At 47.2% G+C, this 1,124,429-nt stretch overlaps 15 protein-coding genes, 1 long non-coding RNA gene and 1 other non-coding gene across 21 annotated transcripts; 6 read left to right on the plus strand and 11 right to left on the minus strand.

The window, feature by feature from the left end:
- Positions 1–8,252: 8,252 nt before the first annotated feature.
- On the plus strand, positions 8,253–33,934 carry LOC142563723 (calmodulin-lysine N-methyltransferase). Its single transcript, XM_075674319.1, has 12 exons — positions 8,253–8,375; positions 10,264–10,442; positions 11,974–12,035; positions 16,497–16,557; positions 16,736–16,790; positions 19,070–19,133; positions 19,836–19,896; positions 20,960–21,034; positions 24,814–24,877; positions 26,189–26,317; positions 28,580–28,664; positions 33,368–33,934. The coding sequence occupies exons 1-11, from the start codon at positions 8,277–8,279 to the stop codon at positions 28,661–28,663; spliced, it is 933 nt and encodes a 310-aa protein (XP_075530434.1). The 5' UTR covers positions 8,253–8,276; the 3' UTR covers position 28,664; positions 33,368–33,934.
- A 4,205-nt stretch (positions 33,935–38,139) lies between these two features.
- Positions 38,140–106,101, minus strand: LOC142563722 (uncharacterized). 3 transcript variants are annotated; one of them, XM_075674317.1, is made up of 15 exons: positions 105,797–106,101; positions 64,423–64,617; positions 62,285–62,507; positions 60,820–60,914; positions 60,591–60,670; positions 59,498–59,628; positions 57,238–57,510; positions 56,520–56,604; positions 54,590–54,733; positions 53,259–53,336; positions 51,009–51,092; positions 50,312–50,617; positions 47,367–47,410; positions 43,972–44,129; positions 38,140–40,730 (listed from the first exon to the last, which is right to left on the minus strand). In XM_075674317.1, the coding sequence occupies exons 2-15, from the start codon at positions 64,605–64,607 to the stop codon at positions 40,004–40,006; spliced, it is 2,613 nt and encodes an 870-aa protein (XP_075530432.1). In that variant the 5' UTR covers positions 64,608–64,617; positions 105,797–106,101; the 3' UTR covers positions 38,140–40,003. The 3 variants fall into 3 exon arrangements, with proteins under 3 accessions (XP_075530432.1, XP_075530433.1, XP_075530431.1); XM_075674318.1 differs by lacking the exon at positions 105,797–106,101 and adding an exon at positions 105,359–105,490; XM_075674316.1 differs by lacking the exon at positions 105,797–106,101 and adding an exon at positions 104,825–104,856.
- A 153-nt stretch (positions 106,102–106,254) lies between these two features.
- Positions 106,255–108,745, plus strand: mRpL43 (mitochondrial ribosomal protein L43). Its single transcript, XM_075674320.1, has 2 exons — positions 106,255–106,764; positions 108,528–108,745. Exons 1-2 carry the CDS (start codon positions 106,389–106,391, stop codon positions 108,686–108,688), a joined length of 537 nt encoding a protein of 178 aa, XP_075530435.1. The 5' UTR covers positions 106,255–106,388; the 3' UTR covers positions 108,689–108,745.
- A 3,011-nt stretch (positions 108,746–111,756) lies between these two features.
- Positions 111,757–148,992, minus strand: LOC142563726 (protein dispatched homolog 1-like). The gene is made up of 10 exons (XM_075674321.1): positions 148,756–148,992; positions 143,476–143,720; positions 140,906–141,298; positions 139,264–139,516; positions 138,117–138,315; positions 135,531–135,728; positions 127,918–128,161; positions 127,042–127,314; positions 124,669–125,262; positions 111,757–122,824 (listed from the first exon to the last, which is right to left on the minus strand). Exons 1-10 carry the CDS (start codon positions 148,823–148,825, stop codon positions 122,174–122,176), a joined length of 3,120 nt encoding a protein of 1,039 aa, XP_075530436.1. The 5' UTR covers positions 148,826–148,992; the 3' UTR covers positions 111,757–122,173.
- A 4,608-nt stretch (positions 148,993–153,600) lies between these two features.
- On the minus strand, positions 153,601–605,355 carry LOC142563351 (protein dispatched-like). Its single transcript, XM_075673914.1, has 7 exons — positions 603,422–605,355; positions 538,953–539,041; positions 470,337–470,410; positions 305,433–305,518; positions 202,510–202,649; positions 194,075–194,198; positions 153,601–153,819 (listed from the first exon to the last, which is right to left on the minus strand). Exons 5-7 carry the CDS (start codon positions 202,515–202,517, stop codon positions 153,601–153,603), a joined length of 351 nt encoding a protein of 116 aa, XP_075530029.1. The 5' UTR covers positions 202,518–202,649; positions 305,433–305,518; positions 470,337–470,410; positions 538,953–539,041; positions 603,422–605,355.
- LOC142563715 (chromobox protein homolog 3-like) lies at positions 164,895–166,610 on the minus strand. The gene has a single exon (XM_075674311.1). The coding sequence runs from the start codon at positions 166,258–166,260 to the stop codon at positions 165,697–165,699; it is 564 nt and encodes a 187-aa protein (XP_075530426.1). The 5' UTR covers positions 166,261–166,610; the 3' UTR covers positions 164,895–165,696.
- LOC142565072 (U2 spliceosomal RNA) lies at positions 464,946–465,137 on the plus strand. Its single transcript, XR_012824784.1, has one exon. It is a non-coding gene; the product is annotated as a U2 spliceosomal RNA (small nuclear RNA).
- Positions 605,356–607,417: 2,062 nt separating the features above from the next.
- On the minus strand, positions 607,418–699,842 carry LOC142563728 (uncharacterized). 2 transcript variants are annotated; one of them, XM_075674325.1, is made up of 35 exons: positions 699,040–699,842; positions 694,941–695,050; positions 692,123–692,230; positions 690,223–690,405; positions 687,124–687,211; positions 685,590–685,696; positions 682,699–682,998; positions 681,003–681,099; positions 680,204–680,436; positions 678,320–678,463; positions 675,732–675,887; positions 674,125–674,384; positions 670,476–670,650; positions 669,127–669,309; positions 667,227–667,685; positions 663,421–663,573; positions 657,886–658,139; positions 657,145–657,266; positions 651,363–651,461; positions 647,062–647,184; positions 645,759–645,954; positions 642,602–642,797; positions 641,167–641,352; positions 640,282–640,509; positions 636,410–636,567; positions 631,350–631,470; positions 630,489–630,661; positions 626,380–626,451; positions 624,903–625,010; positions 620,988–621,254; positions 619,639–619,740; positions 614,953–614,992; positions 613,698–613,760; positions 612,408–612,525; positions 607,418–609,106 (listed from the first exon to the last, which is right to left on the minus strand). In XM_075674325.1, the coding sequence occupies exons 1-35, from the start codon at positions 699,668–699,670 to the stop codon at positions 609,051–609,053; spliced, it is 6,069 nt and encodes a 2,022-aa protein (XP_075530440.1). In that variant the 5' UTR covers positions 699,671–699,842; the 3' UTR covers positions 607,418–609,050. The 2 variants fall into 2 exon arrangements, with proteins under 2 accessions (XP_075530440.1, XP_075530439.1); XM_075674324.1 differs by having other exon boundaries at positions 678,320–678,466; positions 699,040–699,839.
- Positions 699,843–707,938: 8,096 nt separating this feature from the next.
- Positions 707,939–735,142, minus strand: LOC142563729 (SCO-spondin-like). Its single transcript, XM_075674326.1, has 4 exons — positions 734,997–735,142; positions 727,388–727,497; positions 714,556–714,732; positions 707,939–709,129 (listed from the first exon to the last, which is right to left on the minus strand). Exons 2-4 carry the CDS (start codon positions 727,470–727,472, stop codon positions 708,819–708,821), a joined length of 573 nt encoding a protein of 190 aa, XP_075530441.1. The 5' UTR covers positions 727,473–727,497; positions 734,997–735,142; the 3' UTR covers positions 707,939–708,818.
- A 72,297-nt stretch (positions 735,143–807,439) lies between these two features.
- Positions 807,440–922,483, minus strand: LOC142563730 (uncharacterized). The gene is made up of 4 exons (XM_075674327.1): positions 922,332–922,483; positions 843,398–843,601; positions 814,636–814,792; positions 807,440–807,923 (listed from the first exon to the last, which is right to left on the minus strand). Exons 2-4 carry the CDS (start codon positions 843,501–843,503, stop codon positions 807,698–807,700), a joined length of 489 nt encoding a protein of 162 aa, XP_075530442.1. The 5' UTR covers positions 843,504–843,601; positions 922,332–922,483; the 3' UTR covers positions 807,440–807,697.
- Positions 869,727–880,326, plus strand: LOC142564412 (uncharacterized). Its single transcript, XM_075675406.1, has 6 exons — positions 869,727–869,812; positions 872,262–872,393; positions 876,390–876,621; positions 878,375–878,528; positions 879,055–879,167; positions 880,095–880,326. The coding sequence occupies exons 1-6, from the start codon at positions 869,758–869,760 to the stop codon at positions 880,324–880,326; spliced, it is 918 nt and encodes a 305-aa protein (XP_075531521.1). The 5' UTR covers positions 869,727–869,757.
- LOC142564647 (uncharacterized) lies at positions 881,620–891,536 on the plus strand. The gene is made up of 3 exons (XM_075675724.1): positions 881,620–881,888; positions 888,002–888,124; positions 891,222–891,536. The coding sequence occupies exons 1-3, from the start codon at positions 881,634–881,636 to the stop codon at positions 891,420–891,422; spliced, it is 579 nt and encodes a 192-aa protein (XP_075531839.1). The 5' UTR covers positions 881,620–881,633; the 3' UTR covers positions 891,423–891,536.
- On the minus strand, positions 909,133–911,625 carry LOC142564413 (uncharacterized). Its single transcript, XM_075675407.1, has 2 exons — positions 910,439–911,625; positions 909,133–910,101 (listed from the first exon to the last, which is right to left on the minus strand). Exons 1-2 carry the CDS (start codon positions 911,623–911,625, stop codon positions 909,162–909,164), a joined length of 2,127 nt encoding a protein of 708 aa, XP_075531522.1. The 3' UTR covers positions 909,133–909,161.
- Positions 922,484–923,313: 830 nt separating the features above from the next.
- LOC142563352 (high-affinity choline transporter 1-like) lies at positions 923,314–936,750 on the minus strand. Its single transcript, XM_075673915.1, has 6 exons — positions 936,454–936,750; positions 927,920–928,027; positions 927,095–927,250; positions 925,473–925,621; positions 924,105–924,344; positions 923,314–923,322 (listed from the first exon to the last, which is right to left on the minus strand). The coding sequence occupies exons 1-6, from the start codon at positions 936,695–936,697 to the stop codon at positions 923,314–923,316; spliced, it is 906 nt and encodes a 301-aa protein (XP_075530030.1). The 5' UTR covers positions 936,698–936,750.
- A 28,958-nt stretch (positions 936,751–965,708) lies between these two features.
- Positions 965,709–970,097, minus strand: LOC142563733 (uncharacterized). The gene is made up of 2 exons (XR_012824398.1): positions 969,926–970,097; positions 965,709–965,875 (listed from the first exon to the last, which is right to left on the minus strand). It is a non-coding gene; the product is annotated as an uncharacterized LOC142563733 (long non-coding RNA).
- Positions 970,098–973,734: 3,637 nt separating this feature from the next.
- Wee1 (Wee1 kinase) lies at positions 973,735–1,003,631 on the minus strand. The gene is made up of 10 exons (XM_075674332.1): positions 1,003,014–1,003,631; positions 986,068–986,143; positions 985,033–985,208; positions 984,483–984,604; positions 983,859–984,005; positions 982,222–982,329; positions 980,773–980,918; positions 978,833–978,940; positions 976,662–976,807; positions 973,735–974,593 (listed from the first exon to the last, which is right to left on the minus strand). The coding sequence occupies exons 1-10, from the start codon at positions 1,003,547–1,003,549 to the stop codon at positions 974,461–974,463; spliced, it is 1,698 nt and encodes a 565-aa protein (XP_075530447.1). The 5' UTR covers positions 1,003,550–1,003,631; the 3' UTR covers positions 973,735–974,460.
- Positions 1,003,632–1,032,436: 28,805 nt separating this feature from the next.
- Positions 1,032,437–1,116,520, plus strand: su(f) (cleavage stimulation factor subunit su(f)). Of its 2 annotated transcripts, none has more exons than XM_075674333.1 (21): positions 1,032,437–1,032,548; positions 1,032,966–1,033,061; positions 1,041,166–1,041,261; positions 1,068,932–1,068,964; positions 1,073,524–1,073,621; positions 1,074,797–1,074,898; positions 1,077,866–1,077,992; positions 1,079,918–1,080,076; positions 1,082,448–1,082,529; positions 1,085,561–1,085,787; positions 1,087,608–1,087,682; positions 1,089,534–1,089,677; positions 1,093,001–1,093,103; positions 1,096,163–1,096,232; positions 1,097,621–1,097,717; positions 1,099,450–1,099,554; positions 1,103,366–1,103,513; positions 1,105,464–1,105,558; positions 1,106,327–1,106,390; positions 1,106,807–1,107,060; positions 1,116,347–1,116,520. In XM_075674333.1, exons 1-21 carry the CDS (start codon positions 1,032,507–1,032,509, stop codon positions 1,116,416–1,116,418), a joined length of 2,289 nt encoding a protein of 762 aa, XP_075530448.1. In that variant the 5' UTR covers positions 1,032,437–1,032,506; the 3' UTR covers positions 1,116,419–1,116,520. The 2 variants fall into 2 exon arrangements, with proteins under 2 accessions (XP_075530448.1, XP_075530450.1); XM_075674335.1 differs by lacking the exon at positions 1,116,347–1,116,520 and adding an exon at positions 1,114,095–1,115,299.
- The last annotated feature ends 7,909 nt before the right edge of the window (positions 1,116,521–1,124,429 follow it).

Below are 1,124,429 nucleotides of genomic sequence, written 5' to 3' on the forward strand. Positions count from 1 at the left end.
GCTGTATCGTTTCCTGCCAGGTGTTCGTGGGCTGGGGTCCATGCGACGTAGGTGTCGGGTAGTTCTTGGCGTCTTGTTATTTCTTTGAGAATCTTCACTGCTGCGGCAGAAATTCGGCCTTTTCGTAAGTTTCTACATGCCGCTTACGAGTCGCTCAAGATGATTGCTGTGTCTTTGCATGTGGCGATGCCGAGGACGATGGCCACTTCCTCCGCCGTTTCTGGATTTCTGGCCAGTATGGTGGCAGCGATTAGCTCCTTCCCTTGGTTGTTGGTCACGGTAATTGCGTATGGTCTTCTACCTGAGTATTTTGCCGCATCTGTATACCTCGTGTTGGGGTTCTTTGAGTATTTCTTGCTAAGGGCTCTAACCCTTGCTTGTCTTCTGTCTTTGTGGTATGTTGCATGCATGTTGCGAGGTATTGGAGCGACTGAGATAGAGTCACGAAGAAGTGGCGGCAATCGGGCTTTCGCGTCTGAGTCTGCTATGAAGTTTTCACTGTATGAGAGCTTGCGAAGTACTGCTCTGCCTGTTTGAGTCAGCTTAAGGCGTTCCAGCTGGCTGGCTCTGTGCGCTTCGCTCATTTCTTTCCAGGTGTTATGGAGGCCAAGTTTGAGGAGTGTCGTGGTTGAGGTCGTATTGGGGAGTCCTAGTGCGCTCTTGATTGCTTTTCTGATGATGATGTTGAATTTTTCAATTTCACCTTTCTTGAGGAGTAGATACGGGGTGCCATATGTGATCCGACTTATAAGGAGTGCTTGGATTAATTGGACGGTTTCTTGCTCTTTAAGTCCTCTTCTTTGGGTGGTTATACGCCGAATCAGGTGGGTTACTTGTGTTAGGGTCTTCTGAAGCTTCGGAAGTGTAGCTGCCCCAGAACCGTCTTTATGTATTGTGAGGCCAAGGACCCGGGACTTGAGGAGTTTGTATCTGGAGCGACGTATGCAGGTGGTCTTCCCCGGGTCCTTGGCTTGAATATAAGTAGCTCTGATTTTTGGGGGCGCACTGGAGACCGCATTTTGAGAGGTACTGTTCTATCTGATCGATTGCCTCTTGGAGAGTAGTTTGCTGTTGGCCAGTTGTGGACGCTTTTGTCCATAACGTTATATCGTCGGCGTATATTGCATGGCTTAAATCTTCGATGCCATCGAATCGTTGTGAGAGCTTCGTCATTGCGAGATTGAACAGCATAGGTGAAATGACATCCTTGTGGAGTTCCTTTGTTGGGCATTTCGAACTTGTCGCTTCGGATGTGGCCTATACCCACCGTAGCCGTGCGATCTTTGAGAAAGTCGTGTACGTATTGGTAGGTCCGGATTCCGCAGTTTGTATCTTGGAGATTTTGGAGGATTGCTTCATGCTTCACATTATCGAAGGCTCCTTTTACATCTATTGTTAAAATAGAGAACATTTGTGACGTTCTAGGTGGTCCAAGAGGTCTTCCTTGAGCTGTAGTAGTATATCTTGTGCCGAGAGGAGCTGTCGGAAGATAAACATTGTGTCGGGCATGAGTCCTGAGTCTTCGAGGTATGTGGTGAGGCGATCGTGAACCATGCGTTCGAGCAGCTTTCCAGCGCAGGAAGTAAGGGAGATTGGCCGTAGGTTGCTGATTTGTAGTGGCTTCTTGTGTTTTGGGATCATAATTAATTTTGCGTGCTTCCATTCCGCAGAGAGCACACCTTTTTCCCAGCAATTATTCATCTAGTCGAGGAGTCCATTTAGAGCCTTGTCTGGGAGGTTTCGTAGGATCTTGTTGGTCACCTTGTCATTTCCTGGCGATGTGTTACGGGTCAATTTGGCTAGGGCGGCGCGGAGTTCAGGATGCGTGAAAGGGCTATCGAGGGTGAGATTTGGTTCGCCTTTGTACGGTCGGGGATCGGTAACCTTGGGGGCATTGTCTCCGACAAGTTTACGCTTGATTTCTTCCAGAATTTGTTTGTCTGTTCCTGGATGGGAGTTAATGATTTACTTGAGGTCATGTCTTTGCTGGGTCTTGGTTCTGGTGGTAGCTAGAAGGGCTCGCAGTATATGCCAGGTCTTCTTCGTGCTGAGTGTGCCTTGAAGTTGGTCGCACAGTTTATGCCAATTCTGCCTGCTAAGCTGATCTCCGTATTCTTCTGCTTCCTTTGTTAAGCGAGCGATGCGTCTCTGCAGTTTGCGGTTAAGTTTCATCTTTTTCCACCGCCTCAGTCGTCCTCTTCTGGCATCCCAAAGATGTAGGAGGTGACAGTCTACGGCCGGCGTGTCCATCGTGAGTTGGATCACTTTAGTGTGCTTCTCCGCCGTCTTGGCCACTTCGGTGAGCCACTCTTCAATGTTTTCGATGTTTTCTTCTATGCCATGTTCTCGGAAGGTCTTCCAGTCCGTCAGCCATGCCTTTCCGGTTCTGCTCGGCTTCTTATGGTGCAGGATTTCAAGCTGAAGGATGTAGTGGTCGCTGCCGAGATTTTCTTCCAGTCGGGTCCATTCCGCCTTGGATATTCCTACTGTAAAGGTGAGGTCGGGATTTGTATCCCTGGACACACTGTTGCCTATTCGGGTCGGTAGCTTAGGATCATTCCAGAGGGTGAGGTGATTTTGTTGCGCCGAATCGTGCATTCGCGCTCCTTTCTTGGTCGTGTGCTGGTAACCCTATGCTGTGTGGGGGGCATTAAAATCCCCCATTATTACGAGTTTATGTCCTTTAGATAGTTTTCTGGCTTGCGTGATGAAGTTTACAAAGTCGGATAACGGACCCCTGGGTGGGCTATATAAGCATAGTACTTATAGTCTTTGGTGTGTCTTCTTCTCAGGTAGCACTTCCACTAGGGTGTGTTCCACGGTTGTTCCCTGAATTGTGTGATCCTGCGTGGTGAGATTTTTCTTCGTCAGGATGGCTGTTCTGTGAGATCCGGTGTGGGTATCATATCCCTGTATGCGCAGATTGGTGTAATAAGTTTCTTGGACAGCGATGATATCTGGTTGTTCCAGTTTGGTCAGTTCTTGGAGGTTTGTTCTTTTGGTTCGGATAGAGCGACAGTTCCATTGCCACAGCTTCATTGGGAGTTGTGGTAATCTCTTCTTGGTATTATTCGCCATCTTGTTCGATATCGTTCTCTTCGCCCCGGGCCATGGATTCCGGTCTGGCTGCATTGTGGAGGTCTTTACGTGCTTTCTTGCGAGCCGTGTCGGTGTTGTTGAGTAGCTTTTCTACTGTGGCTTTCGTTACGTGGTTCTGCTTGGCATAGGACATGAAGTTGCTGAGGTCTTGGAGGGTAGCATGGATAGGGGCCAGCTGAGCGGTGATGTGTTGCAGGAGCTGTTGTGCTATCTCCTTTGGAAAAGTGGCCATGGCTTCCTGTATCTGCTTCCGCACCTCCATTGTTACGATTTCCTTGATTCTTTCTTCCGTAAGTGGCGGTGGGATGTTTGGCATTCCTTGAGGTTTCGAGGCTTGATTGGCGGTGTTTTGTTCTTTGCACCTTTGTATGAGCTTGTCAATGAGGGCTTGCTGATTTTGGAGTTGTGCTGGCAGGTCTCGTTCGGTTTCCGTGGGTTCTTGTGCTCGTGTGTTTCCTCCTGCAGCGTCTGCATACGTGACTCGCTTTTGTGGGTTGCGTGTACGGGTTCCAGATCGTCATCTTGACCGGGGTCCATCGTTTGCTTGACCACTTGTTGATTTGGAGTCACTTCTGGATCTGCGTGGACTCTGTAGTGAGGTACTGCTTGATTCGGATAGTGCCGGAATGTCTGAGTCTGAATTTGAGTTCCATCTGCGTTGCTGCTCTTGGATCTTGTTTTCCCATTGCAGACTGATCTAGTACGGTGGTGGATTTGGCTTCAGTTTATGTCGGCACCCCTTCCCTGCTGTCTCATGGGGTTGTTGACAGATTTTACAACTAGGTTGGCAGTCATGTTCTTCCGGTTGATTTTCCATCCCGCACATGTAGCAGAAGTTAATAAGGGGTTTCGGACAGATATCTTGCCGGTGCCCTAGTTCTCCGCAGGTTCTGCAGTATTGCACAGATTTCCTGCATGGTTTGCAGCGGTAGTCACAGCATTTATATATGATGTTGTATGGGACGTGCGGTCCGTCGAAGTAGACGAGTGCTGTTGACGATCTTCCCAGCATGCGTGCTGCGAGAACCGTGTATCTTGCGGATACTCGTAGCCCTTGTAGTAGTTCTTCTTCGCTCGTGCCTGGCGGGATGCTGTAGATTACGCCTTTGCTGATGCCCTCTGGGGTCCTGACATGTGCTTTGACTTCGTAAATTGACCCTCCAAGCTGGATGCTGGTGATCTTGAGGAGCATGTCGTACGCTATGTCTTTGTTTGGTGTGCTTGCGATTATTATATTCTCGGCATGTTGCACTTGAATCCGGATGTTGTCGTAGAAGTCTTTCTGGGACAACTTGCTAGCTCGGCCGATGGCATGTGTCACTGGCACCAATGTCCATTTGGAGAGTTGTAATCCCGCCTTAGGTCTGTAGATGATCTTCGTGTCGTCCACTGGCAAAGGCGGAAGTCTCGGTTTTCTATAATGTGGCACGTTTCCCGCAATAGGTGTTGTTGCTCCGCCTTGCTGCGTTCGTAGTTGGTGTGCTTCCTCGGCTGTGGGTTTTGTATGCACCTGGGTCTTCTTGCCTCTCGTCTCCCATGTATGCCATTTTTCCTGGATGCTTATCGCCTTTCCGCTGTGCCAGCTGGCTTGGCAGCAGAGTCAACAAGCACATCCGCTCTTGGTACGAAGACCATATGTCATAGGCTTCTGTAAAGTTGGTGAACCATTCGGTGCACATGCCATATTTGGTACCTGAGGGGCCCAAATGGCGCTTGCACTCTACGAAGTGAGATTTGGACCTTGCAGTGCCACCGAGTTGAATTTGCTTTAGCACCGGGCGAGAGTTCCTTAGTCGCGAATCCGACTTCTACTGATGAACGTGAGGCAAAGCTTCAAGTGGATGTAGGCCCTTCTTTCTACCTCCCAGTTCGTCTTCTTCCGGTAAGAATTCATCGCCTCCCGTGGATTCACTTCCCATTCTTCTACACTCTACCAACTCGATCAAAAGAGACGATTTTTACAGCAGCCGCATCTGAAAGCATGATCTAAGTATGGGCGCCAATGATTGCCGAGGAGAGGCATGACTCCCACGAATTTATATCGGAAATTCAGACATTTCAGAAGGGCGTGGTTGAAATAATAGTTCTAGTTTACCAAAACTGCCTTTACTTCGCAATTACGGTCAAGCTTAGGCAAGTCAGAGCCTTATGCACGCTCCTTTTACCCCGGTGTTCTTTTCCTTAGCTCCTTGCTGCATTCTGGCAAAGCTCTCATTTCTACCACCTGTATTGTGATTACAAACAAAATAATGCAACACGTTCTTTAATATTCTTTTTCACGTGCCTGTGAACAGTGGTTTACGAGATTTTGAGAAAAAAAATACGATGTTCTTTTTTCATCTAGATTTTTTAATAGCGTTCATTTTTGTCAAAACTTCAAATTTGAGGCGAATTGCAGAAATGATAATTTGTGATGCAGCAAGAACATTCAACATAATTGTTGAATATGTTAAGGTCTCGCAGTTCAGCAAATTTCAAAAGGCTACATATATTGGTTTAGTTGATAAAAAATCGTAAATATAGCAACTTTCGAAGATTGTAGCAAATTCAGGAATTTTTCTAAAACACTTCCGTTTTGCACGGACGCCTGAAACCATGCTAGGTGACCCTTCTTTACGTCTAGGTTTTACACACAAGAATGTATTCTTTGTAGCTGTAACATAGTGTATTTCACATCGTTGTGAATTGGTGAAAATGCTTTGTGCATTAAATAGGCACCTCCACACTGAAGAACCTCGTTATTTTTTTTTCCTCCTAAAATATTTATTTGGCAAAGAAGCCACGTTCGCTTCAGTGCTACCTAGTGATATGCGCATAAAATATAAAATATTCAATGAAATCTAAAATATGAAATTTTTGACCTGCGTTGATCTCTCGTGGAATCACCCCCAACTGAAAACCACAGTGCACGGACCTGTTTTCAGAGCCGGAAGCTAGACAAGACAAATGGCCACGCGGATGTTTAGAATCAGAGCTTCCACTGGAGTCCCAATGACTTATTTTTCAACGTGTCGTTTCTTTTTAGTTAAATGGAGGTGTAAAGCTTAGAAAAAATAACGGCAAGGGCTAGCACGTGCTAAATATATTGCGGTGCATTTGTCTGTTCCGTTCCTGGGATCGCATTGGCTGCTACGCACAAGCGCTGCCAGATGAAATACTCTCAGCACCGTTGCTTGTTCATTTATTTTTCTTATCATCACTGTTGAGCGTAAGACGTATCGCTGCACGACACCAGCAATTTTCTTCTCCCTGCCATATATGCAGTTGCGATAATGACGAAGACACCAGATCTCCATTTCGAGACCAACTTCAGCATCCATTTCTACAGCATAATTGTTTAACAGCCATACTGGTTGCTCAGTGTGATACGTACGTACATTTACGTGCGAAGAGCGTGTGATGGAGTTCTTTCAACTTCCAAAATAGGTACGACCGAATTCGTTTGATGCCTATTTCTTAAGCGTTACTTTGGTGGATAACAGCTGTGTCTTACCAGTACTCACGTACGGGGCAAGAAACCTGGAGGATTACGGAAAGAGTTCTACTTAAAATGAGGACGACGCAACGAGCTATAGAAAGAATAATGATGAGTGTAACGTTAAGGGATAAGAAAAGAGCAAAGGGATAAGAAAAGAGCAGATTGGGTGAGGGAACAAACGCGAGTTAATGACATCTTAGTTGAAATCAAGAAAAAGAAATGTGAATGGGCAGGACATGCAATGAGGAGGGAAGATAACCGACGGTCAATAAGGGTTACGGACTAGATTCCAAGGGAAGCGAAGCGTAGCAGGGGGCGGCAGAAACTTAGGTGGGTGGATGAGATAAAGAAGTTTGCAAGGACAACACGGCCACAATTAGTACATGACCGGCTAGCCACCCTAACCGGGCTGGTTGGAGAAGTATGGACAAGAACGGCACCGAGAGCGGCGCTGCTGCGCCGGCGTTGAGAGCGCCTCATGCGAAGCAAAATTCTATTAGCGGGTGGTACCCCTCTCCCACCTCTCGTTCGCACCGCCTTGATTGCCTCCTGCACTGCTCGTGTTTGGGCACGTTTCGTGCCGCGCGCGGTGTGTGCCTACGTGTGTGTGCGTGGACATTTCATTCGAAGGGCGATGTACAATCTGTTTCACATTTAGGGGGAAACTCAGAGCTTTTTTTCGTGCCATTTTCTTGTGAATTGGCAGAATATATCACTGGTGGCATCAACCCTTTCGTGTTTACATTGCGGTCGTGACAGTTAACAACACAATAATTTCCGGTCATCCGAAGAGGCGCCGTCGCAAAGAAGAGACGTTGCGCGCGCAGCGCAAACTGAACGCGGGCGCTCCCGCCAAGGGAAGCGGCGGCGGAAACCTACACCCGTTGGAGATGAAATCGTTCCGCCAGGGGAGAAACGAGCGCTGGCGTCTAGGATGAAACTTGGCGTGCGGTCGTCCATGGGAGAGGCCTTTGCGCTGCATTGGGCGTAACCATGATGATGATGATGATGATGACTTTAGTGCCAATGGATTCAGTCAGACCTCGGACCAACCTCGGTTGGAACTTAGCAAAATCTAGAGAGTTGCTGGCGCAAGAGATAGAGTGAGCTGTTATTCATGAACCTGTTGGCGCAATTATTTGACACCCACAACTTCCGATGGTCCACCTAACCATAGGTTTAAAATGATAAATTAAGGTGGTGGCATTTTATGGTTGTTTTGTTTAGAAAGGAAAGAGACATGCGGAAAAGTAAAGACACAATATATAACGATCCGCTCAATTCATTTTCTTCCCCCTCACTAATTGTAGAGTACGGTTGCAATATATTACTAATATCTTATAAGAGCCAGTGAATTGTGTTGCAGATGCGCTCTTGTCCGTGAAAACTTGGGACAACGAAAAAACTACCTGTCTAGGCCGTTTTTATAGATAGCGTACCGGAAGTTATTATTGGCTATATTCGAGGGGGCATGCTGAATACTGTGCAATAAAACATAGAATTTTTCACTTTATCATAGTGAAAAACCCTGCGAGAAAGGAATAAAAATAGATATTTCCCACCTGCGCTTACATCTGCTCAAAAGCGAAACCAGAACAGAAAACGAAACTGCTTGCGTTGCCAGAGCAAACTGAAACTTGTGCCTGACAGCTTGCAAAGTAAGGCTGGTCGATCGTCGGGCAACTGTGTCCGATCTAAGATGGCGGCGGACATCCGAAAGAAATCCACCAAGCCCAGCTCGGCAAAGGGAAAATTCGGCTCCTCCATGGCCAAGATGCGCTGGAAAATGCTTGCAAAAGTAAGTAGACTGCCCGCGACGTGCCGCGGACGCAACTTGTCGCATGCAACGCGTCACTTCGCAGCAATTAAAACGTGCCTAGCCGCGGAGGCATAGCTCTTCGAACATCGGATGCGGCTCCGCTGAGGAGGTTCACGAGATCCGAGAAGATGCGCGGTTGACGCACCGATAGCACCGTCGGTTGCTTTCTGCGTCTGGCTGGCCGGTTCAGGCCGTGGCTTTATTCTTGGCGAGTTTCGGCTTGGACGCTCGAACGATCATGAAGCGAGAAATCTCCGCGAACGGAACCGGGAAACAAAATACATATATTGAAATGAACCACGGCCACAGTGTGCGCGGTGCGAAATGTCATCTCCCTCGTCTTCCCTTTCCCCTCTGCTTCTTCCCACTCCGTCCTTCGCCCGTTTCATCCGCGCCCATGCGCGAGGGGCGCGGGATGTCGATGTAAAAAGGCCCAGCGACTGCGTTTCGAAATTATCTCGCTGCACCTGCGGCTTCGTCATTGTCCTATCGCGAGCCTGGTATCCCCGACCGTTCGATCGCATTTCTGCGCGCACGAAGTTGCGCGGTACAGCTTTTGCAGCGCGCGGTGGGTTCGGCGTGACCGTGACACATTGACACAGTAACATTTAAGGACGGATCGGGAAAGAGCGGGGGAAAAAAGGGAGGGGAATCTCGTGCCCGGAGAAAGGTGATCCGAAGCGGCGCGTGGCCGTGGCGTCGGCAGCATCGGAGTTCGTCGTGCGTTGCGGGGAAGCCCACTTCTCGACCGCGCGCAGCGTAGGCTGGCATCATATATACCGATATGCGCCTGGCCTAGTTTCGATAAGTGCGCTTGCGTAGCGAATTTCAAGCACCGTATTGTTTATCTTTTATTAAGATAATATTAGCGTATTGCATGCAACCGCACCATGACCGACATGAATGCTGCTTCTGGATGTTGCACATTTAATGCTATCTCTGTGGTTTACTATTAACAAATTCGTCATCCGCGTAGTTCTTCAAGCCACATAATTTATCATTAAATGGTTAGTCGCGTATTTCATATTTGCAGACTACTTTGTGTGTCCTCTCTTTTCTTCTTGTTTTAACACTGAGACAATGTTCAAGGGTAACACTGAGACTTTGTTCAAGGGCACAAAGTTATTACAGTGGAAGTATAAATAAAATAAATTGGGAATAGCTGCACTTATCATTGATTATTCATAATCCAATGGTAATGAGAGCCATATATTTCTTTTAATTATTGAAAAGTTAATCAAAACAGAATTAATTGGTTATTGCATTTACAGCAGAGCAGATAAATGTGCTGGGCAGCCATGTGGATTAAAAGCTGTACTTCTTGTTTGTCCTCCTACCAGCTTTTATTTCTTCACGCACTGGCTGACCAATTCAGGCTGCTTGGTTATATCATTTCTCTGCTACATTATGCCTGCTCCTGACTACTGGGCATCGTGATTGGCTCCAAATGGCTACAACGTTATTGCTGTCTTGACCCAACAATTAACAGACGCCAACTTTGGTACCCATCATGCTATGCAGTTGCCCGGGCATGAAACATGGGCATATTTCGACTATTCATGTTACAGAAATCTCCCTTCATCAGCTGTACATTCTCTTCTGCCTTTCTCTGTCCTGGAAAGCCAATTTGTTTTTAATTAAGTGCAGTTATCGCTTTACTTTTTTGAATTTTGTGGCTTCCAAATATATTGTTTGGGCTTTACTGAAATGTATTTTCAAATTAGGAAAGTTGATATCGTTGAAACACACAAAAAAAAATTAATTAGGCTGTCATCGGTTCACGTCATGACTAAGTCCTCATACTTGTAATTGTACCACAGGGATGGTCCTCATCTCGATGCTTAATTGCCCCGTGTTTCTGTCCCAGGCTCTACACGAAGGCAGAGTGACACAGGCAGACCTATTTTTCGGATCCACACGAAGGTTCAGTGCATTCGGGCTGCTACAGATAAGCCCGCTGGAACGATGGCGATCAGATGAAAACGACGAGGGCATCTGGTACGAGTGCACTTGCCTCAAAGAACCTGACTTCGAGCTTCGGATCCGGTAAGCAACCTGACAGCTCACTCATCTCGCATTTGCATGCACTGTATTTAACACATGCATCTGTACGCACTTATTGTGTAACTCATAAGTAATCGTACAGTGTCTGTGATCCACCGATGAAGGCTCATCCGTTGTCAGGATCTGCCGATGCATGCAGGAAGAGGAGTGAAACATGAAACACAATTTTTGTGTAATTAGTGGTATATGCCTGTTAGAAAATTGAAGGACTAACTTATATCTCACATGCTGCAAATGTTTTCAGACCATTGGCGTGATGAGGAAAGTAAGAGCTCTGTCATGGCCTGCAGTACAGATACATGTTGCCGTGTTTGCTCGCTCAGACGCAGTCTGAACTTTTGGGGGCTTATCACGACTGGTCATGCCAGACATGCTTGGTTTCTGGGAAGTCATTTTCTTCGGGGTCCCTGTGGGTCTGTTGACTTCTTGGCTCAAGTACAACTTAAACTACTACTTCTGAAGCGCGTGTTCAAAGCAGCACCAGGAAAGCAGAAAAAAGAAGCAGATGAAAGCAGAAATTGAAAAATAAGGAAATATGAGAGCATGCGATTAGAATGTGATATCCTGATAGTATCATTAAGATTCTCACTGAAGACGTTCCTAAGCCCCCCAAACTTTGGTCATCTGAGCCCGAATAATGCCAGAGTTCACTTACACTCTACCATCTTGGAACTGCTGTGCCCTGTTCCAATTTATTTTGTGTTGTGTGCACTCCTTGCATTTCAATTTCTGTTAAACACTTCTGGAAGTAAAAGTTTCCTCAAAGCAGAGATGCTTGTCATGTCTGCATAACATTTGGCTAGAGAATAGGCAGTCTATTTTGTGCAAACATCTTGTGCAAGTCAGAGTCGTGCTTTTGCCAGCCTAAGGTTTAAAGTCCTTGATGCACCCCAGTCCTGTGCTGTATTCTCAAGGGTGACATTGTTGGCATCAGTGCAAACAAATAAGAACGACATGTTACCTTTCAGGTGTAGCAGTAATGCAGAGTGACTAAATAGAGCTGGTGCATAAAGTCGTCCTGCATGACATGGAAAGAGTACCAAATGGAATGATGTCCGTCTAGTTGTTGTGACGTTGCCGTTTGACAGTGTTTACACGGCGGCATTGTGCAGTCAAATGCAGAGCCTTTGTTGCCTGTTCTCACCTACAGTTGTGTCACCTGCAATATCTACAGGAGTGCCAATTAAAGCAAAAACCGCATCTGCAAAACATGCTTTTCAGCCAGCCTTGCATGTTTTGTCTTGCATTTGTCCAAGTACGGCATTTTTTTTTTCCCCCAGGTATAGAGAAAGCTAACCCAGTAACTTCAAATGTAGTCTAGTACCGGCTCCCGTGTAACAACGAGTATAAAATTGCATTTTAATAATAAATGTAAACGCTATCCCAAGCTGATCCATGGTGCCATATGCTACTTAATTGTGTTCGCACTTGCTTGCATGAGTTTTTTGCCGAAATGCTTCATTGACGCAACCGCGAATGTCGCACTCACGAGGCTTCTCTTCGCTGCCGCAAGATCACTGCCTGACAGAATATCGCTGAAGGACATCAAAGGCTTTGACAACACCGGCAACATCTGTGAGTGGCTCATTTGACATTTCGGGGATTTCGCCGCTTCTCGGAGGCTTTCCTAACCCTTTCTCTGCCTTACTTGAATTTGCACAAGTTGACACGTGTTAGCAGCCGTTCCTTCCTCACTTATGTGACCACGGCCAGCGCACTGCAGCTGAGAACTGGCGCATGCTGTTCAGTTGAACCCTGTTATAACAAATTATTGGATATACTAGTGCCGAAGTAAATATAAAACTTTGTCATCGGCCCTTTGCTGCTTTGTCAAAAGCGTCCCTCTTGTGTTTCCTTTGTGCAAACTCTTTCAGAACATTTCGTTTTGTTGGTGACAAGAATTACATTTATAAGGAATGTTGGATGTAACTAATGCATTTTTGCGTCAGGCATGACACTGTTGTAAGAAAGGTCGACTGTACCATAATTTCCAGACTGCAGTTAAGACCAAGTCTTAGCCCGTAGGGCTCAGTTTCTGTCGAACGCAAAATCTTGTTGGTAGGCTGCCCATAAATGGTACATAGTTCATAAGGACCTAATCTGAAGTGCAATGTGATACTCGTGTAACATTCAACTATATGTTGTGATAGCCACTGTCATTATCAGCCAAGCTGCACGCTTATGTTACTGAAGCTGGGCACCAGTCATCAGCCGCGTACTTTTCTCTTTAATATAGGATGCTCTGTAGCAATGTTCTTGAACATAGAAACAGTGTCCAGCGCCTATACCGAGGAATACAGTCAGTAACTAGTGTAACCGGCAGTTTTCAAAATGAAGCTTCTGTAGCATTTGAACTAGTAGCTGGTCCGCACAGCGTAGGAATTCAGTATTTGAACCTGTTATTGTCTGTGAACTGTAGTCTGGAAGGTATTGTAGCTATACCAGATGGAGCATTTGTCAACATTTTGCACAAGAAGAAACTCACTTTAAAAGAAATTGACAATTCTTTCTTGTTTGTGGCTTCCTGCCAAACGTATGCTCACCAACGACATGTTGAGCTTGCCATCAGTTCTTCGTAGTGGGACTTACTTTGTAAGGCACAGAAAGGGCTCCGAGATGAAATTAAAGTGCAAACTGCCATGCATGCACCTCTTCATCTGACAGCTCTTCATCTGACAGCTGCTTTTTCAGAGGATGCTACAATGGACTACCGATGATTTAACTTCCAATTGTGGGTATTCACTTGAAATTAAGCCATATGAAGGTCTTGACCAATGTCAGCGGACTTTTCTCATGGGCCCAGTTTTATCTTTGTCAGTTATTCTACCATTGTCATATTCCAATTCTGGTTAAATGAGTGGGAGTCCACTGTAACCATAAACTGCATACTAAGAGGCTGCCTAACCTCAGGTTTCATATGCTTTGCCGATGCTTTCCAGAAAGCCAGCCAAGCGGCAGATTTGGCAGCATCTTTTCTGATGTTGACACAGACTGCCTTTAGATAATGCATTGTTTTGTTGATGAAAATCTTTCGAGTTTTCACTGTTGTATTGATGAAAATGGCCATTACAGTTAAATTAGTGGGAGTTTACTTAAGTCCCATCTGCTTTACTGGTGATTTCCAGAAAACTGGCTGCGTTGCAAATATGGCAGCATCTCATCAAATGCTGATACTTATTACCTTGAGATAATACATTGATTCATTGATGGAAATTTTCATTGTTAAATTACAATTGTGGTTAAACTACCATTGTGGTTACCTTTAGATGAGGTAATGCCTTGAAAAATTCCTTGCGTTTTCATTGTTTTGTTAAACATTTACATTGTGGTTAAATGAGTGGGAGTTCCCTCTAACAATAAACTCATTACTAAGACTGCTAGCCTCAAGTTTCATCATCTTTAATGATGCTTTCCAAATAGCTAGTCAAGTTAGAAACTTTGCAGCATTCTCTTTGTAACATTGGCACTGGCTACCTTTCAATATTGCATTTTGTTGATGAAAATTCCTATTTCAAGATAATGCACACATTAGAGTGTACGGTTACTCTCAATTGTTCCTGGTCATACTGAGAGGAGATCCATTGGCAATTGTAATTTACAGTGCTCAAATACTAAAAACACACAAAGTCGTTTGAATGTCGAGTTGTAGTAGTATTATCAGTTTGCCAAGGCTAGTTTAGACAAAGCACTGTGCCAAATTATTTGTGCACGAAAGTGGCAACTAATTGCATTACTTGAAAGGTGCAATGCAAACACTTTTCGAAGTTACTGTTTTTCTCTGTAGTTCTAGTCCCTGCATGCAAAAAAGGGTAGTGCAAAGACTGAAAATTTGCATAATTGACTGAAAGTTATTCAGCTAAGAAGCTCCAGAGCACAAATAACCATAAAGATACTATTTTCTTGCAAGTTTAGTGGCATCCACCCTCCCCTTTCACTATTCCTGATGATGTTACTCTGCATAGCAAATGTCAGCACTGCAGTCACAGATGCGCAAAGGAATTTGGTGCACCATGTTGCGCGGCCAGACATGCTCAGTATGCTAGCTTAAATAGGGTGCCAACGGCCAACATTGCAGGTGTGGGTGCGTGCTGTCGAGGAGAACCAGTGGTGAAGCAAGGCACTTAACGCTCAGCTTTGTGTCACTTATCCATGAGCTTCAGCAAGGTCCGTGCGACTTTGAAGGCGTAGATTGTTCAAAATGCCATTTTGGTGACTTGCGCCATTTGACCCGGTAGTAGGTGAATGTTGGCGAGGAGCAGAGCAAGCACACAATGGCAACATTGTCCTCCGAACTAGTGCTGTCAAGGACAGTACGTGCGAAGTGCAACCGCTGTAGGCACACTGGACCAGTCTCTTCTTGTCCAAGTCCGTAATTACTTCGAAGTATATGTTTGTCCACTAGCGACACAGAAATGATAGTCAGGGACTCTCGCGCAACTAGTAAAGCTTTTGTCTCACTTGTTTCCTGGGCCGCTATCTTGTGCGCATTCAAAAAGGCAACATTTGGTTTGGCCTCACACGATGGCCCAGGCCACGCCGATATTGTGGCTTAGGCCAATCAAGGCCAATTGTGCGAAACCAAACGTCTTTTCGAATGTGTACATGATTGTGGCTCTGGTTCATATCACATTTGAAATGTTCTGTGAGGGCAACTGCGCTGTCTTCACACAGTACTCGCATTATTATGCAAGAATAAATTGTGCATAATATTGTTACCTGATCCTGATAGGCTCCCTCAGCAGTGTGTACTGGGCAACGTGTCTACGCTGCACAGAATTTCCACTGTGTGATGACATTGTCAGTGTTGAATAGGTTTTCTAGGGTGCATTGCATGGTTCCTCTAACCCTTTTTGTACATGCAACAAACCATGGTCGTCAGTCTGTTCTTGTCATATTGTATTTTCATGAGCTGTGGAACAATGGAAGTGGGGTTTTCAGCTCACTTTGTCTAAGAATTTCCTATAATTTCTGCAGTCTAGAAGAGATTCACCACTTGTCTGTACTAGGCTCATATATACTTGTATTAGAAGATGCACTAAGGCTTCTTGGTGGCACTCGAAAGCAAAGTTTTCTGTTTTCTTGCTACTGGCCCCACTGATTTTTTATTAAAATTTCATTGTCCATGGACAGTGTTCTGCTTTGTCCAACTTTCTGTAAAAACATGTAGACAGAGAAATTTCCTTGGATACCAAACTCAAAGCACACTCTGGTTATAATGAACTTCAGAATGACTTGCTTTGACAAATGGCAGACGTGTATCACCATGTGAACCCTGAATGACTATGAACTTGAATTTGTCACTTCCTATTTGTGGTGTAAGTGCAAAGCAACCTTAAAAATGGCATTTCACTCTGAGCGTTGGGGGTGTCAGTAGCAGAATTTCATTTTGGCTTGGAGAGCCATGGAGTTGGATTAGTGTCACGAGGGAAAGCCTATCGTTAGTGCTGCTATATAAAGAACCATTGTGACTAAGCTGAGTGCTCACGTCTGTGGAGTTGTTAGTGGTAAAAAGCACAAGTAGAGTTGTGGGTATATATATTCAGTTCCTTTTTATAGAATTTTGATTATTACTTTCTATATGGAAAACAATTAAAGGATTGCTGCTTTCGAAACGTGCTGTGCAAATTTGTATCTTTTCATGTTCATGATAGGAGTCTGCCTTCCACCCTTAACGCCTTTTGTCTATGTATTTCAAGAAATGGTGCTGCAGTCAGTTCCATCAGGTTCAACAGGCTGGGGAACTGAAACAGTGTTCCAAAGATTACTGTAGTTCTTAGACACGGCACAGCGCCCCGTAGTAACCGTGAAGTAGTATCCATAGAAGAAAATTTGTTCAAAGTCATTCAAGAATCAGAAATGTTGTTGTATTTAGAGTTGTTGTTCCATATAAAAAAAATGTACGCACAAGAAATTATGTGTGGCAAAAGGGGTTTCTAAAATGACAAATGACATGTTTATTATCTTGATATACCCCTATAGTGTGAGCAGCGTACACAATGTAGAATGTAATGCCTTGGCCTTTATTTCTGTGCAAAGGTATATGGCCATCGGAGGAAGTCCTCGCATACTACTGCATGAAGAACAAGGAGATCTTTGTGTAAGTATCACCAAGCCGTGTGCTCAGACATCAGGCTTTTCCAGTCGTAGCCCATTTACTGGTCATTTGGCTTTATTAGTATTTACAGCGTCTCACCTTTTATGAAACAAGTCAAGAACCAGAATTCATTTGTGTGCTGAACCTGACCTGTTTTCTTTCGTTAACTCCTGTATTTCAGAGACAAAAGCATTTGCGAGTTGGGAGGTGGAATGACGTGTCTTGCCGGATTTGTCGTGAGTCTCGATTTTGCAACTCAGTTACTCGTTTGGTCTGTGCGCAGTTACTTCGTTTAGTCTGTCCACTGTGCATTTGGGTCACCGTAACTACTGCTTGATTTAATTTCTCTTTCTTTTATTATTTTGTTCGTGTATCATAATCCCCATCAACAGTTCAAACCACTCAAAGGAAAATACATGTAATGCAAATTTGGTCTGTGAATATTAGCCATAGTGATGCCCATGCTATGCAGGAAAGCCGAGGCTTTGAAATGTGAAAACTGGTAAGCACCTATGGCGCAGGGAGCGTTAGTTTTTACTAATTGCGGTAAACACCTGGTTCGTTTTAGAGCGCAGCCTTGCGCACCTGTTCCTGCATTGAGTGTTCGCGTCCCTTGTAATCGAGCAAACACGATGTGCAGTGAAAGACAGTGAGAGTGAGGAGGAAAGCAGAGGAGGAGAGTGTGGTGAAAGGGTAAAGACGAAAGCGGAGTGCCTTACAAGACATGCTCAGAGGCGGCAACCAGGCATGTGGCAAGCGCTACGGAAACAAAGCACTGGCATGAGCTTCGGACCTACTGCGCCGCCACCGCTAAAGAATGTGCTCCACACTCGCCACATGTTCCCATATTCATGCTTGCTTTCTGAATAATAGATAGATAAGATAAGATAAGATAGATAGATAAGATAGATAAGCAACATGACTGATGGAAATGCTTCATCTGTCGCTGCTACTAAACAAGCTGCCTGAGGAGAGGAGACGTGCGCTTCCGAGAGAGGACCCTGGCGTTCAGAATCAGATTCATTGCCACAGCATATTGCGAATTCACAACACCTAGACAGCTGCACTGAAAAGTTGCATTAGTGAGTATTGTAGTCATTGGTGTAATTTCTTTACTGCATTATTTAGACTTTTGAAGCAATGGTTGTCAGGTTGGGGTTCATGCACAAGCCTCCTTATACTTGATTATTGTGTTCAGTACTTGTACAGTACTGTACAGTACTGTGCAGTGTTGTACAGTAATGTGTAAGGCTATACGCTCAGGCAATGTTCAAAAAGTAACACGTTAGACGGCCAGGCAGGCTTCTGCTGAAAGTCAATCTGAATTCAACTGCATGCTCTTGTGAGAGTGAGAACTTCACACTACGGTATGAATAGCTCGTAATAAGTTGTGCATACGCTGCTGAAACCTTGATAGGTAAAAGCAACCCATGGTTGGAAAAAATAAAGTCGCACATGAAATTAGTCAAACACAATCATCAAAAGAACAAGTACACCTGCGCTTGTACTGATCTTTAAGACATTGTTGAAACAGCGTAGACGTCGGATCAAAAAATTAGGCAACTCGAATGATGTTTCTGTGTCTTCTCTACTGCTGTCATTTAAAAACCATGTTGCCGAGTCGACAAAAGCACAAATTTTGCATTTCTTGATTGGCAAAGTGCCAGGAGCACTGGAGGCTAGTTTAAACAATACGCCCCGTTGAAGTAAAACTTTCCGACACTTCCCAGTGTGCTGAAAATTGTCAACTCTGACAGTTGATGAAGTCTGTCGTGCTTGTTAAAGTAAAGTCATGATTTCACACGGTAACATTCATGAAGCTGTCATTTCTGACGACAATATTTACAGACGTGTCAGAAAACTGTTGATCAAATTCATCTCACTTTCAGACCCAGTAAAAGGGGAGGGGAGCGTAACGAGGGTTATCGCAGGAGTGGGCACCTGGCACTTGTAAGAAACCGTGTCATAGTAAATAAATGTGTTAGAGACAATGCAGTTCAAGGTAGAAATAAAAAAATATTCAAATCTAAGACATTCAAAAATTTTTGCATGAGTAAAGACCAGATGGTTGCCAGACATTCGCTACCATATTTCTGTGGTGTGGGTAAAAAAAACTGTGCTTAAAAGTTGGTCTCCGAATTAAAGGCACTTCTAGGTTTGACTCTTTCTAGTGGATGACAATTTATCACTTTCAAGTAGGGCTTCAGGAAGGCATATCAGGACAAGTTGGAAGGAGTGCAGAAGTTTTATGGACCTAGTGTTGCATCGTATAGGAAGATAAGTGAGATGGTGAAAAGTGTCTATCCTAGTGTTAGTAGACCAGGTGAATGAAGTTTTTTTACAATTACCTATTCTTCATGCTATGTTGGCAGGCGACATCATGAAAAAACCTTGTCCTGCTAAAATTTACTTATGTTTACTACTTCTAAACACTGCTTTTTTTACTACTAGTACTTGAAACATAGAAACTTGTGTTGCTTTCACATGCTGTCTGTCCATTTCTGCTTTGTTTTAGGTTGCCGCCACGACGAGAGCAAGGGAAGTCTTTCTGTCGGACGGGAACAACAAATCTGTGCAAAGTATCCTTTTGAACAGCATGATTTTTTTTTTTTTCACAATTGTACTTCATTTTTGCACTGTAGCTTGTACGTTGAGCATAGAACATGTGGAATTTGCAAAACAAAACTATCTCTTTCACTTCGCCAATATGATTACTACCCGTTATTTCACTTCAAATTTTTGAGCACTTAAGTTATGACACCCCTTTTCTTACTTTGTTTTATATTATTTGTATGTAATCAATGGAAATATAGGCTGGGTTATTGTGCGCATTGCATTCGAATAACAGTTTCTATGTTGTAATGCGAGCTCTTTACATAAGGTTAAGCTACACCAACTGCCTGGTTGGTAGACAAGCACTATGCACTTAAGTTGGCCAGAGAATACTGCTTGTATACTTTTCGTAAGAATAAACATGACTCAGTCTGATTTGAAATTGCAGCCCCATAAGGGCTATTCCAGGAGTTGAAAGCAAGAGATACAATGCATGACATTACACAATCAGCAAAAAGATCAAATTTGGTCGTTCACTATACACGAGATGAATTCACCGCATAATAGTGATCCAACATGATCAGGCAGCATGTTCCTGCATTCTATGTGACAAACAAAACAATTGCTTTGCAACTTACCTGTCATTCACGGATAGAAAAGAGAAAGGTACCACCATCACTGTCACATTTTAGGGAAGAGAAAAGAGTTTTCCTTAATTGCATTTTCAGATGTCCAAATAATCCTCGAACGCAATACGGGTTGCTTGGGAAATGCGAACGTTGTTGCAAGGTAATGTATGCTTTCCCTTACCTGAATACTAGTTAACCGTTGTTTCAATGGTTACCTCTTTGAAAACACCTTAAAAGGAAAGCTTGGGGCCAGCTATGATTTCTCTACTCAAATACATGCAAAACACAGAAACACTTTTATGAGACAACACCTAGACTGGTTTAAATGAAATTTGTTGCATTTGAGAGAGACAGTTAAATTTTAGCAAACCTATGAAGCAGAATGTTAATTTAGGACATCAAATTTTTATTAAAAATTGCAGAAAATCTGTAAGTTTTAAAGAAATAGAATCATGAAAATTACAAATACATAACTCTGCTCCGAAAACATATATATATATAAATATATATATATATATATATATATATATATATATATACACACACACACACACACACACACACACACACACACACACCACACCACAGTTCTGCAAGCTGTATCAGTTGGGACATCTTAAGCGAGGAAATTTGATATATATAAATTTACAGCATAAGCAAAATTGTCACAGTGTTTACAAGGATTTTGCAAAAGTCATAGTCGCAAATTAGTGGTTTATTTCAGAGTGGCGTTTTCTTTTACACTGTCACACTATTATACACTGAAATTTTAACTTTCTGTACTGTAATTGTGTATGTGCATTACTGCCAGCCATCATTTAAACAGATGCTCAAAGCTTTCAAGGTTGCTATTTCCACTTTTCTTTAAGCCCTTGCCTTCCCCAAGGCTTCTCTGGGTTAAATAAAGCATGGTGGAAGTGGGGGCCAACATTCCCCTTTAGAGAACTTTTAGGGAACGGTACCTTAGCGCATTGCTGGTGCGAATGCACATCACCTAGTCTAACAAGCAGTCGCTGAAATAGTTGAAACAGTGCACAAGAAGTCACGCATGAGCAAGAGAACTGCAGTGCTAGTTGTGGAAGGAGAAACGCCGTCTCCATGTCATAGTCTCGTTTGGGACCAACGGGCGACTATATGTCTATATGTAGCGTCTCTCAAATGGTTGCTGTAAGAGCATGTGGCCTCATTCACTTGTGCTACACGCCTTGGCGCTCTTTTCGCAGGAGAATAAGGTGGGACGATGATGACGACATTGGGGACCTGGCAGGCCGGTTTGATGTCATCATATCTGCTGACTGGTATGTATCACCCTCTGATGTAGCTAATGATGTACTATAATGATATTTAGTTATGCGGGGTGGTTTTCTTTATTGGAAACACACTTTCAGCACTCACCAGTGGTAATAACCTACTTCTGTAACGTCAGCTAAAATCACTTGAAGGGATGGACGTTACTTGCATGGCTAATTAAAATGATGGTTACGCACTATAGGGCACAAGTTCCTATTGCAAAATTAAAATACATAGTCAGGAAGGCCTCTTCATTTAGGAGAAGTTCTGTGATTAGAACAACTTTTGAGATATACATCCTCAAGGGAGCACATGACCCTGTTGGGAGGACCCTGTCGGGAGGCCAGTAACATCCTTTTGTGCAATTTTTGTGCATACAGTGCATTTTTCAACAGCACTCTATTTTTCCACAGCAATGGTAATGTTAACTTGAACATCAGTGCATTTCATCATAGAATTTGAGGACGTTGTTTCTTGAAACTGAGGTTAACCACCGGATTTTTCTTTCATAGGTTCAACATAATTACTTCTCAGCTTTAACCCTGTATTCAGAAATGCATCTTAATTTGAAGCCCATGCTTGACTTGATTTAAACGATGCCTGTCGTCAACGCACCAAAAGAAACACAATGAGCGTCTTTGGCGCGTCCGCACAAGGCGTCATTTATATCAAGTCAAGCATGAGCTTCAAGTTAAGTTGCATTTCTGGAAACACGGGTAATTTTGCACTTTGGACTTGTGCGCTAAGGTGAACAATGAAAGATGCATTAGCAAAAAATTTTTTATTAGCTAACATCATACTGAGACTTGTTCTACAAATAGCGTCAACATCACTGTGGGATTACTGTCCGTGTGTTGTCGCATAACTGTGTTGTCATGATGTCACCGGAGCATTTATGCAAGTACAATTATGATATTAACGGGGACAAGGCATCAGTTATTGGAAAAAAAGGAAACATTACTAAGAGGCTGTTGCTCGAATTACTAATAATAGAAATAAACTTCATACAATTTTTACCACCATCTACATTGGGAGGAGGGCTTGCCATAAGCCAAAGAGTGATGTTCATCCATCACAAGCTGAGGGCGCAAGATCCATTAACTCTTTCCGTACCATGAGGAAAATGGTCGTTATTTTGTTGGTTAACCGAGATTTCTTTTTCTGAAGAAATTATTGCACTCGAAGTTTTATGCAATACATGAAAGCAAAGCATAATACATGTAAATCTGCCTTTCAGGCATACAGCTTTTATTAACAAGGTCTATGTGATAAAAAAATTTAAGCTGCCAAAACAAGATTATGTAATCAAATTGAACAATGCATGTAAACATGTGCTTATATCTAAAAAGAAAGAAATGCAAGAGGTTTTTCGAAATATACGAAATTTTCATTATCAAGTAGCGAGCATATGAGAATATATTGAAAATTTTTTCTTGAAAACTACTTGCACTACAAAAAATAAAGGACGGGAATCCCTACAGTTGGGCGTGCCATGCAGCAAAGCACTTCCCCTCGATGTGAAACTCAGGGGAATGTTGCATGTCCTGCACTAAACTCTTGTTTTGGGCTACATTTCGCTGTCGTAACATTTTTGATGCAAAAGCATCAAGTGTTCCTTTGAGTGAAAAAGCCTCGCGTCTGTCGTCTGTAGCGGCAAAACAGCACCTAAGCTCACATTGGCAATTGGCAGCGACGCCACGTCGCGAGCGCACCTCGGCGGAGTGAGTGAAAGAGAACACCTGCTGTCACAGCAGTGCTCCAGGTGTTGCATGAGGGGAGAGGGCATTGCCGTGATGCGTCACCCTCACTCTCCCTCTCATGAGCCTGCGTTGTCGGTGCGTTCCTTGTCCGCACAAGCTTTCGCCTGCATCCTAACTGCGCCTCGGTAAGGCCAAATCAAAACGTGCCAAGCGTCTCAACGCACTCGCTTGCCCGCAAGGAGTTCATATCTCGAAGGACCGCTCAGCAGCGTTAATTGGACATTAATGCTTTCGCATTCGCAGCTCAGAATCAGAATCTCAGAATCAAAGTCGAATGAAAAAGCAGCATCCCCTGACTCACTGCTGCTCAATCTGTCCGTAAAACCGGCTGCAGATGCAGCGAAATTGTGAGATCTGTGATGTTTCGGAGTGTGCACGCCACATGCCGAAACAATCGTTTTCACTTTCAACTTAAATGAGCACACACGCATCTATGATACCTGTTCAAAAGTCATCAGCAAGTGGGAAAAACACGAACAAAATAAAAAAAAACTAAACTTTTGTTCTAATATACATCAGATGGCACAGTGTATCAGTGAACGACACCAAAGGTCTCGAAAATGGCATTCGAAACCCTCGTTATTGGGCTGACGATGCCCAATGGGTGCGGTAGAGAAAGAGTTAAGGGGTTACAGAATTTAGCACTTTTTTGCTTCTTCGTTTCCACAAGAATTTTGCAACAAGGCAACATTTTCTGGTCTGTATTGTTTAATATACAGCACTTAACATCTCTTCTGCCTGGTTGATTCAGGAGAAAAAATCACTCATGTCCACCTTGCCGCCGAAGCAGTGTTCTCCTGCAGATATGTGGTCCGGTTTCACAGCCTGTTGGCAGTTATAGTAGGGATACACAAGATGAACAGTAACAAGCATTTGTTTGTGTGATGTGAACCAAAAAGTTCAATCTTGTTGCAAAAATTGACCAAGAATAAAGCAGCAGTAAGCCTAAAATCATCTTTTAAATTTGAAGGAATAGAAATGCAGGTCATCATGCGCAATTAGCACTAATTGCCCAATGGTCAGGTTTAAGAGCATGTTTCTTATGTCAGAGTCTCTGCATGTATGAGTGTGTGGGCCTGTACATGTGTTGGAGTTGATTGGCACAACAGCTCAGGCACAGAGACAGTGTACTAAGATGTGTGATCAATCTTATCAGCAAATTTTTCCTGCTATTCTGTGTTATATGTCTCTTAAAATTTTATTTAAATAACCCGTCGATTATCGTTGAGTAGCTGGACTGTGTGTAACAGAATGGAATGTTGATAAATATTTTTGAATTATTGTTGCCTTTTTCTTTTTGCTATATGTTTACACGATATTAATATGTGTAGAATGATTAGAGGAGTACCACAATTTGTACAGTTGGCATACAAAATGTACAAACCATGGGATCTGAGTAAAAGCTAAATGTTTCTGGAGTCCGGGAGCACAGCCTAGTATTCGGGGTTGTAGCCTGTACCGTGAATATGCGAACAACAATGTAATACGTAAACTCTCGCATGCCGCTCGGGAATTTAATGCTTTACGAAATGTAGCTGTCCGTAAACTTTTGAGACCAACTGTGCCCCAAGTTGGCGTGGGGGGGGGGTAGTCATCTTGCATCATAACTCCGTGTGCTGAGCAGTAAGTGGCCTGTTTTTAGTCTGCATAGCATTGCTTCTTTATTCCAAAAAAATTCTTTAGCCCATTCCTGGTGATGACAGCTTTTCCAGATTTCTAGTACTGGGTTTCATGAAGTGTAGCTGGTTACCTTCAGCCTTTTGCAATTCTTGCTGTTTTCTGTGAATGCAATTTCCAAAGTATGTTTTAAAATCAGAAAATAGGCCATCCTGATTTGTTCATTCTGTTTACCTACAGCTCCAGGCCAATGCCACCTACCTCTTCGTTACCATGTATGCTGACATGGCTGGGTACCCAGCAAGATGCTGTCTCAATGCCTCAATATCTTATGAAGCTCAATGTGCTATAACTGCATCGTGGGACATCACAGTAGCATTCGTGTAACATGAATTTCGTGTCTTTTGCAGCCTGTTCTTTGACGAGGGTCGTCAGCCGCTTGTCAATACGATCTGGAAGCTTTTAGGAGACAAGGTAAGGTGCACTCACATCACCAAAGCTGCATAGGCAGCTAAAATGATGAATAACATTTTTTTGTGTGTGTGTGTGTTGCTTTTGTTTGTTTGCTTGTTTGTTTCGTTCTGCTGTCACTTAAGAAATGGCTGTTATCTCACTAGTTCTGCAGAGCAAGCAAAGTACAAGAGAAATGTTTGTGAGGTTTATTTTTGTTTTCTTCACATGTATAGTCAGGACCAGGTGCTTTAACAGTCCTAATACGCTAAAGAGTTATAATTACACTAACAATTTAGATGAAGACTTGTGCTGGAATTACTGCGTTGCCAGAAACCGTTAGTCTAGCTGCTCACACAACCACTATGTCATCTTGATGTTGTAGGTACGCATATGTTGAAGTTCAGGAGCAAAAAAACCTTATACACGATATAACACCTCAATATAACAAAACCAGTAAAATTGGCACTTTGTCATATTGAAATCTTGTTTTATTGAAATTCAGCCTGTTTGCAAATAATTCTGCAAATAAATATAGTCTCCAACAAGTTTCTCTTACATGGAAGGAGCTGCAAAACTTCCCAAATTATCAGGCGATTGTAGAAAGACGTGCACTCACATGCCCCCCCTATCCTAGCACATACTTCATTGCGTTACTGTACACTCGGACAGCCCAGCTATCAACACTGTTAGTAAGCTGAAACTGAAAAGAAAAAGTGTAATAAAATTAAATGTGCTTTTTTTTTTTTTTTAAGGGACGCTAAAGACAAGCAGTAAATCTGCCTAGAATGACAAAAAAAATTTGAGAGCTCTCATTCTCATTTATTTCGCATAATTAGGTTTACTAGTACTACAAGAGAAAATAAAAGTTAAACTTCCTTTTCCTTTTTAACATGCCGAAGCGCATTCAGGTACGTCAGTGTGACATCACATACTTACAAGGGTTTTTTTTTGTTACTTTTCCTTTTTTGCAAATTGGGCTGCTTGTGGCATAGTAAACATTCTAGAAACTTGAAAAGCCTGCAGTTTTTTTTAGAATACAGTGCTAAATTAATTAATTTGTTAATTAGCTAAATTATGGGGGTTTATGAGCCAAAACCACAATCTGATTATGAGGTGCGCCGTTGTGGGGGACTCCGCAAATTTGGACCACCTGGGGTTCTTTAGCATGCACCTAAATCTAAGTACTCGGGTGTTTTCGCATAGAATAAAGTGTTGTTCATTTTTACCAATAAAGAGTTAACTAGGCCCTAACAAACACTTTGTAACACGTTTAGCATCCATGGTGCTTCAAAGGTGCTGCAAGAAGTGTAAAATTATGATTCTGAAACGCAGGGCCTTGCTGTGATCCTGGCACCAACTCGGGGACGAACGTTCCAGCACTTCGTGGAGCTTGCGCAGTCGCGGTTCTATGTCGAGATACTGATGGCTTACGACACCTGCGTCTGGGAGCTACACGCCCGGGTGAGCGTTGTGGCACATGCTTGCATTGTTTAGCCTATTGATACTCTATGGTTCAGCTTACTGGTTTATCTTAGAAGCAACGCGTAACAACTAAGGGGCTGCTCACCCTGCGTACACGTTTAAATAAGAGCGTATAATGAGTGCCAATCATGTTAATAATCAAATAAATTAGGCCGCAGCTGGTTTGCCACTTTGCAGCACGGCAAAGTTATACTACGCACATCTCGTCTGGGGCATTTAGGGACATTATTTTAATTTTTTTTTTACTGGTACTGCATCTAAATACTCAGTTCCTAATTTTCACTAATGGTCACTGATCACATGATGGTAACGAACATTGTAGCTGCCCGCACCTTGTGTAGAAAACAGTTCATTAATCTGCACAGTGAAAATTTCAGGATGGCAACGTCTGGAGATCTGCGTGTTATATCGCTATCACAAGTACTGATGTTATCGAGCCTGACTTTGGCTGAGTTTTCCGCTCGCAATTGGCTGCTTTGCAAAAGCTCGTGGAGAGGAACCAATGGTTCTCGCAGATTTTAGTTGCCTTCTGTTTGAATTACTTTAAAGGCATGCGTGTGACATGGGTATTACTGAAGTGTAATGTGCCGCATGTGTAATGTGGTACTAACTTATGGGAGCGAAACTTGGAAGATGACAAAAGAGATGTGCGAATAAACCAAGGGCTCTGCCTCGAGTGATAGAAGAAAAATTATGGGAGTGAAATGGATGTGAATTATGGAGTGAATTAGGGATGTGAAAGGAACCTTTACCTCGAAGTCAATTTGACTTTTGTCTATTCAAGTACATTTAAAACACATGAATGCCCTTATCAGAAAACTGGTGAACCGATTTGAGTGAAACTCATTGCATTTGAGAGAGAAACCGTTCTACCGACTGTAGAGAAACAAATTTTGATTAAGTCATTGGAGGCGATGTGGCAAAAAGACGGCTTCATTCATGTTATCTAGGCTTGGCGAAAATGGCGGAACATGTGTACTTCACTTACTGGAGGTCATACAAAAAGGGGATAAAAAGTTCCGATGAATAATTTACAGAAATTAATTTTTCAGAGCATCGTTCTCGGTCTTTATTGAACAACCCTTGTACGTGGAAACGGAGAAACAACATACATGGTTGCTCATAGATGCCACATGCCTCACAAATTGCTATTATTTACCATGAAATGCTCATAAGCACTGCTGAGTCTCATATGAGATCTTCCCCTGGATGGAGAAGCTGGATCAGTTCTGAAACGTCGGGTGATGATTAAAATGTGGTTGGAGTTATCCCCGTTTTTCTGCAGTTAAAGGCCATTGTTGCGGTAGCATTCTTGTTTTCTTGCATTTCTGCTGGAACAGGAATCTGTCCACTGGTGGGCAGTGCTTTTAAAAGTGATGAACAATGCCGGATGTCACGAGACAGACTACGTGGCAACAGACAGTTGAGCAGCAGTTTTGTTGGGCTACATTACACAGGAAAGGCTTTCTTAATTTACAGCGTGATGGTTCGAGAAGTTGCTTAGGAAGTTTTGCTTGATCAAAATCCTGTACCACAAATGGCTAAAGCAGTGAATTAAAAAAAAAGAAAAAAAAACTGGTGATTAAATGTGACTTCTACACAACATGATCTGCCCCTTCTTACGACAAGTGCAGCCAAACCGTTTTTTTCTGCTTCTGTTTTTATCGAATGAATGTATATTGACAGAAAAAAAATACGAAGAACCTCTGTCAAAGAGGCTGACAAAAAGGCACGAATGCCTAAGTGTGCATCTTTAGCATAATTAAAGACAGCACCAGAACTGACTGAATTTTCTTTCTTTAATGAGTTTTATTGTGTCTCAAATGTATATGGCATGTCTGAACACCAGAAGCATGCGAAGCTTTACTAGCAAAAATAGAAACACTGTTTTCTTCTCGCTCCACACATTAATTTGAACATTCTTGATTCTCAGTTCTTTTAAAACACTAGTAAAAACAGAGAATGTGTAAAACATGAGGCAAGTATTCTGCATTCCGTGCTTTATTCGTGTTTACCGAAAGGATTGGGAACAGAATGTTGATCAATCCTGTTCAATTAGACGTGGTTCGGCATTCTCATTTCAGCCACTTGGGTTTTTTTTTAATGTCAGACCAGCCGTTGTCACTTTGATGGCCCATAGATAATGTGTGCTGCTATTCTGGCCAAAACTTGTAGTGTCTGTAGTAAGCCCTTAAAGAAAATACCTCGATTTTAATCAGGGCCATCATTGTTTGATTTCAGTATCAGCAGGAAAGACCAGACATCTATGATGCCAACCTCCACTACCCACAGATGCTCATCCTTCGCAAGATACTTACGGGATGAGGTAAGCTGTTCATCTCCAGCAGTTATTGCGGTGCTTAAAGCGCGCTGTTCATTGGACGACTACATTAAAGGTACACCAAATGCAAATATTGAGTCAAATTGATAAAAATAAAAAATATGTACATATAAAAGTCATAAGATAAAAGCGTCTGACATATCACCTTCATCAAAAACAGTGCTTTCATAATTGAGCGCAGTGATAAGGAGCAAGGGATGAAACATTTAAATGCATTACTGCTGGCCTTGCCACGAGTTTTAACTAGTCAGTGAATTGAATTAACTCGAGTAAAGTTAATTGAAGTCTGATGTGTCGAGTGTTGCGCAAGTGGGACCACTAAGTGTGCATGACCCTTCATGCTAAACCGCTTGTATTTCACACAGAGGTACCACGTTGCATAATGTTTAGTCTAATACTACTACGTTTGCAGGCTACATAACCAGTTCCATCAACGATAAATTCGTAGTGTAAAGCTGCATGCGGTGACACCACTCATAATATTTAAATTCTGCTGTAATGGGATTTGGCACCATCTGTCACAGCTACAGTAGCAGCCAGTTTTCCCTGTAGCTTTATGGTTTAGTGGCATCACCGCAGACAACCCTCACTTTAGGTTTATCAGAGGCGAGAACTAGTAAGCAATGCCTGCAAAGGTGGTATTAAACTGAACTTCTGGGATATGGCACCACTGGTGGCATTCTCCAGGGTGTAATGTGCAATTTTTACCCCCAGGCTTTGCAGTAGTCACTTTTGTCCTTTGGCACCTTCTATCTTGCAATCTCACTGCACCTAGTTTCTTGTGAAGACTCTTGTAAATGAAACATGGTGTGTCATGTGGTCCTTTTACATAAATAAAATTGGTAAATAGACGTGATTTTGGTTTCGCATGCACTATCGTCCACTTTCAAAAGAAACAGCCAACTCGTAATTAATGTAACTGCGACAGTTTGCCAGCTTTGTGGAAAGAGTGGGCTGAGTGAACAAGTTGCACAGACCTGTCAGCATTAAAAAATTTCTCCCTGTCTTCTTGCCGCATCCCAGTTGTAACTTATGGTGGAATACAAACTTGTTCTTTGTTTTTGTTTTTAAGAGTGGTCCTTACTGTACAGCAAACAAGCTGCTGATCAAACATCATTGGTACAGGAGCAAGTATACAGTTCTTGTGCAGGGAGTGTTTGTTCTGACTTCTTGCTGAAAAGTACCCGGTTGCTTTCTTTTTTTTTTTTTGCATTCTTTAAGCTTTTGAAGCGAGAGTTGTCAAATTTGGGAACATCTGCTAACCTCCTCATACTCAATTATTGTGCTCACTCAGCTCCTCTCTGTAAGCAAGCTGGCATAGTTGTGTGCATCGAGCTGATGCTGTGGCCTTTGCATGCTTTGCACAGTATTTGCAGTTGTCAATGAGGACATTTGTACAGGCTGTATGAAAATGTAAAACACTGTAGGAGGTCCCCCCTACAGTGTTTTCACTATGGGACCTCCTTCTGTACAACACCATACCCACCTCTGTGTATGATTTATATCAGAATAAACTTCTATCAGATAGTGTGGTAGTAAAGTTAAGCACTTGGCTCAACGTTTCACTCTATGTGCACACTCCATGTTTCTACGTGCTGAAAGCTATCTAAATAGAAGGAAAACACAAGAAGTATTAAAAGAAAAGTAAAATATCAGAGTTGGTCTGCATTAAACTCTGTGTTCCGAGTGAAAACAAGAAGGATTTATCCTGATATCACTGTGCATACATTGTTGATATGCTTGAATAAAAGCAACCCACTGGGGAAAAAAGGTGAAGTTTCACTTAGTATTACTCAAACATAATATTCAAGACAACACACACTCTTTAGCATGTAGCGACATATAAGGCATCTTTAAAGCACCGTAGATGTTGGAGCGAGAAATTAGACAACCCAACAGAAGCTCCCGTGTCTTCACTGCCACTGTGATCAATATGTTATGTAGCCGGGTTGCCCAAAGCACTCGTACTGCATTGTTTGACTTGGGAAGTGCGAGGAGTACTGGAGGCCAGTTTCAGTGACACCTCCTGTCAAAGTTTTATTCTTCCAGGTCTTCCGAATGTGTTGAATATTAGAAATCTGTCATCTTGGAATGAGCTATGGAAAGAAGAATGATGGGTGTAACATTAAGGGATAAGAAAAGAGCAGATTGGGTGAGGGAACAAATGCGAGTTAATGACATCTTAGTTGAAATCAAGAAAAAGAAATGGGCATGGGCAGGACATGTAATGTGGAGGGAAGATAACCGATGGTCATTATAGGGACACTAAAGGTTACCAGAAACTCAAGTTAAAGTGGTAGAGCAATGTTCTAGAACGTCTAAGGCTTCAATCTAATTGCGAACAGAGCTTTAGTAACCGAGAAATTGAGGTAAATGCATGACACGATTTGAGACCCCCCAGCGACATTCCGGTACTAGCCCGATGACGAAAGGACTCCTCATAATTTGTGTTACTAATACTCAACTACTGGTATTAAAAATATCATTTCATTCGATTATAAGACGGAAAAAAATGCTACTTGTCTACGTCTATTCGATTCTAAGAAAAAATAACATTTTGACGTTACCCTTCAGTAATATGGGTGTTCGAAAGGTTTCGTTTTCGCTCGACTCTGCGCGCTCGACACTGCGCCGCGCACGCTTTGGAGTTTCAGTAGTTTCGTTATCGCGTCGTGCTGTGAGGGTTCTCCTGGCTCGCGAAACTTTCATTTGGAACAAGCAGCGAGATGCCACGTCCATGTGATGTCGTGGGAAGCCCTCGTTGCTTTCCCGCTCCGGAGAGCCGGTGTCGAGGCCGCCGTCGTAGTACGCAACGACGCCGGCAGTGCGAGCCCTCAGCAGCAGGTCGCGCTCGTCGGTGCTCAAATCGCTGAAGTTGAGCCCACCATCGCGAGCCAATCTGTCGGTGTCAGGGTCCATTGCGACGAGCGTAGAAGTTAGCGTCATAGAATGAAGTACCAGCTTATGGGCGTCTTGCGCTGGAGTTTGAGGTATAGTAGCGGCGCCTGGTGGCGGTGCGGGAAATGACATCTGGGTCGTGCCAGCTTGGGTCGTATTGAGCCCTGGCTGAGGCGAAGCACATTTCTAGGCCGAGTTTTGCGTCGATTCGCACATTTTTATGCCCTGTTGCGAGTGCGAAAAGACTCGTCGCTTCTCATAGACCACGCCGACCATGCTGCGAGCTCGCCGCAGCCTATAGTTTAACGAAAACAGACTCTCCGTGTGCCGTGGGACGTAATGTGGGACGTAATTCGTTTCTCCTTCCGCTAGCCACCATACTCCCGCTTTCGCTCTGCTGTCGGCTCTGTCTTGGCTCTGTTTCTGGCCGCGCGTTCGCGTTTTGCGCAGAAAAGCTGTAGCGCCGTCTGCGGACGCCGTTCTACTCACCGATGGCGCAACGTCACTATGAGACCATGATGTCAGTACTCCTCGATCGGAGGGCGGGCGATTTGAACTGCGCTAGAGGTACGCGGACGCTTCAGAACGCATTTTCTCTTAAAATAAGTCTCTCCTTGGCACGAAACAAGCGTTTCGAGGTTTCTGTGATGGTATTTCAGCAGTCCACGTTGACTTAATAGTAACCTTTAGTGTCCCTTTAAGGGTTACGGACTGGATTCCAAGGGAAGGGAAGCGTAGCAGGGGGTGGCAGAAAGTTAGGTGGGCAGATGAGATTAAGAAGTTTGCAGGGACGACATGGCCACAATTAGTACATGACCGGGGTTGTTGGAGAAGTATGGGAGAGGCCTTTGCCCTGCAGTGCGCGTAACCAGGCTGATGATGATGATGATGATGAAATCTGTCCAAGAAGTAAAGTCTTCATTTCATACAGTGCGTTGTGTTGATCAGAGCAAAGTTCCGACGGCGATGTTTAATAAGATCTTGAAAAAGCTGTCAATCCAGTTGATAAATTTCCTTATAGCCTGGTAAGGAAACAGTTACCATCCATTTAGGGATCTTCATAGCCTCTCACCTTTATTGAATTAGATTTTTCACAATATAGATCTGCAGATGTACTTGTGTCCTAGCCACACTTAATGGCATACAGCGTTCAAAAACATTTGCCATCATGGCAGGCTTTTTTTTTTTTCTTCCGAGAGAAAGAACCACAAAGGGTTAAAGTGCCCCATGTGGTTAAAATTCATCTGAAGCCCCTTCACTACGGTGTTCCTCATAGCCCACCGTGCAGGTCCACAATATAAAACAACATTAACCTGAATTCGAGGCCTGTTCTTGCAGATTTTCACAGTTACCATATGCCCCTGCTGCTTGAAGGTATAGCCGCGGCAGCGTGTAACAGACTTTAAAAGAAAGGAGAACCAAATTACGGGGTTCATCGTCCCGAGGCTACGCACGAGCTGTTAGGGATGCTGTAGTGTTGGGCTCTGAGCTAATTTAGGCCACCCGAGGTTCTGCGACGTGTCCCTAAATCAAAATACGGGAAAGTTCTTGCATTCCGTCCCCAGCGGGACGAGGCCAGTGTGGCCGGGATTCGAACTGACAACTTCGCATTTGGGAGTGGAACGCCGCAGCCTCTGAGTCACTGCAGCGAATGCTTAATGTATTCAGAACACTTTGCTCGATCTGGTGCTGTAGCGTCAGTTCACTCTTTATGCATAACAAGAACCGTGTTGTCGTTTTTTTGTGTGTGTGACAAATAACTTATTTGGTGCAATGGTTTTTCATTGCAGCATTATTTTGGTGCAATCACTGAAGAAACTCAAGGAAAAAAGCAAAAAAAAAAAGAGAAGAAAAATGCGAACGTACTCATCACTAGTCCTGACCAGACGTCCGCCACCGACCGCCGCCATCTTGGAAAAAGACTTCAGGACCAACTGTTGTATAGAAAAAAAGAACTTAAGGAACAACCGCATGCTGCGTGTTTTATGTATAAAAAAAAAAAGATGTGCGTGTATGTGCAATGTGTTTGTTGTTCAAGTGTTTCATGGTTTCGCCACCAAACGTTTAAAAAAAAGATCTGTCATCATCTCATGTAGTGAAGTGTTTTAACGAGAGCAATCTATTGACAAGGAACCTGACCTAACATAAATGTTGTACATAACAGTTATTTTCGGGAGAGAGAAGATATCATTACGGGGCGAGGCCCCATAGCGCATTTAATCCTGCCGTCTCACAATCTTTGCCAGATGTCTACCAATATTGTCATCTCACATGAAACAAGGTGTTCACAGAAAGAAATTATTGAAGAGAAATCATTGTATTTATTAAAGCCGAATAAAGGTTGTTATTTTGAAGAATCAATGCCTTCAGCGGTGTGGACTTTCTTCTGCGACAACTAAAGGGGGGGCAGCAGGCAAGCTGCGCCTGACTCCATGCATGACTGAGCATCCAAGTTGCCATCCCCTAATGTACAAATTCAAATTGGCCTCACATTGTAACTCCGTCTCAAATGATGATGCTTTCTAAGGGCAACCCCATTGAAATGAGACAGCGAGTCATCTAGCCTGCTTGAGTCACTCAAGCTTTACTATATACGAGCGTATATAGCAATGTAGCATTTTTCCTATCTCTCCTTGATCTCTTATTTATTTCTTTATTTATTATAGCCTCCATCTCCATAATGTACAGTCATCTATGCCTGTAACGGCTCCGTTTCTATCTTTATTTACTCTATTATTTATTTAGAGAATACTGCAGGCCTTGTAGGGGCCCATGCAGGAGGGGCATTGGTACAAAAAGAAGGGTCAACTAAGATGTGCTGAAATGTACAAAAGGAACAATGGCATAGGTACGTAATGAAGTAGGAACACTAGCTTTGCAGTAAATGGAACTCTGAAGTACAACAGGAACTGTGAAAAAAATAACGGCAAGGACACGACGCAGAGAGAACAAATGTAAAAAAGCAGGACAAATGGAATTGTCAAATGCAGCATGCTCAAGAGTCAACACGTTCGTTACATTCTGTGCTAGTAAGAAGTGATAAGGGTGATGCATTCCACTCAGTTATTAAGCGCAGAAACAAGGAATAGTTAAAAGTGCTTGTCCTAGCAATGTACAGGTTTAGTCACTCATTGTGACGGTGAGTCCTGTGAGGGGCTGGATGTATTTTTCCAAGGACTAAGGGACAGCTGCTTATTCTTAAGCAGAAAGAGAAACTTTAGCCTTTGAATTTTCCTGTGAAACCGCAGGGTTTAAATACCATGTTTAATGATGAAGTTCGTCTGGGAGTCAAATTATATTTATGGAATATAAAATGGACAATGTTTCGCTGAATTTTTTTCAAAGGCGTGAATGCTTTGTTTCGTGCACTGGTACCAGATAAGTGCTGCATATTCAAGTTTAGGCCTAATAGAGCAGTAAACCAAAGTGTTAGTTTCCTGCAACGTCTTCTTTGTGTCTGAGTAGACGAAGCTGTCAACGACGAGGAACATGTAGCAGAAATGTGCTTGTTCCAGCTGAGGTTATGAGTTATAACAACACCAAGGTATATTCCTCAATTTCAGATCAGGGTTCACATGCAAGATCATAAGTTAACGTTAAAGGATGCTTTTTCTTAGTTATATACGTGCAAAGTGTGTTGTTAGTATTCATTTCGTTTCTGCTTTTCTTTTTCCTACTAATATGAGTATCTACATCACAATAGGAGACAGTTCAGTTTCACAGCCCGAGTCCTCTCGTGCCTCCAAGAGACCAGTGCCTCTCGGATTAGCTATGCGACAAACGAATTTGGTTAAATGCGTTTGGGAGAAATATGTGTTTTTTGCACATTAGATCGCAAAAATACACATCAATGAAAAAAGCAATGTAACACTTTGTGTGCTGTTTCCCTGCCCACCTAGCTTTATGTTTCTGCAGCTGCTTATACGGTGGAAAATACGCTTCCTTCTGAGCTTCAGACGGGTTCTGGCGAAGCAACAATAAGCGACTTGCCCACTGTTCGCTTTGTCATTGGTGCTCACGCTGTACAAGTTTGTAGCCGGTGTGCATTGCAACGTCATCAGATAGAAGCGAGCTCGACGCATGTTTTGTATTTCTTGTTTTGTCCCGATAGTAACTACATCGACACTCAAGGTCAATTTTCTCTGTCGTCTTCGCCGTGATGTTCCGTATGAAGTCGAAAAGACGTATGAATGAACAACTCGTACGCTGTGGGTGCAAGGGAAAGCACGTAACAGTGAGCCAAAACAGATGGAAGCTTGATGGGAATTGTCTTCCTATGCGCTCAGTATTTGGGTTAGTTGGATTTCACGTGACCAAATGCGCGCGCGTCACCTCCTCTATCCCCGCCGTAGCTGCTTACGCAGCCAGTGTGCTGTATCTAATTGTTGGTAATCATTGATTGGTGCAACGATAAAGACCAAGCAGGGATGGCTGCCAACTTCATGCACGCTGTCTTCCTCCTTGACCTGTCTTTCCGTGTCCCTAGTGTTTCAGATCGCGTAGTTGACAGGGGTAATGGGAGATTACTGACAGAAGCCATCCTGTAGTGGACATAAAAATATGCAGATGATGAGGATTGATTTTAGGAGTCTCTGTGAATCGCGCACCACTGTACGAGCCATTTGTCCCCGCTGCCAGCGTTTTTCATAATGCCAGCATTGTGACAGCGAGTGTTCGTGGTCATTCAGTGCGATATTCGCAGGTTTGCATGGTTCGTGCATTGCACTATTCTTGTTATTTTTATCAGTAAGCGAAGGTTTACTACAATTTATATGGCCGATATAACAAACATATATACTTGCGTAGGGGCAGCACTTTTTTGTCGCAATTTCGACAAGCCTTACATGTGACCGAACCGTTTGGTCTAATTTTTCCAACTACTGTATAAGTATGATATCCACCCCAAACCGCCTCGGTCGTCTCCTCTTGCTATCATCTAGTAGTAACATGCAAAAGTGCGCTATGCGCTAAATTTCACTGTGGAGTGCGATCGGAATCGGGACATCGAACACAATTGCTTCTTGGTTGGATTTAAAAAAAAATATTGGCGGTCAAGTTGGGGGAGTGACCCTTACACGGCTGCAGCCCTTACATGGATTTTTATGGTAAGAATCTTCTTTTCTGTAATTTTCTTATACTTCGCTACCATTAATGCTGCTTCGCCTTTCCAACAAAACTGCAGCTTTTTTTTTTCTTATTTTGAGTCCGAGTACGAGTGCTATTTATTCCAACTTCAAGTGAGTCTGGCTTGGCCTCATTTCGGTTACTGAGTGAATTACATACACTTTTATGACCTCTGCATGCATGTTTTCATCCCTAATATATGTTGTAAATAATTGAAAGTGTTTTTTTTTTCTTTTTCACAAGTCATTAGCATTGCCTACTGAAAAGAGAAGCAATACTGAGACACACATCGTTCACGCACATTTCACACGGCGTTGATAAAAGACTGCCAAAGAGGCCTCTGAACTCTGCAGGTTTTTTTCAGGGTCAGATAATCACGCAAGGCAATTTCAAGCAAGGTAACACACAGCAACATATTCATTCTCTAGGCACAGGCTATCTATACCATTAGAAACAATTGTTAGTAGGCTACCTCCTCATATTTAAAAAATATATAGAACTTTGACCTATGTATACGTTGAAATATATTATGTGTATACGTTTAAATGTATTGTGTCTGTGCATGAGGTTCACCGTGGAAATGTATTTAACATGTTGAAGTGAAAAAATACGGTTGAGGCAGTTGCGACTGGTGCTTCAATGCATGCTCTTGTCCTCATATTGCCAGGATTTGCAGGAATAAAGTGAAAGTACGAATCAAAAGCCATGCACGTTCACGCCAACAATGATTCAGTAAGCTTTTAGCCACAATCAAATCTTAAGTGAGAAGCTAGAAGCAAAAGAAACCTCAAATGATGTAGGTAACAGAACTGTGGTAATGACACTTTAGGCAGTGAGTGGTAGGCTTCGACATTGCCGGTAGAACCTTGTTCAGACGTTTTGGAAAGAAGCATGAGAAAAAAAAAACTCACTAACCGTGTGAAACGTACTAACTGCACGCCGGCATTTTCACGTGACGCGACGGGCACCTACTGCTTTTGATAATGCACGCCTCGCACCTTTTTTTCATGTGGGGATGTACGTAGTGGCCGGAAAACGTATCATGTAATCACAATTTGGCATTTTAGTGAACATTGGTGCCGAAAGATTGTTTTCTGGGAATGTATGAAGCGGTAAAAAAAGGAAGCGTAACTGTTTAGGGTGATGTTTTCGTGTTCTTGATCGCAAATGTTGGCGCCGGGAAATCGTATCGTATCGTATAACTATAATCGTATGAATTAACGTATAAATGTACAATAAAAACGTACGTAAACATGTATAAACGTACAACGTATAAATCGTATCGTATCAACGAGGTTCTACTATAACCAACCTGAAGCCAGCAAAAGCAGCAAGTAAATTTGACAGCCCCGAGCAGTGGCTGGCGGCGAACGCACTCACTTGGCTTCGAGCTGGTCAGACCAATCCGGCATTTTGCATCAAGAGCCCACACGTTCCATTCACCATGCCAACAGTGTGGCAATTATAGTAGCACTTTATTTCTTAGTTGCATTCACTGCTTCTTTGCGAAGCTACATCGAGGACGAGACCAGCGTTTCACAACAGCGACCAATCGACCAGAAAAAAAAAAAAATGAAAAGACAACAGTCCATCCTTTTACGGTGAAACTACACAGTCTCTATGAACAAATGTCCGCAAGGAGGAAATTTTGATGATGATGCCGCCGATGTCGCTACGAAAGTTGGCAAGGGGGAACGTTGGAGTCTAGGCATTTTACGCCTGCTATGTACAAGTGCCTGTGTGAATAAATAAAAAGCCAACACTGAAGTGCTGCCCAGTAGGAATGCACGTTCATCCCGGAACCATTACCACAAAGAAAAAACAAAAATGGCAGTGAGCATGTGGCATTGACACCTCAACCTAAAACCATTTTCAAAGCCCCAACAGTGACTACGAATGAACCCTAATGTCCCTTTCGAACCCAGATGTGATGAACTTGATGAAAAAGTAATGAATGAGAACAAGACTGATGATGAGAGTAATAACTGCTGTAAAAAAAATAGACAAAGTGTCATGGATGGTGACGAGAGATGAACCTAATGCCCATCTTTAAGCGTACTCTCCAACAACGCCCAAACAACAATACTAGGCATGTAACAAGTGACAACATGACTCGAAATATGAAAATGTCACTACCGAAAAAAAAAGAAAGAAGATCTAGCGACAAGTTAAGCTCAACAGTAAAGCTAGCATGCAGACAGTTCCACATAACAGTAGATGTGAGGAAGCTGGCATGTAGCACAAAAACATTCGAGTGGTCGAAAAGTGGCCAGAAACACTGTGGCAGGATTTGTCGATAATGTCTTGCCCTTGAATCTTGAAAGGTTCGGCATTTCAGAGCTCTTCAACGCTGCTGGGGCAAAGATGGTCGTGCAGCAGAATGTGTCCTGCTTCGATGTCGTGCGGCACACAACGCAGGCAGCAACCTGGGAGGCACTAGAAAAATGGTCGAAGCATTGCGGCCAAGCCAGCAGAACATACTTGACCAACAGACCTCAAAAGGCTTTACCACGTTGGCAGACGGCGACTACGCTGCAAAATGTCACTTTTTTCACGTCTCACAGACCACAGTACAGGTCCCACAATAGTAATGCGTGTCCTTGTTGACGTCCTGCTGCACCGTGGAAAATGAAGTGCGAAGCTTTTGGCCGAATGTCCTAATGGTAAACACAGTCAAACACACACGTCTTTGCAAACTCCCGAACAGCAGCGGCACAAGGTGTGTGAAGAACAGGGGAAGATCTGTCAAGTTGTACAGCACACACACACACACACGCGCACACATTGTAGCACCCAAGGTGATGCCTCACCACACATTTGAGGGACAAATGAATCACTTCCCTCTGCACTCCATGCTTTCCTTTAGAAGGCTGGATGATGCCTGGCCACAGAGCGAAAAACAATCCAGCAACACCGGAGCTCTGCGTCACTCCTCTTGCTAGTCGTCCGTTGCAACACAGTTGCGGAATAGAAAATTGCACCGTGAGTTACAGCTGTGCGCTGCACCGATACAGTTTCTGGCCATGACTGCCTGTGGACACCGCTAGTTCATCACCAAACTTCTGCAAGTAATTGCAAGTCAAATTTAAGCCTTCTTGACTGACCAGGCGGCCCCACAACCTAAGTTTTAGAAATGCCAGCCTCGATGCACCCCTGGGATATTTTTTTCTTCTGTAACTTTTACCCAGTCTTTTCCACGTACTCGCATTCAATGTGAAATTTTCCATAGCCACCACCACAAATTCATGATTGTTCACCGGCTGGTTTTGCTGAGTCTATCCAGCGTTTTGTCAAAAAGCTCCTCACTTGGTCAGCGTCAACTTACGAGCAGCCGTTGAGGCCTTCTTTTCGGGGGGCACTGGCGCTGCTGCTGGCGTGGTGGCCGTCAAGAACCTCGTTCCTGCCGGAAGCGCGATGGCCGACACTGCTGCCTGGCCATGGTGGGCCGCGCCAAGAACGACAGGAGACAGGGCAAGCACACAGTTCGACGGCGAGAAGATGGGAATCTGCGGCGAAGATGAGGACGACGTGGTTGTAGTGACCAGTGGCAACACCTCCGGCGACGACGAGGGGCCACGGACGAAGCAAGCATAGTAGTTAGACGTCAGCGGCGTTACCATTCCTGCTGCCGTTGTCGGCGGCAGCTTGAGGGCCGCGTCGTCTGCTGCTTCTGCAGCTGTTAAGCTTAGAACGAGACCCTGCTCGGCTCCTGGCGAAACCGGCGTCGTCGGAACGCTGTCATATGTGAGCTTGCGGGCTGCGGCAGGGAGCGCCAGCGTCGTGATGACCTCTTCAGTGCCGCTGGCTCCCGACGGTGTCCTCTGGTCGTGCTCGATGACCCAGCGGAAAGTGGGAGTCAGGATGGTTGGCACTTCCGCTGCCGCCAGCATTGTTGTCTGCTGCGCCGGCATCTGCTGTACCGTCGTCTGTTGCGAAGCAGTCTGCTCAGTTGTCGTCTGCTGCGACACCGTCTGCTGAGTCGTCTGCAAGTGCTGTGGCTGCTGGTGATGCTGGGTGCCCGTACACTTGCTGCATAAAATAGGGTTCAAACTGTTAATGATCTTCCTTAACCTGCACAAAAATGAATGTCACCTATAGGCTTTAAGACACTACAAACTTTATCACAGTCTGGATCATCAGAAGAGTACTGTGGCCCCTCATAAAGTGGAGCCTCAAGGGACCAGGGCAATAAGATCCGTTTATCAGGAGTTCTATTTACCAAGAGATTGAGCTCAAAGGTGCACAAGATGCGCTTTTGAAAGGTGCAGATACTTCATTACCACAAGCAGATAATACATGTAGCAGGTTGTGCTACAAAGCTTCTTACAAAGTTTCTATTTGCATGCAGCTGCTAACTACAGCTAGCAGCACAAAACATAAATACAAGAAAAACAGTCGTTTAGTTAAAAAAATATCCATTTCAGTGAAGCAGCCACTCTCGAAGTCATCAATAACTGACTTTCGTCTGCAATGCAAGTGATTAGGCGAGCAAATTCAAGCTCACCAACATAGCCAACATAAGGAAACCACAGCCAATGACCACGGTAGAGTCGCATCAACCACGGGACCAACAAAAGCCAGCAAAAGCCACCTTGGCCAAAACGCAGAGAACTGGCAAGAAAGCTCGTAAAGGAAAGGCGCAAACAATAGTGATTGATGCCTGTCACAATTCTGCTAAGATTGGCCACTCAGTTTCGTTGTCAGTAATATTTTTAGTCCTGTTTACCCAGAGTTAGAAAGAAACTGTGGTTCCGTTCCACAAACTTTTTTTCCCCATTGCCTTAATGCAGAACCAACCAATCACAATGCTGTTGTTACGTTTAAGCGACAATTCCGTTTAAGAGGAAGCTTTAGCTCAGGTGCCGTATCTAAATACGCGTAAAAGGAGAATTCGTTTTTCTCGGCAACCACTGCACCAAATTTGATGATGTTTGTTGCACTTGAAAGAAAAACTTAAAATCTAGTGACCGTCGGCTTCTAATTTTTTATTTATATTGCCAATTCTTTATTAAAAATTGACAAGAATTGAAAATTTTCACAAAACGAATCTATCAAGTTTACAACTCTGTAACTCAGCAAGGAAGGATGATATCACAATTCTGTGAATTGCATCTGGTAGTACATCCAAAGCGAACAAAATTGATATGTTACACATGAATTTGAAAAGGTTCAGTAATATAGAAACACAGCTTTTGCTGAACCTTTGTCACAACATAACAAAGTCACGTAAGATAAAAATTGACACATCAAATATGTCCGCTTTGCATGATCTAATGGACGCCATTTACAGAACCGCGATATCTGTTCCTGATGCAAAGTTATTAAATTATAAACTTCGTACACCTATTTTTTTTTCAAACTTGTGAATTCTTGAAAATTCTTTTAAGAGAAATCAGGCTATAAATCAAAATTCCCCTTCCAAGAGTCAATAGAATTTAACTTTCTTTCTCAAATGCAACAAATTTCATTAAGATCGGTCCAGGGGTTATCTCAGAAAAGCGTTTCTGCGTTTTACGTGTATTTGAACAGGCCGCGTCAGAGTTGGGCCTAAAGCTTCCTCTTAAGCGATTTCTGTTTCACCCAGTTTCTACTGTAGTGCAAAAAATGGCTGGCTCTTTAAGGCAGCCGTATTTCACTTGCGCTATACATGTAATAAAATAAAATAAATAAATAAATGATAAATGTAATACCCCATTTGGTGGCTTCAGGTGAGCTGTTCCCACAACAACTATGTAGCTGGGGCAACTTTACCAAGAAAGGCGCCAAACATCACATGTTGATTTATTCTTACCGAGTACAAGTACGTCCTTGAAACAAACTTAACCAGAAAAGCCAATGCAGAGAAGCCAGCTTTCAGAGACAGCTTTTAATGCACAATCCACTGCGCTAGGGTGGCGCAGAAGCTCAATAGAGGATGGCATGCCAAGTTGCCGGGCGTACAGATAAAATCTTGTCATTGAATGCCACGCAGTCAAAATAGTTTGCGACGTTCAAGTAAAATTAATCGTGATCGAGCCTGCGATGATCAGCTACACATCACGACGCTGCACTCGCGATTGCGTGCTTTCCCTGTCACGTGATGCAGTTTCCTTGGGTGAAATCAGAGAGCTTTAGAAACACGCAGCGAGCCCGTATTTGCGCGTACTCAAAGCACAGCCTTGCGTCCTTGCCACACCTTTTGCGTTCTTTTGTACGCCAAGCGGTCTGCGTCCCCTAAATTTGGGTGTGCAATACCTAAAGCTCCCTAACCTTTCAACTCTCATTCGCACTGACACTACTTACAGGGTCAAACAAGCAGCTTCTAGTGATATCTTCACAATCGCACATCTGCACACTTACACATCACCTAACAACCAAACAGCATCTCACAGCTAGCAGGCAGTTTTTGGCATACCTTAAGATAACAGGGAGCTTTAGAAATAGAGGACCTGTGGCGAGGGGATGCTATTAACAGTGCATACAAAATAACACAAAGACAGCACAAAATAAACACTAAAACAGCAGTTAAAGTATGCTAAGCCAGCAAAAAAAAAAAATGCAGAAACGGAAGACTGGCAGCAACACTATCCTAGGCTCCAAGACAATTTTTATTGTACCCTTTCGCAGGTAATTATGCTTGCTATAAAAAAATCGTAACTATGTTCATTCAAAATTCGAAGTTGTAAGGAACTTGCACAAAATAAAGCAGCCGAAATGAGCGAAAATACACTTATATCAGTGACATTACACTGGTGTTGGTAGCATTGCAGTTTTGTCACCAAAATCTGGAGGGGACATATGTCCTTTGTTTTCTCTACCAATTAACAGCTTCCTTTTTTTTTTTTGCCAAGGAAATGCAGATAGAGCTTTCAAATATTACCAACCCAAGTGCAAGTTAAGATGAAGTCAAAGCTGAAAGACAAACAGGAGTATCAGTTCTGTCTTTGTCTTAGTATGTCCTCAACAGATGGCAGTGCAATCTGTCACTGCTATAGTGCAAGGCACCCTTTTCGTTGTAGCCATGACAAATGGCGCCACAATGCTGTTGCGGTAACATCTATATTATGAGCACTGTCACCAGAGACAAGTGACTTGCCCTTTAGACTTATTGGGTGAAACAGGCCAGTAATGCCCTCGAACATGGCGTTAAACAGAGCGCATTGCGAAATGCTACCTCTACCTGAAATTTCTGCACAGAAGAGCTAGTAGTTTAGGTAGAGAAGTCTAGTATACCTGGCACGTTCAGTTAAGCAACACCCAGGACAAAAATGTATCAAAACAAGAGACCCACCAGGGTGGCTCAGCCTTCTTTGCCTTCTCCTGCTGGATGCTGATGATTGGCTTGGAGTGGATCGGCAAATTCAGCGACTGCAGCAGACTGGTGTACTGCTCTTCGGACAGGGTGATCACGTGCGACTCCGCGCTTGGCTCGCTCTTCTTGGCTTCAGCCTTTGCAACAAAAGCGAGGGAGAACGTGGTCAATGCCACGGTTTCCATGTGTGTGTAACCTGTGTGTTAGAAACTTCAGAAACTTGAGCGCAAAATGTGGCTACGTGCAAACTTTGCCATCATATGCATCAAAAAAGCCTCAAGGCAATGTTCGCCGTGCCACGAGGCCACATTTGAAGTGAAACTTGTGGGGTTCTCCTCCGTGCTCTTGGGACACAGGAACGACAACACAGTAGTGCAAACAATCACAAGGCCATTTATTGCACCTTTCATAGATCAATGCCCGCTAGCCGAGTTGCTATCCACAAAACATGCCGATGGGCGCGCAACAAATCTAGAAGTCCGACTCACCGCGACCGGATAGCGAGCGAATATGTTCGCCCCATGCTGGATCCCAACGCCTGGTCGTTCGCGCGTACGGTCACGCGAACGGTGGTGCGTTCGAAGGCGGCCACGCGAGACGGTCTCGCAGAAGCATGGATCGGCGCACGCGCAGGACGTCCACCGCGTTCGCCGGCCCGCCGCCCCAAGAGCGAGCGTGTTCTCCCTTGCGCACAAGTAACCCCGCCGCAGCGCAACACTCGCGCCATCTCTCGCACTACGCCTCAACCACTCCGACCGTCGCGGGCGCCAGGCCACGCGAGCCGTGCGGGAAAACAACATATCAGGGGACACATGAGAGTCGCGCATCCCCACAAACTTCAATTTAGTAAATTTCTGTTCTGTGATATGTCAAAAAGCCTTAAGCTATACTTCAACAGTGAGCAACAATGGTGTTCGTAGACGATCGTAGCTGAAACTTTGCATTGTTCAACAGTTGCACAGGGCTGTGTTTATCAAGATTCTAGTGCTGTTGATGCACGACATGTTGTCACTCTTTGTGCCTTTTCCGCTTGATGTAGCAAACTTTGAGCATGGTTAGCAGTTATCATCATCATTAGCATCATCATCAGCAGCAGCAGCCCATTTTATGTCCACTGCAGGACAAAGGCCTCCTGACTGGAAGCTTACCATTATCATTGGAAAGCAAGGTATACAATCAGTGCATTTTACCGGTGCTGACATATTGGGCAGAGACTTTAAGACTGACAAAGAAGCTTGAGAACAAGTCAAGGACCGCGCAACGAGCGATGGAACAAAGAATGCTAGGCATAACTTTAAGAGACAGAAAGAGAGCAGTTTGGATCAGAGAGCAAACGGGTATAGACGATATTTTAATAGACATTAAGAGAAAAAACATAGCGCTGGGTAGGTTATGTAATGCGCAGATTAGATAACTGTTGGATCATTAGGGTGACATAATGGGTACCAAGAGAAGGGAAGCGCAGTAGAGGACGGTAGAAGACTAGGTGGTGCGAAGAAATTAGGAAATTGGCTGGTGCTAGTTGAAATTGGTTGAGTATCAGCATGAGTTTAGCAGCAATATTACAGTTCTAGTGTATATTGAATTTTAACAGCACACTTTAGCATATTTTAGCAGCATAAAGCAACTAATACTTAACAGAGTCTAGAGGAATTTCGTTTAAAATTTTCTGCTTCAGCCCAATGACCACGACGATTTGCAGTGTTTCTTTGGTAATGAAGGTGTCATGGTGAAACTACCATTATTACGACTCTTCATAACATGGAATTTCTTTCAAGTACTTAACATATAGTCTAATCATGCTTTACATCTGCTTCTTTACACTTTACATCTGCTTCTTTCCACTAGTGTAACACAAACTCGCATCCCAACATAAGAATACCTTCATTGCATCTGATATTCAGTATAAGCCTGTATACACTGCACAATGACATCAGCATGAAACATTTTAGATTTACTTTGTTATAATCGATAATTCTTTTATCTGTGTTCTGTATATCGAGGTTCTACTGTACCACAATGATTAATACTTGCCAGCCCTTTAGATTTCTGTTTAGTCCATCATTGTGTCCAAATTTCACATACTAAAACGAAGTGAATTCACAGGAGTACTATTTAGCAGATTCTGGGAGATTCTGAATGCTGTAATAAGGAAACTTTTGCAAGAAAAAAAAAAGACGACAACACTCGTTATACATTTGACCGTTTCTTTGACGACCGTTTCTTTTCCTCTCCCTTTTGATGGTTTGTAATGATGGTTTCTGGTTATTTATACGCATGGAATAAATATATATGCAAAATTCAAGTACTGTCAGCGTAAATTAAAATGCAAAAAATTACAAGTGTTCAACTGTGTTATCCCCGTTTCCAGGAGCCATATTTTCTGACAATTCGATTTCCAAAGAATTCGTTTTGGCGGTGGCGCCACATTAGGGCGGTCCACTGACATAACGAGAATGAGAGGAAGGACAGAGGCCAGTCAGTGTGCTGGTATTTTTCTGGAAGTGGACATCACAAACCAAGCGAAAATATAGCAAATTGGGAATGCTTCTAGGTAAATAAAAAATAATTTCTTGATGCTATAGATGAGGTATATGTTTTTCATTATGAAATGTCTGTGTGACATACTGGCGGCGTGTGATTTAACACATTTTGTTTACTGCGGCTGACCCATTTATGCCGCTAAGTGGTACGTTGTACGTTGATTACATGGTGTGCAGAAATTCCACTGGAGTTGTCTAAGTATGCTTAACCGTACCCCCAAATACAAGTTGGCCCACCCCCAAATTTCAGGTTGGCCCACCTCCAAATTTCAAGTCGGCCCACCGTCAAATTTCAAATTGGTCCACCCCTACTATAAGCGTCCCCATGCATTTTCCACGGAGCCCTATGTATCCCTATTGGTATTCTCTCTGACCAATATTATTCTTTCGGATTTAAGTTCTTCCTTATCGCTTATAAAGCTACCAATAATAAAGCTACCAATACCAATAAAGCTACCCATACCAAAAATACAAAGCTCCAGGTTCACCTGCATTTAAAGCAGTGGCTAAATTCAGACTCCAAAACGCGCATTTGGGACCACTCCATGCATAAAACTGGCTACAGAGCGATTGCAGGTCGCACTTCCATGTTCTCACGGGTGACAGGCGTTGTGATCAATTATTTCCTGCTCGTGTTTCATTTTATGCTGATGGTATGGTGAGCTACCATGGACAGAGCGATGCGTGCTACTTACTAGAAACTAACTTTTAAACAATACCATTTAAAATTTCATCATCACTATTATTATCGTTTCTTTCATTATTATTATCATTTGGTAAATGAAAGCTAATAGTCACTCTCAAACAGTGGTCCCTGTTGGGTTCTCTCACCTGTTCAACATCGGATGTAGGCACCTTGCTTGGGGAAGCTCCATCTGAAATGAAAACGGTGATGTTGAGACTGTCCTGACATTAAGGTGACCACTGCTGGAGTTTGCCACAAAAGAACATGCAAAAGAAGACAGATTGAATAGTTGCTTGTGAGAAATATAAATCGGACAAAATGTATGACGCAACAAGCACGTCAAAGCGTTTAGTACGGGGCATTTTTGTTCTAGCCTTTACATACGCACGCCGTGCCAAAGCTGGCGTGCATGGGTCATGAATGCCATAGAGTTTTCTATAAATAATGCTAGAAGAAACTCTGGTGTTGCGTTCATTCAGCTGCCATGAGACTGACGGGTAATACATAAATTTGTCTAATCTTTGTACTTTCGGCTTCGGACATTCCTGTGGCTTCATTAAGGTCTATATCTTTCCAACTTTCCAAGCAATCACATTTTTCTAAACACATGAAGGCAATAAGCTTCTGTGCGCGTCCATAACCACTGCGAATTGCTGCACTTATAATGGAACATTTTGCTGAAAAAGATCCATTTGCAAAGTTACAAAGTCACTTGAACCAAGAAGGACAAAGTTTAGGCAAGTCCACGTACTGCCCATCATTCCCATAAGCTGGCTAACCATTATGCTTGCAGCTCCAACAGACACTATAGTGGTAGAGTTTCCCCTAGTAATTTTGGTGGGAAACTGTGATAACTGTCGTTCCCAGATATATCAAACTCGCATAGATCGAAGTGCTGTCTACTATATCGAACAACGGCAAAATTACCTTGAAAATCCTATGCAAAAAGATATAGCGATGCACTACGCATACACTGAACTCCCGTTCACCTCCACATTCGATATATCAAATGCTCCTCTGCATCCCTGCTAGTGCACTTTTCTTAACGGAGATGCAGTCACCTTCTCACATCGTCGAAAATACTTAACGCCGACAAATTTGAAACGGCACTGTTTTGGCAGCTGCTGTCAAACCAGAGATTGAATATTAAGGGCAGCGCATGCCATGGAAGAAAGATGGGCAGGGTGCTCGGCAATTTTGCACACTGCGCATATGGATGGCTCGTGCAAACTGCGACCGTTCCGTTGTGACGAATGGCATTTTAGAATTGCTCAAGCAGCCAAAACGAATCCGACCTCAATCTCCACTTGAACGGATCTTTACATTACAGTTAGCATTTAACGCCACAAGCCAAATCAGCGCATCGCGGAAAGAGCCCCCCTCATTGCGGAAATACCAAGACTCAACACTGTTCGATTCGTTGGTTCGTGTTGAATTCGTTTCATCCGTACTAGCATGGTTGCACACGTGAGCGGGAATGGATTTGGATGTTCTGCAAGTTGAAAAGCCGGTTTTGAAGCTAACAGCGTGGGTTTAGTGACGGCAGTCACCGACGCAGCAGTCAGAGGGGAAGGGCCGAGGCTGCAAGGAATCGGAGCACCAAGTCACACGCAAGATGCGCAGACTTTTTTAGGGCGGTCAAGAAGCGGGGACGACTGGTTCCAATCGAAAGTTAGTTCCGAAACCCAACATCCCAATCTGCCCAGTTCGTTCCCCCGTATGACCATCGGCTGTTTAAACAAAGCATTGTTGCTTTTGTAACGGACAGGTGGCCAGGCACATTCACGCGCAGTACAAGCGCACTGATGGAAGCATGGCGTGTATCCACACACGCTAGTTTGCTTCCATGGCGGGTCAATTTCTGCCTTATCTAGAACAAAAGTGCGTAACAAGCACTTTGACGCGCACAAGGCGCACCGCAGTCTCGAGCCCTGGCAATGCAGGCTTTTAGGGTTAGCACTGCAATCCGAATATCAAAGACCATGACCATTCCATAGTGTGAGCGACTTGCAATGTTAGTGAGCAAAAAAAAAAAAAAAAGAAATCAACCTTTGTGCATTCAACACAGCCCTGGAGAAGCAAATCGGCAAGTTACCGCTTTTCGTGATCTCGAGAAACAGTCCGACACATGCGGAGGTCTCATATAAGCTTCAGATAGGCATATTTTACATTTCAGATTATCGAAATACAGAACTATTCCACGATCCCCTTTGAGCTTGATATATCTGGGATTGACTCTGTACACCACGTATGCAGGAACCACTGTTTTCTATCCATCATGGGATTAACAGATTCCACTGGGATTGGGGCCATAACTGTCAGCTTGTACAAAATCTTGTTTGTTCTCTACAACATACTCTGGAGCAAGGCATGAACGAAACACAAACAATGTGGCAGTCATTGTGTCCTGTGGGGCCACAAAATGCACAGCAATGTAGTATCTTGCACATTGCTGCCATGTGGCTCATTCTCATGAAGAGTAAATTGCATGCATAGTAAATTGTTGTTAAATGTCGCTAAATGTTGTTATAGTCACAGACTACTTTGTGTCTTTGTGAGGGGAAAGATACGAAGGAAACTCCGTAAATTATCATAATGTAAATCTCAGAAGTGAAAACTGCTGACACAACATACTATATGTTGGCTGAGCATTAATTGACAATTTAATCCAAGAATGATGTCCGACTGCAACGAAATTTTACTTTGCTTAAACTAGTTATCTTGGCAGAGCTGCAGGCCTAGAAATTGTATAATCTTTTTAATTAACACTCTTTAAATAGCACCATAGCAGATGGGGCAGGCAACTGGTGGTCAGCGAATGCAACGCCAGAACATGGCTTCCAAGACCCTCACCACACCGTGGGCACCCCCAAATCTCGGAGGACACGCCCAGGCACTGTGCTAGTTTCTCAACGTTTTGGATTCTATGCTGTCTCCGGCAAGTGGTAATATACGTGTTTTTCCAAGCCCGGCGGCCACGATGCATTTCTGCCACCCACGGTACACGAAGCGTGGCCTACACAATTGGTTTCCGTTACTCTGGGGAAGCCATCACTGGGCAGTGCAAGAGAGATAGAGAGAGAGAACATACCGACTCCCGGTTCTGCGCCGCCAGGAGGCTCGTCCGCGCCAGCCGCGCCACTGTCGTTGCCAACCGGCGCGTCGTGGGTGGACAGGTCCCTTTGGTTCTCCTCCTCCTCCGAGTACAGACGCCGCCGCTCCATCTCGGCGACCTCACAGATGTCGTGGAAGCTGGCGTGCCGCACCAGGGTCTTTGCAGTTGACGCGGGTGTCGCCGTCGAGGCCAACTGGGGTCCGCGGCGGCTCTTCCGGGTGGGCGCCGAAATGTCGTCGCTGTGCGTCCGCATCAGCCGCGATGAGCCACGCTTGGAGCGTTCTGTGAAGCGCAAAAAGAAAAGAAGGAGGCCGCTGCACTTGGTATAACAAATCCAGATGGGGAAAACAATTGTGCCGTTGACAGTCACTCCAGACATAGACCCACTTTTCATAATTCTAAAGCTAGCTTTCCTCCGAGGTAGTTTCCCTGGCCGACTGCGCCGTAGTCATTTTCGCAAACAGCGCGTACACGTACAGTTCGCTTGTACACAAATAACGACGTCGAAAACGTAGACAGGGCTCTCGTAGCGAACAGATGTGCAAGAGACCAGCCCGGACACACGCACGCTAACACTTCATCCTCATTTAAGCGATAACAGGTGCCGCCCACTAGTTGGGTGCAGTGGGCATTGCAGAGAAGTGCATTGCAGAGAAATTTGCATGTCACAAACCTTGCGTCTGTTGCAGGAGTTCCAGGACTTGTGCGGTACATTCATTAGAGCCCGGCGACGGCGGCATTGACATCGAACTCTCGTCTGTGTCAGAGAGAGAGAATTGAGGTCAATCAACTGTTTCAACATGCTACCACTGCCATATGCAATTATAGACTTTTTTACTGTTAGGCAATGCTACCAAATACAATAGCCTGTGCAATCCCAGTACATTGCAAGCCACTTTCTGTCACAGGTGGTTCTGTCAAATTAAACTGTGCGTATACTCTGTTGCAAGTGCGCATAAAATTGTGGAGCTATGCATATACAGCAGAACCTCATTCATACACTGTGGAAGAAAACGCGAGAAAAGACTTACTAACCGGAAAAACGTATAACCTGAAGTCACAAACACTTCACACACTCAACTGCAGCTGGCATCTACGCAATGTGAAGTGTGCTGTGAATCGTAGCACCTTTCTCGTAGCAATTGTAGCAATCTTTTGTAGCACGGGATGCCGACTCGCGCCGCATTGGTGGGCCCCGAGCAGCCCGAGATACAGGTTGTTTCTATAGCTTTAGCAAGCTTACGTTGGCGCTTCTCGAAGTTGGCCCCAGTCGGCAAACTTCTTCGAGCGGGGCATTTTCGGCAAGAAGTTCGAACGTGCCCACTTGGGGAGCATCGCCGTGGCCACGAGACGCCAACATGCATCCAGCTGGTGAGGCCCCTGTGAGCCGAGAAGCACGCCGTCCTTTTCCTATCGCCTAGCGCATGTTGCGAGACGTCGACGGGAAATCGAAATAAAATCGAGCTGGTGGGCGCCAGAATATGATGCCTACGATGCCGCTGGAGCGAAACCTGATGTTCACTTCACGCGGCCTGCAGCAGGGAACGACGGCGAATTTGGGTTATTCCCAGTTAAAAGTGTGCAGTACGCTTCCAACGGCACTGCGCCCCACGCGCTGTCAATAGAACACGTGAAGTGCTCATTGCAATAGGCTTGGCGGTGATAGCTGTGAATGTGGCATGCAAAGACACGGGAGGATATTTGCTGGTGTGTGCCGGCGTTTCCCCGTGAGATGGGCGGGCGGCTACTGTTCTCGGACGTGTGCACGTTCACACCTTTTCTTGTTCACATGGGATCTAGTGGCCGAAAGGTCGTGTTTTCCAGGACCGTATGAACCGATAAAAGAAAAGAAGCGCAACTGCATTGGGTCATTTGCTTGTGTTCTCGCTTGTGAATGTTGGTGCGAGGAAATCGTACGTAAAGGGGCCTGATCTACGAGGTTCTGCTGTAGTCCTTTTGTTCAACAAAAAAAATTTCAGCTGTGACCGAAGTGCTGTCCTATCTGCTTTTCCGTAACCATTTGTCTGTGTGGCGAGGCACTTCAACATCTGTTCAACATGAACAATCCCCTTACAACAGGTTCAAACTACTATAATTTAATATGTCAGTTAACGTTTAAGAAGCCTAATTTTACGGCTTGCCTGCTGTTTCCAAAATATTTGGAAGCTGCTTTCGTTGTTTACCACTCCTTCTTTTGGCATCCATTCTTAAGGCACTACTTATCTGCCCTGTGCACACAGGGCCTGCCCCCAGCTCTTTCTTACTCTTACCCCCACGAAGCCCGATGTATTTTTTAACAGATGGTACGGAACTGGGTGTGTACATTTTTTTCCTCCATTATAGAATTGTTCCACAATCTAGATGCATTGGTATACGGGAGTGCAAAAACAACCAACATCACTTTCGAAAGTTTGGCATACTTAGAACTACTGTCCACTTATTGAATATCACAGACTGCCCACCACTGCTCGTCAATCCGCTCCCGAGAAGTTACTTTGAAAAGCGGATCTTCCAACTGAAGAAAGCTGAACTCGGCCTGAAGTTCGTCCACAGCAGTGTGGCAGCAGCAGTCTATGAGTGCTGCTAACACTGATTATGGTCACACCCCTGTCACGCCCCTGACCAAATGATCCTTAGCCCTGAATACAAGTCAACACATTCGGTGTTGCCAAAATGTCACGGCGAATAGGTGAGTTGTAGCCGTTACGCCGACTCCGTAAATCAACACTCGCTGCGTTTGCGAGTTTTGAAAACAGCAAATGCAAATTCGTAGAAAATTGTAAGTGACACTACGGTAGCTACCTCGACTTAACCGACAGTCTAGCTTGACTTAATACGCCAACTTTAGTGTCCCTTGAACGAGTAAAGCGGTCGTTAAATTTGCATGTCGCAAACTTCGCTTGTGTTGCAGCAGCGTGCTTACCTTTCGACAGCGCATTTCTCTTGAACGAAAATCCCGTGGCGACAAGCGAGTGCCGCGACTGTGTCTGGACTTGAATATCTGCGCCACGACAAGAAAAACGAGAAAGCGGAAACTTCAGGGTAGCTGACTTCGTATACAAGACAAAAGAAGACTTGTATGTTCAACAAAACTCAAACTACATTTAACCGTTTGAAGTCTCTGTCTTTCTGCAAGCATCTGAAAAAATAAGGCAGGGCTTTTCCTTTTTTTTCGCTCTCTCTCTTTTGGTTGGCTGGAGTGTGTGCTCAACTTGCGCACATTATTGCACACAGTTGCACTACTAACTATAAAATGCTTTTTATGAAATACTGGTATGGTTAGAGTGTGCTTGCGAGTATAACAAGTAATTTGGTTACCAAATGCTTCCACTCGCGTCCCTGCATTTCTCTCTCTCTCTCTCTGAATATGTACAGTTGTATTTTCAGCTGCTCACACTGTGTATACACTCATGCACTAACTTCCCAACATGGCCAGCATAAGCTTGCAAGTCCCAACACGTGCTAGCATAAGCTGAGAGCTACAATTTTTCTTTCTGCTTGTCTTGGCACACACACATTCGCCCACCAGCGCATGCTTTGAAGCCACGACGACTCGTCTAAAGTGACTAACACAGCAAAGTGTCTGTACTGATGACAAATATGGCTGTTCGCTGCCAAATCTGCAACGAAAGCACAGCGGTGGCCACAATATAGCCTGCACCAACTCTGCATCCGGCCACAATTTGCAATTCCTCAGCTCCCATTCGATGACTTGACAGAACATCCCAACACAGAATACTGCCTGTACTAATGACAAGCTTGGCTGTCCACAGCCAAATCTTCAACGAAAGAGACAATGGTAGCCACGAATGAGCCTAAACTACCTCCGTGTTCACACTATTCCCCAGCTTCCCCTTGCCCTCTCTCAATTGTGAACCCCCTCCACTCGTGTGATCCTCCCCTAGACCCTCTCCACTGCTGACGGCAACAAGCAATCGCCGACAGCCAACACCCCAGATCATCAACAAAGCACTACCAAATGTGACTTTTTAGGGTGCGATCTTGTACGAGTTCCAAAAATCAAACAGAGGCGGTCCGTTCTTTAAGTCACGAAATAGGCGGTCCGTTTCGTTGCGTTCGTCCGATAGCAGACGACACGGAATGATTGACAGCAGATATCACGTCACAATTGACGTCATGGCGTTTGTCACGGTTCAAACTGACCAATCGTGTGCTGCTCAGTGGAACGAACCGCCTCCATTCTATTTTGGAATGCGTACAAGATCGCACCCTTGATGTCATAAAAACACTAACCTTCCTCTGTGTTGGCTGAGCCGATGTCGGGGCCTATGTACTTGAAAGCGCTCTTGCGGCCCCGGGACTCGGTCACTGTTACTTTGCGGATGAGACCCAGGCTGGTCAGGATGTTGGCGATGTCGTATAGCCGTCGGATCTTGGCTGTCGACAAATAAAGAGTCGCATATGACTTGGCAGTCAAGACATCGGCAAAGGAAAACACAAAGGCAGCGCATGAATGTGCTCAATGTACCGAAAAGCCAGTATTTGCACATGCTTGTGGAAATAAAGGGCAAACAATTAAAGTACACCGTTTTTGTCGTAACAGTCATACCTCACACGAAAATACCTTTTTGATACCATTATAGGAGAATACTTGTTGAAATAAAGTATGACCAACTAAATTTTATATTTGCTGCTTATATGCAATAATTGATTGTATCAAAGCTCACTAACCAAACGTTATGGCCCCCCCTGTAGTTGCATGTGCAATGATTTAAAATTTAAGCACCACAGCAAAGCTTCATTACAACGAAGTCACATTCAATACAAAAAATATGTTCGTTTTATCCAATATCAGTGCAGAACATTTTCTACTAGTTTCATTGCTCAATAATTTCTCCTATCTGACATTTGTTGTAAGCATATATTCAATGCATAATGATATCCGTTTTCATTACAGTAGAACCTCATACATACGTTCTGCAAAAAAATGCCAGAAAAAAAACATTAACTAGGAAAACACATAATCCAAAGTCACCAAAAAACTTGGCAGACTCAACTGTAGTTGACACCTATGCAATGCGAAGTGTTGCCGCACAAGATGCTGACGCGCGTCGATTTGGTGGGGCCCGAATGGCCCTAAGACGCGCGTCGTAGTTCTTGCAGCTTCGGCAAGCTCACGTTCGCGCTCGCCGAAGTTCGGCCTGGGTCAGCAACTTCTTCAGGTGCGCATTTCGGTGGGAAGGTTTCCCGCACCCACTTCCGCGAGAATCCTTTGCGGCACGCGATGCCGACACACATCGAGCTCGTTGGGCCTGAGCGAACCGAGAAGCGCGATAGGAAACAGAGACAAAGTCAATCTGGCAGGCAACGCCGGAATGCGATGCTGCCCGAACGAAACACGATGCCCTTTTCACACCGCCTGGCGCAGGTAATAGGGGCCCAATTTATTGCCTATTAAAAGCATGCAGTATACGCTTCCTATGCCACGTACGCTGTGAAACAGATAAGTGAAGATGCTCATTGCAATAGGGTTGACGGCCGGAGCTGTGATTGGCGACATGCGACGGTCTGCGAGAACATATTGCTAGTAGCGGAATGGGAAACCAGATGCATGGCGGCATTACTGTGTGACACGGGCAGGAGAGCACTGCAGCGAAGCTGCCATCCCGTGCGCTTATACTGCTTTTGATTGCCCATGCTCTTGTTTGCATGGGACCTAGTGGCCAGAAAATGTATCATATGGTTGCAGTTTCGTGGTATACTGGGCGTTGGTGCTGAAAGATTGTTTTCCAGGAATGTATTAACCGGTAAAAAAGAAACGTAAGTGCATTGGGTCATATTTTGCGTGCGTGATCATGAAAACTGGCACTGGGAAATCATACAAAACGGGGTCACATCAACAAGGTATTACTGTATATCAAGGTTAAACAGCTATCCAAAAAAGGAAACAAGAAATTTGGGCTCACACACCACTTAAGATCTCATAGCTCTCGAATATTATGAACCTGAATTGTAACTACACGTATGCCTTGATCACCTGCCATAAGTAAACACACTGCTTACATGCTAACTGTCCCATGCCATGTGTAACATTGGATGCAGTTTGTCATGTAAAAAAAAAAAGCACTCTTCAATGACACCACAAGAGAACAGCTTCAAGCCAATCCTCGGACTTGGCAGTCATGGATCACAAAAGAGTGAGTAGAAAAGTCGTGCTACTCACTCTTGTAGACTAGGGACTGTGTCTTGTCGACTGTTGGGTCACCAATGAGTACTTTGGCAGCCAAGTCCAGGCTTACTGTTTTTGGCTGCAATGAGAGCGGGATACATGAATGCACGAATGGAATGGGCGTACTCGCTCTGCTATGAAAACAAAAAGAAAGCCGGCAGGCCACTACACCACGTCTGGCAAGCCACATTGCTATGGTTCAATGCATACATACTGCACAAGCTACTTTACAGAATAGTTAAGCAACTCACAACATAAAATAATTGCACACACAAAAAAACCAATGGCACATTCGCCGCACCTGTGACATTGCAAGCGCTAAATAGGAAGCTAAATTACACCACATGAAATGAGTTTCGATCTTTGTTAACGAATATAATCCGTCAATGTCACTCAAGCTACTCGAAAATGTGTTGTCGTCATCTCGTGATAGCAATGGCAAAAAGTTTACTCCGACAGTAGGCAGTTGTCAATGCAACAAACGAGGTTTTGGTTTTGTATCCACTTGAAATGTGTGGGCAATCTTTGGACCCATTTTCCAGAAAAAAAATTAAAGGCGTATGTTATAATAAGGTAACCATGGCAACCGGCACTGGCAGCTGTTTTCCGTCTGGAATGTACAGCTGCTGAAGCATGCGCAGACGCATGGTGATGTAGGCATTTCTTTAGTGGATATTTGGCGGGCTCTGCAAAGAACCTTGCCAGGGCTCACCGGCGATGTCAGGAACAGCATGAGAAAGCGCTGACTCATGATGCCCATGGACTTCTCTCGACGCAGTTCCAAGTCCTGGAGGGTGGCCATGCCGGCTCCTCCGCCCCCTCCTCCGTTGTCGGCCGTCATGGACGCTGCCGTGACTTGACCCGAGTTGATGGCCTCGTTGGATGGCACCACAAACAACTGGCTGCTCATCTCGAGGGAGTGGTTGAATTCGAAGTCCTTCACCGAGTGGATTTGGCCTGCTATGTTGCTTTTCTCCGAGAGGGCCTGGAGTTTGGAAAGGAAAACAACATCTCTGGTACCGCTCACCATCCTTACATGTACAACGATCTGGTCCTCATGAATATAAGAGCCAAACTCCTATGGTTCGTTCAAGCCTAATTGATATGAAAAGTTAGGTAAGACAAAGCCTCAAAATGGCATTTGTTAACGCAGTGTCTTTCTCTTCTTGGCAATTTCACAGGCAGTGCCACTCTATCTTCACATTTTGCGTTGCCTCTTCTCTTGCACCAGCCTTTCAGTGCATTATATCTTCGCAAGTCTTATTCGAGTATGTAACCTGTCAGCTGCGCGATATTCCTTCCTTTACATTAGTATTTGGAATAACAAGTTTTAGTGTTTGCACAAGTTCAGGTCATCTTGTCTGAAGCCTCTTGTGTGTCGCATGTCTAATCACGCAAAATTTTTAAAAAATATGAGAAAGGGAGAAAATAACACAAAGATTTGCAGATTCCTTGTTGGTGTTCAATAATTCTCCTCGCACGGGCGCGGTATATTGCAGCAGTCGCGGAGCGCTTTTTTTGTTACGGTGCTTTGGTAATCACAACAACTGATAGTGTTTTTTTTTGTTTTTTTTTAACAAATACTGCTCTAGGAGGCCACATGTAACGGCTAACAGAGGCCTCTGGAGAGCATGTGACATTACAGGTGCTCCCGTTGCCGCTTTGGTGCCCTGGAGGCGCCTTCAGTAATACGAAATACTGACATGTTGTTACAACTAGTAAATAAAATCTAATAAAGAAATACAATCACGCCGAGGTGCCAACTTCTGGCGCAGTGCTACCGCGCCCGCGCGAGAATTACGAAACGCCAACGAGGAATTTACTGGCCCACGTACAACTACGATCGAAGTGCATGTCAAACATCCCCAGGCGACCTAAATAAAGTTATCTGGAGCAATTCACTACGACCTCTCTCATAGCTTTAGTCGCTCCGGGACGTTAAAAACGTTAATCACCACAAACCGAATCAATATATGCGGGCGTAGATTCGAAACTAAGCGACTGCATCTATAAGTGATAGTGAGCCTTGCAAAAGCGTCGAGAATGTGCTAAATTCTGGTGGAGTTCAAAATATAGCATGAATAAAGTCGCTTTTATGTCACAGGCTACCTGCAGATGCGTACACTCTCGCCGCAAGACGAAACTACACGAAACAAAGACAGCACATTTGAAGAATAGTAAACCTAAACGCGCTAAAAGCACGGACAGCATGAAAACATACACTTCCTCGAAGCGGCAGATGTGAACTAGGCTCAAAAGAAGAGGCTGTGAGGAACCCTGGCACTTCACAAAGCCGTGCGTTTCTTGCCACTTCCTCGAAGTCCCACTTTTCTTCTTTGTGCGTTGGGCTCGCCGGATAGTAAAGAAAGAAGCCTTTTGCCGTCGCTGTGTCGGTTGCGGCAACCGAAGGCGCAGCAGCACGGCATCACAATTAAGTTTTCGTCCCTAGCACACTCGATTTGTTCCGCTAATGCTCTCGATCAGTCTGTTTGCGCACACTTTCATCGGGCAGGGCCAACAATGGCGGTCGAAGCGCGCTGGAAAGAAAAAAAATGTACAAAAGCGCGGCGCCTGCTTCCACGTGACACAGATTGGCCAATGGGGGAGCGGACGAGGCTGGGGCGACAGGAGCCATGGAGGAGGAAACGTCGGGGAGAGCGGGGTGGCGGAAAGATCTAAGAATGTCGCTACTTTTGGAAAATTGAGGGGCTTTAACTCCACGGCAGACAGCCGCTTCACAAAAGTTCACTGTATCTGCACGTTCTTCAGCATGCACCTGAAGTGCCAATAGATGAGCGAGAGCATGCACAACCGTTGTACTGTGCTCAAGAAAGACAAACTTCACATATCACAAGTCTCCTCAGCTGCGCTCTTACGTGGGGTGTTCTTGCTCTTCTTTTCAAATAACTTGAAGCAGCTATATGCTGCTGATAAAGGAGAGGCAGAAGATGCAAAGGAAGCGGAGTGGTTACCTTGAGCTTTGGCAAGGTCTCCAGCAATGCCCCCTTGCCGAACCAGCGGTACTTGTTCTTGGCCTCCTTCGTCACCATGCCGACACTCTCGAGGACGTTGACGATGTCGTACACTCGCCGCCTCTCTACGCCTGCACACCGCCATTCAGAGCACAGTTATTACTGCACAGATCACCACAATAACACTCCCACGTAGTAATGCACAGCTCTTTTCAAACTGTGGAAAAGCACAGAAAAGCTTCAAAAGGTACGACAGCAGAATACCAGTTTATATATATTACACCTCAATAAAATCTGCAAATCAGATCGAACAACTGCAAGGTAGAAAAAGTTTCACGAAAGGGAAACGCAGTAGTAGTCCAAAAAAATAGGATAATCCAAAGCTACTACAAGGAAAATCCAGTATGGATTTCTTGGAAAGCTTGGCCACTTGAAGAAAACTTCACCCTAGCCAGGAGGGAGGGAACCTAGTACCATGTTGGGCACCTTTCCAACATGTGGGGGCATGACTGGTATCGAGATGGCACATGCGCATTGTACTGAGTGGAACCAGCGTAGTAGAGCCAGCACAGTACACAGCAACACGCATAATTTATAGCAGTGAGTATAGAAGTATTAAGCTCGGATAGAGTGAAGCGTTTGCATAGTCATGGGTAGATTTCCGGCAGTGGCCAAACAGACCTCTAGGACATCCAAAGGCTATGATAGCTACCTTGTAGTATATCTTTGATGTACATGTTGCTCAGATTTACTTACCTCTGTGAAGGTTTTTCTTTGTGTAGTGTTTTGTTGCGTTTATGTTCGCATATGCCACAATTACATGAAGCAGTCGGAAGCCACTCATAGTGTTTTGGACACTATGCATGTCATATTGAGTATTTTTTCAAACAATTCAAACAATGATGTATGATCCCAGTGAAACTGAATCATCCTGAAATAACCATGCTTGCAAACAAGCAAAGTGCTTTCATATCTAGTGCAAAAGTAAAACACATATTTTCTGTGAATTCATGTGATAAAATTATTACAATGATCAGAGCCCGTTCAAGTTTGCTGCCTGTGCAATTTTCTCACTGTTCCAGTACTCACTCACCCAAGTGCTTGGCGACTTCGTCTAGGGAAACAATGATGTGGTCCGATGAACTCGTGTATTCAGGATAAAGGCTCAAGAACCTGGCAGGAACATTGAACAAAAGAAAAACAAGAACAAGAAAATTAACTTGCAGTCTCATAAGTAACTCATGCAGCTTTGTGCATGCTGCCAAATGCAGCAAGAAGGAATATAGTAGTAAAAAGAAAAACAAAGAAAAAAGAAGACTCACGCCTGACAGAGCAAGCCAAGGGACTTGTCCTTCCGACTGGTCGGCTTCTGGTTCTCAGAATTGCTGCTGTGATTGGAGAGCTCGTCGTCCGCTCCCTACGAGAGAACACCCGAACGTTGCGTGACAAGGCAACATCACGCGACGCGGCACAATACGCAGCTGGCAGCATGCAGATGACAAAGGCGGGGTCATTTTGCCGGAGAGGAACCTTCAGCTTAGGCTTCGCTATCACCACAAGCCTAATCTATGTACACCGCTAGAGGAAGGCATCTTCCCAGAGAGCTTCAATCACCCTTGTCTTCAGTCAGCTGAACCCATCTTATAGGCCTGCAAATTTCAATAACATCATCACACTCCCCTAATCCTCTGCAGTCTTTGACTGTATTTACCCTTCCCTGACATCCATTCAGTCATTCTAGCCGACGCCAGCGGTCCGCCCTACACATTACATGGTCTTCCCAACTTCATTTCTTCATCTTGGTAATCTTAACTAGAATATTGGCCACTCATATTTGCTGTCTATTTGACATTGCCATTTTATCGTCTTTTGTTTTCCTTTTCAACATTTGCTCACTACATGGAAATATATATACCCAGACCTTCCAACCTTAGTATTAAACAAATGCTAAAACCAAAACTGAAAGATACCCAAAATGTTGAAAATTGTTTTGTTACTCCGGATGTGAACCGCTGAAAATTTTATAGACATTGTCAGGTATGCAACAAGGGCAAAATTTCGGTCATGCTCTGCACTGGTTCTATGAGTGGGTCCGAAAAATCGGGCTCTGAAAAAATAGTTTGTGACTGTTTGTATTCTTTTGAAATGAATTTTTCCCTAAGAGTGGATGCAAATGAAATGTTGTGAAACGATTGGCGGCAATACGGATGGAAATTTTAAGGAAGCTCTAAAAGCCAGGCGCCTTACGATAAAATCTGAAACGCATAAATAACTGCCAATCTGAGAAATTTAGAATTCCTAAATCCCAGCGGACACAACACACGAGAAAGGGAAGGGGGTTGGAGCATGCATATATTTAAAAGCTCGTCCTACATCCCCGCCTTTTGCGAGATGCTCACTTTGTTAATGAGGACTTGCCTTTAAACACAGAACTCAAGAAACTTGTAACAGCACTAACTGACATGCAACACATTATTTTTAGATCCCAGCGACCTCTTCGGCAACTTCACTGACGCCGATTTCACTTGCTTCGGGAACTTCTGAATAAACATACTCAAAGCAGGTCCCCCCTTGGTGTCCTTTCACTATTTCAAGACTTCCAACGAAAGGCTTTTGGAAAGCAACAAGCAAAAATTTTTCACACACAGAAAATCGCTTTCGTAAAGCCTGACCCAACATTCCTAAAACCCCAAAATGAATTCAGATTGATAAACTTAACAGAAAATTCTGGAGAGTAGGCAAGCAGTTGAGCAACACGGGTCCTCGTATAGGAATGATCTGTCTTACATTTTCGCCACTCGTATAGGGCAATCGTTCTGCAGCCAGGCAGGATAACAGCTTGAGACGAGCCGTTGGTGTCATGGGGTCCGAGGGGCTCCCCAAGAAGTCGCCGCTGGACTTGGTAGGTGTGCCGGGTGATGGTGGGAGTGATGGTGAAGAGCTGCCGCTGTTGTTGTGACGGAGGGTGACATCCTGGAGGGGCCGTTTCACGGGGGACTCAGACGGCGGCCTGCGAGGTGTGTGGTTTTGCGAGGAGGTGACGCAACGCGACTTGCAGTCGCACTTTGTTTACTTTTAGTTTAACGGAACACTAAGGAGAAGCACCAGATCAGTTTACAATGGTAAGACATTCCTTCAAAACTCCATTTGTCTTAATTTTGCGGTAAGAGGTTGTTTACTAGGAGATAAAATAAAAGCTGAAGTTGCATCCTTTAAAATTTTGTGCCACAGACCCTAGCTCCAGTGCATCAGAGTGACATCATGGATATCAAGTTATATGTTTGTATTTGGGACATTGTAATGAAGTGCGTGTTCACAAAACTTGCCAAGTTCCCCTTTGTTTCCTTTAGAATACAATGTAGTCCATTTTGACCAACAAAAAAATTAACTAGGCCCAAGAAGACGCTGTCAAAATTTTGTCTTTGTGTTTCTTGCATTTCCTTGTTTTTTGTTTCTTTGTGTGGATATTGTGGTGTGGCTTTGCAACTCTTCTGACTTATCAAGCCTCCTCGCTCGGCAAGAGTGGCTTTTCTGGTATTGCTGACAGGGTAATTTACTAAAATAGCCAAACTCATTTTGCTCTTTAGTGTCCTTTCAAGTACATATAGGACAATAACATTTTTTACCAACTTGTTTATGAGTACACCTCCTAATATATATATATATAGAGAGAGAGAGTGAGTGAGATAATGTCGGGAGTTTATTGCCACAAGGACATCTCTAGTCCTACTGTGCCAAGACAAGAAGTAAGGGTGTTATTTACAGGTCATCTTCATCCTTCTGTGTTTCATTATGTAGTGAACTTAGAGGAAGTTGTTAAGCTAAATTTATTTATTCAACATCTATTCCAATACACTATGGGTTCAGGAAAGCCCCGGTGAGGGATAACAGGGTCTCCTGGATAAGTCCCCCCCTCCTTTCTGCAGCATGGCCATCTCTCCACTATGATTAAGACTTTTGCTCAAGAAAAAGACTCCACTCACATGCTGTCGACCGGGGAAGGGGGGCTACAGCAGTGCAACTAACTAATTTCCAGGTTTTGAAGATGCGCGATTTACAGTGTTTTTGTGCTGTAACCTGAAGGTCATAAATTGCAAGTTTCATTGTAGTTCACTTTGTCCACTACAGCTTTCAAGTACTTTCAGCCCAACAAGCTTAACATTTAACCTAAACTGTTTAAAATATAAAAGAATAAGGTTTGTTCGCTCAGTAGCTTTCAACAGAACAAAAAACCACGTCCTGCCTCTGTGTTCACTGTGGTCCTATCGTAGGAGAGTTCAGCCAACATGAAACTAAATCAAAAAGCACTAAAGAGATGCTAAAGAGAGCACTACGTTGAATTGTGTTAGCAAGTTAGACTTCTACAATACCTAAAGTGACAGTCTTAGAGTGAGACACGCTATAATGAGCCAGAAAAGGCATGAAGACAGATACGGGCAGTAGCACTGCCTCAAGGTTCCCACATCAGCTTGCTGTGACATGAAGAATTTCGACAGCATGTACTCAGGCCTAGTTGACGTTATATCAGTAAAGGTTAACTATGTTGTATAAGTAAAGATTAACCATATTGTATCTTGATGAAGTGAAGTACTAAACTAAGCAAGTTTCAAGAACATTTACTGCACCGTAACATGTACAAGATACAGGAAAATAGCTTAGAACCTGTCGTGTCACACTGAAGTATCGAAACTGAAGTTCCAGCAGAAAATGTTTTTAAATTTAACTTCGGCCTTCCCTTTCTCTCCTACTGGTGAACCTACAGCGAAATTAACTTAAGAAGAAGAGTTTTGAAAGAACACCTTTTTCACGCTAAACCAGTCTGGTGTTTCCCTTTAGCATCTCCTTCCAAACTAAGAAAAAGATATACATACTGTGTACTACAATACTCAAAACATCAAGCTGCTCGGAAAATATCAAGGGCTCACGTGGGTGTCAGGATGATGCGAGCTATCTTGTCCACGTCGTCACAGGAAGTTCGGGACTCGATGTCGAGGCAGAGTCGCTTGGGCGACGACGCAGGGCTGAATACATCGTCCGCAATGGGCTCCCTCGTCTTGACAAACATGATGTTCCGGTTCGTGCTGCACGGTTGGAGGCAGTATTCGGACATGACGTTGTGCCTGCACAAAGTCGAGAAGATGAAGGTGAGAAAGGACGTTCCACAAAGGAAGAACATTAAAAGTTTTCCTGTCTTCACGAAGAACAGGTTGCAGCAAAAGAGAAATGAGAAGAGAGAAAAAAAACCAGAAGCTTACAACTAAGACGGCTATTTGCCAAACCAGTTGACAATACTTAGTTAAAATGGAATTGTGGGTTTTAGACGGCAAAACCTCAATCCGATTATGAAGCACGCCATAGTGGGAGGACTCCAAATTACTTTTCCCCGCTTAGCCTATTCTTTAACCTGCCAAGAACTCGCCGCGCCAAAGCCGCAACTAACAGTGGAGGAGGTTTGGCTATGCAGAAAAATCCAGACCTACCCACACCCGGGGCAGCGGCATGCCGTCTGGCCAACAAGACATGCCAATCGATTCCCCTGTTGTGGAGGGAGGCCGTCTTTGCAAGCGTCAAAGCTGGGCATTACAGAAGCAAATGAATCACTTGAAGATGGAGTGCACCATTGTCTCCCCTACCAATTTCATCTCTAGCCCCGCTCTCAGTGGTTACTCAAGTTTACCTGTGGTTGTGCGTGCATTGTGCTAGCTCCGCACGATTCTCTTCAATCCATGATACTGCTTTTGTTGCTTATGTGTTTGACATGCGGTGATGCATGCGCGCATTCTTTGCTGTTCTGGATCTGCAGATGAACATTTTTTTTATGGGCCGTGAACACTTGCACGCGCTCGCTCTTCTGGGGCTGTGTGCCATTCTGCAGTCCTTGCACAGCCACGCAGCTACTGCTGAAGTAATTGCAGCATTGCAGCACAAAGCCACACACTATTTGCCATTATTCTGCCAACAACCGTGCTTGTACCCCCCCCCCCCCCCCCCCCGCGTATTCTGTCCACCATACCAGCACATGTACGCAGACGCCACAGTTACCCTCCACAATGAAGCATGCAATGAAAGTTTCAGTAGGGTGGTTTCTTTGCACACGGCTCTAATGTTACGAGACAATCCCGTAATTGTTCTAATAGAAATCAAACCAGGCATGTCAATGGAATGGTTTTTTTTCACCCTCAAAATGTCATCAGTCGTGAATTCCGAGGACTAACTTTCGAGCAGGGGAAAACCAACAGATCTAGCTGCAGAGCATTACTAGTAAATGCCGTCTCAAGCATCCTACCTCTTACCTTATGCTTAGGAGCTACATCCATCAGCCTTCAAAGGAGAATGCATGCATTTGTGTGTGTTAATGGAGGGGGGGGGGGGGGTGAGCACAAATAAACAGCACAGAAGAGAGAGCATTCTCTGCGTTGTAATCTGTGTGCATACCGCCTACACCGGCCCTACCCTTTTCAATACGACCAGTTACCAACTAGCTCTAATTTCTACTATACTAATCCATCACAATGCTTGTCAGCCGACCCTTTGACAGAGGGGGTCAATTCTATGCAACCCACTTCTCTGTGACGTCAACACCCGACTTGAGCTGAAGTCACAGAGCCCACGCACATTGAAGATATGTCGTGGCATCACTGTGTATCGCCGATTATCACAGCAAATACGCAATGGCAGATGACGTCGCAAATGCCACGCACGCTTCTCAAAGCGAATGCCATTTGGCAACCACAGGTGCGCTTTGTTGCAGGAGTGATCCGCCAAGAAGGGAAACGAGGCACGCCCTAACAGCGCCGTGTCAGGCTGCACGCGTTCCAGTCGACCACGGACGGACGACTGGCAACGATAACAATGTAAGAAGCGACGTTGCGGATATCGCAAGTCGCAGAGGGAACGTTGAAATACGAATGCGAAGAAACAACACGGCGCTCTTCGACGAGGCGCAGAGCAGACGACAAACCTGTCCGCAGACAACAAACATAGTCTCTGAAATGCGCTGCCTGTATTTCTTTTTTTTTTCACCCACCAGGCAGCCCCAATTGTCACTTCGTTGAATCGTACAAGTCCTCCGAGATATGAGGCCATAAATCAAATTTCGATGTCAGAGAATGGCAAGTAGAAAAGCGGCGCTAGTTGCCTTGACGTCACAGGTCGGGCGAGATCAATTCAAGCGCGGGAATTTCAAATAGCGTGAGCCGTGGCAACGTTACGTCATTAATTAACTGCCTGTTTGACGCACCACTTTCTTATTTTTTTTTCTTTTATATATTCTAGTTAACTCGAAAAACCCCTTTTTCAGCGTTAATCTCGAGGGTTTAGAAGAACCGGATAACGTATTTCATTGGCGCAGTGAACCCGTGGCAGAAAGTCTGCTTTCCACAGCTTGAAATAAAGACTCCTTCCTCCCTTTCTTTCTTTTTTTTTAGGTCTTATTTTCGGCCAAGTGTGTTTTACTATCCGCAACAACGATCGTTCGAGAGATTACAGCAGACGAAGGACTCGCTTTCACGCAGAAGTCACGCAGCGCGATCGAAGCGCGGACGTTGGCCTTTAGCTGCACGCCGAGACAAGTGCGACCATCTGCTGGCGCTCCCCGCGCGAGCGAGCTCGATAAAGATTGTTCTCTCTCGCTCGAGTGAGACGACCGTTGAAACAATGGGGGACGCGCACAAGTGATGCTCCAAGAGCCCCAAGGTTGGGCGCGCCGGTTTATCTCGAGCAGCAAACAGAGCCACGTCAAACAAAGGAGGCGCGAAGCGGGCTTCTCCCCCGTGGCGGAAGGAGTGAGGGAGTGGAACGCGTGTGTTCGTTCAACCAAAATCGCCGCGCTTCCGTCGTTGCCGAATCCGCGTCATTCTAGCACAACTCGCACATTATTCGTGCGCAGAGCGACGTAACGGATCTGGGTCGACTTGAACACATCTTCGGGTAACGACGACGCCACTGTCCTCGTTCGCGCGCCTCTCGCGTCAAGATGCAAAACCAACACGCCCAAATCTCCTCCATCCTAAACACACCAGAGCGCCGACTCTCAAATGGAGGCTCTACTTGAAAGGAACAAACGTTCCTTTCAAGTATAGAGCTTCTTCCATAGAAGACCTATGGGCCCGGGGTGGCAGACGACCTAGTTACGTCACTGCCTGTCACACGTCGGGACGCTTCCATTCATGGCTGATGCGGGTGAAGAAATTTGTCTTTAAATATGCCTTCCACATGTGTTTTTTAACGCTTGTGCTCACCTTCTGCGGCTGCAGCCACTCGATAGGATAGTTGTGTAACATGAGCGGTACGGCAATGTTCTTTTTTTTTTAAGCAGGAATAGCACAGTGCGAAAACACAGACCACAGTAAAGGCGACACAATACACGCAGCGATGCATGCGTCCTTTTTGTCACGTGACATCCTGTGACAACGCGTGCCTCGTTTTTGTTGCGTTGCTCCCGTGACAAGAAGCTATAATACATACGGCGATCCTTTCAAATAAATTTAACCTTCCGCTACAGTGTCACTGCTGTAGTAGTTGCCGTTGTTCATTGAAAATGTGGCTGTCATACACTTCACGGAGGACTGGCCAAGAATGGGTGCATTATTCCAAGTTACAGTGTGAAATAAAGTTTCAGTCGCGTTTGTTCGCACATCGGCGTTCTTTCCCTCCGAACAATGCAAACGCGTTTGCGCATCGGGCTTGCGGTTGCGCGTCAAAAATAAAACAGATACAAAAGTGGTGTTCAAAATTATTCAGTACGAGTGCTATGCGGAGACGGCAAAACCTATTTAAACAATCACAAATTGACTTTGACTTTTAGAAACGCCGTTGTAGAATTCGTTTTTGGGCTCCTACTGACTTTCTATTGGGACGCAGTTGCAGTACATTAATAATGTCTTTTCTTTTTTTTTTTTGCAAAAGGAAGGGTGCGGCGAGAGAGTGAAACTGTGAATGACGACGCGACACGGCCGCCCAGCGAAAGCAGGCACACAGGCTGCACGGAGCTGGCAGACTAACCCAACTGCATCACGCACGCGCACTCTGCACTGCTATGGCACACCAGTTGAAGAGAAACACTAAATCGCGCTAGAGTGACAAGGCGTGTGTGACTTTTTCAAAGCTCCATTTTCGTTAACTTCGCAGCAAGCTAGAGGCAAATTACTGCTGTCGCACCGGTCGTCTTCTATACGCTCTAAAACAAAACTGCACCCTTTGGGTTGTATCTTGCCACACAACGATAAACGTCATCTGTCTCGTCCGCATTTCCTCTCTTTAACGCTGCGAGCCCGGTACTTCCCAGTAACGAACGGCATGCGCGTTATCAACATGACATAGCATTGCCGACACGAAAGTACACTCTTCACTCTTAAAACGGTTGCACCCTTTGGGGTGTGTATTTGTCCCACAACGATAATCGTCATCTGCCTTGCTTGCGTTTCCTTCCTTGAAAACTCGGCTCTGGCTACTTTCCTGTCGAGAATGCTGCGTCACACTGATAACGTGCATGCTGTTCGTGACCGGGAAGTACCGAGCTCGCAGCGTTAAAGAAAGGAAACGCGGGCAAGACAGATGACGCGATTACTGTTGTGGGACAAGATACGCCCCAAAGGGTGTAAATTTTTCTAAGAGTGTTAGGCAAAAGTACGCCCTTTGGGGTGTATCTCTGCCGCACAACGATAATCGTCATCTGCCTTGCTTGCGTTTCCTTCCCTGAAAACGCCGCGCCCGCTACTTTCCTGTCGGGGATGTTATGTCATGCGGATAACGCGTATGCCGTTCGTGACTGGGAAGTACCGGGCTCGCCGCGTTAAAGAAAGGAAACGCGGGCAAGACAGATGACGATTATCGTTGTGTGGCAGATAACCACCCCAAAGGGTGTAAACTTTCTTTATAGTGTATAGGAAGAGCGCGCACCGGTGGCGGCGGCGGAAGACGGTAAAACACACCGCGGCGCGACAACGTGGTGGGCCAAACTTTTTTTTTGTTGTTGTTCTTGGCTGCGATTTCGTTACGTAATTGCTACCGCCCAGCTCTCTCTCCTACCTCCGTGTCCACGCACGCTGCACGGACGGCTGGAAATAGCCGCTTTATTTCCTCTCACGTATACATATACGCGACGAGCGCCTATTTCCCACGAGCCTTTCCTCGATGCACACGGGGTGTCACACGTGCAACTTTTGCAAAAAAAATTTTAAATATATGCGTGCGAGTGCCGCGTCACGTAGTCGGACAGAACCGAGGTACCGCATAGCGTTGCTTTCCGTCGCTTCGGGCAAGTCTGGCTATTTCGTCTAATTACGCGATATTATTAATTAATCAACTTCCTTAAATATTACATTCAGAGCAAGAGTGTCAATAGGAAAATTTCAGATCATCCCGAAAGATTGCCGATCCAGCTTTCAATGGGTGCAACATAAGCTTTTCTTTTTTTTTTTTTCCATACCTGTACGAAGAGTCCGCGAAATACGCAAAACTGCCACGGGGCCAGTGACTTGCTCCAAGCAACGGTAAACAAAATTACCTTGGTTCTGTCCACCTATGTGGCGCTCGGACATATTTAAATTTTGGCGCAAGTTACGTGGGGCACATGGTATATATTAGGGAGTTTTAGGTTCGCGGGACGCAAGGCATTGGGCCCCGAGCGCTATCGGGCTCCAGCGCTTGCGTGCCCCTAATCTAAAACTCTCTACTAATGCGACAGCGTCAAGGGCGCCCCCCCCCCCCCCGTCTCGCAGAAAACCCAATGGCGGCGCCCGACGTACCGTGAGCGAAAATTGCCGTATATATTTAGCTATATGTATACATGCCACGCCTTGCTGTATGGATACGCGGTATAGGCCGGTTATAGTGCCACGCCATTACATCACTAAAGTTGCGCATACCAGGTCTTGACAAAGCTACTTCCTCGGAATTCTGAGAATGACAGCCCACAAGATATATGTCATGAAACAAAACACTGGCAGAGCATGCCTTATACGTTAAATCTTCTGAGACTGAAATAATAAAAGTGGGGAATAACAACAGAATCCTGAAAATGAAGTAATATTTTTTTTTTTGGGGACGTGACTTATCTCCGGGATCGGCCCACGCAAGAGGCCGCGTTTCTACCAGAAGGCTAGCCTTCATGCATAGTGTTCACCGCCAGCGTTTCCCGGCAAGCATTACGGCTACATAATTTGCAGTTGCCGGGAAGCGTGAGAAGGGATCTTTGAATGCTATGTATCACGTTCCACTCTTACAAAGGCGAAGCTTAAGGCATCCTGCAAATTTTTTTTTCGTGACTCGGCTTCAAAACAGTCGCTTCTCCTTCCTCCACTAGTGGATCAAAGCGCTCGCCTTTTCCCTCTCTTTCCCTTTCTGCAGCAAGCTGAGCAAACACTGGACAGACGCGTCGCGTCTCCCGCAAGAGCCGCCGTATGTCCCCTCCCACTCGGCCCCAAACGACCGTGTTTCCTCCAGTCTGCGTCACACCAGCGGGCGAGACGTGAGCGACCGTTGAAACAATGGGAACGGAGAAGCAGCGCTCGAGAGCAAAGTTTCCTTCAAAGACAGCGCAATCGCTCTATCTCGCGCGCACACACACTGTCTCTCTGCTCCTCTCGCGAGTGCAAACACGACGAGACAAAAGGCCCGTGGAGAGGGACGGCGAAAACAATGGGCACTCGGAGATAACGGGAGCGTAAAAGGTGATACTACACGCAACGCACGCGGACGCCTGAACCGCCCCGCGGAAACAAGTTTAAAAAAAAAAGTCTCATATATGGGGCTCTTCGCAACGCGGGTTATCAGGCTTCGCGCTATTGCTTTCAACATAAGGTCCCGTTTCACGCTTAAAGGGACCACTAAAGGTTACTATGGAGTCAAGTTAAAGTGATAAAGAAATGCTATAGAACGTCTACGTGGTCAATACTATCGCGAACAGAGCTTTAGTAACCGAGAAATTGAGGTAAATGCATGACAGGATGTGAGACCCCCCAGCTACATTCCGGTACTAGCCCGATGACGAAGACACTCCTCCTCATAAATTGTCACTAGTACTCAACTACTCGTATTAAAAAGTTCATTTCATTAGGTTATAAGTCGGAAGAAAATGCTACTTGTCTACTTCTGTTCAATTCTAAGAAAAAACATTTTGACGTTGCCCTTCAGTAGTATGGGTGGTCGAAAGGTTTCGTTTTCGCTCGACTCTGCGCCGCGCGCGCTTTGGAATTTCAGTGTTTCGTTATCGCGTCGTGCTGCGCTGGTTCTGCTGGCTCGCGAAACTTGCATTTGGAACAAGCAGCGAGAATGCCACGTACATGTGAAGTCGTGGGATGCGCCAACGGAACTTGGCCAAGGGCAGTTGCAACGGCGAATCCAACGTTACTTATCACTGTGTGCCAACGAGTGAACCTGTCCGTTCTATAAGTGGCTAAGTGCCGTACCTATGCCACAGCGCGGTGGCAAAGAGCCGAAAAATCGCATAGTGTGCTCGCTGCACTTTCGTCCAGAGGGTTACGAGTTCAACGCCGACTTACTGAAGTCGTGTGGAGTGCCTTTCAATGCAATGCTTTCCCGTAGCGCTGTTCCGTCGGTCTTGCCTGCATTCTCCGAAGTGCTAGAACAACTGCAGGTTGAAGACGAGGTGGTGAGTGCGGCATTTGGCTTTCACGAAGGAAAAGCTACAGATGTGCGAATATGTACAGCCATGACATACAGTTGCCGTCGTAGTAGTACGCAACGACGCCGGCAGCGCGAGCCCTCAGCAGCAGGTCACGTTCATCAGTGCTTAAATCGCTGAAGTCGAGCCCAGCATCGCGAGACAATGTGTCGTTGTCAGGATCGTTCATTGCAACGAGCGTCAAAGTTGGCATCATAAAATAAAGAACCAGCTTATCATCGCGCGCTTTCCCTTCAGCTAGCCACCGTAGTTCCGCTTTCGCGCTGCTGTCGGCTCTGTCTTGGCCTAGCTCTGTTTCTGGCCGCGCGTTTGCGTTTGCGCAGAAAAGCCGTAGCGCCGTCTGCGGGCGCCGTTTTACTCACCAACCATAGAGTTTCTCACTATAACACCTAGAGGGTAATCTGGCGCCACCGTCTATGGGAGTTTCTTAAGGGGGCACCGTGCCGTCATGGGAATGCCGGTATATGTGTCTGCGAGGCTCGTGTTGGCTGGTGTTGTAAGAGGCTTCGTCTAAAACATGGATATGGCTACGCAAATAACGCGTTCTCAAAGTAAAATCTTCATGAAATGTTTCCATTCACGCATATTACATCTTTACTCACCCACGATGCATGACCAAGCGAAGAAAAGCAAGAACAGACGACCAACTGTTTCAAAGCGAGCGCGAACCTTGTCGTCTGTCCTCCAACTTTAGCGGCCCGCTGATACTTTTTACGTAACATGTAGTCGTACACGCATTAACAAGTTCTCATAGTTAAACAAAACATGTTTTCGCGTAATAATAAAGCTAAAACAGTTTTTCACGTGCTGTTCTAGTAGAAAATGAATCATTATGACAGACGGAACGGTATTTGCCAAGCGCGTCTTCAAGGTGTCCTGTCTCTATGAGAACGATGCCAATCCGAATCCACAATATACCGGCATTCCCATGCATACCACAGCGCAGCAGCGCCAGATTTCCCTCTAGGTAATGTAGTGAGGCTCAACGTCACTATGTGACCATGACGTCACCCCTCCTCGATCGGAGGGCGGGCGATTTGAACTGCGCTAGAGGTACGCGGACGCTTCAGAACGCATTTTCTCTTAAAATAAGTCTCTTCTTCGCATGAAACAAGCGTTTCGAGGTTTCTGGGATGGTGTTTCAACAGTCCACGTTGACTTAATAGTAACCTTTAGTGTTCCTTCAACAGGCAATGTTTCCGAAGCTATGCACATTCTGAGTTGAAAGGCGCGTATGGACATCAACACACACGTAAGAGATACTGCACACAACAGAGGGTTTCAGGTTAGGGGACGCAAGCCGCTTGCGTCCCCTAATCTAAAACTCGTCGTCTCGTAATCTAAACTGCGTCGTCGTCTATGCGCCTTTCAACTCGGGAATTCGCTAAACCGACATGGCCAGTTTTCCATCCTTACTGTACGCAAGTAGTGCGGCTACAGAAGACTCACTGCGAGCGTTCCGCGGTGATGCTGTTTTCTTTTTTTTTTTTTACCTGCGACACTTACGTACCAAACAACCCCTTGTCCATACAATGAAAATACAACTGGTGGGCGAAAGATGTAAGGTCACGTCGGATCTCGCATCATATATTTGTGCACTTTTGCGCTGCCAGTATACGCAGCGACGTGCACTATGTTTTCGGTCGCGCACGCCGTGATGCGACCGCTGGTCGATGAAAACGTGTCATTCCGCGCGTTCGTTGGCACGCATGGTTCACATGTGCGGCGCCCTCCGCGCGATAATAATATTTCCCGACAAAAAAAGTGTGATACAACGTTGTACACAATTTCAGGACCCGGCAGTTCGTCGTATATGCTGCGACCACCAAGAAACGGACAGCGCGGTTGATTAGATATTTGGGACACTTCTCCCATTTCGCCAGGCTGTCCAATGTCGCCGTCTTTTTGGCTTCTCCTCCCCCCCCCCCCCCCCCCGGCGAGCCGGTACAACTCCAAACCTGGGAGGACTGGGAGGTCTCACTACGCTCCACGGACCCGGCAAGGCAGGAGAACGCCGCCAGCTGGGCTGTCAGCGTCATGGACGTGTTAAACATGAACGTTTGAGTGCAGTTGGGTCGTGCGGGGACCCAGCGGGCCCGGGAGGTCCCAAATTTCTTTGCAAAATAGAGTTGTTTGCCTTCTTGCCTCTGATCGACTCGAGAAGTAAACACGGCGGAACCGGACAGTGCCCAGAGCGGCGCCGCTGAAGATGGACGGAGAATTGGATGTTATACGAGGGCTGTCGTTACGCGAAACGAGCCTATGATGTGAGAGAGAGCGAGAGCTAAGGGTAGAGAGAGAGAGAGAGAGAGAGAGAGAGAGAGATAAGCAAACATAGATCAGCCTCCTGCAACTTCATTGCGACATTAAGTTGTACAATCTCTACGCTGTATAACGGTGCCCTTTCCCTCCCCTCGGACCCTATACTACATTTTTGCGTGTTTTTTTTTTTTTATTTCTCGTGGTCTTTTATCGAGCTGCTGCAATCAAAGGAGGCCGTCAGCCAACGGATTTCGCCGGCACCCTCTCTGCCAGTCTTGTTCAGTGCCCCGTTTTTTGTATTTTTTTTTTTTTCGAAATTGTGGAAAAAGGAGACTTAAAGAAATCTCAGCCGGACGCCTCAAGGCTCCGAAGCGATCAGTGACGGAAATCCAATTTTTCAGTAACCGGAATGCACTCGAGAAGGTTTCGCATGCCGTTAAGATCGTTCGCGAACAACGAGAAAGTGTTAATACACGCGCGCAGTGAGCGAATCTGAGCGTTTGTAAAGAATGTGGCGGCGCTGAACCAGCAGCGGAGAAAAGGCCGCCTATATATATATATATATATATATATATATATATATATATATATATATATATATATATATATATATATATATATCATTTTCGCTATGCCATCGAACAGGCGAGGTGCGCCTCAGTCCGGAATTAAAAAAAACGTTTCTCGCCCTTGGATGAAGGCACTTGCCTTCATCGGAATACAAGCCAAGGCAGCAGCCAATGAGACTTGGACACAGACGACGCTCTCGAGCGGGCGGTCACGGGGAACGTGGCAAGCACGTGATCGCACTCACGATCAGCTGACGATTCACGTTCCCAAACTGCATGCGGCGTCCTTTCAAAAAACTGAGGGCACGCAGTTACGTCGCATCTTCGCGATGTCACGTTCTGCAGATCATTGCACTTCCAATATAAACGTGCCGCTCCGGTCGTCGCGGAAACAACCGTCGTTACGATCCCCTTCCCCCTCCTCTCCACTCGTCGCTCTCGCATCTAACCGAAGAGGGGGGATGACCAAATCGCTCTCGCTGAAAAGCTGAATCCACTCCACTCCTCCCCCCCTCCCCCCCCCCCCCCCCCCCCCACACTCACGCCCGCATTGCTAGCATGTCTGGGCAAACATAGCGGAGACGGGCAAAACACGACGCCTACAGCGACGTAACCAGTTGACGGCGTCGTACGCTCGCCCGCCAGACGTCGTCGGATTAGCGATGTAGCCAGATGTAGCCAGAGACAAAAAAAAAAAAAGAGGGAAAGCGGACACCGAAGTGAGGGAGGGCGGGAGGCGCGTGGGGCGCAGATATACAAAGCAGAAACAAAAGCGCCGCTGAACAAGCAGCAGCAGCAGCACGGCGTCGTAAATAGAGGAGGACAGCTCGCAGCGCCAGGCTCTGAGAACAGCCGCATCTGCGCGACGATCCAGGGCGGCCGGCGGACGCGCTCGACGCAACAAGTGGCTCGCGCCGCCGACCTGTTACGCACCATGTGTCGACTCTCTCTCTCTCTCTCTCTCTCTCTCTCTCTCTCTCTCTCCTTCCTTCCCTCCCTCCCTCCCTCGCAAAGGACGTTATGGGGATTCGGCGCAGCAGCACGTGCACAACAATGCGCCTGCGCAAATATATAGTTCGATTATAGGGCTTAACGTACCCAACGCTGCGGATAGTATAGTCTACGAGGAAAACAAACGAAGTGTATAGGGCATCAGTCATCACTTGAAACTCGATCTAGCGAAGCCCGATTTCAGGAAGTTCCCGATCTAACGAAGAGATTTACCTTCCCCAGATGGTACCCATAGGGTTCAATGTTATCATCGACCCGAATGAACGAAACAAACTTGGCCGCACTCGATTTAACGAAGTTTTTCCTGAAATAAATGAGTAAAAAAAAGCGCTTATTTCTAATTTTTACGCAGACAGGTTCTTCATCGAGCGTGCGCTCTAAAGCTATCGCGTTAAAACATCTAAGAGCCATGGTCGCATCGCTAGCTTTATTTTGACGAGGCTATGCGGCGCGCCCATGCACGGAACAGCCCATTCGACACCGCCTCGCTAAGGGTGGCGGTGGTTATTGCTTTCGTTATTTCATGGTTCATGCGACAGATGGCTGGACCAGCGACAAATACAATGCCGCGGTAGCCTTCGCGTGTCGCTACGTTGCAATTTTAGATGTCGAGGGACCGAGAAATTCCTTCCTCTGTTTTACGAAGTTCCCGATTTAGCGAAATAATTCGAGCGTGGCCACCCCTTCGCGAAATCGAGTTTCAACTGTATTGCCGACTTTGAGCGCGCGGGGTTAACGTGCTCCGGTACAGATGACACGGATAGGTCGACAGTATAAGCGAACACTCACTAACACTAAACATGATTTTATTTATTTATTTTTATTCAGGCTTCGCACTCCCTCAGATTCGTATTCTCGCCTATTCAAACTCGCCCGCAATCACTTACTCCCAATTTGGACCGAGCGAGTGTACCCGCGTTCTACATACTCGGTCATGTGACCTACGAGTACACACAAGTGTTTTTGCATCCACCCTTAAGTATCAGAATACGTAGTCGGGAACCGAATTCCCGAGATTGTGCTCGGCAGCAAAACGCCAAGCACAGCTACAGAGCACAGTCACAGGTAACACGAAAGAAAGAAAGAAAAGTTGTTTAAACCAGCCAGCGGCTTTCGCTCAACGTTTGGGTTCATAGGTTGTACCAGGAAGGTATATAAAGGACGCGTGATTTTCGCACAGAACTTCCTTCCCGTTGTCTTTTTTTTCCTCTACTATGACGAAAGCAGCACCAGCGCGTCCTTCAGCGCGAAAGCTACCTACAGCACGTACTTACGTACTTATCAGCGAGCGAGGCTCCGACTTACCCCCCGTATTCAGAAATGCGTCTTCGCGTGAAGCCCATGCATGACTTGATATAAATGACGCCTCGCGTGAACGTGCCCAAGACGCTCATAGCGTTTCCGCTGGCGCGTTTACGACAGGCGTCGTACAAATCGAGTCAAGCGGGGGCTCCAAGTTAAGATACATTTCCGAATACGGGGGGTTAGTTTCGGAGTCGGAGCTTGAACACCGCTCAGGCACTGCGTGCTGCGAAGTTTGGAGCCGGTATACGTTATACCCGCGGCGTTACAAAAGACACCGACATCCGCCTGCAGTGGTTCAGCAGGGAACGCCTTCTACGCATGCTTCGCTCGAGGAATATCCTCGTACGCCGGTCCCTCGGCATTAAAGTGTCCGTGACGTCCCGCTGAAGTAGCATGGTGTTATACAGCGACGGCAACAGCTGCCGCGGTGTGCTAGCGGCTTATGGCGTTGCGCCGGTAAGCGCGAGGTCGTGGGCCCGACTCGCGGCCGTATTTAGGCCGGGAGTCAAATGCAAAAAAAAAAAATAATAATAAACACCCGTGTATGCACCCCTGACGTTGGGTGCATGCACGTTAAAGAACCCCCTGGCGGTGAAAATTAATTTTCCCCCCTGTTACTGTTACGGTGTTACTGTTCACCTCACTGTTAAGGTGTGCCTGATAATCACGGTTTCGGCAGTACAAAATATAGAATTTCATCATTTTACAGCTATACCGGTTTCTGGTCGGTTCGTGCCCGTAATATACTGTATACACCAGTGGTGCATGAATACACTGGAGAAATAATCACTGTAGGGTCTTGCACGTGTAAAACAATCAGCTGCGATTTTCTTTTCTTTTCTTTTTTTTTTTTGTCTATACGCGTGATTTACGACGCATCACAATGTTCAGTGAACGCTAGCCGACGATAAAGGCACGTAACCCGGTTGCCTAGCGTAACTGGCGCGATCAATCCACCGTAGTCGGCGACTACGGGGGCCCGAGCAACCGCCTACACCCCCCCCCCCCCCGTCCCCCCGAACTTTCCCGAACGGGCAGAAATACCCTCCCCGACCCTATAGCGATGCCAGAGTCCCTCCCTCAACCCATGCGCCAATGTGTCAATGTCAGGCTTCTGTCACACCCATCTTAAGTTTCTTGTAAGTTGCCCCCGACTGTTCATTGAGGTGTCTGGGACCTTCCGCAAGATGGCTTAGAACGAGAAAATTTGCACCACGATAACACAAAGGGCAGTGCCTTGTTATTTGAGGCACGAACTGGTTGTCTAAGGACTATATATATATATATATATATATATATATATATATATATATATATATATATATATATATATATATATATCAGAGCAAATATTCGCAACAAGATGACGCATTAGTGTATGCTGCAACAAAAATTCCGAGACCACTCAGTACATACTAATGGAACGCGAAGGCATTATTCACCCGGTGACACCCGTAGGTAACGTACACCTTCCAGAAGCGCTTGGAGTTATAGTGGACGGAAGCATCAATCGATCGGCACTCGAGATAAGCAAGAGACGTTTGCAGTACTGGTGGAGAAAAAGAGGAGAAAAAAAAACAGGTAAGAGAGTGATACGACCGCATCCCTTACAGCTATAGGTAGCGATACAAGGTACATAGATAAGTTTTGAGAAAGAAAAAAAAAAGATTACGGAGATGCATACAAAAATGATACAATGAAAAGAATGTATAGCATGCCTGATTAACTCACACAAGCAGGCTAGGTGACTCATATTTGTCAGCACACCGTGTCAAAGGGGATGCCAATAAATCATCATCAGCCGGTCTGTGACAGCGACGGAGGGTAGTGGAGCCGCCGCTACGTACGTTCATTCTAAAGCAACAAGTCAGTCCTGGGGTGGGGGAGGGGGGGGGGCGAGCTATAACGCTTCATCGCACAGGCAAATTCATTGTAGCGGTCTTCGCTGAAGAGGCGCTCACAATACACACGGCAGGCAGGAATTCCGGACATAAGAAATCCTTCGTTATACAGGTCATCTCGTTGTATAGAGGCGTTACACTGTACACCTCTGTACAACATTCGTACAAATGCGCCGACCAACCACGTTCGCTCATTTCTGTGACGCGAAGGCCGAGAACTCCTTGCGATATCGGCGTCTTTAGGGAACAATCTCTCTCTCTCTCTCTCTCTCTCTCTCTCTCTCTCTCTCTCTCTCTCTTTTTTTTTTTTTTTTTTTTTTCAGCGAAGGAGCATGTAGAAGACAAGTACAATGCGGCTTTGAGGGCGGAGCTCGCACTAAACGATTTTCGCCGAGAGTGGGTGTGTTCACTTCTGGCCAACAATCGGGACACTCTGCGTTGACAGCCAAGATGACAGCTTTGAGCCCACTGCAGTGCAATGTATCTTTAACAGTCTGGAAGGCGTCTCTGCAACGTAACGCCACCTCGTGTCGACAAAAAAGAGCTAAGAAAAAGATATATCATAGCTGTATTTAATGACTTTGCGTGTGCGAACTTATGAAAGACCAAACGTACGTACTTACACTAAGCGTATAAGAAAACGCTGCGACGTTTTCCTGTGAGCAGACGACCTTCCCGTCGAGTTTCCAAGCCTTCTGCTAAGCCGCCAGACAGCAAAGCAGCCTGCATCGTTATCTTTTTTTACTTCGGTGCTGTCTTCGCGAAACCGTCTCTTTTGCCGGCTTCATCAGAAATGTAATGGGGCTTAAGATGGCCGCTCTTCGCTTAAGCTGTCTATTTAGCCATTTACTGAGAGTAGTAGAACACAGCTTGTATATAGTTCAGATTAAGAGGGACAAATGGTAGGCGGGCAAGTCACGTTATGCACAAACCCGATAACCAGTGGTCTATGGGGTTACCAAATGGGTGCCAAAGGAATGGGAGCGCAGTCGAGGGCGGCAGAGAACTGGGCAGTACGGTGAAATGAAATCATGAAATTTGCAGGCATATGCTACAGCGTACATTCAGCTGACGCAAGATCGCTGGGAGAGGCTTTTGTATGCCGGCAGTGGACATAAACGTACGATTAGGGTAATGATGGCTGACGCTTATAGTCAAGAGCATACTTGGGGAACAGCGCGAAAGGTCGGGACAAGGTCACACGATACGAGAGCGACAACTCCACTCGTGTATATATATAGTTTAATATTGCCCCGGCTTATCGCTCTGCTCACAAACGTTCTCGTACAGATACATGTATACCAACAGGCTCAGTTTTCAGCCCTTCTTGTTGTATCGTGTTCCGTTGGCGTCACATGTATAGCGGTACAAATGAGAGAGAGAATGTAACCTACAGATTGCTGCACAACGTCGCGTCTTTTTTCCAGGATTAAAGGCTACGTTGTGCACGAATTTACGATGTACGTGCAAGGTACATGCAAATGCGCCTTGCATGTAGGCAGTTGTTATAGCAGCGTCCGTGCGTGTCTGTATTGTCGTTTTTTGTGTCCGTTCAACCTCGGCAGGCTGCACACGTGTGACCCGAGCAGTCGCCCGAAACGATAAATTCCCGCCATCTGAGGGACACCATCTGTCACGCCGGAATGTACGATGGGACGCATACATGAACAGCCGGGCCCACTTGACCCGTAGATCAGATTTCGGCGCTTGTCCACGCCGCTATCGTTGTGATTTGTGATAAACCACGTGGACAACTACCACACTGACCTGGTTTCGAGTGCTCCGAATCGATTTCGACCCCTTGGAGGAGGAGAGGGGGGAGGGGGTCGAGCCGTTTAACGTGCAGCTACAGATCATGCAAATACACGAGCGTTTTCAAACCGAAGGTTCCTTTTGTGAACCTCCCCCGGAGTTTCATGACTGTGGTTGGCGGGTGCTGTTGCTGTCTTACAGTATACGTCGCACTTTAAAAAAAAAAAAAAAAATCTCGAAATACGTGCCCGATCGAACCTCGGTTCTCCCGGAACAGCAGCCTGATGCTTTAGCTATATACTATACAGGCCACAGTGGCACGCATACATTTCAACGTCGTGCCAACGCCAACTACAGCCGTTTGAGAATGTCGCCGCGTGCGTCAATATTGCGCATAGCACACGGGTGCGTGAGGAATGAACCGGACAGATATCCATTAACACATTCACGAAAGCTTTACTACACATAGATGTCAAAATGTGCGTGGTATCTGCATCATCCATTTTTTTTCAGTTACGTTTCGATCAGAACGCGGCCGGGCCGATCGAGATCGAACCCGCGACCTCGTGCTTTCAGCAGCAAAACGCCACCGTCAATTTAGGCACAGCAGCTGGTCGCGCGGACATCATCTGCCTTGACAAAATGACGCAAGAGTTTAAAAAATAGAAAGAGGCCGGCAGGGGGGGGGGGGGGGGGTAGGAGGGAGGGATGTGGGTTACGGCATTGATGTATACGCTGTTCCGCAAAAAAAAAAAAAAAAGCGAAAACGAAGAAAAAAAAAAGGATGGGACGGGTAATATATCTGCCCTTGCGGTAAATAGAGTAGTGGCTGATAAGCATAACGGAAAGCAAATGTCACGTCAGACAGGGCAATAAACATATCGGACGTGATACAGGTGCCTAATTCGATCGTCCCATTATCGTGTGGTAAACGAATACGTCGGACAAACGGGACGTCGGCTAAATAGTCTCAGAGAGCATCAAATTTGACATGAGTTGCGCCATCACATTTGGCATTGCACCGCTAATACTGTGGGTGCGAGACCCTCTTTGAAAGGCTACCGACATGACATTTTCGCCTTGTCATTTTTCGTTTTGTCGCTTGAAGTGGAGGTCTAGACATGATAATCGCAAAAGAAAAAAAGAAAGAAATTGCGCAGATCCCCACGCGCTGTCCGAATCAGTGTAGTGACGTCACGACAACACCAATGACGTCAGCCACGGCGTCACCGACGTTCTTCTCGTCGTGCTGAATTTTGCGCAGTACGTAGGTTACAAAAACTGTTCAATATGAACCAACTTGTACGCACGGAAGTATACCCTATATAGTACTAGAGGGGTATTCTCTTATAAGAGTCCACCTATAGTGGACCGTCGATTTCGGCCGCTGCTGATTGGATGGAGCGGTGCGAGCGAGGAGGAGACGAGCCGCCCCAGCCAATCAGTGGCGGTCGAAATGGGCAGTCAACTAGGTGTACTCTTCCAGAATACCCCCTCCCCTGATATCTAGATTTTGCAGGACCGCAGCGCGCCGAAAGTTTCACAGGTAATTGCGGTAAGATTACTCCTATTCGCTAAGGTTTCGAAAGTTGCTAGTGTTTTGAGAACATATCTAGGATATTTTTATGCTGGAGTTTATTGCTTTCGAACGTCTGCGTGATGCGCAATTATTTTGAAGCTATATTTGAACTAGATTGACTACGCAGATGTGTAATTGTGCGAACGTTATACAGATTCATCCACTCTACACAGTCGGGATTCATTCGAAGATTCCAAGAATTCCATTACAAATCTAACTGTATCAGCACGCCAACGCGATCACCAGTAAGGGAAACGCGGTAATGCAACCGAACAACAGCACACAAAACTACACAGAAGGCCACCTCCTGTCGGAGTACTATACACAGTTACAAATCCGGGACGGTCACCCTCGCAACCGGTTCCATTCTGTTAACAAGCGGATCTGCCCCCCTGCCCACTACTAACGGGAACCGCAAAAGCGTCCGCAAGCACTGCACAGAACTATTCACCAAGACGACGCTGCCGCGGTCGGAGGAACAAACAGCTGCGGCCTGCAATAGCTCCACGGCTGGCGCTCGCCCCGCCCCTCGCCTTTCACGTCACCCTCACCTTCCTTATTCAGAATCGCGCGGGCATAACGGACACCGCCAGGGGTAAAACGGCAGGGTGGAAGACGCGTGCGACCTCTAATGGCGGAGTGAAATATGCCAGCTGCGACCGTTAGGCGCGTGGCGGGGGGTGGCCTATGGGCCGAGAGAGCGGGCGGGCAAGGGGAAAGGGGGAGAGATACACTGGCCACCTGTGCACAGAACTGCAGGGCACGCTATCTCCGGACTCGATCGCGCGTGGGGGGCAGGGGAGGCGTTGCGCCGTGAGGGCAAGCGGTGGCGTGGAGAAGCTTCGAAAGAATTACGTTAAAGGGACACCTGTGAAGTTAAGTTGGATTAGTCAATGATGCTTATACAAGGAGTTGGATTAGTAAATGACGCTTATACAAGAACGATACGTCGGACTGGCGCTCCGGCCGGCCCTGAACGGTGGGTGATGGGAGAGGAACGGAACGGAGCGAAAGGAATTGCATCGGCCGGGAGTTCTGAAACACCAGTATAAAAATTAGTTTACGTGTCGTAACTGTAATAGGAATAGCTAGCCTTTCTTTTTCTTTTTCTGGCTAATAGTGCTTTAAGAGACATGCTCAATACAAACATTAAGGTACTTTCGCAGAGAGGTTTCACAATTGCGCCACGTTTTTCCGCACTTGCCTACGAAGAAAGAAAAGTGATGTGGCACATACCAGTCGTTCTCTTACAAAAGCGTAGTATGCCGCACAATAATGCAGCACCCTTCGACATACGACGGCAATTCAGTGCAATTAATCCATAGTATGCAAACTATATGACTACGGTAAGGACATCATAGCAGGAACTGCTACGCACCTACCGAACACATACGGGTATCATGGAGTACCATGCAGTATCATGGGGGTATCACATGCGAGTATCATGGAGCCGATCGACTTTCCGCCATTTCCCGTATTATTAGACGACCTCATGCGTGTACAGACGACCAAAACAGAAAAAAATCATGTAGATCGCACCGCGATCTACATGATTCGGCCTTTTAAAAGTGGCTATGGAACACATTTACCGGTGTGAACAAAGTCCTTAACGGTGGCTAGACAATGTGACGCCGTCAACGTTTGACTACCGTCTACATCCTGCTCCCATCCTACACGCAGGGGAAAAAAAAAGGAAACCCACCGTTTTCGTTTCAAGTCAGACGCTCAAGTTTCTCCCCACCCAGCCCTATTTGAAATCCCCGCCATCCTTCGCGCCCGCATGACGTCACGTGCAACGTGATAGCTCATTGGTCGAACGACTCAAATACCGTTAGCGGCCGCGACCAATCAACGCCAGCTCTCGAATGGCAGCAGGAGAGCGGGAACAGAGCGCACAGCGGGTGAGAAAAACCCCGCCAAGCACACGAGCGCGCGCGCCCGGCCAATTTTACGCGCGTAAAACCGGTTGCAACCGGATTACCGAGGCGCTAGAAGGCCAATACCCGACTGCCCTTCCGACAGTGACTCCAATGGATACGCAGCGCACCCTTCGCTAAAAGAGGGGCGTTGCTTTTTGAAAGCGATCGCTATACAAACGAGGCCGAAAACGTTATTTCAATTGATTTGCGGAGTTTAGCACACATAAAGCAGTCCGCATACGCCTAAAAGACGCGTCCTAGTGTATAGCTCCGAACTGATTTCGACCATCTCGAGGTTCTTTCAGCTAAATATGTCAAATACACCAGCGTGTTTCCTTCTCTCTCTCTCTTTTTTTTTTTTAGTTCCGACCTATTCGGAATCCGGCCGCCACTGACGGGAGTCGAACACGCGACCTCGTGCTCGGAATGTAGCAGAACATCGTAGCCACTCAAAGCCGCTGCGCTGTTGGTGGATATAGAGTTGAAGATTTGCCTATGACGACTCTTCACCTACGTACACCGTGTTTGGAAACAGCGTAGAGAACGTACATACATTGAGCATCTCTTCCTAGCATTGTTTACCAAGCCATGTAGGTAAATTAGAACGCGTGCAGTTACCCATGCTGGAGGAGGACTTTTTTAGTCCTTTGTTAGTAGGGGATAAGCGAGCCAGTCCGGTGGTGGTGCAGACGGCTGCAGGGTCAGTGGGCGTATACGTAAAGGCATATAGAACATGCAGAATTAAGAAAAAGAGTCAAGATTAGATATTTTGTTAAAACGAACCCATAATATCGAGTGCCGAGAATAAACGCAGCACCCGCCGTGGTTGCTCAGTGGCTATGGTGTTGGGCTGCTGAGCACGAGGTCGCGGGATCGAATCCCGGCCACGGCGGCCGCATTTCGATGGGGGCGAAATGCGAAAACACCCGTGTGCTTAGATTTAGGTGCACGTTAAAGAACCCCAGGTGGTCGAAATTTCCGGAGTCCTCCACTACGGCGTGCCTCATAATCAGAAAGTGGTTTTGGCACGTAAAACCCCATAATTTAAAATAAACGCAGCAGAAAGGTAAAGAAAAAAAAATAAACAAGGTTAGCGCGGAAAGCGAAGCTAACGAAGGCCCCACGTTGGTGCCAACACTGTCCAACACGGCACAATCTCGAACCAATGTCGGCTTCGCATACAGGCGCAACGAGCTTGTTAGCATTAAGACGTGACGACGCGAGCGTTCGCAATGTCTCGATTGCGCGCGTTTTCGTTGACGTCATTTCTGTTCAGCGTTTCGCTAGTGCTTTTTCGTTGTTGCTAGGGTGTTTCACCACCGACCTTTACAACTTTCCAACTCCGACAAATAAATTCTGTCAATCCTTTTTTTCTCGCGTAATGAGCTCTCCCTCTCTAGAGGGCCTACTTAACGTCAACTTTACTGGAAGAAAAAAAAACTAATGGATAAAGAGGGTTCATTACGTGCGAGTAAATACGGCACGCAGCTTTGAAGAAATTCTGCGCCTGAGAAAATGTCCGAGGCGATGCCCCTTTAACAAAAACAACGAAAAGAAAGGCTGTCTCAAGGTTCAACGAACCTGCGAATGCGTCAAAGCTGAAAGTGCATCACAAGTCAAAGACGCTTTCAAGTTCACCGTCTCAATCATGCGATAAGAGAAGAAAGCGGAAAAAAAAAGGATAGTTCAGGACCGTGACACCAAGTAATACGCGAGATTAAAATGGACGCCGATGTGAGCAGTACAGCATCAGCTCTGCCGTCGAAGCAGCGACGTTCTCTACAACACGACCCGTATATATATCTTCTTTGGTTTGTAATTCGCAACACGGTATAACACTTCGTATATCAACGTTTACGTTCAGCAAGTGGCTCCCGCTTACTATGTATGACGTACTTAAGCATGTATGACATTCTTAGCATGTAAATCAGTAAGGAGTTAATGGCCTAATGACAAACCTTTTACTCTTTTCCCGGCTTACCTTAGATCCACTAGACCGTAAGTTGGTTTTGTTGCTTTTACTAACGAGTGGTATTAACAATTCCTGTAAGCCTGCTTGGCAATTAAGCTTTGGCTATACACGCTCCCTCCTTTATTTAACTCAAGAAGGCCCAAACACTTTACATCAAAGAAGAAAAAAAACTTCTCCACGTGCATTTCTGGCCCTGGGGAGTACCATTCGTACAAAAACAAAACAATTAAATGATAATTAAGGGAAATGTGTTTCATAAGTATTTTTAGCAACTGTTTTAGCAACTGTGACGTGAGAAAACTCCCTCAAGGGTATCAGAAAGCTACAAGGGGACTATAGTGTTAAGCTTCCAGCGCTTCAATGAGTCATATAACGTCCTTAATGAGACGATATATATATATATATATATATATATATATATATATATATATATATATATATATATATACGTGCCCCAAATTTAGTACACTGAGGCTTTAATGAACGTTTTAGTTTTCTTTACTTCGTCTTGTCGTACATATTCGACCGTCGCGGAGGTAGAGACACTGCGGAAGACAGTGCCTTCTATGCACTGACATATGCTCTTACTAAGCAGCAGCAGTGCCTCACCCTAAGCACCAGTTGACAACATCCCGACGTCACGCTTGCCCAGACATCGACAGCAGATGAATCACCGAGGCGCAGAAATCAATCATTTGTGGTTACCGCATATCTGGACGCAAGACGAATTCCGATATCATGGGACAAGCCGACCGCCGCTTCAATTACAAAAAATTCCGACGCGCCCCTTCCATGGTTGTATACGTCTACAGTTGGGTGCAACTTCAGGAGGCACCGGCATTTTGACCCCTAAAAAAGCGGACGCACACGAGACTCCACCAATGGGCGCGCAAACCAGACCGACGTCACGAGCCGGACGGCCGGTGACCCCGCCTACGGAGAACCACGGCAGCGCGCGCGCTTCGAACTGGGCCGATGTCACGTCAACGGGAACTATATATATATATATATATATATATATATATATATATATATATATATATATATATATATATATATATATATATATATAGAGAGAGAGAGAGAGAGAGAGAGAGACATGTACACAATATCATGGATGGTCAACTGCATTATTTTTGAGTGCCTCTTGAGTGCCGCTATAGATATCAAGTTCACGAGCGCTTTTTTGCATATCGCCGCCCCCCCCCCCCCCGCCGTCCTCTCCCGCGACCTCGAACTCAGCAGCGATATACATTGCGTTGCACTGTTCTCGTTCATAACGGTGTCACACGGTCACTTTTCGCTCGCGATCGAGCCCGATCCGGATCGAATTTCTCGGTCACGATTGGCTTCATTGCTGATTCTGCATAAAAGAACCTATCGCTGCGAGGAATTTGGTTCCGGAGTGGGCTCGATGGCGATCCAAAGTGGCCGTGTGACACCGGCATTATAGTTACAGCGGAGCGTGTAGAGCCCTAGCATGCAGCTGGCATGCTTACTGAAATCCGACGTGTTCACGTGTATACGCACATGATCTCGTAGCCACTTAGTCGTCCCGAAAGCAAATATGTCGCGCACCCCCTTGATAGCAACACGAAATGGAACGCCCAAATTGCATTCGACCGGGCGTAGTGGCTAAACACCAATGCCCGGCAAAAAAAAAGAAGAATCTATTGAGCGCCGCTTGAAGCTAAACGGAAAAGCCACTCGTTACAAATCAAACGAGTCAAATTCGAATTCGTGCATTACGAGTAATCGTTTCTCAAACGCGAATTTCGGCGCTGCGCATCGCACGGCCCACGACTGCACACGCTAATCGGTCCTTGACTTTCGGCGCCACCCCCGCGCAAGCGTGATTTCCACGATAGGAGACAACGGGCTCGCGGAGGTGACGAAGACTTGTTCCAGCGCCTGTGACAACACGAACGGTGGCGCTCGCGGAATGGTGACTAAGAAACCAAAGGTTACACGGAAGCCATGCGCACGTCAGCGCCCGGGGGGCGATAGCGATGGAAAAAGATGGGCGAAAAGTCGCGGCGACGGGCGCGGTCTGTCAACGATTCCGCGAAACACACTGGGTGGCGCGCCCGTCGTTCTCAGACTGTCGCCATTTCTTGCCGCCTCGCGCGTTGGAATTGAAACCACGTTTATCGAAGGTTCGCCGACAACTGCGCGTAATTGCGCAACTCGTGAAAAGCAGAGTCAGTTAAGAGCACGTATACAGTTAATTACGCATGCCCTCGAGGACTGGACGAGAGAGCTCAAACGCACAATCGCTTTTCCGAGTCGACTCGTACACCGCTATAGCGCGTACCGGTGAACCGCTACGTCACAAACGTTCAAAAAGTAAAGTTGTAACTGTTTAAAGAGACACTCAAGAGAAACATTATAAATCAGTGCAGACTGAAAGAGCATACACAATAACTCCACTTTCGTTAATTTCGCGGTAAGAGACTGGCTCTTAGCGGAGCAAAATACTGGCTAAATTTAAATTTCTCGAAATTCGCGCCCCAATTCGCCGGCTCCGGTACATACGTCAGCGTGACGACACGGATTTACCGCAGTATTCGCTCGCATTCCGGCCGTTGTGGTGCCGTTAAGCCTTACTCGTCATTTGCTAAATTCAGTGTTCGGGCTCCTTCAGAATGAAACGCAGTGATTGTGGATGGTTGCCCAACCAAAAAGTAAATAAGCACTAGCAGACGTCGCCAAACTCGATGACGTCACGGAGGAGTAGTGCGCGAACTCAATTCACGGAGGCGTCCACCACCAGTCTGTCGGTAATGCCATTTTAGTGCAGCATAAGAAGCCCCTCCCACGGCAAGAGCGGCTTTTTTTTTTCTTTTTGGTATTGCAATGACTCGTAATTTACTAGTACAGCTAAGCTTTTCCCTCTACTGCCCTTCTAAATGTCCAGGTCACATATACTACAGGCAGCTTCTGCGTGTCCTGAATAAAGTGACCGTCTCCCCAGGCTATGGTTCTCAACAAAAAAAAAAAAAGGAAAACAAAGAAAACTTTTCTATGCACGCAGAGATAGAGATACAACACGGTGTGGCGAGTTGCCACGTGTTGATGCTGCATCATGGGATGTTGACGTCCATCTCGCGGAGTTCGAAACTCACTTAACGGCTACCGTTCGCATGCGACGACAAAAAGGTCTAGATCAAATTCAATTTTTTTTTCTCGAACGCGCGGAGCGCAAGAATAACACGCGACTAAACCACTCCTGTACATTTCCGAACCCACCTGACTTCATATCGGGCATCAATATGTTAACGCCATCGTTTCCCAGTTGAACTTTAAAAGGCAATGCACACACAAGGGTTCCCGGGAACACAACAGACAGCTACACAGTAAGCCTCATGTCGCATTAACATCGCGGAATGGACTGCGCACAGCCTAGCGAGCGGATGAAGCGTGTAACTATTGTAAGGGGGCGTTAATAGCGCGAGGAGGGGGAGCGCGTTAAGGCACCCTAGTCGTTCACAGCGCCCTCTATAGCCATCCTTTATCCCTAGCCGTGAGCGTCTACGTTTTGCGAAAATAGCACAACCGTAGAGGTTCCTAAAAAGAAAAGTTACTAGTGCGTCTACGGGAGATGCATGCGTGGCAGTTTAGGGCGTTGAACTGATTTAGTTAGCACATGGATTTGCCAAAACTTTTTTCCCCCCATGTGGCTTCCAACGGCTGAGCGACTTTGCAAATTGATCATGTTCAATAACATATACCGTGATGAGAACAATTCGCGATCGCTAAGCGCCTGGACAGATACTGTATTGCCTTGCTATGTTTGGAAGGAAAAAAAAAAAAACATGGGCGCTCCGAAATTTCGAAACATGCGAGAATGCAAGAAAGACTTCACAAGAACGCTCCAAGCTACAAACACGACGATTATACAAATCCGTGTACCGAACATCATTCCCACGGTATAAACGATCGAACAACGAGGTCCATGGATGGTGCGTTCTAACGCTGCCGTGGATTGGGCAAGACTTCGCTTATCAAAATCAAGCGTTGCTACGAAACCGGCACGCTTCTAACGGCCGTTCAAATTAGGTGTCTCGGGGAGTCTATAAGGTCCAAGCGGGGCTGGCGCCGGCCGCACTTGTAGGACGCTGAAACAGCCACAACGTCACCTAATGGGCGACGCATATGCGTACAGCGCTCGGCGATTCAAACGCCAACCGCGTGGGAGCCTATGCTTATCGTGCCGCCGGTGATATCCGACGGACCGAACGCAGTCAAAAAATTGCACCAGCGCGGTGTCCCCAGCGCGCGCCTGCATAACGCGAAAAGTGCCGGCAGCCACACGCTACGAGTACCCCGTTTCAGTCGCTGAGCACTGCACCACTGTGTACCAAGCCGGACGGCTGCAGCGCCTAATACTCCGAACGTCACGCACACTGTATGGCCGTGTCACGGAAGCTCCAGCGCGAATGGAAAGATTCTGCAAAGTCGGGCAGCTATATCAGCCCATCACTGAATGCGGCTTTATCCGTGTTTCTCTTATCTCTGTGCCTCCATTTTTTCAAGCTCAAAGGCGTCGGAGATACGGCATGTCAGTGTCACCTCACGCAGCCCTCGCTGCCCAAAGCTTTTAACTTTTTTTCTTTGCGGGAGCGTCGTACAGGAGACAGCAGACGATACTAGATGGAACAACGTGCCGAACCAAGCGTTTGCCGAGACCGCAGCAGCTGGCGTTCCGTCGAACGGAAAGCGAATCGACCGTTCCTGAACAGGAACAATTAAAAGGACGCGGTTCGTGAAAGTATGAGGCAGCGACCAGCTGCGCCACATACTTGCCGCCTGCGTCACACGCTTTACACGACGCGAAGCGACAAGTCTGTCATGCGCGGCTACCGCGAAATCAACGACCACTCCAGTCAGAGACACTCTCGAAACCACAAATACGACAAACATGTACTATATAGCATACTTCCTTAATACTTGCCTACACTATCTTTGTAAAAAAGAAATGCTATTTCTATTGCGTTCTTTCTATATTAAACCTGGCTATCGACCCCCATTTATTTGCACCACTCCAATCCATCCATCCATCCCCCCATTCCATCCAATCCCATTCTATCCAATTTCATCCCATCCAATCCATCCGATCCAATCCATCCATCCATACATCCACTATGTACTAACCAGAATCCACATAACGGGCATTAGTCAAATGCTCCCCGCAAGGATGGAAGGTGAAAAACGCGTGCTCCCGCCAGCAGGCCAGCGAAAACAACCAAACCAACTATATACTCAATCTGAGTAATAATGACGGTCTTGTCCTATTTCTTGTCTCTTAACGACGTCATCCGGTCGTTATCTCTATCAGCAATAATATACCACGAAGCCTAACCAGCCTCCAGAAAACATGCTCCAGAGTACGTTGCCGCTGTATTTTCCCACGCACATGCAACTACATGCAATCTAGAAGTGGACTGTAGACAAATTGTGCAATAAACAAACGAAGCGACGATGCATTCCCACCTACGAACTTTCGCCGAACTCTCTTCAAGTATCGTAACGCTTCTGCGTACATTTATCTGCCAGCTCGTGGTAACACCGCCGCATAGACGGGCCGCACTGAAGTGCTATTCTGGCCGGCGCCATATTTTGACATGTTTCCAATTGTTTCGAGCCAACCAGAGATGGCTTAGCTGTCGTATGAGCCAGTCAGAGGTGACAACACTGCGAAAATTAACGTTCGCCACATAGTATATACACTCCCGGGGTTCTGTTATGGACATATTGTCTAATTCCGCCATGTTGGCGTTTCGAGCCAATCAGAGAGGGCGTTGCCGCCTTGTAAGCCAATCATATAGCACTTGGCGCGGCGAATGGCACAAACATGGCGGAATTTGACATTGCCCAGAATGGCAAAACCCCGGTCACACCGCACAGCGCCGAAGTAAAGCGGCCTGGAAAGGTTTTGGTTACAACGCCGTGGCGTATAGACGGTCGCTTCGTTTTGCAACGTCACGCCTTCCGCTGCACCCGACACGTTTCGGGCAAGCCGCTGACTTTGAAGTCGGCTTCATTTCCGGTGTTAAGGCGGTAGTAAAATTTCACCCCGGCCAGTGCTACGGATATATATGCCAGTGAAAACAAAGCAAAAAAAAAAGGCAGGAAAAGCAGTAAAAAGGCTGGAAGAGGCCGGTCGATGCCTTACATTTACACTACTATAGTGGGTTTCTGCAGTACGCGACGTACAGCCTCGAGAAAAAGTTTGAATACCAACGGTGCCACGACGTGTTTTTTCTTTCTTTACAGCCTCTGGGTGCCGGCTGAAATCAAATCGTACAGCCTAAGTACGCGTGTTGGGCAAGTGCGATGCAGTGAAGGAATTTCACGCTGCAAATGTGTGCAAGAAAAAAAATATTTTTGATGCCATGGTCTCCAAACTTATGCTTGCGATTGTACACAGCCATCTAAGAGAAACAAATCTCAAGCGACAAAACTTTGATTACACACACACACACACGCAAAACCTAACACAAAACTTAACTAATGACCTTTTCAACTAATTACTTTAGCGCACATATTCCAATCCACCAATTGAAGCCAGTGATTTCACGAGGCACACCCACTTGCAATTAATTTTGAAAATAACACCAATTTTCAGGTAAGCGCAGTCAAACTTTCCAAAAGAAATTAAATTATGGGGTTTTACGTGCCAAAAACACTATGAGGGACGCCGTAGTGGAGGTCTCCAGATATTTGTACCACCTGGGGTTCTTTAACGTGCACCTAAATCTAAATAAACGGGTGTTTTCGCATTTCGCCCCCATCGAAATGCGGCCCCGTGGCCGGGATTCGATCCCGCGACCTCGTGCTCAGCAGCCCAACACCATAGCCACTGACTGAGCAACCACGGCGGGTGTCAAGCTTCCAGTGGAAATGGACCGTTGTTCCACTTACTTTCCTTTAACAAAAAAAAAAATTTATGCAGTGAAGCTCAAAGGTTACTGGAAGCCCAATGGATTTCGTCGCACACTTTGGGAAAGCATATCTCGAAACTGGTGTCATCATCAGAATTCGTTCCAAGCCAATATGGCAACATCAACGGCTACATTTCGCAAATTGTAATATGTGCCGTGTAAAGGAATTAGTTTAGAAGTTAATTAGCAAAAGCTTGTAATTAGTCAAGTGTTCAATTTAATATTTTTTAGCAAATAATGTCTGCCTCTGAGAGTCATCTAGCTCAAAAAAATATGAATGAAGCGACTTTCAGTTCATGTCACGGATGATATTTTTAAAAAATACTGTTAAAGATGAAATAAAACACCCAGTATAAAAAGTTTTCGCGTTTAACATCCTTTCACTCTATATTACGGCGAGTCAACATCTGCAATCAATCGTATTAAACTGGCACATCACATTTCATCCAGATGGGATCATGAACACGAAGTGCAACACATATTTGCTCGTAGACTAAAGTACCAATGTTCACCTCTAGTGCAATGCATAAACGAATGGAACGCGCTACCAGAGAACATTGTCGCTTGCACTGATGCAGCTAGTTTTCAAAGGGAGCTTCTGGAGCATCTCCATGAATAACGGCTGTGTATGTGTACGCGTTTCTTAGAATTATATAGCGCTTTTTTGCTTTGTTTACTCGTGCACATTTAAATGTGTCACTCAACCTTCATACTACACTACTGTGCTTACCAATTCCGAGATTCATTTCAGCGTTCCTGTCATTTATGCGCATTCGGAATTCTGTAATATTTCTTCGTTGCACCTGATTTAAATACCAATAGCATCCTGAATGTCCTTAAACTTCCTTTGTACCACGGTGTTTTCCTTTTACCCAACTCATACCTTTCTTTTTCTTCTTGCTTGTTCAGGTGTTTCTATATCTGACACAGTGGTTTTGTATTGAACCCCCCCTCCCCGCCATGTATTTCTCTTCTGTTCCTTTAGGGTACCTAAATAAATGAATATACACACACATACTCTGCCATATCCTCTCTACATCTACCACGTGACCGGCTTTCCCACACAGGTGAACGCGTCCGTAAGGAAGGGAGTGAGGCCGAGCACGGCCTCCGAGATTTGCGCGCGCCGGGGCGCGCGCAAATCTCTGAAGCCATGGGCCGAGTAACGCAGACTGCAGTGCCACGGCGCGGCGCACACGGCTACGCAATTTCGCGGCCACTTCCCCGCATTTGCTTGCGTGCATGTTTAATAGAGAAGATACTGGAAATGGGGGAGGAGCCGGGTGTTGTACAGCGAAACCAGTTTCAAACGAGGTTTCAACCAGCTATAACCAAGGTCACGTTAATGCAGTCAGATAGATCGGGGGAACGCACGGTGGCGAGTATAGTTAATGAACCGAGACGGGTCTACACTGCTAGAGCCATTACGAGAACGTGTTTTTCTTTTTTCGTTGTTGCAGCGCGTAGGAAGACGGGATCACGAAGTAACCGCGACTGCGCGCATAACGCCATTTCTTTTATTTTTTGTATTCTCCTCTTTGTTACGCCGTAGGCTAGGGCAAAAATTAAGTCTTGGTTTAACTCAGCTTCAAGGACAACTACAACGAAATCTTAAAAGAGCCTAGCATTAAATGCCGCAGATACGGAGCGCCCCCCCCCTCGCAACACGTTACATTTGAAGCATTAGGAGCGAACAAGCACACCACGAAAACTTCGCCAAAGTAGACTTGCCTTTTTTTTTTCTTTTTTGTATCACCGCTCTCCGGAAATGTTGCAGGACCCCCGAAATGTTGAGAAACAGGGCGGCGGCCTTGCCTGGCCTCCGAAATTGCGCTGAAAATCTCGGAGGCCATGTTCTCTGGTATCTGCGTCATATCCGCCAACGACGCGTCGTCTGCTAAGTCGATGTTTAAAGGCTGTCAGTAGACAGTTACCGGAAGCTCGCGGATTCGCCAAGATAGTTCCGGCAGTACGTGCATGTATTACTCGATAATATATAACCAGTTTTAGCAAGAGTGAAATTTCGTTGCATTAAGCTTCTGAAGAAGGATGCAAAATGAAAAAAAAAAAAAACAGTTTAGTTACATTTGCGGAATACACATCTCGAATTGAGAAACGTGCTTCTTGCACAGAATGTACTTTGCATAGAAAAGGGTGCAAATCGATTCAACGGCTGTTTAACGCATTTCGCACCCAAGATAAGCAACGCTAAAGAAATGTCTCCCATCTGTGCACTATAGCACGGGGCTACTGCAACGGGGCTAACGTAAAAAAAAAAAAAAAGAAGAAAAAGCAACGAAGCGCGATGAAATTCGGACATGTCTATAACGTTGGAAACATCGATGGCGAGGGAAGTCGTCCACGGTCACAAAGGTGCTTAGCTACGGCATCCGAAGCCAGCAGACAGCCGAACACTACTGAAAGACGCCGTGCTTAATTAAACAAAACTCGGCACGAATACCGTGTTTGCTGCCATGAACCCAACCCAATACAAGTAACGCGACTTGCAGTCTTAATCGTACTTCAAGGCTAATAGGAAATAAATTTTTGACCACGTAAAAAAAGCGCCTATAGCTTCGGGCAGTGTCGATGCAGTCCAGCATCCGTGCGACATTTTTCCGTCTGACAAACATCTGTAAGTGCGTCACGAAAGAGCTATAGCTGAAATGGACATTTTTTTTTCAGACTTAAAGACTGAAGGACAATCGCCGCCATTGTTGCTCGTGGAAATGACTCAGAATCCGGAAAGTTTAGAACCAACGCGCTGCTTCGGCACGCAAGCCCGTCAGACGAACCGCGTGACCCACTGAAAGTCTAGGATATGGGTACTATATGATAGGATATGCACCCCATGTCTTGCGCCATATGGGCCGGTTTTTACTGGACCTTACATCCGGCGCTCATACAACATGTATGTATGTATGTATGTATGTATGTATGTATGTATGTATGTATGTATGTATGTATGTATGTATGTATGTATGTATGTATGTATGTATGTATGTATGTATGTATGTATGTATGTATGTATGTATGTTGTGTAAAGTGCAGTGAATCACAAAAGCTTACGAACCGCGGGATCTGAAAAAAAAGTTGAATATATCCGCAGCCTCACAAACGCAGCCTGCTGATATTCGCACTTACCAGCCTCTGCTATATCGTTTGCGCGAAGAGGCATTGTGACGTACGGTTTTCACCGGTTGCTGTTACAGGCTGCTCGAAAATTCGTTTCCTTCCCGAGATCCCGCCGTTCGTAAACGTTTGCGGTCGACTGTCCTACGCGTTTGCTTGTTTTCACGACCACGAAAAGTATGCGCGCCACCACGCTCTACAATATCACTGGACGCGTCACGCGATTTAGGGTCTGAATTACGATTCGCGAACAGGAGGAGAGAAGGGGGGAGAGGGGAATAGACTCGTGCGATTCTGCGGCATGCACCCAATACTCAGAAAAACGCAAGTCTCCGCTCGGACGCGTTCGGGTGTCCAGGCAAAACATACACGCTACAAGAGAGAACTGATCGTTAATCCTTCATTTCTTTTTTTCCTCGAGTGAGAGTGTTACACTCTAGAAACAGCTGCACCCTTTGGGGTGTGTATCTGCCACACAACGATGATCGTCATCTGTCTTGCCCGCATTTCCTTTCTTTGACGCTGCGAGCCCGGTACTTCCAAGTCACGAACGGCATGCGCGTTATCAGCAGGACAGAGCATTCTCGACAGGGAAGTAGCGGGCGCAGCGTTTTCAAGGAAGGAAACGCAAGCAAGACAGCAGATGACGATTATCGTTGTGTAACAGATATACACCCCAGAGGGTGTACATTAGTTTAACACTCTTAAAACAGTTTCACCCTTTGGGGTGTATATTTGTCCCACAACAATAATCGTCATCTGCCTTGCTTGCGTTTCCTTTCCTGAAAACTCGGCGCTGGCTACTTTGCTGTCGAGAATGCTGCGTCACACTGACAACGCGCATGACGCGTTCGTGACTGGGAAGTACTGGGCTCGCAGCGTTAAAGAAAGGAAACGCGGGCAAGACAGATGACGATTATTGTTGTGGGACAAGATACGCCCCAAAGGGTGTAAAATTTTCTAAGAGTGAAGAGTGCAGTGGATGTACACACTCTTAAGCAAAATTACACCCTTTTTCCACACAACAATAATCGTCATCTGCCTTGCTTGCGTTTCCTTTCCTGAAAACTCGGCGCTGGCTACTTTGCTGTCGAGAATGCTGCGTCACACTGACAACGCGCATGACGCGTTCGTGACTGGGAAGTACTGGGCTCGCAGCGTTAAAGAAAGGAAACGCGGGCAAGACAGATGACGATTATTGTTGTGGGACAAGATACGCCCCAAAGGGTGTAAAATTTTCTAAGAGTGAAGAGTGCAGTGGATGTACACACTCTTAAGCAAAATTACACCCTTTTTCCACACAACGATAATCGTCATCTGTTTTGCTTGCGTTTCCTTCCTTGAAAACGCCGCGCTCGCTACTTCCCTGTCGAGAATGCATTCTTAGAAAAATTTACGCCCTTTGGGGCTTATCTTGTCCCACAACAACAATCGTCTTCTGTCTTGCCCACGTTTCCTGTCTTTAACGCTGCGAGCCCGGTATATCCCAGTCACGAACGGCATGCGCGTTATCAGCATGACCGAGCATGCTCGGTCATGCTGATAACGCGCTCGCAGCGTTAAAGAAAGGAAACGCGGGCACGACAGACGACGATCGTCGTTGTGTGGCAGATATACACCCTAGAGGGCGCACTTGTTGCTAAAGTGCACCGCTGTAAGCGCTGCAAGCGTGACGTGTGCAACTTTATACACGGGCATTGCGGCCGCGCCACGCGCGCGCTGACAGCTATACGACGCCCACGACTAGACATAAAAATGGCGGAGGAAAAAGCGAGGTGGGGGGGGGGGGGGGAGGCTAGTATTAATCAAAACCATCTGCAGCCCGGTGGCCCGCTGTGCTGATAGCGCTCAAGCGTCGTTGCTGAGAGAAGACGGAATAACGGCACGCGGCGAGGATATACTATGGGATATTATTAAAACACTTGCCCCGACGTTATCTGCCAAGGTATACGACTTAAAGAGGACTCTCCGAGGGGGCCCTATGCTTACAGCTGGTGCACACCTGACGCAAGAAGTATGTAAGCGCAAATACGCACGCACGCACACTCATCACTTGTCCATTTCTTTTGTGTTGCGCGCGTTTCTTTTTTTTCTTTCCACGCTCGCTCACTAGCGTCGAGATACCCACCGATCGAAGCTATGCTCGAATTTGCTAAGAGAAAACAAAAAACGAGTGCTTTATTACTCAATATGCTGACGGCTTAATTAAATGATTTTTGTTTCTTTCTTTGTTCACTGTATACGGACGTTCCAAACAGGTTGAAGCAAGAAGGATCTACGTCACAGAGAAACGAAAAAAAAAAATTCTTCGGGAAACTGATACGTAAAAGCGTTATGCATAACAGCAGCCGAAAGTTCGGTTTCGCGCTACTGAGCTCGAGATGACGATGATTATGGTTTTTTTTTTTTTTTTTTTTTTGCGCGAGGTCCAGTTGTGGTCAAACAGCGCCAAGCCAAAGCCAGAGCGCGAGGTCGATCGCGGGTTCAAATCCAACCCCGGCTGCCGCGCTTCGATGCGGACGAAGTGCAAAAAAAAAAAAAAAAAAGAAAGAAAATTACATTCGTGTATTGGCATCAAAATCGATCAGGAGGGTACACGCCACAACGACGCACACGCCTCATAATCGTATCGTAGTTTCGGCATGTAAAAAAGAAAAAAAAGCAGAATTTCGTCGAGCTATTTCAAAATTTGGAAGATCCGTTTGTCCGCTCTGTGGTAGCAGTGCGTTCGTGAGCCCAGAAACCTTCCGGTCCACGCGTTTTCGACAGTCAAGTTAGCCAAGCAAAAAAAAAAAAAAAAAAAAGAAGTATTTCTGTCCTAAAGTTTACTACATAGGCACGCACATGCTCGATGTGTTTCACATGGCGAACGTGCCCCATGTGTCCACAGCTCACGCATGCAGCTTTCATGTGGCACTTAACAGTGAAATTGATTTTTTAAACATTGCAACTCTAACAGCAAGGCTGGTCCCAGCTGGGCGAGTCATATGTTCGTAGGCTATTGTCGCTTGTGTTGACCAAATGGGCTTAACTGGAAGTATTTTGGGAACTCCGTAAGCATGAGGGCCTGCACACTGAATCAACACGCCGCGCCGGTGCGTGGGCATGCAGATAATCTAGCGGTTCCAAAGTATCCCAGCAGACAACATGGGCCATACTAAGTGTACGCCCGAATAGACAACTTGCTACTGTCTTGCTCAGAGTGCAAACAATTTCCTTAGTGGGTACGTGTCGAATTCTTGCCCAATAACCCCTGAATAGATGTGCCAGTAACTCAGGGGACCAGTTGCAATGCATGCTTACTGACCTCGAGAGGCAAAGCAGAAGGGTGGGTCTAAAAAGTAATCTGCAGAAAACTAAAGTATATGTTTAACAGTCTCGGAAGGGAACAGCAGTTTACGATAGGTAGCGAGGCACTTCAAGTGGTAAAGGTACCCGCCGTGGTTGCTCAGTGGCTGTGGTGTTAAGCTGCTGAGCACGAGGTCGCGGGATGGAATCCCGGCCACGGCGGCCGCATTTCGATGAGGGCGAAATACGAAAACACCCGTGTACTTAGATTTAGGTGCACGTTAAAGAACCCCAGGTGGTCAAAATTTCCGGAGTCCCCCACTACGGCGTGCCTCATAATCAGAAAGTGGTTTTGGCACGTAAAACCCCATAATTATTATTATTAAGTGGTAAAGGAATACATCTACTTAGAGCAGGTAGTGACCGCGGATCCGCATCATGAGACTGAAATAATCGGAAGAATAAGAATGGGCTGGGGTGCGTTTGGCAGGCATTCTCAGATCATGAAGAGCTCCAGGTTGCCATTATCCCTCAAAAGAAAAGTGTATAGCAGCTGTGTCTTACCAGTACTCACCTACGGGGCAGAAACCTGGAGGCTTACGAAACGGGTTCTACTTAAACTCAGGACGACGCAACGAGCTATGGAAAGAAGAATGGTGGGTGTAACGTTAAGGGATAAGAAGAGAGCAGATTGAGTGAGGGAACAAACGCGAGTTAATGACGTCTTAGTTGAAATCAAGAAAAAGAAATGGGCATGGGCAGGGCATGTAATGAGGAGGGAAGCCTAGCAGGGGGCGGCAGAAAGTAAGGTGAACGCATGAGATTAAGAAATTTGCAGGGACAACATGACCACAATTAGCACATAACCGGGGTAGTTGAAGAAGTATGGGATAGGCCTTTGCCCTGCAGTGGGCGTAGCCAGGCTGATGATGATGATGGATGTACCAAATAAGGTGAAACAAGGGGTACACGTGTACCCTTAAATTCGCAGGACACAAGTCCATGCCCATACAGTCGCCTACTATTATTACTAGAGGGAACTGTGTGGCTGCGATCGTTCAGCCACCATTGGAATGACGGTTAGAAATACATGGATTTGTCTGACTTTGGTGCTTGTGACTTCAGACGTACTTGTGGCTCCCTTTATCGCGGTTTATCTGCCTTCATTGCCCTATATAAAGCATTTTAAATCAATCTATACATTTTTTTTAATGCAGAGGGCAATAAGATTCTGCGAACGCGCATAATCGCAGCTAACTGAAGCGGTTCCGCTTCAATTCCGCATGGCATGAAGACACCATTAAACAATTTACAGCGATTAATCATCACGATGAAAATACCGTATATATTGTAGTGGCGTTCACATGCCTCCTGGGGCGACTATCGCGCTCTTTTTATAATTTTGCTTGCTTTTAGAAGCACCCTTAAAACCACTAATAATGATTGTAGAGGCTGACAGAGTGAAAAATCCAAAGTTGCTGCCATTGCAGAACACAATGACACTTGCTCATTATTAAAAGCAAATTGTGAAAACTAAACTCGCTAGGTATGCCCAATCGAGCCACCATGGTATCAATAACCACTGATAGCAAACAATTTTTAAGCTTTGTGTGGCTGCTCCACGTATTTGTTCTCCATTGTGCTGTCGGTAATGCTTCAGTAACCAAGAGCAAACGCTATTATTGGCAAAGTGAAATCTGTGGCCGCATGGCATCCGTGGCGTAATGGTTTCAATATCGGACTTCTCTGCTAGAGTTCCGGAGCTCGAATCCTGCCGTTGGACAATTGTCTATGTTTATTTAACCATTATACAATGCAGTAATTTCTTGAAAATGAGTCACGATGCCGTTTAACTCCAGAAGGACGAAGTTTGGGCAAGCATATACGTACTAACCAGCATTCGCACGCTGGTCGAACCGTCCTCTGCTGGGCCTCCCGCCGATACTAGCGCTCTAGTGATTCTATGAAACTCTACGGCAATACGTCAGCCCGCAAGAGGCTCTCGCTAAAGCGAACACGGCAAAGCGCGGTGACGTCACGCGCAACAACGCTTTTTGACGGGAAAGCATCAAATTGAGCGAAAAATTCCGGCGTCTGTAGCAGAGAAACGGCTCCTGAATTCCCATTGGCCGCGACGCCGCGTCACGTGCGCGCCTCGACGGAGCAGAGGTGGCGAAAGGGAACGTGCGCATGCGCGCCAGGTGCTGCGTGAGGAGAGAGGGCATCGCCGCGACGCCACGTCACCTCCTCTCTCCGAAGCCTGCGTCACCCGCGCGCTCCTTGTCCGCGCTCTAACTGCGCCTCGGTAATCGCTATGATGTGATTAATGTACAAAGAAATTGGAAAGTTTGGCAGCACGTTACACTCCTGGTCGAGTCCCAATCGGCCACTAGCTTTTCCACAACACTGCACAGCTGCCGACGATTTGAGTTGGCAACCGTGGCGCCATGTCGAGTTGAACCTCGGACACTGGCCGCGTGCTGCGTAGTAAATAAAAAGTCACTGGCCGTGCGAGCCAATCGTGAACGAGAACCAGAGGACGCTTATCAAAACGTCTACTGCTGCGGGGGGTGGCTCGTTATTGCTCAGAGCGCGGAAAAGACTGGAACAGGACAAACGACGCCATACCGTTCGCCACTGCTGACGCGTACGTCTGTATTGCCAGTTTTCTGTTTTTCATTTTTAAAACAAAAAAAAAACAAAAAGAAAGGTGTCCTCTACTGTTCGCCGCTAATCCGCTTGCGACACCGTCTGAATGGAACAGTCAGAGGTCAGAAAAGTACAATGCGCGAGAATTTCTGCCAGCTCGAAGCCGGTTCTTGTTCCTGATGGCTGACGCGATCGGTACGCATTTCGGTGCTCTACAGAAAGACCGCACCCATGGCACTATTTTCTACTTGCAGAGGAGCGTGGACGTCCCGTCGGCTACATGCATTTGTCCCAATATACAGCGTTGCAACAAATCTGGAACAGTAAACGGGTCTTGACGCTTGCACACCGCTTCAGACATTGAGAAGGCACTGCTGGTGATAACGTCACAACGCTATATAGATGACCCTGCCGTTTGACTAAAACGTGCTTTTTGCACTACTGTCTACATCGTCACCACAAAAATGCACAAGTGTGAGAAGATAAAAGTGCAGCTGTACTTGCAGGGCAAGTGAAATTGTGGAACGATGTGCCCGACGAGTGTTTTTATGACACTAGCTTCAGGAAAGAAGTCCACCATTTGAAAATATAACGCGTGTCTTCTGGTGCGAGACTACGTGCGAACAAATGAAGGCACAATAGACGCGATAAAGAGAACGAAATGGTAGGAAAACGGCTAAATAACTTGAATTACGGGATAGGGGTGCTCCAATGTGAATGAACACGGCTGGCAAGCCGTGTTGGCGAGCAAGCAGACGACAATTACCATTCCGTGCCGAGAGCAGACGGCCCAAATTCGCGGCGGGTCAGCGAAAAAACGAGGCAAAAACGCTCGCTTCTGTGGGCTGCGCGATAAGATAGAGTGTGTACGGACGGATGCGAAGATTCTCAAGACTTTCAGGGCGCACCGTTCACGAAGGGAACGAGGCAGCGGAAAAGAATAAGAGCACCATCAGCAAGTCCAAAAGATCGTGCGAGAACGAAAAACGCTGAAACAGACGGCACAGAACGACCGCGCCTATCTTTGCCGCCAACGGCGTTTTTCTCTTTCTCTCCCTTCTTTTACGAAGGCCACATCATAGAGGCCACATCAAGACGCGACTCGCGATCACGACCGTGCGCTTTATAGAGCGTGATGTTTCAGAAAACAGCACCGCTGCGTCTGTAAGAGGCGTTGGAAGGAATAAAGCATCGGCCGATGACGTTTGCCCCCGTTGAAGCAGAGCAATCGACAGCCGCGCGACACATGATGTAGTGCACTTTCATTGCCGCCTCTTGGCTCCCGCGGACTCGGCATTGTTTCAGATAACATCAGATAAGCGTCGGAGTGCTGCAAAGCGTATTGCGTGGCATTGAAAATACGGCACTGCTTAAGAGCAGTCTACATTAAGGACTTATCTATTTCTTTTAGTTTTTTTTTGTCCCTATAAGAACATCACATGGTCACTTCGCAACAGTAAATTCTACGCCAGCTGCTCTAATCAGCAAAAGATAGAACGAAATAGGCGATACTACAAGAGATATATCGCGGACTTCGTCGAAGGCCGCTGTACACATTATACGGTCGACAGCAAAGAGAATATCGTTTAACCACAAGAAAAATGTTTACTGTGACGCGCGATTAGTGACGACACTGAGTCGAAGTAGCCGACAAGGATATGTATGCAATCAAATCATTTTGTTGCTAAGCATACAGCCGCCAGCTTGGACGAAAGCTCGGAAAATCATGTTCGCAGTACTACAATTCAAGTTGAGCATTTTCTCGCTAAAAGAAAATCGCAATACGCCAGAACACCAATGCTATCAATTCCCGCGCTTTGACTTTTCTGGCTAAAAAAAAATAAAAAGAGAGAGAGGTGGAGGGGTGCATCTTAGAATAAGACATAGGGAATTGCGCAATTAATCGAGTGAGAGCCGAGTGATGAATCAGGCGGGGAAAGCATAGCCCGCAAGAGACGGCAGCAATATGTCACGCATTCTGGCAAATAATCCACGAAGTCCCAATACACCGCACTGTCAATTAATCAGTGGACAAAATTACATTCTGCCGTCGTCTACCTGATGAGGGCAGTAAGTGCTAGAAATTAACGTGGAACACATGTAAAAGTCAGACTGATTACGAGCACCAAGCTGTGGCGATACGATAAATGTAACCTAAGGTCAGATTTTACCCATTTAGCGAGTGCAACCCTACGCTAATCCGAAAAGCTGCCTGCATTAATGAGAAGCGGATGTTACTTCGCATTACAAGCGATTACCAATGATATCTGAGAAATATTGGGCCGAGAAAAAAAAAAGAATCGAACCTCCTCCGCAAGCGTTCTAAAAAAACGGTGTTAATAAAGAAAAAGAATGATTATGCACGCGACAAAAAAGACGATACCGATATGCTACGCACGAGCTACTGGCCACCATCGCAGAGTCGGAATCTTTTTTGGGCGGGTTCCGGTGCGAACAGGTTAGAACAGCTCCCCCGATGGTCCGTAGGGGACTTCCCCAGCACATCAGAAACGTATTAGACGGAAACCACAATAACCAGAACAGCGGATAGACTTCGATAAAATAGCGAGTTAAAAAAGCCAGCACATCCGATGAATAAGAAAGAAAGAAACGGGAACAGCACCCTCCGAAGGAGCAAGAAAAAAAAAAAAGGATTAGCCACTCGCCACGTTAGCAGTGCACTGCTGACCTAAGAACGCAAAAGCGCGAAAATTCGGACGCACTTACGCTTCAATCACAAGACACGGGGAGTTGGGGAAAGACCCGCGGAAAAAAAGTATTCAACGCTGGCGCGCAATAGGTCGCATCGCCGATTCGATCACCCCCGAGGGTCGCGCCAAAGGGACGCGGTTGCTTCTGCTAGCACTCTGCGTTTGCAGAAACTCGCGATCGAAAGCTACGAAAAAAAAAAAAGGAAATGCCAGTGGCGTACCGTGGAAATCGCACAGTTCGAGGTGATCAGGCTCAGGTCGGCGTGGTGGAAGGCCGATTCCGAGGGCAGCCCCGGCACAATACCGCGTTCTTCGGGATGTTGCCGCGTTCGCCGACTAGCGCGCGCTCATCAGCCCGCGCTACGGCATGCTCCGCATTTGCACGTTCGCGGTGGGATCGGGTCGGAAGAAAAAGAAAAAAAGAAAACGCCCCAACGGAACCAGTTAAACAAGAGAAGAAAAAAAAGAACAGGGAAAGAAGAACGCGCAATGCACAACGTAGCGGTTTCGCAGCGCGCAGGCTGGTTAGCCGCGTCGGGCCAGCCAGCGGCGGAGTGGGGGGGGTTGCCCAAGCGACGCGCTACAACAGGGGTGGCACGTTCGCGCTTGCAAATAAGCTGGGAGGAGAGCGAGGGAGCAGACGGCGAACCAAACTTTACCTGATCCTGCTGGCGTCGGTCGCCGCCGTCTCCCGGAAACGATGAACACGTCGCTCGGCGTCGCAGTTTTTGGCGCCGGCGCGAGCGACGCCGTCGTGCACTGCAGCAGCTGATCGGCGATCGTTCCCCCGGCGGCGTCAGCTCGGACGACGATCGCGGACGCTGTTGTACCGCTGCCGCGCTCGCACGCTGACCGGATGCCGCCGCATGGTGAACCGACGCGGGGAACGCTTGCACAGCTTGCACCACTCAACCCCACGCTCAACGGTAAACGCCCGCACACGAACCGCCGCACAGCGAGCGCCCTTTTCGACTCTGGCGCGAACTCGCGAAGCCAGCCGGTCTTGGATCGAGCGCTGGATTCGGGTACGTGGCTGCCGAGCTCAAACACCCGCCAGATTCAGCAGACCGAAACAACAAACGCAGGCTTCGGATTAGTTTCCCGCCGTAGACAGCAATCCGAACGCGATCCAACCGATGCTTTCAAAATGGCGGCCTCCTTGCGAAGCACGCACTAGCGCGTTTAAAGTGGCGAAGCTGTCGAGTAACTAGTACCGAACTACAACTCCCCCTTCGGCACGAAGGTTGCGACATGGCCCATAAAACGATCACCTACATTAAGGCGCCGCTGTACAACGGCGTCGGCCGATACGTGTGCCAGCTCCAACGGCTCACGCTGACCTTCTGCAAGACGCACGGCAGCAGCCGCGGAATGCGCGAGTACATCGAGCGGGAGCTGGTAAACTTCGCTCGCGAGAACCCGGGCATCGTGGTGTACCTGAAGCCACGCCGGCACCGCGACCCGTACATCGTGGGGGAGTACCTGAACGGCGAGCGCGACATGATGCGCGCCAACGACCTCACGGCGAGGGAGCTCGTCAAGTGGATCGACCACTTTCGCACGCGCTCCGGCGAGCCCATCGCGCTCATCAACAAGTACTTGCGCACCGACTACCCGAGCATCCAAGGTCCGTACCGCGTTCTATCGGCTGGTGGGCTCATTCCAACGTGGACAGCGGCACAGCTGCGACTTTTAACGCGTTTACGGCGACCGGTGTCGTTGAAACACGAGGAGAAAGTTTCCTAGCGCTAACAAACCAGGTGGCACGGGCTGCCGTGATACACTAAGGTCCCCGATTCGCGAACTACTCGCACCAGAAGAACAAAAAAAAATAAGAAAATTGAAGTGCACCGTAAACATCTAGCACGCTGAAGGTAACACGACCTGCGCGTTTCGCATGGATAGAGAATGAGAGGCACATTTGCAATGCATACGGCTACATCATTAAACAACTCACAGCGATTTATCATCACGATAGAAAGGCCGTATATATTGTGGTGGCGTTCACATCCCTGCTGGGACGACTATCGTGTTCTTTTTAGATTTTTTGCTTGCTTTTACAGGCCCCATTAAAACCACTAATAATGATCATCGAGACTGATGCCGTGAAAAATCCAAAGTTGCTGCCGTTGCAAAACGCAAGGTCTCTTGCTCATTATTAAAAGCACATTGCGAAAACTAAACTCGCTAAATGTGCGCAATCGAGCCGCCATGGTCTCAATGACTACTGATAGCAAACAATTTATAAACTTGATGTGGTTGCTCCACGTATTTGCTCTCCATTGTGCTGTAGGCAATGCTTCAGCAGTGGCATAGCTAGGTCGTCTGGCACCCAGGGCCCTTAGCTCTTCTGTCACGCCTCCCCCCCGGGTGTAGTCGAGGAAGGCGAGGATATTGACAATTTTCGGGTGTCTTCAGACGTATATGACACCCCCCCCCCCCCCTGTTGCTACGCCACTGTGCTTAAGTAACCAAAAACAAACGCTGTTGGCAAAGTGAAATCTCTGGGCAGCTGATGAAAGGCATTTGGTAATAGGTCATGTTATCAGAGAGCTCTAGTTTTGCCTTAGCAGCCGTGTTAATAATGTGAAGTGGGGTAGATGCTTTCCAATGTGGTAATACAGAATGACTAAAACCCCCCAACAGAGAAGGGCACTTCCTAACTTTGAAGTGAGTGAATAGGTGCACTGTCGTCGTGGAGACAGTTCGTTTCAGTTCTGTTGCTGAACAGAGATAACACAATCTGTAAGAACATCCCAGAGCACTCGCCCCAAGTGCGGTCTAAGTCGTTTCTGCAGTCTGCCTCAAAAGTTTACTTACTGCGGGATCTGAGAAAAAAGCTGAGCATTTTTGCATCAGGTATTCGAACTTTGATTACGTACTCGTATAGACGAATAACGTAGCATTGTTAATGCGATTACCATTCTTTGCCTACTTCTCACATTTTATGCCTATCTAGCTATATAGCGACCTACACCAACCCAGTGGCCCTTTTCTACTAGTTCGGATCACATAGGCCGTTTTGTCGTTACAGAGGGCAAATGGCAACCATGAAGTGTTTTTTGAATACTGCAAAAGGACATGAAAATTCAGGACTCAGAATCAGCATGGCACACGATGTTGCATCTTCATATTTGTGTTTATGCAAAGAAAGCTGTTTTTATTGTGCCAAATACAAGGAGATGGTTAACCTTTCTCTGCATACATGTAGGTCCTGCTTCTGGCATCTAACAGCGGTATTTAAACACAAATTTATTTTTCGTGTTCCCAACATAGTCAGCAATAAGAACCTACTTCAAAAAAGATTATATCCCTAAGCTCTCTTAAGGTCTCAGTATATGTATCCTTTCGTTCTTCTTTTAATCCTTCCTTTAATTTGACTTTGCCTAGGTTTCTGGACACCATTCACGAACCGGCCAACAGAGCAGAACCTCACCAAGTTTCCAAACGAGGAACTGGGCAAGTTCAAATCTGTATTTCCAAGCGCGACCGAGCAGCTCAAGGAACTGGCTGCCCAAGACAGCCCAGAGACGTCACAAGCAAAGGACTGATAGCTGTGTTACGACTTTCAGTACTAGTAAGCAAATAAAACGTTTTTTTTTTCTGTTGCTGCTGTGAATGTTTCTGCTATGAATGTTTCTGCTATGAATTCCAATATTAGTAACGCTGCCCTATGTTTCCTGCATTTCACAAAATGCTTATCTTGAATGATAAATAGCAGCCTCATTAATCCCAGCGCTGGTACTATATCATTACTGCTAGACAAATTATTTTGATTATGTTGATGAAGTTCTCGTGATACAGCTTGGAATAGAAGTCAAGCACACAAATTCTTGTGCATGGCATTCTTACTCTTCCATCCTTTGAGGTGTAACGCAGTCACACCTGATACTAGCTCTTCACTGTGGCGTGCATACTACTTGGTCTCTGCAACAGCTGCAGAAAGAACAGTAAAACCACACTTGGAACTAACTTACCTGAGCAAATATTTCTGCTGAATGAAGTCGTAAAGAAGTATGCGAGAGAGTTACTTTAGACCTTGTACTAAGTAATTTCAGTTAACCAAACTTCATACTAAGGAATTTTTATGCATATGACTGAAGAGAAAGACTAAATAACTTTAGGCCGATAAAGTATTCTTTCACCGCTTTATTATGCATGGTAGGACAAGACTTGCCTGCTGTGTGATCCTGTGAGATACAGTCTGCAATGTGTTACTAATTTCAGGTATGAGGAAGCTGCGTCAAGAACCAATTACACAGGCGAAACAAAGATTCGCAGGAACAATAATTATCATTCGCATGAATCCTCACTATCTGACTGGTACCCCTTGCTTCCGGCAAAATTGCTTAGTCGAATGATTAGCAGACACTGCATTGTTTCTTTATGCGTCATCTGTCACTATCATTTTAGTGCAACTACTGAAAAAAATTGGCCGACGATTACGCTTCTTGGTAATGCAATGTTTGAGCACAACGGCTGCCTTATTTCAACAACAGGTAACTGCATACAGAACACGCAGTGCCAAACGGAGGCGGTTGTGCATTTCGGATTGGGCCAGCACACACCGCGATCCGCCGCTATCAAGCCGGTGCTCCGGCGATGCGCCATCTTATAGTATTTCACTGCAGCGGACAGGAAGGGGGGAAGATTAGCAATTATTATTTAATGTTTCTTCTGAGGTGGGGTGAAGAAACGGGTGGAGACCAGGGGTATTGAGTAGAGGTCACAAACTCATTCACTCACAGACAGGCGTCAATGTGGCCGCACAAGGTTGGGATGGAAAGCAGAAGTAAGGGGACGAAATGCTAAAACTGTCCTTCGAGTCACCGCAACGACACTGCGCCAGGTAAGGAGAGGTATAGGGGAAGAAGAGAAAAAGACAGCCAGGCGCAAACACTACCAGAGGTGTCAAATGCCACTGAGGAACGGGCCCCGCAAACGGAGAAGCGAGAGACACGGCTGAGAGCCGTACAGCCACGCGACGCGGAGGAGCGGAGAGCCATGGGATCACGCGCGAGGCTGCAAGGAGCGCCCACCGCCGGCGCTGCGGCATTGCCACGACAGTGGGAGTCTGTTTAGACTGACAAAATATTTCTTCAAGACTCTGTTCTCGCAAATTTCACAATATAATAGATTTACTACTTGATTAGACTAGAAAATGAAGCTGAAAGCTTTATTTTTGAATTTCGTGCCGGAACACCAGTGCTGGTAAGTCAGTGTGACATCACGGATTTCAAGGTATCTCCTTTTGTATTCTGGCCATCGTGGTAGAGTAAAAGTTCTTGAAACTTCCATATCTCAGTCTTAGGCGCCTTCACAATATGGTATACTCCATCTTTAGTGTAGTAGTCACCACATATCAGCTGACCAGGGCTGCCCTCTGGGCAGGAGCGATGGGGCGCGTAAAGAATAAAACACTTGGCGTTCGGTTCTGAAAGGGCGTGCTTGTCGTCTTGCATACTCCACTCCTTCGCGGCCTGCCAGCGCGGCCTGACAGGAATGCTACGTGACATTCAGCAATAAAAGATTAACTATTTGCCTGCACATACAGCATAAAATCCACGACATCACAGTGAGATGGTGCAGCAGCTTCAAGGTGCCATCGCCATCAGTCTTTATTTTTCGCATTTTTTCTGGCTTACCAAGTTTTCTATAACGGTAAAGTGGCTTTTCTCTCTCTCTTTCTCTCTCTCTCTCTTTTTTTTGGTATCATACAAGAGTAATTTACTAGTACTGCTCAAATAAATTTTCTCTTTATTGTCCTTTTAATGCGACAGCATTGCAATGATAAAATCTCAGCCGTATAGGGAGCATCCTCCCTATGTAGTGGTGGGATAGGAGTACAACGGCCACGGCGGCTGCATTTTGATGGGGGCAAAATGCGAAGACACCCGTGTACTTAGATTTAGGTGCACATTAAAGAACCCCAGGCACCCGAGGTAGAAGTACGAGTGATGTCGATGTGTCTCTCTCTCTCTCTCTCTTTCCTTTTTTTTTGCTAATTCAGAAACAAACCAGACTGCACTGCATGTGTAAAGGTGAACAATTTGTTCATTATCTAGGCTGTCCTGTAACTCCTGTCACTTCTATGCCAGCCATGAGAGTTTACCTAACGCAGCAAAGTTCATCCAGTTGCTGCCAACCAAGTTCACACTTTCATTTCGTAGCGACATCCAACCACAAATGTAATGCACCCAGCACAGGCTTTATTTGTTGCTTTGGCATAGTTACCTTTCATGGAGGCTGTCAAAATGCCTATTCAGTGCATGAATACTGCGTTAATCTGATGTTACCAAACCAAATTGAGAGAAACAATGCATTTTTCTGGTATAAGAAATGTCTTGACGAGTGGAAATACAAGCGCATGCTGTTTATATCAAGGTTTTACTGCATCTCATTTCGATGTCCTCAACAGCAATATGAACAACCCTGCTGACAGGTGTTGCTCCTGCCTTCATGAGCATTGAATTTCACTTTACACTGGCTGTGATCAAACTTGTGCAATAAAGGACTGCGTAGACTTTGCTGGTATGTACAACGTTTCGTCTTTATTCATTTTCTTCAAAAGACACAAACTCTCTGAGCAGGCAGTGGTATGTACAATATATATCTGCGGTTCTTTTTTTTTTTTTTTTTACAAGGCAAATTCATTTTTTTCTCTCCACTTGCCCCTCCGAGAGTCGGCAAAAATAATCTTTGGTGACGAGCAACAGTTTTCCTTTTTCCTTTCCGATGATAGCACCAAAATAAATTGCTTCACTCGCATCTCAAGAGCCACATGTGGATTGGACAGCCTGTCCATATCATCAAAACGCCCCCCCCCCCCCCCCACCCCTACCTGGGCGCTGGGTGGAACAGCCAATGATGGAGAGAGCTTGTATGTGAGGAACACAAATTGTAAATTTTGACACAAAACTGCTATCTATCAGGATCAGCATGAGCAACAAGGCGAAAGCATGCGGCAAAGCACTTGTGCATTGTAGCTCATACCGAGCTCGATAGTACCAAGATGTACACACAAGCCATTTCATAGTCTGGGCACAGCGGAGACCTTCTGGTATATACATATACCAGAACAATGGTAAGCACGGACATGAGCAGCAGTGCTGGTACCGTCATCTTGTGACGCTGCACTTAAAGGGATGCACTCAAGAGTGACACTTCGTCACTTTGGATTAGTAAAGTAATTTTTTAGAAACTTTATTATCGTTCACATGGTGGACGAGGGCCCATCACTAGTGGAAGAAGTTAATGTCATGTTTGTCCTTTTCGAATCTGGCACTACATCAGCGCGAAGCCACAGATTTTAACCTATTTTTCTCTTGTCTGGACCGTTTTGGTGAAAGAGAAGTTCTTGAAACTGCTAGGATGAGCCCACAGTTCCTTTAGAATGCAACACAGTCAATGTAGTCCTCCTCTACCGATAAACAGTTAACCAGACCTCAGTGGACGCTGTCGAAATCTGTAACATCATGACGAGCTGATGCAAAAACTTCAAGATTTAGTTTTTTTTTTCTTTTTTAACCTTTTCTGATTTAGAAACCATTGTCTCAGCAAGGTAAAAGTGACTGCCTCGTTATGAATCCTTTAAAGACGAGACATAAAGATAACCAGAGGAAATACTTACTTTCCACCCAAGTGTGCGAAATAAATTAAGAATAAGGATATTCAATAAAAAGAAAAAATATTTTCTAGAAAGTTTCTCAACAATAGGTGGTGAACACCAGGCAGAACACTTGAATTAAGCTTCACCCCACGCTACCTATGGCTTCGTGCAGAACTTGTACACATTTCTCATCGGATGTCCAAGAGAGATGAACGTTGCATTTTCACTGCATTGCCTGAGGAATGCCACTTAAGCAGGGGCCGGATTTCTCATCAGGCTTTCTGCTGTAACCAAGGTTTCAAAAGAAAGCAAATCGTGCACCAAATTTCTTGTTCCTTGTTCAGTGTTCTTGCTTTAATCTAAATAGTGACACTTGCTGCCAGTCATTCAGTGTTGGCCAAAGACGTTTAGCCAAGGACTCTGAACTCTGTGGTGTGTAACACAGCTTAACATTCCTCATTAGTGTGCCTTTGATAGAAGTATGCAGAAACTTCACTGCATTGGTCAAATCTATTCCACACGTCCCCTAGTGAAAATGTGCCAACAGTGGACTAATTGCCAAGAACAAAATTTTGCACGTCATCTCTTTCGAATGGGACAGTGATGCACCTCAAGAATAGTTTGCGCAGTTTGTAGTTGATTTGGGTGCTACAGGATGGCGCCACCACCAGTGCTGCCATTCCTGGATAGGTCTTCCGGTATTTTGGAAAGTCACCAATGCCTAGTACACCTCTCTAAAGCTCTCTACGATCGGACAAACAATGAGCAAATGAATGGTAGTTCTCGGGTACTTCCGGTCAGATTCCCTTCTGTCTCACTTCTTAGTTTTCTTAATTGCCCCTCCGTTCCCCAATTGACGTTACAAAAATCAACGGAGAATTTTCGAAAATACAAGTCTTGGTGAAGATAAATATTTAAACTGAAATCCTGGGCTTTCTATTTGTTTCTTTTTTTTCTAATTTCACTTGTGTGTGAACCAGAATTTAACATGCTTTTGCCAGACAATAGGCAAGATTCAAAATAATGTATGCAACCATCTTTATGATGCCAAATGCCACAGACAAAATTATGCGTTGCCTGCGGTTGGTCACTGTTCTGTCAAAAAAACTGGCAAAGGGGAGAGTACAGAAATGTCACAGTTGGCACTGCGTAAGTAACTGTCAGGAGTTACTAAGTAACAGCTAAGTTGAGACATAAGCTTTACACAAATTTGAAACACCAATGCATTCATAATAATTCCTACGTTTAACTGCAGAATTGATAACAGTGGGGCTATTTGTGGAATTATCAGGCCTACCAGTGTCCAAGGAAGAGGGGTGGTGAGATTATCAAGTGGTGAGCTTAGAAAACTTGCAGGCACAGGATGGGTTTGGCAGCTATGCACAGGACAGGGGCATCTCTGTAGATCTCCGAGAGGGGCTTTGTTTTGCAGTAAACTTCAATAGGCTGATATTACTTGTTCGTAGTACTAGAGAAAGAAAGCACAGCTAATAAGAGGCTGTATAGGTAACACACATTGCTACTGGACACTGCAAAATAAAAAAATGTTGCACTTTTGTGGCAAATTGACATTTTAGAGGTCAAATATGTACAGGTGACTTTCTTTTCCCCTTTACTCTGCGTGGTGAATGTACTCGAATTGTCAACTCGTGGGCACTGAAATAATGGCGAATACATGTTGGCCAAAAGGTTGAAGCGATAGCCGGCAAGGTTTCCAAAATACTGGTTGTGCCAATCAAACACCAGACAGGAGGGGCACGCTCCAGCCTTGCCTCCTGCAGAACTTGAGAACATGAATTCGCCATGGTATTGTGTTCCCTAGAGCAAGGAAGTCTTGAGCATTTCCCATTTGAAACAGGACAGTAATTCGGCCAAAAAATCCCGCCGGAGATTACGATACTACCTAATGCGAAATTTGAGCGCAGCTTCATATGTGTTTTCCTTTCGCGATATATTGGCTGGCACGGACAAACTGTCTCTTGCGGCACATTGCGAACGGAGCGAAGGGTGGTGCGACTGCCTTGCTAATTGGGAGATCGCGAGAGGCAGCACTTGGGTGATACGTTGGTGTGACTCGCACCAGCCGCCGCAGACAGACCTCCACTCATGCAGCACTTTGTTTCCATATATGGTATCAACGAATGCGCTCGCCGCATGCCATCGGTGAACAGACGACAGTGCGCTACTCTGACGCCATGTCGTAAGGGTCGTCACGGCAGAGGCCGTCTCGCACGGCACTGCGCTTTTCTTCTCACATGTTTGTAATACTCTCCTCCTCTGCTTTCCTCCTCACACTCAATTTGCCATCACTGTCTTTCATTCCCTGCTACACTCTTCGTTCGCTCTTTAATCCTTCACTGTGCTCATAGCTCGGTTGCGTCGAGGGACGATGCCAGTGCAACACGCAGGAACGGGTGCGGTAGAGCTGAGCTCTAAAACGTTTTGCACGTGACCATCATTGCAGTCATTTATGCTTGACATCTCATTCATAGCAATTGCTAAACTTTGGAGCCATGGCCATCACATCTGCTCACTGTTTTGCATGCAGATCTGACCAGCTTAAGCATGCAGGGAACATACTGCCACTGGCCAATTGTCTAAATTTCCAAAATTTTTACAGACATAATGCTCCGACCACCTCCACAATATTGCTGAGAAGCATGCGCCAACAGATTCTATGCCTCAAGCTAAACCCACTTTCTTGTGTCACACAATATTTCAGACATCTCTACAACAACTGTAAAATCTAAAGCTACCTAGTGAAAGGTGTTTCTAGTGAGTTCAGTTTGTCCTCCATAAATGCTTCACTCAAAATGTCACACTTATTGACAGGTAAGGAATTGCCAACTGCGTTCCATGAAAAGGTATGACCAATGGTAATTTTATGAGCGAGACGTGACAACAGTCGGTAAGCAATAAACACGTTATCCTCATCACAAAGCTTCAGAGGCATAATTGAGAGATGAAGTAGATCGTACTCCTGAAAGCTTAAACTACTTAATAAGTCGAGATTACAGTTTAAACCACCTTTGAATGCAAATTTACCAGGTTAAGCAAGATGAAATGGTCTCATTCGGTACCTCACTTTCCTACAGCTAGCACACACGATACATAAACAGGTCATAGAGCCACTCAGGGACAACAAATAATTGTGCGCATCACTGAAAACAAGCATTATACTATATAGCATGTCTTCATCTCGGTGACCATCTTGGAGTGCATGACACGTCAAAGGAAGCGACACCAGTGTACAGTGCAGCAATGGTTAATGGCAACAGCACTTTGTTTTTGGTAACAAACAAACAAACAACAACAAAAAACGTAACAGCCACAACACTCTTATCATTGGCATGAGAAAAAGTACTCTCGCAGTATCACCACCATCACGTCTTGTGTAGATACAATCTAACTCTCACTAAGCCCTCTGTTCTACGGCTAAGTGTCTCACGGGAGTCTCTTTGAGAGGAAACATGGCTGTACAATTTCACGCACACATCATGTGCACGAACAGTGGTGAGCATTGATCACATACCACAGTGAGCATATACTGAGTGCAGACAGTTTGACTCAGGTTCTACATGTGTGCGTGCGCGTGGTGCACATAACGCTTGCAGTGAGAAAAGAAACGTGCAGCAAGAAACGTTTGGGCAGAAGATACAGTCCCTGTGTGTGTGCTAGCACAGGTGAGCAACCAGATGGCATCACAAGCAGAAAAAGTTGAAAGGGACAGTCATCGTCATCAGCTCAATTATGTCCTCATCAATTAGCAGCCTAAATTAATGATGTCCACGGACTGTGAAAGCTTGCAGCGCTGCTTAGCACGCAAGGTCATGTAAGTTGGCCTCCCCCATACGGAGCGTGCGCAGCAACTGTAAGGGCATCAAGTGGCGCCACCTAGTGATGCGGCGTGCAAGGTGGCAGCACTAGTGCTCTGTAACCGTGGTAACCGCTATAATTTCAGCCACCAGACAGCACAGGCGTCCAACAGGCTTCGGGCTGCCCAGGTAGCTTCTGCCATTATCCGGCCCTGGCGGAAATTTTGAGTTTCTTCTCCAAAGGGTTTCTTGCTCTGCGATTTCCGGTAAGTGTAAAAACAAAGTGGCACATCAGTGCATCTTGGGCATGCTATTAGCGCGCCCACAGTGAGAGCAGCATGATGTAATGCACATGTAATTTCACAAAACTTGGCATAATAACCACTTTCAGTCACACTTATATATAAAAAAAACAAATCTATGGCATCTAAGCCATGTGCTATAAATAATTCACGTGCTTCTAAGCGCAGTTCAACACACAACACCACCAAAACATACTTCTGTTCCTACTGAAATCAAAACCTTGTGCTACAAACATGGCACATGTTACTGTTGCCATTCGTGTCTAATAAAAGTTGCAGTACGGCTGAGCAGGTTGGCTCACAATCACGTCACTGACAGACCAAACTTTTGACAGCACAATGCAGTATGCGTGCACATGACGAGACAATGTGGCTTGCAACATATCTCTTGCGTGACAGCTGTCAGCAGGAGTAACGTACACAACTGCTAAAGTTGGCACCACTTCTCATGGTGCTACAAGCAACTGCGGCGCACAGCACCATATAATGTACATGCAGTCCGCAGAGATAATGAAAGTACATTCCAAGTGGAACTAACTCTATCACCAGAGGCAGTACACGTTGAATCGCACCATGTTGTTTCACACACACAAAAGATGCTCTTTACACAAACTATCCCGTGGTATAAAAGAGCAACTCCGGCAGTTGTTTTGTTTTGTGAGTATGTAAGGTGTGAACTAAATCTCTTATCATGCTTCCATGGTCTAGTGATGGTAAAACAAATGCTGCCAGAAAGAATCAAAATTAAATCTTTTTTTCCTCGATTTCTTCATGCCAGTACTATATCAATGTCACTGCTACATGCACATTTTTAATGACATTTAAATATTGTGATGATGACAGTTTCAGTGGATGCAGTTTCTTTGCCAATCGTAGCACCATTGAAAATGTTAGCAGGCAGAAGTTCATTAAACGCGGCTAAAACAACAGGCGTACTTTATGCAGCATTATTTCAGATTACTTCAGAAACGTGTTTATCATGTGCAGCCTGGTAACTTGGGGACAATATTATGCATTCAACGGCTGAACGATTTGTGAGAACACGGCATGCTCAAGTGGCATTAGGTTTTAATGTCTCTATGTCCATGTGGCACCAGACAAAATTTTAGGGTAATGTGCAGTTTATCTCATTACTTGTTCCCCTGTGGCACAAGTATCACTTAAATTGGTTTCTGTATTGTGCAGACTGGATTATCTTGCACATGATAAAGGGCACAAAGAAACATAAACTAACAGCTTCTTCGACATGGTAAAAAAAATTGCAGGAGTTGCGCTTCAATCTAGTGAGAGTCATGCGTCAGCGAACATCTTCTAGATGAACTGACGTTTAATGTGCGCCTTGTACAGGTGATGATGATCATTAATATGAACATGAACATGGTTGACCTTTGCATGCCCTGAAATGTATGTACAGACATAGAAATATCTACAAATCTTGAAACCAACTCTGCATGTCGCCATTTGGCACGCCTTAATAGTTTTTTTTTTAATCTTTCAACTGACAACTAGCTAACATTTTGACGAGGTTAATTATAATAAATGTGGTGTAATATACTCATCAAGCTAGAGAAGGCCTACATTTGTGTACATCCAACAAGTCATTTACAAAAGGATTTTTGACAAGGTTGGCACCACTGACGTTCTACAAGTGCTAAAAACTTAACTTAGTGAAATTTACATGAACATCATGAATGACAGTGTTTCCCATTACTTGGGAACATTATGACACATGAAACGTTGGCCAAGCTTTACTGCCTAGCATTCATACAGTACACTGACTTCACTTCACTGAATGAGCATTCACACAAAACACAATCTTGAGCTTCTCCATGCAGTGAATAACAATGCGTGTCCTCCATATCAAGTTCTTGAAACACAAGACATATTTTAACCAGCTTGGACAGGTACCACAAGCTTATGGCTTGTTCAAACCTAGCCTTAAGCTGTACGCCTCTCCCAAAGAATCTGAGACTCAATTTTGATAATTTTGTTCAGGACTGTGTGAAGTTAACATCACTCTAGCAAAACCATCTGCTTTAATATCAACAGTAAGCTACATGTTCTGTCAGCAACGGAAATGATGGCTGACGTATAGCCATTTCAAATGGCCTTGTAGATCTCAATAAATGGAACCTCATAACAAGCCAAGAGCCGGTATTAGAGGTAACTCGTTCACATATTTGCACAAAACATTACCAATATGTTCTTTTCCAGAACAGATGTTTTACGTAAACAAAAGCCAGATATCAGATGACACAAAGGTATTGTAAGGCTTTGTCCGACACAAATGCATATTTTACATATTTTACTGTAAAAAATAAGTGAAGCGTCAAAACGGCGTAACAGATGATATTAATAACATGGTGAGATGAGAAAAATATGACAGGAATCTTCAGCTGCTGCAGACACTCATGACGTTTTGTCTTTCTTGCTTCTACACGTTACCAATGACACCTGTACCGTACAACTCTCTTCTACAGTGTTTATGTACCAACTAGCCTACTCTAGATATCTGCTGAATTGTATATACAGAAACAAACTACTGCTCGGTGGCGCTAGATCCGGTGCATTATACAAGGTGTGACAGACACATATGTGACGACCTTTGAGGAGGTATGCACAAGTTTTGCCACACAAGTTGTGACTTTCAGGTGCTGCTGCTCACTTTGGAGAGACACACAGAAGAGAAGACGCATGCTGGTTAACTCAGTCTGTCAGCCACCTGTCATGCAAGCAGGTGACGCGAGCGTGTGACGTGACAACTCGGCAGACTGGTGGACATCGGAAGCACACATGTGACATGTCTTGCCATGAAGTCTCAGAGATCTGGCATTCATGGCAGCAGCGCCAAAATATAAAGCTCCACTGCACGCATTACACTGAGTCACGTGACGGCAGGTGTGACGAATAATGGCACAAAGGAGTCACGACACCACGTTGCAAAATTACAACTTAAGTGAACAGAATCTTCAGTAACCACGGCAGCACAATACATAATGCCTATCTCTATGCATCCGTACATCATGCACACACCATGTGAAAGGCCAAATGAGCATAAGTTCTGTCACTGTAATGATAAGACATGAATGCTGGTGAATGGCACAAAACAAATTGCACCAAAAGCTGCATGCATTTGAATAGTTACCATAATGTCCAAGTTCCTTCAATACCTCTTAGTTTTCAAGTGGCAGTTAACATTCATAACAAATTCTTCAAATGGTTGTCTCATATACTGGCAGCATAACATATTTGTAAATGTTGCAGCAGGTCCTAAAATGGGTCACTTACTTTAGCACTGATCAGCAATGTTTCAGTTTAAATTGTTGAAATTACCAGTACTATATAGTCAAACAATGCATCCAGGAAACTATTTTAGATTTGTTTAAATGTTTTTATGCTCTACATGAAAATTTTTTGAAAAAGTCTACCAGCATAGATAAGTGTGTAGCACACAGTTCACAAGTAGCCACATAGTTGGGCTTCAAGGCAAGGTCATCTGTTGACTATATGGTAGTTAGGTCCAGTTACAAAAGCATTTGCTAGTACTTTAATCACAAAGTCTTGATCTTACTTGTGATGTTCACAAAGGCATTGCAAACAAATGCTACTCCACAAAGCAAGATTATTTCGACATCTTGATAATCACGAACTGTATCTCACATCCCTGACACAACCTTGTGCGTGCAATGTTATGTTTCATTAACATTCATGTCTCATTTAGCGATGTGTGCATGGTGTGCAAGTGACGCTTCATGTCAGTGAAATGCTACTGACAACAATTAGCAAACTTTCAGCCATAATGAGGGGCTTTGGTGTCGAAAACACTAGCTTAGTAAAAAAGAAATGCAGAATATGCTTGCTGCTCATGTTCTTTTTCTTTTGTTCATTTGCATTGTGACTGGCTGAAAGCAAAAGCACATTTTTCTCATTTGCAATATTCGATTGCAACGCTCCCATTCACTCAAAATGAAAACCACAGACAGTTGCCACTACTTCACATATAACATTATGGGTAATCATTAGCTCACTCCATATTTACACCATCACATTAAATTGTAATTAAAAGCACAGCCACAATATTTGATCATTAGTAAGGCAGTCACTAATAAGTTTATTTGCAATCTGCTGCATGCTGATCTGGCAACAAAGAGCAATATGTACATGTCAAGTGGTCACAGTTTGAGCGCCTCTGTTGCAGCTGGTTAATCCAAAGAAGAAAGCAAGCGGGCTGGCAACAAGGACCTGGGCTCGGTCGTGAGGAGTTTCCACTGTCCGCTTCCCTCTAAGGTGTTCTTGTTTGTAATGAGTGGGCAAGTACATAAGCGTAAACCCAAATGCACACTCAACTTCCTGCAACAAAGAACTCTTTCGGCCACTGACCTAAGAAGAGAAAACTTGGCAAGTTAGTGCAGGCTAAAGCCAACAGCACGGCGATACGAGCAAATACAAGTGTTATCATATCCCTTTGCAATGCGACTTTTGTGTTTGTTTATAGCACACTTCATTGGTCATTTCCATAATTTTATGACATACACATTTCACGGACCTTACAGTGACTGTTTTTTAGGCCCCTTTACAGCCACGTCACAACCAATTGCAGTAATTCATTACTACATTTTAAACTCCCCAAATGTGGCGTGGTACTCTTGGCCCTACTTTGCCCTTGTGCCACAAAACACCAAATTCATCATCATCATCATCATGAGCACCAAGCTGAGTGATGTAACACAGCGCTTGTGTTGTTGCAATCAGCTTTGTCCTTGTGTTTGCCATGTGCCATGCTATTAGCTTTGACTGCTGACCCTTGCACTTACAGCGTTCAACACGGTTTTCACTGCCTCCTTGTGGCGAGCATGACCCTTCTCACTTGACCGTGTCACCTCACTCTGAAGCTTGAATTAGCCATCAAGAAAATCAACTCTTGGGGGTCCTGCCTTTCCCACCTTGCACAAGATAGCCACCGTTTGGTTCACTTACACAATGGTGTCAAAGATCTTGGCCTCTTCCACATTGTGCCACGTAAGCAACCAATGTCACATTTGCGATCGTCTAATACATGACGTAACACTGCAGCTCTCAAACTATAGCTGGCTGTCGCACTTGAGTAAACAGGGTACAGAAAAACAAGTCCCTGGCATTAGGGTAGCACGAGCCTTTCAACAAATCTCTCTTCACTGTCTTTGTTTTGGCACTTAATACTGCCGACGCCCACCTCACCGACTGGGAGGATCCCTTTAGAAATGCTGGAACAATCCCTGCATTTGTCAACTGCGGTTTGCCCAGCAAGCCTTGTCTGTCAGCAGCACTGGCTCACACGATGGGGTCGTCGTGAATGTCCTCGTCCGCCCCGCACACGATGGTCGATGAACTGGTGGCCCCCGACACGTGGCGCGGACTCGGGTCGCCGTGATATGTCACACTCACGACCGGAAGGCTCACTTTCCGGCGGGCGCCGTGAGTCCTTGCGGCCGCGGCGGACAGACTCCCCGAGCGCTGCCTTGCCTTCTTCTGCTTCTTTTTGTTGCCGTTGCCGACCCGGTTCACCGCGCTGCCGCCGTTGAGCGCGGCAGCGAGGGTCAGTGGCTCGAGCTCGTGGCTCTCGCTGTGTATGATGGCGGCTGGGCAGCTGGCGCTCGAAGTGGACAGGGTGGACTCGGAAAGGGCGTACACGGTCTTGTCAACCGGTGCTGGTGACGCACTCTCGCAGCAGTGTAGGCTCGGGTAGTCGAGCTGAAGCTGACCGCGCTGTGGTCCGGCGACGCTAAGCAGCGAGTGGAAGAAGAATGTGGCGTACACCCACGAGACGACTGTGATCAGCATGAGGAACGTGCCCACTTGGAGGTAGGCGAGCACGAACGAGGGGAACATGAGCGCCCCGGCCAGGAAGCTCGTCAGGGCTGCCATGGTGACGGGGCTGCCGACGCGGGACAGCGACTGAATCACCGAGGTCTCGCGATCCTGCTGCAGGCAAGTGGGGAAAGCGAAGGCAAGTGATACTGGCAGATTGGCAATACTTCAGGGGAATAGACTTTCTTGAAGACAAACTTTGGTGAGCTTAATTGTTTTGATACACCAAACAATTGAGTGACTTTCTACCTACAGTGCCCTTCTATTAAGCAAAACTTCTGACAAGATAAGCATATTTCCACGGTCCCTTCACGTCTGCTTCAAAGGAAGCATACTAGGGACAGAGTTCACGATGTCAAACAGTGTAAAGCAATAAACGCTTGCGCACAGCCGTGGTCAACATTACAGGGCACAGCTAACCAGCATTTAACCATCTAATGGTCACTCCACAACTACAAGTATAGTAATTCACTATGTACTACTGAGAGCAACATTACATATAACATCCCTTACTGTTTGTCAGTGTCTCTGATGAAACAGAAAAACTAACTCTTCACATAAAACTGCGACTGAAAGGACTTGCAAAAGCAAGTTTAGGTCTCTCTCGCGCACAGTGCCCAACTTATGCTCTTGTTAATCAATCACCACTTCAAGTGCACATTGACAAATTTGTGCTAGCAAGGAGCAGATAATATGAGTCTCGGTAAAGCCTGTGTTTGCTGCAGTGCACTATTGTGGCACCATCTAGCATGCACTAGGCAAATAATAGCCATCACCTCCAAGATTTATGTACATACCTTTCTACATTTTACCACCTATTTTGTTTTCTTTATGGTTTTTGTGCGATTAGGCATCTGACATGCAAAAGGTTTCAGACAAAATGCCAACTCAGTGCATGTCTCAGAGGCACACATGACACACACAGGCTTCAGACAAGAGCTTTCAAAAACAGTGTAAGCGCTAGGTGTAATTTGCTATCACAAGTAAAAACAAAGAATAACAGAAGATGCTCTGCACTGCAGGTAGTGGAGATTAAGGTATGCCCTAACGTCTATGCGTGGGCATTAACCTGCTCTGTCATCCCTGCGCCTCTACGCTTTCCGCTCACAGCACTTGTAAGTGGTGGCACTCCACTCACAATGGGCTGCGGTAGGGGCCCTCGCGTCGCGAGGAAGCCCCTGACGACTTCGCTCAATGTAAGCCTGGGTCTTCTCTCCGGGAACAGCACTGCGTACATACGTGCTTTCCTCTCGTCTTCCCTTGGCATAGGATCCCTTTGGTTCCTGCGAACCCTGGGACCGGGCATGCAGATTTTTGGGCTAGTTGGTTCACTGCATCAACTAAGTCAGAGCGCTGGATTGACGTGGTTGATAGCGCACATCCTGTCGTCTTTCTTGTCAGTGACAATCTAGTGCTACGAGTTCAATGGACTGGGACCAGCCATTTGTGCAGTGTTGGGTGCTGCCAGGGACAATAAACGGTTTCCGCCAACTCAGCTAGGCACTACTGTGTTCTATTGTGTCCATAGCGTTCGGTAGCTTCTTTGCAGTCTGAGTATGGGTGGAGTGGCATGCTAGACGACGGTTGACGGCTTGCTAAGCTGAAACCCACAATGGCCAGTGCTCCTGTGAGATCCTGGGACCCCCATAAGGTTCAACGCACACTGACATTCAACGCTGTGACATGGTGCTCACCACACCAGCTTGGCCAAATCTCTCAAGCTTTTTCAGAGCCTTGCTTTGTGCTGGCAATCATTCTCCGTTGCTTATATGAAGATTAGAATGTTGTTACATGTGGTTACTTGCGTGGTTTGTAAGCGCAAATTTTTAGGTGTGAAAATAAGTTTTTGACCACATTTCATTTGTGGCATCAGACTGTGCTCTTCACTAACCCACCTGTGCACAATACGATGCATGTTAAGCGTAGATGTACTGCTAAATCACTGCACAAATGCTTACCTGAGCTGACAGGCGGTAGGCCACACCGTAGTGTATCGTGTAGTCGACGGCCAGGCCAATGGCCACCGACACGGTGATACTCTCCAGCACATTGAGCCGCCACCCCATGAGCACCAGCGCACCCACTGTCGTGCAGATGACACACGCAATCGTGACGATGGCGTACAGGCTCACGAGAAGGTTCAGCGTGGTCACCAACAGGGCCACAAACGACACACCCACCGCTACGCCCATGGCGACCAGCGTGCCTTCTGCCAGGCTGCTCTGGAGGTCGTAGAACTCTAGGTCACTGGTGAACCACCCGTTGCGAAGTCCCGGTGGCGCAGACTTCATTTCCTGCTCAATCCAGCTTTCAACGCGGTGCCAGAAGTTGCCCATGTCGTGGTGCGAGTGGGAGTAAGAGTAGACGCTGTCGTACTCGAGCACGATTGCCCGTACTGTGCCATTGCGTAGGAAGCGCGGTCCCGCCATGCCGGGGACAAAGTAGTAACCGGGAGACTGGTGCAAGCTTGCGATGGCCCTCCGCAGGCAGAGGCTGAAGACGTCTCTCGGGTATGGGAAGTGGGAAGACTCGCAGCAGGGAAAGCGGTCGGCCTGGGAATGCGTAAGTTGAAGACCAATGTGACAGGTCAGCAGATAAATAGCAAACTACAAAGATCTATTATCTGAGAACTCTATTTATATTTATTATTATTATTATTATTATTATTATTATTATTATTATTATTATTATTATTATTATTATTTCATTTTGTCATTTCACACACCCTGCTCAACCAGTTAACCACTCATTGGGATGAACCAACATTCAGTTACAATTACAACACAAATACACATGAACTTAGTCTGCTACTACAACTAACCAAAACAGGAAGCTTTAACTCTAACAGTCATAATTTATCGTGGGCCTAATACATATTTCTATTAGTCTACCAGCAAGCACCAAGGCACTAATACAAATTACCTATAGCATGCTAATATGCACCCAATTCAAATTTCTCTTGGACTGACAGAAAACTAATAAGCAACTGTACTAGACTAATACTATAAACTTCTATCAAACTAATAAACATCTTCTATGTCAAATACAAAGAACTTATTAGACTAACATAAATGTGTATTGGAATTTTTGCTAGGGTATAGTTTTTGACCCAAGAATGCAGCAGGAAATACTCCACTGTCGAACTCAAAGAGAATTAGTGAAGATGAGCCCAATAATTACATGTGCTCATTTCTGTGATGGAATGGCAAAGGTGACTTCGTTATCGGCATCCTTCGGGATCAATGCTTTGGAGCACAGAGGCGCCAAGTGCCGACACTGTGTGGTTTCGTGGGCAGAGCTTGTAGTGAATTCTTAGGTTGCCAACAAATTTTATAGCGGTTCTGCTGTGGTCGGCCATCCGTCTGCAGGCCAAGTTCGAAGCATATTATATGCCAGCGGCTTCTAGACAGTTGAGCACAGATGTGCTCTTGGGGAAAATACAAAATAGCGGGTAGCAATTTCCAGCAAATCACATGGCTGAGTCTTGGTAAGCCACGTGTTTTAGTGTACATGAAAATGTTGCTCCGAGTTGGATTGCTATGGCATGCTCGTTTTCTTTCTTTGATGCCTGCCTGCTTTCAGAAAAAAAGTGCGACATCCTTGGGGGGAAAAAAATTCGAGCTGCTTTGCCTCATGCGCCTTTGTGCCGAACACCTCGCTCCGCACACGCTTGGGGAAAAAAAAATGCAAGCTGCTTTGTCACACCGGCCTTTGTCCCACCGGCCTTTGTCCCACCGGCCTTTGTCCCACCGGCCTTTGTCACACTCGCACCTCGTCATGTGTCACACTTCTATCGCAGGCCTCACCCACCCCTCCCCCGTCTCTCTTTTGGCCCCTTGCCAACGCTGAAAGGGTGGAAAGGAGACAGGAGAGGGGTGACAAAGGCCATACAGGGTGCATGGACAAAAGGGGGTATGGCCAAGCGACTCTCATTCTTTTATTTTTTTTCTTTTCCTTGATTTTGCATTCCTTTTCTTTTCGGTACAGACACCCGTTAGCCATATTTAATCATTATGGTCAATAATGCGGCATGGGAACATTCTACTAAGCAGTTTATTTTACCATAGAAACACAAACAAAATTTGACGCAGCAGCTGCTCATTGTTACATCCGAGTATTGTTAAAACCAGTAACACTATAAGTGGGTTTGACTGTACTTCTTTCCATCTATTTACTGAAATGTTTGTCCTGTCTGCTTTTTTTCATGTAACCTGGTTGTAACAACATGATTTTCTTGGCAATTGAATCTTGTGCTAAGTCGGTTCAACTGTACAATTCAATATCACTGTAAATTTTGTTGCATTACAGGAAAAAAAAGTTGTTGCACGCACCTGCTTGAAACTGTCGACACACCGCCTCTCCATCCAAGACTTGAGTGTTTCGATAAAACAGCCCGAGAAGAGGACGCCGAGTGCCGAACGGTGGAAGCTTTGTGCACGCAGCCGCTTGCAGAAGGATAGCAACCACTCTTGCGATGCTGGGTCCGCAACATCAAACGCGGGGTCAAACACCACAGCCCCTTTGTTGGAAGGGTCGAGGTAATCGCCAGTGTCCACAGGAAGCACGCCCCAGATGATGCGGATAGGCAGCCGATGGAATGGGTCCTGCATGCAGGTGATCTGATGAGCAGAATCCTTTGATAACCTGCTGTGTGAGCTCAAAGCCTGCTCTTCCGAGCCTCTGTATTTGCGCTGCTGTATACTCGGTGCCACTTGGTGCTCACACAACCTTCTGAGGGTGACTTTAACATGGCTCACAACAACGCCTCTCTTTACTAGCTTCGAGTGAACAGTTATAGACACCCTTTCTTTAGGCTGTGGCTGACATCTCCAGCACACATCAACAACTCTGAAGACTGGGATGGTGCGTTACAACTTTTAGGTCGTATGACTAGTCTTCAGAGATGTTGGAGTTGTATGGGGGAGGGGGCAGTGTATTAACATGACAGTTACCTCTGCACTGTATGCAAAGTCCTGAACATGTGGAATTCCCATATAGATTGATGTCTTACAAGTAAAGATTTATTGAGAAAAAATAAATCACCGTGTTCTGCATTTTGCACTGCATTTTGCTGTTCTTTCCCTACCTGCAATTGTGTGCTGACTATTGCCACGGCTAAAAAGTTCCATCTTGTCCTAACCTGCTACTGCAATAAATGTTTTAGGACTGCTCTTAAGAACACAAGAAACCTGCGAATAATAATTTACCCTGCTCCGTGCCTTCTCGAACCAGAAGCGCTCCTTCAGGTCAAGGTCATAGCGCTCGAACAGGTGGCTGGCACTCAGAACTTGAAACTCAGGCGACTCGGGCAGACGCAGGCGCGGGTGGACAAAGATGGCCACCGCCCCGCCAGCGGCCACCAGGGTCAGCGATAAAAGCCAGAACCACCGCAGCCGAATCACGATGCATGGCAGGAGTTTGTCGTAGAAGACACGTGCCGCTTCTGCAAAGCTGCAATCAGTGTCAAGAAGAAAATTTGCATATATTCACTACACTGAATCACTAGCCAGTCACCAGCCACTGCATTACGTGCTGCTGCTAAGCATAATATGAAGACTGTTTTCAGATATTTGGTGGGAAAGGCGTGATTACCAGTAGAGAAAATAAAGGACAAAGTTTGGCTTCTCCGATTTGTGCAAAAGCTGCAACACTGAGAGGCCAGTGTTATGTCAAAAATTTCAAAGTATTTTCCATACTTGGCCAGTTTCCGTGCAGGGAAGGTTATCAAAACTTACTACGTAGTGTAATTCCCTTAGAATGCAATATAATCACTTCTTTATCAGTAAAATGTTAATTAACCTTGAGAAGATACTATTCAAATGTCACGGTGCGGCATTATTCGATTCGGCAAAGCACCGATCAATGGGCGCCAAAAGGTCGTACTAATAAGAGCCGATGAGCAAGACGGTTATAGCCGGCCACTCAGGCAAGCGGCCAAAAGAAGTCGAAGACAAGTTTAGAGATAATTGTCTTTTTGTCGTCGGCGCGACCATGACACCCCGGCGGCTTTTTGTAGGAGCCCCTGTGTATTCTCTGCCCCGCGCGTGCATTGAGAAGCTTGCTAAGAGAGCAGGGGTGCGAATACTCCGAAATATGTGGTGTCTCTGTGCAATCCTGTGTCCACGAATTGCTGACAGTGTATGTGTGCTGACAGCGCCATATGGCCAGCTGCTGTCGTTTCTCCCGTGTTTGTGAACTAACGATATAAGCCCGCCACTGACTCAAGGGTGTGCGTGTGTGGTGCAACACAAGTGTGCAACTTCTAACAGCAGGGGGGAATCACCCATTCGCTTGCCCCTAATTAAAAGGGGCGTGGCCAAGACCTTGGGAGGAGCCGTGATACAATTGGGTAAACTTGTTTGGATCGTCACCAACGTCTGCCGTTCCCCAACGCAGGGAACTAGGAAAAGGCGAAGTTATTTACGCAGGTTTTAGACCGAGCTAAGCAGTCTAGAAGCTGAGCCTACAATCTGCTGAGAAGCATCAAGGAGCTAGTGCAGTTCAGTATCGCCTGGGCCGCCTAGCCGCGTCTGAACTGCGAGTTACTAATTGACGTAAGAGACGACAAACCAACGTCTGCAATGAAGCTCGCGGTAGTTCCCCTCAAGTTAGCTCAACCTGCTCGAGGGAAGACATCAGACCTAGACTCCCGGAAAACCCAGCCCAGCAATCGCATCCGCCACAATGAGATCGGCTTGCCAGCATTCTTCGGGAAAGCTCTGCCGTCGACTCCACGCTTTATGGACTTGCTGCTGCGGCCCGGCCATGCGCATGCCATCATTTGTTTTCTTTTGAACTCTGTTTAGTTGACCACCGTTAAGAGTGTTTTGTGTAGTGTTAATTTCTACATTTACTGTTACCTGTCGTTGTATTTCTTTTGTCTTCATCATTGATCTAGATCAAGTGTATGTGTGTTAATGTTGTTGTGTTTTTTGTGTTTCGTTTAAACTGTGTGTTGTTGTCACTCTATAAATATTTCTTTTTTCTCTCTATCTCCCGACTCTGACTCCTTCGCTGTGTTCGCTTGAGTACGGAACGACCAACCAGCTTGTACACCCTGGCGACAACTTCGCGCCGACGGCGAACAGGTGACAAGCCGTGACACCAAATCATTGACATCATAGGCAGCTAGCGGGGGAACCTTAAGCTAATATAGCCATACCACCCACCTTTACTTTATTTGTCTTTAGTGGCTTACCAATCCTCTGCATATGGTAACAAGACTAATGTTTTCAGCATCCCAGAACTATAACTTATGAATCTTGCCAAGCTTATCTTTTTATTCTTCTCTAGCATACTTTTAACATCTTGAATAACCCAGGGTCTATGAGCGACGTTATAGTGGAATGCTCTGAAGTGGTCTTCCTTTACAAAAAATCACAGCAAAAATTATGTTGTGCTTCTATTGAGTTTTGGTTGCACACTATTCACAACCATACAAAGAAAAAGACACTGAAGCCAGCTGAAAAAGACCCTGGCTTCATTCATTGTCCGAAAGAGACAATGTGTCATTGTGTTTCACATTGTTCATTGCATTTCAAATTGTGCTTCATTGTCTGAAACACACAAGGAAAACAGACAATGGCCGCTATTGTCCATTTATTTGTATGGTCGTGACTATATACAAAAAAGTCAAGCCCCTTGAATGCCTTTACTCTCCTCGCTTATAGCATACTATGAAGTTTGCGTTGAGATGCAGCTGAATATCATGCACAATTTTTGCAAGTGTTGACCATTATAGGCTTCTTCCGATGTTCACAAAAGCTCTCAGCCTCATGCAAGAACACTATGGTGTTCTCAGCACCGGGCATTCTCGCATTATGCTCTCATTCTAATGCAGAACCAGGAACCGATTCTGCAACCTCAGAAGCAGGACTACAATAGTCAGTGAGACGCCCTGGTGGCTTGTGCTGCAGAGCACGAAGCTGCGGTTTCGAGTTCCAGCTGTAGTAGCAGCATCGCAAAGGTGGTGGAATGCAAAAACACTGGTGCACTCGGCTTATTTGCGCACACACCGTAGAACCCAAGGCGGTCGAAATCAATGCAAAGCCCTCCAGCACAGCACCTCTCACAGCCCCTGTGTTAGTTTCAGATGCTAAGTCCGACCAACTTGTCACCTATAACCAGTTACATAACAAGTTATATAACCAGTCACATAACCAGTCACCAAGCTTGAATCTATTTTTAGAAAGCCAACAGGTTTTTGTTTAAAGAGATAGTAAAGAGAAAAACTAAGTAGAACTGCATTAGTAGGTTACACTTCTACAATACCACAAAAAGTTATTCTTACTGTAAGAAGAAGCTGGTAAGCCAAAAAAGATGGAAATATCAAAGAGAGTTGGTGCCGCTGGCTTAAAGTTCCCAAACCTGCTCGCAGCGGCATAACAAATTTTCATGGCGTCTTTGGGATTAGATAATATTTTTATTGATAGATATACTGTGCTGTATTCTAAAGTGGTCAAACACTGAAGTTGGCAAGTTTCAAGAACTTTGTGTTACAACAGGCCAAATAGGAGAAAATACAGTAAAACCACATTCGTATGCTCTGGAAAAAAAAAACACAAGAACAAATGTACAATCCTAAAAAATGCACAAGCCAAAGTCACAGAAAAGTACTATGGAGAAGATGCTGCGACGGGTGGCTATTGTTCTCAATTACGCGCACCTGGCTCTTTTTCTTGTTTACACGAGATCTAGCAGCCGGAAAACGTATCATCCAATAGCATTTTTTGGGAATGCACTGAACGATGGTGCCAAAAGATAATGCTTTTCGGGAAGGTATCAACCGCTAAAAAAGAAACATAACTGTATGGGCTATTTTCTGTGTTGCCGATTGCAAACGTCGATGCCAAGAAATCATACTAAACCATATCGTATCAACAAGGTTCCCTTGTACTTTGAAATCCAGGGCAGCATGCTGTTGGACCGGCACTTGAGTTTTGGTGCTAAACTCTTTAAAAGTTGAAGTTTGGTTCTTACTTTTGTTTCTTGTAATAAATTGATTACTAATAAATTGCTGAAATTAGAGCTTTGAATGAATACTTTATTATTGTTAAACGATTAGGCGTTTCTCTTCAGTGCCACTGTCACCATCTAACTATCAACTCTCACCTTTGTCACATGCACTTGCCTTATAATCACAGTCATTGATGCAAGGGCACAGGTGTGAATATTTTGTTACATTGCACTGCATTGATCATTATTCACGATTTATGACAGCACTGGTTTCATTTACTGGTCGCCATAGTTGCGTGCAACGGTTCATGCATCCTCTGAACACTGTTCTTTGGAGATCTTGGCTGGAATGTTTCAATTTTTCTTTTTTCTCCTCGTATCGTCCATTTGCAAAGCAATCTCAACACTTTACTGAGATCACTATCATGTGAACAGCTCGTAAATAAAATAACTAGCAAATCCCATTATACATTAGCATTGCGATTATTTTTTACGAAGTTATTGCAATCTGCGTGTATTTTTATAAGTTCTTGTTATATTATGCGTGTGACACTATGGCATTTATTTGTTCATTGCATTAAAACACCTATGCACATGCTCGAACAAAACTATCAGACTCCCCAGCATTTTTCAAACTGTGATTGGAATTGATGGTGCTTGATGAATTGGCAGTTGACAAAGCAGTTAGTTACCATTAATTCTTGTTTAAGGCATAATTATATGTCTGGAGAACATTCTCAAGCAGAAACAAGGACAATACCTTTGCTAGCTGACGCAGACACCAAGGTCAAGACCAATGGGGTTGGCGTTGCCTCTACACATGAGGGTATACGTGCTTTATGTGTTCTGTACACCCCTGTGCTTCCATGTCTTGTATTCAAACAGTGCTAACCTTCAGCTTTATTCTAGCAGCTCGGCAAGAAGATTTTGCACTTACCACTCTTTTGTCCACGCTACGCTTTTGCAACAAGATTCTCTCTCTCTCGCTTTTTTTTTTGGTCTTCAAGGACTTCTGATTTTGATCAGAGCTTATCAAGAAATGGACGAAATACCTCCGATTTTGATCAGACGTTTCAAACAGCTTCGAAACTGTTGGCATAATATTAACTTTTCAAATGAGCAAGAACCGATTTTTGAACGAATGGTCATTTCACACATTAGCACACGCTCTATTCTTAAAAATTCCCATCTTATGAGTTCTTTCACGGTCAAAGTGTCTGAAACTTTCAGCAAGCCTTGAGTGCACTGCGGTCAGTAGAATACAAATATTAGAGCGATAGCTCTACTACTCCAGGTACAAACCTAGAAAACGCCTGGTTCCGTAAACCTGACCTTCAAGCTCAGCCCAGGTCAAACTGGGACTTGGCCTGCCCCTACCGGTGGCTACTGCGTACGCACTGTGGGTGCCCCTATCTTGAAAGCGATCTGTGATGTGGCCAAAGTGCGCGGTCGTGCAGGCCTCCATCTTCAAAGCGATCTGCGATGTGGACAAAGTGCGCAGAGTGCTGGTAGCTTCACATGCGCTGTGCTTTTGACGCTTAGTCCGCGTTGAAGTGAGACGCAGCATGAAGATCAATTCGCTCGCTGCTACTGCTGTGCTGAGCAGTGCCTGTGTGTTGTCCTGTGGTTCAATTGTAGATGCAGTAGTTGCTGATGGTGCCGAGTAGCGTCTGTGTTCTTTCCCAAAGCAAGAAAAACTGTGCGATCACTCGACAAACTTGATTTAACCGCGTTCAACCATGGCAGGTGTTTTTTTTTTGTCTCGTGACTCTCTCATTTGACCTAGATCTTACAAATTCTGCCAGAATGTTTTACTAGGTTCTACAGACTCGGGCAAGCAATTACTGAAACAGAGATGTATATCCATGATGTATGAAATTCACCCCGTGCATAATCATTATCATCACCCCTACCTACCCATGTTGCGCCAAATTTTTCACACGCAGCGGCGTTTGGTTCATCTGATAGACGTGCACGTTTACGCCTATCTCGTTTAATGCTTATGTGCCTGTATTTTTGCATCTAAGCATGTCTAGTCGCAATGACAGATTTGAAGAAAAATGTGAAGAGGAAAAGTATCTCACGTAATGCAAATGTTCAAATCCTTTCACATGAATAATTACCGACTGTTGACTACTGCATTTTCTGTCCGTAATTCTTATGTTGTATGCTTTGGCTACTTCTCGGTCAAGTGGCTAGCACATTAAAAACAATAACACTACCTGTATAGAGTCACATGATTTGTGCTGCATTGATAAATGTGATGAGTCAGTTCAGCTAATGGAACACTCATGCTAAGACAGACATTTAGTGCTTCTCTTATTCTTGTTTTGTTTGCCTTGTTTGGAACATTTCAAATGAGCCTTAACCAACTCACCGACCTCACCACCTGGTGTCAAGACCGTGCAAAGCACAAGCGGGAACTGCAATGTGAAGTGCTAGGTGGTCAACCAGCAGTTGTCATCCCTTTAATAATCGACCAATTTACGTCTTCTGCAACATGAAGGCACCACCTAGAGAGATATCTAACTGCCCCTGCCGTGTGTTAAACAACTTTGTCCCAATTTCCTAATCTCACCATCCCATCTTCGTCGCCAGTTCTCACAAGTTACAAGAACCGGTTATTGGAGAGCAGTCGGCCCCCTTGGCTGGCGAAACTGAACTGTCAGCCCCACATTGCATGATACAGGTGCGGCAACTGCATGCCCCCTGGTGGCTGTGCCGATGCAGTGCTATCAGTGATGGCAACAATTGCTCCGTCCAATCCTCTGGCACCCTCAACTGCATTTCCCTTCCCTTGGCACCCTTTCTGTTAGCGGTTAACCCGGCTACCTGATCTAAGCATCATATCACCTGTCCAGATCCACTTCTCACTAGAGTACTGGCTACATCCGTTTGCTCTAGAATCCCATACTATGATCATTCTCCCTCTTAACGTGACGCTTATCATTTCTCATTCAGTTGCTCACCGTCCAGTCAATCCTTACCTCTCTTTAAAGCTAATTTGCTACAAAGTACTGCCAGAATGGATTGAATGTATACATTTGTTTTTGAGGATGTTGGCAAGCTGCTGTTCACGACATGAGAGCGCTCGCCATATTTACTCTCAGCCATTTTTACTAATCTGGAGCGTCCCTTCTCAGGATGTTGTGATCACAGTCTCATCCTTATCAATAATGGATTTAGAGCACTCGAAACAGTGTTGGTAAATCTGTTCTTGACAATGTAACCATGTCGCGGCCCAAAGCACTTCACTTTTGTTAAAAGGCCCCAAGTACTGATGACGATGATAACTTGTTCAGTACGTATTTTATTATTTTAATGTGCTTATTGTTCATTGATGCCTTCTCTATTTCTTTCTTATTATTATTTATGTATTATGGTGGCAAATGTCAGAATGTGAAAAGCGAAAAGAAACCCTGATTTTCTAAAATGGCATCTGAAGACAGTGCTTTGGCTAGAAAGGCAGTGTTGATGCAGCGAGATGACTCACTAATAAGTTCTTCAATATATCTTTAGAAGTAACAACAAATGCAGGTGCATAGTCCCCCTTGGGATAAAATGGGGACTACTGGGTAATTACTGGGTTATGGGGAATCACTGGTTATTTACATTGTTGAAAAAATTGCAAAGACTCCAAAAAGGCAAATTTGTCATTAAAGTGGCTAAAGACTCATTAAATTCAGCGAATTTCTTGCTATGTTACTGATCGGGTATTCTGGTTGTGCCCCCAACAGTTCTTAACTTTGGGACACCCCACTGTGCGACTCATTCTCTACCCGTTATAATGCACCACACCACTGTAATAAATCTGAAATCTGAATACTGAACTGAAAGGAAAGTTTGCTACGATGGGTTTCCTGACCTGTGATGGAGGCGCCACAGTGCGGCACAGACGGGGGAGCAACACCAGAAGCGCTTGAGCCGTGGCAGGTACACCCCGAATGGCGGCACACAGAGGCAGCATGTGGAGGAGCACCACTTCTCGGCCACGATGAGCGCTGCAGGCAGCCACGTCACCGTGAAGAAGAAGCTCGCCAGCACGGCCGTGCCAGCAAACAGGCTGCGAGTGATAAGAGAAGGAAGCAGGCAGTAGCTATTGTAATCACTGTTGTGTTGTGCATCATTTAAGTCATGGAGTTTCCCCCCCCCCCCCCAAAATTACTTGAAGGAACGATGGTGCTGTGATGTTAAGCTACAATGGGAATGATGCATAGTACTGAGAGGATCCGCGCCTGCACCCACCCATGTAGCCTGCTAGAGTTATTGTGTTGTCATATAGTAGGTGCAGCATGTCCAGTCGATTTACGTCGTTTTCATTCTTTCCCCCTCTCTCTCCTTCGCACAAGTGCCGCGTGAGTAGCCTTGGCCGTCTCGCCACCATAGTTGTGCATTGCTGTTTTTGAGAACGGCAATCCTTGCAATCTATTGCATTTATGACGCAAAATTTTGTTAAAGATCACCAGAGTTCGCTCAGATTTTTTGTGGGAAGCTTTACAGTTTGAACAAACCAGTTTTGGTTTCACTGGATGGATAGATGGATGCCATGAGCGTTCCCTTTGGAACAGGGCGGTGGGTTGTACCAGCAAGCTCTTGTTATTATATTGCCTAATGTCCTACCTATCTCCAAAAAAAAGAAAAAAACATGAATTTCCATCACCAAACTTTCTGAACCCCTATTGGGAAGTTTGTTCTTGTATGCCTCCATTGTTTGCCATTTCCCTACTTTTCTTCCACCAATCTTTCAACTGCTAATGTGTCAGCCTTGAAGCGCCCCTAGTGGCCATTCTTTGTAACACTCCATGATGTACTCAAACCCACTGTTCTTTGTTCAGCCATTAGGCCTCTCTGTGAACTGTGTTCGGGACATCAAAACCATCATCCTAATTTCTCTCCAGCGCAAGGTGAAGGCTCATACTAAAGCTTGCTTCACACAACACTAATGCTCAAAAAAGATAATAAATATTTACTATCCACATTACTAGCAACAGATGTAATGTAGTTTAAATATGTTTTGTAAGCACATTTACACACCCTCCTCCATGTATGTTTTATTGGTTATGACAATGAGAAGTTGCTGCAGTGTCAACTTTTGTATGTTTCCATGGCGAAATAACCTGCTTACTACAATGTACCGATGCCGCATAATCGGTTATAACGAAGGCTGGCTGCTGGTTGTCCGAGTCAAAAGGTAGTGAAATGCGAAATCCCTGAAAAGAAAAAGAGAGAACGAGAAATTTGAGCCGCTGCACGATGGCCCGCTACTCCAACAGCCACCGCATACTCATTTTCCTGCCTTCTCTGCACGACTCTCTCCTGTCGCCCTTCCACCCCCTTTGAACACGAATGGACTGTGGCCATACCTCTACGCCCTGCCACCCGCCGAAACACGAATGGGCCGCGCCAACTGCACTGCTCGCATGTTGCTCACTGGCTCCTCATTCGACGCAGTTCTGCAAACAGCTTAATAGCTCGCACTCATCTTTGTTGGTTGCGTTGAAATCGTTCCTGACCACGAGGTTTCTCAGCCTCGTTCAACTCGTCGCTGAAACAGAAGATGGCTGATCCACCCGCTGATCACTGGCAACGCACGATGTTGCCGGTGAAAAGAAAGTTCACGGCTACAGATTTGGAAACTAAGTGTTTCTAAATGATGAGGTGATCATCGCGAATGTGCTTGCATCGGACAGCGACGGCTACGACAGCAGCGATGACACGTTAGAGCAGGCTGCCTCAACGTTGTCCTCACAGGAGGCTTGGCAGATGATTCAGCCCGTTCATGCTTCGGTTTCATGAGGAAGCTTCATCTGCACCATGTGGAGAACCTCGATGCCTTGGAGATGGATGTCGGCAAGCATCGCGTAAAGCATGCGAGGCTGACGGTCATAGGGTTTTCTCGTGCAATCCAGTGAGAAGTGTGTGGCGAGATGCTTGTGGCGATCTCGCCTCGGCGTTTCTTCTGGATTTCTCAAGCTGACAAGCTGCCACGGCAACCTTCTCGCATAATTTAAAAGGCCCCTTTTTTGGCCACCGAAGAGGTGCCTCAGCGGTGCTCGTATATCGCTCGCCACCAGTGACCCCTCTTTGCAGTTGTTATGCAGTGCCATTCTTTAATGCCGAAAGCTACAGCATTAGCGCCGACAGCCGCCGTCAGGCGTTCGGAATGCCGAGGAAGCAGTTATACGTGTGAACACAATCAGCAGCCGGACGGAGGAAAGTGGCGAGGAGGGGCACTGGCCTCCCCACCATCGTAGTTTTCTCACATTGGCTCTGCCATCCCCATATTTCGATTTTTTTTTCATGCAACCCTGTTATAACAATGATTGGTTATAACAATGGAATTTTCGTGGCGCTTGAATATCGTTGTAAGTGGGTTTGACTGTATACTGCTATGAAGCAGGATGTCATTATGTCGGACTACGACCACCACCACCATTCAGCGAAGACGCACCCAAAGCAGCGGACAGCGGTGATACTGCTGACACAGCTGGCAAAAAAGGCAGCAGCTGTAGTGACGCTGGTGACCAGCATGGAGAGACAGGCGTGGTGCAGCGTGTCCCGGACCAGCTTGACCAGCGTGCCGCTGTTTTTCTCCGCCTTGGCTGCCCCCCACGTCTTGCAGTAGATGAAGGCGTCGTCTGCTCCAATGCCTGCAGCAGATGCGAAAAAAAAGAAAGCCATGGTCACACCACTGCCCGCCCTCATCAACCTAATTTATGTTCACATTCAGACAAGTTGCCTCTCCTAGTGATCTTGTGTTAGCTGACTCTATCTCATGCCAGCAAATTTCCCAATCTCACCACAACACCTAATCCTCTGCCACTATTGACTGGTTTCCCCTTTCTAGATTCACAAAAAAGGTAGTGGTCAAGAACTACCCCAGTGAGGCCGATTCTTGCTCTTACAATGGAGCACCTTTTGGAAGCTCCGTGAACTTTCCTAACATTGTTGCACCCGGATTAGTACACCCACGCTGGCTCTTGGCAGATCTTTTTTGTTTTTCCAATTCATGCATCCCCTTAAGGCTAAAAAATGCTGTGGCTTGGACAGGAATTTGAGCTGAGGACTCCGAGTACAAGGACCCGATCCTCTACCTTTACTCCACACCACCACAGATTTGACGTCAAGCAAATTTTCCAATCAGCAATTTCTGTGTCAAATTGAAGTATTTTACATGAAAACACAGTATTTCAACGACATAGCCAGGATTTTTATTTCAGATAGGGTGGTCAGGGGAGTGTTGTTGCACATCATTTTATGCCAGGTATCCCGATTCACAGAAACTTCAAAGAGGGCGGGGGGGGGGGGGGGGGGGGCATGTACCTAGTAAGCACTCCCCCATCTTGGCTACGCTCCTGCAGTACTTGAAATTGCTGACAGAAATTAGTTTTATTTGTAAGCGGTGTGTAATGATGGCAATTGCAACTGTGGCAATTGCAAGAAGTGGGCTGCCAGATTTCATTATACTCTTGTTTTCTAATCAGAGCAGAGTTGCTAGAAACATTCTAATACAGCAACACTGTGTATGCGCTGGCTTTCTGTCTTTTGAAATGAGTACATCTAGCGCCTACCAATGGCATCATAGCTTCTGAGCTCACCTATGGCGATCGTGAGGGTGAGGATGTTCATGAAGGGGAAGAAGGAGATGCGGAAGACTGTGGTGTAGAGGAAGTAGGCCGTGCCCAGGGAGAAGATGACGGCCAGGCACGTGACGGCCGTTACCAGGAACGACTGCGTGTAGGCCCACATGGCCGCCAGCACAGTCACGCCCGCCAGGGCCACGTACACCGTGTCATGAAGCAGGTACTCGTCGAAGAGGGCGTGCTTCAGCCCCAGTTCCATGCCGACAACCTGCAGAGAGATGCAGCCTTCTCTCAGGTGAGCTGTGTACGAAATATGGCAGCTCCCTTGAGCTGCAAAGCACTCTAATGTTGAAGCAGTGCTGCTACCGCATTGTGTGCAACGAATGTGCTCTTAGTTTTGCTCTGCAATCCTGGCCTGAACAAGAAACGCTGCTTGTCTGGGGTAACCTGGATCAAGTTAAGGAAAAAAGCGATGAAAGCAACTGTACACTGTTAAAGAGCTTCTGGAGTAGTTTCCAGTATCTTTTGTACCTATTAAAAATAGTAATTACACCTGACACATTGTCAACGTAAAGTTTGCAGAGCATGTTTGGAAACGCCACTTTCAATTGCTTTTGACATGTTACCTTTTGTGCAGATATTCTTTCTGCATTTACAGCTGGTTTGATACAGCTTGTTTCGTCTACACAAATGGCTTTGCCTCTTATTGTTATTATTATTTTTTAACTTGGTCCCAAGCTAGCTGGGACGCCCAGTATACTAGTTGCCTTTCAGAGTGGGCACATGATAGCCTAGTCCACAAGGAAAGCAATAGCAATGAACCCGTCACTTAAATTAGAGGCTACAGGTGTGGGTGCGGTGGTTGAAACAAAATTTAATTTCACTGCAACAACAGTTAAAAGCTCGAAATTTGTTTGCTGTGTCCATCTGTTCATGCGTCCATCCGTTCATTCTTCTTTTACATAATGCTTCTTCATCGGGCCACCATCATAGTCATGTCATTCCTGTCAGGACATTTCTTCATTTCTGTCAGGACATTTCTTCATCCTCAGTGTTGCCCTTGCCTTGTGAGGGAGAAACAAAAGACTTTGCGCTACCACTGACACTCCGATTGAAGTCATGCTCCGGCGGCATGGTGTATTCGGGAACCTGACACACTCGCTGCTGAGCTGTCACATGACATTCGCACTGGGTTAATTGCGCATAACTTTGTGCACCGTGCAGAATCAGAAGTGATGGCATCTGCACACGTATTCTTAACGTAACAGCGTAGCGGGTGGAGTCTGAAGCATATATTTCAACGAGCTTGCGCTTGAGAAGGTGGCAGTGTCCACCGTGGCAGCCTTCTACTTTTGTAGTAAAGGAATTCAGAGCCGGAGGAGTTACTGCAGTACGCAGACCCCTTTCTCGTACGATACTCTGCGTTGTGAAAGCTTTTGCTGTTAGTGATACAGGCTGACAAAGGCAAAGAAACTAAGATGGTGGGCATCAAGCCACCGGCCTTCCCAGTTCGCCCTTGCACGTGCAACAGAGCACGTGGCCTCCAACCCACGACACCATGCATGATGCATGGACCATGCACGTGGCGCCACACCAAAGACTGCACGGCAGTGTCCGCGCCGTGAGCGCATCATAACGAATACCGGCAAGCCATTACCTGAGTTACGTCATCCTTTAGTTGGCCGTACTCCTCAAGGTCCTTGAAGTAGGGCATAGCCGCAGTGCTCTGGGCTATGGGTAGGAACACGCTCGTGTAGGACAGGTGCGGCTTGTGGACCAGCTTGCCCCGACCAGACGGCGCAGACGCCGAGTCGTTTCGTTGGCTGCCACCGTCCCAGTCGCCAATCAACTCGTCATCGTCGTCGTCCCCCCGGCCCGCGACCGGGGCGAGGAAGTCGACGTCGGCCAAGTAGTGGAGGATGGTGTACACTGCGTTGTACTCGATGCACTCGGCGGGTACTCCGCGGCACAGCGGGGCCCCCGAGGCGCAGTCGTGGCTCAACTTCATGCTGTGGTAGTGGGGCGCACAGGCCTCCAGCCTCTTGAGAACCTGCATTACAATCCAACATCGTGCTGACCTACCGGATGAGCAAGAAAATAAGGGGTACCAAAGAGTTTGATTTTCTTTTAGTTACAACCATAAGAAGCCGACAGACAAAGAAGCCAGGGAAGCACAGGGGATATTAACTGTTCCTTCTTTTCTTTTTTTGTAATTGAAGTGCAGAAATATAAGGAAAAGCGAAATAAACTGGATGTAAAGACAGCTTGCCCACGTCTTCAGTATGATGGGTGCGATTCTCTACCATTGCGTTACTGCAATGATTGTCCTCCCGTAGGCTTTTTTGAGCATTTGCCAATGTGTACCACAGGTAGTGTTTATGCTTATGCACCACAGGAGTGTCACACGCTTATGCTTATTTATTTATTTACACTTAATTTTTTTTTTCAGCAGTTGCATATGTTACGATAGAAATATATTTGACTTGGATAATGTTGGTACATCTTGCTTATTTTTGTTTTTTTTTTGTGTGTGAAACAGTCACATTTCTTTGTTTTCATCATTCAGCAGGACAGTGTCGAAGCAGCTATGTGCTTGACGTGACCGTAGCGTGGCATTTCATATAACCTTCAAATTTGAAGCCTCCTTACATCATTTTTTTTTTGTATTCAGTTTCTGTGTAAATCAATATTTAGGCCGCAGGCGAGGAGGCACTTGCCTTTTGATGCTTCACGCGTTTAAAGCGCAATGATCCATTTTGAATGTCCCACCTGGAAATTTAAAATAGACTTCGAGGCCTAAACCGCTACAACTGATGTCACGAGCAAAATGATGCAGTTCCACCTACAAGGCTTGAACGATTTTATTTTCTCTGCACATTTTCAGTACTGCTATAAAAGCACTGGGCAGCTGTGAATACCGTGAGCTACTGTGTAAAATATGTGGAATTGTTGTTGCCACATCACGGTTGGCATTGACGTCGATGCTTACCACATGATTTTAAATCAAAAGACCTTATTCTTAGCGTACCCTCTACTGTGGGTATGAGCCATGCTTGAGGCTTATCACCATCACTGCCATGCACACTTCTTTGTTCTGTTGAACGTTGGTTTGATCAGCATCACAATGAATGATCGCTCACAAAAGCACCGCCATCTTGTCGAGAACAATTCCTATGCGGTGCACATAATACAATCCATATACAGTACACCTATTTCCCGCTATGGCCTCCGAAATACATGGACAGATGCCGCTGCTCTCAGAGTCTGTGTGCAGTGCAATACCTTGCCCAAATTTCCCAGCACTGTCGTTGGGGAATAGCACTGTATTTAGCGCGCTCGTCTCCCAAATGCACATTGCTTCGCTGACACGGGCTCAAATTCCAGCGGAGCCTGTCGGGGAAAAGTTTTATTTTTCTTCGTGCTGTGGCAATGACAATGCCGGAGATGATGATGTTGCTTGACAACAACGAAAGACTTTTTGTTGTGTGTCATTGGTGATGACAACAGTCATCGTCAGGGTAATAGAATGGATGGGTGGATGAGGCAAACCCAATTTTGGTCTCTTAACTGCCACTGCCGTAAAATATCTTTGTACTACCCTTGATTCTCCCGATGGGTGAATCATTGCAGCACCAAATTTCATTCCAGCAATATTTATATAAGACCCTGTGCCCCAAGCTACCCTGCTCTTGTTCCTTGTATGCTCACACACTTTCATTAAAATCATGTGACAGAGTATTACGTATCGAAACCATAACCTGAATTTTAAAGACACTGTAATAGGGAGCTTTGGGTTCATTTCAGTGCTCCGGACCTCTTTTAATGTCCACCTAAAGGCACCCAAAGCGCGGCACACAAACATTTTTGTATTCGGTCTCTATCGAAATGCAGTCGCTGCACTAGGGAATCGAACCAACGACCTCGCGATCAACAGCATAATGCCAAGAGAGCGGAAAGCGTGGCTTGTTGGTGATGCATGATTTGACATACAACGCAGAAGCACGAGACGGACAAGAGCAGACACTGGTTGTCAGGCAGCACCACACCCGTCTTCTCCCGTCTGTCCAGTGTCCCTGGGCTGCATGTCTAATCAAGCCGAGTGCCAGATCCAGTGAGGCACCATTGTGGGAATGCACCTTTAGAGCAAGCAGCTGAGCAAAGAAGTCACTGGCTCGCCACGAGGGCTCGAGGTTGCGGGTCCTGCCAATGCCGTTTAAAAAGACAAACCTCCTGGACATCGGTCGCTGTGATGTCCAGGCACGAGGACCGGTTGTGCAGCAGCGCGACGAAGTGCGGGATGGACCAGGAAGTGCAGCAGCGGCGTGGGCTGACTCGCTCGCAGATGGATCGCAGGCTGGCAGGGCGTCGCAACACGTCCAGGTCAGTCCGACAGATGGAGTGTAGGGCCTCGAGGGTGAACAGGTTTGTTCCGGGAACCTTTGGGCCAAAGACCACGTGGCCGTGGCTTCGAGCTGAAGCACACAGGAGAGTTAGGTGGTGACCTCATTGCTGAGCTAGTTCGCCCACATGTGGGACAGGCATAATTGCGCAAACTGAGACAATCACATAAAAATAAGAACGAAAGGATCGGCGCTACTCCGAGGCTCTGCTACAATGACACTTTCAAATGCTCAGATTTTTTTTTTCCCGGTCTTTCGCTGACCATATTTTTATTGTACTTCGCTGGCAGTCTGGGATACTGGAAGTCTGGCCACAACAAAGAAATCGCTGTTCATAACTTGGCAAGTCACTATGACAGCTAATCATTTTCAACAAATACTCCAAGAAAGCTGTAAAGCAGTTGAGATGCACCATCAGATTTGACTAAATCGTGTTTCATGAAATTCCAACGGCCCGCCCACTGAGGCTCACACTCACAAAGCGAGCAAGAGGTACACATTCTTTATTTGCGGATTGTGTAGGATCAGTCGAAAACTTCGCCTTCTTCTCACATATACGCCACTAACTCCGCAACAATTAAACCATGCTCATTGCCCAGCGCAAAGTAGCAACATAACAGAGAGCCTAGCAATCTGTAACGAATGCAAAAATGTGGTGATGTCCTTTTCTCACGTGACCACCTTTTGTGCCATGACGTTATGGCACATATATTTCATGAGGAAACAAAACCAAAAAATGGCTAACAGAAAAGCTATTACAGTAAATTATTTAGCGTTCCCTGAGGCTTACCTGCATTTCTTATAAGGTTACGAGGCCTAAGGCCTCCATATATTGCAAAAATATGAGAAGATCAAAATGTCATGTCAGTATACTCCTTCAAACAATCAAATTATTTGAAACTCTCTCTCGTACGCGTGTAGGGAGAAAATAACTGAACAAACTAAAATGACATAAAAAGAAGACAAGGACATGTGAACAAGAGAGAGCCTCATCGAATTTGGTGGTTTAATGAGGCCTTGTCCAGTCGGTTTAAAGGCAGGCAACAAAGATGTGGAGGCTAGCGCTTTACCTCCCAAGTCACTGCCATGGGTGGAAAGTGAAAGGTGGCCAGCAGAAACAATTAATCTGAGGGAAAGAATTAAAACAAAGCAGCTTAATTGAAAGCTTAATCAAAGTCAACAGAAGCATTTGAAGTTAAGCTAGACTATTTTAGAAATACATCGCAGTAAAAAAAGAATACTTCAGTGCATTCAGCAGAAACAGAGTTATCGGCAATCAAAGATTGCTTTTCATTCCCTTCGCAGTGTTCCTTCTCTTCCTTCAATGCCTTGCACTGTGAAGGCTACGATGGAGTGGGGGCGTGGCCACAATGCTCCGCCTACTGAACATCACCGTGGTGTGCAGTTTCCACTTCATTTTGGATGTTGACAGAGACGCCAGTACTTCCGATTTTGCCGCCTACGACATGCGAACACATTCGTCCTCAGTGAGTCGCCGGGCTCCTTGTAGCACCCCATGGCAGCCGTATTGTCCACGCTACATAGCAGACTGCACCTACATGCAACTGTGGTGCGCATCCGCAGCATTAGCGTTGTGCGCAACAGGGCTTTAGTGTGTGCCCGATCTCATGTGCTCCAGTCTGGCTGTGCTGTGTGGTGCGTACTGGCTCCGCGCTGCACCAGCCTGACCGATGAATAGCCACACCCAACTAGTACATTTTGAGGTGCTATCAATAGCTAAATTCGAAGCAATGTCTGCCAAGGTGTCTAGCTAGGAGCAGCCAGTAGTGAGTGCACACTGGCAAGCAGTTGTCTGATCTGACCTTCAGTTTCACGTGGTCAGAGACTAGCCGAGTGTTAAAAACCAGTCCAAATTAGCGAGGCCGAACACCTATGACAGCGATAAGCAGGGTGGCCAAAGCTTAATTCCTATGCAGGCAGCCACGGCTGAGCGTGAGCAACCGTTAGTCGGCTTCTTCCAGAATTGCGTAACTCTTTTCTAGCTTAAAAAGCAGATTTTTCACTAACTCCAGACTGTTTATTAAACTGCATCAATAAATATACACAGTAACAGTAGGAAGAAACGGGCTGAGCCAGAAGCACTTCTCGATTGATGTCAGCTATTGGCCAACAGCAGCTGTCTATGGGAATCTTCTATATGATGACATATGCAAGCTGCTGGTACCTCTGAAATGGCTGGGGAGAAAACCTCACTTGAAAAAAAGAGTGTTTCAGAAATATGCGACTTCACGCTCCGCTTGTTAGCTCCGTTCGTCATGCACGACTGCAAAATTTGGCTCAGATGTTCACAACAGCGTATGCTACCCATACACTGCATTTTTTTAACCAAGCCTGAGGGGTGGTTCAGGATCCTTTTAAAATTAATTTGCAGAAAAAGCTGCTCTCAGTCACACTCTTTTGGTAACCATGACCTAATTAAGTTCTCAGTATAACTTTACCAGCTGAACTGCTGACTGTTTTGCACTGAAATTTTACACAAATGTAATGTATTACGTTCAGACTGATACTGTTTTAGCATACATAACTTGTTTGTTTCGTTCACAATAAATAAAAAGCAGGTGTCACCAGTGATGATGCTAGCAAAATAAATGTAATTTCTGTGCAACAAAACAATTGGACCCATCAGTCACACCTACGGTGAAATGTGCCTTTCACTATAGCAGCGATGGATGTTGCCATCAATTCGTTACAGCAAACTGAAAGCTTCTTTAGTGGTGTCACCTCAAACTATGCATGTTTTGTTATCTCATTTAGTGGGGAACAGAACACTGGAGCTATGTTAAGTGGAGGTTAACTACATTTATTAAGCACTGGGGTACAAGAATAGCTGTGGCCACATAGCAGTAGGAATTTAGAGTGTGTAGATGGGAGTGCTGAGAAGCCTGAGGGTGACGTGCAACTGGACATTTTGTTTGCTCGAAGTTCACAAAAGAGACGGAGGGTTGCAAAGATGGAGGAAGCAGAGAATTCAGAAGGAGTGCTCAGCCAGCGTAAAACGTCGCAGGGGATGGCAGCGTCATCTCTCGAACCATCTTGTAGTAACGCAAACTTCAGATTTATCGCAAACAAAACGGGCAAGTAATGCAAGCTAACACATTAACTGAACCCACCATGATATGAGGGGAAATCTGAGCCGAAATCAGCAAGCAGTTTTCTCCACAAGAAGTCTAACTAGTGATCCTAATTATGCAAAACCCTGTACAATCGCGTTGCCTTTAAACAAAAAGATCAGACAACAGGAGAGACAGGACAGAACGCTGCTTTTCAACTGAACTGCTCACTATCAACCAAACTGCACAAGTTGATAATCAGTTTTTTCTAATTTCTTCTACTGTCTTCTTTGCAATGGAAAATAGCGCTATGTAAAACCAACCAACCCACGAGCAGAGCTGCCAACTCTAGGGAGATTTCCCTAGATATAGGAATTTTAAACCTTGTTTAGGGAAATTTAGTGCTAGGACATTGAAACGGCTAGACTGCTTATGTGACGGCATGTTTTTATTACAGACATCTCAAACTACCTTTGCACTAGCATGTGAACATGTGAAGTACAACTTGATCATAGAGCCACGCATTGAACACATCTTGCCAATCAAACGACAGGGCATGAATGGCACCTGGGTAAAAAAGTGCTGCTAGTACAATTTTGCCATTGTTACCTTTAGCAGGGCAGGTGATGTCTGCCAATTCAATTAAATATTTATCTGTAAACTGCAAAACATTAAACAAAGCAGCACGGACACATCTAGGTATAACCAGACACATATACCGAACACCTAGCGCGACAATGTGGTCATGACATTGAACAGCCAATTATGCATGCATAAACTCAAATTTACCTGGAACCTCCCATAGGCAGAGAAATTTTGAGCAGAGTCCCAATGTTGATGTGTTTGGGCGAGTTTGGTTTGTAGCAAACATAAAGATCAGTAGCATATTTTTGGGTACTGCTGTGAATATGACGTGCAAGTGCGTAAATGTGGTCGTGCTAAGTCGTACACAGTATGCAAAAAAAAAGAAGCATTCATATCTTTTACACTGCTGCCGTGCAGTGGCATACTATTTCACCACTCTTACATTTGACTAAGTTCGGTGCCAATCTTACTATTCGAATAAGGTTCTGTGTAACCTCGGCACGTCGCTCTAGATGCAAAACAATTTAGGACAACAACAAAGTACACACGTGCTGTTGTCTTCTGTGAATATGGCTTCAACTAAGAGGCAACATTAGCCCAACTTGCACTGCGACATCACTTCAGGTTAAGTCCAGTGACTACATTATTCGAATCTTCTAAAATGAGCATACAAATAAATTTAAACTATACAACTTGCAGTCATTTGCATGACACAAACAAACGTATATCATTACAGAAATCAAATTCACAAAGTGAACAAGCACATTTAACACAAATCTAGGGACATGTAGGGAAATGTTTTGCCCGAATTAGGGGAAAACTGGCTTTGGAGGTTGGCAGTAATCCCCAAGGGTACACTCGCCCTCAAAATATTACGGGGCAGGCAAGCGTGTGGTGGCACTTTGGCGAGTGGCCGAGCAGCTGCCACAGCTGCGGATCGAAGTAAACCTGCATAGGTACAGTGATGCCTGGAGGCATATGGCTTCGTGCCGTCGGCTACAATTTGTGGGTGCGTTGGGGTCTGGAGTTGGTGGAGTCGGTGGCTCAGTATACGTACTGGGTTCGAGTTGGTGAAACCGCCATCCCGTTGCATGCGGCACACTAATGCAAGGCTGGCTTGCCACGCTAGCGACATGCTACTGAAAGCAAATTTCACTTCAGCGCAGCAAAATGCAGGCTTGGTGGGCCCAAACAATGTAGCTGGACATACGAAGCCAAGACTGCAGGCATCTCTGTGCCTGCGTAGGTTTGTTTCAAAGCAAGGTTGCGCTGGTGTGCTGGTGCATTGCGGAGTGCCACACGCTCTCAGGCTGTGCAATATTTTGTGGGCAACTGTGCATGCTCAGTATAAAATGAATTTCGTTAAGATCTGTAGACCTTAAGAAACGGTCACTTCAATTGCCCTTTTAATGACAGAAACATTAAGTCAGCTGTGAAAAGGGGTGTCTTACATGGATCACTGCAGAAGTAGCGTGTCCTTTCACGGTTCCTAGGAGCACCCTCCCCTCGACGCTTCCACATGGGGCCAAGCTTTCGCCGTGGCTTTCCCGGCTCTGACCGTGCATCCTGTGGGTCTTTCTTGCGTTTGCGACCCTTGGATGTTGGTGGACTTTGAACAAGCCGACCGTATGACCCTTCCTCTTCATCGGCTGGGGGGACTTCTGGCTGACTCTCATTCGTTGGGGTTCCCTGCTGTGAGGTGAGAAAGAAAGAAGGAAGAAAGATGAATGGGCATCAATATTTCACATCTTGAAGGGGCAGCGCAAGACGACAGAGGCAGAAGGCTTCAAGATGTTCAACCAGTACCCACTTGCCCAAATGTCAATTCTTCAACAGAACATTTCACAATTTAGGCTGTTAGCAAGACAGTGTGTTGATAAGGAACGTAGGGAGATAGGTATTAGATTCATCTCTCTGGGCAGCTACTTCTAATCAAATATATCCCTCTTCATCACAGACTCTTTCATTCTAACCCATTTGACATCCAGTTCATTCAACCTGTACGCCGAGGCCATCGCACGAGTCATCCTGACACTGTGATCCGGCCACATGCCCGCTCCACCACATTTCTGTGTTTTTTTTTTTTTTTTTTTTTTTTTGTGCAGCACGGGATTTGGACGACTTTCCAAGCAATATAGCATGGCACTAATTGAAGATTTCCCACTCTTCAAAGCAGCTGTCGGGGAAGCTGACCCATCTTTATCATAAACATCACTGCCATTGATTCCACCCTTTTTATGCCTGCCACTCAAGTAATCTCTCTCTGATGGGACCCTTAAGGTGATATCAATAAAACGAAATCAAAACTATGGGGTTAAATGTTCTGCAGCAACACACAGGCTATGAGAGAAGCTCTAGTTAGGGGACTGTAGATTAATTCTGACCATCAAAGAACTACGGATTCATTAGGGATCATCAAAGTGTCCTCAAACCTAAGCAGAAAAAGTATTTTTGCATTTTGCCCCACCAGAATGTGGTCACTGCGGCCCAGGACCAAACCTGTGGCTTTGCTCTCGGCAGTGAGACACCGCAGCTATTGAGCCACCATGGCAATTAAGTTAGGCAGATACTCTGTGCCATGGAACATGGAGGAGCACGATGTGCGAGAATGACGATAAAGGGTAAGGGAAGCACATGGTGGGAAAGTCAATGCTTAGGGTCCAAACACATGTTCTTCGAAACATTTGCAAAGCACCAAAATAGCACGCATGAAAGAATGAGACAAAGCAAAAACACAAATGACAACACTTTGTCATTTGTGTTCTTGCTTTGTCCCATTCTTTCATGCTGTTTTAACTCTGACGTGTGCCAGCTAGCCCGCGTCATTAATGCAATTGTTCATTAAGTTAAGCTATAGACAGGCCGGCAAATAGGTTTACCATGCCATCAAGAGCCCGAAATAATGTGCTCCAACAATGGTTCATTGCCAAGTTATTAAAGAGCAGCAGTGGACAATTATATTGAGGACAGTTATTGAGGGGACTCGTCGGTATCATAAAAAAGGCCTCATGGTGATCCGCTCTTGCTAAGTCCCTTGACTTAAGTCAAGAAAAGTCTATGATCAGGAAACATAGCTGTCTGGGAGGTGCAATGCAAAGCAACAAAGCTTTATAGTGTTAAAAAAGTTCAGACTTCGAGGTAGGGTGGCCAAAGTGTACGTGGCTTGCGTATCTTGGCGAGAAGCAGTATTACTGTGCGAAACCTAGTGGATGCATCAACGCTACAGGCTACCCTGAGGCTGGGTACCCTGTCAGGCATTTTACGTTTAGTCCCACCATCCTCTTGTTTTTGTCTACAAGGAAGCAATAAAATTGAAAACTGAAAACTACACCTGCACTGGTTGCACAGTTTGGTCTTAAGCACGGAGTAAGACATTTAGGAGGTGAAACTCCCGTCAGCGTGAGCGAGCGCGGGCGACCAGATAAGGTCACAATTGCTGTATGCGCCGACGGGGCCATATACAGTGGCGGCGCCATGCGGCGCGTCGTAGAAGCCGCAGCGAAAAAAAAAAATGCAGCGCCCGGGCACCGGCGCGCTCTCAACGGCGGTAATTTCTTTCCAGGCCGCCAGCACGATAACGGCTCCGCGGGCTTGTGACCTTTTCTGGTCGCCGCAAACAGCGGAGTTTCCTTTCCTAAATGTTCCTTGCTCCGTGGTCTTAAGATACCACTTTGCACAGCTATGCTGCATCAAAACAAAGAAACAACGTTAAAAAGATAAAGTTGCACAAAAAGATACAAACACAAAGCACAGGAATAACATCAACATTCAACTGAGGGCCTTGCGACAATAAACAATGGCAGTATTTCAAACCCATAGAGTTTTTTACAAAATTTACTAGAGAGAACTCTGGCACTAGTGTATATGGAACCTGCAAGCATGATAGTTCAGCCAGTATAAGAATTATCATTACTGCATGGATTTGCCTAAAGTTCATCCTTATTGCATAAAACAGCCCTGTGACTTTCGAAACTGATCATTTTTATCGAAATATTGCGGTATAAGTGTTCCAATTTGCAAGTGATTATGCATATCCGCAAAGTCTTACTGATTTCTGCATCCAGAAAAATAAAATAGCTTCAAAGCTTGGGCCAATAAAGGCAGGTAACAAAGAGTAAACAAAGCCACAAGAACGTCTGGTGCCACAAGCACAAACGCCAGAGAAATACAAGCCCTAACCATCGTTCCTACGGCAGCTGAATGATCACACTGCAGCACCAGAGTTGCCCCTAGTAATTGTTTAGTAGGAAAGTTTAATGGTCAAACCCATCGCTTGCAACCCTTCTGGCCCAGACAAAGCTACTGGAGCGCTCCAGACTCTGGTTTGGCATTCTGCACTCGATTTTGTTGAGGTTCCAGATGGGGTGGGTACACCCCCCGCAATGACTTTGGATGGGTGTCTCATGGTGTAGCTGTCCTGCCATGGTCGCTCTCCTGGCATCTCTATGTTCAGCACAAAGGCTGCACATGATGCAGGCCTCAGCGCTAGGAAAGTAGCATGTAGGACAGCGTGGCGACATTCCTACGTCCTGCTTCGCTATATCGGCTCTCAATGCTATTATGAAGGCCATGAAACATTGGAGCAGCTGATCACTGGTCTCGGGGTCCATCCCAATCTGCCAATTTCATGCCCAGTGCAAGATGAAGGCCTTTCTCTGCAATCTCCAACTACCCTTTCTCTGGCACCAGCTGACTCCATCCTGTGCCAAAAATTATCCAATCTTATCGCACCACCAAATCTTCAGTTATCCTGAATTCAGTTTCCCTTCCTTTGGCATCCGTTCTGCTGGTCTACTCTAACAGACGTATTCAAGGATCTCCTCGCAACCGCAATCATTACACGTTGTGTTGTTGGCCATTCCAATGGGAAAAGCAAAAGACTTTGTAAAAGCCACCGCTAGCCACAGCCAACAGAGGAGCGTAGTTTTGTGTTGGCAGAGTCCAGCTGGCACAGTTAACTGTTTTCAAAAAATTTACGTGCTCCACACGGAGCATGCGATGCTTTGTGCAAGCACGCCAAGTTCTGCTAGCAGTACTGGATCTTGATGTCGGTACCAACTCCTGCATACAGTCCTCAAGAGATGAGCAAGCATATTATGCGTGACAGCTTTCGCTACAGTAAATAGAAATTGTCACTCAATGCCACACTAACTTGCATCGATTAGACCACTGTCGGAAAAAAAACTATTTTTGGAATGGAGACATCATAAGCCGTCTCAGCAGAGGGTGAGGAAGGCACTGTTACAATTCTTAACGATGACAAACCTGTAAAAGCAGCTTTATCCTTAATTGGTGTTCATTATGTTGTACGTGATCCTGTGCTGTGGTAGTGTACAGGGACCGTTAGTGATTGTTGATTGTGTCTCTGTGCCCTCTGATTCTCTCTCTCTACTTTCTTCTCATCTTTCTATCTATCCCCCAGTGCAGGGTAGCAAACTGGATTTTCTGTTCTGGTAAACATTCCTGCCTTTCTCCGTTCCATTTCTCTCTTTCCCTGCTCTAATAGACTACAGTTCATCTGCTCTAATCCTTACGTGACCAGTCCACCTCCACTAGTTTATTTTGATGCTGTCTAGAACATCACCTACTTCTGTTTGTTCTTTAATTCAGAGTGCCATCGCCCCACCTTCTTGACTCGTTATATAACATCAGCCATTTAATGCTCCATCATTTATAGCAGAGTCCGCAATTTCTTCTCCTGTGTTATCCTGTAAGTTTCAGCCCCAAAGGATAGCCCCTGTAGAATGCGCAGGTAGTACACTTTTCTCTTTCCAATGATAACAGTAAGCTGCCAATTATGCATGACTTGATAGTATTACCTGTTATATGCACTCGGCCCATTCAGTGACTTCCTTAATGTGATCCGGGTCTCCTGTAACTACTTGGCTTTGCTGAACATACTCTTGAAAACCGTGAATACCCAATTGAACATGGAATATGTCACATCATCTTAACGAAAGCAGATCTTTTAGGCTTTCTTCGTTCACTCCAATGGAAGACTGTCGGGTGTCAGTATGCCTTCAGATGCCCTGACTACTACTAGGAAATACTATCTCAGTGGTTGGGTCAAATGATGCTCTTGTTATTATTTGCAGAAGGTCTCTCTGGAACAGGTGCGACAATTCACTCTGGGCAGATGTGCTACACTTTTCATACTTTTCCTTCTTCATTCCCTTTGGGCCCCCTCCACTATCTTTAGTGCACAGAAATTATTTTGCTGGTAGCCACCTACACATGTTGTTATCTCTACCCTGTCCCGTTTTTGAAGCTGTTTAAAGGCGCCATAAAAAAATTGATTAAACTCTCACCTCTCCACCGTTACCAGACGGCAGCACAGAGGGCGGTGTAAGAGAGACAACACCAACAGGGGGCACTGTTGTCGTGATTTTCGGCCACCTGGTGATGTCCTGCGGCTCCGGATACATGGACAGCATGCCACCCCAGGTAGATGCCGCCTGCAGGTTCTTCCATGCTGCCAGGCGCTGGGCCAGCACAGTGCCTCGAGGCTCAAAGCCCTGCCCAGAAAGAAGGCACAAGATTTCAGGCAACGGCATCCCAAAGTTTTCACACTTAACGGCACCCATTAATTCAGACTTACCGACGCCAACTAATGGTCACACTACGCACACCTGCCGACGGTCATGCCTGTCCACAATCACATCCCCTCAAGCTCACCAGCACCCATTCCTGTTATTACCCTGTTCCTGTTACCCTGTTCCTGTTACACCCATTCCTGTTATTACAAGTGTGGCGAAAGTATCAGCAGAGAGAGAGAGTGAGGGAGAGAGAAGGAAATGAGCTAGGAAAGGCAGGAGGTTAACTGAAAGAGATTCTGGTTTGCCACCCTGCACTGGGGGAAGGCAAAGGGCAAATGAAAGACTGAGAGAATAGTGGAGAGATAGAACGAAGTATCATTAAGTGTATCCATGAGTACGCACGCTGACCTGTGTTTCCGTGGCACGGTTTACGCAGCTCCTGCTCGCCTTAGCGGGAGGAGCATAAGTGGGTAAGAAAGAATTAAGGGGAGTACTGGGCAAGGCAAGTGAAAATGTTGAAACGCAAAGGATTAGTTGTGATCATTGTCAACCTACTCTACGCTCACTACAAGATGAAGGCCTCTCCCAGTGATCTCCAATTACATCTGCCTTATACCAGCTGACCCCATGCTATCCCTGCGAGTTCCCCCCCCCCCCCATTTCATCACGCCACCAAGTTTCCTGTTGTCCTTGACTGCACTTCCCTTCTCTCGGCACCCATTCTGCAACTGTAACAGACCCCCACGTTATCTGTGCTATGCGTTGCATGGCTTGCCCAGCTCCATTTTCCCCCATATAGTTCCCTAGTATTAGTTGTAATACTGTGACTCAAACCTTTAGCTCCTGTGAAACACCACAGGAAAGCAGTAACGAAGCGAGGAAAAAAAAAATATTATGCAGATCCAACCCATATGTTAGAATCTACAGAAACGAAATGCTATTTGCCAATTTCATTCCTGCATCTTTGGTGCAACAGAAACTCGTGCGTGCATGTGTTCTCGTGTATGTGTGCTATGCAATGTGACAAACCTTTCATAGGTTGCATTTCTTAATTTCTTCGTATTTATTTTAAATGTACCAGCCGCTTCTTAGCCACTCCCTCATTGCGGGTATGTGCCATAATAGAGAGTTTTAGAACAATGTCAAAAAAAGTTTGGGGCCACAAAGAGCTTTGCAGGTGTTAGCATTGGGGCACACACGAGTGAAGAGTTTTAGAATAGGGCTTTGCATTTGCAGAAAGCATCTTGCGGTTGTAGCACCACTACGGCATCAAAGAAAACCTATTAGAAATAATAAAATAAAATATACCATCTTATGATAAGAATAGTTATTTTGACATTCGTGTTTCGGCATTTAATTACAATTTAGAATGTGATTCTATTAGCAGCAAGCAATTAGTTGCACTTTGTTTTGAGTAACCAACTTTACGGGCCTTCACCAGCAAAGTTAAGCCATGTTAGGCCTATGAGCCATAGAATGTACAATCGAATTTGGAACCAGCGGCGTCTAATGAATCGATCTTCATTGCACAACTTCGCTGAGTGAATGTAATAACCACAGTCACTTCTCCTAGCTTGCGAACTTCACTCATTACCGCGAATCGAGCCCAGTCTGGGCTGATGGGTGCCGCCATGTTTGTTGATGGAAATCAGTGAAATAGCCTGTCCAACATAAAACCCAAGCGCAGTTTGTGTCTCGTCCATGCGCAGCGGCTTCGATGCTATTTTTTTGGGGCCCCTGTTCTGAAGCTCTCTAATGTGGAAATCTTGATCATATTCAACATGCAGCAATCATGTTAAAGAGCTAGTTGGTGTTGGCCCAATATGTACCTCCTGCTTCTTGGCCAAATGCCCAATTGTGGGCATTTGCCATTGCCCCATTCACTTCATGGCCAACCACCCATTGTGATATATGTGCCATAGCATTGAAATCATAATCGTCATCAACATGCAGCGATCATCTTAGAGATATTTGGCATTGTCACAATATGTACCGCCCGATTCTTGGCCAATGCACCATTGTCGGTATGTGCAATAGTATGAAAATCATCGTCATAATCAACACATGGGCGCACCTTGGCTGATTGCCTGTCACGGGTATGTGCCATAGTATGGAAGTCATCATAATCGGCACGTGGCAACGATCTGACAGTTGTACTTGGTGTTGGCACAAGAGAAATGTACATGCGGTGGTGACCTAATGGCTAGAGCATCGGGCTGCTACAGACGGGCTCTTCCTTCTTTTTTTTTTTTTAGAGTGAGGAGGAATTTACTCAATGAGAACCCAACTAGCGACCGATCGACTGACAAACAGACCCAGGCGAAACCATGGAATTGTAGGCAAGGAATGCTTCGCTTTAAAAACTGATGAAGCTCTTTATATTCACCCATGCTTGAGGATAGCAGGGCAAAAGTGGGATGGAAGGTGCGCAGCATGTTTTGCATCTCGCTTGAAATGCGTCCTCATCGTTAGCCTTCCCTATATGTGTTGCGATGGGCATCAGTCTCTGACATGCTTAATAACTGCCGCTGGGCAGAGCAACTAACGGAAGCTTTTGCAAGGCTAGGTTGCTCCGCCTCCTTGATCAATGTTCTGAACACTCAGAATTTACCCTCACCACAGTGATTGTCTCATTATTGCGGTGATCACTAACACAAGCAGCAGGTATGAAAACATTCTTAGATAAGAAGGACGTTTTGTGAATACAGGCAGTGTTTCGAACAAATAGTAGCCACTGTTCGTTTTCCAACACTTCTGGAAAATTTTACGGGCCATACATGAATGTTCTCAGATCTCGGAAGAACCTTTTTGTCATTCACTCATTCTAAACGGGAGGGTTCGTAGAAGCTTGTTTGATTACAGCACTTCAAGGGTCCTGTCCCTATAAAGTGAGCCTTAGCTTCAACTCGCAAAGTGCAAAGGCTTTTATAAGTAGGATTTCCCGAGGGTGTTAGAAGCAATGGCGTTGAAACCTTGCTTCCCACTTTCACACAGGGACACACAGCTAGCTGTAAGTAAACAGCATTGCAAAGTGACCAACTAGAGCGTCACCATTGTCTCATAGATCCATAAAGTATTCCACAATTTGAAGAAGACTGTTCAGAAGGCAATTGTCACGCTTTGGTTTGTTAGTCTTAATAAATTACTCGGGCTTAGCAGAAGCACCATCCAAGGCAGTAAAAGAACAAAACGTTACGAGAAGAAGTACGCCCAAGCCTATGTGACAAGCCCCAAGGAAGTCGCATACGACATTTGCTTCTTTGCTGCCAATTAATTCAGTTCATTGAAAATTTAGATCCACCACATTTTACACATCTTCAGAATCATGAAAAGCATACTGCTGCAAAATCAATTAAGTATATTCAATTCAGTGAGTTTTGTCAGCTTTACAGATTGCAGACTCCATGCGAGAACATCAACTATTTCAAGTTTAGCATACACAGAAAGCATCTATGCAGCCACTTGAGAAACATGCCTTATCTAGAACGCTGTAAAATACAATGCAAGAAGTAAACCTGCAACATGACCACATACTGACAGAGAGATTGAACACTCAGCTGTCAACTTTCCAACTTGTTTAACTAAAACGTCTTAAACATTTTATTCAATGTTGCAGCAAGGGTCTCATCAGGATGGTTTCAATATGTACAATGAACATATTAAAGGTCCTGATTATTATCATCAGGGCCCACTGTGCCTGAGGAGCTATCATGTGGCTGCTGCCACATGGGCCAAGTGGGCCAGTTAAGTTGGCTCACACAATCAGCCTTGTATGCACTGAACGCAACCACTTTAGAACCCAAGAGCCACATGCACGACACTAGTACAGATTGTTTTCTTTCGCAGCCGGCAGTCGTTTGTGTTCTTGAAAAGGCGCCACTCTTCGAGACAGGGACCTCCGCGGTGCCCAAGATATCTGGACACTTTGCATACAAGCGCGTGTAACTAAAGGCCAAGCAGCCGCCTTGCCACGTGCATGTCGTTCAATGACATATAGGTGCGTCCTTGACAGGGGCGGCGGCATTCCCGTGGCGGTGGGGGAGATGGTGTTTACGACGTCGAGCATACGTGTGTAATGGGAGACCTGGCGGCCGCATTGCGTGAGGGTGCGATTCTGTGGCATGCCCAGGGTTAGTGGCTCGCGGGGCGATTTATGTGTTCGTGAGGCATGCCAGCGCACCGGGCCGGCTGCAGCGAGGCGTGTGGACCCCCGAGCAAGAGGGCCATGTGGCATTCGCTTAAGTGATGTTGATCTGTGCGTTCCAAAAACACGACTAGTAAAGGGGGGCGGTCACAGCATGTATTGTTGATGGCCCCGCCTACATTAAATTAAACCAATTAGTAGAATGTGAGCAAGGAGGCCTAAAATAAGGGTACCGCCCCAATTCGTAAGAGTATTTGGAAGAGTGCGTAAGAGCGGGAGCGAGCCGATAACCGGCCGCCGCTGGCAGATGTATGCAACTTTTGCCTTAATCAGCCTGTGTATATCTAAGTTGGCCTCCCTGAGTGCAAAATGTAGCCAGATGGCAGCGATGACTTCTTGAAGAATTGTCTGCCTGGAAGACCTGGAGGAGAAGAAACTTAACTGGGCCATTGTATTAACGATAGAATATGTGAGCATGCAAACTCACTTAAATGCATGCCTTGTAGCTACTTGTCTAGCCACTTGCACACATGTAAATGCACTTCAAACGTTGAATGATGCATCATCTTGAAATGTTATTGGGGACAAAATTAAAGAGTGAGCTTGCCAGTGAGCCCTTTGTACCCTTGCTCATGAAGATGTTGTATAAGTTGAATGTGATTTGTAAGCGTGTCCCGCTCTCTTGTACTTGGTGATGCCCTATACATATGTAGCTTTTCATTATGAGTAGGCATTGTGGATGCTATTCAGTGCTAGTGTCTGTCACTTCCTCTTGTCTCATTGTTAAGCGCTGCTTATTCGAGCAAATATGTGAAGCATCAAACAGCCGCTGACCCGCACCGATCGCTAATGCACGCAAAGAGCCTCATAGATAGACAAGCTGCACGCGTTTAAACAGAGAAGCACGAGGCACAGTAGTGGACACAAACAAATAATGGGACTCTAGTGATTTCTCCAGCACTGAACTAATTTACCAAGAGGATGAGGCTTCCCTTTCTCACCTAGAATTTATTATTTCAGGTGTCCCCAAGAAGCGTGAAGCCCCGTCTTGTTTGTGCTGTATGGAGTCATAATAACGTGAGAGCAATTATCTGGCCATTTGGCCGCAGGTCATGGCCAAGTAGCCAAGACACTCGAGAACGTGATTTGGTAGGTGGCAGAGTTGAGATCCAGCTGCTGGTGCATAGTGCGGTCTGAGGTTCTCACCGAGTGCGCATCACATCATTAATTTCTACAGCGAATGGAATCTGCATGACGTTCGCTTCAACAGGAGAAAAAGACGTAGTTTCACCTAAAGGGCAATAGGATTGACAGTGATAGCAAGGTACAGCATCGTAATCGGACTCCTCGCACAGTGTTCTAACTGTACACGGGTGCAACTCGTTGGCGTGACACGACACTCAAAACTTAACCCCTGCTGCGTGGAAGGAACGGTGCCCTGTCAAGTGCCGGGTGTCTCACAATGCTGGTGCAGTGAGCACTGCCCGTGGCATTTCGGGCACCACACCTCGACGATGCGTGTGATGAGACTGAAGGGAAACCGTCGGTGCTTGTCAGCGCTTAGTGAAATGTTAGGTAACGTCAGCTTGACATTTATCATGTGTTCCAGTTATAGAACAGTGCGTATGCACAGCAGCTCAACAGGAACGCCAGTGTCCTTATATTGATGCGCATGGTATGCTCACGCCAGCAGCAAGGCGGAACGCTGCCCTGCTCGGCCACCGAGCATAACGTTGATGGTGTGTTGACTTTGCTTTGTCTTTTTTGCAGCCAAATGCACTCCATGTCTCCGGAGTCCCTCCAAGCACCCACACACAAGCAGCATCTGTCAAGACAGCATGACAAAAGCACTGCTGATGGCATTTTTGCACGTTGAGAGTCTGTATTTTCTACTTCTGCTACTGCAATAAGATATATCCGGTTTTAACTGGAAATCTGGCGTTTCATTTCATATTGGCAAGCTGAACGCCTCTAACCGCAGCAGCTCTTGCCTCTTCCCCTGTTAATATGATGTACTACACTTAACCTTTATTATTTTGGCACCTCTCATGGTGTCAGGCCAATACTCCTCAAAGGAGTATCGACACATAATTTCAAATTTGTATGAGCTCTCCCACACATTCATTACACATAAAAGGACAGTGCTCAGCCAATGTGGAAGTTGGGAAACACTTAAGAGATATCTTAATCTGATATTAAAGTTGGTCTCAATATGGCAGGCCTGGCGTCAACATACCGTAATGTGACGGCACAGAGTGAAATTTACCGGTGTCGTGCAGTAATAAGATTAGGTACGATGATGGTCTTAAGAAAGATAAAAGTGCGCATTGCTTCTAGCCGACTTCACATGTGGCAGCCTCAGCTACTGCAGGAATGAAGCAACCAAGTGTACCACGATGTCATGATGTGCCCGTCTTACGAGTACCAAAACCAAACCTGGTTCATGGAAGCTAGTACTACAACAGTGAATTATTTAGAGTGCCCCGACACCTGGAAGTATTCTTTCTAGGATTTAGTGGTTTTTTAACCTTCGTGTAAAGGAGAAAAGAAAATGGCAGGTTGAAAAATGTAATCTCAATTCTCCTTTTAATTTCTTTCCCCTCGGTGCTGCTTTACATCTTTTCACAACTTTACACTGCAACATGTGCCCTAAAAAGCAATTGCTGCGCTTGGTGTTAGCACTTCGTCAAGTTGGCTGGAGCACACGGTTCTAGACGGGAATTTGATGTTTGAAATTAGTTGCAGTGTGCCCTCCATGATTTTCACACTCGTTAATGTACTGTCATCATTATGAAATGGTATTACGAGAAAGCTACGTTGCTGTAACAGCCTCTGATACAACCCTTTAACGACAGCACCTGTAAATACCTCCAAAAATTTTTATTTTCAATCAATGAAAATAAATGTTTAGCACAATCTTGTCCAGCAATAGGGGGGAGACCTCGGGCAGAAAATTGGAAGTGGGCCTCACCCCAGGCCACCATAAGGCTTTGTTTGGAATTTGAACAGACAGCTCTCGTTATATGTGAAGCCTAGGTGTGCATTTCATTGGCTTCTTACAGCACGTGTGCGACACCCTTCAGCTGGATATCTTGCGTCACTCTGTCTCTTCCGATTGCTTTCAAAAGAAAGCGAGTCGCGTGCCTAGTTCTTCGTTGTCCTATATTTCTACTCTAAACCAACAAATGACGCTTGCTGCTTGTCATTCAGTAATGCCCGAGGAGATGTAGCCAGAAAAACCGTACTGAAACTGGACAAGAAAGAAATTCTGGTACGTTTCCTGCAGGCAACACTCATCAACAAAAGGTCACAAGGCCTCATCAGACATATTGGTTATAGATTGGAAGTTATGAAGGCCATCTGTGAAGCATTCTATAATGCAAGGATCTTTCAAATTGGTTGATTATTTTGATCTTGGGGAAACTGAAATATCACTTTGCAGTGCTGCCATGGGATGAGTTTCCCTGCTAACATATAACATAGACTCTCTCTCCCTCGGCTTCAACTAGCATCTTCAAGCTATGATCCTTCCCTACCATCTACCATACGGGAGCCAAGCAACTGCAACTCATTGATACGGAGAGCTCCGTATAAATTTTTTCATAGCGAAGCTTTCTTTGCTTTTTCTTTCGACTTTCCTACTGTTGCTGTTGCTGCTGTCTGGCAGACAGTGTCGTGGGGTGGTTCAGAGCGTGACAGAGAAGAGACGCGAGGACCGCACCGCGTCTAACGTGCATAATACCCTCTGGAGCTCCCGGGTAGTCGCCCCGTTAGCCTCTGGACAGCTGTAATTATCAGTGATCCCCCGCAAGCGCTTAGCTTCCTACCAATGTGCAAGTCCAGAGGGAAACTAGATAGAATGGAAGACAGGAGGAGGAGAGGAGGTAGGAATGGGTAGAACCGACGCGGTTCTGAAACAGCCTTGCGACTCTTCGCTCGCAGTTCCCGTACAAATACAGGGGGGGGGGGGGGGGAGGTAAGGGATAGGGAAAAAATGATGCGAGAAGGCAAGGAAACGATGGATAAACTTATTCAAGGTATGGCGTGTTTCTGCTATTTCAGGAAAATAAAACCATGCAAATATGTCTAACAGACAACTTTTGCAGGGCGGGCCGAAGCAGAGCTGCATTAATTAAAGCGCACCGCAGAGTCTAGGCGATACAACGGAAGCGGTCGCACGTCAAATCAACACGTCTATGCCCGCCACAATAGCCCTATGGCTACGGCATGGCTCGAGGTTGCAAATTTAAGCGAGGTAGCCGCACTTCAACGGGGCCGAAATAAAAAGCGCTAACGTACTTTGATTTAGGGACACGTTAAAGAACACCACAGTGTCAAAATTAATTCAGAGTGCACCACTATGGCCTGCCTTATTATCCGATTGTGGTTTGGAAGTGCATCCCCATAATGCAATTCAAATGTAATGCTTCTGCCATGATGCAATGTACCTCGTGAGACTACGACAATGCTCGACCCCCTCACAGGTTATGAAATATTGCGCACAACGCCTCAAGCAAACACCTCTCCGTTTGTGTTTTGTGTACTACGGAGACCAGCAGTGGTGCACGCAAGGTAACGTTTAACATCAACTCACCACTCTTGTGTTGGAGAAAACGTTGAAGAAATTAAACATTCACCATCAGCATCACCACTAATTATCGTCAATCAAAGCAAGCAGCACAGAAAGCTTTGCTCACATCCATTCCCACAGTGCGCGGGATCTGCCTTACTTTTTATTCTCTTCCTTTATTGCCGAGGGGTGCCCTCCCAGTGGCAGGTTTTACGCATTCTGCATTAGATGATTCACCAGTCATCCGCCACAAGTTGCAACATTGCAGGCAGCACATATTACATAGATTACATTACATGCATTACATGCGCGTGAACTTGCTTCTCTGGCAGGCAGAGGGGACGCCTTCGAGAGAATGAACACACCAGCTTTCATTTGAAACTTTCATTTTCGTGCCATGCAGCCATTCAATAATTTGCAAACATGACTGCCGGAATGCAATATACCTGCCTCACTTGTTTGTTGGCAATGCCGAAAACTGGTGAAGGGTTCTTTAAAGGGCAACTCCAGTGATTTTTTTATGTCCACTCACCTTCATAAAATTTTGAAGAAATGTTCTCTTATACACTCTGCTTATCTGTGCCAAACAATATGGCTGCAAGTCGTTAAGTATTACTGAAAATTAATTTTAAAGATTGGTTGCGTGTTCCCGAGTCGTTCCACAAATATACGACTTTGTACTGGCCACCCTGTGTTAGTGACGTCACAGACTACACCGTCACTTTGCCCAGAAATGACAAAGCAGTCTCCTTTTCCTTCTGAAACAACAGCCAACAATCATCGTTTTGACAGACGTGATAACTGGCGTTTCTCTTCGTCTTGCCGCAGCACAATGCGTTGAGCTTAGGCACGTCAGCTGCTGTCTAGTTCGAAAGAACTGTGAAAGCTCCCTGTGCGGTCAGGAGATATCAGCTTCAGTTTTTCGGCGTTAGCACCACGTGTACAGCGTGCTTAGCACGGGTTCTGTGTTTGCACATTACAGTAGTGTAGGATATGACGTCATCGACTCATCGTGACATCCCATAAAGCAGCTGCCCATTTCAGTACCCGATTTATTGGGTATTTAAAATTACTGGAGAGCTTCTAAGCAAACTGAAGCCCCCTACCGGTGACAACGTGAAATGCTGAATTTCATATAGGCAATGTGTACGCAATTCTGCATGCAAAGAGGACACATCAAAAGCAAAACAAGTGACGAATATATTTAAAATGTGTACCATACATTTTGAAACACCTCAGATGTAACTTGTGCTGGAAGTTTCAATAAAATGCAAGAAGTGGTTTAGCAAGATGAGTTACCAGGCAGACAGCTGGGTGTTTGCTCTCGATGTCAGTGTGTCATCATGTAGCGGGTTCAAGTCTTTCAAGGTTTTTCGTGATGCTGGGAAACTACTGGAACAGAAATATCCCACATCTTTAATTAGTTTATTTCCTGTATTATTGCAAAAAGCCGCGACTGTTGCTCCAATGAGGCATCGCTGAGGTCCCATGCGCTTTTACACCCTTAAGACTTAAATGCGAATGTAACCAGTAAATCTTGCATGGAATTTGAATAAATCACAATGCCCTTTTCTACTGTTTTGTTACCGCATGCTATGGTTTTTGCCTAACTGCAACACAGCAACGGTGATCAAAATACAAATAATGGCAAAAGAGCGCATCACGGACACAGCATGAAAAATGCTGCTCCCTCCACGCAACCTCTGGGACTTGACTATGCAAAATCTTGACGAAAAATTGTGCACACTGCTCCTTTTCTTAGATGTAGTTTGGTAGGACAGCAAAAAATGTGACAAGCTACGATGACAGGCCACATAAGCCTTGAAATTTATCACTTCAATAGTTCATACATTAAACAAAATTATACCTATGTTGCCATGGAATTACCATAAAACTATTATACTTTCTTTTCTACAAATAAATGTGGCACTTCCTCAGACGCTAGACACGAGTTGGCGCGATATACGCCATCTGTCACAAACAGATCAACGCAATTTCAACTTGCCAAACAACCATAAATCTACAAAGCAAAGCCATTACAACTGCCACAGGGGCAATCTGAACGCTTGCCTGCCTTATTGCTGGTGTCATACCTTACGAAACACTTTTTTATAAATTTAAACAAGGCAAGAGCCCAGTGATGGTTCCTTAGAACAAAATGCCCAGCTGTAGCAACAGTGTCAGGCAAAACTGCTACGATAGAAAAGAGCAGCTGAAGAGACGAGAAATATGCAGCTCTGGCAACATTGGCATCAAAAGCTGGCACACATTTGACAGCTGCCAGATGCCGACAGGCATAGAGAGAGAGAGAAAAAAAAAAGAAATATTGGAACACTGTCATTTGCCCAAAGAACTTGTTGAAGAAAGAATTCTCTTTAATGACCTCCTGTTTTATACAATTACAGTATCCCCAACGAACGACTCAAAAAACCAAAAATGAGCAGGATGTGCATAGGAAAAAAAGACAAAAAAAGACGCCAGTAGTGCAACCTAGAAAACAATCATCTCAAATCGCTAATGGAACAATGCTTCGTTGCTGGAAAACACATTGGTGAATTTTTTTTTTTTTTTTATCGCGATACAGACTCGATGAATGGCGACCGAAAAGGATGGCGCAATTTTTTGTTATGCCAACACAATACGGTTGCAACAACGTGAGCAGTACAGCAACGGTTTAAAAAAAAAGGGGGGGGGGGGGGAGGAAGCTTGCGTGATCGGACGCCTGCGCTCCAATATGACGGCTTCAAGAAAGCACAACAAAGATTGCCGACGCCTTATCTCACACACGGTGAAGGCCATGCGGTTACAATTAGCGATAACCAATGCATAACAAACCAAAAAATGACACTTTCTTGCCGGTCGTGGTTACGGCGCAGGAAAACGGTTTTTTTTTTCCTCACATAGCGTCCGGCACCTCAGGTTGTAAAAGAAGGCTTAGAAAAAAAAAGAAACACGAACACACGCACACGACGTATCGCTGGGGTACGGAACCAAATGAAAAAATAAAATGGGGATAACAGGAGTTGGAGGCTGTAGGTACGAATTGTTCCGGAAGAGCCACCGTCCAGGCCGCCAAAATAAAAAAAAAAGAAATACGGGGCGCTGGACGCAAAAGTGGTTGGTTGCCGTTGGCGGGCACTCGCTAAGCCTTGGCCGCTTTCTCGGACGACTCGTCGTCGCGTCCGCCGCAAGTGTCCCAAGTGAGACGCTCCTCGTAGAACCGAATCACCACCTGCGGGCAGCGCACGTTGGCCACCCGCGCAGGCACGATGTCGGCCTCGTCGCAGTCCTTCCACTTGATGAGGAACATCAGTTCGCCGGATGAATCCGTGGCGCCGATGATGCGGTCCGGGTCGAGGCCGCGGTCAAAACCACGTGGTTTTGCGTCACCGCCGTCCTGTTTTTTCTTCTTGCGGCTCGGAGCGTCGGCGTCGTCCTTCATCTTGGCCGCCGACGGCTGCAGCGACTCGGCCTTCTGCTTCCGCTTCTCTTCGAACTGCGCGATCAGGCCCGGGCAGTCGAGGTTCTCCTCGGGCTCCCAGGTGTTTTCGCTGTCACCGTAACCCTTCCACTTGAGCAGGTACTCGACTTTGCCTTGCCGCACGCGCCGGTCCAGTATCTTCTCGACGATGAATTCCTCCGGTTCGGCCGGCGTGCCGTCCTTGTGCGTTCGTTTCTTGTCGGACCTCTTGCCGGTTTGTTCCATTTGTGGTGGGGGCGCCCGGGAAAAGTAGCGTTGCGCGCCGAGCGCGGGTTTAGGGCCGCACACGCCGCCCCAGTGACGCTGACGAAGACGACCGGGTGGCACGCGCTACTGAAAAGGCACGCGCGCCATGCAAACCGAGCCCCACAAAGCTAGAGGTCGAACGTCCGCGCTGGCAACAAAACAACAGGATAAAAGCGCGCTACGCAAGCTACTGCTGCCGCCGGTCAAACGCAAGACGCGCTAAGCCTACATCCAAAGCCAAACGGCTGAATGCTGCGGCGCTGTCTATTGGCCGAGCACTCGCCGCGACCCAGGCAAATCCGGTTTCGCGCTCGAGCGGCGGCGCGTTCGCTTCGACCGCCTCTCTTGCGGCTGCGAACGAAAATGGAGGCGCCAGAAAACGAACGATGAACCGATCGTGACGTAAAGCACACGTCAGTGCAGGGTCGAAATCAACGTCATGCGCGAATCGAGCGCACTGCCGCGCGGATTGTTTCGCGCGATCGACGACAGAGGCCGCCACACTTCTACTGTCCTGGAGGTTGTTGACTTGCGACCTTTTGCTGGTCGCTTCCAGCAGAAAAAAGAAGCAAAATAAATAGATAAATAAAAGCAAGTACAGTAAAGGCCACGAAGAGGCTTCTAACGCACGAATAAAGCTGTTTGCAAGCCGGGACGATGAAGCGGTCTTTTTTTTTTTAGCCTTCTTTTTTTGTTGTTGCAGCTCTCAAACGGGGCAGCAATAATATTCGCGGGCGTAGGTAAGCACTGCTTACGCGGCGCAAAACAATTAGAAATCGGAAGACAATCACAAAACTAGGAAGCACAGGAATCAAGGCCGAAGTAATTTTTGTTTCGTCATGTTTCACGAGGGCAAATAACCGTCAACTCCTTCGCTGCCGGACCCGTGCGCATTCAAGTGCTTCGAGCTCTACCACGGAAAAGATCGCAGTGGGAAGTGTGGGATCAGTGAACCATTTTCTGTGACGTCATCATTCAAACAATACATTTCCAAAAAAAAAAAAGAAGAAGAAGACATGGTCGATAGCGGCTCCCTTTTCTGATTCACCCTGCCGGACTTGTTCGCCATAATGCCATATTTGTTTGGTACTCGGTCGCCATCTACAATGACGTAGGAAAGAGCATTTCCTGAGTCATAGAGCTTCGGGATTTTAACAGCGGTTTGCAATTATGCAAATGTAATGTTTTCGGAGCGGGTTTTTCTTACACCTTACCGAGCGAAAACTTTCTGCACGTTTCAATGACTTAGAAGAGGCAGAACCACACCGCGGACAGAAGTCGAGTGGGAGACCGCAGCGAGCCAAGAAACAACAACGTGACATTTCAAGAAACGTTGAAGCGTGCCAGTAGTTTCAAAATGCCTCGCAAATGGCATCTGCGACGTCAGAAAAGTTCCATCCCAATGTGTGCCCATGTTATGGAAAATGGGCAAAAACGCAATATTTTGAAAGGTGCGACGAAAACGATGGTCATTTTCGGAGGAGGCAGCGCAGGGTCGGTTTCTGGTATCGCTGCAGGCGTCAATAGCCGGAATTATTTAACAAATGCTTTTTATTTGCTTGTTTTCCCAATGAGAGAGAGAGAGAGGGAAAACTTTATTGTCGCTCAATGGATTACCGAGCAGGTGGCCTCAGTCCAGCCATTACCAAAAGTGTCAGCGGAGTTTTGGCAATGGCGGCGATTTCCTACGGAAAAAGGGGTCGTGTTCCGACATCTTTCTACAGTAGCATACAACTTAAAAAAAAAAAAAAGAACAGGAGTTGGCAATCAAGGCACACGGACCGCGCCTACGTTACTCCTAAGTGCCACGAGCGGCCAGTCGTGCGGTAATTCTGCGTGCATTTGCGGGCTCCTTTCACGCTCGGAAAAAAAAAAAACTTTTATGTAGCACGTATTGAGTAACAGAAAGCTCTATCGGGAGTTTTTTATGTCACCCTACAATTTTGTCATTTCGCTGCCTCGTCCGCGCCGTGATGGTCGAGCAAAGTGCGACAGCAGCGCCACGATATGCGAGGATCGGTGGTGACTCCACGCAGTCACAGAAGTTTAAAAAGTGAACCTAGTCTGGTAAAGTAACGGTGGACCGCACGAGGTTGTGTTACTCCGCCAGCCAATCACAGAAGCAAACAAAATTGTCGTCGTCCTGAGCATAGAGTTTCCTACAAAAATTATTGTAGGAGGCTCTATGGTCCTGAGACCTTTTCAATATGGCGCCGTACTTGATACCTCCAGAACGTCTGCTCTTCTTGAAGAGTCTTCATCGTCGGAAGCGATTAGGTGTGCAACAGACATGGTCAAAGTGTACGCAGTTTGAGCGTTTTACTCTTTAAAAAATGACAACCGTTCCACTCTGTGAAGATGGAATGGCAGCGAAAGCCCTTTGCTTTTCTTTCGAGAGCCTTGACTGTCGTCAGCTTTCGCTGCCATTCCATCTTCACAGAGTGGAATGGTTGTCACCTTCTGCTTTGCGAGTCTGGCGTCGTTGCTCATTCGGAGGTGCCCGGGCTCGCGATTGTCGTTTTCGTTCAGCATCGCGGGAACGTTCTTCGTCGGTGATCGTTTCGAGTTTGCGCCGTTTACATTCTCCTTGCTGTTCCCTCTGGCGCTCATCGTACGCATGTTGTTCTTCGGGTGTACGAACTATTGGAGGCGAGGAGTTACGGAGTCGCCATCTGTCGGAAGCGCCTCCCTTGCGTAGTATGAGGGATCACGCCGCACGCTCCTCATAGGTTTGGCTTACGGCGCTTAATAAAAACGCCACGCGGCAGCCCTCCTGTACATTTCTGTAAGTACTCCAAAAACGAGGGAACTTTATTACTGTCGAAATAATCATCTTGGGCAGACTGAAAGCACAGAATCGTTTACAGACGCTATCTTTTTACTGAATACGTACAGTGACAGCCACTGCGCGCGTTCGCCGCGATGGAGTCTCCTGAACCGGCTTCTTGCGTGAAAGTTAGGCAATCGCTGAGCGTAAAGTATGTGAAATACGTTCTTATAGTGGACGGTCTGGTGTGTATTACCAAATGGCGCATAACAGAACGAAGCAGCAATGCATGCAACGATCGCACGGGTTCGCGGCGACCGACTGCGCGTCTGCATGCATGTCTACGCACAATGTTTCGCTTTCACTGAGAGCGTTTTCGCAACGTGCTGTGAGCTTTAGGCCGCAGCGTATGAGCATTTGACAGTCCACAAGCAACCATTGTTGCGTGGACGTTATCCGAACTTGTTCAAAAACAATTTTGTTTTAACAAGGGGCTTCGACGCCTACGAAGACTGGGATGAGCCGTCGCGACGATTCAATATCTATTTTTCTTCTAAATACTTGGACGTTTCAATATTATTTCTAAGGTTGCGTCGCACTGTATGCACTCAGCGGGTGATTTCGCGCTGCTTCTTTTTCGTAGTCCAGTGCGTTAATTCATAACACGATCATGACCATGTGTCATATGCCTTTGTTTAATGTGCTTCTGACCACTCCCTTTCCATTCCAGTGAACTTGCCAGTGTCTAACATCAACAAGTTCATGGACCAAACCGCCGTGACATTAGCCGGGCAGGGAGCGCGGGCGAACGTCGCAGTGCGCGTTTTCTGCTACTCATCGAACATCGCAGTCCCGGCGTCGTAGCAGAAATATTCCTCGCGTCTGTGCTTGCCGCATACCTGAGTTGTAGCCGACGGCTGTTTGCCGGTTCTAAATTTCACGAGCCAAGCTTCACGCAGCTTCTTGTCCTGCGGCTTCGTATGAATAAGGCTGACACCAGGCTCCGTTGCGTACGTCCGGCACTGCGGCACCGAGCATGTCTGGCCTGCACGCCTCCAAGGGCAGCCACTACCTATTATAGTGATTCTGAATGTTGTCAAGCAGACACCCAAGGCGGGAAAGCCTCACCACTTAGTCAGAACCGCAGCGCAGGTGGGACTTTAAACTTTCGTTTTCAGCTCGCTTCGGCGCTTCCGAAGCAGCCGACGCGGCCGCTGTGTCCACGTGATCCCTCATGCCACGTCACGCCGACGGTGGCGCCAGCTTTTCCAGTGGTGGAGCTCGTCCCCCAATACGTGTCCGCCCCATCGATAACGCAGCTGTCTTCAGCGCCGGTACCTCTCCTGCTTATATACTGCGATAGCCTTGACATCACTGTATTGTTTACGGCGAGCGTTCAAACCTGTTCTACACGTTGACATCTGCGACGCTGCAATGCACCCGTATGGGTTTGTTAGAAATTGCTGCCGGACACCGAAACAACTGGAAGATTAGTCATATGCAGCTTTCACTGTAAAAGTCCGCGGTACAATTCATCTCACTCTTGACCCCGTTTTACTCATGAAACTTCACTGCCAACTGAAGTGAAACTTGACAATAAATAGCTCAGCAAAACAGACGGTGGGCCAGTCGGTATTGCATGTAGTGTTGGTGTTGCATATAGCGCTGTGCTCTGTGTACCTTCTCTCGTGTTATGCGTTTCTTTGCGCTAAAAACTATTAACAATAAATAGCTGCAGCGAAGCAAACGTTTTATTTGAGTTCAATAAAGAATTAAGACTTTCAACGTTTCACTATCATAGACGAGTGAAAACGTACAAAATTGCGCGCTTATAATTTTACTTTTGTGGTTACCGCCTCATTTAGGAAACAGGGAAAGCTTAAAGTACGAACTATTTACAGCCTCGCGGAGGAACAGTGCCTGGCGGTTATGAGGGCGCGGGCGGGGCTACACTGCAGACTTCAGTTGTCTCCGACTATAGAGGGAAACACAGGACTGTTATCGCATTTACACATGAACGACGCGGCAATGGCGCACTGAATCCACGCAAATGACGGTAAGGCACTGGGAAGGCGAATCGCATCGATGCCAGGAGAGCGACGCAAAATGCTGGCGTGTCGCGTCAAGGGAGAGAGAGTGCGCCCTCCTCCGCTCACGTGCCGGCGAAACGCTCTCCCCAGGCACAGGTTTGGGCTTGTTTCGGACGACGGAGGATATTCGCCGCATATGTGAACGCTGCCGCGTAAGTACTGCTGTGACGCGCTAAGAAATTCGGTTCGACAACGTCGCGTTCGTGTGAACGTGGCCGGTGTTGCTTTACAGCTGTCCGTCTCCTTCGAGCTACAGGAACGGCAGGCGACCAAGGACAGGACTCAGTGGGATCGCGTTGCACCACGAAATTCCGTATGCACGCCCACCCAACGGCACCCTACAGTTTCGTGGCATCCACGCAGAGCTGTTGAAACTTCTGACTCACCCACCTTACAGCTAGTCTTGACTTGGCCGCGTGCGATTATTCCCTGTTCGATCCCTACAGTAAAACACTATACATGCGCGGTATAAGGGGCCTTCAAGCCAAGATGAAGCGGTCCAGCACTATAGCACACGATACTACGAGAGCAAGCTTGCGCTACTTGGAGAGAATGCAAAAGTGCGTATACAATACCTCTTGGCCAGTTTTTTTGAGATAATGTACAATGGTCCAAAAGACTGCATAGCATCTTCATATTTGACAATCTCAAAACTTGCCTGGTGAACCGTACAAATATATTACACACAACGGAAATGAGATCTATGGTACAACTTTCTCCACATAATGCGTGCGAACGCGACTGCTGCAGTAAACACAACACGCACACAAATTATGCAGATCCAACGCTCATGTTGGAATATATGTGAGGCGGATAACTACATGCCAAAGAAAGCTTCGCTTTTAATAAAGCAGCACGGGCAGCTGAAAGCGCTTGAAAACAGCTAAGTGGGGTGTCACGTTTTTTTATTACTGCAACTCTAGAGCAGCCACGAAGGAATGAAAGAAGCTGGGCCGGCCCCAAAATAAAGGCTCGACACTGGCAGTTGCACTGCGTGCGCATCCGCTGACAGGTATTTCGCGTGTAAGTGCCTCAAAAGCGTCGGCATATCGGCGGTGTTCCATTTTGTCAGCCAAGGACGCTGCTCTGCAGCATGTGACCGTAACGTCTGATACTTTGCGCAGGGGGACCGCTTGCGTATTATGTAACAAAGTGTGCTCAAGAGTGCACGAGGGTCCGCCAAAGGATGCCGCATGTGACTGTGTGCTGTCGTTTAACGCGGGATTGCCGTTTATTATTACTGCGACAGGGGGGCACTAGAAGTGCGGTTCAGCAAGCCGCTTGCGCCTTTTCGTCCCTTTCAGATTCGCGCTGACGTACAATAGATTCAACAAGCAATCGAAAGATTGAAAAAGAGTTTGCTGTGGTCATTGTCTCCCTAATAATAGTGCCCTCGCCATCGTGTCACCATTAGACAGGGGCTCAAAAAAAAAGGAGGGGGAGGGGCAACCCCTTTATTCATCCCCCCACGCACACACTTTAAACACTGTCATGATGTTGCAACGATGAAAACGTGAGTTAGTAGAGAGTTTTAGAATAGGGGCCCCAAACGTTTTGGGGCCCCAAAGAAATAGCGTCGAAGCCACTGCGCATGCGCAAGACGCAAACTCCGTTTGGGTTTTGCGTTGGGAACGCTATTTCACCGATTTAGCGGGAGCCCAAATAGCGGCCCCAAAAGCTTTGCGTCGGCAAACATGGCGGCACCCATCGAAGCGACGGCTCTAGCCTAGCACAAAATTCGGTTCGATTCGCGGTAACGCGTGAAGTTCGCAAGCTAGGAGAAGTGACTGCGGTTATCGCTTTCTCTCAACTAGCGTGTGTTATGAAGATTGACTCATTAGACGCCGCTGATTTTGAATTCGATTGTGGATTTTATGGCTCGTAGGCCTAACGCGGCTAAGCTTGGCTGGTGAAGGCTAGTAAAGTTGGTTTGCTCAAAACTAACCGCAACTATTTGTTTGCTGCTTACAGAATAACCTCTAAATTGTAATTAAACGCGAATACGCGCAAGTCAAAATTATTATTCCTATCATAAAATGGTATATTTTATTTAGTTATTTCTAATAGCTTTCCTTTGACGCCGTATTGGCGCTGTCAGCGCAAAACGCTATCCGCAAACGTAAAACCCTATTCTAAAACTCTTCACTCCTACGTGCCCCAACGCTAACAGCCGAAAAGCTCTTTGGGGCCCCAAACTATTGGGGCCCCAATTCTAAAACTCCCTAGTATTTTATTAGAGGCGGAGGTGGTGTGTGGGGGGGTGGAAATGAGCCACGGTGTGCTACTAAATTCTGTTCCGTTTTTGCTGTAGTAAGTCAGTCCTAAGAATGTCTGAATTTTATTATGCAATGCCATTGTTGTAGCCTTGTTCTGATGAACACGCCTTCGAAATGTATTGAATGTCACTTAAGAGCATCTTCGTTATGATGAACCCTGCCGCTGTTAATGCATACTTGCGTGCCTATCATCGAGACAACGGGTGCTCCTTCCTCGTTCTTCTGAAGTGGTTGCCTTTGTGCTGAGCTTCAGACATCCACTGACAGACAACCTTGACATCGTCACGTCAAGTCAACTCACCCAACTATATGTTTTGTGGAACCTTCGGCAGTTTTGTGAAACCTTGAAGGTTACACAAAGCTGCAGAACCCCTCCCGTGGGTCGAACAGAGGAATTCGGTGGCGCACAGCACCAAGAATATGGTGACACACCAAGACACCAAAGAGCGCCGCTAAGTCTACTGTGTGCGGAGGACAATACGCCGCGTCCGCGACTCTTCGTCGCGGAATTTCCGAGATGAGCTCGACGAACCAGGCTTTGCGACTGAACACGCCACCGCCGACCTGGTCTGCCGTGAGCGGGGGAGTTCCCGAGGGAACGTATTTGGAGGCACCGTCCCACGCACCATTCCAGACGTAAGCCCCGAGTTCTGCGAAGGCCGTCTGACGTAGGTGGGGACCGTGAAACCTGTGCGGACGTGTGTGTGTGTAAGCCCTACCGCTAAAAGGCAGCTCGGGTACGACGACTGGTAGAACGTTTCCCTCACCTAGGGATCGAGGGAGGACGGAGTGTTTATAAGCAGCTGTTTGTCGCTGCTAGGGTAGCGCTCGTCAGCGTGCTCTGTTATCGTGCTCGTGAGCTGTGTGCTCGACAAGCAGTGTGTTTGGAGCTTCGTGGTCGCATGCTGTAGGCTTCGTCTTGCGGCTCCATTTGGGAGTCACGCTGGGCTGTCGAATTATCCCTTGTTCTAATGTAAAAACATGTAAATAAATCCTGCTCGCCTAGTTCTGTCCCCCCAAGTTCCTCCCTACGACCGACAACCCTTACAACAGCGCTGTTCCACGGTACTATGCAGAGAACTCTTTCTCTATTCCGCTAAAACTACAGAGAAAGACGGGCGCTCATTCTGACGCCTATCAGCGTGCGCTTGTTGAAAACTTATGCGGTATACTGCATAATACTGACTTTATGAACGCTCATCGCCGTCTGCATGCGCACATTCGAATGTACGCGCCTCCAGTGCTATCTCTTTCTCTCCATCTCTTAGCCCTACTTCCGCTACGTAGGGTAGCAAACCTAAAGTGCATCTGATTGACCTCCCTCTCTTTATCATCATTTCTCTCTCTTCGGCAGGAAACTATAATTTAACGGGCCGAATCATGCTGCAGTTAGCAGCGCCCCCGGCACAGCCCTCCTGCAAGCGGACGGCAGAAATCCCCGTGGCGCCATAGGGGAGACGTCATGCTCCAGTGGACGCGCCATCAATGCGCCTCTTGAGTTATTTCCGCAATAGTTACGGGGCTCTGTCTTCTGCAACACTCGAAGGCGACAGACTATTATGTAGAGTGCCCGACCAGAATTACGCTGGGCATCGTCAAGGTGGCGTATTCTCGGACGATCCCTTCACTGACTTTCGCATGACGTATGCTGCTCAACCAGCCAATTATAGCTCATCCGGTTTTGCACAGTCGGCCCATAAGCGCGCACTGAAATCGATGTCACCGAAAGTGACCGTCCGGAAATAGGTACCCAGTGCACGCGCATAGTTCGAAATTGTTCTCTCTCCTTCATCTTCATCCCCACGTTTAGGATCGCAAATTTGACAAAGTCTAGCTAGCTTCCACGCATTTTCCGTTCCCCTTTCCGTGCTCTCTCCCTCTCTTTCTCCATAATAATTAACTTTGGTGTCTAAAGCGCTACGTGGGCTGAAACTAATGCAATGCAGCTCCATCACGCAAGCCACCACCGGGATGAAAGTCACCGGAAAGACAAGAACCATCAATGCGCGAAGTATGGCGACGCGACAGACGACGTCTTGTCGATACGTCCTGAGCTTCTTTTTTTTTTTTTGGGGGGGGGGGGTCGTTGCAACAGACCCCTGCAGTACATGAGTCCTTTAATTTACCAGACGGCACATTACGACAGTTGCTGCAAGCTGGCGTCGCCTTCTCGCGGTCAATGAACCGCCTGGCTTGAAGGTATAGAGTACACCTACTCCGGTCTGCCTACGCATTCGAATTCAGCAGTTGCGAAGTACTGGGACTCTGAAACAATACTTCATTAGTCTTAACGACGAAGCACGTTGCGCAATGGACGATAAGCTTTGCTTGAAGAAAATGAGGCGGATCGATGATCTGTATTAAAGAAAGGCACAAAGAGAAGTTTTCGACGGTATCAGAGCTGAGATTCCGACAAAATGTGAGCGCAGTAGAAGCACGAACAGTGAGCTAAAAAGTGTTGGACGTTCTTCAGCAACTGACCTTCAATTTATTTACATTCACAGCAGGACGAAGGTCTTTTGAACTTTCTAAGTGATACTGGTTTAGACGATCGCCTATTGAACCTCTGAGACATGCAGTCAGTGCGAAATGTGTTTGCGCAATAACTTTTTGTGACAAGATTACTTTTTGCGTGGACAAGATTACACTTGCGTGTATTGCGTCTACAGTGCGCATCCGCATACTGGACGTGCGCATAGTAGCTCATTGTACCATAACATAATCACCCGCCACCTACCTTTCCCTGTACTTCCCACTTCCCCTTTCTCCAGTGAGGAGTAGCACGCTAGAGACACGCTCTCCAGGCCGACCTCTCCTCCTTTCTCTCCATTAAAATATGCTCCTCTCCCGGCAATCTCAGACTGCACCCTTGACTTGGCATCCGACACCATCACATACAGGGTGTTTCAGCGAATACTTTCAAAAATCCTCAAAGGTTGCCTGTGGCAGATACCATAATTGTCGTTCACGAGGTGGTCTACTCCAAGTGGCGGACACTACTTGGGCAAAAATTGAAATGCATAATTGACTAATTAACAAAAATTCACTCATGAAGTTTTTAACTAAAAACCTTAAGGCACATATTTCAGTTCAGAAATTCTACCCGTGGAGTTCGCAAGACAGAACCACTTGGAACGAATTCCCAGTATAACGTCAGTTTCAAGATATCAATTCATGAACTTTGTGGATAAATGCAGTTACTTTCTTAACAAAACGGCGTTTTATGCATTCAAGCACGAAGGTATTATCATTATTCTTTTTGTTATCCTGACACCACCCGATTCGTGTTCTATCCCTCATAGTGTGGTTGTGATATTTTTAAACGACATCATCATCGTAATCATCATTATGAAGCTTGTCATTGATAACATTGTGGACCACCACGACAGCCTGCTGCTGTCGCCATAAACGAATTCGGCGCCACAGGAATCACTAAGGTCTGCATATTTTTTCTTCCTGCTTTTTTTTTCACAATGCCAAGACGCACAGATGAATATAGGACTTAAGCTCACGACCATGTGACCTTTCTCACTGGCCCTGCTTACATGGGAAACGGAGGTCGCCTGATTCACCAGATATATGCTATACCCAAACGAGTTTTAGTTTTTTACATCTTTCTACAAACACGGCTGCTTGTCGTCCGAGCACACAACTTCTGACTAGCTCCCTATCGATGAGTGGCATGTTTTATGCAACAATTATTCGGAACTCCGTAGAACACAGCTTGGTTATCATGCGAAGTGCATGAGTAGAACTCATACGCCGTTGAGCCCGAGCTAGATTCGTTTCTCGTCCGCGTCCAGCTAATTGATTCTCCGCCCTCGAACAAAGTCTTACCGAAAATTTTCTCCGGATATTTGCAAGTCCGCTCAGCAGATTGGTAATTCGCAAAGGCCCAGTGGTGTCCGGTCGATAAACGCGCTCGGGAGACGCACGTATGCGGTTTCGTGTAGGGAGCACCACGCGTCGGACGTACATCGCTCAATTTGCATACCGCATGAATATGCGACGCCAACGCAATACTAACGTCGGCGAAGGAAATGTCCCGACACGATCCTACTAGTTCCCGCTTTCTTGTTTTGCTTCGTCATTCACTGCGCAACACGGAATGTTTCTTAGGCGATACACGTTCCACGTGTTCCGTCTTACAGCGAATGTCATGTGTCACATTACTGGCGTCATTCGTTCAGACTCGAGGAAAACAGAGAAACGAAACTGCGAAGTTACATCAGAGGCACTGCACAAAGGGGAAAAACCGCCTCACGTCACCACTCTAGGCTACCGCGGAGTGGGCTTGAACAGGGCACACGCCGTATAGCTGACAACACGGCTGTCACCATTCTGCACGAGGCGACGGGCGAGGAGGACACTGAGACATCCTGGTTGCATAAAATTAGCAGACTCAACCGTAGTTGGCATCTACGTAATGCGAAGCATCGCGCGAATCGTTGCAGAACGAGACACCAACGCGCGTCGAGCTGTCGAGGCCCTAATGGTCGCGAGATGCGCTTTGTCGTTTTCTTATTGCCTATTTCAATACATCTAATAAACAAACAAACGAACACACGAACGAACAAACGAACGAACGAACGAACGAACGAACGAACGAACGAACGAACGAACGAACGTATTCCTTGCCGCGCCCCCGCTCTGCTACTGCATCTAAACCTTCAGGCACATCAACGCTGACGAAGAATAGCACCGTAGCTTCTTCAGGCGGGGCCATTTTGGTTGACGCGGCCACTTGGCGAGAATCGCTGCAGCGCGAGGCGTCAACGGGCGTCGAATTGGTGGAGCCCTAGCGGCCCGAGACACGCTCTGTCGTTTTCCTATTGCCCAGAGTTTCAAGGCGCCGAGGAGAAAACGAACCGGCAAAACCAGCGCGACGCTCGTTCGAGTCACAGCGGCCAAAAGGACCCGACGTCGGAATGATTCGACGCTCGCTTTGCGCCGCGAATCAAGGCCACGCGTCGAAAGAGGAGACGCTCGCACAGGCTGATTCTCGACCAGTTATCTCAGAATTCCCATCACTGACTGCAGATGGCGGTAGTTGTCTGCTCGTTGACTCACGAAAACGACGAGATACATACACGCCACACAGAGAGACAAAAAAAAAAATCTCCCTTGACTGGGAGAACATAGCTTGGAATTAAAATGTCCATGGACAGTGTCGATCAATGCAAATGTACTGAGGACTTTACAGCTTACAACTTCACCATTCCTGACACTTAAGCGTTCGCTTCGGCTATCTCAATTACAGCTCAACTACCACAGGAGCTAGCTACAACCACCCACTGTTCATTTCTCCCAAGGATTGTTACTCTACCCCTGGAGTTGCAGAATACTGCATTTTTTTCATTGAGGAAGTTTTACTGATTTATAAATTGTGTCGTACCGATCGTCGCAGCCGAGCTTATGTAACACTTGCCTCGTCATTTACCGCAGCGACGTACTTGGCTTGGATGTCGGGCTCTGTGGAACTTTGTCACCGTTATTATGCGCCATGCATGTTTATGTTCACGTACATCTGACAAGTTCAAGTTTATTCAGTCACTGATTACCTAACGAAAACAGTACCTCATTATTATTATTATTACAGTCGGAGGTCTCAAAGGACAGCAACGCAGGGAAATAAAGAGGCCCACGCACGCACACATGGAACGTGCGCACGATCTTGGTCTTCATCGCGGGCGCGGGCAGCCTTTTCTGGGTTCTGCCACTTGTAACAGACATGGAGAACAACTTCCCTCTAAGCGCTGAGGGGCCGACTACATAGCTACCGTGCATAATCGACGAAAAAAAAAACGAAAAAAAAGACAAGGAGCAATACAGGTAACGACAAAAATACAGCACGCACAAGGAACTGTCGGGGCGACTAAACAACAAATCTCGTCCTCACGTACGCCACACGCTCTGCCGAGATGCGAACGGAACGAACTCTGGCATTCAATCGGCCCTTCAACAAGCTCAACGTCGCCGCGAGGGTCGAACAGACCGGGGAAAAGGAAGAATGCCAAAAAACTGCCTAACAGGGTGGGGGAAGCGGGGGCGTCTTTAGAATTCCGCGCGCGGTTCCGAACTCGGCTCACAAGCAAGAAGCCAAGCCGGGCACAGCTTGTTTGCTCGCACCCCCACAGGAGCTGAGGAACGAGTCTATCTTCGGTATTCACGGATTGGGGAGGGGGAGGGGGGGGAGGCACGCACGTCCGATGCATGCCCGGACTTGCAAAACAACCCCGGCAGTGGCTTTGCGCGCCCTTTTCCCGGAGTCTTTTTTTACATATGCCTTCCTTTTTTTTCTTTTTTTTTCGCGTTCTTTCGCAGCACGGCGCGAGAAAGAAGGAGTTCGCGCTAAAGGAAAGCGATCTGGGAACCGAACAGTTGGGGGCACCGGTTATTTTGCGAGCACTCCCCAAGGACGCGGGTTCTTGTGTCTCGGCTGAAGAAGACGGCTAGGCATTTCGAACGCTCAGTACAGCGAGTCCACCCTCGTTGAAGCGAGTGTTGCGCTACTGATGAGTAATTGTCCCAATAAACTTCCCATCATCGCTACTAGATGACGTTGCTTCACATAGCATGCACCTGAAGTACTGAATGTTAGGCAGGTTGCAACGCTCGCGTCCAGATCTCTCTCTCTAGAACATGTCTTGTAGCATAAACGCTGCATTTTCTTCGGGACGTGAAACAGCATTAAAGGGCGGACTGCTCAATTCTTTCTTTTTTATTTCATTCGGCGGAAAAGGGCTGATTGCTTAGCTGAGAATAAAGAAAGGCCAAACTTTCCTGCTATCTTAAATCTCGCGTCGGAATTTAAGCGCTGGTGCGTCAGTGCTATGTCACAAAGTTTAAAAAAAAAAAGTCCTGTGGGCACTTAGCGGCATTACGTCGCACCTCCTTGAGGTCTCGGATCCATAATGTAAAGCGCGTTCAGCACATTGCAAAGCGTTGTTCAGGAGCTCACTCGAGACACGTCCTGCCTCTCAGAGGAGCTATGTGCAACTTACGGGCCGCTACTGAATGTGTGTGTATATATATATATATATATATATATATATATATATATATATATATATATATATATATAATCTTTGTCGAGTGACCAGCTTCCCACACTTCCCACATATACACTTTTTTCCCGCTCTGGCACAGGAAGAGTTCCCGAAACTTGCTTTTTTACGTCTTCGATTCTTTTACGATGCAAAATAATCACTTGGTGTAAACAATCACGTAAGACCCGAGCAGACGACGCCAAATTCCTTGACGGAGCGGCGAGATGACGTCGGAACGCCAGGGGTTTAAGCGACGTATCGTCTCCCAAGCAGCTCTAGCGTATCTTACGTAAAAAAAAAAACGAAAAAAAAAACATCCAAAGTCCTTTGTACGGCTTTTAGCGTTCTTTCGCGCGCCGGGCCAATACTGTCCGCTAACTTTCGTTTCACTGTTTCAAAAAGAAAAGAAAAGAAAACAGAAATGCCTAACTGCACGCCATTGCGTTAACGGGCCGGCCTACACAGAATGAGGACGTCAATCACCACGCGTACCGCGCCCGTGTAATACGGATGAGGTGTCACAGCGCGCACTCCCAGGAGCTCGTTTATCATCGTCCGTCAGCAATTCCCGAGTCTTTCGCGCCGTGTCGCAACTTGACCCGGCCTCGATGGCTCCGAGTTTCCCACGTGCATAACAAGCACGCTCCAGTAAACGTACGTATATAGGGTGACGGCGTGAAATTATAATAGCGGACATGGATCAATGGACGCATAACTTTAATGAAGGTCCTGAGGTACGCGACTCAGCGCGCTGCGGGCCGCTCCCACGCTGGGACAGTCAGGCCGTGCCCGATCGCCGCATCGTGGGCCCTCTGGACAGCCCACAGTTGCGTACCGGCATCGGGGCTCTTGATAGCGGAGAGCCACTTGTCCTCATTGATTTGTTCTGTGCCTCGTAACGAGGGGACAAAAAAAAAAAAAAAAGATAGGAGTGCTGGCCAACGTGATGCACAGTGCTCCAGTGATAGGTTGAGCAACTGCCGAGGTCCGCCGCTCAATCGGGAACCTCCCTCTCGTTCTCTGCACGCTGCTAGTGTCCTCTCCCCTTTCTTCTCTGTTTGTTCTACTCAAAACTCTTCCCGCGGGGGTATGGCAGCAAACAGAACGCGTGACGGGGTCACCACCCTTTGCGTTCATCGTTAGCCAATTTTTTGTGTCCACTACAACGATTTCCAATTACCCCCGTCCCGCGCTAGCTGACTCCAACTCGCGGCTGCAAATTCCCCAATTTCATCTCCCCCCCCCTAATTTTCCGCAGTCCTCGACTGCGCTTACCGTCCATTGTCGCCGACTGTCTAACTCTAATTATCCAACCGATTATGTGCCCGATTGGACAACCGGTTATGCATTAATTGGCTTACCCAGCACCGTCGTTTTTATTAATGCAAACTAGAATATCGGCTATTCCCGTTTGCTCTCTGATCCACGCCGCTCTCTTCCTGTCTGTTAACCTTTACATTAGTAGGGTGTAAACCCGCTGCAACTTGGTTAACCTTCCTGCCTTTCCTTCTCTCTTCCCCTTTCTCTCCCTTCGTCTCATTTCGCTCCTCGAAAGTACGTCGTCATATTACTGTTCTTCACCACCCTCTCCCCATTGTTCTCCTCCCTATTTTTCTTTCTCTCTTCTAGAGTGCGCCAATACGACGCCTCTGCTGGTAAGTTGATCGCATCTAATATATTTATGTTACCAATAAATATCTCTCCCTCACTCGTCAGCTTCCTATTTAGATCACGAGGGTAGCTGTTCAGTGTTGGGGCAAGATGGTACCGCGTGGCTTGGTTTATAGGGATAGCACACGGAAACCGAGGACAAAAGGAATGAACGAAGACGCACTCACGCCCACGCTTATGCGGAGTGGGCATGAAAAATGAATGGATTTCACTTTTTGTGTTCTTTCTGAGAGTTAAGCTGTTACGATCCCTAAACAAATAGCCACATGTGTCTTCGCATAGTCCCTTTGTCCTCATTTTCTTTTTGTGTGTATCAAATTCCTCTTTAGATTTTCTTTGTTTCACTCGCTCAGAGGCAGTGCAGCTCTCCAGCAAATAACAGCGCTATACAGGAGGCTCGGCCGCGGCGCATGACTGCCTGTGCTGACGGTCATCTGCATACTAATCTTGAAACAGATTAGTAGGCAGAACCGTCACCCAGAGAACTAAGCCACTTCAGTGATAGGGTTTACTAAAAAAAAATTACTAGAGGGGACCCAAGCGCTAGCATGTACGGAAGCTGCAAGCCTGTCGCTTCAGCCAACATGGGAATGACGAACGATATATGGATTAGCCTAGGAATTGTACTAGCCTAGTCTTCGCCCGTTTAACTTCAAATAGCCGTGAGAGTTCGCAGATTAATGACTTTCAACAGGACACTGCGTCATAAATGCAAGAATTCGCAATAATTAGGCGAGTGCGCAGAGGTTAACCGCCTTGCTGTGTTTTTTTTCTTTTAAGCCACGAATTCTTGGAAATTTAGGAAATATAAAGTGCAATAAATAACGCCTCAATGATGCTTGAAGGCTCAAGCACGAAGATTGGAGAAATTCAGGTACTAACTGTCATTCTTATTGCACAGTTGAAAAATCTAAAAGCAGGTGTTCCCTCTAACACCGTATACGATTTCCAGTTCGTCGGCAGGTCGTAACCGCCGACGAACTGAGAGCCTGAATCTGGGCATTATATCGACAGCGCCAGTGTGGCTGATTTCTTCCGAGTGCATTATCTTCGTTTCTTTCTTCCTTTCTTTCTTTCTTACTTTCTTTCTTTCTTTCTTTCTTTCTTTCTTTCTTTCTTCCTTTCTTTCTTTCTTTCTTTATTCTCAGTCCGTAGTCCCTTTGCCCTGCGTATAGGGTAGCAAACTGGGAGTCTTGTTCCCATATCTACCTTTCCTTCACTTCCTGCTCACTCTCTTTCTATCTATATATGATTTCAGTGGCGGGAGAGCCATGCATTATAGACCGTCTTATCGGCGAGGAGGAACGTAGCCTCGAACCAGCGCACCGCGCCGCTCTCCTCTTCGCCCCTGGTATGTGCGGATTCCATTTTCTCCCAGCGGCCACTTGCAATGGAGCGGTTCAGTTACGAATGAGTGCGACTCTAACGTGTTCTGTCTGTGATTTCTGCGACGTCAGGTGACTCAAGGTCGCCGGGCTACCAGTGTGCTGCATTCGGCTGCAAAAATAACTTTCGGAAGCACGCGTGAGGTGTATCTTCAGTAGCGGCGACTTCGTGGACACCGCCGCTGCGATAGCAGAGAAACGTCCGCTTCGTATTGCCGCCAGCATGAACAGAAAGGGCTCGATTCCATAGGGTGCATGTTCGGAAGGTTTCGTTCCCTGCGAGCGCTCGGCAACAAACTCGAAACTCGGCACAAATGATCAGACTGGGATACGAAAGGAGTCGGTCAACTATTGCGAATGGATGAAGCTAACTGTTTTTCCGAGCACAAACACTGAACTTATTCTGTTCCAACGTTTTCTAAGATTATCATGCTTGGCAACCAACGTTCTGGCGGAAGTAAAAAAAAAAATTAAATTATGGGGTTTCACGCGCCAAAACCACTTTCTGATTATGAGGCACGCCGTAGTGGAGGACTCCGGAAATTTCGGCCACCTGGGGTTCTTTAACGTGCACCTAAATCTAGGTACACGGGTGTTTTCGCATTTCGCCCCCATCGAAATGCGGCCGCCGTGGCCGGGATTCGATCCCGCGACCTCGTGCTCAGTAGCTTCTGGCGGAAGTTGACCGAGGACGTATTATAAGAGCAGTAGTGCCGACTAAGAAATGAAGGTGTGTTCTTTCCTATTCTGTAACCAAAGCTGTGTGCCGGCCGGCCCTAGTTCAGCTGCGTTCTCCCTCGCTTCCGAATCTCGCCGGCAAGCTGTCGACGCTGCTCATCGCGCGCTGTATTACTGCAGAAAATAAAGTTGCTGCTGCAAAGAGTAGTTCGTTTTTCAGCTCTCTCGAGTAGGCGAGGTGCCCTCGCACGCACAGGAAGCGTTCGAGGCCTAAGAATGCGCATAATCTTTCAACGCGTCGCGTGCGTCTGGTTTATTGCGGCGTATTCGCAACCCCAATTCATTAGCTCATTTTACCTACGGTGACAGCCCTTTCCATCGAGTTGTCTTACAGTTCTTTTTATTTTGTAAAGCTTGATGCCCGGGTGCCAGATAAACAATGTTTAGAAAATTGTACTGCAAAATTTTTAGGACCATGAAAGCTGTCAAAACGTGCTTCCTCAGACATTCGCAATTGCCTGCATTGGTATGTACGCTGGTGCGGCACACCGCACGACACACGGAGACACCTCTGATTCTTGTCGCCTGATCGAGTGATACCTTAATAAAGTTCAAGGCTAGACATACAACAATAACGCGTTACATGTATGTACGTTACGTATCGACAATGTTCAGACTCGACTCGCCTCCTATTTCGATCGTGGGCAGAGCTGCGGAGCCCCTCTATGCCCGTCGTCGTTCGGTATTGCGGCTATATCGAAGCTAAAAGCTTAGTGACGACACGGTAAGAGGTTTCCCCATTCAAACAAACTGTTGACAACTCTCAGGAAATCGCGAAAACTTACCACTAGTCGTCAAGAGCACGTTCGCAGTGGACCCCCCAGCGCGGTTCCACATACCAGTATGGCGCCAGACGACAGGCGGCGCTGTGATCGCAAAATGGCGGCGCCTTCCATAAAACGGTCTACGCAATAGTCTACAGGAAAGTACACATGCCGAGCAAGTTGTGACACGTTTGGCGCAAGGACCTTGAGCTGTCGCCGCCACTAAAACGGCGACATCGCAGTGCACCCTCCAGCGCGGTTCCACATACCAGTATGGCGCCAGACGACAGGCGGCGCTGTGATCGCAAAATGGCGGCGCCCTCCATAAAACGGTCTACACCATAGTCTACAGGAAAGTACAAATGCCGAGCAAGTTGTGACACGTTTGGCGCACGGACCCCGAGCTGTCGCCGCCACTAAAACGGCGACTGAGCCCCGCCAGCGACGGCGATCGAGAGGAAAACATAGGCGTATGTAACGTGACGTGACATCGGCGTTCTCTGAAACGTTTGAACCACATACATTTTATACAATATAATAAATTGCCAACATCCGCAAGCAGTGCGTATAGGTTGCGCAGGTTTGCGCGCGCAGACCGGAGGACAAATTGACTGAATATCCTAGAGCACATATTGCTGTTGAAATTAATATTACTTGGTTTAAGGTCATAAATTACAAATAGACAGACGAGAAAAAGAACGGAATGAGAAGGCTGACAACTACCACCATAACGAACACAACGCCTGCTATTCTTGAGGAACAAGGCGATATAAAACATCGTAATTGAAGACCGGAACAATGGGGGAGGGGGGGTGGATGAAGAGAAGAAGATGGTAAATGACAATGTAAGCGAAACAATGACAGAGTATTCCAGAAGGAGTAAGAGCAGTTTACAAATAAGGAAGCAAGGAAACGCACAAACAACAAGCAAGCGACCCAACAAATGAGTAGAAAGTATACCGGCAGGTGAGACACCTTATACAGTAGCGGCTTGGAGTTGGTCCGCTGTCGTGCCGCTGTGGCCCGGCACTTCATGAATCAAAAGAGCAGCAGCCTCTTTTAAGAACCTCATACGGTTGTTGGCCCCGCTATTACGAAGTCTTGTACCTCCCGGAACACATCTTACACTTTCAGGCCATCCTCTGCTGACCCTACGCAACGCTGCAAAGCAATTTACCCCCTTAAAAGCGAAAAAGGGTGTAAATGCGTCTATAACTTGCACCCCTAGGGTGTCAGTTATATAAATCACGCCCTAAGAGTGCGAGTTACAGACACATTTACACCCCTTTTTCACTCTTAAGGGTGTAAATTATTTTACGGTGTGCCACCGAAGCTGGACCGAGCGTCTAAGACACCTGAAGCGGTCACGTGGTTCACTCCATCTCCAGTTTTTCAGCGGAGACTTCGCGCTACAGCGTACGCACTCACAACGAGATTCACACGTTCTCCATAGAAGAACCGACGTTTGGGCACGTTGGCACTGGTTGAACATCTTGAAGGCGGCAGCGCAAGACGAATAAGACCAAGAAAGCAGGAAAGACACAGGACCGCGCTGATATATGTTCCGGACAGCGTTTTTATGTGTTACCGGCGAAAAGAACGCTGCTACATCTTTTGTTGTTCGTTGATTTATTTTCTCCCACGAGTTGACCTTGTAGAGCACTGCCAGCTTCTCGACTTGCGTTGCTCTGGAACGTCAAGTTTTTTTGTGCGCGCATATTTCACGCCGTACATATAACGCAAAAAAAGGAAAAATAAGACTGCCAGGCTAGCATGTCTTTTGTGCGAGAAAAGTGGAAAGAGACCGCGCGCACTCTGAAGAGCAAACACCGCGGTAATTAACTTCGCACCAAGCGAAGTTACATACAGCTAACCTAACCGTAGTAAAACAACCGAGCGCCTCAATCAGGTCGTCCCTGTGCTTTTATCACGCCGCTCCGTTTGTGCGCGGCGCAATGAAGCCGCCATTTCACAGTTATTAAAACGGCTCAAAAGAGAGCCGCTGCTTCAAAATAACCCCGCACCGCCAAGTGCGCAGCCCAAACGCTTTTGGCACGAATATACCCGACGCATTGGTTCCATGGCTATCGCACTCTGCTGCTGAGCAAGAAGTCGAGGGTTCGATTCCCAACTCGGGCGGAAGCATTCCGATAAAGGCAAATACGCTCGTGTGCCGCGTTATTGAAGACCCGGTGGTTTAAAATAATTCAGCACGCCGCCACCACGACATCTAATTAATTTAATTATGGGGTTTTACTTGCCAAAACCACTTTCTGATTATGAGGCACGCCGTAGTGGAGGGCTCCGGAAATTTCGACCTCGTGGGGTTCTTTAACGTGCACCTAAATCTAAGCACACAGGTGTTTTCGCATTTCGCCCCCATCGAAATGCGACCGCCGTGGCCGGGATTCGATCCCGCGACCTCGTGCTCAGCAGTCCAACACCATAGCCACTGAGCAACCGCGGCGGGTATCACGGCATCTGTACCACAGACCCAATGTAGCTCTGGGACCTTAAAGGGCCCGGAACCATTTTTAATGTATATGGTAAGAAAAATGCAACGAGGCTGCCAACGAGGCTGCCAACGAGGCTGCCAACGAGGCTGCCAACGAGGCTGCCAACGAGGCTCCTATAAACATGTGAGCGAAATAACATTGCATTGCAGGCAACAGAGAATTTACAATCTCGTGTCAAAATTACTGGTAGGAAATCGCTTGCTCTCGCGTCAGCAATGTCGTCATGCGGCGTCATCGCAAGCGGCTGTGTTGACTGATATTGTGATCTTGTGATCACCGAGAATATTCTCAGCAGTACAATTATTGCTCATGTGAGTTAAATAAACGAAAAGTATACGTCTGCGAACTAAAGTAAGGACTCAGTGGCGATTTAGCGGTAAACGCTAGACAAATTCGTCAGCATTACATCGCATCTCTTTGGGGTCCCGTATCCATGACATTATATATGCACACGTCACACATAGACGCATACACATTTTAAGCTCTCCCATCGCCTCGCTACATCTACCACGGGACCAACTTCCCACACTTCACACACATACACCTTTTCCATTTTTCCACTCCTAATGCTAATGAATTAACAAACTGGGAACCCATTTAATCTTTGCCCTGCCCGTCTAAACCCGACAGCTGCACGTAGCGTAGAAAGGCATAGCGTAGATACCGCAACAGCCGCGGGGTGGCGCCACAAACTGTCTCGCGTTCAACCTTTCGGAGGGGCCAGCGGGGCCTAAAACCCTTAGATAACTTGGAAGTAGCGACATCTTCCTCCCCGCAGCACTTTCCTCCTCGTTTCTTCTTGCGCGCAGGCCGCGCTCGCGCTGCGCACGACACGCTTTTTCTCCTTGGCTCCCGCGGACGGGCCGCAGTTTTCGATGGAGGCGCATCATTTTGGGCCAGTTGCGCACCCCAGTGGTGCAGAATATTTGGAAAAATGGTGATAACGGCATCGAGAATGCTGACGGTAACGTTATGAGAAGGTTGGTTTCTTCTTAAAGCCGTATGAATGGCGCATACTTATGTAAAAAAATTAAGGAGCTTTGAGGCCAGTTCTATACTCCAGACATATTTTCATGCCACATGATAAGACGCTTTACTTTGCGCATATGATGCAGTCGTGCTTGTGGCACATCCCTCTGTGTTTAGCTTTCTTATCTTGCCTGTGCGCGCTGTAAGGGTTGGGGTCGGGCATGAAATAGATGGTAGCTGGCCCACGCCGTCGTCCAACTCATCCACGCTGAGGACGTTGTTGAAGGGACAGACATGTTCTCATCGAGAATGAGGAATATGGTATTTATTTACAGTATCCACATGAAGGGTGGAGAAAATTACAGTTCATTAGTCTAGCACAACTGAAAGAGAATGCACACTCAGCAGCCGCGCAACGGCTGCTTAAAAACACTCTGTCCTCCCTAGATCCCTAGGTGAGGGAAAACAGCCGTTCAACCTTCGACCAATGGGAGCCTCCAAAGTCAACGTAGCCGACCCGCCTTTGAGTAGGAGAGTTTACACACTCACTTCCGCACAGGTTTCACTGAACACACCGAGGTGAGAGGTTTCCCGCAGACAGGAGTCTTGCCCCGAGCAGGCGCCTCTTGATCCTAGAGTTGACGCCGCAGTCAATGGCCGCTGCGCCTGTCCATTGACTGACGGCTTCTGGGGCCCCTGAGACCGCACTGCAAAACATCTTCCAGGAGTTCCCCCGCTCCAAACAAACCGTGACGGCGACGGCGAATCCACTAACAATACTTGGTCCGCCGACCGAGTCTAGACATGTTGGCGCCGACGGGCTGTTGACGAGGCGCACTGTCGTCCTTACAAAGCGAGTCGCCGTAGCGGGATGGTGAGGGTTCCAAGGTCGCTCCTCCGAGTATCGCCACTCTCGCAGCTGCGGCTGGCTGAGAAAATTTTGTAGGTCGGTACCCCTGCAGGCCGATCATAACAGTGGATGTGCACCGCATGTATTATATTCAGTGTGTCTTCTCATAATCAATCAGTCGCTTGTGCATCGTCCGTCCATGTGTCTGTCTTCTCAATGTAAATGTAGCTTGTTCACTGTGGTGTCTAAACTGAATAGGACGGTTGCGCAATTTCAGTGCGAGCAAGCGTGCACCATCATCATCATTAACATCGTATCGTGCCATTTGACATGCGCGCCGCTTAGCGTAGGTACTTACAAACTTTGCAATGCAGTTCCGTTACATTTCTTCAGGTGTCCCGACATGTTGGAGCTGTATATAGCAGTTCCATGCTGCATTTAGGTGAACCTGGTTAACTCAAACACGCTATGCGACTATTTGTCACCATCCCGTTTCGAAGGGGATGCCAACAAAGCATCATTGTCATCATCATCAACAGCAACGTACCGTGCCAGGAGTCAAGGTGTGTGACCTGGGCGCCACATAGTCTGGATACCTTTGCTTACTCTTCGGTGCAGGTCAAAACACTGATTCAGGACGACCTCGCAGCTTTTCTCTGATAATAAATATATATATATATATATATATATCTATTTCCTTCTTTTTTTTCTTCGGTACACGTTATGGCACCTCCTCGCAAGGTACGAACCGCTGCTGAAGAAGCGAAGATGCAACATTGGGCTCAGCAGGCCGCTGTGCAGAGAGCAGGACAAGCCGCCGCTCGCAGTGACTTTTTTGTTTTCTTTCTTCTGTTCCGCGTGGCGTTGTTAGTGGAAGCCGGTCGTTGACCGATAAGCCACATAGCGGAGCACAGTAATTACTTTTGGAACAACCTGGTCAGGCAGTGGCCCAAAACTCTACACTTTTAGTGAGGCGTCTAAGCGATGATGACGGCGATGACACTCTCAAAATTTTGTCTTTCTTATGTTTTAATGGTTCCTGTTACTACTACACGACTATCTTTTAACTACAGCGTTAAGTTACCCCCCGCCGTGGCGAGTCGACACTCGCATTGCGAAAAGGGGAAAACGATTCCCCAATATTCTAAATCGGGATCAGATCTCAAGATTGTGCTTCGCCTAGGAAAAGTGCCTTCAACAACAACATGCTCTTCGGTAATTCCAGAGTCCCTTATTACTTTTTTTTAAAACTGCTGTTCATTTTTAGTGAACTGAAACCATTATGCTTTCTGAAAAAATTACCCATTCTCCGCAACTATGTTATCAACAACAAACAGCCACAAACCCAACTCTCTCACTCAAGTATAGTTCTTTGCTCCAAGCCATTGAACTCTGAAGCTGTTCTGATGAAACGCCCACGCTTCTTCTACAAGATATTTTTTCTGAGATGCGTTGAATGATGTTGTATTTGCTTACAGTGCCCTTACGATATGTAAACGTGTGGTATGACAGCGTTCCTTATTTTCTTTTCACCTCGTAGTGTTTGTATATAAGGCGCAATTATCTTAGTGTCTTTCATCAAGCTTACTTCAATTTTGTATCACCCCCCGTCCGCGGTAATCTTGACGGGATGCAGTATCCTAATATAAATAAAATAAATTATTAACGTCTTAAAGGACTCAGGTATTTCTTTAGAAACAGCGACAAATGGAGGCACGTTCTTGGGATAAAATAAGGTCAATGTCCCATTCAGGAAGTTTACCGGGACAGCATACTGAACATCTACGCCAGTAAAAGAAAGTTACTAAAACTGTCGCCAACTGTAAAAGGGAGCAGCTGTCGTCGAAATCAACAAATACTCGCCAAATTTAGCGACTTTATCGCTAAGTTAGCAACACTGCCACGTACCATCGTGAGTAAAATTTCGCAGGGCGGCGTGGTCACTCATTGGTCGTTTTTGCGCCTTTTCTGCCACTACTATATAAGCGTCCTTTCACAGTAAGAGTGGGTACTTCGCCAGGGACAGAATGGTAATTTTTGATTATTTTTATTAATGACATGACCTTAAAGGACAGACTGGCGCATTTGTGTGGCAGAAGTTTCCAAACTAGGTCGCACGGCGAAAATCTCGAAATGCGCCATGAACACAAAATACAGTCAGAGAGCACGGACAAGGATTACGTTCTGCGCATGATTCCAAAAAGCCACACAAGATAGGAAATTACACATGTACAGCTGCATGAATAAATAAATAAATGTACCTGGAATTGTCCGCGATGATATACAGGAGTTCACAGTTTTGTATACGAACGGACACAACCCGCAAGTATAATCCACACATTACGTACTACAGAACTGCTTAGCAACGTACATCCCACCCATATCATGAGTAGCATTGTGACTTTTGTATTAGAGGACACTAAGGTTTAATGTAAACCTAAGATGTCGGTATTTTATGAGAAAATCTTCGAAAGCGACAAGCGTTTTTCTCTGCAACGCGACTATTGATCTATTAGGGTGAAAGTCCTAAGTACGGGTCGAAAAATTCGTTGACCGGCGTTATCGAAAAATTGGCCGTCCGGCGTTATGGCACCAAAATTTATAGTGCCACTCACGACCATTGGTGGGAGTCGAACACTCTACCTTCCATGGGACTAAAATTCAATGGCACCAAATCGGTGGTGCCACTATCGACGGTCGAACCCACTACTATGATGTTAATTAAGGCTCAGTTAATCAAGAATCCAAGACCTCTGGTGTTAATTAGGGCGAATTAAGGCACAGTTAAATAAGATATAATTAAGGCGCTCGAACCCCCGACCTTTCGTGGGAGAAAACAATAGGAAGTAACAGCGCCTTCCAATGAGAATGCCAAGTAATTTAATGAACGTCTCGTGAGTGCGCAGGCTTTTCGCCCTCATCCTCTTTAGTGCATGCTAACGTGGCTGTGAACTTTTAATGCGGTCAAGCTTCGTATTCATGCCAAGAATCGCTTTAAAAACACGTCCTTGTCATCTCATCTGTGCGCGGAAAGCTAGCCGCAGGATTCCTATCGTCGTCCAGGTGCAACAGGCGCTGAAATGCGACACGCGCGTATATTTACACGGCCTCCGATATCGGATGGCGAGCGCGGTGACAACCAGCGCGTGTTGCCGGATCTCGGAGGTTATCATATCAAAATAAACAAATAAAAACTGCAGCACTTCCAACGAGTTGGAATCTATATACACTGATGCTTTCTGTGCGTGCATAAAGAGTCGAAACACGAGTTTGTGCTTACTGAATGTACGCCCAAAGTGACAAGGAAGGCTTTTATTCAGCCATTGTAGAGAGGCTAATGCAATGCCGTCGACGCTGCCAAGGACGCGCGTAGGTGAGCATTGTGGTTCTGTCAAATGCGTAAGCATTCCTATGCCTACCAAGGAGGAAACGTGTCCGTCCTTCCGTCACGTAATACGATTGCCTTCAATATAGGGCCTGCAGCAGCGAGCGAATTCACCTTCGTGCTGCCTCTCGCTTCAACGCGAACTAAGCGGCGGGAACACAGGCTCGCTCGGCTACGCCATACGCAGCCACCTCCGGAGTACGGTTGGTCACGGTTGATAGTGGTTCGACGCGGGTGGATAAGGCGCTAAAGAGGTAACGGCCCGTAATGATCGGAACGTGGTCGGCGCACCTGGCGCCGCCAGCTGCAGTAGTTTGCTTGCGTCATCAATTCACCTCGCGCCGCCGCCGGCAGGAGTTCGCGTGGCCGCAGAGGTTTCGTAGGTAGTGGCGGGTCAGAACGTTGATAACGACACAGGGCTGCGTGGAGACGAGCAAGTGGCACAACCCTTACGCATACTTAGGCAACTCCCGGAGGGGTTTCTGCGTGATTCTTTTTTAAAAGCGAGAGCTTTACTGGCCGCGAACTTGCGACTTCGCCGTCGCGGTGCTCCAAGGAGGTACATGACGTCACAATGCGCGCCTCGCCGCGGATATTTCTCTCTCTCTCGCTCCCTTGTAACTACTGCGCATGTGCCACTAGTAGCACCGAGCCACAGGTGTCCTGCCGCTGCGCAGCGCCGCGCCTTTCCGCCGCCGCCACCGTTTTGTATGACGTCACACCACGTTCCTCGTCGTTGCTATCGCCTCCGCTCGCTTCGCCAGCAGCGTCGCATGCCTGATAACATGTCGGAGGATTGAAAAGGAGAGCTCGCGTGCGCCGCAACCGCAGTTGAGGTGGCAGTATGAACGGCGACAATTCTGATAAGCAGGAGGATGCCTGGAATCGACATCGGAACGAGATTAAGAGGAAACGAATCGCCCAGGAAACAGACGAACAGCGCGCCGAACGACTGGCTAAACGCCGCAACATAGCTAGACAACCAGACTAACCTGGACTTGCAATCAAGATTAACCAAGGCTAATAATGCTATGCCTTAGCTTTCGTTACGTATATTCTGGCATAGCCGAGCTAAGCCACTACCAATTTTGTCTGTTCCCCCGCACGGCCGGCGCCGCCGCCGCCATTGACGTGAGCACAGCCTGGTTGGCGGTGCAAGGAACCGGGCGGCACGCATCCCGCGCTGCGATTGGCTGGCCTACTCGGCTATAGGTAACAGTCCCGCCGGAGCACCCACGGCCACGAAAACCCGGCGAGGTTCGCAAAGAAAACCTTGGCTTTTAAAAACTTCACATTAAAAACCCACCGGATCGAGGCTTCGCGGGCGACTCACCCTGAGAGGGTCCGTGAAGCTGGGCAGCTCCCAGAGGGTGAGCGAGGCCACGATGGCCGTGGTGGCCAGCGAGAAGACCACGAAGATCACCAGGCTCGGGTGGTTGGCCACTTGACGCGAGTACCTGCAGCGCACGCGCACGAATACAGTTATACAACACAGGCGAAGGGGGGAAAATCCGGCAGAATTCACATCCCGATGACTGCCGACGTTACTGCAATTAGCATCCAAGCAATGTAGCGACCGACACACTACATTGCCACCGCTGAAAAGCGCTATTTATATGAGCCGTGTATTACAGCTGGGCTCCTTCTGGCACTTAAATGATGCTGATATTTATTGGCATCCGCTTTGAAATGGGGCGGATACAGACACCTAGCCTGCTTGATTTAGTCAAGTTTTACCACGACTGTCGCCATACAGCTGTTTGCCTATCTGATCTCGATCTTAACTTTCATATTTAAACCCTCTATCAGCACAATGTACCATTAGCTACACTTCCGATGACTCCAGTTCTACCAGTCTCTGCCTTTCTTTCCCACGAATACTCTAAACGTCTCTTGCTAATCTCGACTGCCGAACGGTTAATCATTCCATCTTCTTTGAATACCAATGCTTCTGGAAGGTGGGCACTCCCTACGAGTCCCTACTAAAGCCCCTTGATGTTTGAAAGTAGCGACACTCTCCTCCTCATGGCGCTTTCCTCCTCGATTCTCCTCGCCCGCCGGCTGCGCACGACACGCTATTCCTCCTGGGCTCCCGCGGACGGGCCGCAGGATTCTATGGAGGCGTGTTATTTTGGGCCAGTTGCGCACCCCAGTGGGGTTGAAAATTTTGAGAAATGCTAATAACAGCATCGATAATGCTAGAGGCAACATTTATGACGAAGTTGGTTTTTCCTAAAGCCGTATGAACGGGGTATACCGATGTAAAAGGAGCTTTTGAGGCGAGTTCTATACTCCAGACAATTTTTCTGCCGCATGATGAGATGCTTTACTTCGTGCGTCTGATGTAGCATTGCTTGTGACACATCCCTTTGTGTGTGGCTTATTAAGCGAAAGCCTTAGACCTCTGTATCAAGGTCCCGTTGTGGGCTACAGAAAATATCACGTGACCGAAGCAAGGCGGGAAGCGAACCGAAGCATGTGCAGCCGCTCATAGGAGATGAATAATGATTAGCAAAGTAATGATTGATTAGGATTGGATTAAGATGAATTCGGGTGTATTATGGAGGGTTAAGGTGGATTAAAGTTGATGAAAGTGGATTAAGGTGCATAAAGAAGGACAAGGTTGGATTAAGTTCGATGAAGGTGGGTTAGGGTGGATGAAGACTCGTTGAGGTGCATTAAGGACGATTATAGTGGATTAGGGTGGATTAAAGTGCACGAAGAAGGATGAGGATGGATTATTAAGGATTAACGTGCATGAAGGAGGATTATGGTGGGCTAAAGTGAATTAAAGTGAATGAAGGAGGATAAGGGTGGAATAAAGAGGATTAGGCTGGACTAAGGTAGATGAATGTGGATTAAGGTGAATTAAGGATGATTATAGTGGATTAGGTTGGATTAATGTGGATGATGAAGCAGTAGGGTTGGTTAAGGAGGATTAAAGTGCATTAAGGAGGGTTACAGTAGATTAAGGTCGATGAAGTTGGATTAGGGTGCATTAAGGAGGACTCTCGTGGATTATGGTGGATTAAAGTGAATGAAGGAGGATTAAGGTCGATGAATGTGGATTCGGTGGATTAATGTGCATTAGGAGAATTATGATAGACTAATCGGTCTTAATACTCAATGAACCCTTATTCACCTTAGTCCGCCCTAATCCACCATAATGCTCCTTCATCCACCTTAATCCAGCTTAATACTCCCAATCCACCTTAATACAACCTAATCAATCTACATCGCCCCTAATGTACCTTACCTACCATATGCGTTCTTAATCCTCCTTTATCAACCGCGATCCATTATAATCCGTCTTAATCCTCCATCATCCACCTTAATCCTGCTTAATAGTCCCAATCTACCTTAATACACCCTAATCCACCTCTATCAGACCTAATCCAGCTCTATGGTCCCTAATCCACCTTATACCACATTAATCGGCCTTAATATTACCTTATCCACCTTAATCCCACTAATCCTAGTTTATGCACCCTAATCCACCCTAATCGGTCTTAATACCCTTTCATCAACCCTTCACCTTAGTCCACCATAATCCGCCTTAATCCTCCTCCACCCACCTTAATCTTTATTCATGCATCTTAATCCTTCTTAAGGCACTCTAATACACCTTAATCTTCTTTAATACACGCTAATCATTAATCCTCCCTAATCCATTTTATGTCAATCACTAATGATTCATTAATTAACTTGGGTAATCATTCTCTTATGCAGGCGTGGACATGATTTGGGTCACCTCTGGCCTTCCTTGGGTCACGTGATACTTCCAGTTTACAACGCGACCTTGAAACAGAGATCTAAAGGCTTTCGCCTTAAAACTTAAAAAAAAGCTCAATGTTGACTAGCTAACGCTCATCACCTGCAATAACACGGGTATACTGGCCACTAATTTTTTCAGGGCGCAAAGCAGAATCTATAAGGCTGCACTTCCGACTGAATAACAACAGTTAGCGACGTGCGAGGGGAATATTAAGCATACTGAGGACAACCGCAACAAAAACGCTGGTGAGCGTTTATGAGCGTGGTGAACGTGGTGTGCGTGGTGAGCGGAAGAATGAAAAAAAAATGCAGCATTACGGGGTGCTTTGCTACAAGCTATAAGAAAGACGCCTCAGCTCGCAAACAACGCTGTTCTTTGTCGGAACAAAGTTCTTTCGGCCAATGTCATGCAGCCACTGCTTCCTGCGCAAGCCGTCACGCTTTCCTTGTGGTATCATAAAAACGGCATAACCATCTTCAGGCTTCTTGCTGCAGTTATATGCGCAACAGCCCGGCATAGCGCTAGCACATAGAGCAGGAAACACGGCGTACAACGTTCGCTACGCCGAGCCTAAGCGCCGAGCCAGCCGTGCTCAGGAGGAAAATGGCGCGAACGAAAAAGAAAAACACAAGCAAAACTCAAGATCCGCGCGTTTCCAAGGGCAACGGCAGGGAGACCAATCGTCGTGCAGAAAAACGGGGGCAAAACTGGTTACCGCGGGGGGAACGCACAAGGGGCGAGGAGGAGGCGAGGAGGTCGCGCGGTGGCGGCAGAGTTCAAAGAGTGTCGCTACTTTCAAATCATCAAGGGACTTTAGTCCCTACGGGCAAGTTGCGCCATCTAGCGGTGCGCCCGTGAAGTCCGCAAGAAGTCCCCCCCTCCTTCTGTGTGGAGTCAGAGATTCGTGGCGCGTTGGTGCGAGCTATAGCTGACGCTGAGTATGTATTCCTCGCTGCTCGCGGGCATTCGTCGCGCAGCTCTAAAGAATTGGGATGCTATGCTTGAAAAACCCGTGTGACGCGGGTTCGATTCATCCCAGCACCAGATAAATTTTAGAGGACTGCTTTCTTTAATTGAAGAAAGGCGTAAAGATGCTTATATAGGCTGAGACGTCCAAAGTGACTGCGAAACTGTTTGTTCCGCTATATTACGTGTGCAAACGTGAAATGTTCAGCTGCCAGTTAAGCAGTATGTATGCTTCGCTACAGCGGCAGTGTTTCCTGCTGGAATTACTTTTTCGCAATATGCATTCAACGTTAAGACACAAACCAGCTCAGGTACAAAGCTTCTTCATGCGTACGATCAGCCGGTTTGCTATCGGCCAGCTCGTGATTATAGCAGAAGCTAGAAACTGCCGCAAGACTTATCCTTGTTAAACCAATAGTTAGAAACTGGATACGCAGTTTCACTTCTTTTTCGCAAGCGCTAAACATTGCTTTCGCTGGGAACCGCATAACCATATGCGAATCCGCAACTCGAAAGCCGCTTAAGGAAATTGCCCCGAGAATTTCCGGCAATATCGAGTCACAAACTTCTTTCCGGCGACGCAAAGCCTCCATAGCGCTTACGACCAATAATAAAAAAGAGGTTCTGTGGTATATACACAGCTCTCGAGTTGCACTTTGGTGAAATTGGCCGGAGAATCGCCCCGTATCGAGTCAAGCAGACTTTCGCAGCGTAAACAGGTATTCTATAGCGTGCGCGCGCTCGTGCCTGCATATACGCTGTTAAAACGACAATTTCCCCTCCCCATTCCAAGAGCGTGGAGCCTTCGGAACGTCGTATGTATGAGCCTCGACTTTTGCGAAGTATACAGGACTTTTAATTAGATTCGGGGTGCGCCGGACCATCGTATAGAAGGTCCCCGGGTAGGGGAAAACTGAAGTAGATATGCCAAGCTTCGGACACTGAACTTGACTCCCGCGAAACTGCAAGACTATTTTTTTTCTTTCTCTTATCTCGATTGTAAAATGCACCTCTCCTGGACGTCACGGCAAGAGAAATAATTAGGGAGGTTTAGCTTGGCACATTTTTTGTATTTATATCGGCTCAGTGTTGCAGCAATTGAATTGAATTGTGGGGTTTCATAAGACGGCACACAGACACTCACGGGCACACTAACTCGCTGCAACACTCAGTTCTCAGGGTGAGATGGAGGTTTCGGTGAGCGATGAAGGATGTGAGTGTACATGGGTACGAGCAGAAGTCAGTGCTGGTGAGCTTTAGCAGACGTGAGGATGCAGTTCCAGTGTGACCAGGGTGAGTGTACATGGGTACGAGCAGGAGTCAGTGCCAGTGAGCTTGAGCAGACGTGAGCGTGGACAGTCCCAGTTACCATGAGCACGAACGACGGTTAGTGGCTGTGATTTTTTGAGTGAACGTGATTATGTAAACGTGCGACAGCATGTATCTATGTGAGCTGGAGCAAACGAGAGCATGAGCGTGTGCCGGTTAATGTGAATGGAAGAAGTGACTATACATGAGCGCGAGCGAGTGCAGACGACTGCGAGCACGCACGAGCGCGCGTGAGTGCACCGCCTGCGAAAATATTCGCGAGCGAGCTAGAGCGACTATACTGTGCCAACCTGAAGTGTGCGCAACGTCCAGCGAAACTGCACAGTGAATTATGAGTGACGTCGTGTGGTGGGAAGGCTCCGGATTAATTTAGGCCGCCTGAGGTTACTTTAACGTGCCACCTTGCGTCTAAGCACACACGACGTATTTTGCATTTCGGCCCCTTAGAAATGTGGCCACCCGATGTATTTGGGAATCGAGCCCACGACATTGTGCCCGGCGAATTAACCCAGCGTTTCCGGCGAAGACACTGTCTCAGATTGTTAAAGAATGGGGACTGTAGATTTAAAAAAAATACGATATTTACTGACTAAGCTTCGCATCCACGGCGGTCATCACAACTTGCCGACAGGGTTGCCAGTTCCGCTTAATATAAGCGAATGTGGGCTTCTTTTTTCACCGAGTCGCTTATAAATTTTTACAGTCGCTTGTCGCGTTTCTTTGGGCTTACTTGCGCTTTTCCTGCAAATATTGTTATTTTAATGCCCGTCGCGCGCGTTTGTCATTAAATATACGTGATAGTAGCAGGAGTCACAAAGTACGAAACTGTCCCTATCTATTCATCAATGTTTTGACGCCTTGCCAGCACTCGTGGTCGTCTATGTCGTAGTGTGTTGGTGGTGTTCTTTGCGCAAAATGGCTTCGAAGTGGTCGAAATATGGCAAACGATATTGTAAAGAGTGGGAAAAGGAAGCGCAGCTCAAGGACTGGTTACGCCCAGTCACCGGAGACGATAAAAAAGCTGCATGCAAGTATTGCAAGTGTGAAATCCGCGCTCATCATGCCGACCTCGTTCAGCACATGGCAACAGAAAAACATGCGAAGAACTCCCGGCCACTTTCCAGTGCACGTTTGACAACCATGGGCTTCACCAAATCATCGCCTCCAACGACAACACCAGAATTGGAGCTCAAGCTGGCATATTACTCGGCGTGTCATGCCACTATCAACTCTGTGGATCATCTCGGCGAGCTGTTACAGTCGTCCACGGCGTGCGAGGTAAAGCTGCACCGAACAAAATGTACAGCACTAATAACAAAAGTTCTTGCCCGTTGCCTGCTTGAGGATCTCGTGAAGGATATAGGTGCCTCGCAGTACTCATTATTGATTGACGAAAGTACTGACGTAGCAAATGAAAACAGGTCGCTGTCGTGGTTCGATATTTCAGCACCTCACTAAAAAAAGTAGTGTCCACGTTCCTGGGACTGTTCACGCTCGAGGGTTCAAGTGCCCAACAGATTGCACAAGGCCTCTTAGACTTCTTGACCAGTGTTGGTCTGGATTTCATAAGGTGTATCGGAATTGGAACCGACGGCTGCAATGTTATGGTTGGGAGGAACAATTCTGTGTACACACACTTGCGTCGAAAAAATGAGAACCTCATGCTAGTCAAGTGCGTGTGTCACTCGATTCAACTATGTGCAAGCAAGGCAGTAGAAGTGCTGCCCCGGAGCCTAAAATTCCTGGTTGGCCGTTCGTACAGTTGGTTTTCGCATAGTTCACTGCGGCTTCAGGAATACGGCAAAATTTACAGACTGATGAACAACGGCAAAGAACCATTAAAGTTGGTTCAGCTGTAGGGGACGCGGTGGCTGTCAATCTCCGGCTGCTGTAAACGTATACTGGAACAATGGGAAGAACTCAAGCTTCACTTCACCATCTGCAAGGACAAGTACCGTTGCTATGACGCTGAGATTCTGTCCGAAATGTATCGGGATCCTGTCAACAAGCTGTACCTTGTGTTCCTGAACCCATTGCTGGAAGAATTCTCACGAATCAATGAGCTGTTCCAACTTGAAACTGGAAATCCACTGAAACTGGTTGATTGCCTTCAGAACCTTTTCCGGTCATTGATTTTCAGAGTGCTCAACCCGTTGTACATCCCAGCTGCAGGAAAAAGACTTCTGGAAGTCAACCTGGAGGACAGTGCGACCCACCTTCCACTTTCTGCTGTGGACTTTGGAGTGCTGTTCAACATCGAAGTGGCAGCATCCAAACTTAACGCTGAGCAAGAAAAAGACGTTAAATTGAGATTCCGGGATTTCATTTATGAGGCTGCAAAGCAAGTGCAGCTTAGGCTTCCTCCCAACATTCAGCTATGGCATTCTATGAAATCATTCTCGCCCGAGAACGTATTGAGCCAGGTAAAACTGCCCCTTCAGGTCGTGCCTCTCCTCAAACTCTCCTCTCCTCCTCTCAAAACTCTCCTCTCCTCTCCTCAAAGGGAGATGTAGGACTCCTGGATACACAGTAGAGACGGCTGTGCCTCCTTCCTTGGAAAAATGTAAACAAGGACGGCGCTTCTTTCTGGGTAGAAGTGCTAGATTTCAAGGATGCAAGCGGCGAAAGTTGTTTCAAGGAAATAGCAGAGTTCGCTCTGTCGTTGTTGGCCATGCCCCTTAGCAATGCCGATGTCGAGCGCGTGTTCTCGCACATGAACCTGGTGAAGTCGCGCCACCGAAACAGAATGAAGAATCCAATGTTGAGCGGCATCCTGCACGTACGTTATGGCCTAAAGTTTCGAGGTGTTTGCTGCCGGGACTTTCAACCGACATTAAAAATGTTGCAGCTATTCAACTCTAAAAATATGTATGGTTCCGAAGTGGACGCGGATGATTTTCCTGATGAGTCGAACACATCCGACGATGACTGTGTGTAGTTGAGCCGTGAAATAAACCATAGGCTGGATGAGTCAACAAGTAACTTCATTCATGTACAGGCCAACGCGCAATGGCCAGGGTGCAGACTACAATGGGGACAATGTTAAAAAACTACATGAGTGTTTTCGCTCATTCTTGCGGATATTGTTGCTGTTGAAAATAATTAAAATGATTTGTTCGCCTTCCCTTCATATTTGTGCGTTTTTTGATACTGTAATTAAACGATTTGCAAGAATCAGAAAATTTGTTAATGTCCGCTTCTTTTGGGCTTCTTAGCAAAAGTCGCGTCGCTTTTTTTGGGCTTGTTTTGGGGTGGTTATTGGCTTATTTGCTAGGCAGCATCTGGCAACTCTGCTTGCCGATGAATCAGCGATGGGATTATTAATTAACAACGTTACTCTAATTATCTATCTAATTATTGACTTTTCGGGGTATGTTGCAACCGCAGCATTGAAGCCAGCAAGTAAATCAAGAGCGCACACTATAGCAAGAAACTTTGTGCCTTGCACCATTTTCTAGCTAGGTGAACAGATTCTTTTAGATTAGGGGACGCAAACGTCTTGCGTATACGCAAAAACTAGAGGCTACGGTAGTGCGCATGCGCAGACACCTAGGCTTGGGTGTGCGCATGCGCAGCACCGTGGCCCCTAGGTCCACGGTGTCCCTAATCTAAGGCTCTCCAATATAACTACATTTGGCGCGGAAGGCACTGCTGCTCCAGTTAGCATTTTCGAGCACCGAAACAACTTAAACCCTCACCACTGCATGACGAGCGGTTCAGCCAGGGTCACAGAGTGTCTTGTTGCCACTGTCTTCCGACAGGGGCCGCTTTGGTCAGGCGCGCGATGCCCCAGGAGGCGCACCGAGCGGCGACATGGGGAACAGCGGCCGGCAAGTCACTGCGAAGAAAAAAAAAAGGAACTCACAATCAGGGTCACCATGTTAACTGGAGACTGAAAAATAAAACACTCAATGGGATTAGAGTGATAAAGCAGTCTTTCAAAAGTCTATATTGGTTAGTTTAGCAGAAAGAGGCCGATTACTAATGAAGACGAAATGAAGGTTAAACTTTAGTTTCTTGAATTTCGTGCTAGAAGTTAGGCCCCGGTACGCCAGTGTGGCGCCCAGCATTTAAGTATTTTCCTGCACAAGGTCTGAAACTGAAACAATGATAGGTTGAGACAAATATTTATACTGGAAAAAATGCAGAACATTTGGACGCACATTAAACGCATTCTTGCATAACAACCCAAGCTGTAAGTACGTGAACTTCCATACAGGTAGATATTTTACTCTAACATATTCACTACTCGAAGAGATCGGTCGCCACCTAGCGGTCGTGCCGAGAACCAGGCGATCCAGGTCCAGGCTTGAAACGAAACAGGGCCTCCTATCACGGCATGCCCTGAATACATCGTAGTTCTCAAATCGTCGTGATTCAGCAACGCACAAGCCTCCTCCCCCCCCCCAAATAAACAGAAGAAAAACCAGGATATCGAAAGAATTTTGGTGTGTGTACAATTATGCGTGACATCAAGGGGGAAAGACAACAATGCATTATTTCATCGCTTCCCGAAAGAAGCAGGCGACGCGTCATCGGAGACCGACATGGATAAGAAACTTGTGCATCGGGCAAAGGTGACTCTCACTATGCTGGTTAGTTCGAAACGCCTCACTCGAAACGACTTTTTTCTTCCCGGCGAGTAGACCATCACGTGAGAGTTTCAAATCACGGAGTTTGCTTTCGTTGAGGCAGGCGCTTTAACAAGTTATAATGATGTGCGCTTAAGCCTCATTTGCTTTTAATGCGAATAGCATTCTTAGCCTACTTCAGTCGTTTTGAGCCTGCGTATCTATCTATCTATCCTCTTACGCTGACCCCGTGCCCCAAGCTGTCTGCTTGCTTGAACCACTATGTGCCCCTGGTCGCGATGCCGTCTTGGTCGTTCCCTCGTCATTTCAGCTTCGTGATCCTACTCTCGTCATACCGTTGTCGTCACGCATCGGCGCCACACAGCCTGCACAGCCTGTCATCCATTCCTTGTCACATCGCCATCGTAATGCAGTCGTGGTCGTACAATCGTCGTCATTCGAGCTTCGTGATCTGACTGTGTCACGCTGTCGTTGTCGCGCCTTGTGCTCGGACCCAGTGGTCGAATAGCTTGGCCAAGACCTAAGTATGCATGTGTTCATGGTCGTGATGCCAGCGTGGTCGTTCATCGTCGCTATTCTATCTTTCTCATCTGACTCTCTCATTATGTCGTCGTCGTGTCGCCGTCGCCACGATGTCGTTTTATCATTGTCATCACTTCAGTATAACGTCATCGCATTGCCGTCATGCCGTCGTTCTATTGCATTCACACTATCGTAATTCAATCGTGGTTATTCTGCCCTTGTCATGCCATAATCGCGAGACAGTCGCCGTCATGCATCCTTTTTAGGCCATCGTCGACACGCCGTCATGTTCATGCCATCGTCGTCACACCAGCTTCGTCATCTGACTTGTCGTGCCGTCGTGGTCATATAGGTTGGATGATACAGTCATCGTGACACTATTGATGTCATACGCTCCTCGTCATCCCAATCTCCTGATGCCGTTGCTATGCCATCGTCGCCACTGCGTCGTCGTCATAGTGTCGTTGTCACGCATTCGTTGTAATGCCGTCGCCGTAATGCCGTCGCGGTCTTTGCATCATTGTCACCGTAACTTCGACATCCGGTTCTCGTCCCGACGTTGTCGTGAGCCACCGTCGTCATACCGTTGTCATCGTTCCATCGTCGTCACTTCAGTAACGCCACCCCGTTGTCGTCACCCCTTCGTCGTCACACCACCTTCGTCGATCTAGCGACGTGATTCCTTGTTCGTCATTCTATCGCAGTCATACTGTCATCATGCAATCGTGATTAGGACTCCGTTGTCATGTTGTAATCGTCAGACCGACGCTTCCACGATCCGCTGTCATACCACCGTCGTCAGGGGTCGTGCCATCATCGTCATTTCAGCCTCTTTATCCGGTTGTCGTCATAGCGTGGTCGTCGCATCACCGTCTCTATACGGTTGTCACCTGAATGTCCTTATGTCGTGGTCGTCACGCTGTTGTCTTTACGAGCGAACGCGTAGCATAAGTCTACATCTCATTGCCCTCATACCGTCGTCGTTACACCGCCTTAGTCGCTGTATCGCCATAATTAATTATTTGCCATTACATCGTCACTGCGTGGGCCCCCATACAGTCGTCATCGTGACGCCATGCTCTTGGGCGACCTTGGCGAGCGAGCGCCATAGCAAAGCGGGACGATATTAGAGTATGTGGCGTTAGCCGAAGCAACCAAAATCTCAGAATTACCACTACACATGCTAAATTAACGTGAGCACAGAGAGATATAGATAGAGAGACAAAAGGGTAGGGAAGATAGGGAGGTTAGCCAGTGTAAGTACCGGCTGGTTACCCTGTGCTGGGAAAGGGGTAAAGGGAACTCACAATAACGCGATGCTACGCGCTAAAGCTTTCAAAGACGGTCACACAATTCACAAGCCTTTAAGAACTTGAGCAGAGCCCTTAAGGCATTGAGTGCCGAGACTCGTCTGGACCAGTGCCCCAGAACTTTTTCTTCTGTGAAGGGGCGATCGTCCAGTTTTTCGGGCGCGGTCGCGAGCACTTTTCTTGACACATTGCAACGGGGACATTCACAGAGGAGGTGCTTGATCATCTCCTCGCAGCCGCAGTTGTCGCAAGCAGGGCTGTCGGCCATTCCAATGCGAAAGAAAAGAAACAGGCGTTTGTGAATGCCACGCCGAGCCACAGGCAGCACAAAAGTGTTGCTTCTGCTCTTGGTAACCCTGGTGGAAGACGGAGTTGCAGACGCGAATCCAATCTGTGGAGTCATGCGTTCGTGAATTCACTGGTGTTCCACAGAGTCTGCGTAAGCTCACGTGCGAGAGAACAAAGCCTTGTGGCTGCATCTGTTCTCGACAGTGGTATTGGTATAATCTGGGCACTATCGTGGGCCAATCGGGCAGCGTCATACGCACTGTGATTTCCTGGAATTTCGCAGTCACCCGGTATACATCGGTAGATGATACCGGGTCGACTGCGTGATGGTGGAGTAGTCAGATGTCTGCCACTAATGACACGTTATGTCCGTGGTTGAAAGGGCACAGCAGACACTGCAGAGCTGCCTTCGAGTCACCAAAGATGGACCATGACTGTGATGATTTGTGAACAATAACCTACAGAGCAGCACGGATAGCTGCGAGTTCAGCAGCCGTCATATTGTAATGTGAGACGTCCTGAATTTAGTGATGAAAGATTTTGCGGGAATTACAACTGCTTGAGCTGAACTTTTGGAGGAGACATAACCGTCCGTGTAAATGTGGATGCGTTATCTGTGCTTCTCATGTAGGAATGAAAGCACGGTTTGTTTGAGGGCGAAAGATGACATCTCCGCTTTCTTTTTGATGCTGGTAATGACAAGAAGGGCTTGGAGTGGATGCAGGCACCACAGCAGTAGATATGGTCGTGCCGCAGGCGTCAAGTATGACGGTAAAGTTCCATGGCCGGCGGCAATAATCCTACTAAACGCTTAAAGAGGTCGAGCGGCAGGAAGGGAGGCGAGATGATGCTATGGAAATCGTGCAAAGTGCCTAATGAGCATCCTTAACGCATCTGCTTGAACATACGCATTGATGGGGTGAACAGAAATACTGAATGCCTCTACGTAGCTCGAACGCTATTCTCATTGCCGTCTACAGACATCGTGCGATGAAAGCTGCCGTATTTTCTTTTTGTTTTCTACCGCAGCAACAGCATTACTAATGCTTTAAGCATTAAAAACTTTTCTTGAAGACAGCGGCATTGTAGGCCGTTATTAGCGTTTTTAATGTTCCTTTTGTTTCAATATCGCTGTATATACGTATGCGTTTGTGGATTATGTTATGTTAACTGTTCTGTTCTGACTATATCTGACAATACATTTACACGTTGTATACACCACTGTTATGATCGACCTGTCAAGTATAAAAGACATTCAGGTGTACGTTCCCATGACAAGTTGATTTGCCTCCTCCCGGAAAAGGCTGTTACGGTAAGCCTGGGCATCGACCTGTCAAGTGTGAGAAACGTTCAAGCGGGCGTCCCCATGTGACATAATTGTCCTTTTCTCAGAAACAGCGTCCTTCCTTTTATTCCCCGAGCTGACACAAAGGGAAGGACGAAGAGAAGACAAACCGAAGGGCAGGAGGTCGTCGACGACAGAACCTGACGAAAGCACCAATACTCCCACATGATCCCGCAAAAGACAGTGAGGAACACAAGACCACAAGGGGATATTTAGGACTGCCCTGGCCCCCGTGTGAATCAGAGCCGCTCGAGACTCGGATGAGAGTCCCATACATGCACCAGTGAAGTGAATAGAATCTTTCCTACTTTTTTTAATCATCACGATGCCCGGCTTCGGCGTCATTTCCTGATTCTTGCGGTGAATACCCATCTCACCCGGTCGAGATCATATCACCGCGATCTCGTGATTAGCTGCGCAACCCCATAGCCGCTAAGTCACCGCGGCGGATTGACCAGCTGCGCAGCAGAAGGTGTTCATTATTATTATTTGCTGCGATTGAGTGATTTAGAACCTTATTTAGGTCCTGAGGGGAAATCAATCCGGCGGCTCCACCCAGGTCGGGGCCGGTAGACAAGAGTCCTTCGGCGACGGCCCGGGCTCTCTGTACAGCCTTGAGCTGAGCGATGAGCTCTGTGCTTCTGAGCGCCGAGTCCCAGGAAGACTGGTCGGGAAAGTCTGTGCTCGCGTTGGCAGGGCACAGCCTGAGCATGTGTTCGAAGTTGTTGTATTCGCGGCCGCAGTAAAACGTGCAGTTTTCATACGTACAGAAACCAAAAGAACAGAAGGATCAGCCTGGAAATTGAGTGCCACTGGAAGCAGCACGTACGACGCGTGCATATAGCAAGCAGTTGATACGGAAACACAGAGATGGGATTATAGGCGGATGAGTAATAACGTTCCAAAGAAACACACACCGGCAATATGGGGCATCGTGAAGGTCGGCGGGCTCCGGCTTGATTTCGATCCCCACAGGGCTCTTTAACGCCCACCCGTAGATCTAAGTACGCACGGGCGTCTCTGTATTCCCCCTTTCATCGGAATACGACGGCTGCCGCCGCGAATCGAACCCGCGACCTCGCTCTCAGCGGCAGTAAAAAACACGGCCACCGAGCCGACGCGACTTCACGCATGGTAGAGGGCAGAAAGAACAAGATGACAGACAACGCAAACGACTATACTATACTATAACAATATCATAAAAAAACAAGTCTCTGGAGTCTTGGCATATATCCGCAAGTTCTGCACGCAAGCTCTATCGAGCGATGCTACATATCTCAGCAGGCTGCCCATTACAATGCATCGCTTCTGTAGACTGGTAAAATTGATTCTGAAAAGGAGGGGGGGGGGGGCTCCGAACGTATCATTAAGATCTCGCGATGTGCGAGAAATGAATTCGCCCTTATACGCAAGAGAAGGCCTCCAGGACCGCGCTTCAGTTGAGAGATCATCTGCCGCCATTAGAAGAAGCCGTGCACGTATATATACAGAGCTCGGCGACAAGAAAAATGGCGAAGAAGCGGGAATGTGAAGAAACCACTCCATCACGTGTCGACGAGCACGGAGAGAAAGGCGACGGTACAGCTTATAAAGAACGCGTTCGGTTATTTTCTCACGAATCTTCAAAACAGACCATGCAAAACAGGGATGGTGGCGTTCCGTAGCGCGCTCGGTCTATTTAAGTTCAGCAAAGATCGACAGTTTCGGTTCCTTCACTACAGAGCTCTCACTATCGCGATCAAAGGTTTCTTTATTTTTTTTTTTCGCTGGACTACTAGTTCATCTGTCTCGGATAACGGTCTCTTGTGCATGCTTCACACGCAGACCAGCCCACCCTTGAAACAACCGCAAGAAAAAACAAAAAGAACGATATCAAAGCAGTCAGATGACGACAGGACACTTGAAAATTTCTCTGGGAAATTACAGCGTTAACAGGCGCGAGAAATTGCGAACGGCTAGTCTCCTTCGCAACGAAAACACACCCATCAATGGCCTCAGTTCCTTTTTTGTTGTTATTTCGAATAAACCGCAAAGCTTAGAACGATGAAACGTCCAATCCTTTAGCCCCCTTTGTTACACGGTTTAGCTCCTCCGCAATTTGCCAATCGCGTATCAAAAATGCACAATTGAACAAAGGGTGACCCGAAAAAGATAGGACAACGTAATGAATAAAAAAACACACACAATAAAAGAACAAGTGCATCTCACTTTTCCTCAGACTGATGTATACGATTTCGGACTGCGATACACGAAAGCACAGAAATGAAGAAAATAAACAGAAACGAAAGTGAGATAAAAAAAAATACCGCATATATGCGTCTCTTTGTGTGCCGGAAAGTTGTGAGTGAACGCATAACAGAAGTGACCTGCACCGCCACTAGATGGCTGCTTGCGCGTGCTAACGCGACATGCCGCACAATGGCGCAAAGGTAGAGAACAACCCAAGTGAACAAAAATCGGTACAAGGGCGCAGGATAGTGTAACCACCTGCTCAGTTCAGACTCCAAATGGGATGTTTTCATGAAATTTCAAACCTATACATAGTATACACGTAGGTCATTCAACGATACTCTGCGACTTCCGGTTTAAGGCAGCGCCATCTTGGGGAACCTATAGGCCCATGCGCGCGCCTGTTGATAAGGTACCCCAAGATAGCGACAGCAGCGGATGTGACGTCACGTGCATACTATGTATATCGCAACATAGTCCAACGTATCTTTGTTGGCGCGCTCAAATCGACACCTCCAATTATAGAGGCACGCGAATGCTTATACAAATCACATAGTAACGTTGTTTATTTTTGATATGCGGCGAGCAAGTTTCCCGGTTCTAGGTAATTCAGCAAGCCAATCATTACTTACTATGCTAATGAAATTTTTACTCAAAATGGTTATTTGCATTTGTCCGCTAATGTAGTGTAATCGCCAGAAATAAAGGTGGACAAGCTCTTTTAGTTAGCTTTTTTATGCTATGGCGTTTGGGATTTGTGAGAATATAGTGATAACAAAGATGCATAGGATTTTGAACATTATACGCTGGAGTGTGTTACGTGCCATCGCTTAGCTTGAAGGGGGAGAATTCCATCATCATCATCGTAGTAGTAGTAGTAGTAGTAGTAGTAGTAATAGTAATAGTAGTAGTAGTGTTAGCTCCGGCGGCGCCATATCGACACGCCGAGTTAAACAAGAATGCAAATTGGCATGTGCAACATTTCGCACAGCGCGAAAATCAGACACACACATATAAGAGCGTATCTCTGTGTGGTGCGCGATTTTCGCGCCGTTCAAAGGAATGCATACACCTTTATTTTTTTTTTCATAGGGGCCGCCATATTGCGTAAGCAGTGGCGCCATCTACGGACATTCGTTGAAGTGGGGCAAAATTAGAAAAAAAGAATTAAACGAAATTAAAGGAATATGACCCCTCCTGCTATCTACTGGCAGACGGCATGCTTGCTTCGGCAGGCGCTCCGTGTTGTATCCAAGGTTAGGCTCAGAGGCACTTTTTGGCCGTAGTTATCGCGCTCGCGCTGTCCCTTGGGTATGACGTGGCGTTCTAAGCATGAAACGGTTAGAGCTGTTAGACATACTGGAGCGATTTAAGTCGGCATGGCCGGTGTTCCTGCTAGCGTTGAGGCGGAAGAAGCACACCAGCGCGATGTTTGCACTCATGTTAATTTGAGCCTACAGACAGCCTCGGGAGATTAGTTGCACATTTCTGAAAATTTGTTTCACGAATGTGACCTTACTGCAGCATACCAACTGCAATTATAAGCTGTGGTTTAGTAGCAATGAGTAGTTACGAAACATATGACAACCATTACAGCGTCGTTACCATTCTGCTGCGGAACGAGTAGTGCTGTTTAATCTGAGATACATTTAAGCTGCTATCTGTAGGTGCACTGAGCGACTACCTCGCTTGTTTGGAGCGTTTTGCGCCCACAAATAAAATAGTTTGGTTAGCAATAACAGCATACCCTACAGTGTGAATCGCACTTGATGAGTGGCCGAGCGATCGGCGGCGGACTGCGCAAGCGTCCGTATAGAAGTGACAGATGCAGAGTTACGCATCTGTTTGTTCTATCTAGCGCATGGTCCAAGCATGCGGCATCACTATGCGAGGTCTTATTGAGGCGTGAGCCAGGTTATTATGTACTTTGTATTTTTTTTTTTCAAAAGAGGATGAAAACATTTTTTTTCCTACGGCCTTGTTCGTCCCGTCTTGTAACACGCAATCGCACGTTTTAGAGAAATTGTGTGCAGTCCTCACAAACAGCCGTAGGATTCTTCTTATGCGATCCCACTTGGATATCACTGATTTACAAGGTAAAAAGGCAACGCCGAAACACAAACTTATATGTGTCATACTGGTTTACCAATCCCAGTGATCGCTGTGTTGAGCAACGAAATCGGCCTCATACAGGGGACTAACATAGACATGTCATACTGATTTTAAGTCTACTAGACTTGCAATGCGTGAGCACGATGCTGGTGGCTGACAGAAAGGTTTTATTGCGATAGCAATTATACAGACACTCCAAGCGAAGTTCCGCCGTTGGCGTGGGCGTCGCCGTGAGGTTCCGTATAAAGTCCTATGACGCAAACATTGTCGCTGCACGCCCCATACGCTTCATGTGAAGGCGTGCAAGGGGAGCCGACAATCGCGGCTCAATTTCGCCCGCGCGATAAAAGCGAAAGCGGGTAGGAAGCGCGCCGTATTCTGTCGTTCGCGAGGCGTCCAACGTTGCGAGGCACCGAGGGGGAGGGGAAAGTGTGCGTGGGGGGGGGGGGCGCTTTCTACTCCGGCTGCAACTGCGTACGTGGCTGCTTCGCGCAGTCACCCGGCCGTATCTTGAGAGCGATCTGCGTTGGGGGCAGAGTCTAGCTGCGTCGGCAGCTCGTAGCTAGCGTTGTGACTGCTGTGTATTTTCAACGCTCACTTTGCGTTGAAGAGAGAGACAGCACGAATGCCACTTCGCTCGCTACTGCTGCCGCAATTCGTCACCCCAACGTTTTGACAGCGAGTTTCAGCGGTCACCTAAGATGTGTTCATGTTTACTTGTGCGCGCGTGACACCATGCTCGATTAATTTAGTAACCGACTCTATGTTCACAACTTTGTACAGTCGATAAAATCACTATCCTTACTTCGTATACCTTACAGCTAATTTGCTGTCGCAATCGATGATTCGCCTTTCCGGCGGAACTGCGACTTTTTTTTGTAAGGATTGGTGCTTAGATGCATTGGAAATGCATTGGTTTGGCCGTACACGAGGACTCTTATGCAATAGTTTCCACGCTAAGCGATCAGACATGAGAATACGAATTACAGGCAGGACTGGACAGGTACCACTGTTCGAAAAAAAAGAACTACTTGACACCGTTGGAGCCCTGGGTATGCGCCACTCGGTATGTGCTGGCCTTCAATGAATGTCTTTGACGCCAACTTTGGTAACTACAGGTATTTGCCAGTGGGAACGTACCACTCTATTACGACGAGAAAGATCCTCTAAATTCCTTCGCTGCTGAGCGGAGTCGAACCCACATCACGAGGGTTTCTCAATGGCAGCAACCAGACCCATTAGTAGGCGGCGCCACAAATGCACTGGGTACGCGCCGATTTTCAATGAACGCCTTTCATGTCAACGCTTTATAGCGAGCTGCGCCATGAACGCAGTGGGTATGTGCCGCTCTTCAAAGAACCTCTCGCACACTTCGGCCTCCGAGCATGTGCCACTCAGTGTGCGGCAAGCGAGGGAACCATACTCAGCGGTCGCATGGTAACGGCACACTACGTTTCCCGTCTCGGAGGCCATGCACGGACTTCTTGGCAGTGTCACTAGACGGCGCAGCGCGTCCATAAACGAGCGCGAGAAAGAAGCCCGGGCGCCACACGACGCGTTTCTCGGCGTTCGCACGCACCGACGCGTCGTGCATTTCGGAGGCTACGCTCAAGCTTCGCGGCATCGAGTGTTCCTAGGGACGCGCGAAAGAAGAGTCCCGCTGCAGTACACGCCTCATAACTTATTTAGACGGTGTCAATACTTTGTCTCAATACATTGATTCAACGCTAACGATTACGTACCGCAGGCAGCCATCGCTAGGTGGGCTCTGTCACAATTTTTTTTTCTCCGCTTGCTATCTCACTTTTATCTCACGTTGTTACACGGATCGACCATTAAGAACCTTTTCAATCTGGGAATGTGCCGTAGCATAAACACCATGCTACGTGGAGTATGACGTGGTTAATAAACACTGGACTAAAGAAACAAGCCTCTTAGATTGTAACACCGCTCTAATGACGTAAAAACACAAATGTGTGTTCACGAACAACACACCCACATTCATCCACACCTTGTTTACAAGGAGCGATCGACTGAATCGGGCCAAAACACCATGCAACCTCGTCTGGCAATAAAATGTTAATAACAAAGGTAGCTCGAAAATTTTCAGTACGTGTACGATGAACAAGCCAAAGGAGAAACCATTTGCGCGCTATGAAGAAAGTTTCCAGGCACATAACTAAAGCCCAAATACGTCAACAGTCTTATCCTCACTCCATTAGTTGGACATATTAGCTCTAGGTGGCGTGCGTGTCGAACAATTACCGCGTGAGCAGGATTTACTGCTCCTGCTCGAGGATCAGCGCCTATGCTGCGAAGAGCGCCTTCGACAACGCAGTTCGGTGCAAAAAGAACAAACAAAAAAAAACAGGGAAAGTACACGTACAGTTAACAGGAAGGCGACAAAGGTTAAGTTCTCAGAGGGGATTTGGCGCGGACTAAACTCAAGGGCTCAAGGAAAAAATAAATGTGCGTAAAGAGAGTGTTAAAGCCAGCTTCGCTGGTTTTTTTATTTGCCAGCAGACAAGCCATACGGGACTAAAAGGCATTAAAAGCGCGCGAGTGAAAATAAATACGCCCCACGCTCGGTCAAATTTCTCTGCTTACAGCGCGAACCTGGAGTAGGACGCAAACAAAGAAACTGTCTTGACACAAAGCCAACAGTTTGTCAAAGTGCGCAGATTTGAAATTAGAAGGTCTATCATACTGAACAATGGCATCGGGGGAAGCAGCGCCAAGAATGGGGAGTCTAGAGGCTACGGCCGAGAAAAATGAAAGCACCTTACCAAGAAGGCTACAGGAAAGATGGGCGGTTCTTAGAATCAGCGACTTTTTCTTTTTTTACGCTGCAAATGACATTTGCGAAATTTGAAGCCGCGTATGAAAAACCAAAATCTCTTCGGTAATCAACGCGGTCACAACGGCGAGTACACAGTGTCGTACTTTTTTAATCTAACGACTTTGAAACGTATCGCGCTTCGGGCTACCTGTTCAACAATAAAACATCTCGTATCTTATACCCCTGTCACACGGCAAATCTAATGTCATTTCCAACAAATGATATTTGTTGCAATTAATGTCATTATCACAGCGCGCTGTCATACGGCGAAAACTAATGTCATTTGAAAATGATGACAATGGCGATAGTAAAAAAAAGACACGTCTCAAACCCACTTTTGCCCAATAATTATTTTCCAAAATGGTAAATTCCACTAGAATATGTGATCGTTGCTTTCAAACCGTAGCGTTCGATCACTAACTTGTCGACATGGCCAACGAAGTCGAGCCAAGCCAAAGCTATATAAAGCAAGCAACAGGGCGAAGAGAACGATAGGCGCGTCCGCTACATCTGCTAAAGTGGCACGAGAAGGGCAGTTGCATGTCATCGCCGTTTTGATGTGCATGCGGGCTCCTAATATCCTCACTCTCCGTGCGTGCCACAGGAAAACACGCGCACGCTTTTGCGCCCAGTCAATTGAAGCGGCCGCGGCCGATGCTCCGGTGCGAACCAACACGACTGCTGCAGCGAAAGCTAAAGACGGCTGTCTGGTCACTGGACTGAGAGTAGTTTTCTGTATTTACGCACGTGATGGACTTCAATGTCGTTAAAGCAATAATTAAGTAATAAAACGGATAGAATAATAGTGATTTTTTGTTAAAACAAAAACGAAGCATGTACTGTTTGCGAAACACTGATAAACTCGTGGTGTCGAGGATACAGATTCAGTTCTAAACGAATACGAATGAGTTTGGCGACCTCATTCGTTTGTAAATGTCATTTTCGAAAATGTCCTTACGTTTTACCGTGTGACACCAAACAAATGGCATTATCAGCGAATGTCATTCGTTGTAAATGACATTAGATTTGCCATGTGACAGGGGTATTAGGTTGGCCAACTAAGCCGAAAGATTATGTATGTATATATATATATATATATATATATATATATATATATATATATATATATATATATATATATATATATATATATATATATTAGGCGCTTACAGCTAAATGCGATGTGTACATATTCTTTTTTTTAAATACTTCTCTTATACGACGTGAAAGCTCATGCAATGTTTATGCACTAAACGATCCTCGAAGTGTATAAATGCAAACACGAAATCAGACGGGTGCAAAGTGTCAGTCCTCGATGCAGCGAATGCCACGAGGGCGAAACCGCTTCATGATATGCTCGTCTAGGGAATAATTCGGAGGAGCCCGACACAGATGCAGATAAATTTTAAACCTTCTATACTCCCTGCGTCAAATGCCCATTTTCCAAGATTCGCCATGAATGGGCGCCCAGACAATCGCCCAACAATGGGGTGAGCGAAATATAAATAATTTTAGAAAATAAAATTACCCGCCGATTACCACGATGATTATCACGTCTACGTAGTGCAGAGACACCCATGAGTGGGTACTGTAAGTTCGAGTTCTCAAGTCGTAAACTATTGTTTCATTACGCAGGGTAGAAAGCTCGCTGGCAGTATATCGCAGGAAAAAATACCGTGCCTATGTAATGCGGAGAATATGAGGACATATGAATATATAATGAGAATGTAATGAGCATATAATGAGTATAATGAATATAATGAGAATATATAACGAGAATATGAGAATATATTAATATATAATCACGTGAGTGAAATTTACTAGAATCACGCCAGAAGAACGCAAGCTTCGACAGAAGCAGCCACCGCGTGATATCAGAACACACCCACAGGCAAAACGCACACTTAGCGTACTCTCAAAAGCGCCCACACACACACTACACAGCAAAAGCAGGAAATGAGCGCATCAGCGAGTAATTTATCACGTAACAAATTGGCCGGGACCCCAACTGGCAGAAAAGAAGCCCTCGCAAGAATTATGCAAAGTAGCTCGGTCGCAGCACGACATAATATATATTGAAGGCAACAAAAAGATACATGAGAAATAACACAATTTATTAACGACATGCTTAGTGCGGTTTCAATAGGAAAGACGCCAAGATGCGTCGGTGATATATGCAGTTGTGCACGAGATCACTCGATGATTGGATCTGGCATCTAAAGAATAAAGCCACTATAAACTTAGAGAGACACGGGGAGTCTCCCAGTCTTATGGGCGTTTTCAATTTCATTACCGACCTCAGATGCCGGTTTTCCCACATGCAGTGTATAATTTCATTTGAAGCGAAAGAAAAAAAATGCAGTAGACCCAACGAGTTGGAATCTATATACACCGATGCTTTGTGTGAGTGCCTAAAGAGTCCAAGCGCAAGTTTGCGCTTATTGAATGTACGCACAAAGTGACTCGGAAGGCTTCTATTCTGGCATTGTAGAGAGGCTAATACAATGCCGTCGCCGCTGATGCGCAAAGGCGAGCTTTCGGGTTCTTCTTTTTTCTTTCCCCCGCACGGCTGCCGCCGTCACGGTGATGATGATGACATTTTCCATCCACTTTGAAACGGGGCGGCGACAAAAATAATGTACAGCGCGAAGGACAAGTACTGGGAGGGACGACATACACAGCGCTGACTTCCAGCAATATTTTATTGCGTTTCCACATCGTGCGTACATATATACAAGAGGGGGCATGCGCAGAAAATGAAAGGCAGTCACAAGGGGTGTTCTGACAGCAAGTCACAGTACCAAGAGGACGGTCACTTGAAAAAAAAAACGAACATTACGATTTCTATCTGTTTAGATACGTGACTTCACTAGGGGTCAGCGCGATAGAGGGGGCACTAACGCCCGTATTACCAAGTTTTCTGATGAAATCAGCTTCCACAATTTCCCGGGTGAGCTGTGAGCTGTGTCTCGCTGAAACTTCAGTATCTTCAAAGAGGGGCACGCCGCCGCAGTCCCGGCAATGGATGCCCAAGTGGCCTTTTACAGTGCTGCGGACGTTCTTACAGTGCTCTCTTAAACGATCGTTTAAGCACCTGCTTGTATGTCCAACATATTTACAGCCGCAAGAGAGGGGATTTTGGCAGACTACATTCATTGTGCACGTCACAAAACATTTGCTGTGCCTGACAGAGAGACAACTCTGATTTGATTTAGGCGCGTTTACACGCTTACAGAGCCTTACCAACTTGTCCGGAGCTGAAAATCTTGCCCATACGAGATACAACATAGTCTTGCTGCACAGGCCGATCGCCTTTCTTAGGCTGGCTACCCTTTGGCCTTAATTTCAGCCATAGCGGAACAGCTCCTGAGGCGCACAAAACGTGATGAGCCCGCACAGTCAAGGGACCAGCTGGCTGAAAGAGGCAGGTTTGCAGTGCTACCGTATGTGCATGATGTCTCCCATAGGCTAAAGAAAATTGGGCAGCGTGCAAGAAGCACAGTCGTTTTCTCAGCCCCGGAAAAGCTGGCAAGGCTCTGTAAGCGTGTAAACGCGCCTAAATCAAATCAGAGTTGTTGCTCTGTCGGGCACAGAAAACGTTTTGTGACGTGTAGAACGAATGTAGTCTGCCAAAATCCCCTGTCTTGCGGCAGTAAATATGTTGGACATACAGGCAGGGGCTTAAACGATCGCCTAAGAGAGCACTGTAACAACGTCCACAGCACTGCACAAGGCCACTTGGGCATCCAGTGCCGGGACTGCGGTTACGTGCCCCTCTTTGAAGATACTGAAGTTTTAGCGAGACACAGCTCACAGCTCACCCGGGAAATTGTGGAAGCTGATTTCGTCAGAAAACTTGGTAGTATGCGCGTTAGTGCCCCCTCTATCGCGCTGACCCCTCGTGAAGTCACGTATCTAAACAGATAGAAATCGTAATGTTTGGTTTTTTTTTCGAGTGACCATGCTCTTGGTACTGTGACTTGCTGTCAGAACACCCCTTGTGACTGCCTTTCATTTTCTGCGTATGCCCCCTCTTGTATATTACACACACGATGTGGCAACGCAATAAAATATTGCTGGAAGTCAGCGCTGTGTATGTCTAGAGTGGTTGCTTGGGCTAGTTGGTAATTCAGCGCTGTGTATGTCGTCTATCACTGTCCTGGTCCTTTGCGCTGTACGTTATTTTTGGTTATTTCTGTGTATGTCGTCTCTCGCAGTACTTGTCATTCGCGCTGTACGTTATTTTCTAATCAGGTATCATCATCATCATCATCATCATCATCAGCCTGGTTACGCCCACTGCAGGGCAAAGGCCTCTCACATACTTCTCCACTACCCCGGTCATGTACTAATTGTGGTCATGTTTTCCCTGCAAACTTCTTAATCTCATCCGCCCACCTAACTTTCTGCCGCCCCCTGCTACGCTTCTCTTCCCTTGGAATCCATTCCGTAACCCTTAATGACCATCGGTTATCTTCCCTCCTCATTACATGTCCTGCCCATGCCCCCCCCCCCATGTTTTTTCTTGATTTCAACTAAGATGTCACAAACTCGCGTATGTTCCCGCACCCAATCTGCTCTTTTCTTATCCCTTAACGTTAAACCTATCATTCTTCTTTCCATAGCTCGTTGCGTCGTCCTCAATTTAAGTAGAAATGTTTTCGTAAGCCTCCAGGTTTCTGCCCCGTACGTGAGTACTGGTAAGACACAGCTGTTATACCCTTTTCTTTAGAGGGATAATGGAAACCTGCTGTGCATGATCTGTGAATGCCTGCCAAACGCACCCCAGCCCATTTTTATTCTTCTGATTATTTCAGTCTCATGATCCGGATCTGCAGTCACTACCTGTCCTAAGTAGATGTATTCCCTTACCACTTCCAGTGCCTCGCTACCTATCGTAAACTGTTGCTCTCTTCGGAGAGTCTTAAACATTACTTTAGTTTTCTGCAGATTAATTTCATCAGGTACACTGCCTTGTTTTTCATTCGAGCATTTTTCTATACATCGGTTAACTCCATAAGGTATTTTCCCTCAAAACTTCTCTATCTACCTTGTGTCTCTACGTATGCCTGTTACGAATCCGGTCGTATCAATTTATTCCCCTGCTTTCTTTTTAACGCCATCATTCTGAATGTATGTATATATACATATCTTACTTATCTCGACTGCTAACCGGCTGATGCTTCCGTCCACTTTGAATCCAAGTGCTCCTGGAAGGTGCATGATACCTTCGGATCTCACAAGGTGAATCCCTGCCCATTACATTATAGGACGAGCTGAGTAGTCTTTGGATTTTCGCTGCAGCATACACGCGCCTCAGCTTGTTGGGAATATTTGCTCTGGTATGTTTTTGTCCTTATAAGCAACCGGCTATAGCCTCAAATATAGCAAGGCACTGCCTTTCGTGTTATCGTACAGATTTTCCCCTTCCATTTTCTTTCTTCTTCCCGTTCTTATAGACGATAGCGGACGCGAAGAGGCGACCGCCATCTGGTGGTGACGCAAGGAATCCAGCGGCGCGCGTCCTCCGCTGTGACTGGCTGGCCTATTCGGCCGGAGAACAGCCGCGCCGCAGCACCGACAGTTACGAAACCGGGCGAGGTCCGCGAAGAAGACCTTCGCTTCTGAGAAACCTTCCGCGTAGTTTATACGACAGTCCCTTCTAACCAAGTGGTCTTTCGTTCTATAGCGGTCGATGCTCTGGGAGAGTCGACAGCCGGGAAAGACGGCTCTAAAGCGTGACGCAACGACGGAGCAGTGACGGAAGAGGATAAAGAAACTGTCGACAAAAAAAAAAGATACGCTGATCGAACGCACACGTTGGATGGAGTCTAGTGAAGCGAAGCTTTACAGAAGTCGTTAAATGAAGGAAGTGTCTAAAGGTACGTCGGACGTACGAGCGAACGATCCTTTCCGGGTACGTCCGACGTATCCGGTTGACCTTCCTAAAAAATGCGGCGGGTCCACAGGCACAAAAGCTATTCCGCGAGGCCGCGACCCGCGAAGCTTCACACCTTCAAAGTACAGTGGTTGGAATACACTCATACTCTGACGCCACCACACGAGCTAGGCGGGGTCTGCGGGAGAGAGAATCGACGCGCAATATAGCTCACTACGACGGCACTCCATGCCAAGCGCTTTTTTTTTTTCTGAAAGGTTCGCTCTTTTAACGAAACAGGCGTTTATAAGTGGATGTAGGCGTTAAACACGTCATGGAACAAAATGTTGGAGCGGAATGTACAGCGGCGCTCAGTATGAGCTGCAACGGGTTACGCGCGTCCTGGCTCACATCTGAGCGCGATAGTTCGCAATATGCACAGGAGTCGGCCGTCGGGAAAACGTCCAGATCAACCAAAATCGCGCGGCAGAATCATCTACAGTTCGCAGTCAGTGGTGCTCGATGCCTCTCGGCGAGAACGCTATAGCGCACGTGCGCAACGCTCCAATGCCGGCAGCCCAAGGCAGCCTGCTTCACTGCAGATCCGAGTACATGTGCGGAGCGCTATGCAACCAAGTTTTGCAGCGAAGCTGTCTGCACGTCTCCCCCGTTTCAGGGCAACGCATTCATCGCAAAATCGACGCAGTTCTCTGCTGTGGCCGAGCTCGCGATATGCGAGCGGAGCGAACCGTATAAGCGACGTTCGTCAAAAAAAGCAAGAAATCAAAGAGAGAGAGAGAGAGAGAGAGAGAGGGAAGAAGCTCTCTAAAGGCGCAATGCGGAGGAAACGTTTCCCAATGTATACGACCAGCGCCGACCCAGTGTACAGAGCAATCGCGGCCGCCGGTATCGACCATTCTGACCCGACGCAATGCCAACACAGCTAAACGGTGGGTCAACAATGGGGTTCGTTTCCTGCGTTGCTCTGGGAGGAGCGCGGCGACGAGGGAAGCGGCGGACGACAAAATCGAGTCGCGACGAGGCATCGGCGCGGTTCGCGGATGACAAGAGCGCTCGCGACAGTTCGAGCCAGCTCGGAGACCGCGGGCTGCTGGAAATCCACGACGCGGGCCTCGAACGTGTACTCAATATCAATATTTGCACTGCGACTGCGGCGCACCGCACCGCAGCCTCCACGATACGACACCCGCGGGGAATAACAATCCGGCTTCGTTACTCCGCTGCTCTCGATGCAGTGCCTGGTCTCGATAATAGCGTGCGCTGCTGCGGAAAGGTGAGGTGTACGTGAAACATGAGTCATCGTGCCTACACAGGCACGATAACAGGCACAGGGGTAATTGGAGATCGCAGGGAGAGGCCTTCGTCCTGCATTGAACACACGGAGGAAGGAAACTAAGGAGAGGCCCTGACGTCACTCTTTGTGAAGCTAAAGCGAAGCCGGAAGTTGGCGCTGCTCATGGCGTTGCTCCGCCTATCGGGCCAGCTCTCCTCTCTTGTTTACGTTTCTCGCGAAACCACGCCGCGCTGCGCGCAACCGCGCTGCTCGGACCCGCGCGCTCCGCAGCAATACTAAACAATCATTAGCACGTTAGCATGATTCCGCCAAAGAGGGCAATATTTCCCGCGGATATTCCTTCGTCCGTTGTCATTGCCGTGGTGCGGTACATTGCGTACAGCGTTGCATGCGCGTTCATTTCACGAACTTTAGTCCCTCGTGTCCCACCTCGCCACAGCAAAATCCGGGAGAGCACCTTCCAGCTAACGCAGAGCAACAAAACACGGAGACCAACGCAAACCTGCCCGCACGGCGCCTTTGCCACGGTACGAAACCTACGAAGCAACACGTGTGAGCGCACAGAACCAAAACAGAGCCGCCATTGTGGCCCGAAAGGCGTGGCCACCACGCCAAAGAAATAAAAATTCAGCAAAGACGAGGAGAACCTACTACGTCATTTCCTCCACACTTTTCTCCTAGCGGGCGGAGGGGGTAAGGCCTCTCCTTAGTTTCCTTCCTCCATGATTGAACATAAAACAGGTCGATGATGAGATTGATGATGATCTTGCCTACGAACTTTTTAATCGCTCTGCGGTTCACTGGTTTGATGGAGCCGTGAACGGCAGAGCGTTCGCGTTGCCGCCGTCTACGGCTCGGGTACCCTGGTAATCCGTAGAAACTGCAAAGGAAATTAGACATCCACCCGTTCGCAGCAATTGCTACAAAGCAAACTCATACGGGTTCTTCGAAAGAGAAGCCTCGCAGTTGAAGAAATTCGACTTGCCCCTGGTTAGCTCAGACGGTAGAACGGCTGCCCCGAAAAGTCAGTGGTCCCGGTTTCGAGTCCCGAACCTGGACGAATTTTTCTTCAACTGCGAGGCTTCTCTTTCGAAGAACCCGTATGGGTTTTCTTTGTAGCAATTGCTACGAACGGGTGGATGTCTAATTTTCCCTTTATTAATCACCTCTCTCCACTTTGCGGGTTTCCGCAGAACTATTTCGTCAAATTGTTAGAGGGTTACGCATAAGCTAACGCTCTTCATGAGACAGTTTTAACCATGCCGTATTACGGCACGGTAATTCTTTCCGATCGGGAAAACAAACAGAGTACTCCGCAGAGGCTTGCCGTGTTCCTAAAACCGCTGAACTGCAAAATTACCAATGCGATTCTGACAGCGCTTTCTAGAGACAACCATTTTTTTATTGCATTAAGGCAGCAGTAAGGTCAATTCGCTCGCTGCTGCTGCCGCGGTTCCTCACGCCAGCGTCTCGACAGCGAGTGTCCCCGCTCATCGAGTGAGATGTGCTCATGTTTGCCTGTGCGCGCGTGACACCATGCTAGTTAATTTAGTTAGTAAGCGAATGTTTACAAGTTTATACGGCTGATAAAGCTATTCTTACTTCGCATAACTGTCGAATAATTAGCTATCGTAATCAATGATTTACCTTTTGGGCTAAACTGCGATTTTTCGTTTCTTTGTTTATTAATGACGACACTACACTGCAAAGAAACTTCCTCAATAAATTAATGCGTGGGAACGTGTTAAGTCCAAAGATAGTTCCACTAAGATGAAATGCTTTAATACATATGACGTTACCGCGACATACGGTGGGCTCGGAATAAAATAAATACATTCGAGTATAAAAATGAAGAGTCAGGAATAGAAAACGTTTTCCGGCTGAATACATGCACAGTTTTTTAACGATCACTTTAACAGACTAATACGAATGAGCCCCTGTCTATAGTATCTCTTTAAGGATGGTAAGCAGAGGAGGGTGCATTACAAGAAAAAAAAAAGGGCGTAAAGTAAGAAGCATTGCTCATACAATGGACTCGCGTTAAATGGAACGTCAAGGGGCCAGGTAAGCAAGTTCCGTTTGTACGGAGTTCCATTTGCCGAGACATTGAGCTCAAGGATACACAAGATGCTTCATTTTTAAAGGAGCACATACTTTATTATCAACAACAGATTACAGGTGTAACAGATATGATTACAAACCTACTTACAAAGTTTCCGCTTGCACACAGCCGCTGACCAGAGCTAGCAGCACCAAACATAATAAAAAACAGAAAGAAAGAAGGCCTAGCAGGAAAAGAATACCTGTTTCAGTGAAGTAGATCCTTTCGAAGTCATCGATAACTATGACCTTAGTCATAGTTATCGAGCGCATCGTGCGAGAGTTTGTGCTGCCATCGAAAACGCTAAAAATCTCGCAGCCTCAACGGCATTGGCAACACAAAAACCACAGCAAACCACCAACAATGTGGAGCCACAGAAACCACCGAGCCAACAAAACATAGTACTGACGTAGTACTGACACAAAAAATTTCTATCTGCTTTTTTTCTTCTTCTTTGATAAGTGTCCCAGAACCAACTACACGAAAGCTCATTTACTTCGGAGCGAAACAGGTTGTTATTTGGAGTCTTGTTTGTAGCGACCAGTCCAAGTTTCGGTTTCAGAGAACAACGAGATGGACCAGAAAAGGAATCTAAACGCAGCTGGGCACGTGATCGCAAAAACCTCTGACGTATGCCCTGACGCGCGAGCTTCGTGTTGCTAGTTCGTCTGCTCGCCTGCACGTGCTTCGCCATGTCCTCGCCACCATCTTCGTCCTCGCCACCATCTTAGCCCTCGTTTTCGTCGTCCAGCGGCGACGATTTCCTGCAGGCAGGTGTCGCCGCCGCATTAGACGTGGTCACTCACTTTCCATTCGACCCACTAGAAAGCAGCGACTCGGCTACTGCGGCCGGGGACAGCGAGGACGAACCTCAAGACCCTCGCATCGGCCACGCTGGCGAGACACAAGTCCGCGTCGAACGACAAAAACTGCCCGCATAATTCTACAGTCGCAGCGACACGGAGAGCGTCCCACTAAAGCAACAACTGAGAAGAGCACGTGCAAGCAACATGGCAGCCAACGAAAATTTGTGACGTAGCATTCTCTCGGATGTCCACAACCCTTCCTTAATGTCGATGTCGCGAGGTGCTGCGTTTTGCGGTGGGCTGCTCGCGCGTACTTTAATATAGATTTTAAATATGTTCTGCGCTATATTCGCCGTTGATATTTTGCACGCGATGCGTGTGTTGCCCCATAAATCGACCTCACGCGTAATCTTCACTTCAAAATTTTGTTTCAGTATTCCTTTAAACCACTATAAACGAACAAAAGCAACGAAACAACGAAGCATTAACAGTCGTCTCGGTGAAAACATACAGAACTGGCGGGAAAACACAAGAGGCAGAAAAAAGGCTTAAAAGTGATGCGTGTCCCGACGCTCATGCGCTTGATGACTCAGTTTCGTTTGCGGGAATATATTTAGCGCAGTTTACACACGGTTGGTAAAACTTGAATTCCGCCAAACTATCTTTTTTTTCTACATTGCCCTAATGCAAAACTAGCAACTGTCTAAGCGGCAATTCCGTTTAAGCGATTTCTGTTTACCGAGGTTCAACCGGTATTTTGGCTGCATTTGGGACGTAAATAGAAGCGCTGAATAAGTATTAAAGAGAAGCTTCCTTTGCCTCTTCTCCCAATTTACCGGCATAGAGTTTCTCACTATAACACCTAGAGGGTAATCTGGCGCCACCGTCTATGGGAGTTTCTTAAGGGGGCACCGTGCCGTCATGGGAATGACGGTATATGTGTCTGCGAGGCTCGTGCTGGCTGGTGTTGTAAGAGGCTTCGTCTAAAACGTGGATATGGCTACGCAAATAACGCGTTCTCAAAGTAAAATCTTCATAAAATGTTTCCATTCACGCATATTACATCTTTACTCACCCACGATGCATGACCAAGCGAAGAAAGGCAAGAACAGACGACCGACTGTTCCAAAGCGAGCGCGAACCTTGTCGTCTGTCCTCCAACTTTAGCGGCCCGCTGATACTTTTTACGTAACATGTAGTCGTACACACAATAACAAGTTCTCATAGTTAAACAAAACATGTTTTAGCGCAATAATAAAGCTAAAACAGCTTTTCACGTGCTGTTCTAGTAGAAAATGAATCATTGTGACAGACGGAATGGTACTTGCCAAGCGCGTCTTCAAGGTGTCCTGTCTCTACGAGAACGATGCCAATCCGAAGTAACAACATACCAGCATTCCCATGCATACCACAGCGCAGCAGCGCCAGATTTCCCTCTAGGTAACATAGTGAGAAACTCTATGTTTACCGGGCGCTGCTGCTGTAATCGTGGCCTTGATCGCGCGCGCCGCTGGGTTTCTTGCAACACCACCAGATGGCGCTCACCTTCTCGCAGCAAGTAGGGAAACGACAAAAGACGAAAACTTACAAAAGCACAGTTCGCACTAGGGGATCAGAAAATTTGGGTGTGGTAGATCATAGGGTCTTCTTTTTCTTTTTTTACTGTTTAACCTAGGCAGGACATTAGGCAGTATAATAGGAAGAGCTTGGTGGCGCAACGCATCGCGCAGTTCCAAAGGAGACGCTCATAACATCCATTCATCCATCCATGCTCAAGAAGCATGTGGTTGCTGCGCTAAAGCTGGGGAAACGATGGAGCATGTCTTATTAGGATGTGAAGAAATCTGCCCAGCGGTCGATTTAGGCACCACTGGCCTTTTTGAAGCCCTTGGGTTCAGCGAGAACAAGAGAAAGGTAAACATGTCCGCAATAAGGATTAGTAAGAGGCGATTGGAAGGTTGGTGGAAGAAAAGTAGGGAAACGACAAAAAACGGAGACGCACAAAAGCAAAATTCGCAATAAAGGGTCAGAAAATTTGGTTGCGGGAGTTCATATAGTGTCTTTTTTTTTCTTCTTTAACTTAGGTAGGACATTAGGCAGTATAATAGCAAGAGCTTGGTGGCGCAACCTACCGCCCCGTTCCAGAGGGGACGCTCGTAACATCCATCCATCCATCCATCCATCCATCCATCCATCCATCCATCCATCCATCCATCGAACCCGAAAGCCCCTCACGCACCCTGGCCGACGCCGACGCGGCAGCGTTTCACAGTTTGTGCGTATGGCACCATGCTGTGCTTGCTTTCCTGTGCGACAAAAATGCAGGTGCTGGGCTGTGGAAGTCAAGGGCTAGGCTGTGATAGTGCAGACATTACATCCGTCCATAGCCTGAAGAGAGTGATTGGAGCTGGATTATCAACCACGGGCTGGCCAAGTATGCATAAGGAGCACGTAAGCACGTGGATGGATGCTATGAGCGTGCCCTTTGCAATGGGGCGGTGGGTTGTGCCACCAAAGTTTTATTATATTGCCAAATGTCCTACCTATGTTAAAAAAGAAACCACGAAGAATTCCCATCCCCAAACTTTCTGAACCCTTATTGGGAACCCTTACTGAGCCTCTGCCATGGATGGATGGATGGATGGATGGATGGATGGATGTTATGAGCGTCCTAATTGGAACGGGGCGGTGGATTGCGCCACCAAGCTCCTGCTATTATATTGCCTCATGTCCTACCTAGGTTAAACAATAAAAAAGAAAAATAAAACACTATGAACTCCCAAAACAAAATTTTCTGATCCCCTATTGCGAACTGTGCTTTCGTACGTCTCCGTTTTTTGTCGTTTCCCTACTTTTCGTCCACCAATCCTCCAATCGCCTCTGACTAATGTCTATTGCGGACATGTTTACTTTTTCAATGCTCCCGCTGAACCCAAGGGCTTCAAGGAGGCCAGCTGTGCCTAAATCGACCGCTGGGTAGACGTCTTCACATTCTAATAAAACATGCTCCATAGTTTCCCTAGATTTACCACAGCAAGCACATGCTGCTTCTTCCTTTTCATATCTCGCTTCGAAAAGTAATGAGCTTCCCTTTGAGTTATCATAAATTGTTTCTTTCTTGATTTCGTTTTTTCCTCTTAAGTAGTTACTCTTGGCGGGCTTCTTTTCAATTGCCGCCACCCATGAGATTATTTCGGCCGCTTGCTGACTTTCCGCTTGACGTTCTTTGTTGAAGTGTTGCCCACGCTACAGGCCGCATACTTGCTGGTAAGCTTCCTTGTTCTTTTCCTCCATGGTAGAGTGTATAAGTGCGACTGTACAAGGACGTAGTAAGACACAGATACAGCGCTTCACTTTCAACTATAGATTTTGTTTTCGCACGCATCGATAAATATATACCGTACGAGCGGGAACAAATGTAACAGCAAAAAAAAAAAGAACATTCTTTTCTAGCGTAACCAGTTTACTTGGTAGATAAACTTTTTCTTCAGCTGCCGTCGTTGTTCCTCTTCTTCCATCAGAGATGGGACACAATAGACGTTTGCACTTAGAGAAAAGACTTTACGCCCACAATATTTACATCGACAGCTATTTACAGTGAGTATGACGTATCAACTCGACATAGCCGACAGTGCATAACGCCATTCGTGCGTCAAGACCCTTCGGTTACACTGGGACCGGCGCCTTAACTCGGCAGAGCCGAAAGTGCAGAGCACCTTTCCTGCGCCCGGAATTCCCGAGACAGGTCGGGAGCCAGGTTTTAACCCTTCAGTTGCTCCTCCCGAATTCCCTCACGGCAAATCACGACACCCCATTGACCTGATTGGGACAACTGGGCTGTCACTCACTGGTCACTCTCTCTCACCCTCTCCCTGCGTTCCTCGGAACATTCAGAGAGATATGGGGAGCGAAAGGAACGGTCAAACAACAAATAAATAAATAACATCCCAACCGTCCTGCTCTGCGACATGCACGGGAAGGTCTCCAGACATTTTGAAGAACACTTACGGGGAACGAACATCTGCGTCGCGCCGTCCTCGCACCTTAATTAAAACCAGCGCGCAAAGCCTCCCCCCCTCTCCCCTCCCCCCTTGCCGAAGCGCACCCACCGATTCACCATGCCGTCTTGCGCGTGGTTGGTCTCCTCCGGCGGGCCCATAAAAGTGTAAGTGCGGAGATGGATTGTGTCTCCGGTGCCAGCCTGTCTTTCCAGAGACCGCGCACCGGGTCACCGATCCCTCTGGCTTTGAAGTCGTCCCTTTGTCCCCCAGGAATGTCCACTGACGCCCTAACGACGCTTTGCCCGTGGTCCGTCCCAGGCGGGGCGCCTCCGTCCGCGCTTCACGGCCAAAGAGCCCCCAACCTGACACACTTTCCCACGTTTGATAGAGATTCTTATTTGAGGAAGGAAGAATTGGGGTAAAGTGCAGCGCAGTAACTGTCTCTCAGATGAGGACACCTCAACCGTGCTGCACAGGGGGGAAGGGATAGAAAAGAGTGTTTCCAGACCGCACGTGCGATAGGTTACGATGCCCCGAGGTGGCGACGCGGGCCCTTTGCCGCCAGACAGCGCCTCCAGACTCACTAACCAAGCCTCCCCGCTGGTTTTGCTCTCGGCGAAGCCCGAAAACGGCCATTTTCTACAATTCTGGGGCGAAATTACTTCTCAGCCTCCATGCCGTTTGCCAACATCCTTTACAGTCATGGACACCACGGTTTGCGCAAAGAAAACGGAAAGTTTCCGAAAGGTTGGACAGACCCGACAATTACACTTGTACCGATCGCTTATTGCAACAACAACGACGACGACGACCATTATTATTATTTAAAGTGGGCGAAAACAGCCCATGTCAACTACCGCTGTAAAATGAAACGCGTGACAAAAGTAAGTGACACAAAAGGCAAGCAACAACGCACAAACGGTAAAGGGTTACGGGTTACTCCCGGGCCTTGCTCTCTCGCTCTCGACTTTCCCTCCTTTCATTCTCTTTCCACGGCGTTACGCCCTCGCTTTCGCTAACCGGGAGTCCCAAAGAGAGGCGCCCGGGCGCCAACTCTTTCGGGGCGTGAAAGCGTATGTGCGTAGGAGACGCGCCCGAAGCATGGCGTGAAAAATGCTCCTGTGACAACCGCGTGCACCGTTGATAAATGGTGATTTCGTTCTCGGAGGAACTGCGAAAGAAACGTGGCTCGAGGACGCCTTAGGGAATCCATCGTTTTCTTTGTTCTTCACGGGTGGGCGAGAGAAAGTGGAGAGAGTGTTCTAAAGCGTAAACTGTTATGGGCTCATTCCAATAGCCGTTTCGGTAGGCGAGGGTGTACGCCGCCGCCTCCTCCACCGCCGGTGTCCGTAGCAGCTATCACCGGGATTGAGAGAGAGAGAGAGAGAGAGAGAGAGAGAATACCCAGTTCCCGCCGGGATCAAAACAGGGCCCGCTGCGTGGGAATCAGCTACTCTACCCCTGAGCCTCGCCAGCGCTATTTTTTTTTCTTTACTGCGTGGAATTATAAGCAGAGACATTCGAAAACTGCTACATTACATTTGGACACAGATGAAAAACAAATGAACACACGCTACGCAGTCCAAGGAAAGTTCAAAATTCGGGCAAACAAACGCAAGCGTCCAGACGCGAAATCCATTCAGGGACGGGATCAAAGCTTGCAACCACACTACGCCCTTGAACAGCCTCTTCTCGAAAGACAGACCTCGTCGAGCGAAGCGGCTTGGCATGTCTGTCGATCATTCGGCTTCCCCATAACGAATAGAGTCCCAATAACACAAACGAATCATATGGTTTATCACCGCCCGTCTTTGGAAAGGAAGGAACCGGATACCATTAGATGCGAAACGAAGGTCTTTGTTTTGATAGTTCCATTGTAAGATGTCCCCAAAGTACAATGCGTCAGGGCAAAGAATAAAGCAATGTTGTATTAGGTCGGTTTGATTGCAAAGCCTACAATTTGTATTCCAGGGTCCATACAGCGCTTGCTAGCATGCAGCAGGAAAATGCCCTATAAACGCCTACTACTTGATGCATCTGGCTGTGATGCGCGATAGCGGCTCATGTGATGCGTGACATCATACAAATGTTTTTATTACTTTTCGCTCATGTCTAAAGTACATATTTCAGGCGGTTTGGAAAATAAACGCTTAGTTGAAGTCAGCGCCTGTGTTGCGTTCTTTCTTCTGTCCTCGTCGTTTGCGCTGTGCAGACATGTCGACGCTAAAAAGAACCATGCAATGAAAATTGCACACTTGTGCAGCGACACGCAGAAGAAATTCGCAAGCACAGGGGATGTCAGTAAAAGAAAAAAAAAGAGTACTACCGAGAAGACTCCAGGGTCCTTTTCAATTTAAAAAAATTCAATTGTTGCGTGTGCCCATGGCAACTGGATATGTTTAGAAAAGCTCAAGCGATTATGTTTCTTATTATTTTATCCAAATTTTCCGCTTTATTGTTGCATTTTGGTTCCTTTCTGTTTAATTTTTGTTATGTGGGTGCTCCGGTATATATCCGCGCGTAGCTATGAGAACAAATGTAATGTGAACACAGCTAGCGCTCCGTGAGTCGAGCTCATCTTTTTGTGCTCGTCTCATTCCATATCTTGTACTTCGAAACTTCGGCTACGTCACGAGGCACATCTGACACATCAAATAGAGGGGTTGCTAAGGCAACCTCCGAATGGCCGTTGCCAGGAGCCGAGACCAGAGGTGGGGAGCATTTCCTACCGCGGACAGAACAGCGTGTGTTACTTGAACGGCACGAGTCCTGGGGATATTGACGAGTTTCAGCGCCCTGACCAAGACGAACCCTAAACCAGACCATATTAGATACCGTCTGTGGTTCTGTAGCCGGAAACAACGAGACCACCGATACATACAGTATTGATCCTCGCTTCCGAAAGCGAGGTACAGTACAAAGGCGAAGCAGGAATCAACATCAGCGAGCAGGTACAATAAAACGGACTGCGCACGCCCCGAAGGCTTGACTTGACTTGACTTAGGGAATATTGAAAGACATAAAAATAAAACCATTATGTTGAAAGAAAGAAAGAGACAGACAGACAGACAGACAGACAGACAGACAGACAGAGACAGCCAGCCTGACAGACAGACAGACAGACAGACAGACAGACAGACAGACAGACAGACAGACAGACAGACAGACAGACAGACAGACAGACAGACAGACAGACAGACAGACAGACAGACAGACAGACAGACAGACAGACAGAGCTTTTCACGACTCATGAAGAGGTTTGTCACACGGCATGCCTAGCGAGACACACAACATACGCAAAAACGCACCACAACACGCAGCATACAAGCCAGTTAAAGTATCGCGTTCTGTGTCGCCCAGAAAGTTTCAAAATTTGGAGGTCGCTTAAGCTTCGCCTTTAAGAGTGCAACGCGATAGCTTTCCCAAAGACCCCTTACTGCGCTTTTCATGCTTCCTGGCAACTGCAACTTATGTATGCGTAACGCTTAACGAGAAACGCTGGCTGCGAACGCTATGACCGAAGGCGAGCTTTCTGGTAGAAACGCGGCCTCCTGCGTGGGTTAATCTTCTGTTGTTTCGCCCTTTTGATATTTCAGTCTGAGGAGAGCTAACATAAAGGACGTGCACTGTCGGTGTTTTTTATTGCGAAAGCAATACTGCTCGCACTTTCGGCCCATCGGTGGTCGTGGCGCCTCCTTACACAGCTGCGCGTCACGTGACCGTGTGACGTCACGCCAGACCGAGAGACGGGGCCCCAGCTCGCGGCATCGATGGTGGAGGCGAAGCCTTGCGCGCCGCTGCTGCGGCGTTACCGAGAGAGGGCGCTCGCTGGTGTGACGCCACGCCAGACCGAGAGACGGGGCCCCAGCTCGCGGCATCGATGGTGGAGGCGAAGTCTTATGCCCCAACCACTGGCACGCGCCGAAAGCTTCGGCGCGCGCTGGCAAGCGAACGCGTCGCTTCGCTTCGGCTGGAGAGAAAGGGCGCGCAACCACTGGAGACAAGCTCCGACGCGCGCCGAAGCGTTGCGCCGAAGCTCGCTCCTCGGCTGCGGCGCACTGTTGCTGGGCTATTCCGTCTTCATCCGTCAAAGTCCGGCCTAAAACAGCCTGCTGTAAACTAAGCTTGAAACAATAAGTTAGTGATCTGTATGTGCTTTTGGATATAAAAAACACGTTTGAATAATGAATATACACCTGTCGCAACATTTTTTTTTATTTTTGAAGTAACAATAGTGTACAAAATATCGACATCAGCGCTCGCGCGTCGTCTGTCTGCAAGATCCCTTTGCGAACACCCGCACGACGATGCCATATATCAAAAACTGTTGCACCATTTCATTTTTTGGTAGCTTATTGCACAGCCAACTATGTAAGAATTAGGCGTGCAATGTATAACTGAAAAAAATCTGTGTTGGAAATATTGCCACGTAGTAGTGACGGTAAATAAATAGTGCCGGCTCAATCGCAACGATAGCGGCGAGCAATGTCGGCAATCGTAGAAAATCTCATCTGGGGGTCAAGCGCGTCGGTTTGCATACGGCAGTCGTCGAACGTTACAGCCTATTCGCTGGTGCCCGCGCGCCTTCCAGAAACTACAACACAATTCGTGTCGTGTATGCAATCAGATCAGCAAGGTTCGTCGACAACAGACAGAACCATCGATAACATTCGCGAAACTTCCGATACGTTCAGGCGCATCCTGCACCGAGCGATAACGTTTAACATTTTTTAGCCGGTGAAATACAGTAACCGGATACAGATAAAGCATCCGTGTCAATATAATTATGCTTGTTGGTGCATGAGAGAAACGTGAAAAAGTGGGTTCTGAGAAAATCAGCAAAACAGAATTGAAACGCCTGTAGCACTCACAAAAAAAAAAGAATAGCTAAAATGTAATTCGTATCTTCTCACCCCCCAATTCTTGATTCTGCCAAATCTAGCCAATGGAGCACCTCTATTATTCTAGATTGTTTTGATGCATCAACACCGCATCCGGAGGCCTCCACATTGAGTGTATTGCTACAAAACATTTTCACAGTGTAAGGGCCATGTTCTATTGTAACTGGTTTCCACATATCAAGTTTGCCTTTCTTTACATTAATGAAATGACATACCGTCAGATAATACAAGCTTGAGAATTAGAGGGTTTTAATAGGAGTCTTTCGTTGCCCTTTGCCAAGTCGTACTATTGAAGCACTTATTCAAATGCATGGGAGCAGCTCATTTGCATAGTATAAGAAATATATAAACAGGTTATTTTCACAATTTATACACTTCGTCACCACAAAAAGAAAAATTGCAGTTTATTGTTTTCAGCCTGCTATGATGTTTTGACTGAGAAAGATATATTCAATTTGTTCTGCGAGGCACGCAATAATTGCTGTGGCATATTATTTTATTGCACAACACTGCATACAGTAGCCAGCCATTATTAAAACTCAGAAGAAATTAATAGCACAATGCATATGATCAGGCACATAGCATATTATTGCACTTTCTTAATTCATGCCAGAACGACGACCACAGTCGTCCTTCTCCAACAAGGTCAGCATCCATCGTGCCTCCTTACCATCGGGCTTCACACCCTCAGCACGTTCAACCTCAGCTCTTTGGTGTTTAAAACAACCTCAAGTGTGTCTTACGGTTCCAGGGATAAGAAAGAAGACCGTCCTGCCTACCTTGGCCTTGAAGCAAGCAGCTCTGGATTGTTTGCACACTTTCTACTTTGATCGAGTCCACATATATACGGATGGTTCTTCCACTCAGACCAGCTTCACCAGCGCAGTGGTTATACCATCACGATCACTAAGCATCCAATACAAGATTTCTCACTTGACAACATCGACCGGTTCGGAGCTTGTTGCCCTCCGAGGTGCCGTTGATTATATTAATAACCAACCGACTAATCGGTGGGCAATATCCTGCGATTCAAAGGAGGCCTTACAATGTCTCCTGTCATCTCTTCATCGCGGGTCATGTGAACAACTCGTGTCGGAGATGCGAGAAATGCACCATCACATGATCATGAAAGGACACGACGTCGTGTTTCAGTGGCTGCCTGGTCATTGCGGTATCTCCGGCAACGACCTCGCTGACGAAGCTGCTAGGAAAGCCCACGAAGGAGCAACCCTCGTTTCTGTACCTTTATCGCGGACCGACGCAGCCCAACACTTAGGCAAGCTAGCGCACTCTTTTGACATTGGAAAAGTGGCACACACCTGAATTCACTCAACATCGATTGCATTCCCTCGATCCCTCTATGCAACTGCGGCTGTTACCAGGTCTTCTGCGAAATGAGGAAACAGTGCTGTGCCGCTTACGTTTGGGCGTCGCATTCACCAGTGCATATGCATTTTTCATTGGAATGACTGATAGCGCCGAGTGCAATGCCTGCGGTGTCGAGGAAACCATAGAACACCTAATGTGCTACTGCCCATCTTTTGAAGATGAAAGGCAAGACCTCTGCAGAGCTCTCAATCAGCTAGATGGAAAGCCGCTCATCTTGAACAAGATCTTGGGACCATGGCCTTGCATATCGCAGCTACAAATGGCCACAAAAGCGCTGCTGCGATATTTGAAAGATACCGGATTGAGTCAGCGTCTGTGATCCAGACTGAGTGACCGACTGATATCCCCAGTGGACTTTCTCTTCTTTTAATCTTTTCGTCCCCCTTTCCCCAGTGTAGGGTAGCCAACCGGGTTCAGTCCTGGTTAACCTCCCTACCTTTCATTTATCATTTTCTCTCTCTTTTCTTAATTCAAGCCCTTTTTTTAATTGCACGAAAGCTACTGCACTAAGATAGTATACTAGTACATACTTAAAAAGCACAATTTTATACTACGATAATAATCAATCATTCAAATTTTTATTGTAGTGCCCAGGAACAGCTAGAGAGCCTTTGTACTGGTGCACTTAACGAGCACTATGTGAGACAAAATGTAGAGAAAACATGAATGTAGTAGACAAAAAAATGGAAGATAAACAAATAGGGAAAAAAGGAAACGCGGGAAAGTAAAAGGGAGTTAATCCTACGTGATTATCTACAGATACACAAAACACAGGAAATGAACTCTGAAGTATGTTTTGGAGTCGAGTCTTATTAGCACAATCTTGTAACAAGCCCAGGCAACGAATGTGGAATGCTACCTATACTGTTGCGGCACAAACAAATGCATATGATCAAGAAGCTTTAAGGAATGTATAATGTCATGGACCACCTTATACAGGAACAAAAGGTGCGATTAATTAAGACTTGAATCTAGAGGTACGAGTTGAAGTATAATTGAGAAGGCTGAATTGTGGTCGCCAGAATGGCAAAAGTGGTGCTTGAAGATAGACATCAATTTATTCTGGATGCGTTCAATGAGGTCAGTATTAGATTTGCTCATTGCACCCCCCTCCTACAGAGGCATACTCTAGTAGTTGGAGGCACACAGCAGAATTTCAGAAACACAACAGGTGAGTGGAAATCGTGCAATATACGGCATGCAATTCCAAGAGCATGAAGGGCATCTTGTGTAATTATCTATAGAAGAAAAGCTTAGCATTTTGTCGAAGTACACACCTAGATCTTTCATTTCATCCATCCTAAAGAGTGGAGCATCATGTAGAGTGTATCAAAATTTCACATGGTGCGTTTTGTGCATATAACTTAATGCCATAGTGTTGGAAGCATTTAAGAGTACTTATTGTTTCTGCACCAGTTTGAGAGAGAAAAAATGTATTTTTGGAAGTCGATGCAGTGGTGAACACTGTTGACAGTCTGAAATAGTTTTAAGTTGTCGGCACACAAAGTCATGCTGTTCATTTATTAAAATGCTCTTAGCACTAACAGAAAGCGAGGAATCAAATATAGATTCAAACACCTGACGCACTGAAGAGGATAGATATAGGTCGGCAGTTAGTAACTGCACATCTAGCACCTGATTTGTGCATGGGCAATGTTCATGCTACCTTCCGAGTACTAGAAAAGGTACTAGACTTTAGGGAACTATTGAAGATGCTTGTGAGAACGAGGAACAAGTATGCTTCCATACGTCTTAAACCCTTTCAGACACCACTTTATCCCGTTGACTGAAAAGTTGCTTTCACCACATCTCTTGCATCCTCAGAATCGTAGAAAGTGTACAGCTGCAGCAAATATTAAGAATTTTCAATTGTTTAGCGAGTTTTGTCAAGTTTACAAAATTTTGACTCCATGCGAAAACTCACTACAGGAACACAAAATATGAAAACATGTACTATTTCGTGGTTTGAAAAGCTTGAAAAGCACTTATCCAGCCACTTGACAATTATGCCTGGTGCACGACATTGTAAAAAACAATGAAAGAAGTGAACCCGCTACATACAACATACTGACACAGAGTAACAACACCCAGCCGTCTACCTTCCCACTCATTTTGTTCAAACATTCTGCACATTATTCAAAATTGCAGCACAGTTCCAATAATAAGTGTTTCAAGATGTATGAAACACATTTTAAATACCATTACTTTCATCAGTGCTTTTGCTATTGATGCACGCTCCTGCTGTGCCCAATTGTGTAGACAGCGTCTCAAAGGGTTAAGCTCTGTGGAGGAAATACCATCAACACCACAAGAAAGGGAAAGTTTAAGGCAAAGTTTAAGGCATTTCGTATACTTGGAAACGAGGTTTTCATTGACTGTTAGCATACACTACGCCAGACTGAGAAGGAAGGTTACTTGAAGCATATTTCACACCATATAGCAAACAGAAATGTTCTGCAAAGGCATCAGCAGTGTTCGAGACAACACCACTATTTTCATGAAGAAGACGTACATCTTTGGCACTCCTTTTAGAAGAAAGAGCCCACAAAGCTCCAGAAATATTTTGAATTATGTGTCACGCTGGCTTCAACACAATCAATGTGGTCAAAGTGATGATTCTAATAATAATAATAATAATAATAATAATAATAATAATAATAATAATAATAATCTTAGTGGTAACTTGGCACACTAGACAAAAAAGAAGGCTGATGCCTGTATGTTAGAGCATCTGATAACCAGCGATCTAGAGCAGGAATTTGCAGGATGCAGAAGACACCTCCTTCCTCTCCATCTGCACACACACTTGCTCAATAACACAGCACGGCACACACGCACACATTTCACAGGTGCACAACACACACGAGTGCCAATGAAGTCTGGTTCCAAGGAAGGAGAATCCAAATCGCCAGGGGGGTGGAGAGAAAGCTCTGCATGCCAGATATAATCATGGAGTTGTGGTGTCGGGCCATAGAGGCGTGATGAGGGCTCAGGATGTGCTGACCACTTGTTCAGACGAACTGAAGAAGGATTAGTGCTGTCCAGAGAGACGTCAAACACCCTGCAGTATAGACTAGTGCAATGTTGTGTTGGTATTGCAGGTTGTGCTACTTGAGGGGTTTGAGGCAATCCTCGAAGGCTGGCATGAGCTTGTGACAACCGAAAAGACAGGAGTAAAGGGTGCGTATTGTCCGGCGCTGAACAAGCTTAAGTTTGTTAGCGTCGCGAGTTTGGTACGGGAACTATACTGATGAGCAGTACTCAAGTCGTGACAGAATGATAGAAGTGTAGAGTGCTCGGAAAACCTTAGGGCATCAGGGAAGGGAGACACGGGACACAAACCCAAGAAAGGGCCGGTGCTTACATACAGTACTGGTGACATATGCGGAAAAGTTGAGAGAACAGCTAAATGCTACACCCAGAATGGGAAGGGCCCGAACAGTCTTTACAGAAGTGCCTCCAAGGAAGAAGGTTGGACGTGCAGCAGTTTCGTTGTGGCTGATACGCATGGCAGCACTTTTTACGGTGCTACTACGAAGTTTGATATTGTAGGCCCAGTCGTTCACCTTTACGGAATGTATTTATTGTAAGCACATATGCTGTGCATCAGCATATTGTTGTTGTGGAAGCGTTAACTTGTTAATCAAACACATTCTGCGCAGATGCATTAGTAACTTGGTTTTGAGTAGATCTTTGTCCTGACTACAGTTTATAGTATCGCAGCAAGAAACATTTTAGTAGGGGCTGAAGGCATACTGACTGCACAAAACACTGACGACACCTTTTCACCTTCCCCACAATGCACTCACACCATCTACACTTTCCATAAGCAAAAAGTGAGATAAAAAATCAATTACAGTTTCATTGACTCAGTATTTGCTGCTTCTGAAGCGGGCATCGAAGCAATCGGGACATACGCTGCTACATGCATAGGTCTTGCATGATGCAGGTCCTGCTATGTACTGCACACAGGGCACACGTTGCAAACAGATAATTTCTTTTTGCAGTGCTCAACTATAACGACACACTGACTCAAACATGACTGCGTTGTCACGTATGCTTCAGTGCGTCAGTGTTCTTGATTGCTACACGAGCGATTTATGCCCAACTAGCCCAAAAGACGGACGCACTAGAAAGAAGTGAGTGAATGAGTACAGTGAACTTGTACTGAACTGGATTCACATGCCGAATAGAAGAGCGCAGTGTCAGCTGAAACAGGCGGCACGGCTGATTATGTAAGTACTTCCAACAGTTCGGCTACTAGTGTATTTCGCTTCCGGAAGTTATCTTTACCACTGGAAACAGCGCAGAGCTTGCCCGTTAAACTTGAGTCAACCGACACCACACCAAACACGCCGCGGTTGACCAACCCAACTTCCACACGGTTCATTCACCACATCACAGGTCACACGAAGTCAAGAGTGCCATATTTTAAATCACTGCAGCACCAAACGGACCTGAAAATTCATTTCCTTCGACAGAGTTTCTCAGGTGAGTTCGTTCACTCGCCAGTTACGAACTCGATGGACGCGCTAGGCCTACGCGTAACGTAAACAACATCGGCGATAGGCGAGTGTTGATTATCCGGACTTCGGAGCTCGTAAACGTGTTTCCATTCGTTTTGAGCACAACAATATGCACATACAACAAGCACAGACGTTGCGGCAATCGTGATTCGGTTGGCTGTTTTAGCAGACGATCGTACCGAGCCCGGCGGAACCCAGTGGGCAGGTTGGATTAGTCGGCGTCGTTCGAAGTCGCTTCGGATCCACGTCGCACTGCCACAACCCACGGTCGTCGGTCGGTTGATCGTGTCGTTGTCGGCCTACTTTTACAACACTGTCTTTCAGGAACACTGTCGCGCGCGTCGTGCGTCCAAAACACTCGGACGATCGTTGGTGCCGGCGTCTCCGCACGGTCGGCCATTACAGGCCTAGCAGCCGGAGGCTCCGCAGCCTCCGATTGGTTGACGCCTGCGAGGCGTCGCAGCCTCCCATTGGTGCACGCCGGCGCAGCTTCGCCGCGCGCCGGCAAACTTCTAGCATCGGCAGTAGACATAATCGCTGCGCGACGTTCCGCTTCAGCGAGTTCCCGACCGACGCTTTGACGCATTTGACCCTTCGGCGCGCGCCGAAGCTTTCCAGCGCGTGCCAGTGGTTGGGGCATTACGCGCCGCTGCTGCGGCGCTACCGAGAGAGGGCGCTCGCTGGTGTGACGTCACGCTAGGAGGATAAATGGGGCTACAGCTCGGCTCCTCGCAGTGGTCGGCGCGCTGCCTTGTGCTATGTCGGATGATGTATAGCCATAAGTTTAACAAAGGGCAACCATGTCCACACCATCAGCCGAACCAAGGCGCAGCCAAGGGTGTTGCTTTCGCAATCTTCCAGGCTTAACCAAGCTAAGCCTTCAGCCAATTTTTTTTTCATTACATTTGCTTGTGGGCTGCCGTTATCAAAATTACAATAACTTTGTAAAGAATGAATGACACTTAAGGTATGAGCAACTTTGGTGGTAGAGAAGTGGTTGGGTATGTGCGATTCGGAATTCGGTTTACAATTCTTTTTGCCGAAGCGACGTCCAACGCCGACACTCGTGATTGTGACTCAGGGTTCGTATCCTCTCTTGTCGAAGTAAACGTTTTCTAAACACGCGGGCCGCCGACGCCGAATTTTCTGCGACACGGGCTTCCTAACGCTATCACGTTAAACGTGATTTCGCTTTCGTTGCACGGCACGTACAGACAGCGCAAGTCCTAGCAAGTGCGAAAGCTGCAAACGAACGGTGCTTCACTGTCCCAAAAGCGACGCCTGAGTCCTAGACTAAGCACGCGAGCGTCTTTCGTTGGATTCCGTGCCTCATCGGAACCCGGCCGGGAGTCTCAGCCGGGACCTCAGAACGCCACAGCCACTAAGCCACCGTAGCGGCTGAAGGAGAGAAATAGAAAGGAAAGAAAGAGAGAGAGAGAAAGAAAGAAAGAGACGTTCACCAACACGACACTAAAGCACGATGGCCTCAGCCCCGGAAAGAGTGTCGCAAGCAACCTTTCCTTAAAAGGGTCGTCTGGAGGCCGTTACACCTTCTTCCCTCCGTCGGGGAAAATGGGGACGCCTCGGCCAAAACGGCGCGCAAGACGGCAGAGCCAAAAGTGCGTCCGTCTGCTTCAGGCACCCCGGGGGAACGGGATAGGGGGAAGAGTGCTTCCCCGTTCAAAGCCGATCACGGGGCTGCCCTGCCCTGGAGTGTCACTCAAGAATGGCAGTTACCGTACATATAAAGTCCCGAAGCGAGCAGAGAGTCGCTAAAATTGAAACGCAAAGAAAGATGGCGCTAAGCATTTATGAGACCCGAGGGGGGAAGAACGGGGATTCGCTCGGAACGACACGGAAGCTGATAAAAGGGGAACCGGGGAATGAGCTATTTATAGGCATGCGGGTGTCGGAAGCGACCGAATCTGCCCTGAAGAGAATGGAGCCTATGCATCAACGGAGGTGAAAACACTGGATGAGAAAAAAAAAAGTGCCCCGGTTTAGCGACGGTGCGAATAATACGGGAAAGGGAAAAGGCTTGGGAAGAAAAGGGAACGAGTATTTATGCAAAGGCGCAAAGAAGGAAAAACATCGTTACCTTCTGGGCTCACCAATACAGTGCAGCATAGTAGATGCGTCCCTGTCTCTTCTTACTGCATCATATTCTATTCCCGATGTATAGAATGCACGATTAACCGACCCTGGTGATAAAGTATACAGTAGGGGTATACCGTGCGGCCTACCGACATAAAACGCAAGAAGGAAAATTGGAAAAGAATTGTAATTGAAAAAAGAAATTCGCAGTGGGGGTGTAGTCGTTCAATGGAAGCATGCTCGAAACAGGTGAACTCGAAAGCGATTACACGTCGGCATAGGTGGGAGGCACGCGACAAGTGTGGCCGTCGCTGTGAGAACGTATTTTCTTTATTATTTCTTTATTCAATCATTACCACGCTTAGCCCGAAGGCGCTATAGCAGGGGGATTACAATGTGGAAAAAAACACATCTTCATTGACACAGCACACTTGCTGACTTGATAGGCTATTCCATTTGCTAACGGAATCTTATTTTGTTCACCAAGCCGATGTTCCTGCGATTAACGTTTTCCGAAGTGGTAAATTATTTCCGCAATAAGAGCTGCGTGTCTTCGTGGTTATCTGTCCAACTTGCTTGGGTCGTTAACCAGTCAAAAAAAAAAAAAAAAAGAAAGCCGAGCAAGTTAAGTTCTCGATGGCGAAACAGCGCTTTTGCGAGTGACACGCCGGTTCAGCGAGTTGTCGTAGCCGCACGTTTGCTAATACTGCAGTGCAAACACCCATTAAAATAAATTCTGGGGTTTTACGTGCCAAAACCACTTTGTGATTATGAGGCACGCCGCAGTGGAGGACTCCGGAAGTTTCGACCACCTGGGGTTCTTCAGCGTGCACCTAAATCTAAGTACACGGGTGCTTTCGCATTTCGCCCCCATCGAAATGCGGCCGCCGGGGCCGGGATTCGATCGCGCGACCTCGTGCTGAGCAGCCTAACACCGTAGCCACTGAGCAACCACGGCGGGTGCAGGCACCCATTTACGGCACAACTATAGTCGATGTTATCCTGTGTCTCACAGGGAGACCACGCAACTCCGGGTGACTAACTCTCAAATACGCGCGCGTGTACACAAAAGCGTGTGCGCCGCCATGCATTGTGGGACGAGTGTGCCACTCATTGCGCGGACTTTCTTCTTTACACGGCAATAGAATAAGCGTCTAATAGCATACGAACTGCAATATTAATCAACAAGCATACTTTAGTTAACAACAGCCCACTTACGTACGGTAATATCCTATGCTATACATCCGGAGTACCAAGATTTCACCGCCAGGCCACGACGCTCACTGATTTTTCGAGACTTTCTTCGCCAATTTACAATTATCGTTCCCACTCAAATCGCGAACAGCGCGCTGGACTCCCTAACTATGAATCGTGGCAACTTCATTTCCGTCAACGTCTCGCAACACATTCCGGCGATATGTCAGTCACTCTAATACGTATGTCACCAAGACGGCTTTTATTGCTGACTTTTGTTGATGCCGCAGCTAGCCGCAAAACGATTATTATAGTGTGGCTCTACTAAGGTGGCTATAACTGGGAGGTGGTGTGAAAAGCGGCCGCTCAAAGCATGCCGGGATCTGCGTTCCCGCCGTCGTGATGCTGTCGTCTCGGGCGCTGGTTTTCTTTTTTTTTAAACCTAGGTAGGACATTAGGCAGTATAATAGCAAGAGCTTGGCGGCGCAACCCACCGCCCCGTTCCAAACAGGGCGCTCATAACGTCCGTCCGTCCATCCATCCATCCATCCATCCATCCATCCATCCATCCATCCATCCATCCATCCATCCATCCATCCATCCGTCCGTCCGTCCGTCCGTCCGTCCTGTAGGGTTACTGTATACAGGCTCCCTTACGCTCCTAAACGATAACTGACCACGGCATTAGCACGAGCCTTAGGCCAGCAAAATAATACAGTCATAATGCAACCATTCTTCGACAAAGCAAATCTTGAAGGCACGACATTTTTTTCTTTATTAGAAGAGTTGCGACTTCAAAAATATCTCTAGAAATCTCTGTATGATTTATGGACGTAGTTAAGGACAGTAGCCCGGGGTTGTTTCAGCCGGAGGATTGTGCCTTCCGCCAATATTTCATTGTTTCATTGCTCTCAAATGAGCGTGCGCTACACCTTCGAGACATTATACGGGCTCTTACTGCGACATTCGATCACTGTCATTCATCTAGTTAGTGCGAATGGCCTCCTCCCTTTATGCACTTTCCTAGGCCCAATGCACCTTTGAGCAGCACCTACAACGTCGACCGTGCTATTGCGCAGCCAGTGTGTAAGCTCAATGTTGTAAAACTTAGACTGCACTTTGTTTGATGACTTTATGGGCTGTAAGTTCATCAGCAACAGTTTAATTATCGGCGATTTTTTAGGGGGAGGCTGCTTAAGCTATACAAGCCTTCAGCCACTTGATTTTTTGTTCACTTGCTCTTTGGTAGACCCGCGTAAAAACAAAATGAATCCCTGTGACTAAACAAAGAGAAGGAAAAAAACTTAACACCTGATAAGCTTAATGCTGTGCAGTGCTCGGCAGCCAACTTGAGGCACGCCGCATGCCTGCCGTACGTATGCTGCTTACAATATTTTAGTGCATGCACACTGTGATAAATGTTAGTCAAGTCTGCTTTCGACAGCACGGATTAAAGGGACACTTGAGTGAAAAAAGATTTCTTCTGCATCAGTAAATTACCTTTCTACAACACCAAAAACACCACTCTTACAACGATAAGACGCTTGGTAAGCCAGAAAAAGCGCAAAAACGAAATACGGGTAGCGACGCCTACTTAAGTTCCCGCACCTGGTGGATATGACGTCATGGATTTTTATGGCATCTTCTAGGGCCTGCTAATTATATATAGCGGTACAGATTGACTACACTGTGTTCTAAGGGAACCAAATATTGAACACGGAAAGTTTCGGGAACGTTTACTCAGCCAACGCGGCCCAAATGCGAAAGCATACTTTGGAATCCCTGATGTCACGCTGACGTACCGGCGCTGGGGTTTCGGCGCAAAATTCAAATACTGATACTTGGACCTTCATTTTCTCATTTAATAATCAAACTATTTTTTTTAAATGACTGCCTGCAGGGCTCTGAAACAATGCTTCATTAGTCTAAACTGATTTATTGTTTCGCTTTAGTGTCCCTCTAAGTTCTACGGTGACTGACGGCTACCGAAAACAGAAGCCCTCCGAGATCCCGTCCTTTAGACAAGTCAGCCGGTACTTCCGAGGCAGCACTGCCTGTCCTTAGGCACCATTGCAGGCAACCCTCCACAATCCATAGTTTGTCGGGAGGATCCACTTTCTTGTCACGTTGCCACAAGGCGAACATCGCTGAGTTGCTCCGTGAGCTCAGCACATGTTCTATGGTCACTTCTGCTGCCTGCACGGGAACGGTAGCCTTAGACCGTTCTGCAGAGTTTCATTCTGCTGTGGAATCTCCTCTACAGTGCGCCGACAGCGGAATTATCTCGTAGGGCAAGCTGTTAGCCCTTACACTGGCCCGCTTCCGACCCGCAAACTGCTCATTGCATGAGGACTTACGAAAAAGGGTCACCTTTCTTTCTCCCGGCAACGATTTGCACTCCGAATAGCATTCAGGCACAAAATACCATCGCCGAGCACTTTCTTTTCTTCCTGCACTCTTTTTTTTTGACGGCCTACATCTTTAATAATTAAGGCACGCTAACACGCGGGAGCACGTGGGACGGTAACCTATTAATGTAACAACTCCAGTTCTATCGATCTCTTGTCTAGCTGACTTTACGCGAATACTAAAACACCCCTTGCGTACACGACTGCTGGCAAGTTCCCGGCTATAGCCCGTCCGCGGATCATTATCTCAACCTAGCGAAGCGAACTCGCGAGGCGTCACTTCCGGGCAAGGGTGATGATCTGTGGTCTCTCACACCTCCCTGCGATTTCTCTGTGTTGGCAACGTCGATGAGAGTGAGTTTTCTTAGCGCTTCTGACGGAGGTCGCACAACGCCCTCGCGCTGCAGACGAAGATCAAAGTTATCTACGACTTCGAAAGTGGTTGCTCCACTGAACAGATATCTTTTTTGTGCATGCTAAATTACCTTTGCTTTTTTTTGTACTTATGTTTTGTGCTGCTAGCTCCAGTAGGAGGCTGCGAGCAAGCAGAATCATAGTAAGAAGATGCTTTGTAGTCAGTTCTGCGATAACTTAGTAACGTCTGCTGTTATACCTACTATCTCCTGTTGACAATGAAGTATCTGCCCATTTAATAAGAGCATACTGTGGGCCCTCGAGCTCCATCTTTCAGTAAATGTAACTCCTGACAAACGGGCCTCGTTTAGCTGGTCTCTTGATGTTCCGTTTAACGAGGGTTTACTTTATATAGATATCACTCGCAATATGAAGCCAGAGCATGACCTATGACAAGCATGAGTGGCTTCGAATCATGTCGAGATGTTGAGTTGAAATGAGAGCGCATAAATAGTCACTGTCACGGGAAAAAATCATGATGTCATTAAATTTGGATAAAAGATTACGTCACGCCAAAGCACACGGTATGACTCTAACGTCATGACAGCTTTCTCGCAGACAGCTATTTCTTGTGGAACCTGTCAGGCGCTACGGAAGCTACAACTGGTGTCCGCCGATTCGAATGTGCGAATACGTATTGCCCACGCGTTGGCGTTGTCCGGACCGGCAGGAATACAATAAGCATGCTGTTCTTATAATTGTACACTGATACATTCTACGCAATGTGTGCAAAATCTCAATCACTCTCGTACTTTTCTGTAAGCCAATTGGCTTTCGCCTATACGTAACCCAAGGACGTCACATGAAAAAAGAACAATCGGCAGAACCCATCTCACTATGACTGTCGATGGCAACGCGTTTAGCATTGAATCAATATAGCCACACAACGTGTTCCCACCGCTGAAACGAGTTATGTACGGGGCGTGTACTGCAGCGGGAATCCTCTCTCATTTGCCTAAAAACACTCGGCGCCATCTAGCGCCACCGCAACGAAGCTTGAGCTTGGCCTCCGATATGCAAGGCACGCCGGTGCGCGCGAACGCGGAGGAACGCAGCATGCGGCCAACCGGGCTCCCCTCGCGCTCCTTTCTGGACACGATGCGCCGTCTGGTGGCGCCGCCGACGAGTCTAGCATGGCCTCCGAGATTAGAAGCGCGGCGCGTCGATGCCTGCGAACGCTGGGATTTCTTTCCTCCCTCGCCGCACAGGCCAGTGGATCGGACTCGGTGACTCAACTTGTCGAGATGCTCACTGAAGGGCAGCACACATCCAGTGCGTTCGAGGCGGAGCTTGCTAAAGCATCGGCGCGAAGGACGTTCACTGAAACGCAGCACAAACAACGCAGCGCATTCCTGGCGCAGCCTGCTGAAGCGTCGAGTTGCTGTCCTTGAGGAGGCCTCGCGACCTGGGTTTGATTCCACTCACCGTCGAAGAAATTTGAATGATCGTTTTCGACATTGTAGAGCGCCACATGGCCTTTGGCACATGCCTAGTTACCCAAGTGGGCATCGGAGAGTTTCACTGAAGACCAGTACAGACCGAGTGGCACGCGTACCATGTGCTCTAAGTCGGCGTCAGAGTTTCTACCTACCTACCTACCTACCTACCTACCTACCTACCTACCTACCTACCTACCTACCTACCTACCTACCTACCTACCTACCTACCCACCACCTACCCACTTACCCACTCAGTCCCGCACCTAAATTGATGCATGTCGGCGTGGAAGAAAGTTCGTTGAAGAGCCGTGGTGCACACTGCTACATACTCAGAGACCCAAGTTGGTCCAAGGGCGGGCTGTGCCGAAGCCCGTTTCCACAGCAAAGCAGCACGATGCGCTGCCCATTCAACCACGTAGTACCCAGTGAGAACGGTTGGACATAAATACAAACATAGCCCCCGAAAAGTGTGTGAGCTACGCAAAGAGTTCTGACGCATTAGAAGAGGTAACTGGGAATATAAAAAATACGAAGGTCCTAAGTCACACTTCCAGGAGTGAGTAGCATTTAATGAGATGAGCTCATAGCACGCGAATTGACAGTGGAAATGTGTAGTTTTACGTTGGTATAAGTATACCCAAGGCTAAAAGGCTGTAAACAGTAGATTTTGAGGCAGTGCGGAATATTTGGAAAACATTGTCCATAGAGTGCACATAGGCTTGAGAAAGGCAACTTTCCACAGGCTGTAAACTTGAGTTTCGTGAGGGAGTAGAAAAATAGCTGTTAACGCCCTTACAGAAGTGGCGTTCTTAAGTGGGCGAAAATGTAGTTCGGCACGTAGCCCACCCACTCTACCTCCCGATCACAAGACGCGAGAAGTGGCTCCTATAGCTGTAGAAAGCTGATGAAACAAAGTTAAGGGTACCTGGGAAGGACACACATAAATATATGCGAACGCTAAAGTGAACAGCCAAGAACAGAAAAAAAAAAAGAAAAACAAAAGGGAAAAAAGCGACAGAAAACGATAAAACTGGCGACGGGGAAAATTCAGATCGATCGAAAGAACCGAGATGTAGCGATTCGACAGGAAGAAGTAGAGGGCTAAATTAGAGAAGAAAAAAATACAGCAATGAAAGAAAAACTCTACAAGTTCACATGTAGGCCCCTTGAGAATTCGTCACTTGAGGATTCAATAATGTCGGTAACAAAAATGAACGAACAGAGAGAGCGCGTGGGAAGCCAATTCGGCTCCGCCGATGCGAAAGTCATCAGCACGTCAAAGAAGCGAAGAGGGTGAGGCTGACACTGGAGCAGTTAGGGCACGAACGGGAAGCCTGTAATGAAATTCAGCCAGACACGACTATACACCGCTCGCATAGAGAGAGAGCGCCCGGCGATTCCAGAAAAAGCAAGTTAAGCGGAGCGGGAAAGCGAAAACCTCGAGTCCTCTTCCGCACCGCTGGAGTCTAAACTGCAATAAAATTCATTCCTCCTCTTTCTCTCTCTCGACTTACTTTCGATCGCTCACTCTCCGGTGAAGCGAGGATCGCGGATCTCCACCCAAGAAGGGGGCGGGCTCGGACGGCCCGGACAAACCTGCGCGCTCTAGGGAAGGGAGCGAAGGGTATACTCGAGATGTGGATTTTTGTGTGTGTGTGTGTGTGTGTTCTAATGATAGGTAGGACATTAGACGAAACAAGAACAAAAACTTGGTGGCGCAACCCACCGCCCCGTTTCAAAGCGGACGCTCACAGCATCCATCCATCCAACCTTCCCCCCTCCCTCCCTCCCTCCCTCCCTCCCTCCCTCCCTCCCTCCCTCCTTCCTTCCTTCCTTCCTTCCTTCCTTCCTTCCTTCCTTCCTTCCTTCCTCCCTCCCTCCCTCCCTCCCTTTCTCCCTTCCTTCCTCCCTTCCTTCCTTCCTTCCTTCCTTCCTTCCTCCCTCCCTCCCTCCCTCCCTCCCTCCATTCATTCATCCATCCATCCATCCATCCATCCATCCATCCATCCATCCATCCATCCATGCATCCATGCATCCATCCATCCATGCACCTGCATGCAGGGCGAGCGGAGGTGGAAGAGAGGAGGAAGATAACTGCGAGAAGGGGGAATAAATTTTGGAGGGACGCTGGCATACACGGATCGTATATCAGAGTTCTGTTTTTTTTTTTTTACTCAATGCTCTTGACTTGCCAGGTTGTTGATGTGTTCTTGAATTAGATCCACGAGAGTATGACTGACAGCTACCTCTTATCATTAGGCTTCTAGCCGATAAATTTAGGTTGTTGCGCGCTTTCCGTGCCAATTGGTATAGCGCTGTTTCCTTCAGGCTGTTGTTTAGGCTGTCACGTATAAGAGGGCATGTTACATACACATGCGGTATGTTATATATACAGGGTGTCCCACGTAACTTGAGCTATACGGTAAAAAATATACAAGTGGCACGTGGGTGGACCAAACCAAGGTAATGTCGCTTGCCGTCGCTTGGAAATGCTCTGATTATTTTTTGCAGCCTGCCTAATTAAATATTTAGGATTAGCTCATTAATCAATTTCCTAATTATTATAATTAGATTAAAAGTGTCAATGAGAAAATTTTGGAGCGACACAAAAAATTCCCGATACAGATTTTCGTTGCTCAATACGTGCTACATAAAAGTGTTTTACTTAGCGTGAAAGAAGCCCGTAAATGCAAGCAAAATTGCCGCGCGACAGGGAGTTCGAAGCACTTCGTGTGTATTCGCGGACTTCTTTCATTTTCGGAAAAACAGTTTTACGTAGCACGTATTGAGCAATGAAAATCTATATCGGGAGTTTTTCATGTCGCTCTACAATTTTCTCATTGACAATTTTAATCTAATTATAATTAAGAAGTTGGTTGATCAATTAGGACTAATTATCTAATTATGGAGAATGCAAAATATAATCTGAACATCTCCAAGCGACGGCAAGCAACATTACCTCGGTTTGGTCCAGCTACGTGGCGCTTTTATATATTTAATGTTTGGCTCAAGTTACGTGGGACACCCTGTATATGGTCTTCTAGCTGCACCAAATCTTTAGACTGCCTGTGGCTGATCGCTCAATTCTTATACTTGATCGAAATTTATCGATGAGGCGGCCATTACTTCTACAAGAAACCAAAATGCCTAATTGATTAATGAACATGATTAGGCTAATTTACTTCTTAATTATTTTATTCACACAATATATATATATATATATATATATATATATATATATATATATATATATATATATATATATCAACTGCGAATCGTAGCTATAGTGAGTACGCAAGGCAAATCAACTTTAAACGAATTCTGAGGATGGTACCGCCTTCAAGATATGCGCCGTTAAAATGTACTGTAAATTAGCAAATGGAAATATGTGCGTTAAGTAATAAGTTAAGAAATACTTTATTCGCGCAAGTGTGTTAATTATTCAATTAAGCATTTTGCTTTCTCGTAGAAGCAACGGCCGCTTCATCGCGCAGTTCAGGTGAAGGAATATGACTGTGCTGCCACAAGAACCTAAAAAATTATTGCAGCTATAGAAAGAACAACACACACACACATACGCCCTGCATACGTACAGTATCGTATAATGCGCAGATTACATGCAGACGATTTTTCGGGGTTAAGCACGGAAGTGCACAGGAACCGATGGGTAAAACACTACTCCTCCTTGACACAACGTCCTCAAACAACGCACGATCGCAGCATGGTTGCCGACATCCCCCTGCGGGAATAATGAAACAACTAGAACAAAAAGACGGAAGTTTCCATACATATACGATACTGCATTGAACAGAGCTACTCGATAATCCCGAAACGTACACCCGGTGTACACCCGGTGTATAGCGATCAGCACAGCGCATGTATCGCCCCACTGCACTGGAATCAAAAGACACGTGGTCCACCCACATCCCACCCACTAATTCGAGGAATCGCTTTTGTGTAAGAATGCAGACGACACGCGGTGATCATTGCTCACCGCAAGCGGGCCAGGCGGCGCCCAAAGTGAGTGCTGCACCGCGGTGCGGCAGCAGACGGCGTTCCCGAAGAAATCGTTCCCTCCAGACGCGGCAATTAAGGAGGTCGGTCGTGCGTTCGCAGTCAGACTGGATTCGGTAACGGTTCGAGACGGCCGCAAAGTAGTCCGCTTCTCAACTACCCTTAGCATTTCGTTCTATGTTTCGACGCCGAAGTTCGGCGCTTAGTGATCTCTTGCGTAGTGTTCCTCGAGCATTCTGTAAAAGCTTCAGAGTTTCGCGATATGCGCACGGTTTCGCTTCATAAACCTAAGAAATTGCGCAAGAAGAAATAGAAAGACAGAGAGAGAGAGAGAGAAAGAGAGAGGGAGCACGCCAATAACTCGAAGAAGGACTTGACTGCGCACGTTCTAGCGCACTGTAAAACCTGCTCTTTTCAGCCGATGTGAAGATCCTGGGCACGAGTACGTAAAGAGAAAACGGCGCTTGAGCTATTGGAAGCGGTTTAAATAAAATAAAGAAAGAAAGATGTGCTTGTGTAAGTCAGACTTGTTTTCTACAACGACGTGCATACTTTCTTTAGATCTTTCAGACGACCCTGCTATAGTTCTGATATTCGTCCTCTGTAGCCTACTCGAGGTGGCTGGTGGGCCTGCGCGTTGGGAACAGCATATGTACCGTATCTCGCTGCCTTTCGAATAAAGTTCTTAGCAGCGACTGTGAAATGTATCCGCGCGTCTTCCTGTGACTGCGCCTTCGGGCTACAATACGCCATTGGGAGAAAGAAAAGCCGCAGTTTTGCCGCAAACGCGACGCGCCGCAGAAACTCACACACGAAGTAAGGCCCGTAGCTTCATGGGCGAGCATAAATTGCAGTAAATATTCGGCAGCGGCACACGTATAGGGCCCCGAATAACGTAGAACTATTCCACTCTGTGTTTTTTGTTCCAAACCAGCTATACTGATGGGCCAGAGTGGCGGATTTGTAAAAAAATAATAAAGAGAAACGAAGAAAAAAGGAAATAACTTACGGCCCCGACGTAGCGCGCTCCAAGGACACACGCATGGACACAGTCGTTTACTTGATGACCACGAGCCCTCGCGGTCACCACTAGAGTGAGCTGGCAACGCTGGCACGACGAGCGCGGCATAGGGAACCTGACGCAGACAAGGCGCTAATTTCGTACTATTGGACTACCATGCATTAGAAACCAGCCCGCTGCCAAGCCCGACTAGAGCTCCTGGATCGTCTAAACGTATCGAAAGGTCTCGCCCTCGTCGCCGAGCTCTGCGATTGGACTGATGATTATCACGACGATGATTTATTAGCAGCCTATTTGAAACAGCAACACGAATAGCTTTGGTTGAAGATACTCGAGTACTCTACGCGTGGTCATCAGTACAGCAATTTTGCCTAACGTTTCCGTCTTTTCTCAGCTCCTCAAACCTTCCGTATCCACCTTGTGTAGTTACCTATGCCTGTAACGGATCTGGCCTTATCAATTTCTTCCCTGCCTTCACTTTCTACCAATACCCTCAACGTGTCTCGGTTATTTCGACTGCTGACCGGTTATTGCTTCCATTCGCTTTAAAGCCCAGTGCTTCTGGAAGGTGGACGTTTCCTACAAGTCTAACTTGTTGAATGCTCTAGCATTCCATTAGGATGTGCTCCTGAATTGTCTACGATCTTTTGCTGCAGCATATACATGCCTCATCTTGTAGCGAAGGTTTGCTCGGGTATGTTTTTGTCCTTAGCCAACCACCTCGGGCCTCAAAAATCGCGGCACCACCCTTTGCGTTATGGTACAGAATTTCCTTCCTAACTTGTTTCATGACTTTCTTGTAAATCTCCATGGTCTTTTTTCTTTCGTTTCTATTCTTTGCATCGAATTCACTGTCTTCTTTTTTTCTCTCACTTTCTTTTTGATAACTGCTGGTTGTCTATTTACAATTGCAACGGTCTTGTACTTGGTTGTTGCCAGCTTCCTTGACATCCTCCATTCTGCGTCCACGCTCTTGAGGTACAGGTATTTGTGCACTACAGCCACCCGTTAATTTTCATCCGTGTTCCCGAGTCTTTGTTCAAAACTAATTTTGCTCTGCGCATCTCTGGCTTCAAATGAGGCGCAACCCATGTCACCCTGCACTTCCGCGTTCATGATTCTACAGGGGGCCCACAAGAAAAGCCAGACCGGTCAACGACCTTTGGTTTAACCCTGACTCTTGAGATGTAAAATTTCATGAAATTCTGAGGGGCGTCAAAAAAACCGGTTTCTTTCGTGTTTTATTCAGAAAAATACGCCAACTTCACAAGAAGGAAGACGATTACGCATAGAGCTATAAAATAACCTACACATTTATTTTTCGAACGCTGGAAAGAATATAACTGTTACATTATTGCATCACAGAAGTCCCAGCAGAGCTTCCGGGTTGACAATCGAGGCACGCTTTCACGCGAGGGCATTGATTTCCCATCAAAGCGTCAATACCGACATTTGTATCAATCTGTGTGCGATTAATGTTCGCTTGACGCGTCCACGCTTCACTGTGCAGAGGACGAAGCCTTCCGGACATTGGGGTTCCAGTGCACGCACATCAGTTTTTGCGCGCGATCATCCGCGAGCCTGTTGCGTAGCTTGGAGTGCACATTTTCATACTCGAGCCAGTTTCTTTCGCATGCCGCCGAAGAAGGAGGAATCTGCAGTATGCGGCAGACGAGGGGGCTCGAGGGTTGGTTGAAGCAAAGTCGTTGCCACCACGTGGACGCATCCAGGTGCTTTGCAGGCTCCCAAACTCCTTTTTTTGACCTAACTTTTATACACGTCGAAAGGAGTCGCATCGTAACAGAAGAATTCTGCGGAAAAGATCTACCTTTTTTTTTTTTTTTCGGCGAAGCTGTCTTTGGCTGTCCTCCGTAAAAATCGAGGCGGCGGACAAAAAACGCCTTGCGGCAAAGCCAACTTTTCTCGCGAATGCTCTGTAGCTCTCAATTTAATGCAGGTACCTTTGAAAAAGTCCCACTGAAATCGGCCGCTGAGGCGACTGAATCGTTACGCCGAGTTTCATTTACTTGTCACAAGTAGTTAGTTCACAATGAAATTGTGAACGTTACAGAATTCCCGTCTGCGCCCAATACATGGCCGTTTGCGGAGGCAGTATGGTTACAGAAAACGGCTGTAACTCTCGTTTTTTGGAAAATATCCAAAAACAAATTATATTACAACGAACCGCTAAGATGACTCTACCATTACGCCGAGTTTCCTTTACTTTTCACTATTACGTAGTTCACAGTAAACGTGTAAACATTGTGAGATTCCCGTCAGCTGTCAATACATGGGCTCGTACGCGAGGCAAACAGACAAACCCATGTATGGCCGCTAGAATAAAACTCTAGACCTTCCAAGTTTCATGCAGCGAACGAACTATGAAGTACACTCAATCGCAAATTACAGACGTGTTCTCCCTCGTGCACTCGTGCGGACTGCGCCCCGGTAAACGCATATGGTCGCTCGCGTCGAGGCTAGGTCTAACCGCCACCTGCGTCTAAACGGCGCTCCGTCGCAGCTGCGTCGACAACCCCTCCGTCTTTAGAGCGGCGTCGTAAAAGCCAGTTAACGGTAGCTCTGTGCATGTATGTCGTAGTGCGTGACGTAGTGCGTGACGTAGTGCGCCCCCGATAAGGCGACTAAGAGGAATTTCGGTACTATAGTTACATACCAACGAAACTCTATGCCAACATAATCTAAGCAATCATAGCAGCTTCGCTGTTCAACCACCCTGATAAGGTCGAATGGCTCCTCAATTTTCATATGCGCACGTCCGATGTTGCGCACCATTCACTATGTATGTTTCAAAACGAGATTGAAAAAGCTTCGTCTGCCCTTCAATGTTCCTGTGTGGTTTTCTCTCGGAAGGTCATACTGGGGGACAAGAACAGGAAGGAATGTAACGCAACAGAACACTGCATTTGTGACTCCTGCCGACTGAAATGCTAACATTATTCTCCCTTGTTTCATTGCATGTCTCATTTTGATACATTCGTTCTTTTTAATTAAGATGCAAACATGCGATAGTTCGCACCTGGATGTGCAATCTTCTTTGTTTCCCTTAATGAGCTGCAAACGTCTACCCCAGTAATGGATTTTTTTGCCTGCACCATTGGTTTATCATAACAGAATATCACTGCAGCAACCTCACAGAGCTTGTTTCTTGCCCAGAGAAGGCTTAGATGACAAGGAAAATTGCATCTGAAAGGTGCGCACACCTTTCGTGCAACGCAAATCGCCCGCCCCTGAGCGGCGGGGTTGAGGGGGGGGGGGAGGGAGTGAGGGGGTGCTGACGTTGCATGCTTCATCACCGCCCTTTGCTGCCGTCGGTTAGTCAAACAGCGCCCGACAGACGGCCTTGCGGCTTTCTGCGCAAAATGCAAACGCGCGGCCATGTAGAAGCCGAGCCAAGACAGCGTTGGATTCACCGTTGCAGCTGCTCCTGGTCAAGTGGCGTGGACCGTTTGGGAGAAAGATAGAGAGAGAAATAGAGGACAGGAAAGGCAGGGAGATTAACCAGACGAACGTCTGGTTTGCTACCCTGCACTGGGGGAAGGGGTATGGGGATGAAAAGAGAGAGGGGGAGGGGAGAGAGAGCACAGTTCTCGCGACATCACATGGACGTGGCATTCCCTGTCACTTGCAGTTCGTGCGAATTTTGCCAGCCAGCAAAACCAGCGCAGCCGTACGTCATAACAAAACCAATGAAACGCGAAATCGCGGGCGGCCCATAGCGGAGAAAATAAAACCCTTCGACTGCCAGCGTCGTTGTCAAGGGTGACGTCAATGATTCCTTTTTCTTCAGATATCAAATAGAACCGGAGAAGTAGCATTTTCTTTTGTCTTATAATGCAATACAACGACATTCCTATTTCGAGCGGCTGAGTACTAGGGACAGAAATATAATGAGGAGTGCCTTCGTCATCGGGCTAGTACTTGAATGTCACGAGATAGTCTCTAATCGTGTCCTGCACTTACCTCAATTTCTCGACTATTAAAGCTCCCTTCGGGATAATAATGACGTTTTCGACGTTCTCGAGCAATAAGCGATCACTAGCTTGATTTAATGTCTTTAGTGTCCCTCTAAACTGCAGTGAAAGCAGACAGAGACGGGGAAGGAGACAGTGTAAAATGAAAAGCGCTTCAAACCGTATACGTGTGCTTCATCGCGTTAAGAACTACTACCGGCATCCTTTGCGGTTGAGGCATTGCGACACACGTCGGGAATTTCCTTCCTGGGCGTTCGCCATCAGTTGCCTCGCGTACGCATCGCGACTGCGGTTCCAGTTTCTGCCTCGTGATTTACGCCTCTTCGCGCTGCTTCCTCCCTGCCTGTGCCGTCTGCTTCCCGAGCAATCCCAAGGGAATTCCCGCAGTGCTCAACGGTCGTGCGGGAATACCCGACCCATAAATCCCCACTCCCTCCCATTTCACGACACAAGGACCGTGGACCATGGAGCAGAGGATGTCGGGTGCGGCAACTTTATTACACAGCCGTAATCAAGCTGGTCAGGGCCGCTCGAGCTGGTAAGCGACTAATGATACAGCGGAATGCACTCAGGAATAAGAGCCTTTATAAACAAACAAAGATATTACTTTCTCCCTCTCTCCCTCTCGATTTCTTACGCACGCCTTTATACGTGGTGGCGGTTCCTGTTCCCAGCTCGCGTTCGGGCGAACAAAGACACGGTGTCACAGCGCTTCGTCACTTTCTTGTGAATAGCGACAGTATACAGTTTCTCGGTAACCTGTTAACAATCTGACTTGGTGCATGTTCATTCGAGCACATCCTCAGGTCCTTTGTTTTTTCGATTGCTCTGTCCCTGGCTTACCTGCAGTATCTGCAGTGATGCGGCTTTATTCTGTTCATTTGAGCAAGGTTCCTTTCTCTTGTTTTTTTTCGTGTACACAGAGGAGCCCGTAAACCTGCGCTACGACAGGACGTTCGTGCATTTGCAAATACACCGTGTTCTCTGACAACGCAGACAGTATCGAGTTAGTGCTGTGCTAGACCTGAGCGGTATTTTATTTCTTCGATACTTCGGTATTTAAGCCTCTGCTGTTCTTGATATATTCGTTTTTTTTACAATAATATTAACTTCATTTCGATTATTATATTTAATTGCTTATTTCTGGTTTACTTTAGATGTTTTATATTCCGATAGCCAGTCTGACAATCATGCAGAGAGTTCTCGCATGGCGCACACATTCTGCAAATTTGACGAAACTAACTGAAGAATTTAAAAAAAAAAGGTTCTTAAGCCATTCTGCAGCTGGACGCTTTTCACGATCCTCAACATTAAAAAAAGAATGTTACGAGACTGAATGTTCAACGGACAGAAATAATTGGCACTTGAAAGGGATAAAGCTTTATTAATTTTTTTTTCATAGCCATACGGCAAGCGTAAAGCTGCGCACGTGGAGCTGCCCTAAAGACTCGATAACGATAACAGCCAAAGGGAACTTACGCTCAGACACAGCCAACTCTTGTCTGATACTGTTAACTGCTGTTACAGTAAAGCTAACCGAGAGGCCGAGAGGCCATGCTCCGACAGGAGTTCTAGACTAAAGCAAAGTTTCGCTAAAGCCGCGTCGTCCAATTCGTGCCCCGTGCGAACCCACAACCGTGTTCTGCAAACCCTCTTCACAATAATAACAACGACGATAATAATAATATAAAGCAACCACAGAAGAAAATAATTTAAGATGACTATCCAGGCATGCGAACAGCCGAAGCGCGACCTGCACGAGACGTGCCGGCCTTCCCCTGCCGGTTCCCTCTGGACACGTGGCGCCTTCTGGCGGCGCCGCCACAAAGTACGCGCACATACCCCGCGAACGGGGACCACGCATTTCAAGAGTGCACTGTGTCCGGCATCGACCCGTATATTTATTGGTGGGGACGGGTGGACGGCTCGACAGCCGGAAGGAAAACTGGCAGGACAGCCAAGAATGCTGTTTGCACTAAAGCTCATAAAATACTGCTTAACTGGGTAACCCGAGACAGGCGCGTTCTCGCTCGAGTTAAGTTCAGCGCCGCGGTATCGCTTCGGCGGCTTGCGCAGTAACGGGAAATCGAAGGAGGATACAGCAATAACGACATTCTCGATGCCCCGGAACACGAACAGAGTAAAAAAAAAACGAAGCGATGACGACGGGAACGGAAAACGGGGGAAGTTCACAAGACGGCGAACAGCGCGGGCGAAGGAATCGAAAAAAAAAAGAAGGGTAAAGCAATTTAAGACGGCACCGTCTGCAAACAGTTCGCGCTCATGCAAGGCACGTATAGAAGAAGGAAATCGGGAAGATCGGGAAGCTTCTCGAGTTCGCGCCGGGCGGCCGGAAATGGGGACGACGTCGTTTGGGGGATGGCAGACAGAAAATAATTAGGACAACCCAATACGCAGGCTTCCGGAATGCGGGAAATAGAAAAGACGACGGAAACGCGAGCATAAAAGCGACACGTTCAATTGAGTAACACAGCTACCCGAAGCAAACGGAAAAACGGAAGGGAAGAGAGGGGGCTAAGAAAAGGAGTTAAACAAAAATGAAGAATCGCTGGCTCTCCCGTGATCGAGAGTGCAAGCATGAAATGGCTACTGGCAAAACAGATTCGTTGGAGGTGATGCTAGCCACGATCTTGAAATGGGTGTAGTGCATGTTCGCTACGGCACACCCCATCACGCCACACCGCACCACGCCATACTGTGCAGTGGTCCACACGGACGTTGCCCAGCTAGAAGAAGAAAAAGAAGAAAACCGGCTGAAGGCGGCACGACAGGCAGCAAAAGACGCCAGGAAGACAGAGCGCACTGTCCAGCTATAGAAGAAGAAAATTGCCACAAAATTATATTTTGCTACATATGCCGATATCTATAGAGTGCTATCTCTAGAATGATATAGCTTCATAGCTTATCTAGCTCTATTTTGCAAGGTTACCTATAAATGAAGCACCCCGTCATATTCCATTCCCTGCATCTTTGTTTTTGTTTGTTTTATCCATCGAGACTGCAATCGTGCCTGCTGATCGCCATATATCCTCGATAAAGTAAACAACACTCTATTGCACTCTATTTATCTATTCTTAAATTATTTCTAACACGTAAGTACTTCGAGTTTCAAAATGATTACTACCTACAAATACATGGGACCAGTATGGGTAAACCTTTTGCCCCAACATACGCGAGCATATTTATGCGGGAACTTTTGAAACAGGTTTTCGATCTCGCAGCACGGACAAGCCCCACGCACATCTACAATATTTATACGACATATCTATAACATGGGGACATGGTCAGGGCAGTCTAGATCTAAATTTGTAACATTCCTAAATCATTTTCGGCCAACAATAAAATTCTCATCGGAATCTTAAACTGAGCGCATAACCTTTCTGGACGCAACGCATCATATTGACAATGGGACATTAAAGACAACGCTGTCTAGGAAACCTTTTGACAAACAACAATACCTAGAATGTGCAGGCCACTAAGTATCTTTAAAAGTCACGCCACACGACCAGGTCACATTTGCGTTGAAAACCAAGATTACATACATAGCCTCGATTACCCCAGAGAAGCCCTATGAATCAGGAACCACCAGAACACTGCCCTTCAAGAAGCCTACACTGATGAAGCCGCACTTGAGCGAGCCGAGTCCCTGAAACCGCGCTCTATGATCACAAGAACAACCCCAACGCCTTTTCTTACTACTAAATTCTCAAACGCACTCTGAAACGTGAACAACATCCTCAGCCAGTAGTAACCAATTCTAACCAGCAACCAGAACCTTAACATCTTTCCCGACCCACCAGGAGTAGCCTACAGACGGAACACTAATTTCAAGGACATTCGTGTAGATGCCAAAATAAGGACACAGACGAAACCAACATCCCGTCCAGGTGGCCGCCCCAGCTGCTTCACATGTAAACATATGCAATCTACTGCTGCAGTAAGAAGCACAGTGTCGGATTACCTACATAAGGCAACTTCGAGTGTCACCTGCACGTCGAGCAACGTATAGTCCATATACTGTCTATAGTGCTCCACTTGCAACAAACTATACATAGGAAAAACGGGGAAGTCGGTAGATGGAAATTCAAGACGATGATCAAAACGAGAACAAGGTAAAAGCGAGAGTCAACGTTTCGACAAGTGGACTTGTGGAAACGACAAAACACCATCAACCTAAAGCACTACCCAGCCATCTCAATGAACATGGCCACATATTCACAGGGCGTTCCAGCTATCGTGCACCAAGATTTATATATATGCAAATGTCACGTAGCTGGACAACTAGAGCCAAGGTAATGTTTGCCGTCGCTTAGAGAGACTCATGCACCAAGATTTATATATATGCAACTGTCACGTAGCTGGACAACTAGAGCCAAGGTAATGTTTGCCGTCGCTTAGAGATACTCAGCCAATTTTTTTTTTGTATTCCGCGTAATTGCATAGTCTTAATTAATCAATCGATTTCTCAAATATTATAAGTAGATGGAAAGTGTCAATGAGGAAATTGTAGCGCAACATAAAGAACTCCCCACACAGCTTTATGCTCCTCAATACGTGCTACATAAAAGTATTCTACGAGCGTGCAAGCCCGCGAACAAAGGCAAAATTGCCGCGCGACTGGCCGATCGAGGCAAGTTTCTCTTCTCTATGTTTTCTTTCTTTATTACCCTGCCGCCTTCCCACCCTCCCGCTCTCGTTCCCTCCATTTAGAAACCAAGCCTAGAGACGTCGAACGACCGCGCGCTCACTTTCTTTTGAGGCTCTTCCTTTACAGCCAGCCGCCGCCGACAACAACCGCATGTGACGTCACCCTACTAACCTGCTAAAGCTAACCCGCGGAGGATGACAAGGCCGTCTTTGACGAAGATAGACCCACCTATAGAAACGTAGGTCAGCATTTCTGAGGCCCCTTATCCCTGCATGCCTGTAGCTGTTATACCACAGTGTGTTACTCCATCTGCTGGCCCCCATCTTGATTTCGTATTTGCACGTGGGTCGGCTACGTGTCGCTGGTTGGGCTCTTGATTTTAGTTATTGGTATAAGAGAACACAATATCGTCAGCCCTTAACGTCTACCTTGCGCCTACAAAGCTAGATAAGTAAATAAAAAATATTATCTCCACAGAAATGGATTGAAGCTGTCCGGACTGCAATGAGATCTATTGTTCCTTAGCGCACATGCTCAGGCAATGCCCCGCGTTATCTAACGGCCCTCTATCCAGCAAAGCCGACTGGAAAGAGGCACTCCGGAGCCCATCGCTCCAGACACAACTACAGGCAATCCAGAGGGCCCAAGAAAGGGCTGTACATCACGGTATTCCTGCCCCGACTTGGACGCGGCCAGCGGCTTCCGCATGTCCCCGATAGGGGCCCCCGCGGAAGCTCCTCGGGATCGAATAAAGTTCACTGTCTGTCTATCTGTCTATCACTTTTCAACGCGATAATTTAATCGAAAGTTTGGCTATCGTGACGAAAACATTTTATTGCACTTTCAGTAAACACGAAACAAGCCGAAAAACATCGCTTTGCTAATGTAGCATGGAATTTTTTTGTTTAATTCAAAAATTGAAGGAAGAAAAAAGAAATCACCGCCTAAGCACTTCGCACAGATGGTTAAATGGACACTAAAGGCAAATACTAAGTCGACGTCAACTGTTCAAATACCTTTACAGAAACCTTGCAATGCTTGTTTCTTGCCAAGGAAAGATTTAGTTTACGAGAAAATTGTATCTGAAGGGGTCAGAATTCCATTTTCGAAATTCAAATCTCCCGCCACCAGCCGGGGGAATGGTGACGTTGCATACGCTAAAGCCCCTTAAACTTCGTAAAGTACTGCCACGCTTTGAAGAGTGCCGCTTCCTCCTCGCGCGCTCTGGCCGAAGCCGACGCCGCGTCGTGATTGGCCTAATAGCACCACGTGGGCCCTCACGCCGTGCATCTGCGCCATTTTTGCTCGAGAAGCGTCAACGGTGTGGCGAGGAGCGCATGTTGGCGCTGTCGCTACGCTCGAGCAGTGTAGGCGGCGCCACGGTCGAGGAGAGAGCGTGAAAGAGAGGAGAAATGAGGAGTGATAGCGGAGGAGGAGAGTGTCACTACTTTACGAAGTTTAAGGGGCTTTAGCATACGCCACCACCACCCTTTCTTGCCGCCGGTGAGAAAAACGGCGCCCGAGAGACGGCGGCATCGAGCTCAGATAGAGCGGCGGATTCGCCGCAGACGTTGGTCGCCACTCTCGGCGTATGCGTCACGCACGACCCCGCAGAAATCGCCGAACAGCTTAACAGAGTGGATACAACGCTGTGTCTTCGTTACCTTCTTGGTTTTTTTTTTGTACCTCTTGTTTTACGCAGTGCGCCGATTGTCATCATGACTGATTGCCAAGCGGAAGAAGCAGTGAAACTTGACAGGCACTTTCCCTTCGTATAGCTACCTACGTGCCAACCTACGAACATTAAAATTCGTTAAAAAATCCCACGACCCCGACCGAGGGGAGGGGTGGGGGTAGAGATCAAGCATATGTGTTTTTTTTTAATGCTTGCCCTAGGTACCCTATATGTACATGCCTTATGTGGGGATACATGAACACTTCATTACAGGCGGGATGACGACGCCCACGCCAAGTCAAGAACGGGTGCCACACACCAAACGCAGCTCCAAGCTCCGAATTAGGGTGTAAAAAGAATTGGCTCGCCATCCCGGCCCTGCGGAAGTGGATGTCCGGCGAAGCTGTTGCAAAAGCACCACTACAACTGCTGAGGGGGAGATATGCAATGCTTTATTATTATTGTTTTTTTATTAAGGGGTTTTGTGTGCCAGAACCACGATCTGATAATGAGACACGCCTGAGATTCTTTAACGGGCACCTAAATCTAAGTACACGGGTGTTCTTGCATTTCGCCTCCACCTAAATGCGGCCTCCGAGGCAGGGATTTGATTCCGCCACCTCGCACTTAGCTGGGCAACACTGCAATGCTTTATGGATGGTTCGGATGCCTGTTTTGAGTTTCTTTATTGAAACGTACGCTATCCTGTGTGCTGTATGGGTGATTTCAATGAGTGTATGCACTGCTCGCTTCACTTTGCTGAGTGTTTGTACCGTCTGCAATACGAGGGGGATGAACCATTGCTGCGTATGATAATTTTTGTTCACGGACGGACACGGAAAATGCCGATCACCGACAGGCTAACAGCTTCGCTGCAAAACGCGCTGCGACAAAACAAATGTTACCGATACATTTTACCTCCTCGTGTATATGGGAAAGCTAAACACAGTGTTGTTTACCGATGCTCCTTAGCGAAGGCTTTCAGAGTGCCACGTTTTGATGCCTCTGCGTTACACGTAAACTGCAACGAACTCGCTCATTTCTTAGACAAAAGCTACATCTACGTACATGAAAACACTTCCTGTTCGCCACAGAAGGGGCATCTGGCGATGTGTTTGTGTGCCAACATCTTATTTTTATCGCCTCTTTATGAAGAGAAATGAAAACAGCGCGAGCAAAAGGGCAGAAGAACGACGAATAAGTAAAGAAGGTAAAAAAAAAAAGGAAACATACATCAGGGATATGAAAGCGGGGCACACGGAGTAGACCACGGCAAAGCAGACGACCGGCAGCAACGTTGGGGCTTGCAGACGAGCAAGCCTCAGCGGTATGAAATATGTCTTCCCCGCGAGTAAAGGAAACGACAATGACCACCGCTGGGGAAAGGAGGCGGCGCGGGCGAGGCTCGTGCAAGGGGAAAGGGACGTGGAACGGAAACCGCGAAGCTGCTTTCACGCGACGCCCACTTCCTCGCCGGCAGTCGACTTCGCCCACGTACCACCAGCACGCCGACTCGTACATCACGCGACCACAGCCGGCAAAACAGCACGTCGCGACGACGCTATGGGAGCGGGCGACGATGAGGCGCGGCCATGCCTTTTACGGGCACACCGAATGACGCCGCAGACGCCGAGTTTGTTTGGCGCTGCTTCTCGTTTGTGGCTACACAAGCGGGCAAATGAGTGGCTAGGACGCGGGGGCCCCCTGCGACGTTAGTTACTTGCGGGAAGAAAAAAAAAGAACGGTATCTGAAGCTTTCTTAACCTTTCATACGCCCAGACAGAGTTCTAGGTAAACCGAGGCGGTAGCGAAGTCGCTATGGCATTCTACTGGCGAGCACGAGGTCGCGGGTTCGAATCCACGCCGCAAAGGCCGCGTTACGATGGGGGAGAAACGCAAGAAAAAAAAAAGAAAACGCGCCCGTAGTTAAATTTAGGTGCACATTAAGGAACCCCGGCAGGTCGCAACTGATCCGGAGGGCTCGACTACGACGTCTGCCATCAGTTGCGTCGCATGAAAAGTTAGACCCCCATGAAACAGTTCCACATAATTAAAACCACTTATGAGCTTTTATTTCTGGCCGCATGGAGAATAGGTTTGTACAAATAAAACAATGAAATGTCGTTTGAGTAACAACCTAATTAGTATGTGAAGTAACTTTCAGTCAATAAATTTTTTTCAAGCTATCCAGAACTGAACTATCACTCAAGCGTATACCAAAAACGCCGTTATAGGCTGCGAGTTACGTTTCCTGTGTTTAGAGAGGGAGAGAAAGAGAGAGCGCTCTATATTTAAAAGCCGGGAGGTCTGCCGGCGTAGACGCATCCTACTATAAATTCTACTCTGGTAGGGGAGGCGGAGAGGAGAGAGAATGGCACCAGAAGAAGGAGGAGGGCATTCCGTGTTTAATTCGCAATTTTGGGGTATCCAACAATTACAGGAGAGAACAGCGAGACGCACACAAAAGCGGCGCGCGCGCGGGTGTGTGTATTAGTGTCGCCCTTCTGCACTGTGCCGCAAGCCCAACGTTCAAGCAAAGTCGGTTTGACACGTCTACCGTATTACATACACACGCTATCGCTAGCCCGGCGAGGTTACACAAAGCGTGCTTGTCACGCTCTACTATATAGTCATTTATAGGAACATCTGTATATAAGAACTAGCAGACGGCAGTCAGGCGCATTTACTACCAACACTATTTGCGCATTCGAGTGGTCCCCTTCGAGCACTCTGGCTGTGCACTCTGGCGGCGAGCTGCCTCGAAATACAGCGTTGAAAAAACACACACACACACACACACATACGCCTGGATTATTCGGGAAACCGCGTCGCTCCAGCTCAGAGTGCTCGGAGGTGCTCTCACTTTCGAGCTGGGAAGCGCGGCCGAGATCCGACAAAATTCCGATCACGTGGCAGACAGCTCAACGCTCGGGCGGGCTTCCTCTGTGGTTCCAATCGCTGAACGCCGTTGCAAACCTAGTCGGAGCACGGTGGCGACCAATCGAATGTGCCTTACATGTGCCTCACAAAAAAGAAAAGAGAAAAAAAAAAGAGTTTATGCGGCAGCCGCATCGTGAATTGATTTGGAAGACACATCACAAGGCAGGGAGGGAACACACAAAACGAAAACACATTGCTTTTTTTTTTCAAAGGTACAAAATACCTTAAAAGCCGACGGTTTGTTGACACCAAACGCGGATATTACGGGCCTGGAGTGAACTCGCAGAGAAGCAATAGAAAAAAGTAGAAAAATAAAATCAGGTGAAGTGTAACTGTTGTGGCACCAGCCAGCACACAGACTCAAAGGATATGCTCGTGAAATGCCCATCCCTCGATCAAAATGCGACGAGTACGATGCACACAACAGCAATCGTATCTAAACCAGCCGCGATCGTCCTTTATTCGTTCGAACGCCGTCTTTTTATACCCACCACCAGCGTACGTCATTCAGAGGCTAGTGGTGTTGCCGATGGCATGTTGGATGCCGCAACAGCATTCTCACCTCGTCGCCTCAACCTCCTGGCGTGCGCTACGGGGGAGTGGGGGGGGGGGGGACAAGCTGAGCGGACGCCTCCTCCTCTAACCCGGCCGTGGCTGCGCATGGCGCCCTATTTTAGAGGTAATCTGCTGCCGACGTAACTGTGCGCGCAATCCAAGATTGCTGGCAGCTTCATGCGCGCTGCGTGAATTGTCGTGCGTTTGGTGTTAGAGGTCGCGTAATCTGAAGTTCTGGAGCCCTGCTGCAAGCGATAGGCAGCACGAAGCGTTGGCTCGCCTCTGTGTGTGCTCTTCGTCACACAAACGTTCTGACAGAGGGCGTCCGCGGTCATCCAGCGAGATCTGTTCACGTTTGCCTTTGCGCGCCTGCCACCATGCTTGCTAATTAGATTAGTAGGCTAATTTTACTGGAATTTCTGCGGCCAGCAAAATTAGAAATCTTACTTCATATGGGTGCCTAAATACTTGGCTATCGCTATCAATTCCTCGCCTTTCGCGCGAAACTGCAACTTTTTTTGTTGATTTCTCTCTCTCTCTCTCTGGCTTTATTTTCTTCTTTTCTTTTTAAAATAAAACACGAACCAAGTAACAGAGGAAAAGCGCGATTCAAGTAAGAACGCGACAGGGGATGTATTTATTTGACGTTCGAAACCATGACACAGCGAATGGACGTAAAGGACACTCGACACAGACATAGACTAGAACATATAGACAGTCGATATGTGTATTCACAAGTTCTTTCGTTGTGTCCATGCCTTTCGCTGCTTTAACGTTCCTAATGACAAACTAACCTAAATTTCGGATCCCTGTCAACTTATGTTGATCACTTGTACATAAAGCTACAATACTATTTCCTCCACACAGAACGCCGAATTTCACGTGAAAGTTTATTCAAGAGCACTGATGTATCTCTTCCTTCAATAACAGCCTCTTCATCATGCCGCTGTGAACTGAATTTTTCATGTACGAGTTTCACGGTCAACAACGAAAACTCGTATAGCCAGAAGTAAGCGTAATAAACCGTAACGCGACTTGCTTACACGGTCGAAAACGCTAAAGGAAAATTTATTTAGGCCGAGAAATTATTCTTTCAAAACTCTGTATTCATTCATTTCACCGTGATAGGTTGATTATGCAAAGAAAAAAATGTAGGTCAAAGTATTTCTTTTTTGTTCAATTTCGCGCGGAAGCCTCAAGGCTGGTACATCAAGTACTTTGACCTACATTTTTCTTCCTTTGAATAATCAACTTATCACGGCGAAATGAATGAATACGGAGTTTTGAAAGAATAATTTCTCGGTCTAAATAAGTTTCCCTCAGCGTTTTCGACCGTGTAAGCAATTCGCGTTACTGTTTATTGCGCTTACTTTTATTGCGCTCCCGGTCTTCCATTGTTGAGTCTACATACAAGATTACTAAGTCTATTCTCATGGTAACAGTGGCTTTTTTTTTTTTGTATCGGAGAATGGCAGTTTACATACACCGCTTAATTTCTTTTCTTGTTTCTGTAATAAAGAATATTGGCGAACGTGCTCTCAAAAGCAAGAGACTCGGCGGTTTCGGAAAGAGTACAGGGGCCGCCATAACTTAAAGCTATTCCAGTCTCTCGATTCCAAATCGGCCATTAGCCCTCCCTGATAGGTCAGAATGGTTCAGGTGCGGCCCATATGGGCGTGCGCCACACCCATATAGGCAGAGCTCGAGCCATTTTGACCTATCAAAGTGGGCTAATGGCCGATTTGGAATAAAAAGAGACTGGGATAGTTTTAAGTTATGGCGGCCCAGGTAACTGGAATGTTTAGAACAGTACGGCGACGCACTTCCCTCGTCACAAGCAGCGAAAACACAGCGCCTCAAAGCCGTCCCCGCGAAAACCACGCCATTCCGGCATCAAAGGGAACGCTTACGATTGCGCCTTCCGGAGGTTTCTCCCGACTTGCGCGCGTTCATGCATGCACGAGTTTCTTTCAAGTTTGGGTTTGCGAATTTCCGTCCGCGGTGACGCGTCGCGGGAGTTTCTGCGCACGCGCGCTTTCTTGCAGCAAACGCGCGCATTAATTCGCGGGCAAGCTATGCTGACTTATGCGCTTCCGTCCGCTTCAGCGAATATTCATCCGTTCGCGCGTATTTCTGTTCGTGGAAGTTCGCCTGCATAAGTTTTCATGTTTATACCCCAGAGCAAGCCGGCGCGGCCGTGCTGCTGTGTGCATGGGAATGTCGGGATGTGGTGGCTTGGGATTGAGATTTTTATCAAAGAGCACGCGCATCTTGAAGTGAAGAGCTGTACTTCTGTCAGAGTAGCGCTATGTATTTTTTCACCTACACTGGCTACAGCAATGTATCTAGTGTAAGAAGTCAACAATGTCATAGGTGGTTTACAAAAGATGTAGTTCCGCCCACACAGACGAAGCCATTTTTTATAGCAAAAGTGTAGCATGAAAACTACACCGTGTTCACCGCAGCTTCGCCGAGTGTATAGGCAGCAGACGACAAACAAACAGCCTGGCATTGCAAAGACGTGGCGCCATTTTGTCCGCGACTGTCGGCGGTGTCGGTATCCTTATATGGTGACGACAGTGAAGGTTCGCTGCAGGAAGGAGGGTGCGAAATGCTGGCGCGACCGTGTGTCACAAATGAAGATTAGCTCATCTTCAAAGAAGATAAAATTACCTTACTAACGGATGCCGTAGACTGCTTTAGACTACGCGCTGTACTTATGCATAGAGAAGTCTTTGTACGCCGCGCATTCGCGAGGTGTTTAGCTGCAGTTTGTCTAGAGTTATTGCTAAAACGAAACCCATACATTGGCTTTTAGCTTGAAACACGGGCTTTTATACGCAGTCAGTGGTTGCGAAGTCAGGCGAAGTGCGAAGTCAAGCGCTTTTCGTCTGCAAATGCAGAAGACGACGCGCAGTCTGCTCTGATTGGCTGCAGTCCAATTATCGAAGTGCAGCGCACGACGTCATGCACTCTACCCTGCACTACACTCAACTGCAGGCACGAGCCTGAACGAAGTGTAGGTTAAAAGGAAAGTTCGCCGAGGATTACGACAATCCCTAATCCGAAATTTGAGCGCAGCTCTATGCGTGTTTTCATTTCGCGATATATTGGCTGGGACGGACAATACTTTTCGTGGGACACATTGAAAACGGAGAGGAGTGTGGCGCGACTGCTTCGGTAATCGGGAGATCGCAACAGGCCGCGCGTGCATGACGTGTAGGCGCGATTCACACAGCCGCTGCAGACAGACTTCCGCTCATGCAGCGCTTGTTTTCATATGTCTGACGCGCGCTACTCTGGCGCCATCTCGTAGCGGCTGAATAGCTATAACTACCATTTTCTTCTCACGCTTTCGCCATACCCTCCTCCTCCACCTTCAGCCTCATAGTTCCGCTACACCCTCCTCCTCCGCTTTCCTCCTCGCGCTAGCTTCGCTGTCGCCGTCTTTCATCACCCAACGCGCTCCGCGTTCGCGTTTTTCATCCTTCGTTGTGCTTCTTCGCTCGGTCACGAGGGACGCCAACGCCCAACGCATGAACGGGCGCCTATGAGCTCTATTAGGTAGTGTCTAAAACCTGGCGGCCCTGACATGTTTCCTGCTCCCCAATCTCTCCCGGAGCATGCGTTCGCAAAAAGCCTAGCCCTCGAGATTTGTACCTGTTAGTCGGAGAAAACCGTTACCAATGCAATAGAACTTTTTAAAGAAGTGTTATAAACGTTGACCGTCGCTGGGGCGTGGATTTAGATGCCACTTATAGTTTGAGCATCTGCTAAAACAACGTATACAAGTATGCTTCTTTTTGTGCATTGTTACATAAGAACACTTTTTTAAATAAAGCATATAAAGTTGTGCTCGGTTGGACAATCATACCAAACGTGAACAGGTGGTTCCCAAATTCACACCCCATATAGTGGCGCCCTCTGGTTTAAAAATTCAGATCTTAAAGGCGATGCTTTTTGCTGGCTGAATGCGACGGAAACTTTTTTTTTTCGATTTCGGGAGCCGCAAAGGCGTTATAGATGGTTGTGTTTTGAAGACAACCTATACCGACGGACCGCGCGTGCTATGCTGGCCATTGTCAAATTCTGCCATGTTGTCAAGTGTGGTAACGACGGCATTTTGAGCCACTCAGAGAGCCCTCCGTTATAATGAGAGCTGATCTGATTACATATTCGACATCGTCCATAACAATGGAGCTGGAAAACAGACAAGGTGAGCATTCAATTACAGTGAATTTTAATCTTATGCATTCTGTTTTCTTCATTCTCGAAAAAAATATGTTAGAAAACTTCGTTGAAATGCGTGGTGTCCAAACCCATGCGCCGCAGGTTGTCTCCTGCTGGCTTCCAAGGGGAGATCTTAAAGGCTATGCTTTTGCTGGTTGAGTGCAGCGAAAGCGATTTCTGGAGGCAGAAACACGTCATCGACGTCGAGTGTTGCGTACGCCACATATTCACATTCCACGTCCTATTGCATTCCTAGCGTACTGCGTGTAGGCTGCGCGTACGAGAGCACTCCTAGCTTGTACGCGCAGCCTTCGTGGTGCATTTTAGTTTGTGTTCCTTTCCCCCTCCTTTTTCTTTCAGCCGGATCCAGCAAATTGCGATGCCCCAGATGCTAAGCGCTTGAAGCGTGCCCCCATAACACAATCATCCTCTCGCGCACACACTATAACTGCCGTCCAAGTAGCGAGACAGGAAGTTCCTCTTGTTAGGGGCATCGCTCGGGAAACGATTCAAAACAAATAGTGTCAGGCTCCGAGGAACTCTCTGATCGACACTTCCCCCTCCCCCGCTTCCTTTTTCCCACTTCAGAACACCACACGCCATGGCAGCCCTTGTCATCCAGGGCGGAGGCCTCCTTCACGCCCCCCCCCCTCCGCCCCATTCCCCTCCTGAAGCTGCGCGCAACAACAGGCACTTAACGAGTTCTCTCCCTTCTTTTTTGTACCTAGCAGCGCGCCATCTCGTCGGATAATTGGACGCTAGTCGAAGTGCGCACTCTCGGCGATCTTATCACGTGGACTCGTTGCCATGGCAAGCGAGAACGCTGCCACGCGCAAGGCGTCCCCCGCAAAGCGAAAAACAAAAAAATTCAAGAGCCATTCTACTCTGCCAAAGTGGATGACCAGCAAAACTGTAGCACATCACACAGGGTCAGACAGGGAGACATGCATTTGTTTTTGTGATTTTGCAAGGGTAACGACGGTAGCTTTGTGACTGCAGTGATATACGCTGATTGGTTCGGTTACAATCTTGGATTCTTTGCCGCAGTTAAATCTATACTCGACCATTCTTGAGCAGTCGAGTGACTCGGATTGGTGAGGTACTTCAAACCAAACGGTCCTGGCACAAACTGGGCCAACCATTTCTTGTCTGGTTCTGAAATGCCCGCATTGAAGTCTGCGAAGTTGATCGCCGGGGTAGTGTCATCACGGCTAACCCATGCAAAGTGCGTGGTCATGAACCTATCGACATCACACTTGAGTGTGCCTGGATATATGTGCAAAGCGGATATCACAATTTCGTCTTTCGTTTGCACGGCACACACAATCCCCACAGTCGGTGGTGTTGTCCTCTTGCGAGTCCAGGGTGTGTGCATGGCTGTACATACATTTTGTCATTTACGCCTATGGCAACGCCTTCTGCTCGTGAGTCCATTTGCTGTCCACAAACGATTCCAGTGCCCATCGACTTGAAATAATGCATCTTGCTTTATTTATTTAATTTATTATTATTATTATTATTATTATTATTATTATTATTATTATTATTATTATTATTATTATTATTATTATTATTGGCAGAGTGTTCGAAGGCTGCATGCTTCAGCTCCGCCGCGGCAGGCCCGGTATTGCACTATCTCCGGGAGAGGCCCACGCACTTTACAGCGAAGCTGTCTAGACTTTCGCTGGTTGGCATTTTTCGTGTCCGCGTCCGCAAGCAAAAACATGGTCTCCAATCCACGCTGTGAAGGTGGTTGGACAGCGAAGCTGCATACGACAGCTAGAACGATTACCCATCGCGACGTCGGCTGAAGTTATACACTTGGCGACATTCACACGCACTTTACCTGATTATTAGCCTAAGACGTTTCGACTGCCTGAAAATTGGCTTTCGCCGCTACTACGTGCGGCTGCAAAGAGTGGACCAGGGAGAAGAGAAATTCGCCGCGCCTCGCAAGCATGCTGCTCTTCAGTGGTCCGCCCTACATGTGGCCTTCCCATAGCACTCTGACAACGCAAATCAGTTGCTAGGCGGGTTCTTCTTTTACGTACGAAAGTGTAGTTACGTCACTCCACGTATGCTACAGTCAAGCTGCCGTCGTCGTGGCCGCTTGCGCAACAGTAATCCTCAACCAACAATTCTGCACGAGGTTCGGATGCTTGTGCTGAGCTCGTTATATGTTGAAACGTATGCTGTTCTGTATGTTGTATGCGTGATTCCAAAGATTTTATGGACTGCTCGCTTCACTTTGCTGAGTGCCCGTAGCCTCTACCTTGCGGGGGTATGAGTGATTGATGATGATAGTTTTCCGTCTACGTTACGACACGAGGAAATCTCGGCATCCTAGCGATACACCGCTTCGTTGTAAAATGTGGACCGATCACGGTGGCTGTGCAGGCCAGATGCAGTGACTCGTTCCCCCGTAAGGCACACGCTAAAAGCACTCGGCAAAGCGAAGCGAACAGTGCATACATTCTTTGGAATCACGCATACAGCATACGAAACAGCATACGTTTCAACAAAGAACAAGCACCAAACAAGCATCCGGACCACATAATTGGTGATAAGGTGCTCCTAATAACAACGCGAAGCATGTAGCGCTCCTCGTATACGTTTCCAGTGAAGATCACTTTTGCGCAAGCTTCCGCGGCGACGGCAGCTTGCGACCGGGGGAGTGACCGTCCCTAGTTTTTCGTATACAAAAAAAAAACGCCTATCAACTGACTTTAACGCTGTTTCTGTGCCACTATGGACGGCGGCGTGCTGTCAAAATTACCATTACTCCCATTACTCTAAATCACCTTTACTATCATTACTCTGAAGGACTAAAGCACTGCACACCCACCTCAGCAGTTGCATCGGTGGTTTTCAACAGCTTCGCTGGAGATCCACTTTCGAAGGGCCGAATGACGAGTCAATCTTTTCCTATAGATGGCTTGCAATGACGTCATCGTAGCTACCAAGCTGGTCCACCGGCAGAGTGAGAAGCTGAGTCCGTGGCGGCATGTGAAAAACATCAATGCGACGGCTTGCACTGATGTCATCGTAGCCGCCACGCTGGCGCACGAGCACGGTGAGAAGCTGGGTCTGTGACGTCATGGGAAACTACCAATCGTTGGCGCAGAAACACGAAAAATACATGGAAATATTGAATTGCTTATGTAATTTATTATTATTTATCATTATCATTATGATTAGGTGCGGATTGCTTGAAGCCTGCTTCCCCTCCGCCCCCCGGCTCGGTCTGGCATTGCACTACCTCCGGGATCGCCCCATGCTCCCTTTTTTTGTATTCACGACGCACCGACACGAAAAACACATGGAACCCTAGCCATACAGCTTCGATGTAAAAGAATCTCACCACCCGTAAAGGGTCCACGCAAGATAAAGGAGACCACGAGCGCAGGTTCAAAGCAAGTGCTGCGGTATCAACACTTGTTGCCAAACGGTGCGTTGCCGCTGCGAACCACTCGCAACGACTCAGAAAAGCTGCTGCCCGTGAAGCACGTGCAACCTTCAGCCTTTGCTGAAAAATTGTTTCTCGCACAGCGGCTCACCGCCGCTAGCCTGGAGTTTCCTGCAAATGAGTTCCTACGGGCAACTATGGTGCTAGTGAGTGTACTAGCTGCAAAATTTGGCGCACTTTTTAGAACGCAGCTCAGGCACTCGTTCCTGCGGCGAGCGTCGGCGTCGGACTCGGCGTAACCGAGCGAACGAGAACAGCAAAACATGAAAGCTAGCGCAGAGTGGGGATGGAAGCCAGGAAGAGGAAAGCGGAGGAGGGTGCAGTGCTACCAGGAGGCGCACGGCGGAGGAGGGCATGACGAAAAGGGTGAGGAGGACAGCGGAGCACCGGCCAGACGAGGCCTGCGGCCATCGCTGGCGTGGGCTTCGGATCCACTGGCACGCGCTAATTCATCGGCGGCGCCACCACTGTTAGAGAATCCGCTCCGAGCGAGCCACGCGTCACCGTGCTTACGCTTTCTTTCTGAACAATGAGCGACGCAACCAATGGAAATGCTTCCTCTGACACTGCTGCTAAAAGAGCTGCCGGTGCAGAGGCTCACCTCCGCCGCCGAGAGCACCTTGTCCTTCGAAAGCAAATTCTTTGCCACAATAAATCGCGAATGCGAAACACCTGAACAGCTGCGCTCGAAATTAAAATGAGAGCGTATCGCAGACGGCCGGTGAAACTTCCTTTTCTAGCGCTATGCTTCAGACAGGGAACAAAACGAATGAAGACGCACGACACAGCCGGTTTTGCGAAGGCGCGAACTGCCAAATGATTATGATTCAAGCGTAGCGGATGTTTATGGTTGATTGCGGCGTAAGCGATTCCAGGAGCTGGAAACACGTTGTTGACGTCGGGTTTCGGACGCCACCTATTCGCACGAATAAAATCTTCTTACGAAGATTTCATCTTAAAGGGACTGTCTGCCGCTGGGGATATGTGTTAGGATTGTTGGTGGGAATGAGAAGATTGTGGGTCACATTGACGGTAAGGAAAAAGCTTGCATTCTATAAAGAAGGCAATATTTCTTTAATTTGGCTATAAAAGTGGTGCATAGAACAACATGTGGCGTTGCCCGACCGTGAAGCAGTGCAACCAGTCCGTGTTGTCTCACGTAAATGGAAAGTCGCACAGGTTTAGTTGTTTTAATTGCTTGTATACAATACTGTATTGCCTGAAATTGTATTTTATACTCTTCTGCTAACTTTGCGTGAGAGAGCGATTTCTTCAGTTCTACAGTAAGCGCAAGTTGAAAAGCGTCTCCGCGTTGTGCAACCGAACGGAGTCACGGTGAGCAGAGCGCTGCGTTGGTGCAAGGCCTCCAAGATGCCCATCGCGTCCAGTAATGAGTGTCGTCGGCGTAATTACACAGTTTTAAGAGACCACGCTGATGAAGGGAATTCTTTTTTAAAACTTTCTGTTCACTTTCCAGAGGCACCACTGCAGCACGTTCAGGCTATCCGAACGTAAGCATTTCTACTGCGCTACAAAACAGAAGGCCCCTGAAAAGCGGCAGACAGACCCTTCAAGAAAGCCCTATCTGCGCTGTCACGACCACGCTTTGGGCCAAGCCAAGTTGGAGACAAGCCTTGCGCAGCGAAATCCCGGCATTCCATCGGTGGCACGCGCGCGCTGTTTAACAAACTCGCACGCACAACCAGTGCGACGGCAGACTAAGTAATGCTGCAAACAGAATTCTACATTCCTCTGGCTGTCGCTACGCCGAAGGAAGTGAAGCAGAATCGTGTACCGTATAACGATGTCGTCTGCAAACTCTCGCGCGCCATCACGCAGAAGGCATAACGCAACGCGTGTGTTTACGCGAACAAGAGTGATTGCAGGCTCAAAGCGACACGTGCGTGTCACCGACTCCCTCTTCGCCCGGTTTTCTACTTTCACGCCGCCCCCCCCCCCACCCACCCCAAAAGGGGCCTCTTCAATCCTTCCTTCTATTCCCTCAACCATTAGTGACGGTGACAGACGAAGCATCGCCGTCATTACGTACACAGCAGAGAGCCTGCGCGTCATGCACGGCTGATCCAAGCAATGAATCTTTTCTATCTTCCCTTACTTTTGTACGATGAGTTCTTGGCTGAAAAACCTCATCTCAAGAACGACCCAAGCGCGCGCGGTAACGAGGCCACCAGGAGAACGAAAAGACTGTCTTGAATGAGCTACAAGAAAAGCAGAAAAAAAAGGTAAATAACTAAAGCAGACAGAGGCAGGGTAGTTGGTCTGAGCTTTGTTCGTTTCTTTAATATTAGCAGTATATTTACGATGTATTTAGATAGAGCGAACGTTCGCGGAGACGGAACAGCCAGGCTGTGTCAGCTTTTTGTCGTCTTCAGGATTGTCGTCGTTCGCTTCTTAGCCTCATCGTAACAATATACAACACACATGGCGTTGAGGAGGGCGGATTCAGTGACCCAGATGTTAGCATTTTGGTCTGAACCCTTTAGAAACACAAAGAATAAAGTTTAGATGAAAGGGCGCTTTTCCAGTTACGTCAATATCAAATAAAAATTGATAACCATAAATATCTACAAGCTCAAGGTAAAAGAAATCCGCGAACCAACCCCGAATACGTTTTTCTGCCATACAGAACAATGAAACCATTCGCTAGTCATTATTTCTCGATGTCATTGAAATGCGGAGTGATCTATCCAAACGTGGTTGTTGTATTAAACGATGCCGGTGAATTTGTGAATGCCGTTGAGGGGTATTTTCGTGAACGTTCTACGTTATACTGACGCGCCGTTATCCTAAGGTATTTCATTTAGTTCTTCGCACTTTGTTTCGTCCTCCCTGTTGTGAACCTCTGTGGAGGGTTACAACGCGTTGTTAAAATAAGTCGCAATTTCGCCCGAAAGGCGAAGCATCGATTGCGATAGCGAATTAGTAGATAGCTATACGAAATAAGGATAGTAGTTTTAGCGGCCGTATAAACGTAAACAGTCGCTTACTAAATAAATTAACAAGCACGGTGTTACATGCGCACAGGTAAGCATGGACAAATCACGTTTGATGACTACGGAAACTCGCTGTGAAAACGCTGGAGCGAGGAATCGCGGCAGCAGCAACGAGTGATTTGACCTTCGTGCCATCTCTCGCTTCAACGCGAACGGAACGTCGAAAGCACAGCGCAACGACGCTACGGCGCTACGCGCACTGCAAACATCGCAGATCGCTTTGAAAACGAGTCCCGCGCGAGCGCACTATGGCCACGTCGCAGATCGCAGATTTTTTTCTTCTGTTTTTACTGCGCATTCACCTCTCTAGCGGGAAACATGTCCCCCAATAAACAACAAGGCCAATAAGAACCCGTCATCGACAGTCCGGCGTTCGCACAGAAAATCTCTCCACTCACCCCTGTAAACCCCGTTGATGGCATTTGCACATGAAAAGAATTTCCGGGAATGCGGAAGCCGGCAACGAGCGATGCGCGTATACAAATGAACGCCTCCTACCTAAGGAGGCTCCAGGCCGGAAGCCAGAGCCCAGCACGGGCCCGAGCACACGTAACCGCCTCGAACCGCTCGAGCACAAACAGATAACAAGAAGGGACGGCGCTCAGTGGTGAGAGTCTACTTCGCGAGCTAAGCAGAATGTAGAGCACAGCCGCAGCGAGGGGAAATGTAGACAGTCACAGTAGAAGGTGCAACGATCGTGGCGACGGCAGCTGCTCTTCCGAAGCAGGGAGGATGAGGCGAAGGGCCGCAGTATAAAAAAAATCTATATGATCAGCCGGGAGGCCCAGAAGGCGGCCGCGTCCGTGAAAACTGGCCATAAAGAAAGAAAGCAGGAGAACGAACAATATCGAACTGTACGGCCCTAACAAAAAATTCCCACAAATAGGGAAGTTGCGAGTCTCGTATACAAATGATAATTTTGCACTTTCTGATGTGAGAGAGTTGGTGGAGGTGCGACGTGTCCTTGATCGATATTAAGGTAGCAAACTAATCTTATACGTCCTGGCCCGGTGAGAATGACAGCTCATGGTGTGTTCCAGAATTGCTTTCAAGCAGCGATATACGTGATTTTTTTTTTGTATCTGGTGACATTTTCTCTACTAAACGAATATCCGTAACGTCTGTGACGTTTTAATCCGTGCTGTTGTCGATAATGCGACAGTTCGGGCTCTGCACATCTCATGTGTTAAAATCATTTTATGACGTGTTCACTTCGCCTTTGTGATGGTGTTATTCCGTATTTGTGATTTCTGTTCCTCACATGAAAAAGAGCACACAGTACAGTCCCTTGGTTACATCATCTTATTTAGTTATGCCAGTAATACCAACAAAACAAATTATACCCCGACATTCTAACAATTTGCAAGTGTACATCATATGTGACCAACAGTTATCCCATTCCCTATTCCGGTTTCATACTTTACCAGTTCAGAACAGGAAGCTAGTAATGTGATAACTTCTTACCACCGCTAAAGAAATGGGCACGGCAAAATACGGCTGTGTAATGTTGCTTGTATATTGTGGAGCAGGCGTCCTGTCTGCTAAAGAAATTTAAGATCACATTTTTGCCTAAGGTATATTATAAAGAACTGCATTAAATTTAGCAATTATAGTTGCAAATGTTATATCCACTATTATCATCAAGAACAGTATTAGGAATGAATTGCTCAAATCTCGTATATTTGTGAAACGTAATTGTAATGCAAGATGTTTCCTGCCTGCATGAAAAATAGACATACAGTAGTGAACAAAAAAGATCACACAACATTGACGACCCACCGTACACATAATTTGCGCATTTCAAGAATGTATCACAATGAAACCGTATATATCAATCAATATGCAAAAAAAAGGAAAAAAAAACAATCAAGCAAAAGGACCGTGCGCACTGGTGAGATAAAAAGGCTTGGCATGCTACTGCATGTTTAATATATAACAAGAGATCGAAATATAAGAAAAAAATGCGTACGCATTCTTTTCCCGCATATATGCATATGAATTTTGACGTCTCGTTGCCCTCTCTCTTTTTTTCTTGCGCTAACGTCTTTTCACATATATGCATCAACTGCCACAAACTCGGACACGAGCAGCATGCCGTGAGCGCTAGCGCACCTTGAAATTAACCAAGTTGAAAGTTGAGCTTTATGGCACACACAAGCCATCAGAATCGCATCCATCTTTGTTCCTTTTCTCTGAACCACAGAGATGTACAGTGCTCATGGAATGAAATGGGACACGGAGCATTTAGTAGAACCGTACATATGTGCAAAGTACGCGATAGCACCATGTCATGTCGTTGACTCGTTTCATTCCGTGAGCAGTGTACAACACTTCACTGCTCGATCATCATTGCGCTTACTTTATCGTATACTCTACTCAGCGCTAATACACATTAATTCTACCGGCGGACCGCGCGCACACAATTTCGCATGACGGTTGATAATGCACGCTTTCCTCGCGATACATTCTCGAGAAACGCGAATCACGTGCTCGGTGGGCCGGCTACGCGGCTGTGAATCGCGTGCAAGATGGCCGCGCGTGTTGAAGAGACTATGTTGCCCTAGGCCAGCAGTCTGGCACAGCGCTTCACCAAAATTCTGAGCACTTTAGCTAACAGGACCCAAATGCAACATACCCCCTCTTTCTTGTTCGCTACTGTATATCGCCTCCAATGTGTGAACAAATGAATGAATGAATGAATGAATGAATGAATGAATGAATGAATGAATGAATGAATGAATGAATGAATGAATTATAAATAAACAAAAAATTCGGCAGAGACACCTAAGACTGCCTACGTGCGGGAATGCGAAAGCACTGCAGTCGCTTTGGCGAAGTGTTCTCGCTTAGGCCGCGACCCGCATGTCGTCGCGTGGACGTTGTAAACTTGCACGGCGTTCCGTTCGACACATGATGGCGGCGGTACGTTTTATATTGCACACTCACGATTTGACGTCGTGAGTCTTGTTGTTTCCTGTCCCGTAGGTGGCTCCTGTATGGCTCACTGTGCTAAGTTCGGCCAGGAAATGGACACGCGGAGCACAGAGGTGCCATTTCGTATCGAGTGATCATTAGCGCGTGATTAGAAGACGATGACGACGGCGACAAACACACTACGACGTGGACCCGAAGAAACAACTTGCTACAGGCTCCTGTCACGTGTAGTAAGGCACTTTGGGTCATTCATATATGTGTCACTGGATAGGTGCTGGAACAGACATTTTCGTCACTGCTTACGTGATATTGGTATGTGCCCATTTCCCTTCTTTTTTCGCTAGTCCCCCCGTAATAGATGTGTCAAGGTGACACAAGATATACATAGCCTCAAACAGCGTATATTAAATGTATAGCCGCCCTCCCCCCCCCCTTCTCCACCTCCACCCCATCAGCAACAAACACATCAACTTCAACTGTGGCCGGCTGCTGAAAAGTTATTGCAACGACGTTGTAAGCGAGGGTACTAAGAATAAATAGTGGGGGTTTGTACGGAGTTTGAATTCGGGTGCAGTGATTTACAATACGATATGCTACGGCGAGGCGTCGTTTGGCATTGTGGCTGGCAGCGATATTGGAAACTTGTGTGTTCGACGATTGTGCTCAGAAGTGTTTCTTGATTTACGGATGACACGAGGACATGCAGTAGGTCACGCAAGCAAGCTGTCACCGACGCAGACGATCACCTTGTGCGGTTTCCGACACAATTTTCGCCCCTTACCTTCACTGATAAATCTCAAAGCATGAAAGGAAGAAAAAAAAAGCAAAAGAAAAGAGAAACTGAAAACAAAGAATACATGCAGGCAAGGTAACCAAGAATAATTTCATTCCGGCCTAATGCATCAGGATCGAACGGGAAATTCTTGAGACGACGGAATTCTAAAGCAGAGTCGCGAGGAAATACTTTCGGCACATGTGAGGACGAAAAGGGTCGGATTAGAGACGATGTGCTCCCGCAACGGGAAACAGAAGCGAAGTCGATCGGAAGAAACCGGGCGCATATGGAAAGCAGCCGACTGTAAAGAATATATGACGTTGAATGAACGGCTGCGAAGCCTTTCAGGAAAATAATGGAAAAGGAAGTCGGTCGGTCGCATTGGTTGGAAGCGATTGGCACAACGTGACAGATTCGAGAGATGTGCGAACCGAGCGAAAAAGAGTCACAAAAGTAATGATTAACAAGACACACAAAAGGTCATAAGGGTTACAAACAGGGACAAGATGCCTTAGCCTCGTTTACAACATTTATACCACAGTGTGCTACTCCATCTGTCAACCAACTTCTTCATATTGGCAAACGCGCCAAAAGTGATTCAAGTGACAGATTAAACATTTCGTACTTTCGAGTCATACATAAGAAATAATTCACCATCTGGCCTCAGGATTACAGGGGAACGTAGGGTGTCGTTAGCACGGTGTCGGAAGGAAACGTTTTTTCGTTCTGGTTTTTCGTCCCACTGAAAAAACTTCCATTCCTGTTTTGCTTCGGAACGAAAAAAAAAAAGAAAGAAAATGGACCGCAACGGTTCATAAGGGCGTTGGCTCGCATGGAAAATTTATCAAAACAGAGTAACGATAAAAACATAGCATTTTTTTTTCTCAATAAGTGAATAACGAATTTCGAGGACATGCTGAGTGCACCGAGTAAAAGCACTGAGCATGATCTCAGAAGCAGCACATCATCGAGAGTACTCGTCGAAATACGAAATTGTCGTTCCCATAAAATCTACTTAAACGTATATAAACGAACGATAAAATTTCGGTAACAAAGCACTGTAACCGTAGAAAACGGACCGATAAGCTCTTGAGCGCGCAAGCCCCGGGTTTTGAATGCCGAGCTGCCAGCGGCCGGAGCTGCAAGGCTTAGACTAATGCAACGTTCGACCGACTATCTCTCGCACTATCCTTGCTTGAGATATACGCGATAATTGCGACGTCGCCTGACGTCAGTCATTCCGGAATACCGGCTTTCACCTTACACCGAAAACCAATAAAAAATACTTCGGTTTCCCCCCGAAACAAAACAATAGATAACGTTTCGATTACGTTTTCGTTCTGGTCAAAAGTACTGCATTTTTTAAAGTTCCGTTCCGACACACTAGTGATTAGAACAGTACATAGAAGATCTTTGTTTTTATAAGATTACTGGGAAGCCCTAAAGTGCGGATCGACGGTGATACTCTACACAACACACCAAAGTAAGGCATGTTTTTGAGCTAGCCGGTTCATAGATTCAGCAAAATTTTAAACTGCGAGGGGAAGACAGGACATGAACAGAAACGCATAGCAGCACACGCAAAGCGCACACATCCTACCAGCTTAAATTCGTGAAAGCAGAGGATTTATAAGGTTCTACAAAATAGAGCAAAAACGAGGAACAATCGTGATGAAATTGTGCACGAGGCAGTGACGAAAAATAGCGAGGCCACGTGTACATTAGGACTCTCACGCACGCCTAATGCACGCGTGACCTCGCTATTTTTCGTCACTGCCTCGTGCACGATTTCATCGCGATTGTGCCTCGTTTTTTGTTCTATATTCTGGAACCTTATCAATTCCCTGCCATTTGGAAGCCTGCGATTTGTGTGTGCGTCTATGTGTTTCCGTTCACGCCCTGTCTTCCTCGCGCAGTTTAAGATTTTGGTGAACACGCTAAAAGTGATTCAAATGACAGATTGAACATTTCGCACTTTCTAGCCATAGACGAAACAATTGAGCACTTGCCTCAAGATTATAGGGGAAAATGGAATGTCGTCAGTAAAGTAGATATACGAGCTTGGCTTATATTAGACTGGGAACGCTTAGGAATGCGTATCAACGGCGATTATCTCAACATCCGTCGGCTTGACATCGTCCAGTTTAGCAACACTGGGGACGAATTGCAGCAAATGTTTGAGGGCCTCAACCGACAAAGTATAAGGCCAGCGTTGAAGATTAATATGCAGCAGACCAAAATAATGTTCAATAGCCTGGCAAGGAAACAATAATTCATGATCTCCAGTCAGCGTCTAGAGTCTGTGCAGAAGTACGTTCATCTAGGACAATTACTTACAGGGGACCCTCATCCAGACAAAGAAATTTACAGAAGAACAAAAATAGTTTGGAGTGCATACGGCAAATCCTGACTGGGGACTTACTACTGTCGTTGAAAACAAAAGTGTACAATCATGGCATTATAGCGGTGCTAACATACCGGGCGGAAACTTGGAGGTTGACAAAGAAGCCCGCTGTCCCTGTTGACGAAGCTCGCTGTCATTATCAACCTTGTTGGATCTCTTTGGAGGACAATCCCAATTGCTGTCCCCCAGATTTTTGACCTTGCCGTTGGGTGCGGGAGTTGGCAGAGGTTGAGGAGGACTTTGAGATGAAAGCTGGAGGTTTATTTACATTATTTACAGTGAGAGTACATAGAAATTAACAGTCAAAATGTCATTACGGGCCGGCAGCAACTCGGACGCTGCGGCCCGTGGCAAGAGGCTCGAAAGAGATGAATGTATGAATGCTCTCTTGCTGCTCGCGGTCTCTGGCTTTTAACCCCGTCGGTGTCTCGAAGTCACGTCACATTCGGCCAATCGGCGAGCCCGCTCAGGCGGCGTCATTTTCGGCCAATGGTAGGCGCCCGTGCGAATGCAAGTCACACCCGGCGCAGAGGGTCGCTCCTTGGGCTCAAATTGTCCGAGGGATTACTTGTATGCGTTATTGCCTTCCCGGTCTGCAACTGCCGTCACAAAGGCGGATGGAGGGATTTCTGCCAGGGCTTCACGGTGCATTACAGTCGTCTTGCCTCGCGGCTTGCAAGCGCACAGCGGGGGCAGGCGGTTTGTTCTCGAGCGACCCTTCAGAGCCACAAAGCAGCTTTGCTCGGGACCCACGTTACCTGGAACCGTGCTAGGCTCTCGCTACACTTTCGGGAAGAGTCAAGCAGTGAATAGAGAGAGATAGAGGAAAGGGGAAAGGCAGCGAGGTTAACCAGAGGGAAGGTCCGGTTTGCTACCCTACGCTGGGGAAAGAGGAGAGGGGAGGTAAAGTGATAAAAAGTAGAGATAAAGAAAGAAAGGAGCACAGACATACAATCACAGTTGGTCACTGTCGCCGCACAACACAGTAGCACTTGCAGCACTGAATAGCTCCACATGCGGCGCACGAGGTGGGGGCGCCAACTTGTTTTGACGTGTTGCGCCTCGGGAACGTGGTAGATGTGCTTCTGCGTTCCTTAATTAGGTGTGACGCGACTCGATGTGGTCTGGTGAACTCGAAGGAGGTTCAGGAAAAGGTCCCGTATCTAACAACCATATCAAACTTGATTCGACCAGTATAAACCTGCATCGATCCTTATCTGTCTTTATCACTCGTATCGTATATATTCGGACCCTTATCAACTCTTATCGATATTTTGCGTAATATGCGTTGGCTAAACCATATTTTGCGCTAACTTCAGGTATCCGGTACGTGAAAGACAACGGCGGGAACCAAGCCAAGCAAAGGTGTTTGACAATTATGATATCCGTTTTTTCTTAATGGCATCCAACCAGCTCGAAAGTAATTATATATATATATATATATATATATATATATATATATATATATATATATATATATATATATATATATATATATATATATATATATATATATATATATATTTGCGATCCTGTCGAAACTATAGCGTCAGATTTTACTCTAGTGATCTTTGAAGGAAACTACAAAGACGCTGCTACCTTCACAATTTCGACAGCGTCGCGAAACGAAATGGATCGTGAAAAAACACAGCTGTTGTTGCAAAATACCGCTCCAGGGCGGCGGGAAAGGCTCCAAGGCACGAAGATGATGAAAGCAAAACAGCCGCGGAAGGACACAGAGAACAACCAAGAAAAGGCACCACGGATTCGGGCGAGAAAGCCCACATAGGTACTTCGCACACTCTTGGGAGAAAAGAACAAAGCGGGCGCTTTACAAAGCGGTGCCGTCAGCCCCAGGGCCCCGGGCCCGGCGGGAACCGAGGCGCGAACTCTGCTGGAAGGACACAATTCGCGTATACCGGCGGTTCGAGAGAGAGAGAGAGAGAGAGAGAGAGAGAGAGAGAGAGAGAGAGAGAGAGAGAGAGAGAGGTTCTTGTTGGGGAGGAAAAAAGTGGGGTAAAGTGCAGCGCAGTAAGGCGGCGAGAGAACGGGGAGCCCCGGGAAAGACAAACGAGGCGGCAGATTAATGGAGGGCTGCAGCAGGGGATGTGTAGGCCAGCGACGGAAGCGAGAGCTTCGCGGGAAACTGCGCCGCGCAACCCAAGCACGCATGCGCATTAGAAAGCTTTTGGGTTAGTGAGACGCAAGCGTTGCGGCCCCCTAGTGCTTCGGGCGAAGGTACTGCGCATGCGCGGGGGGGCCGATACCGCGCATGCGCAGTATCGTCGCCCCAAGCGCTACGGGACCGCAACGCATGCGTTCCTCGTAAGCTAAAACTCTCTATTGTTTGGCATGCTGCTTGTCGGTTGTTTAGTAACGCCTATAGATGGCTGGAGTACACCGTAAAATCTGTACTTTACCCTGGATCGTACACTGTAAAATAATTTACAGCATTGAAAGTAAAAAAAAAAGAAATTGAATATATGGGTTTTACCTGCCAAAACCACGATTTCATTAGGAGGCACGCAGTAGAGGGGGACTACGGGTTAATTCGGACTACCTGGGGTTCTTCAACGTGCACCTAAGTCTGTCACCTAAGTCTGAAAACACCACAGGTGCTTTCGCATTTCACCTCTCATCAAAATGCGGCCGCCTTGGCCACCCTTGAAAGTGAATAAGGTGCAAATATCTCTAGAACTCGAACCATTCGAAACTCGGCGTGTTTACTCAGTGGCTATGGTGTTAGGCTGCTGAGCACGAGGTCGCGGGATCGAATCCCGGCCACGGCGACCACATTTCGATGGGGGCTACATGCGAAAACACCCCTGTGCTTAGATTTAGGTGCACGTTAAAGAAACCTAGGTGGTCGAAATTTCCGGAGTCGTCCACTACGGCGTGCCTCATAATCAGAAAGTGGTTTTGGCACGTAAAACCCCCATAATTTAATTTTAACCATTCCAAAATGTGTGCAAAGTTGCGAGTAATTAGACATGTTTATACACATATTTACCTTTAAGGGTAAAAATTACTTTATAGTGCATGCGGCGATACTTTAAATACAAAATAACTTGACCTGTATTAGCAAATCACTTTTTTTCGCGATGCCAAAACGCCATTACCGCGGTGAAAGGAGGCTTGGCAGACAGGCAAAAAAAAAACGAAAAACGAAAAAGCGGGTGGCAACGCCGCCTTGAAGCTCCAGCGCCAGCTCGACGTGACGTCATGGGATTTGACGCCGTCTGCTCGGGGCCCGGTTAATAGCTTATCGGTATAGATGGGCTATATTATATTCTAAAAGAGCCAAGTACTGAGCTTGACAAGTGTCGTCGAGCCACAACGGTCCAAATACGACAGAAAGGGGTAAAAAAAAATACAATGACGCCTATTTCGTCACACTGACGTACCAGCGCTGTAAGAAGGGGAGGGGGAACGTTCGGCACTAAATTAGAACAAGAATTGAACTTTGACATTCAAGTGTTTTCCTAGAAACAGCCTATTATAAAGAAAATAGAAGGGAGAGTTCTGAAAGAGTGCTTTAGCAGTACGAATTGATGTAATACTTCTCTTAGGCGTGCTCTTAAAGAAGTATTGGCACGTACTTTCGGCGTTCCATAAACTCTACCACAAGCGTGTCGTACATCCCAGGAACTGCAGGACCTCGCGTTATTAAAAATCATGAAGTCATGCCAGAGAGAGAGAAATTTGCTGACGTCGTGCATCAGTACGGCTAGGGTATGTTGATGCCGCTCATAAAAGAAATAAGCAAGAATGCAGCATGCTTATCTTCTGGCTACGCTCTTGTGTAGCGGCCACGGCGACTGCGGGAACGGTGCGAGGCAATGTATCATTACGTAATGGCACACCTGGGTCAGCTCCTTCAAGGTAGCACAACGCCTGTGCATTCTGATCCATGACGTCACGCTACCAGGCCCGGTAGCCACAGAATCTAATGGGAATGCTCCCGCGTAAGCCGCCGCGATTTTGACGTCACCGTCTTCGCCACGACAGGCTTGGCAACATAAATTTCGGGCCCAGTGACATGACGTCTTAAAGCAGGGCGCACATGCCTTGTGCTATTTCGGGGGCGTTGCCTGGGTACCTACTGGGTACCTTCCGGGTACAGGAACTGGTTCTTAAAAACCAGTATTGCCGTAAAATATTCAGGAAGCTCTGACACTTGCCAGTATTTTTTCGAGGGTTTAGAGCGTTTGCACCAATTCATCTGACGAAAACGTGACCAGTCCAAATTGTCATGGCAGTACTACTTTAAATATCTGTGGTGGCTAGACCCGTGGTAAAGACTGTCACTCTTCAAAGAGTTCATGGTAAAATAATGTAGGCGGGATAGTGCCAGATAAAGCCCCTTAAACTTCGTAAAGTAGTGCCACGCTTTGAAGAATGCCGCCTCCTCCTCGCGCGCTCTGGTCGAGGCCGACGCCGCGTCGCTATTGGCCTAATAGCATCACGTGGGCCCTCGCGCCGTGCATCAGCGCCATTTTTGCTCGAATAGCGTCTATGGAGTGGCGAGGAGCGCATGTTGGCGCCGTTGCCACGCTAGAGCAGTGTAGGCGGCGCCACGGCCGAGGAGGGAGCGTGTAAGAGAGGAGCAACGAGGAGGAGTGAAGGCGGAGGAGGACAGTGTCGCTACTTGGGCTGTAGTGCCAGATGGATAACCTCACTGCCTTCTTCTTTTTTATTATTCCCCTCTCTCAAGTGGATCGTCGTATAGGGCTCTTACAGACAGAGATGTACATTTTCGACACTTTCTTCACCCGAAATAGACTGAGAAAAAAAATATTAGGACACCTTAACTACCTTCGCCAATACAAAATCTAGTACGTGAAGTAAACAGAACTGATTACATATACATTCAACGACACGTGCAAATGTGTCGTACAACAGCAAGAAACAAAAAAAAGTTCGGCTGCTCGTTGCAAGGCTGCAAGACGTGAAGGCGAAAGCCAGCTCCACACGTGGTAGTGAATTAAGTTATACGATTGAAGGGGTCGGTCTTATAGCAAGACATAACGAGTCACAGTGTGGAGCGAACGTACGGCGCTGTATGACCGGCCTTCTCAAGAACACGTGCGGGCACCTAATGCCCTACCTAAAGGTTCTTTCGTTCTTTCCTTCTCATTCTTCCCGTCTTTATTTATGTATTTGTTCTTTCGTTCATTCATTCTTTCTTTTGTAGTTTCTTTCGTTCCTTCTTTCGTTCGTCCTTTCTTTCTTTGGTTGTTCATTCATATTCAGCCATCGCATCTTTACTTGCTCACGGGGTATGAGCCATTCCTGATGATGATATTTTTTGCTTTACTGGACTAGACGCCGCTTTTTTTCGGGTATGAGCCATTGCGACGAGCCACTTAAGGCTCTCGCCTCAACAGGCACGTACAGATATTAACTGCGTAACAAAAATCACAGGCAAACACTAAGATCGGCTATAAATACATACATTCGAGATCATTCCTTCTCAATTAACCGACTTAATGTGCGCGAGAGTAAGCGCAAGCTTTCGGTGTCCCACCAACGTAGAAGCCGCTCAAACTACATTATGCTACACATTTAAGACGGGATAGTTAACAGAATGCCGACTACACGACCAAGAATGTTTGCAACAGCCCGAATGCCTGCGGGTGTTCCCACTTCCGCAGCGTCTTCGGCCGTTATTTCAGTGCTGCTGGTAAGTGCAGGCTAGATAGTGCAACGTCATCTCTTAGTTCGGGCAACACGCGAAAGTAAGTTATCATCACTATCAGCCATATTATCTCCACAGCAGGATGAAGTATGAAGCTGAAGTATGCAGAAACTAAAGCACGAATGCAGACAGTTAAGTGCTGCGATGACGTCGACACGCATATCGAGAGCGAACACTTTCTTCGTAGTATTTTTAACTACACAGCTCACGCGTGCACGTTGTGAAACGTTCACTTCCGCACGGACACGTGGAAAAAAGAACATGAGACGGAAAAAATAAAAACTCACGTATTGGAAAAAGCAGTCAAGGTCACTGGCTAATGCTACTGACCTTGACTGCTTGAAGCTATTAGTAACCGGTATTAAGGCACTGCTAATTTTCTGAGGACATCAAGTCAAAAGAGAAAAGCCAATGGGAAAAAAACGTAAGGGTGCATTCTCGGAAATAGACCAGCCATAGACGGAGGAAGGAAGTGGAAAGATGTCGAGGTGAAGCGCATTTCCTCTTCGCACAAAGACGGGAAGAGGAACATAGGAAATAAAAGGGGGGGTGGGGCGGAGAGAGAAAGCTAACTGATGACTACGACAGGGTGGCCCCGTCAGGGAATGAGAAAACGAAAACGCGAGAGAGAAAAGCGCATTGAGGAGGAGAGGCCACTTTGTGCCAGATGCGAGGAACCGGGGGGGCGGGGGAGGGAGGGAGGAGCGGACAGGTTTAAGCAGGACTGGTTGCCATGGCAACTGGCCGGGGCCCACCCAGGGACCACGGAGCGGCCCGGGCGCGCACCGACAGTTTGCAGCGCGCCCGAAGTACGGTTGGGAAATCTGCCTAGGAGAGAAAAGTTTTCCGGAACGCGAAAGCAAGGAAAGGAGAAAAGGAGCGAGGGGAGTGGCCCCTGAAAGTAAGGGAAATTGGGGAGAACGCTCCCAAAGGGGAGAAGAGTCTGCAGAAATGATTGACGGGAAGGATGTCCCCCTCGCGGCAGTTATAGGGCAGGTTGTGCAGCGAGGGGACGGCGCTGGGCTCCACTTTACATGCGTCAGTTTCCCACAACGCTTAAATTTCATTCGCCGCTTCACCTTTTTCGAGGTCATCGGGAAAGGCACCCGAGCGGGAACATCTCGGCCGCTTATACGTCACAGCCAGGGGCCGCGCAGAAAAAGGGGAATGAGGGATATCGGTCAGTTTATGGGACGGACAGAGCACGGGCGCAGTAAAATAGAAGTGAAAGAAAAAAAAAGGTGAGGTTGTTATAAAGAGGATAGTGCGGGGTTTGAAAACGGAGGAAGTAAGGCAGCCTCTCTAGTCCAACGCTATCAGAAATCGCTGGGATCGGGTAAAGAAATGAACCGCTCAATGTCTCGGTATCGGTTGCCCTTCACGGAAATTCCATCCCCAGGGGAAGACGAGGTCCACGTATTGCGGCGTAAAGTTGGCGCTCCCTGACTTAGGTTGCCCCCATCAGTCTTATATCAGTATTTTATTCTTCTCTTTTCTAAATGTACAACGAATCACTCGAAAGAGAGCTCTCGAAGTTAACAACTAGAGGCGGCTGCTTTCTTTCTTTCTTTCTTTCTTTCTTTCTTTCTTTCTTTCTTTCTTTCTTTCTTTCTTTCTTTCTTTTTCCTTTCTTTCTTTCTTTCTTTCTTTCCGACGCTTTTGAAGTCATGTCTCGCAGTAGATACACACGAGCAGTCCGCAAAAGAGTTACTGACACACAATTGGCGCTTTGTTAGGCAAAAGGTCGCAGATATTAGAATTAGGAAGAAAATAAAATCACATGGCGCATCACAAGTCTACAGAATACTCAAGGGTTTGTATTATTTGAACTACTCTGTTTATCCTGAGAAGGTGCTACCCACAGAATACCACCTCTTATTAATAAAGCAGTTGAAATATCCACACTATCCTTTACGCAAAGCCAGTCGCAGGGGTCGAATACTACTATAAATGCCAACGGCCATCTCCGATTTCAGCAAAACATAACTATACGGTTACACGCCGATTTGAAACGAAACAAAGTTTTCAATCTGCATGGGTCAATTTGGGCAGTTTCGCGGCGCGAAAAAAAATGGCCCAATTAAGTAACTACATCAAGAGAGTGACGACACAAAACTTACGTCGCCGGTCTTGTGATTTGGCGGCAACAACAAAACAACTTCGCACTTCTTTAAAGCGACAGATTTCATTAGCTACTTGCCCCGCCCTGAATGGACGTCGGCCAATACCGCGCAATGAAAACCGGGAAGAGAGTCAAAGTGGGGCACTAGCTTCGTGTAGGCTGCGGCATTGCCAGGCAAAAGACTTGTGCCACTGGGCTTCCGAGCGACTGGACAACTTCGGCACTGCGCATGGAATGTTGGTATGCGCCCATTCTTGGCAACTCCCCCGAGAATGGATGTGTCAAAGGTGAAAAGAGGAAAGCGATACCTTTATTTACATGGCTACTCCCCCCACTTTGGATTGACCCTGCGCCAGAAAACTAAAAGCAGCTGCCTATTATTTACAAGTTTCTCAGTTAGATCGCACGTCTAGCTGTAAATGTCATTACATGCGAGCACATATAATATAAACACGCCTTTTTTTTACCGCAAGGAGTATACGTAAACTTCGTACTTCGTTTAGTTCAGAAAGTAGTATATGTTTGGTATTCGATCTGGCATGGCGAACACCGTTTTTTGTCTAATGTTGTTATTTTTGTTAGACTGTATTCGGTATCCGAATGACGTTTTTTGTCTAATGCTATTTTGGTTAGACTGGGAAATTTCGCCATTCGAACAGCTTCTTTCTCGGCCTTAGTCCGGTTGCAGCGTCGCATTTCCTGAGCCCCAACCTCCTTTTTTTTTCGATCGCGGGTGTGGCCTAGGATAGATCCTCGCAGCAGCGAGAACAGGGTGCGTTATTTCGGCCGCGGCCCAGGCTTGGTCGCTTTGCGGGCTACTACAGAGGGGGGCTGTGGTCGATGCAAGCAAGCGAGCAGGCAGGCACGTGACCTGAATAAGTCGCCGTTCGCTGGTCGCAGCCATACGAAGTCAACATATACATAATGAAGCCAAGAAACGGGAGTACCAGAAAGCTGCAGAAGAAACACTCGCGGATTTTACAGTAAGAGAGCGTCACACGTCGAATAATAAAAAGAAACCTCCAGATCCCGGGAATCGAAGCCGGGACCTATGCCTTTAAGAGGCGGACGCTGTACCATATCAAACTAGGAGGCAACCAAATCGCAGAGCGAGTCAACTGTACTCGAAGCGCAGGGACACTGAATGTGTCCCTGCGCTTCCGTCCGTCCGTCCGTCCGTCCGTCCGTCCGTCCGTCCGTCCGTCCGTCCGTCCGTCCGTCCGTCCGTCCGTCCGTCCGTCCGTCCGTCCGTCCGTCCGTCCGTCCGTCCGTCCGTCCGTCCGTCCGTCCGTCCGTCCGTCCGTCCGTCCGTCCGTCCGTCCGTCCGTCCGTCCGTCCGTCCGTCCGTCCGTCCGTCCGTCCGTCCGTCCGTCCGTCCGTCCGTCCGTCCGTCCGTCCGTCCGTCCGTCCGTCCGTCCGTCCGTCCGTCCGTCCGTCCGTCCGTCCGTCCGTCCGTCCGTCCGTCCGTCCGTCCGTCCGTCCGTCCGTCCGTCCGTCCGTCTGTCTGTCTGTCTGTCTGTCTGTCTGTCTGTCTGTCTGTCTGTCTGTCTGTCTGTCTGTCTGTCTGTCTGTCTGTCTGTCTGTCTGTCTGTCTGTCTGTCTGTCTGTCTGTCTGTCTGTCTGTCTGTCTGTCTGTCTGTCTGTCTGTCTGTCTGTCTGTCTGTCTGTCTGTCTGTCTGTCTGTCTGTCTGTCTGTCTGTCTGTCCGTCCGCCTGCGTCTTGGTGCTCTCATGGTCGTTTCGTTACCTTGGAATGTATTAAAATAGGCATAATGTGACAAGAATTATGACGAACATAAATGATCGGTCATGATATGAATATTACGACATGTATGTCTGTAGCTTATGAAACAGCCGCCTACGTCTTGGTGCTCTCATAGTCGTTTCGTCAACTTGGTAGTGCTACGATAGGCCAGCGGGTGCAGCGACCTTCTAACATCTCCTATAGCCCGCTGCGACGAATCGCTTCGTGACAATACGCGCCCCTCGGACAGACTTGCGGCGCCAGTAAGGCGAGACACGTTTGGCGGACGGAGAATTGTTAGCTGTTTCGCTGTCGCCTTCACGGAGCAATGGGAACAAGAAAACTCCTGGAAAAGAATGTTCTACGGCGTTTCCTCACGGACTCCGGTAACCACCACGGTCGTTTGACCGACGCGGTAGCTAATTGCGGAGTCAGCTGAGAAACCAAGACGTGCCAACTTAAGTCAAGCGCCACAATCCCTGTCTGCGAGGCCCAACTCCTTTCGGTGTGTTCAATGAGACAAAAGTGCGAGAGTGAGTGTGGGAAGCCCGCTCTCAAAGGCGGGTCCTTCGACGACTTTGGACGCTCCGATTGTACGAAGGTTGGACGGCAGTTTCCCTGGCCTAGGGATCTATGGAGGTCAGAGGGGAGTTTTAAGCAGAAGTTTTCGGCTCCTCGGGGTGCTTCGTTTTCAGTGATGCTAGACTGATGAAATGTAACGTTCTCCACCCTTCATGTAGATATTGTAAATAAATCCCGTACTCCTCGTTCTCGACGAGAACAAGTTCCTCCCTTCAACAACGTCCTTAGCATGCATGAATCAGGTGACGGCATGGGACACCTACCCCTTTAGGCATGCCCGACCCCAACTCTCACAGTAGGTACCAAAGTAGGCAGAGTATATGACAAGATTGGATGACGAACATAAATGATAGGTCATAACATGAATATCGTGACGTGTGTCATGTAGGTCATGAAGCAGTCGCCTACGTCTTGGTGCTCTCATGGTCGTTGCGTTAACTTGGTATTGTTAGGAACGGCCTGCAGAGGTGGGGACATGCAAAGTTTTCTCAATCAGCTGCAGCTGCGAGCGTGGCGACTTCCCCGAAGCGACCATGGAAGCCTTCACCACCTGCCGCGGTGACTCGTTTCGTAGGGACGACGATGTGCCGCGTCAATACCCCCTCGGTGCCGCTATGACAAAACGCGGTCGGCGGACCAAGCATTATTCGTGGATTCGCCGTATCCGCTGTTTCAAGCAGGGGAGCCCCTGGAAGATATTTTGCGCGGCCGTCTCACGGGGCTTGGAAGTCATGGGCGGATGCGTTGGCCATTGGCTGCAGGTTCAACACGGGTATGAAGAGGCGCCTGCCCGGGCCAAACCCCGGGTCTCCAAGAACCCAATCACCTCGACGTGGTCAGTGAAACCTGTGCGGAAGTGTGTGTAACCCTCCCCCTAAAGGGCGGCTCGACTACGATGAGGTTGGACGTTACGAGTTGGCGGTGAACTGCCGTTTTTCCCTCACCTAGGGATCTAGGAAGGACAGAGTGTTTATAAGCAGCTGTTGTGCAGCTGCTGAGTGTGCTTTCTCTCGCAGTCATGCTAGATTGATGAACTGCAGAGTCTTTATGTAGAAACTATAAATAAACCCTTATTCCTCGTTCTCGATGAGAAGCAGTCCTTCCCTTCAACAACGTCCTCAGCGTGGATAAGTTGGACGACGGCATGGGCCAGCTACCATCTATTTCATGCCCGACTCCAAACATGACAGTATGTACCACAATTGGCGTAGCACGACAAAAGCGTAGGACGAGCAAAAATGATAGGTCTTGACATGAATGTCATTATATACGTGTGATGTAAGTCATGAAACAGCCGCCTACGTCTTGGTACCAAAACTGGCATAGTGCGACACAAGAGTGCATGACGAACATAAACGATCGGTGATGAATGTCATGACGTGAATGTCATCTAGCTCACGAACAGCCGTCTGCGTCTTGGTATGTACGAAAGTTGGCACAGTATGACAAGTGTGTATGACGAACATAAATGATAGGTCATGACATGAATTTCGTGACATGCGTGTCATGTAGCTCACGAAACAGCGGCCTACGTCTTGGCGCTCTCATGGCCATTTCGTTAACTTGGTAGGCTCCGCGCACACTTCTTCGCATAACATCGATTCCCACAGGGCGTGGGATCTGCCGCCTCTTTTTTTCCGCCGGATCCAGCAAACCGCGATCTCCCGGATGCAAAGTGCTTGAAGCGCATCCCATCAACACAATCATCATCTCGCGCACACCCTCTAACTGCCGTCCAAGTACGCGAAACCGTACGTTCTTATCGTTAGGTGCGCGGCTCGGCAAACGAATCAAGACAAACAGTGTCAGGCTCCGGGAAAACTCTCCCGTCGAACCCCGTTTATTTTTCCCACTTCAGAACACGACACGCCCACGGCAGTCCTTGTTATCCACGGCGGCGGCCTCCTTCACGCCCTGCCCCCCCTTCCCCTCCCTATCCTCGAGCTGCTCGCAACAACGGCCACTTAACGAGTTCTGTCCCTTCGTTTTTTTTTTTCTTCTTTATCTCGCAGCACGTTTTCTCGGCGGATAATTGGACGCAAGGCGCCGCGCACACTCGGCAATCTTCAACACGGGTCCCCGTTGCCATGGCAGGCGTGTACACTGCCACGCGCAAGGCGTCGCCTCAGAGGGGAGAGAAAAAGAAATATCATCGCCATAACGGGTCCAAGCGAGAAAAGGGAGCCCGGGAGCGCAGTCAGCACCTCTCCATTGCTCGCCACTTGTTGCCGCTGCGAACCATTCCCGACGGCTCAGAAAAGCTGCTGCCCTTAAAGCACGTGGAACCTTTGGTGGACAAAAAAAAAAAAAAAAAGATGCTGCTCGCAATGCGGCTGGCCGCCGACAAAGCCTGGAGTTTCCTGCAAGAGTTACCACGGAGAACTCTGGCGCTAGCGTGTGTAGCAGCGGCAAATTAAAACTTCTTTCTGGGCGAGCTGGTGCATACTTGATTTGAAAATTTACAACAGCACTAACACGTGCATCCACAAAGGAACAAGGACGAGACACAAGAGCTGCATCCGACACAGCGCTTGTGTCTCGTCCTTGTTCCTCTGTGGATGATGATGATGATGATGTATGGGGTTTTTTGGCGCAAGGGCCAGGTATGGCCATGTTCCTCTGTGGATGCATGTGTTAGCGCTGTTATAATTTAAAAACCAAGTAGCTGCAAAGTATGGCACAGTTTTTTCAAGCGCCACGCTTCAGGCAGGAAACGAAACGAACGAAGAGGGGCGACACAACCGGATTGGTGAACACGCGAACTACCAAATGATTATGCTTCAAGCGTGGCGAACGTTTATATCAGGTGACAAATTAATTCCGTGAGCAGCTGTACCGCAACAAACGAACTATAAGAAAAAGAAAAGAAGAGCATGAACACCAAGAAAACCTTAAAAGCCTTTTGCGAATTCAGAGAAGGCGACAAGATCTGGGGGTACGTCGATGCGGACGTTTTTGACGGTCCAGAGATGCACACTTCCAGTTGTTCCAAAATATATCTCGACGTCCGTGAGCCGGATCGGGTATGGCAGTAGAGCAGTTCAGTGCCAGCACCGAAATGATGAGTATAGTGCGTGGATATGGCTTAACTTCGTGCTTCGGGCTTGAAACGGTCTTATGAGTTTGCAAATTGGTTATGCTGTACAACATACTGCGCTGTACGTGCAACGATTAGCAAGGATCATCCAGGCGCACCGCAACTAATTATTGCCCCGCATGCGGCGTTTGGAAAACAACCGATGCTGAGCAATTTAGGAGGGCACGAGCGTAATAAATAACGTCGCAGACACGTCTGAAGCCGCAAGCTCGAAGTTAAGACAAATCCACGTATACTGTAATTTTAATTTCAATTTTATTTTCCCACCTTACAACACAGATGGAGGGATTGCAGAAAAAAGCTACACCAGGGCAGCTTGCCAAGTCTACAAACCTAAAGTTCAGCAGGGAGGCAGTACTGGAACTTGTACAAAAAACAAACAAACAGATAAGTATATCAAGTAATCACTAAAGTATACACGAAACAGCAATACGTGCACACAAGTAAACTCAAGCCATGTTATTTAAACACAATATGAAGCTCCTCGCGCGAAAAAGAAAACAAATCGAAATTAATGACACTATAACCATTAAGAAGAGATGGAAGAATATAGTGAAGGCGTTCTTGTCCAAGCTTAAGTCGAGGTGTCGGTACTATCCATTCCTCGCCATGTCTTGTTGGATAGCTTAACGTCTTTTTTTCTTTAGTTCTGCTAATTTCCTGAGCTTGGTTATATTATTCCTAATTTCCCATTTAAAGATGACACTGAGACGATATTTATAGAGATTATGTACTTTAATTACTCTAGAATGACTAAATAAAGCTGCACTTGGATGTCGGTATGACGTATTATACACATATCGAAGATACCTTTTTTGGATTAGGTGAATGCGTTCAAGGTTAGTGAAGGTTGTGGTACCCCAAACTAAGTGGTAATAATTCAAATGCGAGCTGAAGATTGAGTTGTAAATCAGCATTTTAGTTTGTGTAGGTAGGATGTTTTTTAAACGACCTATAGCGCCAGTGATTTGAGCTATATTGTTTGAGACGTAATTAACCTGATGATCCCATGACATATTGGAGGAAAATATAACCCCTAGGCATTTGAACTGCTCTATTATTTCTACAGGACGTGAATTCAAAATGTCTTCATGCGGTGGGATAAGTTTATTTTTTGGTTTGAAAATGACTGCCTTAGCCTTACCCTTGTTTATCTTCATTGAATTAGCAATGGACCAATTCTCGAGGGCTTTCATTGCAACGTTGCATTGATTAGTAAGTTCGGAAATGTTATTACCGGCAAAAAACAGACTTGTATCATCCGCATAGATGACAAACTTTGCATCATGATTAATATTTATTATAGCATTTATATATATGTTGAAGAGTAAAGGTCCTAGCGTACTTCCTTGAGGGACACCGCACATGAGAGGTTTCGGTTCAGACTGCATACCATTAACTAATACCACTTGTTGCCTAAATGATAGATAAGAGGTCAATGATGATAGTGCTTTCCCTCGGATACCAAAGTGCTGTAATTTATTAAACAGTATTCTATGGTCCACGAGGTCAAAAGCCCTTGAAAAATCCACAAACACACCAATAACAATAGCTTTGTTTTCTAGTTGCGTTATTATATATTCTTTTTGTTCGAGAAATGCAAACTCAGTTGATTTGCCTTTGCAGAAACCAAACTGAAATGGTGTTAGCAGGTTAAATTTATGAATGAAGTTAGACAACCTTAGATGAACCATTCTTTCAAAGGCATTTGAGAACACTGGCAGAATTGAAATTGATCTGTAATTACCAAGAACATTTCGATCTCCCTTTTTAAAAAGGACAACGACTTTCGCTAATTGCATTTTTTGGGGAAAAACTGCAGTTACTAAACAGATGTTATTGATGTGAGCAAGTATGGGAGCGATAACTTCAGCTACATGCTTGACTGGCCGAATTTGAATGTCATCAATATCACAGCTACTGCTGTTGTTGAGACTTCTTATTACTGACACTACTTCACCTTCCGTAACAGGATGCAGGAAGACTGATTCATCCTCTCGAATGTGCATGTATTTGCTAGCATCAGATTGAGCAGCGCTAGGTTTGCGAAAAACGTATTGAAAACATTAGCCAATTTTAAACCACAAACTTCCTTTCCATAAATATTCAGTTTGGTTAATGCAGTATGTGCACTAACTATTACGCTGTAAGAGAGTATTTAATCTTGCCCATAGTGCACTATGTCGAGCATTCTTGGCGTCTAGCAGTGATAGGTGATAGGAAGTTCTTGCAGGTCGCAGTTTTTTAGTAAATTTATTCCTGTATTTCTTAAAGAAAGCAAGGTCCTCAGCCTGAAGAGTGCACAAAATATTTCTGTATAACTTCTGTTTGGTTTGTATTTCTCTGCTGAGCTCTAACGTTATCCAGGGCTTGCGAGTTTTGCGACTTTTTATGCGGGTCACAGGAGGAAAGCAGTCACGATAATTTTGTTTAAATGCATCAATAAACGTATTATACGCTAAATCTGAGTCATCTAGTTCGGCTATCTTGCTCCAATCTATTTTCACAAGCTGGTCCCCAAAGGATTTCAGTGATGTCTCTGAAATTGCTTGTTATGTGACTGATGTAGACTTGCTCCCCATTGCACCAGACTTCTCTATGCAAACAAACACGGGAAGGTGATCCCTAATGGAACACGATAAAACGCCCGATATAACATTCGTCTGCATAGAGTTTGTGATAATTAAATCAAGCACAGAATGGCTTTCACTTGTGACTCTCGTCGGTATATCAATCAGGTTAACAAAGCCATTAGACACAATGGATGTATTAAAATTTCTAGCAGACGGACTGGGAATACTCATGTCAATATTAAAATCGCCGCAAGCTATTAACGTTTTCTGATTATGTCGCTCAACAACAGAAGCCATAAACAGGTCATAGAACTCCAGAAATGACGAAATATTACCGTCCGGAGGCCGGTAACATACAGAAAACACAGTGCTTTGCGTACAAACCGACAGAATTTCGGAATCTCGGGTTATTAGAGTGTACGATTCAAGTAATTGACCTTCTAGATCGTTGCTGAGCAATAGGGCAACCCCACCACCGCGGACATTTTGCCTATTTACGTGGTATGTGGCACGTAGTATGTCTCAATCTGAAAACATCATAGTCACAAGTGCTCCATGTCTCTGTTAACATTATTACAGAAAATTGAAAAGAGAAACCGGCAAAGAATTCTTCTAAGCACAATATTTTGTTTTTCGCTGACCTAGTATTGAGGTGAATACATTTGTGAATAGCCGCCGAGAACTTTGACACTGCTTGGTTAATATCATTAGACAAATAATAGCGAGTATCATTCATCGTGCTTTCTTTGAACACAAAAGAATAAACTTGTCATCAGTTATAGTTTGCCAAGGTCGTCTTTGCTCCTAATAACAGTGGTAGCTGCTCCACTGGACTTTTGAGCAAGAATTTTCCATTTACATACCAGACCAAATTATAGCCATTTGCTTTTGCCCTCTCTTTCGCAGCTCGAAGAAGTTCGCTGTGAAAGCGAGTCAAATTTTCCTGAATGAAAACTTTCGGTTCACTGTTCTTGAGCGCGCTCTTTTTCTGCAGCCACGTGTCCCTTATCTGTTGTCTGGCAAACCTGATAATAATTCCGGGAACATTATCTTGCCTCGCTGGCAGGCAGTGAGCTGTTACAACGTCAGTATCAGTCAGCAACCTGATCTAGTGACAATAATAGGTTCTCGCCAGGAACAACAGAGACACCATGTACTTCCAGATTAAGCCGCCGGCTGCGAAATTCCAAGTCATTTACCTGTTGGCGAAACTCATGTTGTACTGCAGTGTCGACCATGTCCTTTTGCTCTAGTTCTGTCACTCGCGTTCTGAGAGCCTTTATTTCACTGTCTTGTCGGATCTGCTTTTATTCAAACTCGTCAAACTTTCCCGACATAAACTGGAGTGATTTTTCCATATCACTGATTTTTCCAACTAGGGCAAGCAGGCTTTCGAGCTTTTGATTTATGGCCGCGAGAACCTCCGTTTCAGGTTGGCTGTGAGTAGCGCGTGCTGCAGTGTTTCTGCATACTGGGCATCTCCAGGAGATTTTGGCACTTTCCGATTTTGTTTTAAACGACTTCTCAGCTACACCAGCGCACTTGCCAAAGTGGTATTCGAGAGAGCACTCGGAGCACTGCACCGACCCTTCGTCTTTACGAACGGGCAACTGGCAAGAAGAGCAAGTATGGGACATAGTTGAAACTGTCACAATGTGAGCACAAAACAAGGGAAACCTTAACAACAAGAGCAAACAGGACTACAGGGCAACACTGCGGCAGCGGCAGCAGCGACGTTGTAGGTTGATTTTTAACACAACAATAAGAAATAATTTGAGCACCAACCTGTAACAAGCAGGATTCAACGAATGGTAGGTGTTCCCACGAGCTGCCACCGCTGCCAAATGATCGCCAAGGAGCAAAAACGCCCACTTATAACGGCTCCCGAAGCTTGCTATACCCATCAATACTGCTGTATTGTCGAAAGAGCATCGCGCCGGAGTTTTCCCTATTGAACTTCGCAGGAAACCGCATGAGGGGTAGCAAAAAGTACAGTTCCACGTCAAGAAAACGTAGAAGGAATTGCTAACCTTTCTTTTTGGCCGTGGAAAGCTGATTTGTAAAATAAATATGAAATGTTTTTTGCGTAAAAACGTGCTCAACAACCGGACCTTTAGACCTACTGTATCAAAAGCACTGCTATTAGTAGGTTATGCGTTAATTAAGCTTCCTGCGTTCAAATCAGAATTCCGAGGTGCCAAACTCCACGTAGCAAAAAACGATGCGTTGGGCACTACAGGATTAATCTAGCCTTCGTTTTCCAGGCTAAGAAGCTACTACAGAACTATGGTTAGTTGGGCAAATTTTTATTCCGTCCGTGAGCCAAGCCAAACGAATAATAACACGGCTGAAAGAAGAGGCGGACAACAGCGCTTGCTATCAACTAGGATACGCTCTTCTATCGAAGATTTGAATAATTTCCAAGTAATCATCCTCGGCCTAATTTACGTCGCCTGCAGCACGAAGGCTCCTCTTTGCGATCTCCAATAATCCACGTCTCGGGTTAGCTGACACCAATCTTACGCCTGCAAAGTTCCCAATTGCTTCACGCTACCTAATTATCTGCTGTCCTCGACTGCGCCTCCCTTAACTTGGCGCCCATTCTGTAAGTATATAACAGACCATCAATTATCTTCCCTACGTATTATGTGTCCTGGCCAATTCCATTTTTGCCTCTTAAGGTCAACAAGAGAACCGGCTATACCGCTGTGTGTTCTCTAATTGCCACCGCTAGCTCTCTTAAAGTTACGTCTAACATTTATCGTTCCATCGTTCCATCGTTCCATCGCTCCTCCCCCCCCCCCCCATTGCGCGAGGACCTTAATTGATTCTCAAGCTTCTTTGTTAACCTCCAAGTCGCTGCCGCGTACGCTAAGCACTGGTAGAATGAAATGATTACACGCTCCTCTTTGCAGGGGTAGCTGTAAGCGGCCGGTCACGACAAGCTTGAACTAGAAACGAAGTAGCAGAACGTTTCCACGAGACCCGCCACCAAGTAAACAAAATACACACATAAATAAACAAACGCGCCAATCACTCAATTAACGGCGCACGTAACGCACGGGCTTAGGTCACGTTGTCCAAGAAGGCGTCCAACTCTGCGCGACCACATCAAAATGGCCGCGGCTTAGCGGAGACCGCGACGCTAAAGTACGCGCTTCACGCGCTCGCATAGCCGAGGGAAGGAGTGTATACCACGCAGGAAGCAGGCAGTGCTTTCCATTAATAAACCAGCCACCGCGAAACGCTCGCTCAGTCAACAAGCCGCGCACGCGAGGAGTCCAGCGAAGGTTCGCAAGCGTCAAAGTCGGGGTCTATTTGTGGAACGCCGGGAACTCCCCGCCCGCGGTCCCTAACGCTTCCCTTCTCGCGTCAACGCACTCGCCCCCAGGCTCTTGGCCTAACTCCCCTTTCGAGTGTGTTTCTTTACCTTAAATGCGTGCAGCATGGGGAAAGCTATTGCGCGCTGCGCAACGGCCAACACCGTGGGCGCACAAATCGCGCTTGCGTCGTCTGCTGCAAATAACAATGGACAGAAGGCGTCCGATGATGATATATCTTTAGCTTGATGTGCTACCCTCCTCCCTGTTCGAAGTACCTAAATCGTAGGTAATCTTGCAATTGCAACTTTGATCACAACCTTGTACAAGTGAAAACTGATTTTCTTTTGGAGGGGGGGCAGCATTTCCAAATATTCGCGTTTCTGTAATCAATCAATCAATCAATCAATCAATCAATCAATCAATCAATCAGCTTTATTTCCTTGGAATAGGAGGAGTACGGGACTAAAAGCTTGAGCAGCTTGACGAGGTCCCGACCACTTTACAGTTGGCGAAATAGCAGGATGACGGTCAGTCAAGCACAAAGAGTTCAAATGAATCAACGAAGATTACATAACATCGAGCAACAAAAATGGTTTGTAACAAAGCGCAAGAACAATACAACCCATTTGCATATACTTGAAATGGCATGAACATGAAAAACAGCGATCGACAAGTAGAGGGAAAAGAATTTGAAAGGGTGTACTATTCCTGAAAATAAATAGACTGGGCGAAACGCTTAATGAGATAATTTCGATTACACGAAGGATCAAAATCTCCATGGTTTAATAGGTTCAGAAGGGAAGGTAGCTTATAGGACATAGATTGTTCATCATAACATGTTGTAGGGGCGGGTACAGTCCACATTTCTTTGTGTCTGGTAGAACGAACACTTGTGTTTGCTTTTAACTTAACAAGATTAATTATGGTATTGGTACCATACTTAACAAAAGCTTTGTAACACAGCATCAGCCTATAATCATATAAACAGAACACTGGAAGAATTTCATACTTTGTAAAAAGAAGTTTTGTAGAAGAAGCATAATGTACAGCAGCAGTATGCCGTATGGCTCTTTTCTGCAGCAAATACACCATCTTTTGTTACCGCGTTCCCGTGGCTCTTGATCGCGTGTTCGTGAGTGCTATGTTTACCACCAACGAGGGAGGTAATTTGTGTTTAAACAGCCACATCTGAGAACTGCTCAGGAACATTTGTTTTTGTGTATCTTTGTAGCGCGTGCGTGTGTAAGTGAGCTTTAGAACTGTTGTTGCTATAGCCTTTTGTCTATTCTTCGTTTGAATAACTAGATGTATGAGTGGAAAAGAAGCCGGGTTGCAGGCGCCGTACTGCCGGCACAAACCAACTCTAGACAGAGACAACCAAAAAACAAAGGGCATTCTTTCACACATGCAGAGCCTTCCCGCGACAACTGCAACAGTGGTGATAGTAGTTACACAGCTTCGCAATGCACACACGTCATCATATACGGACTCTACGCGAAAAGCGAAAAAAATCAGGAGGAAATAAATTACACGAAATCCCGGAAACGTTTCGCAACACAGCTTGCCGCGAGGTCCTAAATAGCACTGCGAGAATTACGTTGCAGTGTGGAGTAATAATAATACAGATGGTGAATAAAGAAACGGTCAAGCCACGGCCATAGTTTTCAGTGAGATCGATTCAATCGCCCACCATTCTCGCACGTCTTCATCGGCCGTTATCGCCGTTATCACTGGTCTCAGCCACGGGGCGCGATCCAGTATACGAGAAGATGCACGGAAAATAATCTAAAAGCGTTACAAAATACGAGCTGCGTCCCACTGCAGTTTCTTTATTTTTAATTCAGTGCTAATAAACTGAAAGTGAAACTGAATTAGCGCAATCCATAGTCTCCCTCATCGTTTCATTCAATAGGAGTAGCCGCCGGCGTATTCAGCGACAGAGACTCCTCATTTTCCTCGTTTTTAGCTCAAGAAGAAATTCAAGAAAAAAAAGAAGAAAAAATGAGGGGGTAGTGTTATCGACTTTTCATGCGTTTAAAGGCCCACGCGGTATAACATAATGTGATATTTTCGACGTCGTATTGACACTAACGCGCCGCAGCCTCAGCACGAAACTAAAGAAAATAAAGAGATACTATTTTGCCGATACAATTTCTGAGAAACTGAACCACTGTTTAGTTTCTTTTTTTTAAATTATGTTGATGAACAATCGCACTGAAAGCTGCGAGGAACAAGTGTAGCGGTTCAACCTCGTCTGTTACGTCACATTGGTCTATAGTGAGGAAATAAGCTAGTTGCCGGGTGACGCCGAAGCCTCGGTTGCAAGCTTAGGCCTGGCTTGAGCGCTTTGCGTCTGTGTTACCCTTCGGTGCTGCACGCGTAACAAGTGCGTTAGCCCAACTGTACATCATTCTGATTTACTGCTTTAGCGTAGCCTTTAAATGCCGACAGCGCTGGGTTTGCGGCAACTTCGAACTTTACGCTGAACCGCTCTGACGAGCTCCAGCAATGAAAGTATAACAGCCATGTGACATATCTGATGTCCCGCCGGCAGCAGTTCACGCGTCAACAACGAGTTCCCCACCTTACGCTACACTGCACCCTTTTATCGACGCGCAGGAAAGGCGCCTGCCACAACGAGAGCAGGAAGAGGTGGGCGGGGAAGAGGGAAAAGGGGGTAGTTAAGTGCGGCACAGAATCTTCGCATCATCGCAGCCACCCGATTGCGACAGCCAGAGTTGCCAGTCGACGAACGACGCTTTTCTGGTTCCCCCCCCCCCCCCCCCCCCATCTTCCTTTCGCGGTCTTGAGCCTTCCCCAAGCATCTTCCTCCCCAAAACCCTGCGCAATATCGCCTGGGCTTAGCGGTCGATTCGCTGCTGCGGACAGATTTCACGGCTCGGCGATTCCAGCGCCGAAAAGCGCCGTTCCCCGTTTACGCGCTTGTACTCCCTCCCCATTGGTCCCCAGACACCTGCGTCCCCTTCGGCATTTCCCGAAACCTCTTGGTGCTGCTTTACGACTTCTTCCGCACATTACCCACTTCGACCATTCTGTGATACCATTACTATAACCACAACTAATAATTATTATAACACAATGAGTTGTCGCTGCTGTTGAAAGGCCACCTTTAGGATGGAGTGCGTATACTTGAGTTAAAAGCATTTAGGTATATCCTACGGTGTTAGTTAGAAATATTATGACCGGTACGACATTCAAAGCATTCTATGCAGGTTTTTTTTTTTAAGCGATAGATGTACCTTCGATCAGCGAGAGCTCATCAGTGAAGCCTCTCAAGGTAAAATTCGCGCCTCCGAGATGAGTAATCTGGCAAAATTTTACTTGCAGAAGCAAAAATTATTGTGTTTACTCCGGTTCGTGTCACCTCGTCCGAAGCTTATCGCGCGTCACATGTCTCATTACGCGAAGTACGGAAAAGCTACGGAATGGACACAGACGCGAAGTTCTGCACCAAACTCGGAAACAACAGCCGCCACTCGCTGAGTGCGTGGTATTGATATCGCCATGGCTGCACCACGCCGCAGAAAATCCGGAAGGCGGCAGCACCTCCGCGATGACAGTGCACAAAAAAAGTAATTACGCGCGGCGTCCTCTGCACACCGGCTCGCGCCTTTCAATGCGGCAGCGAGAAAGGTGGCCGCATCGTTCGGACACTCGGGCAACTTGGTGCCTCACGTGACCAGTACCAGAACGGTCCCAGCACTGTACAGTTCACTTCGTCGCGCCAGGGAACGCGTCATCAAAACGACTCGGAAACGCTTTCAGATGCGACAACGCTTCGCGAAGTTGACGACGACCTTCCAGCAATGTCCCGTATTCTACTCAAGCTCCTTACTTCCCCGATCGCGTCAGCGTTCAGTCTGCTTTCTTTCTTCTATTCTGCGTCGACTGCGAGTGTAGCCGAAAGTGCCCCCCCCCCCCCCCCCGAAAAAGCGAAAAACTGACATTGGCTTGTATGTTACGGATTAAACCGTTCCTCATTAGGCTAATGCGCTTAACCTAATCGAGCATGCCACCGACGTCTCCCAGCCTGCCTCCAATTCTGCAAAAGCATTGCGCAGCGTAGGTACCTGGTTTTCCTCAAGCGTTGGCGAAATCCCGCCGGGAGCTAAATCAGACGCTCACGCCACCAAACGGTCCGCTCTCCCACGCTGGCCTGCAGGAAAAATGGAAGAAAATGAGAGGAGGACGGAGTGAGACAAAGGCACTGTGCGGTCGTTAGGTAGTTGGGCGTGACTACAGTTCCTCAACTGTACAGTTACTCCTAGCGTAGGTAGTCCCCACTCCATGCGGAACTCGCGCGATGTTGACAAGGAAGCTTCATTAGACGTTTTTTTTTCTTTTCAAAACTTGGCGCCCGAAAGTCGTTCCTGATAGAGAGAGAGAGAGAGAGAGAGAGAGATAAAGCTCGTTACTTTCAATTATAATCCTAGGCAACGTAGGAATCTAAATGACGCGAAGCTTGTTTGAGTTAGCAGTGACGGATGACGCTGGCATAGCCTCGTCGCCTAAGGCTGTTAGCTGTCTGCGTCAAGAGGACCAAGGCGGTGCAGGGTGTGTGTGCCACTGTCCTATAGGTTTGAAGTGCAAAGGCAATCAATGTCCAATGAATTTCTGCGGCTAGACGACCGCCCACTGACCGTACAGACGCTAATGGAACACCATCTGTCGTCAGCTCAGAAGACAGCGAAGGCGCTTTCATGATTTCCTTTTTTTTTTTTTTTTGAAAACGACTGGCTTATGCGAGTGCTTTTGATGGCGTTGCGCTGTCCCCGTGCATGCATACACATTCGCCGCCTTCCTCTCTCTCTCTCCTTTCTGTTCCTCTTCCTCAACTGTAGGGCAGCCAACCAGACGCTTTTCGGTGTGACATCCCTGCCTTCTCCCCTTCTTTTCTTTCTCTCTGGTGGAGAGAATAACGTTCATGAGAGATGCATGCACAGAGAAGCACGAGACACATATAAAATTGTGCAGATCCAACGCACGCGTTGCATCAATTGTGGAGCGAATCGTTCGTGAAGCGGGTAATTCAATGCTACACAACTCGGTGACATGCGTACGATTGCTTTTGTTTTCTTTTTTATTAGACGCAACCTGTAATCTCGTGCAACGTGTAGGTTTACTTACGTTAAAGGTCAGAACTTTTAACGTCGTGCAAATTTGTGCGCTCGTCGCTCACAAGCTGCGCCGAAATGCCGACGCCGAATGAAGCGGACGCTGAGTAACCCGTCAGCCAGTACCGCTGGCTGACAACATGTACGGCCAACCTGACGTGGCAAAGCACTCAGCGCGCCGAAAGAGCGAGCACCAGGTCCAAATCCCTGGCACTGCGCCGGGCTTCCGGGCCGGACATGACTCCGCGCGAACGAGTCGAGTCTGAGCTCGGGCTGACCCAGCCTCGACCTCGGCCGCGTTTACCCGCATCTTGCCTATAGCGGGTCGGACGAGTCAACCCGCCTCCAAGCAGGCGAATTCACAAAACCCGTCTCGACGCTGACTCGGTTCGACCCGATGGCGTTTAAATGTATACCCCAACGACAACGTTTCAACTCTACAAGCCAACTCGAGCCCACTTTTCTTGGGGAGTACGTGCAAATGTGGCGGCCCCTGACGAAGAAGCAACAAGCCTCTGCAAGTTCTTCAATGGGTATGTGGGCAGACAGGGTTACGAAGAGCCGGTTAAACAGGCCGCGGTCGCAGGTCACGTGATCGGGGTCTGAACAAAGGGCGGAATCGAACACATTCGGTTAAAACAAAACGTGCAGCCAGCTATAAGTTGAGGGCGACATCGGGTCTCTGGAAGATCACAGAGCATTATTATATGGCAATCACGGAGCGACCGACGGATCGAAGCAACGTAACAGAAATCTCGAAACAACCGAATTGGAAGGACGCCGCGAGGGGGACGAAACAATGACGCTAAGGTTTACTGTCGACAGCGCAGCATCTACGCAGCCAGCAAAAAATACGAGAAGAGAAAACAAAGTCCAACGCTCGTGGAAGCGGACGCAATGAACGCAGACAGCGCACCAGTGTTTGTGTTGTCGGTTTTACAAACACTCTGGGCTCGGTCCAGTTGCACTGGTAAACAACTTTCACGACAGGACTAAAAGTTCGGCCCATCTCCTGCTCCAACAAGGTTAGCATCTGAGCTCCTAGTATACTGCAGAGTAGAGTACAGTGTATAGTACTGTAGAATACAGTGTACTATACACTGCCTGATACCATGAAAAGGACGTAGCAACGCGCCGTCTCCCTCCCTCGGTGTGCTGTACATAACTACGACAGCGTACGTCGGAATAGGCAGAGACTTCATAACTAGCTGGGCTTTCATTTATATGGATGACATTTCGTTTCTTTGCGCTATAACGAAGAAATTAAATCCCCGAGTTTAACCTCCCGAAACTACAGAGTGGGTTATGAGGGACAAGTAACAGAGGCCTCCGGATTAATTTTGGTTACTTGTTCTTTTTTCTCTTTTCTTTTTTTTAAACATGCAACTAATGCACGGTACACGAGCGTTTTTTTTTTCTTTTTTTGCATTCCGCCTCCATTGGAATGCGGATGACGCAGCCGTAAAACGATCACGTGACCATGCGCTCGTTGTAGAAATACGACAGGCCACCGGCCCACATCAGTCAAAAGCATGTAAAAAAAGCGAAACATTCGCTCACCTTCCGCTCTTTCTTGTACATGCAATGGCATTCGTACGTTCTTTTAAACTTCGCGCTCCTTATTATTTGTGTGCCCCATAATCAAATCGTGTTTCTGGCACATAAATTACTGAATTCCTTTTTTTTATTATTTGTGAACAGAGCGTTTTCGAATAGGGGCCCCAAATGTCTTGGGGCCCCAAAGAAATAGCGTCGATGCCACTGCGCATGCACGAGACGCAGACTGCGCGTGGGTTTTGCGTACGACACGCTATTTCACTGATTTAGCGGGAGCCCCAAAAGTTGCCCAAAAAGATTTGCGTAAACAAACATGACGGCACCCAAGAAGCGACGGCTCTAAAACCTAGCATCTAAACCACAAAAACCACATGGTAGCTCTAAAACCACATGGTAACGCGTGAAGGTCGCAAGCTAGGAACTGCCATTATCGCTTTATCTCAACTAGCGTGTTTTATGAAGATTGAATCAGTAGACACCACTGATTCCGAATCCGATTGTGGATTTGATGGCTCGTAGGCCTAACACGACTTAGCTTGGCTGATGAAGGCACGTAAAGTTGGTTACTCAAAACTAAGGGCAACCGATTGTTTGCTGCTTACAGAATAACCTCTAAATTGTAATTAAAGGCAAATAAACGAAAGTCAAAATTACTATTCTTATCATAACATGGTACATTTTATTTAGTAATTTCTAATAGCTTTTCTTTGACACCGTAGTGGCGCTGTCAGCGCAAGACGCTATCCGCAAACGCAAAGCCCTATTCTAGATCTCTTCACTCCTGCGCGCCCCAACGCTAACACCTGAAAAGCTCTTTGGAGCCCCAAACTATTGGGGCCCCTATTCTAAAACTCTCTAATATCCTTCTTTTAATATGAAAGAGTATAGACGCAAAGACCTGTCTCAAAAGTGAGAAGCCCCAAGAACAACGCAATAACCAAGTCACACAATGAAAAAAGAAATATTACTATCATAACTTTGATCACGGTGGTGCATTGCAGAAGTAATTAATATTGGGGAAAAATGCGGTAATAAATCTTTTTGTCACCGCGGTCCATAGTGTGCGTGTTCGGGAGTGCCGTGTCGGCCATCAATAAAGGGAGGCACGTGCTTTGTTCACGGACGCGAAGGTTCAAATTTTGTTAAATGCCCAGGAACATTTGTTTTTTGCGTACTTATAGGTTTGTTCGATTCAGAAAAAGGTGCACGACGCCACAAACGAAAAGGTGCAGGGGGCGCTGGTTATGCTGTGCCGGGCTGCACCCACTCGCTGCAAGGTTCAAGGGTGCGCTGCACCGCGGCGGCACCTTGCCTTGCGCCCCCCGTTCAATCGTGCACGGGGGGTGCAGGGTACACCGTTGCACCTTGGGGAATCGAAGGCCTAGGTGCAGCGCACCGTGAATAAGTGCAAAAGGTGCAGAGAAACCTGGCTGAATCATCATCATCATCATCATCAGCCTGGTTACGCCCACTGCAGGGCAAAGGCCTCTCCCATACTTCTCCAACAACCCCGGTCATGTACTAATTGTGGCCATGCCGTCCCTGCAAACTTCTTAATCTCATCCGCCCACCTAACTTTCTGCCGCCCCCTGCTACGTTTCCCTTCCCTTGGGACCCACTCCGTAACCCTTAATGACCATCGGTTATCTTCCCTCCTCATTACATGTCCTGCCCATGCCCATTTCTTTTTCTTGATTTCAACTAAGATGTCATTAACTCGCGTTTGTTCCCTCACCCAATCTGCTCTTTTCTTATCCCTTAACGTTACACCCATCATTCTTCTTTCCATAGCTCGGCTGAATCGAGTAGACCTTATGTTGTGCGTGCAAATCTACGTGAACTTTAGATCTGTTGAGATTATATTGATGCGCAAGCGTCAAGTGGCTTGCCGAACGAAAACGGCGGCGTCCGGCGTCTGTAGCAGTGATGCGGTACCTAAATTCCCATTGGCTGCGACGCCACGTCACGAGCACGGCTTGACGGAGCAGAGCGGGCGAGGAGGAAACACTCGCTGATTCGGTATTGCGTGTTGGGGAAAGGGCATCGCCACGACGCCAACTCAACCTCGCTCTCGGAAGCCTGTGTTACCCGCGCCCGCCTTGTCCGCGCAAGCTGTACTCGCAGACAACTTTTCTTGGCTACGAAGCGAAAGCTACGGGGGCGGAGCTTCTGCACATGACAGTATTAGTGCGCAATGTAGTCCGGGCGTGCCCGGCACCGGTTTCGGTTTCGGCAACCTCGCACAACCTCTTTAGGGAAGGCAGATACAGTTAACTCGGCGTGAATCAATGTTCATTCACATCCGGTATTCCCCAAGTTCTCAACAGCGAGCATCGCAGCCCGCGTCGGATCTCCGAAGCGCACGTACGGCGTCGGTTAGGACTCGGACGCGCAACCGACGCTTGCGTCGGCAGAGCCGGCGCCGCGGTCAGCTCGCTCGCTCACTCGTTTGTACAGTCGTGAGCAAAAGTATACGGACCAGGGGACGCGCGATAAAGCTTATATTTGCCTCTGTCTCTGAATGCAGCTAGAAATAGAGGACTGCAGTCCAAACTTGGCATTGAGAACTTTCCAGTGTACTTGTCAATTTCAGTTTATGCGTGTTTATTACACAGAAAGTTAGTTTTTTTTTTCCGAGACCCTGTGGTCCGTATGCCTTTGCTAAACACGGGTGTACATGCCGAAGTTTGCGATTTCCAGATGGCTTCGCTCGGCTTCCGCTCAGTCGCTGCAAACGCTTTTTTTGTGTGTGTTTCAACAGTCTTTTGTTGCTAAAGTTGGTCAACAGCCTCTGAGGGGAGTTGAATGGCGGGACAGCAAGCGGCAAACGCTCGCCAGAAGACACGGGCGACGGTTTCGGGTGTGCGAAAACTCGAAAGAGCAAACTAAACAAAGACAATAAAATACCAACAGCCGACCGGTGAATGTTACGTATCGTTTCACATTAGGTGCTCTATAAAAACAAAAAAGCAAAAGATTATTGTTTTCTATTTCCCCAGTAAGAAAACGTGAATTGCGGGACTACTTCCAGCAGCGGTGAAAGAGGCGCGCTTAGTTTCCGTAACCTTCACTTCATAGCCAAGGGATGTTGTCCGCTAGTCTAGTATCATGAACCAATCCACTTTGCCGGTAGCCATTTCATGCTTGCATCTACTCTCGATTACGGGAGAGCAAGCATTTTCCCTCTTATTCTTTGTTTTAAACCTTTGCATCGTTGGGAGCACGTCTATGAACTAAGAGGAGTAGCTGGCACCGTCTAGCAGGAACCAACATCTCCTCGAACACAGGCAATAATAATAATAATAATAATAATAATAATAATAATAATAATAATAATAATAATAATAATAATAATAATAGTTAAGGGTTCATGGAAGTGACTGATCGAACGACAAATATCAAACATGGCCAAGCAGCCAGGTTTCAGACTTCGAAAAACGCGGACGAAATGGCCGAATTTAAACACAGCAGTGCAGCCGCAAGAGGAAACCGGCTCACGACGGTTTCCCCGTGGATGCGCGTTCGGCTGGCCTCACACTGCAGGCTATAAGCAATCCAATCTGCGGCGGAGGCTATGTGCAGTGTTTACGCAAACAATTTTTTTTTCAGTGTGCCTTGGGGCAGTTCAACGTACGTAGCTTGCACGTTGGTCTACGAATCTGCCCAAAATCGACAAACCGCACGAGCAAAATGCGAACGCGAAGCTGAGGGATCGAAATGCAAGCGGCTACGCTATTTGCTCCACTCCACGTCCGAAGCCCGCGGGGCGATTTCGTGAGCCTCCCGAAATGCGAGTCCCCTCGTTAAGACGAAGTAGGTAAACACGGTGATATTTTATATAGATGCGGGGTATTTTAGACTGCCGCGAGGTCTCTGGCGGACGCAGAAACTTGAAATTGCGTATCCCATTTCATATTGCGTATCATCTCATATCACATCTCGCATGACATATTGCTGGGCGAATCGGTCTCTCTCGTGTTTTTTTTTTTTTTTAACCAACTGGCGAGACGTGAACTGCGTTGTCGTTGATAAGACACGGACCAAGGCCAAGAAGCTCGATTGTGTTAAAGATATACGAAAATGCACGCCAGCATGTACGACTTGCCATTAAGACATCCGCCGATGTCTTCGTGGCAAGTCTTAATAGCTGCAGTTAAGGTGAATGGGTAGCACATATGACATTCAAAGTGCCGACTAATAAAATAATATTCACTTTTTTTATATTAGTGCGTGTGAGTCCCTGATGTATTGTGGACCTTTTGTTGAATGTCATAAAAAATATAGTTGTAATGCTGAACCAGTTGTAGACCCACCGCGGTGGCGTCGTCGCTATGGAATCGGGCCACTAGGCACAAAACAAAAGTACAAGCACCAGTCTGGTAAAAAAGTTGGCTATCAAGACGAACCAAGCTCTAAACGAAATCAACAGATCAAAAAATCATGCAGATCCAATGCGCATGTTGGAACCTATGTGAAGCAAAGCTGTCATTAGGCGATTACTAAAAAATTGCTATAAATTCGCTAATTTAGTTTCTCCGTCTTTGGCGTAACCTGACTCGCGCATGCGCGCTCGCGCACCCGTGCTACACGCAGTGGTGGGCGGCATCGAAGATACGTGAATCTTAGATACTATCTTAGATACTCTTTGGGCATCGTGTATCTGTATCACGATACGTCTGGCAAGACGTGCATCAGTATCTCTATTTCCGATACATTAAAGTACGTATCGTGCACGTTAAGATACGAGATACTGGCTATCGCAAAATCACCGCGCGAAACTGTAAACGTTGGTTGAACACCGCTTCTCAAGCTGATACTGGTCCCACTAAAGCCACCCGAATAAAACTGAAACGCGGCGACACTCTTTTATCTTTCCGCCAGCGCCCTCCAGCGAGGGCACGGCGATGAGATCTGCGCGTCCCCATTGGTGGAGCAGGGTCACGGGGCAGCGCTGGCAACGCCTCGACAAAAAACAAGCGCACGAACGCGTGCGTGCAGTCGAGCTTTTGCTTTGTTGATTCTTTCTAAATATTTAGTTGGGTCGGCACCGAAAAGCGCATAAGCGGTGATACGGTTACGGACAAGGTAAAACTCCCAAGCGGCATTTACACCACCGTGCAGAGGCTTCTTATTGAGTAAGATGGCGACCCGCTAACTGGTCGGCAAGCAGACCAGCGACTATCATCAATTACAAACCGCTTGCAGCGCAGCGTATAATGAGCTTTCATGTTAGGCAGCTAAAGCAACCCCAATAAACTGTTTCGCAATGAAAATGTTATACCTTGAGCAAGAAATACAAGCATTTTGAGATGCTAAAACATATTCCATTTAAATTAAACAAGGTTGGTCGGACTTAAGAAATTTCCAAGCAAACAGTCTTTTTTCTTTTCACACGCGTTCGCTGCTACATTAAATAGATCTATAATAAGAAATTTGCGAATGTATCGAAGTATTTGAATATACAAATGGAAAGTGCCGTATCGGATGCAATAATTGCGGCAGTCTCTCGTATCTGTATCTCAAATACTTGCTGCCCGAGTATCTTGTACCGTCTCATGATGCAATGGCAAAGTATATTTGCCCAGCCCTGGCTATACGCAGCGCGACAAATGTTATATTGGCTTGTGTTTGCGCATTTGTTCTTATGTCTCTGAAATGAACCGGCTGCGTCTCGACAGGTCGCCCTTGTGGGTATTTGCCATATCGCATGGAAGTCACACCCACCACGATTGCTAAGCAGCTTTGGCGTTTTTATCCAGGCCACGACGGCCACATTCGATGGGGGCGAAATGCAAAAAGAACACCGTCGGTGTGCTTAGATTTCGGTGCACGTTAAAGAACCCCGGTTGGTCTAAATTACGCCGGAGTCCCCCACTATACGGCATGCCTCGTAATCAGTTCGTGGTTTTTAGCGCGTAAAAAATCCATATTTATATTTTTAATGGAAGTCATCACCATGATTATGAGTCTTGTTAGGATCGGCCTGCAGCTATTTCATCCCGCTGCACGTGTTCCGATCCAACCGGGACGGTGGCGCACTTCAGAGAACTGCGGATAACCGGCAGCCACGTGGCGAGGGGTCAGCTCAGGGGAGTTCTCGAGGGGAGGTAATTGGCGGAATCTCCCAATGCGCTTTTCGAGACACCAGACAATGTGCTACCCTGGAGCGCCACCCGGGCCGGCTCCGAGTTCGACGAAGCAGGCTTTGTGCGTTACACGACAACGCCACCCTGTTCTGCTATGAGTGGGAGAGTTGCCGCGGGAACGCCGACGAAGGCTCCTTCCCACGCGCCGACCAAGAAGCAAGACAATGTGCTACCGAGGCGCGCTACCCGGGGCGGCTCCGATTTCTACGAAGCCCCTGTGACGTTGGCTTCGGAGAGCACTGAAACCTGTGCTGCACGTGTATGTGAGCCCTCCTCCTCCAAAAGGGCGGGTCACCTTCAATGACTTCGAACTATGACGTCGAGCGGAGTGCTTATAAGCAGCGATTGTCGGCTGCTAGAGTGTGCTCGTTGTCGTGCTCGAAGTGTGCTCGTTGTCGTGCTCGAAATGTACTCGTGAGCTGTATGCTCGTAAGCTGTTTGCTGTATGCTCGTCTTGCGGGCGCCATTTGGGAGTCACGCTAGACTGTCGATGTATCTCATGTTCAACTGTAAATAACATGCAAATAAATCCTGCTCTCCTAAGTCTCGACGAAGAGTCAAGCTCCTTCCTACAGCTACGACTGCCAAATCTTACATCTGAATGGCAGCGGTGAGATCGGCCAACAGCTCGTAGAGCGTCCGACAACACTAACAAATGGTGGCAGCGGCGAGATCGCCCGACGAATCTTGCAGCCTGCGGATGCGATTCGTGGCCGATCCCCCATAGTGGATAGGTGCCATACAAGTGATAGGAATAAGAGGGAGGAGGAGGAGTACGCGCCATAGGGTGTGTTCCAATTCTGAACAGCATCCGAGACAGCTTCGAGGCCATGTAATGCAACGCGCATCTAGCCGCCTGGAGGAAGTATGGAAGACGCGTCTGAGACGTGACGCCAACTCGCGGCGACAAGAAAAAGCTGAGAAAAGCACACATTATTTCTGTACTTTGAGTCTTTGCGTCTGCAAACCTGTGAAAAATACACTGTAGCCTATGTTAAGGGCGTAGGACAGCGTGTCTACGTTCCTTTTAGAGCGCAGCTCTTTGACGTCCGTTCCTGGGTTTCGCGTCGTCGTCGGCGTTGTCGTCGGCCTCGTAACCAGCTCCGCCCCCCTTTCATCCCCCCAGCGCTAGCAGCGACCGACTGATACCGCTGGATGCCGCTGACGCCGCTATAGAGTCAAGATAACGTGACTGCATAGAACACCGTCGCCGCCATGCAGAAAGAGGAGGAAAGGGTCCCCCCCCCTGTTCTTGTGTGGCGGATAGGGTGCTCTTCAGTTGCCGACGCGCCGGTTATTTCACGTAGGCCCCGGCACGTCGACGAATACGTGACCACCTTCCCACGGCTAGACCTGGTTCTTAGCGCTGCGGAAGCGAGGGTATCATATTGTTTGTGTCGGCATCGGCGGCGTTGTCCCTGAAACCAACTCCGCAGCTGGGGTTGACTCACTATCGGCGTCAGCGGCATCAGTCAGTCGCTGCTATCTCTTCCCTCCTCCCTTTATCGTGTTGTCCGCTTGCTGCGCGCGCTTCTGCCCCCATCGTTTGCCGCTGGGTGTACACGCCGCCCCCCTCCCCCCTCTTCCTGCGAGTCTCCGGTTGTCAAAGCGCCGGCTCGAACTTAATTCCTTTCTTCGCTCCTCCTCCAATGCAACCCCTGTGCGGTGGCAATCAGAGAGCCAGATCGGTGGCGGCGGATCTGTATATGTGCACCGCCCGAGCCGAAATTGCCGCTGCCGTTCGCCCTGTGCGGTGGCAATCAGAGAGCCAGATCGGTGGCGGCGGATCTGTATATGTGCACCGCCCGAGCCGAAATTGCCGCTGCCGTTCGCCACTGCGAAATTATCTGCCAGTTCTTTCTGAGCCATGAGCGAGACGACCGATGGAAGTCCTCCGTCTGCTGCTGCTGCTGCTGCTGCTGCTGCTAAACGAGCTGCCAGAGCAGAGGCCCAGCGCGCTCGCCGTCAGAATCCAGAGGTGCGTGCCGCCGAAGCAGAAGCTTACCGTCGCCGCCGTCGAGATGATCCAGGAGTACGGGAAATATAAAAAAAAAATTCTGTGATAGCGCATACATGTGTTGCTCGATTTCTTTGCCTCAATCTATCGAAAAGGTGAAACAGCTTATTTGCTGCGCTCAAATTTCGCATTAGGAAGTAACGTAATCGTCGGTAATTTTTTTCTTTTTTTGTGCGCAGACAACCTTTCTGTCGGCTTTCCAAGGTTCTTGCTCGGCCGCCACCTTGCTTGGTCGGGAAAATATCACGCATTGTTTTTGGCTTGGATGCTGTCTTCGCGTAGCTGTCTACTTTGACTTTTCCGTGAGAATTGGAACGAGACTTAAGATGGACGCTGTCCATTTCGCCGTATAGTTAGCCGTCCACGGCGAGTATTGGAACACAATCATACTATGGGAATCATAACCATCATCAACCCGCGGCGAAATTATACCCAAGAGCTAGTTGGTAGAACGATATATGCAGAACCCGCCTCTTCGCCAATTTCCCCCTTTATGAGTATGAACGGCAATCACCATCATAATCAACGCGTGGCAACCATCTGGAAGGGCTTGTTTGCGTGAGGGAAGTATACGTGCATTTTCGGCCTTTATGGAATCATGAATGCACATTCATCAGTGGGGCCCTTACGACCCAAGAAATTGAGCTAGCTATTGACCAGCGGCCTATATAGAGAACACCCTTCCCTGACGCTCTTTCAAGAGACCTTTCAAAAGCTATCAAGGAAATTATCGGTCTCATATTATCGCACATTTTCATTACAAGTTTAGGATTGCGGGCTCTTCCGCATTCTCTTCTGAAAAATGCATTTCCAAGATGTTCTGACAAGGGAAAAGAAATTACCTTGTGTCGAAAGCTACAGACCAATCACATTGCCAAACATTAAAAAAAATTTTCGCGAAAGCTTTATCTAATAAATTACAATTTGCAATGTCGATTCTCACTGGCTTCCACAAGACGCAAGGGATTAGGGGCCGATCAATGCAAACCAACGTGCACATCGCCAATACGATCCCTCAATACTGTAACCTTTCTTAACATGGCAAGCTGGGCGAGTTGGTGAAGAAATAAACTGAATTAACACGGCATTTAGCTGGGCGAGTTGGTGATTGAACATGTTCCCATGGGTGGGCAGCGCAACCCGGACGAAGGACTAGGGGAGGTAAGCTGCGCTTGTAATGTTTACTTCCTCTCGTCCTTCGTCCTGGTTGCGCTGCCCACCCATAGGAACATGCAACCTTTCCACTGAGCATTTTGCAAGCTTCCAGCTTGAACTTGCTAAATAAAGCTTTTGATCGTGTCAGTGACTCCTATCCGTTTTCTCTTGACGAACACACCAACGATGGCGTTAGGCTTTGCTACACCCGTTGTCCAGCTCACTTACTCATTAACGCACCTCTTTCCCAACCTGTTTCCACCTGCTCCACCGTAAAACTAGGGTGTCCGATGTCCCCAATACTCTGTCACTCTTTACCTGGAACCGGCATATGCTTAAGCGTAATTCACTCGAGTTGCATCCACGCCTTCAGCATACAGGGCAATGAGGCAAATGCATTATATATAGCTTACGAAGATCATATGCCGTTCTCCTTCCGCATGTACTCACACCGCTAGTACCTTCTTCCCTCCCTCTCCTTTCTTCCCTTAAACCCCTTCTCCTGCGTTGGGTAGCAAACCGGACGCGCGTCCGGTTGACCTCCCTACCTTTCCTTCCTTTTTTTCATCCTCCCCATCCTCCTCCTCCTCTACCATCACCTTGCACGTATAATCCCAGCGTTGAAAAAAGGAGGTGTGTATGTGCAATAGGAAAATTGGGGAGCGTGTCAGGAGCTCGGATGAAGTTGTTCGGCTCGTGGGGTCATGAAAGCCGGAGCAGTTTGCAGGCATTAAGTGGACTCGTGTCCCGCAAAAGTTTACTGGCACGCATGTAAAAGCATAAGCGCACACTAATGTAAAGAACGAGTTTCGGGCCTGTAAAGGCCAAACCATGAGAGATGGTAGGCAAAGAAAGCTTCGTTTAAAAAAAAGGGAAGAAATACGCATGTTCACAAATTTTAAGAAGTACAGGTAGTAATGAGAGCGTCGCAAATGATTTTTTTAACAATGCACTAACTGAATTTTAAACAAAGAAGGGCATATGCCCCCCATTACAAAATGAGATATCCAAAAAATGTACGAGCTTTCGTTTCACCCTAACTGGTTCGACCTCGTGGCAAGATAAGTCTGTGGCATGAGCAACCCTTAGTGACTACTACACTGTACAGTAACAGCGCACAGTAATTTGTTTAGTAACATCGTAGTATAGGTATATATACCTTCGATTTTTTTCCTCTCGGCAAGAACGCTGGTGTCTTGTAACAGCGTCTCCGATGCATTCTGCCCGAAGAGAGCCGCTACCAGCTGCAACCAACAGCGCTGCCTTTCCTGGCCCAAGCCTTCTTAATGATCCCGAAGCGCACCGCTTCGGAAATATCGACCGCGAAGACACGGCAATATACCCGAGAAACCGACAACACGGTCTGAAAACGACCGACGCCGTGAAGGCAGATAATGCGTTTTCTCGGAAACGCCGTTTTCTGGGTAAATCCAGCTTTGCCACTGGTGACACGTAAAGACGCGGTTTAAGCACCGGACTAAAAGGTCAAGCTATCCTATATTCCGCATCGCACTTAGCAAGGGGACGCCGCGTAAATTAGGCAAGCGCTGCAGTCGTACAAATGGCACTCAGCGCGTCTTGCACTGCGGTCTTTTCAGTTTTCTTTAATTTTTTCTTTCTGCGACCTGTACTTCTAGCAAGTTGCGCTTCGGCTTTGTAAACGTGACACAATGGTGTGACTACGCACAAAATTTTCGGCATTATGCTATTATATTCGCTATCTTTGTACTTTTGTTCTGGCGGAATCATCTGTGTTCATGTCCAATTCTGCTGCTTTCAACCCTTGTTCCGGGCACTGCGGTATCGTCAAGCTGAAAAAAAAAAATAAACACGCCAACACTCTACCCACACCTGCTAGGCTCCACAGCATCAGGGCTCCACAACATCCGACACGCCGCCTTTAAAATATAAACGCTGAGGAAAACAACCCAACACAAAAGACATACTATGGCACTGCTATATCCCCCCCCCCTCGAAACGCTAGAGTTACTGTATATGGCTCCATGTGGGAGCCATATATACAGTAAGGCGTAAGGCGCAACACAGTAAGGCGTTACATACAGTAACTATACAGAAACCCATTTCCTGCTGCCACCTAATGCCGGGTGGCTGACTCTGTCCTCCAAGACACAAGATGACAGATTCCTTGCTGCGTTCATCGAATTGGCACTGGCGAACGCGGCAAGCGAGACGCTGGACACGGAGCCCCTTATTAATCTCCCATAAACTACCACAAAGTCTTCTCTCTCTCCTAAACTACTAAGGGAGCTTGTGGAAGCAAAGTTAAGTCAAATAACGTACTCTGTATGTACAGAGTCATGCGTCTTTGTTTCAAAGTCGCAGAAAAAATATTTCGCGCTCACTGCTGCTTTGTTTTTGCTCTGATTTTGCGGCAAGACCGCACTTTATGGTCTGCGTCGTTCGATGTAGCACTTGGCATTTTATGAAAGTAAAATAACACGTTACCTTTATCCGCGACTCCCATGCATGGAGCGCCGAGCGATTAATAGAAACAGATTTTAAAGGTCATACTTCGCCGTACTGCAGACGCCGGAAGTTGGACAGCTTCCATGCTTTTAAAACATTACAGGCTGCGAGGAGCGCAGACGAAGGTAAAGACAAAGTTTCTCTTTTTTTTTTTTCCTTTTCGTAACGGTGCCGAGTGTTGCATTGAAAGATCCGGACCATGAAATGCGATCTTTCTGCAAACTTTGAGCAAGAACACAGCACCGGTAAGTGCGAAATCGTTTTTTTTTTTTAAATTACAACTTTGAGCGAAAAACCAACATCCGTGCATTTATAGCAGAGCTGAGTTGCGACAGGTCCACCCATCACGAAACGAGAGGCCTCAAGTAAAGAGTGGACACATACAAACGCGTCACGCGAACTCGCTGAAAACCCGCGAAAGCTGGGGCCCGGTTAAACGAACCACGGTTACGACGGCGACGTCGGGCACATGCATGCAGCGGAAGCGGTTTGAAAGCTTCCGGTGTCCCCTTTTGATAAGCTCCCGAGAACTCCGCGGGGGCCTTTCAGTCGACCGTCAAGTCGCTGAAAGGCGTGTTTACTCGACTTACCTGACGAGTGGGAGGTTGTTGCTCGTTCACGTCGGATGTCGGTATCGCTGCAGAGCACAGTAATGGAAGAGATTGAAGGGGAAGCTTTTATGCGTTGCGTGCCGCCTAATTACGACGACGTCTCGGGACTTGTTATGAAAGGTTGGGAAACATCGTAGCCGAGCCATGACGACAGGCCTCACGAAGTTTCGACAGTTCAATGTACTGAGGACAGCTACCAAAGCTTCTGTACAGGATTTCACGATTACGGGGACTAGGGGGAAAGCGGCTTGCGTACGGGAAAAGTGCTAGCAGCGCAGCAACATGTACGCTGTGCCTGTCCGGCGAAAACATGCCGGCGATACGGTTCTAATCATTCCCTGCAAAGCCTCATCAGCAGGAGCAACAGTATAACAATGGATCGCCGCCGTTCGGCGGGAAATTTTCTTGTTCTCGTGCTTTCTGTTGTCGTGCCGCTGTCTTTTGCACTCGATCATGTTTACAAGTGTAAGCGACGAAGTTCACCACGGCCAGCCCATGTTTTGTTTGGTTCGACCGCAGTGCAGCACGTGGTTTAAAGGCATTGCAAGGATTGGGATCGGGCATGAATTAGATGGTAGCTGGCCCATGCTGTCGTCCAACTTATCCACGCTGAGGACGTTGTTGAAGGGAAGGACTGCTTCTCATGGAGAACGAGGAATATGGGTTTATTTATAGTATCTACATAAGGACGTTGCACTTCATCAGTCTAGCATGACTGCGAGAGAAAGTACACTGAGCAGCCGCACAACAGCGGTTTATAAACACTCGGTCCTCCCTCGATTCCAAGGTGAGGGAAACGTTCGACCAGGCACCGTAGACGAGCCGCCTCTGTGCGGGAGGGCTTACTCCTGGATATGGAGGACAAACCCAATTGTTGTCCCTCAGGTTTTGGACCTTGCCGTTGGGTGCGGGAGTTGGCCGAGGTTGAGGAGGACTTTGAGATCAAAACTGGAGGTTTATCTACATATTTACAGTGAGTGTACAAAGAAATTAACAGTCGTAAAGTCATTACGGGCCGGCAGCAACTCGGAAGCTGCGGCCCGAGGCAAGAAGCTCGAAAGAGATGAATATAGGAATGCTCCCTTGCTGCTCCCGGTCTCTGGCTTTTAACCCCTTCGGTGTCGCGAAGTCACGTCCCGTTCGGCCAACTGGCGAGCCCGCTCAGGTGGCGTCATTTTCGGCCAATGAAAGGCGCCCGTGCGAAAGTACGTCGCACCCGGCGCAGAGGATCGATCCCTTGCCTCCACCTGTGCGAGGGAGTACTTCTCTGCGGTATTGCCTTCCTGTCTGCAACTGCCATCACAAAGGCGGACGGGGGGGATTCCTCCCAGGGCTTCACGGAGCATTACGGCCGTCGTTGCCTCCCGTCTTCCAAGCGTCGTCACAATAGGCGGATGGGGGGAGACGGTTTGCCTTCGAGCGATCTTTCAGAGCTGCAAAGCAGCTTCGCTCGGTACCCAGGTTACCTGGAATCGCGGCGGGCTCCCCTTTCACTTTCAGGAAGAGTCAAGCAGTGGGACAATAGCTCCCCATGCGGCGCACGAGGTGGGGGACGTCAACTTGCTTGGACGTGCTGCGCCTTGGGCCCGTGGTAGATGTGCTTCTGAGCTCCTTAATTAGGTGCGACGCGATTCGAAGTGGTCTAGTGAACTCGAAGCAGGCACAGGAAGAGGTCCCGTATCTAACATTACACACACACACTTCCGCACAGGTTCACGGTCCCCACCGACGTCAGACGGTCTTCGCAGAACTCGGGGCTTACGTCAGGAAGAGCGCATCTTAATCACCGAGCTGACCTCCGCCGCGCGGCCACCGGTTGTCCATTGTCTTGCGTCTTGAACGGCGCGTGGGAAGGGGCCTCCGAAGACGTTCCCTCGGCAACTCCCTCGCTCGTAGCAAATCGGGTCGGCGGTGGCGGGTTCCGTCACAAAGCCTGGTTAGTCGAACTCATCTCGGCAATTACGCTACGCAGAGTGGCGGACGTGGCGCATTGTCCAAGAAAAGTTGACGCCGCTGTCGCAACTGGCTGGCAAAACTTGCACCTCAGCGGGCCGTTCTTAACAGCGTATCGCTAAAGTTCTGAGTGCCGTTTGCCGCTTCTTTACCGTGTTGCGCCAGCTAGGCGACACGACTGTACGAGTGCATCGTGCTATATGTTAAAGCTGAACTGATGCAAGAACTACAATTTGTGATTTTATGCGGCCCGGTAAATCCCTGCACCAGCTGTCACGCGCTTCATATTTTTGCATCTATTTTATGCGTGGCTTCGCGCATGTTGAACTGTTGCTAGCTGCTTCATCCACTGCTGTTCTTTTTTGTGTGCCAGGTTTACCCCTTGCCTCATTTGTAAAGGGCCTAAATCACGCTGTGTCTTATCTGTATGATAACTGGCAAGTGCTTCTTTAACATCTTTATTCCTTTTGCCCGAGGGCATCTTAAATATTGTGGTCTTTTGGGAAATGTGTTTGGAATATAGGTAGTTCAGGGCGAGCATTGCTAATAGTTCCTGCATATGGTATTTTTGTTCCATTTTCGCTGAGAAGTTCGCGTCACGTTTGGGAGATCATCACATCTCGATGCTGTCTGAGCAGACCTACCACGCCGAGTGATTTGTTTCTTTTACAACGTAGTCCCTTTTTCCATGTGAATTTTGTACTCAACTGAATTCTTTCTTATGCTTAAGCCGAAGAGTATTAAACCCGGCCTTGCCACCAACGCTCATCTACTTTAACTGGCGCTTCTCTGCCTTTAAATATATCGTGTGGCATCTCTCTCTAGTACCATTTCAAAAAGTACTGAAAAGTTGGTCAGACTTTAGCATTGTACGTTTCCAAGCTCCCTTGGGGAATTTAAAATTGAAAAAACTGCGGCGGGAACGGCAGCTCATTCGCGTATGCAGCAGAGTTGGGTAGGCGGTATAGCGCTAACACGCGCTCTCATTAACCCATGCGTTTGTTGACTTCATGGAGTAGTGTATGCATTTCAATCAATAAATGCACAATTACTATTCTTGAGGCGACTTTGACGGCCCTTATTCGGCGATGTCGCAGTATTGATCGGCAGAAAGATGACTACGGCATGTGTCGACATCGCACCGCGTGGATTTGCTTGAGATATAAGTCTTCAATAACGACCTTTGCCTATTATTGAGGTACAGAAGCAGTATCACTGCAAGGGTAGAATAAAAAAAACACGATCGAGACATCGCATTACCCCAAAAAACCAAGCAGTCAACATGAACTCCACTTCCTGCAACTGCGATTCATTGCGCTTGTTTGCGGGACACTCCTGGCACGTATGCGGACCAGGTTGCCCCAAACACCGGTAACATCGTGTTCATCTTCGCTCCCATAGAAGCGAGCATCTTTCCTGCAGCTGCTAGCGCAAAAGAAGCAGTCTGGCACCCGAACAAAGGAGAAATCGCAGCCCTGAACTTCAGACATCCTTGCTACAAAGGGATGTCGTCTGCTATTGCTCCCTTGCGTACTTTTGGAAGCACCCGCTAGGTTATCAGTGGCGCCTGTATAGGCGGTGCACTACGCGTATATTAACATAGGCTATATTTACATTGTAATATTCATTCATATGTAGAAAATTATGGTGTGCATCTTATGTTACCCAGGACTGCGTAGCCATGTTGTAAATTGTATAGGTTGCTATCAGTGTATAGTTTGTTTTTGTTGTTTCGTATTCGATGTATGTCGCTGTTTCCTTTTTTTATGCATTGTAGTCGTTGCATTGATTGTCTTGTTTGTCTACCATAAGTGCGGTCTCTCTCTTCATAGAATTTCTAGGAGGCGCGAGAGATGATGTCCCTAAACTGCTTTCGAGTTCACGAAGGATACACCAATGCCTTCGATTTCGATAAGGTCGTGCCGACGCCACGGTAGGCTTTCGGTGAGAACGCATGCAACGTGACATTTCGTGCAGGCTCAATGATCTCCCAACCGAGTTCAACTTCCCCGTCGAACAAACCGCGCAATCTTCCTTGCGCTCGCAAATCAATATTCCTCCGCGTCTTCCGTCTCCTCTACAACCACCTCTCACATTTCACCTCCTCTAAATTAAGTCCCGAGTAAATCCCGCACTGGAAGTCCGACAGTTTTCAACTTAGCCACGCTTGCATACGAAGGCGCACGAAAAGCCGCCTCTGATGCGCGCGCGGTGTGTCTATGAACGTCCGGATTGCTAACAATCTCCTTCAGAATGGCTTAAGAAGCGCCGCCTTCTGACAGTATGGCGAACCAACAGACTTCAAAATGGGCTGCCTCGACGTCCTTCTCGCACGCAGTTCCGCTCCGTAAGAGAGCAGCTGCGCAGTGAAGCAACCTACTTCAAACTGCGGAAACGCCTGGAATACCCTACCGTTAACCATTTGGTTAGGAATGGTCCGTCGTGCTGTGGAAAACAATCTTATGCATCGCTTCACGGACAGCTGTTACGGTGAGACGGCACTTCAGAGAAAACATTGCCTGCATTTGGTTACAGCGAGCACACTTCAGAAGAGGCGTTCACCCGCCGTGGTTGCTCAGTGGCTATGGTGTTGGGCTGCTGAGCACGAGGTCGCGGGATCGAATCCCGGCCACGGCGGCCGCATTTCGATGGGGGCGAAATGCGAAAACACCCGTGTGCTTAGATTTAGGTGCACGTTAAAGAACCCCAGGTGGTCAAAATTTCCGGAGTCCTCCACTACGGCGTGCCTCATAATCAGAAAGTGGTTTTGGCACGTAAAACCCCAAATATTATATTATCAGAAGAGGCGAATTAGCTTGTAGACTCGGTGTGGGGCAAAAAAAAAAAACAAAAGAAAGAAAGGAAAAAGAAAACGAAGGGTGTACGACGAATCGGTTATTTTTCGGTGCAGCACTCAATCCCGATTTTACATCGCTTTACAACAACCACAGAACCACAGGGCACTGCGTCACTTGCAAGCGCCGGAAGCTATTGTTCTGGGGGAAGCTTCGCGGCCACAGCTGCTCCGAAATCTATATGACTGCAGAATACGCACATGCGAACATAAACGAGGTAATACCGGCGGTCATGTGCTCGTGCGTGCCCCAGCCTACAGGCGCGCTTGCCTGCACACACACACACACACACACACACACACACACACACACACACACACACACACACACACACACACACACACGCACACACACACACACACAAACACGCGTGCGCGAATGAGCGAATGAGCGACACAGTAATGCACATTCTAGTCTAAGAGAGAGAACCGAAAAGAGAAGCGTCTAGTCTGTCCGCCTCTATGTGTGTCCATATGTGCTCCTGTTCTCATAACTATAATTCTCCAACTAGCGCAAACACGAAATAGAATTCCTTAGTTATTACAAGGAACTACTTCCTTAGTTATTACAAGGAACTACGTACTACGATTGAGCGAGTTACCCCGTTTAAAATAGTGACCTCCCAGATTCTCTTGCTTTCGTCTGCTTAACGGCGAAGATGACCAAACATATCCGTCGGTGTGGTCCATGGCGTCTGGAAGTGGCACAAACGCAACTCCTTCCCATTTTTCGCGTATCTTGGCGAACATGTTTTCGTGAGAATACTTGCAAGTACTGGATACAACCTTACGTTGTTTCCTGTGCACACTTCGGCAAGTAGCTTCGAAGTCCTTCAACAACTCTTGCCCGCGTCCGACTCCCAGTTGAAAGCTTCTGGCGTTTGCTACCACTTTCCATGTCTTAGTGTGGAATGTACTTGTTCTTACAGTAGGCTGGTAAACGTGCCGCTCAATTCTGTTTCAAAAAAAAAAGAGGAAAAGAAAGATAACTAAAACAATCTCGTTTTAAAGGAGCGAGTGTTCATGCGAGACAAAAAACCAGGAGTAATCACACGCGGTTGTCCGGCACTATGTATAACCTGTCACTATATGCCATTCGGAAAAAAAAACTTACAGTTTCTTCCTGCACTTCGAATTCAGTGACGCGATAGCGCTGTCTCGCTGAGTGCCCACTACATGATAAGCAGTTAGAGGTCTTTCGCAAGTCGCTTGAACCAACGTAGTACTTAGCGCTTTTTAAGCCTCGTGTTCCGACGAACGGCGTGGTCTGTTTTCTAGGAACGTGTGTGCGCGTACAGGTGTCGATCGTACAACAGCACTACGGACGAGAATGATCGTCTCCGTGTCCACCATCCCGACCACAGACACGCGACGCGCGGTACATTATTAGACAGCCCTTTAGCGTGTCCGGTATTCCGGCAAGCGCGGGCGGTTTTGCCGTATGAGCTGGGGCGTAAACGTGAGCGGCCGGATTGGCGGCGCCAGCTGGCGTTGCAAAGCTCAACCACATAAACACAGAGCCAATACTATATTCTTCTTAGCTGCTGCCGTAAATTTTCGACAGCGGCATAATCGAGTTCACAATTACGCCGCTGCTGAAAATTCGCACCACCAGCGAAGCAAGATATAGTGGGTTACTGCAATTTTAGCTCTGTGTTTGCTTGGTTGAGCTCCATGCCACCAGGCGGCTGCACTGCTCCGGCCGCTCACGTTTACGCCCCCGACCATCCCGCAATCCGCCCAAACCACGCTCGTTTGCCGGAGCAGCGGACGCGCTAAAACTCTCCATTGTCTCGGAGCGAACAGCGGACACAATGTGCGCGGCATTGCAAGTCATGCACTTCGTCTGTGCGGGCGGAGAGTGCATTTGTGAACGGAACTTCGAGCCGCAAGCCTACGTAGACCGGAGAGTTTCATCGCGACGCCGGAGTCCGTGATGACGATACTGTGTCGCGGCATCTTACGGATGCAGCAAGGACGAATAAAAATGCACGCGTTAAAACACCCTTCCGCAGGGGTTCCATCTCCGCACTGCTCGTACGAGGATTTCCGCAAATTGCATACCACTAGGTCATCAAGTAGTTGGAGTTTTTTTTTTCTCTCTCTCTCTGTTAAGTAGCGTGTATTTCAGTGACACGCAGGTGGTGGTGTACCTAGCTGTACCTGTGTTGTGCCTTTTATTACACAAACTGTAGTGTATGGATCGTGATCATTGTAATTGATTATTAGTTGTACGTTGTTATTCTTCAAGCGTGCATACTTCAGAGCAATCAGTGTCCACAAAGTGTTTGCAATAGAAACTACCGTTGCCGCTACAAAATTTATTCCGGGGGTTGAACTAGCCATAAATATCTTTCTTTCTCGCAGTACCTCGATATGTACCCCAAAAGAATTAAAAAAAAAGAAACAGGAGCTTAGATTTGATTTGATATTGATACGCCCTCTAAGATGAGGCCACAGCAACGATGTTCACGCGAAAGTAATCGTATTCTCAGCGAAAGTGTTCGAGACAACCGCGATTGGAACTAAGCACGGAGACGTCGTCGGTTCATTCGAGCGCTAAGCCACGGGGCAAACACTGTCTGCGACCTCTTGAAGGCACGGTGACACTGCGGGATACGCTTGCCGGCTCCCGTCTCGGCTCAGGAAGAAACACGAGCGCGGACGCCAAATCCAATGGAGCTATCTGTCACCGTTCTGCGAAGGCCACCGGACAGATGAGGACAGTCGGAGAGAAGACAGATGCGCGCGCAATCTCGTCTGCACACGAGGAAATCTTCACGCTCCTTCGGGAAGCGATTTTCGCGCAGACGGTGCGATTGCCTCTCCCGAATCCGCGCTTGGTAGCGCGTGCGGGGTCCATTCGTAATGTGTTGCGTTGCTTCAGCTAAATGGGGGACCAGGCAGGGAGATCTACAAAACAAGAGCCTTTTTATATTTTTTTTCGTTCTTTCTGTCCTGTCTTACTTCACCTCCCTCCTTCCTTCATTCTTTCCTTCTGACCTTCACTTATTCTTTCCTCCCTTCATTCCTTCATCCGTTCTTTCCTTCCAAACTCCATCATTTCTTTTTTGTTGTTTCATTCCTTCATTTCAGCGCTCCCTCTTCCCTTCCACCCACACTCACTTCCTTCATTCCACCCATCCCTGATTTGATTACTCCTTTCTTTCCTTCGTTTCCTCCCTTCTGCATGCCTGCCTTTTTCCTCCCTTCGTCCGTCCTTATCTTCCTTTCTCTTTCTTTTTTTTTTGTCCTTCCCTCACTCTCCTTTCTGCCCACTACACCGCCTTCCTTCACTGCCTGGACATTGCTATACGGACAGGGGTTGCAGTGCACGGACGCCATAGGTCAAGCTTGCTGCTATACAGGATAGCCGTTCGACTTCCACAGCGGTTCGTGACACCCGTTTTGCAGAAAACTTCCCGCGGTGCCCGTTGAGGGCGTTGCGGGGGTCCAGCATATCATTAAAGCTTGTACAACTCTCAAGCGCTAGGGTACAGGCCGCGTCGTCTGCTTGACAGAATTTCTCTGTAGCCCAGTACGTGTGGCCGCTTTTCTGGTTCAGCGCGGGGTGCTCCTGCTTTAAAGGGCCCCTCACCAGTACTGGCCATTTTGAGTTGACAAGCGCAGAGCATACAATGCGCGCTAACAATCGTGTTTGCGAAGAATTACGTCGCTACGCGTCGCGGAAAGGTATGAAATTTCAATCCGAACGCCGTTTTCCCTTTCGCTCGCGGCGACCGCGCTCCAAGCCGGACGGTGACGTACTCGTGTCCCTGCGCCTACGTAGTCGTGTACGCAGTGTGACGTCGCTCGCGGTTACACATGACTTCGAGAATTATTCAAGGCGCCATCTGTTATTTGTGCGATCTGTTGCTTGAATTTACGAATTGAAGTTTAGAGAAATACCAAAACACACAAAACGGCATGTCTGCGTGTTTTTGTTTTACTTTGCACAGAAGCAGGAGAGATGTACTTCCGCGTCGTCTGCTTGTTCCCACGGTCGTGCGGTCACGTGCGCAGGTACCGAAACTATGCCATTTTCTACCGTGTTGCAACGCGTGATCATGCTCTGCGATCTGCTTGTTCAGCCTCAGTATTCGTGCAGCACTGGACTATACCGCTCGTCGTGTGTCCTCGCGCACAGCGCGCAAAATCGTGCGCTGCGCGAACGAGACAACAGCTCGCGCGCGACGCTGCCTGCGAAAGTTCGCAGCGCCGAAAAAAAAAAGCGAGGAGAAAAAAGAAATCGAAGGCGGGGCCTGTGACGTATGCGTCACGCGACCCTCGATGTCCGGTATGGGAAGGAATTTCGCTTGCGGAGGCTAGACGGGGGCGAGTGGAGAGACCGTCTTGCTTGGCAGTGCAGCCCGCCTGCTGAAATCATGGATTTGCGGCAGTGAACCATTTATATCTCGGATATTAATGTGCCGATTTGAAAATGTTTTCTGGCAGAATGCTCCCTAGTGGACATGTAACAACTTAAAGCGTATGACCAAAATTTGCTATGGGGCCTGGTGAGGGGCCCGTTAAATTATATTTTAAAACAATTTTTTTTCACGGCGCTGTGTAACGAATAATGTACATCCGTCAGCAAAAGTAAACGGACCAGGGATTGCCCGATAAAGCTAATTTTCTCCTCTGTCTGTGAATGCAACTTGAAATTAAATACTGCAGTCCAAACTTGCCAATACGAATTTTCTAGTGCACTCGTCAGTTTCCGTTTAGGCGTGTTAATAACGAAAAAAAATGTTTTTTTTTTCGGTGTGTCTGTGGTCCGTATACTTTTGCTCACGGGTGTACGTCGCTTGCCCTGTCCGGCAGCGCGGATAAATGGGGCAAATCCAATGGGACGCAGAAAATACACCGATGTCGTATGCCCGCAACGAACTTCGATGTGCCAGGCACTGTTCCGGATGCATTAAAACATTCTCAAATAACTTTTTTTTTTGCTTTAAACCAGCTTAGTTATGTTTTTTTTTTAAAGAGCACCTCTGGCTTTGGGCAATTTGTGATCTGCCAGAAGGGACTAGAATGGGAGATGCTGGAGGATACTCAGGGTACCAGGTAGTATTGGAGGGTGATGCAGGAATTTAGACTTCTCTGCCTGTTGCTCTGATGCTGACTGGGACTCCACTCGAAATACTAAAAGAGTACCGAAGCGGCAGTTAAGCTTGATTACATGAAGAGGCTGACAATACTTAAACAGGAAATAAAATGCATAATTGCCTAACTAACAAAATTTTATTAGTCAATCTTTTCAATATACACTGGCCGACAGATTGAAACGCAGGAATTGAAGCCAGTGATTTCACAAGACGCATCCACTTGAAACAAATTTTGTAAGCAGCAGCAGTTTTGAGAGAAGCGCTGACAAACGTACGGCAGAAATGCTCTGTTGTACCACATATCTTTAAACAGAACGCCCCGTCGCAAAACTTGGTTACGCTTATATTGAACTGGGCTCATCCACAGAATTCGTTCGATGCCATTATGGGACTTGTGAACTTACTGGATCTAATTATAGTAACTCCCAATATGCTCTGTAAAGTGATTACAGTTGAAAAATATTTAGAGAAATGTTGATTATTAGCCGAGTACGCATTTCAATTTCTTGTGCAAGAATCCTCCGCCCTTTACAGGAATCGAGCTCAAGCAGAATTAAGCTACATGTCACAGGCAATATTTGCAAATTCTGTTAAAGACAAAAAAAAAAAGACAGGCTACATAGTCGCATCCTATAGAGTCTGTCTGTCCTTACCATCCCTTCTCATACCTCTGTTTTTCTTCTCTTCCTTTTCCGTCAAAGCAGGGTAGTCGGCTAGAGGACTATTATCTGAGAATGATTTTTCTGCGTTTTCTCAAAAAATTACTTCTACCTCACTCTCTTGATTAAACGTAAGTTGTCCAATAATACTTTCCGACCCCGTCAGAGCCATTGTTCTAAAGGTAGACGAACTACCTCTGACATTTTCCGCCAAACACTTTCACCGCGAAGTCTATACTTAGAGCTCGTAATGAACACCGCAATCAGCCCTACACTATAGCTCAATCGAAACAGAAAAGAAAACGGGGGGAGGGGGGAGGCGGAGGCCACGTAAATTTCGCTACCTGTTGGAAAATGTCTTTCGCTTTTACGACCGCTTTCAAAGCGCCTTATCGATTGGAGGTACTAATCACTTCACCATTACCCTTACCCTACGTTCAGACCCGCACGACATGAGAAGTCAAGTTTGAAGAAACGATAGCAAACACAGCAATGACCCTGGCCACAGCTGTAGGTACCGGTTCTGAACCCAATCATCATTCATTAGAGCGACGAACGCGTAATGAGCCTACCTAGAGAGACAACGGCTAAAACGAATTAATTAAAACCGCTCGCAAGCGCGCCTTAACGGTTAACTGTCGCATTCGAATCGAATTTCCGTTCGCGGGACGAAAAAAAACAAAACACTGACTGAAAAAAGGTAAGAGAAAAGGCTTGCAGTTGGCACACGTGGCCATTTTGTGGCGTCAAACGAAAGCGCATGAACGCAACGAAAAGTCCGGGAACTTGTTCTCTGTTCCCGAGGAGAAAATCCGCGACAGCTAATAACGTTTTGCAAGCCACGTAGGCATCCATTATCCGAGGACGCCAGCTCCAATTACGCATAAACGTTAATTTAAAAGAACGCTTTCTTTCGCGGGCTTGGTGTGTCTGCGTGCAATCAATACTCCCTTCCATTGCGAGTAAATGTTTCATCAGGACAGCAAAAACGAAAAAAATGACATGCCATTACCGCAACTGCGTGTATTAATACAGTTAAATGTAATTATAAATTTGCATGTGGAACGACAACTTCACTGGTTCATTTACATTATTGCTTTATTCTATCATGTCTTGAACGTGTCGCCTTTCTCTGTTAATGAACACGTGAAGGCGCTAACCGACCGACAAATCGCGAAGGAACCACGAACACACGCACGCACACACAGACACACACACACACACACACACGCACACACACACACACACACACACACACACACACACACACACACGCACGCACGCACACACTTTGCTAGCCGAGGGGCCCCAAACGCAGCCTAATTGGCGTGAATAGCCAAGCCGTTTACGAAAAGCTTATCGCAATGATCACTTCCGCAGCCATCGACTTTGTGCAGTGAAGCTGGAACGTCGAGTTAGTGGAGGAAAGTTAAAGACAACGCTGGAGTTCAGATACGTCGCTTCAGGCAACAGTGGAACTCGAGAAGAAGAACACAAACGACAGGAGGCGCCGGTCCTGTCCTTTGTGTTCTTCTACTTGAGTCCTGGTCTTCTGCGCCTTGCCTTTACTACTTCAAGCATGAACCAACTAGCGCAAGCAAGAGTTTTACTGGAACTCGACCCCGAACCATTACGTCACAAGTGCTCGTTACGCCGGGAAAATCATGAACATTTGTCATTTGTAACACTTGTACATCGCTGGTGGATGTCGTAATCAGCGTTCAGCACTGCTTGCGCGCCCATGGTGAGATTGGTCAAGTTCCTGAGTCAGAATACAAAGGACTGAAGTTTCATAAACGTTTAGGAGGTTTGTTCATTCCCTCAGTATTTATTTATTTATTTTTCTACTTATTTACTTAAAACGAGCCTTGCGGCTACCGCCATTAGGTCCGCAGCCAACAAACGTGCATCAATGCCTAGAATGGCGGCTATCGTCTGCAAAATGAAAGGAATCCCAGAAGCAGATTTCCCCTCGACAAGCGTTACAATGAGGAAAAGCCAGATTTAAGGGGAAGCTTTACCATCGGGTGCTTCTATCTAAAGACATGTAAAAGGAAAATTGGTTTTTCTCGGCAAACGCCACCAAACTTGACGACGCCTGTTGCATTTAAAAGGAAAACTTAAAATCTAGTGACAATTCCTTTAGACTTATTGATTTAGGTCGTCAGTTTTTTACTAAAAATATACAAAAATGAGAAATTTTCAGAAAACCACACTATCAAGTTCAAGGCTCTGTAACTCAGGAATGAAAAATGCTATAACAATTCTGTGAATTGCATCTGATAGCACATCTAAAGCGGGCAAAATTGATATGTTATACATGAAACCGAAGAAATTTGGTAATATAGAAATACAACTTTTGCAGAACCCTTGCGCACAACGTAACAAATGCACGTAAGATATATATTCACACACAGAATTTGTCCGCTTTGAATGATATAATGGCTACCATTTACAAAACCGCGACATCTGTTCGCGATGCAGAGCTATTAATTTGTAAACTTCGTGCTCTTACCTTTCTCGAACTTTCGATTGTTTTTAAAAATCCATTTACCAAAATTCAGGCCCTAAATCGAAATTCCGCTTGCAACAGTCACTAGAATTTAACTTTCTCTCTCAAATGCAGCAAATTTCATTAGAACGGGTCCAGGGGTTATCTCAGAAAAGCATTTTTATTTTTTTGCGTGTTACATGCATTTAGTAGGGCGCGTCGGAGTTGCGCCCGAGCTAAAGCTTCCTCTTAATTGCGAGTATTTTTTTACGCAGTCACCATGTCGACGCCACATAGACAGGCCAAAGTGAGATAGGGAATCCAATGAAGTACCAGCGCGTTTAAAAAAACATATAATGTCGCAGCACGCTTGCGCCATCGCGGGTAGGCCCACCGGGGGCTGTTTTCCTTCACTGAATGTGCTTACCTTTCCGTTTGACGTAACTTTCACTTTTACAGTACGCTCGCACGCGATCAGCCTGTCCGAAAGGCCTGCGAATACAAGGACATCACCACATAATACCCTTATTAAGTCTAAATATTCGACAAAAAATTCATACAGGGAATATATAAAATGGCCAGAGCACTTTCGTAAGCGCAACGCTAAACGAAAAATAAACATAATTATTGTTTCGTAACTGCTTGCTCCACATCGCGATCGAGACCCCGGTAGAGACCTGGTAGCTATATGTTCTTGCTTGTGCGGCCCAGTACTTCGGGGAACGCGTCCACGTTTGATTTTTAACACAACCTCATTTTCTGTGCACTACAGCACAGAGGCCGATCTGTATTCACTCATTTTTCTTTTAAGTCCAATTACCAACGCCTTAAGACGTACGCGTTATCGCCTGTAAGATACACCTACGCGACAGCTGTAGTTGCTCACGGAAGACGAGGAATTAGTAAACGTGTCCGGGTAGAATACGGTCGCAAAACTAGGCTGCACTGCTGGTAAAGGTCGCCGTCTCCTTGGTAGGTTTCTAAGACGCTCCACAAACGGCGCGCGGATCGCAAAAAATAAAGAGGTCGCCTTGCGGCCTTTTCCGTGAAGCTTCCTTCGACCAAAGTCTGCAGGCTCCCGACAAGGAGGTAGAAACCGAAGCGAGGATGTTATCAGACTCGCCCCCCCCCCCCTTCCCGAACGAAGCGAACACGCGAACACGTCTCCTAGGGCGTGGAATGGACACACTCGGAACGCGCGAAAGAGGTGATGCGAGCATATAATGAGCCCGCTCGGTGGTGAATTAATTTCTCGTCATTTTCGCAAGGGGGGACGAGCAGAGAAGGGAAGCTAAAGGACGGCGGCGGTTTGCCGGGATCGAATAAATTCACCACCGCGAAGCGAATTGGGTAACCATGTTTTTATCGCTTTTTTTTTCCTACCACTCGCTTTTCCTTTTCTTTTTCTTCTGGCTACCTCCTTTCCTAGATCCCTGCCTCTCCCTGTTTCTCTCTTCGTCCTTTTCCACCCAAAGCCCATTCTTTTCATTTCAACGTTCGCTCAGTTTCATATTTATTTATTTATTTATTCATTCATTCATTTTTAGTATTTTCTAACCACCTCACCTACCGGCTACAACTGCAAAAAGCAGGCAAGCTTAGTTCGCTCTTCCAAATGTCGCAACGCATTGCTGTAATGCCTCTGACCGATGCGGGGAACTACAAAAAAAGAAGGAAGACGAAAAGAAAAACGCAAGAACGAAGAAAAATCGTAGACAGCCTTGCCGCCGGAGAGTGATACAAGTGGCAGGTCGACAATAACGAACCAGCTGCGCGCCGCGCCGATAGTATGTAGCATTTGCATTGAAGAGATATCCCCCCTTTCTTATTTTTGGTTATGTCTAAACCGAAAAACCCTGACGTTTCGCCCCAAACTATTTCCAACGTCGTCTCGCTGCCTCGTTTTTCAGGCCACGCATCAAAAATGCGCATTCTGCCGCCGAGCGCTCAGACATGAAAAGGACGGCGCCAACAATGCCCAAAGAAGAAAGGAATGCTCACAAATGAATGCGTCGAAATTCAGACGCCCACGAAAGAAACGACAGGACTAGAAAAAAAATTAAAGAAAATAAAACCACGAGAGAAAACGGGGCTGCGTCATTTGTTTCAGGCCGAGATAACAAGCTAACACATGCAAAAGGCACCGCCATGGAGGGAGGAACTAAACTCGGAAGAAGCCTGGCGCAACACCATTGAAGCCAAACAAGTCGGCCCAACACGTGATCGACACGTCACAGCGCGCGGCAGGTTCTTTAGTGCGCCAGCTCTGCAGAAAGAGCCACGGCAGAGCAGCCGAACGACCGTGCATCGATTAGGGAACTAACGGGGAACCAAATGTTTTCCGTCAATACGCAGAGGCCTAGAGGTCACGTGCTGGGCCGACACCACGAGGAAAAGAAAAACAAAAAAAAAAGAAAGCGAAGCGAACGGCTTCATAAACAGTTTGCCTGTCAAGGCAGGCTGCTTGATGCAGTGCTGCTTCCTGGTTTATTTCCTTTAGCATGAATATAATGCGCAAGTACGTATTATGTTTGTAATAGATACCGTGTAAAAAATCTTGTGGCCTAATGGTTAGAACATCGGGCTACAGCGCTGCGAGCCGAGCCGGACGCGTTTCTCTCTCTCTCTCTCTCTCTCTCTCTCTCTCTCTCTCTCTCTCTCTATTTTGTAAGAGTAGAAAGGGAATCTACTCGGCGAGAACCCGGCCAGCGACCGACCGACCGACCCAGGCCCAATCATGGGACGGCAGACAAAGAAAGCTTCCATTTTAACAAGCCGCTTGGTCGGTCATTGCTCGGTGTTGCGGGGCAACCCAGTCTGGGCGGGATCGTCGGTCATGAACCGGGCGCCTAAGAAGGGTTGAGAATGTAAAAAGGAATTTTGATCAATATCGAATAAAGGAAATGAAGCTGGAGATTTCGAAAGGCAGCATCATCAACACAATATTTCCAAGTTGTAGAAACCTTATCGCGCGTGGCCCTTACATGTAAAAGGGTGACACTTAGAAAGTACGATGCCTCGGAAAAACTCGTTGCTCATGCGAACACACACGGAGGACTCTGTCGGGAATAATCCGCATACTTAAAGGAACACGTGTACATCAAAGTACTCGCTGCGCAATCGCATGGTTGTTAGAGGGAGAGAGAGAGAGAGAGAGAGAGAGAGAGAGATCTATAGTTAAAAACAAAATGACCAGTCGGTTTACTGGGCTGGAATGGAAAACACGGAGCACCAAAAAAAAAAAAATACACGGAAGAACACGTGTACGTGTCGTTTTCAGCGTCCATCATATGAAATTCCAGCGCAGTAAATCGAGTGATGTCGCGCCACTTAGCCCTAAGTTGAAGCATGATCAAAAGCAGAGACGTTTGCCGCCATCCAAGCATTCCCTTACACGCTGTTCCGCAAGAGAGGATCGTAAGAGAGAGAAAAATGCCCTAACAAGAGGAAGGCAGCAATGAAGCTTGAATAACATAATAATACCCGGACCTTTATTGACGCTCCCGCAATGACTTAATGCCTAGCGTGTTTACCCATGCGCATTACCGCAACGAGCAAAATGCACGCGATTCGAGGACGTATATAACGCGAGGTGCACAGCGCAACTTAAAGCGGGTAACGACGAGCGCTTAGAGAAGCGCCACTGCGAACTCAACGCATTCGGCGCTTTCTTAGTCAGCGACACGAAGCACGTTATGATCCGCAAGAGAGAGAGAGAGAGAGAAAAAATAATGCAGAGAAAGGCAGGGAGGTTAACCAGAGGTAGCTCCGGTTGGCTACCATGCGCGGGGGGAAGGGTTAAGGGGGATAAAAAGAGAAACAGAGTGGAAGGGGGCATCCAAATAGAAAGTCTGCGCCTTTTCAAGGCGACGGCTATCATAGTGAGAACAGAGCCGTGGTTAAGCGCTAGCGACGCGAAAGTTCAGGAGACTGAAAACAAACTGCGCATCGGTCTCCACCGCATAACACTTGCCGAATATGCACGAAAATCCGCTTATTTAGCCAGAACCAGTGTCGGAATTAGCAAAGAGGCTCAGCTTTTACTGTAAGACCAATATTTTTAATTCAGTTTCCCTAAATGCCCCGGCAGGAGCCTATATAGAGGGGAAACGATGATAAAACGAAATGACATGGTAACTTGTTCAAGTCAACTCGGGAATTGCTAAACGCAAAACACCAGAAAAAATATCGCAGTGTCGCCCGAAAGGCGAAGCGTCGATCGCGATAGCTAGCAGAGAGCTATACGAAGTAAGGATATAGTTGTTTTATTTGCTGCATAAACTTGTCAACGTTCGCTTACTAAGAAAATTAACAAGCATGGTGTCACGCGCGCACAAGCAAACATGACACCTCACTCTACGACCACGCACACTCGCTTCAAAACGCTGGTGTGAGAAAGCGCGGCAGCAGCAGCGAGCGAATTGACCTTCGTGCTGCCTCTCGCTTCAACACCGACTAAGCGGCGACAACACAGCGCACACGAAGCCATCAGCACTCGGCGCACTCTGTCTCCATCTAAGATCGCTTTTAAGATAGGGCCCGCGCGGCCGCGCCATACTCAGCCGCCGCCGGAGTAGAAGTCCCCTTCCCTGCCGTCCTCCCGGTGCCTTGCGCGCGACGGAAGACGGCGCGCTTTCTCCTCTCCGCTTTCTTCCCTTGCGCGCACGACATTGAGCCACCATCGCCGACTCGCACTTGCACGCTTTCGCTCGCATTCACAGTATATGGCGCGCGGCCGCGATGTTTTAGAATACTTTTGTCGCCTTATGTACGTAAAATACAAGCACCATTGAGAGACGTTACGGCTTATGCGCGTCCCTTCACAAGATTTTCATTTTAACGTGTGGGAACGCAAACGTAAGAAGGTCATTAGAAGACAGGGCGCCGTCTGGTGCCTTGTGCCAAACGTATCCAAGCCAAGGCAATCCATTAGCAACCATCCTGGTGATGTTATGCGGACGCGTCTCGTTTAGGCATACGGACGCCGGGATCGCCGAATGATCTCAGAAATTGGACGAGCTATGCACTCATACACTCTAAAACAGTTGCACCCTTGGGGGTGTACATTTGCCACACAACAATAATCTTCATCTGTCTTGTCCGCATTTCCTTTCTTTAACACGGCGAGCCCGGTACTTTCCAGTAACGAACGGCATGCACGTTATCAGCATGGCATAGCATTCCCGACAGGAAAGTGACGAGCGCAGCGTTTTCAAGAAAGGAAATGAGGGCGAGACAGATGACGATTATTGTTGTGTGGCAAATATACACTCCAAAGGGTGTAAACTTTTCTTAGAGTGTAGCTACCACGTCGGGTGAGTTTAGAGGAAGCGAAAGCTCATTTCAATAGTTACTGGCGATCAACAAGAACGAGAGCATAGCCATGACCAGAATTCACGCTTAAGCGGGAGCCATGGGCGCCGCGATGTTCGACAACGCTATTTCTAAGCGTGCGTTAACATTACAAACGTTAAACTCGCCAAATAACGTACGTTAACATAGCGCACGTATACCACAGAAACCAAATTACGTTCGGAGCCTGCGCAGAAAGGATGGCGCTATTTCTCGCAAACGCTAATCTAAAACTGTCTGTTATCGCACTCGCACTTCAAACGGAACATCACGGTGACGACGAAAATCCGCCGGGAGTGTCCATACAATTGCTATGGCAACAAAAATTTCGACGCAAGGCAATTAGTCTAGCAAGCACAGCAGTTCACAAGAATAGTTCACAAGAATAGGCATCGAAACACAGCAATAGAAGCTCCCGTGCATAACAGCGGGGCGGGAATACCGGCTACGAACGTTCACGAGCATTTAAGAACATGGACGAAGCAACTGCAAAGGCTTCATTAAGGGCGACACCACCTGCCTCAACTGCCTGAACCTGGCACGAGAGCGGTGCTGGAGGAGCGTCCGCAGGCAAGGGACAGACCCGGGGGAAGCTTGCTTCGAGGGTTCGGCCTCCGCAATAACTAGCGTACTGGTTTCCGATGTGCTTTGCACCAAATACACCCGAAAGAAAAAAAAGAACGATTGAGGAAGATTATCATTACAAAGAATCACTGAATTTCTTGCGCGAAGCGGGGTTACTTGTAAGCACATAATAAGGTGTTTGTCTATACGCGTATGAGACTTTGGCTTAGGACAGCCATCGTTGAATAAATAAACAAGTAAACAGTTGACGAGCACAATTGAAGAAGTGCATTTAAAATAGGGCACAATAAAGAGCTTTAGAAACAGCGTCTTTCAGCAGTTTTGTGTAGCCAGAAACCCAAACACGTATGTAGGGCTTTTGAGCTCTTTTGTGGTCTCGTTGTGTTTTCTAGTGCGCTTGGCCAATAGCGTCCGCCAACTTTGGGTGCTCTCTTTATTTCCTTTTTTGCTTCGTGAGTATTTTCTAGTGTGCTCGAACGTTTTACAACAGCGCTGCGTAGCGAAAAAAATTTCTTTTCCAGGAATGGGAGCTCCCGTCCTCCCGAGATCCCCAAATCCGCTTTCAGCTTAGGGAGAAGAATGTTCCAACAGGGAAAGAAAAGGAGCGATCATACGAGTACAATAAAAACAGGGGAGGATAAACACCGACATTGGGGAAAGCTGGATGGAGGAAAACAATAAATAAAAGCGGCCACTGGCAAAAGCAGCAATGAGACAGAACCGCGAAACGCGAGAGAGCCGGTGAACTGCGAACGGGCAAATAGAAATGATAGAGAGGGCCTGTCGAGACGATCCCTTTGCCAATCGATTAAATCGATGCAGGCGCAGAGTATATCCGCAGCCGGGGAGACGTTATATATGTGCATTGGCACTGACGCGTGGAACGCGAGACGCATGACCCCTTCCCGAGGGAGAAAAAGAGAGAGAGAGATCTCTAGTTGGCTCGAACCCGCGGGGTGACTGAACAGTCTCTAGACTGGAAAACTTTATTCTGGTCCTGCAGGACGCGCTTACCGCGTAGCGGGCGGCTCCCACCTGGGGACAGACAGGGAGTATACTTGGCAGCCGCTTCGCGGGCCTGTTGGACTGGTCGGCGAGTAGCGAGCCTCTGAGGGACTTCTCCCACTTGTCCAAGGTAGAGTCTACACTCCCAGAGCATGTGTGCTAGTGTCGCTGCGTCTCCACAGGAGGGGCACGTGTCGCTGGGGTGCGCGTCGGGATAGAAAACGTGCGATTCGGCAGGGTGTGGGTACATCGTTCGCTGTAGAAACGCGGCGACATGCGAGAGCAGCGCGAGACACTACGCGAAAATTCAATCGCAGCACTTTACGCGGCAATACCGCGATCTGACTGTGAGGCAGCGGTAGTTAATTTTTTAATCCCCCGGGGCTATTACAAGAGCACACAGTGCACGCGAGTTTTGGCGCATTCTGCATTACGTGACTTATGACGACGACGACTGTACGACGACATGACAACGGCGGCATAATCACGAGCGAATGTCGAGAGCATGGTCGCGATGGAATGGCGTTGATGGAATGAGAACAACGGCATGACAACAATGAGATGAGGACGACTGTACGACGGCGGTGGCGTGGTGACCACTGTATGACGAGAATCGCATGACGACGATGGCTATTTGAGTGATTTAAAATGTGGGTTTACAGTTTGCAATACCTTGAGTGCATTTGGTGCTGAAAAAGCCGCTCTCAACTACGGCCCTTCTTTTCTATCTATCTATCTATCTATCTATCTATCTATCTATCTATCTATCTATCTATCTATCTATCTATCTATCTATCTATCTATCTATCTATCTATCTATCTATCTATCTATCTATCTATCTATCTATCTATCTATCTATCTATCTATCTATCTATCTATCTATCTATCTATCTATCTATCTACGTGTGTGCTCGCGTGATACTGCTTTTAAATAAACCGGGAAACTGGCGAAAAAGACGCGCATATACAAGCGAAGGAGTGACAGCGACGCTCGCTGGTTATAAAATGTTTGGACAACCACCGGGTCTGAACCCCGCGCTCTTCCGGCCCTTCAGCTTGCTCCATCCGTCACGATATCACTGCTCTTGGTCTGGGCGGCGGCAGAACGGGAAAGAGCTTCCCCACAAGTGTTATATTGTACTCCCATCACGATCGTCTCGTGAACGTCGCCTATATTGTCTCCGCCGATAATAAATGACCAACCTGCCGCGAGCGGAAAGGCAAAAGCGCCTACGGCGCTTCGAGTTTCCTCGGTTTCTTCCCCTTCATTCCCCCGAATGTCCCTGAACTTCCCGCCTCAGGAGGGGGGAGACCCGAAGCCATCTGTGGAGCGCGATGGTGGCGAACTCCTCGTAGTGGGAGCAGAGGTGGACGGGCCACCAGCGCTGGCCTGGATAAATGCCCCGGAGACAGCGACGAGCACCGCTCAGCGGTGAAGAATGCGACGCGTAGATAGGGAGGCTTCTTCGAAGAAATAGTGTCAGATGCTCGACGCAACCGTTCCATTTCGTTTTTCTTGTGCGCGCTCGCGCGTTTGTGTGTGTGTGTGTGTGTGTGTGTGTGTGTGTGTGTGTGTGTGTGTGTGTGTGTGTGTGTGTGTGTGTGTGTGTGTGTGTTTGACAGACGCAGCATGACGAGCTTGCGGTGCATCCCAATATGGGATGAGCGCTCCGCCGCTCTTTTAGCAAGGGAACGAAACATGTTAGGCGTAAAGCTAAGAGACAGGAAGAGAGCGGTGTGGATAAGACAGCAAACGGGGACAGCCGATATTCTAGTTGACATTAAGAGAAAGAAAACTGGAGGTGGGCAGACCATGCAATGCGTAGGGTAGACAACCAGTGGACAACTACAGTTGCAGAATGGGTGCTAAGGGAAGGGAAGCGCAGTCGAGGACGGCAGAACACCAGGTGGGGTGATGAAATTGGGAAGTTTGCAGGCGCAAGATGGAATCAGCTAGCTCAAGAGAGGGGTATCAATTGGAGATCGCATGGAAAGGCCTTCCCCTTACAGTGGGCATAAAGGTAGCCTCATGACGATGATCTATTATTGACATGAAAGGCGACCTGAATGGTCGACCTGAGCTCGTGTGCTCTAGTCTGCTACTCTGCACTGTGAAAGAGGGGAAGAGAGTGAACGTAATGGGAAGGATGAGGAGCAGACAAGTGATCAGTGCTCACGTACATTAGACGGCGGCCTCGTGCCCTTGCCGCTCGTCTAGTTTCGCGTCACGCCGGCATTTTAACCGCACCTTCGAAGCCTGCTTATGCAGTGCAACGTAAAGGACGTCTAACACAGAGCAGCGACTACACGCTGCAAAACTCTGTACCCGAGTGTCAAGGACAACAAGAAAAAGATAAGTCTTATCAGAGCGATAGTGACAGTGATAAAAAGTGAAAACTTGTCAGTAGGCACCACCGTCCCCAGTAGACACGGGATTCCAATGTCCGGAAAAGCGCTCCGCGATTGACCTTTCGACAAAAAAGGCACGTCGGGAGGCCATTACACTTCCTCTCTATAGAGAGGAGAGCAGCGTCCCAAATATACTACAGCGAAGAGGCAGCAAGCAAAAATAGCTGCGACGCGATAGTCAGGGCGGGAGGCAGCTCCTCCCTAAATAGGGAAGACGACGGGGCGTCGGTCCCACAGCCACCCGAGAGAATTCGGCAGGGGTCGTCATCACGAGCGCGGCGTCCCTAAAAGTTAAAGGCACGAAAGATTGGCCGCACATTTATGAGGCCCCGGGGAACGGAAGAGGCATTTACTGGGGACGGCGGAGTCAGATATGGAAAAGGGAATCGGAGAATTCGACATATGCAGACGTGCGACGGAAGTGTAACTAGAGGCAATTCGAGAAGCCGGTAAAGAGGGAACGACAAATGAGAGAGAGAGAGAGAGAGAGAGAGAGAGAGAGAGAGAGAGAGAGATGACAACGAAGCCTATAAAGCGAAAATAAATAAGCAGAATGTAGGCCGATCCCAACAGGGAGTGATTTAAACAAGGAGCACATAGTGGAAGCAAGCGAACAACAAAGGTTATGGTAAACTAGGAACTTGAACAACGGTTACCCGCCAACAGACTTTTACTAATACCGTGCCGTAATGATGTAGACAACAATAAGTCTCGTGTCTTTATTTTTTCCTGCCCTGAAAGCCCAGATGACGATAGCGACGTTTTTGGCTATCTGTATCAATAACAGCGGGGAGAGATGCTTGAGAGCGCAATCCCTAAAGCGAACATATATTAAGCATCAGGCTTTTCAGGCACCAGAAAGGAAGACAAGAAATACTGAATTTGGAAAATTAGTGAGACGCCGGAGCACTTCGCCCGAACTATAAGGGCGGACACTTCGAAAGTGGCACTGTAGCACTTGGATATATGCCTGGTCGACATTGAACACTGAGAGGCCTTAGTTCCGCTGTGACAGCCTGTTTGCTTCCGCAAATATCTAAAGAGCTAGGTTATGTTACGTAACTAACGGGACAATCAACCTTCAACCCAGTGTCCGATGTTTCGAGGCTAGAAAAATGCGCCGTCGGCAAAAAAAGAAATATTTAGATACTGAACCGAAAATTGGGCGAATCGGTGTCGATTCATGCGGGCAACGCTTGTGTCGAGGGCAGAGGAATTAATCATTGTAAACGCGGGGTGTGGCGCACACCTTTCCTACCGATATCCTGCGGATAGATTATAAATAGGCCAAACTGGGAGGTGCATAAATATAAGACTGAGGGGGGAGCATCGTAGCTCGCAGAAAGTTGCGAGCGCTTTCTCACTTGACCTTGCAGGGCAAAACTTGCGGTTGCTCACCGGTTTTCAATGATGCATCTGTGCTTTTTTTCAGCACGAACATCCGAGGGCGCGCAAGTTGGCTGAGGCACACCACATCAAGAGAGACCGCGTGGGGCAGCCAGTTATCAGTGTCACTTTCAGAAGGCCAACTTTATCGGAAAAGAGCAACGCACAGTAATATAATTTACACACTCATTCACTTTTAAGATCGATTTCGATTATATTACAGTGTAGGCACGCGCGAGATTGTGGCATGAAGTGCATTTGAAGTATAGTGTGTCACGCTTTGTCGTACGGTGCGCGCATCAAAGATTTCACATATATATATACATATATATTGAAGCATATGTCATCCTAGTGGTTTGTTTTCCTCGCTTTTATTTTCGGCTGTCTTCCTGTCGGGTGATAGCTGGGTTCACGTATTTTCGGTTCGTGTTAAAACAAGCGCGTCGTTCTCCCTGTCCGTGAAAGAAATCGCGTTATCTCCGATTCTGTCTCTTCCCTGAAACACTGGTATATGGCGAGGACACACGGTTTTCTGCGCACCCATCAGCATTGCTGCGGCAAAAGAACTGCACGTAAGACGCACGGACAGGCGAAAACCAGCTGGCCAGAGCGGGCACGCAACGGTCAAGGTTAAATGTTCAAATGAATTCACACGTGCGACATACTTTACTGTATGGCCGCAAGTATTTGGTATACGCGGTGCTTCGCAAGGACTGCAAAGATGTGGCATTTCGAGCACTCTCGTAAAACAAAATTGAATACGCAGCCAGAACCATTTCAATCCTAGCCCTTTATAGGTTGACATTCAACAATGTTTATTTCACTGCCAGTTCCCAGGCACTGCGGCGAGAGTAGAAGTCACGCTGCTCGCGATTGAAAGAGGGATTGTAATTTTAAATTGGCAAAGAAAATCTCAAATGTCAGTAAGTGGCGAGGCCTTGCAATGAAATCTTGGTACTTAGGATGTAGTCTATGAGATTACTGTAAGTAAGTCGGCTGTTATTAAGTACAGCATAATTATTGCTTAAAGTTGCAGTTGCTATAACATTAGACACTTGCGCTTTATTCTACAATATGGAAATCAAAAGCGCACGCATGGCTCTGGAAACACGCTAAACTGCGTATCGCGTGTAAAATCATGGCTTCGTTTATCAATCCGATTGGTTTCGCTTTGGCTGTTTAAATACCAAAGCAGTTGGACAGGAAACAATGAAAAAACGTAGCTATTACCGCAGAAATACTTAACACTTCGGTAAACATGAATCGCAGGAACGTCGAATTGCTAGACAAAATACTTTGTCACAATTACGGCCGCACTTGTCTGCCTTCCACTAATCCCGGCGTATAATCGCTATCGCGCTCACCTATCACCGCTTTCATCAAGCTGCTAGTGAGAGACTACATCCTCACTGCAGATAAAAAATTCTGATAAAAAATTTACACTGCGCTTTCCGCGTTACCACTTCTTGATTATACACTCTGCCCGGTAAACTTTCCATCGCATTAAAAAAAAAAAAGATACCATGAAAATTGGTTCACAGTCCCTTTAATATATTCAATTTTAAGAGTGGAACGCGACAGCATTATAAGATCCCTGACTGCTTCTCAAGCTTCCCGGCAACAGCAGCGTATGCAACCATAATGTTTACCTGCAAGCTCTGGAGGCCAATAATATGCACGAAAGCGAGCTTTCTGGTTCCTTGTTTTTTCATTCCACTAGAATGGCAGGCGCCACCGCTGCCGCGGAGGCGAGTGCCATGAGGATAGTGCTGCAAGGAACCGAGCGGGGCGCACCGGTGCCACTTGGCAGTAACCACTTGTCCTCGTTTTTTTCCTGTGTCCCCTGTCCCGCTTTGCGTTGCAGCACACAGTCTCAAGGAAAAGCAACTAGCCCAAACCATCACCCTACTACTAAGACGTCGAACGGCAGCTGGAAAAGGAGTTTGTGTTCGAGGTTCCGCGTAACAAACACGCGTTTTCTCGTATATTCAAATTACAATTCGACGCTACCACGTCTGCAGGTTGGGTGGCAAGTAGTAGGAATTTTCTGACGCGTTTTACTTTCAGAAATTCAGTTATTTCAGTAGTGCATATGCGCCAGCCGAAGGGCCTACGTGGTTCGGAGTCATTTTTCTCGCACGGACAACGGCGCCGACACCGAATTTTCCGCTACATGGGGCCCCTCACGCTATCGCGTTAAAGTTCATTTCGCACGCAAAGGAAAATGGCAATAATGCTGACCGTGTGAAACGCGGAATAGGACGAAAGATGTGCCCTACGCGATACTTCAACCAGACGCCTTCACCATGGACACACTGGAGCGTGTCATCTACCCGTGCTTCGCCTGTTTCATGCCGGCGTCACGATCGCCCAACCTTATTGCTTTCCGTTTCTGAGCATAGGCGTGTTAGTAGAGTGTATACTGTGAAACGCCCTCCTCTACCAGGCTCATCCCGATGGCCGGTGATTGGGTGTCGGGATAAGACGAAGACGAGACGATGTTGCTGGCGTAAATATTAGCACGGTGAAGCGCGGTGCAAATTTAAATGCGTCAAGGAGAAAATCATCGGCTTAAGAGAACGATGCACTGAGGGGGAGGGGGCATTTCACGCACACACGCACAGCCGCACTGCCGGCTCAACCAGCTAAAACATTGCCTTCGAGATTTGTTTCTACTCGAGGAGAGTCACCTCTGGAGCGTGGATTAAGGCGTCGCTCAAAGCCCAAACAAAGCCAAGTCGCAGATTTTCAGTAGCCCGAATATAGGCACGTAGCCAACTCGCCCAAGTCGACGGCAAATTAATTTTTTTCTGTAGCCCAATTTGGCTCCGCGAACAATGATGCCAGGTTTTCTATATATAGCCAAACCTGGCAACATTGTTCACAGAGCGTTCGCCTGCCAAGGCTGGCTGGGTGACGTAATGTCCTTTCCAAATTTTTTTCCCGCCTACATGAAGGCAAAGACGCTACCGGCGCCACGCCACCCAGCGAGCGCAGCAGATTGGCAGCAAATTCCAATTCCCAGAATTGGAGTGCATGGTGTCCTGTGTCTGCGTTTTGAACGTCGCTATCGGAAATGACAAATAAAACTTCTGCGTAATAGAAGTTACAGCTTAAGTGATATTGTGAACAAACATATGGGAGAAATCTGAAGCAATATTTTTTCTAAGTTGTTTAAGCAGTAACTAGCGTATGTAATGCGGTCCTGCTCAAAGGAGTGGGGGCCACAGGCCACTCTTCATTCGCACGGATGATATCGTTATTATCGACCTCATAAGCAGCACACTTCGTAGAACAAGAACTAAACCGGCCGGCGAGTCTGCGGGAAAAAGCTGCAGCAATCAAATCGAAACTGTGTGCCCCAGCATTTTATGTGGCAAGAGTGACGACCATGCCTACACTGGTGGCCAGCAAACTAACAACTCTCATAGGACGTTACCTATGGAACGACAAGCCAGCTCCAGTCACTCAGAACATCATAACATTGCCAGCAGCAAGAGGAGGCTTGGGAATACCCAACGTTGCTCTTATAGCGAAAACTCTGGCTGCGAAAACTGTTGTGGCATTGACTAATGCACCACAGTACAGGGGAATGCCAGTTCTACGACACTGGTTAAGTACGCTTGACTATCACATTACAAACAACAAATGGTACGGCCCAAAATCGGAAATACCAGCAAAATTCTACAAAACAGTCATTATTACAAAAAAAGCAATAGAGGACATCTTTCCGGAGACCCCCATTGAAGAAATCAAACCCATAGACGCAAGCACTGCCATGGCCTTTAGAGAGCTGAAATCCGAAGACCTGGACAAAACCAGTACCCAAAATTGGAAGTTTTGGAACGCTACAAATCTCCCACATGATATGCATGACTTCGAATGGAAAAGAAGATGGGGTGTCTTACCCACAAAAGCACGCCTGGCCAAATTCGGAATCACTCAGACGGACCGATGTCCCAATTGTGCTGCGCCGGAAACTCAACAACACGTATTCAAGGGCTGCCCTCCTGCCAAAATAATCTGGAGATTGGCTTCTACCCATTTCAAAACAAAATTAGGTAAACCATATAGGAACAAAAACAACTTTGAAAAATTGTTGACAATAGTAATTATGTTTTGTTTATGGAAAAGACGGGGAAAAGCAGAAATAACACGAAAACCACAGAAAGCCGCGTATCCTGTATTGAAGAAAATAAGGACTGTAATGTGCAATTTCTTAAACCATGAACTTGAAAGTAACGGCATGGAAGAATTTCTAAAAAAATGGCACACAAGATTCTGGTTAGTAAGGAAAAACGAGGTGACAATTCCTATCGTCGGTTACTGATCTTTGAGCCTTTAATGGCTCAACTATCTCAATGGCTCAAACCTAGCAATTGTATAATTCTACTACATAGGATTTGACAAGTTTGATTGTAATACATTGTGTAGTCCACGTTGACATTGTACCTATTGTACCCACTGCATTTCATGTATTCATAGGAATCTCCGTGTATGCATATTTACATATCTTTTTGTGAATTATCCTTGTATTGTAGCAACTGGATATGTACTTGTTTGTATAGAGCAATCTGATCTGTACTGAAGCATATATGTTTTGTGACATCAAAATGAATCATGAATATAAGAAAATAAAACTTCTCTTTGTGCAGTGTACCACCAGTTCAAGTTCACCAGTAAGCCCTACCTCGGGAGGTGCTGCAGCCAGCGACCTGGGAGAATGGCATCGGAATCAGAAGCACTCCGTGAGATCCCCTTGAGGGAAAACTGTTTTTTGTTTAACGCTCCGGATGGAGACGTGTCCATAGACGACCTGATAGATGCTGTCGAACTAACGGCTGGAGAGGATAGTGTATTGGGGCTTCAGCACATGGGAGGCTCTCGATTTCTCGTTTGTACCAGAAACGCTGCGCAGGCCACAAGACTCATTGTAGCTGAGGGGTTCTCAGTAAAAAATGTTAAAGTGCCTGTTGATGCTGTTGGACCCCCCTTAACATTCGTGAATGTGTATCGATTCCCACTGTACCTGACTGATGACGCTCTCCTGTCTGCTTTGCAACAATTTGGCAAGGTAAAGGGCGTGTCCCACGCGGGAGTCGCCAACAGACAGAACAAGTTAAATGGTGTGCGGGTCGTCCGCATCGAAATGAGTAGGCCCGTGCCCAACTTTATGACGATACAGGGGCACAAAGTGATGATGGAGTACCGTGGGATGCGGAGGGTTTGCGCGAGGTGTGGGGATGATGGCCACATGGCCACGGCTTGCGCTACACCCTATTGCAAGCGTTGCGGCCAGTTCGGCCATGAAACAGACGGGTGTGAACAGGAGTGCAAGCGGTGTGACGGGAGCCATGGCACAAGAGATTGCTTTCGGAAGAAATCATATGTAGCTGCCGTCCGTGGCGCTCCACCAGCCACCTCAGTTACTATGAGGCCGTCCACTTCGCCGAAGGTGACGACCGCTAAATCTACCATGCAGGTGCTTAAACCGCGTGCACAGCGCTCGCCCCCGCTTGCCTCCTCGTCGGAAAGTGAACCGTGCCATGCCGTTAGCAGTGACTCTTTCTCGAAAGAGTCATCCACCTCTTGTTCGGTTTCCTCGGTGAACGACTCTCCATCGAAAGAGTCACCAACCGCTGACTCAGTCTCCTCGGAGACTGAACCCTCTGCAGGCTCTGTCTCTGGGGAGGTCGCTTCTGGGGCGGCCTCCTCCGAGGCTGGGCTGCACGAGGGTTCCGATCGCCACCAGTCTAAGCCGGGCACGCCACAAGAGCACCATTCTGAACATAGTGCTGTACAGGCGCAACAACATAACAATGATCCGCATAACCAAGCCATGCTCGCGGGTGATTCCAGACCAATTGTAACAAGTGGGCACTATGCCACACCCGATGAAGGGGAGGATAAGCCTTCCACAAGTTCAGAGGATAATTCGGGAGTTCACGATACCAAGGAACCCTCGAAAACCCCTACTGATGATCGGGGTAAGGTGTATAGGCCGAGGCACAGATCTCGCTCACATAGGCGACACAAAGAGGGTAAGCAAAGCCCGGATAGGTCTCACCCCTTGCCCAATGACCATGATATCGCCAATCCGATACGCCGGCCTAAAGACGAGAACAGCAGTGACAGCGATGCAGTTCGCCGCGTGAAATCCAAAAAAGCTCGCAAACATTCGCCTAAGCTACATGAGCGCTCATCACTAAGTGATGGCGACATGCAGGAATAATTCTTTAGAACTCCCTGCCCCTCATCATTTGCTTACATGTCTACCAACCTATAGTTATGGTTATGGTTGTACATAGCTCGTCATGCATTAAGTGTGCGCCCTCTCGCTTCAGTAGCCCTTACGCTATCAAGGACAAAGCCTCATGAGTGCCTTCAGATTTGCCACCTTCAACGTTAGAGGATTCAGGGACAGACAAAAACAACGTCATGTCCTCGAGTTGGCAAGAGACCTTGGTGTTGATGTCCTCTTCTTACAGGAGACGAACTTTCGCACCCCACTCGAGGTAGCCTCATTCCAATGTGAGCACAATGTCTGTGCTCTCTTTTCATTGACAAACGCGAAGTCGTGTGGAGTAGGCACCATCTTCCTCTCCTCAAAATTCCGGGAAAAAGCTCATTGCACATCTGGGGCGAGTGGACGCACGCTTATCACTGATTTGTACATAGACGGGAGAAAAATTAGATTTGTGAATATTTATGCGCCAGTAACTAGATCATTGACAAATCAATTCTTCAAAAACTTACACCCACTGCTTCTGGAGCCCATCCCTCATGTCTTGCTTGGAGATTTCAATTGTGTTGTAGATTCCAATAGGGACATCATAGGCCCAAGGCAGGGTGGCTCGATTTATAATGCCAGAGAGCTCATTAACATCCTTCGACATCTGCAGCTATCAGATGCGTGGGTCTCTCTTCACCAGGACCGCTTTGGAGCCACGCGATTCGGCTACCGCACAGAAAGTAGAATTGACCGGGTATATTTACCCGACTTGTTACTGCCCACACTACTTAGGTGCGAAAATATATCCCTCCCAGCTACCCTCAAGCGCAAAACGGATCATTGGCCTGTGGTTGTGACAGTGAGAGGTAGTGCCGGTCGCAACATGACACAGGATAGATGGCGGCTCGATCACGCAGTCCTTCAGGATGTCGACTGTGTGGAAAGTATCAATAATGCACTTAAATCGAGCCTCCATCATCATCATCATCAGCCTAGTTACGCCCACTGCAGGGCAAAGGCCTCTCCCATACTTCTCCAACTACCCCGGTCATGGACTAATTGTGGCCATGTTGTCCCTGCAAACATCTTAATTTCATCCGCCCACCTAACTTTCTGCCGCCCCCTGCTACGTTTCCCTCCCCTTGGAATCCAGTCCGTAACCCTTAATGACCATCGGTTATCTTCCCTCCTCATTACATGTCCTGCCCATGCCCATTTCTTTTTCTTGATTTCAACTAAGATGTCGTTTACCCGCGTTTGTTGCCTCACCCAATCTGCTCTTTTCTTATCCCTTAACGTTACACCCATCATTCTTCTTTCCATAGCTCGTTGCGTCGTCCTCAATTTCAGCAGAACCCTTTTCGTAAGCCTCCAGGTTTCTGCCCCATATGTGAGTACTGGTAACACACAGCTGTTATACACTTTCCTTTTGAGGGATAGTGGCAACCTGCTGTTCATGATTTGAGAATGCCTGCCAAACGCACCCCAGCCCATTCTTATTCTTCTGGTTATTTCAGTCTCATGATCCGGATCCGTGGTCACTACCTGCCCTAAGTAGATGTATTCCCTTACCACTTCCAGTGCTTCGCTACCTATCGTAAACTGCTGTTCTCTTCCGAGACTGTTAAACAATACTTTAGTTTTCTGCAAATTAATTTTCAGACCCACCCTTCTGCTTTGCCTCTCCAGGTCAGTGAGCATGCATTGCAATTGGTCTCCTGAGTTACTAAGCAAGGCAATATCATCAGCGAATCGTAAGTTGCTAAGGTATTCTCCATCAACTTTTATCCCCAATTCTTCCCACTCCAGGCCTCTGAATACCTCCTGTAAACATGCTGTGAATAGCATTGGAGATATCGTATCTCCATGTCTGACGCCTTTCTTTATAGGGATTTTGTTACTTTCTTTGTGGAGGACTACGGTGGCTGTGGAGCCGCTATAGATATCTTCCAGTATTTTTACATATGGCTCATCTACACCCTGATTCCGTAATGCCTCCATGACTGCTGAGGTTTCGACTGAATTAAACGCTTTCTCGTAATCAATGAAAGCTATATATAAGGGTTGGTTATATTCTGCACATTTCTCTATCACTTGATTGACAGTGTGAATATGGTCTATTGTTGAGTAGCCTTTACGGAATCCTGCCTGGTCCTTTGGTTGACAGAAGTCTAAATTGTTCCTGATTCTATTTGCGATTACCTTAGTAAATACTTTGTAGGCAACGGACAGTAAGCTGATCGGTCTATAATTTTTCAAGTCTTTGGCGTCCCCTTTCTTATGGATTAGGATTATGTTAGCGTTCTTCCAAGATTCCGGTACGCTCGAGGTTATGAGGCATTGCGTATACAGGGTGGCCAGTTTCTCTAGAACAATCTGACCACCATCCTTCAACAAATCTGCTGTTACCTGATCCTCCCCGGCTGCCTTCCCCCTTTGCATAGCTCCTAAGGCTTTCTTTACTTCTTCTGGCGTTACCTGTGGGATTTCGAATTCCTCTAGGCTATTCTCTCTTCCACTATCGTCGTGGGTACCACTGGTACTGTATAAATCTCTATAGAACTCCTCAGCCACTTGAACTATCTCATCCATATTGGTAACGATATTGCCGGCTTTGTCTCTTAACGCACACGTCTGATTCTTGCCTATTCCTAGTTTCTTCTTCACTGTTTTTGGGCTTCCTCCGTTCCTGAGAGCCTGTTCAATTCTATCCATATTATAGTTTCTGATGTCCGCTGTCTTACGCTTGTTGATTAGCTTAGAAAGTTCTGCCAGTTCTATTCTAGCTGTAGGGTTAGAGGCTTTCATACATTGGCGTTTCTTGATCAGATCTTTCGTCTCCTGCGATAGCTTACTGGTTTCCTGTATAACGGCGTTACCACCGACTTCTATTGCGCACTCCTTAATGATGCCCATGAGATTGTCGTGCATTGCTGCAACACTAAGGTCCTCTTCCTGAGTTAAAGCCGAGTACCTGTTCTGTAGCTTGATCCGGAATTCCTCTAGTTTCGCTCTTACTGCTAACTCATTGATTGGCTTCTTGTGTACCAGTTTCTTCCGTTCCCTCCTCAAGTCTAGGCTAATTCGAGTTCTTACCATTCTATGGTCACTGCAGCGTACCTTGCCGAGCACGTCTACATCTTGTATGATGCCAGGGTTCGCGCAGAGTATGAAGTCGATTTCATTTCTAGTCTCACCATTCGGGCTCCTCCACGTCCACTTTCGACTAACCCGCTTGCGGAAAAAGGTGTTCATTATCCGCATATTATTCTGTTCTGCAAACTCTACTAATAATTCTCCTCTGCTATTCCTAGAACCTATGCCATATTCCCCCACTGACTTGTCTCCAGCCTGCTTCTTGCCTACCCTGGCATTGAAGTCGCCCATCAATATAGTGTATTTTGTTTTGACTTTACCCATCGCCGATTCCACGTCTTCATAAAAGCTTTCGACTTCCTGGTCATCATGACTGCATGTAGGGGCATAGACTTGTACCACCTTCAATTTGTACCTCTTATTAAGCTTCACAACAAGACCTGCCACCCTCTCGTTAATGCTATAGAATTCCTGTATGTTACCAGCTATTTCCTTATTAATCAGGAATCCGACCCCTAGTTCTCGTCTCTCTGCTAAGCCCCGGTAACACAGTACATGCCCGCTTTTTAGCACTGTATATGCTTCTTTTGTCCTCCTAACCTCACTGAGCCCTATTATATCCCATTTACTACCCTCTAATTCCTCCAATAACACTGCTAGACTCGCCTCGCTAGATAGCGTTCTAACGTTAAACGTTGCCAGGTTCAGATTCCAATGGCGGCCTGTCCGGAGCCAGGTATTCTTAGCACCCTCTGCAGCGTCACAGATCTGACCGCCGCCGTGGTCAGTTGCTTCGCGGCTGCTGGGGACTGAGGGCCGGGGTTTGATTGTTGTATTCATACAACAGCGAAGCTCTCCACATCCCCGTAAGGAGCCTGGTGGTGGTCTCGCGCTGACGATGCCCTCTCGGTGAGCGCATATTTCCCCCCTCATCTTTTAAGAGATTCAATACATACAAGCATTTGTCTCGCAAACCAGATTTATTTCAAGGGAATTTTCCACGTCTCAATTATTTCTCTCGTCCTATTCGAGTGCTCATTGCCGTGTTATAGTTTGTTAACGAAGCTTCCCCTCAAGTCTAAATATTGTAAGGCAGTTTGTCGTGTGCGTATCATGGCCACGCATGCTTATATCGCCTTTCCGTTTCTCTACCACGGTTGCGCTTTAAAACCACGGCGCTGCAAGTTTGCTTTCTTTTCCTTCCCTCTTCTCCGCCCTTAAACTGGCTCTCTTAACTACTACACGCAGAGGCAAGAAACAGCGCGCGCTTTAGATCCTATAGATGAGATGAATATTTACAATTATTATTAGGGTTATAATTATATTCGAGTGCTGATTGCCGTGTTATAGTTTGTTAACGAAACTACCCCTCAATTCTAAATATTGTAAGGCAGTTTGTCGTGTGCGCATCATGGCCACGCATGCTTATATCGCCTTTCCGTTTCTCTACCACGGTTGCGCTTTAAAACCACGGCGCTGCAAGTTTGCTTTCCTTTCCTTCCCTCTTCTCCGCCCTTAAACTGGCTCTCTTAACTACTACACGCAGAGACAAAGAAACAGCACGCGCAGGCGATCGCATAGATGAGATGAATACATATATATAGAAAAGCATCAGTCATAGCTCTCGAAGTATAATATAATATAATATAGAATAGCTCTCGAAGATAGCTATTCCGGCGGCTAGCTTCCCACGCTATGCGTGCCGTCCTCGCACCTGTTAAAGCTTTTCCTAGACGCTAGAACTATACTATTCCTACGCAACCTTGAGTGATCGGAAAGCGCGTTTTCCACGCCTGGCCGGCGGAGAGGGGAGGCTTCGTTCCGGCCGCGAAGCTCTCCACATCCCCGTAAGGAGCCTGGTGGTGGTCTCGCGCTGACGATGCCCTCTCGGTGAGCGCATATTTCCCCCCTCATCTTTTAAGAGATTCAATACATACAAGCATTTGTCTCGCAAACCAGATTTATTTCAAGGGAATTTTCCACGTCTCAATTATTTCTCTCGTCGTATTCGAGTGCTCATTGCCGTGTTATAGTTTGTTAACGAAGCTTCCCCTCAAGTCTAAATATTGTAAGGCAGTTTGTCGTGTGCACATCATGGTCACGCATGCTTATATCGCCTTTCCGTTTCTCTAACACGGTTGCGCTTTAAAACCACGGCGCTGCAAGTTTGCTTTCTTTTCCTTCCCTCTTCTCCGCCCTTAAACTGGCTCTCTTAACTACTACACGCAGAGGCAAGAAACAGCGCGCGCTTTAGATCCTATAGATGAGATGAATATTTACAATTATTATTAGGGTTATAATTATATTCGAGTGCTGATTGCCGTGTTATAGTTTGTTAACGAAGCTTCCCCTCAAGTCTAAATACTTTAAAGCAGTTTTCCTAGTCTCTAAAGCCGCTCGAGTTCACGCTGCTCCTCTGGCGGCCATTTTTCCAAGAAATGATGCCTTCCAACCACTCCACATAAGTATGAGGCTCGGAGCAGGAGCTATAGCGCTTGAAAGTAACCGCTGGCTTGACGAACCAACCGACTGAGCTACCTTTCCGGGCAACATTGAAGGATCACGAGTTCAAATCACAAGTTATGTTCCTTTTTTTCCCCTTTCTTTTCTTTCTTTTTTTTAATGTCTTTTCCTTCATTTTATCACTGTACGGAAACCCTCCTAAAAGAAAAAATTATATATCCTCAATTATGTGTGGCCACACATGTGCAGGTCATAAATACCAGGTTCTCTAGCCGAGTACCATCCATGCGGTATAACCGAGCTCAGATTGGCCCACCTTGACTGATCAAATTGGGCACCACTGTAGGTTAAATGAGGCGTACAACTCCTGCGGGACCCGCCGTGGTTGCTCAGTGGTCATGGTGTTAGACTGCTGAGCACGAGGTCGCGGGATCGGACCCCGGCCACGGCGGCCGCATTTCGATGGGGGCGAAAAGCGTAAACACCCGTGTACTTAGAATTTGGTGCACGTTAAAGAACCCCAGGTGGTCGAAATTTTCGGAGTCCTCCACTAAGGCGTGCATAATCAGAAAGTGGTTTTGTCACGCAAATCCCCATTCTCCAATTTTTAATTTAACTCCTGCGGGGACGGTAGAGTATCCGTCTCCAGTGCAAAAGGACCGTGATTCAAATCCCGGTGCAGCGCAATTCTCCATCGGAAAATACAAAAAAAAACGGGTGTTGAGAAAATTGCACAAACAGGCCTGGAGTGCGGCCTGATCCCGGTGACCAGAACCGGTAACGCACTCTCTCACCAGAGCAGGATTGGCCACCCTGGTGCAGTACTGGGCCACTACCTCCTATATGAATACAACAATCGAGCCTCCAAACCCTCTCAATGATGTCCCCATCCAATTGGGACTCCTTGAAAGAGGCTTGGAAACAAATCCTACAAGATGAGGGGAAGGCGAGACACAGGAGAATTACCAAACAGCTCAACGAGCTCACGCGTCGAATGCAAATAGTAACATGGGCAGACACATTAACATGTTGCACCAAAGAGTACCTGGAGGTTCTAGAGGCAAAACACGAACGACTGGTAAAGAAAAGATTCACTCTTGAGGGTGCAGACCAGGATTATATGAGCATTACGAGCACTGGCACCGCCGTTCTCGGAAATGCGAGGGTGCACATCTCAGAAATTCGACGGCCCGATGGGTCACTCGCGACTAATCCATCCGTCATTGAGTCCGATATTCGTGATCACTTCGTGGACCTCTTTGGTGCCGATGACATTACGGAACCTCCAGATATTGAATCTAGAATCCGTGATCTGTGTCGTGTTATATCGCCCCTAGCGGAGGAAGACCTCTCGTGTATTACTGATGACTTATCCATTGACTCAGTCAAAGAAGCCCTGAATGTCATGAGCACAAAAACAGCGCCCGGTAGTGATGGCCTCACAACCACTTTTTATAGGACCTTCTTTGAGGCACTTGGGGAGGTGTTACTGCAAATGGTTAAAATGGTGATTGGGGAAGGGAAGAAGCCTGCCTCCTTCAGTAGAGGACGCATCACACTCCTGCTGAAGGAGGGAGCTCCCCCGACAGACATAAGATCATGGCGTCCTATAACATTGTTAAACACTGATTACAAACTTGTTGCCACATTACTGCAAATACGCCTTGCCAATTGGTTACCTGCAATGATCTCCCCGTGCCAATCTTGCGCAGTACCGGGTAGATCTATATACACGAACCTCATGATCACCCGTGACGTGTTCGAGTATGCTCAGATGAAGAATGTGCGCGGGGTGTATATATCAGTAGATCAGGAAAAGGCATTCGACCGTGTCAGGCATAAGTACATCTTTTTAATTTTGGAATTACTGAACCTACCCCCTATCTTTATACGCAGCGTTCGGCTCCTCTACGACGACATCACTAGTGAAATTTTACTGAACGGATCTATTACACCTGCCTTTCCTGTTCGCAGAGGGGTCCGGCAGGGTTGCCCGCTTAGCCCTTCACTGTTCATCCTTTCGCTGGACCCGTTAATTAGAAACATAATTACTGCCCAGCAAATCCGAGGTTTTCCATTGACTGGCCAGGAGGAAATTAGAGTCAGTGCGTACGCTGACGACATCTCTTTGTTTTTAAGAGACGAGCAGAGTTTTCGAACATTTAAAGGCATTTTCGCTGAGTATTCGGCTTTATCTGGCGCCCGCATTAACGAGACCAAAAGTAAAGCGTTATTATTCGGCTCTTTCCCCTCCAGTGCGATACCCAACATTCCCATAGTCAACTCTGTGAAAGTGTTGGGAATTATCTTCACTAACAAGGGAATAGCGGACGCCTCATGGCAATTAGCGATCCAAAGGTCCAACGCTGCAATCATCTCCCTAAACCACAGATGCCTATCGTTTCGACTAAGAGCTCTAGCAATAACAACAACCGTATGCGCTTATGCGAATTATATAGCTAGAGTTGGAGTAATGCCCAGAAAAGTAGGCATCCAACTTAACGGACTCATAACCGCCTTTCTCTGGAACAGTAAACCCCCGGCAGTGAAAAGGCACCTGCTACAACTCCCGCTAAAATCAGGGGGACTTGGCTTACCTCATGTACTGAATACCGGTAGGATTCTGGCATTAAAAACAGTCATGTCTCTATACATGATCCCTGAATACATGAGAAAAAATCTAATGGTATATCTGACCAGCACGTTTCAGAAGGCACTTACTGGGAAACGAGAATCTGGTCCACTAGCCGAAAACCCTTCACCATATTATAAAGCCGTTCACAACACTAAGAAGATGATTCTTGCGGAATGCCCCAACACAGATATCGTCCAAGACAAGGTGTCCAGCATTGTTCAAAAAATAACATATAGGCAGTTAAGCCAGGATGAACTTCACAAGAGATCTGAAAAGAAATGGCGCGATTGGTTCCGTCCTTGGTTACCTCACGTAATTTTGGAGTTTGACTGGAAGCGAAGATGGCAAGTTCTGCCTACACGTGAGCGGCTCTATAAAATGGGCATTGTACCGAGTGCCGCATGCCCGAATTGTAGCGCTACGGAATCGATTGAGCATACCTTGTTTCAATGTCCGCCAGCTAGGATAACCTGGAAACTGGTTAAGCGCACCTTCAAAGTAGATGGCCAAAAAAGGCCTCGGAAAACATATGGACCATTCGAACACCTGGTACTGATTTGCACAATGTTCGTTATTTGGAAAAGGCGTAGTCTGGCGGAAGCCCGGAGGCGCCCTGTCAGGGCTGCCTACCCTGCGATGCAACAATTAAGGCTTTTAATGTGGAAAACACTCGCAGAGGATCTGGAACTGAACGGGGAGGACGCATTCCTCCAACGATGGCATACGAGGTTCTTCTATGTTAAAAACGGCACGCTTCACTATCCGATTGTACCCTATTAGGAGCCGATACTCCTAAACGATCCATGTGACGACCTATGTGATTGTTAAGCTTCATATAAACGTTGTATAAAAGTGTATAGAAGACCTCTACGGGAATTGTATAAAGTTGTACAGATCTGTGATCCATGGGCCGATGCTCTTCAACGATCCATGTGACGCCCTATGTGATTGTTAGGCTCCATATAAACATTGTATAAAAGTGTATAGAAGACCTGTACAGGTATTGTGTACCGTTGTGCAGATCTGTATCGGCATTGTATGGATTTGTGTACCTTCGCAAGATGCTTGTTCTTGGACACACACAACATGGCACATGTTCTCGCTGGCCTACACACGTAGGACCTAGCCACTGTATAAGGTACACGTAGACTTAGTAGTCCTGTACGCATGTTTTACGGTATGTTTTGCACAATAAAATTCCCTTTGTGCAGTGTTAAGATCAAAGTATGAGTATTTAGTATCTGCTCTTTTCGGCACCTGGGACCTCTCTTGGTCCCAAGTGTGCCCGCCCGAGCGTCTACAAGTCCTGGACCTGGACCGGACCCTGGACCTGCCTGGCTCGGTTTTGCACTACCTCCGGGATCTAGCCGTGGACCCTTTCTGCACTACCTCCGGGACTGGCCCACTTGGATCCGGACCCAACTCGCAGCTGCACTACCTCCAGGACCGGCCCTCCCGGATCTGGCCCTGGCCCCTGGTAGCGCTACCTCCAGGACCGGCCCACCTGGATCTGGCCCTAGCTCTCAGGAGCACCACCTCCAGGTTCGGCCTGCTTGAGCTGTCCCTGGGCTCCACTGGTTTGGAGCCGGTCTTCCTTGGGTTGCTGCTGGGCCACCATCAGTGACCCGGCGGACTGCCGATGATCCCGGCACCTGCAAGGACCTCTTCGCGGCCCTCTGCAAGCGCCGAGGTCAACCGAGGCCCCAGCAGTTCCTGCTGAACCTCGCTCGCCCCACCAGTCTGCACTACCAGTTCAAGTCTACCAGTGAGCCTACCCCGGGTGGAGCTGCAACCGGCGGCCCTGGGAGAATGGCATCAGCCTCAGAGACACTCCGTGAGATCCCCTTGAGGGAAAACTGCTTCTTGTTTAATGCTCCGGATGGAGACGTCTCCATAGATGATTTGATTGATGCTGTCGAGCTAACGGCTGGAGAAGATAGTGTCCTGGGACTACAACATATGGGTGGCTCCAAATTTCTAGTTTGCACCAGAAACGCGGAGCAGGCCTCAAAGCTCATTGTAGCTGAGGGGTTTTGTGTTAACAATGTTAAAGTCCCAGTCGATGCTGTTGCCCCCCCCCCCTTAACTTTCGTGAACGTGTACAGATTCCCATTGTACCTAGCCGATGACGCACTCCTCTCTGCCTTACAACAGTTTGGCAAAGTAAAGGGCGTGTCCCATGCGTCTGTGGCCAATAGACAGAACAAGTTGAATGGTGTGCGGGTTGTCCGCATTGAAATGAGCAGACCAGTGCCCAACTTCATGACAATACAGGGACATAAAGTCATGATGGAATACCGCGGTATGAGGAGGGTTTGTGCAAAGTGTGGAGACGATGGCCACATGGCCACGGCTTGCACTTCACCCTATTGCAAACGGTGCGGCCTGTTCGGCCATGAGACAGAGGGATGCGAAGAGGAGTGCAAGCGGTGTGGCGGGAGCCATGGCACAAGTGATTGTTTTCGGAAAAAGTCATATGTAGCCGCCGTCCGTGGCCCTCCACCTGCCAGATCAGTTTCCATGAGGCCATCCCCACTACCGAAGGTGACGGCCACTAAATCTAACTTACAGGTTGCACGAGGTCGCGGGATCGAATCCCGGCCACGGCGGCCGCATTTCGATGGGGGCGAAATGCGAAAACACCCGTGTGCTTAGATTTAGGTGCACGTTAAAGAACCCCAGGTGGTCAAAATTTCCGGAGTCCTCCACTACGGCGTGCCTCATAATCAGAAAGTGGTTTTGGCACGTAAAACCCCAAATATTATTATTAACTTACAGGTTCTTAACCCGCTTGCTCAGCGCTCGTCCCCACTTGCCTCCTCGTCGGATAGTGAGTCGTGCCATACCGTTAGTGGTGGTTCTCTCACGAAAGAGTCAACAACCTCTCGCTCAGTCTCTTCGGCGACTGAACCCTCTGCAAGCTCTGTGTCTGTGGAGGCCGCTTCTGAAGTGGCCTCCTCCGAGGCTGAGCCGCACGAGAGTTCGGACCTTAATCAGACTAAGCCGGACACACCACAAGTATCCCAAGCTGAGCATTGTGTCGAGCAAGTGCAACGACATAACAATGACTCACTTAGCCAATCTGTGTTCACGAATGATTCAAGACCGATAGTGGCTAGTGGGCGCTATGCCATACCTGAAGAAGGGATGGATAAACCCTCCACGTGCTCGGAGGATCATTCGGGATCCTTGAAAACACCACCTGAAGATCGAAGTAAAATGAATGAGCCGAGGCACACATCTCGTTCACATAGACGAAACAAAGAGGGAAAGCATAGCCCGGATAGGAATAGCCCATTGCCTAATGACCATGACGCCTCCACCCAAATACGACGCCCTAAGGATGAGAACAGCAGTGGTAGCGACGCAGTCCGCCGCATGAAAGCAAAAAAGGCCCGTAAACACTCGCCTAAACTGCATGAGAGATCATCACTCAGTGATGGCGACATGCAGGAATTAATCTTCTACGGAACTCCCCGCCCCTCACAATTTGCTCATAGGTCTAACAACCAACAGTCATGGTTATCGTTGCACTTTGCACGACTTGTACTGAGTGTGTGTCCTCTCGCTCCAGTTGCACTTATATTATCAGGCCAGGTTCTCATGAGCGTCTTCAATTTTGCCACCTTTAACGTTAGAGGATTCAGGGACAGGCAGAAACAAAGTTATGTCCTCGAATTGGCAAGAGAACTTGGTGTCGATGTTCTCTTCTTACAGGAAACAAACTTTCGCACCCCACTTGAGGTGGCCTCATTTCAACGGGAGCATAATGTCTGTGCTTACTTCTCATTGACAAACGCGAAATCATGTGGAGTGGGCACCATCTTCCTCACCAGAAAATTCCGGGAAAAAGCGCATTGCACATTTGGGGCGAGTGGACGCACACTTATCACTGACATGTACATAGATGGAAGGAAAATTCGATTTGTTAACATTTACGCGCCAGTTACTAGATCCTTAACCAATCAATTCTTCAAAAACTTACATCCATTGCTTCTAGAACCAATCCCTCACGTCTTACTTGGAGATTTCAACTGTGTCGTGGATTCAAATAGGGACATCATAGGCCCAGGGCAGGGTGGCTCGACCTATAATGCCAGGGAGCTCATTAACATACTTCGACATCTCCTACTATCAGATGCTTGGAATTCTCTCCACCATGACCGCTTTGAAGCCACGAGATTCGGTTACCGCACTGAAAGTACAATCGACCGGGTATATTTACCTGACTCGTTACTACCCACGCTACTTAGGTGCGAGATTATATCCCTCCCTGTCACTCAAGCGCAAAACGGATCATTGCCCGGTAGTTGTAACGTTAAGAGGTAGTGCCGGTCGCAACCAGACACAGGATAGATGGCGTTTAGATCCCGCAGTCCTTCAAGATGTCGACTGTATTGAAAACATCAATACCGCAGTTACAGCAAGCGTCCAAAACCTCTCAATGACGTCCCCATCAAATTGGGACTCCTTGAAAGAAGTTTGGAAAAAAAATCCTACAGGATGAGGGGAAGGCGAGACATAGAAGAATTACTAAACAACTAAACGAACTAACGCGCCGAATGCAAATAGTTAAATGGGCAGATACATTAACGTGCTGTACCAAGGAGTACCTAGAAGTTTTGGAGACAAAACTTGACCGACTGGTAAAGAAAAGATTCATTCTTGAGGGTGAAGACCAGGAACATATGAGCATTAAGGGCACCGGCATCTCCGTTATTGGTAATGCAAAGGTGCGCATCTCAGAAATTAGGCTACCAGACGGATCACTCACGACTGACCCATCCGAGGTCGAGTCAGGCATTCGCGATCACTTCTTGGATCTCTTTGGCAACGACGATATCAGTGAACCTCCAGATATCACATCAAGAATTCGTGAGCTGTGTCGTGACATATCACCCCTTGAAGAAGAAGACCTCTTGTGTATTACAGAAGACATAACCCTAGACTCAGTCAAACATGCCCTGAACGTCATGAGTACAGGAACAGCGCCCGGCTGTGATGGATTAACAACCAATTTTTATAAGACTTTCTTTGAAGCCCTTGGGGATACGTTACTCCAAATGGTTAAAATGGTGATCGAGGAGGGGAAGAAGCCTGCCTCCTTCAGCAGAGGACGCATTACACTTATGCTGAAGGAAGGAGCTCCCCCGACAGACATTAAATCATGGCGTCCGATAACATTGCTAAACAAAGATTATAAGCTAGTTGCTTCATTACTGCAAATACGACTTGCCAAATTGCTGCCTTCAATAATCTCCCCATATCAATCTTGCGCAGTGCCGGGATGATCTATTTACACGAATCTCATGATCACCCGTGATGTGTTCGAATATGCCCAGATTAAGGAAGTGCGTGGAGTGTACATATCAGTAGATCAAGAAAAAGCTTTCGACCGAGTCAGACATAAGTACATCTTTTTAATCCTAGAATTACTGAAACTACCCCCAACCTTCATACGCAGCATTAGGCTCCTCTACGAAAATATCACTAGTGAAATTTTAGTCAACGGAACAATTACATCTAGTTTTCCTGTTCGTAGAGAGGTCCGGCAAGGTTGCCCGCTTAGCCCTTCCCTTTTTATCCTTTCGCTGGATCCGTTACTAAGAAACATAATTACAGCAAAACTAATTCGAGGCTTTCCTATGACTGGCCAAGAGGAAATTAGAGTCAATGCGTATGCTGACGACATTTCTTTGTTCCTTAGAGATGATCGGAGCCTTCGAACATTCAAAGACATCTTTGCTAAGTATTCTGCATTATCTGGCGCCCGTATCAACGAAGAGAAAAGTAAAGCGCTTCTATTCGGCTCTTTTCCCCCCAGTTCCTTACCAAACATTCCCATAGTTAACTCAGTGAAAGTACTAGGAATTATCTTTACTAACAAGGGAGTCGCGGACGCCTCATGGCAACTAGCGGTCCAAAGATCCAATGCCACAATTAGCTCCCTTAACCATAGATGCCTATCGTTTCGACTAAAAGCTCTAGCAATCAAAACGACTGTCTGTGCTTACGCGAACTATGTAGCTAGAATTTGCGTTATGCCCAGAAAAATTGGCACCCAACTTAACAAACTAATAACGGCCTTTCTCTGGAATAGCAAACATCCGTCATTGAAAAGGCATCTGCTGCAACTCCCGCTAAAATCAGGAGGACTTGGATTACCACACATAATGAATACCGGCAGGATCCTGGCTTTAAAAACTGTCATGTCCCTATGCATCATCCCCGAATACATGGGAAAAAACTTATTGGCATATCTGGCCAGCACATGTCACATAGCACTTACAGGTAAACGAGAATCCGGCCCACTGGCCGAAAATCCGTCGCCATATTATAGAACCGCTCACAGCACCCAAAAGATGATCCTCGCAGAATGCCCCAACACAAACATTGTCCAGGATAAGGTTTCCAGCATTATTCAAAACATAACGTATAGACAGTTAAGCCCGGATGAACTTCAGAAGACATCGGATAACATATGGCGCGATTGGTCCCGTTCTTGGCTACCGCACGAAATTCTAGAGTTCGACTGGAAACGCAGATGGCAGGTTCTGCCGACACGTGAGCGGCTCCATAAAATGGGTATTGTTCCGATTGCAGCTTGCCCGAATTGTAGCGCAAAGGAATCGATTCAGCATGCTTTATTTCAATGCCCACCAGCTAAGATAACCTGGAAACTGGTTAAGCGCACTTTTAAAATAGATGGCCTTAAAACACCAAGGAAAAAATACGGACCATTCGAACACCTAATACTGATTAGCACAATGTTTGTAATCTGGAAAAGACGAAGTCTAGCAGAAGCCCGTAGGCGCCCAGTTAGAGCAGCCTACCCTGCGATGCAAAGAATAAGGTTTTTAGTGTGGAAAACACTCGCAGAGGATTTGGAAGTCAGCGGAGAGGAAGCCTTCCTCCGAAGATGGCACACTCGATTCTTTTATGTAAAAAATGGCACGCTTCACTACCCGATTGTCCCCTATTAGGGGTCGATACTCCTAAACGCTATAGACTGTCGGTGATATATGCTGGATGTGATTGTAAAGTCTCATATAAAAGTTTGTATAAAAATTGTATAGAGGACCTGTATAGAAATTGTATAAAGATGTATAGATTTGCATTGGAATTGTATGGAGTTGTGTACCTAAAATAAGACGCTTGTTCTCGTAAACGCCCAACATGACATATGAACTTGCTTGCCTACACATGTAGGAACTAGCAAATGTATAAGGTACATGTACACTTGGTGGTTTTGTACTCCTGTGCTTCAGTACGATCTGTCCAATAAAATTCCCTTTGTGCAGTGTTCGTATCGACTATTGTCGAAATAAACTTTTTCTAAACACAAAAACAATGTTTTTCCACCATTGGACGTGTTCTTGCTTTCAAACGCATTTTGAACCTACACTGTTCCTTTTTTTTCTGTTGCGCGACATTACGCTTAGTGGAGTCGGTATTACTATTTTCACCAGAGCTCTCTTGCGAGATCATCATGTTGTTTTATGATGGCAAAGGGTGGATATTGTCATTTGATTGTGTACTATCTTCATGTAGGCTACGGATTTTGTGCATATATGGACCCACGCGGGCCACTAAGTCCAATGATATTTTTTGTGACCCGGAAGTGTATTCCCTGGACGGTCGTCACGTGGTGCTCGTTGGCGATTTTAATTGCGTTTTAGACACGCGAGCAGATGTGGAAGGCCCGGGCTGGGGCAAAGCCACCTAGAAAAAAATGTAAGGCCTCCGCACGCCGGTGTGACGTCACGCTAGTCGGATGTGCCGGACAGTCGACGCCGCCGGCGTCTCCGCGCCTAGGTTCGTTGCGCTTGCAGTGTGTCTCTTTGCGCGTCGCGGATACTATGGCATGAGAAAATTAGTGCTGTCCTTAAAGTGACAGCAACCTATAAATTCAGATGCTTCGTTTCCAAAGCAAGACACGTATAGCTGACGCAAAAAATAAGGGGGAGCCGCTGGTTCACCGCAGTCAACACCGCCATAGAAAGCAGCATTCTTTCATACCTTCCTTAGATTACTTGATTGGCAACATTTTTGTTTTTTGCGTGTATCGCAACACGACCTGCCTTATTGTGCTTGTGATGTTTGGTCGGGACTAAGACAAGCAAACTGCATGCTGCTTAGTCACTCAACTTAGACGGAACGAAAGAAAGAGGAAAACTGCATATTGAAGACACAGAATATACTTTATTCACAAATGATAAGAACTGCATTCAGAAACAAACATTTTAAATCTTCCATATACAATTATCATTCTCACTCTTGCATTGCGTAAAACAGTCCTCGCTAGACACACGAATATCGAGGTTAATTTTATTGTGAAAATTTTATCATTATAGGGTCACGCACAACTAATTCTCAAATAGAATAAGCTTCCGTCTTTGTTGTATCATTTCTTGTGCTTATTTTATTTCCACCCGCCTTGTTTGCAGGCCTTATTGGTCTTCATAAAATACTGAGATAATGGTGAAGAGTAAGTAAAAAACGAGAGGCCTACTCTCAGTCCTAAAGCAAAACATGCAATTAATGGATTGCGGTAGCATGGAGAGTTCGAATCATAAACAGGTAGCACAATGCACTCAAATAACATTTGAATTGGCCAAAATGCAGGGTTTACATTTTGATAATGTAGGCAAATAAGTCCTAGCTACGCCACAGGTTTCTTTTTACAAGGGTTCTGTCAACACAAACATACGTATAGATGTTCAACAAAACAGAGCTTCATGAATAAAAAATAAATAATGAGAAACATCTCAGGCCTTCAAGGTCTGCAATTTTCGGTCGTTCTTGGCGTTGCGTAATTTGTCGTTTTCTGTGCGGCACAAGTTGTTCAGCAGTGTATTCGCTGCAGCACTTACAACATGCCCAATTACCTCCTGTGCAGGATGACCGAAATCACACACATCGACATCCTCAAAGTCATGAAGGGTAGCGAAGACAAGGCCGACAAGAGTATCTTTCTGCCTAGGAAGGCTCAAAAATCGTACGGCATATTCTGGTGTCCTGAGCTTGTCCAATATAATTTCAGTAAAGAGTACAGCATTAACTACAACTGCTCGCGGAAACTTCAGGCCACCCCTTGTCATCTTCGTGATTAATGCATTCTCAGGGTCATCTAGATCGACGTCTTGCATCACAAGGCTTTCACTGTAAGATGCGCATGTCAGCTTTTTGAGAGCTGCATGGGCACAATAGCCGGCAACATAGGTTAGTGCCGGTAGCCTTGGACGTTTTTTTCTCAATGTCGGAGTCGGTCACAGTGACTTGAAACTGGCCGTTTCCTGAATGTACACTTGTCTCCAACGTGTTCGCGCTCGGTGGTAGTAGAATGTCCAAATCTGGCAGGTCCAGAACCTTCTGCAAACGCAATTTGTTTTCAGATTCATATATCTGCCTTATAGACACGTGGTAATTGGCACCAGACAATTGCCGGTACTTTCCAAAGCGATCCTCTAAGCTATCAGTTTGAAATTTGCCCAGAAGAACATACTCGAAATAAAGCTCTTTGAGACAGTATATGGCAAGTTCGTGCAAGGCATGGGTAGTGTGACTGAAAGCTATGTGCGTTTCACGTGTCAAGCGGCCATTGTCATGTTCGAGGCTTCTCCAGTGATCAAGCCATTGAACTATTCTCGCTAAGAATTATAGTTCAGGACATGACGATGAAACTATTGGACCTTGCAATTGATCTCGCAACCGCTGTCCTTTTCTTGGCGTCTTGACGTTAACAATGTTCCACCAAGTCAAAATGGTGTCGACATATTGAGAGGTTTCCTTTGCATGCTGGAACGTCGCAACACTGAGAGCAGCAACAGTAGATGAGTTAAAAATCATTAAGGCCAGTTTAACGTTCTGCCGTTCCATGTTTGATGGGTTCAGTGCCTTCAAAGTGAGCGTTGGTGCTAGCTTCTAGAGCTCATGCTTTCAAGCTTCGTGCAGCTGGCATAATACCTTGAAAGATGCTGTAAATATCTTTGGTTCAGCCTCATCACTCTTCGGTTCAGGAAAGTACATGCATTTGCCAATGTTCCTTTGATTCAGCCAGTTATTTCTTATACACTTTAGTATGTGAACTGGGTCCACCACAAAAAACAGGGCTTGTGATGGGTCCGAAGGATGCTGGTAAACAATGCTGACACTTGCCGGCTTAGCGAAGTAGGACATGGCTTTTCTGTTTATGGAGTTATTGTCCGAGATCACTGCAATTATTCTAAAACCAGATGCCTCTAGATCAAGAACAATCTTCCGAAGGAAGTCGTGCAGCGCCTTAGCATCGATTTGTGCCACAGGAAGGATGTGCACAACATCCTTGTTTGAAGAAAGCAGGCTCTGTATCATAAATACGTGGGCAGTTTTTGCTGCAGTCGATGAATTTACCGCAGCACCAGTAACCGACCCAGCCTTGTAATCAAAAAATAATTGAAGGTGAATCTCATCAATCATTAACGTTACAGTCTTTTCATGCTCTTTATATGTGCTTAAAATTCGCTTTGCATAGGAAAGAAAGCTACATTCTTGCTGCTCCGTTTCAGGGCGTACATCGTACGATGAACACACTCTTCTGATCGCATCAGGATGCGGCATCTTAAGCTTCATCGAACTTCTCAGGAATCTATATGCATGAGGTGAAATTGTGAACAAAAGGCTAGCAAAAACCAATAAATCGGGGGGATATCGGCCAGCATCATTCAAAACAAGATCAACTTGACTCTTCAAGAATTTAAGCACTTCCAAATGCCATTCTTGCAACTCGCATGCGAAATGTTTTCCACTTACTTCCTCTAGCAATGTCGAAAGCAATGTCAGTAGATGACGGGCCTTTTCAGAACGCTCAGTGCTGATATCCTTACGTGTCTGTTCGATCATGTGTAACACACTTTTCAAATCTCTCAAGTCGCACAGCTTTTCAGGAACTAAAACATCACGACACTTCCTCACACCCGTTTCACCAAAAAATACTTCGACGCGCAGGTCTGTGGACACGATCACCGAAGTACGGACTGCAGGAGCAGATTGAAGTGACAAGTCCAAAAAGAAAACCTTGGAGCCCTTGTTCAAAACTGTCCAGAAGTCCGAACACTGAAAGCTTGGCAAGGCCTTCAGCAAGTCCGCAAAGCTACCAACCAGATTTTTGGCGTCCTCTTCTGCTTGGGTTTGCTGAGAAAGCATTATTGCTTTTTGCAAATATGTGGCTTCCAAGCGCGCTCTTTTGGCAGCCGGCGCTTCTCGAACGCACACTTGCGGACGCGATAAATAGGCAGGGCAATTGGGAAACAATCTCGGAACTGCAGTTTTCTTCAGATGGATGTTTTTCATGGCAACTTCGACCACTTTTCCTGTCTTGACTTCCGTGTAAGATGTCGTCTTCAAGTAATCCGATGGCAAGAAATGCTTTTAACAGAGCTGAAATAAAAAAAAAAACAAGCCGTTACAGGTATGAAGCTCGACGAAAATGTTGAATTTACAAGCGCGTCGACAGGTGCAGAGACCCATCTATTGTGCGCGCGTGTACGAATGCATTGCGCACTATGCTGACGAAACCTATTCGTCTGGAAACCCAGAATAACAATAGAGAGAAGAAATACTTACCACTGTGTACTTCGTTGGCGAGAAGTCCTTCCGAGGAACTGCTCTCGCCCATGCTTCCCGAGTGGCTCGGTCAGATGGGAACTTGTGCACTCGGACACTTTGTCCTCCGTCATAATTGGACTTGCAGTTTGGTGCGCAACAACAGCCAGGCATCGTTGCGCTTCCGTGTACGACGAACCACGCACAATAGAAGAAAAGCAATCGCGTTTACGGTGCAGCATGCCCCACCAAAGCCACCAAGATAAAAGCTCCACGCGTTGCCGCTCTAGCGTTGCAGCCACGGAGAAAATTTGTTTTCAGAACGCGCGCCGCGTTCTAGAAACGCAGCGCTCCCCCATCCACCGCTACCATCCGACTCTCGTGACGTATTGACAGGGGAGAAGAGGTGATGCGGTGGCCTTACATTTTTTTCTAGGTGGCTTTGGCTGGGGCCGCCCTGATTGGAACGCACCGGAGTTGCGTCACCTCGTCCAGCGTTTTTCGTTGCTGGATGCATATAGACATTTTCATGGTTCTTCATCTGTCTGGACGTGGCGAGGCTGCGCATCGTCAAGCAGGTTAGTCCGTGCTTATATGTGCCAAGCAATTTAGCTCAATTTGTCTCCCAACTGATGTGATGATTCTACCTTCATCGCCTGTTTACATTTCCGATCACAGACCAGTCAGACTTGAAATTCGCTTCTATGCTTCCTCATCAGTAAAACCTTGGCGTCTAAACATCCGCGTTCTACATGACGCGCGCTTGCACTCTTGTTTGTCAAGAGTCTTGCGCGCCTCTGTTTCTAGATCTGACCCAGAGTCATGGGACGCGCTCAAGGTGACGTGGCGTCTGCATTGTTGAGTTGAAGAACGTGCACTAAGACGTCGTATGTCAGAAGAACTGGCGAATACTGCCAGGAAGCTCCATGTTGCCCTTTGGATCAGTGAACTGACTCCGCGATGCGGTCGTGGCAGCGTGAGATACGGAGGCGTTTCCAATGCCTCACCGCAGCGTCGTCTTTGTCAGCTGCTGATTGGCGAAGCAGACGCAATCCGTGTGCACACCCTGAAGTTCTGCGCTTTGCAAGAAACTCGCTGTTTAGACAGCTGAATGCATTCGGTTTTGCGGCCCCAAGAGCACTCCCTGTTAGGTCGCCTCCGGCGCGTGATTATTCGCTCTTTGTATCGCATTTTGAAACATGGCGCTACGAATACGCGAATGGATCACGGTAACGTCGAAATGCTTAGCGAGTTGCCTCAGGTTCCAACTTAAATCGCTCAACGTCTTTGTCCACGACCGTCAGCTGACGAAGTGAAAGCAGCATTATCTTCCATCAAGCGTGGTTCGGCCCCAGGGCCGGACAGGTCACCCGTTGATTTTTATCTAACGTTCCGGGAAGATATTGGTGCCACTTTCGTATCTGTTATCAGCCACTGCTTTGAGAACTTTGAATTCCAGTCTAGTTTTCGTGACGGTCATATTGTGCTGATACTTCAGCACGATCCATCATCAGTTCGTCCAGAGGAATGGAGGCCAATCACGCTTCTCAACGTTGACTACAAAACCTTCACAGCTGTTCTTACCCGACGCTTGGGAAGCCTGATGCCCTTTTTTATAGGACGCCATCAGGCATGCCCGGTCCCTAGCAGACAGATACACAGTCTTTCGTTCGTTACGCGTGACATAATGACATACACGCTGACCAAGTCAGCACGTGGTCTCTTAGTTTCACTAGATCAAGAAAAAGCATTCGATCGCCCTGAACATAGTTACATATTTCAGGTACTGACCTCGTTCGGCTTTTCGACAAATTCTGTTGAACTTATTAGGAATGCCTATTCAAATATCCGACGTATATTGTTCCTTGGTGGTCGTGAAAGTGCACCATTTCCCGTTACTCGTGGTGTTCGTCAAGGGTGCCCTCTATCCCCAGTACCCTTAGCGCTCAGCCTTGAGCCATTCTTGCGCTCAGTAGTGAGAGACCCTTACGTATGCGGTCTCCCACTGCCTGGCAGCGGTGTTGTGAAGGTGACAGCCTTCATTGATGACATCACACTGTATCACAGGGATGAAGATAGCTCATCCCGTAGCCTTCGAATTTTCAAAGTACGGAAATATTTCGGGTGCTGCGCTAATTTTTTCAAAATGCCGTTATTTGTTCATTGGTTCACCACAAACACACCCAAGTCCCCTTTACCGTCCTCAAGAGAGCGATTCTATTCGTATTTTTTTTTTCAGTGGATATGGTGTTGGGCTGCTGAGCACGAGGTTGCGGAATCAAATCCCGACCACGGCGGCCGCATTTCGATGGGGGCGAAATGCGAAAACACCCGTGTACTTAGGTTTAGGTGCACGTTAAAGAACCCCAGGTGGTCGAAATTTCCGGAGCCCTCCACTACGGCGTGCCTCATAATCAGAAAGTGGCTTTGGCAGGTAAAACCCCATAATTTAATTTTATTCGTATTTTAGGCCTCGATTACATCTATGACGGCGTATCAGACTCTGTGCGACTCTCAATTCTTGAACATGTAAGGCGAAATGTTCAGGATGTTCAAGGGTATGATTTACCCGTATGAGAAACAAGATGCTTGGCACAGTCTGTATTTTGCAGCCGAGTGTGGTACGTTTGTCACGTTGTACAGCCACCATTACGAGTTACTAGGTCTTTGCAGTCACTTCTTGGTTCCTTCTTCTGGTCGGGAAGTACAGAACTGGTCAGTCGTACGGCGATTAGATATCCAGGCTCTCGCGGTGGGTTCGCGTTCCCATCCGTGTGTGTCCGCTGCCCGCTGCTTGCTCCGCGATTTCTGCTTCGCCTGTTAGTGTGATCATGTGTCCCGCGCATGAACTCGTCTGCTATTTTCTTGGCACTAAAATTCGGTGCATGCTACCAGGCTTACACTAAACTCGTAGACCACAAGTGTTAAACGCACCTGCATTTTACTCGACGGCCGTGGCATTTTATCGCCACGTACAGCAGGTATGCCCTGATGTAGACGTTCTCGAAAACCGCGTTGTGGATACATTGTTAGCCTTACTGCTTCCTCTTGTTACCCTGGCGCGCTGCGCACGTTCAAATAATGTGTCGTGGGATGCGATGACGTCATCATTTCTGCCTGGCCACCTACGCGACTTCACGTAGCATCTAGGGTGGCCAGTGCACCAAAGGCTTGACAGACTAGAGCGGTGGGGCACAGTCCCATCTTCGGTGTGTCCTAATTGCCCCCTTCAAGAATCCAACAAACGTGTGCTGCTCCAATGCGCCGTTGCTAGGGTATTTCGAAGGGCGGCGCGCGCTGGTTTCTCTGGCATTAGAGTTAACCGCTTTCTGGCATCATGTCGCTGCTCACGTGGCTGCTTTGCGCGACCTTTAATTGCTACGGGGGTCTTTTGTCTGTGGCGTAACCGGTGCGAGGCAACTGCCACGGGACACCGTCGCCTCGCTTGTTCGCACTTCTGGAGAGGCTCTACTTAGAGCTACTGTCGTTTCTTTCAGAAGAGTTGTTCTTTCTTGGGGAAGAGGAGTTCTTTCGACAGTGGTCATGACGTTTCCTGTCGGTGGCTAATGGGACGCGTACGGCTCAATTTTCGACCAGCCTCGTTCTTGTAGCCAGACCATCAAAATTTTTCACTGAATATACATCTATGTAGGAGCCACGGATTTCTGTGTGCTCTCGTATGCAAGATCATCTTTGTATATACACATCATATAGCACCGCTACAAAACTATGTAAAATCACACCATCATCATTTTACATAACCATTGTGCACACTGTATATATTGAACATAACTTTACGTAATGCGACAAGTAGTTCATGTGTAACTGTGCGTTTCCGTGGGTCTATGTGGTTATATTTCAGTGAGTGTACGTGGACTCCGACACTTCTTTCAGAACGTGCCATGCGCACGATGCTTCGTAATTTGTATATGTTATCGTCCTGCTGGAATTGTGCCCGGATTGTGCTCCAGGGCTCGTGCCGTCTCTTGCTGAAATAAACTTTTCCTAAACATGCAACCTAAACACAACATTTTACATGATGTGACAATGATGTGAGTTGGGCCCGAGCTAAAGCTTCCTCTTGAGGAAGCTTTAGCTCGGGCCCAACTTCGACGCGGCCTATTCAAATACATGTGGAACGCAAAAACGTTTTTATGAGATAACCCCTGGACCGATATTAATGAAATTTGTTGCATTTGAAAGAGAAAGCTGAATTCTAGTGACTGTTGGAAGCGGAATTTCTATTTAGGGCTTGAATTTTCTTAAAACAATTTTCAAATATTTGGCCGTTTGAAAAAAATAGAAGCACAATTTTTAAATATTGATAGCTCTGTATCAAAAACAGATATCGCGGTTCTGTAAACGGCATCCATTAGATCATTGAAAGCGGACAAATTCGATATGTCAGTTTACATCTTACGTGAATCTGTTACGTTGTTTACAAGGGTTCTGCAAAAGCTGTATTTCCATTTTACTAAATTTTCTGAGATTCATGTGTAATATATCAATTTTGTCCGCTTTGGATGTACTATTACATGCATTTCACAGAATTGTATTATCGTTTTTCCTTTAGGAGTTACAGAGTTGTAAACTTGGCAGTTTTGTTTTTTGGAAATTTAGGATTTTCGCCAGTTTTTAATAACAGATTGACGCCCTAACTCAAGAATTCGAAACCAACAGTCACTAGACTTTAACTTTTTCTTTTAAATGCAACAAACCTCGTCAAAATTGGTGCAGTGGTTGCCGAGAAAAACGAATTCTCTTTTTACATGTATTTAGATAGGAGCACCCGAGCTAAAGCTCCCTCTTAATATTAATTTTTTAAAAAAAAACGTCATTAAGCCAAATAAACTACCCTCCTCAGTCTGTCGCTGTCGATAACAACAGTTCGCGAGCCCTATATTTATCTCGCGCGACTTCAGTGGATTGACGCGCTTCAGAAGACATTCGCAATCTAACTATCGACTTTCCAAACGGAACGACCATCAATCAATCACACGGCCCTAATGTTACAAGAAACGAGCAACCGTTCTCCCGCGTGCGAATAGCTCTGCGTACCAGTGAGCTAGCCTAGGTGGCGCTCTCTTCGCAGACTGAATAAGCGAGTTTCAACCGTCATTTTAATCCGTGCACGTCAACGAAGGCCACGCGATTATCAAGCACATACTGTAATCTGTGTGCTCCGCCATGTCATCCTCTCTCTCTCTCTCTTTCCTATCCCGCCTACATGCATACTCGAAGGCGGCCGCCATAGCCACTAATCAAAAAGAATACAACGATATTCCTGAAGGAGGCAACCTTTATCGGAACGGGAAATCCGACCGTTATTCTTTCTTTCCTCTAAAAGGAGAATTAAAGCAAAGAAAGAATCGAAATACATGCACAGGCGCCACCACTGTTGCAGTCCACAAGGGGACGCAACACCTTGTTAAATTAGAAAGCGCATAGAGAGAGAGAGAGAGAAATGAAAGCTTGCTACCCTGCACTGAGGAGGAGAAATATGAAAAGAAAAATGGGCAGTGGCTTAGCTCGGCTATGCCAGGATATACGTAGCGAAAGCTAAGGCATAGCATGGTTAGCCTTGGTTAATCTTGATTGCAAGTCCGGGTTAGTCTGGTTGTCTAGCTATGTTGCGGCATTTAGCCAGTCGTTCGGCGCGCTGTTCGTCTGTTTCCTGGGCGATTCGTTTCCTCTTAATCTCGTTGCGATGACGATTCCAAGCATCCTCCTGCTTATCAGAATTGTCGCCGTCCATACTGCCGCCTCAACTGTGGTTGCGGCGCACCCGAGCTCTCCTTTTCAATCCTTCGACATGTTATCAGGCATGCGACGCAGCTGACGAAGCGAGCGGCGGCGAACGCAACGACGAGGAACGCTGTGTGACGTCATACTAAACGGCGGCGACGGAAAGGCGCGGCGCTGCGCAGCGGCGGAAAACCTGTGGCTCGGTGCTACTAGTGGCGCATGCACAGTAGTGACTAGAGAGCGAAAGAGAGAGAAATATCCGCGGCGAGGCGCGCGTTGTGACGTCATGTGCCTCTTCGGGGCACCGTCACGGCGAAATCGCAAGTTCACGGCAACTAAAGCTGTCGCTTTAAAAGCCAGGCGCACAGAGAGATGAAACAACACACGTACACACGCATTAAGAAAGAAAAGAGAGAGAGAGAACATGATAAATGAAAGGCAGGGAGGTTAACCAGGAGTGGGTTTGGTTGGCCAGTCTATACTGGGGGAAAGGGAAAAGGGAAGGAAAGATTAACAGAAGAGTAAATCCACTATGGATATCGCCGACGTGGTAACGGTTTTTCCTCTATATCCAATGACGATCACTCAGTCGGCATCACAGACTCGATCCGGTAAGAAGGAAAAGAAAAGCATGAGTGTTAGGACTGTTCAAATATAGTTCACTTAGGCAAAGAAACTTTCACCAGCGACTTCGCCCCCTTCTGCTGTGAGAACGGCATAAGCCGGTACTCTAACATCATCGTCATCAGCCTATGTTTATGTCGACTGCAGGACGAAGGCCACTCCCTGCGATCTCCAATTACCTCTATCTCGCGCTAGCTGATTCCAACTTGCGCCTCCAAATTTTCGAATTTCACCCCCACGTTGTTTTCAGCCGTCCTCGACTGCGCTTCCTTTCCCTTATGACACATGCTGTAAGTCAAATGATCGACCTGTTATCTACGCTACCTATTCCATGGCCTGCCCAGCTCCATATTTCTGATAATTTCAACTAGAACGTTGGCTATCCCCGTTCGCTCTACGATCCACACCGCTCTCTTCCCGCCTCTTAACATCACGCCTAACAATTCTCGCTCCATCGCTCTTTGCGTGGTCCTTAACTTGTTCTCGAGCTTCATTGCTAACTTCCAAATGTCTGCCCCACATGTTAGCACCGGTAGAATGCAATGACTGCACGCTTTTATTTTCAACGGTAGGGGTGAGCTTCCTGTCAGTATTTGATAATGCCTGGCGTATGTACTCCAAGCTATTTTATTCCTCTGTAAACTTCCAATGTGTGGTACACGGGTGAATTTGCATTTTGCCCCCATCCAAATGCGGCCGCCGTGGCCGGGATTTGATCCCGCGACCTCCTGCTTAGAAGAGCAACGCCAGAGCGACTAAGGAACCACGGCGAATTGCGACAGGACAAACAGCACCAGCTGAGCCAAGGATTTTTTTAAGCGGTAGACCGCAGCTGGGCGAAACCAACAAGATATTGTTTGCAGTCATGTAGCGTTCTTCAGACTATCTTTTTTTACATAGCATCGTCAGCTTTGGGCTGTCCAGAGAGCCTGCGATAGGTTATTTAGGTTAGGTTAGGTCTAGCTGTCCCAACGTGAGAGCGGTCCGCAGCGTCCGCCGCCCCTAAGGGGCGGCGCTTCTCGGGATCCTTTTAATAAAGTTCTTCGTATTCATATCTGTGTATATTCCGCCCAATTAGTTAATGAACAATGGAGAAAACTGTAAAAATTTGAGTATTCTTTCTAGGGCCGCGTGCGTTTCGTTACATTGTAATGAAGGTTCAGAAACAAACGATCCAGTTTTCTTTGTGGCAACATACTGCGTGGTGCCTTCTAGCGGCATTAAAAGAAAGCTCGAAAAATACCAAAGAGCATAAAAAAGACACGTGACTGCGCCAATGCACTGTTGCATTTCAACGCTCTGAAGCGTGTTTCGGCCGAATGAAACGCGCGCGCGACCCGTGCAGAAGCGAACGCGTTCGCAGCTCCGCGGCAGCGGCTCGACTGTTCGTCGGCGCCACCGCCTAGCGGGTAACCAGCGCGGGAAAGTCGCGCCGCCATCTTTGACAAGCCACAACCAAGTAAACGGCGCGCTTCGTTAGCTCGAAACACGGTTGGCAGCATTTTTTTAAAGATAATTAACTAACTAAGCGAAATACAAAATCTACTGCGAGGAGCGCCACATGGCGGCAAACAATAGAGACTTTTAGCGTGTCCGCTATTGGTATAGCGCGGTATAGCTGCGGTATAGCGTTTCCACATTTTTTTTATGTTTCGGTTGAAGTGACGTTGAAACACCCGGTATGTCGCGAAGAACTCGAGAATGCAACACTCGTCAAGCTGTAGGAATCGCTAAATGTGCTTGAGTAAATGAAAACGCGGAGTTCGCGCAAGCAGCGACATCTTGGGATTTGGTGCAAACACGCAGAATCAAAGAGGGGGGAAAAAAGGAGAAAACATCAGCCATTCGTAAATGTAGCGCAGGATCGGCGTATGGGCTTGTAGGCTCAAAATTCTTCACTCAACTGCAGCCCGAAAAAAAGAGACGGCGCATTCAGCTCCGTCGAAGCGTTGCTCCCCGGTCGCTAAGTCGAGGAAAAGTAGAGACGCAACTGGAACTCGACAGCGAAATTCGACGACGTGGGGTGGTTACGCTAAAGAGAGAGTCCGAGACAAAAAGAAACTGCGGCGAGAGAGACTTTCGAGCCAAGTTCTCCCGACATTCCTTTTGAAGACAAGCCACGCGTGAAGAGCAAATCGCGGTTTTCCCTCGTCACTTCGGGTGGCAGGGAGGTGTCAACTTCTTTCGCGACAGCCGTTCACACAGCATCGATTGAGAGAACGCTACAATGGCGGAAAAAGTCTCCGATGAGAAACGATGAAAAGAGAACGGGACGCTGGGACTCTGGAATTTATTCAGAGCGTTGCGTGCTTGCTACCGGTTCAAAACGTCAATTTCCGTACGAGTGGTCTCGGTATGAAACTGCAAGAACTTCGAAAGCGACGACCAGCGCAAGAATGGCAGGCATCCACAACAGGACGAGGAAAGCGGCTGCGTTTGCATATGCTGAATTTAGGCGTTTCTCCAAATCGTTTGTTAATGCTGTCTTTTATACCTTGATCCCGGACACTGATCCTATAATTCTGGTTCACGTACTCTTAACCACAAGATTACGCAATACATTTGTTTCTTGTTCTTGCGTCATCGCATGTTTCTTTTGCCTGCTTCGATTAACTATTTGTAATTCGTTTCTCCTTCCACCCGATTCCAGGCCAATACTCTTCCCCCCCCCCCCCCCGTGTGGTTGTGTACCACACCAGGTGGCCATGGTCGTCGTCACACGTTCCGCGCAAAACGCTTATCCTCATGTCGCCATCTTCCATCGCCATCCTTATTATTAATAATCATCGTCACTATTACCAGCCTATACTTATGTCCACTGCAGCATAACGGCACCGCCCAGCGCCCTTCAATCATCTATGTCTTGCGCCAGCTGCGGACACCATGTTCATGCCTGCAAATGTCCTTATTTCCTTCACACCACCCCATTTCCTGTCGTCCTCGACTACATTTCCCTTCACTTCGCACCCATTCTGTATCCTTAATGATACAGCGGTTATCTACCGTATGAGCATTACATGGCGTACCCAGCTCCATTTTGTTTTCTCTGAATGTCAACTAAAGTATCGGCTACCCGCGTTCGCTACCTAATACTTACCGCTGTCTTCCTCTCGCTTAACGTTACACTTATCATTTTCATATCAAATCGTTCCACATGTCATCACTCGTTATGCGGTCCTCAGCATCTCAGAAGGTACTTCGTTAATCTCCAAGTTTCTGCCCCGTAAGTTAGTACCGGTATAACGCAACGATACATGTCACGCTTCGGTAAGGTCAATACCACGCACTCCCCAACCTATTTTTCTTATTCTTCCTTCAATTTCTTTCTCACGATCTGGGATGCCTGCGACTAAGTGGCATAATGAACGCACTCCTGCACCGATTTCTCGAAGCCCATCGCCAGATGGACAGTCTCATTCTCTTTATATCGGATCTTAAGCATTACCCTAGTTTTGTTCATAATTTCCTGCTCACTTATTCGCACATAATGTCGCCTAATCGTTTGTTGCAAGCGATCTCCAGCGTTGCCAAAGAAGACAACGTCATCCGCGAACCGCAAGGCGCTGAAAAGCTCCCCGTTGATCCTCCAACCTCAACCGACATGCAACGCATGAGCAGTGGGAGATGGTGCTGACCAGCTCGCGCCACTGGAGGATGAAAGAACGCTGGTCGCCAGAGCTGAAAGTGCTGCCACCACCGCTGAGTCCCTGGACTGAGGGCTCCACCCACCGTGGGCCTGTACACCTCTCCGTGCCCGATCAAAACGATTTTTTTTTCACACACACACTCTCTCCCAGTCTAAGGGTCTGAATACCTTTGTGAGCATGCATGTAGTCAATATCATTACAGATATTTTGTATCATTCCCTTTTTAAACGGTACTTCCCCGCTTTCCTTGCGAAAGATTAAGCAGGCAACAGTGGAATATTTTGCATATTAGATAAGATGTTCACCCACGCTTCCAGTAATACTTGACTGTGCAATGGTTGTATGATTGCTGGTATTGTTGCTGAACAATCTGCATTGCCAAGGCTGCTTCCTCCAACTTTACGTTCAAAATTAAGGAACATTTGAAATTGTGACCCTCGTAATGTGGTCTATGTGCTTCACTGGGATGTCTGCGACCAACGCTACGTAGGCCAGACTGGGACCCCGTGTTCAGACTCCGTCTAAATAGCCACAGAGCTCACGCTCGCGCGCCCCAAAATCTACAATTTTCATAACATGTCTGCCTGCCAGAGAAATTCATTTGGCAATATACGCGTCACCCTGCTCCAGTTGGGCTTCAACTCTTCTCGTGAGCGGAAGCAAGGAGAGGCATACCTTATACGCAAATTTTGAAATATCACGAGCGGCATAAACTAACACATGGTAAACCTCTCTCTTTTTTTTCGTGCGTAGGATACAATATCTCCATAATATCTGAATCTTATCGCATATGATATCGCATATGCAAACCAAATACGTGGCCGACGTTGAAAGATTGTCCATTATTCAAGTGGGAGAGCGGACCAACCAGGCCTAACCGCAATGCTCCGATTCACATTGCCTTGTTTTCCGTTTCATTTTTATTTCGTGATAGTATTACATGCATTTAAAGGATGTTGACAAACGGCAGAGGAACTGAGAAGTAATTTCGCCTCAGAATTGTGGAAGATCACCGTTTTCGGGCTTCGCCGAGAGCAAAACCAGCTGGGCGCTTGGTGAGTGAGTCAGGAGGCGCTCTTTCGCGGCAAAGAGCCCCGCGTCGCCACTTCGGGGCATCGTAACCTGTCGCACGCGCTGTCTGGAAACGTGGGGAAAGGGTGTGACGTTGGGAGCTCTTTGGCCCGGAAGCGCGGACGCAGGCGCTCCGTTTGGGACGCACCACGGGCAAAGCGTCATTAGGGCGTCAACGGGCATGCCTGGGGGGACAAAGGGGCGACTTCAAAGCCACACGGATCGGTGACCCGATGCGCGGTCTCTGGAAAGACAGGCTGACACAGGAGACACAATCCATCTCGGCAGTTACAGTTTTATGGGCCCGCCTAGGGAGACGAACCACGCGCAAGACGGCATGGTGAATTGGTGGGTGCGCTTCGGCAGGAGGGGGGGGGGGGTCCTTTGCGGCACGCAGTGCGCCATGGTTTTAATTAAGGTGCGACGACGGGGCGACGCAGATGTTTGTTCCCCGTAAGTGTTCTTCAAGTCGGGAGACTTTCCTATGCATGTCGCAGAGCAGGACGGTTGGGATGTTTTTGTTTATTTGTGGTTTGGCGGTTCCTTTCTCTCCCTCTATCTCTCTGAATGTTCCGAGTAACGCAGAGAGAGGGTGGGAGAGAGGCCTAACCAGTCTAACCACCAGCGCGTGACAGCCCAGTTGACCCAATCAGGTCACTGCAGGGTGTCGCGATTTGCAGTGAGGGGATTCGAGAGGAGCAACTCAAGGGTTAAAACCTGGCTCCCGACCTCTCACGGAGGTTCTGGGCGCAGGAAAGGTGCTCTGCGCTTTAGGCTCTGCCGAGTTAAGGCGCCGGTCCCAGTGTAACCGAAGGGTCTTGACGTACGAACGGTGTTATGCACTATCGGCTATGTCGAGTTGATACGTCAGACTCACTGTAAATAGCTGTCGGTGTATATATTGTGTACATAAAGTCTGTTCTCTAAGTGCAAACGTCTATGGCGTCCCGACTCTGATAGAAGAGAAGAAGCGACGAAGACGCCAGTTGAAGAGAAGTTTCTCTACCAAGTAAGCTGGTTACGCCAGCTTGGAGCGCTCTGTGCTACGAGTAAAGGAAGGCAGAAAATTTAGCATGTACTTTTTCTTTCTTTCTGCCTTTCTACACTGCTTTTTCTGCCTTTTATTGCACGATAATTTTCTAGTACCCCTCGGAGCTGACTCCGCTCACTGCCTCATCCGTCCCCCTCCCTCCCTCCCTCCCTTTCTCTCGCTCTACCGCTCTTTCGCAAGCGTAATGCCAAGGCATGGGCTCGCATCCCACCTGCGACCAGTTGATTTCTTTTTTCATGTACTTTCATTTCCAGTTATTCATCATTTATTTCATTCAATTAAAACCTACAAATATGTTTTTCCTGTGCTGTCCTTCGTGTCATTGTCCATTGGTTCTTTATGATTTGGCTAATAAAAACGACCCCTCGTTTTCTTTTTCCTCGTTAACAATCAGTGTACGCAAAAGCACACGCACACGCGCACAGCTTTCCCACGCTTCGGACACACACCTTTTTCACTTTGAGACCCCTAATGCTAACGCATTAATAATAATAATAATAATAATAATAATAATAATAATAATAATAATAATAATAATAATAATAATCCTCTGATTTCTTTAGCAAACTAACAGCTAAGCGAATCAAGGGAGAATGAGGAATAAAGACTAAAGAAAGCGTTCAGCAGAGAATGCAAAATGAAGGAAACTAATAAATAAGACCCAAGACGTTAATGAAAAGAAGTACTAGCATCAGCTAAAAGTACAAGACACGCGCGAACGGACAGCGCACGTCGCCGTCTGCCAACAGTTCGCGAGCAAAGCCGGCGAGTAAATAGGGAAATCGGGGACACTTCCCGCGTCTGCACCGGGTGCAGGAAATAGGGACGAGGTCGTTTGGCGAGCACTACCGAGGAAATGGGGGCAATCCGATGCGTAAGCTTAAAGGAGGAGACGAAATAGGCCAGCAGGGGGAACAGAAAAGGACAAAGCGATGAATTCAAGCCAGGCAGATAATCCTTACGCAAGATCAAAAAAGAAAGAAAGAAAGGAAGAAAGGAAGAAAGAAAGGAAGAAAGAAAGAAAGAAAGAAAGAAAGAAAGAAAGAAAGAAAGAAAGAAAGAAAGAAAGAAAGAAAGGAAGAAAGAAAACAAAGCGGCACAGGAAGCGCCTACGGAGCGATGAAGCGCTTTGCACAAGGTTTTACGGCATAGTGATCGGCGAAATACTTAGCGAGCACGACTAGGACGAGACGGATGTGTGAACGGTTGGAACGTGTTCTTTTCTTTCTTTCTTTTTTTCTTTTTGAAGCGACAGCGATTTTTCTAGCTGTGTTCAGAAAACGACGGAAAAATGAGAAACGGGCGATCATTTCACCAAGAAACGGCCGCGTCAACTATGCCGAGGAGATAGATTGCGACGTCTCGCTAAAGGTGATCTGTCATTGAGAATTAGTAGTAATCACGCTGTCATCAAAAACGAACAGTAAAAAACTCAACACGGCATAATTCGCAGACATTTCCGAAAAAATTTAAGAAACCCTAAATGAATGTGTGAAATCGGCAACGCCGCAGAGAAGACGAGACCGCGTGGTGTTAGCACCTCATAGCATCTTTAACTACATGTCTTCAAAACAACAGCCTCAGCGTTTCAAAGCATTGGCGCTGTGCCGGCTAGCGTGAGGCGGCGTATTCGCTTCCAGGCTACGATGGCCTCATTCCGACGGGGTCAGAACCCAAGGTGGTTGCAATGCATTCGGACACCTCCACAATGCAGGATTCCTCCTATAACCGACTGCGCAGTTACGGGGCGCTAGCCCTCCCCAACACACACACGTGACACATCGCAGAGTTGTAGCGTGTGCGGTATTCCGCTAAACGCAAGCGGACTGGGAGTTTTGCCGGATGGGCAGAGACGCAAACGCGGGTGCAGGCCACTGTCGCTCGCGCTTCAGCCCATCCGGCAATATGTCTAGTCCGCCTGCATTTAGAGGAATACCGGACCCGCTAACCGTCTATTTATTGCCTATGCTAAACGTTAGTTCAGTCTACTTTGTTGGTTTTGATGCGTATGGTTTAGTGACACAAGGGCCAGGTCTGGACAAAGAGACTTTCGCCTGTAGACTTCGTAGCTTCCTTTCACGTAGTTGCATGTTCGACACCTTCCGGCACCTTCGTTCACTGCCATGCGCAGATTGAAAGGCTGGCTCACAGTGAGTGCGCTGTCGATGAATACCCGTCTGTCACGTGCAGGCACTATTTCTCTTTTGAAATCAATTCCGTTTGTCAGCTGACACTGGAAACCATTAAGGCGCACATGAGGATTCAGGAAGCGCTAGAAGAGCGCTTCACACAGCCCTTAGGGAGAGAAATCGGTCATACTGACTGATTAGTATTACACATCTTTAGCGAAGCTTATTTTCCAACGCCTTTTACGTCTGTTCTGCTCTGTGTCTGTCTTCCAGGCTGAATAAATCCATCAGTTGCCATAGACGGGGCGTACGCCCGCATATTATTCTCCTGTCCTTGAGACGTGCGTTTCGAACATGGATAACCTATTAGGCGACTAACTAATGGGCGAGAGGGCAGGCAACAGCGCACTTTTAAAAGGACTTGTGAAAAGAGCGCCTATATGGCTGGGACAATGTCACTCTACAGAGCAAAGTGGGCTTTCGGGATGGGGTTGTTGAAGATCTGCGCTTTCGGAAGTGCCGATAAGATCATTAATTAATATGTTACTTTAAATTGGGCTTAAGGGCACACGAGCAACTGAACACGTGCCGCAGCGGCGACAAGGTGATAACACGGTGATAAATATGAATAAAGTGGAAATGAAAGTAACGTTGTATTGCTCCAAAACTTACCTGGGAAACCATTACTGTCGGAAAAATTAAAACGTCCGTAAAGGTCAAAAGTGGATTATCTCCTAAGAATGGATTGGGTCAAAAGGTATTTGCTAATTGTAAAATTCAAAAAAGTTAGTTCGTCGTTTGTGTGGCCATATGTAGAAATGCAAATAGAATGCGCATAACTAATAGTTAATGTTATGTGTCGTGAGATAGAAGGAGTGTGTGCGTGTGTGTTACGAGGACGAAGGCGGTGTATTACGTTCGCTGAGGGGAGAATGGTGACGACATAAAAGAATTCTGTACCCCTTGCGTCGCAGTGAGACATACCGATTCTGGAGGGTTGTCCAAGAAAGGGCACACACGCCCAGTGGCACAAGCCGAACGGATAAACCAAGAAAAGTAAAGCGAATGCAGCGAAGAACTTCCCGACCAGACCTCCTATAGGACCGTCACCGTCGAATGATGCCTGGGACAGAACCCTAACGACAACAAGCCTGGACGCCGAGCTCCAGGACATTAAAACGCGCTGTGGAGGTGGTGACCAGGCACGGCATGACAACCATCTCCTTGTAGGAAACTGACGGTTTTCCGAAATAAAGTTGTTTACTCGCTACTAAAGTAAATCAATCAATAGGCTATATATAATTTCCCAGTCTATTAACAGACCAGTGTGCCTGTGAGCCAACGTCATATTTAAAGGTTTCGTGTATGAACTTAATTTTTTATAATACAGAACAGAGGTGCGCAAACTTATACAAGATTATATACAAGATTATACAAGATTCTATCACACATTCTGCGAGTACTTTCACATAACATTTGTATATATATCTACAAATATCTCCGCCGAGATTGCGACCGACCCCAACTGGCAGCCCCGAAAAGCCCGAAAATATAGGCGAAGAAAGCTTCGCTTTAAAAATGCAACGACGTCGAAAAGACTTATGCCCCAACCACTGGCACGCGCTGGAAAGCTTCGGCGCGCGCCGAAGGGTCAAATGCGTCAAAGCGTCGGTCGGGAACTCGCTGAAGCGGAACGTCGCGCAGCGATTATGTCTACTGCCGATGCTAGAAGTTTGCCGACGCGCGGCGAAGCTGCGCCGGCGTGCACCAATGAGAGGCTGCGACGCCTCGCAGGCGTCAACCAATCGGAGGCTGCGGAGCCTCCGGCTGCTAGGCCTGTAATGGCCGACCGTGCGGAGACGCCGGCACCAACGATCGTCCGAGTTTTTTGGACGCACGACGCGCGCGACAGTGTTCCTGAAAGACAGTGTTGTGATAGTAGGCCGACAACGACACGATCAACCGACCGACGACCGTGGGTTGTGGCAGTGCGACGTGGATCCGAAGCGACTTCGAACGACGCCGACTAATCCAACCTGCCCACTGGGTTCCGCCGGGCTCGGTACGATCGTCTGCTAAAACAGCCAACCGAATCACGATTGCCGCAACGTCTGTGCTTGTTGTATGTGCATATTCTTGTGCTCAAAACGAATGGAAACACGTTTACGAGCTCCGAAGTCTGGATAATCAACACTCGCCCATTGCCGATGTTGTTTACGTTACGCGTAGGCCTAGCGCGTCCATCGAGTTCGTAACTGGCGAGTGAACGAACTCACCTGAGAAACTCTGTCGAAGGAAATGAATTTTCAGGTCCGTTTGGTGCTGCAGTGATTTAAAATATGGCACTCTTGACTTCGTGTGACCTGTGATGTGGTGAATGAACCGTGTCGAAGTTGGGTTGGTCAACCGCGGCGTGTTTCGTGAGGTGTCGGTTGACTCAAGTTTAACGGGCAAGCTCTGCGCTGTTTCCAGTGGTAAAGATAACTTCCGAAAGCGAAATACACTAGTTGCCGAACCATTGGAAGTACTTACATAATCAGCCGTGCCGCCTGTTTCAGCTGACACTGCGCTCTTCTATTCGGCATGTGAATCCAGTTCAGTACAAGTTCACTCTACTCATTCACTCACTTCTTTCTAGTGCGTCCGTCTTTTGGGCTAGTCGGGCATAAATCGCTCGTGAAGCAATCAAGAACACTGACGCACTGAAGCATACGTGACAACGCAGTCATGTTTGAGTCAGTGTGTCGTTATAGTTGAGCACTGCAAAAAGAAATTATCTGTTTGCAACGTGTGCCCTGTGTGCAGTGCATAGCAGGACCTGCATCATGCAAGACCTATGCATGTAGCAGCGTATACCACGATTGCTTCGATGCCCGCTTCAGAAGCAGCAAGTACTGAGTCAATGAAACTGTAATTGATTTTTTATCTCACTTTTTGCTTATGGAAAGTGTAGATGGTGTGAGTGCATTGTGGGGAAGGTGAAAAGGTGTCATCAGTGTTTTGTGCAGTCAGTATGCTTAAACTGCTGGAATCCCTTCAGCCTCTACTAAAATGTTTCTTGCTGCGATACTATAAATTGTAGTCAGGACAAAGATCTACTCAAAACCAAGTTACTAATGCATCTGCGGAGAATGTGTTTGATTAACAAGTTAATGCTTCCACAACAACAATATGCCGATGCACAGCATATGTGCTTACAATAAATACATTCCGTAAAGGTGAACGACTGGGCCTACAATATCAAACTTTGTAGTAGCACTGTAAAAAGGGCTGCCATGCGTATCAGCTACAACGAAAGTGCTGCACGTCCAACCTTCTTCCTTGGAGGCACTTCTATAAAGACTGTTCGGGCCCTTCCCATTCTGGGTGTAGCATTTAGCTGTTCTCTCAACTTTTCCGCATATGTCACCAGCACTGTATGTAAGCACCGGCCCTTTCTTGGGTTTGTGTCCCGTGTCTCCCTTCCCTGATGACCTAAGGTTTTCCGAGCACTCTACACTTCTATCATTCTGTCACGACTTGAGTACTGCTCATCAGTATAGTTCCCGTACCAAACTCGTGACGCTAACAAGCTTAAGCTTGTTCAGCGCCGGACAATACGCACCCTTTACTCCCGTGTTTTCGGTTGTCACAAGCTCATGCCAGCCTTCGAGGATTGCCTCAAACCCCTCAAGTAGCACACCCTGCAACACCAACGCAACATTGCACTAGTCTATACTGCAGGGTGTTTGACGTCTCTCTGGACAGCACTAATCTTTCTTCAGTTTGTCTGAACAAGCGGTCAGCACAGCCTGAGCCCTCATCACGCCTCTAGGGCCCGACACCACAACTTCATGATTATATCTGGCATGCAGAGCTTTCTCTCCACCCCCCTGGCGATTTGGATTCTCCTTCCTTGGAACCAGACTTCATTGGCACTCCTGTGTGTTGTGCACCTGTCGAATGTATGCGTGTGTGCCGTGCTGTGTTATTGAGCAAGTGTGTGTGCACGTGGAGGGGAAGGAAGTGTCTTCTGCATCCTGCAAATTCCTGCTTTAGATGGCTGGTTATCAGATGCTCTAACATACAGGCATCAGCCTTCTTTTTAGTCTAGTGTGCCAAGTTACCACTAATAATAATAATGTTATTATTATTATTAGAATCATCACTTTGACCACATTGATTGTGTTGAAGCCAGCGTGACACATAATTAAAAATATTTCTGGAGCTTTGTGGGCTCTCTCTTCTAAAAGGAGTGCCAAAGATGTACGTCTTCTTCATGAACATAGTGGTGTTGTCTCGAACACTGCTGATGCCTTTGCAGAACATTTCTGTTTGCTACATCGTGTGAAATATGCTTCAAGTAACCTTCCTTTTCAGTCTGGCACAGTGTATGCTAACAGTCAATGAAAACCTCGTTTCCAAGTATATGAAGTGCCTTAAACTTTCCCTTTCTTGTGGTGTTGATGGCATTTCCTCCACAGAGCTTACCCCTTTGAGACGCTGTCTACACAATTGGGCACAGCAGGACTCTTAAATGCTTCCAACACTATGGCATTAAGTTATATGCACAAAACGCACCATGTGAAATTTTGATACACCCTACATGATGCTCCACTCCTTAGGGTTGATGAAATGAAAGATCTTGGTGTGTACTTCGACAAAATGCTAAGCTTCTCTTCACATAGATAATTACACAAGATGCCCTTCACGCTCTTGGAATTGCATGCCGTATATTGCATGATTTCCACTTACCTGTTGTGTTTCTGAAATTCTGCTGTGTGCCTCCAACTACTAGAGTATGCCTGTGTAGCAGGGGGGTGCAATGAGCAAATCTAATTCTGACCACATTGAACGCATCCAGAATAAATTGATGTCTATCTTCAAGCACCACTTTTGCCATTCTGGCGACCACAGTTGAGCCTTCTCAAATATACTTCAACTCGCACCTCTAGATTCAAGTCTTAATCGCACCTTTTGTTCCTGTATAAGGTGGTCCATGACATTATACATTCCTTAAAGCTTCTTGATCATATGCATTTGTTTGTGCCACAACAGTATACCAGGTAGCATTCCACATTCGTAGCCTGGGCTTGTTACAAGATTGTGCTAATAAGACTCGACTCCAAAACATACTTCAGAGTTCATTTCCTGTGTATTGTGTATCTGTAGATGATCACGTACGATTAACTTCCTTTTACTTTTCCGCATTTCCGTTTTTCCCTATTTGTTTCTCTATCTTCCATTTTTTTGTCTACTACATTCATGTTTTCTCTACATTTTGTCTCACATAGTGCTCGTTAAGTGCACCAGTACAAAGGCTCTCTAGCTGTTCCTGGGCACTACAATAAAATTTGAATGATTGATTATTATCGTAGTATAAAATTGTGCTTTTTAAGTATGTACTAGTATACTATTTTAGTGCAGTAGCTTTTGTGCAATTAAAAAAAGGGCATGAATTAAGAAGAGAGTGAGAAAATGATAGATGAAAGGTAGGGAGGTTAACCAGGACTGAGCCCGGTTGGCTGCCCTACACTGGGGAAAGGGAAAGGGGGACGGAAAGATTAAAAGAAGAGAAAGTCCACTGGGGATATCAGTCGGTCACTTCGTTTGTATCACAGCCGCTGACTCAATCCGATATCTTTCAAATATCGCAGCAGCGCTTTTGTGGCCTTTTGTAGCTACGATATGCGAGGCCATGGTCCCAAGATCTTGTTCAAGGTGCACGGCTTTCCATCTAGCTGATTGAGAGCTGTGCAGAAGTCTTGCCTTTCATCTTCAAAAGATGGGCAGTAGCACAGTAGGTGTTCTATGGTTTCCTCGACACCGCAGGCATTGCACTCGGCGCTATCAGCCATTCCAATCAAAAATGCATATGTATTAGTGAATGCGACGCCCAAATGTAAGCGGCACAGCACTGTTTCCTCATTTCGCGGAAGACCTGGTAACAGCCGCAGTTGCATAAAGGGATCGAGGGAATGCAATCGATGTTATGTGAATTCAGGTGTGTGCCACTTTTCCAATGTCAAAAGAGTGCGCTAGCTTGCCTAAGTGTTGGGCTGCGTCGGTCCGCGATAAAGGTATAGAAACAAGGGTTGCTCCTTCGTGGGCTTTCCTAGCAGCTTCGTCAGCGAGGTCATTGCCGGAGATACCGCAATGACCAGGCAGCCACTGAAACACGACGTCGTGTCCTTTCTTGATCACGTGATGGTGCATTTCTCGTATCTCCGACACGAGTTGTTCACATGACCCGCGACGAAGAGATGACAGAAGACATTGTAAGGCCGCCTTTGAATCGCAGAATATTGCCCACCGATTAGCCGGTTGGTTATTAATATAATCAACGGCACCTCGAAGGGCAACAAGCTCCGAACCGGTCGATGTTGTCAAGTGAGAAATCTTGTATTGGATGCTTAGTGATCATGATGGTATAACCACTGCGCTGGTGGAGCTGGTCTGAGTGGAAGAACCATCCGTATATATGTGGACTCGATCAAAGTAGAAAGTGTGCAAACAATCCAGAGCTGCTTGCTTCAAGGCCAAGGTAGGCAGGACGGTCTTCTTTCTTATCCCTGGAACCGTAAGACACACTTGAGGTTGCTTTAAACACCACAAAGCTGAGGTTGAACGTGCTGAGGGTGTGAAGCCCGATGGTAAGGAGGCACGATGGATGCTGACCTTGTTGGAGAAGGACACCTGTGGTCGTCGTTCTGGCATGAATTAAGAAAGTGCAATAATATGCTATGTGCCTGATCATATGCATTGTGCTATTGATTTCTTCTGAGTTTTAATAATGGCTGGCTACTGTATGCAGTGTTGTGCAATAAAATAATATGCCACAGCAATTATTCCGTGCCTCGCAGAAAAAATTGAATATATCTTTCTCGGTCAAAACATCATAGCAGGCTGAAAACAATAAACTGCAATTTTTCTTTTTGTGGTGACGAAGTGTATAAATTGTGAAAATAACCTGTTTATATATTTTTTATACTATGCAAATGAGCTGCTCCCATACATTCGAATAAGTGCTTCAATAGTACGACTTGGCAAAGGGCAACGAAAGACTCCTATTAAAACCCTTTAATTCTCAAGCTTGTATTATCTGATGGTATGTCATTTCATTAATTTAAAGAAAGGCAAACTTGATATGTGGAAACCAGTTACAATAGAACATGGCCCTTACACTGTGAAAATGTTTTGTAGCAATACACTCAATGTGAAGGCCTCCGGATGCGGTGTTGATGCATCAAAACAACCTAGAATAATAGAGGTGCTCCATGGGCTAAATTTGGCAGAATCAAGAATTGGGGGGAGACAAGATACGAATTGCATACATTTTAGCTATTCTAGCTTTTTTTTTTCTTTTTTTTTGAGTGCTACAGATGTTTCAATTCTGTTGTGCTGATTTTCTCAGAACCCACTTTTTCACGTTTTTCTCATGCACCAACAAGCATAATTATATTGACACGGATGCTTTATCTGTATCCGGTTACCGTATTTCACCGGCTAAAAAATGTTAAACGTTATCGCTCGGTGCAGGATGCGCCTGAACGTATCGGAAGTTTCGCGAATGTTATCGATGGTTCTGTCTGTTGTCGACGAACCTTGCTAATCTGATTGCATACGCGACACGAATTGTGTTGTAGTTTCTGGAAGGCGCGCGGGCACCAGCGAATAGGCTGTAACTTTCGACGACTGACGTATACAAAACGACGCGCTTGACCCGCAGATGAGATTTTCTACGATTGCCGACATTGCTCGCCGCTATCGTTGCGATTGAGCCGGCACTATTTATTTACCGTCACTACTACGTGGCAGTATTTCCAACACAGATTTTTTCAGTTATACATTGCACGCCTAATTCTTACATAGTTGGCTGTGCAATAAGCTACCAAAGAATGAAATGGTACAACAGTTTTTGATATATGGCATCGCCGCGCAGGTGTTCGCAAAGCGATCTTGCAGACAGACGACGCGCGAGCGCTGATGTCGATATTTTGTACGCTATTGTTACTTCAAAAATAAAAACAAACTGTTGCGGCAGGTGTATATTCATTATTCAAACGTGTTTTTTATATCTAAAAGCACATACAGATCACTAACTTATTGTTTCAAGCTTAGTTTACAGCAGGCTGATTTAGGCCGGACTTTGACGGATGAAGACGGAATAGTCCAGCAACAGTGCGCCGCAGCCGAGGAGCGAGCTTCGGCGCGCGTCGGAGCTTTTCTCCAGTGGTTGCGCGCCCTTTCCCTACAGCCGAAGCGAAGCGACGCGTTCGCTTGCCAGCGCGCGCTGAAGCTTTCGGCGCGTGCCAGTGGTTGGGGCATTATTTGTTTACACAAGGAAGACGGCTGAAAGTGCCCCAGATATATTGCGCTCGCAGAAGACCGTAAATCGAAAAACACGGCAAAACGAAAAAAAAAACTATAACTGAAGGAAATATTTACGACACATGGGGTCACCATACAACGACCAAATATTGCCTCCCAGATCAAGTAGAAAGCCGGTCAGCCGGAAGGACCCTACAAACCACGTCCCTCACGCATCCATAAATCGTATATATTTCGACTTCCAGACATCTCCGTTGAACTGTGTTCCGTTCACAGGTTGTTACTTCAAGAGCACTTACTTGTATGTATGTATGTATGTATGTATGTATGTATGTATGTATGTATGTATGTATGTATGTATGTATGTATGTATGTATGTAGTATGTATGTATGTATGTATGTATGTATGTATGTATGTATGTATGTATGTATGTATGTATGTATGTATGTATGTATGTATGTATGTATGTATGTATGTATGTATGTCTTGTGCGGTAGTCTAGCGGCACTTCCTGACTGCGCGTTCGTTCATTTGAGCATCTCCGACTCATCAATCCGTATTCCGTGCGCCGATGTACACTGAAACCTACGTCTGTGTTCGTCCATATCGTTTCGTCTATGTGTTGAACGCTCCCGTGCTGAATCTGCTCGCCTGACGATGCGTTCCTGACGAATGTGCGCGCCTGGCCGTCCGTTCGTCTGCTCGCATTTCAAGACTATAGGACAGACAGCCGCTCGTAGAGCGATGATACGTTCCGGGGCATAGCGCGGTCATGTGAAACACAGGAGACTTATAGAGGAACTAAGATGACGAAATGCCCCTACATACACGTTTTCGCCGACTAAGTACCGCCAACCTGCCCGGCTCCTCCGCACCCTTCCCTCGCCGACTCTCCTCCGCTTCCGGCGTCAAGCGGAACTCGCGTAGTCCCAGCTTCTGGTTTCGGCCGGAAGCGACGTCACTACTGCACAGAGGTGCGAGCGTGCGACATGCGAAAATGGAGTAACTGGAAATGCCGGAAGTGGAACGACCGTAACGGGAACCCCGAAAGCGCAAATTGGGGAAGCGGAAGTGGTGCACGACGAATCAGGGAACATCGGCGCACATGAAAAGCGGCACTACTTAGCAAAACCGGCGCTGGAGCGTTGATGGAGGGGCTTTAGGATGACGTAATGCCACGGCTAAAGAACCTCGATGGCGGAAGGCGATGAAGTACGACGCCTGTCTTCGCGCTGCTCTTGAACGACTTGTTTTGGCGGAGCCGGCGACATAGTATCATAAGCGTGGGGCAGCATGACATATGCATGCACGTAAATCATGAACGACATGTCATGACATCAGTGAGACGACATATTTGCCATCGCATGCATTTGCTAACAGCATCCTTTCTTTTCCATAAAACTAGACACAACATTCGTAAAAATCGTAATAAGAGCCCAAAGTCGGTAAACTTTATGAAAAATTCGGGAAGGCTGGCAGGCATGAATTAGTTGACATATACCGCGATATCAGCAATATACGACGCTACACCATTACTGCTACGCAAAGTACACCCCGCAGACCGCACAGCTCACGACGCAATGCGTTGAGCTTGGGAAGCAATCCGCGCTACTACCATCCCCTTTTGGAGTGCCTCAATCTTCCCCTCATCCCTAGCGACGAGGCACCCTGTCCCTTTTAAAGTCAGTGTTTCCGCTTGAGCTTAAAAATTAAATTATGGGGTTTTACGTGCCAAAATCATTTTCTCATTATGAGGCACGCCGTAGTGGAGGACTCCGGAAATTTCGACCTCCTGGGGATCTTTAACGTGCACCTAAATCTAAGTACACGGATGTTTTCGCATTTCGCCGCCCATCGAAATGCGGCCGCCGGGATTCGATCCCGCGACCTTGTGCTCAGCAGTCCAACACCACAGCCACTGAGCAACCATTGAGATCACTGCTTCCAGTGAGTTTACTTCCGCTGCCTCTCGCGCGTCCTCTGCAGGCTCGAAATCAAAGCGCGACGCCCATAACTAACGCCCAGTGAACACGACGGCGCGAAGCCGCAACTCGCAGCTGCAGTTCTCAGGGCGCGTACGGCTCCAAAATGTAGGAGTCAATCGCGGCGTCAGTGCGTTTCATGTTACAAGATTATTCGCGTAACAATCCTGCCGCGAACGTTGTCCGCATCGTCTTCCCCAATAGGAACAATTAGGGACGTTCTCGGCGCCCTTGACTTTTTTTGACGGCATGAAGGAACTCCAAGCGGTCTTGAAGCACATCTTGAACATAGTAAGAGAATGCCGATTTGTAAAAAAGGCTCCTGGAACACGCGAGCTATATATTTTTGCACTGCATGCAACAGGGAATTTAAAATATCGCATCAAAGACACCGGAAAACCGCTTTCTCTCGCTTCCGCATCGCCATCATGCAGCATCTTCGCAAGCAGCTGGACTCTGCAACAGGTCATTTCGTGATCGCGACGACATTCTCAGTGATATTATAATTGCAAATTTTGAATCAAATAAATGAAAAATACAGATACCTGCGATCTCAAAAATACCAAACAAAAATAATTTCAGCTTTGCACTGCCGGTCTACAGACGACTGTTGCACGTAGCTGCGCCTGCTGCACGTGGCCTCAGAGATTGCGTCGGGGCGCTGCGTATAGCGTAGTCCACTCGCGGCCGCCACGGGTTAACGCGACGACTCACGAGCCCTCTCGCCGCTCAGAGAGAGAATAAAACATCTTTATTATTAATATTTGAACGGCGAGAGCAGTGTGGGAGGAACCCTCAGTCCAGGGAGACACTCAGCTTTTGCTGAGTGTCTGCTGAGGCCTTGCCCCCTCGGCTTCTTCCCTGTGTAGCTTCGATTGAGCGCGCGAGCGGAGACATAGGGTGTGTTCCAATTCCAGCCAGCATCTGACAGTCTACGTAGACAGCTAACGAGACAGCCGAGACAGCTCAGAGTCCGTGTAATGAAACGCGTTTCGAGTCGTCTGGAAGACGTATGGTATACGCTCCTGCGGCGTGACGCCACCTTGCGGATACCAAAGAAAGCTGAAAAAAAAAAGCACACATTTTCTTTTGTACTTTAAGCCTTTGCGCCTTCGAACCTATAAAAAAACAAGATGGGCCTAACATTAAGGGCATAGAAAAGCGTGTCTGCGTTTTCTTGTGCGCAGACGACGTGCCTGTCGGCTTTCCAGGCGTCCTGCTCAGCCGCCATCTTGTTTGGACAGGAGAGTGCCCTGCATCATACCTGCATCGTTTTATGACTTGGGCGCTGTCTTCGAGAAGCTGTCTTCTTTGACTTCCTCGCGAGAATTGGAATGAGACTTAACTAGCCGTCTACTTTGCCGTCCACAGCAAGTGCTGGAACACAGCCGAAATGAGAGAAACCCGCGTATACCGGTGCGATAATTCCACTTATACTAGAAGGATTCGAAAGAATTTTGCGACATAAGATCCGTGAGACGACGCCCTTTATTAGTGAGGTCATTCGATGATTGCTTAGAAAAGTTCTTCAGGACCCCTTTAGGAGAGAGAGCGAGAGAGAGAACATTGGTCTCTAACACGCCGTCGATCCGCTGCGCGCTTCAACGGTCCTCTTTTCCATTTTTTTGTAGACATCTTCTACGGCGGCTAATGTCTTGCATTACAGCATCAGATACGTAGTCTGCAAAAGGCCTTCGAAGCAACAGTCACGCGCAAACGAGTCCTTCGCGCCAAGCGCGAGTCCACCAATTCTGGCTAGAAGCCACAAAAGCTGCTGCTTTATTTTTGTATATGTTTGTAATCACTGTGCTCCCCACTTTCGAAATACAAAACGCACATCCAAGGGATCAAAAAATTGGCCAAGGAGAGGGAGCACGCAGTCTTTGATTCCAGCGTTTCTAAGTAATTTCACAGCTGTGTAGGTTGAATAATTAAATAAGGCACCGTTCCTGTTCCCTTCACAAAAAACGTGTCGACGGCGTTTTTTTTTTTTTAAATACCGTTTGCAGTTTGCTACCTTGCACGGCTGCTTGCTAGCCAACCACTCTAGTCCACAGACGACATTCGTCCCTATAGCTGCACACTCGTCCGCAATAAGGAAGCTTGCACGGGCGAAGGCTTTTTGAGAATTCGTCCGAAAATTCTACGCCCTCATGGATTTCGGACACCCAACCACTATAGTCGGTGTTGTCTTTAATGGCGCCGAACCCTTGCCGAGGAGTTGGGGGTGGTAAAGGCGGAGCTGTTCATGGGAGCAACACTTTATTTGACTAGACTGTGCGTCAGAACTCGTTGATTGTAAAACGCATTTCTCGCGGATGCGCAGATTATTTTTTGCATCTGCTCTTCTTACGCCTCCGAAATTTATGGAACCTCTTTTACCTGTGGTATTTCTGTCATTCTCCATCGCCTCTAGATTTGCCCGCCCTTTATCTTTCGCGATAAAAATAAAAACGAAATGATAGGTCTGAAAGCACGCAAGAAGAAGAGGCACCGCAAAAAGAAAAGGAGAGAATTTCGATAGAGACGCTTATGACTGCCTATACGTGTGGGAACGCCAAAGCACTCTACCGTTTGCACACCTCGCAACGCCGTGAACGCGCTCGCGTTATACACTCATGACGTGGAGCCACCTGCTCCCCATTGGCTGCCCCGTCACGTGTCCAATTACGCACGCACTAGGCCACACCTTCATTCAGCCAGATGGCTGCGACGCGACGCGTGCTCAGCCTTAGCCAGAACTGTGGAGACGCTACCTTTGATCCCGTACCTGAATGGATTTCGCGTCTGGACGCTTGTGTTTGTTTTGTTAGATATGGAGCTGTTTCCTGAGCCTACTTCAAATTCCCCAGACCACTTCGAATCGCGCCACTTCTAAGTAAGGGATGCAGAAACACGGATGACACATTCCAGAGGATCGCTCGAGCCAACAAGTTCACGTGCCAACAAGTTCGTACGCCGCGGTAGCTATTCAATGCTTGAGTTTTCCAGAAAACGAAGGGATCGCCCGGCATTGTTGCAAGGAAAGTGGGTCCCGAAACAAGACGGCTGCGATGTTCCGGGAAGGCCTGGCAGCGTCGCACCGGTCGCCTTTGAAGAAGGCATTTGGCACCTCAGCGGGGCTGTACCACCGGGAGCAGGTGAGCCTCGGACAATGGGGCCCAATCATGCCCCTTCTCCGCCTTTGAAGAGAGCATTGCACCACAGCAAGGCAAGACTGCGGGGAGCCGCCGGGTGTGACATCACCGCACGGGTGCCTACCATTGGCCGAAGGTGGCGTCATCTGAGCGGGCTCTCCCATTGGCCGAACTTGACGCGACTTCCAGTCCTCGAAGGGTTTAAAAGAAGCATTCCAGAGAGACCAGAGCATTCCCTGATTCCCTGATTAACCTCTCTCGAACTTCTTGCCGCGGGCCGCAGCGTCCGAGTTGCTGCCGGCCCGTAATGACTGTACGACTGTTGCTTGACTCTCACCTCTCTGTATATAATGTAAAATAAATCCTCCAAGTTTGTTTTTTTATCCCGAAGTCCGTCCTCCAACCCCTACAGTTTGCCCGAATTGTGAACTTTCATTGGACTGCGTACCAAGCGTGCATTTGCTTCTCATGTATGTTCAAATGTAATGTAACAATTTCGGATTGACGCTACTCATATTTCCATGCAATAAAGAAAAGAAAAACGAAGTGGCGTCGGGGATGCGCCTTCGCATCGCATCCCGGTGGCCCTGGTTCGATTCCCACCCGGACCGAAATGTGCCAAATTTTATTCTAAAAGGCGTTAATTTACTTTGTTTACACGAACCTCCGTGAGAAATTTGACATCAATCCGAGCATTTTTAGGTGTTTCTTTTTTTACTTTTCCTCTTTGCGCAGTCGGCCGCTTTTGGTACCACCTTTCGGTCACGCCGACAGCGACGGATGCAGCACATAAAGCTTTCGCATTAATAGAAAAGACTGACACGGGAAGAGAGGAACAAACCAAGAAACTGGCGTCAGGTGCGCTGCCTTCTGTAAACGAGTGCACGCCATAAACGAGCCTGCAAGCGCAAGAACACAATGACAGGCATTCGCGTGTCGTGACAGCCAGTCGACAGAAGGGCAAGACAAAAAAAAAAGAAAGGTGCGTTCAGGTTATCCACAGGCAAGCGAGGCCTTTCCTGACAAAAGAATCGCGAGCATACAACACTCGGGACTTTATCTTCGCTCTCTGCCGCTTCTCTTTTCTTCACCCCCCCCCCCTTCGTTCTTTTTTTTTCCTATGCCCTCCATAGTGTTTACTCTGCGCCGTCTGTTCAAGACGTGCACGCAGGGACATGTGTCGTTGAATGACGTCAGCCGCGCGCCGGAAACGCAGGAAGTCCGGCGCGAGGTAACATGCTCACGTGTTGCATGTCTCCACGGGCTTATGTAAGATTCATAAAGGGGGAAAATGGAGACCGCGTTGGATCAAAGGACCAGACGCGTCTCTAGCATCTCTCTATGCGGAACGTTTTCCGACGCCGGAGGCCCCCCCGGCTTATGCTACTGCAATTTAATTTGGATTGCATTTTTTTTTAAGTTTTCCTTCAACTAAAGAGAAAGCCGAAACGAAAGGCAGATACAGGACTGACGAGGAATCGGCTCCCTTACAGAACAGCTGGCATTGTGGCTGTAGTTAAAGCAACGAACAAAATTGGCAGCGCGAATCTCATTACGGGGTGCACGAGAAGCACAATACATTAAACTACATTTTAGCGCGAACCGCGAACAGCGCAATTCACGCAATAAGCACGCTGATAACGGCACGCCCATATCAGACAAATGCAAAGGCATGATGCATGCTACAGAAAGTGAAATTAACTTCCAATTAAATGTTCCTTAGGATATGTTTTAAAGCTTTTGTAAGATATATAAAAGCTGTATTGAAGAGAGTAATTATTAGGCGTAGCGTTGACGCCACACTGTAAAATTATTTGTATATCTCGCTGCAATTATTACGAACACTTGGGATTGCCCTTGGGCACCGTCCATTCGTAACACTCGTGGCCTCTTTTGTATTTCTATCATACAAGCGTGTTTTGTTATGTGCACGCCAGTCTTCCTTTGTGTTCTGATGAGTTCTGCATCACTATGCCCCAATTTAACCAGCATACCTCTCAATTTGAATTCTCCTCGCTAGTCTTAGCGTCACTTTACTTAGTTGTGCAGCATAGCGTAATTTGTAATTTGTTTTCTCTCTCTCTTTCTTTCTGGATTTGCTATTGCAAAAATTTTGCTCACCATCCTGCTTCAATAAGCAGGATGGTGAGCAAAATCCCACACAGCTCTATTACTAATTTGTTACATAAAGAGTACGCGAAGCGTACGTCGCAGTGACTTGCGTTTTCCGGTGCGACTGATGACGGCCTCGAAGAAGCTTGTAACTATACCCTCGTCTCATAAAGGCGCAGATGCATTGATTTCGAGACGAAATCATTAGCATCGTGTTGAATCATAGTAGCAGTATTATTAAGACCTTTATTGTGAAATCTCGGGAAAGGAATGAGGGAGTGCAACCCTTGGACGTATTCAGAAAATAAGCCATGTTAAAATGAGGACCAAAACGGACCAGACGGTGCCACCAAAACCAAGCAAAACTTCTTCTCCTCATTCCCTTTCACGTACGCCAGGAACGCATATAAAAGGTGAGGGCGCTGGAGATGATTACAATGACGACGTTTATTGGCATCCTATTTGTAATGGGGCGGAGAGAAGTAGACCTAGCCCGTTTGATTTAAACAGGTTTTACTGCATCTATCGCCATCGAGCCTATTTTACCGCTGTGATCCTGAACCTAACAAAACCTCTATCCCAATATTGTGCCATTACCTACCTTTGCAATGATTCCGGTCTTACGAATACCTTCTTTTGCTTTCTATACGTCCGTACTCTAACCAACTCTCACTTATCTCGACTACTGACCAGTTAATCTTTATATCTTTTTTTAGGATCCCAACGTTTCTGGAAGGTGGACACTCGCCACGGGTGTCGCTGGATGAATGTCCTGACATTCCGTTCCGATGTCCTTCACTCTACAGGCGGATGAGAGACAAAAAAAACACACAGACGAAGACTAGTTTGAAATCAATGTAGGACGCGCATTAACACTTGCTCTGGATTACTTATGCAGACTTCTTAATCGTGAGACGTTCTATTCACTCAGATGTCTAAGTTCTGTCGAACCCAGAGCATCGTCATCCTGTGTTCTTCAGAATTTTTCCCCGTTGCCGCGAACAGTCATCATATTTTCTAATAATTCATTGTTACGCGTTTACGCTCCAGGCAAAATCATTGCCAACGAACACTCCCGATGCGCTTATTATTAATAAAAATAACAACTACAATATCCTGGACGACATATTTGGCTCGAAGGACTCAAAATGGCGACTCAAGAAGACCTTCAAAATTTATTAAGATGAACAATTATGCCACCCCAAGGAGAGACCTTCCGTTTACCGGAAGTAAATACTCAGCCCTTGATAGGATAGATATGTAAATTTGGTGCGGCCACGGCGGCAGCATTTCGACGAAGGGCGAAGTGCAGAGAACGCCCGCGCGCCATGCATTGCGTGCACGCAAGAAAAGCCCAGGTGGTCAAAATTGATTCGGAATTACTGACCACGGCATTCCTCGCAATCACGTGGTAATTTTGGCGCGCAAAACAGCAGAAGTTCAAAGCAAAATTTGATTCGTGCATGCAATAAAAAGTATCGGATTACATTAACCGTCAACCGCAACGAAACGACTGCTGCACCAACGCTAAACGAAATGAGTTCTCACCGCCGCCTTCATAGACTAGCCCATAAATCCCGCCTTCCCATATACAACTCGTTCTGCTGGATTTTACGATAGTTTCGAGCATATACGCACGTCCTCGCTTGCGGCAAAAGTACACGCACTTCCCAGGGATTCCACGATAAAGCCAATTTTGAGGCCTCGAATTCAAATTGACGAGTGTGCAGTAAAATATTTGACACTGAGGAAAGACCTTCCAGTTTACTCTTCAATTTCAGTTCGTGCGTCTAAACTATGAAAAACAATTTTTTTTTTTTCGCGACGAAGTTGTGCCTCACACGCGTTTGCCAAAGAGGCGCCGGAAAGCCGCACTCACGTAGGTCACGAACGTAGATACACTTAGGCGCAACACAGGGCCACACGTTTTTTCCTTACAACAGGCGTACACTGACTGTACGTGAAATATTTGCGAAAGTGTATGCGCAAAAGCTAGAAGACTGCCGTCTGCAGTCGCTGTCTCAGGCGTAAGGTGAATATACTCTTCATGTTTCACTTCTTTGTGCCTTTCTGAAATTACAAATGATCGCCGCACGTTCGGTAGCAAACTGCCAAATGGCTGCAAGGCTGCACTTCTCCTGTGATCGACCCGTATCGTTATAACATATTAACGTTGCGGAGAGGTCGGCCACGACCTGGACATGTTGCTAACATGCCGCACTGGTAAACAAATAAATAAATAAATAAATAAATAAATAAATAAATAGAACGCGCTGTGCATGTTTTCCGTGTCTCCACTATCGAAAACTACCGAAAGAAAAAACAAGAGACACAACTTGAGAGAATGAAATGAAGCGCCTTAAGACATCGCCTCGTCATAGGGTCAAAATACGCTACGTTAAAACCGCTATTTCCGAATGTACTATAAGTAAAGATTTCCTGGAAATAAAAAAGAAAGGAAAATCGCATGACCCGAATTTGCATTTCCGTGTCAAAAACTGGTCATTCAGAAACAAAATGAAAGCAGAGCTATTAAAAGGAAAAATAATTTAGTCGTAAGCAAGAAACGCAGGCGTGGCTTCTTGAAGCGCTGCCAATTCTTATCGGCATGATTGCACGTTGTCTAACAGTCATAAAATGTTTAAACAGTTCTAATACGGAAACAGCTTACGTAGTGACAACTGTTCAGCGTCGCCGGTTCAATGCGCATCAGCGCCATTCGTCCCGTTTCTCCGTGGAAACGCTAGTGCGCCGACATGGAGTGCGTCTGTGCTTACCTGCAAACAACAAAGAACGAAAAAAAAAACAGAGAATCAGCGTTGCACCGAAGAAACACGCCAGATAAGCACGTGCATCACGAGCAGAAGGTGCATTTTGAGATTAATGTCGTTTCATGGCGCAAAGGCTAAATATGGCCCATTGGCGCCAAGCAGTGATGACGAGTGATGAATGGAGAAATGGAGTGCTAATGATAGGTGTAACATGGCTGCATGGGGGCCTAAAAAAATTCACCGACGATAACGACACTCCCTAATGCGAAATTCGAGCGCAGCTCTACACGTGTTTTCATTTCGCGATATATTGGCTGGCGCTGACAATCTGTCTCGTGCGGCTCGTCGCAAACGCACCGAAATATGGCGCGAGTGCCTCGCTAATCGGGAGATCACGAGAGGCGCCGCGCGGGTGACGCGCGTGCGCGATTCACAGCAGCCGCCGCAGGCAGAGCTCCGCTCATGCAGCGACGCGCTCGCCGCATGCCTTATCGGTGGCGTCATTGGCGAACAGACGACGAGCGCTACCCTGGCGCCATCTCTTAGCGTTCGTCGCCGCGGAGCCCGTCTTGCACGGCACTACGCTTTTCTTCCCAGGCTTTCGCCATGCAATCCTCCTCCGCTTTCCTCCTCGCGCTCTCTTCGCTATCGCCGTTTCTCATCCCCCGCTGCTCCCCGCGTGCGCTCTTTCATCTTTCCTTGTGCTCGTTCGCTCGGTTACGCCGAGCACGCCAACGCCTTTGTTCAACGCAGGAATGGGCGCCTAAGAGTTGCGCTCTAAAAACGTTCGCTGTAAAGTGCACAAAACGTATATGCAGTAAAATTATGACAATTACTGTAGTGAGGTTTGAGACGAGCATGAATGGTACGCCACATCAAGATAATATCATTAGCTAGACTTAAAAGCATAAAGACTGATAGTTACTGCTAGCACTACTGCCTAGCCAGGACACTTGAACGCAAGAGCGTCGGTGTACGTGCAATGCTAGATAGTATAAGAGTTGCGGTCGACCATGTATAAAGGGACGGGGGGGGGGGTGCTGGCCCATGCCATCGTCCAACTCTACCATTGTTGAAGGGAGAAACTTGTGCCAAAACCACAATATGATTATGAGGCACGCCGTAGTGGTGGACTCCCAATTAATGTCGACCACCTGGGGTTCTACAAGGTGCCACAAATCCAAGGTACACGGGCGTGTCTGCATTTCATCCTGTTCGAAATGCGGCCGCCGCGGCCGGGATTTCCACCCCCTTTCCCGGCCATAGGGAGCTCGCCTACATGCGACGAACACGGGAGAAGAGGTAGGCCACATCAAAAGGCAAGCCTCGTTTGGGAACTCTTCAGTAAAGGAAGCGCTATTACAAGACACGTCAATAGTTGCGGACCAACAAGTGTAAATTTTAGGAACGTTGCGGCAAGTTTCCGCTATTATTAGTAAATATACGACGCGAAAGTTTGCGCACACGAACAACTGACGCAGGGCATGCGGACGCCAAGTCGCATTGAAGCACAGCAACGAGAAGACTACACTACGCAAGTGGTCGTCAAGCAAATCAACACTTCCGTACATACGGCTTACGGCGTGGCCCTGTTGAGACCGAGGCTTCGATATCGATGAGGGCTAAGTGCAAAAAAAAAAAAAAAAACGCTCGTGGACTTGCATTTACGTGCACCCCAGGTGGTCAAAATTAATCCCAAGTACCCCACTACATCATGCCTCATAATCAGATTGGAGTTTGGCACCTACGCCAAAACCGCAACCTGATTAAAATAGATTTGCGGGCCTCACGCCGTAAGGCCCACAAATCCGTTATAACTTTAGCAATTCTGCCACGATGTGATTGACCGTGCGAGGCAATGACAGCGCTAACCTAGTCGCAGGCGACGAACAATGACGCAAATCAACGCCTCAAGCAAACACGTCTCGCTGTGTGTTCTGTGAACTACGTAGACAAATCCAAACGATGCACGCGAGGTGACGTTGAACAACACCTCACCACACTCGCCTTGCCCCAAGCGCCGAAAACAAAAAAAGCATTTGCCGTGAGAATGACCGCCATGTATCGTCAATCAACGCAACCACTAAAAATTATGTGGTTTTACGTTCCACAACCACTTTCTGATTATGAGACACGCCGTAGTGGAGGACTACAGAAATTTTCACCACCTGGGGTTCTTTAACGTGCGCCTAAATCTGTGTACACGGGTGTTTTCGCATTTCGCCCCCATCGAAATGCGGCCGCCGTGGTGGGGATTCGATCCCGCGACCTCGTGCTCAGCAGCCTAACAACTGTTAAGAACGGCCCGCTGAAGTGCAAGTTTTGCCAGCCAGGTACGACAGCGGCGTCAACTTTTCCTGGAACGCCACCGCGACCCTCTAGCCACACGGCGTCACTAAGTCTACTGTGTCTGCAGGACAACGCGAGACGTCCGCCACTCTGCGTCGTGGGATCGCCGAGATGAGTTCGACGAACCAGGCTTTGTGACGGAACCCGCCACCGCCGACCCGATCTGCTATGAGCGGGGGAGTTGCCGAGGGAACGTCGTCGGAGGCCCCTTCCCACGCGCCTTTCAAGACGCAAGAAAATGGAAAACCGGCGGCCGCGCTGCGGGGGTCAGCTCGGGGATTAAGATGCGCCTTTTCTGACGTAAGCCCCGAGTTCTCCGAAGTCCGTCAGACGTCGGTTGAGGTCCGTGAGCCTGTGCGGAAGTGTGTGTCCCTCCGGCAGAGAGGCGACTCGTTTACGATGACTGGTCGAACGTTTCCCTCACCTTGGGATCGGGGGAGGACCGAGTGTTTATAAACCGCTGTTGTGCGGCTGCTCAGGTACTTTCTGCCGCAGTCATGCTAGACTGATGAACTGCAACGTCCTGATGTAGATACTGTATATAAACCCATAATCCTTGTTCTCGATGAGAAGCAGTCCTTCCCTTCAACAACGTCCTCAGCGTGGATAAGTTGGACGACGGCATGGGCCAGCTGCCATCTAATTCATGCCCGACTCCAATCTTGACAACTGATTACGAGCGATAGGATTGAGCCCGCAATCCTCACACCATAGCCACTGAGCTACCACGGCGGGTAACAACCACTAAATGTATCGCTTATCTCGATTCCCACAGTGCGTGGGATCCGCACAATTTTATTTATTTATTCATTACTTCAAAGCATGTGGTGAAGTCTATGAACAAGAATTTAGTGGTTTAAGGTAAACCGTAGTCACAGTTTTTTAGTCAGGGGGGCCCTTCTTCATTGGTGTATACTACAGAGATTCCTACAATAAATTATTGTAAGAATTTCTACGGTGCACACGTTGAAGAACAAAGGTAAGCTCTACTCAGGGGCCGTTTTCTCGAGCGCTTGTACCTTGCATTGAGTGAACCTTAAGGAACCCAGGTTTGTCAACCCTGATCCAGAGTCCCACAATACGGCATGCCTCATTATCAGATTGCGGTTCTGGCACCTAAAATGCGAGGATTTTAATTTCATTTTTTTCTCCAAGAGCAGTGATTTCGAGCGAAACTATCACCTTCGCGTGACTTCGCGTTACGCGATACCGAAGGAGTCAAAGATGACAGCCGAGATTCTTCGAGATTGCCCACGTCATGACACGCCAGCACGCCCAATTACATGGTCAATAATGCCATTACACCCTACACCACTCGTTTTAAAGAAGTTAGTGATGCCATGGGCCCCAAGAGCCACGCAAAAGTGCACTTCAGTAGCAATTACATAAATCTGTTGAATATATCAGCTAATGTGGCCGTTATAGCGCATGAAAAACGATCACTAATATCTAAGAGCATTTTTTTTAGTTTTTACTCTCACTCGCATACGTGATGTCATTGCGGTTTGAGTCATTGCTTCAGTATTTCTTTGTTTTGCAACACTGTTGTTCGCCTTATTGCTGTATACGAGTGTGTCTGTAACCTCATGTTATTTTGACTGTGTGATAACGCAGCATTGTTGTAACTTTCTTGCATATTGTTAGATGTTCCAACTATATGTGGTAAGTACTACATATTCAAAAGCCAAGGCGCAGAAGGCGCCGCATTACTGCGCCAACATCTCCTTACGTGTCAGAAGAAAAAATTGGAGGCTTATCAAGGTTAAGCCCAGTGGATGCGAAGCATCCACTGGGCTTAACCTTATCGTATCCTTAGCGTTTGGAGGCATCTTGACCGCATACACGCCCGGCGCAAAGACGCTGGCGCGGTTGCGGGCACATAGACTGACGCGACGGCGGGCGCGCGCCGCTTCATTCCTGGCGTGACCTCGCATATCACGTGATGCAGCGATGGTGGCGCCGCAGCCGCGTCGCGCGCGACGGCGCGAACCGAAGCGTGGAGGCCTCCGCCGGGCGACGTCCGACGGCGCGATATGAGGCCCCATCTGCAGCCGGTGTGACGTCATCACGTGACGTCACATCATGTGATCTCACTTCAGGGTCAATGGTGGCCACCGCCGGGAGGCGACCGACGGCGCGATATGAGGCCCCATCTGCAGCCGGTGTGACGTCATCACGTGACATCATTTCACGTGACCTACTTGAAGGTCAATGGTGGCTACCGCCGGGAGGCGACTGTTAGATATGGGACTGTTTCCTGCGCCTACTTGGAGTTCCCCAGACCACCTCGAATCGCGCCACTGCTAAGTAAGGAATGCAGAAGCACGGATGACACATTCCTGAGGCACGACACGTGCAAACAAGTTGAATGCCCCCACTTCGTACGCCGCCGGTGGAGCTATTCAATGCTTGACTCTTCCAGAAAGAGAGGGCATTTGCAAGCCAGCGAGGCCATACCGCCGGGAGTAGGGGGGCCCTCGGACACTTGGGGCCCAAGCGTCGCCCCCCCCCCGTCCGCCTTTGTGACGGTGCGTAAGTCAGCATCGCAAGTCAGCAAGGCAAGACCGCAGGGAGCCGCCGGGTGTGACACCACCGCTCGGGCGCCTACCATTGGCCGAAAATGGCGTTATCTGAGCGGACTCTCCCATTGGCCGAACATGACACGCCTTCCAGACCTCGAAGGGTTTAAAAGACGCAGACCGGGAGCTGCAGAGATTCCTGGAGCATTCCCGGATTCACCTCTCTCGAACTTCTTGACGCGGGCCGCAGCGTCCGAGTTGCTGCCGGCCCGTAATGACTGTACGATTGTTCATTGACGTCTCTCTTTAAATAATGTAAAATAAACCTCCCAAGTGTTTCATCCCGACTTCCGTCCTCAACTCCTACAACTGGTTGGCAGCGGTGGAATCGCCTCCGAATGCAACAGCTGGTGGCAGCGCTACGGATCAACCTTCGTCGAGAGAGATCATGAGGAACCCGGAACAGCGAAAAAGAGCCTTCGTCCAAGGGTGTCGCAAGGAACCGGGAAGAGCGAAGAAGAGAGAGCCTTCGTCGAAAGAGGTCCGAAGAAACTGGGAGTAGCGAAGAAGAGCGAGCCTTTGACCCAGGGAGTTCTGAGGAACCGGGAACAGCGGAATAATGAACCGGATGGCAGGGTGCTGCAACCGTAAGTGACCACGTGGTTTTTTTTCCTTTTGATTCGCCAGACTCAAATGTTGTCTGTTCATTTTGATAGTTCTGGGAATCGGGAGTTTGATGCATTGTGTGTTTGCACAAATTAATTAAGGAAAACAGTTCTAACCACCAGTCGGGGCAGCTACCATGGATCTTAGAAGGTTGACGAGGTTAGACTTGTTGTTGGTGTGCGACGATTTGGGAGTTGAGGCGGATGAACAGATGAAAACACCAGCTATCATACAGGCAATTCAAGATAGTGCCAATGATGATAAAAGCATTGAGCTTGCTTGGGAGGTGATACAAGAACCACGGGAGCGTGAGCGTCGTGAACGTGTGCGTGAACGTCGTGAACGTAAGAGTGAGCGTCGTGAACGTAAGAGTGAGCGTAAGCGTCAAGAACGCGAGAATGAACGGAAGCGTGAGCTTCAAGAACTTACTCTTAGGTGTGAGCGTCACGAACGTGAGAATGAACGCGAACGTGAGTATCAGGAACGTAAGCGTGAGCGTGAGCAAAAGTATGAGAGAGAGAAGGCAGCACTGATCAAACAGATACAGTATTGTGATCAGTTAATGGCACAGAGACAACGGCTGTCTGAGAATTCTGTAGGTAGTACAGAGCGAAAGAATGAGGCAGCATCTAGCGGATTTTCGCCAAAAGCCGACGAGAAGAGTACTGCCTGTGAGATTGGCTGCACATTCATAGGAAAAGGGAAAAGGCTAGCTGCTAACGATGCCTTAGTGGCAACAGAGGCCGTTAAAGGCCGCAGTGAGAGCGACGAGGTGCTGTGCCAACAGATGACTGTGGAGACAGCTAGGCCAGCTGCTAACAAATTGGCACAGTTACCGCGCGTGTGCGTCGCTTGTAATGTTAGCGAGGTTGCTAGCGAAGAAAAGGGTACTGCTGACCCGACAGACGCGAGCACCCATGAAGAGCCAGATCTGCGTGCAGAAGTGAAGTGCGAACTGGACGATGCAGTTGAGAGTAGTTCTCGGGATGGCGAGCTCCGTAGTTCACGAGGGAACAACTGCATTGTTCAGGGATCGGTGCGGCTCTCCGCCAGTCTAGATAGCCTAGATAGGGATGATTCCGTTGTTAATCATTCGGACTGTGCGCGTGAGACAGCGGTCGATACCGACGGGCTGTGCGCCGATGCACAGCGTGAGCTGGGCAACGCAGTACAGGGCCGTTCGCAAGAGTGCGAGTTGCATAACTGTAAAGCCTGCTGCATTGTTCCAGAGTCGGTTGGGCTGTCCGCCAGTCGAGGCAAAGTGAGAGTAGATTTAAATGTAAATCACTCAGACTGAGCGGGTAAGAGACCGATCCGGGCCGACGAAATGTGTACCGGCCAGCACGAGGCACGAGAAGGCGACATGAAAGCGAGTGCAAAGAGAAAGCGCCGTAAAAAGAAGCGCGGTAAAGACCGAAAGACGGTAACTAATGTAGCGCCGCCAAAGATGGCGAGAAACCCAAAAGGGCAGGGCGCGAGGAAAAAGGTGCCGTCGTCACGGACGATGTGGACGCATCCAAAACGTTCGAGCCACCGGTCAAAGGGGGACCGCGAAGCATGTTCTGCACGAACGCGGACAAAGGGCACGGGGCAGTTAAACTCCTCGTCGTTCCGTAGCTCTTTTCAAAGCTCAGCGTGCAGTACGAAGAAGCGCAAGGTGGCAGGACGAGACCAGGTTGGGAGTAGCGACGCGGTCGATCGAGTTTGTGAGGAAAGCGGGGCGCCAGGACGCAAATTGGCAGGAGACCGTAACGTCTTGGGGGAGCTGATAGTGAGTCAGCCCTTTTGTTGTTCCTCGGCAGCCAGAGTAGCTTTCAAACCGCGACCACCTCGGGTACGGCTCAAAGTATGAGTCAGACATAAGCGTTTGGAAAGGGAGGCCAGGAGCGCTTCCGTAGAAATGAAGTGTTGTTTTTTATTTTGAGCATCGGAAAGTTTTCGCGATTTGAGACTAGGATTTCTTTCAATGTGTAAAGTTTGAGCTTTGTTTGTGTTTTCGTTTGAGAAGCTCCGAGATGTGAAAGATGAGGTTTATGTAAACATGTAGTCTCGCTAGTGTTAGTTAATGAGTATATAGGCTCTTTTTTGTGTGTGTGTGAGTAACCTGAGTGTCAAGGTTATTGTTGAGAGGCCTATCGTAACGCGCGTGTGTTTTAGTTGACCTTCTTTTTTTCATAAGCGTTTTTTTTATTTTCTAAGGTTAACCGCGTAGGTTTTCAGTAAGTGCATCATTTGCATTGAGAAGCGTCCTTAGTTCCTTTAGCGCGTGTCCTGTGTGGACGGAAGGAAGCAAATTTATGACTGGGTTGCTCGAGTGTGTTGAGGGCAGCCGTATTCTGACTTCTCTGTTAAGTATGCGTGGAACGAATTATTAAAAGACGCATTATTTTAAGGGTTCTGCGGAGTGTGTAAGTCCCGCAAGTTTAATTGTTCGTTTAAGTCACGTGTCCTGTAGGGACTAAAGGAAGAAACGTGAGTAAGCGTAATAAAAGTTTGCCTACGACGCAAGTACGCGTTCTGATTAGTGACCACAAGGCTAGCGCGCTTGTGACTACGTACTTGTAAGGTTGACCAGACTATTCAGTGGCACCAATACGTGCGATAAGTATGCCACTGCGACAGGTTGAAAACATGCTGTTCGTGTAGTTAGGCCACTTAAGTTATGTTCGGCTGTTTTCATTGTTTGTTTGCAACGGCAACGACCCATTGTTTTCTACAATAATAGCACTCTGGTCTTGTCGGCATTTGGGGAGAAATGGATAGCGGTTTGGAAGGGTGGTTGGAACTGCTTTGTCAAAATTGGGGAAATAAAAGATCAGGGTTGATTTTGACACAGTAATAGCCTGGCGAGTCAGGGGTGAAGAGCCTGCGCTTACGCGTGGTGCAGCGCTGTGTTGTTTTGTTTGTTTGACGTATGTTCTCCAGGGCCCAGGATCCCGAAGTACGTCAAACGAGGCTCGACACCAATACCCTGCAGGTTCTTTTAGCGTTCCTCATGGCCAGCGAATTGAGTTCACCGGCCATTCAGAACATCCGGGGCGAGGACGAGCTGTTAGATATGGGGCTGTTTCCTGCGCCTACTTGGAGTTCCCCAGACCACCTCGAATCGCGCCACTGCTAAGTAAGGAATGCAGAAGCACGGATGACACATTCCTGAGGCACGACACGTGCAAACAAGTTGAATGCCCCCACTTCGTACGCCGCCGGTGGAGCTATTCAATGCTTGACTCTTCCAGAAAGAGAGGGCATTTGCAAGCCAGCGAGGCCATACCGCCGGGAGCAGGGGGGCCCTCGGACACTTGGGGCCCAAGCGTCGCCCCCCCCCGTCCGCCTTTGTGACGGTGCGTAAGTCAGCATCGCAAGTCAGCAAGGCAAGACCGCAGGGAGCCGCCGGGTGTGACACCACCGCTCGGGCGCCTACCATTGGCCGAAAATGGCGTTATCTGAGCGGACTCTCCCATTGGCCGAACATGACACGTCTTCCAGACCTCGAAGGGTTTAAAAGACGCAGACCGGGAGCTGCAGAGATTCCTGGAGCATTTCCGGATTCACCTCTCTCGAACTTCTTGACGCGGGCCGCGGCGTCCGAGTTGCTGCCGGCCCGTAATGACTGTACGACTGTTCATTGACGTCTCTTTTTAAATAATGTAAAATAAACCTCCCAAGTGTTTCATCCCGACTTCCGTCCTCAACTCCTACACGACCGACGGCGCGATATGAGGCCCCATCTGCAGCCTGTGTGACGTCATCACGTGACGTCATGTCACGTGACCCCACTTCAGGGTCAATGGTGGCCACCACCGGGCGTCGCGCGAAGGCCCGAAACCTACGTTAATATGCTTCGCATAAAAAATCCGAGGACACCTAAGCACTTCAGCAGAGTCGTGAATGCGAAAGCATTAATGTCCAATTGAACGCCGCTGAGCGTTCCTTCGAGTCTTGCCTTGCGAACATAATGTACCGTAGCGATACGTGCTGCCCGAGCCAGGAAGCAGCAGCAGCAGACTGCGGTGCCAACGCCGTATGACACAGACGTCGACGTGCGACGCGAGACCGAGCAAGCAGCGCAGCGGCCACCAAAGCCGGCAGGCGCGCGCAGCAGCTGAGAGAGAGAGCGGGGGCCAGCTTCCGAGAGAGAGAGAGAGAGACGGCGGCACTTGGGCGCGCGCGTCGCGTGACCGCCTCGCAGACGGCAACCGGTCTCGCCCCGCGGCGTCGTGTCGCCGTATCTGCTCCGTCGAGGCGCGGCGGTGACGTGGCGTCGCGGCGATGCCCTCTTTCCTCGCGAAACACTGTTTCGCCCGCGCTGCTTCGTCGAGGCGCGCTCGCGACGTCGAAAGCAATGCGATTTTCGGCGCATTTCGCTGCTACAGACGCCAGCTTTTTCTTTTGCTCAATGGGCCGTTTGATGTTTTAGCACAAAAAAAAAACGGCGTAAATCGTTCCTGGAACTCGGCGAAACCAGCGAGCTTGGCATAGCGTTAGAAAAGCTGTCGGCAACACACACCGACACGTCCGGTGCCGAGTCCCGCGAAGTCTCGCAAAGGTGATCGTATCACCGACAGCTTCCGTGCTCGGCGAGACGGCCGACACAACGATGATGCGGCAAGTCACGGAGAAGTAGGAAAACAAAGCTTCGCTTGAAATGGAAATCGGTTGTGAACAGTTTGGCATGCGGAGCGATGAGGATTCGCGCTTTCGTGTAATCACGTAAAAATAATTCACTTCTATCGCTCTTCGTAGAATTCAATCTGTCATTGTACACACATTTAAGTCAGCGCAATTGAGTCCAATGTCTCGTGGCGCTACCACCGATTCAAACTCGTGCGGACGAAGAAGAGGACACGCAGCACTCCTCGTGCGACGGCCGGCAGAACAGTTTAGGATACAAGAGAAGTCACTAGGGAACAAGAACAAGCGCCAACTTATCCCGAGGCTCTACATCTACTACGTCTGCAAGGGGCTACTAGCATCGGCCGAGACGAACCGTCGCGGTCCTTCAGCCGCAGGTCTACTCGAACTCCGTCCTTCTGGGTGTGCTCATCTGCAACTGCCCCAAGGCCACATCGACGAGCGGAGGAATGGACTTGCGGGGTTCAGGCGACTCCGAGCGCAGGCGGTCGTCGCGCGATACGTCCGCGGCCAGGTACGCTTTGGCGGCGTTGCCGATACTCAAGCTCAACTGGACGATCACGAGGCGGAACCAGCTCTTCGCTCGAAGGGCCATCGCCGAAAGGCCCCGGGGATACCGGGAGATCGGGCAGACGGCGTACCAGGCATCGACGCTGTTCTCGACAATGCGGCGAGCCGAGCGGGCGCTGCGCATGGAAGCCAGGAAGCTCAGGGCCCGCAGCGTGGCATTAACGCGCGAAGGCGCCCGCCTGCTGAGCACGGTGTCGTCCCGGGGCCGCCGAAAGGTGCCGATAAAGCGAAGCCGTTCCGGACTGTCCACCTCGATGTCCGACGAGGACGCCTCGGACACCGGTGGGACTTCCGATTCGGCTTTCGCAGCCGCGTCCCCTGGAACAGCAGACCCGGGTGCCAGCGCGTCCGCGACTGTGCCTACTGTCGAGACGACACCGGGTACGTCCGGCGCCTATCGCGAGACCCAAGGCCGAGAAAGCCAAGCCAACTGGAAGACGGGATCGTGAGCACGCGGTTGCTCTCTCAAAGCGGAGCATGCTGCGGCCCCGAAGAAGGCTTCCGTCGCGTCGAATCGGCAGCCGACGCCGGATGCGAGCGTCATCGGGAAAATAAAACACGCAGCCGCACTTACCTTCGCCGCTTCTGTGCGCCGATCGCAGTTAGCTTTTACGTTCCCTGTTTTTGTTGCACGCGTTATTAACGCCTCAATCAAAGCTAGTTGGTTCACAGGCAAAGCTTCTTTACATGATGGGCGGTTCGCGCTTCGGCGTCAGCTCGCAGCCGACTGTGGAAAAAGAGTCTACAAACAAAAAAATTAATATTCTTTTTTTTTGCTGTCATACTCGTCTCGATAGGCGCTTCCAACAATCGCATTGTATCGTCGCTTTTTCCGCAATCAGATGCCAGCTGACGCCAGGCGCGGCTGGTTCCTTTTCACCCAAAGAAGTCGTAAATAAAGTCGAACCTCTTTTGTTTTCACCACCCCTGGCTGCTGGCGCCGTTGGAGGCAGCGCTCACAGATATAACTAGACGTGCTCGCGCTTTCGCCCGTTGCAGCCCACCTGCCTCGCGATTCGCTCTGTATCTTGAACGAAGGCCCCCATATATAGCGAATAACCAAACACAAGGGAAGAAAAGAAAATGATATTTACTGCCGACCAAACTGTAACCGTCCGTCTAGCGAAGACAACTGACACCTGAACGGCGGTCAGCAGTGGGAGGAGGCAGAGTAAAAGACAGGGAGAGAGGCTAAGAGAGGGAGAGAGAGAGAGGGCAACGAAGCGAACTATTTGCGTCCTTATACTATAGCTGAACGACTCTACGAAACTCTGAACTGTGAAGTTCGGACATCAGTGTGCCATGAATTTTGACGGCGCCTGCTGGGGTCCAGGTAACGAGAAACTCAATCGAATCTAGTAACACTCGAGCACGCATTCCCACATCAAAATGACCTAACTCCAACATTTATATATATATATATATATATATATATATATATATATATATATATATATATATATATATACTTTGGTAAGGGCTGGTCCACCAGCCGAAACGTCAGTCAAATATACTGTGCTTATTCCCCCCCCCCTACCAACGTACGTCGTACTCTTTTTCTTCATTTTGCTACCGGGGCCAACGTGATTTCCTCAGCCATAAATATATATATATATATATATATATATATATATATATATATATATATATATATATATATATATATATATATATATATATAAGCCGCAGCGTTCTGTGGTCACGTCAGCGATGAGGTTTCGGTAAGAAATTCAAAATCAGGAAACTTGTCCTTCATGTCATCTGGCAATCACCAACGAATATTTGCCAAGTTCATCAACACGGCGTTTCATAAGGCTGCTTGGCCAGTCAAAACTGCTACAATTCTTTTTTGTTTACGTCCGTTCAAATCTGTATTTAGCGACGTTCGCTAGCGCACCCCGCGAAGTCGTCAGACAAGCGATCGTGTCAGAAACAGAAATTTCGCATTCATCTGCAAACGTTTGCCGGCCGGTCGAGCACCCGACAAAGCGGGCACACCGAACGTAGAACGAGGATTGAGTCAATCGACCGGCTGAGCGAAGATCCCGTAAGCGGATTCGATTTAGGGTTTCGGGGCCGCCGGAATAGACGCGAATTGGCGCGTCGGGGGTGACCTCGCCCGAATAAGCGGCAGATTCGACCAGAAACTTATCGAGTGTTCGTGAACGGGCGGTTGTTGTAACAGGACCGGTCCCCGCAGAGGCGCCTGGGCGTAGCCTAAACGCGTCAAAAGATAGCTCCGCATTCTATGAAAACAAAGAAAGTAAAGGTCGAACTCCACCAATAGGGAAATTTAGAAATACTGCCCTCAAAGCCATGGGTGTTGGGGCATGATGGCACGGAGATAAGCGGATGCCTATGCCTTCTCTAATTCCATTAAAAAAAAAAGAAGTCGAAATTGTAGGAAGGAAGGAAGGAAAAAGTGGAGAAGGAAGGCAGGGAGGTTAACCAGTTTTGCCTAACCGGTTTGCTACCCTACACATGGGAGCGGGATGGGGGGGATGAAAGATGGGGAGAAGAGATAGAGGGCACATAACACGGCACACACATCGTTGGTTACAGTCTGTCACTCTTGTGCGGTACGTGACATCACTGTCACAGCCGCGGGTCCAAGCCCGTATCCTTCATAAACCGAAGTAGTCCCTTCGTCGCCTTCAGCTGCGATGACTTCAGTCGGCGATATGTGAAAATGGTTGCAACTGACAATGGTCTATTGTCAAAGTGCGCTAGAACGGACGCCATGGACTGTCTCTGAACATTATATTCAGGCCAGTCGCACAGAATGTGTTCCAGCGTCTCCTCGCAAAGACAGGCATTGCAGAGAGCGTTGTCGGCCATTCCAATGCGAAACGAGTAAAATTTCGTGAAGGCCACCCCTAGCCATAAGCGATAAAGCAGGGTGGCCTCACTTCGGCGGAGTCCGGTTGGCATACATAGATGCATCAAGGAGGGCAGGTCGTGTTGATGATTGCTACGGTTGGTCTGGCTGCTTGGTGTGCATCATAGAGAGAGCGTGATCTCCCGTGCAAGCACTTGAAGTCTGCTGGCTGCGTCGGACCGTGAAAGTGGTATGGCCTGTTCCTGTGTGTCTTCAAGAGCTGTCCGAGCGGCTTTATCGGCGTCTTCATTTCCGATGACGCCGCAGTGACTTGGCAGCCACTGAAACGTCACGTGATGTCCTTTCTCATGTGATGTATGGAGTAGGCATCTAATATCGAATACGAGCTGTTCGAATGGCACGCGACGCAGAGCTGATAGTACAGATTGTAGGGCTGCCTTTGAGTCGCTGAAAATTGACCATTGTCGAGGTGGTTCCCGATTGACAAAACAAAGTGCAGCTCGAAGAGCAGCTAGTTCCGCAGATGTAGATGTCGTTGGGTGGTCAGTCCTAAAGCTGATGGTAATACCTCTTTCTGGGACGACTACAGCACCGGACGAACACTGGATGTTTGTGGAACCGTCAGTATAAATATGTGCACGGTCTGTGTACCGCTCGTGCAGAAGAAGCAGAGACAGTTGTTTCAGCACAGGCGACGACAGCTCAGACTTTATCCCGATTCCTGGCACGTTGAGATGGACTGTGGGGCTGACAAGGCACCAAGGGGGCATCGATGGTTTAGATGCAGCGGTGAAGCCCGAGGGAAGTTTGTCGTTGTACTTGACAATAGTTTTTGAGAATGATGCTTGGTGCCTGTCTGAAGGTAGTGTTGCAAGGTGGTGATAGGGGGCCCGTGCCAAATGTCTGATATGCGTTCTCAGGGTTTCCACCGTGATGTGAGTCTGCATTGGATGGTCCCGAGCAATCGCAATAGTTGCCTCAGTTGACGTGCATCTCGGCAAACCAAGACAAACTCTGAGTGCTTGAGCTTGCGCTGCTTGCAGAACACGAATATTGGTCTTGCAGGTGTTGTTCAGTACAGGTAGACTGTACCTTAAAAAACCGAGAAAGAGAGCTCTGTAGAGTCAAGCCCAGTGCTTGAATCCCTCAACTAGAAAGATGGCTACCCATACCCCATCCTTCCGAAAAGAAGTCAAGGCAGCGTCTGTCATGCAGTGGAACGCCAGAGGGCTAAAATCACGAATTTCAGATTTCCGTCAGTATGTGTACACCAATGTGTTTCCACTCATCGTCATTTGTGAGCCCAACTTGTCGAAACCAATCAGACTGTCAGGGTACGAATGTTTCATGTCATCAACAAATAGTGCATGCAGCAAAATCATCATTTTTGTTCGTCGGGAACTCACCCATGTTTTGCAACCGATTGCGCCCCACGACGACAATCAGTATATATGAGTCGAAATTGTGCTTTTTAAGTAGGTACATACCTACCTTTTTGTTAGCGCATCGCCGAAGTTTTCAACTTAATGAGGTGCACAATATTTGATTTCCTTGATGTTTCTTTCTATTACTTTCTTTTCATTTTTTCAGCCTTGGTATAGCACTGCAGAAGACTTTGTGAACGAAATTTCTTGTCGTGAGATTTGTTTCACGCCGTTGCTCGCAGTGTCCATGGCGTGTCCTCGGCTTTAGCTCGAGTGCTATGACAATCGGGATGCTTGACGTATTCTTCAAATCTGTTAATAAGCCTCAACTATCTTACGAGTTACTTGCAGCATCGTCAATAGTACAGAGCGTACACAGAACATATCCTCGCGCAACGGGATGTAGTTAAGTGTCTGATTATATTAACTAATTCGGCTGATATAACACCTATACAGGTGTAGCAGCGCCACTATCTCCTCCAGAGCCGGCGAAGAAGAAGAAGACGGCCTCATGTGCATGGCATGTAGCGCGAGAATAGAGCACGCTGGCGTGACAACAACAACAACACACTGACGCACACGACCTATCGGCCGCTCCCACGATGCCGAGACACCATGGCCGGCTTTAAAATCGCAAATTTTCGGAAATCGAAACTTTCATGTTTACAACTCTATAAATCGCAACGAAAAAAAAGCGACATGTATTCTATAAACTGCAATTAACACTACATCTAAAGCGGACGAAATTGATGTATCATACATGGCTCTACAATACACAACTGCTATGCGAGTCGCACTTTTGCAGCGCTGAATGCTGTAACAGATAGAATTTGCAGAACTGCTGTGTCGGTTCATGGTGCACAGCTACGAATTTGTAAACTTCTTGAACCTATTTTATTCTTCACGTTTACATATTCATGAAAGTTACATTTAAGAATTCAGGCCTTGGATCAAAATTCTGCTTCTAACAGTCACTAGAATTTAACTTTGTCTCTCAAATACAATTTTTGTTTATAAATAGGCCAAGTGGTTATCTAAAAAAACATTTCTGCGTTTTACATACATTTGAATAGACGACATCGGCGTTCTGCCCGAGCTAACACTTCCTCTGAACCGTTTAACAAATTGTCTTACTGCTGCGTGTGAGCATCAAACGTGCTTCGTGCGGACAGGGAAGTACTCGGAAAGGTCGCTATACCTTTTGTCCCCGCTAACGTTAACCAAGCTGTTCATCAACAACAACAACGTCGTCGACGACGACGACGACGATGACGACGACGAAAAAATAATTTAAGAACACGGTGCAAGATACAGTTATAACACGTGCGGTGTTCGGTCCTCCGAGCTCTGAAGACTGAATACCATAGCCTCAAAATGGTACCTTGCACCATGCACCTTTTTTTCTTGCGTTGAGCAGCTTGTTTAACCTTAGCTGGGTCACACTATATATATAGTGTGCAACAAACTAAGCATAAAAGGTTATACGTGCACTGTCCAGAGGAAGTATTCTGTAAGAGTCCTCCTAGTGGAGATGTCCATTTCGTCTGCTGCTGCAGAGCTGATCGGCTGTGGCGCCTGGCTGCTGCGAACGCGTAGCCCAGCCCAGCCAATCGGAACTTCAACAGCAGACGATATGGACACGTCCACTAGGCGGAATCTTACAGAATACCTCCCAAACTCAAACGCAATTTGCATGGATGAACCAGCGAAATATGTACACTTATGTCGGCGACATCAAGCGGTTTTGCGTGTTTTCTCCTTACAGGCCTGCCTTTGTGGATGTGCTGGATGTGCTACCTGGATGTGCTGGCAGATTTTATGGGTGATACTCAAATCAGCGTTTGCCAAAGATAATACTTTACCTTTAAGCAACGAGCTTTTATTTTACATTTAGTCTAGCTGTTGCATTAGCAGGGTAGAGTCATTATGCTGTGAGAGGACACAGCTCGCTCGGCACCCTTTCAGAAGCGGAGGGCAAGCGCAATTCGTTTTTGTAGGTGGAGCTTGTATTGAATTCTTAAAGCAGTTATCAAGGGAACCACTTTCCTCACAAACGCCAGCGAGCTTTCCCTGCACCCATGGGACTAGCACCTGTGGGACTCTCGATGCCAGATGGCGAGCAGACGTCGAGCAGACGTCAAGAAGACGTCGAGCAGATGTCAAGCAGACGTGGAGCAGACGTGGAGCAGCGGACGCGGCGACTATAACCAGCGTCTTGAGGTGTCTGACCTCCAGATCTTCCTATGCTTCGTACGTTCCTTTTCTGAACAAGTGAACTCATTCGTTCATTGATATTGAGGACGTCCGCCCTTCCTATTGGCGAATCAGTCCCGCAGCTTCCGCAGCATAAGCGTAGTTTGGGATTTGGGAAAGCTAAGTAGCTTGGTGACGCGATTTAGAAAATTTCGCAATAGAGAAGTGAGATAGAGATAGAGATAGAGAAGAAATGCTATCGGCTTCGATTTGAAGGACAAGAAGAAGAATACGGAGAATCTATATAAAAACTCTTGACAATTATAAACCCAGCTACTTTTATAAATATTGCAACCCTAGCTAGGGTGTGATATCGGCCGGGAGCGCAAAAGAATGCGAAAAGTACACAAATAAATACAATAATGCAAAAAGAGTGCTTTCTTCGGTACGCTAAGGCACTGAGGTAAAGCTTTTCAACAGCGAAGCTAACAAAATTATGTCTAATTAGATTTTTTCTTCGTTACATCTTGCCACAAATCCTCGAAAATAAACAAAAATCGCAAGACGCTGCGTGTTCGAGGAAACATATTAAATTGATTTTCCTACAACAATACATTTCTTCGATGAAAACAATACAGAAAAAAGAAACATATAAGGCACACAGGGTCAAGAGGGACAAAGGTCAGCAGCTAATGGCAGGACTATTAGTAGGCACCATCCATGAACACATCCGGTAATTAAGCCGCCGAGTAAGACAAAAGAAAAAAAAAATAAGATTAGAAACAGAAAATAACGAGCGAATAAAGTGGAGTATAAGACTACGTTCTCGAGACGACCCCAAATACGGAAGAAGGAAGCGGGGAAATTGTTGGGAGGGCGAAGCCACGACACGAGGCAAATGAGGAACAAGACAAAAGAAACGGGAAGTCACGTGGTTGAAACGCAGCGCCAGCGAGATAGCGGTAGTACAGGGAAAGAGGTATAAGAAGGGGGGCAACGAGCGGGACCCGACACAGAAAGATGAGAAATGCGAGAGAGCGTTTGAGGGGGAACGAGTCGCCATGGCAACCAGGCGGAACTCGGGGATAACGACTTACTCGGAGAAATACCAGCGGGCGGCAACGAGCGACAACTACCTGGGAAATCTATGGGAAGAATAAAAAAAGAAAAAAGAAAGGAAACTTTTAGAGAGAAAGAACACGAAACACGACAGGCGAATGGCATCAATGGCAGTTCAAAAGGATCCGCGGGCATTGTAGCTGTCTCACCTTTTGTGTTTGTTAAACGGAGCAACGAAGGAACTCAAGAAGACGTACGAAAACGCCGCCCGTGCGACCTTCTTGGCAAAGCACTTTAAGCCCCGGCATGCAGCTCGAGGAACGGTGAGAAGGAGGGGGAGGGGGAGGGCGTGGCGAAGCCACTTCGAAGGAAAGCCCCCGGAAACAGTTCTAACCCGAACGGTACAACCCAGAAGACTGGAATATCAATCATGTAGCCGCGTAGATGTCTAAGCCCCAGAGACAAGCTGACCCAGTTAGCTGCCAGTTAAGATATCCGGTCTCCTGCAATTAATTCGGTACTTGTCACAATTCGGTAAGCTCCTGAACTGTCTCGCCGCCGCAAAGAGGGCTAGGAGGAGGCAGAGAGTTCACGAAGGACAAAAAGAAATTGCCAGGCTTAGCTTGGTTAAGCCAAGAATGCGTTGCATATTGTGCGGTCAGGTGGTGGCTGCAGCCGCGCGCGACCGCGCCAGTTGGGGCCCAGCTTTTCCTCCGTGACGTCACGCGCCGGCGCAGCGCCCCTAGTGGGAGGAGCGGGAGTCAGGTGGTGGCTGCGGCCGCGCACGACTGCGCGAGTTGGGGCCCAGCTTTTCCTCCGTGACGTCACGCGCCGGCGCAGCGCCCCTAGCGGGAGGAGCGGGAGTCAGGTGGTGGCTGCGGCCGCGCGCGACCGCGCGAGTTGGGGCCCAGCTTTTCCTCCGGCTGTCGTGACGTCACGTCACGTGGTTGCGCTAAAGGTCAATGGTGGCTGCCCGGCCGCGCCCAAAGGCTGAACTGAGCGATTGCAATATGCAACGTATAAAAAGGGTAGTGCTAAGTAAGCTGAAATTCCCGAGTCCCTACAGGCCCGCTTACACACATTTTCCTTTTCTCGTGTTGCTCGGGATTTCGTCGTAGACGCGAGTCGCTGCCGGGAAAGAAAAGGTTAAGGTAAATATATAGAAGCGAACGGACAGTCCATGTAGGAAGGATTAAAAATTGCAGACGCAAGAACACTCAAGGTGCTCACAGAGCACAGCGGAAATTGCCTGGATCCCCACCGAAATGAACAATTGAAGTTAGGATAAAACACGCGCGTTGTGGGAATTTCCAATCGCCGAGAAAGCTTCAAAGCGCTCTCCGGATACGCTGACGCGGCAGTGCAAACGCGTTTCTAACGCTTTCAAGCTTGTCCTTAGACACGGCGTTCTATGCTTTGCTACCTCTCTCTCTCTTTAGATTATTTCTGCGCGCTAGGAGGCATCAACGGATGCGGAACGCTCTGCCCTTTGCGTAAGCCATAGCGGAGTCCGGGCTGGTTTTCCCGAGGCCGAAGCGTTCGAATTGTGCTTTCCGAGCCGGAAGTTCTGCTGCCGAACGCCAGGTATTGGCTTGCATCCCCGCACACGTACTTGGATTACCGCTTTACGAGTACCGAAGCGAAGTTTCCGACCTTTTTTTGTTCCCCCGTCAACTAAAGGTCATCGACATCAAAACCCCATAAAAATAAGAGGACAAACCTCGGAGCTTAATAAATAGTTTACTGTTATAGCCTTTCAGCGAGCCAGTGTCGTTATTCAGAAGGTATATGTGCCGTGGAGCAGAAGTTATTCACGTGAGCGCAGGATATCCCTACGTTTGGCGAAACTGAATTGATTCACTCCCTTAAAAGTGGGGAAGGGTGTAAATCTGTCTATAACTGACATTCTTACACCCGTCAGTGTGATGATGTGAGTTGTAGACCAGTTTACAACCCCCTTATTCATGTTTAAGAGTGTAAATTATTTTACAAGGGTGTGAGTGTGCGAGTTACAGTCATAGTTACACCCTTATTCCCATTTAAGGGTGTAAATTATTTTACAGTGTGTCTCGGACGTCTAGTATGCTCCTATATCGGGCTGCGCAGCGGATCCCTTCTCCCGCCTCCACGACTCTGTTTCTTCGTCCGCTGTCCTATCATGCCTCTCGCTTTTTGCCCACCAGCTTCGTTTACATTCGTTCGTCTCCGCGCCGGTTTATGGACAAGCTACATTGGGCGACGTCAGCCAATCATTTTTAAAGACCACTCAACAGGCCAGGCACGGTATTCTCCGGGCGCCGTATTCGCTGTTGCATCATCAGATGAGTGGCGGAGATAGCACAGTTTATGGAAGACGGGTATATGTTGAAGTGCAATGTTGCGCCAGTCGTTTCTTCGATAATGGTCAGTTAAGTCAGATTACTGTTCATTTGAAGGACACGTATGACCTTCCCGAAATTCAACCGTACGGGTATACCATCTCTCAATCAGCTGCCTGTAGTTGGTCCTGATTTTTTGCGCGGAAATGCTTGCGTAGATTTCCCTGCAGCAAGGTGTAAACATGACGCTTTCTAGGTTCTTTTCAGACCATCCATATGTGATGTGTTGACTGGCACTTGTGCAATTCTCGAACGCTACACTGCACTCGATGCAATAAATAAAATAGATTAAAAAGAGAAAGGAAGAGGAGTGACTGAGAAACAGAATCTCCGACTGGCAATCTGAGGGCCTGGAATTTGAATCCTCGTAGGGACATTGCAAGATTATTGTATATATACATATATTGACAAAGGAGGTGTACATGCGAAGAAGGCAGGCCCCTCGGCCGAAGCACCAGTAAAGCATTTCATAACGCTCGTCGCTTCCTTTTTTTTTTTTCAATCTGTGCTTCCGGGTCCGGCGCAAATAACCCTTTTGTTATAATTATACATAAATCTGGCAAGGGAACTCGCCGATTCTAGCGACGGACATTGGCGGCGAGCCCCAAACCAACTTTGAGTTTGAGCCCACAACAGCTATCGATGCAAGAAAAGACACAATAAATATCACCCAATACGAAACTACGCAGAATGCCTGGCGGCAGCCGAATCGCGCCAGTCTCGCTGGTGAACGCGAAATGCTGAATCTTCAGAATTACACAACGATGCCGAAACCAATTTCGGACGCCCTCCTTTTTATGCTCCATCAGCGTCTCGCTCGGGCTCTAGTGTCACACGCACGATCACACGCGTTTATCGACTCTGGCTGTATGTGCGTTCCAGCCCGAGCTTTCCCAGTCAAAGAAAAGAAAAATAGCAAAAAGGCCAACTATAAATTCTGTGCGACTAACGAAACCAGCTAGACGTCATCGAATCCGAACTGCGCGGCTCCAATTCCCGCGTGAAAGTTTTTGAGGCGTCGCGTTGCATGTCGTAACACGTTAACATGGAATCGTCATTACACCGACGGAACCATGCTAACGCCAGGCTCGGGCACGTTATTACACAAAACTCGTCTATACTCAGAAAGAAGATAGAGAGAGAAAGGAAATGGAAGCAAAAGGAGATTGCCAAAGTTAAAGACAAAACTAATTTTACGAAGCCGCGTGTTACGTAACCTACAACGAGCAAGTGTCGACACCGGTTGCGAAGCGAAATCTTGGCGACTGTTAGAATACGAGAACGAACAAGAGTGCTTTTTCTTTTCTTTTCTTTTGCATGTATCAATGTGAAAAAAAAAGAGAAAAAGGAAGGAAAGAGACCCGTATTCCGTCCTGTATTTGACAGCAAGAAGGCCGTGCTAACGGTATACCCTGCTGCCGACTTTACATATTCGTATAAGGTGATTTTTATTGTGAAGCATTCTTTGCCTCATTTTCAGGCACTTCGCAGTATACGTGGGTATATAAGGTATGTAGGTTCGTGTCTCGCGTCGCTTTAATAAATAGAAAACAATCAATGACCGACGGAGGAATCGAAACTCTGCTGTCGAGCACGGCAACCCGGTGCTCTTACCATTGGGCCACGATCACGTTTTTGTCTCTCTTTATTGCCAGGTTTCTGCGAGTCAGTAGGTGAATAACCTATACAAACGTGCTTGCAAATGCAGACACCAAAATAGGCATCCCAGGTAGGCAGCGCCTAAACCGCCGGGACATCGCCACTGGCGTTGTCACTTAAAAATTTTGAAGGTTGCTGGGATCCTTTTTTTCACACTTGGGTTGCCAGGCGGCATAACGTCATAATGGAGTTAAATACGTAAGCATGCAGGACCGTTTCGCAGAGATACGGCGACAGTGACTTTTAAAATTTTGTCGTCCAAAATCCACCTTTCGTATTCTTGAACTTGATCACTGTTCAATTCCACACCTTCAAGAACACTTTCGCGAGCTGTCTCTGTCCCACGACGCATCCAAAATAGATGGCGGGCAAGCGCAGCAGACGCAGGAGGAGAGCCCTTCGGAGACTGGACAACGTCTTGGCATGGTTGACCCCAAGCACAAGTGACGGCTGGTGTAAGGGCCGCCCGGACCTTTGGATTTGCGTGCTGGGGGTTGCATGCAAACGTCTCTCGTTCCCAATGCAAGCCGGATCGTTGAAACGCTCGGCGCGTGCCCCACGTGACGCTTCCCCTTCTTCCTTCCTCGTGAAAGCTCGCGCTTTGAGGCGCCGTGACCAGACTGCGCTCAGATCTCGCCATCCCCGGGACCGGCCCACTATCCCCCGGCACTGTTCTCGTAGCAGTTTACATTACGTATAGAAGCGGCGGGACGTCCTGCCAACTTCGTGATCGCCCAAGTTAATTAATCACGTTTTATCAGTTTCCTTTCTTTTTTTGCTGGATAACAAAAGCCATTCATCGTTTTAACCTACACCACAATACATAGCCATAGACGCTTATGATTGCATAGCACCTACTTGTTGATCACGTCACCAACTGTGTTTCTCTCGCTTACGCCCATCCACTATAGCCAAGCCGTGATGACACTACCCCTGCGATGATCGTAGGAGACTTCAATGTTGACATTAATAAACCAGACAAGAAATGCTTCACTCATATTGTGCTAGCAAAGTTTGGTTTGAAGTGCCGCACCAATCCAAGTCACTCAATTACTCAACAACTGTCGTGTACAGATTTAACTTTGGCCAAGAATCTGTCTAAGGTTGTAACCAAGCCAATCAGTGTTTATCACAGTAATCACAAAGTAATAGTCACCAGAATTACCAAATTATGAAAATTAATACATGTGCCGTTGACCAACCCTGTGTTATGTGCTACAGCTTCGTCGGTCATCCACCTTCACACAGTGGTGGCTCATCAAAGTTTTTTTTTTAACTTCACACAACTTTTAGAGATCGCCTATAGCCTACAGCAAAAGATCTACTCATTTAGATCGCTTACTCGAAGAAGCTGATGCAGCTTTCACAAGAAATTAAAATCCATAATTGATAAATTAACAACTATCCCTAATCCGCCTTCACTACTCGGCTTACTAATTACGTTGGGACACATATTGCGATTAACGAAGCGATTGCAGCCAGCGTGCTGTAAAGAAGTTGAACACTATAGTGCCACTTCTCGTAAAAGCGCTGCCAAATTAGCGGTAAAAAAAGGAACCATTTTGTTCCACTGACTTTTTTATAACGCACTTTTAAGCACAGAAGCATATAATTAACCAAAACGCTAACGTATTTCATCGCATATTCTGGGAACGTGCATCTCGAAACTGTTGGCACCATCACAATTAAGAGGTTCAAGTGGGTGTGCGTTTTTGACCAGAATTGTGTCGCAGCTATGTAAGGGAACACAAATAGGACGGCGACATACCGGAAAGAAGCAAACGGGACAAACACACCGAGCCAGCGCTCATTGTCCCGTGGTGTTTCTCTTATCAGTGTCGCCGTCCAATCTGCGATGCCGTTATAATTAGAACCAGTTAACTCCTCCAACTATCCACCCCACAGTGCGTGCGCTGCATGCAAACATGAATGCGAGTCCCTGCAGCAATCAATTAGCTCGCCCCGCCTCACGGCCGGCTGCGCGCCCGTGGGCATAAGCGCGGCCACCTGGCTTCACAGACCTGTGATCTGTGCACAAGTGTGGTGCACACTGTGTGTTTGTGCACTGTACACAGTGTGCAGAACTGTGCACAGTGTTCAGCACTATGCACATGCAAATCTCGCACGCGAGGCCAATAACGAGTTGCTTTCGCGAATCTCCAAGCAGAACGGTTCAAGTGTAAACTGCAATCGGAACTGGAACCGGACAGGCTTCCTGGGCTAGAAGGGCTGATGGACGACGTGGCCGAGTTTTATTTCTCTCCTCGGCCCTTGAAGGGTTCGTATGATCGTACGGTGTATATCTGTAGTACCTGTATATCTGATGTACTGAGTAGAGGCAAAATCCACAGCCACTTATAAGTATCCTTACGTGATGTCAATGTGAAAGCATAACGACTTTTCTAATTATATGGTTGCTTTCACGATACGTGACGTCATACAATGTCGCCTGTCCTTCACAACTCTGCCTTAATCCACCTTGCTCTAATTCATACCTACCTCAGTCCACCTTATTCCGCATTGTTCCACCTTAACATAATTTCTGCCAACCTCAATCCATTTTAATCTACTTTTAATTCAACTTCATTCACTGCACCTTAATTCAGTTTACTCCCCCTGAAGTCATCTTGCTCTAACTGGTTCCAACTTTAATTCACTATACTTCCCTCTAAGTCGCCTTAATTCACATTGACATTCATTACCCATAGTCACTTCTAATTAACCTTGTCATACCATTTACCATCTGCTATTTTACTACTGACGTCATACAACACGCTGATGACGTCGCACTGGTTTTTCCTGACGCTTGTTGCCGACAATGCCTCTTTGTCTGCCTCATGGGACATTTAACGCTGTCGCATTAACAAAGAGGGAGAGAGACTGTTGCAGGCCGGCGTAGCAAGCACCAAGCCGTGATGAACGCTAGTTGCTTCTGCGTTCAAACGCTCAATCTAACGCTGTTCTAAGTTATTCTAATTTTCAAAGTTTATTGACTTAATCTTGTTCTGTTGTCGCTAGACATCTTTATTTCTAGTGCCTGCAACTGGCGAAGTACTGCTTCATGACCCCCGAAACGAAATGAGGACGCTTCAAACTGTAAAGGCATGGACGACAGAGACTATACGCTGGTCAAAAAACATGCACCAATTAACCCAACAATGTCTGTTACTGAATACGCCTTGCAAACCCTCTGGATGATTTCGTAAATTGGAAAAAAAGACCATAAGGCAAATTAGTTCTGGAGTTATTAGTAAAACAGTTGGTTGTCAGTCATTTCAATTTCTCATGCAAACAATGTCCCTTTCTTAGGATAATCCAGCTCAAAATGTTGAATTGTGTTGCATGAGAAAGGCGATTAGAACATTCTGTTAATTGTAAGAAACATCAAATATATAGAGTGAATACATACCAGGTGCTTTTTTTTTTCAGAAGATCCAACATTTTATAAAATTGCCTCTGACAGGTAGCACAATTCTAAACCTTGATCCAAATTACTCGATGAGGCGGCCGTTACTTATATAAAAAATCAAAGTGCGCATTGAATAATGGACGTACTTATGCTAATTAAAGTTTAAATGAATTGCTTTTTAGCACATCTCTCAATCTACGAATCAGAGCCCGTGAGTTTGCAAGGCGTACCATCCACTTGGAACCGATTCTCACTATCGCACAAGTTTCGATGTACTATCAGTTTTCAAGGTATCCGGCGAAATACGTTGGCGTTCCAATTAAGTTTTGAAATAAAACGCTGTTTTATGCATTGAAGCACAAAAGTAACTGCAATACCAATGCATATCGCCGGCCACATTGATAATTAATACCTCGAAACTGGTGCAGTCCCGAGAATTCGTTCAAACTCAAAACGCGCCAAGCGTCTCAACGCGCTCGCTTGCGCGCGAGTTCATATAACTCGAAGGACCGCCCAGCGGCATTCAATTGGATGGTAACGCTTTTGCAATCAGGACACCTAAGAAGTGCGCAGGTGTCCTCATAGTTTTCGTTCAGTACTACGCCCATATAAAGAACGGTTTCGCACGATTGTGGTTTAAAAAAAAGAAGAAAAAAAATCGGCCGAGGATTACGCTTCTTCGTAATGCGATCTTTGAGCACAGCTGCTGCCCTATTTCAACAACGGGCAACCGCACACAGAACACGCAGTGCCGAACGGAGGCGATTCTGCGTTTCGGATTGGGCCGCAGACACCGCGATCCGCCGCTATCGAGCCGGCGCTTGGGCGATGCGCCATCGCGCCATCTTATAGTGGGTCACCGCCGCGGAGAGGGGGAGATTATCAATGATTATGTAATGTTTCTCCTGAGGTGGGATGAGGAAACGGGTCTCGGAGAACAGGAGCATTGAGTAGAGGTCACACACACTCATTCACTCGCAGACAGACCTCAATGTGGCAGCACAATGTTGGGGTGGGAAGTAGAAGTAAGGGGACGAAACGCTATAGTTGTCTTTCTAGTCACCGCAACGGCACGGCGCCAGGTAAGGGGAGGTATAGCCGAAGAGTGGAGGCAGGAGAAGGGCAGCAAGGCGCAACACTGCCAGAGCCGACAAATGCCACCAAGGAATGCGCCACGCAAACGGGGAAGCGAGAGACACGGCTGAGAGGTACAGCCACGCGACGCGGAGGAGGAGGAGCGGAGGACCGTGGATCACGGGCGAGGCGGCAAGGAGCGCCCGCGGGCGGCACCGCGGCTATGCCGCGACAGCGGCAGATGGGAGGGCGAGGGCGGAGTGGACGGTAGGGGCGAGAGTCACCGCAACGGCACTATGCGGAGGAAGGGGGCGACAGGATAGCCGCGAACACGTGATCCAGCTTTGGGGGACAAGGGGACAGCAAGAGTGGCGCCGCGCGCGAGACATGACAGCAGGAGCGCGCGGGGGTGATGACCTTGGTTAAAGAATTAAAAATTAAATTATGGGGTTTTACGTGCCAAAACCACTTTTTGATTATGAGGCACGCCGTAGTGGAGGACTCCGGAAATTTCGACCACCTGAAGTTCTTTAACGTGCACCTAAATCTAAGTACACGGGTGTTTTCGCATTTCACCCCCATCGAAATGCGGCCGCCGTGGCCGGGATTCGATCCCGCGACCTCGTGCTCAGCAGCCCAACACCATAGCCACTGAGCAACCACGGCGGGTGACCTTGGTTACGGCGAGGCCGACGGCGACGCGAAATGCGCGAACGGGCGACCAAGAGCTGCGCTCTAAAACACGCCTAATTACAACAGCGGCTGCTGCTGCTGCAAGTCGGCACTCATGACGTCACCACCGTCGGCCCGCAGCCCCGCGCGTGCCGGCGTGAAGGCGCCGGGCGCTCACAATCCCCCCCAAAATACAGTAATACGTTGAAAAATATGTGAAATAAGCACTGATTATCGAAACATTGGCGCCTTCAGAGTCCAATTCCGATGCTTTGCTCCCATTTTGTTTCATATTTTTCTTCAGTATCCCTTTAACGATGATTATAGTTAATTCTCTGAAAAGCCAACTTGGTTATTCGTTGAATGAAGTGCCAAATCTCAAGCAATTTTAGTGGGCTGTACTGACCAACTAGCGGCATGCATTTTTTAAACATTACTCATGCGTTGTATTCCTGGTATGACAATAAGTAGGTAATAAAGAAGAAGAAAAAAAGGCGCACGCGGCTTAATGGTTAGAGCACGGGTTCCTGCGCTGGAGAACCTAAGTTCAAAAGTCCATCGCGCACACACACACAAACATTAAATTATGGCGATTTACGCGCCGAAACCAGGATCAGATTATGAAGCACGCCGTAGTAGGGACTCCGAAAATTAGGACCCCCTGGGGTCCTTTAACTTGCATCGAAATTGCACTCGATGCAAGTTAAATCGAAATTTAACTTGCATCGAAAACACGGGTGTTTTCGCACTTCGCCCCCCCCCCATCGAAATGCGACCGCCGTGGCCGGGATTCGATCGCACGACCTCGTGCTTATATAGCAGCTCAACACCATAGCCACTAAGCAGGCTGCCTCTGCTGGCGATCTCTGCATATCTTTACACTGTATGTGGCAGATAGCACAATTCTAGTCCACGAGCTGGTCTACTTGAATAGGCGGCCATTGCTTGCACAAGAAACTGAAATGCGTAGTCAACGAATTACCAAAATGTCACTAATTAAGTTTTTAACTAATTACCTCATGGCACATATTGAAATTCACAAGTTCTAACCGGAGAGTTCGCAAGGCGGATCCACTTGGAATTGAGTCTCAGGATAACACCAGTTTCGAGATCTCAATTCCCGAACTTCGCGGATAAATGCATTGGCGTTGTAGTTACTTTTGTGCCTCAATGCATAAAACGACGTTTTGTTGAGAACGTAAGGGGAACAACAGCGCATTCTTACCGAAAGTTTGACGGCGCATATCTCGTAAATGGTGTCATCTACACAATTTTTTTCAAGTGGGTATGTCTTGGAATCTCACCCGTTAGATTTTCTAAATTGCAATATGGTGCCATAGGGTAATTAGTTGGAACTTCGTGAATTTTTGCTAATTAGTTGACTATGTATTACAATTTCTTGTGCAAGTAATGACCGCTTGATCGAGTAGATCAGCTCATGGACTAGAATTGTGATATCGACCACAGGCAATTTCTTTAAAATTTTGAAAGTGTTCGCTGAAACACGGTTTATAAAGGTATATACTACACATATATAACGCCACTCTGTGTACGCGCAAGTTTGTAATGTTTGTATTCACGTTTTTGTGCACGCACTGAAATGTTTGCTGTTTTACCAGCAAACGTATCAGCACCCCACCCACACACTAAAAGTTTGACAAGAAATCGCCAGAAACGTGTCGGTGATTTTCACAAGGAAGGCGCCACAGACTCTGGCATCGAGCACGCATCAGAGACATACGCTGGCCAACAGTGGCAACAAATTGATGAGCACTGCATAAACTCATATGCCTTAGACGAGAATTGTGCATCACAAATCAGACTCTCAACAAAGCTCCTTCTAGAGCTTGCAACCTGAGGCGAAATGATTTAAGACTATACATCTCGGCGCGATGCGTGGTAAAAGAAGGAACGACGCAACATGAAATGAAACGTTACAAAACACGGGCCCTCGTCATTTTGAATCTTGGAGTAGTATTACGGCAATTTCTTCAGAAAAAAAAAAGACACGCCTCATGCAGTAGCGAAAATATTTCGTAACGACTGCTTCTCATAAGATCCGTCTATGTTTCGCCTTTTTGTTGGCACAGCCAGGGCGCCGCAGCCTGCCATTTTCATCGAAGTCGTAATAGACAACGCGACCGAGAAAGTGAAAAGAAAAAAAATACGGCATAAAAAAATAACGGGGCCTTATGAAACGGGGTTACATGACTTAGGAGATCGCGTACCATGTAGACGCAATTAAGATGTTCAGTTATGAAATATATTGAGTTATTTGTAGTTCTCTACGCCAAACGGAGGTGTGATGCAAATGCTGGCAGCGCTCCCGTTTTATCTGTTTATTTAATATTCGTGCGAAGCTTGTATTGCGTCACTCGTGTCGGCTTCGGTGTTGCCGTACGAAAAAACTGAAGCCGCGCGAAAATACAAATTGCTTGACGGGCTGCGGATTCGAACCACCGACATCCGGGTTGCGAGATCACCACGCTAACCGATTCAGCCACTGTCGTATTTTTTTTTCTTCCAGGTTTTATTCTATCTAGCGTGTGTGATTTCAATGGAAGAATCAAAGGACATACGGAGGAGGTGGTTGCGTCATTTCAATTCTTAACGGCTCGATTGTCACTGCAGTATCTAAGTGTTGTGACAAGGGACCTTCTTTACCAATATTTAATTGATGTCGTGATGCCAGTTCCAATGTATAGGTCTATAAATTATGCACGCCCAAGAAACGACGTTTTACAGAGAGTTAAGCAGATGCCCGTGAAACCAAGAAGAAAATCATTCTTTTTTTTTTTAATTACACACTAACAGAGTTCCAGTTAAAAAGTGGCTTGCTGAAAAGGGCATATTTGTTCCATGGACAACAAACTGTCTACAGTGCAAAAAGCCAGAAACACTCGAGTATGCATTCATAGTGCGTTATGATGATGATGATGATGATGATGATGATGATGATGAAAAACTTTATTTATCCCCCTTTAAAGGGAAGGTGAGTTTTTTTTTTTTTTGTTTGATGCAGAGAACCCTGAGAAAACCGCGAGGCTGTCCCGGCGACAGGGCGTTATGCCTGGTGTAGGTATCTCGGCATGCGGCTCTTATCGCATGACGGTGCAAATGCTCTGTCGCGGGCCAGTCTCGCTGTAGCCGACCTTGTTCCTCCATCGGACGCTTGAGAGCAGCACAATAACAGTGCGCAAGGGGTCCCGCCACGTGGTATCTTTTTAATATTTAGCGGGCTTTCTTTGGAACGCGGAAAGAAAGACCACGTGATATATATATCGTGCTGGAAACAATTTATTCAGAGGTTTCCCAAGGTGCTCTACAACTTAGCCTATCACACTTGGGGCCTGCAGCCAATACTTAGAAAGTTCAATAAATAAACATAACTCCGTTAGTTATGTGGGGGAAATTCCTGAGTTACTACAGGCTATTGCGAATAGTATGTGTACGGTTCAATTCGCTTCCTACGCGCCTTTCATTTTTAAAACTTTGGCTCAAGTTATGCGGGACAACCTGTATATCGACAACACAAAGGCAGCAGGTAATGAAGCAAACGAAAGTATAGGGGTGATTAGCTGTGGCTGACATTGAAACCTTGGAAATAATTACGGAAAGGAAAATGAAAGCGGGCGAAAAGATAACTCGTCGCCAACGGGGACTGCACCCACAACCTTCGCATCACGCGCGCACTGCACTACCAATTCTGCTGCAGTGACGGCCATCAATCCCTCCACTAACTTGGTTTCTCATAAGTACTACAGATGTGTGTACTAGACGTCCAACACCCTGGGAGTGTTAGCCAGCGCCACTCAGAGCAATGGTTGGCGGATGTGGAACACCCTTTCTTGCCCGACGGTGTCACGCAACACGTGAACTTACGAGAGTAGGCACGTGGCTAATAAACCCTGGTTAGGTTCCCTAAAGGTATGAAGGCTGCAAGATTCGAGACCCTCGCTATGAATGAATGAATGAATGAATGAATGAATGAATGAATGAATGAATGAATGACGAGAAGAGAAAACGAGAGCCTCGATTTACGTTAATCACGACCGTTTAAAGCTAGCAGGCAATGAAGCCAAGGAAAGCACAGGTGTTTATTTATTTGTGGTTGAAATTGAAGTGTCGAATATAATTAACAAAGGGGGAAAGCGAAAGTGGACGAAAAGACATAACTTGTCGCCCGTCGGGCCCGAGCCCGCAACTTTCGCATTACCCGTGCTACGGCGACGGCAATCAATCTGGCCGCTATCTTGAGTGTTTATGTGTACAAGTGCACGAGCTAGTCTGACTCTTCACAAGCAGCGCACCAAACCAGCGCACAAACCAGAGGCTTCCATTACTCCGGTACACGGGAGTACTCAGAACGAGCTCGCCCCACGCAAAGCCCTCTATTTCTTTCACTTGAGCAGAGCTGACGGTTCAAAAAAACGAAATGAGCAAATGTTGCCGACACTCAGCCGTCTTTCCGCACCGTGACCATCTTTTTAACATCAAACGCATAACCTACCGTACTTCAACGTTTGCCAAATCGTTCACATGCAAAATCATTATTGAGTGGAACCGGCTGCCTCTTGCAACTGCGACTGAAATGAATGCGACGAATTTTCATGAAATTCTAAAGAAGAAAGCAATGCGTAGTTCTTTTTTTCTTCTAGTTGTGCTCCGTTCACCGTAATGCATCTGATCTATTTTGAATAGTTTATTACGTTGCGGGGTTTTTTTTTTTCGTTATGTTTCATTCAGTGTTGTTGTTCCATCACATTTCGATACTTGTTGCCTATTCATCTTCTCTTGTTTGCCATGTAATTTTTGCCACCCCTGTATGTAGTACCCTCGTTGTAAGGGCTTTGCGATTTTCTTGAAATAAAATAAAAATATTGAACTTTTTAGACGGTTAGCAGGTGGTCCTCAAACGTTCAATGTTTCCAATGTAGCGAATTATCCTTGTTTTTTTACAAGAAGAATTTCATTTGTTTGTTTTCGTCGCTCTGCGCCATATGAACGCAAAATAGTTTAAACGCGAGTGAACAAACGTGCAATACGTTTGAAGTTTGGCCCAGATATCAGTGCCCCGTCAAAGTAGATACCTTAGCCAGAAACAACGAGCTTTTATTTTCCAATGAGCTTTTCATTTGTATTGCATAGTTTAATGCGTCTGGCATTCCGGTACACGCAATGTCGCTAACGCAGTACCCGGTTACGAGAAGCTACGTGACATCGTGTGACGCGTCGTCTAACAACAATGCCTTATAAACACGTTTTGGAGTTCCGTCTGTGTTTTTCTTTAAAAAAAAGATAAGATTACAAAAGGCAGCGTGTTCACCATTACGCCACTGCAGAAATGTTACACCAGCAGCAAAGTAGAATACAGTTGGCCACTGCAATAATAGCTATGTGTTCTTGTTGTCGACCTCTATACCAGCCGGGTATCTTTGTTTCAACAAGTATTATTATAGGAATCGTTTGGGATTCTCGCATTTCTTCTATTTTTATAAGTACACTGTGTGTCACATGAACCTGTCTTGAAACGAAACGTACCGTTGCTGGCACCGGCGACCATTACGGTTGTCTAACTGCTTATCATACTGTAATATAACGAAACATCATAATGGTACTGATTCATATTGCCATGTAGTCTTTAGTCAGAGCCAAACAAAGTTAAGTGGAGGCATAAGTGATGAGAGCAAATGATATCGAAAACTATTATTGAACCGTAAAAATAACTCATTGAATAGTTTTCCCTCACGTTGTTGCATATGCTTTACGTGTGTGTCTCTGTGTCCTTGTCTTCCGTGCTGTACTTGTGTGGCCATCAATTACGAACTTGCCCAAGCCCTTCTCAGCTTTATTAAAGAAGGGATTCAAGTCAGTTGAATCTAATACTGCATGTCAAGTGACTGACGTGTTATTCGTTTTATACTGGCAGTACTTCGCAAGCATTAAACCACAATATTTTTTTATTGCACATAAGCTGCGGGCGTCACAGATTGCCAGAAAATTTTCATGAACACAGCCAGGGAAGGATTGAAAAAGACCGGAAAATTTTACAATGGCCACATAGGTATGCTGTCTTGTTGTATGTCATACAAAGTTTCATACAAAGAAACTGAAACTGAAAGTTTCCAGAGAATCTCTCTGTTAAATATATTTTTAAAACGTTTCACCTCATAAAAAATTGAGGGAAATTGGTTCCATTTATTGAAAAAAAAAGAGAGAGAGTCAAGCATACTGACAAGGCATTTCTTACTCAATTTTTTTTCGTTAACTAAAAGTCGTGAACCTCGAAGCCCTAGAAAAAATTGTCATCTTTGAAAGCACCCTAAATAATTTGCTGTGATAGAATTCATTCGAACTATACGATTAGTTCTCTTTCCTAGGAGGTTCATATCTGTCGTGCCATGACACAAAGTGCTCGTGTGGTATTTCGGGTGCTCATGTGGTATACCTAACTTGGAAACCTGCTAGCATGCCCAAGAGCCTCATTACCTGTAAGAAACTAAGTGACCATATCAATACAATCAATCCATCTGCCTTCTGTTGAAGTTATGGCCAGTGACCCATTCATTTAAGAGTATGAGAAAGACATTTAAATGTGTACTAGGCAACATAAATTACTATCTTTGGCCTGATACTGTGAATACTCCAGTCCCGTCTCCTGAGCATATACCTCTGCACGGGCATACTTAACTACCAGCCAAAAAATTTACAGACAGTCCAACTGGGTAACGTTTCAGCAATAAATACAGAGATCATTTGGGATAAGTAATGCATCATATATGAACTTGTCATAAAAGGGAACATACTGCTGGCACGAGCAGCAGTTGTGATTGTTTACCATAATATAAAATAAAACATTGTATAAAGGTACTGATTTGTATTGACAAGCAGCCCTTAGTCATAGTTAAACCGCATTAAGTATTGACTTAGATGGTTTGAGCAAATATATTAAGCTGCTTAATGGAAATACAAAGAATACACACTTGTTATTTTTGCCTCATATTGCTGCATCTACTTATTTGCAGCATACATCTGCAGCACCTTTGGGACTAATGACACAAAGGTCAAAGCATAACACATGCATTTTAAGGAATTCATCTATTATACCGTGCAATAAAAACAGTTACTTTATTGCCGATGCATTTGTTTTATTTTTTGCACTGCGTGATTCAGCACTAAATTCTTTCTGTTTATGCAACATATATGATAGTACAGCTGGTTCAGGAGCATTATTAATCTACTAACGTGAATGCAAAGTGCAGATGAAAAGCAACAGGTGCACATGCATAAATACATTCAAAATTTTTTGCTACCACGTGTAAACAAAAATGCAAACTAGTAGATAGCCGACAGCTATGGAGTTATGGCCTTGTACACTCTTTGTAGACTTGTCTATAAAATGTCTGTAGATTAATGAAAATTCATGTTTGTTGACAAATGCCTGCAGAATGTCATAGAAAAGTGTATCATCGTATTATAAAGTTCTGTTTTTGTAGAATGAAGTCTATAGAATGCCTATAGACTATCTATAGACATTTGTCTACAGACATTCCATAGACTTCAGTCTACAAAAGTAGAACTGTATATATAGTTCTACTTTTGTAGACTGAAGTGTATAAAATGTCTATAGATAAATGTCTATAGATAGTCTACAGACGTTCTATAGACTTCAGTCTACAAAAACAGAACTTTATAATCCGATGCACTTATTTCTATAATTTTCATTAATCTATAGACAGTCTATAGACTCAGACTCTTTATAGACTAGTCTATAAAAAGTGTATGGCCATGAGTCTACGGACTGTCTATATACTGGTCTATAGGAATAGTCTATAGATAGTCTATAGACATTCCATAGACTTCAGCCTACGAAAGTAGATCTAACATAAGCCTATACACTGGTTTAGACATGCAGCAGACAATTGTCCACAAACGAATTTTCATTAATCTATAGACAGTCTATAGACAGTATATAGACAGTCTCTAGAAAGTCTGTATACTCAGACTTCTTATAGACTAGTCTATAAGAAGTGTATGGCCATAAGCCTACAGATTGTCTATAGACTATTCTCAAGAAATGTTTATAGACCGCCTATAGACTTAATAGACAGATGTCTATAGACTGTCTATAGACTCTCTATAAAACAATTTGTAAGGGTACAATCCCAAGTGGCACCATGAATTTAGCCGCCAGCCCAGCCAAAAGTTGGCAACCAAGTACAAGGCAATAGAATGTGTAAATAGTCACCAAGGCGTCGTAAGAGAGAAAGTGGGAGGAACAGAGACAGTAAAGTGTATGTAAAGAATGAAAACAAAGAAAAAAAGATAATGGAGATATAGAAAAAATGGCAAAAAATAAATTAGAAGCGAAAATCTGCACGGTGACAAAAAGGACACTGCTAGCTGAGGCTCGAACTGGCCGCCTAAGGACGAAAACAACATAACGGAGCAAATATTCGCAACAAGGTGAGGCATGTGTTTGCTGCAGCAAAAATGCGGGACCCACTCGGCACACAGTGACGGAATGCGAAGGTGTTCACCAAGCGAGACCCGTAGGTAACGTGTACCTTCCAGAGGCACTTGGATTTAAAGTGGGCGGAATCATCATTCAGTCAGTATTCGAGATAAGCAAGAGACATTTAGAGTATTGGTGGGGAAAAAAGGCAGGGAAGAGATTGATACAAACGGATCCGTTACAATCGTAGGTAGCGGTACAAGGTACAGATGGAAGTTTTAAGGAAGTGAAGAAAAAAAGTTTGATGTATACAGAATGTCACAATGAAAAGCATTCATAGCATACCTGATCAAATCAAACGGGCTAGGCGATACTTTGTCAACGCCCCATTTCATAGGGGATGCCAATAAATCATCATCATCATCACAATCATCATCAACTACCGTTTAGGCCTCCACTAACGCGGCAATGCGCAAACGCAACTGAGTATACCGGAGTACCGGACCCGCTAAAACTCTCCTTCACCCGAGCAGAAACACTTCAGCTGTCAACGGACGTCAGCCCCCGGGGCTGTGTTTAATTCAGAGGTGAAAAAGATGGTTTCGCCTCTTCTGGTAAGAAGCTACGGGAGTGTCACACCAGCAAATTATTTAAAAGTGTACGCATTTACATGCCTACCCAACAAGAAAACCCGTCCGTCCGTCCGTCCGTCACGGAAGACGAATCGCTATAAAGAAAACAATGTGTAAAACAAAATAAATTAGAAAGAAAGAACGTTGGATGCGGTCAATGAGCAGTCAGTGAGTTCATAAGGATGATGAGTGTTGAGGGATTAGATGGGTCTCATCACGGTTGATAATGGTTCGACGCAGATGGATAAGGTGCCAAAGAGCGATAAGCGTTTATAATGTCCGGAGCAAATCTGATAAGGTTAATAAAGACCGATAAGGGTTGGTAAGGGTCGGATCAAGTCAGATAAGGTTGATAAAGACTGGTAAGAGCTGATAAGGGTCGGATAATGCCACATAAGGTTGATAAGAACAGATAAGGGTCGATAAGCATGGGATCGCTTGCAACAAGGTTGATACCGACCGAGAAGTGTTGATAAGGCTCGGATCGACTCCGATAAGGCTGATAACTACCGATAAGGGCAAATAAGGGTCGGATCTGGCTGCCTGGAGATGAGTAAGTGGCACATTATTTACGCGTACTTAGGCACCTCCCAGAGGAGTTGTTCCGTGAATTTTTTATGACCTTCATGAAGAACCATCGCGCGACAGACCAATTTTTAACAACAGAATGCTGCTAAACCGAACACATACTTTCACAACTCGTAACAACCTAACAGCATCAAGCATATGCCGCACCATTTCCAATCGACCTCCACGATTGTTCTGGCTTAATATGTCGCTTTCGTCTAAATATTTGATAAGCACTGGTAAATGCCACAAAGCACAAACAGCATTCTTAACACACTCTGTTCGCCAAATGTGCCTTTTAACGTGCTGTCTCCAGTTTGGGTAAATCATTAGTTGAAGGACAATACACGCTCTCAAAAGTTGTAACTTTCTGCAGCCTGAATCCGCAACACCGAAGGGAGCCGAAGGAACGACGACAGGGATGCGATGTTGTTGTGTCAACGTTACCGACAATGCAAAAGCTTTAAAAAAATTAAATTATGGGGTTTTATGTGCCAAATAAAACCACGATCTGATTATGAGGCACGCCATAGTGGGGAACTCCGGAAATTTGGACCGCTTGGAGTTCTTTAACGTGCACCTAAATCTTAGTACTGGGCTGTTTTCGCATTTCGCCCCCATCAAAATGCGGCCGCCATGACCGGAGTTCGATCCCGCGACCTCGTGCTTAGGAGCCCAACACCACTGGGACTAAGCAACCACGGCGGGTAATGCAAAAGCTAATACATGTTGCTTCAATAAGATCAATGAAGATAAAGCTAATATCCGCTTACAATCAAAAAGCTGTAATTTCCCTCGCCTTTTAGGATTTCGAATGTTGTTGGGCCTATTCAGGAGGTTCTTCAAATAAGGTTCGACTTCCTTCACACATTTCCTCAGAGAATTTCGCCCAAAATGTGACACGCGCTAAAAAAGAAACACTCCACCGATTTATACTGATACAATATTTATTGTTGGAAAAGTCTATTTTTTTATTTTGTAGTAAGGGCTAGACTACTATAGCGGAGGAAATTAGAACCATACTTCAGTGACGTCAATGGAACGTCACTGGATTTGAAGGTACCTTTTCTTGCATGGGCCGTTCTGTGGAGCAACTGTTCGCCAAATCTTTAAATGTTCCGTCTTTTGCTCGTTCATACTGCAACATAGGTCCACATTGTAGTCCAAAAGATTAACTAGACCCATGCGGGCGCCACCAAAGAACCATGACGTCAGCGCAAGCTGGTGCAATAACTTCCAAGACAGCGGAGCCCCCTGCATTCTATTTTGTGCGTATTTTTTTCTGGCTAAGGCTTCTTGCGGCCTTTTTAGTTTTGTAGAAGTGTAGTTTACTAATACAGCTAAACTTCCTCTTCTCATTACTGTCCTTTTAGGCTAACCTCCGCAGCCAAAGTTCAGTGACTGTCTTTTGGAGGCTTTTGACTTGAGGTAACCTGTACGCCAAACTCCCTGCGTATGCTTGCTTTCGTAAAAGAAGAGAGAGAAACCGTACACAGTGATTTTAATGTCTGTATACGCTTTAAGGCGAACACACACGGGAGATAAAGAGAGACGATAGTTCTTAATTCTACTTTGATTTATGAAATATCTTTCCTTGGTGTTTTTTAGACTTGGCTAATATTGTGCATAACCCCATCCGATTCTTGGCCTATCCCCTGCAGTGCACTGTCTCTACATGTGGCTCATACCCAAGGGTATGAGCCATATACGGAAGGGCGCACAAATTAACGAACCAAACAACCAATCTAGGCAAGTTGGTTTAAGTTTAACATTGAAAACAGCGCAGTTAGACGACATGGCAAAAGATCATGTTAACCCTAGCGCAGCGGGCCCGCGCACTCGATCGGTCTTGCGGTGAGTTTTTGCCCGTAAGACGCCGTGACTGTCGCACTGTGCTGCATCTTGCGTTAATAAACCCGTGTCTGTTGGCGATGTGACTTGGGAGCCGTCTCTGCGTCGCGTCGGAGAGTCGACGAACCATGCCGTAGCGCCCTTGTGGGTTCCGGAGCGGAGGACGCATCGTGCCCCTTCCTGAAAGTGGCTCCTATACAACGGTGAGCCTTGTACAAACCCACCTCCACATTCTAGATGCATCGGAAATTTAACAGATTAAAACAGACAAGCTCGAAGGAAAAGAAGAACACGACACTGGCGCTGATCTGATTCTTGTTTTCCTTCGTCCTTGTCTGTCTTGCGCTGCTAAATTTCCGAAACATGAATTACCACCCAACTCGGCCAAGTTTGTACAGATGCAATTGCGCGATCCCAGATACGCCAAATACACCTGAAGTCGCCTCCGAAGACCTCGTCTTCAAGATACGAAGCGAGCTCAACACAACGTCAACGCTGGGTTCGATCGCCTCGGCGGCGGAGCCAGCGGGCCAGCGTTCTCAGCCGCTGACACGAGCGCTGTGGTGCACGCCTCACTACAGCGTTTCTGCTGAGGTGTTGCGTGCATGCACAGCTCTGAGTAGAACGGACAGTAAACGCCGAGCCAACGTTATCTAATAGTTAACTAGCCGCTAACTATAACGCAGACGCTTTGCCGCCGGTCTCATCCAGCACACCATCGAGGTGTGACGCCTGCAACCAAACTGGTGACGCTTCTCGTTACGCCGGCGGTGCAAGACGCCCGGCTGCAAGGGCGCGGTCCATTCTGTCCCATAGTTTCTCACTATACTACCTAGAGGGAAATCTGGCGGTACTGCGCTGTGGTACGTATGGGAATGCCGGTACATTGTGACTTCGGATTGGCATCGTTCCCGGAGAGCCAGGCAAGCACCCTTCCATCTGTCACAATGATTCATTTTCTCCTTAAACTGCACGTAAAAAGCTGTTTTAGCTTTGTTATTACACAAAGACATGTTTTGTTTCACTATGAGAACTTGTTATTGCATGTACAATTATATGATACTCAAAACATATCAGCGGGCCGCTAAAGTTGGAGGACAGACGACAAGATTCGCGCTCGCTTTGAAACAGTTTGTCGTCTGTTCTTCCTTTTCTTCCCTTGGTCATGCATTGTAGGTGAGTAAAGATGCAATTTGCGTGAATGGAAACATTTTATGACGATTTTACTTTAAGAACTCATTATGTGCGTAGCCATATCCACGTTTTAGACGAAGCCTCTTACAACACCAGCCAACACAAGCTTCGCAGACACATATACCGTCATCCCCATGACGGCACAGCGCCCCTCAGGAAACTCCCATAGACGGTATAGTGAGAAACTCCTTGTTCTATTCAGAGTTATCTTCATGGAGGAAAGAAGCAATATAGGAGAGGCCCTGACATCACATTTATGAAGCCGGAAAGGCGGCCATGTTGGCGTGCCTTCCCCCTTTGCGTCTCTAATGACGCAGCTCGTCGGAGCAGACGCCACAAGCTTTCAACTTGCATCGCCATGAGCCACCGGAAGGGTGCGCTGCTGACACGCGTCAGAACAAAACCTACGAAACTTCTGTAACAGTTTTAGATAAGTAGACGCGCACCCTGTGTTTTCTTCTAAGACACGTTGAAGAATACGACGAGGACCCGCGCCGTGATCACGTGAGTTGCTCTGTTGCTGGCTGAGGCAACCATTCTTTCTGTTGGGGCGACTTCAATGGGATCCCGCCACAGGGATGCTTTTATTGCAGTTTACAATTTTATCAGACAGACAAAAAGAGTACCTTGCTGAATTTCTAAAATTATCAATAATTTCTATTATTTCATTTCTTTACGTTAACTTATTTTATCAAAGTTCTTAACAATATTTTCATTAGATTTCGAAATTACAGTTCCATAGTCCCACGCTCCACTATTTAAATCTAGTTTCGCTTTACAAACCGCCTGTTTCGTAGCCAATCCCCCATAGTGGGTATGCGCCACTGCCTGGGACACAAGACAAGACAAGACTCGCGCACTCAAAAACCCAAAAACACAACCTTTATACGCTTAAGCACCACACTCCAAACTCAGCTTGTCTCGCGAACGGAATGTGCTTCGGGAGGTATCCGAGCCGAAAAAAAATCTTACATCACTTTTCGGAGGACGATAAATAGCAGCAAGAGATTCAGCAGCGAGGGTGCTGTGGCAAAGAAAGGCTCTTCGGCAGGCACATCAGTCCCAGTGGTCCTTTGCGAAACAGCACGTGACTTTCGCCACACCCTCTCCAACGCATACGGGCTGGTTGGGACCTCACCTACAGGCTTTCTTTCCTCCATGGTCTCGTTGGTCGTGATCCCGCCAATAGAACACCGCCTCAAAACTCCGAGCGTAAATCCATATCCTGCTATCACTGTCGAATGCCTCAACCCTCCGCGCTAAAAATGCCCCAATTTCTTTTTCGCTCTCTTATTCTTTTCCGAAACCACAAACCATGTGGTTTTGCAATTTCGCGGTGCCCGAAATTGCGCACTCAAGCAATTCTCCACGTGGCCCGGCGCACCGTTCAACGAGAAACTAATTAAAACTCTCCAAATTGGTTGCGGCGCAAGGGTCTCTCTCGCGCCCGCGTTTGCCGTCTACCAGTCAACGACGACGACGCAGCCCTGTTACAGGATGAACAAAGGCGTGCCCGCACCGACCGCTCTCACGACGTTTTAAAGCCCACGCAAATTCTCGAAACACGAAGTTCCCTGCGCGCGCCGCTGCTCGGCCCACGTGGAACAATCAAAAAAGAGCCCGAAGTACGCTAATCGATTTTAGCCACGAGGCAAACTCGGTCGTACATTTTAGCCAAACGTCAAATGCACTGTATTGCTGATAAATACCGTTAACAATTATCACAGAAGATATATTAAGCTATTAGTAGGGATTAGGATTACCAGTAGGTTAGTAAGGCTTATTTTTATCTCACTTTCGTGAATGATGCAGATATGTTACCAAATAATTTCCTCTTTTCGAGTTGTACAATCCTTAGAAGGGCGATGGTTTGTCTATAATTGGTTTTCCACTTTTTAGATTGTGTGGTACAGCGCGTACCAGGGACAAAAGACGCAAGAAAACGAGGACAAGCACATGCTCTCGTTTTTCTTGCGTCCTTTGTCCCTGCTTCGCGCTATACAACCCAATCTAAAAATGTATAATCCTGTCACGTTAGGCCGAAATCCCTCAAAGCAACAGATGCAGAGTCGACCGATTCTTCAACAGAAACGCGCGAGCTACCATTGGCCGTGGCCGGTCACCGCGTTCCAACCGCGCGAACTTGGAGAGATCAGCAAGAGTAGCGCGTGCCAGGGGCTGTGTCGCGCTGGTGGTAAGAGCGCGTGCCAGGGGTTGTGTCGTGCTGGCGAGAGCAGCGTGCGCCACAGGGCTGTGTCGTGCTGGTGGGAAGAGCGCGTGCCAGGGGCTGTGTCGTGCTGGTGGGAAGAGCGCGTGCCAAGGGTTGTGTCGTGCTTGACGTGTGCCACAGGGCTGTGTCGTGCTGGTGGGAAGAGCGCGTGCCACAGGGCTGTGTCGTGCTGGTGGGAAGAGCGCGTGCCAGGGGTTGTGTCGTGCTGGCGAGAGCAGCGTGTGCCACACGACTGTGTCGTGCTGGTGGGAAGAGCGCGTGCCAGGGGCTGTGTCGTGCTGGTGGGAAGAGCGCGTGCCAAGGGTTGTGTCGTGCTTGACGTGTGCCACAGGGCTGTGTCGTGCTGGTGGGAAGAGCCTAGCAGACGAAACTTTCGCTTCCAGTGTGCTTGGTGCGTATACGCGTTAACTCTTGCTGATCCCGTCACTTCACGCCGTTGGAAGGCGCCGACCAGCCGCGTCCAGTCGGCGCTCACGCGATATAACGTTAAAAGATCGGTAGACCATAGTTTTATACAATAATCACTAGGGGGAACTCTGGCGCCAGCGGATACGGGACGGTTCCGCGGGGTGGTTTCAGCCAGCACGGGAATTACGAGAAGAACACTGATGTGCCTAAACTTCGTCCTTCTGGCGTCACACGGATCCGCGACCTTGTAAGATTCGTCATTTCTAACAAAGCACTATGCTAAACAATTTAAAAGAACACTAAAGGCAGGACTCGCGCACGGGACCTCTAAGCACGGAAACCCTATATTGAAACCCTTACGCCACAGACACATGCCTCCACATGTCTCTCAGAACGCCCTTATGAATTTATTTTGGGAAAGCTGCAGCGTGTCGAGACACTTGGCGCGTTTCAATTTGGCCACCCCGATAAGTCGAGCCGCTGCAGTTAGTAGCGATTGTGCGCGTTTGCCGAGTATTCTGCACTAAGAAAAGTATAGACCGCTCCGAATTTTAGCGCAATGAACACAGATAAAGCGTAATAAACAAAGCCACAAGAACGTCTCAATCTACAAGTACGAAGATCAGACAAATCCATGTACTTCCCGTCATTTCCACGGTAACTGAAAGATCGCAACGACAGAGTTACCTCTAGTAATTGTTGTATGAAGCTCTATGCGGTAGACTGTCCGTTCTATGTATTTGATATACGTATTTTACATTAAGACGCACCATTACAGTATTTCACTGGGGGAATTCTTCCTGCATAATGCAGCTCGCATTCAATACGCTCAAACTAAAACGCAGCTTTCAAGAGAGAACACAACGCACCGCTTGCGCTGTCAGCCACGGTAAACTGTCGGGACATCCAAATTAAAGAAGAATGTTTGAAACTGGCGGTGAACAAAAAAAAAATTAAAGAAGCTGTTGTTTGGGATCCAGCGGCCCGGATCGACAGCTCTGGGACTCCGGCACGCGAGTCACGTGACGCGTGGGATGTGCGCTGCATGCGTGGGACTCGCTTGTCGCGCCATCGCGTCCTGCAGCAGCCGCTTCCGGCGAACAACATGTCCATCTGTATTAGTTCACCGTGTACAGCAAAACAAACGCGCTCTTCTCTTCAATTGCAAATTTAAAAAAAAGAAAGAAAGGTGGTGATGAGGAGGAGGAGGAGGAAAGGAGTAAAATAACAACAAAAGGGCAACGAATGCAGTAATATTTGATGTGCACAGAGGAACGTGAAACAAGCGCTGGAAGCGGGGACAATGGGGCATCGAATCACCTGGTTTCACGAAGAAGACTAAAATGACGGCCGTTTCGAGTAATTGTATAAGTGGTGTAAGTGGTGTCTAAATTGTAGGAAAGCAAAAAAAAAAAGACATTTTAAACGCACCGATTAGCCGCATTGGGCTAAATACTTCCAGTCGTAACATTCTTTCTCTGGAAGCCATTTCTTTCAAACATCGCCGCAGAGAAGCGAAATGTTGTTGGTGAGTTTGAGGAATTTCATTCGATTCGTCACGAAAATCTTTGCACCCACGATATGTTACTTCGCTTTTCCTGCCACTTCCCTTAAATGTTTCGCTCTCCGTCTACACAGAACTGAACGTTGCCATCCAGTCTTTTCACAATCACCCATAGTGGGCAAGAAACCTATTTAGAACGCCAAACCAAGAAAACGAGGCAACAGCGGCGGTATTTTCGCGCAACTGTATGTTGAATACAGCTGCTGGCAGAATCTTCTCGTTCCTCTTGGTCGTTTTATTTTGTTCTTGAACGAAGTTTAATCCTCTTGTTTTTCCCGCCCTTTGACCTTAAGCACGTCAGCGCCCATCTGTCCGAGCCCACGCGGTCGCTGTTCCCTATCCGTCGACGCCCCGGCACGTGATGAGCTCCCGCGCGCCATATCGACTGCAACGCTAAGAGAGTCCGGTCCACTCGCTCTTGTCACAATGCGTCTGACGGCGACAGCTCTTGCAATCAATCAAGAGCAAATCACGCGAGGCCCTTCTGCCGTCGTCGACGCGTAGGGGAAAGAATAAAAAAAGAAGAGAAAGTAAGTAAGGAGGAAGAATAAGAATGGGCTGGGGTGCGTTTGGCAGGCATTCTCAGATCATGAACAGCAGGTTGCCATTATCCCTCAAGAGAAAAGGATATAATAGCCGTGTCTTACCAGTACTCACCTACGGGGCAGAAACCTGGAGGCTTACGAAAAGGGTTCTACTCAAATTGAGGACGACGCAACGAGCTATGGAAAGAAGAATGATAGGTGTAAGGTTAAGGGATAAGAAAAGAGCAGATTGGGTGAGGGAACAAACGCGAGTTAATGACATCTTAGTTGGTATCAAGAAAAAGAAATGGGCATGGGCAGGACATGTAATGAGGAGGGAAGATAACCGATGGTCATTAAGGGTTACGGACTGGATCCCAAGGGAAGGGAAGCGTAGCAGGGGGCGGCAGAAAGTTAGGTGGGCGGATGAGATTAAGAAGTTTGCAGGCATGGTATGGCCACAATTAGTACATGACCGGGGTTGTTGGAGAAGTATGGGAGAGCCCTTTGCCCTGCAGTGGGCGTAACCAGGCTGATGATGATGATGATGATGAAGTAAGGAGATTCACTATAGCTGCGTCTTTAGACCCGTGTTGCGACAGCATCACGTTCGCACAGTTGACACCGACATTCTTTTTTTTTCAACAGCTCATACTTTTAACGCGATTGACATTCCTTAGGATGCTTCGGTTACTTCCCGGTTGCCCGCGATCACCGCGTGCAACGTTTCGCGAGAGCAGTTCGGGCGATGTTGCCACGGCTGCCCGTGTGCGCATGCGCGCAACGACCTGGATCTCGCCGCTAAACACGGACCTACGCGGAGAACTGCAACCACTGCGGTTGAAGCGGAGAGTACCATACACTCGCGCTTGCGGTGCAGTGCTTTCCAGGCACCATGGGAGGAAGCTTTTGAGAGCTCTTGCGTCCCCGCGGTCCTTCTCGCGCGCTGGAGGCGTGGTCGCAAAAAAAAAAAAAGAAGAAAACGAACGAAAGAATTCGTCGAGCAGTCGGGCTGCTCGCCATACCTGGTTGCTCTCCGCGACTTCAAGGTGCTGAAGTGTGCAGGGCCAGGTGACAACTAACAGTCTATCGAGAAAGTCACTCCGCAAGCGAACTGCGAATAACGTCTGCCTAGTGGCTCTGTCGTACGTGTTTCCTTTTATCGTTATCTTCTTCCCTTTCGACTCTCTATTATCCTCCCTCCCTGGACGTTTACTCCGCGTGACGGTAAGGACCGTAGGGACGGATGGTTACAGCAAACCAAGCACATCTTGTCCAATATACGGGACAGCGTAATATTGCACTCAATATGAGCTACAACACGCCTCAGCTCATCGCTTACGAGGCTTAGCGATCGCACGGCGGCACCGACGTACGAAAAATCGGCGAACTCAATAGCAGTAAGAAGAACGGCGTCTAGTTCGCTCATATTTGTCGCGTCGAGATCGACGCGTTACTGGCTCCCTCCCGTGCCGTAGCTTGTATTGATCGCGATAGTAATCCTGCACACACACAGCCAGATGCTCGTATAGCGAAAAAAAAAGAAATAAAAGAAAACATAGTCATGCACGTGGAACGTTTCAGCACACAAGTGCCCATAAGGCAATCGTCGGCCGAAAATTGGCAACAGGAAAGAGGGAAATGATTTCAGCTGTAATTAGTAAGTTGCTTTTCTATACAGTAGCAAGAAACACTATCCTTATTACCCCGAGATAAGATGCTCGTTAAGAATGAAAAGGCGCACAAATGAAAGGCGGCTGGCGACGCCACCTAGAAATTCCCGCACAAGTTCGTCATGACGTCATCTAAGACGGCGTCTTCTAGAGCCTAGCTAATTGTTCCTCGGTAAAACTTGAATACGATGTGTTCTACAGAAGCCAAACATAGAACACGCCAAGTTCTTAGAACGTTCACTGAGCCAATGGAGAGTTTTCGATTAGGGGACGCAAGCGGCTTGCGTACGCAAGAACTAGGGGCGACGGTACTGCGCATGCGCAGATCGAGACTTAGGGGTCTGCGCATGCGCACTAGCGTGGCCCCTATTTCTTGCGTATGCAAGCGACTTGCGTCCCCTAATTTAAACCTCTCTAATGACAGCCCAAAGAAAAAAAGATAACAAGAAATACTTTGAAATCCACGACGTGACAATTGGCCACGGGCTGCGGGGCTTACGGAGCGACATTCAAGAAATGAAACTTTGACCTTAAATTTCTCATCCAGTAAACTGCCTATTTTGCTGCAAGAGTGGCCAAATGCTTCACCGGGGAGGCCAATTACTGTTCTGGTGAGGGAGCGCCATTGTTGAAGCTTAGTAGGCCTTTTTGATTGAGAACGGGTGCCAAGAGAAGGAAAGCGCAGTCGAGGACGGTAGAATTAGGCGGGGTGACGAAATTAGAAAATTTACAGGCCCCAGTTAAAATAGCCTAGCGCAAGACACGTGTAACTGGAGACCACTGGGAGAGGCCTTCGTCCTGCAGTGAACCTAAAGATAAGGCTGGTGGAGCTGATGATTACCCTACCTAGCTATTATCGCAACATTAAAAAATAAAGTTTTAAAAGAAAACCATCAGTCTAAACTACTTAATGCTTCTGTTTAGTGTCCCTTTGAAAGTTTTAATAAGGATATGCGAACCGGACGCAGCCCTTCATTTCTTCAGTGGTGCTCCTAGCAGCACTTTCTACCCCTATAAAGCAAACTTTAGCGAAAGTTTCATGACCACCAGACTAAAACTCTCTACTATGAATTATGTAGCTGTTGCCGCGTAAGGTCTTCTGGATTTCAGGTTCTGTCAAGCTAGTGTCGTAGCTTTTAGCCCGACCCGAATAGAGTAACAGCGCATGGTGCAAGACAAACGAAAATTGGCAGTGGCTTAGCTCGGCTATGCCAGGATATACGTAGCGAAAGCTAAGGCACAGCATGGTTAGCCTTGGTTAATCTTGATTGAAAGTCCAGGTTAGACTCATTGTCTAGCTATGTTGCGGCGTTTAGCCAGTCGTTCGGCGCGCTGTTCATCTGTTTCCTGGTCGATTCTTTTCCTCTTCATCTCGTTCCGATGTCGATTACAGGCCTCCTCCTGCTTATTAGAATTGTCGCCATCCAGACTGCCGCTTCAACTGTGGTTGCGGCGCACGCGAGCTCTCCTTTCCAAGCCTCCGACATGTTATGAGGCATGCGACGCAGCTGGCGAAACTAGCGGAGGCGAGCGCAACGACGAGGAACGCGGTGCGACGTCATGTGCCTCCTCGGAGCACGGCCATGGCGAAATCACAAGTTCGCGGCCAGTAAAGCTTTCGCTTTAAAAGCAAGGGCAAGAAACAACGGTTTGTTACTCTACTCCGCTTTATCACGTACCAAGTTAAGGTCCTTAGATAAAAAAATCAAGGGACACTTAGTCATTCCTACGTGGATAAATGCGAAAGCACTGCGACCGCCACGCGATGCTTAGACATCATGCCACAACGCAAGGTCGTGCGTTCGATTCCCACAAACGGTCGTGAGTTCGAGTGCCTTAATTTATACCTCAATCTTACTTAACAGTACCTTAATCGACTTCGCCCCAATTAACAGAGAACGTCATTTCTTCGAGACCCACCAAAGTCGAGGGTTCGTAGCCTTTTTGGACCATCGTGTGGTCACGCCGACGCCGACAGCTACACCGGATTTTCCGCCTCACGAGTTTCAAGGTAGCGCCGTTTTTTCATCTAGCCGCCATCCTCCTCATCCTGTAGCTGTCCCGCCATTCCCCGCGCGTGATTGGTTTAGTGCTGTCACGTGCCATTTCCACGTGACCGCAGAGCCCCCCCCCAAGAAAAAGGGTTCAGATTTTCTTTTCGCGTGGCATAATGATTTACTGTAAGGAGTACAGTTTCAAAACGAGTATTGATAATAGATGTAGCAGGACAGAAACCAGAAACCATTTGTTCTTACGCCCGCGTAGAAATATCTGGAACCTTTAAAGGACCCTAGAGGCGATCCACGCAGGAGGAGGATTAGAGGAGGGAGGAAGCAGGAAAGGGGCACTGGCGAAAGAAAAATATGGGGTTTTGCGTGCCAAAACCACGATCTTATTATCATGACGCACGCGGTAGTAGGGGACTCCGGATTAATTTTTCCCACCTGGTATTCTTTAACGCGCACCTAAATCTAAGTACGCGGGTGTTATTTTTATTTTTTTACATTTCGCCCCCATCGAAATGCGGCTACCGTGGCCGGGAAATTTCATCCCGCGTGCTTATCAGCGCAACACCAAAGCGACGAACCACGGCGGCATGAGATCGGCGCTACACCCTGAAACTTATTTATACACCATATACCAACCTGCAGAAGTCTGCCTCTTTTACGATATGACCGTCCAGTTATATGTTGTGCGAGTTAAAGGTGACTTTATTTGCAAACGCGCTACATTGCAAGCACTGTCAATGGCAAAAGCCGAGCGCGTAAAAGAAGAAGGCCCGGACGCACAGGGAGCCGCCCCCGGGCCCCCTTCCATCCGCTCCTGCGATTTACATTTCGGGTCACAAACATTAACAATATACACGACTCCAGCCCAACATCGTACTCTGCTTAAATGCGCAAACTGCAGCCGCGAAATGCATCGCCTGCGTGCGAAAGTACAGCGCCAAAGAAGCGTACGTCGCCTGAACGAACATGGCCACACGTATACGAGCTATGGCTTATTCATGCACGCGCCCTTCGCGGGGCAGTGTTAAAAACAAACACAGCGCCAGAGCCCTATATACAGTGCCACGAAAGCTTCGCCTCATTGCCTCAGCGCACCAAGGCGGTCGGACTGAGATATACATACGCCGTTAATTTAGAACTGCCGCACCAGGGCGGTCGAAGAAACGCCTGGCAGCTGGGGGCAGCCCTGAAGACTTGTCAGCCCATCGACAACCTCTGCAGCAGCGTATGCGTACAGCCCGCGTTAAAGCCTCCCGTCGCGCACGAACGCCCCCCTCTGCCCCGATTAATCTGCTCCGCTGGAAGAAGCCGTCCGGCTCCCGTTCCTTCCCTGCCTCCCCGAAACCAGTTGGGGAAATGGGGAAGGGAACGGCTTTCTCGGCAGGCGCGGTCTCGGACGATCCGGGAAGGCGAGCACATTCGGGCCGTCCCTATATCGAACCCCCGACGAATTATCGAGTTTCGCTCGGATCTTCGCGGAACTCGTCGTGACGGCTCGGACAGGCCGAGCTGCCACGCGAGCACGATAGGCCGCCGGTATGCGAGACTCCGATCGTTTTGCCGTATTTACTCGATTTTTAACGCGTTGCTCAATAACGAAACGTTTGTTTAAATTCCGTCGATGCTCGGAGGCTTGGGCAGATTCCGCTCCATGCTGCCGCGAACCAATGGATAGTGAAACGTTCTATACTGCGAGTTCGTATTATGTTGGAGAATATCTGTGTGCAGGTTATACTGGAGTTATATACGCGGCTGTGCGGCACGTACCCAGAGTGGGCCCAATGTGGCCTGCTCTGCAAACATCGCCTCCCAGTGAGCGAAGCAACCTAGCAAGCAGACGATTGAAAAATGAAGCACAGTGTGCGCAGACGTGGTAGTTTCTTTCTTCCACTTCTAGCGGCCGCCGGTACTGTTCACATTTTATATATAACTGCACAACTCAGCGCGAGTTCTTACGGCTTGACAAAAGAAATGCCTTTTAAAATAATAATAATAATAATAATAATAATAATAATAATAATAATAATAATAATAATAATAATAATAATAATAATAATAATGGCGATGATGATGATGATGCTGCTGCTGCTGCTGATGATGATGATAATGATGATGGCTGTATTCAGCAGGCTGCTTTCGTAAACATTAAACCGCTGTGAGAAGGATTGCCACACTATAACCAAACCTTACAGTTTTGTCGCCTGTATACAAGAAAAACGACAATCCGAAGCCACCGAATCCAGGGGCATTCCCACGCGTGCCAGATCATAGGGGGCCTTACGCATAAATATCACTGCGGCGCCACGTCTCGCTCTACGTATGCAATCACAAAAAGAAAATGGACGGAGAGAATGAAAAGCCATGCACGCATGCGCGCACCATTGCCGTTGTAGGAGGTGAGATCGAGCCCGCGTCGAAAGTCGCGGCCCGGTTTCGCTGCCAGGCCGCGAGAACGAAAAGTGAGCACAAACCGGGCCGACCACGACGAGAAATGTTTTTATATAAAAGTAGGCGCGGACCCCGATCTCGCTGCGAAATGTAGGACGAGGCGTTAAGCTCACGAGCTGTGCTTACACTACACCTGAACGCATGCGTGGCGGCAGAGAAATCGCTCTGCTCGGCATTGCAACGCACTGAATTCGACAAGCTTTGTTGCATGCCATCATCATCATCATAATTAAGAAAACAGCATCATATTGACACGTGTACTTGCCTTTCACAGTATTGCTACTGTGTTCTTTGACGTCAGGACCATGTGACAATATGCAAAAAAGTGTATGCAAACATCTGGTACCCTAGCCAACGGTTAGTCGGGGTTCATTCGATATACACATGGTGAAAAAGTGAACAAACGGGCTGTACCAAGCGGGTAAACCGGGATACTGTATTGCAGCAGAAAGGGAAACTAAATGTAAGCATTAAAAAAAAAACAGTTAACATATACCCGCTGTATGAAACATTCTCACCGTGGTATTGCACTGATGTCGTTATTCCAAAAATTAGCTCAGTCTGACGGATTACCCCTATCGTACTTGAAACACCAGGTCTTCTCATCGCGCAAATTGCACAAAAATTTCAGCCATGTCCGCGTATGTGGAGCGACACAAGAATTTAACTTTTCACCACTGCCTCGCGCTGTCCGTCTCTGGAACAGCCTTCCGGATAGCATTGCTTCGATCAGAAATCATGATGCCTTTTCCAGTAATTTGGTCAAACATTTTTCTCCACAATTTCCGTAAGACTGAGGTAGTAGGTTTTACTTATCAATCCCACTACGTTTACGATTTCGATGCATTTTCACGCGTTACGCCATTTGTTTTCTTTCTGTGTTTTTTTTTAACATTACGCAGTGCATAACGTCTCAACGCAAACTAGCTTGCTGCTTTTATGTAATAGTTCTTGCTGTTCTTGCGGTTTTTATGCAATGCTTATCTGTCCGTTACTTTTTCGTTTTTTTTATTTCCCTTTCTTTTTGACATCTTTCTGTGAATATGCAAATTTATTCGTTTTGTGCGAATACTTGAATACTGTTATGCATCGATTTCTTTTTTACCGATTGCATTGGTGATAAATTGCGCCAACACCTCCCTCACCCTATGCCTCTATGTAAGCCTGCGAGGTCTACGTAAATAATACAAAAATATTCTCCATTTTAACAATCACTTTTCTAATTAAAAAGAAAATTTCGAATATCGCAAAATATTCCGAAAGCTGAATTAAGCATCAAGTTCGCAACTCTTAAGTCACACAGCGATTTACGACGGACACCGCACATTGAGGGACTGCGGATTAATTGTGACCCCCCGGGGTTTTCCTTGCCGAGCACAGAAACACAGCATACACCAGGTGTTCTTTTTTTTTTGCGTTTCGCGTACATCGGAACGCGGCGGCTGTCAGCAATCGAACCGACGACCTCCTGCTCTGCTGCAGAACGCCACAGCCATCGAGGCATGGCGGAGGGCGTAAGTGTCTGCAATAAGAGAACGACATCTGAGCTCTGTAAGACTGTCCCCTGTTGGAGTCATATAAAGCGGGCAAAATGGGTGTCACACATCATTCCGAGCTGTACACCGTTAATTAGCGAGTAGGACTTCCGCAAGGTCATTGCAAACACTGCAACAAATTCACGTCAGGTGTTCAAATTCACATATCAAATTTATACGCTTCACGCGCTCTTACGGGCGCAGGTTACAGAACTGCGATATTTATTCTAATCTTTCATGCGAAGCATATTAACGTAGGTTTCGGGCCTTCGCGCGACGCCCGGCGGTGGCCACCATTGACCCTGAAGTGGGGTCACGTGACATGACGTCACGTGATGACGTCACACAGGCTGCAGATGGGGCCTCATATCGCGCCGTCGGTCGCCTCCCGGCGGTGGCCACCATTGACCTTCAAGTGACCTTTAAGTAGGTCACGTGACATGACGTCACGTGATGACGTCACACAGGCTGCAGATGGGGCCTCATATCGCGCCGTCGGTCGCCTCCCGGCGGTGGCCACCATTGACCTTCAAGTGACCTTTAAGTAGGTCACGTGACATGACGTCACGTGATGACGTCACACCGGCTGCAGATGGGGCTTCATATCGCGCCGTCGGTCGCCTCCCGGCGGTGGCCACCATTGACCCTGAAGTGAGATCACATGATGTGACGTCACGTGATGACGTCACACCGGCTGCAGATGGGGCCTCATTCGCGCCGTCGGACGTCGCCCGGCGGCGTATTTGGAATATCCAGAAAGTACAACGCATGGCAACCGCAGCACCACGCTATTGGCTTACGAGCCTGCGGGACGCCGTGATGTCACTCCTAGCAACGGCGCCAAGCGATAACTCTCGTTCCCGGTGCTCTCCGTATAAAAATTGCTCACGTGACCTGATCATAGGTGCCTAGGGACAGGATCGTTTAGGGATTTTTGAGAAGGCATGATGGTGGCGCCGAGCGACGCCGTGGCGTGTTCGTTCTCGGCGTGATCGTTCTCCGGCTCGCGCGGACGGTGCGTTGTTCAACGTTGCTTATGTGATCGTGCTTGCGTTGCTTGTGTGTTGGTGTTAGGTTCTGTGTTACTTGGCGGAAAGCCGTGAGTAGTGGTAGTGCGGCAGTGCGACTTTCGCCTCGGTGAGCTCTGGCAGTACAGAATCTGCGTTGTGTGACCCGTGCTTCCTTGACAATTGAAATGTCGAACTGGCCTAGCGCCTCGGCAGCGAAGTTCTACGAACCGCGATGTGTCGCGTCGCCGTGTCCGACTTTGCTTAACGGACATCGAGGGATGTGCTGCTCGCTACAAGTCATGTAAATGCGACTGCGTCGACCGCCCATGAACTGTTCAGCGCTGAATGTGTGTTAGGTGTGCTGTGCTTGAAACGAGTGGTGCAGCCGTGCAGCGGGGGGTGGTGGAAGAGCAGAGTGGCTTAGGAGTCTCCATTTGCACGTTCACAGATATGTGCTCCCGTTTTGGTCTCATTAGCGGCTGTCGCGGGATCGTGGTGTGCTCCTTGCCTAGTATGAAGTTTACGATGCTAACACACAGCATGTTCACGTTTTTCCGTGCTATATGTCGTTTGCATGACGACCGAGTTGAAAACAAGGCATATGTCTGTGTTGTTTGCATTTGTGTGTTGTAAATTACTTCCTATTGTGGAAGTTCTGGCAGTCTTATTACGCAAGGAGTGCGAACGTAAACATATAAACATATTTCTGTGTGTCTGAAATTTTGAATTTCCCATAATAGCCTTTACGACTGATAAGCGGGCTACACAGCCTCTCTGAATCAGCTACCTTTTGTTGCGACCCTCTTCCATGTGGTAGACTGATGCATGGTGCGCGTTTATTTCTGTACTGTTGTAAAAACCATTTGTTTATTCACCCAATACAAATGTACTGCTTCTTCGCCGCAGTACATTTTAGTTACGCGCTGAAGGACACTAAAAGTCGGAGGGGACCGCTATCACCCAGAATAGTATGTCCACTCAGGCGACCTGAGAGGCGGCGGTTGCGCGAGTGTATAATTAAAGAACTCTTTTTATGTCCAGTGACAGTGAGTGGCCCCTTTCCACTTTCAGTATGCTTCACCGCATTACATAGATGTATTGCGAAAAAGGTAATCTTAAAAAGCTCAATTATGCAACGTTTCTTTCATAGCTTGCTACACTGCAATACAGGGGTGCAGTAAAGCATACTAAGAGTGGAAAGGGCACATAGGTTTCCTCATTATTTTCAATTGTGATATAATTTGCAAGTGCATCTGTGCTCTTGGTAAGCTTTATTGACAATTCTTTGTACATTACAAATTCATATTGCCGGGAAGCTTACTAAGGCACATTCGGCATTTTGTAATGCATTATTCACCTTCAATGCAGGAGCACAATGCGGATTCATGCCTATGCTTCTGGCTGGACTGCACGTGCTCTTTGAGAATTGATTCGTTGTTCATAAGTGCACTGGTACTTACTCTAAACTGGAGGGCTGAAGTTGATACGGAAGCACAATTTTTATTAAGGGGACAAGATGTTGCCAAGGTGGTTGTAGCACAGTTTTTTTCTTCCAGGTACCTTTTCTACTAGAAGCTTCCATTGCAGTGTTTCGAGCCTCTTTGAGCCAGCACATAGTGTATATAAAAATCGGACACCGATTGGGAACATCACCTATGCTCTCTGCAGTAAGCTGCGCTCAGGATAAGTTCATGCCTATCTATAAAAAAAATGTACCATGACCAGACAAAATAAAAGGGGATGGGCTGCAGCAATACTAAGTGTTAAATGGTGCCTTATCCTTTCTGTTGAGTTTTCTGTTTTGTGCTTTTTATTATGGATCCTCTACAGTAACCATTAGATTGCTGAACGTGAGCTTGTTGGTCTCGGATCTCATGGTTGTTACTAACAAAACAGTGTGATAAATAAACAAGGGCTTGAAGGCATCCTGTCACCTTGCTTATCTCATGGTGTTGCTTCATGAGCACCGTGAGCCTCCAGACCAACTTGGAAGGGAAATTTGTTGCAATCACTTCAGAACTGTATTGCAACCAAACGAACAGTGCTCTCAATGACAACTTTTGGACAGTAGAATGCTTGCACCCAGCAAAGTCTAAGAAGAAAGCATTCAGGATGTGCAAGTGGGCCTTTTGAAGCTGGCATCATTGCTGAAGGGGCTTTGCCTGCTTCCCTCTTTGTGGATACACAAAGATGATTTCCTCTTTGAGAGGGATTGTTTCAGATGTCGTTACATGGCAACAATGCTGGGTGTATAGTAGCAGAGAAGCTTTTCTTTGCCCACTGTCAATAATATGTTCCTTTTCCAGTGCCCCTGTGGAAGTGCCTACTTTTTGGACACAAAGTGCTCTCCATGCGTGCATTTTTAGCTTGTAAAGATGTCTATTATCCTTTGCCTCAAGCTGGTCCTTGATGTCACCCAAGAAGCCATTGCGGAGTATGGCAATGCGCACTTACATATCAGTGTTAATGCCAGTGAAACCAGATTAATAGAGCTGCCGTTTATTTCTGTCCACTCCATCTTCATCCAGTTACAATGAACAGTTCTTTGTCCAAACAGAAGGCATACGTAGTTGGTCTTGCATAGCCTGCGCACTAAGACTTGTTGGCGTGCCTGAGAACCTTAGCAGTGTCTATATGCAAAAACATTCTGATGTGTTGATGACTTTCTTCTCTTTATCACACTTTGCCTGATGAAGCCAGCAACTTGGTCAATTAGATGTTCAACAGGCTTCCCATTAGTTTTCCCAGCGTCTCTTTCACCAGGTTGCTGCTCATAGATATCTGTTTTCTTGACCTTGCACTGCTCTTAAACCACGGCCACACCTGCTGAACCTATAGTATGCGAACAGAAAAGTGCTATACATCACGTTGCTCCAAACTCATGACATGTGCTGCAAGGCCTTGAGGAAGACCCTCATTAATTTCCCCCCTCATCATACTGTATGAAGCTTCGCATGACAAGTGCGACAATTAACATCTGCTGGTTTTTCAGTGCTATTCCTGTTCAGCTTGCTGAAAGCTATCCCAAGTGTTTCAAAAGTAGGACTGACTGCCGGACAAGAAGTGCATAAAGCAAGGGCAGCTATAACCATATGTGTCACACAGAATGAAGAAGGCCACTGAGTGTACAGGCGGTTTAATTCTTATCCAACAAGCTTGGTTCTCCCTTTGCAAGTGAGTAAACCCAACTTGCCTCAAAGACATGGCCTGTGACAAACTATGTGCCAGATGCTGTGTCCCCTGCAAAGCCGAAGATGTGTACAACATCCTGACACCCGCAGTGGCTTCTACACTGGGCAAACAGGCTACTATAAGAACGACCGCCTCTACTAATATGCTAATAACATGAAAATGTGCAGAAATTTGGATATTCATTGGGCCCAACTGTAGGTGTAAGCCACTCTTACACCATATGTGTGTTGTTCACAGGAATTGGAGCTATACAAATGCAGACAAAAACAATGATGTTTGAAAGTAGTTGAGCTGAACTATATTCTGCACAAACAGTGCTACTTGCAGCGCTGGTACCTTGTAGCTACAATTTATGGCTGTCCCACCATGCAAAGGCACTATTCTTGAATTATTAACTTCTATTTATATTTATGGTGGCCATATTTTGCAAGTACATATCCACATTGTGTGCAATATGGTTAAATGATGTCAACTATGATAGCCATTCCTAATCTGAGATGCAACAAAAGAACTAATATAGGCAACAAATTGTAATTCAAAAAGACAACCTGTGCACAGGATAAGTGACAGACTTCCTTTTATTGAACAAAAGTCACATGTGTCACACGTCACCAGCATTGGGTAGCGAACTTGCAAGCTTGGGTGACAGAGGCAAAACTTAGCAAAATGCTACACTTATACTCAAATGTAAAACGGCCTATGATACAATAAACGACATTATATTGTACTGAATGAAAGGGCAAGACTCCATCCAAGAACACATTATGGCACCACATAATTGACATGGTGTAAAAGATGTTAACGCGTAGCATTGGGTAGCGAACTTGCAAGCTTGGGTGACAGAGGCAAAACTTAGCAAAATGCTACACTTATACTCAAATGTAAAACGGCCTATGATACAATAAACGACATTATATTGTACTGAATGAAAGGGCAAGACTCCATCCAAGAACACATTATGGCACCACATAATTGACATGGTGTAAAAGATGTTAACGCGCCCTCCCCATAAAAAAAAAGGAACACTGAAAACATGCCTTAAAAGGCAATGTGCAGCGTCTGAAAGCAAGAAAAAACAACCCAAAAAAGGTTTAGCTAAGTCTTTCAATGATTAAAATATTCAAGCTGTCTTGTCACTTCTTAATGAATCTGCATTGTGTACTAGGGTGTTCTGATAAGGCAGTTTCAGCAAGTGTATTGGGAAGCAGTGTTCCCAGTCTGTGTCCAATATTTCGAATTTAAAGAGGGTCAGGCTGCCTTTCAAAGATGTACATTTTAGTTTATAAAACAGAAAAAGGCAAGCAAAATTGCTGTGCTTTAGAAATTCACTTAAAGCAGTGCTCTTAATGTATTAGCTTGCACAATGCCATTATAACAGCTTTCCACCTCTAACATTATTTATCCCAGTTGTAAAAAGATGGGAATTTCTTTTTGAACAGAACTTCTTAAACTATATTTAACAGGCGAACCACATAAATCATAAAAGTGGCATTTCGCATCTGCAACAACTTCAATGTACTTGAAATTCAGCATATTGGGACATGGAGGAAGCCATAAAAATGCAATAACGGCCCGAGAGAGTTCTCTGCAATTAGGTGAAGAAATTGGCACATACCTGCAACATTTATTGATATCTAGAGTGAACTTCCAACACAATATAGGCTCTTTCGGGACTGTTTATAACGTTTTGTGCCAGCGCACGTACGTTAAAAAACTATTCAGTGCTTTCACGCCGTGTCGATGTATGCCGAATTGCATTAACAGGACGTGAGCAGCACAGTAATCGCAAGGGCGTTTTGTTTCCACTTGAGGGCATCGCGCTGCGTATCATTAGTAGTAGTGGTGGAATACGACTCCATCTCACAGGTTCCGATCTTGTCGGCATGGGTTTCGCCCAGCGGTCCTCGCAGCGTAAACTGTCGCACCGGCGTAGGTCCCGATTCCTATCAATCGGCAGGGCGGAGAGGGCGCTTCGATGGATGGGACGGAAAGTCGCGTCACCCTCGGCTCGCGACCGCGTCTGCGTGCCAGCCACGGCGTTGGCCACGACCCACAACAAGCTACGCGAAACCGCTGGTGATGAGAGTACGTTGTTAGGCATGACGCCACGGCGCGTCCCCGCAGGCGGCAGCCAATAGCGTGGCGCTGCGGTTGCCATGCGTTGGCCCTTCTGGATTTTCCAAATACGCCGCCCGGCGGAGGCCTCCACGCTTCGGTTCGCGCCGTCGCGCGCGACGCGGCGGCGGCGCCACCATCGCTGCATCACGTGATATGTGACGTCACGCCAGGGATGAAGCGGCGCGCGCCCGCCGTCGCGTCAGTTCTTTGCGCCGGGCGTGTATGCGGTCAAGATGCCTCCAAACGCTAAGGATACGCTAAAGTTAAGCCCAGTGGATGCTTCGTATCCACTGGGCTTAACCTTGATATGCCTCTAATTTTTTGCGTGTGCAGCAGTTTGCATTTGTAAACATTGTGCTTCAGTTTTCTTTCTTTTAATTTGGCTATTCTCGATAACTTTTGCAAAAAGGTATGAGGTCCAGCTGTCTATGAAGTCGGTAGAGCTGACCTTTCTTTCAGAAATGCTACAAATTTCGTTCAAACCGGCTCGGCAATTCTTTAATGAGCGAATTTCAGCGTTTCACAGTTATTTGAGGAAAGCAATCCAAGTCGTTCCCAATGTAAAGCCTCCTCTCAGGCGAAGAGAAAATGCAGAGGAAAGCGATAACCTTCTTTTAGAGTTATCCCAACAAAAGCGCAGGGTTAGTATGGTGTGTGTCTAAGGCAAACGCGATGCCTTCTGCCAAGATTTTACTGGCAAAGTGAAATAGCTTCTCATATATCCCATATTACTCTTTAAGAAAAACCTATGCGAAAAGAATGCGGCAGCCTTACGGATCCTGTAAAAATGTCACGAAGAACATGTCAAATTACTAGACGGTAGAAAAACAGTCAAATGCTTTTCTCACCTTTCCTACAACGAAGACACTCGGGCAGGGAGAGAAAAGAGAGAGAGAGATTTCTCATCGAAAGTCGTTTGCAATGAGCATTTCTTCGAGAGCCGACCCGGGCAAAATAAGTTATTTTCGCCAAACGTGTTCCGCGCCCAACGGCAGAAACCAGAAGGGAAAAAAGAAGCAATAACCGGAAGGAACGAGTCAGTAAGGCCAAACGAAACGCGCTCCGCACACTCCGCCAAATGAACGTCGATTAGCGACTACAGCGGCGACGGCAAGGCCATGGCGTGCAAGAGCAGCAGCAGCAAGCAGCTGCAGCAACGGCCCCTGGCGAGCAGGCCAAAAGGCCAATGGGTCGAGCCGACAAAGGCCGCCGTGAGTTTCGCTCATTCTTCCGAGACGCCACAGCAGCGTCGGCCGCTACGGCGGGGAACAAGGACTGAGAACAAATGGTGGCCCTCTTGATGACCTGCCTTCTGTGTGCACGGTGGACGCCGATCGCCAGGGGGAAGTAGGGGGGGGGGGGAGGGGATTACTTATACGCACGCATGCGCGCACAAACAGGAGCGCGGGGGACAGCGCCACCTCGTAGACAGCGACGTACTTAAGGGGTCGCAAAAAAATGTTTCTATCCAGTGGCGACGTGCTCAGGCCGTGACAAAAGCCTTATGGAGCTCGTTTGCACGCGCGCGCATTACGGAGACGAGCTTTCCGACTTGCAAATGAATTGACTGCGCCATTTTTTTGGTCTCAGCGACTGCGCGTTGGACCCCTGGGATCCCGTTATTCACTTCGCCGCGTGTACGAAAAGTGCTCCAACGCCAACGCTCTTCTCCTCTCCCCCAAACTCCGTCGCTGTGCGTGTGAGGTTGAACACTCTATCCCACATATGTGCACCAGCAGGAAAGATTGAATGAACGGACCTGGCGTTCCGAGTCAATCGGATAAGGCATATAGCCAGTCATAACTGACGAGACTAACTATAGGCAACTAGGCAAAATTTGACAATATCCCGAACAGCACCACCCAACGATGGTCCGGCTGTATTTTACGCTTCCTTCCGCGCTTTAGTGGCCTTCCGATTGAGCTGTGCTCGGGCAGCGTACGACGCCGCCGCCAATTCTCGCCCTATCGTTGCAAGACAAGGTGTTTCCAGTCCGCGAGGCACCGCTAAGCGCCGCAGCAAGGCGGGCCACGACTAACACTTCACAGCGCTCGGACTGGTCTATTAGGCGGGATTTGTATTTGGGCTTGACAGAACTTTTAAGAATAGCCTGTGGCCGCTGTACGATAATTGTAGTTCTTGAGCTGGATCACTCGAAGCGGCGCAACATTGCTCTTGCACGAGTAATCGTGATCCAGAATACAATGGTTAACATTAAATCACTAAGTAAGTTTTTAACTATAGTTACATTGCCGCGCATATACGGCTATTTACTCACTTTAGAAGGCTAGTTCGCGAGGCGCATCCACTGGAAATGAATTCTGAGGGTGTCACTGGTTTCGAGGTTTGCGCCATCAAATTAGTGGTAAAAATGCCCAATTGTTCCACTGACTTTTTTATCAAAACGGCGTGTTCCGCACTGAAGCAAGGAATTAATTGGAAAGCTAGCTCATGTACGCATATTGTTTCATGTTTTGTCAATGAAAATTTCGAAACTGGCGTCATCCAGAAAATCGTTTCCAAGTAGATATGGTATAATTTTTCAACCATATAATGTTAAATTGCAATATGTGACGCGTAAAGTATATTTCACAAAGTTAATTAGCGAATTATCGTTAATTATTCGATTACGCATTTCTATGTGTTTCGTGCACGTAATGTCCGCCTCTTGCAGTAATCCAGCGGAAGGACTAGGATTTGTGCCCACTTCCAGAAAAGCAATTTATTTAAAGATCTGTATATAAATTATGACAAGAAAATACTGTGAATATTGCAATCTAAGAGCATTACTCCACAGACGGTTAAAACTAATCCTTACAGGTGTGTTGATTTGGGTGTCCGAGCAATCAAATAAATAAACAAATAAAATTATGAGCCATTCCACTCTGTGGAGGCGGATGACCAGCGAAGCTGTTTAGCACACGACACAAAGGCGGCACAAAAAAATTATGGGGTTTTACGTGCCAAAACCAGTTTCCGATTATGAGGCACGCCGCAGTGGAGGACTCCGGAAATTTCGACCACCGGGGGTTCTTTAACGTGCACCTAAATCTAAGCACACGGGTGTGTTCGCATTCCGCCCCCATCACAGAGGTGACACAGAATTGTGAACGAAGGTGCGAACTCATTTACCGTGATTTTTGCATACATTCGCATGGAGCCAGAGCCACCAAGGGAGTGCGAAAGGAAAGAAAACGAGATACGGCAAGCGCTTGGAACGCCGACAAAGAGAGGGCGGCGCGAACGTAGGCATGGCCGACGCGGGCCCAAGTGTAGTTTCCATTCTCATCAGCTTAATATCTGACACGGGTTCTATTCGGACTCAAGATATCAAACTTATTTTTTTTTTTTTTTTTGCAAGTCGGCGGAGTGCTTGAAGCCTGCTTCACCTCCGCCGCTGGTCGGCCCGGTACTGCACTACCTTCGGGATCGGCCCACGGTCTTTTGCACACGCACACGAAAGAAATGCGCGAAGCCTTGCCATAAACAGCTTCGCCGTAATAAATGAAGGTCTTCCGAGGACGGTGTTGCACACAGTTTGCCACTATATATATATGGCCGCAGGAACGCCGAAGTCCGGCAGTGCGCTAAGCCGTCCAAGCCGCGAGGTATAACGCCTTTCCGCCGCCACGCATCTGCCCGCACCAATACGTGGGAGAAATAAACAGCTCTGGTGCTGCCACCTTCCGGCAAGACGCAACACAGAGCCAGCCGTCGGAACCAATCGAGTTATCCGCCGCGAACGTGGGAGAGGGATGTTGCGTGCGTGCGCGTGCCGGGAATAAAGGGCAGACGGGAGGGGGGGCGCCCTATAAGAGAGAGAGAGAGAAGAACTGGCGTAATCTTGTTGACGCCGGGCGGTCTATGGATGCTCCCTACGCAAGCCATTTCCGCGTGGACGGACAGACGTAGATTGTGCCTCGTCCGAACCAACAGACTGCCTGCGCATTTGTGTGTTCGTTGTGCTCGGAATCCTTCGGGCGCGCTCGGAGGTGAAGGTCGACCGGAAAGACGGCGTTTCCTCCTCCTCGTTTCTGCCAACCCTTCTGTTGTCTTCAGTTCCCTCCAGAATACGAAGAAATAAATATTGAAAAAGAAAGCTTGACCCCGCAATACCTTCGTTCTTTTCTTTTTCTTTCTATTTGAGCACGGGTTGGCTGCGCGAGTTGCTATAGTAATAAAGCTGCAGAATCATCGATGTTTGTGATTGAAACAGCGCGGAAAATTGACGGGAAATTGCAGGCATTTTGGCGCGAAACCTCTTCCTTTTTCGTTAAGCACATGGGGTTGCTTGATAGAACCGCATGTAGAGTTACACGTCTGTAACAAAATGTAACAAAATGTAACGAAAACATGTAATACCAATATCGCTTGTATCTTTATCGCTTACGCAAGCAACTTATTTCGGCATCGCTGTGTAGAGGCGAAAAGAAAAGCATTGCGCGATCCTGGCACAGATGGCTTCCGTCGTCGCGGCAAGCATTACGTAATCGGAGCTAAATTTAGTCTCTCGCTTGGCGTTCAGGCAGGTGTATCTCGGCAGTGTACGTTTGTCGGGATCTCACTCTGCCGCAGTATATAGTATAACCCATAAAACTCAAACATGCGCTCATTACGAGTTATAAGGCTTACAATTGTGCAATTTACTGCAGGAATTTGACGGTTGTTTCGGCTATGGCGCCCCGAGCATTCTACACATAGAATTCCGAAACAGCGCGAAGAGTACATGACAGCAATAACAGGAGGGCGGGAGGATGCCAATCCGTGCCCACCACGTTTGACCACAGCGTGCGTCCACTACAGACAGGCGGCGAGTACGATTACAAGATTTGACCGTGGGACCTCCACTAGGGCTGTGTCATAAGTTCTGCACGCGACCTTTCTAACGCTTGAATAAACGTCACTTATGTATTTGTTGACGTTATCTCTACGTACACCCTCTGCAGGACGTACAAAACTTTTCGGTACCCCAATGCAGCATGCGTCCCCGATACATCCTATCCGTGCAATTTTATTTATTTTGATTTTCTTTAAGCTTGCGCTGGACACTCGTCCTTTCCGGGATACAAACGCATTTATTAAAGGTGATTTACTTTTAGAAGCAGCACAGAAGAAGCAAAGTGCTCGATACTGCTAATAGTGACGAGCAACGCATTGTTTACAAGGTCACAGTGACTTTTGCAGCGACTTTGGTGTTGCTGATCTCGAATTCTTGCGGAACTCGTCTGTATAGATTTGCTCGAAGCAAACATGCTTCGAACGTTCTTTCACCATCAGTAGAGAGAGATAGAGAGAGAGGATACATAGGAAGGCAGGGAGGTTAACCAGAGGTATACTTGCGCTATGCTACCTTGCACGGGGGGAAGGAGTAGTGGGATAAAAAAGAAAAAAGAAAGCGGAAGGGGGAGAGAGACTTCTGACGGAAAGTTGGGAGACCGACGAGCGCAACTTCTTCGCCTACAGATTTTTCTTTATTTTTTTGAAAGTTGACGCAGCATTCGTAAAATCGTAAAACGAGCCCAATTTCGTATGCTTTACGGAAAATTCGGGGGTGTTTTGCATGTACACGCAGTATGCTATACAGTGCCCCTTCGAGTTGACGAAACTCGTTGAGCTGAAAAGGATTCAGCGCCACCGCGAGCGGCAGATTACAGAAGTGAACTGTCGGGTACAGTGCAGCGACAAACACCCGTTTTTTCGACGCACCACTCGTTCCAGAACCACCAGAGAACGAAACGTTATTAAAGACACTCGCGACTATGATTTCGCGGCTGATTGCCCGCCTTTGAAACCAACCTGTATCCGTAGGCACACGTGAAAAGCAAAAAAAAAAAAAAATTAAAGCCCCAGTGAACAGGAAGAAATACATAAGGAAACCGTATCAAAGCCCGATTTGTGTAAGCGAGCTAGATGTCGACGGGAACGCCGACACGAAAGAAAACAAAGGCTGGGAATCGTGAAACCCGCCGTCTGCTCCCGCGTATTGGAATCGCTCGCATCTAATGACGTCATTGAAGCGCAGTCGACTTCCTCATTCACAGGGAACACGCGTCCGCCTCTTGCTCCGATCTTCGACAAACTTTTGACTTGAATGTGCGCCCACTCTTTGCTGGCTTCGCCGACTATTGAATAGCCAATTTGCATTCCCCTCACACAGCGCTCTATTCAATACACTACGATAAAAGAGGCAATTCGTTTTCAATGTTAATGCGTAAAGCACTAGAAGCCGCAGTACGAGAAAATCCGTCGGCGTGACCAACAGACGGTACCAAACATGGCTGACTAAAGGTGCGGCCTAATACGTGCGTCACTGGGCACGTGACGGCGCAGCAAATGGGGAGGAGGAGGTGGCGCCACGTCATGCGTATAACACGAGCGCGTTCATGGCGTTCCGAGGACTACAAACGGTGTAATGCTTTCGCATTCCCACACGTACGTAAGCAGTCTTGAGTGTCTGCCGAATTTTTTTTTCTTTTTCTAAACTCTTGCGCGCACCGAAAATCAAGGTGCCCGTTTTCGACACGAATACAGTTGAGGTCGCATTGTGCAAAAAGAAAAAAATATCACATGCTCGGCTTACACGCGTGTCATATTCTTCTGACGTCAGTGCGCCAAGTAATGAGGACAACGGTAACATGCACGTACGCCGACGGTCAGAGCTGCCAGAGATTTAACGAGCAGATTTTTTTTTTTTTTTGCCCACCTCTCTGCGGTTTTAGCGTGGCTGCCCGGCACATAGTCCAGTCGAAAGGCTACTTGGTCACAAATGAATTGAAACAACAGTGCTCACAAACTCTCTCTCTCTCTCTCTCTCTCTCTCTCGAGGTGAAACCAATCCGGGATCCCCGTAACTCTTGGCCAGTAGGAGCAACTCTACTCTCGCTGGTTGGTCCCCCTTGAGCAACAGGGCGAGCGCCGATCGCGTGCTTGTCCTGTTGTGTTTGTTTTTTTCCGTTCCTGTCCTCGTCTGCTCCGCGGCGCTTCAAGTTATGCTCTCGGCCGGCGCGCGGTCTTAGCTCGAGGACTAGGCGAAAGTCCAGCCGCAAGAGACCGACTCACTCGCGGCTACGAAAGTTTCGGGTAGAGGCAACCTTGCTCCCTCCGCCCCCCCCCCTCTCTCTTGCAAATGCTTACCAGAACAGACACCACGCTTTCCTGTATAGGGCACAAACATCGTCTCCTCCCGCGGCCCAGCATAAACAAGACCTTCCATCCCCCTTTCCCCTTTACTATACGTGTTATGGTGAACAATTAAATTATGGGGTTTTAAGTGCGACAACCACGATCTCATTGTGAGGCCCGCCATCGTGGGGGACTCCGGAAATTTGGACCACCTGGGGCTCTTTAACGTGCACCTAAATCTAAGTACACGGGTGTTTTCGCATTTCGCCCCAATGGAAATGCGACCGCCGCGGCCGGGATTCTATCCCGCGACAAAGCAGCCCAACACCCCAGCCACTAAGCAACCACGGCGGCTTACGTGTTATGGTAGTCAACAGGGCGAGACCTTGGTTAACCTACAAGAACTGATATTTGGGCTAGTTTATAAGAATTCACACTTGACTGAAAGCAAAAAAAAAAAAAACAAGGGAACTGCCCCTTGTCTTGTGTGAACTTACTTCTTGTGTCCCCGTTCTTTTTTTTTTTGCGCTTGAAATCAAACTTGGTTAACCTCCCTGCCTCTCTCTCTCTCTCTCTCTCTCTCTCTCTCTCTCTCTCTCTCTCTCTCTCTCTCTCTCTCTCTCTTTAGGAAAGCTGCCAGGGCTATCCCAGTACAGCTAGTGCGTGAGCTGTGGGCACGCGTTCCCACATTCAACGCAGAAGACATGTTTTCCATCCTCCCGATCCGACTCCACTCCTGTACAGCGAACGGGTCACTCCCGATTGAACGCTCACGACGGATAGGGCGGAGCCTTCTAGTACAACACACGAATAAATTCAAGACTCTTGGTAAGGAAAACATCCACCACAATACGCCAAACTCCGCGACCTGGTGCAAAACTTATGTCTACCCCTCTCTCCCTCTCGGCTACTCGTCGAGCAGACAGAGCCAATCCTGCAGGGGTCCGCGGACGTGTTGGTACGCGGGTGAGAGAGCGTGCGGGTAAAAGCCAAGCGTACGAAAATCCGCGCTGTGGGATTGCATGGCGCTTTGTGTACATGCATCGCGGTACCGTGCTCTATCTCTGTGGTTTTGCAAAGCGCGGTGGGAAACGCGAGAAGTTACTAGCCCATTAGCGCGAAACCAAACTGCGCAGAACGTCTGCGATTGAAGAAGAAAGCCAAGATTTCTACAGCTGAGATTCTGTTTGAGCTATAGCCGGTCAAACATACTGGTGTGAGTATTGCGACGCAACAAGAGAAAGAAACGCAAGGAAATGGCGCCCGTCCTTTTGATATGCATGTTTCTCAGTCTGTTTTTTTTTTCTTTCGCACCATAACACTTGTAGCAATGTGAACCGTTCCTCTGCGCACACTCGAAAACCAAATTGCACGCATCATGCGTCTCTTGGCACATCATTTCAACACAGCTTCGCTTGACGTAGATTCAATGTTGAAACAAGTGCGTTGTCTATTAATGCCTATCTTTTTTTTTCTGTTTACCGCCAAGTCGCTCCATACCTAGTTCGAGAAAAACGCACCTTTGGTAGTGGAATCTCGAAGCACTTGCGATGCCGACCGGTAGGCGGGAAGGCGGAAGCAACACTGTTTAGTCCTGAAACGAAGCCAAGCGATATGCCAATTATTAGCTTTCGCGTGGTTCGAGATATACCAAACATCGGCGACAACTTGCATTAAACCTTAGCGCCGCTGTACGTCAGCGTGACGCCACGGATTTCACAGTACTTTCCAGCGTTTGAGCCGTTCTGGCACAGCAAAGCTCATCGAAGCTTGCCACCTAGTTTTCATGTTGATTTCTTTGGAATGCAATGTGGAATGCAGAATTCAAATAAACCAATACGCGAATCATATCTTTTTTGCCATGAACAACGCACTGTACGTAGCACTAGCTTTAAACAAAACGTCGCAGTTCCACGCGAAAGGCGAAGCTGTGACGAATTGAGAAGGAGAAGCTGTGATAAATTACTGGGGGAGCACCTGAGATTCAAGTCGTGACCTACTTGTTCGACTTGGTCAACGCTTGGACGGTGTCTTTCATGTGCCCGTCAGAGCGTCCGGTCATCCACAACGTAATGTCGTCCGCGTACAGTGTGAATCGGAGGTCAGGAATCTTCTCGAGAGTGAAAGCTAAAGATCGCATAGCCAAACTGCGGAGGAGGGTGGATGAGTAGTGTCCCTCGGGGAGTGCCAGTGCTTCCTAAACTTATTTGACCAGATTGTTCGCTGCTTAATTGGGGCGTCGCAGTACCCTTCGTCAGGGAGGTGCGTATCTATAGAGGTAGATTCACCCTCCGCAGTTTGTACTGCTAAGTTCGCGTAGAATGGCCAAATGGGACACGTTATCAAAGGATCCCTTGAGGTCGAGGCCAAGCAACGCTTGTGTGTCACGTGCGTCGCGCTCGGCTCGACAATGTCTCGTTCGAGCCTTAGCATGCCACCCTGACAAGAAAGGGAGATTGCGAAAGCCAGTCATTTACGAGGGGAAATTCGCTTACTAACCACATTAGCAAGCATGTTGTCACGCGCGCACGAACACGAACACATCTCACTCGACGAGCGCGCACACTCGCTGTCAAAACGCTGGAGCGAGGAAGAGCGGCAGAAGCAGCGAGCGAATTGCCCTTCGTGCTGCCTCTCGCATCAACGCGAACTGAGCGGCGAGAACACGGCGCACACGAAGCCATCAGCCTTCGGCGCACCTGAAGACTGTGTCGACCGCAGATCGGTCATAGGCCGCACCATACGTAGCCGCTGCAGGTGTAGAACGCCTCCCCTGCTGCCTAGCGAACGATGGGAGACGCCCCACGCTTCCTCCCCACCTTCCTCCTTTGCGCGCGCGAGATCGAGTCACCACCCTTCTCGGCTCGCCTTTGCCCGCTTTCACTCGCACCCACAGCATACGCAGCGCGATGTTGCCGCACTTGGGCTTTATACGGAACATCACGGCGATGCCGACGGCGGAAATGCGACTGAAGCGTGCGTATAATTCCTATCGCCATAAAATAAGCACTTCGGTAAGAAGTGAAACGCGCTGCCACTCCAGTTAATCTGCTTTCGCACTGTGAGATAATAAAATAACGGCAACGCCACTGGAACGTAACACGTTTCGAGAACCTTTCTTGCACCAAAAACCGCACGATCACGAGAATGTACTTCTTGGCACTTTATGGCGTCACACTGACGTGCGGACCCTGAGCTCGTCACACTGACACATGGCGTCACACTGACGTGCGGACTCGACGCAACGCAGGACGTTCATAATGGAGATCACTTGGCACACAAGCGATGGCGAACGGCGCGTTTACCTCAACTCAAACTCAAATGACTTGACCGAAATCATCGTTTTCCAGTTGCCAAGATGTTCGGCCCATGATCACCAAAAGCAGTGCATCGCAGGGCAACGAGCGATATTCAACAATTACTTTGGTATACTGCTGTGAATTATGACTATTGACATGTTTGCACAGCGCAAAAGACGAGGACTGAAGGAAGAACACAACACAGGCGCTGCGTAGCCCACACAGGACAGCACCTGTGTTGTGTCCTTCCTTCAGTCCTCGTCTTTAGCGCTGTGCAAACATGTCGATATTGAATCGCCAATTCGCCCAAGCCCCCACCTTATGACTATCGATTGCATATTGTACCGTGGGTAGGCATAAGTTGTTCACTTGCATACCTCCGACATGCGCGGACTTGCAAATTTCCGTAAAAGACCTGCGCGCATACATAGCTGCATTTTGTTCTGTATTATTTAGGCAATATCCAGTGCAACACCCCTTATATATTTTATTCTTTCTTCAATTTTTATTCTAAATATGTAATTTTAATCACGCGAAATAGGGGTATATCCGTTGCTAGCACACGGCGATAAAGAACCCTTTAATTTTCATCTCAATAGAACGAAGAAAGAAAGTTCGTCCAAAATGATACCGAGAAAACGACGCCTTTATATACAGCTGATCGATTCCCCGGCAATGTACGAAGATCTCTACGTTCTTTGTTCGTTTTTGAGGAAAGGGCAAGACCGTTGACTTAGCCACGAGATTTTCTCGCATGCCTCGCTCTTTTCGATACTCGTGTATCACGAACGAGCTAAATGTCTTTATAACGCAGAGTCAGCCAGATCACACCGGGAACAAAGCCTGCGATGCATATAGCTTTCGCAAACTCTCGGTAACGGGCCGCGAATTCCGCTTCGCGCGGCGTCCGTACACAGTGATCGAGAAACAAATGCTGACGCACAGATGCCGCCATATGCTGCAGCCCTGGCACAAACAAACAGCGAAGTGCAGCGTCTACTCAAACGCAGGGCGGAGAGCGGGAGGGTCACGGCACCTGACAGGACTTAACAGTTCTCTTTGCATTTTTTGTTCTATCCTCTGTTTACTTATTCCATGCCGTGACGAGCTGTCTGTTTCAAACAGCTTCAGCGAGGGGCGGTTCTTTAAATGGAGACTCGACAGCACGTTACTCCAGGTGAATGTGGTGATAAGCGAATTGACACACGCTGGACGTGAAACGCAATGCTAGGGAATCTCCTTGCAACGAGCACCTCGCAGAAGAGATGAAAGTGCATTCAGAGCGTGGCCACGGGGCGGGGTGCGCAATGTGGCAAAAATTCAAAGTTAGCGCTGCGTCAACACACTTACACAGGTCCCGCTCTCCAAGATCCTGCTCCAGGTCTTGCTCCCGTTTTCTCTACACAACCGAGCAAGAACAGAGCGGCGGACGAGTTGAAATGAGTTGGGATGTATTACCACTCGTGAGGGCAATTTTAGAAAGCAATGACACCACGAAAAAGTAATTATTATTTTCCTTCGCAGTCTGGGCATGCCCTAACTGCTATCAAGTGTGCAATACAGCGTTATGTGCGCGCGTTCAACCGATATAATGCAGTGAAGCAATTCCACGCTGCGAAGCTGCGCTAGAATTAATTTTAACTCGTTTGTGCTGTCGGCCACGGCTTCCAAACTATCGCTCGATAGTGCACGAGGTCGCCCACTCTTTGAGCAAATATCAAAATTAGCATACAAGAAAGAGCGATTTCAGCGTTTCTGCTTCTTCAATGGGGAAATGCGTTTTTGTGCGAAGCGTAATGCAGACGTTCAATTACTGAGAGCTTCGTCTGCACATTTCCATGACACAGTGCGAAGCGTCATGCAGACGTTCAATTACTGAGAGCTTCGTCTGCACATTTCCATGACACATTCAGAGGCTATGACTGCTTGAATGCTAACCAAATGTTTCCCTTAACTCTGGATGTCATGCTTAATCCTTCCTTTATACAGGACGTAAGGGCCGCACCTATCTTTGTTTTTTCTTGCCTGCCTCTTTTGTGCGATGTATACAATACGAAATACATTCACCGCCGAGCACACTCGGCACCATACGCTGGGATCGGTTCGCTACTGCGCGATACGCGTATTTCCAAGAAAACGTTTCGTCATTTGTTCATACAGGATCCCATATTGAATTCTGAAAAGCTGGAGCAGCACTCTGAAATAACTTCAAGGGACAGGAGGAAATGTCCGTCTTTGTTGCCGGCTCAGGCTTTCATCGCAGGTCTATTCGAGAAACTCCATTAGCGAAAACGCACGGCAGGCGAGAATGACGGAGCAGCTGACGTCAGCCAGTATCAGCTATAGCAGCGCCATCTTTCCGTAGTCCCTTAGGCGGAGGAGGATTAGGGAGGAAAGGGAAGAAGGAAGGAAAAGGAGGGAGGTCAACCAGACGCGCGTCTGGTTTGATCTCATACGCTGAACCTTTCATGAAACACAACGTTGCCTTATACAGGGTACTTCAAAAGATACGCTCGAGATTCCTTAAAGACAAGGAAGACATTTAAACAGAAATCTAACTAAGCGTGACAGCCTGCACACTTAGGAGAAGGGTAACAGGCGACAATGCCTGACTGGGGCCTCCCTTCTGCAAGACTACGCACTGCACTTGAACGGTTTCTGCAGGAATGGTTTTACCACAGCGGCGTGCATTTTCAGGTAACTCGCGACAGTAATTAGCTAATGTAACTGTGAAAGCAGAGACTAATTACATTTTAACCGCGAGAGGCAGACGGTCGATGGCAAGAGATACTTTCACGAAAGATGCTAGCCGTCGGAATAATTCATAACGCCTTCCAGAAGAGAGAAAAGCTGAAGCAGCCAGTTTCCAAGTAACGGCTTCCGGCCCCCAAGTTAACCCGGAAAATCTAAGAATGCAAAGAAAACAAAGAACGCAACTGTCACGCTTGCAGCAGGCGCCAATGAGCGACGCGTTTCGTTACGCTATACTGTCGGGCGAGCATGAATTCCCCCGCTTCATGCTTGCCCGAGTCACCCCTTTCAGCCATCAGCAGATCGTCCACCCACATGTACATCTCGTTCGTTGATTCTCACTTGCGAAGCACGCAATATGCGCTTCCAACCAGATGGCGCTGCGAGTCTTCTTAACGATCACGCCAGTGCCGACGACAGCAGCCGCTAGGGATGCGAAGGAAACGAAGCGCATCAGGCTTGTTGGTGTAATATTGTCCGTCCGTCCGTCCGTCCGTCCGTCCGTCCGTCCGTCCGTCCGTCCGTCTGTCTGTCTGTCTGTCTGTCTGTCTGTCTGTCTGTCTGTCTGTCTGTCTGTCTGTCCGTCCGTCCGTCCGTCCGTCCGTCCGTCCGTCCGTCCGTCCCTCCGTCCCTCCGTCCGTCCGTCCGTCCGTCTGTCCGTCTGTCTGTCTGTCTGTCCGTCTGTCCGTCTGTCCGTCTGTCTGTCTGTCCGTCTGCCTGTCTGCCTGTCTGCCTGTCCGTCCGTCCGTCCGTCCGTCCGTCCGTCCGTCCGTCCGTCCGTCCGTCCGTCCGTCCGTCTGTCTGTCTGTCTGTCTGTCTGTCCGCCCGTCTGTCTAATAATGTCAAAACACCGTCCGAAGCCACAAGTATGAAGATTAGACAAATTTATTCACTAACCATTGTTCATATATTTTGTCTGAACGGTCGCTGAGGGGGTACTAACGAGGACGAGCGGAGCGTTGCCCAGTCCAAAGTCCAAGCACGGGTACGTTCGAGCTTGGCCGCTCCCTATCACTGCATCACGGTTCAGCGACTCAACGTATAGAGTTACAACAACACGCAGATCATAAGAAGCCAAGAAACATTGACACCAAGGACAACGTAGGGGGAAATCACTTGTACTTACTGAGTGAATTAAACAAACGATAAATTAATGGAAATGAAAGAACAACTTGCCGCAGGTGGGGCACGATCCCACGTCTTCGCATTACGCGTGTGATGCTCTAATCCACTTTCATCCACTTTCATTGCGATTAAGTTATCGTTTCTTTAATTCAATTAGTAAGTGCAAATAATTTCCACTATGCTGCCCTTGGTGTCTTTGTTTGTTGGCTTCTTATATAATGTGATTAATAAAAATCAGACACCTCGGTTAAACCCCTTTCTTCTCGTTCAATAACACGCAGAGTAGCGTGCACGCGAGCGAATACTTCTACGGTGCGTACATCTTTGCAAGGTCGTTCGTTTGCGCATCGGACGAACGTTACGGCGCCAATGTAAAAGCTTCGACAAGCTGTACGAAGACCGGAAAACAAAGTGTTTTTTTTTCAGCAACGGCATGCGCCAACTCCCGAATTTACAAACGAGCTGCAACTCGAAGCTGGCTCTTGCTCGGCTCGACTCGACTTGGCGCGGCTCAAACGGACGGGCGGGCAGATAAGGCAGTACTTTTCCTTTTTTAAGACTGCCTGCTTGAAGAAAAAGAATACAGTATCCAATATTCACGACGGAGAGAGGCGCATAAACCGGTGTAAGTGTTACCGGTGGGAAAAAAAAATAACACACACACACACGAGACATGGCGACGGCATCGTCGCGTGCATAGGTAACTTTACGAGATAAAGCAAAGGAAGACAAAGAGCTCGCTTAACGATACGGTGGACAGATAAGTAGCTCACACATGCTATGGGTGACTCAAAGGGTGTGTCAGTTTATCGTTATCATCATCGTCGTCATGATCATCATCGCTGAGTCAAGTGTCGAGGGTGCAGGCGTTATCTCGTGTACAGGGGCCGTTTTCCCAAAGCTCACTTTCAATGCAAGCATCAGACGGTGCTCGTGGCCACGAAAGACAAAGGAGTCCAGCCTAAGCAGAAAGTAACGGTGAAAGAAAACGGTAAGGTCAAGGGCAGCGGCATGGAGACTCTGGAAAATCGAAAGGCGACAAAGCCAGATCAGCGAACGGTAAACAGAATGATCGAGGGCCAGCCGCCTGAGGGGGGAAGTTTGCCGGTCGAAGGTGTCGGAAATCGATGCGGGCGCATACATATATTCATCCGTCGGAAGATCGGATAATACGGCGTTGGAGCTGCAGGGAAATCCTATACGCCAGGAGAGAAAAGGTCGCCGTTTTTGCTGTACACACGCTATATACCAGCCAGAGAACGAGCGCTTTAGCTTCGATAAAACGGCGCAGTGATGTGGGCACGTGGTGCGAAAAGAGCGAGTCTGATCGATCGACATTGAAAAAAAAAAAAAGAAAGGCTCTGGCTGACAGACTAACCGTTGCCGAGTGACTTTCGGCTGGCGCTGGCTATCAGATTGCTGCCGACTGCTTTTTTCTGTTTCTTTTCGTCTGACCGATTGACTGGCTGTGATCTGTCAACAGTGGTCGAACGAGGGATGTTGTATCCGGAGCCAACGTTTATAATGGGGTCTCGTGGCTCTGGCATATACGAGGTGTTTCAGATGACTTTAGCCGGAGTTTAAAAATATGCCGATGCATTCTAAGACGACGCGCCCAAACGCATGTTGCTCAATTTTTTATGTAGTGTGTCACGCTATTTTCTGTGTGTGTATTTTGCTTAATTAGACAATCAGTCGAGATCAATTAACCAACTTCTGAAGCAACGAAGCTAGGGAAAAAATTCCGATTAAGAAATTGGAGAGCGGTTTGCAAAAAGTCCCAATAAACAGTTTCTGTCTTTCTATCTATCAAGTATTAGTGTTTTTCAGCTCACTGTGGATTCCCGTGAAATACAAAAAAAAAACGCGTGACAGGCCCGCTTGAGCGTCGTGATTGCACTGCTCCCAAGCGTTCCGCACACAAACGAACTTAGAATTCAGCCGGGTGTGCTGCCCAGCTAATTGTAATACTCTGCTGCGAGGAGACGGTCTAAAAACTGGAGGACGCTTAAGCTTCGCCTTCAAGAGTGGAACGCGACAGCGTTATCGCACCCCGTTCGCACCGCCCACCCATTCACTCGGCATGCTCTTGAGTCACACAAAGTAGGTTTTCATATATAAGACTTCTAAGTGTACAGCTCAACTTTTTCAAATTATTTGTTTTAACAAGTGCTTCTTACAATCTACATTACGTCAGCGCAGCGATCACGTCAGAAGCGTCCCGCATCGGACGCTGCAGCTAGGAATCGCGCTGTGAGCGAAAAGAGGAGCCGCGTCGCCTAAACACGAGGGTTCGAGTGACGCACGCTAGAAGTTGAAAGGGGAGAGAGCGAGAAAACGTATTAAACGCAAGGGTACTGGGGCATCGACGCACCTGTCCCCGCACGGCCCCAATGCGCTCAAACGAGACGAAGGGGAGAAGCGGGCGAGAGGCGCGCCACCTGTCGGGGCAGTTCCGTACAGTGCGAGGAGGGGGTCTTCTGTGTTTGCCGCAAGATGGCTCTGCATGTGCGCCAAACGCAGAAGAAATGTATTGGAAACGTACTTCGCTACGCGTTTAACTGCGACTTCTGTAATTTACATGCTCATAATTACCGATATACACCGCAGTATAACTTTCTACGGCACGTTTCTACGGCAACACTGCATTCATTAGAGGCGCTTTTGTGCCGCTTTGAACCATCGACCTCATAGCTCAGTGGTAGTGTCTCCGTCTCACACTCCGGAGACCCTGGTTCGATTCCCAACCAGCCCATCTTGCAAGTTGTTTTTGTTTATGAATTGCCTTCCGGGATTTTTCGATCACGGCCTACGCCGCCGACGACACCGGCTTTTCTGCGACACGAGCTCCTTAACGCTGTCACGTTAAAAGCACCTCCTCTGTGAATGCACCCGTTGCAGCGTGGCAAGAAAAGTGCTCACGACCGAGCTCGAAAAAAAAAAAAAGACTGGACGATCGCCTCTTGACGCAAGAAGAAGTCCTAGGACACTGGTCACTGACGGGTTTCGGCACTCAAGACCCTTATGTGCTCTGCCCAAGGACTTGTGAAGTGTGCGACCGAACTTGAAAGTTGTAGCGCTTTGCATCGCGGTATTGTGTCCGTTTCCTCTTACCTGTTTTTGTTTTATTCCTTCTGTACCCTTTTATTCCATTTATACCTTTCCGCAAGCATAGGATAACCAGGCGGTACTTAAAATGCCAAACCTACCGGTCTGCTCCTCCTTTTTTCTTTTTCCTCCTTCCTTGCGTTCAAACCAGGCATCGCGAAGCGCGCTGAGCAACCGATAATAGGGAAGGCTTCGCTCTTAGTGTCTCTTCTGGTTCGGCTGACCCAGGCATCGCGAAGCGCGCTGAGCAACCGAAAATGGGGAAGGCTTCCCTCTTAGTGTCTCTTCTGGTTCGGCAGACACTTGCTCCTGGTTCGGCCAACACTTGCTTCCCCGCACGAATCAGTGGGATAGAGTACAAAGAGTCCGCTATCCCGAAGCCAATCAGTTTGCATGAAGCGAGAAGCGTGCGCTTTTGAAGCGAAGCTTTGCCAGACGTCAATGACTTTGCCGACCGCAGCTGCTGCCGTCTGGCCAGACATGCGTTACACACAGGACAGCGCTCAAAGCGAATCAGCTTACGCATAGCTACCTGTATCTACTCTTGTAAATGTGCCTGCGAGAGGCTTTGCTCCATGCGGAATTACGCAGCGCAAGCAACAAACGGTATACCCACATATACGCTTTGAAGCGCATGGTTTCTTTTCATTAGAGCGAAGTTTTCTCTGCCTTTCTTTCTTCGCCCGGGATTTGGTCCGGCCGCTAGGTCGGTTTCTCGCCGAGTGAAGCGGGCCGATCCCGGAGGCTGCTAAATAGTAAAGTGGGCAATTCCCGGGGATGGTGCCATCAAAGCCGAGCCGATCTCGGAGGCAGAGAAATCTGCCTGCGTGCGAAAGAGCGATATAGACTCATGTCTTCTATATACTCTCTTTCTCTCTCTAACTCCCTCCTCACGCTGCCAACGTGTACGGTAGCAAAGTGGACTCAGTTTGGTTAACCTCCCTGCCTTTCCTCTCTCTCTCTCTCCTTGCGCACGCTTGAACATAACATAAAATTGCGCGCATTATGTGTACCTTTCATGCATAGCGCGTAAGTGAAACGTTTCGCGAAGGGTTCACGTAACGTTGATTCCCAAGAAGCACGCTGGACATGGCGTAATTGCAATCTTTCGTGAATTCGGTGCCCTTTGCCCAAGGTGGCAGTTAGCACGCTGCACCGTATTGCTGACAGATTATAAAAGACGGACAGTCCAAAGTGCCGTCTATACTTTTGTCTTTTCTCCCCGTCTTTTGTTCCAAAGGCAAACAAAAGAACGGGAACCTCGCCGAGCGCTCCACACTGACAAGGCGAGGAATCGAGAGAGAGAGAGAGAGAGAGAGAGAGAAAGAAAAGTGTTTCGAAAGGAAAGGAATTTATCTTCCCACGCGGATCGGCAGGGCGCCCGCCGCTGATACGTGTATAAGCTCATCGGGTGACCGATGAAAAACACGTTAAGAGGTCACTATGCGAGGCGGCGTTGTCACATTCACTAGCGTTCACTCGTTTTTCATCGGATTTCCGGGCAAAGAGGAGAGAGAGTGCAGATTTCCGAGCGCAGTGCGGGGTCGGAGAAAAAAGAAAGAAAAAAAAAGCTCGTGGCGCGTTAACGATGCGCGACGTGCCCACGTACTTGGAGGACACGCGCCGGTCAAGGCCAAGCCGTTCGCTACAACGGTGTACCAGTGCCGGTGAGGCACATACACTCATCCCGATTTCCCTTGCCCACTCCCCAAACAGGGATCGAACCGAAATTCGTGTATTTGGAGCCAGCTGTGTTAGTAAACTACCCTGCTACAAGCAAAGAAAGAAAGAAAGAAAGAAAGAAAGAAGGAAAGAAATAATAATAATAATTGGGGTTTTACGTGCCAAAACCACTTTCTGATTATGAGGCACGCCGTAGTGGAGGACTCCGGAAATTTTGACCACCTGGGGTTCTTTAACGTGCACCTAAATCTAAGCACACGGGTGTTTTCGCATTTCGCCCCCATCGAAATGCGGCCGCCGTGGCCGGGATTCGATCCCGCGACCTCGTGCTCAGCAGCCCAACACCATAGCCACTGAGCAACCACGGCGGGTGGAAAGAAAGAAAGAAAGAAAGAAAGAAAGAAAGAACTGTAGCTGACGCCTACGCAATGCAGCAAGGGTAAGTAAGCGCACGGCGAGCTGGTACGTGGTCAACTAGTTAACATAAAAAAAACAGCGAAAGAGACGCATATACAAAAAAAAAAACAACGAGGGCTACACAGGACGAATGGTCGTACTTGGCACGTCGTAATAACTGGCTATTTAAAAACGTTTCGCTAATTAGTGTTTTAAATAGTTACGGCACGTATTGCAATTGACGGATCCCAGCCGGTGAGCTCGCAAGTAATATTCACTTAGAATGAATTCTGAGAGGGGCACCGGTTTTTGAGACGTTAGCCTTCAAACTAACGGTAAAAAAATGCACTGTTCCACTTACTTCTTCAACAAAACGCCGTTTCATGCGTTGAAGCACTAATGTAACTGGAACGCCCATGTATTTCGTGGCACATTTTGGGAATAAGAAATTCCCAGGTGTCCTGAGCGATCGCCTAAGAGACGCGAAGACGAAAGCCTTATAAAGCCCACTGTAATTCACCTGAATCCTCCTTATCCACCCTAATCCACCTTCCACCGGAATCCTCCTTAATGCACTTTAATGCACCCTAATCCACCTCAATTCAATCACTGATCAATCATGAATTAACTTTGCTAATCATTAATCATCTCTTACACAGGGCTGGACATGATTTGGTTCGTTTCTGGCTTTCCCCGGGTCACGTGATATTTTCTGCGCCTGACAACGCGACCTTGATACACAGATTCAAAACTTTCGCCTTAATATCTCAAAACTGGCGTCACCTCGATAATTATTTCCAAGTGGATACAACTTGTGACCTCATCGGCCACATTTCGTTTATTGCAATATGCGGTGTAATGTAATTAATCAATATTATAATTCGTTCAACATCGTTAATTAGTCTATTATACATTTCGATTTTGGTACACGCACACGGACACGGTGTATAAGGCAGTTCATCCAGCTGTGTCAGTGGACCCACCTACATAATTTCCAACGAATACCGTAAAATTAAAACACGACGCTATACGGTGCTGCTGCACGTATACCCCATCTAACAGGTTGTTTACAGCGCTGCCTAAGGTACCGGGCGTACACAGGTGATATCCTTGCGCAGCAGAGTATAGTTGCGGTCCTAAAGGCGCGTTTTAACGCGATAGCGTTAAGGAGCTCGTGTCGCAGAAAAGCCGGTGTCGTCGGCGTCGGTGTCGTTGTCCGCGGCGTTGGCCGTGAGCGATAAATCACGACAGGCACTTCATAAATAAAAAGCAACTTCCAAGATGGGCTGGGTGGGAATCGAACCAGGGTCTCCGGAGTGTGAGACGGAGACGTTACCACTGAGCCACGAGTTCGATGCTTCAAAGCGGTACAAAAGCGCCTCTAGTGAACGCGGTGTTGCCTTAGAAACTAGCTGTTTCTAAGGCTCAGGCGTGCGTCGCTTGCTCAGGCGCACATTTCGTTGTCGCGCCGAACGCTGCGTTGCTCGACGCTCACCGCGTCCGATGCGGGGCGCGTAGTCGCTGCGCCGTAGCCCATTGTCTTACACCCCTTGGCGGGTCGACGGGAACGCTGTCGCGTTCCACTCTTGAAGGCGAAGCTTAAGCGTCCTCCAATTTTTTATAGTCCGACTTATCGGCGCGCGTACAAGCGTCCCTCGACGCCTGGCGCGTCGGAGTGCGTTGGCAGCGTTGGTTACGCTGCCAACGCATTTAATTTGTATTGCAATTTGTATATTTTTATAATGTAGCGGCTTTCGGTAGTGTCCTTGATAGCCCACTCAGATCGTGTTTTTGAGAGACGGTCATTCATACCAGTCCTGTATAGCCCGCCGTCACTGCCTCGGACTCCGCCGCTATTTTTGGGGTCGGCCATTGGGCGCTACGCACGGCAAGAAAGGAAATGGGACGCTTCAATAAACAAGAACTGCGCTGATAGTGCCATTAATTAAAATTTTAATTTTGGGATAGTCTTAACGTGCCGAAACCACTATATGATTACGAGGCACCGCGTAGTGGGAGAGACTCCGAATTAATTTTGGCCACCTGCGGTTCTTCAACGTGCCCCCCCACTGCGCGGAACACTGACGTGCTTGCATTTCGCCCCCCATCGAAATGCTGCCGCCGGTGCCGGGATTTGAACCCGCGACCTTGGGCTAACCGCAGCGCAACGCCAAAACCACTATACGTCACCGCGGCGAGTTCACAGTGTCATAAGTTAACCTGCAATGTAGAGCCTCGAGAACAACACTTCCTCCACTTTGTTCACTAGTTTCGTGCGGGTCAAAGCAACCGCTTCAGCCGCCCGCGTTGAACACGCAAATGTGGCGACGACTCTTTTCGTGCAATCGGCAGGCCCGTGTCTGCATGCGTGCTCCTGCACGCGAGGTTGGGACGTAAATGCGCTGCAATACAGAAACAAGCGCTTCTGTGCGTCCGGCGACGGTCTTCCGAGTTAGGCTTGTGCACAGAACTACGCGAACGCATCACTCCCGCCGAACTCGCCGAAGCGTTCACTCCGTTCGCCCTGCCAGTCCTCGGCGCATCAATCAAGCGCGCGTTCGCGAATTTCCGTCAACGTCTCGCGTTACCGCTCTATATAAACCGGGCTGGCTGGACTGTCGCTCACATTATTCGGCAGGCCAGCCACAGTCCATTTATTATAGGGTGTTCCCTAAATCTATAATAATTACTCGCCGCCGCGCAAACCGAGGCGCAATTACTCAAGCAGGTTTCTTTTCAATAAAGTTTATTTGCCTGCCGCAGCGCTAGCAAAGACGCGTCGCAATTCATCTGCGGGCTTCGGCGAAATGTAGGAAGAGCCAGGACCGGCATTGCTCGGTGCAATATGTAAAGCTCGAAATAAATTTTAAGAAATAAATCTGACACGAAAAGACGGACGTCGTAGCGATAGGCTAGAAGCCATGTAGACCAGAGTTTTTCGGCAGATGCAAGGCTAACATATGCAACGCAGCACGCGACCCGAATAACAACTGTTCAAAACCACGAATCTCGTTCGACGTCGGATCCCTTCGGTTCGAGAACCGCACGGCATGCCTACATTCTGTAAGCACACACGGGCCAGCGAGAGACACGGATGACAAGCAGAGAAGGAAACTTAGCGAACGGCCCACACTCAGAATCGCGGATGTCTGGGCTTGTTGGGTCGACATTGTGACGAATGGCTGCGCAGAAGCGGACAGGGGAGGACGAGAAAAAAAAAGATAAAAGAAGGAACGGGCGTTTGCGCATCTCGGCGCTGTACGATTTGCCCTGATGCGCAGTGCCTCCGCTATACCGCCGCATACCTTCTTTATACCCCAAAAAGTAGGGAAGAACGAGAAAGGGTTAAGAGAGAGAGAGGAGGGGGAACGGGGATCCCGGGAATTGGGGACATTTTCTTGTACAATTTGTGAAGCCTCTCTCTCACGCATCCTTCCCCACTCCCATTCCCCGCTTCTAACCCACTGCTTCCCAGGAGAAACCTTTCCGGGGATATTCCAGATGCCGCGGTGCTCGAACGACGATACGCAGCTTCAGATGTTGTTTGTTTGTTTGTTTGTTTGTTTGTTTGTTTGTTTAACGGCGAACAAATGGAGAACACGATTTGCTGCAAAAAAAAAAAACCGAATGCACCGCATCGCCGCGAATCCGAGCATTCTTTGGGTTATACCAACCAACGGTTTCAGTTGCCTGTCTTAAAATCCGGAACCGGCATGCGGGCTTTGTTTGAGACACGCGGCGGCGCGCATTCCACGAAGTGAAGGGGGCTCTCTCGACGAGAATGCCATTTCTTACTGTCCTCCACAGCTGTGGGTGCGCCTAGACGCAATTCCACAGTAGTGCTTCTTCGCGTATTCCTCTGCCGCGTCCCCATCATGCCCGCTCTCGACGGTGAAACGGGAGCCGCTGCTTCTGTGCCGCACGTGTGCATCCACTTCGCCTTGCCTGCAAGACAGCGCGCGCAGTAGGAGGCACATGCGCGGAATTTAGGTACATACATCAGGTGATAGAGAAATGTGCGGAATATAACCAACCCTTATATATAGCTTTCGTTGATTACGAGAAAGCGTTTGATTCAGTCGAAACCTCAGCAGTCATGGAGGCATTGCGGAATCAGGGTGTAGACGAGCCGTATGTAAAGATACTGAAAGATATCCATAGCGGCTGCACAGCAACCGTAGTACTCTATAAAGAAAGCAACAAAATCCCAAAAAAGAAATGCGTCGGGCAGGGAGACACGATCTCTCCAATGTTATTCCCAGCGTGTTTGCAAGAGGTATTCAGAGACCTGGATTGAGAAGAATTGGGGATAAGCGTTAATGGAGAATACCTTAGTAACTTGCGATTTGCTGATGATATTGCCTTGCTTAGTAACTCAGGGGACCAATTGCAATGCATGCTCACCGACCAGGAGAGGCAAAGCAGAAGGGTGGGTCTAAACATTAATCTGCAGAAAAATAAAGTAACGTTTAACAGGCTCGGGAAAGAACAGCAGTTTACGATAGGTAGCGAGACACTGGAAGTGGTAAGGGCATACATCTACTTAGGGCGGGTAGTGACCGCGGATCCGGATCATGAGACTGAAATAATCAGAAGAATAAGAATGGGCTGGGGTGCGTTTGGCAGGCATTCTCAGATCACGAACGGAACGTTGCCATTATCCCTCAAGAGAACAGTGTATAACAGCTGTGTCTTACCAGTACTCACCTACGGGGCAGAAACCTGGAGGCTTATGAAAAGGCTTCTACTTAAATAGAGGACGACGCAACGAGTTATGGAAAGAAGAATGATGGTGTAACATTATGGAGGCATAAGGAGAGAGCAGATTGGGTGAGGGAAGGAACCCGAGTTAATCACATCTTAGTTGAAATCAAGAAAAAGAAATGGTCATGGGCAGGGCATGTAATGAGGAGGGAAGATAACCGGTGGTCATTAAGGTTTACCGACTGGATTCCAAGAGAATGGAAGCGTAGCAGGGGGCGGCAGAAAGTTAGGTGGACGGAGGAGATTAAGAAGTTTACAGGGACAACATGGCCACAATTAGTACATGACCGGGGTAGTTGAAGTATGGGAGAGGCCTTTGCCTTGCAGTGGGCGTAGCCAGGCTGATGATGATGATGATGATACATACATACATACATACGTACATACATACATACATACATACATACATACATACATACATACATACATACATACATACATACATACATACATACATACATACATACATACATACATACATACATACATACATACATACATACATACATACATACATACATGTACGTAGGCCACATTGCCGGGAATAAAGGCCATGCCTTCATTTTCAGCAACAAAACGTCACAGCCAGTGAAGAACTGCGGCAGCTCTACTCATATTCATTGGAGTAAAATGGAGGGGAACAAGTAGACGTGTGCGTGCGGTGCATAAAACGAGTGGGGGTAGTGTGATGACAAGAAGGAACTTGCAGACACGCCATGGAATTAGCTGACGCAAGGCATGGGTTTAGAAACTCCATCATTAAAGAAGTGCCATCCGATATGCCAAGAAACGTTCGCTGCGTCATTAAATGTCATGTGCAACACAATTTGACCTGGGCTAAATTGGTAATGAATAGGTAGGAGGTACACCAGTGAAACACTCTTTTGCAAAAAGATCTGCAGGACTGGTAATTGTATAATCTGCCTATTAATAGCATTAGCCTAATAGCCTGCCTATTAATGACACGTTTGGAGACGACGTGTGCACCGGGTGGTCAGTGGATAAGACGTCAGTGCCAGCACGTCACTTAGAAAATTTTTAAGCACGAGCGTGAATGGCGCCAAATGTCGGAGGTCATGTCTTGGAGCCGCGCGTCGTTAGTCGTGCGTCACTTACAACAAGCAGTAATGACGACATCTTATTACACGGTAAGCTGTTATGGGCTCACTCAAACTAGCCAACACGTCTCATATTCGTGGCCTAGGACGCACCTATATATCACGCTGTGCACACCATGCACCACACAAAAACTACATGTAGTTTTGAACTTTAAAATGTGGCGACGACAAGCAACTTATCAAGGGATGGTACCAGTGCGGTTGAAACTCTTGACTGATACATGTACTTCAAGTGACCAATCATATGAGTATATTGAAGTTTCAGCTGAACCCATGGTTTCGTTAGGACACGCCAGCGCTTGCTAGCTGCTGCAGAAACATGCCCTATACACGCGTCTTAGCGCGCGACGAGTCAGGCGATGCGGGATGCGCGCCGCATAGCGTCGATACGTGCACACTTTACATTGCAGTTGCATATTATTGCACCAGGCGGTGCGCCATGTCGCGTTTGCATAGGTAGCAGTACAAGGTATATAGCGAAGCTTTAAGGATGAAAAAATGGGTTTAAGGAGACGTATACCAAATTGCTAGAATGAGAATCATGTACAGCATACCTGATTAAGTCAAGCAGGCTAGGTGAATATTTGTCATCGTCTCGTTTCAAAGGGGAAGGCATTAAATCATCAGCAGCTTCATCGTATCGTGCCACTTGTCACGCGATGCGAGATGCGCGCCGCGAAGCATCAATACGTCAAAACTTTGCATTGCAGTTGCGTTGTATTGCACCAGGTGTCATGACATATAGTAGTTGCATCGTATCGTGCCGCGTGCCAAGGTATGTGCCATGCACGCCGCATAGTATCGATACCTGTGTTTACTCTTCGGCACACATTATGGCGTCTCCTGGCAAGGTAGTACGAACCGCTGCTGAAAAATTGGAGGACGCTTAAGCTTCGCCTTCAAGAGCGGAACGCGACAGCGTTCCCGTCGACCCGCCAAGGGGTGTAAGACAATGGGCTACGGCGCAGCGACTACGCGCCCTGCATCGGACGCGGTGAGCGTCGAGCAACGCAGCGTTCGGCGCGACAACGAAATGTGCGCCTGAGCAAGCGACGCACGCCTGAGCCTGAGAAACAGCTCGTTTCTAAGGCAACACCACGTTCACTAGAGGCGCTTTTGTACCGCTTTGAAGCATCGAACTCGTGGCTCAGTGGTAACGTCTCTGTCTCACACTCCGGAGACCCTGGTTCGATTCCCACCCAGCCCATCTTGGAAGTTGCTTTTTATTTATGAAGTGCCTGCCGTGATTTATCGCTCACGGCCAACGCCGCGGACGCCGACACCGACACCGACGCCGACGACACCGGCTTTTCTGCGACACGAGCTCCTTAACGCTATCGCGTTAAAAGCGAATCGCAGAGCTACGCGCGCGCCTGCAACCAGCCAACGTCGGGTTCGGCAGACCGCTGTGAAGGGAGCAGCACAAGCCGCAGCTCGCCGTCGACGCCGGGTGGGCAGTTCGGATCGTTCTCGTGAAAACGACGCAAAGAGACTTCGGAGCGAAGACTCCCTAGTGCGTGCTGCCGAAAATCGAGCTCCTATGGAGCCGCTCCTCCAGCTTACACTGCGACTCTGCTACGTGTGCCGTGTAAGCCTGTGACATTTTTAAAGTGAAAGTTTTACTGGCCGCGAACTTCCGATTTCGCCATGGCGGTGCTCCGAGGAGGCACATGACGTCACAACGCGCGCCTCGCCGGGGATATTTCTCTCTCCCTCTCGCTCCCTAGCCACTACTGCGCATGCGCTACTAGTAGCACCGAGCCATAGGGGTTCCGCCGCTGCGCAGCGCCGCGCCTTTCCGCCGCCGCCGTTTGGTATGACGTCACACCGCGTTCCTCGTCGTTGCGCTCGCCTTCGCTCGCTTCGCCGGCTGCGTCGCATGCCTGATAACATGTCGGAGGATTGAAAAGGAAAGCTCGCGTGCGCCGCAACCACAGTTGAGGCGGCAGTATGGACGGCGACAATGTTGATAAGCAGGAGGAGGCCTGGAATCGACATCGGAACGAAATGAAGAGGAAACGAATCGCCCACGAAACAGACGAACAGCGCGCCGAACGACTGGCTAAACGCCGCAACATAGTTAGACAGCCAGACTAACCTGGACATGCAATCAAGATTAACCACGGTTAACCATGTCTCAGCTTTCGCTACGCATATCTTGGCATAGCCGAGCTAAGCCACTGCCAATTTTTTTTTTCAGTTTGGGTACTAGAACCTTCCATCTTTGTGAGCTTCCCGGTACGCATCCACTGGTTCTTAAACGAAAGAAATTTTACAGGGACGCTGCTCTGTGTCTATAATATTGATGTAAAGGTTGAGTCATCTTTTTTGTTTACGTGATAAAAATATTACTCTGCAGTAGTCCACTATCGGAGGGGCATTACAGCCGGGAAAGTCAGCTTGTAGAACACACTGCAGTTCAAAGCGAAAAAAAAAAAACAGGACAGAAAGAGAACGAAAGAAAAAAAAAGAGCCACCCTGCATACCTGACAGGTATAACAAACCTGCACGGCTAAACCACTCTCCTCCACGACGCATCCCCCAGCGTCACGTATTAACCGTTTATAGGTTTACACGGAAGGGCGGAACGGACGTTCATGGCGACGCCGCAGGCACGCAGAGCACGTTGCGCCGTGTTCACCCAACTGCTTGGATATCCTGCACAGACCGCCGCCATTTCCCGAAGGAAACCCGCGCGTCACGCAATCACCATCGCTCACCGTAGAGCTCCGAGCTGTGTATATACCGCATCCCACGTCCGCGCAGTTATAACGCCCTAAAGCAGTATACGCTGCTCGTCCGAAGAAGGATCCTTTACTACTAGCCACGATTTTAGTCGACAGCACATTTTTTATCTGATGGGCCATACAAGAGAACGCTCCTGTAAACGAAAGCGGGACAAGCGGTATAATAAAACGGGACAAGACTAGAGAAACGCAATTTGTTAGCGCACCAAGTTATGTCTTCCCGTACATGCCTGTTGCTCATGTGCGCTCGTGTTTGGTTCGTCCTGTCGCTTCTTTTTTTTTTTCTTTGTGCAGTTTCCAAGAAGTCAAGTAATATGCTAGAACAAGCTCGGTTTAAAACCATTCTTCAGACCATTGGCATAAGAGGAAGCTTTTACTTGGGACGTTTTATATATATAGCGCAGAGCGGAGAAGTCGTTTTGCTTGCTATTCCACTGATAACCATATTTCGATGGCACTCGTCGCACTCTAAAAAAAGTTTAAATCTGCATACTTCTACAAAAATTGTGAAAACGGAGAAATTGTAAAATTACTAATGAAAGGAAGTCGTGAGATTCCGTGAACTAACCAGAAAAAAAAAAGTAAAAAAGAAAAGCACCTCCCAAAGTAAGCATCTAAACTGCATCTATTCGAACGACAACCGCGGTCAAAAGTGAAATACGTATATACACCACCTTCAATTATACGAATAATTTGTCACTAGAACTTTGCCAAACTACGTAAGCAGTGTATCAATTTGGCGTAAGCGGACAACTAGACTTTCAATATGGACGAAACGAGGAATACAGTATACAAAGCGTGATATTTGTTTATTTGGGGAAGAGTTACAGAGTTGTTTGCCCTGTGCTCAAATCGTTCTAAATATAACCCATTTGCGGGAATTTTCGCAATACATTGAGGCGACAGAACAAAATTATTCTTCAATGAGCGGGTAGAATGTGGCTTTGTCTATTAAAAATCGGTTCCAAAATCTTGTCCAACACGGGTGCACTACAATATAACTGCGATTGAATTTTTCTGTGTTTATGTGTTTACAGACCTCATTAAAGCATTTTTTTGTTTAATTCCATGTTGATAAGCATGGTCGCAGCGATTGTGTACTTCCTTGTCCTTTTCTGCATCGTTATTTAGATCACTTTTCTTCCAGCAGTGATAAATGGAGACTCATTTGAGCAACATTTCCTTCTTGAACTAGACTGCACTAAGGGCATGCACACGTGAAAGGCCAAGCTATTTCCCCCTATATTTGCTCATTGAAAATATTTTATGACATAATTTGATACCCTTACATTTTCATGAAAAATAGCGGAAAATTGCAACCTTAATGTAATCTTTTGCACGCGTTTGTCCTTGAAATGGATGCGACCAATTCATTTTGTTATGGGCGCCTATTTTGTTCCTCATTTCGCTATTATACAACTGTAAATAGACTGTCTTTTTTTTTTTTTAGTGGTAGACTTACACTCATGTTGGCTTACACTATTCTGTATCAATTCTTGTTTCCGCTTCGCTGAGTATTGCTCAAATGGGCTTTCTAGGTAAATCAATGAAAAAAAAAGATCATGAACCGTGCACTTTGGTGATTTTCGTGATGTTGGAAATCTGAGAAATTTCAGTTTGCCATACCCACAGCTACTAATAATAAGTTGTCTATTAGTCACACACACACATTATAATGCCGTACAGGGTGATCATTTTTAAGTTTTACAGAATTTTTGAAAATTGCTTGTGCCGGATAGCATAATTTGTCCTTGAGCTGGATTATTCAGACAGGCGGACATTCCCTGTAAGAGAAATCCAAACACATATTAAACGAATTGAAGAAAATATCTAATTAGATCCTTAATTAATTACTTTGCTGCTTGTATTGCAATTAGGAATTGTGGCCAGTGAGTTTGCAAGGCGTATCCCACTTGGAACGAATTTCCAGGAAACGGAAATTTGTATCATGGGCGTTCCAGTTACTTTCGTGCTTCAATGCAAAAACGAGCGTCTTGTTAAAAAAAAAGTTGGAACAGTGCATTTGTACGGAAAGGTTGATGGCGCATATCTCGAAACTGGTGTCATCGTGGAAATTCATTCCAAGTGGATACGCCTTGCAAGCTCGCCGGCTACAATTCGCACATTACAGTATGTGCCATGAAGTAGTTAAACAGGAAATTAATACGTATATTTTTGTTAATCAGTTGAAAACACGTTTCGATTTCTCATGCAACTAATATCCGCATTTTTGAATAATCCTGCTGAAGGTCTAGAATTATGCTACCTGTCGCAGGCGATCGTTCAAAATGCTGCAAAACTTTTCAAAAAATAATGATCACTCCGTATATGAGAAATGCGCAACATTTGAGGCTTTCTGAAACGCACATCCTTTTTCTCATAACTGCAGTGATACTGGGCCAGCCCTAAAAACAATTCTGGTACAAAGTGTGATCACTAAATAGAACGAAAACATGACTACAGATGCTGCTTCTACAGTGTACTAGTGTGTGCAGGCTGCCTGTGATAATTTTACAGTCAGTGATTAAGAAGTAAAAGTAACAGGGAAATGCAAAAGCGATCGAACAACAATTTCCAAGGGGAAAAGCAAAGCAGCCACGATGCAAAACAAGATGACCAGACGCGGGCTCGAATCTACTGATCAGTGGCCCCACCCCACTCAGACCCAAAGACAGCCAAGTGAAGCAATGGCTTTGAAAGTCAATTCTGACTACCGAGCGACATCTTAGCAGCCTCACAAAACTTATCGCTCGCAAAACGATCACAGTTAGATGCGGACAACAGCGTCTCCTCGTGTGGCGACAAAACAGCGATTTCCTCTAGGGAGAAAGAATAATGAGGTAAGGCAGGGAGGCTAGCCAGAAGGGAAGAAGCCGGTTCGATACCCTACACTGGGGAACGGGGAAGGCAAAAAGATAAGCAGAAAATGAGAGAGAGAGAGAGAGAGAGAGAGAGAGAGAGAGAAAGGCAGCGCAGACACACAAATCACAGCCGGTCACTACCACCACGCAATATCACAGCAGAGTAGCACTCGTAGCACCATACGAACTTATTCAAACTACAGGTACTTGTGCAGGTAAGTCGGCCTCGAAAACTGTAACAGTGCCATCGTTGCGCTCAGCTGCGGTGACAATTATGCGGATTCGGCATTCTAAAATGGTTCGCTCTGATAATCTTCTTTTGATCAAGGCTACACTGTACAGAGACGACCGCTAGCAACGGTGCTGACACCGTTCCCTCTCAAGAAAAAAAAGAGAAACAAAAGGAAAAAGAAAACTCGTTCTTTAAAACCCAATCAACGAGACTGAGACGCAAATCGTGTGACAGGTCTACATGCTGATGTTATGTCTTAGTTCGTGACGTCATCATAGCGGCCCTTGAAACGCACTTCGCGGTCGCTTTTCGTCGTCCGCGGCGACAAAACGGTTTCGTCCAAATGTTCTTTCTTTTTAAATTGGAATGACAACAAAAAATTATAGATTTGCTTACGTATAACGGTATAGCTATTCCTTTATATGTGACAGTAACAATAAGAAAAAAAGTAATATTGTAAGATAAGAAGTATCGTCACAGCTTCGAGAAATATAAACAGAACAAGAGTAAACCAAGTCACCATATAGTCCGAAACACAATAACACATACAGATACAAAAGACGGGGAACCAGTTGCATCTGCTCATTCCATTACGTCACTTCTCTACAATGATTACACAATCCAATGTAGTGTAAAACCGGGCGACGAGAGTTGGCAACGTTTCTAATATCATCAAATGAATCAAGCAATCGATTCTATCGAAACCCGGTGCAAGTGCACGGAGGGTGGATCTTGAACTTTTCAGTTAAAATCTCGCGGTGCCAACCAACGTGGTTTTTCAGGTGGGGGAACGAAATACAGTCAACTTCACGTCAACTGTCCGCGATCATAACTGCCAAAAACAACAAATGAGGCGCTGCAGCAAACAAGTAAACATTCACCTTGCATGTTCTTTTTCTTTCTTTCTTTTTCCCTTCTTTTCCTTGATGCACTTGGCGCATACTGATAAATTTTGGGAGCACGGGACCAGCCGGAAGCGTCACGTACGCCTATGACGCGATTTTTAACCCCCACAAAGCCCTATAACCACAATTCCACATGCAAGAAAATTAAATGAACCTGCTCACATTTACTGCTGACCGTGTAATGCACACGATGGCCCGCTGTTAAAGGTTACACTACGTGACTGTAGGGCACACGCGAATTTCTCCCCCGGAGAAGCGTATAATTCCCAGGATTTGCAGTTAAGTACTTGTGGCCGGTGGCCTATGTCTTTACTTGCGTACTACATTTAATGATTTTCGTTTGAAGTAATCAATACAGTACATTCTACGAAAGTTAATCAAATTCTGAGGTTTCACGTACTAAAAACCACGATCTCATTACGAGGCAAGCCTTAGATGATGGGACTCCCGAGTTCATTCTGAGCGCCTTGTTAGGAATGGTCTGCCGAGGTGGCAACGTGCAACTTATTTCAGCCCGCTGCACGTGTTTCGATCCACCCGCGGTGGGGGCGCCCTTCAGAGAACCAGCGAGGACAGCGCTGACCAACCGTGAACTTCCCTTGGAGAGAGGGAGAGAGAAAAAAAAACATTTATTCGGACCATCGAGGTGGTTGCCCTTGAGGTCGAGTGGGTGGCGTCCTCATTCCAGGACTCCACTGGCCATGGCTGCTCGACGTACTTGCTGGACGAGAGTTTCTTGTCCCGCCAGGGTATCGCCGGTCAGCTGTACCTCCAACCGCTCAAATGACGTGCTAGGAGTCTTTAAGTGTTAAGGTTTGCCCTCGCACCCCCACGAGATGTGAAAGAGTGTAGGGCGTGTGTCGCCGCACCAGGGGCAGATGCCGCGATATGTATGTGGGAACATTTTACTGTATCTGTGTAGGTTTGGAAATGTGTTGGTCTGTATAAGTCGGAGAGCTACGGCATCTTCAGTGCTGAGCTTTTTGTGAGGCGGAGGATAAATCCTGTGGTTGCGTCGCTGGATCTCGAGTCGGTCGCAGTAATTGGATGGCAGGGGCATGAAGGTAAAGGGTGGGGATTGATGAGAGAATTTGACTACGGCGGCGTTCATCCACCAAGCGCCTCGTTCGGAGAACAGGAAAAAGGCAGCTCTGGAATTTAGAGGCGCCGGCTGGGGTCGGGCGTGACCACCAGGCTACGGGGACGCAGGACAATGGACACCACGGCGACTGCGCTGCAAAGGTCGTCTGCCCGCGGAGGGGGCACTGAAACCTGTGTGTGCGTGTGTGTTTGTAAAACGTCCCGCAGAGAGGCGGCTGGTTTACGATGTCGTCGAACGTTTTGCCTCACCTAGGGATCTAGGGAACACGAAGTGGACAAAACCAGCTGTTGTCGGCGGCTAGAGTGTGCTCGTCGTCGTGCTCTGTGCTCGTCAGTGTACTCGTGAGCTCTGTGCTCGTTTGCTGTATGCTTCGTCTCGCGGGCTCCATTTGGGAGTCACGCTAGACTGTGTAAATGTATCCCAGGTTCAAATGTAAATTACTGTAAATAAACCCTGTTCACCTAGTTCCTCCCAAGTTCCTCTTACGACCTTCAACCCTTATAAATGGCGGCAGCGGCGAGGGCGTCCGACAAATCTAATAGCATGCGCTTCGTTAACGTGAAACCAAAGCACGGTACATAAGCACCGTCGTTTGCATTCCGCCTCCGTCGGAATGGGGGCGGAATGAAATGTAAACAATGATGGATCGAACCCACGACCTCAAGCGCAGCCAGCAACGCAACACCATAGCCGGTGGAGTACAGCGGCGGGTTGTAGCCATGGTCTGAAGTTTTATACATGGAGGTCCCGAGAGGGAAAAAAAGAACGTCAGGGGGACATCCTAAGAGAAAATTCTCAAGTACCGTGCGTATTTACAAATATGGAACACAAAAGAAAATATTATACAATAGGCAGCATACAAGATTATAAGATTGATATCACACGTGAAGTGTACGACAGAAGAAAGAAAAAGAAATAACGCAGGGAGAAAGTAGAATTGAAGAATAAAATTAGAATACCTACTTGACCGTGACAATTTTGTTTAAAGATAACAATAACAGATGTGAAACCCATTATTGTAGCCAAACCATACATATAGCCTGACAGCTTGATCTGGAGGCTTAGCCGGCGCCCGCAACAAGAGCGCCAACAGCGTGAGATTCGCACATTAACGTTCCGTTTAACAGTGGGTCGTATATCGTATATTAGTGCCAAACAAATATTAAGATCTCGTTTGAAACACTGTACGTATGGTAGCAAACAAATTAGTAATTGGTTTGTTGGTCTATCCACAACTCAAGCTTGGATTCAGCGCTTGAGAAATGCTACCACCGGCTTGGTGTTGTGCTTCGCGCGCTTTGAAGACCAACTGCACGAAATTACACTTTGAGTAGCGTAGACACTACCGAAGCAATGTTCGCAAAATCACACAGAGATGGCAAGTGTGTCGTTTTCTTGTTAACAGCCTCTAAACAGCCACCTAAGCAGACGATGCGAGCACCTAGTGGTTGTCTGTACGAACTAAGTCGTCCTCACGTCACTTCAGGCTAGCAGTAATGGCGGCGGTTTCTTTCACTTTCGGTATCATAAACATAACATTTTTCGCCAGATTTTCGTGACACTTCCGCCTGTGGTTCAAACGTCAAATCTTGCACGGAGGCACTAAGTTACACTAGGCGTTTTTTTCTTTTACGCGGTCCTAAATTTCATTGCAGTTGGCCGTTAAACGAGCATTTTATTTAGATACCACACTCAGCGTATCAAAAATGATACGCCGTACGCTGCGTAATCAAGCACAATTACTTTCGTTATCGATTCGGGTTCCGAGCAGTTATATATGGGCGTGTACAATTGTACGCGCGGCGCCACGAAGGGGTACGTTCGACACATTCGGCAGGCACAGCCGTCTGCTCCCATAGCCCTCCCGTGAACGAGATTGCGCAACCCACCCCGCAGACCTTAATCCCGCTGAACAAGAACAACCGTCTGCCAGCGGGAAGCAGAAGCTGACAGCTGGTATACGAGTGCGGTGTCGAAAGTCGGAACTCGGTGTCGGTGCACGGTAGCAATATGTCAACCACGAAAGGCAGACCGAGACGATTATGGGCGAGCACGCCACAACGAAGCTTTCGAAATGATATGAGAAAACGGTACCACCGAAGTTGTCGTTCTCGCAAAATCCGGATTCAAAGTAAAGGAAGGCCATTATGTCTTTTTTTTGTTTCGTTTTCCCTTTTCCGTTTCACTTCGGTGATTCACTGGCGTCCGGGCTCGCTGGCTCAAAGAAACAAAAGGAACGAAATGAAGAATGAAAGAATAAAAGAGACAAAGAACTAACCCAATTCACCGTTCTCATAAAAAAAAAAGAAAGCAAGAGAGATAGAAAGATAAATTCTAACCGGCTCAATACACACGCACTCACACGCACAAGACACACAAGATTACGTGAAAAAAATATTTTAAAATGAAAAAGAACACATCAAGCACTCTATATACGGCGCACCGCAACAAGAAACCATAAAATAAAAATAAATAACGAAGAAAATCTACGGCTCCGATGGTGAGAACTTTGCAAACACAGCAGGGTAAGATAATCGGGAGAAACCGGGACATTTCCCGCGTTCGCCCCAGGAGCCGGAAATAGGGACGAGGTCGTTTCGGGAGCCTCGAAAAAAGAATTATTACGGTGCAGTAAGTGGGCTCAGTAGAGAGAGGGAACACCTAATACGGAAAGAAACAAAAAGAAGAAAATAATTTAAACCGAGCAACGTAACGCTGCGGCGATACATAAAAAAAAACGGAATCGACGGGAGACGGCGCACTGAGACGGGGTTAGAGCTCTGAGGTGTGATTATGTCAGGGCAATATACATTCGTCATCAAGAAAAGAAAGAAGAAAGCTTACTCAGCACACTCAGGAGCGGTACAAGAGGGATCTAGTGTTGTGGACACTTCGGCTCACAGTTGCAGCATTAAAGATATTCGTAACGCCGACGCATTAACGGCAGCAAGAAAAAAAACAGAGACGCGAAATCGAACATTTGCAATGCAGCTTTAACGACACGTATTTCTGAAGCTAGTTATCTCCCCGTGAAACGCGCGAATCGTGTCCTGAAGAAGTCTAATTACCAGAAAGGTACACAGAAGGACAAATACAATGATCAATAGCCTAGCAAGGGAACGAGAATTCAGGATCACCAGTCAGCCTCTACAGAGTCTGTACAGGAGCACGCTTATCTAGGTCAATTACTCACAGGGGACGCTGATAGTGAGCAGAAAGTTTGCAGAAAAATAAAAATTGGTTGCAGCGCATACTGCAGGCATTACCAAATCCCGACTGGGGAGCCTTACCGCTGTCGAAAAGAAAAGTGTACAGTCGTTTCATTCTACCGTTGCGAACATATGGGGCAGAAACTTGGAGGTTAACAAAGAAGCTCGAGAACGAGTTAAGGACCGCACAAAGAGCGATGGAACGAAAAATTGTTAGGCGTAGCGATAAGAGACAGGAAAAGAGTGGGGGATACGCGAAGAAACGGGGATAGCCGATATTCTAGTTGACATTAAGAGAAAAAATGGAGCTGGGCGGGCCATGTGATGCACAAGATAGATAACCGGTGGACCATTAGAGTTACAGTGTGGGCACCAGGGGAGGTGAAACGCAGTTGAAAACTGCAGAACACTAGGTGCGCTGATGAAATTAGGAAATTTGCAAGCACAAGTAGGAAGAAGCTAGCGCAAGATGGGGGTAATTGGGGATCGCAGTGGGAGACCTTCGTCCTGGAGAGTCACAGCTCGCTCAAGTGATTTTTAAAGCGATAGCGTCCAGGAGCCCCTGTTGCAGAAAACCCTGCGTCGGACGTCGTTTCGGCAAAAATATTTTCGAACCACACATACCCAGGCCGTCCATGTGACGCAAGAAATTGACTGAACTAATTGAATTTCTCAAGCTAAAACAACAGGCAAAATCGTACACCAGGACTTAGACACAACCTACACACAAAATAGCTCTCGGAATGTAACTTGACTGTACGAGAAAACATAATTCTGTTACGCGAAAACTCAACGAAACCCCTTTCGCAGCGTTTCAACAATTCATTGACCGCTGACGGCGCCCGCCATTTGCGCGCGCAGGCGCGCGGGTGTCTTGGGGTCCACGGAGCGGCGCGCCCGGTTCCTTGCAATACCTCCAGCTGGCGTTGGCCTCCGCCGCATCGCGGCCCACGCAAGATGCCTTGGTTTCAGCCTCAACCTAACTTTAAGGTTGAGCCGCTCGCGACCTACCACGCGGTAACAGAGCACTACAGATTAGGACGTCGGAAATGTCCACTCCCGGATAGGTCCGTCACGTCCGCAGAGGCAGTCACTTGGCGCCGCCTGCAAGCCAAGAACCACATGTCTCCCAGATGGAGATACCTCACGCAAACGGGCAATCCGGAGGACCAATTCTGCAGATACTGCGATAAAATAGGAACCCTAAGACATATCCTATGGGAGTGCAGCTACTCATCCCCAGGATATAATTTATTCAAGGACGAAGAAGCATGGGAGACCGCGCTTCATGGCGAAGACCCGGCGGCACAGGGCCAACATTGTCCGTCTGGCAGCCGCAGCGGCAAACCGCTTCGTCTACTAACACATGCCCCTTAGGGTGACATCGGGCTCCCTGGACGCCTACGAGCGGTACCGGAGCTCCGGTGTCACCCATTACGGACAATAAAAGTTTTCACTCACTCACTCACTCACTCACTCACTCACTCGCCACAAAGCACGCCTTCGTGCATAGCGTTCGCAGCAAGCGTTTGCCGGTAAACATTACGGTTACATGCACTCCAATTACCGGGAAGCGTGAGAAGCAGTCAGGGATCTTTAAATGCCATCGCGTTCCACTCTTAGAGGATTGTGCAAAAAAAGAGGTGAGGCGTGCAGCGTGCAGACAGGACACAAGAGTAGAGAAGTGGACAACACGAACGCCGTGTTGAGAGAGAAGGAAACAACTTTATTTACCACTGCAGGGTAGCAAGTTAGGGCAGGTAGGCCTAGTGTGGCTCCCAGGTTGGGGCGACGTCCAGGGCCCACGAGACGAGTGCAAGTTGCGTTTTCTTGTCTGCTCTTGTCAGCAGCTGGTTCCAACCCTCCTCGGAGGGAACTGGCAGTAATGATTGTGGGGGAGGGTTACCCTCGCATCCCCAGAGAATGTGTGCCCGAGTGGCGAACACTCCATGGTCGCACTTAGTGCAGACGGGGTCGTAATCCCCTCCAGTGATCAAATAAAGTCTAGATTGACTGAGTATTGAATCGGTCTGCAGTCTGCGAAGCATGGTAGCTTGCGCTCGTTCGAGGTCGGGGTGGGGAGGCGGGTACACGCGTCTCGTCTCCTTATAGAAGTTTGTAATTTCGGCATAGGATTTGGGGGCCTCTGCGAGCGCATCTGGGTTCGAGGGGCCGGCCTCCCGGTTAGTTAGACCTCGGGCTAAACGGTCGACCCCTTCGTTCCCAGAGTTCCCCGCGTGAGCAGGTACCCACACTAAGCTTATAGTTCTGTCGAGAGTGCAACCGCGGAGGATGTGTGCGGCGGGGAGACAGAGTGAGTTTTTTGAGAAATTTTGGATGGCTTGTTTAGAGTCACTGAGAACCGTGCTTGTGCGGGGATCCGCGATGGCTAGCGCGATCGCAACCTCTTCGGCAGCGGTGGAGGAGTGTGTGCGCACTGTAGCGGCACTGATGAGAGCGGTGGTTGGCGCCGCTACGCAGGCTACGTATGTGTTACAGTCGCATTTCGCCGCGTCCACGTACATGGCATGTTCGTCGGCGGAGTAGGTGACGTCTAAGGCTTTTGCCTTCAGTTGGCGGCGCCTATCGTGACGGCCGGGTAGCATATTCTTGGCCATGGGTCTGATGACTAGCCTACTGAAGACTCCAGTCGGGAGGGGAGCAGTGGGGTGGATGTCACCTGTAGGGTTGATATTAAGACGATTAAGAATGTAACGACCGTGTTCGGTGCGAGAAAGACGGTGTACCTGTGCAGTCTTGTGTGCCTCTATCAGCTCTGTGAGGGTGTTGTATACTCCAAGCTGAAGGAGACGCTGTGTGCTGGCGTACTGGGGCAGTCCCATTGCCGCCTTGTACGCCGAGCGGATGATGCTATTTACCGCTTCTTCGTCTTTGCGGCGGAGGTGGTAATAAGGGTATGTGTAGACAATCCTACTAATGAGGTAGGCTTGTGTGAAGCGGCAGAGGTCGGTCTCCCGCATTCCCCTGCGGCGAGTGGCAATGCGACGGATTAGGCCGTTGATTTGGTGGGCTGTGGTTCGGAGGCGTTGGATGGCTTCCGAGTTCTGCGTGTTGTTCTGAACCAGCATGCCTAACACGCGGATGGTCTGTACGGGGTCTATGGGGTGGGTGGCAATGTGAAGCGTGATTGGCTCTTGAGGGTCGGGGACGGGTCGGCGAACACGTCTGTCTCGTATAACTAACAGTTCAGACTTCGTGGGCGAACAAACGAGACCGTTTGCCTGTACGTAAGTGTGGACGGTGTCGATTGCCTGTTGAAGTGAATCTTGTATCTCCCCGTCCGAGCCAGTGTTTGTCCAGAGGGTAATATCGTCGGCGTATATTGAGTGCTTAATGTGGGGTATGGTGTCGAGAAGTGTGGGAAGGCCCCGCATAGTAATGTTGAATAGGAACGGGGACAAAACAGCTCCCTGTGGTGTTCCCCGGGTGCCCATGGTGACTTTGTCACTGCAGAGTTCTCCAATGTGGAGTTCAGCAGTGCGGTTGTAAAGAAAGTTGGCAATGTAGTTGTAGGTGCGAGTGCCTACATTCATCTGCGAGAGGTTGGTCAGTATAGAAGCGTGCGACACGTTGTCGAACGCTTTACTGACGTCGAGGCCGAGAATGGTGCGTGTCGCCCGGATGGGACCCGGGTCGAGTATGTCGTGTTGTATCTGCCACATGATGTCTTGGGCAGAGAGTCCAGCCCGGAACCCAAACATCGTGGGGGGGAGGAGATTCTCCTTGTCTGCGTGAATGTGGAGTCTGTTCAGAACTACGTGCTCCATAACCTTCCCCAGGCAAGACGTGAGCGAGATGGGCCGCAGGTTGCCCAGATCGAGTCGTTTGCCTGGTTTGGGTATGAAGATTACCTTGGCATGCTTCCAGGAGTCTGGAAGGCGACCTTCATGCCAGTGGTGCTTGAAAAGGTCCGCAAGTGCTGCGACCGACTGGTCGTCCAGGTTGCGGAGCATTTTGTTGGTAATATGGTCATCGCCGGCGGCCGCGGTGGTCTTGATGCGGTTGAGAGCGGCGCGGACTTCCGACGCCATGATGTCTCTGTCCATGTCTGGGTTCTGGGAGCCTTTGTAATTTAAGGGGGTGGGAATGTCGGTGGAGGTGTTTATGTATTTGTCTTTCAAGGTAGCGAGGAGTTCCTGGTTCGTGCCTGGAAACGCGTGTATGACGCGGTTGAGATTCTTGTGTGATGCTGACTTGGTGTGGGTCGGATCAAGCAAGTGCTTGAGCAGAAACCATGTGTTCTTGCATCCCAACTGCCCATCGAGTCGGTCGCAAGTCTGATACCATTGTTCCTGACTAAGTTTGGTGGAGTAGGCTTCGATCTCTCGTTCGAGGCGAGCGAGGCGAAGCTTGAGAGGGCGGTTGTGTTTGCGTCGGAGCCAGCGAGCGTGGAGGCTGCGCTGGGCCTCCCACATATGCATGAGTTTAGCATCTGGGGTGGGGCCACCCTCCTCCTGGGTGACTGTGGAGGTGGCGTTGGCTGCGTCGCGGAGCAGAGTATCTGTCCATGCGTCGAGGTCGTCTATGGGGCTTTGCGGACGCTGAGTTCGTACGTACCGGAAAGCGTCCCAGTTGGTGTGTTTGAATGTGCGGCGGGGGCCCTTGCTGTGTGTGGCTGTGAAGGTAGTGCTGAGAACATAGTGATCGCTACCTATGTTCAAACCGAGATTGTCCCAGCGCGCATCTGGGATGTTGCGGGCGAAAGTGAGGTCGGGGCAGCTGTCTTTCGTGATGCTGTTACCGAAACGGGTGGGCCGTTCGGGGTCGAGGAGGAGCGTCAGAGCCAGTGTCTGGGCAGTGTCCCAAACCTTGGCTCCTTTACGACCGCAGGCTCTGCTGGGGTAGCCCCACTCGGCGTGTGGTGCGTTAAAGTCACCCACTATAAATAGCATCTCGTTCCGCGCGATCGCACACGCCTTGCGGAGGAGAGTGGCTACATTAGTGCTCTTGTCACTTGGGGGGCTGTACACGTTTAAGATGTTGAGTGGGGATTCGGTTCGGCTGTTTGGAAGGACCTGCACGAAAGTGTGTGGGACTTCGGAGTAGTCAAGATCGAGTTGATTGGCGGTGAGGTTGCGGTGTACAAGGATGGCGGTGCTCGGGCGGAGATCCGGCGCCACCGATTGGTTGTAAGCGGTATAGCTGGCGAGTTTTGTGTCGGTGTATGTTTCCTGGAGGGCTATAATGTGGGGTGTAAATGGCTGGGCCTGCAGGGTATACTCCAAGGCTCTCCGCTTTGCCTTGAAGCCCCTGCAGTTCCACTGCCATACTGTGATGGGCGCGCTAGCCATCGCGTTTCCTGTAAGGTTCGGGACGCTGCGGAAACGCTACGTCGGTTTTGATAATACCGCCAGCAGACGCACGCGCGGCTGCACTCTCGGTAGAGGGAAGCGCACCAGGCGACTGAGTGGGCTTTGATGTAGTGAGGGCGTCAGTTTGCGGAGGGCCCGTGAGGCGGTCGAGGCGTGTGGTTAGGGTGTGAATATTGGTTGCCATTTTAGTGCATCCTTCAATGAGCTGGTCGATAGTGGGGGTCAGCCGTTTTAGGACGTCCTCTATTTTAGATAAGCGGGCGTCAAAATTTTCGAATTTTGCGTCAAGGTCAGAGGTAGAGGAGGGGGGAGGTGCCTTGCGCTTATTGCACTTGGGCTGGTCGGTGTCCATGTTGGGGTCATTGGTGGGGTCGGAGGTGGGAGCGCGAGACACCTGCTGCGGCCGCGGTTGTGGGTGCGCCTGTGCAGACTCAAGGCTATGAATTTTAGCATTTGCCTGTGCTAACTGTAGCTGTAGTTGCTTAACCATTTCTGCCAGTTCCCTTACCTGGGGGTTGGGCAGTTGGCTTGTGGCTGGTGGAGGGCTCTTCCACGCGACCTGTTTGGTGGACTTGGTATCCGGCCCGTCCTGGGAGGTTGCCCGGAAGTCCCGAGAGTGCGATGGGGAGCGGCTAGGGCTGTTGTGACTGGAGCCGCTGCTTCGCAGTGGTGGGAAAGCGTCATTTCCTGGGGGTCGTTGTTGGCGGTCGCGGCTCCGAGAGCGAGACTGATGGCCACGTGACAAGGTGCCGGGGTCAGTTTCAGTGTCCGTGGAGGATTTGGAAGATTTAGCTCGGCTGGTTGGCACGAAACGGTATTTACAGCTTCTACTGCCAGTGGGATGTGGGCCTTTGCATACGATGCACGTGGCTTGACAAGTGGGTGGTTGGCCGACTGGTTGAGGTTCGTGGGCCACACCGCAGCGGCGGCAAGTGGGTTGGCGCGGTTGTGGGCACACATCTGTTCTGTGACCTAGCTTGCGACAGTTGAAACAAGCCTCCGGGCGCCCCTTGTAAGGGAAGACCTCGAAAGTGAAGCCCAAATACCGCATGTATCGGGGCAGCTTGGTGTTGGCAAACGTGACGACAAAGTGTCGTGTCTGGCCCATACGCCGCGCAGCAACGATAGCGATGTCGGGATTGCGAGCCCGAAGCTCGGCGAAGATTTCGGTGTCGCTTTCATAGCTGTAAGCCCGGTACAGAATCCCCCGCACGGAGTTGTCTGGGGCAGGGGCATAGGCGGCAACCGGGACTTCTGTGGTGTCGATGATGATGGCGCGGACCTTGGCGTAAGACACTGCACGAGCACTGTCAGGCGTGCTCACTGTCACTGTGTTGTTAGTAGGGTGGATTCTAACCTGGTCGGCAGTAACTGCCAGGCGTTGGTCAACGTTGGCTGCTGCGTAAATGGCAACAGCCAACCGGGCGGGGCCGACGGTGTGGAGGTTGAGTGTGCCCTGCGGGCGAAGGACTATCTTGAGGTCGTCCGAGGGCAGGCGGGGAAGCGGGCGCTTCCTGGTCGGCGGTGGAGGGCGGCCGCGTTGCCGTGCATTCGGGGCAGACAGCGTCGTGGCCGGCGTCTGGGCTCCAGCAGGTTGTTGTTCAGGCGGAGATGGGCGTCGGTAGCGGCGTTGCATCTCGAACGCCGTCCATGTGCCGTCGGATAACTCCTCGGCGGTGACATCGGAGCCTTCTACGGTGTAAGGCATCTTCCATGCGGCGTTGGGCACGGCAGGGTGCGGCGTCACCACCGCAGCTGCGCGCGAACGCGTCGAGGTCGTGGCAGCTCTTAGGCTTAGCTGCCGCAGCAGGTTCGGCCAAAAGAAAAAGGTCGAAAAAACATGAAAACTTGCTTGCCTTGGTATGGAATGCGCAACACCGGGTCCGAAGCGGTGGTAGCAAGTCCACGGCAACAAAAGTGAAAGTAAGTGGCCGGTAAAAAGAGAAAAATTGCCCGAAAAAAACGGAGAGCATATGAAATGCGTCCGTTCACTCCGAGCGCTGCAGCGCCACCCCGCCGTGTTGGCGTTCGTTTTGTCCACTTCTCTACTCTTGTGTCCTGTCTGCACGCTTCACCTCTTTTTCGCATAATGAATCCTTACCAACTAGCTCAGGTTTCTGTAGTTCTAAAAGGGCAACTCCGGCGATTTTTCGATGTACATTGATCTTAACAAAGTTTTGAATATATGTTCTCTTTTGCACTCTGATTATCAGTGACAAACTATATGGCTGCAAGTCATCTAATTTTCCTGAAAATGGATTTTATAGATTGCTTGCGTTCTCGACTAATGAGTATCTACTGGCCACCCCGTGTTTGTGACGTCAGAGACTGCACCGCCGCAGTCGCTGAAATTGTCGCTTAAATCGCCGCTGTCTAGTTTGTAAACTCTGTAAAAGCTACCTGCGTTGTCAGGAGACATCACCAACTTCGCTGCTTTGGCGTGAGCGCCACGTGTACTGCGTTTATGGCACGCGTTTTGCGTGTTTACATTATGGGAAGGAAGGAAGGAAATCAACTTTATTCAGGTCCTGCAGGCCACGAGAGCTTCGGGCTCTCATGGAGTGGGCGTCTCCCACGACGGAACCGGGAGGTTGAGTTTCCTGGCGGCGTCGTGGACCTGCTGGACGGCCCAGAGTTGGGGAGCGAGTTCTTCGCTCCGGATTGCCTCTTCAAACTTGCGCTTGTCCTGTTCGTAGTTTACGTGAGCTTGCGAGCACGGCCAGAGTAAATGGTAGTGTAGGATCTGACGTCAGTGACTGATCGTGACGTCACGCGAAGCAGCCCCCCCGTTTTGGTTTCGGTATCTCGTTCGTCGCTTATATAAGATTATTGGTGGATTTCTAATCAAACGGAACCACCCTATCCGTGACATGACTGTCAATGCCATTTGAAAATGAAAATATCTGAACATGGTAAAAAAAAAAAACGCCGGAGATGCCCTTTAAGCGTCCTCCAAATTTTTATGCGAAACTGTCGAGTTTTCTACGTGCAGTTAACATAATATAGGCTGGTGATGATGACAAAAGAATACACCAACTTGATGCCTCAATCTACCAGGCGTGTTTACTACGGCTCGGTAGCAGATTCAATGGCCCTATAAAGGTAATGTTTACTTATAACCACGTAGACAGCTAATACACATGACAAAGGCTTAACTATCAGACGTTGACATTAACCCAGCATCAGATATGTCGAGAGATTCATATTAACAAACAGTTTTGTATTTTTATGAGTCGTTTCCGCAACTAAAAGCACCACCCACGGTGAAAAAGAGGCGTAGCAAATCCTGCAGACGAAATCTGTTGAACAGAAGAAAAGAAGCGCTTAGAAGAAAACGCGATTGCAAAGAGCACTTCCGTAGCCTGTTCGGAAACTCGCGTAAAACCGAGAATCATCGAAAACGGTATAAGGGTCTCGGTGAAAGGCGATGCACCCTTCTCTCGAGACGCGGCCAAGCTCAGCGTGCTTGGCAATCCGCGCGTTCTCCAAAAAAAAAAAAAAAAAACGGGCGCAATTACGCATTTCAGACATTTTCCAGGCCGTCTCAAGTGTGTTCGTCTGTTTACAAGTCTCTGCCTTTACTTAAGTGGATTAGTCTGATGGCGCGCAGATATGCTTTGAAAGTTCGTGCACCACGGTTCGTTCCTCCCGTATGCGTTTGCGCCATTCAAGTGTACTCGAATTGTCTCTGCCTGTCTCGGCGATCCACTTGCTTGCGCGTACATTTGCTTTCACTTCATCAAGTACCCGGAGTGTGAATGACTTTAGACGCGCCTCTACGCTGAGCCATCTTGTCTGGTCATGTGCTCCTGACATACGCGAACGTCTGTTGTTGTTGTTGATGATGATGATGATTATGATGATGATGATGATTTATTGGCATCCCCTTCGAAACGTTACCTAGCCTTCTTGATTAATTCAGGTATGCTGTGGATGCTTTTCACTCTACCATTTACGTGTACATCTATAACTTTCTTACTCTTCCTAAAAGCTTTTCAATCTACCTTTTACCGCTACCTATGCTTGTAACGGATACAGTCGCATCAATCTCTTCCCTGCTTTATTTCCATCAATGCTCTAAACGTCTGTTGCTTATCTAGGCTGCTGAACGGTTGATGCCTTCCGTTCCCTTTAAATCCAAGCGCTTCCGCAAGGCCTACGTTACCTATACGGATTTCACTGGGTGAATCCCTTCGCATTTCATTAGGATGTGCTGAGTGGGCTCCGGATTTGTGCTGCAGCATACACATGCATCATCTTGCTGCGAATATTTGTTCCGCCACGTTTTTGTCCACGTGCAACCAGCTCGAGCCTCAAATGGCAAGGCACTGTCCTTCGTGTTATCGTACAGATTTCACCTTTGTAACTTCTTTCTCGACATTCTTGTATATCTTCATAGTCTTTGTCATTTCCGTTCTTTGCATCCAATTAACTGTAGCTGTTTCTCTCGCTTTCGCTTTAATGACTTCTGGTTGTCTATTTACACTTTCAATTACGTTGTACTTGGTTGCCAACTTTCTTGACCTCTTCCTCTATTCTGTGTCCCTGCTTTTCGGAAACAGGTACCTGCGCACTTTAGCCGCCAACTTATTTTGATCCATGTTCATGAGTCTTTCTTCAAAACTAATTTTGCCCTGCGCTTCTCTGGCTTCAAATGAGGCCCAACCCATGTCACCCTGCATTGCCTGATATGTGATTTTGCCTTGGGCTCCCAAAGCCAACCGGTCTACAGACCTGTTCCGACCCCGACAATATATCCAATTTTAAGCACAGAGTGGCATTTACGAACTTTAGCGCTGGCACCATTACTCCTTTCCAGCTTCCACGCAGCACCTCATATTTGTTGTGGCCCCAAAGTGCTCTACGTTTCATTATTGCTGCATTCCGCTTACTCTTTATTTTCAGATTATCTTGCGTTTCCTTCGCTTATGCGTACGCCGAGGTATTTATACTGCTTGACTATGGTATATATGACTCGCTGTTGAATTGACACCACGTAATTACTCGTCTCTTCATTAACGATCGTAATTCCCCATTTCTCTGTGCTAAACTTGAGGCCTAGATTTGCCGCTGCGTTGCGACACATATTCGCTTTAGTGTCTGTAAATCTCTTGCATTGTCCGCAAGTAACACTATTAATTAAGGGAAAATGAGACATCCACCCAATCGTAGCAATCGCTACAAAGGAAACCCGTACGGGTTCCTCAAAAGAAAAGCCTCGCAGTTGAAGAGAAATTCGTCTTGGTCAGGGACTCGAACCCGGGACCACCGCCTTTCCGGGGAAGCCGATCTAGCATCTGAGCTAAACACGCGGCTAGCAGATGGGAGGGCGAAGTCGAACTTGTCAACAACTCGAAGCAAAAGCACGCGTTTCACGTGATAGTCCTGCGGAAACCCGCAAGACGGAGAGAAGTAATTAATTAAGGGAAAATGAGACATGCACACAATCGTAGCAATTGCTACCAATGAAACCCGTACGGGTTTCCTTTTTCTTTTCTTTGTTCAACATTTCTTCAGCTGCACTTTTTTTATTCTTCAACTGCGAGGCTTTTCTTTCGAGGAACCCGTATGGGTTTCCTTTGCAGCAATTGCTACGATTGGGTGGCTGTCTCATTTTACCTTAATTACTTCTCTCCACCTTGGGGTTTCCGAAAGACTAGTACGTCATAATAGCACTATACGTCGTCGGCATACATCAGTCCCGGGGACTTCTGTTCGCGCGCTGGCCTCTTCCACGTGGTCGCCTGTTTGTTATATTACGTTGTGTGCGTGTCGTCTGCTCGCGCTAGCAATAAAACATACACACGTTCGCAGACAAAAAAAAATCTGTCGCACGCAAGGTATCCGCTGTCGTAAAACGCAAGGATAATGTAGAGCGCAATACGTTAACACGAATGGTCGTAGAATTAATGTAAGAAACGACTGCGTTGTGTTCTGCGCGCTGGTTTCCGCAGACGAAATAAAAAAATTACCGACGATTACGTTACTTCCTAATGCGAAATTTGAGCGCAGCAAATAAGCTGTTTCACCTTTTCGATAGATTGAGGCAAAGAAATCGAGCAACACATGTATGCGCTATCACATAATTTTTTTTTATTTTTCACACGTATTCCTTTAACAAAGACTCCACTAGGTAAGCTTCTGCTTCGGCGGCACGCACCTCTGGATTCTGACGGCGACGGCGCTGGGCCTCTGCTCTGGCAGCTCGTTTAGCAGCAGCAGCAGCAGCAGCAGACGGAGGACTTCCATCGGTCGTCTCGCTCATGGCTCAGAAAGAACTGGCAGATAATTTCGCAGTGGCGAACGGCAGCGGCAATTTCGGCTCGGGCGGTGCACATATACAGATCCGCCGCCACCGATCTGGCTCTCTGATTGCCACCGCACAGGGCGAACGGCAGCGGCAATTTCGGCTCGGGCGGTGCACATATACAGATCCGCCGCCACCGATCTGGCTCTCTGATTGCCACCGCGCAGGGGTTGCATTGGAGGAGGAGCGAAGAAAGGAATTAAGTTCGAGCCGGCGCTTTGACAACCGGAGACTCGCAGGAAGAGGGGGGAGGGGGGCGGCGTGTACACCCAGCGGCAAACGATGGGGGCAGAAGCGCGCGCAGCAAGCGGACAACACGATAAAGGGAGGAGGGAAGAGATAGCAGCGACTGACTGATGCCGCTGACGCCGATAGTGAGTCAACCCCAGCTACGGAGTTGGTTTCAGGGACAACGCCACCGATGCCGACACAAACAATATGATACCCTCGCTTCCGCAGCGCTAAGAACCAGGTCTAGCCGTGGGAAGGTGGTCACGTATTCGTCGACGTGCCGGGGCCTACGTGAAATAACCGGCGCGTCGGCAACTGAAGAGCACCCTATCCGCCACACAAGAACAGGGGGGGGGTCCCTTTCCTCCTCTTTCTGCATGGCGGCGACGGTGTTCTATGCAGTCACGTTATCTTGACTCTCTAGCGGCGTCAGCGGCATCCAGCGGTATCAGTCGGTCGCTGCTAGCGCTGGGGGGATGAAAGGGGGGCGGAGCTGGTTACGAGGCCGACGACAACGCCGACGACGACGCGAAACCCAGGAACGGACGCCAAAGAGCTGCGCTCTAAAAAAATAAGAAGTTCATCCACGTGGGCCCCACTTTAAACCACCGCGGGAGTTGACAGAAGAGATACAAACACATCCAAGGTGCCGGGAACGATTTTTTTATGTGTATCATGCTTTGTCATGTATGCCTCAACTCTTCAAGTGGAACGCTACGAATACAAATGGTCGCAACAGGAGGTTACGTGCGACTAATATTTGACATATAATGTATTGATGTCGACAAATTAAACTTAGACACAATAGAACCATCGATATGTCCCGCTGACCAATCAATCAATCAATCAATCAATCAACTGTTTAAACAATTGATTGGTTGGCTTTAGCGTCGCATAGAAAGAACAGTGGCGACGAATAAGGCCGTTGCGACGGGCTACGGTTTAATTTCGACCACCTTTGGCTCCTTTACGTACGCCGAAAAGCACAGTACGCGGTCGAACCCGGAAAAAAGGACTACGCAAGACGTATCGTAAAGGAAACGACTCGATCGGCGGTTTCTGAAGGTGCTCTGCAAACATGCGTACCATACTTGGGGCCCTCAGACGATAATTAAAAAGTTGCTTTTTATTTATGAAGTGCCTGCCGTGATTTATCGCTCACGGCCAACGCCGCGGACGCCGACGCCGACGCCGACACCGACGCCGACGACACCGGCTTTTCTGCGACACGAGCTCCTTAACGCTATCGCGTTAAAAGGTGGGTAATTAAACTTAATTATTAGTGAGTTAAGGGGAAAAGAAATGTCTGAGTTACTATAGGCTATTGCGAATGGTATGCGTTCGGTTTGATTCCCTTCCGACGCGCCTTTCACTTTTAAATTCTTGGCTCAAGTTATGTGGAATACCCTGTATACATGCTGCAAACCTGGATTCCATACCTCCTATATAGTGGCTAGTTTTTTGCAATTTTCTCCCATTTTTTTTTGTTCTTTTACGCGTGCATCGACTCAAGGTCAGAGAGACCAAAGTGGTGTAGGGTAGCCAACCAAACGCCCTCGCGCTTCAGACAACCTAGCTGCAGCCTTGAACAGCCTCTTCCACATATACAGGGCACAGAGGGAAGAGCAGAAGTGCATATGAGTTAGTGTAGCATTGTCAAGGATAAAATAGCGCAATGAGCTGGGCAGAAATAATGACGAGACAAGCACTCGTGTTTTTTTTTACTTATTCCTACTTTCTGTCCGCTGTGTCCTTGGCGGTACAAAAGCGCCTGCGCGATATGCTTTGCACGGGGTGCAAGCCGCGGGCCGCGAAAATGTAGCGCTAGCTTCCACTCAATTCTATATACCACTCCTTTCTTTTTCTGCCCGCTCTTCACGACCAGCTGATCCCGTTGATAGTGCGGCCAGAGTATCGCTTCGACCACTGACAAAACGCGAAAAGGGAATAGCATCGAAAAAGGCATCGCTACAACATTGCAACCGTACCGCTTTACCTTAGAAACCATAGCAGCACACTAACCATGGCGAAAGACGACGCACGCGTTCCAGTCGACGGGAAAACAAGCAAGCGTGGTTGAAGAAGCTGCCCGACATTATATGTCCACGCTTGCTTACATGCCACCCACACTGTCACGTAAGATCGCGGCTGCCCGCAGACGACCGGAGAAGCGTGAAGCAGATACGTCCGTCAGAGCGGCACGGTTCACACGAAAATCTGACAGGTTGGCGTAAGACCAGCGTGAAACAACCTCGGAGGCAACGCGAAATGACAGCCGGCGTACAATGCAGCCATAGTGCGCGCTGCGCGCACAAGAGTCGGCGTTCGTCCACCGCGTGTTTGTGCGCGTGTCTGTACGTGTGTGCCTCGTGCCGCAAGCGCGCCACATGGCGCCGTCTCTTCGTTCCGCCCCAGCCTCTGTCACGGCTACGCTGTGGTGCGAGTCTGAATTCTAGCACACGCACTAAAGCTGCATACAAACAAATGTGTCGGCTTCAACTTGCGTTCTGCGAAACTTCAAAATTAACATGCGCGACATTTGTTCCTTCTGAATGCGGGTCCGTCTGTCACCCTGCTTCCAGATGCAACGCAGCACCGTCTCCTGCCACGTGTACTGCGAGACAAATATCTCCGTCGGAGAGTGTGGAAATTAAGCGGCACAACGCACAACGCAAGAGGGTAAACGCGGGTGCTTTCTTTGCGCATGTCCATGCTTTCTCTCGGCAAACTGTCTTGATGCCGCTTTGCGTTCCTAAGAGTGTAACGGACGCCAAAAGCGGAGAATTCCGCATCAATTCTGGCCACCTGGAACTTCGGCGAGAGCACCTTAATTAAAGGGAAGCTGAAGGGTTTTCCAGCAAAAAATGAGTGGAGAGCTGTAAGTAATGGTTTTCAGCCCTCTGAATTCGAATATCACATCGAAATTGAGCGAAAGAAAGCGCAAACAGATTTTATTTCGACGAAAAGTGCAGCAGCAGACTCGGGGCAGCTCGCCCGCCTAGTTTGCGCCTGTGATTGGTCGGGCGCCTCGTGACGTCAACAATGGTGTTCGTCCGGACCGACCGCCACCGCTACCCATGAAGCACGGTGCAAGGTGGTTCGGCGTTGTTGCTTTGCTGAGACGGTAATGGTAAATTTAGACAGCTTGCGTTTCACTGAGGAGATCGGCGTGGCTCCCTACATGTACGAGCCGATTGCGAGGAGCGGGCCTCTCGAAGAAGCAAACGATGCTGGTAGCAAGCGGCCGTTTCGACGGAAACGAAAGCGAAGTGTTAGCATCTCCTCGTGTTAGAAATGTTCTTTGGTGAGTATGTTTTTTGCAAAGCTGCATTCAGCGATCCAGTGAGTTCGTTACCGAGCAAACAACTGTACTGATATGTTCCTACATGCCTCCTCGTGGAATGTAAGCGGGGATTCGATCGTCGGCATTTGTGCGCTGCCCCAAAGCGGTCGGTAATCTACACAGATGGTTTACACGAGGGAAAAGTTTTCCGGCTCTTGCAGCACGTGTAGTGACCTTCATCAGCGCGCCATCCGGACGCTACTCGTAACCGGAGCCATAAAGGCGGCGAATTCCGTCGGCTACGTGAGACGGCCGGTTTCTCCCTGTGCGCGAGAGAAGGGGGAGTGCAGCGCCCTGGCGTGCGCTAGCTTTCAAGCACATGCAAATTTTACACTTGCACTGGGTTATGGTAGCTGCATATAGGCTGTTTCACAACGCACGTGCGAATAGAAAATTAACGGCGGTTTGCGACCAAACATGCGCCAAGGGTGGGAGATAAACATGCACCTTCCATTCAGCGTGCTAACACGAAGCTAGCAGTAAATCAAAATCCAGGTTTGGACGAGTTCGCGTATTCATAAGGTCTTCCAAGACCAGTTACCATCCGCCCGACCGCCCGCACCCATCCCGTCTTTATGTGTTCGTTGCCCCGACCTTTTCGCGCTGCGTTTAGAAAGCCCGCTAGCCGCAAGTCGTACTCCCACTCATTCATGCATTATTGATAAACTCTGGTAGTAATCGTCGTCACGAAAGTGGTTAGAGCACAGCACTGTTGTTCTTGAGTGCTTGAAATTCTTTCGATTCACAGCAGCCTCCCACTTAGCTAAAAGCGTCTTGTCTTGCGGGAAGTAACGGAACATCGGAACATCGTGCAGCGGCCGCTGGTGTTTGTGCAACCGTAGGCTGCACAGAACGCCGGCATGATCTGCCCGCCACTTCAATTGATGCTGCGCACGTAAACTACCACTCTACATACACACAAACAAAGGAATGCGGGGTCGAGCGAAGCAGATTATGACGGCACGCACGCAGAAACGAAGCACGGTCAGGCACGGTCGCGGAGACTGCGAAGGAGCGGAACACCAGTGCTGACGTCACTACGCCGCGGTTTCCGGTCTCCGCTCGCATCGTCAGCGTCGGCAGCAGCAGCGCGCGGCGCTCGACGGGGGTCGGAGCGACAGCGCAATTTTAACCGACGATTACGTCGCTCCTAAGTGAAAAATCCCCCCAAAATTTTACCTGCATGGTTTATAAGGTTTCCGCATCCGTATATGAGCGCCTTATTGAATTCGACAGACTCTTCAGTTTCCCTTAAGGCACACGCGGGCGTGTTGTCATTCCGGCTCCGTCGAAACGCGGTCGCCATATGAAGCAGTAGCCGGGATTCGAACTTGCGACCTCGTGCTGCGCGGAAACCGAGCCACGGCCGGCAACGTTCCCGGGAAAGAAAGAGAGAAAAAAAAGTACGAGAATAAACGCATTGCTCTATGTATTGCTGTATTTATATTGTTCTCTTCCACATTTCCTTTCGTGCGTGTTCTTCAAGGGAGTGCGGACTGACCGTCTCGCAATTGCGACATGTGTTTTCGAGAATTGCGCAATACGTATTCCTTAGCTACAGCTACGTAAATAGTTTTCTTGCAACTTGTATATTGCGTTACCGCAGGATTACGCGTTCATTACCCTCCCCCGCCTAATTCCTGAAAGACAGGCCGGCAATAGTTGGTAAATAAGCAAATAAATGAAAACGAGAAAGACACAGGAAAACAAAAACAACTACGCTTAGTGGCTAATGTCAGGAGCCGCTAGCATAACCACGCCATCCGTTAAAACCGCTCTTAATTTTCCCAAGCATTCAAGCGATGAACACGAAAGACAAAAAATATATATAGCCAGAGAAAGGCTAAAAACAGAAAAAAAACCTAGTTCTCGGAAAATCCAGACGCAAGACGAAGGAGAGAAGCGGGATCAGGACGTTGAGGCGAAGCCAGCTTCCTCTTAGAGGAAGCGGATGGGGAAATAGGGAACCAAGAGTTAGGGGAAGAGAAACCGCACGGCTGCGGGAATGCAGCAGTGAGCGCGTGAGAAAGAAAGGAGGAAGGGTGGGGCAAGAAGTAGAACAAGAAGTCACGGCTCCGAGAAACGCGCACCGGGATCGGACAGCTTTGAGAGAAGTGGTTGCCGCGGCAACGGGCCCGGGTCCACCGGCGCATATATAGCGGGGCTCGCCGGTGGCGTGAGTTCCGACGTACCGCGGAGAGCACGGCGAAGCAGTTGGGAAATCTGCAAGACAGGAAAGGGGGCCGGAACATCCAGAACGCGAGACAAAAGGCGAGAAGGGCTACAGCTGGTCTCTCTCTCTCGAAACAGAAAGGACAAAAGTAAATGAGGGGGAAAGGGTTGAAAGGGAGGAGCCACTAAGGGTTTGAAGGACAGCGCATCTTACTTCCTGCGCCGATTACGCGGCCGCGCGCGCCCCTTTACCCCGCGTCTTTTCTCCTTTCTTATCCTCCTTCTCCCTGTACTCCGCCTCACAAACTTCGTGCGCTGCAGTCAAACCTACGTACGGGCCGGTCAGCCACTAATCGCCCTCCGCACGACGCTGCATGAGCGAAAGCTCGTCGAAAGGATTAGCAGTGCACATTGGACGAACTCTCCTCCCTAATCTGGTACACACAGCCGGCTCTCGTTCTTGATTGGCCAACACGAGCTCCAGCCTTCCCTGCACTGGACGGAGTTGGTTAGGGGCAGTTAGTGTGGCTATACCCACCCTAACGCAGTACAGGACTTGCCCTTTGGCATCCTCACACTTTTGTCATGCTTTGCCTTTGTCGTCCGATAAAGAGGCAGTTACGTAGTTTGTCACCTCTCATTCTCCCCTGCACCTCCCTCCCCTCTTACTGAAATTTTTGTACTAGATTGAACGCTACTGGCAACGGACCCGCAGCTTCCGCGTTCATGGTTCGATGGTGCGACAGACACGGGAGGGTCAGAGGGCAACGGAGAGAGGGTGCACATTGAGGAGTAATGAAATTCGGATAGAGAGTCGCAAGCCGAGAAAAGCCCCTTTGAGAGATCGCTAGGACCGCGAAGAAATGAGCCGTTAACGGCGAACTTCGATCGCGGCCGCCTTTGTGAGAGCGTCCGAAGAAGGCGACAGAGATGTATGGACACGAGCGATGTGAACTTCCTCCGAGAGCTAAACTTGCTCGCCGCACTTCTTAACTTTTTATTGGTTTTTCGTTCTTTGGTTACATTTTGAGAGCTACGACGCTCCCTAAAACACTAAATAGCCATACTAAAATTTAATTTTCTTAGAACGGTTACAGTATTGGTACGCGTACATCGTTTATCCTTTTGCCGTGACTGCTTTTCACCTGCTAAGTTAAAGTTATCGATCGGTGCGAGACAAGCATGCGTGTGTTTTAAGATTCCCGACTGTTGTCGCCGATTCACTCGACATTTTGTGTATGTTGCCGCCGAACGCTGTGTAATCAAGATTGTACGCCTGGCGCGAATGGTGTCGCACATTCCAGAACGCACGCGAGCACCAGCAGTGACTACGCTGGAATCTTCGACCAATCATGTATAAATAGCCGAAGCGCATGGCTTGCAGATTAGATTTTGACGATCGATAATCGCACTCGCCACTTCGTTGTGCTCCGAGTGTTATTTGTTATTAATTGAGGGCACGAGTTCGCCCAATAAAGAGTTAGCTTCGTGACCTGGCAGTCGTGCCACTGTGATTCTTCACCGCCACTACAATCTGACAGTGTTGTTCCAAAGCTAAGTATCCGTTTATTTGGCGGAAAAGGAGTTGATTATAGTCTCAGTGAAAAATAAAGAACCAAGCTTTCTTTTACTGAACTCCACGCTCAAACACCAAAGCAACTGCGTGAGTACGAGGTCACGTCGCTCATCATATCCTGTTATACCTCGGCCCCTTTTATAGCAGAAGAAGTTTTCAAATCCTGTAACATTGAGCCTGTCGGTGGACATTCTTCTGCGAGTGTATTGTAAGACATGGGGACGGGCATGTCATATAGCGTAGCTGGCCCACACCATAGTCCGACTCGTCCACGCTACGGACGTTGTCGAAGGTAGGAACGTGTTCTCATCGAGAACGAAGAGTACGGGGTTTATTTACATCTGCACCAGTGGAGAACGTTACTTCTCATCAGTCTAGCATGGCTGAATTGAAGCACCATGAGGAGCCGAAAAAGTCCGCTTAATCTTCCTCTTTCATACCTAGATCCCTAGGCCAGGGAAAAGTGCCGCCCACATTCGTCCAGTCGGAGCGTCCAAAGTCGTCGAATGACACGCGCGGAGAGCGAGCGTTCACAGAATTACTCCCGCACCACTGTTCACTGAACACACAGAAATGAGGGGAGCTTCGTCGACACAGCTGTTAGCTGGAGCCTCTGTCAAACGACCGTGGCGGTTACCGGAGTCCATGAGAAAAAGCTGTAGAACAGCCTTTTCCAGGAGTTTATTCCTCCCATTGGTCCGTGACGGTGACAGTGAATCAACGAACAACGTTACATCCGCCAAACGTGTCTCGCCTTGCTGGCACCGCAAGTCTGTCCGAGGGGTACGGATTGTTAGTTTCACGAAGCGATTCGTCGCACTAGGGCACGAGAGGCTAGAAGGTCACTGCCCTCGCTGGACGATTGTAACAGTATATACTGGTTGCCTCTTCGTTACCTACATTTACATTATCTCATCCACTTTTCCCCTTGCCAATGTGCAGGGTACACAACCGGGCGCGGCCTTGCTTAACATTTGTCTTACGGCTTTGCATAACATTTGTCTTTCCTTCTTCGTTTAACTCTATCTTTCATCCGCGTTGGAATGACAACAGCGCTGCGGCAGCGACACGTAAGACCGGTACACGCACAAAGAGATTAGCGTTTGTTTCATCTTGTGCCCTCAAATGCACTGCTCATATCCAATCATGCTCTGAAGTGTTGATCGCATCGTCTTGACAACCTTACAAACTAAGAATTGGTAAAAAAAACCTGCGGATACAACTCCGGCAAAGCGGAAGGGGGCAATAGCAGACATTTTCTTTATTTATTTTGCCTTGAACCCGCACCTCTTCCGAGATACATGCGCACTTCATCAGCAATGATTTACCTTCAGACGCAACACAAAAGTAGGAACAAACTTGGAACAGCACTAACTCATAAGCAACACTGCGTTTTTAGACGACACTGACTTTTTTGAGTGACTCTGCTGTTGGCTCATTTCGCCTGCTTCAGGAACACGTTTGCTCGAAGTCGGTACCCCCGTGGTACACTCACAATCAGAGAGAAGATTTTCAGGGGCGTTGGCGTACATGAACGAGCGAATCACGCATTTTCGCGAATGTCTTTGTAAAACTTGACTAAACTCGCAGAACTGGCCCGAATTGGTAAAATTTCACGAAAATTCGACAGAGTCGTATGCCTTGACTATAATATCCTTAAAGACCATCTGGGGTTATTACATAAAGGCTGCCTTTTACAGGAATAACATTTTCAATATTTCACAATTTTTTTATTGTAAAGAGTTATCAGTAAATGTCTCCGTGTACGTTGATAGGTGGGTGATTGAAGCGACATGGTGGGATGGGCAGTTCCTGTCTATAGGCGATACAAAAAACAGTATGTGCAGAATCCATCGCCGAAGATTGACAATCTATACGATTTAGCCGAACGCTTGTAGAAAGCTATTCGCTTTATTATGGGAATGACGCGCTTAGAGGCGTATACTTGTTACAGCGATGATATTTAGGCAATGTTAGTTGTTTTACTGCGTAATTGTGTAGAGGATGGAGCCGTTACCTTACACATCAGTAGCGGTAGCACATAGACCGGGCGGCCCACTACAGCATGTAAACCGCCAGACGCCCCAATGTTGCCGCGCGGCAGAACGTGCGTCTCCATGAACTATAACAGTTGCCATTCGGCGCAACCGCAACCACAAACCACCGACCACTCAACCCTCGACCAGAAGCCACCAACCACAAATGAGCGACTAGAAATCACCGACCACCAACCAAAAACCACATACCACCGATCATAAACTACCGACAACTAACCACCGAGCACTAACCAAAAAACAGAAACCTCCGACCACCGACCCCCGCAGAAACCACCGACCAAGAACCACAAACCACCGATCAGAAAGCATCAACCCCAAAACATCGACCGCCAACCACCGACCACCAACCAGAAACCACCAACCACAAATCACCGACTACAAACCATTGACCGCAAACCAAAAACCACAAACCACAGACTAGAATCAACGAACCGCTTAACCACCAACCACTGACAATTTTACCACCGACCACCAACCACCAATCACAAACCATCAACCAAAAAACCGCCGACTGCAAACACCAACCACCAACGAAAGACCACAAACCCCCGATCACTGACCACCAACCTCCGACCACCAACCACTACAAAAACGGGCGAGAACCAAAGAAGGCTATTCGCTTTAAAACGAAAAGAAAGGTAGAATTACAGGATCATGGGCGGCTCACTGGCAATGTAGGGCGCTAGGGACATGAAATGTGCGCCAGCTGGGGAGCTTCCAGCTCGTACACCCTTAAGTCCTTTGATAATTTGAAAGTACCGCCACACTTTGAACTCTGGCGCCGACGCGGGACCTCCTTGCCTCTTGCGCGTCCCCTGCGTGGGAATCGGTTTTGCACCCGTTTTTCTGTACGACTGGTTTCTTTGGCGTTGCCCTCGAAAACGCGCAGATCTTGCATTTTGCTTGCGCTTTTCTTTTTAGTTGGCGCCATTTTTCTCCTTAGCTTTGCTGGCTCCTGCGGTGTTGTGCTAGCGCTATGCCGCGCTGTAGCGCGTATTACGGCAACAACAAGCCTGAAAATCGTTATGCAGTTTTAATACTCTAGCATTCTTTGGCGAGTGCCCAAGCCTCGTCACGCGAAAAGTGTATCTACATAAAATGCGTAGTTTCCAAAGCTAAGGCGTTTAATCATTATATTGGTAAATTGCTAGCGTTATACGCGGTAATGAACAACTTAAACTATAAAATATATAAAGAGAATACCCATACAATTATTTGCGAAGATACAGCCTCTCGATCATACTTTTCATGATCGTTAGAATCTGTTGCCTGTTTTACTGAAAATCGAAATAGCGGCTTGTAGAGGAGCTTTCTTTCCAGCTTACTTCGAGGTGTGCGTCAGTCACTTTGATACGGTGAATGCAGGGCCTGAAAAAAAATTAATGACAAGTATACCCGTGGTATTGCGGGTGATGAGCGCTAGCTAGTCCACATATTCGTTGTTTTTTTTTCATTTCTTCAACATTCTTTGAATTGGGCTGCCACGCACGCATGAGCGGGCGACGACTATTGTTTTTTTTTTCACAGACGCAGACAATGTACAGGGAGTGTTTACATTATCGCGCATGCTTGTTCACATTCAAATTGCGCAACCATCCTATTCAGATTAGAGATCACAGCACAAAAGCTACTTTCACAATGGCAAGACAAGCACATGGACGGCCGACGCATTATGAGGAGGCACGCTGAATATAATACATGCGGTGGACATGCGCGCACAGAAAAGAAAGCCAAACACAGTTGGGTGTGCCACAAGCAATACTAGACCAGATGCACAAAGCAAGTCATCTTATCTAGTGGCAGAAAAAAAAATGTCTTGAGTATAGAACTCACCTCAAAGCTCCTTTTAAATGAGTATGCCTCATTCATACGGCTTTAAGAAGAAACCAACCTCCTCATAAACGTTACCTCCAGCATTCTCGATGCTGTTATCAGCATTTTTCAAAACTTTTTACACCACTGGAGCGCGCAACTGGCCCGAAATCATGCGCCTCCATCGAATGCTGCGGCCCGTCCGCGGGAGCCAAGGAGAAAAAGCGGGCCGTGCGCAGCCGGCGGGCGAGGAGAATCGAGGAGGAAAGCACCGTGGGGAGGAGAGTGTCGCTACTTTCAAGTTATCAAGGGGCTCTAGTACACCCTGTCAGAAAGGTAAATTTAGCGTCACTTTGAGCGAGTGCGTTTCACCGCTAACTGTCATTCGCGGGCTGCCTGGCGGGAACGTTTCGCGATATATACTCACTGTCGAACACACTAGCGGTATACAGAACAGACACGCACGCGAGTGCGTTCATCGAAGTTATTTTTAGCAGAGCGGGGAACTGGGCGACTTGCGCTGCCCCCAACTAGGAATTTACTTCGCACCGTCGGCGTACGTAACCGCGATAGCACTGATTCAAAAATAAATAAAATATACCAAGTGCGAAATCAAAACTAATTGGGAGAGAACTGTGTTTTTGACATTTGAAACGTTATGTAAGCGCCCCCGTGCCATCCGCAATGGACACCATCATTCTTCCTTTGCTCGCCTTTGATGCGATGTTGACTTGTCCTGGCTCTTCGTAACTGATCACGTTAAAGCAGATGTAACGGATTGCCTTGTTTACACTAAAATTTATGCTAATAGCTGTCGATAACTATAGTGCAGCCCTATTTTGAAAACACGGCCAGAAATAAGAAGTGCATAATGTGCCTGCTGGTTTGCCATTGACGGGGTCACAAATTTCAAATGATACGTTTCCTTCCTGCGCACGTACAGCGTACTAAAAATATTCTAGTACGCCATTCATGTGTACCAGCGCACCGTCAAAATGACGTTCACTCCACCGACGTACAGTCGCTCAGAGCGACAGTAAATGTGTCCGTCTAACTGCTGTATAGACGTATATAGGTCATGAAGGGAGCGGCAATAGAACTGCTGCAGCAGCTAGCGATTCGGCGGCAGAAGGACAAAGTGCATCAATCAGACTGCGTTTTCAGTAACGACATGCTGACGCCGAACGAGTTAGGAGTTAGAAGGTAAATGGGTTCCAATTGCTTCGAGAGCTTCGCCGACACTGCACCTCGACGTGTCCGAGCCACGAACCCAAACTTCTCTGTTCCTTCGTTCACGCGAAGGGATATTCGCGACGGCCTTTGAATAGGCAACACTGAATCAATCTACACTAGAAGGCAGCCTAAGACTGCGTGTGATAAATACACCGCTGTCCAGACCAAGGAGAACTTGTGTGGAGGCGTCACGGCGGAGTCGAACTTCGTTAAGTTATCCACCTCTCTCGGGAACTTGTGTTTCGCAGCGAGGAGGCACAAAGGAAAGGCACAGCGCGGTTATGTGGACGGAGCTTGTACATGAGGCTTTTCTTAACTGTAAAGCTTGCTTTCCTGCGAGGCGGTTAGATTGCCCAACTAACGGCTGCACAGTCACCTTTAAGCAACGAGCGCGCACAAGCAGAGTTTGCTTGTATCAGTCGCTGCCGTCGAGATGAAACCATGCACAAGAGGCAAGGCTCAGCGCTGTTGTCGTTGTTGTTGCCTTCAACATATGGCGCGTTTATACTCTCTAGGGGGCATTAGCCATGGTCCTCAATGAAAACATACTAAGTCCTTGCTTCCTGTTAACTTAGTGGCCGGTACTACCTCTATTTAAATAATAGTGATTATAAATTATCTTTTATTTTTCGTTTGTTTTTCAGGCTGTGCAGCTAGCATTTCGTCTACATCTGAACGATGAGCAATGCCGCCGTAAGGTGGGTAAATATGCAATGCAGAGAAGCACACTCGCGAATGAAGAATTAGTGCGAACAACTCGCAACGTCGGATGTACGCGAAGAGATCAATTGGCGATTAGCGATTAGCGATTAGCCGCCACGTTTGTTATGCGAGCCGGCCCGGCCATGGACGTGATGGGCGGGATAGAGTGGAGAGCTTTAGATTAAGGGACGCAAGCGGCTTGCGCGCGCAAGAACTAGGGACGGCGGTACTGCGCACGCGCAGATCGGGACGTATGCGTCTGCGCATGCGCAGTACCATGGCCCCTAGCTCTTGCACACGCAAGCGGCTTGAGTCCCCTAAACTAAAGCTCTCTAGTGACACGGTTGAGATACCGGTACGACGGCGCGACCGTATCTCGGACGCTGTCGTTGCAGTTCTCTAACTCACGGCTCATACACGCACTATAGAGGGGACGGCTTAATGACTTGGGTAGATAAAGCTAATGAACATAGAAGCTCCAATTCTCCAACGCGCGCAAGGCTTACTTCATCGTCGTTGTCACCTATGGAACAGTGAAGCGACAAGTCAAATTATGCTTGTGCAGTATAAGTGTAGAATTCAAGGAAAATAGCAACTGAAGGGGGCCGCACATTTCCACCGCGCTTCGATTCAATCGCAAAAAGAAAAAAAAGAACGGGGACGTTGTTGCACCACCAATCACGGAGGTCACGCTATACCGTACGCCACTACGCGCCTTTGAGTCGGAGGCACGCACGGGGGGAATAACGACCATATAGCCTCCGAGATCGGGTGGCGCACTCTCGCTTCTCATTATCTGATGCTCTCCACAGTTTCCTACAGACACAGCCAGAAGCAACTGCGGCTCTAGTCATTAGGGAAGCTTGAAGTACGGCGGTTCAAAGCCAGCACGGAAATGACAGGTACTGTCAGCGCGTGGGTCAGAACGAACGAAATTAACGGAAGAAGCGCTGTTCCTGTAACACACACGTTATAGTTAAATGGTGTAACGCTGTTACGCTATTTAGCTGTAACATGTAACAGCTCAAACTTGCACGCCTTCTCTTTTTTTTTATGGTACTGACGTAGTATGCTTCAACTTCGTCATTTCGGCTTCAAACTACTTTGCCGCTCTGCTAATTGACCCTGTGCAACGAAGTATTAAGTTATATATGCAACCATTCGGTATGATTAATCATACGTGCGTACAGAAGTTTGTTGAGTCGTCGTTAGTTGATAAAAAAATACGAATGCTTAGGAATATTGTAAACAAAAATAAAGGGCGGTCAATAACGCCATAAAAAAACGTTTGAAATTCTCGGGCAAGATTAGAAAAATTCACGTAATGTAATCGCCCATTCTGAAGATCAGGAACGATTGTAGCGCCGGATTTCCCCTGCTAATTTTTGCAGGGGACCGCTATATATGCCACGAAAAGATGCGCCACAGTCACGTGAACAGCCTGAAGAGAGAAAGAAGAAGGCGAATAAGAAGAAAGCAAACCTTCCAACGAAGGAAAAAAAAAAGAAAAGTTTGTTATCTGCAAAGGGGGACGTAGCCGTTACCCAAGGAACCCGAGTCTCAATTAACGAGAATAATATCATTTATTTTTCCTGCTATGTGAAGCGTCTCGCCAATCAACTGCATTGCACGCGAGATCGCGACCGTACCCGAGAGCCCAAGGAAAAGATCCGTATCCAGCGTCACCGCGCCGTTGGCAACAAACCCGCGTATAACGAAAGAACGGCTAGCTACAGCCGAGCGCAACCTACCGTGGCGGTGGCGCGTCTCCCAGCAACCGCCTTTTTGTCGCCTGAACGAACTCGGAAGCGAACCGGCAGCGTAAACAAGTGAAGCAGCCTAGCAGAAGACCGAACAGCAGAGAAGGCACGGGTCAGTACTCCTGGCACTGCAAATTAGAGCTCGGACATCGTTGTTGTTGTTGCATTTCTTTTTAATGCAAGAGCTTTGATGAATCTCGGCTTCAGGCCTCTATGCAATGCGAGGGCACCAATGTCGGCGCCACAGTGCAGTCTTGTTTCCAGAAGAACGTTTTCTTGGACAAGCTGGAGTCTATGCATGGATTTTGCTATACAGGGTGTCCCAGCCAAATATATAGCCAAAGCTGATAGAAAAAGTCACCGACGATTACGATACTCCCTAATGCGAAATTCGAGCGCAGCTCTATACGAGTTTTCATTTCCCGATATACTGAGGCATAGAATTTGAAGGAGACGTGTAGCAGAGTCAGCAATCGTCGAAAATTCTATCCACGGGTCAAGCGCGTTGGCTTTTATACGTGACTCGTCGAAGGTTCCAGTGTAATCGCCGGTGCCGCTTGGCTTCCAGAAAGCGCTACACACAATTCGCGTCCCGCATACAATCAGATTACAAAACATTCGAAGAACCATGACAATCTAAACAAGCCATAACGAGACCAAACCAAGCAAACCAAGCAAGGGCGAGCGAGAGCTGACGCGAGCAGACGATAGCACGAACCGAGCGGTCCGGCTGACACCAGATACGAGCGCGCATCGAGCGGTCGGGCAGGTCCGCATGAAACCAGTTTCCCGCGCGCACCAGTTCACTGCAGCGGGTTTCCGCCGTTCGCGGCTCGCGTCTTTCATCCGCGGCGCCGTCTTCGCTCTTTCGTCTTTCGGTGCTGTGCTCGTTCGCTCCGTTACGCCGCCGCCTTATAGAGCTGCGCTATAAAAAACAAGATTGAAAAATATGATGCAAGATCTACGACGTTCTGTCGTCAAACCTCTGACGAACAAACACCATAGGGCTTATCATTGTATCTTGAACAGTCTTTTTTCCCTCGCTCATTTTGCAGTGGAGCTCTTAGGCGCCCGTTCCTGCGATCAGCGTCAGCGTCCCTGAGCGTCCTCTCTCGCAATAACCGAGCGCAGCAAAAGATGAAAGAGCGAACGCGGAGCGCAGAGGGGATGAAAGACAGCGACAGTGAAGGCAATGCGAGGAGGAAAGCGGAGAAGAAGGGCGCAGTAGAACCATGAGACGGAAAGCGGAGGAGGAGGGCAAAAGCGGGAGATGAAACGCGTAGTGACGCACAAGACGGGCTCTGCGGTGACAACCGCTACGAGATGTCGCAAGAGTATCGCGCCGTCGTCTGCTTAGCGATGGCCGCGCTTCCACCGATACCATATATGGAAACAAAGTACTGCATGATCTGCGGTCAATCTGCGGCGGCTGTTGTGAATCGCGTCCACGCGTCACCACCACGCTGCCTCTCTCGATCTCCCGATTAGCGAGGCAGTCGCACCCCACTTCACTCCGTTTGCAATGCGCCGTAGGAGACAGATTGTCCGCGCCAGCCAATATATCGCGAAATGAAAGCACGCACAGAGCTCTGCTGAAATTTCGCACTAGGAAGTTTTATAATGTCGGTGATGTTTTTTTTTTTTACTTCCTGCTTTTTTTTTGGCTGAGCTTGGCTAAACTTAACTTGGACATCCTATATATGGTATTCGATTTGGCGCAACGTAAAGAACCATAAAACTTAGAAATAACAGAGATGCTTTAAGGGACCCACAACCACCCAGATGCTGTCATAGGTACTGGTGGAAACGAAAAGACCGTGATTTGTAGAGATATAAACGAGCACTCTGTCGGCGATTTAAGCAAGAATAACAATTTTACAATGGCGCAGAAAGTCGCGAAAAGAAGTATGTGGCGGGAACTGGCGGCGAAACGTGCTACTTCGATATGCATGCAATTGGATTGCGCGCGCGCACACACACGTAGAAGGTTCAAGTGTTTTCCTTCCAGTTGCCTTCCTCTCGAGATAAACAAAGACGAGACAGAACGTGTCTCGACGCCTAGCGAGCCGAAGCAAACCTCCTGAAAACTTTTTTTTTTCATTTTTCTTGGAGGAATTCCTTTGCAAATCATATCCACATTCCCGAAAAGCACCGACGCGCGATTCTGCGAAAATGTTGTCGAGAAAGCTCTCTTTTTCATACTTTGCTCGCGTCGTCTCGCCGATATAACTGGACGCTCTTTTTAGATATAGCAGGGCCCACGATCCACACTGCTACGTGCCGCTACTATGGTACGTACTGCCGCTGTGAAGAATGCAAGCAAGCGAGTAAAAATGAATGAATGAATGAAGGAAGGAAGGAAGGAAGGAAGGAAGGAAGGAAGGAAGGAAGGAAGGAAGGAAGGAAGGAAGGAAGGAAGGAAGGAAGGAAGGAAGGACAACTGCGAACGGAGGTAAGAAAGAAGCTTAAAAGGCCCCTCACCATGTCTGGCCATTTTGAGCTGACTATAGCGTAGAGCATAAAATGCGCGACAACGATCGCGTCTGCAAAGTATGACATCGCTACGCGCCGCGGAAAGGTCTGAAATTTCAAACCGAACGCCGTTTTTCCTTATCCTCGCGGCCGCCCAGATCCAAGTCGGAAGATGACGTACACGTGCTTGTGCACCTACGTACACGTGTTTGTGCTGTGACGTCGCTGAAGTTGAGACGAGACTTCGATAATTATTCAAGGAAACATCTGCTATTTGTCTAATATGTTGCTTGAATAGAGGAATTAAAGCTTACAGAAATAATAAAACACACAAACCGAATGTCTTCATGTTTTTGTTTTACTTCGCACGGCAGTAAGAGAGATGTACTTCCGTTTCGTCTGCTTGTTCCCACATCGTGCAGTCGCGCGCGCTGACACCGAAACTATGTCAGTTTCTACCGTGTTCCGGGGCGGGATCATGCTCTGTGATCCGCTTGTGACTGCCTCAGTATTCGTACAGCACTGACTTATACCGCTACTCAAGTGTCCTCGTGCAGAGCGCGCAAAACCGTGCGCTGCGCGAAACGAGACAATCGCAACCTTTCGCGCGCGACGCCGTCAGCGGAAGTGCGCCGCCACGCAAAAAAAAAAAGTGAGGAGAAAAAAAAATGAAGGCGGGGCCTGCGACGTATGCGTCACGCGATCCTCGAAGTCTGGTATGGGAGAACTCGGGGAAGGAATTTCGCTTGCGGAGGCTAGACGGGGCGAGTGGAGTTTCTCGCTTGGCAGTAGAGCTCGCCTACTGAAATCGTGGGTTCGCGGCACTGAAATATTTATATCTCGGCTAATAGTGGGAGCCGATTTGAAAGCTTTTTGCGGCAGAACGCTCCCTAGAGGACACGTAACAACTTCCAGCGTATAACCGAAATTTGCTATGGGGCCTGGTGAGGTGCCCTAACGGGCCGCAGGGATTAGGAGAACCTTTTCCAGCACAGGGTATAACATTTTATGTTTTTCGCACCTCGCTATACGAGCTAACGCGTCGTTTAGACTTGTACAGCCAAGACATTGGTAAGCATGCGCGAAAGGTTACGCTGCCACCGGAGAAGGCGTTGTCATGATTGGGGGTTCAATCCCATCGCTCGTGATCCGTTGTCAAGATTGGAGTCGGGCATGAATTCGAAGGTAGCTGGCCCATGCGGTCGTCCAACTTATCCACGCTGAGGACGTTGATGAAGGGAAGCACTGTTTCTCATCGAGAACGAGGAATATGGGTTTATTTACAGCATTTATATCAGTCTAACATGACTGTTTGAGAAAGTATATCAGTCTAACATGACTGCTTGAGAGAAGTGTCTCAGTTCAACATGACTGCTTAAGAAAAAGTGTGTCGAGCATCTGCACAACTGCAGTTTTTAAACACTCGGTCCTGCCGCGATACAAGGTGATGCGAACGTTCGTTTAGTCCTCGCAAACTAGCCGCCTCTTCGCGGGACGGCTTACACACACACACGTGTTTACGGTCCGAAACCGACACCACACGAATTTCATACAACTCGGAGCCGTTCCGGGTAGCGTGTTGTCTTGCGTCTTTGGTCGGTGCGTGGGAAGGAGCGCAAAACGGCGTTCCCGCGTCAACTCGCGCACCCGTAGCAGATCAGGTCCGCGTTGGGGTGTTTGGTAACAATAGTTGGCCCGCCGAACTCATTCCGTCACAACGGCGATGAGGCTACAGGTTGGCGGCGGTTTCAGCACAAAGCCTGCTGAGAGTGGAGGATGCGCGTATTGTTCCCCGACACAAAGTCGATTTAGTCACACTGTGGCTAGAGGTTGGCGGCGACGCTCCCGGAATGTTGCCGCCATAGTCGTACTGGGTGGCAAACTTGCACTGCAGCTGGCCGTTCTTAACAGTGTGTGCGACACCGAACGCTTCTCAGAATATATGTATTTTCTTGCCCTTGCAATCTCGGCTTGCTGCAGTGGCGGCAACATAAGTATACTGAGTGCCTTGGGAAGAAGTCAAGTGGGAATAAAGAAAAACAAACTAAGAAAACAAGCAAATTTGAGCGTCATTTGCATTCATAAAAAGAAAAAAAGCTTTTGTCCGAATGACCGCAAGTGCCCTTTCTCGCGAAAATAAGAAAAATCTCAATAACCGTCTCTTGTTTTCTTTTTTATTTGTCTTTCATTAGCAGGATTTTATGCACGTCAAAATAAGAAAACAAACGGACAATAAACGCCCACTTCTGCGTCGTACATGAACTAAAAGCACTCCCTCTGAAAAACTTACGGTCCGTCATTAAACGGTTAAGGCAGCACTGTATACATCTGGCTGCCAATACCGCTTTTTTCGTATGTTCAGCTTGATCGCATGCTTTCCGGGGCACTGCCGCAGCCGGTCGCTTATCTTTATGCTGCAAACGGCCATGTGAATTGGACTTTTGTGAAGCGCGCAGCAACAGGAACTGACGGTGTTTAGCGAACCAAATTACAAGTGTGATCTATTAAATAAATAAATAACTAAATAAATAAAAGAAATTCAGGAGTTTTTCACACGTCCAAACCCCGATCACACACATTATGAGGCACGCCGTATATTGAGGGACTCCGGACTAACCTAGGCCAAATGGGATTTATTATTGTATACACGAGCGTTTCAAGATTTCACAAATGCGGCCGCAGCGGCTCGCGGAGTCGAACTCGCGACCTCATGCTTCGCCGCACAACGCCCCAGCCGCTAAGGCAACGCGGCGGGTATGATTGCGAGCAACACTGCATAGAACGGCGTTATCAATTACTTTCGATTACCACGGTTCTTTGCATTGCAGTCAAATCGTGGCGCACGAGGGTATACATTACCATTGCGTTGCCTGCGGGATGTGCCCGCTATATATATATATATATATATATATATATACGCAGCTGGTATTCGCTCCCGCGACCTCGTGCTCGATTGGCGGCACAACGCAAGCGCCCAGCGTCCGTGGGCGGTGAAGCAGTGCCTCATTTGTTGCATGCTTCGCAAAACAGGTGGCGCTCAATACGCGGCTTCAAGGCACCACTGGCCTCCTTGAAGCCCTTGGGTTCAGCGGGAGCGGTGGTAAAGCAAACATGTCCGCAATAGGCATTCGTAAGAGGTGATTGGAGGATTGGTGGAAGAAAAGTAGAGAAACGACAAAAGACGGAGACGTACAGTCCGCAATAGGGGATCAGAAAATTTGGGCGTGGTAGTTCATAGCGCTTTCTTTTTCTTTTTTCATTGTTTAACCTAGGTAGGACATTAGGCAGTATAATAGCTAGAGCTCGGTGACGCGACCCACCGCCCCATTCGAAAGGGGACGCTCATAACATCCATCCATCCATCCTCGACGTCGATTTTGGCCGGCTGCAATATACACTCTTCGTTGCAGATCGGTTCCACAGAATCGGCGGAATGTCTCTGCACATATGTTCCACTTAGTGGAAACTCCGTGTACCCCCGCCTTGTGCATCATTGTGGGCAGTGTGGATGCTAGCAGCTGTCTAATGAAACCACGGTGACGCATCGTCATCGCGACGTTCGAGCAAAGGAGCTCGCGGAGGCATATTTTATCGGCGACACAGGAGAGACGTGCTTGAGTCAGCTCTCCGTATACACCTGTGGTGAAGAGGAAGACGAAGAAGGCGCACTTGTGTCGGCTGTGCGCGCGATCAGAGTTCGCCTACTGCCAGTGCGACTAGACTGTGCCTAGTGCCTTATAATAAATCATCATATTACATTTGGTGGAAGGTGCTGCACCTCACCCTGGAACTTCGCAGCCGAACTTTACCATCTGCTCCAGCCGCTACTATGAACGACGCTCCCAACAATCCGCTTGGCGCATCTGCCGCTCCTGTCATGTGCGGCGCCGTGCAACGGCAGCGGGACCCTCCTGTTTTTAGCGGATCAGGTGAGACTGACGTAGAAGATTGGCTCTCTACCTACGAGCGCGTCAGTGAACACAACAAGTGGGATGACCCGACGAAGCTCCGTAGCGTCCTATTCTATCTTGCTGACGTTGCGAACCTCTGGTTCCACAATCACGAATGGGAACTGCAAACCTGGTCCGCTTTCAAAACTGCATTCGCGGAAGTCTTCGGTCGCCCAGCCTTGCGAAAACTCCGTGCTGAACAGCGCCTCCGCCAGCGCGCTCAACAGCCCGGCGAGACTTATACTAGTTACATAGAGGATGTCGTTGATATTTGCGCCCGTGTCGATTCCACCATGACTGAAGAGGACAAGGTGAAGCACATCCTCAAGGGCATCGAGGACGACGCATTTCAAATGCTCCTGGCGCGGAACCCTACTTCTGTCGCAGCTGTCGTCACTCTTTGCCAAAGCTTCGAGGAGCTGCGTCGACAAAGGGTCCCTGCGCGCAGCGCTCTCGCACCTGGCGTCTCTCTCGCGGGCCTCACGCTTCGCTCCAACACCACGCCAGCAGCTCACTCGTAAAGATCACTCGTAAAGATGTCTATCCGCTGCCTCGGATAGATGACGCCCTCGACTCCTTGCAAGGCGCGGAGTACTTCTCATCTTTGGATCTCCGCTCCGGCTATTGGCAAGTGCCGATGGCAGATGATGACTGTGAGAGGACAGCTTTCATCACGCCCGATGGCTTGTACGAATTTACTGTAATGCCATTCGGGCTCTGCAACGCGCCCGCTACTTTCGAACATATGATGGACACCATCCTTCGCAACTATAAGTGGAAAACATGTCTGTGCTACCTTGAAGATATCGTGGTGTTTTCGTCAGATTTCCCGACGCACCTCGTTCGCTTGCGTGAGATACTGACCTGCCTTACCTCTGCTGGCCTCCAACTTAACATCAAAAAGTGCCGTTTTGCTGCTCGCAAGTTAACAATATTGGGTCACGTTGTATCGAAGGACGGTGTGCTTCCTGACCCAGCCAAGTTTCGCGCGGTCGCAGAGTTTCCGACGCCCACTACTCTTAAGGCGCTCCGCAGTTTTATAGGGCTCTGCTCTTACTTTCGGCGTTTTGTGCGCAATTTTGCGACTATCATCGCACCACTGACCAATTTGCTTACCGCTACCAACGGCATCTCCGCGTGGTCAACTTCCTGTGACGAAGGCTTCCAGCAACTACGTCGCCTACATACTTCGCCACCGATTCTTCGACACTACGATCCCACAGCGCCTACAGAGGTACATACGGACGCCAGCGGTATCGGACTTGGTGCGGTCCTCGCACAACGGAAAGACAGCTCTGACGAGTACGTCGTCGCATATGCGAGCCGCACTTTAAAGAAGGCAGGAGCCAACTGCTCTGTAACAGAAAAGGAGTGCTTGGCCATTATTTGGGCGCTCGTCAAATTTCGTCCATACCTATATGGTCGCCCTTTTGACATTGTCACCCGACCACCATTCACTTTGCTGGCTATCCTCGTTGAAAGATCCGTCAGGTCGCCTAGGCCGATGGGCACTCCGCTTACAAGAATATGATATCCGCGTTGTCTACCGATCGGGCAGAAAGCACTCTGACGCCGATGCGCTTTCCCGATCGCCGCTACCTTGTGATGTGGCTTCAGTGTCTCCGCTCTTCGCATCCATGTCAGCCTTCAACGTCGCTGATATGCCGGACGAGCAGCGTAAGGATCCCCTGCTTTCAACTATGATGAATTTCCTCCACGACCCATCCGCCACACCCTCTTCTCGAACACTTCGTCGCAAAGCCGCTCACTTTACTGTCCGCGACAACGTTCTTTACCGCAGAAATTATTTGCCTGATGGTCGCACATGGCTCCTGGTGATACCACGACACATGCGTTCTGACATATGCGCTTATTTTTATGCTGCTCCTCATAATGGTCACGCCGGTGTTCTGAAAACGTATACTCGGCTAAGGCAGCGTTTCTACTGGCACGGCATGTATCACTTCGTGCGCGAGTACGTACGCGCTTGCACGGCGTGCCAACGGCGTAAAATTCCACAGCGCCGTCCTGGTGAGCTACAGCCGCTGCCCTGCCCGGCTCGGCCCTTCGATCGCGTCGGCATCGACCTATATGGGCCACTTCCCTGCAGCTCCTCGGGTAACCGATGGATAATTGTAGGTGTCGACCACTTGACGCGCTACGCCGAGACTGCCGCACTCCCGGCGGCCTCTGCGCGCGAAGTTGCGTTCTTCATCTTGCGGAACTTCGTTCTTCGACATGGCGCACCACGCGAACTGCTCAGCGACAGGGGACGTGTCTTCTTGTCCGAAGTCATCCAAGCCCTTCTCGCTGCATGCAGCATCGTTCACCGCAAGTCTACAGCCTACCACCCGCAAACGAACGGCTTGACAGCGAGGTTCAACCGCACACTCGGTGACATGTTGACTATGTATGTCGCCTCGGATCACAGTAACTGGGACACTGTTTTGCCGTTCGTCACGTATGCCTATAATACAGCCACACAAGCTACCACTGGCTTTTCGCCCTTTTTTCTGCTGTATGGACGAGAGCCCTCGTGTACTATGGACACAATGCTCCCATACCGACCCGACGCTTCCGAATGCACGCTTGTGTCTGAAGCCGCCAAATACGCCGAGGACTGTCGGCAGCTCGCGCGAACCCTTACGACCGCTGCTCAAGGTCGTCAAAAGCTGCGGCGTGACAGTGGCGCGCTTACACCAGTTTTCCCGACTGGTTCCCTTGTTTGGTTGTGGGTCCCGCCTCACAGCCCTGGCATTTCGACCAAACTACTTGCACACTATGATGGCCCCTACCGCGTCATAGACCGTACCTCCGCTGTCACCTACGTTGTAGAACCTGTGACACCTTCACCCGCCCATAGGCATCGCGGGCGTGACACGGTTCATGTCAACCGACTTAAGCCGTACTATGACCCCCTCATCCTACCTACGCCGTAAGTCGCCAGGATGGCTCCTCTTCTCTACCGGGGGCCATTGTGGTGAAGAGGAAGACGAAGAAGGCGCTCTTGTGTCGGCTGTGCGCGCGATCAGCGTTCGCCTACTGCCAGCGCGACTAGACTGTGCCTAGTGCCTTATAATAAATCATCATATTACACACCTAAACCAACGCTTCCTAGATAGAAGGCCTCTGCACCCTCCTTTATGACGTCATGCTACTTGGACCGAAATTTTCAATGCCAAACCCAGTGTGACGAAAGCGGTGACGTCAAAATCGCCGCGACTATACTCGAGAGCAACCCCATTGGATCCTGTGGCAGTCGGGCTAGGTAGCATGAAGTCACGGATCGAAGTGCACAGGCTTTGTGCTAACTAGGAGGCGTTGCCTAAACCCGGCTGAAATTTCGGATACCTCCATCGCGAATGACGCCGTTCGGACTTGTGTGGACGCTCTATTTGTTCGTTTGAAGAAAGTGACAACTTCGTTTGGTTGTACTACGCGTGCACATATGCTTCCGGTTTTAAGCGTGAAATGGATTTTAGCTCCCGTTGTCGCCGACCTTCGAGTGACTTTGAGCCAAAAGCCAGAGCAGATATCCGGTCAACCAAACGAGAACGTCCGGGCAAATTGTGAGAACAAAACGAGATCATCCGTACAGCCTGACAAGAGCGCATTACATACGCTATAGTTACCTACCAAACATGTTCCGAAAAATACTGCTTCCGAGTTCTTCCTAATGTTTATTCACAATATCACTCAAGCTGTAACTTCTACCACGCTGAAGTTTTATTTGTCCTTTCCAATGGCGACGTTCAAACGCCAGATACAGCGCACTTCACTGTCGTCTCTTGGCGCCGAGTGCTCTTTTTAACGCCAGCGGTCCGTGAGTTCCGCGGCGCGTCCCGCACGCCGCGAATGGCTGCTTGACCGAGACAAGACTTGCAATGAGGTTCTGTCTGCGACAAGAAACTATTGCGTCCACATGGACCAGTGCACAGCATATGGCGTGGTGCAGTGCCGTGTGGTGGGGTGTGCCATTGCGAACAGGCACTACCGCCATTCCAAGACTGCGGGTAGTATCACCTCCAACCAACTTGCTCTGCCGGTAGCCACTTCATGCTTACATCTACTCTCGATTACAAGAGCCAGGATTTTATTATGTTAGCTTAATTTCCAAATAAAAATCCAGTCGCAAGTGTGCTCCGTCTTTTTAGGTAACGGTTCAAAATGCGCAACCATATATAATACGTCTACTCGCCCAGTTTTCCGTGTTGCTAAATCACAAGGCTACAAACTTAATCGACATCTCCCTACTACGGCGCGTCCTTTATAGTCCTCAGTGAGCGTTCGGGACATTAAACCTCCACCATTTAAAATTCTGCCACAGGAACGACAACGCCGGAGAGCTACGGACGTCCCCGATATACCGGACACCGGCGAACGCTGAGGGCACAAGCTTCTCGCGCGAGCGAGTGAACAACAACCGCTACGCCCCGGCAGGAGACAAGAGGAGCCGGTGCTCGTTGTTTCCCTCCATCAAACGAAGCGTCGGCCAACGCTTGGTGCTCGATCCACCAGACGTAATACGAGGAGGAGCCGACGCTCGAACACCCGCGGTCTTCGACGACGTCGGGCTTGTAATACATGCGGAACGCCGCGGGCCCTCCATCCGCGCCCATCCATAAACTGCTCCCCGCACACCCCCGACTGCGTATATATATACCCGCGGAAACGCTCCCCATCCCCTACAGCCCTTCTTTCATCGATATCCACTAGAGGCTTGGACTCCAGTAAATGTGTGCAGTACAGGGGATGCTAGAGTACCGAGTCAATAGTAAAAAAAAACACGAGGACGGCACTACACAGCGGTGCGCGCGGCACTGCACGGTATACAGACATCTGTGCCCGCAACGTTTCCTCTACAGGACAGCGAAGTGGCGGCAACGCTGCAATGCACATGAAATGTTCGGCCAACGTGCATGATTACTTCATTCCATCTTCGTTTCATAGTATCCACAGATTTAGCGAGGAAGAAGCTGAAGCCACGATGAGTTGAACTGAAGAAGAATAGTGTTAATGATCTACCTGCCACATCATTCATAATTCGCATTACCAGATTCATTTTGTCTCTCTTTTTAAAGCGAAAGCTTTACTACGCCAGCCAGCGAGCCATTTCGGCTCGTCGCGCCGCATGCCGTATGCAGGCCGCCGTATGACGTATGCCATATGCCGTGGCCGACGAACGACCTTGAGCCGCCGTTGCCTAGCAACAACGCAGCCACGCTCCAACAGATGGCGCCGCCTTCGACGCCGCTGCCGTCGCCGCTCGCTCTACCAGATGTGCTCCTCTGGGGCAGAGGGAGAGGAGGTGTCACCTTGCGGGATGATATATATATATATATATATATATATATATATATATATATATATATATATATGCGCTTCGCCTCAGTGTATTCAGTCGTTATGGAGAGCGCGAAAGAGACGCAACAACGACAGAACTAAGTGAGGAAGAGACAACGCGCTCAAGAGACGCTACAAGAAGCGTAGCCATGCAGCTCCTGCTTTCGCAATTCAACTAGGGTTAACCAGAGCTAAACCGCAGGCAATTTTTTTTTCGTCGTATTCTAGACCGATATATAAAATATCAGTTATTTTCTTGTTATACACTGCTTACCTCGTATTCCTGGGTACATTCATTACATTTTAAATACAAAGAAACGGTCATGAAGTTAGAAACAAGAATGCAAACGACAAACTGGTGTCAGTATGTAGGAACCGCACACTTGCAAGACCTGCATTTCTTTTGAAACATCCCGGGTGGTCCAAATGAAAAATAATAATGAAAAAATAAATAAGGACAAGCTCTAACGGTACGAATTTCCTCGCCGAGGTTCATAGATGTGATCAAGCTTTCGAGTGTTAATTCGCAAAGATGGTTATTCAGGCCGGTGAACCATGAACAATGGTATCGTCAACATATAAACGCCCACTCTCTTTGTTAGTATACCACGCCTGTGTTAACAAATATGCACCTTGAGGCCTATATAAGTGATGTATTTCTGGGCGGTATCCCGAGAACTCAGAGCTCACAGTGGCAGCGGGCAGCAGGGCGCTGCAGGCTGCTGGGTGACGTAAGCACAACGTTGCCTGGAGGGGCATGGCTTTGCGCTCGCCGCAGCTTCCCAGTTTCGGCTTCGCGCAGACTGGTCACCGAAATTCGTCGTGCCACATCCGCGCTTATTCGCATTTTTCCAGATCCAAAAGTTCATATGGCATTGCACGGAGAGCTCGCTTCGACTTCACAATTAGGATGAGCCCGCTAAAACTAAATAGCTTTAAAAATAATTAATTCGTTTTTTTTTAATCAGCCACTAATGACCCCGCATCACGCTTCAAACCGTGGTCACCGCCACTGACGGCATGTCTGCGAAGGAACCGTACCTTTAATTCAACACGGCTAATTTTAAATGTTACCTCAAATTTTCGTAGGAACACCCGGTATGTATTAAAATTAAATTACGGGGTTTTACGTGCCCAAACCACTTTCTGATTATGAGGCATGCCGAAGTGGAGGACTCCGGAAATTTCGACCACCTGGGGTTCTTTAACGCGCACCTAAATCTAAGTACACGGGTGTTTTCGCATTTCGCCCCCATCAAAATGCGGCCGCCATGGCCGGGATTCGATCCCCCGACCTCGTGCTCAGCAGCCCAACACCATAGCCACTGAGCAACCATGGCGGGTCCGGTATGTATCCTAGCCTTCCTTTAATCTAGCTCGTAATAAAGAAAAACCTAGAAAATGCACACAATCACGGTTGTTGACAGCACAGGATAACAGTCAACACTATTCGGCGCTCCTCCACCCTCTGTGCTACGCATATTCCACCGTAGCTCCTCACAATAAATAAATAAAAAAATAAATAAATAAATAAATAGACGGACGGCTTTGCGCTAGAACCAGCTCGTCCTGATGTCATTACGCTCCAGCCAAAAAACGTAATCGAAGCCCCTCTCTCTTTTTCTCTCTCCCACTCGACCCTCTCTATAGACACACACGTTCACGCGCAACATAATATTGCTCTCCTGTGGGGCGCGTTGCTAAAAAAAATGCTACGGGATTAACTCTCGCATTGTTCTAATTGGCTGCAGTACAGTGAAAGCTGCACCTCCGTGTTGTTAAATTTAACAAAGAAATACAAGAAAGCTGTCGTTCGCTGCCCACATGCGCATGACTGATGTTGAAACCCGAAAGCAGGCGGTGTAGTTGGGTGAAGGTGCATTCACACTGGCTGGTGACAGAGACTGTGCGGCAATCTTGTCTTTCCGTCCACTTTCGGTTGGTTTTTAGCTTATTTCTACATTTAAGTTAAAACGTAACAATTAGTTTGCCCACGATTTCGCTGGTCTTTCATTCGTACGTGAAGTGTTTAATGAAAGTGTTTTAAACAGTGTTGCAAAAAAACACTAGGAGTGTTCCGTCCGGCACTATCGACAACCCCAAGCGTCCTTCTCTGTACGCGTCCACCCAGCGCATGTCGCCAGAGAAGTATAGTTTCGGATTGCGTCCGTCGATTTCGTCACGCTGCGTATAAGGCAACGCAAACTGACTTTCGCAAAGCCTCGCAGGACTGCAACGACGCGCTTAGCAACCGGCAGCAACGGCAAAGGAAACCTGCGAGTTCTTTTAATTTCGCGCACGTAATCAGAGCAAGCTCAACAGGTTTCTTCCTGTCTTTTTTCCCCATAAAACGGCCAAATCGGAACCAAAAGAGAGAAAAAAATAGAACGCAATGAAACCGTGGGCATGATACGTGAACGAATCTTCGGAATACTCTCTCTCCCCTCTCCCCCCGCACCCTCCACCCATGATCAGCTCGGAGAGATCACAGAATCGAGAGCCCGTCAGCACTAATCCAAGGAATCCGCATGCGGTACGTAAATACCTGGTTCCTGTCCACCGCTTCTGTGCTGCGTCGGCAGCTAAATCCAGCGCTCCAGCCACCAACCAGGGAGTTATTTATCCCTCGCCGGCCTGTTAGAAAAGCAGGAAACAGAAGTACGCAGAATGTCAGATTAAGGCGTCCCACGAGCATTAATTAAGTAAGCGAAGTCGCAGCTTGTTTGAGGGTTTTTTTTTTTTTTTTGCTCTTTATGGCCCCAACATAGCCGCGACCCATTATTTTCTTCTCAACTCTCGTGACGTAATCAACGAAGCTAAAACTGGGAAGAGCGCTTGACAGCGGCTAGCAACAAGGACTTTTTTTTTTCTTTTTCCGACAGAATGAGCGAAAAACCTTCCGCAAGTCTAGCGAAAATCGTAGCATACGCCCATATAGCGACAGCTGACGTCTTGAACGCATGCGTCGTCAGCCCACGCCCCCGATCTCTGAGGCCAGCTGCAGCGCATAGAGCTTCGCAGCGAAATTACTGAACTCTGGCGATAGTGCCTACGGGCGCCGCAAGTGTCAGCACGGAAAAGGTAAGCAGCGCAGTGCTTTCAACATCGTGCTTCTACCTTCTAACGGCTCCGTGACGTCGCAAATTGATCGTCTTCAAGAAAAATATTGCGCCATTATAGCGGCAACAATTCGCGATGAGTATGCAATCACGCTGTTACGATCGGCCAGCGGGGGTAGTGACCTTCTAGCCTATCCCGCTCCACTGCGATGAATCGCTTCGTGAAGCTAACAATGCGTCCCCCTCGGACAGACCCGCGGCGACAGCAGTGCGAGACACATTTGGCGGATCGAGTGTTGTTTGTTGGTTCACTGTCGCCCTCACGGACAAATGGGAGCATGAAACTCCTGGAAAAAAAGGGTGTTCTACAGGCTGTTTCACATGGCGCGATTTTCAGTCAGCGACACAGCGAATTCCGTCGCTCAGCGTCCGCCGCGACGTCGTGGGCTCTCCGCGACTGGATTCCAACAAGTTGGTCGCGCCTTCGCTCAGTCGCAGCGATCGGCGCGATGTGGGCGGGGCAATGTGTGACGAAACAAAGCGCCGTCAAAATAGGCGCGTTCCTGTTTTACCATGCCTTGGTAGCTCTGTGGAGCAATGTTGCGCGCCAGTTCTAGCTATGTTTAGGGCGTACCCAGCAGCGTTTGCGGTTTAGGAGCTTCATAAACATTTTCTTCCGCTTACACAATTTGTTTGAAAGGAGAAGCTGCACGTTATCCAGGTCGGGAGACGGACGCCGCTTCAACATAAGGCACGTAGCCGCTCGATCGCCACCGTTGTCAACCTCTTCGTCGCTACAAATTACGCCTGCTGCTTATACGTGCACACTCAATAGTAGTTTGTTCTTCTGCAAAAGCAAATACTCATCCAGGAAAAAAACTTATGGCTTCCATAGTAACAACGAAACCAGCGTGTACTAAGCGGAACCCCCCCGACGGCGCACGCTCATACTTGCGGTGTTGTGCAGCGCCTCACTCACCGTATCTGCAAGCTGTCGTAAAGTATCAACGCTTTTAAACGTTAAAAATGATGTACCTATTCTATTATCGAATAAAAATAGGAAAATTCGAATATTTGACTAGTTTCCATGTTTTTATTTAACGATGCAGGCATGGATACTTCGTGAGCAGGAGGCAACCTTGCGCATCGCTGCGAAGTAAAACGTGCTGCCGCAAACGCACGTGAAAGCTGTCAGCGAAAATCGCTCTGCGACGTGCGCGGCAGAGCGATTTTTTTCGCCCCAATCGCGTCATGTGACACAGCCTTAAGGCATTCCCTCACGGACTGCGCTAACCGCCACGGTCGTTTGACAGACGCTCCAGCTAACTACGGGGTCACCCCAGGAACCAAGACGCGCCAACTTAAGCCTAGCGTCTACGAAGCTCTGCTCCTTTCTTTGTGTGGGAGTGGTGAGCCCTCGCCCTCGGATGCACCGATTGGACGAAGGTGGGGCGGCAGATTTCCCTGTGCCTAGGCATCAAAGCGGACAGAAGGGGTCTAAGCAAAACCCTTTAGGCTCCTCAGTGTGCTTCACTTCAGTCATGCTAGACTGATGATACGTAATATTCTACACTCTTCGTGTAAATATTGTACATAGACCCCGTACTCCTCTTTCTCGATAAGAACGTGTTCCTCTTCTCGACAACGTCCTCAGCGTGGATGAGTCCGACGACGTCATGGGCCAGCTGCCCATTTTGACATGCCCGACCCCAGCTCTTACAACCTACAGAGAACCACATTCGGAGGACGTGGCTGTCCTCGTCGAGCTGCACTGCGCTTAGCCAGTGGACTCGACACGCCATCCCGCGGCGGCCGCGGTAACTACGCTACGTAGCAGACGCAGCTACATGGAACTGTAGTGCGCTCGATGCGCTTTAGTGCGCACGACAAGCGCTGTAGTGCGCGGTCGCGCCCATGTGCTCCAGTCTGGCAGCGCTGCGTGGCGCGGACCGGCTTTGTCCATGCACCAGCTTGACCGTCGGACAGTATAGCCACATCCAAACTGCGCATTTTTTTGAAGCGCTATCGATAGCTCAGTACGGCGTGATGCCTGCCAAGGCGTCTAGCAAGGAGCTGCCATGAGTGAGCTCGAGATGGCAAGCGTACTTCGAGGCTAGTTGAGCTTACAGAACTAGTCATAACTGGTGGGACACCACGGCTAGGCGAACAACAAGCCTTGTGGGTCAAACCTTCATTCTTGCGCGAGCAGACGTATAAGTCGGCTTCTTGCACCTTCCGGAAGTACGTAATTCCAATCGACATTCGAAACGCAGATTTTTCGCTTACTTCAGCCTCTGTAGCAAACTTCGTCAGTAAATGCGCGCAGTAACAGCAGCAAGTAACACACCGATCCAAACGCCATTTTTTGAACGATGTCCGTTATCGGCCAATGGCAACGCTCTATGGAAATCCGCCCACTGACGTCACCACGCAGGCACCAGCAGCCCCGAAAGGGCGAAGGCCTCTCTTGAAAAAAGAGTGAGAGAAAGGTCACTCCAGGCTCCCCTCGTGAGCCCCATGCGTCGCGCACGAGTGCCAAATTTGGCCGAGATACTCGCAGCAGCGTTTACGCTATTCAGAGAATGTGTTTTTGAATCCGAGTCCGAGGGGTGGTGCCGGGCCCCTTTAAAGAGGCCACAGGACCGGCCGCGCGCAATGCTATAAAACTTAAAATGATGCGCAAGCAATCGACTGAGAATATAAAACAGTTATCAGCTTCTAAGAAAACGGAGCTGAGAAACACTACGAACAGCGATCTATGGAAAGAAACCGAAAAATGAAAAGAAAGAAAGAAAAGTAGCGCCGCGTTCGACAAGAACTACACTGCGTGGCCGGCGCAGACATCTTAGCGGCAAACCCGAACTCGCTCCGGAAGCGGTTTCGGAGCTCAAAACCGCGGCTACAGAACACGACGTCACCGAAATAGCAGCCAGGAAAGGACCATTCCAGGCGCAGCGAAATCCAACAAGAGAAAAGACGCCGGGAGAGGAAGTTTCCGGGAAAACGAGTCTGGATGCGGAGGCCGCCAGCTGCGGCACCGCCACGCTCGGCAGCACTTGCTGCGCTCCACGCACGCGTGCGTTTACTTCGGCCGTGCTCTAACGAGATTACACGCGGGAGCGGGGTGGTTGTCGGGGAAGCTAGTGTTAATACGTCTGGTACCCACCCACACACCCGGCGCTGCACGCATATGCGAGAGGAACGGTGCAACACTGTTCGAGGAAATGGCGGACCCGCCGGCTTGCGCAACAGGCACGCGCGCATGCACACACACACACACAGAGAGAGAGAGAGAGAGAGATACGAAGAAAGTGCGCAAATGTGAGTATGGATAGAGAGAGAGAAAGATAGAAGAGGCAGATGTTCAAGTGGGAGTTACAACGCCATACTGACAGGATATATGTCCGACTCTTCATTTTTTAAAAAACACCTATACCAAAGTCCAAACACTCCGCATATTAGGTGTTCACATGCAAGGTAATGGAAGCAATAACCTCACTATAAACTAAGACAAACTGCCTACAACGTAGCGCGCATGATCAACGGAGTCGCCAGTCGCAGACATGGCATGAATGAAAAAAAAAAAAACCTACTACGCTCGACTCGGGCCCTCATAGTCAGTAGATTCACGTACGCGACGACGCCTTACCTCAACCTGACGTCACCAGAAAACGCCCAAATAAACTTATTACTACGGAAAGCGTGCAAACAAGCCCTCGGCTTGTTTGCCGCTGTTGCCCGGGCGCGGCAACAGCAGAATTTCCATCCCCGGGCATGCACAACACCTTCGGTGAAGTAATCAAAGCACGCCGACGTGCGCAAATCACACGCCTCAACCTCACTAGAACAGGAAGAACAACTCTTCAAAGATTGGAATACCCCGTGACGACAACCAACAGTCAAGAAGCACTCCTCGAGTCCCTACATAAGCAAATAACGGTGACACGCATTCCGCGTAATGCGCACCCTACCCTGAATACCACTTGGGCAGGAGAAAAGCAGAAACCAAAGCAACAGAAAGAGGATACGGCGCTCCCTCCACTGTTCTATGGGCAGTTGCAGCCGTGTACCCGAATGGGAGGGCATGGTAATCAGCGTGGCAGCACACAGACACGATGAACTGCAGCATTCCCCTCCGGTCGCACGCACAACGACGCCGCCACACAAGAGGCCGCCATTGCCCTCGACATTCGAGACAGGAAACGGAAATAGATGCTCTCACAGATTGTCAATCACCGCGTCGAGCCTACGCGAACGGTCATCTGCATAAAGTGGCGTGCGATATCCTCAACCACCTCGACGAAATACCCCGCACCACGACAATCTGCGACACCCGGGGGTCACGAAGCCGTCAGCGCAAACCATCGTGCGCACGCGATAGCCCCACATTGCAATCGGGCACTGCAAGAGACGACGGCGAGCCCCATTCCACAAGAACTGGCCACTTACTATGTAATGCTTCGACACCACCGCGTTTCGGGAAGATAGATGCCACCACCACAACCATCCCCCGCCAGAGCTGAAGCCACGGCCTGGAGGCAACTCCAGACAAGCACCCGTATTCACCTCACGATCCTCCACGCAAGGTGTCCCACCCTTTATATCATCAACACCCCTGTCATTTCTGTACAGAGCGACCTACCCCATACAATAACCCCATGGGCGTGCCAAAAGATCCCTAATAATATCCCCAACCGAAAGGCAACGCACGAGCAGTGGGAGATGGTGCTGGGCAGCACGAAATTGGAGGATCTGCGAAAGCTGATCGCCAGAGCCGAAAGTGCTACCACTGCCGCTGAAGCCCGGGAGTGAAGGCTCCACCCACCACGGGGATCCACCCCTCTCCGTGCCCAATCAAAATAAAGTTGTTTTTTCTTCCCTCACTCTCTCTTTCTCTTACTCTCGCTCTAATTTTTTCCCCATTAAATGAAGATCCGGGACTTCGAATTTCGAGAATAATATATATATATATATATATATATATATATATATATATATATATATATATATATATATATATATATATAGACACTAGCAAGTCTCGGAGTGCCCCAAATAGGTTGATCTAACAGCTCTTGTACAGCCAGTTTCGGTTTCGCTTCTACAGTGACGTCACGTCATGACGCAGAAGGTGGTCACGCGGGAGCAGGACCTTGCGACGCTTCGAGCATCACTCTGGCTCGCTCGCTCGCTCGCTCGTCCGATAGGCTGCTACATCGGCCTTGACAATGAGGAGCAGCATAGCGATCGTCATCGACAAACATCGTCGACCGTCGTCCGTGTGTCTGGCACGCGCGATTCGCGCGCAATCAGCGCGTGATTAACCCAAAATTTCTTTTGACGCCGATGCTACTAATCTCGGAACTGATCTTACTATCATGGTTACTTGGTCTCAAACGCGGAGCATGAAATTCAACCTCGCCAAATGTGAATCGACGAGAGGTTCTCACAGTCGATCAACGTGTCCTACAACTGTTATATATATATTAACGGTGTTACACAAATTTCTGTAGGCGCTTATAAGTACCTCGGCGCGCACATCATTCGTAACCTCTCTCCAAAACTACATGTTGATTGAATCATATCTAAAGCCAATCGCACGCTTGGTTTTCTAAAACAACATTTCTCACTTGCTTCTACAACGCTTAAAATACAACTATACTTTCTCACCTGCGATCGCCCTAACCTGGAATACGCTTCATCAGTATGGGACCCTGGCCAGCCACGTTATAATAATCAACAAGAATCGCTAAGCTGATGTCGTGATGTTCAACTATCATTCCACTAGCAGTGCAACTAGCAGGAAATAACTAGTCCTAACATTTCTTCCCTAGCTACTAGACGAAAACTGCCCTGCCTCTGTCATCAATTGTATCTCAGTAATCGAGTACTCAACGCACATTGGATCAGCCTTTCTCCATTCATTCAACCTCGTCACCTAGACCACGGGTGCAAGGCTGGCATCCCGCGTCATAACACTGACTTATTGGGAGCCCTCCATTCGTAAAACATGCCACGACTGGAACCACCTTCCTGCTTCGTTAATCGGCATATATAGACACTGATCGTTTTCCGCAGGTCACTCGCCAGCATAATCTGTACAGCCACCATATTATTTTGCTCACATCTGTTCACTTAACGTATTCCTTTGTTTTATTGAACGCAATGTTATTCAGGGCGAGTTACTCCACTTTTCCGCATCGCGTATGCTTCTATGGCCTCTTTCCTGGGCCGATCCCGGAGATTGCGCAGTCTAAAAATATGCGCCGATTCTCTAGATAGGTCGAGTACCGGTGCTCCCGGCGGCATCGGTACCGGCGGTACCACCGTGCGGTACCGGTGGTATCAGTGGTATTGGTACCGGTGCATGGTAACGGCAGCGTTCCCAAATTTGTCCCTTGACATCTTTCCCTTTTCTTTTCCGTGGAGACGCTGCGCCTGTTCGAAGACGCAGACGCTGTCTCTTCAGACCCTGAGGGCGTCAGAATAGGTTCTATGGTTCGTACACCCCGCCGATTCCAGGTCTTTATAAAAGCTTTCGACTTCCTGGTCATCAAGACTGGATGTAGGGGCGTAGACCTGTACTATCTTCAATTTGCACCTCTTATTAAGTTTCACAGCAAGACCTGTCACCCTCTCGTTAATGCTATAGAATTCCTGTATGTTACCAGCTATATCCTTATTAATCAGGAATCCGACTCCTAGTTCTCGTCTCTCCGCTAAGCCCCGGTAGCACAGTACGTGCCCGCTTTTTAGCACTGTTTAATCTTGTTTTGTGCTCCTAACCTCACTGAGCCCTATTATATCCCATTTACTACCCTCTAATTCCTCCAATAACACTGCTAGACTCGCCTCACTAGATAACATTCCAGCGTTAAACGTTCCAGGTTCATATTCCAATGGCGGCCTGTCCGGGGCCAGGGATTCTTATACCCTCTGCTGCGTCACAGGTCTGACCGCCGCCGTGGTCAGTTGCTTCGCAGCTGCTGGGGACTGAGGGCCGGGGATTTGATTGTTGTATTCATACGGGAGGTTGTGGCCAAGTACTGCACCAGAGTGGCCAGTCCTGCTCTGGTGAGGGAGTGCGTTACCAGTTCTGGTCGCCGGGATCAGGCCGCACTCCAGGCCTGTTTATGCAATTTTATCCACACGCGGATTTTTTTTTTCATCCGGTGGAAAATTGCGCGGCACCGGGATTCGAACCACGCTCCTCTTGCACGCGAGGCGGATGTTCTACCTCTACGCCATCGCTGAATGAGAAATAGAGTCTCTCGAATAGGCCACTCGGACGTAAAAAATTGGCAGCGGCTTAGCTCGGCTATGCCATGATATACGTGGCGAAAGCTAAGGCATAGCATGGTTAGCATTGGTTAATCTTGATTGCAAGTCCAAGTTAGTCTGGTTGTCTAGCTATGATGCGGCGTTTAGGCAGTCGTTCGGTGCGCTGTTCGTCTGATTCCTGGGCGATTCGTTTCCTCTTCATCTCGTTCCGATGCCGATTCCAGGCCTCCTCTTGCTTATCAGAATTGTGGCCATCCATACTGCCGCCTCAACTGTGGTTGCGGCGCACGCGAGCTCTCCTTTTCAATCCTACGACATGTTATCAGACATCAGACGCAGCTGGCGAAGCGAGTGGAGGCGAGCGCAACGACGAGGAACGCGGTGTGACGTTATACCAAACGGCGGCGGCAGTAGGCGCGTCGCTGCGCAGCGGCGGAACACCTGTGGCTTGATGCTACTAGTGGCGCATACACAGTAGTGATTAGGGAGGGAGAGAGAGAGAGAGAAATATCCGTGGCGAGGCGCGCGTTGTGACTTCATGTTAAAGCCACTCAAACTTCGTAAAGTAGTGACACTCTCCTCCTCCACCTTCACTCCTCGTTTCTCCTCTTTCACGCTCCCTCCTCGACCGCGGCGCCGCCTACACTGCTCGAGCGTAGCAACTGCGCCAACATGCGCTCCTCGCCACTCCTTAAGGCCGCCCCACATTCAGCGTTTCTACCGGCGTTTTTTGGCGTTGCGTCTCCCGGCGTGGTCGCATGAACGGCGCCAGAGAGGGCGTCCAGCCACACGAGCGGCACGCGGACCAGCGCCAGCGCAGCGTCGCACAATGTGACCAGATTTATTTTACCAGATACCTCCTAAGCTAATTGTGTAATATCAATGAAAAGAGCTGTCATAAGTATTCTTCAATGCAATACTTATGCCTTTTGCATAGTTTTACGCTAAATAAAATATTCAGGGCTGTGTAGAAAAATTACACAAGGCTAAGCTTCAGAAAACTGGCAGCAATATCGGCGTGAACATCACGAGCGGTCGGCGCGTCGGCGTGCGAAGCTGAGCATCGAGGGTTCTTTATTCTATGATAGAGGGGGAAGTAGGTGCTTTTTATTGCTAGACGCCATACGCCACATCATGGAAAGAAGGCAGCAGCTTTTGCTGCTAAAAAAGAAGCTCCTGCTTCTCATTTGGTACACCCGGCAGGACGATGGCGGCGACTTCAATCCACAAAACGTTTTTCTTTAACACGATTCTTGTGTTCCTTGTGTTTGGTCTGCCACAATATCGGCCTTGCTTCTACAATGGCTATGAGAAGCTCGTTATCGATGTTCGCCGGTAGCATGATTGAAGCAACCAAACAAACAGCACTGGCGGCGCGAACTGCGAATCTGCGGAAGTTTCTTGCAAGAGTTGCCAGCAGCGCGGCCACGCCCTGCCACGCGCTGATTGGTCGGCGCTGTCGAGCCGCTTCCGACGGCGGCGGCGAGATCTGGTGTCCCTTGAGCACGACGTTTTGGCTTGGCGCCAGCCTCAGCGTCGACGCCGAGCGACGCCGGGTGACAAAACGCCAGAAAACGCCGGGAAAACGCTGAATGTGGGGCGGCCTTTAGACGCTTCTCGAGCAAAAATGGCGCTGATGCACGGTGCGAGGGCCCACGTGATAGCGACGCGGCGTCAGCCTCGGCCAGAGCGCGCGAGGAGGAGGCGGCATTCTTCAAAGCGTGACAGTACCTTACGAAGTTTAAGGGGCTTCACTTCATGTGCCTCCTCGGAGCTCCGCCACGGCGAAATCGCAAGTTCGCCGCCAGTAAGGCTTTCGCTTTAAAATTTCAAGTGTCTGGACTGTCTTGTGGTGTGACGACTGTACAGGTCAGCGTTGCTGAACTGTCTGCTCCGACAGTGGCCGGTCGTCAACACGCGCGAGCGCGTTCGCTAGTGACTTCCTGTGTGCGCTGTATCGGGGACAATAACAAAGAACGTGTCCGATAGTTTCTTCGTCGCCGCATTGGTCACATGCAGCAATATCCTCCCATCTGATGCGGAAAGCAAATGAATTCGTAAATGCGATGCCCAGCCGGAGTCGGCAAAGTACCGTCGTCTCGGGTCGGGATAGTCCAGTTGGGGGATGAAGTTGCAGACAGGGGTTAATTCGATGTAAACGTGTGTGCTGGAAACTAGGTGTGTTTGCACAACGCTTATAAGGCATCATAAGAAAGCACTCGAAGTTTTGCTGCTGCATCTGCTCTTGACAGTGGGATTGGTTCCTGCACGCAGTCTTCATGAGCAGATCAAGCAGCTTCATCGGACTGTTCATTGCCCACTATGCCACAGTAGCTAGAGGGCCACTGAAATGTGACGTCTTGTTCTTGCTCAACGAGGCAATGAATGAGCTCTCGGATTTCTAGCAATAGCTGTTCGTAGGGTCCACGGCGTAAGGCGGAAAGCAAGCAATGTAGAGCTGCCTTAGGGTAGCTAAAAATGCTCCATATTTTAGGTGGTTCCTCTCGAATCATGCGCAGTGCGCTACGAATTAAGAGCAGCAAGCTCCGCGGCTGTCGGTGTAGTCTGATACGATGTCTTGAACTTCAAGGTGGTGACTTTCGAACCATTCGCCATGGTTGAACTATCAACGTATAGAAGGGTATGACCGTTGTACTATATCCGTACAGCAAGACCAGCGAAAGTTGCTTGAGAGCTGGTGATGAGAATTGTGCCTCAGTTCGAATCCCCGGTACTGTCAGTCGAACCTTTGCCTGAGCCAAGCACCAAGGGGGAAGCAAGACTCTCGCTGCAGCTGTGTGTGATCTGATGGCAGGTATACGCGATATGGCAGTATCGTCTGACAAAAAGAGGCGTTTGGGCGGCCTTCTGGCAGTGAGGCGAGATAGCGGAGAGGGGCGCGGGCAAGGTGCCTGATGAGTGCTCTGAACGCTTCCATAACAATGGTATTCTTGGCTGGGTAGTCATGCGCAATCGCAATGGTTTCGGATCTTTATGTGTACATCGTGGTAGGCCTAGGCAAACCCTAAACGTCTGGGCCTAAGCACTTTAGAGTGTGCGGATGTTAGTTCTGCAGGTATTGATCAGCACTGACAAGCAGTACCTCAGATACCCGAGAAACGACCTCCGGTACAGTTGCGTCATCACGTGTACTGAAGTACCCCAGGCTTTTCCTCCAAGAAACTTTGAAAAGATTAGAGATGGCTGTCAGGCACTTCTTTTGGTAAGCCAAATGGAGACTCCAACAGAGGTAACGGTTGATGATTGCCACTAAAAACCTGCGCGTCGTTACATAAGATACATTTTGTCCATCGACCGATATGGCGTACGAAGTCACTGGCTTCCGGCTAAATGCCACCAACGCGCATTTTTCTGGAGAAGCCCAGATGCATTGTTCCCTAAGGTATGTCAATATCAACGTCCTTGAGGACGCGTCACATCAGATGCCCAGACATAGACGTCATCGGCATAGATTGTCAACTTAGCCGTCTTTCGTCTGCATTTTATGAGACCGATCGATGAGCACAAGTTTGAAGAGCGTTGGGCTCAACACGCCACCCTGCGGCACATTAATTAATTAAGAGCAATGCACATACGACGCGGCTGAAACTTTCTATTCAGTGCGGAAATGGACTACTTGTGTATAAGAGATACGCTTACACGCATCTTCGCCGTCTATGAAACCCCATATGCCAACTATGAATGCGCACGCAAGCAAGACGTTCGCCGTCTCCGCGCGTGGCGCTATAAATAAAACGACCAGCAGTCGCTGCCGCAACCTGATCCTTAATTAGCGGACCACTGAAAGCTTCGGGATTCGCTGAGACGCTTTATCGGCGGATTTCAACAACAGGGGCGTTTTGTGAGACTTAGTTGAAAGCTGGTTAACCATTAACCAAAGGGAGGTTAACCAATTCTGGTTAACCTCCCTGCATTCTGCTTTTCTCTTCCTCCATCGTTGAAAGCTGCGCTTACCATGTTTCACCCAAAGAGCTGGCGAGCCACATGCGAACGCATTAGCGCTAAATTCATTCCCCATTCGATCGTGCAGGTAAATAACCGTGGCGCAAGATTAGGGACGCAGAGGAAAGGCGGTTTTTGTAAGGTCCGTCGAAAAGCGAAAACACCGCTCCCCCTGCCCTCTCCCTCCGCGATATGCGAGGAGCGGCCCTCTCAAAATACCACGGAGTGCACGTATCGCGTATCCTTCGCACGCGCCTGAACGCCGACGCCACCTGATAGCCAGCGCTGAAAGCTCGGCTCGTCCATTAGCCTCTCTACGGGCTCGTGCCGCTAGAAGCGAACTTGCTTAATCGTGGTACATACTCGCAAATTTCCAAGAGACTGTAAAACAGCGGACACGAGCAAGAACCACGGCAAAACAAGCAATGTCGCTGGCGCCACAGTTGGGAGACAAGGGAGATTTTTTTTTTCCCTTTCTGGGTGCTGTTATACGACACTTGCCCGACGTCGCGTTCCCCTCGAAATGCGCAGCTTTGATTTGTTTCGCAAAACTTGTGCGCTGATCAGTGCGTAGCTGCTATACAGTGCTTCCTTTTTGTGAGGCCTGCTTCTGTCGGCGAGGCCCGTTGTCGGGCTCCGCGGAAGGTTCTTTCTATATACGGTTGCTGTTCACGGGACGTCGATCCTGCGTAGACGACTTCGTCATTTAACAGCGTACGATATTTGGAACCTTTGATGTTTCTGCAAATGGCGGCGACTCGTTGGGCTTTAAGTGCGCGGAATCAAGAGCTTGAGATTTGGTCCGGAGACGACGGTAGCTGGGCCAACATTTTGCCCACGGGCACAATATTGCGGCGTTCGACCCCCCCCCCCCCCCCCACTCCATCTTTCTCCTGTAATTCCGCGTATCCTAAACTCATTTCGTTCGCCACGGAAACCTTCCGTGAGAGAGTTCATAAAAGTCGCGTACATTCTATGTTATTGACAGAATAGCTAATGCTTAATAGTTCCGAAATCAACCGTACTGCTCTTTTTCTTCTTCTTGTTACGGTGTGTGTGTGTGTGTGTGTGTTTTTCTCGCCGTGTGTACTTTCGTGTATATGGGCCTTCCGTACGGATTTCCACTAAATTTTCTACCTTCCTACACTCGTAGCACAGAATGCTCCAAGCTGGCGTAACCAGCTTACTTGGTAGATAAACTTCTCTTCAGCTGCCGTCGTCGTCGACTCTCCTCTTCCATCAGAGATGGGACGCCATAGACGCTTGCACTTGAAAAAAAGACTTTATGTACACAATATTTACATCGACAGCTATTTACAGTGAGTCTGACGTATCAACTCGACATAGCCGATAGTGCATAACACCGCTCGTACGTCAAGACCCTTCGGTTACACTGGGACCGGCGCCTTAACTCGGCAGAGCCGAAAGTGCAGAGCACCTTTCTTGCGCCCAGAACCTCCGTGAGAGGTCGGGAGCCAGGTTTTAACCCTTCAGTTGGTCCTCCGGAATCCCCTCCCGGCAAATCGCGACACCCTGCAGTGACCTGATTGGGCCAACTGGGCTATCACGCATTGGTCTCTCTCTCTCTCTCTCTCTCTCTCTCTCTCTCTCTCTGCGTTCCTCGGAACATTCAGAGAGATAGAGGGAGAGAAAGGAACCGCCAAACAACAAATAAACAAACAACATCCCAGCCGTCCTCCTCTGCGACATGAATGGGAAGGTCTCCCGACATTTTGAAGAACACTTACGGTGAACGAACATCTGCGTCGCCCCGTGCTCGCTCCTTAATTAAAACCAGTGCGCACTGCGTGCCCCAAAGGGCACTCCTGCCGAAGCGCACCCACCGATTCACCATGCCGTCTTGCGCGTGATTCGTCTCCTCCGGCGGGCCCACAAAACTAAGTACAGAGATGGATTGTGTCTCCGGTGCCAGCCTGTCTTTTCCAGAGACCGCGCATCGGGCCACCGATCCCTCTGGCTTTGAAGTCGCCCCTTTGTGCCCCAGGCATGCCCATTGATGCCCTAATGGCGCTTTGCCCGTGGGCCGTCCCATGCGGGGCGCCTCCGTCCGCGCTTCCGGGCCAAAGAGCCCCCAGCGTCGCAACCTTTCCCCCGTTTCCAGACCGCACGTGCGACAGGTTACGATGCCCCGAGGTGGCGACGCGGCCCCTCTGCCGCCAAAGAGCGCCTCCAGACTCACCACCCAAGCGCCCAGCTGGTTTTGCTCTCGGCGAAGCCCGAAAACGGCGATCTTCCACAATTCTGGGGCGAAATTACTTCTCAGCCTCCATGCCGTTTGTCAACATCCTTTACGTTTCCCATCTCGCGCATCATTCTAGCTGTTACGCTTACATGTTCGGCCGTTCGTGTATTGCTCCGAAATGTTTCCCACAGTTTTCTCGCCACCGGCAGGGCAGGCCTTTTGTCCGATGTTCATACGCACCTTCTTCCCTCTGGCAAAATTTCGGTCCGCGACGCACCCTAAACCAGAATTCAATAACCAAACGCAACTTGTCTACACATCGTTCGCGAGGTAACGCCGCGGAATTTCGGGATGAGCGCGTACGAAACGCGCAAGGGTCGGGAGGGCTGCTCGACCACCGCGGTACGTCACCGACCGGCATGAGCCGGCGGCTCACAGAGCAACCGCGGGGCTGTATTTAGCGCGCGGCTGTCAGCGGTTCAAAAAAAAAAAAGAAAGAGCGCTCGAGCGAATCCGATATCTCGCGAGAGGCGCGGTGCTGCAGACGGTATATACGGGGTATGCACTGACGTCATCATGGTCGCCATATTGCAGTACAACGAGCACGGTGAAAGCCTGCGTGTTATCTCAATCCACTTATCTCCAGCAGCACAGTGGAAGCTGTGACCAGGACTACAGTATGGCAGGGAGGAAGTTTGGGCGTGTTGGTGGGATACATACAAACTGGGATACATAGCGCAAAGAGAGAAAGAGAGAGAGCAAATGATGAAGGAAAGGCAGGGAGGTTAACCAGGACTGAGCCAGGTTGGCTACCCTACACAGGGGAAAGGGAAAAGGGGACGGAACGATTAAAAGAAGAAGAGAAAGTCTACTGGGTATATCGTGCGGTCTCTCAGTCCGGATCACAGACGCTGACTCAATCCAGTGGCTTTCAAATATCGCAGCAGAGCTTTTGTGGCCTTTTGTAGCTGCGATATACGAGGCCATGGTCCCAAGATCTTCTTCAATGTGAACGGCGTTCTATCTAGCTGATTGAGAGCTGTGCAGAGGTCATGTCTTTCGTTTTGAAAAGATGGGCAGTAGCACAGTAGATGTTCTATAGTTTCCTCGACACCGCAGACATTACAGTCGGCGCTATCAGTCATTCCAATCAAAAACGTATACGCATTGGTGAATGCGACGCCCAAGCGTAAGCGGCACAGCATATTTTCCTCATTTCGCAAAAGCCCATAGCGCAAAAATGACACAAGGACGAAGCAGGAACACGGGACGAGCGCTAACTTTCAACAATTGATTTATTGCAGCTGGTGAGCATATACTCACTGGGACGCTACTGCAACAGACACACTGAACGGAAGGTGGGAAAGCAGTCATGTGACTACTGTGCCCAATAATTCAGGCTCCTTCTTCCTTGATTCGTCCTTGTGTCATTCTTGCGCTATGCATCCCAGTTTGTACCTACAGTATGGCGTACGTGACGTCACTTGAATACTCCCTATAGCGTGTCGCACAGCCCCGAGGGCTGCCGATCGGCGACCACTGACCTTGGGGAATTCGATCTGGGCCGGCCGGCCAGCGGTGCCCCCGGGCGAGTCAGCGGCGTCCCGGCCCTCGCCTTTCCACTCTCATACGGCGTCGTCGAGTGCGTCTATCGATGCGGCCGAGTCGTCGGCGAAGGAATTGAAACGGAGCCCGAAAGGGGAAACGGCCGAAGAAGAAACGAAAGCGGAAAGCGCAGCCTAGTAAACACCCTCCGAGGAACGCGCATTTATTTGTTCTTGTTGCTTGCTGTTGGTTAAACTGCGGCAGTATGGGACGTTTCGCTAATGACGAGCCCGCTATCTGAAAATCATAGCTAACACACACACACACACACGCCCACACACAAAAAGCACAGACAAAGGGGCAGTATACATAGAAAAGTCAATATAAAGAGTCAGAAGCTTTCACTTCTGTTTCATTAAAGGTTATAGCAAGTTCCTATAGCAAGTCGACAAACAATATGACGTCATGGGTGGCTCAGCGGCTGCACCTGCAGGATACCTGTTCTTCTGCACCTGATGGTGTGTCTGTCTGTATGCCTCTCTCTCTCTCTTTCTCTCTCTCTCTTTCTCTCTCTCTCTTTCTCTCTCTCTCTCTCTCTCTCTCTCTGTGTGTGTGGCGCGCACACACACAACACCACGTTCCGCCTGTGAACTACGAGTATATACTGGCTCAGCCAATAATAGATTTTTTTAAAACTCGGGCAAGCAGCCTCGAATGTTTACCCAGAGAGCAGATTTCGGCTCCGTCTCTGCGACCTGAAAAAACAACCCGGAGCAAAACCGAGAATCGGCAAACAACGCGGACGACAGTCACACGTTCAGATTAAACCGGGCGCGATCGAGAGCCGTTTTCGATCGGCTGCAGTCTTCACGGTTCATTAGGCTACTCGCAACTGGTAACGCTCGTATCGACCGCGGGAAGGAATACGCACGAAGACCGATACTACAGAAGGCACCGTGCCAACGGGAGATGCAGCGCTTCGATAACTACGACCCAAACGCAGGATCAGCTGTGTATGGCGCCTTGATATACACCGACCTGTACTGCCGTTATTTATCTTACTTGCTGTTGCTGCGCAAACAGTTAAAGAGATAGGTTCACGAGGAGTCAGCGGTTTGAAGTGATTAAAAGGGTTCGAACAACTTTAGGTATGCCGCTGTGGCGAATATTTCGACAAGGGGTCTTGACTTGGTCAGGGCAGTAACCGCTTTCCTTGGCAGCGTCTTTATGTACGCGTATAGCTCACTTTTACCCACCCTCAATGGAGGAGGAGAATAATAATCTGGTGTGTAGAATGGGGACGCTGCCCTGCCCAAGTCCCCTTGTCGAGGCGTTGGCTTAACGCGACATTACTTTGTTCTAACCCCGTTGCTGCTTCAGTGATTCATTTACACGGTAGCCAAGAGGAATTACCTCATGGTTCACCTCCCTCTGGTCCATCCATGTTTCTTTCTCTATCTCATTCTCTATGTCGGTGCTTATCGATACCTAAGGTCCGGGACAATGGAAGCACACAGTGGCAAATTTACCACTGTCGAACGTTCGTCGAACACTGTCGAATTACGTTCGCCAATTTCTATGACGTCACGGCTGAGACGAATTTCTTCCAAAGCCGGCGTGTTTCGGGAACTACACTGTGGAGCGCGCAAGCGCAGAATAAAAGTGCAGTGCGCTAGTCGGAGACTGTGCTGAATTTTCTGGTCGCCGAAAGGGCATAGCTGAGTTCTTCATTTCTGACATTCTCTCTCTACTTTCTTTTATAATTTTACGTTAGGATTTTCTTTTTCCTTTTCAACGTCCCAAGTCCATAATGTAATTCTGGCGGGACACCGCACTATACCTACAAAATTCGTTATTGAAGTGAGTTGAAAGGTCATTGAAGTTTTATTGTGTTTTTGTTGACTTCGATTGACTTTTTCCTTAAATGCGACTGAATGCGTGACCTTTTTGCGGGGGGGTAGGGCGCCGGCGAACCTCATTCGCCAAAAGGCTCGGGAAACGAGCACTTTTCGTTCCGTCCCTGCAATAAAGGGCTTGTGGAAGCCTTCGCGTAGTGAAAAGAACGCCGCAGCCACCAAACCTTTATCAAACCGAGAATGAGCAAAACATGAAGTGAAACAACGCATTTCGGGGCCTTTTCGCGGTCCAACTATGAAGAGTGATCATTTTTAATTTTTATGGAATTTTGAAAAATAGCCTTTTGCAGATAGCATGATTCTAGTCCTTGAGCTGGATTATTCAGAGAAGTAAACTTTACTTGCACGAGAAATCGAAACACGTATTCAACTAATCAACATAGATCCACTAACTATCTTTCGAATTAATCACTTTAAGGCGAATATTGCAATTCACGAACTGTAGCCGGTGAGTTTGCAAGGCGTACCCACTTGAAATGAATTTCCAGAATGACGCCAGTTTGGAGACATACGCCATCGAACTTGCCGTAAAAATGCACTGTTGTTCCACACACTTCTTTGACAAAACGCTCTTCTATGCACTGAAGCAGAAAGGTAAGCGGAACGCCCACGTATTTCGTTCCGCACTTTGAGAAATAACATATCTATACTGGTGTCATCCTGGAGATTCATTTCATGTGGATACGTCTTGCAATATCACCGCCTACAATTCGTAAATTGCAATATGTGGCTTAAGGTAACTAAGTAAGTAGCTAATTAGTGTTTATTTCTCTTAATTACTTGAACATTTGTTTCGATTCCTCGTGCTAGTAATGCCCGCCTCTCGGAATAATCCAGCTCACCGAAAAAGATTACGCTATCTGCCACAGGCGATTTTTTTTTTAAATCCATAAAGCCAAATATTCATCAACCCATACATCCCACGGTAGTTTTCACAAACTTCTTTTGATAGAGAGTGTCAGAACACGCTTACCCTCCTAGATGACAATAGAGTTTTTTTAACGAGTCGTACACGAATAAGGGACACACTAGATAAACGAAACACGCAATTCCTCGTTTGCCGATCGCAGTTTCCCCCGCCGTATCTGCAAATGCAGCTCGTTCTGGGAGAGAGAGAGGGGGGGGGGGCGAGAGAGAAAAGCACGCGGCATACATGTCAGCGTGACCCACATGCCTTTCGAGCTGCTCGCAAGTGCCCAACTATTGCTGTTGTATACACGCTGATGGTCCCGCGCTTGCTGCTCGCCGGTGATCGACAAGGTTGGTTCTGCATTACCGAGGTACTTTTTTTTTTCAGCGTACGAGAACGGGGAGCTGGAAGCTACACGGGGAGGATGGCAAGGGGGAGCCAAGGTTCCGCCCAAAAGATGAGCGTCTCTCCACCGGCGAGATACGGCGAGATGTGGCGAGAGGGCTCGCTGCGGCACCTTCTGTCGGGCCACTGAATCTACGGTACGCTGCACTCCGCTCCGACCCTCGGATGCGCCGCAGCTACGCGCACAATTAAAATTAAATTATGGCGTTTTACGCGCCAAAGCCACCATCTGATTATGAGGCCCGCCATAGTGGAGTACTCTGGAATAATTTGGAACACCGGGAGCCTTTTAACGTGCACCCAAATCTTTCGCACTTCGCTTCCATTGAAATGCGTCCACTGTGGCCGGGATTCGATCCCGCGACCTCGTGGCCAGCAGCCCAACACCATGGCCACTAAGCAACCACGGCGGGTTTATACGCACAGCTGCATAATGTGTGACAAGCATTGAAACAAAAAAATTCATTTTTTTTCTGTCTTTTTTGGAGATCGCAAACGTACAGATGTCCTCATCCATTTGCCTCAAAATCAGCAATAGATAGCTTCACTGAGAATGCTTTCGACGATCGCGAAATCAGCCAATAGTTGTCGGTGGGCTTGGCTGCCTGCGATCACGATACTGCGAAAGTGAGGCCAAGCGATTTCTCATTATTTTTTTACACGAGATTATAGATTCCCTGCTTCCCGCAGTACAATAATATTTGGTTGACGTGTTCACAGGAGCCCCTTACACAGGTCTGAAACGTTTTCTTACTGTGTTTAAAAAGGTGTTTCAGAGCCCCTTTAAAACACCGCGCGGTCGGCAGTTCTGATCACGAACGGCATGCGAATTATCGGCGAGAGATAACATTCTTGAAAGAAAATCAGCGATTGCAGAGTTTTCAAGGAACGAAACGCAAGCAAGACAGCCAGCGCTTCGCTGTATGGGCACGAGCACCAAAGGACTCAAACATTTTTTTTTTTTTTTACACAGTACTGAGGTTACAGAATAAGCGACAAGATGAGGGCAGCCAAAACAGGGACAACAGCGAACTTGGTAATCTGATGAAAGCACAGGATGGCGCCAGCTGGTACACCTTCCTATAATTGGGTAATTCGAGATCACCGGGAAAGCTCTTCGTCCTACACAGTGGACATAAAATAGTACGACGAGATCACGATTATAACGCAGTCATCATCACCACCCAGAAGTACGTCGGTGCAAGCGCGAACTTCAGCCGGCGGAAACGAAAGTGCGGGAACTGCCCGGCCCCAAATTGACGCCTTTCATTTGCTGCTGACAGTACGCCCGCACGAACGAGATCACTTGAGCGAGCGCTGCACCTCGCAGTCGGCGACGTACCGATCAGATATAGACTGACAAAATGACTAACGGGGCGCGCCGTGCTGCTTGCGGGATACAAAAGGCATAAGGTCGTCCCTACGTGAGCGCCATTCTAACGCGAAGTTTGACTTGCAAATGTATCCGCTTTTACGCTTCTCCTCGACACTACTTCACCCGCAGCATTTCGACTGCCTCAGTCCTCTGTATGCACAGCCTTTCGGAAAGCCGTAGCCTTTTCTTTCCCCCCCCCCCCCTTCGTTTGCTGAACACTATGCGCGTGCAATACGTGCTGAGATTTTTGTCTTTTTGCGGTGAGCAATCTCAAAAAAAGCTCTTTATTGACTAAGCACATATTTCGTAACGTGTGCAGACAGATACATTTCTTTATAACACATATTATATATATATATATTGCAGCTTTTAGGCTTGACTACTTCGAAAAAAAAAAAAAGAACTCACTCTGTCCCTGACTTGCCAAACATCTCAGGCACCACCACCACCACCAACAAAAAAAAAATAACAAAGGCAAGGTTTACTCATCGGTTCGCTTAGCTTACATGAACAGGCACAAGCCTCAGTTCCGAGAACACTCTCCTAACTGGGTAATTGCATAACCCCGGCAAAATTTTCTGCGCAGCTGCCAAAACGCGTTACACTCGAAGAGATTGTGAAAGGTGTGTCCCAAATGTTCATGCAGCGAGTCGGCAAAAAAGTGTAGGAGAGGGTGTGTCCGCTGCTTCCTCTCACTCTCTCCACTCAAAATGACCTGGTCGACATCTTGCACGAGCCTGTCCGCTGCATGACAAGGCGGAAATTTATTCGCGAACTTTCTTGCGCAGTCCATTCTTAAGTCCCTGTCGAAATGGAGACCGACGAAATGACGGTCGACGAAAGGACAGGATCAATGCAAGATTGCTTGCGCAGTTGGGCAAGAATGGTGTGGAAATTCAAAGGCCTATGGAAAGGATGGGCCCTACAGGAGAAAACTAGGTTCCAGTGGTCCAGCGTTTTCCGGAAGGCAATGACGACGCCAAGCTAGGGCGATGCGATATAATTTGCTGAAGTGCAAAGTTGGGCGAGTTGGTATACATTCACAATGGTCACAGCGCGAAGAAGACGATGACAGCGCTCGTCGTGTGTCCTTTCACTCCGTCGTCGCCTTGTTCGCGCTGTTATACCATTATGAACGATGCGATATAAGGACGACGCCGCCCTCCACCTGGTGCGAAGATGAAAAAAACATCGATCGCGTGCATTCCCGTGTGCTCGGTGACCGCCGGCTGACTGTTAGAATGATATGTCACAAACTCTTGGTTAGGGAAAGCCATCCGTTGACCGGATTTTGACTGAGAATTCGGAAATAAAAAGAGGGGTGCGCGCCGAGACGGCGCCGAAACTGCCGGCACCTGAGACAGTATTCTGTAAGTGTCCCACCTAGCGGACACGTCCATTTCGTTTGCTGCTGAAGTTCTGATTGGCTGGGCTGGGGAAAGCTAGGCTGGGCTGGGAAATGCGTGGGAGGGAGACAGGCGACCCCAGCCAATCAGCGATTCAGCAGAAGACAAAATGGACGTGTCCGATAGGTGAACACTTACAGAACGTGCTCCCTGAGCTAAAAGCTGCGACGAAAAAGAAAATGCTGCCAATGATAAAAAAAAAAAACAGAAACTTCAGACGACAGTGACGAATTCTTGCAAAGGATCGCCACTGGCGACGAAAGTTGGATTTACGAATACGGCATCGATCTGAAGTCGCGGAGCAAGGTGTGGACAAAAAAGAATGGCCAAGGCAAAAGAAAAAAGAAGGAAAAAAGAGAAATCGCGGAAGCAAAAAAAAGGAAAAAGTGCAAGTCATGTCGATCGTGTTTTTTTTGTTTTTTTTTTTTTTTACCGCCACGGAATCGTGGACCATGAATTTGTACCTCAACGTCGAACTGTCAGCGCAGCCTTTTTACGTGGTGGTCCTAAAGCGTCTGAAACATAGCGCGCACCATCGTGCGACCAAATTTGTCGAAAGGGGGGGCACTGGACTGTGGAGCACGATAATAGAGAGTTTTAGCTTAGGGGACGCAAGCGGCTTGCGTACGCAAAAACTAGGGACGATGGCACTGCGCATGCGCAGACCCCCTAACCAAAAACTCCCTAATATCCCCTGCCCAACCTGCGTTGGTACACCGCGTGAGTCTTCGGCACGCATTTGCATCACTGCTGTGGAAGACTCTCCTTATCTTGCCAGATTAGCTGCGACTTACTTTTTCTGTCTTTCTTGTTCCCCAGTTGTAAACTGGTGCATCTCGGGCGGCATTTGAAGAATGTGACGACAACTGAAAAAGAAGTGACGTCACTGCTAAAGCCCGCAGCACAAGAGGACTAGCAAGGGTGCTTCCACCAATGGAATGAAGGGTGCAACCAGTGTGTAATGTGTCCAATGGGAATTGGTTTGAAGATGGCCACACACTGATGTATCTGAAACTTCGTGAAATGATTTTAGTTTTTAACCGTGCCGAAGAACTTTTGAAAACGACCTCGCAAGCCCGTTTGCGTATTCTGAACGCCGGCTGTTCATCTTTAAAGCTGGGGCGTACTGTGTTGGCTCTCAAGCCGAAGCACTCCTACATTTCCTCACTCCCGACTCCGCCGTGAAGCCTGTTTCGCGCAAGTGTCCACGCAAACAAACATTTTTACAGCGAATGCAGCAAGCCCTATGTTGCAAGAAAAAAGATTGTGGTCGTTACTGAATATAAGTTAGTAACATACCTTGTCGGGCAGGTATTACTAACGTGTTAGCAACTACAGTTGCTAGCGGTAGCGTTAGCAACAGTTAATATCTAAAAAAAAAATAAGGTAGCAGCCGTTAATAACGCAGGCTAAACTACGAAACACAGTCAGCCTACCTTGTGCACAAAAGACATTTTTTATGATCCTACTTCATTATAGTCGCCGTTGAAAAGCACATCCCGGTAAAATGAAGCAATTAAAGAAAAATAAGAACTAGAGTGCAGCCTTTTCCTTTGCCGTATTCCTAGCACTGTTAATTACTCGTACGTCATGGTCATGCCAAAAAAGAAAGAACTAAGCTACGGTTAACTGTGCAAACTGCGCGCACTGAACCACCTGCTCTGCACAGAAATGAACCAAGCATAAAGTTACCGCCGATTAAAACGAATGAGCTGCTATGTGAAACGTCCTAACAGATATACTTCATGTATACATATTTAGCAATTTATGACAAGGAAGGAAAAAAAATTATGTTCTGGCGTTTTACGAGCCAAAACCCCGATCTGATTATGGAGCATGCCGCATGGCGGGAGACTCCGGATGAATTTCCACCACTTGGGGTTCTTTAACGTGCACCTAAATCTAAGCACACTATCACGGGTCTTTCATTTCTTTTCGCCATCCATCCAAATGCGGACGCCGCGTCCTGGATCGAACCCGCGACCTCGAGCTAAACAGCAAAAATAGTGGGCACACAGTTTGTACCGGTAAGCAGATACCGTGCTTACCGACACTTAACGTGTACTTATAGAAGGAGTCAAAAGTTTTACGGTTACGATTGCAGAGAGAGAGAAAAAATCTTCTAATCTTCAACAGCCCATGGAGATCGTGAAACAGATGGGTCCGACAGTGATACGGCCCAAACTTACTGGATCACCTTTGCGCGATGAAACACGCCGAGATTGAGTCCGTGTTCGCGATGAGACACCAGTTTCATTGTTGCAAACTGTGTAAAAGAACTCAAGGCGCAAATCCTTGTTCCGCTGCGGTACGGGAAGTGATAGAAGCCGACGCTTCGCTTCTACGACGCCAAAACATCGTGTTGTATAATCCCAGAACAACATTGCAGCGGCGAATTACATTCGCTGGAGGCCATATCGATGAAATGGATATCGATGAGATTGGTCCTGAAATGGATACCATATACAGCTAGGACGTGAGAATTCGGAAACCATGTTGGCATATTGTAAGCACCTGCGAATTTTTCGAGTGAGAAGTTGACGCCCAAATTCAAGTTTGAATAGATATTCAAAGGATATAAATTTGGACGATCACTAAAGTTATTGACATGAAAATGTGCTGCTTTTTGTTCCGTTATACATCGGTTGCCTCGGATGCCTCGATAGAAAGTACCTCGGACACTCCTTCCTCGACGTTCTATAGCAGAAAATAAAGAATTCTATTTACAGTGATAAGGATAATAAACAACTAAATGATAAAACTGCAGCGGATGTAACCACATAAGAATAACGATGCCGAGAACGGTGACATCAGTCTACGTCTAAGGTGTGTACGCGTCGCTGCCTAAATGCTTCGTAGACTTTGTAATAATTGTATATGGTGGCTGCACCAGCCTTCCACGTATGCTAACATGGATAGCGGGTCAAAGAGATAGATAATTTAATTGAAAGAAGGCAGAGAGGTCGGCCTGAGCTAAGGCGCTCTAGCCTGCTACTCTGCATAAGGGGAGGGGGAACGGGGACATAAAGGTGTGATGAGGAATGATGATGAGATAGCAAGAGGAATGCGCAAAGGTGAAAGCAAGTTTAACACTCTGATCACAAGCATTCACAAATGTCATCCATGAAGCCACTATCAGGTTTTGTATCAAGTCTGTAACATGGTCAAAATGCACAGATCGGTCCAAGTTCGGCCAACAGTGCAGGGTACACCTGCGTCACAAGTCACAACCGCTGATCGAACCCTCTGTCTGAGATCAAGAGAGAGATAAAAGGGGAGGAAATGCAGAGAGGCCAGCCAGTGTAAACACCACCTAGCTACCCTGTGCTGAGGAAAGGGCTAAATGGAATCAAAGGAGAAATAAGAAAAAGAGAAGAGAAAAGTTCACACAATATCGCGATGCTACGCGCTACAACTTTCAAAGACGGTCGCACAATAGACGAGAATACTGTAAAGAGTACGTTCGTTTTCTGCTGTCTCCCCGACCACGCTTCAAGCAATTTGCGCAAGTTGCCATATTTCCAACGTATAGAGATGAGTCCGTGGTACATCGCTCTCGGCGCACAGTGGGCTTATATAGGCACTGATCAAGCGTCAGTAACACTTAATCGCGTACATCATTAGACCCCATGCATAAACCTGAACGTTTTTTTTTTTTTTTGACCAAGCGTACGTGATGTATGGCACGCATAAGAGTAAGCGTTAGGCGTCCTTAAAGATACGAGGCTGTATTTGTTGTGTTTATAGAGCGCTGCTGCAGTACCTGAAGTCGACAGGTCTTGGCGACCGTGTGTAGACTCGGTGCGAACCTTTAAAAAGTGCGCGAAGCCATGCTCTCTCTATCCCCTCTTTCTCTCTCTCTTTTTTCATCCCTGTACCCCTTCCCCTAGCGCAGGGTAACAAACCGGACGCGCGTCTGGCTAACCTCCCTGCCTCCTCTCTTTTCTGTTTCCCTCTCTCTCTCCCTCAACTCCGCAGACGGCAGCGATGCAATCGCACTAACTTTTCTGACACGTGGCAGACGAAAGTTTACCCGATTCCGCACCGTATACGGCGCCACCAGAGCCCGGGAAACAAGATAAAACTCTGAGGCAGAAGGCGCTACTAGATACTGGAGGATTTATTGCCCGTGATCGACGTAGATCGATGCCACTGTTCAACAGGAAGGAAAGGTCACGAAGGAGACAACCCCGCAAATCACGACTCGCAGGCCGCTACTGAGAAAGAAGCTGGATTTCTTTTTCCTGACAAGACGGCTGGGCTGCCATACAGCAATTATCCCTCCCGCAATTTATCTGAAAGGCTTCAGCTGACCAGAGAAAGTATAGAGGGGAAAAAAAATCACGGCTATTTATTTTAGCGGCTTCAGCTAACCATATGAATTATAGAAGCCGTTGAAATAAATAGCAGACAAGTTTCTGAGCTAGTCGTCTGCCTCTTTGGAAGAAAAACAAACACTGATAGCAGTCTATCATAGTTTGCTAAGTTGTAGTCTCTGTACTTTTTCTTTCCGTTTTTTGTAAGATGGCATTTCTTTTTTATCGATCACGCGCAATAAATCTCCCAGTAGATAGCAAAGCCGCGTCCCCGTCTTTCTGTCGTTTTGCACGAGTATTCTACGCTTGTTGGCGGCAGCCATCTTTTGCCGCAGACGGTTGAGAACAGGCTGAACAAACAGCCGTGGTGTCAAGCTGTTTCGTTCTTACAGCTTTCTGCAAATGTATCTGAACAGTTATCAAAGCAAAGCCGCCTAGACAGCACCAGGCCTGCACACTTTCCTTTATGACGTCACGCTACTAGGGCCGACTGCCGCGTAATCTATAATGGGAATGCTGCCGAGTAAGACGCGTGGTGACTTTGACGTCACCGTCTTCGTGCAAGGCGTGCATGGCAATGGAAATTTAGGCTTTACTAGCACGACGTCACAAAGCAGAGTCCACGGGCTTTGTGTTATATCTAGGTGGCGTCGATCACACCCGCAGTCTCTACGGGGATTGGTTCTTTGCAGGGATGTCCCAACCCTGTGCGAGCTGCGCCGACGGTGAATGAGATCAATCTAAACACGCTTTCCGGTGACAAAAGAAAAAAAAAGAAGACGACGTCTGGACTACAGTTGATCTGCGCTTTACAGAACGTCATACCAGCTACAAATCAGGCCGTCGTTTTAAGAAGTGCGCAGCTATTTATCGTGGGCTATTTTCTGCGGCGGAGTTTCTAAGCACGTGTTACTATACGGAAAGTCGTCTGGCAGAGTTTGACAACCCTTGCCCTTCCGGCTTCTCGAAGCAGACGCCAAATGCGCCTACTTATCGATACACTTGCGGCGATTTGGCATTTGCCCCAACGGTGGAAGAAAAAAAGAAAAGCGGAGAAAAATAAATTAAATTTAACACGAAGTGGTGCTACCTATCTTATTTTGCAGCACGTTCCGTTGAAACAATAACATCTTGTGTTTTCGGATCCCCAGCCTAAACAAATGCGAATGAGGCTGTGGGACTATATTTGAGGGGCGTAGTTGCCTTTGCGTGCTTTGCCTCCGCTTCTGCCTCTTCACAGGGTATATACACCCGTTCCATTTCTGACTTCCGTTGGGGACAGCGCAGGTTAACAGCTAAGAAGACAGTTTCAAGCTCAAGGAATTTGGAACACACCTGCAAGTCCTCTCTGCAACTTGTTGCCACCGCGAGTCGGCAAGAAAAAGCTAAGAAAACTACTCACTTATCGCTATTTTTAGCCTTCTTCGGGTGCGAATCTATGAACAACAAAGAGTACCTCACATTAAGCGCATACGAAAGCCATGACTACGTTTTTTTTTTTTTTTTTTGCGTGCAGACGGCATTCCCGTCGAGTTTCTAAGCATTCTGCTAAGTCGCCATCCTGTTTGTACAGCAAAGTATATATAGGCTGCATCGGTTTTGACTTGCGGCCCGATAACGTAAAACTATAGCAATCTTTCTTTATTCCAAATTCCTAACTCCAAACTTGCGTAACCGGCGACGCCAGCGTCGGGCGGTCACCCTCAGTGTTCTCTGAACCAACCAATCGAGCCCTCTTTTCGTTTGCGGGAGATCACTTTTGTTCGCTTTCAAAACTAATAGCATTGCCTACCTTTACAGGTTTTTCTTATATAATTGGCTGACTAGAGGCGAGGAGCATGCAGAGGTCCTGAAGGTTTTGGTAGGGCCGAGCCAGCGCAGTAAAAAGTAAATAATCGGATGAGGAGGGTGGTGCCTGCGTCTGCGATTGGTCCGCTTCCCCACGCTTACCTTTCCGTGGCTGGTCGAAAATCGCGGTGGCGTGCAACGGAAGGTTAAAAAATGCTGCTAAAACAAGTCGTCCTGGAACAAGAGTTGGCGGAGCAATGTCGTATACATGCCGAAAGGTCTTGACAATGTTATAGTGTCATGCGAAAATGTTTATCATACGCAAATAAATTCATCGTACCCCGGCAACTCCGAGCAGCCACTGTGCGAATGATAGGTAGGCAGACATCTTCTATTCCTTTCGAAGCGGGGCACCCTCTGGCTTTCCCGGGAAAAAAGAACATTCACTTTTGTTCGGCACATTAATGCATCTTTATTGCGTACACGTCACTTTGACGTGGCGAATTCTGGCAGTTTTGTGACGCCACGTGATAGACAGCCGAAACGGGTGCAGCCCGAAAGCTTTTGACCAATAGCGGAGGGCTAATGGCAAAAAAAAAAAGGTGTCCAATCGGTAATAATTATTTGTTTTGTTCGGTATAATCATGCATAATCAGTGCGTACACGCCATACACACGTCATTCGTGGTTTTCGTGACGTTGCATGACAGACAGGCGAAGTAGAGATCCCCGAAGGAATGTTTCACTAATCGTGGAGAGCTGATTGCAGAATTGTAATAAAAACAGTTAGGAATAGTTTTACGTTATGCGCCCTTGGATGCTGTCCTCGAGAAGCTGTCTTTTTGGCTAGCTTCGTCAGAATTGGAACGACACTTAGGAAGGCCCGCTGCCAACTTGGGTGCCACTACGGGGGGAGGGGGGGCAGGGGTGGGCAGGGAGCCCTCGTTGTCGCACCCTCCCCCTTAAAGTGTCCTTACAAGAGTTCTGCCACCCACATCATTTGAGGCTTCTTTTGAGTAGTCTCTACCTTCTTATTTAAAATTCTATTGTAATTAAAAGCTTACTGCATTACTGTTGGTGCGAACGTGCACGGCGCTTAATTTACACTTTCGCTTTATTTCTGCAAATCCTGACAATAGCAGGACAAGCACATTAGAAGCACCAGCGGCAGCTACCTCATCCATATTTTTGCCTCAACAACATTTTTGTTCAATTTCCGCTGTAAACACCATGCACAGACACAATATATTTCAATATATCCACAGGACAAAGCTTATTATATGTTTTTGAAGAGAAGGAGGTAGCCGACTAACAATTATTTCTTGGTATGGATAGCATATGCCTAGAGAATGAATACGCTGCTCTATGTTGACCCCACATCAAATTGCTTTACGTGATTTTTTTACCCTGAGAAAAAGTTGCAGACTTCGGCAGAGACTTTCCCGACGGCGTGTGAAATGTACCTGAATTATAGGTCTTTCGGTATTCCTTCTCTTCCCAGCAAGCAATGCTAATGACTCATGAAGACAAAAAAGCGCCTAATAATTTACATTGACTAGGGATTCAAACATCGCTACTTGCATGCAGAAGTCATATATATATATATATATATATATATATATATATATATATATATATATATATATATATATATATATATATATATATAATTCACTCAGTAAACGAAATGAGGCTATAGCGGATTCACTCGAAACCAGAATCAATATCAGTCATGCGCAGAAGAGCTTATAGTCGAACTCAAAGAAAAAAAAAAGAAGAGAGAGAAAGAGACTGCAGTTTTGCCAGACAGGCGAAGCAATAATAGTTATAGCGAAGTATATGACAAGTACACCAGGGAAGATTACACCACAGAGAGACGCCAATCTCTTGGTGATGCGAGGGGACTCAGGCTGTGAAATTGAACTGTCGCCTACTATGGGGTCTTGTAAATACTCATATAGTGTCGTTACTTCAGTGAACAATTCTTCGAGATCACACGAAGTTTCTTCAAGTGCAGCTGTTTAATATTAGTTTCCGACCCTCATCTCTCTCTCTCTTCCTCTGTGTATATATATATATATATATATATATATATATATATATATATATATATATATATATATATATACAGAAAGGTAGAGAGAGAGATGAGGGTCGGAAACTCCCTCCCTTCCCTCCCGGAAAAAAGAAAACTGTCCACTTATGCTACGGCGAATATTGGAACGTAACCGTACCCTGTAAAAATACTATCAATCACTTTAACAGTGACGCTTTTATCATTTTTTTCACGAGCCACCGACGTCATTTCATTTATCATCATTTATCATTTATTTACCCTTAAAGGCCCTTGGCTTAGGGCATTACATAAGGGGGGGGAGCAGTCGTTACATATACAATGGTCGGTAACAACAAAAAGCAACACAAAGTTCAGGATTCATGTTCAACATTAACATCATTAGAAGCATCAACACTAAGATAGACACAGCGGCTCAAGAACAACTTGGAAACAAAACAAAACACGCATACACATTCAAAAACACGGCAAAATAGCTCAGCTCTTGAAATGTGCTGTTAATAAGTGCCTGAATTTATTAGGTTCTATTTCAGTAACTATGGAATCGGGTAAGTCATTCCACAATGTAATGGAGCTAGGTAAAAAAGATTTATTAAATGAGTTTGTGGAGCCATGTATGCGCTGCAAACTTAAGGAGTTGAAAAGACGGCGTGAGGTGCGAAGCGGCGGGTGTAATACAGAATTTCTTAGCTGCGGGAAGGTATAGTATAATTTGTGAAATAGGCAAAGCTGTGAAATTTTACGCCGAAGTGCCAGGGGTTGAAGATAAAGGGATGCCTTGATAAGAGTTATACTGTGTCGTCTGTCATACTGCGATGTGATAAAACGGGCCGCGCGATTTTGGATGGCTTCAAGCTGATCGATTAGATAGTTCTGATGGGGATTCCAGATCGCCGAGGCATATTCGAGTTTCGAACGGATGAATGTTACGTAGGCGAGTTGACGGACAGAACGGGGACGTTCTGTCCCCGTTCGTTTCCATCGCCGTTTCCATCAGACGTTTCCATCGCCGAGAACAAGAAGCGAAGGAGACAGTCACGAGTACCACACGAAAAAGAAGCAAAAAAAAAAAAATATGAAGAGATATTGCTCGCGATAATAACGCGATTCGATTGGCTGCCTCGTGCAGGCACGTCGTGGTGTACGCGTACGCCTCACAAAAAATGACCGCCCGCCATCGTTCTAACGGCGAAATGCTTGGAAATAAAGCTGCCAAGATATTTCCCGCCATTTACTGCAGCGTCATTTTTTTTTTTTTTACAGTGTATATAGTCATACAAGGTTGTCCACCAGTGTAGGCAGGCTCAAACGCCGCATCACAACACCTGCCGGATCGAAACCACGCCGGGCAGCGCGGCGTCGCAAAAAAGAAAAAGAACAGCCTCCGCTTCGCCAAGTCTCGCAGTTTCGCGAACACCACGCGCTAAGCCTTCGCCCAACGAGACACACAAAACAACGCGAGGAACAAGCAGCGCGGCCGCTCCGAGGCGCCGCGCGACAGAGAACAGCCGCGGGGGAGCCAAAGCCAATCGAGTTATACGTCACGCTATAGGCGACGAGGGTGGGGAGGGGGTGGAAGGGGAAAAAAAAAGGAAGGTGCGCGTAATCTCGTCGACACGCGGGCGGTCTTTACGCTTCCCTTTCGAAAGCCCATTTCCGCGTGGACGGATGTTGAGGGACATCGTGGTGCCTCTCGCCGGAATCCTTGCCACGTGCCTGCGAGCGTCCGCACACCCGCGTCCGAAACCTGTTGAGCGCGGGATCCGAGGACCGATGGAAGAGCACTTCCCAATTTTTCCCGTCCCTTTTTTTTTCTTTTCTGTTCCTTACTTCATCGCCACTACTGATTTTTCGTCGATGGCCCGAGAGAAAATAGTGTGAAACCATGCAAAATACGAAAGATGAATAGCAAATAATAAACTGAATTTACGAGTTTAGTTGTCTGTACCGAGGTGGGCGAATATCTAACTTTTTTTTCTTCGAATACTAATCGCGAGTATCCGATCGAATATCGCGCGGTTCAAACGCAGACGCATCTATTTCCAACGGAAATATTTGTTTCGGTATATTTACATACCATGTTTAGCTGACTAGTCCAAATAAAAGAAATAAAAAACTGCTATCAGGGAAAAGGGATGTGATTTAAACACACGATCACTATAGTCACCACTAAAAAAAGAAAGAAACTGCACCAATATCCTCTCAACACCTTTACAGCTTAGTCACAAACAAGAATGAATGGCTGCTGTATGACCAGCCTAAATGGTTCTACGACTAGCTTAAAAACGCTGAATAAATGGTTGCTGAAGAAATAAAGGAAGTTCAAAGTTCGCGAAAAACGCAAATAAAAATAAAGACGGAAAAGAAAACGCGCAGGACCAGCCCAATTTAAGCGTACTCTAAAGAACCCCTACCACGCAATTTTGCTGACGGTGGCGCAGTGGAGAGCAGCGCGCAGGCAAAACGAAAGGGTTCGAAAATGTTGAAGAGATATATTCTAAGTATGCCTCGAGGAGGCGAGCGGAGGAGCACACACAGGAGAGGGAGAGAGAGAGAGAGAGAGAAATTTAATGATTAAAAAAGGGAGAGAGGTCGGCCATACAGGCGCCTTCCTCTAGCCAGCTACTCTGCGCTGGGATAAGGCGGACGAAGAAAGAGGGAGAAGGAAAGAAAGAGGCAACGGACCCGCGCATAGGACAAGTACAAATGCGCCGGGCAAGAAAATACAACACAACGTGAGTGCAGGGATGTTCCACTAGAGATTGTTTACCTAACCTTTGAGAAGATGAGTCAGCGCTTTTCGAGCGGCGCTTCTTAGCTTAGCGGTCGCTCGATCGACCGCCTTTCTTTCCGGACTGAGGCGTATCGTGTATTTTTGGTCTTCGCGTTAAGATGCAGGCCCTATTTTTTTTCTTGTTTGTTTTTCGTTTCTTTTTCGCGTGTGTATTGACTGGGAACGTGCGCTTGCTTCTTTTTCGAGGATTATATAAAGACAATCCGTGAGTGAAATGGCTCTCCTGAAGAGGCTGATATATATATATATATATATATATATATATATATATATATATATATATATATATATATATATATATATATATATATATATATATATATATTCCTGCATTGAAACGTTAAGTAAAGACGTCTTGCGTCTAAGAAGGTCGTCGTCTGTTTCCTACACACACACACACACAAACACACGCGCGCGCGCGCGTGTGTGTGCGTGCGTGTGCGCGCGCGCGCGTGTGTGTGTGTGTGTGTGTGTGTGTGTGTGTGTGTGTGTGTGTGTGTGTGTGTGTGTGTGTGTGTGTGTGTGTGTGTGTGTGTGTGTGTGTGTGTGTGTGTGTGTGTGTGTGTGTGTGTGTGTGTGTGTGTGTGTGTGTGTGTGTGTGTGTGTGTGTGTGTGTGTGTGTGCAGGAAACAGAGACGACGAACTTTTTGGAGGCAAACCGTGTTTACTTCACGTTTTCGACTCGTGGACCAGCAGAAACTATGGATGGTACCAGTTTGGAGATATTAATCGCCGAATTTTGCGGATAAATGCATTGGCATTTCAGTTACTTCTCGTGCTTCAATGCATGAAACGACATTCTTTTGGGAACGTAAATAGAACGACAGTGCACTGTTACCGCAAGTTTGACGGCGCATTTCTCGTCGATGGTGTCATCCACATAATTATTCCCAAATGAATATGCCTTCCAGTCTCAACCACTTAAATTCGTAAATTGCAATATGTGCGGTAAAGTGTTTAATTAAAACTCAATTAGTGAGCGCCTGTTAATTACTCGATTATGCAGTTCCATTTTTCGTGCAAGTAATTTCCACCTCAACCAGTAGACCAGCTCATGGACTATAACTGTGCTATTAGCCACAGACAACGTTCTTAAAAGAAATTGAAAGTGTTGGTTGAAGCACCCTGTATATATACATCAAGGCAGAAGGCGGCACGCTTCAAATCCGTAGGCGCAAAAGTACTAAATACCCACGTTGAGACACCGCTGCTTCTCAAGCGAAACTATTGAGAAGTGCTGACCCTAGCAACAACAAAACTGAACTTGTTGATGCCTTACATGAGGGAAATGTCGCCCGCCATTTTTGGACAGATGCCCTAATTTTATAGTTTTTTTTTTTTCGCGAGTATCACGCTTCCACGTCCAGCTTGTAGCTTTAGCTAATATTGTCCCGAGCAACTATTCAACGAAATAACGCGGATTTACAAAAATAAAGAAAGAAAGAAAGAAACAGGAACCCACTGGAACACAAATCTCATTTTCTGCTTCCTTGAAGCCACAAATATCCCAGCTATCTTTTCTGTAATCGCTTTAGAAGCCTTCTCAAAGATCCTCTTATTTTATCCCCCACACCAGCCTAGTACGCCTCAACGAGGCAAAATGCCCGCGGGTTACAAGTGCGCACACGGTAAAGACCGACACGAAGTAAAAATACCAAGCGAGTTTCAATGGCGACGAAATGCCTTTTCAGCGCATCACCCAATAATGTTACCGACGAACAACAACCGCCAGCAAGAAATGTACAAGTAATATAATGGCGTTGCCGAGCGCATTGCCACGGTTAATTGCTCGGCATTGAATCAACAGATCTTCCATCTGCAACGGAAAAAGAAAGAAAGAAAAAGCTACCGTGCTCTGCGCTCATACGAATTAAGAGGCTATCCGCAGGCGCTACCGAGCCAGTGACGTCAACGGAAAGCAGACGAAACAACATCGGAACCGGATAATTAGTCGTCTGCAAAAGTGACTCGAAAGCGGGAAATGGAATCGCTAATTTGACTAACGACGCCACTCGGGCGCCGACACCAAATGCTATTTTCGCAAGAAACGCGCTCTAAATTGTGGCAAAGTTCAACTTCAAAGCACCTCTCTAAATCATACAAGCTCGTTTAGGCTAACTGTAAGTGCAGAGGCAAAGAGGGAAGTTAACCCTGGGCCAAGCTTTTGTAGCGATGCCTTTTTCGGCGCTATTCCTTTCTTATTTTTATTTTTCGTGCTTGTTGCCCGTGGTTAGAGCGACGCTCCACCCGCGTTATCAATGGGATCGGCCGGCCGTAAACGGTGGATGATAAGAGTGGCATAGCATCGAGCGGAATACGACGCTACCAAATCGTGGTCTTGTGGTCGTATTCTGGAGGGCTATTTTGACTTATTTTTTGTCCTTCCGCCCTTCGTCATTGGCTGGCATATGACGCCAGGTCTTCGTTATCGCCGCTATCGGCCACTGGCTCCCATGGGCGATAAGAAATTGATAGACTCAAAGGAGAAGAATCATCCCACGACGACGATTATGATGATGATTATTATGACTATAATTGTGCTGCTGCTGCTGCTGCTGCTGCTGCTGCTGCTGCTGCTGCTGCTGCTGCTGCTGCTGCTGCTGCTGCTGCTGCTGCTGCTGCTGATGATGATGATGATGATGATGATGATGACAACGACGACGACGATGGGGCTACTCGGCTGGTGTAATGTAGATTCCTTTTTATCGAATTTCGGTTTTATTGCTTTCTTATCTTATCGAACGACGGTCATGGCCGGCGCGATCCGGACCAAAAGGTGAGCAGCGCTCCGCTCTGACCACTGACGAAGCGAGAGAAGTAATAGCGTAGCGTTACAGTATCCAGGACCTGATTACTCAAACCTGTATGATCGTGACAGCGACCTAGGCAAAAAAACCGGGTTTTCCTTTTGTTATAACGTTTATTATGGCGAAGATCTTAATGCTACTAGAATCACTTCGCGCGTACGTAAAAAATGGTGCACAAAGACAACTGTAATACTAATACAATATAAAAGAGCATTCGCGCCGACTTCGAAAACACTAAGAGACGGAATGGAATGAAACTTTGCTGCAATACGGGGGATCGACATCGCATATCGCACATGAAGGGGAAATAACGATCTGAAAGAAGGAAACGTCCAGGATATACAGGGTATTTCCCATAACTTGAGCCAAACATTAAAAATATGCAAGTGCCTCGTAGCTGGACCGAACCAAGGTAGTGGTGTTCGCCGTCGCTTGGAGATGCTCAGGTTATTTTTTTGCATACCGCCTAATTAGATAAGTAGTGTAAATTAATTTATCAACTTCTCCAATATTAGAATTAGATTAAAAGTGTCCATGAGAAAATTGCAGAGCATGCAGCATGAAAAGCTCCCGATACAGCTTTCTGTTGCTCAATATGTGCTACATAAAATCGTTTTTCGGAGTAGTGAAAGAAGCCCGCGAATACACGCAAATTGCTTCGAGCGGCCAGTCGCACTGCAATTTTGCGTGTATTTCACGCTCGGAAAAACACTTTTATAGGAGTAATATTAGAAAAACACTCGTATATCAGGAATAAAACAATAAAAAGTTCAAGCGGAAGGAAGTACCGTTATTAAATGCTTTTATGTACGGATACATTATTAAAGATAATCATGAACATAACATTTCAGTGCAGGCATAATTCAACTTCTGCTTATCACGTCTAAATTTTTCACTCGTTACGTACGTATTTACAAGAAAGTTCGCAACATATTCACAATGTAAACAAGATAATTAATGCCAGCACAAGTTTCGCTTCTGTGACCACTAACGCAGGTGAGTGCACAGCTTTAGCCTTGTGTAGGTGGGTATACCACCACCATCTTGCCGACTGCTTCCTTGTGGTCCGCGCACGTGTTCAGGCACGGTTGGGTTACTTCCTCAAGGTATTCAATGAGGGATCGGAGTCGCGACTTCTTCGTGGGCACTTTGTTCGTATGCACACTACGCAATAACGCTCGCCAAGCAATTTTCGTAGTTTTAACGCGATAGCGTTAAGGAGCTCGTGTCGCAGAAAAGCCGGTGTCGCGGGCGTCGGTGTCGGCGTCCGCGGCGTTGGCCGTGAGCGATAAATCACGGCAGGCACTTCCTAAATATTTCAGTGCCGGTCACTTCACTGCTTGCACAGATCAAGTTCTGCCCGTCACTCATATATTTCTAGACTCTGCCCCCAAAGCAGATCGCTTTCAAGATAGGGCCCACGCGGCCGCGCCATACGCACTTGCCGCCGGAGTAAAACGTCCTCCCTCCCTGCCCTAACCCCGGTGGCTTGCGCGCGACCGAAGACGACGCGCACAGATCAAGTTCCGCCCGTCACTCGTATATTCCTAGACTCTGTCCGCAAAGCAGATCGCTCTCAAGATAGGACCCACGCGGTCGCGCCATACGCAGTTGCCGCCGGAGTAGAACGCCCTCCCTCCCCTCGGTGTCTTGCGCGCGACCGAAGACGGCGCGCTTCCTCCCCGCTTTTTTTTCCCCTTGGACGCCCTCGCTTTCCTCTCTCGGACGCTTTCACTCGCACATACAGCACACGGCGCGCGGCGACGGTTTTATCGCCCTTGGAATTTATAGGGAACATCATAGCTACGGCGACGGCAGAAATGCGCCAGGAGTGTCCACATAACTGCTATCGGAATAATAAATCTAACTGCCTGCTTTTATTTCGAAAACGTTCGGCACACACACTCTATACGCGCACGTGCACACTTTTTGCTTTCTCATTACAATACAACGCGCATGGAAGTGCCCATCTATGTTACTTAGTTTAACTAGCTAGCAGACATTAAAAAATAAAAATCTGTTGAACTCATATGAAGACGCACACGTGTCCCAGCAACGGGAATCTAAAGCACACGTGTGTATTAAATGTACACTAAAGGTAAATATTAAGTAGATCTAGACTGAAAGATTAGGCTTGTGTAATAACACATTCTTAATTCCTAACGAAAACAGAACTTTTGTAAGCGAGAAAATCTAGCTCGACTTAATATTTTCCTTTAGTGTCCCTTTAAGAAAAATAGAGGTCCACAGGAGGCCTGCTAACAACTACACAGAAAACTTTTCGCTTTTTATCTTAGGACAAGATTTGCTAACGACAGTCTGACATCCTGAAAGTTAAGGAACAAAGCAGCAATCTCCTTTCTGCTCTGCTTTCCTTCCTCATTTTTTTTATCCTGGCTCCCCAGTAAACGTTCCATTTTCCGTCTCAACAATGCCGTGCAAAACAGCGAAGGCCACGGCCCGCGTAAGCCGATCACCAACGATAACCGTCTGCGTGTTCCATAGAATTTCCTACAAAACATCACCTTCGAGATCTCGAAGGCCATCTCTTGTTGCAAAAAACGGAGGTCCGCTCACCCACTGAGCGGTACACATCCTTTAGTGAAGCTTCCACTTAGTCCGCGTCGCGCAAAGGGCGATGTAGGAGTCTTTTTTCTGTTCCTCTTTTCAAATTGGCTGACGTGACCCTCAGCCTTCCCTGCACTCTACCGAGTTTGCGATACAAAGTATAGCCTCCAAAAGGCACGAAAGTGTTTCTGTGGAGATACATGCTCAAAGTTAAACCGTCAAGAAGAAGAGACAGAGAGTGAGAGGGAAAATTTCTTAAAGCAGGTACAAGGTAGCAGACGGCATATCGACTTCTGCAAGAGACAGCGTCGTCTGCTTTTCGCGACACTTTTCTTTTTCTTAAGCAAGCCGAAGACCCACGTGGCTTCAGCACTGAAACCAGTAGAAAAAGGAAGCCACAGAAATACCACAGCGGTGTGGAAAAACGAACAACGCCCCCTTCCGGACTAGCAAGAAAACACACGCGCGGGTCTTCGTTTGCGCTTGTGTTCAAGCCGGAAGTGGACTCCACGTGTACAAACAGCGACAACATTCGTGCTCTTTACAGAAATCGCAGCGAATGAAAAACAAATGGATCGAGCAATTACGACTTTCGAAATAGCTTTTCATAAGATACCCGCTGTTCTCTAGCACGCCACTGAAAAGAGCAATCAACTATATTGGACTACTGCGCACACAACCGCAATCACAGTAGCGCAAAAAGAAAGAAAATAATAATAATAAACAAGTAAAAGAAGAAAGAAAAAGTCGCAGTTTCGCCCGAAAGGCGAAGCATCGATTGCGATAGTAATTCAGTAGGCAGCTAGACGAAGAAAGGATAGTAGTTTTATCGGCCGTATAAACTCGCAAACATTCGTTTACTAAGTAAATTAATAAGCATGGTGTCACGCGCGCACAGGCAAGCGCAAACACATCTCACTAGATGAGCGCGGACACTCGCTGTCAAAACGCTAGCACCGCTAGCGTGAGGAAGAGCGGCAGCAGCAGCGAGCGAATTGACCTTCGTGCTGCCTCTCGCTTCAACACGAACCAAGCGGCGAGAACCCAGCGCACACGAAGCTCTCGACGCACATAAACTCTCTACTCCTCGCAGATCGTTTTCAAGATAGTGCTCGCGCGACCGCACTCAGCAGCGTCGTACGCAGCGGCCGCCGGTGTCGAACGATAACCGACCGGTTATCATGCTGTTCGGAGCGTCGGGGGATGTGCGGTGGGTATTCCCCGGGATACCCACGACGAGCGAGCTATACCGGTGTCACGCACGGCACTATCGATCACGACTGGCTCCTCTACGCGAACTGTGGAAGGAAGCCAACAGCGACTGAATTTTTTTTAAATTCACTTATCGTACCCTCACAGCCTTTTAAGGCCTCATCAGGGAGAGTGGCTTACAGCACGTATGACATATATCACAAGAGGAAAAAAAAAAGAACAAAATCAGGAGTACAAGCTGACATACATAATAATTTGACATACTAATTACAATGAGTAGAAAAATATACAGAAATTGTTAGTAAAATATGACGTGTACCAGAAGAGGAAATTTTATTCTAGAGAGGACTGTTGGGCTAAGCTGGCATTTTGAAAGGAGGCGTTACCACTGACGGAAACAATGTCTGCGGGAAAGCGGCTCCACTCTAGTGACATCAGAGATAGTAATGGCTGGAAGAACGTATTTGGCCTGCAAGAAGTGACATGAACATCATAAGGGTGACCGATGCGATAGTGTCAAGATGGGAAGCATAAAGTCGAGCACGAAAGGATGGAAACGAAAGAATGGTTTTCATAGCTGTTACGATGGCACTTCTGCTATACTTCGGGAGAATAAAACGGGCAGAGTAATTTCCTGACCTAGTTATACTGTGTTAGTTTACTATATTATGGCCCCAGCCTGACGTAGAATATTCTAACTTCGGCCGTATCAATATTTCACAAAGCAACAACGTTAGAAAGGCTCAATCATTAAAGAAAAGCTTCTTATGAAGTAACCAAGAGCACGGTTAGCATTACTCGCTGTGTGGTTAACATGGATAGCTCAGAGAAGGATGGAAGTGATACAAATTCCGAATTGCGAGTTAACAGGTTCCCTTGAAAGGTTATTTATATAGTACGTGTGGGCTCAATGGCGACTGAAAGAGTCATGTATGACTGGGGTATAACAGAGATAGAGGAAGGCCTCAAGCACAGTGGTTGCGAGTTTGACTAACCTTGGTGGTGATCCAAAACAGCGGAACTTCGCACGCTGCAGACAAAAACACGCTTGACGCTAACTCACAATACAGTTTACTTCCAAGCTCGTCACCAACTTCGTGACCAAAGGCATCCACGGCGGATGTAGAGGGACACGAGCGGGAAGATTGAGGACGTAAACATCGTTGTGATCTTAATTTTTTCGGCGTTATTGTCGTAGTTCAAAAACGTGAGTTTGTGCAGCGCGAATACAGAGAGCACGTGGAGCAATACAGACAACATGAACGGGCGCACGATTTCCAACTGTTCACTTATGCAAACCATCCATACAACTTCATAAATGCAGACGCGTGTAATCAAACAACAAATTACCATCCAGGATTGTCATCCAGAAACTGATTTCTTTTGTCACACATACTTTAACTAGATGAGACATACTTTAACTAACTCTATTCGCTATGCTAAATTTCAAGCTATAGGCAACAACACTAAGTTTGGTTTCTTAGCGTATTTTCTTTCTTTTTGTTTTTCCTTTTCTTTCTTTTTTTTTTCCAGCCGGCATGTCAGACGCCGTTGACATGCCGGCTAACACGCGTGCGTTGACCCGTGGTTGAAAGACGGCCGGGCCCCTGGCCTTGTGCACAGCATTCCTTTATTCTCTATGCGATACGCTAACACCTTCCCTAGTTGCCGCACCCACTCTCCTTACACCCTCTCCCCTTTAGAAGAACCCCACCTATATATACTGTGGCGAGGAAAGCATATGGCCGCCTTGAAGAAGACAAGTCCACTTGTCGAAACGTTGGCTCCTGCTTTCACCTTGTTCTCGTTTGGTCATCGTCTTGGATTTCCATTTCCCGCCTTCCCCGTGTTTTCCACGTGCTTTAATTAGAGACACTTACACAATTCACCACCACACTTACACAGTGATTGCCAGCTGTCTAAATGTGGGCTGCTTCAACTCTCTTTCTTTCTCTTTCAGTGTTCTTTTTTTTTTTGCATGCCACATTAAAATAAAGCTGGCGACCTCTGCGTGAACGCCCCTAGCGTAAATATAAGTGATAAATCAAGAACGGCGGCTCTCTATATGGTCATTTTCGGACGGGAATATTGTGAGAGAGAGAGAGGCCTTCTGCGAGGAAAAGCAGAGAGGTCGGCCTGGCTGCGGTCTAGCCTGCTATTCTGCACAGGAGGAAATTAAAACGTAAACAGCGCTGCGCAATATCGCGCACAGCTGCTAATGGAAAGGGTCCACTTCGACGTTGTGCCAATGCTCTAGAACATCGCACAGTGCAGATAGTCGCGCATTTCGGCAAAACGATCGACCAGTGACGCAAGATCTGAACTGTGCTCGTGATCGCACATCTGCGACGGTCTCAAAAATAAACAGTTAAATGTCAGCGCACGAGCGAAAAAAAAAAAAGTAAAAGAAAGAAAGAGAACGACAAGGGACATGTATCACGTAGTCCATCAACGAATTATTTCGAAACATTGATGTCGTCACCGACGTTTTCAGAACGGCTATCAAAGCTTTCGGCTGAACCTGCGGCTTTCTTTTTGTGCGCGGCCTTCCAGAGTTCAATGAATCGCTCGAGCGACCGGGCCGATGTTTTCGTGCTTGTGTGAAGCGCTTGCAACATCCAAGCCACTGGAATCCGTACAGGCAAGGCGATGTGCCGAGTCAGCTTTGGAACAACACTTAATTAATTGTGGGGTTTTACGTGCCAAAACCACTTTCTGATTATGAGGCACGCCGTAGTGGAGGGCTCCGGAAATTTCGACCACCTGGGGTTCTTTAACGTGTACCTAAATCTAAGCACACGGGTGCTTTCGCACTTCGCCCCCATCGAAATGCCGCCGCCGTGGCCGGGATTCGATCCCGCGACCTCGTGCTCAGCAGCCCAACACCATAGCCACTGAGCAACCACGGCGGGTTGGAACAACACTTCGTAACGTGCTGAACGCGGTTTAAATCGTGGATTCGGGGCCTCAAAGAGGTGCGACGTGATTCTGACGCATTTCTCCCGCGTTTGCCGCTGAATCGCCTCTGAGTGTTATGAGCTTCTCTGTAATCGAACTGACCGCTTTCGTGGTAACGTTCCCCATTATAGCGACACTAATTAAATTAAAGATCTGGGGTTTTACGCGCCAGAACCACGACTTATGAAGCGTGCCGTAGTAGGCGACTCCACATTAATTTCGACCACCTGGGGTTCTTTAACGCGCGCCCAATGCACGGGCGCTTTTACATTTCGCGCCCAATGAAACGCCCTCGCTGCGGCCGAGATTAGAGTCCGCGACCTAAGGCTGAGCAGCGCAGTGCCGATGCCACTAAGCAACCGCACCAGGTAAGGGCCACTAAACAGAAACAGTTAGTCAGTTTAGAGTGATCAAGAATTCTTAAAGAACGCAGGTTTCATTGGTTTTGCGGTAATGGGTTGATTATTGGAAGATGAAGTGACGGTCGAACTATCATTCTTTTTTTTTTTTAATTTCGCGCCGTAACCTCAGGGCCTGTACGTCAGTGTGTCGTCACGAATTGCGGAGTTTTTTTTTTTTGTTTGTTTGTTTTTCGCATTACGGCCGTTTTGGTTCAGTAAAAGTTCCTGACCCTTTCTAATTTTAGCAGTTTGGCTCTTTCAGAATGTAAATTCAGTTCTACCGATGAAAATTTGACTATACCCGAGCAGAGAGCATCAAATCCATGAAGTCACGGCTATGTGATGCGGGAATTTCAAGGCGTCGTCCTCACCTGTCTTTAGTTTTTGCTTCCGACTTACCAACAGTGGCTTCCTTTTTTACTTCCAGTGGCTTCCTTTTGCTTCCTTACCAACAGTGGCTTCCTTTTTTTAAATTGTGGATGGGTGATTTACTAACACGGCTCAGATCATTTTACTTATTTAGTGACCATTTAAGGCGCCGTTTCCCCGTTCGATGTATAGTCTGTTGCCTGTGAAGCGCAAGCAACCCCAGAAGCGGGTTTCTCCGCACAGTATCTCTTACTGTGGGGAAGCTGTCTAGTCAAATAGCAGGGGCAAGCAAATATTATATACTTTCGAATAACGAAACGAATATTGTCCTATGTGATTGGCTATTCGAATCGAACAGACACTAATCACAAATACGAATACTTTTCACATGTCGACTGCGCGCAATCGAAAATAAAACAAAGAGGGGTGGGGGGCAGTCAATTTCGATCTCGGCTGCCGTAGTAGAAACGAAACACTAGGTATTGCGTAGTGGAGCGAGCTACGTAACTTGGGAAGCCAGAGCTTTTACAGCGTAAGCTGTTATAGGCTCATTAGAACAGCCGTTTCGGGTGGCGATGGTGTCCGCAGTAGCTATCGCCGAGAATGAGAAAAGAAAAAAGACCAGTTCCCGCCGGAACCGAACCCGGGCCCGCTGCGTGGGAATCAGCTACTCTACCACTGAGTCACGCAAGCGTTCTTTTTTTTTTTTTTTGTTGCATGGAACTATGAGTAGTGTCAATCTAACATTGTTACATTACATTTGAACATATATGAGAAACAAATGCACACATGGCACGCAGCCCAATGAAAGTTCCAAAATTCGGGTAAGCAAACACAAGCGTCCAGACGCGAAATCCATTCAGGAACGGGATCAAAGGTAGCAACCACACCACGCGCTTGAGCAGCCTCTTCTCGAAAGGCACACCTTGTCGAACGAGGTGGTTCAGCATGTCTGTCGATCAATCAGCTTCTCCATAATGAATGAAGTCCTAATAACATAAACAAATCATATGGTGTATTACTGGCCGCCTTTTTGAAAGGAAGGAACCGGATACCATACGATGCGAGAGGAAAATCTTTCTTGATAGTTCTTTGTAAAAAGTGCCAAAAATGAAATGCGTCACGACAAAGAATAATACAATGTTCTATTGTCTCGGGTTGATTGCAAAGTCTACAATTTGTATTCCAGGGTACATATAGTCCTTTTTCCTGAAGCCACATTTTAAATGGCTCGAGGTAGACGTAGAGAAGGGCTTGACGGAATAAGAGATTCGTAAGACCATTCTGCAAAGTGGCAATGATTTGAAATTTATCGAACAAATGGGTAAACGAATTCTAAGCAAAATACAGGAACGGGAATCAATTAGGCAAGAACGCCAAGAGCGTGAGCAAAAACGGAAAGAGCTTGAAAAAGATATGGCCGCAGTAAACAAACAGATGCAAGATCTGCAGCAGTTAAACGCACGAAGTCAACAGCGGCTTCAGAAATCTGTAGGTTGGACGCAGCGAAAGTGGGAAGCAGATAGCAGATTTTCATCGAAAGCCCAGAGAAGTAGTAGCACCTGCGAGATCAGCAGCACGTTCATAAGTGAACTCAAAGTGCTAGAAGCTAACGATGCCTTACTGGCAACAGAGGCCGTTGAAGGCCATAATGAGAGCGACGAGGTGCTGTGCCAACAGAGCACTGTAGAGACAGCTAGGCCAGCTGCGAATGAATTGGCAGAGTTACCGCGCGTGTGCGTCGCTTGTAGCGTTAGCGAGGTTGCTAACGAAGTACAGAGCACGGCTGACCCGACAGACGCGAGCACCCATGTCGAGTCAGATATCCGGACCGAAGAGATGTGTACCGGCCAGCACGAGGCGCGAGAGAGCGGCATGAAAGCGACTTCGAAGAGAAGGCGCCGCAGAAAGAAGCGCCGTAAAGATCGGAATGCGGCGAATAAGGTAGCACAGCCAAACATGGCGACAGAGGCAAAAAGCCAGGGCGCGAGGAAAAGAAAGATGCGGCCGTCGTTGAAGACGTGTGCGCATCAAGCACGTTCGAGCCACCGGTCAAAGAGAGGCCGAGAAGCATGTTCTGCATGGACGCAGACAAAGGGCACAGGGCAGTTATGTTCCTCGTCGTTCCGTCGTTCTTTTCGGAGTGCAGCATGCAGTGCGAAGGAGCGCCAGGTGGCAAGACGAGACGAGGGGGTAGGGAGTCGCGACGCGGTCAGTCGAGTTCGTGAGGAAAGCGTGGCGCCAGGATGCAAATTGGCAGGCGACTGTAACGTCTTGGAGGAGCTGATAATGTGGCAGCCCTTTTGTTGCACCTGGGCAGCCAGAATAGCTTTCGAACCTCGACCACCTCGAGTACGGCTCAAAAGTGTGAGTCAGCCGTAAACATTTGAAACGGGAAGCCAAGAGAGCTTCCGTAGAAGTGAAACGTGTTGTTTTGTTTTATTTTTGAACATTTGAAGATTTTCGCGAATTGGGACAGTTTCTTTCAATATGTAAGGTATGAGCTTTGTTTATGTTTTGTTTGAGAAGCCCCGAGATGTGAAAGATGCGTTGTATGTAAAACTTTAGTTTCGCGAGTGTTAGTTAATGAGTAGTGCTAGGATCGGCCTGCAGCTATTTCAGCCAGCTGCACGTGTTGCGATCCAACCGGGACGGTGGCGCACTTCAGAGAACTGCAGATAACCGGCAGCCAAGTGGCGAAGGGTAAGTTCAGGGAAGTTCTCGAGGGGAGGTAATTGGCGGAACCTCCCCATGCGCTTTTCGAGACACCAGACAATGTGGTACCCGGACGCGCCACCCGGGACAGCTCCGAGTTCGACGAAGCAGGGTTTGTGCACAACACGACGATGCCGCCCTGTTCTGCTATGAGTGGGGGAGTTGCCGCGGGAAAGCCGACGAAGGCTCGTTCCCACGCGCCGACCAAGACGCAAGACAATGTGCTACCCGAGCTGGCTACGCGGACGGCTCAGAGTTCTACGAAGCCCCTCTGACGTCGGCTCCGGACCATTGCACCTATGTGTGTGTGTGTGTGTGTGTGTGTGTGTGTGTGTGTGTGTGTGTGTGTGTGTGTGTGTGTGTGTGTGTGTGTGTGTGTGTGTGTGTGTGTGTGTGTGTGTGTGTGTGTGTGTGTGTGTGTGTGTGTGTGTGTGTGTGTGTGTGTGTGTGTGTGTGTGTGTGTGTGTGCGCGCGTGTGTGCGCGTGTGTGTGAGCCCTCATCCTCCTCCAAGTCGAGAGCCCGCCTCCTCCAAAAGGGCGGGCCATCTACAATGACGTCGAACTATGACGTCGAGCGGAGTGCATATAAGCAGCGATTGTCGGCTGCTAGAGGGTGCTCGTTGTCGTGCTCGATATGTACTCGTGAGCTGTGTGCTCGTTTGCTGTATGTTCGTCTTGCGTGCTCTATTTGGGAGCCACGCTAGACTGTCGATGTATCTCATGTTCAACTCTAAATAACATGTAAATAAATCCTGCTCTCCGAAGTCCCGACGAAGAGTCAAGCTCCTTCCTACAGCTACGACTGCCAAATCTTACATCTGAATGGCAGCGGTGAGATCGGCCTACAGCTCGTAGATCGTCCGACAACTCTAACAAACGGTGGCAGCGGCGAGATCGTCTGACGAATCTTACAGTAGATAGGCTTTCTTTTTTTGTGTGAGTAACCTGAAAGTCATGGTTATTGTTGAGAGGCCTATGGTAACGCGCGTGTGTATTAGTTAATCTTCTTTTTTTATAAGTGTTTTTGAATTTTCTAAGGTTAAGCGCGTAGATTTTCAGTAAGTGCGTAATTTGCACTAAGAAGCGTTCGTAGTTCTATTAGCGAGTGTCCTGTGCGGACGGAAGGAAGCAGGTTTATGACTGGGTTGCTCGTGTGTGTTGAGGGCGGCCGTGTTCTGACTTCTCTAGTACGCGTGCGTAGAACTAGTTGTTAGAAGACGCATTTTTTAAAGGGTTCTGCAGAGTGCGTAAGTTATGCAAGTTTGGTTGTTCGTTTAAGTGTCCTGTGTGGACTAAAGGTACAAATGTAAGTAAGCGTGATGAAATGCTTACGTACGACGCAAGTACGCTTTCGCAATAGGGGCCACAAAGCTAGCGCGTTCGTAATTACGTACCTGTGGGAGTTGACCAGACTGTTCAGTGGCAACAGTACGTAAGATAACTATGCCACTGCGATAGGTTAAGAACAGGCTGTTCACGAAATTAGGCTGCTTAAGTTATGTTCGGGTATTGGTATTTGAGAGCCTTCGGTTTAGTTCTGCGTAAACCTTTGCTCTTGTGCAGCACGACAGTCAGGTTTGGTCTAACTCAGGGGGAACGTGAACGCTCGCTTTGGCGGCACGAAATTTTGGGGCAGAATTTGGGATTCCCAGTTGTGTGGCTTGCATTGAAATTTCGATAGGAAGCCTGGTGGGTTAACAGCTGATTCCGGGAGTTTGCACGCTGAGTGGTATGGTGTTGCCGGGATCGACTCTTCTGTGCCGGTTGGTGTGAGATGGTTGCAGGCATTCCAAGTGCGCAGGGATTGTAGAGAGCAAAGCCATCTTCTTGGTGGCCAGCCGTTCTCTTCCTGCCTAACGGTTGTTAGCACTGGCCAGTCGAGATTTTCCGGGCCATGGAGGAGCTGTTAGGAACGGCCTGCAGAGATGCCGACATTCAACGTTTTCTCAGCCAGCTGCAGCTGCGAGCCTGGCGAGCTTCCCCGAAGATACCATGGAAGCCTTCAACACCCGCCATGGTGACCCGTTTCGTAGGGACCATCTGGATACGGGGACGCGCTCAACACGGGTTCTGGGAATCCAAAGTGCGTGAGCCCTCCTCCCCCAAGTCGAGAGCCCGCCTCCTCAAAAAAGGCAGGTCATCTACGATGACGTCGAGCGGAGTGTTTATAAGCAGCTGTTTGTTGCTGCTACGGTGTGCTCGTGCTCATCAGCGTGCTCGTCAATGTACTCGTGAGTTGTGTGCTCGTAAGTCTTTTGCTGTATGCTTCGTCTTGCGTGCTCCATTTGAGAGCCACGCTAGACTGTCGATGTATATCTTGTTTAAAATGTAAATACTGTAAATAAACCCTGTTCACCTAGTTCCTCCCAAGTTCCTCTCTACGACCTCCAACCCTTACAAATGGTGGCAGCGGCGAGATCGACCGCCAACTCCTACACTGGTGGCATAGAGCTCAACCACACGTAGTAGCAGTAACAAAATGTATTCTCTGTTGCTGGTGTAAATTTTTCGCAGGAGTGCAATCGTTAACAAGTTGTTTTTGTAAATATTTCAAATGTTTTACACTTGGTTAGAGCAACATTAGCTCTTTTTTTGGCTGGTTAAGCTCTGCGCCAACGGGTGGCTGGACCGTGGAGACCGATCAGGCAGCTCACGTTCGTCTACGCTAAAGTTCCTTCATCAGCTTGAGTTTATGCCTCCACCGTTCCATCGAAACGTTCAGCCAGTGTGTGGTTACCGGAAACCAGACACGTTCGGCGCTGCGACAGAATACTCGCAACACACGCTGCTTCGCAAGCTCTCGCTTGGGGTCGACGGCCAAGCGGCTAGCGGAGAGGTTTCGCGCGGGCGGGGGTGGGCTCCAAAACAACCGAAAGTGGACGAAGATGTGACGTCGCATCGTGACGCAGAACCAGTGAAGGCCTGATCGCTCGGCGAACGAGTTGAGGAGGAAAAGCATGGCTAGGGAGGAGGGTAACTTGTAATCGCTTGTAGCTCCATTAATGCGTAACGCTTCACTTAAATTGTGGTGCGAATGTTCTACTTAAGCTGTACCCTACGCGTGCACGAACTTTGTCCAAACCGTTTCAGGCGCCCTTTAATAAAGCGGCGGCGGCGCGTGGATAGAGGGGCTTTAAAAAGCGCCACGTCTCGCTGAACCTACTAGCAATTGTAAAAAGGCGGCTCGGGCGGGCGCGTTCTACTCTGGGCGCGCCGCCCAGAGTAGAACGCTCACCTCCCTTCCCTCCCCCGCCTTGAGCCTTGCGCGCGACGTAAGACGGCGCGCTTCCTCCCCGCTTTCCTCCCTTGAGCCGCGATCGCCTCGCACGCTTTCACTTGCACATACAGCATACGGCACGCAGCGACAATTTTATCGCCCTTGGACTTGTCTCGTTGATGTGTGCTATCGTTTATTCTTTTTCAGCGCTGCAAGTATCCCGCTTGCGTTAGCATACGCATACTGGCGCATCGCCTGCCCCAAAATTCAGGTACTCGTGACGCATGCGGTTGAACGTACGCTCCCTATTCGCTGGTGTGGTCGTCAGTGGCAACGGCTAATATTCTCAGGGCTATATGTTCAGTACACGAATACCGAGTAAAGTGCACGGGGTACGATGCCGCAGACGCATTGCGATCGGTAGAGCATCACACGAATGATGCGGAAGCTGAGAATTTATTACTCAAGTATTATTGCGCAACAAAAAGGATACGGACGTAAGAGGAGAAGACACACCAAGCGCAATTTTAGAAAAGGGCCCGTTGAACAAGAAATGAATTTAATGAGAGCAGAATTCCGGGCACGTCCACGTCTCTCTTACGTCCGCGTCTTTTTTGTTGCGCAATAATGCTTGAGTAATAGATTACCAACTTGCCCGGAATGCTGCTCTCACTGAGAATTTGGCCCCCGCTGACGGCCCGGTGAGTTTTCTTCAACTTTCGCTTTCTCCCTTTTTTTTGCCTTTATTTGTTTTATGAACCTTATGTCGCCTTAAACCATCATTCGCACCCAATTCTATAGTGTAATCTTAAGAAAAGGGCGTGTCAATCAGAATTGATAGATCTTCAGATCGGACACGTATATCCGGGGAGAACGACCTTCGAATATCGAAAATTTTCAATCTACATAAAGAAAGTGAAATATCAGGCTATTAATCGCAGGAAGGGCTACATACAATAAGGTACAGTTGGTCTTACAATGTAGCGGATAAACGCGCTATGTTTTGCACAGGAAGAACGACTTTGAAGCGAGTCATCAGTCATCGACGGACGAGTATTAGTCATGTCGACGGACCTATAGTGACGGACGCAAGCTCGTATCAAGGGAACAAATGTCAGCAATCGTTTATTACATCGTACGCAAAGCCACGTAGGGCGAGATGGTTAACGTGAAAGGAAAAGCACCGTTGGGAGGGAAGGTTATCACGAAAGGAAACGTCGGCACGTCTGGGCTCGGAAGCAAAGATGAGTGCGCGCACAAGCATACAGATACGATACAACACCACCGTGCAGGCTGCAGTCACCACAAACCAGCCTCTACGCGGCGCCCCGTTTCCAAGTCACACAAGACAGACAGCCTCAACCCTTTTCGGGTGTGAGCTAGCTAAAGAGACACCATTTACGCCCTTCTTTCTCTTAAGGGCGTAAATTATTTCGCAGTGGACGAGTCCTGCAGCAGGCACATGTTCGGTGACCAAAGTTGTCCACTCGGACATATACTCAGAGGTCCAATCATACCCACTTGGCCCGAGCTGTTGTCTACTCGACAAGATTGCAGCAGCCAACGGCCGGCAATGCCAATAGGCGGACAAGGCACAGAAAGCTTCGCTTTAGAACCCGTATTCACCATGTCCAATAATACAATATGAACGTGTGGGGACCGTATATATATATATATATATATATATATATATATATATATATATATATATATATATATATATATATATATATATATATATATATAACTGAGCAGTGGGAAAAGCGGGAAGTCGTAGTGGAGGGCTCCGGATTAGGTTTGAGAACCTGTGTGTGAGTTGAGTGGTTGTAGGCTACTGGTGGGATTAGCCTTGCAGCATATCAAAGGAACCTGCGTGTGCTTAACGTGCGCCCGGTGCACTGTACATACATGAGTGCTTTTTTTTTGCATTCCGCTCCCATCAGATTGAAACCGCTGCAGCCGGGATCGAACCTGCGACCTCCTGCTCAGCAGCGCCACTGCGTCGCCGCGGTGGGTGGTGGTTTTATTTTTCTAAACACCCGTATTACTGTATTACTTCAGCAAGCGCCAACTAGAAAGGCGAAAATGTTGCTACGTCGCCACTCAGCTGCACAACATCATCCCCCCCCTTCTTCCTCTCTCTCTGTTTGCGAATTTCCCCGAATACGGGAACAGATCATCCGCGCAATTAACGGCGAAAGCCTCCGAAGACGAGGAGCCGATGAGCCGGTGCCGCGTAGCCCAGCGCGGACCTCGGTGTTCCGCGCGCCTGTTAATTAACGCGATCGGTCTGTCGTCGATTCTGGCCAATTATCTCTCGTCGCCCTTCCGGCGTTTCCGTCGTCGAAAACGCCCGCGTGTTCCAGGCTACAAGTGGCACGCTCGCGCCGAACATTGAGACTATAGCCCCATCCTATAACCCGACAAACAAAGCACGCGCGCAGCGAAGCGATGCAAACACCCGCCCTGTACTCGCAACTGCCGAACACTCGGTGTTCGATGGCTTGTCTTATCACGTCTCTCGTCTGAGGGTGAGTGCGTATACCAACTTGCCCAGCTTCCCGCTATTTTACTGTAGGAAGGACCTGGTAACATCTACGTAGCGGTTATTGCAACCAATCACTTCGCAAAGTAGCAGTAGTAGTAGCAGTAATGATAATAATAGAAGGGGAAGAACCAAGGGAAGAGAGAAAGGATGTATAGCAAGGCGGGGATCGAGGTTAACCAGAGTTTGTTCCGGTTGGCTACCCTTGACGGGGGGAAGGAGTAGGGGATAAAAATAGAAACAGGGCGGAACGGGGAGAGAGCTAAAAAGAGAGAGATAAATAGAGAGATAAATAGAGAGAGAGAGAGGGGAGCACAAACAAACCGCGTACACTAAAGAGCATGTAGCGGGCGGCGCTCTTAAAAATCTATTACGAGGAACGGAGACGTTCTGCGCGGAGTTCCCCTGAGAGTATTGGCCTGAAACCTTTTCTTCTGATAGTGGACGGTTGTCCACTTTGTCCAGCACTCTGCGCTTCACTTGCCTCTGGGCACTGCGCCGCAGGCAGACAGAGATAATGTGTGCGAGCGTCTCATCACAGCTGCATGCGTGGCGCGTAGGGGTACCGGTCATTCCGATAAGGAATGCATGGCAATTTGTAAATGCGACGCCCACAGCCACAAATCGCACAACATGGAGTGTTTACGTCGTGGTAAACCAGGCGGCAGATGTATCCGCACATGCCAAGACGACGAATGTGAACGACACGTGGTGAAAGCGCAACATTCGAGCCCCACAGTCGCACATTTGTAATAGCGAAACTTGCGTTATAGTATGCATGCTAGCTTTTTTTTTGTTTTTTTTTACACGTGCGTGTGCTTTTATTTGTAATCCTGTCTTTGCCGTGCTAGTGTGGTAACGCTAGTCCCGTGTAGATCTATAATTAACATTATATATATATATATATATATCATTCTAACGGTCATCTAACGTGCATTTCGTGCGGGGTAGGATACCGATAAAAAACTTAAAAGAGGCTAGACTAATTAGACCAAACAAGACACTACACCATTCACAGTCAAGAAGGCGCACGACTCATCCACTTGCCAACATTATCTCGAACGGAGACTAATACCCGTGTCACACGGGCGTTTGGAAGGCCTTCCAACCGATACTCAGTTGAATCAAAGGTCAAGTTCGAGCTGCTACGCGGGCGGTTTCGAAGGCCGCAGAGTCAATAGTCTATCGAGTCAACGGAGCAGCTTACAACTCTATCGAAATCTCGATGGCCTTTGAGCAACGGAAACAGTGCGAACATGCCCTCTCGTTCACAGTGTGCTCGTGCTATCGGTTAGAAAGAACAAATCAAACCAAGATGCTCTAAAAATACTATATATGAGCGTTATTAATTATACAATAAAGTACTTTTGCCACTTGATATGTGCAAACTGCACATACTCTCGACAACAGCGACAAGCAGCGAAGCAAACGTTGCCGCGGTTTCGCCACTCAACAACTTAAGAAACTAAACGTATATGTATGGCAATGTATAAACATTTCTTTAAGTGTATAAACAAACATAAAAGAAATTATAGTGCTTTTAAGTGGTTTTAACGTTGCTTAACTTTTGGTGACGTGAAAACGAAAGTAAAGATCCGCAGCGCCACACAATTTTACGAGAAACGCCCGAACCACTCAACGGCCTTTCGAAAGTGCCGTGTAGCAGCGCGACAACTCCTTTGAGTCCATAGAGTTGTGGCATTTCGAAGGCCGTCGACTGGAAGGCCTTCCAAATGTGCCCGTGTGACACAGGTGTAACTCCGGTGCACCATTTCTACGAGCACAAGCACGTTACGGCATATATTATGAATAAAACGGCGCAAAGCCGTTTCCTGCAGGAGCTGGCACAGTTAACTGAAAAGCCGGAGCGGGCGAATGTTCCAAGTTTCTAATATATGAAACGAATATTTCGCTCTCACTATTCATACATGAAAATTAACTATTCGGTATCTTAGAAAGTCGAAACTATAATTAAACTTTAAGCAGAAGCCAACTGTTAAAGTCTGATTACTGTTCCACGTCTGCTAAACAAAGTACGGCAAATTGTCGGAAGTGAAACGACAAACGCTTTCGAAGCAATGCTGAAAGAAAATGCGTATGATGCAGCCTTTCTCTTCGGTTTCGCGGCTGAAGCGCATACATGACAGCCTGTGATTTATTATTCTGGTCTGTCATTCCGCGTCTATGTCAGTCTAACACGTAGCAGTTCTGTCTTTTACGCTACAACCAGTGATGCTTTTCTTGCAACGGGCCCTATTACATGTGTCCACGGTTCACAAGTCTTTCAGTAGCTTCTTGCTTTTCTTTTTTCGCAAGTTCAAAGTTTGTTTTAGGCAACCGTTTATTTAGTGTTTTGGGAATCTAGTCATACAGTAGCCATTCCGTATAGGAAAGCTTGTTTGCAACAAGGCTCTAAAGACGCTCAGAGTCTATTCCTGCAGTTTTTTTTTTAATGGCAATGAGTAATCTTACGTTTAAACTAATCTTACTTGAAACGGGGCGGCGACAAATAGTTACTTAACCTTCTTAAGCTAATAAGGTTTCGCTACATCTATTGACCTCAAGCATCGATAACGCAGCAACAAAGCTGGTATAGCGACATCTCGCGATCTCTAACCACGATTTGTTCGGCACGTTTCTCGTGTTTACGTGGACGTCCTTGTCGAAGAAAAAAAAAAAGAGGAGGCTGAACGTTAATGATTACCTTGGCGCCGGCTACTTGCACCGGTACTTAAGCACAGAATGTGGTTGGTTACTGCAACGATAGCTCCACGTCTCCACTCTAGTTAAACTCTGCGCCGCCAGGCGACGCCACCAACCCGACCCCTCTCGTTTACGTCGGCGGACCAAGAAGCAAGTTCAACGAGCAGCCATGACCAGTGGTCATGGTCTCTCTCTCTTTCTCTCTATCTATCTATCTATCTATCTATCTATCTATCTATCTATCTATCTATCTATCTATCTATCTATCTATCTATCTATCTATCTATCTATCTATCTCGAGCGCGCGACCACTTAAGAGGACAGCGCGCAATAGATTGGCCCTATAGTCCGGTATTGAGTAAGCCAATGTGACATCTCATCAAGGAAGCAAGGCATCACTGAGTTCGAGCAAGGGACGAAGCGATCGAAGTGGGCCATTCTCTGGTTCCTCGCTAAACGGGCCTCCTATTCACCGACGTGCCGAAAGACAATGTATCCGACGGAAGCTTGCGCGGTGTATGCGCGCGCATGCCAGCGTCGCCTGCGCCTAATGGCACGCAGCCGACTACCATGAGAGAAGAGTGCTCGCATTAAGTGTGTTAAATTGCTACGAGTATAGCGTGTTTCGCTAAGAAAGGACTGCTGCGGCTGTAAAGCCCCATCGATCCCGCTTTCTACACACCGGCCTTGAATCCCTTCCGAGTGAAAATCGAACACGCGCCGGGAATAGCGAGACGGCTTCCGATATCGAGTGGGAAACTTCGCGTACTCGGGTGTAAACACGGCGGATGCTTCGGTGACCGCTTTCTGGAATTATTAAAAGGAGATCTGACATAAAAATGAGAAATATGAATCGCTGCATCGGTGTTTACGTGCGCCCTGAATTGTGCTACGCCAGTTCCCCAAGCGCTGTAGTTATATGTATATACACGTCGAAGTGCTTGCCGTGCTTGCAAACATACGATTTTCCTATTCTATCTAGGTTCAAAACACGACCAACAAAACACGCCATCAACCCAACCGCTCACATTTATGTTCCCAGTAACCCGGTATTCTGTAAATGCTCACTCGCACTATATATAGTTCGAACCGACACCGATTTCGGTCTGCCGACTGTCGGCGACAGCGTTTTTTACCTTCGTGTCGGCGCCTTTGTCACACTGTAAACCGACGCCGAGCACTCCGCCGACCGTCGGCAGATTGTCGGCGTCGGTACAGTGCATGTGACAGCAGGCGCCGACACGAAGGAAAAAAACGCTGTCGCCAACAGTCGGCAGACAGAAATCGGCGTCGGTTCGAACTATATAGCGCTAGGGAAATGGCAATATACGTTTGCTTCGAGCGGCTTTGCAAAACGGCCATTAGCCACAAAACAATTGCGCAGATGCGCGGAAACTTGTCAACTTCGTGCGTTCAGAAAAAAATCCCGATTGCTCGAATATTTAGAGAGTCCAGCCAAGTGTCCCTTACTGTTTGCGTGTGTTTTGCGATAGTTTACACTTTGTTGAGTATAACGCGACGGGAATAACTTGCCACCTTTGGCGCTTATCTTTTGCCTGATCAAAAAAACGTCTATATCTCGCGCGAATTTGCTTCGTTTAACGCTCCCGCTCCGTTACGTTGACGTCGAAGCCGGCAGTCGCGCATCAGCGTGACGCAGCGTTTCTGACAGTAAGAAAGCAGCAAGTGCGGAGCGCTAAAGCAAATGTACGCTATAGATTGCAAGATTGATGACGATTACTGTTGTGGGCATAGGGTTTCATAGAATAACTACTAGAGGGAACTCTGACGTTCGTGTCTACGGGAGCTGCAATGGCAGCGGTTGAGCCATGGTGCATGGGAATTAGGGGAAGCATATACATGTATTTGCCTATAAACTTCGTCCTTCTAGCTTCGAACGGCTCCGCGACTTTGTGAACTCGTCATTTTCAACAACGTATACATACTGCGCAGTAAACAGTTACACAGACGTTATTAAAACTGTGCAACGGTATAGGATTTGAACACAGGGCTTCTTGAGCACAGACGCCCGATGTTGAAGCCATTACACCACTGACGCATGCATCGACAAGCGACATAAAACGCCGTTACGCATTCATCGCGGCCAAGCCAGTGACTTGAGACGTTCGGCGCGTTTATATTTGGCGCCCTCGACAACCTGAACCGCTACAATTAGTAGCGACTGCGCGCGTTCCCAGCGTCTTCCGCACTAAAAAAAATTATAGACGGCTGTAAAATTTACGGCAATGAAGGCATACAAAGCGTAATAAACGAACGCACAAGAACGTCTCAATCCACAAGCACGAAGATAAGACAAATCCATGCATGCTTCCCACCACTGCCACGGTGGTCGAACGATTGCAGCGCCAGAGTTACCTCTACAGTATATTGTAGGAAACTCTATGGTTGTGGGGCAAGACACGTCCAGAAGGGGAGCGCCCTACCGAGAGCTTGAGCGGTATACAGATGCAGATAGGGCACAGATCCTATGCGGTACAGATAAGCGAAGCGCTCGCGCGTGCATTCCGAAAACATGGCATGCGCACAAACCTCGTGCCCAGAACAAAACAGGATTTGGTCAATGCGAAGGACGTTCTGACCCGACGTAAGCTTCCCGGCGTTGTCTACAACTAGGGTGGTTGCTTGGGCTAGTTGGTAATTCGTGATAAAAACGACGTACAGCACGAAGGACAAGGACTCTGGCACTGTCCTTCGCGCTGTACGTCATTTTGTTGTTGTTGTTGTTGTTGTTGTCTACAACCACAGAATGAAGGAAGGGACCAGGAGGGAGCAATGCATAACAACAATTGAGTCCAAGTACACGCTCAACACGTGAGCATGTCGCGTTACGTTTTAGTGCGACACCGCCACGCTATTCCGTAAAGACAGCGGGCCGCGACAGCAACTTGCGGTCTCCACGCTCGCGCGTTGGAGCCGAAGTTGCGCGAGAACATCGAAATGGAGGGGGGTTCAGCGCGGTTGGCAATGGCACCGGAACAAATGCGGGTCGCTTAAAAACCTATGCCGCGAACCAAGCACACTGGCCGAGTATATGCCGAGCGCGATGCCACGCGTGGGGTCGATTTCTTGTTCTCTTTCTTTTTTTTTTTTTTTTTGCAGAGAGAAAACGGCAATGGGGGGGGGGGGGGGGATGGCTTCGCGGACTTGGCGGAGAGCTGCCTACGTGACGTAATGATTCCTGCTAGTTTATTTTCCTCCTTCGTGTCTACGGCGTGCCGCGCTTACAAAGCCGTACAGCCGCAAAGCTACTGTGACACGCGACGTGTGCGTCGAGACTCAACAATGCTATAGCGAAAAAAAATACATGCGACCGATTTTGGGGAGGACGACAGGGGGTGCAGACGCTGGGCATTCCGACCGTAACGCTATAGACTTGAAGGTCTAGCGTGAGTCCTGTCGTTCCCTCCAAAGTCGTCCGTGTCACAGAGGAGAGATGGAAAGTGTTTAACAAAGATAGGCAGATAGGTCGGTGTGGGGTACATTCCCTATAGCCAGCTACCTCGAGATCTGCGCTGGGGAAGGGGAAACAGGGAAAAAAGGAGGAAAAGATGGGTGACGATTACGCCAGAGGGATTTAGGCAAAGTACACAGCGGGCAAGTCAACTCATACAGATTCCTACAAGAATTACCAGATGGACCAACCCGATCAGGCACTAGTGTCCATGGCAGTCTGCAAGTATATTGGTTCAGCCAGCAGAGGAATCAATCATTACTTTTATTACGCTGTACGTTAATAATATTACAACACAAAACTATATATAGACGAGGGACTCAAGAGTTCAAGGCTGCAACGGGACCCTCGACGGTAGTGTCGTTCACGGGTATAGCAGTACGACAATGTGCGCATATAAACTTCCGTCATTCTGGTTTCGAGCGACTTTGCGACTTTTCAAAACGATCATTGCATTTGCAAGTTGATCATTTCCAACAAAACAATTACACACACGTGCGCGGAAGCTTATCGCCTTCGTGCGTTCAGCAAAATCACAACTGCGTCGACATTCAGAAAGACAAAGCGCAATAAACAATGCCGCAAGAGCGTCTGCAGCCACAAGCACGAAGATCCTACAAATCCGCATACAAACCATATTCCTTTCCATGGCGGCTGAACGATCGCAGCGCCAGGATTACCCCTAGCGGGTTTTGTAGGGACTTCTGCTCTCCGTGTGTTTTTCAGTTGGAACAATGTTCAGGTCACGTCCATGGCTTAACCAGAACCAGAACCAATCTTCGCTCTTACGTACAGGCCCTACGCGGCTTTATCGACGTCGTATCCTATCGTATGCAGAACGCAGGCGTTCTTCGTGAACGTCGGCAGCTAATTATGCGAACGAACTCTGCGCAACGTTTCTTTTTTTTTCGCGAAGTTAACTCTTGATACATTAATAAGGGCCGCCATGGCCGCCTGCTGCGCACCGAGCTCTGAATGAAAGTTGCTCGATCGTTAAACAGGAATTAATATGTTTCGCGACGCCTTCTGCTAAACGAGACTTTGATGATCGAGGGCTGACGCAGGGCACGGAGACGGGATGACTGCGCACTTTTTTTTTCAGGAGGCCCCCAGCATTTTATATATGTTGCCGACTCGCATTTCGCCGCACCGGCCGGCTGAAGGTTAAACACTAATGTAAAAACACAACGACGGCGTCAGAGGCACGTGGGACATAAAGTCGTTCTTTGAAGTACAAGCCTTATATAGCGGCAGGCATCCGCGTTCATTAATGCAAAACATCATATAAGAAGCTCTCAGTAAGGTCACGCAAGGTTAGATTCAAATTTCCGGTTCACCTTACAAAATCAATAATCTTCTTACAAACCCGGCAAAAAAAGTAATGCTACAATCTTAAACTAGACCTAATAATGTCCATAATACAGAAAAAGCACGAGGATAGAAGAAGCAGGTAACTAATGAAATTTAAAATAAAACACGTTCTCGGTGTTGCGGGGAGTGTGAAGTGGTAAATCAACTTTGAAGTTTGAAAATAGCCAATCTGCATTGTCTATATGAGTATAGTAAAAGTCTACTTGAGGTGAGCCACGTGACCATACGATAATTTCAGGGTCCTCTGGGCACGAAGGCCGCATCACCGGCAACAAAGTCCGAAGCTCCGCCCCCTGTTCACGTGCTGGAGGCGGAGCTACCGCACAAGTTGCGCGGTATAGTCGTCGGATTGACAGCTGTCGCCGTGCAGCACAACAGGTATAGTGCAACACACGCGTAGTGCAGAGCTTGTGTGTTCGACGCGAGATTGAACCGCATTCGCCGGCTCACACTCCCATGCTTTCACTCATTCAGAACCTCACGGCGACGGCAGTAATGCGCGTAGAATGTCCATGTAATTGCTATCGCAATAGAAAAAGCACCATGTGACAATCAGCGACCACGGACCACATTCGCCGCGGCGGCGGCACTACCGCTGTGTCGGTCATATTTCTTCCTTTCTAATTCCAAAACCAAAGAAATAATGCAACGTCTTTTTTTGAAGGTGAAGGCCTTATATCTCTATGCTTAATGGTCGCGTTGTAAGGTACAGAAAATATCACGTGACCCAAGCAACGCCAGAAGCGAACCAAAGCATGTCCAACCGTGTATAAGAGATTATTAATAATTAGCAAAATTAATTATTGATTAATGAAATCATTAAGGTCAATTAAGTTCGATTAAAGTGGATTAACGTGTATTAAGGTGAATTAGCGTGGATTAAGATGGATGGAGGGTGATTAAGGTAGATTCGGATGTATTAAGGTGTAACAGGGAGCATTAAGAAAGAATAAGGTGGTTCCATGTGGATTAGGGTGGATTAAGTAGGATTAAAGTGGACTAAGGTGAATTAGGGTTGATTAAGATGGGTTGGAAGTGAATTACAGTAGGCTTCACAAGGCTTTCGCCTTCGCGTCTCCTAGGCGATAGCTAAGGAGAGCTGGGACTTTTTTCCAGATTACACTACTTCAAATAAATACACCAAATATGGCAAACTTTACGGAAAATCGAAGATGGCCACTATTCAAGATTCTCATGTAGCGCTAACTTATCGTGCCGACCGATCTGTCAGTGTCAGGAGCTTCGAGTACGTATGCGCGTAAAAAAGCATGTGTATTGCGATAGCAATTATATGGATGCTCCTGTCGCATTTCAGCCGTCACCGTATAAAGTCCAAGGGCTGTTAGATACGGGACCTTTTCCTGAGCCTCCTTCGAGTTCACCAGACCACATCGAACCGCGCCACAGCTAATTAAGGAGCGCAGAAGCACGCATACCACATTCCCGAGGCGCGGCACGTGCAAACGAGTTGGCGTCCCCCCCCTCGTGTGCCGCAGGTGGAGCTATTCACTGCTTGACTATTCCCGAAAGTGAAGCGAGAGCCTGGCACTGTTCCAGGTAAAGTGGGTCCCGAAGCAAGACGGCTGTAATGCACCGTGAAACCCTGGCAGCATCGCCCCCATCCGCCTATTGTGACGGCGCATTGCAAGCCGGGAAGGCAATACCGCAGAGAGAAGTAAGTCCTCGGACAATTGGGGCCCAAGGAGCGACCCTCTCCGCCGGGTGTGACACAATCGCACGGGCGCCTACCATTGGCCGAAAATGACGACACCTGAGCGGGCTCGCCGATTGGTCGAAAATGGCGTCACCTGAGCGGGTTCGCCGATTGGCCGAACGTGACGTGACTTCGAGACACCGAAGGGCTTAAAAGCCAGAGACCGAGAGCATTCCTAGAGCATTCCTTGATTCATCTCTTTCGAGCTTCTTGCCACGGGCCGCAGCGTCCGAGCTGCTGCCGACCCGTAATGACTCTATGACTGTTAATTTCTTGGTCGTCTCACTGTAAATAAACCTCCAGTTTTTCATCCCGACGTTCTCCTCAACTCTTACAGGGCGATAAAATCGTCGCCGCGCGCCGTATACCGTATGCACGACTGAAAACATGCGAGGGGCAGCCGGCGGTCGCGGTTCACTCTCGCGCACGCAAAGGTGGAAGCGCACCGTCTTCCGTCGCGCGCGATGCTCCAGGGGCAGAGTGAGGAGGGGGCTCCTACTCCGGGCGGCCGCGCGCGCCCGCCCGGGCCTCTGTATCGTGAAAGCCACCTCCAACGGAGACAAGAGTCCACCGTGCGCTGTGTTTTCGCGGCTTAGTTCGCATGGATGCGAGAGGCAGCGCGAAGGTCAATTCCCTCGCCGTTGCGCCGTTGCTGCCCTGCTTCCTCACTCAAACGTTATGACAGCGACTTCTCACAATCCTTGGGCGAGATGTGTTCCATGTTTACCTGTGCGCGCGTGACACAGTGCTTCTAAATTTAGTTAGTATGGCTACGTTTGCAAGTTTATACGGCCTATAAAACTACTATCCCTACTTCGTATATAGCTGTCCACTAAGTTGCTACGGCAATCGATGCTTCGCTTTCGGGCCAAACTGCGACTTTTTTTTCTTCTTTTTTTATCTTGTCATGTCACGGCAAGAAAGGTGCAAATAGAGTTACTGTGCCCGGTTAGCGCCCACAACTGAACTATCATCCCGACAAAAGCAGGTTTTGCGTTTATGAATAATGCAACTGGAGACCAAAAAATAAAGAAGCGCTACAGAGCTGTCAAGCATCACAAAAAGGAAATCTGGTTTCCTGATCCTCATCCAACAGAAAAAATTCCCAGTTTTGTCCGAAAGGCGAATCACCGATTGCGATAGCAATTTAGTATATAGTTATGCGAAGTAAGGATAGTAGTGCCACGTCGCAGATCGCTTTGGACACACGAGTGCCGGCAACGCGTCCCTACCGTGTCCGCGATTCGCGTGGCCAACGCCGTAGTAGACGCCGCGGTTGTCTCCACTCGGCACGGAGCGGCGGGCGAGTACATCGAGGCACCCTAGCAGCCGCCGAAGAACAACGCCCCTCCTCCCTCGGCCTGAACCGCCCCCCGCCTCGCCCGCCACAGGAGAGGGCACGCATCTGAGCAGCGGTCCTCACTCGCTCAGGCGAGTTTGAAGCGCGTTCGCCGGTTCACCATCACACGCTTTCACTCATACGGAACCTCACGGCGACGGCAGAAATGCGCCTAGAGTGTCCATATAATTGATATTCTTGGGACACTCGGCCATCCCGACTGGGTCAAGTCGGGGCCGTCTCGCTTTTCTCACGTGAAAGGCTCATATGCTTGGCAAATGTATGCTTAGCAAGTGTTTAGCATATGTCTAGCAAGTGCTTAGCGTATGCTTAGCAAGTGTAAAGGCAGGAAAACATGACATTTTAATTTGATAGTAATGTAGACGTCTCGAAACGCGCCGCACCCTCGCGTCGTAGACATTGTCGGGACATGGCGAAATTTGCTCGCGTGGTGTAGCAATAAGGTTATATGTACAGCAGCGTACGTTGCGCACAACAAGGAAGGAACAAGAGTTGGGAATGTCATGCCAGCGCTCCTAATTTTGTCCACGGGAGGGTCCTGTACCGTGCACCCAGACTTCAGCACACGGGGCTTTTGCATGCGGCCACTATCGGAATGAATCGAACCTGCCACCTCGCAAGTACCCGAACATATAAGCACCAAGTCAGTCCGGTCACCAAGTCACCCGCGACCTCATCCTTCGCAGCGCAACGGAGCTCGAACATATTTTCAAAAGAAATCTGTGAATTTTATGAGATTCAGCTGGCTGTCAATTGTTACTACTGGCTCTTCCCTAGGGGCTGAATTACTGCCAGTCAGGCAAACATCAGATGGCTCTAGAGAACCCCGCATGACGTACGATGACGCGACAGATTCTTGGGTGGACCGCTGTCAGCAAATCACCAGCAGTGTGCGCGTACAGCGTTGTGATTACAATAGATTGTATCGATAATTACTCATTACAAATCGCCTTAATTGGATGCTTTCGCGGTCGGCTCGGCTAAACTAAGCAAATAGACCAACTGTGCCGAGATGCAGACACACTATGCTTAATTAGTATTAGCAAATGCCCTTTTTCCATTTGGTTCAAATGATAACACGGGTCGGTGAGATTTTGCATGTTGCTTGTACGACGTCATTATGCATTAGTAATAAAGTTAGCATCATTTACTTCTAACTGGTTAGACATCTGTATTGCGAGAAAAATAGATTTCATTGGCAGCTGTTGCATTTACTTGGAGCTCCTATGCAGATTATTAGCAGTTGGACGCAAGTCACCTTCTCTGTACGCGCGGAACTCAAGTCATGCAGCGTTCTGCACTTTAAAATCTTTCGGGAATCCCTATCAAGAACGATTTCGGTGCACATAACGACAATGGCGTAATAGTTACGTAATGTATTACCTGCGAATCAACGCTTGCTCAACTAACGGTATATGGATGATGTATCATTGGAGTGCCTAGTTGGAACGAAAACTGGTGCCATATGATAGTTTGCTGAAACGAGATCCCTCCAAGCACGTACATGTGGTGTTTTATAAGATTTCGGTTCACGTGCCCTTGAAGGGTGTAGGCGGGCACATTTGCTAAGATGAGACGTTCACCTCCTGAGCTTTTTTTTTTTTCCTTTCCTTCTTTTTTTTTTTTTTTTTTAAGCAACACGACCAGGCACTTTGAGTTTAAGCCTCTTTTCTTCTCCGGCTATGAAGATGACTGCAGTGCAATCTTGGCATCGCGAAACTTCCGGCGCATTCGTCAATTTCAGTTTGTGCGTCTGAATTACGAATTTACGTTTTCTCGACGAGCCTGTGGTTAGCACACTTTTGCTCACGTTTGTGCAAACGCGTGTGATAACGTAAGCACGAAAGACTTACGACAGTTCACTTCCTGCTCAGTCTACCATGACCCCGACTTGCGGACGATCGCTGGTTTCGCTGCATACGAACGGTGAGAAAGAAAAAAACATGCACCCCGAAGCACACGACGGTGCACTGCACTGTCATGCACGTTATTTGCAAGCTTGTGAAGGTATGTTCAGTTCAAATTTGCCAACGCGCGCAGACAAGTGTTCCGTGCGTATTCGCATGTGCGCGAAGTGGTCCGCTTCTGTTTCGCAGAAACGCGCATGTGACATGTCAGGCGGAACGGTTCTTCCCAACGTCCGAACGGTGGCTGACAGAAAACGCTGTCAAACAAGCCGCCACGTACGGTGACAGGCGACCGTGCCGCTGGAGTCGACACCTGCGCCAAGCGTGCACACACCGGACGGGACACGCGCGCGATCAGGACAATTTAGCGCGTAGGCTCGCGCAGTACCGAAATTCGATGCCTCCAGGGGCGCGCAAACCTCGTTTCCGCTCTACGAGATTAGCAAATGCGATCGCAAGCGTGCTTTTGTTTTGCTTTCTTTGCAGCGGACTTGTCAAGCATCGATCTCTATCGCTAGTGCGGAGGATGGCGAGAGAAGAAAAGAGAAGCAAGTGCTGGCCGGGTCCCAGGCGGCAGTTGCGGTTTGTGCACTCGAGGGAGAGAAACAAATGCGGACCGCAAGCTCGGTAACAACCGCATGCAATCGTCCGGTCGACATACCGTTTGTGCGTGATCTTTGCCTCCCTCCGGGATGCTTGGCAGGATCAACGGTACGCACGGATCGCCTCGTGATGAGTGCAGCAGAGCTCAGCTGTTACGACGGGCCGGCACGGCCGTTGCCCGGGCTTTCCTGCTGACCTTGCTTGGTGTTGCACGCGCTTATGCGTCCAGGGTCTGCGAGCACTTGCGTCATACTGCCGAGTACCGGGGCTAAGTGACGACGGCTGTGCGATCCATGACACGAGAGACGGCACGATGCACAGCGAAAGAAGCGCAGGAGTGCGCTCGCGCGGGGCAGCACTGCACTTGGCGACGGACGGACGCCGCCGTGACTTTTTTGGGAGGAGCGGAAGTGGTGCTGCCATCTGCAGGCGAGTAGCGGCACGGCTTCGCGACAATTTGCGACCTCCGAGATTGCCGACTCAGAGTTGCGTTCGAAAGATACAGGGACTACAGAGGTTCGTAGTCGGATAAAAACTTGAAGTGATCAACTGCTAACAAGGAATGTCTAAGCGTGAAAACGTCGACTCAGAGTTGTGTGGTTGTGATCGGGAAGCGCTGGCTCCAAAGAGATTTCTTTTTTTTACCCACTGTCGATGTCGGAGGTTACGGTGCAGTCATTGAACGTCTCGGAGGCTGTATATTAAGTGTATGTTTGGGAGCTGCAAGGTCTGAGTGTCCGCATTTTGTGCCAATCAATTGTAATGTAGGAACTTATCTTTTCTCTTTCTTTTCGCCACTAGTGTGTATTTTTCATCTAAAAAAAGCTGCTTTGTGCTAGATGTATTTCCTAGCGCTCCATAATTCGAAAAGCTTAGCGGGAAATTCAAATTTCTCCAAAACGTGTCCAGCATTTGTCATGAGGTCGACCTCGACGTCATGAAGTGCAGCAACGATGGCGTTTGTCTATATTCTAGCACTCGCCGGAAGTTTACGAGGTCAAATTTAGTATCATTTCCCCAGCTTATTATGTCCATTTTTGCTCCTCCTGAACGAATCAGTCTGTGCGATTCAGTAGATGTGTGAATTTTTTTACTTTAGAATAGTAGGTTTACACGTAGGTAATAGTTTACTCAAGCCATAAAATCTTTTGACACAGCATGGCACATAGCTGAAACCTCTTACTGAACAAACGTTCTATTCACTGTGTCATGGTTTTAAGCAAGTTTACCACAGGCACCAGGACCAGAGTTCGATCGTGGGAAGCACAATAAATAACCGTGTACAGCCGCGGGCACTGAAGTCTGCAACACCCTTGGTTGACGGGGCCTCAAGATAGCGCCGACGCCGACAAACGAAAGGTTTTCATGAACACCATGCAATAATCGGAATGGTGTTCAGTTCAATTTTTCGTATTGTCAGTGCCTGCGTACAGTCAACCAGGGGCCCATGTGTTGCAGCCCATAGTGCACGCTACTATACCTGACACTGAGTTCCCGATCGACCTTGAACTCCTGAAATGAAGTAGAGTTCCAGGGCTCAACTTCATTCATGACAAGGTTGGGCCAGGTTGAGCCGATGGATCCTGAACACAACCCCGCAGGCTAGGGTACGTCGAGTGAGGTCATCAAATCTGACTGGAGGCCGTGATCGGCTTGAGCCTAGCGAAGTCGTTAGCCGGACTTTTGTGCTGCAGGTTCCGCGTGCCATTCACCCACACGTAGATGTTCAAGGTGACGTACGATGCCATCTCATTCCATATTCCCCATTTTCATTCGTTTTTTGTCAGACGCTAAAGGGACACTAAACAAAAGATATAGGTTCGACTGTATTAGCAAATTGCACACACACACACACATAAGGTAGACTTACTGTGAGATCTTATCAGCCAAGACGCAGAAATGAAAGAGCCGCGGCGCCGCTGCCGTCAAGTTCCCGTACCAGTTCGCCGTGACGTCATGAATTTTAACTGCGTCTGCTCGGCACTATTCCGACTTTTTCTTATCGGTTAAAGATGCACTACATCGCAACCTATAGGAGCCGAAGGCTGAACACCCGAGAAATTTCTAGACCTTGTACTGCGCCACAACGGCGAGCATAGGAGAATACGTTTGTAATCAATGATGTCACGCCCACGTACCCGCGCTGGACCCTAAAAAAAAAGTGAAAAAACTGGACATTCATTTTTTTGCAGTCTTCAACCTTTCATAGCGAAATTAATGATGGCAGAGCATTGAAAGGATTCTTTTCTCAGCCCAAACTCATTTGGCGTTTCAAATGTTTTGCCCGCTCAAGGTACAAAACGGCAAATTTCTGTGAGTGCAGTTTAAAGCTTGCACTTCAAAAGCATGAAAAAAATGGAAGAACTTGTTGCTGGACTAGCTAGTCGGTGCACGACAGTAAACAACTGTATTTTAGCCCAAAACAGACAGCCACAGAAGGAATGCACAAGACAGTCAGGAAAGCACCTGTCCAGTCTATATGTGAATTCCTTTTGTTGTCACCTGTTTCGGGCTAAAATGTTATTACTGTCAATGAAAGATGAACTTGCCCAAGCCATGTTTTTCTCAGGACTTTGTTGCTTGATTACAGGATATATGTCCTGAATATCCCCCACCCCCTTCTCATCACCAGTCGCAGATGCAAGAAGTGTACAGTCAAGAACTTGTCAACAACCTTATGCTAATTTGGACAATGGCAAAATAAAGAAGAAAATCGTGAATGCTTGCAGAAAACGTGCACAAACTCCATAGGCAGAAATGGAGCCAAAATGCACTTGCTTTCACTTTTTATTTCCGTATTTTGCCATTTGCGAAATGCCACGTACAGTTTCTTTTCGTCAGTGTCTGTGCATATCCCCATCGTTCATGTTTGCATGAATGTTTACTATTATTATTTTTATTTTTGCAAGTGCGCTGTTGTACCAAAATCATGGATCACCAGGTAGCCCGCCAGTACCTATTGAGCTCCTACAGTCACCAGTCTGCGTGTCCGCCGTGTTTTTCCATACTCGAATCCATCATTCATATACTTATCCTCAGCTTGCACTTTTGGAGCAGCACTGCACGACATCTAAAGTCTGCAACATCCAATGGGAAGTCCCAATTCCTTTGCTTCACCTGAACATCTCTACGACTTATCGCTGGGACGCCTGCAATGACTTCGGTGCACTCGCAACCTTCTACTAGAGGGTCTGAAGGCAGCATTTCCATATGCCTAAAAGGACACTATACACAGATGCATGAATAATAACATTTTTGTACAATTGTGCTTCTGCAACACAAAATTAGCCGCTATGATCCCGAAAGGAGGCATGTACAGCATGAACGATTGGCAAGAATGACGTGCGACGCGATGCCACCCTATGAAGTTCTCGCACCAGCTTGGAGAGTTGTTGGGCGTCGACAGTGTCTACTCGAAAAATCTGCGATGTTACACCGACGTCCTGTAGCTGAATATTTAGAACAAACACTAAGAAAGGAGAAATTTGACTTTCATTTTTTTTTTTTCGGTAATCAAACCTGTTTTTTGGCCAAAATAAATGAAACGGGGTCTTCAAAGAACTGCTGCTCGTTGGCATCCCCATAACGCAAAACTGTTTCACTGGCATTAATTTTCAGTGAAATTGCAACCTATACAATACCGCACAAACCTGTTTGCCTGCTAGAGTACAAAAGGATTATCCAACATGACCCACTGACAATTATGTGACTAGTGAAGTACATAGTGTTGTTAGCTAACAGCTGTTTATTGTGTGAGAAAGAGTAGAGCGTTAGCAAAGCTCAGTGATCGCATTAGATTTGGCATGCCTAACTTTCCTAGGCCTTTACGTTTAGCTTCAGCATTTTCATGTCCCAGCTGAGCCACAAGAGGAAAAGAGCAACACAGAAAATTTTTGTTTCTTCCCACTAATGTCATGTCTCAAGCTTTATATATATGATGGGTGTTTCTTCTCCCTTCCTGTTCCTGCAAATCAACATCAGCGTGTCATGGAAATCCATAGCAACAATGCGCACTGTCATTCCATGACACACCAATAAAACATGCACCAGTAAGTTCAAAACATCTCTTTAATATATACACAGGGCAGTGGACCCAAGGGTATGTACAAATGCCATGAGACAGGCGTAAAAAAACGATTTCCATTCTCTCTTTTTTTACAAAAGAAATGAAAACAACAAAGGCGTCCAAGGTAGTGAATGGCATTTGACACTTTACACAGTGTGTTTGCATGGCACTCTTCTTAAATGGCCAGACTTGACTTTATCGAAAAAATCCCGGCTATGGAAAGCCAACAAAAAAAAAAAAAATCAAGTTACAGAACACCTGGAAGACAAAATAACCTTTAGGAAATGGCAACAAGATGGCAACTAAATTTAATAGACTAGTCGAAAAAAAAAAGACCTTTGCAGGTACTGCAGTATGCACTATCTCAGGAAAGGAGACTACTTTATTTACAGCCTCGGTAGGAAATAAAATATATTAATAAACGGGTTCAACCGAGAACCAATTGCAATATGAAAGCGAGTGAACTGTCACGCTAAAGACAGGCCCAAACGTTCGCTGCCATGCAATCACACGGGAAATCGTGCAAGACCCCGTCCCCGCCCCTTGGCACGGCGGCAGGCACAGAAGGTTCAGGTCGCGTCAAGGAGACAGTCTTGTATCACAGATGCAGGTCGTTGGGAAGGGGGCTTTGTCGTGGCCGTCAACACCGGTCAAATCCGTTGCTTGCCGAGGAGAAAAAGACGACGATGTGTCGTCCGCTTAGCACCCATTTTCCTTGCCGTGTCCATCTACACGCTTCGCTCTGCCGCTTCTTCGGTCAATAAAAACGTCTCCACTGTTCCACCATGCCGTGCACAGCTTTTTTTTTTTCCCTGCTACTACCCACAATACTGCAACAGACCGATGACGGAGATTGTTTTCTTTTTCCTCCAGCCGTCTTTCTTCCTTTTTTTCTTTTTTGTTATCCTCCAAACCTTCACAGCACAAATGTGCGTGGAAGATGGGCAGGAAAAGCGCAGCATAAAACTTCCCTTGTCGAAACATTGCAACGAACAAGCCGTTGCATATATGAAGCTCCAAACTGACTGCTTGGCACCAGGAAAGAAGTAAATCAGTCACAGAAAAAAGAAAAATTAATGTAAAAGGAAAGTAAAAATAAAAACACGTGGAGTTACTGTCCAATCATCCAGAAAAGTGCACAAGGCTGATTCTGCATGCAGATGAACGCAGAGCCACTTAAGTGAATACAGTCAAACCTGGCCACTCAACTTTCAGTGAGCCCTTGCCGGATGACCCGAAGAAACAAAATTTAAGGCGGTGGGTTTCGGTGCCAACTGGTGCTTGCGGAGCACCAGAGAACGGCAAAGAAAAGAGGCAAGTGAAAAACAAAAAAGAACTAAGAAGAATGAAGAAAGGGGTCGAGAACCTAATGCCAGGGCAAACGGGTGTGAAAGCAAAAGACCCAACGATGGCAATGGAGGCATACATACAAGAGGTGGGGGGAGTGGGGGGGGGCAAAAGTAGGGGGGAGGGGGTGTGGGGGAAGAAGGGAGAGGGAGGAGTTGGAGGGAGTCTGTGCAACTACACCCTTGTGGTGTGAACGTACTTACAACAGGCCGCCTATGGGGTGTCAAAGCACACCCCAGACGACCCCCTCGACAGCCGCAGTGGCACGCAACCTTCACGGCGGTAGTAGGAAGATGCCGAGGCGTTTCAGTGCATCCTCTTCCGTCATTTCTGAAAGTGGTAAGGTGATTACAACCGCATATGGTAACCTGCCCCTTTGGGCTAACAAAACAAAAAAATTTCCTAGATTTGCCCAGTAAGGACATCAAAAACACTTTAGTAAAATCACCACTGTCTTATACATGCATTAGGGCACATTCACACCGGCGACTTGAGGAGGTCGCGGGACCATTTGCGACTCGCAATCGAAAAGCGACCGAAGGCGACTGATGTTCACACCGGCAAGCCCGGCTGAGCGCGACCCGCAATTCGCAATCCCGGAGATTATCGTTCTCAGCGAGAACTCTCGGAATCTACGCGGAATTTGAACGCGACGCCGGAGGAGGCCGGATGTAGACACACGAAAGATCACTTCCGGTGCGCCGCTGATTGGTTTATCAGTTTCGCGACCACAGTCGCGCGACTGAAAAATCGCGCAGAGAGCGACTGGCCCAAAATGGTCGCTTTTCAAGAAAGGCGACCGTTTGCGACCATTTGCGACTGGTCACTTTGCGACCAACTTGGTCGCGCGACCACTGTCAGTCGCCGGTGTGAATGAGCCCTTACTCGTCAATGGACCAAGGCTGCTTTTACTGGGCAAATCTGTTTTCAAAGCAACTTTGCCTCCCAGAAAGAGCCGCGTCGCTCCAGTACATACATATAGTATTGCCACGAGTACTCGTGTACCTTCTGCAGTGACCGTCTTGCTTCCGCTGACATAAATTAAAGGTTATTGCTCAGCGCAGCTTACCCCTTTCTGTAGTGTAATTTTCTCGAATGTTTGTCAATGGTTCTATCTGTTGCATATGTAGTCGTCGAGTCTTGTGGTAATCAAATACTGTGCGCCACGCGAGTACTAGTGTACATTCTGAAGCTTGCGCAAGCTTCAGCGATTACACTGGAAGGTTCACTGCAAGGTACAAATAGCCGACGTGTTCGATCGGCAGATCGGATTTTCGATGATCGACAAGTGTGCTCGCCGCTATCATTGTGCCGAGTGTTAGTACTTGTTTTGCTTGGGCACAGGCCTTGACCAATGAACAGTTTCGCGAGTTTCGTTGTGCAACTGTGGTTTGTTTAACATCAATAAAATGTGACAATATTAAGCAATCTGACACATCACAAAGATGGCAGCTCGGTTTGCTGGAATGTGTTGGGTGCACTGGCAGCACAGGTCATCATGCAAGCGATCGGATCGTTTTACTGAACATGCTTCACACTCCAGAGAGCAGCGACGTCTCGGTTTCTCAATCATTGGCGGCAGAGTTTTACGACTGCGGCACGGAAAAATTAGGGTCACATTGCACTCAATGCCTGAGCAAGAGCGATGAATATGTGAACATATATGTTGTGGCGCTTTTTAATAAGAGCCTGCTTTCACTGACGTCTGGCTCATTTAAGAATTATTTAGAACTTTCTTTCTGAATGTATCTCGCATAATATACAGAATACTGCTGCAAACTTATGTTCAATGCACTGACGATTCCCTAGTGGAACCACTGTGGTTTTTACATCGAACAAAACCTCATGCAATGCATCACAAAAGGCACCGCCACTTTTGCCACTGACTTCGGATGCTTTCAAGCCAGCCAAAAATTAGCCCACAACAACTGCTGCAAAATTCCTTACCGAGTTACAGCTCGTCACCAGCACCGGGCATCGCAAGATTAAAAGAGCAGCGCATGTACAAATTTGCTGAATAATTTTGAAATGCAGCAGTACAAACACTGGCAACTTTTGCTGAACATTTACATTATTATCAATATTGATGCTCTTTAAAGCTGCAACGAAAACTATGCAAACAGCACAAAGAGCGATAAATTGCAAGGAGGCCTTAGCCCAATCACTTTTGTGATGCAATACCTGGGGTCGTATTCTCAAGTGTTTACTCTAGAGGATAAGATCACTCTCGTGAGATTTAGTGACGCAGCATGAGAGGCATTGGCATAACAGCTGATAAAATTCCTAGCCCTGACCCAAGCTAGCTATCTTCACACAGGTGCCAGGAATGTTGTTGATCGCATCTCCAAAAGTGATCACTCAAGAATACTTTCCCTGATCTACATTGTACTCGATGAACCAAATGCATTAAAGAAAATTGGCACAATCGACCTGCCGGTTAAACTGCTGCCTTGTTCACACTCAAATTTCACACAGAGATGGCATTTCAGTTCATTTATTACCTTGCCTGAAATACAATACCTGCTCATTTTGTGCAGAATAAATCTAATCTAGTCATCCCGAAAAGAAAAAAAAAAAGAAGCGCACTGTATCAGCAACAACACAATGGCAACAGTGGTGGTGTCATCTGGCCTTAACAGTGAAAGATGATGTGACCATTGTTTTCACTAAGGCATTTAGTTTTTATTGTACAGGGAAGAGCAGTGAGATTACTCACCACGTGCTTAACAATCAAACGCACCCTGAGCAGTGGCATGTAATCTCGGTGACAACGCCAGTGTGCCAGTGGAAGGTGCAGATTGTGCAGCGACGTGCTCATGCATTGTGGTTAACAGATAAAGTGTTGGGGAAAGTGGACTCTGCAAACTATGTAAGCATCGACATCTGCACCGTGGCCTGCATTGCCATCGGTGACGTCATTGTCCAAGTAGTCCGTGATGACAATGCAGCGGAAGATGATGGTGACGCGGATGAGAGAGAGGAAGCACCGGTGCGGCCTTTGTTACTACAGGTGATGGAAGGACTGAATCATGTACTGCTGTTCTTCAGTTTTGAAAAGGAGGAACCTTCCGACGCTATCGCTGCAAAACAAGCAGGAATCGATCACGGATTTCTTTTGTAAATAAAAGGCGATGGTTCCAGAGGTACTCCCCCAGTGCTTTCATCATCGAATATAGCTTTCTGTTTATCACTTTCAATAGTTTGAATATCGTCTAATTCAAATTAACAAGTGCTTACTCTCGTTGCAATTCATTCTGAATGACACATGGTCCTGCACCGTAATGCAGCATACTATCTGAAACCTTGTTATGACGAAATCACATCCAACACGAAAATATCCTTGTTATATCTGATATTCGCTACAAGCATATAGTATTCTTTACATGCTGACACAAGCAAGGAAAATTTAGATTCGGTTCATTATATAAGCGTAGGCTATACTGATTCTGGTAGGTATTAAACAAAATACACCATGAAATGACACCTCTGGGCAAAATTTGGGTGCGAACGAGCTAGAGGTACTGCCGCAAGAGTGGGTACACTCTGCAGAGAGAGACGTTGGCCTTGCGTTGGCCGCACGGGTGGACAGGCACATCCGACCATAGCCGTGCCGCCATGCACCAGAGCACACCTTTGGCAAGGAAGCTGTCCAGGATCTCCTGGGCACCAGGCACCTGGTACTTGGAAGCCGACTCCACCACCTTCTGTGCGTGCTCCACGTGACCCTGGGTCAGCTCGTAGATGAGGAACTGCACAGGGTGAGGGGGAAGGGAGGGGGGCACACAAGTGCCTGGAAGTAAACCCTAGAAAGGCTTGGCAAAGCACGGCGTCAGTGCGACAGCTATCTGTTCACCTCCTTTGGCTTTCGCAACCCCGTTCTCCCGGCCGGTTGCCGAGACTTCTCTTCGCCACGATTACCCTGCCACTACGGTAATCTCTGAATTCTAGGCCAAGTATCTACTGTCGTGGACAGACGTCTCCGGGACAAGAGCTGCAACCGAGGCAAAACGCTGCACTACGGGTGAACGGCGTTTTGGTGTTGCAGACGTGTCGATAATCGAAAAAGCTTAACTCTCTCTGGAAAAGGTATCGGTGCGGTGCTTGCAGAGGCATCTCCTGAGCACGCAAGCTTTCCCGCTTGAATAATTTCTCTAGTTGGTGGAGCTCTTGCGTCAGCGCCCTATTGACAGCCTTTCTGACGAGAGAATTATGTTTTCTAAGGCATGCGAACAGACAGACCTGTCACACATCCGTCATGTCTGCTTTATTGCACATGGCAGTTTGCGGTCGGAGATGGCCACTTGTGGAACCTCGCTTAACGGAAATAACTTAAACGGAACTGTCTCTTACACGGAACACCTCATGGTTGGTCGGTTTTGTATTCATGCAATTGTATTCAGCTTTGTCTCTCAATAAATGAAACACCTGATAAACAGAACCAGTTTCCCTGGTCCCTTGAGGCTCTGTTTAAAGAGAGTCCACTGCAGATAATTTTTGTTCGAGATGATGGACCCCTCTTGTGTGTAACTAAACTTTAGTGCAAATCTGCACCTTGCCACCCTGAACACGCCTCTTGGCCTTGCATGCTGGGTCAAGGCTGCCTTCGCCAAATCTATGCAAAGCAAACGCCAACATCATTTTCTGAAAAAAACAGTTCTGGCATTACATTTAGATACCAGCGAAAACACTTTCAAATTGCAGACATCTATAGTTACGTGAAAGCCTTCACGAAACATTAGGCATATCAAGATTCAGGCACATAATGGCATTAAACGTTGACAACAATGCCATTAAGCAATCGAAGCATTAGACACCAAATGCCATTTTTTGTACAAACACTGCAGGGGCTTGAGATTCATCCTCGCCACTCGAAGAGTTGAGAAAAAAAGAAAAGAGAATGCTGGCAAAGGAGTGTACTCACATGGCACCAGAGGTCAGCATGATATGGCATGCTTAGCACAGCGGCCTCAAACAACCGATGCACCTGTGGAAAGAAGAGCAACACAACCCCGCCAACACGGAACGTTTGTGGCTGCGCCTATCGAAGCAGTGGCTTAGAGGAACACTGGCACAAAGATTTTCTCTTAAAATTATCAGATGGCTGTTAAACACCATCAATTAGAATCAGTGGCCTCGATTCCTCGAGTGTTACACAATCGATTACAAGACCTGTCCACGGGCCCAGTTGAAAACAGATGGCAAGTGCAGAGTGACCTTGGGTGTGAAGCAACCCACAGGCTTTACACAGCGGAAATCGGAAGTGGTGGTCACGTGGTACCACACATCACAACAGTCAGTTCAGTGCAGTGCAGTGGATACAACCGCATTTGCGACCGTGGCCCCGAAAGTTAAAAAGCACTCTGAGCACCGGATAGGATAAGAGGGGGGCGAAGGTGAGCAAGCAGGATGCCGTGCGTCCCGAAACAGACGACGGCAGAGGAGCACACCTAACTCGCATCGACTGCCGAGAAGCGCAGAATCAAGACGACTGAAGACACAGATATGAAGGTGCATGCCCAGCTTACAGCAATGCAGTCATTGTGGTGCTCTTCAACTACTGCACTGAAGTGACTGGTGCAACATCTGGGGTGTGGCGTCCACCATTTCGTGAGACAGTTAACACACTTAACGAACTCCATCCTCGCTTTTGCCCTTGAAAAATTGCTTATTTTTTATAGACAAATGTGCAAACCGCACATCGTGTGACCCAATGTCATCAGTCTGTGTTTAGTCAGTGCTGGCACAACACGATGATTGCAGTTGGCGCTGATGGCAAAGAGGAGGCACCTTCTCACTGCTAGGTTTGGAGACATTTGCTAACCTGTCAAAGATTTTCAAATTGGGAGAGCCATGGCAAGTTTGCACAATGGGTCCCACTCCCTCCACATCCACCTGTCACTGTGCAAATGCGTGTGCAGCCGGATGGTGAGTGAATTAGTCACAGAACACTTCTACGCCCCCCAAAAAACTTCTTTTCCAATGGCGTAAGAACCCTTCTCCCACATATGGATCAACACTTTTGGAAAACGGTAAGCTCAGTACGCAAGCAAATGTGGTACTTGACTATCCATTGAGCACTTGAGTGACTGGTGCTGTTTGCCTCAATTAGAGGGTTCATAACATAAAAGAAAACATAACAAGATTCTCGCATTAGTCAAGGGCCAAAGGAAACCCACCTCATAGCTGTCCCCTTCAGTGGCCGCCAGCTGGATACCTCTGCGCCCACAATGAAATTGCAATAAGAAATGTAGAGAACAGTGCAACACCAAAAATGGCATAGTAAATACGAGAATAAAAATGAAACAAAACTAATCTAATTGCTGCTCACCTTAAAGTGGAAGCCTATAATATGGAACATGCTTCAAACACATTTTCAACATAGCAGTGCCGTGTAGAACAACCGCGGTGCCACCGTTAGGGTAAAAAAATACGCACTCGCAGCTTGTTCTCTTCGACAAAGAACAACAAAAAGCACACTTCAGCCAGATCATTGCTCATTACCACTGTATTTACCTCCAGGATTCACATGCGGGTAATGCACATCCCATGTTTTCTCTAGCTCCCGAGTTTCTGTGCTGCTAATTTGCATCATCATCATCATTATACCATTATTTCCACACTGGGATAACAATGTATTATAATTTAATATTACAAAGAAGAAACAAGGGAAACAAAGTTGTATTCTATAAGTGGAAGCCCGTTAGGAAAGCAAGGAACATTACAGTAAAAACTTTAACGCGCCTCAGGAAATTCAATTGCGCTTAACCGAGATATAACAAACAAGGGCAAGATTAAGCTTCCTACAGATAGCTGAGTGAAGCCAACTGAAGGTATGACCAGCTAAATGGTTTTCTGATTTACAGGATAACCATTCAAAACAAGGGTTACCATAATTATTACTATTTCTTGAAGATTATAGCATTTACTGTCCGGTTGGTTCTCAACATCAACACCAGTGAAGATCACAGAGGCGTGTCAGGTTTGGTGCATGAACACGAATGCAACAACACGAAATGCTCAACGCACAGCATCATCGCTGCAGAATTCACCAGAGTTTATTATAATGAAGCAACTCAAGGACACACTATAGTGCATATCAAGGACACACCATGACTCTCAATTTGCACAATTCTTTAAACAATATCAAAGTACTATCTTACACGCAGCACAATTCAGCTCAATGAGGTTAATTTCAGAATGCAAACTACAGAGAACAAAGCTTTCAGCTACAATACATTCCCAATGACATAAATGAACATGCAAAAGTGTTCCACTGCAGATCCTTTTTAAATGGCACTCAATCCTGCTGAGTACAGCCAGCAATTAAAAGGCACGCTTATCACTCGACATTAAGAGCGACCCCCAGGGTGGAATTCTTGGCCATTCACTGTCCGCGTGCAGTCAGCGTTGCAAGATTTGGTGCGACTAGCACATGTGCCTGTGCCTACAGGCGAGAGCATTCCAGACAGGGACAAGCACTGTGTTAGCATAGCGCCACGAACGCCATTGCCCATAGACACCGACGTATCCGGTGTTAGTCATACAAACTAGTGAAAAAGTGACTGTATCCCTGTAAGTGAACAGCCAAGAATACCTCCCCCAATTAAGAGGTTTCACCTACTATTTGTTGGCAATTACACAACCAAAGCTGACATAAAAGAGTGATCTACCAAGATGCTTTAACAATGGTACAAGAATTAGGTGAAGCGGTGCTAAGAAAGCACTCCCGATCAGCTTGTGCTTGCCTGCAAGTAACTGCCTCTAAGCATGACAGCCATGAAACAATCCAGTGATTTCTAAGAAAATGAGGAAAATAAAGCACCAAAAGCCTTTTTTTTTTAATGTTCAGCAACTGACTAAAGGTTGTTGAGCGCAGGGAAGCACGAGGGCAAAAGCAGGCGTACTGGATACATTGGTGCGCATGTGAATTCAGGCACCTTCAGTCAAGACGTAATGGCAAGTCCAATACGCCACCCTTGTCAGCAACCGAGTTACTTTGCCTAAGAAGCTGCCATAATGTCAGTGTCTAAGCGTGAGCACAACACAAGCCTTCTTTGTGGAAACCATCATCATTAGCCTACTTGTAGCCATGATGAACATATTACTAGCCTTATGACCATCCCACCCTGGATATTTTTATTTACTTTAGTCCTGTGCAAGCTTAACCTTACTCTCATGACTTGACCTAATCTTCAGTTCCCCAGACTGGAATGGCTTCCCTTGGCAACCCTTTCTGTTGGTTAATGAGAGCACTGGTTAACATTTCCACGTGTCACATGACCTGCCAAGGTGACTCTGCAGCAATAGTGGCAATGGGGTTCTGCTGCAGAGTGCAAGGTCATGGGCTTAATCCCTGCTGTATTCTGCTGGGGATGATGGAATGCAAAAATGCTGGTGTGCCAAGCGTCGCATGCACAGTAAAGAACCACGAGTGGTCAAAATTATTCCAGCGTCTTCCACTACAGTGACAGGTATGGGGAGAGGGGGAAAGAGGGTGGCGACCATGCCTGTGCACGTGGCTTGCACTTCTGTAGTTGTAACGTCACGCGTGTCGGAGGTACTGGAGAGGCTGCAGCAGCGGTCGCGGCTAATGCGTGGGAGGTGCAGTCACCGCGGCGGAAGCTTGTGGTGCCATAGTGTGGTGCCGTATGAAAGAAATGTAACTTCGCAATGTACGCAGCCTAAACAGCTCCACTAGTAATCCGTCCCCATGTGAATGTTGCAGCCCCGCGAATTCTTTTCTTTAATCTCTACAAGAGTACGCAACCTACCCATGTCTCATCTCTTATGCACACAGGAAATCACAACCTTATGCCAACCATTTCTCAGACTTCTAGTCAACCTTTAATGCTGTAAGTGCAACGTAAACAATGGACATTCAAAGCGTGGCGAATTCTCCAAAGACATTGAGACTGCAGTTATTTGCCCCAACACAAACATTGCTGGTACAATCTATGAGAACTTTACCTCTTCCCAATTTCAATGATTTGTTTGCCAACACTCGGTAACAATGAGTAATTAGAGTTTACTAAGATGACTTCGACTCTGGTAAATTCCGTCCTGACCAACGACACCGGTCAGCGTCCACACATTTACTTGGGCCGAGGATTTCACTGCTTTAAATCCAAAATTCGGCCTCGACAGATAGTTAAAACTTGAGTAGTCAACATGCGCATGCCCAACTCCAATGGTGACCCAAATCATGACCCCAATAGGGTCTGTCTTGGTGGCACTTAGGGCACTGTGAATGTGTCAGACAAGCCATCTCCTTCTAAAAGCGATGGCCTGCCTTGGGCAGAGTTCCAGATGAACAGGACTGCTCAAGATGGATGATTATCAATTTACCTGATTCTAACTCGCGCATTTTCTCCAAGAAAGTGGGCTTCAAGATTATCCGCACCTTACAGCAGGCATGAAACTGACACTGCGTTTGGTGCATCGGCAACAGCCTACTGTTAGTGTTATCACAAGCTGACAACATAACAAGTTTTCAGGCAGCTTGGCGATAACGGAATCCAGCTGCTTTGTTTCGTGGCAGTTGTCCGATCCTGACATGACCCCAAACCCAAAATGCACTTATGAATTCGAATAAAACAATGCTCACCCCAATTCATCGTGCCTCTGAGTTTACAACAAGAAAAATGTAGCATGCTTGCAATTCTGGCAATCAGAAAAAAAGATGAAATCGGCAAAGTTTACATTCACAGAATGCAATAAACTTATTTGCAGTTGAAGTCCATCATTGTCCTTCTCAGACAGTTCTTTTATCGCTATTGAACACTAGCCATCTCCTCCCCACAATCGACGGTGTTTGGTATTTCAAAATTTTTGAACGACCATACGACCATCACAAACATGCTGTTAATGTTAGCACACACGCTAGACTATCCGCTTCGCAAGTTCGCCATGCGATACAAAACACAGGCATGCCAAAAACAAGTGGCTCTGTTTCTACTACCTTAGCGCATAAAATGACACCTCCTTTAGACAAACTTGCATAATGAAAGTGGTGCGTCGCCATTGCCAATCTACACAAAAGCTTGTTCCGTCACCATCTCGTGATTATGCTAGCAATGAAGCTGGCGCAAACAGCAGGTTGATGATAATGCCATGAACACAGTTTCAGGTTCACTTCTGATTGCAATGCCCCGGCAACTTTCCTAGCATCATTCTGTAAAAAATGGCTCTAGGATTGTGAAAATGTGGTAATCATCTATTAAAGCTGCCAATTTTACTTCAAATGTTCAGGGCAGGCCGAAATTCAGTTTTCGGTGGCAGGTAACCATGTCTTCGGCGCATTCATAATTTTCTATTGTCGCCGAAAAAGATGGTGAAGTCATTCGGATCACAAATGGAGCATTGGGGTTAGGTGTATGTTAACCAATCAAGTTAGAATTATCCAGTGAAGCCCAATTTTAGCATCGAAATAATGAATCTCTGGGCCCATAGAAATGTATGGACACTGGACCTTGGGTCTGGGTTAAACTAGCATTAGAATTTATTAATGTTGGAGTTGGATTTACAGAAGTGTATTGTACTGCCCGTTTAATGACTGCAGTACCACGTTCTCTTACAGCGGTACTGAATAGCATTGAAGTACAGTAGTGACTTCAATGCCAATGAGTTCAATTGCAAAATCAACACTCCAGAAAGCAAGCAGCGGGGCTTGAACAGAAGAACTGTCGTGCAGACACACAAGATGAAGAGGAGGAGACACAAGCATTTGAACTGTCATGAAACCAAACATGAAAATAGCACAGGAAATGGCACGAAAATGGCTCTAGAGGTACGACAAGCTTGTGAGTGGATACTAAGTGGCTACGAGAGAGAGAGAGAGAGAGAATGCAAATGCGAGGCCTCACAGTTGCCAGAGTCGCAGTGACTGGAGGCCCGGCACCAGGGCTGCCCGCAGCACGGTCTCTGCCCGGTCCCTGTCGTTGGACTGCAGGTACAGCTCCGCCACTCTGTCAGAGGCGAGAACAGAAAAAGAAGAAAGAAAACGAGGACAACCGCATTTCCTCAAGAACGCAGGCTCTGCCAAGCTTGGCAAGCGAGGACAAGTCTTCTTCAGTGGGCACGGCAGCCTGCCCAAGCCTGGCAGGCACCAGCGACAAGCGCGCGATTGAGAACATGCAGAGGTGACCAACAAAGAAGTGCATTTCTACCAGCTGGACTAGTGTAAAATCCAGCATGCGACATGAACCCAGTGTAGCATATGAGGCAAAGAGTTTTGAGGCTGTCACACGGAAAAAAAAATTATCCATGTATAGTTCAACTACTGTAGTGACTTCATCTCGAACCCGCCAAAAAACTTGCAACCCTAAAGGAGCTTTTGATACCCGGGTGAAATGAGAGGAACAAATATGGCATGTAAACATCTGTAACCAAGCCTCCTATTACAAGGAGGATTTTAAACCTTAAGGTGCTAGCCTATCAATTGGTGCGGCACAGTAGAACTCCCTTCTTTTTCATAATCACTGCACTGACCGACACTTCCAACAGCACCACCACATTCAGCATAAGACCAACATTTAAAGCAATGTTTAATGGAGACTGGAATTTGAAACGTACTACAGGGTCCAGTGCTCTTTTAGAAACATTATGTACACATTAGATATTGCAATGGTGGCGGCAGTGAAGAACATTGGCGCCATTGAAGGTTTTGCCCGCACCCTTGCTCTCATTGACAAGGTGTCTTTTTTATGTTCCGAGTGCTTTATGGCCGCTCCAAATAGATTTATATTGCTTTGGTACCAAACTTAAACAGCTGACAATGAAGCCTTGGTTAGCTATATTGGCCTAAGCAGTGCAGCCTTAGGCAAAATGTGCCACTAACTTGCTATCGCCACCAACAAGTCGCATTTTTGTTTTGATGGCAGAAGTTTGAGCAACAAACAATTTCCTTCCAAGCTGGTTGTTTACCTGCCCGCCTCAAGGACGGCACCCGTCACTACCATGGGATGATATGCACAAGCCGTTGAACAGGCCTTAATCATGTGCTCTTGTTAGACTGACAGCTGTACAAGCGGTACTTAGGTTAGTGAATGAACAACCTACAAATACCGCGTGCGTGCCAATTATGTTTGTCCATGCGTTTACCGGACAGAACGAGGCAAGCTCCAAATTTGATTTCCGCAATTCAGTCTAAACTGTCAGTGCCGATACTCCTTCAAATAGGGTCTACTAGATTACGTCTGCTTGCAGAACACACCGTTGGACCAGCGCTGGGTTCAGTTTTATCCGATCCTGCAGGTAAGACCAGAGGAGGTCGGCTGCGTCGCGCGGTGACGTCATGTGTGCCGCGAGCAGGTTGAGCATGTGGTTTGTGAAGTTGCAGTCGCTCCACATCTTTCTCGGCTCCGTGGGCAGGGGTCTGCGGGTGGGCACGCTTTCCAGGCAACGCTGCACGAGGCCACTGACGGTGGCCGCGGAGCCGCCTTCGCGGCGGACGACAGCCTCGAGCTGATAGTTCAAGTACCTGCATGGAAGAGGGAAAATCGTTTGGAGTAGCGAAGTCCTTGGTGCTTTTAAACGGACCCTGCAACCCTATAGTGAAATCTCGACATAAAAGAAATTCAGGGGACCACAGTAAATTGTTCTTTAATCTGAAATGTCATTATAGTGAAAGCTCCAAAGTTATTTACCAGTCCGCCCATCATCCTACGAGTTCATAAGTTGTCACCATTTGAGCTATCCACGAAAATGTTACTATTGGCTCTCGGCCCGCGCTGTTGCTTTGTTCCATAGATTCGGCCACCGCACACTACCGAAGCACCACATAATGAGTGACGTGCGCAAAACAGACACTGACGCTGAGAAGACTACTGACAAAACGGAAGCTCCATGTCGCCTCCAAACCGAGATGTTTCTTGCTGCTTGTTTGTTTTCCACATTCCTTGCCCCATGGGCACCGCAACTGTCTCACTCGAGGCTGACAGCTGAACTATTCCAAAGCGCACGTAAACGACAGCATCGGGAAAGTGCAAAGTGCGACCGCATGGCATCCCTGCGAGTACAGAGATTACATTGCTCCATGCGCATAGCTAGTACGGCCTCAGAAAGAAGTGTGAAAGAAAGAGGCGTGCACAGAAAGAAGGATGAAAGAAGGAGGAGATGCGTCACCGTCACTAGGCAACTTGTCTGGGCAGGGCACGCACTCACAAAACTTGATGCTTCATTGCCTCCGCAGTAACAGATAAATAATAATAATAATAATAATAATAATAATAATAATAATAATAATAATAATAATAATAATAATAATAATAATAATAAACTCTCTCACCTTTTTATTTTTTAAATATTTCGTTAATGGGCGCCCCCATCTTGGATTTTCCGACCCTACGTTCTAAGAACAGTTGCACCCTTTGGGGTGTATATTTGCCACACAACAATAATCTTCATCTGTGTTGCTTGCGTTTCCTTTCTTGAGAACATAGCGCTCGCTACTGTCCGGTCGAGAATGCTCTGTCATGCTGATAACGCGCACACCATTCGCGACTTGTAAGTACCGGGCTCGCCGCGTTAAAGAAAGGAAATGCGGGCAGGACAGATGACGCTTACCGTTGTGTGGAAAATATACGCCCCAAAGGGTGCAACTGCTTTTAGAGTGCAGGTGCTAAGGCGTCCTTTTTCTGCCCCTTGTCGTCTGCTAGCCTACTATATCAGCTGCTGTGAAGGATACACGGAAATCTAAGATTTTGGAATATTAGTTCGTAGTACTGAGGCATTGTTATCATGACATGGAAACTTAATAACGACCGTTATTCTGTAATGTTTGGCATGCTGAAGTTCGCAGTACTGAAGCATTTTTACACTGAAACCGTAAGAAGTCAGCAGGGAATTTCTGAAACGTTCGTTAATGTGAAAAGTTCGTTGATATAGTGTTCGCAGTAGTGAGGTTTCACTGCAATTGAACATGAAAAAAGAAAAAAAAAAACACATTTAGCAGTCAAACAACGCACTTGCAAACCCATGAGTTAGTACCATATTTACCCAATTCTAACACTCACCTTTCTTCCGGGAAAATGGACCCGAAACTTTTCAGCACGCTATAATTGGATACATTATGCAAAAAAGAGGTGAGGCGTGCAGACAGGACACAAGAGTAGAGGAGTGGACAACACGAATGCCAAACTTCTCTACTCTTGTGTCCTGTCTGCACGCCTCAATTATTTTTTGCATAATGAATCCTTACCAACTAGCTCAGCTTTCTGTTGTCATAATTGGATACGAAACCAAAATCGCATTCGCAACGTTGGCAACAGACTACTGTTAGAGCTGTCAGATGTAGAGTCACCGCCATCACAAGATGGTGACATAGCACGTTTTCGAGAAGGTTGCTGTGGGTCATGCTGTGGGTTCACATTGTGCACGTCTAAGACCTCAAGTCGTGTTCTCGGTCAATCACTGTAGGAGATTATCAGTTTCGCGAGATTTCGTGCGACTCGTAGGTGGATGCACTGGCACGTACGGTCGCCGATGTTTCTGACGCCGTGCCAAGCTCGCTTTCTGTGAACAGTGCTAGGAACGCTGTTGGCCATATACTTCAACAGCTCCGACGCCCCCCGGAGCCATCCAAAATATCGCGCAAGTGATAGTAGGATCTTTAAAAAATATCCCTCGATAATACTGCCTCTGTACGATTGGTACCTGAGGCCATTAATAAGGGCAGATGTCGAAGACGGCCCACTGCTTTCATTATGAAAGCTCGATAAAAGAAAATCCATTCTGTGATGGTAAATTTGCCTCTATAAATGAGGGAATGGTACATTACATGCACATTAGATGCGGGGGCACGCTAAAATCATGCAAGTATGGCATTATTCCTGTAAGTCCAGCACAGGCAGACTACAACAGAGCTTTAGCCAGTCTGTACACATATTAACATTTGTGCAACAGCAGAAAACCAGAGATCATACGTCAGCAGCGTCATCTCATGACAGTGAGTCCGGCAAGAGTGTACAAAACTATCACTGCAATGGCGTTGCTGTGTGCTACACAGCTGCTGGTGTAACAGCTTTAACAACAACAAAATCATAAATTTATAGTGTCTTTCTTATTTTCTTTCATCAAGAACACATTAAAAAATGTTTTAAAAAATTTCTGATAGTTCATGGTTAGACCAACTGTCACACGATGTGGCCCATGGGTGTCACTGCTGCCGTCCACCTATTTGGTATTCCCGTATTCCACAATCTCCTTACACATGTAAGCAGCTTACGGAACATGCGCAACACCGGATCGTGTGTTCAGTTGGCAGCATTCACCACTGACACGGGGAGCCTGTACGTTTCCATATTATGTTGCTTATATGTGTTACATCAATAAATTCTCATTTTTGTTCTGCCAGTGGCAAAAGGAGATCAAGGATTAACCCGAATACTGGACACGCAAAGCTCTCTATTGTGGTAGTAATCCTCGGGCCTGAAGTGACGGCTGCAAATGCGTAGATCCTGGCACCGATCGAATGCCGACAGCCCGAAGCGCTGCAGCCGTTTTACTCATTTGCTGCCTTGCAGAGGAACACGATGTCGCAGCTTGACATATTGACAGTCGCTACGTTTGCAGCCCGCTTAACAGATGGTGCTCGGCTGCTACAATCATCGCCGACCAGAAAAAAAAGACAACAGTCACTACAGTAACTTTCAGGGGTACAATGATTCAACCATTTAAACTCGAGGGAAAAAGAAATCACTATTTTGTTATGGCTAATATGGGCGGTACAAGCATTATGCGAGTAAATTGGTACTGTTAGAACAGGCTCCCGAAGAATATTGTATCTGTTATTGATCATGATGTTTTTGTTCATGAGATGGTTTTCCTAAATGTGTGATTATTTGTGTATTTGCTACTTTCTCGCATATGTATTTTTTCTGGTGTAGATAATTATGTCACTCTATCGAACTAATGTTCTTTTTTAATTGTACGTTTATTATTTAGCTCACTCCACAATCCCTCTCTTTAGGTAATGCCTCAATGTTCCTTTAGAATACATGAATAAATGAATACTTCTAAATTGGCCAAATATGGTGAAACAGAGTGATAACACAAGGAAGCACACGCAAGGAACAGGAAAACCAAGGTCACCGGCATGACACCAGCAATGGTGAGGGCCTTCACTTACCACCACCAGGCAAGCTGCACGTCTGACGTTGTGTCCGAGACCGTCAGGAGGGTCTCGTAGAGTTCGCACACGTCTCTGGCAGGCGCGCCCGACAGCTTGAACAGCTCACTGGACAACAGAGGAGAAATGCGGCCCGCAGCATGCAAACCCAAGCCCCAACCCCACGAAGCAGGTTACTTCGGCTCAGCCATACAACAATGGAAAAAGTCGTCACGAGTGCTGCTAAATGGCTGCCAAAGACTACTATGAATTTTCTCGTGCTTTTAAAGGAGTACCAGCATGATATTAGAGAGGTTTAGCTTGTCCGGTATTCCGGTAAAACGCAGGTGGATGCGGGGCGTTGGGGCAGAGGCATAAACGTGAGTGGTCTGCGCTGTGCAGCCACCTGGTGGTGCAGTGCTCAGACAGACAGAAACAGCTAATACTGCAGTAACCAAGTGTATTTTACTTTGTTGTGGGTGTAAATGTTTGTCAGCAACACGATTACGCCAGTACCGAAAATTTACACCAGCAGCGAAGAAGAATACGCTCGGTTAATGCAATATTAACTGTTTCTGTCGGTTTGAACACTGCACCACCAGGTGGCTGCACCGCGCAGACAGCTCACGTTTACGCCTCCGCCCCAACGCCGCAACACCCCGTCCGCCTGCGTTTTACCGTAATACCGGGCAAGCTAAAGCTTTCTATTACCGACTCTTCATCTTTTTTTTTTTCATTGCTGTAAAGAAGGCACTAGAGCTCTAAACCCTCAAGGAAAATGTGGCAAGCCTCAGAGGGCCCTAAATGAACTACTGTGATAGCTCTTCTGCAGCCAGTTTTGTTTTCTAGGAGGCAACTGCATTGTTACGTCACGATGCAAAGGTGGTCACGTAGGAGCAGCACACTGCAACGTGCTGGCCCTACCTCCGGCTCGGTTGTTAGGCATGCTGCTACATTACGCCTCACAACGAGTAGCGGCATAGGAGGCGACTGAGAGAAGCTATTGGAGTAAATAATTTTGTGCACTCCGAGGCCTGCCGCTATTTTCTTGAGGGTTGTGAGTGCTAGGGCCTTTATTAGCGCAGAGAAATGAACAGTCAGAAATACCATGTCCAGTACTCCTTTAAAAGGCACCAAAACACTAACACCAACCTATGCCTGTAAAGTTTTCTTTCCAAACCCTTATTTAATTCATTTGGCCGCAAAATGTTGGTTATTACAAGAAATAACAGCCAAAGCTCCTTAGCATGTAAAACGGCATTGAAAAGTAAGCACTGTTACATGAACGTGATGTCATAAATTTCAATGTACTTTCTCGTGTCTGGGCTGTTTTTGTTCTGGAAGAAGTTCGAAAAAATTACTACACGCCGAGACTCCTAGTCCTTTAGCATGCAATGCTGCAACATAGTCCTTCTTTCCGAATGCTGATTCGTGGATTCTTTGAAATAAAGAAGGGCACGTTACGCAGCCTACAGAATTAGCGGTCAGCAGTACTCACATGAAATTGAGACGCATGTAGATGGCATGACTGTTACGTTCTTCCACAAGCTTTGGGAACGATATGCAGGGTCTAAAAAAGAAAACAAAAGAAAAAAATAAAGGGAAGCTTCGCCCATTCTTTTACAATTTGAAAAAGATTGATAAGTGCAAGCAAGTGCACAGTCTTCTTTTTTTCCTTTTTCTTCATTTTTACTAGCAAACTTATCCAAGTGCTCCTAACCGTCACAACTGAGAAAGGAAAAAAAGGAAGGACAGAAAGAAAAAAAGAGGAGAGAAGGCTTGTTCATTGTAACGAGAATGTGCTCTGCTAATTACCCTATAGCACAGCCACAGTTAGTAGTGGACAAACCGCCCGCTGCATAAATGACACGTTAAGGAGATTGCTGCTACAGTAAAGAGGTTGCTGGTGGTTCTTTAGCTGTGTACTGTATGACATGTGGCTGCTAATCATTACGTGATATTTGCAGTGTGGCTGGACAATGCAACGATCGGCTCCCCCCAAAATAACCAAGGATGGAACCATAGCAAAACTGTGACACGTGTGTGAACATGACTTCTATTATGCCAGCAAGGGAAGACATTTAAGTGGCTTTTCTGCAGCACCTGCAGTTCTACTACACCCGACGTAGAATGCATCCCTCCCCCTCTTGCTACTCACGGCGGACCTTGTTCCCGTCGCAGATGGCTTTCAAGATCCAGCGGCCCGGGCGCCACCGGAGTAGAATGCGCCCCCTCTCCCTACCTTCGCCCCACAGCCTTGCACGCAACGAAAAACAGCACCCTTCCTTTCCGCTGTCCTCCCTTTCGTGCATGAGTTTGAGCCACGATCGCTGGCTGACCTCCACACGCTTTCACTTGCACACTGAGCAAAAGGCATGTGGCGATGATTTTACTGCCCTTGGACTTTACAGGGAATCTCACGCAAGGCCAACAGCAGAAATGAGCTTGAAGTGTCCATTAAATTACTATCGCAATAAATATCAGATCATTCACATACTGCCAGTTGAATTCTTACCAAGACTACTAGTACCTATGGCATAGAGGTCACTTTCACAGAATGTCGTTAAGTTGCTGCTACATGGGGATATTCAATGTGGTGCAACAAAACCTGGGAATGAGTGAATACATGAACACAGCAGAAGCTCGTTGATACATTTCTGTACGAACGTGCGTCCTGTGACAACATTTGCAATCAAGAACACAAAAATGATTCAATAGAGTTACGCTCATTTTTCTACCAGTTCATACGTTCCCGGAAAACACGGTTTTTCGGCACCAATGTTCAGTGCGTCGCCAAAATTCAATCATATGATACGTTCTCCAGCTCCTAAAGCCTATATAAACAGGAAAATGCGCGATCGAGAATAGCTGCCTGCTGTGGCAGTTTCACCGCAATACTCGCACACCCGTCTCGCGTGAAAACGTTTGCAAGCACACTCGGTTTCTCATTTCGGTACCAACAAATCTTCTCCGGAGTCATCACAGGTGGCATTTACAGCTACCACTGCCAATCCTATTGCGATAAGCATCTTCGCCTATTTGCTTCCCAGCGCATGGTGCCATAGAAAGCATAGCGCGCGCTTTCAATGGGCGATAACTGAAACGCACCACTGTTTCCTGCTGCAGGCTGCGATCCTATGCATTTTCCGGCTGCTAGATCCCGTATGAACGAGTCACGAGGTGTGCGCAATCGAGAACAGTTTATGGCCGCCTGTCTCACGTGAAAACATGCAGCACACAGTTTCTTATTTTGGTACCAGAAAATCTCTGGCCGGGTCGTCGCACGCCTCATTCCCAGCTATCACGACCCAACCTATTGTGATAAGCACCTTTATCTGTTTTGCAGCGCTTGATGTGTAGTGCCATTGGTAGCGCACTGCAAGCTTTTCGTAGGCGATAATCCAAACGCGCTGCCGTCCCCTGCTGCAGGCAGCACGATGTGGGCATGCCGTTTCGCTTCGGTGGCAGCCCACGTCGCCCACCAGCTCGATTTCGTTTCGGTTTCCGGTGGCCCTCTCAAAACACCATGCAGCAGAAAAACAACAAAATGCGTCTCGAGACGCCGGAGCACCACCAGCTCGACGGCGCTTCGGCTTCTCGTGCCGCAACAACCCACGCAACGCTTCGCATTACATAGATGTCAACGACAGTTGAGTCTGTCAAACTTTTTTAGTTCGGATCATACGCTTTCGCAGTTAGCATGTTTTTTCTTGCCGTTTTTTCCCCGAAACGTGGAACAAAGTTCTATTGGATTCAGTATATTCGGCGCAGAGCCCCTCGTTCTCAATGACATGCAAAAGGTGCACCGAGTGCGCGAATCCAGCTGCCTGAGCTCACAAGGTTGTGGACTTGCTTTCTGCGAGCGTGTCTGCCCTACTGCGTGCGCTCCTTGATGTTGGCCCATCAAAGAGCGTGACTTGCCACGACTTGCCCGATTTCAGAGACTTTGACAGGTGGCAAATCCCGCTGAACCGAACTACGAAACGGCACCTGCTCTTTGCAGTCGGTGCGTGGCCCACCCACCCAGTGTCAGTGATGACTACGTGCCTAAAAGTCATCGGGTCACGTGATGCACGGTCTACATTTCCACCTGTTGCACAGATTGGCATCACGACAACCCACCTGCCATAAAGATGGGAGAGCCCTTCTGTATTCTGGGGCAAAACCGGAAAGCAAAACATTCTATGCAATAAAAGATTGCTATAAAGCAGGTCCACTGTAATATTGAGAACCTCATTGACATTCACTACAACATAAAATCACTAGTTCTTTAGCTTCAGAAAAAAAAAAACGTACTTGATTCTATTCAACAGACATTCTATTGATAAAAAGACATTTTGCACACCCTCATATACTAGAGCTTGGCTGTAATCGGTGCTGGAATACTTACTTGGAGTTCCTAAGTGTAGACCGTACTGTAGCAGAGTAGAGTGTACAGTAATAAGAGTAGACCGCAGCAAAAAGTATGTTGCTACTCTGTGCAGGAGAGCAGGTGTAGACGTCAAGATGAGATGCTCAACACAATCTCAAGTCTCCTTTAGTATAGTGGCGCCATCTAGTTTAGGTGCCTACAAATACATCCTTTCATGCATCATAAATTTTACGTAAAAATTTTCTGAATAGCCGTCCAATCTCTGAAAAATATACTAAATGAACTTTACACATTACCCATATGTGCGTGCTACATGTTAATGCTTGTTTTTGCATAATATTTTGAATATTCTGGCCGTTACAAAAATTAGTCGTAGCAGCGTGGCAGCACCTTTACAGCCACTTTTTACGCTCAGCTTGTCCTCTAGAGTTAGTATGCCAACTCTGTGCGCATGTCTCATGAGCTGCGTTCGATACCGAGATCATGTGTGCAGGTGAGATTGACGGCTGTCGATGCAGGATGAAGTTTGCCGCCACGTATTCAACATGATCCATACGCCCCATCGGCGGATAATCAACCTAATCTTCAAACATGCTTTTGCACTTCCCGAAATATGTGCAACTATTGTTGCCATTCCCTCTGTCCCCGTCGCGTTGTCATTCCGAATGGTCCTATCGATCCGGACAAGGAACCTTGTACCGACAGAGGCAGCCCCGGCCGACGTGGCGTCGTCGTGCAAATTGCAGCATACGGATGCTGCGTGTGCGATCCTGCGTTGGGCCGATGTCGGGAGCACATGCAGTGACAAAGTCCACTGCCTGCAGCGTGTTTGGCACTCCATTTGTGCCGAAAATGAAGTGCTTGCGTGGCATCAAGCATGAAGGGGCTCTGTGGCACCCACGGCATGCTGCACTGCGCGTCTCTCCAAATCAAATAGTCAAAAAATTGAATAGTAGATATTCGATTTACAAACTGAATTATTTGAACGCTCCCTGTTCAATTCGGTTCAGTGATATACGAGTACTCTCACTCCCCTAACGTTAACTGTTGCGTATTTCGCTGCCTTTTATTCTCCGACGCATCCGTCATCGCCATCTCGCATGAATCACGTTATTTTCATCCGCATAGCACTACTGGAACCTAACACCACTTTCTGCATTGAATATGATTACCCACAAATGACATGTCCTCCCTTGCGACAGGAGTATCGGCTGTAACATCCAGGTTAAACTCACTCTGCGGCGCTTCGCTGGAGACCGACTAGGTTGTCATCGACCTGGAAGTAGTGGGCCACAAAGTTCTCCAGCAGCTCTTCAACTACGTCGCCTGGCAGGACGAAGTTTCCCGACGCCGCTCTGAACAAGAGTCGTGGATCTGTTGGTAGCCGCGACAGGCCTCGCTGCAATGCCTGCAAAGAGCGATCGACGGAAACCTGTCACGCCTGCACCGTCAAACCTGCCCACATGGAAGTATTAAAAAGCAGCAGTGAGGATTTCAACTGCAGTAGGTTTCGTGCCTTCAGGTCCCATACGAGAGTTCACTGGCCAGAGCTGCGTGCTCCTAAAGTTCACGTACTACGTGACGCCATCAGTGAAAAGGATGCTTCACATCTGCCAACATTCCCTCAGGTTAGATCATGCACAAGCACATAAATACCCAAGAGAGTGGAGGTGGAAACAGCTATCGCCGTAACACAATCAGTAATGCAATGCAGGCATAATGCAGAAGTTGTGGTTGTGCTCTCACTAGCGACAAGTTGTTACTCTTATTTCCCTTTACATCGCTTCTGCACTTCAATTAAAACAACAAGCGATTTCCCCTAAGGTTTCCTTGGATTCATTATTTGTTAGCTACATCTAGTTGTGAGCAACTAAAATTCCACCACCCCCCCGCCCCCGCTTTTGCTTCTCATTGGTTTGGTCAAACCAAGAAAGCACTCAAATTTTGTAAAACTTGGTGAAGGAAGAGTGTTGCTCGTCTTTCCGGGAACAAGTTCGCCCAATCAAGAGTTCTGTTCTTGGCAGTGTTTGGCTCTTCACTCTAACGAGCACAACGTGAAAACAAGGGTACGTGCCTTTCCCGAGGTTTTTTCTTACATTAGTGGCTTCCTCCACATCCCCAGCCTTGAGGTGGAGCTCCACAAGCTGCAGCCAGCCGTCGGACCAACCTGGATTGTCTTCCAGGGCCGCACTGCAGAGCTGTACAGCAGCTGGTCCCCTGCATTGCCAAGAGCAACAAGGCCTTCTGATTGATCAATCCATTTACTCGGCCATTCGATGAAAAGTGCAAAAGCAAGAAGAACAAAAAAAAAATTCTATGCAATCCTTCGAAAACTGCCATCAGGTGTTATATTCTGTAACGGTTCGCTAAGGAACTGGTTCACTCTGGCTGTTACGTCACTCGGAGAAAGAGTACAATGTTGTGGCACAATGGAGACCAATGAGCGAATGGCGTTCTGCCGGGAGTTGACGTGATTATTTTTTAGTACTACTTTGCGGATGATATAGCAATTGAAGGCTATTGCTATCGATAAAAAAAATGATGGTTTGTGTAAAATAACTGCACATCTAATTTCCAGCAATAGCTGCGAGCTTGCACTGCGAGCAGCCGCTGATGGTTTAATTTTACCGTATTTACTCGCATAATGATCGCACTCGCGTAATGATTGCACCCCTGAATTTCGTCATCAAAATTCTATTTGTTTTATTTCCCGTGTAATGATCGCACCCCGAACTTGCCGCAGCGATATGTCGTGTGCCAAGTCTAGCTAATATTGATCGCGCTTACCATCTGTCGAATGCTACGCGAACGACTCTTCAAGACAAACCAAGCGGTCTGCATGCACCAAACATTCTTAAGTAGATGCCTCATTTCATTACTTTAATCACTTGCTGCACTTCCATGACTAAAAAAAAGCTGCAACCAAGCTTGCCTTTATTATGTGTAGGCTTTATAACGGTTGTCGTCAACAACAACAAAAAAGGTGCCTTTCGATTCTTCTCATCTGCACTCGTGGGCACGCAACAAATCATGAGAGGCAACGATAGTAGCCACGTTTACACTGATACATTAAAAGTGTACCCTATTAATATGCCGACGCTTGTAACACAGCTAAGATATTCACCCACCCTTAGCGGAAACGTGCCGCATTAGGATAGTAGTGAAGACAGATGCCGCAGTTTCCGCAGCATGCCGGCCCTGTGTTTCTATGTCACTGGCAGCTAAGTGCGCCCATTTGTTTCTGTCCCCTCAAAGTGGACATGGCTACGTTATTGCAGCAAACTTGCCGATATTAACGATAGTATTCATTACTGATACAGAAGAAATTGTTTCAATGCACGTAATGTACTCATGAGAAGAAAAAAAAATCACATTCGGTGCGTTTGGCTTGCTCCGCCGGCCACCATTCTTGTTTTGGTGTTCCGCGGCAAACGCGGGCCGAAATTTTTGTTTTATTTTCGCGGGAAATTTAAACCGCATAATGATCGCACCTCTGATTTCGCGTCAATTTTTCTGACAAGAAAGTGCGATCATTATGCGAGTAAATACGGTATACTGCACTGTTTTATTTTTTCCATCTAGACAGTGCGCCATACATAAGCAAACGAGGCTGTTCTCTTTGAGAGTAGGCGGTGGCTTTAATAGGATACCGTATTGTTGGGCCTGAGCTTGTTACGGGCACACAATTGTAATGGGACTTACACACATCCCACTACCTCAGGAATCTTTCGCTCAACTGTTATTGCCCTTTCAAGGGCTGTAATGATGCGAATCACTGGTGGCTGCGACAAGTAAATCGCTTCTTCATTCCAGACATACTGCTTAAAACTCTCCGTGGCACAAAAGCACACCACACGGGGAACTTTCGTCACAGTGTTAATGCCAATAAATCTTTGTTGTCCCAGGTATTCTTCTATCTCATCGCAAAGCCATTGCACTGTGTTTCTGGAAAGCCTAAAATGCCTTCGGAACTCTCCCTTGCTCATGTCGAATGTTGCCTTTTGTCATGCTGCTGTTGTCTTTCACGAACGCTTGACAGCCATTAGCGTCTCTGTCTCGTTACGCTAGCCAGAGTGAGGCTAGCTGACAGCCACGGTTGCCTTAGCAACCCTGGAGATCATGCTCGCGACCGCGAGCGACCCTCGAGCAAACAAATTCTTCGCGCTTCTGCTAGTAGCAGACAACAGGTTCGCTTTGGAGATGATTGACAACCTGTGTGCCGACAACAAAATTTGGAATAACGCACAGGGATGACGACAGCCAAGTGCCGGTCAATGGCATTCGTGAGAGCGAAGAGATCCCAAAAATGAGCCGTTACAGAATATGGCCCCAGGAAACAAATACCTAAGCCACTGAGAACTTCCTTGGCAACTTAAGCTTCTTCTTACACTTTGCTCTTTCACTATATATGACACACTCAGCTTTTCTAGCCTTTGCTTTTTCACATTATTTTTCAGATAACTTAGGGAAGCCCACTGTAAATTTGAACCAAATGAGATATACAAAAGTGGACCTCATATTGCAAATAAGCACAATAAATATTTACGCAGTGAAACCCTATTCGTATGTTTTTCCAGAGATTCTGATAAAAGACCTAACAATATGTAACAGAAAAACGTAACAGTGAGAAAGGCCCCCAAATTGCCACAGCAACGTCAGAAACAGCTCTGAATCTCTGCCAGTACAGTTAATAGACATCTCGACGCTCATACCATGACCGGAGATGGAGTGTGCATGCACATATAATTATATAATTATATATAATAAAAGGGACACATGCTATGTATTGTGGCAGTGGCCCCTTTCCACTCTTAATAAGCTTCACCGCAATGTTTTGTGTATGCTTCACCACATAAACTAGCTGTATTGCAGCGACACTGGCTTGAGGGAACCAGCAAAGACCACAACCATGCCTAGACGTGCTTACTAGGGACTGAGGATCGTGTACTTCTGCCATTTCAGGGTGAGGCTGGACAGGTTTAACCGCGAGTTTATTTGGATAACTTATCTTCGTAGGAACGTGCAAGAGTGAATTTGCCTTTTCTTTCTTTCAAAGCCGCAACAGTCTATGGTTTCACAGACATATTTTTTTTTTTTACATTATAATCAAACACAACTACAACTGCCTGTCGGGTACGTAGGCAAACGTACTTGGAAAGCATTTTAGCAAAGGCGTGGTTATTTTTGCAAACAGCTTGTATATACCGTATTTATTCGCGTATAACCCGCACCAAAATGTGAAAAAACGCGTTTAAAAAGTGGGGGTGCGGGTTATCTGCGAATTTTTTCCTTGGGAGGGGGGGGGGTCGGCTTCACCGCAATGTGCGGCGGCCTCCCCGTGTAGTCCGCCATCCCCATCGTCATCGACGCTTGTCAAGCCGATGAAGGGCCAACGAAAGGCCAGCATTGTTGAGCCTCGCGTTAGGCGCTGTTTAGTGTACTTACCCCAGTTTGCACTGTTTGCCTGCTTTGTTTTGGCATCATGAGTGCGACTCGACGGCAGTGTTTCACAGCGAAAGAGAAGCTAAAGATTATAGCCGCTGCCGAAGAAATCGGCAACAGAGCTGCTGCAAGACAGCATGACGTCGACGAGTCGTGCATTCGCGACTGGAGGAAGAAAAAAGAGAGTCTCGAAGCAACGAACCGGAACAGGCGAGCGTTTCGGGGTCCGAAGACTGGCGCGTACCCCCACCTCGAGACGCAGCTTGCGAAGTTCATTGAGGAGCAGAGAAGTCGTGGCCACGCTGTTTCGACTGAGATGGCGCAAATGGAAGCCCTGAAGTTGGCCCGGGAATTGAACATTCCACGTGAGTTTCGTGCAAGCCGTGGATGGCTTCAGCGCTTCATGCGAAGACATGGATTTTCTATGCGGCGGCGAACAACCATGTGCCAGCGGCTTCCTGAAGCCTACGAGGAAAAGTTGTTGAACTTTCAACGATATGTGATCGCACTTCGGAAGGAACACAGCTATTTGCTGTCTCAGGTGGGAAATGCTGATCAAACACCTGTGTACTTTGAGATGCCGATGGACACGACCATGGAAAAAAAGGGCTCCAAATCAGTCAGCGTGCTGACCGGCGGAAATGCCAAGCTGCGCTGCACAGTCATGCTATGCGCTTTGGCTGACGGCACGAAACTGCGCCCGTATGTGATTTTCAAACGCAAGACGCTACCTAGCATTCCACTGCCCCCAGGAATCGTTGTGCGTGCGGAAGAAAATTCGTGGATGAACAGTGGCCTAGTCGGTGACTGGCTTCGAGTAATCTGGGAGCGAAGACCAGGTGCCTTGCTGGCACGCCGGTCGATGCTCGTACTAGATTCCTTCAGAGGCCACTGCACTGATGCGGTGAAGGCTCGCCTCGCCTTGCCGAGACCAGCACCGACCTCGTCATAATACCTGGCGGCATGACGTCCATGCTACAGCCACTCGACGTGTGCCTGAACAAGCCGTTCAAGGCACACGTGAAGCGGCTGTATGCCCAGTGGATGGCCGACGGCATGTACGCCCTCACACCGACGGGACGCGTGCGAAGGCCTGAGATTCCATTGCTGTGCCAGTGGATCGTGGATGCGTGGAAAGCGATACCGGCCGATTTGGTGCGCAAAAGCTTTAAAAAATGTGCGATCAGTAATAGTCTGGATGGTTCCGAGGACGACTACGTCTTTGAGAGTGGCGATGAAGCCTCGGATGGCAGTAGTGAGAGCGGCGTCGATTAAGAATCGGATAACCAGTGACGTGGTGGCGGTCGTTTGAATAAATGTTCTGAAAACGAAATGATCACTGAGTGTGAGTTGCATCTTTCTAGCGCTCATTTTTTTTTTTTCAGGTAAACGTGCGGGTTATACGCGAGTTTTTTTTTTTTTTTTTTTTTCCGCCGAGTTCAAAGTTAGGGGTGCGGGTTATACGCAGGGGCGGGTTATACGCGGGTAAATACGGTAGACAGTTTGCCTGTATTATGCCACGAAAAATGCAGACATGGCTCCTCCGACAACCCTAGGCATATGCAGCTAGCACTTCTGCTCCATTAGAACAACCACTATTGCCACCACTAGTTGGGAAAATGTGCAGGGCAGTGAAAACGCACTTGCAAATCTGGAAATGGCTCCGTTACATCTGCTAATGCATATAACTGCTGGTGTGCAGTGAAATACTTACATTGACTGGCTAGCGAGAAGCTTCACGTGATTGACAAACAGGGGAACACACTTGTCGGGCCCGCCAAGTTCGTCTACTGCCTCATGGAAGGCACTCAACAGAGTGTCCAGTGACTGGGTCAGGGCCCCGCGCTGGTCCCAGGGGATCTCGAAAGGGTCCTGAAAGTGCAAATTTGTCAGGCAACACATTTGGGCCTTCCCATTTTTAACAATGGCCAGACACGAAGCTTTCAACTCGTATATTTTTTTTTTTGCATTACATGAAATTCCAAGAATTCTAAACCATAGCAAAAACAGTGGCCAGCATCATAGTGCTATAAGCAGCTTAATCTTCGTTCCTATGAACCAGTTTTGCTTACGCTTACAATCCATCTTTAACTAATTGAGCACAATTAAGCACGCGGTTTGCCTTTTAAGAGGCACCAAAGAGAAGCACTGAATGAGTTCAGACTCTTACAAAGCTCTACTTATGTGAATTTCGTGGGAACAACTTGATTACTACAAAAGAGAATGAAGGCCAGACTGCCACTTTTCAAGTTTTGCATTGAAACCTCCGCACTGGCATGTCAGTGTGACTAAGGGATTTCAAAGTGCTTTCTCATATTTCGACCCACGTGGCACATTGAAGGTTCTGGAAACTTTTTACTAATTGGTTCCTTTAGAATGCCAATGTAGTCCACCTTCACCAGTACAACTGACTAGGCTAGAGCAGACGGTGTCAAAATCAATGGGGCCACAGCAAGCTGGCAAGAAAACTTCAAGTGGGCAGTTGCCACTCGTATTTCATTTTCGCGTCTTTCCTGCCTTGCCAAGTCTGCTGTGCCAGTAAGAGTGTCCCTTTTTGGTAGTGTATGTAGATGTGCAATCTGCTAAGGCAGCACAATTTTTTTTTTGTCGATTTAGAAAGGCCCAACGAGTCCTTTAAGAAATGATGCTTACAGTAAAAGCTCGTTAATTCACACCTCGTTCATTTGAAATCTTGGAGAATTCAAAGTAGCCGCCGCCGTCTGTCCACCAATATATTGAAAGCAATGTGTAACAGATCTCGCTAATTCACACTGAAATCTGCACCATCACCGATGATTCGAACTCAGTGCCATCGTGGATGGGGAGAGTGCTAGTGTGCGGGAGCACGTTGGCGACGCTGGTGTCGCTGCGCGGGCCATGTCGCTTTCCTCTTTCCATCTGCGGCCCTTTGTTTAGGCCCGACATGAGCGAGACGCGTTTGCACCTGGCCAGTCAAGGACAACGCCTCTGTTGCAGGTCAGTTCTCTCCCTCTCTGAAGACCTCCAAGATAAAAATGTGCACGCGGCGCTGCATGTTTCTTTTTCTTCCTATTTTTCGTGACATCTTGGTGGCTATGCTCTTTTTCTACAAGGTGTTCTGCCGAAAAGCAGCACCAGGTATGTCTCAAACATGGCGGCTGTGACGATTATCGTTTGCAGTGCCAAAAAGCATAACCTTTGAGATTCGTGGCTGTTGCTCGAAGGAAAGCATGGCTACGATACATGTTTGGAGGCCACCTATACGTATAGTGGAACTCGGCAGCGTGCAGCTGGCTGTGGAGCGTATCGCAAGTGCATTTTACAGCCCAGCTCTTGTCCCTGTGGCGAGCGTCAACGGCGCAAAGGTGCTTTTGTAGTCCGACGTTGCCGGTGTGCGACGCTTGCGGCTAGTCACATTATGCTGCTTGCACTGCGCCAGCCAAAATGCCATCCCCTCTAGACTTTGATTCGTGCGCTGTTGGGTGGTCTTTTCAGAGCACTCGACGAAGTGGTGTTGGTTCAACCTTCGACGAAGTGGTGTTGGAACCATAGAGTTTCTCACTATATTACCTAGAGGGAAATCTGGCGCTGCTGCACTGTGGTATGCATGGGAATGCTGGTATATTGTGACTTCGGATTGGCATCGTTCTCGGAAAGCCAGGCAAGCACCGTTCCATCTGTCACGATGATTCATGTTGTACTAAAACTGGACGTCAAAAGCTGTTTTAGCTTTATTATTACGTAAAAACATGTTTTGTTTAACTATGAGAACTTGTTATTACATGTACAATTATATGATACGTAAAAAGTATTAGCAGGCCGCTAAAGTTGGAGGACAGATGACAAGATTCTCGCTTACTTTGAAACAGTTTGTCATCTATTCTTGCTTTTCTTCCCTTCGTCATGCATTGTAGGTGAGTGAAGATGCAATTTGCGCGAATGGAAACATTTTATGAAGATTTTACTGTAAGAACGCGTTATTTGTGTAGCCATATCCACGTTTTAAACAAAGCCTCTTACAACACCTGCCTACGCAAGCCTCGCAGACACATATACCGTCATTCCCATGACGGCACGGCGCCCCTTAAGAAACTCCCATAGACGGTGGCGCCAGATTTCCCTCTAGGTATTATAGTGAGAAACTCTATGGTTGCAACCTTTTTTTCTCTGCGAAATGCATGGTGGGCCAGCGCAACAAACGCATGGATAGAGCAAGGGCCATTTCGATGCCCGGCACGTCAGACCACGTGGGCCGCATTTGGTTGCGTTGAACTATATACGTTGTTTTCGCCGTGACGTAGCGCATGGGTATGCACTCTCAAGCTATGTCAGACTATATACGCGCCTTAACCAACCATTTTTTCTGTCCAATTTTCATTAGTTCGAATTTCATATAATTTGAATTTCCATAGCATCCCCGCAGAATTCGAATTAACGAGCTTTTACTCCACTGCCTTATCTGGTATAAAAGGGCACATCTCGCAAATCTTATCGCACAAAAGGCCTTCTGAATACAACATGTATTACCCAACACTGGTAGCGAATATGGGGAATATGAGAGACTTTGCAGCAGAGGGTTCCAGATCAACTTTTGACCTATGGTGCCACTCTGAACATGGTCAAGTTCTGTAATGGCAGCCTCTTCAGCCATTCAGAGATGCCGTAGCAGCCATCTGGGCCAATCAGAGCTGACAAGATGGCGAATTTGACAATGTCCAGAAGTACCCCTGAGCTTGTCTAGCACGCACACAAAGCTCAGCATGAAAGCATTTTTTTACTGTTCAGCTCAATGGTAATGCGGCGGCTGCGGCAGGGGATCGAACACGTGACCTAAGCCGGAGGCCAGAGACCCTTGGCGGGTCAGGGTGAAAATCGCTCGGCTGCCCAGAACGGATAATGCAAGAAACTGAACAGAAATCCAGCATTACCAGTTCACAGCAGCACAGACTGATGAACTAGAAGAACAAAGAGAAGCTGGGAACAAAAAGGACTGCTGACATGACATTTCCAGCTTTTCTTGCTTTAACTGAAAGTCTTAAATGAAAGAAAAGTACAGGCAAGTCTCGGAGCACCGTAAATAATTTACAAGGCAATAGCTTTCCTATGAACTAATTTCGGTTTTGCCTCCGAGGTGGCGTACGTGTCGTGACGCAGCAGGTGGTCACGTGGGAGCAGAACACCGCGTCTGGATTTCAGCACCTACTCTGGCTCCCTCAGTCGTCTGCTATGCTAATACGTCTGGCTGTGCAACAAGCAGTTTAATTGAGACACTTCTTTCGGTCTCGTGAAACGCAAAGTATTGATGTTTTACTGCACCAGCTTGTCGGAATGTAAACTAGTCCTATAACACTGTAAAGCAGAAACTCATCGCGTTACCGTGGAGCACAGCCGACCAACAGATCCGCGTTCGATGCAGAACAGCCCGGCCAGCTCCCTCAGTCGTCTGCTATGCTGATACATCAGGCTGTGCAATTCAGACGCTTCAGAGTTTAATTGAGACACTTCTTTCGGTCTCGTGAAACGCAAAGTATTGATGTTTTACTGCACCAGCTTGTCGGAATGTACGCTAGTCCTACAACACTGTAAAGCAGAAACTCATCACATTACCGTGGAGCACAGCCGACCGACAGATCCGCGTTCGATGCAGAACAGTCCGGCCGGCAGCGAGCGGAACTCCGCAAAGTGCAGGTAGCACAGCCACAGGAAGCACAGGTGGCTTGGCGAGAGGAGCATGTTGGCACACTGGAGGATGTCTCGCGTCGTCATGTCCAGGAGCTCGCCAGCGTCCGACAGGTCCACGAAGTGCTCGAACTTGATGACAGATTTGACGGACGTCTGCAAAGCAAAGTCAATATTTTTTTATTACCGTCTGAACTGGAGCCACAGTTGGGAGTCGCCCACCCGAAAGCAGGAAAAGAAATGCAGCCGTGTTTCTCGGAAAGATGGTTTCACGGTTGCAGAAAAAGGTCCTGGTACGAGGCTTGAACCAGCCTTCTTAGGGCGACCGATCTACTTTCTGAGTTAACCAAGAGTCCAGCAGGCGGCAAAGCAGGGCCGAATAAATCGGCAACTCAAAGCACGAACACTGGATAAGTAAACCAGTTTAATGAAAATCTGCATGGGAAAATGATGTCATGTACCCAAAAGAAGTTGAAAATCTACAAAAAAAAAAAAGAGGGGGGGGGCGGGAATTTTTTTATTTATTCAACTTCACAGTTTCTTGTTTTCTCTGGGCAACGCTGAAAGCTCCTTTCATTACTTATCCTTGATTTTCCAACTTTCCAGAAGCACGGTAATAGTTTTTACATCTTTCACACTCCTCAGTGTTCCTATCTCTGTACAATAAAACAGTCTTAGTCCTGTCCTAGAGCCATCATGGTGCACGTTCTTTAACTGCGCCGGAATTTTCCGTTTTTCCTGCTAAAACCTTCCTTGTCCCGCACACTACGGGACAAGGCCATCTGGAACGGTGTGTAGCCTCGTGGCCCTCACCTTGAGGATGAGGAAAGCAAGTGGCATGTTGCCGGCGACGGCACAAAGCTGCGCCCAGTAGAGCACCACCTCGAGGACGCACAGCGAGTCCGGCTGCTTGCCGTCGGACACTCCCTGGCTCAGGTTGTACAGCTGCTGCTGGCACAGCTGGCACTTGGAGGGTAAGGCGTCCACCAGCGTCACGCACTGCGCCCCGGGAGGAGGTGGCCAGAAACGACACCAGAATGTGAGAGACCACACAAGCCGGTCACTGGGTGGGAGGAGCTACAGCACGAGGGATTGCACCAGGACCATGTTGTCAATTGGTCAGTTTCCGTGGCGACAGCATTCCGAGTGTGACCCCTTTGGGCACTGTCTGACAACTGGCCAGCCCAGCTACAGCAGCTTTTGTTCAGCTGCCAACAGCTTTATAAACACTCATCAACAAATTCGAAAAAGCCCTTTGACATTAAATATATTAAATGTCAAGCAATTTTTGTTTTAGTGACCCCACTGTGTCATTAAATATTCATAAAATATTATCACTCATTACATCACAGTTAAATCGTGCATGATGCAATGTTGCCACTTCAGTGATTTTGTTGTTCTATTCAGAGACTTTCTGACCTGTTTAGCAACAAATTTTTCTATTCAGCCACCGGCAATTTGTCTTTCATTAGCGATGTGACCGAACAATTGGCGACATTTTGGCAACTTCAATTTTAAGAAAGTTGCTTCAAAAATGACGTTCTAGTACACATTCTATTATATTCAAAAGATATACAGGAAGCCAAAATTTGCTGTACGGCATGTGGGCTCTGTTACCATGATGAAGCAAAGGTAGTCGGAACTAGCAGAGGTCATACACTGTCGTTCATTGTGCTGAGGGAAACATACTTTACATTGTGCTCACAACATCCACTTTCAAATTTTATCACTTATTAGAAATTCTTGCGAAAGGAATAGTACATCCAAAGTGATAGCCCGAGAACGCTACTCCTGATCCTCCATTTGAGATAGGGAGAGAGAAGTGGGGGGGGGGGATTCAGTTTTGTACTTGGGTCTCATGATATAGCCAATGAAAAAAACATTTCTTCAGAAGAAATGCATACATTAGAACCGAGTAAGTATGGTAACGCAGGAATTTTCGTGCCAGAAGCGTGTGACAAGCATGTGACGCCCCCTCGGGCATAATCTTCATTGGCCCGCCAGGCTCGTTGGGGAACATTGGTCACCGCACCAAATAAACACCGACGAGCACCGCTGCTCGGTGGCCAGTCTATCACCACCATGCTGCGGAGCGTCACCCTAAGGGAGGGTGAGGGAGCGAGGGTAAGGGAGGGAGCATCCTGTCGTTCAGGAACCCGGGCGGATCGTGACAAGGCGAATTTGTCACGATGAGGTTCGAGTGCGCAATTTTCAGGTGTGACCATCTGCTAGTACACAGAATGCTCACCTTCCACCAGACGGAGTTGTGGTTGCAGTAGTCCAGAGCCTTGTGACACAGGTAGTCCAAGTCGGAGCACTGCGGGTGCGCCGCGTACCACCCGAGGTAGTGACGCCACACCTCGGGGCTCGCCCGATTGTTCTCCAGAGCTTGTGAGAACACATTTAGCGCTTGGTCCAGCCTGGCTTCAGGGTCACCTTCATCGCTGCATTGATGCGTACACACACTTCATGCATACAGCAGAAAAAAATAAAAGGAAAGATGTGCCGTGGCAAAGACCAATTTCCCGACGACTCATCATGCCACTGTGCTGCAACGCATGCCGGTAGTGGCAGCACTTAATGGACTTAAGGGGGGACGCGGCCCTTGAAAACCGAAAAATAGCGAAAAAGTCGATTTTTGAAAAACCATATTTTTGGTTTGTATGTCTCATAAACTACCTGTTCTGTAATTATCAGCACCTAATTCAACCGTAAAGTACCAAAAATAACGCTACTTTTGAGGCCACCGCGGCCCAAAAAACGCGCAAATGCCGAAATGAAGTCAAACTTCGCGGGCGCGCCATTCCCGGCCCATGCGGCCTGCCCGCGCCATCTTGGTGTCGTTTTGACCGTGGATTCTTTGTCTATATTTTGCCGCCTTGCAAAATGGCATCGTCGGCGCGGTTGAGACGCTATTGGCGTTTTCCTGCGATGTGATGCGGAGCGCTGATTGGCCGGAGCAGTGCATTCAAATCTCGCGGGCTAAGGCACGCCTGCCATTGGCTGCTGCGCGGGCAGCGGCTGCTGCTCAAATCTCGCGGGCTAAAGCGCGCCTGCCATTGGCTGCTGCGCGGGCGGCGGCGGCTGCTACCTTTGTTGCCGCGCTCGCGTCGTTGTTGCCCCTTGCTCTGTCGGCCTCAACATGAGCTTGCGCGCTGCTCATCGCCTTGCGCTATCTTTTAGATTATTTGTTCAGCTTTTCTTTTTTCGCTAGTTCTTCGCTGCACGCGATGCCGGCAAAGCCCAAGACAGTGCAGATGTTCGGTGCACGGGAGCGCGATATGCGTCTTGTACGAGCATCGAACTTCCTATCTCTCGCAGCGAGTGCCGACTGCGTAGACGCTTTTCAGCGGCGGAACTGTGCTTTCGGCTGTCGCCAGTCGAAAATCCGACACACTGAGTGTGCCTGGAGCCGCAAGAGCTAATTAGAAGCTCCGCAGGAGCTTTCTAATAAAGAAACACATGTGTTCAACTTTAAGGCCTGTTTTCTCGGAATGGATTTTTTCGCTAGTAGTGGTGCTGGGGAAGGCGATATCTCAAGAACCGCTCTTCAGATTTGTATGCCGTTTTTTTTATTCTGTTCCTGAATGACTTTGCCAGGGGGTAACAGGCTTCTTTTTTTGAAAGCTGGTGCAGTTAATTTATAATAAGCAATTAATTTTTGATGGATGTGGTCATTACTGGCTACATCAAATTCAAAGTTGTCTTAAAAATTTTTGGAGGGGAAATTAAAGAAAAGGGCTCTTTAGCCCCCTGGGATATCTATCAAGGGATCATCACAGTGAATTTCAGCTTCCTACGATGTCCTGGCATTTCTCCAGGCTCTTCCTCAGGCATATACATGAATCACCTAGTTAGACCTCAATAACTCTGGAACTAATAAACATATCTTCATGAAACTTTGCAGTTCCTCATAGTTCAGTGGTGTGAACGTACCCTGAAAGTTTCATCTGGATATCTTAAAAAATAAGAAAGTTCGGTCTCCAGGGTAGCCTCCCCCCTTAAGGGAAGCTGTGGTAAGTAGCATGTTGTGCTTGCACCACGACAAAATCGCTTATCCTCACCTCCCTACTAAAGGGAGGGGAAGCAAGAGGAATAAAGGACTGTTACAATATAGAGTGAGGCCTAGAAGTCTCATCCCCTATAACTTATCCCTAAAGTTCACTGTAAAAATCCACAATGGTGTTCTCCTTGTCATATTGCCCTTAGGGCTCGTTCACACTATGATATTCCACATCTGGAGCGGAACGGAATACCCTGCAGCCGAAATGCTGCGTCATTCCCGTTGCTCGCCACTCCATCCGCCGGAGCTGCTGCCAGCTCCGAAAATGACACAGAAACAAGGAGAAAGCGTGCACCACATTACTAACAGTGTGATTGTCCGAGCTGAGTATGCATCGACTTGCCCGTGTCGAGCTTTTGTCATGCGTCATTTTGCCTTTACTGGCTCATGAAAGCTTTGCTGCCCGATTCCCACAGTCAATGGGCTCTCCATACATATATGTTTCTTTTTTTTTGTAGCTTTCTCACATCGCATCGAGGTGCCATTTTCGACGTGCAGTAGCTGGCTCGTGTCCTGACTGGTGTTCGGTGAGCGATTCCAGCAACAGTGGCGGCAGAAATGATCTCGCACCAAGTGGGCACAGAGAGAGCATTTTCAGCAGAATTCATCGTCACCAAATTGGATTCCGTGCCATTCTGGATGCCAAACGACTCGGTGTTAATGTGTCTTGAATGCAAGTACAGCAGGAAAGCTAGAAGGACCACTGTCGTCATGGTGCCGACAGGGCCCCTGAGCAAGCACTTTGAATGTGGAAAATTCATTAAGAACATCTTACTTTATTCTGGTAGCTGCACCAAAGGAGATGGTGAATGCAGACGCGCAGCACACCACACGGCACAGTTAAAGCTATCAAAGGTGACCATCAAAGCAAGTGAAGCTTCTTGTCTGACTGTCCTGGCTGTCTCTTGCCACCGTTGAGCTTCTTGAACTTTGGCTAAAGCGACCTTATGTGCGGTGCAGCTGTTTACTGATTGATGAGCCTCTCAATTCAGTGCTATCTCCGAAGTGTCACACAACGCACCAGCGCAGAGTGCCAGTGTCACGTTACTAAAGCACGTCACTCTTGCATGCATCCTTCATGCATCCTTCGCAGTGGGGACGATGCCATCACTGGCAATGGCACCGTGCTCCACACATACCTCCCTCCCCTCCACCACACCTCCTTCACTGGATTCTCTCCTCCTCTTCGACAGGAAGCCCTTTGCTGGCATGCCCCACTTTTGTTTCTTTTGTACAGATCTGATCGCAATTTATTTTCACAGATATCAGCAAATGCGCTGAACCAGATGAAGGAAACAGACAGCATAACAAGGTTCAACTGTGTACAATGCATTGTGCATACCTGTTGTGCTTGGCGTACAGGTGCCGATAGGCAAGCCGCAACCAGAGCTCAACGTTATGGGGTTGCTCGATGACAAGCTGCTCCAGGGCGGCCGTGCCAAGATGTGACGAGTCGAAGTACCGGAAGTCCTGCTCCAGGTCAAGGAGCTCGGGGTCGTCGACCTCGGTCATCTGCTGTTGTAGCAGGCACCTCCAATCTGCGTCACCAGCACAGTATGCTCGGTAAGTCTCGAGCGGTGTTTGCATGAATACAACAAGTGGCACATCGCATGGCATATCTAGCGCATTGCATCCATGTAAGCGGCGCTAGTATGCTAGGAAGGTGGATCCCATTGATGTGCCAGGAGGGGTAGCTTTACACTAATGTCATCTCAATGTGTATAAATGCTACTGTATCACAGTGACAAACATAAGAAAAGTAAGATGGCTGCTAGCGTGTGCTCTCCCCCAGTCACCGGCAGAGCTCAAATCACTGGCAACATCTTTCAGCTTGTTTTGCGAAAACTACATTCTCGAGCTTTACGTGACAAAACCACAATTTGATCATGAGGCACATCGCTGCAGAGGCTACGGATTAACTTTAGGGACCTGGACTTGTGTAAAGCGAACCTAAAGTTGAGTACACGAGTATTTTCACATTTTGCACCTACTGAACTGTGGCCGCCGTGGCCAGAATCGAACCCACAAACTTGAGCACAGCACTGTGCAACCCCGTAGCCACTAAGCTACTGCAGCAGGTCTTGTTCTGAAGAGGCACAGTGCCACATGTAATCACCACTGCATAAGTGTTAGGGTGATGCCCTAGGAAATACGATGTGCTTTATCGCATTCACGTAGACAAAAGGCCTAGAACTGGGGAAGGATTTCACTTCATGCTGGTTGGACCATTTAAAAGACATCACCGTGTGAAAAGACAAGGACAGAGCAATGACCAACTGCAGCCGAATGACAAATGACCCATCGTCGTCAGGGCATCCACGCCCCTCTCAACTTGTCTCGTTAGAACAAAACAAGCAGCACAAACAAGATGTAAACATCACGGACCACAGGGTCTTAACAAAACAAACTAAGGCCTGCTTCCATTTTCTAATGCGGAAGCAAGCATGGGGAGATACATACACTCAATAAAGGTGAGTACAATCAACTAAGACGATCAATTTTTTGGATGCGCTCAGTTATTTGAAAGATGACAATTGAAATTTTGGATATCTTGAAACATGCTGTTCAACTCTTCAAACTCCTCATGCACAATGGCAAGTACATTTGGATTTGGCCACTGTGATGAGCAGAAAAAGGAGCCTTACCTTTCTCTGTGGCCAACTGAGTTGGCTTATCAGCTGCGTCAAGTGACTTTAACTCTCGGGATGGTTCTTGTGACTGCTGGAAGACCCAACCTCGTCTCTGGAAGGCCGTGTAATGCGGCGCCACTGAAAGATGGGAGCAAACTATGTTTCTGGCATGTCATTCATGACAACGAAACAACTGTCCTTTCAGGCTCGAAAGCAATCAATTAACACATTGTACCACATCAATTGGAAGCATCTTCAGAACACCCTGAAATTATTATTTTAGCTAAATGTTCAAACTAGGCACATTGTTAGCGTTAAGCCAAACTTGCTAGGCCTAAAATGCTAGGCCTAAGGCTAAGGCCTAAGCCTAAGATGTCAAGGAAGACAAAGTAGAAGATATGCCAGGCTATTCTGGTGCAATGTCCTGCTTCGCTGATCTGGCAAGCATGGGTGCAACTAAACATGCCCCAAATAATCAGCTGCAAGTGCTTAAACATCTCCATTTCACTGACAATCTTGCCAAGTGGAGCGGCAAGCACGAAGAGCAGGCAACCACATACATGCCTTGCCTTGGCTACTACGCAGCCCATAGCTTTATGTTGCAATACATCTATGCTAAATAATAATTCAGAAACAAAAGGATCACAATAATTAAAGAACATTTTATTCTACACTGATTGTAGCTAAACATTTAGTAGACCTTTTTGTAGTCCGAGCTTTAACCACTATGTTGCGCCATAAGCAAGATAACGAACGCCGAGGTCCCTACATACTATGAAGGCAGTGACATTCTTTCATCTTGCCACAGTCTGCTCTGCAATTTCACTGTTTTAATGCTCTTCTATCCTGAATCGACTGCACTACTCAATGGCTTGATTTGAAAACTACCTTCTTCGTGGCACTAACCGAAGATAATGAGAGCAGGTGACGAGGGCATTGCAGAAGAGAACAATCATAAAAGGTAGGGTGGTTCAACACGATTTGCCTGTAATTCCAACATGGAATATTGGGATAGCACATATCATATTTGCCTGAATCTAATGCACATTTATTTACAGAAAAAATGGGTGCGAAAACTGCCACGGCATTACAATCAAATACGAAAGCAAAACTGCGTTCTCAGCGTCCAGCCCGCCGTAGTCCTCGTATGCAGCGTCCTCGCCATCGCGAGATGGCAATACAGTCGAACCCGGCTATATCGAACTCGCAAAAAAACGCCTATCAATTCGATATAGAGTATAATTCGATATAAGTCTGCTAAATAATTGGATGTCATAAAAGCACATACCATTTATAAAATCACTTTATTGATCAAACTAGCTTAGTTTCGCACGAAATAGTCCTGCATTTTCTTCTGCTTGGGCAATTTTGCTGCGTGCGACGCACACACTTTTCCACTTTGTTTAAGGAGTCTGAGCAACCTTCCGCATTCGTGCAGAAGCACCGGACTAGTGTGAGCGCACCAATCACTTCGGAGGATGTGGGCCAAAGGCGGTCGTTGCTTTCCTCATTGTGCCCACTTCCACTTGTGCTCGGCACGATGTCGGCAATGTAGTCTTCGTTTCCGGGCTCTCCCGTGGTCGCGACACCATCATTTGCACTCACAAACTCGTCCACCGTTGATTCATCGACAGCTTCTGGAAAGTCTGACAGCTCGCTCCAAACTTCGGCAACACCAGCAACGGCTACGTCGCATTAATCAGAATTTACAGTCATCACCGAGCACGCAGAAGTCGGTACGGCTGAAGCTATTTCGGATGAACCACTCGTACACGGCCGTGCGTACACGTTGGGCGCCCCGGGCACCGGGTCACGAGTTAGGCCGCTTTAGCCCTAATTTCCCCCTTCAAGATCGTGCCGAGAGTGCACCTCGGAATCTTATACATTGCGGGGACATCCGACATCTCACCGCGTTCGACCCGATTTATGATTTCAAGCTTCACGACGAAAGGCGCATTCTGCCGCTTCATCACGGCAACACTGCGAGAGAAGGCCCACAAGGTGCACACAATGAACCAGAAAAGCAGCGAGACAACTCGCACTTTCGCCATCTTGCACGACGAGGGCACAAGAGCCTCTGACTGGCTGTCTGGGCATGCGCTGCGGGCGGGCCAGGATCACTTTTTGCAGGGGGGTGTCGGCAGCTCCGAGGTAGCGCAGTCACGTAGGGAGAGCGGTTGGATGGAGCCGCGCCGCCAGGCTTTCCTGCCACCGCGAGGGAAAGCCAACTTCTGGGGGCACTTTCTGCCGCTTGGCATTTGATATATCGAAAGTCGCTACTAGTTTTGTTCGATGTAAGCGTAATTTTTGCTATATATACTCATTGTAACTATACCGTGTCCAGAAGTTGTTCGATATATGGAATAATTCTACGTAAACGGTTTCGATATAGTCGGGTTCGACTGTAGTGCACGTTTTTGTGAAAGTTGCTGTCAGTTCATTTTCTGCTTGACTACGATCTGATGCAGCATTCTTGGTCAATCACTTTCAGAGATACTGTCACTTTCGTGGGATTTTGCACGAATCGACCCCGAATGAATTGGCGCATACGGCCACCAGTGTTTCTGGCGCTGTGCCCAGTTCGGTACCCGTGCAGAATGCCAAGAACACGGCAGACGACATACTTCGACAGGTCTCCCTGAAGTCGAGTCACATAAAATCTCGAGAAAGCGACAGTATTATCTCTAGAAGTGATTGTGCGAGAATACCGCCCCTGTGCGCTTGGTATCTGTGGCCAATGAAGCGTAACTGGTGATGGCAACGTGCTGCTTTCGTTATGAAAGCTAATTAAAAAAAATTCCTATCTGTGAAGATAAATTCTGCATGTCTAGTTTTTTCGAGTTGCAAACATGGGAGGCATGGTGCACTTCCCTAGCAGGAATTATTAGAGCCGGCTGTGGCACTAGTATTTGCAGGAGCTGCAAGCATGGCATGGATTTGCCTAAGCTACTTCCCTCTGGCTTCAAGCAACCTTGCAACTTTGAAAACTGATCATTTCTGCAATGATTATGCACGTGTGCTGAAAGTTATTGCCCCCTTTGTGTATACAATATAATTTCTGATAAATTTAGAAAAGGAGTAGTAACGAAACCCCAAGAAAGTCTAAAACCCATTATTCCTACGGCAGCTGAAGGATCACGCCACCCAAGTTGCCTACAGTAAAGTTTTGTAGGAAAATTTGTGGGCAAGCACAAGTGAAGCTGACAACAGGAAGTGTTCCACTAAGCAGCGTTCTTCAATCATATGAGTTGGCAAGTCTGAGTTATAGAACTCTCCTACACTAGGTTTTGAAATATGAGCATGGTGACCAACAAACAGTGTAGGGGTTTGCTTTGTCATGTAACACACGGACAACAAAACATACCGTATTTACTCGAATCTAAGCTGCCCCCGATTCTAAGCTGACCCCCGAAAGTCCAAAGTGAGGGGAAAAAAAAAATTATCTCGAATGTAGACCCAACAAAAAAGCGAGGAGGACAGCGTTCACAAAATGAAAACCGCATTTATTGAATATGAGCTTGCCGAGCCCATCCTATGTCATCATCGATGCTGTGGTCTGATAAATGCCATCCTCATTGCGGCACAGGTGAAAAGCATCTCCCGTTACCCCCTCTAACGATTGACGCTTTTTTCATTGATGCTGAAGTCCCGCTCGGCTTGAACATTTGATGATGGCTCTGCGGCTAGCACAATTTTCGTTTGAAAGCGGCACAATAGTGGCAACGCCTCTTTGGTGTCATTACAATAACACCATGCCGCATACCGATACCACACAGGCACACAGGTCAGAATGGCGACGTCACTCACATACTTCAGCTGGCTGCCGGCGCGGCTAGTAGTGGCTGTGATATCGACTTGTTTAGATGGTGCTAGCCATGCACTATATCAATTTCAGTTAAAAACTGGTGTTTTTTTTTTAAATGCTCAAATCTAAATCGACTCTGGAGTTTGGTATGCTTACTTGAAAAAACACTATTGGCCTAGATTCGAATAAATACGGCACTACAAAGCACCACACTTAGAGCGCAACAGTAAACGAAGCCAAATAAAATGTATATGTTCAGTCTGCACATATTCCTCAGTAATATTAGCGATTTCAAGAACTTTTAGCAGGCGTTGGGTGACGACTGTTATCTTGCAATACATCAGTCAAGCAAGCCCCCAAAGGAAATGCGCCCGAGAGTGCCTGGAGTTATGAAACAGTTTTAAAACGGGTACGCTTGAAGAATTCTGCCACTAAGAGTGTCTATTACACTGCCTACCACTCATAGACAAAGAAGTCGTTTAGGTGATCTTGTGATGTTTCAGGGGCGCACCTTTTTTGAGACTTCGGTTCACGTCAGTGATGATCAGCTGGCACAAGGCATGGGTGTCCAGGCCCTTGTGTTTCCGTTTCATGTTGGCCACATAGATTTCTGCAAGCAACAGATTACAAGCATCAGTCTCTGCTGCTTGCTTTCACAAAGAGAAAACGTGCGATAGACCTGAAGCCAAAAACGCGATATTATCCATCGATTTTATTACGAAAAAAAATTGCGTGACAGGAAAGACGAAATTAACATGAAAGGTTGCACAGTAGGACCTCGTTAATATGATCTCGTTTCGTACAATTTTCCAACACCAACGTTCACAATATTGAATAGAAAAATGACCCAATACAATTATGCTTCTTTTATACTGGGTTTAATAGGTTTCCAGAAAACACTATCTTTCTGCGCCAATGTTCAGTACATCGCCAAATTACGATCGTATGATATGTATCTGGCCACTAGATCCCGCACAAGCAAGAAAAAGAATGAGGCACGTGCAATTAAGAGCAGCAGGCATCTGCCGCGGCCGCTTCCCCACGCTACTTGTCCGCCTGTCACGTCAAAATGCTGGCACACACTCAGTTTGCTCTTTCAGCACCAGCAATTACTATCGCGTGCCGTCAAATTCACAGCTATCACAGCCAACCTTATTGCGATAAGCATCTCTGCCTATCTGTTTCACAGCACATGTTTCGTAGCACCCATCTGTTTCAAAGCATTTCAATGCGCTGCACACAGCGCAAAACAAGCATCACATATCACTCTAGCGGCATCGCCACCAGCTCGATTCTGCTTCTGTTTTCTGTTGCCTGCTTCAAACACTATGTAACAGGAAACGAAAATGCACATCTTGGGTCGCTTGGCCTCACCAGCGTGAACACATCGGCATTGCCTGCCACAACGATTCTAGCCGAGCAGGCACGTCAAAACTTCTTGTCAAAATGCCCTGCTCAAAGAGGCTGCCAATTCAAGGAGCGCAAATGTAAGCATGCCGAAGCCGCAAAAGTGACAATGAGAATCTTGGGCCACAAGGGCCTTCACTAAGCTTAGCACGCGACATTGGCGTCTCGTGCTGCAACGATTCACGTGACGCTTTGCATTACGTAGACATCAACTACAGTAGAGTCCGGCAAATATTTTCGCGACTTCAGGTGGTACATTTTCCTGGTATGCTTCTCTTCTTCGAAACATATCAACGAGGTTCTACTATATTTCACTACCAGAAGCCGCACCCTGCACAGCCTTCTCAACTTCATTTATTCCTCTTAACTAGAGCATTGCCTACTTCCATTTACTCTGTAATCGACACTGCTCTCTTTCACTCTTTATATTGTGCCTATCATTTTCCTTTCCATTGCTCGCTGCACTGCATTTAGCTTCTTCCAAGCTTGTCTTATTAAACTCCAAGTTCCTGCACCATACGTTAGTACTGGTAGAATGCAATTATATTTTTCTTTACAAGGATAACGCTAAGACGCCAGTGATGATTTGCCCGCTACATGTGCTCGCCACATGATGCCCGCCACATGTGCTCCAAGACGCTTTTATTCTTCTGGAAGCTTCCTTCTCATGATGCGGGTACCACGTTAACTAAATGGCATAAAGAAACAGTAATCCCTCATTATAGCAAAGTCAGCTGGATGGCAAAAAAAATGTGCTATAAGCGGTATTTCGATATACGCGGCTGCTCATGAATAGCTAAAGCAGTCGGGCTTTAATTACGCCATAAGTGCGAGGAAGTCAAAGTACAATGTATTCAGTGAAGCTAAACTTTATTCAGGTGCAAGAAAAGGCACTGAGCTTTGGCTGTTTCAAGTTCTTACCGGGCACGAGCCACCCCACTCTAATTTGACCAAGCTTTGCACGAGGCCATGGTCGCCGCGCATGCATTCAACCTTATTTTGCAGTAGGCATAGGTACTCCAGTGTCTGCACCATAGTTGGCAATTCACATGGATCTTCGTCCGCCTGCTCTTCATCCTCGTTGGGGCCACCAACAGCATCAATTATCTCTGCATTATCTCTGTCGCTGGGGCGACCATGGGAGCAGCGCCGCCAGCCAACGCAAATGTCTCTAAGTCGCCTTCTTGGCCAGCAATTTTATGAACAGCCTCATACAGATCGCTGCAAGTCCGGTCATCGTCACCGCCTTTTTCCACTTCTTTTATCAGCAGAACTTCCTGCTCCAAAGTCACTCTCACCCGGAGACTGATGGAGCCATTCATCACTGTAGACCAAGAAAGCACACGCGAAGCACGCCTAAGGAAGCATTCCGAATAACACACAATCACATGGCCTGCAGCATGGATCCAAACATACGTGCCGTTAGTGCCAAAGTGACTGAACGTGGCGGGCGATGCAGAAGGCAGAAGCTTCAAAATGTCGTCAGGGCATCTCGCTTTCCTTGTCAGTGCGGGCTGGTGATGGCGGCGGTTGCAATGGTGGGCTTGGCATTGGCTTCACGTGCAAAAGAAAGGCAATCTACCGTATTTATTCGAATCTAGACTGATAGTTTTTTTCAAATAATCATATTCCAAACGCTCGGGTTGGCTTAGATTCGAGGATTTTAAAAAACGTGCCAGTTTTCCATTGAAACTGCTAAATATGGTGCATAGCTAGCGCCATCTAGAAAAGTCAGCATCGCAGCCGCTGCTAGCCGTGCCAGTAGCCAACCGTACACAAGTGAGGTCCCCATTTTGACCTGTGTCGTGTCGGCCGTATTGGTGTGCGGCGTGGTGTTATCGCGATGGCACCAAGCAGGAGATGCCACTACAGTGCCGCTTTCAAGCGAAAAGTTGTGATAGCCGCAGAGGCATCGTAGAACCTTCAAGGCGGGCAGGACTTCGGCATCAATGAGAAAAACATCCGTCGTTGGAGGAGACGACGACAGCAGCTTTTTGCGTGCACCGCAACGAGGATGGCATTTAGTGGACCAAAGAAAGACCGTCACCACGAAGTGGAGACAGTTTTGGCCGACTTTGTTCGGACGCAGAGAGCAGCTGCCCTTACAGTGACAACAGAAGTGCTCCAAGAGAAAGCTAGGGAACTTTCGAGGGAGCGAGGCCTAACGCAAAAGGATTTCAAAGCCAGCCGGGGCTGGCTTCAGAAATTTGTGAAGTGCTTTGGCTTCAGCCTCCGATGTCACACTTCAGTCACCCAGAAGCTGCCAAGCGATTTCGAAGAAAAGCTGATAGCTTTTCAGTGCTACGTGCTGCAAAAGAGAGAAGCGGCAGGCTACAACTTTGGGCAAATCGGCAACGCCGATTAGATGGCTGTGTATTTTGAAATGCCAGTGGAATGCCACCATGAATGAAAAGTGTGTCAAGGATGTGAAGGTGCGCTCTGCGGGCTACGAGAAGCATCGCGCAACTATGATGCTGTGCTGCACAGCTGATGGACATAAACTCCCTCCTTATATGATATTTAATAGGAAGACACTGCCTGCTCGAGAAACTTTCCCAAGAAATGTCACTGTGTGGGCAAATGAGAACGAGTGGGTGACGGGTGCGATGGTGGAAGAGTGGTTAAGATTGTGTGGCGACGGCGTCCAGGAGCCCTTTTGACAAAGCACTCGCTCCTTGTCGTCAACTCTTACCGTAGACACTTGACCGACAACGTGAAGGCTGCGCTCGCCCAAGCGAACACGGACGTCGTCGTCATACCGAGCGGCATGACGGGCCAGTTGCAGCCACTTGATGTCTGCATCAACAAACCTTTCAAGGATCGTCTGTGGAAATATTACACGGACTGGTTGACTGACGAAGACCCCATGTTAACGGCAACGGGCCACATCAAACATGCATCGCCATCGCAGCTGGCAGGCTGGGTAGCTGCAGCCTGGGACAACATCCCAGGTACTTTGATCATGCGCACCTTTAATAAGTGCAGCATACCTAATGCGCTTGACGGTACCAAAGATAGTGCACTGTTTGAAGGTGACAGTGACAAGGAACACAGCGACAGCGACGTTGAATGAGCTCTGCACATTCAGATTCAATAAATGCTGTTTGCATTTTGTGAATGCTGACCTCGCTTTTTTGTTCAGCCTACATTCGAGGTAATATTGTTTTTTGGGGGGGGGGGGCTTCGAACTTTAGGGGGTCGGCTTAGAATCGGGGTCGGCCTAGGTTCAAGTATATACGATAAGTTGTGGAGACTAAGAAGCAGGAACTGCGGAAGGGCACCCGTTGGTGGAAGATTGTGCTCGGGAAAGCAGGGAGGAAGGGGGCAGCTTTGGAGGAACAGCGACGTCGAAACTGGCAGCAAGGAGGCGAGGAATTAACATGAAGGCAAGCGAGAGGAGTGACTGGCGTTCAAACGGCTTGCAGACTGGAGAGTCAATGAGGACGGGAAGGCAGTGGCCGCTTTTATGGGGGGTGCACTGGTCCCGGAAGACTATGAGAGTATCACACTGGAAAGCGCCGCAAATGCCATGGCTCGAGTCTGAGGTTGTGTTTGTTGTGCTCAAAAAACGATTACCCACTCATTGAGGATACGCAACGTGATCGTGAAAACTGAACGGTTTTGCAGTAGGGGGCTTTGCATGATCACTGGGCAACTTTTCCCGAGGTGCGCAACCGTGAAGTTTGCGAAACGATAGCTTTTCGGAACACCATTTTTGAAGACACTGTGCTGATTCTACAGTTTGAGTGTCGGTGTTTGCGCACCGTTGCGTTTTCACCATTGACAAATGTCTAGGAACAAAATTCAATGACCCTACCACGCACTTAGACTGTTTGCTTAAAGTTGGATGGCGCGAATCTAGCATGACTGGCTCGAGAAAATCGCCAGGGAAACACCAGCTTGCGCTGACTGGCCAAGCTGACAGCCTGACTCGCCACTGGCGACGCTCTGACTTTTTGTGTTTTCGTCAACTTATCGGTCGATTTGCACTGTCAAAAGTGCAACTAAGCTAGGGGTGCTGTTTTATTGTGATGCAGGCTAATTATGGCGATCGACAAGCAAATTTCTAGACTGGCTTCCCTAAAGTCGTCTTCCAGTTTGTTAATGGAGCTCCTTGCGTTGAACATGGTACTTATAATCGGAGAGACACTCCTTTTGTGCTTTTCGGCACGTTTCAGCGCCAGAAGTCCTCTTTAGAGTGGTCAAACTTGGCTCATCGAGTGCCCCCCATGGAATGCTACGGCGCAAGTCTGCCCGCGGTCTTTTGGCCACTTTTCGACAACCAAGAGACCATGCTTTTCCGACATCGCAAAGCGTCAGGAAAACTTTATTTTCGTGCGGATTCTATCACAGGGGACACCAGCAATGCGAATATGACCGACATTAATGGTTCGGGCCCTCTGCCCCATGGAATTTGACAGCTTCCATCCGCTCCGCAGTAAACAGCTGGGAGCACTGGGCACTCGCGTGGTACCCGTTACTAGGTGGTCATCGGTCGTGGGTTTGGTACTTTTGTGGCCCGTTGTGTACCTGCATGAGACTAATCCATCGGCGCTATTAATTTGACACTGCATGCGTAAAAGGTTGCCGCCACTCGACCCACTCGCCACTTCGCTCTAAGCGGGTCAAGCTCCTCATGCGCTTTGAGTAATATGGCTTAAAAATGCACGCGTTTGGGTTGAGACCGGAAGAAATTTTGAATAAAGCGATATTTTGAGTAAAGCGATCTTGTTACAATGAGGGATTACTGTATGTATTCTGGGGCAGCTTCTATTATAGGCTGACCACAACTCGCTAATCCTTGCTCTCCAGCCAGGCACCACGGTTGTATCAAGCAGAAATTGCAATTGCAAAGCATGATACAGCAGGATCGTGGGGACACCTACCGGCCTTCTGCTTCCACTGCTGAGCAGAATCGGATGGCGAGGTGTTCAGAAGCACCGGTGAGTACAGAGCCAAGTCCATGAGGATTTCATCAGGGGTGCACATGTAGTCTTTCCTATGCTGCCTGTAAATGCAACACACTGCAGGTGAGGCAAAGCTGCAAGTCTCAGTTTACACTCAGCCTCAGCTTACACAGAAGTGCTTGCCCACTCCATTCATTAAAGCCAAACTGGTGCGACAACCAGGTCTCTGCAAGGCGGCATTCACAACACCAACACAACACATCGATCAGAGCGTAGTTTGTTGGGTTTTTCTTCTTTTTTCTTTCGTTATCATTTGCTTTTCTTGCAACTAATACATTATGCTATCTACTGTTATGCTGCCAACAATTTTACAATTCTGTTGTAGTTACTAACCGAGGGTCCCGCTTTCAGTATCATTACTTTGGGACCCTCATCTGTATATTACATTTATGTACCTATGTTTTGCATATGAATAAACTTCAACTACAACTTCAACTTTAACCAGTACTGACAACATTAAACCATTGCATCTGATACTAAAACAGCTTCATTATATCCGACATTCGTTACAAACATACACCTGACCACTATACACCTGACCACACCTGAGCCAAAATCATATTTATTTCCTCGGATCCGATAATTTGTTATATCTGTGTTAACTATACCGAGGTTTGACTGTGATTGTCCGAACGACAAACAATAAGTGACCACTCGTACCCCCCGCATCGCTCATCGTAGCACGTTCCGTTGAGCTCGTAACGGCAGAGGTGGGAGCGACAGTGCATTTTGTGCGCGTAGGAGGTGCTGTCGAGCGATTGGCCCGGCTGCTTCATGTAGTTTGGGTTGAGCCGGTAGCCCCGGAAGCACAGGAGTGGGCTTGTGTACGGCACCGAAACATTTACGGGGTGTTGCACCGACGTAGACGTCATGGCGGTGTCTTTTGGTTGCCGAAGCAGGCACAGTTCCAATTTCTGCACGAGACCATGGGAAATAGTGAAAAAAAAAAAAAGAAATCGCATACAGAACAGTTGACACTGTAGTTACCCAAAAGCTACCTGTGCATTACAATCAAATAAAAAACAATTAAGAAAAGAACGAATCTTCACAAGAAAAGCAGAATATCAACTTAATGCAATGCACAGTAAATTGCGAAAATTGAATGCGTGCTACTTCTTTTCTTGTAATATTAGAGTGCACGTTAGACTAAGGCAACAATATTTTGTCCGAACCGATGAGAACCAGATGCACATTAAATTTGGTTGCGCATTAAAATTGAGGGAATACAGTACCTTTACTCGAATGACCACAGCTGTCAGAACTAAATTAGCAGAACTTGAATAAAATATGGCTCAAAAGAGAATTGTGACCCACCAGAGTGCAGTGATGCTACTGGCCCATGCCATTCGGAGCAGCTTTCGGAGCAACCAAAAACATGTTTTGGAGAAGTGAACTGGAATTTCGGAGCAGGAGTAATTGAAGTGGTTGCAAACTCCCCATATTTATGAAGTCCTCTAAAGTTCAGGTACCAGTAATCTTGAAAAATCATATGCCAGCTACACAAACATTTCCTTCCATAGGTCATTTATGTGCTTTGGCAGACAGTTTTTGCTAACAAGTATACGTGGCAAACAAAAATATTTTTTTTATTTGACGAATCATGGTGCACACGTTTTAATTCAGAACTTCAGTGATCAATTCCAAGACAACTTCATTTTCTTTGATTCTCCAAGAGCGCTTCCGTTTCGAAATATTCATAATCAAATCTGACACTCAGTAATTTAATTTTGTAAGTAAGCAAGTAAGTAAGTAAAGTAAGTAAGTAAGTAAGTAAGTAAGTAAGTAAGTAAGTAAGTAAGTAAGTAAGTAAGTCTATGCAGTCGAACCTTGATATATCCAACAGCGCGGCGATCACGAAACAGCTTGATATAGCCAGAGTTCGATATATTAAATGATGTAAAAAAATGCGTCAAAAACTCGTACTATTCAATCAATGAACCAATTGTGGCGCAGTAAATACTCACTTGAAGCTTCACACAAAGCATTTATTTCTTTGTCTGAAAGTACTGCTGCAGCGCAGCCTGCTCCTTATTGATAGCCGCTTGCTTAACCATGTTGTCCTCAACATAGTCTAAACGATCCACAAGCGATATGCCGGTGCCTTCTATTACACCGCAGTAGCGGCGTAGACGGGCCAAAGCAGCTACAGCCTCAGCTGAAGTCGGGAGAGGGGAAACCTCAGAGCTTGCAGGATCAACCTCGGCAGCGCCTTCACTTGGCCGCTACTTCCGCTGCGATCTCCCCATGTCCCGCCAATCGCGTCATTTTGAAACACTCTCAATAGCGAAGTACGCAGTGGCATCTGCAAAGGCATCTATGAGTGAGCCCAGTGAGCGTGCGCTGTCGCGTGTCTTTGTGGATGCAAACCGCCATTCGTCGCAGTGCGCGGCAGGCACAGAGCACGGCGCTGAGGAGGAATCAGTGCGTCAAATGCAATGCGTCGTTGACGTCGAACTAGCCAAGCTGCCACGTGCATTCGCTGCTATGTTCAAATGGCGCGTAGCAATTGGGAACGCCCATTACACTACCGCTATCTTAAGAGGGTGTTGCAGGAAAGCTTGGCGCCTGTCAACAGAGTGCACGTGATCTGGGATGGCGTGGTCCGATATATCCATTTTATGTCCGACGCCGTTTGAAATAAGCAATTAAAACTGCATGAGATTTTTCAGGTGTTATAGAAAGCGTTTGATAACGCAATCATTTGAAATATCAGTGTTTAATATATCGAGGTTTGACTGCACTCGGGCCCCCTGCTCCAAATTTAGGTAGCTTATTGTGGGGGAATGTCACCCAGAGCTGCTAACAGCTCTGAAAGGATTCTAGGCTAGTGTGCTAAATAATCACCTACGTCACATGGTGAGTTCGTCTTTGTGCCGAGACTTTCACCTCTGAATGCGAAAAATGAGCATACCGAGTGCCAAACTTCATCGTAAAAACTGTCGCCGACCATTTTTTAAATTTTTTTGCAGAAAAACGTCCAAATAACCAGGCAGTTCAAAAAGATTAACTTTAGCAGTCAAATAATTTTGTTACTTTTTCCAACGACAGCGGTATGAAAGATTTACTGAATGCCATAGTGCTGTGCTTCAGTGATACTGTAAAACCTCTTTCATACGTTCTGTGAAAAAAAAAATGAGAAAAAGCATACTAACCGAGAAAACGTATGATCAGAAGTCACTCAAAAAGATTGAGACTCAGCTGTAGTTGAGCTACGCATTGCACAAATTGTTGCAGCACGAGACACCGAGCTGCTGGGGCTCGAGCAGACCTAGACGCGCGAGGTCGGTTTTACGTCTTCGGCAAGCTTATGCTTGCACTCCTGCAATTCGGCCTGGGTGCTGACCAGAGATGCTTTAACAGACTGTGACAGGAGATATAAATGAAATCGAGCTGGTGGGCAACACCAGAATACGATGCTGCCAGAGAAATACATGATGCTCCCTTTTTGCAGCAGGGAAGGGTGGCACGATTGGGTTATGGCCTATTATCCCTTTGAGGGTCAATGACGTAAATATACGGTGCTGCGAACAAGTGCAAAAATGCTAGATGCCGTATATTTACGGCGCCGTCTGTACGTTTAAAAAGCACGCCAATTTCCTAACTTTTTCTTTTCTGTCATGTGCTGCCACTATGTGGGAATACAGGGAATTTATTTCGCTCGCCTCCCTCTCTCGGTTTTCGTTGCACAGTTTGTTTGAGCGTTAGTTCACTCCCGCACGTCTATATACTACCGCTCGCGCATTGGCGCTAGCGTGGGGGGGAGGCAGTTTAGATTCTGTTTTGTGGACAGTTTCGGCTTCTTTCGCTTGCAAAACTGATGGCTATCTTGTTACTAATCGCTCAAAAAGTGACCGCCTCTTTCTTGCTCGTTTAGTGCTCACAGGGGTGCGCATAAGAAGGATGCCGTCGTGCATGCGCTTCAGTTGCTTTTTTTTTTTTGACACTCGCGAAAATGAATTGCCTCTGATTGGCGATAAGATGAAGATTAGCTGGTTTGTCACACATTGTGCGTTTTTGACGGGCACACAACCACACAGTTTTCTTGAGTGCACATACCTACGCAGTTCGATTACGCTATGGATGTACATATTAGATATTAGTGTAACAGCAAGAATATTTGAGTCTTGCGAAATATTCTCGTGTGCGCATTTTCAAGGCCTTGAATTATGTGTATAAAAATGCACTAAATTTTTAATTCTTACAAGTTTATTTTCTTTTCTATTGTTGTTATTCATGAATGAAGAGCGCATATATACCAACGAAAAATATTTTTTTCTTCCTTTAAGGTCACCATAGAAAAATTGCAGTAAATTTTTATAGAAAGAAGTCCCTAAGAAGAATTCAAATTTGCAATAAAAAAATCTGCCCTGGGAGGTCGCATATGGCGAAAAAAATCGACCCGCTAAGAGTTAAAAGCATGCAGTACGCTTCCAACGACACTAGGGCCAACGCACTGTGAAACAGATAAGCAAAGATGCTTATCACAGTAGGGTTGGTGGCGACAGCTGCGAACTCGGTGTGCAACAACCCGGAAGATTTGCTCGTACCAGAATGAGAAACCAGTGTGTTTACACACAATACGGGCTGGCGAGTATTGCCGGGAAGATACTCTAGGGTCAGCTGCTCTTCTTGATTACACGCACCTCACGCCTTTTTGTTTACGTGGGATGTAATGGCCAGAAAACGTATCACACGATCACAGTTTGGCGATCTACTGAACGTTGGTGTCAAAAGATTGCGTTTTCCAGAAGCGTATGAACTGGTAAAAAATAAGAGTAACTGTATTGGGTCATGTTTTGTGTTCTCGATCATGACCGTTGGTGTTGGGAAGTGGTACGTAATGTGATCGTATTAATGAGGTGCTACCATATACCATCTATTTCAAATACCGCGATGGTCGAGACCGCAGAGGGATTTGACTTTCGCTCGGCGCCCAGCTCGATGTGCATCGTGTGCCGTTGCAAAGTGCAGAGAGAGTCAACACCTGATTTTTCGGACTCCATAGGGGCCATGAGAACGTCCGAAAAATTAGGCAGTCTGAGAAAATGAATGCATGCCTTTTATTGCCCCCAAGGGCTCAAGTTGCCACAGGCACGTCTAAAATAGCAATGAAGTCCTGCCAGTACACTTTAGGTGTATCGGTGTTCGTACTGTGACAGGAGACAGCGGGTGCACTCGTGTACATTTAAGGAATACATCCTGTGCACCGTGACAATTACCCCTGCCCACTGTTGGTATGCTTCACCGTAATACCTCACGTATGCTTCATTGTGTAACACTGCTGCATTGAGGCGAAGCTCACTTTCATAAACCGGCTCTATGCAACGCATCATGCTTTCCGTGCTTCGAAGCCATTGGTGGGGATTAGAAAGGTGTAGTCGGTGCCATTGCAGACAGCGGCAAATTCTTGCAATGGAAAACAGGGCACCCAATAGTAGGAAGCTCAGTAGCAAATGTCAAATCAGGTAGGCCTAGCGTGGCTTCATGGTTTTGGATTCTCTAGCGTTGCCATGGTGGCACCTGCCAGTGGATTGACGTCCAAGATAATAAAATGTGGTTGCTTCGATAATGCCGTTTCGGACCTGCGGTCAGGACAAAAAGTCCGGAAAATGGCAAAGGGTATTGCGTCCGAAATTTGATGCATTCTTATACACTTACTCTATGAGGTACGTGGTGCGATGCGTACGAGGTACGTGGCGTGATGCCTTCGTGGCGTGCGATGGCATCCGAATTATTCGGCATGTCCGAAAAATCAGTCATTGACTGTATGCGTGCGTGACCTTTGACTGTGTATGCTGTCGGATTAGGCTCTGATGTGCGAATTCAGTATGTAGATTTCTGCCTACATGCGAGGTTTCTGAAGATGAAAGCACCTCGGAATGCAGCACTCTGAAAGAACCAGGTGAATGTGCTTCCAGCGCTCGATTTCGACCAGGTGAATGTAAAGCACGCTGGCAAGCACTCTGGAGGACTTGGAATTGAACAGCTGAATGTGCCATGAGATGCATGCATTGTGTTGCGAGGTTTTGGATTCTCATGGCTGCCTCACTGTGGAAGCCACTAGTTCAAGCCTATTGTGAAGGAGTACTTCAAGTAAAGAGCAGTTAGCTACTGTTTGCGAAGGGCAGCTGGCTTTTTTTTTTTGTGTGTGTGTGTGTGGTAGTGTGTACATGCTGCACTATAGAGATACCTGACCTTTAGGGCGTCCTTCTGCGGTAACGAGAACTCTGATGAAGAGAGTCCAATGGTGGGATGCCTTGTCTGCAACTGCTTCTCGCAGTGTTCCAGGAACATGGCTTCCATGGCAGTTCGGTGTTTGCATAATGCTGGCTCATTACTGGCCTCACTCTGCAAACGGCAAGGTATCGCCACCGTGAGACACACGAGAATCATGGCAGCATCGCGGCAGGCAATGCCTGTTTTGCACAAGCACAACACACACGTATTAAATAAATTCAGTCAATTTGTCATTCCAGAAAATAGATGTATACTCGGTGAGAATCTGAGAACCTCATACAAGTACTGCTCACAAAACTGCACCAGTACAACTGCTCTGTGCTTCCACACCTCACAGATGCTTATGCTAAAGGGATACTGACATGGCATTTTCGACTATCCATTTTTTTTTGCCATAGATATAAGCTGGCAGACCTCAATGCCTTTAAAAAATAGTGACAAGCCTCAGAGCACTGCAAATAATTTCATATAGTAGCTTTTATACAGCCAATTCCGGTCTCGTTTCCGGGCAGGATACTGAATTGTGATGTCCCGACACAGTATGTGCCTCGTATGGGACCAGCATATGGCGGCAGTGGCCCCTTTCCACACTCAACATGCTTGACTGCAATATTTCGCATATGCTTCACCGCATAACACGGCTCTATTGCGGCGAAGTTGACAAGGAACCGGTGACTATGCAACACAAATAAAGACCCTGCAGACCCCAAAATTAATGCAGCCCTGTCCTAGGCGGACATGGCCCGATGTGCGTGGTTACCAGGTTTTAACCAATGCACATTTTTTGAGGTGCTTTGCGAACTGCTCTGTGTATGATTTCTCCCAATGTTTGTGCAGTGCCTGGATTGTGCAACTTCTGTCGCTTATTGCAACGTGCAAGAGGAAATTTCCCTCTGCACCGCTAAATTTATGCAAATGTCTTGTTCAAATGGAAGACATGGGAACATTGCGGGATAGTGACGTATCAAATGCAACAGAGTACATGTGAGCGAATGGGATTCAGGGAGGGATTGTGAAAAAGCAGCCAGGAAAACGCAACGGCGAGGGACATATCAATTGGGTTCTGCCGCACTATGCTGCAGCCTGTAGAATTACTTCAAAAGCCGACACAAATGGCAGAAAAACTGAGAGAGGTTGCTACAGTTTCGATAAGAAAGCAGAAATCCGACTTGTTAACACGTTGTGGCAACTGCCACAGGGCCGGCGGAAACATGGTCCTGAATTTGCATTCAGTAAATGCTTTGTTGTGTTTCAAATGAAACGCATGAGTTGGCAATGTCACCCATGACAAAGAAGACTGAGTGTGTGGCAATATGGCTTTGGTGAGGAATTATCTGTGTGTCAACACCAAGCAAAAGGTCCACTTCCTTTTAAACGTTCTTGCGACGAGTGCGATGCAAAGTACAGCCAAACCCGACTATATCAAACTTGCTTACATAGAATTATCCTGCATATCGAACAGTTTCTAAACACGGTATAGGTACAATGAGAATATATTGCAAAAATTACATTACATCGAACAAAAGTAGCAGCGACTCCCGACATACCGGGTGTTTCAGCGAACACTTTCAAATTTATTTTTTTAAGTTGCCTGTGGCAGATAGCCCAATTCTAGACTGTGAGCTGGTCTATTCCAAGAGGCGCACATTACTTGCATACAAAATTTAAATGCATACTTGACTAATTAACAAAAGCTCACTGATTAAGTTTTGACTAATTACCTTGTGGTTCATATTGCAATTTACAAATTCTAGACAGGGAGTTTGCAAGGCAGATCCACTTGGAATGAATTCTCAGCATGACACCAGTTTCGAGATATTAATTCCCAAACTTTGTGGTGAAATGCATTGGTGTTCCTGTTACTTTTGTGCTTCAATGCATAAAACAATGTTTTGTTAAGAAAGTAAGTGCAACAACAGTGCATTTTTATAGCGTGCTTGACAGCGCTTATCTCGTAAACGGTGTCATCCACACAATTATTTTCAGATGAACCTGCCTTGCAGTCCCACCCGCTAGAATTTGTAGATTTTAATATGTGCCATAAGTTAACTACTCGGAAATTTAACTAGTGAATTTTCGGTAATTAGTCGATCATGAATTAAATTTTTTCATGTAAGTAATGTTTATGTAAGTAAATTAGACCAGCTCGTAGACTAAAATTGCACTGTCTGCCACAGACAATTCCTTAAAAATGTTGAAAGTGTTTGCTGAAATGTCTTGGATGTCAAATGGTGAAAAAGTGTCCCCGGAAGTTGGCTTTCCCTTGCCTCAGCTGGGAAGCCTGCCGACACACTCCAAAAAAGCTTTAGCCCGGCGGCGCATGGGCAGCTCTATCCATATGCTCTCCCTACCGTGACTGCACTGTGTCGGGCGAGCCATCAACAACCCCCTGCAAAAAGTGGTCCGGGCCAACCCGCAGTGCTTGCTCAGACAGCCAATCACGAGGCTCTTGTACTCTCATTGTGCAATTGCAAGTTGTATCGCTGCTTCTCTCACTCATTGTGTTTGAAGCTGCTTCAGACATGGCAGCTGCCGCGTGCCCTGCGACGAAATTCTGATGAGTGCAACGAAGCTATTGCCGGTGTTGCCAAGGTTTGGGGCGAGTTGTAAGCATTTCCGGAAGCCATTGACGGATCAACGGTCGATGTGTTTGCGAGTGCGGATGATGGTGTCGTGACCACGGGAGAGCCTGTGCTTTTACGACGTCCAATTCTTGAGCAGGCTTATATCGAATTATGCCCTATATCGAACCGATAGGCATTTGTTTTGCGTGTTTGATATAACCGGGTTGAACTGTAGTGAGTGGACATTAGACAAACAGAGACAGATAATGTTTTTGTCACAGTGAACGTTTAGCAATGCGGCCTTCATAACAACAGTGGCAAAGTGGTCATAGAGACCAAACTGGCATTTCCACTGGCTCCCAACACCTGGCAAGGCAGTCTGAGGCTGTGGCCGAGGCAATCGTAAAATTTCGTACAGGAAATGAGAGAACCTCATCTAAAATACTGACGGAGCTCTCCATGAATGTAGGATTGGAAGATATTAATGTGTTAGTGCATTAAATAAAGCAATTTTGCTTGTTGCACAAGCTTAGAAAGGCTGCTTAGCGTTTTCTGCTTTCTGTTTTTTTTTTCCTCGATCAGTGTGCAACCGACTGCAGAGATTTTCTCAGCTCCTGCTAGCGCAATTTTGATAATTTTTTTTTATATAGAAGCTGAATGGGTTTGGTGATTGCAATGAACCTACCAGATATTGCATGATACAGCTATAAATTTCTTTTTTCTAACAATTACCTCAATAAAAGTATTTATGATGCCTGCTTTATGAGCATCAACATCAAATGGTCAACTTTTTTCTAAGAAAGCTAGAATGGCAAAACTGCTATTCCTGCATTCCTTGATATGTGAAAATTACAATGATGTACAGTTTAATAAGGACTGTGCAATGTATATTCTAATTTTTCTTAAAAGGGTGAAAAAAATTTTTTTTCATGAAGTATAATAAAAAAGTGGCATGAAACATTAAACGTAGTTTTTAAGATAAACACATAAAGCTACACAATAATTTGATGTTTTCATTATTGTAGCCCACATAACTTTCTTTTATTTCTGAGGCCCTCTAGCCCCTAACATTTGCTTTTAGGGTCCCTTCTAATAAAGTTATCTGGACCGGCATCACTCAAATTTCAACGAAGACAACTAGCAACGAAGCATATCAAACAGAAAATCTTGTGGCATTAGCTATGTGTACACCAGACTTACATTGCTTCCAACGGTGATGGTGACTGTCACCGTCGGGACAGTTGTTTCTGCACCAACCACAGCCTGGCCTTGGCCAGCAGTCCTTGCCAAGGCCACTGGTGCAACCTTCCCGGCGGCCTTCGTCACCACTACTTTCCTCGACGCGGCTGCTCTCGCAGGCGACAGAACCGGCGACTCTGGCCTTGACGACGACGTCGCAGGTGCTGACACAGCCTTTGATGGTGCTTCGGAAGTTGCGACCGGTGTGGTCGTCGTGGCGACTGCCATCACCGGGGTGGTCGTGGAAGACTTGGCGAGCGAGCTCTGTTTCAGCTCCTGCAGGCGCAGCCGCATTTCTGCCTCAAGCTTCTGCAGACGGATCTTCTCGGCGAGAAGAGCCGCACTGGTCCGCTTCGTCAGAGCGGGCCCTGCTGCTTTGTCTGCAGAGTCCGGGCCCGTGATCCGAGCTCGTTTTGGAGTCTGGAATTGCCAGAAAGGGGAGGATAGCTAGTGTAAGGAATGGCCATTTGCTTCTGCACCAACAGTGTACTTTTCCACCGTCTCCCGAAGGAAGCACCAAAACAGTCAGAGAGAATTTTAACTGAGTGTTTACGATCTGCTCCACCCAGACCAGCATATCCTGGCAGTACTAGACGTATTTCACCATGTTATCAGTGCATGTTCGGCAACCCTAACAGCGCCGTGACGACGACAGTCCTTGCCATTTTCCTGCTGTACTTGGGTTCAAAACAATATTGTGCGGAATGCCCAGGGCAATGCCACTGGGTAACTTTTACAGTGAATTTTAGGGGGAAGCCCTGTCAATGCTAGCCCTGCTCTAGAATTCTCTTATTTCTAATTCCCTGCCTTTTGATCTTGACAGCTAAGTGGGTGTTTGCCAAGGTTCAAACAAGGCTTCTTAATACAGAACCCTTGAGCCCACTATGGACCACAAGTACCGGCAAGCTTTGCGGCAAAGCTAAAGTAACGACACTCATCACGCAGTCCTATTGGCAAACGACCATATAGTGAACATGGAGGGCCTCTTCGATTATTCATCCCTGACAGACCCAAACTGCCCGACGCGGTGCTTTCAGCCAATGAGAGGCTTATGCAGCGTATCGGACGGTCCAAGACTGTCAGGGATCGATAACTGGAGAATCTCAGTAATACATGCGTGCACAATGCACACATCAGCAGCAAAACGCAGAATGCCGGCCTCACTCGGCTTCCAAACAGGTTCAGCAGAGCGTAATGAGAGTGTTGACTTTTCTGTCGCATTGCAGCCAAGCTCGAGACTGCGGGAGACGCACACCTATCAAGTATGCAGCATCAATGCAGTTCTCTGCAGTGCCCGAACGGGTGAAGAGCGTGCAGAGCGGACTGTAACAACGCTGAGCTAAAACTGCCTAGTAAGGCAATTTTAGTTTAGTTTTTATGTTGCCTATATAATCAACTGAATGTACATTTACATATAAAAGAATTGTCTGTGAGCCTTTATGCGTTATGTCAGCAATAATCGATGGAAGAATACTGACTGCATGAAGTGTGCTGTAGAACTACTGAAGCAACATATAATAGAGTACAGCACCTCCTGAAGTGCTACAAGAAATGCAGGTGAAATGAATGGATCTAGAAGGTGAAATGTGCACATAACCTAAAACCGAACTTGCAGCATCCAAGAGGCTTAATGCCCCTTAAGAATACTGCGTCAACTTCAGAGCTTAGTTTGCCACCGCACAACCTTTGAAATACTATTTTCACCAGTTTCCACCTTCCAAAAACCCTTCGACAAGGCTTACAGCAAGACGTGCTGCATTGAAAAATGCAGCACGCCTCATTTGAGGTGAAGTGCCCAATTCACAGGAAGGCTCTACACAATTCTACAACGCAGGAAGTCAAACCAAATGACGAAGCGTACCTGCTGCAGAGAGGAGATCGAGATTTTCCGCTTTGCCGTGGGTGCGGCCCCAGGGGCGCCCTCGGGTGTCACGGGGAGCTGGTACTTGTCACCGTACACGATCTTCCCGTGCACGTTACACTGGCTCTCCAGCTTCCCAATGTGGCCTTTCCGTTTGTCGATGGCCATCTGCAGTGCCTGAAGCTGCAAGAACAGGAGCACCAGCTCAACACATAAAGGCTGTCCCACAGGTCGACCTTGGGTCATTAAACTTCTTTCACTGAAAGCATCGACGGCAAAGGAAGTGTGTTTCAGATCATCTCAACATCTCTCTCCTTCTACTACTGCACGAGTTTCACCAAAATGTGCTTCCCAAAAGGGGCAGGATACAGACATTAGTCTTGCCCAGGCAGTTATTGTTTCTACAGACCCTTTGCTTCCTCGGATGACACACACCGGACGCACGTGCCAGTGTTCCAGATGCTAAGGTCACTGACAGCATGAATAGCTTGAGAGTAAATAAACATTTGCTTCCTGCTCCTGGTCCTTCGGGACGTCAACAGGCACCTACATAGGACCTCGGTAATGAATGCAAGCTCAGTTAATTAGAAATACCGGATAACTTGTAGAATTTCCATATCCCAAAATGTTCCCATAATTTCAATTGGTTAATTTGCACACCTGGCTGCCATTTCCAGCAGTAACAAGACTCCCGATCACCCTCCTCTCTCTCTCTCTCCCCCCGCCCTTGCATGCGCTTGATCACTTTACCGCAAGCTCACTCGCCTCCCCCCTTTCTTGCTCGTTACCCCCCTTTTCAGCTTAACCTCGCACACTTTCATTCGCACCTAAAGCATACCGCGCGAGGCACAATAGGACTTTATCGCACTTGGACTTTATACGGAACATGACGCTGCTTCAGTCACGCGTTGTGCGATTCGAGAGCTGTGTTCGCAAACCGCCACATGTAATTAATCCATTTGACCATCTGTGTTGGCTGAAGTTTACATTTATTGTCTTGGTACTTTCCTTCGCGGCAGCAGTGAAATTTCGTTACGTCTAAATCGTGAAACCATACTTTCATTTATATTGAGGGTCAAAATACATGCTGTTTTATGAACAAGAAGTTACAAAAAGTGAAACACTTCGCTATATCGAGGATTTCATTACACTGAAGTTTGTTATATCGAGGTTAACTAGGCTTCAAAACTGTCACACAACACCTAGATTTTTTTCTTTCCACCATGGCGATAAGCCACACGTCGAGACTTCTTTGAACTGACTGAAATATCCAGATATTCGAGCTTTAATCGTCGCAAGGCTCCCGTGAACGACACATTCGGTGGCCAGAGAACAACCCTCCCACATACCTGGATGTTGGCCTTGCGTATATCCAAGCCGTGCCCAGCCATCAGGCGCTCCAGGGTTGCCAGTTGCTCTCGCAGCCGCTGAATCCGGACATGGGTGCCGCGCACGGCAGATTTCTTGGTCAGCACCTCGGCCTTCAGGGCGTCCATGCGCTTGCCCTCGAGGCGCAGGGCTTTCCTGCAAAACCCAGCGAGACAGCCACCTTCTGCATCGTGATGTTTCGACACACTAAACATGTGGGATACGAGACCAAAACTGACTGTAGGAAAGCTATTATAATAAATTATCAGCATACTCTGGTGCTTGCCAGTACATTCTTCTAGTGTTTGGAGGTCCCAAACATTTTTTAAGAGGGGACATTGCTATTGAAATAAAGTTCATAATTCTTTTCCACCAATTTAATGAGACTTTCCAGTATTATTAAGATTTCTGTGCCGATTTCAAATATGTAACTCTTTTTCCAATAGGCCATTTAGTTCTGAAGATAAATGAAATTCACTGTTCATAATTTGCAGAAACAATAGAAAAATAACTGCACTACAAAAATTCATACTACATGCCTAAGTACTAGAAAACATAAGGAAGACAATAGTAGGAATACTTTTTTGATATAACAAATATTACTAATTCTATAGCAATTCAATATTCACTGTTCCAAATGTGGGTACCCTGCTGTCTGATCTAAAGTGGAATTGAAAAATTTTAAAGCATAGATTCCAAAATCTGTTCCTACCATAGTGTGCTTTGCACACGCAGCTACGAGCCATAACAAAAGTTACGGCTCTACCTGGCTTGAAGGCAGAGATATCGCTGTCGCAAACCAGCACAAAGTCAAAAATTAGTGTTTTGAGAAAACAAGAAAAAAAGAAATATATTCATTTCTAATCAAAAGTGCCGAGAAATTTTGCAATATTTTGTGGTGAAAGTGGCTAAAAGCCACAAAGAATGTAGTCATTCTGACTACGGCCACCCAAATACGGCAGAATCATCGTTTAGTGCCATTTGCAGATTCCCGGTGGCTTGCATCGCGCGTGCGGCAAGAACACTCGCAACGAACGGGTCGCTCTTCTGGTTGCCATTTAAGCGGGGCGAACTCCACACCGACGCGACATCACCAGAGCATGTGCACGCGATAACAACCTTGATGGCGAGGCCATGTTCTCATTCACTTTTGCCTAATGTAGGACTATTGCCGAACGCCTTGCACTTGACAAATGACATCAACGCATTCGCAGAGTTCGAACTGACGATAGCAAAGCCTGCCTCGGCGTTGACTGGTGTGGCCGCAACATCGTCGTCACGAGTGAGGGAAATCCTAACTTCGGCTTTGTTGCTGGCATCAAAGCAAGAACCTGAAGTTTTTTTGCGGCATTCATCTCCCGTGATAGCAAATCTGCACGCTGCAAAATTGCAGTGTCACCCCGAACGTGGCCGCTGCCCATAACACTTTCACTCGTTGGTGAGCTGGCTAGGCCTACTTCGGCATCACTTGCGGTTGGTAGTGGACTATTCTCGATGTTTTCCAAAGGAATGGAATGCTTTTGAAAGTTATAAGCTAGTCGCTTCTTCTTGTCGAACTTGTGCCTCGTGGCGAACTTCCCCGGCGGATTGGATATCGTTGCACATTTGTCACAAATCTACAACACGGGCCGTCGTGTCAGCTGCGCAGTGGAGCAGACAACAGGAACCACGCACAGCCAACCACAACACGCGTTTCTGGTCACATGCGCTAGTAGATGAATGGAATTGCGCGCCTGGACTTCTTTCTATCTGGATGCCAATGTCACCGGCAAGCTGGCTGAGTCCCTTTTGGCGGCAAATTGAAGAAGACAGGCTCCTCTTTTCAACGAGACCAAGATGGCTGCGATCGCGCACACAGGGAAAGAGCCACGCACCGCGATAATAAGGGTTGTTTTTGCACAGAATACAGCTCACAGTGATATTATAAATTGATATTATAGCAAAATACTCTTCTGCGAGATGGGAAACTTATTGAATTAAACTAATATTAAGTTGTAGGCATTCTAAATGTCATTTTGAAAAAGAATTGATTTTTTCGCCTCAAACAGCCATGTCCCCCCTTAAATGTAAAGAAGAAAAAAATGAAAAGGCGAAAATTACGGGTGTGCAAATAATACAATCTTTTAGTACAAATCGAATATGAATACTCAGCATCGAATATTAAAGTGACTACTGAATAATGATATGCACATACACTTATTAGCAAATTGGTTTATTTTAACATGTTGAAGCATTGCAATTGCATTCTCATTGGAAAAAAAAATTAAACCAGTATGATTTTATACTAAATGATTGCGTATCTGGCTTATGTTAGCTTTGGAAAACTGAGTAATTTCCGCTAGTTGTCTGTTCTCGCCAACCTGTGTCGCATTTTACTGCATCAATTTCCCGTAATCTCGGAGGCATTTGACCCTCCGTCACTCCCCGCATTTACTGTCAAGCAACAGGCTCAGGATTGGAGGTGGAACCTGCAAAACCGTGCACCCTCGCTGTTCGCAAGCCTGTGCCCCTTGCTTCTAAATGGCTGTCTTTCCTGCATAGCTTAGACGTAAAGTGGCTTAGCATGTGTAACAGACGAAATTTCGCCGGCAGCATAATATTATCGCGAAATTCCACACAAGATCAGACGCAATTTCTTAGATTAGATGGAAATAAATGTTAAGAATCATTTTTGCTCCTGTACAGCAAGCAATATATTCGATTTGTTTCAAATATTCATATCCAATTAAGTATCTGAAAATTTTTGAATATCTAGTTTTCAAACCGAATACGAATACGGTCGACTCTCGCTACAACGGACCCTGATAATCCAACAAAAAAATGTCCGTTTTATCCGAGATTCGTAATATCTGAAATGCCTCACTTCCGAAACTTTCGTCGCAATGTATAACAATGTTATAACAATGTTATAAAAAGTCGCAGTATCGCCCGAAAGGTGAAACAGTGATTGCGATAGCAAATTAGTAGACAGCCATGTGAAGTAAGTAGTTTTATCGGCCGTATAGCATTAGCTTACTAAATTAACAAGCACTGTATCACGCGTACAAAGGTAAACATGAACACATCTCGCTCAATGACCGCAGAAATTCGCCGTCATAACGTTGAAGTGAGGAAGCATGGCAGCAACAGCGAGCGAATTGACCTTCGTGCTGTCTCTCGCTTCAACATGAACTAAATGTCGAAAGCACAGCGCATACGAAGCTTCCGGCACTGGGCGCACTTTGTCCAAATCACAGATCACTTTCAAGATGTATCGCCTGTGCAGGTGTGCCGTTAACAGCACACTGGAGCAGAACCCTCTTCCTCACCTCCCCCCGCGTGCCTCCCACACAAAAGACAGTGCGCTTCCACCCCGCTTTCCTTGCTCCCTTGTGTGCGCGATATTGAGCCACGGCAAAAGTTTGTTTTATACGCCCTATTTTGACAAAAAATGCCATTAATTTCGACCGCTGTAGCCGATAGTGCATTGTAACGCGATCCATTAAAAGTGGGCTTCGTTGCATTAATAAAATAGGTACAGCAAACTAAGGTTGAAATATGATCCGCCATATCCGAAAGTCTGTTGTACGCGGGTCAGTTGTAACGAGCGTAGACTGTGCTAGGTTCGCTGTTGAACAGCGGGAAACCCACCGTTCTGTGTGTAGCGTATTCTCCAGAGCCTCGAGTGACCGCTTGGCCGAAGCTTGCTGTTTCAGACGTCGAGCCCGGTTGAGCTGCTGCTGTGTCGCACTGTCCGCCTTGCCTTCACCTATGACCGAGCGCAACTCCCGGCGAGCAATTTCGGCCTTGAGGCGACGGTACTCCAACTGCTGAGCCTGAGACAGCTTCATCACCGAGACAGGTGTGGCGGCTAGCGCCGGAGCCTCTGGCGCAGTTGGCGGGGGCGGAACCTGGAACGAGACACACGGGGAATCAAATCTAGCCCAGAAGAAGGAAGCAAACAACAAAAGTGTTCATTAACTGCTTAATGTGCAAGTGAATTTCGAGAAAGGAAACCGAGGGGCTCAATATTTATCAGTTACAATCATACAGTAAAGCTTGTTAATTTACGACTGCCCAGAGCATGTCATCGTGCCCCTCGTATGATAACCCTAAGGCGCTTGTCACACTTTAGTAAATCTTCCCAGAAGAAAACTCTCCCTTAGAATCGAGTGAACATGATATGTGATGTAGGAGTGTGAGTGGCACGGACGTCTGCACAGGTTAGGCATGGTCACATACATGGCCGCAGGCTCGAAGGCTTGCGACTGACAGAAACCAAACAAAGAATGTGGCTATGCGAACCTCCTGCATGCAAGAGGGTTAGCTGCTGCAGCCACAGCAGCTACGCAGCGGTGTTGTGGTGCAGACACTTTTTTTTTTTTCAGGCTTGATTAGGCATGACAGATAGATGGTAGCCGAATGAAGATTGCGTCTGCTACATCTGGGACTCCAACTAACCTGGACATGCAAAGGACACTTCCTGCTGCTGGTGGCAATTTCGGTTTACCAGAAAAGCAAAAGCTTGTAAACATAAACAAGTAGGTGGTGGCGAAAATGTGGCACTTATGACACATTTCTGGCTCTGCAATCGCTTCCAGCAGGTGCAGGTAGCAAAAGTATGGCCTTTGAGATTAGCTTCCGACAGTTAGAAGAAGCCACTGCTTGGGTGTGGATCTGGAGACCACTTAATAAAGATGATATACAACAATACTTGGAGACTGGTGGAGTTCATATTTACATATTCCTACATATTTGCTCGCACATATATTTTCTGAGAGGCGGTCCCCTTTCAGCTACATGCTCTGGGACTTCCTTCTGTATACTTATGTAAGCGTGAACACCACTTATGAAAGAAATAAAGATACGTGTGCCTTGGTGATGTTTTCAGTATCAGACTCAATATCGTTATGGGGCGATTGTTCCTGTGCATGGAAGCCTGACAAACATGAACTTGTGGCGGACCGGTAATGCGAGCTTCAAGTGTACCACCATTTGTGTCTGCCAGTACATCACCATCTGTAAATAGTTTGCACATTTACGTTCCTGCCATCCTCTTTTCTTCCCGTAAGAATATGTTCTATTTACCTTGCACTTTGCAAACATTCAGATCAGTTCAATGCCAGTTCCATGCTTAAAAAGAAAACGAGGTTGGTACCTCCTTGGAAGCTTATGCCTTGGCAGGCTATGTGGCACAATGGAATAGAGGGTTGGTGGAGGCAGGCAAGGCACAAAGCACACCTTCAAATACCCCTTACCTGAGCCTTCTGACGAGCCTCTTTGAGGAGCTTGTCGAGGCCAAGAGAGAAGCTGTTCTCAATGGCTGGCAAAGGCTCTTCTTCAACTTCGCTCTCTTCATCTTCTTCCTCCGACGTTGTGTCATCCACGCCGAGGTTGATGACCACAGGTTCCGTCTGAAATAAACAAGCAAGCACAGTTTTGTGCGACCCTGGCACCCCAGTGATTCTGGAGCCAGCAAATAGACAACACACTGATCCCACACAGATATCACAGACCGAGACTAAGACGGTTGGCACAACACAACGCCAGAAGTCATACCACAGCATGTGCGCTACATGTCGAGCTTTGCAAACACCAGTGACATGTCATAATGCAACATGCTACACTATAACATATCAGCAATGTAAAGCTATGCCTAGCCAATTATCAGTGAGGCTGATATGCAATCCCATTGACAAGATTTTGCATCTATATGAATGCCAACCTGTGAACTTTCAAATTCGTAAGAACCCCACAGACATGACCCCCGGAGAGATGGAGGGGAGAGGATTTACATTTCTTTTTATTCGCCCTGAGCACGCATCTGTTGCAGGATACATATGCATTTTATTAGCAATGATTTACTTGTACCTTTAGACGGGGTGCAGCACAGACACAAACTTTGAAAAGCAGATTGACAAGCAGCATATTGTTTTGAAATTAACAGTGACTTTTGCGGTGAACTTGCTATTGTCGATTGTGCCTGCTGTAAGAACTTGTCTGAATAAATTCGCTCAAAAGTACCCGAAGGTGGCCAAGTAGTAACCTCTCATTAACTTTCGTGGGTTGAGTCGTAAACTGGTGAGTGAAACTTTCGTGCGAACATAATTTTTCGTCACATTTAACATAGCATTTGTAGAACAAGTGTAAATTCAAACATTTTGCGACATAAACTTTACGAAAAATTCCAAGAAGTTAGCAGGTGATCACCTGGCTATTCAACTCAAGTATGCTGCTTGTTGTATGAGTAGTGAGATTAACTACAAGGAGCTTCTGGCTTCCTTGCACAATGCAAGACTAAGGCATGTAGAATTGTATTTTAATTGTATTTACTATAGCTTAACTGTTTACATGTTCCCTACCCTGAGTATGCTACCATTTTCAGAGTATTATTTATAGAATTTGCTCCTCTTTGTGTATTGCTTTTGTAGGTTTGTTGGAATAATAGGCCTTGTTTGTACTTTCAAAGACCTCCAAGTAGCCATGGGCTACAAGTCCAACGAGGCTGTTTACTCATTCTGCAATCTGGAAATAAGTAAGTTCTATTCAAATTAAACAATGGAAGACAATGTAGGTGTGGCCGTAAGCTGTGGCTTGGTGTACTCTTGGTAGTACAACACGTCAAGAGGTCATTCAGCTTTTACCAAGCACAATGCAACTTCACAGGGCTCAGCCAAAGTGCAGAAAATGCAATATAATTGCATGACATTCAATTGCAGCCGACAGAGAGAAGTATAATGGTGCATCAACTTGGCTACGTCGCTTTTTCAGCAAACCGCACTGCATGTCTCTAGAGCATTGATGTCGCGAGAGCTAACGATGGCAGCGCTCTTTTGCTCTACTGTCGCATGTATTGTGCACCTCTTCCCAACTGCTGACGTGGCACTGAGGATAGGTACTCGCGTACGACACTGCATGCCCGGTTTCAATTCCTCATAGGGGCCAACTTTCTAAACACATTTACGTGGTTGTCGCATTGAGACCAGATGGACGGACCTAAGTGGGGCAGGGTAACCAAAGAAATGACCTCGCACGTTTTATAACTCAGGTTTGCTTTGCAGTATGCTAGCATCCTGGTTAGATGAAATGATAGAGCGACTGGCCAAAATAGTCATTGGTCCCGAGTTCGATCCCCAGACCATGACAAATTGTTCATCAACTGTGAAGCTCCCTTTCTGCGAAACCTGTATCAGTTTTCCTTAGTAGCTTTGCGCTACTCTTGGATGGGTGTCCACATAAGACAGAAGTTCACAGGAAGTATGGAGGCTTGAAGTGATGAACAGTGGTAGTGTGATGTAGTGGACGTCCGTGACTTTACATGTGAAAGTGACCAAGCCATGTTAGTGGCAGCTGCGAAAAGGCGTGGCCAATATAACAATGCCGGATGACAACGAGTGGGACTTCACAACAACTGACAGTTGCCAGCCGGGCTTTATGTAAAATTAAGCTTGTTCATGGTTCAGCCCTTGAATAAATTACAAATAGCAATGAAGATAGGATTCAAACCCGTGTAGAACATAGTGTGACGTGACGATGACCAAGCAATGTCACACCAGATGTCACAAACGTCACACCACGTCACAGGTGGAACAAAGAATGTCACGGAAGCCAGCGTTTCGACAACAGGACTTGTTTTCATCCGGGCAGCAACTGCTTTTCCTAGCAGCGCTTGTAAGTATGTGTAGCTCACTCTATTTCATCTTCAATGGGGGAGGACAGGAAAGTGTCCCGACTGGCGCTCATTTCACTTTGTCTTTAGTCTTAACACACCACAATAGCTGTAAAGTACACTTGTCTCAGCATAAAGCGCCGCAGATCCCAGCTCGCTGTGCATACAGTCACCTACCATTTTTGTTTCAACAAATGTGGCATCTCCAACCTTTGGCACTTGTCTCCCCTTGGGGGTGACAAAGATGGCAGGTGAGGTGGTCTTTGGTGGTACACCATTCGGGGAAGCTGTCCCGTTGGTCTCTCTGGCCTCAACCAGTGGCTGCTGCACCAATGAACAGGGAGGTGCAATGCAGGCATGTTCAGTCTTTGCCCCAGACGTAGGCTTCCACCAAGTGAAACCAATAAGTAAATGAGCTACTTTTAAATAACATTTGGTGATGTAGTAGTTTAGTGCCCTGATAGCAACAGCCTCTCATCAAGTGAAAGCACTAAGTAAAAAGATCTACTTTTGCATTACTTTGGTTGACACAGTTATTTAAAGCACCGATGCACCTTCTGGTCACAACCAGAAGCAGCAGTACCAAAGCATAAAATGAAAACTAAAATGTAATGATAACAAAACAAGACTGACCACAATTTCATCATGCTCCATGATAAATTGCATGCAAATTGTGGATTATAACCCTTTACAGCATCATTAACTTCTGAACTGCCAATGACAAGTCAATTTAATGATGATGAGGATTTCTAATTGCATCCCCTTTGAAACGGGACAGCAACAAATTGTCAATTAGCCGGCTTGAGCTTGTACTCTGGCATTTTGCCTATCTCCCCTTGATCTTTTTCTCTCTCTCATCTGACAATGTGCACCCTCTGGTGCTGATGACGAGTTGACTCGTTATGGACTTTCCACACGTTTGGAACTGTTCAAGACAATTAAGAGCAAAAAACCCTTTGCCACTGAAAACACGTGCTCAAAAAGTCTTTCAACAGCATTTATCTCATATTTTGTTGCTAGGCAGGCAAAAACAGCCTTACATTCTGAATTTGTGCTTGCAAACATTGGGTTTTAGAAACAGCGTCGATGTTGCAGGCTTCGTGTGTGGCCACAAAGCACCGCGTAAGTTTTCTGTCGGTAACAATCATTCCAGTGACAATGATTTGTTGCTGGACAAGCAAAGTGATGAAGTTTTTGACTCATCAAGCCATCAAGAATCATCAAGCCAGATGACGAGTCCGATAATTTGGCCGGTGGCCACAACAGAGGCCACTTGACCTAAACGATCTGCCTCCTGCATCTCCCAGGTTTGCATTCACTGGATCGCTTGCATGCTGTGCAGTCGAGGTGTAGTCAAGGGAACACAACAAGGGCTTGTTTAGGTTATCGCCTGTTAAATGCGTGCACTAGGCTTCCACCAGCACAATGCCCCCTGTGCTGTGAAACAAATACCTGAAGATGCTTACTGTAATAGGGATGGCAGCGAGAGCTGTCAACACGGCATGCAACAACTCGCAAGGACATTTGCAGGCACCGGAACAGGAAACTGAGTCCATGGCAGCATTTCCACGCAAGACGCGTGTGCAAGTGTTACAGGGAAGCTGATGCGGTGAACGGCTACCGTTTGCAACTGCGCGCGCCCTGCACCTAGTTTTCTAACATGGGATCCAGCAGCCAGGAAACGTATCGTACGAGTGCAGTTTGGCGATGCACTGAACGTTGCTGCCTGAATATTACGTTTTCTGGAAACTTATGAACCGGTAAAAAAAAAGAGAAGTAACTGCATTGAGTGACTTTTTTGTGTTCTCGATTGCAAATGTTGGCGCCGGGACATTGTACGTAATGATTGTATCAACGAGGCCCTACCGTATTACTAAAGAAACATTGTCTTTTGCACACATTAACTCTCCGCGGCAAGAAATGAAGGTGAACAAGTTGTTCTAATTATTCCTTCATGCGGAATGGTGTTTGTACTTTTTGGGGTTGAGCAACAATCAGTACAGCAGCAACTGAAGGACAAGAAAGTGAGAAAAAAAAAGGAGAGAGAGGCAGGTGCCTAACCGTGGCAAGAGCAGTGGCATTGTCCAGTGGGGACAAGGGAGTCCGATGGTTACTGCGCTGCTGCTGCTGCTGCTGTTGAGGAAACTGCTGCAGGTGCTGTTGTTGAATCTGTTGAACCTGCTGCTGCTGGGCTTCAGGTGTCTTCGGTTTGCGCCGCCTTTTCTGCAGCACTGCTTGCAGCAGCTGGGCGCGCAGAGCTTCCTCGTCCTCCTCGTCGCTCCCAGCTGCCACTTCTGCAAGAAGACGGACGGATACGGCAGGACACGCATTCGTGAGGCATGTGCACAGCATTCTCATTGCAAGGCCTCCACCACCCCGGAAGAAGAAGCAACTCATGATAATTTGCATCTGCTAATTTGGAACACCCTTTTGCTCTGCAGCCGTGAAAGCATGCTCGTTTCGTAAATTAGACGCTAGGTTTCACATTCTATTGGTTGATTCAAATTTAGCCTCTTTTTATAACACAAACATGTGACCCCATGAAAAAACGAAACAAAAATTTGTCTTCCTTTGAGCAGAAACAGAGTGGCTCTAAATTCACAAGTGCCGTTGCCTGCTCTGTGCCTCAGTGCATATAAAGAAATTAACATAAATCATTAATTGCAATGCTAGCATGTAATGCTATTCACACTGCACTCGTGGCACAATGCGCTTTCCTTTTATTTTCTTTTTCTTTAAGAAGACTTTTCAGCAGTCACGGGGCACCAGAGCTTAATGAGACTTGCTTTTAAGAATTCCACAGCCATGTGCTGCAAACTCCTGCAGATAAACAGGGATAGCAACAGGATGGCCATAGTACCTAGAGTCGGCGTCTGTGTCCCATCGTCACTGTCCACTTCCATCTCGACCGATTCGTAGTTGTCGACACTGTGCTGTCCATTTGGAAGTGGAATGCTCTGCGTAGAGAAGGCCCCTCCCCAGAGGATTTGTGAAGCAATCGTACCACAAATGTGCACATGTCACGGCAAGGACCCCCTTGGCAAGGCTGAATAAGAGACTAAAAGGACAGACCCCTTGCAGTAGCGAACAATCACCCGATTTGTGGTCATTCCAGTCAGAGCTATTTCGTGCATTATGGACGTCACGCATACAAAGCGATCAGGCAAACAAATGCATGTAGAGTGACTGATTTCATAAAAGTTCCTTAACTCCCGAGGCCCTCATCGGTCCTTGCACACTGTGTGGTAGTGCTCGAACCACGCTCCTGGGTGGAGGCCAGTATTTGCACTGCAGATATGTAGTGTCCTCATGGTCACTTTCATATAAAGTACTCTCTTCCGAGGACGTTTGCTGACTTTCTGAACGTGAAGTATATTCATCAACAGTACTGAAATATTTTTTTGACTGACTGAACTCACGCGGGTTTCATCCATAAAACGCACATGCAGAAAACGCAGACATCATCCCACCGCTTATCGCCGCAAGTTGTGCGGAAATCGCCTTTAGTGCCACAGAAAAAGTGCTTCCTTTGTATAGAAACATTGTTAAGCGCACTTATTAGTTGAAAAAGCTCCAAAAAGCTGGCACTACCAACGCAAATAATTGGCAAACGCGAACATGTGTGTGCGTCAGGCGCTTTCCGACCCCCCCCGCCCATCTCACCGCAACCAACATATTCACGTGGCGGGAGGGGCCCAACACAAAACCAGAAATGGTTAAAGACACTAACTTCCTGAGTCATGAATTAAGCTGCACTGACAATCAAAGCATGAAAATCACAATTTGATTCGAAGGTGCAGTAGAATCTCTTGAAAGAAAGCAAAGATGGTAGAAAGGTTCGGCTTACATTTTCTAGCGTGCCCTTTTATCTACAGAATAGTTAAATTTCGACTTAGTGCACTGTTTTCATGTGCCTGTGTTCAAGTGGCATGCGGTGCTATAGCCCTAGTCATGTGACTCATGTCATAACCTTTCACCTCAGCACCGTGCCCATCATGTACTCACGCACCATCAAACAAACGAAAATAAGTAAATAAAGAAATAGGAAGTGCCTCAACAATACAGTGATGGGGCAACAGCAGCCCACACAGAAATTATGTAATAGCGCCTCTACCCGTGCTTGTTTCGTGGCACCACACAGAATCATTGCGCTCATGAATGTACGGCCGCAGGCTCATCTCATGTGTTGGATATGTTGTCTTTCTTTCTTTTTTTCAAATATTGTTGCATTATTAAAATTTAGTCTGTTTGCACCTTTTAGGCCAAAGGCATCACAATTTCATTTTCAAACGAACACACATGTGTCGGCAACCCTGGCACTGGCAGTAGTGACCCTGGCAAAACAGTGAGATCACAGAAGGCACACAACAAAACGGGAAACATTATGCTACTTGCGCCCTAGCGGCACGGGACAACCACTGACTGGCGCAGCTCTGCGCACGTAACATGTAAAGAAAGCTAAAAAATAGAAATGGGGCCCCTCACTTTAGCAACTACGCTATTATGACAGGTACCCTCACAGTAGCGAGCGACAGATAAGCAAATGAAGCACTCACGTCCAGAGGCAGCGTGTGTGTCATGACACCGTCGCCGACGGTCACCAGAGAAGCCGCACCAGAGAGGCCAGCTCCTGGGGCCGCACCCTTGGCAACCGCGTCCTCTTCGACCCCATTGGCCTGCGCGTAGGCCGACCGCTTCCGCTTGAGCATGCGCAGGTACTCGCGCTTGATGGCCTTGAAGGCCTCCCAGTTGTCGTAGCATGGGTGGCGCTTCCACTTGTGGTAGGCACGGTCCTTCCGCCGCATCTGCTGCGTCAGCTCCCGGTCGTACCAGGGGTGCCGGTGGCCTCTCTTCAGCTGCCGGGAGCAAGCGAGAGGCACGGCGGGCCAAGAGTCGGATGACGCGCGCAACCAAGAACGGGGACGAGCATGGTAAAACAAAGAGCACCTTCGTAGGTGCGTGCAAGTTAGGGGAAACGCCTGATAAATATTCAAACGCTCATAGCAGCTCCAATTTATCGTAAAATCCTTCAGCAGACGAAGCTAAAAATGAGATATCGGCCTCTTTTGTTGCTGCAGTTGCTCAATTGTAATGCGCACATTTTTCCGGAAATGTTTACGAAAATATTACACGTGTGTTAGATTCGAGTATGAAACAAAAACAACAGCAGTGACATTCTATCATATTTGGCATTTAACATTTCTGTAATCCAATCCTGCAACTGTAAAAGCTACAGTATGTCTGTCCGCTTTAGAAGTTCATTAGGCTACAGTATACTGTAGGTACTATAGTTGGGCTTTCATGGTTTGCAAGTCTTTTAAGAAATGTGGTATCTCAAATGTTATGGACGGCATCAAAGACGAAATTCTCTGGGCGGTTCACAGCGACAAGGTTTCCGACAGCGGCGATGAACGATGCCCGGTCTATCGTAGGTTGGACACAGTAATCTATACGTTCTTCAATGCAAGATCAAACTGCCATTAAAGCTGGCACATGAAACTTACCATAAAAGCTGGTACAGTAAAACCTCGTTAATTCGACCCCTGTTAGCTGGGAAAATCGGATTCGTCTTCTGGTCTCGGCAGGCCTCTTGGCCAAATTTGATAGAGTTGAACTCCTGTTAATTCGGACATATTTTGCTGTGCACCACTTAATTTGGACAAACCTCAGAGTGTGGGAGGGCAAAGCGCCACAAATGCATGACATAAATGAGCAAAACCTCATTAATTCAGATTTCACGGGACTCCCCAAAAAAATGCCACAACTAACCGAACGTCAAATTATTGAAGGTATCAAGAAAAAAAATAAACGGGAGCTTACTGCATCAACACGCTTTTATTTACTGAATGAATCAGCAAATCCTGCTCTTATTTTGCACAAAAGCAGTGCGAAAGCTGAAATTCTCGTCATTTCCTTGATTAGGGGTTCACAGCTGCGAATGCCTCACAACTTCCTTTACAATGCAACTGCGGCGCACGTCATCATCTGAGACATGCTTCTCACTACTGCACCCACATCCCGATGATTTTTTCACCAGTGAGCTAGTCACCATACACTGAGATGTAGCCGGTGCTCATCATTGACAGCTTTGCACCGAGTCAAGACGAAAACTGCCATTTGCTACAACTGCGGACGAAACCACGGTCACTATGGACGCGATCATGGATGGCGACTGCGCAGTTATGAAGGCACACGGTTGACGTGTGTACCGAGTCGTAACGAAACTACCGTTTGTTGCAACCGCTGTGGAAGAAACCACGGCCGTTATTGACACGATGATGGATGGTGACTACGCAATCATGAAGGCACGCGTCCAATGCGGTGCTATGCGCGGCCATAAATGCAAGACTGAAGGCTTTAGAGGCACAAACAGGCACGACGCATTCTGGTGTCGTTATCATTCACGCACGATTTTCACTGTTTACTATAGTAATACAGACTCCACCGCTTAGTCGGACGCCAATGCCATTTTTGCTATTTTGCGTCGCATACTTGCGGTGCTCTGCATTCGCCGAGCTCCAAGAGCTGTCCGAATTAAGTGATGTGCGGCCAAATACACACGAAGTGATGAGAGTTTAATTGCATTAACTAATTCGTCCAGCTACTGGGGCCAAAGGACGAGCCCGAATTGTCTGAATTATCCGACTTTTCCAATTAACGAGGGTCAAGTTAACGAGGTTTTACTGTAAAAGCTTAAAATCCAAATACCAGACGACATTCTGAGGTTGCGGAGATGTTCGCATTTTCCTCAAACTCCGCAGTATATAAATTTATGTGGCCGAGCATACCATAATGACACTGCAATGAAATGACCCTACCTGAAATGAGACCTCACAAATGGTACCAGAAGAGATTGTGCAGGAACCCTAGACAGCTGGACGCTTCTAGAAAGCTGTTTGCTTTTTTTAAAGGAATGATGCCCTTGAAATTTGTAGTAGTAGGAATATTTAGGTAGTATTTCTTGGTTCATTCAGTAATTCCATAGAGAATAGAGCTGTTAACCGGCACACAGGTGCCGTGGTAGTAAAGGTGAACAGCATGTATATCTCAAAGAGCTATACCAGTTCGCGTCCGGTGACTGACGCATCCTGCAATTTGGGGTGCGATCTTGTATGCGTTCCAAAATTGAATGGAGGCGGTCCGTTCTTTACGTCACGAAATAGGCGGTCCGTTCCGTTGCGTTCGTCCGATAGCAGACGACACGGAATGATTGACAGCAGATACCATGTCACAACTGACGTTATGGCGTTCGTCACGGCTTGGTGGAACGGACTGCCTCCGTTCTATTTTGCAACGCGTAAAAGATAGCACCCTTAGTTTTGCTCCTTGTATTCGAGCCTTTGCATTGGCAGTAAAAGTCCAACCTTCAACAACCAACCACTGAAATGGGTGAAAAAGAAAGCTGTTCACTTTTTTAAAGGAAAGTGCCCCAAGAAGTTGGCTATACCTGTTGCCTTTCCTGGACTTCCTGTATGGGACGGTCTGCCTCGAGCAAGTCAGACGGCAACACTTCCAGCGGAAGCACTGATGCATTTTCGGCCTCATCCGGAGGAACTGCAGAAAGCAATCAACAGCAGCGTTGCCACAACACGTGAAGAAACTAGAAAATTATTCCCCTGTGGTCATATGCTGTGGTAAAAAACAGATTCACAAGCCCATACAAACACATTGTCGATTCTCTTATTTCACCTCGGTTAATTCGGCTTTTCAGTTAATTCGAAAGCACTGGATAGTCCAGGAGAGAAACTAGACATTGTTATTGAAGAAAGCCTTGTTTAGCTGGAATGCAAAAGCATGCCACTTCCGTTAACTCAACCTCACTGGCATCCCCTTGTGCGTGCGGTAGCTACTAAGGCATCGAAAACAAGAAATTCCCTGGGCGTGAAGCTGTTTTAGTTTTAGTTTTATTTTATTTTAAGAACATTTCTTTTTGGTTCAATGCTGAGGCAATGTTTGAACATGTCGAAGCTCGTTTCAGCATGCCGGTGGAGTCATGTTTCAAGAGCCAGATGCAGAAGGACGTTACAGACTGCCTCAGACAATAACAAATATATATAAATTCATTCGTTTCGTCGCTTTTTGTTAACTCAACCTTAAGGATAATTTGGCCAAATCTTGTGGTCCCGCAAGGGTCGAATTAATGATTGTCCACTGTGCATAATGATTTGATACCTGTCAACTTGTGAACTGTGCTGTAGAACGAAGATTTACCATTAGTGCAGTTCAAATAATTTTTCTTTTCAGTATCCCTCTAACCACTCGGCACAGTTTGGTGCAATCGGCTCGGCAATCGCATCACTAGTACCAGTTCATGAAATGCATCTTTTAATCTTAAGCGCTAGAAGCAGACATTTTTGTGCTTTCTCGGATCACAAAGAAAGTACTTCATAAAGTCATTAAAAGCCAACTGCAGCAAAATTTCACTAGGGCTAAATTGCTTATAAATAAGTAGTTCATACTATCGAAGCAATCTTGGCAAAGCTGCAGATTGGGGTCTAAATTTTTATTGACAGCCTTTTAATGGCCCCTTAACAGACAATGCGTACAGCTGATATGACAGAGGTTTGAGAACACTGTCTTCAAGATTTTGCTTGCCATTATTGTCACCTCCGAGGCCGTGTTGGGAAGCCCAGGTGTTTTTCAATATTCTGGATTCTGTGTCCCTTTTAGTGAGTGGTAATGGCGGAATTAAATTTTTTTTTTTCAGTTTTCGCATCCAAAATGGCCATAAGCGAGCCTTTTCGTAAGGCATATGCTCACATCTCAAACGTGAAATGTTGCACAAAGGCTGCTCTATATCTATTCCATCTAAAACTAGGCTGCATGCACGGTCAAAACATGATTGCAGTTGATCTTCAATAGCCCGTCTAAAGTACCACTTTCATCAGCAAAATTTCAACAATCTCCCGATGAATACAGTGCCATCACTTTATCTAATAAAGGAAACCGATCAAATAAATTTCTATAAAGCTGGTCCTTACCTGCATTCTTGTCCTCTTGTACTTCAGGGGGTTTTGTACTTCTGATTGATTCCAGAGCCTTGCGCCGTAGTTCAATGAGATCAGCATCCTGCAGCAATCAAAAGGAAAGAACCCGTTTCCTCCTCCAGTCGACAACACAGAGCCTGAAAGTGCAGGAGCAGCTAGCCACAGCAAATACACGCACAGTTGAGAAGAAGACACATCGAAGACCTCGCCAAAACTACAGGAGTAAAAGTAAAATTCCAATTTTGGAATGTTGCTCGCCAAAACCAAGAACTGATTATGAGGTCCGCCGTATTAATTTTGACCACACGGAGTTCTTTAATGTGCACACAATGACGGCAGATAAGCATTTTTTTTTTATATATTTTTTGTATTCCATCCAAATGCGGCCACTACGGCTGGCCAGGATGAGATGCAACAGAGTTATCATGATAGTTAAAAATATATGATAGCAAGTTTACGTACAACTGAATAACTCAGCTAGAACGTTAAGACATTGTTCGGCAGAACTTGGCAAACATGTCAACATAAGGCTAAACGGCACATTCACACTACCAGTGAAACAAGGCCACGTGACCAATTTGGTTGCTGATGGTCGCAAACGGCCACTTTGGGCACTCAGCCTTCGTTCAGAGAATACACAAGAACTGAAAGTTCGGCAATCCAGACACACCAGCAACCAGAAAAAAAAGAGAGACAGACAGAGAAACATTCATGAAAAACAACATTATGAAGACAGCTTCATTACGTGTTTCTGAGTGTGCCCTACAACTTTTCCGATACAACTCATGCCTTAAAACAAATACAGTAAAATCCAGCCAACTCGACCCTCGTTAATTTGTAAAATCAAATTGTAACAGTAGTCAGTGAGAAGCGCAAGGCATACAGGAACAAAATGAGTGCCTCCTGCTTTTGTATTGCTATGTTTATTGTTGCACTTAACCCGGTACCATGATGGCCGTGCACCTTCAGAATTGCATCACTGTCCAATGCCTGCATCTATGGTGACTAGATTCATCTGCGGCGGTTACAGCAAACAGTAATTTCATTCCAATTCAGTGCAAGGGTGTGCACAACGCCACAAACACTGCGGCAGCTGCCAATGATACAGTGGCCCGCACGCTGGCATCAAGTCTGCTGGCTAAATCGCAATGGACAATCTGTTGCCAACCATGCCACCAATGGTGAAAAGAACATCTAACTCGGATGACATGGACCTTGCATCACAGCCACACTGTGAAGGAAGTTGTGAGGCCCTTGACGCTGCGAGTGCTTATCAATTATGAGTTAACAGGACCTGCAGCTGCTGCGCTGAGTGTGTGCAATCGATAAATGAGGGTTGCGGATTTCTTGTCATGCTTATGTAATTACCACGAAGGCGCCAAATAAAACAATGGACGAAGGAAGACGACATGGGACAACCACGTAGGTGCCTGCATGGTTGTCCCGTGTCGTCTTCCTTCGTCCATCGTTTTATTTGGCGCCTTCGTCGTAACCATGTATAACCAACTCGCCCACCAGCACATGCTCAGCGACATCTATGCAGTAAGCATCTGTTTCTTTTGTTGATATGTTCACTGATTCAATGTGAGGTAAAATCTGACATTTCTTCCCAGTTGCATGAAATCCACAGTAATAAGGCGTTTCTCTATATTAAAAACCTGTAGAATTGAATTTACTGGTTTAGCTAATATTGCAGCACCTCAAAAAATAATTGGAGCAACTCAAGAACTACAAACAATATGCCATTGGTCTCATTCACCTAATAGTTGAACCTCAATATAAGGAACTTCAATATAACGAAATTCTCAATTTAACAAAGTGTTTAACTTTGCTTAGCCTCTTGTCATAGAACACCGAACAACATCTCAATATAACGAAGTGTGTTTGCATGCGATTTCAACATAACGAAATTTCACTGCCGCCTTAAACTAATACCGAGACAATAGACAAACTTCCATGGACGCACATGGTCAAAGGATTGAACTACGAGTGGCTGTTCGCAAACGCACCTATCAAATCGCGCACTACGCGACGACAGCAACCGCCGAAGTGGAGCCACATCATGTTCCATATAAAGTCCAACTGCGATAAGATCCTATCATGCTCCGCACGCTGTGTGTTTTAGGTACGAGTGAAAACGTGCGAGGGTGAGACAAGAAAGTTGGTGGATTTAAGCGTGCCACCTTCACGCGCAAGCGAAGGGAAAGAGAGGGGAGAGAGCTCGTGGGGCGGCGGAATGAAGGACAAGTTGGCATGCTCGCAATTTCTGGCGCGCGTCTCAGTCGTGGCTGCTCATGGCTGTAAGCGCGGCTGAGCGCACATACGCCACCATGCACCCTGCTTCAGGTGTAATCTGCCGCACGAGCAAAGAGTGGGCTTGCCGAGACGGCGTGGCAACACGTAAGCTGTCCTCCCGCACGCTTAGTATGATGACCCTTTGGAGCGAGAGGCAGACGAAGCATTCGCTCTCTGCCGTCAGCGTTTTTCATGATAGCATCATCCCAGTGCACGCAACGCTATCGGCAGTTTGGGCGGATTGCGTACGAAAGTGCGGCTGGCTTCGCTTAATTCGTACCACTGGCGTGAAGATATCGTTGACGTGGCATGAAACCGTATCATTCGTCCCAAATTCCAAACTCGCAGATTCATCAAAAGGAATTGTTTTCTCATTCAAATTTGCTTTCTTTTTTCAATTGCCCTACAATTCAGAAAATTCTGCGGCCCCTTTCCATGTAAGAAAAATCGATCGGTGACTGTACTTATATGCGCAAAAGGTCAAATTTCACTACAACAAAACAAATTGCCAATTTTACCTACTTCGTTATATCGAGATTTAAACGTATGTACCACTTTACTTTAAAAGTTCGGTTGAGGCCATGAGAAACACAAATCATTTTGAATGGGCAACGATTCGCACAGCAGTTTTTTGTATCACAGGGTCATCTAAGAGTTGGTTGGTTGGTCGGGTCTATGTCCCAAACCAACACATGGGCTATGAAAGACACAGTAGTGGATCGTTCAATCGTCACAGGAAGTCAGCTGATCAGCCAAGCCAGATGGCTGAGACTAGTCATTTGAGCAGCGTACACTTGCCTCCCCATCGCTAACATCGCTGGCCTGAGGAAGAAGTGGAGGGGGCGTCGGAGGAAGCGGAGAGACCGGCAAAGAGCGGCATTCGATGTTTCCATCGCAGATGACTGGAATGGCAGAGAGCGGTGGAACTTGCTCTTTTCCGTCTTCGTTGAGCGCTTCTTTTGGCTTGTCTTCAGACAGGCTCTGTCCAAGAGCAAGAACAAAAAAATTCAAAGCAGGTTAACCACCCACCACATAACCACCAATCAAACGAACAGGTCATAACGTGCACGTGCAACACATACGATCGTTCTGGGAACCTGTAACCTATTTTCTGGTCCTTCACAAATGGATGAGCATGGTGATAGTGTGGTGTCGTTTTGCTCGGCTTTCTATGCGATCTCGCAAACCATTCCGTTCCTCACACTTCTTTAATAGATTTTGTGAAAACATTCTGGTGGAACTGAGAAATGCATCACAGTTGAATCCGGATATATTGAACCCACATATAACAAATGATTGTGTATAATGAACATCAGTAATATCCCCGTGAAAATTTTTGAATAAAATTTTTATTTTATATATCAAATTACCTATATAACGAACTCTTTATGAACCCCTTCAGATTCAATATATCCGGGTTCGACTGTAGTTACCTGCAGCATTGAGAAGGCCATTCATCTTAGGTACTACCTCTTAGAGAGTTGCTAAGAAGGGTACCACAATCTATAGGATACGAGTTTCTATTCAAAATAATGACATATTGACAACTTTTCTTTAAAAGTGATAGAGAGCTTTATCATTCCCATTGAAGGACCAGATATTTAGCAGCAGACAGGGAAATACTACAGATATTTCCATGTACATAACTGATATAAAAGCTGTGGTATGTTTAGCCAGAAGCTCGGCCCATGGCAAATAAGGCATGATACCTTTCAGTCCACTATTTTTAACAGTCCCTGCTATCACCAGTGCACCTGCTTATTCTGGTTAAGTTAAATATTTGAGGACTGGTGCTGTACGGCGGTGAAAACAAATTCCAAAATTGTTACGGCCGTACATGTACGGCAGCGAAAACAAATGCCACATTGTCACGACCATACATGTGCAATGATGATTGACCGTTTGAAAATATGCGTGTTTACGGAACAAAGCGCCACGTATAACATTGCTCTGGATGTGCTATAACCTTCCGTGACTTCTAGGGATTATGGAACCTAGTTTGGCCCGATAACATTTGATTATTGCAAGTTTTTCACTTTTGTTTTGTTTTTAGGAAAGAAGCGCACAACTGAGCTTGCTTGCAGACAGTCACATGACATGCGTCACGCTATGGCTGCGCGTCCCTGGGGCAGTATTCTCTAACAATTCATTTTTTATTCTTCTAACCCTTCCTCATTGGTTCGGGTGTGCATCACAGGCCACCACATTGTTATCTTTGCTGGGATGGCGCCATTGGCATGACGAATGATAAACATGGCAAATGAAATGGAATGTTTCAAAATGCTAGACCTAATGGCGTGAAACCTATTTAAAATATAAAAATAACTTGTATACATATTACCACATTTGTAAAAAATACATTATGGGAGTTTACCTATGCACTCAACAATAAGCCAAGTGAAAAACTTCACACATATAAAAAATTTGTCGTTTTATTGTCACCTGTAAAATTATTTGCTTGTTTTTTCTCAGAATAAGTTGTTCTGAATAATTTAAACTTGCCATGAAAAATGTGACCCTCAAAGGGTTAATAAATGTTGTGACATGTCAAGAATGGTTTAGGACGAAATTACACATCGGTCGGGGAGAATGAAGTAAAAGGTGCTGCAAAGATTACCATGGCATCCTTATACCATGGCCAATTAACTTCTTTTATGTTCAGCTAAGACACATAACTAGACTCAGTGCCTCAAATTACCTTTCGAGCTTTCCTGCACTTCGGCTTGTGGGCCTTTTTTCTGCGTTCGCTCGTCTTGGAAGACTTTTCATGGGTCGTCGTACTCGTTGAGTGGTGCTCTTCTATACTCTGAAGTCACACAGAAAATAAAAGAAAGAGAAAATGACCTTCTGCGAACAGGACATGCTTGACTGTTTCTGCACGAAGATTTTAATGGGATAGACCCAGAGTAGCTCAACTTCAGCCACAAGTAAACGGCGACAAGGCAAGAATGAGGCTATCATGGTAGCTGCTTGAAAAATGGAAGCAATCAGCGCATTTATCAGAACTCTGACTATAACCACTTGACAACTTGAGACCATCTCATTACGACAGGCTCCAAATAAGCACAACCAAGGAGGCACTACAATGCTCACATCTTCATGCTGAGAGCACCACCAAACTTAGTGATAAGCGAGCTGACAGAAAAAGTTGGCAATAGATTCGCATCGCAAATAACTTGACTGAGACTTAGTACAGCAAATGCCAGTGCTTAATCACTGGTCTAAAAGGCCAACTTGCCCGAAATGCTGCTGTCATTAAGGTCTAAAAGTGATGTTACACACACGGACAAAGACCAACCACACTCTTAAGCCTGTAACCTATATCTAAATGCAATGGCAACATGTAAATGAAGGCCCTTCCTAAAGAAACATGTGCAAGCCGAGTCAGCCGCTACACCACTGAAACTATATGTCCACATACTGCTGTTACCATGTCAACATCTTTGCTATGTAGCAGAATGCCACACACCCATTAGCGACACCTGGTGATGAGGTTTTAAACCAAAACACACAGACGTACTATCGCATTTTATTTATCTGCTAGTATACAATGTTTGACAGTAGTTTAGACAAAAAGCTGCTACCTAGGTAGGCACATCTTTAACTTATATTGGTCACACAAGCTTGTATCCTTTTTGCATATGTATCCTCATGTGCAAGAGTAACGGACCCCTTCTCTGCTAGTGACCTAATTTTTTTGCATCAGCTAACAATGGTGCCTTTGTTTCTACTTGAGGATTTCCTTCATGTGCATAACTGCACCTTAAAGAATAATTAATGGTGACTATTCCATCAGGTGATGATTAATCATGGTTAATCAGAAAATTTTTGGCAGTTTTGCCTGAATGGCACAGCACTGACAGGAATACAAAAAATAAGCACATCATGTAACTGCTACTGGCCAGAAGGAACAGCACCCTGGCAGCCACCAGGCATCTCACCATGCTGGCACGATTAGGAGTGCCACCACTAGCACTGGATTCGTCGGACAAAAAATCGTCTGCACTAGTCAGCACCCAGTGAAGTATTAGATAACATCAGCTTGACAATTACTGTCCATTCCAGTCAAACCACGAAGCGGGCGCCCACGGCTGCTCAGCAAGAACGCTAGTGTGCTTATAGTAGGCGTGCTCGCAATGCTCATGACAGTATTGCAAGGCAGAATGCCGTTCTGGCTCTGCCATCAAGCCGAATGAGTGGAGCCGTTGATGGTATGACCACTTCACTTAAGTCGTTCTTACAGCTAAATGCACATCGCATTTCTTCAAGCCCTCTAACCCTCCCCATGTGCTCAGTGCCTGCACCATCGGTGGCCGGACAGCACAACAATGACAATGATGAGAATGCACCTTGAGCATCTGCACAATTGCCCAAGCAATAAAAGGAACAAGGGTCTGTTAGTTTTGCATGTGTCAGTACAGCCATTCCGAAAAAAACAAAACAAAACAAAAAAAAGATGGTTTGCAGGAGAAACAAATTACAGGAGCAGAAAAATTTTGCTGGAATCACGCTTCTGTTCACAAATGCACGAACAGTGAAACTGCTGGACTATTGACTCTTCAGTCCACAAAGGCGGGAGACCCAGCCAGGGTAATCAATTACACTGACCCAGAAAGCTCATTAGCACACCAACACACAGCACGCCAGCGTCTTGTCACAACATTTTAAGTGCACCCCTTAGGAACAGCCTCCCCTATGGTGCATAAAGGGAAAGGTGCAACATTCCCACTATCTGAGCACTTATCAAGTACCGTACCACACAGTGGATTTTCGCTACTCCAGTTGTCTTTTAGATGCGCTCACCTTTTGTCTGGATGACTGTGCTTGTTCACCCCTACCGTCAATGCAGCAACATTCCACCAGCTAGCCTAGCCAGAAATACTATTCATCAATCCATTTTAGTTAGGGCGTGACCCCATAAGATGCCACCACCAACCTTTTACAGCTACACCAGACATCGCACAATGAGTGCAAGTCAAGGAACAATACTACTGGCAGTTTAGCATGGTTTTGTTAACCATTTAAACCCTATTTTCGTCTATCACTCAGTTGTGCAATAGGCATATGTGGCACAAGAATAGAGATCTGGGGGAACTGGTATATGGTCACAATACAATACGTGGTACAATTTATAAGATATGGCACGTGGTAGCTGAAGCCACATTTTCAAGCATTGATCATGGCCCATTCCCATGACAATTACATTCTCAGACGATAGCCTTTTCTTCCCTCGCAGTGTGTACCAAGTGCCAGTGAGTATCTGGAGTAAATCTTTAACGAAAATTACTGGTACAGAAAGATAAAAGAAACACACAGGGAGGGTCACACTGAAACATGAGTCGAAACTGTTCTACCATGAGCTATGGCTGCCACAACAAGATGGGAAGCTGGGCAAGTGGAAAGACTGCCATAAGGAATTCACTGCAATCCATCATGAATGACACAAGCACTAATAATTATGTGTAACCAAAAATGCCAACCAACACTTAAATGAGTATTAGCAAAGTCAGGCTTACATGCTTGTTGAGATCTTCAAGCTGGTGCTGTATGTTCCTGTACTGGGCGAGCAAATCTTCGTACGACGGCTCATTGCTGCTCGCATTCTGCAGGAACTTGGGTTGAGATTCTGGACATTCGTGCTCGTTAAGGAACTTCAAAAATTTTAAATTCCGGGGCCTTACATGCCAAAACCATGCTGTGATCACGAGACACACTGGCTACATTTTAGCCCTGATGAAAATGCAGCCGCTGCAGCCGACCTCATGCCGAGCAGTGCCAACACCATAGTAATGTGGTAGGTGAACATCAAGAATGCCAGCACAGATTGCGCAGGGCAAATGATCACAGCGCTTCCCAGTTACACACAAGTACAAGTATTCCAAGCTTGCCATCCTGAAATCTAGGCAGCTGTACCTCATGTAAATCAACAGCAGCTCTTTTAAAGTGCACAAGTGGTTCAAGAAAACCCATCCTTGTAAAATGTTGCCTGGCCTTCCCTTTCCTTGGCTAATAAACAATCTTTTTCTACCACGGAATGAGTTCCAGTTAAGACTGTTCCAAACTGCAAGAGAGATGCCCTGGGATAACTTAACCGGAACTTAGTGGCTCATTTTAGGAATGGACATCTCAAAAGTGGGTGCTAATGTCAGCATTCATGTTAAGCAGATATGACTTCGCTACTGCTCAGCTTTGATTGGGCAAATGCAACATGTGTCCTAAAGCGAACAGTTAAGTAGTAAATCAGTGAATATTTAATCAACAACACGGACATGACAATGTTGTATGCAGGATAGTTCTGCCTTACCCAGATATCTACCTGGGTAACTCGCTCCTATGAATTGCTATTTTAAGCTGCGTCATGTGTTCACTTGTATGCCCTGTATATATTACAGCTTTTTTGCGTCTGTTTCCCTAAATATCCCTTCAAGAATTGTACTCACTGATATTTTCATTTTTTGTGTATTTTACTTTCTAGTATTAGTACCTTATGTTGAGTTTTACGCGTGTTATTTCCTTAAGTGTACCTTTGTGGCCTTTCATTACTTCAGCTGTTCCTTTTACATGTTTTTGGTAGTAATGTTGATGAGCCCTGCATCGAGGCGTAGCTCTTGTATTACACTTTAGAAGGCTGTTTACTCTTTCTTTTCCCCCTTGATTTTGTACCCCCATTACACAATGCCCCCGTAGGGCCTGTAAGGTACTTTAAATAAATAAATAAATAAAAGGCAGAATAGTGCTACCTGTTCCTGGCAATTCTTTATAAACCTGTGCGAATTAAAAGAATTAAATTTGGCAGAGACACTTAACACTGCTTACGTGTGGGAATGCAAAAGCGTTGTACCATTTATAGAACTCAGAATGCCATGAATGCGCTCATGTTATACACTCATGATGTGGAGCCACTTCTTACCCATTCGCTGCCCCACCACACACCCAATGACGCATGCACTAGGCTAAGCCTTTAGTCAGCCAGAAGGCTGTGACATGATGTGTGCAATTATGCACGCACTAGGCGCACATTTAGACAAACAGAACTGTGACGCCACTGTGGCGTCGGGGGAAGCGAGCTTGTCTCACCCTGGAGAGCCCAGGTTCGATTCCCACCCAAACCGAAATCCACAGAATTTTCAAAGCCAATAATTTACTCTGTTTGCAGGAACCTCCCGGAGAAATTTGGCATCAATCTGAGCATTTTCTCTGAGCAATCTGAGCCACCGATTACGCCAGATCTTCGCGAAATGGGGCATATAAATATTTTCACATTACAGAAACAGAAAATGGAAAAGGAGGTAGAAGCACTGGCTGTATTGCCCTCTAGGTACCACTTTTCTAGTGCAGAAAGAAAAAAATATTCAATGCGAAAGATATCTACTGAATGTTTTGCTAAATGCTTCATCCTCTACAGCAAAATTTGGTCCTCTTGCTGTTTTCAAAAGACAACAAATATTCAGAAGAGACAGCATGAAAAGGTTCCACTATACTCTGTTTCATACTCAACAGGCAACACCATGGAAGCTAGGCCAGTGGTGTGGTCACCGAAGTCTCACTTGATTAATTTGACAGCGTAGTGTGCTTCCTACGGTATAACAAGTTCCCATACTACGACTTGTGGAAGCAAGATTACGCTGAATCACACACTATTTGTGCCTTTTTGGGCTTCTAGTGTGTGACGTACTATGTTTTGGTCGCAAGGGAGAGAGTGTGCTGTAGCCGCTGGTACGGAGACGTGTCCCTATGCATATCTGGTGGAAAAATAGGTTCAGACCTGTGACACAGTCTACAAAATAATTATGCCTTATTCTGCGACATAAAAGCATGAAAGTGTTACATCGAATTACATTATGCATACCTATACCATTCTTTCGTATGCGACACACTACTTTTTGGTGACGAAATGAGCAGAGAGGTCTTCCTAGCCTTTGTATCGTTGTCTAGTATGTATAACATGGAGTACAGCAGCATGACACACATGCTGGATGCACCTTATCCCGACACACCTCCTGCGCATGCGTGGCCTGTTTCTGTGCGAAGCACCACGGGTTGTGATGCCATCACTATTGAGGGCCCTCTACTCCACCATGGAGTAGAGGTGCCACGGTAGGCGTTTGTGAACGAAAGCTGGAGTGGTGCACTACCGCAGGGTCCCCACCTTCCACCGTGCACACAGTCAGCGGAGTGACACTGGTGCACGCAATGCAACGTGTTAGACCGTACGGACTGTAGTGGCAATCACAGGCCAACTCTTACATCTGCAGCCAGACACTTTACGTAACTTTCTTTTCTTTTTTTATGTAGCCTCAAGAAAAAATTTGGTTGTGATGTGGGTATGTAAGTAAGCTTCATGTTGGCCTATCCGCTGTGAAGCTATCTGCATGATTGAGCTTATCGTGGCCATTTTGACACCTACTGATGGGATAAGTGTGTAGAATACTGTAGTGAGCTGCATAGTTATGCTGGGTTGTCTGGTGCAAAAGCAAATTGGGCCATCTTGGCACCAATTACAAAATGTGCAAGCACTTCGGGCTCAAAATTGTTCTAATTTTCAATTAAAATTCAATGCACACACATGGTATTGTTTAAAGGTTCAGTTGGTTTGGTGTGCTTGTCCAAAGTTGATTCAAAACCTTTATCAAGCAATGCGGTTGGAGGGTAAATGTGCTGAATAATGTAAATACACATAAAAGAAAACCCTAACACAAGTGACAGTGTGCAGAGTGCACGCCCCTGAAGCTACTACGTCTAGTCGTGAAGCAGCAAACTAATAACTGCAGTAAAGACTATTTGTGGATATGCTGGCACCACCAGAGATGGGATCACAAATCACCATTACTTCTTTAAATAATATGCTGTGCTGGTACCCACCTCAAGTATCACTCCACTTTTTCTGAAACCGTACACTCCTAGGTGTGTATACCAATAGCTGAATAGGTCTAGGAAATGAATGTTGACTAGAATCACTGAAATTATTTTCATGAAAAAGAAAACAAAAAAAACCTGTGTCTGCAACCTGCAGCAAGAAATGGCCAATGCGCCAGGTTTTCGGTTGGACAGTGCCCATAAACTAAATGGCAAGGGTATGTTGTGAGTCACAGTGCGCAGATGTGTTTTTAACTTGGGTGCTATCGAAATTGGACGGGTAGTGTAGAGTGACGCGCATTCCCGACAGCTGAGAGTTATGAAAATAACGGCGGACGGCGACGATATAAGGAAATTTAACGCAAGCAAAACAACTGCACGTGGCATAAGCGTGGCACAGACACCGTCTGGCACGACGTGGCAACACGCCGTTGGCGTGTGAAGCGCACCATTACGCGCAAGGAAAAAAACAACGTCACACGGTAGCGGACGTCAGCGACTATGGGTGCCAATGAGTCACAATGGCCGTACTTGGGATTAAAAAGAAAAAAAAAGAAAGAAAGAGAAGTCGTTCTGGGCTTGCCGCGAATAAAGTGAAACATCGTCGCTATTTCCGTGACGTATCGTAGCAGTGCTAAACCACTACACCTGAAGCCTTTGAATTTAGCAGTGTGGCGCTGCCCCATGAATAGACCCTTGCGTAAGCGAGACAAGTACTACATAACTGGGACTGAACAGTCGCCAACAAACGCAGGATACGGCTTTTCCTCGCACTCCCAGAGTGCGACGAGGGCGGGGGCGGGCTCCGGTCGGGTCGCGACCGCTGCGAAGTCGGCGGCGGTGGCGGGAAGCGGCCGTGGGAAGACGAGTTCTCGATCTCCCTACTCGAATGCCCCGAGGAAGACCTGCGGAACCACGAGTAGTGGTCGAGGTGCGACGTCGTCGACGACCTGCGCGCTCCGCCCCGATCGTCGTTGCTGGCACCGTTAGTCCTCGAGTCGTGCGGCGACACGAAAGACGGAAGAGAAACACAGCCGCGACTCGCGGGCGGTCGACACTGAACGGCCGAGCGCAAGGTAACGCCGCTGCTGCTAGGAGGAGGTCGCGAGTGGCCCCCACTGCCGCGGTCGTGGTGACCGCTTCCGCTCGGCGGGTTGAAGACGGACAGGGGCTTCTTGTAGTAGCGGGGCGCGGAGGAAGAATTGTTGACTCGGTGCCGACACTTGCGCGGATGGGGCAGCAGCCCACGCGACGACGGTTCGACAATACCGAACGGTTTGGCCGGAGGCCTAGGCACCAAGGCGGTCCTCGCATCGTAGTCGCCCAACTCCTCGGCGTCGTCGCTTATTTCGCCTTCCTCGAGCTCGCAGATCGGCGAAGGGGAAGTCATGGTAGCTCCGTGAGCTCAGGGGCAACGGGGCCCCGAAGATAGCGCGTATTAAAACCCGAGGTAGCACCTGCGATCGCAGGAGACCAGCGCAGGCGCCGCCATTGTTGCGGATTGCAGCGCGTTTGCGAGTTCCTGATGCCAGGCGGCGCCACCGTTTTCCACGGGCGCACGAAATGCGCGTGCAGCGCGCTTTGCGTGCCGAAGGTCATCGTCATCAGCGTCGGCGGCGCAAGTTGGCGGGCTGTTTGGAAGTACGCGATTGGATTGGATTGTAAAACTTTATTTGTCCAACAGATGTAGGGAAGGCTTTAAGTCTTCCCACCTAGACGACGGCCAGGAGTCCTTGGACCCTAGCGGCGAAAAACTCTAGCATGTGCGACCGTTCATAGTGCTCATCTCCAGTGCTATCTATCTATCTATCTATCTATCTATCTATCTATCTATCTATCTATCTATCTATCTATCTATCTATCTATCTATCTATCTATCTATCTATCTATCTATCTATCTCATAGAGTTTCTCACTATAACACTTAGAGGGTAATCTGGCGCCACCGTCTATGGGAGTTTCTCAAAGGGGCACCGTGCCGTCATCGTGCCGTCATGGGAATGATGGTATATGTGTCTGCGAGGCTCGTGTTGGCTGGTGTTATAAGAGGCTTCGTCTAAAACGTGGATATGGCTACGCAAATAACGCGTTCTCAAAGTAAAATCTTCATAAAATGTTTCCATTCACGCATATGACATCTTTACTCACCCACGATGCATGACCAAGCGAAGAAAAGCAAGAACAGACGACACACTGTTTCAAAGCGAGCGCGAACCTTGTCGTCTGTCCTCCAACTTTGGCGGCCCGCTGATACTTTTTACGTAACATGTAGTCGTACACACAATAACAAGTTCTCATAGTTAAACAAAACATGTTTTCGCGTAATAATAAAGCTAAAACAGCTTTTCACGTGCTGTTTTAGTAGAAAGTGAATCATTGTGACAGACGGAACGGTATTTGCCAAGCGCGTCTTCAAGGTGTCCTGTCTCTACGAGAACGATGCCAATCCGAATCCACAATATACCGGCATTCCCATGCATACCACAGCGCAGCAGCGCCAGATTTGCCTCTAGGTAATGTAGTGAGAAACTCTATGATCTATCTATCTATCTATCTATCTATCTATCTATCTATCTATCTATCTATCTATCTATCTATCTATCTATCTATCTATCTATCTATCTATCTATCTTTGTTTTTCTATTCCCTCTTCATTTTACTTCCAGTGTAGGGTAGCAAACAGGACGATCGCCTGGTTGATCTCCCTGCCCATTTTTCTTCTTGATCTCTCTCTTTCCGTGACAGTAGACAAAGAAGAATAAAGGAAGGCGAAAGGAGATCCCTTTCGGTGAAAATGTTTTACCCAATGTGCGTCCATATGTTATCGTTTCAATCTCAACTTTGACGATCCGGAGACCGGCAAACCACAAGCGATCTGACGTCTTCTCTCTCTCTCTCCCTCCCTCTCTCTCTCTCTCTCTGCCGCGCGACTGGCCGCTTGAGGCACTTTCCTTATATTCGCGGGCCTCTTTCACGCTCGTTAACAACCCATTTATGCAGCACTTATCGAGCAAAAGAAAGCTGCATCAGAAGTTTTTCATGTTGCTCTACAATTTTTTCATTGACACTTTTCATCTAATTATAATATTATAGAAGTTCATTAATAATTAAGTCTAATTGTGTAGTTAGGAGGAATGCAAAAAAATAATCTGAATACCTCCAAGCGACGGCAAACAACATTACCTTGGTTGTGCCCAGCTACGTGGCATATCCATATTTTTAAATCTTGGTGCAGGACAGTTTGGACACACACACACACACACGTATATAGATTTTCACGGTTTACTGAGAATGGAAACTTTCATTGGGAGAGGTCGTCTTGTCGCGCTTTATAGGCACACCCGAGAACAGGGAACGCAGCTAGACTTTTTCTATTGAGTCTACACGCACTCTTGATCAGATCGTCTCCGTGGTCAGCATCGTGGCTCGATGCAGCGAGCCACGATGCACAAATGCAGGCTGTACACGTCACTCGTAGGGATGAGGGTTCACGCGCACCACGTGGACCGTTTCAGGCACATGCTGCCGACGCTTCGATGCGACTTCGTAGGTGACGTCGGTGAGGCGGCGCAGAACTTCATAACGGTCCGAAGCACCGCCGTAGAAGCTTCTCGGAGAGGCGACGTCCTCTAATAGATGTCCGTACCTTAACTCTGTCGCCGGGTCGATAAACGAGAGATCTGTGTTTGAGGTTATACCAACGGGCGTTGCCGTACTGGTTATTCGAACACGCGCGAGCTGCCGGGCTTACTCGACGCGCTGGGTAAAAATCGGCGCCGTCAGCCTCTGTATCGCTGCAATCATGGGGCAGCATAGCGTCGAGCATCGATCGTTGCTTGTCGACCGTGGAGAATACCGGACGGCGTCATTCTTGTAGTTTCCTGGCGTGCCGTATTATACGCAAACGTGACATACGGCAGAATTTTATCCCAATTCTTGTGCTCCACGTCGACGTACGTACGTATACATAGCATGTCAGCGCAGTGGCGTGGCTATAGGTCTTCTGTCAGCCCCGGGTGTAGTCAGGAAGGCGAGGATACCGAAAATTTCCGGGGAGTAGGTGGTGGGGGGGGGGGGGTGATGTTTCAGCACCAGCACAGCCGCCTTGGTTACCTCCTCTACCCACATAAATGCGATGTCTTCTCTAGTTAGACTGATGAGCGAAGAGGCAATGCACTCAAAACTCTCGGTAAAACGCCGGTAATAGGCGCAGAGGCCCAGGAAGCGTAGCACGGCCTTCCTGGCCTTGAAAACTTAGCAACGGCAGCAATGTTTTTTCGGAGTCCGCTCTAACACCATCATAACTGACTTCATTACCCAAGAAGTTAAGTTCTTCAAAGACAAAGTGGCATTTCTCTGCTTTCAAATTGAGTCCAGCGGATCGTACGGCTTGCAGAACGGAGACCAGCCATTCAAGATGTCCCTTGAATGTGGCCGAAAAAATAATTACATCGTCCAAGTATACCAAGCAAGTCTTCCATTTAAGGCCGGACAGGACGGTATCCGTTAGTCTCTGAAACGGGGCCGGGATTGAGCACAAACCGAATGGGAGAATCTTGAATTCGTACAGCCCATCTGGCGTCACGAAAGCAGTCTTCTCCATCCCCTTCGATTTGCCAGTATCCACATTTTAGATCCATCGATGAGAAGAAATGCGCATGCCGTACCCTGTCGAGAGGATGATCCATGCGTGGGAGCGGATAAACGTCGTTCTTTGTAACACGGTTTAGCTCGCGATAATCAATACAAAACCGCAAGCTACTATCCTTCTTTTTTACGGGCACCACTGGCGCTGCACCAAGGGCGTTTTGACGGCATGGATTACATCATCCTCCAGCTTTTTCGGGACCTGCTGTTGCACTGCCTGGCGTTCTTTCTGAGCCACACGGCACGGATTTTGTCGAATGGGTCCTGCGGTCTCCTCCGTGATTATAAGATGCTTTGTAGTCAGCGGCGCTTGACCAACTCGACACGGTGAGGAGAAACAATCCTTAAATTGGTCAAGCAGTTTGAGAGGCTTTTGTGTATCTTTCGGCGTTAAGCTTAGACCAACGTCGACGACTGGCACATGTCGTGCCGTATCAGCCATTGCTTCCTATCTGAGCAGCAAAACAGTGTTGAGTATTGTCGATTTCGTCGAGGTATATGCTACCGTGGTGCCTTTGCTGATGTGCCGGCGTTCGCTGATGAAATCTGTCAGCACCACGTCAGTACGTCCCCCTCTTAAGCTGACCGTGCCTCGAGCGATGGCAATATATACTTACGCAGCAGAAGTGCCTTGTTTCTTCGGCTACAGCGTCTTCGTTGTACTGTGCATCGCAAACAGCCGGAACAAGACTGCATGTTAGGGGTGGTATAAGGACAGCGTCGTCGGCAACACGTAAAGGTCTGCGTTGTGGTTCCGCGCCATGGGTCGTTGTGTCTTTACTAATGGAAAAAAGTGACCATGCGGTCACGTGTGTTAACTACAGCGCCATGTTCCCGCAAGAAGTCTATGCTTAGTATGAGCTGTTTGCAACACTGTTCTAAAAGGACGAAGGTCGCGACGAAAGCTATATTCCCGATCGCGATCGAGTCTTGCCGTATACATTTGCGCGTAGGCGTCATCAGCTAACCTCCGGCATTTCGAATGGAAGGGCCCATTCACTGCGTTTTACCACAGGCGGGAGGTCCCGCCTGCGGTTTCTAACCTTGGGACTTCATTACGCATATTTACCTGTACTACTAATAAAGATTGATTGATTGATTGATTGATTGATTGATTGATTGATTGATTGATTGAAAAAAAGTCTTTCTTAGGTCTGTCTGCCAAGGTCTGTCTGCTTAGGTCTGTCTCGCTCATTATAGAAAAGTCGGCACCAGTGTCAACTAAGGCCATTACTTCGTGTCCGTCAACGATTACAGAGAGGTCGGCACTCACAATTTTTGTCCGCGTTCTGCTCTGATAGGTCGTCGGTCTGCTGCGTTCTTGACAATACTGGGTGTCTTTTCGGCCGTTCCATTACGTACAACCTTCACCCCGGAGGTCGCTGCTTTCAGTTTCCCCGCCGTGGGCTGGGAGACCTCCCTCTCACCACGTCAGCAGAACGATGGTAACGCGACGTAAAACGTGTTGGAGACTGCGACCATGACCGTTGTTACGAGCAGCCTTCGGGGGCTGGCGAACTAGAGGAGAAGCGACCGACGAAACCTGCCCGGCCCGCTGCGATGACTCGCTTTGGGAAAACAACAATGCGCCGAGTCAGTAGCCCATCGGTGCCACCATGTCTACTTCGGCGACTCGTTTTGTAAGGACGGCAATATGACAGTCCCCAACCGGACGGCGTCGGGATGTCTACACGCAGTCGGCGGACCAGGTATTGTTAGTGGATTCGCCGTCACCATCACGGTTTGATTGAAGCGGTGGAACTCCTGGCAGAAGGTGATTTGCGGTGTTGTCTCGCGGGTCTTAGAAGCGGTCAGTCAATGGACAGACGCGGCGGCGACTGTCTGCGGGGTCAACTCTGGAACTAAGAGGCGCCTGCTCAGGGCAAGACCCATGTTTGTGAGTACCCTCTCACCTCGGTGTGGTTAGTGAAACCTGTGCTGAAGTGAGTGTAAAATCCCCCCCCCTCAAAGGCGGGATGGCTGCGATGACTTTTGACGCTCCGAATCGGTCGACGGTTGAACGGCCGTTTTCCCTCACCTAGGGATATAGGGAGGACAGAGTGTTTATAAGCAGGCGTGGCGTGGCTGCTGAGTGCGCATTTCTCTTTCAGTCATGCTAGACTGATGAACTGTACCGTTCTCATGTAGATACGGTAAATAAATCCCATATTCCTCGTTCTCGATGAGAACAAGTCTCTCCCTTCAACAACGTCCTCAGCGTGGATGAGTTGGACGGCGGCATGGGACAGCTACCATCTATTTCATGCCCGAACCCAACCATTACACCGTACATTAGAGGAACATACTTGTCGTCCTGTAAAGCTGTCGTCAAAGGGGCCGCGGCTTTCATCAAGGTCACGGCGCGTAGCGGCAGCTCAATTTCCCTGGTAGCCATCATGTAGCACAACGGTCGGTCATCGGCGGTGCGCCATATATCTGTCCTGCGAACCTGCTGCATGGGGTCGCCGAAAAGGCTCTCATCGGGGCCAGGCTGTGACAGGTGGGCGCTGGCGGTACTGTTGCGTCGGCACTGCAGACAGTGGACGACCGACAGCATCGGCACAGCTGTATGCGCTTGCCTCGAAGCATGGTTCGGGGCCTGGTTCGGGAGGAGCAAAGGCTTGTCAGGGTGGCGCACAAGGTCAGAAACGGAGGCGACTGTGAACTACTTCGGCGTCGCTGTTTGCCTTGCAATTGCAATCTCCTCGAACAAAACCTGCCTCATCATTTGGCGCAGAGAAGCTTCGGTGGCCGCCGCCAGTACCGTGGCTCTTGCAGACGCTCCGCCAGCGTGCCGGTCACACTGCTCGTGACGTTGCTGCAGCTCCCGTTCGATTGCTGTGGCCTCCCCGATAAATCCGTCCACTGTTGTCGGTGGATGGCGTACAAGGCCCACAAAGAGCTGTTCCTTGATGTCACGCACGAGATTACTCAGCTTCTTTGACCGAGGTCTGCTGGGATCTGCGCGGCGAAACAAAGGTGCGATGTGTTCGGCAAACATGGCGACACCCTCATTTGGCATTCGGATAGGCAACTGAAGAAGGCGCCGAGCGTTATCCCGTCGATTCGCGTTTGCGAAGTGCTCAAGCAACCGACGGCAGAAGTCGTCCCAGTTTGGCAGGTTTCTCTCGCGGTTCGCGAACCATACCTGCGCTCCCTTCGAGGGCGAAGTACACGTTCGAGAGCCTCTGGTCGGGACGCCAGTGATTGGAGTTGGCTACGCGTTCACACTGGTGCAGCCAGTCTTCAGCATCTTCATGACCACCGCCATGAAAGCTCGCAGGGATTCGAAGGTTTTGAACCGTCACCTGTGTCGGGCTTGTCAACGCCATCCCTTGAGCTGAGCTGGTCGTTGACAGGGCTGATCCTTGCAGGATACCGAATTCTTGGCTCAGACCTTGCAGGCAGCGGCTTGCGTGGCGTGCAGGCGTCTCGATGCACCGATGTTTCACTGGAGTGGATGTAGGGCTGCTCAAAGGAGTCCCGATCATCAGTTGATGAGTGCTGTACCCCGCACCTCCACCAGTGTCGCGGTTCACTGACAATGGAAGCTTTAATTGCGAGATGTCGTCCAGTAGCACTCTATCAGCACACCCGAGAATAGGGAACTCAGTCTTTTTCTATGGAACCTGCACGCACTCCCGAGCAGATCGTCTTTGTCGTCAGCATCATGACTCTATGCAGACAGCGGCGCATCAACATATATATATATATATATATATATATGCCAATTTGTTAACCAAATACGGTAAACCATGGGGGCTCGAAAAAGTATTTTAATTTGCACTTAATTCATGCAATTATATCAAATATCAAGATGACGCACGGACAAAAGGCAATTAGTGCCTGACAGATGTCCCTGATTCCACCCCGCAGCAGCAGTACAGCGCACATCGAACACGCACATTTGCTACAAACAATTTTTATAATTAAACAAAAAATGTTACATGGCGTTTACGTTTACAGCAATAGTGTATCGCCAGTTTAGGTAATAGTATTGTAGAGGTTATACCCAACGAAGTACAATCACCACGAGTCACTTGCGATATTCACAAGAAAGATCCGCGCAGCCTCACAACGAAGCTTAGAATTCGCATTTGCAGCCTCTAACGGTATGTGTGGACAACATTGGGATGTTCGGTTTTATCGACTACTGCTACAGGCTGCTCGGAAATTGAATGCTTTCCGAGATGTCGTGGTCCGCAAACCTTTTATGGTTGACTGCACGCCGCGTTACTATTGACCTGCCCGTTCTTCACTGAATCTTTTTCACGAGCAAAAAAAAAAAAGAAAGTTTGAAACAGCACCTATGGCAACTGTCTGAGGCTGCCGTCATCTTCCAGGTGTGTCGGAGGCGGGATGCTTAGCGCTTAACGCATATACGTGTTAACGCTAAAGGAAACGATATGTGCAAGCCAATTTGCTGTACGAGGGACGTCCTCTGTGTTTTGGCAATGTGGCAGCACCCAGCAGCCAAAGTCAGCAACGTCTGGAAGTGTTAGCAAATAAAATTTCGCCTTATGACGCATCAACAAAAGACCCTACAACCTCCGACCAACTTCGGGGAGGAAATATATATTGAATCACTCCCCGACGTTGTGCCGAACGACTGCTCATCTTGACCAAATTCATTGAGGAAGTCTGCGACGAAGTTTGGTTCAATAGAACATGGTCTCTTCTTTCTCGCAAGAACTTGCGCATGTTTGCAAAGACCGAAGATTTTACAACTAAATGACGTCACTTACGAAGATCCACATTTGGCACTTGGCAACCGAATTTGGGGCGAGGGCCCGCTTCCCTTTCCAGAGCTTTCGAGCAGTGAAGAGGGCAGCATGGAGATGGACGAGACGTACTGGAGTAAGGTTCGCAGTCATGCGTGCAGCGGATTCCTTTCTTTTGACGTCACTTCCAGCATTACCGCCGCCCATGGTGCGGACTCCCGAAGAACAAGAGGTTGATGACTACAGTTTAAATTCCACATAGAGAAAAGAAAAACGCATGTACGCATTGAAGAGAGTTCCTAGTCCTCGACTTTTATTAAGAATACAGTTATCAGAAGTGAGGGTGGCGGTTGCATGGCAGGTGCAGCCAGCCGAAACGACAAAGGGCTTGCACGCACTGTTCATCGAACTTGTCCGTTAATGCTCGTCTTCAAGGCCTGTTTCTACGGTAATCTATGCTGGGAGCTGCTCCTCGCATTTCCGCATGGAGTAGTGTGTCAGGGCCAGTTGTTAGGCCAATCTCTGCAGATGTAGCTAAACGCTTCGCACACGCTCCCTCTCTCCAAAACAGTGGCGCTGATTGCGTCACACACTAGATGCCAATATAACTAAGCCGGGCCGACCGAGACCAGCTTTGACGCCTGAAATTATTTTGTGCATGGCAGTGTTCAGAGGCGCCCAGGGTGGTAGATGAATGCTGCGCAGGATAGCCCATCGAAATTCGTTCCGGCTAACCTCCCTGCCTCTCCTCTATTTCTCTCTGTCTCTTTACCTCCCTCTCCTGCTTAGGCGGCTACAGGGCGGCGCAAGGCCCCCATCCCCCTTCTGATGGTGTTACTGTGGACATGCGCAGTCGGTGATTCAGTCAAAAGTCCACCGCGAGCAGTCGACATCTGAGCAGGTGTAATGTAAGGATTCCTTTCACTAGACTATTCCTTTCTTATCATCCGGCGCTCCCGACAGGTCGACCCTATTGATAACGCACAGGCGGTGCGCGGCCCACTGACGAAGCGCAGAAACGGATAAGAATTGGAATAGAATCATTACATTATGTCCTTCAAGAATCCCGGCAAAGTTCGATGGACAGTGTGCGCGCGACAGGGCGCTTCCGTCGTCCCTCTCGTTCTGAGAAAAAAAAGAGAAAGAAGAGCTTCGGTGCAGAAGCACGTGCTCAGAAGAAGTGCGTGGGCGGGTGCTGGTTGCTGATGATGTTGCGCTGCCTGCCGGGCCTGCCACTGCCCCGACCACCCCTGCAGGCGGCCGTGGGGATGCAGAGGCCGCTCTTGTCGCGGATGTATCCCCTCGCGCAGAAGCATCCGGGCACGCACTGGGCGGTACACGCCTCTGGCGCCTTCTGGCCGCACACGGCGGGACAGGCCGAGCCGCAGTCGCGGAACTCCTCGTTGCGCTTGCACTGACCGCCCCCGGCGCCGCACTGGTTCCGGGGCACACACGGACCGTCCCTCGTGGCCCGGATCAGGCCTGCGGGAAGGCGACACGAAGCGAATCGATTTAAGCAGTGTGGCGCCTCAAGCGTTCTGTGGAACAAAGGACACAGTACGTAGTAGTGAGAACAAACAAAGACATTTATTGCGCATTTTATAACAAACGATGTCAGCTAGCCGAATTATATATAACTAATGGAAGACGCAAAGAAATCGAGAGGGTTTCGACCTACCGCGCGAGGATACCGAACGAATGTGTTCGTCCCCACTTCGGACACCCACTCCCGAATCGATCGCGGGTCGGTCTCACCGTCGAGCGCTCGGTCATAACGCGTGCGACGGCTCTCAGCCGAAGTACGGTGGTATTCCCGAAGTATGGTGGCTAGAGGCCCATACCCGAAGTATGGTACCATACCAGAAGCATGGCTACAGCCCCATACCCGAAGTATGGCACCATACCCGAAACATGGCTACAGGCCCATACCCGAACTATGGTACCATACCCGAAGCATGGCTAGAGGCCCATACCCGAAGTATGGCACCATACCCTAAGCATGGCTAGAGGCCCATACCGGAAGTATGGTACCATACCCTAAGCATGGCTAGAGGCCCATACCCGAAGTATGTTACCATACCCTAAGCATGGCTAGAAGCCCATACCCGAAGTATGTTACCATACCCTAAGCATGGCTAGAGGCCCATACCCGAAGTATGGTACCATACGCTAGGAATGACTAGAGGCCCATACCCTAAGTATGGTACCATGCCCTCTTGCGCCCGAGTGTCCACGCTGTCAGGTGGCGCTGGCATAGAAACACTCGCGCCATCTTTCGTCCTATCGCGTTGCTAGCTACAAACAACGGCACCGACTAACTACGCGGCATGCGCTGTGCGGGTAAGCCGGAATGCCGGGAGACGCGTGGATCCATGCGGGGAATACATATCAGGGGACGCGAGACAGTAGAGGGTCCGCGCAGTACGCAGCCTCCTGACGCATATGCGCCGCAACGAGGCCAAATGTAAATGCGACGGTCACTCGTAAACTGTTCGAACGTATACTGTCCCACCAAATGTTGCGATACATCGCTAAGGACTAAATTTTATCCATTAACATGCGCGGCTTTCACCATGGAGACTCTTGCGAGACATTGCTTTTCGAGCAAGGGATCGATATAAACCTGAATGAACTTAAAAAAAAACGGGTGAATTTTTGTCGACTTCGAAAAGGCTTTCGATCACGTTGGTAGTAAGGGCTTCATTTATAAAATGCTTTTAGAATACAACTACGTTATTAAGATAAAAATACAGTCATTGAGTGGTTTCGGGAATATTTACGCGACAGGCGTCAAGGGGTATTTATTCAAAGCATCACTTCTATCTTTGAACACGACAAGTCTGGCGTGCCTCAGGGTTGACTACTCGAGCCCTGTTATGTTGCTAATCTACGTAAACTATGTTCACATATATTTCAGAATTTGGCTATTTGCCGACTGTGTTCTTTATCGGTCAGCAACCGACCATGATCATAGCAGTCAACTAGAAATGAGACACCACCGTTCAGTCAAATTATAGAGTTTAACTGCCCGACATTTAAGCTTATAAATTTCATTTAGGTTATTAGGGGCGCCGTAGTGGACCGTTGCGAATGCTTTCGACCACCTGAGTTTGTTTAAGGCGCACTTAAATCTAAGTAGACGAACGTTTTTCGCATGCCTTCTCCACAGAAATGTGGCTGTCACGCCCATGAATTTTGCACATTGACGTTTTGGGCGTGAGCAGAATTAAAATAAAGTGCATGATATCTCAAAAGATCGGCCAAATTTCAACAACTTTTATTTAACAACGTCGAGAGGGTACTCCCTTCTAACAACATTGCGTATTCACGGTACTTAGAAGCAAGTTCCCTCCCGCGTTATAGCAGCGTTCGGTCATGACCAAAAACCCTGCTATAACGCCGAAGGTGAATACTTGGTGGCGTAAAAATGCGAACCGGACAGAAATATTGTTGGATCTGTAAGAAATGTTGCAGTAGCGACTTAATTCTCGGCGCCTCTCAGCCCAACCCAGCAACAATCTACATGAGTCATATTGAATAGCGCTGCTTTCGAAGTCTGGCACAAATATAGGACTTGGCAGAATTCGGCTTTTGATGCACTGAGCACATCTGACAAACACAACATAGACGCACAAGAGGTGGACACACAAAAGGACACACCTGACAAACACAACAAGATACGCGAGACAAACTTTTGTCATATTTTTTTCTTCTTCATTGCGCACTAAACTTGAAGGCGTGCAAGCTGTTTTTTTTTTTGCACATTTATAAACAATTCCATTTATCTGAGCGCATTAAAAGCTGAACGAAATATATATGTACAGAGACAGTACACTGAGAGCAGATGATTTAAAAAAAAAGACCATAGACATTTGCAACAGCGGCAAAAAAAGAAATCAGGAGGGCAAATCTGTACAGCAGAGAATATCAGCGCGTCGGCAAGCGCGGGCGGTTTGCCGGATGAGCAGGGGCGTAAACGTGAGCGGCCAGATTGGTGGCGCCAGCTGGTAGTGCAAAGCTCAACCACATAAACACAGAACCAATTACTATATTCTGCTTAGCTGCTAGCGTAAATTTTCGACAGCGGCGTAATCGTGTTCACAATTACGCCGCTGCCGAAAACTTGCACCAGCAACAAAGCGGAATGCAGCAGGTTACTGCAATTTTAGCTACATGTTTGTCTGGTTGAGCTCTACGCCACCAGGCAGCTGCCCAGCTCTGGCCGTTCACGTTAGCGCCCCCGCCCATCCGGCAATCCGCCCAAAGCACCCCCGTTTGCCGGAATAACGGACCGAGCTTGGCTGCCTGAGGTCAAAACCATACCGGAGCAAACAAGCGTCACAGGATGAGGCATGCGTCTGCGGCAGCAAAAAGCCCGGAAACGACTAACCAAATCGCAATTGAATGCCAAAATACCGACCCAGCAAGACTCGGAGGAAACATCCACCTTCCGGAGCAAGCGCTCAGATTCAAAGCCGACGGTACTATTAAATGGCCCGTAGTTGGGATAGGCAAGAGAAGTTTAGAGTATTGGGCGAACAAAAAAAATGGAAAGAAAAATAATCAGAGAAGACATTGATAGAACCGGGTCGTTAATATGGTAGACTTTGATGAAGAAAGAAAAGGGTAAGGAAAGGTAGGCTAGATGCTAGGCTGCGATGGATGCAGTAAATCCGCATAAGATCGAGCGGGCTAGGGGGCTGTTCGTCGCCAACCCGTCTCAAAAGGGAGGCCAATAAAAATAATAAGAAAACATCGTAATCATCATGATTCATTATGGTACAGGATTGAAGCGAGAGCCTTTGTGGCGGATAGCGGGTGAATTTGGTGCCCCGGGAATCACCCAACGCTCACCGGTTGTGCAACAAGCACCAGTTACCATGTGGTGTGAGTATCGCGTTTGCGTCGCTGACTATACTGTACGCGGTCCGAAGAAGAGCTAGAGTTTTGAGAGGAAACCATTTGATTGAAGGTGATCAAGCAAGAAATCGAGTGCTTGACGCTGCATTGGTGCGGATGGTCAGGGGCTTAATATGGCGCCTTAGTGTCAAAGGGCCTGTATATGGAAGGACACTACCAGGTTCCATATTTCGGCGCACCAATTTCATTTTGTTTCCTTTTAGTACCTTAAAGAACCCTTCAGTAGGTAGGTGGGGGGATACACAGCGTGTTCTTTTTTCGGATACACCAAATTTTAAGAAAGTCGCCTGTGGCAGATAATACAATTATAACCCTTGATCTATTAAATTAAATTATGAGGTTTGACGTGCCAAAACGACTTTCTGATTATGAGGCACGCCGTAGTGGAGGACTCCAGAAATTTCGAAAACCTGGGGTTCTTTAACGTGCACCCAAATCTAAGCACACGGGTGTTTTCGCATTTCGCCCCCATCGAAATGCGGCCGCTGTGACCGGGATTCGGTCCCGCGACCTCGTGCTCAGCAGCCCAACGCCATAGCATAGCCACTGAGCAACCACGGTGAGTAACCCTTGATCTAAATTAGTCGATGAGGCGGCCATTACTTCTATGATAAATCAAAATGGTTATTTTAATAATGAACGTAGTTACGGTAACTGACTCTTTAATTAATTACTTTACGCCCCATATTTCAATCTACGAGTTATAGCTGCTGAGTTCGCACGACGTATCCACTTGGAACGAATTCTCTGGACAGAACCAGTTCCGAGATGATAATTTTCAAAGTGCCCGTCGAAATGCATGGGTGTTGCAGTTACTTTTGTGCTTCGATGCATAAAACAGTTGTTTCTTTAAAAAAAACAAACTGTAACGCCAATGCATTTCGTCGGACACTTTGATAAAGCGTGGTTGCTTAGCGACTGTGGTGTTGGGCTGTTGAGCACGAGGTCGCGGGATCGAATCCCGGCCACGGCGGCCGCATTTCGATGGGGACGAATACAACCGTGGACTTAGATTCAGGTCCACATTGAAGAACCCCGGGTTGTCCAAATTATTCCGGAGTTCCCCACTGCGGCGTGCCTCATAATCAGATCGCGCTTTCGGCTCGTAAAACCCCTTAACACATTTTACAAAGCCACGGCAAGTGAGCACTATGAGGCAAACATGCGACAAGAATAGGCCGAGCGTTATCGCGGTTGTTCTATCGTTGATTGCGCCATTTTCCGCAGCCCGCCCGCGAAAGATGACTGCATGCCCCCTACGGAATCACTAGAAATCTCGGTCTCTAACGGGTGGACGAATTTTACCGCGCGAACAGCACGCACACACACACACACACACACAAAGAAAAAATCTATGGGCACCTTGCTGAGCTAAACTGCGATAGGCGAAAGCCTATCTATGACTGCCTCTGCTGCGGTTGTCTGAACTGTTCTGCGAACGGACGCCGCCGTGGCCGGTAGCACATAGCCGCCGGGGTTGCTCAGTGGCTATGGTGTTGGGCTGCTGAGCACGAGGTCGCGGGATCGAATCCCGGCCATGGCGGCCGCATTTCGATGGGGGCGAAATGCGAAAACACCCGTGTACTTAGATTTAGGGGCGCGTTGAAGAACCCCAGGTGGTCGAAATTTCCGGAGTCCTCCACTACGGCGTGCCTCATGATCAGAAAGTGGTTTTGGCACGTAAAACCCCATAATTAAATTAAATTAATTAAATTGGCCGCGAATATGGGATGCAAGCGCAGTGCGCGCGCTCTTCTGGGACATCCGACTGACTCGGCTATATTTAAACCATCTGTCAACTTTGATGGATCACACATTGTTCACCTAAAGCCACCTGTCAACTTTGATTGATCGCTCATTGTTAACCTAGGGCCACCCATCAAGCGCTGTGACAGCTGTCACCGGCTGTGCTTGATCACCGCTTTCCTGCGTCCACCACGGCCTGTGCACGGACACTCACGAGCCACTAAAGGCTCGCGCCGTAATACCTGGTTTGCAGTTGCACTTCGGCCGGCAGATGCGCTCGCTAAAACGTCCCTGCGGTGCGGCTCCTGGCCCTCCGGAGCGGCTGCACGGGACCAGGTCACCCTCGGTGCAGGTGGGTTCGCAGTGGGCATTGCACTTGGGGTTCCACACCTCGGTGCTCGGGTCACATGACCGGGGACCTGCGCAGCATCGAAGCAGGGGTGTCGTGAGTGTACCAAGGCGCTCTCGGACGCTTCGCAGTTCACATGTGTACATGGTGACTGCGAAAAAAAAACACACCTTGAAACAAGAAAAAATGGAGAAAGTAGTCAGTGTCATGAAAGTTTATTAAGCAAGAAAACTGTGCAGCTTCGCCCATGAGCGAAGCAGTGACGCCGCAGCCGGCGTAAAAATATGCGCGGTAAGTCTCACTCTGTTTCGTGCTTACGGAAGGCATAATTCTTGTGCCCTAGCCCAAGGAGACATCGGCACGGACTGCTTGAATAGCGCTGGTGGGCTTTTTAAAGGAAACAGAACTCATTGAAAAACTGTAGGATGGGTGAACTGATGCTTTCCTTTTTTTTTCTTTTTGAATCTTCTCTTGTTTTCTTATCTTTCTTGCCCCTTAGCCCATCCCCCTGTGCAGAATAGCAAGGCGTACAATTCATCTGGTTAACCTCTCTGCCTTTCACCCCTTGTTCTCCTTCCTTCCTTCCGTGCGGTGTCCGTAGTTCGGGCGTAAAAATTGACAGATGCGCGCGAGCCATTTCTTTTTCATGAAGGAAGAAATCATGGGCAGACGACGCGCTGCAGGGCTGCAGGACGAATCGGGCACCGATGCCAGCGTCAGCCAATCGTCGCAACTCCCTCCCCCCTACCCCCCTCCCGGCCCCCCCTTTCCTTGCAGCCCATCCCCGAAATTCGGCTTGACGAGAGCACCCTGCTCTCGGGGGAGCGATCTAATGTTTTAGCTTTTACGGTTTCTGTAAAAAAGAAAAGAAAGAAAGAGGTGGTAAATTCGAATTTTGCTCCCTGGTGTCACCAGAACTTAACTTTCCCTCTCAAATTCAACACGTACAAAGGTATTTATACGTTTTGCACGTACTTGAATAGGAAAACAGGAGTCGGCTCCGAGCTAAAGCTTCTTCTTAAAGCGCAAATTGCGCTACGATTACGCAATATTACAACCTCTGACAGGATCTCGCCTTGAAAAAAAAGAACATAAATAACCGCGAAAGACAGAGTCGCCACGCCAGGCGATCCTGGCTGAAGCCAAACTTGGGGAAACTCATCGCTGGTCGTTGTTATTGCTGACCTGACAGTTCATGGCCCAGGTCCAGAAAAGGGCGCTCATGTCAAAGCGACCGTCCAGAGAAGCGTTAAAGGCAGAGCTAAAAAAAGAGAAGTCGCGTTGTGCCAAGTTTGGAAGAAGATGGTCGATTAGGAATAATTTCCGCATCATTCGTTGCCACGGTTGGCTTGCTTTTGTGAGGTCTTTGGGTGTTTCATATATTATACTATCACTTTTTTTCTTTTGTGCTGCAGAGCGATGTTAGCGCCGCCTGTGAATCGCTGAAGATTACCCATCTTTGTGCATCTCTTACTGAAGTTATAAATTTTATCGCACATAGGATTGCGAAAGTTCAGCCGTTGTGGACGAAGTCGCACGAGGTGGGTTAATTGATTATTGTTTATTGAGGGGCTGTACAACGAATGCTCAAGTTGACGAGGTTGCTGCACTGGGGCCACTGTATAGAGGTGTCTGTATCCTGAATACCACACACACACACACACACACACACACATATATATATTGTAGTGGGTAATATGCATGTGGCATTGTAGTTGTAGTGGGTAATATGCATGTGGCACTGTGCGGACTGCCACCGCTGCGGCGCGAGACACGAGCCGGGTTGTTGAGGCGAAGCGCTAGGACTCGTGATCTAGAGCTACCTGCGATCCCTCGAACGAGCTACAATAAACCCCATTTCATTTGGTGGAGGTGCGGGGTAACCTCGAAAACTGGAACTCCGAAGCCGGACGCTACCGACTGCTGCGACCATGCCTGACGAAACCACCCAGGAAGATGCACCACAGCCTCCGACGGTCATCGTTTCCGGTGCATTGCGCCAGCGTGATCCTGCCATCTTTAGCGGCACCGATGATCATGACGTGGAGGATTGGTTGTCATCTTACGAAAGGGTGAGCCAGCATAACAAGTGGGACGACGTCACGAAGTTGCACAATGTGCTGTTTTACTTAACCGGCGTCGCGAACCTCTGGTTCCGAAACCACGAACACGATTTCACAACGTGGAGCAGATTCAAGACAAGTTTCACAGAAGTGTTCGGGCGCCCCGCTGTGCGCAAGCTTCGCGCAGAACAACGCTTACGGGGCGCGCGCAACATCACGGTGAAACGTTCACAAGTTACATCGAAGATGTCATTGACCTGTGTAAGCGTGTGAATCCGTCAATGGCGGAACAGGACAAGATAAAACACATTATGAAAGGCATTGATGAGGACGCATTTCAAATGTTGCTAGCGAAGGATCCGCGTACCGTGGCCGAAGTTATCAACTTGTGCCAAAGTTTTGACGAGCTACGGAAACAACGCATCTTAGCTCGGCGCCCACCGCCTACGGAAGATTCGTTAGCAGCATTGGTTATTGGCGACAACCACACAACTTTGCTGACGCAAATAAAAGAATTTGTGCGCGAGGAGGTCGCGCGACAGCTCTCGATTTTGCCGACCACGGAGAAGCCTTCTCAATATTTGGCTCCAGCGATCCGACAGGTAATTCAAGAGCAAGTGACCGAAGCTCTTTCACCTCCGTGTCAGCCGGCTCTCGTGGCCGCGCCTCTGACGTATGCTGAAGCCGCTGCACGGGCGCCTCGTCTGCCGGGATTCTCGCCTCCGCCTTCAGCGCCTCCCCAGCCGGTGTTCTCTCATCCGCCCTCGCCTCGCCAGCAGGTCGCTCCCTTTTTCAGCGCACAGCAGCAAGGCACAAATCCTTGGCGCACTCCTGACAACCGCCCAATATGCTATGCCTGCAGTACACCGGGACATGTCGCGCGCTTCTGCCGCCGGCGCTTGCCGGCCTTCGTGGGCACCGCGCGACCACCCAGCTCCGGCTTCCGACCATACCGTATGCCTCAGCGACCACCACCGGAAGTCTACGCTGCTGATGACATACCAGCACCGCAGTCACAGCTCTACAATACTCGTCGCTCGCCTTCCCCTCGTCGGCGCTCACTCTCACCCATGCGTCGTAGGCCCAGTGCCAGTACTACTGAGGCGGAAAACTGATTTCCGCAGTTCCTGAGGCACGAACTGCGTCATCGTCGGAACATCAAAGTCCTCGTTTTTCCCCCGCTAACGTTATTGAAGTGTCTGTTGATGGCATCAAATGTCTTGCGCTCGTCGATACAGGTGCTGCTGTATCTGTGATTAGTGAGAAACTTTGCCGTGCATTACGGAAAGTGACCATGATGCCTTCGGTATTATTGCTTAGAACAGCCAGTGCACAACAAGTTCAGCCAGTCGCTATGTGCACTGCCAGGGTGTTGATTCCAGACATTTTGTATTCGATTGATTTCATTGTGCTAACTTGTTGCTCCCACGATGTGATTCTCGGTTGGGATTTTCTGTCGCGCCATCACGCCGTCATTGACTGTGCACGTGCTGAGGTTCAGTTCTCCGTTCTGTGCGATTTGCCATCTCACGACTTTCAAGTTCATGATGTTACCAGGATCTGTGTAGCTTCAGATACTGACCTTCCCCCTCACAGCGCGGTATTTGTCCCTCTTTCATGCGCATCGCTTGCCGAAGCGACGGTAATGTTTTCACCCGCTGCCGTCTTCATTCGCCGCCTACCTATATTGTTGCCTTTCGCCCTCCTCACAATTCACCATGGGGCTGCAGCAATACTGATTTCTAACCCAAATTCGTACACTTTGGCTTTGCACTGTGGCGAGACTATTGGTACCATCCAGACTGTGGACGCTGACGTTATTGTGCATTTCGCTGTTCCCGACGACGTGGATACTGCCAACGTAACAGCACTGGCACCCCATGTGCCATCTAACCGAGTACCACCGGATGTTTTTTGTCGCTCTATTGCCGATGACCTCGAGCCGACACAACGTGAGCGGCTTATTACTCTTTTAAATGATTTTCACGCCTCTTTTGACTGCAACCAAGCATCATTAGGCCGCACCAGTACCGTCTCTCACCACATTGATACGGGACACCACGCACCATTATGCCAGCGTCCGTACCGCGTGTCATCCACCGAGCGTCGTGTCATCGCCGAGCAAGTTGAAGACATGCTTGAACGTGGTGTTATCAAGCCATCCTGCAGCCCTTGGTCATCTCCTGTAGTACTCATTAAGAAAAAATATGGCTCGATTCGTTTCTGTGTGGACTATCGTCGCCTCAACAAGATTACACGAAAAGATGTCTATCCTCTACCGCGCATAGATGACGCCCTGGATTGTCTTCATGGTGCCGAATTCTTTTCTTCTTTGGACTTGCGATCGGGCTATTGGCAAGTGCCAGTGGCTGAATCCGACCGCTCGAAGACAGCTTTTATTACGCCTGATGGCCTGTATGAGTTTACAGTAATGCCATTCGGCCTCTGCAATGCACCCGCGACATTCGAAAGGATGATGGACAATCTTCTACGAGGCCTCAAATGGAAGACGTGTTTGTGTTATTTAGACGACGTGGTAGTTTTCTCCCCTGATTTCACCACTCACCTCTCTCGTCTACGCGAAGTCCTTACTTGCCTTACCACCGCCGGCCTTCAACTTAACTTGAAAAAGTGCCGCTTCGGAGCCCGCCAGCTGACCATACTTGGCCATGTCGTGTCCAAAGACGGCGTCCTTCCCGACCCTGACAAACTTCGTGCTGTCGCAGAATTTCCGCGGCCGACTACAGTGAAAGAGCTCCGCAGTTTCGTCGGTCTTTGCTCTTATTTTCGTCGCTTTGTGCGCAATTTTGCCTGCATCATCGCTCCCCTGACGAAGCTCCTGGCTGGCTCTGGTGACCTTCGCGACTGGACTCCGGCATGTGACCAAGCCTTCACCACTTTGCGCCGTCGGCTTACCTCACCGCCTGTTCTACGCCACTACGACCCGAGTGCACCGACTGAAGTTCATACCGACGCCAGCGGCGTTGGTCTTGGGGCCGTCCTTGCACAACGGAAGCCTGGCTTTCCAGAATATGTGGTTGCATATGCGAGTCGTGCTCTCACGAAGGCAGAATCCAATTATTCTGTCACGGAAAAAGAATGTTTAGCTATAGTTTGGGCCTTAAACAAATTTCGCCCTTACTTGTATGGCCGTCCGTTCGACGTTGTGACAGACCACCACGCGCTCTGCTGGCTTGCGTCACTGAAAGACCCGTCGGGGCGTCTTGAACGTTGGGCTCTTCGGATCCAAGAATTTGACATTCGCGTCATTTATCGATCCGGGCGCCAACATTCTGATGCAGATGCGCTCTCCCGTGCGCCCATGCGCTCCGACGAAAGGCCACCTTCACCCATAGAGTGCCCGGTTGCTACGCTTGCCGTTAGTGACATGCCGTCTGAACAGAGAAAAGATCCGTGGATTGTGTCTCTTATTGACATTCTTAGCAGTTCTTCAACGTCTACATGCCCTCGAGCCATTCGTCGCCAAGCCACCCACTTCGTGCTACGGGACGCCATCTAGTACCGCCGAAACTATCAGCCCGACGGTCGCAAATGGCTGCTAGTCATCCCTCGCCATTTGCGTTCCGACGTATGCACGTATTTCCATGCAGACCCACAACAAGCTCATGCTGGCGTCCTGAAAACCTACGAGCGGCTCCGCCAGCGGTACTACTGGCGCGGCATGTATTCTTATGTCCGCAAATACATTCGGTCATGTGCAGCCTGTCAGCGACGCAAGACATCTTCTCATACGACAGGCCCTCTGCAACCTTTACCTTGTCCTGCACGTCCTTTTGATCGGGTTGGCATCGACCTTTATGGTCCTCTTCCATGCAGTGCTACCGGCAATCGTTGGATAATTGTCGCAGTAGACCACCTGACAAGATATGCTGAAACTGCTGCACTTGCTTCGGCTGCTGCTCGCGACGTCGCCGCATTCATCTTACGGCATTTCGTCTTACGGCACGGCGCACCGCGAGAACTGCTCAGTGACCGAGGCCGTGTCTTCTTGTCCGAAGTTATTAATGAGCTCCTCGCCGCGTGCCGCACTATTCACCGCACCACTACGGCGTATCACCCACAAACTAACGGTCTAACGGAACGATTCAACCGCACCCTTGGGGACATGCTCACCATGTATGTTGCGTCGGATCATTCCAATTGGGACGATGTCCTCCCTTTTGTGACGTACGCATACAATACCGCCGTTCAGGCTACCACAGGCTTCTCACCATTTTTCCTTCTTTATGGCCGTGAACCATCCACTACCCTCGACACCGTACTACCATATCACCCGGATGCCTCTGAATTCACCGCTCTTTCCGAAGTTGCTCGCCATGCTGAAGAGTGCCGCCAACTTGCTCGCTCGTTCACGTCGGATACCCAAGGAATCCACAAAGATCGCCACGGCAACGATCAGCCCACACAGTTCTTCGCCGTGGACTCTCACGTCTGGCTTCGGCTGCCCTTCCAAGCTCCAGGCCTTAGCCCAAAGCTTGCTCCGAAATATCAAGGTCCGTACCGGATCGTCGCGTGTACTTCGCCTGTGAATTATGTGGTCGAACCGGTGACGCCATCTTCGGACAAACGCCGCCGTGGCCGCGAGACTGTTCACGTCAGCCGCCTGAAGCCGTACCACGACCCCCTGATCGTATCATCGCCTTAGGTCGGCAGGATGGCTCCTCTTCGCCCCGGGGGAAGTTGTAGTGGGTAATATGCATGTGGCACTGTGCGGACTGCCACCGCTGCGGCGCGAGACACGAGCGCGGGTTGTTGAGGCGAAGCGCTAGGACTCGTGATCTAGAGCTACCTGCGATCCCTCGAACGAGCTACAATAAACCCCATTTCAATATATATATATATATATATATATATATATATATATAGATACGGTAAAGTGCTAGTTGTTGCGCAGCTTGAATGAACATCTCTTTTTCTGAATACCCCGTCTACGGACAATTCGATTTTTGGAAGTGTAAGCAGCCATAGAGGATATTCGACGTCTGAGTTCCAAAATTAATCTCTTGGCAACATATGGAGATTTTCTTGAATTTCTTTATAAACATAACTTCTATCTCGTTTCATTATGTCTAGAGCCAATGGGTGGGTTTTATCTTGTTTGAAAACGAAAAGAACGTCGGCATGTCTCCGTAGTTCATATAACTGGAAACGGTGATTGGCGAGCCTCAGCTATTCCAAGACAGCCAGAAGTCGCTCGTGGAACTCCTAGACATACGCGTAGTCCTCTAGCTAAAAGTAATTGAAATCGCTCTTCTGACGTGTGGAAAAGTCCATGTGATATGGGGGCGGAATACGCAGTTTGTTGTCGTATTAATGCATTGTAAACATTCAGCATGGACGATACTGATCCGCCCCACGATGTGCCTGCAAGTCTGCGAAGTACAGTCATTATAGCATTGACCTCGTTTTCGAGTTTTTTTATGTGGGGTGCCCAGGATAGCTGCCTATCAAGTATGATGCCAAGAAATTGATGCTGTGCGACAATCATTAGAGGGTGCCCTTCCAGATTAAGGGCGAAATTTTTTAATTGCCTCCAAGTGAAGAGCAATACAGCTGTCTTCGCGTGTGATAGAACGCTTCCTCTGTCTCTCTCTCTCTCTCTTAAAGATTGGTTAATGATATTCATGCCGTCTTGCAATGCGATATGAAGTAACTGAATATTAGTCCCAGATGTTCAAATGCCCACATCATCTGCACACAGTGAAAATCTTAACTGTGATGTCAGTCTTCTTGTTAAATCAGCCATGACGCGGTTAAAACGGAAAGGGCCGAGTGCGCTTCCCTGTAGTGCTCCCGGTTTGACAACACGTTCAGCACTCTTTCTCTCACCCGTCCGAACAAACATTTTGCGACCTGATAAAAATTCAGAAATCCATCGCAAGGACTTGCGATACATTCCGAGTTCGAACATACTCAGCAGAACATGAACGTAACTAACGAAGCCAAATGCCCTCTTGATGTCTAGGAATACTGCCATCGCCCAGTTTGCATGCGCGCGTCCGTTCTACGCAGGTCACTATATCCAATATTGCATCCATTGTGCAACTCTGTTTTCTAAAAACCTGCTAAGTAGTTCGACAACACATCCGCTTCATTACACCACCACTGAAGTCGCGCGTCAATCATTTTCTCCATTAATTTGCTTAAACAACTTGTCAAACTAGCTGGGCGGAATGATTTAAGGAACAAGAGTGCCATACCCGGTTTTAAAATTGGGATGATTCGAGTGACGGTCTCAGAATCGGGCACAGTTTCTTCTATCCATAAATAATTATAGGTGTCTAAGAGAGCACTTGTACCTGTCGGCTAGAGGTTTCTTAGCATATTGTACGTAGTGCCGTCCGGCCCAGCAGAACACTTTTGGCGACGTGATGCGATTGCACATTGAAGTTCGCTTACTGTAAAAGCAGGACCTATTTGAGAATGCTGTGCCCCAGAGCAATAATTAATTTTCTGCTTAGCTAACACAACTGAATTATCAAATTCTGCACATTGTTATGAAAAAGCAGGTCTGGAAATAAGCTCGCGGAATTCATCTGCAACTATTATCTCACACGTTTACCGGGCTACAGCGAGAGCGCGAAATGGAAAGCTCTGTGTTACAGGTCCGCTTAAAGAACGAATTAGTAGAAAAATTCGTGGGACAGACATGTGAGGAGACAGTGTGCCGCAGAAATTGCGCCAGCACCGTTTGTCTAAATTTTCCATACGTCTGCGCATTACATTGTGAATTTTCTGAGCGTTTTTGTATGCTGCTAAACTGCCGCTTCGTCGATACGCTCTTTTGGATCGGCGTCTGATGGCTCTTAGGTGTTCATACCCTCCGTTAACTGCAGCATAGTCATTTGAAATTGAGACCTTCTTTGTGCATATGTTCATACAATCCTGCAAAAATTCTGTACATCTTCCCACCGTTGCATGTTGATTAATTTGATCCGTTAGGCAGTACCGAAAAGCTTGCCAGTTGGTTAGTCTGCTGTAACGCCTGATATCATAGGGCATGACAGGGTGATTTACAAGGATGGGAAAGTGATCACTTCCGCGCGGTTCCATATCTGTTGTCCATCCCACACCATTCACTAGATCATGTGAACACAGGGTAACCTCTACGCAGCTTGAACAATTATATCCACGAAGAAATGTTGGCGACCCATCCTTTAAAACAGTCAAGTTGCATTTATCTATGGCGTACTAAATAAAGTTACCACGGGCATCACAACGATCACTGACCCAGATAATGTTGTGTGCATAGGAGTCCCCACATGTAGATACATTACAATGAGCTATATTGAAGATATCCACTAGCACTTATTCTGAAATCCGGTTTGAAGGTTTTAGATGTAGATTAATCACTGTTATGCAGAGCTTACCAAAGGATACTTTACATGTGATGAATTCTGGAAAGTCTGAATCACTGGACTGAATTTGATAACATGGTAAGTGTTTTCTGAAGCGCAGGAGCACTCTGCTAAGAGCTGCTTGACGAGAAATCTCGTATATCACATAATTCGAGAGGCGAAAATTGTCATTGATTCCGGCCTCTTGAATGCAAAGTATTGGAAAGTTGTTTTGTACAAGCAGTTTACGAAAGTCAGCACACTTCCTTCGAAGACTGTTGGCATTCCACTGAAATGTGGAGACATTTTTGTAGCGGTTATTCATGTACTGCTTGCCGCAGTTTTGGCCCGTATTGTTGACACAATAGTTCTTCCAGAGGCAACAAGCCTTTCACTTCTAGGAGGTTGTTGGCTTCCGGCAGAGGAGATAGGATTGCCTTAAGAGCTGCGAAAAGCATTGGCAAAATCAGTTGCGTCAGCGATGCGGCGGTATGGTCGCTATTGATTGGCGTTGCTCCTGCAGTAAGTGCGTAAGGTCGCTGAGAATAATGTGTGCGAGCATTGGAGCTACATGGTGTATTGTTTTCTGCCTGTTGTCGTGTGAGTTTCCGTAGCGTTAACGCATAAGACTGGGTGCTTGACTGTGATCCTCTTGGTTGGTCTCTTGATTGCACTGTTGGTTGTTCTCTCGAGGAGGAAGAGCTTATTGGTTCTCTTGGCTGTGGGGGTGCCTGTGCCCGCTGAGGTGGGTGACCTTGCACTGGATGAACAATCTCAAGGTTAGGGGCGGGTTCATTGCGTCGCGGTTGTCTTCCATGGATAAGTTCATGTCGACGCATCTCTGCAGCTGCCTTGTTCTGAGGGCAGCCTAAGTAGGAGGCAGCGTGGTTCCCCGCACAGTTCGCACATTTAGGCTGAAGGAGTGGCTTGCACTCCTTGTGGTCGTGATCGTTTGAGCAGATTTTGCATCGACGTGTGCTGCGGCAGCTTATCGCCATGTGCCCAAATCGCTGGCAATTATAGCAGCGAAGTGCAGGCCCTAGATATTCCTCGACAAAATGACTGGTGAAACCTAAGCAAATTCTTCCTGGAATAGGGCGATCGTCCCTGAAAGTAAGAATTACTGCGTGAAGTGGATGCGACTTTACTGCTTCATCTTCCTGGTGGTAATACTTTATCTGCCTGCATACCAATGTAACCCCTGCATCTTTCAACAAGTCTAGGAGTTGCTCGTCTGTATACTGCAGAGGCACATGTCTTACTTTCCCAACGTTTCGCGTCTATGACTCTGGGATGAAGGGCTTGACTTCTAGGCCACCTACACATGAGAGCATCAGAAGGCGTTTTGCGGATGCTAAGGAAACAACGCTGACACTGAAACTTCCATCTCTGGTCGTCATGAAAGAGTGCACTTTTTCTTTGGCAGCAGAAACTATTTCGGCAGATACTCGGTTTGCATTCACTTGCCAGAGAGTCGTACCTTCGCTTGTTGGGTGAAAGGCAACTGAATGCCTTCTGCTCGTTTTTTCTTATGCGTCTGCCAAAGCAAATAGTGCATCCTTACCCATATCTTCTGCATCCCTTAGCTCATAATTGGACGTTGTATCGTCGTACTTGCTGTCCTCTAGGTGAGGTTTCTTGCTCTCGGCGTCACCATCAACAACTATTGCTGAAGTCGCCGAACTTGTTTCCGAGTTGTGGAGATCCAAACGTGCCAGTTTTATGAAGTTTTGTGACGCATGCAAGCCCCCAGGCTTTTCATTACAGCCTGTAGTATCATTCATATGGCTTGCTACACTTGCATGAACATAAGGCTTGTGACGATGTTCTCGGCTTCCGACCACCGTAGTGGCAGGGTAATAGCCAGGTACTCAAAAAAGAAACGTCGTACCTGTAAGGCGCCCGGCCTGCTGATTCTTCACCCGACGTATCGTTAGACAATCGTCGTCAATGCTGGCTGTGTATGTCCAAAGAAGCAGCAAAATCAGAGCGCCATACAAAGACAGCGACCAAACATACAATTCTTCTTCTTCTCTCTGTTCATAAATATGACTTTAATTCTTGTGCCAAGTGAAGTAGTTGTTTGTAATCTTTGTCATGAGTGTTACAGCCATAAACGGTGCTAGTCCTGCGCGACACATGAGTGACACAAATAAAGCATCAAAAATTACGACCTCTTCTTCTCTACTCTCAATCCCTCGCCCCTCCCCCCTTCACAAAAAATTTAGACACCCCCCTAATTTCAATTCCTGAGCAACATATGAACGACACAAATGAAACATTTAAAATGACTACCGCTTCTTCTCTTCTTTAAACCCCCCTCCCCCCCAAGAAAGACTCAATTGAGTCAAGACTCAATTTCGGTGAGTATCTTGCTTGTGTTCCTTTCGGTGGGTGCATTTTGCTTGCTAGCAATTATCCTTTCTTTTGTTCCAGAGATTAGCTGCATTTTCAAGCTCCTTTCGGCATCTCAGTGCTCAAGTGTACAAATTTCACCGCCACTGAAGTGCACAGGTATACCAGTACGTCACTTCAGCCCTTCGAGGTATAATCATAGCCGGTTACAACTATCAGATTTTCGTGTTTTCTCGACTATCGTTATACGTGGGCGCTGCGTCTATTTAATTTGCATAATTGTCCTGCGGCGTGGACTGCTATTGGCGCAAAAGCGACCAGTGAACAGACAGCACTGCAAAGGATGAGGAGATCTCTTCGGCGCACTGCTACGCCGTTTGGCGAGGGCCATCGCTCAACTTGTTTCGAAAACACTCCACTATTACTGCTTACGACCTCGCTTCAACTATCAACAACCTTCGCCATCAGCGGCGTTGCCAACGGCAGATCCAGTTATACTTCATGTCTTTGTTTTTTGTTTTTGCACTGGCCAAACTGCTACTACTGACACGACTGCGCTTATGGGCGGATGCTTCCACACGATTCTGGGTTCACGACTGGCACTCGAGGACAACCGCAATCAACAACGACAGTGCGCGTGCGCCTGGCTGTCTCGGGTCAAGAATGCGGGATCTCGTTCCCCGTGCCTTACACGTCCCTCACCGCTTCAACCAGTTTTATCAGTTGACAAACAAACAGATAAACAAACGCTGCTATACTCAAATGCATGGGTCAAGACTGGCAAGTAAGGTCAGGAGTCCACAACGATAAAACGCTTAGCTGCTAATGGCGGTCGTAGGGGGGGGGGGGAGAGGAGGAAGTGGTGAGGAAGGTCGGTCATGCACGCGTCTCGCTCTGTGCGCATTATGCAGGTGCAGATTGATGCATTCGGTATGCCAGGCGCGTTTACCTTCGAGCTGCTGTCCAGCGGCCAAGTTGCAGGCGAAGGCCACCAGGGAAAGGGCCAAGAGCTGGGTCAGCGAAGTAGACGCCATGACGACACTCCCGCAAATAGACGGGCTGAAAAACGAGTATGGGGGCACGCAAGGCGTCGTTAAATCCTTGCCCAACCGGGCACTTGAATAATAGGAAGAAAAACACTTGCCAGTAGCCGACAACGTTTACAGGTTTCCTCACCTCGAACAGCTAGCAAAACAGACGGCACCTGAAGTTGCCGCCGGCAGACGACGCGTGCACACACACACACACACACACACACACACACACACACACACACACACACACACACACACACACACACACACACACACACACACACACACAAACATATATATATATGTATATATATATATATATATATATATATATATATATATATATATATTATTTCATCGAATGTGCCTTCTGCGTGCGTTTTGTTGCGTCTGCGCTGTGCTTTCATTCGACATTTTTAGGTTTCCGACCGCGATGCGGCAAAGCAGATGGCGGCGGCCGAAGTGCCGCAGCAGACATTTTCAGGTTTCACCTCACCGACGTGGCAATGAAGCAGACGGCGCTTGAACTTGCCGGCAGCAGACGACGGCATTGCGATGCAAAGACGCCGCGTGCCGTGGTACAGCGGCAGAAAAAAAAGATGCATGCGAATCATGTCAGGCGTGGCGCGCAGAGCGTAGTTCTGTCTACTGACATAGTTACACGTCTAGGGGCGCCTACACGGATCTCGGCATTTATTCTCCCACGCTTGGACGGCTGCTGGCGTGTGTACCATGCATTACGCAATGTGTGCTCCGCCACGGGAATCGTGGAGTGTTTGTTCCGTGGGCGTTCATTGTTTTTGAAGGAGGCAGGTGTACTTCTTTTTGCGGTAAAGGTACTTCTTCTTGCAGATGAAGATCTTCCGCAAACTTTGCAGACACAATTGATTACGGCTCTGTATTTAAACGTTTGTGGTGGGGCTCGTCGCGATTGTTCCCTATTAAATAAAGAAAAAAAGTAAACTCATGACTGACATACGATTTAGAAAACATACGGGTTTTTGTAAAGGATTCCATATATCGATGCGAGATTGAGACATTGAGATGGATATGAGATCGATACGAGACCTTCGAACGCTCGCTTCCCCTCGCACCTCTACAGTGTACGGCTTGCGGCCGCGATTGTATTGCACTTGGACTTTGTACAGAACCTCACGGCGACGGCGCCGACGATGGCGGATATTCGCCTGGAGTATCCACATGATTGCTGTATCGCCATAAAACAAGTATGCTAAACGTGCTTAAATGTTTAAGTTGCACATAGCGGTTGCACAGCAGTGCTTAAACGCATCCCCCCTTCTACACGAAGCGCTTACAAGCCCCATTTATTACACCGGTACGGAAATGGCGAAAATGAGCAGATCGTAAGGCGAATGAACAATTCGTCCGGTTGGCCGGGTTTCATCGACACAAAGCACTGTAAAGTGAAGCATAGCAGCCAAATTGTTGCAGTGGTTGTGAAAGACATGCCCGTTGCGCCGGCTCAGCGAATGGTTACGTGTGTAGCTAAGCACGCGGTTGCGGGTTCGAGTCCCGACCGCGTCAGCCCCGTATAGATGGAACCGAAATGCAAAAAAAAAAGAAGAACGATCGTGTATTGTGTATTGGGCGCACTTTAAAGAACCTCAGGGGGTCAAAATCAGTCCGGGGGCCCCCACTAAGGTATCCCTCATAATCTTATCATAATTATATCACATAATCAGCATCAACATTCGACATTGTTGATGTTGCGGCCCTTTCCAACATGGCACACACATACGAGGAGGATTCGTCACACAAATGAGAAACTTAATTAGTATTTAAATACATTTGCGAGAAAGCAATAAAAGAAACTTATTTTATGAGAAAATATAACCAACTTAAAAAAAAGGACAGTACTTAAAAGAACACATGAGAAAATCTCAGCAGAGAGATATATAACCCCTCCTCGTATATAGTAAAGCATACCTGCCAACTCTTCCAAATTTTTCGTAAACTTTACGAATTTGGCCCGGTTTTGCAACTTTGCAAATGTTGCAAGTCAAGGTTAACGAGAAACAAATTTACTTTGCGAAAGTGTTCCCACGTCAATCTCCGTAATCTCCTTTTGAAGCCTTACGATGGTGAAAGGACGCGAGGGGGACGCTTGCTTGGCACAACTTTATAGAGACAAGTTTAAAAAGAACAAAATTAGGAGAGTTTACGTGCCACAACCTGAGCGTTAAGGCACGTCATAGTGGGGGGACTCCAGACTAATTCTGGCCACCTGCATTTTCTTTAACGCGCAACTAAATCCAAGTACACCGGTGTTTTCGCATTTCGCCCCCATCGAAATGCGGCCGCCGTGGCCGAGATTCGATCCCGCTACCCGGCGCTTAGCAGCGCAACACCAAAGCCGCTGAGCAACCACGGCGGGCATACGAAGAAGTTCTTGAAGCAGGTGGAATTGAAAACAGCTAACTCGCTGAAAGAAGTCAACGCGATCTAGAAACAGTTTGGGGCTTCTATCATTATTTCTTGTTTTAAGTTTGCTGCTTACCGTAGTGTAGCGTCTGAAGTTAAATCCTTGTTAGTGAAGCGCGTATGCATGCCTGAAAATGCGCGTATTCAGTGAAGCTAAAAAAAAAAAAAAAACATGGGGGCAATTTTTTCTCTTTCTCTTCCTCCTCTCTCCTCTTTCACAGGATTTTACGAATTCTAAAGAAGTTCTCAGGTTGGCACATGTGAGTAGATTTTTTTTCTTCTTTCGAAACCCACTTATCGCCCACTGACACTCTCCCAACCTTTTCGCATATGCATGCCGCGCGCGAAACCATGCAATTACGTGTCGTCGAATAACTGATGCCATCTAGGCCTACTCGATTTCTTAGTCGAATATAAAGATGTGGAGTTGGGCAGGCTGGTCAGGCCAGTGCAACGTTGCGCAGAGAGCGACAGAATTGAAGAACGCTAGAACACATCTCGGCGGGTCATCTAAACCGCGAAACAGATAAATCGCCGTACTATCGGAGTAACAGAATGAATGCCACGACACTGGAGGGTAGGAGGGGGTTAGGATGGCGTGTCGAGGGTACGAAGTTTGCACGGATAACTAAACAGTAAGACAGATAAATTGCCTTACGATTGGACTAACAGAATGAATGCTACAAGACTTGAGGGTAGGAGGAGGTTAATAATAATATTTGGGGTTTTACGTGCCAAAACCACTTTCTGATTATGAGGCACGCCATAGTGGAGGACTCCGGAAATTTTGACCACCTGGGGTTCTTTAACGTGCACCTAAATCTAAGCACACGGGTGTTTTCGCATTTCGCCCCCATCGAAATGCGGCCGCCGTGGCCGGGATTCGATCCCGCGACCTCGTGCTCAGCAGCCCAACACCATAGCCACTGAGCAACCACGGCGGGTGAGGAGGAGATTAGGATGGCGTGACGAGAATACGAAATTTGCATGGATAATAGCATTATGGCGACCGACGCGAGGCAAGTGTAATTGGTGATCGTTGCGAGGGGCCATTGTCCAAAAGCGACGTAAAGTATAAGGCGGGGTTAATTGCGACGACGACGACACACAACACAGATGATGTTGATTACGATGATGACGACGATGATGACAAAGAAGTGTCCTATACGAATTGGTGCGTTAAATAAGCGGTAGCCGGTATTGGCGGACAACTTTCTGTGGCAATGGTGGGGAAAGCTATGCTGGGGCGGCGCTGCTTCAGAAAGCGTTATCGTGTTACTGCGCGAAGTAGTCCGGCCGACTTTGACAGCGCTTTGGTTTCATACACGGTTCGTGGCGAGGAGGGGGGGGGGGGAGAAGAGATTCTGCGTAACTGCCACTTGTGACGGTGTCGCATTTATCCAAACGAGGAAGAGAAGAGCAGGAAAACACGCCGCACGCGAGACTCGGTGGTCCATTTTGTCTTATTTTGCCGTTGTATGTATATATCAGATGTTTGTGACTTCTCTTCCCAGGCTGAAGTTAAAGCGGACGAGAACGAGGGACTTCTTTCGGGGGCGCCTTTAAGTCTCGCGCTCGTTGTCGCATTGTCACCTGTAAGTTGTTCGCGTGTCACAGAAAGTAGCGTTTCGGAAGTTCCACGGACAACAAAGCACGCTTGCTTTACTGTAAATTAAACCGCGCTTATGTTTGTTCGCGACGCAACTTCGCAATCAAATGTTGGACAATCACAGCAGCCGCAATAGAAAAATAAAAGAAAATCAATGTTCTCCTGGGAATAAGGGCGTTTAATGCGCTGCCCCGAACGCTTACATGTGCGCTGTAATTTTAGCTACAGGCCTCGGCTTCGAAATAAAAGTTTTTCGTCTTCTTTCTGTTTTGCAGAGCCAGTGATTTTCCATCTTATTGCTCGCAATTCGGCATAATTTATAATTATACCAACACAATTGCATCACAAATTTATAATTCGCAAACGGGATAGCCGATAGCAAGGGTATAGTAGATGGGCACTAAAGATATCGCCTGCCGGCTTACACACGGTACTTCCGCTTCAATCGCCGGCAGAGCGTAATGCGGATTTCACTCGAACGTTATCTTGAGATAGGATTTGGAAATCGCGTCGACCGTATGGTACGCGTAAAAAAAAAAAAAATCGCTCGCTCCTTGCTGATCCCGTGTATACCGTAAACGCTCCAGCATATCTAGCAGGGCCTTCCGGAGGCCCCACAAGACGGACGGAAGGAAGTTATCTTGCAGGAAGTGCCTCGCGCTCACAGGCTTCCGGTCTGCTAAGCGCAACCGACGGCCGTAAGCCCCCTCCGAACCCTTCGCGTCCGCGCACACACCGACACCGTGGTGGCCGGCACAGCGCAGCAATCCTCCTTCGCAGGCAGTGTTGTTATCACAGCGTCGAAGCCTTCCTGCGAAACATCCCCCCCAGGCACCACGGTGTACGAGCCTACCCTCAAGCGCGGAACCCTATGTGATGGGTACGCAAAAAAGAGTAAAAAAAGATATGACACCAGGAGCTTAACGGCAATGCGCTTCCAGCACTCCGTAGTTCTATCACTCAATTTTTATCGTCACTGCCGCGGCCATCGTTATCGTAATTCATCTAAACCGCAGGACGAAGGCCTTTGCCAGCAATCTCCAATTACTCCTGTCTTGCGCAAGATGATCGCCATCTTATGGCTGCGAATAACCCGATTTCGTCACGCCATTTCATTCCCTGGCGTCCTCGGTTGCGCTTCCCCTTCTCCTGGCACCCATTCTGTAACTTAACCGGAACACAGGTTGCGCGCCCTGCGAAGTGCATGCCCTGCGTGACATGACCTGCCCGGCTACATTTCTGCCTTTTGTTGGATAGACCCATTTGCCATTTAACCTACACCTCCATCTTCCTCACCCTTAACGTCACCTATGCCAATTTTTAATGCATCGCTCCATGCATGGAAGCTGATAACCTTGCAGAAGGGCTGTCATGTGGATGCTTCTCTTGACTCATAAGAAGGAATAGAAGAAGACGGAGGAGAAGAAAAGAACGAAAGAAAGAAGTACTCGGCTCTCAATAGGCATGGATGATCAACTTTAAAACGCTTCGACCAGCAACAGAACTCACGACACCCTTTCAACTGATAAAATTTTCTGTAGTCGGTGACACAGTAACAACGCAGTGGCAAGTACACCACAGTCCAACGCGAAGACAACTGGTTTAGATGCGGCAGCCAATTACGCTTGCACGTTTCGATGACGTCAATAATTGGACGAACTTCTTGCGGCATGCACTGTGTCGCTTCAACCGTTTTTGTGACGCCAAAGCACAGCGAGAACATGCAGCGCGGCTTTGTGGTAAGAGCTCGTAGCGTCACCGAGTGCAGAAGAGTCCAGCGGTTAGCATTTGTTAAAAGGCGCGATTCAGCGGTATGAACCTGGCGCGATTGTTTGCGCAACGAGAAAGAAATGGAGGCTGGGTACTGCCAATCATCTCTGACCACGCCCCAATGGGACATGCGCTTTAGCGCAGGGCGGGCGACGTTTCGTCCTGAACGGTGAATCACCTCCAGAGGGACATTAAGTCACCCGAGTGTCGTCAGCAGCAGACCTTGCGCATTACATGAGTCACGTATTACGTTAACCACGGTCGTCGACACTTTCTCAGAATCTTTAAAGAAGACAAAAAAGAAACGCCTGGGATTCATTCCTTCCCTTCTATCAATGCAATTTATAAAACATTTGCTTACAACTGTTCCCTGGAACGAAAAGCAGTAAAGTAGTTCATTTCCTTTCAAAAATCGATCGCTAGCCCGCGCTATTGCATAAAAGAGGTGTTGCGTAACTTATTAACAGTATCGATCCCTCTTAAAGTGAACATCTATTGCTGGTAATAAAGCCAATATAACTGAAAAACTTTGTCGGTAGAAAAAAAAAAGTCAAAAAGAGGTTGAGACGACAAATTAGGCTGAAATCCTGGCACTAAAAGAATAGTCTGCTTGGCTTTGTATCATTATTAAGGCGTAATCGGTCGCCAAATACACAATATATGTTTCTGTTTGTAAGTTGGCCATATACTGTACACACGCAGCATTTTTGTCGTCAATATTGTCAGGCAGGGATGTGAAGTGAGGGCCATATGCACACGAGCTCGGAGTATAGTCAGGTGAGCGGCTATACGTGGGTCCCCGGAGGAACACTACCCACTCTGCCAGGCATCGCAGCTTTATGGATGGGGCACGGTTTAAGGCGCGCACCTATTCTGGAGAACAGAAATGCGCTAAATCTGGTGAATAAGTGCTATCGAAGTCTTCCAATCATGGCACCTCGCTTAGTGTGGTTCGGGGACGAATCTTAGCGCAACACAATCGTGTCTTCAGTCGGGCTGTAAAAGTAGCAGCCACCGTTCTCTCTTGTCCTTTCGAATAAGCGCGCAGACGACGGCCTACCACGCCGGCCGCCCTCGCGTCTTTTGCAATGCTTATGCAAATTTCTGCCCGATAGCGCATACCTTATGCAAGAAGCGCGTTGCCTTTGTAATACTCAGCCAAGACAAACCATTTCAGAAATTCGCTAGTTTATTGCTCTCTCACATACATGTACCAGTCAACTTGTATATCGAAGAGGGAGGAACTTAGTTTGCAATACAACACGTTAAAGGCGTTTCTCAGATGTCGTTGTCGCGCACACGCTCGACAACATCAGTGTCACGAGCTTCAGAGACCCAATGAGCGAATTTCTTTTTGTTTGAAAGGCTGTTTGCCGTTAACCGGTGGCCTTTTGAAATAATATGTCAAATCTATCGATTGATTGTTATATGCCCTTACTAAGAGCGTAAAAGCGTTTTTGAGAATGCGGGTCCAAGATTGCCACGTTAACACGCACAGTTACGCATCAGTCGCGCTGGGAGATCGTCTGCAGTGCGATTTTTAAAACAAAACTTTAGATAACTATACTTGCGCCTAAAACTATGCTCCAGGATCTATCGGGGGCACGCGTGCGTGCAACATTTGTCGCGGATTGCGCTCTCGACGAGTCGGGGAGAAAGCGAGAACAGCGGAGTGTAAAACATTCGCGGCTCAGCCACCTTACCTGGAACGAGACGCGCGTGAGACGTCGAGCCGGCTGAATGACGAAGACGACGTCGACGGGCGTATGAGCGAGGATCCAAGGTTATCCGGCGACGGAAAACACCGCCGCCCGTCGGTTTCCTTTTCTCACACACCCTCTCTCTCTCTATCTATCTCTTTCCTTTTAATTTTTGCTCGCACGCGCCGTGGACCGCGTCTCTTTCACGTCTCTCCCGGGGCAATTCCTCGCTGCCCTGATCCGGCAGTCCGGAACACACGCACACACACACACACGTGCGCGTGCAAACACGCGAGAAGGTGGCGTCGTTTCGGACGAACGTTGCACGACTCGTCCACCCGCTGGCCGCTTCGCATCCTTTCTCCCATTCCTCCTCTCTTCCATATCTCTGAGCCACACTCCTCAACATTGTTCTTCGCTTTGTTCTTTGTTCTGCGCACGACTTCGGGCCCTCGTTCCACAACTCCCTCGCAAACCTGTACGTGCAGGCGTGCATATGCCTTCTGCGCGCGAACCCCGCCAGCAGACGACGCAGCAGACGACGCGCGAAAGACGTTTGGGAGGCGGGCGATCGCTGGCGTACGTTCAAAGAATGGTGCGCCCGACCGTTCCGGCCACGGCGTGACCGGAGAGTCAATTGGGGTCGCGACACGTGTGGGTCCGATGCACAATCGCGTGCTGCGAGGCTCGCGCCGCGGGAACGTTCCCGGTAAGGCGGCCTTTGAAGCAAGACTGGACGCGGGCACGCTGCATAATCAACGAGGATGTAAATGCGAGTTCTTCCGGCACAGCTGTCAGCTGGGCGCGAGCACGCGTTTTATGGATGGCACGCGCCAGCGATCCTCGTTGGTTCCTCGTCGATGAGCGGCCGTGGCGGAGTAAGATTGCAGAGAGCGCGAGGTGACGCCTTGCGAAATTGCGCGATGCTTAATTGGCGTCTCGGTATCCTTCGCCTCCGGTTTCTTCGCAGGGACGCAGACTTGGCGCGCCGCCGTTACAAGGAAGTCCGATTACTACGAGCTGAAGTTGCGTACACGCAGGTCCTTCATCTTTCACCGGTGTCGAATATTGTTGTTGTTGTTGTTGTTGTTGTTGTTGTTGTTGTTGTTGTTGACATTGCTCATCACTACGGTCATTGTTGCCGGTCTCGAGTTTCACGCCACTTTGAGGACGTGAGGCCGCAGAGGAAAGTTCTCCGAGCATCGAGATTAGGGACGTCAAAATATGGAAGCCTCGAAATACTTAGATGACGTCACGCTTCACGTAGGTACAGAAAGAACACGCGTATAGATAAGGTGAGGGTACTTTCAACGTTTATTTCGCTGACCAAGATTTGCCGTGCGGACATTAAAAAAGTAATAATACTGTTTCGACGTTCTTAGACGGCGAACGACTGAAAGGACACGTACCAATGCATTTTCCGTGTAGTGGAAAGTAATTGATGTGGGAGGCTTCTTTTTACCGCTTTTAAATGATAAAGTCGGCGTTCGCTTTCCATTATTTGAGGGCATTGGAGGGACTGCCCAATAAAAAAAAGTGGAATTTACAGAAAAGTCAAGCTCTCGCACAATTCCGAAACAGAGTAACTTTAATCGCGCATACAATAAATATTTAAAGCCTCTGTTTTTCGATTTTTAAAATAGGGCTGCAATTGTTACTGAGCAACAAAAAAAAAAGATGCACGGAAATATCGACGCTTCACCTACGGGCACGACGGGAAGCCCACAGTTAATCTCTGATTGTAGTCATGAGGAAATGTACACAATAAATCATCGAGATTGCATCGAGGGGAAGCTATTGTTCAGCTCGTAACCTACCCACGTACTTTCGTATGCCTTTGTTTACAGTACTATTCCGTCTATGACTTTTGATCAAGTTTTCTGTTTCACACGCTTGGTCAACGTATGGAACGGCTCAACGATCGCATAACCGTCTCACGAGAGGACCGAAATCGCCCTACACTAAATGTACCCGTATGACAAATGAGCGCATGCGTTTAGTACTGGAACAGCTAACGGCGCCAGATAGATAGATAGATAGATAGATAGATAGATAGATAGATAGATAGATAGATAGATAGATAGATAGATAGATAGATAGATAGATAGATAGATAGATAGTGTTACGTTTCGCCTACGACGCGCGGTTTAGCCGGCGCGACTGCAACAAAGCGGCAGACATTTTGGCCCGTTCGGCGTCGCCGCTACGCCTCCCCGCCAAGCGCGTCCGGGCATGTTCCGATGCCACGTGTCTTCATGTGCGTGTGTGAGTGTATGTGCATATGGTGCCCGACCGGCGGCGACACGACAGTAGGAGTCACCTTCTCCTCCCCATTGTGCCCGACCGGCGGCGATACGACAGTAGGAGTCACCTTCTCCTCCCCATTGTGCCCGACCGGCGGCGATACGACAGTGTGAGTCACCTTCTCCTCCCCATTGTGCCCGACCGGAGGCGACACGACAGTGTGAGCCACCTGCTCCTCCCCATTGTGCCCGACCGGCGGCGACACGACAGTATGCGTCACCTTATCCCATTGTGCCCGAGCGGTACAGTCACGTGCTCGTCTATTGAGGGGTTCCTTCTTGCCCTCAACTGCGAGAGTATAAAAGCAGCTGCCCCCGGACGCAAAAGGAGGGCTCCGATTTCTTCTGTTGAGTAAAGTGCACTCCCGTCTCTCTACTTCGGTCAACCTGACCGCCAACTCTTTGCGATGTTAGAATAAACAAGTTGTTTTGTTGTTACCAGTCGACTCATGCTTTGCCGGGACCTTCGGATGCTTCCAGTTGTACCCCAGGCCGCCAGGCCAACGCTACCCTTGGGGCTTGCGACCCAGGTGCAACAACGGGCGTCAGCGCCGAGTTCCCAACAACTCGTACCAGCAGTCCGACCACAACAACTGTCTGCCAGCGGTGGGATCGCGACAACGGAGGCCAGCAGCGAAGAGATGCAGTTGACTGTATGCTGAGCAGCTCATCGACGATCCGGGAGCAGTGCAACGAGCCCTGTGTGATGACTGGTTGCCTGCAGCGGAACGATTGCGCTGAACTCTTGGCTGCGAGGTTTGGTGAGTGCGGGACTTTCTTCTTCTGAGCTTTGCCAGGCTTTTGTTAGTGTCAGAAACAGAGCTGGTAATTGTGGTTGTCGTTGCTGCCGGGTTAGTTTGCGGCAAGACAATAGTAAGCAGTAGAGAAAGCAGCATTCAGAGCAGCCATGGATTTGAAGTCGTTGCGCAAACCGAAATTGCTGGAGCTTGCAAGAGAGTTGGGTCTGGATGTCTCAGACAAACTCAGAAAACCTGAACTGCTAAAGGCTATTCTTGAGTTAGAAGCTGAGGATGACGAGCTGTCGGAATGCCTTGAGACCATTGAGGAGAGGGAGACTGCAAAAAGACAGGAGCGCGAACTTAAAGAACAGAAAGAAAAAGAAGAGCGTGAACGTAAAGAACAGAAAGAAAAAGAAGAGCGTGAACGTAAAGAACAGAAAGAGCGAGAGCAACAAGAGCGCGACCGTCAACACGCTTTGGAAATGAAGCGTCTTGAGGTAGAGATGGAACGCGCTCGTAATGGAAGTCAGGCACACGGTGCAGGAGAACGCGTATTGTTCAAAATGACTGACCTGATGCGGCCGTTTAAGCTTGGAGAGGACATTGGTTTGTTCCTGGTTAACTTTGAGCGAACGTGCGAGAAGCAGGGGTTCTCTCGGGAAACGTGGCCACAGCGCTTGCTCACTTTGTTACCCGGCGAGGCGGCCGACGTAGTCGCTCGCTTGGATAGAGAGGAGGCAGAGGATTTCGACAAAGTGAAATCGAGTCTGCTAAAAAAGTACAGGCTGTCAGCGGAGGCGTTCCGTCGGAAGTTTCGGGAAAATGAGAAAAGCAGAAGTGAGTCATACACAGAGTTTGCGTACAAGCTTATGTCAAACATGCAGGAGTGGCTCAAAGAAGAGAAAGCGTTCGGTGACCACGATAAAGTTCTGCAGTGTTTTGGGCTAGAACAGTTTTATAGTCGGTTACCTGAGAACGTGCGGTACTGGGTCTTGGATAGGCCAGACGTTTGTACGGTGGCTAAAGCCGCTGAGCTAGCCGAGGAGCTTGTGACGCGTCGGGCTCGCGGAGCTAAGGACGGTCAAAAGGGTGAATTTGGCTCGAAGTTGGAGAGGCCGAAGTTCACACCCATGAGAGCAAAGGGGAACACACGTAGTGCGGATGCGAGTGAAAGCAGTGCGACCGAACCTAAGGAGACGGCGGCAGCCGAAGCCGAACGCAGAAAGCGGTTCGAGATGAAGCAAGCGCGCGTTTGTTATACGTGCCAGAAGCCGGGTCACTTTTCGGCGCAGTGTCCGGAAACAACACCAAAAGTTGTGTTTTTTTCATTATGCAGCACTGACGAGAACATGAAGCTTCTCGAGCCTTACATGCGAGACCTCCTCGTGAACGGGAAAGAGTGCCGAGTGCTTCGCGATTCCGCAGCTACAATGGATGTAGTTCACCCGTCTTACGTAGAACCCCATATGTTCACGGGCGAGTGCGCATGGATCAAGCAAGCCGTGGAAGCTCATAGCGTGTGTCTGCCGGTAGCAAAAGTGCTTATTGAAGGACCTTTCGGAGCGCTTGAGACGGAGGCGGCAGTGTCATCTATGCTGCCCCCCCCCCAGTACCCGTACCTATTTTCGAACAGGTCCGATCACCTCCTGCGCGAGAAGGGGCTTTTGTTTGGTGAGGCTAGCGTTCAGGCCTTAACCAGGTCGAAGGTTCGGGAGCTCGCTGCAAAGGCGGTAGTTGCGGGGCCGACGTTATCAAACAATGAGAAAGGGTCAGAGGCGCAGCAAGCCGATATTCAGAGCACGCCCGAACTGAATAAACTTGAGTCTGTAACGTTAAAGGCACCAGATACCGGAGAGGAAAATCCCGATGCGGGAAAGTTAGAAGAGCTATCTGCAGATTTGCTCATCGCGCCTACGTCAGACGGACTTAATAGGTTGCTAAAAGTCAGCCGGTCGGCTTTGATAGCCGAGCAAAAGAAGGATGGCAGCCTAGAAAACGTGCGCTGCAATGTCAAGGAAGGTATCGCCAGGAAAAATGCGCGTTTTGTGGAAAGAGGTGGAGTCCTGTACCGGAAGTATCTAGACCGCAGGGGAGTGGAGTTCGATCAGCTGATCGTGCCTCAATGCTATCGTCAGGGTCTGTTGCGCTTGTCGCACGGGGGTTCGTGGTCCGGACACCTAGGAGTTAAGAAAACTAAGGACCGTCTCTTGCAAGAGTACTATTGGCCAGGGTGTTTTCGGGACGCAGACCACTTCGTGAGGTCATGTGACACCTGTCAGCGGGTGGGCAAACCAGGGGACAAATCGAGGGCGCCGTTGAGATTGGTACCGATCATTACGGAGCCTTTTAGACGGCTCGTTATTGATACAGTGGGACCTCTGCCGGTAACAGCCACGGGGTACAGACACATTTTGACTGTGATCTGCCCAGCGACAAAGTTCCCTGAAGCAGTGCCGCTTAAAGAAGTCAGCTCAGTTGAGATAGTCAATGCACTACTGTCCATATTTGCGCGAGTTGGTTTTCCTGCGGAAATCCAATCAGATCAGGGCACAGTGTTTACTAGCGCTTTGACGACAACTTTTCTCGAAAGGTGTGGGGTAAAGCTGCTACACAGCTCAGTGTACCACCCACAGTCGAATTCCGTTGAGAAGCTCCACTCCGTCATGAAGCGCGTGTTGAGAGCATTATGTTTTGAACATCAAACTGACTGGGAGCTGTGTCTGCCTGGGGTGATGTTTGCATTAAGGACCGCGCCGCATGCGGCTACGGGGTTTTCGCCAGCTGAGCTGGTGTACGGTCGCTCGCTTCGGTCTCCGCTTCGCATGCTTCGAGAATCGTGGGAAGGCAGGGGCGACGACCCAGTCGTGGTGGAGTATGTGCTTAAGCTCCTCGAACGCTTAAGAAGGGCACAGGAGTTGTCAGGTGAAGCAATGGCAAAGGCCCAGCAGAGGGCCAAGGTTTATTATCATCGGACCGCCAGGGCCCGTCGTTTTGAGGTGGGCGATGAGGTCATGATATTGCGCACATCGCTAAACAACAAACTAGACGTGCAGTGGGAGGGCCCAGCACGAATTGTTCAGAAACTGTCGGACGTTAACTACGTGGTAAGTCTGCCAGGAAAGCGGAAAGCACAGCAAGTTTACCACTGTAATCTGCTCAAACCTTATAGACAACGGGAAGCAGTGGTGTGCATGATGGTAAACGTTCCTGAAGAGCTTCCGGTCGAGCTTCCGGGACTAGGCTCAGTGACGAACAGGGAAGACAGCGATCAAGTCATTAGTGACTTGGTCAGTGGATCACCGCTGTCGCCTGAGCAGAAAACCGAACTACACCAGCTCTTACAAGAGTTTCAAGGTCTGTTCTCTGAGAGGCCTGGTAGGACTTCTGTACTTACTCATGATATAGAACTTACCTCCCCAGAGCCAGTACGATCCAAGGCGTATCGGGTGTCACCCCGCCAGAACGATATTATGGAGGCTGAGGTAAAGAAAATGCTACAGCTCGGTGTTATTGAGGCAGGTGAGAGTGATTATACCTCCCCTTTGATTTTAGTTGAGGTACCGGGCAAGGAACCTCGTCCTTGCGTCGACTACCGCAGGCTTAATTCAATCACTAAGGATCAAATTTATCCGATCCCTAACATCGAGGAGCGCCTTGAGAAAGTTAGTAGCGCTCAGTTTATTTCCACCCTAGATCTTGTCAGGGGTTATTGGCAGGTTCCACTTACAGAAGAGGCTAGTAGGTATGCGGCGTTCATTTCCCCAATGGGAACATTCCGTCCTAAAGTGTTGAGTTTTGGTTTGAAGAACGCGCCATACTGCTTTTCAAGCCTCATGGATAAAGTGTTGCGGGGACAGCAAGAATTCGCTTTACCGTATCTAGACGACGTAGCGATATTCTGCGCATCCTGGTCTGAGCATATGGCACACTTGCGGGCAGTGCTAACCCGCCTGCGCGAAGCGGGCTTGACAGTAAAGGCTCCTAAGTGCCAGTTAGCACAGGCCGAGGTTGTCTACCTCGGTCACGTGATTGGTCAGGGTCGTCGCCGCCCCTCTGAAATAAAGGTGGCCGCTGTGCGAGACTTCCCGCAACCGCGCACGAAGACCGATATTCGGTCGTTCTTAGGTGTCGCCGGCTACTATCAGAGGTACATCCCCAGGTACTCTGATATCGCGGCTCCCCTGACGGATGCTCTAAGAAAAACAGAGCCTCAAACAGTCGTCTGGGACGAGACAAAGGAAAGAGCTTTTAGCGCCCTAAAGAGTGCCCTAACAAGCCAGCCTGTGCTACGATCGCCAGACTATACAAAAGGGTTCGTTGTTCAGTGCGATGCTAGTGAGCGAGGCATGGGCGTTGTACTGTGCCAACGGGAAAATGGAGAAGTAGAACATCCCGTCCTGTATGCTAGTCGTAAGCTGACCAGTCGTGAGCAGGCGTATAGCGCCACCGAGAAAGAGTGTGCATGTCTCGTGTGGGCCGTTCAGAAATTGTCATGCTATCTAGCCGGCTCGAGGTTTATCATTGAGACGGATCACTGCCCTCTCCAATGGCTGCAGACCATCTCTCCCAAAAATGGCCGCCTCCTGCGCTGGAGCCTCGCTTTGCAACAATATTCCTTTGAGGTGCGTTACAAAAAGGGGAGTCTCAACGGTAACGCCGATGGCTTAAGTCGAAGCCCCTAACGTAGGAATCAGCCTCAAAATTGTTTGTTACTGATGTTTTTCTTCCTGAGGCAGGATTTTTTAACATATTGCTTTTGTTTAGTGTTTCAAAGTGATGATATGCTTTCTAGTGCAATTTTCCAATTTGTGGACGCGTTCTGAGTGATGCTAGACTATTGTAAGGAACTAGGCAGTGGTATAAAAGGGGAAAGAGCCTGGCAGGGCTTAGTGAGGGTTGTGCCGTGCTTGCTGACTGAGCGGTTGAGTTTCAGCGTAGTTCTAACGCTTGCCGGGAACGAGAACAAAAATGTGAACTCTCCCGAAGTCACTTTGCAGTGTCCTGTGCGAACCTGAACGAGAGAACGAGGCCTTTTCTGTGCGCTGCGCTCAAGAAACGTCGAGGGACGCCCGACTTCGGTTATGAGCATCATCGAGCGACATCCCTCCGGACAGCGGATGCAGTCCCCTGTCCATCGGGATCTCCTTCCCCCGGCGGGGCGGTCTGTTACGTTTCGCCTACGACGCGCGGTTTAGCCGGCGCGACTGCAACAAAGCGGCAGACATTTTGGCCCGTTCGGCGTCGCCGCTACGCCTCCCCGCCAAGCGCGTCCGGGCATGTTCCGATGCCACGTGTCTTCATGTGCGTGTGTGAGTGTATGTGCATATGGTGCCCGACCGGCGGCGACACGACAGTAGGAGTCACCTTCTCCTCCCCATTGTGCCCGACCGGCGGCGATACGACAGTAGGAGTCACCTTCTCCTCCCCATTGTGCCCGACCGGCGGCGATACGACAGTAGGAGTCACCTTCTCCTCCCCATTGTGCCCGACCGGCGGCGATACGACAGTGTGAGTCACCTTCTCCTCCCCATTGTGCCCGACCGGAGGCGACACGACAGTGTGAGCCACCTGCTCCTCCCCATTGTGCCCGACCGGCGGCGACACGACAGTATGCGTCACCTTATCCCATTGTGCCCGAGCGGTACAGTCACGTGCTCGTCTATTGAGGGGTTCCTTCTTGCCCTCAACTGCGAGAGTATAAAAGCAGCTGCCCCCGGACGCAAAAGGAGGGCTCCGATTTCTTCTGTTGAGTAAAGTGCCCTCCCGTCTCTCTACTTCGGTCAACCTGACCGCCAACTCTTTGCGATGTTAGAATAAACAAGTTGTTTTGTTGTTACCAGTCGACTCATGCTTTGCCGGGACCTTCGGATGCTTCCAGTTGTGCCCCAGGCCGCCAGGCCAACGCTACCCTTGGGGCTTGCGACCCAGGTGCAACAACGGGCGTCAGCGCCGAGTTCCCAACAACTCGTACCAGCAGTCCGACCACAACAATAGATAGATAGATAGATAGATAGATAGATAGATAGATAGATAGATAGATAGATAGATAGATAGATAGATAGATAGATAGATAGATAGATAGATAGATAGATAGATAGATAGATAGATAGATAGATAGATAGATAGATAAAGAAGGCGGTCAAGACGATTTCTTGTCCCTCGTGCTCTCTGGCACCGCTTTATTTATTAAATTATTTATTTACAGTAGCCTCAGAGTAAGCATACATTATAGAGTGGCGAGGCTACATAAAGGAGGTTAAAAATGAGATTATACAGAAAAGGCACCATATAAGCAACAATCAAAAATTATGCGAGCTCAATATAAAGGAGGTTAGACATGAGATTATACAGAAAAGGCATGGTGTAAGTAACAATCAAAAATTATGTTAGCTCGCCATTGGGGGCGAGGGCTCACAGAGTCGCCGTCTGTCGGAAGCACCTCCCTTGCGTAGTATGAGGGATCACGCGGCGCGCTCCTCACAGGTTTCGCTTACGGCGCCCAATGAAAACAACCCGCGGCAGCCCTCCCGGACATTTATATAGGCACTCTCAAGTTTTTGACTGTGAAAATAATATTCTTGGGCAAAATGAAAGAACAGAATCGTTCACAGACGCTATCCCTTTACCGAATACGTACAGTGAACGCCACTGCGCGTGGTCGCCGCGATGACGTCTCCCGATGGAGGCTTCTTGCCTGAAAGGTACGCAAACGCTCAGAGCAAACTATGTGAAATAAGTTCTCAAAGTGGGCTGTCTGTATAACCGAATGAAGCATAACAGAATGAAGCCTCAATGCAGCGATCGCACGGGTTCGCAGCGACCGACTGCGCGTCTGCATGCATGTCCGCGCACAACGTTTCGCTTTCGCTGCTTGCGCGTTTTCGCACCGCGCCGTGAGCTTTATAGGCCGCAGCATATAAGCATTTGACAGCACACTAGCAACCATTGTTGCGTGGACGCTATCAAAACCGTTCAAAAGTAATTTCATTATAGAGGCTTCGACGCTTACAGCGACTGTGATGTGCCGTCGCGACGATTCAATCTTTTCTCACTGCTAAATTCTTGGACGTTTCAATATTATTTCTCAGGTTGCGTCGCACTGTATTTTCATCGGTCTTCTCAGCGTGCGATTCCCCGCTGCTTCTTTTTCGTACTCTAGAGCATTAATCCATAATGAAAACATGACCATAGCCATGCCTTTCTTTAACGTGCTTCTTACCGCTTCCCTTTCCATTCCATGAGAACTTTTCAGTATCAAGCATCAACAAGTACATAGACCGAACCGTCATGACACTAGCCGGGCAGCGGGCGCCGGCGCGCGTCTCAGTGCGCGTTTTCTGCTACTCACCGAACATCGCAGTCCCGGCGCCGTAGCAGAAATCTTCCTCGCGTCTGTGCTTGCTGCGTAACCGAGCTGTAGCCGATGGCTGTCTGCCGGTTCTAAGTTTCGCGAGCCAAGAATAGAATAGAATAGAAAAAAATAGAATAGAATAGAATAGAATAGAAGTTATACAGAAAAGCCACAGTATAAGTAACAATGAATAATTAGGCTAGCTCGCTACAAAGGAGGTTAAAATGAGATCATACAGAAAAGGCACAGTATAAGTAACAATAAGAAATTATGCCATAAATTCTCCCAAGAAATGCAATCCTTATGTTTTTAATTCCTAGGCCTTTACAGCCACCGCAGTACATCACAGGCATTGCAACCCATTATACCAACTGACAGGTTTATAACACTCTACCGCACTACTAAACATCGTTGCTGCGCTCTTTGGCCGTTGTAGCCCTTGCGCCATAAAGCACTAATTAATAATAATAATAATAAGAAGAAATTATGCCAGCTCACTATAAAGCAGGTTAAAAATGAGATCATACATAAAAGGAACAGTATATGTAACAATAAGAAATTATGCCAGCTCATTATAAAGTTGGTTACAAATGAGATCATACATAAAAGGAACAGTATAAGTAACCGTGAAAAATTATGCTAGCTCACTATAAAGGAGGTCAGAAGTGAGATTATACAGAAAAGGCACAGTATAAGTAACAATGGAAAATTATGCTAGCTCACTAATTACACATCATAATAAACAAAACAAATTATAGCGGTAGGTCACCATAGAAATCTGATGATACAGTTTTCAGTACACAAGTTAGGAATGATAGATCAATATGTACATAGTTAAGTTGCAAATAACGTGTTTATACAATAAAAAAGACATGAAATATTAAGCACAAGTTTCGTTATTTAGATGCAGTTAACTAAAGCATATCTAAATTGAACAGGATTAGTTATACTAGCAATAGAGACCTGCCGTGGTTGCTCAGTGGCTATGGTGTTGGGCTGCTGAGCACGAGGTCGCGGGATCGAATCCCGGCCACGGCGGCCGCATTTCGATGGGGGCGAAATGCGAAAACACCCGTGTAGTTAGATTTAGGTGCATGTTAAAGATCCCCAGGTGGTCGAAATTTCCGGAGTCCTCCACTACGGCGTGCCTCATAATCAGTAAGTGATTTTGGCACGTAAAACCCCACAATTTTTAACAATAGATGCTGGCAGACCGTTCTATTCGTTGCATGTTTTTGGTAAAAATGATTGCGAATTTATTAGTGTGTTAGAGCGAGGCACATGTACCTTATGTGTATGATCTCTACGTGAGGAGATGAATGGTGCTGGATTAATCTATGCCTACAGAAGCGCTGTGTTCTGGTAGTAAATCTTATGAAATAAGCATAGGCGTGATTATTTCCAGCGGGTTAACAGGGAAGGCAGGTTCAGTGTGGCCTTCATTTGTGTTACGCTTGCCGTACGACGGTAACTAGTATAAACCGAGCGGAGCGGTTCTGGACGCTTTCAAGGCAGTTAATTGAGATGTCACGATGTGGGTCCCGTACTGATGATGCATATTCCAACTGTGGACGAACATACGTCGTGTATAACAATTGTTTCAGTGAAAATAGTGCGAGCGAGCAGTTTCTGCAAAGATATCGAAGTGTGCGATTAGCTTTGCTCGTTATAAAGCAGATGTGGTACTTCCAGGATAAGTTATTGGTTATATGGGCGCCGAGGAATTTGTAGTTTCTTACGCTCTTTAAAGGAATTTTATTAAGTAAATAGGCAGGACAAGTTTCATTAGTAGGGGACTTTCGCATCGATTTATATTTCTTGACGTAAGCATATGCCATATTTTAGTCCAGTTGTGCAGTGTGTTTAAATCGTCCTGAAGAGAGGAACAAGAAATGAAACCGATTTCATACTTTCTGCCGACCCCAGCATAGTGCAGGATGTAGAAGTGTTAGGTAGGGTAAAGTGCAGTGATCGTATGTTAGTGGGGGCTAGGAGTCACCTCAATTTGAAGAGAGAAAGAGTAAAATTGGTCAAGAAGGAACAGGCCAACCTAGACGCTGTAAGGATAAAAGCGGACCAATTCAGGCTGGTACTTGCAAACAAATATGCAGCCTTAGAACAGCGAGATCTAGATGACATAGAGGTAATGAATGAGACCGTAACTAGGCTGGCTTCAAAGGCAGCAGTTGAAGTGGGAGGCAACGCACCAAGCCACTCAGTAGGTAAGCTCTCCCAAGCAACAAAGCACCTAATAAAGAAACGACAAAGATTGAAACAGTCCAACTCAATAAATCAGATAGAATTCGCGGAACTGTCAAAACTGATCAACAAGGATAAAATAAAGGTTATTCGAAATTCCAAGGTAAGACTGAGGAAGCAGTAATAAATGGACACAGCTCCAAATCAGTGAAAAGAAAACTCGGCATAGGACAAGCCAAGATGCATGCACTGAAACATTACCCTGCACTGAAGCAGGGTAATATCATCAGCAATCTCGAAGGTATAGTAAAAGCAGCGGAAGAATTTTGTACTGGCATATACAATACCCAGATCAGCCAGGATACCTCCATTGAAAGTAGTAATGAACAGCTTACAAGGGCTCCTTCTATAACTTGCGAGGAAGTTAGAAGGGCCTTAGACGACATGAAACGAGGAAAGGTGGCGGGACAAGATGGAATAACAGTCGATTTAATCAAAGATGGAGTAGAAATCATGCTTCAAAAGCTTGTGGCCCTTTATACGAAACGTCTCACGACTTCAAGGGTCCCAGAGAATTGGAAGAATGCCAACACTATACTAATCCACAAAAAGGGAGACGTCGAAGAATTGAAAAATTATAAGCCCATTAGCTTACTTCCAGTATTGTATAAAATATTCACCAAGATCATTTCGAATAGAATAAAAGCAACACTGGACTTTTGTCAACCAAGGGAACAGGTTGCTTCAGGAAGGGATACTGTACAATGAATCACATCGATGTAATGAATCAGAAAACCTAGAAATCTGCAGACTACAATCAGCCTATCTACATGGCTTTCATAAATTACGAAAAAGGCATTTGATACAGTAGGGATACCAGCAGTCATAGAGGCATTACGTAATCAAGGAGTACAGGAGGCTTACGTAAATATCTTGGCAAATATCTACAAATATTCCACAGCTACCCTAATTCTGCACAAGAAAAGTAGGAAGACGCCTATAAAGAAAGGCGTTAGAGAAGGAGGCACAATCTCTCCAATGATATTCACTGCATGCTTGGAAGAAGTGTTTAAGCTATGAAATTGGGACGATTTAGGAGTAAGGATTAACGGCGAATATCTCAGCAACCTTCGGTTTGCAGATGCAATTGTCCTGTTCAGCAACACCGGGGATGAGTTACAATAAATGATTGAGGACCTTAACAAAGAGAGTGCAACAGTGGGGTTGAAGATTAATATGCAGAAAACAAAGATAATGATCAATAGCCTCGAAAGGGAAAGAGATTTCAGGATCGCCAGTCAGCCTCTAGAGTCTGCAAAGGAATACGTTTACCTAGGTGAATTAATCACAAGGGACCCTGATCAAGAGAAGGAAATTTACAGAAGAATAAAATTGGGTCAGAGCGCATGCGGCCGACATATTCAGATCGTTACTGGAAGCTTATTATTATCACTAAAAACAAAGGTGTACAATTAGTGCACTCTACTGGTTCTGACATATGGGGCAGAAACTTGTAGACTGACAAAGAAGCTCGAAAACAAGTTAGGGACCGCACGAAGAGCGGTGGAGTGAAGAATGATAGGCGTAGCGTTAAGAGACAGGAATATAGCGGTGTGGATCAGAGAGCACACGGGCATAGCCGATATTCTAATTGACATTAAGGGAAAGAAAGGGATCTGGGAAGGCCATGTAATGCGTAGGTTAGATAACCGATGGACCATTAGGGTTACAGAATGGGTATCAAGAGAAGGGAAACGCTGTCGAGGAAGGCGAAAGACTACACGGGGTAATGAAATTAAGAAATTCGCAGGCGCAAGTTGGAATTGGTTAGCGCGACACAGGGGTAATTGGAGATCGGAAGGAGAGGCCTTCGTCCTGCATGGACTTAGAATAGGTGTTGTTGTTGTTGATAATGATGATGATGATGATGAGAGGAAATATTAGCTTCATTAGTAATTTTGATACATATTACGCTGTCATATCTGCGAAAAGACAAATTTTGGACGAAACGTTATCAGGTATTTCGTTAACGTAGATAAATATAGCAGCGTCCCAAGTACAGACCCTTGTTGAACGCCAGATTAGACGGATGTTCAATGTAACGAAGTTCAATGAACTTCGTTAGCGTTTACAAATTGCATACGGCGTGTTCGAAATGCTTTTTATCCAATTAAGTACGCTAGTATCAATGTTTATTGCGCTGAGTTTACATAGCAGCAATGTGTGGTGAACTTTGCCAAATGCTTCAGCAAAATCGAGGAAAATACAGTCCGTAAGAAATCCTGTGTCCAAGTTGGTATGCAAGTCGTTACTAAAGCAAGGAAACTGGGTATCACAGGAGAATGTTTTACGAAAACCATGTTGGCTAGATGTAAAAAAAAAATTGTTAGATTCAAGATGGCTGACTACCTGAGAATAAAGTACATGCTCCATTATCCTACAGGGCACTGAAGTCAAACTAGTGGGCCTATAATTAGAAGGGTTATGCGTATCACCAGATGTACGAATTGGAATTATCTTAGCCGTTTTCAGACTAGAGGCAATGTGCCGTTGTAAAGCGACAGAGAAAAAATTAATGATAACATTACAGAGCAACACTCACTATTACTGTGCAAAAATTTAACGTTAATTCCGTCAACACCACATGATTTTGTTTCTAACTTAGTTATGATTGATTTAATACCATTACTATTAAATGATATAGGATCCATCTGGGGGTATTCCTTAGGTCGTATTTCGGGAGGAGGAGTAACATGCGAAGATGGCGAAGAGGCCTGTACGAACGTGTGATTTAGCACATCAGTGCATGCGTGGTCGGCGATTGCATTCCCAGTTGGTGACATTAGAGTGAATCTTGTAGTGCTATCTCCTTTCATAGAACTCCAGAATGTCCTAATTACTGCTAGTTTTTTAGTACCTTGGGAAGAGTAACGTTGTAGTAAGAAAACTTCGCAGAGCTTAAGTTAGAAAAGTACGTGGCAGCAGCGGATTTGTATGAGAACCAGTGTTCAGGATTAAGTGACCGTTTAGGGATACGAAATAGGCGTTTCTTTTTGTTGCTTAGTCTTCTAAGGCGTCTGTTATATAATGGTGTGTTACTATTTCAATATATACGTCGGACTGGAATATAACAATTTGTTAGATCAGATACTTTTTTTTAAAGATGCGCCAGTTTGACTCCACAGAACGATAGAGATGGCCGAGTAGAAACGGGTCAAGAAGGGAAGCAAGTTCATCGTTTATTGCAGAGAAGTTAACCTTTTTATATTACTTCATTTGTCTAAATCGTTTACGTATCAGCGGTAGTGATATCGTGATTGTACAATGTAATGTATCATGGTCGCTAAGGCCAGGTAAGTGCGTTATCGGGGATTTAATATCACTTGATGATGTCAGCACAAGATAAAGTAATGATGACGTAGTTATACGTGTTGGAAGAGCGACCGTTTGTATTAGGTAAAGTCAGAACAAATAGCGATAAATTGGTTGGCATCACTGGATGATGGGTTAGAAAAAATACGTGCTCGACCAGTTTACGTTAGGAAAGTTAAAGTCGCCCACAATAATTTTCTTTGCTCGGGGGAATCTTATCGTTAATTGATTTCGGCAGTCGTGTAGGTGATCACAAAATGAACTGGTTCGAGGGCGGCTGGTAGCAGACGCCTAAGATAATTTTTTTTTAAATTAATGGTTAAACAACAGCAGACGGATTCAAGTTCAGTGATTATCGGTATATTAAAACACTCAACGTATTTACTAACAGCCAGCGATACACCGCCTCAAATTCTGTCAGTACGGTCACTCCGGTACACAAGGTATTTTTTACGGCGATGAAACAATTGCTCATTTCTTTTTTTGTTAGTCAATCAAGTTTCAGTTATCGCTATCATGTCAGCATCAGTGTCATCAATCAGAGAAGAAAATTCGTCCCTTTTATTAAATAAGCTGCGAATATTAGTGAATACAACGGAGACAACATGTTTCGAGGAAGTGGAGGCATCTGCTGTCGCCTTTGTAAGAGTTTTGTAAGACACGACCAGAGCGAAGAATTCGAGAGTCGGAATTTCTGTTTCGTGGAGTAATTTCTGTTTCGTGGAGGTATTTCGTAGACGACATCGTTACCTATAGGTCGTAGCCGTAACACTTTTCTCCCACAGATAGTCTTTTGTAGCGAAGCCTGTAGGGTACATGTAGTCCTTTGCCATATTCCGTTAATTTATTTCTTATACTTCGCGTTGCCTCACGGAGGTCTTCGCTCAGTCAGGGCCCCCCCTTTTAGTAGAGGACGTTCAGAGAGAACTTGTTCTTTGGTTTCGTAAGATGAAAACTTAACTATTATCGGCCTCGATGTTTGTTGAGTGAAGCGACCAATCCTACGTGCGTGTGCTATGTGGTCGCATGTTAAACCGAATTTTAAAGTGTTGTTTATCAAATCTAAGGCTTTCTCTACTGATTGCATTTAATTTTCTGTTGAAGTATCTGGTAAACCGCAAAAAAAAAAACTGGTTATCGCGACGTGAGCGATCTTCCACGTCATCAAGTCGTGCACGAAGCTTGTTCGCATCAATTACTATACCTTCAATCTCCTCGCGCAATAACCTGATATCCTGCTTCCATTCATCAGGGATGGCTGTCTGGCTTCCTACGTGCCGCAATCTCTGATCGATGTCGGATATAGCATGTGAACCGTTTTATTTATTTTTTTTGCTGTTGTTTGAGCTCATGTATTGTCTCCGACATAGAATTTTGTACAGATTCCATTCTAATAGATCTTGCATTTAAGTATTTAAGCGCCCACGGTCTTGAGTTCTTCAGCAAGTACTTCGTTCTTGGATGGGCCAGGATTGCTTTCCACATCACCACACAGTAAGGAAAGGAAAGAAAAAGTGGAGAAGGAAAGGCAGGGAGGTTAACCAGTTTAGCTTAACCGGTTTGCTACCCTACACATGGGAGAGGGATGGGGGCGATGAAAGATGGGGAAGGGGAAGAGAGAGAGAGAGAGCACATAGCACAGCACACACACATCGTCCGTTAGAGTCCATCAATCTGGCATGGTACGTGATATCACTGCCACAGCCGCTTGTCCAATCCCGTCTCTTTTAAAAACCGAAGAAGTCCCTTCGTCACCTTCACCTGCGGTGTCATCTGTCGGCGGCATGTGAAAATCGTGTCGAGGGACAATGGTCTAGTGTCAGGGTGCGCTAGAATAGATGCCAGGGACTGTCGCTGAACATTATATTCAGGACAGTCGCACGGGATGTGTTCCAGCGTCTCCTCGCAAAGACTGGCATTGCAGAGAGCGTTGTCGGCCATTCCAATGCCAAATGAGTACGATTTCGTGAAAGCCATCCCTAGCCATAAGCGATAAAGCAGAGTCGCCTCTCTTCGGCGTAGTCCAGTTGGCATATAGAGATGCATCAAAGAGGGCAGGTTGTATTGACGGTTGCTCTGTTTGGTCTGGCTGTTTGGTGTGCACCATAGAGAGAGCGTGATCTCCTGTGCAAGCACTCGAAGTCTGCTAGCTGCATCGGATCGTGAAAGCGGTATGGCCTCTTCTTGTGTGTCTTCAAGAGCTGCCCGAGCGGCATTATCGGCGTCTTCGTTTCCGGTGACGCCACAGTGACTTGGCAGCCATTGAAACGTCACCTGGTGTTCTTTTTCCTGTGATGTATGGAGTAGGCATCTAATATCGAATACGAGCTGTTCGAATGGCCCGCGACGCAAAGCTGATAGTACAGATTGTAGGGCTGCCTTTGAGTCGCTGAAGATTGACCATTGTCGAGGTGGCTACCGATTGACGAAACAAAGTGCAGCGCGAAGAGCAGCTAGTTCAGCAGATGTCGATGTTGTAGGGTTGTCAGTCCTAAAGCTTATGGTAATAGCTTTTGCTGGGACAGCAACAGCACCGGACGAACACTGGATGTTTGTGGAACCATCAGTATAAATGTGTTCACTGTCCGCGTACCTCTCGTGCAGAAGAAGCAGAGACAGTTGTTTCAGCACAGGCGACGACAGTTCAGACTTTTTCCCGATTCCTGGTACACTGAGATGGACTGTGGGGCTGATAAGACACCAAGGGGGTATCGATGGTTTAGATGCAGCGGTGAAGCCCGAGGGAAGTTTGTCGTTGTACTTGATGATAGTTTTAGAGAATGATGCTTGGTGCTTGTCTGAAGGTAGTGTTGCAAGGTGGTGATAGGGGGCACGTGCAACATATCTGATGTGCGTTCTAAGGGCTTCCACCGTAATGTGAGTTCGCATTGGATGGACCCGAGCAATCGCAAGAGTTGCCTCTGTTGACGTGCATCTGGGCAAACCAAGGCAGACTCTGAGTGCTTGAGCTTGTGCTGCCTGCAGAACACGAATATTTGTCTTGCAGGTGTTGGTCAGTACAGACCACACAGTAAAAGAAAGAAGGAACTTAACGGGTCACTCAAGGCTCATGGGCCGGAAGCACGACAGTGAAGCGATCACTAGATTTAAAGCAAAGATGCGGCAGTTTGGCAATATCACTGACCTGCAGCGTGAAGAAAGACAAGTGTTAGCCTGTCGTCCTGTCGGTGCCTCCGTGCCCTCTGACTGTCCAAAGCGTATTGCTTGGCTTTAAGCGCCCCGCTGCTGGCGCTGTCAATGCTGTCGCGGTTGCGCAGTGGCGAGCCGAATATACGAATGAGGTGTCGTTCCAGATGTAGATTTGGTGCAGGCTTTGATCCGGGCAAAGTGTGGCGGGAACAGATTCACCGAATTTGCCGGCCACGGGAGCATGGAGGATAGGCTCGCCACGGGAATCCAGTGGAACAGCGCACCGGAAACCATGGATCAAGGTAGCGAGTAACAGCAGCGTGAAAAAAAAAACACAAGAGTGAGCCTGCCATCCTGTCGGTGTCTCCGTGCCCTCTCGCCATAATGAATCGAACAGCCAAGCAATTCGCTTGTATTGGCACATATTGTTTTTATACGAGGCCGAATATGATGGGTCCGCGTTACGGATAAGGAGTGTGTAGGGGCTATATACTAGTTGTTCGCAGGCGTGGCATATGTACAAAACCAGCCTAGAAACAGCAAAATCTTTCGTCGAGAAGAATCGGCTTGGAAAGCCCGGTTCATTTGGACTAGCTGCAATGCTTTTATTTACGTTTCGACCACCAACATTAGCTACTGTCACGTGTGGCAGAATGGGGCAGCCGGTGTAATGGTAGTAAGAGGCAGAGCTTCCACTCAGAAATGAGTCGCGAGGTATGCATCCCGCGTAGAAAGTCTGAGGGGGAGTCTGATATGGTTTCCCTGCGTGCTGTGTTGTCTTCCATTAAGGCGACGTCCACTTTTCAAAGGGGCTGATTCACGTCCTGGGTGGGACGTGTCCGCACATGCACTTTGCAATAAAAAGCACACATCGTACCTCGCATTTTTTTACGCGTTTGGAAAGGTGGCTGAATTTCTAAAAAAAAAACAACGTTGAGGGGAAGCAAAGTTGTCTCCTTTTTTTTGCCCCTAGGGCGAAATATCTATACAGATAGCAAAGTGTTAATATTACTCAAAGTAAAGGTTGCCGTTATATGGGCACTATCAATTAAAGCATACATCCGTTTGCTAAGTAAACATGCTCAGTGTCACGTGTCCAAAGCGGTGCCCTCCACGGCATAGCTCAGTGACAATGGCGTTGTGCTGTTGAGCTCGAGGTCGCGGATTCGACCCCGACCGGGGCGGCTGCATTCACATGGTGGCTGTTGTGCCTGGCGGTCCTTCTGGACAATAGGTGCTTCACCGTCTCGACGCCAAAGAGCTGACGACGAAAGCGTCGCCTGAAGCTAAGCGACAACCGATCGTGTGTCGCATCTTCGTCTGTTCGACGACCCAGGGCTGACGAACGAGACGAATTCTGGGGCCCCAAACTGCAACGGGCCGCCGGCCCTGTGCGCCTCTAAACAGCATGCGTCGTTATTTTGTGCGTTTCCCGCGAAGCTCGAGCGGCCGCCCTACGGGGTCCGGCACCGACTGTTGACGGACAGAACCTCCATTCGAGGTGACCACAACCGCCGCATTCTTTGGAAGCGGTGGTGACAGTCGAGACGAAAAGGATCGCTACAAGTGGGCCGTTACGGAGAGCCTACACTAATTTGCTGCAAGGAGCCTACGGTGACGACTTCGTGGGGAGCAACGTCGACCCCGGCTTCACGTGAAGTTGCTGCGCCTTCACTTCTTCGAGTGCAGGTCGAAGGTTAGACAACAGAAGCGCGGAGTACGGCGGAGGGGTGTGACACTGTCGGTGGGAGTTTGCAGACTGTGCGACAGTTACGAAGGACACTGAATTCCCTCGACGAGCGAAGGGTGGAAACGAACTGCTTAAAAAGCGGACTCGGAATGAGAATTCATTACTAAATGTTCGGTCACGTTACAGGTATTTAGTTTACAGACGGAGGTCCCATAGTCAAAGAATGTATCGGGACCTCCTGTACAAGAACAATTATGATAGTTAACAACTGAAAGCAACAGTTAGCACACAATAACGTAGTACACAACTAAAAAGAAAAGAACGGTGGGATGACAAAATACAGGATTTAGTACAACCAATAACAAGGCTTAGCATAACTCATGATAGCAACAAAAAATGCTTGAAAAAAGAAAGTTTATTCGCATTCTTATAAGAGCAGAAGAAAACGAAGAAAAAACAAACGGATACAATAAACCTTCTCGTTAGTCTGTCCACAATGAATACATTTTTAGTTCTCTTTTAACTTGGTGTAAAGATCTTGCATTTTTCATGTAAGTGTAAAAGTGTTTCATATTGATATGGAAGTGAATTCTACAGTCTGTTTACCATAGTTGGCGCGGGCCCTTAGTAAAAGAAAATGGCTATTTAACGCGAGAGTGGTAGTGCTGGAAATTATCAGGTTAGGTGGTCAAAATTTGATCAGTGGTAGCCCATTACTCACAAATTTGTAGAAAAATATACCTAGGTTACATTTAGTGAGTACAGAAATATTAAGAATGCTACTCTCGTGTAGTAGGGACTAGAGACTAGAAAAGCGTGAACTACAAGTAATTATTCTAATGGCACGTTTGCTTCCGAATTTGGAAGGACGTAATTCGAGTGTTATAGCTATTTCCCCAACATATTATACCATACGTAACACTAGAGTGGACAAAAGAGTGGTAAAGTGAGAGTACCGGGGTACCTGTGAAGTAAGATTGTGTCTCAATTAAGATGCGTGTACCATAAGCTATTTTATTTTTTATGTGAACAATATGATTCTGATATTTCAAACTACAATCAAGTAGAAGGCCAAGGAAAGATGAACATGAATTGCAGGAAGAAAGTGGCGACAGAAAGTGATAGGCGGAAGGGATGCTACGTTTCGCTGGTGTGAAGAGAATACAGCAAATTTAGTCTTGGTTGCATTAATAGATAACATGTTGACATTACACCACCTTAGAATATTCTCTACATAGGCATTTAGTTTATTATCGAGATATGATATATCTTTGTGAAAGGCGAATACAGTGGTATCATTACCGTACAGAGCGCATTTTGTGGAAGAAAGAGAATTGAGTAAATCATTGATATAAATTGAAAACAGAACTGATAGAGCCCTGGGGCTACATCTATGTTAGCAGTTCGCTGTCGAGAACAAACATTGGAAACAGAAACAACTTTAACTCTGTTAATACGTTTCTTTTTCAGTAGTGAAAGGGCAGGACCGCAAATGCCAATTGCCTCGAGCTTAGCGAACAGGATATTATGATTTATGCTATCAAATTCCTGCGTTAGATCAATATAAACTGAGGCCGCAAGAAATCCTTCATCGATTAGCTTTTTTAATTTGGGCAGTAAGATTGACGTGTAAAGGCGAGAGAGCCTTTTCCGAAGAAAGAGCAGGCCTCGTCGTCGGGGACGGACAAGCCTTGAGAAAGGCACAATCCGCCAGCGCGTTTGGTATGGTTTTGCTTTAATGATGGCGCGTCTTCAGGATTTCTGTTCTTTTTTTTCTCGTGTCCATACACCGCCCAGCGCAGCAGGCGGCGCTACCGCAATACTTGAGAAACAGGCGTTTCAACACTCCGGCCGGCGCCAAACGTGCTATAGGGGCGTATTTCCAGAGGGTACACTAAAGCTGCACTGGAGGCGATAACACCTGGCCATTCGAGAACCTCGAGCGACGGTCACGGACCGCCCTGTCGGCACGAGTAAAAGTCTCCATTACTCCATTCCCCGCTTCCGACGAACTCTTGGCACACTTTGATCCTCTGTAATAACCACGCCATTTGCTCTTATTTGTGTTGGAGCCCGGGCGGGCATATTATGGGCGTTTCTGAGCAAAACCAGATGTTTTTTATACCACCGCTTCCAGAAGGTCTCTTTAATTTCTTGCTTTTGAATCCACGTTTCAAGCAGCTCAGTATGCGTCGTGAGTTAAACCTCGAGGGTTCACAAATTGGGAAGGACAGTGAGCTTCCGACCATGCAAGAAGGGAGCGGGAGTTACCACTCCCGGTTCATGCGGTGTGGTATACTGACAAGTTAACGGGCGAATGTTTATGGTGGCTTCAACTTGCGTTGAAAACATTGATTACCTACTCGTAATTGACAAACGATGTGCCAAGAGCCTTTCTGAGACTGTCCCTGGCAAATCGTACGATGCGCTCCGAGAACCCAACCCACCAAGGCACGCGGTTCTGGCCGAAAATTTCCCAAGAGGCCATGAAAATAAGAATAGCCTCTAACTGCACTGCCTCTTAAGAACCCACATAACGCACGAAGCTCACGCGAAGCACGCTTAAAGTATAACGCATTGTCAGAGTAAACAACACGGCGCGCCAGCCGCGGCGAGAAGTGAATCGGGACAAAAAGCTTCTAGAAAACATTCATTGTTAGCACGTGCAGCGAGCTCCAGATGAATGGTGCGTATTACGGCACACGTAAAGATGACAGCGTGGGCTTTTCCGACCGGTCCAGCTTTCACATAAATATATCGACCTTGCGAAATCTCCTCCTACTGTGTCAAAAGACTGGGTCATTCCAACGAGCTCAGCAGGCGGTGCTGTCATTGAGACACAGGCGGGTTTCACGCGGAAACGAGCACACTGAGAGCCCTTCGCGATCACTTCCTTCACGCTGTGCCTGGAAAGGCTGGGAGCCACAGTCCAGAATCTCTCCCGTGGCTCTTCCGCTGTAACTGCAGTTCCAGCGTGGAAGAGACGTTGGTGGACACTGTTGGCGATCAGCTGCGTCATTCGATGATCGCCATGAAGAAGTAGAGGGTTCTCGACGCTAGGCTAAGTAACTGCGGTCTGTAGTCGGGTTCTTGTGCGTAGAAGTCTGTCGTCCTCCCCAAGAAATTGGCGGAGAAATTTTATGCACCATAATGTTTCGATGGTGCGGCCAGCTCTCAGTGACGCTATTTCCGTTGAGAAAGCTTGGGTTTGGGTATAGGAGAGCCCGTAAACTTCCCCACGGGCAATATTTTCAGTCAGTAGCACATTTTTCTTCGGACCTGTTAGTCGTCTGGACCCATCGGCAAACCTTGGGATCCAGGCGGTCACTCTAAGCACGAGATTCCCGGAGCTATATATGCTCAAGTCGACGAGCACGGGGCAGGGCTCTGTTGACGTACATGCATGTAGCACGACGATATCGGCCGCGCATTGTTGCGCCACAAGTCGTGCGCCTATCACAAGTTGTGGGCCTATCACAAGTTGGCCTCCATCACAAGTTGTGGGCATCTACAGTTGTAGTTTGAGTCCATTCAGTCCATTTGAGTCCATGCGTCGCTAGCCAAGCTGGCCCTCTCCGCCAGGGGTCATTGGTGCAGAGTGAACGCGCTAACGTTCCCCTGGAAAGCAAGTCTGGAGGGTTCTTCCTTCCAGAGCAGTGGTTCCATTGTGAAGGGTCTGTTAGTTCTTGCGTTTCGGACACGCAATTACGGACGAACGGCTTCCACTTCGCGACGGACCCTTTGATCCAACTTAGAGCCCCCATGGAGTTCGTCCAACAAAAATATTTCAGGGATGGTATGTTAACAGTGTAGCTATCCCAAGTCGAGCCTTCGCCGTCCGGCGCCAGGTGTCATGCCGGGGGGAGGGGGGGAGGCAAGCTCCGGAGCTCACCGCCAGACGGCGCGCCGAGGGTTAACAGCGTTTAACTTAGGTAGGACATTAGGCAGTATAATTGCAAGGGGCGGGCCCTGTTCCAAAGGGCCGCTCATAACATCCATCCATCCATCCATCCATCGTTAAAGCCCGTTGATAACTTCAAAGTAGCGACACTGTCCTCCCCGCGGCACTTTCCTCCTCGATTCTCCTCGCGCACCGGCAGCATGCTCTGCGCACAGCACTCTCTTTCTCCTTGGCTCCCGCGTACGGGCCGCAGTACTCGATGGAGGCGCATGATTTTGGGCCACTTGCGCGCCCCAGTGGTGTAGAAGATTCGTAATACTGAATTTAACGTTTGTTAGGAGGTTGGTTTCTTCTTAAAGCGTATGACTCGGGCATACTGATGTAAAGGGAGCTTTTCTTTAGGCGAGTTCTATACTCAGGACATTTGTTTCTGCCACATGATAATACGATGCTTTACTTTGTGCATCCGATCTGGTATTGCTTGTGACACATCCCTCTCACTTTGGGTTCTTTTTTGTTGCCTGTGCGCGCATGCGTAGCGCAGGTATTGTACACAGCGTGCCTTCTTATAATGAGTTAGTCGCGAATACATCGTCCGTCAATGTGTTTGTCTTGTCAGCGTGCAAGTATCATTTTGCGCTGTGGTGTCTGTCAACTGAATAGGATGGTTACGCGATTTCAGTGCGAGCAAGCGTGCGCGATCTTGTGAACACAACCTGCACATCGCCTATGCATCCGTGATAAAACTAAATGGTAATAGTTACCCCCTCAGGCGTGCGTGGCAGCCGACTTCAAAGCGAATTCAAGGACTGAAAGATAATGCAGAAAGTAGACTGAAGTTGTCTAAGTATGCGAAAGCATACCCCAAGATTTCAGTTGGCCTAGTCTCAAGTTTCAATTTGCTCCACCCCTAAAATTCAGTTGCCCCGAACACAAATTTCAGTTGGCCCACCCCTAGATTTCAACTTGGCATATCCCCAAGTTTAAGTTGGCCAACCCCCAAATTTAAGTTGGCCCACCCTCACATTTCAGTTGATCCAACCCCGAATTTCATGTTGACCCACCCCTACTATAAGCTTGCCCACGCGTTTTCTGAGGAATCCTATGTATCTCTATCGGTATTTTCCTTTCATCGAATTTTTTGGTTAGTTTGCGTTTCATATCACTTATAATTAAAGCTACCAATCATCTACTTTGACACCATTATAACGAACAAATGACTTAGGTGTGCAAATTACGCATTTTTGTGCAGATACAGGGTATTACACTTTTCGCGTGACGGGGCTGGGGTACTCGCCAAAGAATGCTTACGCATTAAAAATGCAATGACAATAGCTAGAATTCATCACCCGCAATGTCACGAGTATACTTGCCGTGAATTTTTTCAGGGCTTGCATTCATTATATCTAAGTGAATGACGCACACATCAAAGTAACCTGGAAAGAACGCTCCTCTACAAGCCACTATTTCGATTTTCAGTGAAACAGGCAACGTATGCAAACAATCACGAAAAGTGCGACCGAGAAGCTGTATCTTCTTACATAATTGTTCGAAGCGGAAAGAACCTATAGTGTTGCATTTCCGACTGAATAACAGTTGACGACATGCGAAGGGGTGGAGTCCCAGCACAATATTCAGCATACTGAGGACAACCCCATTTTTACGCCTACAGTTGCGAGTGAGAATTCAGAAAGCTGCCACCCAAACTGCTATCTACCTCTGTAATCGAGGCCTGGAAATTTCCTCCGAGAAATGAGCACTAGTGCCATTTACGCGCAAACTCATGACGAACTACAGAGAATACCACACATTCGATCTTACAAGCTTCCAGGTGTCATAATCGACAGGGACTTGTCATGGAGCCCTCACGTGTCATAAGCGAAAAAAACGATTGACAGGCGTCGGTCACCTGTTAACGTCTCTCACTGGCAAGACTTGGGGAATGTCTACAAGTGCTATGCTACAACTATGCAGGTGATTTTCCTCGGTTTTCTGCGGAATAACCAACAGAGGAAAAACGAATCTACGCACAATACAAATTTTTCAGGCTGAAGCCCTCCGGATCTGTCTAGGCCTACCTCAGAGTGCATCAACAGTGGCGAGATTTAGCAATCGCTAGAGACTCCCTTGTGAAGACCCACATTGAAATTGAAGCACTGAGGACTCATATAAGGCATCTAACCATGATTCCTCGGCACCACCTAGCCTCTCTACCAGCGGACAGACCACGCACCTCTTTCAGCATAACGATAACCGCGCATGTTCAATCATTGCCAGATTGTTTCACTCCTGCTGCGAGACCTTCAATTCCTCCATGGTGCCTGGATCAGCCAAAAATGAACCTGACAATACCTGGCATCACGAAAAAAGCTGATCTATCATAACCAGCCCTTAAACAGCGCACGTAACTACTTTTGTACGAGACCTACCTTGACTCTACCCGTATCTACACTGATGGATCTGTCCTGCCAAACAGTTCGGCTGCGGCTATCGTGATACAAGCGAAATTTACTACCATCAAATTTAAAACGACACACGTGACAACACCGACGGCAGCAGAGCTCGCAGCGCTCCTTACTGCCCTTCATTACACCGGTGATGAACCGCCACAAGAAGTGGACGATCTTTATTGATTCAAAGGCTGCACTGCAGTCTCTACTGTCACCTTTACGACGCGGACCGCACGAACAGCTAGTATTTCACATTACAACGACGATGCGCCCCATAAGTGATGCTGGCCATGCAATAATTTCCAATCGCTTCCAAGTCATTGCGGCATTGTCGACACTGAACAAACCGATCAAGCTGCCCGTTCTGCCTATACTGAGGAGCACCACGTACCAACACCACTTTCTAGAGCTGACGCAGCACGGCAGCTCCCCGTGCTTGCTCGCCAGTGCACCACGTCGCAATAGAATGAGCTACATTTCAAGAATTCCCGACTATGCTCCCTTGATCCCACATTTAGCTTTCGAGTCCCATCAAAGCTTCACCGTGGTGACGCCACGCTTTTGCATCGACTGTGGTTGGGAATTGCTTTTACCAAAGCCTATGCGTTCCGCCTAGGGATGGCCGACACCGCAACCTGTGACACCCATGAAGCCATGAAGAATCGATTGGCCATATTTTGTGCGACTGCCCGCAGCACAGTCCACAGAGGGAATCCCTTCGCCTCGAACTGAACCAGCTGGACGACCGACCACTACCGGAAGAAGGAATTCTACGCCATCGACGGGACCTAGCGTCACAGAAGAAGGCCGTATAAGCGCTGCTGCGCTTCTTGCGATCTACCGGCCTTTGTGAACGTCTCCAACTGAAAGGCCCTTCGTGTGTGTCTCGGTGTGTGCATTTCTTATTTAACCTCTTCCTCTCTGCCCTCTTTCTAACCCCTATCTCCCAACCCCAGTGTAGGGTAGCAAACCGGATACTAAAATCTGGTTAACCTCCCTGCCTTTCCTCTTCATATATATATCTCTCTCTTTCTCTTTATGCAACGTACAACATGTCGCAGCAAAAAAGCTGATGAGCAGGCCGGAAGAATGGAAAAAAAGAAAAGAAATAAAGCATTAGGGGATGCTTTGATAAGAGAAATAAGAAGGTGCCTTACCTCACAAACAACACTGCTCTTTGTCGCAACAAACTTCTTTCGGCCAATGTTGTGCAGCCACTGCTTTTTGCGCAAGCCATCACGCTTTCCCTGTGGTATCATAAAAACTGTATGACCATCTTCAGGCTTCTTGCTGCAGTTATATGTGCTAAAGCACGGCATAGCGCTAGAACAACACCGCAGAGAACACAGTGCGCAACTTTCGCCGAGCCAGCCGCTAGCTAAGGAGAAAAATGGCGCCAACACAAAAGAAAAACGCAAGCAGAATGCAAGATCCGGGTGTTTACAAAGGAGACCAATCGTCGTGCAAAAAAAGTGAGCGCTAAACTGATTCCCGCGGAGGGGAATGGAATGCAGGCCCTGAAAAAAATTCACAACAAGTATACTCGTGGCATTGCGGGTGATGAAGTCTAGCTATTAGCATTGCGTTTTTAATGCGTAAGCATTCTTTCGCGAGTACCCCAGCCAGTACCCGTGTACCCCAGTAAGCATTCTTTCGCGAGTACCCCAGTGTAATGCCCTGTATCTGCACAAACATACGCAATTTGTACACCTAAGTCATTCGTTCGATATAATGGTGTCAAAGTAGATGATTGGTAGCTTTAATTATAAGCGATAAGTAACATAAACCACCCAAAAGATTGATGGAAGGAGAATACCCATACAGATACATAAAGCTCCTGAGAACACGCATGGGCAAGCTCATAGTAGGGGTGGGTCAACATGAAATTCGGGGTGGGGTCAACTGAAACGTGAGGGTTGGCCAACATAAATTTGGGGATAGGCCAAGTTGAAATCTAGGGGTGGGCCAACTGAAATTTGGGGTTGAAGCAATTGAAGTTTAGGGGTGGAGCAAATTGAGATTTGGGGCTAGGCCAACTGAAATATTGGGGTATGCTTTCGCATACTTAGACAACTTCAGTCTCCTTTCTGCATTATCTTTCAGGCCTTGAATTCGCTTTGAACTCGGCTGCCACGCACGTATGAGGGGGTAACGATTGCCATTCAGCTTTATCACGGATGTATAGGCAATGGGCAGGCGGTGTTCACAAGATCGCGCACGCTTGCTAGCACTGAAATCGCGCAACCATCCTATTCAGTCGATAGACCACAGCGCAAATGATACTTACACGCTGACAAGACAAACACATCGACGGACGATGCATTTGCTATTAATTCATTATAAGAAGGCTGTGTACAATACCTGTGGTGCAGATGTACGTACAGGCACGGAAAAAATCTAAGCACAGAGGGATGTGCCACAAGCAATAGCAGATCGGATGCAAAAAGTAAAGCATCGTATTATCATGGGGCAGAAACAAATGTATGGGGTATAGAACTCGCCCAAAGAAAAGGTCCTTTTACATCAGCATGCCCCATTCATACGCTTTAAGAAGAAACCAACCTCCGAACAAACGTTAAATCCAGTATTACCGATCTTCTACACCACTGGGGCGCGCAAGTGGCCCAAAATCATGCGCCTCCATCGAGTACTGCGGTCCGTCCGCGGGAGCCAAGGAGAAAGAGAGTGCCGTGCGCAGAGCACGCGTCCGCGCCGACGTCACATCCGTTACAGAAAGCTGATGGTGGAGCCCGGCATAAAACACTCTCGTGTTAAAACACGTTGTGAGATATAATTGTAAGATCTACGGTGTTCGATCGCCAGAGGTGTGACGACCGAAAACCATTGGTCTTAAAATCGTATCTGCCACCGTGTACGTTAAAGATTTTTTTGTTCCTTGAACAGCTTGGATAAAGTTAAGTGGGGCACCTTACATGCCCATTGGAGAAGGGTTATTCTTAGAACATTATTGTTTCCCAGCGTTGACAAAGACTGGAACGGCCTTCTTCGCAATATCCTCGCCGTCACCTGCCCATAGACATATTCTGGAAGCCTGACCGAGCTACTGTTGACGTAATATCGCAAGGCCTTTATTGTTTTAGATTAATTTTCTTTTATTCTTTTTCTGCGCACCTGCACTTTATTAATGCTTCATCGTGGGGTCTCCAAGGATAAATGAACAAAATAAAACGACGGAGGTTTTTTTCTTTTGTTGAGACAGTGATGGATTGGCAGGGCTCCTCCAAAGCGGGCCCTGTTAAAGGCCGCCCACACGCGAGCATATCGTGCTTACGTGGGATGCTGGTCTGAACATGGAACAGGTTCGCGATGTCCAAGGCGCCCAACATCTGCTTACACGCGTTGCGAAATGCCGCTTAAAATTTGCTGAGGCGTGGCAACTCAACTCCCGGATACACGTGACAGCGTTGCTAAGCGTGACATGGAGGGGGTGCAGCGGTGTCTTCCCACGTTGCAACAGAGGTCGGAGAGTGCAACCGACGGCGTGGCTAGGAGATTAAGTAACGCAAAAAAAGGTGACGACCTATTTTTTTTCTTTACTGCTAGCACCACCTGAATGAGTCGCCAATAGTCGCAGTCTGGTGATTCTAGTCTCATTAGACAGAGCAATATCTGGCTATACAATTAGATGTGTAAGATATATCCTTGTCTAAATGAAAGAAGTTGTGTGCCTTATCCTGAGTAACTCACCCCCGTGTTTAGAAGTGCATCGTTAACTCGAAGCCCACGCTTTACTTGATTTAAATGACGCCTGTCGCGAACGCGCCGAAGGAAACGCAATGCGCGTCTTGGGGCACATTCACGCCAGGCGTCATTTAGATCGAGTCAAGCCTGGGCTTCCAGTTAAGACGCATTTCTGAACACGGGGGTATTGTTCGAAATAGATACGCTCTTCCGCACTTTGCCCACGTGCGATTATAAATTATTAATTGTGTGTGTTAAAGGCGGTCTGGCTAATTTACTTAGCCCTTCCAGCTCTTTCTGTAAAGGGACAGACAACCGCTTAGAACATGAATCGAAATAACCCCACTGATAGAACGTTTCCCTATCGTAGTGGCTAAAACGAGCCATGCTTTTCTCATCAAACGTAGACTTATATTTTTGGTTCATCACTAAAATTCGCTAAAAATGACCTTTGGCGCACAATGCGGCAAAAACATGAAGCTGCATAAGAGTTGCATCACGTGACCTTCTACAAGTGTACGCGGTTCCTGGTCTTTTTATTAGTATTCAAATGCAGTATACTTTCTATTATTATAAGTTTTTCGTGACTCACAATGTGAACATAAGCCTTCGTTTGTAGTGAGCAGAAAGGTTGCGCTGGAGTTGCATCATTTTCAAGTTTCCTTATTGTTTCGGACTTCTAATATTTAAGTCTGAGAAAGTTTAACATAAAAGGCGTGCGCTGTAGGTGTCTTGTTTCATGACATTTATTTATGGTCTGTCATTCTCAAAATTCCAAGGAATAACTTTGTCAAGGTATAGGATAATAAGGGTTTGAGCAACTGCAGTGATAGAATCATGTGGTAATATCCCCCGCATGTACCGCATGTCATATAGCAAGGCGTGACATATACATATACCTAAATATATGCAAAAATTTTCGCTCACGAAAACTCCGCCGACGCCGACACCGGATTTTCTGCGACACAGGGCCCTTAACATTGTCGCGTTCAAATGCCGACCTTCGAGAGGCTAGCAGCTGTGCTGTAAAGAATTACGGTAGAAGCCTTCTCATGATGACTGCCGCGAGAATAATTGTACAACTGAACTACCGTGCGGTAGTTTGAGCCCCTACCATAAGGCACTTCAATTTTTATCTTATTGCGATAGCAACTACATGGACATTCCTGGTAGTTTTGGTCAGTGTTGTCGCCGTTGATGTGGTGGTCCTTATGCATGGTGATCAGTTTTATGTTTCAGGGAATTTTTAAAACGATAGCCTGTTGCACGTACATATTTATAGTCCTTGAGCTAGATTATTCATAAAGGCGGACATTATTTGCACTAGAAATCAAAACATATATTCAAATAATTAACGCAAACCCACTAATTGTCTTTTGAATTATTTACTCTGCGACACATATCGCAATTTAAGAATTGTAGCAGGTGAGTTTAAAAGGCGGGTCCCTATTGGAATGAATTTCCAGAATGCCGCCAGTTTGGAGATATGTGCCATCAAACTTGCTGTAAAAATGCCCTCTTGTTCCGCTTACTTGTTTAATAAAACGCTCTTTTGTGCATTGAAGCACAAAAGTAACTAGAACGCCCTCGTATTTTGTTTCACATTTTCACAGTGCGTTTCACAAAACCGCACTGATATGGATCAAGAAGTTTGTCTGACTCAAGGAAGTGCAAAAGGTGACAGTCTATCATTTTTTCAAAAAGTTTGCGTATGCAACTTGTGAGGGCGATCGGGCGGTAACCTGTTACTAATGTGGGTTCTTTGCCTTCTTTCAGAATCGGAACTAGTAGGGATTCTTTCCATGCAATAGGAAGGTACTCGGCAGCCCATATAGCATTGAAAAGTGCGAGTGGCGTTATTTAGGTATCACTGTGGAAATGTTTAGGCATGTTTTACATGATCCTGTCAGGTCCAGGTGCAGAGTTCTGACATGCAGCGAAGGAGGCTGTCAGCTCGGCAATGTTAAAAGGCAGGTTATAGGATTCGTTCTGACTGCATTTGCAGTCGATAGCCTCGCCTTCTGCTATTTGTTTGTGCTTCAGGAATGCCTCGGAATAATGATTAGAACTGGAAACGCGCTCAAAATGTTCCCCAAGAGCGTCAGCTTGATCTTCCAAGCTATTCCCTTCATCGTTTACTACCGGCAACGGAAGAATTTCTTGTCCCTTTAACCTTGTAAGCCCGTTCCATACTTTAGCCTCTTGAGTTTATGAATTTATAGCCGAAAGGAACCTCTGCCAGCTTGCCTTTGCCTGTCGTCGCATTCTTCGTCCCTGGGATTTAGTGTGTTTAAATTCTAATACATTTTCGGCAGTAGGGATTTTACGTAGTTTGCACCAAGCTTTATTTTGTCTCCTCCGTGCCTCTCTACAATCGTCATTCTGCCAGGGGAACCGTCTTTTCAATGAAGTGCCACTTGCTTTAGGGATGAACTTTTCTGTTGCGTCAGGGATAAAAGTGGTAAAATATGATAAGGCATGACCTATACTAAAATTATTTATAAAAACTGGTGATATGTAGGTGGTTTCCTTAAAGCATTTCCAATTAGCCTCGGCTAGTCTCCAGCGAGGGAAATGTGGATGTCAGTCACATTGTTTTACTAGGTTTAGAGTTACTGGAAAGTGACCACTTCCGGATGGTTTTCTATGTACACACCATTCTAAATCAGGGATGATAGAAGCAGAGCCGATCGATATGTGTATTGAAGAGTATGAATTATTATGTGGAATATAATACGTCAGTTCTTTATTATTGAAGAGGCACGCACCTCAGGTTAAAAGACAATTTCCAATGAGTCGACCTCTGGCGTCTCTGACCTCTGACCTCTTCCAATGAGTCTCCCCACATCGTGTTATGAGTGTTAAAATCTCCCACAAGGCTCGGGAAGCTGATAAATGAGGTTAGAAAAGTCTGTTCTCTTTTGAAATGATGGTTCGGAGGTATATAAATGGAACATACAGTGACCAAGTTATTAAAAAGAATAGCCTGAACTCACACTGCCTCAAGGGGCGCCTGAAAGGTGACGTCTCGGCAAGCTACAGACTTGACGGCTACTATGGCTACACCGCCGGAGGCGTTAGCCTTGTCCTGATCCTTTCGGAAAATGCTGTAGTTACGAAGAAAATTTGAGTTCGTAGGTTTCAGGTGTGTCTCTCGAACGCACAGCAACTTTTGATTGTGTTTGTGTAGTAGCTCTTTAATGTCGTCGAGGTTATGAACGAGTCCTTTAACATTCCATTACCATATTTGTGTCTCCATTATGATAAAAGTGTTTTGTGCTGTGTGTTTAAGAGACGAAGATTAGCTCACGGGCCTTTTCCAGGCGCCGTGACGCGAGCTTTGGCTTTCTTGGAGCGATTGCGAGAATCTCGCCGCCCCTTAGGCGCTGGTGGCGCCTCTGGCTGGTGGTTGTGTCCATCGCCTCTTGAGAGGCGCTGGACACACGCTCTTACGAGTGCTGTGTTTCACGTGAAGGCCTCGTCTCGGTAGACGAGTCCAGTGAGGCCACCGGCCCGGAGGTCGATGGTCCACTCAACTGGGGCGGTGGAGCAGCGCAAGCTACAGCCGCCCGGGGGGAGGGGGGGGGTGGATAGCGTCACTGCCGCCTCAGCCGGAAAGCCTCTGGGGACCGTTGTGGTGCTGCCCCCTGACGCGCCACATCGGCAAAGCTGTTCTTGGGCAGGTATTAAACCCGCCTGCGTGCCTCCTTGAATGATATATTCTCTTTTACTTTCAGTGTTACTATTTCTTTTTCTTCCTTCCATGATGAACAGGACGGCGAGTACGCGGCGTGCTCCCCATCACGGTTCGCACAGTGGATAGAGTTTTGACATGATTCAGAGAGGTAGGTGTTCGTTAGCACTGCATTTCTCACAAGTCTGACGGCCTCGGCGATTCTGTGAACTGTGGCCGAATCGCTGGCACACGAAGCATCGTAGTGGATTTGGGATGTACGGTCTGACTCGGATTTTCATATACCTTGTCTCGATAGTGTCGAGCAGGTTGCTTGAGCCAAATGTAAGTATTAGCTGCTTGGTACCGATTTCTTTTCCCTCAAGCCTCATTTCAATTCTTTTGACACTGATCACGTTCTGATCACTCCAACCCTCTAGAACTTCGGCTTCAGGCACTTCTAACAGATGAGCATCGGAGACAACGCCGCGGGTAGCATTCACGGTACTGTGTGGGGTCACTCTTATTGGAACACCCCCAAAAGATACAAGATTGGGCAGTTTTTCATGTTGTTTCTGATCCCGGAGCTCTAGAAGTAGATTACCGCTTGCCATTTTCGATGCTTTGTAACGGGGACCGAAAACTTCCGTCAGAGATTTCGAGACGACGAAGGGTGAGACCAATGTCACCGTCTTTTCAGGTTTATTAGAATGGGTTACATGAAAGCGGGGAAAGTTCTGTGTTCAATTGCCAAAAAACTTAGACATCTTCGGTGCGCCCTCGTTTCTGAGTGCGATCAGGAAGTGGGGGGGGGAGAAATTTCCATGAATAAACATAAAAACTTCGGCAATAGCGCCAACCGCCCACCACGGAGCCCAACAGGGGGACGCGGCAGAGCTTGCATACAAGTCTGCACGACGCCAGTCGTACGCCGTCACTATAACCGAATATAGTGTACCCAAGGTTGGATAGCCACAAAGGATTAACCCTTGCCGCCAAGGAGAAAGGAAGTAAATGGAAGAGAGAAGAAGACAGGAAAGGCCAAAAAGTGATACAGAGACAGGAAAAAGTGACTGCCGGTTTCCTCCAGGTGGATCAGTCTGGAGGTGCCGTCTACGTGAATCAGAGACCAAAGAGGTGCGTTGCCTCCACCAGGGGGCCTCAAAGGTCCGAACACCCGGCATCGGCTCAACCCCCAAGATGTCCCTTTCCCCAGACACGGCTAAGACGCACACGGCTACGCGTGGGAGGGTCCAACCCTCACGTGCTCGGGTACGTGGTGTCGCAGCACACCAAACGCCTACTGACGCAGACGCCCCTGCGGGGTGTTCTTGCCATCCGCGCAATCCTCGACGGCACCAAATAGTAACGTTATCGGCGTACAGGTTATGTTCTAGGTCTGGTATTTCTTCTAGTAATGTGGGTAGCTTCATCACAGCAATGTTAAATGAAGTCGATGAGAGAAAGTAACCTTAAGGTGTTCCGCGCGTGATTGGATGACTAGGTGACACATAGTCATCAAGTTCCACTTTGACCGTCCTTTCCCTGTCAAGTCTTTAACACAGTACTATACCATACGCCCCGGTACAGTTGCCATGAGATTCTCTAGAATTGCGTGGTGGGTGACACTATCAAAAGCATATTGACCCCTACGATTGTCCTTAGCTGAGCTGTACTTAGTAAATCGAACACCTGGTTTTCGATGCCCAGCATAGCGTCCTGAGTACTAACATGTTTTCTGAAGCTCATCAAAGTCTCGTTTTAACGTTGAAGGCCTTCAAGGTGCCACTCAAGGTATTCTAAACGCGTCTTCTCCTTTAACTTTCTTACATAGGAGGTTAATAATATGGGCTTGAAATTGGATATATTGTAGGATGGTTTTCCTTTCTTAGGGAGAGAGAGAAACAAAAAGAGAAATGTAGGAAAGTTAACCAAGGACGTTCCCGGTTGGCCACCCTACACTGGGTAGGGGAAAGGAGAAGAATGGACAAGAAGGAGAGAGAAGAAAAATAACGAAGAGACAGTCACTCACGGAGTAAGTCGCAGAGGAATGTCCACTGTCACAAGCACTCGCACAGTCCAGCAACCTTCAAGAAGTGCAGCGGGACTTTTGTGGCTTTTCTCATGCAAGAATGCAGAGGCCATCGTCACAGGATCTTTTCTTCCGAGAGCACTGTAATATTTAATAGGCTTTTAGCTTGTACAGTATGTCGGTGAGCGACAAAGGATGGGCAATGACACAGAAAGGGCTCTAGAGTCTTATCGCACCCGCACAAATTGCACGCGTCAGTGTTGGTCATTCCTATTAGGAATGAACAGGAATTTGTAAATGCGACGCCCAACCACGCGTGACCCTTTAAAGTTGTTTCGCGGTGGGCGAGTCCAGGTGGAAGGCGAAGTCGCAAGTTAGGGTCGAGAGAGTGCAAGAGTGAGTTGGTGAAACCCGGTGAATTCCATCGAAGTGTGATGGGGCGAGCAAAGGATTGAAGTTGCCGCGCAGCAACAGTTCTTGAAAGTGGTATATGAACCCGCTGATGTTTTTGGTGAGCTGAGAGAGCAGGTTAATCTGTGCTGTCGTTGCCGACAATTCCGCAGTGGATCGGCAACCACTGAAATACAATGTCATGTCCTTTATTAAGCGCGTGGTGATGAGCGTGCCTTATTTTGTACACTAGCTGTTCGTGCAACCGATGACGTAGGGCAAACTGCAGAGTTTCTAGGGCTCCTTTAAAATCGCAGAAAATGACCCAACGATTTCGCGGCTGCTGGAGCACGTAATTGAGTGCTCCTCGAACAGCCGCAATTACTGCTGCTGTCGACGTGCTATTGTAATAGTATTTAAACTGCAGAGACGGCATCCGATGGAACAACCACTGTTGCAGTAGAGCTGTTGGAATCGGTGGAGCCGTCCGCGTAAATGTGTATGTGGTCAAAATAAGACCCGTGTGGGAGAAGCAGAGACAACTGCTTTAGGGCAAGCGGTGACAAGTGTACCTTCTTAGCAATCACAGGAACTGAGCGGCACACGTGAATTTGCCGGAGACACCACAATGTCGATGCTTGGCGGTTTGCAGGCTTGCAGCCAGATGGTATCGAATCATGATGTCGCGTCACAATACCACAGAATATAGCCTGTGACCTTCGCACTGGGGAACCGGCTTAATGGTTGCATGGTAGCCGTGAAAGATGTCGAATGTGCGCTCTTAGCGCCTCAACGACGAAATGAGTGGTGATCGGATGCTCCTGTGCAATGACAATCGTTGCAGCTGCCCAAGAACATATGGGGAGGCCAAGAGATGTCCGAAGTGCTCGGGCTTGTATGCTTTGTAGTGCAAGGAGATTATACTTGCATGTGTAGGACATGACTGGAAGACTGTATCGAAAAAATCCTAGAAAAAAATGTCATGTACAGCTGTAACACTGAGAGCACGAATGGTCCTCACGATTTTCCAGCTACGAATTTTAACATATTCTCCGTACAAATGAGTTTATTTCTTCATGTAGGAGACATGGGTGTAGGTGAGGTCACGATCCACAATAACGCCTAAGAACCTGTGAGTTTTCTTGAGCGTAACTGACAGGCCCCCGATGCACAGCGGTTTTCGTGTAAATGCCACTAGTGCACATTTTTCTGTAGATATTGTCAGACCTTGGGGGAGGGGGAGGGGAATGGTCATGCGCTTGATCGAGGAGAGGGGCGAGAGAGCTGGGCAGGCGGGTGTTGTCGCATGTCGTTTATCAAAGATATCCTGGTACACGGAAATAACAGGGCGCGGGAAGTGCGCGGTGTGACCTCCTACGCGTCTGTACTCGTGAGACTGCCCTGGTTAAACTTACGTCACCGTCTGCGTCACCGTAGAGTGACATCGCTCATGTCCTCCGGTTAAGGTGTATAACTCGGCCTAGGCGGTGCCGCACGCTGACCAGCCCCGCGTCAGTGTCCTTGGACATATTGCCGCTAGACTAAAGAAGCTCGAAGCGTTTCGTCAGCCACTGCCGACGGAGACGATGCAAAACTTCTTCCGGCTTGTCCGCCGTCATGCCAGTGCCGCTCACCCATCTCTTAAACGTTTGTAAATGCAAATTCTTGCGCAACAATAACAGCGGTCTGGTCATGGGAAGGGCTTTTTACTCATTATTCATGATTACGCAGCCCAGTGGGATGCGCTTAAGCACTGTGCGTCCATGCCTTCCACATCGAGGTCATCATCCCGCATCACTTAGCGATGTCTATAATGAATGTCGCTGTTACGGCAGCCTCAAATCTGACACGTAATGACGCAATTAGTCGTGATAATTCTCACTACCGCCAGTCTTCAAGCGCTTCCGCTTCCGCCAAAGGAACACGTGTACACGAGCACCGATTGTATCAGGTATAAAAACAAAAGCGCGTTCGGTGGCTATTCCTTTGTCCCCGTGGCGTTCATCGCTCCTATGTAACCGATCGATTGTTTGCAAACGGTTTTTTTTTTTTTGTGTGTGTGCGTGGGATCCGAGGCGGCGAAATGACACGTTGCGTCGTGCCCACGCGTCCGAGACGATAAGGAAAACGTTCTTTTTTTTTCTTTTGAATCCGCGATTCATTAGTCCAACGCCTGCATGGCCGTTCCGCTTACACGGAAGCCAACGTGTGGCTTGACGTCTATATACTCTTTAGCGCGCCAGCGCAGCGCCAGGAGTCAAGGCCGGCGTTGAAGCGTTGTGCCAGAGTGCCCCGCAGAAGTGCGGGAGCAAAAAGCAGACAACGCGGCGACGGAGGCCCGTGCAGATACATACCGCTACATACCGCTACATACCAAGAAGCACCGCTCATAACTCGGCTACACATCCCACAAGCAAACACGGAAAGCTTGAGCTTATGGGGAAGCTTCTTATTGTTTGAGAATTACCGGGTTACCGGGTCCGAGGACGTCATAAGCAAAGCTGGTAGTGACATCTAGTGACGATGCATGTGCCCAAGTGAAATGAGTTTGACAAAAAAAAATATTCCGCTGCGCGAGAGTTCTCGTCGAGGGAAAATCGTAAAAGAAGGGACTGCACGTTAAGGATTATGTTGAATTGCCAGTGCTAAATACACCAGCTGTAAATGAAGGTGGTAAGTAGTTCAGTAGTTTAGTAGTTACGTAGCTAAACAGTTAAGTATAATAGGCTAGGTCCCTGCGGTATTATCTTTGTGTGCCCTCTGGTCAAGCTGTGGGGCACAAGGTGTCGCTACCCCAATTGGTACTGCCGTATCCCCTGCCCGGTAGCCCGGTATCCCGCAAACGGTAACGACGTTTACGTACACATAAGCTCAAACTCTGGTGTAGAGCCTCAAAACCGGGGCAAAGTATACGGAGGGAAACACAACACTGCCCACGAGTAACTTCTTTTTCCTTTTTAATTAAACACTTTTACCTGACAGATCATGTAGGTTTTACCGGCTACTCCTCGAGAGAAACAAATTGATGTTTTCAAGAGCTGCCAAGGATGAACTTTTTCGTACACTGTATACGTCGCGTCTTGGGTGCCTCGATGTCGCCCTCGCCTGCCGCACGTTACAGGGTGGTGACAACCGCGTCGTCTGCTACGGCGGGCGTCGTGTTAAATCTCACTTCGTGGTGGCGTGCGCCCGGCGCGGTGCCACGAAGCGGTCTCTCTGTGAACACAGAACTGCTTGCAAGGAATAACTGCGTCACAGCGCTCCCGGAAGATACATTGCGTGACGTATTACGCTTCAAGTTATCTGCCTATCCTTTCTTTTTCTGTAACTCGGAAGCAGCTCAAACAACTTCGTCCCTGAAGCACTCGTTTGCTCGGTGCATCGAACAACGTCGGGCCTGGAAACTTCTTTTTTTCTTCACCCCCCCCCTCCGCTTTTTTTTTTTACATTTGTCCACTGAGTGCGCAGAGTATGTCCACAACGCCACAACCGCCTTGGATTTCTGTGCAAATTTTTATTAAAAAGTGATCATTGGGTCAAAAGTGAATATAGGGCACTTTGAACCTTATTATTTTTTAAATAAATTCGGTGGGCACGCCGCAAGGCGCATTCGCTAAAGATTTAGCAACAGGTTGTGAACTTTACGCATTTCGAAACTTAAAGGTGATAAATATAGCCGAGGCAACAGATGCCACCGCATACGTACGATTAATTTCGGAAAGGATGCATGCAAGGAAAATCTAAGCGAAATATCTGCAGTGCATTCGAAAGAGGACTCGAAGGTCTCGGATTACGAGCGTGCGCTTCTCGTGCTTTATTTGAAGTGACGAGCACTCGAGCGTCGACAAACCCGCCTGACAGTAGTCTACATCTCGAGTTCTACAGTAAGATTAGCTGTGAGTGAGGAGGAGATCGCCACGATTGTCTTTGCGTTCACATTTCGCCGCGCACCTCGCTGTTATTGCGATTAGAAGCTCTCGAAAAAGTAAGCTCACACGCGCCAGGTTTAAAGAAAAAATTACCGACGATTACGTTACTTCCTAATGCGAAATTTGAGCGCAGCAAATAAGCTGTTTCACCTTTTGGATAGATTGAGGCAAAGAAATCGAGCAACACATGTATGCGCTATCACAGAATTTTTTTTTTATTTTTCACACGTATTCCTTTAACAAAGACTCCACTAACAGTTCTTGACAGTCATGAAGGAAGCTTTGTGGTCGGAGAAATAGACTGATATATGTTCGACTTGGTACACCAATGCTTGATTCTCAAAGACGAGATCTATACAAGTGGCTCGCGAGGTTGTCACAGCCGTGGGGGAAGCAGAGGCTAAGCGCCGCCGCCGAGAAGACCCTGCCGTTCGCGCCGCCGAAGCGGAGGCTCATTGCCGCCGTCGAGAGCAACCAGCAGTAAGCGAGGCTGAAGCAGAAGCTCATCGCCGCCGCCGAGAAGACCCTGCAGTTCGCGCCGCCGAAGCGGAGGCTCATCGCCGCCGTCGAGAGCAACCAGCAGTAAGCGGAAGCGGAGGGGGGCGGCGTGTACACCCAGCGGCAAACGATGGGGGCAGAAGCGCGCGCAGCAAGCGGACAACACGATAAAGGGAGGAGGGAAGAGATAGCAGCGACTGACTGATGCCTTTGACTGATACTCTTTCTGCTTGGCGGCGACGGTGTTCTATGCAGTCACGTTATCTTGACTCTCTAGCGGCGTCAGCGGCATCCAGCGGTATCAGTCGGTCGCTGCTAGCGCTGGGGGGATGAAAGGGGGGCGGAGCTGGTTACGAGGCCGACGACGACGCCAACGACGACGCCGACGACGACGACGACGCGAAACCCAGGAACGGACGCCAAAGAGCTGCGCTCTAAAACGCGTAAAACAAGTGCATGTACAGAGACGCGTAAGCTCGAACTCGAAATGATGTGAAGAAGGAAATGTCGCAGCGAGCTGGAAATTGTACGCAATGCGGGGGCGGTATACTTGAGGCAAAGTGCATTTTGCTAGCTTGTCTGCACCCGCTTCGCATATATATATATATATATATATATATGCAGGAAAGAGACGACGAACTTTTTGGGAGACTTCTTTTTCTTACTTAACGTTTTCGGCTGGTGGACCAGCCTTCGTCAGAGTACAGTAACGCATGGACAACACATACACAGCTTTAAAGGCACCGTATCACGAGCAGAGGGCGCGCTATCTACACTGACTCGACCATACACTGCGCATCATAAATCATTATCATTGCGCATTATAAATGATTGTACATGACACGCATTTTGGAACATACAAAAAAATGAAATGCAGGTGTGTTCACGATACAATACATACAAACATGACTCTCAAGTAAGTGCCAGCGGTTACAATGGTTATGTGTAGTGAAAACAAAATGACTTACACGTGCAGATACAAAGGCGTGATGTTTGACACATGGCATCTCTAAGTGCAACCTCGAATTATCTAAAAATGTAATATGTTAAGCGTTCAACTTCGAGCCACAGCGACATACGTCAAAAAAGCCACATGTAAAATAAGAGACAGAAAAAAGCGCTGAAATCATGTCTGTACACTGTGCGGGAAGTGTATATTTGTGCTCAATCTAAAGTTAGACAGGTTAGTTTTCCTTTGTTTTCATTTATTCCAGACGAGACAGTGTTAAATTTGTGAATCAGGTAAGATTCGCGAAGCTCGCGGTCATGGTTGGTGCGGAATGCAGATTCGAGTATTGTTACTTTGAGATTATTAAATGAGTGGCCCGGCATGTTAACATGTTTCGAGAGTGGTAGATTTGGTTGGGATTTGGCATGTGACCTGTGGTTGTTAAAGCGGATCCTGAAAGGTGTTTCAGTCTGCCCTATGTATTGCATGTGGCAAGTGCCGCACTCGAGCAAGTACACTACGTTATATGAATCACAGTTGAAACTGCCTTTAATAGTGAACATGAATTGGCTGGCTGTGCTGGTGGCAGTTAATGTAGGCGTTATATGAGCGCAGACTTTGCAACGTGGTTTATTGCAGCGGCTGCAACCGGTCGGGTTAGAAGTGGCGATTTTTGAAGACGTTAGTATGTCACCTATGTTTTTCGAACGTCTATACACGACACGAGGTGGCTCAGGAAAAATGGCTTTTAACCTGTCGCTTTGGGTAAGAATGTTATAGTGTTTGCGGAGTATGCCTGAGACCTTAGGGTTAGATGCGGAATGTGTGAGTATCAAATTAGTCGACTGGGAGCCACTGGGCTTGTTCCTGCCTTTAAGAAAGTCCATCCGGTCATATCCTGCCGCTCGGTGTATCGCGTCATCGATCATCTTCTCTGGATAGCTGGGCGCTTTTACCTGCTGCCCAAGATACACAAACCAGGTAATCCAGGCCGTCCCATTGTATCCGGCATCAGAACAGTCACAGAATACATCTCTCGTTACGTCGACAGTCTAATCAAATTTATTCCAGCCACATTTTCTTCTTTCATTAAGGATACTAATGCTTTTCTTAATGACATAATAGATCTAACCGTTCCCGAAGGCTCGCTTCTGGTAACGATGGATGTCACTTCCCTCTACACGAATATTCCCCATAGGGATGGCATTCAAGCTGTCTTGAAATCCTATGAACACCTCCAATGTAATAGCCCGATTGATAGCTCAACCCTCGAGGTTCTGCTTAAGTTAGTTCTCGAGTTTAACAACTTCGAATTTAATAATTCTCATTACGTACAAATTAGTGGGACATCGATGGGAACTAAAATAGGCCCCAACTATGCGAATGTTTTTATGGGAGTGCTCGAAGACGCGTTCCTTAATAGTGTACGACTAAAACCGATCTACTTTAAGCGCTACATCGATGATATATTTTGTATTTGGACGCATAGCGAAACGGAACTCCTAAACTTCATTGCGGAATTCAACCAGGCACACCCCGCTATCAAATTCACGCATCATTACTCACCGTCATCTGTAGACTTCCTTGACGTGACGATTACCATTGCCGATGGACGCCTAATCACAAAACTCTACAAAAAGCCAACTGATAATCATCAATTTCTTCATTTTGAAAGCAGCCACGTGCGTCATTGTAAGACTGCGATTCCATATAGCCAGGCACAGCGCTTTAAGCGCATATGTTCCGAAGAAGGCGATTTTAATTCTTGTTGCCAGGAACTCAAAAAGAAACTTCTCAACCGTAAATATCCAGAGAAGATGATCGATGACGCGATACACCGAGCGGCAGGATATGACCGGATGGACTTTCTTAAAGGCAGGAACAAGCCCAGTGGCTCCCAGTCGACTAATTTGATACTCACACATTCCGCATCTAACCCTAAGGTCTCAGGCATACTCCGCAAACACTATAACATTCTTACCCAAAGCGACAGGTTAAAAGCCATTTTTCCTGAGCCACCTCGTGTCGTGTATAGACGTTCGAAAAACATAGGTGACATACTAACGTCTTCAAAAATCGCCACTTCTAACCCGACCGGTTGCAGCCGCTGCAATAAACCACGTTGCAAAGTCTGCGCTCATATAACGCCTACATTAACTGCCACCAGCACAGCCAGCCAATTCATGTTCACTATTAAAGGCAGTTTCAACTGTGATTCATATAACGTAGTGTACTTGCTCGAGTGCGGCACTTGCCACATGCAATACATAGGGCAGACTGAAACACCTTTCAGGATCCGCTTTAACAACCACAGGTCACATGCCAAATCCCAACCAAATCTACCACTCTCGAAACATGTTAACATGCCGGGCCACTCATTTAATAATCTCAAAGTAACAATACTCGAATCTGCATTCCGCACCAACCATGACCGCGAGCTTCGCGAATCTTACCTGATTCACAAATTTAACACTGTCTCGTCTGGAATAAATGAAAACAAAGGAAAACTAACCTGTCTAACTTTAGATTGAGCACAAATATACACTTCCCGCACAGTGTACAGACATGATTTCAGCGCTTTTTTCTGTCTCTTATTTTACATGTGGCTTTTTTGACGTATGTCGCTGTGGCTCGAAGTTGAACGCTTAACATATTACATTTTTAGATAATTCGAGGTTGCACTTAGAGATGCCATGTGTCAAACATCACGCCTTTGTATCTGCACGTGTAAGTCATTTTGTTTTCACTACACATAACCATTGTAACCGCTGGCACTTACTTGAGAGTCATGTTTGTATGTATTGTATCGTGAACACACCTGCATTTCATTTTTTTGTATGTTCCAAAATGCGTGTCATGTACAATCATTTATAATGCGCAATGATAATGATTTATGATGCGCAGTGTATGGTCGAGTCAGTGTAGATAGCGCGCCCTCTGCTCGTGATACGGTGCCTTTAAAGCTGTGTATGTGTTGTCCATGCGTTACTGTACTCTGACGAAGGCTGGTCCACCAGCCGAAAACGTTAAGTAAGAAAAAGAAGTCTCCCAAAAAGTTCGTCGTCTCTTTCCTGCGTATTTTACGTCGGGTCCAGCGTGCTGAACTTTGAAGAAAACCCCTATATTTACCGCTATGGACCTTGCAAAGACGACTTTCTGGAAGTATCCGAAGACTGCCACCGAAACAGCGGTCATCGGTGATTCACAACTAAAGTACGTATACCAGTACTTTAATCCACATCAGATGGGTACGCCTGCGTTCATAACGCAATCTGGCGCGCGTGTCGAGGACGTGCGCTCCCTGCTAGACTTCGTACCTGACACCGCAAGGACTCTTGTACTGCATGTCGGTACCAACGACCTTTCTTGTTCGAGTGCCGCAACAGTGTTCCAGAAATACCGCACGTTAATTGACCACATCCGGATAGAACTACCGAAAGTATCTCGAATCTACGTAAGCCTTATTTTGCCAAGAAGCCTAAATCGCCGTTATGGCGGTAAAAATTTAGGCTTTGTACGACGATGCAATGCGGAAGCGTGCAGGTTCAACAGAATGCTTCGCGGCCTGTGTCATCGATCGAAAACAGTATTTTTCATCGACCACGGTTTTCAATGGTTATCCCCCCACCGAGTGCTTGCTGCCGATGGGCTACATCCCAGCTTCGAAGGAGTTAGCCTGATAGCAAGCCACATCCGTCATCTTTGCGCCAAGAGCCTTCTGGGTGCCTCGTCGTTCTGGAGCGACCACGCGTCAAAAGAGTCCACACAGCCACCTGCACAAACCCCGATGTCAAGGGACAGAGTTCCATCCCGGGTTCCGTGCTGCAAGTCTCCAAATAACCCAGCACCGAGTGACCAGTGACTACAAGACTCCTTTGGTAAATCAACTTTAAGCACTGTTTCCGTATCTTTTCTGAAGTGCCGGAAGGTGACTGAAAAACGCATTCGTGCGGAACTTCATGTGTCCACCCTTAGAGAGTATGTTAATACTTCAGTAATCCCTAGGGGCCTTCGAATTCGTGTAAACCCAGCCACCTCTGAACTATCGACCGTAAACAAGCATAAGTGGCAAGATGTACTGACTAATGCTTCACTCCAGCTAGTCCGTATTATTTTAAATCACTATGAATCATCGGCAAGTTCACTTTTAAATGTAGAAAAAACCTTGGTTGGCCAACTTGCCTCGCATGAAGTACATTTGCTGAATGTTTACGAAGAAAGAAAGGTGAACGCGTTAACCAAAATAAAAAGTCGGAAACTGCTACGGGACAATGTCCCGGCGATAACATACTCTACCAAACAAACCTGTTCGGCAACTTCTGTAATCCCAGTTGCTAAAGCATTGCCGGAGACAACCAACCCGGGCACTACCATAGTTAACCTTTCCCATGTTGCGCTTCTGCCTACGGAAGAAAGGGTTCTTTCAAAAGGCCTCAATTTCTGTCCAGCCACCGGGGGCTTCGACGAATTCCAGTTAATGAAAGACATTGAAAACTTCTCCCGAAACTTAAGACTCAAAGAATATTTTCATGGCCGCGCTAGCAGCAAACAGGACCACCCAGCTATACCGTCCGCGACACACTGGACGCCTGCCTCACAACGGGACAAATGCCTAGACCTATATATCAAAGCTGTTTCTCGCGACGTGCTCGACACCTACAAGACACGCGCCCCATTCCAGAGAAATCTTTCCACTAGCGAATCCGATGCTCTTAGAAGCCTAAGCACGCGCGATGATATTGTTATTAAACCGGCAGACAAGGGTGGCTCGGTCGTGATAATGACAAAAGAAAATTACAACAAAGAAGTCGTAAGACAGTTATCTGACGGTACATTTTATAAAGAACTTCCCTGTGATCCTACCGACGAATTCCTTTCCATCATTAAGGAGACCATAAAAGCATTGGTGAAGAAGCAGAAGATCGACGATAAAACAGCACGCTCCTTGATCCCACTTAGTCCAATAGCTGGGCGCTTTTACCTGCTGCCCAAGATACACAAACCAGGTAATCCAGGCCGTCCCATTGTATCCGGCATCAGAACAGTCACAGAATACATCTCTCGTTACGTCGACAGTCTAATCAAATTTATTCCAGCCACATTTTCTTCTTTCATTAAGGATACTAATGCTTTTCTTAATGACATAATAGATCTAACCGTTCCCGAAGGCTCGCTTCTGGTAACGATGGATGTCACTTCCCTCTACACGAATATTCCCCATAGGGATGGCATTCAAGCTGTCTTGAAATCCTATGAACACCTCCAATGTAATAGCCCGATTGATAGCTCAACCCTCGAGGTTCTGCTTAAGTTAGTTCTCGAGTTTAACAACTTCGAATTTAATAATTCTCATTACGTACAAATTAGTGGGACATCGATGGGAACTAAAATAGGCCCCAACTATGCGAATGTTTTTATGGGAGTGCTCGAAGACGCGTTCCTTAATAGTGTACGACTAAAACCGATCTACTTTAAGCGCTACATCGATGATATATTTTGTATTTGGACGCATAGCGAAACGGAACTCCTAAACTTCATTGCGGAATTCAACCAGGCACACCCCGCTATCAAATTCACGCATCATTACTCACCGTCATCTGTAGACTTCCTTGACGTGACGATTACCATTGCCGATGGACGCCTAATCACAAAACTCTACAAAAAGCCAACTGATAATCATCAATTTCTTCATTTTGAAAGCAGCCACGTGCGTCATTGTAAGACTGCGATTCCATATAGCCAGGCACAGCGCTTTAAGCGCATATGTTCCGAAGAAGGCGATTTTAATTCTTGTTGCCAGGAACTCAAAAAGAAACTTCTCAACCGTAAATATCCAGAGAAGATGATCGATGACGCGATACACCGAGCGGCAGGATATGACCGGATGGACTTTCTTAAAGGCAGGAACAAGCCCAGTGGCTCCCAGTCGACTAATTTGATACTCACACATTCCGCATCTAACCCTAAGGTCTCAGGCATACTCCGCAAACACTATAACATTCTTACCCAAAGCGACAGGTTAAAAGCCATTTTTCCTGAGCCACCTCGTGTCGTGTATAGACGTTCGAAAAACATAGGTGACATACTAACGTCTTCAAAAATCGCCACTTCTAACCCGACCGGTTGCAGCCGCTGCAATAAACCACGTTGCAAAGTCTGCGCTCATATAACGCCTACATTAACTGCCACCAGCACAGCCAGCCAATTCATGTTCACTATTAAAGGCAGTTTCAACTGTGATTCATATAACGTAGTGTACTTGCTCGAGTGCGGCACTTGCCACATGCAATACATAGGGCAGACTGAAACACCTTTCAGGATCCGCTTTAACAACCACAGGTCACATGCCAAATCCCAACCAAATCTACCACTCTCGAAACATGTTAACATGCCGGGCCACTCATTTAATAATCTCAAAGTAACAATACTCGAATCTGCATTCCGCACCAACCATGACCGCGAGCTTCGCGAATCTTACCTGATTCACAAATTTAACACTGTCTCGTCTGGAATAAATGAAAACAAAGGAAAACTAACCTGTCTAACTTTAGATTGAGCACAAATATACACTTCCCGCACAGTGTACAGACATGATTTCAGCGCTTTTTTCTGTCTCTTATTTTACATGTGGCTTTTTTGACGTATGTCGCTGTGGCTCGAAGTTGAACGCTTAACATATTACATTTTTAGATAATTCGAGGTTGCACTTAGAGATGCCATGTGTCAAACATCACGCCTTTGTATCTGCACGTGTAAGTCATTTTGTTTTCACTACACATAACCATTGTAACCGCTGGCACTTACTTGAGAGTCATGTTTGTATGTATTGTATCGTGAACACACCTGCATTTCATTTTTTTGTATGTTCCAAAATGCGTGTCATGTACAATCATTTATAATGCGCAATGATAATGATTTATGATGCGCAGTGTATGGTCGAGTCAGTGTAGATAGCGCGCCCTCTGCTCGTGATACGGTGCCTTTAAAGCTGTGTATGTGTTGTCCATGCGTTACTGTACTCTGACGAAGGCTGGTCCACCAGCCGAAAACGTTAAGTAAGAAAAAGAAGTCTCCCAAAAAGTTCGTCGTCTCTTTCCTGCGTATTTTACGTCGGGTCCAGCGTGCTGAACTTTGAAGAAAACCCCTATATATATATATATATATATATATATATATATATATATGGCTGCATGTTTTAGCTGTGATGACACTACCCCTGTGATGATCATTGGAGAGTTCAATGTGGACATTTCAAAGCCGGACAAGAAATGGTTCACCCTGTGCTACAAGAGTTTGGTTAGAAGTGCCACACCAATCTAAGTCACTCGCTACTCAACAACCGTCGTGTACAGATTTAACGCTGCCCAGATTATGTCTACAGTTGTAACTGAACCAATCGGTGTATATCACAGTAATAGAAAAGCTGTCGTCACTACCATTGCCAAAGAATGAAAATTAATACATGCACCCTGCGTGATGTGCGAGAGCTTCACTGGTCAACCGCCTTCACAGAGTGGAATGGCCCCTCAACTTTTTTATCTCTCGGAAATGACACCACTCGCCAGCGATTTCGCCAATGATTAGAGCACTGCGGGACGCAGGAAGCAGTCAACTTCCAGTTCTCACAGCAAGGCCGGCAAGGAGTGCGAGGACTGCTGACCACGGGCGTGTACGGCGGCTGTTTGAAGCGAGACAGAAAATGGCGGAGCGCGCCGAAAAAAAAAACCACTTTCGAAGTGGTTGTCGCCACCCTGCGTAGAGCGGAGAGAAGTGCGTGGCTGGCACCTTAGTCGCCCTGGACCACACCTACAACAACCAAACTTTGTTCATCGGGCTTCGGTCGCGCTTTGAGCTTTGGAATTTGGACGGCAGAGATCACAGGGGGACTAGCCACCCCAGCATCTCCTGGCCCCCCTTAGTGGCGCCACGCTTCTTCTTCTTCCCTCTGTAGGTGACCGCAGGCTCATTTGACTCCTTGCTCTGACAACAAATGTTACGGTCTCCCCTTGCAAGTGCTGCCCCGCGCGACACTGTCACGGTTTGCGAAACAACGCGTGCGACCCTGCTTCTTTGGAGTACGCGAACGAGCACGTGGCCGCTGGCCATGCTGTGCTATCCAGCGGCCGCGGCTGTGCACCCTGAAGAGAATACCATCAGCGGACAGCTAGCTATACGAGATAAGGATGGCAGTGTTATCGGCCGTACAAACTTGTAAACATAGGCACACTAAGTTAATAAGCATCGTGTCACGCACGCACGCACAAGCAAACATGAACACATCTCACTCGATGACCGCGAAAAGTCGCTGTCGAAACACTGGAGTGAGGAAGTTGTTGTTTACACGTCTTTATTCACATTTTTGCCCTCAAAGGGCTGCGGTGAATTGGTTTGGGGTGTGGCGGGAGTGAGGAGGTAAGGAAAATAATTGGAGACTTAATTATCTACATCATGGGGTCTGATGCTTTCGCTGGTACGCTCGAGATGAAGAAGCCTGGTCCCAGTGGCTGGAGCCTCAGGATGTTGCAGGTGATGAAGCGTGGCAACAGTTACTAGCTAATTGACCTTCGTGCTGCGTCTCGCATCAGGAGGACTCGGTCCTGGTCGCAGACGGCTTTCAAGATACAGCGGTCCAAGAGGGCGCGTGCGTCCGCCCGGGCCGCCAGGAGTAGAACGCCCCCCCCCCCACCTCCATAGCCTCCCACGGCATCATTGCGCGCGACCGAAGACGGCGCGCTTCTTCCCCGCTTCCCTCGCTTGCGTGGGCGAGATGAGCTGCAATCGCCGGCTCACCATCGCACACTTTCACTCGCACATACGGCACATGGCGCAGGGCGATAATTTTATCGCCCTTTTAGACTGCATATGGAGCCTTACGGCGACCGCGCAGTGGCCGTCAGGTACTTCCTGTCGGTCCCTGCGTGGGAGACACCCACTTCGCGCTGACGTGCGTCCTGCAGGACCTTTAATAACGTTTGTCCAATCCAATACTCACGGCTACGGCAGAAATGCGCCTGAAATGCGGATAGTGCGTGGCGTGAGCGGAATATAAAAAGAACAAACGGAGCACGTCCGTGAGTGTCGCTTCCGCTTCCTTCCGCTCACATTTTGCTTGTTCAGGCACTGCGGCACGGCCGTTGATTGCGCATTTCTAAAAGCGAATCCCTCATACGCTAACGGTTCACAGCCGACGTGGCTGCTAAGCTTCAATCGTAGCGGAGCTAGAACAGTGTTTCGACCGTACTCTAAAATATACCTCTTCAAAAAAAGAAAAAGAAAAGGAAAAGTGTGGTTATTTCATTAACATATGTTTTTTTGTTTCCCACATTTGTCGTAGTTGTAGTTATTGATGGCTTTTTTTCTGCGATATTACATGAACCAATAGTAATAACTTTTACTCCCCTCACGATTGCAACTTTCACGGTGTACGAAACATTCAAATGCTGGGATGGTGGTTGTGACAGATCGTACAAGCCACGAATCTCACGTCACATAGAAAATATGACACGTGACAAGACGTGCGGCGACAAGGCACCTGGCATTATTCGACAAATCTGAGTATCCGCTCTACGAGTTTATATATAGCGGCGCTACGAAAGGAACCAGCAGCGAGATTCTTATTATCTTCCGTGAGAATCCGTCTTGGTCACCGCAAACATCCCAACTATCGGTCACTCTGTCGTAGTTAGCCTTAGATGGTGTTTACCACCCACTTAGGGCTGCATTATATATATATATATATATATATATATATATATATATATATATATATATATATATATATATATATATTGAATAGACGTTCTTCTACAGTGTTCTTGGCGGCTACTGATCAGCACGAGATGCAGACCATAACCTGCTCGCTAAAAGACAGTTTTGCTTTTGGTGCAGAAGACATAAAAGTGAAGCCGCTGAAAGCCGTCAGCGAAGTTGTAAACACGCCTCCTTGCGCATATCTGTAACTTACTTCTTTCTAACGGCACGTTTCCAGATAAAATGAAGCTAGCCAGAGTGACTGTGATTCATAAAGGTGGCCCAGTTATGGATATGAATAACCCCGGGCCAATCTCCGTACTTTCTGTCATAGCGAAAATTGATGAGCATGTTAATAACGCAAGACTTACTAGGCTTTTAAACGCGCATAAAGTAATAGCTCAAGAGATATGTGGTTTCTGCAAGGGTAAATGTTCAGAAACCGCTTTACTTGAAGTAGAACAACAAATCCTTGACAACATATAAAAGCGAATGCTAACTTTAGGTACCTTTCTCAATATTAGAAAGGCCTTCAATTGCGTGAAACATGACGTTATTTTCGAACAGCTACCTCTTTATTGAATCCGTGGTGTCGCATTATCTTTAATGAATGAATGAATAAAGCCTTTGTCTTAAGGAAGGGGATGGCTCTAGGCCGCTGTTGGGGATTAGGGGGCAAAGGAGTGTGGGTTCCCGGATTGTTGGCTGAGGCACATCTTCATCTCAGTCATTGACCTCCCGCTTTATGCAGACCCAGGTGCATGTTCAGTTCCGCCGCCCTCGCATGGGCTGATCGACCCCTTCTACACTACTCGAAACAGGCCACTTTGTCTGCCATATGTCGCAATGGCTTTCTGTGTTTCAGGGTTAGTTTGTATTCGAATTCCTAGTGTTCTAATGTCTCCGTGTAGTAAATGTTGAATGTTGGATCTCACTTGTGAAAAAGCTGCACAGCTCCAAAATGAGGTGCTGCAAGTCTGCTCTGCATGAAATATTTGAAAAGAGATTGGAACTAAGAACGCCGCAGCACACCATTGACATATACACGGACGCTGCGATCCCAAGCGACATAGCAAGCACGGCCTGGGTTAGCACGTCTGCACGCCAACACAATGGCTATTACACCACATGTCAGCTTCCCGGGGGTGCAACCTTGCACGCTGAACTCTTAGCTATATGGGGAGCGGTCAACACCATCCCGATCGACATGGGAGACATTGCAAAGCAGAGTGTGCGAAATAGTAATCGGATCCTTACTGACCCGCAGGAATTGGTGACCGAATTAACGGTGCCTACGACAGATGATGCTGTGGCCAACGACACCAGAAAAAAGCTAAAGAGAATACAGGACAATGGGACAAATGTTGAAATCCTATATATGGACACCGGGGAACACCGGCACGGATGGGGGAAACGCAGCCGCTCACGCAGTTGCCGCGCAAGCGGGTGGGCTTGATTACACGTACAGCTCCCCACACTTCATTTCCTCGCCAAACCCCGCGGACCAAAAACCATACCTAAAGATATTGGCTGCAGGCTCTCCTAGCAGAGCACTGATGCATTACATTCGCGCTAAAATGAAAGCAGACAGCAAACTGAGACTATTAGAAGCTACACCAGTACATGTGCTTGACGATAAGGGCGGTCTTACTCGCGCGGAAGAGGTTTTTTTTAATAAAGTTGTGGCCAACGCTGCATACACACCACACACACTTGAGAAATGGCACCCACCCCGACTAGCTACGATTGCGAACACTTATCTTTAATAAAAACTCTATTTAACCTCAAGAACACAGTACAGAAAAATTAATGGAGTTGGTTCCGAAATTAAGCATATTAAATACGGGGTGCCGCAAGGATCCGTCTTAGGGCCTGTTTTATTTTTACTGTACAATAATGATATTGTAAATATTCAAGACTGTTCCAATATCCTATTATAGGCAGATGATACAAGCGTGTTCTTCTCGGGAGGACAAATACAAAATCCTTTTGGCGCAAGCTCACATCTGGTTACAGTAAGTAAGTTTGTGGCTGAATGCAAATAAACTCCAATTATGCATAAATAAAGCTAAGTATTTAGTGTTTAAATCGAAGGGAACAATAACCCATCCTCAGCTACACCTGCAATTTCAGAAGTTCAAGATAGAACATAAACCAACAGCGAGATTTTTAGGAATTATATTCGGTGAGAATCTGTATTGGTCACCGCACGTGGAGGTTCTCAGAAACAATATTGCTCGTACTGCAGCTTCGCTAAACAGGTTGCGATATCTGCTGCCAATAAACGTGAAGCGCAACATTTATAATACGCTTATATATTCTCCATTAACTTATTGTTTCCTGGTTTGGTCAACAACTACGCAATCTAACTTAACATTCCTTCAAGCACTTCAAAACCGCGCACTGCCTGCAGTAAGAAACTTAGGACGCACTGATACCGCTAAACCATACTAGAGCAAAATAGAATACTAACAGCATCAAAACTTCACACCTATAAATTATCCCTCGCAATTTCGCGACAATTCTCGGAAGGCAAATGTTCCTTCCAAAGCAAATGTGACGGTGAAACGACAAGCTATAACCTCAGAAAAAGTCTGATAGTAAAAACAAGTTGCAGAACAAAATAAGGAGATAAAGAAATTGGCTGTTCAACTTCCTAACATTTTAGACGACTGTCGCTTAGTATTGGACGTACTAAATTCTGGAATTTCAAAGCAAAGTTTTAAGAAGACGGTAAAAGAATTGTTACTACCTGAAGACTAATGCAAATGTTAAACTACAAATACAAAATATTTCGTGTATGTTATTGTTTTGTGTTTTCAAGTTCTCAGCAAAATATGTAAGATTAACCTTCTTCCTTTCTTTGCGACTTGTGTGCTCAACTGTTGAAAAATGCATACTAGTTTAATTTCATGTGTGTTCTCTTGAATACCTGCCGTTTTTGCCATACCACTGCCACTGTGCGGATAGCACGGTCTATGTCTGCCTTTAGCCATGTCCGCTAAGACAATTTTATTGCTGTCGTAAATAAATCAATAAAGAAAGAAAGTGACCCTGCCCCATGTGAACCGAATTTAGACGAACTCATCGAGTGGCTTGGTCAACGTCTCCATGACTACATCCGTGACTTCCTGAGGGGAAGGCAGGCCTCACTACGAGTCGGGTCCTTGCAGTCGGAGCCAGTAGTACTGGGCGACAGGGGTACCCCGCAGGGCTCGGTGATATCCCCTACCCTCTTCAACCTGGCCATGATAGGACTGTCCAGGACTGTCGAATCGAGAACCTCCAGCATACCATCTATGCAGATGACGTGACCATCTGGGTGGCAAAGGGGAGCGAAGGACAAATCGAGCACACTTTACAAAATGCGATCCGAACCACTGATGAGTACCTCAAACCAACAGGCCTGCGGTGCTCGCCGAGCAAGTCTGAGCTGCTGCTATATAGACCCAAGAGACGAAGTCCCAAACCGAAGGGATGGGACGCAGGCGCCGTCCCATGCGTCCGCCTGTACACCGCTGAAGGCAACACAATTCCGGTGGTCGGTCACATCAAGATGTTGGACATTACAGTAGAGACAGACGGCTCGAACTCCATCGCAGTCGCTAAGCTTACCACGAAGGCGGAGAACGCCACACGCCTACTGAGACGAGTGGCCAACCGGCATCACGGGCTCAAGGAGGACAACCTGCTTCGACTGGCACAGGCCTTCGTGATCAGTCACTTCGCGTACATCGCGGCCCTACAAAATTGGTCGAAAGTGGAGAGAGACAAGCCTGACACGCTCCTGCGTAAGGTCGCCAAGAGAGCCACGGTTCTACCCACGCACACGAGCACGGAGACACTGGACGCATTAGGCATGTACAACACGCTGAGCGAGATTGCGGAAGCAAGGCAACGGACACAGATCACCAGGCTGTCCGGCACACCTGCGGGCAGGTGGATCCTACGAGAAATCGGCATCGCGCCTCGGGAGTTCGAGTGTAACAGCCACGGGCTAACACCAGACCAAAGGGGAAAGGTCAGGGCCGCCCCTCTGCCCAAGAATATGAACCAAGAGCACGACATCGACAGAAGACTTGCTCGAGTCAAAGCACTCCTCCGCCAGGCAGCCGCCTCCGGGAAAGCATGACGCTTTACGGACGCAGCCAAATATCCTGGCAGACGAGCCTTTGTAGCAGCGGTGGTCAACAAAGATGGCACGGTCATCAACGCGTGCACGGTCCGCACTGATAGTCCTGAGGTGGCCGAGCAGGCGGCCATCAGCCTTGCACTCCTAGAAGGCGACAGAAGCTTGATGTACTGCGACTCGAAGAGGGTAATTCTATCCTTCGAAACACGGATCATATCCCCGACCGTCGGCAGAATACTTGGTACTCATCACCTCACCCCACACTGCATCAATTGGTTCCCGAACACATTGGACCAATGGAGGGGCCGCTCCCTGACCTCAACGAGACGGCACACGAGGCCGCACGAGACCTAACTCACCATGCGAGTCCGGACTCCCTCTCGGCAGGATGGGAGAGCGAGCGCGACCCCCTCGTCACTTGCGACGACCTCGCCCATAATTATAAGTTAGTTAAGAGAACCATGCCACTACCGCACAAAGCACTCAATAAAGCTCAAGAAGTCACGTACAGGCGGCTTCAGACGGGCACCCACCCACGCCCGGCCTTCCTGCACAATATCTTTCCGGACGCTTACCCTCGCAATGCGTGTCGCTACTGTCAGGATATAGCTAGCCTTGCTCACATGGTCTGGGGTTGCCGCTGGTGCTGGGGGCCAGGACCAGCAAGGAAGAGTGGGACCGAGCTCTACACAGCTCGGACCTTGAATCACGTCTCTGGGCTGTCCATCGGGCCCGCGACGAGGCGGAGGGGCGTGGCCTCTCTGTCCCGACGTGGGAGCGGCCTGCTGCGCACTAATCGCGCGCACCGACGGACCGAAAAAAAAGTTATTCATCCATCCATCGAGTGACGAAGCTGCAAATGCCGATATGACGCAACGATGGTGATTATAATGGAGTCAACGGTTACGACGGTTCGCGAGTATCGCCGCAGTAAAGTTCACTGCCAGAGAAATTACGTCACCGCTGAGCATAAAATTTTCATTGCAATCTCCGAAGCGATTCATAAGGCACCAATATGTGTTTCGTCATGTTCTTTTTCTGTTTTGGTAATAATCTGCACAGTGGTTTGTGCACTCCTTTTAGGCCAAGAAAGGAGTTAGGATATTTCTCTTCCCGCAGAGGACTCCCTTATCAAACTCTTTAACATCTTTCCGTTAAGCGCCCCTTTGTCAAAAGGCCCTCTGGAGTGCAGGTTTGTCACGGGTGTAAGGCAAGTTGACGCACGCTCCGCCAAATCGGCTCTGCCGGAGTCCGGTTGCAGCATTCCGGCTTGCGCTGCTTGACACACTGGTCTGAGCAGAACGAACCGCATGCGGTTTGCAAGCAAGCCATATCTATGTGATCCTCTCAATGGGCGATGGCAAACGGCGGCGTTTTTTACTGCATCTGCGCGGAGGCGCGTATGCGCCGTAGGCGTTAGCGTCGTTGTGATGTCGCCGCCATCCACAGCAAATGCGCCATTCGCTTGCGGAGAGGGTTCTCCAGAGACACGGAGCGTGTGTGGCTGCAGAATCGACGAAGCGACGGGAACGCAAGGTCAGCGCTCCGTTTCGTCCGCTCGGTGATGTAGCCAGGCCAACCTAATTCGCTTGTGGCACGAACGTCGCCGTCAATTACAACAAACGCAAATGCATTCTCTCTGAGCTGCATCACGTGCGCGCTGGCCTGAGTGGAACAGCCAGTAAACGTCGAGCTAACTTTATCTGATATTTCATTGAGCGCGCACAATAGCGCCGGCGGTTTGCCATCGTTATCATCTCGTGCACTATCGAGATGTGACGCCTGCTACGAACTATAATGGGTGGGGACACCACTGTCTCCGCCAGCGCCGTATTCAGAGCGTGTGCGAAAACCGTCGCAATTTTGTCTGAGCAGTCCACATTGAGCCAGAAGTCGGTATTTTGTAAAAGGAAGTGCTCGTCATTAGTAATATAATCCCAAGCAAATTGGTAAAATAAAGATAAGCGTACAAAAACAAAGTTAAATCAGGAGGAGGAGCAGAAGGAGGATAGAAAGGGAGAAGGCAGGGTTGTTGACAATAAATGCGTCGGGTTGGCTACCCTATACACTGGGGGACTGGTAAGGGGGGTAGAAAGCTCCTATCTAAACACATGCCAACAAAGAAATCGTTTTTCTCGACATCCAATGCACCAACTTTGAAGAAGTTTGCCGCATTTGAATGTAAAATTTAACTCTGCCGACTGTATGCAATAGATATTTTTTCTCTGCAAATGTTATTAGAAATTGCGAATATATAAAGATCACCGCAGAATAAAGTGTGCAACGCTTTAACTCAGCAATAAAGAAAATACCACGAATTTGCAAGCTTCAGCTATGGAGACCTCTAAAACGGACAAAATTTGTATTTTGCACCGCTTTGAAGTACGCTATTAAAATTGTGAGTACAGTTCTTCCAAAGGCATTGCAAGGCATATTGTAAACTGCCCACTCTATATGCTCTAGCAAATGCACTTTTTAATTTATAAAGCGCACGATGACTTCGTTAGATTTTCGAACCACCATATCAAGGACGTCAGCGAAAAAAACAGGAACATCGCAACACAGGACAAGCGAGTAAAGAGCACAAGACAGAGCGCTGTCCTGTGCTCTTTGCTCGCTTGTCCTGATATGCGATGTTCCTGTTTTTTATTCTGAAGATGAACCAACCAGCCCCATTGAACAAACTGCTGACGTCAGCGAAACGTCACGAGTTTGCAGTTTCATAGCGCAATTTCGCGCTCTTTGTGCCAGAAATAAATAAAAATGGGTTATGTACGTTGGGCTCCCATTGACCTTCCAATGCAGGATTCTTTATTTAATATCGAACTCCACGAGCGAGTGTTGCTAAAATTTTGCTAGGTAGATGAAAGCGCGCACAAAAAAAAAAAGAAAAATGCCGTATTTCGCATTTCGTTTTCTAACGCAGTACGCTCACTCTGTATTAGTTCATATCTCGTCGGTGGAACACCAGCCCAACCTAAAGATCCAGCTTAGCCTAATACTTTCCTTGAGTTCGCAAATAGTCCCCGAAAAAACGAAAAATACTATACAGAGGCTGTAGTTCTTGATTTTATCCTTCACCTTTTTTTTGTCCTCGCGTTGCTAACGTACGTTGCACGATCAATATTCGCTCGGATCGGCTTATACACGGGCGAGTACGGCATCTTCCGTAGCAGACGACATTACGAATTCGAAGCGCGGTCGACGACGGTTTCTCCGTGGCAGACGATTTACTTGCAAGCCCGTTGCGGTGCCGTGACGCACTCGAAATACGAGGCCTGCAAGGCTGCGTTGCGACGAGCAGGCGCCCACTGCGCGCAGTGGAAATAGTAGGCGGGATCGCTGTCGGAGATACCTCCGTAAAGATGACGTAGGGACCGCAAATGTAGCGTCAACTCGTTTCGCGAGGAGTGCGCTTTCGAAGGACAAAGAGGGTTACGGCAGAACCAAGCAGGAAAAAAGGCTAGACTTTAGGGCTGACTGATGGTATTGCGCCTCTAGAGCAGTGCTGGCGTGATATTTCTGATTTAATTAATTTGCGTTAGGTGAAGCCCCACGTGGGGTATGAAGAACTTTATTTAGGTCCTGAGGGATCTGTCTGGGACTGATGCGGGCCGCTCCCACGTCGGTACAGACAGGCCGAGCACCTCTGCCGCCACATCTAAAGCGAAAGCCCCTGACCTCGAAATCTTAGAAAGCATACTGGCAGCGCTTAGGGCGCCTTAAGTAATTTATTTGCTCCGCAAGTTGGAGTTTCGTTTCCCAACAGGTTTACGTCTCTTGGCGTAATGACGCAGGCGTTGGTCTCGTTGGAGCAACACTGCGACAATTTGACGCTCGCTCCGGCTATAGAGTGCCTCGATGTCCTGCTCGCCTACCGCTACGCGGGGGGTGGCTTTGCATGGGTCGGTGCTAGCGCCCACCGTCAATTGTTCGCGCGTCCTCTATGGAGCTGCCCCCATCCCCAGGGCTTATCACGGCCGGACTGGAACGTAGCACAGTAGGATCTCACAGTCAGGTGCTCTTGGCTCTTCGGTAAAGATGCCTGGCTACTGCTTGCACCGGTGCACGAACAACTCTGGAAAAATAGCTGGAGATTGTTTTTGCTTCGAAAAGATCCTAAAAGAAGGCTTATGCGATTGGTGAATGCAAATTAAGAGGGACAAGTAGGCGGTGATCGAGAAACTGCTGCCGTGCATGCAATGTGAAACTCGTGCCTGTTTTTCCAGCCACGTGTAAAGTGTTTCGAAAATGCAGAGGTAGCTTTAAATGCAAGCCATTTATTTGATTAGAAATCAATATCATAGAAAGGTCACGCGCAAGGACGCTCCAATTTTGTCTCCGATTAATGTGGGCCGATCCCGGAGTTCGTGCAGCTCGAAAAGTTGCCGGACACAATGCAAACAAACACCAGGTATATATAGTGCGAATTGAGCCGTCCCGATTGGTCAGTATTGGACGCGTTGCAAACAAGCAACGGGTATAGTGACAATTAAGGCGAAGCGCGACGGCAAGATGTACGTGAGCGCAGACGTAAGTGCCATTAGCAACACGCCGTCATTGTCATTCCGTTGTCGTCATTTCATCGTCATCATTACATTGACTTCATGACACTATCATCTCTCTTTCATTGCCACGTCATCATCATCTTTCCGCCGTTTTTACTCTGTTGCTATCACTACGTTGTCATTTAGCCATCATTATTCCATTGTTGTCATACCATTGTCGACAATGCGTTGTCATGACAAAGTCGCCTTCGTGCCGCCGCGATTGTTCCATCGTCGTCACTTTGTCTTAGCAATTGCACTGTCGCCAAACCAAGGTCGTTGTACTTTTGTCGTCAGAACGCGGTTGTGATTCGACCTTCGTCAGACATTTCTTGTCATGACTCCGTCGTCATACAGTCGTCGACATGCCTTCGTCACCATACCCTCGTAATCATTTCGACATCGTCATCCCATCAGCATTGCTCCAGCACGGGCGTCGCGTTGTCGTCACGGCGACGTCGTCACACCATGATCTTCACGCCGCTCTTGTGCCGCCATCGCACCCACTATTTGCACATATTTGCGTAGTCTATACATTTCATAGACACTTCTCATGGCAAGGATGATCATCAAGGATGGTTTCCTGACTTAACTTTTCTTTATTTACAGCTGTCGCTGTAAATAAAGAAGGCAGCGGCCTACCGCCGCGGTGGGCCGCTGCCTTGCGCAGCCCCAGCCTCGGCAACCAACTCTGGGCCGCCCAGCAGGCCCGCGAGGCAGCGGCGAGACAACTCCCCGACGTCCCCCCCCCCCCAGACCCCGTCGTCCCCCCGAGACCTAAGGCCCCGTCGGCGAACGCTCTGCAGGACTATAAATAATGTTGTTACCAACCAAACAGCGACTACTGTCATGGACTAACTCCCTTGCTTCTTTTGATTCCCGCTGTTTTCGCTTGAATCCCAAGATTCCTCGCGAAGGCATTACAAAGTAAAATATTATTATTGTGCCGCGAGGTTTGGAACTTACGACCAATAGACAGACAACCCTGGACTACATCTTAGCCACTTTACCGATGCTACAACAGGGGAGAGTACTGACCCTGGAAAGCGCGATCGCGATGAAACCCGTCGTTGGAAGGAGCGGCAACACAGAGCCTGCAAGCAAAGCCAAACTGTCCGCCACTTTGTTCAATAGACCTCCGTGTCTGGGTATACTAAGGCTAAAGGCAAACTCTGCAAATGACGAGGAACCAGTAAGTATTGACCTTTTTGGCGGCGATCCTGTGGGCGCTGCCATGTTTGATCACGTGGTGACGCCTCCATTGTTTGCCTCAACTGCCTCCGTTGCCTCCGCGTTTACAATGGGTGTGTATGACGCCAGTGCGGCTTATCAAACCTCTGTTTCGGGAGATATCATAGACGGCTGACACGAAGGTTCGGCCAAACTTTCAGAAAACATGTAAAAGCGCTTTGGAAGCTGATTAAGCTATGTTCAAACGGCGCGAGCGGCGTTAATCGTGCTTGTTCTAAAAGCGGGGCCAAATATTTATTCCAAGCCATCCAACCTTTCTGCACGTGAATTGAATCAAGATAAGTGTGTATGGCTCTTCTTTCTATATTTGGCAAATATTTTGAAGCAGCGGCTTGTCACATTTCTGACTCAGTAAATTTTCTTGGTGCGGTCACTACCTGATTATTTTCTGCCTAATCGGTCGTGGCTGTGCTCAGTTCAGATAGATTTATTCTTGCTGCGTGCAAGGCTTGAAACGTAGCGGTTTCGTACATTGTAATACCTCGTAGCAAAGGTGTATTATCGCTAGCAACTCGCTTACTCTTGCGGACCGTCACGAAACATTCAGCTTCGACCATGCGTGCGCTATCGGCGTAGCGCGTCATTTATCGTGCGTATATGGTGCGCATATATTCGAGTGTACGCCTATTTACTTTTTCACACGTTAGGGATAGAGTGGGCGTAGGTCTCCGTGCCAGTTGGGGTGGGTGTGTGTATAGATACGGTGCGTGAAACTTACTACGACAGGAAGCTGCGCTACTCCCTTTGCAGTTGTTTAACGAGCGGTACTCACTTTTGCCGACCGTTCCTGGACCGATGCACTTTCTTTGAAAGTAAGCGATGCAACGCCGGCGCATGAGCAAATTTCTGCATTCTCGAGGAAAGCCGTAGATCTCGAAGGGCCGGTAACACGTGCGAACATTTGTGGCAGCGGTCCGCGAACTTGGCCACACAGATTCATTTCATTCCTTAATACGCCAGTCACTATTTTTGCAGCACTGCACACGACTTCAATCCACACGATTCAATCCAGCATGATTGGAGCACAATACGTTAGCGAAAACTCAGTTGCATTTCCGTCCTCCTCCTCCGTCTTCACTCCCCCTCGCTTCTCCTCTTTTTCACCTCCCTCCTCGACCGTGGCGCCGCCTACACTGCTCGAGCGTAGCAACGGCGCCAACATGCGCTTCTCCGTAGACGCTTCTCGAGCAAAAATGGCGCTGATGCACGGCGCGAGGGCCCACGTGATGCTATTAGGCCAATAGGGACGCGGCGTCGGCCTTGGCCAGAGCGCGCGAGGAGGAGGCGGCATTCTTCAAAGCGTGGCGCTACTTTACGAAGTTTAAGGGGTTTTAGTGGCGCGCCACCGAAAGCGCCATCTCGTTTACAACAAACTGCTCCGCGAAAAGGGTCAATAGCCTCCTTAGTATACGCGACTCAGCGGGAGCAGTAAGAAAGGAGCACAGCGATAAAGAATATGCGATTATTACCATGGTTGCCGCGGGAGAGTGTGGCGTACACGCAAGTCTAGTGTGACAGCTAGGACTGGACGATGAAATAAAAAAGCCAACTCCGGCCTTTTCCTCATACTTTGAAGCATCAGTTTGTTACAGTTACTTTTGTGTGAAGCTGGTTCAGGTGATATTGGAGTAAGTCGTTAAGGATATGCCAGGGAAGCTGTTGCGCATTGCATATCGTATAGACTGCAAATAAAGACGCAGACACCGGAACTTTATTTGCGGTCAATACGATATGCAGTAAATACCAACTAGGTCAAATTGAAGTTCTTCTGTTTCGCGTTGTTGGAGAATATGTCATCATGAGAACTTACCTATTCATTTGAAATACTAACGTGCGTACATTAAACGGATCAACTATTGATACGGTGGCAGTCACCTGTGGAGTGCAAAACAAGCTCTTGGAACTCCAAGATATAGAGCTGGCTGATTAATAAAGATCGAATGCAATTGTCCTAGCGCACATTCGTAGAGCCTTTTAAATGTTTGAACAGTGAATATTTCAAATATCATCTTTAAGGAAGAAAGTCGTTGTTCGCTTAAATCACGGCGTTTCCTACAAACTTCGGTAGCCCCGAGCATAAAAGGAGCGCTTCCCGTTCAAACAGAGCTAGACGACACCGCTTATAAGCAGCGCCACCGGAGAACAAGACACATCCAAACTCTAGCATAGGACGGATGTACATGCGGCGAATCATTATCAGTGTGTCTCGTATTGTCGATTATTGCTGACTATTCTCAATATACCCATTTCATGGAAAACATGTTTAAGTTACACGTTCATTATGTAAACACGAGTTAAGCTTTTCACTATAAGTAATTTCAAGATCTTTTACTCTTTGTATGTGCGGAATAGCTGTACGATGGTATGTAAAGGATATATTCACTGGCCCTTGTAGAGAAAAGACAAAAGCGCTATTGTTTACATTAGGGGACAAGTGGATATCCTCTAGTCATCCTTTTAAAGCGCATAAGTACTCCTGTAAGCACTCATACAGTGACTAAATAATACCTGTTGAAGCGAAGGATACTGTATCATCAGCGTAAACGTGCGTGTCTACATTCTTATCACAAGGAATGGAGCTGAGCAAGATGTTGAACAAAAGCCGGGATAAAAGTGCACCTTGGGAAACACCTCGCGTTTGTTTGAAGTTTCAGAATGAAACTCCGCTTCGTGTGCAGTAGAACTCCGTGCCACGCAAAATCCAAGTCGTCCACGCCACGAAGTATTCTGGCAAGCTAATATCATGCATCATCTCTATTAAGATATGGTATTATATACTACATACGCTTTTGAAATGTGTAATGTAACTAGAGCCGCATATTGTTTGTGGCGAAGTGCGAAATGAATTGTGCTCTTCAGACCAATGTGTGCGCACCAGGTCGGCACTTCTGGCTTAACTACAGTTTGGCAGGGGGCTCAGTAATTGTCTGGTTATCACAGACTTTATCATACGTGAACGTAATAATATTTCTGCTAGCTTCCGAGATTTGTTGCTAAAAAGTAGGCAGAATACTGTCTAGTAAATACCCTCTGTTTTCGTCTTTGAGTAGTGGAATAACCTTCGCGATTCTTCACACAATAGCGATTCCTGCGTATCGTATAAAATAATCAGTAAAATTTAATGAAACGTTAGGAGGGATGTCAAGTAGAATTTAAAGCAGATTCGTGTGAGTGTAAGCTATTTATCCCGATGAAATAGGAAATGTGGGCCTCTTTCGTGTCGCCGGCTTCTCCACAAGCAATAGATTCGATAATGGACAAAGGTGATAACATGAGAAGATATGAAAAATAAGCGGTCCGGCAATAAAACATGTTTCGTAAACATGCTTAAACAACTACAGACAGTACAGAAACAAAAAGAACACATTATGCACTTTCTACAATTAAACACAAATTAATGTATAACCGACACGGAACGTAGCGACATGACAATAACACACAAGGACACACAAAGTGTTCGTACAGAGATACATTGCCACTTTCGCTAAATACGTTTATTAAAACTTTTAGAGCTGAGCACTGTATAGAGGCGTCAATTATCCCGTGACCCAAGAAACTCTTCAATGCTGAAAGGACAATTATCAAGGGTGATCAATACTGCCTTCAAATTACATCTTAGCGGTTCCAACCTACGGAGGCTTATTATAACTTGTTCTTCGTTTTCCCATGAGTAGCTTTACATGCAATAAAACGTAGCTGAACGAAAAATTCTCGTGACTAACTCAGTTTACGAGCATCGTTGTAGGGAGTTTATTGCCGCCTGAAACTACAGCTGGCAAACATGAAACAACGAAGTGTGGAGGATTGTTTTGGAAACGAAACCTATTCGATATCTTCTTTATAGCTCGGCCGATGAGGAAGAGCGAAGAGATGTCGAAAACGAGGTCTCCTGAACTCTAGAAATTCCGTCTCGAGAGCTATCTGTTTCACGCATAATTACCGCTGCTGACTTTATGTTTAAGGGGCTTGGGATAACTTTTTCGCAACAAAACTGTTAATGCGGCTTTAAAAGGGCTCGAAAACGTTTTATGTCAGTTTTCAGTGTTTTCTGAAAGAACGGCGTAGCTCATGAAGTTTATATCTTGAGAAAATGTGGTGAACGATGCCAGCAATGCGCAGGCAAATATTGAATTTTGTGTGTCACTGGGGGTTAAATTGAAATTGCTAAGCCCTCAATTTCTGCCCGTTTATGGTGGTTTTATGAAACGTCTAAAAAGTTTATCCGCTTACCTAAGAGGACTAAAAAATTACCGACGATTACGTTACTTCCTAATGCGAAATTTGAGCGCAGCAAATAAGCTGTTTCACCTTTTCGATAGATTGAGGCAAAGAAATCGAGCAACACATGTATGCGCTATCACAGAATTTTTTTTTTATTTTTCACACGTATTCCTTTAACAAAGACTCCACTAGGTAAGCTTCTGCTTCGGCGGCACGCACCTCTGGATTCTGACGGCGACGGCGCTGGGCCTCTGCTCTGGCAGCTCGTTTAGCAGCAGCAGCAGCAGCAGCAGACGGAGGACTTCCATCGGTCGTCTCGCTCATGGCTCAGAAAGAACTGGCAGATAATTTCGCAGTGGCGAACGGCAGCGGCAATTTCGGCTCGGGCGGTGCACATATACAGATCCGCCGCCACCGATCTGGCTCTCTGATTGCCACCGCACAGGGCGAACGGCAGCGGCAATTTCGGCTCGGGCGGTGCACATATACAGATCCGCCGCCACCGATCTGGCTCTCTGACTGCCACCGCACAGGGGTTGCATTGGAGGAGGAGCGAAGAAAGGAATTAAGTTCGAGCCGGCGCTTTGACAACCGGAGACTCGCAGGAAGAGGGGGGAGGGGGGCGGCGTGTACACCCAGCGGCAAACGATGGGGGCAGAAGCGCGCGCAGCAAGCGGACAACACGATAAAGGGAGGAGGGAAGAGATAGCAGCGACTGACTGATGCCGCTGACGCCGATGGTGAGTCAACCCCAGCTGCGGAGTTGGTTTCAGGGACAACGCCGCCGATGCCGACACAAACAATATGATACCCTCGCTTCCGCAGCGCTAAGAACCAGGTCTAGCCGTGGGAAGGTGGTCACGTATTCGTCGACGTGCCGGGGCCTACGTGAAATAACCGGCGCGTCGGCAACTGAAGAGCACCCTATCCGCCACACAAGAACAGGGGGGGGGACCCTTTCCTCCTCTTTCTGCATGGCGGCGACGGTGTTCTATGCAGTCACGTTATCTTGACTCTCTAGCGGCGTCAGCGGCATCCAGCGGTATCAGTCGGTCGCTGCTAGCGCTGGGGGGATGAAAGGGGGGCGGAGCTGGTTACGAGGCCGACGACAACGCCGACGACGACGCGAAACCCAGGAACGGACGCCAAAGAGCTGCGCTCTAAAACAGCAGAGCTTTCGTATGGGTACCACTCTATGGGTAACGCCTACCGAACGTCTGAAGTGTGTAGGTTAATTACATGCTTGGAAAATAATTGTTCAATACTCGTCTTCACCCATGGTTCAAGCGTTGTACAAGGCACGTAGATGCGTTTGCCCGAGCTCCTCATTCAACTATCGGAGGCACGGTGTTTACATTTCGTTAGAGAAAGAAGCATGTTGTGAGTGACGAAAGATGAATGTTTAATCTGTGTAGGTTACTTATAGCCTTTGCGGGAAGTTACCTATTCAAGCGTTCGACAGTGTCACGCTGCCGTTATCCGCGATGTTTCACAGGGTGATAGAAACAAAGCCAAATAACAGTCACCTTATATTCAATGAATATAGGGGGATTGTCAAGTGCTTTACAAATTCCTAATAGTTCTTTATAGAAATGACCAACAGTGTGATGGGACTCTAGAGCACCTTCTTTGTCGTTGCTCATCCTTTGACGCTCAACGACGTACTCTACAAATTAAATTCAGCCTTTTACGTAGTAAAGTGCTCTCGGAGGAAAAAAACCTGGGGCGATGGCCTATGCATTCTTAAATGCTAAAGCTCACAAAAGCCCTTCTGCACTTCTTGAAGGCTGTTGGACTGTACGAACGCGTTTTTAACAGTGGACGTTCCTCTTCGATTAACTCTGTGAATGACTGAATCTTTATTATTTTTCTACTATCTCCTTGTCTATTCTGCCCCTTTCCCCCGTTCCCAAGTGTAGGGTAGCCAACCGGACACGTCCTTGGCTAACCTCCTTACCTTTACCTTTTTGTTTCTCTCTCTCTCTCTGTGGTGAAAATTGCATGTTGCTGGCTTGAATACAATAATGTTAAATAATTTTTGACCCCTCGTTCCTCTCGTTTCTCCTATGCGTGATATGAGAAATTTACTTCGTTTATACGGTGACCTCAATGAAGTATACAAGCCACCTTGTCCATAATCGACTAAACTAAGGAGACAATTTTGGGCAATGTGTACGCAAAATTCAAAGTGGGTGGGTTAATTACAGCCTTTAAAATAAATTACGTACACAAGTGCTCCGGAGCTGTATTGACATGCTTTACGAACAGCGCAAAATTTTGCCAGCTCCTCTGATGCAACTGAAAATGCCAGCAAGACTGAGTTCAGCTAACTTGGGAGGAATTGCTATCGTAAATTTGTGTGCTAACTTAAACACCTGTTTATCACTTACTGTCCTGGTAAAAAAAAATTCCTTCAGCAAGTGCTTGAAAGTGTCAGGCGGCCGTTTTCAACTGCGTTTACCAATGTCCCGAGAGAGCTCTGTGTCAGACAAAAAAAAATGTTATGTTTTATAGGCGCATGCGTTGTGTTAACTGCAGTGCGTCGTGAGCTTTTTGCATTCCTGACTTAAATTAAGCAGATAGTTATGAATAATTATTAAACCCTCGTTTATTTTGTGTCTTTCTTTTATGAGCGATGCGAGAAATCCACAGTCTTCAGCCATGCAAACGTGATAATCGGTCCGCATGACCATCGGTACGTTTTGCTGCACAGGTGGTCACTGGTGGTGTCAAATGCAGTCACAATGCGTGACAAAGGCTCTCGCTTTCGACGTATACTACAACGAATCAGCTCGGTGCCCCCAGCGTCCACTGGTGGCGAAAAAAATTGGAGGACGCTTAAGCTTCGCCTTCAAGAGTGGAACGCGGTAGCGTTCCCGTCGACCCGCCAAGGGGTGTAAGACAATGCGCTACGGCGCAGCGATCACTTACGAGGCGCCCCGCATCGGACTTTGCGCCCACCTATCACGCGGTGAGCGTCGAGCAACGCAGCGTTCGGCGCGGCAACGAAACGTGCGCCTGAGCAAGCGGAACGAACCAAAGAACTCGGCACGGACAGCCGGGCCGCGACGCGCCATGAAGGCCGACGCGATCATGGGGCTGACGCCTCGATAGGATCGTCCTCTATCTCGCTTGGGAGCACCACGCAGACGCATGACTCCTCGGAAACAGCTCGGCACACATCGCAGGGGACGCTTTCCCACCAGACGCGCTACGGCGCAGCGATCACGTCAAAGACGTCCCGCATCGGACGCTGCACCTAGAAATGCACCTAGTGAGCTGAAAGAGGAGCCGCGTCGCCTAAACACGAGAGTTCGAGTGACGCACCCTGGAAGTTGGAAGGGGAGAGAGCGAGAAAACTTATTAAACGCAAGGGTAGTGGGGCATCCTCGCACCGGTCCCCGCACGGCCCGAAGGGGAGAGGCGGGCGAGTGGCGCGCCACGTGTCGGGGCAGTGCCGCACATTGCGAGGAGGGGGTCTTCTGCGTTTGCCGCAAAATGGCTCTGCGTGTGCGCAGAGCGGAGAAGAAATGTAGCGGAAACTTACTTCGCTACTCGTGTAACTGCGACTTCTGTAAGTTACAGGCTCTTAATTACCGATATACACCGCAGTATAGCTTTCTACGGCACGTTTCTAAGGCAACACCGCATTCACTAGAGGCGCTTTTGTACCATTTTGAAGCAGCGAACTCGTGGCTGTAATATGGCCATGTAATATTCACATTGTACTTTCTTTTGCCAAGCCGGCAATAAATTAAAAAAAGCTCGTGGCTGAGTGGTAGCGGCTCCGTCTTCCACTCCGGAGACCCTGGTTCGATTCCCACCCAGCCCATCTTGCAAGTTGTTTTTTATTTATGAAGTGCCTCCCGGGATTTATCGCTCACGGCCAACGCTGCCGACACCAACACCGACTTTTCTGCGACACGAGCTCCTTAACGCTGTCGCGTTAAAAGTGTCATTGCTCATCGATCATTGCATTGAACCGCTAAGCACTGTACTTTGTTTCTCCGGCGTAATAAATGAACTGTACAAGCCATCTTCTTCATATTCGACGGAACTAAGCGGAAAGTGCTGAACAATGCGTACGCAAAATTCAAAGTGTGTGGGTATATTATGGTCTTTGTAATTTAATTATGTATGCACGTGCTCAGAATCTTTATGAGAATGTTTTTAAGATGAGCGCAAAAGTTTGCCAGCTGATCTGGCGTAAATACAAATGCCAGAAAACCAATTTCAGCCATGCAAGTTTAATGAATTTAAAGGGAACGCTATCGAAAAATAGTGTGCCAACGCAAATGCACGTGTATCAATTACTCCCTTCGTAAAAAAATTCATTTATTAAGTGCACGAAATTGTCACGTTGATGTTCTTACCTAAGTTTTCCTATTTCTCGAGAGAAGCCTGCGTTAGAAAAGTATTACACATAGTTGCAGGCAACGTGTATTGCATGGTTTCTGCAATGTGTCCCGAAATTTTCCTGTTCAAGTGGGAAAGTTATAAATAATTAATAAACCTTAGTTTTTCTTGGTTTCGTCAGTGCACTTCGCCAATGTTCTGGTGGAGCAAATTGCGTGTGGTTGAATTACTGTCTTTAAAAAAAATCCCAACAAGTGCTGGAAAGCGTTATACTCGGGCAAGATTTCAAGAGACGCAGCGACCTATGCACAACGTTTTGCATTATATGATTCAATTACAGGCCACTGAAACTCTCTGTGCGACTGCTCGAAATAAACAGCTTTCGCGGGAAATTGGGTTGCGATTCTGCAAGTCGCAGACGTCTACTTCAAATTTTTTCCCGATCTCAAAAACTGAAACAAGGCAACTCTTGTTATTCGATTTCGAAATTCGAAGTGTCGAACATTGCAATAACATTTTGTCTTGAGTACAAACGAATACAACTTGCACTACTTTTGCTTCACGAAAGGAGATTTCTCGCTCGCTCGCATCCGCTTGGGATGTTCGCTCCGACAAACACCGCAGGGCACGGTCATTTTGGCTTACCGCGCATCACATTTTGCCAGCCATGACCTTACTGCTTCGTGTTACGGACGAAACTGTACCAGTTGTGGGGTTTCGAGCTCACGCGGATTCATTTCACGCAAGAAATGAAGAGTCGGAAGAGCATCGGGTGTCAGTACTCCTTTAAGAACACCACGCCCTGATTCAAACCGTACAGTGGGAAAGAAGGCACCGTGTCTATGTTCATGTCCTCTTGGCCCACGTTAGACCCCCAGCGCTGTCCTAAAAAAAACAAAAAGCAGGTTAACGCCGGTAGGGTGCAAATGTTATTTCGAAACGTGCGGTGACATTGTTGTATTCACCGAAGATGTTGCCAAATGTTGATGTGCTTTTATGAAGCTGCAATAAGCGCTTGCTTCTCTCTAACTTCCAACACATGTCATCTTGTTGAGTACTTTCTGCACCGAGCCAGCTTCTTGATCAAACATTTAATCATTGTTCCCATTAAGCAAATCTATGTAACGTGAATGCTAGAGTAACATATTTTCTCGAAGAGTACACGGCCCCTTTCTTACCTCTTGGGCCCATAATAACCGAACTTATCACCAAGGTGATTGTATTTGGGAGAAGCGAAAGATGATTTCTATTCAATTACGCGCTCATTTCAAACTACCACCCAGTTTCCATCTTGCCTTATTTTGGCAAGTGATATGAAAAACGCAGTATAATAAAGCGCCCGACTAAATACACATTTAATTAAATACATAAAAGATATGTGGGTGATTTCAGGAATTTGAGTCTTCTTTCTGTGATTTCAGATGCATACAAAAGTTCGGGGAAATCTGCGCATGCCGTCGGCTGCTCCAAATCGTAGACAGCGAAGAGCTGCCATTACCACTTCATTGTCAAATACCACCTCGATGCAGGTGCACGGCTGGCCCTTGCACCATGCCACTGCGAGGTTCTAGATCCAGAGGGCTAGATCGAGAAGGCGAGGGTGCGAGGGGTTCCAAGGCACGGATAGCAAATACGCAGGATTGGCGCCAATTCTAGCCAACGAGCAGCTGTCCGTTGCAATATTTGCTAACGATTTCTTTTAAAAGATTGAAACAAGATGTAATTCTTTCTTTCAAGCGCCGTTCAATCTACTACGACGAGAGACAGTTGTCACGTGTTTTTTTTTTAAATGCGACAGAGATCTACTTCGTAAATTTAAAATCGCTTCCTCAGCGAGCACTCCTGGTAAAAGTAACGGGTTGGCCTATTCCAAGATGCAATCTGCAAATCAAGCGCGACCTTTCTTTGTCAAGCTGGAGGTGTTGACCTGGCAGGACCCTATCTTATAGCAATCCTGCAAATATAGCTGGCACGAGCCGGTTTCGGTAGCAGTTAACGCATCCTAAGCATGCGCCACAGAGAAAGCAGCTGAGACGTTGCCAGTCTCTGCAGTGCCGCCTACTAAGGCAACGGGGACCTGCTCCGTACCGCGGAGACGTTCCGCGCGGTGTGACATCGTCAAAAGCGCTTGCACCGGTCCCGGTGTATGCACGTGGTGCCGTTCCTGGCGAGCAGATACCCGTCGGCGCATGCGCAGGCGTTCATGCGGCAGAGCCTCAGACATGGCCGCGGCCGCACGTCGCAGTAGGCGGGGCACAGCGAGGCGCACACCTCGAACTTGCGGTTGGGGCCGCAGTCCGGCTGGCACTTGGACACCGGCACGCAAGGACCGCCCACCGATGACCTGCGCAGGGGCGAGAAAATATCTTGGAGCGGTTACGACGCAACCTTGTCTGCTTTGAGCTGAATCTCGGAGAGAGGTGGTGCCGGAAGTTATTTCCACCCATCGATTCAACCATCCGCCCATTCGTGCATCCGTCCGTCCGACCGCCCACCGGCAGCATCATACAGGTGCGTGCACTAGGCAAGTGCTGAAAGAGAGAGAGAGAGAGAGAGAGAAAATAGCCCACAACTAATTTCTCCCTTTCTATTACTCTGGTGAGTCCGCAGAAGGTCATACAACGCTCGTGCTGTCGGAGTTCCATGGGTACGTGGGGTAACCGTAAATCCAAGTAATTCTGTGGGCCATTTCCGAGAAGGCAACGCGTGACGACATCCCTATATGGCGCCACTAGCGACGTTTTCCGCATCACTGCATCACTCTCGCATTATTTGCGCTCGTTAAAAAAAATCCTCCTAGCGCATAGCGAAAGAAGAACCCTTGAAACAACAAGCATCTTTTACGCTACGAGAACTCTCACCCCAACGCGTGAAGGAAAGAGCCGACTGCCAATAAGGATGACATCACGTTTGCGTGGTGCTCGTACGGTGATGCGTCCACCGCACCGAGGTATAACATGCCCTCGAGCAACTTCCCTTCAATTGGCCGTACAAATGCGCAACGAACTTAGTGGCCGGAAAAGTATAATTGGCTGTGGGTAGGGCAAGTCAACCATAAGAAATTGCCGGCTCAAGTGGACGCGTGATACATCACGCGGACCAGGAAGCTGGCAAGAGACCAGCGCTGATATCAGCGACGCATAATTGCGCGTCAATGGGGTTGGAGCGACCGCGACTCAAAGTAACGACGGTACTAGGCACTTTCACCGGTCAACTTCTGCAGAGTACGGTCTTTTCCACGAGGGTAGCTTATGTCGTTCTTGGTAGGTCATGATCTAATCTGTACTCGTCGATAATGAAACGTACTAGCTAGCGCTGTGTGTTGTGTCCTTCCGTGTCCATGTAGGGCCTGCGCTACAACAAAGTGGAAGGTGCTTTCCATTTTTTTTTTCGAACACGAGCACTTTCAATGAAACCGAAGTGTTAGAGTTTCCACGAGCGTTATCCTATATTCCGCCGATACCAACACCACTGCGATAGAGCACACACTGTTTAATAAGTTGCAAGAGTTCGTCAACTGCAAAGTCCCATAATCCTGTCAATTTGGACGGCGTTCCTCGAGCACTTGGAAAGCAGTGGTGCAGCGTACTTTATTTTAACACTGAAGGCGCCAAAAAAGTAGCCCCACCGTAATCATCATTATGCAACCAACATGATTGGGGCTGCTCCGAACAACATTCAAACAAGAAGATGAAAGAAAAGGCAAAATACAAAAATTAAATAGGAAAGGTGACTTCTGAAAAACAACGTACTAAATTATCAAGATAATTAAAGAAGAGCGCGACAGAGAGCGTACCATATAAAAAATTCAAAGAAGCCATCGACTGTGATTGTCAATGTAAGCCAACAGCTAGAACGAACAAATGAACGAACTAACGAGCCCAGAAACCCAAGACCGAATTAACGAGCGAGTGAACGAATGAATGAATGAACGAGCGAGCAAGATAGAGTGGGCGAAAGAGAGCGAATGAACGAACGTTTTTCCTACCGAGTCTGACCACTGACCACCGACCTGCCTACCACCGACCAACCACAAAAACGGCCGCTAGAGCCAAAGAAAGTTGTTCGATTTAACATGACGTGCGCTGTGCTGGTCGCATGTGGCGCTGTTTGACCTCTACTAACAGAATCCGATTCCCGCCAAACTCCCGCTCCTACTACTGCAAAGTAACTTACCACGATCTCCACACTCCAGGAAGAATTCCTGCTGACTTATTTACCTGCTGTGCATATTATGTTTAGCAATGCTGTCGCTGTCTTGGCTCAGTAATAATGCTTGCAAAAATTGCAAGCACAAAACTCAAACACATGATCCTTGACGATGCCTTTTGGCGGAGCTATTGATCGTGGGCGGGTGCGGAAGACGATGGAGAGTGGTCGCTTTCTATGTGGCAGTGAACGCGCTCGGAGGCCTTGTGTGCCAGTTGAAAACGTTCGCGTTCTTATGGGTCCGGTGTCATGCGTCAGCCTTCCTACGGTAGATCCGCTAGATAGATGGATTGCTTACTTTCAAAGTTAGGCTATTATTTGCGGATTCGTGCAAACTGAGGTCCATCTCCAAGTAGTTACTTTGCTATTCACAGCATCACTGCGACAGAGACAGGTTGTTATCCAGAGCTAGTGCAAGTGTAAGAGAGAGAAAGCTCTTCAATTAAATGCAGACAATTCTACCGGCGTATGCCGCTCTGCATGGGGTCGGGGATCGGCGAGAGAAAGGCCCTAGGAGGGCGAAGGCGGGAAAAGAACGGCAAGAAAATATATGATCATGGTGTGTATGGCAGATAGAAAGGTAATCGCCCCCCTCAGAGCCCCTCGAGGAGGGGGGGGGGGGTTGGGGGGGGTTCCGAAGGACCGAGCTGCTTGACGAAAGAGTGACGTAACGGTAACGTTGTGCTCCTCTCTCCCTCGTGTGAATACCACTTTAGGGGATGCCGCAGTGGAGGCGTCCGTATTAAATTCGGCCACCTGATGTTCCAGCCCGTTTATGCATTGCAAACAGACCAACGCGTCGCGTAGATCGCGCGCTCCCGATCCTGTCGGCACAATAGAAATGCAAGGCACGGAGCGAGAACAACTGGAATTTCAAACAAAAACCAGTGCGCCCTTTCTCTCGAGGGAGTCCCGCTTACAGCCAGAGTGAAGGTCGCACGCACAAATGCCTCTACGCAAGACACATTGCCTGCAACGTCACCAAGTAGGGCACGTGACTCTGGTAAATCATCCAATGCGGAACGTGCAATGTGGTCACTGTAAGTGCGCCATATAGCAAACAAGGAAAAGAAGAAAAAAATTAAAGGCTCAACCAACTGTCGACGCTTATGAAGCCAAAGTTGAAGTACATAATGATTCAAATGATTCTACCATTAAATTTCAATTCAATTCGATTTATTTCCAGAATTACAAGTGTTCTGGTGGATACCAAAGGCTAAAAGCTGTTGCAAAACAGCTTGACTAGGCCGATGGTCCATTACAAGGCATACATGGCGGTTGCGTCAAAATCGTAACATTGTTAGACACTCAGAATAAATTAATTACATAAATGCACAATAACAAGACCGAAAATAGTATAAAGACTAAGAGAAAAACCATATTTGATACATCAGAAAAATGGAAGTATGCGTGTAAAGGTTACTAACAAAACTAATACTATTCGCTCTGATATACAGACTAGATAATACAGACTAAAAAATGAAAAAAACATTCGATGCACCAGAAGATAGAAATACGTGTGTATGGGTTACAAAATCAGTAACACGTACAGTTGTCTCTGAAAGAACAATAAACAATCACTGATCCCATGTTTACAAAATGCACTCGCAGTTCCTTCGATGAAGAGGTATATGTACCTTTATATTTATTTAAAATATGTGGTAGATTATGTTTTAATGACTCTAGGCTATATTTATTACGAAACCACAGAACATACCATGTATCACTATTTCTTGTATTGGAAGAATTGAATTTTGGTGCCAAAGATGCAGTAGACACTAGGAAATTTTTGGAGGCAGTATTTGAGAAATAAAATGAATTTACAAGGCGAAACGTGTCGAAATATTCTATATTTATAATTTTATGCTTTAAGAACGCTGGCCGTGTTGTCTCCAGATAACCCATGTTATCAATGTGCCGAATCATTTTCTTTTGCAAAGAAAGGATTTTCATAGTATTTGTCTTTGCTGTAGTCGCCCACACTAAGCTACAGTAATTTAAATGGGAAAAAAACAAGGCCTAATAAATGTCTAATAAATGTTCAGTTTTGCTTTGTTTGGAAGATGACGCCGACATCGAGACAGAACGCCTGTAATAGCAGACATTTTTGTGCAGATATTTTCAATATGTTTATCCCAAGTAAGGTGCGAAGAAAAAGTGACGCCTAATATTTTATGTTCATCCACAATTTGCAGTTCTTTACCCGCACACACTAAGGTTTGATTACTAGTAATAACTTTATTTTTTTGCGCGAAATAACATTACTTTAGTTTTCGTAGGGTTTATTTTTAGGCAATTAGCGATTGACCATTCATATAGCTTATTGAGTAAATAATAACATTTTTCCATTAATTCTTGTGAATTCGGACCAGAAATGAGAAGATTAGTGTCATCGGAATACACGATAATTTTTGCAGTTGTATCAATATTAGTAATGTCGTTAACGTAGAGGTTAAAAAGCGTAGGACCTAGTACGCTCCCTTGTGGCACACCATTTAGTAAAGGAACAAAACTTGACTTCTCGCGTTTTATACATACTGATTGTTTTCGATTAGTAAGGTAAGACTCAAATAAGGCCAAAGGAGTACCTCTAATGCCCATTCTGTGATAATTTCCATAGCAAAGTTTTATGATTTATGCAATCGAATGCCTTACTGAAATCAATGAATAGTGCCAATGTGAAGAGATTTCTGAAGAGAAATGCTGATTGTACCTCTGCATTCTGTCTCTTTCTGCTTCTTTTTCGTGTTCATTATTAACTCATTCCGCATCCTATTCGTATCGTATTTCAAGCGCAGTTACGTCGAATTTACCTACTCTGGGGTCGACACTTGGCTTGACCCCCCTTTTTTTCTGTCTTTTTAAAAGACAGGCCAGGTGGGCCAATCCCCCAGATACTGCAAGCTATGGTGCAAAGTGACACTTTTCGACTATATTGGTTCAAATTACGTCCGCAACATTACTTTCACCTTTTCTGCGACAAATTTTGTGCGCACTTGCGAAACCACCTTCCAGACACCAATGCTTCGCGCGAACCCTGCTTAGTCCAGGCGAGCTCGCTCCATTTCTTAAAAGCATGCCGTACTATGGCTTTCCCTCAACAAGTCTATATCTACGGCGGTGCACCGTTTACAGGGAAATAGTCCAATGTGGTTAATTTTTTACCACGTTGGCACTAATTACGCCCGTACCATTGATTTTCCTATTCTGCGACTAATTATCGCTTCTTGACTCGTTTAGAGCTATGTTTTGATGCTGTTTATGACTCCCTTCGACGCTTTGTCGGAGCGAAAAGGCCGTTTTTTTTCTAGCAGTTGTTACAAGATACCCAGAGCCTATATATGCCAAACTAATGGGAAGTCGGCCAAGAATACATTGTCTTTAAAAAAGGAGGTGGGAGTCATCACGCTAAGTGTGACGCGTCCTTCGGATTTGGTATGGGTGATGGCAGGGAAGGAAAGACGCTTGCGGACGCTAGTCAAAGCGAAGAAGAAGAGAGTTTCTGTTGGGAACCTGTTAGCGACGACGCTCGCCTCCTGGCAGAATGGTAACACCACATTTGAATTCTATATCCTCTAATAACGAAAAAATTTGAAAAAGTTATTTCGTTAGAATGCTTCATAGACGACACTTTACAAGCTTCAGCATAAAGCAAGTTTGCTATGGGGTCTGTTCAGGGGCCTCTCAAGGTGTACCCAGAGGTTGGAACACGAAGGCGTTGGCATCCTGCCCCGGCGAAATGTGGTCGTCGTGCCCAACAATCGAGCCCACGACCTCGCGCTAAGCAGCAACACAACAGCCGCTAAGCCACCGCGCCGACTCTAAGCATGCCTTGCGCTCTTCTTTGAAAGCACGAACCAACTAAATTTAGAATACGGCCAGGGTCCTAGTAAGATTTCTTTGGTAAGCGGCCAATTGCCAATTTTTCACAAATAGCCGCCAAACACCCGACGTGCTCCCGCGTGTTGGCAGGAAGAAAAAAAAAGGACATGCTGAGCTCTTGCGGGTATATCACAACTATCACAGTTCGGAGATGAGGCAGGTTGATAAAGATGCATATGCCGTTTTCTATATGCCATGCGGCCAGCTTAATCGCGTAGTATCAGAGATAGTATAAACACCCAAATACGTTGCAAGGTTTCCAGTGGCATTCGAAAATACGTGTAAATAAAGCCTGCGAAAGCGGTAATGAGCACCACGAATTTGTGACCGGGGACTTGTCGCATGTCACACAGTCAAACAAAATAAATGCTTGTGCTCCCTGTCTTACTGTGTAAGTCGCAATTAACAATGACAATCGAAAAAATTTCAAGCCACTTCCCCCAGTGCCACAGAAAAATGTACTCATACGGTAACACCGACCACTAGATGTTGGCGTTTGAAAGATTGTGCACTCCTTGAAGAATACATTCGTATTCTTTACCATTTCACGCTTTTATGCCTTATGTATTTGACAGGCGCATTAGAATAACAAACAATTCAGAGTGAAACAGCTGTGCGTCCCCATCTTTTCTCACTTGGCATCTTCCGTGAAAATCAAAGCAGCTAACCAACACTGCTTGCACGGCGTAGCATTTCCATTTCCCGCACTGTTGTTCCGCTAAATCGCCACACCCTATGTGACCCAATTGCACGCGGACACACGCATACACTCACCTGATTCAAGGCCTAACAGCGCGACTTCTGAAACAAGCAAGTAAGGAACCCAGACAAGGACAAGCGCTGACTTGTTCTTGTCTGTGTTCTTCGTTGTTGTTTTTCTTTTCGACCTCGTTCAAGAAATAGCGCTGTTACACGTTCCGTCATGCAGAACCAATTAGCCCAGCCTTTCACGCTACCAAACTCACCTGATGTATCCGTGCCTGCAGATGCAGCCTGGCTTGCAGTGTCCACGGCAGCCGGCCTCGGGCATGGGTCGACCGCACACGAGCTCGCAGTCAGCGCCGCAGTCGGAGTACGCCTCGCTCGCGCCACGGCAGCTCCGGCTCGGGCCACCACCACCGCCTGCTATGCGCATGCGCGTCGGCATTACTAGGCGTGCTTGTCATCAACGTTGCTCACCGTACTCGTCAACTTGCCGAGAATATTGCGAGGAGGCGATGCAATATGTTGATGATTACGTACTTTATCCATAAAGCTTGAGCCTTTTTACGGAAGTTGGCTTATGACGCGGAATCATCGCGGTTACCATGGACAGCACATGGAGTCGTGTAAACTTCATTCGTATGGCTTTTAATGTCCTTGTGATATTTCGTCTATTGAACCTTGTCAGCCGCCGCTAGTTGCTTCTCGAAAAGAGTGTGTGCGCGCTGTTGCGGCTCGAGATGGCGTTTCGGCAAGGAATCCACTGAGCCCTTGAACGAATACGTCCGGTAGTAGGAATGATGGAAAAATGGATTTTAGATTAGTTACACGGCTCTAGTTACGGAAGCCCACTACATGCAGGAGCATGTTTAAGATCCGAGTTTGCATCAGGGCATGTTGGCCTCAGTTCGCGAAAGGTTTTTGTTTTTAATTTCGTCGGCTTTCCTAGGTCTCCCCTAGGGAATCTGATGACTGATGACAAGGAACACGCACGCACGCACGCACGCACGCACACACACACAAACGCACACGTACGCACACGCACGCACGCACACACTGGTCCGGGTGCCCGAGCGAGACGCCTACCGGACGCTATGCTCGCCGCCTCAATTTAGGATGTTCTACCCCCTCTCTCTGTCCCTCTCCTTTCTTGTCGTGGCCAGCTCTGGACAAGACAGAAATAGGTTGCCTACCTTAATAACATCGATAGTGATTAGTACGAGACATGCTCCTAAAAGATACTCTGAGCTCGTTGAGTAAAATCCCCCCCTGAGCCCGCATGCTGGTTTTCTTTCATATAATATACTTGACCTCTCCTCCTTTCTCTTCATTAAAATCTACTCCTTCTCCTCCTTTCCTATACTTTACCCCGAAGTAGTATTCCGGCCAAATGTGACTGCCTCAGCAGTCTCCCGTTTTTTTTTTTTTTTGGCATTTGCTTCAGCCATGCAGGAGCATTCAAGAGGGCAATGGTCGCTCTCGACCGTGAATTTAGTGCGTTGAATATGGCATCCTAGCTTTTGAATGCCCATAGTATGCACCATGCACGTACCCAGGATTTTATTTCGGGGGATGGGGGGCAAACCCAAGGTAACTTTTCTATGCAAATGAGGGGGGTACCTTTACTAGCACAAATGTGAATAGCGCCCACCATTCGCCATAAAGACGCGTAAACCCGCAAAGGAGAAATTAAATAAGCTTAAGGTGCATCCCACAGATACGCCCGTGAGATACACCTCTCCTTTACTTGGCAAACAAGTAACCACGTCGAATAGACTCGCGCCGGGAAGACGCGCAGGAAGTACACTGCCAAAAACAAGTAAACAAGAGAAAGTGTAAAATAAGGATTATTGTAGTAGAATACAAATTAAAAACACAGCAGTTGGCAACCAAGGCCCACAAACCGCGCCGGGGTTGTATTACTCCGCCAGCCACTCACAATATAGTCGTTATGCGGCCTTTTCAAAATGGCGTCGTATTTGATACCTCCGGAGCGTCTGCTGTTTTTGAAGGGTCTTTTCATCGGCGGAAGCAATGAGGTGCGCAACAGACATTTACAAGTGTACGGAGTCTGAGCATTTCATTCTTCAAAAGTGTGCGGTAAAGTTAATTTCAGTGAAACTTCACAATAAATAGTTGGAGAGAAGCAAGCATTTTATTTCAGTTCAATAAAGAATTAGGCTTTTGCCATACCACAATAATAGGCGAGGGAAGATGTATAAAATTACGCGCTAATAATATTACTTTTTGTGGTTACCGCCTTATTTGGGTAAAAGTAAATGTTTGAAGTACGAATTGTTTGCAGCTTCGAGGAGGAACGGTGGCTGGTGGTTATGAGGGCGCGGGCGGGGCTTCACGGTAGATTTAAGTTGTATCCTAGTGTAGTAGTGTTTTTTGAATTAGCTCTCGAGGAATTATAAATATATATTTGCGAAATAATCACAGTTCTTTTACATCCCTTGTTTACTGCTCTATCAAGTTACGTGCCAAAACCGACTCGTATTGTCATTTGGGAAGTTGCGTAACGATGCGTGGCCGCTAGTCCCGTACAACCATGTAGAGAGCAGGACGGTGGGGTTCAAGACGTTCTGCGCCCACCACGGTAGGTTACAAAAACACGTACATAAGCACAGCACAGTAGTGGATAAGCCAGGTGGCTTGACTGATACCTGTAGAAGCGCCATTCAAAACACACGGAATTGTTCTCCACTTACGGCGGCGTTTTCTCTACTTCCTCTTTAAGTAAAAAGATTATGATCCATAAATATTTTCATAACCAACGGTTAAATTTGTTAATTTTCGCTTTTCATTCCTGTCCGGCTGTTGCCTTGGCTCTCTCCCTCAGTATATCGCTTAATTTCTCAACTCCTTGCGACTCTTGTTTCCGGTTGTCAGTTTTGCGCGAAAAGTTCATTTTCAGGAAATATGTGAATCTGACATATGATCTCTGAAGATGGAGCGACCGCACGTTAGCTTCTGTGTAAAGATTTTGTACGGGGCTTGTCCGTAAGTCGCGAGGAGGTTTGCTAAATGGTGTACAGGATCCAACATCTTTTAAGCACTTGGTGCAGCGCACTGTTATACTATATCGCACCGTACAAGACGCGAGGCGACAAGACACACGTACAAGTTCAAAAGGCATTTCCTGTCACTGCCCCGTGTTGTATTTGATAGAAGCTTTAATAAGTTCATTGTTTTCAGGCACTTAGCCTTCAAGTATTCGACATACGGGTGGAATGTGAGTTTCGAGTCCAACATTACGCCGAGAAACTTGCGCTCGGCGCTTACAGGTGGGCTACCACAGAGTTCAATAGCAGGGTCTGATACTACTCCTCTCTCATTCGTGAAAAGAACGCACGAACTTTTCTGTGGGCTCACCCAAACACCGTTTTCATCAGCCCGTTTAACGTTCTTGTTTAAGACATGATGGACATGTCGTTGGCAGATAGAAAGGTTGCGCGATTGAAAACTCATCTGCACATCATCTACATATACGGAGTAGAACATTGTTTGTGGGATAGCCGTGCGTAGAGAATTCATTTCCCCAATAGACAGTGTGTAGCTTAGCACATCGCCTTTCGGAACACCCGTTTCCTGGATGAAAGACCTTGACAAGGCATGGCCCACCCTTACACGAAAGGCGCGGTTAGAAATGTAACTTTCGATAGCACTCCCCCCATATTGACGCGTACACCAATACCAAAAAGATCTCGGATAATACCGAAGCGCCATGTGGTGTCATACGCTTTCTCCAAATCAAGAAATACGGAGAAAAGAACTGTGTGTATGAAGGCATTCCTTATATTTGCCTCAATGCGGCCAAGGTGGTCTGTAGTCGACCTGCCTTCTCGGAAGCCACACTGGTAAGGATCTAGTATTCCGTTGCTTTGTAGTGGATAAACTAGGCGTCGGTTTATCATCTTTTATAAGAGCTTGCACAGACAGCTTGTCAAAGCAATATGTCTGCAGCTACTAGGTAGGGACGGGTCCTTTCCTTGTTTGAGTATGGGGATTACTATAGCTCCTTTCCAACAAGACGGAATGCACCTAGTAGCCCGCGACATTAAAAAGAGAGAGGAGTGTTTTCTGCGGTTCACGGTATAGGTGCTTGATCATTTCATATCTGATACGCTCACCACCTGGTGCCGAGCTGTTGCTACAAGTGAGATAAATTCTAAGTTCAGCTAAACTAAACGGGCGGATGTTCTCTTCATTGCGAGCCCATTGCCAATTCAGGGGTTGTCGTTTTGCGTGTTTCTTTGAACCTCGGGAAGGTTTGTGCATAATGAGATGCACTGGAGATACAAGTGTTCGCCCAGACTATCTGCCTTATCTTCCCGGCAATCTCCTTGAGTACTTACTAAGGGCAGGGGAATTGCATCCCGTTGTTTTAATTTATTCACCCTATTCCATACTTTCGCCTCATCCATGTACGAATTTATGCCAGAGGTGTACCTCTCCCGACTCTCTCTCTCTCTTTGCATGTCAACGTGTCCTTCTGCCTTGTGAATTAAACAGTTTGAACTTAATAAGGTTTTCGGTGGTAGAAGAATAGCGAAGCAATCCCCACGCTTTACAACATTCTTCATTCCACCAAGGGATGCGACGTTTCCTAGCCAGTCGATCACTTTGTTTAATACATTTCGTAGCAGCATCAATAATAAAACCTGTTACATATGTCACAGCGTCGTCTACATTAAAAGTAGCAACTTCATCTCAGCCTAAACGTGTCAGCCCTTGGAGCAGTTTCCAGTTGGCCAAGTCCACGTTCCATCTAGGAAAATGTGACAAGCATCCATCTTGTTTCGTTGAGTTTAACATAATTGGGAAGTGGTCGCTCCCAAACGGGTTTTTGAGAACGGGCCACTTCAGGTACGACAGAAATGTGCTCGACACTATGCTTAAGTATATGGACGACTATGTGTTACGTGTAACGCTGTAGTACGTTGACTCTTTCTTCTTCCTTAAGCATGCACCTGAAGAAAACAGAAAATTTTCTATCAAGCACCCTCGAGTATCGCAACGAATGTCGTCCCATGGAGGGCTATGAGCGTTTAGAAAACCAACGACTGTGTATGGCGGAGAAAGTTGATTGATGTAGCTCTGAAACTGTTCCGGAAAGCTGATACCAAGGGTGAATGTAAACATAACTAATCGTGACTAGCGTACCAAACAACACTGCTCGGACTGCAACTGCCTCGAAGCAAGCTCGGAGGTTTAATCGCTGACATGCAACACCCTTATCGACTATTACGGCTACATCACTCGAAGATGTGAGTACGTCGTCGCGGTCTTCGTAGAAAGTGGCATATTGCCTTAGAATGTCGGCCTGCGTTAATTTCAGTTCCGTTTCTTCGACACACAGCACCTTTGGACTGAAGTTGCGGATGAGTTCTTCAACATCGTTAAGATTGTGGAGAAGTCCTCCCACGTTACATTGTAATCGTTGGGTATATCCATCATGAGAAAGGAGCTCGTGCTCTGTGTCTGGAAAAAGAAAAAATAGCTTACGGGACCATTTGCCGGCCCCGTAATGTGGTGTGTCTCTTATTGAGAGTGGTCTAGAGTTCCCTCCCTTGCCTTAGGCGCTGGCGGCGCCATCTTGCTGGAAGATGTGTCCATCATCTCTTCCGGGGCGTTGGATACCCACTCTATCGAGCGGTTTGCTCGCCTTGAAGGCCTCGCCTCAGGAGACGCGACCCTGGAAGCTACCAACCCCGCAGTCGATGTCACTTTGTTCTGGGACGGCGGAGCAGCGTTAGCTGAAGCCAAGGGCGCAGATGGCGTCACTGCCGGCTCACTATGTGTGGACCGGATAGCTGCCGGAGGCCGTTGTGGCGCTTTCCCCTGACGCGCCACTTCAGCAAAGCTGTTCTTTGGCAGGTATGACACCCGCCGTCGTGCCTCTTTGAATTAGATATATTTTTTACTTGGGTGGTTATAATTTTCTTCTTTTTCTATGATGGGCACGACCACGAGAATGCGGCGAGCTTACCACCACAGTTGACACAGTGCGGAGGGTTATTGCATGTTTCGGAGGTATGTTCATTGTTACTGTATTTGGCACAAGTCAGGTGACCTCGACAGTTCTGGGAACTGTGGTCAAACCTTTGGCACTCAAAGCATCTGTGAGGATTTGGCCCGTAAGGCCTAACACAAAGTTTGATGTACCCGGGGGGGGGGGGGAGACGACGAAGTGTCTTCTTGGCAAAACACTTGTTTCTCTGCTCTGTGAATGTTTAATGAAATCTTCGCCGTTCGAGGTGCCTCGTCTCCCCGTCATGCGGCCATGGACGCGGAGCATGCCAGAGGCCCGCCTGGTCAGAAGTAATCACGGCCGTCAACCGCAAAGACGTGAGTTGGCTCCCCCCAGTGACACCGAAGACACAGAGCTGTAATCTATGTCTGAAGGCGACTCATCCGACGACGGCTTCATACCCGTCCGCAGTAAGAGGGCGAAGAGAGAGATCGTCAACGCAGCGCCGTAAACTCCTGCAAGTACGACTATAAAGTCAAGGCTTGCGCGCTGGCCACACGTCATCGTCTTTATGCCGGAAGAACCGTCAAGCAACCTACGATTGCTGGACAGGCACGCCCTAGCCATTTTTCTGGAATGTGCGGTGCAGGATCAAATTGAAGACACCAGAATAAATACACGCAAGAATATACTCGCCATAGACGTGTACAACGCGAGTGCGCTTGGAAAACGTCAAGAAATCACGGAGCCAGGCGGAATCAAAATGCGCCCCTTTATCCCGATCGACGACACATCCAAAGCCGGTGCAATTTACGACATTGACACTGCCATTCTTAATGATGACTTACCTAGCCTCATCAAGCCGGCAAACGAGGGCATGATCATTGGAAATCTTGGAATACGCGCTGCGTAGAAGTAATTTTCAAGGGGGATTGTATACCATTCCACGTTAAAGTCGGACATTTCCGACATCCGGTTCGACAATTCATCCAGTAGCCGCTTCAATGCCATCAGTGTTTCAGGCTAGGACACTTCAAGGGCGTCTGTCACAACTCGCTACTGTGTCCTTGTTGCGCTGAACCTCATGCAGAAGAGACCTGCGGTGCCACAGTTCTGAAGTGCGCCAACTGTAGCGGCCCTCACGCGGCTTCGTCGAAGGATTGTCCCCGCATCAAGCGGGAGCGCGCGGTTCTCAAGCAAATAGCCAGAGACAATTCAGCCCACAGGGAGGCAGCCGAAGTAGTCCAGCGTCGGGGTCAACGTCGGCACCATCGTACGTCTTCAAAGCAGGCGCATGCGCGAAGCGATAGTACCCGCTCCACTACGGTACCACTTTGTCTCGCCGCGAAAGGGCCCACCACTTCCACGAAGGAAGCGGATAAGACTCTTTCTTTAAAGGAATGGCCTACGCTACCGAGCCGCTCCCTTGCTAAGGAACCTCAGAAGGTCGCGGCCCCACCGGAGCCTTCTCCGGCCATGGATGATTCACCTAAAACATATCGTCAAGTCATCTCGGTGCTACGTTCCCTCATGGAGGCCATCCGAGCAATATTAGTGGACATGGGGACACCGTCTGCTCGAAGCGCACTTAAAGTGCTGAACGCCTTAAGCCCCAGTGCTTGAATCCCTCTACTAGAAAAATTGCTACCCATACCCCATCCCTCCGAAAAGAAGTCAAGGCAGCGTCCTTCATCCAGTGGAACACCAGAGGGCTAAAATCACGAATTTCAGATTTTTGTCAGTTTTTTGTACACCAATGTGTTTCTACTCATCGTCATTTGTGAGCCCAACTTGTCGAAACCAATAAGACCGTCAGAGTACGAATTTATCATGCCATCAACAAATGGCGCATGCAGCAAAATCATCGTTTTTGCTTGTCGTGAACTCACCAGTGTTTTGCAACCAATGCGCCCCACGACAACAATCAAAATATATGCATCACAGTTAAGAAGAACAAACTTGTTTGCTCTCATAGGCGTGTATATATCGCCTTCCAGCAATTAGGATACTAAAAGTTTAGCGGATATCTTGAGTGTTTGTCACGCCCCATGGGTCATCATAGAAGATTTCAATGAATACCATCCAGCATGGGGAAGTGCAAGGACAAATGCAAGAGGGAGAAGATTAGCAAGCATCACCTACAACTATAGCCTTACTCTCCGGAACGATGGTAGCCCCACCTTTCTTCGAGGCGTGACATACGGCAGCTGCCTCGACCTTGCTTTCGTCTCCAACTCTCTCGTCAGATGTGTGAAGGGGTTTCCAGATATTGAGACACATGGGAGTGATCACATTCCCACCTATCTGAACATCAAAGGCTTGTCGTCTAGATCCGGCCCACGGAATACCATTCGGACGATTCAGTGGGTCAACTTCAAATCTGATATGGAGATGCCTGCCGCGAGGGCCTACCATCTGGGTTAGAGCAAACGATTAAAATTACGATGCAAAACGCCACTCGCATGATGACGATCTCTTCCACGCGAAATGACTTCCACATAGAATTGGAGCGACTTCGAGCACTTCGTCGGCTGGCGGAACGTCGATATCGGCGTACAAAATCATTCCATGACCTTAGGGCAACCAGGAGGATGCAAAAGGAGATTCAGCGTCGTATGGCTAGATTGTCGTCGAAACGTTGGGCAACATTTTGCCAGACACTCGACCCCCGCAAGCCACTGTCTCACATTTGGAAAACGGTGCAAGGTCTGCGTTGCGTTCCGGAACGGCGTTTTCCATTCAAGGCGCTCGCGCTTTTCAAAGGACGGCAAGACATCGATGTCGCAGAAGACTTTTGTGCGCGGATCACAGACCAAGCGACTCGTCCAGATTCTCCAGCCCGAGATGACGTCCCCCATTCCCGTGATTGCCGTATGGACCTTCCTTTTACAATGGAGGAGCTCGAGGCGGCACTAGCTCTCTGCAGGCGCTCATCATCTCCGGGCCCAGATGGTATATCATACCGAGCCTTGTGCTATCTCGGAGAATCCGCACGGATAGAATTGTTGAGTCTTTACAATTCCTCATGGCAGGAGGGAAATGTTCCTGACGAATGGAAAGTGAGCCGGCTGGTGCCACTCTTGAAGCAGGGCAAATCACCAATAGAGCTCACCTCTTACTGCCCAATAGCGCTGGCCAGCTGTGTAGGAAAGATAATGGAACGGATGATCCTTGGCCTCCTGGAATGGTACCTCGAACACTACAAGATTTGTCTGAATCTCATGGCCGGTTTCCGACGTGACCGCTCTTCCAACGACAATGTTCATTACAGAGTACAAAATTCCAAGCCGAGCTAGCAGCCGACATAAAAAGCATTAAATCTGGACAAAAAATATTGAAGCCAAAGTATTCGATATCCAAACCAGACTTGACGCCCTGGAAAAGAAATCCTGTACAATAGACGACCTTGGTGCACAAATTACACGCATACCGTCAACTGCTTACTTACTGGCTGTACAGAACAACCTCTTGCAGTCACGTGTTGATTAAATGGAAGATCGCTCATGAAGAAATAATCTAATATTTTATGGTTTGCCTGATGCCAAGGAAACATGGCAAGAAACGGAAACAAAATTAATTGAAGTACTAAGCAAAATTGTAGATCAATTTCCACCTGGTTCAATTGAACGTGCGCATCGCCTGGGCACTCTATCACTGAACAAATGCCGTCCCGTTATTGTGAAACTTGCGAAATTTAAAACCAAGGTTTAGCTACTTTCCGCACGCAAGCTGTTGGAATAAAAAAAAATTAACAGTATCTGAAGATTTCTCGTCCGCCACCCGTGTCACACGAAGAAAACTAACCGAATTCGCCAAAAACCTTCCCGGTTCCCCATCCTTTCTACTCAGCTACAACAAGCTCATTGTTAATAAGAAACGCTACACTTACAACACAATCACGGATAGCATGGAAGAAATTAAAACCAATGAGCGCACTGAGCGGCATGAGCCCGTCACTAACACAGCAAATGATATGCCCTAGGAAGGCGACAGGGGTGGTGGATGGCCATTAGCACAACTGTCTATCATGTATGTACACCAATGCACGCAGCGTCGTCAACAAACATGATTCATTGTCATCGGCGATAGATTCCTGCTCTGCGCACATTGTTGCTCTTACGCATACTTGGCTCTTTCCTGACGTACAAGATCGCGAAATCTTTCATGAAGCTTCACATTTTAACATATACCGATGCTACCGCACTGCGTCTCGAGGTGGGGGCGTACTACTTGCGATTTCAAATGATATTCCTTCATCGAGCATATCAATTAGCACATACCTCGAAATCATCCGGGCATCAGTAAAAAATGAGCATCGCAAACTCATTTTAGGCGTATGCTATAGACCCCCTCCTTCCTCTTTTTGTTTTTTAAGTGAACTGCATGGCGTCCTTAATACGATTTACACTCGGTTTCCCACGTCACCCGTCATACTTTTAGGGGATTTCAACTTCCCTAATATAATATGGAATACGAACCCTCCTACTTTAACTCCGTACTCAACCGAATCACAAGAATTTTTGGATATGTGTTCTGCCCTTTCGTTAACCCAAACTGTACCCAGATTATCCGCTACTGCACCCCACACACTTGACTTAATTCTAACAACTGCCCCTGATCTTCTCTCTGATGTTACTTGCTATCCTGGAATTAGTGACCACCTACTGTTTAACTTTCACATCGAAACAATCGCGCCAAAGCGCTCAAAACAAAGCAAAACTTTTTTTGACTACAACAGAGCAAATTTTGACGCAATCAATACTGAACTTCATGCATTCATAGACGTCTTCTTGCTTAACTTCGACAATTTTTCAGTCCACTTTAATTGGGACGCATTCGAAACTAAAGCGCACGAATTAATAAAAAAATACATTCCAAAGCGAGTCATCACCACCCATTCGCAGGCACCATGGTATAACATTCATTTAGAATGGTACCAACAAGAAAAAATGTCTTCATCGTGCAGCAAGGCTCTCACCTTCTAATTTACGTTGGGATGCGCACAAGACTGCATCTGACGCTTATCTTGCAGCCATCAAAAACGCCAGAGAAAACTATTTATCTACTGTGCTTCCGTCGATGCTAGCCTCTAACGTAAAGAAAGTTTGGCGCACCATTAACCCTCCACCGCACGACACTATCACCTTACATGATTCTTCTGACGAACCCGTACCCAACAATCTTTGTGCGACCCTTCTTAATCAAACATTTGTACAGAATTTTTCCTCTGCTTCTTCAAATGATTTAGCCCTGGCACAAGCGTTCAATTACGTAGCTATGCCTTCAGTGCGAATCGACGGGTTAAACAACTCGTCATCTCCCGACTTCGACGGTATTAACACCAAATTTTTTGAAAAACACTAGTACCTACTGCTCTATTATATTAACATAAATATTCCAACAATCTTTGGACACGGGTACGCTCCCCGAAAAATGAAATATAGGGCACGTGATTCCAATCTTCAAATCAGGCAATAAAATCTTTCCTTGTAATTATCGCCCTATTTCTCTCACCAGTAACTGTTGTAAAATACTAGAACATGTAATCTACAGTAACTTGGTTAACTTTCTGGAATCAAACTCATTTTTTAGCGCGGCTCAACATGGCTTTCGCAAAACATATTCATGTGAAACGAAACTTACGTGTTTGCACCAAATCTTAGATCGATCATCTCATGCCGTTTGCTTATTCTTAGATTTTTCAAAAGCGTTTGACAAGGTCTCGCATAGATTACTGCTTCATAAACTAAATCAACTGAATTTAGACACTAGTTTGTGAAAATGTATTGAATTTTTTCTTACACATCGTTCACAATTTGTTGTCGCGAATCAGTGTTGCTCTGCTTTTAGCCACGCTTCTTCAGGCGTCCCGCAGGGATCCGTTCTTGGACCGCTTTTGTTTCTTATCTACATCAATGACTTGGCGCCTATCTTAAAATCTAACGTTCTTTTTTTTTGCTGAGGAGGAGGAGGAATAAACTTTTATTGTAGAACCAGCACTTTATGATGGCCGGGCCTAAGCCTCCCACGAAGGGACGTCGAGGGCTTGCCTCGCCGCCGCCTCGCGGGCGTGCTGGGTCGCCCAGGTTTGGTCGTCGAGGGTGGAGCTCCGCAGAGCCTCATGAAACCTCGACGAGAGAGTCGTGGTGTTAGTCTGGGTGTACTGTGCTGGGCACTCCCATAGCATATGCGGAAGCGTAGCCGGGTGAATTCCACAGCACCGGCAGTTGGGGGTAGTGTAGACGTTTGGAAATATAAGGTGGAGGCGGGCGGGTGAAGGGTACGTGTTTGTTTGTAGTAGACGCAGGGTAGTAGCCTGCGCCCGGCTGAACTTTGGGTGAGGCGGGGGGAAGATTCGGCGACTGAGGTGAAATGCCTTAACGAGATCGTTATAAGTTGTCAGACTGTCCCTGGTGTCCAACTCATCTCCAGTGACTCCGGCGCGGTTGACTAGACCTCGCGCAATGGAGTGGGTGACCTCGTTGAGATTGGGGAGGTGTGAGTGGACAGGGCCCGCATGGGCCGGGATCCATGTTAGGGAGATTATGCTGTCTTTAGAGTGTGGTGCCTGGCAGAGGATGCGAAGAGCTTGGGGAGAAATACGGCCTTTGCTGAAGTTAGTAACGGCTGAGCGAGAGTCACACACTATGGTGTGACAGGTGGGATCCAAAGTGGCCAGGGCGATGGCCACTTCTTCAGCCGTCTCGGAAGTGGGGGTAGTGACGCTGCAGGCGTGGTGTAGGGCTCCATCGCGTGTGGCGACGGCCACAAATCGTGTGCCATGGGAGTATTGGACTGCATCAACAAATGTGACGCCAGGTACGTGGGCAAGGGCTTTTATGATAGCTCCGGCCCGAGCTTGGCGCCGGGCCCTGTTATATTCAGGGTGCATATTTCTAGGGATAGGGTCTATGTAGATCCAGCTACGGATGTCGGTCGGGATCGGTTGTTTGGGGCCCTGTTGCTGATGGTAGGTGAAGCCAAGCGTGGACAGAATAAAGCGCCCCGTTTCAGTAAGGGTGAGCCGTTCAAGCTGAGAGCGTTGTTGGGCTTCAATGAGTTCGGAAAGGTTGTTGTGAACTCCCAGTTGGTTGAAGAGTTCAGTGCTGGTGCAATGCGGGAGCCCAAGTGCTTGCTTGCAGACCCCTCGTATGAGGGTGTCGAGCTTGTTTTGCTCAGCCCGGTACCAGTTGAGGTACGCAGCAACTTACGTAATGTGGCATATGACAAAGGATTGGACGAGTCGGAGAAGGCTTTCTTCTTTGAGTCCTCCTCGTCGGTTAGATATACGTTTAAGAAGTCGTAGGGTGTTTTGCGATTGGGCACAGATCTTGTTGAGAGCCAAGGCGTTGGAGCCGTTGGTAGAGATGGTGAGACCGAGAACCCGGATACTAGGGACGTGTGGGATAGGACTGCCATCTTGAAGGCGTAGGGTGATGGCGTCACAGGGTCGGTGATCAGATTGGTGTTTGGGAGGGCGACCCCGCTGAATGGGCTTGTATAACAGAAGCTCCGATTTAGCCGGCGAACAGCGCAGTCCGGTCCCTTGGAGATAGGCTTCAACCGTGTCAATCGCCATTTGGAGGGCTGTTTCCACTTGACCATCACTGCCTCGGTACGACCAGATGGTGATGTCGTCGGCGTAGATGGTATGGTTGATATTGTCGACTTGCTGTAGGTGCTTGGCAAGGCCAATCATGACTAAGTTAAATAGCATGGGAGAGATAACTGAACCTTGCGGGGTACCTTTGCTGCCAAGGGGAAGCTGGTCTGATCGTAAATCCCCGGCCGAGAGGGTAGCCGTGCGATTGGAGAGAAAGTCACGGATGTAATTGTAGGCTCGCTCTCCCAGGTGGAGGTTGGAGACCTGGTCAAGGATAGCTGCATGGGAAATGTTATCAAAGGCTTGAGTGAGGTCGAGTCCGAGGATGGCTTTCATGTTACGGGAACGATCGTTTAGCACTTGATGCTTGAGCTGCAACATAGCGTCTTGAGTAGAAAGGTGAGGGCGAAATCCAATGATGGTGTGGGGATAGAGAGAGTTGTCCTCGAGGTGACTGTTGATGCGTGCTAAGAAGGCGTGTTCCATCACCTTGCCTACGCATGAAGTGAGGGAGATGGGCCTTAAGTTATTGAGGCTAGATGGTTTGCCAGGCTTTGGGATTAGGATAACGTTGGCAGTCTTCCAGGCGGCTGGAAGGGCACCACTGCGCCAGCAATCGTTGATGTAGTCAGTCAGATGGGACACGGACTCGTCATCGAGATTGCGAAGGCTTTTGTTAGTGACCCCGTCTGGCCCTGGAGCAGAAGGACCGTTAAGCTTGCGTAGAGCGGCATGTATTTCAGATACGCTGAATTCGGCGTCTGGTGTAGGGTTGGGGCTACCGATGTAATTGCTGTGTGGACTGACTTGTCCCCTGGAGATATATCTGGTGCAGAGGTAGTCAAGCACCTGTTGTGGACCTGGCTTAAGGGTCTCCGTATAAAGGAGCTTCTGCAGCCGATCCTGTTGGGTGGTGCGGGTGGTGGTATTATCAAGCAGATGTTTGAGGAGTTTCCACGAGGAAGGGCGATGAAATTGTGCATCCACCGTGTTACACAGCTCAGTCCATTGTTGCCGGCTGAGGGTTTGACAATGCTCCTCGATGGCTGTGTTCAGTTTGGAGATCTTAGTTCTAAGGCGACGGTTTAGGCGCTGCCCCTTCCATCGAGCTAGGATAGAGGCTTTAGCCTCCAGAAGATGGGCGAGGCGGCTATCCATGCGTTCAACTGAGGCATCTGTAGTTACCACCCGAGTGGCCGTTTGAACATCAGTGCGTAGCGCTTGCATCCAGGTGTTAATGTCGGTAATGCCTTCTGCTGAAGTAGAACCTATGCGTATTTTTCGAAAAACGTCCCAGTCGGTAATGGTGAATTCTTTAGTGGGGGCAGGGGCGGCAGCGAGTTGGGGTAAAGAGAGAGCAAGGATATAATGGTCGCTGCCCAGGTCTTGCTGGGTATTGGTCCAGTGTGCATCGTTGATATGTTTGATGAAGGTGAGGTCGGGGGTAGAGTCCCGGGTAGTGGAAGTACCGAGGCGTGTAGGAAAGGAGGGATCCGTGATGAGCGTAAGGCCTAAGTCGTGGTAATCTTGCCAGAGGTTGCGAGCTGCAGCTTCCGTGCGAACGTAGCCCCAGCCTGTATGGGCGAGGTTGAAATCACCGCCGATGAGTAGGGGGTGCGTTCCAGCTACGTGAAGAGCCTTCTTAAACAGGGTGAGGAAGCGACACCTTGCTTTATCCTTGGGGCTATTGTAAATGTTCAGAAGGAAGATGCATTCTTTCCGTTTACGATTGGGAATTAATTCGAGGAATAGATGTTCGATGTGAGGACTATTGAGATCATGTTCAATAACAGGAATACGACGCCGTACTAGGGTGGAGACCCTGTGAAGAGGGTGGGTGGTATGGAAGGTTTGATAACCGGGGAGCGTGGTCGGGGCGTTGTTGGCTTCTTGAAGTAGGATAGCATCCGGGCGGCGGGTATGTTGGCGTAGGTATTGATTGAGTACCGGTTGTTTATGGTGAAAGCCTCGGCAGTTCCACTGCCAAATGAGGGCGTCTTGATTAGTGTGAGCCATGATGGGAGATGGTGGATGTCGCCATCGGCGTCCCGGAAGGGTCGCAGACGGGGGCGGCATGGCTAGGAGGCGTGAGAAAATGAGTTTCCAGGTTGGTCACGCGTTGGACAATACCAATGAAGGCTTGCTGGATGGAGTCCAGTGCATGTTGGAAAGTGCTAATAGTTGTTTGAAGTGAGATGAGCATGTCTTTGACTTCAGAGCGGAGCTGGCCCGTGGCTCCATCTTGCAGGGCTCTCTTCTTGGGGGCGGGAGTCGAGGGGGCCTCCTGACTAGGGGCAGGGACGTTCTGTGCGATAGGTGTAGGGGCTGGTGTTTGGGACTGTTTGAGGTCTCTAACCTCCTGCGAGAGCTTAGTGAGGAGATCGCGTAGGATGGCGTTCTCGCGCTTAAGCTGAGCTATTTCTGGGTTTTCTGGTGAAAGAGGAGGGTAGGTGACTTGTGTGTTGGCGATCTTACGACCCTCTCGCGAGGTGCCCATGAGAGCGTCTGCGAAGCTCACCTTGCTGTGGTTGGTAGATGTGATGCGTGAAGCCGATGCAGACCGGGATCTTGAGCGTTGTTGCCTGGATCGAGATGGAGTTCTGGAGCGGGAACGGCTCCCCCTTGACGGTGTGCGGGAGCGTGGCCTGGTTCTGGTGCTGAGGGTGGAGGGGCCGGCTTGTTTATAGGTGGCTTGGCTGGTTGTTCGTCGTTCTCCGATACGCTTGCGGATGGCTTACGGGGTTTTATATCGAGCGGCACAGCTTTTGTCCGCGGTGAGATGGGGACCACCACAGAGCGAGCACTTAGGGTTACAGTTATGGTCGGCGGGGGGGTTGCGGACACCGCAGCCCCGGCATATCTTGTTATTTGGGTAGGGACAAACGTCCATACGGTGTCCGAGGCGGCCACACTGGTAACAAATATCAATTTGCTTCCGATATAGCGAACATGGGAGTAACGTGGAACCGTAGCGGACCTGATAAGGCACATCCAGTCCGTCAAAAGCGATTACCACTGTTGTAGTAGAAGCGATGCGCTTGGCTGCCAAGGCTGTCGGGTTTCGGGCAGTGACAATTTTGTGGTGGATGTGCTGGGGAGTCTCCGTGAGTGGGATCCCACGGATGACCCCCTTCGTCGTGTGCTCAGCTGCGGTTTCGTATGCATTGACCTCGTGGTTGACGCCGTTCACATGGATAGAGCGGATGCGAGCGTACCGGTCTGCATGGTCCGGGCGAGGTGTGCTGACGACAACGATGTTTTGTTGCGTATTCGGGCAGACAGTGTCTCCTGAGCTTTCTTCGTCCGTGAGGTTGGCTGCTTGGAGAATGGCGGTGGTTACCACGGGACTGCCGATCTTGGCTATATGAAGGGCGCCCTTGGGGCGGATAACAATCTTGATATCCTCCGTCGGAAGCGGCGGCATGCGGCCCGCCTTCAAAACTTGAGCTTTAACGGGCTGCCTCACCCGAGAGCGAGGCCGGCTACTTGGGGCTTGAGATGATTCATCGGCCGGGGTCAAGTTGTCCGTGCCGCGTTTTGAGCGGCGGGATCGTGCAGTGAGCCAGCCAGACTGGGCGGTCACTTCATCTGGCGAAATATCCTGGCCGGCGACCTGGATCTCCATAGCGAAGACAGAGGTGCGGGATCACTCTGGTAGGAGATGTAAACGCCGCGCGCCGAGGCGCGACACGCCGCCGAGACCCAGTCGGTGTAGTCGGAGGCTTAACGACCGGCCAGCTAGGCTTAGCGCGGCGGTGACGTGGCGGGTGGAGAAAAGGTGCGGTTCCCAGGAAAATGGAAAGTCCCACCTGAAAGCGAGGTGTCCACAGAGTCCGGAGAACTTCAAGAATCGTTTGATGAAAACTTTAGGTCGCTAACCACAGAGAAATCTGCGATAACACTTGAGAAAGCCGGAGCCGACATGAAAACATCCGCACTCCTCTGCCTCTTCTTCTTCATCTCTTTTTGCTGACGACTGTGTTATTTTTCGCGAAATAGGAACTGTTACTGACACTACCCACTTACAGTCCGATCTAGATGCGGTTGCTACCTGGTCCAAAACGTGGTTTATAGAACTTAACACTAGCAAATGTAAAACAATGCACATTTCCCGCAATAAGACCTCCATATTTCCTTTTTAGCTTAACAATGTTCGATTAGAATAAGTCACCTCGTACCTTGGCATTCACATTACCACTAACTTAACCTGGAACATTTACATTGAACTTATAGTTAGCAACGCAAACCGCATGTTAGGTTACCTACGTCGTAACTTCCTTAGAGCACCATCGTCACCTAAACTATTGCGGTATAAAGCACTAATTCGTTCCAAGCTGGAATACGCATGTTCGAAATGGGATCCAAGACAGGACAAACTTGTAACGGCACTAGGAATTGTTCAAAATAACTCCGCTAGGCTTATTCTGTGCAACTACAATAGAACCGCTAGTATTACTGCCATCCTCTCCCATGCTCTCCCATCCCTGTCTGCGCACCGCCAAATTTCGCGACTAACTCTTTTTCATAAGTTGTACTATCATCCTATTTTGCGCGACCAATTTATCTCTAGGACCCATTACCGATCCCATCACATCGATCGCAGCCACGAAGTTGGTATTGACATTTGCAACACTAAGCATTTCTATCACTCCTTCTTGCCCAGGACTAGTCGCGATTGGAATCACCTTCCTTCTGACGCTGTGACAACCAACACTTCCGAAATTTTCTGGCCAACAATGTATAAACAGGGTCTTTGTAATGTTGCTTTTTCATGTTATTGTGCTAATATTTTATGTATTTTTTCCAATGATGTAGCTAACATTGTATAATGAGCGAATATTGTATTTTTCTTGTACGTTTTGCTTGCATATTAACACCACTCCCCTCTGTAATGCCTTTGTCCTTGAGGGTATCATATATATATAAATAAAATGTAGTTGATCTCGTTTCATATGTCCAACATGAAAGGCCCCGTAAGTCTTTATCTGCAGCTTTATTCTAAGATGTGAAACGGGGCATACGATAACGCATTACAAGAGGCCATTCTCGACACTCTTTCGGCGGTTGGCCTAGGTGGTCGAGCATTTTTATGGATTGCAATTCACCTATCTGCAAGATCATTCTATGTGTTAACTGACGATGGCCCAACTACGAGAGGCTATACCAGCAGGGGCGTTCTTCAAGGCGGTGCTCTCAGCCCGACGCTACTCAACCTCACTTTTGTTGGACTTACTGAATACTTGCCGACTACCATCAAAATTTCAATATACGCAGGCGATATCTGTGTCTGGACTTCGGCATTCACACGTCCTCAGATACGTGCGCGGCTTCAAAGAGCGGCAAGTTTGACAGTGAGCTACTTGCGTAAACGGGGTCTACGCATATCACCAGAAAAATGCGCACTAGTGGCATTTACTTGTAAACCAATGACGCCTTATGTCATCTCAATCAATGGGTGGACCATTTCCTACGTCAGGACCCACATATTTCTTGGCGTAATTATTGACCGAGACCTCTGTTGGAGCCCGCACGTGGCCTACATGAAATGGCGCCTAACAGCAACTTCCCAGTTGTTTCAATACTTGACAGGAAAGACGTAGGGGATATCAGTAGACGCAATGCTGAAACTCTACAGAGCCCTCTTTCTCGGTTTTTTGAGATATAGTCTACCTGTACTGAACAACACCTCCAAGACAAATATTCGTGTTCTGCAGGCAGCACAAGCTCAAGCACTCAGAGTTTGCCTTGGTTTGCCCAGGTGCACGTCAACAGAGGCAACTATTGCGATTGCTCGAGACCATCCAATGCAAACTCACATTACGGTGGAAGCTCATCGGACATTTTGCACGTGTCCCCTATCACCACCTTGCAACACTACCTTCAGACAGGCGCCAAGTATCATTCTCTAAACTATCGTCAAGTACAACTACAAATTTCCCTTGGGCTTCACCACTGCATCTAAACTATCGATACCCCCTTGGTGTCTTATCAGCCCCACAGTCCATCTCAGTGTACCAGGAATCAGGAAAAAGTCTGAGCTGTCGTGGCCTATGCTGAAACAGCTGTCTCTGCTGCTTCTGCACGAGAGGTACGCGGACAGTGTACATATTTATACTGATTTTTCCACAAACATCCAGTGTTCGTCCGGTGCTGTGGTTGTCCCAGCAAAAGCTATTACTATGTCAGCTTTAGGACTGACCACCCAACGACATCGACATCTGCGGAACTAGCTGCTCTTCGCGCTGCTCTTTGTTTCGTCAATCGAGAACCACCTCGACAATGGTCGATCTTCAGTGACTCAAAGGCAGCCCTTCAATCTGTGCTATCAGCTTTGCGTCACGGGCCATTCGAACAGCTCGTATTCGATATTAGATGCCTACTCCATACATCACAGGAGAAAGGACACCACGTGACGTTTCAGTGGCTGCCAAGTCACTGCGGCGTCATAGGAAACGAAGACGCCGATAATGTAGCTCGGGCAGCTCTTGAAGACACACAGGAAAAGGCCGTACCACTTTCACGGTCCGACGCAGCCAGCAGACTTCGAGTGTTTGCACAGGAGATCACGCTCTCTCTATGGTGCACACCAAGCAGCCAGACCAACCGGAGCAATCTTCAATACGACCTGCCCTCTTTGATGCATCTCTGTATGCCAACTGGACTCCGCCGAAGAGAGGCGACTCTGCTCTGTCGCTTACGGCTCGGGGTGGCTTTCACGAAATCTTACTCATTTCGCATTGGAATGGCCGACAACGCTCTCTGCAATGCCTGTCTTTGCGAGGAGACGCTAGAACACATTCTGTGCGACTGTCCCGAATATAATGTTCAGAGACAGTCCCTGGCATCAATTCTAGCGCACGCTGACAATAGACCATTGCCAGTTGCAACTATTTTCAAATATCGCCGACAGAAGACATTGCAGCTGAAGGCGACGAAGGGACTACTTCGGTTTGTGAAAGAGACGGGCTTGGACAAGCGGATGTGACAGTGATGTCACGTACCGCGCAGGAGTGACGGACTGTAGCTGACGATGTGTGTGCTGTGTTATGTGCTATCTCTCTCCTCCCCATCTTTCATCCCCCCATCCCGCTCCCATGTGTAGGGTAGCAAATCGGTTGAGCTAAACTGGTTAACCTCCCTGCCTTTGCTTCTCCACTTTTTCCTTCCTTCCTTCCTTGATGTACCCGGCATTGATGGACTCGGGCAGGACACTTGAGCCGAAATTAGGTATCAGGTACTTGTTCTGGGTTTCTTCGCCGTCACGCCTCATCCTAATTCCTCTAACGTTTATGACATTCTGATCACGGAAGATTCCAACCAACCTCCAACCTCCAACCTCGTAGATTTCAACCTCAGTCAGCAAGTACGGCGCGAGGTACTGTTACTTGGTATCACTTGAACGCCCCAAATGACACTAGTTCGGGCAGTTTTTTCCTATCGCTTCTGATCGCGGAGCTCCAAGGGGAGATCACCGCTTGCCATCCTCGACGCCTTATAACCTGGAACAAAAACTTCAGTCAGAGACTTCGACACAAGGTGAAATTTTTCGCACGGGTTTGTCTGGTTTTTCAGAGTGAATGATGGGGAATCTAGGAAAGTTCTCGATTTGGCGTCCGGAAATGTGGACGGCATCTTCAGTGCGGCCTTGTTTCTGCGGGCGATCAGGGAGTTTAGGGAAAGCACTGTCCATAAGTATTGGCACGCGCTAGTTACGCTAGAAGCCGAGGAGGAAGAAGTGTGCGTGGTAGCTGCTGCAGGAACGAGCAGTAAACGGCCGTTCACTTGCAACCTGACTGCTTGCTTTTTCCTCTCGCAACAAACTGATGGAGGCGCCGGGTGTGGTGGTGTCGGGTGTCCGTGGTGTCGCAACGTACCAAACGCTTGCTGATGCAGACACCCCTGCGGGAAATTGGCAGTGGCGTAGCTTGGCTATGCAAGGATATACGTAGCAAAAGCTAAGGCATAGCAATGTTAGCCTTGGTTAATCTTGATTGCAAGTCCAGGTTAGTCTGGTTGTCTAGCTATGTTGCGGCGTTTAGCCAGTCGTTCGGCGCGCTGTTCGTCTGTTTCCTCTTCATCTCGTTCCGATGTCGATTCCAGGCGTCCTCTTGCTTATCAGTATTGTCGCCGTCCATATTGCCGCCTCAACTGTGGTTGCGGCGCACGCGAGCTCTGTTATCAGGCATGCGACGCAGCTGGCGAAGCGAGCGGAGGCGAACGCAACGATGAGGAACGCGGTGGGACGAGGAACACGGTGTGACGTCATGTGCCTCCTCAGAGCACGGCCACGGCTAACTCGCAAGTTCGCGGCCTGTAAAGCTTTCGCTTTAAAACTAAGCACAAATAAAGAAACTGCTAAATGCGCCCTTTTCCATTTTCAGCAAAATGTAACTTTTATAGGATATTAAAATATCACGCGTCATGTCGGCTAGTATCAAAACTACCCGGCTAAAAGGTACACGCTCTGGACGAAATTCATTTCAAGAGTACATGACCTGTAGCGCAGCCACGACCACTACAGCAAAGAAACTTAAGAAACCCTTGTGGTATACCATGGTTATCGCGGAGGTTTCATGGGCTGTAGTCCGCACAGCATTGTATTGCAAGAGGGCTGTTTGGTAAAAAAACTATCCGTAGTATGAATCTGTTCGAATCTGTGTACAGTGTATTGACTGTGTATCAGTGCATGCAACAATAAACTTCCCCCTGCGCAGCGTTGATAAGGGACCCGAGAAAGGTGTCGGCGTAATAGAATGATACTGTAATAAATTCTTATGCATAAAAGCAATTTATTTCATTGAAGTACTACACTACGGGCAACAACCTTTCTCGACGTCTTTTTAACCATCAAGAGACCCATTGGTGATTCTCATGGGACACTAAAAAGGACAACGTCACACCATCACCAAGCGGTGAAACGTTGTATTAATGGAGGAATATGGACGCTCGACATTCTCGGTTCGGTGCGAAAACGGACAGTTTTGGTTGCTTAAACTGCACGCTACTCCTTTCGTTACTGCGTCTTTGGCGCAAAGGAAACTGTCGCGCGCATGCGCATTTGCCCGCCCGTGCTATGCACTGCGACAAATATTGCATGGGCTTGCAGCAGCTCAAACAAATAGTAGGCGATAGTAGGATATGTACCACTCGCTTCTTGGCCAATAGGTGGCCCTAATTGTATGTGTAGTGCATAGCATTGGTCGCCTACAAGGCAACGCCGTGATACCAGTCGTATAAGTTGCGTATGTGCCATTGTAAGGAAAATGACCGCTAGTATTATAAATATGCGGACGCACTTCATGACCGATCCCCCGTCGTAAGTATGTGCCATCATAGTCAACACGTGTCGACCATCTGACACAGGTAGTTGCCACGGCAGAAGTACTTCCGTAGACGGGAAACGCTAGCTGTGAAAACTTAGCTGCATGAAAAATGTATTTTTTGCATCTCCTGTGAATTGCCGGCTTTGGGGTGTAACTGAAACCTTAGAGCATTGCTTCATAAGTTGTAAAGCTGCAATGTTGTTTTCGAACGTACGTCAACAGACTCTTAAGACGGACTGTCTTTTTGAATCAGCATATCATCCATTACTTGATCGTAACCCGCGAAGACGACGTGCCGTCTGAAATATATTTTTTCCTAATTGGACTACGTAGCTTCTGGGAGACACGCACGTTGGAACGCAATGCTGAGCCCATAGTTTCGCCAAAATTTCACTATGCTCAAGTGATCGGTCACTTGAAGGACATAGTTCATAGATTCAATTGAACTGGTACCACGTCTTGATAAGTTCTTTGTCGTTACCGCTCTTTTAGGTGCAAAACCATCTTGTTTCTTTTCTGAGGTGTATGATATGCACATCGCCATTTATCGGGCCTTTTCAGACCATCAATATGCCATCAATATGTAATGCGCTAGCTAGTACTTGCATGTTTTTCCCGTATGGTGTTATACATGATGCAACAGATAGCTGTCTTTCGAGAAGTGGCTGCTCAAATGCGTGGTGTGGTTGGAACCTTCGCTCCCGTTCCCGCGTGGATTTTACATCTGGGCGCTTGTCATTGTTTGCCCGATTTTCGAACATTCATTGGAGTGCGTGGCATGTGTGCCTTTTTTTTTCATCGGTGTGTCTAAATGTAATGTAAATAATGTTCGCATGGCATCACTCATATTTCCATGCAATAAAAGAAAGCGTTTTTGGCGCAGCACTTACACACTGATCGTGCATTGGTTGTCTTAGGTGAACTTAATTCTGCGTGCACAGGATCGGTCGCCTACAAGGCAACGCCATGATACTACTGTTGACGTTTTGAATGCCATGACATGTGACGGTCAACTTGTTGATGTACGAGAACACGGAAAATCCCATTTCGCTACACACATTTCAAGGCACATATCATGCAAGACTCTAACGAATTTATGTACCATTACCCATTCTGCCTAGACTATACGGCTGCAATGTGCACCATGTGTTCTTCTGTGATAATTGTTTGTTATTGGTTTGTTTTGGCAACCGGGAATTTCAAAGTTCGCGGATGAGCTGGGATTTACGGAAAATTAATGATATGTTACTCTCACATGTGCCGAAGTTTTTATGGAAGCATCAAGTCGCCGTTCTTCATCTCTCTTTGCGCAGAGGCAGATATTCAAGCAAGAAGTTAAAATGATAGCCATTGAAGAAGCTTCCATACTGTCTTTTGAGAAAAAAATGGAAAACATAAAGAGTTGTGCAAGTTGCTAGACCAGCTACACGAACTTGAATGAGTGCATCCTGGCAAGTACAGTAAAGGCATTTAAAACATTAAGGCACGAATGCGAACAATGGACACCGAGAGATACAGAGGTGCACTAGTCCGAGCGCCTACATGTCGGTATTTGGAGCAAGAGCTCTGTAGTCGTTCGCTTCGTGATGAGCGTGGGCATGCTCTGTCGAAGCAAGTGTTCGAGATAGAGTATGCCGGAACGATTGCTAACGAGCAGGCTAGAATAGCGAAAGCGTTCACGGATCATTATGAAAAACATTTTTCAGTGTCATAAAGTTAATAATAGTGAAGCTGTAACGGAAAAATTATTTCGTTGCTGCCATAGCTCAGTCAAGAAGGATGTGGTGATGCTGGCAGAGACATATGCATCACAGAAGTTGAAGCAACCATTGCTTCGCTAGCTAAAGGCAAAACTCCTGGCTTGAGTGAGGAATTTTATCACTGCTTTTGCTCTATATTAGTTCCTTTCTTGCTTAACGTGTACGAAGGAGCTTACCGGATTGAATACCTACCCGCCACGCTCTATCAAGAGTCCACAGTACTTAGTTCAAAAAGTAGTGATGCAACTAAATTGCAGGAAGTTGAGGGATATCACCCCATATCACATTGCAACGTGGATAATAAAATATTTGCGAAGATATAAGCTAGTCGCCTTCAAAATGCAATTCGATCAGTGGTGACAGAACATCGGACATGTGGCATTAGAGGAAGATCAATCCAGACCAATATCCACGTTACCCGGTCTATGCTAGAGTGTGTAGCAGAAAGTGTAGGTCAGGTTGCAATAGTTCTGGTTGATTTGGCAAAAGGATTTGATAAATTTAATTACTACTTCTTGTTTCGTGTGTTAGAGCACATAGAGACTGGGTCTCGTATTTTTAGAGGTGTCACGATATGTTATACTAATCACATCACAAGGCTAATAGTTGATGGTTGTCTATCCGAATCTATTTACCTCAGGGCGTCGGTAAGGCAAGGATGTCCCTTGTCCCCTCTTTTACTCGCTTTGTACTTGTAACCGCTTTTCGCCCGATTTCTGTAGGATCATACCTTTCACGGGTTCACATCATCATCCAATTAGATTAGTCTACTTGCCTATGCAGATGACAAAGCCTCCTCATGTGCTGACAAGGAAAGTGAGGAGACTGCCCTTGCCACAACGCAGCAGTTTAGCTTCCTGTGCAGCAGTTAACATTGCGAAGAGTTCAGGGTTTTGGTTTGGCCTATGGCGTACCATGCCAACTCACTTCGCAGGTATTCGGCGGAGGCAGGACTTCAAGTGCTTAGGTGTACCCCTCTCTTAATATCGCAATGGTAATCCATACTGGTCAGCAAAAGTTGCAGAAGCACAACGTAAGGTTATAACAACTGGCAGGGGCGGCAGTTACTTAGCCCAGCTGAAACTTGCAATGTGTTCCAGGCAGCTCGACTTATGTATGTCCTGCAGGTATTACATTGCTCGCGGCTTAAGTTGCAACCTTTCCATCATGTCTTTGCTACTTATGTATGAAGCTCACGTGTCGATGTCATGCGGCGCGTTAACCTTTTACAGCGATAGCTTTAATACTCCCGGTACAAATCCAGAAAACGCCTGCTACTGTAAATCTGACCTTCAAGCTCAGCCAAGGTCAAACTGGGATTTAGCCTGCTACTGCCGCCGGCTGCTGCGCACGCCGTGTGGGCGCCCATATCTTGAAAGCAATCTACGATGTGTACAAGGCGCGCTGAGTGCTGGTAGTTTGGTATGCACTGTGCTTTCGACATTTAGTTCACGTTGAAACGAGACGCAGCATGATGGTCAATTCGCTCACCGCTGCTGCCGCGCCGAGCAGTGTCTGTGTATTGTCTTGTGGTGCAATTGTAGATGCGGTAGTTGTTTTTTCCCAAAGCAATAAAAACCGTGCTATCGTTCGACAAACTTGGTTTATCTGCGTTCAACCACGGCAATATTTTCTCCCTCTTACGATTAGGGGTCTTGGGCTGGTGCATCGTTTTGTTGGGCTACTTGTCTGCCGGTTATATTTTTTTTCTTGTGATGTAACCAGTTCATTTCTAAGATGTTACAACTTCGATTAATCGAGTACCTTCCAGAAATAGTTTCATCGTCACCTGTCAAAGATGCACTAACTTTGGGCTTCTTGGGGCTTCTTGAAGGAGGTTGTTGAAGGATTTCAGTTTCTAAAGGCTCGCTTTAGTATGGAATATATTTTCACTGCCTCCCGCAAAGAAATTTCTGCTGCACTCAGACGCATTGTTTCCTGTTCCCCATTATCGTGCGCCTTATTTGGAATGTTATTACCTAGATGTACTTAAACGTACCCCTCGAACAATCATTCCTCCAGGGATCAAAAAATTTTTCTTTAGTTTAGATTCGACAACCCTTCGTGTCAAAACCTGGTTGGAGAAAAGGGAAAGTATCGTGACGCGGTGGACAAAGTACCGTTTGTGTTCACAAGCTGAAATTATTGCTCATTGATTTGTAGAATGTAGGCGTGCCATGTTCTTGTGGGACATTCTACAAAGAACACTTAAATAATATCTAGGTGTCACAGCACACATAATTCGTGTCCTGACTTTTAAAAATCCCTGTGACCCACTATATGACAAGTTCATGTTGCATAACCTTTGGCGCAGTAGAATTGACAGGCACGCTGAACCACCGCGAAGTACTTGGCCGTTCTTTCGGGAATCTGTTGCTTACGTTCGCACTGTGTACGCTGCTCAAAAAACACCGCCAGACTGGGTGTCTTTGTTGGACGCTTGCGCGTGCTCGCCTGTCTTTTAAATGTGTTATCATTTCCGTAGCGTTTTGTTTTTCTGAGTTCTGCTCCCATGTAATATACAAATAAATAAGCGTTTGTGGCCCAATGGATCGATACAACGAAGGTTGGAAATCTGCTTACCTGGAGATGAGGTGCTTCCACGAGTCCGTAAAATGCCTATTTCTCCACATTCCAAAACATTATTGTACGAAGTGCATACTGAAACGCTACCTGTTAAAGCCTGTTTAGGCAGGAAAGGTATTTTTGTATCTTCGATTAGCTGTCGTCTCTGTAATGTACCGGAAACTATAGAACACTGATTTATTGACTGCAAGGACACCATTTTGTTTCGGGACGTTCTCCAAAGGACTTTCAAAGGAGATCTTGATGTATATCCTCATACGATACGATATCTTATGCCACCTAAATGTGAAGATGTGCCTCTTGACATGCTGCTACCTATGGCGCTGCACAGTTTATAGAAAGCTAACATGTTAGATCGGAATGCAGAGCCAATTGCATCTGCACAGTCGTATTTCATTGAGATGATTTCACAACTGAAGGACTTTTATGATCAAAGACACTTGCAACCAGACTGGTATCCATTGTTGATGAAGTGTGTCCTTTTGCCTCCATTTTAAATAACTGTTTACAACAATAATTGTAGTTTGAAGCGTTTGTTTTCTATTTGTAGACGCTATGACTGTTTTAGCCGCTATGCAAATACCTTACGTATTTACTTTTTATATTCGTGCTAAATGCCATGAAAGAAACACAAAATAAAAAGGGTTTGTGGCTTGATGGTTAGAGCACCGGGATGCTGGCGGGCCGAGGTTTGAGTCCCGCCACCGGACGCACTTATTTTTTTCGTTTTTAAGAATGTCGAGTATACACGGTGAGAACCCGACCAGCTACCAACCGACCGACCAAGGAAAAACCATGAGATGGTAGGCAAAGAAAGCTTCGGCTTTTAAAAAATTAACAAAACAACATGGTTCGCCTGTACACTAACACTTCGAAAGAGTAATCCGGCCCCGCACAAAAAGCACTGTTTTGTAGTCTAGGTGGCAGGCATTGCCGCAGAATATAAACAAGCGATAGACATTTGTCTGCCCTCACGCTTTTCGTACTATTGAAACTACTACTAATGATGGCGAGTGAAACATGCCACGGCACACGTGACCATAACATGCTCACGCACGTTATTGGAGTGTGTCGTTGTAGTGTATCGCTGAATGGGCACTGAAGGCCAGCAGTGGATCAATTTGAGCTGACTGAGTATCCTTTCAAAACTATATTCTGTCGTTCATGTGTTGGGAAATGTGGGATTAGCCCTTCTAGAGATTTAGCAGATTTAAAGAAATTTAAATTCTGACAAATTACGTGTGATAACTGCAATATGATAATGAAGCACATTGCAGTGGAGGACTCGGGATTAATTCTGACCAGCTGAAATCATTTAACCTGCACCTAAGTCTAAGTACATGAGCATTTCGGCATTTCACTACCATCGAAATGCTGCCGCCGCAGCCGGGATCGAACCCTCGACCTCACTCGAGAAAAACACCTCAATGGCGAAGCCCTTGCCCACGGGAAGAGGGAGAGGCACGGAGGGAGTTGTCGCAAGTTGTTCTATGTCAGGTACTCCGATACGCATAAATTTCGGCAGGGGCACGTGCCCTGTGCATCACTGTTTTTCTCTGACCACCTGTATTGGCCTTGTTATCACTACGAAAACAATACTGATTTATTCATTCGTTGACTGATCCATCGATTAATTGATCGATTCATGGATTGATTATTCAATTAATTCATAGCTTTATCAATTCATTCATTGCTTCATTCATCGAATAACTGATTGAAATATTCTTTAATCGTCTCATTCATTCATTCGCTCACTCACTGATCAGCAGATTATACCTTTGCGAATTATCTTGAGTCCATTGGCGTCGCCGGCCCTCAGAACGGATACGTGGGGCCGCTTGCCGCCGGCTGGGGAAGCCGACAAAGGTGAAGCGAGCGCCATCTCGATGGCGGCCTTCAATGCGGCTAGCCTCTGGTCCGTGGTGGCAGGAGCCGCAGCCCTGGGAGAGCGCCAGCCACTACCGTGGTGGACACGTCCAGCTGCAAGGCACGGAGGCGTTCATCATGAATTGTTCCCAGTGCCCGTGCTAGGATGGCATTGGCCACAAACCGCCGTGCCCAATAACAACAAAGAACGAGAAATGTAAAGGGGACCTAGTAGACCAATTTCTTTAATAGGAATCATTCTTGACGCGTTCAACGCATATTTCTGTAGTAAGTATCTGGCCATTTTCCTGGACCGATCCCGAAGATGGCGCAGTCTGGAAATGTACGTAAGCTTCTCCTGTGGCTGTGGTCCACTAGGTATAGTATATGTGTTACCAGGCATGGGCCACTGGGTAAGTATGTATGTCGCCCTTCAATGAACATTTCGGACGCCGACTTGGGTCGCTGGGTATCACAAAAACAACAAAGAACAACATGCGCTGCACTCTCCAACAGTTCGGAACACGTTGCAATATTCTCACCTGCTCGCTGCAGAACAGTTACATGATTCGCAAAAACGATTCCCTACCAAAACAAGACTGCTCCGCATTACATACATGTCAACAGGAGTTGACATTGCTCATTTTTTTTTCACAGTTACAATCATATCATCAGGACAGAAAGTACAAGCAGGGAAAGTAAAAGTGAAATTAAATGTTCCTCTTGAATTGGAGTGTAGTAATAAAATAATTGCGCAGACGCTCGTGGGAAGCTTGCTCTTCAATCGCTGAGTGAAGGGGTGCAACAACCACCTGGTGTTCTGCTGCCGAGATTCCGGGATCTTCTGACGTGTGCGACCTGCCTCGAACACATGTAGCATGTGAGAATCAGAGGCGAGAGTCGGATTACGAAGCTGAGATGAGGGTGCAGTGACCATCACAGCATCACGAACACGAGCATATAATCATCGGCTCAAATTAGCAGACAACTTGGCCCACCGGATCGGCTCAAGTTTTATCGTCAGAAATAGTGGTTAAAAACAGTCTATAGTTCATTTTCACAGCAATCCGGTGCGCACCGCCATGTTAGATCACACGTGATGACGCGTCCGTTGATTGTCTCAGCTGCCTCCGATGGCTCCGTGTTCACAGTGGATGTGAATGACGCTCCGGTGCGGTTCAGCAAGCCGCTGTTCGGCGGATATCGTACATGCTGACTGAGTGAGCAACATGAAGCTTTGGCTACAGCTACAGAGAATATGTAAGCACTTTTGGAGCTCATAACATCCTGTCCAAACGTAGAGAACAGCGTATAAGGTGCTTGTACTAAAAGCAGCACTAGAAATGTATTCCAAGCCGTCCAACTTTCTGCGCCTCAATTAAATCAAGATCAGCGTTTTTTGCTATTAATTCTTCATTTTCCAACCACTTTGAAGCAGCAGCTTGTCATGTTTTTGACTCGGCAACGTTCCTCGGTTCGGTGCTTATCAGATTCGTAATTTTCTGCCTGAATGCTCGCGGGTGCGCTCATTTACAATAGTTTTGTTCTTGCTGCAAACCAAGCTCGGAACGTACAGTCTTTAAAAACTTTGCACCGTTTGGGTCGCATCATGTTCCATAACGATAATCGTCATCTCTCTTGCCCGCGTTCCCTTTCTTTAACGCCGCGAGCCCGGTACACCCAAGTCAGGAACAGTATGCGCGTTATCAACGTGACATAGCATTCTCGATAGGAAAGTAGCGAGCGCAGCGTTTTCAAGAAAGGAAACGCAAGCGAGACAGATGACGATTGTCGGTGGGACAAATATTCACCCCAAATGGTGCAACTATTTTAAGAATATACTTTGTAATAGTTTGTAGCAAAGACATATTATCGCAAGTCGCTCGCTTACTCTGTAGATCGTCACGAAACGTTCAGCTTCGAACATTCGTGTGCTGTCAGTGTAGTTCGTCACCAATCTTCTGGCGCATTGATTCAAGATTGCGCCCATTCGCTTATTCTTGATACGCTGGCGATAAGGCGGGCGTACGTTTGTGTGATTTGGGAGGGAGGAGGATGTGTGGAAACAGCGTGCGAGATACTATGCCAGGAAGTGGCGTTACTCCCGTTGTCACTCTACACTCTAAAGCAAAATTGCATCCTTCTGCCACACAACGATAATCGTCATCTGTCTTGTCCGCATTTCCTTTCTTTAACGCCGCGAGCCCGGTACCTTCCAGTGACGAACGGCATGCGCGTTATCAGCATGACATAGCATTGCCGACAGGAAAGTAGCGGGAGCGGAGTTTTCAAGAAAGGAAACACAAGGAAGACAGATGACGACTATTGCTGTGTGGCAGATATACACCCCAAAGGGTGTACATTTGCTTAAGAGTGTATAACGAGCGGTATACTCACTCTCACCGACGTTCCAGGGTTCAAGTCCTTTCTTTGGGGGTTAGGTTGGGCGAGTCAGGTCGCGGGTGCATATTCTGTAGAAACGTCGGACTAACATGGTTGGCAAGTCGAGGACTGTTCGCCGCCGCCCCACATTCAAAGGAACGCCAATAATAATAATAATAATAATAATAATAATAATAATAATAATAATAATAATAATAATAATAATTATTATTATTATTATTATTATTATTATTATTATTATTATTATTATTATTATTATTATTATTATTATTATTATTATTATTATTATTATTATTATTATTATTATTGCCATCTTAGAATAATCGTACATCAGAAGGCAGGCCCGTCAAAGCCAAGGAAGTGGCTTGCGTGACTTGGCCCGGCATGTCGGCAAACAAAGTCAATATGGCAACATGTACAGAAATGAAAAGCTCGTGAAGTTTATCACACAAAAATGAAACAGAAATTCAGCTGAAATCAGTGACAAAAGAAATACAAGAAACAAGAAAAGAGAAATGTAATATTATACATATCTTACAGTGCCTTCAACATTTTTTTCAAGTTTCGTTTCGATGTTGCCGCAAATATATGATCAGGTAGGTTATTGAACATTCTTGGGACATAAGCATACCTACTAGCTTTACCAAATCTTGTGTTGCAGTGCGGTACTATAAAACGCAATGTTTTCCGCAGTGCACGCGGAGCAACATATTCCTGTTTGAAATCAGGGTTCCAAAAATGTGTTACCGCTACCGTTTGAGTGAACAAAGTTTTAAATAATAATAATAATAATAATAATAATAATAATAATAATAATAATAATAATAATAATAATAATAATAATCATGCCCTACTAGGCGGTGATAACAGCATACCCATGTACACAGAGAAAATAACCACCATACTTATTTTGTTGTGAAAAACGCTTTTCTTTTCCTTAACACCGATATGCAGGTGCAACAATGCTTAGTAAATTAGCATGTTGATACCTCAGAGAGTTCAATGCCATCTCGGGGTACTAGAAACGTAAATAAAAAATAGTTTTCGTCGTCTGCGACGATCGATTCATGCACTCGCGAGTTTTAACGTCCCAAAGTAAAAACACTGGGGCTAAGAGAAGCCGTGGTTAAGGGTTTGAATTAATTTTGACCATCCGGGGTTCCGTAACGAGCACTAAGAGATTAGTACGCGATAGTTCTTACGCTTTAACTGCATCGAAGTGCGGCCGCAGCGGCCGGGATCTGAACTCGAGACCTCATGCTCAGCATCGGCACCCCAATGGTACTCAGCTGTACCGCGTCGAGTTTCGTTATGACACACTGGTAATACAGATAAAGTTAGTGTCAATATTCATGAAATCCGGCAACAATAATACGATTAAACCACTTTCACGCAGTTCCGCACGTCTCTTGATTATTTTGATATCGGGGATGAATATTTTTAAACACATTCAGTTATGCGGTAATCTTGAAACGAATTTAAGGAAATATGTAAAGCAGTGTGCAGCATTTGAGAAAAAATCAATATACGTGTCAAAAAATATACATGCACGCATTCCCCGTATATGTGGTTCGGCTGTGTAATGCGCGGTTCCCGTGGTGTTATTTAACACTCCATCCCTCTGTAGGGTAAATACGAGAGTTGTTTTCATTCCCCAGGACAATGCAACTTATGACATACCCTTACATAACTTGCAGATTGCCTGGCGGTAGCAGTCAACGCGGCCCCGATACTTTTGACAAAAAAAGTGTTCGAGCTATCCTTAGAGAATTTACGGATTCAGCCCAAAAAGAGACCTGTGAGCTCGACTTACCGTGGGCGCCAACGACACATCCGCAGTAGAACAGCACGGCGGCTACGAGAAACGCTGTGAAATTCCTACGGTGCATGGTCCTCGCTTTGTGCACCACCGAGGTTCTCTCGGCGCCCGTCAAGTTTTATTTTGGCGACTTTGGTAAGAAGGACGGCGCGCTTATATCGGCGTCTTCGCGCGCACGCAAGTGCCCACTCGACCTCTCGACCAAGAGACCAGCCGGCGGCATTGAGAAACGACCGGATGGATGACCGCGCGCATACATTTTCTCGAGCCACCCTAACGGCGGGTCAAATAGGGCCACCCGGAGAGCGAGTGCCACCGATACTATGGAAATATTATTTTCGCTTTCTACCTCGTTTGCATGTACGTTCGTTTGTGACAGGCGTTAAAGTCGTCTGCTTGCGCGCCTATGGCTAGCAGACGAAATAACGGGTGGGTGACTCAGTATAGCTTATGTGAACCTGCGACAAGGGGAGTGGCGGGAGGCTGGACGGCGATTGTATGTCAGCTAGGCTCCACTGTCTCTGCGCCGCGTCAAACAGGTTTCTCCAGCAGCTTTCGAGGACTTCTCTCCAAACAAAGCGCGATGTTTGCCGCGCACGAGCAACGCCGCATAGAAATAACGACGAATCGCTGCGACGGTACGCATTAGGCAGCCTACATCCTAGCGCTTGCACGAAGGCTCCCTGCAGGAGAATGGTGAACTCAAGCAGAAAGGAAACGGGTAATTAGAGAGTGTTAATGGAAGCATACATGTCCTGTAGACGAACTGATTCGGCTGGTGACGGCCACAATCCACTTCGTTGAAACTGCTTAAGCGTCGATTCTTAATATTCGGCAGACGCAGTTTAAAAGTAGAAAAAGAAGCGTGTAGATTTTATTTACTCCCACACTCCAGGAATACGGCTGCGAATTGTGCCACGTGCCAATACCCTTTACCCCATCGCATATGGCAATGCGACCGAAACACCTCCATCCCTCTAACTCCCAATCCCCCCAAACCACATCGGAGCCGTGGAAGACCCAGCTCACCAGCTTCAACCCTGATGACCTGGTCATCATGGTCATCATGGTCATCAGTTGTGACCTGGTCATCAACCTTCAGGGATGACCTTCAACCCTGAAGGTTGTGACCTGGCCACCTGGTCACATGAAGCCATGTGACAAGGTGGCCAGGTCACATGGCTTCATGGACTGAGAAGGCCACCCGCAGGAAATACGACCAAACAACTTCTCTGCTCTCAAGAAATTCCGATCGTCATCATCGTCCCACGCACTGTGGAATCGATGTTATGCCAAGCATTTTGCATGAAGCTGGCAAATAGCGTCGGTTGGATGTTCTACATAGTACTACCAGATGGACCAATGCCTTTGGGTAAGGTGAGCAATTGTGTTACAGGTATTCCAGTTTCGCCCAAATTAATAACGGACACAAAGGACGAAGTGGACAAGAATGGGCGTCCGTCCTTGTCCACTTTGTTCTTTCTCTTCATTATGAGTTTGAACTAGTCAACCATAATATAATGCAAGACCAACTAGCCCAACATTGTGTGTGGCCGCAAGTGTGCGTATATAGGGCGACAAAACCCAAGACGGTTATGACTGTGATATGACCGCATTGGCATGACAAGTGATTTCCGGTACTCTGGCGAAGCAAGATGACGGTGTTGTGCCCCACAGGCCACGACAATGATCCAATGATTTTTTTTATTGGTGCAGTACACCGTTCCCAAGCTATGCCTAAATATAAACGCCAGATTATGTGGATTCACAGTATGAGATGTCGACACACAAATGTCACAAAGACTCGAGCAATGTCTGGTGTTCGACGGCGGAACAAAGTTGCTAAGAGGTGTAGGCAGAGAGAAGCACGTCATACATCTAAATACATTTGAGCATACTATATCCTTGGGGTCACAGTGACCCATAACCATTCCGGAGGATTGACCATGAGTGGGCACATGCATACCCATTGGCACTTATCGAATGTGCTCAGAACGGGTAGTCAAAATGTAGAAATTCAGAAATAATAAAGAAGATATTCGATTACTAATAAGTGCTGCTGGGCTAGTTGGTTAATTATTTTAGCATACGAAAAGAAAAAAAGGAAAAAAAGCAATTTCAAAGAAGGGCGAAGCAGTGAATGCGGTAGCAACGTTTAGCGTTGCTCTTGTTGTTCTCAGGAAGTGTTCTATCAATACGCGGGGGCGGCAAAATAGTTCGACGCAGCATAAACGGCAGCCGGCAGCTGCAAGGCGCCTCCCAGCGCTGTCTTGACGAGTAGCCGCGGCAATGGCGTCGCGGGCATCACGATTCGTTGAAAAAACCACCTGCGTTCGTCAGCGCTCAGTGAAATTATTGTTTAGGTTAACGTTGACTGTCGGTTTCGGTCAGACAAGTGTTTGCATCACAGTGTGGTACGGACAAAGCTGACCGGTAGGAAGGCTAGTGGATGCGCGCAAAGTGCTCTTATCGGCAGAAGAATGCGGGTCGCTGCCCATTTGGTGATGATGTTGATAACTGTGGTAGTAGTAATGGTGACGCTGGTGATAAGACGTTTATACAGTCTTTTACAATTACTTATACGATCACCACTTGATTGAAGTCACGCGAGTGAAAGGTGTGTTTTACGGCAGAATCGATTAAGCGAAGTGTGGGGATTCGCTCGCTTAGGTCGATTTTGCAGCCAAACGCACTGGGTCTCACTCGCGTGAGGTATTCTAACCCACCGCGCGCGGACCGCGCATGCGCTGTCGATACCGGGGCGCCTACGTTGAGAATTCGTATTGCATGTCCGTATAACTTCTATCGCAATAAAAGGCAAAGGCAAGGAAAGGTGGCAAAAAAAATGGCTGTGGCTTAGCTAAGGTTAAGCCCAGGATGCGAAGCATACTAGCCTTTATTTTAGTTGTTGAACCACTGTTTAGCCTGGTGAACTGCTGTTGCTTGGCTATATTTGGTTCGGCTAGACGAACAAACAACTCATGCGTTACTCTGCTTCGCCTTCAAGAGTGGATCGCGACAGCGTTCCCGTCGATCCGCCAAGGGGTGTAAGACAATGGGCTACGGCGCAGCGACTACGCGCCCCGCATTGGACGCGGTGAGCGTCGAGCAGCGCAGCGTTCGGCGCGACAACGAAATGTGCGCCTGAGCAAGCGACGCACGCCTGAGCCTTAGAAACAGCTCGTTTCTAAGGCAACACCGCATTCACTAGAGGCGCTTTTGTACCGCTTTGAAGCATCGTACTCGTGGCTCAGTGGTAGCGTCTCCGTCTCACACTCCGGAGACCCTGGTTCGATTCCCACCCAGCCCATCTTGCAAGAGTTGAGCCAAAGCCACCTAGAAACAAGCGCAGCTGCTTATATACCGCCGCGACGCCGCGAGCGACGGCGCGAGTTGGAGCCCCGTTTCTCCTCTGTCGTGACGTCACGGTGTCACGTGGTATTGAAGGCGACACCGCCGCGCCTGAGGAGCTGGGTTGAGCTCTAGTGATATGCTTCGCATAAAAGACGTGGACGGGATGGAAGATATAGGAAGAAACATCCAACTGAATTTATTGCACGAAGTCTTCACCGAACTACAGATTAACAAAAAAGCAACCACGCAAGTCCGATTTCTCAGATTGGTGGTTAGGTAGCCATATCCGAAAACTCCTGCTCTTTGCGCTAAAATAATACCTAGGCAACGCTGACACATTGCACTGCTCTTCTCTCAATCTAAAATGCCTCCATTATTTCAACGAAAACCTGGTCAAGGCTTTTCCCAAGAAAGCTCCACCAACGCTAAAACAAACACTTCGTAAAAGCCACTCTTGGCCATAGGGCAGCTCTAATCGGGATAGTACAAGGCAAAACGAATATTCAACGTGTTGCAGTCGTTTATATTGAAAATTTTAAATGTTTTGCACAAGGAGAACATGATGTCTTGTGCAAGCACTAGAGCTTTTCTAGCGTCACCTCACCTGGATAAAGCTATCATTTTCCCTTGGCTGTCTTCAAGGCACAGTAGAACGCAAAACGAAGATTCAAGGTGTTGCAGTCTTTTATATCGAAAACTTTAAATGTTGCACAAGGAAAAGTTGATATCTTGTACAAGCACTAGAGCTTTTCTAGCGTCATCTGGCCTGGATAAGGGTATCGTTTTCTCTTGGCTGTCTTCAAGAGATCACCGAGTAGCATTATTTGAGTGCTCTCCGTGAGGCCGCAGTTTTATTGGAAATCATTTAAATGCGACGCGGTGCTCCTTGTCAACCAAAGTACGGATAAGTTCTCTAACCTCGGACAGCAGTTATTCTTGTGGTCCGCGCCGCATCCCTTACAGCATATACTGCAGCGCTGGCTTCGAGCCACTGAATATCGACCATCTTCGTGGTTGTTGTCGGGTCATGAGACGAAGTTCACCTCGAAGAGCTTCAAGCTCCGCAACTATCGGTGTCTTCGGGCGGTACGTCTTGAAACGTACAGTAGTGGCACTCGCTTGGACAACCATGGCTCTAGACGATCCCTTAAGAGTTGCTTAACGATCAGTATTAATGCATACTTGTACATGTTGGGTGCACATCTGGTGAAAAATGAGCAGAGAATGTTGTTTAAGAGCAGGAGATCATAGCTCAGACATTTTTGTTTATTCCTGGTAAGGTGCAGTGTACTCCAGGTCGAACTAGACCCCAAGGAGGAATCAATATATTAGTTGCAGGAGTGAAGCCGGATGGAAGGCTAGCGAAATATTCAAAGGTGGTAGCACAAAATTATGTCTGCGGCCTTTATAAAAGTAGTGTAGCAAGGTGGTGGGAAAGGGAAATGGTGGGAAAGGGAAAATGCGCACTCACAACACTTCCGCTGCTATGTGCGTTTGTATTCATCGGTCTTGGGCGATTGCAGTAGTTACCCCTGTCGATGCTCATTATGGCAAACCAAAATAAAGTTTGGGAGTCTGACCTTGAATAGCCTGTAGAGCACGAAGGTTTGGCCTACGAGTGTTCGCCAGTACGGGCAAGAAGCACCTCAAAAAGTCCAGAAAGAGGGTTCTGCACAAGTACCTACATTGATTGGAAAAACAACTCCGAAGTTTTTCCACCAGAAACGTGAGCAGCTAGGAAATTGCTTTAAGGTGCTGTTTCATGTTGGTAGCGTGAAGGCTGCACGAGAGATCTCTGTGAGCCCTTCCTTGCGCGGGAAATTATATGACCGTTGATAGAGTCTTCTCACGGGGCCATTGGCTTGCGAGTGAATGTCATCAGTGCAAACTTGTCTGGTGAGATCTCGAGGCCTCGGTTGCTGAGGTACACCGTTGCCAGAGTAACAGCCTCTTCGAATCTTGTACATATCTCAGGATGCGTCACACCAGAAGTCCACTTAAGACACATATATCGTGCGCGTACATTGATACCTTGCTCACAGCTGCCAGGTGTTCAAGCGAGGACAATGAGGTTGAAGAAGTTGAGGTTGAGAACCCCGCCTTGGGTGACACCCTGGCAGGTGTAGGGCATAGTGCGGTTGGGCCATCTTAGGTACGCAGAAAAAACGGCATCAACAGCCAGTAACTTGAGACTCATTTAAACACTGCCCCTCCAAGGCCAAGCGTCTCAAGAGCATTGAGAATGGCCTCGTGATATAGTACATGCCCCTTGACATACAAGAACAAAGCGGTAGGTAATCGTTTACATGATTTTTGATGCTGGACATACGTAACTAGGTTAACGCCATTATCTACTAATGAACGGTCACGTCAGAAACCAGCCACGTAGGTCATGAACATTGTGGGGCTTTATAGATACCACTCCAAGCGGAAAAAGATTCCCCCCCCCCCGCCGTCTTTTCCTTAACTTTCCTACACTGCTGGACGGAGCTATTGGGTGTGCGAAACGAGTTCGAATGGCAACTTGCCGTGATTCAGGAACAGAATCAAGCAGCTGGTCTTCCCATCTTCGGGAACCATTCTCCAATGCCAGCATATGCTGCAGAGATCCTACAGTTCTCTGCGTGCGCACTGACCAGCGCCGCATAAGGCGCGGTATGATATTCTGCCAGGTTCGGGTGACGAAGGTTGAATGCCTGGAAAGAGCGAGAGCCGCCTCAAGCACCCACAATGTAGAAGATCCATGTGGTGATCACCGAAGAGTGTGATGTCACTTGAGGCCGGGGAGCCTGGAGAGCGCATCGTCTCCTGTAGCCCAGCCGTGGCTGTGCATACTCAGGGTTGAGCGCATACGCGGCCCACAAGCCGTGCCTTGGAGGTAATTTATGGCGAGTGCAAAAGTTTAGGGCGAGCCGAGGTGGCTTCGCGCACTCTGTGGTCCCTCACGCGTAGTGTTGGAAGTGCGTGTTCTCAAGTTTTGGAGACGCGTTGTAGCGAGAGGCAGCACGAAGCGTTCGCTGCCCGCTACCGGCGCTCTTCGTCACGCCTGCGTTGTGGCAGCGAGAGTTCGTGGTCATCGTGTGAGATCTGTTCACGTTCACCTGCTGCTGGGCTCGCGGCACCATGCTTGTTAATTTAGTTGCTAAGCGAACGTTTACTGCAATTTACATACCCTATAAGACTACGAGCCCCTTGTTGTAGTCGTCTGAAACTTTGCTATCGCTATCCGTGCTTCGGCTTTCGAGCAAAACTGCGACTTATTTTTCCCCCTTTTCGATAGCTATACTACTTACGTGCCCTCTCGTTGCCAGATTCTTGACCAATCCATCTTTGAGGGTGAGCACCACAGCACGGAAGCACCATCACCACTGGCATCACGAGGAGAAGAAGAAGTGCGCGACGTTCTGACGCGCCTCTCGCGCCCAACACGTCGTTTCTTTGCATCTCAGTGGTCTTTCCTTTCATCGGCGCTGCGGACATCGGCGCCTTGGTTGTTCGCCGACGGCTTTGCGTCTCCATATTGCACGTAAGTACACGCACATCTTTGTCCCTCCATAATACCCGTCGGTGTGGTATAGGTCTGCGCGAATGCAGGGAAGGCTGCACTAGAGCCACTTGACGAAATAAAGGATTGACAGTCAAATTATCGTTGACAAAAGTTTACACGATGTAGCAGTGCCGAGGTGCCGAGGGACGCGCTACATTCGTCAAAGCGACTATTCTTTATGCGGTGGGTTTACAACTGGCCGAAAATATTTTAATAAACGCCGACACGACCCAAAAGCAAATCGATTTTTTTTTCCGCTGCACTTGCGACGCAACCTTCAGTTTTGATGCGGTCTGCGTAGGTCGCACAGGCAACTACGCACTTCGATTGCGTGGTGATCTCAAACGTGCTCTTCTGAGAAAAAAAGGAACTACACGCACAGTACTGCGGACACACACAAGGACATTTTATTGTGCCTTTTATACAGCAATCTAGCCAACCGAATAATTACCACTAGAACATGCCGATGGGCGCAAGACAAATCGAAGAAGTCCGACTCACCGCGACCGGATAGCGAGCGAATATTTTCCGCCCCCATGCTGCACACCAACGCCCAAGCGTTCCCGTGCACGGTCACGCGAACGGTGTCGCGTTCGAAGGATCACGTTCGTCCATTCCGGTGTCCTGCTCCTACGCCTGTCGCAGGACGGTCGCGCGAACGGCCGGCAAGCGCGCGAAATAGCGTCCACGCAGCAAGCCGGCCCCAGGCTAAAGAGACCACATGCCAATTTGCGCGCGAGTACAGTGCACTGAGATGGGGCAGTGTGTTCAGGGGCAGCAAGCGCCATGCATTGCCGTGAGGTCAAAAGAACCCCGATCGTAAAAGTCCGTCTACTGTGCATTGGGTGCACATACCCCGGACGGCCAAAATTAATCCGGAGTCCCCCACTATGGCGTGCCTCATAATCAGGCTGATTGTGAGGCACGCCGCAGTGGAGGGGGGCTCCTGATTAACTTGGCAGCCCGAGCTTCTTGAACGTGCACCCAATGCACGGTACTTGCATTTACCCTTATCGAAATGCGGGAGCCGCGCCCATGGCGCGCTGAGAAGCCTGAGAAGTTCTGTCCGTGACGTCACGTGAAAAGTATCCATAAGTACAACTTGCATTTCGCCCCCCGAGAACACCTCGGCGGGCTAGTTGGCGCATTGCTGCTGTCATAATTTCCCGCGCCAACAAAGAAATACAATCGCACAAGTACAGTTGGGCTAACATTTCGCCTCCCATCAAGATGCGGCAGCCGCGGTCGGGAATTGAACCCGCAACCTCGTGAACAGCATCAGAAAGCCACTAGCGCAGAGGCAACGAGTCCGACCAGTTTTGCAGCTTCAGCTAACTCCTTTCCACAGCTGAACAGAGCGATCGATCGATTCGGTCGTCGGCGCAGCAGCGGATGCTAAACCTGTGCGTGGTTGAGTCAGAGCTGTCGTGGTCGGTTAAGACACAGAAACACTTGCACTTTTAAAGAAGACGCTTGTTTCACGAAATGCAGCCCTCGTCGACAAAGAAGCCGAGCACTTCGAGTGTTCGCGAATTCTGAATCCGCGTCTTGTCGCTTTCATGGAATTCTTGATAGAAATGAAAGCACACAGGGTGAGAATGAGAACTCGTCTACCGCGTCAGAGATTCTGAGCAGTGCGAATGGGGCCCGAAGAGGAAGTTGAATTAATATTCCGGCGTCGGCAATGGTCATTCGGCACCGTTTCTTTCGACAAACGCTGAGCATGCTATTAGATGCTTCGGCGTTGTTTATCGGCAAGCGTGGGAAACCACAAAGCAACAAAATGGCGTTGTGTATGCCATCGAGACGCGGAATGTATTGCTAAGGCAATCCTGGCACATCAAACACTGTATCCCTTATAATGAAAGCACCGTCGTCGAACTTTCTTCATTAGTGGAAACGCTTGTGAGCTCGTTTACATCTTTAAGACGGCGACTTAGCGTAGCGTTTCAACAGCATACTTGAAATTCACTTTGCACGTAATTATCGTTATTTACCACAGCCATGTCCGAATCGGGTAAGCATTGCACTAATCTGGGGGTGGAGGCGAGGGATGAGTCATTTGAGCTTTCGGCTTCGTTTTGAACTCTGCTGTACGCATTGTTTGAACATTCGACTTTTTATACAAAATGTCATGCGTGAGCTCAGCCCATATTCTGCAAATACTGAACTTATGATGCGTTCCTTGCAGACTCCACAGAGAATGCGGTAAGCGTCTTAGTTCTTTTTTTCCTTTTTCTTTACTCTGACAATACTTTCGTAAGAACGCGATCAATAGATTTGCAACGAATTACGTTACTTTTCTTTAGTATAGGGCCCAGCCCCCCCACCCCCAGAAAAAAGATACATTAGTACAGCACCTTACAGGATAACGCGCCATCATTATGAAATTTGTAATGTGTAAGTTGTAACTGGAACGTTTCATCTGTGCGAAAGTGAGAAGTGCATAATAACAAAGGTGCCTTCAGAACTAAGAACTTTAATCGTCGCTGCAATGACTAACACATTTTGTTGGAGTTAGTATTTTCTTGCGTTTTATCATACGACATCTGTGTGAGTAAGCCACGTGGAAAGGTTGTCGCTCGAATTTCAACCAGTGCCATCCGAGAGGAACGATTAGCTAAATCATATAACTCCAACCTCCATGACTGGTTTCACAGAGAAGTCACGCGAACATTGTTACTTTAACAGAACGCATTCACTGCTTTTACACTCGCATGCATTAAAGAGACGTCGTAAGAACTGTTAAGAGACATTACAACTATAGTGTTGCGGCTCGTTGTATTCAGCATCCTGTTAAGAAACTTCGCGAACCAAGATCGCCACTTCAGTTCTATAAGAAGCCGCCTGCTGATGCGTAATCTTTTGGCCTCAAGCGCCATTACCGCTGTGGTAATTTCTTGCGCTGCACTCAAGGTTCTGCGTTCGCCTCCCATTGGCGGCAAAATTTTTTCGTACAATTTCGTTTACCTCTAATTTATTATTCATAGAATTCAATTAAAAAACTACAAATAGCTTCCATTATGCTTTCTTTGGCTTTCATTATTAGTCGGCTTCGTACTGATGTGATTAACAAAAAAAAAATCTGGCCCCTCGGTTCTCCCTTTTTTTTTCGCGGCAGCTGTATAACCAGCAGCTTTTGAAAAGAAATATTTCCAGGCCTGTGCGATAACGCGACACAACCAAGGGCGCGTCACCTCAACATTGCTATATGGCAATGGGCTTTGCCCAGCTATTGCTCATGCGAGATTAGATTAAAACATTGAGCTCAAAGCCCGAGGCCCACAGCACACATTCGTGGCATGGAATATGCGAAGTAAGTGACGTCTCGGTGAAACAGGGGCCCAAGTTCATTGAAGGCTAATGCGACGGTAAAGATATCGCATAGCATGCACACAAAACAAAATTCAATGTGACCACAATAAAACATTCTGAATCACTCCCTTTTCCCTTCTATAGTTTTCACCTACGTTTCTTAGCGCAGTTTATAGGAAAAAATGTATTTGGGTAACCAGTTATTCTTACGTGCGGCCTTCTTCACGTCTGGACCGTTCTTGAAAACCTGGCAGCCGCTGTTGCGCGAGATTCCAAGCAAGTTTTCTTCGTTTCGGGGCCTTAAGGAAATACATGCACTTATTGTACGCGACGAGGTCCCGAACAACAGCTTGTGCTCGCAGTCACGTGACTTCTGAGCGAGAACGCGGGAGCAGGTGGCACCTAATTGGTGCACTCAGCGCAGCCTAGATACGCCATTAGTGGTGTCGCTCCGTGGTTGTGGATCTCAGGCGGACGCATTCCCTGCTCACATGTCGTCTGCTAATAAGCATCCTGGGCTGGGCATTATAATTTGCGGCAACATATTTGCTCTGTCGTGATGGGTCATACAATGCATGCAAGGTATGAAAGCAAAAGTTGCAGAGGGTGTAGAGAATTTCGAAATCTTAGCATTTGTGGCCAGAATTACAAACCATAAGACAACGCGCTCCGACTTTTCTTGAGCAACGGCGTGGCATGCGTCCGAGGAGAAGTTCTCAATAATTATTTATTTTATATGTTTATTTGGTGCTCACAGCACCTATACAGTCTGTTGCATTAGTATGCAGATTTTCACGTCCAGAAACTTGTGACTTGACACATACTGAATGCCAGAGTGCGCAGCCTTTAACGTGTAGCGGGAAACATCATGCCTAGTGAAAGCAATGACAGCACAGGTATCCGGTGACATTCTTAGACCTCCTGCAAACAGAAATTTTTAGGAGAAGTTATGGCCTTCTGGAACGTTGCATGTAGAACAAGTCTGTTGTCACCACAGCTTCATACACAGATGTCATCTGCTCACAGATTTCAACCCATGTGGGAATGCACTTCTCTAGTCCAATGAGAGAGATGCTAAATAAAGTGAGACTTAGAACACCGCCGTGGTGAGCTCTTCAATGCAATGCGTGCGGAGCTGTGTCACCTTCTTTTCTGGACATGTAGTCCGAGGTTCAGCGGTACATACACAACTCCAACGGACCTCAGAACGTATAAGAAAGCATCGCCGATAGTGATGTAGTGCGCAGCTTCGCAGAGTTTTACGCTGTTAACAAGGCTAATCGCTTTGTCTATGCTGCTGCGGCCTTTTCTGAACCATGACTTTTCCAGAGGTTTGAGGGTTTCTGAACCTTGGCATTTTTGGAACGTAAACGTAGAAATTCATCTTCATCGGCACCGAGTCCAGGCGCGCCAACGCCATCTCCTTCATAAGCTTTCCGACGCAACTGAGAATAACTGTCGGACGACAGCAGTTTGTCTGTCGGAGGCTTGCCAGGCTTGAAGACAGGGATAATACCAGCTCGTTTCCAGTGAAGTTCAAGGCAGCCACTCTTCCAGCTTGAAAACAGTATACGAAAGCGCATATCTGCGTTGTCTAAATATGATAACCCGGCGTAGCTGACGCAGTCAAAACCAGGATATGACACCCTGTTGACCAACACCAACGCGCCAAGCAGCTCCGTGATCGAGAAAGGTTTGTTTGCTGCAATAGTGCTCAATGCCGCCGAAACCCTGTGTGCTGCTTGGGTCAAAGTCGCGAGCGCGGCTGCCGCAGAGCATAAAGTCTCCGCTACTTCCTCGTTGTTGTTACGGTAAAGTCCTATAGAACAGAAACAATGTAGTTGAGTAAGCGGGTTTCTCAGTTCGCACACAATGCTCCATATTCTTGACAGCGGTTTTCTGGGATCAAGTTTGGAACAGAAGGCCCGCCATCGCCTCCTGTCCAGCTTATCCAGCGGATGCCGTATGTGTCTTTGCATTCGCCCAGCGTAGCGAGTGTCATCTACAGACAGTGTCCTACGAGCACGTCTCTCAGATCTGCGACGCATTGCACAGAACCTCTCGTACTCAACGTCTACCATTGAATGAGTTTAAAGTGGTTTCAGGTGTTTGGTGCTGCTTTGTTTTGCTCGACCTTCCTCGTACGTCAATACGGATAGGTCTAAATCCTCGAATGTAGCCTTGTATGCTTCCCTGTTAGTGCAACGAATGGCACTTCGTTGTGCGTGCCACGTAGGACAACCAGAAAAGATGTAAGTTGGTACGTGGTCACTGCCATGACTTTCGATGTGTGCGAACCTGGTCGCCGTAGACATGAGGTAGGAAGAGATCATGGTGACGTCGAGTGTGTTGGATCGGTCTGTCTTGTAGAAGGTTGACTGCCCATCGTTAGGAACAGTCGGGATATTTCGTTGTGCTAGATCAAAAAGGCATTCGACGGAGAACTGCAGACCACCTACCGCCCATGGCCCGGTGATGTGCGTTGAAGTCCCGAGTTAGTATGTGGCGGTCCAGGTGTTCCTTCTAGTATGTCCTGGAGCCTATCCACATCAACTGTAGGCCGATGTGGCATGTACGCCGAAATCACCCTAAAGGTCAAGGCGTCCCACGTCACTGTCATTGCAGCAGACTTGTTGGATGCATCGGCTGGTATGGCATGAGCATTGAAAGTTAAATCATTGCAGACAGCTAAGAGAACTCTGCTCGTATCCCTTCCTGTCGGTGAAGTGTGATGGTACATCCAGAAAGGCGAATGCCGGTGCCTACTCGGGACTGCGACATGGCGATCACCGGAAAAGCGGGGCTTGCACACAAATTCTTTAATGTCGGAGAGAGGACAGCGAAGTCTGCAGGCATTGCATTGAAATATGATGGCCTTATTTCGAATGTTCTTAGACTGAATGGTTGGGCTCTTAGCGCCATCTTTCTAGAGACGGAGGAGGAAGGAGATAATGAACAGAGGGGCAATACAGCAGCAATGAGCACGTGACATTGTAGCAAGGCATCTATGCTATCATTCCGTCACACAACGACAGAATTTGGAATCACTGAAAAAAAAATTTCAGAAAGTTTTCAAGCTGTTAAGGATGCAGATATACGCGCTTTTATTCATATTTTAGTGATAAATATTTTATCATTTTCAATGAAGAGAAAAGCTTATTACTGGAAGAAATAGTAATAAGTGCGGGAAGTAGGTGATTACATCGAGGGATTGTTTTTAGAAAATGAAGTGTTGCTAAAAGCAGATGTATTACATTTGTAGTATTGTATCTCGCGTTCGTGAACTCGCCGTGCTGACGTGTAGTGTGGTTGAAAAATTGAAATATAATGCTTCAGTCAAAATGACGCTCTTCGGTGCTCTTAAGATTGTCATTCTAGTATTGACTTCGACATTGTTGCATCAAACTGTCCATCATGCACCGTGTTCCAGTATATATCTTGCTGCCATATGCTGCACTTTTTTCTCGTCTTTCGTTGTTACTCCCACTAGCAGGGCCCCATACACAGCACGCATACTCTAACACAGATCTAACATATACGATTTGCATAATACTTCTCGAGTGTGCCGAGGAAACGGCGATATAGAACGCCGAGGAAACAGTGGCCATATCTTGCGCACAGTATTCCCAAGTATCCTTCTGCACCGGCCGCTGAACATAGCCAGCCACAACATACGGGCCCCTAACGCTGTACTTCGAAGAAGCACTGTGACGATGCGCCGTGATGGTATAGCTGGCATATAAGCGTAGCCTCAGTATTGCTCACTGAAAAAGAAATTCAGACTTTTTTTTTTGAGAGTGCGCTGGACAGGGTACGTTGAGGTGTGTTATTGCTCGCACACATGACACGTGGGAGCGTAACCTCTCTCCGTGTTTCGGCGAACAAACAGCACCATTTAGCAGAACAAGACATGACAGACCCGTTCTTGTCCCTATCAAGAGCGCTGTTTCCTCGCCTAAGCACGTACACCAACAGGCACAAGTTAGCACGCTGCTGACGCATACGGTGTTCAGCGAGTGAAACGCGATACTCGGACCACGCGGTGGCGGGAGCTGTTGGCATCACCGGCGAGCACTGGGTCGGCATGCGAGGGGACGAATGTGCAGTAACGAGGCGTCACGAAGGCTCCCACTTTCGAGTGACACAAAAATTCGTCAGCTCGGTGTCTCAAGAGCCCATTGCCGGTGCAAAAAAAAAAAAAGTGCCGGTAGCCACGCTCTCCGGGTATCGCGTTTCAGTGGCTGAGCGCCGTGGGTTTCTATGGGTTCTAAGTTTTCTTTCCTCATATATACTGAAGCATTTTTTTTTTCAATAAAGTCAGTTGAAGTGAAGTTAGCGCTGGTGATTGATTGCACATGTGTCCGTGTCAAGTTCGACTGACCTGTACAACGTGCGTGGCTGTATTTTGTGACATGGCCACGACAGGTAACCAAGGTTTCCCTGCAAACCTTCAGAACACTTAAAACGGCATGACGGTATTCGCTCAGACCCATGAAGGTCTCATGTTAACGGCGCACCCCGAATTGATGCAAATACATATGAGCACAAGTTAGTAGGTAACAGACCTGTACTGTCGTCATTGTGTCTCTTTCGTACCCAGCTACCCCGCTAAAAACTTATAACACGGGCAGCGAGAAAGTGCGCTTGCAAAAACATCTTCGCCTACCGAATGACTCTTACCTTCACGAGATAAAGGCACATATTTCTTCAGGGGAGTGGCGCGGATCAAGTCGCTCCGAGTGCTATAATCCTTAGGAAGACATCTTCTTCGCCCGGGGCATAATAGTTCCAGTTAAGCCTGGCAAGCTACAGTCGATCGGTACCGCTCGATTAACTTCTCATGGACCAGAAATGCCAGAGGTTGAAGAAAGCGACGATGAGAAAAAATATTTTAAGAAGGAACACTGTGAAAGCCGAGCGATGGTGAAACGCCGCTCGGGCTGCTGCCGCGAACAGTCAGCCGGCAGCAAGGGAGGCAACGATTTCGTGCGCAGTCCTGAAACGCTGTCTAGTAGGCATATTGTCCAGGATAGTAACATTAGATAGGTGGCAGAACGAGCGCCGCTTTCCCGATTCTTCATGGCCCGCACGGCAGAGCCACCGCTTTTTATTGCGATAGCAATTATATAGGCACTCCGAGCGCGTTTCTGCCGTCGGCGTCGCCGTCGCCGTGAGATTCCGTTAAAGTCCAAGGGCGACGACACCTTCGCCGCGCACCCTACACTGTATGTGCGAGAGAAAGCGTGGGAGGGGAGCCGGCGATCGCGGCTCAATCTCGCCCGCGCGAAAGGGAGGAAAGCGAAGAAGTCCGCCGTCTGCCGTCGCGCGCGATGCATCGGAGGAGGGGAGGAAGTAGTTCTACTTCGGCTGCAACTGCGCATGCGGCGGCTGCGTGCAATCACGCGGCCGTATCTCGAGAGCGATCTGCGTTGGGGGCAGAGTCTACGTGTGTCGGCGACTCGTAGCATTGTGCGTGCCGGGTGTGATCGGCGCTCACTTTACGTCGAAGCGATAGACAGCGCGAAGATCGCTTCGCTCGCTGCTGCTGCCGCGTTTCCTCACGCCAGCGTTTCGACAGCGAGTGTCCGCGGTCGTTGATTGTGGTATATTCATGTTTGCTGTGCGCGCTGACAACATGCTCGTTAATTTAGTTAGCAAGCGGATGTTTACAAGTTGATACGGACGACAAAAGTACTATCCTTATTTCGTATGGTAAGCTAATTTGCTATCGCAATATATGCTTCGCCTTTCGGGCGAAACTGTGACTTCTTTAGCCGGTTAAACACTTTAAGGACTTTCCAGGCTTTCGCTGCACTCTTAGAGAAGGGTGTTTATAGCTCTTTCTTTCGCCATCTGCGCTCACTGATGTTTTTAAAAGCTTCAGAGCAAATCTAGCATACGCTTTGTGGCGTCAAAGTCACCAAGAGGCGCATTCGGTAGACACGCCTGCAGTTGAAAACTAAATCTTTAGCTGGTCTGATGTGCGCTTTCTTGTTCGTTGCCATCTTTGAGCTAAAGAAAATGGGGTACGGAAACCTAGCCCTGAAGTTAAATATCAGCAATTTTATTGATAGAGAACACCTGACACTCGGGAAGCGTTGTCACGGATTGTTCGCCTGAGTCCTTGGCACTCATATTATAGGTTGCTTTGACCAATAAACAGTTCACTAGTCTCGAATAAGAGCTGTTAAAATTCGTGACGCTAAGAGGAGCTGATTCGATGACTCCAAAAGCGTTGCGTTGTGCGTCTGTTCTTGCGTCTTTTCTGTTTATTCGTAAACGGTCGCTTACATCTAGAGTGGTTTTTCAGCTATTTGAGAAACGAAATCTAGCTTTGAAACTTCTCATTCTCTTTGACAGTATGACGAATAAGTGGGGTGCTTTATTTTGATGAAAACGAATAAAAAAGATTACATGTTCAAGATTGAACGATTCTCTTTGAATTGAATTACTCGAAGAGGCGGACATGACTTCTACGAGGAAATCGAAGTGCAATATTGACTTCTTAACGGCGTTCTACTAAATAACTTGCTAATTAATCTCGTTAGGGAACTTATTGGAATTTACGAAATGGGACCGGTGAGTTTGCAAGCCACAGGTGGGCACTCGACAAGAATTCTGAGAATAACGAAATTTTCGCAATAACTGTTCCCAAATTACAGAACGAAATGTATTGATCTTGCAGATAAGCCTTCAAATCTTAAGAAAGCGTTTAGCTAAATAAAGCAAGTGAAACCGCAGTGCAGTTTACCGCAAGTTTGGCGGTCTCATCTATCTCTAAACTGACGCTATATTGCTGAAATTGGTTCTTAGTGGATGCGGTTTGAGAAAGGGCTGGCTTTTACTCGTAAATTGTAATATGAGTCCTAAAGTAATTAGTTAAAAAGCTAATGAGTAATTTTTTTACAGCCAAGTTTTTAGCCTCTATAGATGGTCGCTATTTTTTTTCGTGGCGTGTCCACCAAAAAAAAAAGTGCAGCTGGAAAATAATTTCGTATTTAAGTTTCCTCAAAACACAATTACGTTTTCTCGTATATTCGTACTACAGCACAATGCTATCATGTCTGCAGCTTGTGAGCAAGTCGCACTTTGCGCATTTTTTTTTTCTGGCGCAATTCGCGTTTAAACATTAATTTAGACCAATAAGGCACTTGCGCTTGGCAGACGGCTTACAAGAATGTGGATGTATGCTGCACTTCCACACTCGTACGTGCGTGCGTAAGGTGCGTCGCTTGTGGTGGTGGTGCTTGTGTGACGTCACACAAGCACCACCACAAAGCACCAAGAATTGAGGCGGATTTCTTTGAATGATCATTTAAGGCAACACTGGGAAGCAGTGAGAAATTTAACGGCTGATTGCCATCTGGCTGACCACTGCCGGAGATGCTCTGCACCTCTTGACCCTACAAAGCTTGCGGGCTAAAGACGACTCCAGAGGCAGGATGATAGGAACGTATACGAAGCTTTTTGTGCAAAGAAAAAGAAAAGAATAAGGCGTGTCAACCAAAGTCGACGCGAAAGAAGACGAGGTCGACGTGCGTGGTATACAGTGTGTCCCAGCTAACGTTAGCCAAGCTGTTCAACGAAAAAAATTAATGAGAAGGCATGGTGCAAGAATTATAAGACATATGGCGTTCGGTGGTCATAAGTTTGACGAACGAACCTGTAGGTTTTAGAATTCCATCGTGCACCATGCCTTTTTTTTTTCGTTGAACAGCATGGTTAACTTTAACTGGAAGAGCCTACAGCTATCTTTATGTACTGAAATCGAGGGGGACGGGGGCATTAAAAATGATGCAATGTTGCATAATTGCGCGATATCTTGCATTATTTATTTCGTTCCATTTTCACATGTTACATTTTTTTCCCGGAGGCTCTATTTCTTACATTTATGTAAAGTTTTCGCATTGCCATTTCTTTTTGCTTTTGCCCGCTTGTACGTACGTCGGCATCATCTTTTTCTTTTGTCACGTCGATTTTCGTTGACACGTCTTTCTTTGTTGACACACGGAACTGTGGAATGTTGTATCACGTTGCTAGTTCTCCCTTGACGCTACCTAAACGTATGTAGATTTATCCGGACTCTTTCCGTGCTATATATTTTCATCCTTAATTCTTAATTTCCGACTACTTCTCGCCTTTTGTCGTATACCATTCATTTTACCGACCGTGGGGCTAACTCTTGTTTCTTGTATCGTTGACGCCTACACATTGATACCTTTTTTTTCGACCTGATTCGACGCTCTGGAGGTGCGATAGAGCCGCTTTTGACCTAGTGGCCAGACAGATACCCATGTTCCACGTACGTCAATCACGCGCGAAGTCGCCACAGAAGGCTGTCTTCAAAAGCGGTCGATAGGTGTATCTCAGTCGCTGTCTGTCACCTCAAGATAGTTCGTATCGGGAAAATAACCTGCGTTCGGCTTGTTTCGACTGCATTTGTGTAAAAACGAGAGACAGAGAGAGAGAGAGAGAGAGAACGTTGCTTTTAGACGTCCAGGTTCTGCGTATCTCATCGAATCCTGTTTCAGCGAAGCAAAGGTTCAGTGAAGCTCAGCGCCGCGCCCTGCGTGCTCCTCACACCGGCCCAACGTACACCCGGCCACAAAAGTTTACGGACCACGTGATCGCAGAAAACGTTCAATTTCCAAGCAGCCTGCAGCAGTAGCCAGCAGAACTGTATACGAAAATGTTCTTAACATATTCTAGCCGATGCCCGAAATGCAAATATCAGGTTGCGCTGTGAGGTTGTGGAGATATTCAGCTTTTTCTCAAATTTGATGGCCCGTAATATTTTGCGGCCGAGTGTACATTAACCCTGAATTCGAAGTGAGACGTCTTGTAGAGGTCTCTGCCAAGCCAGCGTGCATAGGACGACAATGGCGCTGATGATGACGGCGTAATGCGACGCGGTTATACTCTCAGTTCAAAGTGTTGGCGAAGTAATGGCGAGTAGAAAATGTACTCCCGCCCCGGTAAAACAAGGTACTGGCGTTTCGTGGTGCTTGGCGCAGGAATTCCCGTCAGCCGAAGTGGGCGACGGGGAGGGCGACCGTCCCTGCGGTCTCCGTCGCGCGGCATCGACGTCGCCCCTAGCCGTGCGCGTCCAGCAGCCGGCACCGGCGGCGACCGACACGGACGAGTGAGAACGCCCGCTGATTCGCGGCGTGTTTCAGTGCGCAGAAATACGAAAAACTTACAAAGAATAATCTTTTTTTTTCACGCATTCTCCACGTGCGATCTGAACGTATTTTCACGCAAACCAAGTCTTGCCCAAAATATTCAAGCGCGTGAATTGCGGACACGAACAATCGGCCCCTACAGCAGACACGGCCAGGAAACAGGCGCCCGAGGCGCGGTCTTTCTAATCGCGCAGGTCGTGAACTGGAAATTCGCCCCTCTTTTACTTTATAGAGACTGTCTCTCTCGCTCGCAGTTTCTGAAGCGCAGTTGGGTTGATACACGGGGTTTAAAGCCACAAAGGAAAACGGGGTGACGTCACTGCAGGCCGCTGCGTATTGTGTCCGACCACTTGGGGGCTCTTTCCTATGCATCAAAAGTATGTTACGTGGTGCTAAACACCCGTGTTACACGGGTCTTTTTCGCATTTCGTTTCCATCAAAAATTCCGCCGCTGCGACCGGGAACCGTACCCGCGACCACGTGCTAAGCAACCGGTGAGCGACTGCCGCAGAAATATGGAAAGAATGGACACAGTATACTGTCCCCAAAGAAAGAGAAAAACATCAGGTCAAAGCATGTGCGGTTTGTCTGCATGGTACAACATATTCTCTAACGTAACTTGGAACACCGTGGACACCACGTCAAGCCATCCGAAGAACTTGCTTAATTTTGAAGAAAATATATCCAGCATTAGGCCACGTTCGTGTTATATATTACGTGTTTAAAGAAATGTTCCAACGTACCTCATATATCTGGTGTATTTCTTTTTACGACTGTATATATTTAAGCATTCGAGAATGAACGTTGGTTGGAGCGCTTCAGGGAGGCGCTGTCGAGTAATAAACTCTGGTTACCGGCTTTCCTGACAAGAGCAGGATAAACGTAATAAGACATCAGCGGCGTGTTCTGTCAGAATTTGCAGGCAGGAAAATTTTAGGCGACGCTAACAACGGCGCAACAAGCAATGAGATTTGGAGTAGTTGCCAATAATTAAACATATATAATACCGTCAGTAAACGTCACGCAATGCTAAGGAGAGCTAATCAATGATATCTCCTTTGTAACTAAACTGCAGCTCTGGGAGACGGAAGGTAAGAGCAGATTATGTAAAGCGCCGCACAAGAGTTGGGATTTCGTACGACAGCTATATCGTATATATTCTTATTCGATATGTCGCAACTTCATATAGATAGATATATACTTTATACACATAGTTTTCTTCAGTTTTAAACTCTTAATGCTAACGCTTTAAAAAGTCACTCGTATTCCATGAGAAGAGGATTGAAAAGCTAGAAAAACGAAAATTGCCTTGAAATTTTTGCTCCAACCGGCCATAACCTGATTGATTGCAAACCCGTCTGCCCGGACTGTCTCGATATTTTTAACGCGATAGCGTTAAGGAGCTCGTGTCGCAGAAAAGCCGGTGTCGTCGGCGTCAGTGTCGGCGTCCGCGGCGTTGGCCGTGAGCGATAAATCACGGCAGGCACTTCATAAATAAAAAGCAACCTCCAAGATGGGCTGGGTGGCAATCGAACCAGGGTCTCCGGAGTGTGAGACGGAGACGTTACCGCTGAGCCACGAGTTTTTTTTTTTATTACCGGCTAGTCGATGCTTCAAAGCGGTACAAAAGCCCCTCTAGTGAACGCGGTGTTGCCTTAGAAACGAGCTGTTTCTAAGGCTCAGGCGTGCGTCGCTTGCTCAGGCGCACATTTCGTTGTCGCGCCGAACGCTGCGTTGCTCGACGCTCACCGCGTCCGATGCGGGGCGCGTAGTCGCTGCGCCGTAGCCCATTGTCTTACACCCCTTGGCGGGTCGACGGGAACGGTGTCGCGTTCCACTCTTGAAGGCGAAGGTTAAGCGTCCTCCAATTTTTTTTTATCGGTAAAGGTGGAGTACTGCATATTATCGTGAAGGTGCAACTGAGCTTGTTAAATTTCGAAAACTCTTACCGCACCATAAGTGCCTAAATACGAGAACACAGTCTGAAAACGGTGACGTCACACAGACGTGCCGGCGCTGAAGCTCCAGCGTAAAACTAAAGAAAAAAAAGAAACACAGGAAGGAAAACCGACCTTCCTTTTCTATTCTACCCACGGCGGCACAATGGCTGCGGCGTCGCGCTGCAGAGCACGAGGTCGCGGGTTCGAACCCCGGTCTCATTCTTACGGGGGCACAATGCGAGAACGCTCGTGTGCCGCTCTTCGAGTGCGTGGTATAGAGAGCCCGAAATCGGTCAAAAATTACGGAAGAATCGAAAGCTGGGGCGAGTTGGTACATTTTTTGAAAGCCCACAACACAGCGTGCGAGAGAGGGAAAACACCGCCCGTGTGGCGCTTTCATTGTCCTTCGTGCTCCGTTTCTAATCTTCGGCAAGCATTATTCTGCGCCGTTCCACCACGCCCTTTCCACCCCCCCCCACCCCCCTCACAGCGTAGTGTGCAATTCGGTAAGGGAAACTGCAACAATGTTTAGAAATCTTTCTTTTATACTAAGTTAATATCTCTTACCACGAAATAATGAGTTAACATTTGAATCTGTACTTTATTAGTGTAAACTCATTTCGCCTTTCTCGTTGGTGTTCGTTTAACGGTATTGGTTCCGCCATGTTCGCAGAGACACACGTTGGCTATGGTACTTGTTCGCCAGCTGCATGGTGCTTGCTGTATTTGTCCTGGGCGTGGCATTGTACGGGCTGACTCGGACGGGTGAGTTTGTGCAGATGCTTGCACGTGCGAAAACTCGCAATTGCGCCACCCGCACATTGCGGCCGTTTGAAGGAACCAAAAGCATGGAGAAAGATTACGTAAGTTTTTTTTTAATACTTTGTAGCGGAGCGACTTGCCGGTGCAAAATTATACTCACCTAACTTCAGGAGGGCATCGATGGTTTCAGCAGTGACTAAGTGTTTCCTTAAAGGGACACTAAAGGCACATACTACTTCAACGTGGACTGTTAAAAAACCATTACAGAAACATTGAAGTGCTTGTTGCGTGCTAGGAAAACACCTAGTTTAAGAGAAAATCACGTCGGGTCCGCATATCTTTAGTGCAATTCAAATCAACCCCCATCACCGCCCTTTACTGCCGTTGGTGAGTGAAACGGCACCCGGCAGACGACGCTACAGTTTTTTGTAAAAGAAAAGAAAACGCAAACGCGTGGCCACGGAAAAATCAAGTCATGACAGAGCGTTGGATTCGCCGCTGCAGCTGCTCTTGGTTGGGTAGGGTGGACCGTTTGGGCATCCCGCAACATCACGTGGAGATGCCATTCTCTGCTACTTGCAGTTCGTGTGAATTTTGTGAGCCAGCAAACCCAGCGCAGTGCTACGCCATAACGAAACTGCTGAAACGCGAAAGCGTGGACGCAGCAGAGTCGAGAAAAGACGAGACCATTCTACCGCCCGCGTCGTTCTCAAGGGTAACGTCAATGCGCCTCTTCGATTATGCAGTCCCGGACTGTCCGCGAACCGTCTGCGGCTTCCGGTCTGACTAGCCCTGACAGAAGAGCGCGTCGGAGTCACGTGATCCGGCTGTCTGGGACTGCTCGAGGTTTCGTTCGAAAGCACCGTGACCGGAAGTCACTCTCCTTGCTGCCGTCGTCTGCTCTTAGCTACTCGAAGACAGCCCCCTACCCAATGAATTCATTAGGGTGACCTCCAAAATTGTGCAGTCTCGCAGGCACAAACATAAAGTTTGCATAGTGGAATCGCAGCCTGAGCGCATAGAACGTGTTCGCAAAACGCCGTTTACGTCGCGCTCTCGCTCTTCGTGCCCCTTAACCACTCTATTGAAGCTAGCTCATTGCCTGCGAAGTCTAAGCGGAATTCCCGCACGGACATAAGCAGAATCACGGTCGCGCCGCGTCGCTGTTCACGCGGAAAGCACCCGCCGATAACCTCAAAGCTCGTGAGACCGTCTACTAATTAAAGGACCCACGCGTGTTTAGGCCAGAGCGTGTGTACACCGTCTGCTAATCCTGCACGTCCAAAAGCAAATGCTCGAACTTGGTAACAGAAGGCATGTCAACAGTGATCGACGAAGCTCCGATTGTATACCACCCCAACTAGCAGCATGAGATAGCCACATGCAATACGACATGCTTCCTCGCACGCCGGTTTCAATCACCTTAAAAGCGAAATCTGCTTGCTTACTTCATATATAGCAATGAGCATGAACTATTTCGCGAAACACATCAAGAAAGGCAAGCATGTGCGCCTGATCCCTGTGCTTCTCTCTTAAAAGCAGAACACTAAAGCTGCAGTATTTATACCGCTCGTGAAACACTCTCACGATGGCGCACAAAGCACCGATGTAACAGAAGCGATAGCTGAGTCATTGGCTGAGTGCACAATATTTGCCGTCTGGAACGCGCAAAGCACGAAGAGGCACCCGACATCTTTCACAGCATGGCGTCAAACGCCGCGCGCACCTCTTTAAGACAGCCGTCGTCTGCTAGCCTCTTGCGCTTGTCCGAGCAAATATCTGCTGACAGCTTCGAGCTCGCGTATACAGCCCGCGACTTCCGCGCCACGAAAAACGAGCGCGATTCTGGCAGCTCGCGTAATGGTGGGCGGAGGTTCCGAAGCTGTGCGAAAAAAAAAAATCGAATGCGGGACAGCAGTCCGGGACTGTCAGTGACTGATAATCGAAGAAGACCAATGAATTGTTTTTGCTAAACATCGAATAGAACTGGTCAAGTAGGATTTGCTTCCGTCTTATAATGCGATGGAATAACCTCTTTTTTTTTTTAATCAGTGGTGGAGTACTATAATTATAGTGAGGAGTGCCTACGTCATCAGACTAGTACTTGAGTGTGCCGGGAGAATCTCAAATGGTGTGCTGCATTTACTTCAATTTCTCGTTTACTAAAGCACGATAATGTTGACACCTTAGGCGTTCCACAGCAGTAATCTGTCACTTTAGCTTTACTTAATATTTGCCTTTAATGCCCCTTCAAGTTGAACGCAAAAATGGACGTTTGAGCAGTCTCGCCAATTTCTTTCTTCGTGAGCATTCTTAACCCCGTAGATATCCGGCCAGCGACAAATATTTAAAATTTTCGAATACATCGTGGATCGAATGGCCAAGACAAATTGATTCGTGTTCGAATTATTGAGTCAGCCGCACACCCTTGACATTCCGCAATCCCTTGCAGACAGCAGAGCACACGGAGTTTGGAGGCCGCTTCCAGAGCCCGCTGCCCAACCGGCGCCAGCGGAGGGTCCCGCGCCGCGCGAACCAACATTCGAACCACCACCATACGAAGACGTCACGGTTACGAAAGAAGGTATTGGACTTTATTTTTTTTTTAACCACTCAGTTCACGCTGCTCTGCACACATGCTGGCAGGAGTCAGATTTCGGCTAAAACCGTCCGCCGGCAGCACGAAGTCTATTTCAGCATGCAGCTGCACGAAAGCGACATCACAGAAGTGGACAATACGAGATGCAATGCGAAACACGTTATACGATCGATAAAAACAAAATCATAGGTACATTTTGTAGTAAATCGCAGTTGAAGCAGCAATGGGACGAAACCTGCAACTGTTATTATTATTATTATTATTATTATTATTATTATTATTATTATTATTATTATTATTATTATTATTATTATTATTATTATTATTATTATTATTATTATTATTATTATTATTATTATTTGTGGTAAATGAGGCTAACCGACTTCTAAACCACACACAAATACTGGCGAGCCTCCAGAGGAACCTAAGTCATTTATTATTCGTGATTTTCTACAGCTCGTTTCGGCAGTCTCCCAGGAGGTGACTGTGTCGTGAGGTGATGACGCAGAAAGTTGCAACGTAGGAGCAGAACGTCGTAACGTTTTGACACTCGCTGAGGCTCGTTCGGTCCCCTCCTAAACTGGGCCTCGCGTCCAGTACTTTCTCACATCCTGAAGAAACAAAACTGACTGTAGAAAAGCTGGCATAATATATTACTCTGAGGTCTGACAGTATTTTTTTTTCTAAGGTTTCGATGTCACGTATCTACCTCTAAAGCAAAAAAAATGCAAAATTGAATAGTCGGAAGTATTATGCCAGGAATCTCGTTTCATAGATATTCACTGCGCAGATGAGATGTTTATTTAGAGATTCCTCTTCAGATGTAAAGGGGCATGGGGGTGGGGGGTGGGGGTGGGGGGGTATTTAAGTATGAAGAGTTCTAGATAGATTCATTAAGACTAGGGTCCAGAGAGTCCAATGAGGCTCTCTCTGTAGTGATGGAAGAAATCGAAGAGAGGTAACTTGTACCTAAAAGAGCTTTGAGTTCCGACATGTTCTCGGGTGGAAGGAGTAGCAAGCTGTGCAAATTGAGCAGCCGAGAGCTTAGCGTTAAATTCATACAAGTACCTTAAATTAAAAGGGCGGCCTTTTTACTGGACTGTTTCAATTCTGTCGGCATCACATTTCTGTGCGCATTTCGTGCAACCAAGCAGCCTTCGACAATTTGTACGAATGGACGTGTTGCGAGTTTTCGGCAATTCATGCGCCTTTGGTGACGAAACCCAAAGATGCAGCTCAGACTTGTCAAATATCAGCACACCACAACGTATATACTTTCTTTGTAAGTTTTGGTAGATAACCTATGATTTGCAGCGCTAAGTCTTTATATATCACCTAATTAGAGCTGCTGGCCCTCCAATTTCCTTTGCCTCGACTTTTTTTTTAGTTTCTGGTGTTTCTTTTAATGCACCGATTCCTACAGGAATCATTACGCCAGAAAGGATTACCCAAGCGAAAGTGACCCAGACCTGAAAGATGTCGAAGTCCGCACGTTCTCTAAATTCAATTTGGCGAAGCTCAGCGCACAGCATGCTTAGTCAGCGATTAAGCATCCCCTAGGGCATCCCTAGCGGCCGGTGTCTGCAACGCGATGGTGATAAAGCGCGTCGCGGCGCTCTCTAGCCTATTCAACGCGCCTATACTCCACTTGTGGCCTCCGCGATCGGGTCCGGCAGCGCCGACGGAGCTGATCGCGGAGGCCACGCTTTACTGAAGTCAGTTTCCACTAAGCGCCGCTAAAGGAAGCACCGGCGCTAGTGTCTACGGGAGTGGCAAATATGCCGGTTCTGCCAGCACAGGACTATGGTGTTCTATAACGGGACTGAGCGGGCAGTACACGGACTTGCATAATCTTCGTCATTCTGGGCTATGCAAATCAATCATCTTTGAGAAGGTGGCGCGTTACATGTGCAACGATTCACAATAATTATAAGCATGTGCTATAAACTTACTTCCTCCAAGGGTCTACGAAAACACAATTGCTCGGAAGTTCTGAACAAATAAAACGCACTAAACAAAGTCACAAGAACGTCTGAAGCCACTGGCATGAACCCATGTACTAAATTTCATTACCGTGGTGACCGAATTAATGATCGCGGCGCCGGAGTTCTCCCTGGCACTTATTGTAGGAAACTCTGGCTGCGATGGTAAGCTTATTTGGCGGACGTGACGAGTTCGGTTGAGTTACTGGTTGCGATACGAAGCTTTATTAAAACAGGGATGCTCTGCATCGGCCTACTAAGTGTATAATCGGGTTGAGTAATCGGGAGACGTGGACAAAACAGGCAGTCTGCAGGCGCGGCGGTCCACGTTTCTCACGGGTAGCCTAAATCGTTAATGTTCAACTAGTGTTGCCATGCTGGCTTGTTGGTACGGTACTGTGGAGCACGACTGCACCGCATGCAAAACGAGCACGCAAGAACGAGCACGCATGCGCGTCTGCGCCTTTCTCGCGCTTTCTTGCGTCGTGGTCCGTATGCGCTTACAACCATAGAGTTTCCTACAAAATTACTAGAGGGAACTGTGGCGCTAGTGTCTACGTGAGCTACAATGGGAGCGGTTGTCCTAGCATGGGAATTATGGGAAGTACATGGATTTGCCTAAACTTCGTCCTTCCGGCTTCAAACGGCTTTGTAGCTTTGCAAATTGATCGTATTGAGCAACATATTGCTTAGTGAATGCGACAATTCACAATTATTATGTAAAAATACTGAAATTAATTGACAGCACGCGCTTAGAAAAATGCGAACGCCAAAAGAGTAGGAGAAAAAAGCTTGTAGTACCAGTGTTGCCTTTGTGACTGGTAACTAGATTTAGCAAGAATTTGAAAAATGCAGTGCCAGATAGAAATTATTTTTCAAATATGACGCTTCATTTTTGTAAGTGATGGTGCCGTACTAGTGTGCTTAAGCAGGTAAGAGAGCATAAACACATCATTAGTAACTAATGAGTACGCGTTTGCTTATTTTTGCGCAGGCCAAGTGGGCTACTTCATATTTATGGACTATGGCTCACAGCTTTGGGGGAAAGGAGGGGTGGAAAGGGACGATGGAAATGATGGGAATAGGCAATATTTCCGTTTCGCTAGTTTCGTTCGACGTATAAAAGATTGTGCTAATAAAGTTGTGAAGTGAGCACCTCTGCTATTATGCAGTGGTGTGAGTCACACGAGATGCATTTAATAAATTATGCTGAAAGGCTTCGTTACACAGTCCGCGAAAAATGCCGTACACACAACAGTCTACGGTACGGACAGCCTTGTTCTTGTAGAGGATGGCTTGTAGTCCGTGAGACTCTATGCGTGACATCAGCCACACAGTTTCTGTCATCGCCGAGGCGAAAACAAAGCACAGCAGAAGCCTTCTGCTGCGCTTTGCGAACAACGCTTACATGCTGCACAAAATTAAGAACACAATTGCACTGACTTGGGCCCGTCAACATCATAAATTAATCGTGTCGCCAAGTATAAACAAAACAGAACCAAACGACACACGTCCGCCTTTTCAAGCAAGCGATTAAAAAATTAACGCCGCGAGCATTGTGGAGGCTCTCGGTGACGCTGGTACCGCCGTTCGTTGCTCGCTCATAGATCGTTCGGTCATCCCAGTCACGCCACTACGGCAGTTACAGCTTTTGAGCTCACCGCTTTCAATACGTTCACAATCAGCCGAAACGGGCCGACGCTGTAACCGAAAAGATGCCGAAAGAAAAGCATAGAGTAGTGTAGCCAGTATGGTAACTCTACGATGAAAAGCCCAGAAAGAGCTATAAACGAAGCCACAAGTACGTTTAAAGCCACAAGCACGAAGATCAGACAAATCCATGTACTTCCCATCATTCCCATGGTAGGACAACGACTGCAGCGCCAGAGTTCCCTCTAGTAATTTTGTAGGAAACTCTATGCTTACAACACTCCAAGACGTCGATTTTGGTCCACGCAACTGCATCAAATGCCAACGTGTGTGCCCACCACGTGCGCAGTCGTTCCTCTGGCTGTGAACAAGCGGGTTCCCATGGTGTGCTCCGTGAGCAACGCGTTCAGCGCCGACGGCGTACTCCCGGAGGACGGTGTGTGCGACGCGCTCTTCTACGACTCGCTCTACCGCGACGACCGCAACAAGCTGCCCGGACCCTACGACGGAGGCCTCGAACGCTTCCTGGACCTGGGCCGAGCAATGCAGTACACGGGCTTCGGCGTCTCCTTCGACGTGCTGTGAGTGCTCGAACCGCGAGAGGCCGCTCCGAGTGCCGTTATTAACGCGATAGCGTTAAGGAGCTCGTGTCGCAGAAAAGCCGGTGTCGTCGGCGTCGGTGTCGGCGTCGGCGTCCGCGGCGTTGGCCGTGAGCGATAAATCGCGGCTGGCACTTCATAAATAAAAAATTGGAGGACGCTTAAGCTTCGCCTTCAAGAGTGGAACGCGACAGCGTTCCCGTCGACCCGCCAAGGGGTATTGGGCTACGGCGCAGCGACTACGCGCCCCGCATCGGACGCGGTGAGCGTCGAGCAACGCAGCGTTCGGCGCGACAACGAAATGTGCGCCGCAGCAAGCGACGCACGCCTGAGCCTTAGAAACAGCTCGTTTCTAAGGTAACACCGCGTTCACTAGAGGCGCTTTTGTACCGCTTTGAAGCATCGAACTCGTGGCTCAGTGGTAAACGTCTCCGTCTCACACTCCGGAGACCCTGGTTCGATTCCCACCCAGCCCATCTTGGAAGTTGCTTTTTATTTATGAAGTGCCTGCCGTGATTTATCGCTCACGGCCAACGCCGCGGACGCCGACACCGACGACACCGGCTTTTCTGCGACAAGAGCTCCTTAACGCTATCGCGTTAAAAGCATCTTCCAAGATGGGCTGGGTGGGAATCGAACCAGGGTCTCCGGAGTGTGAGACGGAGACGTTACCACTGAGCCACGAGTTCGATGCTTCAAAGCGGTACAAAAGCGCCTCTAGTGAACGCGGTGTTGCCTTAGAAACTAGCTGTTTCTAAGGCTCAGGCGTGCGTCGCTTGCTCAGGCGCACATTTCGTTGTCGCGCCGAACGCTGCGTTGCTCGACGCTCACCGCGTCCGATGCGGGGCGCGTAGTCGCTGCGCCGTAGACCATTGTCTTACACCCCTTGGCGGGTCGACGGGAACGCTGTCGCGTTCCACTCTTGAAGGCGAAGCTTAAGCATCCAATTTTTTTTTTCGACCTGTGGTCCGCGAACTTCCCGTGTCCGAATGCGGAAATTCCGCTTGGTGCCCACCGTCTATGGGCACGGAGTGTACAGACGAATAAATTTTCGTAGGAGCGCTTGAAAGGAAAAAAAATGGAGGACGCTTAAGCTTCGCCTTCAAGAGTGGAACGCGAAAGCGGGCGAGTGGCGCGCCACCTGTCGGGGCAGCGCCGTACATTGCGAGGAGGGGGTCTTCTGTGTTTGCCGCAAGATGGCTCTGTGTGTGCGCCAAGCGCAGAAGAAATGTAGCGGGAGCGTACTTCGCTACTCGTTTAACTGCGACTTCTGTAATTTACATGCTCGTAATAACCGATATACACCGCAGTATAACTTTCTACAGCACGTTTCTAAGGCAACACCGCATTCACTAGAGGCGCTTTTGTCCGGATTGAACCATCGAACTCATGGCAGTGGTAGCGTCTCCGTCTCACACTCCTGAGACCCTGGTTCGATTCCCACTCAACCCATCTTGCAAGTTGTTTTTATTTATGAATTGCCTTCCGGGATTTTTCGCTCATGGCCGACGCCGACGACACCGGCTTTCCTGCGACACGAGCTCCATAACGCTGTCGCGTTAAAAACGAGACTTAGCTGACCGCTCTCGCAGCCGCAAGGCGTGCTAACTCCCACAGCGGAATTTAGACATACATGATTTTATTAACCGCATGCTTCTAGCTTCGCTTCACACAGATTCTACGACGCGAGTCGAGTCTGCGTAATTTGCTTCTCGTGCGCCTTCATCCTCCCCAGAATGGACGTTCGCAATTTCGACGTGACATCGCCCAGTTTCACGTCCGGTATCGTCGAGCTGTGGAACAGAGGAGTGAGCCACTTCGGCGCACTTCGGGTGTACGGTACCGGAAGCGGAGAAGATGACGTCATCAAATTTCTGTACTTTCTGCAGGTAACCGACGCGTGCTGAGAAGCACTAGCTTGTACTGGCCGAGATCGGCCACTCTGTTTGCTAATTGTAAAGTGCGAGTTTGTTCGGTGTAACTATCGCGGTTTCATCATCCTCATCACCCTATTTAGGTCCAAACCGAAAAACGAAGGATTCTCCCAGTGATCTCCAATTATACCTGTCTTACTACCCAATTACCCCTGTCTTGAGCCTGTAAGTTTCCTAATCTCATCAATTCTTACGGTGTGAAAGAGGGGAAACTGCTTGTAGAAACCACCGGAACAATTGGTCTTGAAATCGCTGTTCACGAACGATCGCCGAAATGATGATTGTGGGCAGGTGCTGCCGTGCCACACTTTACATTATTGTCAAGCATTTAACATATGTCTCCAATCCATAGGTGAGATGCTGACACCCGTGATAGCCAATCACCAGCCATCACGGGGAACCGAATCATCGCACAGTCGCCATCAAATGGCGAACCAAATAAATGGCGGTTCTTCTTCGGCCTTCTTTCTCTCGACCACAGGCGGTAGAAAAGAAGATCCAGGAGACAATGAACGGCAGCCGTCCCTATTACACAGTCATTGGCGTGAGCTACCGTCCAGATGCCTCTTACGAAAAGGTTATACAGCATATGAAGTGAGTTTCGTATTTTCTGTATCATGTAGCAGTCGCCAAAGGGAGCACGACGAGCTACGCACGTCTTTTTAGGAAAGGCTTTAGCTAGGGCCCATGCAACTCAAATTTTGCTATTCGAACAAACACGCGCCACGCAAAAATGCTCACATTAGACAAACCTTCTTAACTGATTTGAATGGCGTTTGTTGCATTTTAAGGAGAGTGATAAATTCTACGGACTATGAAGAAACAGATTGCATTTAGAGCCTCGAAATTTTACAAAAAAAAAAAGAAACTGCAGCAAGTTAGTGCGCAATAAAAGTACGGATCGCAGCATTTACGAGTCTAACTGCAGAAAAAATAATTTCACAGTTGTCTTAACTATTCCCTTTCACAGCGTCTGAAGGGGATAATGTTGTGATATGAGTTTACTGCTTGCGTGAAATCGTTCACAATGTTCTCGAGAGTTTTTCAAAGTAAAAGTCCTACCGACGAATTACTGATAAACATCATAGTGGTGTAGAATGCATGAAGTTTGTCCGCCTTAGATAACCCGTTAGGTTTAGCTTATAGATATTTGACAAGGCATTTCTTTCTTTCTCTCTTTTTTTCTGAGTTGTTCTATAACAGCGTCATTGTAAACTTGAGATTGCTTTTCCGAAAATACTTTTTCAACATTTTTTTCTTGGAATATCGACAGCCCAAATGAACATCCGCGCCCTATATTTAGTAGCTATTAACTTTCTTCCTTTAAACGCGACAAATTTCTTCAAGTTCCGCGCACTGGTTGCCCGCCAACGCAGTTTTTCTCCTTTCATGCGTGTTGAATAGGGAGCCTCCCAACGTAAAGCTTCTTCATAACTTACGTTCCTCTACAAACGCCACCCGCCGCAACCTGTTAAGCGCGGCGTACAATTCGCACTGCATACCATGCTCCTACTTACGCAGGAAGGTCTTCAAGCCGTTCATATACGTCGTCGTAGTTCACGTCCCCTACCTGGATAAGGCGCTCCCGACGTGCCTTATTCTGCCCCCGACGCTGCTCGAGAATCCGGCGAAAGCCACCTCATCTAACCAACCCTCTGTGGTGAGCGTGCGGAAACTCGCCGTCCAGAAGTGGTCTGGCTCGAAGAGCTTGGCGCGAAAGGAACAACGTAGACGGTCATTTTTAGCGCGATAGCGTTAAGGAGCGCGTGTCGCAGAAAAGCCGGTGTCGTCGGCGTCGGCGTCCGCGGCGTTGGCCGTGAGCGATAAATCACGGCAGGCACTTCATAAATAAAAAGCAACTTACAAGATGGGCTGGGTAGGAATCGAACCAGGGTCTCCGGAGTGTGAGACGGAGACGTTACCACTGAGCCACGAGTTTCTTTTTTTTTCTTTATCACTGAGCCACGAGTTCGATGCTTCAAAGCGGTACAAAAGCGCCTCTAGTGAACGCGGTGTTGCCTTAGAAACGAGCTGTTTCTAAGGCTCAGGCGTGCGTCGCTTGCTCAGGCGCACATTTCGTTGTCGCGCCGAACGCTGCGTTGCTCGACGCTCACCGCGTCCGATGCGGGGCGCGTAGTCACTGCGCCGTAGCCCATTGTCTTACACCCCTTGGCGGGTCGACGGGAACGCTGCCGCGTTCCGCTCTTGAAGGCGAAGCTTAAGCGTCCTCCAATTTTTTTTTTGGGGGGGGGGGGGCAAGAACTACGGCTTACGGCTAACTACCAGATACGAGACACCCTGCCGTTTCCTGCCGAAATCGCGAAAGGGAATTTTGGCACTGGGATCGTTCAGCTATCACGGAAATCATGGGCGGTACAGGAAAGTGCGTTTTCTGTTTAATCGTTAGAAAAACACGGCTTTGCTATTACCGCTGCTCTGTTCTTACTGAAATGTTGCGGGAACATTCTTGTGCATGTTTCTTTGTTGTTGTTGTTGTTGTTGTTGTTGTTCTTGTTGTGCTTCAAGTGCTTAGAAAACTGTGTAAACCTTAACCTTTTCTCTTTCTTTTTACGGGGATTGTGTACTCAAGTGTTGGAAAATGTGTATTGATTTAATTTCATATGTGACCTCCTTAAAGCCTGCCACTACCATTTTGCTGCCAATGTACGGGCGGCACGCGTCCTGGTCAGGCAAATGTTTGCCTTTAGCCGTGTCCCCTAAGACAATCTGTGTGTTGTCTTAAATAAATGAATAAAGAAAAAAGCAAGAAAGATTCCGTATTATGGTCCAGACCGTTCAATATAACACTTAGCACAGTTACTTGCAAAAAATATGCAAAGTTGCCTTTCTCCATAAATAAGCCAGCTGCTGCGAACGTGGCGCCGGCATAAACTTGTGCCGCCGCCTCGCGGCAGCTGCTGCAAGCAGCCGGGACGGTTATCGCATGTTCTAAGGAGCGGGCAACACTGCAGGATAGGCTACATTGACGACATCGCACCCGGTGCGATCGATGTTGGAGGTCACGACCCTGCTCGTTCTCTGGGCAGAACGCCGACTGCAATGAGCGAAGCCCGACGTGATCTCGGAGGCCACGCCCTGTATATGGCCTCTGTGATCGAGCCTTCACGTTTTCAGATGGAGGCGATGCGCCACATCGAGCGCTTGCACAGCCACGAGCTTCACCTGCCGGTGACCATCTCGTTCACGCTGCGAGCCCGCATCTACAGGCCAGCGTCCGTGCGTAGCACTTCCTTCTACGAGCCGTTCCAAAAGTGCCGGGACTACAGCGGCGACGGCGACGTTTCGCCGGCGTCGGTATGTTCTCACGATGACGTATACAGCTGCGCACGATGTACAGGTGGGATGAGAAAAGACGAGAGCACTCGACCTAGGAGCATCGTCGCGCTCACTGCCATTGAGGAAATAGTATCTGTCAATCAAGAGCCATACACAGCTACACATGTGTACGGGGAAGGGGTGTGGCCCAGCCTTTCGGAACCGGCAGGAATAGAGCGCAAGACAATGCTGCCACACGAACACGTACTTCGGGGCCCGCATTTCTTCTTATTCCACCCACCGTAGTATAGCACCTATGGCACGTTGCACTGCTGAGCTCAAGGGTGCGGGCTCATCCCGAACGCGGCGGCCTCATCCCGGCCGTGGCGGCGGAATGCTATAACGCTGTTACACTTAGATTTAGGTGCACTCTAAAAAAAAAAGAACACGTGATCAAAACTAATTTGGAGTCCCCACGATGGCGTACCTCATAACCTGGTTTAGAGCACAAAATCCTTACACTTCATTCTAATTTCCTTTCCATTCCCCATTGTGACCATATGCGATCGAATTCTTGGAGACCACGGCATAAGCGAGCAAGTTAAGTTCTCCCCTGACGTAGCTGTGCTGCGTCAGGTTTGGAACATGCAGCAGCGTGCGTTGTTCGAAAATGCGCCCGTAATGTTGCACGACTTGAGTTCTGATTTTTTTTTTTCTCAAACTTACGTGCCCAACCTGGAACACGGCTATATGCATTGACGTCGTAGGGGGGGGGGGGGGAGGCGCGAATTAATTTCCACCATAGTGTGTTCGTTGACGCGCACCTAAAACGCGCTATGTGGAAGCTTCTGCGTTCCGCCCTCCCCAGGATGCGGATGCACCAATCGAACGCGCAACCTCGCGCACGGCAGTTGTGCGTGTACTCTGTGAAAGAATGAATGTCCTTTGTAACAGTCGCGGTGCACAAAGTACGCCTCGCGTTTGTACCCTTAGGCGCTTATCGATTCATTCTCGGTACCAAGATAACACGTGTGTTCTAATACGAATCTAATACCGCTGTTTCGAATCGATGTTATAAGTGTCGATGTATAAGTGTCCGAGGGCTTTCATCTTCTCGCGGTGTTTGAGTTCGCGACTCATTCGATGTGAAGAGCTATCTGCCTCACTTCTTCCTTTAGATATCTGTGACGTGAGGAGATGCGCGAAGCTGTCATTTCCGATCAGTGGCACGAAAGCAACGGGTATATTCGGATTACACGATATCCAAAAGGCGTCTAGGCAACCACAAACAGACCCATTTTTAACGCTATTAGGGCATGGCGTCGCCCGGTGTCGGCCCCGTGTTCCACGGGCTTTCCGACAGGTTCTGGCACATTTAAACAGGCTTCCGGCAGGTTTCCCCAAGTTCCAACGGGTTTCCGAGAGTCTTCACCGTGCTGTAGTAGGTGTCAATGGCGGAGGAGCCATTTTGCAGACGCGTCGACCGACAGAAAACGCAGAAAGAGAGATACAGGCCGGAATAACGTAAGACTATTACAGCGGCGCTGTTTATAGCTAGGATTACGTGAAATGTTCACGTGTGCGAGCAAAACTATCATCATCAGCAATGGCTCATACCCCCTAAGCAAGCAAAAATGCCATGGCTCATAGCCCCGTAAGGCAGAGGCTAAGCGCACTAAGAAAAGTGAGGCGAATAGCGCTTGCATTCTTCCTAATCATGCATGCAACATAGAGAACAGCATGTCGAAAACTGCGATCATCAATTGCTCATACCCCCGTAAGCAAGCAAAAATTCAATGGCTCATAGCCGCGTAGGGTTCATGTAGTTTGTGAACAGCACGTAGACTCACGAGCAGGAGCCCTTGTCATATACGCAAAGGTGAAAACGTATGTCCATTTGTCCTCTTGACTCGCAAGTCGCCAATGCCAGATACTGTGGGGATGGATGTCTGTGCCGTACAAACGAAAGACGGAATTCTGATATTCACTTTGCATATACTCCAGGCACGCCAAAGTGTGATATCGAGAAGTTCATGACCACACACTTTGCATGGGCTAGCCATGATGACACTACCCCTCTGATCATCGTTGGAGAATTCAACGTGTACATTTGAAAACCAGACAAGAAATGATTCACTCAGTTTGTGCTAGAGAAGTTTGAAGCGCCACACCTCTCCAAGTCACTCAACTACTCAACAAAACGGCCTTGTATACGTTTAACATTGACCAACATTTTAACAGCCACTCTAACCAATCTGTGTATATAATAATAATAATAATAATAATAATAATAATAATAATAATAACTTCTTTATTTCCATCAGTGATGGAGGAGACTGCGGGTAAAAGTCGCTTTAGAGGCAAGCGACTTGACTAGAGCCCGCAGCCTCCTTTACAAGGTAAACAGCGATTGAACAGGAGGTACATATACATAGCAATTGACCACATGTGAAATTTGCAGAAAAAATAAACGCAAAAACACAAATTACCTGAAAAACGCTCTTCAATTATTTCAGAAAGATTGAGTGACAAAATGTTGACGTAAAGCTCGTACATCAGTTATATAAATATCAAGACTTGATTTCAGAAACAAATTTAGAAGTGTTGGTAGTGTGTATGATATCTTTTGTGTAGAATAATTGGCACGCGGAGTGACTACCTTCCACTGTTTCGTACACCTTGTGATGTAAGAATGTGTGTTCCTGGTAAGATTAGATAACTCATGAAGAAACTTTAAATTCTCTTTTACCTCCCGTTTGAAAGCTTGACTCAACTTGTAATGATAAAGGTTAAGAGGAAGCTTTAGCTCGGGCCCAACTCCGACGCGGCCTATTCAAATACATGTAAAACGCAAAAACGTTTTTCTGAGATAACCCCTGCACCGATTTTGATGAAATTTGTTGCAATTGAAAGAGAAAGTTAAATTCTAGTGACTGTTGGAAGCGGAATTTCGATTTAGGGCTTAAATTTTCTTAACACGATTTTCAAATATTTGACCGTTTGAAAAAAATAGAAGCACGAAGTTTACAAATTCATAGCTCTGCATCAAGAATTGATATCGCGGTTCTGTAATGGCATCCATTAGATCATTGAAAGCGGACAAATTCAGTATGTCATTTTACATCTTACGTGAATTTGTTACGTTGGTTACAACGGTTTTGCAAAAGTTGTATTTCCCTATGATTAAATTTTTTTATATTCATGTGTAACATATCAATTTTGTCCGCTTTAGATGTACTATTAGATGCAATTCACAGAATTGTGATATCGTGTTTCATTGCTGAGTTACAGGGTTGTAAACTTGATAGTTTCGTTTTCTGAAATTTTTCGATTTTTGCCAATTTTTAATAAAAAATTCCCGGCCTAACTCGAAAATTCGAAACCAACAGTCACTAGATTTTGAGTTTTTCTTGTAAATGCAACAAACCTCGTCAAATTTGGTGCGGTGGTTGCTGAGAAAAACGAATTCTCCTTTTACATGTATTTAGATAGGAGCCCCCGAGCTAAAGCTTCCTCTTAAACACGGGTATTATATTTGCTTTCGCAAATAAGTCTGATGTGTGGGCATTGTAAGGCAGGTTAAATAGTACTCGAAAAACTTTCTCTGAAGTATATGTATCTTTTCTAGATTCGTACGTGATGTGATATCACAGTAATCACAAAGCTATCGTCACTGCCATTACGAAATGATGAAAATAAATACATTTACCTTGTGTAATATGCTACAGCTTCGCTGGTCATCCCCCTTGGCAGAGCGAAATTGCTCCTCAATTTTCAATCTGTATAACTATAACTATATGGGCACTCCAGGCGCATTTCTGCCGTCGCCGTCGCCGTGAGATTCTGTATGAATGAAAGCGTGTGAGGATGAGCCGGCGAACGCGGTTCAATCGTGTGCGCGAGCGAGGAACGCGGCCCGGATGCGTGCCCTCTACTGAGAGATAGAGATTCTTATTTGAGGAAGGAAGGATTGGGGTAAGGTGCAGCGCCATAGAGTTTCTCAACACATTACCTAGAGGGAAATCTGGCGCTGCTGCGCTGTGGTATGCATGGGAATGCCGGTATATTGTGGATTCGGATTGGCATCGTTCTCGTAGAGACAGGACACCTTGAAGACGCGCTTGGCAAGTACCGTTCCGTCTGTCACGATGATTCATTTTCTGCTAAAATAGCACGTGGAGAGCTGTTTTAGCTTTATTATTACGCGAAAACATGTTTTGTCTAACTATGAAAACTTGTTTTTGTGTGTACCACTATATGTTACGTAAAAAGTATCAGCGGGCCGCTAAAGTTGGAGGACAGACGACAAGGTTCGCGCTCGCTTTGAGACAGTTATTGGTCGTCTGTTCTTGCTTTTCTTCGCTTGGGCATGCATTGTGGGTGAGTAAAGATGTAATATGCGTGAATGGAAACATTTCATGAAGATTTTACTTTGAGAACGCGTTATTTGCGTAGCCATATCCACGTTTTAGACGAAGCCTCTTACAACACCAGCCAACACGAGCCTCGTAGACACATATACCGTCATTCCCATGACGGCACGGTGCCCCCTTAAGAAACTCCCATAGACGGTGGCGCCAGATTACCCTCTAGGTGTTTTAGTGAGAAACTCTATGTGCAGCGCAGTAACTGTCTCTCAGATGAGGACACCGCAGGCGAGGTAGGAGAGGCGTTCTTCTCCGGCGGCTGCTAGGGTGTCTCGATGTACTCCTCACCCGCCGCTCCAAACAGAGTGGAGACAACCGCGGCGTCTACTGCGGCGTTGCCAATCGTGGACGCCGTAGTAGACGCCTTTGGCGGATGCCGTAGGAACGCGTTAGCGGTGCTCGTGTGTCTTGAAAGCGATCTGCGACGTGGTCAAAGTGCGCGCGGGCCTCATCTTCGAAGCGATCTGCAATGTTTGCAGCGTAGAGTTTCTCACTATAACACCTAGAGGGTAATCTGGCGCCATCGTCTATGGGAGTTTCTTAAGGGGACACCGTGCCGTCATGGGAATGACGGTATATACGTCTGCGAGGCTCGTGTTGGCTGGTGTTGTAAGAGGCTTCGTCTAAAACGTGGATTTCGCTACACAAATAACGCGTCCTCAAAGTTAAATCTTCATAAAATGTTTCCATTCACGCATATTGCATCTTTACTCACCTACAATGCATGACCAAACAAAGAAAAGAAAGAACAGACGACAAACTGTTTCAAAGTGAGCGCGAACCTTGTCGTCTGTCCTCCAACTTTAGTGGTCCGCTGATACTTTTTACGTAACATATAATCGTACACGCAATAACAAGTTCTCACAGTTAAACAAAACATGTTCTTGCGTAATAATAAAGCTAAAACAGCGTTTCACGTGCTGTTTCAGTAGAAAATGAATCATTGTGACAGACGGAACGGTGCTTGCCAAGCGCGTCTTCAAGGTGTCCTGTCTCTCCGAGAACGATGCCGATCCGAAGTCACAATATACCGGCATTCCCATGCATACCACAGCGCAGCAGCGCCAGATTTACCTCTGGGTAATGTAGTGAGAAACTCTATGGTTTGCAGAGTGCGCGTAGTGCCGGTAGTTTCGTATGCGCAGACTTCACTATCTCTAAAAAAAATGTGAAGAACTGCGTACGCTTGGTTGCTATTCAAGAATGCGTTTAGCATGGTTTATGAGGCGGTTATTTGCGGCGCTATGTTTCACTATGTGTAACGGGTGGCGCTCCCCCCTCACCAACATTACGCGGGGGCCAACCGGGATTCGAGCGCCACTTCCAGAAGGACAAGTTTGGAACCCCGTGCAGTGTCGGCGGACGCCTGTGGTTGCAACCTCAGCGCGTGAAACGACAGCGACTGAAAATGCTATAATGCGAGGAAACTGCCCTTACGACCGGTACTGGCGATAGGGATCCGCTTGGTAAAAGAACAACTTGGCTGTCGGGATTAACAGACAATGTCCAAATCGAAGCCCCAACGACGGCACTCTCAGGGCAGGGGAAGCTAAATTCCTGGGTCATGCTTTTTTTGTACCGCCAGAGCCGTAAGACATTACAGGAAGCGTAAAGACGTCATGGCCGTCATGTTTGGAACACATATTTCTAGCGCGCGGGAAAACGGATCAACATCACAAAATCTCGTTCTGTGGCTACAACCTACCCTTGTTCTCTCTGTCGCAGGTTTGCAAGGGTCAGTACGGCTCAAACTTCAACTACTTCAGAGACGGGGAGTCCGCCTTTGCCTTTGATACACAGCAAGAACTAACAGTCACGTACGACACGGATATAACGATCAGAACAAAGGTGACTTTACTTGTTGAATTAGTGCACCTAGTCTGACAAGAGCGTTTTGTGTAGGGGCACTGGAAAGGCATCCGGAGAAGTGGAAAGCCCACAAAAATGAGAACAAGAGCAAACTGTAGCATTCACAGTCTCTTCCAAACCTCCACATTTACTTCGATAAAGTGGTAAAGGCAAATCCGATCGCTACGTGGGCATTATGGGTAGCATATAAACTTTATAAATATTCCTGCTTGTGTCTTCGGAGATTTTTGTGGCGTTATTTATGGCGCTTTATGCTGCTAAACTTCCAAGAAATCATTTTTTTCTAAACGCGGAATTCAAAAATATCCCCTCTGCATGAGGCGTAGCCGGCACGTTTTTCTTAGGAATGTCACGCGTGTCCCATAGTGCAATGTTTGTGAGAAAACATTATGCAGATAGCACGCACTGTGGACATAATTTCACGCGTAGCACCTTGCAGCCTTCTAGCATCACTGGGACTTCCATAAAGGGACACCAGCTGGCGCAGCATATTCGTGCAAAGCAAGCAATTGTCTGTGTGTGTGTCGTGTGTGTGTGCGACACCGGCGGCACGACGACGACGATAGAATGGACATTTATTTGGTGTACTCCGGCTTGGAAACGTTGCAACCTGTTCCGTTTCGAGCTGGGCCGATGGTGTTGCAGTGGCACAATGCCTGCAAAGCCCCAGCTGTCACTAGTCAAGAAGGTGGTCGGTAGATGGAGTAGCACACTGCGCTGCAAAAGTTTAAAAACAGGGATAATGTGCCTAAGAAGGGCTGCGCAGTTTCGATAAGTGGGCCTATCTTTGTCAAAGGCTTTCAAAGCGATAGGTGGGCCTTTGACAAAAACAGGTTCACCGATCCGAACGTAGGAATCAGCCAGCCTTTCCGAGTCACCTGAACCCTGTTTGTAACTTTTATGCCGCAAGCTGTCACTATGGGGAAGGACAGGGGCCAACTGAAGCGTTCTCATTTTTATAAACAAATTGCTAGGGGTGCGCGAATAGACCGTTTCTGAGACCGAATCTAATACAAATCGAATAGTGCCAAAAGTGAATGGAGTATCGAATATTTTGCGAAACAATTTTCGAATAATGAACAGCCGTTATCACAAATAATATAAAACGACATTCACATTCCCGTATCCCTAAATTTATCAAGTTTCTGTCATTGCACAGTAGGTTATGAAACGTTGTTTATTAAAATCATAAATAGAGCATCATGAGCGGACGAGTAGTCTCTGCGCACCCACAGGGATCTTCAGAGAGTCTGAATGATCGCTGTACAGCCTGTAAAGTATGGATACTTAGGTCACGTGGCCTGCTTCACGACGCCAGTTGTCATGTTTTATGTGCATGCTATGCACGCTATACCATCCTAGACTATACTATATGTTTATTTGAGCGCAGTTGACGTTTTGAAGTATTTACAAGCTATTCGAAAAATATACGCATTAACGAATAGTGACTATTCGACTTGAAGACCGAATGGAATAGGGCACTATTGGATTCGCTATGCGAAAGTTTCGAATAGTCACACATACCTGCTTGAAATTGTGGTCATGTGACGTCATGCACGGGCCGACCAAGTCACAGCACTGCTTACGCGAGCAAAGAGAATTCTTACGATATTTATTCTCTTGTTCCATGCGTGCGTCTGTGGCCAAATGCGCAGAGTATCTGGTTGTTGCACTAGAAGACCGCAGTTCAATACTGCCATTGGTTGCGTAATTTTTTTCCCCAGAGTCCCCAAAGGAGGTCTAGGCACAAACCTACAGCTATCGACTTGCGTTCCGTAAATCAATTGCAGGGTTAAAAGTAAAAAAAAGAAAGAAAAACTCGCAAAAGGCACTTGAAACTCCCTATACGTGTGAGAATGCGAAAGCATCGTACGATTTGCAGACCACGGAATGTCATGAATGCCCCCGTTTTATGCAGTCGCGACGTGGCGCCACCTCCTCCCCATTGGCTGCGCCGTCACGTGCCCAATGACGCGCGCACTAGGCTCATATTAAGTCAACCAGAACCGTGGAGCCGCCGTGGCGTCGGGTAGGCATACTCGTCTCCCACCCCGGATGTCCGGGTTGGGTTCCCACCCACTGCGAAATGTGCCAAGTTTTATCTTCAAAGACATTAATTTACGTTGTCTTGAACCTCCCTGAGAAATTTGACACCAATCCGAATATCTTTTCCCGTGTTTATACTCTTTGCGCCGTAGGCCAACTTTGGTGCCATCTTTCGGTCATGCCGACACCAAGAGATTTTTGCTTAATGGGGCGTATAATGCTTTCGCATTAGGAAAGGTTTCGCATTAAACGTACCGGATGCGCGCTCTAAAAGGAAACGTACCTGACACTGATGACGTTCTTTGTCGCGTGTCAAAGCTACTTCTTTTTTTTTTAACTGGCACACTACTATTGAAGTAAGTCGGCGCCTTTAAGATAACTCACGGTCCCTACGCCTTAAACTGTGAGCTCATACAAGTGGATCGGCCTCCTCCGATGTATACACGATTCTCGGCGAAAAGCAGCGCGCCAGCATTTCCTCAGTCTTTATTAAATTTCCCACAACTATAGCGGGATGTGGACCTGCCGCGGCGGTTGAGTGGCTATGGTGCTGTCCTGCTGAGCACGAGGTCGCGCGTTCGATGCCCGTCTGCAGTTGCCGCACTGCGACGGATGCCTAGCACGGAAACATTCGCGTGCCGCGCTTTGGGTGCAGGTTAATCTAAAAAAATAGAAAACTTCGGCGTTCAAATCTACTGCGGAGTTCTACACTCTCCGCGAATCTTCGAGAGGATCAACCCAACAGTTTAATTTCAATTCCTGTCCTGTCTCCGTGCGCGCATAAGTCTCTATAAAGAATCATGCGCAACCAACTCGCCCAAAACGTAACGCTTCTAATTTCAATAGTTGGTTTCATTGTGATATGACCCGGTACGTGCGGTCTCGTTTAGTAACGCGTCACTGCTTCCCGCGCCACGGTTGCTCTGATTGATCTGCGCCTCGAAACGTAATAAGCCAAGTCGAATGCCCGTCACTCGCTCGTTGCTCACCCTTTCCACAAATGCTGCCCTCTCCTTCTCGTCGCTTTCAGGTCTGCAGGGCAACGCTGGCCTACCCCAACGTGCCGTTCGGCATCGCCGCCTTCGACATCAACCTCGACGTCGCAAACGCGGCGTGCGACTCGTTGCAGATCGAAGCCGGCAATTTCACCCGACTCAAGGTGCTGAGCAGCCTGAACGACTACATCGGCGGATACCACTGGAATTTCGATCAGTGCATGAACTCAATTTGAACAGCCCCGCGGCGTTTTTTCATCGCAGGAGTAATCCGACTTATCGCAGTGCCCATGGCAAGGCACTGACGGTTTTGATTTTGATTTTCCCAATGGAAGTGGGTGAACACACAGGCTGCGCTCGTCTGCTTCGATTTTTTTTAGGTGCTTCGAACATGGGCGCCAACTTAAGCTATCTCGGTGATAGGAACAAATCGCAAGCCAGGTTGAATTCACTATTCTTTATTCACCATTCAGTTTTCACAGAACCACTAATCTAGACACGGACGGCTGTCTGTGAAAGTGCTACATCGCCCCTTGTCCAACTATACCCGGAAGTTGGCAGCCTTACCGCAATGGCGGTTGTAAAACGGCAAAACAGCCACGTGGGTGTAACGGTGCGTAAGCAGGCAGGTGCGTACATCAAGGAATGATTTCATACATGCATTAGAAAGACAGTTACGAGAACGCCGGGCAATATGGTGTTGTCGAAGGGGTTAGACGTTTCGGCTCCCAAGCGGAAGCCTTCCGGCGGGAGTCAAACCAATTAGCCCATTCAACAACACCGCTTTGGTCGGCGTTCTGTCTCTCTAATATGAATGAAATGCAACCGATCTCTGAGGGCTCATTCTCTTCACGTGGCGCAACAGATACAGGTAAGCAGTCATTGAGTTAATAAGTGATTAGGAGTTATATGGTACTCATCCCTGTTGATAATGGTTCGACGTGGTTGGATAAGGTGCTAAGGAGTGATAAGGGCCTCTAATGGTCGGAGGAGTCCTGATAAGGTTAATAAGGACCGAAGAGGGTTCATAAGGATCGGATCGATGGCCATAAGGTTGATACCGACTGTTAAGGGTTGGTAAGGCTCGCATCGACTCCGATAAGGTTGATAGCGACCAATAAAGGTTGATAAGGGCTCATACTGGTAAGACCAAGTTTTATAACCTTGATGACGACACCGGGCTGCGTGGAAATGAGCAAGTGGCACAACGCTCACGCATAATTAGACCACTTCCTGAGGAGTTTCCGCGTGATATTTTTAAAGCTTGCTGCGCTATTTTTAGAGCGCAGTTCTTTTAGGCGCCCGTTCCTGCGGCGAGCGTCGGCGTTGTCCCTCGTAACCGAGCAGACGAACACAGCGAGAAATGAAAGCGAACGCGGAGTGCAGCGGCAGATGAAAGACGGCGATAGCGAAGAGAGCGCGAGTAGGAAAGCGGAGGAGGAAGGTGTGGCGAAAGCGTAAGAAGAAAAGCGTAGTATCGCGCAAGAAGGGCTTTGCGGCGACGACGGATACGAGATGGCGCCTGAGTAGCGCGCTTCGTCTGTATGGCACGGTCAAGTGTTCTATCTGTGTTGAAATTCTCGGTGCGATCAGGAGGGCTGATGGTAGCAGCCGAATTCGTGGAGGTGCTGTCGGCCACAGCATGCGTGTCCTTCGCTGCTCGGAAGGCCAGCGAACATGGAGTGCTGTCTTGCCTTGTCTTGTGTCCTAAACAGTGGCGCATACCCACTATGGGGGATTGGCCAAGAAGCAGGTGGGTTTCCGTACGCTTAGAAGTAAAGCGAAACTAGATTTGAATAGTTGAGCGCGGGACTATAGAACTGTAATTTAGAAGTGTAATAAAGATGTTAAGAATTTTGATAAAATACGTTAACGTAAAGAAATGAAGTAATAGAAATTATTGATAAATTTAGAAATTCAGCGAGGTACTCTTTTTGTCTCTCTAATCAAATTGTAAACTGCAAGAAAAGCACACCTGTGGTTGTGTCCCAGTGAAGTTGCCCCAAAAGAGAGAATGGCGTGTTGCGATCCGCCCCTTCACGGTCTTCTTCTTCAGTAGAGCGTGGCGAACATGGCCCGTTGCCCCGAGCTGCATACCTCTTCTTTTTCATTTGTCAACGCTGGTTGATGCGGTGTCAGGGTAATTTCTTTGGTTACGGCGTCACGCGCAGTCGCAGCCGCAGCTGAAACAAGCCGGCGGTAAGAGGCGATAGGCTCCAGCAGCAGCGTCCGAGTATGAACGCCGCACAGGGTACGCGAGCGTAGGGTGACCATCCCCGCAAGGCCGACAAGGACGGTGTCATCCGTTGCTTTCGTGGCCATGGATACCACAACGGCCGCAGAATGATGTGGTGCACTGTGCACGGTAGTGGTCGCTGGAGCCGCGTCGACGACACACGTACGCGTTGCAAGCCGCTGTAGTCAGACGTCGCACGATGACCAGAGATTCGCATGTAATCGGAGATCGGGGTTGTCGAGCTCATTTCCATCCGAACGTAGCGGGTGCTCATGAGCATGCCACGTCGTCCGCTCATAAGACCAGCGTTGGCAGACAGAATCTTCCCGCACGGGGATAGCGCCTGGACGAGGGCGTCGTTTGGAACTGTTACGTTTCGCCTCCGACGTGCGGTATAGCCGGCGCGGATGCAACAGACGCCGGGGCTTCGTTCACAGCGGCGGACATTTTGGCCAGTTCAGCGCTGTCCCAACGCCTCCTGCTGAGCGCGTCCAGGCATGTTTCAATGCCACGTGTCTTCGTGTGTGTGTGTGTGTGTGTGTGTGTGTGTGTGTGTGTGTGTGTGTGTGTGTGTGTGTGTGTGTGTGTGTGTGTGTGTGTGTGTGTGTGTGTGTTTGTGTGTGTGTGTGTGTGTGTGTGTGTGTTGGTGTGTGTTGGTGTGTGTTGGTGTGTGTGTGTGTGTCTGTGTGTGTGTGTGTGTGTGTGTGTGTGTGTGTGTGTGTGCGTGCGTGTGTGCGTGTGCGTGCGTGCGTGCGTGCGTGCGTGTGCGTGCGTGCGTGCGTGCGTGCGTGCGTGCATGTTGGTGCCCACGCTTGTCAAAGCGCGGCGTCAAATACCGGCGCCGGCCCGGCGGATACGCCACTTCTTGTCACAACGTATCCGTGCGCCGCCGTCACGTGCGCCTCTTGCGAGCCGTTCCTTCTTGCCCTCGCCTCCGAGAGTATAAAAGCAGCTGCCCCCGGACGCCAAGAGAGAAGCTTCGATTTATTCAGTCGAGTAACGTGGGCTCCCGTTTCTCCACTTCGGTCGACCTGACCGGCCGCTCTTTTGCGATGCTAGAATAAACAAGTCGTTCTGTTAGCAGTCGACTCATCCCTTGCCAGGACCTTCGGATGCTTCCAGCTGTGCCCCAGGCCGCCAGGCCAACGCTACCCTTGGGGCTTGCGACCCATTTGCAACAGAACGAATGACGGCAGGAAGAGGCAGGCTAGGTTGGTGACCTGCGGGCCGGCGGGAACGACAGGACAGCGCTCGCCACCGATGACAAGGCAGCCAGCATCGACGATCAAAGTCATGGAAGCCATGCTCTTGACGGTGACTTGGCAGTTAAGGTCTCCCATGTGCTGAACGCAGTAGATCTCAGAGAGGCCAACTGTTGAGGCTGTCGCGTCGACGACGGTCTCGGCACCATTACCCGTAGGGACAACATCGCGAAGACTTGGGCCTTCGAGGAAGTCCACGACGCTCTAGGCGCCATGGCGTGAGAGGTCGACGTCCCTGACGTGGAACACTCGGGGACGTAGCAGAAACTCTAGCTGCGTTCTTCTACGAAAGATTAATACGTGGATTTGAGGAGAGACTTGAGCGCGCCCACGAAAGGGTTCCCACTGATAATTCGATTTTGCTACGCACGCTGAAGTGAAAATGCTTACACCAGGATATTTGCTGCCCTTGTATATGTTCAATATGACGAGCGTATTTTCTACAAAATTACTCAGTTATATAACAAAGTATCGATAAATATACTTAAAGCATGTGTACACTTCACAAGGATCACAATTCCTTTAATGAAGTAACCCTTTTTCCTGTTCTATGCTTATTTTTTTAACGTAAAGGTTGGCTTAAAGCGGCAAACGCATGACCCCGCTCCCGCACACTCAACGTCAAGAAATCGCCACACTGGGCGAGAAAATCGACCCGTAGGTCCAACTCTACTATAGAAATAAAATTCTGCTTGGAACGAGGTCAACATCCACAAAGATGCATTATGTACTTTCCACGAAATTGTTTCCCATTATCGACAAGGCAGAAGGACATTTCTACCCCCTCACCCCAAATTTAACAAACCTCAGGCTACCACACTCAGACTTCTGCAAACCCGTTCGTATCCCAATCCTCGGTCCCTTAACAAAATAGATCCTGAACACTCACAGTCGTGCCCCAATTGTGGTCATGACTCATGCTCCTTTGACCACATGCTCTGGCTGTGCCCAGCCTTTAACGCCTCTCCACCCATCACGAAAGAACAATGGCAGGAATCTCTCAAGAGCAGCAACCTCCACATTCAACTCCAGACTGTCCAGAGGGCCCACGACATTGCGGCGGGACTTGATCTCCCGGTTCCATCGGGGGCGGAGCCACCGACTTGATCTTCGGCAGCCTTCGGTTTTGGCTCCCCGGGGTCTCAGTCCCTCAGGACTCAAATAAAGTTCTTGTCATGTCATGCCGTGCCTCTCCCGTAACCGAGAGTAGATGTAAGCATGAAATAGCCACCGGCAAAGCAGACTGGTTCCCCGAGATGATACTAGCCACAATCATAAAATGGGCGTAGTCATGTTCGCAACGGCACGCCCCATCACACCGCACCACGTCATACTCCGTACTGGTCCATATGGACGCAGTAGTTTTCTGTCACGGACAGAACCTCATTGCAAGTCTCGTCTCGGTCAAACAGCCATCTGCGATGCGCCGGACGCTGCCAGAGCGCCGGACGCGCCGCGGACCTTACGGACCGCTGGCGTTGAAAAGAGCGCAGGCAACTCTGTCTCAGCGCCGAAAGATGACAATCAAGTGCCCTGCATGTGCCTTTTGAACGTCCGCTATTGGAAATGACAAATCAAACTTAAACGTACTAGAAGTTGCAGCGTGAATGATATTGGTGAACAAACATTTGGAAAAACTCTGAAACAATATTTTTCGTAACTTGTTTGGGAAGTAACTGGCGTGTGTAATGCGGTCTTGAATGGCTGCCCGGATGATCTTGTTTTGTTCTCGCAACTTTCGCAGGTGTTCCATGTTGAGAGCCCGGGTAACGGCTCTGGAATTTTGCGCAACTGTGCCTCTGCGTGGCTAAATTTGTTTATATGTTGGTGCGTGAGGACTCGGACATTGCTTACTTTGAAAACGTGCTGTGTTTCGTTGTTTATGTTACTGTCCTGGTGGAAGTGTGCCGTGATTGTGACTGAGTGATCGTATCGTCTCTTGTCGAACTAAACTTTTTCTAAACACAACGGCTACGGCCTTTGGCTCAAGGTCACCTGAAAGTCACAGAAATATGCTTAAAACGAACAGTATGGCTGGCTGGGTTACGGACGAGCGCGGACGCAACTGCGTATGTGCGGTACGCTGGGGCGGCCAGCGTTCTTATGGAGTGGGCCGCTCGTTCGCTGGTAACCTCCAGGCCCCGCCCACTCTCAAGTTAAAGAAAAATGGCCCCGGAGCACGAGGAAATCGACCGCGCTGCGCTGTTAATAAAACAAGCATAGTACATCATTTTTTTTTCATTATTAACGCGAAATAGGGTTTAACATCATCGACCACCCACGTGGCCTCTGGCCTGGATTTAAATTTTTACCGATATCTTCGCCTGCATGGCGGATTCATTGGTTCATAAACTTATGCTAGTTGCCTATTTTGTGCTAAAACCAGCTTGTGGCACTTCGTTATCTCGCGTTGCTTAAATTGGGGTGAAGTGACGTGTTTACTAGTGGAGATGTAAGCCCGAAAGCTACGTTTCGGTTGTCAACCATGCGGAACGCGCCTGCATCGAAACGGAAGCCGGATGCTACTGCGACTGAGGACGGCAGTACGAGTAAGTCGTTTAAGATAGATAGCCTGAATCATTACGCGATGTTCAGCTCGTTAGCTTACAGGCGGAGACACAACTACATCCTGCATTACATATTGTCGCGTGGTAGAGATGGTCAAGAACACAGTGGCGAAACTGTGAATGGCGAAACTAACTCGTTTTGTGGCGAATCTGTGCCCAGAAAGACAGGCTACACTCAAGGCACAACTATGGCGCCGAACACAGCCAGCGATCGCTGAAAAGTTAATCAGCGGATCAAGCGCGCCGGCTTTTATGCATGAGTCATCGAAGGTTCCAGAGTAGCCGCTGGTGCCCGCGTGTCTTCCAGAAAGTACTACACAATTCGCGTCGCGCGTGCGTGCTATCACACAACACAGGCTTCGGTGTCAACAGACAGTGGACAGAACCACCCGTAACATTTGAGAAGCTTCCGATACATGCAGGCGTGTCCTACGCTGAGCGATAACATTTGTTAGGTGGTGAAACGTGTTCACCCGATAAACAAGTACACGTGTCGATACAAGCTGTTAGGACCCTCCTTTGCTTTTTCCAAAACGAACCTTTAAAATATGGGGTTTTACGTGCCAAAACCACTTTCTCATTATGAGGCACGCCGTAGTGGAGGACTCCGGAAATTTCGACCACCTGGGGTTCTTTAACGTGCACCTAAATCTAAGTACACAGGTGTTTTCGCATTTCGCCCCCATCGAAATGCGGCCGCCGTGGCCGGGATTCGATCCCGCGACCTCGTGCTCAGCAGTCTAACGCCATAGCCACTGAGCAACCACGGCGGGTGTCGTGCTTAGCAGCCCAACACCATAGCCAACTGAATTTAATGTATTAAACAGTTGCATGCATGATACTTCAACCATATTTCGTTCTTGTTGGTTCAAAATGAGCTTGCTGTTCAGTACGGTTTACCTGAGAGTGTTGAATTTTGCAGTAGTGAAGTGGTGCATCACGTTCGTGCAAAAAAAGAATGCATCAGTCTATAATAGCTTCACGCCTTTCATGCATTTGCTTGCAACCAGCAATGGGATCACTTATACTATACAAATTAGCCCACAATATTCTCAGTTGTGATGCTAATAATACCTAACCTGTTGACACACATTGTAGTTAAACATCATTGCTGTGGACAATAGTAATATTTATTTAATTAACATGGTATTTAAGCACCCTAGAACAAGTAGTGTACATTTGCACGTCTTCTGCAGTCGCAAACCATTCCTTCTTTCCTGTGTTCTTGCGTCTTATGTCTTACTGTGCTACTGTAATTTTCACAGTAGGATATAAGACGCAAGAACACAGGAAAGAAGGAATGGAAACACCCGCCGCCTCAACCACGACTTAGCGGGGTAATGGTCGCCGATTGGCGTAAAATACCAGACTGGAGTACTCCTCCATCTAAAATTGCTAAACGTCATGTATCCCACTCTCTATAGGGCCAACTGCCCTTGGTGCGGTGGCATAACCACTCTAATACATGTAACCTAGGAATGCACTAAGCGCCCTCACAGGCGAAATAGCAATGACGCAATGGAGCAGCGGGAGCCACAGCTCGCCCGTTCCTACTTGGCAGGACAAAAGTCCTTAATTAGCCAGGTCAGACAGGCGGCATGTGGGGTCCTGGACGGGGGGCTCCGACCACCCCTCCTTAAAATCACTTCCTGACAAATAAAGTTTGCGTGCGTGCGTGCGTGTGTGTGCGCGTGCGTGTGCGTGTACGCGTGTGTGTGCGCGTGCGTGTGCGTGCGCGTGCGTGTGTGTGCGCGTGCGTGTGTGTGCGCGTGCGTGTGCGTGCGCGTGCGTGTTCGTGCGTGTGCGTGTGTGTGCGCGTGCGTGCGCGTGTGTGTTCGTGCGTGTGTGTGTGTGCGCGTGTGTGTTCGTGCGTGTGTGTGTGTGTGTGCGCGTGCGTGCGCGTGTGTGTTCGTGCGTGTGTGTGTGTGTGCGTGCGTGCGTGTGTGCGTGCGTGTGTGCGCGTGCGCGTGTGTGTGTGCGCGTGTGTGCGCGTGCGTGTGTGTGTGTGCGCGTGTGTGTGTGCGCGTGTGTGTGTGCGCGTGTGTGTGCGCGCGTGTGTGTGCGCGTGTGTGTGCGCGCGTGTGTGTGCGCGTGTGTGTGCGCGCGTGTGTGCGCGCGTGTGTGTGCGCGCGTGTGTGTGCGCGTGCGCGTGTGCGCGTGCGCGTGTGTGTGCGCGTGCGTGCGCGTGTGTGTTCGTGCGTGTGTGTGTGTGCGCGTGCGTGCGCGTGCGTGCGCGTGTGTGTTCGTGCGTGTGTGTGTGTGTGCGCGCGTGTGTGCGTGCGTGCGTGTGCGCGTGTGTGCGCGTGCGTGCGTGTGCGCGTGCGTGCGTGTGCGTGTGCGCGTGTGTGCGCGTGTGTGCGCGTGCGTGCGTGTGCGCGTGCGTGTGCGTGCGCGTGTGCGTGTGCGCGTGCGTGTGCGTGCGCGTGTGTGCGCGTGTGTGCGCGTGTGTGTGCGTGCGCGTGTGCGCGTGTGTGCGTGCGTGCGCGCGTGTGCGCGTGTGTGCGTGCGTGCGCGCGTGTGCGGGCGTGTGTGTGCGTGTGTGCGTGCGTGCGTGCGTGCGCGCGTGTGCGTGTGTGCGTGTGTGCGTGTGTGCGTGTGTGCGTGTGTGCGTGTGTGCGTGTGTTGTCTTACTGTTCGGCCCCACCAGAGCCTGCATCAGGCTAGCCTTAACCCAGTCAGCTGACCCAGCTGCGCGACCCGCTCAACCCAACCCAGCCAGCCGTCGCTCAAGGTGCGTTCAGAGCTAGTGTGTGGTTAATTGCTCACCTTCTCGCCTGTGCTGTATGTTATGCGTTACTGTTCTGTCCCGACAGAGTCTGCTCGAAGCACCTCTTGGTGCTCATTGCAGGAGCCCTCATCTACACCAACAGGAAAGGGCCGAAGCCCAATTCGCAAGACTTTTACACCTACGAACCAAGAAGCGGAAGTATTTGGATCAGTTAGCAAGTCTACGGAGGACTGTGTCAAGACCGAAAAGAGCCTCGGCCATCATTCCACCAGCAGGAATATTGGCCGAGTTATCCAGGAACACCAACAAATCTTTTTTTTGTAATTCTTCGTGTTCATATGAACTGCAACCTCTGAACAAGCACGGACGACGCTGGCTAGAAGGTTCCATCAGTTTGCCCTTAACCTCTGTTTTAGTAGCCCAAAAGCATAGAGGTACCTTGCAAAAAACGCTTAGCTTTCCAATAGTAAAACGTTAAGAAACTGGTTATCGGCAATATCGCTAAAACCTGGATTGATGCCACAGATCCTGGTTATTGTAAAAGAAAAAACATTGATATATCATGGATGTTGATCTTAAACCTTTGATGAAATTGCTCTGAAACGTAACCTACAATATGCCTCTAACCATGATGTTGCTGGTTATGTTGAGACTGACACCGAAAGGTCTGGTCGTGTAGCAAATACCGTACTCTTGTTTCTGGTGTTGGGCATAGCGAAGTGGTTCCTCCAGCCCATAGCTTTCATGACAGGTGACGGTGCAGTTCATTCTGGACCCATTCTGAGTTTACTGAGAGAACTGGTAAGTAAGCTCAAGGACTGCGGTCTCTATGCGGTCTCTATGATCTGCGATCAAGCTAGAACCAACTGGTAAGCTGAAAGACTGTGGTCTCTATGTAAAGGCACTGACTTGCGATCAAGCTAGCAACAACTGTGCACTTGGGACAGCACTCGGAATAACCCCACAGGATTCTCTTCTTGAAATGGATGGGGCGAATATGTGCATTATTCTTAATCCGCCGCACTTATTGAAACGCACCAGGAGCAACTTGCGCAAATATGACCTCCACATTGGCAAGGATGTTGTTTCATGGAAGCACATACTCAGTATAAACGAGTCCACCAATCACCTCCAACTGAAATATCTACCAAAAATCATTTACAGGCATTTGTATGAAACTCATTTCGGCAGCATAAAGGTAAAACTTGCCTCGCAGGTATTAAAAAATAGTGTGTATCTCGCAGCCAAGGCCTTTGTTGCTTTTAATGTTCAGCCTCCTGCTGCCATACACGCAGGCAGCTTTGTAGAAAGGATGGTCGAAATTGTTAGATACCTGGAACATCGCTGTGCGCATAAAACAGCGGAAAACTAGAAAACCCATTACCTCATCCACAGAGCGCATTGAATTTTGTAAGGCTTGCGTGCTTCGGATTATGTCCTCGACGTTCTATTGCCCTCGCCAACCTAGGACTATATTTGGATGGCGGATCACAATAAAAGCAATCACGTCGCTGTGGCAAGAGCTCCAGCAATCTTTTCATTTTCAATTCTTCCTGACACAGCTACTGAATCAGGATCCCCTTGAGAATACGTTTGGGCTCATTCAACAGCAGCACGGTTGCAGGCTTTCTGACAACCGCAACTGCAAGGAAGATCTTTTAACTCAACTTAAGGCACTTCCACTGACTACCCCTAGCAGAGCGACTGAAAGGGCTCCTAGTTCCACTAGTGCTGCTATTACAGAGGGGCTCTCTGAAAGTAGTGAAAAAGCAAGTGAGGATGTGCTTGAGTCAAACATAGTTTACTATATGTGTGACTATTTTATCCACATATTCCTAAAGCAAAGGCCGTTCACGTCATGCCGCGACCTCCTGAAGGAAAGTAGATAGGACCTCGCCAGACCTAGTTAGTTATTTATGATGTTTAAAGCTGTTTAAATAAAGGGTAAAACCCTCGGCCATTTAAATGTGCCAACCGAGGCAGCGCGCGAGTATGTCGTGACAACTGAGGACAAATTTAAACATGCAGTAGATAGTATTGCACACCGTCGCGGTCTTACAAGTGAATTGTTCCCCAATGTGGCCAAGGAGACCGGCAACGTCCCATTTTGCAGTTCAGGCTGCAAGCAGGAATTTCTGCAGCTCTATGTCCGCCTTCGGCTTCTTCGACATTTGCGGTGTAAAACCGCGAATTAAGCTTGTCAACAGCACCTAAATCTGCTGCCAAACGACAACTGAAGAAGATGCCGAAGGTAGCTAGAGCGTTTCTTGCAAAAGTCAGGCTATAATACTTCCTTTCTTTTTCTCTTCAATGGCTCGTGGTTTTCGGTTTCCTTTCCTTAATCAGCTCCTCGGCCTTGTCAATTTATTTCATTTGTGTCAAAGATAATTTTTTTTACGAATGCAAGCTTCTTCATTCCTCATTTTTGTTCGAGATCATCCTTCTTCCTCATGCAAACATAAAGGCCAACGAATTCTTTGCTCATCCTTAATTCCATTGACTGTCTTGTAGCATGGTAACATATCTATAGCAGTATTTTTAATGTGCGTTGTCATGTGAAATTTTTCTCATGAAACAGCTGATTCGGCATCAACATGTGTCTTGCACTAACTTTTGCACCGTGTGCTATGTAGCATTTGACTTTCTTGTTCTTGACCTTCAGTGCTTGCAGAGCGCAGTGGATTCTTTGTTTTTGTTTTTTGTTGTTTTTTTGTTTTTTTTATTGCGATAAGGCTTGCCCTTAAGGCATAATTCTTGGACTGTATATGTGTATTATATGTGTGCTGTGAGGCCTGTGTTGTGTATGAATTGGAGCATTGTTTTGTGGAATCTGTTGTCATGTATCCAGCGGTCATAGCTGGTTGTCACACTGTAGCGGAGGCCGGCTTCCAGTAGGAGACGCGAGCGTTCCGATTGTAAACCCGTACATGTCCATATTAGGTGGTATGCATCTGATTCCACCACAGGAACGGAGCAGTATGGACACGTAGCACCCAGTGGTAACTGCGACCAGTTCCACCTTGAGACAACAGCCGGTGTAAAGGCCACCCCGGCCCGAAGTGTTGAATGCGAGCTTTCTCATTCCCAAGTTTAATACCTAGTCTAATTCAGGATTGCTCTCCTTGCTCAATAGCGGGGCTTTTGCCAGGTACACTATGGTGTTTTGATTGCAGAACTTCGTCTCAATGTTGTCCCACTTGGTCAAGTTCACCGTGTTATGTTTCTGTGATATGGCGGTGTTGCAAATTGCATTGGAAAGCAGTCTCTCAGCTCCTCCTGATGTCCGCACAGCGACATAAAATTCCTGTTTACACGCTCCGTAATTAGTGCTCCCCGTTCGTCCTTTCCTGCTGCTGCAGCCATGAGCAAAATGTGCTTGTGGTCTTTCTTGGCCTCGACTTGACACCAACGAAGGCTACCATATGTGCTTACACGGTCAGTAGTATGTGAAGTTGATAGCCACGTGGGTGGAAAGGCCGCAAAAGTGGCTGCCGAAGGTGATGCCCACAAAACCGACCATGTCCGTATATAGAGAAGGTAGGGCAGCAGGGCAGCAAGTGTGAGTGATACATTAGCGGCCCCCAAAAGAACAAAAAGATGCGGGCAGGTTCCAATGCCAGGTAGTCCATGTCGCTGTGTTGGCTGCTGCGGCAGATACCTGCGTGACCCGATTGCTTCGCAATGCAAGTTGCTCACCTTTTAACGGCGACGGTCGGTACAAACAGGTGGGGACATTCTGTCCAATCTGCTTGCGCTGCTGGTTGTCGCTCGTTACCAGACCACTATGGGCAACAACGAAAGTCAGCAGTTTACGAGCCCGCATCCATGGTTTCCCCGTATCTCGGCAAGCAAATCTTTTTGTACTGTTGTACGAGGAGCTGCCACTGCTTGTCTTCTGCCAATAAAGTCGCGCGTCCTGTTCGCCCACTTGTGGGTTGTTTGTACGGGCGTCAGTAGAGGCTCTTCGGTCTCCTGGCCATTAGAACGCACCAGCTACGCGACAGCCAAAGCACCAAGACATGCCGCATAGCCAGCAGGGCGACCACGGTGGGTACCAGCGTTCGCTGCCGGTAAAAAGCGGCCATATTGGATTACGCAATAACGAAATTGGATTTCCGCTGATGATGACGATGGATTAAGGGCATCCCCTTTGAAACGAGGCGGTGAAAGATAGTCACCCAGCCTGCTTGATTTAATCAAGTACGCTAAAGATGTGTTAAAGTGCAGCTTCCTATGTCTCACTGATTCGTCCGTGAGCGCCGAAAACGCACGGCAGGAAAGCCAACCTACACATCTCGGTAGAACGCTACAGCTTGCATTAGCAGTTGTACCGATAAGAACAATGGGAACAATGTCGTGCTCTCGACCAACGGCAAAGCGCCACGCTACCCAGGCGAACTGCACGTATCTGCATTGCACTACGCGCGTCACGCACTGCATTCCCGGTCGTCACCAAGGGTTAGGCCGCTGGTGCAGCGCACGACGCAAGAGGCTGCCGTAAGCGAACGCAGCGCGAGCGCGATCGAGCCCGCAAGGCCGATCCCGTGTAACGGCAGCGGCATCCGGAAGCCGTGCGTATCCGTCGACAATCCGATCCGAGCGCGCGCATCAACGTCGTCGCCGCGCCGAGACCGAGGTTCGCTACCGGGAGAACGCGGCCAAATGCCAGGGACTCGACGTGGAACCCCCTGAAGAGACGTAACTCTTCAGGTGGTTCCGCGTCGGTTCCGGGGTGGTTTGAGCTCAAAGTCAGCGAAATTCGACTCAGCCGGATTCACTCGGACTCATTCGGTCAGACCCGGAAAGGTCTTGCCGGCCCACAGAATTTCACGAACTCGCACCTTCTCTTGAATTTAACAGACAAATGACACAAATTCCTTCGTGCAGGCTTATATATAGGGAGTGTGGTGAGTTTACAAATACTAATAATTTAGAAAAGAGGGTGCACGAGAGTTGTTAATATATATACAAGACATTTTCTTATCGTTCATCGCGATGCCTTTGTAAGAACCAAATATATGTATGACACTATAGTCGGATACAACTTTAGAAAAAGCGGAGGCCCCACCCAGATGACCGAAGCGCGACATCCGATTGCCTCCGCGACTAAAATAGTCCTGCTCGAAAAAAACGTGCTCCTGAAACGCGCAATTCCCGGTATAAATAAAGACTTTTGCATTTTGATGACTGGTTTAGTAGAGCTCTCATCTGCTACAGCACATGCCGGATAGCGACAGAAAAATAACCCCGTGCCTTTTACAACGCTGCCCGTCGTCCGCTCTTTAGATTCAGTGCAAGTGACTAAAGTAGAAAGAGCAGCTCTGCATAGCTTTTGCGCTTGTTCGCATGTACATGGCGTATCTACTCCTCGTTTTCCAAGCTTGAAATGAATCAGTTGCTATTGAAAAAGTACTTATATAAAACAATGCATTTATCGCTGAACCACACAGCTGACGCGACTTGGCCCAGTTCGAAGCGCGGGCGGCCCTCTTCTTCGTCGGCGGGGTCACCGGCCGCCCGGCTCATGCGCGCCCATTGGTGGATGCTCATGTGCATCCGCGTCGAAGGAGAGAGAGAAAGCGTAACCTTTTATTTCAAATCAACAAGATTTGAGTCCGGCGTCTTTTTAGTGGGTCTGGGCACCCGCCGCGGACGCGGTTCCGAGACCTTGTCTCGAAGCGGCTTCCTCGGCTCGCTGGACGGCCCAGAGTTGTGCTGTCAGGTCAGAGCTGAGCAGTGCGGTCATCCAGCGTGACCGGAGGCTGGCGGTGGAAGAGATGGAGGGGTCGGCACTGCCCGACTTGTTTGTTAGGTCCCGACACTCCCATAACATGTGATTTAGTGTGGCAACCTCGCCACACGATGTGCATCTGTTTGTAGTGTAGATGTCTGGATACATGGCGTGCATGAGTCTGGGGTTTCTGTAAGAGTCTGTTTGTAATTGTCTGAAGTGTACTGCTTGCGTCCCGTCTAACCTAGCGTGAGGGAATGGGTATATGCGTCTTTGTAATCGGTAGTGTGCCGTGATGTCGTGAAAACTGGTCATACGATCCTCCCATGCCCAGACGTTTGCAGTACCCCGCGGGGGCTCTTCCTCCGATGCTGCTCGGTGAGTCAGGCCTCGAGCAACGCCGTGAGCCGCTTCGTTGGGGGTGCTCATTCCAGTGTGTGCCGGGATCCATAGCAAATGCCTTCGGTTATCAACGTCGGCCTCTCCCTGGTGTATGGGATGTCGCTGGAGTATCTGATACGCCTCTTGCGAGATGCGCCCATTTGCAAAATTGCATTTGCATTTGCATTTGCGTCGGAGGAGTAAACGTCCCCTTTTTTTTCTAAAGCCCGAAACACCCGCGAACTAGCTCGTTTGCGCCTCTGGGCGGAACCGCTCGAACGCGCTCGTGCCTATGCTCGTGCTTCCGTCGTCGCCGTCTTCTTCAACAGCTGGCTCCGTTGCCGCTCATCCTTGCACCGCATAATTTCCTTTCTCTTTTGTCCGTCGTAATGAGAAGGTCGCGTTATTGTTTTTTTTATTCACGGTGCTATGAACCATTGCTTAAGGGAGCATGAGCCATTCATTGTTTTACGGGACGGACGCATTTAATAACAAAGGTGATACGAGAATGTGTGTGCATACCTATCGTCACGTTGACCACCGACCAGGACCATAAATATCTTGGGACCTTTGTTCAGAATTCTATGCCACCTCTGGGTCGTCCGCTTCCACCTTCACAGAGTGGAGTGGCTCACGATGGTTTTTCTCCTAACGATAAAATGTGCAAAAGGGGATATTTAAAGAACATGCCAAGTTTGTGCGGGCGTGCGTGCGATGCGCCCACGCTTTTGGCTACAGCTTTATTTTTGCAGCAGCTACATTGGCTACAGCTTTCAATAGGTTTAGCTACAGCTAACACCAACAGCCATTTGTGACCTTAGTTAAAAGTTGGCTTCGACGTACATATGCGCTACAGAGACTTTCTGCCAGCGCACTTCGGTGCCTTGAACCCACCACGCATATCATCTGAGAGACTTTTTCTGCATACTTCAAACAATGTGAATCGCCTTTTCCTCGTTTAACCTCACAACGTGACCGCAGCCTCCCTCGCCAACCTCAGAATGGCCGCCCTCCCTCGCACTCGCCCTCGCTAATCTTCCCTATGGCGATTCTCACCTCACCACGTGAGGGTGAGCGTAGAGGAGGGTGGGAAAGGCCCTCGTTTAGGTGGCCACGTCTGATGACGACTGGTTAAAGGGACACTAAAGGTTACTATTAAGTGAACGTGGACTGTTGAAATACCATCCCAGAAACTTCGAAACGCATGTTTCGTGCCAGGGAGAGACTTATTTTAAGAGAAAATGCGTTCTGAAGCGTCCGCGTACCTCTAGCGCAGTTCAAATCGCCCGCCCTCCGATCGAGGAGTACTGACATCATGGTCTCATAGTGACGTTGCGCCATCGGTGAGTAGAACGGCGTCCTCAGACGGCGCTACGGCTTTTCTGCGCAAAACACAAACGCGCGACCAGAAACAGAGCCAAGACAGAGCCGACAGCAGAGCGAAAGCGGGAGTATGATGGCTAGCGGAAGGAGAAACGCGCGACCATAAGCCGGTACTTTATTCTATGACGCAAACTTCGACGCTCGTCGCAATGGACCCTAACAACGACAGATTGGCTCGCGATGCTGGGCTCAACTTCAGCGATTTGAGCACTGACGAGCGCGACCTGCTGCTGAGGGCTCGCGCTGCCGGCGTCGTTGGGTACTACGACGGCGGCCTCGACACCTGCTCTCCGGAGCGGGAAAGCAACGAGGGCTTCCCACGACATCACAACGACGTGGCATTCTCACTGCTTGTTCGAAATGAAAGTTTCGCGAGCCAGCAGAACCTGCACAGCACGACGCGATAACGAAACTACTGAAACTCCAAGGCGTGCGCGGCGCAGAGTCGAGCGCGCAGAGTCGAGCGAAAACGAAACCTTTCGACCACCCATACTACAGAAGGGTAACGTCAAAATGTTTTTTTTTCTTAGAATCGAATAGACGTGGACAAGTAGCATTTTCTTCCGTCTTATAATCGAATGAAATGATATTTTCAATACGAGTAGTTGAGTATTAGTAACACAAATTATGAGGAGTGCTTTCGTCATCGGGCTAGTACCGGAATGTCGCTGGGGGTTCTCAAATCGTGTCATGCATTTACCTCAATTTCCCGGTTACTAAAGCTCTGTTCGCGATTATATTGACACCTTAGACGTTCTAGAACATTGCTCTACCACTTTAACTTGACTTTCTGGTAACCTTTAGTGACCCTTTAAGATTCGGGATGGTGTTTACGGTGGGCAGTTGCACCGGCCTCGCGAGCCTAATATTGCCCGTCACCGTCCTGTAGCATCTCAGACTGTTTAAAAAAACGCTTTACGATCGCCACCACCGAGACGCTCACTTCGACCTTGGCTCACTGGTCCTCTTCTGGCGGCCTTCTCGTCGCGTGGGCTCTCTGCGAAAAGCTGCTGCCCCGTTCCGTTGGACCCTATCACGTGGTGCGCCAAGTCACTGACGTGACGCACGAGGTCTCCCCCGTGCTTGCCCCCGCTGTGTCTGTGGCCCTGGCTACAGAACTTGTGCACATATCGAGGCTCCAGCCCTACCACTCGGACTAGCACCATACTCCTTAGGCAGCAGCGCCACGGCGCTTCTGCCCCAGGGGATTTATTTTACAGTATGGTATGTGCCGGCAGCGCGAGAAGAAAACGAGGTTGACTTTCTTTCCGGTACTGTGGTTAGGAGCCCTCGCTGTTGTTTTCGATTAAGCACCGGTGCCGATCTCGTACAACGTCACAATATCAACGTCATACTGCTTCGAGCGAAACTGTATACAAAAACAAAGACTGTGCACATTTATGGACTTGTATTCGGGATTGTGCAACAAAGCTGCCACTGGTTTTTGGAATACACGTTTCACTTTCGCCTATGAGCAGTCATCGCGTAATCGATTGCATCACCCTCTCACTGCAACGACTTGAGAGGGCTGCTACCAAACCGGAAGAGCCAATACAAGAACGAAAGTACGCAACGCTATAGTCCTGATCGTGGTTGTTATTGCGCAAATTTACAAAACGTGCTTCTTTGCCCCCCTAATTAAATATACCGCTCCCCCCCCCCAAGAAAAAGACTAAAAAAAGTGCGATTATTGAACGCAAACGTCAGAGACCTTCAGGTAACGCGCAATGGCGCGCCAGCAGTAAGCGTTGAGCGCATCAATTTGCGTGACGTCAGCGGGCCAGCAAACGACGGAGTGCCGCACAACGCCCGTGAGCAGCAAGTACTTCTCCCGCAGGCGGTGCTCGGCCGAAGCGACCTCAAGCCGGGCCTCGGCGTCGGAGAATCCGCAGGTTTCCGTCAGGTGAGCGAGCAAGCAGCATCTGTGGGAGAACAACTCGAAGCACTCCGCGCTGTGCCTGTCCTCGCGGCGCCGCAGAACAAACTCGACGGCGCGGTTCAGCGCGGATTGGTTCCTCCGCACCGACTCGAGAATCGGAGACGGGACGCACGTGTTGTCTCCCGCCCAGCACTTGAAGATGACGACGAGCCTGTTGGCCGACATTCCTTGCGCGATCGCTTCCATGAATCGTTGGGGGCAATCGACGTGCAGCCAGGCCGAGATATTCGTGATGGCGTCGTTGCGCGCCAACATGCCGCAGAACGCTGCCATCGTCTCTTCGGCGGCGACTACCCGAAGCGTTATGTCGAGCTCGGTTATGGCCGCGTTGACGGTCAGCGCGCGTAGAATGTCGTTCGCCGAGTCCCCGTCCTCGATGTCGATGCGGAGGAACCCGATGGATCGATTCTTCTTCAACGTCTCGCACAGAAGAGCGACCCTGGCGTCGGGCTCGTGTTTGACGTCGACGGTGAGGCTGTTCACCCGCTTGCTTGAGGCCAGGGCGTTGAAGAGAACGCTGACGCTGTCGAGTGACAGCTGGCCAATGTCCGGCAGCCAGAGTTGCTCAGGGCTCTTGTGCGAAGACGCCAGCACTGGTGAGAGGATGCGGAGATAGGGTTCCGTCCAGGGCCCAAGTTGCACGCGGTCGTAACACTCGTCGGCAAGCAGCTGCCGTGCCAGAGACGTCCTGCAACAAGGACGAAAAAAAGCGGCGCGATGGTAAGCGTTCCTCTCAACGCGTAACGAGAAAATCGCAATCAAGGACAAACAAGGAAGGAAAGACAAGGACGCGTTGTTCTATGCTTCGCCATAAATTGGCAAATGTAGAGCGTGTATTTACAGCGGGTAAAATTCTAACGTCTCATTGACAAAAAAAAAAAACACGCTCATCACGGAAGATTTTTGGACATGGTTTAGTAGCTCAGCAAAATGCATGCGAGCACGTAAATTAAGTGTACTGATGCAAAGGTAAAAAAATGTAACATTTGCAGGGAAAAAGTGAGAATTAAATTTTTCGCACGCACCTTTCTTCTTCGGAACCCATGGCTCCCGGAAGCATGAATTTCTTCAGACTCTTGTTAACCTGTAGCGCTTTGCAGAGGGCAGAAATGTCCCTCATGGAAATATTACCGCAGTATATGCGGAGAAACTGCAAGGTGCAATTTTCCGACAGAGCTTCCGACCACTGTTCCAGTCCTTCGCAGTTGTCGAGGAACACCACTCCCATATACAGCGCTCGGAGAGAAGCGTTCTTCCGCAGAGCAGACGCCACGGCTCGCATGCATCTGGTGTTGATGAACAGGCAGCAGTAGAGCAGGAGTTCCTTCAGGCATCTGTTGGCCTGAAGGGCCCTGAACAGTTCCTCGATCGAACCGCGCGTCTCTACGTAGAGCGATAGCTTCGTCAGGGTGAAATTCGTTTCGAGAGCCTTAGCGATGACCGAAACTTCGCCCTGAAGGATCGGCTGGGCCGTCACTTCCTTCAGGGTGGTCGAGGCACGCATGAGCCTCACCATCGCGTCCATGTCCGGCATTCTGCTCTTGTTGTGGGGCGACTTGAGCGTGAGGAACTCGCAAGCGACGAGGCTCTCGACCATTCTCAGTCCGTCGCGTCTCTGCGGGCTGTGTTCGCAGATGTAGACCTTCTTCAGCGTGTGGCGGTTGCGCTCCAGGAGGGCGTCGATTTCGGCCGCGAAGTGCAGGTTGGTTTCGGACGCGTCGATGAACAGCGTCTCGAGGTCGACCACGGCGTCCACGCCTCGGAGGTACAGGCGGGCGCCGGCGCTCTCCGTGATGTTCAGCGTGCGGAACCTGCGGCGAGCCGGCGACGACGAGGACGACGGGGGGCGGACGTGGATCGGGAAGGACGGCTGGTCCGCGGTGGCGCTGTCGCGAACGAGGCACGCCACGTCCAACTCCCGGATGCAGAGGTGTCGGCGCAGGAGCCACGAAGTGAGAAGCGACGCCTCGCGAGCGACCGTCGCGGGGTCTCTGTCCGCCTCCACGTTGGACATGGCCCGCAGCAGCAGCGTTCCCGGAGCGGTCTCGACGAGCTCGAAGGCGAGCGCGTGCATCAGTCGGTTCCACGGCGTAAGTTCGTTACACAGCCAGCACGTCTCCTCGGAGTTCACCGCGTCGCACGGCCGGTCGAAGTCCAGTTGTGTCTTCCACTCGTTGGTAGGAAAGGCGTCGTAATCTTCGCTGTGCGACATTTTTTTGTTTAACCTCGGTGTCGCCGCCACGTAGCTGCAATGGCCGACGAGCCAATGCCGGTGTTAATGGCGATATGCGGGAACAATGCAGATGCCCACGATGGAGAGTGGGCCGAGAATCGGGTAGCTGCCACCAGTCAAAGAATGAAACGCTGTTAATCACCGATGTTGGCCTTTTCGCGCGGGGTACGCAAACTTCACAGAATTTTTAAAATGCACAAGAGGCAGACACAAAAAGGGTTGATCAGTTAGATTTCTTATTATTCGTCTTCTTCGAACACCCGCGCCCTTCAACTTCTTTTTCCAAAAAAAATTTCAAAACCTTCACATGTGCCACTATGACACGAGGGGGACGATTTCTACTGCTATATCGGTAGGGTGGCCACACTGCAACGAAGCAACCTTATGTGGTTTCGCGCTAAGAATCTGACAAGAGGTTCGTCAGCTATCTTTAACCTGAGGAACCCGCATGGGTTTTCTTTGCAGCAATTGCTACGAACTGGTAGATGTCTGATTTTTCCTTCTTTAACTGCTTCTCTCCACCTTGCGGGTTTCCGCAGAACTATTACGTCAAATACCTTTAACCCCATTAGCTCAAACGCGAACCTCAATCAGCTGGGAAAAGCACTGTCGAAAGAATAGACCTAGCTAGGTGGATTCTCAAAGGTACTTTCCGTCTTACCCAACCAGACGACGTTTTAGGAATGAGTGTTGTACGAATTCCGGTTACCAAAACTCGCAGAAAAGATGAAGCCAGGCCAGACCTTTGCATGCAGAAGCTGAGCGTAAGAACTGAGCATTGTGTTTTTTTTCAGCGGAGCTTGAAAATTTCATGCAGCACGTCATTTGCTGTCAGTTCCGCTAACAAAATATGCGAAAATTTAGGAGAGTAATTTGTCGCAGAGTCTTTGACTAGAGTAAACTTTAGGAAACACACTGCAGGCGGCACGGGGCTCGGCTGCTAGAAGAGATAGGACAGGTAATATTGGTAACAGCACCTGTCGACGGAGACACAATAGCGTACAACAGCAACACAACTGAAAATGTTTGAAAAATGAAACGCATTGAATCAATACAGCCACATCGCGTATTTGCACCGTCCAAACGAGTTATGCACGCGGCCTGTACCGCAGCAGAATAGCTCAGCGCTTCCAAAAGAACACTCGGCACCCTGCGCGTGGCCTCCGAGATGCGTGGCACGTCCTTGCGCGCGAACGCTGAGAAACGCATCATGCGGCCACCCGAATCCCTCTATCCCGCTTCTTTCTGAGAGTTACTGTATATGCTCCCTTGAGGAGCAGACTAGCGCGTCTGACTGAACGCGCCGCTCGCGTCCCTATTCGCCAAATCTGGTCACATGAGCAAAAGGCCTTCTTCTGCCGTGATTACAGTGCGGCAATCGCCAGCTATGTAACGCTTATTGTTTCATATGCGACACAGACTTCTTGTAAGGAACTCACCCGAGCACACACTTTCGCATTTCTTCCATTTAAATAAGTAATGTCCAAAACTCCCAAGAGTACTCCACAGGTGGAAGAGCACCAACTTCGGCATGGCAAAATGTCATGCGGGAGCTTCAAATACTGTGCAGAGTCAGCACCATAGTAATGTCATCTGGAAATCTATCCTCGTTATCAACCATTGGGTACCTTATTCCCTGTGTGCCCAAGGAGAAATCTGTCTTCACCCCGATCGCACGGCTTACTTTTCTCGTTCCTGAGCCATCTAGCTATTTCGAGACGTTTGGCGTGCGTGTCGCGTTGCCGTCTCTCGCATTCTTCCCATTCTTCGAGACGCTATTCTAGACTGCACAGCTTTCGGGGCTGGCCCAAGTTTCCCACTCATTTCTTAGCACGTCATTTGAGCGGTGGCAGGTACAGCTGACCGGCGATACCCTGGCGGGACAAGAAGCTCTCGTCCAGCAAGTACGTCGAGCAGCCATGGCCAGTGGAGTCCTGGAATGAGGACACCACCCACTCGACCTCTAGAGCAACCACCTCGATGGTCCGAATAAATGTTTTCTCTCTCTCTCTCTCTCTCTCTCTCTCTCTCTCTCTCTCTCTCTCTCTCTCTCTCTCTCGTGGCCGCTAACGATACGTACACGTCGTGCTGCCACAATAATTTGCTCAAGTCGAACAGGTTACGACATTTCTTCAACCGAGTACAAATGCCGTCGACATATTACCATGCACCCCACGACGTAGCCCCAGGTGCATGCATTTGTGAAATAGTGGCAGATTACCTCACAACTACTTATCTCGCTTACGCCCGTCCAATACCAATGTAGAGCACCAACATTCGGCATGTCGTAAACTCGCGTCGAACGGTCGGAGTTGAACCCATGCATGCAGTTGCCGTCAGATACGGTCGTCGTCACTGCCGTCGTCGTCTTGCTGTGGTCGTCAGTCAACTTCTCGCCTGACACAAAACACGTTGGTCCACCCTGTAACGCATAGCGGAACCTCGAACGATGCCGGATAACCTACTCCCTTCAATATACTTCACATGATATCGATGCCCCCAGTGCATGCGTGACGTAATTTTCACTCTCAAGTGCTACCTTTTAACTTCTGGAGGAGAGTCACATGGAATACTGCGACGAGCGCGAAAGAATAACCAAGTGAATTCAATTCAGTCGTTATTTTTCTCTTGGACATTGAAGGAGACAGGACTAAAAGCTCGTAAGTTTGACAGAGGTCCTGCCCCCTTTATCAACTTGGCAGTACAGCACACCAGGCAGAGATTTTCAATTTTCCAAATAAACACTGAAACAAAATAAGACACTTTGTAAAAGAAATTCACTCTAAATGCCGCTTAAAAGACGGATGCACCGCTTTTGAACCCAGCTGAACCAGAGCCGACTCAGGGCTTGGATTAGCTATTATTTCACTATTAAGTTAATAGCAGTTAGCCTAGGTCAACTCTTGTTAATTTTACCTTCTTGTCTCGAACCACGTGAAAAGTGAATGCTTTTGATGAGACAGAAGTGAAGAGCCGGAAACTGGGCTCGCTGCGTCAGTCTTGTATCACGACGACCGTAGTCGCTATCTCGCCGTCGTTGTCAGGCCAACTCCTTATACTCAGACTCATGCTCTGCCTTCCCACGGCCAGTGGTGCTCGAACACGCGTTCTTCGCCGATGTCCCATTGGGAGCTGCAGCGCTTTCCTGGAGCTCTGGTGCTTCGCATTATCTGCGGTGCATACTGGCGTGCGCACATTCGTTCAAAAATTTTTGAATACGAATCCAATAGCTTTAGGCCATTTGATTCGTATTCGGTTCGAGGATTCGCTATTCGAAATTGTCGAATATTCGTTTCCTTCAAATGCTGGAGCCGCGAGGGAGACACGATGGCAGCGAGGATCGCTCCGAATGGTTCCGCTGTATGGAAGAGAGCTGCACTGTGGTTGCCGCACAAGGACAGCAGCTCCCTAGCAAACGCAGTGACCAGAAAACTTTTGCTCGATAATTCCCAGCCATTCAATGCGAATGCCTCGAGTTTAGACAGCCCGTATGCTAAATTGTTCTTTCGATTTATCATTTGGCCCGTCTCATCAAACGTACATCTGTTTAACACAGTTCGCGGTGCTGTGGCCATCATACTTCTCGCTTTCAATGAAGAAAACACTAACTGTACGTTCACCTGATGACGTGCTGTTCGCTAGTTTCATATTGCACAGTATTTTGTGCAATATTGAAATCAAGCTAATGGACCTATAATTCTTCAGTTCGTTAATTTTCCTTCTTGTAGATTAGTGTGATGTTGCCGTTCTTCGGTTCCTGTGGTACAATTGAAGTATTACGCATTGATTATGACGGGTCTCAAGATTTTAGAGTATAATATTCCCTTCACGTGTGATCAAATCGAGTCTCATTCCATTCCCATCTGTCGCTTTCCTTAGGGACATATCATGCAAAGCCCTTCCAACCTAGATACGCATGTAACTTCATGACTCTTGCTAAAGAACAATTCGGACAGGTAAAAGGAAGGTCGACAGACAGCACTACTAAGTACAGTAGAGCAAACAGAAAAGAGCAGTGAATGAAATTACTATTGGGTAATTTCACGGGCCTGACGAAATATTTTGATCTCGTGAACACAACATGCTACTTAAGACTCTTGACAAGTATGTTATTCGTTGTGCACCCTAGGTCTCATAAATACGCATTCCAGAAGCCATGAGCCGCGCGAAGTAATTAGTAGCACACAGTCTTCGCAGCTAATGATTGTCAGTGGAATTCCTCGCGTATTCATACGGGGTTTGTTTCCCCCTTACATCAATAATAATTGCCCAGCTACCTGGTAACCCCTTAAATAGAAACCGATACAAATATTTTCTTAACAGCCGAAACGGAAACTCTACTTTACCAGGGAGCTAATGATGTCCTACGAAATCGGGCCGAACCATCTCACAGTGATTGACAATCCCACCATGAAATCAGCGTGGTAGGAAGGACAGCAGTGGTGGGATGGGCAGCGGTGGGTACCTTCTGGAACGTCACACGGCCACGCTGCGCGCTTCGCGCCCCCCCCCCCCCGCCCATCCTATGGCGTTCGTCCCGGCCACGCCGACACATCACGGAGACGTCTTCCACACCGGCCTCCGCGAGGGTTCCGTCACCGCGTTAGTCGGTGCCGCCCTCGGGCTTCGAGGCGCGGCTCTTCTTCTTGGCGCTGACGGACGACTTGCGGGAAAGGCTTGCGCGCTTGGCTTTGGCCGTGCGCGCAGGGCGGCCCTTGGCTTCGGCCGTGCGCGCAGGCTGGTCCTTGGCTTCGGCCGTGCGCGCAGGCTGGTCCTTGGCTTCGGCCGTATTCGTGGGGTGTTCGTTGGCTTCGTCAGGCGTAGCGGGCGACAGGTGCCCGTCGAAGTTATCGGGAGACGTAAGCGTGGCGGCTCCTTCCACGTGCGACGGCGACTCGACGGCGATCTTGCTGGTCAGGGCCTCGGGCGACGAGAACGGCGACGGGCTGCGCTCCCTGGACTCGAAGAAGGAGGCGCCGCGCTGTCGCCTCGGGCCGCGGCAGAAGCAGCCGCACACGTCGAGGCTGTCCGGCAGCCAGCCGCGGCCGAAGCAGACCTGCGCGACGTGGGACGCGATCATCGTCGTCGACAGGTTCGTCAGCATGCACAGCGTGCGGAAGGGAAAGCGCTGCTCGTCCCTGACGCCGTCGTACATTGGCAGCTGCAGCACCACCGGGATGCCCAGCGAGCGCTCGCCGCAGAGGCCGCGCAGCACAGCACCCACCGTGAATCCTGCACGAGGTGCAACGGCAGCGAATCGCGTACCCCGGTGCTTTGCATAACGGAGTGCCTTCGCCTGGTCGAACGGGCCGATCTTAGAGAGATGTGCAAATAGTGAACTGGGTCGATCCCGGAAGCAGTGTAACATCCCGTGGGTCACGTGGTGCGCGCTATCCGCGTCTGCCCGGGCACGCACGTGCTACGAAACGCGGTGAACTTGCCGAACGGCTTACAGACGCAAAATTAGTTAAGTGTCCGATGGGGCCATCTGCTTTGAGCCCCCAATTGATTCCTTGTGTTAAAAAAATTCAAAAAGTCTGACTTCAAAACAGGTTTATGAAGACTCGCTAGAAAATGCGCAAAACATCGCCCGGCCACCTAGACTGTACTTCAATAGAGTATAATTAAAGTCTGTGCAAGAATTTCGCATTTCGAAACATTCATCACCATGAAGGAGAAAGCTCACAATAAAGTTACGTAACGTTGGCGCATTTATCCTCAAGTCCCGCGTAATTCATGAATGAACGCGCGCGTACTTCTTCCTGCGTGAAAAAGGCTGCGGTGGCGGACTTTTGGCGCCATTGCGCGGAAGAAGGTCGACCTCTGCTTCGCTGCTCACCGACAAACGCGCCGTACGAGTTGGTCAACTTGTTGAAGTAGAAGAGGGACAGCAGCTGCGGAAAGAGGAGCACGAAGACGACGTCCGAAGCGGCTATCCGCAGGTCAGTGACCGAGGTGACCGAGAGCGCGAGGAACGCCGACAGGCCGCCCAGCAGGCATACCATGGAGCGCAGCACCACCGAGATCTCCACGTCGGTCGCCTACGCATGCGCGCAGCCCCTGTATACGCCGTGAACGCTCCTCAACGTGGCATTCGTGTACAGTGACTTGCAGTTTACCTTAAAAACTCGAAAGAGCACTGACATGACATTTGCCACGACTTTTCATTTTGCGCTTTCAATAAAGGTCCTCTCGACCCGGAGCGTTAGAAAAAAATACTCGCAAAGCTTCAGAGCACCCTGAATATTTCACAGTAATAGGTCCTCTGCGAAGCAGTTTCGCTTTTGTTTCCTCTATGTGTCACGAAGTCATGACAAACGAGGGGGGTCACGTGGCAGCAAAAAATTTTGACGTTTTGGCACTCGCTGCTGATCGATCGGTCGTCTGCAGCTATGCTGCTAGCAGACGACCTAGTGAGCTTTCACCTTCACCTGGGAAACGAAAAAAAAAAGAGCATTAGAGAGCTTTAGATTAGGGAGACGCAAGCGTTAGAGCCAGTTAGCGCTTGGGGCCGTGGTACTGCGCATGAGCAGACTCCTACGTAAGGGTCTGCGCATGCGCAGTACCGTGGCCCCTAGCGCTAGCGGGCCCCAACGCTTGCGTCCCCCTAATCTAAAGCTCTCTATTAGTGCACTGGGACTTAGCGGTATACATATTTTCTAAGCTTTCAAAGTGTGACATTTTCAATTACGCAAAATAATAAAAGTTGAAAGCATTATTGCCAGCGCTCGTTTAAATAGGGTTTTTGCTCTCACCGCTGATTTATTTTATTTCTCTACTTTCTTGGTAAAATTTCGCGCGGAGCCCGCCTCTGATGGTCCCGGTCATTCATTCAACACTTCTTCCGCTGATTACTGCTTGGTTTATCAAGAATAGGATAGGAAAAAGCTTTCTCAGGAAGCAGAGCGGCCACCCCGGAAAGCTGTTAGCCATGCGTTCGATCGCAAGACCAGGTTGAATTTTTTTTCAACTGCGGAGCCTTTCGTAAAACGCATGTTCACTTTGTAAGTGGGTGTTAATGTCTAGTTTAGGGCCTTTCTTTTTTGCTTTCATAGACCTTTCTCCACCATGAAGGATTCCGCGGCATTGATTTGTCATGAGAGATCTGGCTTGATGCGTAACCTTGTGACCATCTTGTGGCTCACCGAGTTGCATGAGCGGCAGCGGTAAAGCTGACAGCGACATCTCGTGACGCAAAGTACCGTAAAAGAACTCGAGTATAATAGGAACCTAGTTTCTGGCATAGCGAAAACCAATCAAAAGAAGTTTCGTCCACGTGTAATACACGACTGAGGCAAAAACTCAATGATCCACTCACGAGTGGATCACGAGTGGATCATATGCCTCCCGTCGACACAGCTAAAATTTTCTTCGCAACTAAAAACTGTCTTTGCAGCTAAAATCATCTTCATCTTCAAGGCAGCCGAGCACTGCTTTCGCGTTCTTGACATTCTGCTGCTTCAGTGTGAATGCAGTTTCCCGACAGCGTGCCCGTCACGTGGTTAGCACGTTAATCCGTGTGCCGCCGAGGAGCGCACATGCTTGCTACGTCAGCACGTTATGGCGACCAAACCCACGCCGTCCCTAGATGGCGCCCCTCTACTCTAGAGGGCGAAGAGGATGACGGTAGCCCGGCACAATAACGAAACGAAAACACTGAGTTCCACATTTCGCGGAAATTTCGGTTTGGATCCGCATGTATACGGGGCGAAAATTTGAGATGTTAAACATTGGGAACTGTCCTCGTATATTATGCAGGTTTTTGTACGGTGAATGGACACAGAAAGCTAATACTGGAGTGTTTCCCCATCTAATGCTATGGGAATAAAGCACTCGTAAGGGTTATGATCATTAACACGCCCTCTTTTTCATTATTTTCCACCGACGAACAAGCTCACGCGACACAAAAGACATTTCAAACCCATTGCAGTTGCAAAAAGGGTCACAAGATGTCGCTACCAGCTATTGCTTCTGCAGTGCACGGCTGCGGCGCCGCAACCGTGGTCGGCATAAGCAAAAGCTGGTAGCGGCATCTTGCGAAGCTTTTGTCCAACTGCAATGAGTTTGAAGCGTGTTGGTGTCACCCGGCTAACGTAACTGGGTAATCCACAAAACGGTGACAAGTTTACGGACAAGATAAGGCTTTGTACCGAGATGTGCATGACACTCACGGTGGGTCTGATGACGAATTGGTAGATGTTGCGGGTGATGAGAGTGGCAGCGCTGAGCACCGACGAGTCCACCGAGGACATGATGGAGCTTATGAGGGCGTTCAGGCCCAACACCGACACCATGCCCGGGCAGAGCCATTGCATCGCGAGCACCAACACCTGGACGTGCTCGTTCTCGCGCAGATTGTACGGCCCGTCGTAGCCGGCAGCCGTGAAGTCTGCGCATGGCCGAGGAACAGGATGGGCGCCACGCTCTCTCAAAAGCACACGAGTGTCGTTATTCACTGCGCCTCTCTTGGGACAGTGATTGCGTAGAACAAGGCGATTGCTGGTGTGTGTTTCGCACTTCTACGCTCAAGAGAGTATACTGACACATAGTTTCGCAGTTGTAAAACTGCCTCTCACGCGCCTGTCCCTGTAGAAGATGACGCTTGATATCAGTGAAAAAGGCGTGGCAGTGCAGGCCTTCGACACGTGTTTTCCAATCACAAACTGGGTTCGCGTGTCGCTCTAATATCGTCATTTTCGCAGCCGGACGACAAACTGCCGCCTGAAGGCAATCTACAGCGAAATTCCGGACCGAGTAGGAAATCCTTGTATGGAATAGTTCGGATACAGAGCATTCTCCCAGCAGAAATTTCGTATTTTCCAAGGACGAGCGCATGCCTCGCGACAAGGTCGCAAGTGTTCGTCGACCACACTGCGGTCACGTACACGGACGCAGTGGAACACGAGCGACCGAGAATGCCAGCTATCGCGGTGTTACAGACTGCAGGCGCTGAATATCCACAGGGGTGTACCGCCGACGCGGCATCCGGAAGAACATACAGCTTGGCAGAAGCGCAAGAGGCAGCCATTGCCCTAGCCGCCATCCACAGCGACCCGAACTCCCCGATCACGGAGTCTCCAGCGGCGTGCGCTGCTTACAGAGCCGGATGCGTATCACAGACGACGCGCCGGCTACTGACGACAGAATGAGACAGCCTTTACTATGTGCAGCTGGTTCGGACACCAGGCCATGAATACGTGCCCGGAAATCAGGAAGCCCAAGCTGTAGCTCGAACGAGCACCCTCCGAACCGCGCGGGAAATGGTCCACTGGCGCCGGGGAATGATAGCGGCCATCCGCTGTCCAAATACGCGGAAATCATGCAAACTGCCGTTTAGGGAGAAGGCGGATACCCCCGCCCCAGAAGAAGATAACGAGAGGGGAAGCTGTCGTCTGGCGGCAACTAGCGACAAACACGTACAATCACCTAAGCCTACCGCGCTATTAGATACTCCACTCAGTGCAAAAACGAATGCGCTTTTTGCGACGAATGTGCTAAACCATATAACACAAGCCCGGGGGTGTCAGTATATTCTCGCGGTTCCCACCAGTCCCAATCGGAGGCGGCGCTGCTCAGCTCTAAGCTGGACGACCAGCCACAAGCTGGGGACCGGGCTGGCTCGGCAGCCAAGGCCACTGGAGCCCTGGAGAAGCGCTTCTCGTCTAGGACAAGGTAGAGTGAACGAAGAGGATGAATAGAAAACCACACAGGACGAGCACTGAACGTCAACTATATTAAACTCAAGGAAAACGCTTCTTTAAATACGAACAAGATTACGTAAGGCCAGTTACCACACTACATGAAGACATAAGAAAGGAAACGAAACAAACCTCGCAGATAACAAAGGCTTAAACGTATAGGAAAATCTATACGTTGAAACCAGGTACAAATCGACACACATTAGTTGACGATCGTTAGTCGAAAGTTACGTGCGTGCATGCCTAGCCCTTCTGTAAGAAGGTTACTTCACTTTCTAAATGTGATAGTGACGCCTCGCTGACGCACGTGATCAGTACCTCCGATTGACCGTCGCTTTCAGGTATGAAAGAGACAGATACGGTAATGCCATCCGCCTCAAAGTATAGTCCTAAGCCATCCATGAAGCTTGCACATGCAGGGTACTCGGAAATAAAGCATCGCCGATGAATATTGCTTACCGTGGCCACCGGGCGAGAAGCTTCGAGTTTGGCGCACCTTAGTGTACACCTCCCATTCCCTTAGCACGCCCTCATATATGAACAAACGGCATCAAAACGTGAAATCCAACCCGCAGGTTGCAATTCCACGCGCCCATCATCCCTATAGTCAGTGCACGTGTCAAGGATGCAAGAGAAGCTCCTTTCGAAAGAGCGCAATAGGCTGTGCCTTCTCCCTCCGCGCATCAGAAAAAGTAGTCCCCAGTTTCCTCGGTGTTTCCTCAGTAATAGGGACATCGCGGTCGCCGGCCACAGAGCGAGCAGCGTACGTCGCAAGGCGTGGGGAAGAAAAAGACAGCTAGTAGCAACAACACGTCTAACTTTAAAAGACGTTAGAACAAGGCGTGCACGACCTTATACCTCCCATGCAGCGGTTCTTCGCAAGAATGCTGTTTAGCGTGCCGCTACCGTAAATATCTATCTCCGCACACGAAATCCTCCTTTGTGAATATGTGAGCACGACGACAAAGTGGATCAATCGCAGCTTACTTGCGTCTTTTGCGATGCCGCCGATGATGATGGCCGGCACGCTGACAGCGAGGCAGCCGAGCGCAGTTATGAAGGACAGTATCTTGGCGTCGAACACCGTCTTGCTGGCGAGCACACGCTGGAAGTACGCCTGCGCATGCGCAAGTCGTCGACGTCAACGTGCTTCAGAAGGACGCTCTATGCTCGTCGCGTGGCTCCACGAAGCATGCCTGTCGATGCGAACCATCCCCTGTGCCAGATATCTTTAAGTAAGCCCCAATCTTGCCACGTCGATTTCTGAAGCACCGACAGGAGGATAACCGTGGTTGTGCAGCGATCTTGCACTCTGCAGGGCGTGCTAGGACGTTCATATTTATCGCCGCAGCATCACCGACGCCTGCCGCTATAGGCATGCGAATAAAATGAGAGGGCATTTCATAGCGCAGCGATGATGCGCCCGTTCCTGCGGTGAGAGTCGGCGGCGTAACCGAACGAACGAGCACAGCGAAAGATGAAAAACAGATGAAGAAAATTCGGGATAATTATAAGCGATCGCGGAAGTAGCGCAGTGACTGCGCATTGCGTCCCTCTATTTTCTTTCCGCCCACTAGTTAGGCTGCGCTTTGTGGCGCTGCCGTCAACAAAAAGAAATTTTAATTAAATTCTTGGGTTTTGCATGCCAAAGCCACATGTCACAGCCGCTAGCCCCTTCCCCTTTCTCTTATAACTTGTAATAATAATGCTTATGAGATACGCCGTCGTGAAGTGCCCCGGACTAAATTCAACCTCCCGCAAAAGCACGTCGTGGCATCGTGGATTTTCAGGGTCTATCAAGACCAATAATTACTTACATGCTAAAGAAGGCCTTTAAGTGAGCTTTAAGCCTGCCGCCTAAGTGACATCCGGGACGTGAACTACAAGAGGGAAACGTTTACTGTCGCATAAATTAGCGTCCTTTTTTTTTTCTTTGCGTCCTAAACTTCGACAAACAAGAACGAAACAACTAGCCCAGCTATAAGTAGAGGCATACGTCAAAGAAGGTTTGCATTGCGTTCTGGGGATAGCGTAGCAAGCTTGTGCAACTTGCGCCGAAATGGCCCGCATGTAAGATATTGCGCTTTGGATATCCAGAGATCGAAGTGTCGGCGCTCCAATTACGGCACGCAAACAAAAAGAAGTTTCGCGTTCAATTTTCCCCGCAGAAAAAGCGACCCCCATTTTAAGCAAAATTATTCGAAATAAAATTTTTGGGGCACTTTGCCAAGTTTAAGCTGGTATAGGGCTACTCCTTAAGTGCCCCTTCCCCATTTCCCTCTCCCTTACGATGCATCCTACGTAAGTCAGGCTTTCACTGAAAAGGCAAGAAGGCCTGTGCCTGTGCGAATAAGAGCACCTCGCAGCTCGGCATAATGCCCCGCCTCTTTTGATCGACGAATCACGAGCTGCGTAAATTGAACGAACGCGGCGTCATCCGAAGAAACCTTCGCGGCATAGCACGGTCGTGTCTCACGTGACCGCCTGACGTCCAATAGCCATAATTTTTCTTTCACCAACGACTGATGTCGTTCGATTCGTCACACACAAGAGCGTACACCCGCGAGCAAAAGTGTACGGACCAGGGGATTGAGCGATAAAGCTCGTTTTCTCCTCTGTCCGCGAATGCAACTTGAAATCAAATACTGCAGTCCAAACTTGCCATTCCGAATTTTCTAGTGCACTCGTCAGTTTCCGTTTATGCGCGTTAATTGCGACAAAAATTCTGTTTTTTTTTCGACGACCCCGTGGCCCGCATACTTTTGCTCGCGGGTGTACATCCTTTCGTATCCAGCTAATGGCCGTGGAGTGCCGATTGTCGTCGGGGCGGGCCGAGAAGGGGTCCCGCACCTGCCACGGTATGCCACCGCACACGGCCATGAGGAATTGGTCGATCGCCTGCAGAAATCCCGTGCCCCGTGCCGGTCCCTGCCACTGGTTCAAGGGTGGACCCACGAGGCCGGCCGCTTTGCTCGTGGCGCAGTAAGCCACGCACGTCCACTGCGCAGATGAGAGTAGCTCGACACCTTTCTGTGGCAGCTAGGGGAAAGCTAAAGGGGCGGGGCGTGCGCACAGCTCTCCGTCGCGTCGTAATCATCATTGTCATCTAACTAATATCATTATCATCATCAGCCTATGCTTATGTCCGCTACAGAACGAAGGACTCTCCCATTACCCCTTACTTGTGCTAGCTGATTCCGAGTTGTGTCTGCATATTACCTCATTTCATCCCCCCTCCCCCCTAATTCTCTGCAGTCCTCCACTGCGCTTCCTTTCTCTTAGCACCCATACTGTAACTCTAATAGTCCACTGGTAATCTGCCATACGCATTACGTGACCTGTCCAGCTCCATTTTTTCGACTTACTATCCTAACGTAATATGTCCGTCATATAGGGGACATTGATCTTGCTTAAACGCGTTTCTTACCTAAAGTGTCATTCGAAAAATGAATTTACTCGGTGATATTGCTTTCTCTAGAATTATGGGTGCCCGTGTTTATGATAGACGAGGGGCGATATGTATTTCCTTTATTAGTTCCAGTTAAAGTGCAGCGGAGTGAGAGTGTTGCGGATACTCTCAACATATTTTCTTTTGCTCTCTTTTTTTCTAAAGTGTTACTGTGTTTCTCTTATGTGTGTCTCTGTTGCTGTACATAGAGTACGAGCGCTCGCTACCTACAAGGCACGTTGACAATATGCAACATGATTGACTGACATACGCAGATTATGCGATAATGGTGCGACTGAAGGACCCACACGGCCGTGTTTGCGTTTTATCGCTTCCGTCTCCCCCACGCCAAGCTCACTGTACGCCCTTATCTGTGGTTACAGCCACGTGACACAGAAGTGCTACAATGTCTTTGATTGCACCGCTCCTGCTGTGATAGTAAGCTTCATTGCGGTTCTGACAATGTACTTGCGCGATGGCCTTAGTGAAAACAACCAAACATCTATATTTCAACGTTCCGAATGCCATACCAGCAATTCCGCGTGTTTCCGCATAATTCTTACGGATTTTATACGGATTCCGCATAAATTCCGCACAAATATTTCCGTGAGAATCGTACGGAGCTATTGGAATGCAAACGGAACGTTTCTCTACAGCGATTGAACTGATTCGGCGCGTACCATTCCCAGGAAGGTGACGGCCAGCTGCAGGACGTCCGTGTACGCGACAGAGTAAAGCGCGCCCATGCCAGTGTACGTGAGAATGGTGAGCGCCGTCGTGAGAATGAACGCTGTGGCATCCAACCCCAGCAGGGTGTTCCCTATCTGGCCTGTAAGGGAAGCATGCACGTGAGGGAAAGGGTGAGAACTGGCGCGGTTCCCACGTACGCCGAGCTACATAGATCGCAAAGTACTCGTACGACCAGATGACGACTACATAATGACTAATATATGCCAGAGCTGCGTGTAACAGTGATAGGCATTGCTGTTATATCTGTACAAGAAGAATCAGCTTTGCTGCTCTTGCAATGTGTTCTGTCGCAATTTTATTCACGTACCTGTCTTTCTTAGCTTTTTTCTTTTTCTTTTTTTTTCTCCTTGCCTAGTGTTGGCCCTGTCCAGTTTTTCTTATAGCATCCTTAGGATAACTTGTACATGTGGACTCGAACCGCCGTCTGATGTATTTAATGAAATTAACTTACGCTGCGTTATGAGGTCCCGTCATTGTCTTTTAACCTTAGGACCTCCTATTTTGTAAACAACCACAAGTGTGCCTTACAGGGTATTTCTGCGAAAACCCGAAGTAAGTTTTAAAAGTTATCGGTGGCGGATAACACAGGTATAATCGTTGAGCCCGATTGCTCAAACAGACGGGCATTATTTCGACAAGAAATCGAAATGCTTAATCGACTAACTCAAAAAATCAGTAGTTAAAAGTTTAGCTAATTACATTACACGACATATTGCAGTTCGCTAATTCTAGCCCGGGAGTTCACAAGGTAGATCCAATTGGAACGAATTCTCAGCATCACACCACTTTCGAGATATTCGTTCCCGAACTTCGCGAAAAAATACGCTCGCGGTCCAGTTATTTTTGTGCTTCAATGCATAAAATGGCGTTTTGTTAAAGAAGTAAGTGGAGCGACAGTGCATTTTTACAGCAAGTTTGATGGTTCACATCTCGCAAACGACATCATCCGCGGGATTCTTTTCAAGTGGATAAGCATTCCCACGAGCTACAATTTGTAAACTGCAACATGCGGCGTAGGGTAATTAGTTAAAACTTAGTGAATTTAGTAGATTATGCATTTCGATTTCTCGTGCATGTAATGCCCGCCTCTTCTATGTAGCCCAGCTCAAGGACCAGGACTGTACAATCTGCCGCAGGAGATCTCTCCGTTTTTATTTGCTTAGTCTCCGCAGAGACACGTGGCATGTGTCTATACATTTACGCACCTCAAGAAACTTCAGACGAATTCCAATACAAATTGCGTGCACTCAGCTTCAATCTGCATATCCATTATCCTCGTTTGACCTGCTGTCCTCCAGAACATTTCGTTAATATTTATTTATTTGTTTGTTTCGTTAATATTCTTTCGCATTTCGCTCGTCCGTACAGTTCACGGGGTCTCCTCGCGCTGACAGTAGGACATACGCGGCCGACGTCTCACTGAGAGAGAGAGAGAGAAGACAGGAAAATGCAGGGAGGTTAACCAGATGCACGCGTCCGGTTTGCTACCCTGCACTGGGGGAAGGGGATGCGGGGACGAAAGAGAGAGAGAGAGACGACGTTCGCGTCTCACCGAGCGTCGTAAACGTCGCAGCCGTCCAGAAGATGTCGGCGCAGGCGGCCGTCAGCGAGAGCATCAGTCCCATGCAGCGACCGTAATGCTGCTGCAGGGGGTCGATCATGGTCAGGGACTTGGTGTTGCGCATCTTCTGCGCGAAGAACCGCCCGCCTGCGATAATTTTGAGCCGTCACGCTGCCAGCATTTTAGGACGACGATGAGGGTCCTTGTGAGGAAGAGCAAGGCGCAGGACGTTGGGACAAGACCGGTTGTCCCCTCGACTATTGACCTACACTTTAAGTAGAACTTTTTATTTTAATCCGTCATCATGTTTATTAGACTAAACTACTTTGTAAATAGTTTGGAATATATTTCCAAACTGCAAGTCGCTGCTGAGTCAATAGTCAAGATAGAGGATAGCCTGTCTCAAACGCCCTGCTACGTCGTCTTCCTCCCCCCCCCCCTGCCACTTCAGGATAATGTATACAAACCACGTACAATCTGTAGCGTACTCCAGACAAAGGCTAATTCGTCCCAAAAGCCCTGCGGATCGTTTCGTTCTTCGCAATGACTAACATCACTGTTGTCGTAATGCTTGCATGACTATAACAACTACCATCATCATCATGATCACCCTTTCGTGTCTATTGCAGGCGGAAGCTCTTTCCCAGGGACATCCGCATGAAGTCCGCGTAGCTCCTTTTCTCCCTAGGGGAAACATTCCTCTTCCAGCCCCTCTAACGGCCGAACGCGCAAGAATGAGCACGAGAAGGCAAGGCGGTGTGCAGAAAGTACGCCGACAGTCTCGTATAAACTGCGCGAAACCAGCAGCGGGCTCACCGCACAGCAGGCTGACGGCGTATCCGATGGGTGCCTGCACGTGGACTAGCCCGTAGCTGAACACGGCCGCCGCGCTGCCCAGCAGGTAGCCGGCTCCCGCCCGGGTAGCTGCAGGAAGAGTGTGAGTGTGTGGCGAGAACGGCCAGGCCGCTGATCAGCGCGGACTTGAAAGAAAAAAAACCTAAGCTTATGTGCGATGTCGTTTCCCGATTCCGTAGTGATATCACAGCGATCGACCGCGCCGTAGGCCTCCTGGGGGACCCCCAGCTTAAGACTCAGCACATCACATTTGAAATGCGTGGAAGCCATAGCGGTGGCTCGCAAATGGTGCTTAGAAGCTTCGAGCTTGCACTGAGTTTGCCGTATATGGCACTCCTGTTTACAGCTGCCGCGTCGAGCGATAAGATGGTCTGGAGAGTTTTGAACAAAATGTTTTCCTTACCGAGTTGCCCTCCCCCCCCCCTTTTTTTTTTTGTATCGGGTATCTGGGTTTTAAGGCTTTCTCACGGGCTGATCCCCAAGATATATATGTCTAAATATGTGGCCCGACCTCGAAGTTAGTACAGTAAATAAATGTGGGTTGGCTATTATTGGTGCTGCCAGAATCTTTTTTTTCTTTAGCAGGGGAGGGGCCACTTTTGGAGGTAGGTGCAAAAGTGGGGAAGGTGTTCGAAAGGCCGCATGGTAACATTTCCGGGGGGGGACGCATGTGCCGGGTTTTCCACCCCCCTGGCTACGCCACTGGGCATTCCCGTGGGCATCTGCAGTCTAAAAATGTGGTCCTATCCCGAACATTGTGTGCAGTTCAGGAAATTCACGCATAAACTCCTCTGGGAGTTGTCGGAGTATACGTAAGCATTGTGCCACTTACTCATGTCCACGCAGCCCGGTGTCATTATCAATGTTATGAAATTTGATCCGACCAGTATAAACCCTTATCAACCCTTATCGGTCGTTATCAACCTTGTCAGGCTAGACCCGACCTTCATCAGCACTTATCGGTTTTTATCAACCTTATATGATTCGATCCGAGCATTACCAACACTTATCGCTCAGTATCAACTTTATCGTATTTGATCCGATCCTTATCAATCCTTATCTGTCCTTATCAACCTTATCAGACATTATTCGATCCTTATCAACTCATCTGTCCATATTAACCTTATCCGACTTGATCCGGTGAATATAGGTGCTTATTAACGTTACAAGAATCGCTCCGACCATTATGGGCCCTTCTCGCTCTTTACCACCTTATCCATCCACGTCGAACCGTTACCAACCGTGATGAGACCCATATAACCCCTCATCCCTCCTTATCATCCCTATCAACCTATTGAGTGCTTATCTGTGTGTGTTGCGCGACGTGAAGTGCATGAGCCCTAGGGCAGAGGTCCGTGGCGTTTCGGTCGGTGAAATAACGCCCCAACGGAAGGCGAATCCCGCGATCACCGAAACGCATAGAGAATATGGCGTGTTTGGCATTAAATTATTCGCGAAATCTCAATTTTCCTGGTCTCTACGTCGTCTCTACAAGTGGTCCTAGAGATGGCTTTTGTTCCACCATCATCAAATCTTTCAGCAATCGGCTTCTGAACGTGGGCTCGTAGGTTCGAAACTCACCACTACCAACATTTTGGAGCGCAGCATTTAGGCCCCTGTTCCTACGGCGAGCGTCGGCGTCCCTCGTCACCGAGCGAACGAGCCCAGCGAAGGATGAAAGAGCGCACGAGAAAGAGCGAAGGATGAAAGACGGCGATAGCAAAAAGAGCGGGAGAAGGAAAGCGGAGGAGGAGGTTGCAATGGTACCATGAGGCGAAAGCGTGAGACGAAAAGCGTAGTGCCGGGCAAGACTGGCTCTGCGGCGACGATAGCTACGAGATGGCGCTGGAGGAGCGCGCGTCGTCTGTACATTTTAAGAAAAATCCCGGGGAAAGCGAGAGTATAACCGGGCCGTTAGTCCTAAAAAGATCGCTTTCGTCCATCAAGGGACTAACTGCATGAACGTGCGTGCCGTGTGCAAATTTCGGAGGGTAAGTGTTTAGTGCCTGGTCGGAAAAAGCAACAGCAGGACGAACGGCTACAGTTCCTCCCCATACACCCCGCTGTTTTCGTCGGTGTCGTGCAGTGGTGCGGCGAAAACGGTATTGTCTAAAAGTCGTGAATAGTTCCGAGTTCGCGCACTGTCTATTGAACTGCATGTAAAGCGGCACTTCGGCTCTTCGCGAGAAAATTAAGTGAAATTTAAGATCTGGAATATTAAGAGCCGTGCCCTTCGTGCACACGCCATAAGTGAGCGATACACATTAAACGCGCAAGTCATTGACAGACTGCTAGATTTTCTTGGTCAATAGTACCATTCCTTCCGTTCCAAGGAGATTACCAACTTAACTGAGGCGACGTGTAGCTCAAACGGGACACGCTAAGCAACAGAGAAATTGGCCTTCTCTGTCGTCTAGGGTGACTCGTTTGAGCTCGTTACACATATACATCACGTATAGTGCCTCAGTTTAAATCACCCACAGAATAATCGGGCAGATTTTTTTTTTTTTTTGCCGTCGCTTATGGTCGATATTACACTTAACGTTATACTATCTTAACGTTATACTCTCCCCGCATAGCATACACAAAATACCGAGTCGCTTTTACATTGCCCCGCCGGCGTTCCGAAGCTTAACGTTGTGTGAGTATCCTGCCCAGTCAACCGGCCTGCAGTGGTGAAGTGTTTAGAGTACTTGACTTGGGAGCGTCAGGGCGTGAGTTCGAATCCTGTTTTCGGGCAGCTTTTTTCAGCTCAGTAATTTTTTTATCAGGGTACAAATCCCTAATTTCATTAATTACACATTTGCATCGGAAAAGGGCAACTGTTAGTCCTCGAAGGAGTAACCGCATGACGAATAATAGTTAATCCCCTCGCGCTTACCCCCTAAAGGGAGGAATGCTTGTGGCAGATCAGTACCTCCCCTAAAGGAGCAACCTTAATGCCCCATTTCCTCCGTTTATTCTTAGAGTGTATGGAAACAAAGCGCTGCGTGAGCGGAGATCTGTCTGCGGCGGCTGCTGCTGTGAATTGCACCCACGCGCTGCCTCTCGCGATCTGCCGGTTGGCGAGCCAACGCGACACCCTTCGCGCCGTTTTCGACGTGCCGCACGAGGCAGATTACCCGCATCAGCCAACATATAACGAAATGAAAACAGATAGAGCTGCGCTCAAATTTCGCATTAGGAAGTATCGCAATTGTCGGGGAATTCTTTTGTTTCGAATTTACTTTGTTATCGACGCTGATTTCTTTATAGCGATGCGTATACGCCCCAACTCATGCGCGAAGTAGAAGAACAAGGAAGATGATGATGGCTATGTACAAATGAAAACGACGAAGTACGTTAATAATGCTTGCACTAACTTCCCCCTGTCATGGAAGCGGCCAGCGTGGCCGCAGATTAGAGATTGTCTAAACGGGGAGCGAAGGCCTTCATCCGCGAGACGTGAACAATTTCGGCATTCCGGCGGCGCCGGTCAGTGACGGAGTGTACTGGGCGGTCGAGATAGTTCACGGCAGATGTTTGCTGCACAACGGTGTATGGTCCATTGTGGCGTTGAAGGAACTTCTCACAGAGGCCTGAAGTGCGGATCGGAGTCCAAAGCAGGACTTGGTCTCCAGGGTGAAAACATTCGTCACGGCGTTTGTTGTCGCAGTGACGTTTGCGCTCAGCTTGGGTAGCTTCTGTGCTTTGCCGGGCGATTTGACGGCAATGTGCAACTCGGGCAGCAAAAGCGACGCGTTAGGCGAAGAAGGTGCTAAAAAGAATTCTCTGTCGAATATGGTGGAAGGAGATCGTCCATACACAAGGAAGAAATGGCTGTAGCCGGTAGGCCGTTGAATAGCAGTATTATATGCGAATGTCACAAAAGTCAGAATTTTATCCCAGTCAGTGTGGTCAGGACAGATGTACATGGAAATCATGTCAGACAGCGTACGGTGGAAGCGCTCAGTATAAGGCCATTGGTTTGCGGATGATAGGTGGAAGTAGATTTGTGGACGGTATTAGCGGCCCCAAGAACTTCCTCGAGAACTTGAGAAATGAACGCCTTGCCACGGTCACTGAGAAGAACGCGAGGAGCCCCGTGGCGTAAGACGATGGAGCGCAAGAAAAAGTCGGCGACCTCAGAAGCGGTACCAAATCCCAGAGGGGCAGTCTCGGCATATCTTGTTAAATGGTCGACCGAAGTGACAATCCAACGGTGACCGGAAGGTGTCAACGGCAACGGACCATATAAATCAATACCAACAAATTCAGGCAAGGGACTGGTTGTAGTAAACCGGCAGGAGGGGATGTCGAGCGTTTGCGGTGCTGACATGACGCACAAGAGGCAATGTATTTGGCCACTATTGTGGATAGGCCAGGCCAGAAGCAGCGGGCCTTGATGCGGTCGTAAGTCTTGTGGAAGCCTAAGTGGCCAGCCGATACGTCGTCGTGAAGTGCCTCTAATACTCGCAAGCGAAGGCAGCGAGGTAGAACTGGGACCCACCGGTGACCTGTTGGGTGGTAAACTTAGCGGTGTAGCACGCCACCTTGAAGGCGGAATTGTCGAAGTTGGCGTCGAAAGCGGCTGTTGGGTGGTTCGGCGAACCCACTAAGGCCGCTCTTGAGAGCTCGACAGTAGGAGTCCGCCCGCTGGAGCAAGACAAAATCAGAGCGTGATGAAAGCATAAGTTGGTCCAGGGGCGTTATCGAGAGCTGGTGTGAGGCAGGCGTAGCATCGGAACGACATGGTGGGGAAGACGACGGCGCTTTATCGAGACAGAGCGAGAGTGTACAGCGAGACAATGCGTCCACATCATGATGACTTTTTCCAGACTTGTACGTTACTGTAAAGTCATATTCCTGCAAGCGGTGTATCCAGCGTCCTAAGCGTCCTGACATGTTTTTCGTTGATGACAGCCAACACAGGGCATGATGGTCGGTGACGATGATGAATTGGTATGGGCGAAATTTCTGAACGATAGCGAGGCACTCTTGCTCTGTAATGGTGTAGTTCCGCTCAGCTAGAGAAAGTGTTCGGCTGGCATATGCTATGACTTGCTCTTTAGATGCTGCATTACATTGCAGAAGTACTGCGCCAATACCTTGTGCGCTTGCGTCAGTATGCAGTATGGTGGCGGCTCGATTATCGAAGTGGCAAAGCACTGGTCCGGAAGTAAGATGTCGCTTAAGAGCTTGAAAAACCGACTCGCAGTGATTAGTCCATGTGAAAGAGGCACCAGTAACCAGTAGCTTGTGTAGAGGAGCTGCTATTGCAGCGAAGTTGCGTATAAATCGACGAAAATATGACGCCAAGCCGAGGAAACTACGTAGATCTTTCTGTTGCTGGAGGCGAGGAAACTGGAGAGCAGCACTAATCTTTTCGGGGTCTGGCTGGATGCCATCTTTTGAGACGACGTGGCCCAATACCTTTATGGTCTTGCTTGCAAATTTGCATTTTTTTATTGATCTGAAGACCAGCATTTGCAAGGCACTTGATAACTTCGTCTAATCGATGAAGATGTTGGCTGAAGTCAGACGAAAAGATGACAATATCCTCCAGATAACAGAGGCAGGTCTTCCATTTTAGACCACGAAGTACGTTGTCTATCATGCGCTCAAATGTGGCAGGAGCGTTACAAAGCCAAAAGGCATCACGTTAAATTCATAAAGTCCGTCTGGTGTAGCGAATGCGGTCCTTTCTTTGTCGGTCTCGTTCATCGGAATTTGCCAATATCCTGATCGAAGATAAAGGCTGGAGAAATACTCCGCCCCTTGTAGTGTGTCCAAAGCGTCGTCAATTCTACGTATTGGATATACGAGCTTGCGTGTGATCTTAATGAGCGCTCGATAATCGACGCAAAAAAGAACGGAGCCAACTTTTTTGTTCACCAGAACCACGGGAGAAGCCCATGGACTAGATGAAGGTCGTATTATCTTCCGCGCAAGCATGTCAGCAACCTGTTGTTCAATGACCTTTCGTTCGGACGGCGATACACGATAGGGGCGTCGTCGTATTATAGCGGAACAATCGGTTTCGATGCGGTGTGTAGCCGCAGAAGTTTGGCTCAACACAGGGGAACAGCTATCGAAACAGGCTTTGTGCTTTGCCAAGACCAACAGTAAGGATTCGGACTGCGCGGCTGTTAGGTCAGAACCAAGAACGGCTGGAGGAGGGAAAGAATCATCCAAACCGGAGGTTGGTGCTGGCGGTGAAGAAGGGCAAAGCGTGACTATAGAGACAGGTTGAGTGTCGGCGGGGGTTGCCACCGTCATCCCTTTGGGCAGCATAACTGGTTCTGGCGTCGTGTTGCAAGCAGACAGAACGGCGCGGCCACGTGAAAACCGGACGAGACAGGTGGCAATGAGAATTCCGCGAGAAGCACAGCGGGAAGAAGGGGCGACTAGGGCGTCTCCGTCGGCGATCTGACTGGATGTTACGGCTACAACGTCTTCGTGACCAGGACGCAGGACGTAGTCTGCAGCGATGGCCAAGTTCACGCATGAAAGTGAAGAGTCCGTAGCAGGTGCAAGCGCTGTATCCGTAATATCGACAACTTCCTCTCTACATGAAATGACGGCTGAAGCAGAATGTAGGAAGTCCCAACCCAGTATAAATTCATGAATACACGCCGGAAGGATGAGAAACTCAGTGAGAAACTCAGCGTATGCCGTCGATGAGAACACGAGCAGTACACTGTCCGTCGGGGTGAAAGAATGCATTATTAGCACCACGCAAAATAGGTCCAAAATAAGGCGTTTTTACTTTTCGGAGCCGGGAACACAGATCACTACGAAGAACAGAAACGGCGGCACCGGTATCGATGAGAGCTGACGCGGGAACACCTTCGACAGTCACAGAAAGCATGTTGGCCGGGCGAACAGGAGGAATTTTGGAAGACCGATATTAGGAAGCAGTTTCCACGCCAAAAACTGCAACAGTTAGTTTTCCGAGTGCCGGTCAACAAGATGGGAAGTGGGGCGAAGAGGTGATGTAGAGCGCCGGTAAGGCGATGGAGAACGACGTCTGGCCGAACGGGGAACTATGAGGCAGATTGGGAGCAGCTGGGGGAGACGGAGAACGCTGTTGCGGGAACGAGTACGATCCGGGATAGTAGGCGTCTGGACGCCGAGTGCGGTCTCTCTCCTGCTCAGCATAGACTCGCATTTCATCCTGCTGGCGACGGCGGCAGAAGCGAGATATATGGCCGCGTATACCACAGTAAAAGCAAACAGGACGAGGCGAACGCCACTGAGGGTAGGATGGCGCAGCAAGCGCTCTGGTTCCCATCGAAGCCAAATGGTCATAGGAAACGTCAGTAGGTACAGAGGTCACGGTAGGGGTGGGTAGCGAAGCCACGTAGGTAGGTGTGGGGCGCGCTACCGGAGTAAAATGCGTCGTGGGTGTAGTCATCGCTGTCAGCTCTTGCTTTACGGCCTCGCGCAAGTCGAAGGTGCGGGTTGGGGCGCAGGCAGCCGGTGGACGCCTTAGATCTTGTATTTGAAGCTCTTCGCGCATGATGGTGCGGATAAGAGCACGTAGATCTGGAGAATGGGGAATCTGAGGATCACTGCTGTCATGTTGAAGACGAATAGACTGCAGCTCGTCTAGGCGTTGACACGTGGAAGTGATGTCTTGCACAGAAGCCGGATTTTGCACGATTAAGGCATTGAACGCGACAGACCCAATGCCTTTTAATACGTGGCGAACGCGTTCGGCTTCCGTCATTCCGATTCGCATGGCGGCACACAGCCAAGACATCCTCTATGTATGCGGTGTAAGACTCCTGTGGATGTTGGAGGCGCGTGCCCAGCTTCTGTTTGGCGACTTCTGCACGGCCAGACGAGGAAGAGCAGATTTGCCGCAGCTCGGAGGTAAACGTGGACCAATCCGCGATGTCGGATTCGTGGTTGAAATAGCACGTCTTTGCAACACCGGTCAAGTAGAATGCGACGTGCCTCAATTTCTGGGTGTCGTTCCACTTATTGCAAGAACTGACGCGGTCGTAGTGGTCGATCCAAATCGTCTACGTCATCACCGCGGAGTCCCGCAAAGACAGGGGGATCGCGATGCGGGCTCATCACAGTCCAAGAGGGCGCCGCAGGAGGTGTCGTCATGTGTGGTATGGTCAGAGGCGCCGGAAGGGCCGGGGTTGTAAGTGCCCGTCGTTGTAGGGGTCGCAGGCGGCGACCGGAACGTAACTCCAGGAAGGACGGGAACGCGAGAGGACGTCGGGTTCTTGACGTACCTCCACCACTTTGCGATACCGAGACCGACCGAATTGTCCAGCGCTATTTATTCCCCAAAAAAGGCAACACCCCAGCTCATATGCGCGAAGAAGTAGGAGAACAGGGAAGATGATGATGGCTATGTACAAATGAACACGACAAAGTACGTTAATAGTGCTTAATATATATATATATATATATATATATATATATATATATATGTGTGTGTGTGTGTGTGTGTGTGTGTATATATCCTGGCCACCGCAGCGCAGGACGCCTCCTACCGGTCATGGAGGTGACGCCCACGAACAGCGGCATGTCCCGATTGGCCACGAACAGCTTGAGCAGGTGCAGGTTCCTGTCGCTCGTGCAATCGGCCCGGCTGCTGAGGTGGATGACCGAGCCGCGGCTAGCGCGCCGCGATCCGCTGGGCGGTTCGTGCATCTTGCGGCCCGCCCACACGCCCACGGTCATCACCACCACGTAGAAGGCGATCACCACCACAAGGCCCGGGATGTTCACGGGCATGGCTGTTGCTTGTGCCGCTGCGGCGCCTTCAGGACGACATGGCGACCGACATCTCTCGCTTCTTCTTCTTGACGATGACGATGATGACCTTAACGTTATTGGGCACATACCCACTCAGGGGGGTGGGCCTAGAGTCTTCCCGCTATCTTTTATCCGCACGCGCGAGCACACGTTCGCGTAATTTTCGTTTTTTTTTTGTTTCATTTCCTCTTCTCCTTCTTCTTCTTCTTCTTCTGCTTCTTCTTCCTCTTATTCTGCATCATCATCTTATTATTATTATTCCTCTTATTCTTCATCATATTCTTCTTGTTCATCTTCTTATTCTTCATCATCTTCTTCTTCTATATTTGCGATGTCCACGCATCCACCGGCTGGGACGCCCAAGAGCGGCAGTGACCAAGGGCCTCTGACGTCACCTGGTGACTTGTACACATAACACCATGTGTTATGTGTAGACATGTGTAGGCACCATGTGCAGGCATGTGTACACACTTGTACACATGCCTACTTGTACACATAAACTCACATAAACTACGAACCGGACAAGCGCAAGTTTGAAGAAGCAATCCGGAGCGAAGAACTCGCTCCCCAACTCTGGGCCGTCCGGCAGGTCCACGACGCCGCCAGGAAACTCAACCTCCCGGTTCCGTCGTGGGAGACGCCCACTCCATGAGAGCCCAAAGCTCTCGTGGCCTGCAGGACCTGAATAAAGTTGATATCCTACCTTCCTTCCTACTTGTACACGAGTCACACCATGATTAAACGGGGATTGATTGCACGAGGGGTTCTTCGACTGCTCACGTCTTACTCCCATGTCATTGGCCGACGTTATCCACCTTAGAAATTCCCTAGAAAAGCTAGAAAATCACAGGTAACTATATATATAATGACAGGGGCGTAGCCAGGGGGGGGGGCGCTTATGGGGCTTCAGCCACCCCCCCCCCGAAATTTTTTTCGCGCTGTCCATGCACTGCCGACCAAAGCAACCCCCAGCGCCGGATTCGAAATCATTCTGGATTTTGTCTAGAATGTCTTTTTCATACTCTAAAATACATTTCACCGCGAACATTGCGAACTCGGGCTCGATTTCGCGGCAACGCCCATGTACCGGGAGTCACATGACGCCAATTAGCCCCATACGAGCACAAAGTTTCAAGGGCGTTTTGATGGCAAAGGGGTTCGCCGCGGCATCTCGCGGAGGCCGCGGAATCTACAGAGTGCATGGATATCAATTCCGAAATTTTATGGGTATAAATCTCATAAACTTTTGATGTCAAAGGTGCGTTGACATTTCCAAAGTTGTGCTTTAGATTTTCAATTTCGGAATTTTGTGTGTTTAATGTTATAAACATTTGACGCCAAAGGTGCATTGACTATTCCGAAGTCTTACATCTGAACATACAACGAAACAACCCAAATCAACAAACTATTATACAAGTTGACGAAACATGCAGCGAGGTCCGATGAGACGAAGCGTTGTGGTGGTTCATTTGTGCCGTCATGACACATAAAAAATATTAATTTTTTTTTTCACCTATGCCAAAGCATCCATGTCTAGCCACTACAGCCAGCCAAGGTAACTACGTTCTTATTTATTTACGCGACTCATACGCGACTTTACGTTTCGACAGTGACAATACGTTGTGTCGGTATGTTGATTCAATGCTAAACGCGTTACCGTCGACAGGCATCGTGAGATGGGTTCCGCGAGGCTTTTTTTTTTTTTCGCCCACTGTCGGTCATTTGCAATCAACGTGTTCTGTGGCCCCTTCGTTCTATAGGATACCAAGGAATTATGCATGTGCCTTCTTTTCATGAGAAAATTACGTCCTTGAAGGCCAGAGCCTTTTTCTTCTTCAGATGTAAACACTACAGCACGAAGCAACTTTATCGCTCTGCCATTTTCAATTCACGTATAGGCTGTGTTCCAAATCTCGCCACATCGGAGACAGTCTACGTAGACAGCCATCGAGACAGCCGAGATAGCTTCGAAGCCAAGTAGTAGAACGCGTTTCGAGCTTCGTGGAAGACGTATTGAAGGCGCTTCTGCGACGTGACGCCACCTCGCGGCAACGAAAAGAAGTTGAGAAAAGCCCAGATTATTTCGGTATTTTAAGTCTTTGCGCCTGCCAACCCCTGAAAAACACGATACGACTTACATTAAGGGCATTTAGGAAAATGTGTCTGCGTTCTATTGTTCAGCCGCCATCCTGTTCAGACAGAAAAGTAGCCTGCATCATTTTTTTTTTTTACTTCGATGTCTTCGCGAAGCTATCTACTTTGACATCTTCGTAAGAATTAGAACGATACTTAACGTGGCCGCTCTCCGCTCAGCCATCTACTTTGCGGCGAGTATTGGTACACAGCCGGAAGTAGCCTGCATCGTTTTTTAGTTCTATGCTGTCTTCGCGAATCTGTCTACTTTGACGTCTTTGTGTGAACTTGAACGAGACCTAACATGGCCGCTGTCCGCTTAGCCGTCTGCATGGAGGAATGGCCGTCTGCTTTACCATAGTCAACACGGCCTGTCGCTGTCGGCAAACATCAAAGCTGTGATGGTATTCCTCGCTTTTGTGCACACCCACTTCCACAGACGTACAGAACATCGGTCTTCAGGAGCCAGGAACCATCGCACCAACAAGTTCACCAAGGATAAAAAAAAGAATAATACATTATGGCACATCTGAGCAACGGAATTCTGTTTTTCTTGTTTGAAGCTTCTGAAAAACGAACATCTCTCATTGGTAACGAATCAAGAACCGGTCAAAGTCGATAACAACAGATGCAGGGTCAAGATCGTTCATGTGATTGCATGTCCCGGCAAGGTTGATCCAATTACTCTTCAATATTGTTTTAAGCGACAAAAGTTGACAGCAGAAAATACGCTCATTCATCTGTTGTTTACAGTCTATCATTTCTTATATGGCGCGAAGAACATACAGCGCATTGTGGCACGGAGTTTCCCAGCATGTGATCACATGGTTCTAGCATTGAGCCACCTCAAACCACAGCTTCTTGACATAAAACCGTACGCCATCGTGAACCACTTCACTTTTACCAGAAATAAATAAGCAATGAACATGGAGTGACAATATGTTTGTGTAGCTCGAACATCATACAAGCTAAACGACAAGTTAAGAAATGGAACAAAAACAGCAGAACACTTCAATCAACAACATACGGCGTTGCAACAATGAAGAATCTCAGAAACAAACAAAATCCAAACGGTATTTTTCCCCTCCGCTGCAAGGATGAATCCTTCGCTATGTACCGCAAGCTATTATTCCTTATTGTAAAACATGCCAATAGAGGGCACACAAAATGAGGGGGCACAGGCCGATGACAGGGTACATAAAAGTAGTACGGATATAGAAGACACAACCTGAACGCGCCCTATTTTTGTCGTTTTGTTTGTTCTGGCATCCCCGCGATCACAGCGCCACACAGTCCCGACAACAAAGGCCTCAAAAAACGGCTCCAAATAAACTGAAACAAAAGAACGTGAAGACAAGCTCCACATGGTGTCCACAAGCCGTTTCCAGCTATGTGGCGTAATTCCGAGAGAGAGGATTCTTCCGTCCGGTTCTTAAGAAAGAAAACGTCCACACTACACGATGCAAACATCAGTGATCCGGAGGTAACGACCAATAGCTCGCCAACAGTCCTCGTTCAGCGCGTCAATCTGCGTGACGTGTGCAGGCCGGCAGACGAGGGAGTGCCGAACAACGCCCGTGAGCACAAGGTATTTTTCCTGCAGGCGCTGCTTAGCTGAAACGACTTCAAGCTGTGCTTCGACATCCGACACTCCGGCAAGTTCGGTCAGGTGAGCGAGGAAGCAGGATCTTGCCGAGAACCGATCGAAGCACTCTGCGCTGTGCCTGTCCTCACAGGTCCGCAGGACAAACTCCACGGCGTGGTTCAAGGTTCAAGGCGGACTTGTTCCTTCGCACGGACTCGAGGATGGCGAACGGTACGTGGGCGTAGCCACTCGCCCAGCTCTCGAGTTTCACCAATATATTGTCACGTGGTGGTGACGTTAAGAACACAGTAGCAATACTGTGAAAAGCAAAACTAGATTTTATTGGGCGAACCTGTGCCCACAAAACAGGCTACACTTATCGCACAACGAAAGCGGCGAACAGAGTCGGCGATCGTCGGAAATTGATCAGCGGGTCAAGCGCGTCGGCTTTTATAGAGCAGTCGTCGAATGTTCCAGACTAATCGTTTGGACCCGCGTGCCTTCCACAAAGTTCTACACCATTCGCGTTACGCGATGAAATCAGATAACACAAGGTTCGGCGACAACAGACAGCCGGGTAGAAGCATCGATAACTTTCCAGAAACGTCGAATACATGCAGGCGCGTCCGTCGCTGTGCGATTACAGTTGTCAAGCGGTGAAACGTGGTCGCCCGATAAAGATAAGCACACTTGTCAATATTGTTGCGCGACAGTCCCTGCGCGATGGCTTCGACGAATCGCGAAGGGCGGCGGACGTACAAACAGACCGCGATATTCGTGAGGGAGCAATTGTGCTCCAGCATGTTGCAACACGCCGCCATCGTTTCTTCGACCCCGAGTACCCGAAGGGTTATCTCGAGCTTTGTCACGGCTGCATTCACAGTCAAGGCACGAAGGATACTGCGGGTCGAAAGCTCGTTTCCGATGACGATGCAGAGGAAGCCGACGGACCTATTCATTTTTAACGCTTCGCAAACTGCGACTCCGGCATCGGGCTTTCGCTTGACATCGACTGCGAGGTGTTTCACCCACTTGCTGGATGCCAGGGCACTGAAGAGTACGCGGGCAGTGCGACAGCTGGGCGATGTCTGGCAGCCAGAGCTGCTCGGGGCATTTGTGCTGAGATGACAGCAGTGCGGTTAGGACTCGCAGCCCGAGTTCATTCCAGGGTCCCAGCTGCACTGTTGTGTACTCCAGGGTAGCGTATCGTACTGCTGCCGAGAAGTAGCGGCGCCTGCCTATCGAAGCTCGACCGACGTTACTTATTGGGTAGCCTGGCGTCGTCGGCGGGCTGCAGGCATCCGGTAGACCATGGCGACCAAGCAAGGGCGAGACGATTTCTAGTGCGAAACTTGCACGGTTTATTCAAAGGTTGATGAAAGAAAAATGAGAAGAGCATGAAGTGATCAAAAGTACATTTCGGAGCTCCTTAAATAGGCTCTCTACAATAGTGGGCGAGATCTTGCTTCCGTCGACATCACGTGACCGGCACAGAAAGAGGGCCCCTCCTCCTCTGGCTATACCGAGCCTGCTGCAAGGAGGGGGTCGTGCCGCCTCCTGGAATTGTAGACGCCTGTCCGTCTTTTCTGCGCGTTGCGGGTTTGTGGAAGTTCTCCAGTAGTTTGTTCGAGGAAAGGGTCTCTCTAAACTCGCACGCACGCACACACAAACACACACACGCACAAAACAGGCCTGTACACTGCGGGGTGTCCGCCAGACCGGCAGACACTCGAAATGGTCATGGCGAATTAGGAAGTCACGCTTCATTTCGGCGATGCCTGGTGGAAGAAGGTCGGGTGAGAGAAAGTTCTTTCTGCACGTGGTGCGGGACGCCAACCATCGCAGGAGAAGTCACGCCTCATTTTGACGAAGATGGTCGGATGAAATTCCATTCTGCACGTGGTGCCAGACGTCAAACCTAACAGCACGCGCTCGTGACACCCGTCCACGAGAAGCTGGCGTGTCAGAGACATCCTTGAAGAAACGGCGACAGCTGGGTGAGCTGGGAAACGTTGAAATCCGCGCCCGTTGCAATGCAATCTTCCCGCCATTGTGTTCTGCCCGTGTACACTCACGAGCAAACGTTGCGGGCGTTCTTGTACTTCGGTAATTAGCATACGGTGGCATACGTAATTTATTGCAAAGGCAGACATTAAACCACACACACCTCGAACTTTGTTGCAGATGAAAAATTTCGTGGCCCTTAATTTCACAAAACATAAACGAGATGCCTCGTGTAGATGACCGAGGACAGCGGGTGAGGTTTGTATGTAACGCACGGATATACAGAGAGAAAAAAAACGAGGGTTTCATAAATTTTTATAACGCTCATAATTAAGCCAGAAATTTTAATATTTGAGGACACATTGCACTTCAGACTCTCTCCCATTTCCATTAAATATAAACTTTGTCTGACGCAGGCCTCTCTTGACATTGGGAAACGCAGCTGATAAAGCCATAGCGTGACACTTTCGAGCACATGCTGAAGCATTTTCTTTTCTGAAAGATTTGATGCACGCGCGTTTATCTTCACACTGGTTTGCCCTAGTGGTCCGCCCATTCTTGCTGAGCTTGATCTTCGTGGGACTTGTAGTTGCGTCGGGGCTGCGCGTGCTAAATATTCGACAAATCGTACAACTCTTTATACGTAAATATACCTTACAGGCTCCACCGGTATTGCCTGAAGGGGGGCGGTACGGATAACAACAATTGTGTAGCAAAAAAAAAAAGAAACATCTTATACAGTTACACAAATATGAACACAACGTGAATCAACAGAACTCAATCACAAACTCTTTGAAGCGCTTGACCGCGTAGTTCATTGCCGAAGCTCTGATTAACACAAACTCTAATTTATAAAGTTTCACCTATACACATAAAACAACCAGCTCCTTATTCCCACCAATATAAACCTTATGTAGCATAGACCTCTTTCGGTTGGAACCGCAAATTGATCATATAATGCACTCGAGTACACTTGCTAGAGGTACTTCTTACAGAGAGTGCATTTTATCCACATGTAGTATTGCACGTATCAAACATTTGTGCACAAATTTCGGTTTACAATGTGTAAGGTATACACTGTGCACACAGTGTAAATGGTAATTCGTGCACAAGTGCTGGATACGTGCAATCTTTCGTGCGACCGCACGCGTGCGGTGCGGCTTGCGGCGATGGGCGGCTCCAGCGTAAATCGGCCCTGGTTTGGCGGCGGGTCCCCGCGTCCTGGATACTAGAGACAGCGTAAACTTTGCTCATACCGGAAACTGCGTGTGTATCAGAATTGGTGTCGTGACACCAGCTAATTTAATTATGGGGTCTTACGTGCCAAAACCACTTTCTGATTATGAGGCACGCCGTAGCGGAGGACTCCGGAAATTTCGACCACCTGGGGTTCTTTAACGTGCACCTAAATCTAAGCACACGGGTGTTTTCGCATTTCGCCCCCAGCGGAATGCGGCCGCCGTGGCCGGGATTCGATCCCGCGACCTCGTGCTCAGCAGCCCAACACCATAGCCACTGAGCAACCACGGCGGGTTGTGACACCAGCTAGTGCACGTACGAAACCATATCATATCGTATTTGTTCTCGAAAGTGTGGTTTTCGTAACGTATAGGCCGATCTTGTTAATCAAGAGATGGATTTCGAAACAAAATGCCTATTTTGTTTTCCTGACGCTTCTGTCGTGCCTATGTCATATGTAATCACGAATTTATTCTAAGCACTGTACGGTTTAATTGTGCCTCTAAAATGGCCTACAGTCGCGTCACTAGGGTCAGCTAGATGACAAGTGCTAGATGGCAAATGCGGCCGTAACTGTGAGAAAGTATTACTTTGTTGACCAAGTCGGTGTTCCTGCGATTCCTGTTTTTCGAGGTGTTAAAGTATTTATGCGGTAATAACTATACACGTATTTGTGGTTTCCTGTCCAACTGCATTGGTATTTAAGCAGTGAAAACAAAACCAATTGGATCGAAAACGAAACGAAGCTTTCACACGTGATACGTAGTTCAACGTGTTGCCGTAGCCATGCGTGCACTTTTGATTTCCGAAGCATAGAATAAAGCACAAGTGTCTATAATAACATAGCAACTGCAATTTGAATAACTAATTCTGCTGTGCTTAATAATAGCTGGCTTAGGTACAGTGATCTCATAGACTACATCCGAAGTACCAAGATTTTACCGCCAGGCCTCGCCACTCTTTCTCTTTGAGACTTTCGTTGCCAATCTAAAATTATGATCCCTGCTTAAATCGCGAACAGCGGGCTGAATTTTTGTCACTAAATAATCTTCATTTCATTTCCATCGACGTCTCACAACACATCCTGGACAGTTGTCAGTCCCTTTAACTGGTGGATGGGGAATATGCTGGTATCTGCGACAGGGTGCCGACAGGGTGACAAAGCACCCGGTATACGTAACTCGAAAAAAAAAAACAAGAGAAAATGCCTGAATATGAATGCCCGCGGCAAAAATAACGCCGGTGGCGGACAAGCCACGCTGTTGCCGTCATGGGGAATTCGTCGGCCCCTAGCTGTGTGGGCCGAACGCGGCTATGATTATTTAAGCGGCTATCACGACGTCGGTCCGATGCGAGACGGGATGGCCACTTGCAAAAACCGAGCCCAGCCCGATCCAGATGGCTGATATCGGGCCTTCGTCTTTTCAACTGGCCCGATCTCCCGCCGAGCTCATTTTCTTGCTTGGGGACAATCAAGAAGGGCACGTGTCTGGAATCCGTGCGCTTCTTCATAGTGTTACTGCGTGTATTCATTGTCTAAGTTTAATAAGCAGGTTGAAAGCACATGTTCGCTTACGCGAACATCTGCTTTTGAATTTTGGTAATAATTCCCCACTTCCGGAAGAAACGCGACTGTCGTCTGCTCACGCTCGGCCGCCGTCGCCCGCGTAGGAGTTACACTTTGGCCGCCGTTCCTGCGACCCGGTCGCAGGAGTGGAAAGGGGGGGTAAGCGTTATCGTGCCCTGGTCGTTCGAACGCTTAGGGCCCGAAAGCGTTAGGTTCACCCAAATAGTCGCTAAATAATGGTTTGGCTTGGCTCCGTATATTATTTTTAAATAGGTGGCGCTAAAGCGATGAACGCGACGATCGAGCCATGATCGAGCCCTGAATCGGTGCTTCCGTTCTGCCCGTGCGGTCTTCGCCTGTGTCCGTGGCTGTGGAGGAGTGATTGTAGCTGTTTGATGTCGTTAAATGTGAGAGCTTGTGGCGAAGTGATTGAGTATGGCCGTAGTAGTTCTGCCCATGTAGTGTTTTGCGGACTTCACCTGTGCCTGTGACTGATCGTGTTGCCCAATAGCTTTGTGGAAAGCGACGTGGTTTGTGTGGATGTCATCGCAGCGTTTGCCAGCTCCTCGGTGGCCCGTGTGCCAGTTATTGATGGCGTTGCCCAGTAGCTTTGTGGAAGTTGATGTACCTTGTGTGGATTTCGTTGCCGCTTATGACTGCCTTAATTATAGGTGGTCATGTGCACGCTGCCTTTTGAAGCGCGTCCGAGCGCGAGAAACTTCGCCGATTTTTTTGTAAACAACGTGGACGTCTCGAAATGTTAGCTAGAAATCAACCAGCAGCAAGCCAAGTCTTTATTTTGTGGTTTTTCGAGCTTATGCTCATGCGAACAGCAGAAGGACAAAAGGTCCGTTACATAATGTCAGTTCCATAAAATCAGCTTTGCCGCAATACAGTCATGTTATGCGGTGAAGCATACGTAATGTATTGCGGTAAAGTATATGAAAAACTAGGCAGGGACCACTGCGTTACTGGGGCGATTTTCTTGTATTATGGTCATGGCCGTGCGCGAACAAGGAAAAATCACTGTCGAAGCGCATGGCACAAACCTTGCCAATGCTTCAATTGGAAAAAGAAAGAAAACGAATTGGAGTGGGTGATGCCAAAATCAAAGCCTTGACTTTTGTATTATCAAAGCAGTTCCGAGAATGGCCAATCATATTCCAAGCTCCTGCATTATTTATGATTGTTTAAAGTATATGCATATATTGTGCACCAGCCTTAGCACCAATTCTAATGTACTTTAATGATGTAAGTTTCATAACACGTGGCAAATATATAATTTGTGCTGTATGGTGTTGTGCTGTTTATAAGCGGCTGCTTTCATCTGGTAATGTGTACATTGGCTGGAACAGTTGATGCATCCTCCTTATAGAACTCATTGAAATGTGAACCACCTGTCAAGCCATCATTGTTCTTGCAGTTGTACACCAGATTTCACAAACATGGGGATAGTTATGATATAGAAAGAGTAGCTGAGGCTTAACATGTCCACATGCATGCACAGGAGTGCGGGAGTCGACCATCTACCTCTCTAACTCAGGTTGAATGTGCATACTTGAGTAACATGTAACACTTGTTGGGTGTCAGGTTTCTTTTATTGTTAGCCTAGTTTGTGTTTTTTCTCCCATTTGTAGGTTTTAGTGTGTGTTGCTGTGTATGTATATAATTGCTTCCAGAGTGGCTTTCTTGTTGCTAATAAATTTAGAGAAGGCAGCGTTCTTCATTTTGTGCATCAGACAGCAAGTGAGCATGTTTCAAAGGATGTTGGATTTTGTTGCCATAAGCAACAAAAAGGCATAAGCATATAGACTGCTTGCTGGAGGTACTATTTATAGCATTAAGGATATTATCATGCTGATAACTCTGTGCACAATAATTAGAAAGATCACATCAGGTCTGATATGTCTTCTTGCCACCATGAAATCTTGTCAGATGCATAACACGGGACATATACCACAGATCTTGGCCAGCCATTCTCATTTGTGGTCTTGACCTCCTACCACTGAGCAGACTGGTCCAAGAGACAAAACATGCAACTTTTATCTGATTAAATGTACTGCATGTTGCACAAAATTAGATGTCAGGTGTTATTGTTGACACAGATACATATCTGTGAGCCTCATAAACTAATGTCAAAAGAAAGAGAGTAATACCCATGAAATGCACTCTTGGTAGGATGGCAGGACCATTCTCTTGCAGAGTTAAATAACAACCATGCAGCAATATCATGATATCAAGCTGAACAATGATTCACTCCAAGAATAGGTTTCTTCATGCAACATTGCACTGATAGTCTTGAAATACAATACCCATTGCTAACAGAAGGCCTTCCAAATTATGCATGACAGGAGGGCATATTTTAGGAAGCAAGAATGAAAACGGAGCCGGCTAACTATGAAAGTTGTTAATGCAACTCTGCAGAAGTTAGAAAAATGAACCAAACGGAATAGTTTAAAAGTAAGTGGTTTAGAGACAAAAGGCCGTTTTATTCCATGCCAGAAAAGCAAGCAGAGGTTGAAATGCTTTCCACATACATACCTTCAAGGTGCATGTACAGGGTCTGTCCTGAAAGTAATGTCAGTAAGGCGATTAAAAATCATTTATTGAATTTTTTGTTACAAAAAGTTTAAAAATCTTCAAAATACTCTCCTTTTGTGTCAATACATCGACTCCAGCGAGACTTCCAGCTCTCGAATGCGTTGTCATCCTCCGGAATGGCCTTTAATGCTGTGGTGCTAGCTGCTTTAATCACGTCCGCTGTCCCAAAATGATTGCCTTTCAGGGGTATTTTGAGGCATGGAAACAGAAAAAAGTTGGGCGGGAGCCAAGCCCGAGCTGTACGGGGGCTGGGGGATCGTTGGCCCCACTGCATTAACCATGTAGTCGGTGACGATGAAGGCACTGTGGGCCAGCTCATTATCGTGGTGCAACTTCCAGTTGTCTGCAATGTCCGGCCGGATATGTTGAACCCTGCGTTTCAGTCTTTCAAGGACATCCACATAAAACTTGGAGTTCACAGTGGTTCCAGGTTCTTTAAACTCATGATGAACCAGTCCGTGGATGTCAAAAAAAAACAATGAGCATGATCTTGATCTTTGATTTGCTCATCCTGGCTTTCTTCTGGGGAGGGCATGAGTGTGTGTGCCACTCAGATGATTGCCTTTTGGTGTCCAAGTCATATTCAAATACCCAAGTCTCGTCTTCTGTAATGATGTTGTCCAAAAATTTTCGCTCACGTTTGCACATGTTGAAATTTTCTTGGCATGTTTCAACACGGCATGACTTTTCATTGTCAGTGAGCACTTTTGGAACCATTTTTGTGCATGCCTTCCGCATGCCGATATCGTTTGTAACAATTTCATGAACTTGAGTTTTCGAAACGTTTAACGTGTCGGCCATTAAACGAACACTTAATCGTTGGTCTGAGTTCAACAGTTCTCTCGCTCGTGTCACATTGTCAGTCATAGTGGTCGTAGATGGCCATCCAGCGCAGTCCTTGTCGTCGCCCTCTTCCCGGCCTTCCAAAAGGCTTTGTGCCACTGAAACACTTGCCGATCTGACCAGGCATGTTCTTTATAAGCAGTCTTGAGCATAGTAACAGTTTCCGCAGCGGTATTGCCAAGTTTCACACAAAACTTGATCGCAAATCTTTGTTTTAATGAGCGCTGCATTTTCACTTGCACAAGAATAAAAAACAGCTCTCACAAACGGGCCCGTCCGACACTCCCCGATGTTCGGAGCACACTGACTGACGGACCGCTGCTTAGCTGGATTCCGTCACTGCTAGTTTCATCCAGTTAGACTGCTCTGACATACAGTCACATCACAATAAATTTACTGACATTACTTTCAGGACAGACCCTGTATGTGGTGATAGACAAGCTTTTTAGATATAAATGTTGGGAACCTGGATGGAGTTGAGGGACATGTACAGTAAAAACAAGATGTATAAGGTCAAAAATTAATTCTTTTAGTCAGAAATTGGTCAGTGGTGTCTGGCTTCTCTTGTTCCCTGGCCCTGGATGGTGAATACAAAGTCATATATATATATAGTTTTGTACAATCAAGCATAGAATCATTGCCTTCTACCTGAGCTAACGTATGGGGCAGAAACTTGGAGGTTTCTTGGAGACGAAAAAGGGCATTGTGTTGTCATGTTGGAAAGCACTTTTCCGGAGGAGGGTGTGTCAGCCACTGACATAAATTTTAATGAAATTTATACCAATATAGCTGACATAAAATGTTGAGCTGTCACGAAGTTGAATCAGTTTGGTTCGACAACAATCTCAAATGATGTTAAGGTGGAAAAAGGTTTTCTTTTATGCACCTTCTTCAGTGCAAAACACACAAGCTTAGGGAATCCATATCAGAACCATTGTGTCGGAATATAAATCATGGCTTCATGTTTCAGAATTTCTGCAGACACACCTTGACAGGCTGGGAATCAACGACCATTTCCTTGCTGCCAGCTCTCAGACTGTTGTACACTTCCTGCAGGAGCATAATCTGGGGAAAATGGGCAGGCTTTAGTATAGATGCAGAAGATTTATACAATTCTTTGCCGCAGGTGCATCTCTTGCAGTTTGTTAAGGACTGCATACACAAGCAAACAAGTTAGCTGGAATTTGCTGAAAGGTGTAAAATTCTTGTTGCAAACTTTCTGGAGCTTCTTGATTTCTATTTAAGGTCAATTTTGGTCTGTTGGGAAAGTAAAATATGTGTCCAGAATGCTGGAATCTGCATAGGTTCCGGTGTTGCACCAGTGCTCAGTAATATTTTAAGTTATGTTGACCAGAAAATAATCAAAACCTGAGTGGGCTTGCTCTTGAAATCTTCAGATACGTGGATGATTATTTGTTTTTCATGAGCAAATGATAACTTTCGCAGAGCTGTCATCGAAGTACTGAAGCTATTTAGAGAACAATAGCAAGGTTTCAACTTCACTTTAGAAGTTCCAGAAAAAAAAATGTGCTGCAACTTCTTATGTCAGGCTTACCTTTATGTGGGATCCCGTATGCTGGGGATGTCAGTTGAGAACTTCTAAGCTCCTTCTTGATTATAGGTCTAGCCATTCAAAACTTATTAAGTACAGTATTGCCACTCACGCAATTAGAGATGCCCCAACCAAGAGCTATCCTCACCTTATCCTTGAAAGTGTAAGGAATCTGGTGACAAGGCTTAATGAGGCAGGTTATTCAGTTTCAGTGGTTTTTTTATCTTGAAGCACGTTAATTAAGGAACTTAAGGTGCGACCAGGGTGGAAGAAGCTTAAGGAGTAAGAGCGGAACAAAGTTGCCATTATCCCCTCTATTAATTGTCACACAGGCAGAAAAAGGTGGCTTCTAAGTTTCAGGAGAGGATTGGGTTTTCATTTAAAGATAAGCTGAAGGGAATATATGAAGCAATAAACAAGCACATTCTTCACAACGGGTGTCTGAGCAGGGAGGACTGCAAAGTGAAATATAGCATACAGTTTGTCTCTTGCACACGAAATGTTGTTTATTCGATTCCTTTTTCTTGAAGCCTACAAAATATATATCAGTCAGACTGGAAGGTGCTTAAACATTCGACTAAGGAAGCACCATAGTTTTTTTAAGGGTTTTTGCGCATCCACACCTTTCTGTGCATTGTTGCAGCATTGGGCGTCATGCAGTTTTTGAAAGTACTATTCTGCTGTTCACACACTGTGAAAAGCTCTCACATGAATTAATGGAGGCTTATCACATTAGAAAGAAAAGCACACTGTGTGTTAGCCAGCCATCCATCTCGCTGCAAGATAGCGAGGTTGCCGTGTTAGATCTTAAGTAAAACCACTGAGTTGCATTGTGCCTTAGGAATTGTTTTTTTACATTGATTAATCAGCCGTGACATGTGTGCTGCCGTCAAAACATGTGCATTCGGTGATGTGAAGGTTGTTTTGGTATGTATCTGCATATGCTAGGGGGACGGGTGTTGGTCACGTGATGTGTGTTATATATTGGTTGTTTTCTTTCAATAAACTTCATTTGATAGTGCTGTATCCTGTCCCGTTCTATTACTTTTGTCGGTATCTGTCATGCAGTAGCTACCATGAAGCTTCAACAACTTGCCCAATTTTCTATCTTATTAAACTTAGGGCAGATAACCAATGGAGCATTAGAGTTACGGAATGGGTGCCATGGTATATATATATATATATATATATATATATATATATATATATATATATATATATATATATATATATATATATATATATATATATATATATATATATATATATATATAAAAGTAAAATGTAAAGGTAAAATGGTGGTAAGGTGGGGTGGTAAAAGTAAAATGAAGAGATTTTCCTTTTAACACATTTACCTACAAAATTAAAGACTCTTCTTATTAAGCACCTTGTACATAGGTATTCATATTACTAATAATCTTTCAATGCAAATGCATATCAACTTTTGAGTAATGCTAATAACTGAACACATGGCTTTTTGTGCTGCAAGTTTTCTTGGGACTCCTGCTTCCCTTAAACTTATGTTGTATAATATGCTTGCAAGATCAAGACTGGAGTATGCTTCATCAATCCGGGATACACCGACAAAAAAACACAACTCTCATATTTAGTTGAAGCCATACAAAACCAACCTGTACATTTTATTGTAGCTGCTTATTCCCATGCCGCAAGCATATCAACAATTAAAAGTTGTCTTGATTGGCTAGGCAACAAGAAAACTTACCTGTTTATTTCACAAATTCTCAATTGAAACATGTTTTTATTACCTCCTTGTAGCTCATTGATATATATGTGTGTGCGTGTGTGTGTGTGTGTGTGTTCTGAGGCTGCCTTTTACAGGAATAGTAAAGATTGGTTTGGGAAGTTGGCACCTGTACCTCGAGGTTGTAGTTCATTCTCAATGAGATACAAGGAGGTAATAACGTATGTTTCAATTGAGAATTTGTGAAATAAGTGGGCAAGTTTTTTTGTTGACAAGCCTGGCCAATTAAGGCAAGTTTTAATTGTTGATATGCTTGCGGTATGGGAATAACCAGCTACAATAAAATGTACAGGTTGGTTTTGTATGGCTTCAACTAAATATCAGAGTTGTGTTTTTTGTCGGCGTATCCCGGATTAAGGAAGCATACTCCAGTTTTGATCTTGCAAGCATATTATACAGTATAAGTTTAAGGGAAGCAGGAGTCCAAGAAAACTTGCAGCAAAAAAAGCCATGTGTTCAGCTATTAGCATTAGTCAAAAAGTTGATATGCATTTACACTGAAAGATCACTAGCAAAAAATCTGATAGGGCAACCTAATAAAAATTATATCAGTTTTTTTCTATTGCATTATGAAACGATGCAACTGATACACTGATAAAATTACTTTTAGTTCTATTCTGGACGTATATGTGCTATTCTGCTTGTACAAGTCTACTAGTGTATTCTTTTTATTAGTGTAATAGTGTATTCATATTAGTTTGCCAGATCTATAGTCTATCAGTATCTATGTGTGTTGTATAGGTGTAATGTGCTTCAAGGAGAAGCAAGCTTCCTCTTTTGCCCAAAAAATGAGTCAGAAATTTTGCATTTATATTATGAGAAAAGACAATACATATAAATCAAATATGAAGCCCAGGATTCAGAAAGGAAAGATTGGTGGAACAAATATACACCATACAACAGCTTAAAAAGAATAAAAATGTGATCACATTTAAAAGAGAAAAGATGTTTAGATTGGTTCACAACAAAGTTTAGCCTCTTTAAACAGGAGGTTATTGGCAATCAAGCCACCGAATTGGTTCACACGTACACCACAAAGATTATCAGACTTCACAATCTGGAAAGCTAGTGAATGGAAGTGGTGGGTTCTTCATTATTCATTACCATGCCTTCATGGCTTTTTGCTAGATAAGTATGTCAGACATTCCAGTTTGCTTACGGAGGGTGTCTATATACTTCTACTAGACACCGTCACTTCAGATGACCATAATGAGATCACCTGATCTTCTCTCGGAGTTTGTTGTGAGAGCACAGTCTTTGTTTGGATTGGGTGCAATGACATACAATGTACACCAAATCCTGCATCTTCCTAAAAGTGCGGCTAAACTAGGACCTCATTGGTCGCATTCTTCATTTGTATTTGAAGGCGGAAATGAACTTCTTGTGAAATTGGTCAGCGGAGCTAATGATGTTCCTTTACAAATATTGGAATGTTATGTACTTGCTCGAAAGTTACAGGCAGCTAAAGCTAGTTTAAATCTTTCACCAGAAGCAGTGAGTTTTTTTGGTGTACAGGAGAGGAGAGCTGGTCAGCAGACAGCTTTGTTAGGCACTGCAAAGCTGTGCCTCAACTTGGATGAAAGTTAAAAACAGGCTGTAGTCCACAACCGTGGCTGTGACTCAACAAGTGTCACTGAATATTAGCAAATGGTCATCAACCAACAAACATTCCACTCTGTCCAGTACACTTGAACTATAAAGACTAAAAACAGTGCATTTGTCAGCCTCCCGGGTGCGTTTTCTCTCATTTGTAGAATTCTTACTGGAGCAAATTCTTGCATAATTCTGAAATGCAAGAAACTATTTCCTGTTGAAATTCTCTATGCAAAGCACCTTTCAGTCTGCATCAGAAGAGAGGAGCCACTAGTTTACGTAACACCCAGCGAAGTTATGCGCCTTTATGTGTTTATAGAAATAGACAACAATATTTTTGAATGGACAATACGAAACCTTTATGAAAGACTAATTCCCATGCTCAAAACATGGCAACGATGAACAGTATGTCTTCAGCCATGGTACATGAATGTCTGGTAATAACAGGTTATAGCTTTAAAAAAAACTGTTGGTAACAGTGCACCACACTTTATGGCATTCTGTAATAATCAGCTTTTTCATGTTTGAATATATTAACCAAGCCAGAGCGATCAAAATTCTAGAGTGTTTATTTTTTCTTGCGTTAGCTTCTTGTTTTCCTAATGAACCAGCTAGCCCAATTTGCCACTCTTCATTATTGTACTCTTGTTGATTAAGTGCTTGGGGAATTGCATGGTCTGCATGTTGGCAGTAGTGATGCAGCTGCTGATGAACAGCTGCAGTAGCCAAAAAATGACAATATTTTACAGGACTTATGCACAGTTTCGGGTCGGTGTCCTTACATGTAGCGAAGGGCCCTACTTAACCACGTGACTGCCTTGAGTGGGTGATCACAGTGAACAAACAGTGGTTCACTAGCAGATGGTGAAGAGGTAAAGCTTCTCAGTCTGTATGCAGAGGCATGGAAAGCAGCTGAATGTTAAGTGAGCAGTTATGCTACTTGATACAACAGCATCATTTTCACACCATGCATCTGTCTGCCTCACTTTATTTACTCCTTTGACTCAATGTAGCTGGTGCAAGTTCATCCGTTAACTGTGGCAGCATGACTAAGACACTATCTTTTTTCTGAATGAAACAAGCAAACTCTGAAATTTTATTTTAACATTGTATTACGGTTTGAATCAAAGACTCCAAACACTATATATGAAGCCTGTTCTGATAGTCTTCTTTGCTTTTGCATGCTGAAGGCTACACAGGTTAAACTACTTTTACACATTTCGACGTGCGGTGGTTGAACTAGCACCCAGTGAAGAATTGTGTCTTCTAATTTTGCAATATGTGCACTGATGTTTAGCTGTTTTTGTTCATGATTATGTGGTTTTAAAAATGGTAAATCCATGTTCTTACTTGAATAAGTTCTCAGATCTGTACTCACTTTTGCTTAAATAATATTGCTGTATTGTCATGTTCTGATATATTGCTGTAGATCTTGTACCAATAGCAATGCTTGTCCTGTTTCCTTGCTTCCTGTCAGTGTGCCATGCCAGTTTGTTCTTTTTGCACAAGCTCACTTGTGTTCTGTCACATATCACAACACTTTTGGGATGAGTGCAAAAATACATAGTCTAGAGAAAATAGCTTCATATGAAGTTGTAATATTATAAAAGCATATTCCAATTAGACCTGGTGTTCTATACAGCATCTGTGAGCAAAAATGGGCATGGTGAAGTTGGTACTTCAGTCTGTGTTCTTCCTCTTATGTGTTTGTTTGAATGTGGCTAAAGTTGCTTGCTTATTCTTTAGATAGTGGAGTGTAAAATAAACCCTAGTCATGTTTGTAGTCATGTTGCTTGTGTCTTGTCCTTGTTCCTTTGTGGATGGATGCATTAGCGTTGTTATAATTTTCAAATCAAGTAAGCACAAACTAGCCCAGAAAGTAGCTTTAATGAAATCACGTTGGTAGTGTCTAATTTATGGCATTCACAAACTCAGCCGGACATGTTAGAGCTACAGTTAGTATCCACAGTCTTGAAAGTGCTTTGTTTTGCTTTTGTAAATAAACTTTATTAGAACAGTAGGAAGATACCTATGAAGAAAGGAGTCAGACAAGTAGACACAATCTCTGCAGTGCTATTCACTGCGTGCTTGGAAGAAGTATTCAAGCTATTAAACTGGGAAGGTTTGGGAGTAGGGATCGACGGCGAACACCTCAGCAACATTCGGTTTGCCGATGACATTGTTCTATTCAGGAACACTGCGGACGAGTTACAACAAATGATTGAGGACCTTAACAGGGAGAGTGTAAGAGTGGGGCTGAAGATTAATATGCAAAAGACAAAGATAATGATAAATAACCGGGCAAAGGAACAAGAGTTCAAGATCACTAGTCAGCCTCTAGAGTCTGTGAAGGTGTACGTCTACCCAGGTCAACTAATCACAGGAAACCCTGACCATAAGAAGGAAATTCACAGAAGAATAAAAATGGGCTGGATCGCATACGGCAGACATTGTGAGCTCCTGACTGGGAGCTTACCATTATTATTGAAAAGGAAAGTATACAATCAGTGCATTTTATGGGTGCTGACATATGGCGCAGAGATTTGGAGACTGAGAAAGAAGCTTGAGAACAAGTTAAGGGCCATGCAAAGAGGGATGGAACGAAGAATGCTAAGTATAACTTTAAGACACAGAAAGAGAGCAGTTTGGACAAGAGAGCAAACGGGTATAGATGATATTCTAATAGACATTAAGAGAAAAAAATGGCGCTGGGCAGGTCATGTAATGCGCAGATTAGATAACCGTTGGACCATTAAGGTGACAGAATGGGTACCAAGAGAAGGGAAGTGCAGTAGAGGATGGCAGAAGACTAGGTGGTGCGCCAAAATTAGGAAATTTGTGGGTGCTAGTTGGAATCGGTTGGCGCAGGACAGGGGTAATTAGAGATTGCAGGGAGAGGCTTTCGTCCTGCAGTGGACATAAATATGATGATGATGATGATGATGATGATGATGATGATGATGACAGTAATCCTGTTTTGGATATGCATTAAATGTTGCACATCCGTCTCGCAAAATTTGTAAATGTAATTTTGTATTAAAAGAACTGGAGCACACCTGCTACAAAGATGGACTGATACTTTTCTCATGCAACTTCCCCAATGTAATTTCAAAGGCTAGGTAACGCTGCTGTGCTTTGAAAACGTGTGCTTTAATTTATGTTGAAACATGTTTAGGATAATATATCTGCATACAAGCTGTAAAAAGTTTTGATAATTGCACAGTTTATGCACTTCATTTTTATTTGATACTCCAATATCCCAACTGTGTTTGTTAATCTGTTAACGTGGCAGGCAATGCATTCAGGGTTGTATATTCAGCTCATTTTAAAAACGTCTCTTCAGGCGTGTGGGCACCGGCATGTGTGCTATTTCTAACATGCTTTATCAGTGCCTCAATCAGATTTCTGTATGTCATATGATGATCTCTATCTGGGTTTAAAAGACTGATACGTACATCATGCTATTTGGGCTTGTAGGCAGCACAGTGAGATCTATCTGCTGCCTGCCAGTCTGGTAAAGAGTTCTATGGGTCAGGTAGGAATATATATCACTCTTAGAAGGACCCGTACTACCTATACATATTCCTAAGAGACTATAGAAATTTCTATCAGTCTTTTTTTTTGCTAGAGTACTGATGTTAGGTTTTTAACTAGTGATGGCACTCCGGAGAGACATTAGTGGAGACATTGCCCCACTGGGCACGTGCAGCAGCTAAGCTCAGTGGGGGGGGGAGATATGGACTTTGCACCCGCTTGCGAGAGTAAAGATGACGTGGCATGGCGGCGGCGCCCTCTCCCCTCACGCAACACCTGGCGCGCTAGAGCGACGGCAGATGTACCCTTTCACCCGCTCTGCTCCGTAGAGGCACGCTCGCAATGTGGTCACAACCAATTGGATTTGAGGTTCCATTTCGCTGAGACGACAGACGCTGCCTTTTTTACTCAGTGGGCCATTTGTTTAGTCTGTTTGAACAGAAACAGACCTGCCAGAGTTTGGTTGTTTCACAACAAAACACACAGTCATCAACAGAAAGTTTAGTTTTCTACGTTAAGTTCTTTGCGAGATCTAAAATGAGAAAAATCAAGGGCCTAAACACTCAGCATTGTTGCATGCCAGAAGTGACAAAAGACAGATTTGTGAATTGGAGTTGTTAACATAAAAATTGTGTTTAGTCATGAAGAAAGCATTCAGTGAATTTTAGTAATTGCATGTGGATCAATATTAAGTTAGCTTATTCAGCAGAAGGAGGCAGTGGCACAAAGTAGCAGAATTTAAAACGCTAAAAGCATCCATTCAACGCAAGAACTAAGTTCAATGGAGGAGATTAAGTTAGTGAACATGACAATATAGTTGTGTTTTTCATGAGGGACAAGGTCTTATGGAAACCATGTTGACATTTGTTGTAGAAGTTTTGTGACACAATTTAGGATCATTATGGAGATTGAAATAAATGATGTTACAGGGAGGCTTGGCAATTGAGGCCAGCAATTGTTCCGCCCAAGTGTCTCTCATAATATTACTGCGGTAGATCACCACGTGCATTCTGTTCTAGAAGCTGAAAAGGTAATGCTAATCTGTGTAATGCATCTGTCGAATGCCGACAACAGTATGATGCTGATGTGGTGACAACGATGGCATGATCGACGATGGGATGACAATTCTAGAGTCATCACGATTGAGGCATAACGACTTTGGGATGATGAGTGCATGCCTGGCAACGACTGCATATTTACTACACAGCGTGAAGGCGGCAGCACCCGACGGCGTGATATTAGAACTAATTTGAAATGACAATGCCAATGATGACGACAGATTGAAGACTGTGAATGGTGAACAATGATGCGTCCACTTGGCAACTAAAGAACAACATATGAGGACAGCTAAGCATGTCTTATCTGAGTTGTGATTGCGAAAGCATTAATGCCCAATTGAACGCTGCTGAGCAGTCCTTCGAGTTTTACGCTGCAAGTGATGCACCCTAGAGCTACATTGGGCCCGAGCTAGCAAGCAGCAGCAGCCTGTGGTGCCAACACCGCATGCCACCGATGTGCTGCATGACCAGAGACCAGGAAACAGCAGTGGCCACCAAGGCCGGCAGGCACGTGCAGCAGTTAAGCCCAGTGGAGGGGGGAGATACGGACCAGGCGGCGGCTTGCGAGAGCAAGGATGACGTGGCGTCGCGGCGACGCCCTCTCCCCTCACGCAACACCTGGTGCACTATAGCGACAGCAGGTGTACCCTTTCACCCGCTCTGTTTTGTCGAGGTGCACTCGTGACGTGGTCGCAGCCAACGGGATTTGAGGTGCTGTTTCGCTGAGACGACAGACGCCGGCTTTTTTGCTCAATGGGCCATTTGACGCTTTTGCATAAATAATCGCTACAGAATACTGACAACGTGGTTATGTTGAGCTCGCGTTCACGCTTCATCTACACGGACCACCCTACCTGTGTACTTTTGGTACTGGGGCCAATTCTGTACCATGCAATACACTCAGCCATGGAGCACCCGCAACGATCACGCGATAGGCGAAAAACGCTGTGCTTTAAACATGCACCCATAGAGTGCCCCAATATTGCAACCAGCCGATCGGTGCATAGTGAAGCGTCCGCATGGCCGCATTTGCCACGTGGCCGTGCTATGCGAGTGTGTGGCTGATATATCAATTGAGTAATCGAAAGACTGGTTCCGAATACATTTACTAACCAATTTGAGTCCGCGGCACTTTTATGTGCTGCTTTGAATAACTGCGTGTGGTACCACGGTTCCCGCAGTCACCCAATGCATGTGGCGCGTACTTTAGCAGCAGCGCTCGGCGTGTTTCGACTAAAGCAATTTCATTTCAATTCTGCTCGCCACTCATGGCGGCTGTAGCTGCTTATAGTTATACCGTACTTTGGTTATAAAGTACAGTAAGTCTAGTTAATAAATTTTATTGGGATGTGAGGTTTTATTTAGTTAAATCGAGAACTTCATCAAATTGAAACCACTTGATTAGATCACGCAACATGCCATAAAACTGATGCAAGAGCCAAAAATGTCGTTTTTGCCTACGTTCACACTTATTGTAGCAGTTGAGCATGTACTCTGCCTTAACAGAAGAAACGATTAAACATTCTTAAAAGCTATATGTCAGTGATACTAAAATCATCAGAACTCAATTAGACCTACTATACCCACATTTTTCTTTTTAATTATGGCAAATCAGGCAAGATATTAGTTGATTCTAGGTTTTCAGTGCTCATGAATGTGACAGTGAAAGTATTGAATGTCATGTAGTGTAATGCAACGAAAACAAGGACACAAGAAAAAACAAAACACAGACATAATTAGGCGCTTGTGTCTGTGCTTCATTTCTTCTTGTGTTCTTGTTTTTGCTGCGCTACACTACATGCTGTACGTTCCATGATGATCAACGAACAAGCCCACATTGCCGCCCCCGTGTAGAGAACAGGAAATTTCGTTATACACTTAAACTTTGATATATCAAAGTAGGTAAAATCGGCAATTCGCTTCGTTATATAGAAATTTCCTTGTATTGAAATTCGATCTGTTATGTAAATGAGTACAGTCGCCGATCGATTTTTGTTGCACGGGAAGGGGCCATGCAATTTTCCGAATTATTTGACAATAAAAAAAAAGCAAGTTTGAATGAGAAAACATTTTATTTTGACGAATATAGGAGTCAGCGATGAATGATATACGGTTTCATGCCACGTTGATATCGTCACATCAGCGGTTCGTACGAATTAAGTGACGCCATATGCTTTCGCGTGCACTCCGCCCCCAAAGCGTCGCCCGGTCGCACTGCGACGACGCTATCATGAAAAGCGCCGGCAGCTGGGAGCGAATGCTTCGTCTGCTTTTCGTTCCAACGGGTCATCAAAACTCGAGATTGCGCAACCTTCATTACTAAACGTGCGGGAAAACAGCTTACATGATGCCACGCCGTCTTGGCATGCCCGCTCTTTCCACACGCAGCAGATTACCTCTAGAGCAGGGTGCGCGGATGCATATGCGCTCAGCCACGCTTACAGCCACTCGCAGTCATGGCCGACAAGCGCGCCAACTTACCCCCGCCCCCACTCCGCCCCCACGCGCGCGCTTGATCGCGTTACCGCGAGCTCGCTTTCCTTCCCCACTTTGCCATTGCTCGCGTGGGAAGGCCGCACTTACGAAGCCACCATCTTTCTTGTCCCACCCTCGCACTCTTTCACTCGCACCTTAAGCACAAGTGCGCGGGGCGCGATAGGATCTGATCGCACTTGGACTTAATTTATACGGAACATGATGCGGCTCCAAGCTGTTGTTCTTGTCGCGCTGCACGCAGTTTGAGAGGTGCGTTTGCAAGCAGCCGCTTGTAATTCAATCATTTTACTATCTGCGTCCGCGGAAGTTACCATTGATTAATTGTCTTGGCACTCCTCTGCGGCAGAAGCGAAATATCGTTATATTGAAATTGCACACAAACACACTTCTTTATATTGAGGCTCTAAATGCATGGTGTCCTATGGAGAAGAGGTTATGAAAAGTTAAATACTTCGCTATATCGAGAATTTCGTTATACTGAGGCTTAACTGTATAGAGATTTGAATTTATATACCTTGTTGTGCAGCTCCTTGGGTCATGGTTTCTATGACTATGACTCATATGACTCTGTATCTGTTGCGTAGAAAATCTCTCTCGCCCCGTTTCCCTACTGTTCTCCTTTTGGAGGAGGCCCCCTCTTGATGCTATCCTTGTTCCACTCTTGGCCCACATCATTTCATAATCGAGGCATGTAAGGACACAGTTCCTTATGCGATGCAGCTCTGACATCATGCGTACCATACAGAATTGTACGTGAGCCTGAGCCCATGCATAACCATTCTTCTGATCAAATGTTAATTTTTAGACTGACATCCTTTCCTCTTGCATGACAGTTATCTCTGCTGTATTGTTGCTGCTCTCTCATGTATGCATACCAATCAATTATCTTAGTCAATTTCTTCTTGAACATTGAGTCCAATCTTTGCCAACTTAAGTGTGTGTTGAATGTTAATTTTTTAAGACCTGTCTTCACAATCTGCCTCAACCTCACCCATTTTAGCATCCTCAATTCAGTCACTTCTCCATCCTGACTTCTAGGTGACTTTATTAAAATTGTTTAGCTTCCATACAGTATTGCTGGTCATGTATTGTCTTATAAGTTTATTAGACAGTGAAAATCTTCAACTTGACTGGAACCTGTGTAACGTAAATATCATAATGCATCTTTTCAGTTTTTCCAAACTATGTCAATTACGCTGATTCTGTGGGCTGTCCAAATTTTCCATGTTGGTGTTTTCAGTTATCACTGAACCAAGGTATCCGTCTTCTCTATGGTTTACCCTCAAGGCTTCCCTTTCATCTACTCTGAGAAATTGGCATGCGGCTACCAGATGTGGGCAGCTTGCCTCACAACACATGCACATGCTCAGCTACTTTTGCCAACCTTTGTGCTAGATGTCAATCAGCATGAGTGAAGCAGCGAGAATGGGTAATTATGAAATTAAGGCAGAGGTTCGAGCATTAAGGGAAGTCATACTTATGAGGTGAGTACATGTGAAGAAAAGTAGTCAGAAATGTTGGGAATTTGCAGTTTCCTGTCTATTGGTCTATTAAACTCTCCCTAGCTGTTTCAGTTATTTCATCATGTGTTGCAATTTTTAGTTGCAATATGTTCTTCTTAAGTGCTGCCACACTTACTACTAGAAGTTTGAGAACTTATATTTCTTATTCACTTGGTTCATTCATACCTACAAGCAGCAGTCTTTTCACTTTACATCATCTATTGAATGTAATGCCCAGATATGTTCTCAGTCTACTTCAGTGGGAGTCACTAACACAGTGAATGATCATGAAACATGTGTGTTCTTAGAAAGTGCCTTCATGTGATGCAGCTGTAAGTTAAGGTAGGGGATGCTTTGGAAAGCATGTTATGTGGCTTACATGAGAATTATTTTATGCCAGAAAGCACACAAATATTTGTGTTTATTTCTGGTGTTCTTCTTCCTTAATTACTTTCTTGATTCAGCGCATATATATGAAGCAAGAGATCTTGGCTTGTTCTTTCTTTACATTAGCAAATTACATTAATCATATAATAGCACACTTTATATAATTGAGCACATTAAAGGTACATGAACATGTACTTGTCTTTTTGAATATCCCAGCCTAATGTTTTAGTGTGTGCAGTTTGGACGTGATTCTTGAGAAGCACTACATCTGCTTCAAGTATATGAGGTATAATTGCTTTTGCTTAAAAATAATCCTAATCTTCCTTGATAGCTGTCCTTTTTTTACTAGACAATATAAGCATGGTGCTTAATTCCAAGATAAATATGCCTGCTGTAACTGTATGCATCAGTGTTTGACTATTCGTTACCTACTATTCCTATTAGAAAAATGTATTTGCCAACCTCCAATTATTTGCATTGAAGTAGTGAAGAGTTTGACGGCAGCCTGTCTGGTTTGGTGAAAAGAGGCACGGTAAGTAGTTTAAAATTAGATACTAACCATAAAAATGAAAAATAAGAACTGGTTCAACTGGAGCTTTGTTCACAATCTTTGCGAACAAGGCTTTCAAGTGGGAGCCGAAGCATCTATCTTGTATGCCCGATCTTCATTTAATTATTACTATTATTATTTGAATTCATCTAGCCCTAAAGAGGTGGCAATTTATTACGAATACTACTCTTTGCATTTTGTTTCCATTGCTGAGTTTTTTTTTTAAAAGTAACTTCATGCACCACACAAGTACAACTCAAACATCTTCATTCTTTCAAGGACGTCACACCTAGCGGAAAGTATTCTGCACTAACATAATTATTTTGAGATTTCCAGTAAATACGTAGTCCTCATAAAAAGTATCTAAATAATTTTGGCCTAAGCGGTTATACATTAACCATGTAGGCTTCATCAGCTTCTGACATCACTTGGTCTTGGCAAACTTGTGAGCTGACAAGTTTGAGCATGCAGTCACTTCCCTCCATATTTGTTTCGATGAAGGCTTGCCCTTTGGTGCTACTCTGGATCCACCCTCGTTTCCTGTGATTACCACTACGGGCTTCAAGGCACACACCCTCAGGAAGACTTTTCATGCACAAACCTGGTTCTTTCACACTTTTACTAAGACAGACATTGAAAGCAAGGATGGCATAGCAGGCATGTTGGTTACAGATGTACTTTATTAAATAGCTTTGCAAGTATTCATCTTGTGGACATTTCCATATCCTGTTCTGCTGAATTAGCTGGGGGAGCATGTCTCCTTCTCATGCATACCCCAGCCCAGCCAATCAGAACTTCAGCAGTGGATGAAATGGACATTTCTACTAGGTGGACACGGAATACATCCCCTGTGCTCTGTCCTATCTTTCCACCCTTCTCCATGTATTTTACTCAGTAAACTACTGGTTCAGCGTGTTGGCCACCTTAATCAATCTTCCAATATCAGCACTTAAAAGGTATACAATACAAATAAGGCACTGTAAACCCAAGCAGTTAGGCTGGCGATTGCTGCTGTTATGCACCATACAGGCAGACGCAATGGCTTCACTGTAGCTTTCTAAGTTAACTTTACTGAACTTTGAATTTAGAGAAGGCAGAATATAAACACAGACTAGCATCTTTCTTATGTGCTTCACGCCTCTGCTTTTCTTGTGTTACTAAAATAAGTATGTTGAACCTAAATGAAGTAAAAGGAAAAGGAAATTGTCACACTAATTTCATTTCACTGTCTTTTTAAAGGTATAGCAAGATTTTTTAATTGCATTACGAGTGGTTACTTGTTTCGATCTTAATGTTCATTTTTCATACTCCAATTGGACTACAACTGTTCCCTCATCCACAGCTATCAAGGCCTTATGGCAACTTTGGAAGCTCTCTGAACTGAGTAAATGCTATGCATTGCATTATTTCTTAATACATTTTCATGGCTGCCTTTAACCTCTATAGTCCCTCATTAAAGCCAGCATCTCTCTTGTGACCACATTTAAAGAGCTTGTGGTAATGTATGCCTAACAAGAAAGATGGGTGCTTTGTAGTGCTAGTATGCTGTAAGTAAATTGTTTTATGCAAAAATTGCTGACATAATTGTCTGACAAATACTGCATCATGTTTGCTATTTTGCCTTCTGTTTCAAATTCACTGCATCTATACATTTTACCAGTGCATGAGTAGGGTTCAAGGCTGTTCTTTAAAATGCTCATGAGCACTTATCATGATCAGTTCCCCATATAAGTGGTTTTGCTGATGAGAATACAGGAATAGGAGCAAAATTGACATGGAACTAACATATAGATAACGTCTGCATGACTGCCTATCAAAAGTTATATTTTCTGAGAAAAAAACTGGAAGATGCATCACGTAATGTAAAACTTATTGCATACACCGCCTTCATTAGGATGATACTAGAATATTCAGCCGTTGTTTGGAGTCCCCATCAAGTGATGCTTAAGAGGAAGTTGGAAAGGATACAGAGTCTGGCGGCACATTTTATTTGTTCGACATATCGAAGGAAGGAATCGGTCACGCTTATGTTACAGCGTTGCAACTTCTATCTTCTTGAGGTACGTAGGAAAAAATATAGGCTGAAGGTGCTTTATCAAATAATGCAGGATCAACTTTAGATTGATAAGCTCAAATATCTACATGCTCCAGGCAAAAGATACCCGCGAACTAACCACGCCTACATCATAAAGCCGGACCATACCAACAGTGATACATATCGATACTCATTTTTCCTGGATGCGATAGAAATGTGGAACCAATTGCCAAACGCTATTGTTAGCCTAAAAGATGTCGCCGACTTTGAAAATGCTGCTGAGGCATATTTATGAAAGTTTTCGATTTAGTTTTAAAGTGCCAAGTGATATGTGCGACTTGATATTCATTGTACGTATTTTGATGAATGTCAGAAGTGTGCTGAACAGCATTCAAGTGAACATCTTATTCACTGTGAATTGACAAGTGTTAAGCAACTTTACGTACATTGACATTGTCTATATTTGATTTATGTAATTGTATTGTCCTCTCTGTTATGACCCTCTATGAGGGTTGACAGTATTAATAAATAAATAAATAGACAACGAGGAATGTGGGTAAGTACACTTTATTTTCAGCCCACGTTTTTTTAATGAATGGCTGTTATACTGCTAAAATCTGCACATTTAATAAAAGTACACTGCTCTGCTTCATCACTCCATGCTAAGTGCAAGTATCCTGTACCAGGAAGTCAAACCAAGACGTGGGATGTTCAGTCTGTGAAAATAAAAACAAGTTTGAAACATTAACGTGCAAAAACTAAAGCACACTCAAGAAAATAAACACAGCACAGGAACATATCCAATGAATCAGAATTACCTTTGAGAGCAAACATATAGTCTCTATGGCACAGTCATCATCAGCCTGGTTATGCCCACAGCAGGGCAAAGGCCTCTCCCATACTTCTCCAACAACCCCGGTCATGTACTAATTGTGGCCATGCCGTCCTTGCAAACTTCTTAATCTCATCCACCCACCTAACTTTCTGCCACCCCCTGCTATGCTTCCCTTCCCTTGGGATCCAGTCCGTAACCCTTAATGACCATCGGTTATCTTCCCTCCTCATTACATGTCCTGCCCATGCCCATTTCTTTTTCTTGATTTCAACTAAGATGTCATTAACTCGCGTTTGTTCCCTCACCCAATCTGCTCTTTTCTTATCCCTTAACGTTACACCTATCATTCTTCTTTCCATAGCTCGTTGCGTCGTCCTCAATTTGAGTAGAACTCTTTTCGTAAGCCTCCAGGTTTCTGCACCGTAGGTGAGTACTGGTAAGACACAGCTATTATATACTTTTCTCTTCAGGGATAATGGCAACCTGCTGTTCATGATCTGAGAATGCCTGCCAAATGCACCCCAGCTCATTCTTATTTGTCTGATTATTTCCGTCTCATGATCCGGATCCGCCGTCACTACCTGCCCTAAGTAGATGTATTCCCTTACCACTTCCAGTGCCTCGCTACCTATTGTAAATTGCTGTTCTCTTCCGAGACTGTTAAACATTATTTTTGTTTTCTGCAGATTAATTTTTAGGCCCACTCTTCTGCTTTGCCTCTCCAGGTCAGTGAGCATGCATTGCAATTGGTCCCCTGAGTTACTAAGCAAGGCAATATCATCAACGAATCGCAAGTTACTAAGGTATTCTCCATTAACTTTTATCCCCAATTCTTCCCAATCCAGGTCTCCGAATACCTCCTGTAAACACGCTGTGAATAGCATTGGAGAGATCGTATCTCCCTGCCTGACGCCTTTCTTTATTGGGATTTTGTTGCTTGCTTTATGGAGGACTATGGTGGCTGTGGAGCCGCTAAAGATATCTTTCAGTATTTTTACATACGGCTCGTCTACACCCTGATTCCGTGATGGCACAGTGAAGAAACCTTATTCCTCCGGCCTTTTTTGAGCGCGAGAAAATATGAAAGTGCATGCGTTCTCCCCATATTGTGTATCTGTCACCTTTTCACACACAACAAAGATGTTGTCTCAATGTGCCCAACTGTCTTTGCATATCCATTTCTCTGCTCTCATACCATGATACCTACAGTTAAAGGCTGTAGCAATGCTTAGCTTGAATGAACCAACACAAGCTACATGCACTGTGCTGTTGAACATGGCATTGTAAGTTAAGATTCATGCACAGCACATTCATGTGCTATAAACATTTGATTGTGATTGTAGGCGAGATAAATAAAAAGAAGGTATGTAAATAAGAATGTTCCCTAATAAGCTGTGCAGAAGTGCTCTCCCGTTTGGACAGAAGCCGAGCACAGCTGCAGTGAACAAGAAGCCAACTTATACAGCATTTAAAATCTAGGTTCTAAATGTGTTACAGATTTTTCTGAATTCATAGTCGAAAATCTAGGTGTTAAAGGTGACAAACATTTAAACAGGTCTCTATTCGAACTGGTAATGCTATGTGTCACCTAGTTTGATAAAATATACCATATCACTGGTCTCCCAAGCTAAGGCTGCTGTCCAGTTGCAAGTGCAAATCACTCAATTATGTCTAGGGCACGTTTGAGCAAAAAGCAGCCAAGATTACTGTGCCATTGAGGTCTATTTTCTGACATCTGATTTCTTTTCAGAAAGCCACCTCTCTAAAAAAAAAACTTCACAACAACATAACCCAAACCTTTCTTGAGAAAAGCCATCACACTGGTCCTTGAACACTAATTACGCAGTGGCTCCTTGTGATGCAATATTATGTACGTCAGCATCTTACAAAGTACAGGAAAATTTAATAATGGCAGCATGACAGGTACACAAAAAAGTAAAGGGATAAAACATCACACTGGCTGCCATGAGTGTTCATATCTCTATTTCAATGTGGATGTTTTTAGCAGTGAATACATGTTCTCATTAAACTGAGTCATAATATTACAAAAGCGAAGGGCAAGAGTCTTTACATTCTAAACTGACAAATGTGCTTTATTACGATTCACCGCAATACAGGAGGTATTTTGCAGTGAACGGTCACGTAAGGTTTTGGCTAACTACGGCGGGCACGTCCTGCAGCGTGGCCTCTTGTGTATTGCGGTAAAGCGTATTAATGTGACAAGAGCTAACCTGGCATGTATGGCTTTAGCCAACAAAAGTTCTCAAGACATCATGCATCCTGCCACGAAAATCTGCTTTGTTGAGAGTAGAACATTAGGTTCGTCACTGACAGAAACCATACATTCCAGATTCACGTAAATCTTTCCCAATATTGGCATGCTTCACCGCAACACACAAATATGTTGCGGTGATAACGGTGGTCGAACAGGCTGGTGCAAATGTTTCGACAGGGGAGCGTGCCTTCATCAGGGCAACTGCTTTCCTTGGCAGTTTTCATATACGTGAGACCCCTCCCCCCCCCACTTCCAACAGGGGAGATTTAGCTGGACCTTTGCCAAGAAATGTACCGACAAGCGTTTGGTAGTGGCTGGTAGAGATGCAGGTGTCTAAAAAGCGTTGCGAAATTCGGTTCCGTAAGGTTAGCTTCAACGCAATACAAATATGTTAAGCAGTTAGACATACATGTTTTGCGGTGAATCATAGCAAGGGTACCTGGCCTTTGATGCAAAGCAGCTTCCCAAGAGGCACGCTAATCCAGTGGCTAGTTATGCAGTTCCCCGCATGCAAGTGAGTTCCCTGCGTTCGGCGGTTTCTCAGTGACATACAAGATGACATTGATTGACTGTGTTGTAAATGGGCGACGGCACTATATGCTGATGCAAAAGCGTCGTTTCGCTTTCGAAAACACCTTGACTCGCATATGACCAAAGCAGTTGAACAGGAAACTACGAAATTACGTAGCTATTATGGAAGAAATCAACAGTTCAGAAAAAAAATGGCCGTGTAAACATTAACTGGCTTACGAGGTCGACAAACCAACGGTTCAAAGAATCGCAGCCACGTCCGAAAAAAAATAGCGCTGAAGGCCGGCCTGTACACTTAAGCGCCTCGGCGCGCGTAATGTAATAGGAGACGGCAGCTCCACAAGTACATCATTAAGGAACACATATATGTCGGTGAAAGCGGTCACTCTTCAGTTCTGACATGCTTCACCGCGTAACACTAGTCTACTGCGGCGAAGCTGACTTCAGGACGCCGATTTCTTCAACTCGTCTAGCGAGGCAGGTCCGTTTATCACGCTTGGCAACGTTTGACATTTTCTGCATTAATTTCGTTTGTTCTTTCTAATTTTATTATCACAGTGACCCTGTATCACGCAGTAGCAGAGCTAGTGCCGCGTCTTAGGTGCGTTAGGAAAGGTAAGCGTGTATGCAGCAGGCACGGCGGCATTGGCTCTTGTTTGGAAACTTCAAGAGACGCTCTTCCGCACAGCGATGCCATTTGTATTATTAAAAGAATGCAGGTGATGATTAAATGAGCCGCAGCAAAGCTGTAAAAAAGCAGTAGTAATGCTGTTCTAAGATCCTCTCGCTCGAGCGCGATGGTCTTAGAAAAAAAGCGCGATGCAACGCGATCTGACGGAATAGCTCGTCATGCCAGTGTTTTCTTACGTCCTCGTTCTTACGCGTACCCTCCCCTGAATCAGACTACTGAATGGTTCTGTGCACGCACTGACGATCCTGACGGAGGCAATCACTGACATGAGCAGCTCCATATAAGATGCCACGGCCCATTCCACATGCCGGCTGCAATTTGACGCGGCCATGAGGCAAAATATGCGCACAAGGTACCTAATGGTAACGCATCAAACAGCTCACAGCCCCAACCCTTTATTACACGCATATAGCGTGGAAAGATGAATTACTCACGCTCTAAGTGGGCACGGAATACGAACCGCTTCGCAGCGCAGCCGGCTCCGTAAGACAGACGCCATCAAAATGAGCGGATGTGACATCATGGGTTATAGCGGACGTGACGTCATGGGTGAACGTAGACATTTCGGGCACCTTTCGTCTGCTGTGCCCCGGGCACAGCAGACACGGCCTTACACTTTTGGCCACCCTGCTTATCGGTGACGTAGCCGCCTGGTCTCGCAAATTTCGACTGGCTTTGAACGCTCAACTATAGCCTCGAACCAGGCGAAACTTAAGCTCACACCACACACACGCTGCACTCTTGGCCGCTTGGTTAAGGCGCCTTGGCGGACTACTGACAGCGCTTCAAGAAATGCGAAAGTTGGGCGTGGCCGCTATCCGTCGGTCGAGCTGATGAAGGACAAAGCCGGTCCGCACCACGGTCAGACTGGAGCTCATGAGCGCGAGCACGCACTCCAGCCCTATCGTGCACGAAGCAAGTCCTGCGCAGACGCACTTCAGTTGCATGTAGCTACGTAGCGTAGACACCGCAGATCTGCTACGTAGCGTAGATACTGCTGCCGCCGCGAGATGGCGCATCGAGTCCACTGGCTATAGAGTTACTGTATGAGCTACCGCAGGTAGCAGAGTTGCGCGTCTGTTTTATCACGCCGCTAGCGCCTCTATTGGCAGAGCGTCATCACGTGGTAGCCAAGCAACCGTGCATTGCGGAGAAGCAGATGTTCGGGCCAATTTTTGTATTTCCCGACGCCGCCGCTGCAGCGAACTGGATTGACACAAGTTATCGCCAGTCAAATTCAAATTCAATCCGGCCGATCTTGCCGTTCGCTGTCCACGTGCGTGCTAGCTGCGTAGCAACAACGCAACGTGCGCAGCGCATCTCACGTTTGTTTCGTCGGCCTGCCTCGTGACACCTTACCGCAGTAATTGTTTTTCTTCTTTTGTAAAGCTAGTGAAGGGTGCTCAGGTAAAGACACCTGAACAAACAAATTTTCAGCCAACTGCCTATTGCGTCACGTGTGTATGAGATGAAATTGCTTGACTAACAGCTACGTGCTTTTTGGGCTGTGCTAAAAAAATTCACAGCTGGAATATTAAAAGCTACTGCAAGTCTGGATTTTTTTAAATAATGGAAGCACGTAGAGTTATACAGAAGATTTAGCTGGAATTACCAGTTTTCTGCGTGTGATGCACCACACTGCTTTCACAGAAGTGGCGTAAAAAAGCCAGCTCACATTTTCATGATTATGCACTGCTTGGGTTGTTTCTGAATATGAAAGAGGTTACTACTAAGCAAAGATATTTAATCTACTACAGCTTATGTGAACCAGGATGCAAGAGGAATGAATGTCGTCATTTAACATACGGTAAGGGCCTAACTGTGTTTTGAATTATTCCCTATAATGTAGCTATGTCAATCCTGTGAGAAAAACTTTCGCTACACTCCCACAGAAGGCTACTTTTGGAATCCCTGCAGTGAAAAGGCACATAATGAAATCACACTTGCAGGTGTAGCTGATATCCATTGCTTGCTGGTAGATGGATATGTTCCTACACAAGATTTAATGGGGTACCAGAGTCGAAATAGCAATGGTTGGTCATTGATTCACCAGCAATATTTTAGACTGGCTACATGTTGAGAGCTATGGCACATAAGCAAGTATGAGCCTCATTATATTTAGTACAGTTCCTTTTGTAAAAGAGCACCACTTGATAAAGCTCACTATATCAAAATATTTGCACGCGCATATACTAGTGTTTGTTTTTTTCTCTGAAATTCGCATTGTGATTTTATTGCCAAAAAAAGAGGTAGTTGCAAAGAGTAGTTGCAAGAGGCTGTTGCAGGAATTTGATGAGCCATGCGCGTTTCTGATCGTCCATAGTGTTTTTGTTCTTCGTTTGCTTGATGTTGTTCGGCGTATTTCGATTCAACTTTTTTTAAATTGTTTGATTTGTTGTTAGCTGTGTTTTTTGCTCCTGTTTTCGACATGTTGTTTCTCTTACCCCCCTCACGCAATACTCCAGTTGGAGCCTGTGAGGTATGTGTATAAATAAATAAATAAATAAATAAATAAATAGTTGCGGCTCGGTGCCTTTTGTTACTGTTTACATGTTAACGAGCACGGTTCTGCTCTTAGTAGCGTATTTATCTCTGTTGAAACAAAACCTGAGTGCCAAGCAGTATTCAAGCGAAGGAAAGTTATTAAAGTGTCTGATTGTTTACCTCAATTACTAAAGTTTGTCCAGTTTTTAATACGCTATCTTATTTCGAACCTTATACTACCTTGTGAAGTAGCTTTTTCGCACGAAAATTTTGTAGGATTTCCGGAATCTATAAAATAACATCACCATATTCCTTAAGTTTATTCGGTGCGATCTAATCGTTACCGTCGCGGTTCACGAATGCTGCATCTGATCGGCGTATATAGAATACACAGTCTATTCTAGATACGCGAGTGCCCATACGTTATTAGGGCGGAGAAAGTGCACAGGTGAATGCAACTCAAAAAAAATAATAAATTAATATACGCGCTGCATCTTACGCCACGCGCTAAAAAAGGGCAGCGCCTTTTTCTTCACAATCTAATCAAGTCAGCTGTTTCGATGCGCTTTGTTTGCGATTTGGCGGAATAGCGGTGCACAAGCGATGCAAAAGCGCCCACGGTCGATCGACGATACGCTAGGCATGTCGCCTGCAAAAACGGTGCGGCTTCGCCGCATAGACTTGGTTGCTTCTCTGGCAAGATGGCGGACCTACGCGCAACTCTGCTACCTCCGGTAGCATATACAGTAACTCTAACTGGCTATAAAGCCCCTTAAACCTCGTAAAGTACTGCCACGCTTTGAAGAATGCCACCTCCTCCTCGCGCCCTCTGGCCGGGGCCGACGCCGCGTCGCTATTGGCCTAATAGCATCACGTGGGCCCTCGCGCCGTGCACAGCGCTATTTTTGCTCGAGAAGCGTCTACGGAGTGTCGAGGGGCGCATGTTGGCGCCGTTGCTACGCTCGAGCAATGTAGGTGGCGCCACGGTCGAGGAGGGAGCGTGAAAGAGAGGAGAAACGAGGAGGAGTGAAGGAGGAGGAGGAGAGTGTCACTACTTTACGAAGTTTAAGGGGTGTTAACTGGCTAAGCGCACTGCGGACAACATCGTATGCGCCAAAAGCGGAAGTAGTGGCGTGTACGTTAGCATCCAAAATCAAATTTGAACTGCGCGCGACAGTGACAATTTCTTTCTCTATGGCGACACTGAGAAGGCGTAGCGTTGTGGGCCCGCCCTGCTCCGACGTAACCTTCGCAGCGCAAGGCATTCAAGAAGGAACGCAGCGGAGACGGTGTGTGATAGCCAGTAACTCCGCTTCTGCTGAACGCATTGAAGTACTTTTTGCAGCAAAGTATTTCCGAAGTAGCGCATTTCAACTTCAAATGCTTTCTCCACTTCAACATGGTTCAGGGTCCCTTTAACAGATGTAACGAACAAGTATCATCAGTAGCACACCTATCGATGAACCATTGCTAAACTTTGACAACCATCCTAGAATAATTTGTGCCTAACATTTTGTTACCCCACACGTGTCTAATGGAACCACTTCCTTGCATCTACTATTGCTACCAAGCCAGATGCATCAATCTAACTCCTTTTACTTCGCCACATGTTAACCTTGAATTTTTTTGTGCATTACAGCACCTTTCTTGGGCTTTAGTGAACTTATTTTCACACCTTTTTTCTTGCCTCGATGTCTCTTGGCACTGGCACAACTGCGTTAGCATAATGCATTCTATTGACAAGGCATTGGCAACAAAGTAAAGATGGATAAAATATCTTTATTCTCCGAGATGACTGGGATAAAACAGTATATTATACAAGATGTCATAGGTAAAAATCAATATGTAATTGACTGAACTTTTATTTACACAGCACACGAACGCACTTGGTCATATAAAAAGAACTAATAACTTATGGCACAAACAGCCCTTCGCATAAAGGCACTTTCTGTCAGCATCATTATAAACTTTCCTCTAAAAAAGTGCAGCTCAGCGCATCATAAACACTCTAAGGAGACAAGAAAAAAAGATAAAATCTTCAAGGAACAAACCACCCACTCCTCCGCGAATCGGAGAAGGGTGTCACACCACATGAGATCTGGGATTAGGACTACATAAGGGAAAAAAAAAAAAAGTCTGTCCACACTTCGAACTTCCACAAAAAATAGCATCGACGGCGTCTTGGTCATTCCCCAACTACTTGACTTGTCTTGCATCTTGACTGTCGACTCGATCACAGTCTCGTTCCGTAGCTTGGCAAAATCCTTTAAGTTAGGCGCAATTGGCAGTCCCCAACAACATGACACACCGAGAACAGGTACCGAAGGGAATGACAGGGAGGGCGGATGTCACAGTCGTATAGATAGCTTGATGGTGACGGTGGTACATGGCGCACGATGATCCGAGGACGCAGAAAGGAATGGAGGGAAGGCAAACAAACGTGGAATGGCAGGGGTTTACAGTCGCACACTGGATACTGTCGACTTCAGAAGTTGGTCACACTGTGGCTCCGATTGGCCTTCTTGCCGATGAGTCGGTGGATGCGGCTGCTTTGCGCAGTGGATGATGAATGGACGACAGGGAGAGACTGGAGGCACATGGACGCCTCTTCGAGTTTCCTGCGAGCAATGTGCCAACAAAAATTAGCAAGGAAATTGTCTTTTTGTCCAATGCAGTGTTGCATCTATACAGAGCACGAAGTATTGAAGCTACGTAGCACGCCAACAAATGCAGCAGTACTTTAGTCCGGGTTCATCCCACAATGGAGACTAGGCATTTGGCTCGGCCGTGCTGGTTATGAACTTTTGGGGCCAATGCTCAAGGAGCAAGTAGTACTATCATGGACAAATGAAACGAGAACAAGGTAGGGCTAACTACGGCACCGGCCCCATTGTTTGCCTGTTTTATGTCCTGTTCTTTTGCACTGTTTCTCTCCAAATCATTCTTCCACTTCAGCATCGGCACTCGCCTGGCTTTTAGTTCTCTTATGGGCCTACACCCCATCTTTGGCCGCTGGATAAACTCGAAACTTGTGATATACTGAATATGCATATAAAAATTTTTTGGATATAACAAAGTAAATACAGAAATATTTCACCAATACTAGCATGTAAAGAATGTGTTTATGACGAGCATAGGAGATAACAAAGGTATGTTTGTGTTAAGATGCAATTTCGTTATAATGAGGACCGCCTGCGTACCTAGCCAAGGAACGTTGCACTTGACTCATTATTTTGACGTAATAGTTCTGCGGAAACCCGCAAGGTGGAGAGAAGTAATTATAATAAAGGGAAAATCGGACATCCACCCATTCGTAGCAATAGCTACGAATGGGTGGATGTCCGATTTTTCCCTTTATTGACTCATTAATAGTTATTCACAAGAGGTGCACTTCTGCATTCCCATTTGCAATGTCACTAATTCGCTGCTGCCCTTGTCTTCATCTTCCACCGTCCCTTGCTCACGCTGTTCACTTTTGTGTACATAATTTGTAGCTCTTCACTAACCACAAGCTTTCCCCTCTCCCTTCTTTGAAAACTTTTTTTGTCTGTGCTGACATCAGGGATCCCACATGACATTTGCATACTGCTATTGGACATTGCTGTTTTGTCCCTTCCACTCCCATAGTCAGGCTCTTACATGTGCATTGCATCTGCATGTTTCAAAAAACCTGTTAATACAGTCAACGTCTTAATTCAAACCTAACGGGACCAAAGAAATCAATCTAATTATACAGCAGGGCAAATTAAACAAGATGCAGAAAAAAAAGCAAGAACAGACAGCTGATGTATTTAGCAGTAGTTGCCCAATTCTAGCGCACCCTTGAATAGATTACGTGCATACTTTCTATGTGTCCGAAGTGGAAAACTAACACAGAAATCTCATTAAATCCCCTAAACAAAGTAGAAATACAATGCGTAGGCAATCTTTAACAACAAAAATGGGCAGGGGTCACGTGTCCCACAATGGCGGCCGGTTCTTAAAGTCTGCTTCGCTACACTACACTCGTGTTGTGCGGTAAAGCATATGAAAGCTGCAAAGGTCGTTTTGGTTTGGCAAATTGATCGCACTGCACAGGCAATTATCGGCCGAATCTTTCCGGAAAAGAAAAAAAAAGCACGCATTGGAAATGGGTAAATACCATAATTGGTTATTGCTTGAAAATCTTCCTAGGGCAGGAGACTTATTGACACATGTCAACACAATTTTCGTTGCTATTTGCGGTCACCATGGTGGTCAGGCACATGTGTGATGACTGGTTACGTTCCAATTATCCGGGAAAGGCTCATTTTACAATTGAAATAACCAAACTTTGGCACATTGAAATCTATACGCGCAGCCATGACCTTCATCAGGATCAAATTAACCAGAGTCGAGATAACAGAAGTCTACCGCATTTCATTAGCGTGCAGTAACACGCATCTTTGTGCACAGGCTTATCGTAAGCACTTATCTAATCACCATTATAGAAGTTGCTGCGAGATGTTATGTCTGAATTTGTGGTCTAACTCTGACCCCAGAAAGGCAGGTAAGTCAAGCATTATGATGAAGTTCCATTCAACACCAAAAATACTTTGTTTCATACATTCTTCGAGCATATATGCTAATATCAGGGGGAAAAACAACTACGCAAAGGCACCTGGTCTGCAGACTGCAACAATTGCTGTGACTTCGAATATTACTCACTTGGAGAGAAGCTCGTTCTTGAACCGCTCGGCATTCAGCTCCTTCCGGAGCTGCGCTCGCGACTTGCTGGCGTTGGGGACCAGCACGGGGTGGTGGACGAGGGAGCTTGCAGAAGGTCGCTTGGTCGCCACTTTCTGGATCATCTCCTGCAAAACAGAACGAGGTGCCACAATGTCAGCCACTGCAACGATATTTCACTTTTTTGGCTAAACTGGTCGTAAGTGACCATAGTATGCACTACTGAAGCAATCTCGACAAAGCTGCAGGGCTTCCGATGGTACCATTTTCTTGCTAGCAGCCTTTAAACAGCGTCTAAGCAGACGACAAGTGCAAATAGGGGTTAGGATGAGGTGAGTCCCGGCACGTTACCTCCGAGGTTTTTCAGCCCACTGAAGGCAGAGCATAATCTCAAACGTCATGCCAAGAAGCCACGCATTCTGAGTCGTGCGTCACTTACGGTGAGCAGTAATGGCAGTCTCTTTTTAGATTCCAGCATCAAAAATGTCTGCTCTTGCAACCTTTTTTCACCACTTCAGCTTATATTTAAAACATTAAATGTTGCATGGAAATTGCTCTACTCTACAGTGTATTAAGTCTTAACGTGGCCCAAAATTTTATTGCAGTTTCCCTTGAATTTCTGTTACACGGGCCCTTTCTATGGCCAATGACCCAAACGGTCATTGGGCTCAATCACAGCCAAGCATGGCTACATGGAAGATTTAAGTGCCACTGAAAACGTAACGACAGTCAACTCCAACTGAGACCGGCAATCCCAGTCAAGACACGTCAACATGTCAGCCTCCAGTGGTGCGAGTCACTTCACGTTCATATTTTGAGAATAAAACGATAAAAAAAATCAACACAAAATGCAATTTCTGTAGGTTGTTTCAGGAAAAGGTTATGTGGTTGTCATTTGATATTAAAGCAAAATCATGCAAGCATACAAACAGTTTTCTTCTCAACATGCACTGAAGTTATCGGAGAAGCACGCCCGAACTGCACTCGAAATGCACCACGTAACAGCCGACAGAATCTGCTCAGTTGAACGGCCACTGAAACTCAATTGTCATTGAACTAAACAGCAGTGTAAAGTGCCTGTGTAGCACGAGCACTACTATAACATTTCGGGCACTTATGTGGACGTTAACAGAACATCCACGTCATAGCGACCCGTGCTCTTGACAAGGCTTCTAGCAGAGCATTCCATGTTGCCAACTTGTGGCCAGTGCAAAACGCTATGGCACCTCTGGTGGAGAGAAGTTAATTCTGTAATGCCCAACCTGTCACGTATGCCATGCTATTGCAATACTTCGAAATTCCAATTTAAGATTGAGAAACTTAACGTGTAGCCCACGATAGAACTTACGATACGCTGCAGATAGTTTTCCCCTTACAGAAAGTTTAGCAAACAAATTACTGATTAACTGCTACCCTAATAAGTTCCAATTCGAACAGCATTTCATTGCTCCTTTGTACAGATGCGCTCTACTACAGCCTGAAATGAAGGGGAGCAAGTTGTTCAGACTTTCCTTTATGTGTAAATTCACTTGGGCATTGCAGGGTTAAAGCACTTTCATAGCAACAGTGGCCCCTTTCGTTATGTTCGACAGCATGAAAACACAATGGTGACCTCTCTATAGAGATAAATGAACACTGCTACTAGTCAAGTGAAGGTAGGGGCCGCCATTGCATTTACAATAGTTGCAGAGTCGTTGAGAAATGTGGAATTTAAAACACAAGGCCCATAGCAATAAAGAGCTGTCTCAAGAGTGACGCCGACATATGCCAAGTGCAAATGAATGCCCAGTCTACAAAGTAAGCTCTGCAGGTTTCATCCTTTCCCGACTGCCAAAATTCGAAGGCATGCTACATTTCGTTTGTTTATATTAAAATAAAATCAGGTGCTTGTTAGATTTGGGAGATACTTGTAAATACTGCTAAGTTAAGGCAGCAGTGTGTTAGGCCTTTTTTTTTTTCTCTTAATTGAAGGCACCTGTCAATGTCGAATTATTAGAAGTCGGCAGCAGCGACCTTTAAGGGATTGAGGGACATTTACCACACTCCATTTTCGAGAGGAACTTTATTTAAGGCTGATGATAATAACATTTAATTTGTACGAACAACTCCAAGTCCCCCATTCAGCTTGTCTTAACATCAAGCAAGGTACTTACAGTGAGAAGCCCGTTGAAGTCTGGTGAACACTGTGCAAGTGGCTGGAGGTTCCCCTTGCGAATTGCCACCCACTCCTGACCGTTTTTGGGCAATGGACCACCGCCACCCTGTCAAGAGAAATGATAAGCCTGGTTATGTCATTGCAATGAAAACAAAAGAAAGCGAGGGAAATTGTTATACTGCAGCACAATTAATGAATTTCACCAATTATAGCTTGACACATTCAGAGACATTAGATATCCAGAGAGATCAGACGTCTAAAGGCAACAAAAGTACAAATTTTAATGACTAAGCTGTCGCAACTCGCTGAGGGTTGAGGCCAATTCACAAAGAAGGATGTTACTCACGAAACAATCCAGGATGCATTGAGAGCTTATTACAGTTGAAACACAATATATTGACCATAGGTATAGCGAATAATTCCATACAATGAAGTAAGCATAAAATTCACACTTATTTTGCCTGTATCAGTGCGTATGCTTACAAAAAACATTCGACATAAAAGAGGTATTCTAGTTTGAGATGCAATTTCATTATGAGATTAGATTGTTTTGCCACGACAGGGCTTGCATGCAGAATCATCCCTATCCAAATTGATAATTTTTTTTTGTTTTTTGGTATCGCATTATCATCACAGCAATACTGCAGCCAGATTGGCGGCTGCCCATCACCATTTCTGTGCCTTTAAAAGCAGGTATTGGATAAGCCTGCATACTACGGCTTGCACTCTTACCGATTCTTTTCAGTAGGAGCCAGTCTTGGCTAGTTCAGGCTACGCTACGAATCGGCGCTGCTGGGTAAGGTAATGTCAAGATTGACTAACTCAGATTGACTCAAATCAGTGAGCACAGAGCAGATACCAGGTGGAGGCATGCATTATAGTTTGTCGGAATAGCCCACACAGGAATAGGGACAACAAAAGAAGCACACACACACAGTGTTACTTTCGACGGCTTTCTTTACTTTGCTGAAATGCTGTACTTATGCAACAACTTATTGCTGTACATGCTTTATGTCATATATTACATGACAAACTCAAGGAACAACACTGCAATTCAAAATGAGACCGAACTTTTGGATCCTAGTGTGTTAGCGAACCAACAGACTTCTCGACACGTAAATAATGATAATATTTGTGTACAGGTTAACCGATGTGAAAAGGTAATGAATCTCAACCTCTTAATTACAGCAGTGTTTGATTTTGTACCTCTTTAGCTATGACATAGGGAATATAAGTACCTATGTCTCTTCTGAAAAATGAAGGATGTTGTTGAAAGCAGTGCAGTGTCTGCTTTTCTGCTGGTAACACGAAAGCGTTTCATGCTGGGTTCCACGAAAAATCGGCGTGCTGTGTCCATTATGCGGGTGCGTATTGCTGCCAGAGCTATGACGCCGCAGTTTCACAGAACATGCACTCACCGCCGCGTCCGGAATGCCTAAGGCACCTGGTGGCCTCTGCGGTTCTGTTTATGCGGCACAGCAACACATGCCTTGCATGCTTAATATTGCTGTCATTGCGTCGCCCTTTGAGCGAAACCATAATTAATGAAGACTGCACATATTCATGGACTTGTATTTGTGAACGTGCAACATAGCTGCCACTGCTCCTCAGAATATGCACTTGTTTCATTTCCTTTTATTTCCTTTTAAAAAGAAATCAACCATTTTATTTTTTTTTTCATCTTTCATCTTCTTTTGTCCTCATTCCAGTGTGCACTATTCCTTAGAACATCTTGACACACTGGTTGCCTAACATTAGCTACAAATCAGTTATCAAGTAAACAAAATTATAACAATGCTACGTAATTGCAGCATGAACATCAGCTCTCCCAATCAAGATCATATGATGTTCTCTGGCACATGTCCACTTTCTTTTTTATTATTATTGATGTACTCGTCAATCTAAAGTGACAGTCACAAGGCAGGGAAAGCCACTCACCGCTTCGAAGACAGTGAGGCCCAGAGCAAAGATGTCTGCCTTGGGAAGGTTGGAGTAGTCTTCGCGGAGCACTTCTTTTGAGAGGTACCGGCAGTCGCCTTCTTCCACTTGGGGGTTTTTGGTTGAGGTCACATGACCCAGGTCACCTGCGTGAACAGAGTAGTGGCGATGAGTTAGGGTTCCTGTGCTATAGCAGCTAAAGTGACTATAATGTGCCCAAAAGAATGACAGCGAGAGATCAGGGGGCCAAATTCATTTCAAAACTTTTCATTCGTAAGCACTCTTCACCATTGGCTGGCAGCGTTCACTAATAATGTGTCCAGCATCAGGGTTGGCTGGAATTCGCTCTTAAGACAATTTTAGCGCTGGAGATCTTTTGAGAATACAGGCCCAGCTCTGCAGTCCCTGTATGGTAGCATTAGATCTGGTGGCACGAATCCATTGCGTAGGACTGATAAACTATGGTACTCATGCACAGCAAGCAAGCATGCGTACTCTGCAACCGAGAGCTGTTCAGCAATGGCCATCACCGACTTTCCAGGGTTGTCACTGCGCATTGGCCTGTACGTGCATGACAAAGTCAACTTTCCAGACAATGTTCGGCCACTAGCCATACTTCTTGCTGTTTTGCCCTTGAAGACGCTACCATTATAAGCCATGAGCTCAGCACTCTGCAGGCCATCCGTTATACACAACCTATCGAGCTCATAGCTCATGGATTTGAACGAGTCCCCGCTACTAGTCTTTTCTCGTGTTGTGTTGTGACTTATGTTACCACACTTATTGGAGTAGCATTGAAAGTTGGGCGACAATGTTGGTTTATTCTTAGAACAGCCCGAAATGACGGGACACGAAGATGGGACGTTACGATGCTAGGTCTGCCTGCAGCAAGCAACACTCGAGTCAAACTCATTTCTGGCCTCAAAAGAAATGAAGGCCATTGTCACATTGAGAAAGTTGACTATATATCACAGCCTAAAGCGACTTTGATTGCAAGCACTTTCATCTGCATCAGAATGGAAGCTTCTTCCTTAGAACCATCGCACTAAATAAGAGACAAACTTGATTATCCCAAAGTGAAGCACCTAGACCGGTATAACAAGTGTTAATTTCTGCGGTAATTGGAAGCCGTGCATTTAAACACTTGGAGCACCCGGTACAGCGGTGCCTTCATGCACCACCAAGCCGCTGCCAGTTGATGTCAATCACTGTTTACCATAGTTTGTACAGCTGACCTCTGCAGAAAGTCAGAAATGCCGACAGTCAGTAGATTAGATTGCAATGAATCGTTGAATCATTAAATATTTGAAAGAAAAAAAACATCGGTAGATATACTGATAAATCGTTAGCTGTGACAACACTGGCAGCGGTGAAATTTCGTTCAACAGCAAAGGGCAACGACCTCACTAATCAATTACCAAGAGGAAGCGTGCTCCTCACTACACTCACCGATCTTGTAGACGAGTTCTTCAGTCGGGCCCTCTGAACCAGAGTCGAAACCATCGTCTGTGCTCTCGGGAAGCGCAGTGATTGGGACCCTCGAGATGAAGATGTTGCCTGCAAAGCGGAAGACAGAACAGGACTGAGGACAAACTTCTTTGGTGTGAAAGTTTTAAAGGAGTACAGACACATTATCAAATCTGTGCAAACTACGCTACAAGCTTCTCGCACATGGAAGGATGAGGCTTGGAAAGCACAAAGGTTGGGAAGCTCATGTACAACATTTTAGTTTGATAGTAATGTCGGTCTCGAAATGCCAGAACAATATTGTATCGGGTAGATCTTGCGTCTAATTGTACTCGTTTAAGAATTTAGGTTGTCTATCTTCCAAAAAATTAGGAGTGGGTGAATATATAAGGCGAATATAACAGGTGAATAAGTTTCAAATACAAATAGAATATTACACACTATTTGTATTTTAAAAATAACTATTCGGTATTTTCGAATGTTTGAGCCTAACCAAATATTTTGCAACAAACAACAGTTAAACTCTTGTTACTGTGCTGCATCTGCTAAACAATGTATCGCAAATCATAAGCAGCGAGACGACGACGAAAGTTTTGGGAGCAATGCTGGAACAAAATGGTTACTGCAAACTTAATTTTTGATTTTGTGGCAGAAGCCTACATGGCAACCACCTGTTACTGCTTGTCTAATTTAGTATTTTTGGCCGTCTACAATCACATAGCAGTTTAATCTTTTACACACTACAACCATCGTTTTCCTTGCGACAGGCCTTTTTACATGTGTTTATGGTGCATTTAGCATTTTCGGAAAGCTAGTCATACAGCAGCCGTTCATTCTGGAAAAGCAAGCAAAAAATTTCAGATTCCAGATAAGCAGCACAACCAGACGAAATTGGGGTACAATAAACAGTTTCTTTCCTCGTTCACCTGCCACACAGATCTGCACAAATGCGTTTCAAGCACCCTCATAAGCACAGCTTCACAGTACCCCAGCTTTGTGCTTGTACTACTCTTGCTAAGTGCTTGGGTAGCGTGTACCAAATGCATTCAAACTCTCATTCTCTAGCTGATGCCCACTTGACCCAGTTCTCTCGATCTCCAATTTCTTTCTTCTAAGCCTCAGCCAGTATACACCCACAATCTGTAAAACCATGGCTGGCATAACATGAAAATTTTTCACTAGATTCTATTCTATTCTTGTTCACTGTTCATGACCGGCTCATCTTAGTGATAAGAGTAGGTGGCATACTGCTTGAACCAGTTATGAAGCATAAAAAGGAATCTAATTAGTATACAATTATTACATTATCACTGCCTTTTTCACAGCAAGATATAGAAAGTACATCCGTTGTGCAGCGTTTCCCGCCAGCTAGGTTAAGTACTGCGGATCCACCGTCCTCTTAAATCATTGCATCTTAGATTCCAGCTTAGCACACATAAATAGCTGCCACCACCTTCCCACTGACTGTTTCCACTCAGCTCGTACTTTGAATTGTCCAGAAGTGGAACCAGTTTCGGATAAAGAATCTGGACGCAGCAGTCGCTGATAAGAGAATGGCGGTGCTTAAGACTACCGAAGGTGGGCTGGATCGACATGACAGCTGAATGCGAAACACTCACCTGGCTTAATGTCCATGTGGACGAGGTTCTGGGAGTGGATGTACCGAAGACCCTCAGCCACGTGCAGGAGGATGCGCCTCAGTTCCTTCTCCGAGAAGTGCTTGCCCTCACGCTCGTTGCGCTGGATGGCATCGGCCAGGCTGCCCTCTGCAATACGACACCCCTTCCAGTCAAACATGGCTGCTGCATGCGTCCGCACTGGCGCGACTTTCGTGCAGATGAGATTCGCAGCTTGGCTGACTGGTTGGACGGTCTTAGCACCCAACCAGAACACAAGAGCTATGAGAAATTCGAGGGAAGGCCATAGCGAATTACATTCGCCTAGGGACACAGTAGCTGCCCCATGGTTACAGACGACGTGACAGCACAGCAGGCATTGCAGGCTTGCATTCCATGCTACCTGGAATTTGACCAAGCCTTTTTCATTTATGTTGTTTCTATCAGATTAGTTTGTGGCATTCACATTATATGGTAGCTGATGGTTCAATGACACTGGGGGCCCCTGGTCTGTATACCTTTGCTCACGACTGTATGTCGAGTATATGTGCCACCAAGAGTGAAGCAGTTATGTTATCAGTAGGCTGAGCATACAAAGTACACGGTCTGTGTGCAGCATGTGCTCACCATTGCAAAACTCATTCTGGATGATCATGTGGTCGTCTTCCGCCCAAGCAGAGTAGTAGCGGACGACGTGTGGATGCTGGCCCAACACCGCGTGCGCATACACTTCGTTGAGGGCAGTCTTCCTGTTAGGAAGCAAGAAATGTGGATTTCGCAAATCAGTTTAGGAGAAAATAGCCGATGAAACGAAAAAGCAAATATCACTGCGCCGTTGTACCCCTCATCATGACACATAAAACATAACTAAGTATACACACATAAGTATACATGCATGATAAAATAGATTGCCAATAAAGCGTACAAAGTGTGTAATGTGTACGTATAACAATAAACCATTTAATTCGTTTTCACATCTAAATGGTGCTGCTCGCATACTTCTGTAGTCATCGCAGACGAGTCCTGCTCGAGTTTATTTACCCCGACGTTCTGAAATCTACGTATTCACTGCGCCAGTTGTGCAGGTGGATGACTGGAGGCAATCATCAACACAACAACAAAAAAAGCAAGGAAATGCCAGCCGTGCTCAAGGGGAGAAGCAAGCAGTCGCACTCACTCATCCTGGGTGCCCCGCATGGGCTTGCGAGACTTCTTGATGGCGTAGATGCATCCGTCCAGTCGATGCAGGCACTTGTACACGCTGCCGAACTCCCCGCTGCCCACTTCGGCCAACTCCAGGAACTCTGTTTCGTAGCGCGACTGACCGGGCTCCATTCGTGTGATGCGCTGCACCTGTAGACAGTCAAAGCGACGAGGATGCACGATTAGTCAGTTGCTAGTTGTTCCTTGATAATAGGTGCGAAGTCGTTAGGCTGCATCATTCTACCAGGGTGCCCACAAAGGAAACAATCACGTGTAAAGCAGTTTGGTTCGCACATCTTGTGCGCTCGTCTGTGCACCCCCTCTCTTGTTTTCTCAGTGTCTTCTTAATTGTTCTCGAATTGATTTCCCTAGATCTTGGGCTAGAGCACGGTTGGTGCCCTGGTGTGCCCCAATTACACACTGCAAAGCTATATTGTCACATCTCGTAATAAAGCCACATACAAAGCGAAAATATTTTGTTATATCCGGTATTAATTATAAGCATATATCTGTTACCTGCACATATTGGCGAAAAACACTTTGGATCTAAGTTGTTACATTTGATCATTCAGCATATTCGTGTTCGTTATTTTGAAGTTTGACCAACTGGAAAAGCAGTTGCACTGTTTCGTCCCGTGTTTGCCTTTACTCCAGAGCCGTCTGCTACACAAACGTTGCAAATGCCAGGACCTTGCGGTGTGCTGAAATGAGGCCTCTCTGCCTCATCTTTGGAGTTTCTCAATTAGGGCATGTTTGCGCACTATTTCAGATAATCTGTGGCCATCATTTGCACACTTATGATGGTAAAATCGTATGTCTTGAGTGCCACAAGGTTCAAGCAGTCTGCTAAATTCATAACAGACTACAATATTTGGTGGAAATGTGTTCCACCCTTTCTTTTTGTGTTCTCAAATATACGCTGGGTCAAATTTGTTCTTTGAAAAATCCCACCCTCACTAGACAGAGGCAGAGCAACTGGTAATATCCATGAATACTTGAATTTTTTTACCTTAAGAACACGATCCTGCACGGATTCATCATCATAGCACTCCCACAGGTCTTCAGGAGTCCCATTCTCTGGAGTCCTACAAAGATGTAAGGTGGCAACATGAGGAGCTGAGGACTAGAAGATGCAAGAGAAACATAAAAGTGACACAGAATCTTGTAAAACAGACATACAAGTTTATGCATGAGGTCTATTTTCTTTATGTACCTGTACGTAAATAGAAGCATAGGGTACTACTTATTCAGGAGGAGGTCCCATAGCACACAGCTGAAAGCGGACCCCTAAAAATATATGCACGAAGAATACTGGAAATGAAACAGTTAAACAATTAAGGTACCACTCAGATGATTGTTTACCTTCCTACGGTTTTCTTTACAGATTTTTCCTTCTACATATATTATTGTCTTTTTCAAGGCTGATTACCTAACTGTGAAATGACAATGCCGGTTATGAACTAGCTTTTCTTATTTTTCATCTGGAATTGATCTGCTTATCTTTATCGTATCGATAAAGATAACCTACAAAAGAAATGCCATTCAGATAATGCTTCATGAAGCAATGGCAGCAGGTGGTGTAGGTGTGGACACTGATGAAGGACACCCACTTTACCCTCATTGTTCGTACAGCACCACTTGAAGTCACAAACACCAGTCAAGTTACACTTTGGCACCTCAGGCAGGAAGAGATATCAAGCTACGGAGGGCAGATCCAACCGGTGGGTGGCTCAGAGAACCACAGCACAGCCCTGAGGTCTCTTACTGCCAGGTAATCTGGACTTTTACACCGGTTGCAGATCCCACTCCTCGCAACATACCTTCCACTACCTACAGATTTTCTCCCTTTTCTCATTCTTCGTATTAGGCCAAAGTGTCACGTCACCAAATACAACACTTATTCAGTCAATTTAGATGCTGTGTCATACCACATGACTTGTGCTCTAGACATGCAGTTGTACACCCAGTTGCCTGGGGGCAGAGGGTCTAAACTCAGAATTGCAGCCCAACAATAAAATTAGCCTGCCATATGTTTCTTCGCACTGGATGAAGGTAGGGCCTGCTGGTAAATCCCTACTGAAACAAAATCCAAGCTCCACTACTGCATGTGTTGAGAAAGACTGACAGAATGGTTGGGATTAATGTCAGAACGCATCCCTGGGTGAGCTTTAATCACAAGGGCTGGGATTAATGTCAGACCGCATCACTGGGTGAGCCTTAATCACAAGGGCTCAGGGACTCCATAGCCCAGGGACTTCTTTCTAACGTGCACCGAATGTACGACACACGAGGGGGATTTGGCGGCCCGCTCTCCTCTGGAACGCAGGAGTCGCTAGAGGAAGTCGAACCCACGACCTCGTGGCACGCAGCCACTGTCGGTGCGCCACCGCCCGGCGTGTATATCTACAAATATTGAACATAGGCCGGGATACGTCACTTGAAATGCGAGCAACCTATTCCCACGGCGCTGACAGGCCCAGCAGCCCGCCGCAGGCAATAAAGCACGCTGTCGTTCGTCTGGACGAGGCAGACAACATTCCGTCACACATGCCCAACTCCCCGCTTGGCAGGACAACGGGCGCAACAGGCGGTTGCGTGCGCTCCAACCGTTCTGACGCTCCCGGTTTCTTCTTTCTTTTTTTCGGTACTCCCCCTCTCCTCATTTTCGTTTCAGTTCATTCCGTTAGAGCCAGCAGATTCGCGACCGATGCACGGGAACGCGACGACCTACGTGCGAGAGAGTTTGGGGGAGAGTGAGAAAGGCATTAGAAACGGGACAGCAGCAGCTGTCCGCGGGCGCTAATGGAGAGAGAGAAGGAGGTAACGGAGGGGGAGAAGAAAATGGGAGTTGGATCGCGCGCGCGACAGCGGTTCCGCTACACGGCGCTGGCGACAACACCGATTCACGAACACCGATTCGAACCAACGTGAACGAAACCGAACGGCCGAACAGATATGAGAGGAGGAAAGCGTCGGGAGCTGAGAGGGTGCGAGAGCGAGAGAGACAGCGCAGCAGACGCCAGCAGACGCGTGCCGACACAGACACCGGTCGCGGCGCGCGCCACCACAAGCGCGGGAACTTTTGTTTGTTCTTCGGGGGCGCGCTTGGACGGTTAGCCGGCGCGATCGACGGGGAAAGGAACAAAAAAGAAAGAGAACATAAGAACAACGGAACAGGCAGATGCGACGCGGCCTGGGGGAAAGGTGAGGAGGAGGGCGAAGGGGGGGACACCTCAAGATCGACTCCGGCGGAGAGACCGTTACGCATTGTTGGGGAAAAGGGATCCGCCACGAAAAAAAGAGGAGACAAAAAGAAAGGCAAAGCTGCATTATTAGAATTGAGCAAGAGATGCGGACAGAAAAAAAGGTAGCAGGGAAAGTCGTTGCGGGTGCCTTTATTGTGGACTCCTTCAGGTGATGTCTTTGGATCTGACGACGTCTGTTCCTGGGGGGACCGCCCGCGCGTGGTAACGGTCCGCCGGTTGATCGTTTGACCTCCCGGTACGGGACCGGTGAGGTTATAGTGTGGTCACCTTGAGGGGTCGCCGTCGCGGGATGGGTTGCGAACCGTGCCGGAGATTTTAAAGGGAAACGACAGAAAGGTGGCGCAGGGCCTGTGACAGAAGCACGGCGCGTCAGCTGTCTGCTGGCAACGGTCGCTCGGTCCTGGTCGCGTGCGATTGCCAACAGCTGGGGTCGACGAATGGAAAGATTGTGCAACAAGACTTTTTCATCGGTGTTGCTTGTGTGTACAGACGATGTCATAGCTGCCTTATACTATGGGATGATCGTTCTTAAGCGTTACGGAATTTTAGAAAGTGACCTTTTACAGCTAACATAATTCTTAGTGCTTGAGCTGGGCATTCCTTGCAGGAGAAATCGAAACAGATATGTCAGTTATTCAAAAAACACTAATTTAACCTCTTAATTACCTTACGGCACATACTGCAATGTACGAATTGTAGCTAGCAAGTTTGCAAGGCGTATCCACTTTGAATGAATTCACGCCACTGAAAACGTTAGAACGGAGCCGTTTCAGGTCAGATGAGGCGAAGACATCTGCACAATATTTTTTTTTTCTTCCCGCCGTTTGTCTTCTGAAATGACCAGAGGCTACGGCTGTAATTAGGCCTTCGACGTTTACGTCTATCTCCATGGACACTTAGGATTTCCACAGACAGGGAATTCTAATTCTTGCAGAAAAGGCAACATGTCCCCTTTCAACAACGCTATACTTCGTGCGTTTTTGTCGTCCGTATTTCGCGCATCATTAACGGTCGACTGTTTGTTCATTCCAGAAATCTATCAATCTAGCTCAACATATTTCCCCTCCTCAACTGCGCTACGGCTCCGACACGCGAGGAAGTCGACTGCACGCGTCGTTAGGACGAGACCGCCAAGGTCGGCGGTGAAGCGAAGCGGAAAAGACAGCCGCCCAGCGTAAGCGACCCTAACGGACTCGGCCATGTAGAAACGACATTTGGCACATGAGAGGAAGAACGCGTTACACGTTACGATATAAAGGAAAGGCGACGCGGAAACAGGTTTCTGCAACGTCGTCTGCCCCGTTACCCGCCCCAAAGGCAGGTAAAATAAAAAAGGAAAAGCGGAAGTCGTCTGCTACTCGACTCATGTTCACGCCTGCGTTTTTTTGCTTCAAGCGTTAACCTTGCCTTCTGTTTTTTTTCCTTCGCTTGTTTGCCGGTCCCCCTGCGAAAAAAAAAAAAAACATCAGCGGAGACGACTCGCCGTCCAGACTCAACAGTTGTGGGACGTGGCGCCTCATGCAAATCCCGTCTGCACGCCACGTTCTCGCGCCGTCGTCTGCTTATAAGGGCCAGCAGAAGGCAAGTTGCGAGCAGACGGCCTGTAACGGATTCGGCCATGCGCAGACGACATTTGGCCGGCACGCGAGTGAGTTTGTGCGCCGTGCCGCCAAGCGTGACGTAGGCGTGAAAATTCCCTCGGTGCGACGGGAGACGCTTACGACCACTAGCCGTCTATGCATGCAGAGCTATGTAAATATGACTGCGAAAGCTTCTGAAGCACGGAGTCGCAGAGGAGAAAAATGTTTAGCCTCAATCAACGCGTTCGCCTTGGAATGTGTTGACTCAGGAATTCAGAGCAGCCTTGAATTCCGAGGAATGATATATGTATATGGCAATTTTCCTGCTCTGAAATTTTTTGCAGGGGTGACATTCACGTACTTTTCTTCAGGTAGATCGAACAGTGGCAAACACATGGAAGTCGCGTCCTGGAAATAGTAACAGCAAACGGCATAGCTAATCGTAAACGAAATAATCGCAAAACTTAGTGTAGTTTCATCGAATAATTAAGGGAAAATGAGACTTGCATGGCACCCAATCGTAGCAGCTGCTACAAAGGAAAGCCATACGGGTTCCTCGAAAGAAAAGCCTCGCAGTTGAAGGAAAATTCGTCCTGGTCCGGGACTCGAACCCGGCACCACCGCCTTTCCGGGGCAGCCGCTCTACCATCGGAAATGCGGTGGTCCCGGGTTCGAGTCCCGGACCAGGACGAATTTTTCTTTAACTCCGAGGCTTTTCTTTCGAGGAACCCGTATGGGTTTCCTTTGTAGCAATTGCTACGATTGGGTGGATGTTTCATTTTCCCTCATTTACTTCTCTCCACTTTGCGGGTTTCCGCAGAACTATTACGCCAGTTTCATTGAGACATCTAAAGAGTTCATCTCGCGGCGGAGTAGCGCCGCTCGAAGCGCAGACTTCGGCAGGGTGGTTTGCCTTGATCGCACAGAGGTCGGTAGAGCAAGACAAGACGCCGCATAAATCCACACAAGATAAGCCTTATTCATTTCTTCCTTGTCTGTTAGAGCGGCGCGTGCATCAACTTCCTAGCGCGGCGAGAGGAAACCAGCGACACGATGAAAGACTCGGCAGGAAGATGATTGAGAAGCGTTTGGTACAGCCCCAGCGTTCAACGCTCGGTTTTCCTCAAAAGAAGACATCCTGTGGGGCGGCCACGCGACCCGTCTGGAACACGCGCCACCCACTCGAAGGAAGTTGTTGACAAAAGGCGAGACGGAACTCATGCCGCGCTCCGGAAGGTCACTACCCCACCCTCCCGACCCTCTTTCCTCTGCGGTTTCTCCCTACTAGCGTCACCCAGGTTCGGTAACGTACCGCGCCTTCCGCACAATGGCCGCCTCCGAGGCACGTGCCACAACAATCCACCTGGGGGGAGAACAACAGCAGACCGCCTTCGGGTCACCGTACACCCAGCTGTAAAGCCTTTGCCCAGCTGGCGAATGGCGCGGCTCCAACGGACACGCGCTCGCGTCGTCTGCTCTGCGGCGCCGGAGGACAGCAGACGACGTGAAAATGAGGTCTCAGACGGCCGGACACACAGTGTACAGAAAAGTACGTGGCGCTACATGGCTATACATATAAAGGCGAGTTCCGACGGTCGACTCGCTCGCGCTTTTTGAAGCCGTAGGCTGCGGAGGCTAACGAATGAAAACAGCTTGATAATGATGCGACCTCGAAGTCGACCAGAAGATGACGCTTCTTCACACAAAAAGCCGCGCACGTCCACTAATTTGCAGCATAACAGTATGATATGCGCTTTTCGGGTAACATCGCCCGATAGCGCTGGCGATGCTGCAAACGCAGTAGTCATCAGACAACGGGTGGAAGCAGACGACGAAAAGAGCAACGAACAGACGAACGAGCTCATTTCACAGCGTCCTCCCGCGAGCCGACATTTGGGTGCCGAAAAGAATGAGCTGGAGTTGGGGGGGAGTAAACAGGGACTGTTCCAAAACCGGCCAGCGAACCGCGTCGCGATGCATACACAATCTCAGCTGAACCGGACGCAGATGCGACCGGAGCACCGGAAGGGAAGGCATCACCGTCCGAAGGCACACCATCATCCCACCTGGAGCCGAGAGAGGCCGGTCACACTGCGGACACGGCCTCGTGCGGGGAGAATGCCGCGTTCACGCTTCACTATGCATGCAGATCAGACGCGAGCACGGGAAACCGTTGACCGGTATCGCAGAATCGGCGCGTCACTGCGAACATGAAAGAACGCGTATATGCCTATATTTTCCATATTCAGTCAGTGTTATCGTCAAAGCTATTACCCGTAGCCAAATTATCTCAAGGGTAGGCGCAGTGCTCGCGGCCGGGCCAGTTGCTAGTTTACTAGTAGATTGCTTATTGATAACACATGATCCGGTAAGCCAATGTTGACTTATTGAAAACGATTGCAGACAGAGAAGGAAGCGGCTCTATAGGCTATGTGCGACTAGACTCCTTTAACAAACTATAGCCATGGAGGCTCTTGCTGCCCATGACATGATCATTAATATGCATGTACTTGCTAATTATAGAATTTCACAGGAATTTATGGATTGCTGTATTCAACATGCGCGTTCCATTCCTTAGCCACAATCGCTCGCTTCCAGACTCCAGTCTTATAGCAATGAGTGGGCCTGAGCCCGGCTTCCAACGAACTGTTGATCAAGAGGCACGATCCCCTAACGATAACGACGCTGCTGGCCGTAATGTACTAAAGCGACGAGCAGCGTCTCTGGACGGACGGCAAGGAGAACCGTTATGCCGAGGTGTACAACAAGAGACCGCTGCTACAACCACTTGAGGGCTCGAGAATCAAATGCCGAGATCGTATATATGCCCGGAGCCGCCGCAAGCACAAACAGCCGTGAAACAAAAGGAGGCCCTTTTATATCGGTCGTAAAAGAAAGGACAGCCATTACGTCGTCTGCTACGAAACACCCAGCGGCTGCAAAAAGTCACGATTCGGCCACATTTTTGCCGGCGTGGACCGAGGAATTATAGGGCGAGGACCTTTGGCCCGGTCCCGGCATCGGAGCGAGCAGTAAAACTTTTTATGACGCCACTGAGAACAAAAGGCATCTTGGTTCGTAAACGGCCCGGTCTGATGAGCACGGAACGGAAGCAATCCGAGCGGGCTCGTGACATGGACCCGCTGAGCTTGACGTTCTCACACGAGGAACACGTGTAGACATGGCTACAGAGATAACGCTTTTTCTGCTAACGCACCACTTTTTTTTCTGACTCGGTAATCGGTGGAACGTGTTCGCACGCATGTGCAGACGTGACATTCGTTTCGATCGTCTGCTCCAACGCTTTTTTTTTTTCGTCTGCAAGTTGGTGATGCAACTATACTGCAGATGTGGCACACTCTGCTCGAAAACTTTTCGTTTGCGGTTTTCGTCTCTCACTATTTTGAAACAATACGACCCGGCATTAAGGCCTTATACAGCCTATATAGTACACGTTTACAGCAGCCGCAACAAAGTTCAGTTGACGCATCGCGTCATGCGATAAGGCTGAGCTGAAACGCATGCTGGCAATGTGTGCGTCAGCGCCGTCAGGCCATGTCGCAAAGTGATGGCTGGCGTAAAAGTAAATTTAATGCAGTTTGTCCGCGTGACGCTTGATCACCGGAGTAGAAATGAAGTGCGTTAGGAGTCTAAGTGCAATACCGCTAACAATTGCGTCTTGACTACGTCATTCGAATGCATGGGCAGCGGCATTGATAAACGACAGTTGCGCTTGGCAAGATGAATTTTATTTGACTGGACTACTCGCGGCACATGGCTAAAATAAAGCAGTTTGTTGTGCACTTCTTACCGTTACTCATGAGCGAAGAGAGCGCCAAACGCTATTTCCTGTAGCCGAGAGGAAGCGGCATGCGCACCTGACACGCGAAACCGTAAAACGCGGTAAACAATCGCGACGAGAAAAGGTCGACTTATAACCGCGGGACGCCCTACGGAAAAACAGCAGTCGAAATACGAAAACAGACGGCGCAAAAGGCTCTATTTCCTCCGCATGCGCGAACTATTATGTCCCGTCTGTTTCGCGCCGCGTGCATTGAACACACAGGTGTTTTTCGCAAAACAGACGAAACGCGAATCCGACAGAATAAACGCATACTCTTCTCCCGTTCACGAGCATGTTGCCCCCATAGCCGGCAAAACGGCAGCCACAGCGCGCCCAGAAGCGGACGACACAAGCGGCAGAAAGGCAGACGACACCGCGAAACAAAGGGAGAGTGGATGCACCTGCTGATGCAGCCGACCTGCTGGCCAGAATAACGGACAGAGAAAGTACGAAAACAGCGGGGAAAGCCAGAACCTGTCGGTCCGTTTTTCAAACGGGAGAAAATTGAGCATTGCAGCTGCACCGGGATATCGAGGTAAATGATGGCTCGCGTGCGCAAGCGAAAAAAAAAAGGAGCTCTACTGAAGAAACCGGGGCCGAGCATGCGCACGCTTGAAGACAGCCAGCAGGTCCGTCTCTCATCGGCTGTTCTTTTTCCTTTTTTCCTCGTCTGCTACGCAAAACCGTGACAGACGGCACAAGCAAAAAGAAGCAGACGAACGAGCGCCGTTGTTTCGCCGGACGATGGATTGGTTTCGGGCTCCGGCTATGGAGAAATGCAAAACGGCTTGGCCGTACGCGAGCACGCTCACGGAACGTGATGACAACGTAACACCAGGTAACACGTTGTGTCCAATATCTCAATCATGCAGGCGCGGCGCAGGCCCGCCGCTGACGCGATTGTAAACAGAATGGACGCCACACAATGGTTGCGGAACGGCCGGAACGGTGACTTCGACTCGCCATTCTCTCTCTCTCTCTCTCTCTCTCTCTCTCTCTCTCTCTCTCTCTCTATTTATCTATCTGCCCAAGTGATTTGCGTTCGCAAGTGCATGTTCCGCAGCTTCTGCCACCGATTGCGGAAACGCCAGCGTTTCCGGCGCCCTGCCCTCTGCAGGAGCGACAGGTGAGCGCGATGTTTTCCATCATTTATTCAAGCGGAGTAACGGACAAGCACCGGGGCGAACAGCGTGCATACTGATATGATGGAAAAGGTCCACTCGGCACGTCGCAGAACGTGGTTTGACCTGCACGCGTTCTTCGTGAAGACTGATGGCTTTCAACAGCAGTTTCGTGTAATAAAATGTCACTTTTATGTCTAGGCTGCAATAAAAGTAACGTGGAAAAGACAGTGCTGCTGGTTGCGCTGTCCCCATGCGCAACATCGAGATACCTGCTAGCACAGGTGGAAGCTTCGGCTGGCAACATTACAAGATGTCGATCAGAAACAAACACCCAGTAGATATCGTCAGCGAAATGTCTCGGCAAGTACTCCTTTTTATGTTATTGGTTGGGAGATTGGGGGGGTTGTGGTGTGTGGGGAGAGAGATAACGCCTTACGCTTTGCAGTTTCCGTGTATTATCCTGCCCGAGGGAAAAATTTCGTCATCGATAACTCGCTCTCGAGGGTAACGATACCTTCCACAGACTAAGAACGAAACAAAAGATAAATCTATATGCGGAATAAAACCGGCCAGCTTCCACTAGTGCCGGCATCCGTCCCGAAGCGGTGACGTGCAAGGACAGGCAATGCGAGCAGACTACACGAAGTTCCGGTTGCAGAAGACCCGAGAAACCCCCGGGCGACGCCCCCGTGACGTTATAAGAGCCCAGCCGTCATCGCAGCGTCCCTTCACCCATCTCTCTTGTTTTTATAAAGCGGAAGAGGGGGAAAATTTGGGTTTGCGACCGTAACAGGACATGAAGGCTTTACATGCTCCAGCGTAGAGATCAATGTGAGTCACGCTATGTCCTGCTCAAAAAAGAAAAAAAAGGAGGACGGTCATCGTACCTGATCGGAAGCGGTGCTGGGGAAACACAGCGTAACTGATGAAACTGAATGATTGCGCTACAGTTTTTCGAGAGCATTGGTTGCTTTAAAGCTTTATTTTAAACGGATACCGAGGAGAAGGCTTACACTGATTGAGTCCCTTTTCTTTTTTTTCCTCAGAACTTCGTTTTCATTAATTTTACGATAAGTTGTTAATCGCTAGAAGAGAAAACGAAGGTCAAGCAGAAGTTATTTTTTTTTTACGATACCGCGAAGAGAACCCAGCGCCTGCACGTCAAGCATCGTATTTGGGCCACTATGGAATTATCTACTCTCAAAGTTCAGTCTTTTGTTGTAATGCAACGCAGTCCACCTTTATCGATAAAAAAAGTCAAAGCCCGAACAGAAGCCTGTCAAGCTTTATGTTGTCACGGCGACCTGACGCGGGAACTTCAAGCCGGTGCAGCCGCTATCCTGTTCTTGCGTCCATTGTGGTGCGCCAGCGCCACAATCGCGGTAGCGGCGGCTTCCTTTGATTTTATGGAAGGGTAATTTACTAATATGGCTGAACGTACACTGTTATCTTAAGTGTCCCTTTGGGCGCACTCGCGGTAAGAAACTTCAATAATGGAAAATGCTTCGGCATAAACGGCACACGATTCATACAAGGAAAGACACGCCACGCGTTCTTTTACGTGCTAAAACCACGATCTGATTATGAGGCACGCCGTAGTGGAGGACTCCGGAAATTCGGACCACCTGGGGTTCTTTACGCCGCATGGTAGGTGGAAAGTTTGGGGGGCGCCAAATTTCAATCCACCGTAGCCAATGGGAACAACGCGTAATCGCTGCCTTATTCGGTTCCTTATCACATCAAAGAGTGCGCCGTCAACGAGAGATAGATTATAAAAGAACAAAGATGGGAGGAAGGGGGGGGACGCGCTATTGTAGGAGAGGAGCCGACGCCCAGTCGAATGTCACTGCCTAAATCTATGTCGGCGTTTCGGCTACTTCAAAGGCGGCGGGGATTTCGAGCATACTGGGCTAACGAGCGCGCACGCCTTATCGGAGTCTCCCCAGTTGCAAACTACTTCTAACGATACCCGACGCAGCCCCGATCACGGCTTCTCTCAAATTTTGACAACGCGGACTATTTCTCCGGTGAAATTGGTCAGCAAGGGCTGCATTCCAAGAATGGACGGCGCGTCTCCCGCGGTCTAGACGCCCCCCCCCCCCCCCCCCGCCCACACACACGCGCACCTCCCTCCACGGGAGGTCGTAGGTCACAGCGACCGTCGCAACAGAAGCAGTCGAGTCGGCATGCCGAGTGTGCGGTTAGCTTCGGCGATCGGAGCAGGCCGAGCTTTTGGTCCACGACGCGCAAGAAAAGAAGCCACGATGTCCACAGCACGGCGGAATTTCTCGCGACGCAAAGACCACGAGGTACGATCTGGAACGGAGGACGCGACTTCCACGCGACACCGAGGCGATCCCTTGCGCCGGCAGATCACCGACGACGTTGCTCGACTGGACAAGCTAGAACGTGCATGTGAGTTGGTGGAACTAGCATTACCCCCCCCCCTCCACCTACGCACCCACCCTAAATTTTACTCCTGTAATGCGCGAACGACATCCCGCGGCGCTTCTATGTTGAAAGTCACCTTGAACTACAGGCAAATCTACAAGAACGTACGGCTACGGATGAAGCAACACTATACCTGCAGTCGGGCAAGTCGGCGGGTTCGGTATAACAACTGCAAGTCCGCACGGAGATGAACGCTATAGTTTTACGAAGAAAGAAAAACGACACCTGATGTGGCAGACGATGCTCGAACGATGTATTACAGCGCTGGAAATGCATTGGGAACAGTCGGCGACGAACCAACTTGTAACGCCGAGTCTGCCGTCGAAAACTCCGTCCGAACAAACCGAGCGCTAGACCCGGCGAAGATGCCGAAGAGCTCGCTGAAAATCGTCGATAGCTAACCCCGTATGCAAATTGCGCGCTCCTTGACATATCACTCCGGGAAACTATCGAATCTTGTGCGTGTGTGTGTTAAGCGTAGGCCCCAGTTCAGTGCCCTGTGCTACGAAGGAGGGGGGTCGTGATGAGCAGACGACGCGCCGCACTAGGCCTAGCGACGCGACCGTTATGCACTTCACGCGAAGCGGTGGTTTATCGACGAAATGAGGTGAGTGAAGGCATCACTTTTGTTTTTGTTATATCCGAAGCCATTGTCTCGAAACAATGGACTGCAGTGTTTGAGCGGCAGCACCTGAGCGGAATTTCTGAGACCCCACTATCGTCGATATGTTTCTGCGCAACTACGTGAAGGGCCCTTGTCCGAACGATGATAGCAAGAAACAAAGGCAGTCGAGAGCTGCGTAAATCAATGGGTCTCAAAAAAAGGTGCTTGTGTAACAATTCATGCAACGGCCATAAGATATTCATGGAGCCACGGAAAGCTGAGCTGAACGTGTGTATTGTCCTTTTCGCCCATCTTAATTGTGTCCGTGTATTTTTGCGCCTAGGCTACCCTAAAGCACACGATTTTACGAGCTCAAACTTGCAGCACATCTTGAGTAATGCTTCGGTTCCGTGACAAGTCTCTCTTGAATGCTAAACGATGAGAATTGTTGTTGTTTTTTAAACGAGGAAGGGATGTTCAGTCTGACAAGAAAAATAATTTTCACACTTGGAATCAGCACTGCCCGTGAAGAATCAGGGTAACTAGGTGACTCCATCTTTTGTTAGTTACAACCATACATATGAAGCCAACAAATAAGGCCAAGGAAAGCATGTATAGCGGAGATCAAATTGCGCTGTTTAGGTTGGTATGTAGAAACTAAGGAATTTAGATGTAAGCGCATCGCGTGAAACGCGCAAGGGCGCTTTAATTTCGATACCGTTAACGACGACAGAATTGGCTAATTTCAACGAGGCAGCACGATATATCCCCGGATCTACTGGTGGGTATACTGCCACATTGAAATTGCCTTTGGGTGCAGGAACGTGTCGAGTGCAACACCCGAACGAAAGAGTGCAACCTCGGAACATGTTAGAGTCTACGGGACGATGGACTTCTCGTATACGAATTCGCGCGTACGCCACACTGTGCTCAAAAACCGCGGGCGGCTGCATCGAAATCGCGGAAAATCATGCGAGGCGGTATTTTATGGGACGCGTGCCAGATGTTCAAGCGATGGCTCCGCAACAGCTGTGTACTCGCCGAGAGACAAGGCCACAGCCAATGACCGCCAGGTGATCATTTTCTCAAAGGACAGCGTTAACGTTTTAGCGTCTGCCGCAGATGCGAAATGAGGGCCGGGGGAGTAAGGAAAGAGAAAGATTTGAGGCGCTCGCGATCAATTCGAACATCGCCATCATCATCAGCCTATTTTACGTCCACTGCAGGACGAAGGCCTCTCCCTGCGATATTCAATTACCCCTGTCCTGCGCCAACGGATTCCAACTAGCGCCTTTTCCTCATTACACCACCCCATCTAGTCTTCTGCCGTCCTCGACTGCGCTTCCCTTCACTTGGCACCCATTCTGTAACCCTAATGGCCCACCGGTTATCTAACCTACGCATTACCTCCCTTTTTATTTTTTCTCTCTTCATGTCAATTACAATATCAGCTATCCCCGTTTGCTCTGATTCACACCGCTTTCTTTCCCGTCTCTTAACGATACGCTTAGATTTAGGTGCACGTTAAAGAACTCCAGGTGGTCGAAATTTCTGGAGTCCTCCATTACGGCGTGCCTCAATCAGAAAGTGGTTTTGGCACGTAAATCCCCACAATTTAATTTTAAGCCACGCAGAGAGGCTGATTGTACTCTGCAGGTTTCTCGATTACCTGATCGATGATTGACATATGCAGTATGAATGAAAGAACTCGCCTACCCGAGAGCAAGTAGAAGCTAGAAAGGAAGCACACGCGGGTTTCCCAGAGAGAGCTTTGCAGTTGAACAATTCGTCGCGGTCTGGGGATCGAACGCGAGTCCAACACCCTTTTCAAGTGGCTCGATCTCTCTACCATCCGAGATAACTGTAGGGGGACGTTTTGTCGGACGATCGCTTTCGGAAATAACACTTTCAAAGCGCTCTTCTTGGCTGGTTGAGCAAAACAGGACGAGCCGATGGTCTGGTTCGGCACCACTGCGTCACGCCATAGTGTCGCCGAAAGTGGTATCCGAAAGTAAGCCCTTCCCCCCCCCCCCCCCCCTTGTTATGGCTCAGATGGTTGAGAGACCGACCCAAAACGGCGTTGAACTCGGGCTTCGATAAACGGACGGCGACGAATCGTTCAAGATCGAAGAGATTTCTGTGAAATCCGCAAGGGTTTTATCTGTCGCTTCGAGCTACAGTCGGATGTATGAACATTTTTTTGTCCCATTTCATTAACTTCGTCCACTTAGCGGATTTCCGCAGGAGTCATCTGTAATTGTAACTGGTGGGGAGGTCGAAGCTGTCGGGATTAAACTTCCTAGAAACAAGGTATGCGATAAGCCGGCTACGGTGAGAAAGCGATCGCATAACGCGAGAGTTCGACTTAACGTACAAAGCAGCTGGAACTGCACCCCCAGCTGCGAGTACACGAACGCTTATTCCGCTCCACTGAGGAACGCACGTGAACACGAACCCGAGACCTCTGTAGCCCGCAGCGCAACGTCACAGCAACGTGCGGGGTTCGAGTGCCCGTCGTTAAGGTCGTCGCAGATGACTCCACGAAAGGAATTTGAGCGGCAAGAGCTCGCCATACCAGGGCAATGGAGTTTTTGTTTTTCGCGCGGAGATAAGATTAATGGGGCCGCGGAATGTGAAGATTGCCGGGTTTCAATGGCGCAAGGGCATATTTGGCCGAAGAGCGCCGAGTCCAGGCCGCGGAATGTGTAGAGTCTCCTTATACGGCTGCGGAATCTGCGGTGTACGGGCTAGCGTCAACAGGGGAAAGCTCGCATTCCAAGGCGCGCAAACAGCACCAATGCTGTGCAAACGGAAACCAAAGAAGGTCACCTCACCAACGCACAGAATAGTAATGATACCGGATCAAATGCTGTAGAACACAGGCTCTCGGTATATTTCTAAAAGCCCGTTGGGCTATTTTACGCAGGTGGGGGAGAAGTAGGCGTTTGAGCGGGAGGGTAATGCGAGTTCGATACTGTGCATAAAAAAAAAAAAAAAAAACACGAAGAAGCTTCAGATTCGCCGCCGAATAAATAATTTCGCTCGCTGTCAACTGGAACGATTTCGATTGTGTTTGTTGCATTTAAATGAGAAAATTAGTTGACCGACAGTTTGAAGTGAGCTTTTATTGTTCACATCCAATTCATTTTACTTATTTTTTTAATGAGGAAGGTGTCAAAACTGTCATTACACCCTGCGTTAAAAACTAGCGACACATTACTTCGAACTACATAGGTTACGGGACGTGCAAAACGAACACCGAGCAGCTCTCAAATACACCGCTAATTTGCGAATATGACTTCTGCGAAATCCAGATGTGCAATACAATACAAAAGTTTCGTACGTGCTGCTGTGAATTTTCCAGTGTAAGGGTAGTCTGGAAACGTCCGTACAGAAACATACTAGAACAAAATTGCTTGTAACAGTTGGCAGAATTTCGCTCTCTCTAAAATGCAACGAATTTTTATTCATACGGGTTCGGTGACTGATCAAGAGGCAGCATGTCTGCAGTTAACATGCTGCACCTGAAAAAAGGACATCACACTTTTCATCGAGCTACAGAAGTGAAGAGAACGCTCCAGTCCACCAAACTAACAAAACTGTTCAGAAATCCGCTACGACACACACTCGTACGCAAGCAGCAACACTAGTAACAGAACTAAGCCGTAGGTGGCCTTTTACTCAAGGTTCAAAACGCACAACTAACGCAGTACATTACATACGGCACATACCACTGCTAACAGCAAACTGACCGCAACCGTTTTTTTTTCCAATGCAACCGGACAGCAGACGACAGCCGCCACCCGTCGGAAAGCAGACGACGCGGCGCACTACCGTTAAATTCGACGAGATTCGGCTTCTCGGCTCACAACCCCGGCGCCCCGTCAAGCCACAGTGAGGCTTTCGCGTGTCTAGACAAGTCAATCCCACGCATTTTTTTGGCGCGCGACACGAAGCAAACAAAATGGCCGTAGAAAATAAAGAAAGCAAGCGATCGCTCGGGTCGGTAGCTGCGCCGGCTTGTTTGCGGTGCAGCCGAGCGTCTCGGTCGGCACACTTTTTCTCGCTTTCCCCTCTTCGCTCGTCGTCCACGAAAACGGGCGCGAGACGGCCTTGCCCGTAAACGTGGCGTCCCCGTGGAAACGCGAGACGCTCCGCGCTCGCATGAGCGGCCAGGCGCGAACAGGTGTCGGCGAAGACTCTGACCGCGCTCTCGTGTAACAAACCCGTCGCTACAGTTGCGTGTCACAGTGTGCAGGAGCACTACGGTGTGCTTTTTCCCTGCTCGTTTGTGTTTGAAGGCCGCGATGCGGTGACCAATGCGCAAGATAGGGTGACGAGTGCACAACGTGGCACGAACGTTGAAAGGAGCGAGAAGTGTCGTTGTTTCGGAGTCGTTCTCGGTGCGGCCCGCGACACGAAGTTCAAAACATGATGCGTGATCGCGGAGGCTGCGAATGAGAAGGGGGGGGGGGGGGGGGCGTTGATAATACTGTTACCGAGAATAGAAAACGGTCTCTGGCAAAAGAAAAGAGGACTGGGATAAGAAAAAACAGCCCACCTAGCAAGGGGTTCACGCAAGTTAAAAAAAAGAAGGTGGGGAGGGGCTCAGGCACCCTTCCTACCGCTCTTCCCTTCAAACATTTTTTTCATAGCGCAAGCCGGCAGCCCCACGGGGCGTACTTTGTAAACAAGATAAGTGAGGTACCGTGGGAACCAATGCACGTCGGACGAGTGCAAGCGTTGACAGTGCTTCATAGAAAAAAAATTTTGGCCTGTTTAGAAGGGGAGCATCTGTGCAGGGTATGCACCAGAATGCGAAGCACCCTTGAGGGGGGCGGGTCGCGTCCCACGCCCCCTCCCGGTGAACACACGTGCGTTCGGTTACGAAGGGCAAAATCAAAAGCGAAACACGGCCACATCGGAAACGCTAGTGGGCAGCAGTAAACCGGGACAAGCAATCCACGCACCACAGATACGAATCACGACGTTTTCGGATGCACCGCTCTTCCAGGGGCCCGCGATCGAAGATCACACATGTGAAGTACGGATACTACTAACGGCGACTGACGTCGGTCGCACATACCTGAACACGCTGTAGCACTTCCTCGGCCTCTTCGGTCTCGGCTCCGGCGGCGTCGTCTGCAACGGCGAGAACGGGTTCACGTTGGCCAACGCAGCGGCGGTTGGAGCCGTTTGGACCGGCTTCACCTGCTGGCTGAGCCGCTGCCGGCTAACATGCACGGTGCTAGGCGCCTCGGCGCGCTGCAGCAGGGTCTTGGGAGTCTGCGGCGAACCGAAGAGTCGCAGGGCCCTGATGCGCTTGTAAGGCGGCGTGTCTTGCCGAGGCACCGGCATCACCATCTGCACCGGCACCGAGGGCGAACGTTCCAGCGAGCGCACGACGCCGGAGTCGGTCGAGCTGTTCAGGTCGCTGGAAGACGAAGGCGGCGACGAGTCGCCCGCTTCGCGAAACAGCGTCTTTGGGGACAAATGCATGCTCGAATTCATCGGCTGGTCGTCGTCTCCACCGCCTTCGTGCATCGGCGTCGTCGGTTGCACGATGACGTGCTGTCGGCGCGGCGCGCACGGCGTAAGCGGGCAGTCTCGAACGGCCGGCATCGGCGGGCGATCACGGTAACTACGACGTCCAAACTGCTGCGGTCGTTACCGGCGCGGAGGAATAAAATCGACGTTCTCCCGCCGAAAGTTGGAGCTGAGCATGACGCATGCGCACGTGACTATCCAAACCGGGCCAATCGAATGGCGCGCTAAACGTGACGACACTTCTCGTCTGGCTTTGGGCGAATCGCGAAGCGCGTTGCCGCACGTCACCTCCGGTTGAGCGGGCGCGCGGGTGACGTCGGGTATCTCGCGCCGGATTCAAAAATGTGCGTCTGCAAGCCTGCCGGCTCCCGATGTAACGGCCGTTTAGGAGAGACCTTTGGCGCGCCAGCGCTGCTCCGTGACTCGGTCGCTGCCTTGCGCCAGTGTTTTTGTCTTTTCCACCCTCGCTCGCTCGCGCTGTTGCTGTCCCATTCCTTCTGTAAGCGTGGCTCTGGCTTTCGTTCAATTTACCATTCATCATCGCGGCAATGGGGTCAATTGGCGTCTCATTTCCGTTAAGGCGGCGGCGCTGACGTCAAAGCACTGGCCTGCTTCTACCCGTGTTTCACGCCGGAGATTGACAACCAGTGCTTGGCAGCAATTAAAACCGCCTTATTCACACTGCCATCGTCTGCTTGTATTCGTGTTCTGTTACGTTGTTTAACTTGTTTACTATGATCTAGGGCTTCGCTTTTTATTTTCTTTGCTATTTCAGATCAACAATTTACCCGGACCAGGAATCAAAACAGCACAGTGATTTAAATAAAATGCCCGCATTGCAATACCTTTCTAAGCTGCCTTTATTTTGCTTTTTTTTTTTCCTGGAAGTAAATCAAGGACATAGGGAGCCTATTTTCGCTACTGATGAATTGAGACAACACTTGCGTGCTGTCTTTACATATTTATGTGCACCTTTCCCCGAGTGCCTCCTCTTGTTTCGTCTCTCCGCTCTATTTATAACTCATGCAGCCTTTCGTGCTCGTCACATCACCGACCACATGATCATGTTTGTAAGCAACGAAGTTCAGTGGTCACGGGATTACCGGCCCGGGGCATATTTTCGTCTGCTAGCAGACGACGACCTTCGCAGACGTCACCCACTTGCTCGCCCGTCTCCCGGGGGATCTCGCCGTCGAGGGTAAGGGCGCGAGCAGAGGAAAAAACAATTAATAATCTAGACCAGACGAGACCGGATTGCCCTCACCCGTTTCGCCTGGAATGCTCAGCCGGTGACGTAAAGGCCCGGGGAACGTCCGACGGTGTTTTGGAAACACGTGGGCGAATTTCTTGGGGACGCGTTTGATGTGGCCGTATCGTGCGTCTTTTGACCCGTGTATCGAGGCGCGGGCTCTTCAACGGTTCCTGAAGGAAGACCCGGCTGACTGGAAACTTTATACGGGACTCTTGAACACGGCTTCATATGTCAGATGAACTGATTTGACCCCTTCCTATCTGCGAGCATATTTTTTTAACGATAGTTTTTTTTCTTCTTCTTTCTTCCTTTTTTTCCCCTTTTATTTTTCTGCATACCTGTTTAGAGCAGCTCTAGCTAGTTTCTGTTTTCTACCTCGTCCTATCGTTGTGTAGGAATAACTCCTTTGCAAAGTCTTGCCATCTCTGATTAGATTGAGGCATGGTCTGATTTCTTCTAGTTTTCCTCTAAAGACAGCGCATACTTGCTGCTCTGGGGTCTCACTTCGCAATCAGATGGAATCCCAATTTCCGTTTGTCAACCACTTCGATCTCACATATTGTTTTCCTCTCTTTTCTTTTGTTTTTTATCATCGCGGTGGACGTTGCTTCAGAGAAGCACCGGATCGACTTCTATAAGTGCTTGTTTTAAAAATAGGTGCGCCACTGCCTCTCTTTATTTTATTTGTGGGGGGGGGGGGGGGGGGGATATTTTCTCAAGTTTTGGCTTCGATGCAAAAGATGGGTCACTACAAGACACCTGTTTCTCCTGAAGCCGGAAGAAGGCGCCTAAAACGACCGTCCATCTCAAATCGTTTACTTTGATCTCACACAAAGCCGGTGGCAGCGTCTCCGTACCCAGGTAGCACAAAAGAGATACGTAACGTTTTCGTAGCGTTTATCCAAGACGATAAAAACGGGTTAAAGAAGACACGAATGAGAGAACTTCGGCGGGAAAACGTCGGATATCTCTGCTAATGTCCGGCTTAATTGCTTTCTTGAGACGATCTAGAACAGGTCTGCAAGACGTATTCGAAAAGCTGGTCTAGAAATAGGATTGGGAAAGACACAAGTAATCCCTTTGCCAAAACTATTCGTAACCAATTTCTAAACATTTTTAGGACATTATCAAAAAGCTGGTCTAGAAGCGGTTTTGAAAGGTTTACGATCATCTGAAGCTAATTTTCGCGGGTGACGGGCGCGATGAGACATCGTTGTTCAAAACACGCGTTTAGTTTCGCCTCACGCGACTGGCCTATGCCGCGCAGAAGTCGTCAGCCGCACCCGTTGGCACGGCCTAGGCCAATCGCGTTAGGTGAAACTGATCGGGTGTTTCGAACAACGATCTCCAATCGCGCCCCAGATGAGTAGAAGCGTCCGTGTTGACTGTAGGAGCCATGGCGCAGTGCCAAGCACTGTTCCCCGCATGGCCGGCGCATCGTCTACCAAGTCCCACGAAAATGAGCCTGTTAGGAATAATAAATCCTTAATACCGCCTTTAGTTAGCTACGATGCTTACAACCACACTGGGAATGACATCCTGCAAAGAACAAATGGCCACGTCTTGGCAGGTGGCCTGAGTGGCAGGTGGCAAGAGTGCATGAAATGAGAACATTGTGACAAAGCAAAAACACTTTATTAAAATGTAATGCTTATGCAAGGTTCGAACAAACTGTGTGAGAAATGCAAATAGAAGTAAAAGTACATCAACAATGACAAAAGTCGCAGGAAGGATTCGTAATGAACTCGAAAGTGAACATTCACTAGCACATAAAATTCCAAGTACACATACAAAAATGAACAGAAAAACCTGGAGTGTACTAAAGTGTCTAATTTATCATAGTAAAGTGCGCGTGCTATTAGATGGACTAGAGTTATGCAGAAGTGACATCGGAGCGAATGGAAGAAGTAGACTGAAAAATGCAAGAGTATGAATTGGATGGTAACTGCCTCCAAGCAATGTTACCAATCATCTAGAAGCTTGAAAAGAGCACAAAAAGAAATACCACCGCATACCATCATAAAACAATCCTGTGACAGAAATAAAAAAAAAATGGGAACAATGCAAAATTGGAAATATTGCCTTTAGGATATATCAAAGAAGGTAATGGCGAGAAAAAAATAACCATACAACAAAAAAGCAATCAAGTGAAATTAGTACAGAATACTTAAACGGGGGATTCAGTGTAACAATTAAGTGAACACTACTGTAGTACAGCGAACGATGAGACAGTAATGCTGCATCTTGCCACTCCAGAACGTGAGAAATGAATATGCAAGCCTCATATTAGAAACTTACATAAACATGGAAATAAACTGGAATGCACTGGAAGCTGCATTTGTGTAACAAAGGAAGCAATGGTCATAATAAATAGTAAGTGTTTTATCTAAAAAGCCCTTTACAAGAGGCAAAGTTGTACCTCTCTGGCAAAAACAAAGTTGCAACGAATAATTTGCAAGCCAGCAAATACAATAATTAGCACACTGACATGTCCCACTTTGCGCACATCTCCAGTCTCCTAAAGTAAAGAAAAGCACTCTGAATGAGAAAAACGTTTAACACATGTAGCCCAGAGCAAATTCTTTGCCAGTTCACTCACACTTTCACATCCAAAAACATTTGCCACAAAGTCCAGGCACAGTTCCACTGATGTTTACCAATTCACCCCCACTTTCACGTCCAAAAATATTTGGCACACAGTCCAGGCAGAGCTTCATAGATAAACAGCTTGAGAGCACCGTACTGATTATAGTGCAGTCCCGCTGCTGGAAATAGAACTGCCGCACATGCTGGTAGTGGTTTCAATCTAGACACACTTGCTGCCCTGGACAGGTATGTTCAGATATCTGCACTGGTGCTCTATTTTGTCGAAGTAGACACATTGATGCACTACGCTGGTAATTGAAATGTTTTGAATGCACAAGTATTGGCTTTGATCACCAGAAAGACTTGCCCACATACCACCACTGGCATATATATGCACTTGCTCTTCACTCAGTAGCATTGAACTTAAAGTGTTCCCTATGTGGGAGCCATGTGTAAAACCGGTGTCACACGACCACTCTCGATCGCGATCAAGCCCGATCCGGATCGAAATTATCGATGCGACTGGCTCACTCTCGTAGCTTGCGCAGAGGAGCCATCACGACCGAGAAATTCGATTTGTAACGGACTGGATAGCGGCTAAAAGAGCCCCGTGTGAAACCGGTACCAAATAATGCACAGACGTACGCTAGGAAAATGTGTTGCACAAGGACAAAGAACTGCGACATGCCCTGTTGTGCGAAGCGCGCGAACAGAACACATGTATATATATATTAAAAAAAACTGCGAGAGCGCTTCGCGAACTCCATGCGCACACATGGCACCCGCACGAACTCGGAAGGCCGCCGTAAAGCGCGAAGGGCGCACAGCGTACATTGCGACACATTTCCCAAACTGCAAACAATCGTACTACCTAAAGCATACAAGTTATTTTATACCAAGGGCATACTCGACTCACGTATGCAGTATGCACAAGCGAGTTATGCAGCGTACATGCTGTATTCATTCGCCAAATAATAAAATTGATAACAAGCACAAAGCTACAAGGGACTCAATACATTACTACCATTTGAGGCGTCAAATAAAATCGAATTTGGCCGTTTCATATATTGGACACAATATATGGACACATGTGGTACACGGTAATACCATGAAATACCCATCACGTGGGTAAAGGGGGCGAAAACACAATCGAGAACCTGAAGCGCAAACGATAAAAGCACGGTATGGTGCACGCAAAATTCTGTCAGTGCGCTGTAGCGCGAGGGAAGAAAATAGGGTGAGCACTTGACCTCACCTTTTGGGATACCGCACTAGTAGTGAATCATTAAAAAAAAGCCTGTTTGAACCAGTTCCCTTGTCTGCAACACTCTTGCTAAACGGGAGACTAAAATACCACGATGATGGCTCTATTGCGGAGATCGGCAAGGTGCGCACAGACAGAAATTTTGCCGCCTTTCTTTGCATTCTGCAAAATGCTTTCTTGTTAGGATCACGCATAGCGGCCGACCCCGACGCTAGGGACACACAGGCACGATTTCGTCCCTCTAACTTTCGTCCTTATACTGCCCTTAACGCCTTAATTACAGCGTCAGTGAAAAGGCGCCTCACATAACATGACAGTGAACTTGAAGAGCTGATTAGTGCCCTCCACTCCGCGCCCTCCAATTGAAAACACTACTGATTTCCAAATTAATCTACACAAACAGATCGCACAACCCAAACTAATCACAGAACGTCGTTTTCTTGACGGCAAAACCCTGCAACACTTACATGACAAAGGGCAGCGGCAGCACATTCAGAACAGCCGCTATCATACCACAGCGCAATGCAAGTGCGATAACGTTATTATGCCCGGTTCAAACAGATCGCACAACCCAAACTAATCACAGAATGTCGTTTTCTTGACAGCAAAGCACTGCAACACTTACATGACAAAGGGCAGCGGCAGCACATTCAGAACAGTCGCAAACAGACCATAGTGCCATGCGAGTGCGATAACGTAACTATGCCCGGCTTCACGAATAACGTGGCCGCCTTCATCAAATAACAATTGAAAACACTACTGATTTCCAAATTAAAACCACACAAACATATCGCACAACCCAAACTGATCACAGAATATCGTTTTCTTGGCAGCAAAACACTGCAACACTTACATAGCAAAGGGCAGCGGCAGCACGTTCAGAACAGCCGCAAACAAACCACAGCGCAATGCGAGTGCGGTGACGTGACGACGCCATGACGACGCGACTATGCCCCGGCTCGCCCGGCTGCCCGGCATCACGAATCACGTGGCCACCTTGGTCACATGATTTGACGACGGTATCGCCACCTTGCGCAAGGTTGGATCGCGTTGATAGGTTGTTGAATATTGTAGAAGCCGCTAAAGAGGCTGACCCGCCGTGGCATGGCGGTGGCGTTTTGAGTCGTTTGCAAAATGTATTCACCCCTCGTTTTTAAGCTGTCTGGCTTCCAACGTTATCAAAACGTATTCACCCCTCGTTTTTAAGCTATCTTGTTTGGAACGTCTTTGATGCGTCGATTTTGGTCAAAAATCCTTTTCAGACGTTGAATCCCTTAATACGACGTTTTCAAGACTTTGTGTGCTACCTGGGTAAAGTCGCCGCCTGTTAGAGATTTACTTCAGATTCACAAGTTCGAAGCGGGAACTCGCAGAGAGACCGTTCCTCGAGAGACCACGCAGCGCGGTGTCTTATATGACCGACCCGAAGCTGCAGTGTCTATACGCACCTATTAGCAGTTGCCGCGACCACACAACGTGCGATTTCCGCATGCCTCGTGACCTTGACAGGAACAATCGGGTGTTGCGCCCGCATTCATCGTAACGTTGGCCAACGCAAGTACTTAATTCACTCTTAAAACGGTTGCACCCTTTGGGGTGTATATTTGTCCCACAACGATAATCGTCATCTGCCTTGCTTGCGTTTCCTTTCTTGAAAACGCCGCGCCCGCTACTTTCCTGTCGGCAATGATACGTCATGCTGATAACGCTTATGCCGTTCGCTACTGGGAAGCACAGGGCTCGCAGCGCCAAAGAAAGGAAATGCGGACAAGACAGATGACGTGTATTGTTGTGTGGCAACACATGACTCAAAGGGTGTAAACGTTCCTTGGAGTGTTGCATAAAATCGAGCGGACAGTACCATCACTGTGCCCGCCGTGCGAGAAGACGCAGCACACTTGATCTGCTGTTTCGGCGTCTTGAAATTATGAAAGAGCCTGCTACAAAAAAGAACCCTGGACTGAATGTGGGTCGGGAGTCGCTTTTGGAACGCCGAAGTAGTTGCGCTTGGACCGGGGACTATAGTTCCCTTGGGGTCTCTTTTAATTTCTTTCTTTTTTTGACTGCGAGACGCTGATTCGAACGAGATATACTTCAGTTTTGTATTTTGCGTGTGTTAGTCGCATGGTCGTACACATCATGCTTGTATCGATCATTTCATTTATCGTCGCGTTTAGGGTAGCATGCTGGGCTTACCATCGGGCAAGTCCTCTCCTGTTTTTATTAAGGAGCCTTTCTCTCTCTTCATCGCATGTTACAGTGAACAATATTGTCACAACGCACTCGCATATTACCGGCTAATCAGACGTTTTATAAAATCTATAAAGAAAGCTGTATATTTGTTCAGTCGATATATGACAAAATTAAACAAAAGTAATATTGATTTCTCCCTCTTCGGTGGATCTGAAGAAGTCACGACCAATTAGTGATGATGTTATCTCGACGCTCGACCAAAGTACAGACAAGCTCTAGCAAGAAACGATACAGTTTTTGTGAAGATAGTAACGAAATAACGCCAACTTTTAAGAAGATAAGGCTGCACATTGCTTTATTTAGCTCCGTCTTCTTGTCTCTCTTCGTTTATCCGATATTTATTATGATCTGGTATGCGATATCATGTCCCATTTGCAGATAAGCAAAGCCCGCGAGATGAGTACGTGGCATTCCTTTATTTTTTTTAAATCGCAGTAACACATGTCTTTTATAATTCGTCCTCATTTCTGATATGCAAGTACGTCTGGCAGAAGTAAGTCACCGTTTACGATACGGCGCCCTGGGGGCCACTGTCTGTAAATTATGTTGCGTCGTACACATACGTATAACGACTGAGGTCTCAAGTCACGCAGGCTGTTATCACGCTCGAGTTCACGCAGCCGCCCGCACTTGTGCTGGCATGTTATAATCTCGAGTCTGTCAAAACAGCGGACTGAGTCAGCGCTATAGTACTATCGCGCAATCTCGCATGCGTGGCGAGCTCGCTGACCGCTTCAATGGGATGGGCCGTAAAAACGCCTCAGCGCATCAAAGTCGTCTGCTCTTCGCATCGAGCAGACGAGCGGAGCTCTCAAGACAGCTGTCCTTATCGGCCTGCTTACTCACCGTTTGCGTTTGTTTCCTACGCAGAGCGTCCTTGTGCATACATGCTAAAACCACGCCTTATCATCGCCGAGGAGCAAAGCGTGGAGAAAGCGATTGTCTTGCACTAAGCGCGTACCATCGTCTTGTCCGAGGTCGTTCACCATATGGAACGTCCTTGCATTTATTCTGTTCTAATCTCTCCCAGCTCTTCACCAGCTGGAGGAGATTGCGATAACTTTTAGCTTACGTATTCCGAATAAAATCAGTAGCGGTATGTATAGTTGCCACACCTTGAGTCAGCCAAAGACTCGCCGTATTTCGCTTTTTTCCCATCTGTCATACGATTTACGTTGCATATAACACATGCGAAAAACAGAAAGAAATTAATATAGTTATTAAGCTAAAAAAAAGTCAGTTCGACAAAAGCTGACGAGACGGTAATTTTTTTTATGTACGCAACTTGTTCTATTTATTTGAGCCAGACAGTTACCGAGCTGTCTTTCTTGTCAATTTTTTTTTTTTTGTAAACTCCATGATTGCTTTTCCAAGATAATCATAAAAAGCAAAAAAATATATATATTTGCGTCGCTGTGGTAGACGGTCAGACACTTTCGCCACATACTAGTAAGCATAAACATATAAGTTTTGCAGGGTACATCGTCATGATTCCGCACATACGAAACGATAATACTTATAATCATAAGGAAAAATTTCCTAAGCATGTATAGGCTCAGTTCCTTTTCTCATTGTACGTTGCGTGATGATCAAACTGAAAGCGCCTTCTCAGGTGCCTGGGAACGTGTGCTTTATTGTTCGTGTCTTAAGAAGACTAGAAAAAAAAAAAAACTCACGAGGAACAAATATTCCACGATTTGACATCCAATGTTACCCGTATGTAATTTGAAGAATAACAACTTCATTGAATTCATTCGTTTTGCCATTCTCAAAACGTTTGTCGAATAGAATTCTGTGGTTTTTACGTGGCAAACCCACGATTTGATTACGAGGCATGCCGTACTGGGGGAACTAACTCCACATTAATTTTGGCCACTCTATACTGTACTCCCAATGCACAGGCCGCGGGTGTTTTTGCATTTTGTTCGGCCGCACCGCAATGTGGCCTCCGCGGCCGGGATTCGATCCCGCGACCTCGTGCTTAGAGACGCAACACCATAGCCGCTAAGCCACCGCGGCGGTTACAACATCGTGTCCTCTGACTATATAGGGTCATTCGTTTAGTGTAATCGCTTTCTATTTAGCAGATATTAAAGACGACAAGCAACATTCGAAATAAAGCCATGGCGGTGGCATCACGTGACTCAGAGCGCTGACTCATCGGATCCTGTGTGGCTTTCCTTCATTCTAAAGGAAGGCCCACGGAACATTTTTGGAACAAGGCTGTCCACGCGAGCGCGTGGCTAAGCGATAACTCACCGCGTTTTGTGTGACAGTCCATTGTTCCACAAGTGTCAGAGAAGAAGGACAAGGTGCCATCGTCTGAGTCATGTCGTATGAGCATCTGGAAGAGTCATCGCGTATGAGTCATCGCGCATGAGTCACCGCGTCCTGCGAAACCTTTCTGCATGTAAGTCCGTATATATGCCATGAAATGATCGCGCGAGCCGTACAGTTGGAACACCATTGTCGCCGCGTGTCCATGACTCCATGACGGATGACTCATCGCGTCTCACTGTGGCACGTTCCTTGTTCCTGACCAACACAAATGCGAGGAAAGCTTTGTAATAGAGCGAGCGGGGGCATTTCCTGCCCCTGACTCCTTGCTGACTCATCGCGTCCCCTCTCGTGCTTCTTTAACCAGAGAAATAAAGGGGAAAAAAGGTTACTCTTCTGCGAGAACTATATGAGAGCAATGAAATTAGCCATGCCTATAGCTTCTTTCTTTCCTTTTCCTTTTTTTTTCTCTTTCTTTTGAACGCAAATGATTTTCCGGTCCTTGCACTAGATGACCAGAGAGAGATGTGTGCCATATCCAATGACAAAAAAAAAAGAGACAATGACAAATGGGGTAGTTGTGTGAATGACTGAGTGACAGGCGAAAGCATCGGATGACGCCAAGGCGATGAGTCATGCCCCTTGAGTCATCCGCGCGTGTTTTGTGTACGTATATACATGCGTGTGTTTGTTGCACGTGTCAGTGTTTTGCTTATATAGGCTTAACGATAGAACGTCTCTGGTAAATTGCTTCAGTTCGGTCATTCTCCACCGTTGCTATTAACAGCACGTATTACAATAACGCGACACCCCTGAGGACAAACGTTATCCTATCAATCTTTTATTTGCTGTCTTTCTTTTTGTTATTATTTATTTTCTTATTGCTGTGCGCTTGAAGTTCGAGTTTGCGCAACGGCATACGGGGCGTCCCAACTGTCATGCACAAAGATTTTTTTAGAAAAATATGCAAATGCTACGTAGCTGGACAGAACCAAGGTAACGTTGTTTGCCGTAGCCCGGAGATACTCAGATTATTATTTGCATTCCGCCTAAATGCATATTTAGTCTTAATTAATTAATCCACTTCTCAAGCGTTACAATTAAATGAAGAGTGTAAATGAGAAAATTGCACAGCAACATGAAAAGCTCCCGATACAGCTTTCTGTTGCTCAACACGTGCTGCATAAAAGTGTATTTCCGAACGTGAAAGAAGCCCACGCAAAGTGCCTCGAGCGGCCAGTTGCGCGGCAGTTTGGGTGTCTTTATGCAAAACAGAAGTGAGGCGTGCAGACAGGACACAAGAGTAGAGAAGCGGACAACGCGTGTTGTCCACTTCTCTACTCTTGTGTCCTGTCTGCACGCCTCACTTCTATTTTGCATAATGAATCCTTACCAACTAGCTCAGCTTTCTGTCGTTCTAAGTTTGGGTGTATTCGCTGTTTTCTTTCACGCTCGGAAACGCACTTTTACGTAGCACGTGTTGAGCAACGGGAAGCTGTATCGGGAGCTCTTCATGTTGCTGTGCAATTTTCTCATTTACACTTTTCATCTAATTATAACATTTGACAAGTTGATTACATAACTAAGACTAATTCTATATTTAGCCGAAGTGCCAAGAACAATTAGAGTATCCCCGAGCGACGGCAAACAGCATTACCTTGGTTCTGTCCAGCTATACGTAGCATTTGCACATTTTTAAATCTTCGTGCATGCTATAGTTAGGACACCCCGTATATAATATACCGCCTAGAAACCCGCTCCCGCCTGCTATGTTTTCTGTTTTCTCAAAAGTTCCTTTTTTTTTCTTCAGGTGATCCTCCAGTTCGATGCTGACTGCCGTTACGAGCGATGAATCATCCACGCACAGGAAGACAGCGTATGCAGATGCTGGAAGAATTACATTGCATATATATGTGTGTGTGAACGGCGCGTTCCGCATCAATCATTCATCCGACTGTGGTGCGCCATTCTCGAAGAAGCGTTCGCGAGACTGGTTTTCGTAACAGGGCGGCGTGCGCCCGTGCTGGTTCGGGGGATCGACAACGGCGTTCCGCATGATCGACGCGAGGTAGCGGGCTAGATCCCCGGGGTGCCGCACGCCCCAGTGGTATACGCATTGCACTTTGCGAATACGTCCGTTTTTCGTTTTGGGAATAATCCAATAAAACACTTTCCGGTAAACAAAAGATAAAGGAATAAATAAATAATGGGGAGGCTGACTTTTCCGTTTGCTGACTTTTCCGTTCAGACCGGTGCACAAACGCAGCAGCTCAGCAGGAATGCGATAATGTGGTTATACGGGGTGATCGTTCTTAAGCTTTAGGGAATTTTTCTTTTTAAAAAATCACCTACTGCAGGTAGCATAAGTATAATTATTGAGCCGGATTGTTCAGACAGGCGGGCGTTATCTAGCGCCGTAAATCGAATTCGATGGGGGCGAAATGCGAAAACACCCGTGTGCTTAGATTTAGGTGCACGTTAAAGAACCCCAGGTGGTCAAAAATTTCCGGAGTCCTCCACTACGGCGTGCCTCATAATCAGAAAGCGGTTTTGGCACGTAAAACCCCAAATATTATTATTATTATTATTATTATTATTAAATCGAAACACATATTCGTCTAATTAACCAAAATTACCGAATTAACTGTCTTAATTAATTACTTTACGGTGCATATTGTAATTTACCAATTGTAGCCGAAGACTGCGTGCGAGGCATGTGGACTTGGAACGAATTTCCAGAATGGCACCACTGTGTAGATATGCGCCTTCAAGCTCACCGTAAAAAAAATCCACTGTTCCCACTGACTTTTTTTAAAATCAAAACGCTCTTTTAAGCACCGAAGCACAGAAGCAACTGTACCGTCCATGTATTTCGTACCCACACTTTGGGGAAACAATATCTCGAAACTGGTGTCATCGTGGAAATTCGCTTCGAGTGGATACGTCTTGCCAACTCGGCGGTATATATACGATTCGTAAAAATTGCAACATGCATATGTATACCGTAAAGTAATTAACTAAGAAGTTTGTTAAATTTGTTGTACGTGCGTTTCGATTCGTCTAAGCTATCAGTGTCCGCGTCTTCGAATAACCCAGTTCGAGGACTACATAGAATTACGTCGTCTCCGCGACAGGCGATATTTGAAAAAAAAAAAATGCGTGAGACCTTAGAAAAGTGGCTAGTCTGCACGTATTCAAGTGCGACAGCGTACCCACGCCAGCCGGTTTTATTCCAAGTGTGTCTTGCATTTCTAATTACCTCGGGAATGAGGGACATGCCACAACGGGACGCTATGAGTCACCCGCGGACGCCGTGACTGTGTCGAGGTGAGTCAGGTGCGTCGAGTAACCCCTCCACCCCCCCGTGTGTCTGCCTTTTGGAATAATCCAGCTCCAGGACTATAGAATTGCGTTGTGTCTGCGACAGGCGACGTTTGAAAATTCCGTAAAACCTCAGAAAAAAAGAATGATCAACTTCGTATTATATTATATAGTGTTCGTGCTATACCAACTCTCACGCCAGCAGCAGCGGATATAGGCAGGACGCTGTCCCTGGTTTTGGTGTACCAGGGCCGATAGAGCGAAACGCTGACGGTGCGTTTTCTAATACCCTTCGTGGGCGGGACACGCATGCGCAGTCGATAGCACGACAGCACGACGGCGCCAGAAGGGACGGGAACGAATGCGGCTCGAGCCTCCGTATAACTGCTATCGTAATGAAATCGCTGTATAATAATACCTGTTTTAAACGCAATCTGCCGTCGAGTAACTAAAAAAAAAAAAATCACGCACCTGGTAATGTAAGCCAGTGTGATAGTCAACGCTTGCATTATTAAAGTGTAGCATTTCAGTTCTTGCAAAAAACAAAAAAAGAACACAGGTGTTATATTTTCTATAGGAAATCAACAAACTTGCCAAAAGGGTATCCAAATAAATTCACGCGAGGTTGAAAGAAGAAGAAAGAACACGGGGATGACTAAGCTTCTTCCGAAGAACTTTTTTCTCAGGCGAGTTGGGGCACGGCTATGTTTTTAGCACGAGTTGTGGCTAAGAAAGAACAATCGCAGGAAAAGAACAAGGTAGACGAAAAGAGCGCTCTTTACGTCTACCTCGTTCTTTTTTTTTTCCTGTGATTGTTCTTCCTTAAGCGCAACTCTTCCTTAAAAAAAAAAAAAGAACATCACTAAGTTTCTTGCTGTCCCATAGTTCTGGCCGGTGAGTCGCCTCCTTCTTGACCTCTTTGTAAAGAAGGGTATAGGATGTCACGTGGCCAGTCTGAACGGGATTCAAGTGCGACGGCATACCCGCGCAAGCCGGTTTTATTCCAAGTGCGTGTCGCAATTTCTGATTACCTCGGGGACGTGCCAGAATGGGACGCTATGAGTCACCCTCTCACGCGGTGACTGGGTCGAGGTGACTCAGGTGACCTACCTCCCCTTCCTCCTAGCTCACGGCTTTATTCGGATTGTTCCCCGTCTTTGAGGTTGATGGAACGAATTACACGCAGGATACGGTGAGTCATCGCCGAGCGACTTTCGTGCGAGGACACCATGCACTATTCCGACGGGTCCGCGACTTCCTCGATTCCCGTGTATACGGGCTAAAGAAAGGTTACATGGGGATGCGATGACTCAGCGGTGAGTCATGCGACGTCGCTGTTTGCTTTATTCGGATCGTTCCGTGCTTTCCGCGTGGCTTGTGGCGAACGAAACGCGGTCACAAGGTGAGGGGTGACTCATCGCCCAGTCACGTGAGCGCGGTCACACACATGTTGCAGATGTTCCACGTACACACTCATGTAACACTAAAAAAAATTACTTGACGCGTGATCATACTTCCACTCGTATCGCCATTTTCAGAAGATTATGTCCCAGTCGCGTTATAGGGTAATGAATTATGTACAATGGTACCGGAATCAATGCGTCGGAAATCTTGTTTGAATTAATTAACAACCCTTCGTGGGCTTACAGAATGTTTGTGGCGTTTTCTTTTAACAAATAAAAGATGACACTGCAGCGACCTTTAGATAAGATTGAGCCACAGCGGTGCGACTGCCCTTCTGCGAGTAGACATACAGACCTTAGCGAAGATCTATCTCCCTTATGGTTAAAGGCCTCCGAACACTCCCTCCCCCCCCCCATGTTTCTCTCTTCCTGTTCAGCAGTAAACTATTCAAGACTTCGTGCAGTTTTCTTCTGACGGCAACCAGATATTGCTGTGGAAGATTTTTTGGACAATACCATACTCGGCCCTGTGACTGTGACACTCGTAAACGTGCGCGCTTGTGGAGTTTCCGCGGCCCCATGGCGTGTATAATGCTATATCAAAGGGCAAGCGATACCGTAGCTTCCACGCAGGACACGCAAATCCTTTAGGTGCCGCCATTGGCAGACACACCTCGTGAAGCATTTTATGTAACGTCGCACAAAAGGAGAACGGCTCACCTGTGTACATCATCTTTACAAGTTGTTTGCCAGAAATAACTGCAGGGGAAATGTCCGTGAGCTCTGTATAGCACTATAAAATTGTTTACGCCTTACAGGGTGCTGTCTTGCGCCACGGAACAACACAACACGCAACATCAAGGGACGTGGTGATTGAAAGCCGGGAAATAATTCTGCCCGCCTGGTGAGCACCAAAACATCTCACATCAGAGTTTGACCGCGACAGTTAAAGGTCCTTTTCGTGCAGTTTTCGCGCCGTCTGTCGCGCTTCAGCTATCAGCACGTTTACTTGCCAGAAAAAAGCAGCCAAGGAAGATAACCTCAATGTGCCTATCAGCGAGACGATGTCGTCCCTTAAGGCTGAGGTGTTAAAATGCTCGCTGTGTACAGATGCGCGATATATATATAAAAGAGAGTATGACATGCATTGTATTTGCACAGTATATTTCACTGACGTTTCGGCTGGTGGACCAGCCTTTGTCTAATTAACAACACATGGCTTTGGGTTTGCTTATAAACCCGCGTTACATGAAATTGAGTTGTGCACAACAACAACGAAGAGGAAAACAACATAAATATTGCGATACTACCGGCGAAGTTAGTCATACGGTAAGTGATAGGACATTGAGCATTATAGATAGTTGATATAGATTAAGTACTCGCGACGGTATACAGCCAGATCGCCCGTCATAAAAAGAAAAGAAGATATACGTTTCACAACGTATATCTATGCATGTTCCGTCTGGAACAAATCACGTAGTATAAGCAGGTGCGGCAGCACAGTATACCACGTGGCACCCAGTATCAATCGTTAGTTTGGCGTGTATCGCAATGCTGCAAACAACTCCAGATTAATAGAGAGAGAGAGAGAAAAAAATGGAAATGTGGCACGCACGGGGCATACAGTGCAGAAATTAATAGTTAGTTTACTAAACATTACAATGCAAACCACTCCGAATCAATAAAGAACGTGGATATAGTAAGGTGCCGGGCGACAGTAGTGCCAGAATGCAGGTGAAGCGCACTGCTCAGTAATCGCCATGGTGAGCAGGATGAATGATGAGCGCTTTTATTGGCACGGATCGCGTTGGACTCTGTCACGTTGAGAGCATGGACATCATGTGACATAAAGTTGACGTGGCTGCGCAAAAAAAAAGAAGAGGAAAAGAAGAAAGGAGGGTTTTTTTTTTTTTAAGAAAGCTGCGTCCAATGGCATACATGAGGAGTCGCGGCTAATGTCAAGGGTGCGTATGCAGTATAGGCACGCTAGTTAGTGTGCCTGTGTTTTCGTTAATGCCAGATGACACGGTGTTATGTGTGTCTCGCGCTTGATTCACACGTGACACTTGGCACGTTTCACCAATATGGCGACTGACGATGGCTATGGCCATGCAGATACCATGACTATGGGGAACTACCGGGATTCGGCAGGAGGGCGTCTGAACAATAAATTTATTTCTCACTAAATTGTGTGTCGTTTTCTGTAATCTTATGCACGGGTAGGGGCGTTCGCTCGGAATCTTACGGTGGCATTCTTCAACAGCAGATTCAAATGCGGAAGCGTAGAGAATGGCGATGACGGAGGTGAGCAAGCGATTCCATTCAGTGGCTGTCTTCGAGATGAATGAACAAGAAGAGGGATTAGTTTGACAAAAGGGGACGTCAACATGACACTTAAGTTGGCTAGTTAAAAAAGTTCATTCATTCTAAGGTGTGGACCATGAAAAATATTTTGGAACAATGGTAAAGAGGGCATTTCCCGGAGCAAAGAGGGAACGGGAACTTGCAACGCTAGTACCATCGTTGATACGCTGGAAAAAGCGGGAATAATTTGACAGCACGAAACGAGACTAGCCATATTGCAGTTGTAGTGCCCAGGCCATGTGTGTTGGTACGAGGCGTCATATAGCTTGTGGTTTAATACCGTAAATCATCTTCTCTTGATGCCTTCTTGTAGCGTACGAAGGACAACACTATCCGCCACGGTATGCACGCAACCGTGCACTGTTGGAAGGGAGTGCGGCGCATTCGACTTGTCGCTTTTGCAACGCTCCAGGTCGCTCTCGCGGTACGGTCTATATTCGGCTGGTCCAAACAGACCACTCGAAGCACACTAGCCTGGTTCACTCAGAGTGATAACTGGGCGAGTTGGAATATGTTCGTGATCTGTCAGGCGCATGCAACAACCAGACAAAGACGAAAATGATGATGATGATGATGATGATGATGATGATGATGATGATGATGATGATGATGATGATGATGTCCTTGAAGAGTTTGGCGCTTACCCACTCGCGGGGATTGGCCAAGAGTCGGGCAGACTTTGCTTATGTGTTCAGAAAATGGAGGTAAAAAATCTAAAAAAATAAGAAGAGACGATCAGAGGCGCTGTGATCGCTTTTCGCCCTTCGTCTTTGATGTAGTTGTTACGTCTGACAGACCAGGCGTTTTCTCGCGATAAGAAAAAAAAATGACTGGAAATCGCGCTTCGCTATATTGACCTACGTTTATCTGTGCCAGTGATCCTATCTTTTGGAGCCTAGGTCTAATATTTTGTTCAACCACAGAAATGTTTGCTTGGCAATCCACGATTGCCTGATTGAATCTTATCGATTACCATGCTAGACTAATCTCTCCCCCTCCCCACCTTAGCTTCATTCATTCATTCATTCATTCATTCATTCATTCATTCATTCATTCATTCATTCATTCATTCATTCATTCGTTCATTGCTACCATAACGGCGAAGTACTTGCGCCGTAGAGGCCTGCAACTCTCAGCAACTAAGTGTGCAGTCATGGCATTCACGCGCAAATCAATGTCACATTATCCAATCGTTGTCGACGGAACGGCGCTCCCTTTAGTCACCCACCAGAGATATCTTGGCGTGATAATAGACCGCAGTCTCTCTTGGACCAAACATGTTACTGCGCTTAGGGCTAAACTGACCAACTTCATACACGTTCTTCGTGTAATATCAGGACTGAGATGGGGCCCATCTGAGCGAAGTTTGCTCCAAGTGTACCAGGCGCTTTTTGTGGGCTACATACGCTACAGCATGCCTGTGTTATCCAACATGGGTTCATCTTGTATACGCACGCTGGAGGGCCTTCAGGCACAAGCACTACGGATATGTCTTGGCTTGCCACGCTGCACGTCAACTAAGGGCACAATAGCGGAAGCACGGGCTTGTCCTATCGACATATACAGGTCTTGCGAACCTGTGCGAACCTATCTTCGCCTGCTAACCAGACACTCACACCATCCACTGTCAACACTTCCAAGCACCAACCTTGACGTAGCGTAAAGGGAACAACTCGATCGGTAGTTTCTAAAGGTGCTCTACAAATCTGCGTGTCACGCTTGGGGTCCTCAACCAATAATTAAAAAGTTGGGTAATTAAACTTAATTAGTCAGTTTTGGGGGGGAACATGTCTGAGTTACTATTGACTATTGCGAAGAGGATGCGTTCGCTTCAATTCGCCTCCGACGCGCCTTTCATTTTTAAATTCCTGGCTCAAGTTATGTGGGACATCCTGTTGAACCAGACGCCGTGCAATACTGCAGCACCGAACGTCGTATAGTTTTCAATGAATGCAAACGCGGTGGGATTGTCGAAATAACCTACTTCGTTCTAAACGAATTCGTAAACCCCGTGGGTTCGCTCAGCAGCTGGTGCACCTGCACAACAAGCGTCGCATTGAACGATCCCACAACCTTCGCGTGGGATCGTTCCCCACCTGCGGCCAGTTGTTTTTTCATCCACTTTCATTTCCATTAGTTTATCGTTTCTTTATTTAATTTATTAAGCACAAGTAATTTCCCCTATGTTGTCCTCAGTGTCAATGTTTGTTGGCTTTTTATGATATGACTAACTAAAATCGGGCCCCTCGGTTAGCCCCCTTTCTTCTCGTTAATATATTAGCTATGTGCTTCGGTATTGACTTTTTGCCATCTAAAGGCATAATATATGGTAGGGTCAGATAAAAAGAATGCGATGGCTATTTTTGAGGACAAAATTTCCGTGATACGTGTGAGTGCGTCGTAGAGAACGGAGCGAACGCAACCGAAAAAAAAGAATTTGGTTATCATCCTCTTTCTCGAAAAAGAAGGAGAGAACGGGCTAACTCCCGTTCGACGACCTCGCATAGTCACGCCGCACAATGTTTATAGATATATAAACGTTGATGCCCTATGCTTAGACCATGCGCTACATAGAAGATATCTGTACAAGATATATAAGATATCTGTAATCCAGCGCCTACCACTGCTTAGGACGCTCGCGCAGTTCGTAAACGGTCGCTTTGGTGGACAAGCTTAATTCACACTGTAAGGTGTGCTGTTATCAGTAACCAAAACTATCTTATTCATGGGTGGAAACCTCATCCACCGAACCAAGTAGTCGCGCAATATAATCTGCAGCTAACAGTTTGAACGCTTGTCAAAATATAACAGCACATCTCCTATCGTATCAGAACGGTACCCACGTCATTACGATGGTCGCGTATGTTTCATTGCTCCTAAACCGCAGCTTAGAACTAGAGGATAATACTGCAATAAGGTCACATTAGTGAACAGGACCTTCAGAAATACACAATTGATCGCCGAGGCTGATGGTAGGCTCAAATATGCGCGCACACATAGCGTTGCGTGCTCTGTCCGCCTCAGTGCCAGCAGAAAGTCCGGCCATACCGACTTAAACCACTTCAGTACGTTTAACAGAACCGTTTATCACATACAAGACGCCACGTCATGCTAAATAGACCGCACGAGCGCGAAAACAAACGCCAGGAGCTACCGCCGAGCGTACCCATGCCGTGCAAAACGGAGCGCTCGCCCAAGCCAGCATGCCGATTGCCCATAGATGGCGCCACTGCGTAGCAGTATGGTGGCGCCCACGAAAAAACCGTGTATAAGCCAAAGGGAAATGAAGATGGCCGAAAAGAACAACTTTCCGTCGCTGGAATCCGAACCCACAACCTCCGCATTACGCGTGCGCGTTTCACTACCAATACACAACGGGCGGCGGGTGTTCCCACGCCCTCGTTCTTGGGTATTTTATGTATGTGGGAGTGTTAGCCAGCGCCACTAACGGCCACCGCGGCGGATGTATTAAGTACACAACATGTTTCTTTCGACCGATGGCGCCACGTATACAGTACTTTTTTTTTTTTAGGAGCAGGCAGCTGACCAATAAACCGTCGTGTACCAGCTGCAGCTGTCAAATCTGTTGGGCTGGTGACCTTCGCTATGTAATGAACGAGAGAGCTGAGACTGACCGACCTATATTAGATGCTACTACACGAAGCCAAACAGGATGATTACGGATAGTTGTTGGGATTCTCGTGTGGTTTGGATCCCTAGTGCGACAAGTTGTTTTTTAGAGCGCAGCTTTGTAGCAGTAGTAGTATAGCTGGAGTAGAGCGCTGCTCTATCTGCAGCATAATCTTTTCTCCTTTTTCAAATAATGATTTCCCTTAAGCTATATACCTCCTGCCGCCCAATTCTTGGCCTTTCCCCCTTAGTGGGTACGAGCCGTAAAAGCTAATCATCATCATCATCATCATCATCATCATCATCATCATCATCAATCGGAACAGCTAGTCACCATCTGCCCGAGGTTTGTCTAAGAGGATTCAAATAAGTGTTCTGATCTCTTATGTATAACGAAACAGAAACGAATACACGACAATTTCGAACAGTTAATTCTCGAATAAAGTACGAATGCAGTATTAAAACTATTCGATTGGTATACAACTTTTCAAATATTCCAGACCCCCTGACGCAACTCTATTTAAGTCATTAGGCCATTCCCCTGTCCTTTGTTCGTTTTTTATTGCGATATCAATTATATTGGCACTCCAAGCGAAGTTTTACCCCCGGCTTCGCCGCGAAGTTCCGTATATATTTAGGTATTTGCGTGCTATGCCATGCCATATGACATGCAGTATATGCTGGTTATATTGCCACACCATTCTGTCACTAATGTTGCTCATATATTGCCTTACATTCTTCGCCCACATATTCACCAGCATTTTGAGAATGACAACCCACAAACAAATGTCACGAAACAAAACAACTACAGCGCAGTTATATCTTAAATATTCTCAGAATTATATATTAAAAGTGCGAAACAATAACGCAGATAAAACCTGAAAATGATGTAATTGTATTGGCGCAGCTGCGCAATACCTCCGGGATCGGCCCAAGAAAGAGGTTTAATTGAAACATACCCGATACGGAAAAGTGGTAGTAAAGTCGCTAAGACAGATATTGCCTTTACTTAATTAACATAAATTTAATTGTCCAATGGCAGGAATCAAACAGAGGACGCCAGTCATAACAGCTCCTTCTTACTTAGTCAGCTCATGTTTACCTTTTACATATACATTATATCTATTTATGCATTCCTTTATTATTCTGTGATCTATTTTTATACATGTATTCATTTATTTCCTCGGTTATATTTCTGTGATTCATCTTTTTTATATATTCTTGCTATAGCAGTTACATGGACACTCCAGGAGCATTTCCGACGTCGGCGTCGCCGTGATGTTCCACATGAATCCTAAGGCCGATAACGTCGTTGCCGAGCGCCGTATGCTGTATGTGCACGTGGTAGCACGCGATCGGCGGCTCAACGTTCCGCGCGCAAGGGAGGGAAGCCAGGAGGAAGCTCGCCGTCTTCCGTCGCGAGCAAGTCACCGGGGGGGGGGGCATTCTACTCCGGCGGCTGCTGCGTATGGCGCGACCTCGCGAGCCCTATCTAGAAAGCGATCTGCGATGAGTACAGAGTGCACCGGCGGCTTGGTATGCGCTGTGTCCCCGCCGTGGTTGCTTGGTGGCTATGATGTTGGGCTCCTGAGCACGAGGTCGCGGGATCGAATCCCGGCCACGGCGGCCGCATTTAGATGGGGGTCGAAATGCGAAAACGCCCGTGTACTTATATTTAGGTGCACGTAATAAAGAAACCCAGGTGGTCCAAATCTCCGGAGTCTTCCATTACGGTGGGCCTCATAATCATACCGTGGTTTTGGCACGTAGAACCCCCTCGTCTCTTCCCGCCGCATAGTTGGCGTTGAAGCGAGAGCCAGCACGAAGGTGAATTTGCTCGCTGTTGCTGCCGCTATTCCTCGTGCCAGCGTTTTGACAGCGAGTGTCTGCGCTCATCGAGTGAGATGTGTTGTTTGCCTGTGCGCGCCTGACACCATGCTTGTTGATTTACTTAGTAAGCGAATGTTTACGCGTTTATACGACCGATAAAGCTGCTATCCTTGCTTTGTATAGTTGTCCACTAATTTGCTATCGCAATCGATGCTCCTCCTTTCGGGCGAAACTATACGACTTTTTTGGTTATTCGTTTTTTTCTGTGACTCATTTATTTAAAATTGTACGGCTAGGGCGCTGGAACATAAGCCGCCCGTTCCAAAGGACAAAGGCACACACATATACAGACGCACACATACACACATCATCATCATCATCATCATCATCATCATTTCTGTCGTAATGCTTCGACACGTTCGAAACGATCTCAAAAACTCTGCAAGGTCATCCATAATGTCGTCGAAGTGACTTCAGACTAAGCGAAACCCGTCTACAGTCATATGCTACGAACGAAGTGAATTCTACAATAGGGACACCAAATACGATTCGAAGCGACCATGTTTTACGTAAATAACGGGATTCATCACACGAAGAACTCGGTCCAGCTCTATAGTGGCCGAGTACGACGAAAACGACATTTTTAATGCAGAAGGAAGTATAGTCTGTTTTATATGGCTGAGCCTAAGGGCTAAGCGTTCTTTTGTACTCCTTTGGGGATATATATTGTGTACCTTCTGTAAACCCAGCGGTTAGCGTCCCCTAACTTTGCGTCCGCGTACGTATACGCTAAACGTCGTTTAGCGTTGTGCGCATGCGCATTTCGATCCCGCTATTACGCTAAGTACACTACGCTAAAACTGCATATTAAGAAGTGCGGCATGAGAATATAAACCAAAAAATGATGTCAGGTGCAGCTCAAAAAAAGAAAGCGGTTGCCGAAAGCAGACGATAACCTGCATGGGCTATACGCCCGGGCTCGCGTTAATGACGACGCCAGCACAGCTGTCTGCATGCGAATCTCTCGCTTCCTACCCGAGACCCTGTTCTTTATTTCCTTCTTTTTTTTTTTTCTGTGCGTGTTTCATAATTCAGCTTTCGAGCGTTTGACGCGCCTGACTCCCGGCCGTCGAGCGCGCACAGCCATTGTTCGGGAGTGGCGCACGGCCGGCGCGGTATATGAGTTGCAAGTGTTCCATCTTAATGACGCTCGCAAAAAACAACGGCTTTGCTCAGCGGCACACATCCGGGCGCGTTTTGCAAGCAGACGAACTCCACCACTTGTGGGCGGCCAGACGTGTCGTCTGCTCGCTTTGGAGGATCGCGCAACAATGGCGGACGTGCGGCGAAAGCGTCTCCATGCGAAACAGCGCGCGGCATATTGCGCGACGCGGAAAAACGTGCGGCAATTACACGCGGTTTCGCCCTTGAATCCGCATGCCCGGTGCGGCATACGGAACACTATGCAGATGCTGTCGACGCGTGCAGAACGGTTCGATGCAGTTGCTATATATGTTGCGTAGCTTATTATTTTTAGAGTCACGTGCACGGTTCACTAATTGCACTTGTTATATATACATATGTATAGGTTGGTTGAGTTCATTGGAAGATAACAAACAGCGCATGCTGTTTTTGTAGGAACACGTACAATCGGTGAACCTTGCATCGGACTCTAAATATAGAAAGTTATGCTGCTTGGTATCAGTTGAGCTTCTGCAATAGAAAAACGGTGACGGTTATCCTTCAGATATAAGGTTCGGTAAGCAAGAATGCAAGCTAAAGAAATAAAAAAAAAAAGAAGACTCCAGCGTCGACGCAACCGTGAAGTTTCTGTACCACCTCGCCTTGACGTCGCATATGCACTGACAGCGTCTGCTCTGGTGTGTTAACTGTTCGTTGCATTCCAGAGGAAACGAAACATTAACCCTAACAAGCTTGTGGAACTGATTTTCCTCCCCCGAAACGGCCAAAATACGAGAAGATGCTTTTAAAATTCGTGACGTCACACATGACGCGAGCAAAAAAACAAAAAGAAAAAAAAAACTAGAGGAGGCGATGCGTGAACAGACGCTGAGGCGTTGGGCGCTAAAAGTTTGCCGTCATTTTCTGTGAAAACGCAGTATTGGAAGGATATCAGTATGAACTGGTATCATCTGTTCGTCGTATATATATATAGTATGTGATAGAATAGAGAAAAGCATATCCCCACCGTTGAATACTTAAAATGCTGTGCTAGATTAACCGCTATGGCAGAGCACGAGGTCGCCGGTTCGATCCCCACAGCGGCGGCTGCATTTCGATGGAGGCGGAAGGCAAGAACACTCATGTACCGTGCGTTGGTTGCACGTTAAATAAATCCAGGTGGTCAAAATTAATCCGTATCCCCCACCAAGGCGTGCCTCATAATCAGATCGTGGCGTCGGCATTTATAACGCCGAAATTTATATAGAAATCGTCGTGCAAGTATAATACTTACACAAATATTAACCGTTGAATGCTATCGTATTAAAAGTAGCCGAAATACAGGGCAGGTGGTCGAACCGGGTATGTGGGAGAGGGCAGTCTATTTCTTGGAAGTCTCGTTCAAGGTGCTGCTTCTGCCATGCGCTCGTGGTAAAAAAAGGCGCAGCATTTGCAATATTGCGTTGTTTAGCAGTAGTGAATTATATTTTGCTCTGTAAGTTCATACCCCGCATCTTGCGAGGCGTGAATGACAGCGCGAAGCGGCTTGCGTTTTCTCGCGAAAGGGGTTATAGGCGTTACACCCGGTTTCGCAGACTGGAAATTCGCCGGTGCTTTCGGGCGAAATCCTCTCGACCGTGACGGCGGCTGTTTATGTTCCCACGGTGACCCACATCGCTGTATGCATGTGGGCCGCCGCTAAACCATGCCGGACAAATTTCTTTAGGGGTACAGTTGGGTCATAAGCTCACCCCTTACAGGTCACTCGCTGCATTGTTACTAAACATCTACCCGAGTTTCGCGAGGTGCTCCATTCATCGCTCGAGCCCTAATGACCACATCGCGCCGCGGGCGGCCAGATGACCACGCTTGGCTGCACACTTGTCTTCTGCTGTTGTTGTTGCTCCGTCTGCTTTTGTGTTTGCGCCTATCGCCGGCTCGGACGTGTGCATCGTCCGCTTTTGAAAGGGAGTGTCGTCTGCTTGTGTGTTAGTGTCGTCTGCTATTAATTCGCATGCGCGCCGTCCTCGTCTGTTTGTGCGTGTCTGATCGTCTGCTCGCCGGGAGCGTTGGCGCATACTAACGAGGCGGCCACGGCGCAGCGCTCCCAGCGAAGCATGCGCGTTCGCACTACGCAACGATACCGCGGAGAACCGTTGCGTGCTAAAATAAGTGGCGCGCGAACGGGCGCGCTGGGCCCACTCGTTCGAAACGGGCGAAAGTGGACTCGAAGGTCGTCCGAGCCGCCACCTGCTCCTTTCGGGAAGAGTCGCCGTTGCGAGACTGCTCGTGGGGCACCTTCGAAAAGCGATGGCTCCTCGTGCGTCACGTTCCCGCGCGGTTTCCGAGACGGTCTGCTGCAACATCTTCGCAGCGGTCCCGAGAACGCCCCATTACTCGTGGTTCGGATACCAGGTATACTTTTAACTAACGTACTAGGAAGGGGATACCACAACCCCTGATAGGGGCTCTGTATGTTGGCCACTCAACTTTTTGCATTAATGTACGCGCAGAAGAAGAAGACGCACGTACTGTGTGTGGTAAATCTGTAGAAACAATAGAACACCTCGTACTAAAATGTGATGGAGTCCATCCCGATGTCGATGCGGGCACAGTCACGCTTTCTGACGCCCTATAGGGTTCAGAGATAACAATAGTCATGTAAATAAGTGTGCAATGGAAATTAGCAAAAGGCGTTTGGAGGATTGGTGGCTCAAAAGCAGAGAGGTGACATATGGTTAAAAGTGTAGGAAGAGGTATTTAAAGAAAATGGCGAATTTGAATAACTTACAACACAGTTAGACAAAAATAAAAAGCTGAGCATGGTGGCAACTGCCATCACCCCGTTTCAAAGGGGACGCTCCTACCTTCCGTCCATCCATCCATACTGAAAACTTCCCCCTCGCTTCATGTGGAGTGTGTTCTGTTGGATCGACGCGCTATCGACTGTAAGTCCCGCCGGCGTTTGAAGCACTATCCTCTGTGCTTGACGCTTCACCTCAATGTGTCCTGTGAGTGAGTGAGAATGTCAAGCCGCGGTCGAAATTACTACTTTGCACCCGGCTGCAGAACTGGCTACAGTCGCGTGAAAGATGCACCAAAGGCGTGTTTCTTCAGCGTTCCACGTAATGAAGAACGGCGAAAGGAATATGGGAAAGGAACCTTATAGGTGTTCTGTGAAGGAACCTCCACCGTGCAGATAAGACACTGGATGAATCTTGCGCGGTCTGTGAGTTGCACTCCGAACCGCGATTCATAATTAGGGACTTCGTGCACCTTATAGACGGCAAAGAGGTGCGCATTCCTCGTGAGAAGCCACTGCTATCTGAAAACGCTGTTCCCACGATGCCTCCGAATTTACCACAGTACCTGACGAAGACGACACCGAAGCCCCGGAACAAAAGGAAAAGGTGTGAAAATGACAAAGCACCCGCGAAGAAAACAAGCCGACGCGCACTGGACTATAACCATTCGGAGTTTCCATCGGCTGCTCCCGGCGCTTCCGGGATGGACCACGACTCGTCGCAAGAGGAGGGCGTTACGGCATATATCGTCAACACTCTTTGTCGTTTATTTTTTATTTAAAGACTCCTTTCAAGTATTGGCGTTCACATCAACTCCCCGACCTTGGCGGAGTGCTTTATTGCACGTCGACCAACCTATAAAAGAAGGCGTTGTCACGTTCGATAAAGTAGTCGTGTTCCTCTGCGACAGACAACCCGATGTTTACTGCAAGGTATACATGAGGGGACAACTGATTAGTGACTCAGCCTGAAATCTCGGGAACAAGCAGAGAACGTGCTGAAAAGCGTTGACGGGCAACGCGATATAGACGGGGCAACGTGAAAATGTTTGCTTTAGTACAACACACTTCCGCGTTGCACGCGCCTTAACTGCGAAAAACAAACAAACAAACAAACGAAGTGGTGGGTAAATTCGGCGCGGTGGTGCTGGAAACGCGGAAGCGCGGTCGTTGTGGCGAAACCAGACTCGCAATTTTACCGATCAGTAGAAGAAAACACTCGAGTGTCCCTTGCTATGGTGACTGCTGCGGCCGTATCAAGCTATATATAACAGAACAGTGTTAACAGCAAGGTTAGTTCATTCGTGCTTCCGGCGACGAAACATCGCCAACCATCTGTAGATCAACCGCAACAACAGTAATTTAGTTCAGTGCACACTGTGAAGGTGCACCAAAAGAAGTACACCCCTATTCTAGTGCACGGTACGCAAAGCCCTATTCAAGAACTCTTCACTCCCGCGTGCCCCAACGCTAACACCCGCAAAGGTCTTTGGGGCCCCAAACTATTGGGGCCCCTATTGTAAAGATATCTAATAGAGTCAGGTGATTATTCGGACGCGGATTTTAAAAAAGAAATTTCCAGGCGAATAAAAAATGGGTTTTAGGGCACATGGAGGGGGCCCTCAACCCATGGAAGGCAACTTGCACATATATTCTTGAAAGGAAAAAAAAAGTAATCCGCTCATTAGGCCGCTTCTGACCTAGCTATGAGGACGAAACAAAGTGAAATTTGAGAAGAAAAATGGTAGGCCTAACGTGAGAAGACAGGAAGACAGCGGTGTGGATTAGGGAGCCAACGTTGGAGTTGCACAGGTCAATTCCTAAAGCAACCAGTAAACCAGCACTGTCGCGTGCCTATTAGGGTTACTGAATCATATATTAAGAGAAGAGACTAGAGAGGGGCAGATGATTCGGCGTGGTACGTGATGTCAGGTTAGAAAATGTGCAACGTAATAGCTGCATTGTGAAATTACTACTGAATGTAGATGGCGCCGACTCGCGCAAAAAAAAAAAAAAAAAGAAGAAGAAAAAAAGCACCACGGTGCGAAGTAAAGTTCCAGAGTTTCGGGAACGCCGTTGATGCCGCGCAAATGCTCACGAACATGCGTATACCGCAATAATGGCGCTTCACATAGCGCAGTCAAGATGCGCCTCAGACGCATGTTGCTGTAAAACATGGTGGCCGCAAGCTTTCGCGGCAGCTCTCGCACTTTAGTCGTCCACTAACGATTCATAACTTCTGCTGCTGATCACGAGGTAGTGGGTTCGATTCATGGCCACGACAGCCTTATCCCTGTGGATGGCAGAATGCAGAAATTCAGGTAGAGATAACACCAAAGAACCGTCGCAGTCAAAATTTATCCGGTGCCTTCTACTACGGCGTTCCTCATTGCCAGATTGTTGCTTTGGGACGTTGCAAGTCAATCAATCCCAATTCATACAGACACGCGTGTCACGCGTATTGGCGCACGAGTCAATTGCTGAAATTTGGGCGAGTTTGTGACATGTTTGTCAGACTGCAAACTTGACTTTAAGCACACACACACACTAGGGGAGAGGAAAGGAACACCAGACAGGACGAGGGCTTCCTTCCACGGAGTCACTAGAGCCATACCTCCACTCAAAAATGGCGCCCAAACACAACAATAAAAATCAGCATCTTAAAGCAAACATCTCCCAGAAAAAATAGCTGCGAGGTTTCTAAACAGAGACCTTAACAAAATTCGTCAATATGCTTAAATTAGTGCTTCCTTTAAAGGAGGCGATGCTTTGTGACGTCGCAACCGACCGCAGCGACACCGGTGACGGTTAATCGAAACGCCAGTTTTTGTTGGGATGTGAAGTGAGGCCGATCGTGCTGGGCCAAGATGTTTTCTGGTTCGAAGCGCGAAGGCCTGGCTCAAATGGAGGTAATGCATCCGCCGCTTTTCTCAAAATAGTTGTGTGTGGTTAAAGTTCTTGCAAATGGCAACGTGGAGGTAACGAAAGACAATTCGTGGCAGGTTCTTTTGACCCGGCACCGCTAAGCCTAAAGTGGACGAGTTGTCATTTATTACACGGTCGCAGTAATTTTAGTAAGAAGAATCATGGCAGCTCAGTGCCTGCTGCCGCGTGTTCCCCGTTCGGAAACGTTACGAACCGTAAATCGCGAGAGAAACGGGTGTCGATAAGTATTCGTTATTCGTCATCGGTTGCTGATGTAGCTGCGAAATCTGTTACGCTAGAAGTGGCCGTCTCGTAGCTGACCGTTCGTCGCATTGTCGCGGTCGACCGCAGCAACTGCTCCAAGCGCAGCGGAATAACCTTTCTTTGGTTGTGTCGTGCAGGGGTACATTCCGGACAGGGTGAAAAACGCCGAGAAGCGTCTCGAACAAAATGTCTACGACGTGGAAGCCTGGAGCATTCTGCTTAGGGACGCACAGGTGAGAGCCGCCGCTTTTGTTGCGCTTCGGGGCTAGCCAGATATGTGTATACACGTGTCACATCTCACTCTCGTTATGCGCGTGAGATCTCGCCAAGTGTGGATAAGAGCGTGATGTGTTTAGTGCGACGTCCGAGCTTGCTTACGAAGCCCACTTTTAACACTGGTGCATCGATAACGAGGTGTTGATAATACGTCCACAAGTAGTTCTACTTGATGTCTACCGCTTCGTGCTAGTAGAGGTTTACGGAAGCAAAAGTTGGTCAGCTTTATTGGAAATAGAAGAGTGCCTCCTTATATTCAACGATTGCAGAAATGATCTAGCAGATTGTGTTTTTTCTATCCCCCCTTAGATGTCTTGCGATTACTTGTAGCAAGGCACTGCATGGCTGATTTGTGGGGACTGTTCTCGCTGCAGAATCTCGTGCATTCTGGTAGACATGAGTGCATTGACAGTGCGCAGCCATTTTCATCACTCAGTTTCGCCTAGACGCAAGCTGAAAATCGATGAAAGATATTTCGGTTTCACTCTGAAACAAAATAATAGTGTTTCAGTTACATTTTTGCTCCGTTAAAAATATTTTTTTTTCCATTTCGTCACACTGGTTTACAAGGCAGCAAAAATGCTTTGAAGTTCCATGTGGGCACACCAGCGCGGTTGGTCTGCTTGCAGAGAGTGCAGATAAATTGAGCAAACATTTTTGCTGTGCTCTTGAACACGCAAGAGAGTGTGGAGTATAGTAGGCTCGTTTCTTGTGTTCGGTATTCAGCACGATATGGCTAGAGCAGGTAATACACACATTGATGTATTGCTTCGGTGCCTTGTTATCAGGGCAGGACACGGGTTTTGCCATTGTAGAGAAGAAGACGGGAGGTTAACCACAGAAAATCCGATTGGCTATCCTGTACTGGGTAAATAGAAAAGGGATTTTAAAAAAAAGGAACTATTTAAGACTGTGGATGCTTGACACAGTCTGTGCCACAGTCAGCGTCAAACAATGACGCCTAGTCACAGTGTCTTGTAATCCTCTCTCATTCGAGTAACGTGCACCGTCTTTAAAGCTGCTCGGGCTGATGATGTCCATCTGCAGTTGGTGACATCTCGATAATTTCAGCACAAGCTCTGCGCACGGAAGTACACTAGATTTGCCGTTGGTGCTTCCAGCTTCCAAAACCTGGCAAATAGAAAGAGAGCAACAGTAAATGTGAAAATAAAACTAAAATCACCGAACATGCTGGAACTAACTACAATTTATTATGGAAGCAGGACCAACATACCCTAACATAACAGCCTCCTGGAGAGTGTGAAAAACACTGGCCCAACTCACTACTTTGGCAGTCCAAAACCTAAACCTGAAGAGGCATTGACATATTCAAAAGTAGTTCGTACCCGTTTTGATGTCATGGAAGTGAGCAAACTTTATTTCCTGGTGCCTCTGCACTAATTCCAACTGTTACACTATGGTGTATCTACTGCTGCAGTCTTAAAGAGCAACTTCGGTGATTTTTCAATGTCCGCTGATCTTCATAAAATTTTCAATATGTGTTCTCCTTTACAGTCTCATTTTCTGTGCCGAGCAGTATAGCTCTATGTCGTTTGGTTTTCCTGAAAATGAATTTTTAAGATTGGTTGCATTCATGACTCATGACTTTTTACTGGCCACCCTGTGCTTTGTGACGTCAGAGACTACACTGTCGCTGAAATCGTCGCTGAAAGCACCGCTATCTAATTCGGAAAATTTGTGAGAGCTCCCTGTGTTGTCAGGAGGCATCATCAGCTTTGCTTCTTTGGCATTACCGCAACATGTACTGTGTATTTAGCACGCATTCTCCGTGTTTACATTATGGTAGTGTAAGATCTGATGTCATCGACTCATCGTGACGTCACACAAAGCAGCTACCCGTTTCGGTTTTGGTATATCGTTCATTGGTTACTTAAGATTATCAATGAATTTCTAAGCAAACTGAACAACCATACCGGTGACAGTACTGTCAATTCCATTTGAAAATGACAATATCCTGATACAGTTAAAACAAATGCCGGAGTTGCCCTTTAAGCTGTGACTGACATTTGGCCGACACAATTCTACATGGCATCTGCTCTGTAAAGCGTCAAGACCAGCCTTAAAGACTTAGTTCTCAAATGTGACTCTTGGAAGTCATTTCTGAAGGGTGGTGGAAAATGCGGTCTGACTTTCCGATCAGTAATCTGTTGGCTCTCTCCTTAGTTGCATAAGCGCTAATGCTTAAGGAAAGAATGAACACACTTTTAGTTCTGTACACGGGTTATCTAGACTACCTCATAGTAGCACCGAGTGTGACATCACCTATTAAGTTGGCTTAATGGCAAATGGCTGCTGAAAACAGAGTTGGAGCTGCGGTAGTGTCGTTGTGAGTACAGCTGTTTAAAAAAAAAGGCGTTTGTACTTAGATGTAGGTTTGGCCTAAAGTGTACAGACTGGAATTTTCATTCCATTTTTTTAAGCTTTATGTGAAGGGCCTCGAAAACCTACAAGAAATACTGGCAAGCCTGAGAGCATCCTAAATAATTTACTGTCATAGATTTTCTAGAAACGGTGTTGGTTTCGTCTTCGAGAAGGCTTATGTGTTGGGTAGGTGTTGTTCGTATGTTGTTGACAATGTAAAGCTTCCATCGGTTACGAAATAATTGCCCTAGTGTACTTCATTAGCCCTTTCAGAGTTTAACATAGAGAAATAAATGAGGCACTTTTACCTTGTGCAACAGTTGGTAACGTATCCAGCGCTGCGGCTATGACGCTGTGCTGCGCAGCAAAAGGTCGCAGGTGCGATTCCCGGCCACAGCGGGCACACTTCGATAGTTGCAGTCTGCAGGAACACCTGTGTGCTTAGCATTAGGTGCACATTAGAAAAGTCAGAATTTGAGAAAAGCTTCCACTGTGTCATCTCTTATAGCCTGTGTTGCTTTGGAATGAGAACAACCTTGCTACTCTACCATAGATGTTCTGCTTGCATTTTTCAATGTTGAAAGCAGGGGGTTCCAGAAGTACGTCTGGCAGCAATAACTGTTGGTTGCAGCTAAGATCTGAGCAGGTGGCAGGCAAGGATTCATGCAAAAGGTCTGTTGTATGAAGTGCCTTGGAGCCATGTAACCAGCGGTAGCAACGTGTTACACGACCAAGACTTGCAAAGTGCTTCAAATACGTGAAGTGTGTGTGTGTGCCATTCTTGTGGATCTAGCAACTCTCTCGAGTTACTCTTATTAAAGTTTTTGTCAGAAAATGTATCTGACTGCTCCTAGACCAAACTGCAGGACAGTAACATTGCGTGCCTGGAGCTGCAGTCGTAACTAACCTCATTTACCGCGAGGGTTGCGGGATTATGCTTCATCTTCATACGGAGTCGGCAATGCTGCGGATCCTGTGCAAGTAGTGCAAGTCATACAATTTCCACGCGACGCATTTTGCACAGCAGTTCTTAATCTGTGATGCTTTCTATGGAATAACTGCCTTGCATACTACAGCTGCAATTTGTTGATATAACGTTACGTCCAATCATGCATTATTTGTGCACCTTTGTGTTTCGAGCATGCGACGTGCTATGCTTTGGTTGCGAGGGCAAGCGGTGCGCTGTGGCTGCTTCTCGCAAAAATGTGTCGTTCCTGTTGCCAGGTGGTAAATTGGTTCAGATCTGTGATGCCTTCCATGTAATGAACACATAGCTTTTTTGTGATGTAAATGTCTGAAACTTGAATCTTACATCGAATTACATGGCACATTCTTGTGTTTCTTTCTTGTGGCACACTGTTTTTTGCATGAATGCAAAATAATGCTTAGTTCACATTGGGGCATTTGGCGTCTACAACGACCGAAACTCTTCTGCCACAGAAATGTCGCATCGTATTATGTTGCTTGCCCACCCCGCCCTGCTGTCAGAGCTCTCAAGATATACCACAGGGAAAAAAACAAGAGTGGGCAATACTTTACTACCAGTGTCATCTGCGAGTATGCGCTAAAATAAACACATGCACGAGGTATCCTCGATGTTCCCGTATACCCCATGCTTTCTGTGGTTGCGTTGAGTTCCCATGCATCTTCTTTGCGTAAGTCGGGGTAAGCCCCGGTAAGAAGCAGTAATTCTGGGCCTCCTGGAAAGTATATTTTTGACTATGCATCAAGAGCAGAAAAGGCATTCGCCATTTTTCAGCGGTGGTGATGGATCTGGCCTACTCTACAAGACTTCTGACTCGTGTTCTGATTGGTCCACGGTGAGGGATTCTGGCAGCAGTGATGGCCATTTCGGCGATTCTGTGCTGCTCAAGGTGCCGGATGCCCCAGTGTGAATGTGCCTTGATTGCTGGCTATGTATGTAATCGCATATAGCGGTGAAATTGCCATGGCCCTGAGTGGCCGTTAAGCAGCATATGAAACAGCAACAGTTCGACAGCTGTGTGAGAAGCTAATGGCGAGTAGTCAAGAACATTTAATCTACCGCAGAATTGTACCACAGTGACATGAATGACTGCATCATGGCATTTATACCTTTTGGCTTCGTTTGCTTGTTTGATCTTGCACAATGCTGGCGACAGCACAGACTGCAAGTTCTTGCTACAACTATGGACATTATATAAGGGCTTAAATAATTGAAGAAACAGGATTTGTGGTGTACTCAAGTTCACAGGGATGCAGTCTGCAGCCGTTAGCATTGTAGAATTGAAAATGCAAACTTACAAAGCTTTTAGATAGGCATATTTTCCAACTGAAGCTAACACTCTTGTTCAAGTCCGAAACCATAATTATTTTCTTTCTGGTATCCACAGATGTGTCTGCGCAGCTAAATGAAATATAGTTTATTCTTTTTCCTTTGTACCATGGTTTGGAATCTTGCTAATCCTTCCGAGTTGAAAGGGACACAGAAAACAGATTTATGCTTAAGTGCTTGCCCAAGTTTGAACCCTGTACCAGCATTTCAGAGGTTTTTAGGCCCATATAAGCACATTATTATTTATATAAATGCATGTTGGAGAAGGCCTGTTCTCCCTCCACACTCCCAGTGATGTGTACTTACTGTCATTTGTGAACGAGTTAAGTCTTGTTATTTACTACACTACACGGTACTGGAGCGATAGATAGCTTCAGCTTGGCTTGGTCATGCTAAACTGGCCTGGTGTGCCAGCGTCACCAGAGCTGTAGGTAGGCGTGGAAACACTTGAGCCCGACTACTTGTGAAGCCAAAGGTGCTGCTCGCACATAGGCAAGTGGTTCTTCATCCTCCTTTAACACACGAGGGCACCTCCTTGGTTATTTTCACAAAGCAGAGGTTGTTACAAGGAGCAAAACATGCATTTAAATGTAGTTAACTGCGCATGTAAACCAACTTAGATGACTTCTCCTGAGCACACGCAGGAGGGCGGCATTGGTATGACATGTGCAGATTCAGAATTCAGGCTGCATGCACTACATTGACATGCTATGTAGTCCTTTAGGCTTTTGGTTACAGTGTTTCAAACAGACTGATTTTATACAAGCTTTACTGCACCACTGCTTCTACACGGCACGTTGGCAGTAGAATAACCTTCGGACTGAAGGGGTACTATGGTAAGAGGCAGATTGTGTTTGTATCATGTCGAACACCTTTAGTGCTTGAAATCAGAAGGCAGGGAGCTGAAGATAAAATGGTTCTACAATAAGTGTCCCTAGTGATGCAAAACTGATGGTAAATTGACTATCGATAGTGTTGCTATTGATAGTATTATGGTTTGCTATAAAACTACCAATGGCACAACAAAAATCTGTTGACACTGTGCTACTTTTGATAATACTAAGATAGATTGCTTTTAACGATGCTATTGATAGTTGTGGGATACGTGACTAGTGGTACTAGCAAAATTTTGCTGCTATAACTGACCACCAATGTTAGAAGCAGGGAATCGTTGTGAAGTTCATGTTACAGTATTTACATGCGGCACGAGTGGTCTTACATTATCAATAGTGAATTATCTAGAGTGCGCAATCAGTGGTACTGTTTATAGTTTTGCACTTTTGATGGTTTGCTATTGGTTCAACTGTCGATAATATTCATGGTACTATCGATAGTTTTGCATCACTAGTGCCTCCCCCCCCTCCTATAGTGTTCCCTAGCAAACACCCGCAGTGGCATTGTTGTCGGTGTTGCCTTGAACACGAGCACATAAAAAAACATTTTCCTTTCATCATGGAGTCAGTAAGGCCACTTTGCATTGGTGTATTCACTTTCTGGCATAGTGGCATGGCACCATCTAGAGTTCCAATTATGTGTCCTCCGTAGATTTTTCTGAGAGCTCCTTGAGATGGCTGGCGCTATAATTTATTGGTTCCTTCATTTTTAAATCATCATGCTACAGGTGTGCTTCATCGGCACAAAAAGTGCCTTCATCGGCATACATGGTCGGTAGGTACCCTTGCACTTATACTGACGTCAATGACAACTGCAATCATGCTCCATTACATTTTTACAAGAAGCATACTTAAAGCTGTTGGCTTTAAGTATGCTTCTTGTAAAAATGTAATGGAGCATGATTGCAGTTGTCATTGACGTCAGTATAAGTGCAAGGGTACCTACCGACCATGTATGCCGATGAACGCACTTTTTTTGGTCCTGTCTCTGCTGTGTTTTGGGGCGTTATCATGTCAGGATTCTTTTCCTTCAATTCTGTTCATTTATCACTCTTTGGAGTGAGCAGTTGATACTGATAACGAAGTCTTGGCATCGAGTCAGACTTTCATCATCATCATCAGCAGCAGCAGCCTGGTTACGCCCACTGCAGGGCAAAGGCCTCTCCCATACTTCTCCAACAACCCCGGTCATGTACTAATTGTGTCCATGCCGTCCCTGCAAACTTCTTAATCTCATCCGCCCACCTAACTTTCTGCCGCCCCCTGCTACGCTTCCCTTCCCGAGTCAGACTTTGACAGAGGGCAAAAAAGACTGCAAATAAGAAAAACGTGTTATAAAGCCTCTGGAACATGGCACAGCGCTGTGTGGCAGCGACCTATACATTTTGTCTGCTACATCCATTGTTGAAACTCGCATAAGTGTCCCTGTAATGCAGAATTATTTGCGGATGATACATAAAGCTGGGTTTGCACGACGGATGTGATTGCGGACGAATCGGTCACTAACATGTGGCGGGAATCTGATCACTTTGCAGCTAGCATTCACATTACAGAGGATGATGGTGTGGATGGATCAGCCCTCGCATGGGCAACGACAATGGAGCAAATGCGGCTGGGCTGAAAATCCAAACGGTGATTTGGCTTTCCGCCGTTTCGCGCTTCGTGTGGACTGAGGGATCGTTGGGGGGAATGGGTGACATACGATAATGTGACACACAATCTGCAAGCTCACATTGCTATTTGCTCCGTTGTGTGAGTAGAGCTTAAAGATTCGTGAAGAAACTTTTTTTTTTTTCGTTGAAATGTGCAGAACACACTGAGAATAAGTACATTTAGTAAAAAGAAAAAAAAATATTGTTTTAGGGGAACCTTTTCAGCAGTAGCTTTGCTGCCTGTGGGAAACGCCAGGCAGAACACTGGAAGCCAGTTTCACTTCAAGCCACCTATGGCTTTGTGTGCAACTTTTGCAGGCAGTTCTCATCGGCTGTGAAACAGAGCTGTTTCTCGCATTTCCCCTGCATAAGCTGTGTGACAATGCAGTAGGGAGTGGGGGGGGGGGGTGCGGTCGCATTGGTCTTCCTCCTCTGAAAGAGAATCGTGCATGCCAGTTCCCTTTCCTCCGTTCCTGCTCTAATACAGCAAATGAAGCTTGCTGCCTGTCATTCACTGTTGGCTGCAGACATTTAGCCAGAAACTCTCTACTCAAAACCGAAACCAGACGCGAAAAAACTTTTCTGCCATGCCACCTGTAAACAGCGCTCGTCCATAAAGGGTCAAACTGTGAAGGTAGCATTATTTTTCAAGATATTCATGTTCTCTTTAGGGTGCCCCACATTCGTGTGGGAACGAAACAGGTTGGAACAGAGAAAGGTACATTGTGAAATTTCTTGCATTTTCCTAACAACTGTGTTCTTGTTTGTTCTTTCCATCGCTCCATGTGTGTGTGCCGCCTCTGGACCATGGACTGCACAGAACAAGAAAGTCGAGGAGGCTCGGCCGCTCTACGAGAAGATAGTGACGCAGTTCCCGAATGCCGGCCGCTACTGGAAGATTTACATTGAACACGAGGTTTTGTATCTGCCACATTTCTCACTTCTACCTTCAACTTTCCTTTTTTTTCTCTCTCTCTCTCTCCTTTTGTTTAAGTTGGCCTTTGCGTCCCCACATCACGCCAAGCCTGCTTCGTCAACACAGCCCTTTGTTGTAACAATCATGTTTTTCTGCTCTTTCCGCTTTCCCCAAGAGATGTGGACGTGCCGACGCTTGCGACCTTACTTGCTGTGAGCAGTTGGGATTGTTTACATGAACCCAGTTCATTGTGCACTGCTGTAATATTCAACCGCGCTGCCACCAGTTTTAAAGTAATTGCACTGCCGAAGTTGTAAGACTCAACAGTGTGCAAGGTTGATGATGCTTCCTGGGCCGCCTTAAGACAGCGGCTGGTGACGGTCGTGACGTAGGAGCAGTGACGGATGGGGCTTTCGGTGAGGGTGGTAGCTGTGGACCTGTCACATGATCACCGAATGTCACATGCATAATGGTGCTGTCATTATGTCATGTTGATAAGGTTATGTTCTTGGGGATTTGCATATTGGAGATCACAGTACATACTGTCCTAATAGGAACAAAAAAAGTTATGCGCTGGTGGTGCTGCCCCAACGCAGGAATTGGAATTCAATTTCTTTAATGTTTTCTGTTGGGTTGTAGATAGTGACTATTGCATTTTCTTCAACAGATTACAGATGATATGGGGCTGAGAACTGCCCCTTTGGGGGACGGTTGCCAGCCTGAGCTTTACTTTATTTTACTCTTGTAATGGTACATATATTTTCAAACCAAAGAACAATTGGGCTGCAGAAGCAGGGCTAGCAAAAGGAGCCGTGGCAGAACGAAGTGGCAAGGGGGTCCAAATGTGGGCGTGCCGAGCATTAACCATTTTGACAGCGCCACTGGCAGTGTGCTTGGCTTCTCTGGATACTGTTATGTGGTCTTGGTACCCATATCTTCAGCACGTAATCTTGCCGATCAGTGATGACTGTTCAGAGTCTGCACAGACTTGCCACTGGCAGTGTTGAGCCCTGCGCACAGCAGAAATGTCGCAAGTCGACGCACCCTGTTTGTAAGCGGCGTTAAAACTGTTGCCTGTCTCTGTGTTGTTGCCTTGGAATAAGTGGAGTGTAACAAAATGCCGTTGGAGTGCCCGTTGGTCGGTTAGAGAAACCTCACGCAGTCTTCATCGAAGACAAATAAATTTATTTTTTTCGTTTGGCTCTTTCGGGTTGGGACTGGGGGTCTGTCTTCGTAAGTGTGTCTCTCGTAAACTGTGAGCTCCCCCAAAGAGTGCGAGTTTTTTTTTTTTTTTGTCTCCGGTTCACTCGCTGTGGTCTCAATTACTGAGTGGCGTCTCACTTGTCTCCTGCACGGTGTCCATCACGCACACACCTCAGACAACACACATGCTGCCTACACACTGCGCACAACAGTGGTGAGAAAGTAAAGGAAAAATGAGGTCCACGCATGCTCTTCTGGGCCAGAGAGTCTGAAAAGAGGTTCTGCTAATGCTCCGGCTCGCCAACTTGCACGCAGTGCAGCGAAGGCTAAGGCTTGTGTCTGCCAATCAGCAGTGAGAATGATTGTGTGCCCGAGTAATGGGAGGTAGAGAGTTTGTGCTCTACTAGTTCTTCTGTGACACTTCCATTCAGTTGGCATCGTGCAAAGGGTAATCAGGGGCTGTATTCTCAAGGGATAACTTTAAAAGATCCATCTGCTTTTGCATGATTTCCTGTGACTTGGCACCGGATGCGTCTGTACATGACGGGCAGCGTTTCTGGTACTGTGCAAAGCTCACTATCTCCGCAGAGCTCCACGAGCACTGTCGGTCATGCTTGGACACGTCCAGTGCCAAGGCGCATGAAATCTCACAAAAGTGATCGCATCTCATAAAGTGATCGCTCGGGAATACCGTCTCAGAGGTGGGTAGTGGAGCCAGCCCTCATTCTGGTTCGGAAGAGAGAACCTGAGAAAGGGCTCCACTGTCCTCTTTTCTAGTTGGCTGATGCGAGCTGTAGTTTTCACTGAACTGCAGGAAGTTGGTGAGACGGGTACTGTTAGGGCTGAATTTATAAGTCACTGGATGATTCTTTTGGAGTGCTTGTTGCTGAATGGCCGCAGCGCACACAACAGTTGTTTCTGGGCCGCATGGTCGAACTCCTGTGTCATTCTTCCTGATGCTTCAGATCTGAGTGGCAAGGATGGCTGTGGCCACAGACTGCTACCAAGCTGCTTGTAACATTTCCTATGGTCCTTTTCCCATAAACTTTGATGAATAAAAATGAATTGCTTTAATAGTCACCAGCTGGGAGTCTGCTCTGATTGCAAGCACTACGGTGCTTTTGACTGAGATGTGCAAGTGCTCGTTGATGTGTATCGATTGCACATTAGAGATGTGCCTAGGGCACACCAAACCTGGCACAGAAATGGTGGCAGTCTGTGCTTTATGATGGAAGATTACGCAAGGCCATTCTGCTGTCTTGCCTGGCATTTCTAGGGCACAAAGATTTTACCAGAATATCAAATTCTGTAGCAGTGCATTGTGTGTGATTTGTCGCTGGCAGACCTGTGCATCTTTAGGATCTTGCATCCCATTGATCTATATGGGAAGTTGCTGTTAATTTAGAGCTGCAATTCATCCAGAACCTCTTTTGAGTACTTGTTGAGGGAAAAACACCTAACAGGGCATAGTTGTAGCTGCATGTTATGTGGATGCCTGCTGAATTGGGTAGGATTGTTCCTACAGCATTGGTTTGAATGTGTATGTGTGTGTGCGTGCCTGCATGTGCGTAAAGAAAGGTGCTGCGTTACGACGGTTAATAAAGACGGCATAATACTGTTGCTTTCATGCGACTGTAAGTTGTTGCCTGTGTTGTTCGAAGTTGGATGCAAGCCTTTTGGCATAGCCCCAGGTTCGATTGGATATGCTGGAAGTTCAGAGATTCAGAAAACAAAGTTCAGAGTTCAGGAAACAAAAGGAAACTTTCTTTGAACACAAATGCTGTGCATATGATTTGGTTAAAGCATAATTTTTTTGACACCCACTATGATGGTTCTGATGGTTGAGCTTGTGTGGTTAAATTTAGTAGCATGTTGAAGAACCTCAGGTGGTTGAGTTTAATCTAGAGCCATCCACTATGCAGTCTCGTACCTGAGCATTGCTGTAAGATAGTGATTGCACAATTAATCAGTTCACCAATAAAATTAAGGTTCTCCACATTGGTCGCCTGCATTGCATACTGCACTATGGAATGTCGCTTTTCCTTTTTTTTAACAATGTCTCTGATGTGTCGTAAGTGTGAATTAGCATCTGTAAATTTGTGCTGCGCACTCTTTTGTGTGATGGCTTGATGCACACTGTGTTAAGAGGGAGCTTTCATGATAGTTAGGCAGTGGTTATTTGCTAATTGGCACATTGCACTGATAGTCTTTCTTCTGTTTGTATATTAATTTTGCCTTATTGTCACTTATTAGCAGTTGAGCAGTTTGGGAAATGTTGGATCTACCATAAGCGAGAGCATCAGGTAATAAAAAAAATTTTATCCCGAAGTGGGAATGATAGTGGCGCGCAAGTTCCACGTTTGCGGGTGGCTTCATGCCAATGCAAGAGAGCATCGCAGGAAAGCTGTGCACGACGCTTGATTAGGGAACAGCAGTCAAGGTAGTGATGGCTACTCATAGGAAACTGTATTTTTTAAGCTTTGGGTTCTGCTGAAAGTTGCATTGAGCTCCTTCAAAAGATTGTCGTTATTTGTGTGTGGTGGCACACAATTAATTTTTTCTGTTCCAAGGATTGTAATTGAGGGTGACATATGTTTAGGGAGAGCCTGACTCTTTGCAGCATATGGCGAGGGCAGTTGGCCTATTGCATCACCTTAAGTATTGGCAGACATGCTGCTAGAGCAGACAATTGCACGGAATGATTGATGAGAAACCGTTATGTAATGAGGTCGTCTGCTTACCAGCTATAGACCTTTGCACCGGAAGCCTCGAACCAGAGAGTCGGAAACGGATATCAGGCCCCCGGTAGCGAGAGTAGCTAGCGTCTCATAGTTGCCCTCTCTTGCTGGACTGTCACGCGCGCAGTTCCCGCATTGACTGCACGACGTTTTCGTGATATTAAGCTTATCCGCGCAGGCTATGCGAACGTCCGGGCAACACTGCACTGTGTACGGTTGTTCGAACAACCAGAAGAAACGCAATGCAGCAAGAAAAGTGCCGTGCAGCACGCACAATGTTCTGCAAGAGGACTGCGGCTGCAACGTGTACCTGTTGTATCGATTTCCTGCCGACGCGGTACTGAAGCATCGCTGGATTAGCGCTGTAAATCGTAATGCAGGAGACACACGGTACGATTCGGCGTCCGATCCGACGTGCGGCGCGGCATGCTCCGGCATGCGGCATAGGACGATTCCGGGCGCACGGTGCGTGCATCCGAAAGATCAAGCAGCGCGCAAGCTCCGCCCAGATACAGCCCCCCAGCTTCACTTTATACCACGTCGAGAAACGCAATATAAACAACTCTGCACAACACTGCTTCGCTTTACGCGAACACTGCCAATAAAGTTATGCCCCTGCGACTGACGGAACACTTCACGACGGAGCGTTGTCCACTGACGTCTCCGCCAACAGCAAGTGATAGGGCCGGCAGGCCTAGCTAGGCGGACGCTGCGATCCAACGCGAGCTCGTCAAAGAGCGCTTATTTTTGCCAAAACAATTAACACTGTACACTTAGGTCACCCGTAATTAAATACAATTGGTTTACTCGACGCCGTCGTTGCGAAGGGCAAACGTGCAAGCGAAGCGAGAAGCCTCGCCCAGACGGTCGGTGTGTGCTGTCTGCCCGCGATATGCCCTCGCGTCGCGGCTCCCGATCTCGCCAGTAGCTGGGTGCTAGTGTACTATGCGCATAATAGGCACACGTTCGAGATAATTTTACTAAATTGGTAGCTATTTCGTGTAGGAAACAAACTGCAGCAGGCAAGGAAAAAAAAAAACAAGACTGCGAGAAACTGGCCAGCCAGCGCCGCCTCCGTGGAGGGACCGTCAGAGAACGTCACATGCCAGCCACGCTGTCATTGGCTGCGGCCAAACGACGGTGCGGTTGTCGGACACGCCGGACTTCCGATCCGGCGCTTCGGCACGGCAAAACATCTCGATTGCGGCTGCCGTTCTAGCGCGTCGGCCGCCGGATCGGACCGTGTATCTCCCGCTTAATAAGGGATTTGTCCCTACGGAGTCGTCGCGCGTCTGCTCGATTCATTATCTCGACGGGAAGCGGACATCAGAGAATCCAGAGCCGATGCTTCAGCTCGGCTACGCGAGGAAGGCAAGATGCGCTGTGTGTGTCTCCATCGTCAGCCCCTAATGTTTAGATGGGCAATAAATATGCAAATATGAGCCAACAAGGTCAAGTTTTGGCCTTGTTTGCTCAAGGCGGCAAGCCGACAGTGGCTGACGTCGACGCCATTCCGCAATCGCACGGACTGATGCAGCCACGGGCGCTCAAAACAGGAAAGTATTCGCCTTAATGCGTAAAGCGACACCGCTTAACACTGGTGATACTTGCACTAAAGGTCCAAAACGACGCTGAGGAGACTTAAGACATAGGTGAAAGCAGCTGCAGCGCTGAGCTGACGCTTCCCGGCGCCATCCTACAGTCGCGTGTAGTCGTACGGCCGCTGCCAACGGGAAAGTTTCCGTCTCGATGTGTAGCCGAGGCCTCTCGACACTGGTGAGAATAGCACGAAAGTGGCAAGAGGACTCTGTGAAGGCCGAAGATACGGAGCAACACAGATGTAGATAGCAACTAACGTTTTTAGATCTGTTTGTTCATAAGAACAGCAGCGCTGAGCCGGCTGAGGCTGAGCAACAACAGTCCAGTATGGCGTCGCCCCCAAGCAGACGCTAGGTGGCGCCAGTAGTCCAAATATGGTGGCGCCCATGGAAGCCTCAGTGCAAAGGTCTATAGATTGAGTGAAACGTTAGCTGTGTGACGAGTTAACTTCGAGTATTCTTGTGTGCCTGGTTGTAAAATGTTTGTGTGCGAGTGTGTGATTGATGTGCGATGGGTTGCCAGGCACGAAATGGGATGCGTGCACTGGAGTGAATGAGTAGAAGTGGTTCACATTTATGGAAATGGAGCAAGTCAATTCACGTCCAAGGATGTGCTGCGACTTGACGAATAAATGAGGGAGACTGACTACCGTCGGTCTCCTCGTTGAAAGTCCCAAACCGAGGTTTGAGATGCCGTTGCCGCTGTGACCCTGCTCCATCATGGCAGTTTCACGCAGCATAAGCTGTGCTCTTCCAATTCTTGTGGACTTCGTATTGCCAGCTTGTCCAAAGGTGTGTCGAACAAACTGGATTTTACTTCTTAACATTCGATGACTTCGAAGTTGAGAACTTTGCCTACCTGTGTAAAGCTAGCAAAGCAGTGCTTAAGTGACAATATACTTCTGAATGCTGTGGATAATCTACCATTATTAGATTTAGTTGTAGAATTGTCCTGTTATCAGTCATGTGCCTTGATTAAAAGGCTCCTTTATGTGAGTAAAGGTCGCTACACTTATGCGGTTGAGATGTGTGACATTATGTCATACATTCTTGTCTGTGCTTACAAGTGGAGCTAGGGGTCGATCTTGTCAGGTTTCTTTAATCTACTGTGCTTGCTGCGTAAGATTGACATGATGGAGATCAGAGTGTGTATGGTTAGATTAACGTTCAGTGGCTTCAACTGAACTGTTGCGCTAGTGATTTGCCTGGATTGGTTCGGGTGAAATTTTGTAAGCCATGCAGCTGTCTTATGCCATGCCTAGAACCATCTGCGAAGATACCATTTGACTTAGGAGGTTCACGAAGGTAGTGTTTTAATTGAATCGAAGCTGTTCGGGATCATACCGGGGGTGTACTTGCCCTGACAGTAAGCATTTTTGACATTTTCTTGGGTTAACTTCACAGTTGCCCCCTCTGGCACCTGGACAAACTACATTAGAAAGGCCCCCCGATTCTTTTTTTGTATTCCACCTTAATTTTACAGATAATGTCACATTCAGAATGTGCATCTGGCTTGCATTTTATGTTTACTCAGAATGCCAACTAGTTCTCAAGGAAGGACCTTAACAGCTGATAGATATAAGCATGACTATATGGACATTCGCATCGTTGCTGACGTTCTCACTCAGCTGCATGGCTTATGAATTTGGTGTGTGTGTGCGTGTGTTTGTAAGAGAGAGAGAGAGGTTTGGATGAAAGGAGAAATGATGTGGTGTGCACATAATCACTAGCACACGACCAACCACATTTCACAAGCACATCCCATGGACGCAGGTTGCGTGACACTACACACAACACATGGTGTCCTGTCTCTTTTCTTTCTTCAAGTAAAAAAAAAGAAAAAAAGAAAAAAAAGAAATGAAATAAAAAGCTCATGGGAGACACCTTTTTTTTTTTCTTTTTTTGGTAAAGCACTCTGCATGACAAGCAACGGGGCTTCGTTTGTTCTTAAATGAGATTCTGCGAGCTGCATCGAAAAGGGCATGATCGTGTTGCTGTAGCTCAATAAATGAGTTGTTGCCTTCCTTGCCTAAATGGGTTCCTAAGCGTTTTAAATTCCTTGTGTCTGTGTTACTTCTGGGGTGTACCTTGGGTGGACGGGATGTCCAAACCGACGCTGGAGTGGTTGGTGGTGGTGGTTTGTACAGATTGTGGGTTTGCGGAGCGTCCCCGCCAGTCACCTGACTGTGTGGTCACTGTTCAAACGCTTCTAGTTTCTGCGTGACGGCTGATGAAACCTTTGTTCCAGGGTTTGGCAGGAAGCTTGAAAGGTGAAAGTAAGAATTCGTGGTGTGAAAGGTTGTGCTTTGTGACATGGACACAACAGGAATGAAGCAAAATATTTGCACGTGCCCTGCCGGGATGGGTTTGCTGGGAACTGTATTTGCCCATGTGAACTTCGAGCCGCGTGCAGGTTCCTTCAACCTTCAGTTGGGCGCAGCAAAGGATTGGTTTAACCTACAGCAGTGCAATTTTTTGACGAAAGGTAAACGCAAGAGCAGACAAAGACAAGTGTTGAGAAGATTAGTGTTTAGGTGGCACTTTTCATTCATCTTGTCTCCATGTCATCCATGCCCAACCTTTTGAACTGAGTGTTGAGATTTGTGCAGCAGCAAGTGCACGGGTTTACTTCTCTTTAATGATTAGCGGCAGATTGCTATCGGGTATGTTAGGTTGTGTTCACTAAGGTCTTGCTAAACTGCATGGAATAACAATAGTGGTATCAGCTGTGTCATCTGGCAATGACTCCTTGAGGTAATCTCAGGTAAGTCTTGTGAAGTAGTGCCAACACAAGGGTTGCATCGCAGATTTATGAGAAGGCTGGCTACCTTTTCGCATTCCTGGAACATAAACTAAATATATAATAATATATAATAAATGTTACATAATAAAATAGGACCAGCAACTACGCCTTAGCTCTGTTTATGTCAATGGCAAGGACCATATGTGGAGATAAAAATGTTACTGAGCAGCTTTTGTTGAAATATCACTTGGACAGTGTGAGAAAAGGATCAAAGTACATCATAAGCTCTGCAATAATTTGTGTGTATGTATAAGGCGCATCCTACAAAGCATGTAAAAATGAACTATTTTCACTTGTTTGGGTCTAGCTAAAATTTCTAGCCCATCTTTTCATCACTTTTTTTTTTTTGTCGCTCAGCAAGACTTTTTCTACTGCAAGGCAGTTGTTCGAAAGGTGTAATTTAGTGCTAGAGTGTGACTTGATATTCCTCTCATTAGCGTTCCTTTTAACCCTTACTAGTTCAAATTTTTAGAATAAAGTTGACATGTTATATTGTGTGTAGTTTTATGACAACAGTCAAGGCAGAATAAAAATTTTCCCACTGGCATTCGTTGGCGATGAATTGGAAAGCTTTTCTCATGAACTTCTTAAAATATGTTGTAAGCAGCATTTGGCTCTTCAGACTTCCCAATTTGCAAACATGATGGCACGAAATAAGACCACAGATTGTTTGGAGACCACTTTTGTGCCACCCAGGGCAGGATGTGTGCAGTTAGGCAGCAGTCTCCAAAAAAATTGAAGTGTAGAGGCTTGACTTCGGCATGATGCGATGCTTTGACATTTTATGAAATTTCACGGAGAGCCACATTTTAAGACTTATGTGGTTATCATTGCCAACTCTCATTTCGTAAAATAGTTTTGTTTTTGCCTGCATCTGATATTTTCTGGGAAAAAAAAAGGGGGATTCCCACAGGAATTATTGGACTAGAAAGGGTTAATCAACCACTGAGCTAACTTGAAGGAAATTTTTTGCATTTAAAAGAAATCTGATTCTAGTGACTGCTGGGAGCAATTCCTTTAGGCAGGGCCTCGAATGTTTAACGAAGAGAAAAACTACCTGGCCAGAATTTGCTCAGTGCCTGTGATATGCTGCCGAGAGTGTGGTTGAGGGTTTAATTAATCAAAGCCAAATGACAAATTAAAAAAAGCTAGTGTACTAAACATTGGTGGGTGCATGAGGAAAAAAAAAGTCAAAATTAACGTGGAGACCTCCACTTTGCATATCTCTCGGCTTCTCTGCTGGCTTGTTAAACGCGGTCATTCAATAATGTGTAAACAGCTTCCAGTAGTGTATATTAAAGAAACATCAAAAGGAATAGGTTACTGTATTGGTAAATTTCCTTTCAACACTACAAAAAAAAAAAGCTTTGACTTAGTGCATGGGATGCATGGTTTATGAAGATGGGGGGGGGGGGGGACTTGAAATAATGGGCTGCCTTGGAAGTTTTCTGTACCAGCTTGCTGTGATGTCATGGATTTTGACAATGTCTCTTCCGGCGTAGTTAATTGTTTATCAGTGAGCAAGGGCTACATTGTATTCAAGAGGAACCCAAGCCAGAACTTTGCAAGTTTTCAGAACGCTTACTGTGCCAGATTGGCCTAAATAGAAAATGAATTGAACTTTGTGATGCCGCGCTGACATAGTGGCCCTGTGGCTTCTGTGCTAAATCCAAAAATGAATGTCGGGCCTCCATTATTATCTAGTAGATGAGCAGCTAAGCACAATTAGGAAATGTTTTAAGAGTTTTGAAAGAATATCGGTACAAAATTATTTAATGTTCCTTGTTAGTGTGCCTTTAAAGGGCCCTTTGCAAGGTTTGTCAATGCAAGCAAACAAAGTGTGTAGACAGGCAGTGACAATCGTGTCTGTGGTTTATAGCACCAATCTATGCAAGCAAGAACAGTTGAAAGTTGAAATGCCACAAGCCCTTTTCGCGGAAGAACCACTCCCCCTGCCAGCAGAGAGACCGTTTCTCTCACCTGCATGCTTTCATGCCTGCAGTGTATTGATAGCCAGCAGCAATGCGAACAATTCTGGAATTTATGTGTAACACAAAGCATGCAGAGCATCCAGAAAGAAAAAAAAAGAAAAGGGCAGGACGTATTCTTTGAAGATGATTATCAACGTTAACATGATTAGCATTCATGTGGTGATGTGTAATTTGGGGATGGCAGCTTCATTATTGGATAGATATTTTAATTACTTTCATGCCACTATGCAGCGTAACTTATCCATTTGGGCACTTACTCGGGCACCCAACTCATCTGTTGGGCCAGCCAGCAGCAGATTGTATATTTGGGCATACACCCAGTGGTTCATCTTGTCTGTTCAGCAAGACGGCGGTCGACACATACCTATTGGTCCAGGCTAATAGACAACTTGGGTTACTGGGAATTTGGGTCACAGTGTGGAGAGGCTGGACAGACGGACGCAAAGTTGCTGACGTGGGCCGAGAATGCTAATCGCATCAACAAGAAAGGTCACTTGCGGGTGCTGGTTGAGTCGAACGGAACCAAGCCCTGTGCTGTGTGGGAGGGCAGCCTACCTCCTCGCACCATAACCTTGCAACACTTCACATGCGTCTGTCTCAGCTGCTGATATGTTTTTAAAATTTTTTTAATGTGAAATGCTCCCTGGATGGTGCTTTAAAACTCCTAGTGTGGAACCATAATTTGTGAAAAATCCGTATGATCGGGGGAGGAGTGCTTTTATTGGACAGAATCTGAAAGCTTTGGCCATGTTAATATTGTAAAGGTCTTGTGTCTGTTGAAAACTTTTTCTAATTTTTTACATCTTCAGCATCATTAGAGATGTACAGGGGCAGAACAGACTCGGAATTTGATTTTTTCAGTGAGTTAAGAGCATCTGTAGATGTGCACCCTAGTGTGCCCTAAATCTATGAAATACTTTAGCTAGAGAAACACAGTTAACTAATTTACTTGCAGTGTGCTTAAGCAGCTCTCATACAGTTGAGAAAGTTTGCACGATTCAAAACAATTCAGCCTGCAGCACAGCCATATACTGATGTCCACAAGCAAGCACCCAGACATCCCTTCCAACACCTTTCTCTAGCACACTGTGGTGACATTTTGGCACAGGCTCAGTCAGAAGCATCGTAGTATGTATGCAACACATCTTAAATATAGTTTTTTCCATTAATGATTACGATGTTGATAACTTGTTTTTGGTGTATACATGAGGCCGAAATGAAAGAATGTTTGTGTGCATAGATTTAGGTGCATGTTGAAGAAAACCCCAGGTGGTTGGTCAAAATTGATCCGAAGACCCCCACTACGGCATGCCTCACAATCAGATTAATTTTTGGCACGTAGGACCCTGGACAGCTTTTTTTTTTTTCGTATTCACTCTGCATGGAAGCAGGGAAGAAATTGATACGAATGGATCTGTTATAGGCATAGGATCCAATACAGGCATTGGATCCGTCACAGGCGCAGGATCCGTACAAGTCAGATAGAAAAGTTTTGAGGAAAAGAAAAAAGACTGAGAAGATGCATACAAAAAGGCTATAATGAAAAACGCATACCATACCTGATAAACTCAAGCAGGCTGGTGACTATTTGTCACTGCCCCAGTTCAAAAGGGATGCCAATAAATCTGCAGGCATTGTTTGGTCTTTATGTCATAAAAAACGTTCCCAACAGGCTTCCATGCTTGACCTAGATGAACATACTGTTTCACAGATTTCAAGAGGCTTGCTATCGCATCCAAACTCTTGTTTCCTATGAAAGGTTAGATTCACTCGGCATGCAATGCTCACGGAGAGGGGCTATGATTATGTCTGGGTTAAGCATTTTATCAAGTTCAATTTCACGGAGTTGTTATATCAATTCTAATTGCACAAGCACAGTTTTAAGCTTTCATGAAAATTTTTGAGAATTTGCAATGTTTAAATGTAAGATATTTGAGGACTCGTGACATTCTCCCAATAATTGCTTGATGTCGTCTTTTGCTATTAAGTGTAACATTTTACTGGGCTGGTTCAACTGGTAATTCACATTTTCTGCATTTCGTATGCGTTCGAGCCTCGTCACGTTGCCCATTGTTCCACTAGCACACCGGAGCGCATATGCCAACAGAATTGAAAACCGAGAAAAAGAACTCGCTGGAACAGTTGTAAGAAGTGGCCAGAGGCAAGTTCAGGCTGACCGAAGTTCCTTGTGCCAGTTTACGCTGGCGCTTGCCAGCACGTGATCTACACTCGAACATTGTCCCAGTGACACATTTGTTTATTAAATGATGCGAGACTTGGAAAAACACTATGCCAGAGGGCCTCCTGTCCCACAAACACAGTAAACCCTAACGACAACGTATGAACTGAAGCCTCCACTTCTACGAAATGTACAGCAGGAGACCAGCTATGGTGCTGCAGCAAAACTTGGCATTTTAGGCAGAGGCTCTTGGTTTGTGCTGGAACTCTGAAATTCACTTTTTCCTGCCAGCTTGCCATTTTAATTTACTACTAGTAGTATCTTGCCTTAATGTTGCAGGTATAAAGTCTTTGTAGACTTGTTCTTTTCGTCTGCAGTGTTTCAAGTGTTAACGCTTTCTGTTCCGTTCTTTTTTTTTTTTTAATGTGAAAAGTTTATGACGTGCATCTGAATGACAAAAGTCACAGAAAAATATGGAAAAAATGCCCACTGGACTTCACGGGATGCATAAAATTGCCCATTGGAGGCACGCAAAAATCACAAGAAAACTTTTGGTAGGGGAGGGGGGCGGGGAGCAGGAGGCACAGATTTGTAAAAATTAGGGGCGGGCTCTTATTTAAAGTTTCGAATATGAATTGAATAGCCTTTGCTATTCAATATGAGAATGTACTGTTCAAAGATGTCAAGTATTTGTCCAGTTTGTATGTTGTAAGGAGCAACAACAGTTCCTGCAGTCTACAGAGAGAAAGGACGTTGCAAGTGGAGACTTGACGATTCTGCTGCAAGAGAGGCACGTTTGTTACACATGTGAAGCAGTTCCAGAGTGAACCCATGGAGGAGATCACTTACGCATAATACCAGTCATTATAAGCACATCTTTCATGCCTTAACAAGCCCACAAATTACCTGTTTCACTTTAGGCGATGCAATCTATAATTTGGCCAATCTCACCGTGTTAGGATTCCTTCAAGACCATGGGTGGTGCTGTAGTCCTGCCCTTGGCTCCATCAGTGAGCACCACTCTCTACTAAATGCATCTGGTGATGTGCTGTTTCTTTGATTCATTAATGATAATGTCATTGTCTTGGTGCTCCACAAACCACCCTTCCTCTGGTTTGCATTTAAAAGCTTCTCAGTTGAGCTAGCATTCTCTTGTTAAAGTAATTAGATGTATCAAATAACATATAAGCCTTATGTTGGCAGACTTCATGGAACTTTTCAAAAGTGGAAATATTCATATTCGAAGGTTGTTTTCTTTAATTTGTATTCGATTTGATTAGAAAATTTTGCTGTTCAAGAAACCCTTGGTGAAGCCACATTGAAAATTAGGTGTTACAATTGGGCGAAGACAAAGGGAGGGAACATGCCTTGAGTACTTGTGAGTTTTCTCCCTACGTCTGTCTGGTTCTAGCACTAAATTTGACGTGAATGAGCACCAGCTTGTTCTGTTCGCCTTCCTTATAACCCTTAATGGCGAGTGAGATGACTTTGTTCAGGAAGAGGGAATTAGGTCACTAGTGCAAGGAGGTCCACCTACAGTGAGAACTCCTACCTAGAAACTAGGGACCACTGGCCTGGGCATGCTTTCATAAAACCTCTGTTATTTTCAAGCATTTCCTTATCAACAGGACTTCAGTCGCCTGCCTCTCATGGTGATGACTGGCATGATAGCGAGACAATTGCCACTGCAATGGCCAGTCGTGCACTGTGCTGATGGACGTCGCCTTGCCTGTTTCCCATCGAAAAGTTTTCAGTTGCCATTTTATGGTCAAGGTCAGCAGGATAAATATGCGTGCGTGCCAAGCCTTCGTGGCTGTCTCCACATTTTCCATCTTTCCTGATGCATTTGGAGTTTTCATGCATTTGCTCCATTTGTGCCAATGTGAAGAGACACCTTTGTTGCTGTGCTCGTCATTGCACTGGAGTTTGGTATCGGCACAGCATCATGAGATCGGTCTGCTATGCCCCTGAATCTATGGTATTGGCTTGCTGGTATTGTTATCTGCGCCAGATGGCGCAATGGATTCTTGCTTCGTTCGGAAAGCAGGGAAGAAATTGATACGAATGGATCCGTTACAGACATTGGATCCGTACAAGGCAGATAGAAAAGTTTTGAGGAAAAGAAAAAAGACCTAGAAGATGTATACAGAAATACTATAATGAAAAACGCATACCATACCAGATTAACTAAAGCAGGCTGGTGACTGTTTGTCACAGCCCCATTTCAAAGGGGACGCCAAGAAATCTGCAGGCATTGTTTGGTCTTCATGTCATAAAAAACGTGGCCAACAGGCTTCCATGCTTGACCTAGACGAACATACTGTTTCACAGATTTCAAGAGGCTTGCTATCGCATCCAAACTCTTTGTTTCCTATGAAAGGTTACATCAGTCATCTGCATATCAACCTTCAGGCTTACTCCTAGACATTGCCAGCTGGCATTGCTAAAGAGAACGATAGCATCTGCAAAAACCAGAGGTTACTGAAATATTATATTTTAACTCTCAGCGTCAACGAAGAAACTGTGCGTTTCCGAATTTGTGTCCCGCCATGCCACTGACATACCCGTATGCTCTCCGCTCTCCAGTCGGATGTGCACAGCAACATGAAGTTGATGAGCTCTGAAGTAGTTCCGTCATATGATTTATTATTCTATCTAGAAGCATATTTTTCTCCCCTCTCCGGGTTTTCTCAGTCTGGGTTTTTGCTAGTGTGTTGCGGAACGCACCCTTTCGTGGGCATGGCTTGTCACGTTAAAAACAAAAAAAAGCTTTTTGTAACTTGCCACATGCATAGCAGACATGTTGCGCTACGTAATGATGTATTGCATATATTTTTACACTGACCACCAAAGCTACTATTTTGAAGTTGAACACAAAGATTTTTGCAAAATATTAGAACTTCAGTTTTTTTTTAGGCTACTGGCTGAACCTCCAAAGCTTCAAATATTTTTTGGCTCTACTATGTCCAGCAGGCTACAATTCTATATTTTTGTGCCTTCTGGATTTCCCTGCATTGCAAGAAATAAATTGTAACTTGGCAATTTCATTTGCTTTTGCCACTGCCAGAAGCACTCGAATTGTTGAAATGTTTGAGAAACTGGCTATTTTGGCAGTTGCACCACTTCATTGTCTTGGCATAAACACCATCTGAATGTCTGGGTCATACAATGTCCCTTTGAAAGAAAGAAGGTATATAAGTACCTTCAAATGTTATTCCTGCTGCGTGTTTATCGGCGCTTTCAAGGCCAGATAGGCAAGAAAAATAAATTTTCGGCAGAATGCTAGAAAATTTTTGGAAGAAAAATAAACGAGGAGAAAGAGTGTTGAACTTCTACAAACGTGGAAATTTTTTCAGCTATATCTGCGATGGTCGAAAAAAGGCGGGTTGATTTGGCATGGAATGATCCAGTCGAGAGTGGCAGCTCCTGGTCTTTGTGCACTGCTACCATGGTGATTCTCCGTGTTCAAATATTTGTGCCATAATGCAAGGTCACCACTCTTTTGTGTGTTCATGCCTACTGACTTACATATATAAAAGTTTTTTGCTTTTTTGACACTCACACTGAGGCGCCATCGCAGAAGTGTGCACATCAGAACGAAACTAAGTAGGATATGCAAAGCGAAAATATAAATGTGAGGACGATACGAAACGTGAACTTTCCATTATTCGTGTCAGTTTCTCTCTCCTGCATAACCGAAACTAAATAGTCATGTTCGTTTTATAACATCAGAGAAAAAGGCCAGAGTCGGGATACGGTACAGCCAAAAAACTCTGCGCTGAAAGGCTTACTTCCCCTTGAGCTTTATGGATGAACACATTCTCCATGTAGATCGTGGAGCTGTGAACATCTTGGCAAAGTTCTATAGTTGTGTGCAGTGCAGAGCTTGCAGATGGAGCATGAAGTTTCTTGCCGTAGAGTTTCCTGCAAAAATTGCTAAACTCTGGCACTAGTCTCCATATGGGAGCTGAAAGCGTGGCAGTGCAGCCATCATGGGAATGATGGTTAGTGCGTGCATTTGTTTCAACTTTGTCCTTCTGGCTTCAAACGACCTTGAGACTTTGAGAACTGGAGGATTTTTCAACAATACGAGGCATAGGCGGAAAGTTTTCATTATTCCGGCAGGGGGGGGGGCGATGGCGGGGGCTCGACCAGCTTTCCGAACCATACTTCAACATACTTCGTATGACCTCGAAGAATTGTGACGGCCTTATATAAAAATTTACAAGACATCATAATAACAGATAATTCAATTTCACAGCCAGAGTCCCCTCCCACCACCAAGAATCTGACGTCTCGGTGGTGTAATCTTCCTTCATGTAATTGTCATATACTTCGCCATCATTAATACCGCTGCGCCTTTTCGGCGAACTGCAGTCTTTATCTCTTTTTATTTTTTTGCTGAGTCCAAGTATAAGCTCTCCTGCGCATCACTGCTGTTGATTCTGATTTCAAGTGAATCTGGCTTGACCTGATTGTGAATTATACAGGTTGCCCCAACTATCATGCACCAAGACTTAAAGAAAGAGCAGTTGAGTTACTCAAAGAAAACCTACTGCATACTGTTTCCAGTACAGTGGAGTAGCCGCCAGTAATTCTTTCGTTCTTGAAAATTAAACAATTGCAATTAATTATCTAATTCGAGAAGTACTGTTCTAATTATCAAAGTGTCAATGAGGCATTTGTAGGCACCCCCAAATGACATCTAACTGCGGTGTTTTCAGCTACATTCTAATTGCATACAATTTTTTTCTGACTGGCAAGGAAACTTTACGAAATATGATAAATACCACGTGAGTGTGCTCCCACCCGCATCATAAAGCAGCGCTCCCAAATAAGCTGATTGAAAGCAACTGCATTGCCTGTAGCAACAAACCCGAAGAGAACGCATCAACTGGATGACGGTACGGAAGGAGCACCAATAGCAGGTTTCGCGGCTTTGCAACTATTTATTCCTCTCGACGTCGCACTTATCAGTCTCTCAAGGCCGACTGATCCCATGGATAACAAAAGCCCCTTGATGAGACTGAAGCGCCACTCTGACCACGCACAAAATGCGAAAAGCAATGCAATAGGCATAGAATGTTTCAAAATCCCTGCTTTGCTCGTACCGCATCAACAGACTCCGCGCACAGCTATATTTCACGCCGGAAACTTGCTTCGGACCAAAGTCAAATTAAAGTGACAGTTTTAGTTTTCATGAGAGTATATGTGTGCTGCAAAAACAGGTTCATGGCATAAAATAGAAGCGAAATAAACAGACCAGGAAGCGACCCATGGGTTGAGAAAAGGCAAAACTGATGTGTTCATTCAAGAAAGTAAATAACCACTTCTAAATTAGCCGAATTGGCAGTCGGGATGCCTGCACAAAAAACAAGCAAAAAGATACATCTGATTTCAGTGTGCCCTCATTATCTTTGAATTTGTAAGTGCCGTTGAACACCAGCTGCTGCTTAAAGCACACGTTCAAATAGGTCTTCTGCAGCTACGCAGCACTGAGTCTGCTTTATCACATCTTCAGTGGTTTTCTTGATGACGGACGCTCGAATTCTACGGCAGACATCAGTTATCCTCGTCTTCAGCTAATCTGATGTCCGTCTCGATCATGTAAACATGATCTTTCACATAACCCCAAAGAAATTGAATTGAATGGTGAGAGGTCAGGTGACCTAGCCGGCCAATTTACAGGCCCGTGACTTCCAATCTATTGTGCATGAAAGTCGCATTCAGCCAGTTTTGTGCTCGGCGTGCTGCTATGTGCTGGTTCTCCATCTTGCTGATACCACAGAAGTGGAAGACGTGACAGTGGGACTTTGCTGAGAAACTCATCCACCACTCTTCAAGGGTTTCGTCCACGTAATGCTGTCCAGTCAGTCTGTGACCAAAGAAGATGGGTCTGATTATAGCACCGGTGTGAATTCTGCACCCCGCCTGTTGCCGATGGCGCTTTACCCAGTGTGCATTGCAGTCACTCCAAGAGTGTGCATTATGCAAATTTACCTGGCCGTTTCTGTGAAAATTGGCTTCATCTGTGCACATGATGTTGCTTGAAAAGTCTGGTGACTCGTAGGTTTCTGTGAGGACCCAATTTGGGAAATCTAGATAAATCTGCAAGTCCCCATGTTCCAAGCATTGGTGCTGGTTAAGGTGGTACGGGTGAAAGGCCATTGTTTAGAACCCTCCAAACTGATGACCTGAAAATTAATACCTGGGCGGCCACGCCCTGCATGCTAGCATAAGGGTTTGAGGCCATAAATGCCAGAACATCCGTGCATAGGCTAGGACTCGAAGATGGAGTCCTCTGCCGCTGTTTCTGGCAGCTGCCGATTTGTCTCAGGTTTTCATAATTTGTGAGATAGTTGATGTGTTTGCTCTACCGCCACACTTTCATGACTGATATATATATTTACGGCCTTACTCTTGTTGCCATGTGCAGCTCCCAAGGCAAAGTTCATGTTTTCCTTCTGCTCATTAGTGAAAGACATGGCGACTGATACGAAACAAAGTGCACCTTTAAACTTTTGCACGAACGTCAATTTGCTTTTGTTGTGATAGAATTTGGGGAAAAAAATAAAAAAGCTAATTGTGCACTTTATCTACGCTAAGACAGCAGCTATCACAGCTTGTTTCCAACTAACACCAAACGCAACATGTTATTTGGCCGAAGTGCGGCAGATAAAACAATAGCGCGGTCACGATGTTTTACAGTGAAGCTGTATGTGACTAGCCTATTCGTCCGTCCGTCCGCCAGTCGCCTGTACACCAAAAATTCCTCCGGCGGCAACCCCATGCGCATGCACGAAAGAATAAAAGCGAAAGAGAGGTGTGCAGTTGGCTGTACCAGTAGTGACGTCGTTGCTCTTTGTCGCAGCCGAGCGGGCGCACAGCAGTTTCTCTCCGGCTAAACCACGCAACGACTTCTGTAATAATAAAGTTCCTCCTCCTCCTCCTTTGGCTCTGAAATGGGTAGGCCACGCGCCATATGTACTCCTGAGGAGCAGGCAGCTTTCTATCAGCAATGCCACGAGCAGAACAGGGAACAAGCTTGTCTGCTCTGTCCTGATGCTGCAGCCCGGGCACAAGAAGAGGCTCATGCAGCCGAGCGCAAGCAGCAACTGTGTACCGAGGATCCGGCAGCCTACCAAGCCGTCGTTTAATGAACCATCAGGATTAACCCAGTGATAAGCACCAGGGCTGCATGTTTCAGCTTCGCTGGTTAACCAGTGCTTGAGCGCTGATTTTTTTCTTTATTTCCTTCAGTTAGCTCTGGCTAACTCGGAAGGAGCCTGTTCGGGGGCGCTGCCTTATGATGTGGGTGGGAGCGCATTCATGTGGTATTTACGATATTTTGCAAGGTTTATTTATCAGTCGGAAAAAATTAGTATGCAATTAGTGCGTCGCTGAAAACACCGCTCGTAGGTATCCCTTGGCAGTGCCTGCAAATGCCTCATTGACACTTTGATAATTATGACAGTATGTCTCCAGTTACATAATTAACTACAATTACCTAATTAAATCTCAGTAACAAAAAAGTTACTGGCAGCTACTCCACTGTACTGGAAACAGCATGCACTAGGTTTTTTTCGAGTAACGCATTGCTTTTTTTTTAAATTCTCGGTGCATGATAGTTAATTGGAATGCCCTCTATATACTTATGATCTTTGCATGCAAGTGATGATGTTTCCATCCCTAATCCATATCTTTAGCTATCCATGCCTATAGAAATAATTTTTAATTGGCTACCTCTATCTCTTTCAAAAATATGACAATCTTTGTCCTGTGTGTATATTGAAATATATTGTGTATGTTTATGGTGTTTACAGTGGAAATTTAAAACAATGTTGAAGTTAGAAAATACAGATGAGGCAGCCGCCGCTGGTACTTCTAAAGTGCTTGTTCTATTGTCAGGATTTGCAGAAATGAAGCCAAAGTATGTATTAAAATTTGTGATCTGCAACAATGAGGCAGTAAGCTATTAGCCACAATAAAATTTTGAGTTGATAAGGTCGGAGCAAGTAAAAATAAATGTCAAATGATATGGGTGACAAAACTCTGGTAATGACATGTTAAGTGGGATGGGGGGGAGCCTTAGCCCCCCCCCTCGAAAACCCTGGAGGGGGCTTGAGCCCAGAGTCCACGTCTTGATACAAGGTGTCCTAACCCACGCCACGGCAACGACGCCCTCTGGGTAACAAATACAGATCTTGAAGGCCATGATTTTGCTGGCTGCATGCAGTGGAAGAGATTGCGGGAGCCGGAGACACTTCTTGGACATCGGGTTTTGAAGACCACCTGTTTGTTGCATTGTAAATACAACAATTTGCTGTGATTATGCATGTCTTCTGAGACTTGTTACCTTCTCTGCATTTGGAAAAATAGGATCACTTCGAAATTATAAAGGCCAATGTGTACTAAACGAATCCACAAGCATGAAGATTGGACAAATGCATATACTAACCATCGTTCCCATGGTAACTGACAACCGCAGCACCCTCCAGTAGTTTCCTCTATTGGGACAGAAGGCTTCTCGTTTCCGCTGTTTGAGCTGCCAGCTGGTGTCAACTTATTTCGAAAGCCCATGGGTGCCAGCCATTGGCTGGTTGTATTTGACAAGTTATGCGTACACGGGCATACTTTCACATCTGCCAGCACAGTGGCAATTTTTAATACATGCTGCCCAGCAACTCGCTACTGTTTTGTTGCTCTCATGCAGCTATGTAAGCCATCTTGAAAGATGCTCATGAATATTTAGTAAGAGGTCCCAGATGGGAACTCCAGCTTTTTGCAGTTAGTAACAGCCGCACACGAGCATACACATCCTCCCTTAGCATTGTGGGCTCGCAATGGCATCAAGTAAAGGTCATCATAAGTTCAATGCCAGAAATGGGGGGGGGGGGAGTACGCAAGGAGCATCGTTACAGACCCCTGCTGAGCAGGAGCAAATGAATCGAAAAGGAGTGGAGGAACGGGACACTTTGCTCCTAATATCTCTGTGCGTATTAGATATGTTCTATGAAATTTATTGGAAATTCCTTGAAAGGCACCGCATGTGTTCCCATCATGTTCCTCAGTTTCAAGAAAAGATGCTTTGGGGCATTTGTAATCCTGGCACCTGACCCTCCACAATTTACTTTTTTGAATACTTCTTGGGAACATATGGTGCATCACATTGGAGAGATTGTCTCCTTGCCTGACGCCCTTAATCGGTATTCTGCCGCTCTTTGTGCGAGGGATTACTGTTGCCATAGGGTCCGGGTATTACCGAAGCTTGAGGAAGAAGTCGCCAGACAAGTGAAAATTGGTTGGGGTGCATCTGGCAGACATTCATAAGCTGTGAATGGCAGAGTAGTGATACCTTTGGAAAGAAAAGCATGTAATTTGCATTCTGCCCATGGTAACCTACAGTGCTAAAACTTGGAGGATAATAACAAAGCTTTCGAAAAATGCTAAAGACTGCTTGAGCCATGCAGTTCCTTACATAAATTACCAGAGGTAACTTTGGTGCTCAGTCCTATGGAAGTAGCAGGCGTGGCTGTTTAGCCATCGTAGGAATTGTGACGGGCAGTACATAGATTTTCCTAGATCTTGCCCTTCTGGATTAGACGGCCATTATGACTTTGCAAATTGTTCATTTTTCAAGAAAAATATTGTGTTACACTTGCAACAGATTGCAAATATTCCTGCATGTCTGCGGATTCTTATTGCCTTCTGCATTTAGAAATGTAGGATTGCCTCAAAAGGTTTGGCTGATAAAGGTAGATGAAGCGTGCTAAATAAAGTCGCAAGCATGACAATCAGACAAATCCATATGCTATCATTCCCATGCAAGCTTAACGATTGTAGTGCCAGGGTTCTCTCTAGTAACTTTAGTAAGAAACGCTATGGCATCAGCGTTGAAAAATGATGCGCAAATTTTGGCGGCACACTGAAGCGAAAAGTAATTTGAGCTGCATTAGTAAATTGCCATTCTACGATACTCAAAAAAAAAAAAAACACCTTGAGAAGTGGCTCGGTAAGCAAGAAACGTCACAAAAACGAAAATCTAGCGGTAGCGCTGCCTTGAACTTGCCGCATCGGTTGGCCATGGCGTATTGGATTTTAAAGGTGCCTGCTCGGGCCCAGTTAAATATTGATTGATAAATCTGGACTATTTGCATTCTAAGAGAGCTAAAGACTGAGCTTGACGAGCTTCGGGAAGCTTATGGAGTTGCAGTGACCCAGATTCAAAGAGCTACTACGATATCTGTGACGTCCCACTAACCCACCATCACTGGGTTTTTGGCTAAAAGAAAAGAAAAATATGTATATAAAAATTGAATTTTTATTTTTGTTTCTCCTTATAATAATCAACCTATTGCTGCAAAATTAATGAAAATGGTGTTTTGAAGTATGGGTTTTACCGCTCTTGACTAATTTATATGTTTGTCTTTAGTGTCCCTTTAAAGGACAGGAAGATGGCACTACTGGCAGGGGTAGCTAATATATTTATTTGGACTAAGGACAGGTCATGTAATGCAGAGAGTAGATGGCTATTGGTTTACTAGAGTAACAAAATACGGGTGGGCCGATCGTACAATTCAATAGTCTCTAATCGCTGTGTACTGGGACAACACAGTTATGTGTGGCAAGCATTCGTTGTAGAGCAAAATTTTGGAACTTGCACTTGGGAAAGTGCCCTCTTCATGTTACGAAGTAAATTGTCACATTTTAAGCACAAGACAAAGTTGCTGAAGAACCTCCTTTCAAACTTCCCCAAGGGGAAGAGAGATGGCGTCACATGTCAAATCGGAAGCAACAAGAATATTTTTCCTTGCCGTTGATTTCTAGCAAAGACATCGCTTGCGCACTGTATCAAATCCCCGTAAATCTGCACAGTGGCAATAACTGCCTCCACTTTACCGTGACCCACGCTGCAGTGAACATGTAAAAAAACTGCACTGTTGTATAGGGAGCTACAGTCCTGAGTGAGTGGGAGTGCTGCTCTGATGTACGCTCAGTGGCACAAGTTCTTGGAAGAAGCTGAATATCTCTGCATCCTAGGCATGCAGTCAGGAATTTATGTCTCCAGTCTTGACTATCAAGTGTAACCAACACATGTTCTGCATTACTGGCTGCAGTCAAAAACTTAAGCAGGAATACACCTTTTTTGCAAAACTTATGCCCTGTGAACTTCTGGCACCAACTGCACATCCCTCAAGTGAAATGCTATAATTTGAGCTCTAAGCATTTGCTGCAGTGTTTTAAAGCCTTTGGAGACTTTGGAGATAACGAGGAGCTTGTGAGCTGCTCATTGTTGCCCACATTGGTAATCTTATTCAGGCCATCAGTGCAAAGCTGCTGAATACACCTGTCACATAGCTCTAGATGGGCGGATCAGAGCATGTCGACATTTTTTAGTTTTGGTTGTTGAGCAGTGTACGTTTGTTGCAGATGGCACTATATAATTATACACTAATTTATGGAGGCTTTGGGGTGCCGATATTGTGGGCTATTGGTATGGGCCAATTAACCGTAGTACCACAACGAATAGCGTTATGGTAGATCCCTATTTGGGACAGTGGTTGTCCAGATAAGTTCACCATTCCACAAGTGCTAACTTGACCACATTTGTGGGCTGTTGGTATGGGCCAATTAACTGTAGTAACTGTATGGCCTTTAAGGAAATAAAATGAAATGAAATGGAACCACAACGAACAGTGTTATGGTCGATTCCCATTTGGGACAGCGGTTGTTGAGACAAGTTTACCATTCCACAAGTGCTAACTTGACATTGCTTCACACAAAATTCAGAAAACGCTAGTGTTTCTGCGCAAAATTATGGCATCTGTGAGCCAAAAGTAGTCTTTAGGCTGTATTGCCGAAATGTTTGCATGCTGCCATCATGCAAGGGGTTTTCGTATGAGCAGTACTCCGGTCAGTTCACTTGCTTTCACATGGTTGTATACACATTTAATGAAGTGTGGCCATGGTAACTTGACATCATTGCACACAAAATTGGGAAACTGTTTGGCTAGCAGCTCAGGAGGGTGATGTCTACGAACCAAAAATAGGATTGTCTTTGAGTCGTGGGAGAATCAGATGCCGAGGGAAAGCACTCATTACTGCGTGGCAGTTTTAGTTTCTAAGCTGGAAGTGGGTTGCAGATGGCACAAGTACTGCCACCTGCTTTGAAAGCTGGCCAGCTGTGCTTACATTGGGACATGGTGAATGTTGTGCTGAAGAATGGCTCAGAAATGGTTTCACTGTTTTCTTGTGTTTCTTTGTGCAATATGCCTTGCAACACTAGTACCACTACCACCACCTGCTCCAGTGTTGGCTTGAACATTCTTGGGGAGATGTGCAAGCATGCTTCTGGGAAGTCACTTGCATGCATTTTTTTCCTTACAGCCGGACAAAGATTCAAAGGGTAACAAGTGTCATGCCAGGTTTCACCTGCCCAAGGGTGTGTCATTAGCATACCCTGTGTAAGCAGGTGGGCCAGAGCAAATAAACAGGTTTATGCTGTTAAGCCTCAAAGTCCCTATGACATTGAAATTTACGTCTTTGGGAAGGTTGAGGAAGGATCCCTTCAACAACCTTTTTTCTTAAGGCGAATTATTTGGTAAGAAATAAGTCGCCTGCCACAGGCAGTGACATTCGACCACTTCGTATGCATTACTTGGAGGGCTGGATGTTACATGTGTAATGTTCTAGTCTATCAATTCCTCAGTAGTAGTAGAAAACTTTATTATTTGGTTACTTCCAGAGAATGAAGCTCTTAGTCCAGTGACTCATTCTGCCATGAACTCATTTTCAAAAGGCTTGCAGATACCTTGATATTTAGCCATACATCTGCAGCTTGCGTCCTGTTTAAAGGACGGGGAAGTTGGTGTTCATTGCAGGTCAACTCAGTCTATATTATTTTACCTAGCTGATTGCATTTTAGAACCGAAAAAAAAAAAAAAAGGGAGAACAAGCATCTCAGAATGTCCACCAAATAAATTCAAGCCCAGAAGTATATACAAGGATGAAATTCTATTATGAGACTTAATAACCAAAAAGTGCAGAGGCTGTACAACAGCAGATGAGATTAGACAAGCCTTTGGATCAGGCCAATGGGTAATTGTCCCAACCTTGCTCTTGCATCTATAACTTTCTATCTGCTTCTTTTTTTTAACCATCTCTTGCCAAGTTTAGGAATTGAAAACAGAAAAGTTTGATGCACTGATCATGTTGCGACGATCTTGGCTGAAATGTATTATATCAATAGATGACACGACAACAGCTGAAAGCTGAAGGGACATACCCTGTGCCCTTCTTCTCGAAGGAGCCACTCTCCCTGACAGCACAGATGATGTCGTACACACTAAAAACAGTTTACATCCTCCAGGGCATATCTTTGTCCCACAACAACAAATGGCATATGTCTTGCTTGCATTTCCTTTCTTGAAAACAGCGCACTTGCTATTTTCCTGTCAGGAATGCTATGTCATGCTAATAATGTACACCCGGCCACAAAAGTTTACGGACCACGGCATCTCAGAAAACCTTTAATTCCAAAGCAGCCTGTAGCAGCAGCCAGTAAAACTGTATGCGACAATGTTTTTAGCATATTATAGTTGAGGCCTGAAATGCAAATACCATGCTGCGTGGTGAGGTTGCCGAGATATTCAGCTTTTTCTCAGATTTCATGGTCCGTAATATTTTGAGGTCGGGTGTACATGTCATTCGTCACCTAGAAGTACTGGGCAGTCAGCATTAAAGAAAGCACAGGTGTGTAGGATAGGCAACGATTATTGTTGGGGGACAAAGGTGCACTCTAAAGGGTGCCAACTAGTTTTATAGTGCAGCCATGGTGTTTTGCATGGGAGATGTAATGCCCGCGGCGCACAAAGAGCCAGCAGCAATAGAAAGGACTTTTTCGATGTGGAGCCTACAAAAATTTGTCTGGGAAGGCTCCAGACAATAAATAAAGAATGGAGGCAAAAATCGTGATGTAAACGTCGTGTGATCCCTTGGCTTCTCAATGAAATGCAGGAGAGGAAGTTCAGTCATGGTCACCTGTTGAGGCAGTGGGAGGCAGGTTATACTGTGTACAGGGTAGCTCACCTCCTAGTACCATGGCTTCGCAACATTCGTTAGCTTCTATCTCAGCTGCTGAACACATTTTAAACATCCCTGTGCTAGTGTGGCTCCCGGGCAGTGCCTTACGACTTCTGGCGCACAGCAAACATTTTCTCACTGGGTTTCGTGACCCACCCTCAAATAGGTGGCTGTCAACTATTACTATAATTGGAGGCCTCCATTCCTTGAGCATGCAGTCCGTCATTAATCATTCCTGGTTTAAATTTTTCCACTGAGGTGAAAAGCTTCCTGCACCCGACGACAAGCAAAAAGAAGAAAATTATCAGGGCAGCATTTGGCAAAATATGAAAGGGTCTTCTCATGAATTGTAAACAAATCAAGTTGCTGGAGGCAGCATATGGTCTCTATGAACATGTTACTTCACATTTGTTAAGGTGTGAAGTATGTCCACAAAGTATTGGAAGTCTATTTTTGTGCCACCCAAGACAAGTGATAGGCATTAGGCAGCATGCTTCAAAGATACCATACAGAGGCCTGCTGTGTGGTAATGAGGAGGCCTGCTTCAAACTCAAAGCCACGCTGCATTTGGCGCATGTCTTGAATTGTTAGCATAAAACAGTGATGTAATTAGGTCCTTGGGCTCATGAATATTTCGGGCTTCATGCCATATAGAATGAGGCGAACACGATCCATTAGTGAAAGGAAAATGCTAACCAAAATTTTCCGTAAGTTACTGCTTTAATCGAATGACAGTTGTGTATGAAGCAAAACTGTACTCCATGAATAGTGGATGGCATAGTAGTAAATAGTTTTAGAGGTGCACATTGTACTTTTCCTGTCATGTTGTGCATCAAACTGAATACCGCTAATCAGTTTTATCATCATTGCCGCACGCTTCAATGCAGATTTTAATCTTTATCTGTCCACCTGGGCATTGATTGAAGTTGATCTCCTGGCATGGCACTTGGGCCCACCGGTGTTTATTTTGCAGCTTATGGAGAGAGCTGCTACAATGTCTCAACCTTTTTTTTTCTTGTTCTTGCTGTGTAATTTCTGCTGCCTTGTGTTCCTTTTCATCCCTGAAACATCTCCAGATGAAGTCAAGAAATTTCGAGAGAGTTGAAAAGGTAGGTTGCCACTTCGTCACTCACCATGACTACTCTGGTCACACTAGTGGTTACCCATATGGTTACCCATACACTAGTGGTTGCCCATATGGGCTAGTGTACCATCAACATCACTGGAGGCTGCGTATGGTCCTTAGCTTGTCAAATTCAAGCCCTTGATGCACTGTGATCCACTCTTGAGGGCTCACGAAAGAGTAATACTAAGCTGCATTAATGAATTGTACTTCCGCAACAGCAAAACAACCACTCTTACCATGAGAGGTGGCAAGGTAAAGCAGCAAAAACAGCAGATGTGTGACGGTGCCATCATGAAATTTTCGCACCAGCTTGTGATGAGGTCACGGATTGTGACAGCGTCTGTCTGTCTGTAGTTAATTGTTCATTGTTAAATAAGCACTACATTGCATTTTGGGGAAACCGAAGACTTGGTTCTCAAGAACTTTTCCTTCGCAAAAGCGAAATAAGAGAAAATACTTCGAAATCCGCAATATCGTTCTGACGTACTAGCACTGACAGAAGTTTGGCCTTTGCCTTCAATTTATTTTCACTGGTGATTGACTGTTCTTTATAGGCAGACTTATGAAAATAGAGTTTCGAAGGAATATTTCACTCGTCTAAATTGATATAGTGTTGCTTTTTTGTACCTTTTTTAGGAAAATGCCTAGTTATTATTCAAGCCAACATAACTTTCAATATTTCGTCTACTTCATGGGAGAAAAAAAAGTTCTTAATGTAACATGTTACGTGGCCATCTATTGATAAAAAGTTATTCTCCAGGTTTTCTTATCAACGTTTAGCTGTAATTGGTTGCTGGAATACTGATCCCAGGTCCTCTTTAAGAGTGGGCTGCAGAACTATCAGAGGCACTTCAGAGCACAGACTTCTCTCCGGTGGTATCTGAGCAGGGATTAATGTGTTGCACAAAAATCATGCATCACCTCTGTAACAATAAAGAAAAAAACATGCTATATTGTCAGATTCATGACCTCAGTTCTGATTGGCTCACGCAGCAGCTATGCCCTCTTTAAAGACCAACTGCAGCAAAATTTTGTGCCGTGTTAAAAGCCTAGATTCACATAATGTTGATACAGAGTGGCCTCCATGCAAAATTTTGCGCTTTGGAAACAAGTGGATGCGTCGTGAAGAGCTAGCAGAAGTAGGCATTTTTGATCCTGAAACTAAAGAAAACGCCTTGGGTGGGCAGTGATGCATAACTGGGGTTGCATGGTAGCTCAATGTGACTCCGGAGATTAGGCACTGCCTGCGGCACGCTGAAAAATCTCAGAGGTGGTCTGCTGAGACTTGCATTATAGCTGCCAGCCACCTTCATCTGCTTGTGTCGTCTGCTTAGGCACTATTTAAAGGCTGCTAATAGGAAAATTAAGAAAATTACCATTTATGCAGGATTGCAAAGATTGTGTCAGTAGTATATACCACCACTTTATTACCAAATTAGCCAAAGGGAAATTTTGTTGCTGTTGGCCATGAATTAGCTCAGAAATTCACAATAGCAGAATTGAAAGCGTCCCGGTTAGCACCACTAGTGTAATGTCTCTGGCTTCTATTAACTTCAGACACCTTCAGTGCAGAAGCTTTGGCCAAGCTTTATTAAGGATGCCATCTTAAGTGGCCAGAGCCAAGCTTGCAAGTTGCATGTGGGGAATATGGAGTGAAAGCATTCGTATGCTCTGTTCAGGGTATAAACTTGGCTGAATGAATGCAGTGAAAAAAAAAAACTTAAAATTTGAGGGAGGGAACATAGCATGTGGTACTCCTTTGACTTAATGAAGATGCTGGAATAATGAGAAGGAATCACCTATGTTAGGATATTTCAAATAAAGGGGGAATGACACTAATAGGTTGGTGATATTGAGGGACCATGAAGGAGCCTGAATAGAGCTCCGGCTGCTTACTGATTTTCATCCCCGAGGAGTGCGGAAGGGGTGGGGCAGTAGCGGTAAGCCCATTCACACGTTGAAAAGAATGCAAGCAAGTTGTGAACAAGTTCATGTCTCCAAACAAGAAAGTGGGATTTATGAAACCCGATATTCTGATCCCAACTTGGCTTTCCTTCCTTGGGACTAAATGATGGATGGTGGCCAAGTGCAGCTATACAGAAGATCTATACGATAGAGGAAGGGGTCTTACTTGGACTCCTCCCTCTATTATGAAAACTTTCTCTAAAGATTTTGATAATACCACTTTTTCTTACCACTACTGCTTTGAAAGGCTTTTGTCCTTGTGCACAATGTATGATGGAATCTTCAACAAATTGTCCAGCTTGTTGTTTTTCGTTGTACAGCTTTACTGTTTAACGATTTTAATATTTCAACTTCATTGGTATGTTACTTGCTTGGGAAAAAGAATATCTAAAGCAGTTGCATTAAAGCAGCAGTAAAAAGCAATGCTTGATTAGTTTAGGCTGGTTAAATGTTCAATCAGAACTCTTATCTCTAATTATTTGACTGGCAACTGTGAATTATCATTGGAGAAAATGAAGGTAAATGTGCTAGTCATGCTTTAAATGGACTATTTTAATATGCGGGCTGTCATTGCAAAATTGAAGCTAGCCAGACCATAAAGCACACGCAGTTGCTTGACATCCTGCGCCTAGCATCACTTTCGAGGCGAAATCTGTCCCAAAATGCGTTGTCGTTCTTGTTAACATTTGTCAGCTCTGCATTTATTGTAGACCTGATATGCGATAACTGGGATATGAGGAGTCAACAACTGGCACATAAGGGGCCATTAAAGGTACACAACATTGGCAGCCTTTTTTCTCATGCGGGCATTTTATTCAATTGCAGTAACGCTATATTCAACATAGGAAGCAGAATATTGCTTAGTCTTTAAAGTGGCACCTAAGAAAAATATTAAGCAAGGTTCGTAGATGAGACTTCTGTGATACCAGCTTGGTCTTAATGAAACCTGAGGCTTGCTAATCCAGAAGCTACGTACAAACGAAATGGGGTGCTGCCATCTTGAACTTTCTGTACCAGTTCACCGTGACATCACAGATTTCAAGTGTCTCCTTGGGAAATGCTAACTGTTTACATGTTAAGGAGCATTTGAAAGTGGGAAAAGGCAACTTGGTAACCATTTGGATTACTTCATGCAGGAAAATGGCTGAAACATGCGAAAATCTGGCTGAAACAGTGAAATCCATGACTTCACATTGATGTCTTTTGCCCAGTTGATCATGCGTGAAGTTCAAAGCGACACAAAAGAGGAGTCTTAAGCTGTAATAGTAAATTATGGTTCTACAATAGCAATGTTGTCACTCCTATCTTGGAGGTGTGGTGCGGCAAGATTGAAAAGAAGCAAAAGTATAAGGCTGGTGGCAACATGGCTTGGAAGTTCCTGCACCAGCTCGTCATGGTGTATTTTAGCAGCGTCTAATTGAGTTTAGTTAATAGACCGTTTTTCTAATTTGCAAGTATACTTTATGGCATTGCACATTAAGCCAACAAATGACGACACCAGTTGTAGTTCAAATGAAGACAGTGCTAGGCGTGCATGGTGGAGTTGTGCTCTTTCGCAAGCTTCATCAAGAGAACAATGCTGACGTTTTTCATGTCATACGACAACCAGACTGTGCTTGTAGATACTGGCCGTAAAAATGTCAATGCCCGCATTAGTTAGGCAAACAGCCTGAGAGGAAAGGAAGCTTTAAAATGATGATAATTGTCCTACGGAAAGACCAAATCGCATTTTAAGGGGACTGGAAATGCAACCTGTAAAGTCTCACTAACTTTGCCTTTGTCACACGACCCAAAATATTCAAAAATACGTTGAAATCTGTGATGTCGTACTCACGTACTGGCACGGACAGTCTGCCGCAAAATTAAAGTACGGGAAATTTGGTCTTCATTTTCTCCACTTATATTCCACCATTTTAATGTCCAAAGAAATGCAAATTTAATGTTTAGTGAGTACACCGCCAGCTTGCTGTAGGAACTGTGAAGCATGTTATTGGCATGATTTGACGGGACACAAGAAGTAGAAGGAGCACGATTCCCTAGAGATGCCTATGTTGAAAAAGAGTCTGGCTCTGCCCTTTCATCAGAGAAATGAAGGAATGTAATTGGCTTTTCCAATTATGCAAGTTAAGTTTGTGCTGAACAGTGATGTTATTTGCTACTGCATTTTTTTGGCTGTCACCAACTACGGTCTCTCTGTCTTGTCCAATCGGGCTGGTAACATGCATCACAGCTCTAGCAACCAGCTAGCCTGTCAAAGAGCATTAGTTGCAACTCCCACTGAAAGGTGAGGGCAAATGCTGAGCACAAAATGTTTAGTTAGGCTCACGTTTTGGCTATCGCACGGGAGATCAGTACACAAAGATCCTGTTGTGAACAGGGCTCCTATGCGTGAGTAAAAATGTCAATCTTACTTAAATCTTTCATGGTGCGACTTCATATGGTTGTCATGTTCTGTCCTTACCCAATAGGTTCTGTCACACTCCTGATTTCGATTACCACTGGTGGCGACTGTAAATGCGCTGTGCTTAAGGGGTGATGGTAGAAATCATCATGATCTCCCATGTTTCCTGTTCACAGCTGTTCCAGCGTTGTCTCATGAAGGTGCTCAACATTGACTTGTGGAGATGCTACCTTACGTATGTCAAGGAGACCAAGGGATCGTTGCCAACGTACAGGTACTCAACGTTGAGAATCCTCACTGTCATAGGGATGGGATGTTAATAGAGAGTTTTAGAATTGGGGGCGCAAGGCACTGGGCCCCCAAGCCGCGTTGCGTCGGTTGCTCTTGGGTTTAGATGAGCAGCAGAGTTTGAGGATTGGGTCGAATGCAGACAGCGTTGGGGTTGAGCGCTCGGGACGCCGCAGTGTGGAAAATAGAAAGGTGCTTGAAAGGAAAAAATAAAAAGAAGGAACCTCTTTTCTTACAAGTGAAAGCGAACAGAATGCATTTTTCAGCAAAAAGAGCGAACAATATTAGAAACATAATCACTGTGTTAGTACCGGTTAGTATTACGAATTAAGTGTGCGATTCTAAGCCAAGCAAAGCCAATCGAAGCGAAGTGCTCTTAGTTGGTGTTTTCTTGTTGTTGCGCTGTGAAAAAACTGTGAGTTCACCCGCATGAAATGGCGAAAATCAGTTGAAGTAAATAAAGTTTGCTCTGCGACCATCTGCTGTACGTCATCACTGTCACCCACGAGGGCGGCCCAAGACGGCTTGGGGGCCCACGCTAGTTTTCGATTTTTGGGTCTTGGGTTAACGTGAACGCAAGAACCCAAGACTGGCTTGGGTTCTGCGCATGCGCACATGTGGCGTGCAATTTTCTTGGGTCCCCAAGCCGCTTGGGCCCCCAATTCTAAAACTCTCTAATATGTGCACCTCTTGGGCCTGTCATATGATGAGACTGCATATTTGTGAATACTATGAGTGGGCACAAAATCCTGTAAATAAGCACGGTCATTTTGCACTTGAAATGAGAACCCTGATAGACATTGTCTTAGCTTTAATTTCACCTGAAGTGAGGTAATGTCTGCACGATTGCTATAAGCTTAAAGGTATGGAGACGTTTTCAATGCATTTTTAGGTTCATGTCAATGGAAGTCCACTGCGTTGAAGCTTCTTTGTGTGTAAACAGATGGCATTGTTTTCAAATAAGATGTTCCTCAACGCGTTACCAGATATTTTTTTATATTGGTAATTCAGAAACTTTTGCATGTTTTATTGTAGAGACTTCAAACTTCGCAGTTTGATGAATGATCCTGTTTCTTTTTCTTGCTTTTTTCGACATCAATTTGTCGGGGCCATTACGCATGATATTATATGTTCTGCCATTCCTCTCGTTAATGACAACAGGGAGAAGATGGCGCAGGCATACGACTTTGCGCTCGACAAGATGGGCATGGACATTCTCTCGTACCCCGTCTGGAGTGACTACATCAACTTCCTCAAGAGCGTGTAAGCGTCCAGTGCAGAAGGCAGAGGGCAGCACTGTTCTCTCTCTCTCCTTTATGTTATGTCTGTTGTATGAATGTGCGCATGGTGTACTTTGATGACTGTTGTCTCATTCGGGGTCTCCTCACGCTTGACTGGCTTGTGAGCTATGGCGTGCATTCGTGAGAGTGTTCTGAGCTGTCTGTATGCACGTCGCTGTTTGCCATATAGTACTGGATGCGCAGGTGCGAGAACTGGTAGCACCATCTTGTGATTCCTGAGTTCAACTAGGTTACCCAGAACTATTGTTGCTACGAATGACTGAGTTCTGCTTGCGTCTCCTTTATGCTGGCATTCCATGAACAGTAATACGCGTACAGACAGGCTGAAATTTCTTATTGATGGCATTTTGGTTTGTTGCTACTGTAAGACTTGTTTGTGAGGGTTGATGGCAGATTGAGGGAGCATGCGAAACGTGTATGCAAAGTCTGCTTAGCAGACAGCTGCAGCTTTTGTGGGTGTTCCTAGTGGCAGAAAGAGTGCCATTGTGAGCAAACACCGAGTTATAATGCGAGAAGTTATTAAGGGAAATAAGGCTGCACGCTTGGTCAATGCCTGTCAGCACTCTATTGATATTTCTTTGTTTGAGAGACAATTGTGTTCTTTTAAAGTGTGGGCTGCATAGAAGATTGCATTCACCACATCGTCATACTATTTGTTTTATTGTTCACGACCTACCACTGCTGGCTGTGGTGATTACTTGTCACTTGTGCATGCCTTCTGTGCTTTCACAAATAAAGTAAATGTTTGCCCAACATTCTCATGCTGGTTTGCACTTGCGAATCAACGAAAGCCCAAGAGATGGAAGTCGCAATACTCATTTTTGGGGACCCCGCTGCGGTGGCTCTCGGTAGCTGTGGTGTTCGGCGGTTGGGCATAAGGCCACAATTCCGTTAGGGGTGGAATCCAAGAACACTTGTGGCACTTATATTTAGGTGCACGATAAAGAACCCCAGGTGGCTAAAATCGAAATCTGGAGGGCCCTGCTACAGTATCTCTCATTGCATGTGGCTTTGGAATATTAACCCCCATAATTTAATGAATTGATTTTGTCATTTTTGTGAACTTGCAAAATGGTGGGTAACGGTGTGTGATTGACATGTATGGTGATCTAAATGCAATCGCTAGCTAATGACAGTTGTGATGGACGCAGCAATAGTTTGCAAAAACCTTGTTTATAAATGGAAAAGAATGTATGTAGAGCATGATATTTGTTGCCTTGGCTGTAGCGATGCTTCTGCTGTAGTTTCCTGAAGCTTGTTTACTTTGCAGCATTGATATTATGTCTTATATAAGAGGTGATGTTGAATGTATCTGAGCGTTAACTTGTTGGTGTTGTGCTTTGCCTGAATCTGCACCTGTTTCCTACCTGGTGCATTTAACGAGGTCTTTGCTTTCTGCAGTCTTTTCACACATGCACATTAAAACTGTCCATGTACTGCATTTCCTCTGGAAAAAATTATCTGAATAATAAAACCTCTTTCAGCCACTTAATGCAAAAAAGTCACCAATAAAATTTTGATTAATGGATTCAGGAGGTATCTAGATAACTTTAAGTAAACGCTCTAGAATTAGTTATTGAAGAACAGAAGAAAGTCAACTCCTGGTGTGCACTCTGCAAGGCAAGTTCGAAATTGCAGTTGCATAAGAATAATACGATTCCAGAATGTTACTCTTGTTGCCTAGTTATGGAACCTGTCAACCACTTTCCACCTTTATTTACGGTCATTCATGGCAATAGTCTTTAACTTGAGGTTACGGGTTCAGCTACTTGTTTTAGCAGCTGCATTTCTGTGTGGGTGGAATGCAAACACCTTCATGCATGTAGCCTTGACTGCACGTTAAGCAAACGTAGGTGGTCAAAATTAATTTGCAAGCCTCAATTATAATGGCTCTTGTCACCAGATTTTAGTCTTGTGATGTGAAACTCCATAATTAAAGAAAATGCATGGCCAATAGCCTTATATCTGCCACGTTCCATTTCGTATGAACTGTGGAGATGTCCCATAACTGGTCACAGAGTCGGGATCGGATTTAATGTGTCTTTACATGTTACTGTTTCAAATGATTACAATAATGAATGTGTACAAACAGCTAGCATAAGTTTCTAAAGTAATTTTAAAACTATTTATGGCGTGTGACGTTTTGCTATTGGGGGCAGTGCTTCTGAAAAGGACAGTGCACAAAAAAGCGATAACATTAATAACAAGATGGTGACGGAATGTAGACCTTTCTTGGTGGTCATACCTAGTCCACCTTCTGTTTGTCTCTTCTTTGCATGCATCTCGTGTCATCTGTTAAGCACAAATATTAAAGTTACACTGAGAAAAACTACAACTTCTATATTAGTAAATTATGCTTCTGCAATAGCAAAACGGAGGAGGCTTGGTAAGGCAGAAAAGATGCAAAAATGATAGATGAGTGGTGGCAGCATGCTGAAGTTCTCACACTAATTTGCTGCAATTTTATAGATTTAAAACAGTGTGCACTTGGATCCAGTTAATTGTTTATCTGTGAAAGAGGACTGTATCGAATCCTGCAAGAACCAGATAATCAACTTGGCGAGTTTTAAACTTTTCCTCTGGCAGAACGACCTGAAAACGAGAAAACAGTTTAAAATATGTGATGTCATGCTGACGTGCAGGCAGTGAGGTTTCGATGCAAAATTCAAGAAAGGAAAGCTGAGCCATTATTTTGTTCAGTAATTGTCAACCTTCTTTTGTTACATAATCAAAATGGGAACTTGAAGAATACTTAACACTCTAAAATGACTCAGCGTTGCCATTTTGCCCTTAAGTGTCTCTTTAATGCTTTCTGCTTGATGTCTTAATTCATTTTATGCCCTCTTCCTTGCTTGCACAATAGCAGGCACTTCTGTGACAAAAAAAGAAAAAACACCCCGTTGTCATTGCTCACTCTGTTCCTACGCAGGGAGGCGGTGGGGTCGTACGCAGAGAATCAGCGCATAACAGCCGTACGCAAGGTCTACCAGCGAGGCATCATCAATCCCATGATGAACATCGAGCAACTCTGGAAAGAGTACATCAATTATGAACAGGTACAGTGTGCTGTGTCGGATGCTATAAGCAAACATGAAAGAGGCGATGTTGCTTGTGTTGCTGTTGAAGAGGGAGACCTTTTCAACAGCAGTGGGCATAATCTCGTTTGGTTCGTAACTGCTTTTTGTGTAGTTTCGTTCTTTTATCGGGGTTGCTTAGTGGCTATGGTGTTGGCCTGCTAAGCACGAGGTCGCGGGATCGAACCCCGGCCACGGCGCCTGCATTTCGATGGGAACAAAATGTGAGAACACCTGTGTACTTAGGTTTAGGTGCACATTAGCGAACCCCAGGCAGTCCAAATTTCCGGAGTCCTCCACTACGGCAGGCCTCATAATCAGAAAGTGGTTTTGGCATGTAAAACCCCACAATTTTACAGCCACAATACTGACACATCTCTGCAGAGTTGTTGTGTCTTCACAACTATATTGCTAGTTTTTCATTGCGATAGCAATTATGTGGAAACTTTGCCGTTGGCATCGCCGTGATGTTTGGTATGAAGTCCAAGGGCGATGACACTGTCACCTCGTGCCGTATGCTGTATGTGCGAGGGTGAGTCAACGACGGCGGCTAAATCTTGCATGCATAAGGGTGGAAAGCGGGGAAGAATTGTTCCATCTTCTGTTGTGTGCAAGTCACTGGGGGGAAGCATTCTATTGCAGTGGCTGCAGTGTATGGTGCTACCACATGCGGCCATGCAAGGCCAATCTTGAAAGCAATCTGCGATGGGCACAGACGGCGAGTGCTGATAGCTTCGTGTGTACTCTATGTTCGACACTTAGTATGCTTTGAGCCGAGAAGCAGCACGAAGGTAAATTTGCTTGCTACTGCTGCCACGCTTCCTCACTCCAGCATTTTGACAGCAAGTTTCCGCTTTCATTGACTGAGGTGCGTTCATGTTTGCTCGTGTGCATGTGACATTATGCTTGTTACTTTAGTTAGTAAGCGAATGTTTACAGGTTTATACGGCCAATAAAACTACTATCCTTGCTTTGTATAGCTGTCTAGTATAATTTGCTATTGCAATCGATACTTTGCCTTTTGGGTGAAGCTGCACCTTTTCGGTGTGATGACCAATTTTGGGATATATTTAGCATTACACTCAGCACACCCTTCTAGTACATTTTAGGTTCTTTTCAAATTCCAAACAATATTAAAGTGTGAAAGCTTTCCTGGGGCTTCTAAGTTTATTTCGCAGATTTCAAATACAAGTGATGCGTTTGAAGGGCGCTTGAAGTGCCACATATTGCGTAAAACATTGCCCAATCACAGGTGAAACACCCGAGTATACAGTATGGTATAATTTTAGCATCTTCTAATGTAAGGGAATGATGTGCCTAGTGTGACACATCCAGAAGATATGTATTAGAGAAAAATTACTCTGTAATTACTCTGTAAAAATTTACACTGTGACGTCTGCTTGGCTACTAACAAAGTGTTTCTCCTAAGGGTAAACAACCCTGTAACATTGACACTTAATTATACCATGAGCACATGCACACATTTGTGCACGTGCATGTGCACAAATGTGTACACACTCTTTCTGTTTTTAATGCTCGCATCCACTTAAGAAACAAACCACATATGAAATTGTGATGCCAAACGCTGCCAACAGGTGTCTCTTCAGTGTGTTGCGCATTACGTTTCCATCAAGAGATGGCGCCACCATTGCGCATGTGTTAAAGCGGGTCGTTTCAGATAAAGGCGACTTTTGACTGGGACTATCCTGGTGTGAGCACATAGCACATTGACACTAGAGAAATACTACCTCCAGCCGAAATTTGGGCACAGAGGAGACATTTGTTTAGCCGGGAGAACAGTTTATATGTCTCTTTTTCCTTTTTAACCAGCATTTGACGCGTATTGGAGGAAGTCTATGTAAGGTTTTTGCAATGGAAAGTAAACGTGTTGGCGCAACTGTGTGCAGGGCATCAACATGCTGATTGCAGAGAAGATGATCTCTGACCGTAGCCGAGAGTATATGAATGCACGGCGCGTTGCCAAGGAGTACGAAGCAGTCACCCGAGGGCTTAACAAGAACTCGCCATCTGTCCCACCACAGGGGACACCTGAAGAAGCAAAGCAGGTGTGTTTCATTCATTCATTCATTCATTCATTCATTCATTCATTCATTCATTCATTCATTCATTGTTTCTTTCATTAATTCATTTTCAACTTGCCACAACCATCTTTGTGCTTGCCCATTCCTCGCCCATTCATGGCGCTTGGCAATAGTAGTAGTAAAGGTGCGTAATTTTGATAGAGGGCAGAGCGAAGGTGAAACACACAGCACAATAAGGTTTCAGTTCACTGGAGTACTATCTCCCACCGTGATTGGAGCACAATGAAATTGGATGCAAAGAAGTGCATTAATGTTGTCAGATAGATTCAATCTGTTGCTGCAAGATTTGTGTCCTGGACGTACAGCCATTATTTAAGCTCTGCAGAAATGAAGCAGGAACATGGTTGAGTCCCCCTGCTACAGTGACAAAGGATTCTGTGCTCTAAGCTGTTTTATTTATTTTTATCATAACAATGAACTAGGTACCTCTTCAACAACATAATTTTTGCCCTCCACATTAGGTTTCATCTAGCGTTGACCTCTTTCCTTAGTCTGTGTGTTTGCGCACTGGTTTTAATTATGTTTCATCCCACAGAAACATCCCTGTGAGGTTAGGTCATATCACTAGCTAGATAAGTAGTATCCACATTTCCTCTAGTTTATTGAAAACAGGAGTAATGTACCTGCAGAACTGCTGAACTGCAATAAATGCTGGCTTGCTCTATACACAATAATGCTTTTGCAGTGATGCAGCACTGTCAAAACAAAGAAATAAAGAAAGTTAATACTCTAAGTCTTGGCTCACTGTAATTGCATCTAAACATCAGGAAGGCACCTGGGCAAAAGTTGAGAAGCCATACAGAAAAGGCCACAGAAGAAAGCGCATTGCAAGGTGTTGTTTGGAAACAGTGATGTATTCTGGCCCACTGCGATGAACATTTCAAGGGAAGTGCAAAGCTTTTGTTTTTGCAGGTGCCAGGTGTTAGTATTGTGGAGTTTGTGTGAGCCGCTGCTTTTTACAAAGGCAGTACATCTTACTGTTGGAAAGAGGCCTTTGCACAAGAAAAGTTTTGTGTGCCTTCTTGTGTGCCTTCTTACGTGCCTTTTCTCTCCCCAGCCACGGGCCCCGTTATCCTTGTCCTGAGACTACACTCAATCGTTAGCTTTGCATTTTTTCTGTTTCAACATGCAGTTGGCCTGTGGCAATGCGGACTTGATTCTAATTCTGATTCACTTCTTATTGCCTTAATTCTTATTTCTGTTTTGCCTGAGGAAAGAGAGATGAATGGCACTCATAATTACTACTATGCCCTTATGTCAATCTAGAGCATTGAAAAATTAATTTTGCACCATTTGCTGCCCTAGGGTTAAAATTATGGGCTTCCCGTGGATAAGTGAAACAGCCACCTGGTATTGATGACGGCTTTTATAGCTGTAGGTTTCCTGTAGTACTACATCCTTTGACTAAGAAGGCAAACCACTTCGAATATTATGATAGCTCGTAAAACAGTTGGGGTTGCAGGGACAATGGCTGCAACTTGCATGTGTGAATAGATGCAGCCATGCAAGTTTTCTGGAGCATTCAGCTTTGTCCGACAAAGGCTCCCTGCCAAGCGTTGTTTTCTAAGTAAGAGATGGTGGCAGGCTTACATGTTTTTGTTAGACAACTACACATGTTGCCTTACTGCATCTTTGTCTTGTGCAATTGTTTTCTTGGAAATCATGGCAAACCAGTTTGAGGAGGTTAACTCAGACAAACTTCAACATTTTGGTCGGTCTGCTTTGTTTTCAGTGCATTTTGAAGCTGCGTAATCTGGATAAGTCTATAAGTTCAGATGTTTTGGCTGCTTGGTGGTGCAGAGAAAGGCAGTATCATATTGCATGTTGCATATTGCATACTGTATATTGCTCCCATAGGGGAAATACAGATGGTAAAAAACAGTAATAAGATTTGAATAGCCCACATACATGAATATATGAAACTTAGACTGCTGTACGCATTAGCCAGGGCCGCTACGAGGTGCTATCACTAACTAGGTGGCGGGGCTTTGGATCCGATTCATAACAAACGTTACCAGCACAAAAATTGGAAGCATAAAGACAGCACACAAACGTGACACTGGATCTGATAACATGAATGTGCAAGCATGGGGACTTCATTCTTTCAACGAGGAACCAAATTGAGCCAGTTTGCATAACAACCCATACATCTATTGTGGGCCATGTTTCGTTTAACTTTGTATGCCAAACTTACTCATGACGGTTGAAGCAAGAATCTGTGCTTTAACCGTCATCTGTGATCTGTGATCTTAATAAAAATCTATTCGGCTCTGGCCGACACTGTGTTCTCAAATATTTTGTTGAGTGCCAAAACTCACCTACTTGCACCTTGTAGGTGGAGCTATGGAAAAAATACATTGCTTGGGAGAAAAGCAATCCCCTCAGGACAGATGACCATGCCCTCATCACGAAGCGAGGTGAGCTGTTCATGATGGTTGTACTCCCTTTTTCGTAAGAAGTGGTGCTTGTAATTAGACAGAACTAGTACAAAATTAAATTTTATGAATTCACTCCCCTTCCGCACCCAAGAAATTGCACTGTTTAACATGTCTTGTTCAGGGCTATTTAGTGATAGAATTTGCTTAATAGTGATGATAGTCATGGGGCACGAAGTGCTCTTCGAAATTGAAACTGCAACTGGGTGCAACGTATGAGCGCATAATCATACAATCGTCGTGCGCTGGACTAAAGTTTCTTTACCGTGATTACTGGGTCAATAGCTACTGATTAGGCACCAAAAACAGCCTCAAGCATTGTGTGCCAGTAGTACTCGTTTAAATGCATTGAAATACTTTCAGGATTTGTCTGCTGTTTGAGATATTTTATGCGATACTAAATTGCACAGTAATCTCATTACTTAGCTCTTGCGTGTTGTCACAGCAACTTCCTCTTCACCAATGACAGCTACATATAATCGTTTGCATGTCACTTATAGTAGCAGAAATTGATTTGCTTTGAGCGGGCAAGCCTGGTTGCTTTGTAGCATAGAAATTTGTACCCCTTTCTACACATATTACATCATCAAGGATGTTCAACCGAAATAATAGGAAATGTAATTGAAGCTGCACATGAAATGTCTTTGAAGCTGCACATGAAAAGTCAAGTTTCCTGTTGGATTTTTAGGTGATCGACAGCAGCGTGGTTTTAGGTTTCGTTGCAAACAGGCATTGGCAACAACCATGTGTAGCTGACAGATGATGAAGCTAAGCTTAGCATAAAGGAAATTAGCAGCATTTATTGAATAACGTAATTAAATGTGGGTGTAGATTACTATATTGGGATAACCTTTATGCTTTTAATAAAGAAAAGTACAGGTGTAAGTGGAAGTCTTGTGGTTCCTCTGATTCTTCTTGCTCATTGCATGGCAAAGCCCTTGGTTATGGTAGCCTTGATGCCTTGAAGTAGCATACATGCACCATATTTGCTCGCGTAATGATCACACTTGGTTCCTGAAAAATTTTTGCAATGTTGGCGGTGCATTCATTATGCACAGTAAAATTTTGAGTGATTTTTTTTACGTGGCCACTCTAGAAAGTCGGGAGACACAGTACGATTCAGCATCCGATACAGCGCCCGATACAGTGTCCGATACAATGTCCTATGCAATGGAATGGCAGTTGGGTCCAAGGTATTTTGTTGTGCCATAGCGCCGGATCAGACACCTGGTGGGCATAAATGTCCGATCTGGCGCTGGGTTTTGGCGTGTCCGACACTGTACCGGATGCTGAATCGCACCCTGTGTCTCTTACTTCACATGGATGAAAACAGCCCAAAACAAGCACTGACAATGCAGATGGAGTACAAGTTAGCAGAACTCCCCCTCTTTTTCGTAGGTATATTTGTGTATGCGCGCAATAAACCCTAGTAGTTGGCTGTCAGCGCTCGTCCCGTGCTCCTCCCTTGTCCGTGTTTGCTTTGGGCTGTTTTTACCAAGAATTCGTACCGACTAGCTCGCATTCATACCCTTTTAAGTCATCCTACTTCACAGCAGTAAATGCGGTGCGATCGCTATGCGAGGAAGAGAAAGAACACGCTTTTTTTTTTGTAAATTATGAACTGGGGGATGCATTCATTATGAAAATGCATTTATTGTGCGAGTAAATATGGTATGACGGTTTGTTGGCCTGCGGCCTGCTCCGCAGCTGTCACATGTACCTGCGATTAAAGGGACGTTCCACATCTGCTGCCACGGTTGTGAGCGGTGATGGCCGACACTGCCAAGTCTGAGTTGTATAAAATACACCTATGTAAAAATTGGACAGGGAAACGGCCGCTAACTGTAGCTCAATTAGTAGAGCATTGCACGCATCATGCGGAGGTTGTGGGTTCGGCGCCCACCATCTGGAAATGGTCTTATCTTCCAACTTCATTCTCTTTTGTAGGGAATATAAGTTTATGGCAGATTTAACCGCAACTCATTTTGTTCGCATTTTAATTAAAAAAGAAAACACTTGATTTCGCTTATGGTTTCCTTGACTTCACTGTCTGTTGGCCTTATATGGCTACTCGCCATGTTAATCCAGACGCTTTAGAGTTGCATTGCTGAGATTGAGGCCCAGGTTCGATTCTGGCTGCAGTGGCTGCACTTACGTGGGGTCGAAGTGCTCGTGTCCTTAGATTATGGTGCATGTTAAAGAACCCCAGGTGGTCAGCATTACCGTATTTATTTGAATATGAGGTGAGGTTCTTTTCCAGAATACTTAGTCTCGAAGTCACCCCTCGCCTTATATATGAGAAACGGCAAAGGTGGAGTGCGAGCTATATGCAAATTTCGTCTTCGGGTGTGGCTTCACGGCAGTGCAAGTTTCTCCTTATAGTGCGGCTTTGCAGCGGTGCACATCGTAATGCCATCGAGCCACACTATAAGGCTAAATTCACTGCACCATGAAGACACCTAAAGGCAAAATTTTCATATAACCCACACTCCGCGTGTTGAAGCTCACTCTCCCCTATTTCACACTCACAATTTTGCGTTTTGGCTTTGTTACTTCTAATCTAGTATATTTGGCAATTCTCGTTGAGCCTGATATATATACATGTATATATTAGTGCGCATACTTGTTTCCTTTTCCTTGGGTCCCCCAACAGCACCCTTGCCCTGTAATCCTGATCACCATGTAATCAAATAATTACGGTAATCCAGAGGTCCCCCGTTATAGCATGCCTCATAATCGTGTTGTGGTCCCGGCATGTAAAATCTCACCATTGAATCAAAATAATTTTTTTTTTTGCCCTATATGGCCATTACTAAAACTCAAGCTCCTTCGTTCCTCCGATTCTTCTCGCTCTATACAGCCACGGCACTTCGTCAAATAGTGAGTGGGCAATAGTGCGTACTCCACAAATTGCCGCACGCTGCAGTGATTGCCGTTCAGCCTGGCTGACTGACTGCACGATGGAAATTAAAAAAGCGATGCACCCCCGCCTGGCTTTCTTGTGTGCCCGCAGTGATGTTTGCGTACGAGCAGTGCCTGCTGTGCCTGGGCCACCACCCGGACGTCTGGTACGAGGCGGCCCTGTTCCTTGAACAGTCCAGCAAGCTGCTCACTGACAAAGGGGACCTGAACGCCGGCAAGCTCTTCTCGGATGAGGCTGCTGCCATCTACGAGCGTGCGACCACCACTCTGCTGCGGAAGAACACCCTCCTCTACTTTGCCTACGCGGACTTCGAAGAGGTGCGTGTATGGAGTAGAAGATTGCCTTAGCCACCAGAAGGCTTGTTTTTGTAGATCGGCATAACATCCACATGCATACGTGGCGTCGTGACAGTATGCTGGAGAAAGTCGAGTGCTTAGTGGTTGCTGCCGTGGCTGTTGTCACCGGCGTCCTTTGGTGTGTGCCAGTTGAACCATTGTCGAAAGAAAACATGCTTAACCTCGCCTTAGCCTCAATCACTCGCATTAACCAGAATGCAACGCAAGCATGACCAGCAGTGCAAATGTAACGCAGGCAGCAAAAATAGTAGCTGCGCTCATACAAAACGTAATGATTTGTAAGGCGCGCTGTGTACCGTACAGACTTGTGTGGGCTGCACTTTTTTTTCCGTGATTTTGACGAGATGTGGCCCTTACACGAAACAGGAAATTTTTCCCACTACGAGTATGAAATCCACTGCAACAATCGGTGATCGCCTACCGATTAATGTAAAGGGAAGGCTGTCGTGATGAATTTATTATTTCATTCATTCATGCATGCGGCAGAGTTGGCTACTCGCCTTAGTTATTGCTGCCACTGCTATCATTGCCACGGAGGAATACGGACATCAGAGGTCGAAATGAAGTTCTCACTGCGGTGCGCCAAATTACGCTGTGCGCAAGACTGCGCTGAACGCGATTGCATCTCGATTGGAATTTTCTTTCTCCAAATTCTGGGCTGTCGTGTTAGGGTTGCGGTCGTTACACAGATGTGGCTTTTACACACGTTCGTGTGGTAATATAGAGGCCTGCATGTGGATGCATCGGCGCCTCATTTAAGAAGAGCACACATAGCATCTGCCCATTCATTGCTGCATTCTGTCAGTTCTTGATATCAGTTGTGGTTGGACAACAAACTATAAAAACGGTGCGATTCAGCAGAACGCTTGGCATGGCAGACTTTTACTGGTACGCGGAACTGGCCATTATTGGTTTGGAGCAATCTACTGAGTCAACGATTAATATTATTCTCAAGGCCATGGGGGCATTACAGAGAGGAGTGGTAATCGTAAAGTTTCAGTGACAGGATTTTTGAAGGTGACAGTGTCGGTGACGGCAGCGACTGACGCAGGGAGGTGGTTCCAATCACTGCTAGTTCTGGGGTGAGAAGAGTCAAAGAACAATCGAACCTTGTTGTAATGAATATGGATACAACAAACGATTGGATATGTTGAAGGCAATCTAAAACGTTACTAGCCGATATCAGCATATCACAAATATAGGCTTATAATAAACATTGGATATAACGAAGCCATCTTCATGTCCGATGTGACTTCACTATAATAAGGTTCAACTGTATGCATTAATGTGACACACGGCAACAACAACATTGAAGCAATGATTTTTCAGCATGATACGTTTCTGTAATAGCTCAAACAAAAGCTCGTCTTTGAAAACTAGGCTAGTATGGTAAGGTTCAGGGGACACAGATGCGAACGGCTATGGCATGATGACAATTTGTGTAGCAACAAAATTAGCCTTCATATAGGGGCACTGGTGGTATGGCAATAATCAATATATATAAGACAAGCAGCCTGATTCTGAACCACTTTGAGAGCAATGAATTGAAGTGTCGTTAGTAGGATCCCCAAAAGGAAGGCAAACTCAAGTTTAGGTCTCATGAGGGACTTGCAGACTGTTAGCTTCGGATTTGCAGGAACTCTGGAAAAACTTTAGTATATAGATATCCAAGCATGCGTGTATCTATGCCAAAATTTTGGCGCTTGGATAACTTGTGACACTGCTCTGAGACTTGAGTCTGCGCCTTAATAGCTACTGCCTTTTCTTTTTCATTTCTGCAGAGTCGTATGAAGCACGACAAGGTTCACCAAGTGTACAACAAGTTCATTGAAATTCCAGACATCGACCCAACACTGGTGAGGAGGCGTGCTGCAGTTCGTTACACCACAATTGAAAGGTTGGGTCACTGACTAAGTCAAAACGAAAAAAGCCTATTATTTCAGGCTTCATAAAGAACCCTTGTTCATCTTGCGAACCAAGTTTCTGTGTGGAAACTGAAACATGGAAAGTTTTTCTTTTTTGCTTGGGCTGTGACAATCTTTCAGTCATGCTTTCACCTGAACAGACAGTTTTCTGTCAAACTCTTAACTTCATCAATGAGTTGGTTAACTCGTGCTTTGTGTAGGTGGCTGGATCTTAAGACAAACTAATGGATATCTCTAGAAACACTCGTCAAGCATCTGAATTACAAGACATTTTTGAATAACAAAACATACTTCATTGGTAGAAGTCACTGTTTAAATATTGCTATAACAACCACACTCTATATAAAAAAACGTGTGTACTGAACTGTCTTAGTTTCACCTGTGCAACGCAGCTTCTTAGCTGAGCTTTATCGGTGTTTGACTTTAACAGTGCTTGATTACTTCTGCAGAATAGTCTGGTCCGAGGCTGCATAGAGCATCTGCGTCGAAGCCCTCTGTTTCATGTTGTTGCTGTGTTATACAGCACATACAAGAATAAGGAAGCCAACTATAAGGGATTTACCATGTAAACCACTTGATTGTTTGTGCACAAGCTTAGCACAGGAAAAGCATGTTGCTATGCATGTTTTTCAGCTTGCCACGTTTGGTTTTAGTGGCTGCCTCTTTCATCCAAAGTAAGTCTGAATTATGCATTGACTGTCGAGATACGTGAAGAAGAGCGTGGTTTTTTTTTTAACAGTGGTAGTGCAGCGGCATCTGATTATAATGCGCCAAAGTACAGTTTATGCAGGGTTTAGTTGTAGATGTGACAGGTGTCAGCACCGTCCCTTTCACTGAGGCAATTACTGTTTCAGTTCCGCATCACTGCAGGTATGCTGTTGCAAATCACCTTGGTTACAAAACAGCCGGGTAGTGCCACCAGACGTGGTACTAAACCAAATGCACCACGGAATGGTGCCTCTGTAGCAAATTTGACGGTAATTGAAACAGCCTGTAGCGAGGCGGGACATTCGCACCTGGCCGTATATGTCTACAAAGGGAGCAGGGTTGCATGGCAATCTGGCATCTTGCCGCAAAGTGAACTGTGGCTGTAAAAGAAAACCGCTCTTCGTGCACCCGAGGGGCCATACTCGGTGCAACACGAGCAACGAGTGCGTGGTCGACCTGTCGATATAAGGGCCAGTTGATTGCAAGCTAAACATATTTGAGGAATCATAGTTGTTTATTGTCTATGCAGCAGAAACAAATATCTCGTTAGTACATATGTAGCCTATTGTCGGATCCTTCAACGCATGCAGCGCAGTAGGGACACCTGTCGTAGCTCACACAAAACATCAAACCTGAATAAGAAGTAAAACATTAAAGAGAAACCCCAAGAACAAACAAAAGCATTGATTGTTGGTATCACGCAATGAACAAACGAAAAGCAAGATGGACCATCTTTATGAGCATTCATGTGGGCCTTGGTAGGTGCTAAACCATGGCTATGTGGGTGGCGTCGCCACTTCCAACCTTGACCACCTGGCATTAGCGGCGACTTTTCTGTCGTCCGTGGTTTCTTTTCGAGCCACATGACCCTGCGCCATGCAAACATAAGCCCAAAAGGCACCTGCGAAACAAACATGCAAATTTGCTTCCTTTGGGAGCAATAGGCACTGTACTGTAGTGCCTGGCCTTCTTAGTCGACACATTTGGTGCGTGCGCACTGCGGAATCTCGTCAAACTAGCTGAGCTGCGAGATACTCCGGTCTCGGGCATACCTCTGTTTGCTGCTCTCTGCAGGCATACGTCCAGTACATGAAGTTTGCACGGAGGGCGGAGGGCATCAAGACGGCGCGAGTGGTGTTCAAGAAGGCGCGGGAGGACGCTCGGAGTGGCCACCAGGTGTACGTTGCAGCTGCGCTGATGGAGTATTACTGCAGCAAGGTGCGTTCTCCTGCAGTAGTTTGACCTCTGCGGTTCCATTGCTTAACTTCTGATTAAGCAGCACTATGCTCTGTTTTCTACTTAGCATGCAATGCTGTGGAATTAATGCAAGTAGTGCACTCTTAAGAGTTCATGCGTTTTGCATTGCGGTTGTCTGTTACCTGCAACATTTTCTACGGTATAACTACTTTATACTGGGTGTCTTTTTTTTTTTTTTTAGACCATACAGAATTTTTAAAAATCGCCTTTGGCAGATACCACAATTCTAGTTAGTCCTTGAGCAGGAATACTCGAAGAGGCAGAAATTACTTGCACGAGAAATCAAAATGCATCAACTAATTATCAAGACATTTGAGACAAATTACCTTTATAATTAATTACTTTATGGCATGCGTCACACTTTAATAATCGTAGCTGGTGAGTTTGGAAGGCATGTTCACTTGAAACGATTTCCCAGGATGACACCAGTTCTGAGATGTTCCCAAAGCGGGCAAAAAAATACATTGGCGGTTCAGTTACTTTTGTGTTTTAATGCGTAAAATAGTGTTTTGTTTAATAAGTTAGTGGAACAAAAGCGCATATTTACCGCTAGTTTAATGCCACGTGTCTCGAAACCGGTGCCGTCCTCAGAATTCGTTCCAAGTCGACATGCCTTGCAAACATATGACGTACCATGTTTTTGTAGTGAGTGCGAGTGCTGCTCTGTGGCCGTGGGTTGCAAGACATGAGGATGTTTAGATACGATTTGTTTTATCACTGTGTAATTCCATAGAAAACAAGACCAGCAGCCAGCACATCTGTAGGGGTAGTAAAGATTGGAGTGCCGTCCTGCGTATAAGCTATTCATCAAGACAGCAACAGCAGCAGGAAAGACGAAGGAAGAGGCAAAGAAAGCTTCACTTCAAAAGTTTCTCAATTGGTGGTCATGTTCGATAACCACTGCACTTAAAAAGGTTAAAAGTCAGTGATTGAAAACAAGTATCTTAAAGTGCAGCCTTCTTTTGCTCTTCCTTCGACTTTCCCACTGCTGTTGCTGCTGCTGTGGCCGTCTTGCAAGCCATGTCGTGGGCAGGTTCAGAGCACATATATGCATGGAAGGAGCGTCGCAAAGAGGAAAGTAGACGCGAGAAACTCATTTGGACCTTTCTATCGTGTCGTATGTGCACAATGCCCTCTGGAGCTGTGTAGGCATCGCCACATTAGCCTCTTTACAGCTGTAATTATCCGTGATCCCCTGCAAAAGCATAGCATAAGCTGCAGTGCTTTCCTTTTTACTAGCGTGCGAAAGTCCAGAGGGGGAGTAGATAGAATGATACAGAGCAGGCAGGGAGAGGAGGCAAAGAATGCGTAGAACGGTCGCAGTCACGAAAGCAAGCGAATTGCCATTCTTCACTTGCAGCTGCCATACATGGGGGAGAGTGGGAGAGGGAAAAGGTGGCATAAGAAAGGATGCAAAAGGATGGATAGGTGGGCTAGTTGGTAATGCATTATAATAAAAAAAAACTTAAGAGTGCTAAAAACACAAAGGACATAGAAAAAACACAAGAGTGCATGTGGTGTGCGTTTCTTTTTCTACATTCTTGTGTTTTTAGCGCTCTTAAGTTTTTTTATTATAATGACATCAGAAGGCAAGGAAACGCTACTACTAGACACGACAGTGGTTGCGGACAAACTGGATAAATTTTAGTTCGAGGTATGGTACGGCATGGTACATCTCTACTATTTCTGAAAAATAAACACTGCACAAATTTGTGGAGTTGACAACTCTACCATGGGTGTAGGGACACTACGGAAATGGCAGCACGTCAAATCAACACTTCTGTGCTCGCTATGGTAGCTTTGTGGCTACAACGTTGCTCGAGGTCGCGGGTTCGATCCCAACAGCACCAGCTGCATTTCGAAGGGGCTGAAATACAAAAACATCCGTGTACTTAGATTTAGGTGCATGTTAAAGAACCCGAGGGGTGAAAATAAATCTGGAGTCTGCCACTATGGCGTCCCTGATTATCCGATCCTGGTTTTGCACGTACAGCCTTATAATTCAATTAAAGTTTAACACTTCGGTCACGATGCAATGTGTTGTGTGAGGTAATGACAATGCTAACCTTCTCTAACAGACAAACAGCAATTATGCACACAAGGCAACGTTTAAAGGGCCCCTCACCAAGTCTGCTCATTTTGAGCTGACAAAAACAGAGCATACAATGTGGGCTAACGATCATGTCTGCTAAATATTACATTGCTATGCGCCGCGGAAAAATCTGAAATTCCAAATCGAACGCTGTTTGCCCTTCTCCTCGCTGTCGCCGCGCTCCAATCTGGAGGATGACATGCTAGTACACGTGCTAGTATGCCTATGTACACGTGTTTGTGCTGTGATGTCGCTACTAGTGACACGTGACCTCGAGAATTATTTTAGGCAACATCTGTTATTTTTGTAGTCTGTTGCTTGAATAGACGAATCAAAGTTTAGAGAAATAATAAAACACACAAACCGAATGTCTGAGTGTTTTTGTTTTACTTCGCACCGCAGCAAGAGAGATGTACTGCCATTTTGTCTGCTTGTTCCCATGTCGTGCAGTCGCGTGCGCAGACGCCGAAACTCATTTTCCACCGTGTTCCAGCATGGGATCATGCTCTGTGATCCGCTTGTGTCTGCCTCAGTATTCATGTAGCACAGACTTATATTGTGTCAGGTGTCCGTCCTCAGTCAGACAGTCGCAACATCTCACGCGTGATGCCATCAGCGGAAGTGCGCCTTACCGCAAAAAAGCGAGGAGAAAAAAACAAAAACAAAAAAACAAAGGCGGGGCCCGTGACGGTTGTGTCATGCGATCCTCGAGGTCCGGTATGGGAGAATGCAGGGAAGGAATTTCGCCTGCGGAGGCTAGACGGGGCAGGTGGAGACAGCGTCTACATTTGTGGTGAAGCTCGCCTCCTGAAATCATGGGTTCGCAACACTAAAATATTTGTATCTTGGCTATTAATGAGCTGATCTGAACAAAATTTTTGCAGCAGAACGCTCCCTAGAGGGCACATAACAACTTCCAGCATATAACCAAAGTTTGCTGTGTGGCCTGGTGAGGGGCTGTTTAACATTGTAGAGTCCACCGACTCGCCACTCAACAACTCACCACTCTTGTACTTAACACTGAAGAAATTAAACATTCATCGTCGATGTTGGTGCTAATTATTGTAAATCGAAGCAAATGGCACAGAAAGTTTCGTTTACATTGATTCCCACAGTGCATGGGATCCACATAATTTTTTTGTTTACCTTCTTGGGCAAATCCTGACAGGTGATGAACTTCTTTCTCTTGCAGGAGAAGACCGTGGCCTTCAAGATCTTTGAGCTGGGCCTCAAGAAGTATGGAGACAACTCAGACTACATCATGGCCTACGTTGACTACCTCTCACACCTGAATGGTGAGGAAAATTTTTCAGCTGTGCTCAATTGCTTCATTACGTTATTCACTTTAATTTCGTTGTCTCTGGGGTTGTGGGGCACCTCATGAATATGGGCTTAAGCTTGACACATTGCAGCCAAAGTTACCTGACTTCGTTTGCATAGGTATGGCTCCCAAGTTGCGCGGGGTCTATTTAAAAGGAAATGATTCTTATAGGAAGAATCGCATAAGTATCTGAGTGGCAAGGGAAAGCTATAAGGTTTTGCACATAAAACAACCATGTTGGAATGTGTGTGAAACAAAGCTATAGCGAAGTGGTTAATGAAATCCTATAACAGGCAGATGCGATGTCTACAGTTGTGTTTATTTTTATCTTATGCAATGTGTAACCTCATGCAATGTTAATGTGGATGTGCTGCACCATTCACAAGCTATGGAGAAACGCAAGCACGAAATCAGTCAGAAGAATAATGTAATGCGTCTGCGCAGTGATATCAAAAGAACATGTGTATGTGCGAAGCTTTTTGATTGGAAAATGGTGATGAGCTTTGCATGCACAGTCAAACCCACTTATAACGATACTTGTTTTAACAACACATCGGTTATAACAATGAGAAGCTGCTGCACCGTCAACTTCTATGTAACAACCTGCTTACTACAATGCCATCATGCTTTCATTATCAGTTGTAACGATTATCGGTATAATGAAAGACTAGCTGCTGGGTGTCTGTGGCGAAAGGTAATGAAATGCGAAATCCTTGAAAAAAAAAAAGAGAAATTCAAGCCGCAGTACGGTGCCCGCCTCGCCAAAGGCTGCCGCGCACTCATTTTCCAGGCTTCTCCGCATCGCCAGCCTTGCACGCCTCTCTCCCATCGCCCTTCTACCCTTCCAAACATAAATGGGCTGCGCCCATAGCTCTAGGCCGTGTCACCCTGCGAAACACGAATGGACCGCACCAACTGCGCTGCTCCCAGATTGCTCGCTGACTCCTCATTCTGCGCAGTTCTGCTAATGTATTAAGTCGCTTGTGCTCGTCTTTGTTGGGCGCATCAAAGTCGTTCCTGGCTACGTGGTTTCTCAGCCTTGTTTGACTCACTGCCGAAACTGAAGATGGCTGATCCGCCCACTGAATATTGGCAATGCATGACGTTGCCAGTGAAAAGAAAGCACACTCCTACAGATTTGGAAACAAAGCGCAGTATCGTGAAGGACTACAAAGACGGTAAAGTATGTGGCTTGAAGAAGTATGGACTATTGCAACTGACAGTGTCGGCAATCATCCGCTCGGCAGAGAGGTTCAACAAAGAAAGCTGGCTGGTAGACAGCGGGTGCAAACTCATTCGACAGGGTGCCGTTAAGGAGGTGGAAGAGGTCCTCTACAAGTGGTTTCTTGGTGCCCGAACTTTGGTCCGCAGTCGACGAGGATGCTTCAAGACTAGGAAGAGCTTGTGCATGTGGACAACTCATTAGAAACATCAGAATGTCTGACCAATGAGGCGATCGTTGCAAACGTGCTCCCATTGGATAGCCCTGGTGACAGTGAAGATGACGATGGCAGCGGTGGTGCCGTCGGCAGGCTGCCTCAACGTTGTCCTCGCAGTAGGCCCTGCAGATGATTCAGTCCCTCTAGGCTTAGTTTTCGCAAGGGACCTCCGCTGCAGTACATGGAGCACCTGGGCGCCTCAAAGAAGGATATCGGCAAACTTCGTGTAAAGCGTGCAAGGCTGACGCACGTGGGGTTTTCTTGTGCAAGCCAGCGAGAAGTATGTCGTGAGATACTTGTGGTGATCACACCCCAGTGTTTCTTCTGGATTTCTCAAACTTATAAGCTGCCGTGGCAACCATCTTGCATTCAGCCCCTTTTGAAGACGCCGAAGCAATTCCTCAGCGGAGTTTGTATGTCGCTTGCTGCCCGTGACCCCTCTTTGCAGTAGTTATGACAGTGCCATTCTTGAACGTCGACAGCCGTGACTTGTTACGCATGATCGGAGCCCGCAGGAAGCAGAGTTAAACAGTTAAACAAGTGAACACAATCAGCAACTGGATGGAGGAAGACGGTGGGGAGGGGCACGGGCCTTCCCACCATCACAGTCTCCTCACATTAGCTCTTTGATTTTGATTTTTTTCATGCAACCCAGTTATTACAATTATCGGTTATAACAATGGAATTTTTGTGGCACTTGAATATTGCTGTAACTGGGTTCGATTGTACAGAGAAGTACACTACACCAACTAAGGGCAGTGTTATCAGGCAATCAGTTTTGAAGATACTTTCGCAAGACTCGGCACTGGATGCGTCGGAGTACGCACCCAACAGTGCTTTTGGCGCTGTGCGAAGATGGCGAGCTTGGCATTGCACCAGGGACGCTGTCGACTGATATGCAGATGTGTCGAATCTAGCACAGTGTTGCGAAAGTCTAACTATCTTTGAAAGTGTAATGCCCGAGAATACCACCCCAATACAATTTCAAATCCTTAACATTTGTTATGACACCTTTCTTATTTCATGTGGTGCTTTCCTTTAAGACTATGAGATGTAATAAGTTAGCCTACATGAATCTCTCTTGCCACTGAATACAAAGGGAAGAAGCTAAAGCGTTCAAAATTTGGCTCAACATGATTTCAAATAGGTTGAAACACAATTCTGGGTTGCAAAAGCAGCAGAAAACACCAAATAAACCATTCAGCAAAGAATATATCCTACGACAATAGTGTGTGAATGTTGTCCAGTGGATAAAAAAAAAGTATCTTAGTGCAATTGCTTTCTGCTTTTGTGGCAGGGATCAATGAAATAATCTTTCTCTGTGTCCGTTGTATGATGTTTAGTGCACGTACTTGTTTCCTTCTTGGACTACAAAAGCACCCTTGCCTTATAATCATGGTGTCTTATACCATGACACTTTTTGCGTTGTTTTGGGACATATGCATTAAGTGCAGGACCGACATTATGAAATGACGTGTTGTAATGCAGTCATTTTGGGATGCAGAGCTTTTGCATGCACATTGACTGAAATGTCTGATTCTTCTTAATCTCTCTCTCTCTCTCTCTCTCTCTCTTTTTTAAATTATGGAAACAGAGGACAACAACACGAGGGTGCTGTTTGAAAGGGTGCTCACGTCGGGTTCCCTGCCACCAGAGAAGTCGGTGTAAGTTGGTGTGCCCGCTGTCATGTGACCGACTTTTATTTCGATTTGAACTTTATTAGCTCACCTTTTTCACCTCACTTTGACCTGTGTGCAGAAGTCGCAAAATGGACACCCCTTGAACTTTCACGCGGGTAACAGCAGCTTAGCATGCTTTTTAAACGGTAAACATCGAAACGTTTTTGGCTTGGCATTGCTTACAGTCCACTGTGCTCTGATTATGTGGGCTCGGGCACTGCAAAAAACATACATTTCAGGTTTTTTTGTATAGTGTTTTTTGTTGTGAAGACACGAGCAATATGTAGTCAACTTGGCTGCAAAACAGCAAGGCAGCCCGGAGGCCATATGATTATGTTCTGCTAAATTGGCTTGGCAAAATAATCAAATAAATTCTGGGCTTCTGTGTACGGGTGGGAGGGGCTTCAGATTAATTTTGACCGCTTGGAGTTTTTTCATGTGCACACAATGCATGATACACAAGCGTTTTGACCTTCTGCCTAGTAAATAAGTAAAGTAAATAAATAAGTAAAAACAAGTAAATAAGTAAAATAAATAAAGAAGTAAATGTAGGTTGTTTTAAGCTTGGTAGATATTTGCTGAGCAGCTATAAGGTGTGTTGTCGGCATCAAAATGCACAAACTTATCGGTTTTTTGGTGAAACCCACAAGAGTTACAAAATACATTATTGTTCTGTGCCAGCCAGATGTGAGAGGCAGTTTTTTGAGGGGCCCAATGTGGCATGAACCAACCCTTTAAATGTACGCTAGTAATATATTCGTTATCTGAGGAGAATACAAGGTCAAAGCTTTTTTTTTTTTCTGATTTTGCACCGATACCTCATTGCTGGCACGTCAGTTTGGTGTCGTCGATTTCTGAGCATTTTTTTTTTTTGTATTTGGGCTGTTGTGGCTTATGATAATTCTTTGAACTTGCCAAGTTCAGTCTTTAGCTCTTTTAGAATACAGTATAGTTTATTTTTGCTGATTGAAAATTAACTAGGCTTAAGCAGATGCCATCAAAATCTATGACATCACAACAGCATGTGCTGGAACTTCAAGGTGGCATTGCCACCCCTATTTTGTTTTTGTGTCTTTTCCTGCTTACTAAGCATCTTTGTGTGATGCTTTCGTGGCATTGTAGAAATGTAATGTACTAGTAGCAATTAACACAGCTCAAGTGATTTTTCTCTTCACTGTCCCTTGACACCACATAAAACTGAAAGAATAAATAACGCTCACTGCAAGGATGGACCAGATATGTGTATCAGTACTCTGTCGAAACCCCGTGTGTCGTTATGCCAGCAACTTGCCGTGTCTGTCATGATGTTCTGTCAATGAATTTCCTCTCGACGGATGTGTTTTCTGACAAAAATTATGGTGCTCTCATTCCAGGGAGATTTGGAATCGGTTCCTGGAATTCGAGTCCAACATCGGCGACCTCTCGAGCATTCTCAAGGTTGAAAAGCGGAGGGCTGCTGCCATTGAAAAAGTGAGCTCCCGATTCAGTCAGTCCGGTTGAATGAGCGATTGGCCTTCCTTGGTACTCCCTCCTTCGGCACCAGTGTTCTTGCGTACTTCAGAAGAGGGAAAATGTTTCTTGACTGCTTGGCTTATTTGCAAGAGCAATGGCCCTAAATTCCCCCCCCCCCCCCCCGCCTTTCCTTCACTTTAATGGGCACCCGCTGGTCTAGTGGTACCGGTGTGAACCTTCTACTACTTCTAGTACTTTCTACTTCTACTTTCTATTACTACTACAAGAGAACATTTTCTCATAGGATCGACTGATGGTCCTCTAAATTCCAAGTTCATTGACGGAGTAGCAGAAAAATTCACCTTTTCTGTGAATTCCGTGCTGCCAACACATTTACTGCGATAGCAATTATATGCACACTCCAGGTGCATTTCTGCCATTGTCGTCGCCGTCGCCGTAATGTTCCGTATAAAGTCCAAGCACATTAACATTGTCGCTGTGCACCGTGTGCTCTATACGCGAGTGAAACTCGTGAGGGCTAGGCGATGATTGCAGATCAATCTCACGCACCCAAGGGAGGAAAGCGGGGAAAAAGAGCACTGCCTTCCGTCGTGCGTGAGGCACTGCGGCGAGGGATGGAGGGGGGGCGCTCTACTCCAGCAGCTGCTGCGTGCGGTGCGACCGCCCTATTTCGAAAGCAATCTATGATGTGGACGAAGTGCACGGTCACACGGGACTCATCTTCAAAGTGATCTGCAATGTGGACATAGTGTGCCGAGTGCAGGTAGCTTCGTATGCGCTGTGCTTTTGACGCTTAGTCCGGGTTGAAGCGAGATGCAGCACGAAGGCCAATTCGTTCGCTGCTGCTGCCGCGTTTCCTCACTCCAGCATTTTGACAGCAAGTTTCCGCAGTCATCGAGTAAGATGTGTTCATGTTTACCTGTGTGAGCGGGAAGCCATGCTTGTTAATTTAGTTAGCAAGCGAATGTTTACAAGTTTATACAGCCGATAAAACCACTGTCCTTACTTCGTATAGCCATCTACTAATGTGCTATTGCAATCGATGCTTTGGCTTTCTGCCGAAACTGCTACTTTTTTTCACTCAGCTGTACCTATTCATGCAAACTTCTATTTTTAGGAGCATAGGTGTCCAGGGTGTTTGTTTTGCTAATATCTACTATCAATTGTCATTGCCTAAACCTTTGTTATGTCTTGTCTGCCGCTTGTTATGCCTGAAGTGATAGAACATTGTTTCATTTTATACATGGCCATCACAGTTGCTTCAGAAGGACCGTGGACCACGTCACACATTCTTGTTTGCCTTCAGTCCTGACACTCCTGGATATCTCAGTGTCCAAATAAAACCCAGAATGAACTGAACTAATGCAAACTTAGTCTTTCAAATGTTTAAATGCAGTCAGAAGCTTGGTCTAATTGAAGGGTGTTGGCATCTGTAGAAAACTAGACAGAACTTCTCAAACTGCTCAGCTTAAGATAGTTTCGCTGATGGTATCTTATCTTAGCTGTTTCTTTTCCTGTGAAATTTTCTGGAAGGTTTCCGTAAAAGTGTTAGCGCGTGCTTGTACTTCTTTATGTGACCGTTAGGTGGATGCAGGTAGTTCTTTTTTCTGCACTACGTATTGCATGACTCTATATAAAGGTCATTGCACAATTTCCCTTGCCATGAAATTGAGCCCGATGGCATTTTGTTGTGCACAGCAGTCGTGACGACACTCTTGACTTGTTCCAGCTCAAAGAGTTTGAGGGCAAGGAGACTGCGCTGCTAGTGGACCGGTACCGGTTCATGGACCTCTACCCCTGCAGCCCACAGGAACTGAAGTCGCTAGGATACAGGGTGAGTTTTGTAGCTTTCTTTACGTGCTGGCCGATTTGACATCACGGCGTGACGTGTGACATGCGGCATAATTTAGTTGTATCGTGGCAAGCTATTGTGGCAACTTCATGGCAGCAGTGCAACCTGTCCTTTGTTCTTGCATAATGTCCATCTTACAAAGGTTCCTCTTATGGCTAGACTGGCCTGTTTTGGTCTTGCAGCAGGACGATGTGCTGCTGATGCAGCTTACAACACACTGTCATGTAAGGGACGCTTTCTATTGTAGTTGGACCTCGTTCATACATTTTGGACGTTTTAGAAAAGAATGTTAGAAAAAAAACATACTAACTGGGAAAACGTGCGATCCAAAGTCACTAAACAATTTGGCAGACTCGGCTGTATTTGACGTCTGTGCAATGTGTAGCATTGCCCAAATCGTTGCAGCACGAGACGCTGCCGCGCGCCGGTCTGGTGGGGCCCGAGATGCGCATTTTTGTTTTCATGGCTTTGGCAAACTTACGTTCACAATGCTGAAATTCTTTTGGCGGAGCATTTTGGCAGGTATTTCTGATGTACCCACTCTGCGAGAATTGTTGCTGTGCAAGACGCATATGCGCATCCAACTGTGGGGCCTCAATGGCCCCAGATGTGTATGGTCGTTGTAAGGCGGCGAGGGGAAACCGAAACGAAATCTAGCTGGTGGGCGACGCCGGAATACGATGTCACCAGAGTGAAACATGGCGCTGACTTTGCACCGCCTGCAGCAAGGAACGGCGCGCTATTGGCTTATTGCCTATTAAAGGCGTGCATTATGCTTCCAATGGTACTACACCCCATGCACTGTGAAACAGACGAGGAAGATGCTTATCATGATAGGGTTGGCGGCGATAACTGTGAATGATGACGACGAGTGGATTTGCTGGTACCGGGTGTGTGGCGATATTTTCACGTGACATGGGCAGGCGAGTGCTGCGGGGAGGGTGTCGTTGCAGGTGCCTACTGCTCTCGATACTGCTCTCCCTGCTTACAGGCAGCTACGCCTCGTGCCTGTTCTTGTTTGCATGGGATCTAGGGGCTGGGAAATGAATCACATGATTGCAGTATGGTGAGATACTGAACGCTAGTGCTGAAGATCCTGTTTCCCAGCAATGTGTTAACCAGTAGAAAAGAAGCACAACTATATTGGGTCATGTTTTTGCGTTCACGATTTCCGAACGTTGGCACCGCGAAATCGCACGAAATGGAATCGTATCAATGAGGTTTTGCTGTATATAGATGCTTGAGGTGCATTCGTGCTGTCGGTCACGCTTGTCACATTACCAATGTTCATGCGGCATGCGCGTGTAGGGTGGAAGGCCTCCAGAAATGTGCAGTTCGCCCGGTTCCAAAAACAGTGAAGCCAAGTGGACGCACTGGTCACAGTTCGGTCAGTCGGCTCAGCTGTAGCAAGGGCAGTGTTCTGGCTTCCACGGCTGGCATGACCATTGTGCGCTCGCATGTTATCCTTCCTGCTGAGCTGTGTGCCTGCCACACAGTGTTGCCCATGCCGGTCTGAGCTGAATGCTGTGCAAAATGGACAGTAAACACCAAGCCAAGTATATTATCTCATTGTTACTTTGGGCAGTAACAAACGTTTATAGTCTTCCTTTGGTTTTGATCCTTGCACCATCGACGTTTGATGCCTGCAGCGCTGCTGGCGACGCTCCTCTTCTTGTGAGCGTTCCAAGACGCTTTCAGTGCAACGCTATACCTTGCTGTCCATTTTGATTATTTGCCTTTAGGCAAAACTAGCATTTCTTTTTTAGTCCAGGAATGTGGGCTTGAACTTTCTAAGTGCAGCTTATACATGAGCAAGAAAAATGTGAGTAAATTTGTATCTGCTCTGAAAAACTGACATGCTTCTCGTCGTGTGTGACGACCTTGGAAGGCCTTCATGTTAGCTTTGTTTGCTTTCCTGTTCATCTTCGCTAACATGTAACTGCGAAGCCAAAGCAGCTGGAATTTGGTCCACTGCAAGCTTGCTTAGAAGATGAAGGCATCCTCAAGCGCCTACTCGGACATCTCGCTGCACGTAAAGTTGTGTGATAAAAAAATATGTGCTACTTGTAAAGCAGTAGTGCCCATGCACATTCCAGCTGACGTGGGAGTGAGCAAACGCTGCACAAATGAGTACAGTGCGTACGACACATGCAGCCAGTGGGCGATTCAGTGTACATAGGTTGCAAAATATGCCTACGCAAAGCACAAGGGTACAAGACACAGAGCGCCGGGATACGACTTTCACCAGTGCTTATTCAATGACCACATGAGCAATTAGATGGGACATCACACCAAAAAGAGGTTACTGAACCAAAAAACGTGATGTGCGGTTGCTTCAGAGCAACTGGCAAAGAAAAAAAAATGAAGTGCAAAGGACAGTCACGAACATTGAATTCAGGAGTGGAAAGTATGCCAAACTGGGGTTGTCTCCGAATTCAGTTGCTAATCTTGCCTTCCAGCACAGCCAATATACTGCGGTGCCTCCACCACTTGGATAAGCCGTAACGAGCCTGGAAGGACGGATGTGCAACGTTGACACATTCTTTGAAGCCTTCACAAAAGCTTCAGGTCGTTCACCCAGTCATCGCTGCACCGGTGTCGTGTTCTGACATTGCAAGCGGGGAGGCATTGGATGGAGGCAGAAGCAAGCAGCAGTAGCGTCACCTCGTGATCAAACCTGGTAGCACCTATGGGAGTGCAGCAAAAACCATTTGTACCCCAAGTCTTTTCAAGCATTTATTATATCCAAGCTTAGTACTTCTATACCCTCTGCAACCTCTGACATGTAATCCAGTGTGAAGGTACGAAGGTTGCAGCAAGTATGAAGACGTGAGCACAAGTAGAAGGAGCGCGCGGCACAAGCGCTGGACTTGCAACTAAGTCTTAGTTCAGTAAAAAGTGCCACAGATGTTCCTGTGTGTTGTGCTGGCTGTGTTCCGTACAACGCACACGGGCCGACTCAATGCCGACCGCACCTTCACTTGTTGGTGCCACTGGCTGCCACTGCACGAAAACTGTTGTGGAACTCCCCTATACGGAATCACCATAAAACGATTAGGCCCTGGAGCCGCGGTTGCGAGAAATCGCAACTGACAATCGTGCCAAGAAGAGGAGCAGTGCACGCGTATCGCGAATGGTATGTGCGCGGCTCCCTCTGATGGCAAGTTTTTGCTTCGGCCACTTTAATTTTCCTTTAACATATAACCTCTGCACTTAATTAAAAGCTACAAATTATTTTCTCTCTGTTTTTCTATTTTTTCTTGCTTCATTATCAGCTGGCTTCATTTAATCGGGAATAAAAAAAATTGGGCCCCTCGACTCCTCATTTTCTCGTTCATTACATGGAAGGGTCTTGACTTTAGCAGGTTTGATGCCTTTGAGTTACATATGAAGTTTCATTGGTCAGCTGCCCGCTCCTAAAAGTTCATATACTGTGTGACATCATTGGTCAAAAGGATAACCTATTGACATCGTCATGAGTGGTGCTAACTAACTGTGCCAGGGTTGAATGCTGTATACATAGATGAGCACCCAAGAATGTGGACCTGGGAACAGCTGCTGTAGCACAATTGCTTTTTCGTCCACTTTAATTTTCCTTTTGCTTATCATTTTTACGTTCCTATTAAAGAACAAGAAGTAACTTCCCCTATGCTTTCCTTGGCTTCATTGTCTGTTTGCTTCGTACGGCGGTGACAAAAAGATAATCTGGCCCCCCAATTCCGCTTCTTCTCGTTCACAAGCTGTGCGGTATTGTGCCTGAGGGTTGAATGTGCTGTGACCACTTCGTTGACAGGAGGTGACGCGGCTGCCCGTGGTGGTGTCGTCTGCGCCAGCGTCAAAGCGTGAGGTGCGCGAGGAGGCTGCGACAGACAAGCAGAACCCCGTGTACCCCCGCCCTGACACGGGACAGATGATCCCCTTCAAGCCCAAGCAGATCTGCCGTGAGCCAACACACCTATTTCTCTCTCTCTTTCACTTGCGTGCCAGATTTGTCTGCTGTGACTGTTGTGTTGAGCACTTTCTTTGTACTGTACAGTCAAACCATGATGGAACAAAAACCGATACAGTCAAACCTTAATATAACGAATTTCAGTTGAACAGAATCTGCAGTGCAACAAATTAGTTTGATATCCTGATCTTAGTTTCGTTGAAAACCATGTATTCCTTTTTCGTGATTTGACGAAGTAATATCGTGACGTGGCTTCCATAACGTTTTTGTCCCTTTTTCAGTGATTTAGTGAATCCAGCAAAATGCAATAAAAATGTAGGCTGAGGCAGAAGCCATTATTTGCAAGTGTCCTTCAGCATGAAAAGTTTGCGCGGCAAAAAACTTCGTGTGAACAGGATAATTGCGTTCCTTGAAGTGCCCGCATAGCAGTGCAGTATGCAGGAAGGAAAATCTGCTACGTCATGTGGCTCGTTGGTAAAAAACTTGCGGAGGCCGCAGGGTGCGCAATAGCTTGGATTAACGGCAGCCTATCTCGAAGGCCATGCTTTTGTGTGTTACGTCACCTTACAACTTGTAGTTCTCTCTTTGAAATAGCCATCAATGCTTCGCATGTTGGGCAAAACTGTGACTTTTTTTTTTTTTTCCTCAAGAAGGACAAATATCTGTATTCTTTGACACTTTTTCTTGTTTTGAGGTCGCCTTCCAATGACTGGGGCAGGGCACTAAGTGCGGTCAACCAGGGTGTCCAAAATTCATAGCACTGTGTGACGTGTCGCATGCAAATGTTGCCATGAGCCACGCCGACTCGTTACTCTCAGCACGATCTGCACCGCACGTGCCACTGCTCATAATCACACCATCGTGGCCCGACTTTCTTGCGATAAGTTTTTTTATAAGTGCACATAACAAGATACTATCCACCAGGAATGTTCTGGAAATTTGTGAAATTATTTTTGCTGCCGAAACTTTAAAACATCAACTTAGCGAAATTCGTGATTAAACTAATTTTTTCGCCGTAACCACGACTTCTGTATTGAGGTTCGACTGTTTAAGAAGTTATTGCATAAATGAGGTAAGCCTAAAATCTGGTTGGCCATGCTTTGTACAAAGGAGTATTCTACTGCTACTGTAACAAAACTGAAAATGCAAGGTTTGAGATACTATTGGTTACAGTGAAATGAATACTGGTTTGCTCAGCAGCTTGAAGTGCCGATGGTGATTGTGGCAGCAAATAATATATGTAGAACTCTCGGCAAGGGCAACTTGAGATAGCTCATTTTGCACGCAGGCGTGCATTTTGGCCAATAGCTTCGCTTGGCTTGTCCGCAGTCAGCAAGCTTATGTGTGATTATGATTATGTGATTATGTGATTATGAATATGTGATTATGAGATTATGTGCTGATCCTGTGTGATCACACTGATGGGAATGGTTGCACATTAATGATGCTGCAAAGTGCGTTTGTAATTTAGCATTGCTCGTGGGCCACTTATTGGCACGGCGAGCCACTGAGAAGCTGCCAGTTTTTCTGGACTATCATCTTCATTTGCACGAGCTCGATTGAAAAATTTTAAGAGAATTATATTCTGGAGTTTGACATGCCAAAACCACGATCAAAACCACGGATTAATTCTGACCACCTGGGTTTCCTTAACATGCACCTAAATCTAATAAGTACATGAGCATTTTTTTCATATTGCCCCATCGAAATGCAGCCACTGCAGCAGGCAAAAGAAATTAAAGAAGAAAGAATGCTTGTGGTTGTACGTGTCTACACTTATGTGCATATGACGAACCTTGGATGCAATGAAGATGTTTTCATGTCGATTGTGACTTCATTAAATGAGTTGAATTGCTGATTGAGCAATTAAATAAGCATTAAATAGCTGCAAGGGCCATGGGAATTCTTCTTGATTGTAATGACGTTTAACTCTCATCCACAGCAACTGGGGCACACCTTGTTCCTGGTGGCGTGTTCCCCCCTCCACCGGCAGCTTCAGAACTGATGATGAGGCTACCACCACCCCATTGTTTCATGGTGAGGATGCTGATACGTTGACTGATTTAAATGCAACGTGGTAAAAAGGGAGGGCAGATCTTATCTACACTACCTTGACTACACTACACTACCTACCTACACTGCCTACTGACTACCTACCTGACTACACTACCTTGATCTACACTACACTACCTACCTACACTACCTACTGACTACCTACCTGGCTACACTACCTTGATCTACACTACCGTGACTGCCATAAAAGGCAACGAACAGCTGTTTTTGAGAGGGAAATGCTGCGAAACGACTAGTGCATGTGCTTTCTCTATGATTTACTTCTCCTTAGTTGGATTATAGAAAAAATATGTAGGTGGGCACATATATTAAACATTGTTCGGCATGCAAATTTAGCATCATAACAGACACGCAAAACAAAGAAGGTGCAAGCAAACTGTCTTCTTCTCTGCTTGTGCATGTTTTTGCATTGTGTTTCCAAACGTTGGATGCTGTATTCTTAAATCTGCAGGAACCAACGACTAAATAATTAAAATATCAGTTAAGTTTCTGTCTGAAGAACATTTCATTGCTCTTCTCACTTTTTGTGCAAATGACCGCTTATAAAAGGTGAACGGGTTCACATTTCTTTCTCGACATGGAACTATGTTACTGCATTAGATGGTTAATGCAATGGCACTAGCATGGTTTACTGTCGGTCATGGCCACCATATAAACAGCAAGAGTGTGAGAAGTGCTAGAAGGTGTTCTGTCACATCAGCTGTGCTCTCTGCTTCTTTTTGTCTCCACCAGGGTCCCTTTGCAGCGGTTGACGAACTGATGGAGGTCTTCAGGACCATGAACCTGCCCGATAAACGTGAGCCACTTCATAGCTTTTCGGAGTCCAAGTGTTGTTATTGCACTGCTGCCTTGTATGCGCATGGACGTCTTGAATACGTATTGCTTGCAACACTGCTTCTTTCCTCTTTGTTTTATTTTTTGCCTGCTCAATCTTTGCTCTCACAGTCAGATGTTTTGATCTTGAAATCAGACATTTTCTTTAACGGCAATGCATGCACAGCTGTAGGTATGCTATGTGCCCGCATGCTCGTCTAGTTCTTTTTCTTTTCATTCTGGACCTGCAGGTTTATTACACTTAAAAGTGCATTTGATGGGACGAGCGCCTTCCCTAGGTAGTGTTGTCCTTCGACGACTGTCTAGTGACCTCAACTGATTTAGTGTTGCTCTGTAGTGTCCCATTAACTTGTCCCTCTCGCTTCCTTGTCTCTGCAGCCCCCCGTCCGAGCGAGAACGGCGTCTCAAAAGACCACTTGAAGCTCTTCGAGCACAACCAAGCGGGCGGCCCACAGTCGGGCAACCCTGGCGGCGGCGGAGGCGGCGTCAAGCGCAAGCACCGCGACGGTGCCGCCGCCGGTGCAGGCGGCGGCACCAACGCGGGCGGTGCTGGCGCCGAAGAGAGCGAAGAGGAAGACGGTGGCCTTGCGCCACCCGCGCACGACATCTATCGATCGCGGCAACAGAAAAAGGTGCGCTGAGGCGGTGAGAGGGCCTGCATGCACGTCTGCTTTGTCATGGTGGCAGGTGCGTCATCACCGGCAGTGTTGACGGGGAGTGTGCGACAGATCGCGTCCATGACAGCCCACTGCGTTGCAGCGGGATGCCCAAAACTAACCTCCCTTGAGATGACTTTCTGACGAGACAAGTTTTTCAACATCCCTTCTTGTTTGTTTTGACAGGGGTGTTTATTTACAATTGCCTGGTAAATGACAGCACCGAAATTTTTTCCACCACATATTGCATTCAAAAAGTTACTGCCACAGACTAAAGATAGAATACCCTCAGTGGCAAGTTATCCCTGCAACGTCTTGCAAGCACCCTCTTCCGCAGGGCAAGATGCCGTTTTGTCTGCAGTGTTATGCATTGCACAGAAGCTTGTTGGCCGTCTTAAACATGCAACGCTAGTAAAAGCGATGGGACAGAGTGAAGTCCTTCTGTAGGCAGTTGCCCTTGCTGACACATCTCTCTTCGCTGGCATTGGCCGTGAACTTTCACAGAGTGTATTGTCGTTCCAAAATTTAAAAAGGAACATTCCAAGTCGTTCTTCGGGCAGTTATTATACCATAGCAGAAGCAAAATCACTCCAAGTTGCCATGCGATAAGGGAACATGTAGCTTGCCACAGTTCCGTGACAGGGCCGTCATTTGACCGAGCCCCAGTAAAGGAGGGCTCTGTATGTGGTAATGCTTTCCAATCGAAACAGTGCAGCTCTAGGAACTGCTCAGAAGATAGTCTGATGAGGGCTCGCGCCATTCTGGAGATCAGTACGGAGGCCAGCGCAAATATTCGTCCAGAGTATCTTTCAGAGCACTTCTGTATGTTCACTTTTGTATGCTTTCCCACTGAAAAACTTTAGGAGATATTTAAATTGGGAGATGCAAATGGATTTGCATTCCACTTGCACACCCAAGCTGCTTGGTTATCAGCAAGGCCCAATTAGAATGAGGTTTTTAAGACTCTCTACCTTTAGCCAAAAGAAAGCTTTGCCCCCCCCCCAAAGAAAAGAAAAAGGAAGAGTTAAAGAGAGGTTTGTGAGGATCTTGTGCCTGCAGTTGTAAGGCACCCTCACTCCTTGAATTCAACTTCGACTGCAGCGTGTTGTCATCTGTGCCAGACAGGACAGTCTGCCGCATGCTAGCAAGTTTCTGCTCACACAGCTCAGCATAGTACACTCGTCAAAACATCAGCCGGTGCACTTTAATTTGAATGATGGCAGTGAATGCAGCTGCGCGGTTTCTTCGAGTCTGTACCAGTGTAGGGTTTTGTTTACGTGTGACCTGGCTCAGCCCTGCGTTGTGTGCCCAAAAGGTGTCTTACCTGCGAAGGCGCCGCGTTTGTCCGCTCGCGGTGCTTGTGTCCGTCCGGGAGTTTATGACCAGGGATGCCATTTCAAACACTGCCTGATTCCGCCACACTGTCAGATTCGCCATCTTGTCATCTCTGATTGGCTCACAGGGCAGCCATGCCTTCCCTGATTCGCTCAAAACAACAGAATGACAAAGTTTGACAACATGGCAAAATTTCATAGGGCTCGGAAGGCACTGTTTGTGACATATACGCCCCCCCCCCCCCTTTCTTTTTGATTTACCTGCACTAAGGAGTAGGGCAAATGAACTCTTACTCTACCGGAGGGGTTGATAACACTAGAGTAGTTCCAAATCTACTTTGGAGAAAGAGTAACCACAGAGCACTCCGGGTAAGTGAGCCATAAGATAGCGCACTTTTCCATTACAGTGTACTAGTGCCAGAAAGAAGAAAAAAAAAAAAACTTCAATACTAACATCTTTGGGGGTGTTGAAGCCTCTCACTAATGTGTCACCATCATGAGCATGACCGCCATTTACTAACCCTTAAATAAAGGTCCCCTGTGGCATGTTTATACATAAAGGAGGAGCAAAGGTGTCGATAAAACACAGTGGTCGCCACTTCAAGCATGAAGAGAACCACTTATTTGTGCAAAACAGAAACAACAGAGTTAGAGTCGAACTTGAAATGAGCATGTGAGCGTTGAGGAAAATAAATGGCACCTGGAAAAGGGTGTGTTGTGGGCTCCTGGGCCATCCACCAGAGAAGCAGGTCAGCACATTTGACTCTGCACTGCACTTAGGCCGACTTGTGCGGGGCCGAAGATCTCAGCTGCGTGGCCTCTCGTCTTGCCTTTCGTAGTCCGCGTTCGCGTGGCCAGATTTGGCTGTGCCACAATACCGGCAGTGTCGGGGAGTTTCACAGCAGTGTGTGGCATCTCGTGTTTCTTTTTCTTTTTTTGCCCCGCACCATTGTCACACGCGTGTGCGCAACTGCATATGTGTATGGCGAGTTGTGTGCATGAGTGTGGTTCTGATGAACTGCATGGGGCTGTAGATGTCTCGGATGTGTTTTGTTTCATCACATTTGTGCAACATAGCCGAAGCTACAATTCGCATCATAATACATGTATTTGAAGAGCAAATGTGCAGTAATATTTGAAGAGTAAGTGTGCAGTACTTACTCAATGTCACTGAACAGTCCTTATTTGGAAAGCAATCGTGGTAGCGGGCAGTCTGTGTGAGAGACATTCAAGCGTAGAGTTTTCTGCAGAAAGTGTTGGAAGGAGATCTAGTGCTAGTGTCTAAAGAAACCGCAACTATGGCAGTTAAGTCATCATGGAAGTGATGAGCGGTACGCAAATTGCTTTAACTTCTTCCTTTGGATTGCTTAAACTTCTTCCTTTGGCTTTAAGTGACTTTGTAAATTGATGATTTTCAAGTAAATGTTGCATTACAAATGCGACAATTTGCTTCGATTAGTGCATGTATGGAGAGACATGTGTTTCATTCGTTTAAAGAAACATGGTTGCTTGAAAACTTAGATAAAAGTGTAATAACTAAAGCCCCAGGCCCATAGATTGGACAAAGAGATGTACCGCCAGTCATTTCGTTGGTAGCTGAGTCATCACGGTGTCTGAGATCACTTTAGTAAGTTTAGCATGAAGCTCTGTGAATTCGAGGATAATTTGATATATCTTAAAACCAGCAGTTGGCTTGCCATTTGGTATGTGCAACTTGTTGACAGACACCGGTAACCAGGTAAAAAAACCTTGCATGTGACCGCCGCAGTCTTGCTGTAGTAGTTGTTAGACCTGATTTTTTTTTACTGCAATGAGCACCTAACTTGGATTCTGCCCATTTACTAGAATGTCAGCATACCCTGTAGCTTTGGCCTCAGCTTGTGAGCCTGGCAACGTTGAGCGTAGTTGACTGCCTGTTTTGGGTTGGAACCATTCGTACTCTTGTGTGTGCGTGTGTGTTCTTCCATTCCATTCACGCTTTTACTAGCTTCTCTTTTTTTTCCCCCTTTCTTTTGTAAACTTTTTGATGGCAGTGGCATTTCCGAATGCCCCTATTTACAGAGTTGGCTTCTGTGGCTGTCACTTTATACATGCTTGTATCCTGTCGCCTTTCTGTCACTGTAATATTTGGTGTGCACATGGAAGCCCCTTTATGAGCACAGCCAACTTCCATTAAGTTATGTTACATTACAGTTATGTGGGAAACATGAAAAGCAGTCAGGGGTCTCTGAACGCTGTTGCGTTCCACTCTTAAAGGCAAAGCTTACGCGTCCTCCTAATTGTTTTAGCAAGATAAGTGGGGAAGGGTCTAAGATGGGGGGGTGTTGCACTTTGGCGGCCGGTTTCCTAAAGCTAGCTTTGCTTCAATACACTTGTGTTATGTGATAAAGCATATGAACGCCGCGAAGGAGGTTTTGTTTTCGTATCCGATTGCACCGACCAGGCAACTTTCAAGCCAATCTTTTTGGGAATAACAATAATAAAGGAACACATTAGAATCAGGCAAACAGTATAAACAGACATTGTGGGCTATGGTTCTTACTTGAAAATCATTCTAGGGCAGGCTAAAAATGGGAATTTTCAATGGGAGGCCATGTGTTTCCAACGCATTCATTATCCCTCAAGCTCCGCTGAGACCGAAGCCACCACTGAAGGGGTCGCTATTGGGGTGACCACAGGGGTCGGCGTGCTGACTGGTCAAGAACAAGTTATCCAGCGAAGGCAAATTTTAGGATCGAAATAACGAAAGTTTGGGCCCATAGAAATGCATATGAGCGCTGGCCAGGAACTTCAGTCGGGAACGAATTAACCGTAAAATCAAAATAACCGGAGTCAAATTAATGGAAGTCTTCCATATTTTCCTCTATGTCCTGTGCACACTGTTTGTTGCTCTGTACAGGATTAGATTTTTTTCAGTTCCTGAACAGCTCAAATTTGTAGATGAAGTCCCGCACAAGTTGTGTTTTCACTTTGGATAACACAGTGCAACATTATACTGCTCTGAGTTTTAAGTTCATTAGTACGTGAAGGAATGGGGGCAGAGACATTCTTGTGGTATAATAGAGTACTGCTACATGTGTACATATCATTGGATTTTAGCCCCCAAATGTCAACTACATGGAACATATTTTGTACATTTTTTTCACATTTTTTTCCACATATGTGTTGCACATTGCCCAACTTATGCATTATAGTCACGTCCTAGATGCACTTCATTTTTTTTCTGCTTCAAGCAAAAATCAAATACCCCCCTTTGGTTGCTCATTAGAATGGGGCCATTGCATGGCGTTATGGAGAAACAAAAGAAATTGAAGAGATGCCCTCGCAATGCTCTCGTGTGAAGCCTCACTGAAACAGCGCCTACAAATTGTGAGGCAGCTTCTCCTCACCCCTCCATCTTCTCCTCCCCTCTGCCTAGCGATTCTGATTTCGGACCAAGAGAGCCACATTGCACTGTGCCGACCGAAGTCACGTCAGCTGAAACGAGCGACCTACGTTTTCGGCAACTGTTTGCCATTTGCTCCATAAATGAGGGTAGCGAGGCCTAGAACGACATTTCAGTCGCACTCTTCGCAATGCTGCTGGGATTGTTTGGGCTTCTCCCCAGTTTTTTTCTTTTCCTTTGTACATGTGCAGTGTAGTTCAGTCGCAGCCTAGTTGTGTGTCGCAAATATGTCGTATACGACTGCCAGGTGAGGGTTCTTCAGGGGCAAGTTTAGTTGTGCATTCTTTTCGTTCTGGTTTTTTTTTTTGTCTTCTTTTTTAGATAACGCTTTGTTGCTTTCCCTAGGGGCAGTATGCTAAGTGTTGCTTTGAAAACCGGACTGAAACCTCTCGAGCACTTGTTGTCCACTGAGCTTCAGGCATGACATCTGCACTGCCTAAACAACATTGTTTGACAACACTGGGACAGGTTCAGATGTGAGAGGATGTGTCATTTTTCGCTCTTGTCTCTAGGTCGACGTAAGAAAGCGACTATGGTGTCAGTTCTTTTAAATAAAAACAATGCCACACCTCTCGCACCTTTGACCTTCACCTTGCTCCAGATTATCTCATTGGCAGTCTGTACTGACGAGCACAAATGCAGTTTCAGTCTAATGGTGCAGAAAATGTGTAGCACTTATTAACTGTTACTACACGATTACAGGCCTTTAATCTACTGACAAGAGCCACAGGCCAAGAAGTTATTTTAAACAATATTTCTTTTTGAGTCAAACTGAAGCAATACTGCACTTCTTAATTGCCGAAAGAGACAAAATGTCCGTTGTGCTCAATATCTTCAATCGCCCACCACTTCTGCAAAAGTATTTACTGAGGAATGCCATCGTGAGGTAGCTTGAGACCAACATTCTGCACCTAAGAGTAGTAGCCATCACTTCTAAGCACGAAATGTGGGGCAGCACAATTGCATACCGCTGTCGGGAGAAACGACACATTTTCTAGGTACCCGCAAGCTGGGAACTAAAAGAAACCAAGACATTCACGGAAAGATGGAGATGTACACTTGAATTAAACAGCGGGTGAACAAAGGAAGCCTCAGCTCTGAACCAACATTCTGACAAGGGGACTTACCTTTGTTTGTCGTGGAAGAGACATGCCCTCTCGTCGAAACCCTAATTTAAAAAAAATGTCCCTTTAACGAAGTTGGTTATGAACGAGTAGTCGTAGCACTGAAGCAGTCGAAGCAAAGCTGCAGAGCTTGTTAATTGTCCAAGTTTCTTATTTGCAGCCTTTGAATAGCGCTTATGCAGATGACGCTTGCACCTGGTAGTTAACAAATGTGACCAACTCCCAGCACATCGCCTCAGAAATTTCTCAGTGTGCCCCAAGCAGGCCACAGGTGGTGCCCAATCTCAGAGGTCATGCATTCTGAGCCACGCATCAGTTCCAGCTACTTGCATCAGTGGCATATTGTGTCTCAGTTTCAAACTTTTGCAAGCTTTTCGTGACGCACCTACTCCTTTTCTGAATGTAACATTTTACATGGAGGACACTGTATATAAATCATCTGCAGCTAGGCTCTTTATATAACCGAACATTTCATTGCAGTTGGCCTCTGCGCTGAAGCTGCTCTTCCTAGCTCTGTGTTTATCAGTGTATGTTGTGAAAATTGAAACAGTGACCTCAGCGTGAACACAATGTGCAAGTTTTCAGACTTGCAATTTGCCTTCTGCAACGAATCCTGAACAAAGGCACTCGTATTAGGCAAGCCACATTCATGGAACGGTTCCCACTCGAAGTCAGAGGCAACTAGCTTCATTCGTTCTCGCTGCTATGTGGTAATGAGTTTGCACACGCACACAGCATAGTTCCATAACAAATGGACATGTGGTGTGGACTTTACATGTGCAAGTCCGTTTATGATGTAATGTCTCAAGGGTTTGCACTCTTTTTAAACCAGGATTCACAAAGTGGCTTGCATGCAAAAATGGTTTGTGCAGATAACAGCAGGCACCAGCTAGTCATTTCAATGAAGAAGGTGATAAGAAAGGCATCAGCCAATGACACACGGTACTTAATAACAAAAGATTTTGGAACCAGTCCTTTGGTGGGTGAAATTTTATTGCGACTTCTTGGTCTTGAAACGGAGAAAACAACTTTTTTTTTTCCATTGTCATTGTCGAGTGATGAGTGGTGGCTTTAAAAACGTGCATCTGTTCTTCGCTTTCTCCGCAGCTCATGTTTTAGAGTGCGGGGTCGAAAAGTTGTCAGACGGTGTTGAGAGAAAGCAGTGACAGAGAATGCTCGTACAAGAACTTTTGTGTCGTTTGGGCGACTACAGACGGACGTCAAGAGACTGACTGCACGGACCCTTCTTCTTCCATCACATTCTTTTGCCTCGTTTCTTTTTTTTTTTTTTTTTGTCACCTGTGACACGACTCCCATGGTTTGTTTGACACTGTGGACTATTTGTTTTTTCATGTGACTCATGGTGTGCAGGTCATGCATTTGTGTACAGTAAAATGTTTGCGAGAACAACTGAGGAAGAAAAAAAAAGAAAGCGCCTTGAGAGAAAGATGAGGCCTTTAACATGACAGCTGCTTCAATTTTCATCACTTGGTCGAGGAAACAAAACTACAGGATACCTGGCCTCCCAACGTATGCTGCAACTTGTGGGGCCAAGTGTTCTCACGTGGCTTATTGTTAGTCATTTTGCCTCGTTTTATGTGTTCACCTCTCAAGACTAGTTAAAATGCATATGTCAATGCAGCGGTGCTGAATGGTTTTGTGTAAGGCTACAAAATTTTCATGTTCAGGTGAGAATTGAACGTGGCATCATTCCTTCCTCAAGTGCAGCTTACACAAATATTAGAGGCAGGCAGATGACATTTGTTGTCTGGGGCATGTCTGTGCCTGAAAATATAAATACAAAAAGTGAGGAAACGTTTCGTGCAGTTAAAATGTGTGGTGTATCCTAAAAAAAAGAAGTTAGAGACAATATTTATGTATGCAGGCTTTAATACTGAGAGGCTCTATGTATGTAAAGGTTCACCTATCAGCATATCATGGCTGGTGAAACAAAATAATAAAAAAAAAGTTGTTGCGTTAAAGGCTCCACCTTTCCACACACATCCATTGAGAAAGTTTGACTGTGCTCATTCCATTTGAGCTTTGTAGATGATGCATGTTCATTATTGTAAATACAAACTCTGTAAGCCTTTTAAGTGACTCTTGGCAGGCTGTGTGTAATGCTGCAAGTGCACCTGTTGCTGGCGAATAAAACCTAGTTTTAAGAGCGGCTGTCCATCCATCTGGCGAGTGTGTCATCTGAAGAATGCTTGTTGTTGCCGTGGTAACACTTTCATGTGTACAATCATTATGTACTGAGTTGGGTGATTGTGCTTCCTACGTTTTGTTCAAATAAAGACAAATTCTGATGATGTCAGGGGCATTGTTTCACTTGGGCCTGCCTGACTCGAGGCCTCGCCCCTGTACTCACAAACTGGCCTCAGCTTGGAGCTTGTGCTCAACTTTACTGACCTTTGTAACGAACGGCCTCGACTCGGAAGCTTTTCCATCACAGTGCTGTGCCTTGACCGACCAAGACTGTGCTTCAAGCTCCCCATGGTGACTCCTAACACAAGCAATTGGTGAAAACACACGCTTTCACACTAGGGCATCCATACTTGGCAGTATAGATGCTGAAAGCACAGATTACAAAACTAAAAGTCAGGGATTGACGTTCGGTGTCGTTGAAGTACCATTTCAGAAGAATGGTGATGCCACCATCCACTTTCTTAAGGTGCAGTTCAAGGAGCATACGTGTTCTAAAATACAGGTTTGAGGTACAGTGCTGCTGCTTGACTAAAGTATATGCCATCCATCAATAATATTACTCGGCGACTCCTGCCAGGTTTCGTTCCATGCACTTTGTTTGAGAAACTGAAGCAACTAGAGTTATTGAGCAGAAGTGACTTTAATCAGATGTATTCTCAACTGCAAGGTATTTTCGTGTGCAGTCTCAAAATAACTACACTGTGATTGCTAAGAAACATATGCAAGCGCATTAGCGCAACTGCAGTGCGATTTTTTTAGGGACATGTCTGCACTTTATAGCCCCCAAGTGGACCTTGACAGTCTTCAAACATGATTTGAATATAGAATGGCTGTGGAGTGCAGTTGGGAAACAGTGGCCACTTCAGTGAAAGCAGTGGAAGCTCCACACCCCAGTCTTTGCTTTTTGTAGTTGATATGGAGTGTCATGTAATGGGGTATCGTAAAAATTGGAAATTAGTGCTCCATGAAGCTTTGATATTGCCTCATTGAAGCCTTTCCTCAATAAGCAAAGTTGGAATGGGAACACCAACAATGAACTAGGTTTCGAGAATTGTTACTACCTTTCCATTTGCATGCAACGCCGACATCAATAAATCTTATCTGTTCAATCTCGTTGCACATTTCACATAAACATTAATGTTATGTTGCAGAGTCATACATCAAGCATGGATCGTCGCAATAAAGAATGGTGGCCGACTCAAGAGGCTGTGATGACAAATTGACGAGACCCGAGCCACGAGATGTTGCTTAATTTCCATTTAGTACTAATTCGCTTGAGTAAGTTTCTTCGCAATTATAAATAAAGATTCGTGCTTCTATAGAAACTAAGTGTAGAAGGATGGGGTAAATTTCCTTGCAAGGCTATGTTACGTACGACTTGTTGCAACATAAATAATAAAGTAATTACTTGATTTTTGGGCCACTTGGTATGCAAGCAAAGAAAAGTAGTGTTTTACTTGTATAATCAGGCACCCAGTTAACACACTTCGTCCATAGGACATCTGAATCGTGTCCCAAATGTCTAGGCACCATTTTGGAGACAAATAGTACAGCCACTGGGCGTCCTACCACGGACATCCCAAGGATATTGCACGTGCACCTGTTTTGGATATCCTGCCATAGATGCCCCACGGTTATCCCACATGGACCTTCTTCAACACGCACACAATATTTGTTCTCCAATTGAGGCTTTGACTTTGAGTTTCCTCGTAACAGAATTATGTTTTCTCGCATGTTCGAATTACAGTCTGAAGCTATCATGTCTGCAGCTCGCGTGTAGCTCGTATTTTACTCATTTTTCTGATGCAATTTACTTTCAGAATTGAAGGTCGTTCAATCAGCCGCCCGTGCTTGGTGAAAGGTATAGAATAATCGGGAGTATAACTGCACTTACGCACACGCGCGCAGCCTGTGCACGCTATGCTTTTGATGTGCGGGTGCTCTGCCTTTGCATCTGTAGCGCAGTGTGTGCTGCAACCGCAGTAGACCCTAAAGCAAACGCTGCGCAGAACGCCCTGGCACTCTCCACACGATGTCCGCAGGACACCTAAAGCGCGGCCAAAACGTTCATGTGAGGGGACATCCGCAGGACGTGTCCGGCATATCCCTAGGATATCCATGTCCTGGCAGTGGTTGTCCGTAGAATATCCATAGGACGTCGTCGTTGTCGCTGGGCCATTGCGATTTCGTCACCCCTCGCCTCGCGTCTTCCCGGAGTTCCTTCGTGGCCACTTCTTCCTCCTCTCCCTGGTGTGTCAACGCCAACACCCTAAGCACTGTGAGGAACTCTCGCCTGCGGCATACTTCGTGAGCGAAAGTCTGCTGTGCATTCTCCTCCGCCGCATCGTGCACGATGGGCTGGCCACTGCCGGGCTACCAGCGAGCGAGCAAGCGAACGAGCGAGCGGCTGCCTCCCCTCCCTCCTGTTCGTCCCCGCCACTTGCTTGCCCGAGAGCACATGCCCTCTCCCTCGCCTTCCCGCGACGAACGAACGACCAGTGCACCCCCGCTTCCCCGCCACTCGGTTACGCGAGAGTTCACGCAGGACGTTCTTTTTTATTCAATGTCCGCGGACCGCGACAGGTTATTGGAAACTCCAGAATCCGCTACTTGATCTGACAACACTAATAAACGAAGATGGCTACGACATCCAGATTCACGGCGGTTCTTTCGCTTGGTGCTGTTATAGTGCCTAGAATATACTACAGTGGTGTGGTAACGTTTCTCTTTTGTGGCGTCGAATCGAGGTGTTTCGTGGAAGCCGAATGAGTACCTGCTGCCGATCACGTTATCTTGATCGGTGTCGAGGATTACAGCGACGAAATCGGGGAAATAGCTGCGCTGTGCGCGCAAACGTACGTCCTGCCGAACGCGCCGCATCACACTTTTCAGACAAAGCCTTTCAGGCGAGCCGGAGATTAAAATGCAGGAAGTGTGTGTGCGTAGCGGACCTCCGAAAGGTGCAAGCACTTGCTCGCGGGGTTGCTCCACTGCTACAGCTACAGCGACTGTTTTCGACTTTCGTCGGCAACTCCGAACTGCGGCTCGTGCTGCAGTATATCGCATATGGCAACTCACAAAAGATAGGCAGTAACGTCTATCGTGCTTTCAGAAGCTATGGATATTCTGCACTGATAGAACGAGGCTAAAAACGGTAAGTAATTACTTGGTCATTGTGTATTGGCACAAAAACAGATGAGAGTTCCGTTTGACAGGGTGCAGGTGCCTTCTTTTTATAATTAGCTGATGCGTGTGATAAGGTCGTCTGCGTCCGACAACTGGCGTTTGTTCATGCTCGCAGTAAGCATGCAGTGTTGGAAGTAGGGCCCGGGCTCGTAGAAATTCTCAAACCCGTTTAAAAGTGAATAACCACTCGGACCAAGTTCCTTCCAACACGTTTCCAAAATTAAGCGATGTTTTTTTTTTTTTTTTCGACAAAGTCCGTTGTGTTAGTGTACATGCATGACTTGGGAAACCAATCGAACTAGTTGTTTAGCTGTGTGTGCAGTGTCGGAAAGCAAACCAGCGGCGCTGTGCGCGGCCCGAACGCTCCAAAGCTGGAACGAGCGCTGTATGCAGTTCCTTCTAAATTTCCTGGGAGCAGATAAACTGATAATTCTCACAGCGTTGAACGAGAAAACAGCATCTTCTGCTTGAACCGCTAAACTAAAGGATGTCATGAAAACGATATGTCGCTTCGCGGCATAACACGTATCATCATCAACTTCAGACCTGCCGAGGCCGTTATCATTCCTGCTACCGTGCCTGCAGACAAAAGTACGGTAGCGAGGATGTTCCTCCTGCTTAAAGAATTAGTAACATTAACGCTGGAGCAGAAAACTAACAAAACCAAATGAAGTTCAAGCGTACATCAGTATAATTTATCAAAGCGCCTGCGAGATGAAGGTACACTGCGCGATTTGAAACGCAAGCAAGATATTTAATATAGACAGAAAGAAGGCAATTATCCACTCGCCGGAAATAAAGAAGTCGACCCGAGTGAAGTGTTTCTAACAAATCCGTATAGCATCAGTGACCTTTCCCAATGCGGAAGTTTCTTATCCAAGTCGCTCCCCGATGCGCGTCGTCTGCTTTTTTTCTAGAAACGAAGAAATCGTACGTTGCTATCTTTCCGCCGCGATGACACGCATGATAGTGCACAATAAAAGTCTCGACATCCGTATTTTTTTTTTTTCGGGCTTGTGCGCGGCGGCATCACGACGAGTTGAGGCATTCAGCGCATGCCGTGATTGGACACCCGCTTTCGCTTCAAACCTGGACCTGGATCGGCTGTTTCTCGGCGCGGCCGCTAGGTAGCGAGCATTTACTTGGAGTCGCGAGTAAGTAAGGAGGATATCAAAATGCTTGTAAGAGTTGGCGCATGAAACGAGGCTATATCTAGTGAGCAATCAAAAGCGGATGATATTAGTCTGCATTATTAAGGCGTTTGTCAGTGTTTAGGGTCATTTACCAAGAAGAGCACCAGTTGGTAATACGGTCAAGGTCACGTTGAAGAGCATCGGGATCAGCGGTAGAGCAGATCTGAAGATAAAAATTGCGCAGTCGTCCGCGATAAGCGTACGGAGGATGTTATTTCAGATGGCAGATGATTAATATAAATCAGAAAATGTAATGGTCTGACAACGCTTCCCTATGGAACGCCTGATGTGACATCGCTAAAACTGGAGGTACAGTTATCGACAGCGGTGAATTGCTTACGGAATGGCAAGAAATTCATTATACATGATACTGTTAGAGAATGGGTGTTTCATGTGAAAGTTTAGCTATGAGACGGCAGTAGGCGACACGATCGAATGCCTTAGAGAAATCGGTGCATATGGTATCCATCTGAGCGCGCACATTAATGCTTAGAAATAATATGTTAGTGAGTTCGATTAGCTGCGTCTTGTACGACAGTTCTTTTCTAAAACCATGCAGACGTTTAAAGAAGCAAGCGATGCGCTTTGAAAATATTATGTGATCTAGTAGCTCACCAGGAACACTTGTCAGTAAAATCGGGCGATAATTGTTGACAGCGTTCTTACACTGGACATGGAAATGGGCATAACTTTGCCGACCTTCCAGTCATGCGGAACTTAACCGGTTGAGGAGTGACTGTTGAAATAAGCGACAAAGGTTTGTACTAGAGTGTATACTACTGTATGTTTTGAGATTTTTGAGTTTACATACCGATAATGTCAGAACAAGTCGATATTATGGGGTTAATAATCAACTGAGGTACACTGCGGTGGTTGTTAGATTGATATCCTTGAATGGTAGTCGAATTCACAGGGTGATGGAATCCTGACAAATGCAGCGTCCGTTCTCGACACTTCTTATTAGGTATGTGGACCATCGGTGATTTGACTGTGCTCATATATGCGCTTTTCTCCTTATTATCATGATTAGAAAAAAATTAAGCGATAATATAAATTTAAAAAAAGCCTAGCACTCTTGCGCGAACAATGCTATAACGAGCTTTCAGCCTATAGAAAAACTTAACCATAAAGTTAGACAACTCAAACGAAACCTCAAATGTAGAAAGAAATTTGGAAACTACGAATTCGGGGTAGGGGGAAGTGCTTCGGCATCGCCGGAGGGGGTAGGGGGTGCTGAGCTCCCCTAGAAAAATTTCGGAAAAGGGGGACTCGTGGAATGTGCCACCAGGTTTTAGTTTGCTTTCAATATTTCATCTTGCCATCAAAAACAATCTGTCTTACCTGTAATAAATATAAATATTTCTCTAAAAATAATCTCTACATAAGCGTTCGCCACACGTCTATATTATTCGTGCAGCCGTTTCCTAAAATTGCGAGAGATAAAGAGAGTGGGAAAGACAGGGAGTTAGGTTAACCCGAAAAAATTCTGGTTTACCACCCTGCACTGAGGAAAGGGTAAGGGGAAATGAAAGACGGAAAGAATAGCGGAGAGAAAAAGCAAAGGCACAATAAGAGGGGGTTGGGAATGACCGTGAGAAATATAGTATCTCTAATAGGCCACCGGAACGCAAAAATTTCAAGAGTGCCTGGACTGACTTGCGGTGTGACGACTTTATCGGCCGGCATTCCACGACTGTCTGCTTCGAAAGCAGTCGGTCGTAAAGACGCGCCAGCGCGGTCGCGACTGACTGCCTACAGACAGACGGACGGACGGACGGACAGACAGAGAGACAGACAGATAGGCAGACGGACGGACAGACGGACGGACGGACAGACGGACAGACAGACAGACGGACGGACAGACGGACAGACAGACAGACGGACGGACGGCCAGACAGACGGACGGACGGACGGACGGCCAGACGGACGGACGGACAGACGGACAGACAGACGGACAGACAGACGGACAGGCAGACGGACAGACGGACGGACGGACAGACGGACGGACGGACGGACGGACGGACAGACGGACAGACGGACAGACGGACGGACGTACGGACGGCCAGACGGACGGACGGACGGACGGACGGCCAGACGGACGGACAGACAGACGGACGGACAGACAGACGTTTGTCCGACGGACGGACAAAACTATAGTTTCCCCAAAGTACGTGAAGTTCCCCAAGCTTGCTAATTGAATAAAAAAACAGTCACAGAATAAGAGAAAAAGTTATCGATTGTCTCATCTCCACAAACCGGACAGACAGAGGTGGGAGAGCGCACGACAAGCTCTGCGGCAATGAATCTTTGAGGCAGATATGCGACAACGTAATTGGGGGTGAACATTCCTTGAGCTTTTCTGGTGTGAAAGGAATTTTTTCAGCAGGAGGAAATACCGATACTCTGTGAAATTAGCAGCTGGCTAATCTTTTTTTTTTTGAGTAACTGCACGTCTCCTGAATCTAGCAGTAGTTACGTAAGATGACTCAGGGAGTAGTGACTGACCCTCGAGGGTCAGCCCTACAGATCTACGGTTGCCCGCGATTTCACGAACGGTACGGAAAAGCTAAGACTATGCATTGCCTGTTTTGTGTGCAGCTGCGTCCCCCGGGGTGGAAACTGTCGAAGCCAGTATTGCTGCGAGAATTTGGGCTGCTTCTGCGACCGCTGGGGCTGGTTCTGCCGCTGCAAGCCGTACACACGTCTGGACCAGTATCTGGACAAGCAGTGAACGGAGCAAACACAACAACCTCGTCGTCCCCGTTCTTCGGTGTGTATGTAAAAAAAAAGAACAAGAAAAAAAAGAACCTATGATGTCGTTCGTTGTTGTACATAATTGAGTGCACGTCAGCGGCAGTGAAGTTTTTTATCAGGTAAGGGAGAGAGAGGCAAGGACAGGCAGGAAGGTTAAAGCGACACACGTCCGGTTTGCTTCCCTGCGCTGGGGGAAGGGGACAAAGGTGTGAACAGGGAGACAAGGGAAGAGAGAGATGTGCTACAGCAATGGCTTCGTGAATTCCTGTGCCAGTGACGCGCACGGGCATGGTCTAAGAATCCTGTCTTCTGATAAATAGCCTCGAGTCCAGTCGGTTTAATTTTGTTCGGAGCAGGCACGATGCACTGGCCCGACGACTTCATCCGGCGCACTGGCGAACTGCTTCCTCTCCACCCATTTTATTTCCCGCTTGCTTGCTTTCCATATTATGTCGCTTGCCCACTACGGGATATTGGCCAATAAGCCGATGGTTAAACGGGAGGGGGTAGGGGAGGCGATGTGTGCTTGGAAGTTTCTCTCCAGGATTTTTTCCTTTTCTCCTTCAGACCTGTCGCGTAGGTTACCAATTGGCTCAGCGCTTGTTCTGGTTTTCACGCCTTGTGCCGCAGCCTTCATCGCGTTCTTCGAAGGATTTCTTCAGACGGCTCGCACCGTAGAGTTTCTCACTATATTACCAAGAGAGAAATCTGGCGCTGCTGCGCTTTGGTATGCATGGGAGTGCCGGTGTATTGTGACTTCGGATTGGCATCGTTCCCCGAGAGCCAGGCAAGCACCGTTCCGTCTCTCACAATGTATAATTTTCTACTGAAACAGCACGTAAGAAGCTGTTTTAGCTTTAGTAATACGCAAACACATATTTCGTTTAACTACGAGAACTTCTTATTGCATGTACAATTATATGAAACGAAAAAAGTTTCAGCGGGCCGCTAAAGTTGGAGGACAGACGACAAGATTCGTGCTCGCTTTGGAACAATTTGTCGTCTGTTCTTGCTTTTCTTTGCTTGGTTATGCATTGTAGGTGAGTAAACTTCACCGGAAGATGTAATATGCGTGAACGGAAACATTTTATGAAGATTTTACTTTCAGAACGCGTTATTTGAGTAGCCATATCCATGTTTTAGACGAAGCCTCTTACAACACCAGCCAAAACAAGCCTCGCAGACACATATACCCTCATTCCCGGCGCAGCGCCCCTTAGGAAACTCCCATAGACGGTGGCGCCAGATTTCCCTCTAGGTGTTATAGTGAGAAACTCTATGGCTCGCGCAACTGCTGCAGCGTGTCGTCGTCATCGTCGTGTTCGCATAGTGGACTCAATAAACTCACGGCACTCGCGCAATTGAGGTATCACCCAAACGCCTCCATTTAAAGAAAAAGTTATTTTAGGAAAATAAAACTGCCGCTAAGTGCGTTGATACAATTTTACACAACACACATTATTCGACTCGACATGCTCCAGTCCACGCACCGAGGACAACAGTGCGATAGGCATCAAGAGACTAGTAATAGCTCCACTGTTCTCGCATCAACCGAACTGCATGCCTTCCTCTTCTGTCAGAGGACACAGACAAAGACATCGTCACGCTGTAAGAGCAAGTAACGTCTCTATATATGCATGAAACAAGACTTCAGGTGTTATCGACGGTATGCGTTGCACGGATCTTTTCATATCGATCGAGAGTTGTGACTCTGCGTGCCATCAAACTTATCATTGCCTGCGTCATAATGAACCAAACTCTGATGTGTGGCTGCAGCATCAACGCAAATGGTTGAACCACGTACGAGCACACGAGAAGACAATGGAGCTACTGCGTTCTTGAAACTGTCAGTGAATTTGGCAGGCAGGCGTGAGCCCTCAAAAATGTCTACAGTGTTACGCGCATTTGCTTCTGTCGGATTCAAGGAATCCAATAAAGACACTTCAGCACTCTTGATGGAAAGCAAACATAGTTCCTCAGAAGTCTTGACATCGTCGGATTTAGTTTCACAAAAGTGAAAATCCTCCAGCGTGTGGTGTTTCACTTTCAGGAGACGCCCAGTTCTCGCAATCCTGCCTCTAGTTTCCTCAACAAGACAGGG

The sequence above is a fragment of the Dermacentor variabilis genome, chromosome 11, assembly GCF_050947875.1.
Source record: "Dermacentor variabilis isolate Ectoservices chromosome 11, ASM5094787v1, whole genome shotgun sequence".
NCBI lineage: Eukaryota > Metazoa > Arthropoda > Arachnida > Ixodida > Ixodidae > Dermacentor > Dermacentor variabilis.

What these genes read in the sequence shown, in the direction of transcription:
- LOC142563723 (XM_075674319.1), top strand. Translation starts at nt 8,277, where the DNA reads ATGGCGGCGGACATCCGAAAGAAATCCACCAAGCCCAGCTCGGCAAAG. An exon ending in TGACAACACCGGCAACATCT is followed by an intron (nt 12,036 to 16,496) that starts GTGAGTGGCTCA and finishes TTCTGTGCAAAG; the next exon opens with GTATATGGCCATCGGAGGAA. An exon ending in CGTGTCTTGCCGGATTTGTC is followed by an intron (nt 16,791 to 19,069) that starts GTGAGTCTCGAT and finishes GCTTTGTTTTAG; the next exon opens with GTTGCCGCCACGACGAGAGC.
- LOC142563722 (XM_075674316.1), bottom strand. An exon ending in CTCAGCCAACACAGAGGAAG is followed by an intron (nt 53,337 to 54,589) that starts GTTAGTGTTTTT and finishes GTCGTGGCGCAG; the next exon opens with ATATTCAAGTCCAGACACAG. An exon ending in GAGAAATGCGCTGTCGAAAG is followed by an intron (nt 51,093 to 53,258) that starts GTAAGCACGCTG and finishes TCTCTGACACAG; the next exon opens with ACGAGAGTTCGATGTCAATG.
- mRpL43 (XM_075674320.1), top strand. Translation starts at nt 106,389, where the DNA reads ATGGCCCATAAAACGATCACCTACATTAAGGCGCCGCTGTACAACGGC. An exon ending in CGACTACCCGAGCATCCAAG is followed by an intron (nt 106,765 to 108,527) that starts GTCCGTACCGCG and finishes GACTTTGCCTAG; the next exon opens with GTTTCTGGACACCATTCACG.
- LOC142563726 (XM_075674321.1), bottom strand. Translation starts at nt 148,825, where the DNA reads ATGTGGAAGCGTCGAGGGGAGGGTGCTCCTAGGAACCGTGAAAGGACA. An exon ending in CAGCGACCGATGTCCAGGAG is followed by an intron (nt 141,299 to 143,475) that starts GTTTGTCTTTTT and finishes ATTGTAATGCAG; the next exon opens with GTTCTCAAGAGGCTGGAGGC. An exon ending in CACCCTCACGATCGCCATAG is followed by an intron (nt 138,316 to 139,263) that starts GTGAGCTCAGAA and finishes CATCTGCTGCAG; the next exon opens with GCATTGGAGCAGACGACGCC.
- LOC142563715 (XM_075674311.1), bottom strand. Translation starts at nt 166,260, where the DNA reads ATGGAACAAACCGGCAAGAGGTCCGACAAGAAACGAACGCACAAGGAC.
- LOC142563351 (XM_075673914.1), bottom strand. An exon ending in GCTTCACGGACCCTCTCAGG is followed by an intron (nt 153,820 to 194,074) that starts GTGAGTCGCCCG and finishes CTTTCTGGGCAG; the next exon opens with GGCTTTGAGCCTCGAGGCAC.
- LOC142563728 (XM_075674324.1), bottom strand. Translation starts at nt 699,670, where the DNA reads ATGACTTCCCCTTCGCCGATCTGCGAGCTCGAGGAAGGCGAAATAAGC. An exon ending in AGGCTCGTCAGAAGGCTCAG is followed by an intron (nt 674,385 to 675,731) that starts GTAAGGGGTATT and finishes GTCTCGTTCCAG; the next exon opens with GTTCCGCCCCCGCCAACTGC. An exon ending in CTGAAGGGGACAGCTATGAG is followed by an intron (nt 613,761 to 614,952) that starts GTGGGTTTCCTT and finishes TTCTTTCCACAG; the next exon opens with GTGCATCGGTTGTTTGAGGC.
- LOC142563729 (XM_075674326.1), bottom strand. Translation starts at nt 727,472, where the DNA reads ATGGCGTCTACTTCGCTGACCCAGCTCTTGGCCCTTTCCCTGGTGGCC. An exon ending in CGCTGGACAGCAGCTCGAAG is followed by an intron (nt 714,733 to 727,387) that starts GTAAACGCGCCT and finishes GATGCTGCGCAG; the next exon opens with GTCCCCGGTCATGTGACCCG. An exon ending in GAAGTGCAACTGCAAACCAG is followed by an intron (nt 709,130 to 714,555) that starts GTATTACGGCGC and finishes GCCTTCCCGCAG; the next exon opens with GCCTGATCCGGGCCACGAGG.
- LOC142563730 (XM_075674327.1), bottom strand. Translation starts at nt 843,503, where the DNA reads ATGGCGCTCGCTTCACCTTTGTCGGCTTCCCCAGCCGGCGGCAAGCGG. An exon ending in ACTCAAGATAATTCGCAAAG is followed by an intron (nt 814,793 to 843,397) that starts GTATAATCTGCT and finishes TGCGCATAGCAG; the next exon opens with GCGGTGGTGGTGGCCCGAGC. An exon ending in TGCAGGCACGGATACATCAG is followed by an intron (nt 807,924 to 814,635) that starts GTGAGTTTGGTA and finishes GCCCCTGCGCAG; the next exon opens with GTCATCGGTGGGCGGTCCTT.
- LOC142564412 (XM_075675406.1), top strand. Translation starts at nt 869,758, where the DNA reads ATGGTGCTTGCTGTATTTGTCCTGGGCGTGGCATTGTACGGGCTGACT. An exon ending in CGTCACGGTTACGAAAGAAG is followed by an intron (nt 872,394 to 876,389) that starts GTATTGGACTTT and finishes CCACGTGCGCAG; the next exon opens with TCGTTCCTCTGGCTGTGAAC. An exon ending in GGCGTCTCCTTCGACGTGCT is followed by an intron (nt 876,622 to 878,374) that starts GTGAGTGCTCGA and finishes CATCCTCCCCAG; the next exon opens with AATGGACGTTCGCAATTTCG.
- LOC142564647 (XM_075675724.1), top strand. Translation starts at nt 881,634, where the DNA reads ATGAGCGAAGCCCGACGTGATCTCGGAGGCCACGCCCTGTATATGGCC. An exon ending in GCGACGTTTCGCCGGCGTCG is followed by an intron (nt 881,889 to 888,001) that starts GTATGTTCTCAC and finishes TCTCTGTCGCAG; the next exon opens with GTTTGCAAGGGTCAGTACGG. An exon ending in ATATAACGATCAGAACAAAG is followed by an intron (nt 888,125 to 891,221) that starts GTGACTTTACTT and finishes CGTCGCTTTCAG; the next exon opens with GTCTGCAGGGCAACGCTGGC.
- LOC142564413 (XM_075675407.1), bottom strand. Translation starts at nt 911,625, where the DNA reads ATGTCGCACAGCGAAGATTACGACGCCTTTCCTACCAACGAGTGGAAG. An exon ending in ATGGGTTCCGAAGAAGAAAG is followed by an intron (nt 910,102 to 910,438) that starts GTGCGTGCGAAA and finishes TCCTTGTTGCAG; the next exon opens with GACGTCTCTGGCACGGCAGC.
- LOC142563352 (XM_075673915.1), bottom strand. Translation starts at nt 936,697, where the DNA reads ATGCCCGTGAACATCCCGGGCCTTGTGGTGGTGATCGCCTTCTACGTG. An exon ending in GGGCGTCACCTCCATGACCG is followed by an intron (nt 928,028 to 936,453) that starts GTAGGAGGCGTC and finishes CTCTTCCTGCAG; the next exon opens with CTACCCGGGCGGGAGCCGGC. An exon ending in CGCCGTCAGCCTGCTGTGCG is followed by an intron (nt 927,251 to 927,919) that starts GTGAGCCCGCTG and finishes AAATTATCGCAG; the next exon opens with GCGGGCGGTTCTTCGCGCAG.
- Wee1 (XM_075674332.1), bottom strand. Translation starts at nt 1,003,549, where the DNA reads ATGCCGGCCGTTCGAGACTGCCCGCTTACGCCGTGCGCGCCGCGCCGA. An exon ending in AAGTGCTACAGCGTGTTCAG is followed by an intron (nt 986,144 to 1,003,013) that starts GTATGTGCGACC and finishes ACATCTTTGTAG; the next exon opens with GACTCCAGAGAATGGGACTC. An exon ending in AGAACTCGTCTACAAGATCG is followed by an intron (nt 980,919 to 982,221) that starts GTGAGTGTAGTG and finishes CTGTTCACGCAG; the next exon opens with GTGACCTGGGTCATGTGACC.